Source organism: Rhodnius prolixus, unplaced genomic scaffold, assembly GCF_049639745.1.
Source record: "Rhodnius prolixus isolate KJV_2025 unplaced genomic scaffold, Rpr scaffold_7, whole genome shotgun sequence".
Taxonomy (NCBI): Eukaryota; Metazoa; Arthropoda; class Insecta; order Hemiptera; family Reduviidae; genus Rhodnius; species Rhodnius prolixus.
Window position 1 is genome coordinate 22,765,000 of NW_027411582.1, and position 1,075,576 is coordinate 23,840,575.

At 34.0% G+C, this 1,075,576-nt stretch overlaps 14 protein-coding genes, 5 long non-coding RNA genes, 1 other non-coding gene and 1 pseudogene across 41 annotated transcripts; 9 read left to right on the top strand and 12 right to left on the bottom strand.

The window, feature by feature from the left end:
* Positions 1 to 10,306: 10,306 nt before the first annotated feature.
* Positions 10,307 to 21,144, bottom strand: LOC141447216 (uncharacterized). Its single transcript, XR_012454213.1, has 3 exons — positions 20,787 to 21,144; positions 13,435 to 14,348; positions 10,307 to 12,751 (listed from the first exon to the last, which is right to left on the bottom strand). It is a non-coding gene; the product is annotated as an uncharacterized lncRNA (long non-coding RNA).
* Positions 21,145 to 21,196: 52 nt separating this feature from the next.
* On the top strand, positions 21,197 to 377,385 carry if (integrin subunit alpha inflated). 4 transcript variants are annotated; one of them, XM_074114504.1, is made up of 20 exons: positions 21,197 to 21,510; positions 171,472 to 171,590; positions 224,704 to 224,792; positions 290,943 to 291,075; positions 307,904 to 307,965; positions 353,542 to 353,590; positions 356,672 to 356,743; positions 362,535 to 362,716; positions 363,985 to 364,185; positions 364,455 to 364,563; positions 365,661 to 365,895; positions 365,990 to 366,305; positions 366,387 to 366,595; positions 367,381 to 367,627; positions 368,311 to 368,480; positions 368,595 to 368,770; positions 370,312 to 370,403; positions 370,494 to 373,880; positions 374,847 to 375,077; positions 375,715 to 377,385. In XM_074114504.1, exons 1-20 carry the CDS (start codon positions 21,353 to 21,355, stop codon positions 375,805 to 375,807), a joined length of 6,330 nt encoding a protein of 2,109 aa, XP_073970605.1. In that variant the 5' UTR covers positions 21,197 to 21,352; the 3' UTR covers positions 375,808 to 377,385. The 4 variants fall into 4 exon arrangements, with proteins under 4 accessions (XP_073970605.1, XP_073970606.1, XP_073970607.1 ...); XM_074114506.1 differs by lacking the exon at positions 21,197 to 21,510 and adding an exon at positions 71,467 to 71,616; XM_074114505.1 differs by lacking the exon at positions 356,672 to 356,743.
* Positions 377,376 to 378,567, bottom strand: LOC141447217 (uncharacterized). The gene is made up of 3 exons (XR_012454214.1): positions 378,254 to 378,567; positions 377,607 to 377,870; positions 377,376 to 377,516 (listed from the first exon to the last, which is right to left on the bottom strand). It is a non-coding gene; the product is annotated as an uncharacterized lncRNA (long non-coding RNA).
* A 1,008-nt stretch (positions 378,568 to 379,575) lies between these two features.
* Positions 379,576 to 382,926, bottom strand: LOC141447208 (ribosome biogenesis protein WDR12 homolog). The gene is made up of 9 exons (XM_074114510.1): positions 382,787 to 382,926; positions 382,611 to 382,696; positions 382,306 to 382,525; positions 382,090 to 382,230; positions 381,820 to 381,995; positions 381,072 to 381,163; positions 380,741 to 380,987; positions 380,502 to 380,634; positions 379,576 to 379,912 (listed from the first exon to the last, which is right to left on the bottom strand). The coding sequence occupies exons 1-9, from the start codon at positions 382,858 to 382,860 to the stop codon at positions 379,747 to 379,749; spliced, it is 1,335 nt and encodes a 444-aa protein (XP_073970611.1). The 5' UTR covers positions 382,861 to 382,926; the 3' UTR covers positions 379,576 to 379,746.
* A 60-nt stretch (positions 382,927 to 382,986) lies between these two features.
* Elp2 (elongator complex protein 2) lies at positions 382,987 to 388,769 on the top strand. Of its 2 annotated transcripts, none has more exons than XM_074114508.1 (14): positions 382,987 to 383,290; positions 383,361 to 383,544; positions 383,620 to 383,745; positions 383,825 to 384,040; positions 384,182 to 384,394; positions 384,484 to 384,698; positions 385,072 to 385,221; positions 385,307 to 385,496; positions 385,574 to 385,726; positions 386,054 to 386,219; positions 386,308 to 386,444; positions 387,090 to 387,453; positions 387,818 to 387,971; positions 388,052 to 388,769. In XM_074114508.1, exons 1-14 carry the CDS (start codon positions 383,141 to 383,143, stop codon positions 388,070 to 388,072), a joined length of 2,439 nt encoding a protein of 812 aa, XP_073970609.1. In that variant the 5' UTR covers positions 382,987 to 383,140; the 3' UTR covers positions 388,073 to 388,769. The 2 variants fall into 2 exon arrangements, with proteins under 2 accessions (XP_073970609.1, XP_073970610.1); XM_074114509.1 differs by having other exon boundaries at positions 388,409 to 388,769.
* Positions 388,770 to 389,200: 431 nt separating this feature from the next.
* On the top strand, positions 389,201 to 398,279 carry LOC141447219 (uncharacterized). Its single transcript, XR_012454216.1, has 3 exons — positions 389,201 to 389,519; positions 389,698 to 393,447; positions 398,157 to 398,279. It is a non-coding gene; the product is annotated as an uncharacterized lncRNA (long non-coding RNA).
* A 2,327-nt stretch (positions 398,280 to 400,606) lies between these two features.
* Positions 400,607 to 844,640, top strand: LOC141447210 (calcitonin gene-related peptide type 1 receptor-like). Of its 7 annotated transcripts, none has more exons than XM_074114519.1 (15): positions 400,607 to 400,677; positions 467,549 to 467,668; positions 485,032 to 485,081; positions 563,318 to 563,393; positions 653,521 to 653,612; positions 748,344 to 748,458; positions 762,864 to 762,974; positions 819,038 to 819,144; positions 827,087 to 827,178; positions 834,413 to 834,539; positions 838,698 to 838,915; positions 841,567 to 841,861; positions 841,939 to 841,980; positions 842,732 to 842,812; positions 843,535 to 844,640. In XM_074114519.1, the coding sequence occupies exons 6-15, from the start codon at positions 748,344 to 748,346 to the stop codon at positions 843,580 to 843,582; spliced, it is 1,236 nt and encodes a 411-aa protein (XP_073970620.1). In that variant the 5' UTR covers positions 400,607 to 400,677; positions 467,549 to 467,668; positions 485,032 to 485,081; positions 563,318 to 563,393; positions 653,521 to 653,612; the 3' UTR covers positions 843,583 to 844,640. The 7 variants fall into 7 exon arrangements, with proteins under 7 accessions (XP_073970620.1, XP_073970618.1, XP_073970619.1 ...); XM_074114517.1 differs by having other exon boundaries at positions 563,318 to 563,389; XM_074114518.1 differs by lacking the exon at positions 485,032 to 485,081.
* On the top strand, positions 532,213 to 532,284 carry TRNAE-UUC (transfer RNA glutamic acid (anticodon UUC)). The gene has a single exon. It is a non-coding gene; the product is annotated as a tRNA-Glu (tRNA).
* On the top strand, positions 772,404 to 780,156 carry LOC141447218 (uncharacterized). Its single transcript, XR_012454215.1, has 2 exons — positions 772,404 to 773,017; positions 779,899 to 780,156. It is a non-coding gene; the product is annotated as an uncharacterized lncRNA (long non-coding RNA).
* On the bottom strand, positions 798,816 to 801,312 carry LOC141447213 (uncharacterized). The gene is made up of 2 exons (XM_074114523.1): positions 799,278 to 801,312; positions 798,816 to 799,162 (listed from the first exon to the last, which is right to left on the bottom strand). Exon 1 carries the CDS (start codon positions 800,832 to 800,834, stop codon positions 800,211 to 800,213), a length of 624 nt encoding a protein of 207 aa, XP_073970624.1. The 5' UTR covers positions 800,835 to 801,312; the 3' UTR covers positions 798,816 to 799,162; positions 799,278 to 800,210.
* LOC141447212 (uncharacterized) lies at positions 801,456 to 803,807 on the top strand. Its single transcript, XM_074114522.1, has 2 exons — positions 801,456 to 803,336; positions 803,452 to 803,807. The coding sequence occupies exon 1, from the start codon at positions 801,780 to 801,782 to the stop codon at positions 802,401 to 802,403; it is 624 nt and encodes a 207-aa protein (XP_073970623.1). The 5' UTR covers positions 801,456 to 801,779; the 3' UTR covers positions 802,404 to 803,336; positions 803,452 to 803,807.
* Positions 844,641 to 844,852: 212 nt separating the features above from the next.
* LOC141447214 (SUZ RNA-binding domain-containing) lies at positions 844,853 to 851,805 on the bottom strand. 4 transcript variants are annotated; one of them, XM_074114527.1, is made up of 6 exons: positions 851,452 to 851,803; positions 851,249 to 851,326; positions 851,056 to 851,120; positions 850,790 to 850,961; positions 850,199 to 850,290; positions 844,853 to 849,999 (listed from the first exon to the last, which is right to left on the bottom strand). In XM_074114527.1, exons 2-6 carry the CDS (start codon positions 851,249 to 851,251, stop codon positions 849,885 to 849,887), a joined length of 447 nt encoding a protein of 148 aa, XP_073970628.1. In that variant the 5' UTR covers positions 851,252 to 851,326; positions 851,452 to 851,803; the 3' UTR covers positions 844,853 to 849,884. The 4 variants fall into 4 exon arrangements, with proteins under 4 accessions (XP_073970628.1, XP_073970626.1, XP_073970625.1 ...); XM_074114525.1 differs by lacking the exon at positions 851,249 to 851,326 and having other exon boundaries at positions 844,853 to 846,056; positions 851,452 to 851,805; XM_074114524.1 differs by lacking the exon at positions 851,249 to 851,326 and having other exon boundaries at positions 851,452 to 851,802.
* Positions 851,806 to 852,001: 196 nt separating this feature from the next.
* On the top strand, positions 852,002 to 867,642 carry Trp1 (translocation protein 1). Of its 4 annotated transcripts, none has more exons than XM_074114512.1 (10): positions 852,002 to 852,138; positions 852,629 to 852,758; positions 852,845 to 852,953; positions 857,438 to 857,642; positions 860,041 to 860,246; positions 860,362 to 860,548; positions 861,836 to 861,969; positions 863,756 to 863,887; positions 866,532 to 866,567; positions 867,079 to 867,642. In XM_074114512.1, exons 1-9 carry the CDS (start codon positions 852,103 to 852,105, stop codon positions 866,554 to 866,556), a joined length of 1,164 nt encoding a protein of 387 aa, XP_073970613.1. In that variant the 5' UTR covers positions 852,002 to 852,102; the 3' UTR covers positions 866,557 to 866,567; positions 867,079 to 867,642. The 4 variants fall into 4 exon arrangements, with proteins under 4 accessions (XP_073970613.1, XP_073970612.1, XP_073970615.1 ...); XM_074114514.1 differs by having other exon boundaries at positions 852,003 to 852,138; positions 863,756 to 863,909; XM_074114511.1 differs by lacking the exon at positions 867,079 to 867,642 and having other exon boundaries at positions 866,532 to 866,945.
* Positions 867,643 to 874,481: 6,839 nt separating this feature from the next.
* LOC141447226 (tetratricopeptide repeat protein 36 homolog) lies at positions 874,482 to 877,539 on the bottom strand. Its single transcript, XM_074114537.1, has 4 exons — positions 876,996 to 877,539; positions 876,735 to 876,920; positions 876,001 to 876,173; positions 874,482 to 874,662 (listed from the first exon to the last, which is right to left on the bottom strand). Exons 1-4 carry the CDS (start codon positions 877,102 to 877,104, stop codon positions 874,561 to 874,563), a joined length of 570 nt encoding a protein of 189 aa, XP_073970638.1. The 5' UTR covers positions 877,105 to 877,539; the 3' UTR covers positions 874,482 to 874,560.
* Positions 877,540 to 879,068: 1,529 nt separating this feature from the next.
* Positions 879,069 to 894,385, top strand: LOC141447223 (dnaJ homolog subfamily C member 28). 3 transcript variants are annotated; one of them, XM_074114534.1, is made up of 7 exons: positions 879,069 to 879,502; positions 879,584 to 879,715; positions 879,787 to 879,900; positions 879,970 to 880,178; positions 880,972 to 881,122; positions 881,354 to 881,555; positions 893,368 to 894,385. In XM_074114534.1, the coding sequence occupies exons 1-7, from the start codon at positions 879,386 to 879,388 to the stop codon at positions 893,448 to 893,450; spliced, it is 1,008 nt and encodes a 335-aa protein (XP_073970635.1). In that variant the 5' UTR covers positions 879,069 to 879,385; the 3' UTR covers positions 893,451 to 894,385. The 3 variants fall into 3 exon arrangements, with proteins under 3 accessions (XP_073970635.1, XP_073970636.1, XP_073970634.1); XM_074114533.1 differs by lacking the exon at positions 893,368 to 894,385 and adding an exon at positions 881,759 to 889,272 and having other exon boundaries at positions 879,081 to 879,502; XM_074114535.1 differs by lacking the exons at positions 879,787 to 879,900; positions 893,368 to 894,385 and adding an exon at positions 881,759 to 889,272 and having other exon boundaries at positions 879,071 to 879,502.
* Positions 883,025 to 886,027, bottom strand: LOC141447224 (uncharacterized). Its single transcript, XM_074114536.1, has 4 exons — positions 885,888 to 886,027; positions 884,940 to 885,393; positions 883,984 to 884,262; positions 883,025 to 883,165 (listed from the first exon to the last, which is right to left on the bottom strand). Exons 1-4 carry the CDS (start codon positions 885,995 to 885,997, stop codon positions 883,109 to 883,111), a joined length of 900 nt encoding a protein of 299 aa, XP_073970637.1. The 5' UTR covers positions 885,998 to 886,027; the 3' UTR covers positions 883,025 to 883,108.
* On the bottom strand, positions 887,461 to 902,919 carry Gart (trifunctional purine biosynthetic protein adenosine-3 Gart). Of its 2 annotated transcripts, none has more exons than XM_074114531.1 (18): positions 902,850 to 902,919; positions 900,518 to 900,602; positions 900,355 to 900,444; positions 898,708 to 898,955; positions 898,445 to 898,625; positions 898,146 to 898,359; positions 894,692 to 894,822; positions 894,490 to 894,613; positions 893,893 to 894,112; positions 892,953 to 893,175; positions 892,666 to 892,864; positions 892,029 to 892,274; positions 891,747 to 891,950; positions 891,409 to 891,552; positions 891,187 to 891,326; positions 889,345 to 889,461; positions 888,992 to 889,249; positions 887,461 to 888,260 (listed from the first exon to the last, which is right to left on the bottom strand). In XM_074114531.1, exons 2-18 carry the CDS (start codon positions 900,590 to 900,592, stop codon positions 888,072 to 888,074), a joined length of 3,003 nt encoding a protein of 1,000 aa, XP_073970632.1. In that variant the 5' UTR covers positions 900,593 to 900,602; positions 902,850 to 902,919; the 3' UTR covers positions 887,461 to 888,071. The 2 variants fall into 2 exon arrangements, with proteins under 2 accessions (XP_073970632.1, XP_073970633.1); XM_074114532.1 differs by lacking the exon at positions 902,850 to 902,919 and adding an exon at positions 900,723 to 900,877.
* A 1,338-nt stretch (positions 902,920 to 904,257) lies between these two features.
* On the bottom strand, positions 904,258 to 1,034,786 carry LOC141447221 (hydrocephalus-inducing protein-like). 2 transcript variants are annotated; one of them, XM_074114529.1, is made up of 86 exons: positions 1,034,578 to 1,034,786; positions 1,032,847 to 1,032,970; positions 1,031,947 to 1,032,153; positions 1,029,948 to 1,030,149; positions 1,028,888 to 1,029,026; positions 1,026,939 to 1,027,063; positions 1,026,140 to 1,026,341; positions 1,025,832 to 1,026,018; positions 1,024,433 to 1,024,651; positions 1,022,898 to 1,023,121; positions 1,022,750 to 1,022,817; positions 1,021,598 to 1,021,803; positions 1,020,463 to 1,020,699; positions 1,019,499 to 1,019,629; positions 1,018,993 to 1,019,179; positions 1,016,352 to 1,016,587; positions 1,015,889 to 1,016,008; positions 1,015,441 to 1,015,524; positions 1,013,899 to 1,014,083; positions 1,012,469 to 1,012,716; positions 1,011,819 to 1,012,019; positions 1,010,794 to 1,010,850; positions 1,010,381 to 1,010,518; positions 1,009,818 to 1,010,027; positions 1,008,764 to 1,008,997; positions 1,006,820 to 1,007,101; positions 1,006,432 to 1,006,594; positions 1,005,066 to 1,005,322; positions 1,003,290 to 1,003,426; positions 1,001,975 to 1,002,158; positions 1,000,712 to 1,000,929; positions 1,000,437 to 1,000,639; positions 998,269 to 998,454; positions 998,059 to 998,193; positions 995,999 to 996,196; positions 994,742 to 995,189; positions 993,121 to 993,311; positions 991,274 to 991,443; positions 991,114 to 991,179; positions 988,967 to 989,346; positions 986,764 to 987,596; positions 984,645 to 984,754; positions 984,396 to 984,563; positions 979,154 to 979,274; positions 977,530 to 977,696; positions 961,359 to 961,464; positions 956,738 to 956,958; positions 955,676 to 955,776; positions 955,462 to 955,600; positions 955,267 to 955,377; positions 954,879 to 955,154; positions 954,596 to 954,795; positions 953,031 to 953,139; positions 952,805 to 952,941; positions 950,397 to 950,589; positions 949,734 to 949,912; positions 947,997 to 948,117; positions 947,707 to 947,874; positions 944,995 to 945,270; positions 942,855 to 943,088; positions 942,466 to 942,553; positions 941,855 to 942,315; positions 941,448 to 941,569; positions 940,051 to 940,213; positions 938,555 to 938,831; positions 931,604 to 931,835; positions 928,429 to 928,617; positions 926,848 to 926,983; positions 926,425 to 926,590; positions 926,123 to 926,282; positions 924,650 to 924,845; positions 923,310 to 923,537; positions 921,296 to 921,465; positions 921,018 to 921,216; positions 918,984 to 919,241; positions 918,064 to 918,233; positions 916,517 to 916,652; positions 916,151 to 916,293; positions 915,915 to 916,062; positions 915,666 to 915,829; positions 914,543 to 914,690; positions 909,026 to 909,262; positions 908,391 to 908,612; positions 907,096 to 907,244; positions 906,634 to 906,814; positions 904,258 to 904,596 (listed from the first exon to the last, which is right to left on the bottom strand). In XM_074114529.1, the coding sequence occupies exons 1-86, from the start codon at positions 1,034,658 to 1,034,660 to the stop codon at positions 904,393 to 904,395; spliced, it is 16,389 nt and encodes a 5,462-aa protein (XP_073970630.1). In that variant the 5' UTR covers positions 1,034,661 to 1,034,786; the 3' UTR covers positions 904,258 to 904,392. The 2 variants fall into 2 exon arrangements, with proteins under 2 accessions (XP_073970630.1, XP_073970631.1); XM_074114530.1 differs by lacking the exons at positions 1,022,750 to 1,022,817; positions 1,022,898 to 1,023,121; positions 1,024,433 to 1,024,651; ... (6 more) ...; positions 1,032,847 to 1,032,970; positions 1,034,578 to 1,034,786 and adding an exon at positions 1,021,956 to 1,022,112.
* Positions 932,037 to 932,165, bottom strand: LOC141447660 (U4 spliceosomal RNA; annotated as a pseudogene).
* Positions 1,034,787 to 1,037,415: 2,629 nt separating the features above from the next.
* On the bottom strand, positions 1,037,416 to 1,067,259 carry LOC141446594 (protein takeout-like). Its single transcript, XM_074113137.1, has 8 exons — positions 1,067,245 to 1,067,259; positions 1,066,808 to 1,066,933; positions 1,055,490 to 1,055,601; positions 1,052,885 to 1,052,977; positions 1,045,133 to 1,045,280; positions 1,042,850 to 1,042,986; positions 1,038,796 to 1,038,945; positions 1,037,416 to 1,037,903 (listed from the first exon to the last, which is right to left on the bottom strand). The coding sequence occupies exons 1-8, from the start codon at positions 1,067,257 to 1,067,259 to the stop codon at positions 1,037,752 to 1,037,754; spliced, it is 933 nt and encodes a 310-aa protein (XP_073969238.1). The 3' UTR covers positions 1,037,416 to 1,037,751.
* On the bottom strand, positions 1,057,758 to 1,066,081 carry LOC141447228 (uncharacterized). 2 transcript variants are annotated; one of them, XR_012454220.1, is made up of 3 exons: positions 1,065,752 to 1,066,081; positions 1,060,308 to 1,060,454; positions 1,057,758 to 1,058,217 (listed from the first exon to the last, which is right to left on the bottom strand). It is a non-coding gene; the product is annotated as an uncharacterized lncRNA (long non-coding RNA). The 2 variants fall into 2 exon arrangements; XR_012454219.1 differs by lacking the exon at positions 1,057,758 to 1,058,217 and adding an exon at positions 1,060,010 to 1,060,220 and having other exon boundaries at positions 1,065,752 to 1,066,020.
* Positions 1,067,260 to 1,075,576: the final 8,317 nt, after the last annotated feature.

Sequence of the window (1,075,576 nt, forward strand, 5' to 3'; positions counted from 1 at the left end):
AGGGGCCAGGATGGGGCATATCCCAATTTATAGAATAACTTATAAGACAAAAATGAGCTTTCTTAGTTGTTAATTGTAATAAGTCTGTAACGCCTACGTACATATTTTTTTTAAAATCTTATTGTTGACATTTTTTGGGCTCATAAAACAAAGTATCAGTTAAGATATTTTCAAAAATTCATTCTGTGACTATCAAAAAAAAACAAACCTTCTTATACTTTAAGACGAGAAAATTTTAGAAACTAACAAAAACTATAACTTTTTACAAATGTTTTTTTTTCAGACTGCAAACACTTCTTAAACTGAACATTCTACAGTCTTACCAGGTTTATTAAAAACAATGTTACCAGAAAAAGTAAATTTTGGGGAATAAATATTTTGTTTCTCTTTAAGGTTGTTGCAGTTCTACCAGTGTTCAAAGTTAAGGGAATTATTTTGAATAAAAAACTTGCAGCGCAAGCTAATAATTAGAATTTTTATACCAGATTCTATTTTTGTAATTCTTTTATTTTTTTAGAAAGATTGAAATTTCTCTTCTCTTAATTAATGTTTTCGATTCAGTATAGAATATCATTCAAATATTATTAATATACAGAATTCTAATCATGCAAACTAGCATGCAGGTTGCACTAAGTTATATTGCCTTATTTCTATAATATAATTAAATCTTCTCATCTAAAGGAAGAATATAAAATTAATAAATTACCTTAAATCAGGTCATTCTTGCATATTTATTATTTATTTATTTTTTAAATTTTTTTAATGGCCAAGTATTCAGTTGGTACATAGACATAGAAATAAATATTTATTTATATGATGAAAACATGCGAATGTGGTACACATATGGCGGTACAGAATCAAGCGGATTAAGATTGCCTTCAGATAAACTACTTGGTTTATCACTTGAAATAAATCAGTTGTGGGCGAATATAGAAAGAGCGTTCAACTTTTAGAAATGGTTATTTTATTATTTTGTAAACATGTTTGTTCTAGTAAACCACAGTAAATTGATAAACATTGATCAAACTATTATTATTATTATTTTATTAATTTTTCTCTTCTATTTTTTTTTTTTTCTCACAATATCGTAAGATGGCCTCGGCACTTTCCCAGGTAAGCCGGTAACGTTGACCCTGCTGTAATTTCATTCCACGCCTGCGCCTTAATTATTAATGCACTGAAGCAGAAATCTCCATCTTTCCACCTAATTAGACGAGTATTAATTTCTTTTCCTATAATTTTACAATCATAACTTCTAATTTAGGCAACCCTGTGTGCAAATTCCACCTCTGACTTAATTATTAATTAACTAATCTTTCTCCTTCATTTTTTCAAAACTAGAGAATTTTTTATTTTTCCATTAATTTTACAATCGTAACTCAAAATTCAGTCTACCCTGTGTATACATTCCATCTCTGATTTAATTATTGATACGCTGAAGCCGAAATCGTATACTTTGCAGTAAAATTAGACGAGATTTCATTATTTTTGCAATCGTAACTTCAAATTCAGGGCTACCCTGTGTGTACATTCCATCTCTAGCTTAGTAATTAAGTGTATAAAGCAGAAAACTCAATCTTTGCAGTAAAACTAGCCGAGAATTCCTTATTTTTTCTATTATTTTGTAACGATAACTCAAAATTCAGGAAGCCCTGTGTATACATTCCACCTCTGGCTTCACTGAAGCAGAAATTTCTGTCTTTCCAGTCAAATTAGATGGAGTTTCTCATTTTTCCCTTTTATATTGCAATTGTAACTTCAATCACGGAGTACCCTATTTGCACTATCCAATTTTCGCATGCATTTTGAATCCCCATTACAAAATAGTCGGTAAAATAAGTCATTCTGGTCAAGTTGTGAAAACAAGTTTTTGATGTCTTCTTCAGTTTATTAATAACTACGACCAAGGTAAACACAGGGTAGCCTGAATTTGAAGTTACGATTGCAAAATAAAAGGAAAAATAAGGAATTACCGTCTAGTTTGACTAGAAAGATCGAAATTTCTGCTTCAATGTATAATTATATAAGCCAAACGTGGATTGTACACAAAGGTTAGTCTGATTTGAAGGTACCATTAAAAAATTAATAGGAAAATAACAAATTACCGACAAGTTTTACTGCAAACATTGAGATTTCTGATATGTAGATTTAATTAGTAAGCAACACCCTTCTTACTTTTACGAGGGTCGTTTGAAAAGTCCGTGCAAAGTCAGAGAGATAGCACCACTGGCGCGTATCGAGGTTATGTTTAGTTAGTAGCATCTCTTGGAAGAACACACACCAAGTTTCAGCCAGATCGGTCTATTTCTTTGTGTTTGGCATTTGTTTGAATCGAGGAAGTCGAGTGATTTTCAAAAAATGGACGAAAAAGAATTTCGTGTGTTGATTAAACACTACTTTGTGAAAGGCAAAACGCCTCAGGAGACTAAAGAGAAGCTTGATACACATTATGGTGACTTCGATTAGAACAGTTTATAAGTGGTTTCAAAATTTTCGAAGTGGCCATATGGGCACAAGTGACGCTGAACGTTCTGGACGCCCTGTTGAGGTTACTACTCCAGAAATCATTGATAAAATCCATGATATGGTGATGGATGACAGAAGAGTGAAGGTGCGTGAGATTGCTAGTGCTGTGGGCATCTCGAATGAACGGGTACATAATATTTTGCATCAACATTTGGACATGACAAAGCTATCCGCAAGATGGGTGCCGCGATTGCTCACGCTTGACCAAAAACGAAATCGTGTGAAGTGTTGCAAGGACGGTTTGCAGCTGTTCCAGAAGAATCCGCAAAACTTTAAGCGTCGTTTCGTCACTGTGGATGAAACATGGATACATCACTACATTCCTGAGACCAAAGAACAATCTAAACAATGGGTTACCAAGGGGGAATCTGCGCCAAAAAAGGCGAAGACCGTTCCTTCGGCCGGAAAGATTATGGCGACTGTCTTTTGGGATTCGCAAGGAATAATCCTCATCGACTATCTGGAAAAGGGTAAAACTATTACAGGTGCATATTATTCATCGTTATTGGACCGTTTGAAAACCGAGCTGCAAGAAAAACGCCCACGATTGGCCCACAAAAAAGTCCTTTTCCATCAAGACAACGCACCAGCTCACACCTCAGCAGTTGTGGTCGCAAAATTAATGAATTGGAAATAGGGTTCCAACTCGTTTCACATCCCCCCTATTCTCCAGACTTGGCTCCCTCGGACTACTATTTGTTCCCCAATATGAAGAAATGGCTGGCAGGAAAAAGATTTTATTCAAACGAGGTGATTGCAGAAACGAATGGCTATTTTTCAGACTTGGACAAATCCTATTATTCGGAAGGGATCAACAAACTAGGTAAGGTTGGACGAAGTGTATAAGCCTAAAAGGAGACTATGTTGAAAAATAAAAAAGGTTTACCCCAAAAAATTAAGTAGTTTTTATTTTTGCACGGACTTTTCAAACGACCCTCGTAAATGCCCCGAGCAATCAGGACAAAATTGAAGACATGTAGGTTAGGTTGGGTTGGGTTAGGTTATGTTAAGTTAGTTTAGTTTAGTTTAGTTTAGATTAGGTTAGGTTAGTTTAGTTTAGTTTAGTTTAGTTTAGATTAGGTTAGGTTAGGTTAGATTAGGTTAGGTATTTTTTTTGTATTTTCCAAAGATCCAAAATCTCTGTTTCTTTTTCGTCCTGTTTACCTTTTACAAGCTGACCCTGTTAAAAGACAAATCCAATGCACATATGACGTAAGGAACATTTTTTGATTCAAGAAACTTGAATTGCATTCTAAATATAATTCTCTAAACTAAATATTAGACAGATGAGAATCAAAATAGATGAATATTGAGATTTCTTTCTTCATTCTTTTGCAATCTTTCTTCTTCATTTGTTCAAAACTAGAAGACAATACCTTATTTTTCCATTCAATTTTCAGACATAATTTGAAATTCATGGCTACCCTGTGTATACATTCCACCAATGGCTTAATTATTGATACACTGATGCAGAAATCTTTATATTTCTGATCAAAATAGGGTAGAATTTCTTATTTTTCCATTATTTTTGTAATCGTAACTCAAAATTCAGGTTACCCTGTGTATCAGTGCTGGTTCCAGCTCTCTGTGAGCCCTTAGGCGACTCAGCGGGCCACTTTGTAGAGGAAATCATATAACGACAGCCAACTAGTTTAAAATTTATACAGTAAATAAAACGAACTAAATAAATAGGCCACGATCTCGGACGCTATTTTGTGGATTAGCCATCGTCTTCTTTTGCAGTCATTCTCTTTAAAACCATGTACATTGTGCTTTGTTGATTTAACTTCTTGATTCTCTTTAATCGCTCCTTCTGGGCCTTGCATTCGGCCTCTATAAGCGATGTGAAACTCGGCACTTGCACGGGTAAGCCGGATGCTGACGCTAGACCTAATAGGATTCTTTTCTTTTACAGTATTGGTACTAATGAGATGGTAGTAATAAATGTTTGTCTCTTAACACTGTATTCATTCTGAATTTATTGTTTTATAACATCCATTTATGTATAGTTGATTAACTTTTACGTTTCAAGAAAAATACTTAGCAGATTCTGAGTGTTTAGCGATTTTAATGTAGATTTTTGATAAAGATTGTATTTCACACTGAACTATCGAAGAAAAGTACACACCCTCAATGTTGATGAACGGAAGTTGTGGAACATGTGTGTGGCATATGGGAAAGAGCTTTTAAATCATTATGTTCCAGGTACCTGGAGTTGGTCCCTTCTTTTCTGTAAAAAACTATGTCACTTTCAACTGAGTGTTGCTACAAATTCTGAAACGTGATATCAATGACGAAGTCTACCACGCATAAAGCTGAGAAAATTATCGGAACAGTCTGTAAAACAAACGTATTGAAGCGTCAGTATACTTTTTTGATGTGATTTTCTTTAAACCTGTTCTGATCTTTATTATTTTTTAATCCCAATACCTTTAATTAATATGTACGATCACATTATTTCACTAGTTATAGCAAAAATTGCTGGCATGATAAGGTAAAAAGGGCAAGCCAAGAAATATGGGACAAATAAATTCCTTACCTGTGACACTGTCAGTTTCTGGTGTTGGACAGTATTTACTGTAATCAGGTAAACAATGACCAGTGGCAAGAGTGCTCGGAGCAGGTGGCGACCTCAAATTTAAATGCGGTGAAATTTAAAACAAAAACTGAACTAATATTTAATTACAAATTAGAATTTTTGAAAAAATAAAAAAGAAACGAGACAGCACATTAATAAAGAAATATGTATTGCTTTTCACTAGATATTTTGGTATAAATAATACATTGTTGGACAAATAAATTTTCAAATATTTGTGTATATATATTTTTTTTAAAAATAACAATTACCTTATTTAGTGTTAAATGGTATAATAATTATTTAGTACTTCTCTTTGTATGCCACATACTTAGAAAGTCTAATGCCATTATGATTACCAATTCAGAAATATTTACATATCATTTGAATTTATAACTAGTCTTTAGTGAAGTTCTTCTTACACTCATACATACCCTTTTATGTTTTTCTTTTATGAACAATGAAAATTTATTTAGTCAAACAATTTTTTTTAGAGCAAACAGATGATGTTTCAAAACTCTTGTCTACCCAGAAATAGTACCCTGGCATTAATGAAGTCGTTGTAATGTAAAAGATTCCTTTTGTCTTTAATTTAAGGGCTACAAATCTAAATATTGGCGTATAGAGCCAACTCATCAACTGGTTTCGGACAATCTTCTTTTGTTTTTAAATAAAACTGTCCCCACTTCTTTAAATAAGTGTACATTCTCGTAAGTTGAGTAAACTCTTAAGGTAGCACATGTTGTTTTGAACTTAAAACTCGAGCTCTAAATAACCATTTTTCTAAGATAATATCTTATATACAAATAAATAGGCCACGCGCATCTTGTAATATTGCCACATTGTTTATGCCTGAAAATCAATGGGTTAGAGATTTCAAAAAATACCTAAAGTTCCACATTTATTCCACAATTGATTTAATTTAAATACCATGATCTATACAATAAATTATTCTGTTAAATGAAGAAGAGATGACATCACAGAATCCTAAATAAATGTTTTCTGAAAAACAAAAATTGTAGAACAATATGAAATCATGTAGAAGTTCCAATAAAACCCTTTAGTAACTATTAAAAAAATTCACTGAAACCCGTAAAAAAAATTATATCAAAGCCACTATGAGAGGACAGTTTATTTCAAAGGAGTTACAGATCTTGACTCGATTCGATCATTTTGGATTCCGTTAGAATAATATCTTACCATATTTCTAGGAATCAGATAAAGGGAATGTTCTCTTAATTAAAACTGTCCGGTAGGACAGTTGTATAAGGGTTGATCGTCAAAAACTGCACGAAAAAGCGTAACGTTGAAAAACTCCCAACTTTGACAATTTTTTTCTCTTTTTCTATAAAAGATAAAATTCCCAAATTTTCTTTAAAATGTAGGGCAAATCCTCCTTTACAACTGTAATTTTTTTGCAACAACACAGATATAATAGATTTCGAGAAAAAAGTTGCTGAAAATGTGCAAAAACGGCATTTTCAAAAATGGTTGTTGTTCTTGTTGTTGTTGTTACCTTTTTTGTAAACTGCGTAGCGCCTAAACGCGTGAACCGATTTTTATGAATGAGGTGTCATTCGATTCGGAATTTTAAGTAGATGTGCCTTTTGGGGGTCTCGACGCTGTACATCGAATGGGAGAGGAGTTAGCCCCCTTTATGTAAGGCCCCCTCCAAAATTATTATTTCTAATTTCTCTGTAAATCTTGGCCCGATTTTGATAAAATTTGGTAGGATCATAGGGTTATGGCTTCCCTACGTAACATTAAAACGACATTCTGCTCTTACACTTGTTAAGAGGAAGTATAGCAATCGTTTCAAATTATCGAGACGTGAACCGATTTTCATGAATGAAGTGTCATTCGAATCGAAATTTTGTTCAGACTTGTATTTTAATAGTCTCAACGCTATGCCTCATAAGGAGGGGAGTTTGCCCCACCCAAATAATAGACAAAAAGAAAAATCTATCCAAAAGGTACAAAAATCTCCTTAACAAAAACTTACAGTTTAAAATGTTAAGTATAAGGGTTGATTAAACGCCAAAATGCACACAAATCAGCAGGTAACCAACATTTCATTCATACTTCATTGATATTATTTAAGTAATTTTACTGCATTAACTTTTTATTAAATTTTTTAGAATTTATTAGATGTCACAGACCCAGTTCATTCATAATCTGTGACATCTAATAAATTCTAAAAATGTGAAGGAAAAGTTAATGCAGTAAAATTACTTAAATAATATCAATGAAGAATGAATGAGATGTTGGGTACTTGCTGATTTGTGTGCATTTTGGCGTTTAATCAACCCTTATACTTAACATTTTAAACTGTAAGTTTTTGTTAAGGAGATAAATTTACATTTATTAAACCTTGATAATATTTATTTCTATTAAATACAAATATTTATTGATTGAATAATGTGTTATGTTCTAGCAATCTAATCTATTTGAGTAGCACACATATTATTGTTAATTTTCACATTAGAATTACTTAATTGATGCAATTGAATTGCACTAGTGCTAACCAGCTTGAATTTACTACTCATTACCAAAATTTATGAGACATTCATACACATAGAAAATTAAAAAAAAAAGAAAGAAATGAAGTAGCTTGTCAAAAACACTCTAGTCCCAACATGTTTTTGTACATAAAAAAAACCCCACACATGAAAAAACATCCTCTTCTTTTTCAAACCCTAACTAGCTGGTTATCCATACTTTATCACTTCAGTAAACAGTAACCTTATCAGGGAAGGTTTTCTTCTGGGTTAATTAAGGACTAAGTAAAAGAAATTAAGTTTTATCCAGTAAATACGTTGGTTGTCTCCAGTAGCACTTAAAAGTTATTCTACATTATCTCATTAGAACCTTCTTAAGAAGAGTTTTTATCTATTTTTATTTTATTTTTTTGAACCTCTCAAAAATAATATAGCCGCCTTCAGACTCTTAAGTACGAGGGTCGTTTGAAAAGTCCGTGCAAAAATAAAAACTACTTAATTTTTTGGGGTAAACATTTTTTATTTTTCAACATAGTCTCCTTTTAGGCTTATACACTTCGTCCAACGCTGCTCTAGTTTGTTGATCCCTTTCGAATAATAGGATTTGTCCAAGTCTGAAAAATAGCCATTCGTTTCTGCAATCACCTCCTCGTTTGAATAAAATCTTTTTCCCGCCAGCCATTTCTTCATATTGGGGAACAAATAGTAGTCCGAGGGAGCCAAGTCTGGAGAATAGGGGGCATGTGAAACGAGTTGGAACCCTATTTCCATTAATTTTGCGACCACAACTGCTGAGGTGTGAGCTGGTGCGTTGTCGTGATGGAAAAGGACTTTTTTGTGGGCCAATCGTGGGCGTTTTTCTTGCAGCTCGGTTTTCAAACGGTCCAATAACGATGAATAATATGCACCTGTAACAGTTTTACCCTTTTCCAGATAGTCGATGAGGATTATTCCTTGCGAATCCCAAAAGACAGTCGCCATAATCTTTCCGGCCGAAGGAACGGTCTTCGCCTTTTTTGGCGCAGATTCCCCCTTGGTAACCCATTGTTTAGATTGTTCTTTGGTCTCAGGAGTGTAGTGATGTATCCATGTTTCATCCGCAGTGACGAAACGACGCTTAAAGTTTTGCGGATTCTTCTGGAACAGCTGCAAACCGTCCTTGCAACACTTCACACGATTTCGTTTTTGGTCAAGCGTGAGCAATCGCGGCACCCATCTTGCGGATAGCTTTGTCATGTCCAAATGTTGATGCAAAATATTATGTACCCGTTCATTCGAGATGCCCACAGCAGTAGCAATCTCACGCACCTTCACTCTTCTGTCATCCATCACCATATCATGGATTTTATCAATGATTTCTGGAGTAGTAACCTCAACAGGGCGTCCAGAACGTTCAGCGTCACTTGTGCCCATATGGCCACTCTGAAAATTTTGAAACCACTTATAAACTGTTCTAATCGAAGGTGCAGAGTCACCATAATGTTTATCAAGCTTCTCTTTAGTCTCCTGAGGCGTTTTGCCTTACATAAAGTAGTGTTTAATCAACACACGAACTTCTTTTTCGTCCATTTTTTGAAAATCACTCGACTTCCTCGATTCAAACGAATGCCAAACACAAAAAAATAGACCGATCTGGCTGAAACTTGGTGTGTGTTCTTCCAAGAGATGCTACTAACTAAACATAACCTCGATACGCGCCAGTAGTGCTATCTCTCTGACTTTGCACGGACTTTTCAAACGACCCTCGTAGGTTCACATTGTATTAGCTACTGTGACATAAGACGTATTTAAGTATAAATAAATAGTGTTACGGGTGTCAAAATCTTCATTTACTTTTTTGCAAATCCCAATTTTTCTCTTTATGATTTCTTATTATTATTTATTTAATATTTTTCTAACACAATAAAACAATATTTGTTGAAAAACTAGAAAACGAAAATCATATTATGAGTTCACTGGAATTAGTTTTTAAATTTTTTCTTTTTTATTTCTACTTTTTTTCCAATCTTCAACATTCTAATTCTTATTTATGTTAATGATATTTTGTTTATTTTCTTTTTCATACTATAAAAATAGAATGTGTTTTATAACCTAAACTGGTGACTTCTGTTATTAAATTATCACCTAAGAAATTGATGACAAATTTTGCAATTAAGTTTTTATAAAATAATAAAACAAGATGTCTTTTGCTTGTATATGTCTTTTTAAATTTAAAATGTGCGGAATCTTTTTATCAGATGTTGAATGAGTTTTATTATAATAAAAAAAAAAGATGAGATACTGTCGCAATTTTTGCTTGTTTGAATTTAGTTTTGTAACTTCTGTTTTTATTTATTATTTTTTGTTAAATTTAAGGCGCATCCACTTCTGAGATTATTGGCACTCGGAGCTTATGTCGTACCCTGCAGGTCTCTGGATAGTATTTTCTCATTGCAGATATCACCGGTAAGTGAGCTGTAAGAAGTTGCTAAGAAGAAATAAATCAAAGACCTGGTGGTTGCTGGATGCTCAAACCCAGGATCTCTGCGTAGTATTCCAGTACGTTAACTACTTGGCAAATCCCTTTATTATTTCTATTCTCAAAACCATTTTATCTCCATCCTTAACCCTCGAGCCGTCACCTTATGTGGAAGTGCTATAATCCGTCACCTCGGGTCATATTGACCCAGCATTAAAAACTATTAAATAAAAAGGAAAAACTAACTAATATCATGTTATAGGGAATAGAAATCGAAGACAAAACATTTATTTATACTTTAATAAAACAGAAATACAAATTAAACATAAAATCAATAACATAAAGATGTAATTTCTAAATGAGGTACTGCTTAGCATGTAATGTAAAACAGAGAAAATATTTACAGTTTACAATTAAAATTAAAACAGTTAATTAATTACAATTATTTTTACAGTTTCTGCAAAAAGTAGGATATTTATTGTCCCTTGTACTAGGGCATATGTGGCAGCTTCTTCGTTTTTTAGGGTTAGGAATGTCTTCTCCATTTGTTGCAATCGGAAGAATTGTTGCACCTTCTTCTTGCAGATAAATATTGATCCTCACCTCCAAATCCTGTGAGATCACGGTGCTCAGCGACCTTCTGATAATGATGTTTCGCAATAATTGATGCCCCAAACTTTTAAGGAAGGTGCATCGGTCCATTTTGAAATTTATATTTTTACGTTGAGCATTATTTTTATATGTGATATACGCATTAAATCCTACCCCCACTCCCACTGGGGTCGCTCCCTTAGCTTTTACACAGTGGTGGACCGCGATAGACTTCGGTCACTAAACTCCCAGAACAATCTCCACGGACATTAGCTAAACTCCCCTCGGCTGCAAGGCCATTTTGATACTCGTACAATATTATTAATAGCAATAACAATAAACAAAATTCCTTTTATTGTATAAAATTAAAGAATTACTTGCTTCGGAAACAGTTTTATTGGGGAAGAAAAATGTTACTCAAGGAATCATCTCGGGTCAAAACACTAAGAAATGAATGACACAAGCCGTCACCTCGGGTCAAAATGGCTGGTTCGAGCCCGTACAGCAGGCAGCGGGGAAAAATCCTATGCCATCTCAATCAAATACGTCACAAAGAGATAAATAAAAATGTCGCGAGCCCAGCCCTTATAGATATTAAAATAGAAGGCTTGAAAGTATGAGTCGGGTCAATATGACCCGGCTGAAGGGTTAAGGATATTTATTATTTTAGAATAATTCAAAAATAATTCATGGCACTTCCCGATTACCTATCCAAGCTAGATTAGGTTGCCACTAGTCTGTGCTTAGCCCTCCTTTTAGGCTGGAAACATAGTGGAGCGGCGGGCAAAGCGGCGATGATAGCGAAGAGCAAAGCGGCGAAATCAAACACAAGTAAACATATGGGACCGCGCATAGTGGCGAGAAAGCGAAGATAGAGCAACGCTATCTATAGAGAGTAGAGCGAAGCGTTATGACATGTTTGATTTCTTCGCTCTCATCGCGTTCAATTTGTAAAGGTTATTTTTCAAAGGTTATGGATATTGATACATTATTGGTTTAGTTTGTTTAAAGAAACCTCTGTGGGGCCATAGTATTTGTGAAGCTACAATAGTTTTTAATAATTAATAGTTTAAATTAATTAACAATTAGAAGTTAATGGAGAATTCAGGTAATTTTTGCTACATTTAATTTGGTTCTCAATCCCTTAATGCTAACTTTCATCTAAATACTAGGCAAAATTAAATTACATTTTCACGTCCTACTACTTCTGATCAGGACGAATTCTCCCAATCCTTCTTCTGTAGCGTCCTACAACTCCAGTTTTTCAGATGTACAACATTAATTTACGACAAATCATGGTGTAGTGATTTAATAAAATTATTGTGTTTTTTTAATTGACTAATTTCTTTTTATCTGCAATATATTTCTATTTTATTTTTATTTATTTTGATTTTCTTATCTTAAAGTAACTGCTAGGATTAATGGGGTTACACAGATTTGTATTTAGTTAATTTTTCTATATTGTGCCTAACTTTTGTTGTGAGTTGTATTATTCAAAAGCAATAAAATTTGATTTTGATTAATGGGGTTACACTGGGCTAGTATATAATCAAATGTTGATAAGACATTCGAAAATACGCATGAAACTTGCCAGGATGCTCCCGAAGTTGGTACAAGTGATGAAATTCACCAAGTTCATTTCTAAACTTATTTATGTCATGTACACTGCAGCTCCTACTATTAAGCTGCTGCAAATACCAAAGTTTCAACGAAGAATTTTCATATAAAAATAGTTTCTCCATCTTGTTTTGTCAAAAGGAGAACGCGACTAAACTCGTCACTATGTGCATGCGACTCTTTGCTCGCTGCTCGTCGCTCTCTTTGATATGAAGCAGCTATCATCGCCGCTCCACTATGTTTCCAGCCTTATACAGCCTATTTACATTTACTGTGCACCCTTACTTTGCCCAGGGTACCATCAACCATCAACACTTAAGCTGGCTTCTAAATAATTCGAGTAATTTACAGATAACACTTATCGTACAACAAAACTAGGTGCAAGAACTTGAGTTTTTAGCGATCCCACATTCTCCTTCTTTGTAGATTATTTTCTTGTTTATAGTAATCTAATCATCCATCTTGACCTCAACATTACCTTTGTTCCTTGAACATTCCAAAAACAAACATTTCAAAAAACTTATCAGTAAACCATTCAGAATGTTTCAGTAAGTTTTTACTAATGACACTAATTTCAAAACTATTAAACTGCTTTTAACAAAACGTAAACATTCTTTCAGCATAAAAGAAAAAACAAGCTACTGGTCCTGAACCAGCGACAGCATTGTATAAACATCAATACAGCGGATGCTTTTTGTTTTTTATTTTTGTTTTATTTTTTTTAACATGTAAACATCAACTTTTAATTACTTTAACAACTGTGAACATTTATGCTAGGAACAAAAGAGCCGTCTACTATTTAAAAATACAGTACTAATTATGCAATACAAAAAAAAAATGGGCGTGTGATGAGTAAAGCCAGTATGATGTTGGCCATGAATGGTGTTGGTTCCACAAGAATGGAACTTTTGAGATGTTTATCTTAGTTTTTTCTAATCACCTAGAACTTTTTGGGGAGTGGTAACATTAAAAATGTGTATTATAATTGATTGGGTAAACTTTAAAGTTATTGTTTTGTTATTTATAATACATATAAATTGTACATAATATGTATTGTAGCAACAATTTCGTTTTAAAAGAAATCTTGGTTAAACTAATAAGCTACTTTGGTAAGAGACTTTCAAATCCAAAAATCAGCCTGAACGTATCTATATAAAATAATAACTTACATTTACTGCAATAACCCAAGTTTTATTATTGTAAATGATTTATATTTTTAAAAAATGCTGTTAACTTATTCCATAATAACTGAAATGACTGGTAAACTGCCTTGGTAATTTTTGAAAGAGGTTACAATTTCCACCATATGTTGCACTCTGTCCACTTAATAAAGAACTACTATAGTCACATATGTTTGGTACTAGAGCCTTTTATGTTTACCAGGCAAAATTTACAACAAAATGTCACAAGATATTTTTCAAGATTTATGTCTTTAAGCTAACATATGCGATAAGTGAAGTAGAAAATTAATTATTTATTACTAAAGGCTTTGAAATACGAGTTCAATACTACAGTTAAATAATTAGAAATTACACCTTATTTTTGTGTGCAAATTGTAATTGAGCTGATTTTCTATTTTGAGATTTCAAGTAAGTGTACATTTTGAGGTACATATAAACAAATGATTTCAATAATGGTTAATATACAATTGTAAAGTGAATTAGTTCTAAAATTAAAACAAAGACATTGCAGAGCTTTAGATTTAATGTTAAGATAATGAAACACTCCAATTTTAATATTTTTATTATGAAAGTTCATATAATTTGAAAACATTGACATATTATTGGGCAAAATATGAAACTGGGTACTGTTTCTAAATTTACAACCCAAGTATTTAAAATAAAAGATTTAAGTACAGGTCTTACCCTACAGGTTATATTTTACAAATACAAGAAGGTAGCTTCTTTTTCTTTTTCTATCTTTAACCAAAAAAAAAAGCAAAAAATTGTTGTACATAGTTTTTGTCGTTTTTATTGTATTTTCTCCTTCTGGTTTAGGTCACACATTTTGCCCATAAAGTTGCCTTTAACAGCGTTGTGTAATGTCTGGTAGACGGCAGCTGGTTCTATTGTTTATAGTAAACCTGAAATAATATTTATTTATTTTTTTAAGTAAAGAAGAATAAACATGTCTATAAGTTTGCATAAATAAAGTTTTTACATATGCAGCTTTCAGCATTAACTTTTAACACTGAATTATTTAATTTATAATTTAAATGCTTATTTACTAAAAAAATGCTAATTTATTTTTTGCCAAGGTCTTTGCAGTTTGCTACTTACTACAAGTATTAATTAGAAGGAAGATTCTTTTTTGAGGTGGGGAGGGAATATTCGGTCAAATTTTGTATTTCGATTTTTTACGTTTTTTGATGTCCACTGAGTCCGTCAAAAGTGTTTTTTTTTTTACAAGTTTGATCAGCATAAATGAAAAAAGAAAACCGCATTAAGTTCAAAGTTGACTTTAGGTCTAGATAAACTTTTTAAGGTAGACAGCTAACACGCGATGTTCTTAAAACTTGACGCAATTACAAGCACTATACTTATCTGTTAATAACAATTTATATGAAATATTTTTACGGGGGAATTTGAGTGAGGGAACTTTTGGAGGAGAGAAGTAATTGGGATTTACTAGAATGTATTAACTTGATAACTATTGAATTTTAGTAAGGATTGCATGAGTAATTATAATCCCAAATTTGGAGATAATTGCTGAATACTACTAAAGTAAAGTAATTGCCTATTTTTTCAGGCAGTCTTTACGTCCAATTACCAATTAGGTGACTGTGGACAGAGGCGACTAGCAAACCCATACTTTACTGTAAATTTCTTTTATTAACCATTAAATAAAATCCAAGGCTTAGAGACCGGGAATCGAACCCACTACCACAATGCATATTAACTTTAACTTTACAGGTCTCGCCTCTTAACCCGCTCGGCTACCGTGGCGCCTCAGAAATACTACTATATTTCACTTGATAGATTTAATGAAGTTATAGGCGATTTCTTCCATACTCTAGAGAATTATTAAGAGAACATCGTGTTAGTGGTTCAAACCTTTTATTTTTTCTCTGAACAATGTCTATTTGCAATAAAAGTATGTAAATAGTAGTTTTTACGTAATAGTTTTTTTCCTCCATTTTGACTATATGGTTGCTTAGTGGTATGGCAGGTCTTTCTGGTGATATTGAATCGAAAGCTTAAGCGCCTCCATGAACGGCTTCAGACGATTTATTTTCAGCATTCCCCAGAGACACTCGCATTTCGCCACTGCTACGATGAGTTGAAGTGGCTTTTTCCCTCTCTACTGGCGCCAGTATTTTGTGGCTTCATTCCTTTTCCAAGTTATCCAATCTCAAAGGCCATCTTATATTTACCAACTCTTCAAGTTCAAATCCCTCGATCTATTCTCGTAATACTGGATCTCGTTCCTCTGATCTCTATATTCCCTCACGCCGTACTTCATCCTTTGACAAATCCTTCCTAATACGCGCTACCTCTCTCTCTGGAACTCCTTACCATCATCTGTCCGCCATGCTACTACTATTTCAATCCTTTCTACTCAGCTTCCTCCGAAATAATAATTGAATGCATTTATTTCCTTAATTTTAATACTTATTTTTGTAAATATTCGCCTATTTTTTGTTTATAAATATCTAAAATACAGGCCAAACCAATAGGGTCTCCAACTGTACATGTTTTTATTCTTAGGGGACAATAGTTTTATTTTTCTATTATCTTAGGGGATAATAGATTTATTTTCTTTCTTCTTTCTTTCAATATTTTTCCATTTAATTTGATAAACTTTTAATCAAGAAGGCTTTTGCAAAAAGATGAGAGTTAATTTGTACAAGATTGGCTCATAATGTAGGTAGAAACCTGAGTAAATGAATGTGTGCAAAGGTAAGAAGAAGTCAGACAGTACAAGTGGGTAGAGTTGTGGTCTAAGAATACTGCATGAGCCATGAGGTTATACGATTCCCTAGAGCCGATAGGTTCCACGGCAATGGCAGTGATAGAAATAAACTAATTTAGAATAGAAAATAAAGGTCACATGAGCTAATTTACAATGATAATAAGAATCTAAAAATAATAAGATGAATCATTAAATGAAATGATTAAACTTAACCGTAATTTCCACAAAATGGATGTGTGTCTTCTATTGTGAGCCTCTCTTCTCAGTACATACAGTTGTGGAAGTAAACAAATACCCAGTCAAACTGCACAGATCATGTGACCATTTAAGTCAATGTTTGCAGCAAGGTGATCAGCTGCACCTACACAATTAAGACTGCCTGACTGCCTACGCTCTTCCACATCTTTTTGCCTACAGCTGCTTTTTTTGGATTCAATTAAACCAAAATTGTAAAATATTTAGCGATTATTATAAAATATTTTTTTTTTACTTTATTTCATTTAGTAAAATTTTTTTTTTACAAAATTGGTGTTAATGTGTGTATTTGAGCTTAGGATAATATTAAAAAAAGTGGAGTTCAATGACGTATTGGCCAACTTCATATTTTCCTCTGTTCTTGAGTGGCGTCACTTAATTTTTTTTTCCCCTAAAAACATTACTTTTTTTTGCAATAAAAATGTTATTACTCAGAAAGTTTTAGTCCGAATTCGTTTCTGATGACACGGTTAGAAAGACAGATAAATTTTCTAAAAATTGACACCATTTCGAAGCATAAGTTATTCTCCAAACAGCCTCAATCTTCCTCCTGGATACTGGAAAAATAAAAGTAATCGAAATTTTTAAGAAAACTCATTAGGCCCCTTTGTGATCATTATCAGACCTAGGTGCTGGCACTTTTTAGTAAAAGTTTCCTTGTCTAATGGGCTTTCTAACGGTATATCATTTTCCAGGATTCCTTTTATCTTCGTATGAGAAATTACGTTTGTTTTACCAGAAAACGTGTTCACGAGCACTCAACAGTGTTAGTTATCAGGTCGTTTAATTCATTGAAAACTCTTTTAGATGGACCAGTAGTCAATTTTTAAAGTAGGCTGCCTTAAAATAAGGAAGTCAAAGGTTACTAATTGCACTTTAAACATTTACATCTGATCTCTCTGAAATATTTGAGAAAATGTTAGGAAAATATGAAGTTGGCCAACACGTCATTGAACTCTACTTTAGATGTACTACACACAGTAGGCCTATGGACATTACTTACTGGTTCACCCTGTATACCTAGTTCACTTTTAAATTGAATTTTTTTTTAAGAAATGCCTTCAACAATTCTCTTTGCGTGCTTATCACACAATCTTGGAGATACAAAACGGCTTCAACAAAATTCTCTTTGCGTGCTTATCACACAATCTTGGAGATATAAAACGGCTTCAACAAAATTCTCTTTGCGCGCTTATCACACAATCTTGGAGATATAAAACGGCTTCAACAAAATTCTCTTTGCGCGCTTATCACACAATCTTGGAGATATAAAACGGCTTCAACAAAATTCTCTTTGCGCGCTTATCACACAATCTTGGAGATATAAAACGGCTTCAACAAAATTCTCTTTGCGCGCTTATCACACAATCTTGGAGATATAAAATGGTTTCAACAAAATTCTCTTTGCGTGCTTATCACACAATCTTGGAGATATAAAACGGCTTCAACAAAATTCTCTTTGCGCGCTTATCACACAATCTTGGAGATATAAAACGGCTTCAACAAAATTCTCTTTGCGTGCTTATCACACAATCTTGGAGATATAAAACGGCTTCAACAAAATTCTCTTTGCGCGCTTATCACACAATCTTGGAGATATAAAACGGCTTCAACAAAATTCTCTTTGCGTGCTTATCACACAATCTTGGAGATATAAAACGGCTTCAACAAAATTCTCTTTGCGCGCTTATCACACAATCTTGGAGATATAAAACGGCTTCAACAAAATTTTCTTTGCGTGCTTATCATAATCTTGGAGATATAAAACGTTTATTTGAACTTTTCTCCAATTAAAATGTGAGTAAAATTTTGAAGAAAAATCATAGCCCAGGTATTTTGGTACAAGTTTTCTAATAATGTGACGTAAAAGAAATATTACTACCAGAAATGTTATTTCGACCTCGAAATTGAAAATATCTACAAACTAAAAATACTATTTTTATTCTATTGTGTTTCTTTTGCCCAGAAATTTCGTCCGTTCTAAGTTAAAGTTGTTCTAATCATTACTGTCGACTGTGGAGTTGATTAAATAATTTCTACGATGATCTTAAAATGCATTTTTTCAAATATATATTTTTTTTTTATTTAATTTGAAAAACTAAATCCAGAATAGTGTGCAGAAACAATTTTAAGTCCATATTGCTGTGTTGTGAGTTACAAAACTATTCGGGTTTGCTGTGTTACAAATAGAAGGACACAGCTGGCGAAGTTATAATGCTTAAATTACCAAGGCTAGTTCCCTCAAACAGAGGAGAACTGCTCTTTCTAAAAGATGGTACGTGCGTGTAGAACAGTCTGTTTACTTTGACAGATGTTAGCATTGGGTCATCTGGGTTCTAACACTCTAGTAATAATCTAAAAAGGAAATTAGACTGCGACTTCCCTTTTTTAGTTTTATTTATGTCGAACGAAAAACATTATGCGATTATAAATAAACGTTAATTTTTTTAAATTATGCTATTTACAAGCGAATTTTTTCAAACTAGTTAGCAAATTCCTATCTCCTCTTAGGAAGAACAGCAGCTGCAACTCACTACTGGGCTTCTTGTTACATTAGGAACCCGCTCATCTTTTGTGGTAATTTACAAGCCATCTCCATCTTGAACGGAAATCACCTCTGTTTATACGATACTTGGCCCTTCTCAACAGGAAATGATTTTAAGTTGAAAAATGTCTGCCATATTAAATTATACTTACGTCGGTGGTTCTAAAGCGAGTTATTGTCGCTTGATTACTAAGTGGAAGTAATGCAATCGTATAAAATATTCGATATTATGTTTTAACCAAAAATATTTAAACGTTTTTGCAGGGGCGGCTCTAGCTCGTGTAGCGCCCGTGTGCAATGAAACCCTGGCGCCCCTAGGCCTGACTCCCCCCCCCCCAGCGGCTATAACTATTAACTAAGTTATCGCGTTTGATAACTGCCGCCACCGCGCTGGCTGGCCGCTTCTGTCATATCATTGTTGTACCATGATGGTCCAAGACGATGCTCTTAGCTGCCTCAGGGAGCGCCGCGGCACCCCCTGAGACGGCGGCGCCCGTGTGCATTGCACACCCTGCACTATAGGTTAAGCCGCCCCTGCGTTTTTGTGGTTTCTTGAAATTAGCCAGTGTATGCATGTGTGTTTTTTAAATGTTTCTTTTCCACCATATTTTGCTTTAAAATACTGCATGCTCAAATGCATTTCATGCTGAAACGGTAGATCTGAGCAAACAATGGTAGAGGAAACATTTGTTGCCCGTCACCTCTAGTTTCAGAATATGGTTCTTGATTTTAGATTCCTGTCCGCATACGCGGCAGACGCCCGACCAAAAGTGAGGGTTCGCAGTTGACCCCCATTTTCATATACACAGTTTTAAAGAATATAAAAAGTTATGAAAGAAACCGGAAACCGCAATTCGATATTTTCAAAATCTGGTATTTATTAACCATATTCAATTTTGGAGATATCTTCTGTGCATTACTTTGTCCCGAATATTTTATAAAATCTTAGGGGTGCGTTCCATTAAGCGCTCACAACTATCAAAATATACCTTCAGCCGTTCCTCATGACGACCGCGGTCGTGACGAAAACGTCACTAATGACGTCATAATTTTCGCTCACGCGAAGCTCACAACGCTCCACCTTAAGAGCTGGGTCGAAGTGGGCGTTCAGAAATTTGGCGCAATTTTTAAAAGCAAAGATGGCGATCGAAAAAATTATATCATGTCATGAAAGTATTATCTCACGTAAATAATTGAATGTGTTTCTCGAAAGTCTAAAAAAAATAATAAAATGAAAAATTACTTATCCCTTTACATATTAAATCACTGAATAACGACCCAATTACACTTTGATAGTTAATAATACGTGGTCTAAGTTTTCGCTTTTTACCATTGCGATTTTGTAAAATTGCATTCCACTCTTCGTCGGAACTAGATGAAGAACTTTCTAAAGCATTATTACGTTGCATTAATAAATATCCAACTGTTGCCACAAAAGACATTTTAATTTTATTTAAACGTAAATTTTATTTAATAAAGTTTATTATAACTGCTTATAAACGGTGTTAAAATTAAAAAACAACCTCTTCAACCTTCTGACTTATTTTCGAGGTCGCCATTTGTAATGTTTACATAAATGGTTAAAACGCCCCACAGTCCATTCCACTTGAGTTTTCCATTGTAACGCTCGCAAGCAAGTGGAACGGGCAAAACCGCGGTCGTGAGCGTGATCATTGTGAACGCTTAATGGAACGCAACCTATGTCGACTTGAAACGCCAATGGCTCCTAGACTTCGGTAGTCGCATGGGTGTTCATGACAAGATTTTTATGTCAGCTTATGAAGTCAGCTAATTTTGAAAAGTTCTTACCTTATTAAATTTTATTATAGTTGATAATTCCTGTTAATAATAGAGAAGGTACTTGATTCCCAGGTGAAAATCCTAAGTTCGAATCCAGCTACCAATTCTCACAATGCAGCTACCAATTCTTTTTACAGCTCACAATGTTGTCTGCAACTAGTGTAACTCTGAATACGGAAACTGCAATTGCACTGTAAAAAAAAAAAGCACCAGGCACAATAACTTCATACGTTGACACGCCTTAAAGGCGGAAAAAAAAAGAGGAGAATACTAGATCGTATATTAACCACCGACGATTCCAAAAAGGAGTTGCACGATATCCAGGATTATAACACTGTTTCTGTAGAGAAGTGGGGGATCACTACTTTACGAGAGGGAAGGTTATATTCACGCAGGCATTCTATTCTGTTATACGAGCTGCACAGTATCAACAAACAGTGCTGCCAGTTGCTTGTTTACTATCATAGTGATAACATGTGCCGGTGTTTCAGTGTGCATCGATATTATCGCCGGCAATAGTTAGATTTTTTTTATTTAATTATTTTACATATAATTTTTTTTTTTGTATAGTGATAATGTATTCCTATTATTTATTAATACTAATTATTAGTGGTTTATTATCCACTATAAGTACCTTCAATTTGGATTCGATAACACATCGAAAATATCGAGGTGATAAAGGTTCTATGTTTGGATTCAGTATTGCGCTACATAAAAGTGGACAACGAAGAGTGTAAGTACTTCTTTTTTTTAAAACAAAATTACTGTGGTTTAAAACAAAATTACTGTGGTTTAAAACAAAATTACTATGGTTTAAAAAAATATAAAATTAACCTCATTCTATTAAATATTTTGCTGAATAGGTAGTATGTACTTGCAAAATACGCTGAGTTTAAACGAAAAAATTATTGGCAATCCATTATATTCTACGTATTCAATAAAAATCATCTCTTTTTAGTTTTAATTTAAAGACCTTGGAATTATTAGTTGTCGCTTTTATAGAACAATAAATTGCCAGTATGTTAATCGTGTATCATGACAGATGATGGTTTTCTTTGCTTAAATTTCCCTTATTGTAATAGAAAGTATCGTATTTCGAGATTTTATCGAAAATATCCCGTTTTGAGTCCAAAAATGTGGATTGTGTGGTCAGCATAAAAATCCGAAAAAAATAGAAGGAAGTTCATTATTTAAAATTTGGTTTAGGTGGTAATATTGGTCTCACCATAAAAAAAATATAGATTTTGAAGAAAAACCAGATTATCGAAAGTGCAACTTAGATATAGATCAGTTTTTTGAGTTTTTTTTTTTTCGAAAACGACTCAACTCAGTACGTTACGGATTCTTCAACTCTTATTTAAGGACCTTTCCCTAAATTTAAGTGGTAGAACTAATATTCTTTTATCATTTCACATTAACATTTACGTGTAATTTTTTCTGCCTTATTAATAATGTTCCGTTTATTATATATTAATACGGATTAATGTCTCTGAACAGATTTTTGTGTTTTTAGCCAATTTTTAATTATTTTTATTTTTAAATGCTACATTTAAAGTGAGCCTTTATATAAAGTTATCCACTATTTGGGTTTTCGAATTGTTGGTTTATAGACTCTATTTGCATTTATCTCGCCGCATTTTGTTTTAAATAACTTTTTGGTTTTTGTACTTGTTCTAATAATTTTTGACTAAGGGAAGCAATTCTTTGAATGCGAAAGATTGATAAGACTTCTCTGTAAATTATTATGCAGGATTCTGTGTTTTATTTATCTAAAGTATTATTAAATTTTTTTTGCTAAATTTGTTTTCAGTTTTCCAGAAATTCCCACTTTCTGAAGTACCCAATTTAATCAATAATTTTTTCTATTTTCTTAAATTTTTTTTTTCTCGAAATTCTTCCAAGAGTTTTTCCTAAATTTTAATATATACATTACCCAATTTTTTTTTTTTAAATTAATTTTCTATCTTCGTAATCAGGTTTTAAGAGATTGAACACTAAACCTACCGACATTTATGCATAACTATTCCTACCATGACCGGTCAAATGGCCGGACTTTAAAATTACTTAAATTTCTTTGTTTACAATAAAGATAATAATTATTTAACTATGAAAAAGCGTAGTTTCTTTTGTTTAAAAATAAATCTCGTAGATTTTACTCTTTATTGCGTCATTTTTTTTTATAATTATAGCTTTCTAAATTGCACATTTCCCGCATACGTATTTTTTACATTTTAGGCTAGCATTTTTTAGTCTTATTGCCTGTGCAGTATCTTATTTGGCTATTTTCCGACCACTTGTTCGTGTACTAATATGTGTCATGCTTTTGTAATGGTAACACAAATTTTGCCTTGAAATTTCACTTTCGGTAGTTTTTTATACAAAATCCACGCATTTATCCCGGGGCTAAGTCTAGGATATTGAAAACTATTTGTTGAGGCCATCTCCGAGATTTACCACGGTTATATTTCTACCACTAGCTGTATACATTTCTGCTAATTTCAGAGCGACAAACTCCCCTAGCGGAACTGTTGGTTTTCTCTGTTTTCAAGTTTTTCCCCAAATATGGAAAGCCTTTTTATTACATCGAACTAGCTAGCGCCAAAATTGATTACCAAAATTTGTCCGGTTTATTTGGCATGTACTGAGTAAATCTGCATCTTGACTTTGTTGGGAACAAATGTCCTTGGAAGAGATATATGCTCTTGGTTAGAACAGTTTTGACTGTTCTCTACGAATTTGTTCCAAAATTTAGAAATCAAAGCAAATTTATCGGTTTGTAAGCGATTATTTCTTTGATCCACTCGAATAAACCTCAAAATTTCCGTCTATACATTTCTGCTCACAGTGTTTGGGAAGAATGCTCGTCCCTATTTCTTGTTCCATAGAAAAGGGCAATATCGTACATTTTTTGCCTCAAATGCAAATAATAATCCGATAAATGCATTATCAAAGTAAGTTTACGAGAGAATTCTGTTACAAAAATATAAATAAATAAATAAAATATTTAAATAAGTAAATAAAATGAAAATATTCTCAGCCGTTCAAATGACCGGTCGCGGTAGTTAAGACGGACTACAAATTTTTCTCAAAAATCAAACACTAGGTAAAGAATTGAATATTAAAAAAACAATTGAATACATATTTTAGGAAAAGTCGTGAAGTTTAATGGCGGTATGATAACGCTGTAAATAGAAAATTTAAACCAAATTTAAAAAACGGTCAATTGACCAGTCGGTGGTAGGTTTAGTGTTAAATGATCGTACGAGTTTGGTTCAGTGATGTTAAAACTCTGTTAAAACTGTTTTTTTTACTAAGAATGCCCCTTTCTCTAGTGGAAATCTGAGTCACGCCTTTTGGCGACACGCTACGGGTGGATCATTCCAGCGTATTCATTATTAATTAATTACATGTTTATATAGTACCGTTCAATGAGGCGGAAAGAGAGCTAGCGCCTCAGGCGCCAAATTTTAGAAGGCGCTAAAATCTGAGTGAGAAAATAAACAAGAACATGTTTAAAGAAGAAATTAATTATTCAGGTTAAAGATGCGTAGTTAATAATTTTAATTTTGAGGGCAGAGCTAAAATCAGATTCTTTTAGGTTTTGTTAGAATTAAAATCGACAAAACAACCAAATAGTACTTGAAAGCGGCACATTTAGACGACCTTATTTGTTCAATATTATAATTTGACTTCAACTCGTTTTAGTAAAAGTGATGAAGTAGGATGTACAAGATCGTAACATGGTAGTTCAAAATATTGCTCAGAATAGCCTTGGCTTAAGCCTAAATTTCCTGGAAATATATTTAAAATGAAAATTACTCGTATTTAGTTATAGGATAAAATAGGTCTAGGTTTTTAAATTACTAATAAGTCTTTTTGTAGTCCAGGGTGAGTTTTGATCTGTTGTCTAATAGTAATTTAAAAACCGGCTGAGAATATTTTCATTTTATTTACTTATTTTAATATTTTATTTTATTTATTTATTTTTTAGTGATAGAATTCTCTCGAAAACTCAATTTGATAATGCATTTATCGGATTATTGTTTGCGTATGACGCCAAAACTGTACGATATTTCCCTTTTCTATGGAACAAAAAATAGGGACGAGCATTCTTCTCAAACACTACGAGCAGAAATGTAAAGATATGTCATTGTTATAAGAAACGTTCTGAGGCTCTGTGTTGAGCAAATTTATAGGAAATTTAATGCTCTTTTGTTTGGAATAAGCAGATTTGTTGTAGGATAAAGGATAGAAAAGATACGGCCGTTTTTATGGTGAAAAACGTGAATATCGACGGAAAAGTTAAAAATGCAAATATCTTGGACACTATTGAGAATCGGGCCATAGTGAAGAGAATATTTTTTGTTGCATTTGAGCTGTAGAATCACCTCCCCAAGTTTCGGCCACTCCTCCGTATTCACCCTGTATATGTAAAAATATTAAAGCCAGTCTGGGCTTATGGCGTCGAACTGTGGAGATTAAACCAAACGCTCAAATCTCTCCAAAGGATCCCAGTCCTTGCAGTCTAGAATTCTTCGCTCTGCAGTTTGACGCTTCCTTTCTACGTCACCAATCAAAACCATTCACACAGACTTAAACATTCCTTTTCAAGTCGCTGAAAACACGATACAGAAAACTCGCATCTTAACATTCAATCTCTTCACAATACCACTTGTACAACATCTATCTTCCAGAATATTTTTCAGACAACACTTCGTAGACGTCTTAAAAGACAGTGTGGCCTCGCGATCTCCTCACTGATGACGTGAGACTATAGATAGTGAAATGTTATTGGAGTGTTACCGCTGGGTAACTTCTCCACTCTGAGTTATTTATTGTTATTACAGCTTAAAATGCGTTACTTTTACAGTTGCAGGTACGTACATTATGCTTTTTTTGTTTTAATGATAACTAAAAGATCTGATAAAAATTGACGATTATGGCCAAAATAGAACTAAGTTTGCTACTATTTCTATATTTTTTCCTGGTCTAGGATGCCCAATGATTAGAAGGCCGTGGATAAAAAAATTTTCGCGCACAGAACAAAAATTGGTTATACGGTGACTCCCCCCAATCAATACTGATCTAAAAAAATCATTTCCATCGTAGAAATCATAAATAAATACAATATCAGCTGTAATGAGTAAATTCTCCATTTTCCTTTAAATTCTGTACAAATAATTATTGTAGGCATTTTGCTTTTTCAAAAGCTGATGATTTGATTTTGTTATTTTTTTATTTAGTGTTAATGGATGTAAACACTGATCTGTGTTGGTATAACAGTTGGTATTACTTAAATTGACTTCCCAGCAAATTCCAAATGTTTGTTTTGCGAACTGATCAGTGTGTATAATTGCCAAAAGTTAGGTAATTATTTAAAAATTTGTTTCCAATACTATAAACAGCAATAAAAAATTCGAAATCTAATAAATTATTATGACAAAAGTGGTCAAAACCAATTACAAATTGAATGAAACACCAAACAAATCATCTTATCTCTCATAAAATCATTCTCCATCACCGTGATCTGGCCTCCCAACTATTGATGATCTAACTGATGATCCATCCAGTCCATGGCCACGCCTCATAGTTCACCTGTTCTTCTTATTACAGGCGAACATCGTTGATGTCTTCATCAAAGTCTGAGTCAGCATTTTTTAATCTTATAATTTCTCATTCACGATTATAAAAACAATCAGGACATCAATAAAACACTTTTTTTCTGCAACCATGTCGGGAAGTTCTCATTACTCAATTAAAATCAGCTGTGTAATGCCCAACTTCCCACACTAGTGGGGAAAAATTCCCATTAGTGTCACTTTCCGCACTAGTGTGTGGAAAAACTTTATTGTGCTTCCTTGATATAAGAAGTTTTGTTATTAACATAAATATTTTCTGTAAAACTTTAATAAGCTTATTTAACGTAACTAAATAATTAAAAAACGAATATTAAAAAATAAAATAAAAATTGAAAGGAATATAGAAATAAAAATAATACTTTAATAAATAATTAGATATTTTTAATTATAACAGTTAAAAAGGTTATAGTGTTACCTTATAGAAATTTAAAATGGATTCTTGCGATTCCTGTTTAGAAAACACTCCATCAATAAAAGAAACAGCAGAAAATGTAATAAGTAATGTGAATACGTAAGTAATGTAAATAATTGTAATATAACAATAAATGTTTATAATAAATAAATTACTTTTTGTAGACTGTAAAAATGAAATTTTTAATTTTTTTAGTTAATAAATCTAATGGTTGCAGAAAAAATATAATATTTAACTCGAATGTAAAGTATTTTCCTCACACTCGGCAATTTGCACTTGCACTCGCCTCGCTTCGCTCGCTCGTGCGTGCAAACCCTGCCTCGCGTGAGGAAAAGTACTACTTTCCACACTTGTTAAATAAATAACTATTTTTGCTTATAATTATGATTAATTAATTTTTATTCCGGATTATTTCACCCAGGTTCCTTTTTTAAACATTTGCCATAATTTAAATATAATATCATTAAAAGAAAGAAGATGTTTTTTCATTTTTTTTAATGATTTAAAGCGCCTCAACATCTGAGGTTAAATGAGGATATCTGTGACGCCCGGACAGAGTTCGGTTACAGACAAAACACTGTCCCATTTCGGGACAGTGAAGCTGTAAGAAGCTCTTTAGGAAGAGATAAATAAATCTAAGGGCCAGCAGCTGGATTCGAACCCGGGATCTCTGCGTGGGAATTATTGTTATTTTTTTTTTTTTTTTTTTTTTTTTTTTTTTTTTTTTTTTTTTTTTTTTTTTTGGCGCATCAACAGCTGAGGTCATTAGCGCCCGGAGCTTTTTCCAGTGCACTGCCGGCCTCCGGACAGTGTTCTCTCGTTACAGACAACACTGTCCATCACCGGACAGTGAGCTGTAAGAAGCTCCTAGGAAGAGAAAATCTAAGGGTCAGCTGCTGGATTCGAACCCGGGACCTCCGCGTGGGAGTCCAGTATGCTAACCTCATAGCTAATCCCTTCCCTCAATTATTGTTATTATTATTTTTAATAATACAAAATAATTAGAAACATTCTGTTTCTACCTCCAAAAAAGGTAATAACTCATAGAGATCAATGAAGACGGCCCCGTTAATTAGTGATCTACCACTATATCTATATCTTCATAAATAATGCACATTTGTTGTGGAAAGAAAAAAATGCATTTCTCATGAAACCAATTAAAGATGTGTTTTAAATAATTTATAATTTTTTGCAATAAATGTCACGATCTTCCTATTTGCTTAGTTGTAAGCAATAATTTGAAATAAATCCTTATCATTTGAATATAAAAATATTATTTTTTTATCGTTTAAATAATAATAATAATATTAAAAAAAAGAATGCTTATCAACTTTTGGCGCCATGTCAAACTGTATGTTCATTTCTAGTATTTTTAACGCTTTAAAAAGTCGGGCTAGCTAATTTTAGAGTACATCTTTGGCCAACAAGTTCACGTTAAAACATTATTTATTAGTTTAGAAATTTACTAGAAATAAGTAAAAAACTATCGCGCGCCAAATTTTCTAAATTGAATTTTCATAGACAATAAATTTTTTTGTAGGTTTTACCGAATTTGAGAGTAAAAAGTAGAACTAGCTTTTCTCAAGGGTTTTTAAAACAAAATGTCGGTCCAAATTATCTTCTTTAAATGTTGAATGAATGAAGGAATAAATATTTATTTAAATAAATATACACATACGAGGGTCGTTTGAAAAGTCCGTGCAAAAATAAAAACTACTTAATTTTTTGGGGTAAACCTTTTTTACTTTTCAATATAGTCTCCTTTTAGGCTTATACACTTCGTCCAACGCTGCTCTAGTTTGTTGATCCCTTCCGAATAATAGGATTTGTCCAAGTCTGAAAAAATAGCCATTCGTTTCTGCAATCACCTCCTCGTTTGAATAAAATCTTTTTCCCGCCAGCCATTTCTTCATATTGGGGAACAAATAGTAGTCCGAGGGAGCCAAGTCTGGAGAATAGGGGGGATGTTGAAACGAGTTGGAACCCTATTTCCATTAATTTTGCGACCACAACTGCTGAGGTGTGAGCTGGTGATGGAAAAGGACTTTTTTGTGGGCCAATCGTGGGCGTTTTTCTTGCAGCTCGGTTTTCAAACGGTCCAATAACGATGAATAATATGCACCTGTAATAGTTTTACCCTTTTCCAGATAGTCGATGAGGATTATTCCTTGCGAATCCCAAAAGACAGTCGCCATAATCTTTCCGGCCGAAGGAACGGTCTTCGCCTTTTTTGGCGCAGATTCCCCCTTGGTAACCCATTGTTTAGATTGTTCTTTGGTCTCAGAAGTGTAGTGATGTATCCATGTTTCATCCACAGTGACGAAACGACGCTTAAAGTCCTGCGGATTCTTCTGGAACAGCTGCAAACCGTCCTTGCAACACTTCACACGATTTAGTTTTTGGTCAAGCGTGAGCAATCGCGGCACCCATCTTGCGGATAGCTTTGTCATGTCCAAATGTTGATGCAAAATATTATGTACCCGTTCATTCGAGATGCCCACAGCACTAGCAATCTCACGCACCTTCACTCTTCTGCCATCCATCACCATATCATGGATTTGATCAATGATTTCTGGAGTAGTAACCTCGACAGGGCGTCCAGAACGTTCAGCGTCACTTGTGCCCATATGGCCACTCCGAAAATTTTGAAACCACTTATAAACTGTTCTAATCGAAGGTGCAGAGTCACCATAATGTTTATCAAGCTTCTCTTTAGTCTCCTGAGGCGTTTTGCCTTTCATAAAGTAGTGTTTAATCAACACACGAAATTCTTTTTCGTCCAATTTTTTGAAAATCACTCGACTTCCTCGATTCAAACGAATGCCAAACACAAAGAAATAGACCGATCTGGCTGAAACTTGGTGTGTGTTCTTCCAAGAGATGCTACCAACTAAACATAACCTCGATACGCGCCAGTGGTGCTATCTCTCTGACTTTGCACGGACTTTTCAAACGACCCTCGTAAAATAAATAATGAAGTGCCAATGAACAATACATAATAACCTTCGTAACAATGGTATGTGGAAAGCTTAAGATGTGGAGGATACAGAATGCTGGGGAAAAAGGAAGGAAAAACCTGCAGCTAGTGTAGAGAGAGTTAGAGAAGGATGTGTTTTAGTCTTCTGTGTCTGTAGGAGGATAGAAGGATCTATAGGAGGCTATGTCGCGGCATAGTGGATAAGGATTGACAGCCTAGGATGGAGAGGAGTTTCAGCAGACTGATTTTTGGATCATAGGCGTGTAGTGGGGGATTATGGATGCAGTCTCCGTGGTGTGAGTCGATTTTAGTGCTTCGAAGAGAGTCTGAGAAATTTGTTCTGTGTTGTCCTGGACTACTATTTGTTCCCCAATATGAAGAAATGGCTGGCGGGAAAAAGATTTTATTCAAACGAGGAGGTGATTGCAGAAACGAATGGCTATTTTTCAGACTTGGACAAATCCTATTATTCGGAAGGGATCAACAAACTAGAGCAGCGTTGGACGAAGTATATAAGCCTAAAAGGAGACTATGTTGAAAAATAAAAAAGGTTTACCCCAAAAAATTAAGTAGTTTTTATTTTTGCACGGACTTTTCAAACGACCCTCGTATATTGGGGAAAACCCAGTTAGGATAATCATAACTTTGCAGAGATATATCAAAAAAATTCACAAAAACAGTTCCTACTGAAAATAGTTTGGGGTCAGGCGAAGCTATAGATGAGTTAGACTGAAAATTTTGTCTTTCTAAGTTGTAATATACTGAGCTCTAGTCATAACTTCCTAGGAATTTACAAGTTTTTATGTAAGAAAATCATAAATTGTTGTTATATTTCAAATCTTTTTGCAGCTAAGTAAAAGAAGCTTTCAGAGCAATAATTGTTCTTAGTATTAGTTTTACAACTTTAAATTATCACTGGGATTTCAAATTTTAAAGGATATCGGTTAACTGAAAGAGCAAATTTGCGGAATGATTCCCATGATATTTTTTCAATTACCACTTCCATAATTTCGATATACTTAAATGCTGCATTGTAGCCAATAACTTTTTATTTATTTTTTGAAATTTTTAAGACAAATTTTGTAAGGGGTATGTAGGGTTAAATAGAGGTAACATAGCTCTCTGTCCGATGAAAGTGTTGTCTCTTTCATCCGGCAGTGTACCGTAAAAACCTCTAGGGGCCAATGATCTTAAATATATATATAAAATAATTTTAAATTAACAGAAATCTTATGAATGATAAAAAACTAAACAAGGCCATAAATAAGAACTGCATTTCAATTGCATTAATGCATTTTTTTTTTAAATAATGAAGGTCAACTTAAAGGGAATTTTTTAGATCATAAAGATTTAACTGTATATGACATGCCACCTAGATATATCGTTCTAGTCTATTACTTATCTCCAATGTTCTGTGGATGTAATGGTTTTATATATATCGTAATAAAAACAGCTTCCAATTATTTGTAAATCAGAATCTCTTTTAAGTGTTTCATTAGAAATCTGATGTCGCATAATTCTTGGATCAAAAAATTGCCAGATAATTGTCGTAATAATCGATTTTATTGTATATTTATAAAATAAATATTAAATATTAATTCCTAAGTTTTCGTTTGAGTAATACGTTAACTGTGTTACGACATATACAGGGTGATTCATTTAAAACGCATCAATCGCTAATAACTTTTTAGGAGAGCGGAATTCCGAAAAAAGTCACGAAGTAAACTATATGTTTTCTTGGGTCTAGTTTTCAAATTTTCCACCATCGATGCTGTATCTTTATTTTTGGCTGAGTTAAGGCCAAAAACCTGATTGGGGTTTCCTAAGGACCACTGGTTTTGACAATGATTATGAAAACTACATAAAAAATTGTGTAAAATGACGTTAATCCCGTTTCGATATCCCTAATATTAGTCGAGATATTTAAGATCAAAGTTACAATTTTATTTATTCGCGATCGGTTTTCAATATTAATTTTCCACCAGAAATGCACCAGTTTTGAGAGGTCCTCTGACTGCAAAAAATGGTATTTGCGATGCAAAGAACAAAAATATTAATAATTGAAGATTTTAAAACATGTAGTGTAATGTAATGGTTGTGGGGGAATCAGGATAAATTTGTTTTATCATTAAATAAAAGTAACTGTCACATCATTTTAATGCACCCAGTATGCAAGACTTCTTGACCTATGATTACGGTACGATTAAATTGCCAGGGAAGGGTGGGTGTTGGTCTAATGGTCAAGAGCGTGGCTTTGTAAGTGGGAGATCAAGAATTCGAATCCCGCGTATGCAGTCATTCTTATTACTTAAAAAAACCATATTATTTTCGCGGGATCGAATTGCTTTTATTTGAAGATTCACCCAAAACCATTATATTACAGTATACATGTTTTAAAATCTTCAATTATTATTATTATTGTTCTTTGCATCGCAAATACCATTTTTTGCAGCCAGAGGACCTCCCAAAACGTGTATTTCTGGTGGTAAATTAATATTGAAAACCGATCGCGAATAAGATAAAAATTGTAACTTTTGTCTTAAATATCTCGACTAATATTAGGGATATCGAAACGAGGTCAACGTCATTTTACACAATTTTTTATGTAGTTTTCATAATCATTGTCAAAACCAGTGGTTCTTATGAAACCCCAATCAGGTTTTTGGCCTTAACTCAGCCAAAAATAAAGATACAACATCGATGGTGGAAAATTTGAAAACTAGACCCAAGAAAACATATAGTTTACTTCGTGACTTTTTTCGGAATTCCGCTCTCCTAAACAGTTATTAGCGATTGGTGCGTTTTAAATAGATCACCCTGTATAATCACTGCTCTATCAACATCAATTAGTCTTCCTCTTATAAATAATTCTTATAATTAACTCGTATTAAGTTTTGAAGAGCTGTATTCTGCATTTTGCTTTAGTCTTTATTTGTGGAAATAGAACACTTTGTATACAATTAATCAAAATATTTCTGCTGGCAATTTTTGTTGTTTGAAAAGCCAAATTACAGCCTGCAGTTGGACATTTTAATTATCCGTTGAAATCAGCTGATTGTGCTAATGATTTTTGTGTTTCATCATGGGTATCCTGTCAAGGTCACAGTTTTTTATCATTTTTTATTTTTTTCTGATTTTTTATACCTTTACCCGGCGGACATTCCAGTTGAACTCCGGTAACCTCCAAAATAAATTTTAGGTACAATTAGAACTATATTTGGGTCACCATGATAAATTAAGAGCATCGTTTTGACTTCCTGAAATTAAAAAAAATAATAATGTTATTGGCCTCTTGAGCTAGCAAATCAGCCATTTACATTCTTTCGAAGCTTCTTTAGTGTATTGAATATTTACAGAGTTATCTTGTTGTTTGTAATGAACTCAAAGAGCTCTGTGTAAATGCTGCCATCATCAGCTGCCAGAATAGTATTTAAATTGGGAGGTAGCGGACATCCAGTCGCTATCACAGCCCTCCAACAATCGTTCCCTCCCTTTCGTGTTGTTAGCCCATTCCAGGATTAGATGGTTAGCGTCTGCTATTACTCCAGAAGTACAGGAACACTGGTGAGATGTTTCCACTCCCAATCCTGGCTAGATGGGGCGGCGAATAATTGTGGTTAAACCTCATTCTAATGACTCTGCTAACAAACTTCCTATTGTTGTTCTTATATCTGTAAAACCATGGTCTTTTGGGGACACTAGATTGGATGGCTGTGTAAAATTGGTCTTTTCTCGCCTTTGACGATTCTTATATCCGCTGCCATTTTGTAAAGCACTCCGCTTTTGCATAATTTTTTAAATTATAAAAAAAAATTAATCCTACCAAAAACTGTTTAATTTCTTTCCATAAACGGGCTCCATTTTCAAAACCTATGCTTAAAAATTATTAAATTTATCGTTGAATGCATTCGAAAGATCATGGTTTGAAGTGTTAACGCTGCATTGCCAAATGCTCGAACTTAGTCAGTTATTGCCAATGTGGAGTCATATTGACTCCATAATTTATTTTTATCTTTTTTTTATATTGATTTCAATTTTAATAATAAAATTTGCATTAAAGGATGAGAAAGAATAGGAATTAAGGACGAAAGAACAAATTTTGGAGCTGTCCACAACATTTCACACAGAAGGAATTAACTTCAACTTAGGATCGCAGTGAATTTCCCTTTTCTAGAACCCTGATTTGACTGCCTTCTGATCAGGGACTTTTTCATTTTTTTCAATTACTGTGCGCTGTTGACACGGATCGGAAATTACCCAATTCGCTGCAAGTCTTTGCTGCAATTCGGGCAGAAAATCAATTCTAGAAAGAGGCTTTTTTTTTGTGCCTTGATACTTTCTATGAAAATTATGTAATCTTTATCAAACAAGCATTTAGGCAATAATCTGGAGTCGAAGTTAATAACAAAAAATCTACTTATATTACCAATCAGGAGTCGAAATGACTCCGATATATTTACGTGTAATGCCAAATCTGGAGTGAAAATGACTCTTATGATTCAAGTAAACCAATCTGCAAAAAAAAACTAAGAATTCCACGGTCTTCAGCTCGTGACTATCGAATGGTGAGAGAGTGGGGATAGCATATCTAAGAGCATTTTGGGATAGCTATGAGATGTGGGGAAACAGAGACAATTCCTATTTTTTTTGGGGAGTCAAATTGACTCCGGATTGGTAATGCAGTGTTAAACAAGCAGTTTGGAAGAAGACGTATTCTTCATTTCGGCCTAAAAACAATTTAGATTTCTTTAATCAGTTAGCGGAGTTGAGTTCGTAAGAGCGGTTCTAGAGAAAGAGGACGGTCCAGGATGAACTGATTGCTGTATTATTGAGGACTGTGGTGGTTTTCTGGCGTGCTGGGGATATCAAGTGCCGAAATATAGGGTAGTATGACAACAAGAAGATGAGCTTAAAGTAACATGCAAGAAATGGTCGCCCAGTTACGAGTTCAGAGCAAGGAAGGAGGTTACTGAACTAAGTCTTAATAAAATCAATATTGACCAATGAAATTACGTAAATCTTTAATGAAATCCTTCCAAGTAATGCGGGTTAGATATGTACTCAATAAGTTATAGCTAATTGCCCACTAAAACCATTCCCTTATTATTATTATTATTTTTGTATGATTAAGGCGTGTCAACATCTAAGGTTATTGGCGCTCGGAGCTTTTTTCAGTGCACTTCCGGCCTCCGGACAGTGTTCTCTCGTTACAGACAACACTGTCCATCACCCGGACAGTGAGCTGTAAGAAGCTCCTAGGAAGAGAAAAAACTAAGGGTCAGAAGCTGGATTCGAACCCGGGACTTCCGCGTGGGAGTCCAGTATGCTAACCTCATAGCTAATCCCTTCCCTTGTTCCCTTATTATTATTATTAAATACCTGCTTGATTTAATCAAAATCATTGAGCTGAAACAACCAGTTATTTTGAAGTATTCTAATTTTTTAATGCTTCATTGAAAATACGTACCTGATTTCTAACTATCTCTGTCAATGTCATTAATTATGTTTCGATAGTTATTTATTTCTTGTAACGTATGACAGGAGACAGGTGGTTACCTGTACGGGTAGGCAGATGGTTTTAGATATTCTTTTAGAATAAGATATATTGGTAGAACTGGTTCTGTTCACGGATACATTTTATTATTATTGAATTTTGGTAGTACAGCTTGCCAACTTGTTGAGAGAATATTTCTTTCTTTAAAAACTATTAGCTTAACTCGGAGGATAAAGCCTGAAAAGTAGAATTCTTCTAGCTGGTAAAAGATAATTATTGTTTTGAATTTAGAATTTTTTTGGCATCCTCGCAGCGGATTTTGGCTTTCCTCATTATACCCATACGCAGCCATTATTGTTATTGTAATTATTGGAACAGAGGATCATTTTCAAGCTCAGTTGCATGGATCTTCTCTTTCTTTTTTGACCCAGTATTTTAAAACTGTTCTTTTGTTTTGTTCAAGTTTTTTAAGACTTTGTTCTTTTATTTCTATTTCTGAGCGTGTTTAGACTTCATTGGCAAGCGTGTCGAATTGGTACCACATATTTTAAGCATGAACCCTACTAATATATGAGTGTGTCGTTAGTTTTAAAATCATTCACTACAATGTTGTCTTTACTTTTCAACTTTACCGGCCTCTTTTTGTTCCCCCTATTTGTTACTTTCTACAACTCGTCCACTCTGCAACACTGTTTAAAAAATATTCTTTTTCTAAATAATAAAAATAAATTAAGTCGAAACTAAGTTAGTTCAATATTACGAGAAAAACAGAAGTAAAAAAGATACATAGCTGTTATATTTCTGTCAATAACAACCTTTGATTTTAATAAAAAAACGTTCATGTGGCTAGGTTCTATTTTAATATTTTATCTAATTTTACTTTGAAAGGGAACGGATTAGCTATGAGGTTAGCGTAATTGATTCCCACGCGGAGATCCCAGGTTCGAATCCCGCTTGCTGGCCCTTAGATTTTTCTCTTGCTAAAGAGCTTCTTACAGCTCACTGTCCGGTGATTGGCAGTACTGTGTGTGTGAGGAGAGAATACTGCACGAAGGCCGGCAGTGCGCTAAAAAATAACTCTGGGCACCAATAACCTGAGATGTTGGCTGGCGCCCCTTATATCATTAACAAAAAACATATATATATATTACTTTGAATAAAAGTGAATAAAACTAGCTTTTATTTAGTACCAATGCACCTTGAAGCAATATTTCTGAACAATTTTAAAATTTAAAAAAACAGAAAATATTACAAAGAATAAAAAATTGATGAGGCAATTCTATAATAAATTTGGCATTTTCATTAAATTACAAAACGTGAAAGCACGGTTTTAAAATTCTATTTTGCCCAATGAATCCACAAAATTCAGGCTGTATTAATCACATTGGTTTCTGCTATATCACATTTTACTGAAAGGTTCGTCTAATTACAATTTGTAGATATACGAGGGTCGTTTGAAAAGTCCGTGCAAAGTCAGAGAGATAGCACTACTGGCGCGTATCGAGGTTATGTTTAGTTAGTAGCATCTCTCGGAAGAACACACACCAAGTTTCAGCCAGATCGGTCTATTTCTTTGTGTTTGGCATTCGTTTGAATCGAGGAAGTCGAGTGATTTTCAAAAAATGGACGAAAAAGAATTTCGTGTGTTGATTAAAAACTACTTTATGAAAGGCAAAACGCACCTTCGATTAGAACAGTTTATAAGTGGTTTCAAAATTTTCGGAGTGGCCATATGGGCACAAGTGACGCTAAACGTTCTGGACGCCCTGTTGAGGTTACTACTCCAGAAATCATTGATAAAATCCATGATATCGTGTGAAGTGTTGCAAGGACGGTTTGCAGCTGTTCCAGAAGAATCCACAGGACTTTAAGCGTTGTTTCGTCACTGTGGATGAAACATGGATACATCACTACACTTCTGAGACCAAAGAACAATCTAAACAATGGGTTACCAAGGGGGAATCTGCGCCAAAAAAGGCGAACACCGTTCCTTCGGCCGGAAAGATTATGGCGACTGTCTTTTGGGATTCGCAAGGAATAATCCTCATCGACTATCTGGAAAAGGATAAAACTATTACAGGTGCATATTATTCATCGTTATTGGACCGTTTGAAAACCGAGCTGCAAGAAAAACGCCCACGATTGGCCCACAAAAAAGTCCTTTTCCATCACGACAGCGCACCAGCTCACACCTCAGCAGTTGTGGTCGCAAAATTAATGGAAATAGGGTTCCAACTCGTTTCACATCCCCCCTATTCTCCAGACTTGGCTCCCTCGGACTACTATTTGTTCCCCAATATGAAGAAATGGCTGGCGGGAAAAAGATTTTATTGAAACGAGGAGGTGATTGCAGAAACGAATGGCTATTTTTCAGACTTGGACAAATCCTATTATTCGGAAGGGATCAACAAACTAGAGCAGCGTTGGACGAAGTGTATAAGCCTAAAAGGAGACTATGTTGGAAAATAAAAAAGGTTTACCCCAAAAAATTAAGTAGTTTTTATTTTTGCACGGACTTTTCAAACGACCCTCGTAACTAAAGCGCCACATTTAAATGAAATCTCTTATAAAAACGCGAACTGGAACAGAAAACATACAAATTGGTAAAGAGAAATTTCAAGTTAATTATAAAATATCCGTAGATTTAATTTTACAGAGTTCTAATTTTTTTTTACTATTTCTGAACGATTTAGAACCTTTATTCATCGTCAGAGGTTTATTTCTCAGTAGAAGTACAGTTTGATTTGCCAATTACATACTTTCTTTCATAAAAGTGTGTAATGAAACTAAATCAAACTGAAAATTTTATATTATTTTCAAATTGTATTATTTTTCTTTTAAATTAATACAAAATACTCTTTTACCTGTTGTTACTGCGACCTATTTGGTCTTACGGCATCGAAGTATGGGGATCAACTAAACGATCCAATTCTTTACGCATCCAGACTTTACAATCAAAAAATACTACGAAAACAACGCTCCATTCAACATTTCTAACCTCACCACTCATAATGATATCAAAATCCCTTTCATTAACGCCCTTACTAAAACTCGTTTCTTAAAATTTCATTCCTTTACAGCGGCTCATCCTAATCCTTTAATTGAACACACCTATCTTCTTCCACATTACCAGGTAATCCTCCAAGGAGATTGGAAGAGAAGATGGCCCCACGCGATCTACTCTCCTCATAATAGTATAGTGGATCTGATCACGTTAATGGAGTGTCGCCACTGGGTGCCTTCTCCAATCTTCAATCAACACACTGTACGTATTTCATCACATTTGCTTGTTGCAACAACCGTTGCAGTCGCAAGTTTCGATAAAAGATTAAAAAAAAAAAAAATTAAAACTGTCCGGTAGGACAGTTGTATAAGGGTTGACCATCAAAAACTGCACGAAAAAGAGTAACGTTAAAAAACACCCAACTTTGACAATTTTTTTCTATTTTTCTATAAAAGATAAAATTCCCAAATTTTCTTTATAATATAGGGCAAATCCTCCTTTATAACTGTAATTTTTTTGCAACCACCTAGATCTAATAGGTTTCGAGAAAAAAGTTGCCGAAAATGAGCAAAAACGGCTTTTTCAAAAAATGTTCTTGTTCTTGTTCTTCTTCTTCTTCTTCTTGTTGTTCTTGTTGTTACCTTTTTTGTAAACAACGTAGCGCCTAAACGCGTGAACCGATTTTCATGAATGAGGTGTCATTCGATTCGGAATTTTATGTAGATGTGCCTTTTGGGGGTCTCGGCCCTGTACGTTGAATGGGAGAGGAGTTAGCCCCCTTTATGTAAGGCCCCCTCCAAAATTATTATTATTAATTACTCTGTAAATCTTGGCCTGATTTTGATAAAATTTGGTAGGATGATAGGGTTAGGGCTCCCCTACCTAACAATAAAGCGACGATCTGCTCTTACACTTGTTAAGGGGAAGTATAGCAATCGTTTCAAATTATCGACACGTGAACCGATTTTCATGAATGAAGTGTCATTCGAATCGAAATTTTGTACAGATTTGTACTTTAAAAGTCTCGACGCTATGCCTCATAAGGAGGGGAGTTCGCCCCACCCAAATAAGGCCCTTTCTAAAACTATTATTACCAATATTTCTACAAAGCTTAGTCCGATTTTGATAAAATTTAGCACGAAGAAGTGATTAAAGCTCCTCTATGTGGCTGTGAAGTGCCATCATGCTCTTACACCTACTAAGAGGAAGTACTGCAATCGTTAAAATTATCAATGAGTGAACCGATTTACATCAATGAATTGTCGTTCGATTCAAAATCTTTGCCTTTTAGGGAGAAGTACTGTAATCGCAGTTTATTTTTCTTGCTCCTCTTAAAAGGAAGTACTGAAATCGCAGTTTAATTTTGCTATTTACGTACAAATACCTTCCTATTTTATTCAAAACGCTTTCTCAAAAAAATGGTTATTGAGGATGGTTTGGGGACCGTAACTATAATCATTCTTTAAAAAGATCTCTCCAGTGGTAGTTACGGTTCCGATTTAACACCTTATCAGGTTATAATGATAGAATAGCTTATTCCAAATTTTAAAAAATCTGTAAAGCAGACGTAACTTTGCAAATAGACAAAAAGGAAAATCTATCCAAAAGGTACAAAAATCTCCTTAACAAAAACTTACAGTTTTAAAAGTTAAGTATAAGGGTTGATTAAACGCCAAAAGGTACACAAATCAGCAGTTCCCAACATTTCATTAATACTTCATTGATATAATTTAAGTAATTTTACTGCATTAACTTTTCCTTCACATTTTTTAGAATTTATTAGATGTCACAGACCCTTATGCTGGCCAGTTCATTCATAATATTTTTTTATTATAATTATGATAAAATGAGTGATGAATTATTCTGAGTAGTCACATATACATGCATGTTAAAGTAGAAAAAAACAAAGTTAGAGTCGGCCACTTTTTAAATTTCAATCACGGAGGATTCAAAACAATATTTCAGTCTTAAATTTGTCTTACCGAAATATTCGTGAGCACAAATAACATACATTTAATAACAAGTAGATTATTCAACAATATTTACTCATTTCTCAATTGTAATTTAATTTAGTCCCCCTAATTTTACTTATGGTAAAATACTGGAATAATTAGCTGTCCTAAAAATATGCATATCTTTATTTTCTTTATTTTATATTACATATATATAACATTGTGGGAAGAACACCTAGATTGAGAATGTAATTGAAGAAAACTATATTATTTGCGATAAAGCCAGATTATTTATTACTTATTATTACAAACGTTTGACTACAACATAAAATAACAATTACTTTAATCGAAGAATGAACTTAAACCAATGATTTTTATTTAAAAATAAAAATAAATGCATAAAATCATTGATGTAAAAAAAGTTTATGAATTTTTTAGCCTCTTATTTTTTTTATATTTTTTATAACGTTTTCTTTTTCACCTGTGATTAATAGTTTGATTATTATAGATAAATAGATATTACAGTCAATCTAAGTTAAATGGTGTGCTACTTGAGTAAATATTTTGTAGACGAAAATGGCCAGCATAAGGGTCTGTGACATCTAATAAATTCTAAAAAATGTGAAGGAAAAGTTAATGCAGTAAAATTACTTAAATTATATCAATGAAGTATTAATGAAATGTTGGGAACTGCTGATTTGTGTACCTTTTGGCGTTTAATCAACCCTTATACTTAACTTTTAAAACTGTAAGTTTTTGTTAAGGATACATATTTAGTTTTAAAAATTTTACAAAACATTCCAGTTATCTATAAATAATTTCTTTAAAAATAGAACTTATTGAGGAGACATTTTTCTTATCCCAGACGATAGCCCTTAAAGTGAATGTTCTGACCCTAAAAGGGAATTTATAGATAACAAAGATATTTGATAAAAATAAACGAATATAGTTGAAAAAGTTTACTTCTATTAATCATTGATTATTTTATCTGTAGTTTTTAAATAGAAATGTCGTGTCAAGTTTTCACTTATTTTAGTAATCAAAAAGGCAACTGGGCAAGGAAAATTGAATAATTATTAATGAAATTCTTTCATTAATGTTAAAACGTTAAAAACCAAAGTTACTTTGGATATTTACGTCAGATTTTAACGTCACTATTTCAATTTTCTTGGTGGTTAGTCTCTGGCTAACTTTAAATTCTTAAAAAGAATAATATTTTGCTGTTAAATTTTTCTTTAGATGGTGTTCCTTCTACATTTTTCACTCAATTTAAGATTAAAAGTTGCTAAAATTATCGCGATTTTTTAAATGTTTTTTCCATTGGTTTTAATAGGATATTTTATGTAACTGTAATGCAATTCTATAAATAAAAAGACCTTGAAATTGTATAGAGATTTCGCAATGCATATCAAGAATAGAGGGCTACATCCTTCCTCAGTAACTTTTTATGCTATAGATATGTGATATCATATTTCCTAAAATCTTACTGGCATTTTCCCAGCTGCGCTATAGTTAGAAACGTTTACAACTATTATTTAGGTTAGGTACTGAACTGTCTTTAAGGAAAAAAGAATCTGTATAGTTAAAATACGAGTATTTTAAAAGTATTTCAAGTTCCACTATAAAATAATTCAATAATTTGTTCTTAGTTTGACGATAAATATATTAATACAAACATGTTTTAAAAGAAATCAAAACTTCGTGCTTCTCTACAGTTATTACAGTTCTGAAAAACGAAAAGATTATTTTAAAACCCAAATTGGAAAAAACGTCTAAGCTAGTTTTTTAGAAAATCTCTAAAAAGGGTTCCCATTCTGTTTTTTTTTTAAAAGGAAAATCCCCTTTTTATAAACTAGTACATCTAATTATCAAATTGTCTTTGAAATTGGGATTTTGGTTACTCATTTATCCTTACTTTAATTAAATATGTTAGTCTCAAAACTTTAGATTATGCCGAAATGGTACTTTAAAACTATAACTAACTAGTCGAGACCGGGGCTGGATTGTATGGGGTTAAACCTGAGGTACATATTGTGAGATCTCTTTGGGAGATACGCTATACGAGGGTCGTTTGAAAAGTGCGTGCAAAGTCAGAGAGATAGCACCACTGGCGCGTATCGAGGTTATGTTTAGTTAGTAGCATCTCTTGGAAGAACACACACCAAGTTTCAGCCAGATCGGTCTATTTCTTTGTGTTTGGCATTCGTTTGAATCGAGGAAGTCGAGTGATTTTCAAAAAATGGACGAAAAAGAATTTCGTGTGTTGATTAAACACTACTTTATGAAAGAGAAGCTTGATAAACATTATGGTGACTCTGCACCTTCGATTAGAACAGTTTATAAGTGGTTTTTAAAATTTTCGGAGTGGCCATATGGGCACAAGTGACGCTGAGAACGTTCTGGACGCCCTGTTGAGGTTACTACTCCAGAAATCATTGATAAAATCCATGATATGGTGATGGATGACAGAAGAGTGAAGGTGCGTGAGATTGTTAGTGCTGTGGGCATCTCGAATGAACGGGTACATAATATTTTGCATCAACATTTGGACATGACAAAGCTATCCGCAAGATGGGTGCCGCGATTGCTCACGCTTGACCAAAAACGCTTGATCCAATAATAGGATTCGCAAGGAATAATCCTCATCGACTATCTGGAAAAGGGTAAAACTGTTACAGGTGCATATTATTCATCGTTATTGGATCGTTTGAAAACCGAGCTGCAAGAAAAACGCCCACGATTGGCCCACAAAAAAGTCCTTTTCCATCACGACAGCGCACCAGCTCACACCTCAGCAGTTGTGGTCGCAAAATTAATGGTAATAGGGTTCCAACTCGTTTCACATCCCCCCTATTCTCCATACTTGGCTCCCTCGGACTACTATTTGTTCCCCAATATGAAGAAATGGCTGGCGGGAAAAAGATTTTATTCAAACGAGGAGGTGATTGCAGAAACGAATGGCTATTTTTCAGACTTGGACAAATCCTATTATTCGGAAGGGATCAACAAACTAGAGCAGCGTTGTGTGTATAAGCCTAAAAGGAGACTATGTTGAAAAATAAAAAAGGTTTACCCCAAAAAATTAAGTAGTTTTTATTTTTGCACGGACTTTTTAAACGACCCTCGTAGTCTTCCAGACCGAGGTCTTTGCCTGATCAAAACTTGGGCTGAGGAAAACCTGCGAATGAATCTTAGAAATAGGGAGATTCGCTTCTTTTCGGACAGCCAAGCTGCCCTGAAGGCCTTTTCTTTCTTTGGAACTACCTCTTCCCTGGTTTGGGAATGTAAAAAGGACCTGGAACAACTGGCTCCGCACAATAATGTTCTCCTGGTTTGGGAATGGGTGCCGGGTCATGTGGGGATTAAGAGGGAATGAAATTGCCGATCTGCTGGCCAGGAACGGAGCTAACACTCCTTTAATTGGCCCGCAACCTGTTCTGAGGGATCATCAAGGATGCAGTTCAGAGACTGGATCTGTAGAGAACATGAAAAGAACTGGGTGATGTTCGCTGGGATCAAACACAGCAAGACTATGATGTATTGGCTGTGCTAACAAAGTGCCAAAGAGACTGTACTTATTCACGGGGCATCGTAGATTCAGGAAGCAGTTCTGAAGAAGGTGGGGTGCTTATTAACTCGGAACCATTGTGTAGAATGTGTCAGGAAGAGGAGGAAACGGCCTCTCACTTGCTTTGCAATCGAGTGGTTGCGCTATGAAATCTTTAGCTCTTTGAGACCAAAGGTGAGTGTTGCGCAAAAAGAACTAGTAGGAAAAGTCTTCAACCTCTTTAGGTAGGGGAGGTTTCGTCTGCTAGATCCAAAGGGGAATGCCGTGGGGCATAGGCCCCGTCCCGTTTGTCTATACTATTCTAAATATGTTAGTCACAAAACTTTAGATTATGCCGAAATAGTACTTTAAAAACTAAGCCTACCTTTCATCCAAAATTGCCTTTTAAAAAGTTTTCTGGGGAATAATGTTTTCGAGGAAATGTTGAAGGACCTTTTGAGCACAATGTGAGCACGTAGTTTAAAGAAAATGAAGTCATTTTCAAGAAAATAAAAAAAACAAATATGAAAAAGCCATTCATTGAATAGTTAGTTCCGTTTACAGGATATTGCTTTCAAGGTTACAGCCGGATCTTCTGATTTTTTAAGAAATCAAACGTTGCAGAATATCTAAGTAACATTAAGAATTTTATCGTTTGTTTATTGATTTTAACGCCATCTTAAAATCAACGCAAATGTCATGTCCGTGACCTACATTCAGCAACTCCAATGATCCAGATTATCTCTTTACAAAGTTCACTTGTAAGTTGCTAATTAAGTAGAAGACACGTAGCTGATGTTTTCTTGCTAAAATTGAACGATTAATTGGATCATTAATTAGAATAGTTACAATAAATTCAGGTAGAAAAGAATGTAAACTTTACAATACCATATAAAGGTATTTAAGAGGAGTACAAAAAAATATCACTTGCGAGGAAGTTAACCTCTTGAATGAGGGGCAGTTCTGATCCATATATGTGTGTGTATTTAGTGGATCGTGTACAAAGTAAAGATCACGGCAGCCTAGTATTGACAATATCACGATTGTGTACATGTAATCTAGTCACATTTTCAAATCTTGGTGACTTCCAAGTGTATATATTGTCAACATTCTCGCTGTACTTTCAAATTCACTCGTGCCACACGAGATGCCTTTCTTATGTCGTGTAACTAACTCCTACTTTTGCCAGCCATTTGTGATTTATTTAAAATAAAATTAAGTCATAAATAAACAGTGATAATTGGTTCTTTCATCAATGTACAAAGTTTAAAAAATTAAGTATAATGGTTTATTAAACCATTAAAAGGTACACAAATCAGCAAGTATCCATCATTTCATTGATACATCATATGAAGAGAGATATGGAGGTTTAAAATTTGAACGATTTCAAAACCTCCAAAATTAAACCTTAAATAACTCAATAACTATAATTATTAAAACATTGTCATTTATACCAGTTAAAGAGTGGACTTTTCTCTACAATTTGGTAAAGGAATCATTACAATCGGATGAATAAGAAGAGAGATATAGAGGTTTGAAATTTGAACGATTTCAAAACCTCCAAAATTAAACCTTAAATAACTCAATAACTATAATTATTAAAACATTGTCATTTATACCAGTTAAAGAGTGGACTTTTCTCTACAATTTGGTAAAGGAATCATTACAATCGGATGAATAAGAAGAGAGATATAGAGGTTTGAAATTTGAACGATTTCAAAACCTCCAAAATTAAACCTTAAATAACTCAATAACTATAATTATTAAAACATTGTCATTTATACCAGTTAAAGAGTGGACTTTTCTCTACAATTTGGTAAAGGAATCATTACAATCGGATGAATAAGAAGAGAGATATAGAGGTTTGAAATTTGAACGATTTCAAAACCTCCAAAATTAAACCTTAAATAACTCAATAACTATAATTATTAAAACATTGTCATTTATACCAGTTAAAGAGTGGACTTTTCTCTACAATTTGGTAAAGGAATCATTACAATCGGATGAATAAGAAGAGAGATATAGAGGTTTGAAATTTGAACGATTTCAAAACCTCCAAAATTAAACCTTAAATAACTCAATAACTATAATTATTAAAACATTGTCATTTATACCAGTTAAAGAGTGGACTTTTCTCTACAATTTGGTAAAGGAATCATTACAATCGGATGAATAAGAAGAGAGATATAGAGGTTTGAAATTTGAACGATTTCAAAATCTCCAAAATTAAACCTTAAATAACTCAATAACTATAATTATTAAAACATTGTCATTTATACCAGTGATAGAGTAGTCTTAGCTCTACAATTTGGTAAAGGAATCATTACAATCGGATGAATAAGAAGAGAGATATAGAGGTTTGAAATTTGAACGATTTCAAAACCTCCAAAATTAAACCTTAAATAACTCAATAACTATAATTATTAAAACATTGTCATTTATACCAGTTAAAGAGTGGACTTTTCTCTACAATTTGGTAAAGGAATCATTACAATCGGATGAATAAGAAGAGAGATATAGAGGTTTGAAATTTGAACGATTTCAAAACCTCCAAAATTAAACCTTAAATAACTCAATAACTATAATTATTAAAACATTGTCATTTATACCAGTTAAAGAGTGGACTTTTCTCTACAATTTGGTAAAGGAATCATTACAATCGGATGAATAAGAAGAGAGATATAGAGGTTTGAAATTTGAACGATTTCAAAACCTCCAAAATTAAACCTTAAATAACTCAATAACTATAATTATTAAAACATTGTCATTTATACCAGTTAAAGAGTGGACTTTTCTCTACAATTTGGTAAAGGAATCATTACAATCGGATGAATAAGAAGAGAGATATAGAGGTTTGAAATTTGAACGATTTCAAAACCTCCAAAATTAAACCTTAAATAACTCAATAACTATAATTATTAAAACATTGTCATTTATACCAGTTAAAGAGTGGACTTTTCTCTACAATTTGGTAAAGGAATCATTACAATCGGATGAATAAGAAGAGAGATATAGAGGTTTGAAATTTGAACGATTTCAAAATCTCCAAAATTAAACCTTAAATAACTCAATAACTATAATTATTAAAACATTGTCATTTATACCAGTGATAGAGTAGTCTTAGCTCTACAATTTGGTAAAGGAATCATTACAATCGGATGAATAAGAAGAGAGATATAGAGGTTTGAAATTTGAACGATTTCAAAACCTCCAAAATTAAACCTTAAATAACTCAATAACTATAATTATTAAAACATTGTCATTTATACCAGTTAAAGGGTGGACTTTTCTCTACAATTTGGTAAAGGAATCATTACAATCGGATGAATAAGAAGAGAGATATAGAGGTTTGAAATTTGAACGATTTCAAAACCTCCAAAATTAAACCTTAAATAACTCAATAACTATAATTATTAAAACATTGTCATTTATACCAGTGATAGAGTAGTCTTAGCTCTACAATTTGGTAAAGGAATCATTACAATCGGATGAATAAGAAGAGAGATATAGAGGTTTGAAATTTGAACGATTTCAAAATCTCCAAAATTAAACCTTAAATAACTCAATAACTATAATTATTAAAACATTGTCATTTATACCAGTTAAAGAGTGGACTTTTCTCTACAATTTGGTAAAGGAATCATTACAATCGGATGAATAAGAAGAGAGATATAGAGGTTTGAAATTTGAACGATTTCAAAATCTCCAAAATTAAACCTTAAATAACTCAATAACTATAATTATTAAAACATTGTCATTTATACCAGTGATAGAGTAGTCTTAGCTCTACAATTTGGTAAAGGAATCATTACAATCGGATGAATAAGAAGAGAGATATAGAGGTTTGAAATTTGAACGATTTCAAAACCTCCAAAATTAAACCTTAAATAACTCAATAACTATAATTATTAAAACATTGTCATTTATACCAGTTAAAGAGTGGACTTTTCTCTACAATTTGGTAAAGGAATCATTACAATCGGATGAATAAGAAGAGAGATATAGAGGTTTGAAATTTGAACGATTTCAAAACCTCCAAAATTAAACCTTAAATAACTCAATAACTATAATTATTAAAACATTGTCATTTATACCAGTTAAAGAGTGGACTTTTCTCTACAATTTGGTAAAGGAATCATTACAATCGGATGAATAAGAAGAGAGATATAGAGGTTTGAAATTTGAACGATTTCAAAACCTCCAAAATTAAACCTTAAATAACTCAATAACTATAATTATTAAAACATTGTCATTTATACCAGTTAAAGAGTGGACTTTTCTCTACAATTTGGTAAAGGAATCATTACAATCGGATGAATAAGAAGAGAGATATAGAGGTTTGAAATTTGAACGATTTCAAAACCTCCAAAATTAAACCTTAAATAACTCAATAACTATAATTATTAAAACATTGTCATTTATACCAGTTAAAGAGTGGACTTTTCTCTACAATTTGGTAAAGGAATCATTACAATCGGATGAATAAGAAGAGAGATATAGAGGTTTGAAATTTGAACGATTTCAAAATCTCCAAAATTAAACCTTAAATAACTCAATAACTATAATTATTAAAACATTGTCATTTATACCAGTGATAGAGTAGTCTTAGCTCTACAATTTGGTAAAGGAATCATTACAATCGGATGAATAAGAAGAGAGATATAGAGGTTTGAAATTTGAACGATTTCAAAACCTCCAAAATTAAACCTTAAATAACTCAATAACTATAATTATTAAAACATTGTCATTTATACCAGTTAAAGGGTGGACTTTTCTCTACAATTTGGTAAAGGAATCATTACAATCGGATGAATAAGAAGAGAGATATAGAGGTTTGAAATTTGAACGATTTCAAAACCTCCAAAATTAAACCTTAAATAACTCAATAACTATAATTATTAAAACATTGTCATTTATACCAGTGATAGAGTAGTCTTAGCTCTACAATTTGGTAAAGGAATCATTACAATCGGATGAATAAGAAGAGAGATATAGAGGTTTGAAATTTGAACGATTTCAAAATCTCCAAAATTAAACCTTAAATAACTCAATAACTATAATTATTAAAACATTGTCATTTATACCAGTTAAAGAGTGGACTTTTCTCTACAATTTGGTAAAGGAATCATTACAATCGGATGAATAAGAAGAGAGATATAGAGGTTTGAAATTTGAACGATTTCAAAATCTCCAAAATTAAACCTTAAATAACTCAATAACTATAATTATTAAAACATTGTCATTTATACCAGTGATAGAGTAGTCTTAGCTCTACAATTTGGTAAAGGAATCATTACAATCGGATGAATAAGAAGAGAGATATAGAGGTTTGAAATTTGAACGATTTCAAAACCTCCAAAATTAAACCTTAAATAACTCAATAACTATAATTATTAAAACATTGTCATTTATACCAGTTAAAGAGTGGACTTTTCTCTACAATTTGGTAAAGGAATCATTACAATCGGATGAATAAGAAGAGAGATATAGAGGTTTGAAATTTGAACGATTTCAAAACCTCCAAAATTAAACCTTAAATAACTCAATAACTATAATTATTAAAACATTGTCATTTATACCAGTTAAAGAGTGGACTTTTCTCTACAATTTGGTAAAGGAATCATTACAATCGGATGAATAAGAAGAGAGATATAGAGGTTTGAAATTTGTACGATTTCAAAATCTCCAAAATTTAAACTTAAATAACTCATTAACTATTATCATTAAAACATTGTCATTTATACCAGTGATAGAGTAGTCTTAGCTCTACAATTTGGTAAAGGAATCAGAACAATATCAAGAGAGATATAGAGGTTTGAAATTTGAACGATTTCAAAATCTCCAAAATTTAACCTTAAATAACTCATTAACTATTATCATTAAAACATAGTCACTTATACTAGTTATAGAGTAGACTTTTCTCTACAATTTGGTAAAGGAATCATTACAATCGGATGAATAAGAAGAGAGATATAGAGGTTTGAAATTTGAACGATTTCAAAACCTCCAAAATTTAACCTTAAATAACTCATTAACTATAATTATTAAAACATTGTCATTTATACCAGTTAAAGAGTGGACTTTTCTCTACAATTTGGTAAAGGAATCATTACAATCGGATGAATAAGAAGAGAGATATAGAGGTTTGAAATTTGAACGATTTCAAAACCTCCAAAATTAAACCTTAAATAACTCAATAACTATAATTATTAAAACATTGTCATTTATACCAGTGATAGAGTAGTCTTAGCTCTACAATTTGGTAAAGGAATCATTACAATCGGATGAATAAGAAGAGAGATATAGAGGTTTGAAATTTGAACGATTTCAAAATCTCCAAAATTAAACCTTAAATAACTCAATAACTATAATTATTAAAACATTGTCATTTATACCAGTTAAAGAGTGGACTTTTCTCTACAATTTGGTAAAGGAATCATTACAATCGGATGAATAAGAAGAGAGATATAGAGGTTTGAAATTTGAACGATTTCAAAATCTCCAAAATTAAACCTTAAATAACTCAATAACTATAATTATTAAAACATTGTCATTTATACCAGTGATAGAGTAGTCTTAGCTCTACAATTTGGTAAAGGAATCATTACAATCGGATGAATAAGAAGAGAGATATAGAGGTTTGAAATTTGAACGATTTCAAAACCTCCAAAATTAAACCTTAAATAACTCAATAACTATAATTATTAAAACATTGTCATTTATACCAGTTAAAGAGTGGACTTTTCTCTACAATTTGGTAAAGGAATCATTACAATCGGATGAATAAGAAGAGAGATATAGAGGTTTGAAATTTGAACGATTTCAAAACCTCCAAAATTAAACCTTAAATAACTCAATAACTATAATTATTAAAACATTGTCATTTATACCAGTTAAAGAGTGGACTTTTCTCTACAATTTGGTAAAGGAATCATTACAATCGGATGAATAAGAAGAGAGATATAGAGGTTTGAAATTTGAACGATTTCAAAATCTCCAAAATTTAAACTTAAATAACTCATTAACTATTATCATTAAAACATTGTCATTTATACCAGTGATAGAGTAGTCTTAGCTCTACAATTTGGTAAAGGAATCAGAACAATATCAAGAGAGATATAGAGGTTTGAAATTTGAACGATTTCAAAATCTCCAAAATTTAACCTTAAATAACTCATTAACTATTATCATTAAAACATAGTCACTTATACTAGTTATAGAGTAGACTTTTCTCTACAATTTGGTAAAGGAATCATTACAATCGGATGAATAAGAAAAGAGATATAGAGGTTTGAAATTCGAACGATTTCAAAACCTCCAAAATTTAACCTTAAATAACTCATTAACATTGCTATTTATACCAGTTATAGAGTAGACTTATCCCTACAATTTGATAAAGGAATCATTACAATCGGAACACTACGAAGAGAGATATAGAGGTTTAAATTTTGAACTAATCACGTGTATATTCTGACTCATGGTTGACATAAAAATCTGGCATCTTTTTCCAAATTTTGTGCCAATTTTCATCTACTGCCAAAAAGTGGACTCACCTTAGCCAAATTGAACTTCCGGTTTTAAATGAAGACTCTATTCCTTTTTATCTGTGACTCATAACTTTATCCATTTATTCATTATTTATCGAAATTATAAATAGATGTGTCTTTTTTCGAGTAAAGTGCACTTTAAGTGCAATTTAAATCAATGTGGGTGTGGGTTTAATGTATTGACTCACAGAACTTGAGATTATTCACTCATAAAATATTTTATGCATTACTAAAGTTGAGTCAATTTAATTTTCTACGTAGGCTACTTTGGGTGTTACCTACTCAATGACCATGGGGCCTAATCTGGCAAACAATAAATGATTGTTTTGATGTTAAAACAATGATGTTGTGAGAGGAAAGAGAAGAGTTCAGTGGTTTTTGGTACTGAATTCCCTCAGGGAGATCCTGGATGCTAGCCCTTAGAGCTTCTTATAGTGTCCAGTGATGGTCAGTATTGTCTACAGGGTGACCAGAGTTATATGCTCCACCCACTTTTTTTTTTAACGGCGGGAAATTTCGAAAAAATAAAAAACACGTATTTAATCATTTTTAGTCTAGTTTATTTTCAGTGACTGACCTATTTTTTTAAACTCCTGAATCTCGAGATACAGCATCCAACTTTTGTTTTTCAAATGGAACGTTATATTTTTTTTGCATATTTTTATAGTATTTGAGCTCCTAAAATAAACAAAAAAATTTTTTTTGAAATCGGTTAGGTTTTTCAAAAGTTATGGTAATTTAAAATATGAAAAAAAAAATTCACCTTATGGTCAAAATTACATTATTTTTTTAAAGAATCTGTTCAAACTGGGCACAATCAACGGATAGGCAAGCCAAAACTCTGGACTCCCATGCTTTGCTTGTAGCAGCACTTATGGTGGCGAAGTCAAGATCTAGGCAGGCTAGAGTTATTCGACGTTTCAGATCATCGACTGAAGCCACGGGATTAAGGATACTTTACACTTCATTTTTTAGATATCCCCACAAAAAATAGTCCATTGGGGTTAAGTCCGGAGATCGAGGTGGCCATTGGATGGGACAATTGAAAAGTCCCTAAGCACTTTTCATGGAAATTTCTGTCCAGGTAACCTCGAACCACTCTCGCCGGGCAACCATCTTGTTGAAAGTACTTATCTGGCCGATGTTGTAGATGAACATCTTCAAGCAGAATTGGCAAAAGATCGCTTAAAAAAAAGTTAGATACCTTGCACCAGTTAAGTTCTCTCTGTAGAAGTATGGGCCGATTAGTTGATTTCCTAAAACTCCACACCAAACGTTTGTAGGAAAAACAACCTGAACGTCGAATAACTCTAGCCTGCCTAGATCTTGACTTCGCCACCATAAGTGCTGCTACAAGCAAAGCGTGGGAGTCCAGGGTTTTGGCTTGCCTATCCGTTGATTGTGCCCAGTTTGAAGAGATTAAAAAAAATAACGTAATTTTGACAATAAATTGAAAGTTGTTTTTCATATTTTAAATTACCATAACTTTTGAAAAACCTAACCGATTTCAAAATTTTTTTTTTTTGTTTTTTTAGGAGCTCAAATACTATAAAAATATGCACAAAAAATATAACGTTCCATTTGAAAAACAAAAGTTGGATGCTGTATCTCGAGATACAGGGGTTTAAGAAAAATTGGTCAATCACTGAAAATAAAACAAACTAAAAATGATTAAATACGTGTTTTTTATTTTCGGGAGCCATCGGATATGGACGCACCTTAAAGAATAATGGGTAAAAAAAAAAAATCTAACGTATTGTGACAAGGTAAAGTAGTTAAAGTCAAATTCTATACTCCAAAGTTTGATTAATTAAAAAAAGTTTCCTCCGATGGAAATAATCAGCCATATTATCTAGCATGGCTGACCTAACCACATTTTCCAAACTTATTATACTATTCAGGTTCGTAAGTACTGCATGAAATTTTATTTTATTCTATCTATGCTTTTAGGCGGACACCTAAAAAATCAATACGTTTTCCGTAGAAGTTGTAGATAATTTTGTCTGAGCAGAATTATAAACAGTGAGTCACCATGCACGTAGTATATTATTGCATTAAGAGGGCTATGACGTAGTTTTTCTTTTTTGTAATTGTTCAATTCTGCCAAAGGAAGGAAATAGATAGGCTAGAAATAGATAACGGTGGGAGTTTGGCTTTATCTAATCGTGTGGTAGTTTTCATCTACTACAAAATACTAAAATAATAAAATAAAAATATAGTGTAAAATTGTAGATATAAGCACAAAAATAAAAGACAAAAGTGTAATCTTAAGTTTTCGAGAAATTTGGGGCTTTTTATCATGCTTATGATAAAGTTACTCTTATTATCTCGATCACCCCATAAATTGCTGATTAAATAGCTACTGGGTAGGAGTTAATATCTCACATTAACCGTTAGATAAAATCCAAGGGCCTAGAGTACTGGAATCGAACCCACTAAACCAACAATACGAGGGTCGTTTGAAAAGTCCGTGCAAAAATAAAAACTACTTAATTTTTGGGGGTAAACCTTTTTTATTTTTCAACATAGTCTCCTTTTAGGCTTATACACTTCGTCCAACGCTGCTCTAGTTTGTTGATCCCTTTCGAATAATAGGATTTGTCCAAGTCTGAAAAATAGCCATTCGTTTCTGCAATCACCTCCTCGTTTGAATAAAATCTTTTTCCCGCCAGCCATTTCTTCATATTGGGGAACAAATAGTAGTCCGAGGGAGCCAAGTCTGGAGAATAGGGGGGATGTGAAACGAGTTGGAACCCTATTTCCATTATTTTTGCGACCACAACTGCTGAGGTGTGAGCTGGTGCGTTGTCGTGATGGAAAAGGACTTTTTTGTGGGCCATTCGTGGGCGTTTTTCTTGCAGCTCGGTTTTCAAACGGTCCAATAACGATGAATAATAATATGCACCTGTAATAGTTTTACCCTTTTCCAGATAGTCAATGAGGATTATTCCTTGCGAATCCCAAAAGACAGTCGCCATAATCTTTCCGGCCGAAGGAACGGTCTTCGCCTTTTTTGGCGCAGATTCCCCCTTGGTAACCCATTGTTTAGATTGTTCTTTGGTCTCAGGAGTGTAGTGATGTATCCATGTTTCATACACAGTGACGAAACGACGCTTAAAGTCCTGCGGATTCTTCTGGTACAGTTGCAAACCGTCCTTGCAACACTTCACACGATTTCGTTTTTGGTCAAGCGTGAGCAGTCGCGGCACCCATCTTGCGGATAGCTTTGTCATGTCCAAATGTTGATGCAAAATATTATGTACCCGTTCATTCGAGATGCCCACAGCACTAGCAATCTCACGCACCTTCACTCTTCTGTCATCCATCACCATATCATGGATTTTATCAATGATTTCTGGAGTAGTAACCTCAACAGGGCGTCCAGAACGTTCAGCGTCACTTGTGCCCATATGGCCACTCCGAAAATTTTGAAACCACTTATAAACTGTTCTAATCGAAGGTGCAGAGTCACCATAATGTTTATCAAGCTTCTCTTTAGTCTCCTGAGGCGTTTTGCCTTTCATAAAGTAGTGTTTAATCAACACACGAAATTCTTTTTCGTCCATTTTTTGAAAATCACTCGATTTCCTCGATTCAAACGAATGCCAAACACAAAGAAATAGACCGATCTGGCTGAAACTTGGTGTGTGTTCTTCCAAGAGATGCTACTAACTAAACATAACCTCGATACGCGCCAGTGGTGCTATCTCTCTGGCTTTGCACGGACTTTTCAAACGACCCTCGTACACATCTTAACGCTTTGCGAGGTCTAAATAAATGGAAATCGGAAAACTATCCAGCAAAATAAATTGCCAAGACTGTGACAGTTGGTTATGAAGGCCAGACAAGTCCAGTATCTTAAGGCAAGGTTGTAACCAGCATCAATATGATTGTAAGACGAAAAAAAGATGACAATTCCACCGCGCTACTTAGACACCACTTTGACAATAAACACAATTTTAACTTCCAGAATGTGACAGTACTTGATAGGGGAAAAGAACCAGTACAAATGTAATTTTCTAGAAATGTGCCACATAGTGAAACAAAACAACACAGTTAACTTTAGGACAGACACATACTTCTGCACACAATTATTGCTGCGTTCTTTTAAATTTACTAATCATTTGGTTCTTATGTTATTTAGTTCATAAGGGTTTTTGGTTTTTCCGGCTTTTTTGTATTAAAAGAAATTTCCCAATATCTATTTTATTGTCAAAATTGAACATTGTAATTACTCTATTGTATCTGTCCCATTGTCATTACCAATATTCCCGTGTAAGTCCCGCTAAATCTGTATATACAGGGTGATCCATTTAAAACGCACCAATCGCTAATAACTTTTTAGGAAGCGGAATTTCGAAAAAACGTACGAAGTAAACTATATGTTTTTTTTGGTCTAGTTTTCAAATTTTCCATGCCCGATGCTGTATCTTTATTTTTGGCGGAGTTACGGCCAAAAACCCGATTGAGGTTACATAAGGACCATTGGTTTTGACAATGATTATGAAAACTACATAAAACATTCTTGACTACAATCATAGGTCAAGAAGTCTTGCATACTGGGTGGATTCAAATGATCTGATGATTGCTTTTATTTGATGATAAAACAAATTTATCCTGATTCACTCACAACCATTACTTAACACTACATGTTTTAAAATCTTTAATTATTATTTTTGTTCTTTGCGTCACTATCAACATTTTTTGCAGTCAGAGGACCTCCCAAAACGTGTATTTCTAGTGGAAAATTAATATCGAAAACCGTTCACGAATAGATAATTGTAATGTGATAATTGTGATAATTGTAACTTTGATCTTAAATATCTCAACTAATATTAGGGATATCGAAACGGGGTTAACGTCATCTTTCGCAGTTTTTTATGTAGTTTTCATAATCATTGCCAAAACCAGTGGTCCTTATGTAACTCCAATCAGGTTTTTGACCGTAACTCCTCAAAAAATGAAGATACAGGATCGGGGTTATAAAATTTGTAAACTAGACTAAAAAAAAAACATTGGGCATAAGTGACGCTGAACGTTCTGGACGCCCTGTTGAGGTTACTACTCCAGAAATCTTTGATAAAATCCATGATATGGTGATGGATGACAGAAGAGTGAAGGTGCGTGAGATTGCTAGTGCTGTGGGCATCTCGAATGTACGGGTACATAATATTTTGCATCAACATTTGGACATGACAAAGCTATCCGCAAGATGGGTGCCGCGATTGCTCACGCTTGACCAAAAACGAAATCGTGTGAAGTGTTGCAAGGACGGTTTGCAGCTGTTCCAGAAGAATCCGCAGGACTTTAAGCGTCGTTTCATCACTGTGGATGAAACATGGATACATCACTACACTCCTGAGACCAAAGAACAATCTAAACAATGGGTTACCAAGGGGGAATCTGCGCCAAAAAAGGCGAAGACCGTTCCTTCGGCCGGAAAGATGGCGACTGTCTTTTGGGATTCGCAAGGAATAATCCTCATCGACTATCTGGAAAAGGGTAAAACTATTACAGGTGCATATTATTCATCGTTATTGGACCGTTTGAAAACCGAGCTGCTAGAAAAACGCCCACGATTGGCCCATAAAAAAGTCCTTTTCCATCACGACAACGCACCAGCTCACACCTCAGCAGTTGTGGTCGCAAAATTAATGGAAATAGGGTTCCAACTCGTTTCACATCCCCCCTATTCTCTAGACTTGGCTCCCTCGGACTACTATTTGTTCCCCAATATGAAGAAATGGCTGGCGGGAAAAAGATTTTATTCAAACGAGGAGGTGATTGCAGAAACGAATGGCTATTTTTCAGACTTGGACAAATCCTATTATTCGGAAGGGATCAACAAACTAGAGCAGCGTTGGACGAAGTGTATAAGCCTAAAAGGAGACTATGTTGAAAAATAAAAAAGGTTTACCCCAAAAAATTAAGTAGTTTTTATTTTTGCACGGAATTTTCAAACGACCCTCGTATACTAACTGCATTCCAATATGGTGTAATTTAATGAAGAACTGTTTTTTTTAACCCTTTAAGGGTTATCATTGAAAGAAGATTCCTCAAAATTCTTTCATAAATTCTGTAAAAATAGTTCATAAATTTAGTTTAAAATGGTTTCTACCGTAATAAATATGTTTTTGCTTAGTTAGCCATTGCCGCAGTTGAACATGAAACATAACAATGAGTCATAAAAATTTATAACTTTGCTTTAGAAGACCTCCAAGTTTCCGACATCACTTTATTGCCTCATAAAATTAGTTCTAAAAATTGAAAAAGAACAAAAATTCTGTTTTTTTTTTCACTTTTCAGATGTTTTAGCTCCCACATTAGCTGCTTTGATTCATTCTAAGCTATTACTTCGTCTTTTGTTGACGAATATCAGAAAAATTGATTATTTTAATAGAAAAAGAATAATTATTTATTTCCTGTTTTAAGTTAAAATACAGCATTGTCGCCTGCTCCTAACCTGAGGTTTCCACCCACGTCTATTTTGAGAACATGTTGTGGAATTTCACAGTCTTAAAATACTGGACCCAGATCCTATGAGGATAAAAGAGGAAAATGTTCTGGACCAGAGCAGAGCTGTCATCTCAAATTCATTTCCTGTTCTGAATGAACGCCCCGGTCACCAAGGCAATATCAATAACTCGGATCAGTTACAATCAGTCTTAAATTAACTTCATTAAGAATTGATTGCCAAATAGAGTAGCCAAGATTTCTGAGGAAATTACGTCAATGGTATTGATCATTTCTTTCTCCGAGAATCTCATTTAGTCTAGTTTTTGCTAGGCTTACCCAGAGTATCATACCCACTAATTCTTGCTAAAAGGCTTCTACTCCGCACTTGATGTCATTATCGACATCATCAACATTGGATTTCTTGTAGAAAGTGCTGCCGCTGGATAGTTTCTTTTCTCCAACTCATCACGCATCATTTACATCATCAGATCATCAACTATTATATACACTTATTGCCTATTTTTTCAGGCTGGCTTTATGACCAACTACCAATTAGGTGTCGCCACGGTTGCCGAGCGGTTAGAGGCAAGACCTGTGAAGCTAATATATGCTGTGGTACTGGGTTCGATTCCCGGTCTTCAGGCCTTTAAATTTTATTTAATGGTTAATAAAAGAAATTTACAGTAAAGTATGTTTGCTAGTCACCTCCGTCCACGGCGTTTTTTTTTTTTTTAATTGGTATCAGTGTTTACACTATTAACCAATCAACTTGTATTTGTTTTTAGCAATAACTGGCTGGTAGGTTTTTAAATATTGTAATGTTTAATAAATTCTACCAAAGAAGAATACACGTAGATATTATTTGAGAATATTATCTCCTTAAAATGGAGGTGAACAGTGTAATATCTCGAGATTTCGTTAAAAAACTTTTCCCTTTCTTTACTATAATTAGGGCAAACCATAACAACGTGTTCAAAATCCACCGTCTCATTACATCTCCTACAAAGAGGAGAGGCCAATTTACCTATTCTAAACAAATATGACTTACAAATACCATGGTTTGCTCGCATTCTATTTATTATGGTAACAATTCTTTTGCCAAAATAACCATCTTTAAACCACACTTTATGGTTAACCTGTGGTACCATTGTTTTATAAAATAAGCCCTTATCCGAATTTTCGTATTTCCACTGCCATTTTTCCAGGATTTTTCTTTTTACCCAGCACTTTAAATCTGATGGTGGAAGAGGGATCGCTAAGTAATCACCAGAACTACAGGCCTCCTTAGCAAGTAAATCTACTGTTTCATTATTAGAAATACCACAATGAGCTTTGCACCAACCAAAATTAATGTTCTTTCCTTGATTTTCCAGATTTTCCAAGAGCTTCGGCAATGTTAATTATTAAATGATTAGCTGATGCTAAGTTTCTTTTATTAACCATTAAATAAAATCCAAGGCCTAAAGACCGGGAATCGAACCCAGTACCACAATACATATTAGCTTTACAGGTCTCGCCTCTAACCGCTCGGCTACCGTGGCGCCTTTATATATAAATAAAAAGACTGTATTTGTTAATTATATACGCAAGTCAACACCCACTTTATTTTTCACAGTAATAATTACAATTTTAATTAACAAATTTTCTGTCGTTCATGTACAATATAAAAAAATCTAGCAAATCGCAATTCTTTAATGATAACTTATGAATACCAAACTGTTAGAATGTAATGCAACAAATCTTGATGTGGCCACTAGCCTACGGCTATGTTGCTGATGTCGGCCTTGACCGCTAACAGAATAATTATTATTAGTGTTAGTTATGCAACGGACGCCCTCGCATGATTATTATGACCGAGTTTTTACTGTTGTAAAACTCTTAGCAGCTTTTTGATAGTCATGAAGACTTTAATTTTTTTTTATTAACTCTCCTATTTTAATGTTTAATATAATTTTAATAATTGCCTATAATTTTTTCAGGCGGGCTTTACGTCAAACTACGAAGGCGACTAGTAAACATACTTTACTGTAAAATTCGTTTATTAACCATTAAATAAAATCCAAGACCTAAGACCTGGGAATCGAACCCACGATCACAATACATATTAGTTTTACAGGTCTCGCCTCTAACCGCTCGGCTACTGTGGTGCCTTAATGTTTAATATAATTTTGGAATATAACTTCAACTAATATACGATTGATTCATTACTAAATTTTACTTTTAAACATTTTAGCGCAGTAAATGAAATCTATCGAATACATCAATCACCTACAGTTTGCAATTTTTTTATTTTTAAACGGAAGTGGTTTTGAAAGAAATAATTTCCTGTACGGATACGAATAAAGCTGGTTAACTAAAATTGATATTAATAAGGTAAGATTAAATAAAATAAAAAATGGCGTAATCATATGCTAGCTGCAATCAGACAATAAAAAACTATTGTAATTAAATAAAATGATAAAAATGAAAAACTATCTTATAAAAAGGAAAATAAAGTAAATAAATCAAATTCATACAAATGATTTTACAAGAATAACTTGCTATTTTTCTTTTTAATTTATTTGTTCTTCACAATCTACAAAAAGAATAAAATGTAATCAGTGAATATGATAAGAGAAGACTTCATGACAGGATCAGCTTGAGGAGAGAAGCTGTCCACCGGCAACACTCTCGCTGCAGTTTCTTGCACTACTGAAGCTGGTCACGAGGCCAACAGCGTGGAGGACGATCTGGAATCTGAATGTGGAGGCAAGATTTCGAACAAGAGGATTTGTACAGAATGGAAGAGAGTCAAAGAATTTTCTATATTTTCAGATTTAGATTCGTCAGTTATATATGAGATTTTGAGATCGTTATGGAGGGTGGAGTTAGAGACATACGAGGGTCGTTTGAAAAGTCCGTGCAAAAATAAAAACTACTTAATTTTTTGGGGTAAACCTTTTTTATTTTTCAACATAGTCTCCTTTTAGGCTTATACACTTCGTCCAACGCTGCTCTAGTTTGTTGATCCCTTCCGAATAATAGGATTTGTCCAAGTCTGAAAAATAGCCATTCGTTTCTGCAATCACCTCCTCGTTTGAATAAAATCTTTTTCCCGCCAGCCATTTCTTCATATTGGGGAACAAATAGTAGTCCGAGGGAGCCAAGTCTGGAGAATAGGGGGGATGTGAAACGAGTTGGAATCCTATTTCCATTAATTTTGCGACCACAACTGCTGAGGTGTGAGCTTGTGCGTTGTCGTGATGGAAAAGGACTTTTTTGTGGGCCAATCGTGGGCGTTTTTCTTGCAGCTCGGTTTTCAAACGGTCCAATAACGATGAATAATATGCACCTGTAATAGTTTTACCCTTTTCCAGATAGTCGATGAGGATTATTCCTTGCGAATCCCAAAAGACAGTCGCCATAATCTTTCCGGCCGAAGGAACGGTCTTCGCCTTTTTTGGCGCAGATTCCCCCTTGGTAACCCATTGTTTAGATTGTTCTTTGGTCTCAGGAGTGTAGTGATGTATCCATGTTTCATCCACAGTGACGAAACGACGCTTAAAGTCCTGCGGATTCTTCTGGAACAGCTGCAAACCGTCCTTGCAACACTTCACACGTTTTCGTTTTTGGTCAAGCGTGAGCAATCGCGGCACCCATCTTGCGGATAGCTTTGTCATGTCCAAATGTTGATGAAAAATATTATGTAGCCGTTCATTCGAGATGCCCACAGCACTAGCAATCTCACGCACCTTCACTCTTCTGTCATCCATCACCATATCATGGATTTTATCAATGATTTCTGGAGTAGTAACCTCAACAGGGCGTCCAGAACGTTCAGCATCACTTGTGCCCATATGGCCACTCCGTAAATTTTGAAACCACTTATAAACTGTTCTAATCGAAGGTGCAGAGTCACTATAATGTTTATCAAGCTTCTCTTTAGTCTCCTGAGGCGTTTTGCCTTTCATAAAGTAGTGTTTAATCAACACACGAAATCCTTTTTCGTCCATTTTTTGAAAATCACTCGACTTCCTCGATTCAAACGAATGCCAAACACAAAGAAATAGACCGATCTGGCTGAAACTTGGTGTGTGTTCTTCCAAGAGATGCTACTAACTAAACATAACCTCGATACGCGCCAGTGGTGGACTTTTAAAACGACCCTCGTACAATGGAGAATTCGTAATCTGACGGAGTATTTTGGATTGGTAGGACTGGGGATCTTTTGTGAATTGGAAAGTTTGGCTGAACCCCACAGTTCGAGGTCCGTAAGTCCAGATCGGTTTGAATAAGCTGTTGTACATTAGTCGTTTATGTTCTAGTGGTAATTTAGATTGTCTGCCAATTAACTTGCTAATTAAAAACAAGAATAATAATAAAATAGAACAAAAGCTAAAAATATAGATTAATATTATTGTAATTTTCATAATCTTAGAACAATAAAAAATTGAAAAAATTGGTGAACGTTCATCCATTGGACTATTATTTGATCCTAACTTGAGCATATTCTTCTACTCTGAATTTGGGTAAAAATTATGCTGCGAGGCTTCGTCAGATTCGGGGACTTAAATGATTCTTTTAAAAAATACAAGCCAATAGAGAGATAGATGTGAATAGTAAAAATATCTCCCAGAATGTTTTACTTTATTAAGTTGTTTATTTACTGTTATACCCAATAGTTAAATTCTATGTTTATATTTAAATATTCCATTTTTATTTATACAAAATATAAAAGGATGGCATGTACGAAGTGAATATCGCGTGTAAATTTAAACTATTTTAGATTCAAGAACTAATTTATTTATAGTGGAGGCTCGTTAAGTTGGTGAAAAGACTTCAATATCTTGTATTTTGTTGACAGAATTCGTTTTTATAACTTACTAGGACATGCGGGTTGTTCTTCGGCTTCAACATCATAAACTGAAATTATAGGAAACTATCGCAGCGGTTTCTTCTCCAGCACGGTGGTGACATTAAATAAATCTAATATGGAACACTTTTGCTTTGTTTTTCTCTTTTAATATTGTAAATATTAAAATTATGTTCTTCTTTAAATGGTGGATATTAATATGGGGAATACGTAATTATCAGGCTGTATTTACTGGGGAATTTATTATTCATAATAAACTTGCTGCCTAATTATTCATAAAAAATGTTTGAATATTTATTTACATATTATTGGTGTAACGGAAATGTGATAAAAATCGTAAAACTGCTAATAATATGCGTTAAAAGAGAACGGATTCCAACGAGCATGTTTACTTACTGGACTTCCATGGGTTCAAATCCAGCTGCTGGTCCTTAATTTTTTTTTTTTTTTTGTTCCTGTAATGGACCTGGCTTTTCTGGAACGAGAGAACGCTGACCTGAGCAGTGCACTGATTTCTTATTGTATTTTTTTTTTTGTTTAAGGCGCATCAACATCTGAGATTATTGGCGCCCAGAGCTTTTTTAGTGTTAACTAGTTAGAGAAAAGACTGCCCATTACCGGATAGTGAGCTGTGAGAAGCTCCTGGGTAATGACATTCTAAGGGCCAACAGCTGGGATTCGAACTCGTGATCTCCGCGCTGGAATCCTGTACACGCTAACCACCTAGCTAATCCCCTTATTTTGAAGTTTTATAAGAAATTTCGTCAATAATGGTCCTTCAAGTGGCCAATTTTAGTCCAATATTCTCTAGTTTTCCTTACAAAAAACAGTTACATAAATAGTTGAACCATTTTAAATTTTTCTTATCTCTACTTAACCAGTTTAGCGTGGAATTTAGTTTTTTAAAAAAAACCCACAGTGTGCGGAATTAAAATCAGACAATGACGTGTATACACGTGTCGAACGCAGCGGCAAAACAACCAATAATTTACAACGTTGTAATAGTCACTGCAAGCGACTTTTTCTGCAATCTCTCTGGGAGCTTGAGATTACAGAGCATTCTGTGCTCATTCAAAAAATCTTGCACCGTCTTCACGTATGCATTGCTCCTAGTTAACTAGGGGCGCAAGAGCTTTTACAAGGAAGAAAAGAGCTTTTGAATTCTCTGTGCAAAATGAAAAATCATGCTCGTACTGAGGTCTGAATCTCTATCTAAAAGATAAAAACGGGCATTGCACAAGGGTTGAGAGCTTCTATTTGTGTGCGTAATTCCCTAATCTCTAATGCGGAGACCAAACATGTACCAACCACTTATCATTTGGCTGACTCCCCTCCGTATAAGATACTTAGCAGTTCTATTGGTAAGATAAAGGAAACCAACCCACCAAATAATATTCTTATTGTATTTTATTAAAATTTCTAGTTTTTCGTAGTTAATGGCAATTTTATATTTTTCACAACGAGTATACACGTCGAACGTACCGTAATAGAGATTTAGTTTGACGTGTATACACATCAAACACGCTTAACTGGTTAAGTAAGTAGCTCATTTTACAGCGTAAACTTAAAAGTATAGCCGACACAATTTATAACAGTCAGAATTATATAGAAATAAAAACAGAACTACCCTAGCAAATTGTTCAAGAAATTCTTTAAGAAAATAATTATTTATTTTAAATACAAATTATGATGGAAATAACTAGACGACAAGTATAAAAACTTGGCTACTTATTTTGTAATAGTATGGATCAGTGGTTAGTAGTGCAAGCACAGCGTGCAGTCTGCACTCCAGTGCAACGGATGCACTCTCGGCTAAGTTAGTTAGGTATGTACCTGCTGGAATACTTGTGACTTTACTTTTGTTTTATTACCCGGTTACAATATCTTTTTATGTTCAACTTTATTTTTTAAAGATTAGTTAGTTAAAATTAATATCTTTTATAACAACTACCTTTGTGGTGCATTATTTCCGTTTCTAGACTTATTTCTTTAGTCTTTAGCTTTCTTTGACTGCATTTCTAACGTGCAAAAAAAGCTATGTGCAACCATATGTTATGGATTAGAAAAAATAACACCTGTGGGAGAATTTATTTTTCTGTTTCATTATAATAAAATGCCCATAACTATTATTCCGAAAGCTCACATAGAATTTATATTCTAGCTTCTATTAGTCGACTAGTTTTTCTAATTGTACAGATGTTCAAATTTTTTTGTTTTACTTCTCACTTGAAATATCTAAAATATAAAAGTGTGAATTAATTGATTTGAGCAATGAACAGCTCAAGTATGACTCAAATGTTTACTGTATTTTGTACAAAATTTGTGGGTTCGAACCTTGAGAATAATGTTAGTGTTTAATAAGGATCTGTTTATTGCAATCTTTTATTAATTATAATTAATAAGCGTTCAATAAAATATACATAGATTAAGGCCCATTCATGAGGACTAGTATTAAATTTTAATATTTCACTAGTGTTTGTTTTTATTATTATATTCGACGCCATGTTGAGGGATCAAGAAGGCAGCTGTGTTCCCATTTTTTCGTTTAAAAACAACTCATTTATTAAGAAAAAAGATAAATCTCTCCATACTTTTGAATTTAATAAATATCTCTTTGAAAAACATTTGTAAAAAAAAAAAAAGACACGAATATATAAAGATTCTTTATTAAAACTGACGCCACAAAGAATTTTTACATGCAATTTAAATAATGTTCTTTCATGTCAAATACTTTAATATGACATATGCTCATTGAAATACTAAATCATATTTATCTTTCTGTATAATACTACATGTCGGCGATAATTGCAATTTGTAAGAAACTCTTCTTTGCAGATAATACAATGAAGTATTATTATATTTATATGTTGCCTTATCTGTATAATACATCTATAATACTTCACTTCATATATCTGTTAAACTTAATAATACATATTTGTTGGTTTTTTTTTCATATATATAAATAATAATACTAAGATATGCTAATTAATATTTAAATAATTACTTTACAAAAACTATTAATACTTTTCTATTTAAGATATTTGAAGATTGAATGAGTAATAGATTGCTACCTCCTATTACAATCTAAGTCTAAACAAATATTTTGGCATAAAGGTTTGTGACATATACTAAATTGTAGACAATATTAATGAAAATTTATGGGCGGTCGTTGGTCTAGTGGTCAAGAGCTTGGCTTTGTGTGTGAGAGATCGTCAGATCGAATCCCGCGTATGGCTACTTTTTATTTGTTAAGAAAAATTGTTTACAGTAAATTATGAGCTTTCGCTCCTTTCCACGATAACTAATTGGTAGTTAGAAGTTAAGCCCTGCCTTCAAAAATTGGTAATTACTTTATTTACTTACTACTTAATAAAATAGCTTTTTGGAATGTTAAATGGCTGAAAGTACGGCCTGAATTATGAATGAAATGTTGGGTGTACCGTTAGCTGTTAAATCAACACTTACACTTAAATTTTAACTGTAAGTTCTTGTTGAGGAGATTATTAATGTAAAAAATCAAAACTTACTAATTTAGCTTACATTTTCAGATACTGAAAATTGAACTTTTTCCACTCATTTTTGTCTAATAATGGGCTTTTTTTAATTCAAGGGTTGCAAAAAACAAGTATTTTTTGGTTCGATTGAAAGATATTATTGTCATTTTCACAAGATGAATGGCCTATATTTTTAACACCAATGTAGGAGTAATAATTGAAGTAATCTATCTATTAGGATCTTTAAAAAACAAAATTAATTGGACAGCCAATTTAATAAATAGAATATAATTGATGTTACGTTACTGGTTATTACTTAAAGTTATAGTTATATATATAATATATATCTTTTATATATATATAAGAAATCCTCGCAAGTAAGGTGTATATTTAAGAGAGTCTACTGCCAAAGGACTAAATTTAACTTCTTCATCTGAGTCATATCCCTGTCTCTAAGTCTATTTATATTAGGTCCGTCCTTTAAGGTTTGTCGTATCGTCTATCCTGTACATGCAGGGTTAACTGCACACGTGTGAGAGATTTTATATATACTCAAGTTTTAAGATTAAAACAAGTTCTTTACTTAGCGTCTAGCTTGCTGGGCTTAAATAATATATTTAATATTTGTATAAAAAAAAAAAGAAGAAAAAAAGTTAATGTGTTATCAAGAGTAATGAAATGCATCGTAAAATAATATTCAGAATTTTAAAGTGCATTATCCCAATTGTGAAACGTTGATTAGTTGAATGTTGAAATGGCGGAAACTTACGTCAACATTTTTTTAATTTTTTTCAAAGAAACAATAGTTATTTTGAAACTTTTACCCTTACATTTTCTTTAGTTAAGAATACAAGATAATTGGTGGGAAAATACTTTAATTTTATGGTATTTCAATAAAAAAATTGTTTTTATTGTATAATTTGATATTTCAACAAATACCTACGGGGGGAAAATTATTTTAAAAAAAATTAAATTGAATTATTCATAGAAATAATTAAGAATAAAGAATTAGCCAATCACCGAGAAGTATGAAAGTGTTAAAAGTAGGTTGGATTGATAAGCCAATCAGAAGCGTCAACTATTCATTTAACCACGCCTACAACATGTACGTCACAACCACGCCTCTTTTGCCAGGTCATTTTCTGTACTTTCGACTGCCAAAATTGTAGCGAATTATCAATCCTTCTTTCCCATACCTCTACCACTTGCACAATTTTGGTTCGTCCGGTTTTGTAATAACCAATGCTTGCGGACCATTAAATAAATAAAATTTAGTGTACGAATTATTCCTGAGCTAAGTATTTAGTAAGTGTTAAAGGAATTTGTTCCTTTCTTCATGCTTTTAAACACTATTATATTTTAATGGAATTAAATGTATAAGATTTGATGGTCAGAAATTGCACGAACAAGCGTATTGTAGAAAAACAACTCAACATTCAAGATTTTTTTATAGAATTAATCCAAATTTAACTGTAACTGCATTTAGACTTAGTTTACATTCTTTATTTGCTAGACAATAAAAGACAAATATAGTTGAAAATAACCTGCCTTAAAATAAATTTCTTAACAATATAATAAAACAGAAGTTATTATTTACGTTTCCCAAATTAAAATCAATAAAAATATCCGTCTGTAAATCTTAAAATTGCATTCAGAAGTTTAAAAAAAACAAAAAACAAACACTAATAAAAAAAAAAAGTTAAAAGTGTTGGAAGCCATAAAGTAGGTTCCATATTTGCAAACTCTAAAAGTGATGATGTAAACATTAAAACTCATGTTTATAGTAGATGAGGGCAACTTGCATTGGTTTATACAGGCTGGCCAACATAGACACACATAATAATAATAATAATAATAATAATCTGTGAAATTGAAGTTTATGTAAAAGGTATTTTGAAATTTTACGCTTTAATTTTATTTGTAAGTTTTCTTTTATGTTCAATGTTCTTTGAAAAGTATTATTCTATGTACTTATTTATTTTAATCTTTTTTTTAATTCGCTACCATTTAAATGGTAACCGTAAAATTTCAAAAATTATTCATTGAAGCATTTTATTTCTAATTCTTTACACTGGATTTGAATATTAGATATTTTAAAAGTCGTTCGCTTGCGTTAAATATGTACGAGCGATTTCCATAGAGATTTTCTTTTAAAAATAATTGGAGATTCTGTAATGTTGCTGGCTTTGAAAAAGTTGTATTATATAATTTCAGACACATCAAAGTTTACAGCTAATACACTAATAATAATAATTCAATTTGATGGAAAACAACATCTCAGTGCTTTTTGAGAATATATAAATAATAAATTGTGTTGGTAAGATTGATTGCAATGGAAACGAAAAATTTGTGTTACTTTCTCTTTTAGTTATTTATTTATTTATTTGTAAAAAATAAAGTATTTTTATCGCACACTTTCATTTTTTTTTTCAATTTTGTGCCATTTTTGCGGTCACCTAAATCGTGAAAATTTTTTATTTATGAGCAGCATTACTTAAAAAAAATTAAATTCTCGGCAATTTAAAATCTAAAATATTTCATCTTGGACGCGACAATATAATTTTGAATAAAAAAAAATCAGCCAATAGAAATTGTCGTACTACAGTGAATAGATTTTTCAGTTATTTTGATTGGTTTTCTTCACGTTTTTATTATGCTTATTGGAATGGGTTTTCTTCACGTTTTTATTATGCTTATTGGAATGCCTGTTGATAATGCTTCTTAATGCAAGTTATTCTCGATGATAAAGGCTTCTTTTTTAAAGTTTCTTTCAAGTGAAATGGCCGGATTATCATTATCAGTTTAATAATAATAAATATTCACAGTTTAAGTGAGATTATTAATTTAAAGACTTCACTGGAAGTGACACTTCTACAGTTTTTAGTTTTCAGTTCTTGTTTTTTTAATTTTAAGTTTCAAAACACTTTGATGTATTTCGGCTTTTCGTAAGTTCCACTATTTGGTTTTTTTTGAATAAAATTCCTGATTATTTCCTTTAACTCTCCCAATACTAAAAACCCTCATTTCAAGGTTTTCCTCGAGCAGAAATCCTTTAAGTTTAACCTAGTTCAGCTTAAATTTTAAATTTAATTAAGATTACGGCAGTGTCGTCAGCGAAGGTGTAAATCTCTCCGCACACTCTGACCCTATCCTCGCAGTACGCTCACTACAGTCCCACCTTCACTCAATAGAACCTTGGTTAGAAAACTGGCGTATAAAAATTAACCCAACTAAGTCTAAATACATAGTCTTCACACTCAAACAACAAACTCCACCACCTGTCTTCTTACATCACACACCTATCCCACCAGCCGACCATGTGCGGTACCTTGGAATGTACCTAGACAAGAGATTTACCTGGGAACCCCCATACGAGACTTAAACGTACCGAACTAAACAAACGATACAAAACTTCTAGCCAGACTACTCGACAAACGCTCAAAACTCTCACTACAGAACAAACGACGACTCTATACAGCTCTTCTCACACCAATATGGACTTACGGAATCGAACTTTATGGAATAGCTAAAAAATCCAACATCAATAGACTGCAAACACTCCAATCCAAAATACTCCGCCGTATAGTAGACGCTCCATTCTATGTTAGCAACCACTCACAATACAAACAGATCTCCAAATTCCACTCATCTACGAACTTGCCAAAATCCAATATAAATATTTTCATCAAAAACTCACTTCATCCCAACCCTTTAGCTGCAAACTTGTCTTCAACTACACTAACCTCCAATCCTCGAAGACGGCTGAGGCGCCGTTGGCTCCGTGACCAACTGGGTGACTAATGGCGGCCATCACTGGATGACCGTCATTCAAGTCTGCCACGTTACTGTATACATACATTTATCTCATTTACTTATCGTACCTTGTAGGTACAGGTGTAAATTTCAATAAAAGGATATTTAAAAAAAAATAATAATAATAAGATTATAAGGATCTTACATCTTTAAAAATCAATTCTACGCTGTACAATTTTTTTATGGTATCTTTTTCTATTTTAAAAAGTAATTCGTTGCAATTCCTCTTTTAGAATTGAATAAACAGTACAGAAAAAAGCTTAAGAATATGAAATACTTCCGGCTTCAATGCTTTTATAATAGCTCCTGTTTTCAAAATAAAAGAAAGAAATAGTGCGTCACTATGAAGACCACATGTTGATCTCAAACGCAGATGTAAACTATTAATGTTGTGTTCTTCAGCAATGGCACTCGACACACACTCTTCGGGCACACTTCTTATAAAAATTATTCCTGTACGTTTTCTCAGTCTATCATTGAATCTACTATAGTAAAAAAGGAATGATTATATCGATTTTATGGAATAATCGAAATAGAATGAGTTTTGTTGAGTGCAACTATAAAAACATGGAACATGGCAAGAGGTTAATAATTTAATGGTACATTTAGTTGCTAACCTGTTGCCTGAGAACACAAATCTGTCTTAACTCCCGAACATTGACATTTTCACAGCATTCATCTTGATTAATGAACTAGATGTCTTGTTGGCCATCTATAATGCGGCTTAAAGCTCCAAGGACTTACGGGTAAGATCATACTGGGTCTTTCACATAATTCTCTGCCACTTTTGGGTAGATCTTTTGCACGAATTTGTGGTTTTGGGAACCATCTTTATGTATTAATTAGGTCATCAGATCTTATAGCAGAGTTGGTGAGGCTAAGAAAACATCTAGTACGAAATATACAATCCACTTTCTGTGACTAAAATATCTTTAAGTTTCAACACTTACCTGTTTTTCAAAATTAAGTGTGTTTTCGAAACATGTTAAACTATTATTAATATTAGACACTTCGTAAAATTGTGTATTAAACTGATGAGGCTTTTTTAGAACAGGTCGCCTTTTATAAATATAATATTGTATTTAATTTTTTTCTTAACTCAGTATCATGAACTATTTAATATTCACCACTCTCAACAATTGAACCCTTTACAAACAAAAATAAAGGCTAAGATACTAACTGTTAGTAGGTACTTAAGACGATTAATTTGATAGATTTTGTTGCAAATATAACACATTGGAACAAAAAACATTTTATTAAATCTAGTGATAATAACAAATTAAAACAAGATTGTCTTCGGCACCACGATTTGTCTAAAGCTAATAAGTATTTTGTGGGTTCGATTATCTGGTTAGATTTTATCTAATTGTTAATATGAGAAATTTGTAGTAAACTATGTTTTACATAATACAGAATTTGGTAGTTACCACTTAAAGCCCGCCTAAAGATGACAATGTTAATGCAGTAATTATAAGTTTCTGCTACAGAGCGCGTTGTTTCAACTGTAACCAAGTACAACCTTCTAGCCGGTTTAGAGTTTTTTGTGGTAGATTTTATTTATTAGTGTGATTAAATTTTGTATTTTAGAAATATAAGTGTACATTGTGACTTTGTTTATTTGGAATGAGGATTCAGAAAGAAGATAAAATTTGGTAAATATCATTATGATTTGTATTCGTATGTATTTGTCTAAGTACATACTATATGCAGTATAGTTTCAGAAATGAGTTTTACTACCAAAATACTATGTTGCACATTATCTTTGATTATTTTTCATGGATCTACAATAGACATTGCTTTATTATATATTTATTTTTTTACAAGATAATTCAATTTCAATTGCTCATAATTTCAACCACATTTTCAAAAATATTTCTGCTAGCCGAGTGTTAATGAGCTTCAGGCTTAATTTTATTAGTTAATTTAAAATAAATACAAAAAAACAAATTTGAAATCAAGATACAATTTAACATTTTACATTCAAGATGCAGTTGATAAATTCCACACCTTCAAAAATATATTCTTGAACTTTGGCCTTTTAAATGTACTTTTTATCACCTCAACGTATCTTAGTTTATTACTCAAACGATTTTTATTTATTAGTATGATTCGTTTCGTTATAGGTGGTAAAAAAAAGTGAAAAAAATTGTATCACTCCATATTTTAGTAGATTCAATGTCCGTAAAGCTATGCTGCACTTATAAATTATGTATTCACTAATAAAAACAATACTATCTTTCACATTTTTTATGGACATGGTGATTAATTGAAAAATTTTATTGCCTTTTGAATCACATAACTAACTTTCTATTCGGTTGTAACAGAAAAAAGTAATTGATTCTAAAATGTTATTATAGTATGTGAAAATATTATAATTAGAAAAATTTGACAGACAACCTGTCCAATCTGTTAAAGTTCTATTTCTCGCTGTAAAAAGGTTATATCAAGTTACCATTATGCATGAATTTTAACATCAGAGTATTCAGAAAGCATTGCTTTGCTCATGCAGTGAAAATAAGATTCCAAAAACTCGAATCGTTTTGAAGTTAAGAATGGATGGGTTTGTGGGTCCCATTTATCATTGAATTTACTGTTCAGCCCTCATAGAAAAGAGAAATCCATATATTTCTCTTGATGGCGCATCACCATCTCCGTTCCGGATTCTTTTTCAGTGATCGGTCAGACTTCGGGCAGCTGGATTCGAACCAGAACGCTAACTGAGCTAATAATCTTCTATGAATCTTTTGGCATTGCCAAGTGCTTTTTATTGATTCTTTTAAATATTTGTCACTCATGACAGTCCAATTAGAGCCTCTCAGCACTCATAATACATCTTACATTCAAAAAAATAAACGTTTTTGTCTAAAAATTAAATTCATACCATGTCTTTTCTCGTTTTCAATGCTAAGTATTTATTTATTTTATAGTTGATATTTGTTAACTAAATACAAAAAAAGAATTTGAATGAGGACAATACGTGGGCGACACCATTGCATAGTACCACGTACATATATGTATAATACTAGACAGTTGAGTACTAATCTAAATTCAAACGGTCCCCGGTGTTAATTACTTGGTCAAAAAAAATATAGAGGAAATAAACTAGTCTTTAACATGCATTCACTATGTATCTGGGAGTTTGCCGATATAGTTAGAATATAAGAAAAGGTTTAAGTTACATTCTTGTATTATTTTACATATATATATATATGTATATCTATAGTTAGCAGCGTAAAGAACTTATTTTAAAAGATGTTATCATTGTTAGTGCTATCTAGGTAGCATTTTATATGCTCACAAAACACAGTATGGTACAACTTGAATATCTGAACTCTTACATCTATTGTCTTGCTCTCTATAGGTTCTGTCCCAGTGATTGAGTCATACATTATACTTTTACTAAGTAATAGAAAGTTACTTTTAACAGTACAATTATTCGAAAAATAGGATTTCTCTGTCTGTTTGTATCCACCATAACTAAAATTGATATTAAGCAGAGGGGTTACCACAATAATGTTTTGGTTGAAAATCAGCTAGACCAGGTGTGCCACTACATAGAATAGAATTATTCGTATTTTAAGATTCATTTGCAAACGCCTTCTATAATCATTTTATTTAAATTTTGTATTGTGATTTAAAAAAAAAAAAAATTACAAAATTTACGGTGAAACACTATCCACAGGCCGGCAATGCATTAAAAAAAAGCTTTGCGTGCTAATGACCTCAGATGTTGACATGCATTAAATTAAAAAAAAAATTACTTAATTACTTAAAACACTTAATGACTGCAAATGCAGCTTGTCAAGAGTTGTAATGACAAAATAATGACAGTCGATTACATCATAAATAAACTAATCGAAAAAAATAGACCAGAATAAATCGATTTGTAGAAACTTTTAACATTAACTTACTTAATTAGGTTAACTATAAAAATTTTAAAAACACCATTAAAAAAAAACAACAAATAAATAAGCACATTTTTTGTTAACAGAAAATAATAACAACACTATAAATAAAAGAACTTGGAGCTCTTGATTACTAAAATACTAAAAAATGGGTTAAATGAAGCACCAATTTCTTCAAATCTCAATTTTTGTTTCACATTTAATCCTAAGTAATGTTTAAAAGAAAGTAAGTCCATATATTACAGCGAACTGGCGTTATCTGACTGACCCACCACCCCCTCCCCCAAAAGTGCCCTTAATCGAAGTATCTTGAAAAATGTTTCAGATAAAAGTTATAGAGCTATTTGTGAGCTATAAGTATACTAAGTTTGGAGAAAATCCAAGGAACAGTTTTTCTAAAAATGTTATAAAAGTGAAAAATCTATTCAGTAAAGAGGTACTTCCGGTGCACCTATTTGGACTAAAAATTTATTGACGTTTCCCCTGGTGGCACTTGAACAAAATATCAAATTTGAAGTCTCTGCGATTTTCCGTTCCTGAGATATAGCGTATAAACTAAGTACAGAGTAGTAAAGTCAATCCAAACCTATGCCATTAAAGACGGATGGGTTAGAGAACCTCAAATTCCAGGAAGTACTGGATCTGTAACCCATCGTGCCTTAGCCGTACTTTTTAACATCAGATTTCTCTTAGTTCTCTCTAACAAGCCGAATGCGTTCGGTTTTTGTCGGCTATTTTCGGCCCATTGACCATGATTAATAACTTTATTTAAGATTTAACAGCTAATATGCACACTCACACGACTTTCTTCTCTTTTCTCTCTGACAAACCGAATGCGATCGGTTTCTGTCGGCCACTTTCGCTCATTAGACCATGATTATTAACTTTATTTAATATTTTACATCTACTGGGCACACTCACACGACTTTCTTTCTCATTTCTCTCTAACAAGCCGAATGTGATCGGTTTTTATCGGCTATTTTCGCTCAATAGACCATGATTATTAACTTTATTTAATATTTTACATCTACTGGGCACACTCACACGACTTTCTTTCTCATTTCTCTCTAACAAGCCGAATGTGATCGGTTTTTATCGGCTATTTTCGCTCAATAGACCATAATTATTAACTTTATTTAATATTTAGCATGTACTGGGCACACTCACACGACTTTCTTTCTCATTTCTCTCTAACAAGCCGAATGTGATCGGTTTTTATCGGCAATTTTCGCTCAATAGACCATAATTATTAACTTTATTTAATATTTAACATCTACTGGGCACACTCACTTTCTCTAACCAATATAGTTGTGTTTTCTTGTCTACTAGTATTTTTACCAAACAGTAGTTATTTTATATTACACAATACATTGTAATGGAACTATTTTAGAAAAATCTAAAGTTGGTAATGCATTCTGCCATATTTTTTATTTTCTATAATAACGTCATAATTATCATATTTTTTTTTAGCATCATTTTAAAAACATGTTCATGATTAGTTTAATACCTTTTATTACTATCATATACAAATATGCTATATAATGCATTACTAACTATTGGAAGGTACCATTGATTCTGGTTAGGAGGTACACGGAAAGAGATGCATTTAGTCACTGTTGCATATCCTTTTTGTATGGAAAGTCACTGACAAACTACACACACCAATGGAGGTGTGGTATGTAGATTAGACATTACAGATAAAATAGTCACAATTCGAATAGGTTTGACAAGTGGCACTAAAGTTGTCGTGAAAAAGGAATCGTGAGCTAGTTTGGCGGGGGGTGAGGAGAGGAAAGGGATGCAGCCCATTAGGTGGAACGTCTCTCATATGTTATCATCATGCATTTCTGTTTAGTTGCATTAGAACTCTTCTTGCTGTTAAGCGCAACTTGGGATAGTTCGTGATGCAGCTTCTAGAAATTGTATTCATTGTTACCTACTTTTGTGTCATTTACTCTTCGGTTATAATAATCTAAGATTTGCAATGCTCCATTTCTGTTCTGAAAGGACGGTGCCCCTTGAGTATTTTTTTTTTTTTGTTTAAAGAAAGGGAACGATTGATGTTTTTGCAATTTGTTTTCAAGAAAATGCAGATCTTAGGTGATGTAATTGTTACTTTTATTTTTGGAAAATCCGTATTATGGAGACTTCTGGGGATGGATAGTTTTATAACTATAATCATTTCAATATTAAATAGTTTCACTAAGTTATAAATATGTTTACAAATTCTTGAGTGTTAGAAAACAAGGCAGAAGTTAAAATTTTCAAAATAAGAGACAAAAAAAATATAAAGTTGACTCCAACTAAATAATAAATCACTAGTTCACATGGATGATATCAAATCTGACCTTTACGAGAAGGATCCGAAGAAGAATTTTTAAGAAGACCTAAATTTAATTCTTTCGTAGATTTTAAATTGAGATCATGTTTATTTCTCTCTCCCCTCCCTAAGAAGGAAGGGTGTCATTGGCATTACCCTTTTCAGAATAATGTCATCATCGTGTAATTTAAAAAGATGAATTTTATTTGTAGAAGCCAAACTCAAGATGAATCCCTCTTTCGCTAATATCATCCCAGTTCATCTAAAATTTGCATAAATATGTTTATTTTGTTTGACTAGACCTTATAAAAGATTCTATCCTTGTATTCGGGCGGAAGACAATTCTCCAGATATAGATCTTCTTGGTCTTTCTCTTTTTTTAAGTTTATTATTATTTTTTTGAATAACTGTAAGCCACATTGGTATATCCCAACTGGTATAGCTGGTATGTCCCATTTTTTTTACCACATTTTTGCAATTCAGAAGTTCGTAAAGATTTGATTAAATTATGATAATAAAATGTTGTGACCATACCAGTTTTTTTAAAATAAATGATTTAATTAAAGAACGATCATAAAATGAATTTACTGCTTAAAGAAGCATCACGTTTGATTTCAAGAATGCCTTTGGTTCTAAACTGGTTTGTGTATTCTTTTGTGCCAAATGTTTTTGTATAAAATTATTGAAATGGAGTTGATATTTTGTTCTCTTGATTACAAAAAAAATAACAGGTTTTTTGTTTCATTTAACAAGTCTTCTCTCTTTCGAAAATCAGGGTTCTTGGCAGCCGCCAGGGGCGTATTCCCCTAACAATAATATTTGGCCCTATTCATTTTCCTGTAAAATAGGGTAATGATTAAAATAGAGAATAGTTTTGTGTTCTTTTAGAAGCGCCTAGTTTATCAAAAGTCAGCAATTTTTTTTAATAAATTAATTATCTTAATAATTTACTTACAAAATGACATCTTCTGGTTTCTTCCAATAGAATGTCTGGACCAATTTTTTTGATATTACGAAGTATGCGCACCACTGAAATTGGCAAATAGTAAGAAGTTTCTGTTGAAAAAAAAATATGTTTGCCAAAAGAAACGCCTCCTCTACATGTGTTTGTTTACTTTTCATTGGCTAAACATAACCCACCAATCATATAGCTTTATTTCAAAAGGTTTTATTTGATTGGTTTTATTTGTAATTTTAATAAGCACTGTCTAAACCAATACGGTGAACCTTATTCTCTTTTTCAATTTGTTTTTGTATTAAATTAATTCACTAATGTTGATATTTATAATGTTTGTTATTGTTACTTTAAGAAATAAACAAACTATAATTGTCTTACAAGGCAATAAAGTTCTCTCTTCTCCTTTCATTTCAAAAGTATAAAACAAATTAATACCAAACATTCCTTTATTATTGAAGATTATTTTATTTTGAAGAATTTGTCGGTGAAGAAGGTAAAATTGTTGATTACTAGGTCCTAACCTATACTCATGTCTAAATCACCATTCTAAACAAGTGCTCTGAAACTTTAGGTGACTGGCATACAAAATTTGTATGGCCAACAATCACCTACAATGTAACAACAGACTGTCATGTTTATTAATTGTATGGAAAAGAATAACAAGAAGAAATAAAGTAAATAGAAGAAGAAGAATAAGAATAACAAATAAAAAGGTTAAAATTGTCCGGAAATTGTCGTCACACTTTAGGATGTTTTTTTGTTTTGTTTTTATTGTTGAGAGAGAAATGACTATTTATTATTGTAGTCACCTTTGTTTTGTGGACTTTAATGACAGAACAGGTGGCCATCTGAAATAGTCATTATTACCCGATTGCTTTTAATTAATTGTTCGTATTAATAGCAATTTATTAGGAGCAATAAAATTTAAATTGCACTTCTTGTCTATGCACGATTTTGGCGATCCATTATCAAATATACACAATTTAAAGAAAAATCTAAAATAAATAAAAACTAAGCAACTCATTGAGTTGAAGTGATTTCCAGTTTTCTAGTAGTGAGGAAGTGGACTAGCCACTTTTTCGGGGTATTTGGCTAGCCTACCGGATATCCTCATTCTAACTAGTGGTTCACACACATAAGGTTGTAGCATTAATTTGGTTCTAAGCTCATCACGTCATGGCTTATCCTTTTTTTTCCCTAATCTACAACCTATCCTTTATTAAATGTAATGCAATTTAGCATTTTGCTATATATTAATAGTAATAAAATCAATAATTCATAATTTTATTTAGCTAAATTTATAGATTTAGGCGCATAATCAGTTTAAAGTTCACTGCCAGCCTACAGACTAATTTGGAATTAGAAGAAAAATCTAATTGGTCGACAGCTGGATTTGAACCCGGAATCTCCGCGTGGGAATCCAATGCTCTAACCATTGTGCTATCCTTGCTCAATTCGTCGGTAATATTTATTCCATAAATACAGTTATCATTTGTACTTGTAAATTAGAAAAAAAAAACAAAAAATAAATTTATGAGACTTTCTTTTCAAAGAAAGCTGTAATTATCTGTGGTTTATGATGTTCTTTCATATTTTCTTTCTTCTTTTTTTTTTTACTTTTGAATAATAATTTCCGTAAAAGTTGAACACTTGGTTATTTTTAAAAGAAAAATTGATGTGAGAATTGCAAGGTCAGAGTTCATATCTTTAGTACTGGAGTGACCTATAATCTTAAAGACGGCTTGTCAATCTTTTATATTTCTTTTGATTATTTTTTTTCTTTTTTTTTTTCTTGTTAACGTATTGTCCAAACAAGGTGATGCCATAACCTATCATCAGTTTACAGTTCTGGTATTATTATCGTTATTTTGTTTTTTTAAAGATAAGTTTACTGGTGGTCTATGAATTGCAACGTGTTCAGGCGTTATAATTGTTTGAGCGAAATTTCTCATGAGACTTATCGTATGCTTACCACTTACCGTAATTTTTCTTCTTTTCCCAATCTTTGTTGTAAAACACCTAAAGGTCAGAATTGGAACTTGAAACGAAAAAAAAAAAAAAAAAAAAAATAACTATACCCTGAGGAAGTCATGATCAACTCTGTATTGGCAACAATATCTTCATTATTTTGCAAACAGAAACAGATGGTAATTTGTGGTTCCACGTACGTATTTACAAAGTTCCCTTAAATGGTAAAAAAAATTTAAATTGCATAATTAAAAAGTCAATGTGAATCTGGCTTGTAATACTGCTGGCCTACATCTGTTTTTTTAAAATTTAAATGATTCTTTCTATGATGTGGCGAATATCCATTTTTATTTTTTTTAATGATTTAAGGCGCGTCAACATCTAAGGTTATTGGCGCCCGGAGCTTTTTTCAGTGCACTGCCCGGCCTCCGGACAGTGCTCTCTCGTTACAGACAACACTGTCAATCACCGGGCGCCCATAAACTCAGATGTCTTGACACGTCTTAAATCATAAAATTATTGTGACAATTAATTCCAAAATATAAATCCTCAGATCCTCCACAAAAACTAAACACAAGAAAAAAACAAAAAAACCCACAAAGTAACCACAATAATTTTGTCATTAATTACTTTACCATCTTTGTCGGTTTTCCATTAACAGTAAAAAGAAAAAAAAAGATAAAAAAACCGTTTTATAACGGTCATTTTTAAATTATACCTCTCTATTCTTATGGCAAAATTCTAGGAAAACTGAATTTATAATCAGTAATCACATGATTGATTTATTTGAATTAGTTGGCTGATTCTTAGTAATAAGTATTAAATAATAATTTTATTTAATTAAATATAGGTAATTATTAATTAAAATTTAACACTAGGTTTTAAACAAGTTTAAACATGAGTAATTTTGTATTAGTTTGATCTTATTCATACATTTTATTACTTTTTCACGTGAATTAATTAAAGAAGAAATAATATATTCAATTTGTAGTTATAATAAATCTAATCTCATTTGTTTTTATTCTATCTTCTTTGTTTTTATTTATTTTTCTTACTATCCTAGGTTTCTCGTCAATTATTGCAAAGATTTGCTGCTTTAAAATTGCTATACTTATTGCAAACACACTTCTCATTCAAAGATTTCCTCCCGGAAAAATTTTTGAATAAGTATTTTGTTGATTTCTTTCACGAATTGTACATGTCAATTAATTTTTAGTATCAACTAAATATGTTTTGAAATTTTTAAGGTTTTGAAGAATATGTTTCATGCTAATTAGTATCTTGGGAATTTAAAGTAAAGGAGAATCTAATTCTGATTTTTAAATTACGATCTAGCCAGCCATTTGTCTTTCTTTGCTTTGAGCTCGAATTGTAGATAATCTGCGAAGACTTAGGAAAAGGTCAGTAGTGTGATTAGACCACCTCGAGGAAATATTTGGATCGATTATTACTTGAACCACAAAATTATCGAATACCAGAGCCTTATAAAGTAGAGCCTCCGCCACTTTGATCGGTCTCGTGCATTCCATTCATTGTTAGCCATATTTTGTTATAAAAATATACTTTTGAGAAAATGGTTTACAGATTGGCCGTAAATTTGGTTACATAGATTTTGTCTTCCATAATCTTGGAACAGATAATTATTCTAGAAAGACTTGAGCAGACTTAATTGATTTGAGGAGACAGTTGAAGCTGGTAAACAGTTATAGTTAAACCTTAATCTGGTCTTGGTTATAAATTATCTTTTATTTTCGGTTAGATCAAAGAACCCAGGGTTTTTGCTAAAGGGGAAGCCTCAAAAAATTGATCTTTGATTTAAATTTAAATCGTGCCGTCCGATTTAGTAACCCGTTTTCCGATATTTCTGTCACTGGCAAGATAGTAACTTTGCTGCAGAATATATTTTTATCTATTAACTGCAATGATTTATTTATTTTTTTTCTTTTCTATTTGCTGCGGCAGTTACTCAGAAACCAGCATCTAAAGAATTCCATTCAAGGAATAGTAGCTAACTGTACCCACTGACACGGAACTCGTCTCGATGTTGTTGTTGTTTCCTTATTCAGCTATATTATTTCTCAGTATAGCTCTGAATTGAGAGAGAGAAAAAAAAAATTGCATCATTCATGTCTTAACATGCGCAAGATATTAGCAAATTAATTTGTGTTTCAATATGTAAACAAATTGATTGTTATATTAAAATATTAATAGTTTGTAGATTTTGAAATATCTTTAGTTAATATATGGTTTCAATAAATCATTATTTATTTTCAGGTAAGTACATTATTTGGTTGTTTCATCAGTAGAAGTGGCATTATTATATATGTAAGTGAAAATATTTATTATTTATTTTGCAAATGCATAATTTACGTTAATATGTTAAGTTTTTTTAACTAATATATTTTCTTCAAACCACAAATTTGTAAAACCGAACTTCAAATTAAATTTAAAAATTATAATTTAGAACTATGCTTATCACTTCGAACTTATCAATTAAGAACCTAAACGAATTTTTGTAAAAAATAAAAGTAAGTAATAATATAAATAAAATTTTGAAAGATTTGAGCAAATAATGTAAATGCGAAGTTTATAAAAAATCCTAATGATCGCAGACGTCAAAAAAAATAAAATCTATTAATCGATAAAATAACACGCATTTCCTGTGTAATTCTAAAATTTAATAAACACACGAGACTCAAATACGAGGGCAAAAAAAAGTCAACAATTTGCGCCAAAATTTTAATCAAATCTCTTACTTAGCCTAGATGAAACAAAAAAAAAAAAAAATTAAAAACCTGTTCTAAAATCCTGATACTGTAATCTAGTAAAGTAGACGAGCGATTTCAGTTAGCTTATCTAATTTAATTAAGTGCAAGTTGTATTTTTTTTTCTTTAATTGATTTTATAGGACATTAAACTTCACATTGATTGATTTACATCACGCTATAAATATGTATTTCTTCGCTTACATAAATAACTTTTCAAACTAATTGATAAACATTTGTTGTCTAGCTAGAAATTTCGTCACTAAATTAATAAGTAATATGACGCAAATACTTTACAGTTTTTTACGTGCTTCAATATTATAATCTTCAAATTATAAATGATTCATATTTATGAGTATTTTTAAATTTTCTCGTAAATTCATTCAATCATTTCATTAAAACGCCTTTATGATCCATCGAGCCAAAATTAAATTGTGAGGCTATCGCTTTATTAATTAATTAATCATTAAACTAATTATTTAAATTTAAATTAATTTTTAATTTAAGTTCATTTGATTCTTGTTAAAAATTTATATTTGTATGAATTAACTTACTGCTAATTCTCAGAAATCCTTCTTTCTCTATCCACGGATAAGATTTTTGTAGCTATATTACTCGTACATTAGCCTATTTCTCAAAAGTTTTACCAACTTACCAATATCGTTGCATTTAACAGTCTTAAACTAAACAAACATTTAAGAAATAAGAAACCATTTAACTGTAAAAGATTCTATCTAAAACTACGGTTAATTCCACGTTAACAATATTTTGTATAATATTTATCATGTCTACAAGTTTTTTTGTATAACGGAAATTATGAATGGACTACAAGGCTGTAAGAGTAATATCAAGGTCACAACTACAAAGATTCATTCATAAAAACTTGAACTAAGAAGCAAATGACCCCAGTTAAGGTCATTTCTTAAACAACTTCTAAAATCAAATTAGTTTTAACTGGTAGTATTTAATGAATTGTGTATTTACAATTTAATTATTTTTTAGTTTTTAATTAATTAATTTCTATTGCAAATTATTTGTGCCCTTTGGTTTTGTTTGCATGCTAACCATTCTTTTCTTTTGGCTTGAATTAAAACTGACGTTCAGACATTGGTAGCTGTTGTTTTCTTCTTTCTCGTTACTGTCCTTATATTAATAGACCAAAACCAGCCTTATCTTTTCAATTTTATTTATTATTTATTTTTTAAATCTTCAGCCTCTTCTGTTTCTCGCTTGAGGATAAGAATTCTTGAATGCTATAGACCCTTTGCTCGCTCTGTTCTTTTAACCAATGTTCTATTTGATCAGAGATGGTGAAATTTAGGCTTCTATGTTGCCATATTACTCAGCCAAATTCTCTAAATCTGTAAATTTGAAATAATAAATGTACAATAGCGCTTTTGGATTCATGATGACAAGAATACTTTTAGCGTAATAAAGGAATCATTAATTTCAGGCAGATTGCCGATTGTAGCCTTTTTTTCCCCACAATCTTCAAGAATATCGGCTTTAAGTAGATTCAAGGCTGACTATCAGCCTAAGTGCTCTTCGTTTGGCCAATTGTGGAGTAAAACGCCAATTCAATGAACTGTCAAGAAGTTACGGTTGAAAATTATGGTTAGGTCCGCATAACTCGATAATATTACTCGATAATATCGATAATATTACTCAATATCGATAATATTACTCAATATCGATATTACTCAATATCGATAATATTACTCAATATCGATAATATTACTCAATATCGATAATATTACTCAATATCGATAATATTACTCAATATCGATAATATTACTCAATATCGATAATATTACTCAATATCGATAATATTACTCAATATCGATAATATTACTCGATAATATCGCTTATCGTAGCCCGCGTGTTTATTGTATCGGAATTTCATCCATCATTAGAGAGGTTAATTAAACAGTTGTGTCTGTGTTTATCTGTGAATTTAAAGAACACAATGAGCAAAACAAATGATCAGAGAAGTCTGCTAGACATGAGTAGCAGCAGGAGTACCCATTAGTAGACAATATCGACGCGACATCCATCTTGCTGTGGTCATTCTTGAACAAGAACTGCGTTTGAGCAAGCTCAGAGAATTGTTAGGAATGAGTTGGTAACTGTGGCGAGAAATTTTGACTAAAGAATTGCGTTTTTAGTTCGAACATGAACAAGAAAAGTGGTACATATCTCTTTTCTTACAAGTAATGCGGCGCTTAGAATCTATCAATAGATTTCGAAAAATAATTTTAACCATATGAGTGCATGGAAGAAATAATGTAAAAAAAATTAAAGAAAGAAAATCAAAAATCAATAGAGGGAGCAAGAAAATGGCGTAAAATCGAAAAGAAGCAAAGAGGAATTGGTGTAACCTCCATCTATAGAAGGTTCTTAGCTATGAAGTGGTGCCAACCTTACAGAATTAGATTCTAAAAGCCGTGTTCACTCGTAAAAACCTCACCTAGCAATGTAATTACCATCTCATATAATTAAATGAACATTTAAAAAAAAATAGATATATAAACTGTTTATGGGCAGCTAAAGACATTCAACCAATTGTAGTAATCTATTTTCTGTAAGTTATTTTATTTTTTCTTAAATAATGAGATAACATTGAAATACTGAGAACAAGTAATTAAAATTTAAAATATTTCTTAGAAATGACATAAATTATTAAGAAAAAATATAATACTATTCGAAGATTTAAAATATCAGATGATAGATTTCTCAGGATAGGTAAACAAACTAACCTAATCTTTAATTAACAAAATAAACTTCTTCCAAATAATCAAGAATATCAGCCATTCCTTTAGTAAATTATCTTTTACAAGCAATATTTTATAGAAAGTATAATTATTATTTATATTTCTATACCATATTTAGTATAGATCAATATATCTTAGGCTCCCCAAATAAGACATTTGTATTAATCAGTGATTAGGTGTTGATTTCCTTTCTGATAATAATTAGTTATTTAAAAATAAAAACCCTTTAAAGGGTCATTTAATTGTTGGCCTTATCAGTATTTATTTATTTTTTTGAAATTTAATATCTGTTATTTTGATAGCTTATTATAAAGTTAATTATTACAAGACGTTAAAATATCTAGTGGCTGATTAGTTAATATTTCTAGGAATAACTAACTCCTCTTTAGTTGACAAATAAGTAAATACACCTATCCCTCGATATACACGGTACTCGATTTACACGGTACTCGATTTACACGGTACTCGATTTATACGATTTCACTTTTACACGGTTTTTTAAATATGAAATTTTAAAAAGAAATTTCCACACATTTTTTAATTCCGTTCGATTTGTTTACATTGGTAGTAATAATTCTAGGAATTCCATTTATTCCAACCGTTCTAAAAGGATTTGACCAAAAACCAAACACAATTGTTAATTACGGATTTCATTACGAAGGTTCAGCGATCTGAAATTGCTTCTTATTCATCTAACAACGAAAGTGAATTGCACCAAATACGAGGGTCTTTTGAAAAGTCCGTGCAAAAATAAAAACTACTTAATTTTTTGGGGTAAACCTTTTTTATTTTTCAACATAGTCTCCTTTTAGGCTTATACACTTCGTCCAACGCTGCTCTAGTTTGTTGATCCCTTCCGAATAATAGGATTTGTCCAAGTCTGAAAAATAGCCATTCGTTTCTGCAATCACCTCCTCGTTTGAATAAAATCTTTTTCCCGCCAGCCATTTCTTCATTTTGGGGAACAAATAGTAGTCCGAGGGAGCCAAGTCTGGAGAATAGGGGGGATGTGAAACGAGTTGGAACCCTATTTCCATTAAATTTGCGACCACAACTGCTGAGGTGTGAGCTGGTGCGTTGTCGTGATGGAAAAGGACCTTTTTTGTGGGCCAATCGTGGGCGTTTTTCTTGCAGCTCGGTTTTCAATCGGTCCAATAACGATGAATAATATGCACCTGTAATAGTTTTACCCTTTTCCAGATAGTCGATGAGGATTATTCCTTGCGAATCCAAAAAGACAGTCGCCATAATCTTTCCGGCCGAAGGAACGGTCTTCGCCTATTTTTGGCGCAGATTCCCCCTTGGTAACCCATTGTTTAGATTGTTCTTTGGTCTCAGGAGTGTAGTGATGTATCCATGTTTCATACACAGTGACGAAACGACGCTTAAAGTCCTGCGGATTCTTCTGGAACAGCTGCAAACCGTCCTTGCAACACTTCACACGATTTCGTTTTTGGTCAAGCGTGAGCAATCGCGGCACCCATCTTGCGGATAGCTTTGTCATGTCCAAATGTTGATGCAAAATATTATGTACCCGTTCATTCGAGATGCCCACAGCACTAGCAATCTCACGCACCTTCACTCTTGTGTCATCCATCACCATATCATGGATTTTATCAATGATTTCTGGAGTAGTTACCTCAACAGGGCTTCCAGAACGTTCAGCGTCACTTGTGCCCATATGGCCACTCCGAAAATTTTGAAACCACTTATAAACTGTTCTAATCGAAGGTGCAGAGTCACCATAATGTTTATCAAGCTTCTCTTTAGTCTCCTCAGGCGTTTTGCCTTTCATAAAGTAGTGTTTAATCAACACACGAAATTCTTTTTCGTCCATTTTTTGAAAATCACTCGACTTCCTCGATTGAAACGAATGCCAAACACAAAGAAATAGACCGATCTGGCTGAAACTTGGTGTGTGTTCTTCCAAGAGATGCTACTAACTAAACATAACCTCGATACGCGCCAGTAGTGCTATCTCTCTGACTTTGCACGGACTTTTCAAACGACCCTCGTACTATCGAGTGATGAAAGTAAACAGAAAGAAAAAACGAAGAGTCTATGAAAGTGATAGCAGTACATAATGAAATTTATAGTTCAATTTTTTAATTTACATATATTTCTTGTTTCTACACGTAAAATTAATTATATACACTATTATTATTTTTATGTTTTTTAAGATGTAGGTATTTAGTTTTATTTTACTTTGAAATAAATAACTGAATTATGCACATTCAGTTTATTTTCGATTTACACGGTTTTACGTATAAAAATCATCGATTTCGATTTACTCGGTTTTCTCTGGAACCTATCTTCCGTGTAAATCGGGGGATAGGTGTACTTTCGAAGTATCTCCTCTCTGAACTTTCATTAAAAAAATCTGTGCACACTGATAGACTTCTTTTTTTTACCATAATTCATTTTTTTTTTTTTGGAATTCTTCGAAAAAAATTAAAAAGAATCAACAATGGTTGAAATTCATTTGATTTTACATGTTCAGTGTTTAATGAAATTCCACTTGATACTGGTTATAGCCCCTTGGTATTTCTGGTTAGCTAATTTTACATTGAAATTAATTCTTGGGCCCGATATTTGTGAAATCTAAACTAATTGTCTAATTTAAATCTTCTGTAATTTATTTTTTTATGATTTAAGGCGCGTCAACATCTAAGGTTATTGGCGCCCGGAGCTTTTTTTAGTGCACTGTCGTTACAGACAACACTGTCCATCACCGGACAGTGAGCTGTAAGAAGCTCCTAGGAAGAGAAAATCTAAGGGTCAGCAGCTGGATTCGAACCCGGGACCTCCACGTGGGGGTGTAATTTATTATTATGATTTGTTTTCTAAAAACCAGTGGTTTTCGACCTAGACATTTCCGGCGAAAAACTCGATTACGTATATTGGACACGATCGCAATACTTAGCCTTACCAATTTGAACCTTTCTTTCACCTTACTAGTGTTTTAAAAGAATATACAAAATAAAATAAGAAAATAGAATAGTGGCTACTCCATTATTTGGAAAATGGATAATTATTACAATCGTACGACCAAGCACAACAAAAGCGTTGATCTTAACTGAACGTATTTGTACGTACTGTATTTCTTAAATATTTAATTTAAAGAAAGAATTTTGCTATATCATTAAATCATTTATTTCAATTATTACTATTTTACTACAATCATTACATTAAATTTTATTTTATGTTCAACAACAGAATTAAAAAAATTTTTTTTGCGTTGTGTAATCTTTTTTCTATCTGGTAGAAGCGCCGCTGCTTGTTACGCTAATAACCAGCCATTATCTTGGATTACTTGGAGATTATTATGAAGGGGGAACTGTGTTTAAATAAAATATTATGGCGGTTGTAGCCTGTAAAATAGAATTATTTGCTCTAATATTTTTTAACATCGAGCAAAATTATTAAAGAGTATTATTGCAATATTTTGGGGTGTGTATTTATTTTTTTAATATTAAAATGATTAATTTTCAATCTTTAATTATTCGTATAACTGAACACTAATGGGGGTCTGTGATTTTTTAATTCATTGGAGGGAAGTGAAATAATTAAAAACAAACAAAAAAACAAAAAAAATGAATAAATTACAAAAATAATGAATACAAAACATAATAATACTGCAGGCGCCACGATAGCCGAGTGGTTAAGAGACTAGACCCCGCAAAACTAAGATGTATTGTAGTTAGGTTAGTAGGTTCGATTCCCGGTCTCTAGGCCTTGGATTTTTTATTTAATGTTTAATATTAGAATTTAATAGTAAAAGCATGTTTGCTTCTTCCACGATTCCTAATAGGTGGTTAGACGTAAAGGGCGCCTGAAAAAAATAGATATTATTAGTTTATTCTTACATAAACTTCTGAAGCTTAAGTCTTGATTTTCCCCGGAAGAGTAAAAAAATTCTCCGTGTACTTAAAGATCAGTTAGTAGCATTACTGTTACTCAAAGTGCTCAAATCGCACTGTAGAATAATCTATCTAATTGGCGTTAGAACCCTTGGTGGGTCCTAGCCTTCCCAATGAGTCCATTCCATAGTTCCCGGTCATTTGCGGCCGCTTTCCAATTTCTCACCTTTAGCAGGTTTCTTGCGTCACTTATGACACCATCCTCCCATCTCAACTTTGGTCTGCCAACTCCTCTCTTTCCGCCTATATCCATCTCGAGCGATCTTCTGGGAATCGATTTGCCATCAATTCTCGCAACATGCCCCGCCCAGCTCAGTCTTCCCAACCTTATCACAACTGTAGAATAATGCTATTTATTTATTTATTTAACTTTTTAACCTATTATTTATTTACTGAGCTATCAATTTTATAAAGTCAGTTAAAGTTGTTGAAAGATATTTGAAAGTCTTGTTGAACTTTACTTCTACAACACGCCTATTCTTCATATCTTTCCGTTTTCATCTAACTGTAATTCTAACATTCTGATATAAAATTTACAAAAATAAGTGCTCGTAAATGTGTTTTAAGAAATGAATCACGCAATTGACCGCTTATAAAATCAAATTTTACTGGTCAACAGTTTATTTAAATTTCTTTTCTAGTATAAAGATATGTTGACAATGTAAATTAAAACCCTTCACTAAGACCACCCACTAAAAGAATTGCACATTTATAAACGAATCCTTAAAAGCGGGTCATTCGATATCTAAAGCGTGCCTTTATTTTCTGAAATAACTGCACCAACCATTTTATGTGATTTTTATTTTTCTTTATCGTCTTCCATATGTCACTTAGGTACGGCTCGTGTACACGTAGCGCAAGCTAGGAATCTCAAACTTAGGATGTGATTACCACACTTTTCACTCTCGTCTTTTTTACTTTACAACGTGTACTATTAAAAGAGATGGACTTGAGAAGACGTGAGAACTTGCCAAGCAAGAGCGTAGTGAGAGATAGAGAGAGACAGAGAGGCCATCTTACAAGATGTCGCTGACATTTCACACACGGCTTTAAAGCCGTATTTAGAGTGCCGACTGTCTAATGTGATAAGCTGTGACTTTAAACAACGTATAATTCACCTACACCAGTGATAAATGTTTATCAGCGTAGAAAGCAGATCGCCAGCAGATAGTTTAAATCGCTGCAATTAAATACGTCGCAGCTAACAGTGTTTTTAGATTTATTATTTCCTTCTTTGATTTATAAAACTAAAATTCTCAAGTTTATTTTTGCTTTTAGTTTTTATAAACTTCGAAATTATTGAGATTATCGACTTTAAACATTTATTTTTTCAGTCAGGTTTTACGCCCAACTACCAAATTAGGTGCCGTGGATGGAGGCAACTAACAAACACACGTTACCATAAAATTCCTATATTATTTAACATTAAATAAAATTTAAGGGCTAGAGACCAGGGATCGAACCTATACAACAATACATATTAGCTTGGCAGTTCACGCCTCTAACTTCTCGGCTACCGTGTCACCTTCTTGTCAACAAGTATTTTTACCAAATTAGTATTTTAACTATTTTAGAGAAATCTAATGGGCACTTTCTTACGATTTTCTCTTACCACCGAAAAACATTTTCTATTATTTATACAATCTCTTACTAAATTATTTAAGGTTTTTTATTGTTTCATTGATTTTAGTGGCTGATTCATTAATCCAAAAAGAGCAAAGAATATTGCCAATTTCGGACATTATTTTTTGCCGAGCTTTAGATCTACGGATTATATACCATCTTCAGGGGCTCAGGCTTTTCGATAAATTACATTTTTTTTTCTCTCTTTTTTGTTGTAAGTTTGGTGGGTCTTCTATCTGATAATGTACTGAGTGTCCCTCACGTACGTTCATGAAACGAACGGTACGGGACTGCCAAATGGCGAATGTCATATCAAATCCCTACCTACCTACCTACTCCATGGCGCTACGGCCCTACAAGGACCTGGGCCTCCTCCACTATTTTTCGCCCTTCGGCTTCTTCGTAGGCGTTCCTCCGCCATCTTCTGATACCCATCCCTCTCATATCTTCCTCCAAACCATCTCATACGAGGCCTCCCGTCTGTTACGGCTTCCTCCTGGCTTTCCCTCCGTAAGTTACCTTGGAATCTTATTTTATGGCACCTTCTTTCAACATGTCCAAGCCACCTTAACTGGTTCTTACTTACAAAAGATACCAGATCTGGTTCCCCCGAAACTCTGCCGAAGTTCTTCATTTTTTCCAGATTCTCCAGTGCCCATTTTCGCAGACAGGCCCAAATATTCGTCGAAGCACTTTTCTTTCCCATATATTGAGAAGTTTTCCCGGTAGCTTTTGTAAGATCTTAGCTTGTAGTTTGTCAAACTCCTGAATTTGAACGGCTTCTAGAGAGCGAAGATGAAACATCTGTTGCCTGCCGCCCGCCACTCGTGCTTTTATTTCTTCTGCAGTTTCGTTATTTTTTCAGTCACGAGGTGCTCCCAGATATTTAAACTGGCATGCGGATTTAAACACATGATTTCCAAGGTTCACGCTAGATTCCACCCGACCTGGTCATATCAAATCCCAATAATCCAAAATCCTACGTAACCATTTCTTCGTATCCAGCTTAGTCAAGTCTCGTTATCTATTCCAAACCAACTCCTCATTCTAATCCGTTCATCCAAGCCACCTCCCCTTCAACTCCCACTAAACCCGCCAAGACCATCGTTGATGGCCATGCAACCATCTGGAAGTCTGGACGACGGCTATCCAGAGACACCAATAACTCTTTAATGGCCTATTACGGCTGTCATCGCTGGATGGCCGCCGTTCACGTGTCCAAGTCATTGTTTAGGCGCTGGCCTTAAGCCAACTTACATACTTTATGTACGCGTCTGTTATACTTGTTGAAGCATATAGTACACAGTAAAGTTGTAAAATTCTTAAAATAAAGTAAAATACTATTAAATGGCTCACGATAATTACGTTTGGAATAGATCAGTGTACAATTCATTACATTTACGAGATCATAAAACAATAAAGAAGTAAAATTCACGGACAGTAAAACGGTGCTACTAGAAATGATTTGAATACCATTAAGGTTACTGACTAGACAAAAGGGACGACCCTATAAAGGAGAACTGAGTCATCCTCAGCAAGAAGGCCCAAAGGCAGTTGTTGAGCGTGCACTTATAGCGATATCAGCTTTTAAGTGCTATTCACCGGACAAAAGCACTCATCTGTAAACGGATGCTGTCAAACAATAGATAGGGGTCCTCGACTACTGCTGCTGTTGCACGAGACCTTCTTCCTACTTCAAGGAGAGTATAACCACCACCTCCGCCTTCCTCCTTATTGCCTACAATCATTTTATCATCAACAACCTTTTGTTCTAGAGAACTCTTTCTTAGTGTTAAGTTCTTACAGAATATTTTAATTTCTCTTTCTGTGTCTTCAGTGAATAGTTTAAAGGATACTCCTATACTCTTCTAGGAATGTAGATAATCTTTTTCTTTTCTTCTTTTTTTTAACGATTAACTGACTGTGTCATATAAAACTATTGTTAATAACCTTTTCATGTTTTTTAAAACTGCATTAGCACTTCATTAAAACTTTTAAAGCGCCGCAATTTTCACATCTTTCACCACTACGCTAATTTGTTTTCCATTTACGTTATTTTAAGAATAATTTTATACCATTTTGTTTCATTATATGAGCCGTTTATTTTGAAAGTGGGGCAAGTCCATTTTTGAAAAAAATGAAGATAATGGTAATTATAGATAAAACTTAGCATGATCTTTTTATCTGTAAACAATTTAGAGTCAAAAAAATTCAGAATCCTAATATTTGGGAGATGGAAGTTTTAGCTCTTAACAATATTGTAAATACGAGGGTCGTTTGAAAAGTCCGTGCAAAGTCAGAGAGATAGCACTACTGGCGCGTATCGAGGTTATGTTTAGTTAGTAGCATCTCTTGGAAGAACACACACTAAGTTTCAGCCAGATCGGTCTATTTCTTTGTGTTTGGCATTCGTTTGAATCGAGGAAGTCGAGTGATTTTCAAAAAATGGACGAAAAAGAATTTCGTGTGTTGATTAAACACTACTTTATGAAAGGCAAAACGTCTCAGGAGACTAAAGAGAAGCTTGATAAACATTATGGTGACTCTGCACCTTCGATTAGAACAGTTTATAAGTGGTTTCAAAATTTTCGGAGTGGCCATATGGGCAGAAGTGACGCTGAACGTTCTGGACGCCCTGTTGAGGTTACTACTCCAGAAATCATTGATAAAATCCATGATATGGTGATGGATGACAGAAGAGTGAAGGTGCGTGAGATTGCTAGTGCTGTGGGCATCTCGAATGAACGGGTACATAATATTTTGCATCAACATTTGGACATGACAAAGCTATCCGCAAGATGGGTGCCGCGATTGCTCACGCTTGACCAAAAACGAAATCGTGTGAAGTGTTGCAAGGACGGTTTGCAGCTGTTCCAGAAGAATCCGCAGGACTTTAAGCGTCGTTTCGTCACTGTGGATGAAACATGGATACATCACTACACTCCTGAGACCAAAGAACAATCTAAACAACGGGTTACCAAGGGGGAATCTGCGTCTAAAGAGGCGAAGACCGTTCCTTCGGCCGGAAAGATTATGGCGACTGTCTTTTGGGATTCGCAAGGAATAATCCTCATCGACTATCTGGAAAAGGGTAAACTATTACAGGTGCATATTATTCATCGTTATTGGACCGTTTGAAAACCGAGCTGCAAGAAAAACGCCCACGATTGGCCCACAAAAAAGTCCTTTTCCATCACAACAACGCACCAGCTCACACCTCAGCAGTTGTGGTCGCAAATTTAATGGAAATAGGGTTCCAACTCGTTTCACATCCCCCCTATTCTCCAGACTTGGCTCCGTCGGACTACTATTTGTTCCCCAATATGAAGAAATGGCTGGCGGGAAAAAGATTTTATTCAAACGAGGAGGTGATTGCAGAAACGAATGGCTATTTTTCAGACTTGGACAAATCCTATTATTCGGAAGGGATGAACAAACTAGAGCAGCGTTGGACGAAGTGTATAAGCCTAAAAGGAGACTATGTTGAAAAATAAAAAAGGTTTACCCCAAAAAATTAAGTAGTTTTTATTTTTGCACGGACTTTTCAAACGACCCTCGTATTATCGATTATCAAGTAAGTTGTGTTTTGTGCTCGGTGTACTAAAAAAAGTTTCATTATTTGAAAATTAATAACGGATTGTGGTTTATTTTATAAAAAGAAAAAATGGCTGAAACCGATTACAACGGTAATTATAACTCTGATGCATCTGAAAGTAAAATAAAAATACTTTTCTGGGTAATAACGCCATTTCAATAAAATCCTCATTTGCAAGTAATTTTATTATGTTTGTAGAAATAAGACCCATGACAATCGGTAATAAAAGAAGAATCTTGGAATCAGAATCTGAATACGAAGGCAATTCGGACCAAAATGATTCCAAAAAAAGAAGAAGAATAGAATAGGTATCTTATTCCAGAAAAAGAAAATTTGTGTTAGGTTATTCTATAAAGGCTTATTGTTCAACTATTGTCTATTTTTTAATATCATATTTCGGTTTGTCTGTACGAGTATAATAAATAACCTTAGTTTGTGATAATAGTTCATGAAGAAAAAATGTCCACAATTAATTTGTTGGTTATTGTTTATTGTATAAATTCGTTTACAAAAAGGTTATCATGTTACACAAACTTGTAATAAATGGCTAACGTGCTAACCCAAGTATCCATTAAGTAGATTAAACGCCCACAAATACTGGTACGAGTATATCAGTGCCAACTGATTACCCCCTACGCCCGACTGACAGTAGATGAGTCCAAAGATAATGTTTGGGAAGTATGTCAGTAGAAATTTCGTTTTGGCTATTAATTATTTTTATGGACAGCATTTTAAAGTAATAAGTGAGAGTAAAGCTAATATTAAATGCCCATTTAGAGAAGGGATTAGCTATGCGGTTAGCCTATTGAATTCTTATGAGGATATCCCCGGTTTCGAATCCAGCTGTTGGCCCTTAATATTTTTGCTCTTCCTAGGAGCTTCTTACAGCTCACTGTTCGGTGATAGACTTTTGTGCTTTTTCGTCGAAACCACATCATCAAATATCTCTTCTAAGAAGAATATTTCTTTTTTTTTCTAATTTTCAGACTAGCCTCTATTTTTGTCTGACTAAATATTAAACTTGTTCATCTAGGTCAGATCTAATTGTTGACATGTGCCATTTGTGTCAGATGTTTTCTGTTAAAGTCGCGACATTAATTAAGTCACTTAGAAAGTCTTGCTTTTTTAAAAAAAATACTTTTCTAAACAGATGTCATTTCCGATATCATTCATTTTTTTATTTGCATAAAACGTCTCAATGCCAATTAAAAGTTTACGACTATAATAAATGAGTAAAAATGGCAAGCAGTCTCCAAAAACATGTGCATAGATTTTGGCGACAACATCAGTTTGATGTTAAATTATTAAATGAAGTTAATTAATCATGGTCAATTGAACTGTAAGTGGCCGACAGAAACTGATTTACATTCGGCTTGTTAAAGAGAAATGAGAGAAATCTGATGTTAATAAGTACGGTTAAGGCTTGATGGGTTAGCAATGCAGTAATTCAAGGGATTCTCCTCTTTTCCCTAGTATTTTGCTGTTCTCCAACCCATCGGTATTTGCTGGCTTAGGTTTGGACAGAATTTACTGCTCTGTAGTGAGTTTATCGACTATATCTCAGGAACGGAAAATAGCAGATAATTCAAATTTGATATTTCGTTCAGTTACCACCAGGGGAAGCGACAATAAATTTTTGGTCCAAATAGGTCCACCGGAAGTAGCACTTTACTGAATAGATTTTTCACTTTTTTAACATTTTTAGAAAAACTGCTCCTTGGATTTTCTCCAAACTTAGTATACTTATAGCTCACAAATAGCTCTATAACTTTTATCTGAAACATTTTTCTCTAATACTTCGATTAAGGGCACTTTTGGGGGAGGGGTTGGTGGGTCAATCAGACATAACGCCAGTTCGCTGTAATATATGGACTTACTTCCTTTTAAACATTACTTAGGATTAAATGTGAAACAAAAATTGAGTATTTGAAGAAATTGGTACTTCATTTAATCCATTTTTTAGTATTTTTTTTTCATAGAAGTGGCTTTTCTTAGAATGGCTTTTCATAGAAGTGGCTTTTCTTAGAATGGCTTTTCATAGAAGTGGCTTTTCTTAGAATGGCTTTTCATAGAAGTGGCTTTTCTTAGAATGGCTTTTCATAGAAGTGGCTTTTCTTAGAATGGCTTTTCATAGAAGTGGCTTTTCTTAGAATGGCTTTTCATAGAAGTGGCTTTTCTTAGAATGGCTTTTCATAGAAGTGGCTTTTCTTAGAATGGCTTTTCTTAGGCTATTTTTTACTGCCCAATCTCCATAGACTGACACCCACTAAATTTGTAGAAATCCCTTTTTTGGATTCTAGGAGACCTTAAAACGGATTGGACCGATGTAAACTCAAAAGTAAAAATTTAACATTGTTTCCGGAATTAATTTTTAATTTAAAGGAAAAGTAAGAAGAAAAAATATTTTGGGAATGTATTTCCTTTTGTAATATGATGAATATTATTTGAAAACTAGAACTAAACATTGACTTAGTAATAAATACTCTGTTCAATTTGCAACACATCGGGAAGTATAAAAATTGTTTTAGAAGATAAAAAAACAAATTATATATAATAAGCATTCGATTTTATCAAGCATCACGTAGATAACTATGTTTAAGCAGTGAACTAACAATTACTAAGCAGTTGGTGTGAAATTTGTTTAAGTTGGCTGTGCATAAAATGTCCGGAAGAATATAATAATCTATAATAATACAGACCTCGTTGAACTTCTTAAAACAAGCATTGTGATGCAAATAACGGGGATGTAAACACCTTGTTTTAACAAAATCTATTCTCTCGGTTTTTGTACACCCATAATTCATTTCCATTCAATAAAGAGCTAGTCATATTTTTTAAAAAACCTATGTTTAGTTTTTGGTGACGCCGTCTTCCGGTAAACTCAAGAATTAACTGGAGTAAATTATGTAAATAATTTTGAATCTATTTTTCTTCTTCTTTTTTTTTTGCCATTGTTTTATTTGATGTATGTGAAAATATCACATTAATGAGTGGTTTACTTTTTTAGAAGAATAGTGTTATTATTGCCTTGACCGGTTGTGTGTTATTTAATTATTTATTTATTATTTTTTAATGATTGAAATAGTTCACTGTGACAATGACTCATTCGTGCTAGGCGCCACAGTAGCCGAGCGGGTAAAGGCGAGACCTGTAAAGCTAATTTGTTTTGTTGGTTAGTGAGTTCGATTCCCGATGTCCAGGCCTTGGATTTTTTATTTAATGGATAATTAAAGAAATTTACAGTAAAGTATGTTTGCTAGTCACCTCCGACCGCGACACCTGTTTGGTTATTGGACATAAAACCTGCCTGAAAAATTAGGCAATTATGTTACTTTACTCATTCATGCTTCCTTCAAGTCTTAGACCTTAGAGAAATTATACTTTTCTCCAACTATCCAGGAAAACAGGAAATCCTAAGATTACTCTTACTACAGGCCTATTCACGGGGCACGGTAGGTTCAAGAAGCATCTACACAAGGTGGGGCTTATCCAATCGAGCGTTTGCGCTATGAATCCTTTGGAACGTTGAGGCCGAAGGAAATAGTAGCACAAAAAGGACTAGCAGGAAAAGTCCTCAACCTCTTTAGGAGGGGAGAGTTCGCTTACTAGAACTATGAAGGGGCTGGCCCCTTTAAGTGTTCTATGGCTGCGGTGCCGTGGGGCGTAGGTCCCGTCCTATCCGTTATCTAATCTAATCTATCTAATCCAGAGAAATCTATACGTTCTCAGAACTATATAAGCCTCGCAGAGCGTCAGGAAATGAATTGGGAGCCTCTTCCATTTGTCGACAGAACCTACAGATAATGTCCGCGTTACAGGACACAGCTCCCTATAGAAACGGGAAATCCTAGGAACCATTTTAGGGAAAGTAAAAACAATATATGACAGCGTTTCCCAGCCTTTTTTGGCTCGCGTACCACATCATGCTAAATTCTACCACTTCGTAAAAATGATTGTATTTCGTGAAATTTGTTATTCCGAGTGTGTAATTTTATTATTATTATTATTATCTGTATTTGTATAGAGATACAATGTATCTGTTACAAAGGAGTTCAAGTTCATGTTCACTTTATAAACTGTAAGATCTTAGTTTTAACACTTTTTTTAAATAATTAAAAATTGTGTACATATTTTTCTCTTCAAAATTATTAATTAATTTACAGTTTTCTTCTTTAGGATTTTTTTTTTTTTTGCGCATCTACAGCTGAGGTTATTAGCTCCCGGAGCTTTTTCCAGTGCACTGCCGGCCTCCGGACAGTGTTCTCTCGTTACAGACAACACTGTCCATCACCGGACAGTGAGCTGTAAGAAGCTCCTAGGAAGAGAAAATCTAAGGGTCAGCTGCTGGATTCGAACCCGGGACCTCCGCGTGGGAGTCCGGTATGCTAACCTCATAGCTAATCCCTTCCCTTCTTTCGGATTATTATACGTATTCTTTTGAGCATTCAACTACCTGTAAGTACCAATTAAATTTAATGTTGCTTGGATAGAGCTTACTCATTACAATCCAGTCTCTTTAAGTAGATCTTTACATAGTTATCATTTAAGTTCTGTCACATGATAATTCTATTAAATTTTCTTTATCTTTTATCGATAATGATGTAGCTTTTCTTAAATTTTCTTTATAGAAGGGTGTTTTGAAATCCAATTACCATTTGTACTTTCGGGTTTTGGAAAATACTCCATGAAAGACAATTTTAATCCTGTTAAATGTGCTATTATATTTTCTCGTTTATCATGAGACGGACTAATCTTATTACTGTACCTATTGACAACTTTACTGTATAATATTATTAATTAAAATAATTTTTATGCATGGAAAAACGCCATTATTGATTATTTTTCTCATACCACCAGTGGTGGAAACGCTGATCTATGGAATAAAGAGGATTTCCAGTAGAGAAATTAGGAGTGGGAAGGAATTGCTTCAGCTTGTATAATAGTCCTGGTCCTGGGTGCCACAGCCTGTCTAAATCCTGATTTTAATTACTAAAGATCAGTGTTCACATAGATTTTTTAATTGATTTTTGGAAACCCTTTTACTTTTTTTTTGTAACTAGACCCATTGTTGCAGGCCTTAGTATTCATCCCATATTGATAAGTTGGGCTCTATTCACGGAACTAGACCTAGAAATAGAATGCAGAGAAAATGTCAAAACCAACAATGGCTGGCCTAATTACCTTTAGAACGTTGCGAAATTTGGGTAAACTCGTAGTATATTACTAAAGTGATACGTTGCTAAGAGGAGGTAGGGTAAGTGTCATTTAGAAGTAGAAGGTAGAGGTAATGATACCTAACAACGACCTTCACCTAATCTCGTGTTGTATGACATTTAGCAATATAATCTGCTATACACTTGCATGTAAGCTATATTAGTTCGTGAAGGAGCCGATGTTATCGTTCTAATGTAGAGTATTTTTTGAAATTGAAGTTTTTAAATTAAGATTCAAGTTAATTTCGGCAAACTAAGCTAATCAAGTAAAGTCAGTGTTACACTATTAACTTAATTAGGATGGAAAGGTTTATTTCTAACTTAGCCAAGGGGTAGCTTCATCAACTTTAGATGTAGCTGGAACCTAAACATGAAAAAGTAACTGTCAGGTTCAGTCATATTTTTTTTTTTTTGTATTGTGCCGATCTTTCGACCTAGGGACTAGGTCATCTTCAGGGCTAATTTACAATGTAATATTTTTACATCATTAAAAGGGTTGGTCTGTCTTCTGTCTTGTCTGTTCATGGACTGAGTGTGATCTGTTTTTCATGTGTTTGGTTGTGAGGAAAGTCAGTGTTGCCAATTGTCAAGTATTTTTTTTAGTAAGTTGGCGTATATGTTGTTTAAATTGTTCGTGTCAGTTTTTGAAATTTTAGACTGTATTCTGTCTTTGATACGAGATGTGGCTATTAAATAACGAGGACTGATGCTGCTACAGAAAAAACTATGCATGCGCCAAATCCTAACGGCCGACAGTTGTGTAGCGTAAAGCCTTTTCTCTTTCGATTGCAGCGTCTCACGTGTTTGTAGATCGGAAATCTGTCTGACTGGAACCGTCGTTTGTGTAAGAGGTGTTAGTTTCGTTTTGCCGAAAACATGATACTACACATGTAGTAGAGCAACGAATTGTCGTGAAATTTCACATCAAAACTGGGTAAAACCGCTACTGAAACTCTTATCTTTTATTTAAAGAAGTTTATGGTGATGAATGTTAATCACTTGCGCGAGTTTTTGAGTGGTTCAAGCGTTTTCAAGATGGCCGAGAAGACGTCGGAGATGATTACCGCCCGGGTCGCCCTTCCACGTCCAAAACGGATGAAAATATCGATTATAATTAATCAACATTACTACCGGTGAGGTACTTGCTCAACTCCGTGAAAGAGTAAGGAAAAAACGACCCGATTTTCGGGAGAACCAAGTCACGGGGTTCTCCATCAAGACAACGCGCCGGCTCACACTGCATTATCTATCAAGAACAGTTTCTAGCCAAGTACAACATCCCAGTTTTAGGGCCATCCGCCTTATTCGCCTGACCTGACCCCATGTGACTTTTATCTGTTCCCCAAAGTAAAATCTGCATTAAAAATGAACACGATTTCAGTCCGTTGAAGCTGTGAAAGAAAAAGCGGCACGCGTCATGCAGGAGCTCACAGAAAAAGACTTCCAGCACTGTTTCGAACAATGGTAAATTCGCATGGAGCGTTGTAGGGATTGGGGAGGGATGTATATTGAAGGTGATAATAACTAAATATGTATAAATTTAAAATAAAATGTTTTACAGCAATAGTCTCGTTATTTAATAGCCACACCTCGTATGTGTATCATTTCTACTACTTATTATTACTATATATTGTAAATTATGTTACATTATACATATTTCATTTTAATATAAATATTGTTACCACACTGTAAATATGTGTAATGAGGCCCATGTAAATGTGTACACTTGACCCTTTTTTGAAACTGTCGCCATGATCTTGATGATAAATTTCCTGTCCTGAATTACTATATCTTTTGGACCAAAATTATAGCATATTTTAAAAACAGGAGATTGAGTCAGCAGTGTAAATATGTCGAGCAGGTTCATTGTACATTCAGTGTTATTCATTGAATGACGATGTTTCTTAAGCATTTTTTATTCTTAGCCTGAGGCTGTGTTTCAACTAATTCTAACTCATATTCTGCTTTAAGAATGCTATTTCTAGTAAATTTTTTACACTTTTTAGAGCTGATATTTTTTTCAGTTTTATATCTTACTACTGGTTAAAGAGAAGTATTGTGATCGTACTAAAATTTGGTTTTGTGTTTTCAAAAGAACTTTACAGTCTACATTTTGGCTAGGGAAAACCCTAGGCATAACAACACTATTGAGAAAGGTGGTTTTTTGGGGTTTCTTCTAATGTTCCACTTTAGAATAGAAAACGGGACGGAACCTAAACCCCAAGGAACCGCAGCCCCAAGTAGCTTATTCTGCCTTCCTCTTTTTGAGTCTATTAATCGAAACCTCCTTTACTAAATTGTTTCCTTGTCACAATAAGTTAGATTTTTTTTTTTAAACATTACACTTTAAGGCGCGTCCATATCCGATGGCTCCCTGAGCTTTTTTTCACGGCACTGACAGCGTCCGGACAGTGTCCTCACCTTATAGACAATACTGACCATCACTGGGCACTATAAGAAGCTCTAAGGGCTAGCATCCAGGATCTCCCTGAGGGAATTCAGTACCAAAAACCACTGAACTCTTCTCTTTCCTCTCACAACATTTTTACATCAAAACAATCATTTATTGTTTGCCAGATTAGGCCCCATGGTAATTGTGTAGGTAACACCCAAAGTAGCCTACGTAGAAAATTAAATTGAATCAACTTTAGTAATGCATAAAATATTTTATGAGTGAATAATCTCAAGTTCTGTGAGTCAATACTTTAAACACACGCCCACATTGATCTAAATCGCACTTAAGTACACTTTACTTGAAAAAAGACACATCTATTTATAATTTCGATAAATAATTAATAATTGGATAAAGTTATGAGTCACAGATAAAAAGGAAAAGAGTCTTCATTTAAAACCGGAAGTTCAATTTGGCTAAGGTGAGTCCACTTTTTGGCAGTAGATGGAAATTGGCACAAAATTTGGAAAAAGATGCCAGATTTTTATGTCAACCATGAGTCAGAATATACACGTGATTAGTTCTACTGAAAATTAATGAGTCTTACCTACATTTAAATTTCTTTGAAAATATATAAAATTTGGTTTGGTTATACGTTTGATAGGTTACTTTTTATATGTTTTTTATGAGTGGAAGGTTAATGCACTAAAATTCGATACAAATAGGAACAAAGGGAAGGGATTAGCTATGAGGTTAGCATACTGGACTCCCACGCGGAGGTCCCGGGTTCGAATCCAGCAGCTGACCCTTAGATTTTCTCTTCCTAGGAGCTTCTTACAGCTCACTGTCCGGTGATGGAAAGTGTTGTCTGTAACGAGAGAACACTGTCCGGAGGCCGGCAGTGCACTGGAAAAAGCTCCGGGCGCTAATGTCCTCAGCTGTTGATGCGCAAAAAAAAAAAAAAAAATAGGAACAAGATTTGTCTTATTTAAAAGTATGATACGCTGTCCAGAATAGAAAAACGGGACGGGACCTGTGCCCCACGCCATCGCAGCCACAGGAAGCTTATTGTGCCTTTCCCCTTTTTGGATCTAGTAGACGAACCCTCTCCTACTAAGGAGGTTGAGGTCTTTCCGTACTAGTTCTTTTTGTGCTATAATCTTTTTTGGTCTCAAAGATCCAAAGATATCGGTAGCGCAGCCGCTAGATTGTAACGCAATCGAATAACAAGTGAGAGGCCGTTTCCTCCACTTCCTGACATAATCTGCACAACGGTTCCGAGCTAATAAGCCCGGATGCGTTCAGGTGCAGATGCTTCCTGAACCTACCGTGCCCCTGTAAATAGGCCTATGGCCAGAGTAATCTGATTTCTGCCCAAATTCAGTCTCTTTGGTTCATTGTTTACACTGCAAGGGCATAATACTCTTGTTTTATTTGACCCCAGGAAGCGTCACCCAGTTCTTTTCACGCTTTCTCCAGACCCAATCTCTTGAGAGCCACACGAACTACACCATTGGTGATCCCCAGTGAAAGGAGTGTTAGCTTCGTTCCTGGCAGTTGATCCACAGGTTTCATTCCCCCTTAATCCCCACATGACCCGGCACCCACTCCAGTCGGACTTTATTGTGCCGAGACAGTAGTTCTAGGTCCTTTTTACATTCCCAGACCATGGAAGAGTTAGTTCTGAAGGAAGTAAAGGCCTTCAGTGCAGCTTGGCTGTTCCGAAAAGATGCAAATCTCCTTATTTCTAAGATCCATTCGCAGATTTTCCTCAGCACAAGTTTTGATGGCCAAGACCTCGGCCTGAAAGACGGTGGCGTATCTCCCAAGAGATCTCACAATGAGTATCTCAGATTTGACCCCATACACTTGCATCTCCGGTCTCACAGGCCATAACGTTCCAATTTAGTTTAATGCATGGATTTACCACCTATTAAACATGAATAAGGAGTAAAAATAGAAGGAATTAACTGATTAGTTAGCTTACAGGACCCCAGATTTGGGTTTGAATCCATCTGGTGGCTCTTATATTTACTTTTTTTTGAAGCTTCTTACTTCTCACTATTCAGTGATGAACAGTTTCATCTCTAACTTATTTTAGGGCGAATTCCTCAAGAGGAGAATTAATCCGTCAAGGCCGTGGGGTTATAAGGATAATTGTAGGCTTATTAACTGGCCACACTGCAGGCTCAGAAAACACATGCTTCGCATGGGCCTTTGTAAGTTCTGCCAGGAAGAAGAGGAAACTGCAGTCTGCACGTGTTGTGTCAGTGTGAGGGGCTTGTATGGCTAAGTGGCTAAGGATGTTATTTCTCGGGGAGGAAATACCAAGGCCTGTGAGCTTTACCCAAGAGTCGCTCTCCAGCATTAAGAGTCTGATTAAGCGGACGGGTCTGGAGGGCTAACTTTAGAGTGAGGGGAGCCACAATAGATCCAAAGGAATCGCAGTGGCGTAGGCCTTGAGGCTGCCCTAATTTAATCTATTCTATTCTATTCATCTCTAACGATAGACCACTGTCTGAAAAAAGTTGAGCAATGACAAAATTCTAAGACCACCTATGATTTCAAGTTATTGACGTACCTTAAATTAACTTTCAAAACAATTCAAATCCTAAATTTATGGAAAGTGGGCATGAGCAATCTTTGGATATGGACCTTTTGTTTGTGTCCAGTGCCAACTTTGTGTACCCAGAGATTTTACTTTACCGTGACGAGTCCTTCAAGGCAGTAAAATAGATAATGCTCTCCTAATTAGAAATATAAATAATAATAATAAATAAAAAATGGTACAATTTTGGTAAAAGACCATTTAATACGATGTATGTCCAATTCATTTTTTTTTTATTAGATTCTCTAACAATAACTTTACGAGGGTCTTTTGAAAAGACCGTGCAAAAATAAAAACTACTTAATTTTTTGGGGTAAACCTTTTTTATTTTTCAACATAGTCTCCTTTTAGGCTTATACACTTCGTCCAACGCTGCTCTAGTTTGTTGATCCCTTCCGAATAATAGGATTTGTCCAAGTCTGAAAAATAGCCATTCGTTTCTGCAATCACCTCCTCGTTTGAATAAAATCTTTTTCCCGCCAGCCATTTCTTCATATTGGGGAACAAATAGTAGTCCGAGGGAGCCAAGTCTGGAGAATAGGGGGGATGTGAAACGAGTTGGAACCCTATTTCCATTAAATTTGCGACCACAACTGCTGAGGTGTGAGCTGGTGCATTGTCGTGATGGAAAAGGACTTTTTTGTGGGCCAATCGTGGGCGTTTTTCTTGCAGCTCGGTTTTCAAACGGTCCAATAACGATGAATAATATGCACCTGTAATAGTTTTACCCTTTTCCAGATAGTCGATGAGGATTATTCCTTGCGAATCCCAAATGACACTCGCCATAATCTTTCCGGCCGAAGGAACGGTCTTCGCCTTTTTTGGCGCAGATTCTCCCTTTGGTAACCCATTGTTTAGATTGTTCTTTGGTCTCAGGAGTGTAGTGATGTATCCATGTTTCATCCACAGTGACGAAACGATGCTTAAAGTCCTGCGGATTCTTCTGGAACAGCTGCAAACCGTCCTTGCAACACTTCACACGATTTCGTTTTTTGGTCAAGCGTGAGCAATCGCGGCACCCATCTTGCGGATAGCTTTGTCATGTCCAAATGTTGATGCAAAATATTATGTACCCGTTCATTCGAGATGCCCACAGCACTAGCAATCTCACGCACCTTCACTCTTCTGTTATCCATCACCATATCATGGATTTTATCAATGATTTCTGGAGTAGTAACCTCAACAGGGCGTCCAGAACGTTCAGCGTCACTTGTGCCCATATGGCCACTCCGAAAATTTTGAAACCACTTATAAACTGTTCTAATCGAAGGTGCAGAGTCACCATAATGTTTATCAAGCTTCTCTTTAGTCTCCTGAGGCGTTTTGCCTTTCATAAAGTAGTGTTTAATCAACACACGAAATTCTTTTTCGTCCATTTTTTGAAAATCACTCGACTTCCTCGATTCAAACGAATGCCAAACACAAAGAAATAGACCGATCTGGCTGAAACTTGGTGTGTGTTCTTCCAACAGATGCTACTAACTAAACATAACCTCCATACGCGCCAGTGGAGCTATCTCTCTGACTTTGCACGGACTTTTCAAACGACCCTCGTATATCTTCTGAATATTTCTTTTTGTTAGTAATATCAGGTAAAATACTGTAACAAGAATGCCCAATGTTTTAAATAATCCATAAGCACAATAAGTTATTTAATAAGTTTTGTTTTATTTTGTAAAAATGAAAATATAATATTTAACGACTAGTTTCTGTTTACGGCCAACAGTAGGATCAACTAAATAGTTATAGTAAGATAATTAGATAATTGGTTGGTTGTCTATTCGGTGTACCAACATGGAATTAGTCAGCTCTATCTACAGACAATATCTCTCCATTTTTAGTATTGTTGTAAAAAATAAGAGAGGTGTTTTTATTACTGCTGTTAAGTAATAATGTGGTGGAAGTCCCACTTTGTCATTTTAAAAAAGGTGACTGACCAATTCATTTATAGGCATTTTATTTTTTTTTACATTACTTTATTCTTACAAAAGCTGAAGATTTTGATGGACAATTTAGTGCATTAAATTGTGTGTCACATATGGATGAAGTTAGTCAGGATGATTTCTTTCTAAGAGAGATGAAGCTAAAAAAGACCAAGGTTTCTTTGACAAAAAAAATCTACATTTAAATATTTAAAACCCTAGCTTAAGTTAAGATAACGTCCGCCTACATCAATTATGATTCCAAAAGAAGGAACTGGAAGAGTTGAAAAGAGGAACTAAGAACCGAATAACCTAAGAGTAGCTTCGATTCAAATAGAACCTTTTTTTAATTTTTGCTTAGTTCTTGTCAAATCTTAACCCATTAGATAGATTTAACGGGCGGGACGGGACCTATACCCCACGGCCCCGACTTTCCCTACCAGTTCCTTCTGCGCTATAATCTCCTTTGGTCTCAAAGTACCAAAGATATTGGTAGCGCAGCCGCTCCATTGCAACGCAATCGAATAACAGGTGAGAGGCCGTCTCCTCCTCTTCCTGACACAATCTGCACACAACGGTTCCGAGCTAATAAGCCCTAATTTGTGTGCAGATGCTTCCTGAACCTACCGTGCCCTGTAAATAGGCCCATTACCTTAATTAATCTTAACCCATTACCGATCTCCAAATTAGTAGAACTTCTACTACAAGTTCTCTAGGTTTAGAGGTTGGTGCCCAGAGCTTTTTTTTTTTTTCAATGCATTGAAAAACACTGTCCATCACCGGACAACCAGCTGTAAGAAGCTCCTAGGAAGAGAAAAAAACTCGAAGTAATAGCAGCTGGATTTGAACCCGGGATCTCCGCGTGAAAATCTAATAAGCTAACCGCATAGCTAATCCTTAGTTCTTATTAATTAAAACTTGTAACTTATTATACCTAATTTCTGCAATTAAACTTTTATCTATCTAAAATAGTTATTAAGACTAAAAAGAACAGAAATAAACAGACGCTATAGACTACTTAAAAGACTCTTAGACGGTAGATCAAAACTATCTCTGGACAACAAAAGACTAATTTGTACTACTATTTTGAAACCCATCTCGGCGTATGGAATAGAGCTGTGGGGTTTAACCAAACGCTCTAATCTCCAAAGGATTCAATCTCTTCAATCTAAAATACTTCGAACTATTGTAAACGCTCCATTTTATGTCTCCCAACCTGGACTATACACACTGACCTTAACATTCCTTTTGTCACCCAAGTTACTAAAACAAGATACAGAAAACTCAACTTCAACCTGCAATCTTATATAAATTCTCTAGCTCCAAAATCTTTCTTATAGAACTCTTCCTGATAACCCGGACAAGACTTCTTAAAAGACAGTGGCCTCGTGATCTCCTCTCTAGTGAAGAGAGTGGGACTAACAGTCTAATGTTTTGGAGTGTTACCACTGGGTTAACCTCTCCATTCGTTTACTTCAACCTGCAATCTCATATAAATCCTCTAGCTCCAAAATTTTTCTTCTAGTACTCTTCTTGATAACCCGGACAAGACTTCTTAAAAGACAGTGGCCTCGTGATCTCCTCTCTAGTGAAGAGAGTAGGACTAACAGTCTAATGTTTTGGAGTGTTACCACTGGGTTAACCTCTCCATTCGTTTACTTCAACCTGCAATCTCATATAAATCCTCTAGCTCCAAAATCTTTCTTCTAGTACTCTTCCTGATAACCCGGACAAGACTTTTTAAAAGACAGTGGCATCGTGATCTCCTCTCTAGTGAAGAGAGTGGGACTAACAGTCTAATGTTTTGGAGTGTTACCACTGGGTTAACTTCTCCACTCGTTTACTTCAACCTGCAATCTCACATAAATCCTCTAGCTCCAAAATCATTCTTCTAGTACTCTTCCTGATAACCCGGACAAGACTTCTTAAAAGACAGTGGCCTCGTGATCTCCTCTCTAGTGAAGAGAGTGGGACTAACAGTCTAATGTTTTGGGGGTGTTACCACTGGGTTAACTTCTCCACTCGTTTACTTCTGTTATTTATTGTTACTTTTATCACTGTTACTCATAGCGCCAACGCGCTGATTGTAGCAAAAAATAGACGCCAAATATTATGATAATTTTAAAATTGAAAAGGGTTAATTTTATTGGTCCTTTTAAGAATTAACTTATATGTACAAAATAGAGCATTCATATTTATTTTAAATATGTATTATACTTCTAAGAAAGGATGTAAAACATTCATTATGCATTTCTTTTAAAATACTGTTTTATTTTTGGCAGCTGTATTCGAGTCATAAGAATGCAATTTTGTCAGTAGTACAGAAATAAGTGGCATGCAACTATTTATTGGAAAATAACGGAAAAAGAGCAAACCAAATAAAAAAATAATATTTTTCACGGTTTACTGAAATATTTCACAATCGTTTTGTACTGTAAGCCATTATTATTAGTTATTTTGAATCCCCCCTAGAGGAATTCGTGCAAAGCTGTGCGGCGGCTAAAGTAACTCTTTTTGCTTTATTTTATTATTGTTTTTTTTAATGAAAGGGTTAAAAAAACAAAAAAGAGTTTAGCCTGAGGCTCACTTTGAAAAGTACATAAAATACAAGATGATTTATCGATATGACAAGATTGAAGAATATCGAGAGAAAATAAGAGGGATCGAAATGCTCTAGTAAATATTGTAAGCCATTTTGTCAATATGTAAACATCGATTAACATCTGTTATTAATAGCAATGATTAAGCACGTTCAATATAAAAAATCGATATACTCCACCATTTTGATGAAATATCTTAAATTTAAGTATCAAAGCACTTGGTTCAGTCACACTGCTTTATGTATTTAAAATAACTTTCCAAAATAATAAATATTAATTAATACGATTAAATGGCAAAACATTTTTTTTGGCCATTTCAATAATAAATAATTTATTTTTGAAGCCATTTTGATTATCTTTGTATTCTACTTGTTGTTCATTATTTTTGGTGACTGATTCATTATTCCAATAGGATGAAAAAATAATTGCCATTTCAGTCGAGTAAAATTTATTTTGCCGACCTTTCGACCAAGGGACTAGGTCCATCTTCAGGGCTGTGGAACATATTTACAGTTTGTTAACAATGTTTCTATTAAAATAATGATATAATATGTATAATATAACTAAATTTACAAAAATTATTTACCTAGTTTAGAAAGTAATACTTTTTACATTTCAGGGTTGGTGTGTCTTCTGTCTTGTCTGTTCATGGACTGAGTGTGATCGGTCTATGTGTAATATGTGTTAGGTTGTGTGGAAGTCAGTGTTGCCAATTGTCAAGTATTTTGTAGTAAGTTTGCGTATATGTTGTTTAAATTGTTCGTGTCTGTTTTGAAATTTAAACTGTTTTCTGTCTTAGATATTTATATCATTTCTATATCATATATAGAAATGATATACATATCTAAGACAGAGTATATCATACATATGTAGAATATATCATACTCTAATGAAAATCGTTACAAATAATTCAACTCAAATTCTTGTAACAGGCGCTGGAATGATAACTGTAAATTTATTTGAATTTATGTATATCATAAACAGGAATTATAAAACATTATTTCATCTCATCGCATTTCTCCATTTTTTTAATTTTTTTAAATAGTTAATTGAGTTGTCCAATGAACGGCTCAATTAATACATAAAAAACTTTACTCCAAAAGTTTGCCTGCCGAAATGGACATTTTTTTTTACATTGAAACCTCTAAATTTGACAGTCGTTATTTTAATTCTTTTGTATTCATACGATCAAGATCGATGTATCGATGTCTAAACAAGTGAATGCATAAAATCGATTAAGTGCACTTTCGATTTATCGATTTGGAACAATTTATCCTTCTTTTAATTCCAAGTTACCTAGAGAAAATACACAAACCAAAAATCTCTCAATCAAAATTTCTCTGTCTCCGTCTATTGAAAGAAAGTATAGACCATTTACTTTACTAATCCGGTGATGTACATTTTTTAAACCACTTTAACTTGCCTCTAACCATATTATGTAATTAAAAAACTATTGTTAATTCTCCATCTTTGATTAACCAAATGAAACATTAAATATGCTAAAAACCAAAAAGGCCAGTAATTTTCCTTCTAGGATTCTGTTTGTAGGCGGACAATAATGGAACTTTAAAAAACGTTCTGAGAAATAAATTTACATAAAGATGTGAGCATTATCATTAATTAATAATAATAATAATAATAATTAAGTGTTTTATTTTTAATTACTATATACATAATCTTATAAACAACAAAACATATTTACACAAAAGCATGGACAGCAGTCCATCTGCTTGACCAAATTCTATTTAAAAATTTACAATATAAAAATAGCAGCCAGAACTTATCGCACAATTTACATTACATTCTAATATACACTAAGTGTTATATTCCTGTATGAGGAAACTTCTGTACTTCCATGCTCTCATGTGATAGTTATATAGTTTATCCCAGTCGCTTCCATTTAAATATTCTATACACTCTGATTCAGATAGTGCTTTCTTTCCTAACCATCTTACTCTGAATTCAGACAGTACAGGACAGACGCTTACATAATGAAAGGTATCCTCAACCGCAAACTGGTTACACATGGAACATAAATGTACAGCTTCATCTCTGGCAACATTAAAATTCAGATTCAGCAATTGTCCTCTTAATTTGAAAATAACTTTAATAAAATTTATTTTAAATTTATCAGAAAAGTAATTGTTCTGCTCTAAGTCAATATTAAGTTTTTTATACAATGTGTGATAAGTAGAGTTTTGGGCCTTCGAAATTAAATCATTTCTAAACTTAGTTTTAATATTTTCAAATAACCCATCAAAACTTTGTTTGTTTCCACTAATCAAGTAGTCACTGTTTTCCCAGTCATATTTCTGGCAAGTAATCTTAAACTCTTTATGCCAAAAACAGTTTTTCATAATAATTTCCTCAGCCAGGATCTTTGGCAATCTGTTATTGGGGAGTAACAGGACTTTTTGAATATAACTGAGGTGCAACTGTAATGTGTATAGGAAGAGGGGGTAGGCTCCTGTTTCTAAATAGACTATATAGTTTGGCGTACCTAGGGGCAGCGCTAACATCTTCTTTATGAAATAAGTGTACAACTTTTCAGCCTTCTCAAAACGCATGAAACCCCAAACCTGTGTAGCGTAACAAAGCACGGATCTACAAACGCTGTTAAACACTTCCAACTTAGAGGACAACGGAATGATATTATTTTTAAAAAGCTTATCGTACGTGGAGTGTATTCCAAATTTTGCGGTACCAAGTCTTTCATCCAAATGCTTCGCGAAGGACAGTCCCGGAGTTATCATTAATTTGAATTCACTTATTCTAGTTTATTATTCGACTGTTCAATGCAGAAATGATATTTTTAATTTTCTGTATTATACATTATTAGATTGTTATCTATCTGTACAATTTAAGATCTTCAAAAATTTATCTCTTTTTCATACGTTTGTGTATAAATTGCACTTTTTTCCCCGCTCAAATTTCATTAGAAAAAGAATTTATAATTTTAATGCACTTTTGTTGCAGTCATAGCCCTTTATTTTATTACTGCGTTATTTATTAGGAAGTCATTGTGAAACCACAGGCATCGAAGTATGGGGGATCGACTAAACCGTTCTAACTCTATGCGCCTCCCAGGCATTACATTCACAAAAATACTTCAAAAACTAGTTAATGCTCCGATCTATGTATCTAAACTCACTATCCATAATGATCTCAAAATCCCTTTCATTACAGATCTTGCTAACACCCGTTTCCTCAAATTCATCATTCCATTCTACAGCAGCTCATCCTAACCCCTCTCATAGAACACCTATCTTCCTCCCACATTACCAGGTAATCCTCTAAGGAGATTGAAGAAGAGAAGATGGCCTCTCGTGATCTACTCTTATCGTGAGAGCAGTATAGCAAGAGCACGTTACTGGAGTGACACCACTGGGTGCCTTCTCCACTCCCATATCCTGATATTTTTTTAATCATGTACACCACATTTGCTTGTTGCAACAATCGTTACAGTTGTAAATTCCAATAAAAGATTTAAAAAGTTTGAATTTTTGTCTTTTGCATCAAAGATGCATTTATTAATTGCAATTAGATTTTAACAATCATTTGTAATGATTTTTCGTCTCTCTTTTCCAGGTGAGTATATTTTTGGACATTTTTAAAGAAGATTACACTTTTATGTGAGTTGCTAATTTTTGTTATTACATAGATTAATTATTTATTACTTAATTGCTGTGGTGCCATACTTGATTCGAAATGTTGTTAGCAAGAATGTAGCAAAAAAGCTAAAACACCTCTCTTTGTTACCACTATCTTTTCTTTCATTATTCTATCTGTTTTCGGATCTCCCTTGATCCAACTTAAGTCTTCAAACAAATTTTTGAAAAATAAAATTCTATAGATAGCTTTGATATTCATTAATTATATTACGTCATTGAACTCAGGTATCCAGCAATAGCTACCTCCACGGACAACGAGTCCACTACGTCCACTTCTTACAAGAGGAACTATCCTTCCGGTGTCTCCCCCAAAAAAATCAAAAAAACCAAAAGTTCACGGAACGCCTCTGCCAAGAAGAGTCCTCAGTGCCCCATGCGCACTGCAACCTGCACTGCGGATCAACCGCAAAACCCTCCTGTTTTTGTTCAGCCAGCAACACCCCTCGCTCAGAAACCTGAAGTCTCAGCGACTGTAACAGCTCCCCCAGGAGTGCTAACCAATAATCCCTTCGCTCCTTTGGCTGATCTACAGGACATGGAAACTGCAGCGCCCGCCTCAATACGTGTCCACAAGCCACCTCCTATCTACGTGAAAAACCTCAGTCAGTACACTGTTTTATGCTCTGCATTATCGCAACTCGTGGGAAGAGATACCTTTATATGCAAAGCAAGAATCACAGATCTAGTCATACACGCAAAAACAATCGACAGCTACAGGGGTATCATCAGGTACCTCAAACAAAATAAAGCAGACTACCACACATTCCAACTGGAGGAGGACAAAGCCTACAGGGTAGTCTTAAGACACCTCCACCAAAGCGTGCCCGTAGAATATATAAAGGAAGAACTTAATGAGCTGGGCCACACTGTTCGAAATGTGGCACCAGTTATTCACCCAGTCACCAAACAGACATTGCCTCTCTTCTTTGTGGATCTCGAGCCACGGCCAAATAACAGAGATGTTTTTAATATAGAAACTCTTTGTTACTCGAGAATTAAGGTCGAAGAGCCACACAAGCAACGGATTGTTGTGCAGTGCAAGCGCTGCCAGGAGTACGGGCACACGAAGAGCTACTGCCAGCACAAACCAAGGTGCGTTAAATGTGCCGGTGAGCACTTTACTCAAGATTGCGGCAAGATGCCAACCACACCAGCCAAGTGTGCTCTCTGCAGCGGCGACCATACAGCCAGCTATAAAGGGTGTATGGTGTACAGAGAGTTGCAGCGAGCTCGGAGACAGCCTCCCGTGTACGAACATCGCTCAGCACAACAGAGTACTCCACAACCACCGCCGACAACACAACAGTCAAGAAACTTTCCTCCTCTGCATACTCCCATCACTAACCAAAATCTATCATATGCAAGGGTGGCCGCGGGACCTCAGCCGCCTCCTATTTCTCAAATGCCCACGACCTCATCCACAGGAGACATCAATACACTTCTCACAAGCTTCTTAACAGACTTCAAATCCCTCATCACACCTCTGATATCTCTCCTTACAACTGTCGTTTCCAGACTCCTTCCTAACCAATCTCCTTAATGGCTCTTTCACAACACTCTCTTACCATCATCCTCTGGAATTCTAATGGACTGACTAACCGCAGACATGAACTAGAAATATTACTACGAGACAAACGTATTGACATCGCCCTTATAACTGAGACGCACTTCACTGACAGATCAAGATTTTTCATCCCAGGATACACGACTTACAAGACCAATCACCCTGACGGAACTGGACACGGAGGAACTGCAATACTTATTCGAACTTCTTTACAACATTTCTTAATACCCTACAACGCTACACCCTTCCTACAATCTACAGTAGTCTCTTTACTGACAGAGCCCTTCTCCTACACTTTTGCAGCTGTTTACTGTCCTCCTAACCACAATATCCATCAAAACGATTTCTCATCCTTTCTCTCTTCTCTTGGGTCTCGTTTCATATGTGGTGGCGATTACAACGCTAAGCATCCGAGTTGGGGCAGCCGGGTGGCGAATCCGAGAGGTCGAACTCTTTGCACTATCCTCAATCAAAATAGTTACATTTCCTTATCCCCTTCTCAACCGACTTACTGGCCAACTTCTCCTCGCAAAAGACCTGACCTTCTTGACTTCTTTATCTGTTCTAATATTACCTCTTTACACACTGACATACAAACATTAAACGACTTGTCTTCAGATCATAGCCCCGTCATTCTAACCCTTGACATTCACCCGAAACAAGCTCTTCCCCGACAAACCCTAATAAACGGAACTATTGACTGGGACTTATTTCGAGAAACTCTTGACGAAAAACTGAACTTAAATGTGTCCTTAAAAACTCCTCAACAACTAGACGATAACGTGGCATACTTGACTACCGCTATTCAGCAAAGTATTTGGCATTCTACTCAACGGACTTCACATAACAGAACTGCACCATTACCTCTCAATCTACCTCTTCACTTGAGAGAACTGATAACGCGCAAACGTCGCGCTAGAGCTCTTTGGCATCGCACCAGATATCCCTCTCACAAAAGACTGTTTAACCAACTTACTAGAGAACTGACAACAAAACTAAGGGACTACTTTAACGACCAATTCTCTGATTATACACAATCACTTACAACTGAAGACAACTCTCTGTGGACAGCAACCAAAAGAATTCTCAAATACAGAAAAACTTCTCACCCACTAAGACGCCCGGACAATTCTTGGGCTAAATCCGACGAAGAGAGAGCCCAGTACTTTGCCGAACATCTTTCTACAGTCTTCACTCCTCATCCCGACGTACAAGACTTACAACATACTGAAAATATTCTCAAAGAACTGGAAATCCCTCTACAACTTTCACCTCCTCCTAAGCCATTCACTCCTAAAGACATCATGGACGTAATCAACTGTCTTCCCAAAAAGAAAAGTCCGGGCTATGATCTGATTACTGCTAACATCCTTTTACAACTCTCCAGGAAAGCAATAGTATTTCTAACTACTCTCTATAATTCTGTACTTCGAACCACTTACTTTCCTATTCTCTACAAATTCTCTTCTGTAACAATGATCCCTAAACCAAATAAACCTTCTCATTTCCCCAACTCTTACCGACCAATCAGCCTTCTACCCATCCTGGGGAAAGTCCTCGAAAAACTTCTACTACTCCGCCTCCAAACTGAAATAGCCCCTTTAAATATCATTCCTGACCATCAGTTCGGTTTTCGGAGTTGCCACTCGACTGTTCTCCAAGCACATCGAGTAGTTGATGTAATCGCTACTTCCCTTGAATTAAAGCAGTATTGCCCGGGTGTCTTCCTTGACATATCTCAGGCATTCGACCGGGTATGGCACGCAGGGCTGCTTTATAAACTCAAACGCCTACTGTCTTCTACCTTTTATCTCATTCTTAAGTCTTATCTCTCCGACCGTTTCTTCCAAGTTAAACAAGGTTCTTCTTCTTCTCTTATCCTTCCAATACTTGCTGGAGTTCCTCAAGGAAGCATTCTAGCCCCCTTACTTTATATTCTCTATACTGCCGACTTACCAACTCACCCGACTACAATTACTTTCACATTCGCCGACGACACTGCAATCCTTTCTCCTCATCTAGATCCTGTAATAGCATGCCGTGCTCTCCAAACTCACCTAAATCTTCTCGAGCCTTGGCTGCAAAAGTGGAGAATCAAAGTGAATGAATCAAAATCTAAATACATAGTATTCACTCTAAACAAGAAAACTCTCCCTCCTCTCTCCTTCCACAATACTTCTATACCAACGACTAACCAAGTACGATATCTCGGACTACATCTTGACAAACGACTGACGTGGAACCCACACACGAGACTCAAACGAATTGACCTCAATCTCCGATATAAAATGTTGAAAAGGCTACTCGACAAACGATCAAAACTGACCCTGACGAACAAACGATCTTTATATACCGCTCTACTTGCCCCAATATGGACGTACGGAATACAACTCTACGGAAGTGCCAAAAAATCGAACATCAACCGACTTCAGACCTTACAATCAAAAATCCTGAGAACAATAGTTAACGCTCCTTTCTACGTCTCCAATCATACAATACACACTGATCTCAATATTCCTCTCGTTTCTGAAATAGCACAATCTCGCTACACAAAACTCCACTCAAATCTACACAGTCATTACAACCCTCTTATCCACAACATGTCTACCACAACACTTCCTTCTAATCCTCATCGCAGACTAAAGCGGCGGTGGCCACGCGACCATCTCAACACAACGCCGACCTCCTAGGATGGTTGCTGTGTAAGCTTGCCAATCAGGCGAACTAACGGCTTCCATCACTGGATGGTCGTCGTTCACTCCACTCACGCCTCTTGGCGCACATGCATATGCGCGCGCGTGTATATAAGTGCATATATGTGCGTGCCCGTGTATTTGCGCCATTTCCTTACTCTCATCCCTTTTGCTTGTTATATCTATTATAGTTGCAAAATAAATAAACAAATTAAAAAAAAAAAAAAAAAAAAAAAAAATTTTACAAAAAAAAAATTGCCAAATCCATTTACTTTATTTCCTTCTCTTACTGAATTATTGTTAATCGTGCAGATTTTCGACTTCCGGAAGTATCCATTCTGAGGTCCCTCTTCTCCCCAAAAAAGTGGTATTTAAAAATCGGTTTGTTTGTGTGTTTTGTATGCTTTGCTTCCTGTTTGAGAAGTCTGTGATCAGCTTAACTGAAAAAAAAGACAAAAAATCACAGATAAGTGCCACAATCGGACTCGAAAATAAAACTTTTAAATAAATTCGATAGTGCCACTTTAATAAATCGATTTATATAATATATAACACGCAAGCCAGGTTAGCCAGGAGGTTATCAACTGCTCTCTGTATCTGAAGAGGCACCTTTGAAGGCACATTACATGCTTCACAAGTTGAGTAAAGTGCATTATTTGATAAATTAAGGAATAAATTTGATCACTTAAATATGTGGCAGGAGGTTTCCAATTTTTTTGGCAATTAAACGCAACTCTCCCAAAATTACCAAATAATTATTAAACCTTCTTGTTTGTAACAGATGTAAAATTATTTTTTAGCCATTTTGGGTATGTTTGAGAACATCTATAGCTCTTAACATTTGACTTTTCTTAGAAAAATCACTCGGAAAACGACTTATTTCCCGATATTAAGAAAAATACTAGCTTTACGGCCTTGGCAATATTTTTAGTAAAAAATGGGATGAAAAAATACATAAAAATGACCTATCGCGTGCTCTTCTTTCTCTTTGATAACAAGTTAAAAAAATAGAAATATGATTAATAAATACCAGATTTTGAAATGGCCTAACACCTTTAATTTCTAAAGATATCGAATTGAGGTTTCCGGTTTCTTTCATTACATTTTATACTCTTTAAAACTGTGTATATGAAAATGGGGATCAACTGCGAACCCTCACTTTTGGTCGCGCGTCTGCCGCGTATGCGGGCAGTAATCTGAAATCAAGTCACATATTCTGAAACTAGAGGTGACGGGCAACAAATTTTTCCCCTACCATTTTTCGCTCAGAACAACCGTTTAAGCATGAAATGCATTTGAACCGTCTTAAAATGAGCACCCTGTATAAGTAGATATTTAATATAAGTAATTGTGCTTTTATTAATAACTTTTTCTTTGCTTTTATAATTAATATGTTATAAACATTTACTGACGAAAATTCTACTAAAGGCACTTTTGTACCGGGATTGTTGTTAGGCTTTACTTTGAAAGGGCCATTTCACAGCAATTTATGGAGTTTATAACTCATTAGACTTTATTAAGGATTCACTGCTTAACTCAAAATCCTGCTGCCTAAATCAATAGATTTTTGATGCAGCGATTTTTGTTTTGTTTTTTGCACTACTTAAAAATCAATTTGCTGAGGGGTGAGGAGTGAGGAGAATATTTTTATTTCTTGTCTGCCATTTGTAATTTATAAAAAAATCTGGGTGTAACCTTGTATTATTTTTTAGAATTTAAAAAATACGAAAAATAAATAAATATAATACGCTCCTTTATCTGATGGCCAAATTGGTTTATGCAACATTGGAAGGTTTTCCTTGGGAGTAAGCCGATATGAGTATTGTGGTTTTTTGGAAACCACAACCGGATTTAATGCATATGATTACGTCATCACCTCTGTGACACGGCTTTAAAAAGTAAACAATAATTTCTCATATTAGCCTGTAATTAATGTTTTGTTAATTTATTATTTTAATAATTAATAAAGAATAGAAGCCAAGGCATAATTCCAAAAAGTAAATATAATTTAAAATAAATAATAATACAACTGCAGATTAATTCCAGCCTAATATTAAGTGTAGACAATAGAGGCGTGACTAACTGTGGGTGGTTTTAATTGATCACGCAATCTCTTGAACAAAATAAATGCTTATGTGCGTGCAGTAATATACGTGTAATGCAACTGAGTAAACATGGATGACTTATTATTTATTTTAAGTTATTTATTGAAGCATATTAATAGCAATTATTATTTGTTTCTTTTTAGAGGGGGAAAAAATATGTTATTTTCATAATTATAATACTGGTTTTGGATAATTTAAAATGAAAATTATCCATAACATAATAAGAATCTATTTCGAACCTTAATTTATTTTGTCTAAAATTTAATAAAGGACACCTTAAATATCATAAAATGTTTTAGTGTAGAATTTCAGAAGTAAATTCTTAACTCTTTTAATTGGGTAAGAATTTGGCAGTTCAGAGGGACTCCTATTTTACCCTAAAACGGTATAAATGATCAGGTGGCTATAAAAAGGAATTTCGAACCAAAACAGGACATTAATTCGCTTTAAAAATACCCAACGATTGTGGAATCATAAAAAATAGAGCACAAATGGTACCGGTAAAATGAATTCCATTGATTTTGCTAACCATAACTGCATATAAACACAAATAAGCGTTACATAATTAAAACTCACCCAACTGTGATGAATTCACCTTAAAAAAAAGGGTGGAGTAATAAAAAATTATCATGATAAATATAATGATTCATAATAATACGTCATTATACAGTAGGTGGAGCTGGGTTAAAGAGAACCAATATTAGGGAGAGGCAATGTTGGAGCTATTTTTAATAAGTTTGCACTAACTGGTCATGAAATTCTGCATTATTAATTGTTGAAGTCTATATTTGCACCAAAACGCATAGAAATAGATAGAAATCGAGATATAACGAATGGAAGATTAGGGTATGTGAAAGATCCTCAAATTTCAACTTCCAATATTTCCTTTACTATTCTACTTTGAATGTTCTAATTTCTCTCAATTGTAGAGGTAGTTGTAGTCTACATTTGAACCAAATTCTATAGTTTTCCTATGAATAGAAATCGAGATATAACGAGTCAAAGTTTAGGGTATGTGAAAGATCCCCAAATTTCAACTTCCAATATTTCCTTTACTATTCTACTTTGAATGTTCAAATTTCTCTCAATTGTAGAGATAGTTGTAGTCTACATTTGAACCAAATTCCATAGTTTTCCTATGAATAGAAATCGAGATATAACGAGTCAAAGTTTAGGGTATGTGAAAGATCCCCAAATTTCAACTTCCAATATTTCCTTTACTATTCTACTTTGAATGTTCTAATTTCTCTCAATTGTAGAGATAGTTGTAGTCTACATTTGAACCAAATTCTATAGTTTTCCTATGAATAGAAATCGAGATATAACGAGTCAAAGTTTAGGGTATGTGAAAGATCCCCAAATTTCAACTTCCAATATTTCCTTTACTATTCTACTTTGAATGTTCAAATTTCTCTCAATTGTAGAGATAGTTGTAGTCTACATTTGAACCAAATTCCATAGTTTTCCTATGAATAGAAATCGAGATATAACGAATCAATGTTAAGGGAATGTGAAAGATCCCCAAATTTCAACTTCCAATATTTCCTTTACTATTCTACTTTGAATGTTCTAATTTCTCTCAATTGTAGAGATAGTTGTAGTCTACATTTGAACCAAATTCCATAGTTTTCCTATAAATAGAAATCGAGATATAACGAATCAATGTTAAGGGAATGTGAAAGATCCCCAAATTTCAACTTCCAATATTTCCTTTACTATTCTGCTTGGAATGTTCAAGTTTCTCTCAATTGTAGAGATAGTTGTAGTCTATGTTTGTACCAAATTCCATAGTTTTCCTATGAATAGAAATCGAGATATAACGAGTCAAAGTTTAGGGTATGAGAAAGATCTCCAAATTTCAACTTCCAATATTTCCTTTTCTATTCTACTTTGAATGTTCTAATTTCTCTCAATTGTAGAGACAGTTGTAGTCCATATTTGTACCAAATTTGTGCCCGAGTTTAAATTCTCAGCATAAACAAATGCGGAAGCATTTAATGGGAATATTTAGAATTTACCATTCATTCTCGGCTAAACTATCAAATAATTTAAAGACTATATTTCTTAATTTAAAATTACTTTAATTTAGCAAATATTAATGAGTTAATACCCATTAATTGGGTCACAATGAATCACTCCATTAATTAGAAACATCCCTTTTCAAATGAAACCTAGTCCTTGAGCTTTATGTTTTAGTTTTTTTTATCTGTAACGCGTGGGTGTTGCAAGTTAGAATGTGTCACAGTAAACCATTTTGCTTGAAAATACATAAATGTCCTCAAATGAAACAGGAATTTGATACAGAAAATTGAAAATATAATTATAAGTAGTTTACGATATAACTATGTTTTCTGTACAGTAAATAACTAGTTAAAGATTTATGGTGTATCTTGAGAGATTCTTCCCATGCACGTTGCTGATGTGTACCTGCAATACTGGTTTTAATTAGTTGTAGCTTCTAACTAGATTATAACGGCTTCAGGTCTATTTTGTTCTCTCTTTTAAGAGATATAATTTACATCATGCTCGATTTATGCACCCTATACTATTCATTCTGCTAAAAAAAACCTTGTGTTTAATTACTTAATTTTGATCTTTATCACTATTTTAGTGCAATATCTTATTAAAGTGCATTGCGTAAAGGACATTTAATCTTTTCACCTTAATTATTGCCCAATTGCATTGTTTTTTGTTGTTTACCTAATTTTATGAGTTAAGGCTGTTTTTTTTGAGGGGGAAGCAGTTAGGTTTTCCTTTATAGATCATTAGGGTTTACTCGTATTTCATTGGCTGGCCACCTACATGTTGCTTAGATTAATTTTGTAAAGATTTTTCTGTATTTTGAGATAACTCAAACTTTATGTAGCGATTACAAATACATAAATTCACAACTTTAATTGACATATTTCTCAAAAATTCCATTAGAAGTGCTTCAAAAGTTAGAAGAAGTGGGTAGATTCCTTCTGAAGTACTAAGAATTAAATATGATTCTAACTTGTGAAGTTTAAAAAACATCTTGTACAAAGGAAATTGTCACTAATAAATGGGTTGTTACGACAATAAGCAGGCTGAAAGCGAACCACGCGGTGTGCGGATCGTATCTTCTTCACAGGATCAACAAAAGGTTCTCTCCTATTTGCGTAGATTGCGATGAGGAGGAGGATTTCAGGACATATAATAATGATATGTCCACGTTATGTAGTAGGGAAGGAAACGAATGTTTGACGACATATACAGGGTATTTAGATGCACCATTTCGCTACGAAGACAACAATATTCTCCACCAACATCTATGTGCTTAAATCTGTAGCAGAGCTAGCAAAGAAATATGAATGTATTTAAAAGTTATAGCCGATTAGAATGAATGGAAGAAAATGATTAGAGAAGGATTACGTGATTTTAATTTCGGTTAAGCTATAAGGATGGCAGGAGCACAGAGTACTGATCCATCCATTAGCTGTAAGGTTTATGTAAATAGTTGTATATAGTAGAGGGATGAATGTGTGAAGCGAATGTATTTATAAGTAAGAATGGAGAGTGAGTGATATTCTAGTGATAAGCACCTAGACGATGCTGGCTGTATGGCGGAAGCCAATGCCAAAAAAAAAATCTGTTAGTTATAATTGTTGAGAAAAGTAATTAGAAAAAGTCTTTTTAATGATCAATCCAGATTTCTGACTATTAAAATAATAATTATAATTAAAAAAAAATCTACCAAATAATAATATTGTTCCTTCTATTTCTAGTTGGTTCCAGTTATTGTACAATATCCATATTTACATAGAAAGAGAGATGATGACGTACACGGTGATATCGCGTCATAATGTAGCTACAAACAGATGGTCCCCGTGGGCAGACTTCCTACACAACTCGGTCGGTCGTTTTAACTTGCGAAATCTTTGAACACTGTTATTGTATCACCAATAGCGTCAACCTTCATTTCGCTGGAATTATTATAGCTTTTGCCCAAAAATAAAGTGCTCGTCTCTCGTAGATGCATATTATACAATTGGAATGTTGATTGTTTCTTTTAAAAAAATATATACGAGGGTCGTTTGAAAAGTCCGTGCAAAGTCAGAGAGATAGCACTACTGGCGCGTATCGAGGTTATGTTTACTTAGTAGCATCTCTTGGAAGAACACACACCAAGTTTCAGCCAGATCGGTCTATTTCTTTGTGTTTGGCATTCGTTTGAATCGAGGAAGTCGAGTGATTTTCAAAAAATGGACGAAAAAGAATTTCGTGTGTTGATTAAACACTACTTTATGAAAGGCAAAAGGCCTGAGGAGACTAAAGAGAAGCTTGATAAACATTATGGTGACTCTGCACCTTCGATTAGAACAGTTTATAAGTGGTTACAAAATTTTCGGAGTGGCCATATGGGCACAAGTGACGCTGAACGTTCTGGACGCCCCTGTTGAGGTTACTACTCCAGAAATCATTGATAAAATCCATGATATGGTGATGGATGACAGAAGAGTGAAGGTGCGTGAGATTGCTAGTGCTGTGGGCATCTCGAATGAACGGGTACATAATATTTTGCATCAACATTTGGACATGACAAAGCTATCCGCAAGATGGGTGCCGCGATTGCTCACGCTTGACCAAAAACGAAATCGTGTGAAGTGTTGCAAGGACGGTGTGCAGCTGTTCCAGAAGAATCCGCAGGACTTTAAGCGTCGTTTCGTCACTGTGAATGAAACATGAATACATCACTACACTCCTGAGACCAAAGAACAATCTAAACAATGGGTTACCAAGTGGGAATCTGCGCCAAAAAAGGCGAAGACCGTTCCTTCGGCCGGAAAGATTATGGCGACTGTCTTTTGGGATTCGCAAAGAATAATCCTCATCGACTATCTGGAAAAGGGTAAAACTATTTCTGATGCATATTATTCATCGTTATTGGACCGTTTGAAAACCGAGCTGCAAGAAAAACGCCCACGATTGGTCCACAAAAAAGTCCTTTTCCATCACGACAACGCACCAACTCACACCTCAGCAGTTGTGGTCGCAAAATTAATGGAAATAGGGTTCCAACTCGTTTCACATCCCCCTATTCTCCAGACTTGGCTCCCTCGGACTACTATTTGTTCCCCAATATGAAGAAATGGCTGGCGGGAAAAAGATTTTATTCAAACGAGGAGGTGATTGCAGAAACGAATGGCTATTTTTCAGACTTGGACAAATCCTATTATTCGGAAGGGATCAACAAACTAGAGCAGCGTTGGACGAAGTGTATAAGCCTAAAAGGAGACTATGTTGAAAAATAAAAAAGGTTTACCCCAAAAAATTAAGTAGTTTTTATTTTTGCACCTCGTATAAATGGACCAAATTAATTAAGACTCTTAAATAATAGTTAATTTACGTGCAGCTATGGAAGTTCAATTTTAATCATGTTTAAATTTCTTTAATTATTTGAATAAGATTTTTGACTGATGAAAAGTTCCTTAAGAGAATTTAAACGGATTTTGGGATGAATAATTGATGCTTAAGAATGGATAGGATTTCCAATTTAAGGGAAAGGGATAAGGAGAACAGTATAATAAGGGCAATCAGGAAATATCAGAGAGAAATTAGCCTAAAAACAAAAGTATTATTGGGCAATCACCAAATAGAACAAAATAAAGTTGATAGAAGATAGGAATAGAGTTCAAAAAATGAAGAACTATAAGTAAACTGATGGGTGGGTGGTTTTCCATTTCCCGAGACATTGACGAATTCAACGGCAATTGAAGAAGCTGTTTCTGTGTAAGGCGATGATGTTACCTTGTAGACTCTGTGAAGAGATGTGGAGCAAATTCCAATAAAACTCTAAATACGATGCGGTTTATTCAAAAGAAAGATTCAGGCTCCCAGGAGCCTGCCAGTGATTAGAATGTAACCTCCTACTTCTTGAACTTAACCATTAAGAGGTTAGGTTTTGTCTACCATTATGGGGGACACTATAATCTTCGAAGGTTACTATAAATTTCACGCTAAATAGAGTAAAACTATACAATTCAGTGAAATGATAATAATATTAATAAGAAGAAAATATGAATTTTCTTCGAAAATTATAGTGGTCAACTTACTAAATTTAATAATACAAAACCCCTTCGCGAAATGGGGTCCATTCCATCGTCTATAGCTTTGAGATCAGAATTTCGACAAGTATTAAATCCTCTTTAATATTATTTGAAAATATCTGGACATAGATCCGTACTTCACACTAAAAAAAAAAGCACAGTAGAGGCCTTAAATTGAAGAGATTCCGGGAAAAATATTTAAATTAAATCCATATATTCCATATTTGTTATGATAATTATTGTAATATGGATTTATAAAAAGAGAATAATGGAAAGTGGATTCAGTTATATTGTTAGAAGTGGAATAGTTTATGCCAAAAAAAACTTATTTCAAGAGTTCGCCAATAAGTAGCGTCTAAATGAACATCAAATTTGGGACTACTGACGATTTTTTTTTTTTTCATTCAGTCAGAAGATTCAAATCCATTTAAATTTTTTCGAAACCCGGTTCCGAAAAATGGAAAATAAAAATTAATGAACAAAAATCAGTGCACATTACTTTTACTTTACGAGTAAATCTGCGAGTCCACCAGTTCAACTGAACGGAGTAACGATTCCTCCAGCTGACGTAGTACGATACTTAGGGTCTGTACATTGACAAGAGACTCACTTGGAACCCACATACTCCACTGAAACGACAAGACGTGAACAGACGCTGCGAGCTACTTACTAGACTACTTGTCCGCAGATCCAAACTTGACTTGAATTTACAAGCTGATAATCTACAAGTCACTGTTAAGACCCGATATGGACATACGGAGCAGAAGTGTGGGGCTCAACCAAACCCTCGTAACTCCAAACGACTGCAGACACTACAGTCTAAAATCCTGAATGCTCCATACTTTCTAACCTTACCATACACACTGACCTTCACATCCCTTTTGTCTCTGATCTAATAAAGTCTCGCTACCACAACTTTCACAGCCTCCTAGCTCTCTCCATCCTAATCCTCTTGTATAACAACCCTCCTCTCCACACCTTCCAGACAATCCTCCTCGTCGCTTGAAGCAGAAGTGGCCTAGGGACCTACTGATATAAGTGCAATCCACCGAGAAAGAGTTCCATCAATGGGTGGTTGCTCTAACGTGACTTTCATGTGAATTTAACCAGTTTCATTAAATTTCCTTGATGCAACATTTGATGTAGTTGTAGATATTGCTAATAAAGTGAAAACAAACAGTTTGGCCTACTCAAAAAAGTGTATTTTCCTGCAAAAAATTAAAGTTGAATAATTGTGCTCGATTAAAATATTCGGTATTGGTTAACATTTAAAAGCATTTAAGGCAGAATCTTTAAATATATTCGTTGGCTACCTAATTTTATTCAAATTTACTATAAAAGCAGGAAAAAAAATACAAACTAAAATGAAGCAATTGTTTATTAGCCAGTGGCAAGATTTTTTTTCTAAGATCCAGGTGAGTCAAAAAGTTGGCCAAGATAGTTGCAGGAAATTAAAAGGGTTGGGCCGTGAATTTTAAACGCTGCCTTCATAATATAACCAACTATACTTTGTGAATATCAAGGACGCACCCACTCAAAGCGCTAACTTGGCGCCCACCTGTCCGTTTTTATAGTTTATTACTTATATAATAATTTTATTTTAATGTTACTCTTTTTTTAAAAAAAAATTTAATACGTTCTAATGAACCTCTTTTTTTATAAACTCCTTCTGTAGTGCCGACACCAATTCGAAATACAAGTGATTCTTTAAATGTGTCACATTAAAAGCTACAAAATGAGATACTGGGTACATAAAAACTGATTTGTCGTTGTAATAATCATAATTTCACTTTAACTGACAATATTCACGCAAACTCGGCGAAAAGGTGTTCACGATTAGATCTAGGTGTCGTAAGGTATTTTTATATCCAACACCTGATTTTATATTTCATTTTACTGACATATCTCTCTAAAAAGAACCCTTAAGCTATTTGAAGCTGTAATTTAATGTGTTATATACCATAATAAAAAGAAAAAGCTAGATCTGTAATTGAGTCATGTTTTAATTAGGTTAGTACGAGGGTCGTTTGAAAAGTCCGTGCAAAAATAAAAACTACTTAATTTTTTGGGGTAAACCTTTTTTATTTTTCAACATAGTCTCTTTTTAGGCTTATACACTTCGTCCAACGCTGCTCTAGTTTGTTGATCCCTTCCGAATAATAGGATTTGTCCAAGTCTGAAAAATAGCCATTCGTTTCTGCAATCACCTCCTCGTTTGAATAAAATCTTTTTCCCGCCAGCCATTTCTTCATATTGGGGAACAAATAGTAGTCCGAGGAAGCCAAGTCTGGAGAATAGCGGGGGATGTGAAACGAGTTGGAACCCTATTTCCATTAATTTTGCGACCACAACTGCTGAGGTGTGAGCTGGTGGGTTGTCGTGATGGAAAAGGACTTTTTTGTGGGCCAATCGTGGGCGTTTTTCTTGCAGCTCGGTTTTCAAACGGTCCAATAACGATGAATAATATGCACCTTACCCTTTTCCAGATAGTCGATGAGGATTATTCCTTGCGAATTCCAAAAGACAGTCGCCATAATCTTTCCGGCTGAAGGAACGGTCTTCGCCTTTTTTGGCGTGATTCCCCCTTGGTAACCCATTGTTTAGATTGTTCTTTGGTCTCAGGAGTGTAGTGATGTATCCATGTTTCATCCACAGTGACGAAACCACGCTTAAAGTCCTGCGGATTCTTCTGGAACAGCTGCAAACCGTCCTTGCAACACTTCACACGATTTCGTTTTTGGTCAAGCGTGAGCAATCGCGGCACCCATCTTGCGGATAGCTTTGTCATGTCCAAATGTTGATGCAAAATATTATGTACCCGTTCATTCGAGATGCCCACAGCACTAGCAATCTCACGCACCTTCACTCTTCTGTCATCCATCACCATATCATGGATTTTATCAATGATTTCTGGAGTAGTAAACCTCAACAGGGCGTCCAGAACGTTCAGCGTCACTTGTGCCCATATGGCCATTCCGAAAATTTTGAAACCACTTATAAACTGTTCTAATCGAAGGTGCAGAGTCACCATAATGTTTATCAAGCTTCTCTTTAGTCTCCTGAGGCGTTTTGCCTTTCATAAAGTAGTGTTTAATCAACACACGAAATTCTTTTTCGTCCATTTTTTGAAAATCACTCGACTTCCTCGATTCAAACGAATGCCAAACACAAAGAAATAGACAGATCTGGCTGAAACTTGGTGTGTGTTCTTCCAAGAGATGCTACTAACTAACATAACCTCGATACGCGCCCAGTAGTGCTATCTCTCTGACTTTACACGGACTTTTCAAACGACCCTCGTATATCATCTTTGGGAATAGGTTCTTAGTTTTCTAGATCAATGCTTTCTTAATTCATAGACTCGGCCTACTGGATTTTTAGACATTGGTTGTTTTATTTCCATTTCTGCCATGGAATTAAGATTATAAATATATTTTAGATCGAATAGCCAATTAATGAGTTGGCCATTCTTATTCATTTTAATTGGAAGATAGGCTGAAATCTGTTCTCCAAGGTAATAAGCAGCCTTAAGATAGGCTGACTAGAACATGAAATCACCTTCTCTTTAAGACGTCCCCGGTTTCACCTGACTATTCGTTTTTTACTAAAAGATCTCTTCTAGTTTCAACTTGTCAAAGATCTTATGCCAAAACCTACCGGTTTTTAAGACGTTAAGAAATAGAAGAGCCATTATTTCCACCACTTCCTGGACAGCGTCTACACAATGGTGGGTATACCGTTGGCATTGATGCACAGTAGAATGATGGTCTATGTCTAGGGCAGGGGTCTTCTACACTTCACCTCACCAGTAGTAATGTTGATTAATTATAATCGATATTTTTATCCGTTTTGGACGTGGAAGGGCGACCCGGGCGGTCATCATCTCCAACGTCTTCTCGGCCATTTTGGGGAAACGCTAGAACCACTCAAAAACTCGCGCAAGTAATTAACATTCATCAACATAAACTTCTTTTAATAAAAGATAAGTTTCAGTTGCGGTTTTACCAAGTTTCATGTGAAATTTCACGACAATTCGTTGCTCTACTACAATGTGTAGTATCATGTTTTCGGCAAAACGAAACTTAACACCTCGTACACAAACGACCGGTTCCGGTCAGACAGATTTTTCTACAAACACACGTGAGACGCTGCAATCGAAAGAGATGGCTTTACGCTGCACAGCTGTCGGCGCATGCATAGTTCTTCTGTAACAGCATTAGTCTCGTTATTTAATAGCCACACCTCGTACGTATGTATTATTTTTCTTAATTGCAAATTTTAAGCACATCGAATGAACTAATGCATTTTTCTTTTTTTGCAATTACATCTATTTTGTAAAGGACAATAATTTTAATGGATATAAAACAAAAATTGCTTACCAAATGGAGTAGTAGATTTGCATATTTCGAAAGTATAAAAAAAGAAGTATATGTGGGCGAACTAGTAATGGTATTTAGGGCACGCGAAGGGCCGCGACGGTTACCTGAAATTATTATTTCTAGATCACATTTCTGTTTATTAATATTTAAATTTTGTTATAGATTTGTAGCCATATTTGTTTATTCTCTCTCGGTGTATATTTGTGTAAAAAAAAAGAGATTAGGAATACTCTTACGACTTCTCTTATAACTGTTAAGTTTTTAACTTGCAGTAACCATCCCGTGTTCATTACCGAGCTGCATTTCTTATTTGTAGCAGACTTTAGCCCTCAGTCCTATTATAACAAAATTTCATTCCAAATTTTCCTTATATCTTGATTCCCTTAATGTAAAAGCGAGTTCTGCATTCAGGCTCTCTCGTCAAATCCTGCCTGATTCAGCCTGATAATTAAGGAACGGATTTTTATGTATTTTAAAATGCCAAATATTTAATTAAAATTTGCATTTATTTTCGTCAATTATGTGGAAAATATGTGATTTTCTTAAAATATTTCCTGGAATATTTAAGTAAAATGGACATTTTTTTTATGAAAATGGATTTTTTTTGGGGGGGGGGCAAGTTATAATTATTTATACAAGAAAAGAACATTTTTACAATTTATAATAATTTATTAGGAAAAAATAATTTGTTTTTACAAGTTATAATGATTTATACAACAAAGAACATTTTTACTATTTATAAAAAGATGTTAAATTTTCAATTTTGAAAACTTCACTCTTCGAAATTGTTTGCAACCACATGAAATTTCAAATGTTGGAACGTAAAGTGACGACGATCTGGGCGTAAGATGGACTTGTAACGACTAAAAGATCGTTCAACATCTACAGATGTTATAGGTGCCTTGCTGAAAGAAGTTATCTCGTTGGTTGTAAAGGGTATACGATGTTCTGAGGTGACTTCTGTTTCACTGATAATATCAGAAATCTGGCAGATGGTCTCCCACCCTTTGTTCTTACTCAGTACTTCTACCAGTTTTGATCTGATCAGATCTCCCTTACTCCCAGGTATTCCTTCCACCTTTTCGATGACTTTTTTAACGTTGGACACGTTTTCTGTCAGTGGAACATTTTGGGACTCAAGTTGGGTAATGGCTTGTGCAAGAAATACGCAATTGTCAGAAATGAATGCAAGGTCGTTCCTTAAATTAGGTTTCTCGAATAAAGACTTGGCTGTATTTATCGCTACTGCTTCGTCTTCGAGATGTGAAAGGACATTCTTGATTTTATTGTAGTTTTCATAGTAATACTGAGCTGCTTCCAGCCAAGTACCCCATCTAGTCAATATTGGTTCTGGTGGAAGGCACAAGTCTGGATAGAGATCTTTTAGCATTTTAATGCGACTTGGTGCTTTTAAGAACACTTTTTTAACCGAGGAGATTAAGGAATCTACGTCACTGAACAAAGATCGGACAGTTTCTGCTACTCGATGCAAGGCATGAGCAATACACGTCACATGAATTATCTTAGGATAAAATGCCTGAATAGATTGCCCAGCCTTGACCATGTTGGGGACAGCATCAGAGAGAAACAAAAGAACTTTTTCGTTCAAAACTCCACTGGGCCATAGGATATGCATTGAGGCATCGAAGAATCGTGAAATGGTGGAATGATTGCATTTTTCGAGAACCTCACAGTTCAAAAGGAATGGCTTTGAATCCACATCAGCATCACTGTCAAGTTTTCCAATATACCTGCCCTCAACGTCAGTGGTTTCATCAATTGACACCCAAATCGGTCCATGTTTGATATGTTCTCGAATTTTGGTTAGTGTATCTTTATAGATATCTTCCAGGTAGTTTTTCCGCAGGGTGCTCTCGTCAGGCATTTTTTTCCCAATATAGGTCTCTAAGAATCCTTTGAAATGAGGATTTTTAAGTTAGTGGAAAGGGATATCTGCTCTAACCAAAGCCCGACACAGATCTGTACTCAGAGTAGACTTACTTGATGATGGAGATGTAAGAAAGGCTTGATAAAAAGTCCTCTCAAAATAATGTAGAAATATTTATTTATTTTAATCAAATATGTATAAATATGCGATAACATCCAAATATGTGAAATAAAAGTAGACTCAAACGGCTTAAAAAGTGTCAGTATGAATACTTCTAGTTGAAAAACGTCTGTAAATTGCCTAGAAAAAAATATGTAAATACATACGAATCCGTTCCCTACTTATAATGGTCTTGGTTTGTTCATTGTTCATAAAATATGTAATTAAATATTATTTTTATTGCATCTGAATGCATATCTAAAAGGCTAAAAACTTTCCATTAAATTATCACCTTATTATTTTTTGTTGTTGTTGTGGCACACCTTAATATGTTAGTCATTAACTTAGTCACCTCCTTCCGGAAGCGCCACTATCGTTTTTCCTTCTATTTTTTGTGTTTTTTTTTTTTACTCAAGTTTAACGGTGCGCTGAGAAGATCAAAAGATCACATTTTACAGAATAATCAACTATAAATATAACAGATAAATGGCTAGTTTAAATAAACAGTATTTAGATAGTGTAGTGTAATTATTTTAATGGTGCGCATACTCCTCGGAATTAGGTTATTTGTTAATGTTTTTTTTTTAAAATTAAAAAAACGTGTAATTGGACTTTGTAGTTATACTTTACGATTAGATTCAGCGAAACAGAACATTTTATCTGACACTTTAGCTCTCATTTGTAGATGTATATGTCAGTGTGAGGAAAAAATGGAATAAAAATGGTAATTTCCGCCATATACGAGGGTCGTTTGAAAAGTCCGTGCAAAAATAAAAACTACTTAATTTTTTGGAGTAAACCTTTTTTATTTTTCAATATAGTCTCCTTTTAGGCTTATACACTTCGTCCAACGCTGCTCTAGTTTGTTGATCCCTTCCGAATAATAGGATTTGTCCAAGTCTGAAAAATAGCCATTCGTTTCTGCAATCACCTCCTCGTTTGAATAAAATCTTTTTCCCGCCAGCCATTTCTTCATATTGGGGAACAAATAGTAGTCCGAGGGAGCCAAGTCTGGAGAATAGGGGGGATGTGAAACGAGTTGGAACCCTATTTCCATTAATTTTGCAACCACAACTGCTGAGGTGTCAGCTGGTGCGTTGTCGTGATGGAAAAGGACTTTTTTGTGGGCCAATCGTGGGCGTTTTTCTTGCAGCTCGGTTTTCAAACGGTCCAATAACGATGAATAATAGGCACCTGTAATAGTTTTACCCTATTCCAGATAGTCGATGAGGGTTGATTCCTTGCGAATCCCAAAAGACAGTCGCCATAAACTTTCCGGCCGAAGGAACGGTCTTCGCCTTTCTTGGCGCAGATTTCCCCTTGGTAACCCATTGTTTAGATTGTTCTTTGGTCTCAGGAGTGTAGTGATGTATCCATGTTTCATCCACAGTGACGAAACGACGCTTAAAGTCCTGCGGATTCTTCTGGAACAGCTGCAAACCGTCCTTGCAACACTTCACACGATTTCGTTTTTGGTCAAGCGTGAGCAATCGCGGCACCCATCTTTCGGATAGCTTTGTCATGTCCAAATGTTGATGCAAAATATTATGTACCCGTTCATTCGAGATGCCCACAGCACTAGCAATCTCACGCACCTTCACTCTTCTGTCATCCATCACCATATCATGGATTTTATCAATGATTTCTGGAGTAGTAACCTCAACAGGGCGTCCAGAACGTTCAGCGTCACTTGTGCCCATATGGCCACTCCGAAAATTTTGAAACCACTTATAAACTGTTCTAATCGAAGGTGCAGAGTCACCATAATGTTTATCAAGCTTCTCTTTAGTCTCCTGAGGCGTTTTGCCTTTCATAAAGTAGTGTTTAATCAACACACGAAATTCTTTTTCGTCCATTTTTTGAAAATCACTCGACTTCCTCGATTCAAACGAATGCCAAACACAAAGAAATAGACCGATCTGGCTGAAACTTGGTGTGTGTTCTTCCAAGAGATGCTACTAACTAAACATAACCTCGATACGCGCCAGTGGTGCTATCTCTCTGACTTTGCACGGACTTTTCAAACGACCCTCGTATTTTGTCTTAATAGAAAGAAATCTTTTAGTTTTGTCATCTACATTTCTACAATTTGATTTTTACACTCAATATACAACTTATTGATTTTTATTTATAAGATTAATAAATACTTTGTAGGCTCTACTCCTACTTTAACGGAGAGCTTTGGGTATACTATTTCGAGTTTTTGTTTCGTTTAAATATCATAAGTAGAAGCGAAAAAGAAATACTTGACAACTAAATAACGCGTTCCTCGTTGAAAATAGCTGACAATAAGATATCTGTTTAAACAAATTTTGTTGACAGAAAGAAGATTTTTGGGTCAACGGAGCTAGGTTAGGCGGGTTCCTTTTAAAATGACATATAATTACGTAGAAGTCTTCCAAAAAAAGACAGTAAAGATCTATTAATATTCGAACTTTTTTTAAAAAAATGAATAAACTAAGTACAAAGATATGAGAAACAGTCTTACATGCTAGATTTTAGTTATTTTTAAAGCTGAAATTGGGTTCATTTCTTAAATATTGGCTGAAAATGATTTGCTTATAAAAAATAATAGATAATAATAATAATCGCAGAATTTGAATTCAGCTGTTGTTCTCTCTGAATTTTTTCTTATTAAAACTGTCCGGTAGGACAGTTGTATAAGGGTTGATCGTCAAAAAAGTGCACGAAAAAGCGTAACGTTGAAAAAACACCCAACTTTGACAATTTTTTTCTCTCTTTCTATAAAAGATAAAATTACCAAATTTTCTTTAAAATATAGGGCAGATCCTCCTTTATAACTGTAATTAAAACTGTCCGGTAAGACAGTTGTATAAGGGTTGATCGTCAAAAAAGTGCACGAAAAAGCGTAACGTTGAAAAAACACCCAACTTTGACAATTTTTTTCTCTCTTTCTATAAAAGATAAAATTACCAAATTTTCTTTAAAATATAGGGCAGATCCTCCTTTATAACTGTAATTAAAACTGTCCGGTAAGACAGTTGTATAAGGGTTGATCATCAAAAAGTGCACGAAAAAGCGTAACGTTGAAAAAACACCCAACTTTGACAATTTTTTTCTCTCTTTCTATAAAAGATAAAATTACCAAATTTTCTTTAAAATATAGGGCAGATCCTCCTTTATAACTGTAATTAAAACTGTCCGGTAAGACAGTTGTATAAGGGTTGATCATCAAAAAGTGCACGAAAAAGCGTAACGTTGAAAAAACACCCAACTTTGACAATTTTTTTCTCTTTTTCTATAAAAGATAAAATTCCCAAATTTTCTTTAAATTATAGGGCAAACCCTCCCTCATAACTGTATACATTTTTTTTTGCAACAACCCAGCTCTATTAGAAGAAGCTTATAAGAAGACCTCAGATCTTGAGACGCCTTAAAATTAAAAATAATATTAACTGCTAACTGCTGTCCCGGGTTCGAATCCAACTGCTGACCCTTAGATTTTCTCTTTCTAGGAGCTTCTTTCAGCTCACTGTCTGTTGATGGACAGTGTTGTCTGTAACACTGTCCGGAGACCGGCTGTACACTGAAAAAAGCTCCGGGCGCCAGTAACCCTAGATGATGAGGCGCCTTAATCATCAAAAAATGAAAAATAAAATAACTATATAACGAATATTAATTTATAGTATAAATTAAAAAAACTGAAACATTCATTTAGAACAACTATTTTAAAAAAGAAGCGATAATGGGCACCATCGTAAATTTTATTAAAAATCAGATTTCTTAATTGGTACTATAATAATTTAGGGCCATTAGCCCAACAAAATTATATTGGATATTTTGAGATTTTTTTGCCCCAAATTAGAACATTATATCGTATTAAATTTATTATTATTATTGTATCTTGGTAATAAAATAAGGAATTAGAGTACTAACTTATATGGTGGCTAGAAAATTAAATTTTTTTTATATGTTTGGCGTAATTCTCGCAGTTAGATTAGACAAGTTGTTAAATCTTGAACTCTGGATAATAAATAACCAGTAGCGGGTCTAAAATAACTGATACGATGATTTCAGCCCAAATTCTATCTTACTAAGTGGACCAAAATAATTATCTAGAAGGCTCTGAATTTTTTTTGGATCCCCCAAAAATGGACGGAAGAAGTTAATGGGGCTCAAATTTTTATTCACTTAAACACTAATTACAATACTATAATTAAGAGGAATTGCATAATTTATTTTACTCGTAATTCCCTTAAATCAATTTACATTTTAAAAATATTCATTGTAATTTAAAAGAGTTGAAAGCTCCTTTACTAATTCATAATTAAAATGGCAAATATTCGGAATTCTTTAGCGGTAATAAAGAAATGTAAACAAGATAGGCTAACATATGTTTACAGTATGATGTAATGGCAGTTTCAGAGATCGTTTGTGGGTAAATACTGTATGATATTTTACTTTTAAAATTTGAGTTATTTTAATAAAAATTTTCTTAATTCTGGGTTTTGTAAAATTTTTTAAAAAAATTTCGGAACCATTATGATATTCTATTTTGCGGAAGCTATTTTGGAATAAATTTTCTTTGAATTTAGGATAAAATTTTGATTTGAGAGGGAATTTTGGGCAAAAAGTATTTTGAAATGGTACGAAATATCGTAACTGTTCGCTGGGGCATCAATATTTTTCTAAATATCTTCCTAAAACTACATCGTGTTTTTGGGATGCATTTTAAGATTAAAGTTCTGGTCTCATTTACAGCGTATTACAGACCTCTTTCAACCATCAGATTATCAATATTTTCAACCATCTGGGAAAACTCTGTTGCTGGTTGTACCTCTATCGCTAAGTTCTAGGTAAAAACGGCATTTGTCAGAATCCTTTGTATCCTAGTGACCCAATTTTTATATTGATGAAATAAATTGACTTGTTTCGAGTTGAATTTTGGTGGTAATGGTGCTAATTTTGATTAAATTTAACGATTATTCTATTCAATGTGTAGTTTTGTTGCCTATTTTTAGGCATTGGCTTCCGCCATACAGCCAGCGTCGTCTAGGTGCTTATCACTAGAATATCACTCACTCTCCATTCTTACTTATAAATACATTCGCTTCACACATTCATCCCTCTACTATATACAACTATTTACATACAAACTAATGGATGGATCAGTACACTATATTCCTGCCTTCCTTATAGCTTAACCCAAATTAAAATCACGTAATCCTTCTCTAATCATTTTCTTGCATTCGTTCTAATCGGCTATAACTTTTAAATACATTCATATTTCTTTGTACTGAGTTAACACAAAAGGTAAACTGAAAGAAGCTCTGTTCTGATACTTTTCACGGATACTAAAATAGGCTGGACAAACCATGAATATGTGGTACAAATCCTCTTTTAGAACATTACCACATAAAAGGCAATTACTGTTTGAATCTATCCTGTAAGCGCTATTTTTTAATTTTAATGAAAATGTGTATTTATTAATTGTCCTAAGTTGAGCAAATAAACGTGTGTATGATATGGGGTAATTGAGTAAGGAGATATTGTTGCGGGATCGAGCTATGGTTGAATACTTGAGAGTAAAAAATACTACAAGTGGAGCTATGTAGTCTATCCAAATCCTGATTCACAAGAAAGTGTCTATATTTTTCCAAAGTTGGAGAAATCATTCGTGAGAAAACTTCAGGGTCAGATATTCCCAGCAGGCTAGACTCATCAAACTGATCTAATAAATCCTTCAATCGTACAACCCAATTGTACTTAGCAGACTTTCGGGAACAAATATTTTCACTTCCCTGCGTGCAGGACAACATTTTATCTAGGCATGCTCTAGGGTATCTATCGCTACTAGTATTAAGTAATTTGAGGTACCATAGTAAACTATACTTTAACACGTACCAACTAATGTGGACTGAGCCGGTCTCGAGACGAACAATATAATTCGAGGTATTTGTGTGCAGACGCAGAAGGCTTTTATAATAGTTCAAGTGACATTTTTCTAAAGCTTCTATGTGAGCAAGTCCCCAAATCTGGGCTCTATTCTATACGGAGTTTATTAGTAGTAATAAAAGAAATTAAGAAACTTCATAGTTTCATTTGAAATACAATTATTGCCAATTCAGTTTTGACAGTTCTGATAGAACAGTGTAGAGTATAGTACCAGGGATGGCCAAAACGTGGCGCATTGGATGATATAACTAGTGGCACAAGCAGAGTTTGACAGATAAAATCCAAGCTCCAAGCTGATCTTATAACTCAGTACCCAAAACTGTGGCCCCAGAGTTATCTTCACCAAACGAAGACTCAATGGCGGATGAAGCGCCGTCATGATGCGATCAGGAAATCAGTTTTTGACTATATTGAGCTTCATTAAACTGACTGCAAATAAATTAATTTAACTGCTGCGATAAAGTTATTGCTTTTCGTCTCCTTAAGCGAAGCAGATTCTATCCTAATATCTATTTAACAACCCTTAACTATGAACGTAAGGTGATAAATAAAACAAAATTGGCGCAGATCATGCAAAAAGGTTGCAAAAGGGAACCCCTGAAGTCTTTGTATCTGAAAATAATTTGATGTCTAAAAAAAGTTTTCCATTGTCGGCAATGATTCTGCATTTCTTGGTTCAGAAATTTAAATTAATTCAAAAGTTGACTTTGTTGATTAAAACAAAACAGAAATAAAAAATGGAACGCAAGTGTTTAAAACCAAAGAAAAACGTCGACCTAAATTGATAACATGATTTTAGTTTTCATTCTGACGAACTCTTCATTGAGTTTAGCAGCAGGAAATAGTTAGACATTATTAGACTAGGAGTGGTTTTGCTATTTAGAATAGAAGACGATCCCTCTACTAAATAGAACTGTTTGTTTTATTGATCCTTATCCTTGAGGCAATTCTAATGTTTGTTATACCTACCTTAAGATTTATTGCAGATTATGTAAGAGTTTGTATCTTTTTTGACATGAACATATTGTTGAAGCTTCAATAAAACGAATAGTTTTCTGTATAGAAGTTCTTTTATTTTTGACCAAATATTTTGTATATTGAACCCCTAAAAGGTACATCTACATGAAATACTGAATCGAATGACACCACATTCATGAAAATCACGCGTTTAGGCGCTACGTTGTTTACAAAGAAAATCAAACTAGAACATTTTGTGAAAATGCCCTTTTTTTCCCAAATTTTCGGCAACTTTTTTTCCCCAAAATCTATTAGATCTGGGTTCTTGCCAAAAATTACAGTTATAAAGGAGGGTTTGCCCTTTATTTTAAAGAAAATTTGGGAATTTTATCTTTTATAGAAAGAGAGAAAAAAATTATCAAAGTTGGGTGTTTTTCAACGTTACGCTGTTTCGTGCAGTTTTTTGACGATCAACCTTTTGAAAAACTATCCTACAGGACAGACAATTGCTGATATTAGCAAAAACGGTGTAATGACCTAAATTGTGGTACAGCCAGTATCCTCCGTTCACAGTTCTTAACAGATTTGTTTAACTTTCTCGGGGTATCGCTAAACTGTTTAAACTTAAAACTTTAAATTGGACCTTACAATTTCTAGTTAGCCGGTGGAGGCTGTTGAGAATGGCGGATTCATTCATTCAGGTCAATGTTGAATCAAATAGAGAACGGTGTTGACGGTTTTACGATGAAATGTAACCTTACTTGCAGTGAACCTATTTTCTTCTACGAATTCTTAATCATTTAAAATAATAAAATTCAAGATAACTAAGGCAGTGGCAAACAAATAGAATTATCAACAAATTTAGGTTTAAACTAGCAAAAGTTTAAAAATAGCCTTCTTAAACCGAAAAAAAGTGAATTGTTATTATTAAGGATATAATTAAATGCAGGAGAAAAATGGACAAAGATATTAAGTAATTTAAAACTATACAGGTTGTTGGCGAGTGAATATAAGTGAGGTAGTTTGTTATAATTGTGTAATTCAATGCCAATTAGGTCAAAGACGATATAACGCGTTACCCCGGTTAAGATAATGATTGCATTTCATCGCTTCTTATATGTAGCTCGATAATTGATTCAAGCTATCCGCTTATTTATTTTTATTTATTTATTTATTTTGTAACATTTACCATAAATTCATTTTTTAAAATTCACATTTAGGTAAATAGCATAACGTGAAGTGTTTGATAAGGCAGACTTCCTCTCGGCCTAATTTATGTAATTAAATTTTGTTTTATTTTGAATCTGTTTTCTATCCAGTTTAGGCCTTCAATAAAATGTTGCTGGTTAAGTAATAATGGAGGTATCAAAGTTTGGCAAGTGTTGATCTAAACCAGTGGTGGGCAAACTTTTTTAATGGGGGGCCACAAAGTTTAAGAAATTCTAGAGGAGGGCCAGAATTATAGAAAAAATGCTTTTTGTGTTAAAGCTTTTAATCATAATATTATACGAGGGTCGTTTGAAAAGTCCGTGCAAAGTCAGAGACTCTGCACCTTCGATTAGAACAGTTTATATGTGGTTTCAAAATTTTCGGAGTGGCCATATGGGCACAAGTGACGCTGAACGTTCTGGACGCCCTGTTGAGGTTACTACTCCAGAAATCATTGATAAAATCCATGATATGGTGATGAGTGAAGGTGCGTGAGATTGCTAGTGCTGTGGGCATCTCGAATGAACGGGTACATAATATTTTGCATCAACATTTGGACATGACAAAGCTATCCGCAAGATGGGTGCCGCGATTGCTCACGCTTGACCAAAAACGAAATCGTGTGAAGTGTTGCAAGGACGGTTTGAGCTGTTCCAGAAGAATCCGCAGGACTTTAAGCGTCGTTTCGTCACTGTGGATGAAACATGGATACATCACTACACTCCTGAGACCAAAGAACAATCTAAACAATGGGTTACCAAGGGGTAATCTGCGCCAAACAAGGCGAAGACCGTTCCTTCGGCCGGAAAGATTATGGCGTCTGTCTTTTGGGATTCGCAAGGAATAATCCTCATCGACTATCTGGAAAAGGGTAAAACTATTACAGGTGCATATTATTCTTCGTTATTGGACCCTTTGAAAACCGAGCTGTAAGAAAAACGCCCACGATTGGCCCACAAAAAAGCCCTTTTCCATCACGACAACGCACCAGCTCACACCTCAGCAGTTGTGGTCGCAAAATTAATGGAAATAGGGTTCCAACTCGTTTCACATCCCCCCTATTCTCCAGACTTGGCTCCCTCGGACTACTATTTGTTCCCCAATATGAAGAAATGGCTGGCGGGAAAAAGATTTTATTCAAACGAGGAGGTGATTGCAGAAACGAATGGCTATTTTTCAGACTTGGACAAATCCTATTATTCGGAAGGGATCAACAAACTAGAGCAGCGTTGGACGAAGTGTATAAGCCTAAAAGGAGACTATGTTGAAAAATAAAAAAGGTTTACCCCAAAAAATTAAGTAGTTTTTATTTTTGCACGGACTTTTCAAACGACCCTCGTAAAAACATTACAGCATTACACACTTGTGTAACTACGCGGCTAGTTTAGCTTCACCTATAGGTTATGCATCTATTATTCTACTAAGTAGAATCTACTTTATACTTCTCGACCGTCAAAACGTAATTATAGCGGGCCATATACTATCCATGTCGATGGACCCTCGGCGGGCCGGATTAAATACTTTCGCGGGCCGGAGTTGGCCCGCGGGCCGTACTTTGCCCATCACTGATCTTAACAGATTTACATACCTACTCTACGGACCAGTATTACTTCGGTGTATTGCAGTGTTAATATTGCATATCTTTACTGTTTGTCAGGATTGCCAGTTTCGTTTTTAGCATACCTATACATTATTTTTGTTTTAATTCATTTATTTTCATTACTGCAACAAGTCCAGCTGTTACTTACATGATACACATAGCAAATACATGAGTTGTATCAGGAAAGAATTCGCCCAATGGTGGAAACTTCTAAAGAAGTAAAAACTAAGGGTAACGGCCATTCAACCATCTTGGAAGGGATACACTGGCAATATTGGGGAAAGCTTAGAGGAGGTTAGTATTTGAGGAAATGAAGGCTTGGATCTTGGACTTAGCGGGAAGGTTCTTGCAGTTTTAGAAGAAATAGAAGGGGATCTTGATGCTAGATACAGTTAGCAATGAAGTAGCTTCATAGTAATGTACGGTTTAAAAAACTACTAAATGTGGAATAAGATTAAATATGTTCGAAAATTTCAACTTCTAAATAAAGAATTTAGAATTTCGGGATAGAATATTGGTTATTGTGGTAAGAGTTTGAGGTGCAAGTATTCAGAAAAAAAAAAAAAAAAAAAAAAAATTAGGATTCTTTTTACTTCAAAGTATTATTATTTTTATTGAAGGCACGTCAACAACTGAGGTTATTGGCGCCCAGAGCTTTTTTTTCAGTGCACTTCCGACCTCCGTACAATGTTCTCTGGTTACAGGCAACACTGTCTATCACCGGACGGTACAGAGTATCTAAGAGGCCAGCAGCTGGATTCGAACCTGGGATCTCCGCGTGGGAATCAAATACGCTAACCGCCATAGCTAATCAGTTCCTACTTCAAAGTATTGCTTCAACTTTTTAGTTTCTAAATTATGGACAAACGCCTAACCTGGCAATCCACATACTAGACTCAAACGGAAAGAACTAAACAAGACAATTCAAACTTCTCTCTAGACTTCTTGACAAATGATCTAAACTTCTAAACTCTCACTAAACCAGGGGTTGCCAAACGTTTTTGATCATGGACCCCTATATAATTTTTTCGAAATCTCCATCGACCTCCCATAAAAGTAATTTTCAGTTAATTAAAATAAAACTATCCATTAGGTACTGTGTTTGTACATTTATTTTATGATTTTAAACATTTATTAAAGTAATTTTACATTGTGTAAGAATAGTTTTATGAAAAATATCTTAATGTTTAAATTTAAATACCTTAATATTTATTAAATAATAAGTAATTATAAATAAGTAAAGTATACTACAGTATTGTTTCTTAATTAATGAGATGGGTGTGCCTGATGTTTCTTTGCAAGGTTCGCTATATTGTGTTCGAAATTGTTTTTCCTTCGACCCCCTGACTCAGATCGACCCCTACTTTTGTTAAATAGACCCCTTGGGGCCTTTTTAGACCACTTTGGCGGCCTCTGCATTAAACAACAAACGACTTATCTACTCCAACCTGTCTCTACTCAAACCTGTCTGGACATGCTGAATGGAACTTTGGGGCTCAGCCAAAGCTTCCAATATCTACAGAATCCAATCCTTCCAGTCAAAAACACTCCGTAGAATCCGCTAATGCACCTTACTTTGTCTCTAATTCTAACCTTGCACCGAGATTTCCTTGTTCCCCTAATGTTTCAGAAGCTGCAAGATACCGTTACATTAAATTCCAACACATCAATCACCTCACATCCTAATCCACTAGTGTCCCAAACTTACTGCATTGCCTGGAAATACTCCTAAGATGGTTGAAGCGCAGGTGGTCACGCGATCTTCTTAATGAAGTAAGTGCCAATGTACAATAGTGAACCGTTCTTCTTTGGGAGTTTCACCAATGGATGGAATTCTCCCCTCATGCTATTCATGTATACATACTATGTATCATGTCGTATCAGCTTCACTTGTTGCAGAAATATACTGCAGTTATGAAAATAAATAAAGTAAAAAAAATAATTAGTCAACCTTAAAACAGATTCATTCTGCTTCTTATAAAGAGGAGGGGAGCTAACAAAATAAATAAATAATAAATAAAAATAAATGCAAGGAAACATAAACAATAAAGAAACAAGCAATAACATCAATAGATTGATTCATTCAATCAATAAAACTCATTTTCATTCATAAAACGACATGAGCATAAGCTGAATAACAACCGACTAACTCTCTTAACTTCGCTTGTAAAGCCGCACAATTGTTTTAACAATGGGCACAATAAAGGTATATTTTAATTTTATTTTTTCAACTTAGTATTGCCAATTAATTATATTATTCTAAACCACAATAGTATCATCTTCATCTTCAAACTTCTTTTCGCTAAATACTTAAAATTCATTGAACGGTTGCACCTATAAATTTAGTTGATTTCCGTTTCCTTGGGAGCCATGATGACGCCTTGTTGATTGTTATCCAACCACAAAGCTACGATGCTTCTTACAGTTACATTCCCAGTATTGCTGCTGACAGGTTAGTTTTGCTGAAGAGAATTATATTTCTTCTGCAAGAAAATTAATGCTCCTCGTAGCTGTCATCTAAATCATATAAATTAATTTCTTTACTTTATTATTATTATTATTTATTATTTATTTATTTTTTTTCCAACTTATTTATTTATTATTTTTTTTTTAAATAACTTTGTGGTTAAGATATGACGCTATAGTTGACCGTCTTCCTGTGGCAATCCATCTTAATTCATCTTGTTTCTTGTAGCCACTATCAACTTGCGGCCATATATCAAGAAGAAAATGCGCACCGAGTTCTAGTCTACAGACGTCTTCTTCTTCTGGTAGAGCAATTCCATAAAATCTTTAGGAGATCCTACCATGAACATAACTCATTGCCACATAGCTTTGTGCCTATCAAATACTTTTTTTATCAAGGGCAGAAGGATTGGCCTAAGGGGGTAAAAAAAAAAGTTCTTCTCAAATACTCAAAATCTATTTCCTGGATTTTTTTGGGGGGAAAAAAAGGAAATACAAAAAAATTTTTGTAAGTGAATAAAATCTGAGCGAAGTGAAAGTGGCAGATTGCCGAGGGAGCCCCGTATAAGGTAGTGCACCTCGACACTTCGTGACGTCACACAGACTGTGACCCACATACACACGTGCACCTGGGGTGTATTTACCGCCGCGTACATGTGCAACTACTCCCGTTTTTCTATTATCTAATTTTGTTTTTTTTTAATTTAAATATAGGTATATATATTTTTTTTGTAAATTAAAAATTTTTAATTAATACTTATACTGAACAAAAAAATAATAAAATACTTTTAATGCCTTCGTAAAATTACAAGAGATCCTGATTATTATATTCAACTTTTTTATTTTATTTTAAATTAAATTTAGTCGCGGCAATATCCGGTGATTTGCACTTCCTGCGTCAGGCTGAGTCGATGAACTCAATATTCTTCTTTTCCAGACAGCCAGCCGATAGGAAGGCTCCTTAAAATAAGGATCAAAGATCAACAGTCTCGAATCACTTCCTGTATTCATGTGTAGGGCACTAACCCTCACTAACTCTGGTACTTTAATTTTTTAGCACCACTTTCTACGGCGTTTCCATTTTGGTGAGTTTTTACATCAAGTCAGTTGTTTGTCTCCGCAGCCTCCTATCCAATTTCCAATTTTCAAGGCCCCAGTAATCTTCCTAACTTATCTCTTGCTCACAACAATATCCCCGGTCTTTCTCTTCTTTTTCCGGAATACCAAAATTAGAAATTTTGGCAATTTTTTTTAGTTTTTGTAGATACGAGGGTGGTTTGAAAAGTTCTCGGAATGTACTAGAAAGAAGTATCTTACCTCGGTGGAACTGCTTTTATTTTTCAACATAGTCTCCCTGTAGACTAATGCATTTGGTCCAGCGATGTTCCAGTGCCTTGATCCCATCTCGAAAATGAGATTCCTCCAGGCCTGCAAAATACCTCTCCAATTCGGCTGTCAGTTCTTCCGTTGTAGGAAATCTCCGTCCACCGAGGAGAATTTTCAGCTTGGGGAAGAGATGAAAGTCTGATGGTGCCAAATCAGGTGAATAAGGTGGATGTGGCAACAATTCGTAGCTCAGTTCATGAAGTTTTGCCATGGCAATAACACTTGTGTGCGGGCGGCCGTTGTCCTGATGAAAGATGACTTTTTTCCTAGCCAAACTAGGCCTTTTTTCGCGTATCTTTTCCTGTAGTTGGTCTAGGAGGTTTGCATAGTATTGGCCCGTAATTGTTTGGCCAGTAGGAAGATAATCTATCAGCAGAATGCCTTTTGCATCCCAGTAAACTGAGGCCATGACCTTTCCGGCCGAACGTACTGCCTTTGCTTTCTTTGGTGGCGATGACTCAGCATGTTTCCACTGCTTTGACTGCTGTTTTGTCTCTGGGGTATAGTAGTGGACCCAAGTTTCATCTGTAGTCACAACCGGCGCAAAAAATCTTGTTGGTTGCCAGACTTTGTTCGGACATTTCCAATCTGGTACGTTTATTGGTACAATGTCAAGAGCCGCGGCACCCATCTTGCAGATAATTTTTTCATTCCCAATTCTTCGGTTAAAATGTGATATACCCGTTCAGATGACATCCCTACAGCTTCATCGATCTCTCGCACTTTCAGTCGACGATCCTCCATGACCTTTTTTATGCACTTTTGCGATAAATTCTGGGGTCGTAGCACTTTTTGGCCGTCCACTACGCGGGATCATCATCTAAGTTCTCCCGACCAAATTTAAACTCGCTGGTCCACTTGGCAACAGTTGAATATGAAAGAGCAGAGTCCCCCAGTGTGTTCTGAAGGTCGGCATGAATTTCCTTTGCTTTCATACCTTTCTTTACAAAGTACTTAATCTCAGTTTTTTCCATTGTCACAAATCACTACGCGGGAACAACAACAAAGAGTCGTCACTACCACTCTCCTGCAGCAAGAGCACTGACGCGCCACGTGTTCATTCACAAAGGATGTGTGATTATTGCGCGGGATCCTCGTTGCTCTAGCACAGACATCTAGCGGTGATTCCGAGAACTTTTCAAACCACCCTCGTATTTACACTCTACATACACAGAGGACCAATTGGTAAAAGCTACATTTTTTAGGTGGGACTTGGTAGATCTCAAAATGGTTATTTCCGCCAAAATCTTCGCAACTACAATACGAGGGGGTACCCAAAAATAACCGGAATTGCGTTGCCGCGCATGGAGCTTATGTAATACGCATTTCTGCCGCTAGAAGTGTATAGCGCAATTCCTTGCCAGTTCAGTCCTGCCTGTGTTGTCTGCCTGGCTTGTTCTGTTCATCTGCAGTGATTGTTTTTACCAGCGCTGTTTTGTTCTTTTTTCGTTTTTTATGATGGCAAGTTTAAGTGAACAACGTGCAGCTCTGAAATTTTGTTTTCTACTCGGCAAAAATACTGCTGAAAGTGTTTTAATGTTGAAAACAGCTTACAAAGATGACGCTATGGGAAAAACTCAAGTATACGAGTGGTTTAACTCGGTTTAAAAATGGCGACATGTCGATTGATGACAAACCTCGTTCTGGACGTCCATCAACTGCCCGAATCGACGAAAATGTTGAAAAAATTCGAGAGCTGGTGTTCACAGACCGTCGACAGACAATTGATCAACTGTCAGAGAGTAGTGGGTTATCTTGGAGCTCGGTTCAGCGAATTTTAACGGAAGATTTGGGGATGAAAAGGGTTGCTGCCAAGTTTGTTCCTCGAGTTCTGACTGACAATCAAAAAGAACATCGAGTTGAAACATGTCGTGCTTTGAAACAACAGCTTGAAACTGATCCAGACTTTCTATCAAAGGTCATTACTGGTGATGAGTCATGGTGCTATGGTTATGACCCAGAAACAAAGCAACAGTCGAGCCAATGGAAGACGTCATATTCACCCCGACCAAAAAAATGTCGTCAAGTCAAGTCAAACATCCAAACAATGCTGATTTGCTTTTTTGATGCCAAAGGCGTAGTCCATTCAGAGTTTGTCCCCCCAGGTCAGACCGTCAATCAAACCTTGTATTTGGAAGTTTTGAAAAGATTGCGCAATAGTGTTCGCCAAAAAAGACCCGATTTGTGGCAAACAGGAGACTGGTTCTTCCACCACGACAATGCACCTGCACACACAGCCATCTCTGTTACACAGTTTTTGGCTAAAAATGGCATGGTTCCGCTGCCCCACGCACCTTACTCGCCTGACCTGGCTCCGTGCGACTTTTTCTTATTTCCACGCATGAAAAAGGGCATGAAAGGTCACCGATTTGACAACATTGAAGAGGTCAAGAAAAAAACGAAGAAGGAGCTGTCAGCCATTTCTAAAGATGACTACAAAAAATGTTTCGAACAGTGGAAGCACCGGTGGGACAAATGTATTAGTTGTAATGGAGAGTATTTTGAAGGGGATAAGGTTGTTCTGTAAAAAATTTGTAAATAAATAGCTTTTAAAAAATAATTCCGGTTTTTTTTGGGTACCTCCTCGTACCTTCTCATACTATAGTGTTGCGACTTATCTACTTCTCTGACTTCCTAAACTGCTTAACTTATCAGTTAAAAATTTTTATTTACCAATTTCTTCTCTTTTTTTAAATAGCATTAGCTATATAGTCCATCGGCTTTGAGGTCTTCAGCACATCTTCACCTTGTACCTATCATTATTTTTCACCCTTGCACAAAATTGAGAAATATTGAGGCTAACCCAAGCGAATCTGTCTTATAACTTTATATTTTCAAAATTTTAGCTCTTTTCTTAAAATAAATTTTACCTAACAAACTCAGTACCAATATGCATATACCGTGCCGCATTTGGCTTTGGACTGTGTATTTAAATGGATAATATAAGAATTTATTGGTAAGGAATTTATTATAAGGCAAAAGTAAGGAAGATTTTGGTTAAGGGTAGATCGGATACTTGGGGAACAAAAATGACCTTATTTGATGCGATGGTGGCATCTACTTTATTGTATGTGTCCGAAATTTGGAGCCTACGTTATCTTGACGCCTTGGAAACCGTTCAATGTAAGTTCCTTAAGTCCCTTTTTTACTGGCCCAAATGTACTCCTAACTATGTGGTTCGATTGGAATTGGGACGGAGTCAGGTTGCTGCAAAGGTGTTCAATGGGGTGGTGAATTATTGGATAAAGTTGATGAAATTACCGGAAAATAATCTGTTAAAACACTGCTTTAGAGCACTTTGCAAGCTTGATTCCGTCTGTGCTGATGTCAATTATAACTGGGTGAGCCAAGTAAAATGTCTTGCAGAAAATGGAGGAGATCCAGAATTTTTTACTACGTCGGATATACTCGTAAGTTATCTAATAGAGAATAGGAAGAACTTGTTGGAGAAGTTCAATAATAACTTGTTATCGGTTGATTTAAATAGAATTATTAACTCAAATTATCTGCCTTTTTATCGTAGAGTTTTTAATTTTAAATGTTTTGAGCCTGAGGATTATATAAAATTTTGTACAAGTTTTGAAAAAATAAGGATAGTCAGCCAATTGAGGGTTGCAAATGGTGACTTTCTAAGGTTTTATATAAAAGAGAAAATGTATATTTTCAAAGCAGAAGAAATTTGTAAATTGTGTAATAAGGTTATAGGCAATGTTTTGGAGCATCTTATTCTAATCTGTTCTGGTTGTTGTGACTACCGCCAGCGTTACATACAAAGATATATAGTTCATGATGATAATTTACAAAATGTGGACAGTATCCTGGATTATAACAATCTAATAAAATTAAATGATGTTTATTGTTATTTAGTGGAGGTGTTAAGAAGGAACGATTTTGTTTGATTTTATATTTACTTAGGGGTTGCTTATTTTATTTTATTTGTATGAAAAGTTATATAATGTTTAATTTGTTTATCTATTTTCTTTAAAGGACTATGTTATCGCCCCTTTTTACAATAGTTTTTGAATTATTTAATCTTGTAATTAATGGTTTTTTTCGAATCGTAAGCATTACTACTATTTATTTCTGCTTTATTTTGTTGTATTGTATATTAACTGAGCCAGACTCAAAATTTGTATAAGAATATTCTTTAACAAATAAAAAATACTACTACTACTACTACTACTGGTAAGGTATAGTTTACTAGTCGCCTCTATCCTTGATACCTAATTAGGTGATTAGACCTAAAGCCCTCTTGGGAAAAAATAGGCATTACTTCTTACTTTGTGAAATAGTTAAGGGACAAGGATCCACTTTTATGATAAACTTCGTCCTTATTTCGCCACATGTGGCATTTCTCTTCATTTCTTGCAAAATTGAATTAATAAAATATCTCTTAAGAATATAAAGCCCAGAATAGAATATTTGCAAAACTTAAATAATAAAAAAGATAAAAAAAAAGTATTTTTTTAATATATATAAATAAACTAAGAAATATTTATATGGGGATATTGCAATATCAAGTCAGCCAAGGACACATTACCTTTCTTTACAGGTTACCATGTATTTACTATTATTTTTAAGAACAAGGTTAGATAACAGATGTTGCACTTAATTTTCTTTATATTAATTAAAAATTTAAATATTTTGATGTTCTACCATTTAAAATGCCTAAGGATTGATGTAAACAATGATAATTTTTTGTAATAATATTTAAATTTAGAGTAAAAACATCTGCCCCGGTCTCTCCATTCTTTATTTAACCTTCAGTTTTTTAAGAAATTTGTAAATGATACGTTTTATGGAATTGTTGAGTGTACAGTGGAAGGTAACTATTGCGCATGTTTATCTGATAGCATGGAGATTGTTTGTTGCTATAAAGTCGTATTGCTAAATTTAGCTCAACTAAGACAAACATTTTGTGCAGAAGGTTTTTTAATTCTTGCAGTTTTTTGTAATTTCAAATATCCCAGAATTTTGGCGAGGCTGCTACAGTTATCAGAGAATCTGATTTTTGTGTTTTACTGTCAACAATTTTATTCAAAAAGTTTTGAATTCCTTCGAATCAAACTAGACGAATAAAGACCCTAGAAAAATTCTATACAATCCTTAGATGTGAACTAATTGAATTTAATGCAATTTTCTTCATAGAATATAAATATCTAAATTTGGGAAGTATTAAAATACTTTCAAATAAATATGATATTGTTTTTAACATACAATTTATCCAGAACTTCCTAGATCAAAGGTAGGCTTTTGAATTTGGTATTGTGATGCAAGTAAGAGCGGATAACGTGATTATGAACCATTAGGTCTCCAAAAAGCTGTCATTTAAGTAATCATGGTGTGACAGTTGAAACGGAATATCATCTATCGTTGCCAGGTTGTCAAGGTCTAAGGGAACAAGTTATACTCAAAAGCTGGAACGTTTCATGAAATCCAACTCGTTCTCATTTCAAAATGGATGACTAAGGTCCATGTTGACCACGGATTTTGGACTCACCCATTTTTAAATAAGTCTGTTGCAATGAAAACGATTGCACTTCGCTAAGATTACTGCTTAGCACATTATTTATGGTCTAGATAGGAATTATTTTTTGGATAACCTGAATATAATATATGTAAGATTAGAACAACAATAGCTACCTTCACAAATGTAGGCCTTGTAAAGACTGGGCGTTCTGGTTTTTAACCATTTTTGTAGAAAACTAAAAATGTAAAACCAAATATAGAAGTTATGGTTATGTAAGAGAAAGTTGTGGTATATGAAATATGGGTTTGGTTACCTTCTACTATAAGACGTCACTAACTTTATTAACCAATGAATGGCTTCTTGTGTAGCAGTGAAGCTTATCTCTGTATCTTTGCCATTTCTGGGCAAAGGCTTATCCCAGCTTTTAAATATTTTTTTTTATCTTGAGCCATTCTGCACCAGTTGTTGCCACCTACTAACCTCAGTTCATCTGGCCATCTTCCTCTTTTCTTTCTACAGTACAACTAGTGCTGCACGAGAAACGAGACAAATCTCGGTCTCGGTACCGAGACCGAGACCGAGACGAGACTTGAGCAACCGAGACCGAGACCGAGACCGAGATCGAGACATGATATATATCTCGTCGAGAAATCTCGGTCTCGTCTCGGTTTTTCAAATATTAATTTTTAGCTACAAAATTATAAAATTGTGTTCTTTATTAATAAATAATCATTACAGGTATTGAATTAATTATTAAAAGATACGATTTTATTATATATGTTCAATATTACTACATCTATTTGACTTCGAATTACATAAGTAAAGTAAGCAAAGTAAAGTAATCGCCTATTTTTTCAGGCGGGGCTTTACGTCCAACTACCAATTAGGTGTCGCGGACGGAGGCGACTAGCAAACATACTTTACTGTAAATTGCTCATATTAACCATTAAATAAAATCCAAGGCCTAAGACCGGAAATCGAACCCAGTACCACAATACACATTAGCTTCGCAGGTCTCGCACCGCTCGGCTACCGTGGCGGCCCCCTTCGAATTACCTAATTTTTACATAAATTCACTAAATTTCACTATTTATATCATTCATTCATTCAGTTTCATAAATTTCACTATTAATAACCTAATACTTTGAACTTAGATATTATTTGAATTATATTTTAGAATTTTGGGATTAGTGAATTTGAAAAAAAAGACTATCACCTAAAAAATATTGCCACAAATTTTCGTTTTTAAGATACACTTTGCCCAAGCATTGATACATAAAAGAGCTTTTACTGAAGTTAGAGAAGATCTTCTATTGGTCATTATCATCTTTCCGATGGCACTGAAGTTGCACAGATACTAAAAATATCTTTCGCCATTCTAGACTAATTTTTGAAGGAATTCTCAAGTGTTTTCCACTATTCTAAAATGTCAACGTCTACTGGTGCTTGGTCTAATTTGGTGTAATTAATTATTTCTGTCTTCCATGCTTCGGTAATATTTACTGATTTTTGAGCAAATGGTGCAAAAATATTGAGGCAGTCGTCGTCGTCGTCAAAAGGTGAATCATCAGATTCTTTATCTTCACCAACAGCCATAACTAATGGAGCGGGAAGTTTGTTGGGAGGTGTATTTTTTATTTCACGAATCGACTTGTTATAGGAGGCAGATATGTTATTTGGGTCTTTCATTTGGCGCGTTTTTAACATCTTTTTGAAATTATATAAAGATATATAACAGTAATAGTAATATATGATGCATTGAAGTGTAAGTAGTTGTCTTCTTTTACACACATTTTCATTACCAATATATAAATTAAAATAATTATTAGAAAATAATAACATTTTTTGAAAAGATTATTAATAGCAAACCGCTTTTAATACTTAAACAAAAATTCAAAAAACCGAGACCGAGATATCTCGACGAGACCGAGACCGAGACCGAGATCGAGACTGCATAAAGTCTCGCCTCGTCTCGGTCTCGTGCAGCACTAAGTACAACCTCGATTAACAGGGCTGACTTCCGGCTATACCCTCTCCGGAAAAATGAAATCCCGGACCGAATACACAGTATTACATCGTAATACATTACGCGGTTTCCGGTTTCTTTCATAACTTTTTATACTCTTTAAAACTGTGTATGTGAAAATAGGGGTCAACTGCGAACCCTCACTTTTGGTCGCGCGTCAGCCGCGTATGGGGACAGGAATCTAAAATCAAGTCATATATTCTGAAACTACGAGGTGAGCTTACCTCGTAGAGGTAACGGGCAACAAATTTTTCCTCTACCATTTTTTGGTCAGATCAACCGTTTAAGAAAGAAATGCATTTGAGCCGTCTTAAAATGAACATCATGTATATTCTCTTTTAGGATTTATTTCAAAGATTGGCTGAAAAGAAGAGCCCAACTTAACTGATTTCATTGTACTTTACCTACTTAATGTTATCTAATGGTTTATTCAGTTTCATTTTATATTATTAATATCTATTTAATAAAAGTAAAATTTATACTTATCGTATAGTAATTTTATTATTTTGTTTTATGCTCACGTGCTTTATTGTTTCGTTTTTTGAAGTATCAATATCTTTTTGTATTCATAAGCTCAACTCTTGGTAGGTGATTTCACAAAATGAATAGAATAAATGTTTGTTTTCTGAATTTTTGGCAGGAAGTACGTCGTCACAGGGTATAGTTCTAATTAATTTCTTTATCTTTATCCATTACCTTTCATGGGAAAGAGATGAACAAAACCTAAGACATACCACCCAGGGCTTTCTCTATACAGTAGGCTGTTTAATAAAACCAGCCCAGAAATATATACGTTATGCAGAACATTTACCCTCTCTATACACAATACGTGTGTTCAACCAGCAAGAAGAAGAGGGTTCAATCAGTACAAGAAATCAGCTGGAGAACAGTTATCTTATAGACTGGGCTTTGATTGAATCGTCTTTCCGTCAGCTAGATCGTGTGTCAATTACTAAATACTTCTCTAGTTACAAAACAGAAATTGATCTTGTTCTTTTTAAGTGGAGTATAGTTAAAAGATAAATGCAAGTATATTGAGTTAACTATTTTAAAAAAAGAAGCTGAGAAAATAAACTTTTGAAATTACTGTTATTTAATTGAATTTCTCCGTTACCTGTACAACTATACCATCGCCATTTCAGTAATGAAATGATTGTAATAATTAAAACTGTCCGTAGTATTAATAGTATGATATAAAAGTAAAGTAATGCCTATTTTTGTAGGCAAATTAGTTGTCATGAACGGAAGCGGATAACGAACGTACATTATGGTAAAGAGGGGCACATTTGAACAGAATTTACATTTTCTGTTACAGAGTGCCCAGAATCTGTATTATTGAACCTTTTTATTTAGTTTTCTACAACTTTCAAGTCTTCTTAACAGATCTATATCAATAAACAGTTGGTACTTTACATACATATCTATATTTTTTTAATTTAAAAATGTTGTGTCAAATGTTAATATCTGCCTCACCGGTGGGGTAGCTTTGAACACAATATAAAATAGAAAGAAATGATATTACTTTACTCTGAATCTACCTTCTATCAGTTATTTCTCTCACTACTACATTACTTTCTCTTTTAAACCACTGAAATCTAGTTCAAAAATCAAGAATAGCTCATCGTGTGGCAAAAGAGTATGTAAAGCGTAGCTGGCAGCGCGAGTGGACGTCAGTAACCGACAACAAATTAAGAGCAATTAAGGAACCTGTGCACGCCTGGGACTCAGCATACAGGTCAATTAGAAGAGAGGAGGTAGTAGTGGCTCGGCTGCGAATTGGTCATACCAGGCTAACGCATGGTTACCTGATGTGTGACGAGCCTACCCCGTTGTGCAACGCTTGTAGCAGCTGTCTGTCCGTGCAGCATGTCATTGCTGAATGTCCATCCTACGCACAGGCTTGACGGAGTAATAATATTCAAAACGACATTGCGGAGACCCTTGGGAATGATCCAGCTCAGATAAACAGGGTGATCGGGTTTTTGAAGCAAATCAGGCTGTTTGATGAAATATAGCTTGGAAGGAAGATCTACACCTTGTGTGTGGTCTGTGAAGGGATGAGGAGAGAAGTGGGATAGAGAGCATAATAACCGTAAGGTTCATTGCTCAAAAAAAAAAAAAAAAAAAAAAAAAAAGAATAGCTCAGTTCGGGATGTTGTACCCGAAGTGATGGGTTTAGGAAGTTTAAACAAAATATTCGGTTTGTTGCGCTTCTTAATGTAGGTTCGGACCACTTTCCCCTTCTCTGCGATTAAACCAAGAAAAAAAAGTCACAAACTTGCAGGTCGGTAGGGCGGCACATTTTAACTGTGATGTTGAAATGTGCTCCCTCTCCTTCAATAAAAGAAAATATAATATCCAACACTTTTTTGCAAGCAAATAGACTTTTGTAAATACTAGATTTAAAAATACGAATTCCAAATGTTAATATGGACTAACAATACTTACACCTTGCCCACTACAATCTTCACAATACACTTCCAAAGCTGCAACAAAACGTTTACTTCCACCTTACAAAATATAACATTCCTCAATTCTGGACTTTACCAAACAATGAAAACGGAAGGGAAACTCTTGTCAATTATACAACAGGTCTACCACCAAAATATGGAGAAAATTACCAATCCATAAATGCTTTAAATATTTGGCCCCTACTACAAAAGTCCTCAATTAAATAAAATCCAAAGCCTAGACACCGGGAATCGAACCCACTATGCAACAATACATCCTAGCTTTGCAGGCCTCGCCTCTAACCGCTCGGCTATCGTGCCGCCCTGTTTCATTAAATGTAAAAGTTAAAACTTAACTAATTAAGCATATATACAGCAACAGCACAGTAAGCAGAGATTGAAATTTGGATTTTCTGCTATTTTCAAAATTTGAAATTGAATATCTGCTTCTCCCACTTACGCGGTAATTGATTAAAGTAATCACAATAAATCAGTACCAGTCTCTAATCGCAGCCACGCTAACTCTGATCATATGAAAAGTGAAATAAACTTTACAAAATATTGGGCCCCCTTCAAGTATTAATATGATCTTTTTTTTTTTGAAAGATATTTTGCAACTCAAAATAGTTGATACTGTCTCCCAGCATTTTTATCATTACTTTTTTTTACCCTCATCATTAAAAAAAATTAAATAAATAATAACCCTAACCACCCAGGGGGGCTGCTATCCTCTCAAAGACTGGATCCAAAATTATTACACCCAAGATCTTCTACCTATAATTAATAAATTCACCTTTAAACAGTTCACACGTTTTGCTTCTGTAATGTTAATGGAGAAATAGAGGTAAATTATGTTCTAGCTCACAGTTAGTAACTACCATTAGCTGTTCTAGAATATTGGCTGGGATTTAATTTATTTTTGTTTCTTTTTCTTTCTAAAAACTAGATGTAAATTTAGAATCTAGTTTTCTGAATAAAAGCATATTTTTATATTCAGAATATAATAAATACTGCTAGGGAAGGGATTAACTGTGAGGATAGCGTATTGGATTCCCACGCGAAGGTGCCGGGTTCGAATCCCAGCTGCTGGCCCCTAAGATTTTCTCTTCCTATAGTGCTCCTTACAGCTCACTGTGTCTGGTGATGGACAAGTTTTGTTTATAACAAGGGTGCACTGAAAAAAAGAGCTTCGGGCGCCAATAACCTTAGATGTTGACGCGCCTTAAATCATTTAACAAAAATAAAATAAATAAATATTTTTATTGATCGCTAAATATACCTCAACATCCAAATACCATCCTTTCCAATATATCCTGCTCCTGCCTTTCCTGAATTCATTCATCTTTTATTCTTCCTACAGATTGTAACTAAATAATTTTTTTTAAAAAAATATTGTTTTTGAGCCCTGTGAATTGTTTAGATAGCCAGTTATGTTAAGTGAGTGTCGAACCAGGGTTTTGTTCCGCGGGGGCTCTTAATATAAAATATAAGGTCAAAAGATTAGGAAGTTAGGAGTGAAAAGGTTAGTAGTCAAGAGTTAATATTAAAGAAAAAAGAAACACCAGGCGAGTAGCACATTTTGTGCGGTGAAGACGAAGACAAAAGGCCTGGAACACATTTAGGTCGATTAACAAAGAGCTAGGGGTTCAGAGAAAGGAAATTACTAGTAGAACTAGGTCAGTCGTTTCCTTCCTGGGGGCAGTCAACTCCGCCTCCGCTCTGCCAACGAGGTAACCATTATACCCACTGCTAGTTTCCGCCCCATTTTACCCCTAAACGTAATGTTGGGCCCCATTCTATTAATAAGCTAGACAGATATTGCTCAGGATTTGTTTTCTTGGGTTATTAATGTCATTTGGTCAGTTTACCTTAATGATTTCCGATTCTTTTAAAATATTGTTTGCAGGGTTTTTCTTTTTTTATCTGCTTAAGAATGTGGGCTGAGCACTCATCCTGAACACTAAAATTACATTTCAGCATTCACCGGATAGCTACCATTTTTGGTCTAAGCATATATTGTTATCAAATTTATAAAGTAATAATAGATAAATACTAACCTTCCCAAGCATACAAAATGTTTAAAAATGTTAATTTTCAAGAAAATAGGTACAAGAACTGTTAATTTCTGCGCGGCCCTACCACAGTCTACGGTCGTGTTTACTTTGTTCCCTTTCAAGCTTTATAACAGTTTATTACCTTCTAGAACCGGCATAAACCTTATATAAACTGATACTAGACAAGTTGTGGCATATGTTCATCATATTTTAATTCAAATGATATTCCAAGAGAGTTCTGCACAAAGCTAAAGATTATGTGGCAGAAATGCAACATGATGCACTATAGGGTTAATATCATGTGGACCAGAACGTCTTATTTGAGCGTAAGTTTTAATAATTTTTAAAATGAACTGAAAAGGAACATGAATATTTTACTATTCATTGACATATGAAATAACCTTACATATCATGTGATCTCAGTCAGCAAGCGAACTACGAGACGTAAACATAAGTGAAGTCGAAATCTCTACCCTAAACTGTTTAATTTACCACTGTTGATGCAATGATACAATAAACACACATGGCTACGACAGATAATATGGGTCATCAGGTCCTATGAAGAATTCCTGTCAAAAAAGATTAAGTATGAGGCAGTTCCAGAGATTCTGGAACGGTGAAGTTGTATTCCTCGTCTGGGGGAAAGGCCATTCACAAGATCGTAATCCGCTTAATGGGCAGATTAAAAGAAATGATAAATGGTATCTCAGGGAGCTTGATAGAAGAAGATAAACTGGAGTTTAGGTTTTCTGCCAGAAGGATGAAGAAGTAGCGGTGCTGGCATTTTGTGTCATTGCGAAGTGCTGGTTTTGCTCTAGGATATCTTCGAAGGATAAAAAAAACATCCATTTTACATAATTTACCCTTTCATGTTCTCTCATAAATGTACATAGCTGAGTGGCTACAGTTTTAAACCATTCAGCTATCTCGTGGGGGACTCTGGTACGCTACTTTGGGCTCTTTATAGAGCAGAAGACTCACGTGGAACCCACAACACTAGACTTAAAAGACAAAGCAATGACGTGTTAAACTGCTTTACAAACTTCTTGGACGACGCTCCAAATTACAAATTGAACTCAAACGTTTAATATACAGTACTATCCTCAAACCAATGTGGACTTACGGACTAGAGCTGTGGGGTTCAGCCAAACCTACAACCATTTCAAACATACGGACTGTAAAAGACATTTCAGTCAAAACTCCTCCGACAGATAGCTGACGCTCCTTTCTACGGTGACTAACCTCCACTCTTCACACCGACCTCAACATCCCCTTCGTACACCAACTTGCCAAGACTAAATATCAAAAATTCCATACTGCTCTCTCTACTTGCTCAAATCCTCTTGTACAGTCTCTCGCCTCCTCTGACATCCCTAACAATACTCCTCGCCGACTGAATCGCCAATGGCCCCGCGACTTCCTCGAATTCTGAAGGCCTAAAAATCATATCCTGTAGAGAGTGCTACCGCAGGGCAGTTTCTTTCCTCCTGCCTTTCACGCATCCATTTATCCTTCATTCTCCCTATTTACTTATTGTATATTATATAATATAGATTGTAAATAACAAAATAATTTTTTTTTAAAAAAAGAAGTATAATAAGTATAATTAGAAATTAAAGATTTTCTAATTAGTGGGTACCACAAGCACCCTCTGGGTCGCTTTGGTGCTGTAGGCTTTCTGACAAATCCTCGTAGAATCTAATCTAATCGAATTAGTCAAGTTTAATCAAGTCACTTTCGATAAAAATGCAGGATGCTGAAACTGTTTTTCCTGATACTGAATTCGTATTTCCGGCCGAGTAACTTCTTATTAATTCTGTTACCAGCAGAAACACAGATTTACCAATCTTTTTTCTGATCTTCCAAAACTTCCCTTTTTGAAATTATATCTATATACTAAAGACGCCAGCTTTCTAGTTGCTAATAAATATGTGACTAGAGAATTGTAAGCGCCATTACCATTATAGAATACAAAATGATTAACTGGCACAAACAGTACTACGAGCTGGGACAATGTTTTCGACTAGAATACAGCGTTTGTGTTCCTCTTGTAAAGTTATTTCATTCTCGCATGTTCTTTTCACTATTCAGAGCTTGTATAAATATAATTTACGACACGTAACGGCTGATCTTCCAACTTCTTCTAATGGTAACTCAAGACAAACATTACCTGTTACAAATTATAAATACTTTTTCAGAAAGAGATATTGCTTGTTCTGATTTATTGATGAATTGTAAAAGATTATTCAAATTATAATATTTAGTATTCTTTAAGTGTATATAATTCAATTTTATTTGATTATTATTTAAATATGGTTGGACATATATTTAACATTTTATTTTCAATTTATTTCTGTTCAACGAAATTGGATCTTTTTAAATTCAATTTAAACTTTGTAGGTTTCTTATCCCTGATTTCCAGATCTTTGCAACTTTTTTCGTAACCTGATCAAAGGCGGCAAGCGATCTTTGTCGAAGGATAGATGTTAGTGAGGTGACTGTTGACAAAAAAATGGAGCTTCGTGTGCTCACTTTGACTTGTCTTTCCTACTTAAACGCGAGCTTTAGAAGGCATTTGGTTCTTTACAAAGCAAGTCTTTGAAAAGATAGGTTATATGTAACTTTCTCTAAAACGGAAGTGAAAGATGGAACCATCTTCCTTTCTCTTTAACATTTGGAGTACTTAAGTGACTGACATAGATGGGAAGACTCACATCAAAGTTTTTTAGCTTGGTGATTGACAAAAACTTAGTGGGAATTATTATTATTATTATAATATTATTATTATTATTGGGTTGTACGGAAAATAATGCAGGACTTTATGTTTTCTTTAAAATACCCCTCCAAATCCTCTTGTTCTAATTTTAATCCTCTTTCTTACAAAAATATTTGTTTACCTCTGAAACAGTTTGCTACTTGAAAATAATTAAATCTTTTACTAAGATGTCAAAGCGTAATTTTCGCATAATTTTTGTTTTACGAGTTCAAACTCGGCCGGAACGGGGGCCCCCAAACGGCCAGAAATATCAACGATATCTGGGGCGAAGGCCAGTATAAGTGAGTGCACTGTTCAAACGGTGGGTCCAGAGATTTTTGAGAGGGAGACTTGAGCCTTGAAGACAAAGAAAAGGCAGTGGAAGAAGTTCTGCCCTTGATGACTTTGTTGTTCTCCGAGCTTTGGTGGAAGAAAATCCCTGAACAACTGTTCCAGAGAACTGGCTGGGAAACTCGGGAAGTCAGCAAATCAACCGAGTTCGATGACCATCTCAAGGCGATTAGGAAGGTGAAAAAAGCTTGAAAGTTTTGGGTTCCTCCACACATTAAACGACCGCCAAAAAAGATCAGCGGTATGGAATTCGTGCTGCACTTCTTTGCCGAAACAAGAGCGATCCTTTTCTGTCCAGAAATCCTCTACGACAACAGCAGGACGCTCTGGACAGTGGCTTGACAAAGGAGAAGCAGCACACAATTTTCCAAAGCCCCCAAATCATCAAAAAAACAAAGGTGATGGTTACTGTTTGGTCGGTCTGATTCATTACAGCTTCTTGAATCCTAGCGAAACCATCAATGCCGAATCCTATTGTAACCAAATTGACGTAATGCATCCAAGAAATTGGCAATAATGAAGCCATCTTTAGTCAATCGAAAGGGGACCCCATTCTGTTGCATGACAACGCTCGGCCTCACATATCTCACGTTTGACTTCCCGAAAATTGTTGGAGCTTGGTTATGAGACTCTGCCACACCCGCCCTACTCACCGGACCTCTCGCCTACTGATTACCATTGTTTTTTCAGACACCTGGACCGCTATTTACAAAATAAATAAAATTTATTGACCAAAGAACATTAGAAAATGCGTTTTCTGAATTTATAAATTCTAAGGATTCCAAATTCTATACAGAGGGTATGGGAAAAGTTACCCAAACGTTGGCAGAAATGTATAGAAAGTAATGGAGACTATTTTGATTAATAAAAACAGTTATAAATCATTAATTTTTATTTTTTTTCTTTTAAAACCATAATCCTGCCTTATTTTCCGGACAACCCAATATTATTATTATTAATTATTAATACTTCTTTTTTACGGAACGCCAATATCATAGACATAGAAACCGCAATGACAGCTGTGTACTTTCAAAATATAAAAGTCTCCAACGTTTCACAACTACCTTTGTGACAAACACGCTTTAATGCTACAAAACTCTTGTTTCGTAATCACACTATCTCCCTCTTCCTTGCCAGACGAAGGTGTCACACATCTCTGGCCTAAAGTTTTATCTTTCTGCAGGATAATCCAGTTTTTAGTCTAGCACCAATGGCAGAGTTATTTATTTACCTTACAGTTAATACTCACTTATTTTCTGTAAAAGGCAAAAAGGTATGTTCTAAAATATTGAATAATGAAATTAGTCTATAATAGTGGTTATAAATAAATAAAAAACTATCTCTTCCGAACAGTTGTCCTAACCAAATTTGGAATGTGAGGGGGCACAAAAATATTCAACCCACTCAAAACCAAAAAAAAAAGATTTCTACAAACTTACTTCCACTACGCTGACATTGAAGAGAGATTTCAACATCGGCGACTGATTTCTCCCTTTTAGCTGATTCCTTTCCATGATTCTATTTAGTTTTATCGCTATTATTTATTTTCAGCTGTCAAAAATTTTGGGAGCAACTTTCTTTAAAGCGGAATTGAAAGATGGAACCATCTCTCTTTATCTTTAAACATTTCTTCTCTATTTTGGGCTGTTTTCTCGATTAGATGTCTTTTTTTTAAGTTTGTAAATACTTGTTTGTTTAAAACGTTTAAGTTTACACTATCTTTTGTATTTTAAGAAACTATTTGTTTAAAAAAAACGTAACGAAGCCATATTTGTAAACAAGCTTGTAAAATAAATCTCTAGCTCCTGTCGTTTATGAATGGAGCTTTGAAAATCATTAGAATAGTGGAGTTATTTTTTTGGAAGTGACTAAAGTTGTGCTTTTTTTGGGCATATACAACTTTGAATTTGATTCATGTGCAATGAATTAAATATTTTTATCATTTGTTTCTATGTAATAAGATAAGTTTAAAAGTATTTTTCTGCAACCATGTAGGGAAGTTCTCATTACTCAATTAAAATCAGCTGTGTAATGCCCAACTTCCCACACTAGTGGGGGGAAATTCCCATTAGTGTCACTTTCCGCACAAGTGAGTGGAAAAACTTTATTGTGCTTCCTTGATACAAGAAGTTTTGTTATTAACATAAATATTTTCTGTAAAACTTTAATAAGCTTATTTAACGTAACTAAATAATTAAAAAACGAATATTAAAAAATAGAATAAAAATTGAAAGGAATATAGAAATAAAAATAATACTTTAATAAATAATTAGATATTTTTAATTATAACAGTTAAAAAGGTTATAGTGTTACCTTATAGAAATTTAAAATGGATTCTAGTGATGCCTGTTTAGAAAACACTCCTCCATCAATAAAAGAAACAGCAGAAAATGTAATAAGTAATGTAAATACGTAAGTAATGTAAATAATTGTAATATAACAATAAATGTTTATAATAAATAAATTACTTTTTGTAGACTGTAAAAATGAAATTTTTAATTTTTTTAGTTAATAAATCTAATGGTTGCAGAAAAAATATAATATTTAACTCGAGTGTCAAGTATTTTCCTCACACTCGGCAATTTGCACTTGCTCGCTCGTGCAAACCCTGCCTCGCGTGAGGAAAAGTACTACTTTCCACACTTGTTAAATAAATAACTATTTTACTTATCCATAATACACTGTGAGAAATAGTTTATGTTTATTTTCAATATAAAATAAAATAATATGTACCTACGAAGTCTGTAATTTAAGTGATGAGACTGATTTTTTTAAATTTTTTTATTCAAAAAGAATTACAATTCTATATTGTCACCTTCAAAATAACTTCCTTCTGAAGCCACAGAGCGCTGGAGACGTTTCTTCCACTCCTCATAGCAGTGCTCGAACTCCGATACTGGAATAGCCTTCAGCTGGTCGGTTACAGCCGTTTGAATGTTTTCGACTGTCCCAAAATGAGTTCCCTTGAGGTGATTTTTCAACTTCGGGAAGAGCAAAAAAGTCACAAGGACTCAAGTTAGGCGAATAAGGAGGCTGGAGGAGCCACAGGAATGTTTTTACTGGCCCAAAAACTCTGGTTTATTGAAATTGCTGTGTGACAAGGAGTATTACCCGTGATGCAACACCCACTTGTTCTTGATGTTTGGGTCTCACACGAGAATGACAAAGAGTTTCTACCTCTAGGTCAAACGGTCAATCAACACTTTTACCGAGTGGTTCTTGAAAAAGTTCGAACAGTTTTGGGTTGCAATTTTTCTTGAAAATATTTTATTTACTTTAAATGAACGATGCATTCACTCAAACCGGAATGAAATACCTAATCTTCAATATATTTTACTCACTTTAAATACATCGTCTTAATGTTTTCTTAAATAATAGATGGCAAAAGTTGAACTAAAAAGAAAAACGAAGCACTATTCTATTCGCTGAGATAATCCTCACGAGATATCTTTACATTTAAAGATCCATCTCTTTATGTTTTTTTAAATAGTCTTTTATAGTAAGATTGGGGTCAAGTAGTTCCAGACTATATACACAAAGTAATATTACGTTTAGGTGGTCTTCAGTAAACAAGATTCTGGCTTGGAACACAGTTCAGGCTGTTCTTTATAAAGTATCTATTCATAGATAGGCCTAGTTCCTGATTTCTAGGATTTTTTTTTGCTTTTAAATATACATCTTAGTGTTTGTTCTGCGGTTCTCTCTTTTATAAACAGTTGGAATATATTTATGCCAACATTAGGATGTTCAAAATGTATAGAATACACACTGTTATATATTTTTCAATAAATTCAAAGTTTAATTTCGTTTTTCCTACATAAATAAAGAATTATTATTACCATATTTTTATTATTTTAATTTTTACAATCGCTTTAAGGAAAGTATTGCGATAATATTAAATTTTTGAAATCGAAATTTTATAGAAAAATATATAAAAAGTGGTTTTCTTAAAAAAAGGCCAATGCCTTCTAGTTCTCCTGCTAGTTAGCATTTGACAGAAATCTAGAAGCTTAGACTTCAGCGGTTTTTCTAGTAAAAGATTGTCTCAGTTCATATTATAAAATCATCTTTATTTTTAGGTGACTCAACAAAATATGTTATCTATATTTTTTTACTTGTGTATAAAACCAATACAGGGTGATCCATTTAAAACGCACCAATCGCTAATAACTTTTTAGGAAATCGGAATTTCTAAAAAACCCACGAAGTAAACTATAAGTTTTTGGGTCTAGTTTTCAAATTTTCCACTCCCTTTTTATATAACGCTATAACTTTATTTTTGGCGGAGTTACGGCTAAAAACCCGATTGGGGTTTCATAAGGACCACTGGTTTCGGCAAAGATTATGAAAGCTAAACAAAATCTGTGAAAAATGACGTTGACCCCATTTCGATATAGTTCCTAATACGAGGGCCGTTTGAAAAGTGCGTGCAAAGTCAGAGAGATAGCACTACTGGCGCGTATCGAGGTTATGTTTAGTTAGTAGCATCTCTTGGAAGAACACACACCAAGTTTCAGCCAGATCGGTCTATTTCTTTGTGTTTGGCATTCGTTTGAATCGAGGAAGTCGAGTGATTTTCAAAAAATGGACGAAAAAGAATTTCGTGTGTTGATTAAACACTACTTTATGAAAGGCAAAACGCCTCAGGAGACTAAAGAGAAGCTCGATAAACATTATGGTGACTCTGCACCTTCGATTAGAACAGTTTATAAGTGGTTTCAAAATTTTCGGAGTGGCCATATGGGCACAAGTGACGCTGAACGTTCTGGACGCCCTGTTGAGGTTACTACTCCAGAAATCATTGATAAAATCCATGATATGGTGATGGATGACAGAAGAGTGAAGGTGCGAGAGATTGCTAGTGCTGTGGGCATATCGAATGAACGGTTACATAATATTTTGCATCAACATTTGGACATGACAAAGCTATCCGCAAGATGGGTGCCGCGATTGCTCACGCTTGACCAAAAACGAAATCGTGTGAAGTGTTGCAAGGACGGTTTGCAGCTGTTCCAGAAAAATCCGCAGGACTTTAAGCGTCGTTTCGTCACTGTGGATGAAACATGGATACATCACTACACTCCTGAGACCAAAGAACAATCTAAACAATGGGTTACCAAGGGGGAATCTGCGCCAAAAAAGGCGAAGACCGTTCCTTCGGCCGGAAAGATTATGGCGACTGTCTTTTGGGATTCGCAAGGAATAATCCTCATCGACTATCTGGAAAAGGGTAAAACTATTACAGGTGCATATTATTCATCGTTATTAGACCGTTTGAAAACCGAGCTGCAAGAAAAACGCCCACGATTGTCCCACAAAAAAGTCCTTTTCCATCACGACAACGCACCAGCTCACACCTCAGCAGTTGTGGTCGTAAAATTAATGGAAATAGAGTTCCAACTTGTTTCACATCCCCCCTATTCTCCAGACTTGGCTCCCTCGGACTACTATTTGTTCCCCAATATGAAGAAATGGCTGTCGGGGAAAAAATTTTATTCAAACGAGGAGGTGATTGCAGAAACGAATGGCTATTTTTCAGACTTGGACAAATCCTATTATTCGGAAGGGATCAACAAACTAGAGCAGCGTTGGACGAAGTGTATAAGCCTAAAAGGAGACTATGTTGAAAAATAAAAAAGGTTTACCCCAAAAAATTAAGTAGTTTTTATTTTTGCACGGACTTTTCAAACGACCCTCGTATATTAGAAAAATTGTCAATTTTTTGGTCACGCAAATTCAAGTAGTAATAGATTTGATCAGAATTCAAAGAAATTTATTAGATCTTCATCCTTTAATAATACAATGTACCTAGAAATATTGCAATCCTCAATAAAATGCACTCGGTCCCACAAAGAGCCGAAAGAATCCTGAATAATCGATACATTTGCCAGGATACATTAAGTTGCAAATATCGGATTGGAACTTCTAGTTAGAAAATTTATTGTAATTTTAAATCTAATCGATCTGTAAGAACGGAAATACTCACTCTTCTCATTTGGAAATCCGGCTAACGGAACGATTGTGCAGCACATCGATATTTCGATTAAATTACCTCGATCAATTTACAGTAAAAAAAATGTTCCGTCAAAAGATGTTTGCCTCGTCTAATTGATTTATTGTATCATTTATGCTACAATATCTCTATTTTACGTCTATTGAATGTTAAGTGTATTCAACTACATAATATAAAAATATTGATGATTATTATGTATTCATTGGATGTACAGTTAAGACTTGTGTCCATGTATAATACACCTGTCAATAAACGGCTGGAGGAAACACCTATATCAAAGTTATGCTTCTTGAATGATAAAATTCTTCAGTTCAAAAAGGATTGTTATAGATTATTTAAATTATTTTTTAATTCATAAGAAGTCGCATGTCTTTAAAAGTGACAAGTATATTCAAAGAGGAACTCCTTAAAAGCACGTTCGTTTTTGAGCTTTGTTGAGCTTTTATAGCTCTCAATAATAATGACGATTATTCTAACAACAGGGCAGGTAAATGAGCTGCATAACTCAATGTAAAGAAAGATACAATTGTTGCGAAAGACCATTTACTAATCTAATGGCTGGATTAACATGGTTTTAACCCACTATTTCCGAGCTATTTCTATGTCAGAAATCAAAAACAGGAGTGGTTATGTTATATCTAATTGTACGGACATTGCTTTCAAGGTTGATTGAAGTTACAATATCTCGGTTAGCCGTAGATGTTTTTTAGATTTTAGAAGCGGAACGGGGACCTGTGCTCCAAGGCACCGTAGCCACAAGAGACTTGTGCCTTCCCTACTAGTTCTTTTTTGCGCTACTACCACCTTTGGTCTCAAAGTTCCAAAGATATCGTAGAGTAGCCGCTCGATTGCAACGCAATCGAATAACAAGTGACAGGCCGTTTCCTCCTCTTTCTGACCCAATCTGCACTCCGGGTTCGAACTGATAAGCCCTCTCTTAGATTAGATTAGATTAAATTAGGGCGGCCTCAAGGCCTACGCCACCGCTACTCCTATGGATCTATTGTGGCTCCCCGACTTTAGAGCTCACCCTCCAGACCTTTCCGCTTAATCAGACTCTTAATTCTGGAGAGTGGCCCCAGGGTAAAGCTCTCAGGCCTAGGTTTTTCCTCCCCGAGAAGTAACATCCTTAGCCGTACAAGCCCCTCATACTGATACAACACGTGCAGCGCCGCTTTCTCTTCTTCCTTACAGAACCTATAAAGGACCTACAGACCTACCATGTTCTGTGAATAGGCCTGTAACCAGAGTAATCTGATTTCTGCCCAAACCCAGAGCCTCTTTGGTTCTTTGTTTACACAGTAAGGGCATAACACTCTTGCCGTGTTTACCTCCAGGAAGTGTCACCCAGTTATTTTCATGTTCTCTCCAGATCCTAGTCTCTGAGAGCCACACAAACTGCACCCTTAGTGATCCCCAGGACAGGTTCCAGGCCAATGAAAGGAGTACTAGCTCCATTCCTTGCCTGCGATGCATGTGTTTTCTGAGCCTGCAGTGGCCGGGTTAATAGGCCTACAATTATCCTTAAAGCCCCACGGCCTTGACGGATTAATTCTGCAGTCAGCCTCGGTGACTAGCCCCTAATGAACTCCTTCGCCTGTCTCTGCCCAATGGTGGTGGCAAACCACCACTCCTGAGCCCTACTCTGCAACCATAAGTATGGCCGCAGAATTAACACATTTCGAAACCCCAAAGCAGGGCTCCGTGCCAACATGCAAAGCTTCCCGGGCCAATAAATCTGCCAAGCCCGCTCTTGTGCAGGTGAATAGGCCTGTAACCAGAGTAATCTGATTTCTGCCCAAACCCAGAGCCTCTTTGGTTCCTTGTTTACACAGTAAGGGTATAACACTCTTGCCGTGTTTAACTCCAGGAAGTGTCACCCAGTTTTTTTCACGTTCTCTCCAGATCCCAGTCTCTGAGAGCCTCAGGAACTGCACACCCTTGGTGATCCCCAGGACAGGTTCCAGGCCAATGAAAGGAGTACTAGCTCCGTTCCTGGCCAGTTTATCAGCTGTTTCATTCCCTCTTGATCCCCAAATGGCCCGACACCCATTCCAGCCGAACTTTATTGTGCTTGGCCAATTGTTCTAGGGACTTTTTACATTCCCAGACCAGGGAAGAGGTAATTCTGAACAATGGTTTGCTAGCTGGTTAGTTATGATCTCGAAAGCCTAGATAATTATTTTGAGATTAAAACACAGTCGTAATTTTTTTAAAGAAGATATTGCCTTTTAAGCCAACCTATAATTAAAAAACTAATTAATCAAAAAATATAAAAATTATCTACGATATTATATTGCATTAAGAATTTTACCTAAATGTTGGAGCGGTCGTCCAGTTGGTTACCAGAGTCGTCCTTTTTCCATTTAAGAAACAAATTAATCAAAAGTCCAACTCAGTCTTACCAAGCCATCTAATCCAGTATTCCCAGAGTATCGGACACACGGTTAGGAAGATGAAAGAACTCTCTTTTAACACGTAAGTTACATATGGTACGATTTCGGGAATGAATCCTCATTTTCCCATGGCTTAAAAAGTTTAGGTTCAAAAAAATTGGCATCTTCGACCAAAACACCAATCTCTTCAGAAGTCACTAAAGGCGATTTTAGGCTATAAAAATACAATAAATTATTGTAAAACCCAAATCAGGACGTCAAACTAAAAAAAAAAAGAAGACAAAGACACTTGTCTTAAAGTGATTTTAAAAAAAGGAAGTGAAACACTTTTAATAACTTAATCGTTCAGACCAAAATAAATAATAATAATTATTGAAACGCATAACAATGGATTTAAATTAAAATGCAACCTGCATTCTTTAAAATTATTAATATCACCTACCGGAAGTGATAGTAAGGTAGAATTTTATGCCTTCATTTATATTTTTTACGTTTCTTTTGTACTAAAGTTAACTACTTCCTTCGGAAGTGTTCGTTGACCTAATCGTACAATGACTTGGAAACTATTTAATTATTTTCAATGTATGTCAAAACACTTTTACGTTGCTGCTGCTATTGTTGAGGGGCTTTTCTGAAATTGGTTACTAAAATTTTTAAAGCATTTTATTAAAAATATCAAGAACATTAAACATTTATTGCTTGTTGGAAGGTAACCTAGAAAACTCTATTTAGGTGACGTCATATTTTCAATTAACAGATTCTATTCAATTTAAGCCAGGGGTGCCAACAAACTCAATTTAAAACACTGGCCAATTGGTGCTACAGGCAAGATTCACGCGGGCCACATCATATTTACAAATTTTGTTAAATTTAAATCCTGAACTGAGGATTCAGGAATATGGATAGAATAATTAAAACACTATACTATATAATTGCTTTTATATAAGGTATTCATAAAACTAAAATTATCCGTTTTTTGAACTCGAAAATTGCCAGCGCTTTCCTCTGTTTTCCAATAACTGGATTCAGAGGCTGAGAACAGATAATCTTCATTTAGGTAGATAGATGTTTATCCAATCAATCTTGATCTGTATGTCGTTTAATTTGATTTCATATACGGAAATAGTTGCCAACGTAAGTACTTACTTCAAAAATTACATAAAATGTGTACAGCAAACTTTTTTGGGTATTTCTCACCTAAATAAGATTATATTTTGGGAATTCCTATTCCTAGCTCCGCTATCGTTACAGTTGCTCGCTTTGTCTGTGAGAGTGTTAAGACAGCTTCTAAGGGTACCAGTTAATCAAGAGGGTTATCTATTCAGGGATGCCTGTAGAAATGGCTGATCCAACTTTCCCTTAGGGCAGGGGTCGCCAAAGTGGTCTATATAGACCCCCAGGGGACTATTTAACAAAATTAGGGGGTCGATCTGAGCCAGGGGGGTCGAAGGAAAAACAATTTTGGAACCCAATATAGCGAACCTTGCAAAGAAACACCAGGCACACCCATCTCATTAATAAAGAAGCAATACTGTAGTTACTTTACTTATTAAACAATTACTTATTATTTAATAAATATTAAAGTATTTAAATTTCAACATTAAGATATTTTTCGTAAAACTATTGTTACACAATGTAAAATTACTTTAATAAATGTTTAAAATCATAAAATAAATGTACAACTCTATTCTCCATTTACAACTCTATTCTCAGAACTACTTACTACCCTTTACTCTGGAAATTTTCTACAGTTCGAATGATACCTAAGCCCAACAAACCGACTCGACTACCTTCTTCTTATCAACCGATAAGCCTACTGCCTCTCTTGAGCAAAATATTCGAGAGACTTCTGTTACCACGCCTCCACGAAATTACAGAATCTCTCGGAATTATACCGGACCATCAGTTTGGGTTCAGAAGCTGCCACTCGACGATCCAGCAGGCCCATCGTGTTGTAGACACCATCGCTTCTTCAATCGAGCGAAAACAATACTGCGCTGGAGTATTCCTTGACGTATCGCAAGCCTTCGACCGAGTCTGGCACGAAGGTCTCCTATGGAAACTCAAACGCATCCTTCCTAGCACTTATTACCTCAAACTCAGCTCTTATCTCTCTGACAGATTCTTCCAAGTTCTTCAAGGCACTACTCACTCTTCCATCTATCCTGTACTTGCTGGTGTGCCACAGAGAAGTGTCTTAGCTCCTCTACTTTACACAATGTACACTGCCGACTTACCTTCTAACCTTAATACCTCCATTTACACCTTCGCTGATGACACTGCCATTCTCTCCACACACTCTGACCCTATCCTCGCAGTACGCTCTCTACAGTCTCACCTTCACTCAATAGAACCTTGGTTAGAAAACTGGCGTATTAAAATTAACCCTACTAAATCTAAATACATAGTCTTCACACTCAAACGTCAAACTCCACCACCTGTCTTCTTACATCATACACCTATCCCACCAGCCGACCATGTGCGGTACCTTGGAATGTACCTAGACAAGAGACTTACCTGGAACCCCCATACGAGACTTAAACGTATACCGCACTAAACAAACGATACAAACTTCTAACCAGACTACTCGACAAACGCTCAAAACTCTCACTGCAGAACAAACGACGACTCTATACAGCTCTTCTCACACCAATATGGACTTACGGACTCGAACTTTACGGAACAGCTAAAAAATCAAACATCAATAGACTGCAAACACTCCAATCTAAAATTCTCCGCCACATAGTAGACGCTCCATTCTATGTTAGTAATCACACAATCCATACAGATCTCCAAATTCCACTCATCTCCGAACTTGCCAAAATCCGTTATAAAAATTTTCATCAAAATCTCTCATTTCATCCCAACCCTTCAGCTGCAAACTTGACTTCAACTACACTACCCTCCAATCCTCGAAGACGGTTGAGGCGCCGTTGGCCCCGTGACCAACTGGGTGACTAATGGCGGCCATCACTGGATGACCGTCATTCACGTCTGCCACGTTACTGTATACATACATTTATCTCATTTACTTATTGTACCCTGTGGGTACAGGTGTAAATTACATTAAAAGGATAAATAAAAAAAAAAAAAAAAATGTACAAACACTAGTACCTAATAGATAGTTTTATTTTAATTAACTGAAAATTACTTTTATTTCGGGGCCGATGGAGATTTCGAAAAATTATGTAGGGGTCCATGATCAAAAAAGCTTGACGACCCCTGCCTTAGGGGATATTTTGAATGAAGAATGATTTCCCATTTCTCCCCTTATGGGATCATCCTAGAGGATAGTAGGCTCTATGATACTAGGGTACCCATAAAATTTTCTTTTATGTCATGTAAAACTTATTTTTCGTTCTTTTTCCCAGAGTGCTGATTGGAGCACCCGAAGCGCAGACTGACCAACCCTATGTAGAAAGAGGAGGAGGAGTTTACTATTGCGAAGTAAACGGGGAATCCTGCGCTCCTTTGATTTTCGACAGTACTGGTAAGTGTCTAGTAATTACTTGTAAACTTATATATGTGTGTTACAAATGGTCGGAAAATAGCCAAATAAGATATTGCAAAGGCAATAAGACTATAAAATGCTGTCTAAACTTTAAAAAGTACGTATGCGAGAAATGTGCAATTGAGAACCGTATAATTATAAAAAATGATGCAAAAAAGAGTAAAATCTACGAGATTTATTTTTAAACAAAAGAAACTATGCTTTTTCGTAGTTAAATAATTATTATCTTCATTCTAAAATAAGAAATTTAAGTAAATTTAAAGTCCGGTCATTTGACCGGTGACGTTAGGAATAGTTATGCATAAATGTCGGTAGGGTTAGTGTTAAGGAACTAGAAAGAAATTAATAGATGACGTAGAAAGAAATGAGGTCTAGACGAAATAACATATGAAGTAGGCAACAGCTGCAACATTACTGCAAGGACGACATAAGAAATGCCCAGGAGAACAGGACATAAGTGTCGAATGATTTATTGTAAAAGGATGAAGAAGGTCGCCACAGAGTGTATGAAGACAAAATATTTTTTTTCGCTATTTCCGGTTGCTAGCTTAGCAAATGGCAGGAAGTAAATAAATAAAACATCAGTTATTTTTTGGCCAGTAAAAAATTGTTTTTTGTGGCAATAACAACGGACATTTTGGCCAGCACTAAGTGTTACAAACTGACGTAAACCTTTTTCTTTTAACTCATTACGAAAAACGAAGGAATAAATTAGAAGCTAACAGCCAGTCTGGCCTTAAAATGAAAACCTTAAAAAATATCTCGTTATTTTAATAAGATTAAAATGATGTTTTGGGTATGTGACAGTGGTCAATTTTAGGCCAGTACAAAATGTTATAACTAGGGTTGTCCTTTATTCTGGCTCCTATTCTTTATTCCATTTACACTTCAGACATACTAACAGTTCCTAACACCACACTTCTCACATACGCAGATGACACCGCCTTACTGTCCTCTAATCATGATCCTGCAATAGCTCACAGAAATCTGCAATCACATCTCTCCTCATTAGAACAGTGTTTCAAGAAATGGGCTATAAAGCTTAATGAAACCAAGTCTCAAAACATCACCTTCACTCTTAGGCGCATTACTCTTCCTCCAGTCTTCTGTAACCTAACACCTCTACCAGTAGTGAACGTTGCCCGCTACCTTGGGCTTTAGCTTAGACCGAAGACTTTCTTGGAACCCCCCACACTAGACTTAAAAGAACAGAACTGAACAGACGCTATCGACTACTTAAAAAGACTTTTAGACGGAAGATCAAAATTCTCTCTGGACAACAGAAGACTGATTTATACTTTTATTTTGAAACCCATCTAGGCGTATGGAATATAGCTGTAGAGTTCAACCAAACTCTCAAATCTTTAAAGGATTTCAGTCCCTTCAATCTAAAATACTTCGAACTATTTTAAACGCTCCATTATGTCTCCTAACCTGGTCTATACACACTGACCTTAACATTCTTTTTGTCACCCAAGTTGCTAAAACAAGATACAGAAAACTCCACTTCAGCCTGCAATCTCATATAAATCCTCTAGCCCAAAAATCTTTCTTGTAGAACTCTTCCTGATAACCCGGACAAGACGTCTTAAAAGACAGTGTGGCCTCGTGATCTCCTCTCAAGTGAAGAGAGAGGACTAACAGTCTAATGTTTTGGGGGTGTTACCACTGGGTTAACTTCTCCACTCGTTTGCTTCATTTGTTACTCTGTTATCATTGTCACTTATAGCGCCAACGCGCTGATTGTAACACAAATAAACGCCAAAAGGGGGTTGTCCTTTTTCTTTTAACCCGATGCGAATTAATAAAAGTCCTATTAAAATCTGAAAATTAAAACAAAACATAAAAAAAAAATGGAAGATAAATCTATTATCACCTGTTAATGGTTGTTGCGAGAGTAAGAAAAAAAGAAGACCATACTCGTACACCTGTACAAACACGATCTCAGTTATGATGTATAACTTAATGTATAGTTATCGATGATATACACTTATATAAGTATAGTGGCAATATAAACAAGACTTTGAAGTAGGTAATGATGGTGAAGTTTGACTGGTTATAAAACTCTACAGAGAACTAACGAGCCTTCTTTTGAATTACAACCACTTAAAACATATCTTACCACCTTGCTTGTAGATATTAAAGTGCAGCTTCACTGCCATATATGGTAAGATTTTTCAATCATCTTAACTATGGCCGTTTATTTTATCTATTCATAAATTATTTTATAATAATTCCCATATTGTTATAGTAAATATTAACCTCTTTAAAGGAAAACAAACAATAATAATCGCAAAAGAAAAGAGAAGAAAATAATTATTGAATGTGTTCTAGTTATTACTTAATCTAGAAAATCATTTTAAAGAAATGAATACGAGGTGTGTTCAAAAAGTAACGGGAATTTTTAAATTTCGCGGGTTTGGAGAGTCTGATTGTAAAATTTTTTTTTTTATTATGTTGGTACACATGCCCCTGAAGTACGATAAAATTTTCAGTAATATTCATTGTTTACTTCTTAAGTGGCAGCCGTTAAGGTTAGACGTGTTTTTCGAGCTTGGCGATTTTTGTTTGTTAAAAAAAATGGATCAAAGAATTTGTATTAAATTTTGCGTAAAAAATGAAATAAAGTGTGTGAAATGTTAATAAAGGCATATGGTGAGTCTGCTATGAGTAAAACAAGGATTTACGAGTGGTATAAGCGTTTCCAAGATGGCCGCGAAAACGTTGAAGATGACGAACGACCTGGACGTCCAAGCACATCAACAACCGATGAAAACGTGAAAAAAGTGAAAGAAATGGTTATGAACGATCGCCGAATCACAATCAGAGAAGTCGCTGATGATGTTGCCATATCAATTGGCTCATGCCATGAAATTTTTTCGGATGTTTTGGGTATGAAACGTGTGGCAGCAAAATTTGTTCCAAAATTGTTGAATTTCGAACAAAAACAGCGGAGAATGGAAGTTGCTCAAGAGTCACTCAATGAAGTCGACAACGATGCGGATCTACTGAAACGTGTTATAACAGGTGACGAAACATGGGTTTACGGATATGATGTCGAAACTAAGGCTCAATCGTCCCAGTGGAGGCATTCTGGATCGCCAAGACCGAAAAAGGCTCGACAAGTGCGGTCGAATGTGAAGGTTATGGTCACTGTGTTCTTCGATTTTAATGGCATAGTGCATCATGAATTCTTGCCACAAGGTCAAACAATCAATAAGGAGTACTACCTACAAGTTCAACGCCGTTTGCGTGAAGCAATCCGAAAAAAAACGCCCGGATTTGTGGCAAAACAATTCATGGATTTTGCACCACGATAATGCACCTGCTCACACTTCATTGGTTGTTCGTGAATTTTTGGCCAAAAACAAAACTTTAACGATGCCCCAGCCTCCATATTCGCCAGACATGGCTCCATGTGACTTTTTTCTATTTCCAAACATAAAGAGAACATTAAAAGGCCGTCGTTTTACAAGCATAGATGACATTAAAAGCGAATCGCTGAAAGAGCTGAAAGCTATCACAAAGATCGAGTTTCAGAAGTGTTTCGAGGATTGGAAAAAGCGCTGGCACAAGTGTATTGTATGCGAAGGGGACTACTTTGAAGGCGACAATATTAATGTAGATAAATAAATAAATATTTTTTTCAAAAAACGAAAATTCCCGTTACTTTTTGAACACACCTCGTATAGTTGCAGAGGTAGCTGGAGAAGTTAAAGGCGATATCTGTTAAATTAGATGTAGAAACAAGTGCATTGTGGGAAATCTATAATGTAAAGCAAATCGGATACGAAGAAAATTACAAAAATTCAACCATTTACTGGTTCTGTTGAAACTCAGAAAAAACAGTGAGCATTTTTACAAGAGGTTACAGCTGAAAGTCTAGCCCAAAATATCTTAAAAATCATTCGTAAAGTATGCCTAAAGTAATTAGAAGATTAATCCAAAGAAAGGTAAGGTTAATGTGGCAGGTTATAGGCAAATTAACAAAATATTGTCTGTCTGCGATGTAAATAATTAATAGTGTACTTTTGGAGCAATTTCGTTGTTAGAATGTGTTTCAGCGCCAAGCATAAGATGGGCTATAAATTATTGCTATAAACGTCAAATTAAGCATTCACCATCGAAAAAAGATTAAACCAGTTGACCAGTTATGAATGAAAGCTCAAAGGATGCGTTAGTAGTAGGATCAAGTGGTCCTTTAACCAGTTAAGAGTGGAATTTAGTTACAAAAAAAATAAAACCCACAGTGTAAGGAATTAAACTCAAGACAATGACGTGTACACACATCGAACTTAGGGTAAAACAACCAAAAGTTTACAACATCGTAATATAGTCACTGCAAGCGACTTTTTCTGCTATATCTCTGGGGGGGCCTTGAGATTACAGAGCATTCTGTGCTCATTCAAAAAAATCTTGCACCGCTTCACGTATGCATTGCTCTAGTTAACTAGGGACGCAGCAAGAGCTTTTACATGGAAGAAAAGAGCTTTTGAATTCTGTGCAAAATCAGGTCTGAACCTCTATCTAATGGTGCAAGAACGGCATTGCACAAGGGTTGAAAGCTTCTATTTGTGTGCCTAATCCCTCAATCTCTAATGCGGAGACCAAACATGTACCAACCACTTATCATTTGGCAGTTCTATTAGTAAGATAAAGGAAACATCCCTCCAAATAATATTCTTATTGTATTTTAATAAAATTTCGAGTTTTTATAGTTAATGGCAATTTTATATTTTTCACAACGAGTGTATACAAGTCGAACGCACCGTAATAGAGAATTGGTTTGACGTGTATACACGACAAACATTCATAACTGGTTAAAGGAACGATATAAATAATAAAACATGCTATCTGGAATAACAAAGAAGTTGAATAACTGGGAGCTAATGTTACACTACAGCAAGAAAAAACTTCAATTGTTAGCAAATTAACTTCAAGTTACAAGGAAAAGAATTAATTAAAGGATACCCGAACTTCATTGTGACTGGACCAAAAGCAATGTAAACAAAAAACCGCTCTTTTTTGGGGGGGCAACCCCAGTCTCACGAAGATTATGACTACCTTCCAGATCACAGGATTTGTGGTTCATTGAAGCTTGAAGGTTGTACCATCAATTAGGGGAAGTAGAACGGCGTTATTGAGACAAGATGCTGGCATTTTATTAACCAAATCAAGAAGGCTGTGAAGAGACTTCCGGCAGTTTTTCGGTAATTCAATTTCTCCAAGTGTTCACTTATTGTTTATATCTCAGTCAACCTTCAACTTCGTTTTCGCTTTATTCCAATCACCGTCATTAAATTTTGTTTTGAAACTAATCTCATCAAATTCATTTGTAATTTATAACTCCTTTTTTTATTAGGAGTTCTAGTTTTAATGAGTCACTCGCTTCACCATTCTATTGCAGTAAATCTTTATTGTTTAATAAAAACAGATAAAATTTAGTAAAATTTAAAATTTTGGATTTTTTTTTTCACTTTGTCATATTTACACCTACAACAAATGTTGCATCAAGTAAATTTGATGAAACTGGTTAAATTTTCACATGAAAGACATGTACGAGTCACCACCCATTGATGGAACTCTTTCTCAGTGGATTGCACTCACAACCGTAGGTCCCTAGGCCACCTCCGCTTCAAGCGACGAGGAGGATTGTCTGTAAGGTGAGGAGAGGAGAGTTATTGGATGAGAGGATTAGGATGGAGAGCTAGGATGCTGTGAAAGTTGCAGTAGCGAGACTTTATTAGGTCAGTGTCGAAAGGGATTTGAAGGTCAGTGTGTATGGTAAGGTTAGAAAGTATGGTGCATTCAGGATTTTAGACTGTAGTGTCTGCAGGCGTTTGGAGTTAGAATGTTTGGTTGAGCCCCACACTTCTGCTCCGTGTATCCATATCGGTCTTATCAGTGTCTTCTTGTAAATTGTCAGTTTGTGATTCAAGTCGAGTTTGGATCTGCGGTCAAGTAGTCTAGTAGCGTCTGTTCACGTCTTGTCGTTTCAGTCGAGTATGTGGGTTCCACGTGAGTCTCTTGTCAATTTACAGTCCTAAGTATCGTACTAAGTCAGCTGTGGCTCAGGCTTTTGATCGGGTCTGGCACTAAGTTAAAAATCATCTTCCTTTCACCTACTACTTGATCTTAAAATGCCAAGGGCCAGGCCCTCTCGTCCTTTATACCCCATAAACGCTGGAGTCCCTCAAGGAAGCATTCTAGGCCCTTTCCTTTTACTAATATACACTGCTGACTTAGATTAGATTAGATTAGACTAGGGCGGCCTCAAGGTCTACGCCACTGCGACCCCTTTGGATCTATTGTGGCTCCCCTCACTTTAAAGCTCACCCTCCAGACCTGCCCTTTTAATCAGACTCTTAATGCTGGAGAGCGACTCTTGGGTAAAGCTCACAGGCCTTGGCTTTTCCTCCCCGAGAAGTAACATCCTTAGCCACACGAGCCCCTCACACTGACACAACACGTGCAGTGCCGTTTCCTCCTCTTCCTGACAGAACCTACATAGGCTATCATCTGCCAGGCCCATGAGATGCATGTGTTTTCTGAGCCTGCAGTGGCTGACTTACCTTTTTCCAAAATACAATAGTTTCAACATTCGCTGATGATATACTTTCATCTCACTCCGATCCAGTCCAAGCCAGTCAGAACATTCAAATCCATTTAAATCTTCTCGAAACCCGGTTCCGAAAATGGAAAATAAAAATTAACGAGCAAAAATCAGTGCACATTACGTTTGCTTTATGAAAATCTGCGAGTCCACCAGTTCAACTGAACGGTGTAACGATTCCTCCAGCTGACGTAGAATTTTTGATTAAATTTCGTAATTTTAGTTGTTGTCTGTGCTAGAAAGTCAATCACAAAGACTGCTCTTCTGCTCTATTATAATTAAAACACCTTAATGTAAGAAACTTGAAGCTTCAGGTGGCCAATAATCAGAAAAATAGGCCAGTAGTTAAGTGACAAATTTTTAATTGAAGCACATTTATATGCAGAAACTAATTACTATAATTAAACAAAAAAATAAAGGTTAAAAAATAAATCAAACCAATTAACAACTGATTGGCTATAATTATCGGACACAGGGAGAAGAAATAAAAAAGATAAAAACTCATGAAATAGATAAGGCTAATTATAATTCACAGGTAATTGCAGTTTGCGTTTTCTTCTTATTAATATGCACTTTGAAAAAAATAAAATAAACAAATATCTTAGGATTTCTATTTAATGGCTTCTTTTAAAGTAGTCATTTTAGATGAATTTCAAAAATGTATTTATTTTCCTGATTACTAGTTAGGTGTCCAGTGTTAATTAGAAATACAAACAACTATTTCCGGCTCACCATAATTAACAACAAAGATGGTGATATTAACTCGATCTAATTTTTTTTCCCCAATTATTGGGCGGTTTAAAATTTAACTAAATTCAGAAACACTGTGGGGCAGTTAACATTTTGTTTTAAAATTATGTTGAACTCTTGCGTGTAAGTTTAATTATATATTTATATTTATTTAACGATAATGAGATGAAGTCAAAGAAGAGTTATATTGCCGGCCACATTACTGCTTCTCGCTTCCGTGGATATGAACAATGGGTTCTCTACGTAGGGATATTTTCAAAATAGATAATAAAATGGTTTAGATGTACTCTGTCAGCTTGGATGCGTCCAATGAACGAATTTAAGGAATGATTGCTTAATATTTTTGACAAAGTTTGTTTTTATTATGTTTACATGTTCAAGTTCTAATTGTAATTAATATTGCTGAAATCAGCAATACGAGGTGTGGCTATTAAATAACGAGACTGATGCTGCTACAGAAGAACTATGCATGCGCCAAATCCTAACGACCGACACAGCTGTACAGCGTAAAGCCTTCTCTTTCGATTGCAGCGTCTCAAGTGTATGTAGAGAAATCTGTCTGACCGGAACCGTCGTTTTGTGTAAGAGGTGTTAGTTTCGTTTTGCCCGAAAACATGATACTACACATGTAGTAGAGCAACGAATTGTGAAATTTCACATGAAACTGGATAAAACCGCTACTGAAACTTATCTTTTATTAAAAGAAGTTTATGGCGATGAATTGTTAATCACGAGTGCGCAAGTTTTTGAGTGGCTCAAGCGTTTCCAAGATGGCCGAGAAGACGTCGGAGATGATGACCACCCGGGTCGCCCTTCCACGTCCAAATCGGATGAAAATATCGATTATAATTAATCAACATTACTACCGCTGAGGTGCTTGCTCAACTCCGTGAAAGAGTAAGGAAAAAAAAACGACCCGATTTGTGGAAGAACAAGTCACAGGGTTTCTCCATCAACACAACGCGCCGGCTCACACTGCATCGTCTGTCAAGACGTTTCTAGCCAAGTACAACATCCCAGTTTTAGGGCCATCCGCCTTATTCGCCTGACCTGGCCCCATGTGACTTTTATCTGTTCTCCAAAAGTCAAATCTGCATTAAAAGGAACAGCCAGATTTCAGTCCGTTGAAGCTGTGAAAGAGAAAGCGGCACGCGACATGCAGGAGCTCACAGAAAAAGACTTCCAGCACTGTTTCGAACAATGGTGAATTCGCATGGAGCGTTGTAGGGATAGGGGAGGGGTGTATATTGAAGGTGATAATAACTAAATATGTATAAATTTAAAATAAAATGTTTTACAGCGATAGTCTCGTTATTTAATAGCCACACCTCGTAAAATGCACAATTTTGCATAATTTCTTTATAGCGTTATCTATTTTATATTGGTTTATTCCTTTAATTGAATGCAATTTCTAATTGCATATTAGTTCACTTGGATTTATTTGCTTTGCTAGAGAATTTTCTTGTTCCCTCCTACGCTAGAACAAACTAGACTCGGTAGTTCAAGAATGGGTGACACTTCTTCTCAACTTGAAACTCGATGCTGTAGTAAACTTGTATTCCTTCGTTATTTTGAGGCTAAAAACCCCGATCTATCTACGCGTCATAAAGAATATTGTTGTAAAAAAAAAAAAGATTATGTGATTTTATTAATTTTAATAATGTCAATACAGTTCAATCGTTCATAGAATAATCTCAAATTTTTAATAATCTAACCTTTAATCTTTAATTTAAACAATTTATTATAGGCTAAAATTTGCAACTACTTTATTTGACGAGCATAAATGTTTCAATGTGTATCTTCCTGACTAATGAGTATTAATTATAATTAAAGTATATTTATACTTTACCACAAACCTTCTAATGATTCTGTGGAAGATGAAAATATAATCTATCTACTGAAGATAACTAGAGCATTGCTCTATAAAATAAATTTAACATCTACTCAAATAGATGAAAAAAGACTGAAATGAAATATAACTGCAGCGCATCACACGCAGGCGAAAATTTAATATAGCTTTATATATATTTTAAAATTATATTCGTTAATGTTCGCGTGTTATAGTTAAACAGTAACTGGTTATTTTAACAAATATAAAAGTTAAAAAACCTAAACTAAAAAAGAATTAAATAAGAATATTGGGTGGTCTTTCAAGTAATTTACTCAGTTTGTGGTAAAGAATGTAATTATGCAATCTGTTTGTCTCTCAGTTCTTCCAAATGGTACGTGGCTCTGTTAATATATTTCTCTCCTTTTCTTTTTAATATGATCTAATATTACAACCTCTTCATTAATATATGTCCGTATTTCTGTTTGTTAGTTTTATTTATAGTACTATTAAAGTCAGTTTATTGTCTAGTAAGTGCAGTAGGGTAGTCTGTTTCGTTCTGTTTTGTACAGACAACACTATCCTCCCATGTAGGAACAGGGGTAGTGGACTGTCTTATTAAAATATTAGATTAATATAATATTTAAGTAAAAATTACAATATTAATATAAATTGGATAAAAAGGCAGTTGATTGTAAAAAATAAATATAAATAAATATTTTATGGATTAAATAAAATCTTGAAATTCAGTAAAAGTCACGTGCTTCAAATACACCAATCAAGACGCATTAATTATTATAAAATTTAGAAGTTAATTATTCATAAAATATATTCTAGAAAATAATTAAAATAAAACCTGATTCTCTACCTACACTATACAATTATCTTATTAAGATGTTTGTATTAAGATTAAATAAAGATACAAGAATAATTTTGGGGAATTTTAGCAGAAAAAAGCTTCGATTAAACTATTTTATCTGCTACTTAAACATTGAAGTTCCTTCAAGAAAGACCATAGAGCTCCAAGGGTTCCTAAAAGTGTAGAAAGGTTGAAGACCCCTAATTCGCTACCTCACTGTACAATTGTCTTATTAAGATGTTTTGTATTAAGATTAAATACAGATACAAGAATAATTTGGGGAATTAGAGCAGAAAAAAGTTTCGATAAACTATTCTATCTGCTACTTAAACATGAGGTTCCATCAAGAAAGACTATGAGCTCCTAAGGGTTCCTAAAAGTGTAGAAAGGTTGAAGACCCCTAATTCGCTACCTCACTATACAATTGTCTTATTAAGATGTTTTGTATTAAGATTAAATACAGATACAAGAATAATTTGGGGAATTAGAGCAGAAAAAAGTTTCGATAAACTATTTTATCTGCTACTTAAACATGAGGTTCCTTCAAGAAAGACCATGAGCTCCTAAGGGTTCCTAAATGTGTAGAAAGGTTGAAGACCCCTAATTCGCTACCTTACTGTACAATTGTCTTATTAAGATGTTTTGTATTAAGATTAAATACAGATACAAGAATAATTTGGGGAATTAGAGCAGAAAAAAGTTTCGATCAACTATTTTATCTGCTACTTAAACATGAGGTTCCTCAAGAAAGACCATGAGCTCCTAAGGGTTCCTAAATGTGTAGAAAGGTTGAAGACCCCTAATTCGCTACCTCACTATACAATTGTCTTATTAAGATGTTTTGTATTAGGATTAAATACAGATACAAGAATAATTTGGGGAATTAGAGCAGAAAAAAGTTTCGATAAACTATTTTATCGACTACTTAAACATGAGGTTCCTTCAAGAAAGACCATGAGCTCCTAAGGGGTCCTGAAAGTGTATAAAAGGTTGAAGGCCTTTGGTCTATACAAAACGTGAGTCATGAATATTTTTTATTTTATTTTTGTTTAAATCACAATTGTTTAATTGGGTGACTAGAAATGTAATAATGTTCATCTATTGTGCGTCATAGAAAAGTACATCAAAATAGAGATTCTCGACAAAGAACAATGAATCAACTTCCGTTAGTTAGTGAATCGGAGAATTTATTGCGAGTGGGGGATAGTAATGGCCAGTTTTAGTAAACTCTGGGTAGTGACTCGAAATAGAGATTTCTGCGTGTTCATCCTGTATTTAAATATAGAACTGTTACTAATCGACATCTTGACGTCCGCTCCAGTTCGTATATCAAACTAGATCCCTTATATAAATTGTTTACACACAAAAAAAACTACCAACTGAAAATGCTAAAGTCTAAGAATGAGTTATTTTTGTTTTTCTTTCCTAACTGTTCTAACTTTCAATAGAAAGTTTCATGATTTTTTTCTTTTAATCATCCATTTATTAAAAGTACACATTTTTATGCAAAGTAAAGTATCCTCAGATACAGAGAGCAGTTGATAACCTCCTGGCTAACCTGGCTTGCGAGCCACAGGAGACACCTTTGAAGGCACAGTACATGCTGCACAAGTTGCGTAAAGTGCATTATTTGATAAATTAAGGGGATAAGTTTGATCTTTTACATGAAAGATATTGATTTCTCAAATATGTGGCAGGAGGTTTCCAATTTTTTTTTTGGGTAATTAAACGCAACTCTCCCAAAATTACCAAAAAAATATTAAACCTTCTTGTTTGTAACAGATGTAAAATTAATTTTTAGCCATTTTGTGTATGCTTGAGAACATCTAAAGCTCTTAGAACATTAGATCACTCGGAAAACGACTTATTTCCCCGATATTAAGAAAAATATTAGCTTTACTGCCTTGGCAATATTTTTCAGTAGAAAGGGGATGAAAAATACATAAAAATGACCAATCACGTGCTCTTTTTTCTCTTTGATAACAGGTTAAAAAATTGAAACATGATTAATAAATACCAGATTTTGAAATGGCCTAGCACCTTTAATTTTGAAGATATCGAATTGCGGTTTCCGGTTTCTTTCATAACTATTTTATACTCTTTAAAACTGTATATATGAAAATTGGGGTCAACAGCAAACCCTCACTTTTGGTCGCGCGTCAGCCGCGTATGCGGACAGGAATCTAAAATCAAGTCACATATTCTGAAACTAGAGGTGACGGGCAACAAAATTTTTCCTCTACCATTTTTTTTTTTTGCTCAGATCAACCGTTTAAGCATTTGAAATGCATTTGAGCCGTCTTAAAATGAACACCCTGTATATTCGTATGTGGGGCGAGTGTTGGTCTAGTGGTCAAGAGAGTTATAGTAAAGTTATACCTAATTGGTAGTTGCAACGTTTAAGCCCCGCCTGAAAAAAATATGCACTACTTGTTTTAATTATACATAAAAAAAGCATAACAATTAAAAAAAAAAAAAACAAAATGGATGAGGTTGAACAAAATTACACTGTTTTTGTTATTATTATTATAACTGCAAAACTGAAACTTACCCGTAATAACTCGCGCCTTTAACAAACTAGAAAGATGCAATCTACTGCTAGTTAAATGCGTTCCGCTTTCAAAGGCTAACTATATATCATATTCAAGCCCCCGCCGGAACACGTCATTGAATTGTATAAGAACAACGAAACGAAAAAGAAATAGTCCTATATACTATATATGTATTATAAACGTAGCGTTTCATATTATAAAGCAGTTCTGCAGTAATTTTCAGTTTTGACACACTGTTATTTAAACCCTGAGGCAAAACTACGCTAACTGGGTAACAAATAGATCTTGTAAGATAGTTGACTAGCATAAGGTATAGTTGTTATAATACTAAGCAATAGAAAACAAAATGGAGTAATTTAAAAAAAGTAAAATAAAAATAAAATTTTAACAAGAAGCAAGCGAATCAATCAGCAGTTATCTAGAGTTGTAAAAGATAGATTGTAGGTAAGTGTAAATGAAGAATGATGTTAAAGGAACAGATCTCAAAATGATGTTCTGTCTAGTTAAAAAAGAGCAGGTAGCATAAGCGAAATTTGGTAGCTTGTTAAAAATACTGACAGCAGTTTATGATGCATGATGATAGGGCTCCGGAGAATTGGGAGCAAAACTTCTTTATTTTTTTATTTATTTATTTTTTTAACGAGGAATTTCTGCTCGTTATTAACAACATCCTTCTCTTCAAAAATAATCTTAAAAGATATCACAGTGAACATAAAAACTTATTAGCATTTTTCTCTAATTTGTTAATCATAAATAATGTGCAGTCAGTATTTGAAAGATTACTTAATTATATGCATTAACCAGTAAAAAAAAACAAATTATGTTTATGTAAAAGATTAAGGATTGGGGTTTACTTAATGACGACAAATTGAATATAAAGTTATAATATGACAAGATAATCTGTTATATTATTTGTTGAATAATACAAATGAAAACTATTTAAATTATTTTACTAATTAGGAGGCTGTGATTTGATAAAAAGTTATGTTGCAAGCCCTGAACTACGCCACTTAACAAAACAGAAGCAAGAATGTTTATCTTACGTCATGTTATATATTCGAATATTCATTGGAAATGATATGTTTTGAGGTTGACTGTATCTCTATAATGCCCCATAATGCACTAGTTATTCTAGCAGAACTTACTCGTAATCTTAGATTGATAGCATGAAGTAAATTGTTTCCTCTGACGTGTTACATTTCCGTTTATTTCAAAAACAGAAAATTCAACTACCAAAAACAAATCTTTCATTCTTAAAAAAAAATACCATCAGATCTGGCTGGCCGCCAAATTATTCACAGCTTCCTAAATATTGATGGGATTTTTTTTGGAATCTATTTTATGTGTGGTATGAATTGTTTTTATTATTAATTTAATACACGTAAACTTTTGGGTCATTACCGCGCACGGTAGGGCTTTTTAAGTGCTCTGTTAGACCTTACTCGTCAAAGGCAACACGATCATCGGTGGGGACCCTGAGCTGTACAGGCTTCTAAGAAGAGAAAATTTATGGACAGCCAGAGGCTTGTAACATCTGCGAGGTGAATTTGCCCAAAGCACTAAATCACTGAGTTACTGCTTGGTACTTTACTGTTATTGTTTAGTAAACAATTGCTTCTATATTTGCATGATTATTCTCGAAATACTGTAAGTCCCCCTTGGGCATTACAGACAGATAGCGCAATGTGTTCAAGACTACTTCTCTAGGAATCTCTTCATCCTTATTACTATTTAAAAAAAATAAATAGTAATTTCAATTTATAATTAGAAAATAAATAATATCAAGATAATAAGATTTGATAAAATAAGTGTTTAGGAATTTTAAAACTGTGACACTCCCGTTATAATGTAACACGAGATATGATCGTCCTTCATCACATTTGATATACCGTATATACATACAAACAGGCAGGCTATAATAAAATTTAATAAAGTATATATATTTCTATTTTTATGGTATGTAAGTGTTAAAGAAAGAAACATTCCTTTACTGAATCTGATTATTACAGTTTAGGGTCTTCTTTAAGTTGGCTAGAAATATTATTTTAAGTATTCAAAGCTAAAAGGAATCCATGCTGTTTTCGTTTTTTATAAAACTAGTTGCAGATGAAATTCCGATTCGATTTTAATCTAGAAAACTATTTCTAATATTGTACACCAATTAATAACACTATTTCAAATTTCAGAGTAAAGTAATATTTCAAGAATTGTAACTGTAATAGAAGAGTAAAATTATGTCACCAATGTCTTTCTAGTTACAAAAACTACCAACAGAGTGCAGACTCTGTCAACGTTGGCAAATTGACTGGCAAAATGGCAGCCGTTGTTATTAAAAGGATTAGTTTGTGAATTTTTATTATTTGTGGACATTTTTTAACAGTTTTCTAGTTTGTTTTTATTGTCAATTTTTGTTTTGGCTTACAATTTCTTTTTATGTGGTGATCTATAGCTTTAATATTCAGTGATTTCTTGTAACTTTTGTCGATAAAAATGTTTTGCTTTGTCGCCCAAAACATTTTCTTGACTATGTTTTAATATTGCATTTGGTTGACGCACCCAATCTTGACGGTAAGTTAAGTATATTTATTTATATATTTTAAGCATGCATTGACGGTAAATATGAATAGTTTTACATTAAATTTTAATCAGCAATATTGTCTGGCAAATCATATTAAATGTAAGATTCTGTTTGCTGACTTTGTAATAATCTTTCTGCTTTGGCAGCCGAATTTGTCTCATATCAGACCAAATTAAGTAGCTTACATTTCAAAATAAGTACTAGGTGAATCAGTGAAGTCCATTCAGACAAACGGCCGAACAAGTGACCTAGAATAACTATTAACAAAACTGTACTTGAACAAAATTGAATGAGGAGATATTGCACCCTCCTTTTAAGATAATAATATAATAATAATAAAAACATAAAATGGAGGATAAACAGAAAATATTAGGTCAACGTGAAAGGGTTAAGCGTTTGTGGAACCATTACACAGTTGAATGGACACATGAGATACGGACCAGAGTACGGAACACTCCCTTACAAGATATGTAAATAAAATGTATCCTACAATATAACAATATATATATATAATGCACCAAACATTAGATAGTATGATAGAAATACAACAGGCTAGTTCGCTGCAAAAGTTGTCCATCTTTTAAAAAAAACGTGCGCACAATTTTATGCAATGGACTTTACTACCTGTGTAAGCGCATATACCATCAAGCTGCATGTCCGTAGTACTAAGTTATCCTCTAGCTGCAACTGTTGCAACTATTATCATACTGCATCTACATGCTTGTACCTACCATGTACTCTAGCAATTCACCAGCAACCAAAAAGTAGATAAATAAAAGCTTAGTCATTTATAACATTTTGTTGGTAAGCCATAAATTAGAGATTATTGCTTAAACTAAGTAAAAGAACAACAAAGTTAATTATTACAGACAAGACAATTTCTTTGACATTTTTAAAGCATTCCATTCAAACAATTAATTATAGAATAAATATTCCCACTTCAAAGTTCCTATTTTGATATCCTCCATTACCTATAACCCTCGATTCCTTCATAACCTTCGTAATAATATAACCTTAATTTCATTTTTTTTAAAGAAGTAAAAACTTAAAACGACTGGTGCTCAATATACAATTAAAAGGTCGACGAAGCCCTCAGGTTTAAATTCAATGTTTTTGAATTATTTTTAATTAAAACGTTTCGTACCACCTTTGGTTCATCTTCAATTAGATATTTTGTTGTTATTTGCCATTTTTTTTACATAAGCATGTTTTAAAAAAAGCACTTAACTGACATCAAAACTATACGAAGCAAATTCGAGGCTGTTTTTAATTAAAAAAATATGATTGTCATTTAGATAATGGTGTTCCTAACCATTTCGGGATCGATTGAAGCATGCTTACTGAAAAGTTGTTTCAAGTTTTATAAAATCAAAGAAGAGTTCTCTTGAAAATTTGTGGCTTAAGTTTTCAAACAGGACTTGTCCAATTTCTAAAGCAATTTGGAATTTTATCAAGTTCTATCCATGTTACACTGCTTTGAAATACGACTTCGTACTTCTTGGTACTTCTTGTTTTAGTTTAAGGAGGTTGCAGTAAATATTTAACGTCTTGTTGCTCTTCTACTACATAACAACATGTACGATAGACTTACTTTTCCTGAACCACATCTGAGCAGAATTAGTTTTTTTTCTTCATTTTCCCTAAAATATTAGATTGGATTGGACTAGGGCGGCCTCAAGGCCTACGCCACTGCGACCTCTTTGGATCTATTGTGGCTCCCCTCACTCTAAAGCTCACCCTCCAGACCTGTCTTTTTGATCAGACTCTTAATGCTGGAGAGCGACTCTTGGGTAAAGCTCACAGGCCTTGGTTTTTCCTTCTCCGAGAAGTAACAACCTTAGCCCCACGAGCCCCTCACACTGACACAACACATGCAGTGCCGTTTCCTCCTCTTCCTGACAGAACCTACAGAGGCTATCATCTGCCAGGCCCATGAGATGCATGTGTTTTCTGAGCCTGCAGTGGCCCAATTAATAGGCCTGCAATTATCCTTATAGCCCCACACGGCCTTGACGGATTAATTCTGCAGTCAGCCTCGGCGAATAGCCTTTAATAAACTCTTTCGCCTGTCTCTGCCCAGTGGTGGCAATCCACCACTCCTGAGACCTACTCTGCACCTATAAGTTAATGGTCGCAGTCTTAACACACTTCGGAACCCCAAAACAGGGCTTCGGGCCAACGAAGTGTCCCGCAGAGCATTCCCGGGCCAATAAATCTGCCGCTTCGTTTGCCTTATGACCTGAATGACCAGGTACCCAAACCAGAAAGACCTTATTGTGGTCACTGATTTCCTTCAGGGCACCCAGACAGTCGCAAACCAGCCTTGAGTTGACCTGGTAGGAAAATTACGACCTTGGAATTGCAAGTCTATCTAATTTTTCTTATTTCCCTTAGCCATAAATAAGATATATCGTTGAAATTGATGACAATTAAACTATTTTCATGTAGAATTTTTTATTGCATATTCCGATGGTTTATCAAATACCTATGGGGGAAAAATTAGTAAAAAAAATCTAAACCTTATTTTTGTATGAAATAATTAGAGTTAAACAATTGACCAATCAGAATGCAAAGTTCAGAGTTGTGAAAATGGGCGTTTAGATTTGGCCAATCAGAAGCTGGTACTTCCATGGTGACCACGCCTATAGCTCTTTTACTAAACTGTAATGGCCGCTTGTTTTAAATGTACTAAGCTTCACAGTTCTTCACAAATCATGTAGGTATATATCTTAAATAATTTTCAATAAATATTTTATTCACAATATGTTTCTCTGCATATATATAATTTTTTTTTTTAATTTCAAACATTTCTTTGAGGGAAATATTTTTTGGTGAGTTCTGAGGTCTGCAATTGTGAGTTCTGAGATTTATGAATGAATGAAAGTACGAACATTCTCGCTAGATGTATTTATTGTAGTTTTTTATAACGGAATTTTATTTTTATTATTTTCAAAAAGAGAATTACATTAATTTGTAAAGAATTAGGTTAACTTTTTTTTCGTCTTTTCGTCAATAATTTTACTACAGTTATAAATAATTTTATGAGAAATGGGTTTTTTTATAGGACGTTTTGGGTAGTGATATTGATCCAACCCTCCAATTTGGGCCCTCATATTTCAAAATCTTGTACATCCTTGTTATAGTCAGTCGCAAGACGGTTCCGCCTGAATTTTGACATGGTTTTTAGGTGTAGCATTTTAGTTTCATACATTTTTATTAGGAAATTCTAATTATATGATGTACTAGAGGGGGCTATGACGGATTTTTGAACTACTAATTTTTTTTAAGTGAACAAATTATATTGCTGAAATCAAACTATTTTCTTCAAAAAAATTTGAAGTTTCACGGAAATTTAATTACGTAAAATGCGGTAAAAATTGAAGGAATGTTTACGTCACATCCTTTGGATTGATTTCGAAAACGGAAAAAAAAAATTTCTCTGCTTCATCAAAAATTATAATTTTTACTTCTAACTTGCCGAATGTTTGGCACCATGATAAAGCTACTTCCATCTTTTTAATCTTTAAATAAACGGCAGACTTTGAAAAAAACAAACAAAGAAGTTATAGTTCTACTAGGTTAGTTAGAGTAAACTGGGATGTTTTATAACGCTTAGCTAGGGCAACAAAAAGTTGTATTTCCGGCGGGCAGATTTGCTCTGGTTTTATTTATTTTTATCAAAATCTTTTCACATAAATTTTATTATATTACTCTCAATATTTATCTAATTATTTAAATTAAAACATAAAATATCTTAATAGGTCTATAAAAATCTTCTTTATTTTGTATTTTGTTTTTTGCGGTCATAGAAAGTGTTAAAAGAATCGAATTGGAATAGTATCACGTCTTCAGATAGTTAAAATGGACTTTTAAAAGACTTTTAACATCAAGTTTTATGCATTAGCTTGAACAATTTCTAATGTTAAATGTATGTAATCTATTTATCTATTGTGGAATACATTGAACAGGTTTATCTATGTTTTTATACATTTTATTACTACGCAAAAACAAAAATACTTAACTTTTAATTGCAATATAATAAAACCACCTTTTATGAAATAGCTGAATTTATGTTACTATTTTTGTTGCTTAAATTGTGGCAAGAATAAAGTTTGATTTAGTGCCGTCAGATGGTGCTTCGAACTGTTGTTAAACTTAGTAAAAATAGGCGCCACGATAGCCGAGCGGTTAGAGGCAAGGTCTGCCAAAAAAGTGAATATGTATTTTGTGGTACTGGGTTCGATTTCTGGTCTAGGCTTTGGGTTTTATTTAAGTGTTTAAGTATTGTTTGGTAGTTGGACGTAATGTTAGTTTTTTTAAAAAAATAGGCATTACTTTTTTAGTTAGTAAAAAAGGGTTAAGCGTAACGTCATAGTGCTCAATTTTCAATTTCTATTTGTGACGTAATAATTTTCTAACAATGAGAAACAGGACGTCAATTTTCAGGATCTACGAGGTCTGTAGATTAAGTAATGAGACTGATTTTTTTTAATTTTTTCTATTCAAAAAGAATTACAATTCTATATTGTCACCTTCAAAATAACTTCCTTCTGAAGCCACACAACGCTGGAGACGTTTCTTCCACTCTTCATAGCATTGCTCAAACTCCGATACTGGAATAGCCTTCAGCTGGTCGGTTGAATGTTTTCCGACTGTCCCAAAATGAGTTCCCTTGAGGTGATTTTTTAACTTCGGGAAGAGAAAAAAAAGTCACAAGGACTCAAGTCAGGCGAATAAGGAGGCTGAGGAGCCACAGGAATGTTTTTACTGGCCAAAAACTCCCCAAGACCTAAAAAAGCAAGGATGGCCGAAGTCGAAGATCAAATGCATGCTGATTTGTTTTTTTTTTTTTTCGATAACTCTTTCTCTTTAACTATTGGAAATATATATTGGAGTCCTTTGATGGACTCGGATGAGTGTATTCTGATGTTAGAAGAATTTATTAGATTTCTAGATAATTCGGAACACATAATAATTGGAGGTGACTGGAACGCAAGGGTTAGCGATTTAAATCAGATAGAAGATTCAATATTTGAAGGTTATAATGTTACTGGCTTTAGGAGTAGTTTAGATGCATTTTGTAATACTAGAGGAAGGAAATTAGTAAGATGTATGGAGGAATATGGTTTTATACTGTTGAATGGTAGGACAATTAGTGATAGCCCAGCTCAGTTTACTAATATTACAGCTAATGGTTGCAGTATCGTGGATACTGTATGGTTATCACCTGATTTAATTGAGTTAGTGCATGATATGGAAGTCTCCTCCATTCCAGAACTCAGCTATCACTTACCTGTAATTCTTTCTCTAAATAAATTAAATAAACATCTAATAGAATGTAAGGTTCATGACAGAATGGAAAAATATTGTTTATTTTTTAATGAAACAAATATCAAAAATTATTTATCTATATTAGCTCAAACAAATAATATTTACTTTAATTCTGACTGCTCTGAATTGTTGTATAATAATATGGCAGACTGTTTTATGTATTGTGCACTTTCGTCCGGTCTTATAAAAGTGAAGAAAAATGTATGCTCGAGTTTAATTTTCAAAAATAAGTTATGGTATAATGAAGAGTGTAGAACAGCTAAAAATAATGTCAAAACTTGTTATAAAAATTTAAAGAAAAACGGATATTCTGAGTACAATTATATCTTACTTTCCGATAGTAAAAAACAGTTTAGAAAATGTTTAGAAGAAGTGAAAAAGAAATTTTATGATGAGAAATTAAACTGTTTATCTGACGTCAAGAACTCTAAAACATTTTGGCACACTATTAAATTTTTTAATAAGAATAAAAGAACAGATATCCCAGTTTCTATTGAACAGTTTAGCTCCTATTACAAAGATTTTTATATGGATAAAATTACTTTGAATAATGATTTATTCTATGTTTCAGACCCAGTTTTAGATGGGGATATTACACTTTCAGAATTACAAATAGCAATTGGTAACTGTAAATTGAATAAAACGCCAGGGTCTGACAATTTATCTTACGAAGTCTATAAAATAATGCCCCCAAACTGGGAACATTACGTCTTAAATTTATTTAATAACATTTTGCATACTGAAATAGTACCAGTTAAATGGACTGAAATCCTAATGTTTCATTTGTACAAAAAAGGTGATCCTTCTGATCCTGGTAATTATAGGGGAATTGCTTTAATAAATTGTATTGTCAAACTTTTCACGTCGATATTAGCAAATCGTATAATGAATTGGGCAAATAATAGCAAGATACTTCCTGAGGAACAAAGCGGGTTTAGACCAGGAAGGGGATGCGTTGACTGTATTTTTGTCTTAAATTCAATAGTAAATATTAGTCTGGGTTATAGAAATAAGAAGAATATTTTTGCAGCATTTATCGATTTCAAACGTGCGTTTGATTCGCTTGATTATAGCAAGTTATGGCCCAAACTTCATGAGATTGGTCTGAGCGCTAAAATTATCAAAACTTTAAAAAGTTTATATGACCGGGCAACTATAGTCCTAAAAGATAATTCTACAATGGAAACTGTAGACGTGACTCAGGGTGTCCTGCAGGGTGATTCGTTGAGTCCCCTAATATTCTCCCTATTTATCTCGGACCTGATTGTTCACCTAAAAAATAGTGATTGCAATGGCGTTAATGTTGACCATCATACTGAGATTACTGCGTTGATGTATGCCGATGATCTTGTATTACTTGATGATAATTGGGCAGCAGCAAATAAAAAACTAAAATCACTTTCTGTTTATTGTCACCAAAATTCTTTAACAGTAAATCCTGATAAATCTAAAATATTGATTTTTAAAAGGGGAGGTAGAGTGAAATCTATGAAACCCCTTTTTTACGATAACTTCAAAATTGAAATAGTAAAACAATACATTTATCTCGGAGTGCTTTTCTCTTCTTCAGGCCTTTTTTCACTTACAGCTGACCATTTTATTAGAAAATCACAATTAGCATCCCGTAAAGTTAGAGAAATTTTAATAAAGTCAAAATCGGATTCGCTAGTGACAAGAAAAAAATTATTAGAATCTATGATTAATTCCGTTTTATTATACAGCGCAGAAATTTGGGCTCCATTATATTGCAGTAAGTTAGAATGTGTTCAGACCAGATATTTTAAATCCATCTTCCATTGGCCACGAAATGTGCCTAATCATTATAGAAGTTGGGTTAGAGTCTATTGAAACTGAGGTTCTAAAAAAGATGGTTAGATGGTGGCATAAAGTTCAACTAATGGATGGTAACCGCCTCCCAAAGATATGTTTGAATATTTTAAAATCCCTCAGTATTGACAGAATATCTATGGTTAAATTTAATTGGTATACTCAGTTAAAAGGAAAATTGGATTCTATTGATGCAGTTAGCTTGCTAAATACTAGCGAAATGTCACAATTTAAGGATGAATTCAGCAGTAGCATTCTGAAATTTCAGAATAATAAATTTTCTTTAGACATTAACGCTGTTCTGCATTCAAACTACAATCCAGACTTCAGAAAGATAAGTAGTCTAACGCTGGGTGAGCAATATTTGTCTCTTAGGGTGCCAATTATAAAGCATAAATTAATTAGTCAAATGAGGTTATGTCAGCCTCGTTCATTTCAAATCACTTCTTCTGGTTTCAGAAACAGTTTTCAAACAGATACCTCCAATTGCCCTATATGCAGTATTCCCGAAAGAGAAGATTTACAGCACTTTTTATTAAAATGTTTAAGGCTGCAATCTTATAGAGATAAATACTTGAATAAATACATCTCTAGTATTTCAGATGTAGATGTTCAAGTTCAAGCTCTATTAGATGTAGCCGATATTAACAAATTAAATGATTTATTTTATTTTATAACAAGTGCCTTCAAAATGAGGAATTTCGTTTTAAGTTTATAAAAATACTTTTATAATTTTGTTTTGTTTCTAATTTTTTATGTTTTTAAATTTTGGTTCTTTTTATTTTCATTCGATTAGAATGTATATTTTTAGTTATCAATTCAAGTTTTTATTTATGTTTTATAAGGTTTTATTTTGTTGTATTTAACCAAACTCCATTTGTATAGGGTAGAACCCTTAAAACAAATAAAATTATTCTATTCTATTCTATTCTATTCTATTCTGATTTGTTTTTTCGATATCCACGGAATCTTCCACAAACGAGTTTCTACCTCAAGGTCAAACGGTCAATCAACACTTTTACCGAGAGGTTCTTGAAAAACTTCGAAAAAGGGTCATTCGTATGAGACCAAACATCAAGAATAAGTGGGTGTTGCATCACGATAATGCTCCTTGTCACACAGCAATTTCAATAAACGAGTTTTTTGGCCAGTAAAAACATTACTGTGGCTCCTCAGCCTCTTTATTCGCCTGACTTGAGTCATTTTGGGACAGTTGAAAACATTCAAACGGCTGTAACCGACCAGCTGAAGACTATTCCAGTATCGGAGTTCGAGCACTGCTATGAGGAGTGGAAGAAACGTCTCCAGCGCTGTGTGGCTTCAGAAGGGAGTTATTTTGAAGGTGACAATATAGAATTGTAATTCTTTTTGAATAAAAAAATTTTAAAAAAATAAGTCTCATCACTTAATCTACAGACCTCGTACGTATCTTGATTTAAGCTATCATTCCCTAAAGGCTATAGGTACTTAACCCAGCTAGCTAAGCCATTTCACGTTTGTAATTTATTTCCGCCCAAGAGGAACACCCTGGAATAGTACAAGAATTGGTTTCTTCACAAAGGAATGCTAATCATTCTTACCACTTTATTTCTATTCTAAGGAATAGAAGAAGAATGTGTCTTTGAATGGCAAGATAAACTTCAATGATTGAAAAAGGAATAGGTACGAATTTGTCATGCTGTGATCTCTCTCTCCCAGAAGAGCGGAGGTAGATAATACAATGTCAACGCCTGTTTTGTAAAGAGCCGCTGGAAAACCAGTATGGTAATATGTTTGTCTAGTGTCTAAAACAGTCGCGTCAAAGCGCAATATTAATTGTACGTTTATTTACAATCAAAACTTCATTTTTAATTTGATAATATCGTAAGGATTTCCATTTATTTCATTTTATTTAACATTCATGCTTAAATTATATGAAGTTGGTGAAATAGATCATATAAAAATGATTAAAATAGCGAGGATTCGGTCAAAAAAACCTATAAAGAAAAATAACTCAGTCTTTACGCAAACATTTCGACAAATTTATTGCTTTCCTTCAAGGCCTAGATATAATAATACAAACAATTAGACTACTGAAACACAGGAATGAAAATACGTAACGTCTTATTGTAAAAAGACTATAAGAAATAATATTAATTACAGTTACTTAGTTCTCACGTTGTTATGTGAGGTGTCGAATACAAACAATTAGACTACTGAAACACAGGAATGAAAATACTGTAAAGTTTTTCCCCCCCCCCAAAAAAAAAACTTTACTTTCACAACTAATGCCTGCCACTAGTTATTAAATATGTGGGTTTGATTAAATAATAAAACTCGCTAAAGTTGTAAGTAATAACCTGATTTATTAACACGTTAACATTACTCACATTAACATTTACAAGCAACTAACGCTATTCATTACAGTCACCATTTACAACAGTCACAACAGTTTACTGTTACTTACTCACTTCGTAACGCCACAAAACTGTTCCCCGACTGACCACTGGTCCGCACTGCACCGAATTGCACTAGTCTCAGCTACACTAACACAGCTCTACTCATCAACTGACTAATTGCCCAACTAGCTACCACTGAAGCACTCCGCAACACTGACTCTCCAAGACTAACTCATAAACTTGACTAATAACTATAAACTCTAATAACTCCTTAAAACTTGCTTGAAACTCGATTAACACTGACTCAATTGAAACTCAATTGAAAAACTTAATTGAAAACTCCTTAAAAACTGACTTCTCCAGCTATGTCTGCCTCCTTTTAACTGCGTGCCTCCCTCCAACTGGGACTGCCCTCCTCCAACTCTCTGAGCATAAGTTTCCACGCCCTCCTGATGTTCATTGGCTGGAGAAAACATACTGCCACCACCTCAGCTGTGAGCCGCCTCCTCCCATTCTCCGTCTCTCTCCAACTCCGTCTGTCTCCCTCTCACTTGTCAATCACAGGCTGGGAAACACATATGCCACCACCCCAACTGAGGCCTTTCTCTTAGCTGGCTTTTACACAGGTCACTAACTCCTTGAACAATCTAGCCCTTTCCTTTCTAGTTCAATAAAGACCGGCCCTTTTGTCTACACAGTGGTGGCCTGTTACCGGCTTTAGTCGCTTAACCCCTAGAACAATCTAAGCCTTTCTTTTCTGCCACAAGTAAAAACCGGCCCTTTTGTCTACACAGTGGTGGCCTGTTACCGGCTTTAGTCGCTTAACCCCTAGAACAATCTAGGCCTTTCTTTTCTGCCACAAGTAGATACCGCCCCTTTTGTTTCTGCAGTGGCGGCCTGTTACTGACTTTGGTCGTTCAACCTCTAGAACAATCTAGGCCTTTCTTCTCCGCCCAGGTCAACTTCGTTACACTGCTCCCCTCTTAGAACTGTTCGTCCCGAACAGAAGTCTCCTTCGTGATGTTGGGCAGCAATCGGTCCAAGTGTACCACCTTCATCTTGGATCTGGGCGTGCGTTGAATCCGTTACACCAGGTCGTTGAGCCGACAGACAATGGTGCAAGTCCCTTCCCAGCAACTTAGGAGGTTTTCCCTTTTTGCGGACACGTTTGTACGACAAAACTTCCTCACCTCTCCGGAACGTTCTTCCAATGACCTGCCTGTCATACGATGTCCTCGTCCGGTCGCTGTCCAGTCTTTTCCTGCCGCGTGCCTTTCCACGTGCAGCTCTCCACTTCCGGCGAAGTTCCGCAACGTAGCCGCTCACGTCCGACTCTTCAGCTTCCAAGCTGCCTTCTAAAATGTCACAGGGTAGTGGAAGCTCCCTACCGAACACAACGCTAGCAGGTGTCCGGCCAGTGGTCTCCTGAACTGCCGATCGGCAGTCCATCTTTATGGGAGGTGTATGTTCATCCCAGTCCTCCTGATGTTTACTCCCCAAAAGCCTCCGAGGGCCTTCTAGGGTCCTGTAGATTCGCTCCACCATGCCGCCAGAGTGAGGGGGTAGCGGCGTTGTCCTTGTTCTCCTGACGCCGGGGAACTGGTGAACAGTCGATGCTGCAGCTGCCGTTGACGCATCCTGATCCGCTAAGACGTAGGCCTCTGCCCACTTACTGCAGTGGTCCATCGAAAACAGGTTACAGCGCATTCTTCGTCTGTAATCAGGCGAAGGTCCTGCCATATCGCTGGCTATCCTCTTGCACGGAACTCCAACCTTGTATTGCCTCAGGGCACCATGGGTTTCGCGGCTGGGTCCCTTCCTTGCTACCCACTCGGTGTACCGACTAGCCCAGTCTGCACCATCTTCCTGGTAGCCTACCCAAGAGAACCGCTGCCTCCGCTTGGCTCTTGCCCTCTTCAGTCCAAAGTGACTCCCGGCGATACCTCCGTGAATTTCCGTTGATAGCTTCTCTTCCTTTCTCGATCCTGGCAGGATTACTCCATTCCCCTCTTCTTTGCTGTCCACCCATTTTCGGTCTGTTTCTTCCTGACACTTGAGCACAGACACAATGTTCTCACCCTGGTGTTGTTCCTCCCTGGTCGCTTCAGTGCTACATTCCACTCCTGGTTGAACAATTGTTCTGTTACCTTGATTTTTCTCTTCCTGTCCGCTGCAGTTTTCTATGCTTTCTTCTTCCCTTGCAGCTTCCTGAACTTCTACATAGCTACTTCTCCCTTTAATCTGGTCACATTTACCTATACATTGCGACCTGCTATCTCCACTACCTGCATCATCCTTGCCGCCTTCGTCTTCTTCTTGGACTTTACCTATTTCATTCTTCATTTCTTCTTGCATCCTACTTATTCGCCTGGTTATATCCCTTGTTAGTTCTTCTTTCATCTTTTCCTGGCCCTTGTTTCTTTCATCTAAGCGCTTGTTCATCTCATCTTGGCCCTTTCTCATGTCTTCCATCATCTCCCTCATCAGTGTCATTAACTCTTCCATGTTCTGCTTCCTAGTACTCACTGGCATATACCACTAGTCTGCCTTCCAAAACTTTTCAGCAATTCACACGAACTAATAGTATCAGCACTTACTCGTCTAGCGGTTTTACTATATCCCACTTCTGACACCAATGTAAAGTTTTTCCCCCAAAAAAAAAAAAAACTTTACTTTCACAACTAATGCCTGCCACTAGTTATTAAATATGTGGGTTTGATTAAATAATAAAACTCGCTAAAGTTGTAAGTAATAACCTGATTTATTAACACGTTAACATTACTCACATTAACATTTACAAGCAACTAACGCTATTCATTACAGTCACCATTTACAACAGTCACAACAGTTTACTGTTACTTACTCACTTCGTAACGCCACAAAACTGTTCCCCGACTGACCACTGGTCCGCACTGCACCGAATTGCACTAGTCTCAGCTACACTAACACAGCTCTACTCATCAACTGACTAATTGCCCAACTAGCTACCACTGAAGCACTCCGCAACACTGACTCTCCAAGACTAACTCATAAACTTGACTAATAACTATAAACTCTAATAACTCCTTAAAACTTGCTTGAAACTCGATTAACACTGACTCAATTGAAACTCAATTGAAAAACTTAATTGAAAACTCCTTAAAAACTGACTTCTCCAGCTATGTCTGCCTCCTTTTAACTGCGTGCCTCCCTCCAACTGGGACTGCCCTCCTCCAACTCTCTGAGCATAAGTTTCCACGCCCTCCTGATGTTCATTGGCTGGAGAAAACATACTGCCACCACCTCAGCTGTGAGCCGCCTCCTCCCATTCTCCGTCTCTCTCCAACTCCGTCTGTCTCCCTCTCACCTGTCAATCACAGGCTGGGAAACACATATGCCACCACCCCAACTGAGGCCTTTCTCTTAGCTGGCTTTTACACAGGTCACTAACTCCTTGAACAATCTAGCCCTTTCCTTTCTAGTTCAATAAAGACCGGCCCTTTTGTCTACACAGTGGTGGCCTGTTACCGGCTTTAGTCGCTTAACCCCTAGAACAATCTAGGCCTTTCTTTTCTGCCACAAGTAAAAACCGGCCCTTTTGTCTACACAGTGGTGGCCTGTTACCGGCTTTAGTCGCTTAACCCCTAGAACAATCTAGGCCTTTCTTTTCTGCCACAAGTAGATACCGCCCCTTTTGTTTCTGCAGTGGCGGCCTGTTACTGACTTTGGTCGTTCAACCTCTAGAACAATCTAGGCCTTTCTTCTCCGCCCAGGTCAACTTCGTTACAATACGTAACATCTTATTGTAAAAAGACTATAAGAAATAATATTAATTACAGTTACTTAGTTCTCACGTTGTTATGTGAGGTGTCGAATACAATTAGACTACTGAAACACAGGAATGAAAATACGTAACGTCTTATTGTAAAAAGACTATAAGAAATAATATTAATTACAGTTACTTAGTTCTCACGTTGTTATGTGAGGTGTCGAATACAAACAATTAGACTACTGAAACACAGGAATGAAAATACGTAACGTCTTATTGTAAAAAGACTATAAGAAATAATATTAATTACAGTTACTTAGTTCTCACGTTGTTATGTGAGGTGTCGAATACAAACAATTAGACTACTGAAACACAGGAATGAAAATACGTAACATCTTATTGAAAAAAAGACTATAAGAAATAATATTAATTACAGTTAGTTCTCACGTTGTTAAGTGAGTTGTCGAATGTAAATTTGTGGAAACGTTGGCATAAAGATAGAGTTGGTTTTTATTTTGACCCAATTCTCGCTGTTAAGCCGCGTACCATCCTTTTTCGGCGGTACCGTTTGACAGTTCTCCATCTCGCCTGTTTCTATTGCTCTCTCTCTCTCCTTATTCCAATTCTCGTAGTACGCCTTTGACACTGATCAAGCTAGTTTGTATGTGCCTCTGTACCTGCTTTACAACGCATCTAGTGCGCTTCCGCCGTTCTGCATATTGCCCCACTCAACAGCACTGTTCTGCCTGCAAGCTCCAGCTGTTCGCTTCAACTACTGTTACCGCACTTCCGCTTCAACACATCATCACCGGCCGCTTCTCGCACTTCTGGGCTCTATACCTGCTTCGCCTTCCCTTGTACCGCTAGCCATCTTCGCTTCCTAGAAACCTTCTACGAATTACTTCTGGTCTGTTTCCGCCTATTTGACCCTTACTTCCCCCTACGCATCTCTTTGCTGAAAACACACGCACACACATTCAATACACATTCAAACAAGCACACCCCTTTCCTCCGTTTTCTTCCTTTGCCATCCCCTCAACAGCATCATCTTCATCATCAAGCTGAGACTGAGTACCTTCATCTACACTACCTCAAAGGTAAGTGCATTCTTACCCTTCTCTTTTCTATATTTCTTTTAAGTATTTCATCTATCTTATTTGCGTTACTTTGTCGCGGTGTCAACCTCGGGCACTTATCGATTCTTAAACTGCGTTTACGCTCGCTTTCCTCTCTGCATCTGGGTGTAAGCCCTACGCGCTTACACTCGCTATTTCAATCCTAAATAAAAACCATGAATTTTCTTAAAAATTTAGAAGAACTACATCTTAGTTATCGCAAAAATGGGTAAGGATTTATTGTAAAAAAAATAAAGATGTTTACGCATGACTATTTACTAAACTGTAATCAAAACTGTAAACAAAATAAAACACGTAAAATGCGCAACATCTGTTTCATTTTGGCGCGTATTCTTTTTCTTGAAAATTAATAACTTGTCAAAATACGTAATCCTATATAGATATATATAAAAAGATCCAATAAATACATTAAAAATAAAACGCTGAAAGATGTTTTATCTCCGGCAAGATCTAAAGAAGTTGTGCCGCCTACTGTATCCGCTTACATCATTGAAAAATATCAAAGGACTTTTTAGAATTTTGTATTGTGTACGTTCTTTTTTCTTTTTTTCATCCAGACAGATAGAAGATGCTGCAACAATAAATCTGAAATGGCAGAGCAATGGTTCACACTGTACAAATGTTAAGTTTAGTCTTCTGTTCTTACTTTTTTTTAAAATCTTTTATGTGAATGGCTAAGATGACGGAATTTTAGAAGAAGGAAAAGAACACTGCTTAACGTTCAAAATGCAGGAATTCAGATATTTAATGGAAGACGACCTGAAGTTCTTCTGGTATAATTCAGCCATGTTGGACCATGAACACGCTCTTTACCATAACCTACCTTCCCTGCAGAAGAACAAGATATTGTTTGAAAAATTTCTCCGTTAAGAATGTTTACAAAATATAGAAAATATTATTCCATTAAATTATTATTATTCTGTAATATAAGACTAACATACGAGGGTCGTTTGAAAAGTCCGTGCAAAAATAAAAACTACTTAATTTTTTGGGGTAAACCTTTTTTATTTTTCAACATAGTCTCCTTTTAGGCTTATACACTTCGTCCAACGCTGCTCTAGTTTGTTGATCCCTTCCGAATAATAGGATTTGTCCAAGTCTGAAAAATAGCCATTCGTTTCTGCAATCACCTCCTCGTTTGAATAAAATCTTTTTCCCGCCAGCCATTTCTTCATATTGGGGAACAAATAGTAGTCCGAGGGAGCCAAGTCTGGAGAATAGGGGGGATGTGAAACGAGTTGAAACCCTATTTCCATTAATTTTGCGACCACAACTGCTGAGGTGTGAGCTGGTGCGTTGTCGTGATGGAAAAGGACTTTTTGGAATAATGCACCTGTAATAGTTTTACCCTTTTCCAGATAGTCGATGAGGATTATTCCTTGCGAATCCCAAAAGACAGTCGCCATAATCTTTCCGGCCGAAGGAACGGTCTACGCCCTTTTTTTGGCGCAGATTCCCCCTTGGTAACCCATTGTTTAGATTGTTCTTTGGTCAAGCGTGAGCAATCGCGGCACCCATCTTGTGGATAGCTTTGTCATGTCCAAATGTTGATGCAAAATATTATGTACCCGTTCATTCGAGATGCCCACAGCACTAGCAATCTCACGCACCTTCACTCTTCTGTCATCCATCACCATATCATGGATTTTATCAATGATTTCTGGAGTAGTAACCTCAACAGGGGGTCCAGAACGTTCAGCGTCACTTGTGCCCATATGGCCACTCCGAAAATTTTGAAACCACTTATAAACTGTTCCAATCAAAGGTGCAGAGTCACCATAATGTTTATCAAGCTTCTCTTTAGTCTCCTGAGGCGTTTTGCCTTTCATAAAGTAGTGTTTAATCAACACACGAAATTCTTTTTCGTCCATTTTTTGAAAATCACTCGACTTCCTCGATTCAAACGAATGCCAAACACAAAGAAATAGACCGATCTGGCTGAAACTTGGTGTGTGTTCTTCCAAGAGATGCTACTAACTAAACATAACCTCGATACGCGCCAGTAGTGCCATCTCTCTGACTTTGCACGGACTTTTCAAACGACCCTCGTATTATAAACTTAAACTGCTGAAAAAAAAAGAAGCTACAATAACGAAAGGTTATATTAAAAACACAGCTGTAAGGAATTAAGACTTCCTTTAAAAACCATATTTTAAAACAACCGCCATTTTTTTTCTCGAAGGAGGATAACCTTCAATCAGGAGAAAACTAGAAAGAATAAAATATAATAAAAGAATTATTTTTACAAAAATTAAAATATTGTAATAAATAATTGGATAATTGTAAAAGGCACAAGGTAGATATTAGCCCCCTCACATAATATTTCTAGAAGCTACAACATCTTGTCTCTCCCCTCCTATTATCTCCCCTCTAAATCTCTAATACACGTCCCTAATTATTATAATACTTTCACCGCCTATTATATTATTAAACAAGAAAATAATAAGGAGAAATAAAATTTAATATTGTTATAAAAATAGACTAGCTTCGGGTTCGGCGTATTAAAACATCTTTGATCAGAAGATCAAACGTGCGCAACGCCGATAATAATATAAAGTAACAAAATGAAAATTAATCAATTTTTATAGTGCACGGCCATCTGAATTTGTTTATTTTAATCAGCTGTAACATCTAATTCGATCATTTTAAATTATTAAGATCAATATCTAGAACATGTTGAAAGAGAGGTTTTCTAGTTTATTAATAATATATTCTCTGAATTTTGATTAGCAGTTTTCTTCCTTTTAATTATATCTTTCTGGTTAAATAGTCAATTTAAACAAACACAAAATAATTAAAAGTTTTATAGGTATAATTAAAACTGAAAGAAAGTTTGGACTTTTTCTATTTTTTTTTTTTGCAATCTGATTCTTGTTTATAGAACTCTTAAGTTATAAATTAATGGCCATCTTTTATTCGATTAAATAAGCAGTTATATTGTAAACAGAAGTTAAATTTAACAGCCTCTAATTCTGGTTGATATTATCAAACAGAGGGATTAACGGTTATTTATTTTATTTTATTTTTTTTTTATGATTTAAGTCGCGTCAACATCTGAGGTTATTGGCGTTCGGAGCTTCTTTCAGAGCACTGCCGGATAGTTCTCTCGTTACAGAGACAACACTGTCCAGCGCCGGACTGTAAGAAGCCCCTAGGAAGAGAAAAAACTAAGGACCAGCAGCTGGGATTCGAACCCGGGTCCTCAGCGTGGGAATCCAGCATGCTAACCGCATAGCTAATCCCTTTCCCTTTTAACGGTTATTGATTGTGTTCTTTTAATTCTTCTATTTTCTCTTTTGTAATTAGATTAATAATTAAAATTATGTATTAAATATTTAATTCTATAGATTAGTAATTTATTTGTTTTTCAATCATTTATTTAATTACAATCAAAGCATTGCGTTATAATCAACAAGGGTAACAATAAGCAACATATCGGGAAGGGATTAGCTATGAGGTTAGCATACAGGACTCCCACGCGGAGGTCCCGGGTTCGAATCCAGCAGCTGACCCTTAGATTTTCTCTTCCTAGGAGCTTCTTACAGCTCACTGTCCGGTGATGGACAGTGTTGTCTGTAACGAGAGAACACTGTCCGGAGGCCGGCAGTGCACTGAAAAAAGCTCCGGGCGCCAATATCCTTAGATGTTGACGCGCCTTAAATCATAAAAAAAAAAAAAAAAAAAGCAACATATCACACAGATAAGAGTGGAGAAGTTACCCAGCGGTAACACTCCAATAACATTCTACATTCTACTGACTCTCTTCATCAGAGAGGAGATCGCGAGGCCACTGTCTTTTAAGACGTACAGGAAGTGTTGTCTGGAAATGTTCTGGAAGATAGATGTTGTACCAGTGGGATTGTGATGTGTTTGAATGCTAAGATGGAATTTTCTGTATCGTGTTTCAGCCACTTGTGTTGCACGAAGATTAGATTAGATTAGAAAAGCCGGGGCGGGACCCTATCCCCACGGCACCGCAGCCACAAGAGGCTTATTGTGCCTTCCCCTCAAGTCTCATAAGTGAACCCTCCCCTTCTAAAAAGGTCGAGGGTTTTCCCTACTAGTTCCTTCTGCGCTATTATCTCCTTTGGCCTCAATGTTCCAAAGATGTCGTAGCGTAGTCTCTCAATTGCAACGCAATCGAACAACAGGTGAGAGGCCGTTTCCTCCTCCTCCTGGCACAATCTGCACAACGGTTCCGAGCTAATAAGCCCTATCTTGTGCAGGTGCTTTCTGAACCTACCGTGCCCTGTGAATAGGCCTGTAATCAAAGTGATCTGATTCCTGTCCAAACCTAGAGTCACTTTGGTTCTTTGTTTGCACAGCAAGGGCATAACCCTCTTGCTGTGTTTGACCCCAGGAAGCATCACCCAGTACTTTAAATGTTCTCTCCAGATCGAATCCCTGAGAGCCTCACGAACCAGTGGGATTGTGATGTGTTTGAATGCTAAGATGGAATTTTCTGTATCGTGTTTTCAGCAACTTGAGTTGCACGAAAGGAATGTTGCAAGTCTGTGTGAATGGTTTGATTGGTGACGTAGAAAGGAGCGTCAAACTGCAGCGCGATTTTATACTGCAAGGACTGGGATCCTTTGTAGAGATTTGAGCGTTTGGTTGAACCTCCCACAGTTCGATGCCATAAGCTCAGACTGGCTTTAATATTCTTACATAAATAAGTCTTTTGTTGTCCAGAGTGAGTTTTGATCTGTTGTCGAGTAGTCTTTTCAGTTGTCGCAAGCGTCTGTTGAGTTCTGTTCTCTTAAGTCGAGTACGAGGATTCCATGTATTTTGTCAAGATAAAGCCCAAGATTAGTAATTAAAGTTCAAAAAAGGGAGTTTTATCTCTTTCAAGGGACCTCCTTACAGATCACTGTCACGAGACACTGGCTCTTATTGTTACGAGAGAACACTGTGCCTGGAGGCCGGCAGTGTACTGAAGAAGTATTCTCTGCGACCTAAGATAAGATAAGATAAGATTCTTACAAATCTGGTGAAAAAAGTCAAAAAAAATCCTGTCCCTCTCAAAATTTTGTAGAGAATGATTATTTTAAATTTAAGGTTCCATTATTTACAGTTTTTTAATTTGAAAGTAAAAGAGACTTCAACATAAAAAAAAACTTGCTCCTGTGTATATTATTGTATAAGATTGTGTTAAAAGGACAAATTGCCTTACACATGTTATGCCTGGATTAATTGTGTCTATTCTGATTTGTTAGCTACTTCTATTCTTGTGTTCCGATTGTGGAGAACATGCCAATTATAGAGAAACATATTGGCCACATCCTCTACAACTCCGAGTTTAAGTCGCTTCTTTTGGACATCGTTCGCTCTAATTATCTTCATCTCTTTACAATTCTCTTTTTCTTTATCTTCGTTTTCTTATATCGACTTCCAATTTGTGAATGGAGTTTTTTGTAGCATTGATTTTGGTAATTAATCACTATTCTCGGTTTTTCCTTTATAGTTGCTTCATTTTAATTGATAATTTTTAAACGATGATCGATTGATTTAGTTTACAGATTTAAAAAAACTGTTTCTGCGGTGATTGCAATTGCTGTTAATTAAGTTAAATACCGACATTACCTTGTTCTGTTCGGCGCCACTGTAGCCGAGTGGGTTAGAGTCTAGATCCGCAAAGCTATGGTGTACGTGGTATGACTTTTCAATAACGAGACTATCGCTGTAAAACATTTTATTTTAAATTTATACATATTTAGTTATTATCACCTTCAATATACACCCCTCCCCTGTCCCTACAACGCTCCATGCGAATTTACCATTGTTCGAAACAGTGCTGGAAGTCTTTTTCTGTGAGCTCCTGATATGGCGCGTGCCGCTTTTTCTTTCACAGCTTCAACTGGACTGAAATCGTGTACCATTTAATGCAGATTTGACTTTGGGGAACAGTTCTAAAGTCACATGGGGCCAGGTCAGGCGAATAAGGCGGATGGCCTAAAACTGGGATGTTGTACTTGGCTAGAAACGTCTTGACAGACAATGCAGTGTGAGCCGGCGCGTTGTCTTGATGGAGAACCCGTGACTGGTTCTTTCACAAATCGGGTCGTTTTTTTTCCTTACTCTTTCAGGGAGTTGAGCAAGCACCTCACCGGTAGTAATGTTGATTAATTACAATCGATATTTTCATCCGTTTTGGACGTGGAAGGGCGTCCCGGGCGGTCATCATCTCCGACGTCTTCTCGGCCATCTTAGAAACCCTTGAACCACTCAAAAAACTCGCGCACGTGATACAACATTCATCGCCAAAAACTTCTTTTAATAAAAGATAAGTTTCAGTAGCGGTTTTACCCAGTTTTCGTGTGAAATTTCACCCCAATTCGTTGCTCTACAACATGGGTAGTATCATGTTTTCGGCCAAACGAAACTAACACCTCTTACACAAACGACGGTTTCGGTCAGACAGATTTCTCTACAAACACGTGAGACGCTGCAATCGAAAGAGAAGGCTTTACGCTGCACAGCTGTCGGTCTTTAGGATTTGGCGCATGCATAGTTCTTCTGCAGCAGCATCAGTCTCGTTATTTAATAGCCACACCTCGTAAATCAGCTCCTAGAAAACAATTTTCTACATCGAAAACCAGAATTCTAATTCTATTCAAGTAGGGATGGTTGTCTTTCCACATAGAGATTGCAATAATTATCTAGCAAAAGTTCTTTTTTAATAATGTTAATTTATCTTCTTCTTCTTCTGGTAATCTCAAGAATTAATCTTACCTCAAGACAATTGTAATAATCACTAGCAATTGTAAATCCTTAAATTGTCAGGAATAACTGAGGAAACGAGAGACTGTACAGATGGATTAGTGCAAGTTGATAGAGAGCAGTATGGAACTCATGATGTTTTTCTTATACGAATGAGGACGTAGAGGTTATTTTTAAAGAGTAAGGTTTGTCTTTTCAAATATCTGTCGACAAAAGTTTTGATTGGAATGTCTTTGTTAAGTCCGTATGTTTGTAGGTTTGACTGAGCCCTGCAGCTTTAGTTCTTTAAGGATAGTATTGTTTATCAATCGTTAAGTTCTATGGACAGTTAGGAGCTTTTGTTCAAATAGTCTGTAAAAAAGTTTTGCACGCTTTGCTTGTCTTTTAAGTCTAATGTGTGGGTTCCACGTGAAACGTTTGTCAATGAAGTGCCCAAGGTAGTGCTCCAGAACTGTACAATGAAGAGAATTGCTGTTGAAAAGGACAGGTGGACAGGAGTTCTCCTTTTTGATATTTCTGTGGGTTCATAATTTGGCATAACGAAATTTGAGTTAAAATTCGTCAAATTTAGATCTCCTAATTTTGTTATTCTATTTCATTTTTTTGGCACTTCGACAACTAGGCTGTAATAGCGTCGCCTCTTGCATCTAAATTCATTCATGCTGCAATGACATCTCCATTTCTATCTGCGACGTAATGTGGAGTCGAGAAATCTGTACAAAACCTTTTCTCTTTAGCTTCGATTCCTAAACGACGGAATTTGTGTAATCAAATTTTAATTCAAAAAAGTAATAAACATAAAAAATAATAATTTTGTTAAATAAAAAACTACCTGTTTTAATTAAAAAGAAATACCATTTTAAAATTGTTAAATAACAAATATAAATAAGCAGCAATGAAATTAACCAAGAAGTTATCAAATCAAGCAAATTCCATAAATAATTTCAAGAATTCAACCTTTTATGTTTAACCGATACATAGCTATCCTTTGATTTTATTATTTACCAACTCCTTTTTCAATTTAATGTATGTAGATGTTTTGGCTAAATAAGGCGAGAGTTTAGTGCTTAAACAAGACGATAAAAAAAGATAAGCTCTATGTATTGAAAATACGATATTTAATATCGATCGCAGGAAAGGAGAATAATCGATAAATATTTTAAGTGGCGGTAAAGTTAGTGGCCAACTTTTTAATATTTGTATTGGCCGACATGAAGGCGACAGGTTCGTTCCAACCAAGTTAGACTAAAGATTACATTCAGATTACACTTATTAGAAATGAAAGCTAGGAATGTGGTCCTTTTTAGGCCTGTTTGGAAGGCTTTTTTCAAATAGCCTCAAAAAATAAAAAACAAAAATACTAAGATCTATTTAAATGATTACAATAGAATGGCATCATCAACTTTTCTTGTATTTATTTTTTTGTGAAGATTGTAACTTATCTACTGCAACTTATCTCGTTTGGGAGGTCGTTAAGATGTTCTTAATAGCTACAAAAGTTTTGGATATTATATTTTGTGAACCCACGTTATAATGTTCTGTAAAAAACTACGTTGAGACCAAACGAATAGCATAGAACAAGAGCTTGAATTGAATTCTGTGTTCGTTTAGTGTATACGGTTCTCCTTAAAACGATCGTGATGCCTATGTTCTTTCGATCTCGCCATTTACATTGTTAAGGTAGTCGAGCGGTTTGAGGTGAGACCTGTAAAGCTAAAATGTATGGTGGTACTGGGTTCGATTCTCTGTCTTAGACCTTGGATTTTATTTAATGGTTAGATTTAGATTTAAATTTTGAAAGGCGGGACGGGACCCATGCCCCAAGGCACCGCAGCCACAAGAGGCTTATTGTGCCTTCCCCTATAAGTCTAGTAGACGAAACCTCCCCTTCTAAAAAGGTTGAGGACTTTCCCTATCAGTTCCTTCTGCGCTACAATCTCCCTTGGCCTCAAAGTTCCAAAGATATCGGTAGCGCAGTCGCTCGATTGCAACACAATCGAACAACAGGTGGAAAGGCTGTCTCCTGCTCTTCCTGACACAGTCTGCCCAGCGGTTCCGAGCTAATGAGCCCCACTATTAACAGATGCTACCTGAACCTACCATGTCCCCGTGAATAGACCTGTAATCAGAGTAATCTGATTTCTACCCAAGCACAGGGTCTCTTTGGTTCTTGGCTTACACAACAAGGGCATGACACTCTTGCCGTGTTTGACCCCAGGAAGTGTCACCCAGTTCTCTTTTCATGTACTCTCCAGATCCAATTTCTGAGAGCCTCACGAACTGCACCCAGGACTGGTTCTGGGCCAATGAAAGGAATACTAGCTCCATTCCTGGCCAGTTGAACAGCTATTTCATTCCCCTCAATCTCCACATGACCCGGCACCCATTCCAGCCGAACATTATTGTGCCAAGCGAGTTGTTCTAGGGCCTTTTTACAATCCCAAACCAGGGAAGAGGTGGTTCTAAAGGAGGTAATGACCTTCAGTGCAGCTTGGCTGTACGAAAAAATGCAAATCTATAAAAGAAATTTACAGTAAAGTACGTTTACTAGTCGCCTCCGTCCACGACACCTAATTGGTAGTTGGACGTAAAGTCCGCTTGAAGAAATAGGCAATTATTTTACAGAAAAATTTATGTTTTGTACATTATAAATGAAACTTAGAATCGTGTTAAACAGTTAACCATTCTTTGGAAATAGTTTAATAAATTCATGTGAAATTATACTAAAATAGAAGCAAAAATCTTCTTCCTTCGCAGGTTCTAGAATGGAAGACCTACGGCTACTAAAACTCAGCAACCAGGGAATTTCTCTGGAAACAAAACGATATAGAATTTCGCTACTTTGGCGTAATCCTAGATAAACAACTTACCTGGAGACTGTACATGAATAGAAAACTGTAACAAGCAATACACTCGACTGAAACAGTTATAACCCCATTAATTAACAGAAACATATTGCTTAAACATTGCTATCCTGCTTTGCATAACAAGATGCTCCTTTGGGGTACTTAACTATAATATACTTCGTACCCAGTCTGGATTACAGTTAGCTCAAAGCACTGGCTGAAAGACTACTGACTTTCCATAATAAAGTACTACGAATAGCCAGTTAGTAAGTAAAGTAAAGTAATTGCCTATTTTTTCAGGGCGGGCTTTACGTCCAAATACCAAATTAGATGTCGTGAACAGAGGCGACTAGCAAACATACTTTACTGTAAAATTCCTTTTATTAACCATTAAATAAAATCCAGGCGTCTAGACCAGGAATCGAACCCAGTACCACAATACATATTAGCTTTATAGGTGTCGCCTTTAACCGCTCGGCTACCGTGGCGCCTTCTAACCACTAAATTCTCCCGTCGTTTACTAGGAACACACAAATCTCTCAGAGAACTCGAAATTCAAGGCCATTTATAAACTCGCATGATCAAACTAGTGGACAATTTCTTCCACACATACTGCAATTCACACCTCAATGCTATCTTGGCTATAAGTACGATTGCAACTTCCTTTTTTTACGCTTAATAAGAGAAAATAAAATTATGTATAAGTTAAAAAAATATAGCACAGATTGTATAAAATACAACGCCAGTAGTGTTGAAATATGCTTTAATCTAAAAAAGAAGTTAGTGAACAGTCAGGTTAGTGTTGTGGGGAGTAGCAAACCATGTTATAAGAATAGAAAGAGCGCATCGTATAACACATGTGTCTGTTTGTATGTATATTCACCTTAGGAAAAGGAAATAAGTTTTATGTTATGTGGTGATGTTTGCCCCGGGTTAACAGTTGCCCCTAAAGTGGGTATGTCTGTTCTTTCAAATTTATTGCAAACATAAGCTACATCGATATATACTGGTTCAGATTTCAGTTCTGCAGCTTTTCTGTTTTTAAGAATTGTTACAGGAAGAAATTTTAGTCTCAGCTGTTGCATTTTAATAAAAAACTTCAGTTTAGAATTCTTACGAAAGACTAGTTTAATTTTTTTTGGGCAAGTCAGTTTTAAGAATATTGACGAAGTCAATTTTAGATTGACTTAATAAAATTTAATGACTATATTTAGGTGAAGTTTTTAGGTGAATTCTATAAGCTACGAGGGTCGTTTGAAAAGTCCGTGCAAAAATAGAACTACTTAATTTTTTGGGGTAAACCTTTTTTATTTTTCAACATAGTCTCCTTTTAGGCTTATACACTTCGTCCAACGCTGCTCTAGTTTGTTCATCCCTTCCGAATAATAGGATTTGTCCAAGTCTGAAAAATAGCCATTCGTTTCTGCAATCACCTCCTCGTTTGAATAAAATCTTTTTCCCGCCAGCCATTTCTTCATATTGGGGAACAAATAGTAGTCCGAGGGAGCCAAGTCTGGAGAATAGGGGGGATGTGAAACGAGTTGGAACCCTATTTCCATTAATTTTGCGACCACAACTGCTGAGGTGTGAGCTGGTGCGTTATCGTGATGGAAAAGGACTTTTTTGTGGGCCAATCGTGGGCGTTTTTCTTGCAGCTCGGTTTTCAAACGGTCCAATAACGATGAATAATATGCACCTGTAATAGTTTTACCCTTTTCCAGATAGTCGATGAGGATTATTCCTTGCGAATCCCAAAAGACAGTCGCCATAATCTTTCCGGCGAAGACCGCTTTTTTGGCGCAGATTCCCCCCTTGGTAATCCATTGTTTAGATTGTTCTTTGGTCTCAGGAGTGTAGTGATGTATCCATGTTTCATCCACAGTGACGAAACGACGCTTAAAGTCCTGCGGATTCTTCTGGAACAGCTGCAAACCGTCCTTGCAACACTTCACACGATTTCGTTTTTGGTCAAGCGTGAACAATCGCGGCACCCATCTTGCGAATAGCTTTGTCATGTCCAAATGTTGATGCAAAATATTATGTACCCGTTCATTCAAGATGCCCACAGCACTAGCAATCTCACGCACCTTCACTCTTCTGTCATCCATCACCATATCATGGATTTTATCAATGATTTCTGGAGTAGTAACCTGAACAGGGCGTCCAGAACGTTCAGCGTCACTTGTGCCCATATGGCCACTCCGAAAATTTTGAAACCACTTATAAACTGTTCTAATCGAAGGTGCAGAGTCACCATAATGTTTATCAAGCTTGTCTTTAGTCTCCTCAGGCGTTTTGCCTTTCATAAAGTAGTGTTTAATCAACACACGAAATTCTTTTTCGTCCATTTTTTGAAAATCACTCGACTTCCTCGATTCAAACGAATGCCAAACACAAAGAAATAGACCGATCTGGCTGAAACTTGGAGTGTGTTCTTCCAAGAGATGCTACTAACTAAACATAACCTCGATACGCGCCAGTAGTGCTATCTCTCTGACTTTGCACGCACTTTTCAAACGACCCTCGTACGTCGAACGTAAGTTGAAAATCAACAGAAAAATACACAATTTCAAAAAAAATTGTATATATTTTTTATTTTACTCAGTAAGTAAAGTAATCATCTATTTTTTCAGGCGGGGCTTAACGTCCAACTACCATTTACAAGGTGTCGTGGACGGAGGCGACTAACAAACGTACTTTACTATTTCTCACTTAACCATTAAATAAAATCCAAGGCCTAAAGACCGGGAATCGAACCTAGTACCACAATACATATTAGCTTTGCAGGTCTCGCCTCTTAACCGCTCGGCTACCGTGGCGCCTATTTTTGTTGATTTTATGATTTTACTCAGTTTGTATCTATATTAGTGTAATCTTCCATTTTGTACAGACCCTGAAGAAGGTAATATAACATATTTACCGAAAATACTGTATGAAGAAAGAAATTGTGTGAATTGACCGCACATCAATATTTCCCAAAATGACCAATTTAACCAGTTAATCGTGGAAATTAGTTTTTAAAAAAAAAAAAAAAAAAACCCACAGTGTGCGGAATTAAAATCAGACAATGACGTGTATACACGTCGAACGCAGGGGGCAAAACAACCAAAAGTTTACAGTAGACATAATAGTCACTGCAAGCGACTTTTTCTGCAATCTCTGGGGCTTGAGATTATAGAGCATTCTGTGCTCTTTCAAAAAAATCTTGCACCGCTTCACGTATGCATTGCTCCTAGTTAACTAGGGGACGCAAGAGTTTTTTTACAAGGAAGGAAAGAGCTTTGAATTTTTGAACAAAATGCAATCATGCTCGCACTGAGGTCTGAACCTCTATCTAAGGTAAAAACGGGCATTGCACAAGGGTTGAGAGCTTCTATTTGTGTGCGTACTTCCCCAATCTCTAATGCGGAGACCAAACATGTACCAACCACTTATCATTTGGCTGACTCCCACCGAAGTTCTATTGGTAAGATAAAGGAAACACCCTTAATTTTATTTAAATTTCGAGTTTTTATAGTTAATGGTAATTTTACATTTTTTTACGACAAGTATACACGTCGAACGCACCGTAAAAGAGATTTGGTTTGACGTGTATACTCATCAAACACGCTTAACTGGTTAACAACGGTCGAAAACCAAACTTATCATTAACAAAATTTAAACTCTTAATATACTGAAAATGGCATCTGGTTGGTTTCTAAATGTTTTAAAAATTAACAACAGTTTTAAGGGGAAGGATTAGCTATGTGGTTAGCGTACTCGATTCCCACGCGGAGGTCCCGGGTTCGAATCCAGCTGCTAACCCTTAGATTTTCTCTTCCTAGGAGCTTCTTACAGCTCACTGTCCGGTGATGGACAGTGTTGTCTGTAACGAGAGAACACTGTCCGGAGGCCGGCAGTGCACTGAAAAAAGCTCCAAGCGCTAATAACCTCAGCTGTTGATGCGCTAAAAAAAAACAAAAAAAAAAACAGTTTTGTTAGGAGCTGAAAATGGTCCTTATAAAATCGCACACTTTCAGTCTATAAAATTAGCACAAGAAAATAATTATTTGTGTTTTTTTTATGACAAAATGGGTGCAGGTGGAGGATTTAATATTTGAATGCGAAGAATTAATAATATGTCCATTACTAAGTTATCATTCTGGAGTTTTCTGAAGTAATTGAGACGGATATTATGGCATCATTTTCCTTTGAAATTCTTTTTCTCTTATTTTTCTTCTGTAATAATTAGTTTTCTATCTGAAATATGTGAAGAACACTTACGAGAACTTCTAATTGTTAATCAACTCAGCTTCAGTCTTTTAAATGGAATCTGATTTCTTCTTCAACTACTTCAGGAATTTATTTAGTGAGTTTATTTTCTTTTTGCTTTTTATTTTGTAAAGCTTCTCTCTCCCCCTATTCCTTAAAAAAAAAAAAACAGAATCGCTAGGGATTTCTCGGCCATTTTGTAAAAAGAGGAAAGAATTCTTGGGCACTCTGAAAGTACAAAGTGGTAAAGTCCGACATTTTGTTTCCATTTAACCTTTTTTCCCCTTTTAAATACATTTAGTGGCACACCGTCAAAGTGGCCTACAACAGACAATGTCTCCTTAAGGAGCTGCAAGGCAGCGCTCCTTTCTCTGCAACATGGTGCAGATAAAAACAGACCAAAACAATACCAACTCCCTTTTTGCAACTTCCTTTGCTTTTGTCCTCTTTAAGACTTAGATTTATACTCAGTTTGAAACACAAAGGTATTGAAAGTTATCAAAGCTCCCCTTATACCTTAAACAGAATAAAATAAACAAAAATACTTTTGGCGCACCATTGTTGCTGTTAGATTTTTAAAAAAATGCCTACCCGTTGTACTATTATGGAATTCTATGTCTAGATAGATAGATAGATAAAAATTTATTTAATATACAAAATCTCCATTTACGGGGCAGTTTTTGGATTTCCCCGTTTTACCCCTATACGAGGGTCGTTTGAAAAGTCCGTGCAAAGTCAGAGAGATAGCACTACTGGCGCGTATCGAGGTTATGTTTAGTTAGTAGCATCTTTTGGAAGAACACACACCAAGTTTCAGCCAGATCGGTCTATTTCTTTGTGTTTGGCATTCGTTTGAATCGAGGAAGTCGAGTGATTTTCAAAAAATGGACGAAAAAGAATTTCGTGCGTTGATTAAACACTACTTTATGAAAGGCAAAACGCCTGAGGAGACTAAAGAGAAGCTTGATAAACATTATGGTGACTCTGCACCTTCGATTAGAACAGTTTATAAGTGGTTTCAAAATTTTCGGAGTGGCCATATGGGCACAAGTGACGCTGAACGTTCTGGACGCCCCTGTTGAGGTTACTACTCCAGAAATCATTGATAAAATCCATGATATGGTGATGGATGACAGAAGAGTAAAGGTGCGTGAGATTGCTAGTGCTGTGGGCATCTCGAATGAACGGGTACATAATATTTTGCATCAACATTTGGACATGACAAAGCTATCCGCAAGATGGGTGCCGCGATTGCTCACGCTTGACCAAAAACGAAATCGTGTGAAATGTTGCAAGGACGGTTTGCAGCTGTTCCAGAAGAATCCGCAGGACTTTAAGCGTCGTTTCGTCACTGTGGATGAAACATGGATACATCACTACACTCCTGAGACCAAAGAAGAATCTAAACAATGGGTTACCAAGGGGGGAAGCTGCGCCAAAAGAAGGGCGAAGACCGTTCCTTCGGCCGGAAAGATTATGGCGACTGTCTTTTGGGATTCGCAAGGAATAATCCTCATCGACTATCTGGAAAAGGGTAAAACTATTACAGGTACATATTATTCATCGTTATTGGACCGTTTGAAAACCGAGCTGCAAGAAAAACGCCCACGATTGGCCCACAAAAAAGTCCTTTTCCATCACGACAACGCACCAGCTCACACCTCAGCAGTTGTGGTCGCAAAATTAATGGAAATAGGGTTCCAACTCGTTTCACATCCCCCCTATTCTCCAGACTTGGCTCCCTCGGACTACTATTTGTTCCCCAATATGAAGAAATGGCTGGTGGGAAAAAGATTTTATTCAAACGTGGAGGTGATTGCAGAAACGAATGGCTATTTTTCAGACTTGGACAAATCCTATTATTCGGAAGGGATGAACAAACTAGAGCAGCGTTGGACGAAGTGTATAAGCCTAAAAGGAGACTATGTTGAAAAATAATAAATGTTTACCCCAAAAAATTAAGTAGTTTTTATTTTTGCACGGACTTTTCAAACGACCCTCGTATGTTTCACCCACCCACCAACGACCACCTTATTATTAAAAGTTCCGTTGACGCGGTGATCAAAATAATTATCCCCTCTCAAGTTTTTGTTTTTTTTTCTGGTTTCTCGTAAAGTTTCCCTTATAAGCTCCATACATCTTGCACCATTTTAATCATTTTTCAATACAACTTTGGACGAACAATATTCCTTTTTTCCGATATATCTCCCAAACGAAAGTGGTTAACTCTAGAAGAGAAAATAAATGTGTTGGAAGATTTTGCAAAAACCAAATCGAGCCATCGTCAACTTGCCGAAAGGTTTGTTCTATTTATCTAATAATAGATGATAGCATGATGATAATTTTACCAGCATCATATCATAACTATCACTAATAATAAGAAGAAGGGAAGGGATTAGCTATGCGGTTAGCATACTGGACTCCCACGCGGAGGTCCCGGGTTCGAATCCAGCAGCTGACCCTTAGATTTTCTCTTCCTAGGAGCTTCTTACAGCTCACTGTCCGGTGATGGACAGTGTTGTCTGTAACGAGAGAACACTGTCCGGAGGCCGGCCGTGCACTGAAAAAAGCTCCGGGCGCCAATAACCTAAGATGTTGACGCGCCTTAAATCATAAAAAAAATAAAAATTAAAAAAAAATAATAAGAAAATAATGGCGAATCCATGAAATTCGCTGTAATATTGCTTTACAATGAATTCCTGAAGCAACTTATTTTTCACAACACTCTCAGAATAAATATTTCTTTGTTGGAAGAAAACTTCGAACCAAAATTATATTCAGCTTTATTAAAAGTTATTATAATAATTTTTAATGAAATCAATTGTATTGGTTTTCGAAAAAATTGCGGAAAACAGTAAGAACACTTCCGGTGGCGCCATGTTTTAAAAATTTAGAAATTTTAGCCACTCATGTAAACATCATTAAGATAGGCGACTGATGTCCAGAAATAGCCTAATATCTAAAAAATCTTTTTGCATTTATTCACCCACTGCCTACTTGATAAATCATTAGGCCCAGTACTGTGTGAATTATAGTTAATCATGGTAGCCAGTTAGCTAATGTTTTCCCGAATAGATAATGATAGCCAACAAAAGAGTGAAGTCAGTCTCTTGTGATGCGACGAGCTTCAAAACTCACACGAACTTGCCCACCATATTAGGGATGCCTCTCTATATATAGAAATGGCGGTGTAGTAAAAAAAGATTTCAGAACAATTACCACCGCGAAATCAACACTAGCCTTCTTCCACATCATCTCTTGTAAAAGAAAGAAGTTTTTCACACTATGGGTTATATTAATCTGTCGTCGAAATACTGTGATGTCTGGAGGCGAAGAAATCTTATACACTAATTGTATGTTTTGATGGGTGATCATCAAAGAAATCTTGATGATTTCTTTCTCTATCTACCTGCCTTCTGTTATAAGAAAATGACATCGAACTAATGATGTTCATTGCGTCCTTCTTTGCAAGTCATGCTCTTTAACGTTTTATTGTAACTAATTTTGTATTTCTCTTTTTGACTGCATCTCTCTTTGATGTATTAATGTTAATTTCTCTAACAATTGTACATTGTTGTTGGGCAACGTATATTGATTATTGGAGAATAACTGGGTGCAACGTAGTAACTATTTGTGTGGGACATACCTGCATTTCTTCTATTTCTTCGATGCCCATCAACTGCAACGTGTTCATCCATCCTTTCTTCAGAACTTTACACCTAGGATTTAACTTGTTCACTTCGTTGTATTCCCATATATAGACCCCTTGGATCTAAAAGGTCCTTCAAGGACCTGGACCTGCTCCTCTTCCATTACTCCTCGTAGTTTTTGGTTCCTATTTACAGCCCTCAACCTAGAAGCTCCCAGGCCATTTTGAATTCGGCATTTCCGTCTTCTAGGCCAGTCGGTAGCGCTACACCTTACAGAGAGTTTAATCTGTCTTTGGGTTTTATTTCAGAATGCCCTTCATGCCTAGATGGGTCGCCTTCACCACGGCTTTGAGGCCCATTTCCTCATTTCCCTTAGGAGCAGCTTAACGTCTAACCCAGCTCGTCTTCCCTTATATTTATTAATAATTTTTCTAGTTTTTTTGACAGTTCCTAAGGAGAGACTAAAATAAGCTTTCCTGTATGTTTATTAAAGTAAAATAAAGTAATCGCCTATTTTTTCAGGCGGGGCTTAGCGTCCAACTACCAATTAGATGTCGCGGACGAAGGCGACTAGCAAACATATGAGGTCTGTAAATTAAGTAATGAGACTGATTTTTTTTAAATATTTTTTTATTCAAAAAGAATTGCAATTCTATATTGTCACCTTCAAAATAACTTCCTTCTGAAGTCACACAGCACTGGAGGCGTTTCTTCCACTCCTCATAGCAGTGCTCGAACTCCGATACTGGAATAGTCTTCAGCTGGTCGGTTACAGCCATTTGAATGTTTTCAACTGTCCCAAAATGACTCAAGTCAGGCGAATAAAGAGGCTGAGGAGCCACAGTAATGTTTTTACTGGCCAAAAAACTCGTTTATTGAAATTGCTGTGTGACAAGGAGCATTATCGTGATGCAACACCCACTTGTTCTTGATGTTTGGGTCTCACACGAATGACCCTTTTACGAAGTTTTTCGAAGAACCTCACGGTAAAAGTGTTGATTGACCGTTTGACCTTGAGGTAGAAACTCGTTTGTGGACGATTTCGTGGATATCGAAAAAAAAACAGCATGCATTTGCTCTTCGACTTCGCCATCCTTGCTTTTTTTGGGCTTTGGAGAGGTTGAAGTGTGCCACTCCATGTTATGTCCCCCATTTTTTGGAACGTGTCATTACTGGTGACGAGTCTTGGGTGTTTTGAGTACGACCCAGAAACCAAGCGCCAGAGTATGGAGTGGCACACTTCAACCTCTCTGTGACCCACCAACTGAAGGCTATTCCAGTATCAGAGTCCGAGCACTGCTATGAGGAGTGGAAGAAACGTATCCAGCGCTGAATGGCTTCAGAAGGAAGTTATTTTAAAAGTGACAATATAGAATTGTAATTCTTTTTGAATAAAAAAATTTAAAAAAATCAGCCTCATTACATAATTTACAGACCTCGTACTTCTACTGTAAATTTCTGTTATTAACCATTAAATAAAATCCAAGGCCTAAGACCGGGAATCGAACCCAGTACCACAATACATATTTACTTCATAGTTCTCGCCTCTAACCGCTCGACTACAGTGGCGCCTTACTGTAAGTTTATATTTCACTGTAATGAACAGTTTTAACTGTTCAATGCAGGAAATAATTTGATATGGCTTAAATATTTCTAAGCTAGAATTTTGAAAATAATAATGTTCGTGTTCACATTCGAGAGTATTTAATCATTCCATTGTACATATCGTGTAAAAGAATAAAACTATAAATCAATAAAATAAATTCCCCATACGTTTGACATAAGGTAAATAATAAATACATAAGTTAACTATTGTAATAAAATTGTAATATATATAATTCTGACGTGCACAAACATGTCAAGACTTTGAATGCAACACTTTGCCCGTGCTGGGAGAAGCCCAGCTATTCAGTTATCCCAGCATCCAGCCACAGCCTTTCTTATAGCATATCTTCAGTATTCACACATACACACAGTAGTTGGTATAGAGATGGCAGTGAATCTTCTTTTTTAAGCTTTGGCTTGTCTCCTCTTCAATATTATTATACCTTAAACTCACTTTGTGAAATCGTATGCAAAACATACAACTACCTTAGTTGTATGATTTTTGTTTTGTTTTGTTGTATGACTGCCTTTAAATTGAATTATATTCTTCTTGCACTATTAATATTATTTGTAAAGTTAAAGGATTCATTTTAATCAGGAAAAAATTGATTCGCGTGGGCCATTTAATCAGGAACTGTTACCAGTAAACAGAAAAGGAATCTAGCTTAAAACATAACTATGTCTCAATTCAATGCTCATATTTTCCCATCGATTCATTTTCTTTAACAACATATTTAATTCTCATTAATTTCAAAATAGATCCGACTTTTTTTGACGTGAATACGTCTTTAAATTAGCTATCATATGGAGGCAATCCAAAAAAAACCTAATGATAACAAAATCAGGGGATACAGTTTGGCATTATAGTTTCCAATCTATCTTCTACATCCAAAATTAAATTAGATTACTGGATAGCTAAAGGATCAAAGAATTCATTACGATAAGCGAGGACTGTGATGCATCGCGCGAGGTGGAGGGGGAAACGCCGCCATTTTGAGATCATTTTGCTGCGTATCGAGATTTGCAATTAGTATAACTTTTGACTCGGAGTAGCTACGAAGTTCGTTTAAGTTTTAATCGTCAGCTGTCGTTACAATCTATCGATTGTAAGTAAAACATTAGTATAAAATAGTGACAGTGAATATAATAAGGTGTTAGAATAAAAAAATATTATCAAAAATATATAATATCGGCCTATAAGCGTCGAAAAGCCAAAACCAAATACAGAGATCGTATACGGTTGGAAAGGGCTTCTCAAGAACAATCGAATGGTAATAATAAAACACCATATGATCGAGTCAAGCTGTGCTGGGAACGTAAAAGAATGAATGCGGCCGAACGGATCAACTGACGGTGTCAGTACATCTGCAGCTGGGGCGGTTGAAATTATGGAAGTGGATGATGAAATCGCTCCTACATCGACAACGGACTGTACAGGCATAGATTGTGTTCAATCGTCGATTATGAAGACACATTGTTTCATCCTAAATACATAAATAAAAATATTTTATATAAAAAATATAACCCGTTACGTAAACGTATACATGACGTCCATGACACAGCCTCAGTTTTTTTTGGTTATAAACAAAGAAGGTAGGCTGCTCTATATAAATCTGGATCCTTCCTTTCTGGTGGAAGATGGATGAAATCTCCAAATAGATCAGAATGATACAGATCAAGCAGGCCATGACGAATAAAATTCTAAATTTCTTTTAAAAATAGACGTTTTTAAACGCCATTTTCTTTGTGTTTTTTTCCGAAATCATTCCTTTCTTTGCAGCCCAATAAAGAGAATGAACTGTTTTGTCCATTTAAAAGCATTCACTGTCAATATTTGCAAATAATCTTTTAGGTAAATCACAACAGGCTTTGGTTTCACAAAGATGTGCTAATCATGCATTGAATAGGTTTGTAAATCCATCTTAGCCAGTCAGCAGTTTTAAAAATTTGCCACTCAAAAAAAGTAAAGTAATTGCCTATTTTTCACCAGGCAGGTTTTACGTCCAACTACCAAATTATGTGTCGGTGGACGGAGGTGACTAGCAAACGTACTTTACTGTAAATTTCTTTTATTAACCTTTAAATAAAATCTAAAGCCCTAGACCAGGGGACTCGAACCCACTAAACCAAAAATACATCTTAGTTTCAATAGGATGAAAAAATAAATGCCAGTTTTGAGTCGAGATACATTTATTCAGCCGAGCTTTCGACCTAGGGACTAGGTCATCTTCAGGGCTGTGGAACATGTTTACAGATTGTTAACAATGTTTCTATTAAAATGAATATGTATAATGTAACGAAATTTACAAAAATTATTTACCTAGTTTACAAAGTAATACTTTTACATTACAGGGTTGGTGTGTCTTCTGTCTTGTCTGTTCATGGACTGAGTGTGATCGGTCTGTGTGTGATATGTGCTAGGTTGTGTGGAAATCAGTGTTGCCAATTGTCAAGTATTTTGTTGTAAGTTTGCGTATATGTTGTTTAAATTGTTCGTGTCAGTTTTGAAATTTAAACTGCTTTCTGTCTTAGATATGTACGAGGGTCGTTTGAAAAGTCCGTGCAAAAATAAAAACTACTTAATTTTTGGGGGTAAACCTTTTTTATTTTTCAACATAGTCTCCTTTTAGGCTTATACACTTCGTCCAACGCTGCTCTAGTTTGTTGATCCCTTCCGAATAATAGGATTTGTCCAAGTCTGAAAAATAGCCATTCGTTTCTGCAATCACCTCCTCGTTTGAATAAAATCTTTTCCCCGCCAGCCATTTCTTCATATTGGGGAACAAATAGTAGTCCGAGGGAGCCAAGTCTGGAGAATAGGGAGGATGTGAAACGAGTTGGAACCCTATTTCCATTAATTTTGCGACCACAACTGCTGAGGTGTGAGCTGGTGCGTTGTCGTGATGGAAAAGGACTTTTTTGTGGGCCAATCGTGGGCGTTTTTCTTGCAGCTCGGTTTTCAATCGGTCCAATAACGATGAATAATATGCACCTGTAATAGTTTTACCCTTTTCCAGATAGTCGATGAGGATTATTCCCTGCGAATCCCAAAAGACAGTCGCCATAATCTTTCCGGCCGAAGGAACGGTCTTCGCCTTTTTTGGCACAGATTCCCCCTTGGTAACCCATTGTTTAGATTGTTCTTTGGTCTCAGGAGTGTAGTGATGTATCCATGTTTCATCCACAGTGACGAAACGACGCTTAAAGTCCTGCGGATTCTTCTGGAACAGCTGCAAACCGTCCTTGCAACACTTCACACGATTTCGTTTTTGGTCAAGCGTGAGCAATCGTGGCACCCATCTTGCGGATAGCTTTGTCATGTCCAAATGTTGATGAAAAATATTATGTACCCGTTCATTCGAGATGCCCACAGCACTAGCAATCTCACGCACCTTCACTCTTCTGTCATCCATCACCATATCATGGATTTTATCAATGATTTCTGGAGTAGTAACCTCAACAGGGCGTCCAGAACGTTCAGCGTCACTTGTGCCCATATGGCCACTCCGAAAATTTTGAAACCACTTATAAACTGTTCTAATCGAAGGTGCAGAGTCACCATAATGTTTATCAAGCTTCTCTTTAGTCTCCTGAGGCGTTTTGCCTTTCATAAAGTAGTGTTTAATCAACACACGAAATTCTTTTTCGTCGATTGTTTGAAAATCACTCGACTTCCTCGATTCAAACGAATGCCAAACACAAAGAAATAGACCGATCTGGCTGAAACTTGGTGTGTGTTTTTCCAAGAGATGCTACTAACTAAACATAACCTCGATACGCGCCAGTAGTGCTATCTCTCTGACTGCACGGACTTTTCAAACGACCCTCGTATATCATTTCTAGCACTTTCCTTTTTTGTGTGTTGGTTTCTGATTTAAGTATCTTTGTGAGCACAAAAATGATATACATATCTAAGCTCGGCAGAATAAATGTATCACGACTGAAATGGCAGTTATTTTTTCATCCTATTGAAACTATGAATCAGTCACCAAAAAGAATGAACAACAAATACAACTTAGCTTTGCGGGTTCAGCCTATAACTGCTTGGCTACCGTGGCCCCTATTTGTCGCTAATAGAAGCTACTTTTCGGGTTAGTTCTGGTAAAAATATTAGAAGTTAAAGATTCTTTTGCTTTCTTAATTCCGTTTCGTATAATTACATCCAGGCCGTGGCCTTATAGTTACGCAAGTAACCTGGTTTCCTCTGGTAACGATAAAACGCATCCTCAGTTTGTGTCACTCTGTCCAATCAGTTCCTGATTCAATTATACCGCAATATAAACTCGTCCGATTCTTGCGCAATTTTCGCACTCTGCATGCAGTATATTCTACTATTATCTATATTATAAGAAAGTACAATTAAATTTGATGGTATACCAGGTTTATTTCAACTATAATAATGTTAGTTATCTGTTATTAGGAAGCAATACCCACGAAGGAGAACTCATAGACAACAAATCAAACCAATGGTTTGGAGCAACTGTACGAAGTTCTGGTTCCATTATTTTGGTAAGTCAATTTATTAAATTTTTAAAATTTATTTAGCACTCTTGTCATTTTAAAATTTTTGAATAATAACTACGAAGAACTATTCGTGACGTATGTATATGTTATAACTAGGGAACGGATTCGTATGTATTTACATATTTTTTTCTAGGCAATTTACAGACGTTTTTCAACTAGAAGTATTCATACTGACACTTTTTAAGCCGTTTGAGTCTACTTTTATTTGACATATTTCCACATATTTGGATGTTATCGCATATTTATACATATTTGATTAAAATAAATAAATATTTCTACATATTTAATCAAAATATGTACATATTTTTCATTTTGGGCATATTTTCATAATTGGGAGGTGGTTGACAGGAACTGTCCACAGACTGTAGGGCTGTGAATCACAGTGGGTACAATGGTTATTGTAATTTACACAGAATGCTGCTAAACAGTGACGGGCACTTGTTAGTTCTTTGAAGTTGTCTGTCGTTGTCTGTTCTTTCAGCTCGTTCGTTGAAGTGTCCAATTCATTTCGTTAGGTCACTTAGTGTATTCTTTTTTGGGTGAAATGATACGAACATCGGCCTCAAACAAACAACTGGTTGCTAAATATCTTCGCGAGTTTCCAGCAGAACTTTTTCGAAGTGATAGAGACATTTTGTACTGCACAGCTTGTGACAAGCGCGTTTCTTGCTCTCAACTTTCCCAAGTCACCCAACATATTGCCACCGGATCATAGAGAATAAAAACAGAAAGAAAGAGAGGACGTCCTATCAAGCCTTCCTTACATCTCCATCATCAAGTAAGTCTACTCTGAGTACAGATCTGTGTCGGGCTTTGGTTAGAGCAGATATCCCTTTCCACAAACTTAAAAATCCTCATTTCAAAGGATTCTTAGAGACCTATATTGGGGAAAAAAATGCCTGACGAGAGCACTCTGCGGAAAAACTACCTGGAAGATATCTATAAAGATACACTAACCAAAATTCGAGAACATATCAAAGATGGACCGATTTGGGAGTCAATTGATGAAACCACTGACGTTGAGGGTAGGTATATTGCCAATGCAGTTATTGGAAAACTTGACAGTGATGCTGATGTGGATTCAAAGCCATTCCTTTTGAACTGTGAGGTTCTAAAAAAATGCAATCATTCCACCATTTCACGATACTTCGATGCCTCAATGCATATCCTATGGCTCAGTGGAATTTTGAACGAAAAAGTTCTTTTGTTTCTCTCTGATGCTGCCCCCAACATGGTCAAGGCTAGGCAATCTATTCAGGTATTTTATCCTAAGATAATTCATGTGACGTGTATTGCTCATGCCTTGCATCCTTGCTGTAGCGATAAATACAGCCAAGTCTTTATTCGAGAAACCTAATTTTAGGAACGACCTTGCATTCTTTACTTAAATATTCCAGAAAATATTTTAAGAAAATCACGTATTTTCCACATAATTGACGAAAATAAATGCATATTTTAATTAAATATTTGGCATTTTTAAATACATAAAAATCCGTTCCTTAGTTATAACAAACTTTTAACCATACAAGAACAAAAAATCAAAATACTGATTATATCTAATAACAAATATCACCGACACAAATTCCATCATAAATATGTATTATTTAATGTATATATAAATACATTTTATTACAAGATAAAGGGAATTTTATACACCAGTTTGCTTATCGTTAATATTTAAAAAAAAGCTTGCTATGTACGATTTTTAGTGTCTATATAATCCTCTTAAGTATATAGTTGATTTAGGATGTAAACAGTTTCTAAAGATTGTGCTAGCTGTTATAATATTTATTATATTTTTATCTTGTATGCATTTTATTATCTATCCCAGTTACTGTAGTAATTATATTTTGTAGTAAGTGCACTCGTTTTCTCTACTTAGCAAGAGGATTATTGCAATTTATAAGCAAGACTTTAGAATCAGTGTGTATCTCGGCGTTTCATTTAATGTATTCTATTTTTGAATTTTATGATCTGGGTTACTTAAAAAATTTAATAATTTAAATCATTGTATAAAAAAGATTTGAGTAGACCATTTCTGAGCGAGTAAAATTGTATTAACTATATACAGACATTCATCTGCTTTTTTAGAGAAATTTTCTCAAGATTACATTAATTGATGTCTCTTTTTCTTTATAAGCTAGTGTTGCCTATTGGAAACAAATTAAACGAGATTACAATATAAAACAAAATAGTTTGGAAGATTTGAATAAGGTGCATTCACAAAGATGCAATGCGATACCATCAACGCTTCAGATTACGTAAATATTTCAAGATAATCCTAAGTTCAGGAAAGGTTAATTATGACAGTGGTTTCTGCGGGGACAGTTTTGGTGAAACATGAATTGGTTTGGTAAAGAACAAATGGGATTTTTTGGTCAGTGTGGTGTTTAGGATTTTGGATTACAGGGATTGGATTCGGTAGAAATTTAGAGCGCTTCGTCGTTCTGCACAGATCAAGTTTGAATTTCCAGATTGGGGGTAGAGTCAATTTTTATATTTTGATCTTTCATTTACGTCAAGTTAAATGCCTGACGCTTAAAATGGGATGTACTAGTTCCAAGTGAGATGTTTGTGGAGGTACGAGGGTCGTTTGAAAAGTCCGTGCAAAGTCAGAGAGATAGCACTACTGGCGCGTATCAAGGTTATGTTTAGTTAATAGCATCTCTTGGAAGAACACACACCAAGTTTCAGCCAGATCGGTCTATTTCTTTGTGTTTGGCATTCGTTTGAATCGAGGAAGTCGAGTGATTTTCAAAAAATGGACGAAAAAGAATTTCGTGTGTTGATTAAACACTACTTTATGAAAGGCAAAACGCCTGAGGAGACTAAAGAGAAGCTTGATAAACATTATGGTGACTCTGCACCTTCGATTGGAACAGTTTATAAGTGGTTTCAAAATTTTCGGAGTGGCCATATGGGCACAAGTGACGCTGAACGTTCTGGACGCCCTGTTGAGGTTACTACTCCAGAAATCATTGATAAAATCCATGATATGGTGATGGATGACAGAAGAGTGAAGGTGCGTGAGATTGCTAGTGCTGTGGGCATCTGGAATGAACGGGTACATAATATTTTTCATCAACATTTGGACATGACAAAGCTATCCGCAAGATGGGTGCCACGATTGCTCACGCTTGACCAAAAACGAAATCGTGTGAAGTGTTGCAAGGACGGTTTGCAGCTGTTCCAGAAGAATCCGCAGGACTTTAAGCGTCGTTTCGTCACTGTGGATGAAACATGGATACATCACTACACTCCTGAGACCAAAGAACAATCTAAACAATGGGTTACCAAGGGGGAATCTGCGCCAAAAAAGGCGAAGACCGTTCCTTCGGCCGGAAAGATTATGGCGACTGTCTTTTGGGATTCGCAAGGAATAATCCTCATCGACTATCTGGAAAAGGGTAAAACTATTACAGGTGCATATTATTCATCGTTATTGGACCGTTTGAAAACCGAGCTGCAAGAAAAACGCCCACGATTGGCCCACAAAAAAGTCCTTTTCCATCACGACAACGCACCAGCTCACACCTCAGCAGTTGTGGTCGCAAAATTAATGGAAATAGGGTTCCAACTCGTTTCACATCCCCCCCTATTCTCCAGACTACTATTTGTTCCCCAATATGAAGAAATGGCTGGCGGGAAAAAGATTTTATTCAAACGAGGAGGTGATTGCAGAAACAAATGACTATTTTTCAGACTTGGACAAATCCTATTATTCGGAAGGGATGAACAAACTAGAGCAGCGTTGGACGAAGTGTATAAGCCTAAAAGGAGACTATGTTGAAAAATAAAAAAGGTTTACCCCAAAAAATTAAGTAGTTTTTATTTTTGCACGGACTTTTTAAACTACCCTCGTATTTATACGTAATTTGTGCTCGCGTTTTCCTGTATTGTCCATTTAACAAACCTGGGTTGGAGGTTATGATGATTAGATGGATTAGATGGCAAGTATGGAATACAAATTATAGGACAGTGTTACCATATTGTTGTTTTAGCGCATAGTTACACACTTGTTTACAATTTTTTTCTGTTCAAATTTTCGTTTTATTTCAAGCATAAGATTCGCTTTGCACCGCTACTATTGGTTCGGTAGCAATTTCAAATTTGTATTAAATGTATGTCTAGGATTAACTTGTACTGATGTTAAAAATTCAGTTTGAAAAACTGTTAGAATTAATTAGAAAACTGAAAGAGACCGCCAATCTATTTTATATTCATTTTTGGAATTATATTAACAGAATAAAAGACCTTTCAATAATTCTTCAGCTTTTTAGGATACATTATTCCTTTCTATACTTAGGAGAAGTAAATATTTCATATCCTAAGAAGTACATTCTTTTATACAACCACTGGCAATCATTTTTAACTTTTCCTTGAGGTAAAATATTGGCCTTGCATCTGTTAGGCTGGAAACATAGTGGAGCGGCGAGCAAGGCGGCGATGATAGCTGCTTCAAATCAAAGAGAGCAACGAGCAGCGAGCAAAGAGTCGCATGCACATAGTGACGAGTTTAGTCGCGCTTCTCCTTTCGACGAAACAAGATGGAGGAACTATTTTTATATGAAAATTCTTCGTTGAAACTTTGGTATTTGCAGCAGCTTAATAGTAGGAGCTGCAGTGTACATGACATAAATAAGTCTAGAAATGAACTTGGTGAATTTCATCACTTGTACCATCAACTTCGGGAGCATCCTGGCAAGTTTCATTCGTATTTTCGAATGTCTTAACAACATTTGATTATATACTAGCCCAGAGGTCGGCAACCTATTTCAAGTAGAGAGCCATTTCTCCTTAAATAATTTTAATAAATCTTACCAAGAGCCTCAAGGATGATAGAGTGTAAACAACTCTCTGAAGCTCATTTGTATTCACAAATTATTATTTTATGTGATATTCAATAACATTTAAATGTTTTATATATTTATTTTCACATATTGCAAAGTAAATAAAGAAATAAATAATAACTAAACATGTATTTGAATGAAAATGGCGGCAGTTCTATATATTACGTACTGTATTTTAAAAGAATTCTATTCAATTTCAAACCTATCTCATTTAAAATTCTTTTTGGAAAAATATCTTCATTTAAATAAATGAAATTTGCATTTGTTTCAATAAAATTGAAATATACAATTTATTTTGGACAGGCTGAATAGCCACAAAATTTGGTTAAAAGAGCCACACGCGGCTCGCGAGCCGCGGGTTGCCGACCCCTGTACTAGCCCAGTGTAACCCCATTAATCAAAATCAAATTTTATTTTTTTGGAATAATACAACTCACAACAAAAGTTAGGCACAATATAGAAAAATTAACTAAATACAAATCTGTGTAACCCCATTAATCCTAGCAGTTACTTTAAGTTTAGAAAAGAATAAATAAAAACAAAATAGAAATATATGCAGATAAAAAGAAATTAGTCAATTAAAAAAAACAATAATTTTATTAAATCACTTTATTATTACTAATAATTATTAAATCAGTCGTAAATTAATGTTATTCATCTGAAAAACTGGAGTAGTACGACGCTGCAGAAGGATTGGAGAATTCGTCCTGATCAGAAGTAGTAGGACGTGAAAATGTAATTTAATTTTGCCTAGTGTTTAGATGAAAGTTAGCATTAAGGGATTGAGAACCAAATTAAATGTAGCAAAATTTACCTGAATTCTCCATTAACTACTAATTGTTAATTAATTTAAACTATTAATTATTAAAAACTATTGTAGCTTCACAAATACTATGGCCCCACAGAGGTTTCTTTAAACAAACTAAACCAATAAATGTATCAATATCCATAACCTTTGAAAAATAACCTTTACAAATTGAGCGCGATGAGAGCGAAGAAATCAAACATGTCATAACGCTTCGCTCTACTCCCTAGAGATAGCGTTGCTCTATCTTCGCTTTGCTCGCCACTATGCGCGGTCCCATATGTTTACTTGTGTTTGATTTCGCCGCTTTGCTCTTCGCTATCATCGCCGCTTTGCTCGCCGCTCCACTATGTTTCCAGCCTTATACATTTTATGACTTACAATATTTTGTAGAAGTTCAACTTTAATCGATAAATCGATTTATATTACTTTATATTATTTTTAATTATAAAATTTATTAAGAAGGCAGTTATTAAAAAAAGAAATTAAATCTTAAATGAAGATAGTAAAGCAGAGCATTTATTCTTATTAATTAAATTTATTTGTAATCTAAATAAAAGTAAATAATTATTTTCCTAATTGTAACGGTGTTTCAAATTATTTAAATTATAGATTCTCCAATACTACAGTTATGCCTTAGTTGACTCAAGATGGCGATCTTTAGAGAATTGAAATAAAAGTCCGTGTTTTATTCTAGTTTTGAATTTACTGTATTGCTAAAAATATTGACGTTTTAAAACTATAATAAAAGTGAGACCGAATTATCAAGCTAAGTAGTTGTGAATCGTAAAATAAGGTAATAATGGTCACTTATTGGGAAGTTAATATTTTTTTTAATACTCTAAACGAAATTGCCTCATAATTATAACCCATTCGCTGTTCGTTAATTTTTCTTTTTAAATTAAGGAAGCGGTAATTAGTTATCAGGAGTCACTTCTGGTTTATGGTTAACACCATCCCATATCAGGATGCTTTTTACTAGAAATAAATTTTAAGATCCTGCGACTTTCATCGCGTCTAGTCGAGCGCTTAACATCCTTGATCTTAATTTTCTTTAGAAAGCTGAGGCCTCTAAACCTAAAGGTATTGTCGAGTCTAAAGCTATCTGAAGAAGCTGAGTGTGGAAAGTGATGATATATGTATCTTTGAATAGACTTGATCCTCGACTTCAAATGATATATAAATATCAAGTACACTTTACAGATTTTTTAAGGACCTCTTTTAATATTCTAACACATAAATGACTGCGAATTGCAGGTTGATTTTCAAACTAATCTGTGTACAGTCGTTGCTTTTATTAGACATATAATAATTTTAGCACTCCTTGCCATTTTTCTAACAGCCTAATTTTATAAATCTCCTTAACAAAAACTTAACGTTTTAAAAGTTAAGTTTAAAGGTTAATTAAACGCCAAAAGGTACCACAAATCAGCTAGTACCCAACATTTCATTCATACTTCTAGTATCATATTTTTTAGAATGTATTAGATGTCACAGACCCTTGTGCTGGGCCTTTTATCACCCATAAATATTTTTCTGTTAGAATAATAAAAGATGTATCTCATCCATCATAGTTAGTATTAAAAGGCACTTCATTTTAATTCTAATCCAAATTATTCTGGTGATTTATCTTTATTCTGGAATAATCATCACATTTACTCGCACATTAAAGAAGACAAAGGGAAAGTTAGGGTTGGTCTTTTACTGCAGTGATTTGAATTATGAAGTTAAAACGAAATTTCAGTCTTGAATTCGTCTTATGTGAGCACAAATTACGTATAAATACGAGGGTCGTTTAAAAAGTCCGTGCAAAAATAAAAACTACTTAATTTTTTGGGGTAAACCTTTTTTATTTTTCAACATAGTCTCCTTTTAGCTTATACACTTCGTCCAACGCTGCTCTAGTTTGTTGATCCCTTCCGAATAATAGGATTTGTCCAAGTCTGAAAAATAGCCATTCGTTTCTGCAATCACCTCCTCGTTTGAATAAAATCTTTTTCCCGCCAGCCATTTCTTCATATTGGGGAACAAATAGTAGTCCGAGGGAGCCAAGTCTGGAGGATAGGGGGGATGTGAAACGAGTTGGAACCCTATTTCCATCAATTTTGCGACCACAACTGCTGAGGTGTGAGCTGGTGCGTTGTCGTTATGGAAAAGGACTTTTTTGTGGGCCAATCGTGGGCGTTTTTCTTGCAGCTCGGTTTTCAAACAGTCCAATAACGATGAATAATATGCACCTGTAATAGTTTTACCCTTTTCCAGATAGTCGATGAGAATTATTCCTTGCGAATCCCAAAAGACAGTCGCCATAATCTTTCCGGCCGAAGGAACGGTCTTCGCCTTTTTTGGCGCCGATTCCCCCCTTGGTAATCTATTGTTTAGATTGTTCTTTGGTCTCAGAAGTGTAGTGATGTATCCATGTTTCATCCACAGTGACGAAACGACGCTTAAAGTCCAGCGGATACTTCTGGAACAGCTGCAAACCGTCCTTGCAACACTTCACACGATTTCGTTTTTGGTCAAGCGTGATCAATCGCGGCACCCATCTTGCGGATAGCTTTGTCATGTCCAAATGTTGATGCAAAATATTATGTACCCGTTCATTTGAGATGCCCACAGCACTAGCAATCTCACGCACCTTCACTCTTCTGTCATCCATCACCATATCATGGATTTTATCAATGATTTCTGGAGTAGTAACCTCAACAGGGGCGTCCAGAACGTTCAGCGTCACTTGTGCCCATATGGCCACTCCGAAAATTTTGAAACCACTTATAAACTGTTCTAATCGAAGGTGCAGAGTCACCATAATGTTTATCAAGCTTCTCTTTAGTCTCCTCAGGCGTTTTGCCTTTCATAAAGTAGTGTTTAATCAACACATGAAATTCTTTTTCGTCCATTTTTTGAAAATCACTCGACTTCCTCGATTCAAACGAATGCCAAACACAAAGAAATAGACCGATCTGGCTGAAACTTGGTGTGTGTTCGTCCAAAAGATGCTACTAACTAAACATAACCTCGATACGCGCCAGTAGTGCCATCTCTCTGACTTTGCACGGACTTTTCAAACGACCCTCGTATCTTCCTGAGTGGTACTTAAAAAGATCCACTTTTAATAGAAGCTGTGCGCTGCCCATTGTTTGACAAAAGGTTGCATCTGGTGTGTTACGTATCACAGTTTGGAAAGACATTACATTATGGATTTAGTGCATAGAATTGGCTTACCATTAACTGAATTTAAATCCTACTGGGTTGGACATCTGGATTAGTGAGAAAATTATTTTTTTTGTTAAAAGATTTGTAGTTGACACAACAATTGACTCGCAATAATAATTTATATTGAACTAAAATGGCATCTTCGAACTGTTACATTACAATGACGATACAGGTATACTTTTACAGCTTTGACCAGAGACATGTTCAAATATTTTATTTATATTCTGAATATTAATGTCCTATTGTTCTAATACAAATCGAACTGTATTATTTTTTTTTTTAAAGAAAGAAAAAATGTCAACTGTTTTTTGCATCAACAATGTGAACGGTTGGAGTTTCAGTGTTAAGAATTTATAGTTATCCAGTGTTTGACATATAAATGTTGTCTTTATTTTGGAATTTCAAGATTTTTACCTTCTTCCACACTTTATTCTCCCTTCGTCCATCTTGTCTTTTTACTTTTTTATTTATTTATTTATTTTCTTCTTTGCGGAACATTTTAAAACGCTTTAAAGAAAATGTCTTTTAAGCACAATTTATCAAACGTCTCTTTTTCTGTTTATCCTTTTATTTAATTTGATGGCCAAGTTGACCTTTTTCTATTTATTTTACAAAACTGTAATTATTCGACAAAGACATCGAATGCGTTTAATTCTGAACAAATAAGGTAACATTATCTGATTATTTTTGCCTCTCTTCTTTCATTTTGGTTGAATTAACCGGTTTTTCGGAGGAACGCTTTTTGGTAGAATATTTCTCGTGTAATAACACTAGATAAGTTACAAATTCTGGGCCTTAACTTTTGTAAAGGAGTAATTTGATTTGAAATTTTTGTTAAAAAGGACCTTTCTTACGTGTGTTGTGTTAGCGGGTCTTGATTGATCTTGTTCTATTAATCCTCTCTAATCTAATCATTGGCGCTACAGCCCATTAAGGGCCTTGGCCTCCATCAACAAATCTCTCCACTCGGAACGATCCCCGATTTTCCTCCTCCACTGCCCAATACGGAGTCTTTGGAGGTCTGCCTCCACATCCTGCAGCCAGCGCAGCCTCGGGCGACCCCTTGGCCTTCTCCCTCCAGGATGTCCCTCATATATTTTGTGGGGCCATCTCTCCCTCTCCATCCGGTGCAGGTGACCCAACCACTGGAGCCTTCTCAATTTTACACATGAAACCAAGGTGTCCTCTCCGAACAGTTGGTATAGCTCACTGGGCCGAATAGGCATTAATCCTCTCAGATCATTCAAATTTTAGCAATGCTGTTGATTCTGCTACTAAAGTTGCTCAAAATCCAGAATACAGAAAATTTCACTTTAGAGCGATTTTTCTGATTTTTTTTAAAAAATTTTTTGGCGTACTCAAAAAATGGCATAATCGGTTTTCCATAACCTTCCTGTCCTATCTCTCAACCTAAGTGCTTATCATTTTTATTTGAAGCATTTTTTTTTCAATCAAGGATTATATTAGATTTAGATTTAGAAACGGGATGGGACCCCCTTTGGATCTTGTAGACAAAACTTTCCCTCCTAAAGAGGTTGAGGACTTCCCCTACTAGTTCTTTTTGCGCTACTAACATATCTCCTTTGGTCTCAACGTTCCAAAGGTTTCATAGCACAACCACTCGAGTGTAAAACAATCGAACAACAAGTGAGAGGCCGTTTTCTCCTCTTCCTGACACAATCTGCACACAACGGTTCCGAGTTAATAAGCACCTTGTACAGAATTGCCTCCTGAATCTACCATGTCCCCGTGAATAGGCCTGTGATAAAACTAAGCACAGTCTCTTTGGCACTTTGTTAACACAGCCAAGGCAAGTCTTGCCGTGTTTGACCCCGAGGACACATCACCCAGTTCTTTTCGTGCTCCCTCTAGTACAGATCCAGTCTCATAAGAGCCACACGAACTACACCCTTGGTGATCCCCCAGGACTGGTTCTGGGGCCAATTAAAGGAGTGTTAGCTCCGTTCTTGGCCAGCAGATCGGCTGTTTCATTCCCCTTGAACCCCACATGACCCGGCACCCATTCAAACCGAACTTTATTGTGCCGAGCCAGTTGATCCAGGGCCTTTTTACATTTCCAAACCAGAGAAGAGGTAGTTCTGAAACAAGTAAGGGCCTTCAGCACAGTCTGGCTGCCCGAAAAGATGCAAATCTCCCTATTTCTAAGATCCATTCGCAGGTTTTCTTCAGCACAAGTTTTAATAGCAAAGATCTCGGCCTGGAAGACGGTGGCATATCTCCCAAGAGCTCTCTCAATGAGTACCTCGGGTTTAACCCCACGCACTCCAGCCCCAGTTCCACAGTCAATCTTGGAGCCATCGGTAAACCAAATGACTCCCTTCCGGCACTGCTCCGTCCTAAATCAAAGAACTATAGCTTCAATCACCCCTTCTAAAGTGTCACTACCCTGCAATGGTACGATTTTATAAGGCTTTGTATAGTAATGAGGGACGATCTATTTTTTGCACTTCATTTTCACTAGCAACTCAATGAATTATCACTGTTCCAGTAGCTAGGATTCATGTTGTAAGAGTCATTATCGATAATTATTTTCTTTCTTTACGATTTATCGACATTAAAAATCGAAATTCCAAACCCAGAAAGTAAATCTGGGCAAACCGGAGAACTTGTCAGCAGTGTTGATGAATTTAATTTTAAACCCAGCGAGTTGTTAGTTTCCTGGATACGTGTGCAAAAGATTAAATCTCTTTGGTAGTTTGATTACTACCAAATGACTACCACGGTAGCCGAGCGGTTAGAGGCAAGACCTACGAAGCTAATATGTATTGTAGTACTAGGTTCAATTCCCGGTCTTAGGCGTTGGATTTTATTTAATGGTTAATAAAAGAAATTTACAGTAAAGTATGTTTGCTAGTCGCCTCCGTCAACGACACCTGATTGGTAGTTGGACTTTAAGCCTGCCTGAAAAAATAGGCATTACTTTACTCTTTTTTTTTACATAATTCTAGATGTCGATTTCTCGAATTACTGATACAACGGAGATGTGCCTGCAGTTAATCGTGGCTTGTTAAGAGGCTGAGACAAACCACTGAATCCCACATCATGGATGGTTCATGAGAAAAGTTTGGTCATCCTTATTGCTCAAAGTTTTCCTTATCTTGAACGTCCTGACTATGCTTGATATCTACTGTTTCATTTGTTCTTTTAAAGCGCTTGCTGTTTTATAAATTCAACTCGTAGTCCTTTATTTACCTCCTAACCAATCTCTGATGATGGCAGTGGCTCAGTCCTACCATCATTATCTTCCTTTAATATAGAATCAGAAAACAAGATTAACTCAATTTTGCGCATAGGTTTATCCTTTTAATTTGACATTATCTTCCCAGTTAAATTATTATTCCATTAAGCTAACCTACTTAATATTGACATTTTATATTAGTCTAATTTATCTTTATCAGCGCATGAAGGGCGAAGCCAGTTTCTGTTGGCAATTACCGCATGGTATTTTTACTTGCCCTAGCTTCAAAGTTCATTCGAACTATCCACTTCTCCACATGAAATTGAAGAGCTTGGTGCAAAAAGGAGTTATTTAGTTTTTTTTTTTACAATTTTTAGTAGGGACAAAAACAAAATTTACTTTAAGATGTATTCCTCATGTTGTGTCTACTGTAAGGATTAGTTAATATATTGTGATGGGGGTCGTTTGGGGCTCAATTTGAACTTTCTAGGGCATTTTTTTTAAGCTTGCTATAAGCAAAAGTTATTTTGCAGCTAACTAACTCTTTTTTTGCACCAAAATCATAATTTTCAGTAAAACTTGAGTACATATTAAGTACTTTAGACAACAGATTTCTTGTTTTTGAGCTTTTAAGTGGCATTTTGTGTCTCTTGTCGAAGCGAATGTTAGATATATTATTATGCCTGTCAAAAAGAAAAATAATAATATCTACCAGTGCACTGGAAAAAGCTCCGGGCGCTAATGACCTCAGCTGTTGATGCGCCAAAAAAAAAAAAAAAAATAATAATATCTACCTAATATAAACATTAAATACACCTAATAAAAAAATTGATGGCGTCATCTTTTCTGTTTGGAGCAAAAGAAAGCTATCTGCAGTAGATAAACTCCTTTTTGCTCCAAATCTAACCTAGGTTAGAGAATATGTAATAATAAACGAGTCTGCATAAAGATTCGTTAATGCACCAAAAGATGTAGAATTGAACATACAATAGGGGGCGCCACTAAACACATTTTCTGAAAAAAAAAAATGTAGATAACTCCTTTTTGCACCAAGCTCTTCAATTGGGACTGAAACTTATCTAGATCAATTTGGAGAAGATCTGTATATCAAAATTTGTGTGTTTATATTTCATGAAACTTGCAAAAATTTAAAAAGTTAACAAGGCCTACTAGATAGCATAATTTTGTAGTTAGGAAAGTTTACGCCCCAATTTAAGGTATTGGTAGCCATTTTTGTTTTTTACCAATTCGTGGTGGTGGGGGAATTTTATGGTGAAAGTTTTATCACCATAGTAACCAGCCGTGACTTGTTTTAATAGATTTGATTGGTCTTTAGCATTCAGTTTCCTGTTTTACAACTATCTTTCTTTGAACTTTATAACTGACGTAATTGATTATAATTTTTTTCCCCTACACAAACATAAGTTTCTAAAACACATAATAATTAAAGAAATAGCGCTAAAACAAATTAAGGATACAGTAAATTTAATAAATATTCAATGTAAATTTAATATTGAACCGGTCTTTTTAAAAAAAACTTGCGAGTGCTATGATGAAAGATTATATTAAAAGTTAATGCTATATATACACCATTATACACGGTCTGTTTGCATCTAATTTTATAGATTTCTCTCATTAGGGTGTTTAGTTAAGTTGGGGGTTAGTCTCCCATCTTGTACAATCGTCTAGCCACAATTCACTACTGGATGAGAGATATCTACTACACCTTGCCACCACTCTAGGCTCTGTTTAAATATCTTAACTTTCTGTATTTCCTGTTTGGTTTTTATAGAATATAAAAACAGGAAATATCTGCAAATTTCTCTTTTTCTAAATAAAATGCTAAAGATTTTTGTATTATTTAAGTTTAAAACCAATAAATGAATATTTAGATGAACTAAAAAGGTTCACTGGTAATTACGGTTGGCCATCAGGTTCGCCGGATGTAATTGTTTTATTAAAACAGTAAATTTTTATTAATAGGTTTTTTTAACTAAAAAATTCCGATGCTGTTGTACGAGGGTCGTTTGAAAAGTCCGTGCAAAAATAAAAACTACTTAATTTTTTGGGGTAAACCTTTTTTATTTTTCAACATAGTCTCCTTTTAGGCTTATACACTTCGTCCAACGCTGCTCTAGTTTGTTCATCCCTTCCGAATAATAGGATTTGTCCAAGTCTGAAAAATAGCCATTCGTTTCTGCAATCACCTCCTCGTTTGAATAAAATCTTTTTCCCGCCAGCCATTTCTTCATATTGGGGAACAAATAGTAGTCCGAGGGAGCCAAGTCTGGAGAATAGGGGGGGATGTGAAACGAGTTGGAACCCTATTTCCATTAATTTTGCGACCAGGTGTGAGCTGGTGCGTTGTCGTGATGGAAAAGGACTTTTTTGTGGGCCAATCGTGGGCGTTTTTCTTGCAGCTCGGTTTACAAACGGTCCAATAACGATGAATAATATGCACCTGTAATAGTTTTACCCTTTTCCAGATAGTCGATGAGGATTATTCCTTGCGAATCCCAAAAGACAGTCGCCATAATCTTTCCGGCCGAAGGAACGGTCTTCGCCTTTTTTGGCGCAGATTCCTCCTAGGTAACCCATTGTTACCATGAGGCTAAGCCAACGAACCGTTTAATTTGCCTCACCGTCACTGGTCTTGGGTAATTCATCACAGCCGACACTTTATCTGGTTCAACTCTCAGCCCATCTTGGTTAACTTGAGCTCGCTCCGGCAAAAGTAACTTTTCTCCCAGTTAATCAAGAGGCTGGATTCCGTTAATCTTCCGAAGACTTCTTCCAGGATCTCTAGATGTTTTCCGTCACGATGATTATGTCGTCTAGATAGATTAGGACGTACGGTGCCAAATCAGCCCTCAAAATGTTGTCCACCAGGCGCTGCCAAGTCGTAGGCCCATTATGCAGTTCGAACGGCATCCTCAGAAAATGGAAAAGCCCACTTCCTGGGACGGTGAACGCTGTTTTCTCTCTGCTGATTTCTTATAAGGGTACCTGCTAGTAAGCGGGCTTAATATCGATGGTCGACAGGTATCTGGCATCTCTCAGCTTGTCCAGTGTGACACTAACAAATGGCAGCGGATAGGCGTCGTGTTTGGTAACCGCATTCAGCTGACGATAGTCTACGCCAGAACCTGTGCGAACCATTGGGCTTCTTTACCAGGACCACTGGTGATGACCATGGACTGCTGTTCGGTACCACCATTCCATCCTTCAGCAGCTGATCTAACTCCTTGTTCATCACTTCCTGAAGAAGGATAGTATCTTTACTTTATCGGTTTTTGGTTCCCTGTGTCGATGAAGTGCTCCACCCTACTGGTGCATCCAGGTTTACGCCTTTTCCAATCGTTGGTTAGCGCGCTCAATCTCTTGCATTGACCTTCATCCAGAGAAGACCCGCTATTCAGTGCAGGCGGTTGTACTACTCCTTCTTCCACTGCTCCTCCGAACTCCCAAGTTCCCCTTTTCAAGTCTGGCTTTTCAACTTAAAACCTAATTGAACCCAAAACAAAAAATCCAACTTTTTTTAATTCTTTTTAAGACTTCGAAAATTTTGTGTAAAAAAGAAGACAAATAGGTGACAAAATGGCCGATAGCCGGAGAGGCCATTGAAATCCTCTTCGACTTAAATAGAAATTGAAGTACGCCCTGACAAAAAATGGACGATAAATATGTCCCAACCTGTTTGAGCATACTCCTTCATTGCACAAATAATTTTGATCAAACGTTTGGGACAAAATTGATGTGGTAGGTTATTTGGAACAATAAAAGAGTAGCTGAAAACGTCAAAAATCAGCCATCAATTTCAGTCTCCACTCCTTCTGAATCCTTAATCAAAACATTTATTTATATTCCCTATAAATAAAACTTTCTACCATTTCACGATCAAATAAAAGTAAACATCGTTAAATAGAAATAATAAAAAATAAAATAAACACAAAACAGAAAAACATTTAAAATCTATCCACGTTCAAACGTTGCGCAGGCCATTAAATCTTTGATAATGTTTTACTCATTTAGCTATAAAAAATAAACCCTATTTTTTATGATTCCCTTTAAATCTACTTTCAATGGGTTATTTGATGCGATACATTTGGTTTGTACATGGTTATATGTAATAAATATTCTCCTATTTTTCGTTACAGTTATCATTTTAGAATTAATCATTTGTTTTCATGTTCAATGATTTTAATTAACTATAAAATTCTATCTCCATCTTTAGTTGTCAATTAGATTTACGTCATAGAAAGTTTACTATTGACCTTTATTGAAGGGTTAATCTTTGCCAGAACTAAAAGTTAAACTTTTTTAAACAAATTGGTTGATGAGAAAATTTCAAAATACTTTAAAATCTATTCTGTAAAGTAAATTTAGTTTCACATTGATTTCTTATTAATATTATCATCTATCAAGATGGCAAGTTGGTACAATTTACCTAACTTAGAGCTAAGTCTAATCATACCTGTTTTAGAAATGCCTTAGACAAGGTTTTGGGGTAAAAAAAAGTTTTCTGCTTTATAAGCTGAAAGAAAATAGCGAAATTCTGGTAGATGGACTTTGAGTAAAATGGATTTTTTTGGCGGTATCCTCTGTTGGCAACTAAGCAAAATATCTAATTTGAATTTCCCGCGATATTTTGCTTTAAAAAAAAAAATACGGTAGATACAAATACACACGCAGATTTTATATGATTACTTTACTTCCACTTTCTAGTAGAGATAATAAACACAGCAAGACTATGATGGTTTGGATGATGTAATCAAAGAGCCAAAGTGACTGTGCTTGGGCAGAAATCCAGATTACTCTGATCACAAGACTATTCACGGGAGCATGGGTAGGTTCAGGAAGCAGTTTCTGTACAAGGTAGTGGTGGGGGAAAGCTTATTAGCTGTGGAACCGTTGCGCAGATCGTTGTTTCAGGAAGAGGAGGAAACGGCGTTGCAATCGAGTGGTTGTGCTGTGAAACCTTTGGATCTTTGGTAAAAAAGGAGATAGTAGCGCAAAAAGAACTAGTAGGGAAAGTCCTCAACCTCTTTAGGATTAGTCTACTAGATCTATAGGGGGGAAGCCACAGAAAGACTCTTTTGGCTGCGGTGCCATTGGGGTGCCAGTTACCGCCCAACTATTTTAATCCTTAATCTTCTAGTAGAGATTTAAAATTTAGCATTTGTAAATTAGGTGTCGTACACGGGGGCGGGGCGGAAGCTCATACTTTACTGTAAACAATTTTTTTGTAACAAATAAAAAGTAGCCATACGCGGGATTCGAACTGGTGATCTCTCACACACAAAGCCACTCTCTTGACCACTAGACCAAACCAGCCCCTAGAAATTATACATTTGTTTCCACACTTTGTTTTTTTTAAATCTTATTTTAGTTCTTAGAAATTTATAGTAATAAACTGATTGATATTAAAGGTGAGTTAATAAGAAATTTCGCAATAATCTTGTTGAACTTTCCAAATGAAAGCTTGTAGATTCCTGATTGTATAAGGGTAGGAGGTATTCATAACATCTGTTACGTGAAATTATCGGTTTCTTGTTGGTAATTAGCCAATTATAAAACTGAAAATTAGCAAATTTTATAGATTATTATGTATCGGAAATATTCTATGTATAATTTAATAAAATTGTGTAACTTTTATAGAGATGTCGGACACCATAAGGTGATGAAGAAATGCTTTATAGTAATGTAACGTTTTACTCCTTTAGATATGAGCCTGGGGACACTGGCTACGTATGGAGAGAGGTGGCTGTATTGCCCGAGAGCAGACAGGCCCCAGGTTGGCACATTAATTCAGTAGCCTTTTTTAAAAATAAAAATACAATGGTCCACAAACCGCACGTGCCACAAAAGGAAACTCGTCCTTTGGAACAAGATGGCTTTTCCCAGGCCAATCGCCTCGTCTTTGGCCACGCCTCCTACTTCCTTCACCAACTATATCTCTGCGCCAATAATTTCTTTTTCTATCATACCGGGTATGTACGTCTTTTTCCCCGAATCGCTTAACTTTCAACTTTTACTCGCCAGCTGTGGTTTTTTTTAAAAACGTTGTAGCATTCCTTTTTGATTGGCTGAGGGGATGGAGTCAGAGGTGGGGGATGCGAGTAAAAACAATTGAATGTTGCTAAGAGGATTGTTGCTCTGCAAAATGACGTTTTTTTTTTACCCCTCCTTTACTTTCTTAGTCCATCTTCAGAGGATATTCTGCCAAGGGTCTTTACTCAGTAACTTGTTGATTTATTATTGCAACTAACATGTGTGACTATTCTTGAAAAGAATTTTCTATAGAAAAACAACAAAAAAAAACATTTCACTGGACGCATTGCTTCTTGATTTCACTTGCTTGAGCAAATATTAAAGTCACTTTCACAGTATAATATTATACAAAACCCATGGGTAAGACCTATCACAAAGTTGAGTTGAACTGATGGTCAAATAAAAGTGCATATAATGGAAGAGATTTAATTTTATAATTTTGAGGAAAGCTTGAACACCTTTTTGTAAATAATACAGATGGTTCATTTTAAGACGGCTCAAATGCATTTCATGCTTAAACGGTTAATCTGAGCAAAAAATGGTAGAGGAAAAATTTTGTTGCCCGTCACCTCTAGTTTCAGAATATGTGACTTGATTTCAGATTCCTGCCCGCATACGCGGCAGACGCGCGACCAAAAGTGAGGGTTCGCAGTTGACCCCCATTTTCAAGTACACAGTTTTAAAGAGTATAAAAAGTTATGAAAGAAACCGGAAACCGTAATTCGATATCTTCAAAATTAAAGGTGCTAGGCCATTTCAAAATCTGGTATTTATTAATCCATATTTCAATTTTTTTAACTTGTTATCAAAGAGAAAGAAGAGCACGTGATAGGTCATTTTTATGTATTTTTTCATCCCCTTTCTACTAAAAATATTGCCAAGGCAGTAAAGCTAGTATTTTTCTTAATATCGGGAAATAAGTCGTTTTCCGAGTGATTTTTCTAAGAAAAATCAAATGTTAAGAGCTTTAGATGTTCTCAAGCATACACAAAATGGCTAAAAATTAATTTTACATCTCTTACAAACAAGAAGGTTTAATAATTATTTGGTAATTTTGGGAGAGTTGCGTTTAATTACCAAAAAAAAAATTGGAAACCTCCTGCCACATATTTAAGTGATCAATATCTTTCATGTAAAGGATCAGACTTATTCCTTAGTAGCATGTACTGTTCTAATCGAAGGTGCAAGTCACCATAATGTTTATCAAGCTTCTCTTTAGTCTCCTGAGGCGTTTTGCCTTTCATAAAGTAGTGTTTAATCAACACACGAAATTCTTTTTCGTCCATTTTTTGAAAATCACTCGACTTCCTCGATTCAAACGAATGCTAAACACAAAGAAATAGACCGATCTGGCTGAAACTTGGTGTGTGTTCTTCCAAGAGATGCTACTAACTAAACATAACCTCGATACGCGCCAGTGGTGCTATCTCTCTGACTTTGCACGAACTTTTCAAACGACCCTCGTATAACAGCCGTATGAACTGAGTTTCAATTTTCTTGTTTACTTTTGGCGGTTTTCAGAGCAATTTTTAGTTTTTCATAGTGAAAAGTAAAATTTTATAACATCAAACCGAAGTGTTTATTCACAAAAATAGTGAATATAACTATCAACCACGTCTGGAATAATAATCTCCGCTAAATAGTGAGTAGAATACTTACATTATTTTGATTTCTATTCCTAACCTAAAATTTAGATCGTAACTTTTGTTCAAACACGTACCATCTTGTACCTTGAAACAAACATGCATCCTGTACGTTGGAACACTACTCTTTTGCAAAAGGCTATTTATTTTATTCTATTTGTTTATAGGTAAAGATGCCTCGCAGTAAAAAAGGTAGGATAAGGCCCCCTGTTAATTCTAATGCCATTGAAGTAGCCGTGGCCGCTGTTACAACTAGTTCTAAAAAACAAGATTTCTTTGAGAGAAGCATGCAAAATTTATAAAGTGTCTCTCGCCACTTATTCCTTAGCAGCATGTACTGTGCCTTCAAAAGAGCCTCTTCTGGCTCGCAAGCCAGGTTAGCCAGGAGGTTTCTACTGCTCTCTGAATCTGATCTGGCACCTTTCCGGTTTCTATCATAACTTTTTATACTCTTTAAAAGTGTCTATATGAAAATGGGGGTCAATTGCAAACCCTCACTTTTGGACGCGCGTCAGCCGCGTATGCGGGCAGGAATCAAAAAATCAAGTCACATATTCTGAAACTAGAGGTGACGGGCAACAAATAGTTTCCTCTACCATTTTTTTGCTCAGGTTAACCGTTCAAGCATGAAATGCATTTTAACCGTCTTAAAATGAACACCCTGTATATTCGTATCTTCTGCGTAATTACAAAGACGCTACAAACAATTCTGATCTGGTTAATTGAAAGTATCATAAGAATTGAATTTCTAAGGATTTCCTGTTTGTTGTTCGACCAGGGTCGCGAGGATAAACGGCGCTTCAGTTGCGGAATAAGGGATTCATGATGTAGCTAAAGTTTGGAGTGGAATTTGATATAGTGAGGGGGACCTTGGGCAAGGACAAGAATAAGATGGGATTCGCTAGTTGGTAAAAAGATTGATGTATGGTTGCTCTCAGAGATGCTTAGGATTTTGTTTTGACTGGACGATTTGTGGGATCCTGTTTAGATTTGTAAGTTTTGCGGTGCCGTACAGTTTAATTCCGTAGTCTTTTTTGTTTTTAGCTAAAAAAAACTTTTGAGAAGAGATTTAATAAGAAGAAAATGAACTCCATACAAGAACTGTAAGGGGGACCACTTCAGATTAAGATTAATTGCATGAGACTTCGGTGGCCACACCTTCTTTTTTGCCTGTATTCACTGTTTTTACAATTTACGTGAATGCATTTCTAAATAATCCTATTGCAATCAGCTGTTCAGCAGTTCCATTTTAAACTACTTACGAGTATAACACCTCCTAACGGGTTATTTCTTTTGTAACACAAATTATAAACACCCCGCACCATCCACAACTTGTGATGACTTGTTTCCCAAAAAATCCATTCTATCCTGCTGTCGCGCGGTTCTGCGCTTTAAAAGGATTTATCCGGCAAACCTTTTTACTTCTCCCTGGTGACATTAATATATAAGAGACGTTTTTTTGAAAAAAAAGATCAAAACCAGTTTTTAAACATACCACGGAACCAATAGTGTCTCCCTCTGCAAACCTGTAGCGTCTGTACGCTAACCGTGTGCACGTCTACAAGCTAACCATATTTCAGTTTTGCCGTTGAAGCACCTCTTTCTAGAAAACTTTTAAGCTCTGTTCGATGTCCAGTATCGTCTATTTGACAATCACATTTTTTGTTGTCTTTTCCTTTTACTAAATTCTTTATCGTTAGCCATTTCTTTGTACATGGTTTTTAGATTTATAAAAAAGAATCCTGATTATAAATAGAGGTTTATAAAATAAATAAACGTATCTTTTTAACTAAAAGACGATTATATGTTTATATAAATATTAAATTTCATTAATGATCATCTCTCTTGAATTTGTTGGCAATTTATTGTTAATATTTTAAAATATTTTAGCCATCTTAATATTATCTGACTGGAGTTGATTTAAAGTTACCTTGTTTAATAATATCTTAATGAAATTCATTTAATCATAGTCTTTATCTCGATGTATTACAGCATCTAGTAAGTTGTTAATCCTTAAGTTTTACATGATGATGAGATAATTGAGGATTATACAACTTTCTTAGCAAATTTATCTGGGCAGCATCCTTTAGAAGTGTATAGAAATTGTAACAATTTAAAGGTTTGTTTGTTAATTGTTTCTAGTTGTTAATCACTTTACTCAACTTGTGAAGCATGTACTGTGCCTTCAAAGGTGCCTCCTCTGGCTCGCGAGCCAGGTTAGCCAGGAGGTTATCTACTGCTCTCTGTATCTGAGGAGGCACAGTACATGCTTCACAAGTTGAGTGAAGTGCATTATTTGATAAATTAGGGAATAAGTTTGATCCTTTACATGAAAGATATTGATCACTTAAATATGTGGCAGGAGGTTTCCAATTTTTTTTTGGTAATTAAACGCAACTCTCCCAAAATTACCAAATAATTATTAAACCTTCTTGTTTGTAACAGATGTAAAATTAATTTTTACCCATTTTGTGTATGCTTGTGAACATCTAAAGCTCTTAACATTTGATTTTCTAAGAAAAATCACTCGGAAAACGACTTATTTCCCTGATATTAAGAAAAATACTAGCTTTACTGCCTTGGCAATATTTTTAGTAGAAAGGGGATGAAAAAATACATAAAAATGACCTATCGCGTGCTCTTCTTTCTCTTTGATAACAAGTTAAAAAATTGAAATATGATTAATGAGTATCAGATTTTGATATGGCCTAGCACTTTTAATTTTGAAGATATCGAATTACGGTATCCTGTTTCTGTCGATAACTTTTTATACTCTTTATAACTGTGTATATGAAAATGGGGGTCAACTGCGAACCCTCACTTTTGGTCGCGCGTCAGCCGCTTATGCGGGCAGGAATCTAAAATCAAGTCACATATTCTGAAACTAGAGATTTGCGGGTAACAAATTTTTCCTCCATGAAATGCATTTGAGCCGTCTTAAAATTTCAGATATTTACTTGTAGCAATAGATTGCCATTGTGAATTTCAATTTAAGAACAAAATTCACTTAGAATGTGTCAGTTTAAGCAAATTTCTTGAATGTACTAAGTTATGTAATGTTAACTTATAACTCATAAACTTTGATGATCTTTTGACTAGCGGTATTTCTTTTAAAATTAATTAAAAGAGATTAGATTAATTGGACATAGTCCTGTTTAAAAATGTTCAAAAGATAAATTAAAAAAAGAGTGAAGAAAAACGTTAATTCCCTAAAAGAAATTAGACACAAATTGGCCTGTGAATTAGAGGCACTTATTGTACCACAGTAGAACTGCCTACTTGATTTTTTTTCCCTCTTTAAAGATGGCCATTCATTGGTAGTAGAAAAGAGACGGGACTTCCTGGGGCGAGAAATAAAACTATACCATGTCGGTAAACCGAATACTAAATTAAAAAATATATTAACTATATCGTATTAAATAAGTTTTAGTAGAAGAAAGGTGGCCATATTAAATTATGTCTTTTAAATTTATTAATATATTCACTTTACCAGTAAGCTGTTTCTGTAATATATAAATCATGTATGTAAAGTTGTATCTCTTTAATAGTGTGAACTTGATTCAAAACTTTATGTACATAAAGAATACAACACAATTAAAACTGGTTCTTTTTAAATATATATATATATGTATATTATTTATAACTGAGCAGTTTATTCGAAATAACTGTGCAAATGTATGGAGCGGAAAAGGAATGGAACTTTTAACTTTGTGCTCTGATTTTTTATTTTGTATCTTTAATACATAAGGCTGTGGCATCTATATTATATATGGCCAGTTTGGCTAAAAACTATGTTTCTTTTTTGTTTTTTGTTTCGTTAAATTACTTTTTTGTTGTAATTTATGATATATTGCTATTTTAATATGGCCGTGAGCATTTTGAAACAATATAGATTTTAATAGTTCCGGAAGGTGGGATAGAAATACAAAATAGTTTTGTATGCTGGTCAAAAAATGCTGGCCAGATTATGGAATACTTACTTTAAGGGGTTATAGGCAGTCAGAGGCGCCAAAAAAGTCATTTTTTCAAATTTTTTTTGGGGGGAAAAACGTGTTTACTCTTTTATTCGGGAACTTTTGCGTCATACGAGGGTCGTTTGAAAAGTCCGTGCAAAGTCAGAGAGATAGCACTACTGGCGCGTATCGAGGTTATGTTTAGTTAGTAGCATCTCTTGGAAGAACACAAACCAAGTTTCAGCCAGATCGGTCTATTTCTTTGTGTTTGGCATTCGTTTGAATCGAGGAAGTCGAGTGATTTTCAAATCGTGTTGCAAGTGTTGCAAGGACGGTTTGCAGCTGTTCCAGAAGAATCCGCAGGACTTTAAGCGTCGTTTCGTCACTGTGGATGAAACATGGATACATCACTACACTCCTGAGACCAAAGAAGAATCTAAACAATGGGTTACCAAGGGGGGAATCTGCGCCAAAAAAGCGGTCTTCGCCGGAAAGATTATGGCGACTGTCTTTTGGGATTCGCAAGGAATAATCCTCATCGACTATCTGGAAAAGGGTAAAACTATTACAGGTGCACATTATTCATCGTTATTGGACCGTTTGAAAACCGAGCTGCAAGAAAAACGCCCACGATTGGCCCACAAAAAAGTCCTTTTCCATCACGACAACGCACCAGCTCACACCTCAGCAGTTGTGGTCGCAAAATTAATGGAAATAGGGTTCCAACTCGTTTCACATCCCCCCCTATTCTCCAGACTTGGCTCCCTCGGACTACTATTTGTTCCCCAATATGAAGAAATGGCTGGCGGGAAAAAGATTTTATTCAAACGAGAAGGTGATTGCAGAAACGAATGGCTATTTTTTAGACTTGGACAAATCCTATTATTCGGAAGGGATCACCTAACTAGAGCAGCGTTGGACGAAGTGTATAAGCCTAAAAGGAGACTATGTTGAAAAATAAAAAAGGTTTACCCCAAAAAATTAAGTAGTTTTTATTTTTGCACGGACTTTTCAAACGACCCTCGTATCAGTCTATGTTTATAGAACTTATTGCAATTTTTTCGTTACAAATTAATAATAATTGTACTAATGGCGAATATTTTAATGCAACACGTCAAAAAAAATGCAACCCTCTCGTGGACATGATATCTTGAGACTGGGTCATCTGAAATCAAAATTTCGAAAAGATTTCGGTAGTAGATGACTTTATCTCGTACTTGACCGAAGGATTTAAAAAAAAAAATGAATTTTTAATTTGTGGGACAACTTTAAAGTTTGAGTTCACGATTTTCACTAAAAAAATTGACCATTTTATGTTTGTAAAACAAGTTCTATTCATTGAAAAAAAAAAATCCTTCGTCCAAGTACGATTTTAATATGTGTAAAAGAAATACGTAAAATTTCTAAAAGATCGGTGCAGTAGATTTTGAGATATCGTGTCCACCCACTTTGAAAACGTAGTTTTGAGAAAAACGCGTTTAAAGTTTTCAGGCGGTTAAAGGTTTGCGAATAAAACCTGGATAATCTTTTTTTCAACTTACACAGTGTCATCGATTCCAGGCCCATAAAATAAGTCCTCCATGTCTTCCAAAATGTCGCAAGTTTTCCGATTTCTGCTGTCTGCGTAGGATTCTTGCCTCCCGCGTAGCAAGTTGAGCTCTGTGCTCAGCGATGGTAATTCGAACGGTCGGGGCTTGTAAACACTTTCACTCTTACAATTTTGCTCGGATCGACTTGAAATTTTAGGACAACATTCCTGAGATACTATACTTTAATATAAATAAAAAAAAATCGATTTTTTCAAATTTTTGACTGCCCATAACCCCTTAAAAGAAACCCTTGTAATTGTCAGATCTCAAGCTAATTGTGCTGCTCTGTAATTGTCAGATCTCGAGCACACACTTAATTGTTTGAAGTCTTCAGTTTCCCTAAGTAAGGACTTAGTTAGGAGTTTAGTTCATAGGATTAAGCGGGATCAATTGAAAACATCATAATTCTAGGTGTGACGCCTGCACATCAGCTTTTATACGAAATTTTGTTGCTATTTAAATTAATAATTTACTGTAATCGAAATTAGAACGTTTCAAAATGAATTCTAGATCGCAAAATGAATACTTACTACTAAAATTTATAGTTTTTCCAAACTAGCTCATTACGAAATTTCAAAACTCTCAAAAATTTTTAAGAAGACAAGGAAAAAAATAAATATATTAAAATTAAATGGAAAATAAATGGTTTTTGAAGCACTTCTGTTTCCGGGAAGTTACTCGACGAATCCAAAAATGCATTTCTAAGTAAAAAAAAATTGGGCTGAAATGTAATTAAATGTAAAGTAAATTTAGAAGTAATGCCTATTTTTTGAGCTATTTTACCATCCAGCTACCTGTAAAAGGAGTTACGGAACGAAAGCGACTCGCAAACGGGAATCGAACTCAGTACCTCAGTACGAGAGGCACTATTTATATTTTGAGCCTAATAATAAAAAAAAACAGTAATTTGCCATTGAAAATGACTTTATTGTTTTTCAAAATATTCTCCTTTATGATCTATACACTTCTGCATGCGTTCGAACCACTTGTCAAAGCATGTTTTCCATTCCGCTTGAGACTCCTCCAAAACATGGTTTTTGAATGCATCAACGGCTTCTTCTGCCGACGAAAATCGTTGTCCACGTAATTTATTCTTGACGTTCGGAAACAAAAAGAAGTCATTTGGTGCCAAATCAGGACTGAACGGCGGATGACCCATTAATTCGATTTTTTGAGTGCTCAAATAGTCGGTTGTTAGACGAGATGTGTGACAGCTGGCATTGTCTTGATGAAGAATGATCCGACGGCGCTTGTTTGTTTTCCTTATTTCATCGAAGACTTCCGGCAAACAAATGGTTGTGTACCATTCAGAATTGACCGTTCTACGTTCCTCTAAAGGCACATGACCAGTTTTTCCGAAGTGCTTCGAGCGCGAACAACTTTTGTTGGATTTGGTTCATCTTGAAACACCCTTACAGTCGACTGCTGTTTACTTTTCCGGCTCATACGCATATATCCATGACGTCACCTGTTACAATCTTATACACGTCTTTTGAAGCACCGCCAAATGTATTTCTAAAGCATTTGTTTGCACCAATCGACACGAGCATCTTTTTGTGATTTTGTCAGATTATGTGGGATCCAATTTGAACAAAACTTTTTCACGGCTAAATGATCATGCAATATTTTATATATGCTGGTGGAACTAAATGCCTAAGGTTGCCTCAATCTCACAGTATGTCACATGACGATCTTGCATTGTTAGTTTTTGCACAGCATCAATGTTTTTTGACACAACAACTGATTTGGACGACCTTCGTCGGTGAGCGAACGACGACCACGATTGATACCAGCGTTTCACAGTGGCAAAGGATGGGGCTTTATCGCCAAAAGTGGAAGTAACTTGATCGATTGCACTCCTGTTCTTGATAATCCACGTCAATAAATCATTGCACGAAAATTTTCACGAGTTAATTCCCATTTTTTCGCTGAGACACAATTTTCAAGTGACTGTAAACAACATAAATCGCGCTCAAATAACAAAACGTTCTGAAGAAGGTTATGGTCAAAAATGTCAAACTTTCAAGTGGAATCGTCAGATAGCACCTGACAACACTCTGTGTTGCCAAGGCTCAAAATATAAATAGTGCCCCTCGTACACCATTATCTCGCCTCAAAATGCTCGGCTATAATGGCACCAGAAATGCAATTAAGTCGCCTCATAATTTAAATACAGTAATTTTTTTTTACAAAATACAAAAATAAAGAAAATTATAACAGTATTAATAGGCATGGCTAACGCCGTCTGCCAGAGTTTGCTAGACATTGAAATAACAAATTATCTCAACAAACTAAACAAGATTAACTCAATTAATGTCGAAGTAAAAGAAAAAATTAATTGTTTCACAATAAAAAATTATTACTCTGCTCAATAAAATTAAATAAAATTAAATACTGGATTTTAAATAAAGAATAGTGTAAATAATTATCAGATACATATGTGATCTTTACTGGGAGGTAAATAATTTAAATAAGAGATTAAATACAAGAAAAATAGAAATAATTTGAAGTTATATGAAGTGCTTAAAATATAAATAAGGAAGTGAAAATATTAGTAAATAAATGAACTTTATAACTTAAGTAATAAACATGAGAAGTATTAGGAGGTCAAGTTTTTCCTCAAAACCATAGCCCTACGAGTATATTCAAGCAAAGGTTTACACGACTTGGAGGATAACATCTGCACTATGTCACTCCCTTGAAGAGTGGCACTACCAAGGAAACATTTTCTCAAATCACTTAGAGCGGGACATTCTACTAAAAAGTGATGAAGATTTTCTTTACTGAAAAAACACATATTACATAATTCCTCCTGATAATCCCTCTCTATACAAGGAACCGAATTTAGCTTCAAAAGTTCACCCTTAATTTTCAGCAATAGACTCAAATCGGACAAATTCATATTGACATCAGAGTGAGGCGCGCAAAATCTTCTGGGCTCCTCCTCAACCTCCATAAGAGCTCTATACAATAGAAACTGTTCAGAACTCTTTGCACGACTAAGAGAATCTGCGATGTAAGACGATTTTATTGCTGAAAGCAGATCATCGAGCTGCCCACGCCATAATAGCTTATTCGTCAGTTGAGAGTCAAAGTTGACCGCATACCTTTGGCACAATAAGACCCAAGACGAGAACCACGAAACCCTCTGTCGTACCACCTCCTGAGCCACCACCTTGGGCAAACGATGAGAAGGGAGATCCAAAGTACGAAGGCAATAATTTATATGAAGCCTCAGAGTATGCAAAAACACTGGATCTAGAGAGGTCTCAATATGGAGCATGAAGTTGGGAGTAAAGGCTGGAAGAAGAAATAGTTTTTTGATAAAATAACGCTGAAATTTTTCCAGCGATTCGAACCTTTCATGACCCCAAACTTGGGCGCCAAAACAGGCAATAGAACGGGATACAGACTTGAAAACCTGAAACTTAACATGAATTGGAACTTCATTTTGCGAAATTAACTTAGTCCAAACTGTATTAATACCAAGTTTTGCGGTAGAGATTTTTTCTTTAAGATGTTCTTGAAAAGAGAGCTGACTAGATAAAGTAACTCCCAAATATTTGAAATACAGTAATTAAAAAGTGAAAATAATTTTTTAATGTGAAAGTGAACAATTCCAAAATAACAATAAAGACGAAGGTTGTCTTGTAAAAGCAGTCAAAGGAAAAAAACAATATTAGTTGAAATTATAGATGAATAATAACAGTTAAATACACGGGGATGTACATTATGTGGTGTATTAAATATATAAGTATATAATTTTATGGTCGAACAAGAGTAGCCTGTATTGTAAGGGTACAGTTACTACGGACAAACCATATTTGTAATAGGGTATTAATTTCAAGATAGGCATATTTGCATCATCATCATTGCCTACCAGTACCAAGGCTCTTTTGCCTATTCTCTTTTTACTTCTTGTGTTCGTATTTGTTTTTATAAATTATGTACGTTTATTTTCTCGTATCAAATATGGAGTCAAGTTTCATATTATAGTCGTTTATTTTCCTTATCTTCTCTCTGTCTTTCTCTGTGGCTCTGTCAGAATGTTTTATGAGTACCATTAAAGATGCTTCACAATTCAGGCAACTTAGCTTAATTAAACTTAGCTGTTATGTGAATACGTTTGTAAAAACGTAATGGACATTACTTATCAGAAAATAAATAAATACCTATGAAGCGACCATTTCCATTTTATTTTTTATTTTTAAATCTTTTTGGGCGAAGTAAATAAAACAGAATTCTTGGAAATTATTTCAGAAAACTTTAAAACAACGTTTTTTCTATTAAAAGCATTCCGGAAAAGAGCATTTCTTCTAAGACAGTGTTCCCAACCTACACAACTGTGCCACGGCTACGGTAGAAGTGTGCCGTGGCAAAAAAATACAAAAAATTATAATGGCGTTGCATTAAAATTAATTATAAGTTAAAGTAGTAACATAAAATGATGCGGATATACCATTAGTTTCGACACAAAACAAACCTCACTTCATCAGTTCTGCTTGGCGGTGGCGCTCCATAACAATTTCAATAGTGATGGGCAGAACGAGTCCATCTTTGGAGTCGTTAGATTTGAATCAGTTCCAGGGTTGGAATCGATTCCAACAACTCTGATTTCACTGATTCCAGTCTCTGTACTTACCCTAAGCATTAGTACAAATGTCCCACAATTTATTAAAATATATCATTAAAAGCTAGCTTTCCCAGTAAATAACAAAACTATATTTCTTTAACACACATAAAGTACTATCCCTAATTCCCAAATGCTCCGATAAATATAAAAATTAACCACGTAACACAAATATTAACCCAAAAAATAGGCTAGTCAAATTATAAAATTTAAAGCAATGCAGTTTAGTCATTATCTAGCTTGACCACTGTAAGACTGGAGTTAACTTGCTTCAAGAGGATTCAAGATGGAGAATTAGTCAAATATGTCACAGCTTTCGTTCTTCTTTATTGGCTGTTTAGTTTTTGGTAACTTTAATCTCAATTAGAGGGGCTTTTAATCACTTTCTTTTAGTTACGGATTTACAATTTTTTGCATGAATTACAGGCACTTCTTGGCATTAAAATAAAGAATTTCTTGGTCATAAGATTCATTGCTACTGTATAATATGTAGTTAATTGAATTGACAGAGAACGGGTATAGTCAGGTAAATGATTGGGTTCTTATTAATGTTACAGCCTGCCACGAAAACTTGTATTTTTCTAGGATTGTAATGGTGTTGTTATTACAGCACTAGTTGAGCATAATACGTCATTTTAAAATGAAATGGAAGCATTTCAGTTCCAGTTACTGTTTGGTATCTGAACTAATGGTGCCATGACCAGAAAAAGGTTTGGAAGCACTGCTATAAAGTGTTATTTCTGATTATTGTACTGTCTTACCACCTCTACAATATTAACAAGAATTCAATGTTGAACTAAATTTCTTAAATTCGTAGACTGTCAGCTGACCCGAAGGGCAATTTTACCGTACAGATGTATCTATATTTTGATATTTTATTGCCAATAGCTCTGATGATTTTTCACTTTGGATTGTGACTACAAACACATAAATCTACAGACTTTTTTTTTGCCCTAAAAATTCGATTAATACGTAGTACTCCTGAGAGAGGAGAACGAGTTGATTACTTCCTAAAGTGATAAGAATTAAATATGATTGAGTTCACGAGTTTTTGTTAGATATTAATAAGATACAAACTTGAGAATTGTTTTAAGGAAAGGTCGGATTCAGCCTTTACTTAACTCGAAATAAAGTGCATTCCAGATCAGCTAGTCTCCAAAAAATTGCTGCATGACAAGCCAGAATAGCGAAGATAGAAGGCACAACCTTGGCTGTTGTGTTGTATGTGTGGGATATCAGAATGCTTGGAATCAGAAAATGTGGCTATACATAGAGCCTAAGACAGAAGTAAATGGCGTCCGTTAGGAGTAAGGCCGAAGATTTTGGAGCAAGAAAGAATGAGAGATCAAAGAAAATGTATTAACATGTCAAAACATGTCTATTTTCCAGGATCCTTTGAAAAGCTAAGATGATTTACAGATCACAAAATCAGATCCACAAAGAGTGATGCTGTGATTAGCGATGAGTTTAAAATAAATCTATGATTCCTACAACTTCTTTTGTCACCATTGGTGCAAATTTATCTTAACAAAAATAGGTAAAAACCAAAGAATACAAGAAAAATGTAATTGAATAAATTCCCTTACACTTCTTCTGAAGCTCGTTATTGCTACTTAAGCAAATTAGTAAAATATAAATAAGAAGATAAGAAACGAGGAAGTGTCCACTGACGTAAGTATAATGTAAATCACCGGGAAGGTTAAAGTACAACAGAGAGGTTACAGATTTAGAAGGCAGGATTATTTTAGTTACAAAAAAAAAGAAATCACAAGTGCGTGTACAAGACAATAAAGAGAGCATTGTACAAATCTTTTACAATACAGAAATTCTTCCTTGTAAATTGTTGGTTACTTTGAAAGAAAACTGACCAGACTGGATTGTAATTCGCTTAGGTAAAAGAGGGCAAAGAGGTCGACTGATTTACTATGGAACTTGAATAGCTATTCTCATTGGAGAAACATTGCGACCAAAGTATCTCCATTCTTTACTCCTGCGTTTTAAATAGAACTAAAAAACTGAAACGGAACTTTATTCATTCAATATTATTTTAAGATTTCTTACTAAACAATTTGGTGGAATTGAGGGAACTTTTAGAATATTCAAAAACTTAATCAGTACCATTTTTCAATTCGTTTAAAATACTGATAACTTCTTGAGCAGTAGTTTTACTGAATGCGTAGATTTTTTTTTTTTTAATTTATTTGTAAAGTTACACCAGCTATAAGACATGCTATAAGTAACAATGACAATAACTGACATCAAACTAACTAATTGAGGGGAGAAGTTACCCAGTGATAACACTCCCTAAGTCGTCACCCAGGATTAGCTACTCTCTTCAGAAGAGAGAAAATCGCGAGGCCACTAGCTGATTTTAATCGTCTGGGAGGATGATAAATGGCGGACAAGAGGATTGGAATGAGAGTGCAAGTTCTGGATGAAAACTTTTATAGCGAGTTCGTGCAACCTGGACTTACAAACGGAATTTCTAGGTCTGTGTGAATGGTAAGATTTGAAACGTAAAATGGAGCGTTTACGATATGCGAAGAATTTTAGACTGAAGCGATTCGTTGAACCCCACAGTTCAATACCGTACGTCCAGGCGGGGTTTTAGTACAGAATTGTAAATCAGTCGTTTGTTACTAAGTGAAAGTTTTGAACGTTGGTCTTGTAGTCTTTTAAGTAGACGATAACGCCAATTAACTTTAGTTCGTTTAAGTCGTGTGTGCGGGTTCCAAGTCCAGTCTTTTTGTCTAAATACAGCCCCAAGATAACGGACACAACATTGGCAGGAGGAATTGGAATTGTGTCATAGAAGATCGGAGGAAGAATGATGCGGCGGAGAGTAAAAGTAATATTTTGAGATTTTGGAGTAGATTAAACTTTGTAAACTCTTTGGAATCGTTATTTTTGTTACCATTTGTTTAGATCTGCCCATGACAGTGCGGTTGCAAAAAGATTTTATAGTATTTACGTGAAACGTCATCAAGGACGTTCAAAAGAAAAAGAAGAGTTTGTGGATTTAAATAGGGTTAAGATTGTTCAAAAATTCCAACTTCATCGTGAACATAATTTTCTAAAGCAATCCATTCAATGATACCACAGATTTTTCTCAGTGATTGTCTTAATGGTAAAACGCTTCAGTTATCTGGTGGGCTGGTTTTTCTGGTCTCAGAAAACATCTGCACAGTTGGGAAGGTTATTTTAACCTGAAACGTTCATGTAGGCTTTGCCACGAGAAGAACCAGGATATGGGTACTCATATTCTGTTTGGTAAAAGTCTTAGGCGACTAATGACATCTGTCTCCCTTTCTCTCACAAGGTTATGTATGAGATTTTTTGGCTTTCTGCGGCCTGGAGGGGATCCAAATCCTAAAGAAGACTTAGAGGGAAAGATCCTGGAGCTTTTTAAGATGGGAAGGATTTATTTAGGAGATGATATGATAAGGCTCTCTGACTGCAGCGTGCCTTGGAGACTCAGACCCACTTCTTTTGATCCAATAACATTCTGTAAACATCTTTTCCAGCATCAACTTTGCAACAGCCACCCAGGACCGAACTTGCTTTACCAACATGAGAGAATATTTATTTCTTTTCCGCTGAACGCAAATATAATGGCAACTCATCATCTTTCTCGTTACGCCTCTATGTGTTTTGAATGGTGTGGTTCTTGGACTTAACCAAGAGGCTAATCCACTACCTCCCTATGTACTGATTAGCCAATTTCTTCAGGAAATGGTTCCTTTGATTTTCGTGTTTCTTTCATTCTTGCCAGAGACGAGGATATAATGAAATCTACTTGATTATTTTTGTAACTTAAATGTAAATTAGTTGATTAGATTCTATTTAGAAGCGTTACAGCTATTTTAAGTAAACATTAAGTAAACAGTAAACATTTTATTGATATCCCCCTATAAAAATAACAGTAAACATTGTCCAGGATGTTTAGCTTGTTTTCGCACACAAAATATATGATTGTTACTTCAAAAGATTACTGTAGGTATAAAAAGAAATCTTGGGTAACGTTGTGACAACAAAACATGCTTGGTAACTTCCAAGAGATGGACGATTAAAATGTTAAAAGGTAACCATAAAGTGGTTGAAGCTTCTACAGAAAGTAAGGGTGCATATAGGAAGGCTACACCATAAGCAATGTAAGAAGAGGAAGAAGCTGGAGAGGATTCTGCATCACTTCTTAGTGTCCTTCTTTTCCATTTCCAGAAGAGAGGTCATAGGTCGCCCAGGACACGTATATGCACCTTTTTTTTTCTTAAGTGTCCTGTATCCTTAACACCTCCAGGATATTAATTATGCACAAACTACTTGGCTTTCTCACATGTTTATGAAGAAATAAATAAAAGATTGTTTACCGCTAATGCAATAAATAACTTCTTATGGCTTCCACTCTAACACTTTTCAAAAAATAATAGTTTTTGCTATTTATTGACTAAAAATGGTTTGATTTTTTTCAATTTTGTTTACCCGTTGTTTATGCTAATTGAAGATCATCCAATATTAGTTGGCGCAGTAAATTATCCGATCTTAATGGGTTGGACCTTCCTTATATATTAGTTTCTTACCTAGATAAGATTCTAGTAGGGCTCCCACCACTCTAGGAGCTCACTCTCCAGACCCGTCCTTTTAATCCGACTCTTAATTACGGAGAGCGACTCTTGTGTAAAGCTCACAGGCCTTGGTTTTTCCTCCCCGAGAAGTAACATCCTTAGCCACACGAGCCCCTCACACTGACAAAACACGTGCAGTGCCGTTTCCTCCTCCTTTTCCTGACAGAACCTACAAAAGGCTATCATCCGCCATGACCCATGTTTTCTGAGCCTGCAGTGGCCCAGTTAATAGGCCTACAATCATCCTTATAGCCCCACAGCCTTGGATTAATTCTGCGGACAGCCTTGGTGAATAGCCCGTGATGAATTCCATCGCCTGTCTGCTAGCCACCTCAAAGTAGTTGCTTATCTAACTATCTATTCTTGCCCAAAACTTGCAGAACCTTTGACTGAATCCATTAACAACTTCAGCCCACCAAAATCGAAACTAGAAACTTTACCCGAAAACTAGCCCAGGGTTATCCTCTTAGGAAATGCAGTCAAATTCAGGGAAATACCTCTAGTTGTCTCCTAGAGTGTCTTTATTTTTCCTGCGTATTACCATATCCATTGAAACTGGTTTTTAGATTCTTAGATGTTTTAGGTGAGCTCATTTCCTTTTGAAATCATCAGTTTTTTTCCAGCCCAATAAAGATCCAGTTCGACAGAGGAGATAAACTAGAATTTTAGCCGACATTACTATAACTATCTATTTGTCTGTTTTCTGTCTGTCTGAACACCAAAAATCTAAAAGAAGAGTGTACATTGAAGTGCATAGTTTTGAAATAAATTTAGCCCAATGCATGTAGTCAAAAATAGGATTTTGTTTATTGCACTTCCTGCAGTTAAAAAGGAACTCTATTGGTTAATTAAGTGCCCATTTAATTATGAGTTATTTTGAAATTACTAGAAGTGAAAGTAAGAAGAAAAAATTTTTATTTTTGTTCTGACGTCACCTCTTTTTTAAATTCTAGTGTGAGAAAAAATAATTTCATATTTAATGATCATCACTCAAAGTAAAGACGTCATTAAATACGTCATCACGGTTGACGTTATTACTTTAAGACATTTGTTGCGAGAGTATGCAGTAATTCCTTATATAGAATTGAAAAGTTATGCACATAATTGTAAATTGTAGTGCATTTCATCATATAAGAAATATTATGGGAGCTTAAACATTTATTTTACTTTTATTATCATTTTATCGCCATATCCCATCTTGGCTCATCTTAAATCATGCTTAAGATGTTTCACCACTTTCGTTTTTTATCTATTTCTTTATTTCATTTGAAAGCTAGAGAAGAAGTTAAGCTATAGTTTTTGTAAGTTAGCTCATTTAATAAGTCATAATGCTATTTATTCGTACAGTTAGTTCAATACTGATTAGGAAAACTGTAAGAGATGAATTTAAGGGAGTCGATCAGGGCTTAAAACTGAAATGATGTGAGATTGTTTTAGCGTAATATCAGCATTTTTGGGAGGAAAATGAAGGACATATCGAATAAAATAAAATAAATACTTTATAAAATTAATAATGTTAAGGTGACCAATTTTTTTACAATGAAAATGAGGACAAAAAAATTTAAGAAAAAAGTACAAAGTAAATAAGTGAAACATTTTATTAATTCAATTATTTACAAATTATGCTTACTATATTTATTTAATTAACCCATTAACTGCCACGATCCCCAATTGGGGATATTTTTTTATATATTTGTAGAACTGTTTTTTTGGCGGAAAATAACAAATTAATTTAGAGCAGTAAGTAGTAAACTGTATTGATGGTAAACATTTACATTTTCTTGTCTAGTTTTTGGTCAATAAGAAAACAAAGTGAAAATTTCCAGGTTAGTCGTTCATAGCAGCCATGTTACTTTTCAAGTTTGTTTTTTATCAATTATTTTTGTAATAATTAAACTAAGCGTTTTAGCACAGTTAATTCAAAGGTTCTAGTTGTAGGAAACAATATTATCTTCCATAAATATTTTAGAGAATTAGAGAAAATGGATTTTGAACAGTGATCCCCAAATGGGGATCGTGGCATATAGGGTGAACAAATTTCCGAGTTATAGAATACTTTTAGTATTTATTTATAGAAATGGGAACCAAATAATTTTATACATTCAGTGAACTAGAAGAAGCAGTAAAAGGGCCTTCAATGAGAACCGCGGCTTTCGAAGATTACATTTCTTCCCATATCGTTACAGATTACATTTTATCCGGGCTCATATCGTTTATTTACAGATGGGTCCAAAATCAATAATAAAGTCGGAAGTGCTGTGTATGATCCGGTTCGGAACTATTTTACGATAATTAAATTAGAAGATGAGGCGTCCATCTATACAGCGGAGCTAATTGCTATTTTAACGGCTTTAAAATATATTTATTCGTTGTCGGAGAAAAAATATACCATTATTAGTGACATCCAGAGTGCGTTGTGTAAATTATCACATATACACAACCAGTCTGCAGGAATGAATCACATTATCGCAGAGATTGTAGAAACTATTGCCATTTTTAAAGAGAAGGGAGTCTGCATTAATTTTTTGTGGGTAAGGGGTCATTGTGGTATAAAAGAGAATGAAATGGTTGATACACTTGCAAAGGAAGCCACCAATAGTGGGGAAATGGCTAATTATAAATTACCACACACCGATATCAAGGGTATAATTGCAAAAGCAGCACTACAAAAATGGCAGACAGATTACAATAATGGTGATAAAGGTAGATTCTATAAAACTATGGCAGATCAGTTACCTAGACAACCATGGTTTAAGGGAACTGTCACTAATAAATGGGTTGTTACGACAATAAGCAGGCTGAGAGCGAACCACGCGGTGTGCGGATCGTATCTACACAGGATCAACAAAAGGTCCTCTCTCCTCTTTGCGTAGATTGCAATGAGGAGGAGGATTTCAAACATGTAATAATGATATGTCCCACGTTATGTAGTAGAAAGGAAACGAATGTTTGACGACATATACAGGTATTTAGATGCACCATTTCGCTACGAAGACATTATATTCTCCACCAACATTTATGTGCTTAAGTCGATAGCAGAGCTAGCAATGAAATATGAATGTATTTAAAAGCTATAGCCGAATTAGAATAAATGGAAGAAAATGCTTAGAGAAGGATTACGTGATTTTAATTTTGGTTAAGCTAGAAGAATGGCAGGAGCACAGAGTGCTGCTCCATCCATTAGCAGTACTTTATGTAAATAGTTGTATATAGTAGAGGGATGAATGTGTGAAGCGAATGTATTTGTAGGTAAGAATGGAGAGTGAGTGATATGCTAGTGATAAGCACCTAGACGATGATGGCTGTATGGCGGAAGCCAATGCCAAAAAATGTTTCAAAAAAAAAAAGGGCCTTCACTTTTTAGAGCAGTTTGACTTTGAGTCTGATACTGATTCAACAATAGATATTGTTGAACAGCCTCCGGACTTACTAGATATTGTTTCTGATGTTGAAGAAATTGACGAAAATGAATTAGTTCATTGCCAGCCAAAGGATGTCCCGGAGATATTAGAGCTTCATTCCAGTAATTTTTCTGTAGAGTTCTCTTTTATGAAACCAAACACTGTCAGTTATAGCCCACCAAATCAGATCAAGGATGTACAGAGAGTGCGATATTACGGTCATCACTTTTTGAATCAGTTTATAAGAGGGAAACCAATACGATTTGACTTCAAGCAAGGGGTCATGTACAACCGGTTACTGTTTTCGTGCTGAATAATACGAAGGCAAACAAAACGTTGCGTTTCAAGTTGAAAATTATGGTGCTTCCGTCATATTGAAAAATATTTCAATCATTGATAATCCTTCAAATCTATTTTCTATTACTTATTTTTAAAATTTTCTATTACTGACAAATAAGAAAACCCGTTAAATCCACAGAGCTAATAAATACATGTTTCAATGAGACGTAACAACCTGTACTCAGTTTTGAACATCCAATCTGCCACGATCCCCAAATGGGACTTTTTTAAAAAAACCTTTTATTTTTTTATATAATGCATTATTTCATAAATTTCACTTATGAATGACAATTTTGACTCAAACTAAACATGATAGAGCAAGAAAAATATATTTAAAAAATTTGGCAGTTAATGGGTTAAATGAGTATTTTTCCATTGAATGGATATTTTTTGTCAATATATCATTTTTTAACAGTATATTGGAAATTCCGGAGCAAGAAATATCCTTCATATTGAACTTTACAGTAAGTGCTGCAGCTAGAGTATCAACATTCAATCTTGATTTCTCACTTAGCCAAAAATCATTACCCATTGAAAAAACTCTTCCAACCGCTGCATTTGTTCCAGGGCAGCACAACGTAAATTCAACAGGAATTACTAAATTTTCATAGGGAATGTGTTCATTTTTGAAATGGTTAAATATTTCCACCCATCTTTTATCAATTTCAACATGTTGATTTTCCCATTGTTCTAATTTATCAGAATTTAAATACGAGGGTCGTTTGAAAAGTCCGTGCAAAAATAAAAACTACTTAATTTTTTGGGGTAAACCTTTTTTTATTTTTCAACATAGTCTCCTTTTAGGCTTATACACTTCGTCCAACGCTGCTCTAGTTTGTTGATCCCTTCCGAATAATAGGATTTGTCCAAGTCTGAAAAATAGCCATTCGTTTCTGCAATCACCTCCTCGTTTGAATAAAATCTTTTTCCCGCCAGCCATTTCTTCATATTGGGGAACAAATAGTAGTCCGAGGGAGCCAAGTCTGGAGGATAGGGGTGATGTGAAACGAGTTGGAACCCTATTTCCATTAATTTTGCGACCACAATTGCTGAGGTGTGAGCTGGTGCGTTGTCGTGATGGAAAAGGACTTTTTTGTGGGCCAATCGTGGGCGTTTTTCTTGCAGCTCCGTTTTCAAACGGTCCAATAAAGATGAATAATATGCACCTGTAATAGTTTTACCCTTTTCCAGATAGTCGATGAGGATTATTCCTTGCGAATCCCAAAAGACAGTCGCCATAATCTTTCCGGCCGAAGGAACGGTCTTCGCCTTTTTTGGCCCAGATTCCCCCTTGGTAACCCGTTGTTTAGATTGTTCTTTGGTCTCAGGAGTGTAGTGATGTATTCATGTTTCATCAACAGTGACGAAACGACGCTTAAAGTCCTGCGGATTCTTCTGGAACAGCTGCAAACCGTCCTTGCAACACTTCACACGAAAGGTGATCGTATTTATTAGCTAATATGAAAAACGAATACTTGAAGAAATTTGAGATACATGAAACTTTAAGGAATCAAGAAAACTTTAAAGTCAATCTATGTCCTTTAAAATGGTAAATTCGGATTTAAGTATCCTTGGAAATATTATTCAGTGTAACTATTTCCATGCTTTTTGATTTCCAAATCAACACTCAGCATTCATCAGAGCAATAGAATAAATTAAAGGCCACCATTTCTAGTTAATAAAATCGCACGCTACTTACAAACTAAATGGCCTTAAAGAGTACACAATAAAAACAGCTTTCGGTCGGCCCTAATGGAAGGAGACAAAGCACAGGAAGTCGTCAGGTCCTAAAAAGGATTGTTAAATGTTATTTTATTATTGAACATAACTATTGTATTTAAGTTTTTAAAAAAATAGCCATGAAATATGGGTTGAGCTTTTTTTTTGTATTTATGTAGGTACTAAAAAGCTCGTACTTATTTTGTACGTAAATTTTTTTTTAATGTAATTATCTTATTTTTTGACGGTTTTTAAGCATCAAATTGAAAAAATTTAAAGTAAATAAGTTCGCTAACTTTAAGGAGGCTAGTAAAAGTTGTTTTATAACTTCATACTTATTACTGAACTATTTATTTTTTTACCATTTTCTTTTGGAGGACATTTCCTTTTTCTTAAGAAGTGAAGCCATCTTGGCAATTGTTAATGTACGCTGTACGAAGTACGATTTATTAAGTGTATTGTAGAGATTTCATGAACGAATCATTAATGCTCCGAGAGAACCGAAATAGATTTTGGCCTATCATGTAACTTTTTTTGGTCACTCAACGTTACAGTCACAATCGATTCCAAAATATATCACTAAAACTGTACGAGGTGTGGCTATTAAAGAACGATACTGATGCTGCTACAGAAGAACTATGCATGCGTCAAATCCTAACGACCGACAGCTGTGCAGCGTAAAGCCTTTTCTCTTTCGATTGCAGCGTCTCACGTGTTTGTAGAGAAATCTGTCTGACCGGAACCGTCGATTGTGTAAGAGGTGATAGTTTCGTTTTTCCCGAAAACATGATACTACTCATGTAGTAGAGCAACGAATTGTCGTGAAATTTCACATGAAACTGGGGAAAACCGCTACTGAATGTTATCTTTTATTAAAAGAAGTTTATGGCGATGAATGTTGTATCACGTGCGCGAGTTTTTTGAGTGGTTCAAGGCGTTTCCAAGATTGCCGAGAAGGCGTCGGAGATGATGACCCCCTCACGTCCAAAACGGAAGAAAATATCGATTATAATTAATCAACATTACTACCGGTGAGGTACTTGCTCAACTCCGTGAAAGAGTAAGGAAAAAAACGACCCAATTTGTGGAAGAACAAGTCACGGGGTTCTCCATCAAGACGACCGGCGCCGGCTTACACTGCATTGTCTGTCACAAGAAGTTTCTAGCCAAGTACAACATCCCAGTTTTATGCCATCCGCCTTATTCGCCTTACCTGGCCCCATGCGACTTTTATCTGTTCCCCAAAGTCAAATCTGCATTAAAAAAAAAGGAACACGATTTCAGTCCTTCGAAGCTGTGAAAGAAGACGTTTGACGTTTTACTTTGACTTATTTTAATACTTCTTCCCCTTCAATTACAAAGTTTATTTTCCTGGTGGTTTCGATAGCATAACTTTCCACACCACTGGCTTAGAATTACTAAAATTTTATACAATTACAACTTAGAAGGCTTATTCATTAAAAATGCATAAAATTTGCCTAAACTTTTCAGAATGAACACTAACTATTTCGCAAATAAATACATTCATACCAGAAAATACATTATTACTAATACATACACGCTTTCTACATTCACTCTGGAGAAGTGTACTTGATATTCCACTCCTCGCTTAAGATATCCTAACCTAACTTATCTAAATTTTACTATATAATCGCTATTCTTCAAAAAGACAAATAGCCTTCCTAAATAAGGGGAATCCTTTAATATTGCTCGCGAGGCACATGGTAGCCCTGTTCTTTGTCTTTTTCCTTTGAGTGCCTGATATTCTTCTAAATATTTGGATCACCATCAATCTTTCTCCACATAGTGGGCATTTTGGTTTTTCTTCTGTTCACTAGTAGATCTCCAAGTCTGGTGAGCACTACCGACTCTCTAGGCAGTAAGTTCTCTATTATTCGATTAAGTACTTTTGGCTTATTTTTCTTCAACTTCTCTTTTAGGGAGATCCCGTAGGGATTGCCACTTTCTGTACATAGCGTGCTTCGCAAGTAATTGTTAAAAGAGCTATAGTGAATTATTACACCAAAAGAAAAGAATAGAAGTGCATTTTACAGAAAATCTTGCAAATAATTCCTTATCTTTCTAATGCAAATTTAATTTGCCGAGATTTACAACAAACTTTGGTGGCAAATTCCGCATAAACAATTTAATACAAAGTGTTACACTGTATTTATATTATTGGCTAATAAATAAATAAAAAGCACATAAACAAATACCAAATTTGCATTTTACAGATATTTAAATTATATAACAAGTATGTAAAAAAGTAAAGATAACAAAAACGTCCATAAATATAAAGCCTACTGTTTGGATTTTCTATTACCTACTGAGAAAAAAAACTCCATTACTATTATTCCAAAGTGTTTTACATTTATCATATAGGCAGTGGGATATTTTATTGAATGCAAATTTTCTAGAAGTGGTCGCGCCGCTTTTTCAAAAGAATTCCATTCTAAACTCACAATCCTCGTGTCTTGTACGCTTTTCTCTTCTATCCTTCTATATATAATTCTAGTTGTCCTTTTTTTAACATTATGAATAAAAGATTATCCTTCCTCAGCATTATTTTACTCAGAAAAGGAACCAACGTAAACTTGGAATGTTCTCCAACTACATTGATATACATGTCCTTAAACTAAAAACTGTATACTTTAAAATGGCAGATGTAGGATAAGAATAGCTGTATAGTTTGCATTTTAAACTATTTCCTTCAATAAATGAACAACCTCACAAATTTTAAGTATTTTTTTACCAATTTTTGAAACTTCAAATGAACTCCTTTGGCAACTGCCTAGGAAATTAATGTAAAAGTGAAAAAGCCTTAAATTGATATTCTTCCTCCTCGAAATTTTGGTTTGATATTAAAAAATACAAAAAAAATTGGAGGATTAAAGTGAATTTACAAAACGCTAGATTGCGGCCCCATCGTTTATTTAAATCATACTGCACTTCCTTTTACTAACTCTACATTACTAAAAACAACTGACGTGGAATCTGAAAAGAACTGAAGAAACGCATTAGCATTTCTAGGTATCGCTCTAGCACCGTCTACTTCAAAACTGAACACCAAACTACAATGTACAGATATAAAACGCTCTACTGTAACTGATCTTGGACTTACGAAATGATCAGCCAAACATTCCATTATACGAGGTGTGGCTATTAAATAACGAGACTGATGCTGCTACAGAAGAACTATGCATGCGCCAAATCCTAACGACCGACAGCTGTGCAGCGTAAAGCCTTCTCTTTCGATTGCAGCGTCTCACGTGTTTGTAGGGAAATCTGTCTGACCGGAACCGTCGTTTGTGTAAGAGGTGTTAGTTTCGTTTTGCGCGAAAACATGATACTACACATGTACTTAGTAGAGCAAAGAATTGTCGTGAAATTTCACATGAAACTTGGTAAAACCGCTACTGAAACTTATCTTTTATTAAAAGAAGTTTATTGTGATGAATGTTAATCATGTGCGCGAGTTTTTGAGTGGTTCAAGGGTTTCCAAGATGGCCGAGAAGATGAAAACCTGATAATCAACATTACTACCGGTGAGGTGCTTGCTCAACTCCGTGAAAGTGTAAGGTAAAAAACGACCCGATTTGTGGAAGAACAAGTCACGGGGTTCTCCATCAAGAAAACCGGCGCCGGCTCACACTGCATTGCCTGTCGCAAGACGTTTCTAGCCAAGTACAACATCCCAGTTTTAGGGCCATCCGCCTTATTCGCCCGACCTGGCCCCATGTGACTTTAGATCTGTTCCCCAAAGTCAAATCTGCATTAAAAGGAACACGATATCAGTCCGCTGTGAAGCTGTGAAAGAAAAAGCGGCACGCTTCATGCAGGAGCTGACAGAAAAAGACTTCCAGCACTGTTTCGAACAATGGTAAATTCGCATGGAGCGTTGTAGGGATAGGGGAGTGGTGTATATTGAAGGTGATAATAACTAAATATGTATAAATTTAAAATAAAATGTTTTACAGCAATAGTCTCGTTATTTAATAGCCACACCTCGTAGCCCAAAATTTTCGACAAATAACTACTCTGCAACTGCACTATCGATAATTACATTCAATCAAGAGTTTTATCCAGAATTTCATAACAAAAACAATAATTTTCATTCTAAACTTTCTGTTCCTATCTTAACCTCATAATTCACCAGCCCTCATCTTAAGTTCTACCTAAACTGCATTGATATTTAAAGCGGTCCTGTCGGAAATATCCCTTATTACGTGACCCAGTAAAATTACTTATGAAGGTGCAAATAAATTGTTCTGCAAAGTTTAAATCAATATTTTTGTAATTCTTTCATTTTAAGGATTGATTTTTAACAGCTGTTAAACAAAAAACACTAAAAATTAGTTTTAATAACTTTTAAACTCTATTTTGGATACCACCTTTTCAAGAACGGCATGTTTTCAGCGTGTGTATCCTGCATTCTGAAGATATAGTACTTAACAAAATTGTAGAGTGACAGAATATCTGTCATATCGTGGAATTAAGGCTAAAGGACAGATTTTATTTAATTTATTTCGCATACAAACTTGAAATGAATTATTGTTTTTAATGAATATAGTAATAAATAATATGTATTATAGTTCAAGTATATCCAGTAATAGTAGACAATGTTAGACATTAGAATACAAACAAGAATTCAGAACTGTGTTGTTTGTGTAATTCAATAGAGCTATTTGTTAACATCTTTCTCTAAACTTCATTCTCAAATAGACCCCTATTTAGTTATATCCCCCATTCCTGCGGTTAATGGGCGTATAAAGGTGATAATAGATGTGTAGATCCTGGTTACAACTGTTTACACTATCTACTATTGTAGATGTTTTCATTGTCTGCCCTTAATTTTTTATTTCTTTCCAAACAAATTTTGTAATCATAACGATGTACATAAATTTTGTGATTTAATGAGATAGATGTTTACTTATTTCTGCCCACGTATATTTTAATACTAGAACGATTAAGTTTATTCAAAGGTAATTCAACTGTTATTAATTACACCCATTTGTTGTTTCTTACTTCAATTACGATTATACTTTTTAGTAGTTTTAACGATTGCAGTTTTGTTTTATAATAATCCTGCATTCCATTTATTTAAAGATCCAAGCTATCGGAGACATCCTGCCTTCATCTTCAAGGCTGTTCTTTATCACAATAACAAAGCAAGATGATAAATACTCGTACATTATATGGTTTCTATTTATAATAAAGGACAGTTAACGTATTAAATAACGTATATACTTAACGCATTAAATAAAACTTAAGACTTGAACAATAGGAATTGAACCCAGTACCACCAACATGTTAACTTGGTGGACCGTGTCTCTAACCACTCGGCTACCATCTAGTTTACGATTGTATTATCTAAAAAAAACTTAGTAAGACAAACAAGCAGACGAAGAGTCTGGCAAAAATTAGTATATATATTATAATAATATTTAATGTAAATAACAAATTCACACTTACCTATACCTTTTTCTTTTTATCTTTTATTGGAATTTACAACTGCAACGATTGTAGCAACAAGCAAATGTGGTACCTGATGACAAAAAATGCGTGAAAATCATAAGTGAAGAAGGCACCCAGTGGTGTCACTCCAGTAACGTGCTTTGCTCTCACGATAAGAGAAGCTCACGACTTCAAGGCCATCTTCTCTTCACAATCTCCTTAGAGAATTACCTGGTAATGTGGAGGAAGATAGGTGTTCTATGAGAGGGATTAGGATGAGCTGCTGTAGAGTGGAATGATGAATTTGAGAAAACGAGTGTTAGCAAGATCTGTAATGAAAGGGATTTGGAGGTTATTATAGATGGTGAGGTTAGATACATAGAACGGAGCGTTAAGTAGTTTTTGAAGTATTTTTGTGACTGTAATGTCTGGAGGCGTAGAGAGTTGGAACGCTTCGATGCCGTATGGCTAAACAGGTCGCAGTAACAGTAGATACAAGAGTCTTTTGCTATGCCGGTTGAGTTTAGAACGTTTGTCAAGTAGTCTGGCGAGAAGTTTTGTAGCGTTGGTTAGTTTCTTGTCTTTTCAGGCTAATCTGGGGGATTCCATGTCAACCGTTTGTTCTAGGTGCAGTCCAAGGTAGCGTACTTTGTCCACAGTTGGTACAGGAGTTTGGTTCAAGATGATGGGAGGTAGGATTTTCCGTCTGAGAGTAAATACTATAAATTTTGATTTCGTAACGTTAGTTTTGATTCTCCATTTGAAAAGCCAGTCCTGTAAGTGGTTGATGTGTGTTTGTAGAGCTCGTGTAGCGAGTTCCGAGGATCGGAATGAGGTGATAAGATTGCAGTATCGTCAGCAAAGGTGGAGAGTATCGTCTGCTGTATATAAGATGTAAAGAAGAGGACCTAGGACACTGCCTGAGGAACACCACCTCGAGCTAGACGGATATCAGAGTCTGCTGCTCCACAGTTGACTCTGAAATACCGATCTTTTAGATAGGATTTGAGGATGAGGTAGTAAGTGTGAGGAAGAATCTCCCTCAGCTTAAACAGTAGTCCCTCGTGCCACACCCTGTCGAACGCCTATTGTGGCAATTCTGGCTATTATAATTTACAAACTTTTACGCCGTGTTGCCTAAAAAAAAATTGACATTAAGCCTTACCATTTTGTCTCTCATACTTCATTGCAAAGATCAAAGGCCGATATACTTGATATTTATGCCAAAGTCACTCTTAAATGATATGGATCCCAAAAATTAATACAAACTTCTTTATCAATGTCGTAACATTCTGCTCTTGTTCCAATTTCTTAGGCCGCTATTTAATCAAATAGAACTTTAGAGTTCTTTACTTTATGGTAGACCATTAATCTTCAACAATGAAAAGAATTGGACCACCATGCACTTTTATTATGCTTTTGTGTAGCTTTAAGCAAACTGACAACTTAAATGGCTTTGGTTTGTTTTCATAATTACAGGGCCAGATAAATGTGAAAATTATCTTTAAGAATAAGTTATTTGTATTTTTTATAAAATATGGAAAAGACCGCCCAGGGTGCTAAAATAGCTCTGGGTATCATAGTAGAAAAAGAGCGCGTTCTATTCACCCTGATCATCGCCGAACAAAGAACTCCCTTGCCTTAAATTCCATTGTTCCACAGTTATTTGTTTGAATCATTCAGCAGGAGTTTCACCTCAAACAATAAGGATAGAAAACTGCTCCGTTTTGAGGCCCTTTTTTGTTTAATAAAAAGATAATAATTCGGTATTTAACCTTCTTTTGAGATAAGCTTAGATCTGCTTACAAAAATACTTCTCGTAATTTATATTAGATATCCGCATTTTCAATCTTCTCAATTAGGAAGTGTTATATCTGAATGTATCCACTACCGCCCAACTAGCCAGAGTTGTAGACGATGTCACCGAGGCCTTTACTCAACGCAAGCACACTGGCATGATTCTGATGGACATCCACAAGGCGTTTGACACTGTCTGGCACGTTGGAATAATGGACAGGGGGATGTGAAACGAGTTGGAACCCTATTTCCATTAATTTTGCGACCACAACTGCTGAGGTGTGAGCTGGTGCGTTGTCGTGATGGAAAAAGACATTTTTGTGGGCGTTTTCTTGCAGCTCGGTTTTCAAACGGTCCAATAACGATGAATAATATGCACCTGTAATAGTTTTAATCTTTTCCAGATAGTCGATGAGGATTATTCCTTGCGAATCCCAAAAGACAGTCGCCATAATCTTTCCGGCCGAAGGAACGGTCTTCGCCTTTTTTGGCTCAGATTCCCCCTTGGTAACACATTGTTTAGATTGTTCTTTTGTCTCAGGAGTGTAGTGATGTATCCATGTTTCATCCACAGTGACGAAACGACGCTTAAAGTCCTGCGGATTTTTCTGGAACAGTTGCAAACCGTCCTTGCAACACTTCACACGATTTCGTTTTTGGTCAAGCGTGAGCAATCGCGGCACCCATCTTGCGGATAGCTTTGTCATGTCCAAATGTTGATGCAAAATATTATGTACCCGTTCATTCGAGATGCCCACAGCACTAGCAATCTCACGCACCTTCACTCTTCTGTCATCCATCACCATATCATGGATTTTATCAATGATTTCTGGAGTAGTAACCTCAACAGGGCGTCCAGAACGTTCAGCGTCACTTGTGCCCATATGGCCACTCCAGAAAATTTTGAAACCACTTATAAACTGTTCTAATCGAAGGTGCAGAGTCACCATAATGTTTATCAAGCTTCTCTTTAGTCTCCTCAGGCGTTTTGCCTTTCATAAAGTAGTGTTTAATCAACACACGAAATTCTTTTTCGTCCATTTTTTGAAAATCACTCGACTTCCTCGATTCAAACGAATGCCAAACACAAAAAAAAATAGACCGATCTGGCTGAAACTTGGTGTGTGTTCTTCCAAGAGATGCTACTAACTAAACATAACCTCGATACGCGCCAGTGGTGCTATCTCTCTGACTTTGCACTGACTTTTCAAACGACCCTCGTAACACCAACATGGACTATGTAGAGTGCACTGAATTCCCACGCGTTCAAAATCCAATCGGTATCTACAGCTCTTAGATTTTCTTCTTACAGTTCAGTGTCTGATAATAAGCAGCTTTGTCTGTAACGAGAGAACACTCTCCGGACTCTCGGCGCCAATATCCTCAAATATTAAACATAAATAGTTACCAAAAATAACCAGTTTGTAAATTCGCAAATACGTTTATATCCTAAAATCCATCCAAGCTGAAAATAATGTTTCTAATAACAACTAAATTTCGTAGATTTGTTAAGAATCCTTACCTGAAATGCTTTGATAAAAGAGCTGCAACGAGAACGTTACAGAAACAATATTAAATTATTTAAGAACAAAACATAACGGCTGTTTGAAAACGAGAAATAAATACAAGATTTTTTTTAGAAAGATCATTAATTCAAGTGACAGTAACACAGGACTTATGGTTTAATATTCAAAGTGTTTAAACTAAGTGCTTTCTTGACAGACAATACTTCTAACTTGGACTTGCCCTTAGTAATTAAGCTTGTCATGAACTGAACTTGATGAAATTTAACTTAATGATATATAGAATTTTTCTTTCTCCCTGATAATTAATTGAATAATTTTTGTTGAACAGTTGCTCGATATTACTGGATAAAACTATATTTGAGAAAAAGCAAGAGATGGTTTGCACATTCTTTTTGATACTTTGGTTATCATTTTAAGATTACGTTTAATGCCCAGGGTGTTCATTTTAAGACGACACAAATGCATATCATTTTCCCTTCATCTGATCTTGTACCAGAGACTCCCAATTTGACACCGTTAGATATTTTTTCTAATGGAGAGTATTAAGAAAATAAGTTTTTTGCGCGTCCATGACATCAGATGAGGTGAAGAATATCTGTGGTCTGCAGAGCCATTCCACCAGAGCAGATACAGAGAGCAGTTGATAACCTCCTGGCTAATCTTAATGAAATTCATTTAATCATAGTCTTTATCTCGATGTATTACAGCATCTAGTAAGTTGTTAATCCTTAAGTTTTACATGATGATGAGATAATTGAGGATTATACATCTTTCTTAGCAATTTATCTGGGCAGCATCCTTTAGAAGTGTATAGAAATTTTAATAATTTAAAGGTTTGGTTGTTAATTGTTTCTAGTTGTTAATCACTTTACTCAACTTGTGAAGCATGTACTGTGCCTTCAAAGGTGCCTCCTCTGGCTCGCGAGCCAGGTTAGCCAGGAGGTTATCTTATCTGAGGAGGCACCTTTGAAGGCACAGTACATGCTTCACAAGTTGAGTGAAGTGCATTATTTCATAAATTAAGGAATAAGTTTGATCCTTTACATGAAGGATATGATCACTTAAATATGTGGCTGGAGGTTTCCAATTTTTTTTTTGGTAATTAAACGCAACTCTCCCAAAATTACCAAAAAAGTATTAAACCTTGTTTGTGAACATCTAAAGCTCTTAACATTTGATTATTGCTTAGAAAATCACTCAGAAAACGACTTATTTCCCGATATTAAGAAAAATACTAGCTTTACGGCCTTAGCAATATTTTCAGTAGAAAAGGGATGAAAAAATACATAAAAATGACCTATCACGTGCTCTTCTTTCTCTTTGATAACAAGTTAAAAAATTGAAATATGGATTAATAAATACCAGATTTTGGAAATGGCCTAGCACCTTTAATTTTGAAGATATCGAATTACGGTTTCCGGTTTCTTTCATAACTTCTTATACTGTTTAAAACTGTGTACTTGAAAATAGTGGTCAACTGCGAACCCTCACTTTTGGACGCGCGTTTGCCGCGTACACAATCAAGGAATCTAAAATCAAGTCACATATTATGAAACTAGAGGTGACGGGCAACAAAATTTTTCCTCTACCATTTTTTACTCAGATTATCCGTTTAATCATGAAATGCCGTATTAAAATGTACACCTAGTATTTTATGAATGCAGTTGGAGAAAGAAATGAATAGTTAACTTTAACTTGCAGCCTTTATAAGTACTTAATAAAAAGTAGTTTTTAAGTATTATTTAAAGAAGTAATGTTTAATATTTCTAATTATATATATGTATATCTTTTAAAAGTTAACTCATTATGGTCACTGTGAATGAACGAATATGGTTAGGGAATGACGCGTTATTTATTTTATATCACACTTTATGGAGTATGAAGTTTTTTTAAAAAAATGCAATGAGAGAATTTCTAGCACGAGGAAGATTGCTGCTTCAAGATTACGTCCCTACCTTAATGGTAGGATAAAATAGCTTAGGTATAAGAACAAATATGCCTGCGTTAGAGGACCTTATATTAATTGTTTTACAAGTTATACGGCCGCAGTGAGGTAGACAAAAAGAAGTATACTGGGAGTAGTCCACTATGAGATGTAAGGAATGTTTAGAGACGGTAGGTTACAGCCAGAAGGTTATTTTATGGTAGTTAAAAAGAAGATGGGCAATGTAAGAGCGAAATGTCCTACCTATTTAGAGATGCAGTTTATTTTTGTCTTTTTCTTTTTATATGTACAAGTATTAAGCGAACTCCATGCGGTCTTACTTCCAAAGAACGCTTACCAAGCCAGCAGCAACAATCCTTTGGCTTTATTTTTGATATGATCATAACTCTTGGAATACAGAAAAAAAGGCGTCTGTCATATCTTAAGCTTATCAATTAAAGTACCAAACTAAGTACAGTTATTCTAAGTGCACTCTCCCTTAACTGGTCATATCTTATAGATCTTAACGCTATCCTTTTACAGACTATTTTCTATTCAACTACTTGAAATAATATATCTTACGATAAACTTCGATTGCTTTCAAGTAGCGATATAATCGAAAAATGGTCATTTTCTTATCGTACAAATTTCTTGATATTCAACTGTTCTCACGGTATTTCTTGGCGTTGTATTTTTACAAATTATGTTTTAAATATTTGATTTGCTAAATCTTAAAAGAAACAATACTATAATTTGTTAGTGGATTTTTGTGGTTATTTTTATGAATGCGAATTGAAAATGAAAAGTTGTAGAAGAGTTCTAACTTGTTTTGGGTAAATCTATGTAACGGAAGTTGTCCTTACGAATACATTTTTACTGGCCAAAAACTCTGTTTATTAAAACATCAAGAGCAAGTGGGTGTTGCATCACGATAATGCTCCTTGTCACACAGCAATTTCAATAAACAGAGTTTTTGGCCAGTAAAAACATTCCTGTGGCTCCTCAGCCTCCTTATTCGCCTGACTTGGAGTCCTTGTGACTTTTTTTCTCTTCCCGAAGTTGAAAAATCACCTCAAGGAAACTCATTTTGGGGCAGTCGAAAAAAATTCAAACGGCTGTAACCGACCAGCTGAAGGCTATTCCAGTATCGGAGTTCTAGCACTGCTATGAGGAGTGGAAGAAACGTCTCCAGCGCTGTGTGGCTTCAGAAGGAAGTTATTTTGAAGGTGACAATATAGAATTGTAATTCTTTTTGAATACAAAAATCAGTCTCATTACTTAATTTACAGACCTCGTATGTAGTTGTAGAGAACATCGTGGTGGAGCCATTTTGTTTGTTGTTTTTTTAAAATGAAGAATTCAATTAATAAGGTGGTACTTTTGGCTTTGGGATTTCCCTTTAAACCCAAAATTTTAGCAACTGTCCTTTAATGTACAAAGACATTATCATACATTATACTAAAAATATGACTTCAGAGGAATTCAAGGGACCAACATTATAATGTAAACAGTTTATACTACCAAGAGAGAAAGATATTTAGTGTTAACAGCTCTCTGTTGGCTAACCTGAAAGAAGAAAAAATAAAATTGAATACATAGAACTTAGGGCGCCTGCTCTATTATCATAGTTAGATTCATAGAATAAACGTTACAACGGCTTTAATTAAATCTTCAATAGCAGTACAATCCATCAATCAATCCATCAAACTGCGCAATTTCAATTAAATAAGAAAAGAGCTGTCAAAGAGGGAAATAACTTGTTACAGAAAGAGACGACGGGGTCCTGGGTGACTTTTTATACATTCATCACCATTCACTGGGTGACTTGATTCAGTTTTACTTTCCCCTTATTTTAATAGTTATATCATCTGTTTTATATATTCTAGTACCTTAATGGCAGCCATTCCTCTGCAGGACATTTAGATGTCTTCTAGAATATAATATATTTCTACCAGCATTGTGCTGTCCGTTGCTTTCTGGAAACCATTTCCTGTACGTGGAATTGAAGCCCATCAAAACTAGTAGATAGTAATTTTTTTTTCTTTTAATTTAAGGTGCGTCAATATCTCAGGTCATTGGCGCTCGGAGCTTTGTTCAGTGCACTGCCGGCCTCCGAGACAGTATTCTTTCTTTACAGACAATGCTGGCCATCACCGGGACAGTGAGCTGTAAGAAGCTCCTAGCAATAGACAGATCTAAAGGCCAGCAGCTATATTCGAACCCGGTATCTTCGCGTTGGAATCCAGCACGCTAACCATTGTACTAATAATCCCTTTACACCAAAGCAAATGATTTCAATTGATATCATAACTATGAACTTTTCAAGGCGAAATAACAGAGCAAATCCTTAAGAAGTTAGAAATATTTCTGATATAAAACTTTTTTATAGAAAGGACGATCCTCCTAAGACTTACTGGACCATCAACCCGCTACAGAATAGCCAACCACACGACGACAAATAAAACCTAAATTATTTAGCATATATTGCATGAAGATGTACACTTCATATTTTGAAACGCATATTTTTTTCTTTAGTTATCTACTTTAGAAAAAAATGGCTTACTAAATAATAGTTATTTATTTAACAAGTGTGGGAAGTAGTACTTTTCCTCACGCGAGGCAGGGATTGCACGCACGAGCGAGCGAAGCGAGGCGAGTGCAAGTGCAAATTGCCGAGTGTGAGGAAAATACTTGACACTCGAGTTAAATATTATATTTTTTCTGCAACCATTAGATTTATTAACTAAAAAAATTAAAAATTTCATTTTTACAGTCTACAAAAAGTAATTTATTTATTATAAACATTTATTGTTATATTACAATTATTTACATTACTTACGTATTTACATTACTTATTACATTTTCTGCTGTTTCTTTTATTGATGGAGGAGTGTTTTCTAAACAGGAATCACTAGAATCCATTTTAAATTTCTATAAGGTAACACTATAACCTTTTTAACTGTTATAATTAAAAATATCTAATTATTTATTAAAGTATTATTTTTATTTCTATATTCCTTTCAATTTTTATTTTATTTTTTAATATTCGTTTTTTAATTATTTAAATAAAATAAATTTAAATAAGCTTATTAGAGTTTTACAGAAAATATTTATGTTAATAAAAAAACTTCTTATATCAAGGAAGCACAATAAAGTTTTTCCACACACTAGTGCGGAAAGTGACACTAATGGGAATTTCCCCCCACTAGTGTGGGAAGTTGGGCATTACACAGCTGATTTTAATTGAGTAATGAGAACTTCCCAACATGGTTGCAGAAAAAACTTATTTCTTCTCTCTATTGCAATCTAATTTTGTTTTATTACTGCAATAAAGTATCCTGAAAGTACCTATTCTGGATAAACCATGTTTCCCCAAATCTCTAGCCGCTCCATCCACATCCTGAAGTAGTTTAATAGTTCCCTGACACCTTTTTTTCCAATTAAGACCCTCTGGTGATATTGAAGCTAAGCTCAAGCGCCTCCATGAACTGCTTCATACGATTTATTTACAGCATTTTCCAAAAGACACTCGCATTTCGCGCACTACTACGATGAGTTGAAGTGACTTTTTCCTGCTGTCTACCGACGCCAGTATTTTTTGGGCTTCATTCCTTTTCCAAGTTATCAAATCTCAAAGACCATCTTATATTTTCCAACTTTTCAAGTTCTAATCGTCGATCTATTCCCGTAACACTAGATCTCGTTCCTCTGATCTCTATAATCCCTCACACCGTAATTCATCCTTTGACAAATCCTTCCTAATACACGCTACCTCTTTTTGGAACTCCTTACCTTCATCTGTCCACCATACTTCTACCCTATCCACCTTTAAATCCCTTCTGTTTAGTTATCTCCTTTCTACTCATTCATTTCCTTAATCTTAATTCTTATTTTTGTAAATACTTACTTATTTTTATTTATAAATATCTAAAATACAGGCCATACTATCAGGGCCTCCAACTGTACATGTTTTTATTCTTATGAAACAATAGTCCCAGGATAGTAAATGTATTTTCTATTCTATTTCTTTCTATGTTAAAGTACTGCATCCTTTAAATGGATAGTATGAAGGCAATTGAGTCTAAGCTCAGTGCTCAAATAGCTTTTTTCTGCAACCATGTAGGGAAGTTCTCATTACTCAATTAAAATCAGCTGTGTAATGCCCAACTTCCCACACTAGTGGGGGGAAATTCCCATTAGTGTCACTTTCCGCACAAGTGAGTGGAAAAACTTTATTGTGCTTCCTTGATATAAGAAGTTTTGTTATTAACATAAATATTTTCTGTAAAACTCTAATAAGCTTATTTAAATTTATTTTATTTAAATAATTAAAAAACGAATATTAAAAAATAAAATAAAAATTGAAAGGAATATAGAAATAAAAATAATACTTTAATAAATAATTAGATATTTTTAATTATAACAGTTAAAAAGGTTATAGTGTTACCTTATAGAAATTTAAAATGGATTCTAGTGATGCCTGTTTAGAAAACACTCCTCCATCAATAAAAGAAACAGCAGAAAATGTAATAAGTAATGTAAATACGTAAGTAATGTAAATAATTGTAATATAACAATAAATGTTTATAATAAATAAATTACTTTTTGTAGACTGTAAAAATGAAATTTTTAATTTTATTAGTTAATAAATGGTTGCAGAAAAAATATATTTAACTCTAGTGTAAAGTATTTTCCTCACACTCGGCAATTTGCACTTGCACTCGCCTCGCTTCGCTCGCTCGTGCGTGCAAACCCTGCCTCGCGTGAGGAAAAGTACTACTTTCCACACTTGTTAAATAAATAACTATTTTTTCATTAATAATAGAGGGTAATTCTGGAAATCAGAGACATCCCTTCCAGTAATTAGTAATTTTGTTCACTCCATTTTTGATATTTAAACTAACTGACTAATACGAGTATATTATATAATTAGCTGCATTATTTCTTTTAATTAAATTGCTTTTTTGTGACTGATCAAACGGTTGTTGTAAACTCAGAAGTTACTCTAATCTAATTACTCTTGGGAAAATATTTCATATAAAAAATTTGTAGAACTACTTTAAACCTTCTGAAAAGTAAAGAACTAAGTTTTAAATTTCTAAAAGTTTGGAAAATGTGGTTAGATCTCTGGTTCTGCATTAATATCACTGATTTTAACCGTCACTGTTTCGATAAAGGATAAACATGGTTCAGTAATTATGATGATAACTCCTTTGTAAGAACCAAGCTTACTAGTACAATGTCGATAATTAATAATTGCGGAATGGGAACACCAAATGAGTGTTGCATTCCAGATTTGCATTTAAGCAAAAATCGCTGAAAACAATCACATGAAGATGGTGCCATAAATAAAAAATATATAATTTAAAATACCTAAGTATTTAAAAAAAAGAAGTAATAATTTACAGTAAAGAAAGAGAAACCTATAATATGGCTTCTTACATAAATCATTAGTTTGAAAATTCCGCTACTGACATTCATTATCCGGCTATACACTGTGGTGTAAAATTGAATATTAATATATTCGCATAATTAGTATAATATATATTATATGTACATAAAATTTAATTACATTAGGCAGTAAAAATGTTATGGTATATTTAATAAACGGATAAGGGTTAAAGTATTATTGAAGTTATTAAAAAGAGCTATAAATCAAATTAGATGGTGCGAGACAAAATCACCTGTCTAACTAAACCGCCATTTTTTTTTTGTTTTTTTTTTAATGTAATAAACACTCTGTTAATTATTTAATTTCAGAAAATTTGTATAAACATTTAGCATCTTTTATATTTTTTGAAATATTTTTACTTTTTTTTTCTTAAATTAATTTAGGGTTGCGTTATATAAAACTCAATTGCACCGGTTACTGCAATTAATTTATAAATAATTGAAAATAAAAAGGTTCAGAATTTCTACTAAAAGTCAATTAGTTTAAATAGTATTTCGATGTAATCGGGGTTTCACTGTTCAGAATATTTTCCTCTCAATTGGTCCAGAATTATTGATCTTGAAAGGTTTTCATTTTTTGAAGAGGTACATTCGAGGAGTTGTGGTTGAAGTCGCTAGTTTGATGGATGATTCTACAAGATGGTCAGTAGTATTTGATTTTTATTATACCTGATAGGAACGAAGAAGTGGAAAGAAAGTGGACCATTTTTCCCGAGTTCAGACAGAAAATTCATTTATCGATTTTTGGAAAAGCTTTCACTGCTTTCTTGATTTATTTGTATGATTTTTTGACGTGAATACATCTTTAAATTTGCTATCATATGGAGGCAATCCAATAAACCTAATGATAACAAAATCGGGGAATACAGTTTGGCATTATAGTTTAGAATCTATCGTCTACATCCAAAATTAAATTAGACCATTGGTTAGCTAAAGGATCAAAGAATGCATTACGATAAGCGAGTACTGTGATGCATCGCGCGCGGTGTAGGGGAAAGCGACGCCATTTTGAGATCATTATGCTGCGTATCGAGATTTGTAATTAGTATAACTTTTGATACGATGTTCGTTTAAGTTTTAATCGTCAGCTGTCGTCACAATCTATCGATTGTACATAAAACATTAGTGTAAAATAGTGACAATGAATATAATGAGGTGTTAGAATAAAAAAATATATAATCTCGGCCTATACGCGTCGAAAAGCTAAAACCAAATACAGAGATCGTACACGGTTGGAAAGGGCTTCTCAAGAACAATCGAATGGTAATAATAAAACACCATATGACCGAGTCAAGCTGTGCCTAGGAACGTAAAAGAATGAATGCGGCCGAGCGGATCAACGACGGTGTCCAGTACATCTGCAGCTGGAGCGGTTGAAATTATGCAAGTGAATGATGGAAATCGCTTCTACATCGACAACGGACTGTATAGGCATAGATTGTGTTCGATAGTCGATTTGTTTCCTTGATTTCATCCTAAATACATAAATAAAAATATTTTATATAAAAAATATAACCCGTTACGTAAACCTATTCACGTACAACACACGGCCGTGTCCATGACCCAGCCAAACGTTAATTATTTTTTGTGTTATAGTTATATAGTTGGAAAATCATGATTAGCTTTCATTGAATTATTTGTATTCAATATTGAATATTATTTCTATTTGACAGTTGCTATAATTGAAAATGTAAATTTAATGAGTAGGTTAATATAATCTCTATTTCTCTTCCCTTATTAAAATAATTATAACGGATGTTTCTGTAAAGAAGTTTGATGGCTAATTTCACGTAATTTACAAAAATACATTTGTAGAGAGATCACCAAAGTAGTAGAAATCGATCCAAGAGGAGGTTGATCCGATCTAGTGGATCGATAGGGATCGATGGAATACCAATGCTTACTCAATAGCAAATTTACTGACAGCAACGCAGTATTTACAATTTGTGATTGGAATGCCATTTGTAATTTACAATAATGTAAATTTTGGACGAATATACGTATTATAAATATTACTCAAAAATATCCAAAACTTTGTAATGTCTTTTCCCAATTTTATTTTCATTCCCAAACTCATATATGGTTGATTCCTGGCTTCCAGTCAGGTTAATTCTGTATTAACAAAGCTGTGAAAAAGAGCTTCGTGGCGATTTAAGACTGAAACTAACCAAATTTCGAAACCAAACATTGCTAATCTTGCCAGGCGTCATCAAGCGCACTCTTCGCATTGATTTATGTCAAAATTTGATTTTTTTTTCAAAATATAATAATTGAATTAAGGCCACACATAAAATAAGAGAATTATTATTGTTCATTCTTTTTGGTGACTGATTCATAGTTTCAATAGGATGAAAAAAAGAGTCCATGAACAGACAAGACAGAAGACACACCAACCCTGTAAAGTAAAAATATTACTTTGTAAACTAGCCCTGAAGATGACCTAGTCCCTAGGTCGAAAGCTCGGCAGAATAAAATGTATCACGACTGAAATGGCAAGAGAATTATAATTAAAATTTTACAGAATGGATTTCTTACTACTAGAAAATTGAACATTCAATTTAGGTATAACATATCCAGAAAAAAAATTACACTATTTCCAAATGCAAAATTGTAATGAGTAACTCGGAGCTGGTCTAATGATTTTAATTATAGAACGGCCCTGAATGGCCGTATAACCTATCTAATGTTGCCTTGAAAGTAAAAGGTTATTGAAGATTACTTGGTGCAACAATTAACAAAGATTCAGCAGTTACTTCTTAAGTTCTTAATATGGTTAAAGCCACCTAACTCATTAGATGGAATGGAATCCAGCGTGTCTAAATAACCAACAGCAGCAGTAGAAGAACTATAAATAATTGAATCTTGTCAATCAGTATGGCCGCTGTTGGCTCATTATTCAATTGATTTCATGGTATGGTAGTTATGATCCCAGACTTCCAAGTTTCGCTTACCATATACGTATATCGGTCAAAGAGTCACATTAAACAAAACAAAGCAAAAAATAATGAGAAGATAGATAAAAAGAAATCACGAAATTATTAACTTTCTCATCAGTTATTATTTATACGACATGCCCTAGAAGTTAGTAGGAAATGATTAATGTATTCAAGTTTAGATAATACGGGAACGTTGCTATTTGGTAGGTCGGTTAGTAGAGGGTATTGGGAGACAGAGATAGATCTCCTGCTTGCTTCGCTTCACCTTTCACCTGATATTATTGATGACTTAGCAACAACAACGGTGTCACTGATCACTCTTGATGAAAATCTAAATTGATCATCCTGAGATGATTCCTTTGTCTGCCGTTGTACTGTTAATTGTTTCAAAGATAGTCCTGCCGCTGTTTGATGGGAACAAAGCCAACTTAACTATGTCTTTTATTGAATAAGCGTACAAAACTATATCAAACTTTTGTTCGCCCTTCAAAAGAGTAAACTTTTTATTAGCACTGGAATCTTGAAATGTCTAACTACCTTGTATTATTTTTCTAATTTAAAATACTTTTTGTAAAAACAAAATACAAGGTTATCTTTTATGCAGACTTACGAGGGTCGTTTGAAAAGTTCGTGCAAAGTCAGAGAGATAGCACTACTGGCGCGTATCGAGGTTATGTTTAGTTAGAAGAACACACACCAAGTTACAGCCAGATCGGTCTATTTCTTTGTGTTTGGCATTCGTTTGAATCGAGGAAGTCGAGTGATTTTCAAAAAATGGACGAAAAAGAATTTCGTGTGTTGATTAAACACTACTTTATGAAAGGCAAAACGCCTCAGGAGACTAAAGAGATGCTTGATAAACATTATGGTGACTCTGCACCTTCGATTAGAACAGTTTATAAGTGGTTTCAAAATGGGCACAAGTGACGCTGAACGTTCTGGACGCCCTGTTGAGGTTACTACTCCAGAAATCATTGATAAAATCCATGATATGGTGATGGATGACAGAAGAGTGAAGGTGCGTGAGATTGCTAGTGCTGTGGGCATCTCGAATGAACGGGTACATAATATTTTGCATCAACATTTGGACATGACAAAGCTATCCGCAAGATGGGTGCCGCGATTGCTCACGCTTGACCAAAAACGAAATCGTGTGAAATGTTGCAAGGACGGTTTGCAGCTGTTCCAGAAGAATCCGCAGGACTTTAAGCGTCGTTTCGTCACTGTGGATGAAACATGGATACATCACTACACTCCTGAGACCAAAGAACAATCTAAACAATGGGTTACCAAGGGGGAATCTGCGCCAAAAAAAGGGCGAAGACCGTTCCTTCGGCCGGAAAGATTATGGCGACTGTCTTTTGGGATTCGCAAGGAATAATCCTCATCGACTATCTGGAAAAGATTAAAACTATTACAGGTGCATATTATTCATCGTTATTGGACCGTTTGAAAACCGAGCTGCAAGAAAGTCCTTTTCCATCACGACAACGCACCAGCTCACACCTCAGCAGTTGTGGTCGCAAAATTAATGGAAATAGGGTTCCAACTCGTTTCACATCCCCCCTATTCTCCAGACTTGGCTCCCACGGACTACTATTTGTTCCCCAATATGAAGAAATGGCTGGCGGGAAAAAGATTTTATTCAAACGAGGAGGTGATTGCAGAAACGAATGGCTATTTTTCAGACTTGGACAAATCCTATTATTCGGAAGGGATCAACAAACTAGAGCAGCGTTGGACGAAGTGTATAAGCCTAAAAGGAGACTATGTTGAAAAATAAAAAAGGTTTACCCCAAAAAATTAAGTAGTTTTTATTTTTGCACGGACTTTTCAAACGACCCTCGTACGATTCTCAACAATGTGATCCCGTTCAAGGAATGAAGCGCTTCCGGAATCCGATTCCCTAACACATTTTTACTCAAAAAACTAGTACAAACCAATAACCACTTTAATTCTGCAATCAATTTTAATCGCGACTTCCCAAATACCCTGGTATTGACGCTTCTTAAACTTTTATTAAAATGAGTAAATTACTTTTACAAAACCAATTGAATACTATTATTTGGCAATAGATTATGCATTTAAATTAAAACGTGAAACATGAAAACAATTTCGTGATGTTACCAAAATATAAGCTACTTTTCAGACTTCCGGCAGAAGTCATGAATTTATTGTTAACAGTTACTAAAAATAGAAACCTAAAAAAGAAAAAAAAAAAGATTTACCTACAAAAGGATACCGCCTAGTTGTCCAGCGTGCACATGTGGCATATTAAATAGATACTAGTTGTTATGGAACTGTTTAGATCCGGCGATGACCATGATATCAAAATCTTCACTACCATAAACTAAAAACAAAGCAGCAGCAGGGTAACTTAGTATTCAGGTAGGGTGACATCGCGATCTCCCTCGATATGTCTTTAAGCGGTTGTAATATATAATTCTACGGCCAGGTGTAAACTTTCATATGAATATGGTTTTAAATAATCTATTCGTTTAGAAGAGGTTATTTTGTTGTATCATCACAGGCAAAGGTTATCTTACTAAACAAAAAACAGGGTATCAGATGAATATTTGTAAAAAAGAGAAAACAAACTCTAAAGTAGATAAGCACACGACTTGATTTTATTCATAATTTTTAAAATTCTAGGTCTTCCAAAGGTTTTTTCTCAAATAATAATAATAAGAAAAACTAGATTTGTTTTCCAAATTCATAATATTTCGTTTTCCATCATTTCCGCTTTGCACACTTCATAACATTGACCGTGCTGCTGAATGGTGTCCATTTTAAAAATTAAAAACTTGGCACGGTAGTGGTATTATTAATAGTCTTTATTGAATATTACATATTTTACTCATCTTTTTTGTCTTTTTCTTTTTTGCGTTTATTTGTGCTACAATCAGTGCGTCGGCGCTATAAGTAACAGTGTTAACAGAGTAACAAATGAAGCAAACGAGTGGAGAAGTTACTCCCAGTGGTAACACTCCAAAACATTAGACTGTTAGTCTACTCTCTTCACTGGAAAGGAGATCACGAGACCACTGTCTTTTAAGGCGTCTTGTCCGGATTATCAGGAAGAGTTCTTCAAAAAAGATTTTGAGCTAGAGAATTTGCTGCGTATAATTAAAACTGTCCGGTAGGACAGTTGTATAAGGGTTGACCATCAAAAAGTGCACGAAAAAGCGTAACGTTGAAAAACACCCAACTTTGACAATTTTTTTCTATTTTTCTATAAAAGATAAAATTCCCAAATTTTCTTTAAAATATAGGGCAAATCCTCCTTTATGACTGTAATTTTTTTGCAACCACCCAGATCTAATAGGTTTCGAGAAAAAAGTTGCCGAAAATGAGCAAAAACGGCTTTTTCAAAAAATGTTCTTGTTCTTGTTCTTCTTCTTCTTCTTCTTCTTCTTCTTCTTCTTCTTCTTCTTGTTGTTGTTCTTGTTGTTACCTTTTTTGTAAACAACGTAGCGCCTAAACGCGTGAACCGATTTTCATGAATGAGGTGTCATTCGATTCGGAATTTTATGTAGATGTGCCTTTTGGGGGTCTCGGCCCTGTACATCGAATGGGAGAGGAGTTAGCCCCCTTTATGTAAGGCCCCCTCCAAAATTATTATTACTAATTACTCTGTAAATCTTGGCCCGATTTTGATAAAATTTGGTAGGATGATAGGGTTAGAGCTCCCCTACGTAACATTAAAGCGGCGATCAGCTCTTCCACTTGTTGAGGGGAAGTATAGCGATCGTTGCAAATTATCGACACGTGAACCGATTTTCATGAATGAAGTGTCATTCGAATCGAAATTTTGTACAGATTTGCACTTTAAAAGTCTCGACGCCGTGCCTCATAAGGAGGGGAGTTTGCCCCACCCAAATAAGGCCCTTTCTAAAACTATTATTACCAATATTTCTATAACGCTAAATCCGATTTTGATAAAATTCAGCTCGAATAAGTGGTTAAAGCTCCTCTACGTTGCTGATGCTCTTGCACCTACTAAGAGGAAGTACTGCAATCGTTTAAATTATCAATGAGTGAACCAATTTAAATCAATGAATTGTCGTTCGATTAAAAAATCTTTGCCTCTTTGCCTTTTAGGGAGAAGTACTGCAATCGTAGTTTATTTTTCTTACTCCTCTTAAAAGGAAGTACTGAAATCGCAGTTTAATTTTGCTATTTACGTATAAATACCTTCCTATGTTATTCAAAACGCTTTTTCAAAAAAATTGTTATTGAGGATGGTTTGGGGGAACGCAACTATAATCATTCTTTAAAAAGATCTCTCCAGTGGTAGTTACGGTTCCGACTTAACACCTTATCAGATTATAATGATAGAATTGCTTATTCCAAATTTTAAAAAAATCTGTAAAGAAGATATGTAACTTTGTAAAATAGACAAAAAGGAAAATCTATCCAAAAGGTACAAAAATCTCCTTAACAAAAACTTACAGTTTAAAAAGTTAAGTATAAGGGTTGATTAAACGCCAAAAGGTACACAAATCAGCGTGTACCCAACATTTCATTAATACTTCATTAATAGTCAAGTAATTCTACTGCATTAATTTTCATTAATAAGTTATTTTTTAGAATTTATTAGATGTCACAGACCCTTATGCTGGCCACTTCATTTATAATATTTTTTGTTATAATTATGATAAATCACATATATATGTACATGCATGTTAAAGTAGAACAAGACAAAGTTAGAGTAGGCTACTGTCTTGAATTCGTCTTACCGAAATATTCGTGAGCACAAATAACACACAGTTAATAACAAGTAGATTATTCAACAACAATTATTCATTTCTCAATTGTAATTTAATTTAGTCCCCCTAATTTTACTTATAGTAAAATGCTGGAATAATTAGCTGTCCTAAAAATATGCATATCTACATATATATGAACAAGCATGTTAAAGTAGAAAAATACAAAGTTAGAGTAGGCTACTGTCTTGAATTCGTCTTACCGATATTACATATATACAACATTGTGGGATGAATATCTAGATTGAGAATGTAATTGAAGAAAACTATATTATTTGCGATAAAGCCAGATAATTATTACCTATTATTATAAACGTTTGACTACTACATAAAATAACAATTACTTTAATCGAAGAATGAACTTAAACCGACGATTTTTATTTAAAAATAAAAATAAATAAATAAAATAAAATCATTAATGTAAGTTTTTTATAAAAAAAAGTTTTGAATTTTTTAGCCTCATATTTTTTTTTTATTTTTTGTAACGTTTTTCTTTTTAACCTGTAATTAATAGTTTGATTATTATAAATAACTAGATATTACAGTCAATCTACAGTGCTACTTGAACATATTATATTTTGTAGACGAAAATGGCCAGCATAAGGGTCTGTGACATCTAATAAATTCTAAAAAATAACTTATTAATGAAAATTAATGCAGTAGAATTACTTGACTATTAATGAAGTATTAATGAAATGTTGGGTACACGCTGATTTGTGTACCTTTTGGCGTTTAATCAACCCTTATACTTAACTTTTTAAACTGTAAGTTTTTGTTAAGGATTGCAGATAGAAGTAAAAGTTTCTGTATCTTGTTTTCAGCGACTTGTGCGTCAAAAGGAATGTTAAGGACATAAAATGTGTATAGTCAGGTTGGAGACATAAAATGGAGCGATTAAAATAGTTCTTACTCATCTAAGAAATATAAATAAGACAATGAGAATGGTCATAGACCACGGCCCACGGTAGCCGAGTGGTTAGAGGCGACTCATCTAAGAAATATAAATAAGACAATGAGAATGGTCACAGACCACGGCCCACGGTAGCCGAGTGGTTAGAGACGGAGACCTGTAAAGCTAATATGTATTGTTAGTTTAGTAGGTTCGATCCCCGGTTTAGGTCTTGGATTTTATTTAATGCTTAATATGAGAAATTTACAGTAAAGTATGTTTACTTGTCGCCTCCGTCCACGACATCTAATTTGGTAGTTGGACGTAAAGCCTGGCTGAAAAAATAGGCAGTTCTTTATTTTACTTTACTTACTAATAGATCGTCGCTAGAGTAGTGTTATAATATAAGAGATAATGCAAAATTTATTCATTAAATAAACAAAACCAATTTGATTCAAATATATAAATAACTTGGCATGGAATTCCTTCTTATGCCAGAAACTATCGATATGTGCCACATTTGACATGTGTGCCAAGTGGTTCTCCATATCTTGTGTTAGTATTATTAAATATAATACCAGAAGTCTTCAATTGCTACCAAGAAAATAAAGCTGGTACTCAAGTGTCTTTCATTTGATTGAATTATAATCACATAGGCAGTTGCAAAATAAATAAATATAAAATTTGTTACTATTTATTATCTAGTGAACCAAAGCATCATCCCTAACTATACTGAACATTTATACTGTATGTCGCATCCCAATGGAATAAAAACTGAACGTTTATTTGACAACAGCAAACGACATTTCCATAACAAGTCGTCCAATGACATTTTCACATTTAATGTCAAACTTAGTATCTATCTAAATCAACCGCGCGTGACATCATCATCATGGGGTTAATGACATCATCTCATTGAGGAGATTCTGTCTCAACAACCTTTTTCTCTTCGTCACACTCATTGTTCGAATGGAATCAGGTTAGGGGTTATACCTTGTTATTAGACAAAAACCTTCCCTCTGATCGTGGTTAACTAGTTGTGGTTTTGGTGCGAAATAGATTGTAGATGAGAGTAAAATTGTTAGAGATTGGGGCAATAATTCGATCTCTAACTTCTGTGTTGCCCTTTCTGCAAAGTGCTCCTAATTATGGTAAAATGATGAAGAGCCAGTATACCCCAAATAAGTACTTACCCCAAATTTCTGTGTGGAAGAACATTGATATAAAACTTACTTAATACAAATTCCCAATTACTGCAAAGTTAATAAAACAAAAAAGAAATAGCAGTAAAATTTAATTAAAAAGATGAAGTAGATGTACAAAACGAACTCCCAACGGTACTTGAGAAACTTTAATTATTTTGTTTTTATTACAGGCATGCGCGCCAAGGTACATCTTCTACACGAACATGAAGAACAGAAGAGATCCTGTGGGTACGTGCTGGGTTGCTAGAAATGGATCCTTATCTGGAGCCTTGGAATATTCAGAATATGCTCCTTGCAGGACTAGTAAGTACTAAAAGAATTATATTTCAATTTATTATTATAAATTTATAATATAAAATAATATAATAATATAATATAATATAAATTTATAAACAAAATAAATTTAATGTAAAAACACACTAATAGTACTTTCTCCTACTGCATATCTCACGCACAATATGTGGAATTTACTACGGTGATTAGATAACACCGTAGAAACAATTGTCAAATAGTTTATGAAAAGTGAAAAATAAAAGAAAAATCGATAGTAGGTCGTCTCTGTTAAATCGATTTTTTCTGCAACTTTAGCACCAAAAAATTACTCATATAGACGAGGATTTACACAATATTTTAAACTAAATTTAGGAATTGTATCTTTTACAACCTACCAGCCAGTTTTTGTAATTAAATAATTGTAATTTTGTAATTAATTATTTTAATACAACCTCACTATTCTCTGAAATATTACATAGTAGCGGAGAGGGGAGCAAATTTGAACAGATTTTGCATTTTGTGTTACAGAGTGCCCAGAATCGTATTATTGAACCTTTTTATTTTGTTTTCTACAACTTTCAAGTCTTCTTAAACAGATCTATATCAATAAACAGTTGGTACTTTACGTACATATATTTTTAATTTAAAAATATTGTGTCCAATGTTAATATCTGCCCCACTGGTGGGGGTAGCCTTTGAACACAATATAAAATAGAAAGAAATGATATTACTTTACTCTGAATCTACCTTCTATCAGTTATTTTTCTCGACTACTACATTACTTTCTCTTTTAAACCACTGAAATCTAGACAAAAAAATCAAGAATGACTCAGTTCAGGGATGTTGTACCCGAAGTGATGGGTTTAGGAAGTTTAAACAAAATATTCGGTCTGTTGCGCTTCTTAAGGTAGGTTCGAACCACTTTCCCCTTCTCTGCGATTAAACAAAAAAAAAGTCACAAACTTGCAGGTCGGTAGGGCGGCACACTTTAACTGTGATGTTGAAATGTGCCCCCTCTCCTTCCATAAAAGAAAATATAATATCCAACACTTTTTTGCAAGCAAATAGACTTTTGTAAATATGTACTAGATTTAAGAATACGAATTCCAAGTGTTAATATAAACTAACAATACTTACACCTTGTCCACTACAATCTTTACAATATACTTCCAAAGCTGCAACAAAAAATTTTACTTCCACCTTACAAAATATAACATACCTCATTTCTGGACTTTACCAAACAATGAAAACGAAGGGAAACTCTGTCAATTATACAACAGGTCTACCACAACATATGGAGAAAATTACCAATCATAAATGTTTTAAATATTTGGCGAGAAATTAAAACTGTTCAAAGGTGAGCCCTCTCCACTATTTGCACAAAACACCGAAATGAACCAATGGTATACCTAAAAAGAATTTGTATACAACATTACCATATGTAGATAAAAGTTATTGATAACCCATAGGGGGAAATGGATTAGCCACTTCTTCAGGGTACTTGGCGTCCCGGCGGGTATCCCAGCCTAACAACATGAACTCCCCAAATACATTTACACAGTATACACAGGACATAGTCATCTGCACAAGGTGGGGGCTTATTAGCTCGTAACTATTGGGCAGATTGTGTCAGGAAGAGGAGGAAACGGCCTCTCACTGGCTGTTCGATTGCGTTGCAATAGATTGGTTGCGCTATGAAACCTTTAGCTCTTTGAGACCAAAGGAGATAATAGCGCAAAAAGAACCAGTAGGGAAAGTCCTCAACCTCTTTAGGTAGCGGAGGTTACGTCTGCTAGATCCAAAGGGGATGGCACAATTAGCCAGTTTTGGCTGCGGTGCCTTGAAGTATAGGTCCTTCCCCGATAATCTAATATAATCTAAAGTTATTGATATACTTGTATGTAATGGACTTAACTGTAGGACCAGCATTCTCATTAACTCACTGCCAAATACCCACTTATAATTCACCTTCTTTGTTCTTTTAAACAATTAACTTTAAAATAATTTGGGGGCCATTTTTATGAAACACAGCCATACTGATTATCAAGAAGTACTGAAATTCGTATCAAACAGTTCATCAAGGAGAATTTATTGAAGCCTAAACCGATTTGGTATTTCAGCACGTCGTAAGTACATGTTTATCACATTGTTTTTTCCCATATAAATGAATAGGACGATAAAATTGGTTAACAACCATTTGTAATCAAGGATGGTAATGATGGGTATTAAAATATGTTTATACATCAGGCAGTCAGATAGATAATTGTAGTAATAATAGGTGATCAAGTGAATGTGGGCGGAGCTCTACGCGGTGTCCAGTTTGATGAATAAAGACATGAACTTTTAATATGGATTTTTTTTTTTTATTATTCCATATTTTAAGTTAATGTTTTAACGCATCTCACCAGGACTAATGAAGACATGAAATGCTGGTTGTCTGAACTGACTATGTCTATTTCTCGAAGCCTTCATAAAAGAGACAAATGCATTTAAGCCCTTAAGGGTTTTTTTTACACTTCTCCTTATAGGCCCGCCCATCGATAAGTTTGGTTGTATAGAAGTTTAGCGTGACCGACCCATGTACGTGCAGAGATGTACGATGGTACGTAAGAACACATGTCATTGCCTGTTCCTCTCTCAGTTGAATCAAGAAGATGTCCCGCCTTCGTATGATACATACCAGTACATTTGTCTCGCCTATCAACAGAGCCACAGCTACGTCTTATTTAGTTCTTTTTTTATTTTGGTTAATGTTTATCCCTCTTTATTACTTACTCACTGCTACAAGAGGGTAAAAAAAAATGCTTTTCAGTCGGTGATAAATTCTTTACAATTTATAAATTAAAAACCTCTCTTCGCTTGATAACCTGCCGGAAATAAATTAAATACGAATGGAATTATAATGTGTTGAGCTGTATAATAAGGACCGATGAACCGAACCAGCTACTTAGCCGTTCTCAACACTAAACAACATCAAAATATAATTATGAACCCCAAAAAAGTACCAAAATCTGGCGTGACACACAAGGTTTTTCTTTTTCTAAAATTTTAGAAATACTAACTTACACTTCTTTTCCAAATTTCAAATGATTAAAAACATAATCTTTATTTTTTTTAAAAAACTGCAAAAAAGGCATTTTCAAAAATTGTCATTGTTACCTTTTTTTAAAAAAACAACTTAGAAAACAATTTCGGTAAACAAAAACGCTGATTTAGAACTTTTATTTAAAAATACATCAACTCTAAAAAAACTATTTGGGGAAACAAAGAATTATTTTAAATTAATAGTTGATTAATAGAATAGATTAAAGAATGCAACAAAAAAGATTTAGAAATCAACTCTAAAAAAACTATTTGGGGAAACAAAGAATTATTTTAAATTAATAGTTGATTAATAGAATAGATTAAAGAATGCAACAAAAAAGATTTAGAAATCAACTCTAAAAAAACTATTTGGGGAAACAAAGAATTATTTTAAATTAATAGTTGATTAATAGAATAGATTAAAGAATGCAACAAAAAAGATTTAGAAATCAACTCTAAAAAAACTATTTGGGGAAACAAAGAATGCTTATTTTAAATTAATAGTTGATTAATAGAATAGATTAAAGAATGCAACTAAAAAGATTTAGAAATCAACTCTCAAAAACTATTTGGGGAAACAAAGAATGCTTATTTTAAATTAATAGTTGATTAATAGAATAGATTAAAGAATGCAACTAAAAAGATTTAGAAATCAACTCTAAAAAACTATTTGGGGAAACAAAGAATGCTTATTTTAAATTAATAGTTGATTAATAGAAAATATTAAAGAATACATAAAAAAGATTTAGAAATCAACTCTAAAAAATTATTTGGGGAAACAAAGAATGCTTATTTTAAATTAATAGTTGATTAATAGAAAAGATTAAAGAATGCAACAAAAAAGAGATTTAGTAATGAACTCTAAAAAACCTATTTGGGGAAACAAAAAATGCTAATTTTAAATTAATAGTTGATTGAAAGAAAAGATTTAAGAATACATCAAAAAGATTTAGTAATGAACTCTAAAAAACTATTTGGGGAAACAAAAAACGCTAATTTTAAATTAATAGTTGATTAATAGAAAAGATTTAAGAATACATCAAAAAGATTTAGTAATGAACTCTAAAAAACTATTTGGGGAAACAAAGAATGCTAATTTTAAATTAATAGTTGATTAATAGAATAGATTAAAGAATACATAAAAAAGATTTAGAAATCAACTCTAAAAAAACTATTTTAGGAAACAAAGAATGCTTATTTTAAATTAAGAGTTGATTAATAGAAAAGATTAAAGAATGCAACAAAAAAGAGATTTAGTAATGAACTCTAAAAAACTATTTGGGGAAACAAAGAATGCTAATTTTAAATTAATAGTTGATTGAAAGAAAAGATTTAAGAATACATCAAAAAGATTTAGTAATGAACTCTAAAAAATTATTTGGGGAAACAAAGAACGCTAATTTTAAATTAATAGTTGATTAATAGAAAAGATTTAAGAATACATCAAAAAGATTTAGTAATGAACTCTAAAAAACCTATTTGGGGAAACAAAAAATGCTAATTTTAAATTAATAGTTGATTAAAAGAAAAGATTAAAGAATACATCAAAAAAGATTTAGAAATCAACTCTAAAAAACCTATTTAGGGAAACAAAGAACGCTAATTTTGAGGAAGGTTACGAAATGAAGATCTAAGAAACCTATAAACAACCAACAAATCTCTTTAGAATCAGAAAGATCCAAGAATGATACCTCGAGTTAACTCTTGGACGTCAACATATCAACCCAACTGACGACAGTTATAGCCACTTCTGGAAGTTGAGGAATCTGCATATCTCTTTTTTTGCATATAGGTACCTAAATAATGAACGGTTTTTTATTATTGTTTTGTTTAAAAAGTTAGTTGTATTAGAATTGCTCAGTGTGTTGTTAGTTGGGAACACTCTTATTCAATATGTCTGCTTAGTTTACTAGCCGCCACCTTGTAAAATGGGAGAACAAACGAGTAACTAATTCATTGTAGAATATATTTACAAGCAACATTTATTTATGTAAACCCATGTCTAGGTTTAATATTTTTACTATTGTCTACTTTTCTAAGTGCTTACTTTTTATTACAGGCGGTGTTTGTACAAATATTGTTTTTGTAAAATTGTTGAATTTATTGTTCAATTAGTATTGTAGGTTTTTTAGGTATGGTTTTAAAAAATCTCTTACGACCACTCGCACGACATCCTGTAACAATTCACGTTTACCTAGAATAATTCTTTTCACCTAATTTTCCTCTAATGCTGGATTTAAATGTACTTGTGAGGTACGAATGGTTGGTCTAGTGGTCAAGAGCTTGGCTTTGTGTGTGATAGATCACCGGTTCGAATCCCGCGTATGACTACTTTTTATTTGTTAGAAAAAAATTGTTTATAGTAAAGTATGAGCTTCCGCCCTCGTCCAAGACACCTAATTGGTAGTTAGACGTTAAGCCGCGCCTGAAAAAATAGGCGGGTTACTTTACTTTACTTTAAATGAACTTGTGTTGTTGACATCAATTGAAAATTTGGAAGTAGGGTTTTTTTAGATTGTAAACTGAAGTAAGGGTATTTTGTCGTCTTTAATAAAAAGGTTCATTTTCAACTTTATAAACCCTTCTTCTAAGGACTTAAGATGAAATAGAAGGTTCCTGTCGTTATGAGGGCAAAAGAATTGCAATCTCGGTTGCATATGTGAGAAGAATACCTTCCTGTTTTGTTGTGATGCCCTTGAGATGTTGGGCACCCGCTTCCCAACAATTTGTATGTTTGTTACAATTAAAAAAATAATTTGCTTTCGATCAAGATATAGTTTATCTTTGATTAGTCTGCTCAGCAAGACTTGCGTTCTTCCAAACTTTCTATTTTATTTCCAAGATGTGATATGAAACTAGCTATTATAAGAGTAATAAGGTCTATAATTCTGGTGGAGTGCCCATTTCAAGATAGTTGACAACATATCAGACCAAAATTATACACCCAATTTAACAATTTCATTGGCTAGTATAATTGGCATGATCGTAAAACGTGTTCAAAATAAATGTAAGGGCAATTTCAGCTAGAAGGTAAAAGAGTTTTTTGCTAAAAAATAAAAAATAAATATGATAGTTGAGAAGTTATACTATTTTACAAAGTACCAAAGTATGCATGAAGTAAAGTTGGTAAGCCTGCTGACGGTGGCTTTCTTGATGAACTTCCTCCACAGACTTAGAACTCTTGTTGGCTTTACTATATTATTACAACTCACCTAAACTCTACACTTATTAACATCGTCTCCACTTAATTTATCACTTATTCTATACTTCACTTTTATGTTTACATTAAAATACAAAGTAAATACTTTTTAAAAAGGAGTTTATTACACATTTTATATGTTTGTATGAATTGCAATTTTCTTTCATTTTGCGAGTGGGTTAGTTAAAGAACCATTTTATTATTCTGGTTATTTGATTTATTTGTTTTTACTGTTTTCTGAAGTTTGTTTTGCAAATAATCTTTATGTTATTTTACTACTGTACGTGGCCACCATTATTGTACATGCTGTTTTAAAATTCTGTATAAAATGGCGTTAAGTTCTTTATGAATTATTATCTTTAATTTTCAATTCAAAGGTTGTAGATTTAAACTCTTCATTCATATTTAATGGATGAAATTTACATTCGGTTACGAAGGTTTCAACTTTTTTTTGGGCATTGGCTTTCGTCATACAGCCAGCATCGTCTAGGTGCTTATCACTAGAATATCACTCACTCTCCATTCTTACTTATAAATACATTCGCTTCACACATTCATCCTTCTACTATACACAACTATTTACATAAACCTTACAACTATTGGATGGATCAGTACTCTATATTCCTGCCATCCTTATAGCTTAACCGAAATTAAAATCACCGTAATCCTTCTCTAATCATTTCCTTGCATTCATTCTAATTGGCTATAACTTTTAAATACATTCATATTTCTTTGCTAGCTCTGCTACAGATTTAAGCACATAGATGTTGGTGGAGAATATTATGTCTTCGTAGCGAAATGGTGCATCTAAATACCTGTATATGTCGTCAAACATTCGTTTCCTTTCTACTACATAACGTGGACATATCATTATTATATGTTTGAAATCCTTCTCCTCATTGCAATCTACGCAAAGAGGAGAGAGGACCTTTTTGTTGATCCTGTGAAGATACGATCCGCACACCGCGTGGTTCGCTCACAGCCTGCTTATTGTCGTAACAACCCATTTATTAGTGACAGTTCCCTTATAAACCATGGTTGTCTAGGTAACTGATCTGCCATAGTTTTATAGAATCTCCCTTTTCATTACCATTACTGTAATCTGTCTGGTCATTTTTGTAGTGCTGCTTTTGCAATAATGCTCTTGATATCGGTGTCTACACATAGTGGCTATCATTGGTGTTTGTACTAAGAATTTACGTTAGTTTGATGAGTTTGGGAGGACATGTTGGTGGGTGGGAATTTGATAATAACTTATTCTGTCTTTCAAAAGCGAATAGTAATATTGTATAAATATTACATAAATTAATTAATCTGCAATTAAAAACAATTGTAACCAAAGTGCATAAAATAAAGGAAATTAAGAAGTTAATTGCTTCTTATTAAAGCAAAAACAAAACAAAAAAATGGTTCAGACCCTTTTTTCGGTGGCATTAAGTTATAATGAGTTGTACAGGAGGGCTGCCTTAAGTTATATTCCCACATCCGGGGACAGTCAAATATGAAACGGAAGTTTATCTAGGCATGAAAAGGGACTCCTTGTTCCAAGTGCCGTGGGCAAAAAAGAAGGAAGAAGTTAACCCTCTCAGTTTGGTTTAGGGTCATGGCCTTACTCTCGTTTAAGCTGGTAATTTAATTCATAATCCGGAAGAATTTGTTTTGATTGTTTTGTTATTATTATTATTATTATTATTTTGTCAACATTCTCACAAGCGAGTTTAATCGTATAGTTTTGCTGTAAGATAATCTTTTTTACTAAGTAAATTTATCACTAGAAAAGGAAGGAGCTGTGTTGACAACAATGACTCCTCAGCCTATCGACGTTGTAGAACAGAGGCGGATCGATGGATTTTGAAAGAACACCGGAAACGGTGGAGATCCCCGAACTGATTGCCGTCAGGTTAAGGAAATTCTTGGTCTGTCTAAAACGGCTGTGGTTGGCTTTAGCAGCTCCTGGATCCGCCAGTTTGGTTCAGGTATTGGGTTAGACTTGCGAATTTTGCGTCACCAATCAGCGCTGGCTGTGGTGAGTCCAATGAGACCGGTGCGGCACTTTGTAGAGGTGTGTCCCGTTTATTCTAAAACTAGGTTCCTCGTCTTCGGGAGGTTAAATGTTTCCCTTCCCGGAGATTGTGGCATCTGGTAATCTTTGACAGAACTCTCTAGGTTTATTCAGTGTACTGTGGCGATTGAGTCGTCATGCTCCCTATTATCCTGTTACTACTTTATTAGTTTATTATACTGTTATCCGGCAATCTTCAGCCGGATTTGTTGGTCTTGAAGCCCCGGTATCTCTGATGAGATGATGGGTGGACGGGCAACAACGGGCATTTAGGATTGCCTGCGTTCCTTCCCCGTTTTGGTGGAACCGCCCTTCTAGAACAATCTACAAATTACGGAGATGAAATTGTAACAGATCTGACCAGTTTCATACAATAACAGATCGCATTAGTTACTTTAATTTCTAAATGAACTATTATTGGCGTTGCGAATATAATTTTTAGCATTATAAGGAGGTAGGCCTGCTACAACGCGGTAGGATACGTTCCTTAAAAATGCCACGTTGTGGAGAGACATCATCTTAATACAAAAAACTGGGATTCGGTTCTAAAAAAGAGAATAACTGCCATTTATGCTGTAACATTTTCATGATTTGAAGTCAAAATCAAAAAAGAAATATAATAGTAAAGAAAGTAATTGCCTATTTTTTCAGGCGGGACTTAACGTCCAACTAGCACAATTAGGTGTCGTGGACGGAGGCGGCTAGCAAACATACTTAACTGTAAATTTCTATTATTGACCATTAAATAAAATCCAAGGCCTAGAGTCCGGGAATCGAACCCAGTACCACAATACAACTTAACGTCCAACTAGCACAATTAGGTGTCGTGGACGGAGGCGGCTAGCAAACATACTTAACTGTAAATTTCTATTATTGACCATTAAATAAAATCCAAGGCCTAGAGTCCGGGAATCGAACCCAGTACCACAATACAACTTAACGTCCAACTAGCACAATTAGGTGTCGTGGACGGAGGCGGCTAGCAAACATACTTAACTGTAAATTTCTATTATTGACCATTAAATAAAATCCAAGGCCTAGAGTCCGGGAATCGAACCCAGTACCACAATACAACTTAACGTCCAACTAGCACAATTAGGTGTCGTGGACGGAGGCGGCTAGCAAACATACTTAACTGTAAATTTCTATTATTGACCATTAAATAAAATCCAAGGCCTAGAGTCCGGGAATCGAACCCAGTACCACAATACACATTAGCTTCGCAGGTCTCGAGAAGAAATATAATATTATACTCCACAAATTTATTCTTCATTGTTACCTTATTCGAGAACATTTGACCAGGTATTATTTCAAGATCTGTGCTTGTTTCATCGACAAGTTCCACTGCACTTCCGATATGGTTTAAGGTTTTGAAAATCTATCAGATTGTTTGCTCTTGCTTTGCAAATCTTTATAAATTTCTTGGTAGGCAATTTTGAAGTTTTCTTTTAAATATTTCCGCTTATCTCTGACAGAGGATCGTTCTCTAAAAAGTAAGAATTCTATCCGTTTCACCAAGTCCAAACATTTCCTGTACCTTGGAGATAGAGAAGTTTTTGCAATCGGTCATGTTTTGGTTATAACTACTCGTATCACCAAATCTGCTTCGTTTATTTGATTTTCTGTAACTAATTCTAGAATATCATGAACAGTTAAAGCTATTCAGTGAATTTATCGCCTCCTATTGCAAGTGTGCAAGGCTTACAATGTTATATATTCATGCTGAATTGGCTCAACAACATTTTCCTGACTGACCATTTCCAGTAACTGCGTTTTTTTCAAACCGCATTGTAGCAAAAACGCGTAGAGGAGGCCTACCTCTACAGTGAATTCAATTTTACTGTATAATATCTCTCTTACTTTAAACAACTAAAGCTTTACTTTTCAACTAAACTGAACATTTTTATGCCGCTTTTTGTAACTTGGTGGATATTTTGATCATTAACTCTAATATAAACTAGTACCTCACATGTTTTTTAGTTAGACAAAGATGATGCCTTACGAGTTGTATACGGTGTTTTTATTAAAGCAGGCTGTTGAAGTAGGGAGGTAACTGCATGTTTGTTTGTATAAGTTTAGGGTAGTCTCTAACTGCAAAGGACATGTGTTCCTTTAAACGTTATTCTTAGCCAAGGCTAACATCCTTACCTCCTTCTCCTCTTCCACCACAGCCTACTTGACTCCTGCCTTCCAGGACTACTGGTAAAAATGTGTTTTTCAACCCTCAACTTTATTGTTGTCACACTATGTGACTAATATATACAATATTTATGGGTGTTACTGGATATAGGCTGTCTGATTTGGTTTTTATTAAGGCCTTTGCCAGTACTAGAATACGTACATATATTCACCCCTTATAAGTCTAATACTTTCTTTGGCGCCTTGATTATTACTGTTATTTCAGTTTTACATTCCATTCCGACAACCCCTCTTTAGTTTTGTCTGATTTAAAGATCACTTTTGGAAATATTTTCAATGTAAGTTCCCTTATCTTGAGGCTACTTCACGAAAACTTCTTTTTCTTACGCCTCCTTCTCAAGTAATCTTTTCCTTTGAAACCTTCCGTTCCTCTCATATCAAAACGGAACTCATGTTACCGTACTTCTAAGTATTATCTTCTTTGTACATTTCATCTGTTTGGCCTTATTAGTTGGACTAAATACAATTTAATGCAAGAAAAATGGCTACGTTTGGAAAAAAAAAAATGGGTACATGGTTTTTTACATTTAAATGTCATTTGCATATCCCTGCCAATGATAAAACCAAAATGGATGAGATAACGCATTTCCGCTAGTAACAATAAGCTGTATTTCTAATTGATCCTCTCGCCGACATACATAACCAGCGTTTCTAAGATGTCAAAATTATCTGATAGAATCCGTCAATAAATTCAACCTTGGGGAACCCAGATTCTGTCGCTTTCCATCAGTAAAACTTATAGGCGGGCTTCTCCGATAATAGTTGAAAAATGGTATAGATGTACGAGGTCTATTAAATAACGAGACTATTGCTATAAAACATTTTATTTTAAATTTATACATATTTAGTTATTATCACCTTCAATATACACCCCTCCCCTATCCCTACAACGCTCCATGCGAATTTACCATTGTTCGAAACCGGGATGGAAGTCTTTTTCTGTGAGCTCCTGCATGACGCGTCCCGCTTTTTCTTTCTCAAGCTTCAACGGTCTGAAATTGTGTTTCTTTTTGATGCAGATTTGACTTTTGGTAACAGATAAAAGTCATATGGGGGCAAGATCAGGCGAATAAGGCGGATGACCCTAAAACTCGGGATGTTGTACTTGGCTAGAAACTGTTCTTGACAGACAATGCAGTGTGAGCCTGCGCGTTGTCTTGATGGAGAACCCCGTGACTTGTTCTACCACGTTTCCTTACTCTCTCACGGAATTGAGCAAGCACCTCACCGGTAGTAATGTTGATTAATTATAATCGATATTTTCATCCGTTTTGGACGTGAAAGGGCGACCCGGGCGGTCATCATCTCCGACGTCTTCTCGGCCATCTTGGAAACGCTAGAACCACTCAAAAATTGAATCCTTTAGAGATTTGTGCGTTTTGTTGAACCCCACAGCTCTACTCCATACGCCCAGATGGATTTCAAAATAGAATTATAAATCAGTCTTTTGTTGTCCAGAGAGAGTTTTGATCTTTCGTCTAAGAGTCTTTAAAGTAGTCGATAGCGTCTGTTCAGTTCTGTTCTTTTAAGTCTAGTATGGGGGTTCCAAGAAAGTCTTCGGTCTAAGTAAAGCCCAAGGTAGCGGGCAACGTTCACTACTGGTAGAGGTGTTAGGTTGCAGAAGACTGGAGGAAAAGTAATGCGACGAAGAGTGAAGGTGATGTTTTGCGTCTTAGTTTCATTAAGCTTAATAGCCCATCTCTTGAACCACTGTTCTAATGAGGAGAGATAAGTTTGCAGATTTCTGTGAGCTATTACAGGATCATGATTAGTAGACAGTAAGGCGGTGTCGTCCTGCGTATGTGAGAAGTGTGGTGTTAAGATATAGAAGTGCAATTGTAAACGAACTTGGTTGTAAAGTTGTGCTAAAACTGCATTGGCAACCATAATGACCCAATAAACATGGGGTGTAGCGTCAAACCTTTGGATTTAATAACTAAATGGTATACTGAATTACTTACGGTAATTCTCCACTTCTTTAAGGTAGAGGGCAACGTTCACTACTGGTAGAGAAGTTAGGTTATAGAAGACTGGAGGTAGAGTAATGCGACGAAGAGTAAAAGTGATATTTTGAGACTTGGACTTATAATTAAAAAGTTAGAACTACAAGAAATGTGGTTAAGATAAAATAATTATGTAGTAAGTTACGTGTTTTATTTGCACTCGTTTCTTAGGAAAAAAAAAGACATTTTGGAATACTTAAAAACTTTTGAAGTTTCAAAAATATTTTAATTACATAATTACTCAAATTTAGACGAATTCTCTGCAATTAGTTAGTGTTATAAAACGATAAGTAAAAATGGAAAACAAAAATATCATTTAAAAATTTAATAACTCTTAAATATCTAACTGACTGTTTTTATTTGTAATATTATAATAAGTTAATGAATTATAATATATTAAGATAACTTTAGTTGTGAACATCTCTATAATAAAGTTACTATAGTGCGCGCGCATGATCACGTTCTTCTTCTCTCATTCAGTTATTATGGCTAACGCCAACTGGTTTTTTGTAAAAAAAAAACATAATATTTATTTAAGCGAGTCCATTATAAATAATACTTTATTAACATATTAATAGAGTTTTATTATTCATCTAAGTTTTAAGTTATTTCCAATGTATACTTTCTTTTTATAGTACTTCTGTTTTGTTATCTTCTATTTGTTTTACGAAAAATCTTTTATTTATAAAGGAGAAATCTAAACGCGGTTTTTTGTAACCAAAAGAGAGCGTTTTTGTGATGTTTAACCAGGTTCATAGAAGTTTCTACCCGTTTTTTTGTAGTGAGAATAGAAGTCTTGAACGAAACATAACATGTACATCCACTGACAACTTAAAATAAAGTAATTAATAAATTACTCTGTCTCTACAAACGAGGCTAGAGCACCTCCAAAAAAACTATCTCTGTCACAAAGAATTATGAATTTCGAACCTCAAAATGATAAACGACCTTAACCACTAAATAGTTCTCCAAATAAGGTGTTACTACATTCTTCATTGTTATTTTTTTATTTTTTCCCCATTCAAAAATTTTAATACAACCCAAGTCTGGGGACCTAAAAACATAACTTTATTTTCTTCAACTATAATTCTAACCAAAAAATGAAATTAAATAGTATTTCCAAATTAGGATAACTTATTCAAAAACAACTTGGCGAACTCCATAAATATCTTTCAATTTTATTTTAATTTAAATCAAAAAAAGTGATAAATTTGACTAATCCATAAAAAAAAAAGTCTAAAATCAATAACATAATCGGGAAAAATATTTAATGTAAATTAGTCCAAAATAATTTCTGCAAAGATAAATAAAGATAAATGTTTTTCCCATATTAATAATAATTTATTATTTTATGCTAATTAAACATTTCTAGCTAATATTAATTCACCAATATGTATATTAATGAAATATTAAACTGTTTAGTAAACAGCCACATGTACTGTTTATAGCATAAGCTTAGGAAAAGTTGGTCATTTGAAAAGTCAGTGCAAAAATAAAAACTACTTAATTTTTTTGGGTAAACCTTTTTTATTTTTCAACATAGTCTCCTTTTAGGCTTATACACTTCGTCCAACGCTGCTCTAGTTTGTTGATCTCTTCCGAATAACAGGATTTCTCCAAGTCTGAAAAATAGCCATTCGTTTCTGCAATCACCTCCTCGTTTGAATAAAATCTTTTTCCCGCCAGCCAATTCTTCATATTGGGGAACAAATAGTAGTCCGAGGGAGCCAAGTCTGGAGAATAGGGGGGATGTGAAACGAGTTGGAACCCTATTTCCATTAATTTTGCGACCACAACTGCTGAGGTGTGAGCTGGTGCGTTGTCGTGATGGAAAAGGACTTTTTTGTGGGCCAATCGTGGGCGTTTTTCTTGCAGCTCGGTTTTCAAACGGTCCAATAACGATGAATAATATGCACCTGTAATAGTTTTACCCTTTTCCAGATAGTCGATTAGGATTATTCCTTGCGAATCCCAAAAGACAGTCGCCATAATCTTTCCGGCCGAAGGGGAACGGTCTTCGCCCTTTTTTTGGCGCAGATTCCCCCCTTGGTAACCCATTGTTTAGATTGTTCTTTGGTCTCAGGAGTGTAGTGATGTATCCATGTTTCATCCACAGTGACGAAACGACGCTTAAAGTCCTGCGGATTCTTCTGGAACAGCTGCAAACCGTCTTTGCAACACTTCACACGATTTCGTTTTTGGTCAAGCGTGAGCAATCGCGGCACCCATCTTGCGGATAGCTTTGTCATGTCCAAATGTTGATGCAAAATATTATGTACCCGTTCATTCGAGATGCCCACAGCACTAGGCAATCTCACGCACCTTCACTCTTCTGTCATCCATCACCATATCATGGATTTTATCAATGATTTCTGGAGTAGTAACCTCAACAGGGGCGTCCAGAACGTTCAGCGTCACTTGTGCCCATATGGCCACTCCGAAAATTTTGAAACCACTTATAAACTGTTCTAATCGAAGGTGCAGAGTCACCATAATGTTTATCAAGCTTCTCTTTAGTCTCCTGAGGCGTTTTGCCTTTCTTAAAGTAGTGTTTAATCAACACACGAAATTCTTTTTCGTCCATTTTTTGAAAATCACTCGACTTCCTCGATTCAAACGAATGCCAAACACAAAGAAATAGACCGATCTGGCTGAAACTTGGTGTGTGTTCTTCCAAGAGATGCTACTAACTAAACATAACCTCGATACGCGCCAGTGGTGCTATCTCTCTGACTTTGCACGGACTTTTCAAACGACCCTCGTATATCTTTTTTGAAATGTTGAAAGAATAATAGTTTTTTTAAACTCTTTTGGCTCCATATAGAAACTTTACACACCCTAATGATTACAGTTTTTTTTCTCCCATATTAACTAAGATTAATAGTTTAAGTTATTAATAATAACTCAGCAGAAAAGAACATTTCAAAGTTAACAACTAGCGGTAATAGTAAAACTTTGTAAGAAAAATTCAAATTCCAATCAACAAAAAAGTACAATAAGTAGCTTACTATTATGAAAAATATATATAAAAGTTTAATTTTTCTTTTATTGTACATGAATTCAAATATATTTGTAAGATTATGCCTAAATTGTGATAACTTATAGAAAGTGTTTTTCATCTTTTAGTACTGGTTAATCCTCATTTAGTACTGTGTATGCCATCTAGCGGCAAATTTAACAACTATTTACACTTAGAGCAGAATACTAATGGCTAGTATTTACATTCTCTTTAACTAATTTCGATTTCAGTCAAAATTAAAATGATGACCTGTGTTTATCTTGGTACAGGAGCAGCCTTACAGCCCATTTAGTTTATTTATTTATTTTTTGTTTTTCTTAATTACTATAGAAAATATTGAAAAATTATACTACAGTATTCCTTTAATGGAACTCCCAAACTAAATTTTTTTTGGCGTAATTACTTACTGAGCCGCATCAACGATTTCCTAAAGACAATTAGCATGATCACGTTTTTTTTTTTTGAAAGCCAGGTCAAAGGTGATCACTCTTAAAAGATTTCAGGTATAATTTAAGTATTTCAAACTAATCTGAATATAATCACGCGTAACTTTATAATCATTTCTTTTTTTTTATTTCTAAACTATCACCACAAACTTAATTTTGTTTATTTATTATTATTATTATTTTTATTTTTTGTAATGTTAATGATCACTTGGATAACTTGATGTATTGACGTATTTAAGACGGAAGATTTATAGGTGTATTTTATACTTCTCTACCATCTATTTTGCTGACGATTAAATGTTAAAAAATTATTTATATTACTTAAACCTGTGCTAACCCTAAAACGTAGCTAATATCTGCTTGAATTTATTAGATGTCGAAAAGAAATGAATACCATTAGGAGATCTACTTTTCAAATAAATTCTCCGAAGTGGAAATAGACTTTTGAATTCTAGTTTCAACAAGCTTAGGTATTTTTTAAAGTTTTACATTTTCAGCACAGATTGGTTTTATCCTCGTTTAAATGCTGATTTTTCATTTATAAGTTACAATCTTGATGCTGTAATCCTAATCTTAGTGAATAAAATTGAGTTTTTTTCTGTATACAACATCGACAATAAATTTGTTGAGATACGTTGGCGTAAAGTCGGAATTGTCTTTTTTAAATTTTGACCAAATCCTTGGTAGTTTAATCTTAAATTTTAATAGCTTACTGGTCAGTAAAGGATAATACAAAATTCGTATAATATCCCTCATTATTATTACACCTAATTCAGTTAATTTTACACTGAGTCAGTAGTTTTAATATTACCAAAGATAGTTAATATTTTACTTTTATGTTAACAGAAAATTGGGGATATCATAGACAAGGATCATGCCAAGCAGGACTTGGAGCATCTGTGTCCAAGGTAAGAAGAAAGTTTTCTTACATTAAAATCAAAAATTATGTTTGCTACAATATTGTAAGCGTCAAAAATAAAACAAAAGAACATTTATTTTTACAAAATCATTCCAAGAAATAAATAGTAATGGTATTGAATCATAGCCCCTTATATTCAATAAAATGAAATATTTGATTGGCCCCTAGGGGACTTTAACCATATTTTCTAACAACTATAGTTTGTTTTGTTTAAAAATAAGTTTATTGCATATTTCAGTGAGAGTTATGTTTAAAGTTTTCTAGTACTTTATTAGACAGTAAACAACAGTACCTTTGATTAGATACAATCATCAACACACGCTTCTACCACTGGAAGGTTATTTTTGTTTACTTTTTGTTTTTCAACTCTGAATAATGGATAATAATAATAGGCTTTAATTTTCTTTTGTTCATTTCACAATTAATTGCAAATTATTTTGGCGTTTCTTTTCTTAGAGTGACTTCATAGGGTGCGTTCCACTTGGCGACCACAACGACCAAAACATACTTTCAGGCGTTCCACTTGGCGACCGCGGTCGTTGTGGTCGTGGCGAAAACGTCACTAATGACGTCATTATTTTCGCCCACACAACGACCACAACGCCCCATCTATAGAGCTGGGTCGAAGTGAGCGTTCAGAGTTGGCGCAATTTTTAAAACAAAATATGGCGACCGAAAAAATTATCTCATGTAAATGAAAGTATTATTTCATGTAAATAATAGAATGTGTTTCTCGAAAGTCTACAAAAAATAAATAAATAAATAATTACTTATCCCTTTACACACTAAATCACTGAATAACACAAAATCATTTACCTGAAATAACTTTTAAATTCTTCATCTGAATAAAGACCAATTACTCTGATAGCTAATAATACGTGGCCTAAGTTTTCGCTTTTTATCATTGCGATTTTGTAAAATTACATTCCACTCTAATCGGAACTAGATTTTCTCTTCCTAGGAGCTTCTTACAGCTCACTGTCCGGTGATGGACAGTGTTATCTGTAACGAGAGAACACTGTCCGGAGGTCGGCAGTGCACTGGAAAAAGCTCCGGGCGCTAATGACCTCAGCTGTTGATGCGCAAAAAAAAAAAAAAAAAAAAAAAAATCGGAACTAGATAAAGAACTTTCTAAAGCATTATTAATAAATATCCAACTGTTGCCACAAAAGACATTTTAATTTTATTTAAACGTAAATTTTATAAATACTCCACTAAAATATAATATAAAAAATTGAATTATATATATTCTTTTAATATAAGTCAACTTTACCAATAATTAATAAAGTTTATTATAACTGCTTATAAATGGGGTTTAAATTAAAAAATAATCTCTTCAAGCTTCTAACTTATTTTCGAGGCCGCCATATGCAATGTTTACCACAGTCCGTTCCACTTGGGTTTTCGATCGCAACGCTCACAAGCAAGTGGAACGGCCAAAATCGCGGTCGTGGTCGTGGTCGTTGTGGTCGCCAAGTGGAACGCACCCATAGTGAGTTTTCTTTGTAGGTAACTATATTGTTACACAGCAATAATACAGAATTTGTTTTTTTGTTTTTTTAGTTTCATTTTTGTTACTTTACTCTTAGAGACTAAACAAAAAAAAAATTCACTGTAGATTTTACCAGATAAGATGGAGTTGTGTGAACTTACAAAACCTTTTTTCCTTCAACGTGTTAAGAATTCACAATAAACTGTTTACAAACAAAACATTTCTTTCTAGTTATTTTTAGTTTATAAACAACTTTATCATCAAAACTAGACTGGTAAGTTAATCTTGAATTTTTTTTTAAATTTATTTACTTCGTGTTTTATAACTTCAATGATGTTGAAAAAAGAAATACTTGGGCAATGTAAAACATTCTTTTTATGAATTCTTTTTTTATTTAGTTTATGAAGTTACGCAATCTTTTTTTATTAAATGTACACAGAAATGTTATCTAGTCAGCAGTAGCAAGAAATTTGGCCTTTAAATGCTAGACAATTTAGTGCAGAAAAAAAAATATATTATTGTGACAACATACTCAATTACCTTTTTTGTTAGATTTTCACATTACTCAGGATTTTATTATTATTATTATTTTATACATTTACAGGGTGTCCCAAGCTATATGGATAACGACTTTTTCTCGGAAACTAAGATAGCTAGAAAAAAACTAAAAAATACGTGTTCCCTTAGTTTTTTGTTAGAAATCCAAATTTAATTTGTAAATTTTTTTCGGTGCTTCCAGAAGCGAGATACAGGCACCAACTTCATTTTTTCATATGGGAAGGTGCGGTTTTTATTTCAGAAATAGATTCCTCTATTTTTTTTTAAGAAAAATTTACTCGAACAGTTCTTTTCTGTGAGCGATATTTTACAAATTATTAATGAAAACATAATTCTTATAAGAAATTTCAAAATGATAATATTATAACGGTTTTTTTGATTGAATAAGAAGAAAAGTACTATTTTATTACAAAATTTTGCTCCTCATTAATATTACAGATCAGGCTCGAAATAGCCTCCACCATTAGAGATGCATAGACATGCCCTTTCCTGCCAATTGTCCCTTACTGCCAAAGAAATAGATTCGGCTTTAACCGAGTTACAGGCATCTATTATTCTCTGCTTTAGTTCATCTACAGATGCAATCCCGGCTTGATTCTGATACACCTAGATTTAGAAATGCTTTTAGGTAAGCAGATATAAGAAAAGAAAGAAAAAAGTTATGAATAATCACCTTGTTTTTCAGGCATCCCCAAAGGATTAATGAGGAGTATTTATCATTAGGGAATATTTCCAAAAAAGAGTAATATAAAACACTTTTCAAAATTCTAGAATTAAGTATTCTTATTAAAACAAAAAATACGAGTATATCTCGTATATCAAGAAAGAGCGTAGTTAATAGTTTATTGCGAACCAATCGCTTAATTTTATTTCGGATCATTTTGTAGCAAAATTGTCTTGTTAATTCAATTGTTCAGCAATATTAACAAAGAGGATATAGTGATTGTAGATAAAAGAGATATTTATACGGGAAGGTAAACAATTATTGTTATTGTTATTGATATTATTGTTCTTACTTATTTTATTTCGGATCATTTTGTAGCAAAATTGTCTTGTTAATTCGATTGTTCAGCAGTATTAACAAACAGAATATAGTGATTGTAGAGAGATGAGATATTTAAACGGGAAGGTAAACAATTATTGTTATTGTTATTGATATTATTGTTCTTACTTATTTTATTTCGGATCATTTTGTAGCAAAATTGTCTTGTTAATTCGATTGTTCAGCAATATTAACAAAGAGGATATAGTGATTGTAGATAAAAGAGATATTTATACGGGAAGGTAAACAATTATTGTTATTGTTATTGATATTATTGTTCTTACTTATTTTATTTCGGATCATTTTGTAGCAAAATTGTTTTGTTAATTCAATTGTTCAGCGATATTAACAAAGAGGATATAGTGATTGTAGATAAAAGAGATATTTATACGGGAAGGTAAACAATTATTGTTATTGTTATTGATATTATTGTTCTTACTTATTTTATTTCGGATCATTTTGTAGCAAAATTGTCTTGTTAATTCGATTGTTCAGCAGTATTAACAAACAGAATATAGTGACTGTAGAGAGATGAGATATTTAAACGGGAAGGTAAACAATTATTGTTATTGTTATTATTGTTATTGTTATATTATTATTGAGTTCTTTCAAACATGACTTACTTTCTGCTAGTTTAACTAGATGCCCAATGTTTTTATAGGTTACCTTTGTCAGTTTTTTGTCGGGAAAACCCTCAACAATGGATCTTAACCATGTGAAATGTTGAACATGCCAGTAGGCTAAACTAAGAGAACTTACACTAATACAAAAGATTGGTTAAGCAGTGAAATGTATTTTCCAAATGTAAACAGTTCATTACTACGAACTCACCATTATTAGATGAATGTTAGAATTGATTTATAGAAGACGAATCTCTTGGTTCTGTTTCTTTAGAAAAAGTTTTGTAAAAAAAAAAAATACTTTTACATATGTTAGCTGTAAAATTGTAAGTCCTTTTTCTGCTTGTCAAGGTAACTTATATCAAACGTTGATTAGTTCTAAATTTGGAATCTACTAGAATACGTAAAGGACCTACATAATCTAATATGGGCGTGTTTCTATGAACGAGAATATAAGTGCATTTCTAATATGAACCACCCGCTGGTTAAAAGAGTTCATCTCATGTCTCGTGTCTAACCAGAGTTCTTGTAATAGATTCCCTACAACTGTTTATACTTGAAACGAACAATATAACTTTGTACGTTTTGTCCCATCTAACTTGGAACTATTTGTTCACCTGGTAAAGGGCGTGTCGTTTTGTTTTGATTCCAATCTAATAAATATGATCCACTTATGAGATCAATGTATCTAATTTGTCATGTATTGTATTAATCTTGAAATCATATATTATGATACATTTTTCTTTAGTACTCTGTTGTAATTTATTATCTTATTCTCCTTTCTGTAATGTGATATACTTTTATCAAATGGTCGATAGACCGCAGGGAGCACAGTTTAAGAAATTAAGCACCATAAATAAAAGTAACTAATATATTTAAAAATAGAATACACAGTTTACAATTTAATAATGGTTCGTTCAATTTGATTGGTTCATATTGAAAAGTCAATTTCGTAACTAAATTTGAAACATTTGACCATGTTTACGTTTGTTTCTGAGTATTTAAAATGCCTCCGCCGATTGAGAACCCTCTGTCGACCTCGCTGTAAATCGTTCTTCTTCATGCTAAAGATGTGAAAGCGGTTGCAAATTTTGTTGTAAGATCAGTGCAGTTCATGGAGGCAAACATTATTATAGCACTGCAATGGCTTTGTGCTTTTAAAGATGGCCGCACTATTGTTCATGATGTGGTAAACAAATTTGAGGCTACCTTTCAGTCATTATTATTGGAAGATTTTGGTGCAGAAAGTTTGTGAAAAAGAATAGACTACCTCATGTTTTCTACATTTAAAGATGCATCTGTGTGTTTTTTTTGCATAAATAATGTAGGAGTCACCAAAAGTGTACGTATTTAAGTGCGAGCAAGTTGCTATAAGATGACAAAAAATCGATAAAACTTCTAGCGATTTTAAAATTAAGAAACTAAGTAGTTTTCCTCAGTGAAACTAATTGGACATTTTAAATCACCTTTTTATATCGATATCTTGATTATTATTAGTGTTGTCACAAAATTCGTTAAAACCTTCATATTAAGGTTACAAGAGTACGATAACCTTGTCAGAGCTACTTACATCAGTAATTGAGGGTAATGCTAGAAAGGTGTGTTGCTTGCCGCTCGTCGTGTAGCTGTCATGTTCAGTACAGAACTAAATATGTATGTATACATTACTACTACATAACCCTATCTTATCGCATCTAGAAATCTTTAACCGTCTTATTTATTCAAACGGAAATCTCAACACTCCTTTTATTACGTAGTAGTATGCTGCTATCACTTACCGACATTTTGTAGTAAATTTATTAATTTAAGTTAATTAATTTTCTGTTTTCGCTTCCGATTTAGATCTCTTGATTAGGTTATATCTGCTGGAGATTATAAGTTGATGTGCCCATTGTGTTGTTTCAATATTTCAGTATTTTTCTTGTTTATTTCTGCTTCTATTCATTTAATTGATTAAGTCTCCTCATTTCGTATCATCATCAAATTTATGCAGCGATTTTTTTCTCTTCAGTAATTGTTTATCTAAACATTAACTGAATCTACTTACTTATCAACATCAGTTTAATAATAAATATGAGAATGTTCCTTAAATATTATTTATCTAATACACCTTTTTATTGTTCTTATGCATTAAGAAATGGTGATAAAGCAAAAGCACCGGCGCTAATCCATAGTTCTGATAACGTGTTAAGCTTAGGAAAACTGGCCATAGTCTTTTTTTAAGGCAGAGCTGTTTATTATGGATTTGTGCCTTCGTGATTTTAGTGAAAGATAATCACTTTCAGAGCCGTTTTTTGACTTGTTTTCAGACTGGTTCTATCAGATTTCCGCTGGTTTTTACTGTTCATTATTTTTGGTGACTGAATCATAGTTTACAATAGGATGAAAAAAATAACTGCCAGTTTCAGTCATGATATATTCTTTTACGAGGGTCGTTTGAAAAGTCCGTGCAAAGTCAGAGAGATAGCACCACTGGCGCGTATCGAGGTTATGTTTAGTTAGTAGCATCTCTTGGAAGAACACACACCAAGTTTCAGCCAGATCGGTCTATTTCTTTGTGTTTGGCATTCGTTTGAATCGAGGAAGTCGAGTGATTTTCAAAAAATGGACGAAAAAGAATTTCGTGTGTTGATTAAACACTACTTTATGAAAGGCAAAACGCTTCAGGAGACTAAAGAGAAGCTTGATAAATATTATGGTTACTCTGCACCTTCGATTAGAACAGTTTATAAGTGGTTTCAAAATTTTCGGAGTGGCCATATGGGCACAAGTGACGCTGAACGTTCTGGACGCCCTGTTGAGGTTACTACTCCAGAAATCATTGATAAAATCCATGATATGGTGATGGATGACAGAAGAGTGAAGGTGCGTGAGATTGCTAGTGCTGTGGGCATCTCGAATGAACGGGTACATAATATTTTGCATCAATATTTGGACATGACAAAGCTATCCGCAAGATGGGTGCCGCGATTGCTCACGCTTGACCAAAAACGAAATCGTGTGAAGTGTTGCAAGGACGGTTTGCAGCTGTTCCAGAAGAATCCGCAGGACTTGAAGCGTCGTTTCGTCACTGTGGATGAAACATGGATACATCACTACACTCCTGTGTCCAAAGAACAATCTAAACAATGGGTTACCAAGGGGGAATCTGCGCCAAAAAAGGCGAAGACCGTTCCTTCGGCCGGAAAGATTATGGCGACTGTCTTTTGGGATTCGCAAGGAATAATCCTCATCGACTTTCTGGAAAAGAGTAAAACTATTACAGGTGCATATTATTCATCGTTATTGGACCGTTTGAAAACCGAGCTGCAAGAAAAACGCCCACGATTGGCCCACAAAAAAGTCCTTTTCCATCACGACAACGCACCAGCTCACACCTCAGCAGTTGTGGTCGCAAAATTAATGGAAATAGGGTTCCAACTCGTTTCACATCCCCCCCTATTCTCCAGACTTGGCTCCCTCGGACTACTATTTGTTCCCCAATATGAAGAAATGGCTGGCGGGAAAAAGATTTTATTCAAACGAGGAGGTGATTGCAGAAACGAATGGCTATTTTTCAGACTTGGACAAATCCTATTATTCGGAAGGGATCAACAAACTAGAGCAGCGTTGGACGAAGTGTATAAGCCTAAAAGGAGACTATGTTGAAAAATAAAAAAGGTTTACCCCAAAAAATTAAGTAGTTTTTATTTTTACACGGACTTTTCAAACGACCCTCGTATTATGCCGAGCTTTTTACCTAGGGACTAAGGTCATCTTCAGGGCTAATTTACAATGTAATATTTTTACATCATTAAAAAGATTGGTCTGTCTTCTATCTTGTCTGTTCATGGACTGAGTGTGATCTGTTTTTCATGTGTTTAGTTGTGAGGAAAGTCAGTGTTGCCAATTGTCAAGTATTTTTTTGTAGTAAATTGGCGTATATATTGTTTAAATTGTTGGTGTCAGGTTTGAAATTTCTGTCTTTGATATGTACATAGTTTTTACTACTTATTATTACTATATATTGTGAAGTACGTTACATTATACATTTTCAATTTAATATAATTATTGGTAACACACTGTAAATATTGTTCCACAGCCTTGAAGATGAATTAGTCCCCAGGTCGAAAGCTCTGAAGTTGGCAGTTATTTTTTCATCCTATTGAAACGATTTACAATAGAGTTGGATCAAAATGTCTTCTGAAATAGATTATTTATTATTTAATGGCTAAACAAATGTTTTGTTTTGGTGGAGTTAATCGATTTGTGCAGATGAACGGCTCATTTCTGAAAAAGCTATGATCATCAGATGGACAATTGTTAGATTTGTAGAACTTCTTTTTGATTCTTACATACTTCTTTAGGAAAAAGTTGACAGGGTACCTCGTTAATGCAAATAATCAGGTTTCACTGAATGGCAAATCATTATACTGGACAAGACGGGCATAGAACGTAGAAATATTCTAAAAAGTTCACCTATTGTAATATTATGTATCCAGTTTGATTAGGCTATGTTTACAAAAAAACATTAAATCATCCATAAAATGCGAACATACATGCCATTTATAAAGATAGGTAACTAGCATATATATACGCTCGTTTAATCCACATACTCGTATATGTAAAGACTTAATTCACATTAATAAGGGAAAAATAATTCAAGAGAATTGAGATCAGCTAAAGCAATATGTTTAAAGATTGTGTCAGTATAAGGAGGAGCTAGTAAATCAAAGTTAATACTCCAACCAGTAATGATGTCATCATTCAAGATCAACACAATGCACACCAGTGACGTTGCCCACCTACCCCCTAACCATTGCTGGGCATGTTTGTTGCATGTTTCTTATACGATATATTCCTCTTTTAGCTTGCCTCTCTTATCCCTGGTGCATCTATATCTGTATGGTTAAGGCAAGGTCAAGATTATGCTGCTGGTACTTGAGGTTGATATAAATATATAAGTGCAGCATCTTGCACAGATGCAAAATAATTGGCATCTCTTCGTTATTTTTCTTTATATCTATATATATATAACTTACTGTGGCCCCGAGATATCTGTTCTTCTTGGTTTTTATTGCCTTGAAAATAGTTGACTAGTTAGAGTGCTTTGAAAGTACGTATTTTCTGTTGTTTGATTAGTAAACAAAAGATATAATTATTATCCAAGACTTAGGTTTTTAAAGTGGGGGGCCATAGTACACGTTTAATTGGGTTAAATCTAGGGGGCGATCTTTATATCAAGGAGGCAGTGAAACCATGATGTTATCTCTAATTGCCAGCATTTGGATGCTTTCAATTCAGACTTCAATCAAAGATAATGTACATATCTAATAAATTTCGGCGTTAAAAAGTTCTAAATTTATACAAGAGGAATTAATAAAATTAATTAATTTAACATCATTTCTGGCTACAGAAGCAAATGAAGTCTTCCTGAATTAAGGATTACAATTCAAAAGTTATTTATCTCAACTTATTTAGTAGATCGTGGATTTGGTGCAATAAATATGCCAACTGCAAGTAGTTGAATGCAATAACCTTACGGGTAATACTGTCAGAAATAGAGCCGAACATATTACTGAAGGCAAAATCTTAATTCTTCCCACAAAACTACTTTTTAATATTGTTACGTTCAATAAAACTTCAATTTTGTTTAAAATTTTGTAATTTTGCGTTGAATTAATGTTAAATAATTCCAGTAATTTCATTTTCAAGGGTTTTATTTGTGACTAAATCTTTCAGGTTATTCTTATAAGTAAGGTAACCATCAAAATTTTTTACCTAACCATATACTCCCAGCTGTTCTTAAGAAATTGACCAAAAGAATTGTTCGAGCAAAAACTTATTACCTGTTAATTGGCTGAGAGAAACCGTCTAAAACCTTCCTTTGAATAGAAAACACTGATAAAAGAGTTCGAGGTATGGCTATTAAATAACGAGACTATTGCTGTAAAACTCAAAATTCAAAATTTATAAATATTTAGTAATTATCACCTTCAATGTACACCCCTTCCCTATCCCTGCAACGCTCCATGCGAATTTACCATTGTTCGAAACAGTGCTGGAAGTCTTTTTCTGTCAGCTCGTGCCGCTTTTCTTTCTCAAGCTTCAACGGACTGAAATCGTGTTCCTTTTAATGTAGATTTGACTTTGGGGAACAGATCTAAAGTCACATGGGGCCAGATCAGGCGAATAAGGCGGATGGCCTAAAAAAACTGGAATGTTGTACTTGGCTAGAAACGTCTTGACAGACAATGCAGTGTGAGCTGGCGCGTTGTCTTGATGGAGAACCCCGTGAATTGTTCTTCCACAAATCGGGTCGTTTTTTTCCTTACTCTTTACACGGAATTTAAGCAAGCACCTCACGATAGTAATGTTGATTAATTATAATGGATATTTTCACCTGTTTTGGACGTGGAAGGGCGACCCGGGCGGTCATCATCTCCGACATCTTCTCGGCCATCTTGGAAACGCTTGAACCACTCAAAAACTCGCGCACGTAATTAACATTCATCGTCATAAACTTCTTTTAATAAAAGATAAGTTTCAGTAGCGGTTTTACCCAAGTTTCATGTGAAATTTCACGACAATTCGTTGCTCTACTACATGTGTAGTATCATGTTTTCGGCAAAACGAAACTAACACCTCTGCAAACTCGTGAGACGCTGCAATCGAAAGAGAAGGTTTTACGCTGCACAGCTGTCGGTCGTTAAGATTTGGCGCATGCATAGTTCTTCTGTAGCTGCATCAGTCTCGTTATTTAATAGCCACACCTCGTATTACAACTACTCATGTCTACAGAAGTCTGAAACAATTCGCTTTCATCGTTAACGTTGCGGCTTCTTCGAGAAAATACAAAGAAAAATGATGTATCTGACTCGTGAGATGTAAAACTATAGCAAAAATACTGTTTTCTTTATTAAATAAATATATATTTTAGTTTGCTGTTTCCCTTCCAAAAGCTGCGCAAATACGTAAAGTAAAAATTTCTATTCTTAAAAAAATCCTTTAAAAGCTGAGTAAGTTACAAAATAAAAGAAGTATTTACAAATATATGTGTAATTACCTTTATTTATTTCTTTTAGATCTAGTTGACCACTGTTCATTGTCAGTGCATGTTCAGTAGTGTATTACCGTTGTACTCCACAAAAAGAAATAGATTTAATTATTCTATAGAACGGGTTAGTTGCGGTGTTTTTATAGCATTAATACCATATTTGGGGCCGATGTAGCAGTTAGATTACGTGACCTCCATTATTCTCTGCCAAGACAAAAACCTTCTTCTGCCTATTTGTATGTTTTGTAGATCTATTCTACTGTACGTTTCCATTCTGAAGATTGTACAGGTGAGGTTATTGATTTTTCGGTGATTCGAACTTCTTTTAAGTGAATATTCCGTTTGAAATAAGTTCATTGTATGAAACTATGTTTCAAGTTATAGCAAGAAGTTTCGAATATTATTTATTTTTATTCACTTATCCAACAAACAGACTTTTATACGAATATATGCTGAGAATAGTTCACCGTTTTTGGTGACTGATTCATTAATTCAAAAGGAAGAAACAGTATTGCCAATTTCAGTCAGTTTTGCCAAGCTTTCTATCTAGGAACTAGGTCAACTTCAGGGCTTACGCTATTGACAATAATATATTTTTTTACATTGTGATATCTAAGAAAGGTTTGTCTTATATCCTGACTGTTAGGTACTGAATGTGGTCTGTTTCTAAATGTTCCTATTTTACTTCATTTTAGAATATTTTAATACCAACCACACTCACCCAGGTTTGAACCAACTAAGATTTAAAGTTAAGTCTGAAAAATCAAGCAATCACGCTAAGGGAAACAATCTTGAAGATCCTTCAGCGTTAACATAAATCTGTGTCGAAAAGATTTAGAAATTTAACTTCTTCATACCTTAAAACCATCCGTCATAAGATCTTCATAGATATTTCCACATCCGTCTCACAAAGTTGTTCCAGGGCATAAGCCAATAAAGAAGAGATATCTCCTTAGTTGGGAATTTCTCCTGATCACCCTACAACATCTCTCAAGCGACCCTAGACAGGAATTAACATACAAAACCAATGTGAACAGCCTCCACATCACATCCTAGTAGCTGTATGGTTGAACTTGATTGAACAAGACAGGACTTGATGACAAAAAAAAAAAGCATTCTGCATTCTTCTCTTATAATCTTAGCAGCAAAAATATAAATTGCAAACTCTATCCGGCAGGCTCTGATCAATTTTCCTAAATTAGCTTACCAAAAAAGGCACTCGCCCAGCAACTCCGCTTTGTCCTATCTTGGAGCCTTCCGGAAAACCTCACAAAGTCATAACCATAAATTAATTACCCAATTATTAATGACTGTCAATTATTTTTATTTATTTTATAACTTATGATTTTGCACATTTTATAAATATGTATATTGTCAGAGACAATCTCACAAAAATAGTGATTCTAAATGCAAAAGAAATCTGGTATAAATATATTCTCAGAAACGATCTCACAAAGATAGTCGATTCTAAATGCAAAAGAAATCTGGTATAAATATATTCTCAGAAACAATCTCACAAAGATAGTCGATTCTAAATGCAAAAGAAATCTGGTATAAATATATTCTCAGAAACAATCTCACAAAGATAGTCGAGTCTAAATGCAAAAGAAATCTGGTATAAATATATTCTCAGAAACAATCTCACAAAGATAGTCGATTCTAAATGCAAAAGAAATCTGATCTAAATAGAAGAATATTTGGTCTTCATATTACTCTTGTAAAATAATCTAGTAGCTCCACTTCGACGTAAAAGTATTTTCTTTATTTACCTTTAGAAAATATTAAGCAACTAATAAAATAGATTAAATTGAATCATAAATATCGAAACAGCAAAGAAAATATACTCGTTGAATCTAAAAATCACTGAAGTTATTTGTGCCAATTAGATTTCTTACAAAAATTAAAGCAATAAATAAGTATTGCATTAATAAAATTATTACTGCACCATGGGAAAATTATATTAATACATATGTTACTTTTAAAAGAAAATGATTAATTACAGGTATATGTCTCTGTTTGGAAAGAATTATGGGCGTTAAATTCTAGTACATTAGTTTTGTTCCAGCATTATACGCGATACAGTAACTCTATACGTACAACTGTATAGCGGGATCTCTTATAGCAATACGAGTATAGTTTCCATATAGTGTATAGTATTTAATTAGGAAGTTCTCTTCGCAACTTACCACTATCTTTTGCACGAGTAATGTACGACCATACTGGGGAATTTGTAATTTATTATATCATATATTGTTCTCCTACCTCTTAATGTACAGCATATTGGTTCCAAGACCTTCTACAACCGCATGATTTATTACACAGTTCTGGTTGGACTTCTACAATTTCTTCGTTACTAAACTGGATACCAAAATGTTAAAAGATCTGGATGAAGTTATTGCCTGATGAAGAGATAGTAGGTGAGGGTTGTGATATTATAAAAGATTTCTTGATAAGTTACTTTGAATCAGTGGTCAGAAATATTTTAAAAACTCTTGTGTTTGGTCGCTCTGAACTCTAAAACTGGTTTTTAGAATAAAATGAATTTGAAAAATTAAATTGATTGCTTAAATTTGGCTCTTCCTAAAAAGAGTTTAGCTTAAATAATCTTAAGCTCTCAGTTGAGATTTCTAAATTGTCTGTCAGAAGACAGTAATGTAATTTTTGTTTAATAATTAATTTACAAATGCTACGAAGCGTAAAGATAAAATTATTTACAAATTTCCAAATACGTAAGTACATCTTAACCTGTACATGACATTATTTAAAATACTTTCTGTTAAATTTTTATAATACTGTGTGGATTTTTTGGGTTCGGATCTCCTGGAATTTCTACTGGATTTTGTCCAATCCAATCAACGCCACACCTTAACCATTTTTCCATTTTCTCTTGTTTAGACCTATGGGTTTCAGGAAGTCGTCATGGTCAGCAAATCAATTCAACTTTTTCTTTTGTAAAAGACAGAAATTGGAATTGGGAAGTTGGAATGAATTTGAAGCGTTTACAATTCTGTTAAGATAGAATCGGAATTATTTTCCTTTAAAAATGTAAACAGTCAATTAATTTCAATTAATGCGAGGTAAACAATCCTGTTATAGTAAAATAAATGCATGTCTGAACAAGTAAGAAAAATCAATTTTTAAATTATAAAGTTACATAGAGTTACAACTAAGTAATTAGCAGCCCTACCCGTATAACTTGGGAACTAATTAAGAATACTCCAAAATATTATTAATTATAATAAAATAAAAGTATCTACATAACTTGATGATCATAGGGGAAGGGGAATCATCAATCATATTTACACGATTGTATGATGATGATCATCATTCAAAACATGTCATAAAATAAACATCTTAAACATAATAAAAATTTATTTATTTATTGTCTTTAATTAATTACGTAATGTTATTTATCTATTTACTTGATCATTGTTGAACATCATCACCATTTAATATTGTGAGTTCATTGTTAATATCAATTTCAAAACAAAACTGGGTCTAAATTCAATCCCTGCATAAAGGACAAGTAAAATTGTAAACATATATTTATTTGTAACAATTCCTGTAAATTTAATGATGGCCTTGAACCAACACTTAGTTGATCTCTGTTTGAATTGTTTTAAATTGATTTAGAGCAAAGTTGGGCAAAAATTTAATCAAATAAAAAACAATTGAATTAAACCGAAATTTAATTTTGATCACGATTAAAATTAAAAAATTTAATCGGCCAAAATTAGTTGATTAAAATTAAATTCACTTTCAATTTAATCGGATATTAATCAAATAAAATTTTTAATCATAACTAAAAATTAAGATTAAAATTAAATAATCATAATTTTAATTGATTGAATTAAATTCCAAATTTAGTTTTAATCACTTTGGACGATTAAATTTTTTAATTTAATCAAAATTTGAGAGATTAAATTTTTAAAACCAAACATTGCCAATGGTTAAACCAGAATCGGACCAATGCATCTTTATTCCGCCTAGCTGGTGCCTCTTTTCAATATTATCCACCTTTCCCAAACTTGGCACCTTCATTCTACCAGTCTGGTGTCTCATATATACCATGTTGGTGACTCTCAAGACTTACGTAGGACCACCTTACACTCACATTTCACCACGATTACCACTCACTACACTTAGATAGGACCACCTATATAAGTCTAGTGAGTCGCCAACATGGTTAAATGTGAGTGTAAGATGGTGCTATCTATGTCTATTGAGTCGCCAACATGGTTAAATGTGATTGTAAGGTGGTCCTATCTAAGTCTAGTGAGTCGCCAACATGGTTATATGTGAGCGTACGGTGGTCCTATATAAGTGTAGTGAGTGTAAGCTGGTCCTATCTAAGTCTTGTGAGTCGTAAACATGGTCAAAGGTGAGAGTAAGCTGGTCCTATATAAGTCTTGTGAGTCGTAAACATGGTTAAATATAACCCTAAGTAGGATCTGTATAAATCTTGTGAGTGTAAGGTGGTCCCATATACTCGTACCTCTAGAGTAGTGGTTCTTAACCTTTTCATAGACGCGGAACACTAACATTAAATAATTTGAAATTCGGTATTTAGCAAGAACTTAAAATTAAATTCAAATTAAAAAAAAGGAACATATTTTTGTTTTCTGATCTTTCCTAAGTTTCTAAATTTCAATACATTTAAATTTGAAATTTCGCGGAACACCGGTTAAAAACCACTGCTTTATATCTTCTAAAATTATAGATCTGTGCACAAAAAAACTATAGTTTTTAATTGAGAAAAACAAAGTGTATAAGAGAACAAAATTCCATACCAATACGTGGTTCACAGAGGTAGATATAGAACGGCCATAATTTTACAGAATTTCATGACCCAAAAAATTTTCAACCCTTTATATCTTCTACATTTATAGATCTGTGCACAAAATAACTATAGTTTATAATTGAGAAAAACAAAGTGTATAAGAGAAATAAATTTCATATGAATACGTGGATCACAGAGGGAGATATAGAACGGCCATAATTTTACAGAATTTCATGACCCAAAAAATTTTAAACCGTTTATATCGTCTACATTTATAGATCTGTGCACAAAATAACTATAGTTTTTAATTGAGAAAAACAAAGTGTATAAGAGAAATAAATTTCATACGAATACGTAGTTCACAGTGGGAGATATAGAACGGCCATAATTTTACAGAATTTCATGACCCAAAAAATTTTCAACCCTTTATATCTTCTACATTTATAGATCTGTGCACAAAATAACTATAGTTTATAATTGAGAAAAACAAAGTGTATAAGAGAAATAAATTTCATATGAATAAGTGGATCACAGAGGGAGATATAGAACGGCCATAATTTTACAGAATTTCATGACCCAAAAAATTTTCAACCCTTTATATCTTCTAAAATTATAGATCTGTGCACAAAATAACTATAGTTTATAATTGAGAAAAACAAAGTGTATAAGAGAAATAAATTTCATATGAATACGTGGATCACAGAGGGAGATATAGAACGGCCATAATTTTACAGAATTTCATGACCCAAAAAATTTTCAACCCTTTATGTCTTCTACATTTATAGATCTGTGCACAAAATAACTATAGTTTTTAATTGAGAAAAACAAAGTGTATAAGAGAACAAAATTCCATACCAATACGTGGTTCACAGTGGGAGATATAGAAAGGCCATAATTTTACAGAATTTCATGACCCAAAAAATTTTCAACCCTTTATGTCTTCTACATTTATAGATCTGTGCACAAAATAACTATAGTTTTTAATTGAGAAAAACAAAGTGTATAAGAGAACAAAATTCCATACCAATACGTGGTTCACAGTGGGAGATATAGAAAGGCCATAATTTTACAGAATTTCATGACCCAAAAAATTTTCAACCCTTTATATCTTCTACATTTATAGATCTGTGCACAAAATAACTATAGTTTATAATTGAGAAAAACAAAGTGTATAAGAGAAATAAATTTCATATGAATACGTGGTTCACAGTGGGAGATATAGAAAGGCCATAATTTTACAGAATTTCATGACCCAAAAAATTTTCAACCCTTTATATCTTCTACATTTATAGATCTGTGCACAAAATAACTATAGTTTATAATTGAGAAAAACAAAGTGTATAAGAGAAATAAATTTCATATGAATACGTGGATCACAGAGGGAGAGATAGAACGGCCATAATTTTACAGAATTTCATGACCCAAAAAATTTTAAACCGTTTATATCGTCTACATTTATAGATCTGTGCACAAAATAACTATAGTTTTTAATTGAGAAAAACAAAGTGTATAAGAGAAATAAATTTCATACGAATACGTAGTTCACAGTGGGAGATATAGAACGGCCATAATTTTACAGAATTTCATGACCCAAAAAATTTTCAACCCTTTATATCTTCTACATTTATAGATCTGTGCACAAAATAACTATAGTTTTTAATTGAGAAAAACAAAGTGTATAAGAGAACAAAATTTCATACGAATACGTGGTCACAGTGGGAGATATAGAACGGCCATAATTTTACAGAATTTCATGACCCAAAAAATTTTCAACCCTTTATATCTTCTAAAATTATAGATCTGTGCACAAAATAACTATAGTTTATAATTGAGAAAAACAAAGTGTACAAGAGAACAAAATTTCATACGAATACGTGGTTCACGGTGGGAGATATAGAACGGCCATACTTTTCCGAATTTCATGACCCAAAAAATTTTCAACCCTTTATATCTTCCACCTTTTAGATATGTGCACAAAATACCTATAGTTTATAATTGAGAAAAACAAAGTGTACAAGAGGACAAAATTCCATATCAATACGTGGTTCACAGTGGGAGATATAGAACGGCCATAATTTTACAGAATTTCATGACCCAAAAAATTTTCATCCCTTTATATCTTCTACATTTATAGATCTGTGCCCAAAATAACTATAGTTTATAAATGAGAAAAACGAAGTGTATAAGAGAACAAAATTTCATACGAATACGTGGTTTGCAGTGGGAGATATAGAACGGCCATAATTTTACAGAATTTCATGACCCAAAAAATTTTCAACCCTTTATATCTTCTACATTTATAGATCTGTGCACAAAATAACTATAGTTTATAATTGAGAAAAACAAAGTGTATAAGAGAAATAAATTTCATATGAATACGTGGATCACAGAGGGAGATATAGAACGGCCATAATTTTACAGAATTTCATGACCCAAAAAATTTTCAACCCTTTATATCTTCTACATTTATAGATCTGTGCACAAAATAACTATAGTTTTTAATTGAGAAAAACAAAGTGTATAAGAGAACAAAATTCCATACCAATACGTGGTTCACAGTGGGAGATATAGAATGGCCATAATTTTACAGAATTTCATGACCCAAAAAATTTTCAACCCTTTATATCTTCTACATTTATAGATCTGTGCACAAAATAACTATAGTTTATAATTGAGAAAAACAAAGTGTACAAGAGAACAAAATTCCATACCAATACGTGGTTCACAGAGGTAGATATAGAACGGCCATAATTTTACAGAATTTCATGACCCAAAAAATTTTCAACGCTTTATATCTTCTACATTTATAGATCTGTGCACAAAATAACTATAGTTTATAATTGAGAAAAACAAAGTGTATAAGAGAAATAAATTTCATATGAATACGTGGATCACAGAGGGAGATATAGAACGGCCATAATTTTACAGAATTTCATGACCCAAAAAATTTTAAACCGTTTATATCGTCTACATTTATAGATCAGTGCACAAAATAACTATAGTTTTTAATTGAGAAAAACAAAGTGTATAAGAGAAATAAATTTCATACGAATACGTAGTTCACAGTGGGAGATATAGAACGGCCATAATTTTACAGAATTTCATGACCCAAAAAATATTCAACCCTTTATATCTTCTACATTTATAGATCTGTGCACAAAATAACTATAGTTTTTAATTGAGAAAAACAAAGTGTATAAGAGAACAAAATTTCATACGAATACGTGGTCACAGTGGGAGATATAGAACGGCCATAATTTTACAGAATTTCATGACCCAACAAATTTTCAACTCTTTATATCTTCTACATTTATAGATCTGTGCACAAAATAACTATAGTTTTTAATTGAGAAAAACAATGTGTATAAGAGAACAAAATTCCATACGAATACGTGGTCACAGTGGGAGATATAGAACGGCCATAATTTTACAGAATTTCATGACCCAAAACATTTTCAACCCTTTATATCTTCTTCATTTATAGATCTGTGCACAAAATAACTATAGTTTTTAATTGAGAAAAACAAAGTGTATAAGAGAACAAAATTCCATATGAATACGTGGTTCACAGTGGGAGATATAGAACGGCCATAATTTTACAGAATTTCATGACCCCAAAAATTTTCAACCCTTTATATCTTCTACATTTATAGATCTGTGCACAAAATAACTATAGTTTATAATTGAGAAAAACAAAGTGTGCAAGAGAACAAAATTCCATACCAATACGTGGTTCACCGGGGGAGATATAGAACGGCCATAATTTTACAGAATTTCATGACCCAAAAAATTTTCAACCCTTTATATCTTCTACATTTATAGATCTGTGCACAAAATAACTATAGTTTTTAATTGAGAAAAACAAAGTGTATAAGAGAACAAAATTCCATACCAATACGTGGTTCACAGTGGGAGATATAGAACGGCCATAATTTTACAGAATTTCATGACCCAAAAAAGTTTCAACCTTTTATATCTTCTACATTTATAGATCTGTGCACAAAATAACGATAGTTTATAATTGAGAAAAACAAAGTGTATAAGAGAACAAAATTCCATATGAATACGTCGTTCACAGTGGGAGATATAGAACGGCCATAATTTTACAGAATTTCATAACCCAAAAAATTTTCAACCCTTTATATCTTTTTATACATTTATAGATCTGTGCACAAAATAACTATAGTTTATAATTGAGAAAAACAAAGTGTATAAGAGAAATAAATTTCATACGAATACGTAGTTCACAGTGGGAGATATAGAAAGGCCATAATTTTACAGAATTTCATGACCCAAAAAATTTTCAACCTTTTATATCTTCTACATTTATAGATCTGTGCACAAAATAACGATAGTTTATAATTGAGAAAAACAAAGTGTATAAGAGAACAAAATTCCATATGAATACGTGGTTCACAGTGGGAGATATAGAACGGCCATAATTTTACAGAATTTCATGACCCAAAAAATTTTCAACCCTTTATATCTTCTACATTTATAGATCTGTGCACAAAATAACTATAATTTATAATTGAGAAAAACAAACTGTATAAGAGAACAAAATTTCATACGAATACGTGGTTCACAGTGGGAGATATAGAAAGGCCTTAATTTTACAGAATTTCATGACCCAAAAAATGTTCAACCCTTTATATCTTCTAAATTTATAGATCTGTGCACAAAATAACTACAGTTTTTAATTGAGAAAAATAAAGTGTATAAGAGAACAAAATTTCATACGAATACGTAGTTAACAGTGGGAGATATAGAACAGCCATAATTTTACAGAATTTCATGACCAAAAAAACTTTCAACCCTTTATATCTTCTACATTTATAGATCTGTGCACAAAATAACTATAGTTTATAATTGAGAAAAACAAGGGGTATAAGTGAAAAAAATTCCATATCAATACGTGGTTCACAGTGGGAGATATAGAACGGCCATAATTTTACAGAATTTCATGAACCAAAACATTTTCAACCTTTTATATCTTCTACATTTATAGATCTGTGCACAGAATAACTATAGTTTTTAATTGAGAAAAATAAAGTGTATAAGAGAACAAAATTTCATACGAATACGTAGTTCACAGTGGGAGATATAGAACGGCCATAATTTTACAGAATTTCATGACCCAAAAAATTTTCAACCCTTTATATCTTCTACATTTATAGATCTGTGCCCAAAATACCTATAGTTTATAATTGAGAAAAACAAAGTGTATAAGAGAACAAAATTCCATACGAATATGTAGTTCACAGTGGGAGATATAGAACGGCCATAATTTTACAGAATTTCATGACCCAAAAAATTTTCAACCCTTTATATCTTCTACATTTATAGATCTGTGCACAAAATAACTATAGTTTATAATTGAGAAAAACAAAGTGTATAAGAGAACAAAATTCCATACGAATATGTAGTTCACAGTGGGAGATATAGAACGGCCATAATTTTACAGAATTTCATGACCCAAAAAATTTTCAACCCTTTATATCTTCTACATTTATAGATCTGTGCACAAAATAACTATAGTTTATAATTGAGAAAAACAAAGTGTATAAGTGAAAAAAATTCCATATCAATACGTGATTCACAGTGGGAGATATAGAGCGGCCATAATTTTACAGAATTTCATGACCCAAAACATTTTCAACCTTTTATATCTTCTACATTTATAGATCTGTGCACAAAATAACGATAGTTTATAATTGAGAAAAACAAAGTGTATAAGAGAACAAAATTCCATATGATTACGTGGTTCACAGTGGGAGATATAGAACGGCCATAATTTTACAGAATTTCATGACCCAAAAAATTTTCAACCCTTTATATTTTCTACATTTTTAGATCTGTGCACAGAATAACTATAGTTTTTAATTGAGAAAAATAAAGTGTATAAGAGAACAAAATTTCATACGAATACGTAGTTCACAGTGGGAGATATAGAACGGCCATAATTTTACAGAATTTCATGACCCAAAAAATTTTCAACGCTTTATATCTTCTACATTTATAGATCTGTGCACAAAATAACTATAGTTTATAATTGAGAAAAACAAAGTGTATAAGAGAAATAAATTTCATATGAATACGTGGATCACAGAGGGAGATATAGAACGGCCATAATTTTACAGAATTTCATGACCCAAAAAATTTTAAACCGTTTATATCGTCTACATTTATAAATGTGTGCACAAAATAACTATAGTTTTTAATTGAGAAAAACAAAGTGTATAAGAGAAATAAATTTCATACGAATACGTAGTTCACAGTGGGAGATATAGAACGGCCATAATTTTACAGAATTTCATGACCCAAAAAATTTTCAACCCTTTATATCTTCTACATTTATAGATCTGTGCACAAAATAACTATAGTTTTTAATTGAGAAAAACAAAGTGTATAAGAGAACAAAATTTCATACGAATACGTGGTCACAGTGGGAGATATAGAACGGCCATAATTTTACAGAATTTCATGACCCAAAAAATTTTCAACCCTTTATATCTTCTAAAATTATAGATCTGTGCACAAAATAACTATAGTTTATAATTGATAAAAACAAAGTGTACAAGAGAACAAAATTTCATACGAATACGTGGTTCACGGTGGGAGATATAGAACGGCCATACTTTTCCGAATTTCATGACCCAAAAAATTTTCAACCCTTTATATCTTCCACCTTTTAGATATGTGCACAAAATACCTATAGTTTATAATTGAGAAAAACAAAGTGTACAAGAGGACAAAATTCCATATCAATACGTGGTTCACAGTGGGAGATATAGAACGGCCATAATTTTACAGAATTTCATGACCCAAAAAATTTTCATCCCTTTATATCTTCTACATTTATAGATCTGTGCCCAAAATAACTATAGTTTATAAATGAGAAAAACAAAGTGTATAAGAGAACAAAATTTCATACGAATACGTGGTTTGCAGTGGGAGATATAGAACGGCCATAATTTTACAGAATTTCATGACCCAAAAAATTTTCAACCCTTTATATCTTCTACATTTATAGATCTGTGCACAAAATAACTATAGTTTATAATTGAGAAAAACAAAGTGTATAAGAGAAATAAATTTCATATGAATACGTGGATCACAGAGGGAGATATAGAACGGCCATAATTTTACAGAATTTCATGACCCAAAAAACTTTCAACCCTTTATATCTTCTACATTTATAGATCTGTGCACAAAATAACTATAGTTTTTAATTGAGAAAAACAAAGTGTATAAGAGAACAAAATTCCATACCAATACGTGGTTCACAGTGGGAGATATAGAACGGCCATAATTTTACAGAATTTCATGACCCAAAAAATTTTCAACCCTTTATATCTTCTACATTTATAGATCTGTGCACAAAATAACTATAGTTTATAATTGAGAAAAACAAAGTGTATAAGAGAACAAAATTCCATACCAATACGTGGTTCACAGAGGTAGATATAGAACGGCCATAATTTTACAGAATTTCATGACCCAAAAAATTTTCAACCCTTTATATCTTCTAAAATTATAGATCTGTGCACAAAATAACTATAGTTTATAATTGATAAAAACAAAGTGTACAAGAGAACAAAATTTCATACGAATACGTGGTTCACGGTGGGAGATATAGAACGGCCAATACTTTTCCGAATTTCATGACCCAAAAAATTTTCAACCCTTTATATCTTCCACCTTTTAGATATGTGCACAAAATACCTATAGTTTATAATTGAGAAAAACAAAGTGTACAAGAGGACAAAATTCCATATCAATACGTGGTTCACAGTGGGAGATATAGAACGGCCATAATTTTACAGAATTTCATGACCCAAAAAATTTTCATCCCTTTATATCTTCTACATTTATAGATCTGTGCACAAAATAACTATAGTTTTTAATTGAGAAAAACAAAGTGTATAAGAGAAATAAATTTCATATGAATACGTGGATCACAGAGGGAGATATAGTACGGCCATAATTTTACAGAATTTCATGACCCAAAAAATTTTAAACCGTTTATATCGTCTACATTTATAGATCTGTGCACAAAATAACTATAGTTTTTAATTGAGAAAAACAAAGTGTATAAGAGAAATAAATTTCATACGAATACGTAGTTCACAGTCGGAGATATAGAACGGCCATAATTTTACAGAATTTCATGACCCAAAAAATTTTCAACCCTTTATATCTTCTACATTTATAGATCTGTGCACAAAATAACTATAGTTTATAATTGAGAAAAACAAAGTGTATAAGTGAAAAAAATTCCATATCAATACGTGATTCACAGTGGGAGATATAGAGCGGCCATAATTTTACAGAATTTCATGACCCAAAACATTTTCAACCTTTTATATCTTCTACATTTATAGATCTGTGCACAAAATAACGATAGTTTATAATTGAGAAAAACAAAGTGTATAAGAGAACAAAATTCCATATGATTACGTGGTTCACAGTGGGAGATATAGAACGGCCATAATTTTACAGAATTTCATGACCCAAAAAATTTTCAACCCTTTATATCTTCTGCATTTTTAGATCTGTGCACAGAATAACTATAGTTTTTAATTGAGAAAAATAAAGTGTATAAGAGAACAAAATTTCATACGAATACGTAGTTCACAGTGGGAGATATAGAACGGCCATAATTTTACAGAATTTCATGACCAAAAAAATTTTCAACCCTTTATATCTTCTACATTTATAGATCTGTGCCCAAAATACCTATAGTTTATAATTGAGAAAAACAAAGTGTATAAGAGAACAAAATTCCATACGAATACGTAGTTCACAGTGGGAGATATAGAACGGCCATAATTTTACAGAATTTCATGACCCAAAAAATTTTCAACCCTTTATATCTTCTACATTTATAGATCTGTGCACAAAATAACTATAGTTTTTAATTGAGAAAAACAAAGTGTATAAGAGAACAAAATTCCATACCAATACGTGGTTCACAGTGGGAGATATAGAACGGCCATAATTTTACAGAATTTCACGACCCAAAACATTTTCAACCTTTTATATCTTCTACATTTATAGATCTGTGCACAAAATAACGATAGTTTATAATTGAGAAAAACAAAGTGTATAAGAGAACAAAATTCCATATGGTTACGTGGTTCACAGTGGGAGATATAGAACGGCCATAATTTTACAGAATTTCATGACCCAAAAAATTTTCAACCCTTTATATCTTTTTATACATTTTTAGATCTGTGCACAAAATAACTATAGTTTATAATTGAGAAAAACAAAGTGTATAAGAGAAAAAAATTCCATATCAATACGTGGTTCACAGTTGGAGATATAGAACGGCCATAATTTTACAGAATTTCATGACCCAAAAAATTTTCAACCCTTTATATCTTCTACATTTATAGATCAGTGCACAAAATAACTACAGTTTATAATTGAGAAAAACAATGTGTATAAGAGAACAAAATTCCATATCAATACGTGGTTCACAGTGGGAGATATAGAAAGGCCATAATTTTATAGAATTTCATGACCTAGAACATTTTCAACCCTTTTTATCTTCTACATTTATACATCTGTGCACAAAATAACTATAGTTTTTAATTGAGAAAAACAAAGTGTATAAGAGAACAAAATTTCATACGAATACGTGGTTCACAGTGGGAGATATAGAACGGCCATAATTTTACAGAATTTCATGACCCAAAAAATTTTCAACTCTTTATATCTTCTACATTTATAGATCTGTGCATAAAATAACTATAGTTTATAATTGAGAAAAACAAAGTGTATAAGAGAAATAAATTTCATACGAATACGTAGTTCACAGTGGGAGATATAGAACGGCCATAATTTTACAGAATTTCATGACCCAAAAAATTTTCAACTTTTTATATCTTCTATATTTATAGATCTGTGTACAAAATAACTATAGTTTTTAATTGAGAAAAACAAAGTGTATATGAGAACAAAATTTCATACGAATACGTGGTTCACAGTGGGAGATATAGAACGGCCATAATTTTACAGAATTTCATGACCCAAAAAATTTTCAACCTTTTATATCTTCTACATTTATTGATCTGTGCACAAAATAACGATAGTTTATAATTGAGAAAAACAAAGTGTATAAGAGAACAAAATTCCATATGAATACGTGGTTCACAGTGGGAGATATAGAACGGCCATAATTTTACATAATTTCATGACCCAAAAAATTTTCAACCCTTTATATCTTCTACATTTATAGATCTGTGCACAAAATAACTATAGTTTATAATTGAGAAAAACAAAGTGTATAAGTGAAAAAAATTTCATACGAATACTTGGTTCACAGTGGGAGATATAGAAAGGCCATAATTTTACAGAATTTCATGACCCAAAAAATGTTCAACCCTTTAAATCTTCTAAATTTATAGATCTGTGCACAGAATAACTATAGTTTTTAATTGAGAAAAATAAAGTGTATAAGAGAACAAAATTTCATACGAATACGTAGTTCACAGTGGGAGATATAGAACGGCCATAATTTTACAGAATTTCATGACCCAAAAAATTTTCAACCCTTTATATCTTCTACATTTATAGATCTGTGCCCAAAATACCTATAGTTTATAATTGAGAAAAACAAAGTGTATAAGAGAACAAAATTCCATACGAATATGTAGTTCACAGTGGGAGATATAGAACGGCCATAATTTTACAGAATTTCATGACCCAAAAAATTTTCAACCCTTTATATCTTCTACATTTATAGATCTGTGCACAAAATAACTATAGTTTATAATTGAGAAAAACAAAGTGTATAAGAGAACAAAATTCCATACGAATATGTAGTTCACAGTGGGAGATATAGAACGGCCATAATTTTACAGAATTTCATGACCCAAAAAATTTTCAACCCTTTATATCTTCTACATTTATAGATCTGTGCACAAAATAACTATAGTTTATAATTGAGAAAAACAAAGTGTATAAGTGAAAAAAATTCCATATCAATACGTGATTCACAGTGGGAGATATAGAGCGGCCATAATTTTACAGAATTTCATGACCCAAAACATTTTCAACCTTTTATATCTTCTACATTTATAGATCTGTGCACAAAATAACGATAGTTTATAATTGAGAAAAACAAAGTGTATAAGAGAACAAAATTCCATATGAATACGTGGTTCACAGTGGGAGATATAGAACGGCCATAATTTTACATAATTTCATGACCCAAAAAATTTTCAACCCTTTATATCTTCTACATTTATAGATCTGTGCACAAAATAACTATAGTTTATAATTGAGAAAAACAAAGTGTATAAGTGAAAAAAATTTCATACGAATACTTGGTTCACAGTGGGAGATATAGAAAGGCCATAATTTTACAGAATTTCATGACCCAAAAAATGTTCAACCCTTTAAATCTTCTAAATTTATAGATCTGTGCACAGAATAACTATAGTTTTTAATTGAGAAAAATAAAGTGTATAAGAGAACAAAATTTCATACGAATACGTAGTTCACAGTGGGAGATATAGAACGGCCATAATTTTACAGAATTTCATGACCCAAAAAATTTTCAACCCTTTATATCTTCTACATTTATAGATCTGTGCCCAAAATACCTATAGTTTATAATTGAGAAAAACAAAGTGTATAAGAGAACAAAATTCCATACGAATATGTAGTTCACAGTGGGAGATATAGAACGGCCATAATTTTACAGAATTTCATGACCCAAAAAATTTTCAACCCTTTATATCTTCTACATTTATAGATCAGTGCACAAAATAACTATAGTTTATAATTGAGAAAAACAAAGTGTATAAGAGAACAAAATTCCATACGAATATGTAGTTCACAGTGGGAGATATAGAACGGCCATAATTTTACAGAATTTCATGACCCAAAAAATTTTCAACCCTTTATATCTTCTACATTTATAGATCTGTGCACAAAATAACTATAGTTTATAATTGAGAAAAACAAAGTGTATAAGTGAAAAAAATTCCATATCAATACGTGATTCACAGTGGGAGATATAGAGCGGCCATAATTTTACAGAATTTCATGACCCAAAACATTTTCAACCTTTTATATCTTCTACATTTATAGATCTGTGCACAAAATAACGATAGTTTATAATTGAGAAAAACAAAGTGTATAAGAGAACAAAATTCCATATGATTACGTGGTTCACAGTGGGAGATATAGAACGGCCATAATTTTACAGAATTTCATGACCCAAAAAATTTTCAACCCTTTATATCTTCTACATTTTTAGATCTGTGCACAGAATAACTATAGTTTTTAATTGAGAAAAATAAAGTGTATAAGAGAACAAAATTTCATACGAATACGTAGTTCACAGTGGGAGATATAGAACGGCCATAATTTTACAGAATTTCATGACCCAAAAAATTTTAAACCGTTTATATCTTTTACATTTATAGATCTGTGCCCAAAATACCTATAGTTTATAATTGAGAAAAACAAAGTGTATAAGAGAACAAAATTCCATACGAATACGTAGTTCACAGTGGGAGATATAGAACGGCCATAATTTTACAGAATTTCATGACCCAAAAAATTTTCAACTCTTTATATCTTCTACATTTATAGATCTGTGCACAAAATAACTATAGTTTATAATTGAGAAAAACAAAGTGTATAAGTGAAAAAAATTCCATATCAATACGTGGTTCACAGTGGGAGATATAGAACGGCCATAATTTTACAGAATTTCATGACCCAAAACATTTTCAACCTTTTATATCTTCTACATTTATAGATCTGTGCACAAAATAACGATAGTTTATAATTGAGAAAAACAAAGTGTATAAGAGAACAAAATTCCATATGGTTACGTGGTTCACAGTGGGAGATATAGAACGGCCATAATTTTACAGAATTTCATGACCCAAAAAATTTTCAACATTTTTTATCTTCTACATTTATAGATCTGTGCACAAAATAACTATAGTTTATAATTGAGAAAAACAAAGTGTATAAGAGAAAAAAATTCCATATCAATACGTGGTTCACAGTTGGAGATATAGAACGGCCATAATTTTACAGAATTTCATGACCCAAAAAATTTTCAACCCTTTATATCTTCTACATTTATAGATCAGTGCACAAAATAACTACAGTTTATAATTGAGAAAAACAATGTGTATAAGAGAACAAAATTCCATATCAATACGTGGTTCACAGTGGGAGATATAGAAAGGCCATAATTTTATAGAATTTCATGACCCAAAACATTTTCAACCCTTTTTATCTTCTACATTTATAGATCTGTGCACAAAATAACTATAGTTTTTAATTGAGAAAAACAAAGTGTATAAGAGAACAAAATTTCATACGAATACGTGGTTCACAGTGGGAGATATAGAACGGCCATAATTTTACAGAATTTCATGACCCAAAAAATTTTCAACTCTTTATATCTTCTACATTTATAGATCTGTGCATAAAATAACTATAGTTTATAATTGAGAAAAACAAAGTGTATAAGAGAAATAAATTTCATACGAATACGTAGTTCACAGTGGGAGATATAGAACGGCCATAATTTTACAGAATTTCATGACCCAAAAAATTTTCAACTTTTTATATCTTCTATATTTATAGATCTGTGTACAAAATAACTATAGTTTTTAATTGAGAAAAACAAAGTGTATATGAGAACAAAATTTCATACGAATACGTGGTTCACAGTGGGAGATATAGAACGGCCATAATTTTACAGAATTTCATGACCCAAAAAATTTTCAACCTTTTATATCTTCTACATTTATTGATCTGTGCACAAAATAACGATAGTTTATAATTGAGAAAAACAAAGTGTATAAGAGAACAAAATTCCATATGAATACGTGGTTCACAGTGGGAGATATAGAACGGCCATAATTTTACAGAATTTCATGACCCAAAAAATTTTCAACCCTTTATATCTTCTACATTTATAGATCTGTGCACAAAATAACTATAGTTTATAATTGAGAAAAACAAAGTGTATAAGTGAAAAAAATTCCATATCAATACGTGGTTCACAGTGGGAGATATAGAACGGCCATAATTTTACAGAATTTCATGACCCAAAACATTTTCAACCTTTTATATCTTCTACATTTATAGATCTGTGCACAAAATAACGATAGTTTATAATTGCGAAAAACAAAGTGTATAAGAGAACAAAATTCCATATGGTTACGTGGTTCACAGTGGGAGATATAGAACGGCCATAATTTTACAGAATTTCATGACCCAAAAAATTTTCAACTTTTTATATCTTCTATATTTATAGATCTGTGTACAAAATAACTATAGTTTTTAATTGAGAAAAACAAAGTGTATATGAGAACAAAATTTCATACGAATACGTGGTTCACAGTGGGAGATATAGAACGGCCATAATTTTACAGAATTTCATGACCCAAAAAATTTTCAACCTTTTATATCTTCTACATTTATTGATCTGTGCACAAAATAACGATAGTTTATAATTGAGAAAAACAAAGTGTATAAGAGAACAAAATTCCATATGAATACGTGGTTCACAGTGGGAGATATAGAACGGCCATAATTTTACAGAATTTCATGACCCAAAAAATTTTCAACCCTTTATATCTTCTACATTTATAGATCTGTGCACAAAATAACTATAGTTTATAATTGAGAAAAACAAAGTGTATAAGTGAAAAAAATTTCATACGAATACTTGGTTCACAGTGGGAGATATAGAAAGGCCATAATTTTACAGAATTTCATGACCCAAAAAATGTTCAACCCTTTATATCTTCTAAATTTATAGATCTGTGCACAGAATAACTATAGTTTTTAATTGAGAAAAATAAAGTGTATAAGAGAACAAAATTTCATACGAATACGTAGTTCACAGTGGGAGATATAGAACGGCCATAATTTTACAGAATTTCATGACCCAAAAAATTTTCAACCCTTTATATCTTCTACATTTATAGATCTGTGCCCAAAATACCTATAGTTTATAATTGAGAAAAACAAAGTGTATAAGAGAACAAAATTCCATACGAATATGTAGTTCACAGTGGGAGATATAGAACGGCCATAATTTTACAGAATTTCATGACCCAAAAAATTTTCAACCCTTTATATCTTCTACATTTATAGATCTGTGCACAAAATAACTATAGTTTATAATTGAGAAAAACAAAGTGTATAAGAGAACAAAATTCCATACGAATATGTAGTTCACAGTGGGAGATATAGAACGGCCATAATTTTACAGAATTTCATGACCCAAAAAATTTTCAACTCTTTATATCTTCTACATTTATAGATCTGTGCACAAAATAACTATAGTTTATAATTGAGAAAAACAAAGTGTATAAGTGAAAAAAATTCCATATCAATACGTGATTCACAGTGGGAGATATAGAGCGGCCATAATTTTACAGAATTTCATGACCCAAAACATTTTCAACCTTTTATATCTTCTACATTTATAGATCTGTGCACAAAATAACGATAGTTTATAATTGAGAAAAACAAAGTGTATAAGAGAACAAAATTCCATATGATTACGTGGTTCACAGTGGGAGATATAGAACGGCCATAATTTTACAGAATTTCATGACCCAAAAAATTTTCAACCTTTTTTATCTTCTACATTTATAGATCTGTGCACAAAATAACTATAGTTTATAATTGAGAAAAACAAAGTGTATAAGAGAAAAAAATTCCATATCAATACGTGGTTCACAGTTGGAGATATAGAACGGCCATAATTTTACAGAATTTCATGACCCAAAAAATTTTCAACCCTTTATATCTTCTACATTTATAGATCAGTGCACAAAATAACTACAGTTTATAATTGAGAAAAACAATGTGTATAAGAGAACAAAATTCCATATCAATACGTGGTTCACAGTGGGAGATATAGAAAGGCCATAATTTTATAGAATTTCATGACCCAAAACATTTTCAACCCTTTTTATCTTCTACATTTATAGATCTGTGCACAAAATAACTATAGTTTTTAATTGAGAAAAACAAAGTGTATAAGAGAACAAAATTTCATACGAATACGTGGTTCACAGTGGGAGATATAGAACGGCCATAATTTTACAGAATTTCATGACCCAAAAAATTTTCAACTCTTTATATCTTCTACATTTATAGATCTGTGCATAAAATAACTATAGTTTATAATTGAGAAAAACAAAGTGTATAAGAGAAATAAATTTCATACGAATACGTAGTTCACAGTGGGAGATATAGAACGGCCATAATTTTACAGAATTTCATGACCCAAAAAATTTTCAACTTTTTATATCTTCTATATTTATAGATCTGTGTACAAAATAACTATAGTTTTTAATTGAGAAAAACAAAGTGTATATGAGAACAAAATTTCATACGAATACGTGGTTCACAGTGGGAGATATAGAACGGCCATAATTTTACAGAATTTCATGACCCAAAAAATTTTCAACCTTTTATATCTTCTACATTTATTGATCTGTGCACAAAATAACGATAGTTTATAATTGAGAAAAACAAAGTGTATAAGAGAACAAAATTCCATATGAATACGTGGTTCACAGTGGGAGATATAGAACGGCCATAATTTTACATAATTTCATGACCCAAAAAATTTTCAACCCTTTATATCTTCTACATTTATAGATCTGTGCACAAAATAACTATAGTTTATAATTGAGAAAAACAAAGTGTATAAGTGAAAAAAATTTCATACGAATACTTGGTTCACAGTGGGAGATATAGAAAGGCCATAATTTTACAGAATTTCATGACCCAAAAAATGTTCAACCCTTTAAATCTTCTAAATTTATAGATCTGTGCACAGAATAACTATAGTTTTTAATTGAGAAAAATAAAGTGTATAAGAGAACAAAATTTCATACGAATACGTAGTTCACAGTGGGAGATATAGAACGGCCATAATTTTACAGAATTTCATGACCCAAAAAATTTTCAACCCTTTATATCTTCTACATTTATAGATCTGTGCCCAAAATACCTATAGTTTATAATTGAGAAAAACAAAGTGTATAAGAGAACAAAATTCCATACGAATATGTAGTTCACAGTGGGAGATATAGAACGGCCATAATTTTACAGAATTTCATGACCCAAAAAATTTTCAACCCTTTATATCTTCTACATTTATAGATCTGTGCACAAAATAACTATAGTTTATAATTGAGAAAAACAAAGTGTATAAGAGAACAAAATTCCATACGAATATGTAGTTCACAGTGGGAGATATAGAACGGCCATAATTTTACAGAATTTCATGACCCAAAAAATTTTCAACCCTTTATATCTTCTACATTTATAGATCTGTGCACAAAATAACTATAGTTTATAATTGAGAAAAACAAAGTGTATAAGTGAAAAAAATTCCATATCAATACGTGATTCACAGTGGGAGATATAGAGCGGCCATAATTTTACAGAATTTCATGACCCAAAACATTTTCAACCTTTTATATCTTCTACATTTATAGATCTGTGCACAAAATAACGATAGTTTATAATTGAGAAAAACAAAGTGTATAAGAGAACAAAATTCCATATGATTACGTGGTTCACAGTGGGAGATATAGAACGGCCATAATTTTACAGAATTTCATGACCCAAAAAATTTTCAACCCTTTATATCTTCTACATTTTTAGATCTGTGCACAGAATAACTATAGTTTTTAATTGAGAAAAATAAAGTGTATAAGAGAACAAAATTTCATACGAATACGTAGTTCACAGTGGGAGATATAGAACGGCCATAATTTTACAGAATTTCATGACCCAAAAAATTTTAAACCGTTTATATCTTTTACATTTATAGATCTGTGCCCAAAATACCTATAGTTTATAATTGAGAAAAACAAAGTGTATAAGAGAACAAAATTCCATACGAATACGTAGTTCACAGTGGGAGATATAGAACGGCCATAATTTTACAGAATTTCATGACCCAAAAAATTTTCAACTCTTTATATCTTCTACATTTATAGATCTGTGCACAAAATAACTATAGTTTATAATTGAGAAAAACAAAGTGTATAAGTGAAAAAAATTCCATATCAATACGTGGTTCACAGTGGGAGATATAGAACGGCCATAATTTTACAGAATTTCATGACCCAAAACATTTTCAACCTTTTATATCTTCTACATTTATAGATCTGTGCACAAAATAACGATAGTTTATAATTGAGAAAAACAAAGTGTATAAGAGAACAAAATTCCATATGGTTACGTGGTTCACAGTGGGAGATATAGAACGGCCATAATTTTACAGAATTTCATGACCCAAAAAATTTTCAACATTTTTTATCTTCTACATTTATAGATCTGTGCACAAAATAACTATAGTTTATAATTGAGAAAAACAAAGTGTATAAGAGAAAAAAATTCCATATCAATACGTGGTTCACAGTTGGAGATATAGAACGGCCATAATTTTACAGAATTTCATGACCCAAAAAATTTTCAACCCTTTATATCTTCTACATTTATAGATCAGTGCACAAAATAACTACAGTTTATAATTGAGAAAAACAATGTGTATAAGAGAACAAAATTCCATATCAATACGTGGTTCACAGTGGGAGATATAGAAAGGCCATAATTTTATAGAATTTCATGACCCAAAACATTTTCAACCCTTTTTATCTTCTACATTTATAGATCTGTGCACAAAATAACTATAGTTTTTAATTGAGAAAAACAAAGTGTATAAGAGAACAAAATTTCATACGAATACGTGGTTCACAGTGGGAGATATAGAACGGCCATAATTTTACAGAATTTCATGACCCAAAAAATTTTCAACTCTTTATATCTTCTACATTTATAGATCTGTGCATAAAATAACTATAGTTTATAATTGAGAAAAACAAAGTGTATAAGAGAAATAAATTTCATACGAATACGTAGTTCACAGTGGGAGATATAGAACGGCCATAATTTTACAGAATTTCATGACCCAAAAAATTTTCAACTTTTTATATCTTCTATATTTATAGATCTGTGTACAAAATAACTATAGTTTTTAATTGAGAAAAACAAAGTGTATATGAGAACAAAATTTCATACGAATACGTGGTTCACAGTGGGAGATATAGAACGGCCATAATTTTACAGAATTTCATGACCCAAAAAATTTTCAACCTTTTATATCTTCTACATTTATTGATCTGTGCACAAAATAACGATAGTTTATAATTGAGAAAAACAAAGTGTATAAGAGAACAAAATTCCATATGAATACGTGGTTCACAGTGGGAGATATAGAACGGCCATAATTTTACAGAATTTCATGACCCAAAAAATTTTCAACCCTTTATATCTTCTACATTTATAGATCTGTGCACAAAATAACTATAGTTTATAATTGAGAAAAACAAAGTGTATAAGTGAAAAAAATTCCATATCAATACGTGGTTCACAGTGGGAGATATAGAACGGCCATAATTTTACAGAATTTCATGACCCAAAACATTTTCAACCTTTTATATCTTCTACATTTATAGATCTGTGCACAAAATAACGATAGTTTATAATTGCGAAAAACAAAGTGTATAAGAGAACAAAATTCCATATGGTTACGTGGTTCACAGTGGGAGATATAGAACGGCCATAATTTTACAGAATTTCATGACCCAAAAAATTTTCAACTTTTTATATCTTCTATATTTATAGATCTGTGTACAAAATAACTATAGTTTTTAATTGAGAAAAACAAAGTGTATATGAGAACAAAATTTCATACGAATACGTGGTTCACAGTGGGAGATATAGAACGGCCATAATTTTACAGAATTTCATGACCCAAAAAATTTTCAACCTTTTATATCTTCTACATTTATTGATCTGTGCACAAAATAACGATAGTTTATAATTGAGAAAAACAAAGTGTATAAGAGAACAAAATTCCATATGAATACGTGGTTCACAGTGGGAGATATAGAACGGCCATAATTTTACAGAATTTCATGACCCAAAAAATTTTCAACCCTTTATATCTTCTACATTTATAGATCTGTGCACAAAATAACTATAGTTTATAATTGAGAAAAACAAAGTGTATAAGTGAAAAAAATTTCATACGAATACTTGGTTCACAGTGGGAGATATAGAAAGGCCATAATTTTACAGAATTTCATGACCCAAAAAATGTTCAACCCTTTATATCTTCTAAATTTATAGATCTGTGCACAGAATAACTATAGTTTTTAATTGAGAAAAATAAAGTGTATAAGAGAACAAAATTTCATACGAATACGTAGTTCACAGTGGGAGATATAGAACGGCCATAATTTTACAGAATTTCATGACCCAAAAAATTTTCAACCCTTTATATCTTCTACATTTATAGATCTGTGCCCAAAATACCTATAGTTTATAATTGAGAAAAACAAAGTGTATAAGAGAACAAAATTCCATACGAATATGTAGTTCACAGTGGGAGATATAGAACGGCCATAATTTTACAGAATTTCATGACCCAAAAAATTTTCAACCCTTTATATCTTCTACATTTATAGATCTGTGCACAAAATAACTATAGTTTATAATTGAGAAAAACAAAGTGTATAAGAGAACAAAATTCCATACGAATATGTAGTTCACAGTGGGAGATATAGAACGGCCATAATTTTACAGAATTTCATGACCCAAAAAATTTTCAACTCTTTATATCTTCTACATTTATAGATCTGTGCACAAAATAACTATAGTTTATAATTGAGAAAAACAAAGTGTATAAGTGAAAAAAATTCCATATCAATACGTGATTCACAGTGGGAGATATAGAGCGGCCATAATTTTACAGAATTTCATGACCCAAAACATTTTCAACCTTTTATATCTTCTACATTTATAGATCTGTGCACAAAATAACGATAGTTTATAATTGAGAAAAACAAAGTGTATAAGAGAACAAAATTCCATATGATTACGTGGTTCACAGTGGGAGATATAGAACGGCCATAATTTTACAGAATTTCATGACCCAAAAAATTTTCAACCTTTTTTATCTTCTACATTTATAGATCTGTGCACAAAATAACTATAGTTTATAATTGAGAAAAACAAAGTGTATAAGAGAAAAAAATTCCATATCAATACGTGGTTCACAGTTGGAGATATAGAACGGCCATAATTTTACAGAATTTCATGACCCAAAAAATTTTCAACCCTTTATATCTTCTACATTTATAGATCAGTGCACAAAATAACTACAGTTTATAATTGAGAAAAACAATGTGTATAAGAGAACAAAATTCCATATCAATACGTGGTTCACAGTGGGAGATATAGAAAGGCCATAATTTTATAGAATTTCATGACCCAAAACATTTTCAACCCTTTTTATCTTCTACATTTATAGATCTGTGCACAAAATAACTATAGTTTTTAATTGAGAAAAACAAAGTGTATAAGAGAACAAAATTTCATACGAATACGTGGTTCACAGTGGGAGATATAGAACGGCCATAATTTTACAGAATTTCATGACCCAAAAAATTTTCAACTCTTTATATCTTCTACATTTATAGATCTGTGCATAAAATAACTATAGTTTATAATTGAGAAAAACAAAGTGTATAAGAGAAATAAATTTCATACGAATACGTAGTTCACAGTGGGAGATATAGAACGGCCATAATTTTACAGAATTTCATGACCCAAAAAATTTTCAACTTTTTATATCTTCTATATTTATAGATCTGTGTACAAAATAACTATAGTTTTTAATTGAGAAAAACAAAGTGTATATGAGAACAAAATTTCATACGAATACGTGGTTCACAGTGGGAGATATAGAACGGCCATAATTTTACAGAATTTCATGACCCAAAAAATTTTCAACCTTTTATATCTTCTACATTTATTGATCTGTGCACAAAATAACGATAGTTTATAATTGAGAAAAACAAAGTGTATAAGAGAACAAAATTCCATATGAATACGTGGTTCACAGTGGGAGATATAGAACGGCCATAATTTTACAGAATTTCATGACCCAAAAAATTTTCAACCCTTTATATCTTCTACATTTATAGATCTGTGCACAAAATAACTATAGTTTATAATTGAGAAAAACAAAGTGTATAAGTGAAAAAAATTTCATACGAATACTTGGTTCACAGTGGGAGATATAGAAAGGCCATAATTTTACAGAATTTCATGACCCAAAAAATGTTCAACCCTTTATATCTTCTAAATTTATAGATCTGTGCACAGAATAACTATAGTTTTTAATTGAGAAAAATAAAGTGTATAAGAGAACAAAATTTCATACGAATACGTAGTTCACAGTGGGAGATATAGAACGGCCATAATTTTACAGAATTTCATGACCCAAAAAATTTTCAACCCTTTATATCTTCTACATTTATAGATCTGTGCCCAAAATACCTATAGTTTATAATTGAGAAAAACAAAGTGTATAAGAGAACAAAATTCCATACGAATATGTAGTTCACAGTGGGAGATATAGAACGGCCATAATTTTACAGAATTTCATGACCCAAAAAATTTTCAACCCTTTATATCTTCTACATTTATAGATCTGTGCACAAAATAACTATAGTTTATAATTGAGAAAAACAAAGTGTATAAGAGAACAAAATTCCATACGAATATGTAGTTCACAGTGGGAGATATAGAACGGCCATAATTTTACAGAATTTCATGACCCAAAAAATTTTCAACTCTTTATATCTTCTACATTTATAGATCTGTGCACAAAATAACTATAGTTTATAATTGAGAAAAACAAAGTGTATAAGTGAAAAAAATTCCATATCAATACGTGATTCACAGTGGGAGATATAGAGCGGCCATAATTTTACAGAATTTCATGACCCAAAACATTTTCAACCTTTTATATCTTCTACATTTATAGATCTGTGCACAAAATAACGATAGTTTATAATTGAGAAAAACAAAGTGTATAAGAGAACAAAATTCCATATGATTACGTGGTTCACAGTGGGAGATATAGAACGGCCATAATTTTACAGAATTTCATGACCCAAAAAATTTTCAACCCTTTATATCTTCTACATTTTTAGATCTGTGCACAGAATAACTATAGTTTTTAATTGAGAAAAATAAAGTGTATAAGAGAACAAAATTTCATACGAATACGTAGTTCACAGTGGGAGATATAGAACGGCCATAATTTTACAGAATTTCATGACCCAAAAAATTTTCAACCCTTTATATCTTCTACATTTATAGATCTGTGCCCAAAATACCTATAGTTTATAATTGAGAAAAACAAAGTGTATAAGAGAACAAAATTCCATACGAATACGTAGTTCACAGTGGGAGATATAGAACGGCCATAATTTTACAGAATTTCATGACCCAAAAAATTTTCAACTCTTTATATGTTCTACATTTATAGATCTGTGCACAAAATAACTATAGTTTTTAATTGAGAAAAACAAAGTGTATAAGAGAAAAAATGGCCTCGCCAAAACGTGGTTCGAACCATTGGTTGAAAAGCCATAAAAGTGGATGATTAAATTAGTTTGATTAACGATTGAAATTTTTATAGTTAATGGTAATTTTACATTTTTTTACGACGAGTATACACGTCGAACGCACCGTAAAAGAGATTTGGTTTGACGTGTATACACGCTTAACTGGTTAACAACGGTCGAAAACCAAACTTATCATTAACAAAATTTAAACTCTTAATATACTGAAAATGGCATCTGGTTTGTTTCTAAATGTTTTAAAAAATAACAACAGTTTTAAGGAGAGGGATTAGCTATGTGGTTAGCATACTGGACTCCCACGCGGAGGTCCCGGGTTCGAATCCAGCAGCTGACCCTTAGATTTTTTCTTCCTAGGAGCTTCTTACAGCTCACTGTCCGGTGATGGACAGTGTTGTCTGTAACGAGAGAACACTGTCCGGAGGCCGGCAGTGCACTGGAAAAAGCTCCGGGCGCTAATAACCTCAGCTGTTGATGCGCCAAAAAAAGAAAAAAAAAAAAAAAGATTGAAATTGAACTAATTCGGTGATTAAAATTAAAGTTCAATTTAATTCTCAGATTTAATCATAATTTTTTAGTTTGATTAAATTAGTTTGATTAACGATTAAATTTGAAATTTAATTGATTAAATAATTGTCATATGATTAAAATTACGATTAAATTCGCCGATTAAATTCTGATTAAAATTAAAAATAAATTTAATCAATTACATTTAGAATTTAATTTTGTTTTCTCTGATTTAGAGGATCAAGATAAATTATAGTTAACTAGCAATGATACAAATGTAAACAAAAACATCTTCACTCTTACCATATTATTTACAAGTTCACCTGTTAGTTTTTTTTTTTTTTTTTTTTTTCTTTTTAATGGCATATAAGATGGAGTCTATAGACACCGTTATGTAAAGGAAGGTAAAAACTGGGTATAGTTACAGACGTGATCTGTTACTATAGTTACAATAGTAATGGAAGAGCGTTACTAATGATTGGGACGACAAGATGTCAACTCTCAGCCCATATCTAGTTTAGACAACTTCCTTAAGATTGTTTCTTGTTTCGCTGGTGGACCGGTTTTCTACTTAACTTCGTTATAAAACTTACTTCAATATCTCACTAATCGTTATTTAGTTTTATCTATGTACATATGTTTAAAGGTGTTAACCTTCAAATGACCTAATGAACCATATTATATTGTATCAGATAATTTGCTTATTATTTGTTGTTTAAGAAGTGTATTTAATTTTGTCTTATACTAATTTATTAGAATTGTTATTATACTTTAATTAGAGTTAATTCCTTTAGCAATCCGAAAATTAAGAATGAAGCCAATTTGAGTTACAATCCTTTTAAGTGAGTCGCTTTTAAATGGACATACGAACAAGGTGTTTAGAAAAAGGGACCTCCTAGAAGATTTAATTGGACTTAGAGTGATAAAAAATGCGACCGTTCAGAGTCAATTTTGGGGTTTTTTCTTTAAACAATATGAAAGCAGAAGAGACCTGTATGCTGATTTCAACTATATACGAGGTCTGTAAATTAAGTAATGAGACTGATTTTTTTATTAAAAAAGAATTACAATTCTATATTGTCACCTTCAAAATAACTTCCTTCTGAAGCCACACAGCGCTGGAGACGTTTCTTCCACTCCTCATAGCAGTGCTCGAACTCCGATACTGGAATAGCCTTCAGCTGGTCGGTTACAGCCGTTTGAATGTTTTCGACTGTCCCAAAATGAGTTCCCTTCAGGTGATTTTTCAACTTCGGGAAGAGAAAATAAAATCACAAGGACTCAAGTCAGGCGAGTAAGTAGGCTGAAGAGCCACAGGAATGTTTTTACTGGCCAAAAACGCGTGTTTATTGAAATTGCTGTGTGACAAGAGGAGCATTATCGTGATGCAACACCCACTTGTTCCTTGATGTTTGGGTCACACACGAAAGACCCTTTTGTTGTGTCCGTTTGTTGTGAAGTGTTGATTGAACGTTTGACCTTTAGGTAGAAACTCTTTGTGGACGATTCCGTGGATATCGAATAAACAAATCAGCATGCATTTGATCTTCGACTTCGGCCATCCTTGCTTTTTTTTTGGGCCTTGGAGAGGTTGAAGTGTGCCACTCCATGCTCTGGCGCTTGGTTTCTGGGTCGTACTCAAACACTCGTCATTAGAAATCACCTCAGTGGCTCCTTGTCAAACAGCAATTTCAATAAACAGAGTTTTTGGCCAGTAAAAACATTCTTGTGGCTCCTCAGCTTCCTTATTCGCCTGACTTGAGTCTTTGTGACTTTTTTTTCTCTTCCCGAAGATGAAAAATCACCTCAAGGGAACTCATTTTTGGGACAGTCGAAAACTTTCAAACGGCTGTAACCGACCAGCTAAAGGCTATTCCAGTACCGGAGTTCGAGCACTGCTATGAGGAGTGGAAGAAACGTCTCCAGCGCTGTGTGGCTACAGAAGGAAGTTATTTTGAAGGTGACAATATAGAATTGTAATTCTTTTTGAATAAAAAAATTTTAAAAAAATCAGTCTCATTACTTAATTTACAGACCTCGTAACTAGTAGACAACCCCGTGGCAAAAATAATAAATTAAGATTGTATAAATAATGAGTTAAAGAATCACTTGGACAGCACTAGATGGCTAGGCTGTAACGGTGACCATCTCCATACATGGTACTCAAGTCAGCGAGTTCATCTTGCACTTTACTGTCGTGCGTTTTTAAATTCTAAGGACTACATAAATTTATTTCTATGGCCATTTTCTAAACTTGGCAACAGGCTTTAACTAGAACTATATAGTTTATCAATGTCATTTTGTTCTAAGCTAATTATGCTAGCATTTTTATTGTGACTAAACATACTAAACATACGTATTCCTTTGTTTGCTCCAATAAACTAGGAAATCTGTATAATGCAACTCCTTGTTATCTTGATACGTAAATATTTTTTCGTAATTTTCGCTATCACATTTTTTCAATCTTTATTATAAGAGTAAAGAACAAATTACGCTCCTAAAAAGCTTATTAGGTTAGGGTGCGTTCCACTAAGCGCTCACAACGATCAAAATGTACCTTCATTCGTTCCACTTGACGACCGCGGTCGTTGTGGTCGTGGCGAAAACGTCACTAATGACGTCATTATTTTCGCTCACGCGAAGCTCACAACGGCCCCCACCTTTAAGAGCTGGGTCGAAGTGGGCGTTCAGAAATTTGGCGCAATTTTTAAAAGCAAAGATGGTGACCAAAAAAATTATATCAGGTAAATGAAAGTATTATCTCACGTAAATAATTGAATGTGTTTCTCGAAAGTCTAACAAAAATAATAAAATGAAAAATTACTCATCCCTTTACATACTAAATCACTGAATAACGACCCAATTACACTTTGATAGTTAATAATACGTGGCTTAAGTTTTCGCTTTTCACCATTGCGATTTTGTAAAATTGCATTCCACTTTTCATCGGAACTAGATGAAGAACTTTCTAAAGCATTATTACGGTGCATTAATAAATATCCTGCTGTTGCCACAAAAGACATTTTAATTTTATTTAAACGTAAATTTTATAAATACTCCACGAAAATGTAATATAAAAATTGAACTATATATATATTTTTAATATAAATCAACTTTACCAATAATTAATAAAGTTTATTATAACTGCTTATAAACGGGGTTAAAATTAATAGGGTGCGATCCACTAAGCGTTCACAACGATCACGCTCACGACCGCGGTTTTGCCCGTTCCACTTGCTTGCGAACGTTACAATCGAAAACTCAAGTGGAATGGACTATGGGCGCGTTTTAACCGTTCATGTAAACATTACAAATGGCGACCTCGAAAATAAGTCAGAAGCTTGAAGAGGTTGTTTTTTTAATTTTAACCCCGTTTATAAGCAGTTATAATAAACTTTATTAATTATTGGTAAAGTTGATTTATATTAAAAAAATATATATAATTCAATTTTTATATTACATTTTCGTGGAGTATTTATAAAATTTACGTTTGAATAAAATTAAAATGTATTTTGTGGCAACAGTTGGATATTTAGTAATGCAACGTAATAATGCTTTAGAAAGTTCTTCATCTAGTTCCGATGAAAAGTGGAATGCAATTTTACAAAATCGCAATGGTGAAAAGCAAAAACTTAGGCCACGTATTATTATCTATCAAAGTATAATTGGTCGCTATTCAGTAAAGGGATAAGTAATTTTTCATTTTATTATTTTTGTTAGACTTTCGAGAAACACATTCAATTATTTACGTGAGATAATACTTTCATTTACATGATATAGTTTTTTCTGTCGCCATCTTCGCTTTTAAAAATTTCGCTAAATTTCTGAACGCCCACTTCGACCCAGCTCTTAAGGTGGGGCGTTGTGAGCTTCACGTGAGCGAAAATAATGACGTCATTAGTGAAGTTTTCGCCACCACCACAACGACCGCGGTCGTCAAGTGGAACGGCTGAAGGTACATTTTGATCGTTGTGAGCGCTTAGTGGAACGCACCCTAAATCACGCAGTATTTTGTGCCAACTACGTCATCACAATTAAGGCTCCTTTGTAACCTGACTTCAATATCCCGAAAAGGTTATGTAGTGAGAAGGTTACATAGTGGATGTTAAGTTAAAAAAAAAAGTCAAGCTGACACCTGATCCAACCAATGAAAAGCATATAAGTGTTATATCAAAATCATTGCGTTCACAATTTTATTTTGTCGGCAGCTTCTTGACCGGTAGTCGTACCACCACAACAAATCCTAACAATATATCTCATTAGATGATGATAAGTACATATGGATGATTCGTTTTGTTGTTGTGTCCTTGTTTTCGTTACTATAATATTTGGATTACATACAATATAGTATTGATTATTAGGTATGACAGTTTTATGTTTATTTTAGTGGTGAGAGAATTGTTAATGTATTCTTAGTAACCAGTGAGTTGAAGTGTTAAGTATGTGCTAACACTAATACACAATTAAGGAGGGTTTAAATGTTTAGTTTAAAATACCAATTTTTAAAAATATGTCCACCAAAAAAAAGTTTGTTTTTTTAAAGAAAACTCAGAAAATCCATGGATTTTCTACAAAATAAAAAATGGATTTATTCCAAAATGGATTGAGTTGTTGCTCAATATTGGTTGCAGTGCCTAAAATGTATTGAATTGTCCGGAAAATAATGCAGGATTATAGTTTTAAAAGAAAAAAAATAAATATTAATTATTTATAACTGTTTTTATTAATCAAAATAGTCTCCATTACTTTCCATACATTTCTGCCAACGTGTGGGTAACTTTTCCATACCCTCTGTATAGAATTTGGAATCCTTAGAATTTATAAATTCAGAAAACGCATTTTCTAATGTTCTTTGGTCAATAAAATTTTTTATTTTGTAAATAGCGGTCCATGTGTCTAAAACATCAAATGGTAATCAGTAGGCGAGAGGTCCGGTGAGTAGGGCGGGTGTGGCAGAGTCTCATAGCCAAGCTCCCAACAATTTTCGGGGAAGTCAAACGTGAGATATGTGGCCGAGCGTCGTCTTGCAAAAGAATGGGCCTCCTTTCGATTGACTAAAGATGGCTTCATTATTGCCAATTTCTTGATGCATTACGTCAATTTGGTTACAATATGATTCGGCATTGATGGTTTCGCCAGGATTCAAGAAGCTGTAATGAATCAGACCGACCAAACAGTAACCATTACCTTTTTTTTTTGATGATTTGGGGGCTTTGGAAAATTGTGTGCTGCTTCACCTTTGTCAAGCCACTGTCCAGAGCGTCCTGCTGTTGTCGTAGAGGATCCACTTTTCATCGCAAGTTACAATTCTGGGACAGAAAAAGGATCGCTGTTGTTTCGGCAAAGAAGTGCAGCACGAATTTCATACCGCTGATCTTTTTGGCGGTCGTTTAATGTGTGGAGGAACCCAAAACTTTCAAGCTTTTTCACCTACCCAATCGCCTTGAGATGGTCCTCGACGGTAGATTTGCTGACTTCCGAGTTTCCCTGCCAGTTCTCGAACAGTTGTTCTTGGGATTTCCTTCCACCAAAGCTCGGAGAACATGGTCATCAAGAGCAGAACTTCTTCCACGGCCTTCTTTGTCTTCAAAGTCTCCCATCTCGAAATCTCTGGAACTACCGTTGAACAGTGCACTCACTTATACTACCTTTGCCCCAGACATCTTTGATATTTCTGGCCATTTGGGGCCCCCCGTTCCAGCCGAGTTTGAACTCGTAAAACAAAAATTATGCGAAAACCACGCCTTGACATCTTAGTAAAGATTTCCAAGTAGCAAAATATTACAGAGGTAAACAAACATTTTTTGTCTGAAAGAGGATTAATAAGTGTTTACATTTATAAAAGTCAAAAGTCCAACAAACATAAACAGTTTACTATTTGGAGCGGTATTTTAAAGGAAACATAAAATCCTGCATTATTTTCCGGACAACCCAATAATAATTCAAAGCTAGTAACTATTCTGTGTAACCTCCATGCCCAGTTTAATTGCATTTAACATTTGTTGTAGGATGGAAGACGACTATTTGTTGGAGCAGTGGGTAGCTGGTACTGGCAGGGTATGTATCGCCATTTTTTTTTTAAATTATATTCTCAAAATTTCAATTTTTTTTTTCTTTTATTTTGAAATTATTATAAATTCAAAATGGAGAGCATGATTATAGCATGAAGTTGTACTTCTTCCTTATTTATTTATTTTTATTTTTTTTACTTATTTCAATTATATATTTTGTTTTCTATTACATTGGGAGATTATAATCACCCATCATGCATGCCCAGCATTGTGCATATATTTATTATACATATCAAATTGTTAGATATAAATATTTATATTTCTAGCTTTTATAAATATTTCTTTATTTTGTATATTTTACTTTTATTTATTTTTTTTCTTATATTTATTTTCACTTTTCTTTATTTTTGCTACATGGTCGGGGAGCAGTTGTGTACAAAGAATTACAGCTTCATTCCCTTGCGTTCATTTTGCATTGAATTTTTTGTTTTATTGTAGAAATTTTTTTACTCAATATTTGTTTTCTTACTTTAGATAAAAATTTTAGAATTAGCGGTTTTTGTGTAATAATTTGAAAATAAGCTATTTATTTATTTTTATTTTTTGTTAGATATTAGAGAGCAATGGACATTAACAGGGTATATAGAAATAAAATCCATCATAGCGTTTCTTAAAGCTGGACAAAATTAGCGAAGCAGATCTCTTTAAAAAAAAAATAATTATTTAAGGCGCGTTGGTTTCAAAAGTCAGCAATCTTGGTTCTAAATGTGATTCTCTTTTCGGCAACCTTTTTCCTGAATGAGGACGGCTGCAGTACACTATTCAGTGATGGACAGTGTTGCTTGCAACGAAGAAATACTGTAAGGATGCACAGGCCTGTGCATCTGAGCGCAAATGTCTCATCTTGTTTTTATTACTTCTCTTCAAAATTCCAAATCCTTAGGATTAAGTTTTTAGTTCGGAGGAATGCTCTTAAGTATTGATCTATTGGTGCGTTTCCCTCTAGTGTTTTTCATTCCTTTAAAATGGAAGACTTCGTGAAGGTAAATCCCAGGCTCGGACGATTTAAAGAAGTTAGGAATCCCAACTTAATAAATATGCTTAATAAAGGTTCATAATACTCTTTTGGGTAGGTGCCATATACAGGGTGTTCATTTTAAGACGGCTCAAATGCATTTTATGTTTAAACTGTTAATCTGAGCAAAAAATGATAGAGGATTTGTTGCCCCTCACCTCTAGTTTCAGAATGTGTGCCTTGATTTTAGATTTCTGCTCGTATACGCGGCTGATGCGCGACCAAAATTGAGGGTTCGCAGTTGACCCCAACTTTCACATACACAGTTTTAAAGAGTATAAAAAGTTATGAAAGAAACCGGAAATCGTAATTCGATATCTTTAAAATTAAAGGTGCTAGGCTATTTCAGAATCTGATATTTGCTAATCATATTTCAATTTTTTAACTTGTTATCAAAGAGAAAGAAGAGCACGCGATAGGTCATTTTTATGTATTTTTACATCCCTTTTCTACTAAAAATATTGCCAAGGCAGTAAAGCTAGTATTTTTCTTAATATCGGGAAATAATTAGTTTCCCGAGTGAATTTTCTAAGAAAAATCAAATGTTAAAAGCTTTAGTTGTCCTCAACCATACACAAAATGGCTAAAAAAATAATTTTACATCTGTTACAAACAAGAAGGTTTAATAATTTCTTGGTAATTTTGGGAGAGTTGCGTTTAATTACCAAAAAAATTGGAAACCTCCTGCCACATATTTAAGTGATCAATATCTTTCATGTAAAGGATCAAACTTATTCCTTAATTTATCAAATAAAGCACTTTACTCAACTTCTGAAGCATGTACTGTGCCTCCTCAGATACAGATAGCAGTTGATAACCTCCTAGCTAATCTGGCTTGCGAGCCAGAGGAGGCACCTTTGAAGGCACAGTAATACTCTTTAAAACTGTGTATGCGAAAATGGGGGTCAACTGCGATCCCTCACTTTTGGTCGCGCGTCAGCCGCGTATGCGGGCAGGAATCTAAAATCAAGTCATTTATTCTGAAACTAGAGGTGACGGGCAACAAATTTTTCCTCTACCATTTTTTGCTCAGATTAACCGTTTAAGCATGAAATGCATTTGAGCAGTCTTAAAATGAACACCCTGTATAGTTCCAGCACGGATTGGACTCCAAGCCTTGGATCTACCTTTGTTCAAGCCTTGAAATCATACTCCAGTTCCAAGCAATCCAATTTTGTTCTGGATGGTGCCATCAGAATAGCGGCAGCCAAAGCCATAACACCCTCTAGGCAAGCTGCTAACCTCCTTTACATCAGCTCTCAAAAACTCGGATTATTTTACCCGCCATTTCAGTAGAGTAGAAGGTGGTTCTCATGCCTTCATTCGACTTAATTATTAAATAAATAAAAATAACAACTGCCTACAAGATCATAAAATTCCATATACAATGCCTTGTAACTCTCTTCAATGGGCAGGAACAAACAACAACCGGGAATAAAGTGGTTCTTTCAATAGATCCTTTGAATTTTTCTCAGAGATTGCCTTCATATATTTGCTGACTGTGAGTCTATACAAATAGCTACATAAGTAATCTTTTCTTATTTTTTAAGAAATAATGTAGCCGCTGAAGCACTCGAAACATTTCCACATAAAAAGCTTTGAAAAAATGTGTAAAGTTCACTACATCAGCGCTATCTATCAGTAAAACTGGTAATTAATTGAGGCAGCCATTCTAAAATAAGTTCATTGCTCAATATTGATGCTCCTAACTTTCAGAGATAGCAAACAATTCTATACTCTTTATTTAAATTACTGATTGTTTTTATTTATATTCGCAGAAGATCAATAATAATTTTGTCCAGCAGTTGTAGCTAGATTTAAAAATTAATTAGTCAATAGTAAAAATTAATTCTTTTAATTCAAAAAATAAATTTTCTCCCGGTTAAATAATAGATTCCTGTGTTTTTCTTCTTGAAAAATAAATTTTTGATTAAAAAAAAAATGGAGTTGTGTGTTTTACTAAGTGTGCAAAAAAAAGAACAATAAAACACAAATACTAGAATAGAAAAAAACAAAAGGAAAAGAAATGTTGCATGTTGCTTCAAATTGCAGGTCAACTACACTCTATAGACAGCAGGGCCAGACTTCCATTCACTCCCAGGAGTTATTCCTATTACTTTGAAGGTAAAATAAATATAAAGAATGAATAAAACATACCCTTGCCTAGACCAGTTTTCATTAAAAATAATAAAATTAAAATACCCTGAAAATTGAATTAAAACTGTTTTATTTCAATCCCTGCTTAATATTTTTATTTAGTTAACAAATAACTTATGTATCAATCATATCTTATAAAATAACTTGCGAAAATGTAACCTTGATAAACAAAAAATAATAATAATAATAATAAAAATAACATAAATTACCTTATATATACGGAACATTGTTTGGTTTTACAAGTGCCTTTAAATACTGGCATTAATGGTGGCAGTCTTTTTTTTTTTTTTTTTTTTTTTTTTTTTTTTTTTTTTTTGGCGCATCAACAGCTGAGGTCATTAGCGCCCGGAGCTTTTTCCAGTGCACTGCCGGCCTCCGGACAGTGTTCTCTCGTTACAGACAACACTGTCCATCACCGGACAGTGAGCTGTAAGAAGCTCCTAGGAAGAGAAAATCTAAGGGTCAGCTGCTGGATTCGAACCCGGGACCTCCGCGTGGGAGTCCAGTATGCTAACCTCATAGCTAATCCCTTCCCTCGGTGGCAGTCTGTTATTGTGTTCCAAAATTAAACTTGTTCTATTAACCAATTATTTCGTTTAATTATTTTGGTGGGTTGTTTATTGTCATTTTAAAAACATTTTTCTTTTTTTATGTATAAAATCATTTTATTTTTTATTGTAATGTTTATTGATGTGTGAAAGCGGTGGCATAACCTGGAGTTTTGAAGAGGTAAAATTATGAGGTGGAGAAATTGTAAACAATGGAAACAGATGCATAACTTACTGGAATTTACTTATTTTTAGTTTCTGGACTTATACTGTTTACATTTGTGAATTCTAGCATTTGGTTTCATATATAAGTCCCGGCTGTGCAAACATGTTTATGTTTCGTCAGGAAAAAAACATTATAATGAGTTAACGCATTAGTGCAAAATAAAGCTAGAAGTTTACTGAGAAGAAAAACAGATATTAATCTACTTTATCCCGAAACACTCACCAGCAATTTGAATTTAATTGAAGGTACTTAGGGCCCAGTCCAGGTGAGTTCAAATAAGCCCATATGGTTGCTTATGTTAACTAGTGAATCGCAACAAAATGATATTTAACTGCAGAATATCTAAAATTGTAGTGAATAAGTTCTGGCTAATTTCGGGAAGCATTATCATCGATGACATTATAGAGTTTACAGCTGTAAAACTGCAACCCCAAAAAAAACTGTATTTAGAGTCAAATACAGTCAAAATGAACATTTTGGAATGCAATCTGCTAAGCTCTTGCATGGAATAAATTGCAAAATTCAACAAATCAGAATTAAGAGAGAAAAATATTAAGCGTCAAAGTCAAGCAATTCATCAACAGTATAGACCATGTTCAAAAATAAACTCAGATCTAGCATCCATTCTAAAAAGAATCCCTAAAGGAGCCATATAACTGTAAACATTCTTCACTAGAATTTGCTCAATGTCCAAAAGTAATAATATTTGGGCATTTTATTATGTTAAAAGATTCCTAATTCGAAATGGTGTCCAGATGGAAAAAACAGTGAATATACAAGAAATGGTCTTCTTCTATACCATGACAAAAATGAATAATACTTCACTGAGAGGAAGAGTTTTTTTAAAAATAAATTACAAATTGCAGAAAGATGATACTTTGCAGGCCAACGCAAAACGTATAAACGAAAAAGTTAGTTTAGTTTTTCAAATATGCTGTCTATAATAAGGGTTTAGAGAAATAGAAGGCAAAGAATATGGCGACAGGATTTCAGAAGCTTTGGGCTATAAAATGGAAAGATGTCAGTGTAAACATTGATTTATGAAGAAAGGAATCATGGTTGATAGTAATAATAATTTTGATGCTTAAATTTCAAAACAAGAACATTACTGTTAGAGAAGAAGATTACCTGTTTATCTTCTTTAACATCAAGATATATTTTATGAGGTAATAAACATTTAAGTAATTAAAGCAGGTAACCTTAATCAAAATGAAACAAAAATGCCCAATGAAAAGCTAAAAGTTGGTTGATTTTTGGGGAAGAAGTTTTAAGAATATATTTCAGGTCTAGGCATTTAGTAAAAGTTAGTCTTGGTAGTGATGTGTTAATTTTATTATGTTCTTCAATGTACCAAAAATTTTATAAAAAAATTCATCACAAAGAATTTATTTTTTTTACAAATAAAGGGCAAAAAAATAAAAGCAATAAATGTGTGTTGTAATTAACAGCACCATTAAAAATAATCCATAATTAAAATTGGTTTCCATCTATAATTTATTTTCTTTACCTTTGATTTGTCCTTGAATTAATTTGTTATATTTCTAAGTTTTGTTGTTCACTACGTTGTGAATGTATTTGGCATGTTTTAATATTTAACAAAAGCATTTTGCTGATATAATAGCATGTAATTTCACACCCTCTTTGTTGCTTCTTTTTTTAAAAAACAATTATCTGCTGAATAGAAATGCATGTGAATGAGCTTTATTTTGTTTATGCAACAAAGTTTATTTTAATGTTTTCCAAAAATCACTGGTGATTTTCCTTTGAGCATCTCATTTAGCACCCACTGGTGAGCAAGCATTTTTATTTCTGTTTTTTTTTTTTTAATTATCTCTTTATACTTTTATTTAAACTGTGTTATTGTTTGTTTTGCTTCTACTTGTACGCTTTTGTGGTGTTAATAAAATACAAGTGATTTGCTTAATTTACATTATTTAGAATTTTTGATCACTGTTTACATAATTATATTTAAATAAATATTGCATTTAAAAAAATATTTATATAAATATTATATTTAAAAGAAATTGCAGGTAAGAGTCTTTACTGTAGCGTACTCATGAATAGGTTGGTACTAGTGATGTACAATGAATAATAATTAAAAACGAAGATTCGTCAAGTTTTCCGAACTTCTTATGCTTGGACAGTGAGACTTGGAAGTGTGGACTACCAATGATGTCAAGGCGACACTTTATGGTATAAATAGATCAGAAGTAGTGAGCTAGCCATAATCTTATTGGCATAGATTGTTACAATAATCATCAGACCTGCTATTCATGATGATAAGGCGGAAAATAATTAATTCTAGAGAAGCCATCTACTCAGTTCTATAATAAGTATGAGATTAGTTCAAGGCGAGTGTGATACTGCTTGGACATACGAGTAGAATTGGAAATCAGAAGAAGGTACTTCTCATGTAATTGCCCAGATAGTCTGAACGAATTTGGTAATGAGCAGACATATCACTTGCCCAGACTTAGTACCATGAAGTCTCAGTTTTTTGAACCCTTTTGTGACATAACAAAATACCTCAACCTCTTAAGCGTGGTTATTCTAGAGGCCACATTGATGCAGTTGAACCTAAGAAAATGAAAAGTTCATTGACAGTAATTCGTCGTAAGTTTTCTCTTGCATTAGTCCAACAAAACTCACTGAGAACCTTGAAAAGTTTTATTGAATCTTTACAGTTGCGCTTAATGTACAACAAATAATTGAGATAATATGTTTAACAGATTTGCATCTTGCATATAATTAAAGTATATTATGTAATATATACGAGGGGGTACCCAAAAATAACCGGAATTGCGTTGCCGCGCATGGAGCTTATGTAGTACGCATTTCTGCCGCTAGACGTGTATAGCGCAATTCCTTGCCAGTTCAGTCCTGCCTGTGTTGTCTGCCTGGCTTGTTCTGTTCATCTGCAGTGATTGTTTTTACCAGCGCTGTTTTGTTTTTTTTTCGTTTTTTATGATGGCAAGTTTAAGTGAACAACGTGCAGCTCTGAAATTTTGTTTTCTACTCGGCAAAAATGCTGCTGAAAGTGTTTTAATGTAGAAAACAGCTTACAAAGATGACGCTATGGGAAAAACTCAAGTATACGAGTGGTTTACTCGGTTTAAAAATGGCGACATGGCGATTGATGACAAACCTCGTTCTGGACGTCCATCAACTGCCCGAATCGACGAAAATGTTGAAAAAATTCGAGAGCTGGTGTTCACAGACCGTCGACAGACAATTGATCAACTGTCAGAGAGTAGTGGGTTATCTTTGAGCTCGGTTCAGCGAATTTTAACGGAAGATTTGGGGATAAAAAGGGTTGCGGCCAAGTTTGTTCCTCGAGTTCTGACTGACAATCAAAAAGAACATCGAGTTGAAACATGATCCAGACTTTCTGTCAAAGGTCATTCATTACTGGTGATGAGTCATGGTGCTATGGTTATGACCCAGAAACAAAGCAACAGTCGAGCCAATGGAAGACGTCATCTTCACCCCGACCAAAAAAATGTCGTCAAGTCAAGTCAAACATCAAAACAATGCTGATTTGCTTTTTTTGATGCCAAAGGCGTAGTCCATTCAGAGTTTGTCCCCCCAGGTCAGACCGTCAATCAAACCTTGTATTTGGAAGTTTTGAAAAGATTGCGCAATAGTGTTCGCCAAAAAAGACCCGATTTGTGGCAAACAGGAGACTGGTTCTTCCACCACGACAATGCACCTGCACTGTACAGCCATCTCTGTTACACAGTTTTTGGCTAAAAATGGCATGGTTCCGCTGCCCCACGCACCTTACTCGCCTGACCTGGCTCCGTGCGACTTTTTCTTATTTCCACGCATGAAAAAGGGCATGAAAGGTCACCGATTTGACAACATTGAAGAGGTCAAGAAAAAAACGAAGAAGGAGCTGTCAGCCATTTCTAAAGATGACTACAAAAAATGTTTCGAACAGTGGAAGCACCGGTGGGACAAATGTATTAGTTGTAATGGAGAGTATTTTGAAGGGGATAAGGTTGTTCTGTAAAAAATTTGTAAATAAATAGCTTTTAAAAAATAATTCCGGTTTTTTTTTGGTACCCCCTCGTATATAGGGAGAAACGTGAAGTTAGTCACCCAGTGATGGTCAATTATCGACCAGTTAGTCGCGAGTACATCAGCGCCTCAGCTGCATTCGAGAATTACTTAGAATAAAATATTTATAGTCAAAATAAGAATAAACCAACAACAGTGAAGCATCATATGAAGTCAGGGCCCACATTTTTTGTTATAATCCATTGTCAAGGGTCACCTATTGAGTAAATTGTGAACTAACTTGTTCTAAGCTGTGATTGCTGCGTTGAGATTAAAACGATAGATTCCTCATAAGCTCTAAAAATCTGTACGAATTCTGATCAATTTTCAAGTTCAGAACTTTAGTTGTTGCGGAAAAATTAGTTTTTTAAAAAATGAAAAATCTCATTGGTTTTTTTGCCTTTAAGAACAAGTTTGCCTTGAAATTGAAAAAGTAAATTACGAGTATGGAAGAATAGTACGTTACAGTAAAGTTATCATTTAATTCTCTACTTTATATCATACAATATGTTTTATTCAAAACAATAGTTCCTGCTCTATTTTGTTTTTGGCTCTAATAAGCGTGTTTTTATTTTCATTTATTTATAGTTTATGGTGTGCAGAAAGGTGCTTTTTTAATGCATAGGCTTTTTAAAAATTATTTTATGCTTAATGATAAAAGAAAGCACTATGAAAAAATTGTAATTTGAATTCAATTATTACTATTTACAAAACTCGTGTTTATTTCTAGAAATCATTTACAAATCTAAATTACTACAAATTTTTTCAGATATTGAAAAATCCAATTTTATTTATTACTTTCTTGTAAAATATAAAAAGAAATATCAGTAAGGACGATTTTTTTTTAAAAAAAAACTTACACTTTTTTCTTGTTAATTTGATTTCAAAATTCTTTTTTCTAAAGTGAAATAAATGATTGCTATAGGTATGTTGGTATCACAGAATCTACACGTTCGTCCTGACGTTATATCTAGTCAAGAAGGTTTACCAACTGATGATGATTCTTACCTTGGATATTCAGTAGCTGCTGGTTATTTTTCAAATCATTCTTCAGAGCATGGTGACGTAGCTGTTGGCATGCCAAGAGGGGATAGTCTTAAGGGAAAGGTAAAAGGAAATAATGTTATTGAAGTAACCATTTTTTTTTTTTTTTAGTTTATATTATTTGTTTAACTTTGCCATCAAAACTTATCACTTTGATATTCTTGAATATTTTGGCTAAGATAATTCTGTGGAAAATTTCTAGTCAACATCCTATAAAGGACTAAAAGAAAGGAAAGTACCTGCATCTTAGTGGTTCTTTAATCCCCAGGAAATGGAATCAGGATCTGTTTTCTGGTTGTAGTTAAATTAAAAACTAATTAAATTGGTATAAGAATTAATTCTTTTGAACCAATGTTGTTTGAGTGACCATGTAACCTTTATTCATATATAACGATTTCCTTCTGTTCGATTTTCCCAAACAAGATGGACTGAGCCCGCTATAGATTTGATTGCAAAATAAAATAAAGAAAAATGCGCCTGTATTAAAAAAATACAAACTCTCAAAAATTGGGGAATATACGCTTAAAGACGAACTGGAATAAAATTTTCAGCCTGTATGAATGACCCACCTCAATCTATTCATTCGTTTTGGAAAACTCAACATCTAATCTTAGTTTCTAAGTTGAGGAAAGAGGTAATGATCTTGATAAGATGGGAGATTTCTTCCTCATTATATTTAGAAAAGCATGTGTTTGGAAATTTAGGTAAGAAAACCTGACCGGTTTCTTACTTTATTTTTCTCAACATTAAGGGTGTTTTAAATATTTTGTATCCCGCAAGGAGGGTCTGTTGCATGCAGGCACTTACTTGGGGTCCCCACAGATTACCATAGCACAGTACACACTATGCACATTCACTTGGAACAGTACACGGGCACATACTCGTACATCACACAACTTAAAGGGCACATAACCTAGTGTACATAACCTAGGGTTATCTTCCCTTCTAGGATAGCATTAAAGGCAGGCGAAGGTTCTAAAGATGGCAGACGCCCGCTACTTCGCTAAGGGGGACTGTAGGCCAATCCCTCACATTCCAGAAAATTAAAAGATTAAAAACAACTTACGTAACTTTTACACCGTAAGGTAAAAGTTATGTTAAAAACTGTTAAGTTTCACAAAATAAAGATAATCATCCAATGTCCATTTATTTCTAAAGTATTCTAAAGTTCATACCTGGCATAAGTGTTAATAGAACTATAACCTTTTTCTAATCCAAATAATAATTAAAATCATTTATGAACTTAATTTTGTTTTTGCATTGTTTATCTATCTTTCATTCACATTCTCTTATTAAAAATTTTACGCATATTTTTTTCTTTTTCTTAATAGATAGTGATATTCACGTGGAATATGACTATTCTTCACAACGTGACAGGGGAGCAATTAGGCGCTTATTTTGGTTATTCAGTGTGCGCATGCGATGTGAATGGCGATGGGCGGCAAGATTTAATTGTTGGGGCTCCACTTTATACTGAACCTAATAATGAAGGAAAATATGAAACTGGCAGAGTTTACATTTATATTGCACCTGTAAGTACATTTATTATTATAGTTATTACTACTATTCTTATTATTATTATTATTATTATTATTATTATTATTATTTTACAATGAGCTCCATCATGAGATGGTTGCTTGTAGACAGAACTGCTTAATCGGATCTGTTTATCTGTTTGCAAGTTTCTCTATCTTTGAGTAGAACTTCTTGTAATTATTCTGAAATATTTTTTGGTATTAAATAACCTTCCTCGTTGCATTTCTTTCAAATCTTATTTACCTGAACTGCTGTTAATTTTCAGGAGAATTATGTATACGGCTCACCAATCAGGCGTGATGGTAAAAATTCAAAAGCTAGATTTGGTTTAGCATTAACATCAGCTGGAGATATTAACAAGGATGGTTTTGAAGGTTTGTAAAATTGTTGCCTTATTTGCAGTAATTTAAAAAAAGAAAGAGTAGCTCTGTTATCTGTCCGTTTTGTAGAGAAACAAAATACTTACAAAGAGATTTTTTATTTAAGAATTTGAAGTATACACACCAAGAGTTGGTATGGGTGAAATCAATTTAAATTGGAGTTAAATAGGCTTTCGAAATTACCCTTTTATTGTTTTTTTTTATAATCATCAAATATAATGCATCTGGACATAGCCATCACAGGTTTTAACGAAACGAAGTAGGTTCACGAGGTTTTGCATTTGGAGTTCACCTCAAAGAGACATAATGTTGTGGCAAAAAAGAGAGTCATGATTATTAATCCATCTTCTTAAAAATTTACGATTTGGCAACCCTCCTATTTTACTTATTCTAAGCAAGACCTAAGCCGGAACATTATGTCACAACCGCAGAAAAACATACATTCTTCCATGCCAAAAAAAGGCAATTGATTTTTGGACAATTTTTGAAACACGATTGTCCAGTTTGACAATTTTTAAAAGCAACCTTTACCTAATATTTTAACACAAAGAAAACAAATTTAAAATTAATTAATTAATTCTTTGAGTATTATTTTAATTAATTTTTAAACTTTCTCTAAATTTCTTTTAATCCTAATATTACCCAATAATTGTGGTATTAAAGTGGCATGTATTACTTTACATGCATTTCATATTATTGGGTTATGATAAAAATCGAATAGTTCAATTATAACTCTTTATTGTAAAGAGAAAAACAACACAACATATCAAAGAGATATAAGGACAAGTGGTGAGAGTGCACAAGAAGCATTAAAATGATAATTACACAGTAAGGCAGTGTAGCCAACTCAAATTATTAAATTCCAATACATATATTTACACTTTCAGGTTACGAATTGTACGGTAAAATTAAGAATTTAATGAATTTTAAAAGCTCCATTAAAAACTCTCCTCGTTTTTTTGCTTGATGATAATGCAAAGGTGCATAAACAGGAATTTACTACTAAGAGAGTCTAAAAGTTTAAAAGACACTATTAACCTCAATATCTAGAAAATAAAAAAACTTTGAAAGTCCGTATTTTTATACAATAGATTTTGCTGTTGGAGCTCCATATGATGGTCCAGAAGAACGTGGAGCCGTATATTTGTACCATGGTTCCAGAACTGGAGTAAGGGAAAAAGCTTCACAGGTAATCTATTCAGAAGAATTTCCAGGCAATCCGACAACTTTTGGATTCTCCTTATCCGGCGCACTGGATATGGATTTAAATGAATATCCTGATCTAGCAATTGGTGCTTATGAATCTGATGTGGCCATATTTTTAAGGTTAAAATTTGTGAATATATTTATCTTTGCCAATATGTTAACTAATTTTTTTGCGATTTCAATAATATTTTATGCTTACAAAAAAACAAAATAGGGCACGACCAGTAGTAAAACTCGACGCTTCTGTTCTACTCCTTGGTGATGGTAAACAAATATCATTAGAAGAACGTAATTGCAGTTTGAAAGATAGAACTAGAGTATCTTGTATCCAGATGAGAAGTTGTTTATCATATGGAGGTGTCGGCGTGCATCAAGTATTAGATTTTGAAATACAATTTGTATTAGATTCCAAAAAATCAAAAAGTCCTAGAATGTTCTTTTTATCAGATGAAGGAAAAAGTATTATGAACCAAACTCTTAGATTGGAAAGAGGTCAAAGAGTTTGCAAGAACAACTTTGTTTATCTTAAGGTATGTGCTTTTTACTACTAGTTAATTAAGTCTTTTGTTTTTTTTTTAATTAATATTGAAATATTGGTTTCTTAATTACAGACCGATTTCCGTGATAAATTGACATCTTTAGATGTAGAAATGCGATATAGTCTTGTTGGCGATAATATTGAAGTTAGACGAGAAAGGAATACTCTATTTCCTGTGCTAGATCTAAATGAAGATCTTTTCCAACGAGATTCTATAAGTATTCAGAAGAATTGTGGCAAAGATAACATATGTATACCGGATCTACGTCTAATTGCAACACCGTAAGTATCCAGAAGTTGCTCTGGAAATAATGTGCCATTAATAGGATTTGAAGGAGTACGTGCTTGCTAGACTAGTTGAGGTCTAGAAGCACAATGTCACAAGGACTTAGAATTCTCCTTAATAATAATAATATTTATTTACAAACTGTACATATGTACACAGATTTGAAATAATACAGAAATTGAGGTTTCAGGCTTAGCGCCTTTATACACTCATCAAATTATATTTAAATCAGATTAAAAGAAACATATTTACATGTTAAGGAAATTTTTTTTTAAAAAAACCTTAGCTTGATAAACAGGTGGGTGTTACAAAATATGCTTTAAGCGTTTATATTTATATTTTTTATAACCAAGAGAGTTTATATTGTAATTAACAATGGCTACTATGTGAGGGTACGTACTTTTGTAACAAGTGGAGACGAATTTTTCTAAGAGAAAGTAAACAGTAGTTAGATGCTAGGAACGTCAATTACTGCGTTAATTATTAAAGGACTTAGGAGATTAATAATAAAATTATTGTTTATGCAAAATAATGGCCATTTTGTTTGTAAATGTAAATATAATTAAACAAAAAAATTCGTCTATAACAAATCAAAAAAGAATAAAAGAAAATAGCTTAAATAGTACATCCGAAATAAAAAAAAAAATGCAAATTTTATGATTCTTTGTAATATTTAAAACATTATCTAATTAAACTTCTTTATCATTCTTAATTTTTTAATAAATAAAATAAATATAAATTTTTAAGTTAATCGTCTAACGTTGCTATGTTTATTTTTCAGAACTGTGACTCAATATCTACTTGGTTCAGGGGAAAGAATGAATATTAATGTTTTAGTACAAAATGAAGGAGAAGATGCATTTGAAGCATCTTTTAAGATGCAAGTGCCACCTGGATTAAATTATGTGAAAATAGAACGTTTAGACGAAGGTGAACGCGAGATACCTGTACAATGTTCGGCACCGTCCTATGCTAATAATAATACATTAGATTGTGATATTGGAAATCCTTTACCTAAAGAAAAATTGGTAAGTTATTTTACAAGTTGATTTTCATCATTTTTAGAATTGAGAAAGTCGTAATAGGTAATTAAAAACGAACTTCTATGGCTATTAAAACGAATCGAGGCCAAGAAGGCTTTGTTTACATCCGAAATTGTCTTTTGTTTAAACATATTAGCATATTTAAATTCTCCGCTATGTTATCAAATATTCTTTAAATGTATAATAAATTGAATATTTGGTGCTTATTTAAAATAAATAGATAAATTAATAGAGGCCCAGACAAAGGTGGAATTAAAAATTCTCATTTTGTAAAAATTTTATGTTTAATATGGTTTCGTTTTTCACATTCGCATTCTAAAACAAATAAATAGCAGGTTGAATAATTTATTGTTGGGATACGAAATTTATGGTATCCTGATTGTTTAAGTGCAGAACACATACCGACCTCTTACAATGTAAATCAAATTCCTAGTGTTAATGAATTATAAGCCCTGAAAAATGACTTTGCCCTTAGGTTGAAAGTTTGGTTAAAAAATGAATGAATAATAATAAAGAAATTATAATTGAAATCGGCAATAATCTTTCTTCCCTTTTGATTAATGGATTATTCAAAAAAAGATGAACAATACTTTACAAATACATATATAACTGTGAAAACAGTTTTACAAATTATTTAATGGTTATTAACTTAAATTTTCATTTTTCAGGTACGATTCAAAGTAATTTTACAACCATACCATCAGGAAGGTATGTCACCCAGGTATGATTTTTATATGACTGTAAATTCAACAAATCCAGAAAATGAAACCTCATTAAGTGATAATTTGATGCACATCACCGTACCTATATGGGTTGATAGTGATTTAATATTGACTGGGTAAGTTTTTAATAATATAATAATATATATTTTTAATCATTAGATCAATTTGTTTTAGCTTAATGATTAATGAAATATTATTAATTTTGTAATTCAATTCTTCCTTTTTTACAGATCATCTCATCCTGTAGAAATCCATTATAATGATACTCAGTATCTGTCTGAGAATATTACCCAAGAAAATGAGATTGGCCCTCAAGTTGTACATATTTATAGTATTAGGAATAAAGGGCCTTCAGATATACTAGAAGCGGAAGCATATTTCCTGTGGCCTTCATTTACTTTAGCTGGTATGTCAATTACAAATTAAATATTAAAAAATAGTCTCCAATTGGTCATCTAAGACAAGCCCGTTACTTTGTGAGGTTGTGGAAATCATTCCTGTCTTTAGTTTTTCCATTTGAAGTAGTTTTAGGTACCCTAAGAATATGAGATAAGAAATGATGTTTCGAAACTCACCAAAGTATGAGTCCAACAGTATTAGTAGACCAGCGTTTCCCAACCTTTTTTTTTTTGGCTCGCGTACCACTTGGTAGTACATCATACTAAATTGTACCACTTCGTAAAAATGGATGTATTTCGTGAAATTTGTTATTCCGAATGTATTATTTTATTATTATCGTCTTTATTTGTATAGAGATACAATGTATCTGTTACAAAGGAGTTCAAGTTCACTTTATAAACTTTGTAAAATGTAAGATCTTAGTTTTAAAACTTTTTTTAAATAATTAAAAATTGCGCACATATTTTTCTCTTCAAAATTATTAATTAACTTACAAAGTTCTTCTTTAGGATTATTATATTTGTGCCCAAATCTTCTAAATTAATTTCTTTTAAGCATTCAACTACCTGTAAGTACCAATTAAATTTAATGTTGCTTGGATAGAGCTTACTCATTACAATCCAGTCTCTTTAAGCAGATTTTTACATAGTTATCATTTAAGTTCTGTCACATGATAATTCTATTAAATTTTCTGTATCTTTTAATGATAATGATGTAGCTTTTTCTAAATTTTCTTTACTTAATCCTGTTAAATGTGCTATTATTTTTTTCTCGTATTTCTTGAGACAGACTAACCTTATATTAACAACTTAACTGTGTAATTAAAATAATGTTTATGTATTATAGAAAAAAACGTTTCTATGATATTTTCATGCTTTAATTGTTTTTAATGTCCGCCATTATTGATTATTTTTCGCGTACCACCAATGTACCACAGGTTGGGAAACGCTTTAGTAGACCCACGTCTATTTTTAGTTAATATTGTAAAATTAAATATTTTGCTTGCAATGTGAAATAAAATTTTCTTGATTCTTGTGAATGAAGGGAAACTCCTTGCTTCATTCGCGAAAGATATATTGAGTTTTAATTTTAATAACATTTCATTTTTAACCATTTCTTTTGCGTTAAATCTCATTCTTACTACCTGAACTGTGCAAAATACACAAGTAATTGTGAGTTTTCTAGCCCTAAAAAAGAAGATTTCTGTAAAGTAATGTAGGTAATGTTACGTGTCTAAATAAAGGCAATGAAACTTTATTTTTTTCAACTTTTTATGGTAAAAGTAATTACTTAAATTTGGAATCAGTTTTTTAAAAATAAATATTCATTTGATACTCAATTACTGTAAGCTATTTTTTGGTTATTATTTTTTTTTTATTATTATTATTATTATTATTCCTTCAGTATTTTAAATGTAGTGAACAAAGTATTAGATGGATAAAAATAGTAAAGTTAAAAATAAAAAAGGAAATTAAAAACTCCAGTAACATTTAATAGTTGTCATTTAAAACTTTCTTTAGAATAAATATTATTTACTTACTTTTTTAGATGAACACTTGCTGTATTTATTGGAACAACCTGAAACTAGTTCGAACATAAAATGCGAATATATCCCAGAAATTAATGTAGAAAAAATAAAAGTTAGTAACCCTGTTTAATAATAAAAATATCATTTGTTGCTAATTAAAGATTTTCAAATTTCAAATATTTATTGACTAAAATGATTTTAGATCGATCGCAAAAAGAAGACATATCTGGACGATGAAGGCTATTCCCTTGGTGTACACAGTGGTTTGACGGCTGAATCTGAAGAAGATTCTAGAACTTCTTCCGCTTCTTCATTCTCAACTTCGTCATCTTCTTCCTCGTCAGAACATTGGTCAAGTACACATTTTAGAGGCAGCTCTGCCGCTTCTGGTTCAGTAGGAAGAGATGGTAAACCATTAACTTTGGAAGAAGCAAAGAGAATAGAAGAGTTAGAAAGAAAACGCGAAGAAGAAGAAGCATTAAGGGAAAGTGGTGATAGTACAACTAAATACAGGGCAAGAAATAAAGGAGTTTTAGACAGTAGGCATTACAGTTCCAATGGAGGTCGACTTGAAAGTGATTCACATTCTAAATTAGATGCTGAAGTAAGATTGAATGAAAGAGGGCGTGTAGAAACTAGCCATGGTTCGGCTATTCCAACAGGTACCAGAAACACTTACTATGAAAGAAGAGAACATATTGGAAGTGGGAGACATTATGAAGATGGTATTGATTCAAGAGGAATGACCGGCATTGATGGGCAAAATCGAGGTAGAACTTATTACGAAGAAAGGCATTCTTCATCAAATACATCCTGGAGATCAGGGGAACCTTCGATAACAAGAACATCTACTTCCTGGGCGACTAATGTAGATGGAAAGGTACAAAATGGAAGTACATCAAACGTACATGTTGGATCAGCTGTTGATGCTACAAGCAACAGAAGAATTGAACACCCCGGAAGTATTGGAAGAAACTATTCCGAAGAGAGACAACATGAAAGGAATATTTCTTGGAGTTCCCGAGATGGAGGAAGACCAATAGTCTCTGAATCATCAAGTTGGAGAACTAACACAGATGGTGTTGTAAGGAACGGTTCAAGAAGTAGAGAATATGAAGGTGAAACGAGTATTTTAAGAAACAGAGATCACAGCGAAGGTTCTCGCAGAGATTTTAATCAGCCTTCTAGTTCTTCTGCAGGCAGGGTAGAACATTGGGATAGAGGTTCTTCATTTGATAGAGAAACTGGAGAAGCAACCTCTTCATCAAGCCGACATCATATTTCAGAAGGTTCTGGGCACATTAGCAGTGGACAGAGGAACAGATACAACCATGACAGACATCATAGAGTAGAAGGAGGTAATCGTGATATCATTGGATCGCAAGGTAGAGATAGGGGAATAGGACACCAAGGGAGAAATCGTAGTTTTTCTGAGGAAAGACACCGTGAGTGGAACACTACCTGGAGTTCTTCCGATGGGAAACCAAAAACCACAGAGCATTCTAGTTGGAGGAAAGAAGAAGATGGTGTTGTTCGAACTGGAAGTCATTCTGATACTTATGAAGGTGAGGCACGAATAGGTTCTGAAAATCGTGATATACTTAATAAGCATTTACAAGTTGTTCACTCAGGTTCAGACTCGAGTGGCCACAATATCGACGAAAACTTGGCTCGAGGAAGGACATATTTGGAAGAAAAAGAAACACGCTACAATACAACATGGAATTCGGCTAGTGGTAATAGGCCTATAACAAGAACTTCAACCACCTGGAAAATTAATGAAGACGGAGTGGTTCGAAGTGGTAGTTCCTCAGATACGTACGAAGGAACAGCTCCTTCCCTACGAGCATCTGGATTAGATGTAAGAGGAGGAACAAGAAGTCAGGAATCAACTGACGAGTCTCGGAGGGCGAGTACTCACACATATTCAAGTAGTTCTGGTCGGTCGAGAAATGAAAATTCAAGAGGATATGATTACAGAAGAGAACAGGATTCAGAATCTGGCTCTGAAAGGGATCGTACCTTGGAGCAGGAATATCATAGAAGAGGCGGCTCAATGAGCGAAACTGGGAGAGGTCATGATCATTCAAGAGTACATTCATCTACTGGTGGTGCAAGAGGAAGCTCTTCAACAAGTTCTGAAACTGTAAGAGATCATATTCCCTCGGAAACTGATCGTAGAGGGGAGCAAATCGATGAATACAGCCAGAGGAGGCATTACACAAGCGGGAGCAGAGGATCTGGTTCTTCAAGTACTCTTAATGTAAGTGAAACAGAAAGTAATGTGGACCTTAGAAGAGGGCATTCGTCTAGTGGTTCTAGGCACAGAATAGGTGAAACTGGTTCTTACGATCATGCGCGAAGCGAGCACAGTAGACATAGTAGCTCTTCACATACAGGCCACCAGTCAGGAAGTGGAACCGTGAATCTTGGATCCAGTTCTGGAAGTTCAGGAGGATTTGATTTTGGTTCAGTAGCTCTTGGTCCAAGAGATGGCGTTGCCAGAACTCACACTGTAGATTTAGGAACATCAGCCAGAGGTTCTGCTGATACAAGCTCTTCAAGTGCCTCACGAACAAACCAAGGTTTTGTTGCAAGAGGTCACGAAGAAAGTTCTGGCAGACATTCGTCTAGACATGGAATAGATGAAAGTGGTTCTTACGGCCATGCTCGAGGTCACGAAGAAAGTTCTGGCGGACATTCGTCTAGACATGGAATAGATGGAAGTGGTTCTTACGGCCATGCTCGAAGCGAGCACAGTAGACATAGCAGCTCTTCACATACAAGCCATCAGTCTGGAGGGGGAACCGTAAATCTTGGGTCCAGTTCTGGAAGTTCAGGAGGATTTGATTTTGGTTCAGTAGCTCTAGGTCCAAGAGATGGCGTTGCCAGAACTCACACTGTAGATTTAGGAACATCAGCCAGAGGATCTGCTGCTGATTCAAGCTCTTCAAGTGCCTCGCGTACAAACCAAGGTTTCACTGCAAGAGGTCACGAAGAAAGTTCGGATAGTGATAGGTCTTGGAGACATCGTTCCTCCGGTGAATCTACTCATCATCAAGACACATCGGGTCCATATTATAGTGCCAATACTGGCTTTTCTACTCGGCGCAATGATGATAATCATGATTTAGGAGCAAGTCATGGATCTTCATTATCTTCCAGACATTATTCTTCATCAAGACACTACTCTTCAGGCAGTAGTAGCGGTGGTTACTCTTCAGGCAGTAGTAGCGGTGGTTACTCTTCAGGTAGCAATTACGGATCAGAAGGTAGTAGAGGATCGTATGGTGGGCATCAAGATAGTCACAGTTGGAGTTCAAGTTCTGGTACGGCTGATGGTGATGAAGCTAGACACGGAGGAGCTTATGCTGCTAGGTCAATATCGAATGAAGAAAATCGAGGAAAGTTTCAGTATTATCCAAGGTCTAAACGAGAATTGTACGAAGGAAAAGAAAATCTAAAAGAAGCACTTCAGTGTGGTCCAACGAAGTGTACAAAAATAAAATGCTTAATTGGAGCTTTAAAAAACAATGAAGAGGCTATGGTAGCGTTCAGGTCTCGTGTTTGGGTTAGGACAATTCAAAAGGTAAATAATTTTACGACATACATTAGACTTACTGCTTTAACCAATTACTAATTACTTATTTTTTTTAATTTGCGAGCATTAAGAACATTTTAAGTTTTGATATTTTAAAACTATTATTTCAGAGCAAGCAGAAATTTAATTTACATATAATTTTAAAAATTACAGAAAACTCGGTTTTGATATTAAAAGCAATCATTGCACTTTAGAATTCATAACATTAATAATACAAATTATAGGTTATGTGGTTACTTTACTCAAACTTATATGGAAAGTATTTTGATTAAAAGGATCTCATTTTAGAATTTGTAATGAACGCGAGCAGAGAACTGTATTATTATTTTTAGCTATTTGCTCATTAGGCATACCAGCAGAGAAGGAAAATATTTCAATGAAGGAAATTTCATTATTCATAATCACAGTAACACAAGTTCCACCAAGCAATATAATCTTAATTAATCTGTTTCATTTAAAATAAAAGTGAACAATAAATAAACCAAAAGTAGAGATTCCTCTGACGGTTTGGTTGATAACTCTTGTAGTCGGACTTTTAGAATTTGTATGCTGATATTACGCGAAGCGCTCAAAAAATAAAAGACCTTTTTTTGTCGAAATTTAGGCAGCAGATGTATTGCAATTCTAAATCAGTTCTCATTTGTACAGACATTTCTTTAGCGTTTACTAATAAGGGCACATCCTTTGTTTAAACCTATATAATTTGTTGTCACATTTATGCAGATCCTCAAGAATACAAATTCTGAAACATCGATTAAAAAAAGTCTCGATATTCGAAGTAATCGATATTTATCGTCCGCTTCTAAATGTTGAATGAATATTTACTTATATGATAGTACTAACTTTTTTTTCTATTGAACTGTTACAATGTTTTCTTGCAGTAAATATTTTAATATAATGACATACATTATTATTATTGTTATTGTTATACTACTGTTATTATTAATATTTCAGCTTTCCACCAACATGGCCATTCATGTAAGCTCAATGGTTGCGGCAAGGGTGACGAAGCTCCCCCACATTGGCAAGCCCGATGTAGTCACTACCCACACAAATGAAGTACATACCCAAATAATGCCAACTGAAGCAGCCGCTAAGCCTGATTATGTTCCTCTGTGGGTCGTTGTATTGTCGGCTTGTGCTGGAGCAATAATACTTATGCTTCTGATTTATTTACTTTATAAGGTAGATTATTCATATTGCCTATCATTTAAAATTGTTCGATTACTATTATTAACAAAGTTTCTAGATTGTTGCCAAGGAGTCGAGGATAGTTTATTGGCTGGCCTGTAATCCATTTACCTATTTTGGTTTGTTCGGTTGATTGAAATAAATCTACTGTAAGTTGCGAGCAATAATTCGTAATGAAAAGAAAATCACTCGGTTGTTGAAGAATAGTTTTATAATCTACAAGTTGGGTTTTTCTAAGAAAGTTTCGGCCGCTTCCGAGAGTTATGCCGTCTGCGCTTGGAAAAACATTGATAATTACCTCGAAAGATTACTAGTTCAGTGTAAAGAACCGCACTAATATAAATAATCTTTGAAATTACTGTCCAAGTGATTAGGCTGTACGATAACGATGGGAACGAGATGATTGAAAGTGTAATGCATTAATAATAAGTTCTTTTTCATTAATTACACTCAAGCAATTAACCAAAACTTCTACTTTTTTTTTTTAGTAGTTAAGATACAAAACTTTCGCCGTTAAAATGTTTTAATTGAGACATAATGACGTACCCTGTCAAATTATATTATTTCATTTTATCCACAGACAAAAAAATATCAATCAGAGTTTATTTTTATGATCCTTTTATTATTTTAGTGTGGATTCTTTAAAAGGAATCGTCCATCAAGCGCACCAGAAAAACAGCCATTGAACAGGAATGGTCACTACAATGGCGATGAAGCGTTGTGATAAGACAAATTTGAGAGCGAAAAAAAAAACAAAAATAAGCGGCGCATCATTTCTTAAATGAAGGAAACTGTTTTCTTTCCAAATAATATTTAAAGGTAAAAAAAAAAGAAGTATGAAGTAGAATATCGACAGACTGTTTTAGTAAAATGAAATTTAAGAAATAAAAGAATGTTATGGTATTACGTTGGCAATGGCTACGAACGAGTGTTTGTTTGTGTTTTTATGTTGATTGTAAATATTGTAAGTTAACAAATTTTATTAATTTTATTTTGGGGTAAATACTCAAAAATATAGGCAGACGAATTTCGATACAAATTCGTTGTTATTATTTTTTCTTTTACGCCTTGTAAGAGGTAGTGTTGTTTTAAATAAAAAGTGCTTTATTTTCATGTAAATAATTAATTCTTTGTTTTAGACTGTGGTAATTTACTCGAAATAATAATTTCTAGCGATAATAATTTGTGAATATTTTTTTTTTAATATCAAAAATAGTGCCATTAATATTTGATAATTTAAATTAATAATTGAAAGAAAATGTAATTTTATCTGATTGAATTTATTTTTATACTAAAAGACTAATTTATTATTTGTATGATCTCTGGAAGGAGATAACACATTAGAAAGGTAACTTAACGTTCAGACATTTTTCGCTCAAATTGGATTTTTTATCTTTAAATAAAATCTGATTACTATTATTATTTTATCAATTTATAAACACTTCTCGTTATATTTTATGGTGGTCAATAAATTTGGGACACCTTTTGCTGCTATTTTTGGACAGTTAAGGTGTTAGTCAGAAATGAGAACCTCTAACCTAGTGCCACTAAGTTCTATCGCTTCTACTTTCCGACTTCTGCAGTTTTGCTTCAAGCACCTACCTTATCTTTTAACTTGAGATGTCACTTATCCCTCTACTATTAATCTTTAAATATTCTTTTAAGGGTTTGAATTACTGTTAATAACTGACCCTCCACCTATTTAAACGTGCAAGTAAAAAAAATAAAACCACTAAAAGGTAGAGGCTACATGTAAAGTTTCAGTTCTTAATTAGAGATGTCATTTCTTGCTAGATCTTGAAAACTGTAAAACTTGATAAAAGCTTTAATTTGACTGAAAAATGTTTAATTGTTTCGAAACAATTAGGAAGGCAAAAGTGGTCAGGAGAAATGGCAATCTGATATTTATTTAATTCAAAATACCTTTTTTTTTTTTTCTTTGTTTCCATGTAAATAGCAAATTTTTAATTAAACAAAAAGTTGTTAAATTATAAATTAATGATAAAAATTTTGTGCCTTCAAATGATTTTTTTTTTTTTTTTTAATAGTTTTGATTTTATTTCTTTAAAAAGAAAAAATAATTAGAATTTGTAAATTAATTTATTTTTTAATTTTGAATTGAATAATACTTATACAGAACTTACTTCTGTGGTATAATGTGATTTTTTTAATTTTTATTTGCTTTTATTGTTTTTTGTTTTTAGTTAATGTATTTTAAAGAATTAAGAAGCCGATACAATAACTTAAAAAAAAACAACTAATGTTTGTAACTTGTAAATATATTTATATTAATTCCTTTGTATTTATTTATCGTCAGCTATTCTTTCCATTTATTTGTTTGCACCTGGTAGTTTTAGTTTTGCAGTACTGAAAGTTATGGAGAGCGATTCTCTGAAAACAATTTCATTCATTGTTGCTTAAGAAGTTGATTGGCTGAAAAAGGTTCAAAAGTGATAAGCTTTGGAAAATATAAAAATATAAGTTATTAACAGCTTAAATCTACTAAACTTTATTAGCACTAACATAATACTGGTTTTAGATAAGGGGTTATAGGCAGTCAGAGGCGCCAAAAAAGATTTTTTCAAATTTTTTTTGGGCAAAAACGTGTTTACTTTTTTATTCGGTCCATGTGTTTAACTTTTGCGTCATATCAGTCCATGTTTAAAGAACTTATTGTAATTTTTTCGTTACAAATTAATAATAATTGTACTAATGGCGAATATTTTAATGCAACACGTCAAAAAATTGCAACCCTCTCGTGGACATGATATCTTGAGACTGGATCATCTGAAATCAAAATTTCGAAAAGATTTCGTTAGTAGATGACTTTATCTCGGTACTTGACCGAAGGATTTAGAAAAAAATTGCATTTTTAATTTTTTGGACAACTTTAAAGTTTGATTCACGATTTTCACTAAAAAAAAATTGACCATTTTATGTTTGTAAAACAAGTTCTATTCATTGAAAAAAAAAAAAAAAATCCTTTGTCAATGTACGATTTTAATATGTGTAAAAGAAATACGTAAAATTTCAAAAAGATCGGTGCAGTAGATTTTGAGATATCGTGTCCACCGACTTTGAAAACGTAGTTTTGAGAAAAACGCGTTTAAAGTTTTCAGCGGTTTAAAGGTTTGCGAATAAAACCGGAATAATCTTTTTTTTCAACTTACACAGTGTCATCGATTCCAGGCCCATAAAATAAGTCCTCCATGTCTTCTAAAATGTCCAAGTTTTCCGATTTCTGCTGTCTGCGTAGGATTCTTGCCTCCCGCGTAGCAAGTTGAGCTCTGTACCCAGCGATGGTAATTCGAACGGTCGAAGCTTGTAAACACTTTCACTCTTACAATTTTGCTCGGATCGACTTGAAATTTTAGGACAACATTCCTGAGATACTATACTTTAATATAAAAAAAAAAATCGATTTTTTCAAATTTCTGACTGCCTATAACCCCTTAAATCATAAATTAAAGCGGTAAAAGCTGGATTCAACCCACAGCCTTTATAATTAAAAGGAGTAGGTTTTTTTTTAGTACCAATGACTTCAGTTGGATACTATTCTAATTCTTAGAACTCTCGCTAGAGAGCCTTCTGATGAGAGACACCAGTAATCATACGAACGTTGAGCAATAATTCATAAATTATTCTGTGTGTATTACAAAACCTGGGGCAGCTTACTTTGTCACGATGTACAGTTGACTTCTACTTGCTTTCAATCCTCAATATAATAAAAAAAAAAAAAAAAAAAATACCAGCCTTATATTTATTTGTATGGTAACACGGTTCTTCTCTAATTTTCTCTGCGTCTCCCTAATACTGCTTGCTTCTCTACTTTCATTGAAACTGAGAACAGTAATTATGGTCCTTTTGGGCTTAATTTCAAATGCAGAATAGAGCTGTCTTTAAAATTGTAGCCGTTATTATTTCTACAGGAAGATCTTGTATACTTGGACAGTTCGGCTAAAAATCTATTCTATTTAATGTTTTAATCACTTACAATACTCTGTACACCAAAATCCAATTAGCAACTTTCATTTTTTATTCGGTAAAGGGGAGATTTTTGTGGTTAGGATTAAACTTTAGCCTATCCAGCTAAATAAGTTTTTAACCTTAAAACTCAAACCAAGATTTATCTGGGATAAGAGGTAATTATATTTCCTTTTTTTTTTTTTTTTTATTGTTTTATTAGATGCATTCACATATTACAATGTTCATAAATTCATTTTTATTAACAGTAGGTTTAAAATACAAATGTACAAATATTGTTTTGGAAACTTGTAAAAAGCTATTCTTATCAATATGCACTAGACAGAAACCAATTTATGTCTACAAAATGAGCAAAATTAAATGATTATAGAAAAATCAAGCAGAGCACGAGTACCTACTTTAATTGAAGCTTTATATTTTTATGAAAAACCTAATAAAACAAACTTCTAAATATTGTTTGGGTTTACTGAAGTGCTCAGTTATAAAAAATTTACTATAATTCATCAACTGTTCTCTGAACGAGAATAATGAATTACAAAATGAAAATATCATACATAGCTAATATTAACTGTCTGTACTGCTGGCTTACAAAGACTGTACTGTACAATAACTGGAATGAAATGTAACTTCCATCATGGTTATAAAATTTAGTCAAAACAAGTCAATGATTAAAAATAAATTAACTTGATTCTTGATTTTGTGGCGACTTCCTTTGAAGAGAGGATGCTCTATAGATTCTTAATGAATTGTCAGATCCACCTGTTACAATTAGTTCGGGATTTGTCCAATCAGAGCATAATACATTATCTTCATGGCCGGACAAATCAAACATTGGAACTTTTGTGCTGAAAAATAAATAAATAAAAATATAAATCGGATGAATGAATATTAGGAACTTATTTATTTTCAAAGCCACAGTTCAACAATCGGTTTTTACGTAGGTGAAATAAGCGCCATTAATTTTTTTTTTTTAAACAGAAACGATTAATTAAACAGAAAAAATATTTCTATTTACTAGGCGAATTCCCAACCAACTTTATAATCACCGACTGGATTGGAAGAGGAGGAAGGTGTACTGTACTGCTTTGTTAATGAGTTGGGCTTATGTATCTGAGTGTTGGCTCTTTACAAGAGACAATCAATGCCTTTAAGATCCATCCAGAAGCCTTTCAAAATTTATCAACGGGCTTAAAAAAAACGTGAGCAAATACTATTCACCTCGAGACATGGAAACTATTCCAAAAAGGCTGCAGGGACACGTGGTTGGGTAACCGCAAAGAATATTTATGGAACAGCACTTGATAAAGTAATAACTATGATCTAACAGTCAACAAAATGATACCATTGGGCGAGAAATAAACAAGACTATTACAGAAATTATCCTTAAAGGGGACTAAATTAAAAACTAATCCAGGGAATCAACTAAATTCTTACCTCCTTGTATCCCACAATTTAACCTGGTGATCATAAGATCCAGATATAAACAGATTCTCTTCATTGGTTGACCATCTCACAGTGGTGACCCAAGCTTGATGAGAGGTAAAAGTTAATTTGCATATAGTGCCCTCTAAAATAGATAAATCAATTAAAATTATAGCTGGGAAGTTTATATAGGTACCTTTAAAATAATAATTGTAAACACATTCATTAAAATTAAAAATATTTTTATCTACCTGTCGATCTAGGATCATACATTCTAACATACTTATCACTTGAAGCAGTAATAAGTAATTTACTTATAGGTGACACATGCACATCAAAAAATGCTTTATTCCCAGCTAATTCTCTAGTAGTCGTAGACATTTCTGTATCCCATAACCGTAGAGTGTGATCCATAGAAGATGTTACTAAATCATGATTGTCCAACCAACAAACTGCTGTAACTGCTTCTTTGTGGCCTTTAAGGGTAACCTTTGGTGTCTGTAATATGATTTAAATCAATAAATATAGATTTGAAAACTCGGTTCACAGTAATTTTCATAGACCAACAGGATTTAGATTTACCTTTATTTGTGATTGCCCATCATTCTTAAATTTTTTTGCTTCACTCTCTTCATCGTCTTCATTATCTTCACCATCTTTTTCTTCACTCATAGCTGAAACAAAATATTATTTATTGCTAATAGAGAAAGTACAGGGATGGGTGTTAGTGCAGTGCTTATGAAGCGTGAGTTTGAATTTAACTGGAGATCACCAGCTCGAATTCTGCATTTAGCTACTTTTTATTTATTAAATAAAATGTTAATTGTAAGGATGTGTATCTGCCCCCGTTCACGACAACTAATTAGTAGTTGGAGGTTAAGCCTTGCCTGAAAAAATCGGGGACTACTTTACAAAAGATACATTGCAAGGAACAGTATATCGTAACAATTCTACTCAACTTTTGCTATAAAATTTTACACATATATTTTTGTCCCCAAATTGGGTCAATTTTTTTGACTCGACCTTTTCATGATAGCACAAACAAATAATAAACGTTTCTGTAAATTACTCAAAACGCAATTAGTCATTAAATTATTATGAACATGGATAACCTATTTATTATACATAGGACTCATCAGTGATAATTTGCTATGCATCTCCAACAAATCTCAGCAAGCAATCATCGAAATATTAAAATATAAGAGACGAGGTCAACTTTGCTCAAATATAATTCAGGGGATCCGAAGAGCGTAGATGAACATAAAACGAAATATTTCAAAAAAATGACTCCGAAATTAATTCTCAAATCTACATTCCTTTAAATACTTACTTGTGGACCAAATCTTTAGCATATTGTCCCATCCTCCGCTTGCAAATCTTTGATTATCTTTACTAACTCCAACACATTCTACAGCTTCTGCATGACCTTTACAAGTCTTCACACATTCCACTGTATTTTCATTTGTATTCCATTCCCATAATAGTAGGGTCTGATCTCGTGAAGCGCTAAAAATATCATTTCATTCCGGATTTTAAAATAAACCTGCGGCTCACTAGAAAATATAAACATAATAAGACTAAAAGTTACTACACAACTCACCTCACAAATGTTGTAATATCATCGCAGCTTGCTACCCAAGAGACTGCTTTAACGGCTCCCGTATGGCCAGGAATGGTCATTAAGTGTTTCCCCTTTGCAGTCCACAAATGGAGTGTGTTGTCATAACAACCGGAAAGAATCCTATTTATGGAAAGATTATTCAATTAATGCCATCAATTGAATTTTAAATACTCATTTTCTGGCAATATTATATACCATTTGTCTGTAGAATGAACCGCTGATACCCAATCATCATGAAGCAAACAATCTAGAGGTTTAGGTGCTGGTAATCTTTCCACATATTCAACTGAGAGTACTGTTTCAGTTGATAAACCATGAATAGAAATATGTTCACCAAGTGATGTTCTTATAAACTCGCCGGCAGCAAGGAAATCAAATTCAATAGACTTCTTAATTTCATCATGTAGATCTGATTCTAAATTGTAAGAATACGAACCGGTTATCAGAATTTTGGAGACATTAATTAGTAATGAATGAATGAATAAAGAATCAACTCTTACCTTTTATTAATTGATTTATGAGAGAATTTAATTCTTCTATTGATATTTCCGAAGGCACAGCATAAGGAACATCCGGTACAGAATACCTGTAGGTAAATAATGATTCTTGATTATTCTTTTCACAAATGTGTAACTCTAGAAAATAATAGTTAAGGAAACGAAAAATGCTTTCTTACTGTGGCTGTTTTGTGAAGAACTGTAATTGAATTTGGGTTTTATCACTTTCCGAAGTTGAAGCAACAGTTGACATAATGGATGTACAAAAGACAAAAAAAAATTAAATAGTTTTTTGCACCTAATGAAAGTTAAAACTAAAGTACATACAACTGTATAACCTCCCGGTTGTAATCAAAACACGTTTCAAGCGCCAGCCAATATAGCCTTATATTGTTCCTATAACCTTCTCTAGGCCTGAGCATATTAAGCTATAAAATCCACACTAACAGTGATAACCTTAACAAAGTTACCTTCTTGTGTTTAACATCAATAAACGTGTTCTTCTTTTTCAAAAGTATCTTTTTGATTTTTTAATGTTAACTGAGAAACTGTTAAATAATGATACACTGGAAACTTGCTATATTTCTTCTGGCTGCAACAGAACACCGTTGTCTGTGGACTGGGGAGAAAATAACTTAGTGTGTTATGGATCTAGAAATGCAGTTATGATTTATAAACCTGAGGTTTGTACACTTCATTCAATCGTTTTGTATAAAGACATTTTTATTAACTGCAAATATTCTTTACATATAGGGCAAAGGTGGAAGAAGAGTAATAAAAACTTTATCTTCTCACAAAGATCGTGTAAATAGTGTTTGTTGGATCAGAAATACCTCAGACATATGTAATACCGAACTTGTTTCAGCATCGACAGATCACACGGTAATAGTGTGGACATTGGTTAAAGGAGAGTTTTTATCTACGGCTCATTTATTAGGTGAATATTTCTGTAATGTCAACTGTTTTTGTAATGTCAAGTTGATGTAATTAAATTTTATCATTGTAATTACAGGACATACTGGACCAGTTAATGCCATTGATGCTATATACAGAAAAGGAAATGAACCTAAATCAGTTGTAGTAGTTTCAGCATCAGGTGATTCATCCTTGAAAATTTGGCAGCGAGTTGGAGATTATAGTATGCAAAATTTAACCTTCTTCAGCAAATAAAATGAGAGTATTGAGAAAGAAATTAATGCTTTTTATACATTTTTCAGCCCAAGAATTTAATTGTATTGAGACGATTTCATTGAAAAGAGGCCTTTGCTTCTGTGTTCAAATTATTGTACTTACCACGGTTGAAACACCCTTATTGGCATTTTCAACAGATACTTGTCATGTCCATTTGTATCTTCTCGGGAGTCAATGTACAAAACTCATTAGTTTAACTGGACATGAAGATTGGGTCAGAACGATAGATTTTACTAATTTAGGTAATAAGAAACAATTTTTTAACGTGTAACCATTGTTTATCTCCGTATCAATTTATGGATGATAATATTGTTAATGTTTCGATTTTAAGCAGAAAGATGATACAACTTTTAAAAATGGTCTATTGTTTGAATGTTTTGCAGGAAATGGAAATGTGTTTCTTGCTACTTCCTCACAAGATACTACAGTAAGGCTTTGGAAAATTTCAGAATCATCTGACGAACCGGATGATGGTTCATTTAAAATGTCAAAATTAGAATTCAGTGTTGATAGTATAAAATTTTCCGTTGGCTTAGAATCGGTACTTTGTGGACATGAAGGTTGGGTTTATGGTCTCCAATGGGCACCCCGAAATGGTATTTATTTTTCATTAAGAAGGGATAAAAAAAAAATTGTTTAATAGTGGAATAAAGTTATATATTTTGTGCTGTAATTTTTTTTACAGCAGGAAATACACCTACGTTGATGACAGCATCTTTAGATAGGACAATAATTCTTTGGTCACCTCATCCTGAATCAGGTGTGTGGTTGGAACGGGTTAGAATGGGCGAACTGGGCGGCAATACTCTTGGATATTTTGGTTGCAAATTTTCACCAACTGGAGAACATATATTAGCACATTCATATCAAGGAAGTTTTCATATGTGGACTAATGAACAGGTATGTGCACTTATTTTTGAACTATTTTGGTGTTATAAAACGACATATAACCTTCCTTCGCACACTTTTTGCGAGAAGAAACATTTAATGAACATTTGAATAGATTTAATATTTACAGTATTTTTATTTTATTTTGTTTGTCTTATAAGTATTGGCTTTTGCGATTCTATTAATAAGTGAGAGCAACGAAATTTATTAATTTCCTGTTTTACCAAGAAACTTATCAAATTCTAACTCTCTTGATTTCAATTCCTTTTTTCCTCCGTCATCGTTTGTTATTTTATTGTAATGATAAATTTTTATAAATTATTTTTATCGATATGCTATTCTTAATCCCTAGAGAAAATAAATTGGATTAAAAAAATGTCACCAGGACCAGTGGAAACCTGCAGTAACTATTGGCGGACATTTTGATTCAGTGGTTGACCTTGGTTGGGAAAAACAAGGAAGATATTTATTGTCTACAGGACTTGATCAAACCACTAGGCTTCACGCACCATGGGTTCAGGAGTCTGTGGATGAAGTACGTGCAACTGAGCTCAGAATAGTAAAAGTATTTTTATTTTATTTTTTTTATGTTCTTAGACCAAAATCTGAAAATGTTTCAGTGGTCTTGGCATGAAATGAGCCGCCCTCAAGTACATGGGTACGCAATGAATTGTATTGCAGTTCTTCCAAATTTCTCTTTCGTATCAGGCGCAGAAGAGAAAGTAGCTAGAGCATTTAAAGCGCCCAAAAATACTTTAGAAAATTTGTCGTTTCTATCAAACGTTCAAGTTGAAGAATCGTTTCTTGAAGGTACCTGTTTAAAATATGAAATATGGGACCAGAGGTTCATTGTAATATTACTAATATAATTTGTAAATATTTTAAAGGAGCTGAATCTAACCCAACAGGAGCTGCAGTACCATCTCTTGGTTTGTCCAACCAAGCTGTTTACACAGACAAAGATTTAACAGAAAAGCAGCATCCGGATAATCCAAAAGATGAATATTCCGAATCTTATTTCATAGCGCAGCAATTTAAAGGTAATAATGTTATAATTGCTCTATGATTGTTTAATACGCTTTGACTTTGGTTTCGGTTATTCACTCATTTTTAGAAATTGTTCTGTCAAATTTATGTTAAAAGAATTAAAATTCTTTCTATAAAGCAATACGTTGTGTTGTGTGAACAAGTGGCAGACTTGCATATAAATTAAAATGGTATTTTTGTCGTACCCCTTCCCTTAACGTGTGCTGTAAGTATCAGAAACCTCTAGGATTGTTGAATTCATTAGGATATTTCACTTTTAATATTTTTTTCAAACGCAAGTGTAGATTATTTTGGGGAAAAATACTTTCTTTTTGTTCCAGAACCAGCCAATGATGATGCGCTATTGCAAAATACATTATGGCCAGAAGTTATGAAATTGTATGGACATGGATATGAGGTTTTTAGTTTAGCTGCTACGAATAAAGGTGATTTTATCGCTTCTTCGTGTAAAGCTACAACTATGGATCACGCTAAGATTTTTCTTTGGTACTTTAGTTTGTTTAAGCTTCATTCAAAATAAGGAACTTAATAAATTTTATAAATACACATATAAAAAGCTTAAATTTCTGTTTAGGAACACAAATACATGGGAAAAAAGTGATGAGTTACCAGGCCATCAGCTAACTATTACACAAATGGCTTTTTCACCTGATGATAAATATTTACTATCTGTATCGAGAGATAGAAAATGGTGTTTATTTGAAAAACAAGGTTAGTTAGTACTTTGGTTTAAAGCAGGATGGCGAACCTTTTTGAGACGTGGGTCAAATTTTGTTCATTTTTTTTTTTTTTTGGTACTAGCTCTTGGGTCACTAAGGCCTATTTGCACAAGAGTTAAGTTTAAAAATTTTAAACTGAATATTTTCAAAACTAAACATCTTTTAAATTCAGTTGGCTTAACGGGTAAAACAAGACGAAACAAGTGCTATGGAAGTCTCTTTTTACAAAACATTAACTGAACCAAACCTTACAAAAGTGTGTTTTATCTGAAGAAAAATCTAAATATGGTTATTTGCTTTGGGTTGTCGATCTTTTTAACAAACAAAATATGAGTAAAATTATACATTTTATTTGATATTTTGTAAACACTTTTGCTTTATTTCAAATACTACAAAAGCATTTGACGTCATTTGCGTTTTAGGACTGTAATGATCAAACTAATGGTTATAGATAATCATTAAAATTGCTTTTGTGTCAATGCGTGATTAAAAAAAAAATACAGATAGAATATAAATTATCCACACAATTAGAAAATCTAAATCTACCCGCGTGAACAAACAAATGGTTGCCTAGCAATTGAAAGTGGGTCAGTGACTGATATGAATTATGAGACAAATAATATAATTACGTTTTCAGAATTTGGGAAGTATACTTTAAAAGCCACAACCGATAAAGCAACCGGTGTACATTCCAGAATTATTTGGACTTGTGCTTGGAGTCATGATGGTCTATATTTCGCCACTGGATCTCGAGAGGGAAAATTAGCAGTGTGGTCAGTGGATGGAATAGCTAATTGTTCTGCCTCTCCTCCATTGAACGGTGTTATCTTAGCTGGCACCCCACTTGATGTAAAAGAAGCAGTTACGGCAGCACACTTTGCTCCTATTCATCTAATTTCTCAAACTTATCTCCTTGCAGTCGGCTGTGAATCTGGAATAATAACTTTATACTCTTGGTCTCAGCAAGAACCATCTTGGATTCTCTTGTACAGTTTAGACAAGTATCCTTAAATTATTCATTATGTCCAAATTAATATAAATATTTAAAGAAGAATTGACTGTGGTTCTTCGATGAATATGTTACAAAAAAAAGTCGTATTTGTTATCTCATATCCCTTTCATTTGTGTAAATATTGTTTTCATTAATTGATCGATTATAGATTATCGATAAATCATTAATAGTCATTTCTTTGAATTGACGCTTATTATTCTCAAGAGTTTTTATTTTTGAAAACAAGATTTATGGCTGAACTTAACTGAAAATAGCCGTTTAAATTATCTAATAACAAAATTTATCTTTTAGTTTAAAAGTACTAATAACTATCATTTCAGTTTTATATATTATTCTTAACAATGAAATTCTAGTATTGCTCATCACATGACAGTAAAAAAGTTGCAGTTCAGACCACAGCTCGGCAGAACTGGTGATATTTCAGAAAATAATTCAGACATTTTGCAATTAGCATCTGCGTCATTAGATAACTCAGTTAAAGTTTATAATATCAATTTATCTAATTTAGTAAGTATAAAAATAAGCTATTTTTATTAGTTAGTAAATGAGATTTTTTTTTCTTCTATGTTTTTATTTTTCTTTTTTAGAGAAAACATATTACAAGATGATGTGCTTATAATTACGCAAGATACTGAATTTGTTTTTTACAAATTTTGAGGCCGCTTATCATATAAGTTCGATTTTTAAGAGAAAAATTAGTTCTTCAATTGAAGTTAATTCCTAACAACTTCACTAACAAAACTAACTTACAATGAATACTGTCACGCTTTTTGAAGTGTTAACTCTGTATGATCAATAATGGAGAACAAATTTTAATCTTCCAATTTTGACCTATTTTTTCTTATGAAGCAATGAAAATGAAATAAAATAAATGAAAATGCCGTGGCAAATATAATCTTAGAGATTACCGTCAGTTTTCTTTGATAATTTCATGCATTTTATAGGATCGCTGCAGTTAACAAAAGATAAATATTTCAAATAAAAGTAAAAAGTATCGAGTAGCATAAAAAAGTGGAGCTCATCTTGGGAGTAAAGAAAATTTAGGAGATTCAAACATGTTTTTCTGCAAGTAAATGTATATCACGATGTTTTTAAAAGCACCAAATGCAATGAAATTTAAAAAAAAGTAAATTTATACCATATTTTGTATATACGAGTATTATAACAAAACATTTTACAAAAACTAGTAATTGAATTTAAAAAGTTATAGTTTGTAAAGCAAAATGCTAATTCTGCAAACAATATGAGTGTGGAACTTTATTACTATTTTGTTAAGAAAAATTATTAAAATTGAATATACCAATCTTTTTTTTTTATATAACACAAATTTACCTTAACATTTAATAGAAAATTTAAGGCTAAATATAAGCTTAAAAATTATATATTTTAAAAGATACAAGCCTCATAAGTTTGAAAATTCTATTTTATTTTATCAATAAACATAATTGTTTTAAATAATAATTATTATTATTTATTTACAAAACATTACATATGCTCACAAAAATGAAAGAATACAGAAGTTGAGGTTTCAAGCTTAGCACCTATTGTTTAAAAATCCCTCTAAAACGTCAGAGGGGAAGCCCTTTAACCTCTCATATTCTTTCCCCTAAAATACATTTTCGAATTTTTTGAATTAAATTAAATTGAAATAAGGGCGTTCTTTTTAAACTCATAAAGATATGTACAAACAAAAAATAGTAGTGTTAGTAAATTATTTATTTTTTTAGGACCCATAATCCACGCGAATAGTAAAGATAAGTCATTTTGAAAAGAAATGTATTATGATAAACCTTCCTTTGATTCGATTTTTTCAAACACTATATCTGTTAAGAGAAAATGAGGACAAATAACGCACAAAAATTACACGAACAACTTTTATAGTTAATATATTTACCTTAAACGATTAGTTTCTCTTAAAGATCATAGATGGGGGAAGTGTAGTATTAGCACGCTCAACACAGATGAGCATCGCGATTCTTAAAACAAGTGAAATCTATCAACACGTAACTTCGAGACTATCTTCACGTTTCTTTTACAACAAAGTAGCTTCAAATAGTAAGTGATTATAGCAATGCATTTAATAAATATTTAGTATTCTATAGCGAATAAAGGTACATTGTTAGATAAGAGACTAAAATTGCATTATATTGGGCGGACCAAATAAAAAATGTATGTAGAAAAATGTAAGAAAATATGAGAAATTTTAATTAATAGCAATTTAATTGATTTGTAGACTGATTTGATAAAAACACAAGCGTTAGAACTTTATCTGTGATGATACATGATGGAAAAAATATAACGTTCAAAAAGACACCACACTTCTGGTCAAGCGATGTTTATCAAACGAAAGATGTCCAGTTTCTCTACTGCTATCAGGAAGGCAAAGAAATAGTTGCCATTGAGGAATAAGGGCCGCGAGAATTAAACAAGATAACTTGTTTTCTGAGTAGGGGAAGACCTTAGCAAGGCAGATCGGCGCTTACTCTCTTTATTTAATTTACAACTGACTATTGGCAACTGACAAGTAAATGAAATAAAGTTAAATACACTTACACCGAAGGAGAAATGACCCAAGATCTTTCTGTAACTGTAATATAATGTAACAGTAATTAATTTGGACTTTTCTAACCTGGTAACTAGGAGCCTCACTCAATGAAACTACGACTAAAAAGCGGCGAAAATTAGTAGCAGCCAAAAGATATTATTTTGGTTTGTAGAAGTGCAAAAAAAGCAAATTAATCAGTAGAAACACGAAATTCCAGCCCAATTCTGGCTGTTGCTTCTCAGTCGTGAACGATATCCAAAAAAATATTAAAAGGAGCTAATTGTTTTCAAAAGAAAACCTATTACACAGAACACAAAGAAACAAAAAAAGAGTTTCATATGCGGAAAACATCAAATTGTATTTCTTACTTTCTCTTAAAATTACTTCTTTAAAGTGTTCCTAATGAATATTTATAAATTTTTTTAAAAAAAGTTAGCCTTATATTTGTATTAAAAGCAATGTTGAGATTTAAGACATCGTTCTAAAAGAAATCTGTCACACTGAACGACATAGTAATAGATAGCTATTTAGATGTTTATGCAAGAACTAATCACCAAACTAGTTTCTTACTGTATGGGTGGTGACTAATAATTTGAATGAAACTATAATTATAACTTTGGTCTCAGCCGTTATAGCTAGATTTATAGTCTTTCTTAAGTGAAATAGAAATCTTATTGAACTATTTCTTCAAATGTTTTTTAATTGAAAAGTTTCAATTAAAAAATAGAAATTGTTACAAAGAAGGGTGCCGTCTTTAATATGATATTCATTGTAAGAAATCACTCACACGTTTTGTGACGAAATTCGCAGCCTTCTTAATTAAAAAAAAAAAAATCCTTTAAACTCCAAATTATTACAAATTTTATGGATGGAATGCAATAAAAAGCAGTAATTTTCAGGGGTCATAGTTTCTTAAGCTACTTTTTGCTTTTTTTTATTTATATAAAAATGTTAATCTTCTTGTCTAATGAAGGCACTGCATTGTTCTATTGTAATTTCAACAGTACCGTCTACTATTTTTCTATTCGCTAATGTGCGCTGGAGAGATCAGGTAAGTTAATTGTTGCGTCGGGTCTGGGTTTTACATGAAATCTCACCCTAAATAAGATTTTTTAACAATCAATCTCGTCATTTACTTCGCTCGTCTATTCTCAAAGGGATCCAAATTCACCAATTCAACTTGTCGACATTGCACTGCTTTGAACAATTGATACTTATTTTCTGATCACTTTATTTTGCCTGTTGCGTACGGATTTCAAATAATGGAGACGTGCTCAAGTTTGGACCTGACAAGGTAGTAATACTCGTAAATATATGAATTTCAGTGCTATGTATCCTTGATATGCCTAAACATGAATCCCCATCAATTTTATTGCCTTCTTACACACTTCATCAATATGTTCTTTGCATTGAAATTCTTGGTCCGTGGGCACACCAAGTAATCTCACTGGATCAACTATATTTAGGAGAGAATCTCTTAAGATGTGTAAGAGGCCAAATACGGGTTTTCCTTTCTGGTGTAGATAATTGCCGCACATAAATTAATTTTAAGATCAAAGCGGTTAATTTTTGACCAGTCACTCGGGTAATTCATCTGAGTAGTATCTGCGTATCCTCTTACAATGTTATTCTCAGAAAAAGTTGCGAATCAACGGCAAAAAATATAGCATTGATCCCCAACTGATCCTTAAGGAATTCTCGATGAATTATCTAGGCCTAATCCATTCCATTTGACGAACTGGTTTCACTCACAGAGAAAATTTGAAGCTTTTTTGTAACAGGTTTCTAAAATGTTATATGCTTCATTTATTTACATATGTATGTATTCAAATAATTTATAAATAATAAATGTTTTTGTTGCTTTCATTTAAAAACATTAGTCCATATTTTTTTCTTCGAGGCTTATATTTAGCTTAGTAAATAACCAGTTAAAAGTGTTAGCTTCATTTTTGAGGATCATATTACTTAGAAATGTTTTTATTAATACGCCCTTTTTTTCAAAATTGTATTCTAGATTAAGTTTTTTAGATTTTATTCCTTCATTAAATTATAAGTTCTTAATTTGTTTCTTTTTTAATATTTTTTAAACAATAAATTAGAAAGTTTGTTTTTAATACAGTTTGTTCAGTGCCTTATTAAAACATATTTTTCTTAATAAAACAGATATTGCCATTTTATTTTGATCATAATGATATTTATTCTATTACATTTTCCCATGAACCTCCTACATGGTTACTTAATTAAACAATAACATTTAATTAAATGAAAATACCACAAAACAGTCGAAAACAATGTTGAGCAGATATAATAAGGGGTAAATAAGTATTTAGTGTGTTCCTCAGTTCACATCTAAACGTTTCTGTATTCTTTTACCAGTTTTGCGTTATTCAAGTCTTTGTTTATACTATAAAGAATGTTATTTATAAAGCTGGTTATAATTCTAGGAGTTAAAATTTATTCATTTATTTATTTTCTACCTTTCTCCATCGCTATATGTCTGAGAGTGTTTCTCTGGAGATTTTGTTTTTATAAATTTTGTTTCTATTTTTTTTCTTAATTTATAAGTGAGAGGAATTTTTGGATCGTAACAAATTGTCTATATCGAGTTCTCACTGGTTTTGAGGTTGTTGAATCCGAAGAAGTTGACCAAATACTGAAAGAATAATGGGAAAGAAAGGTACCTAGAAGAAAATATAGATCTGTCTTTAAAAACGGTCATGAACAAAAAAGAAAGAAGGCTTGTACTCTATACGATGAACTGGAACTAGTATCCTTTGTAACGAAAATCAAATTGAGATTGAATTTTGGATGGTTGCATGGAGGCAGAAGTACAATAGTTCTTTCTGTTAAAAGAAAATTCGGGAGAAAGAATGTCCCCGAGTAAGGGCAGATGTGGAGGAGGTAATGAAAAGAATGCAAAAAAAAAAAACTGAAGACGGGGAGACTCAGATCTTTGTAGGGTGAACCAAACCGCAAACATGCACATCGTAAATTTAACTTTGGAGCTTCTAAATAGACGAAAATTCAAAACCATCCTAGGAAAGTTGCCATGAAAAATATTTGAGATATAAGTAACAAAAATATATTAGAGTTATAAAAAGTATGAAATTGTTTTAAAATTTTTTAAGAAAAGCTTTTGTAAAAACTGTTGCCTTAAAATGCTGTTTGCCTTAGAGCCACTGTTTGTCAATAAATTTCATGATCCAACATTGTCAGGGAAGTGGTGAGGAATGAAAAACAATACCAGTTACATAGATGGCCGCAAGGTAGCATACCTTTTGCCATTTGAGGTTATAAACAAACTCACACTACTTAAGAACCACGAAAAAAGTTTAAAGAAGGCAGTAAAGACTGCATTTTCAATTATCTAAGGACAAAACTTAAGGTTCTACAAGAAATATTCAAAATTTTAAGTAGCAAAACAAAAGGATCTTGGAGGTGAGCCACTTTCAACAGTATTTAATATTAGAATATAATTTATTTTAGAATTTAAGTCTAGAAATAACACTGCTTAATTAGACAAAGTTTATTTATAAAATTTACTCAGCGTGGCAGAAACTAATAATTATAATACATAATTTTACTTTTAGTTAGAGCTAACAGTTCAGTAATTAAAGCCGATAAATATTCTCTCTTTTTTTATCTTACAAATATTTTGGGCTAAATATAAAATTAGACAGATGAACAAATTACACATATATTTTTATGTTCCAAGAGAGCTCGCCTTTAGTGGTAGATGATCAACAAATTGGAACCTGGACCTGCAATGTACACGTAATTACGTTCAGCAATCGGATGGATTGACCGAGTAACTCCAGCACTATACTATTTGTGCAGCACGCCTTCGTATTTATAACGTAAAGACATAGGAGCTATCACATTTCACTTCTGTAATATTGCAATTCAAGTAAGTTGGGGGGGGGGGGGTTTCCCGTGTTTATATTTCTGAGCTTTTTCTCATCCTGTTAATACTGATATGTTTCTAGTATGCAGCGAGGTTTCAGTCTTCAAAAACATGTTTTCGGTTTGGAAAAAAAAGACTGAAGATGGAGTTATACATGCATATTGTTTTCCTAACTCATGTAAGTTGATAATAGAAACAAGGGACATTTTTTTTTCTGGGCTACCTGAATAATATTTTTACTAAATAAGACTGATTTGGAGATCTTTCCTTCAGAAGAATTTTATTTAGCCATGTTGTAGCACAATCAATGCAGGATAGGTTTTTGTAGATTTTAGTGGCTAAAAGGAGCCCTGTCGTCAGGTCTCTTGGAATCGAATCAATCAATCTCTTGAATCGATACTCAATTATTGAACTCATACTTTATTTAGGTGAAAGAAATTTTAGAACATTTCGGTAACCTCAATGATTTGGACATTTCGAAATAATATATGTATGTACATACATATCTTGATGAAGGGTAAATAATGAAGTTTTTCTTAAGAAGGAAGAAGTTTACAATAAATAGAACACTGCTTGAACAAAATATATAAATATAAAACGCCTTAATTATTGTCATTAATCAAAATATTGTTTGTTTTGACCACAGAACTGCTAAATTTAGAAATCTTTAGTTCTGTATAATATCGTACGGTTCAATTAATTAATTATATTTTTACTTTAAAAAATATTACTTCATTTCTTTTATTAGCGAAATTAAAAAGATATCCCGAAGTCTTTCTTGATAAAATTAGAATATTGTCAAGCAGTGACGTCAGTTGAGATTTTTATCTCTACCTTTTGTTTCTTTCAGATCGTTTTCCTTTATAAATAAACTTAACCACTCTGTGGTAGTGCTTTAAGAAGGGCAATCACCCCTTCCTGACCAAAAAAGTAACTTAATTTTTCCTTTTTTTTTCTGGAATTGTTGCAATTAAAACTCAAAGCTGGGGCTTCTTCTTTTTCCGCCAACTACTTTGAGCGTGGAGGAATGGCTTGCTTCAGTCCATCTCGTCAATTGATATCTCTGATCTTTTATTTTGGGCAATTGGCCACCACGTTTATTTCCATTTATGCCTCTTAAAAGAGCTTTAGCTATTCTTTAGTATACAGGGTGAACCAGTAAGTAATGTCCCATAGGGCTACTCTATGTGTAGTACATCTAAAGTGGAGTTCAATGACGTATTTGCCAACTTCATATTTTCCACTCTTCTTGAGTGACGTCACTTTAATTTTTTTTTCTAAAATCATTACTTTTTTCCAATAAAAATGATATTACTCAGAAAGTGTTAGTCCGAATTCGATTCTGATGACACGGTTACAAAGACAGATAAATTTTCTAAAATTGACACCATTTCGAAGCATAAGTTATTCTCCAAACAGCCTCAATCTTCCTCCGGATGCTGGAAAAATAAAAGTAATAGAAATTTTTAAGAAAACTCATTAGGCCCTTATGTGATCATTATCAGACCTAGGTGCTGGCACATTTTATAAAAGTTTCCTTGCCTAATGGGCTTTCAAACGGTATATCATTTTCCAGGATTCCTTTTATCTTCGTACGAGAAATTACGTTTGTTCTGCAAGAAAACGTGTTCACGAGCACACAACAGTTGTTAGTTTATCTAGTTGTTTAATTCATTGAAAACTCTTTTAGATGGACCAGTAGTCAATTTTTAAAGTAGGTTGTCTTAAAATAAGGAAGTCAAAGGTTACAAATTGCACTTTAGAAAAAAAATCTCACCCTTATAAAGTAAATGTAACTTTTAAAAAAATCATTTAACCTTGACAAAAATGGGTGAAGAAAACCACAAAAACTTAATCCATTGATCCCAGCTGGAGCTAACTTGTAAAAAATAGAGTGCTCATCACATATTTAAATACTGATTTTTTTTAATTAAATAATTTATTTAGTTACAATCAACGCATTGAGTTATAAGCAACAAGGATAACAATAAGCAACATATCACACATATCAGAGTGGAGAAGTTACCCAGCGGTAACACTCCAAAAACATTCTAAATTCTACTGACCCTCGTCATCAGAGAGGAGATCGCGAGGCCTCTGTCTTTTAAGACGTTTAGGAAGTGTTATCTGGAAATGTTCTGGAAGATAGATGTTGTACCAGTGGGATTGTGATGTGTTTGAATGTTAAGATGGAATTTTCTGTATCGTGTTTTCAGCCACTTGTGTTGCACGAAAGGATTGTTCAAGTCTGTGTGAATGGTTTGGATTGATGACGTAGAAAGGAGCGTCAGCTGCAGACCGATTGTATACTGCAAGGACTGGGATCCTTTGCAAAGATTTGAGCGTTTGGTTGAACCTCCCACAGTTCGATGCCATAAGCCCCAGACTGGCTTTAATCTACTTACATAAATAAGTCTTTTGTTGTCCAGAGTGAGTTTTGATCTGTTGTCGAGTAGTCTTTTCAGTTGTCGCAAGCGTCTGTAGAGTTCTGTTCTCCTTAAGTCGAGTATGAGGGTTCCATGTAAGTCTTCTGTCAAAGAGTAAAGCCCAAGGTAGCGGACTCCATTGACTACTGGTAAAGGAATTAAATTGTAAAAGGCAGGAGGAAGAGTGATGCGTCGAAAAGTGAAAGTAATGTTTTGAGATTTTGTCTCGTTCAGTTTGATAGCCCCATTTTTCTAAGGAGGTGAGATGAGACTGAAGGTTTCTATGAGCTATTAATGGATCTTTGTTAGTAGATAAGATGACAGTATCGTCAGCATAGGTGAGAAGAGTAGTTTGAGGATGAGCAGGTGTGTCTGAGGAGTAGATTTTAAATTACTTAAATTTTTTTTTTTGTTTTATTTTACTTTTTACTCTTAAGCTTTTAATTTGCTACTGCTGAAGATGCTTGTAACAGCGACTAATCTTCAGCGCATATTGCCACAGCCCTTTTAATCATTAAAATATAACAGTGATAATAACCTATAATAATAAACAACATTTGCAAACATGAAACTTCAACGTTAATTAACATACAACTGTAGGGCCATCAATTTTCAAGAGATAGTTGCTTGTTTAACTTGACCACTAGACTTCATTATAATAGAGCTTATAAACTACCGTTGAGAGGCAAATAGGCGTCTGGGCTTTAGATGAACATTATTTCCCTAATTATGATGGGTAATCTACGATGCCTTTTCATGCTATAACTTTTGTGGATGTTTGAAGATAGCCCATCTTATTTCTTTTAATAGTTATTAGTTTTAGGTGAATGTTAACCTTTTCTGGCACATTTCCAGATTTAATCTAATAGCTAAAGTAGTTTCGGTTTTGTCTTCCCACACAGCATCCTCCTTGAACTTAGTTCTTTGATTCTAAATGGCCACTTGAAACAAACCTAAATATCAACTCTTTTTTTTTTAATTTGTTTATTTATTTTGCAACTGTAATAGATACAACAAGCAAAAGAGATGAGGGTAAGGAAATGGCGCAAATACACGGGCACCCATATACGTATATGCACTTACATACACGTGCGCGCACATGCATGTGCGCCAAGAGGCGTGAGTGGAGTGGACGACGACCATCCAGTGATGGAAGCCGTTAGTTCGCCAGAGATTGGCAAGCTTACACAGCAACCATCCTAGGAGGTCGGCGTTATGTGTTGAGATGGTCGCGTGGCTACCGCCGCTTTTGTCTACGCTGTGGATTTGAAGGAAGTGTTGTAGTAGACATGTTGTGGGATCCAGAGGGTTGTAATGACTGTTCTAGATTTGGATGGAGTTTTGTGTATCGAGATTGGGGCTATTTCCAGAGACGAGAGGAATATTGAGATCAGAGTGTATAGTATGATTGGAGACGTAGAAGGGAGCGTTAACTATTGTTCTCAGGATTTTTGATTGTAAGGTTTGAAGTCGGTTGATGTTCGATTTTTTAGCGCTTTCACAGAGCTGTATTCGTACGTCCATATTGGGGCAAGTAGAGCGGTATATAGTGTTCGTTTGTTCGTCAGAGTCAGTTTTGATCGTCTGTCGAGTAGTCTTTTTAACACTTTGTACCTGAGATTGAGGTCAATTTGTTTGAGTATCGTGTGGGGGTTCCAAGTTAGTCGTTTGTCAAGATGTAGTCCGAGATATCGTACTTGGTTAGTAATTGGTATGGAAGTATTGTGGAAGGAGAGAGGAGGGAGAGTTTTCTTGTTTAGAGTGAATACTATGTATTTAGATTTCAATTCATTCACTTTGATTCTCCACTTTTGCAGCCAAGGCATTTTGGTGTGATTGGAGTGCACGGCATGCTATTACAGGATCTAGATGAGGTGATACAATTGCAGTACCGTCGCCGAAAGTGAAAGTAATTGTAGTCGGGTGAGTTGGTAAGTCGGCAGTATAGAGAATATAAAGTAAGTGGGCTAGAATGCTTCCTCGAGGAACTCCAGCGAGTATTGGAAGAATAAGAGAAGAAGAAGAACCTTGTTTGACTTGGAAGAAACGGTCGGAGAGATAAGACTTAAGGATGAGGTTAAAGGTAGAAGACAGTAAAATATCAACTTAAATTAAAAAAAATAAATAAATAATAATAATTGAAGATATTTTTGAGTTTATCGCCCCCAAAAAATGAAAAATTCATGGTTAATTTTCAAAGTTATTACTTAAAATTATTAATCAATATGACAATTACAGTCAAGTTATTTTTTCGAAGCCTCGAAAATAATTTCAAAGTGATAGGCCTATTAAATCGTAGTTAGAATCACAAGTTTAAAGAATCTCTTAGCTTTATCACATATAATGCAAATTAACTATAAATACTGCTTAGTTCACTTACAACTGATTGATATTTTTCAAGGTCGGACTTCAGGAAAAATTTATATTTATAATATTATCCATTTATGAACATTTATTGAAACGACCTTAAGCTTTGACGCAAACTTTAATTTCACACAATTCCCAGAACCCAATGGATTTCCAAGGAAAATGTTGCAAACTAACGCCATATTTTAAAGATTTTTAATCGTCATGATTGCCTTTCCACAAGTCCTACTTTAAAAATAAACATAAAACCTTCAACCTTACCTCTTCAAGAATATTTAGAATATGAGAATGGAATTTCACCAAGCTGAAAAGCGCTGTATAAAATATAGGAAGGTAAAAATAATCTGAGTGTTACAAGAAAATTTGTCAAGTTGGTAATTTGATTACAACTTTTGTGTATTTCAGAGGTATTTTTTGCTTTCCCTTACCTCTAGATTTTGACAAAAATATATGCTTTGAAAATGAAAAATTTGTTTTTATGGAAAGGGTGAATGATCAGTTTTGACTGTAAAAAATTTTTCATTGTACAATAAAATGTCTAATCTATATTCCAAGTCCAGACTATTTATTACCCCAGTGATGTATCTATACAGATCGGATTTCTGTTTTTAGGTAATTATCCTCGACCAGTGGTTCTCAACCTTTCTAATGCCGTGACCCCACAAGACAGTTCCTCATGTTGCGGTGACCCCAAACCAAAAAATAATTTTGGTGGCTACTTCATAGTTGTAATTTTGCTACAGTTATGATTCGGAATGTAAATACCTGATATGCATTATGTATTCTCATTGCTACAAATCAAACATAATTTAAACATAGTGATTAATCATAAAAACAATATTTAATTATATATTGAGAAATATTTATTACTAATTCCAATAAATAACATTTCTCCATGGCATAGCATGGGTTTAAATCTAACAACAGTAATATAACAGTAAACAACAGTGCTGTATTTTTGCAACAGTATGCTGCCAAATTCAGTGAGATGGTTATGGTTGCTTCTTGCTTACCAATTCAGAAATTTCTCGGGACAGTCTTTGCAAGGGCACAGCGAAGATCATTTTCCACAACAAGTCTACTTGGGTATTTAGACTTGATTACCAGCAAGCTGGAAAACCCTTTTTTTCGCAAAGATATGTATTTTCCGGATGGCTTTAGGCGACCCCTATGTTTTGGTCGCGACCCACAGGTTGAAAAATCGCTGTTCTAGGAGAATCTGAATAATCATGTAATCAAGGTAATTTTAATCATGATTCAAGAATGTTTCAGATTGGTAGCGTTTTCGGGCGATCGAAAAAATTAACAAAAAACATCTACTATTCTTTAAATGAGAACTTTAGTTTGTTTATGATTTAAACAAAAACGTTTTTACAAAGTATCTTTAATGAAATTAAACATGTCTTTTTCGTTGTTGAGCAACACAAATAAAAAGACTAATTTCTAAAATAAAACAAAAATCTGTTTGAGAGAAAACCAAAGTATTATCTTTCATGCTGGCAGTCGCCACGGTAGCCGAGCGGTTAGAGGCGAGGCTTGCAAAGCTAAAAAAAGTATTTCAGTTAGTAGGTTCGATTCTCGGTGTATTCGCCTTAGATTTTATTTAATGGTTAATAAAAAGAAATAATCATACAGAATGTTTTAGTAGTCGCCTCCGTCCACAATTCCCTGGAGCCTGAAAAAATAAACATTACTTTTTTTATTTATATATTCAGGTACAAATAAATAAAAGTAAAATTTGAAACATCTACAAAAGAAAGTAATACTTGCACTTAACAATAGTAAATAAAAATTGAAATAATATATTCTAGTGAATAACTTACAAACGAGCCATAGTTATACGCGCCTGCTCGAACGAGCGCGGGCGCTTGCGTCGGCACTCAGAGACACAGGCAATGTGCCTTTCCTATGTTCCTTTACCACCTCTTCAGTTAGCTGCCGAACTTCGAATAGTCTACGTTCAACTACAAGGTAAAAAAAAAAAAAGTATATTTTTCCTTCTAAAAATATTACGTACATATTTAAAAACAAAACAAGAAAAAATTAGAAAATCAAATTCTAGATTTTAATATTTATCTACGATATTTGAAGAAAAAAAAATTTTAAAAATTAGTTTGGCGAATGGAATTTTTAGAAAAATAAAAATCTTAAAAGTTCAATTTAGGATAGGATATTATGCAATCTATTTTCAAAATTCATGATAATTAATATTTTTTTACTTGTGGTTTATTCTAGTAAATTTTATTACATTTTATATTTAAATGAATTGTTAAAATGAACATTAATAACGTATTTTTATTTTAAAATATAGTATAAAAAAAAAAAATAACTGAACCTATTTACAATGCATCTAATATAAAATAAATATAATGGAATCTAATGATATTAAGAAATATTGAAAAATAATAATAAATATGGTGCCTATATTAGTGTTCCCCTCCTGACATTACGTACTTTATATGTAAAGAGGTAGGTAACAGAGCAACAGGTAGTTGACCGTGAGGAACTGCCGTGAAAATATGTTGGGGTTTTTAATTAAAACGACGCTGTTAACTGCCAGATCAGTTTTCCACTAAATTTTGTTCAGTTTCTTATTGGTTATTAGGCCATTTTTTTCGCTTTTGCCATGTAAATGAAAACACGGATTATTGATAAAAGTATAGGTTAAATTGTAATACTTATGTGGTAGAATGAAATTTAGGAAAAAGAAAATTGCTTTTTTCTACTCTGTGGATTTGATTAGTTCTTCGCGATGTTTTTTTACGTGGCGTTTTGTCCACTTGTTGGTTTTTGTTTTAGTTTATAATCAAAAAGAAGTGCTGTGATTGTCTTCAAAATGTTTTGTGATGGAATTTCTCAGTGGATATACTCCTATTAAGATAGTAAGAGTTTAATTTTTTCTTAAACAATTGTTTATGCTTATTGTAAATTGTTTATTACATAAGTGGTACTTCCTTGGAATAGATTTTTTTTTCATTGGAATTTCAAGGCTTTGTAGAAAACTCCTCAGAGCTGGAATTTGTTGTGGAAAATGGTGAATGTTTAGGTCCTAGTAATGAAATATGCAGATGAAATCCTGCTTTAAATAGTTTTCTAATAATTAAATAAGGGTTGGAAGATAGAAAAACGGAAAAGCATGACAGTAAATCAATAATACTTCTCTGAAAAACGGTACCTCTATAGATTGAAGACTTGTGGGAGTTGAACATACAGAAGATTCAACAGTTCAAATTTATCAATGAGTGAGTAGAAAATAAATCCAGATGGCTTTGAATTTAGTGAAGTAGGTCAATGGTTTCTGCAGTAAGAAGGAGGATTACCCTTCTTCTTTAGAGATCTTTGCGTTTTAAATCCTTTAAAAAAGTGAAGTAATGCCTATTTATTCAGGCAGTTTCTACGTCTAACTACCAAATTAAGTACTGTGGACGGAGGCGCGGATTGCAAATATACTTTAATGCAAATTCCTTTTATTAACCATTAAATAAAATCCAAGGCCTAGGCTGGGAATCAAACCCAGTATACCACAACTGTGCCTTAGTATTGTAGGCCAGAGCCCCCTAACCGTTCGGCTACTGTAGCGCCTAATACTGCGGCGTGGCTATCAAATAACGAGACTATTGCTGTAAAACATTTTATTTTAAAATTTATACATATTTAGTTATTATCACCTTCAATATACACCCCTCCCCTATCCCTATAACGCTCCATGCGAATTTACCATCGTTCGAAACCGTGCTGGAAGTCTTTTTCTGTCAGCTCCTGCATGACGCGTGCCGCTAATTCTTTCACAGCTTCAGTGGACTGAAATCGTATTCCTTTTAATGTAGATTTGACTTTGGGGAACAGATAAAAGTCACATGGGGCCAGGTCAGGCGAACAAGGCGGATGGCCTAAAAAACTGGGATGTTGTACTTGGCTAGAAACGTCTTGTTACAGACAAGGCAGTGTGAGCCGGCGCTCTTGTCTTGATGGAGAACCCCGTGACTTGTTCTTCACACAAATCGGGTCGTTTTTTTCCTTACTCTTACACGGAGTTGAGCAAGCACCCTCACCGGTAGTAATGTTGATTAATTATAATCGATATTTTCATCCGTTTTGGACGTGGAAGGGCGAACCCAGGCGGTCATCATCTCCGACATCTTCTCGGCCATCTTGGAAACGCTTGAACCACTCAAAAACTTGCGCACGTGATACAACATTCATCGCCATAAACTTCTTTTAATTCAAGATAAGTTTCAGTAGCGGTTTTACCAAGTTTCAATGTGAAATTTCACGACATTTTCGTTGCTCTACTACATGTGTAGTATCATGTTTTCGGGCAAAACGAAACTAACACCTCTTACACAAACGACGGTTCCGGTTAGACAGATTTCACTACAAACACACGTGAGACGCTGCAATCGAAAGAGAAGGCTTTACGCTGCTGCACAGCTATCGGTCGTTACAGATTTGGCGCATGCATAGTACTTCTGTAGCAGCATCAGTCAAAGTTATTTACTTTTAGCTTTACACACTTGCGAATTCTATATCAACATCACAGGCGCCACTTTGTGTTAAACGTACACATTTAATAGATGTTATAAAATAGTAAATCGTAACTTCTCTACCAATTCTCCTCACGATATTAAAGAAAGTTACCCCTCAGTGTTTACCACTCAATGATGGCCATAGATTTAATAGGTACTTTAGATTCGTAATTATCTGGTTCTCTAGCTACAATAGAACTAACCAGTGAGTTCTGATATTTTTTTTGTTTTGTTTCCAATAATAAGTAAGAATCAACTAATCGTGAGTATTTTCTACGTGATTCCAATCGTTCGTGTTATTTTATATTGTATTCTAATTGCGTTGCACATGTGCGAACTAAAGTTGCATTTTACAGTTGTGTGAAGTAAAAGATGTTTATTAATTCACACGTTTTTGTTATTGTTAATAAACTAAAAACAGTAGAAGATAAAATTAGAACTTTTGTAGTATATACGTAAATAAGTCTAAAAATAAACTAGTATTTCTATATAAGAGAAACACAAAATTGAATCTGAATAAATAAAATGCCAATTAGTGTTGGTTTATATTTAGTAAAATACCAAAATTTCAAAAATGAGTTACATAATAGTCATAATTAAGTATGAAAATTAAGTGGTATTGCAGCAATACCACGGCCTCTCTCCACTCACTGGTAATAAGGACCATTTGATGTGTTCTTTATTAGTTAATTTCAGACTTTTACTTCATCAGGTCAGGGATAATGTCCCATATTACAATCTCAAAATAATTTCGTTTTCTTCTTTATTATATCTATCGAAGAATGTGGTCCGTATTTCTTTAAACCAAAATGTCACTTACCTTTTTAAAAATGAAGAAAAATCCAAGAGCAGATTAATTTTACAAAATTTAAACACAATTTTTGCCCCAGTTGTTGAATTTATTTTTACCTATATTCGGTATTACATCTGGTTTTGACTGAAGCCAGAATAAATAATTAATTTTTTTGTATCTGTCTAATCGATTCAATTATAAATCATGAGAACAAGTTAAGTGATGCCTCACTGTAAAAAGAATTCCATGCAAAATTTTAATCAAAATTTGTCAGAAACTAAATTGTGTTAAGTTCTCATCAATGTTCCTTGAAGAGAAATTTAAGAATACATTTTTTAGTAATAATTTTTTTTAATAAGTTAGAACAGCGTTTCCCAACCTTTTATTTGGCTCACGTACCACTTGGTAGTACATCATGCTAAATTGTACCACTTCGTAAAAATGATTGTACGAGGGTCGTTTGGAAAGTCCGTGCAAAAATAAAAACTACTTAATTTTTTGGGGTAAACCCTTTTTATTTTTCAACATAGTCTCCTTTTAGGCTTATACACTTCGTCCAACGCTGCTCTAGTTTGTTGATCCCTTCCGAATAATAGGATTTGTCCAAGTCGGAAAAATAGCCATTCGTTTCTGCAATCACCTCCTCGTTTGAATAAAATCTTTTTCCCGCCAGCCATTTCTTCATATTGGGGAACAAATAGTAGTCCGAGGGAGCCAAGTCTGGAGAATAGGGGGGATGTGAAACGAGTTGGAACCCTATTTCCATTAATTTTGCGACCACAACTGCTGAGGTGTGAGCTGGTGCGTTGTCGTGATGGAAAAGGACTTTATTGTGGGCCAATCGTGGGCGTTTTTCTTGCAGCTCGGTTTTCAAACGGTCCAATAACGATGAATAATATGCACCTGTAATAGTTTTACCCTTTTCCAGATAGTCGATGAGGATTATTCCTTGCGAATCCCAAAAGACAGTCGCCTTTTTTGGCGCAGATTCCCCCTTGGTAACCCATTGTTTAGATTGTTCTTTGGTCTCAGGAGTGTAGTGATGTATCCATGTTTCATCCACAGTGACGAAACGACGCTTAAAGTCCTGCGGATTCTTCTGGAACTGCTGCAAACCGTCCTTGCAACACTTCACACGATTTCGTTTTTGGTCAAGCGTGAGCAATCGCGGCACCCATCTTGCGGATAGTTTTGTCATGTCCAAATGTTGATGCAAAATATTATGTACCCGTTCATTCGAGATGCCCACAGCACTAGCAATCTCACGCACCTTCACTCTTCTGTCATCCATCACCATATCATGGATCTTATCAATGATTTCTGGAGTAGTAATCTCAACAGGGCGTCCAGAACGTTCAGCGTCACTTGTGCCCATATGGCCACTCCGAAAATTTTGAAACCACTTATAAACTGTTCTAATCGAAGGTGCAGAGTCACCATAATGTTTATCAAGCTTCTCTTTAGTCTCCTGCGGCGTTTTGCCTTTCATAAAGTAGTGTTTAATCAACACACGAAATTCTTTTACGTCCATTTTTTGAAAATCACTCGACTTCCTCGATTCAAACGAATGCCAAACACAAAGAAATAGACCGATCTGGCTGAAACTTGGCGTGTGTTCTTCCAAGAGATGCTACTAACTAAACATAACCTCGATACGCGCCAGTGGTGCTATCTCTCTGACTTTGCACGGACTTTTCAAACGACCCTCGTACAATGTATCTGTTACAAAGGAGTTCAAGTCCATGTTCACTTTATAAACTTTGTAAAGTGTAGGATCTTCGTTTTAAAACTTTTTTTAAATAATTAAAAATTGCGAACATATATTTCTCTTCAAAATTATTAATTAATTTACAAAGTTCTTCTTTAGGATTATTATATTTGTACCCAAATCTTCTAAATTAATTTCTTTTAAGCATTCAACTACCTGTAAGTACCAATTAAATTTAATGTTGCTTGGATAGAGCTTACTCATTACAATGTCTCTTTAAGCAGATCTTTACATAGTTATCATTTAAGTTCTGTCACATGATAATTCTATTAAATTTTCTTTATCTTTTATCGATAATGATGTAGCTTTTCCTAAATTTTCTTTATAGAAGGAGTTTGAAATCCAATTATCATTTGTACTTTCGGGTTTTGGGAAAATACTCCATGAAAGACAATTTTAATCCTGTTAAATGTGCTATTATATTTTCTCGTATATCTTGAGACAGACTAACCTTATTACTTTACATATTAACAACTTTACTGTATAATATTATTGATTAAAATAATTTTTATGCATTACAGGAAAAAACGTTTCTAAGATATTTTTATGCTTTAACTTTTATGTCCGCCATTATTGATTATTTTTCGCGTTCCACCAACCAGCAACTCGCGTACCACAAGTTGGGAAACGCTAAGTTAGAAAGATGGAGATTCTATTCAAGTATTCTTAAAATTTTCTTTTTTATATTAGGGCCAACTTCTGTCATTCCAAAATTTTTATAATTTAAGTCATTAATACAAGAGAATAAATAAAGGGCTATTTAGTCAAACGAACTATTGAAATACACACTAATAAAGCAAGATATGCGCTTGTACAGAGAATTGACAAAACGATTTTGGGGCACTCACTTCATCTTTTCTTCCAAGACAACTTCCAAAGAAAGCCGAAAGATAGCAGTAATAATTGGAGTGTGGAGAACTGTGTAAAATGCTAGGCTGCCATTAATAATGCTCGTGAATCATGCAATTCAAAATGATTTTTTGGTTTACAAAGCTGCAATCGTTTGCTAAAAAATTCGAAAAATAATTTTTTTGAAGGCTCACCAAAGAAAAAGGGGAAGGTAGGCCACAGCTTATTTTCAATTTTGTTCTAAAACATTTATTACTCGAGAATGGAATTAAGCTTTTGTTGTGATACGACAATTTTTTTAATCACATAAACTGAGATTTACATCATATAATAATGATTGACGAGACACTAAAATAAAAGTTTTAGAATTGTGACAAGTACAGTCTAACAGTATGTCTTTCCTCAGATGGATTGATAATAGTTATTTATTTAACAAGTGCGGAAAGTAGTATTTTTCCTCACACGAGGCAGGGTTAGCACGTACGAGCGAGCGAAGCGATGCGAGTGCAAGTGCAAATTGCCGAGTGTGAGGAAAATACTTTACACTCGAGTTAAATATTATATTTTTTCTGCAACCATTAGGGTTATTAACTAAAAAAAAAAACTAAACAGGAATCACTAGAATCCATTTTAAATTTCTATAAGGTAACACCATAACCTTTTTAACTGTTATAATTAAAAATATCTAATTATTTATTAAAATATTATTTTTATTTTTAACATTCGTTTTTTAATTATTTAGTTACGTTAAATAAGCTTATTAAAGTTTTACAGAAAATATTTAATAACAAAACTTCTTATATCAAGGAAGCACAATAAAGTTTTTTCACTCACAAGTGCGGAAAGTGACACTAATGGGAATTTTTCCCCACTAGTGAGGTAAAGTTGGGCATTACACAGCTGATTTTAATTGAGTAATGAGAACATTCCTACATGGTTGCAGAAAAATATTTGTATTTCACTTGTATCTCTAATAATACCAGTATAATAGGCACATACTTTCAATCTTAGTTAAGATACTTGGCTATTTACAAACTATCATCAGACTGTGTTAGTTAATAAATACACTATGGGGTACGGATTTACGTAATTTCTTAGTTTTTGAATAGACTGTCAACTGTCATTCTATTTCGTAAAACACTTTACTAAAGACTCTTCTATTTTACGAAAATAGTAATTTGTTAAAAATATATTAAGATTTTTTTAAAAAATTTTACGTCCTCCATCTGTCTTATTTCTGTTGGTTTGCTGTTAAATATCCAGGCTGTCATGATGCTTGGTTTTAATTTAGATTTAGTCAGTCTCTTTGATGGTACGTTGAAATCATGTTTATTTCGTTTTGTTGCCTGTTGTCACTTACAACTTTATTAATCTCTCTTTTGATGGTGTAAAGTTAGCTTATTAATAATAGATCTCATTGAATATGATATTTAAAAGAAGTAAAACAATGGCCTGCAACTATATTGACTCATCTTTAACATCAAACGTCTCTTAATGGCTCTTTTCATCATTTTAGGAGTAATTAAAGACATTTTTTGGTACCTCTCCATGGTATATTAGCACTCCATTCTAGATGGTCCCAAAATATGTTGGTCAACAGTTCTCATCTCTTTCAACTTCTTCAGTTAGAAGATTATTGAAAAAGCATGGCACATTGTTTCTATAGTAACAAAAAAAAAAACTCGTCTTCAGAGAATGAACGAAAAGCACTACACTTAACCCAAACTGAACAAATTTTATTTAAGAAGTTGCAGCAGTTGTTTGGATGTGTGTTAGAATAACTGAAAAAATCAGGTCTGCAAAAGGATTGCAGCAAAAATAGCAATGGAAACAACTTTGAGAAGTCATCCAGTTCAAAAGAATATAACTTGAAAAAAAGCCACAGCTTACTTTATATTGTTAACAGTTTTTTAAGAATCAATGTTTACACTCAACATTGTGCCCTCCATTTTAGGAAGGTTGCTGGAGCAACGTTACAAAAGAAATTAAAGCAAGAATAATATCGATTATTAATATCGATCGGTTATTGATTACTGGAAAAAGATTTACGATTCAAGAAAATGGTAAGTGAAGCCCATCTGTTAACATACAAAATATAATGTGTGATACCTACAGTCACAGAGTTCGGTGCTGACAAAAAATGTCTGCCATGTTTTTTTGGTGAGTAGAATTCTCGGATTTGTTTAGAAAAAAAAATGTAAAATGGATGATAAGATCAAAGCAGGAGATGAAGGGCTTTATCTGCAATAAGATATGTTGGAGGTTTATTCATTGTTACTGGGCTTGACCACTTGGTAAGTAGGTCGAAGGATAGATACCCCCAAAAAAACGATGTATCTAGACCGTCTAGAAAAAGTAAAAGAAATCTGGACAGGTCTAAACTGAGCAGGATGGATGATATGGTGAAGGATTTTATAAGGTGTTAGGAGTTAAAGGATTGAGACTCTGGTAAAGAAATAAGTAAAAAAGGAAAGAAAACAAAAATAATTTCATGAATGAATCTTATGTTGGAATTGGTTAGGGCAACAAACATTTTATAGCTATAAAAAGTATTTAATTTTATGAATGAATCTTGTGTTGGGAATTGGTTAGGGCAAAAACATTTTATAGCTATAAAAAGTATTTAATTTTATGAATGAATCTTGTGTTGGGAATTGGTTAGGGCAACAAACATTTTATAGCTATAAAAAGTATTTAATTTTATGAATGAATCTTGTGTTGGGAATTGGTTAGGGCAAAAACATTTTATAGCTATAAAAAGTATTTAATTTTATGAATGAATCTTGTGTTGGGAATTGGTTAGGGCAACAAACATTTTATAGCTATAAAAAGTATTTAATTTTATGAATGAATCTTGTGTTGGGAATTGGTTAGGGCAACAAACATTTTATAGCTATAAAAAGTATTTAATTTTATGAATGAATCTTGTGTTGGGAATTGGTTAGGGCAAAAACATTTTATAGCTATAAAAAGTATTTAATTTTATGAATGAATCTTGTGTTGGGAATTGGTTAGGGCAACAAACATTTTATAGCTATAAAAAGTATTTAATTTTATGAATGAATCTTGTGTTGGGAATTGGTTAGGGCAAAAACATTTTATAGCTATAAAAAGTATTTAATTTTATGAATGAATCTTGTGTTGGGAATTGGTTAGGGCAACAAACATTTTATAGCTATAAAAAGTATTTAATTTTATGAATGAATCTTGTGTTGGGAATTGGTTAGGGCAACAAACATTTTATAGCTATAAAAAGTATTTAATTTTATGAATGAATCTTGTGTTGGGAATTGGTTAGGGCAAAAACATTTTATAGCTATAAAAAGTATTTAATTTTATGAATGAATCTTGTGTTGGGAATTGGTTAGGGCAACAAACATTTTATAGCTATAAAAAGTATTTAATTTTATGAATGAATCTTGTGTTGGGAATTGGTTAGGGCAACAAACATTTTATAGCTATAAAAAGTATTTAATTTTATGAATGAATCTTATGTTGGAATTGGTTAGAGCGACAAACATTTTATAGCTATAAAAAGTATTTAATTTTATGAATGAATCTTGTGTTGGGAATTGGTTGCGGCAACAAACATTTTATAGCTAAAAATGTATTTAATTTCATGAATGAATCTTATGTTGGAATTGGTTAGAGCGACAAACATTTTATAGCTATAAAAAGTATTTAATTTCATGAATGAATCTTGTGTTGGGAATTGGTTAGAGCGACAAACATTTTATAGCTATAAAAAGTATTTAATTTCATGAATGAATCTTATGTTGGAATTGGTTAGAGCGACAAGCATTTTATAGCTACAAAAAAAGTATTTAATTTCATGAATGAATCTTATGTTGGAATTGGTTAGAGCGACAAACATTTTATAGCTACAAAAAAAGTATTTAATTTCATGAATGAATCTTATGTTGGAATTGGTTAGAGCGACAAACATTTTATAACTACAAAAAAAGTATTTAATTTCATGAATGAATCTTATGTTGGAATTGGTTAGAGCGACAAACATTTTATAGCTACAAAAAAAGTATTTAATTTCATGAATGAATCTTATGTTGGAATTGGTTAGAGCGACAAACATTTTATAGCTACAAAAAAAGTATTTTGAAAAAAGTAAAATAATTTCTAACTACCAAAATGTTGTTTATATTTTTTTTCCGCCATGATAAAACGAAGAAGTACATTTTATTTGTTTTTCGTTAAATGGGTAGTCCAATCATTGATTGTGCTCTGCCGTTTTGACATTTTAATTTAAATTGAGTTTTTGAAAGCGAAGGAATGAGAACTTTTTACTCCTAAAATAAAAAAAGAATATTGATATCTGCGAATAAAAGCCATGGAAGGTTAGCCCACTATAACCTGCCGACCCGCTCTGCTACTTGTTACTAATCCATGAACTTCAATATAACTTGGTTAAATTAAAGTCTGTGATGTTTAATCCTTTTATTATTATTAATATATTTATTATTTCAATTCTCTCGGAAACCTCTTCAAGTCGAAAGAGCTAGAAGGGAAATTAAAGTGAACTTCACAAATTGATTTATTAAAATTGAATTGTTGAATAAAATTCCAGATTAGTTTTTATTGCTAATACGAGGTCCGTCTAAAAATTATCCGACCTTTATTTTTCTCTGGCAAAATAAAGACGATAGCGCGGCGCCACTGCTCTCAGTAAAGGAAGACACCTTCATGCGCATGTAGACACCTTCCAGTGCATCAGTCGCTGGCTGTGGGTCGCTGAGTGAGGTGCTACACAACGTGTTCGTCGGATTACCGATTCTCTCAAGATGACTGAAACATCAAATTTTGTCAAAAGCTTGGTGATTCTCAAAGCGAAACGATTCAGCAGGTGTTTGGAGACGAAGCGATGAGTGTAACACAAATTAAGGAGTGGTTCAACCGTTTCAAAAATGGCCACACATCAGCGGAGAGTGACCAGCGTTCTGGCAGGCCCCCAGACTGCTCGAAGTGCAGCCGTTGTTGAGACTGTGCGAAATTTGGTGATGGCAGATCGTCGCTTGACCGTGCGCGGGAGATTGCCCAAGAGGTTGTACGAGGGTAGTTTGAAAAGTCCGTGCAAAAATAAAAACTACTTAATTTTTTGGGTTAAACCGTTTTTATTTTTCAACATAGTCTCCTTTTAGGCTTATACACTTCGTCCAACGCTGCTCTAGTTTGTTGATCCCTTCCGAATAATAGGATTTGTCCAAGTCTGAAAAATAGCCATTCGTTTCTGCAATCACCTCCTCGTTTGAATAAAAGCGTCACTTGTGCCCATATGGCCACTCCGAAAATTTTGAAACCACTTATAAACTGTTCTAATCGAAGGTGCAGAGTGACCATAATGTTTATCAAGCTTCTCTTTAGTCTCCTGAGGCGTTTTGTCTTTCATAAAGTAGTGTTTAATCAACACACGAAATTCTTTTTCGTCCATTTTTTGAAAATCACTCGACTTCCTCGATTCAAACGAATGCCAATCACAAAGAAATAGACCGATCTGGCTGAAACTTGGTATGTGTTCTTCCAAGAGATGCTACTAACTAAACATAACCTCGATACGCGCCAGTGGTGCTATCTCTCTGACTTTGCACGGACTTTTCAAACGACCCTCGTAGTTAGTGCAACTTCAAAACGGAGGTCCTTTTGTTCCGGCGACAACAACTTGGTCACTCTCCGCTGATGTGCGGCCATTTTTGAAGTAATTGAACCACTCCTTAATTTGTGTTACACCCATCGCTTCGTCTCCAAACACCTGCTGAATCTTACGAATTGTTTCGCTTTGAGAATCACCAAGCTTTTGACAAAATTCGATGCAATGCCTTTGCTCATCACGTTCAGTCATCTTGAGAGAATCGGATCCGGAAGTCGGAGAATCGGTAATGCGACGAACACGTTGTGTAGCACCTCACTCAGCTACCCACAGCCAGCGACTGACTCGCTGGAAGGCGGTGACAAAATTCACACGTGCGCATGAAGGTGTCTTCCTTTACTGAGTACAGTGGCACCGCGCTATCGTCTTTATTTTGCGAGGGAAAAATAAAGGTCGGATACTTTTTAGACAGACCTCGTTTATCTCCAGCCTTTATTTGACTCCATTATCTATTTTATTTTCTATTTACTTATTTTCAGTAATGCACTGAATAATTGAACGTGTTTGAGTATCTGAGAAGCAAACAGTGCAGAAGGTTCCAATCTTGAGTTTATTATATTCTGTAGATTATAGACTTGACAAGATTTAGATATGGTGATGGATGACAGAAGAGTGAAGGTGCGTGAGATTGCTAGTGCTGTGGGCATCTCGAATGAACGGGTACATAATATTTTGCATCAACATTTGGACATGACAAAGCTATCCGCAAGATGGGTGCCGCGATTGCTCACGCTTGACCAAAAACGAAATCGTGTGAAGTGTTGCAAGGACGGTTTGCAGCTGTTCCAGAAGAATCCGCAGGACTTTAAGCGTCGTTTCGTCACTGTGGATGAAACATGGATACATCACTACACTCCTGAGACCAAAGAACAATCTAAACAATGGATTACCAAGGGGGAATCTGCGCCAAAAAAGGCGAAGACCGTTCCTTCGGCCGGAAAGATTATGGCGACTGTCTTTTGGGATTCGCAAGGAATAATCCTCATCGACTATCTGGAAAAGGGTAAAACTATTACAGGTGCATATTATTCATCGTTATTGGACCGTTTGAAAACCGAGCTGCAAGAAAAACGCCCACGATTGGCCCACAAAAAAGTCCTTTTCCATCAAGACAACGCACCAGCTCACACCTCAGCAGTTGTGGTCGCAAAATTAATGAATTGGAAATAGGGTTCCAACTCGTTTCACATCCCCCCTATTCTCCAGACTTGGCTCCCTCGGACTACTATTTATTCCCCAATATGAAGAAATGGCTGGCGGGAAAAAGATTTTATTCAAACGAGGAGGTGATTGCAGAAACGAATGGCTATTTTTCAGGCTTGGACAAATCCTATTATTCGGAAGGGATCAACAAACTAGAGCAGCGTTGGACGAAGTGTATAAGCCTAAAAGGAGACTATGTTGAAAAATAAAAAAGGTTTACCCCAAAAAATTAAGTAGTTTTTATTTTTGCACGGACTTTTCAAACGACCCTCGTTTATCTACTGCAACCCAAAAAAACATATTGGGGCTGCCATTAAGTGTCTATTCACACAGATTATAGGCGATTTAAAGTGTATAAAATTTATTTGTATTTGAACATATATGTATATATAAAAATGACGTAGTAGTCTTTGCCCGTCGGTTCGTTTTATACTCAAAACAGTTTCACGCCAACTCCGTTGGCTTTAAATTTATTATGAGAGAATTGTGGATATTATTGTAAGTTTAGGAATACGGGTAAAAAAAAACGCTGGTATTTCATTTGAGAGCCCTCTTGGGATCTTACAGTAACCTCGCTATCAGAATCACCCAACCTTAAATATTGTACTAATTTGTCAAATAGATTTTTCTATTTTATTTTTTTACTTTTATACGAAAAACGCTTCAACCATTTTTATTTTATTTTTTTAACATTGTACTCATATTTTACTAATTTTAATCAACAACTTTTATGAGTAGTAAAATCTAAAACATTTTTTCAATTAGGTAGGGTTGCCAACTGCCCTTTTTTGGAAAGGAATGTCCCTTTTTTAACACCTGGTTGTCCTTGTCCTTTCTTAAACTAGGAGTCCGCCTTTTGTCCTTTTTTCAGATATTATTCATACAAATCTAATTTATTTTATTGTATTTTTGATTTAAGTTTTGACTTCCGAGACTTCTTCATTTGGCGTGTTGTTTTTCTGTTCTAACTGAACTGAATAGGTCAACAGGTTATTGGATGTAACGATGAACAAAATGCAAAAAATGGTACTGGATTTGATGGATTCTGATTAATTATATTCTTATGGGAGGTGAATTCCTTTCATAATGCCGCTCGCTGTTTTGAGGGCTACTTTTTTGCAATTAATCACAGATTTCTGCATCAATTCTTAAAATAACCACTATTCATGGTATACCTTTCGAAAGGTGTTTGTATATGGATGTTTTTCATGAATAGTGCACGTTTTAAACTTATATAATATTTTTGAGAAAAATGAAGTCGAAAGTTTTTGGGAAAAAATTAGAAACTTGCTATTTCTTATGTTTGGGCTACAAAGTGAAATACTTAATATTATTATTTTGGAATATAAATTAGCTTATTTAAAAGGTAATTTAACCTTCTTTCCAATGAGCTTATTGAAATTGCTGTAGATTTAATAGTTTGAGAAATACTAGACAAATGCTTGCTAAAAAGTAGTAATACCTTGAAAAAAACATAAAATTAAAAATATCTATAAAACGGAGCCGAATCGAGCCATAGTTTATACAGAATTTTTTGTTGCAAATGATGCCCAGAATCGCCTCCCGAAGTAACGGGTAGTCTTATGCTGAACACCCTGTATATTCCCGGGCCCCAAAATCCTGTCGAAGGCCCTGTATGTTCCTAATTTTTTTAGGGTGTCCTCTTTTTTGGAACTTTATAGAGTTGGCAACCCTACAATTAGTAGATACAATTTAGGGTTCAAAGCAAACTTCAACTGAAAATTCGAAATTAACTCTAAATTGAATAGAATTTTCTTTTTTTCTCCAATGACTCCAATCATTTTCCTCTTGTCTTTGTATGTGTTTAGAACTGTATCTTCTATTTATAAAATTTTTGTGGAAAATTTTTTTTTGGCATTGTGAAAAGCGATTGAAAGGTTAACACTTTTTAATTATTAGTTTTCTTTGTTATTTGATTCTTGATTTCCGTAGGAATCGTAAACCCATTTATACATAAATATACATAGTGTATAATGTAGAATCAACAAAATAACAACGAATTTAAAGCATCTAATACAAAAATATGTAAAAAATAAAACCAGGCAATTAAATTGTTGCACGGGGAACATAATGTGGTAAAATAAGTAAATAACAACTCTTCAACAAGAATTAAAAGTTAATTGAACGTTTACATACATGTATATATTTAAAAATGAAAATAAAAATCTTTAAATACGTTCATCTATTTGTGATCGTTGGTTGGGGCAGCGGTTGTATAGAAAACAAATAATTTTTAAAAAATATTTTGTGAATTGGTCTAAGTTTAACCTAATAACATTTACTATTTTACTCTTTTTCTTATTAACTTTACATTTAAATTAACTATTAATGAAACACTTATCGTAATTCTTAATAACTTAAAGAGCCAGCTTGTTTTTGAGGTTCTGAAGTTAAATGAGATTTCACTTTCTACGTAGATCAGTGGTTCCCAAACTTTTTGACCCGTGGACCCCTTTTTATAGTCAAAACTTGCCCATGGTCCCCTTTTTATAGTCAAAACTTGCCCATGGACCCCTTTTTATAGTCAAAACTTGCCCATGGACCCCTTTTTATAGTCAAAACTTGCCCATGGACCCCTTTTTATAGTCAAAACTTGCTCATGGCCCCCTTTTTATAGTCAAAACTTGCCCATGGACCCCTTTTTATAGTCAAAACTTGCCCATGGACTCCTTTTTATAGTCAAAACTTGCTCATGCCCCCCTTTTTATAGCCAAAACGTGCCCATGGACCCCTTTTTATAGTCAAAACTTGCCCATGGTCCTCTTTTTATAGTCAAAACTTGCCCATGGACCCCTTTTTATAGTCAAAACTTGCCCATGGACCCCTTTATATAGTCAAAACTTGCTCATGGCCCCCTTTTTATAGTCAAAACTTGCCCATGGACCCCTTTTTATAGTCAAAACTTGCCCATGGACCCCTTTTTATAGTCAAAACGTGCCCATGGACCCCTTTTTATAGTCAAAACGTGCCCATGGACCCCTTTTTATAGTCAAAACGTGCCCATGGACCCCTTTTTATAGTCAAAACTTGCCCATGGTCCCCTTTTTATAGTCAAAACGTGCCCATGGACCCCTTTTTATAGTCAAAACTTGCCCATGGTCCTCTTTTTATAGTCAAAACTTGCCCATGGTCCCCTTTTTATAGTCAAAACTTGCCCATGGACCCCTTTTTATAGTCAAAACTTGCCCATGGACCCCTTTTTATAGTCAAAACTTGCCCATGGACCCCTTTTTATAGTCAAAACTTGCCCATGGACCCCTTTTTATAGTCAAAACTTGCCCATGGACCCCTTTTTATAGTCAAAACTTGCCCATGGACCCCTTTTTATAGTCAAAACTTGCCCATGGACCCCTTTTTATAGTCAAAACTTGCCCATGGACCCCTTTTTATAGTCAAAACTTGCCCATGGTCCCCTTTTTATAGTCAAAACTTGCCCATGGACCCCTTTTTATAGTCAAAACTTGCCCATGGACCCCTTTTTATAGTCAAAACTTGCCCATGGACCCCTTTTTATAGTCAAAACTTGCCCATGGACCCCCTAGTGAAAAAGCTACATAAATGCGTAGTATAAAAATTACAAAAAAAAACATTTTGTTGAAGTATTTATTGAAATTATAACCTTTGTTTAAAATAAAATTTAAAAAAATTAACAATTTGGATGAACGTGATGAGATGTTATGAGTGTATTTATATCCGGCTCAATGTTTGTGAGTAGCTACCGCGAATCCCCACGAGTACTCTTTGGTTCAGGTCCGCATGAAGAGCCGTTAAGTGTTCGACAGTGAGCAAGCAAATCTTCATCTCTATTTTCGCAATTTCGAAAGATTTGGAAACTGAGAACGTTCTCCTCTTCCCAAGTTTTGTATTTACAGAAAACGTTTTGCAACAAACGCAGATATAACTCTTTTAGTTTTGATTAAATTTAATTGGTCACCTGGTTAGTTTCTAATTTTCATAATAATAAAAATAGATCACAGTTTTATTATTTTATATTGAACCTTGCGCGGACCCCCTGACTTTATACAGGGACCCCCAAATCAATTTTAATTTTCCACGGACCCCTTGAATGATACCGGGGATCCCTGGGGGTCCGTAGGGACCACTTTAGGAACCATTGATGTAGACAAATAATTTTGAGACCAATTGCTTTTTTATGAAGATTCAAAGTTGGAACAAAAATTTGAAAATTACAACCTTCAACTTTGCACTGATAAAAGATTGGCAACATTGTTGAAAGCCAGATATTTATTATTTTTTTTAAATAGAATCGTTTCACAAATCAATGTTAGACTATTTTTTTGCAACTTCAGTATTATAACTAAAATGACAACTATTTCTAACATCTAATAAAATAAAAACTACCTCTTAGAACTTACCATATAGAAAACAGTATAATTGGTAAGACTGCTTTACTGCAAACAATATTATTTTAAGGTAATTAAAATTGATTCTGAACTGCAGAGTTTTAAGATAGAATCTAGCCTCAATTTGCTCTTTTCTGTAATATGAGCATATGTTTTAATTAATCTATGTACGAGCATTATGTGCTGGAGGCTGAATTGTAATTCCATTATTGGTTAGCGTAGAAAGATCTAAATAGTGCAACGTCATTAAATCTTATTTTAATTTTCTATTAATACGAGGGTCGTTTGAAAAGTCCGTGCAAAGTCAGAGAGATAGCACCACTGGCGCGTATCGAGGTTATGTTTAGTTAGTAGCATCTCTTGGAAGAACACACACCAAGTTTCAGCCACATCGGTCTATTTCTTTGTGTTTGGCATTCGTTTGAATCGAGGAAGTCGAGTGATTTTCAGAAAATGGACGAAAAAGAATTTCGTGTGTTGATTAAACACTACTTTATGAAAGGCAAAACGCCTCAGGAGACTAAAGAGAAGCTTGATAAACATTATGGTGACTCTGCACCTTCGATTAGAACAGTTTATAAGTGGTTTCAAAATTTTCGGAGTGGCCATATGGGCACAAGTGACGCTGAAAGTTCTGGACGCCCTGTTGAGATTACTATACCAGAAATTATTGATAAAATCCGTGATATGGTGATGGATGACAGAAGAGTGAAGGTGCGTGAGATTGCTAGTGCTGTGGGCATCTCGAATGAACGGGTACATAATATTTTGCATCAACATTTGGACATGACAAAGCTATCCGCAAGATGGGTGCCGCGATTGTTCACGCTTGACCAAAAACGAAATCGTGTGAAGTGTTGCAAGGACGGTTTGCAGCTGTTCCAGAAGAATCCGCAGGACTTTAAGCGTCGTTTCGTCACTGTGGATGAAACATGGATACATCACTACACTCCTGAGACCAAAGAACAATCTAAACAATGGGTTACCAAAGGGGGAATCTGCGCCAAAGAAGGCGAAGACCGTTCCTTCGGCCGGAAAGATTATGGCGACTGTCTTTTGGGATTCGCAAGGAATAATCCTCATCGACTATCTGGAAAATGGTAAAACTATTGCAGGTGCATATTATTCATCGTTATTGGACCGTTTGAAAACCGAGCTGCAAGAAAAACGCCCACGATTGGCCCACAAAAAAGTCCTTTTCCATCACGACAACGCACCAGCTCAGAATGGCCATTGCAGAAACGAATGGCCATTTTTCAGACTTGGACAAATCCTATTATTCGGAAGGGATCAACAAACTAGAGCAGCGTTGGACGAAGTGTATAAGCCTAAAAGGAGACTATGTTGAAAAATAAAAAAGGTTTACCCTAAAAAATTAAGTAGTTTTTATTTTTGCACGGACTTTTCAAACGACCCTCGTATACTATTCACTTTTTAGAGGGAAAAAAAAACATTTTACTCATCCTTATTATTATTTTTTTAAAAAAGGCTAATTTTAGAAACTATTGTGAATAAAGAGGAAAAAAACCCGCTTACTAGTCTGAAAAGACTTGAAATTAACCGTCGGAACAAATTACTAAGTCTAACAAGCAGACAGTTGAAGTTATCATTAGAACATAAAAGACTTAATATACAACTCACTACGGACTTGAACTGTGGCGTTCAACCAAAAAACTTTCAAATTCACCAAAGATTAAATTAAATCTTTTCAATCAAAAATACTTCGTCAAATTATGGTCACTCCATTTAATATCTCTAACGCTACTCTTTACAACGAACTTAAAATTTAATTTGCTACTGAAGAATCAAAATCTTTCTCTTCTTTTCTGCAAAAAAACATCTGGTTCAAAATCTAGTCACTTACCTCGCTTTCCCAACTTGTCCAACACGTCAATTGAGACGCCGATGGCCTCCTAAAATTGTAGGAGCGAACTCCAGCAAAAATGATACCGTGGTGGGCAACTTATCTTCTCCAGGTGAACCAGCCAAGAAAGCTAGTTACATTAGATACACTGATTATAAATTTGGTGCAGATTATGGATGGCAAATAAATCGAATACGAAATATGATAGGTTATAAAAGGCTAGGTTAGAATGTTTATTAGTTAGAATACAAGGAAAAGTAGTATGTGCTTCACCACAGCCTTCTTTAATTTCATTCTTATTAATATCTTGAACAAGTGGATTAAAAGTGGCATGAAACATGTTTTCACTCAATAATAACTGAATAAAATATTTAATTCAAACTACCATAGAACAAATTTTTCCTTCATTATTATTAAAATGTTTTCTCTTTGTAATATATTTTACAAACTAGATTATGGGAACGTCTCTATTTTTCATTCGACCGAACGTAGGAAATGTAATTTACTTGTACTTGTTATTTTATTCATTTTTACGAGATCGCGTAATTTTATATTCTAAAAATGTATTCTTTAAAATTTTATATTTAATTAATTTTATATTTTTTTGTAGTTATACAATTTTGTTTTTTATTAAAAATATTAGCTTCACTAGTTTGTGTGTCAATTTCAATTCCATTTTTTTTCCCAGCGCAAAGCTGTTGATGTTTGCAACTCAAGTATACATATTATTATTTCAATATGTGGAAATTTTCGAGTGTTCCTTTCCCATATTGTGACACACTTGAGAATATGATCGAAAAGAGGCAGCATTCCTTTTACATTTTTGTTTGTATATTTATTTTCCCTAAAACAAATATCTCTGTTCTACTTAATTAACTTTGCAATGCATATTTTTCGTTATTAAATGTAACCGGTATTTTCATCGTTAAATTAAATATTTATTTTTGTATCTATTTTATTATTATTTTTGACTTTTTTTGGGCATTGGCTTTCGCCATACAGTCAGCATCGTCTAGGTGCTTATCACTAGAATATCACTCACTCTCCATTCTTACTTATAAATACATTCGCTTCACACATTCATCCCTCTACTATAACATATACAACTATTTACATAAACCTTACAACTAATGGATGGATCGGTACTCTGTGCTCTTGCCATCCTTATAGCTTAACCGAAATTAAAATCACCGTAATCCTTCTCTAATCATTTTCTTGCATTCATTCTAATCGGCTATATTTTTTTAATAAATTCATATTTCTTTGCTAGCTCTGCTATAGATTTAAGCACATAGAAGTTGGTGGAGAATATTATGTCTTCGTAGCGAAATGGTGCATCTAAATACTCTGTATATGTCGTCAAACATTCGTTTCCTTTCTACTACATAACGTGGGACATATCCATTATTATATGTTTGAAATCCTCCTCCTCATTACAATCTACACAAAGAGGAGAGAGGACCTATATGTTGAACCTGTGAAGATACGATCCGCACTCAGCGTGGTTCGCTCTCAGCCTGCTTATTAATCTATTTCCCTTTATTATTAGTATAAAGTATAAATTACACTTTCTATATATTGAAAATCTTTAAAGATGTGTGATCACAGTTGATAATTTTGAAGTTAAACCAGAAAGATTATTGAATTTTGGGAACTAAATACAATCTTTATTTTCTCGTAGTGTTTGTCACCCTGGGCATTGCTCTCTGTTCCCAAATTTGTAATTAGTAAAAAGTAATCGCCTCATTTTTTCTAGCGACTAGCAAACGTACTTTACTATTTCTCATATTAACCATTAAATAAAATCCAAGACCTGAAGACCGGGAATAGAACCCAGTACCACAATGCATATTAGCTTTGCATGTCTCGCCTCTTAACCCGCTCGGCTACCGTGGCGCCTATTAGTAAAAAGTATAACTTACAATTTCGAGAATAGAGGTAAAAGAAAGTAGAATGAATATTTACCCCATTTTTTATGTTCAATTTATTTTCCAAATTGGTATTCAATCTAATTATGGCTGAACTGTTTTTGCTTTTTTGGATTGATGCCTAGTCTAATTCAAATATTATGTTTTTTTCTTTACAACTTATTGTTAAAATATCGTTGAAATTGCTTTTATTATTTACATTGTTTGTAAATACTACCAATTGTTTATTTCCTAGTTGCTTTTATTACTAACAAATGTTTGGTGGATCGATTATTTTTGTAAACAAGTCTTTTTCTTTTTTTAAGGTCTTATTATTAGGGGAACCTAACCAGTTATCATTGTCTTCATCTTCATTGTTTAGTACTGGGAAGGGAAAAAAATACAAAGGAAGTTGTATTTCCGGCTACAGAATATAAAGCCATTGTTTCATAAATTAATTTTGGTGACAGTTTTATTAAACTTTCCTTCTCTTAATATAAAAGGGTTCGTTTTAAATTTTAAATTTGAAATTATTACAGGAATTATACGTTTTATTTCCGTATTATGTAATTTTAAAATGATTGCATTTTCGTTTTTGATGCCATTCCTCACAGACAAACAAAAAGACACATCTCTTGTGAAAATCCCTCAGAATTTTGAACTCAAACGATCTAAAAAAACTTCTCCAGTAAAAACTAGAAATTGAAAATACTCTTTCTTATTTGTAGAATAGAGATTTTTGGTTTTACAACAGTTTTTCTTAAATAAGATTCTAATCCTCTGTTCAAGTTCAAAATATAATCCGAAGCACAATCCAAACTTGGTGATTCTAGCCCAAGAGACAATTATAACGAAACTGTTGCTCTGTTAGCCCAAACTCTTGCTAAGTTTCACTTCTACTTCAGTTCTTATCGCCAAACTGGGTAGGTTTGAGCAAATTTCCCCTTCTCCGGTTCTTCCTTTTAGTTATTTTGAGAAGTTGCTACTCTGATGATTTCATGGTGAGTTCGTTAGTATGTACTATACGAGGCGTGGCTATTAAATAATGAAACTATTGCTGTAAAACATTTTATTTTCAAATTTATACATATTTAGTTATTATCACCTTCAATATACACCCCTCCCCTATCCCTACAACGCTCCATGCGGATTTACCATTGTTCAGAAACAGTGCTGGAAGTCTTTTTCTGTCAGCTCCTGCATGACGCGTGCCGCTTTTTCTTTCACAGCTTCAACGGACTGAAATCGTGTTCCCTTTAATGCAGATTTGACTTTGGGGAACAGATAAAAGTCACATGGGGCCAGGTCAGGCGAATAAGGCGGATGGCCTAAAAACCTGGGATGTTGTACTTGGCTAGAAACGTCTTGACAGATAAAGCAGTGTGAGCTGGCGTGTTGTCTTGATGGAGAACCCCGTGTCCACAAATCGGGTCGTTTTTTTCCTTACTCTTTCACGGAGTTAAGCAAGCACCTCACCGATAGTAATGTTGATTAATTATAATCGATATTTTCATTCGTTTTGGACGTGGAAGGGCGGACCCGGGCGGTCATCATCTCCCCAACGTCTTCTCGGCCATCTTGGAAACGCTTGAACCACTCAAAAAAACTCGCGCAAGTGATTAACATTCATCACCATAAATTTCTTTTAATAAAAGATAAGTTTCAGTAGCGGTTTTTAACGGTTCTTACACGAAACAACGGTTCCGGGCAGACAGATTTCTCTACAAACACGTGAGACGCTGCAATTGAAAGTGAAGGCTTTACGCTGCACAGCTGTCGGTCGTTAGGATTTGGTGCATGCATAGGTCTTCTGTAGCAGCATCAGTCTCGTTATTTAATAGCCACACCTCGTACATTGCTCTATTCAATAAAATATTTTGTTCTTGCAGTATGGTTCATTGCGTAAGTGAGCTTCTAATTTCAGAAGTTTAAATGTGAAACTTTGCTACAAATTTAAGCATTTTCATATCTATTAAATTTGTAATATCTTTTATCAATCTAAAAACTTATTAAGTAAGGTTAGCTACTTTCGAAATCAAGGCTACATCGAAAATATACCACTGAGTAAGATCTTTTAACGTATAGGCTTTGTTATTAGTGGGTTTAAAGTCCATAGAGCTAACATCAGGTAGCATATACTTAATATTCTATAGAGAAATAGCTCTATTACTGGCAAGAAGTCATTGAAAGTCCTGCGGATAAACTAACATGGCCACATCTTAAGGTGAAAACAAGCCTAAGGTAAAAAAATGAATCATTGTTTTAAGGAAGAATATCACCTTTCCCAAAAAATCATTTAATTTACAATCACAATGCAGGTCATTTATCTTTAGACCTTTCAAATGGTTTATTAGTTTTCAATAAAATTATATAATGCTCTAACAAATCTGAAAACAGATAACTCATCTCTCTAGTGGTTAGTTTTAATATGCCCGCAGCAGAGCAGGTTTACTTTACTGCATCTGAAAGTGGTACTACACTTAAGTATTTAAACAATATTTCATAGAGAAATCTAGCCACTGCTAACTTCTGTACTACTTTAATAGGATAAGGTAGAGAGAATTTTAGACGTTCAAAATTATAAACTTTAAATTATACGATTTCACACTGTGGAGATACAACTTTTGTGATCATACGTAGGTTATGATCTCGTAGGTTATGTAGTTGTAAGCAGATCTGAATTTATTACGCTAATGTTTAAAATAGAAGGTCACATCAAGCTAAGAAGATTATTTACAAAATGGCAAGTACTAAAATGAGGCCTATTAAAGTTTAAATTCATTTAAATTGAATAAACAATTTTATTTAAGAGATTTTTGTTGTATGGTTTCCTGTTGCTTTAGTCTGTAATAAATCGTTAGCTTCGGACATCCTCCATATGTTTGATACGACGTTAGTAATATTCTTCATTTTTTTACCATCTGCTAACTTTATTTCAGTTCTTGTTTTTTAAAAAGGTTGAAACATTATTCTGGTGTGAATTTGTAGAATACTCGCAACTGTTCGAGTATTCCTTTCTGTCTCTTTGGGGATGGTATTTCTTGTTGGTTTGGATTTCTTTGTAACTCTGTTTTTCACAATAGCAATGCGCTAAGGGTGAAGTTAATAAAGTGACAACAGACTTGGCTCGTTTTCTTGCAGAGACGACAGTTTGGGTGTGGGATTAATACGATCTCAAATTTTCTTCAGTATTATAATTTCCGCGGTTAGTGTTCTGTCTTTTATGCTGAGTTGGCATTTTTCTGCAGTGAATTGGAAACTGAGCCAAACTATAACAAATAAAAAAGTAAAAATAATTGGCCATCTATCCCGAATGCTAGGAAGAGATGGCCAACATGATAAACATAACTCAACGCGTACTTTTTGACAGTTCTAGAGGTCAGGATTCATTAATGTGTACTGTACTTACCTAATATGTAAAAAACAACACTAAAATTTCGACACATACATTCGCTGCAGCACGCAATATGCAACTATCATAAAATTTTTTGTTGAGACGATAATGTTTTTATTCTCTGAGTTAATTAATAACGCTTTGACGCAGACCAAAATGAACTCACTGTAGTCAGACATGAAGGTTCATCACTGGGGAGGTCACGCAGCGCCGTCGGACGACATTTCGGCTGTTGGCCATCTCTCCCGATTGGCCATCTCAACCGACTTTACCCTATGGAAAAACATAGAAAAGCAACATTTTCTTCTTTCGTAAAATTATTTTGGATAAGCCCAATCTTGGAGCCAAACAGTAAGCTACGCATGCCTTATTATTTTTCAAAGGCATCAGTTGGGGCAGCTCAGACGCCATTTCATTGAATGCAATCATTTAATTCGTAAACCATAAATCAATTTCAGCTAAAACTTGCAATTTAAAGCTTAAACCTAGAAGCTACAATTAATGTTGGATAGTATTTAGTTTTAGAGCTGGTTTTCATTTTCAGTTGCTTTATAGGAGTGGTAATGGCAGTTTGTCTTGAACTGTTTCTCTTATTGTTGATCCTCGCTTAATGTTGTTAGGCTGCTCAGTGGCAATGTGAGTTTCAATTAATTCTAGAAAACCATCCAAGACCAAAAACCTATTTACTGTAGGTTATTTTTGTTTTTGTTGCTAAAGTATTCTAACTCAACATGGATTACATTTAGTTGCAGAGGAGTAATACCTACCTCTTTATCGTAGCATGTTAGTTCTCTTGATAATTAAACATAGATTATAACATTGGAAAACTGTAATACATTGGCTTACAGTTATTTGCCTCTTTTAGTAATATCTTGGTATCCGCTAGAATGAATTCATGAGTGGATTGTTAATTAAATTTACCATCACACATCGAGTTCCTTCCGGTTTACTGTTTTAAATAATTTTGCAAACATATTTTTTGAGTATTCTTTCGAGGAAAAGTATGTTTTTGCTCTAATTAAAGATAATTAATAATTTTTCAATTTTAAAAGAGCGAGTATGTTGAGTTTTATATTGAACAACCTCATTTTATTCACATAGCTACGCTTCAGAAAAAATTTACACAATATCAATGGCGTCTAAAGCCAAAAAAAAATATAGGGTTTGCACAGGGTTGCCAACTCTATAAAGTTCCAAAAAAAAAGGGCACCCTAAAAAAATTAGGTACATTCAGAGCCGTCGACAGGATTTTGGGGCCCGGGTTTATACAGGGTGTTCAGCATAAGACTATCCGTTACTTCGGGAGGCGATTCTGGGCATCATTTGCAACAAAAAATTCTATATAAACTATGGCTCGATTCGGCTCCGTTTTATAGATATTTTTAATTTTATGTTTTTTTCAAGGTACTACTACTTTTTAGCAAACAGTTGTCTAAATTTCTCAAACTATTAAAGCTACAGCAATTTCAATTAGCTCATTAGAAAGAGGGTTAAATTTCCTTTTAAATAAGCTAATTTATATTCCAAAATAATAATATTAAGTATTTCACTTTGGGGCCCAAACATAAGAAATAGCAAGTTTCTAATTTTTTCCCAAAAACTTTCGACTTCATTTTTCTCAAAAATATTATATAAGTTTAAAACGTGCACTATTCATGAAAAACATCTACATACAATCACCTTTCGATAGGTATACAATGCATTGGGGTTATTTTAAAAATTGATGCAGAAATCTGTGATTAATTGCAAAAAAGTAGGTCTCAAAACAGCGTCGACATTACGAAAGGAATTCACCTCCCATAAGAATATAATTAATCAGAATCCATCAAATCCAGTACCATTTTTTGCATTTTGTTCATCGTTACATCCAATAACCTGTTGACCTATTCAGTTCAGTTAGAACAGAAAAACAATACGCCAAATGAAGAAGTCTCGAAAGTCAGAACTTAAATCAAAAATACAATAAAATAAATTAGATTTGTGTGAATAATATCTGGAAAAAAAGGACAAAAGGCGTCCTTCCCTAATTTAAGAAAGGGACAAGGACAACCAGTTGTTAAAAAAGGGCAGTTGGCAACCCTAGGTTTGCAGTCTGTATAAAACAGAGTTAAATTTTTGCACTGCTAATTTTAGCATAGCCTAAAACCATCAAAAATATAATCCTCATTTCTGTAGCTCCAAAAAATGCTAAACACACGTTCAAATGAAGCGTGCAACACTTCTTCTAACAGACTCTACAGCCTCCTGTATTGTGATGGGCCGTGTTGTCTACGGTGAAAAAGATGCCATCCCGAAGCCAAAATCTACACTGAAAACCTGCCAAATGATCTCAGCTTTAATTTTACAAAATAGAAAAGAAACATTAGAATATTTAACGCCAGAAAACACTAATTTCTTTGCTAGCTTGCAGATTTTCGAATTTGATTTTTCTCTACAAGTACCTTTTTTGTGGTTTCCTAAATAAGTTAAATGAATTTTGTTTTTACAAATTTCAGTTGGTAGTCTGATTGATACCGGTAAGAATAGTCACAGGAAAATAAGAAACAATTAATTTGCAGGAGGAAAAAATAATAAACAATGGCAAAATTATCGCAATTTTGGTTAGGTCAGGAAGTCTGATAATAGGACGAAACAATATATGAGCTTCTCTATCACACTTTATCACAAACAATTAAATGATTTAAATTGTTGTCAGCTAATTTAATTAGCAAAAAAATTATGTATATGCACATATCGGCAATACTATTTACAAATTCTATTGATTCTATTATATGCAAATTGATGCAAATTTTACTGATAAAATCGATATTATACGCCTTTATACTCCTTACTGATATATCGATAAAATATTCCTCTATTGTGCTTCTGCCCTAGGTGCTAATTGCCTTGTGAAGTTGATAAACATTAGGATAAGTTCTGGTTAACAATGCCCAAGTTAGATTTAGAATTTGAAAGAAAACTCCTAAGATAAGATGATGGCGACGTGAAAATTGAAAAAATAAAATTACTGATTAAATAAATACAATTAAGCACAACATTCCTTTGTTTGGTTAACTTCAAAATAAAGGCAATAAAGAATTAGTATTTTTTTAAATAAAATCTTTGGCATGTTACCAGGGTCGTTTGAAAAGTCCGTGCAAAGTCAGAGAGATAGCACCACTGGCGCGTATCGAGGTTATGTTTAGTTAGTAGCATCTCTCGGAAGAACACACACCAAGTTTCATCCAGATCGGTCTATTTCTTTGTGTTTGGCATTCGTTTGAATCGAGGAAGTCGAATGATTTTCAAAAAATGGACGAAAAAGAATTTCGTGTGTTGATTAAACACTACTTTATGAAAGGCAAAACGCCTCAGGAGACTAAAGAGAAGCTTGATAAACATTATGGTGACTCTGCACCTTCGATTAGAACAGTTTATAAGTGGTTTCAAAATTTTCGGAGTGGCCATATGGGCACAAGTGACGCTGAAAGTTCTGGACGCTCTGTTGAGGTTACTACTCCAGAAATTATTGATAAAATCCATGATATGGTGATGGATGACAGAAGAGTGACGGTGCGTGAGATTGCTAGTGCTGTGGGCATCTCGAATGAACGGGTACATAATATTTTGCATCAACATTTGGACATGACAAAGCTATCCGCAAGATGGGTGCCGCGATTGCTCACGCTTGACCAAAAACGAAATCGTGTGAAGTGTTGCAAGGACGGTTTGCAGCTGTTCCAGAAGAATCCGCAGGACTTTAAGCGTCGTTTCGTCACTGTGGATGAAACATGGATACATCACTACACTCCTGAGACCAAGGGGGAATCTGTGCCAAAAAATGGGCGAAGACCGTTCCTTCGGCCGGAATGATTATGGCGACTGTCTTTTGGGATTCGCAAGGAATAATCCTCATCGACTATCTGGAAAAGGGTAAAACTATTACAGGTGCATATTATTCATCGTTATTGGACCGTTTGAAAACCGAGCTGCAAGAAAAACGCCCACGATTGGCCCACAAAAAAATCCTTTTCCATCACGACAACGCACCAGCTCACACCTCAGCAGTTGTGGTCGCAAAATTTATAGGAAATAGGGTTCCAACTCGTTTCACATCCCCCCTATTCTCCAGACTTGGCTCCCTCGGACTACTATTTGTTCCCCAATATGAAGAAATGGCTGGCGGGTAAAAGATTTTATTCAAACGAGGAGGTGATTGCAGAAAGGAATGGCTATTTTTCAGACTTGGACAAATCCTATTATTCGGAAGGGATGAACAAACTAGAGCAGCGTTGGACGAAGTGTATAAGCCTAAAAGGAGACTATGTTGAAAATTAAAAAAGGTTTACCCCAAAAAATTAAGTAGTTTTTATTTTTGCACGGACTTTTCAAACGACCCTCGTAAAACATACTTAATTGTTACTAGTTGTGTCTAGGTTATAAAACTGTACATTACGCTGTAATGAAATCTTAGAGTGAATCTAAACATATTCGAACTTAATATACTATAAAAAATGTTGCTTAGAAAAATTATACCAATAAAAAGTTTTGATCTACATTCATATACTGTACTCCCAAATTAATTCAAATTTTTTGAAGCTGGAAAGTAATTCATTTTCGAAAATAAAGGATTATACAAGATGACTGGTACTTGCATTCAATATGCAATGCGCAAGTCAATTTCAGCCAGGACTAATAACTTGCGCTAACCTAATCTCAACAAGATTATATGGAAGAGGTAATATTGTTTTCCATGTGAAGGGAACAGATCAAAGAACTAAATTAAATGGTATCCGCATTCAAGCTCGGCAATATATCAAGTCACCCTAAGTACTCTCGCCGTTAATGACTAAAATTCCTTCCTAGCTAGTAAGCAATATTAGCTAAATTACATCCACAGCTGGTAAAAGGTTATTGCAGTTCATGTAGAGTTGTGGTATTTTTTTAGCAATTATTTATATTGTTTTCCTTTTTCTTTCTTTTAGAAATAATTAATTAAAAATGTTAGGGCAATTGCTTCCTTAATCACAAGGCAAGCTTACTGCTTAACGCTTTGCCTTTAATGAATGAAAAGCTGGTGCTTATCTGTTTGTGGCAAAGCTTAATACCTTGCAATGTACACTGGGCCATGTAATGTGCATTTCATGATATAAACTAACTTTATAGTCTTATCTATTTCGACTAATTTCAAATTATAACTAGTTGGTTTTCTTCTCAAGATTTGATTTTTTCCCCCCAGCTTTCTGAAATTAAATGTACGAAACTAGGTCGAGACTAAAAATATTCAATATTTTGAAGGACAAATAATAAATGGTTACCCTATGGTATGAATGCTCGAATAGTTTTCAAAAATTCGATTATCAAATCGAATTGACTTTGATTATCAAATCGAATTGAATTCGATTTTTTTAAAGTACCTCTTTAGATGTTTATACCTTTTTTTTTTTATTAAAAAAAACAATTAATAGTAGTTCTACTATTCTCAAAGATGTTACATGCGGCAGATGGCTCAATTACTATAATAACAGATATTTATATATAATACTATAATAACAGGGGGACTTCCTCCCTGCGACTCTGGATTTCCGTAGGAATTATGGGGGTTCAGATACTAGCAAGGGAGGAGGCTTGTGCTTCGGCTGTCGAGTTGTCAACAAACGCCATCTCTGTTTTTTACGGATGGTTCATTGATGGATAGGGCAGGTGCTGGTCTCTGCATCTGGGGACCCCAGTTTGGGCTCAGATGGGAACGCACCTAGATCTTGGTAATTATGCATCTATTTTCCAGGCGAAGTCGGCCGCCATTGAAATGCCAGCTTCCTTACTCCGCTGGAAGGGATTTGCCGATACTGATATTAGATTCTTCACGGGGATAGCCTGGCTGCAATTAAAGCTATGGCCTCTCCTAGTAAGAACCAAATCTCGGTTAATTCTTGGCCATGCTGCTCTCAATTTGTTAGGAGCTCTGAATACTGTTTCGGTTGCTTGGTTCCCTGATCATTCCGGGATTCCGGGTAACGAACATGCTGATGAAACAGCAAAGAAAGGAGCTGCGTTGATAACAATGACTCCTCAGCCCATTATCCCTGTATCCTATCGACGTTGTAGAACAGAGGTGGGAGCAGTGGATTTTGAAAGAACATCGGAAACGGTGGAGATCTCGAGCTGACTGCCGCTAGGCTAAGGAAATCCTTGGCCTGTCAAAAACGGATATAGTCGGTTTTAGCAGGTCCCGGATCCGCCAGTTGGTTCAGGTGTTGAGTGGACATGCGAATTTAGCGTACCATCTTTTCAAATGCAGGCCTTACCCAGTAGCCAATTTGCGCCGGCTGTGGTGAGTCCGATGAGACTGAGCGGCACTTTGTTGAGGTGTGTCCAGTTTATTCTAAAACTAGGATTCCTCGTCTTCAGGAGGTTAAATGTTTCCCTGCCGGAGATTGTGACATCTGGTAATCTTTACGAACTCTCTAGGTTTATTCATTGCACAGTTCTCATGTTTATCTAAGATTTGTTAATCTACTCTCCTGTAAACAAAACTTGTTTCTTCCATCAGGTTGCTGAACTGTAGGAACGGTAACAGCTAAATAACCTTCTTTTTTGTTAAACCTATAAATTATCTGCTTGTTTCTTTTTTGAATGGAGTATCTGAAATAGTTAAATATCATTAAATAATTAAATGCTAAGTATTTTGGATGGGAAAAGATATTGGGCCAAGGTTACCTGATGATGTTGAAAGATGTTGAGCAATCAAGCTGTTGATGATTAAGGAGGTGGAGGAAATAAGAGTGCTTTGATCACGCCATTTTTTTTTACATTCTCTTTCTGTATTACTTAAGAGGAAGCATAGAGATCTTGTTAAAAATTTCGATAGGGGATTTCGCTGGCAATATCCAAGTCATTTTGAGTTCTATCCATGGTACGAGGTCTGTAAATTAAATAATGAGACTGATTTTTTTAAATGTTTTTATTCAAAAAGAATTACAATTCTATATTGTCACCTTCAGAATAACTTCCTTCTGAAGCCACACAGCGCTGGAGACGTTTCTTCCACTCCTCATAGCAGTGCACGAACTCCGATACTGGAATAGCCTTCAGCTGGTCAGTTACAGCCGTTTGAATGTTTTCGACTGTCCCCAAAATGAGTTCCCTTGAGGTTTGATCCCATTTTCTGGAACGTGTCATTACTAGTGACGACGAGTCTTGGGTGTTTGAGTACGACCCAGAAACCAAGCGCCAGAGCATGGAGTGGCACACTTCAACCTCTCCAAGGCCCCCAAAAAAAGCAAGGATGGCCGAAGTCGAAGATCAAATGCATGCTGATTTGTTTTTTCGATATCCACGGAATCGTCCACAAAGAGTTTCTACCTCAAGGTCAAACGGTCAATCAATACTTTTACCGAGAGGTTCTTGGAAAACTTCGAAAAAGGGTCATTCGTGTGAGACCAAACATCAAGAACAAGTGGGGTGTTGCATCACGGGTAATGCTCCTTGTCACACAGCAATTTCAATAAACCAGAGTTTTTGGCCAGTAAAAACATTACTGTGGCTCCTCAGCCTCCTTATTCGCCTGACTTGAGTCCTTGTGACTTTTTTTCTCTTCCCGAAGTAGAAAAATCACCTCAAGGGAACTCATTTTGGGACAGTCGAAAACATTCAAACGGCTTTAACCGACCAGCTGAAGGCTATTCCAGTATCGGAGTTCGAGCACTGCTATATGAGGAGAGGAAGAAACATCTCCAGCGCTGTGTGGCTTCAGAAGGAAGTTATTTTGAAGGTGACAATATAGAATTGTAATTCTTTTTGAATAAAAAAATTTAAAAAAATCAGTCTCATTACTTAATTTACAGACGTATTTGTAGTCCGGTAGTTCAACATTCTAAATTGCTTGTATTGTTTAATTTGTAATATCTCAGGCCCTGAAGAAGTCAATAAATTTGTCAAAACGTTGGTAAAAAAGACGGAGTTGTTTTATTGCTCTGGACCGATTCCTCGCTAATTGAATCCTTAATATCCGCAGGACTTTAAGCGTCGTTTCGTCACTGTGGATGAAACATGGATACATCACTACACTCCTGAGACCAAAGAACAATCTAAACAATGGGTTACCAAGGGGGAATCTGCGCCAAAAAAAAGGGCGAAGACCGTTCCTTCGGCCGGAAAGATTATGGCGACTGTCTTTTGGGATTCGCAAGGAATAATCCTCATCGACTATCTGGAAAAGGGTAAAACTATTACAGGTGCATATTATTCATCGTTATTGGACCGTTTGAAAACCGAGCTGCAAGAAAAACGCCCACGATTGGCCCACAAAAAAGTCCTTTTCCATCACGACAACGCACCAGCTCACACCTCAGCAGTTGTGGTCGCAAAATTAATGGAAATAGGGTTCCAACTCGTTTCACATCCCCCCTATTCTCCAGACTTGGCTCCCTCGGACTACTATTTGTTCCCCAATATGAAGAAATGACTGGCGGGAAAAAGATTTTATTCAAACGAGGAGGTGATTGCAGAAACGAATGGCTATTTTTCAGACTTGGACAAATCCTATTATTCGGAAGGGATCAACAAACTAGAGCAGCGTTGGACGAAGTGTATAAGTCTAAAAGGAGACTATGTTGAAAAATAAAAAAGGTTTACCCCAAAAAATTAAGTTTTTATTTTTGCACGGACTTTTCAAACGACCCTTGTAAATATACATATTCACTAAAACCTAATACGCACTCATTTACATTACAACTGATAATTATTATTTTACTCTTTAAAAATTAACCTCCAAATTTTGATGTTTTTTGCAATAAATAACCGATTTTCCAATAGTTTAAAAAAAGTTTGTTGACAAAAGAGGTTTTTAGATAAAGGAAGTTTTTTAGTTGGTTACACGTAAAAAGTATAAGGGCGAACAATATACCACATACAGTTGGCTGTGGAGAGTCGATACAGCTGGGTAAAACTAAAGGATTTTGCTGTAATGTGCTACCTCATCTCAGAAAGACTTCTCAACTCCACTTCTATTTTATGTAGCTGCAGCTTATGTGTTTCGCATAATACTCGAAGTAACTTCACAGATGATCTGAATATTTCTGCTACCTTTTTTCTGGTTGCATTTTTTTTTTTTTTTTTAGTGTCAGGTTATAATTTCAGCCAACTTAATTTCCTTTTTACAGGTTTTGAGATATACTCGTATTTTTCTTATACGAACTGTTACTTCAATTTTATTTTCCTTATTTTCTCTTAGCCCTCCTACTGAAATCATGCAGATTTCCAATTTCAAGTTTCCAAATGCAACGAATAAGAAATAATTCTATATAAACTATGGCTCGATTCGGCTCCGTTTTGTAGATATTTTTAATTTTATGTTTTTTCAAGGTATTACTACTTTTTAGCAAACATTTGTCTATATTTCTCAAACTATTAAAGCTACAGCGATTTCAATAAGCTCATTAGAAAGAAGGTTAAATTTCCTTTTGAATAAGCTAATTTATATTCCAAAATAATAATATCAAGTGTTTCACTTTGTGGCCCAAACATAAGAAATAGCAAGTTTCTAATTTTTTCCAAAAACTTTCGACTTCATTTTTCTCAAAAATATTATATAAGTTTAAAAAGTGCACTATTCATGAAACACATCTACATACAAACACCTTTCGAAAGATATACAATGCATTGGGGTTATTTTAAAAATTGATGCAGAAATCTGTGATTAATTGCAAAAAAGTAGGTCTCAAAACAGCGTCGGCATTACGAAAGGAATTCACCTCCCATAAGAATATAATTAATCAGAATCATCAAATCCAGTACCATTTTTTGCATCTTGTTCATCGTTACATCCAATAACCTGTTGACCTATTCAGTTCAGTTAGAACAGAAAAACAACACGCCAAATGAAGAAGTCTCGGAAGTCAGAACTTAAATCAAAAATACAATAAAATAAATTAGATTTGTGTGAATAATATCTGGAAAAAAGGACAAAAGGCGTCCTTTCCTAATTTAAGAAAGGGACAAGGACAACCAGTTGTTAAAAAAGGGCAGTTGGCAACCCCAGGTTTGCAGTCTGTATAAAACAGAGTTAAATTTTTGCACTGCTAGTTTTAGCATAGCCTAAAACCATCAAAAATATAATCCTCATTTCTGTAGCTCCAAAAAATGCTAACACACGTTCAAATGAAGCGTGCAGCACTTCTTCTAACAGACTCTACAGCCTCCTGTATTGTGATGGGCCGTGTTGTCTACGGTGAAAAAGATGCCATCCCGAAGCCAAAATCTACACTGAAAACCTGCCAAACGATCTCAGCTTTAATTTTACAAAATAGAAATGAAACGTTAGAATATTTACTCTATTTTTTTTTTTTTTTTTTTGGCGCATCAACAGCTGAGGTTATTAGCGCCCGGAGCTTTTTCCAGTGCACTGCCGGAATATTTACTCTATTATTATTATTTTTAATTTTCTACAGTTCTGCGTACATACAGGCTGACCAGAGTTATATGCTCCACCCACTTTTTTTTTAACGGCGGGAAATTTCGAAAAAATAAAAAACACGTATTTAATCATTTTTAGTCTAGTTTATTTTCAGTGATTGACCCATTTTTTTAAACCCCTGTATCTCGAGATACAGCATCCAACTTTTGTTTTTCAAATGTAACGTTATATTTTTTTCCCCATATTTTTATAGTATTTGAGCTCCTAAAAAAAACAAAACAAATTTTTTTGAAATCGGTTAAGTTTTTCAAAAGTTATGGTAATTAAAATATGAAAAAAAAAATTCAGTTTATTGTCAAAATTGCGCTATTTTTTCTTAAAGAACCTGTTCAAACTGGGCACAATCAACGGATAGGCAAGCCAAAACTCTGGACTCCCACGCTTTGGTTATAGCAGAACATATGGTGGCGATGTCAAGATCTAGGCAGGCTAGAGTTATTCGACGTTTCAGGTCGTCGACTAAAGCCACGGGATTAAGGTTACTGTACACTTTATTTTTTAGATATCCCCACATAAAATAGTCCATTGGGGTTAAGTCCAGTGATCTAGTTGGCCATTGGATGGGACAAGGAGTCCCTAAGCACTTTCCATGGAAATTTCTGCCCAGATAACCTCGAACAACTCTCGCATTATGTGCCGGGCAACCATCTTGTTGAAAATATATATCTAGCCGACGTTTTAGAGGAACATCTTCAAGCAGAGGTTTTGCCAGTACTGTTAAAAAAAGTTAGATACCTTGCACCACTTAAGTTCTCTCTGTAGAAGTATGGGGCCGATTAGTTGATTTCCTAAAACTCCACACCAAACGTTTGTAGAAAAAACAACCTGAACGTCGAATAACTCTAGCCTGCCTAGATCTTGACTTCGCCACTATAAGTGCTGCTACAAGCAAAGCGTGGGAGTCCAGAGTTTTGGCTTGCCTGTCCGTTGATTGTGCCCAGTTTGAACAGATTCTTTAAAAAAAAATAACGTAATTTTGACAATAAACTGAAATTTGTTTTTCATATTTTAAATTACCTATAACTTTTGAAAAACCTAACCGATTTCAAAAAAAATTTTTTTGTTTTTTTTTTTAGGAGCTCAAATACTATAAAAATATGGGGGAAAAATATAACGTTCCATTTGAAAAACAAAAGTTGGATGCTGTATCTCGAGATACAGTGGTTTAAAAAAATGGGTCAATCACTGAAAATAAACTCGACTAAAAATGATTAAATACGTGTTTTTTATTTTTTCGAAATTTCCCGCCGTTTAAAAAAAAAGTGGGTGGAGCCTGTAACCATGGTTACCCTGTATAATACAGAGTTGTTCAACCAATTACTTTTGAGAACACGAAGCCTGAATATTAACAATTATACTAAAAATGTTGATGCTGCTCGTAACTTCCTTGCAATTTCACCAGTTTAGCTTAGTCTCAAAGGCTAGCCTTTTGGTGAGTTATGCATCACACTTTATCAGCTTTCTTTGTGAACTGCATTTACTAGATCTTCGTGAAACGAAAGATCTCACTAATTTGTTTTTCTTAATCTGCAATTCAGTCTACCGTGTTCTGGCTGAATTCATTTAAAACTATTCTTTAATGGGAACAATTGAGAGTTTTATCGTTGCTTCAAGGCTTGTTACAGATATCTTAAAAAAAAACATACAATAAAAAAAGAAATGCAAAGCACAATGAGACTGTAAACACAACCAAGCAGAAAAGTCCATCAAGAAACTACCAACCAACGGAGTAGGAAAAGGATATAATTCTTAATGTAGGTCGTAATGTTCTTTAACAGTGAAGTTGTCACTCTATAAAACTACAGAAATAAAGCTTTAATAGAAAAAGGAATTGAAGTGTGAGAGATTTAATTGCCAAGAAAATGGCGTAAAAGAGTGATTACATAAAGCGTTTACGAGATTTGGAAGATGACAACGAGAACTTCCATAACATTTACAAAAAAAAACCTTCTCTGTATTGAATTTAATTACGCAATTTTTGCAGAATTTGAATTTTTGGGAGTAGTTGACACAATCATTACCATGAAAGAGTTTGTCTAATCTAGTTGTGCAAGCGAGTGAAGTTTGAAATGTTTAGAAAGGATATTACACATTATTGGCAAGAAGTGATGGCCTACTTAACCTAACGTTAGTTTCATTATCCAATACAAAGTAATTACATTTATTATAATGCGGGCTTACTTGCGTTCAGCTGCCATGTAGAGGGATAAGATAGTAAACTAAGTTTACTACAAGTAAATCTTGTTAACTCTTTAAATGAAATCCAAGGCCATGATTAGGATTGAATCTGCAGCCACAATATATAACACTGTTTCACTTAAGCTTAAAACAAAACAAACTAAAGCTAAAACTGTATTGATTTGTTCGTTTATTATTTTTCTTAGAACGTTCTAGCAGAGCAAATGGTCATGCAAACACTGAAACCTACCTTAACCTTATAATAACCTTCTTATTTACAATTTCTACTGTGTAATATGTAAAGCGAGTGGTTACCATATACATATATAGATTATATGTCCCATACATAAAAAAGGTGACAAGCTTCAATGCGAAAACTACCGGGGCATCTCGCTACTTGACGTAGCTTATAAGATCTTCTCCAATATACTCCTAAAAAAAAACCAAATTTTTCGCAGAGAACTTGTTGAATAATTATCAATGTGGCTTTCGCCGCGGTAGGGGAACAACGGACCAAATGTTTGTAATGCGACAATTGTTAGAGAAATGCTGGGAATATAATATAGAATTGCACATTCTTTTCATAGATTATCGTCAAGCATTTGACAGTGTAAATAGGTCTAACTTATTTGAAGCCTTGCTGGAATATCAGATTCCAAAAAAACTGATCCGATTGATAAAGATGACATTAGATAACAGTGGAGGTAAAGTCCTTGTAAATGGTAATGTCAGTCGCGTATTCCCGATTGAGACTGGAGTGAGACAGGGCGATGCTCTCTCAGCAATGCTCTTTAATCTAGCCCTCCATCGAGTGTTGCAGAAAGTAGATACTGGTGGAACTATTTTACATTCATCCAATCAGGTGTGTGCCTATGCAGATGATGTATGTTTGGTTGCACGGAATGCTAGATCGCTAAGAAAGTCCTTCCATATTCTTGAAAATGAGAGCAAAAAAATGGGCCTTCAAATTCACGAATCGAAGACCAAATACATGAGCATAAGATCAAATAATAACTCTTCCAGTTTCCCTACCCAGAATCATACATTCCAACGCGTCAGAAGCTTCACCTATTTAGGATCGGAATTGAATGATCACAACAAGATATCGAACGAGGTGAACAAAAGAATTATGTCAGCCAACCGTGCATTCTATGCGAACACGAAATTGTTTACGACCTCCAACTTGTCGAGGACTACAAAGACAAGATTGTATAAGACGCTAATTAGGCCAGTGTTGACATATGGCGCGGAAACGTGGAATCTGACTGCGGCAACGGATACCAGCTTAAAGATATTCGAACGTAAAATTCTCCGAAAGATTTACGGCCAAGTTTATGATAGTGATAATGGCAACTGGAGAATCAGAACGAACTGGGAGCTCTACGCGTTATATAACGATATTTGCGTTACCCATTTTATAAAAGTCCGTCGCATCGAATGGCTTGGTCATGTGGAAAGATTGCCAGATAACCGTATACCACGCAGACTACTGCAAGGCACGGTTTTCGGAAAAAGGAGAATTGGCCGCCCACGTAGACGCTGGATCCAGGAAGTGGAGGAAGATCTAAGGACACTGGGCGTAACTGGCTGGAAAGGAAAAGCTAAGGACAGAGAAACATGGAATGACATTATTAAGGAAGCCAAGGCCCACCCCGGGCTGTAGAGCTGTATAGTAAGTAAGTAAGTACGTAAGTAAGTAAGTAAGTAATATGTAAAGCGAGTGGTTACCATCTTCCCCGCTAGTCTTTGCAGGCCCTGAAAGATCTTTCTAAAATGTTTCTTAGTCTAGTGAAAGCAGCTGAAAAGATGAGGCTCCAAGTAAGCGAGAATAAAACAAAATATTTGCACTTTGGTGGGCTAGGAACCCCAAGTAGAATTAGAAACATATAAGGTCGAGAGAAAAAGAGAACTCATTTAATATCTGGGCTCCCAAGTCACCAGGGATAACGATGTATCTCTGGATATATGTAAAAAGACCAAAGCTATAGTTATTGGCTCCAACCCACTCCTTAAATCATTGGCTCCTCTTCCTAATCTTTTCCTTTACAATACCCCAATAAAATATTGTCCCTCTGTGAAAAACCTTGGTATCACTTTCGATCAAAACCTATCCTGGAAAAACCATGTTTCCCAAATCTCTCGCCGTTCCATCCATATCCTTAAGCAGTTTAATAGTTCCCGTCACCTTTTTCCAATTAAGACCCGGCAACTCCTAGTTTCCTCTCTTATATTCCCCCATTTCGACTATGGTTGTTTAGTGTATGGCGGTCTATCTGGTGATATTGAAGCTAAGCTTAAGCGCCTCATGAACTGCTTCATAAGATTTATTTTCAGCATTTCCAGAGACTCTCGCATTTCGCACTGCTACGATGAGTTGAAGTGGCTTTTTCCTGTCTATCGCCGCCAATATTTTTTGGCTTCTTTCCTTTTTCAAGTCATCCAGTCTCAAAGGCCTTCCTATATTTTTCAACTCCTTAAGTTTAAATCCTCCATCCATTCCCGTAACACTAGATCTCGCTCATCTGATCTTTATATTCCCTCTCACCGTACCTCATCCTTTGACAAGTCCTTCCTCATACGTGCTACCTCTCTATGGAACTCCTTGCCTTCATCTGTCCGCCATGCTCCTACCCTATCCATCTTTAAATCCCGTCTATTCAGTTATCTCCTTTCTATTCAGCTTCCTCCGAAATTCTAATTGTTTTAATTCATTTCCTTAATTTCTGCTGTTTTATTATTTTATTTTTACTTTCATTTTCACTTTTGTAAATATTTATTTATTTATTTAATTTCTCTATAATCACAGGCCAAACTATTAAGGCCTCTATTTGTACCTGTATTTATTCTTAGGGGACAATTGTCCCAGAATAATAAATTTCTTTTCTATTCTATTCTATTCTATTCTAAAACGATAGGTGATGCTGTTAAATAGTAGCTAGTTTTGGCTAAATGGACAAATCGAGAGCAAATTCATTATAAGAAAGACAAAAGTCATCCTTTATAAAACAACTAATCCGGCCGATGCTCCGGTATGGTTCTGAGACTTGGATCTTTATTATAGTTATGCTACATCTTTAAAAGAAGAATTCTCCGGCGAATCAAAGGCCCAGTCCGTCAGGTCAAGGAAGCAGACACCGTCAAAACGATCAATGTTGGTAGACTATGATGGTCGAGCTACTTGGTTTCAGTGTCGACTGAGGAAGTGTCCAAATGGCTTTTGGAGAAGGATGTATAAGTATATTATTCGGGTTGGCAGACCCAAGTGAAGATGCCATTTAAAAAAACTGTAAGGATGCTGCAACAAATAGAGATTACTGACAAAAACGGATTCAAAAAGGCCAAGGCTTAGTAATGGGCTGTAGTACCTATTATTATTATTAAATATAGATAGATCAATAATATATAACCCAATTCCGATCTCTTATTTTGTTTTTAAATAAATGTAGAACTACTCATGCGCAATACGAGATAATATGAGAGACACCATGCAAAGAGGATAACAATAAATAATAATGACCACCTATTCAAATTAGAATACATGATTTCAAGAGAGCATCATGCAGTCTCAAGAGGGACACACAGACTTCCACATTTAAATTGATGTTATTTTAACAATGCTGTAGTAGAGAATGTATGTATCTAGTTAAAGTTCTTCCAACTTTAGTTTAAAGTTTCTAACTGCAACAGGAGTTCAACTCCTGGAGCAAACAAATTAACAATCTCATCTAATGGCTTACTTAATTAATAATTAATAATTTAATTAAGTACAAAATTAATTTTTATTAAGTAAAAAAAAAGGTGAAGATACAGAATTTTATTTTCAAAACTACTGTCTTAGGTGAGGTTAACTTATCTTCCACAATTGACTTAAGATGCATTTTTCTTAGACAAAGTTTCATATTGAACCACATGTGTTCAAAGATTATGTTGGATCCTCGCAAGGAGTTGCGGCCCCCCTTGACCAGAATTTTCTTTGAGCGACAATTGTCCGTTGACAGCATTGGTTGTTTGGACGTGGTGGGGATGGTGGCCAGTGCAAGGCTTCTGTTCAGTTGCCCTTTGGGCTTCTCAACTGGTCACTGTAAAGGAAGTGTACGTCTTTGTTCTTTTCTGCTGTCCGCCCGCCAAGATGGCGTTCTAAGCGTGGGTCGGCCTGACCTGTGTTGTGTGAATCAACTGTCTATATGTCATTTTATACAGAATCAAGTTGTGCACATACCAAGTGTTATTGTCATGTCAATTAATTGTTAATGTTATGCCAATTAAGTTTGATTAATCTAAGTAAGTCGAAACATTGTCAATTTATTTTAAGTAAGTCATTATGTCCTGGATCATGATCCTCCCAATCTGTCATGCAAGTTCAATATAAAATTTTATTGTATTTGTCTCAATCATTTAAGATATTCTGAGCGTCGGAGGCGTCCCCACCCTTCCCTTTCCTTTAGGAGTTTTATTTTATTTTATTTGACCTCTTCCAAAGATCTTACATGTGGTCCTCCGGGCCCGGAGAGATGCAATCTTGACATTGATGAAAGGCCAGCAGAGTCCGATGCCAGTGGTGGTGGAACACTCTTCCTTCCCGTAGTTGACTCGTACGAGGGTTAAACGGTGCTGACTTGATACTGAAACCTTTCAAATTTAGACTGATTGACTAATTCCCTGGGGAAACTACTGACTGGCTGACTGACTGACTAAGAGGACTGATTGACTATTTGACTGAGAAAGTAGGCGTAGGGATTTGACTGACTTATTGACTGAAAATCCAGGGATAAGGAAGTTACTGGCTGACTGATTAGAGAAATGGCCATGGATAAACTTGACTAACTGAATTAGAGCATGGCCATGGGACACTTGACTAATTGACTAAAAGAAAGGCCACAAGAGACTTGACTGTTTGACTGAGGAAATGGCCATGACAAAAATTTGACTATCTGACTGAGGGAATGGCCATGAGGAAAACTTAACTGAGGGTATGGCCTTGGATTCTTGACTGATTGACAGAGGGATTGGCCAAGGGGAGACTTTACTGACTTACTGACTTACTAAGGGGATTAGGCAAAATACAAAGACTAATGACAAATAACATGTGGTTTAAAAAAGAAATTTTACTTCTTAAAAGGTATTTCTAGGTTATAATACCGGAAGTGTAATTATATTTGAGTAAAGCCCATAAACTTTTTCTTGAAATTGCCAGAGAACGAAGTCAGTACTCTTTAATGCAATTATGGAATAAAGCAGATTGCGTTTTATTCCCTCGCGTGGTTTAAGAAGTCATTTTCATATCGTTGTGAGATGGAAGTTGTGTTGCAGCAGTTTGTAGCGAACCTGGTAGTGAAGACAGAACTAAACAAAATACCCCTTAGCTTCAGATATTGGGTAAGAACAAGAGTATTTGATTTCATTTTATTGTTCATTTTTATTATTCTCTTGAAAAAAGTTATTACAGTAGATCAGCATTATGTGATCCTTAATTAAGGGAAAATAAAAAAAAAAGTAAGGAATATATATATATTTATAGAAGGATCTGTTGAATAATATTAGTGATCGATTTTATAGAGAGGATTAGGACAACGACTGACTGGCTGGAAGCGTTCATCCCAATCCAATAACCAATCATTTGGGAATTACTTTCATTCAACTCGTTACGTCAAAACTCAAGAGATCATATTGCCCCATTTATCTGCTAGCTAGAAAAATATTCAACTTTCACGACTGAATATTCTCATAATAATTGAGAACTAGTGGCAAAACAACAAACTGTTGATATGACTGTGTAATTGCTTATGGTATAAGTACGAGCGGTTAATTTATTTAAAGAAATAAAATTATACCTTAAGAACTTAACCAATTTAGAAATTAAGATGATTTCAAAATAACTAATTTAATGATTTTGAAAACAGAAAAAAGCTTACGAACAATTTACAAATACAAATATAAAAATACACCACCTCATCAGGAACAACAAACTTACAAACACACAACGACACCAACCTATCCATAGAACCCAAAAAATATGTCTCACTACCATATGTACAACCACTCACAAACAAATTGAAAAACATTACTACAGAACACGACAAACACAATAATCACTACAAAAAACACCAACAACTCAAAAATACAATTTTTTTCGAAGCTAAAAGACCAGACTGAAAAAGGACAAACAATCAAATCTTATATACGAAATTGAATGCAAAGACTGTCACAAAAAATATATAGGCGAAACATCACAATACTTAAAGAAAGACTGTACCAACACTCTTACGACACAAAACTAAAAAAGAACACCACAGCACAGGAAAATCATCACACTTCCGATTTCCCCAAACACAAAGATACTTAAATCAGAAACCAACACACAAAAAAGGAAAACTGCTAGAAATGATATACATATCTAAGACAGAAAACAGTCTAAATTTCAAAACAGACACGAACAATTTAAACAACTACAAAATACTTTGACAATTGGCAACACTGCCACACAACCGAACACATATCACACACAGATCGATCACACTCAGTCCATGAACAGACAAGACAGAAGACACACCAACCCTGAAATGTAATAGTATTACTTTCTAAACTGGGTAAATAATTTTTGTAAATTTAGTTATATTATACATATTCATTTTAATAGAATCATTGTTAACAATCTGTAAATATGTTCCACAGCCCTGAAGATGACCTAGTCCCTAGATCGAAAGCTCGGCATAATAAATTTTTACTCGACTGAAATGGCAATTATTTTTTCATCCTATAAAAATATACTATAGAACAGTATGGACGATTATAAAAGCTAGAATAACTCGCAGATAAGAGCCTGTTTAACGGTAATAACTTTTTAGGATTGATCTTAGCTGCACTATAAGTTTGAAAATATTGAAACAAAATAAATAAATACAAGAAATATATATATCTTTTATTGGAATTTACCACTGCAATAGTTGTTGCAACAAGCAAATATGGTAAAAGAAAAAAGAAATACAAGGAAATCACGAATGGAGAAGGCACCCAGTGGTGCCACTACAGTAACGTGCTTTGGTCTCACGATAAGAGAAGCCATCTTCTCTTCAATCTCCTTAAAGGATTACCTGGTAATGTGGAGGAAGATAGGTGTTCTATGAGAGGGATTAGGATGAGCTGCTGTAGAGTGGAATGATGAATTTGAGAAAACGAGTGTTAGCAAGATCTGTAATGAAAGGGATTTTGAGGTCATTATGGATGGTGAGGTTAGATACATAGAACGAGAGCGTTAAGAAGTTTTCGTAGTATTTTTGTGACAGTAATGTCTGGAAGCGTAGAGAGTTGGAACGCTTAGTCGATCCCCCCCCATACTTCTGTGCCGTATGACCAGATAGGTCGCAGTAACAGTAGATATTAAGAGTCTTTTGTTATGTAGGTTAAGTTTAGATCGTCTGTCAAAGTAGTCTAGCGAAAAGTTTTGTAGCGTTGGTTAGTTTCTTGTCTTTTCAGTCTAGTATGGGGGGGATTCCATGTCAACCGTTTGTTCTAGGTGCAGTCCTAGGTAGCGTACTTTGTCCACAGCTGGTACAGGAGTTTGGTTCAAGATGACAGGAGGTAGGATTTTCCGTCTGAGAGTAAATACTATAAATTTTGACTTCGTAACGTTAGTTTTGATTCTCCATTTGTTGAGCCAGTCCTGTAAGTGGTTGATTTGTGTTTGTAGAATTCAGTGTTGCGATAAGAGGATCAGAATGAGGAGATAAGATTGACGTATCGTAAATAAATTATTTTAAGGCGCTTGAAGGTGGGGCGCCCGCAAAGCTAAGATGTATTGTGGCCCTGGGTTATGATTCCTGGTCTAGGTCTCAGATTTTATGAGTGAGTTAAATGGGAAAATTAAGTAAATTATGTTAGCTATGCGTTTCCGACTATTGTACCTTTACGGTAGTTGTACTTAATGATTTCTTTAAAAATAATGGAAAGTTGACCTGAAACAGGTAAAAATAAATACGTTTTGCTTTATTTCAATTAAACTGCACCACAAAAAAAGTGGCGCACTTTGAAAAAAGCGTTTATTTTTTGTTTTATCACATTTTGGGGAAAGATTATTAGTTTTAATTATTTTCATAAACTGTCAGGGAACAATTAATCGAATCAAGGCCCAAAGTTTCTTGTAAATTGAGAAGCAATTCCTCGTTTAACCCCCTTCGGTCTTTTTGAGTAAACAACAACATGAACTTTACCTCAACAGTAAATAAATTTATTGACCTCTACAGTTGCGTTTCGACTTTTTTCAAGCTGAAAGCATTGCAAACTCTCAATTACAGCAGAGCAAGTGGCCCGTATTATTGCATTAGTTGAGGATGGACGGAGTCAGCGGTACGCAGCACGAACGTTAGGGTTGCCTGAGACCACCGTCCGTAGAGAAACGGGAGACAGGCCTCTGCACTCGCAGACAAGGTTCGGGTCGACCAAGAGCCACAGAAGCACTTGATGACCGATTTATTAGAATTCACTCTCTGAGAAATCGTACATCAACTGCTTCTGAAACAGCTCAAACACTGCTTACTGTTCGTGGAGTTTCAGTCAGTGCCGAAAATGTACGAAGAAGGCTCGCTGAAATGAATTTACGCTCTAGGAAGCAAGCCACAGGACCATTGCTCACCGTTGACCATCGGAGAGGCCGTCTAGAGTTCGCTAGGGAACACTGCAACTGGTCTGAGAACGATTGGAGTAACGTTCTCTTTTCAGATGAGTCCCGTTTTGCTCTCTACGCACCTGATGGGAGGCGACGAGTTTACCGAAGGCCTGGGGAGCGCTACGCTCCGTGCAATATTTCTGGTAGACTACCATTCGGAGGTGGTTCAGTGATGGTGTGGGCTGGGATTTCTATGGGGGCTTATACTGAGCTCCACGTGTTCAACAGGGCAATCTTGAATGCAGATTTGTATGTGAGGGAAATTTTGCAGCAATATGTGATACCCTATGCACCATTTATTGGGGAAAATTTTATTTTTATGCAAGATAATGCCCGACCACACACTGCCGCCTGTGTTGTTCAATATCTACAGGATACTAGCATTCGTGTTTTGAGGTGGCCAGCATGCAGCCCGGATTTAAATCCAATTGAATATCTTTGGGATGAGCTGGGTAGGCGATTAAGATGGAGAAATAATCCTCCCAGGAGCTTAGAAGAGTTGCTAGGTGCTCTAGTGGAGATATGGCAGGAATTAACACAAGATTTCGTGAGAACTTTAATAAGGAGTATGCCGAGTAGATCAGATGCAGTAATGCGAGCAATACACGTTACTAAAATTCTTTTTCTCTTTTTTAATCGGAAGAAATACATTTTTTTTTCAAACTCATTTTTTGCTGAGAAGTACTTTTTTGTTAAATTAAAGGTTTTCATTTCTTTTAGATCATTTTTTATTTTATTTTAGCCTTCCCGTAACTTTATACTTCTTATATTTGCTAACTAAAATAAAATATAGAACAAAAAAGTTACAGAGAAAAAAAAAATAACGCATTTTTAAAGTGCGCCACTTTTTTTTGTGGAGCAGTGTAGTTACAATGAAATTTTATTGTGCAAAATAAGATGTAGGTAAATTTTATCACATTTACAATGCAATGAGCTCTAAGTTACGTTATAGTACTTGATAATTGAAACTAATTTCCTTCTTAACAGACAGACCGTGTTTATCAAATCGAGGTTAAGTGTTGGCAGTATTGCCAACTTCTCCATAAAAAAAAATGTGACCTAATACAAAAAAAAAAAAAACTTTGCGAAAGGTGTAATTTAATTATTGGTGTCATCAAGATAATCAATAGATTTTTAGTGGCCCATTAAACTTGTATGACAGGCCATTTTCTGCGATCATTTAGAGGGCAACACTGCCTGCAATAGGTGGCCCCCTCAGACTCTACAAACTGTGCAGCATTAAGTTGATGCTATTGCATTCTTTTCAGTTAACGGCCATCATGTTTGTCAGAACTTAAATGATGCAAATACTTTTTGACACACTAAATTTCTTTTTCTATGATTGGGTAGCTGTCATTAAAGAATTTTCTATCAATATGGCATTTTCTTTGAAAGTAATTATGTTTACTTAAAATTTATGGTCTTGTCATAGTTTTTTTTTACGAAGTTCAACTTACTGTAAAGATTATACTGCACTTTTAGATGGTTAACAGCACAATTATCGTTATAGCATTGTTATACGAGGGTCGTTTGAAAAGTCCGTGCAAAGTCAGAGAGATAGCACCACTGGCGCGTATCGAGGTTATGTTTAGTTAGTAGCATCTCTTGGAAGAACACACACCAAGTTTCAGCCAGATCGGTCTATTTCTTTGTGTTTGGCATTCGTTTGAATCGAGGAAGTCGAGTCATTTTCAAAAAATGGACGAAAAAGAATTTCGTGTGTTGATTAAACACTACTTTATGAAAGGCAAAACGCCTCAGGAGACTAAAGAGAAGCTTGATAAACATTATGGTGACTCTGCACCTTCGATTAGAACAGTTTATAAGTGGTTTCAAAATTTTCGGAGTGGCCATATGGGCATAAGTGACGCTGAATGTTCTGGAGGTTACTACTCCAGAAATCATTGATAAAATCCATGATATGGTGATGGATGACAGAAGAGTGAAGGTGCGTGAGATTGCTAGTGCTGTGGGCATCTCGAATGAACGGGTACATAATATTTTGCATCAACATTTGGACATGACAAAGCTATCCGCAAGATGGGTGCCGCGATTACTCACGCTTGACCAAAAACGAAATCGTGTGAAGTGTTGCAAGGACGGTTTGCAGCTGTTCCAGAAGAATCCGCAGGACTTTAAGCGTCGTTTCGTCACTGTGGATGAAACATGGATACATCACTACACTTCTGAGACCAAAGAACAATCTAAACAATGGGTTACCAAGGGGGAATCTGCGCCAAAAAAGGCGAAGACCGTTCCTTCGGCCGGAAAGATTATGGCGACTGTCTTTTGGGATTCGCAAGGAATAATCCTCATCGACTATCTGGAAAAGGGTAAAACTATTACAGGTGCATATTATTCATCGATATTGGACCGTTTGAAAACCGAGCTGCAAGAAAAACGCCCACGATTGGCCCACAAAAAAGTCCTTTTCCATCACGACAACGCACCAGCTCATACCTCAGCAGTTGTGGTCGCAAAATTAATGGAAATAGGGTTCCAACTCGTTTCACATCCCCCCTATTCTCCAGACTTGGCTCCCTCGGACTACTATTTGTTCCCCAATATGAAGAAATGACTGGCGGGAAAAAGATTTTATTCAAACGAGGAGGTGATTGCAGAAACGAATGGCTATTTTTCAGACTTGGACAAATCCTATTATTCGGAAGGGATCAACAAACTAGAGCAGCGTTGGACGAAGTGTATAAGCCTAAAAGGAGACTATGTTGAAAAATAAAAAAGGTTTACCCCCAAAAATTAAGTAGTTTTTATTTTTGCACGGACTTTTCAAACGACCCTCGTAGTATTTGAATTTTATAGACTGAGGTAGTATTTAATTGTAATATAAAGCAATTTTCAGTTCTTCACATATTTTTACACGAACTCTGTACAATTTCTGAAAAAAAAAAAACCTGTGACTGTGTCATTCACGACCGTGTGTTGTACGTGAATACGTTTGCGTAACGAGTTATATTTTTTATATAAAATATTTTTATTTATGTATTTAGGATGAAACAAAGGAAACAAATCGACGATCGAACACAATATATGCCTATACAGTCCGTTGTCGATGTATAAGCGATTTCCTCATCCAATTGCAAAATTTCAACCGCCCCAGCTGCATATGTACTGACACCGTCGTTGATCCGCTCGGCCGCATTCATTCTTTTACGTTCCCGGCACAGCTTGACTCGGTCATATGGTGTTTTATTATTACCATTCGATTGTTCTTGAGAAGCCCTTTCCAACCGTATACGAACTCTGTATTTGGTTTTGGCTTTTCGACGGCTATAGGCCGACATTATATATTTTTGATATTTTTTTATTCTAACACCTTATTATCCTCACTGTCACTATTTTGCACTAATGTTTTATATACAATCGATAGATTGTGACGATAGCTGACGATTAAAACTTAAACTAACATCGTAGCTTCTCCGAGTCAAAAGTTATACTAATTGCAAATCTCGATAAGCAGCAAAATGATCTTAAAATGGCGGCGCTTCAATTTTGGATGATAGATTCGAAACTATAATGCCAATCTGTATCACCCGATTTTGTTATCATTAGGTTTTTTGGATTGCCTCCATATGATAGCAAATTTAAAGACGTATTCACGTCAAAAAAACACATCTTACCTAGTCTTTGAAAGTGAAAATCCGTTTACATCTCTTTATCTCATGAAATGTATTTTCATATTAACCTATTTACTTGCAAGAAAATTTTCTTCTGAATGCATAACGTTGTGATTTATAAAATAAATTTACTGTACTGATATTCAGAATGCAATGTAGGAGACTTCCTTTATGGTACTGGCGAGGAATTGCTAGAAAATATAAACTCTAGGTTTTACAACAACAGGCACACTTTAATATGGCAAAAATGGGGGATCCGAGAATATTGTTTGATTATAACATAGACTCATTTAATGAATTCAAAGGTATGATTTATGAAGTTAGGTTATGAGCTAGTCTGGTAGGTGCCATAGAAGACTGGCATTCTCCTTCACCATCTACCATCTCCCCGATTGTTCGCTTAGTAGGAACAAACTATGGGGTAAGATGAAGTAGCGGGCTTATACTCACGATGGTGTAACTTTGCAATTTATTAGTGTCCAGGGTTATAAATTTCTTCATTTACAAATTTCATAAACAATTTCAGTTGTTAATATTTGTTTTTAGTTATGAAAAGTTATTATTTTAAAGTGATATCTACTTTATTTCACTCTTTCTAGATTTTGGACTCTTTCTTTTGGCATTGGCTTCCGCCATACAGCCAGCATCGATCTAGGTGCTTATCACTAGAATATCACTCACTCTCCATTCTTACTTATAAATACATTCGCTTCACACATTCATCCCTCTACTATATACAACTATTTACATAAACCTTACAACTAATTGATGGATCAGTACTCTATATTCCTGCCATCCTTATAGCTTAACAGAAATTAAAATCACGTAATCCTTCTCTAATCATTTTCTTGCATTCATTCTATAACTTTTAAATACATTCATATTTCTTTGCTAGCTCTGCTACAGATTTAAGCACATAGATGATGGTGGAGAATATTATGTCTTCGTAGCGAAATAATGCATCTAAATACCCGTATATGTCGTCAAACATTCGTTTTCTTTCTACTACATAACGTGGACATATCATTATTATATGTCCTGAAATCCTCCTCCTCATCGCAATGTACGTAAAGAGGAGAGAGGACCTTTTTCGTTGATCCTGTGAAGAAGATACGATCCGCACACCGCGTGGTTCGCTCTCAGCCTGCTTATTGTCGTAACAACCCACATTTATTAGTGACAGTTCCCTTAAAAACCATGGTTGTCTAGGTAACTGATCTACACATAGTTTTGAACTTTTACCAACAGTAATAATTTTGGAAAATTTGGAAATATTCTGTTCTAAAATTGCACAAATGCACAAAACTAGTTTTATAAATTTTGATTGAAACTAGTTTCTAGTAAAATTAGGTTTAAATCACTTCTTGGAGATAAAGAGTTGTTGGGCATCTCTCTAAAGTGTCTTTCTATGAAATGGACGATCATAACACTTTTTGAATAATTATAAAAATAAGATAAATTTATGTAACCAAAAATTCGAAGCATTTTGTTTTTAAATAAGGTGTTGTAATAACTAAACATGTCTTTTTCTTTCCGCAACTTACAAAACCTGATGTGAATTCACTCACTAGTTTCTTTTACAAAAATTCTCATGGATCAAACTATTGACACCTTCCAAACTCCAAAATGTTTGGCTCATGTTTAATTATTAACTAACATTGTACGAGGGTCGTTTGAAAAGTCCGTGCAAAGTCAGAAAGATAGCACCACTGGCGCGTATCGAGGTTATGTTTAGTTAGTAGCATCTCTTGGAAGAACACACACCAAGTTTCAGCCAGATCGGTCTATTTCTTTGTGTTTGGCATTCGTTTGAATCGAGGAAGTCGAGTGATTTTCTCACGCTTGACCAAAAACGAAATCGTGTGAAGTGTTGCAAGGACGGTTTGCAGCTGTTCCAGAAGAATCCGCAGGATGGATGAAACATGGATACATCACTACACTTCTGAGACCAATGAACAATCTAAACAATGGGTTACCAAGGGGGAATCTGCGCCAAAAAAGGCGAAGACCGTTCCTTCGGCCGGAAAGATTATGGCGACTGTCTTTTGGGATTCGCAAGGAATAATCCTCATCGACTATCTGGAAAAGGGTAAAACTATTACAGGTGCATATTATTCATCGTTATTGGACCGTTTGAAAACCGAGCTGCAAGAAAAACGCCCACGATTGGCCCACAAAAAAGTCCTTTTCCATCAAGACAACGCACCAGCTCACACCTCAGCAGTTGTGGTCGCAAAATTAATAGAAATAGGGTTCCAACTCGTTTCACATCCCCCCTATTCACCAGACTTGTCTCCCTCGGACTACTATTTGTTCCCCAATATGAAGAAATGGCTGGCGGGAAAAAGGTTTTATTCAAACGAGGAGGTGATTGCAGAAACGAATGGCTATTTTTCAGACTTGGACAAATCCTATTATTCGGAAGGGATGAACAAACTAGAGCAGCGTTGGACGAAGTGTATTAAGCCTAAAAGGAGACTATGTTGAAAAAAAAAAAAGGTTTACCCCAAAAAATTAAGTAGTTTTTATTTTTGCACGGACTTTTCAAACGACTCTCGTACATTAGAATGTTTCAAAAAAATGTTGACTTTTAAATTTTAAAGAGCGCCGGGCGGAAAATCAAAGTTCATTTAAAAACAAAAAGTTTCGTCCTTATTAGAGCAAAATCGATTAATATTTCGAGGTCGCTCGCATCGATCAAAAAATTTTTGTTTTGCTTTTTTTTTTCATAAAAAATCCTTATTAAATGTTTTGTATTTTTTCAAATTATTAGCAAAACATGTAATTGTACAAAGTTTATTTAAATATAATTTGCTATAAAGACAATGCAGTTGGAATCATTTTGATGGCCATTTTATTTTCAAAGTTATGAATAATTAAAAAAGCTGTACTTAAAATATTAGGAAAAATATAAATTTTTGAAAAATTTCGATTAATTAACGTTAAAATCACTTCATTATTTATGTGTTTCTTACAGAATTTAAAAAACAAATAATTTTGTTTACTGAAACGTCTAAATCAGGGAATATTTTGCATTTATTGTTATAATTTGAAATTGATTGATTGATAGTAAATATTAATCGATTTTGCTCCAATACGGACGAAACTTTTTGTTTTTAAATGAACTTTGATTTTCCGCCCGGCGCTCTTTAAAATTTAAAAGTCATCATTTTTTGAAACACCCTATTGTACAGTATCCAAAAAAGAATCACGTCGAAACGCTTATGGTGCCAATGAACTCAGGACGTTGACGTGTCTTAAATTGCCATACAGAAGTGACATAATATAGAAGATGTCAAAACATATCTTTAAACGAAAAAGGTAGACTTTGTTGCTGAAAATAAAGTTTGTAGCAAAACTAATCAACCAAGCAATTTATAATAATTAGTCTATAATACTATAAAAACTAAAAAAAAAATCTATTTACAACAAAATGGAGACATACGCTCTCACAAAACTAAAACTACATATTCGAGTGACAGGCTGCACATGATGAATTTGTTGGCCGGCTTATATATTGAACGGCATGCCCTAAATATTGTACTGACTACAATAAAAGTTTCCTGCGTTGGTGGGTAGGTGTTATGATAGAGTGGATACAGTTATCGCATCTTTTTTTCTTTTTCCACCTTCAATTTCAATAACCTTGCCGAATAGGTTCTCATTCAGTGGACAAATATAAAGAAGTGGATGTTTTTATTGATATATATATATATATATTTATACATAAATGTGCTCGACAGGTAAGTGGTGGAAATATAAAAAGGGAAAACAAGAGTTTCAATAAGCTGCAAGATATTATGAAGGCTTTGGCGGCTCTCCTTGCCTACAATCTACACCACATAACCTTATTTAAAGTTTACCTTTTTGCCAGTGCCATCTAATCCTCAGGTTTTTTTTTTTACTTCCATAATATATAAATACTCTTTTACTCTTTCCCTCTCTTTTACTTGTGTTAGTTAATAATTTTGAGTAAAAAATATGTATTCCCTTCATTTAATTCGAGATATATTATATTATCCAATTTATACATATTTAGTTATTATCACCTTCAATATACACCCCTCCCCTATCCCTACAACGCTCCATGCGAATTTACCATTGTTCGAAACAGTGCTGGAAGTCTTTTTCTGTGAGCTCCTGCATGACGCGTGCCGCATTTTCTTTCAAAGCTTCAACGGACTGAAATCGTGTTACTTTTAATGCAGATTTGACTTTGGGGGCCTATAAGGCGGACTAAAGTCACATGGAGCCAGATCAGGCGAATAAGGCGGATGGCCCTAAAACTGTGATGTTACCCTAAAACGAGGGTCGTTTGAAAAGTCCGTGCAAAAATAAAAACTACTTAATTTTTTGGGGTAAACCTTTTTTATCTTTCAACATAGTCTCCTTTTAGGCTTATACACTTCGTCCAACGCTGCTCTAGTTTGTTGATCCCTTCCGAATAATAGGATTTGTCCAAGTCTGAAAAATAGCCATTCGTTTCTGCAATCACCTTCTCGTTTGAATAAAATCTTTTTCCCGCCAGCCATTTCTTCATATTGGGGAACAAATAGTAGTCCGAGGGAACCAAGTCTGGAGAATAGGGGGGATGTGAAACGAGTTGGAACCCTATTTCCATTAATTTTGCGACCACAACTGCTGAGGTGTGAGCTGGTGCGTTGTCGTGATGGAAAAGGACTTTTTTGTGGGCCAATCGTGGGCGTTTTTCTTGCAGCTCGGTTTTCAATAACGATGAATAATATGCACCTGTAATAGTTTTACCCTTTTCCAGATAGTTGATGAGGATTATTCCTTGCGAATCCCAAAAGACAGTCGCCATAATCTTTCCGGCCGAAGGAACGGTCTTCGCCTTTTTTGGCGCAGATTCCCCCTTGGTAACCCATTGTTTAGATTGTTCTTTGGTCTCAGGAGTGTAGTGATGTATCCATGTTTCATCCACAGTGACGAAACGACGCTTAAAGTCCTACGGATTCTTCTGGAACAGCTGCAAACCGTCCTTGCAACACTTCACACGATTTCGTTTTTGGTCAAGCGTGAGTAATCGCGGCACCCATCTTGCGGATAGCTTTGTCATGTCCAAATGTTGATGCAAAATATTATGTACCCGTTCATTCGAGATGCCCACAGCACTAGCAATCTCACGCACCGTCACTCTTCTGTCATCCATCACCATATCATGGATTTTATCAATGATTTCTGGAGTAGTAACCTCAACAGGGCGTCCAGAACGTTCAGCGTCACTTGTGCCCATATGGCCACTCCGAAAATTTTGAAACTACTTATAAACTGTTCTAATCGAAGGTGTCAGAGTCACCATAATGTTTATCAAGCTTCTCTTTAGCCTCCTGAGGCGTTTTGCCTTTCATAAAGTAGTGTTTAATCAACACACGAAATTCTTTTTCGTCGATTTTTTGAAAATCACTCGACTTCCTCGATTCAAACGAATGCCAAACACAAAGAAATAGACCGATCTGGCTGAAACTTGGTGTGTGTTCTTCCAAGAGATGCTACTAACTAAACATAACCTCGATACGCGCCAGTGGTGCTATCTCTCTGACTTTGCACGGACTTTTCAAACGACCCTCGTACTTGGCTAGAAACTGTTCTTGACAGACAATGCAGTGTGAGCTGGCGCGCTCACAAGCACCTCACCGGTAGTAATGTTGATTAATTATAATCGATATTTACATCCGTTTTGGACGTGGAAGGGCGACCCAGGCGGTCATCATCTCCGACGTTTTCTCGGCCATCTTGGAAACGCTTGAACCACTCAAAAACTTGCGCACGTGATAAACATTCATCACCATAAACTTCTTTTAATAAAAGATAAGTTTCAGTAGCGGTTTTATCAAGTTTTGATGTGATATTTCACGACAATTCGTTGCTCTACTACATGTTTAGTAATCATGTTTTCGCGCAAAACGAAACTAACACCTCTTACACAAACACGTCAGGTTCCGTTCAGACAGATTTCTCTACAAACACGTGAGATACTGCAATCGAAAGAGAAGGCTTTACGCTGCACAGCTGTCGGTCGTTAAGATTCGGCGCATGCATAGTCCTTCTGTAGCAGCATCAGTCTCGTTATTTAATAGCCACAACTCGTATACAATACTGGAATAAATATAAAGACTGCTTGCAATTTTACTATTTCCATTTCCAATAACTTTAAAGACATTGAGTTCTTATCTAAATTTTCTAAAGATTTAGGGAGAGAAGCAAACTAACTTAAATTACTTTAGTTAGTCCATTAACAGCATAAAAATAATATTGAAATATAGTTACAGTTAATCAGTGATACCAACGTACTCCTCTCAGCCATACAGCAGAGCCAGAATTAATTTCAAGTTCGATCGTTTCATTTAGGTTAATAATAAAATTAATATACCCTGGTTTAACCAATAGTAGAGTTAAGGTTTTGATTCCATAGTTTAGTTTCCATAAAATTCCTTGGAACTTGCATTTCTAATCTCTCAGTTCTACCCCCCCCCTATATCAAAATGCGTAGTTTCGTCCAAATTTGTTTGCTACATAGCTGCATACATTTTAGTAAAAGAAATAGTAGCAGAATGATAAGTTTCTGCACACAAAAAAATAGAACGGTAGCACTACTCTACTAACCAGAACAAACTTTCCTTCAGTTTAGTCAAAACAATGCTCTATATTTCAACCAATGACCTTTTTTTGGTTGTTGTTATCCTAAATGGCAGAAAAAGCAAGTTTTGAATGTGTTTAGAATTTATAATTTGAGTCTTCTGCATGAAGTGTATCTATGATGGAGATTCAAATATATATACATACACGTATATACGATACATATATCTGAGATTGAAATGAATCATGTTCCTCCAGATAAAACCGAAATAATAGTTCCATTCAATGTAATAACAAACACAAAATAACTTGGCTTAGATTTTATTAAAAGAATTGGTTTAAAGAGCTTTCGATTTACTTTGATATTTACATAGAAATTTAATCTGTAGAAGTTGCAAACAATCCAAAGTAGGCGTTCTGTATATTTTCTTTCTAGAATGATTTATACATCTATCCCGAATCGATAGTTTACTACAGAGTTTTATTTATACAATGTATATACTATATTATTTCCATTGTTCTTTCTAGATTTTACTCTCATGTATTAACAATAAAAATAATGTTGTACCCATCTTCTAAAGCCATTCATTCTGTAAATAGTTATGAGGATACATTCATTATAACCTTTAAAGTTTGTTTACTAAATCGATTGTTTAATTGACAATTCAATTTATGCACCTTCGCTAATATTATTTACACCAAAATAGCATATTATTTTACGAACTTTATTGAAGAACAATAAGATATTCTCGAACAATAATTCTGTATAAGATATTCATATTTTTGACTGTTAAAAGAGAATTTATAAAGTGCTTGTTGATGACAACAAAAAGGTTAGAGAAACTAGAGAAGGTTATTTTTAGTTTATAGCTTTATAAATCATTTTAATGTATATCATCTTTATAATGTTTCATATATTCTTCTAAATTCAAAAAGAAGATGATAAAAAAAATTGTAAATGCCCAAATATAAGTTCATTAAAACTGTCCGGTAGGACAGTTGTATAAGGGTTGATGGTCAAAAACTGCACGAAAAAGCGTAACGTTGAAAAACACCCAACTTTGACAATTTTTTTCTCTTTTTCTATAAAAGATAAAATTCCCAAATTTTCTTTAAAATAAAGGGCAAATCCTCCTTTATGACTGTAATTTTTTGCAACAACCCAGATCTAATAGGTTTTGAGAAAAAAGTTGCTGAAAATGAGCAAAAACGGCTTTTTCAAAAATTGTTGTTGTTCTTGTTCTTGTTGTTCTTCTTCTTCTTCTTGTTGTTGTTACCTTTTTTGTAAACAACGTAGCGCCTAAACGCGTGAACCGATTTTCATGAATGAGGTGTCATTCGATTCGGAATTTTATGTAGATGTGCCTTTTGGGGGTCTCGGCCCTGTACATTGAATGGGAGAGGAGTTAGCCCCCTTTATGTAAGGCCCCCTCCAAAATTATTATTACTAATTACTCTGTAAATCTTGGCCCGATTTTGATAAAATTTGGTAGGATGATAGGGTTAGGGCTCCCCTACCTAACAATAAAGCGACGATCTGCTCTTACACTTGTTAAGGGGAAGTATAGCAATCGTTTCAAATTATCGACACGTGAACCGATTTTCATGAATGAAGTGTCATTCGAATCGAAATTTTGTACAGATTTGTACTTTAAAAGTCTCGACGCTATGCCTCATAAGGAGGGGAGTTCGCCCCACCCAAATAAGGCCCTTTCTGAAACTATTATTACCAATATTTCTACAAAGCTTAGTCCGATTTTGATAAAATTTAGCACGAAGAAGTGATTAAAGCTCCTCTATGTGGCTGTGAAGTGCCATCATGCTCTTACACCTACTAAGAGGAAGTACTGCAATCGTTAAAATTATCAATGAGTGAACCGATTTACATCAATGAATTGTCGTTCGATTCAAAATCTTTGCCTTTTAGGGAGAAGTACTGTAATCGCAGTTTATTTTTCTTGCTCCTCTTAAAAGGAAGTACTGAAATCGCAGTTTAATTTTGCTATTTACGTACAAATACCTTCCTATTTTATTCAAAACGCTTTCTCAAAAAAATGGTTATTGAGGATGGTTTGGGGACCGTAACTATAATCATTCTTTAAAAAGATCTCTCCAGTGGTAGTTACGGTTCCGATTTAACACCTTATCAGGTTATAATGATAGAATACCTTATTCCAAATTTTAAAAAATCTGTAAAGCAGACGTAACTTTGCAAATAGACAAAAAGGAAAATCTATCCAAAAGGTACAAAAATCTCCTTAACAAAAACTTACAGTTTTAAAAGTTAAGTATAAGGGTTGATTAAACGCCAAAAGGTACACAAATCAGCAGTTCCCAACATTTCATTAATACTTCATTGATATAATTTAAGTAATTTTACTGCATTAACTTTTCCTTCACATTTTTTAGAATTTATTAGATGTCACAGACCCTTATGCTGGCCAGTTCATTCATAATATTTTTTTATTATAATTATGATAAAATGAGTGATGAATTATTCTGAGTAGTCACATATACATGCATGTTAAAGTAGAAAAAAACAAAGTTAGAGTCGGCCACTTTTTAAATTTCAATCACGGAGGATTCAAAACAATATTTCAGTCTTAAATTCGTCTTACCGAAATATTCGTGAGCACAAATAACATACATTTAATAACAAGTAGATTATTCAACAATATTTACTCATTTCTCAATTGTAATTTAATTTAGTCCCCCTAATTTTACTTATGGTAAAATACTGGAATAATTAGCTGTCCTAAAAATATGCATATCTTTATTTTCTTTATTTTATATTACATATATATAACATTGTGGGAAGAACACCTAGATTGAGAATGTAATTGAAGAAAACTATATTATTTGCGATAAAGCCAGATTATTTATTACTTATTATTACAAACGTTTGACTACAACATAAAATAACAATTACTTTAATCGAAGAATGAACTTAAACCAATGATTTTTATTTAAAAATAAAAATAAATGCATAAAATTATTGATGTAAAAAAAGTTTATGAATTTTTTAGCCTCTTATTTTTTTTATATTTTTTATAACGTTTTCTTTTTCACCTGTGATTAATAGTTTGATTATTATAGATAAATAGATATTACAGTCAATCTAAGTTAAATGGTGTGCTACTTGAGTAAATATTTTGTAGACGAAAATGGCCAGCATAAGGGTCTGTGACATCTAATAAATTCTAAAAAATGTGAAGGAAAAGTTAATGCAGTAAAATTACTTAAATTATATCAATGAAGTATTAATGAAATGTTGGGAACTGCTGATTTGTGTACCTTTTGGCGTTTAATCAACCCTTATACTTAACTTTTAAAACTGTAAGTTTTTGTTAAGGAGATCAATATTTTGTTATTCTCTCCATGAGAGTTTAAAAGATTTAATCTGTTATAAATAACAATTATAATATAGTACTATGTATAATGTACGAGGGTCATTCAATAAGTAACGAGACAAATTATTATTGCTCAAAAACGGTTTATTGAATCAGTACAAAACTTAGTTACTTTTCAACATAGTCCCCAGCAACACTTATACACTTGTCCCATCCTTCTGCTAATTTGTAAATGCCCTTGGCATAAAATTCTTTGGGTTGATCTCGAAGCCTCTTTTACACCTGATTTTTTACCTCTTCATTGGATCGAAAATGTATCCCTCGTAGACCATCTTTAAGGGGTCTAAACAGATGGAAGTCTGATGGGGCGAGGTCGGGGCTGTAGGGGGGATGTGGAAGGATCTCCCATCCCAGTTTCTGAAGTTTTTCTTTCGTCAGCTGTGCCGTATGTGGACGGGCGTTGTCATGAAGCAAAATCACGCCTTCAGTCAAGAGCCCACGGCGTTTAGTTTGAATTGCAGGTCTTATCTTGTTTTCCAGCATGTCACTGTAGTACTGGCTGTTGATTGTTCTTTGGCCTTCAAGAAAATCACAATAAATTGGCCCCTGAAAATCCCAGAATACTGTAAGCATGACTTTACCGGCAGATGGCTGGGTCCTGAATTTTTTCCGAATGGGAGAAGTCGTATGCTTCCACTCAAGGCTCTGTCGTTTTGACTCTGGCTCATAGTGGTGGATCCATGTTTCATCACACGTTACAATTCTTTTGAAAAAACCTTCTCCTTCAGTCGAATATCGATTTTTCAACTGTTGACTGATTTGAAGCCGGGTTTCTTTGTGAGCGTCCGTGAGTTGTCTGGGCACCCATCTCGCACAGGTTTACTTGTACTGCAGCTTGTTGTGAATAATGTTATGGACAGTTCCAACACTCGCGTTTACTTTTTCACTTATCAGTTCAACGGTGATACGCCTATTGTCCCGAATTAACGCGTCAATCCGAGATTCGAGAGAGGAAGTCCCAACTTCGATCGGTCGTCCACTGCGTTGCTCGTCAGAAACTTTTGTACGGCCACTTTGAAACTGTTCTACCCATTTGTAAACGTTTGAACGATTCAAACAATTGTCTCCGTACACTTTTAACATTCTTTTGTGGATTTTACTACCTTTCTCACCTTCCGCGACTAAAAATCTGATCACGGCACGTTGTTCTTCCACGGTGCAATTCTCGAGCGGACTCGCCATCGTTAACTGAGTAAATTTAAGGTTATGTTTACAAAATATAATTGAACAGCTGATCAGATGTCATCGCAAGGTTGCCAACTTTATGTCCTGAAAGTTTCATACGGATCAATTTAGCTGTTTTTGAGCAGTAGTAATTTGTCTCGTTACTTATTGAATGGCCCTCGTATGTTCTATGTACGATAGAAAGGTGGAGCGACTTTATTATAGATACTGAAATTTTGATAGCTATTTATTATAAATTTCTCTAAAAATACTTTGGACATAATTATCGTATAATGAATGGTGTAAATGGCCTTATCAACCAGTACATATGAAGAGCAGACGCAAATATGTGTTTGTTTTTTTTCCCCCAAAACGAGCAATTAGTCTTGGTTCATATTCTTGGTAAGAGAGATATAATATTGTATGGGACAAATGAAGGTCATCACTTTGACAGCAATATTCTATAATACGTACCTTTGCTTTCTTTGTATCTAGTCTGCATTTAATTTTGAAATGATGCTCTTTTCATGGTCAAATATGTAAACTACTGCTTAAATTATGGTTTAAGCAAAGCTGGTAGACGAGATAAATTACTAGTTATTTGAGAATAACTATTTATTCTAAAAACAGAGAATATTAAAATATACGCGATGAGGGAATGTAGTACGATATAATTCAGAAGGCTGAGAATTAATTTGAGAATTTATTCACTAAATGGTGATTATTGTTGGTCACACTACACTTAGTTATGCGTTATAATATAAATTTTTGTTTTGATATTTCAACTGTATGACTAAAATTTATCTAAATTTGTCACATTATATGTATAATAATTTTGTATGGAACAAGTTAGCGAGTTGTTGGTGTTGAAAGTGTCTGCCAACTATTTATAGTTGGACTAAAACTAATGAAATATTATCTATCTAACCAACTCCATCACTCCGCCAGATGTTTTGCATCAAATTTTTATTTCTTTCGAATTTACTTTTTCCTCGCTAGCATACTTTTTATGTCTCTTCACAAAGCGGATATGTCAATTATATCTCAATGAGTCCATTCTCCTCTATTATTTATGAATCGTTCAGAGTACTTACACTTCCTGTAGCTATTCCGAAATACAAGCTGTGTTTTTTGTTTTTTCCTGTATTGAATTTACACCCTTTAGAGATTGTTATATTTTAGATTTTCTCAAAATACGGCTTTTATAATTTTCCTTATTGCACAAATACTTTTATAACTTTTCTTAGAAATATTTTCTTGGATAAATTCGATTAAAGATATCCTCCTAGGCGAGGTTATAAGAAACACTCAATGTTTTCACATAATATAACCTGATTCCAGTGGGAATTCGATCTAATCACTGAGTTAATCCCTTCCCTTGTACTTCTTATTGTTTTTATAATTACTTTTTGAATAAATAATTTTAAAAAGTATTAATTATTAATCTTTTAATAATTATAATATTAAATATTTATTGTATTATTAAAAAAGAATTAAAAATGAATATTTTATTGTACTTAGTTTTTAAGGAATCCGTGGTTTTTGTTCAGATTTGTAAATAAGCCTTCTTTTATTAACATTGGTTTACTGAAATATTTATTCTCTTAAATTTTCATAAATATTAAATTGTTATTTCGGCTTAAGCAGAAATCTTGTCTCTTTTCTCCAATAAATGTTGGATTCTCAAAATAAAATTGCTATAAAATTTCTGCAAATTGTTATAGGAATAGAAATTGCTGTCAATCAAGTTCAATGTAAATTTGTTCGATTAGTCAACGTTCACATCCATTATACGAAAAAGTGGATACTAGCAAATGAAAAATGTAGATTTACTTTCATAGCTCGTTCCTTTTTAATAGAAATAGCATGACAGGTAGTCTTTTGGACGTCCCTCAGCTAAATTAGCTTTCCATTTCAGACTAATGTAAATAATTATTGGCCTTTAAGACTTATTAAATACTTTTAGAGATTAAGTATGCAACGAAGGTTCAAAATTAAAAGAAAAACAACTCACCAAAAATGCCATTACCCTAAATAAATGTTTTGGGTACTCGGCGATTTTTTTTTATTTAAATAGCCCATTTTAAATGAAATATTGAAGTTAACTTACAGATTGTAAGTGCTTAGGAAATTACAAACAAGGAACACAAAATTGTCCAAGGTGTAAATCTAGAAAGCTATATCATGCATAACTTTTTTTAGACTCATCTTAGCACTGCATTGCCAATGCTCGAACTTAGTCAGTTATTGCCAATGTGGAGTCATATTGACTCCATAATTTATTTTTATCTTTTTTTTTATATTGATTTCAATTTTAATAATAAAATTTGCTTTAAAGGATGAGAAAGAATAGGAATTAAGAACGAAAAAATAAATTTTAGCGCTGTCCACATTTCACGCAGAAGGAATTAACTTCAACTTAGGATCGCAGTAATTTCAGTATTTTCTAGAATCTTGATTACTGTGCGCTGTTGACACGGATCGGAAATTACCCAATTCGCTGCAAGTTTTTGCTGCAATTCGGACAGAAAATCAATTCTAGAAAGAGGCTTTTTGTGCCTTGATACTTTCTACGGAAATTATGTAAATTTATCAAATAAGCATTTAGGTAATAATCTGTAGTCAAGTTAATAACAGAAAATCTACTTACAAGGTCTGTAAATTAAGTAATGAGACTGATTTTTTTAATTTTTTTTATTCAAAAAGAATTACAGTTCTATATTGTCTACCTTCAAAATAACTTCCTTCTGAAGCCACACAGCGCTGGAGACGTTTCTTCCACTCCTCATAGCAGTGCTCGAACTCCGATACTGGAATAGCCTTCAGCTGGCCGGTTACAGCCGTTTTTGAATGTTTTCGACTGTCCCAAAATGAGTTCCCTTGAGGTGATTTTTCAACTCCGGGAAGAGAAAAAAAAGTCACAAGGGCTCAAGTCAGGCGAATAAGAAGGCTGAGGAGCTACAGGAATGTTTTTACTGGCCAAAAAACTCTGGTTTATTGAAATTACTGTGTGACAAGGAGCATTATCGTTGATGCAACACCCACTTGTTCTTGATGTTTGGGTCTCACACGAGAATGACCCTTTTTCGAAGTTTTTTCGAAGAACCACTCGGTAAAAGTGTTGATTGACCGTTTGAAAAACTACGAAAAAGGGTATATTGCCAATCAGTAGTCGAAATGACTCCGATATATTTACGTCAAAATGACTCTTTATGATTCAAGTAAACTAATCTGCAAAAAGAAACTAAGAATTCCACGGTCTTCAGCTCGTATCTAAGAGCATTTCGGAATAGCTATGAGATGTGGGGAAACACAGACCATTCCTATTTTCTTTTGGAGCCACATTGACTCCATATTGGCAATGCAGTGCTAACAACTTAATACCATTGGATGTTAATATTTTACTAACAAATAAAAACTTAGTTACACGCTATAATCGATCTTACTATCTTGAAAAATCATGCTCCTTAATTCTATATATCAAACACGTCTATTTGAGTTTAGGCTAATTTAAGTGAAAATTATAGCTTTTCACTGAAAATACAAACTCACAAACTATTTAAGATATCATATTGACCATTTTATTACATAACTTCTCAACGAAATTATTATTCATTAACTTATTTTGTGAATTCCACTCCCACTTTCTTGCTTATTATTCCCGCATATTTATTTATAAGCACAGCCTTTGCGGTAAGCTCGCGTGACTGCATTGTTTTTCACGAACCTTTGCTACTTTTATATTTAAAAACTAAAATCAAATGCATTCATAAATTTAATTAATCTTATCTGCATTTAAATAACAGTTGATTGCGGCCAGATTCTTGGAGGTTTGATTAAAAAAAAAAATAAATGAAGAAGTAAAAATTATTGGAACGTGGTTAGTGACACTAATGTTAGTTTGAGAACTATGAAATATGAGATTTGTAGTTTCACTTTTAAAAAAAACACTTCCCTCTATAAATAGTTACAGCTCTACCCTTTTAATATTTTCTATTTTTAGAAATATATATATGTACGTGGCCATTAGTTATCGTACTTGAAAAACTAGAGTGATGTATTTACATATTACCAATGTACGTATGTGAAGATGATATTGAACCAAACAGCAGTTGGTTTTTCTAATATTGGAATTTAAAAGCAGAAATTACTTTCACTTGTGAATGGTGCGATGTTTTAACAACCTGAAGTTGATTCAGGTTAACAGATGTTATACTAAAATTAAATTCGTGATCTCATTGAAGTAACCATGTACTATGACCAAAAGATCTGGAAGCCCAATGAGCAAAGAAAGTAAAATTGAAAGAAGAAAGAGTAGGAGGAACAATTTTCTGAAAAAGGAAGGAAGTCATTGGGTAGAAAGAAATAGAAGTAGCTCCATTCTGTCTATTTATTCTGTCCAATTTTCAAATCTTTCATTTATTGCTGTAATTAGTTAGATAAGGGGTCAAATATAATTGGAATTGAATGATTGCTGCAATCTTGAGCACTAACTAACTTGGTTTGTTAACGATAAAACACTGGTACGAGTACGATCTGCACTTATGAATAACTATAATCATGAACAGCAATGGTTCTTTTTTTTTTTGATGGCATCTTGAAATATTTTCCAAGAAAAATAACATTTCAAGGCCGCGATCATAGTGGTCGTGGTGAAAACGTCACTAGTGACGTCATTATTTTCGCTCATGCGAAGCTCACAACGCTTAAGAGCTGTGTCGTAGTGGGCGTTCAGAAATTTGGCGCAATTTTTTAAAAGAAAAGATGGCGACCGAGAAAATTATATCATGTAAATGAAAGTATTATCTCACGTAAATAATAGAATGTGTTTCTCGAAAGTCTAAAAAAAATAATAAAATGAAAAATTACTTATCCCTTTACATACTAAATCACTGAATAACGACCCAATTACACTTTGATAGTTAATAATACGTGGTCTAAGTTTTCGCTTTTCACCATTGCGATTTTTGTAAAATTGCATTCCACTCTTCATCGGAACTAGATGACGTTGCATTAATAAATATCCTACTGTTGCCACAAAAGACATTTTAATTTTATTTAAACGTAAATTTTATAAATAATCCACGAAAATATAATATAAAAATTGAATTATATACATATTTTTAATATAAGTCAACTTTACCAATAATTAATAAAGTTTATTATAACTGCTTATAAACGGGGTTAAAATTAAAAAAATAACCTCTTCAAGCTTCTGACTTATTTTCGAGGTCGCCATTTGTAATGTTTACATGGACGGTTGAAATGCCCCATAGTCCATTCCACTTGGGTTTTCGATTGTAACACTCGCAAGCAAGTGGAACGGGCAAGACCGCGGTCGTGAGCGTGATCGTTTTGAGCGCTTAGTGGAACGCACCCTAATTACTTAGGACCAATTTTGAAACTTATTAACATTACGCGACTCTTTTAAAAGTGAAAAGATTATGGAAGAAATTAAAATCAAAATTAAATTTATAATTACATTTATTTTAAGCGAATTCAATCTTAAAAAAAATTATAATACATATTCGCCATTTTTATTTATTGCTGTGAGTGGTTGATGGGAATATATGAAAAACTAATTCTTCTTTTTCTTGCTTGACATTACACTGGGACCTTGGTCTCCTCGATGCTCTTCTCTTTGTATATTGCATCAGCCTTCCAAAAGTTTGCATTTATTAGATCCGTTCTGACTATAATTTTTTAAAAACACTATAAATACAACTTTGAATTTGAATGTGGTTATATAGAGTAATTTAAATCTATTTGCCCAAAATTGTAGCAGCCATAATATTTTCTCGTAAAAATTTGTTAAAACGTAGTACAGTGGTTCTTAGGATGTGATTCACAGTCTGTCCACAATGAAAAAGATAGACAACAAGTCCTCGCCAATAATTTCCTTAAAATTTATAGTTGGAATCATACGATAGTTGTGGTAAATAAAGGAACCAGGATACTTTAGTCAAAATGTTAATATGACTTTTATTAGTTAATATAAACAAAAAAAAATTAAAATGTGTTTAAAACATCAAGTTGAATAAAACGACTTTACGTACGAAGTTGGAATAATTCCAGGGATATTTATCATTAAGATATGAAGATAAACTCCAGAGAACACTTTGATTGAAAAGGAATTTAATATAAAAATACTTGATTCAGTGCTTGAAGTGCTATCTGTTGGCATGTTTCCATGATTAACTCTTCCTCACAACTGAAATCAGCCATTGTTTATTATTGGTTAAGGTTTATTATTATTATTATTATTTAATACTTTTGGGAAGAATGCCACTTTTACTAAAATTATTTAAATTAATTTTATAATAATTTCAATATATTTTCATATGAATGTAAAAGAAAAATCTCTATTTATAATAAAATAATTATTGTTCCAGATGGATTTTAAAGTGATTTTGGTGAAGTTGTGCAAAGTTTGTGGAGAAAATAAGTTCTGATACAATACTTGTTATTCGTTTGCAACCAGAGAATCATCAAGCACAGAAATTAAGACAAAGGTAAGATGAACTTAATTAGTTTAAAAACCTGTATTAATTTAATACATTTACACAGAAAATTTAGTTGTTAACCTTTTGCACATGGATCCTTCTTGATATTTAGGAAACTAACAACCCGTAGGGTGTATAGTAATGCAAAAATTTATTACAAGAAAATATTTGTTTACAAAATGTTTTCAATTTCACTTATTTTTTGAAGTACGAGGGTCGTTTGAAAAGTCCGTGCAAAAATAAAAACTACTTAATTTTTTGGGGTAAACCTTTTTTATTTTTCAACATAGTCTCCTTTTAGGCTTATACACTTCGTCCAACGCTGCTCTAGTTTGTTGATCCCTTCCGAATAATAGGATTTGTCCAAGTCTGAAAAATAGCCATTCGTTTCTGCAATCACCTCCTCGTTTGAATAAAATCTTTTTCCCGCCAGCCATTTCTTCATATTGGGGAACAAATAGTAGTCCGAGGGAGCCAAGTCTGGAGAATAGGGGGGGATGTGAAACGAATTGGAACCCTATTTTCATTAATTTTGCGACCACAACTGCTGAGGTGTGAGCTGGTGGGTTGTCGTGATGGAAAAGGACTGTTTTGTGGGCCAATCGTGGGCGTTTTTCTTGCAGTTCGGTTTTCAAACGGTCCAATAACGATGAATAATATGCACCTGTAATAGTTTTACTCTTTTCCAGATAGTCGATGAGGATTATTCCTTGGTCTTCGCCTTTTTTGGCTCAGATTCCCCCTTGGTAACCCATTGTTTAGATTGTTGTTTGGTCTCAGGAGTGTAGTGATGAATCCATGTTTCATCCACAGTGACGAAACGACGCTTAAAGTCCTGCGGATTCTTCTGGAACAGCTGCAAACCGTCCTTGCAACACTTCACACGATTTCGTTTTTGGTCAAGCGTGAGCAATCGCGGCACCCATCTTGCGGATAGCTTTGTCATGTCCAAATGTTGATGCAAAATATTATGTACCCGTTCATTCGAGATGCCCACAGCACTAGCAATCTCACGCACCTTCACTCTTCTGTCATCCATCACCATATCATGGATTTTATTAATGATTTCTGGAGTAGTAACCTCAACAGGGCGTCCAGAACGTTCAGCGTCACTTGTGCCCATATGGTCACTCCGAAAATTTTGAAACCACTGTTCTAATCGAAGGTGCAGAGTCACCATAATGTTTATCAAGCTTCTCTTTAGTCTCCTGAGGCGTTTTGCCTTTCATAAAGTAGTGTTTAATCAACACACGAAATTCTTTTTCGTCCATTTTTTTGAAAATCACTCGACTTCCTCGATTCAAACGAATGCCAAACACAAAGAAATAGACCGATCTGGCTGAAACTTGGTATGTGTCCTTCCAAGAGATGCTACTAACTAAACATAACCTCGATACGCGCCAGTGGTGCTATCTCTCTGACTTTGCACGGACTTTTCAAACGACCCTCGTAGTTTTGAAAATAAAATTGTGTATCTTCACCTTTTTTTTTGTTTACCTTATAAAAATTAATTTTGTACTTAATTAAATTATTAACTATTAATTAAGTAAGCCATTAGATGAGATTGTTAATTTGTTTGCTCCAGGAGTTGAACTCCTGTTGCAGTTAGAAACTTTAAACTAAAGTTGGAAGAACTTTAACTAGATACATACATTCTCTACTACAGCATTGTTAAAATAACATCAATTTAAATGTGGAAGTCTGTGTGTGTCCCTCTTGAGACGATAGGCCATCTTCTCTTCAATCTCCTTAGAGGATTACCTGGTAATGTGGAGGAAGATAGGTGTTCTATCAGAGGGGTTAGGATGAGCTGCTGTAGAATGGAATGATGAAATTTGAGAAAACGAGTGTTAGCAAGATCTGTAATGAAAGGTATTTTGAGGTCATTATGGATAGTGTGAGGTTAGATACATAGAACGGAGCGTTAAGAAGTTTTCGAAGTATTTTTGTGGCTGTAATGTCTGGGAGGCGTAGTGAGTTGGAACGCTTAGTCGATTCCCCCATACTTCTGTGCCGTATGACCAAATAGGTCGCAGTAACAGTAGATATAAGAGTCTTTTGTTATGTAGGTTAAGTTTAGATCGTCTGTCAAAGTAGTCTAGCGAGAAGTTTTGTAGCGTTGGTTAGTTTCTTGTCTTTTCAGTCTAGTCTGGGGGATTCCATGTCAACCGTTTGCTTCTAGGTACAGTCCTAGGTAGCGTACTTTGTCCACAGTTGGTACAGAAGTTTGGTTCAAGATGATAGGAGGTAGGATTTTTCGTCTGAGAGTAAATACTATATATTTTGATTCTCCATTTGTTGAGCCAGTCCTGTAAGTGGTTGATGTGCGTTTGAAGAGTTCGTGTAGCGATAAGAGGATCGGAATGAGGAGATAAGATTGCAATATCATCAGCAAAGGTGGGAAGGATGGTATTAAATAACTGTGTTAATTAATATATTTACACAGAAAATTTAGATGTTAACCTTTATCACAAAGATTCGTCTTGATTTTTTGGAAACAATCCGTACGGTTTTTTGGTAATTCAAAAATTTATTATAAGAAAATATTTATTGACAAACTTTTTTTAATTTAACTTATTTTTGAAGTACGTGAAGATAGTATGTATCTCAAATCATTTTCTGCAATAACTAAAAAATCAAACTTATCTTACTGTGAAATGTTAAAAACAAACTATTTACTATTTGGTATTGGAATTAGTTTTTAAGTTCATAAATCGTAAAGAAAGCAAATAATTATTGATAGTGTTCTTGTTTGCCACTCAAGTTTGTCAAGTTAAAAGTGGTTTTATTAAGTGAAAACAGAGAGTTGCCAATGGAGAGCAAAAAATTAAAGTTAAAAACACCGCTGGCTCGGCACCATTATTACTTTAATGCAAAACACAAATAGCTCCATAATATGCGTACAAGGAAGTGACATTTAACATATAATTGATTACTTGATCATGCAAACTGAAAACTGCTCAGTATATTTGCAGCCTCCGGATAGGGTTCTCTCGTTACAGATATTTGTGTTGAAGGTACAAATTTAGTCAAGGGAAGAGGAATTTTTAAATAAACCACTGGAATTTATAATTCAGTTTATAATGAGTAATGAACATCTCAGTGTTTAGAAGTATTTATAGAGAAGGCAGTGCCCATAAATTAAATTAGGCGTGTAATTAATTGAGGAGGATTTGTTTCTGCGCTGTGGCCTTTAATTAGATCTATTTTGCTCCCCATTAGTAGGAGATGAAATCCTACACCGTCCCAGAATATAATTCACTCTGGACCTCTGGTAAAGTTCAAGTAGAAGCTGTCTGCAACATATAACTAGGTTTTAATTTGGCTACTTCAGGTCAAAATTAAAGGAAATCAAGCACTTTCAGGATGTTTTTGGGAAATCCAAATAGAATGGGAATGCTATAGCGAGGGTATAGGACCTTTTCCACAATTCTCCAAACGAAAGCAACAGCCGTCTCTTGGAGGAATCTCTTGGAAGCAGAGAAGTCAGCATTCTTAACACTCTTCTAACACCCTTCCCTTCCAAGTGGAGTTATACATATATAACCATCTCCACCATCTAAAAATTTGCTATGGATTTCTGGGGACAGATTTCACAGCCCTCCTTAAGCCCCGCGTTAACTAGAAGAGACTACTTCTTACATCGGAGGCTCCATTTTTTGATTAAGTAATCCCTGTACTAACCTTGTGAGGTTAAATTTTGGATGTTTTCAAATTTCAAATCTTTATATCTCTCTTCTTATTTTTCAGATTTTAATGATTTCTTTACTGAATTGTAGAGAGAAGTTTACTCTACAACTGGTTTAAATCTCACTGATTTAGTGATAATAGTTAGTGAGATATAGAAGGTTAAATTTTGGATGTTTTCAAATTTCAAATCTTTATATCTCTCTTCTTATTTTTCAGATTTTAATGATTTCTTTACTGAATTGTAGAGAGAAGTTTACTCTACAACTGGTTTAAATCTCAATGATTTAGTGATAATAGTTAGTGAGATATAGAAGGTTAAATTTTAGATGTTTTCAAATTTCAAATCTTTATATCTCTCTTCTTATTTTTCAGATTTTAATGATTTCTTTACTGAATTGTAGAGAGAAGTTTACTCTACAACTGGTTTAAATCTCAATGATTTAGTGATAATAGTTAGTGAGATATAGAAGGTTAAATTTTGGATGTTTTCAAATTTCAAATCTTTATTTCTCTCTTCGTATTTTAAAATCATTAAGATTTTAATGATTTCTTTACTGAATTGTAGAGAGAAGTTTACTCTACAACTGGTTTAAATCTCAATGATTTAGTGATAATAGTTAGTGAGATATAGAAGGTTAAATTTTGGATGTTTTCAAATTTCAAATCTTTATTTCTCTCTTCGTATTTTAAAATCATTAAGATTTTAATGATTTCTTTACTGAATTGTAGAGAGAAGTTTACTCTACAACTGGTTTAAATCTCAATGATTTAGTGATAATAGTTAGTGAGATATAGAAGGTTAAATTTTGGATGTTTTCAAATTTCAAATCTTTATATCTCTCTTCTTATTTTTCAGATTTTAATGATTTCTTTACTGAATTGTAGAGAGAAGTTTACTCTACAACTGGTTTAAATCTCAATGATTTAGTGATAATAGTTAGTGAGATATAGAAGGTTAAATTTTGGATGTTTTCAAATTTCAAATCTTTATTTCTCTCTTCGTATTTTAAAATCATTAAGATTTTAATGATTTCTTTACTGAATTGTAGAGAGAAGTTTACTCTACAACTGGTTTAAATCTCAATGATTTAGTGATAATAGTTAGTGAGATATAGAAGGTTAAATTTTGGATGTTTTCAAATTTCAAATCTTTATATCTCTCTTCTTATTTTTCAGATTTTAATGATTTCTTTACTGAATTGTAGAGAGAAGTTTACTCTACAACTGGTTTAAATCTCAATGATTTAGTGATAATAGTTAGTGAGATATAGAAGGTTAAATTTTGGATGTTTTCAAATTTCAAATCTTTATTTCTCTCTTCGTATTTTAAAATCATTAAGATTTTAATGATTTCTTTACTGAATTGTAGAGAGAAGTTTACTCTACAACTGGTTTAAATCTCAATGATTTAGTGATAATAGTTAGTGAGATATAGAAGGTTAAATTTTGGATGTTTTCAAATTTCAAATCTTTATTTCTCTCTTCGTATTTTAAAATCATTAAGATTTTAATGATTTCTTTACTGAATTGTAGAGAGAAGTTTACTCTACAACTGGTTTAAATCTCACTGATTTAGTGATAATAGTTAGTGAGATATAGAAGGTTAAATTTTGGATGTTTTCATGGCTTGACACCTTGGATAAGGCTTCACTGAATTCTAGTTTAAGACAGCAATCTAGGTTTCTTGGTTTTCATCAGTATTGAAGCTATCGAAACATATGTGAAATAGATATGCCTTGTCGAAAGTCGATTTCCATCATAGCAGCATTTTGAAAAGAATAGAAAAGTATTAGAGAAGATTTCAATATAATATTCTATTTCATTTTAATTTGTTAACACTGTTTACTTAATCAGGGAAGGTAATCATAACCTATTTTTGTTTTGTATTTCTTTGTATTTATTTAATAGGAGAAGGTAGAAAAATGATCTCTCAGAATCCCGCTTATTTTAGTTCAATTTAGTAAATTATTTGTATTTAATTTAAAAAAAATGGTTTTATTTATTTAGTATTTTCCAGTCTCCTAATCCTTTAACGATTGCTCTGACGGACTCGTTTACCTTATTTATTAATTATTACTTTTTGTGTAAGTTTATTTTATTTTTTTAAATTCATCACTTTGAGATATTACAGCGTTTAAGGGTAAAAAAGATGATTGGCAATTTCTGTTATACAGTGACTCCCATTAATATTGGGACACCTATTACAAAATGATTTAAAAGGAAAATGAAAACAACATACAAAAGTTTGGAAATTTTTTTTTTTTAAATTACATTAGCAACATCTGTACAAATTATATATAAGTATAAATCGATGAAATTCCAAACTGTTAGGTAGCACTTTTTGAAAAAGTGTGAAATAAGGCTCTCAAAAATATTGGGACACCAGAAGTGCTAGAGTTTAAATGTTCAATATTTAAAATCTCCTACTATTTAATATTTGGTTGGTAATAATTTAATAGTTGCTTTTTGACTTAAAACAGCCCTCAAACGATCAGGCATAGGTGAAACAAGTTTTTGGTTAATTCAGGTGGTGTTTTTTTCCTATTCTTCCAGGAAACATCGTTTTAATTCATTTTTGTTAGATATTACTCGTTTACTTAAAGCACTGGCTAAATATTGCCATAAATGTTCAATGGGATTAAGATCTGGAGACTGCGGAGAGGTTTGGAATACTTTTGGGCAATTGTATAACAGTCACTGACCCAAGCCGTAGGTTTGGGGTCGTTATCTTGGTAGAATTTAGAAGACCCTAAAAGACCAAATGTTTGGGCACTTTTTTCAAATTATATTTTAATATATTACTATAAACCATTTTGTGCATCATTCCATCAATAAACACTAATTCTCCAAATCCTGATGCGGACATCTAGCCCCAAACCAGAACTGACCCACCTCCACCCAGAGGTGCAGCTATAAAACCCTATAAAACAGCTATAAAGTTGGCTGTAAATTCTTCTTTTCGAGTTCAGCATTCGCTTTCCTCCAGACCATAACCCTTCCATCTGACTGGAAAACATTAAATTTTGATTCATCGCTAGGGTATATCATTCCAAAAGTCACTATTTCCATTAAAATATTTTTCGGCAAATTTCACTCTCTTAACACTATTTATCTTACTGACAAAAGGATTCTTCCAGGCTACTCTACCATGATAGTCGAGTTTTCTTAGCACTCTCCGAACTGTTTCTGCTCCTTTTTTGCTCTCTGAACATGTCAAAAATTTCACATAGAAGTTTTGGAGCACTAAGTCGGTGATCTTTTCTAATTCTTTTAATATATAACGCTGCTCTCTCTCAGAGAGCAGTTGAGGACGGCCTTTTTGTGGGGTTGAAACAATTCTTTTTTCTTTTTGGTAACGCTGAATGATGTTCCACACAGTAGATGTTTTAGGTCCGATCAGTTTTTCTGTCTCTCTAACACTTTTTATCGTCTTTGTGCAAAGAAATTATAATATTTCTTTGTTCAATCGTTGTATTTGTATTTTTGCGCGACATGTTACACCTGGCTTGATTTATATAAACTAATTTAATTATTAATTTCATATTGAATATATGCTTAAGGTATATATTTACAAATTGTATAAATATTCGGGCAAAACCTTGGACAAACTATAAATTATAATAGCGTCCCAATACTTATGAGAGGTAGAATTTGCTATTATTATATATATTTTTTTTAATCTACCAAAACATTTTTATTTACTTATTTAAATAGTTTTTATTTAATTAATAGTAATTATAAAATGAAATGAATTTATAAAAATTTGAATAAATGGGTGCCACTTTTAATTTTCGTCAATTTTGAACTTCTGTATGTACTGTCCCAATATTAATGGGAGTCACTGTATATTTTTTATTATTTGTTTAATACGAAGTCTTCAAACAGAAGAAACACTAACCTTGTAACAATGTAAAAAATGATAATATTGTTAGAAACAAAAGCCCTGAAGATACCTAATCACTAGATTAAAAGCTTGGTAAAAAATATAAGTACAAAATATTATTTAAAAAAATATAGAAAATTTGAGGCAAACGCTATAAATTTACACTACCTTTTTTAGTGTAATGAATGTTAGTTTAATAAAAAACCAAATTACTAATTTAAAATACCATGACAAAATTAACTTTTTGAACAAATAGCATGTTCAAAGCATGAACAAAGTTGAAAACTAAAGTAGTTTTTATCACGTTTTCTAAATAATGGGCAAGGAAATAAATAAATTAACTTGTGGTAAAACTAAATTGTCAACAATTTGAAAATATTAACTGCAAAAAATTAGGTAAGATAACAAAAAAATAATCAACTTAGTGATTGGAAGTTTGGTAAGTGTTTCTTTTGGTGGTGAAAGTTTAAAGTAACGCTATCAAATTACTTAAGTGAATTAATGGGTTCTCATGCACAGGCAGTAATTTGTGTCACCAAACGGTGTTTCATAATATCCACAAAAAAAAAGAATGGATAGATTAACCTCTGTTAGATGAAAATGAAGAAGCTGGTTCCAGAAGGCTCTTACACAGATGTTTTTGGTGGAAGAAACTCTTATAACTAAGGAACGGAATTTTATGTATTTAAAAATGCCAAATATTTAATTAAAATATGCATTTATTTTCGTCAATTATGTGGAAAATATGTGATTTTCTTAAAATATTTCCTGGAATATTTAAGTAAAATGGACATTTTTTTTTATGAAAATGGATTTTTTTTTGGGGGGGGGGTCAAGTTATAATTATTTATACAAGAAAAGAACATTTTTACAATTATAAATAAGTTTGTGGAAAGGGATATCTGCTCTAACCAAAGCCCGACACAGATCTGTACTCAGAGTAGACTTACTTGATGATGGAGATGTAAGGAAGGCTTGATAGGACGTCCTCTCTTTCTTTCTGTTTTTATTCTCTATGTGCGATCCGGTGGCAATATGTTGGGTGACTTGGGAACGTTGAGAGCAAGAAACGCGCTTGTCACAAGCTGTGCAGTCAGTCTCCATCACTTCGAAAAAGTTCTGCTGGAAACTCGCGAAAATATTTAGCAACCAGTTGTTTGTTTGAGGCCGATGTTCGTGTCATTTCACCCAAAAAAGAATACACTAAGTGATCGAAAGAAACGAATTGGACACTTCAACGAACGAGCTGAAAGAACAGACATCAGACAACTTCAAAGAACTAACAAGTGCCCGTCACTGTTTAACAGCATTCTGTGTAAATTACAATGACCATTGTACCCACTGTGATGCACAGCCCTACAGTCTGTGGTTCACAGTTCCTGTCAACCATCTCCCAATTATGAAAATATGCCCAAAATGAAAAATATGAAAAAATATGTACATATTTTGATTAAATATATAGAAATATTTATTTATTTTAATCAAATATGTATAAATATGCGATAACATCCAAATATGTGGAAATATGTGAAATAAAAGTAGACTCAAACGGCTTAAAAAGTGTCAGTATGAATACTTCTAGTTGAAAAACGTCTGTAAATTGCCTAGAAAAAAATATGTAAATACATACGAATCCGTTCCCTACTTATAACTGACTCTTGAGCTTTCCCTAAACACCAGGGAATCGAAGCACAATGCATTGACAGTAACAATGCATTATTTTGACCCCAATTCAAATATAAACGCTTGAGGACTACTCTTAGATACGTAATATAGACTTTTAAATATGATACTCCTCTGAACGGATTCAATCTAATCCATATAAGAAATGCTCAAAAGCTCGATAGAATATAATAGAAAGACTTGATCTATTGATTAAAAGAGCTTCATCAAACCAGTTTTTGCATTGTATGGTCAATAAAATTTTGTTTGGCATTGCTCACAATTATTAGACCAGTTTTTAAAATGCTGGTAGATCTGAATGAATTAAATTTGTTTTAAGATTGAACAGCTGACAGAACAGCTTACTTATTTGAGCAGCATTTCCCAACCACCAATGGTACGCGAGTTGCTGATTGGTGGTACGCGAAAAATAATCAATGATGGCGGACATAGTAAATTAAATAATACAAACGTTTTTTCCAATAACACATAAAAATTGTTTTAATTATGTATATTGTACAGCAATAAGGTTAGTCTGTCTCAAGACATACGAAAAAAATATAATAGCACATTTAACAGGATTAAAATTGCCTTTCATGGAGTATTTTCCAAAATCCGAAAACACAAATGATAACTGGATTCCAAATCCCTTCTATAAAGAAAATTTAGGAAAAGCTACGTCATTATCCGATAAAAGGTAAAGAAAATTTAATAGAATTATCACGTGACAGAACTTAAGTGATAACTAAATTAAATATCTGCTTAAAGAGACTGGATTGTAATGAGTAAGCTCTATCCAAGCAACATTAAATTTAATTGGTACTTACAGGTAGTTGAATGCTTGAAAGATATTAATTTATAAGATTTGGGCACAAATATAATAATCCTAAAGAAGAACTTTGTAGATTAATTAATAATTTTAAAGAGAAAAATATGTACATAATTTTTAATTGTTTAAAAAAAGTGTTAAAACTAAGATCTTACACAGTACAAAGTTTATAAAGTGAACATGAACTTGGAACTCCTCTGTAACAGATACATTGTATCTCTATACAAATACAGATAATAATAATAAAATAACACACTCGGAATAACAAATTTCACGAAACTCGAACTCCTTTAGTAACAGATACATTGTATCTCTATACAAATACAGATAATAATAATAAAATAACACACTCGGAATAACAAATTTCACGAAACTCGAACTCCTTTAGTAACAGATACATTGTATCTCTATACAAATACAGATAATAATAATAAAATAACACACTCGGAATAACAAATTTCACGAAACTCGAACTCCTTTAGTAACAGATACATTGTATCTCTATACAAATACAGATAATAATAATAAAATAACACACTCGGAATAACAAATTTCACGAAATACAATCATTTTTACGAAATACTTAGGGTTGCTTTCTTAAAACCTGGTTGTCCTTGCCCTTTCTTAAATTACGAAATGACCCTTTTGTTTTTTTTTCCAGATATTATTCACACAAATCTAATTTATTTTATTGTATTTTTGATTCAAGTTCTGACTTCTGAGACTTCTTCATTTGGCGTATTGTTTTTCTGTTCTAACTGAACTGAATAGGGCAACAGGTTGTTGATTTAACGATGAACGAAATGCAAAAAATGGCACTGGATTAGATGTTTCTGATCAATTATGTTCTTATGGTAGGTGAAGTCCTTTCATAATACCGACGCTGTTTTGAGGCCTACTTTTTTTGCAATTAATCGCAGATTTCTGCATCAATTTGTAAAACAACCACTATTCATGGTATATCTTTCGAAAGGTGTTTGTATGTAGATGTGTTTCATGAATAGTGCACTTTTTAAACTTATATAATATTTTTGAGAAAAATGAAGTCAAAGTTTTTGAAAAAATTAGAAACTTGCCTTATGTTTGGGCCACAAAGTGAAACACTTGATATTATTATTTTGGAATATAAATTAGCTTATTTAAAAGGAAATTTAACCTTCTTTCTAATGAGCTCATTGAAATTGCTGTAGCTTTAATAGTTTGAGAAATACTAGACAAATGTTTGCTAAAAAGTAGTGATATACCTTGAAAAAACATAAATAATTAAAAATATCTATAAAACGGAGCCGAATCGAGCCATAGTTTATATGGAATTTTTTGTTGCAAATGATGCCCAGAATCGCCTCCCGAAGTTACCGTAGTCTTATGCTGAACACCCTGTATATTCCCGGGCCCCAAAATCCTATCGACGGCTCTGAATGTACCTAATATTTTTTGGGTGTCCTTTTTTGCAACTTTATAGAATTGGCAATCCTAGAAGTGGTAGAATTTAGCATGCTGTACTACCAAGTGGTACGCGAGCCAAAAAAAAAGGTTGGGAAACGCTGCTTTAGAGAGATGACCCTGGTTGCAGCATCTGAGAACATCCAACGTAACTTAACTTCTCCCAAAAACAGTTTCAAATAAAAAAGATTAAAATGCAGTGAGATAAATAAAACATTAAGTTAAAGGTAATTCATTTGGGCTATTTTCAAAATAAATTGAAATGGGAAACTACCAATAGAAAATATTACTAAATTTTCCTTCACACTGAGCTCAACAAAAGTAAGTACGAGGGTCGTTTGAAAAGTCCGTGCAAAAATAAAAATACTTAATTTTTTGGGGTAAACCTTTTTTATTTTTCAACATAGTCTCCTTTTAGGCTTATACACTTCGTCCAACGCTGCTCTAGTTTGTTGATCCCTTCCGAATAATAGGATTTGTCCAAGTCTGAAAAATAGCCATTCGTTTCTGCAATCACCTCCTCGTTTGAATAAAATCTTTTTCCCGCCAGCCATTTCTTCATATTGGGGAACAAATAGTAGTCCGAGGGAGCCAAGTCTGGCGAATAGGGGGGGATGTGAAACGAATTGGAACCCTATTTTCATTAATTTTGCGACCACAACTGCTGAGGTGTGAGCTGGTGGGTTGTCGTGATGGAAAAGGACTGTTTTGTGGGCCAATCGTGGGCGTTATTCTTGCAGTTCGGTTTTCAAACGGTCCAATAACGATGAATAATATGCACCTGTAATAGTTTTACTCTTTTCCAGATAGTCGATGAGGATTTTTCCTTGGTCTTCGCCTTTTTTGGCTCAGATTCCCCCTTGGTAACCCATTGTTTAGATTGTTGTTTGGTCTCAGGAGTGTAGTGATGTATCCATGTTTCATCCACAGTGACGAAACGACGCTTAAAGTCCTGCGGATTCTTCTGGAACAGCTGCAAACCGTCCTTGCAACACTTCACACGATTTCGTTTTTGGTCAAGCGTGAGCAATCGCGGCACCCATCTTGCGGATAGCTTTGTCATGTCCAAATGTTGATGCAAAATATTATGTACCCGTTCATTCGAGATGCCCACAGCACTAGCAATCTCATGCACCTTCACTCTTCTGTCATCCATCAGCATATCATGGATTTTATCAATAGTTTCTGGAGTAGTAACCTCAACAGGGCGTCCAGAACGTTCAGCGTCACTTGTGCCCATATGGCCACTCCGAAAATTTTGAAACCACTTATAAACTGTTCTAATCGAAGGTGCAGAGTCACCATAATGTTTATCAAGCTTCTCTTTAGTCTCCTGAGGCGTTTTGCCTTTCATAAAGTAGTGTTTAATCAACACACGAAATTCTTTTTCGTCCATTTTTGGAAAATCACTCGACTTCCTCGATTCAAACGAATGCCAAACACAAAGAAATAGACCGATCTGGCTGAAACTTGGTGTATGTTCTTTCAAGAGATGCTACTAACTAAACATAACCTCGATACGCGCCAGTGGTGCTATCTCTCTGACTTTGCACGGACTTTTCAAACGACCCTCGTAAAAAACAATACGGTTCTTTCTCACGAGAATTTTGTAGAAATTTTATGACAATGTTTTGTAAAAAATTAACCCGTAAAAACTAGATTGTTTCAACAGTTATTACTATACGTGGATGTAGTAGCCATTGCTACTCTTGGTTGTACATATTCTTTGAAGGAGATAAAAGTAAAAAAACATGGTAACAAAACAATTTACAGATATGAGAGGAATAAAACCTCCCCAAGTGTTAACGATATAACCTTGTATAACCCTAGGTTAGATGATTGGAAGGTAGTATTACCACTTTTTATTGTAGGTTATTATTTTTATTTTTCACAACCAATGGGGTTATAAATTCTACAGGTCACCTTTTTTGCACTCATATCATTTTTAATTCTAGCCCTAAATAATTTTTATCCTTGCATAATAAGTTTAGAATTATCTACTCTCATTTCTATTGTTTTTGGTCACGTACGGATGATAATTAAAATAATAAATATTTATTAAATGTTCATTGTAGTTTATATTCCTATTAATGTGACGTAAAAAAATTAAAATAAATACACGCAAGTTTGTAATTTTAGACAGGGGCTACTTGATCGTCAATCTAGACTAGAAGAAAAAAAAAGGCTAAAATATTTTGTATTATTTTATGAGTTCATTGGCCACTACATTATGTTTGACATGCGAAGCCATATTTTAATGGATTATTGAATAATGCTAATTGAATCTAAAATCACCAAACATTTTATTTCTGGGTTCTCTTTTTAGAGTCAGTCCCTCATGCTATCATTTATACAGGGTGTTTCAGGGTTAAGTGTCCTAACTGAAAATATGAATTTAGGACCTCAAAACAAGAAAAAAAATTTCCTCTGACGCTTTGTTTACGGTGATATTCACGTCTAAAGATTTCCATTTTATGAATTATTATTAGGTAGGTTATAATACCAAAAAATTAATAATGTCTTCCAATTACTTAATTAATAGCTAATAATGACAATTAAAAGTAAATAATAAAGAAAATGATGAATCGGTATCTTTCTTCCTCAGCAGCAATAGCCGAACGGCACTGGATTGCTGTTATTGATTCAATTACTCTTCTTCTTAAAGAATGAAGATCATTGACCGGCATTTCATAGACTTTTCCTTTAATGGCACCCCAAGCAAAACAATCCACTGGTGTCAGATCTGGAGAGCAAGCAGGCTAAGCCACCGGTCCTGCTCGGCCAATCCATCGATTGGGATAATGTGTTGATTTAGCCACTGTCGTGGATCTCTGCCGCAATGTGCTGTACAACCATCTAATTGAAACCATGAGTTCCTTCTGAGTTGAAGCGGAACAACATCAATCAAAATGTAATAATCATTACAAAGAAACTGCAGAAATGTGTCCCGCATTAAGCCTAGGTGGTAAGTAATGCGGGCCAATTAAAATATTGTCTAATATCACTGAAACTGGTGTGCTGAAAATGGTGCACACGAATTGCTTGAGGATTTTTCCAGCATCCAGAGATGATAAGTGTTCTGGTTGAACATTTCTTGTGAGAGTAGCTTCATCCGTCCAGAGAATATGACGCGAAAATTGTGGCTTAAGATCAACTTGATTTAAATACCAATCGTAAAAATTTCTTTGACAAAATTCTTGAGGTAATACATGTCGTACCTGTTGATGTGGGTGACGTCCATCTGCAGAGAGAGTTCTCCTAACTGTAATTGGCGTAATATGTAATTCAGCTGCAGCTCTTCGTACAATGGCAGACGGATTATCATCAAAATATTGTAATATTGTCGCACTCCTTTCATTTCATTAAGGGGCTAGAGCTCCATCAGCATGTGGAATTAAAGCAAATATAACAGTTACTCTAAGACGTTGAAATGTGGACCTAAAGATAGTCTTTTATTCGGAAATCACACGGAATATTCACGACGGGCAGCATTGCAAAAAGCATAAACAAACACCATACCAGCATATTCACTGTTAGAATAAATGCGATGCATAATGGATACAAACTCTGTAAAAGCGTCAAACTGATAAATGTTATTGAGAAAGAGTTATTATTTAGAAAATCCACAGAGCAAATTCCAGATGGTATTATTCCGTAAAATGTCAATATTGGTATGTGCAGTTAGATTTAGATTTAGATTTTGAAAAGACGGGGCGGGACCCTATCCCCACGGCACTGCAGCCACACGAGGCTTATTGTGCCTTCCCCTTAAACCTAGTAGGTGAAACCTCCCCTCCTAAGAAGGTCGAGAGCTTTCCCTACTAGTTCCTTCTGCGCTGTTATCTCCTTTGGCCTCAAGGTTCCAAAGATGTCATAGCGCAGTCTCTCAATTGCAACGCAATCGAACAACAGGTGAGAGGCCGTTTCCTCCTCTTCCTGGCACAATCTGCACAAAGGTTCCGAGCTAATAAGCCCTATCTTGTGCAGGTGCTTTCTGAACCTTCCGTGCCCCGTGAGTAGGCCTGTAATCAGAGTAATCTGATTCCTGCCTAAACCTAGAGTCACTTTAGTTCTTTGTTTGCACAACAAGGGCATAACCCTCTTGCTGTGTTTGACCCCTGGAAGCATCACCCAGTACTTTTCGTGTTCTCTCCAGATCCAGTCTCTGAGAGCCTCACGAACTGCACCCCTAGTGATCCCCAGGACTGGTTCCGGACCAGTGAAGGGAGTATTAGCTCCATTCCTGGCCAACTGATCAGCTATTTCGTTCCCCTTGATCCCCACATGGCCCGGCACCCATTCCAATCGGAGTTTGTTGTGCCGAGCCAGCTGATCTAGGGCCTTTTTACATTCCCAGACCAGGGAAGAGGTGGGTATGTGCAGTTAGAGACACGAGGTGATTTTAGCAGTTATACAATCAATTTATCATTCGTGCTAAAATCTTTAGACGCGAATATCTCATAAACAAAGCGTTAACGGGCATACCTGAAAAAGGAAAATTTGTTTCTTGTTTTGAGGTCCTAAATTCATATTTTCAGTTAGGACACTTAACCCTGAAACACCCTGTATAATAAGCTAAAAAATTTTTTTTTTTTCTTTATTAAGGATTCGTAAATCTGGTATCACTGGTGTCCGAAACTTTCTCAATGAATAGCCCGTTTTGTAATTAATTTCTTATTACAAGTTACAGAAGGGTTTAAAAATTCTAAATAAAAAAAAAGCTATGACTAAACCAAAGTGCTTTGACACTTAAATTTAAGATATTTTAAAAAAAGTGGTTTTAATCAGTTTGTGCAATGAAAGGTTTACATTTTTGGCTAATCTATAGAATAGCTCCCCGGGGGCGTGGCCTGTTTATTTTTAGGGGGTGGGAAGTACAGCGCACCTACCGGTGAGATTTTAAACTACTTCCCGCCAATGAACTGTTTCGGATTGTGCGAATTTCGTAACTCTTATGTTTCGCGCGCATGCGCAGTACACTTACTGCATAGTAACTGCTTCCTGTTTAATGTATTAATAGTTCCCGCGAGTGCCCTGTTTGTGACTTTTTTTTTGTAACTTTATGATTATGAGCGTTTTAAATTTGCAGTTTTTTTTTTTTTTAAATTAAAGCATGATTGTAGTGTGAGTGAGGATGGAGTAATGAACTTTATAAAATTTTGTTCGATTTTCTGGAGGGAGTTCGACAAGTATACCCTCCTCAGGAAAAGGACTCCACAGAATAAGGTAAGTTTCTTTTGTGTTGTTCTGTTTAATTATTGTAATGAATCTTGTGACACAAATTAAAAAATTGAGGGTGATTATTTAGGTTAGGAGGGGGGTAAGAAAAAATCAGGGGGTGTGGGGGGCGAAGCCCCCCCCATTAAGAAATAAATAAATCAGGGGGTGTTTAAATAGAAATATCAATCCTAAATAAATAATTCGAAGTGATTCTGATTCGCTGTTACCATATAACCCGCTAGATTTAAGTGTAAATATAAAATAAAGAAATAGTTTTATATTTATATTTGAATATGGCGGGTTCTATAGTAACAGCGAATCAGAATCACTTCGAATTAGGCCACACCTCCGGGGAGCTATTCTTAAGATTTACCACATTTTTTAATGTTTACCTCAAATCTGTGTGGAAAATGTATGTACATACTTTCATTAAATTTCCAGTAATAATTAGAGAGGTTACTTATTATTTTAGACAGGTTATGTTTTTATAAATGGCTGCAGCATTTCATAAATTATTAACTGAATAGAACATTCGTAAAAATCTGGTATATTTACTTTACTTTCCCTGATTTATACATTTTTTTAAATTCTTTTAAAAAAGAGTTTTTTTTTTTTTTCAATACTGTCAAGATTTTAAAATTGCAGGTTACACTGTAATGGATCCTCAGATAGAGCTCTAAAAACTGTTTTTCAAGGTAAATAACTCAAATCGAATGTACGTAATTTATATACAAAGTTCAGAAAAAAAAATATATATAGGTGGCATTTTTAAAAAATCTAATAAAAGGGAAATATTAAAGCCGACAGGTGGTACTTCTAGTTATGGGTTTTATTATTCCATTATTTGTAACAGGAAGGTTACAGGTAGGTTACTTCTGCACTAACCAACAGTCACCATTTATTGAAGTAAAGTTAAAGTAAACTAGTCCCTGTTGTTAGAATTGCTTAATTTTCCCTTCTTCCAAGTTTACATTTTATATCCACGCTTTGCTCTACAGTGTTGTATAAAAAGGGAAGGTTGAAATGTAGATTTCAACTGCCAGAGAAATGTTAGACTGTAATTTTCAGCAACAAAATATAGGACAGAGTAAATATTTAAAGGGTTTATATTGTGTACTACCATTACGATGTAAGGGCATTAGAAGGGTTAGGCCACTATACTTATGAAATATACATGCGACTAGATAAGGCCGTTTATTTTTATTCTTCGTATTATCACACTTCTACTCACCACATGGAAAAGAAGAGGTATTGCAATCGTGTCCAATTTTTGGAAATGTTTTTGATATTTTTGAGGAACAATGAAAGCTATTTTCACCAATAATCCATAGATTAGAGTGGGTACCTTCAATTGAAACATCTCAAAAATCAAGTACCCAGTAGAATATAAATTATTATCCATTTTTGGATTTTTCCAACATTCCAAATACAGATAATTCGACTCCACAGTTATGTCATCCCACCCAAAAAAATAAAAAAAATCCTTCATTCCCACGCAGACGTTACATCTCATGTCCTTGCACCCAATCCAGATCATTTCATATCATCCCGCGCAGTATAAAACCCACATAAAATTCCTTACGTATCTGGGCCTCACATAAGATGGTCCAAAATCAAATTCTCAATCCAGAGCTAAAAGTAAATGCACAATCTTCACCCTCATATGTACAACTCTGTCCAATATCCACTTCTATGGAACTTGAAGACTCCTATTGTTGATAGAGTTCGCTATCTTAGGACTTAACCCTTGATAAGCTACTCACCTGGAATCCATTCAGTTAGAAACTAAAATGTTGGTAGTAACTTCTCAGTACATTATTTGACTGACATTCTTAACTCTCAACAGAAAATAATAAGACTTATGAGCACAATGTCATTTTAAATCCACTATACGGATTTATAGATGCTACAATCAAGCATTTGAATTCCAATCAGTTCAGTAAGATGGCCAATGATCCCCGCTAGTTTTCAAATCTAACTTTCCACATTGACATTAAGAAGGCACAACGGTAGCCGAGCGGGTTAAGAGGCGAGACCTGCAAAGCTAATATGCATTGTGGTACTGGGTTCGATTCCCCGGTCTTAGGCCTTGGATTTTATTTAATGGTTAATAAAAAGAAATTTACAATAAAGTATGTTTGCTAGTCGCCTCCGTCCATGACACCTAATTGGTAGTTGGACGTTAAGCCCCGCCTGAAAAAATAGGCGATTACTTAACTTAACTAAAAAATGAATCAGTTAGAACTAAAGATATTTAGTAAGACAAAATTCACTCCAAATGTTTTGTCTTGCAATTTACTTAGAAATACTATAAAGAAAACTGTGCAGCACATTGTAGAAATTATTTTTTATAAAATCCAAATTCAATGAATTTAACTTCTATATCAGTGATTCTCAACCACTGAAGCACGCGAAAGTACCGCGAAAGTTTTGAAGTGTGCGCGCCAAATTTTAGAAATGCATACAATAAATATTATATAATTAATGTAGAAGACGATATGAGAGTAGCATTATCATTTATACGACCAAATATAAAGGAAATTAACAAAAAACATCAAGCTCAAATTTCTCATTAAAAGTTTTCTTATTATTAACTTGTAATTAATACCTTAATAAACATATTGTAACGAAGTTGACCTGGGCAGAGAAGAAAGGCCTAGATTGTGCTAGGGATTGAGCGACCAAAGTCGGTAACAGGCCGCCACTGTGTAAACAAAAGGGCCGGTCTATACCTGAGGAGAAAACAAAGGCCTAGATTGTTCTAGGGGTTGAGTGACCAAAGTCGGTAACAGGCCACCACTGTGTAGACAAAAGGGCCGGTCTCTACCTGAACTGGAAAAGAAAGGCCTAGATTGTTCTAGGGGTTAAGCGATCAAAGTCGGTAACAGGCCACCACTGTGTAGACAAAAGGGCCGGTCTTTACCTGAACTGAAAGGAAAGGGCTAGATTGTTCAAAGAGTTTAGTGGCCGTAGCCTGTAACGGACCACCGCTGTGTAAAAGCCAGCTAAGAGAAAGGCTCCAGTTGGGGTGGTGGCAGTATGTGTTTTCCCAGCCAATGAGCGGCAGGTGGGAGCAAGACAGGCGGAGTTGGAGTGTGACAGAAGGTTGGAGGAGGGCGGCCCCAGTTGGGGTGGTGGCAGTATGTGTTTTCCTCAGCCAGTGACCGGCCGGTGGGCGTGACACAGACGTAGTGGGGCAGACGCAGTTAAAAGGAGGCAGACACAGCTGGAGAAGTCAGTTTTTAGTCAAGTTTTTGAGTTAGTCTTGGAAAGTTAGTTTGGAGAGACATTTTGGAAGTGATAGTTTTTGAGAGAGTCAGTGTTGCGGAGTGCTTCAAAGTTAGCCAGTTAGGCGGTTAGTCAGTTAGTGAGCAGTGCTTTAATAGTGCGGTTGAGTCTAGCGCAATTCGGTGCAGTGCGGACCAGTGGTCAGTCGTGGAACAGTTTTGTCAGCGTGCAACAGTAAACTGTTGTGACTGTTGTAAATGGTAACTGTAATGAATAGCGTTAGTTGCTAGTAAATGTTAATGTGTTAATAAATAAGATTATTACTTACAAATTTAGCGAGTTTTATTATTTAATCAAACCCACATATTTAAAGTAACTAGTGGCAGGCATTAGTTATAGTTGTGAAGTTTTTAGTTAAAAAGATAGAAAAAACTATTTTAAACAGTGTATTATGGATAAGTAAAATATTTTTAAACTTATTGTTAGTGTACCGCCAAAATTTTAAAATTGTTGTGTTTTTTGAGAATCACTGTACTATATATAAACAAATAAAGTCCACATTGTGATTTAGTTTCTAGTTGGCAGTAAATAGATAGATAGAAATAGTTTTATTTAAACCATTAATAATTTACAAAGAAAAAATTGTACTAAAGTAATAGCTGACAGAGGCATTGGCTGTCTGTCAGGAGTGCCAATTGCAAGTAAGGCAGTACATCAATTAGATTCAATTATTAAAAATAGTACAATGACAAAATGTAAGTAATAAAAGAACAAAATTAAAATAATAAAAAAAGTAACACAATTTTTCCACTTTAAAATTATATTTTTATTTTAATTCATCATTAACCCATCTACCATTTAATAATTGAATTGGCTAACTAAAAAGGAACGATCCTTGTTGACAGTATTAGATAATGAAATAGAAGCAGAATACACTATACCCGCAAGTAAACCCAATTTTCCTATTTAAATACATAGTGGGTCTATCTGGAACCCAGATATAGTTCTCTAATCTAGTAATACAAGTTGCATTCAAAGTTTATCTATTACACTTGATTGGTCCATTCCCCACAATGGCCGAGCTTAGACTGTTTACTCGAAGCGGCACCTTTACCGCAACCAAACTACCCTATTCTTGTTCTTGTAGTACAATTTCTGGGCCACAACAAGATTTCCTGTATTTATTTCTGGCTGAACAGAATCAAAACTTGTTCTTTTGTTTAGAATACTGCTGATAACCGTCCATCTTTTATGTCAATCTCCAGTAAACAAATCTATTTCAAAGTATTATCTAACCAAGTTTTTCTCGTCGAAGTTTAAATAATTTTATTTAACTTAACAATAATGTTTAAGTATAGAACGTGCCACATTCACTCAGTAGAAAAATACTTTTTCATGTGATATGCAGTTATACAGGGTGTTCATTTTAAGACGGCTCAAATGCATTTCATGCTTAAACGGCTAATCTGAGCAAATATATGGAAAAAATTTGTTGCCCGTCATCTCTAGTTTCAGAATATGTGACTTGATTTTAGATTCCTGCCCGCATACACGACTGACGCGCGACCAAAAGTGAGGGTTCATACTTGATCCCCATTTTCGTATACACAGTTTTAAAGAGTATAATATGTTATGAAAGAAACCGAAAACCGCAATTCGATATCATCAAAATTAAAGGTGCTAGGCCATTTCAAAATCTGATATTTATTAATCATATTTCAATTTTTTAACTTGTTATCAAAGAGAAAGAAGAGCACGCGATAGGTCATTTTGATGTATTTTTTCATCCCCTTTCTACTAAAAATATTGCCAAGGCAGTAAAGCTAGTATTTTTCTTAATATCGGGAAATAAGTCGTTTTCCGAGGGATTTTTCTAAGCAATAATCAAATGTTAAGAGCTTTAGATGTTCTCAAGCATACACGAAATGGCTAAAAATTAATTTTACATCTGTTACAAACAAGAAGGTTTAATAATTATTTGGTAATTTTGGGAGAGTTGCATTTAATTACCAAAAAACATTGGAAACCTCCTGCCACATATTTACGAGGGTCGTTTGAAAAGTCCGTGCAAAGTCAGAGAGATAGCACCACTGGCGCGTATCGAGGTTATGTTTAGTTAGTAGCATCTCTTGGAAGAACACACACCAAGTTTCAGCCAGATCGGTCTATTTCTTTGTGTTTGGCATTCGTTTGAATCGAGGAAGTCGAGTGATTTTCAAAAAATGGACGAAAAAGAATTTCGTGTGTTGATTAAACACTACTTTATGAAAGGCAAAACGCCTCAGGAGACTAAAGAGAAGCTTGATAAACATTATGGTGACTCTGCACCTTCGATTAGAACAGTTTATAAGTGGTTTCAAAATTTTCGGAGTGGCCATATGGGCACAAGTGACGCTGAACGTTCTGGACGCCCTGTTGAGGTTACTACTCCAGAAATCATTGATAAAATCCATGAAATGGTGATGGATATCAGAAGAGTGAAGGTGCGTGAGATTGCTAGTGCTGTGGGCATCTCGAATGAACGGGTACATAATATTTTGCATCAACATTTGGACATGACAAAGCTATCCGCAAGATGGGTGCCGCGATTGCTCACGCTTGTCCAAAAACGAAATCGTGTGAAGTGTTGCAAGGACGGTTTGCAGCTGTTCCAGAAGAATCCGCAGTACTTTAAGCGTCGTTTCGTCACTGTGGATGAAACATGGATACATCACTACACTCCTGAGACCAAAGAACAATCTAAACAATGGGTTACTAAGGGGGAATCTGCGCCAAAAAAGGCGAAGACCGTTCCTTCGGCCGGAAAGATTATGGCGACTGTCTTTTGGGATTCGCAAGGAATAATCCTCATCGAATATCTGGAAAAGGGTAAAACTATTACAGGTGCATATTATTCATCGTTATTGGACCGTTTGAAAACCGAGCTGCAAGAAAAACGCCCACAATTGGCCCACAAAAAAGTCCTTTTCCATCACGACAACGCACCAGCTCACACCTCAGCAGTTGTGGTCGCAAAATTAATGGAAATAGGGTTCCAACTCGTTTCACATCCCCCCCTATTCTCCAGACTTGGCTCCCTCGGACCACTATTTGTTCCCCAATATGAAGAAATGGCTGGCGGGAAAAAGATTTTATTGAAACGAGGAGGTGATTGCAGAAACGAATGGCTATTTTTCAGACTTGGACAAATCCTATTATTCGGAAGGGATCAACAAACTAGAGCAGCGTTGGACGAAGTGTATAAGCCTAAAAGGAGACTATGTTGAAAAATAAAAAAGGTTTACCTCAAAAAATTAAGTAGTTTTTATTTTTGCACGGACTTTTCAAACGACCCTCGTAAGTGATCAATATCTTTCATGTAAAGGATCAAACTTATTCCTTAATTTATCAAATAATGCACTTTACTCAAAGGCTCCTTTAGTCTTATCCTCGGTCTCGCAAGCCAGGTTAGCCTGGAGGTTATCAACTGCCCTCTGTATCTGAGGAGGCACCTTTAAAGGCACAGTACATGCTTCACAAGTTGAGTAAAGTGCATTATTTGAAAAATTAAGGAATAAGTTTGATCCTTTACATGAAAGATATTGATCACCTAAATATGTGGCAGGAGGTTTCCAATTTTTTTGGTAATTAAACGCAACTCTCCCAAAATTACCAAATAATTATTAAACCTTCTTGTTTGTAACAGATGTAAAATTAATTTTTAGCCATTTCGTGTATGCTTGAGAACATCTAAAGCTCTTAACATTTGATTATTACTTAGAAAATCACTCGGAAAACTACTTATTTCCCGATATTAAGAAAAATACTAGCTTTACTGCCTTGGCAATATTTTTAGTAGAAAGGGGATGAAAAAATACATAAAAATGACCTATCGCGTGCTCTTCTTTCTCTTTGATAACAAGTTAAAAAATTGAAATATGATTAATAAATATCAGATTTTGAAATAGCCTAGCACCTTTAATTTTGAAGATATCGAATTGCGGTTTCCGGTTTCTTTCATAACTTTTTATACTCTTTAAAACTGTGCATATGAAAAAGGGGGTCAACTGCGAACCCTCACTTTTGGTCGCGCGTCAGCCGCGTATGCGGGCAGGAATCTAAAATCAAGTCACATATTCTGAAACTAGAGGTGATGGGCAACAAATTTTTCCTCTACCATTTTTTTGCTCAGATTAACCGTTTAAGCATGAAATGCATTTGAGCCGTCTTAAAATGGAGCACCCTGTATATTTTGAGGGAAATTTTGTGATAAAAACAAAAAAAGCTCACCTGATAGATAGATGAGTTCAATTTTAATTTTTTGTTTAGTAAAATTGATTATTCTTAACAGTCTTTGTTTATTGTGAATTTATGAGCATATTTGTGAAATATAACACCTGCTTTTCCTGAGAAATTCTATAATTTCTGGGAGTTGCGATTTTTTTTGGACTGGGAGTTTATATTATTATTTAAGGAAATTTAAGCAAGTAAATTGTTGTAGAGAAAATCGATTAAGTGATCGTTTAGTGCTATTCTTTGAAAGCGGTACTTCTTGCTTCTCACTTTATCGATGCGCTGATAAATATTGATAGTGGATACCTTATCAATCATTAACGCTGATTGAACATTGCACTGGTGAAACAAAAGTGTGACTGACTTTTATAACAACTGTTCGATCTAATAACTGTTTTAGTGTTACAATAACCAATCATATGATCACTTCGTAACTATATCTTTCTACCATTTCACCAAATCGTTGCCCAATTCTATCATTACGCTTCTCTTCACCGACCTTTCGCTTTCAATTAACATTAAAGTGAATGTTTTATCGTACTGTAGACAAGTGGGCTTAATTTGAATAAATGTTTTACGATTCATTTGTCTTTTTATTTTCTGTGGTGAGACTAGTGTTAAAAATAATCACAGATTTAATTTTGATCTGCCTCTCTCTCCCACTTAGATGTTAACTTAAGTTCACAAGAGATCTTGAAATACAAAATTAATTTGGTATACTTTACAAAGGATCGTGCCGCGATTTCATACTTACATTAATGCACAGACGTATAGTCGCCCACTAGGAATTATACTCGTATTTACATAAGTTAAGATTGTTTTGTGTCAAGGTATTATTTTGTTAGTGAGTGAACACCTTTCGGTTTTATTTTTAATCTAATTGTTTCACTGAATTTTAACAAATTGTTTACCAGCCACTAATCTTACGCCAAGTCTTAATTAAAGGTAAGAGGATATTTTACACAATAAGTAACTTTTTAGAGAGTCCCGCTTATAGAAAACTATATTTTTGGTTAATTCTAGTTTTGATCAGAACTATGAAAATTCAACCAGTTAAGTTCCTTAAAATGGACTTGTGTATCTTAAATTCGAATGAAACTATTTATGAAGTGATACCTGTCTTTCCTAAATTCAAACTTCTTTTCAAGTAAAGCTTTCAATCTAGGATCATTTTCAGGGCTGTGGGACACAATTTACAGAAACAAGATTACAAAGTAAATTGATTTTATACAAAAGAAAAAAAGATAGTTTTTCTTATTAATTTTTTAAATCTTTTATTGAAATTTGCGTCTGCAACGGTTGTTGCAACAAGCAAATGTGATATACGAGGTCTGTAAATTAAGTAATGAGACTGATTTTTTTATTCAAAAAGAATTACAATTCTATATTGTCACCTTCAAAATAACTTCCTTCTGAAGCCACACAGCGCTGGAGACGTTTCTTCCACTCCTCATAGCAGTGCTCGAACTCCGATACTGGAATAGCCTTCAGCTGGACGGTTACAACCCAGTGTTCCCTCTAATTTTTTGTGACCTGTGTGCGCACTTCTTTAAGTGTGTGCAGTTTTTTCCAAAATAAACAACTTTTGTGCGGCAATTTAAAAAAAGCAAAGCTATGTACGACGGGCAAAAAAAATGAGAGGTTTGCCATTCTTAGTTTGGAGAGAAAAACAAACTGAGATTTGGTTAAGAATAAATTACCTTCTCGGCTGAACCTTCTCTAACTACTCGTAAGTTGCATTGTGAAAGTGCATTAGAGTACTGGTGCTAGGGATCTGTGGAATTGCAACTCCATGCGGAAATAAAGTTAATTTGAACTTTCGTAATATTTTGATAAATAGTTTGCTGTTTGTATATTTCTACTCTTTCTAAGATGTCCTGAGTCCTTATGTCTTCCCAACATTGGTGTAAACCACAGCGACATTAGATTATTGTTACTGTCCGGCCGGTGACTGTGTTTGATAAGTTGATTCTGCATTGTTGCTTTTTTACGAACGTATTTGTCCGAAACCGGTCAGAGACCTAACAAATAAAGAGAAAAATTATACTTTCAAAACAGAGAATAACGAATTAAAATAAGGGATATTATGAACCAACCATTAAGCACTTTCTTCATCTAGTGTAATAAAAGAAAGTAAATACAATTTTAAAATAAATATTATAAGTGATTGTCAAAAAAATTCTTATTCACTTTAAGTCAGATACTCTCTCGAAAGACAAATCGCACCAAATACAGACAAAGCCAAGCAGCAATCCTCCTCTCTGTCTCACACACACACAAAAAAAAACACCTGCTGCTTTTCTGATGATACAGCCACTGCTATTGATGGTATTGCTGCTTCAACCGCTACTGCTATTGCAGCTGCAGCCTCTACTACTGCAATTGCTGCTACTACTTTGGCTTCTTTGTTTCGTTTTAATCAAAAAAAATTTTGTGCGCGCAAATATTTTTCATGTGCGCTATGTTTAAAATTTATGTGCGCGCGCACAAGCGCACAGCTTAGAGGGAACACTGGTTACAACTGTTTGAATGTTTTCGACTGTCCCAAAATGAGTTCCCTTGAGGTGATTTTTCAACTTCAGGAAGAGAAAAAAGTCACAAGGACTCAAGTCAAGCGAATAAGGAGGCGGAGGAGCCACAGAAATGTTTTTACTGGCCAAAAACCAAGTGTCAAATTACTGGTAACGAGTCTTGGGTGTTTGAGTACGATCCAGAAACCAAGCGACAGAGCATGGAGTGGGCACACTTCAATCTCTCCAAGGCCCAAAAAAAGCAAGGATGGCGAAGTCCAAAGATCAAATGCATGCTGATTTTTTTTTTTTTTCTCGATATCCACGGAATCGTCCACAAAGAGTTTCTACCTCAAGGTAAAAACGGTCAATCAACACTTTTACCGAGAGTGGTTCTTAGAAAAACTTCGAAAAAGGGTCATTCTCGTGTGAGACCCAAACATCAAGAACAAGTGGGTGTTGCATCACGGGTAATGCTCCTTGTCACACAGCATTTTCAATAAAACAGAGTTTTTGGCCAGTAAAAACATTCCTGTGGCTCCTCCGCCTCCTTATTCGCTTGACTTGAGTCCTTGTGACTTTTTTTCTCTTCCCGAAGTTGAAAAATCACCTCAAGGGAACTCATTTTGGAAGAGTCGAACGGCTGTAACCGACCAGCTGAAGGCAATTCCAGTATCGGAGTTCGAGCACCGCTATGAGGAGTGGAAGAAACGTTTCCAGCGCTGTGTGGCTTCAGAAGGAAGTTATTTTGAAGGTGACAATATAGAATTGTAATTCTTTTTGAATAAAATTTTTTAAAAAAAATCAGTCTCATTACTTAATTTACAGACCTCGTCCACATCCAAATCACCATGATTATGAGCCTAAAAAACAAAAGTTGTAAATATTTTATTTAATGGAAATAATAAAACAATCCACAGTAATCAAAATGAAGAATGCCTGGTTCAGATGTATAACTAACGACTCTCTTACTAATTTAACCTATTTTCCCTTCACCTATTTATCAGCAGACCCTTCTCGCTGAAGGTCTGCCCTCCATACTGGACTTGTACTTGGTTATTATTACACGAACACTTAGCAAAAGTGGTCTTTGTGTTATAGAAAGTGTACGAAGTAATTATACTAAGATAGAAATCAAACTTCAGTTATAAATTGAGTTAAAAAAATTAAGTAACAGTAAAGTTAGGGAGTGTTTTAAGCAGGTAATTTCTTACGCTTTTTTTTAATTTATTTTTTGTTTTTGACTTGACTCTGAACTTTAAATTAACTTTTAATTTTTTCTTAAACACTTTTGGGGTGGCCACTTCTTTTTCAATATTTTGTTCGCCTAAACTAAGTTCTTGTTATTGATTTTATGTTGGTAACATGTCAAAAACAAACATGGTTTAGGTATATGGAAAGCTCATTAAATATTATTTAGTAATGTAATAAGAAATAAACTTTAGTTTTAGGCTCAATTTACCAAAGCGAACTTACAAAATAATGTTACAAAAATTTAATCGTCCCAGTTTTTGAAACTTTTTTGTTTTTATCAACATGTGCTGCATTAGAACCTTCAAGTGATACTCACACATCACTATTTATGATGAAATAATCCATCCAGGAATCATAAAAGGATGCGTTCCACTAAGCGTTCACAACGATCACGCTCACGACCGCGGTTTTGCCCGTTCCACTTGCTTGCGAGTGTTACAATCGAAAACTCAAGTGGAATGGACTATGGGGGCGTTCTAATCGTTCATGTAAACATTACAAATGGCGACCTCGAAAATAAGTCAGAAGCTTGAAGAGGATGTTTTTTAATTTTAACCCCGTTTATAAGCAGTTATAATAAACTTTATTAATTATTGGTGAAGTTGACTTATATTAAAAATATATACTATATAATTCAATTTTTATATTAAATTTTCGTGGAGTACTTTATAAAATTTATGTTTAAATTTTTTTTTTTTTAAATCTTTTATTGTAATTTACCACTGCAACAGTTGTAGCAACAAGCAAATATGGTAAAAGAAAAAGAAATAAAAGAAAATCATGAGTGGAGAAGGCACCCAGTGGTGTCACTCCAGTAACGGGCTTTGCTCTCAAGATAAGAGTAGATAACGAGGCCATCTTCTCTTCAATCTCCTTAGAGGATTACCTGGTAATGTGGAGGAAGATAGGTGTTCTATGAGAGGGTTAGGATGAGCTGCTGTAGAGTGGAATGATGAATTTTAAGAAAACGAGTGTTAGCAAGATCTGTAATGAAAGGGATTTTGAGGTCATTATGGATGGTGAGGTTAGATACATAGAACGGAGCGTTAAGAAATTTTCGTAGTATTTTTTGACTGTAATGCCTGGAGGCGTAGTGAGTTGGAACGCTTAGTCGATCCCCATACTTCGATGCCGTATGACCAAATAGGTCGCAGTAACGTTAGATATAAGAGTCTTTTGTTATCTAGGTTTAGTTTAGATCGTTTGTCAAGTAGTCTGGCGAGAAGTTTTGTAGCGTTGGTTAGTTTCTTGTCTTTTCAGTCTATTATGGGGGATTCCATGTCAACCGTTTGTCTAGGTGCAGTCCAAGGTAGCGTACTTTGTCCACAGTTGGTACAGGAGTTTGGTTCAAGATAGTAGGAGGTAGGGTTTTCCGTCTGAGAGTAAATACTATAAACTTTGATCTCGTACCGTTAGTTTTGATTCTCCATTTGAAAAGCCAGTCCTATAAGCGGTTGATGTGTGTTTGTAAAGCTCGTGTAGCGATAAGAGGATCGGAATGAGGAGATAAGATAGCAGTATCGTCAGCAAAGGTGGAGAGGATGGTATTTGGAGGACTTATGTCTGCTGTATACAAGAAGTAAAGAAGAGGACCTAGGACACTGCCCTGAGAAACACCAGCTCTGGCTAGATGGATATCAGAGTCTGCTGCTCCAATAAATAAAATTAAAATGTCTTTTGTGGCAACAGTAGGATATTTATTAATGCAACGTAATAATGCTTTAGAAAGTTCTTCATCTAGTTCCGATGAAAAGTGGAATGCAATTTTACAAAATCGCAATGGTGAAAAGCGAAAACTTAGGCCACGTATTAATTAACTATCAAAGCATAATTGGTCGTTATTCAGTGATTTAGTTTGTAAAGAGATAAGTAATTTTTCACTTTATTACTTTTTCTTAGACTTTCGAAAAACACATTCAATTACTTACATGAGATAATACTTTCATTTACCTGATATAATTTTTTTGGTCGCCATCTTTGCTTTTAAAAATTGCGCCCAAATTTCTGAACGCCCACTTCGACCCAGCTGTTAAGGTGGGGCGTTATGAGCTTCGCGTGAGCGAAAATAATGACGTCATTGGTGACGTTTTCGCCACGACCACTACGATCGTCATGTGGAACGACTGAAGGTTTATTTTGATCGTTGTAAGCGCTTAGTGGAACGCACTTAAAGAAGTTATGGGAAGGTTAATTTACTATTCCCTGGAGACAATTTAACCTTATTTATATATATTTTGAAGGAAGATTTTCTAAGAAGAGTCTAAAATAGGGTAAATTCTTCTCTAATACCTGTTCTTCATCCTCGCCAAATCCCCTAGCACTAACCAGGTGTTCAAATAGATGGCTACCCTAGATCAAAACAGAACCACTAAAACGCCACAGATCAGGGTGCTGGCAGCTAAATAAAAACATTCTCTGGTACCAGATCTACCTTTTAGCATTAGCCAGTTATTTCCTTACTCTCTATATCTTTCTTTAACTGAAGTTACATCAATAAATATTAAAAGTGATCTTGACGGTTATAAATAACTTTGTGTACTTAGGTTATCTATTAGTACAACTACGTACCACTACAGTCATCTTTCGTCAAACACTAACAGCCTAAGTGGGTGTATCCTTTCCCCCAACACCACTTCTACAGTTAACTTAGTTGTCTTAACTGTCAAAACCAGTTAAGAATGAAGTCAACACTCGAACATTGTCAATAATCCTGCTACTCTTTCAAGCTACATATATACCCCACCATTCTTTCAACCGAACTTAACTCAATTCACTAGTGTTGTGTGCAGTAAGTAGATAAACTAAAACGGAGCAATAGAAGGGGTAACATCGTGCCTGCGACATACTTTTTTAAAGATAGATCGAAAATCGTCTAAAGCACGTTTTTCTTCTATTCTTAAAAATAAATTACGTTCAGTATTGAAACAAAAAATTAAATTACTTGTCAGCAAATAGAGAATTTATTTCTTATAAACGTTGAGTTTATAAAGTTAGGCTCATTATTAATTAACTTAGGTGATGACTGTTAAAATATCGCATGCATCATTTTATGAAGAATTTATTGATTAGATTCTTCGTATTGTGTTGCCATTTTAATTCTAGTAAGAACCTATCATTCCGCTTAATTTTATTAACTATTTAACATTCCATCTAATTGTTTACAAAGTTATACTCATTATTAATTAACTCCGGCGATGACGGTTAAAATTAGATTCTTTGAATTGTGTGGCCATCTTTATTCTAGTAAGAACCTATCATTCCGCTTAATTTTATTAACTACATAACATTCCATCTGATTACAAAGTTATGCTCATCTTTTATTCTAGTAAGAATCTATCATTCCGCTTAATTTTATTAACTACATAACATTCCATCTGATTACAAGATAAGATAAGATATTAGTTGGGACGGGACCTATACCCCAAGGCACCGCAGCCACAGAAGACTTATTGTGCCAATCCCTTCTTAGTTCTAGTAGGCGAACCCTCCCCTCCTAAAGAGGTCAAGGACTTTCCCTACTAGTTGTTTTTGCGCTACTATCTCCTTCGGCCTCAACGTTCCAAAGGTTTCATAGCGCAAACTTTCGATTGCAACGCAATCGAACAACAGGTGAGAGGCCGTTTCCTCCTCTTCCTGACATAATCTGCACAACGGCTCCGAGCTGATAAGCCCCACCTTGCGCAGATGCTTCTTGAACCTACCGTGCCCCGTGAATAGGCCTGTAATCAGAGTAATCTGATTTCTGCCCAAACACAGGGTCTCTTTGGATCTTTGCTTACACAGCCAAGGCATCAAGGTCTTGCTGTGTTTAACCCCAGGACACATCACCCAGTTCTTTTCGTGCTCCCTCCAGATCCAATCTCTGAGAGCCGCGCGAACCGAACCCCTGGTGATCCCCAGGACAGGCTCTGGACCGATGAAAGGAGTGTTAGCCCCATTCCTGGCCAGATAATCAGCTTTTTCATTCCCTTCAATACCCACATGACCCGGCACCCATTCCAACCGAACTTTGTTGTGCCGCGCCAGTAGTTCCAGGGCCTTCCTGCATTCCCAGACCAGGGAAGAGGTGATTCTGAAGGATACGAGAGCCTTCAGTGCAGCCTGGCTGTCCGAAAAGATGCGAATCTCCCTATTTCTAGGTTCCATCCGCAGGTTTTCCTCAGCGCATATTTTAATAGCAAAAACCTCGGCCTGGAAGACTGTGGCGTATCTCCCAAGAGATCTCTCAATGAGTACCTCGGGTTTAACCCCATACACTCCAGACCCAGTCCCACAGTCCATCTTGGAGCCATCGGTAAACCAAATGCCTCCCTTCCGGTACTGATCCGTCCAGTTTACCCTCCATTCAGTCCTCGGTTTAATACACACCTGAAAAGGAGTCTCGAAACTGTATTTAGGACAGATACTGTCCCCTGCCATGTCAATAACCGGCCCAGGGTCAACCTTATCTGAAATAATCATATGGCCAATGCAGGAACTTATACGCCTCCATTGCCCATTGCTCGCCATTCTGTACGCACTGGCCCTTGCCTCCGCCTGAATAACATATTGAAGCGGAGCCAACCCCAGAAGTACTTCCAGCGCCGCAGTAGGGGTGCTACTAAAGGCCCCCGTGATCATCAGACAGGCCAGTCTCTGCACCCTTGCTAGAGCCTTAATTGCCGTCTGTTGTTCAGTCTTCCTCCACCACACCACTGAACCGTAGGTGATGATAGGTATGACTGTACGTGTATAGAGCCAGTGGGTCATCTTTGGGCTAAGACCCCATGTCTTCCCACAGGTTCTAGTTATTCCACAAAGGGCCTGTTTAGCCCTTAATGTAACTCTCTCAATCTGCGCCTTCCAAGTGAGTCTGGTATCCAGGACAATGCCCAAATACTTGACCTCACCCGACACATCCAGAGTTTTACCAAAAAATCGAAGGTTTTTGTAGCTCTCCTTGTCCCTTCTCCTTGTAAAGGGAACCAGAGTAGTTTTAGAAGGGTTCACTGAAAGCTCTACCCTTCTACACCAATTTTCTATAACCTTGAGAGCTTCCTGCATGAGTTCAGCCACGATTGTCTCATGTCTACCCCTGACCACCACAGAAATATCATCTGCATAGCCAAGGACCGAGAACCCACGAAGGTCTAGCACCTCAAGTAACTCATCTACGACCATACACCAAAGGAGCGGGGATAGAACCCCCCCCTGAGGGCACCCCCTAACTGTCGTTAACTCCAGCGATTCCCCAAAAAGGGTCGCTGTGATTCTCCTTGACGATAGCATGTTACAGATCCATCTTGAAACAGTGGACTCTACGCCATGTCTATCCATCGCCAAGGCAATTGAACTGTAGGTAGTGTTACTGAAGGCACCCTCAATATCCAGAAACACGCCCACAGCTGTTTCCTTGCAAAATACCGAAGCCTCCAACTCCTTAACCAGACAATGGAGGGCTGTCTCGCAAGATTTGCCTGTTTGGTAGGCATGCTGATTGGCATGCAGAGGCCGTTGCTTTAAAGCCACCTCCTTAATATACATATCAATCAGTTTTTCTAGCACCTTCAACATGAACGATGTTAGACTAATTGGTCTAAATTCCTTCGCCTGGGTATGAGTTCTCTTCCCAGGCTTTGGAATAAAGATAATTTTTACAGGCCTCCATGCCCTAGGGACATGGTTGAGTGCCAAGCATGCCCTCATTATCCTGCATAAAATAGGAGTAATTAAATCTTTCCCCTGCTGCAAAAGGGCAGGGAAAATGCCATCAGGACCCGGGGATTTATAGGGCTTAAAATAATTTACAGCCCAGACCACCTTATTGTAGGTAATGCAGTATTTAGCCACGGCCCAGGTTTCCCTGGTCCCCCGACACCTATCGGGTCCCAGAGTATCCTCACCATGCTGTCCTGACTCAATTACCTTCGAATCGGGAAAATGAGTTCTCATGAGACACTCCAATGTGTCTCTCCCCGATTTGGTAAAAATCCCTTCCTCGTTCCTGATGGTACCCAGGGCACCCCCTGGACTTTTTGATATTATGCGATGGAGCCTAGCCCCCTCCGAGGTCATCTCTACCTCTTCACAGAGCTTCCTCCAAGCATCTCTTTTAGCCTTTCTAATGGCTATGTTGTAAGAAGTTAGGGCCTCACGGTACTCCTTCCATGTACCCCTTCTTTTAGCTACATTGAACAGTTTCCTAACTTTACTGCGGAGCTCCTTCAGCTGGTTATTCCACCAGCCTACTTTCCTGTTAGATGTTATCACTGTCTCCGCACAATTCTCCCAGTAGGCCTCCTTGATGACGCCCTGAAGTCTCTCAGCAGCTTCATCAATGTCCATCCGGGTCCTAAAGTTATTGTTGACTGTACCAATGTTTGCGCTGAGATCCCGTCTAAACGAGTCCCAGTCTGTTCTCCTAGGGTTTCTGTAAGTAACCACCTCCTTACAGTCAAACCCAATGTCGAACCTAATGTACATGTGATCCGAAAGTGAGGGGACCCCCGACACATGCCAGTTCCTAACAAGGGTCGATACAAAATTAGTTCCCAAAGTTAGGTCGATCACTTCCCTACGAATAGAGTTGTGGAAGGTGGGTTCTTCTCCCTCATTTATAACATGCAAATTATTCGCACTAATGAAGTCCAGAAGATACTTACCTCTCTGATTGGTTCCTGAGCTGCCCCATACCTTGTTATGGGAATTAGCATCACACCCAATCAGTAGTTGCAGTCCTCTCTCCCTACACCGGTTGGTCAGATACTGCATCTCCTCCGATGGGGGAGGGACTGTAGAGTCATATGGAAGGTAAGTCGAGGCCACGACAATCTCCCTGGCCTCCTTATCCACATGTAGCTTCACCTTTATTGCAGTCTGGTCTCTGAAACAAAATTCCATTAGCAGTAAAGAGGTAATGTTTTCCCTAACAAAAATACATGTCCTGGGATTGTCAAGGTTATGGTCATAATAAATCTTACCTTTCGCTTCGCCAAGTCCTGCAATTCGCCCCCGTACCAGCCAGGGTTCCTGGATGAGGACAATGGCGATATCTTCCTCCTCGATGAATTTTACTAGAGCTGCAGACGCCCCTCTACTGTGATGGAGGTTCACCTGAAGCAACCTCCATCGATTCAGGGGGGTCATGAGCTGCAGCACTAGTAGAAGTCTTCGAAACTACCCTGAGTCTGACCACTTCGAGTCCTAGAAAAACCTCGAAGTTAGTCCCCTTCAACCTACTCAGGGCCTGTTCCGATATTTCGAACACAAGAGTTTGACCCTTGGGCTCGATTTTCCTATTTAGGAGCCTCCATTCCGCTATATCCAAGCCCTCGTTTTGAACGAGCAGCTTGTCCAAAATAACGGACGGAGTGGTATTCTTGAGAGCACCAGGTACCCACATAGCCACCTTAGCCGCCCTCACGATATCTCTGGCAGGACCCACCCTCAGCTTAGCTCCCTCACCCAACCGGAGCTCCGGAACCACCCTCTCTAACCAAAGTCTCGCATCCTCACCCTCGCAAGCGAGAATGAGTGCACCTTTGGAGAGAAAGCAGCTCCGAAACCGGGGTCCGATGCTGCCAGTACATTTCTCACTACAGATCTCCTCCACCAATTTCTGTTGAAGAAGATCCGCTTGCTCCTCCGACAAAAAGTCATTCGGATAGGAGTCAAGAACGATGGCCATCTTTTGAGCGCAGAGAGCGTCCCTGAAAGAGCACGTAGGCCCTTCCTCTGGGAGTTTCACCCTCTTGCTACCCTGTGCCACCGCCCTCCCCAATGCCGAACTTGGAGTACTGACCTCCGACCTAGGCCTCTTAGGGGTCTGACTTGTTTCTGGAGGGAGAGAACTAACGACTCTCACCTCCTTCCCAATGCCTGCCCCATCCGAGGAGGTCGAAGGAATTATACCTTGCCCACCTGGCTGGTTTACTACTCTGGAGGTCTTCTGCCCCTTCCCCCTTTCCCTCCAGTCTTTCCCAGGAATCCACTCCTTCCCAGCCTCAGCGGCCTTAAGCTTAGCTAGCTTTCTCCGCTGAGCACCACTCGGCTTCCTAGGTGTAATGTGAATACCCTTCAACTTCTGGGAGACCCCAGTGACTGCCTCTTTACCTGGAGGGTCTGCGTTGCCGCTCCCTCCAGAAGAAGTTCCCTGTAGTCCCACATCCGTCTTAGGGCCTTTCACTCTTTCCCCTTTTGGTTTTATCCCAGCCTGTGTTCCTTCCTCAGTAACCTGAGGAACACCACTGGCTGTCGTTTTACAATCTAGTTTTTTGTAATTACTCATCTTGTTCCCACGAGAAGTGGGGGATAGACGGTCACCTGTGACAGACCCCCACTGCCACAGGAAGGCTACAATACAATGGGGTTTCGCCCGGTGCCCCAAGGTGATCGTTACCGCACATATATTTTACTACCCTGTACGCATTCAGCCTCGACACGAGTCCCCATCTCGGCTTGGGTAGGGATTCAAGAGGCAGGAAAGGGAGAGATAGGATCAAAGGATAAAGGGGTAGACGCAAGGATTGGCAGTAGGGGTACAAGAAAGGATTAAAGGATGGGGAGATAGAAGAAGGAGGGAAGCCGATGGGGGAGACACACCGACCCGTCAGAGCCCCGTTAGCCGCAACAAATGCCGCGTTACCAGTCCACACTACGAGGAAGAGGGGTTGACTTGCCGCCTGACCTCCGGAATCGCATGAAGCTTTCAACCGGAGTCACAACGACCTTGTGGACTATCTGATGACTGTTAAAATATCGCATGCATCATTTTATGAAGAATTTATTGATTAGATTCTTCGTATTGTGTTGCCATTTTAATTCTAGTAAGAACCTATCATTCCGCTTAATTTTATTAACTATTTAACATTCCATCTAATTGTTTACAAAGTTATACTCATTATTAATTAACTCCGGCGATGACGGTTAAAATTAGATTCTTTGAATTGTGTGGCCATCTTTATTCTAGTAAGAACCTATCATTCCGCTTAATTTTATTAACTACATAACATTCCATCTGATTACAAAGTTATGCTCATCTTTATTCTAGTAAGAATCTATCATTCCGCTTAATTTTATTAACTACATAACATTCCATCTGATTACAAAGTTATGCTCATCTTTATTCTAGTAAGAATCTATCATTCAGCTTAATTTTATTAACTATTTAACATTCCATCTAATTGTTTACAAAGTTATGCTCATTATTAATTAACTCCGGCGATGACGGTTAAAATTAGATTCTTAGTATTGTGTTGCCATCTTTATTCTAGTAAGAACCTTTCATTCCTCTTAATTTTATTAACTACATAACATTCCATCTGATTACAAAGTTATGCTCATCTTTATTCTAGTAAGAACCTTTCATTCCTCTTAATTTTATTAACTACATAACATTCCATCTGATTACAAAGTTATGCTCATCTTTATTCTAGTAAGAATCTATCATTCCGCTTAATTTTATTGACTACATAACATTCCATCTGATTACAAAGTTATGCTCATCTTTTATTCTAGTAAGAATCTATCATTCCACTTAATTTTATTAACTACATAACATTCCATCTGATTACAAAGTTATGCTCATCTTTTATTCTAGTAAGAATCTATCATTCCGCTTAATTTTATTAACTACATAACATTCCATCTGATTACAAAGTTATGCTCATCTTTTATTCTAGTAAGAATCTATCATTCCGCTTAATTTTATTAACTACATAACATTCCATCTGATTACAAAGTTATGCTCATCTTTTATTCTAGTAAGAATCTATCATTCCGCTTAATTTTATTAACTATTTAACATTCCATCTGATTACAAAGTTATGCTCATCTTTTATTCTAGTAAGAATCTATCATTCCGCTTAATTTTATTAACTACATAACATTCCATCTGATTACAAAGTTATGCTCATCTTTTATTCTAGTAAGAATCTATCATTCCCTCTAATTTTATTAACTACTTAACATTCCATCTAATTACTTGATTAGCATTGATTTCTATTTTTGTTTTTGGAATTTTCTTCAAAACCTCTAACTGGACTTTTTCATGCTTATTACTGATTTGGAGTAAAGCTGGCTGCAACTTTAACGTGTCATTTATGATAATAACTCATTATCTGTTTATTATTAATAGTAATTAAATATGAAATAAATTTCAAATTTAATAAAAATTGGTGAATTTCGGTGTGAGAAAGTTGCCCCTAGAATTTTTATTTTAGGTCTTGTAATTATGATTATAGTATATTATTATTATCAATTCCAGGCTCCATTGTAGCCGAGAGACCTGCTAAGCCAGCGTTTTCCAACCTTTTTTTTATTTGGCACGCATAACACTTAAGATAAGATTCTAGTAGGGCGACCCAAGGTCTACGCCACTGCGACCCCCTTTGGATCTATTGTGGCTCCCCCAGCTCGTTAACACTTAGTAGTACATCATGCTTAATTGTACCACTTCGTAAAAATGATTGTATTTCGTGAAATTTGTTATTCCGAGTGTGTTATTTTATTATTATTATCTTCATTTGTATAGAGATACAATGTATCTGTTACAAAGCAGTTCAAGTTCATGTTCACTTCATAAACTTTGTAAAGTGTAAGATCTTAGTTTTAAAACTTTTTTTTAGATAATTAAAAATTGCGTACATATTTTTCTCTTCAAAATTATTAATTAATGTGTAAAGTTCGTCTTTAGGATTATTATATTTGTTTATATGGAGTGGGATTCTGAAACTTTCATAGACTGGGCAGCTGATAAACAATTAATGTTTCCGGCTCGTTCTTATTACCCATTAAACAATGATCTTTTGGGTTTGATTGTATAAAATTACATTATTTATTTTAAATTTAGTAACATAAGGGCCACCCAATCTTATTTCATAAAGAATTCTTGTAACTTGAAAAAAAATGAATTTATCAATAACCAATTTGAGAATTCCAAAACATATTAAACGTAATGTTATTTACTTTATTTAAATCAGTTAAGTGTAAATGTTCCCAACTTTATTATAGAAATATTAGGTTTGTGATATAAGCATTCCAATGAGCAATTCTAATTCTAGAAGGGATTTGAAATCCCAATTATCATTTGTGTTTTCGGGTTATGGAAAATACTCCATGAAAGACAATTTTTTAAAAACAAAGAAGTATACTTCTTTTTAGTAATCAAATATAGTTGAACAACAATATTATTAGACAATAATCGCTTTGATTACCATTTTATGTGGTTTATTAGGTTTCGAGATGGAATAAGGAGGCCTTAATCTAGTCCCTAGTATTCACTTTAGCAAAACTTTGAAAAAAAAAAGAGTTCTGTTTGAGGCAATCGCCCAAGCTAACAGATTTTTTGAGACAAGTTTAACAAAATCTTAGACCTATGATTAGAGAAGGAGCTGGTCACGGCCACTTTGAATGCAACCTTCGAACTGACAAGAACATGTTCGAGCTAGATCAAAAAAGTTTGAACCAATAAGCTCCGTAATTATCTCAATCGCCGCCTACTTATGCCACCTGTGATGCTAAAGCAAAAAATATCTTCAGGCACAGTATTTGAGTTGTAGATGAAATGTGAAAAACTCGAATGGCTTCACAACTCTATTGCCAACGTTTAATTAGGAGAGGAAATAATTTCTCGATAGAAAATAAAGTAGGCATTTTAAGAACCCATTGTTAAAAATAAATAATTAAAATAATTTGCAGACATGCCGCCATTATTGAAATGTAATAAAGAAAACCACCAAACATATCCTTATTTACATTTCATCCATATTGAAACTGTACTTTCTTAGTGTAATTTTTTTGTCCTCTCCTATCTTCATTTATTTAAATCCTTCATCCATCCTCCTGGATTCACGCAAGTTTGATTTCATGAATATTCCGGTATTAATTTCAGGTGATAAACTGGTGAATTACTTATTCACTAAATTAATTCCTCGAGTGGTCTGAATTTAATAATTTTATTCAATTTAAGAATTTACAATTGCTAGTGATTATTACAACTGTCTTGAGGTAAGATTAATTCTTGAGATTACCAGAAGAAGTAGAAGATAAATTAACATTATTAAAAAAGAACTTTTGCTAGATAATTATTGCAATCTCTGTGTGGAAAGACAACCATCCCTACTTGAATAAAATTGAAGCTGAGACAGGGGCTAATTTACGAGGTGTGGCTATTAAATAACGAGACTGATGCTGCTACAGAAGAACTATGCATGCGCCAAATCCTAACGACCGACGAGCTGTGCAGCGTAAAGCCTTCTCTTTCGATTGTCGTTTGTGTAAGAGGTGTTAGTTTCGTTTTGCCGAAAACATGATACTACTCATGTAGTAGAGCAACGAATTGTCGTGAAATTTCACATCAAAACTTGGTAAAACCGCTACTGAAACTTATCTTTTATTAAAAGAAGTTTATGGCGATGAATGTTGTATCACGTGCGCGAGTTTTTTGAGTGGTTCAAGCGTTTCCAAGAAGGCCGAGAAGACGTTGGAGATGATGGCTGCTCGGGTCGCCCTTCCACGTCTAAAACAGATGAAAATATCGATCACTACCGATGAGGTGCTTGCTCAACTCCGTGAAAGAGTAAGGAAAAAAACGACCCGATTTATGTGAAGAACAAGTCACAGGGTTCTCCATCAAGACAACGCGCCGGCTCACACTGCATTGTCTGTCATAACGTTTGCTAGCCAAGTACAACATCCCAGTTTTAGGGCCATCCGCCTTATTCGCCTGACCTGGCCCCTATGTGACTTTTATCTGTTCCCCATAAAGTCAAATCTGCATTAAAAGGAACACGATTTCAGTCCGTTGAAGCTGTGAAAGAAAAAGCGGCACGCGTCATGCAGGAGCTCACAGGAAAAAAGACTTCCAGCACTGTTTGCGAACAATGGTAAATTCGCATGGAGCGTTGTAGGGTTAGGGGAGGGGTGTATATTGAAGGTGGTAATAACTAAATATGTATAAATTTAAAATAAAATGTTTTACAGCAATACTCTCGTTATTTGAATAGCCACACCTCGTATTTATCTCTTTGAGAAGATTATCTAATTATATTTGGTCAAATTATTTCTAATTATCGTGACAAAATTTTTACTGTAGACTGATTAAAAGTTCCCAAGAGTCTAAAAATGTTATTGTTACTAATTAACCCGAAAGTCTGAAGAATGAATAATCAGCATTTGAAAAATTCTTAAATTTTAAAAATTTAATTATGGGCAACTTTAGAATTTAATTCTGTTGAAATTGGATTGGTTGGACTCAACTTGAAGTCCTATTTCAGTGTTATAGACGGACTTATCTTCAGTTTCATAATTATAAGGATTAATAGTTGTTCTAAACTGTTCTAATTTAATCAATTCAACATGTCTAATTTACTCCAAGTACGCATTAATTTCGAGATTAACTTAAGCTTAAACTTAAATAAGCTTAAAGCTTATTAAATTTAAGAGGGTCCGAAAGTCACCTAAACATTCTGAATACCAAAAAAAATTGTCAATGAGATTTAAAATAATAATGATAATAATAACAATAATATAGGAGAAAAAGAAGGAGAAGAAGCAGAAGAACAAGAGAAGGAGAAGAACAAGAGAACGAGAAGGAGAAGAAGGAGAATAAGAGGGAGGAGAAGCAGAAGAACAAGAGTAGGAGAAGAACAAGAGAAGGAGAAGAACAAGAGAAGGAGGAGAAGAACAATAGAACGAGAAGGAGAAGAAGGAGAATAAGAAGGAGAAGAAGCAGAAGAACAAGAGTAGGAGAAGAACAAGAGAAGGAGAAGAACAAGAGAAGGAGGAGAAGAATAAGAAGGAGAAGAAGCAGAAGAACAAGAGAAGGAGAAGGAGAAGAAGAAAATTAATTATTAATATAGTTCAGAACCTCTGTATTACTTATGGCAAAATTTTGCCTTCGTAATAATCATATTAATTAAACAATAAAAAGGGAAGGGATTAGCTATGAGGTTAGCATACTGGACTCCCACGCGGAGGTCCCGGGTTCGAATCCAGCAGCTGACTCTTAGATTTTCTCTTCCTAGGAGCTTCTTACAGCTCACTGTCCGGTGATGGACAGTGTTGTCTGTAACGAGAGAACACTGTCCGGAGGCCGGCAGTGCACTGAAAAAAGCTCCGGGCGCTAATGACCTCAGCTGTTGATGCGCAAAAAAAAAAAAAAAAAATATAATGCTAAATAGAGAATACCACCACACTAGAACTAAACAGACGCTATCGACTACTTAAAAGACTCTTAGACGATAGATCAAAACTCTCTCTGTACAACAAAAGACTGATTTATACTTCTATTTTGAAACCCATCTAGGCGTGTGGAATAGAGCTGTGGAGTTCAACCAAACGTTCCAATCTCCAAAGGATTCAATCGCTACAATCTAAAATACTTCGAACTATCGTAAAAGCTCCATTTTATGTCTCCCAACCAGGACTATACACACTGACCTTAACATTCCTTTTGTCACACAAGTCGCTGAAAACACGATACAGAAAACTCCACTTCAGCCAGCAATCTCATATAAATCCCTCTAGCTCAAAAATCTTTCTTCTAGAACTCTTCCTGACAACCCGGATAAGACGTCTTAAAAGACAGTGTGGTCTCGTGATATCCTCTCTAGTGAAGAGAGTGACTAACCATCTAATATCTGGGAGTGTTACCATTGGGTAACTTCTCCACTCGTTACCTTATCATTTGTTACTCTGTTATCATTGTTACCTATAGCTAGGGTTGCCAACTCTATAAAGTTCCAAAAAAAGAACACCCTAAAAACGTTAGGTACATTCAGGGCCGTCGACAGGATTTTGGGGCCCGGGAATATAGAGGGTGTTCAGCATAAGACTACCCGTTACTTCGGGAGGCGATTCTGGGCATCATTTGCAACAAAAAATTCTATATAAACTATGGCTCGATTCGGCTCCGTTTTATAGATATTTTTAATTTTATGTTTTTTCAAGGTATATCACTACTTTTTAGCAAACATTTGTCTATATTTCTCAAACTATTAAAGCTACAGCGATTTAAATAAGCTCATTAGAAAGAAGGTTAAATTTCCTTTTAAATAAGCTAATTTATATTCCAAAATAATAATATCAAGTATTTCACTTTGTGGCCCAAACATAAGAAATAGCAAGTTTCTAATTTTTTCCAAAAACTTTCGACTTCATTTTTCTCAAAAATAATATATAAGTTTAAAAAGTACACTATTCATGAAAAACATCTACATACAATCACCTTTCGAAAGATATACCAGGAATAGTGGTTGTTTTAAAAATTGATGCAGAAATCTGTGATTAATTGCAAAAAAAGTAGCCCTCAAAACAGCGTCGGCATTATGAAAGGAATTCAACTACCATTAGAATATAATTAATCAGAATCATCAAATCCAGTACCATTTTTTGCATTTTGTTCATCGTTACATCCAATAACCTGTTGACCTATTCAGTTCAGTTAGAACAGAAAAACAACACGCCAAATTGAAGAAGTCTCAGAAGTCAGAACTTAAATCAAAAATACAATAAAATGAATTAGATTTGTGTGAATAATATCTGGAAAAAAGGACAAAAGGCGTCCTTTCCTAATTTAAGAAAGGGCAAGGACAACCAGGTGTTAAAAAAGGACTGTCATTTCCAAAAAAGGGCAGTTTTGGCAACCCTACCTAAAGCGTTAATGCGCTGATTGTAGCACAAATAAACGAAAAAAAAAAAAAAAATTCTCAGAAGTTCATTTGTGGAATAGCTTGTAAAAAGTAAAGCAATGATCCGAGTCTGCTTCTGTAGTAAGCTTAGATTAAAAATGTAAATACATAAAAAAGAAAAACACCTTGCAAATTCCAAAGATATGCCTAACATTGCTACATAGAAATATGTACATACCTGGTTTTGCAGTAAAAGTTGAAAAGATGTACGTTGTATTGAAGGCCTTCAAAAGGTACTGGAAAGCTTCATAGAATATACTCTTTATATTTATTGAAGGCAAAAAAAGATAAAGGAAAAATAAATATAAAACACTCGCATACAAAATTCCAATCTGAATGTCCATATGTACAATAGTAAAAAAAAATGGTAAACTTTTAATGAAACGTTTTTATAATTTGTAACCGTATATTATTTATCTCGCAAGAGTTAAAACTATATTTTAAAAGTATATTTAGTATTCAAAGCAGTAATATGGTTCTAATGGACAACTTTTTTAAACTATTAAATCGAAAGTTTATTCACACATAAATAATTACATAAATAGAAGGTTAGAAAAGATAATTCTTCTAACTCATACCGTCACGCACTCTGGTAAGAAAAAAAATAAACTGTTTATCAAGTAAGCATTTTTAGATGTAATTATTATTATTATTATTTATGCAATTTTTCTAATTAAGTAGTGAATGTATTAAAATTGTGCAAATTTTATTGTAAATTTCTATTTTTAGACCTCCGAAATACAAAAGCGTATTAACTAACATTGTTCTCTCATGTCAATGCCATAAAACTCCTTCAAAACATGCCTTCTCATTTGAAAATTCTATTTAATTAAAACTGTCCGGTAGGACAGTTGTATAAGGATTGATCGTCAAAAAGTGCACGAAAAAGCGTAACGTTAAAAAACACCCAACTTTGACAATTTTTTTCTCTTTTTCTATAAAAGATAAAATTCCCAAATTTTCTTTAAAATATAGGGCAAACCCTCCTTTATAACTGTAATTTTTTTGCAACCCCCAGACCTAATAGATTTTGAGAAAAAAGTTGCCGAAAATGAGCAAAAACGGTATTTTCAGAAATTGTTGTTGTTCTTCTTCTTCTTCTTCTTGTTGTTGTTGTTACCTTTTTTGTAAACTACGTAGCGCCTAAACGCGAGAACCGATTTTCATGAATGAGGTGACATTCGATTCGGAATTTTATGTAGATGTGCCTTTTGGGGGTCTCGACGCTGTACACCGAATTAGAGAGGAGTTAGCCCCCTTTATGTAAGGCCCCCTTCAAAATTATTATTACTAATTACTCTGTAAATCTTAGCCCGATTTTAATAAAATTTGGTAGGATGATAGAGTTAGGGCTCCCCTACGTAACATTAAAGCGGCGATCTGCTCTTACACTAGTTAAGGGGAAGTATAGCAATCGTTTCAAATTATCGACAAGTGAACTGATTTTCATGAATGAAGTGTCATTCGAATCGAAATTTTGTACAGATTTGCACTTTAAAAGTCTCGTCGCTACGCCTCATATGGAGGGGAGTTTGCCCCACCCAAGTAAGGCCGTTTCTAAAACTATTATTACCAATATTTCTATAACGCTTTGTCCGATTTTGATAAAATTTAGCACGAAGAAGTGATTAAAGCTCCTCTACATGGCTGTGAAGTGCCATCATGCTCTTACACCTACTAAGAGGAAGTACTGAAATCGTTAAAATTATCAATGGGTGAACCTATTTACATTAATGAATTGTCGTTCGATTCAAAATCTTTGCCTCTTTGCCTTTTAGGGAGAAGTACTGTAATCGCCCGTTTATTTTTCTTACTCCTCTTAAAAGGAAGGTCTGAAATCGCAGTTTAAATTTGCTTTTTACGTACAAATACCTTCCTATTTTATATAAAAAGGCTTTCTCAAAAAAATTGTTATTGAGGATGGTTTGGAGACCGCAACTATAATCATTCTTTAAAAAGATCTCTCCAGTGGTAGTTACGGTTCCTACTTAACACCTTATCAGGTTATAATGATAGAATTGCTTATTCCAAATTTAAAAAAAACAGTAAAGCAGATATGTAACTTAGCAAAATAGACAAAAATGAAAATCTATCCAAAAGGTACAAAAATCTCCTTAACAAAAACTTACAGTTTAAAAAGTTAAGTATAAGGGTTGATTAAACGCCAAAAGGTACACAAATCAGCAAGTACCCAACATTTCATTCAAGCTTAGTTGATATAATTTAAGTAATTTTGCTGCATTAACTTTTCCTTCACATTTTTTAGAATTTATTAGATGTCACAGAACCTTATGCTGGCCATTTTCATCTACAAAAAATTTGTTCAAGTAGCACTGTAGATTGACTGTAATATCTATTAATCTATAATAATCAAACTATTAATTACAGGTTAAAAAGAAAACGTTATAAAAAATAAAAAAAATTACGAGGCTACAAAATTTAAAAACTTTTTTAAAAAAATGCTTACACCAACATACATCAATGATTTCGATTATTTTATTTTTAATAAAAATCGTCTGTTTAAGTTCATTCTTCGATTAAAGTAATTGTTACTTTATGTAGTAGTCAAACGTTTATAATAATAGGTAATAATTATCTGGCTTTATAGAAAATAATATAGTTTTCTTCAATCACACTCTCAATGTAGCTGTTCTTCTCACAATGTTATATATATGTTATGTAATATAAAATAAATAAGTATTGCATACTTTTAGGACAGATAATTATTCCAGTATTTTACTGTAAGTAAAATTAAATTACAATTGAGAAATGAATAATTGTTGAATAATCTACTTGTTATTAACTGTGTGTTATTTGTGCTCACGAATATTTCGGTAAGACGAATTCAAGTCTGAAATATTGTTTTAAATCCTCCGTGATTCAAATTTAAACAGTAGCCGACTCTAACTTTGTCTTTTTCTACTTTAACATGCATGTATAAGATGTGACAACTTCAGAATAAAGGGCATATTAAAGATAAATCAGAAGAATAATAATTATTTGGAATAGAGTTAAAATAAAGTACCTATTTAAAAACGAAGATATAATATACATTTTATCATAAGTATAACCAAATAATATTATGAACGAACTGGCCAGCATAAGGGTCTGTGACATCTAATAAATTCTAAAAAATGTGAAGGAAAAGTTAATGCAGCAAAATTACTTAAATTATATCAACTAAGCTTGAATGAAATGTTGGGTACTTGCTGATTTGTGTACCTTTTGGCGTTTAATCAACCCTTATACTTAACTTTTTAAACTGTAAGTTTTTGTTAAGGTATATTTTGGAAATGGACTGCTGAATAATCTTGTCATAAACTTTGTTTATGCAGAAGTTTTATTACTGTAAGTAGAAATAGGGTGAAGGGACCAGTAATTGACTGCTTAAGAAAAAATTCGAGTTTAAGGTAGAATAACTTCCGTTATTTTGGCTCCAGGTGTAGGTTGTAAAATTGTACCGCTCCAGTAGGATGTATTTTATTTTATTAATATTTTAAAAGCAGTAAATTCGATCTTTATGTCAACCAAAAATGATTTTTTTTGGAAGTATGTCAATGACCCAGTAATTGACATACCGAATTTTCGGTGGAACCAGTGTTTGACATGGGGTGGGACCAGTAATTGACATACAAATATATTCATGAAACGACATAAGATATGCATTCAAAATCACTTTTAAATCTAAATAAATCACCTAAATCACTTTTTCAATTGGATTTATAACAAAAATCGGTCTTATTCATAATTCATTACAATCAGTTTTTAAATAGGCAAACCTAAATAATCTAATATTTTTCAACATTACGCTTTTTTATGCAGTTTTTGACGATCAACCCTAACACAACTCTCCTACTGGACAGTTTTAATTAAGTCCCCAAGCCAAGACAGGTAATTTGAATAACAGCCCTTACTTTCAATAGTACCAGGGAGATATTAGCTAACATACTTGTTAGATCGTACACAATGTCTGTCGGCTCGCTTTTATCTCTTTCTCTCAACTCTTCCGCTCTCTTATCCTTCCAAGTTTCCGCTAAATATTTTGTTACTTAAACCTTTTTTTGGGAATTTTTTTTTGGTTCTCACTTTACCAAACTCTCTACTTCCGATTAGACTATGTGGTCACATCCTTGTTTTATCCATTCCGCCTATAACGTTGCTACTGATGGCATCTACGTGTCTTTGGGTTCGAGTTGTTGGTGCTTTCTAGTGAACAAAATTTCTCCTACGCTTCCCTTCTTTTGGAGCGCTTCGCTAATATTTTCCACAATCTGTGCTGCCAGTATCATTTGCTTCGAAACCAAACTATCTGAACGTAATTCATTCTTATTTTCTGCATCTAAACAGTATTTGATTGTTTATTATTACTGAGTTACCTCTTGGGCTCATTTATATATACACTGTGTGCACGTTAATCGCGTCCCGCCTCAGGTTGTAAGCATTCGCACTTACAACAGTAATAAATAAATGAAACATCAATGAAAAAAAAACTAGATTAAAAAGTAAGTAATGTGTAACATCACTAAGTCACCAACTTCTCCACTTATGTTTAATTTCGTACCTGGTACTTCTCTTGAGGGAGCTTCATTTTTCCCCTGGCCGTTTTGTTTGATGGAATTCTATGGTTCAGCCATTTCCTCCCTTTCTTCTTTGGCATGTGGCAAGGACCCAAAACTGAGGGAGAATGAGAGATTTTCAAACTCCGATAAGTGGGCGTCGTTTTTATCAATCACGTAGGCCTCGGAAGCTGTTCGGCGATCACGATTATTCCAGTTTGTTGTTCATACATTGTTGTTCTCTACAGAATAATCGTTCTGCATGCCCTCTTGAAATAAGGCGTACATTTGCTAATTCATTAATTTAAACATATTTTATGATGCCGATTTTTATCAATGATTTTATTTTACAATGTATTGAATTTTTAATTATAATAAAATTTATCAACCTATCTTATCATTTTCCCAGGAAGTCAATCACTGGTCTCAAACAAAAAAGCTGTAGGACTAGTAATTGACATACATGTCAATTACTGGGCAGATTGCCGTTTCAAGGACCAGTGATTGACAGCCCCATTTTAATGCTCAATGCTTCTTATAATTAAAAAAAAAACTACATAAATGAAATCTACAAGTAATACTAATTATAACAGAACATTGATAACCACACTAATGTATGAACAAATAAACGAAAAATAAGAAAAAAGAAAAATTATTTTCTTATCAATCCTCCTTAGCAACGGCTTGTTTTTTCCTTGATTTTGAACTTTTAACACAAATAACCTTCCACTGATACCAAGGAACCTTCCAATAATTAATATTTTTCTGGAACTGCTGCCCAAAGGCTTCTCAATAACGAAATTGAAAGAATCACCACTAAAAACGGCTCATATCCCTTATAATACCAGTTTATATCTGGTATGTCAATTACTGGTGCCCAGTCAATTACTGGTCCCTTCACCCTAAACCTTTTTGTTTAAATTAACACAATTTGTAGTCGGTAAAAACGCTTTTTACGATCCATAGGGACTTCTTCAAGCACTAATGAATAACAAATTAACAAATAATTATTAAATCAATATCACCTTCTTTGGGGACAAAACTTTTTTCTCGTTATGCTTATCTTTCAGGTTATAAATAAACTTGAAAAAAAAGAGTTTTAAAAATAAGAACTTTTGCTATTGATTTTATCTTCTATTAATGAATCAATAGGTTAGCTGATCCTTTAGAGATAAATTGTTAGGTGACGTGAAATGATCTAATAAAGAACTGTAAGCTCCTTTTGCTGGTTATATGAATGGAAGGTTAGGACTTTTCATTCGAAGATTAGTTTTAATTACAAAGCTGACTAGTAACATTGGGTGGCAGGCAGTAGAAAGAACATTAATTCTGCTTTAGTTGTTTTATCTGGCAAATCGTATTTTGTCATGAATAAACCTTCCTGAAGGTTGCTATTCCAATAGTTTTTCTAATGCCGTTAGAAGATCTGTCATTGTTGTCGCTTGTTTTATGTTAGTAATAAATCTTGCGTGAAAACAATTCATTCTTCTTTCTTAGACTGTTGTTCACAAGTTCTGACTGACGAATTTATTCTTATCTTTGAATTTATTCAAAACTTTTAGTCATTCTTAAAAGTAATGGCTATCCTACCAAATGATGTTTGTTTGCAAGTGGTATTCCAAATTCAAGTTCTGGACAACTGGTTTATACAGCCTGATTAAAAACTATGTATGTATTTATTTTCTGTATTCTAGTTACTGTTGAAACAAAGATAGATTATTAATAATTTATTAATTCTTTTAATTAGATAAAGTAATGTATTACTCGTAAATGGTCTCTGGCCACGTTAGAATCTTAATTAAACATCAAAGCCAATCTATACTATTTATATGGGTATATAATTTTAGTAATCTTCCAAGTTGTACATTGTTCTCCGTTAAAACAAATTCAAAAATATCTCGAGATTATTTTGCTTGTATGAGATCATTTATTGCTGTGAATAAATTGAGTTTGCAGCAGCATACTTCAAAATTCATCAATCTTTCTATTCGACATTTATAAATTGCCAAGCAAACACAGATTAATAGAAAAAGTAAGCTTTGCTTTAAGGCCAAATGTATTGATTGAAATTGTCTTAAAAATAATATAATAGCCGTGGTGTTTCTTAATGAATTGGCCGAAGTTAAAAAAAATATTACAAACCTGACTTCCGTGTATTTATGCCTAGAAAAACATGTGCGCAGCTGATTAAATTATTATATATTATTGGTTCCTTTTTTTAAGACCTAAATATTCCAGGTTAGACTAAATAACACGTTTAGTACCAGAAGACAAATTCTCGGTGACCTTGCTGGTTTTAATATCGCACTGTTATGGACCTATACTAGAACCTGTTATATTAGAACCTACTTCAACGCAGGTAACATTGTAGTAGCCTCATTTTACCTAGATATTTACTTTATTAACCAAAACCTTTATTGATTTACTGACATCCATAGAAATTTTATTAAAATATCGGGTTGGCAAATAAGTTCGTTCGGTTTTTATTTTGGTATAGATTCATTCTGATTTTTTTTTTTATTCTCGGCGCAAGCGCACAACTCGACTGTTCATTTGAAAGATTATGTTAGACTTAATCTTTCTATGGATTTCGGTTTAACAAACATTAGTATTCTGCTTGCTGCGTAGCTGTAAAGATGGAAGAAAATAAAGTGCATTTTCCTCATATTTTGCTCTATTATTTTAAAAAGGGCAAAGGAGCTGTAGAGGCTCATAAAAAGATATGTTGTGTACATGGTGATGATGCCTTAACAGAACGCGTGTGCCAAAAGTGGTTTGCCAAATTCCGTTCTGGAGATTTTGACGTTAATTCAGATGATGTCAAGAGCGTAATCGATAAAGATCCATGCGAATCGGTGAGGGAGATAGCAATAGCACTTGACATATCCTATACGAGCTCCAAAAATCATTTGCGCCGGCTGGGATACGTTTCTCGGCTCAATGTTTGGGTTCCGCATGAATTAACCGAGGCCAACTTAGCCACTCGCATATCCATTTGCGATTCGCTGCGGAAACGACCCATTTTTAAAGCGGATGGTAACGAGAGATTAAAAAATGGATCGTCTACGATAATATAGTGCGTGTAAGATCATGGAAGCACTACAGTGAGCCGCCGCAAAGAAGCTCGAAGGCGGAATTGCATCCGAAGAAGATTATGCTCTCCGTATGGTGGGATTATAAAGGTATCATCTATTACAAGCTGTTACCGTCAGGCAAAACAATTGATTCAACCGGCGTACTGCTTGTAGTTAACCAAATTGGACCATGCAATCCGCACAAAACGTCCAGAATTGGCAAATCGCAAAGGTGTCGTCTCCCACCACGACAAGGCCGGACCGCATACGCCATTGACCACTCAGAATAAATCCTGGGATGTTTTGCCTCATCCTCTGTATTCACCGAGCCTGGCACCTTCTGATTATCATTTATTCTGATAGTTGCAGAACTCCATGAACGGAAAAACTTTCGATAATGAGAAGACTGTCAAAAAACATTTTGATTGGTTTTTCGACGATAAGCTACAGACGTCCTACGAACGTGGTATAATGAAGTTGGTGGAAAGATGGCAAGAAGTCATCAATAAGAATGGTCAATGTGTAATTGATTAAAATGTATTCTGTGTATCAAAAAAATTGCTATTTATTCCACTCTCAAAAACCGATCGAACTTATTTGGCAACCCGATAATCGCTACTCTTCAACTAAAAAAAATCGGAATATTAGACATTACAAATCAAACTTATCATAAAAAAAAAAGCGGAAAGAGAAATTTCAAAGAGTTCTTCAACGTTTTCCTGGACACCTCAACACTAATCTTCAACTCTATAGAAACGGTTAGTTTCAATTTTTCAACAAACACCCTTCTTGTAAGCATACAAATGAGTTATTACCAAGTAAAATTAATTATTATGACCTTCTTGCCAATTTTTGTGGAGCGAAAAAACATCCCCTTCACTCATTATTTCGTAATTTGGTTTATTATTACATTATTTGATAATAATACTAGCTTTTTAGCAGACTTCAAATCGTGGGGCTGCATTTCCAGAGCAAGTCTACTTCGTACAACTTGACTCTGTGAAAAGCCCCTTTTAATCAGTATTAAATAAAAATAAAACTCTATTCAGGTGGAATATAAGTAAATCCTAGAAGGGTATCGTTCAAACAAAATATTTCTTGTTAGAATAATTTTAATACCTTATTCGCGCTTCCTTCATTCGCGTTTTCACTATTCGCGGATTAAAAAAATGCGACCCAATTCCTATATTCGCGGATATTCGCGGAAGTACACTATGATAATAAAAGGATTCCAATAGATATCCAACCCAATATCCTTTGTAAATGCCGTCAAATGGACTAATAAAAAAAGTAAAATAGATCTTATTACAACTTTGCCTAAAGTATGTTGTTAAATGATATCGCCGAGGACTTTGACATAAGCCGCCTTCGCCGCGATCGGTGTTTTTGAGAATGTAAACGCACAGAATGAAAGCTACCTTATTGCTCAACGAATAAAGTATATTTTTAAATGTTGCTGTTCCGTTCAATGGTAAAAGCCGCTTTGCGTGTTCTATTGTTTCGTCTTTCACATTCGTTACAAAAATTGTGATCGAGTAACACGTCTCTACCGCTATTTTTCTAATTTATGTCAACTAAAAAAAAATGAGAAACGAGTTTCGACACGAAAAAATCTGTGATACCGCTTAAAGTGAAAATAGAAATGCTTGATCGTTTACGCCTTGTAGAGTCATTTGCATCCATATCACGCTTATTCAATGTCAACGAATCAACTGTACGATCGATAAAAAAATCCGAAGATAAAATAAGATCGTCTGTAGCTTCAACTTCACTGTCAGCGAAAATTGTTCGTGATCCAGCAATAGAAAAAATGGAAGTGGCGTTGTCATTATGGATCGAAGACCGCAAACAAAAAAGGGTGCCCCTGGGTGGTCCAATGGTCCGGGAGAAGGCAAAGTATCTTTACGCTCATTTTAAAGAACCTGATGGTAGTTGTAGTGGCAAGTTCAAACTTTGACTGCAAACAAAAGCTTTTAAAAACTGCCAAGCAAGAGGAAATTACAAAATTCTTCAAACCATTGCCTAAGCCTTAAGATAATTAATCAAAATGTTCAAAAACTTCAATTAAATTGATTTTTTTATATATTAGTTTTTTTTTATTTTGTCAGCTAGGAACGTATCCCCTATAATCCTATATAAATTACCATTCCGTATTCGCGGTTTCTGTATTCGCGGCATATTTATGGAACATATACCCCGCGAATAAAGAGCTTTTACTGTATAGGCTATAAACTGGTGATGTTCGTTGTTTGGAATAATGATGGGACTAAAGACGCAGGAAAAATGCCCGACATTACTGTCATGTTTCCTATAATAGAATCTGTTGTTTTTTAATACAAATAAAAGATAAACAAACGTCTTATCAAAGAAAATTGTAAGGAGATGGAAGAATTTGAAATAAATATAAATATTATTTTTCATATTAACTGACATAAAAAAAAGACAGTGACGTTTTCATTTTCACAATTACTAATGTTGATCAAAAAGACGTCAAATATTTTAGAAAATTATTATTATTTTGTTTAAATTATTAATTTTGTAAATTAAGTAATGAGACTGATTTTTTTTAAATTTTTTTATTCAAAAAGAATTACAATTCTATATTGTCACCTTCAAAATAACTTCCTTCTGAAGCCACACAGCGCTGGAGACGTTTCTTCCACTCCTCATAGCAGTGCTCGAACTCCGATACTGGAATAGCCTTCAGCTGGTCGGTTACAGCCGTTTGAATGTTTCCGACTGTCCCAAAATGAGTTCCCTTGAGGTGATTTTTCAACTTCGGGAAGAGAAAAAAAGTCACAAAGATTCAAGTCAGGCGAATAAGGAGGCTGAGGAGCCACAGGAATGTTTTTTTACTGGCCAAAAACTCTGGTTTATTGAAATTGCTGTGTGACAAGGAACATTACCCGTGATGCAACACCCACTTGTTCCTTGATGTTTGGGTCTCACACGAGAATGACCCTTTTTCGAAGTTTTTCGAAGAACCTCTCGGTAAAAGTGTTGATTGACCGTTTGACCTTGAGGTAGAAACTCTTTGTAATTTAAATAAGAATTACTCTTACGTATCACAATATCAGATCTGGAAAGCCGGCTAATTGATTGGGTATTGCGATCTAAATGTAGTTAGTGCCTACACAATCTTTACTGAAAAACATTGGTCCCATTTACGAAAAAGAGGTTAATAACTGAGAATAAGTTTTTATAGTTTAATACTCTTAATGAGTTCAACTACATACAAGTAGCAGCCGTTGTAGTCCAACTAGGGAGGCATGGCTATGGGCGTGGTCGCCAAGATGGATCCAGCTTCTGATTGGCCACTCCTACCACCCATATTTTAACACCTTTACTTCAGCATTCCGATTGGTTAATTATTCTCGACTAATTATTTCATAGGAAAGTTTAGTTAAGCTTTTTTTTACTCCCCCGTAGGTATTTGATAATCTATAAATTCATGCAATAAAAATCCTTCATGAAAATATCTGTTCAAATCTTGTTATATTTGTTGGTTTTACATTGTTTATGCGTAAGGGTAAAAGAAAAGTAGATTTTTATGGTTTTAGTAAAAAAATAAGACGAAGAAAAAAGAATCTAATTAGATGCTGGACAAGAGAAGTAAGTCCGCCATGTTGTGATCTTAATATGGCGGATTGTCACTTTTAAGAATACTGGTTTCCCAAACATTTTTGAATAAACATGTTGAAGAAATGATTAGCAGTTCAATGTTGGATTATGTCTAATTCGAGCTGTAATAAAATTGGATAAAATTCTTGTGTCAGGATCACCAACTTCTAATTTCCCGAAGCAGCTATATGATCTGGTACCCATAACCGCAGGTAGAAGATACTATCTTCCATCTTTTAGAATATTCTAGCACCAATTAAAACACAAAAATTTAAAGTCTTAAGCAGCTACAAATCTCTTATTAACCGACAAGCTATCAGGTTCCCTACAGCAATAATGTAATGTAATAATAATAATAATAATAATAAGGGAAGGGATTAGCTATGAGGTTAGCATACTGGACTCCCACGCGGAGGTCCCGGGTTCGAATCCAGCAGCTGACCCTTAGATTTTCTCTTCCTAGGAGCTTCTTACAGCTCACTGTCCGGTGATGGACAGTGTTGTCTGTAACGAGAGGACACTGTTCGGAGGCCGGTAGTGCACTGGAAATAGCTCCGGGCGCTAATAACCTCAGCTGTTGATGCGCCAAAAAAAATATATAAAAAAAAAAATAATAATAAAGGAACTCGATAGATTCGTCAGAACTAGTATGACGTCCGCTAGGATGCATCATTCCAACGCATCCGCTGTCAGGCTTTATCTACCGCGAAAGGGAGGAGGGAGGGGATTACTCAGTGTTGAACAGCTCTGCAAAAGAGCAGAGAACTCTCTTAAAGAGCGTTTCCAACAAGAAGTCCCCCTCTTTGCAAAGATGAAGGCTCTAGATAAAGGTTTCACAGCCTTGAATTCGCGTGAGCCAGGAAATAACGTTGTGCGGTTAAAAAGGGATACGAAGAATGAATGGGGCCAAAAGCAGCTACATGGCAGGTATTATGCCCTTCTTACTGCAGAAGGAACTGATAGCTTGGCCTCGTGCTAATGGCTCATAAAAGGCCATCTATTCCCTGAGACGGAAGGGTTCGTAATGGCGATGCAGGACCAGGTGATAGCTACGAAGGCGTACCGAAGATGGGTTCTAGGGCACGATAAATGCAGAATGTGCAACTCCACTTCGGAAAGCATACAGCGCATAGTTTCAGGAAGTTCAGTGCTTGCGCCGAAGGAGCACCTTCTCAGGCACAATAATGTAGCTAAAATTATCCATAAAGCACTTTGCTCAAAGTTTGGGCTGCTGAAGGCAGAAGTGCCATATTATAAATATAATCCGCCGACGCTGCTGCAGGATGCGCACACAAAAGTATATTGGGACACTCAGATAGTAACGGATAGGAGTGTTGCTAACAACAAGCCGGACATACTAGTTATAGATAGGAAGGGTAGATTGGCACATATCGTCGATATCGCCATACCCAATGATGATAACATGCAGAAAAGCAGGGACGAAAAGATCCGGAAGTACCAGGACCTTAGTTTCCAACCTGGACAAAAACAACGATTGCGCCTATAATACTTTCCACGAGTGGCCTCGTGCCCAGAACAATGGTGACTGCTGTCAATGAGTTGGGCCTATCCACTGATCTGGTTGTAGAGGCGCAGAAGGCAGTCCTCCTAGATATGGTCCGTATCTTCCGAAAGTTCCTGAGTGCTGCCCATTAAGCAGATCAATACAGCCAATCGCCGCGTGCAGCCCGTTATTATTTGGATTTAGTATTTAACTCCGAGAGATAGATAGTAATTTAGATAAGGGGTTGTGGCAAAGTCCACTCCCCTAAGTGATTTCCCTAATAAGGAGTCAGAAATGAAATAATAATAATAATAACAATAAAAAAAAAAAATAATAATAAAGGGAAGGGATTAGCTATGAGGTTAGCATACTGGACTCCCACGCGGAGGTCCCGGGTTCGAATCCAGCAGCTGACCCTTAGATTTTCTCTTCCTAGGAGCTTCTTACAGCTCACTGTCCAGTGATGGACAGTGTTGTCTGTAACGAGAGAACACTGTCCGGAGGCCGGCAGTGCACTGGAAAAAGCTCCGGGCGCTAATGACCTCAGCTGTTGATGCGCCAAAAAAAAAAAAAAAAAAATAATTTAACTCTTATAATTGCTGTTTTATCACTCAATGTCGAAACTAAAAACATTTTAGTTAATATTCAAAAAAATAATATTAAGTAATCATTAAATACATTATTTCTGTAAATGTCAACATGAAACCATTAATCTAATAGACATCGTTTAGATAGTTAAAAACCTGAATAAAATAATTGAATCGAATTAAGACAGAATATCAATGCCATTTGTAATTGATTTATTCATCATTTTTAACCTTCCTACTGCTTCTACAATTGTTTAGAACTGATACTTAGAATTATAGAATGAATAATATTACAATTGGTTATGGATATTATTTTCGAACTTACCGAAAGTCAATTTTTCATCATTTATCATTTTCTCTAAATAAATGGTATGTTGAAATTTGATTTCTATCTTTACCCAAATTATAATAAAGACTTAAGGTTATTTCACAGGTAATTCCCTATCGATTTGTAAATAATTTTACCTGGTTTTAACTGGCAACACTGCTTTATCAGTGAAATTTCATTTAAAAAGTTCGACAGTTTAGAAAAGAAGAAAATGCATCCTCAGAAATCTTAATAATCACTTCTTTTTTAAATATCTGTTTAATACTTATCGAATGTAAAGATTTTTAATGTTTATTATCTTTCATTATCGATTATGAATGTCTTGTGGATAAAATCATCATATTTTCGATATTGGAATTTAATCGATTTTTTTTTTGTACTTTTCGCTTTTATGCTAAATTTATTTCTCTCTCTTGCATATCATAAATGTCTGGCTGAAATATACGAGGTGTGGCTATTAAATAACGAGACTGATGCTGCTGCAGAAGAACTATGCCTGCGCCAAATCCTAACGACCGACAGCTGTGCAGCGTAAAGCCTTCTCTTACGATTGCAGCGTCTCACGTGTTTGTAGAGAAATCTGTCTGACTGGAACCGTAGTTTGTGTAAGAGGTGTTAGTCTCGTTTTGCCCAAAACATGATACTAGAGCAACGAATTGTCGTGAAATATCACATCAAAACTTGGTAAAACCGCTACTGAAACTTATCTTTTATTAAAAGAAGTTTATGGCGATGAATGTTGTATCACGTGCGCGAGTTTTTTGAGTGGTTCAAGCGTTTCCAAGATGGCCGAGAAGACGTCGGAGATGATGACAGCCACGTCCAAACGGATGAAAATATCGATTATAATTAATCAACATTACTACCGGTGAGGTGCTTGCTCAACTCCGTGAAAGAGTAAGGAAAAAAAATGACCCGATTTGTGGAAGAACAAGTCACGGGTTTCTCCATCAAGACAACGCGCTGGCTCACACTGTATTGTCTGTCAAGACGTTTCTAGCCAAGTACAACATTCCAGTTTTAGAGCCATCCGCCTTATTCGCCTGACCTGGCCCCATGTTACTTTAGATCTGTTCCCCAAAGTCAAATCTGCATTAAAAGCGAACACGATTTCAGTCCGTTGAAGCTGTGAAAGAAAAAGCGGCACGCGTCATGCAGGAACTCACAGAAAAAGACTTCCAGCACTGTTTCGGAACGATGGTAAATTCGCATGGAGCGTTGTAGGGATAGGGGAGTGGTGTATATTGAAGGTGATAATAACTAAATATGTATAAATTTAAAATAAAATGTTTTATAGCGATAGTCTCGTTATTTAGTAGCCACCCACACCTTGTAAGCTAAAAATAAAGCCCAGAATAAATGGGAGATTGACGCAATCAAGCAAAATGCAGCGTACGATTAAATACAACTGGCGTATTCGTCTTTCAAATACGAATCTTAGAACTCTTCAAGGTCCCCTCTGCTTTTTCCTTAAATTATTTTCATTTTAATTAAATTTTTGGTATTCAGAATGTTTAGGTGACTATTCACTCTTCCTCCTGTCTTTTACAATTTAATCCCTTTACCAGTAGTCAACGTAGTCCGCTACCTTGGGCTAGACAGAAGACTTACATGGAACCCTCATAAACGACTTAAGGAGAATAGAACTAAACAGACGCTTCTGACAACTGAAAAGACTACTCGACAACAGATCAAAACTCACTCTGGACAACAAAAGACTTATACAGGGTGTTCAGCATAAGACTACGGTAACTTCGAGAGGCGATTCTGGGCATCATTTGCAACAAAAAATTCCATATAAACTATGGCTTGATTCGGCTCCGTTTTATAGATATTTTTAATTTTATGTTTTTTCAAGGTGTTACTACTTTTTAGCAAAAGGTTGCCTATATTTCTCAAACTATTAAAGCTACAGCTATTTCAATAAGCTCATTAGAAAGAAGGTTAAATTTCCTTTTAAATAAGCTAATTTGTATTCCAAAATAATAATATTAAGTATTTTACTTTGTGGCCCAAACATAGGAAATAGCAAGTTTTTAATTTTTTCCGAAAACTTTGACTTCATTTTACTCAAAAACGTTTTATATGAAAAAACCGTGCACTATTCAGGAAAAACATCTACATACGATCACCTTTCGAACGGTATACAATAATTGGGGTTATGTTAAAAATTGATGCAGAAATCTGTGATTAATTGCAAAAAAGTAGGCCTCAAAACAACGTCGGCATTATGAAAGGAATTCTCCTAACATAAGAATAAAACTGAACAGAATCATCAAATCCAGTACGATTTTTTGCAAACGTGTAATTTAATAATTAATTTATTTAAGAACTATATTCAAAAATATAAAACTTACATTAAAAATAATAATGATGTATGACATGTCGCGATATTCAATATTCGAATATTGGAGTTGGCATATTGATAGCAAAATGACAACTAAATATCTAATGAAAATGTAGACTTTAAACTATCTTTTCTTCTTCTTGTATTTATTTGTTTTTATAAGCCGTATTAGGATAAAACATATCAGTTTTTAACTTGGAGATTATAGCGATAAGTAAGTTCTCGGCTTATTCATTAGCTCTTCACAACCTGTTAATTCCAAAAGTTTATTGAGTAGTTCAAAATGATGAAATGATGATTTATTCACATTATTTGGAATATTTCTTTAATTAACTAAAGAATAACACACAGATCTAAACTCGTTAAACGAAAATCCTTTCTTTCGAAATTGGTACCTAACACTCATTTAACATCATAGTCATTTTTCTTCTTCTTATTTTATTTTATTACTTTTAATGTAAGTTTTATATTTTTGAAAATAGTTCTTAAATAAATTAATTATTAAATTACACGTTTGCAAAAAATCGTACTGGATTTGATGATTCTGTTCAGTTATATTCTTATGGTAGGAGAATTCCTTTCATAATGCCGACGTTGTTTTGAGGCCTACTTTTTTGCAATTAATCACAGATTTCTGCATCAATTTTTAACATAACCCCAATTATTGTATACCGTTCGAAAGGTGATCGTATGTAGATGTTTTTCCTGAATAGTGCACGGTTTTTTCATATAAAACGTTTTTGAGAAAAATGAAGTCAAAGTTTTCGGAAAAAATTAAAAACTTGCTATTTCTTATGTTTGGGCCACAATTTGAAATACTTGATATTATTTTTTTGGAATACAAATTAGCTTATTTAAAAGGAAATTTAACCTTCTTTCTAATGAGCTTATTAAAATAACTGTAGCTTTAATAGTTTGAGAAATATAGACAACTTTTTGCTAAAAAGTAGTAACACCTTGAAAAAACATAAAATTAAAAATATCTATAAAACGGAGCAGAATCGAGCCATAGTTTATATGGAATTTTTTGTTGCAAATGATGCCCAGAATCGCTTCCCGAAGTTTCCGTAGTCTTATGCTGAACACCCTGTATATGTAAGTATATTAAAGCCAGTCTGGAGCTTATGGCATCGAACTGTGGGGTTCAACCAAACGCTCAAATCCAGTCCTTGCAAACTAAAATTCTTCGCTCTATAGTTTGTCGCTCCTTTCTACGTCACCAAATCAAACCATTCACACAGACTTTGAACATTCCTTTCGTGCAAACACAAGTGGCTGAAAACACGATACAGAAAACTCTATCTATTTTCCAGAACATTTCCAGACAACACTTCCTAGACATCTTAAAAGACAGTGTGGCCTCGCGATCTCCTCTCTGATGAAGAGAGTCAGTAGAATTTAGAATGTTTTTGGAGTGTTACCGCTGGGTAACTTCTCCACTCTGATATGTAAAAGTTATTTATTGTTATCATTGTTGCTTATAACGCAAAATGCGGTGATTGTAACTAAATAAATGATTTTAAAAAAAACAAATTATTAAATTTTAACAATTAATGTTCAGAACGTGCAATTAAATCAAATATCCAATTGTTAGACGGTAGCCCCGTACAACCACACTTTCATATTATAACAAATAAATCTGAGAAAGAAATACGTTAGGGAATATTGAGTCAGCCTGAATCAATATTGTCATTTACACTGGTACCAGTTATGCCAACATTTACTTTGCCTTAAAATCCCTTAGGAATCACTTTTTAAAGTTTCTGAAATAATAAAGTCAAGTTCTTAAGTAAAATTAAATGTAAAGTAGAGGAAGAAGGAAGTGGAAAGGGAAAATAAAGAAAATAACTGCTGTCATTTCGTTATAAGATTTTTTTTTTTATTATTATATTAACAAGAAGACCAAACAGTAAGGGGTTCGGTTGATTGTTGAACATAGAAAGTTGAAAAGGGACCCAGCATCGCTGGGCGTAAAAAGCTATCAGAATGATTGGAAGAAATTGATTTTCAAGAGGGTAAATTGCAATATAGGACAGTAATTAAGTTTGAAAAGTTGTGTATCAGTCAAGTTCTAAGCAAAGACCTTGTCTCTTTCCATTTCACTTTTTCTTTTTAACAGAAAATTCTGTCTATTTAACATAATAATGAAATTTCATTCCAACTTGTTCAAGTTGAAGAAAAGAGGCATTAATAAAATAATGGTTGTAGCGACATAGAAGAAAAATATCCTTATTACTGAGTCTTTTCGCTAGCCATAAATGTCACAGATCCTTTAATCGTACCATGAAGGCAAACCGAAGTTTTGATTACTCTTTTATCCTGAAAGTTAAGGACATAGAATGTCCTTTTTAAGCAGTCTCCATACTTCTTAAACTAAGGAAATAGATAATCAGCACAGTCGCTTTGATATCACGGTTCGCCTAGAACGATTTTAATTGAAAAGTTCACCAACATTAAAAATTTTTTCTTTCTCCTTATTATTTGGGTCAAAACTAACCAAAATCCACTGAAAACCAAATCGGTTCACGTTGCGGATTTTTTTTTTTAATTTTTCAGGTCGAAAAACGACTTTTTTTGCATTGTTAAGCCTAATAAATGGAAAAACAATACAGTTTTTTGCAAAACCAATGCATGCATTTTGAAGCTGAGGGAATTTCCGACAGATTGATGTATTTTATAAATGATAAAAATGAAATTTCGACATTCAAAATCAATAAAAAAGACATTTTTGTGCAAAATAAGGCAAAAACAAGGTGTTTCTCGCATTTCAAAGCTTACTTAACAAATAAATCATCGTTTTTTTGTGGAAGGGAATGGGACTTTTCAAAAATGAGAAAAATTTCTGCAAAATACAATATTTATACGAGGGTCGTTTGAAAAGTCCGTGCAAAAATAAAAACTACTTAATTTTTTGGGGTACACCGTTTTTATTTTTCAACATAGTCTCCTTTTAGGCTTATACACTTCGTCCAACGCTGCTCTAGTTTGTTGATCCCTTCTGAATAATAGGATTTGTCCAAGTCTGAAAAATAGCCATTCGTTTCTGCAATCACCTCCTCGTTTGAATAAAATCTTTTTCCCGCCAGCCATTTCTTCATATTGGGGAACAAATAGTAGTCTGAGGGAGCCAAGTCTGGAGAATAGGGGGGATGTGAAACGAGTTGGAACCCTATTTCCATTAATTTTGCGACCACAACTGCTGAGGTGTGAGCTGGTGCGTTGTCGTGATGGAAAAGGACTTTTTTGTGGGCCAATCGTGGGCGTTTTTCTTGCAGCTCGGTTTTCAAACGGTCCAATAACGATGAATAATATGCACCTGTAATAGTTTTACCCTTTTCCAGATAGTCGATGAGGATTATTCCTTGCGAATCCTAAAAGACAGTCGCCATAATCTTTCCGGCCGAAGAAACGGTCTTCGCCTTTTTTGGCGCAGATTCCCCCTTGGTAACCATTGTTTAGATTGTTCTTTGGTCTCAGGAGTGTAGTGATGTATCCATGTTTCATCCACAGTGACGAAACGACGCTTAAAGTCCTGCGGATTCTTCTGGAACAGCTGGCAAACCGTCCTTGCAACACTTCACACGATTTCGTTTTTGGTCAAGCGTGAGCAATCGCGGCACCCATCTTGCGGATAGCTTTGTCATGTCCAAATGTTGATGCAAAATATTATGTACCCGTTCATTCGAGATGCCCATAGCACTAGCAATCTCACGCACCTTCACTCTTCTGTCATCCATCACCATATCATGGATTTTATCAATGATTTCTGGAGTAGTAACCTCAACAGGGCGTCCAGAACGTTCAGCGTCACTTGTGCCCATATGGCCACTCCGAAAATTTTGAAACCACTTATAAACTGTTCTAATCGAAGGTGCAAAGTCACCATAATGTTTATCAAGCTTCTCTTTAGTCTCCTGGCTGAAACTTGGTGTGTGTTCTTTCCAAGAGATGCTACTAACTAAACATAACCTCGATACGCGCCAGTGGTGCTATCTCTCTGACTTTGCACGGACTTTTCAAACGACCCTCGTACACTGGAAAAAGTGAAATTTTCCAATTCAAACTCATTTAATGAAACTTTTTGGATTAAAAGAGCCTAAATAATTTTTTATCGCATTGCAGGGCTTAGTAATCCAAAAAGTTTCATTAAATGAATTTGAATTTTGAAAATTTCCCTTTTCCCAGTGTATAAATATTGTATTTTGCAGGAATTTTTCTCATTTTTGAAAAGTCCACATTCCCTTCCACAAAAAAAACGATGATTTACTTGTTAAGTAAGCTTTGAAATGCGAGAAACCCTAGTTTTTGCCTTATTTTGCTCAAAAATGTCTTTTTTATTGATTTTGAATGTCGAAATTTCATTTTTATCATTTATAAAATACATCAATCTGTCGGAAATTCCCTCAGCTTTAAAATGCATGCATTGGTTTTGCAAAAAACTGTATTGTTTTTCCATTTATTAGGCTTAACAATGCAAAAAAAAGCCGTTTTTTGACCTGAAAATTAAAAAAAAAAAATCCGCAACGTAAACCGATTTGGTTTTCAGTGGATTTTGGTTAGTTTTGACCAAAATAATAAGGAGAAAGAAAAATTTTTCATGTTGGTGAACTTTTCAATTAAAATCGTTCTAGGGGAACCGTGATATAAAAGAAAATTACCGACTCTGCATTTGATTATCTCTTATAATCTGAGGAGCTCAAATGTGTTTAATAACCAAGGTTTTCCAATAAAAGTAATGGATTTACTCCCATAAAAAAAAATTCGGGTACGCCTGTGCTTTAATTTATACTATTAAGAAAAGGTTGAATATTTTTAACAATTATATATATGTATATAATAACTAATATAGATAAAGTTATAGCGGGCAAGCCAAGCATTCCGGTATGGTCTAGTGGCTAGGATACCTGGCTTTCACCCAGGAGGCTCGGGTTCGATTCCCGGTACCGGAAATTTTTTTTTTTCTTTCTTAATTCTGCTCAAAAAAAGATAATAAGTGTTAATAAAAGTTAATAATTGTTTGGAGAAAAACAGCAGGGTAACTTCTTTTTCAAACAGCCAAAAGTAAATTTTCGCTCCTAAAAATGGATAATGTTAATAATATATGAATATTTTAGTCATATATTACATTTTTAGCGATATTTTTAATAAAATAAAAAGAGATAATAAACATTATATGAATTTAATAGAGGTAAGGAACTCTCAAAATCAGGTTTCTCAAATTTAGAATACATCCTTGCAGAATATTCTATTAGACGAAGTTTGGTTGGTTGTTTACGAACTGTCATTCTACCAGGCCAAACTTTTGCATTAAAAGTTTGCATTTTAAATCTTACACGCTGAAAGTTATCGATATATTTATCGATAACAGAAAGTCTGTTTTAGAGATAGAACGGATTTACTGGTTGGTTCAGTTTGTGACAATTCTGACTTAGGTTCTAAAACTAGTTGTGTGTCTGCTACAAATGCCATCATTCCACATTTATACTTGAAGAAGAAGAGCATCTGAAAATTAATCTAAAATTTGAGAAGATAATATATTTTATACCTAAAAATTGATTTAAACTTAATAATGAAGTTATTACTTACAAAATTAGCAGATATTACTAACAGATAACGTAAATGGAGGCTGATCTGCAACCCTACCCTTCTAAGCACTCACATTTAGTAATTTTTCTTCATTTAAATTTGTATGTGTTTATTTCTTTCCTCCAATTAATTTCTGCAAACAGATTTGCTGTAAAAGAACATCGTGTATTTAGAGTTCTACTCTAATGGTTGATGAACTTGCGCGCTATCTGTGATTCTTATGAACAACTAAGCATGTACAAAAACATTAATAGTATTAATTGTAATCTTAACTTTAAGTCTAAAGGTAACCTTACAATAATGGAGAATAAAGGTAAATATATTTCTCTTTTAAGGCACAGGCATTTCAATAACTGATTATTCCTCTTTAATGAAATTTATGTGGGGAAATAAACTTCTTTCACAGAATGTTTGTGCATGGGTAGGTTTTTTTTAAATGCACTATTCAGCTAGATGTATTGAGTGAACAACACAACATAGTAAAATACATCATTAAGTGTTTTTACTGTTGAAATTTGTATTATTTAATTAATGTGTACAATAACAGAGTTGCATTTTTTGGTGTACAGAATGTACATTGTTTTCTATTTACGAGGGTCGTTTGAAAAGTCCGTGCAAAGTCAGAGAGATAGCACTACTGGCGCGTATCGAGGTTATGTTTAGTTAGTAGCATCTCTTGGAAAGAACACACATCGAGTTCCACCCAGATCGGTCTATTTCTTTGTGTTTGGCATTCGTTTGAATCGAGAAAGTCGAGTGATTTTCAAAAAATGGACGAAAAAGAATTTCGTGTGTTGATTAAACACTACTTTATGAAAGGCAAAACGCCTCAGGAGACTAAAGAGAAGCTTTATAAACATTATGGTGACTCTGCACCTTCGATTAGAACAGTTTATAAGTGGTTTCAAAATTTTCGGAGTGGCCATATGGGCACAAGTGACGCTGAACGTTCTGGACGCCCTGTTGAGGTTACTACTCCAGAAATCATTGATAAAATCCATGATATGGTGATGGATGACAGAAGAGTGAAGGTGCGTGAGATTGCTAGTGCTGTGGGCATCTCGAATGAACGGGTACATAATATTTTGCATCAACATTTGGACATGACAAAGCTATCCGCAAGATGGGTGCCGTGATTGCTCACGCTTGACCAAAAACGAAATCGTGTGAAGTGTTGCAAGGACGGTTTGCAGCTGTTCCAGAAGAATCCGCAGGACCTTAAGCGTCGTTTCGTCACTGTGGATGAAACATGGATACATCACTACACTCCTGAGACCAAAGAACAATCTAAACAATGGGTTACCAAGGGGGAATCTGCGCGAAAAAAGGCGAAGACCGTTCCTTCGGCCGGAAAGATTATGGCGACTGTCTTTTGGGTTTCGCAAGGAATAATCCTCATCGACTATCTGGAAAAGGGTAAAACTATTACAGGTGCATATTATTCATCGTTATTGGACCGTTTGAAAACCGAGCTGCAAGAAAAACGCCCACGATTGGCCCACAAAAAAGTCCTTTTCCATCACGACAACGCACCAGCTCACACCTCAGCAGTTGTGGTCGCAAAATTAATGGAAATAGGGTTCCAACTCGTTTCACATCCTCCCTATTCTCCAGACTTGGCTCCCTCGGACTACTATTTGTTCCCCAATATGAAGAAATGGCTGGCGGGAAAAAGATTTTATTCAAACGAGGAGGTGATTGCAGAAACGAATGGCTATTTTTCAGACTTGGACAAATCCTATTATTCGGAAGGGATCAACAAACTAGAGCATCGTTGGACGAAGTGTATAAGCCTAAAAGGAGACTATGTTGAAAAATAAAAAAGGTTTACCCCAAAAAATTAAGTAGTTTTTATTTTTGCACGGACTTTTCAAACGACCCTCGTAGGTGAGGTTTATAAATAGTTCATTGTATGTCCAGCCTTCCCTTAGTGCCCTAGAACCATTAGAAATGAAATAAAAGAAACCTAGAGAACTTACAACAATAAAAACTATAAATTTACAACTGACCTAAATTCAAAATGTTTTTTTAAAAATTGAAGGTAGTAAGAAGCGCTGGACTAGTGGATATATTGAATTCAAACACGCAAATATACTGAATAACACATCCCTTTCCAATGTCATATAAAACTTCTACCGTTTGACGTAAATGCCTTATTATTCAAAAAACCTATATGCATTTGTTAAACTATTAAATCAATATCTTAACTTTAGAATATTTACATAAAAATATTTGTCTCAGCCACGAAAATAACAGCAAGAAACTTGTGACAGTGTTTTACGTCAATTTTTTTTGTTTTACTTTTACTTTGTATTAAATATGAAGATCGAGTTTTCGTTGAAAAAGAAGGTTTGAAAAAAGATATTTTCTCATAGTTCATTGTTGTTCATTTCTTGTTTACCCTAATGCATTGTGTTTTGACTTCGCAGAAGTTTTACACCATTTGATTTATCATCTATTCAAAACTTTTTCTTATTTGTTACAAAAACAAAAGAAGGTGATAGCATTATTTTTGCCAAAACTAGGTTATTTGTTTCATATCGGTTGAATGGTTTTTGAATCAAGCTCGGAACTTATAACAAATTTATTCATGTTATGTTCAAACATTATTTCTCGTCTTAGGTATGACTGTACGTGTGTAGAGCCAGTGGGTCATCTTTGGGTTAAGACCCCATGTCTTCCAACAGGTTCTAGTTATTCCACAAAGGGCCTGTTTAGCCCTTAGTGTAACTCTCTCTATCTGCGCCTTCCAAGTGAGTCTGGTGTCCAGGACAATACCCAAATACTTTACCTCACCCGACACATCCAGAGTTTTTGCCAAAAAATCGAAGGTTTTTGTAGCTCTCCTTGTCCCTTCTCCTTGTAAAGGGAACCAGAGTAGTTTTAGAAGGGTTCACTGAAAGCTCTACCCTTCCACACCAATTTTCTATAACCTTGAGAGCTTCCTGCATGAGTTCAGCCACGATTGTCTCGTGTCTACCCCTGACCACTACAGAAATATCATCTGCATAGCCAAGGACCGAGAACCCACGAAGGTCTAGCACCTCAAGTAACTCATCTACGACCATACACCAAAGGAGCGGAGATAAACCCCCCCTCCTGAGGACACCCCCTGTCGTTAACTCCAGCGATTCCCCAAAAAGAGTCGCTGTGATTCTCCTTGACGATAGCATGTTACAGATCCATCTTGAAACAGTGGACTCTACGTGGTAAATAATTCTTTAAAAGAAAATGAAAAAAACCTTATTAGTTAATAGTTAATAAACAGAATCAGCTGATTAGAGGGAATACTAGATAATGCTGTATTATTGTCATAATAATCAGCAAGATGCTGTATTATCGCTACAATAATCAGCACGGTGCTGTATTACAGTTATTATACACGACTATTTGATTGAAACCATCAAAATGATGCAAATTAATTGGTAGTTGGAAGTTTAAGAGTGAAATTATCGATCTAATTAGAAGAGTTCTACTCATAAGTCCCATTCCCTGCCCATTGTTACCTCTATAATCAAGTTACTAGTATATTTATAGCAGCATTACAGAAAAGAGAGCACTAGCAATATTGAACGCAGCTTTCTCATACATATATTTTTTGTTTTATTTAACCTAAAAAAGAGGCCATACTGAAAAGTGAACCCTTTTATTGAGAGAGGAACCTCCCTTTATTTGATTATTTAAACAGCCCAGGTAATTCTAACCTTTTTTAACTCTTCGTTAATGGTATTGGTAGGACGTTATTGGGCGCTTTTAGTTCTAGAATTGTGTGAAAAGGATAGAAAAAATGTGAAATTAATTAGTGAATATTCAGCTTTAGAATATAATAACAAATATGGTGTATAATTAAGAACATTCTAACGCTATTGTTTAATTTATTGTTTAACTTATTATTTATACTGAAAATGTAATATGAATCCAGCACTACACAGGGTGTTTCAGGGTTAAGTGTCCTAACTGAAAATATGAATTTAGGACCTCAAAACAAGAAAAAATTTTCCTCTGAAGGTATGCCCGTTAACGCTTTGATTATGAGATATTCACGTCTAAAGATTTTAGAACGAATGATAAATTGATTGTGTAACTGCTAAAATCACCTTGTGCCTCTAACTGCACATACCAATATTGACATTTTACGAAATAATACCATCTGGAATTTGCACTGTGGACTTTCTAAATAATAACTCTTTCTCAAGAACATTTAATCAGTTTGACGCTTTTACAGGGTTTGCATCCATTATGCATCGCATTTATGGTGTTTGTGGTATGGTTTTTGCAATGCTGCCCGTCGTGAATATTTTGAGCGATTTCCGAATAAAAGATTACCATAAAAGACTATCTTTAGGTCCACATTTCAACGTCTTAGAATAACTGGCATATTTGCTTTAATGCTACGTGCTGATGGAGCTCTAGCCCCTTAATGAAATGAAAGGAGTGCGACAATATTACAATATTTTGGTGATAATCCGTCTGCCAGTATACGAAGAGCTGCAGCTAAATTACATATTACGCCAACTACAGTAAGGAGAACTCTCTCTGCAGATGGACGTCACCCATAGCATTATCAACGAGTACGACAATTATTACTTCAAGAATTTTGTCAAAGAAATTCTTACGATTGGTATTTAAATCAAGTTGATCTTAAGCCACAATTTTCGCGTCATACTCTCTGGACGGATGAAGCTACACTGTCAAATGTTCAACCAAAAAAACTTATCATCCCTGGATGCTCGAAAATCCTCATGCAATTCGTGTGCACCATTTTCAGCGTGAGTTTCAGTGATATTAGAAAATATTTTAATTGGTCCGCATTTCTTACCACCTTGGCTTAATGCGGGACACATTTCTGCAGTTTCTTTGAAATGATTATTACATTTTGATTGATGTTGTTCCGCCTCAACTCAGAAGGAACTCATGGTTTCAATTAGATGGTTGTCCAGCACATTGCGGCAGAGATCCACTACAGTGGCTAAATCAACACATTATCCCAATCGATGGATTGGCCGAGCAGGACCGGTGGCTTAGCCTGCTTGCTCTCCAGATCTGACACCAGTGGATTGTTTTGCTTGGGGTGCCATTAAAGGAAAAGTCTATGAAATGCCGGTCAATGATCTTCATTCTTTAAGAAGAAGAGTAATTGAATCAATAACAGCAATCCAGTGCCGTTCGGCTATTGCTGCTGAGGAAGAAAGCTACCGATTCATCATTTTCTTTATTATTTACTTTTAATTGTCATTATTAGCTATTAATTAAGTAATTGGAAGACATTATTAATTTTTTGGTATTATAACCTACCTAATAATAATTCATAAAATGGAAATCTTTAGACGTGAATATCACCGTAAACAAAGCGTTAACGGGCATACCTTCATGGGAAAATTTTATCTTGTTTTTAGGTCCTTCCTAAATTCATATTTTCAGTTAGGACACTTAACCCAGAAACACCCTGTATATAATGTTCTTTTCAAGAATATGATCTTATTAAAGAAAGCATATTGTCATCAGTTTCTCTAAAATCACCTAAAGAAGTATCCAAAAGGAAGTGATATTCCTAATGTACCTTAGTTCGCTGACAAATACGGCAGGGTTTAGTTGAAAACCCAAAAAAATAAATGAAAAATAAAAGTTTTCCGATACTGTGCGATAAAAATAAAGTAAATGTGACGTAAACAATTTTTCTTAAACTGGGGCCTCAAAATGTATTTGAAACTTGAATTGGCCTCAAAAAGTTGATCTTCATGGAGTAATTCAAAATCAAAAATCTGCTAGATCGTAGTACTTTCCCTTGAAAAGGGCCAAAAGATAGTAGATGGAAAAAAATGAAGATTTTTTCTTTCTTCTCAGTAAATCTTAAAAATAAAGTGGTGGCAGTTTTAACCTCATACAGTATAACCTCTCTCGGGTGCCATTTCCAGGATGACTAAATGGAAGAAGCGAAAGAAAAGTAGCTCACATGCTAAAATGTAGGTCACTTTTTGCACTCATAGTTCTCCAGAGAGTTCACGGCCATCAGATATTGGCTACTCTGATGTACAGTACTAAAAGAAGAAAAAAGGCTACCGAAAGGGATGAACTGTTTGCCGTACGTGACATGATGAACTCATTTTGCTCTCTAAGTGAAGTCAATAAAAATGTTTTATTAAAAAGTATATTTTTTTTGTACAGTCCCTTTTACTTGACTTCAAAAAGGGCGAGATTTAATTTCTTGGCCACCCTTATGGGCAAACCCTAGTAGATAGATAGATTAAACTAGGGCGGCCTCGAGGCCTACGCCACTGCGACCCCTTTGGATCTATTGTGGCTCTCACCACTCTAGGTGCTCGCCCTCCAGACCTGTCCTTTTAATCAGACTCTTAATTCTGGAAAGCGGCTTCTGGGTAAAGCTCATTGGCCTTGGTTTTTCCTCCCCGAGAAGTAACATCCATAGCTAGTCCAGCCCCTCACACTGACACAACACGTGCAGTGCTGAGCTTCCCGAGCCTGCAGTAGCCAGTTAATAGGCCTACAATCATCCTTATAGCCCCACGCGGCCTTGACGGATTAATTCTGCAGTCAGCCTCGGCGAATAGCCTTTAATGAACTCCTTCGCCTGTCTCTGCCCAGTGGTGGCAAGTCACCACTCTTGAGACCTAGTCTGCACCCATAAGTTAATGGCCGCAGTCTTCACACACTTAGGAACCCCAAAACAGGGCTTCGGGCCAACGAAGTTTCCCGCAGAGCCTTACCGGACCAGTAAATCTGCCACTTCGTTTCCCTTAAGTCCTGAATGACCAGATACCCAAACCAGAAAGACCTTATTATGGTCACTAATTTCCTTCAGGGCACTCAGACAGTCCCATACCAGCCTTGAGTTGGTAGGAACTAATAGCTCGTAGAGCAGCCAGACTATCCGAGAAAATTACGACCTAAGAATCAATAATTCCTCGCCCGTTAATCTCGGCAGCACAGAACCTAATTGCAGCTAGCTCAGCCTGAAAAACCGTAGCTACATTTCCTAGGCTAACCGGAAAGCCACATTTCGGCTTCACCCCTTACACTCGCGCTCCCACACCCTCCTCTGTCTTGGAGCCATCCGTGCACCACATCGAGTCTCCCACAACTGGGGGTCCACATCTCCAAGCCTCCCGGTCTCCAATACAGACTTTGAAAGGCTTGTCGAAGTTATATTTGGGAGTCATAAAATCCGAAGTGAGATCCAACCCTTTCGAATCTTTCTCATATTTCTATTTTCAAGATTGTAACAAATAAAAATATACTGAGGTAATGTAACTTATATCTTTTTTAAATTACATCTCAAAAGTATTAATATTAATATTTATAAATTTATTAATTGGTAATAATAGAGATCATAACATAAATATAAACAACAAATACAAAGTAATACCAACATAATAAAAACAAAATTATAATTGTAACAAAGATTTCCTAAAATCTAGACAGTCAATAATAAATTTATAAAAATCCATAATATGAAAAAAAACTTTACTAATATTTCTGCTGCAAAAAAATTTCCTTCCACAAAATTCGAATACTAAATTTAGAGCGTCCTGACCCTATTTTGTGTCCACACTTTGAGTGTATGGCCAACCTGCAAGAGGCCATGTTATATTTACATACGAAAAGAAAAAAGAAGATAAGGCTAGGGAATATCCTTGGACTTCTTTTTATAGTGAAAAATAGTTTACCAAAGTTCAACCAAGTCCCTGAAGGATCGATTACAATTTACCATTGTGATTTTCACAATACTTTACATATAATATACGTGAATGTTTACAAAAATAGTAAAAACTATTTTAAGACAAGGAACAATATTGGTTAAGCCATAGCCAGGGAATTGATTTGCCAGCCATTATTTGGAAGGCCATCATTTCCATAAAAGTGTACCTAAAGTACTTACCTCGTTTTCCTTCAACAAACTTTTTACCAACTCTTTATTGCTTATTGTGTGAACAGAGTTTTCTGATTAAGGAAACATTTTGGTGTGAAATACATACGTGATTTTCATTTTTATTTTTTTAAAATCTTTTATTGGAATTTACAACTGCAACGATTATTACCACACACCGATATCAAGGGTATAATTGCAAAAGCAGCACTACAAAAATGGCAGACAGATTACAATAATGGTGATAAAGGTAGATTCTATAAAACTATGGCAGATCAGTTACCTAGACACCCATGGTTTAAGGGAACTGTCACTAATAAATGGGTTGTTACGACAATAAGCAGGCTGAGAGCGAACCACGCGGTGTGCGGATCGTATCTTCACAGGATCAACAAAAAGGTCCTCTCTCCTCTTTGCGTAGATTGCAATGAGGAGAAGGATTTCAAACATTTAATAATGATATGTCCACGTTATGTGGTAGAAAGGAAACGAATGTTTGACGATATATACAGGTATTTAGATGCACCATTTCGCTACGAAGACATTATATTCTCCACCAACATTTATGTGCTTAAGTCGATAGTAGAGCTAGCAATGAAATATGAATGTATTTAAAAGCGATAGCCGAATTAGTATGAATGGAAGAAAATGCTTAGAGAAGGATTACGTGATTTTAATTTTGGTTAAGCTCGTAGAAGGATGGTAGGAGCACAGAGTGCTGCTCCATCCATTAGCAGTAGTTTATGTAAATAGCGGTATATAGTAGAATGATGAATGTGTGAAGCGAATGTATTTATAAGTAAGAATGGAGAGTGAGTGATATTCTAGTGATAAGCTCCTAGACGATGCTGGCTGTATGGCGGAAGCCAATGCCAAAAAATAAAAATAAAATAAAAAAAAAAAAAAACTGCAACGATTGTTGCAACAAGCAATTATGGTACCTGATAAAGAAAATACGTGAAAATCACGAGTGGAGAAGGCACCCAGCGGTGTCACTCCAGTAACGTGCTTTGCTGTACTGCTCTCACGATAAGAGTAGATCACGAGGCCATCTTCTCTTCAATCTCCTTAGAGGATTATCTGGTAATGTGCAGGAAGATAGGTGTTCTATGAGAGGTGCTGTAGAGGAATGAAATTTGAGAAAACGAGTGTTTTAGCAAGATCTGTAATAAAAGGGATTTTGAGGTCATTATGGATGGTGAGGTTACATACATAGAACGGAGAGTTAAGAAGTCTGGAGGCGTAGTGTATTGGAACGGTTTAGTTGATCCCGATACTTCGATGCCTTATGACCAAATAGAACTCAGAAACAGAAGGTATAAGAGTCTTTTCTATGTGGGTTAAGTTTCGAACGTTTGTCAAATAGTTTTGTAGCGTTGGTTAGTTTCTTGTCTTTTCAGTCTAGTATGGGGGATTCCATGTCAACCGTTTGTCCTAGGTACTGTAACCGCGTAGGTTGGCAGATCTGTCAGGGACAGCTAGCGCCAGTAGCGGAACCCAACGAAATGATAATAACCTTCTCACAAGTCTCTAGAGCATGTGCTCAAAAAGCTTATTTTCTTAATATTTCTGTTTTTCCTTATCAATCAGCTTTAGTTTTGTTATTTTATAATTAGTTTACCTTAGTTTATCTTTTGTTATGCAATAGTGCATGGTTTCTCTTTTAGTTTTTCAAGCATGTCTATCTAGCATTTCTCTTCTGCATCTAGCATTACTCTTCAATTGCTTTGCTATTATCCATGCGATTCTAATTATTTCTATGTATATATATATTTCTGTAAATATCCCTGTACAATAATTGTAAATAGACACTTTATTTAACGTGAGATAGGTAACTGCTTAGGCCTCCCCTACTCACCTGAGCTCCCCAAGTATTACAGATCAAAACAGTTTGGTCATAGTACAGTCCAAGGTAGCGTCCTTTGTCCATAGTTAGTACAGGAGTAAGTGCGTTTAAAGAGCTCGTGTAGAGATAAGAGGATCGGAATGAGGAGATAAGATTGTAGTATCGTCAGCAAAGGTAGAAAGAATGGTATTTGGATGTTGAGGTATGTCTGCTGTATATAAGGAGTGAAGAAGAGGATCTAGGACACTGCCCTGAGGAACACCAGCTCGAGCTAGGTGGATATCAGAGTCTGCTGCTCCACAGTTCACTCTGAAATATCGATCTTTTAGATAGGATTTGAGGATGAGGTAGTAAGTATGAGGAAGAATCTCCCTCAGCTTAAACAGTAGTTTTTACATTTTAACATTGTCAAAAAAAAACTAAATTTTAGTTTTAGTTTTCCTGAAATAAAATAGATGGAAATGGGTGCAGTTGTTTCTTTTGTAGATATTAAGTGATTCTTAGCACTGTAGATTAAGTACACTTTTTAGTTATTTAGAGAGATGCTCCAAAAATCAATTTTTTTAGAAATACGACTCAAATAAAAGTGCGGAATTAGTAATTTGTAAATTAAACTAAATGTAGGTTATTAAAGTTGAACCTAATGCGAATTAAAAGTTTTATTGTGACTCCCTTCTAGTATGCAGCGTTTGGCTTAGAATGTGGCCATCTGTAAAGTGCACAATGCCTTTGTCTTGAATGAATGGGCAAAATAGAGTACGCTAAAACCCAAGCAGTTAAGCGCATCAAATACCATTGTAGATCTTAAGAAAGGGTATGTGTTAAAGAAGGTAACAGTTTTAAGAAGATTAGTCTAGAATTGCCGCAGATCTCCTAAATCTCAGAAGTAGTCGCTGACCCTGAGCGAAAGTGTGACTGGTCTATGCCATTTTATGTTACATAAGGATTTAATCCCTATTAAACATTTATAAGGATTAAAAATGTAATATAAAATCCACATTAGGAGAAAATCGGTGCATAGAATTACCATTTTACTCAATAGTTTACTTTTTGTGGTCCCCCCCCAAAAAAATTACCATTAAAATCAACATTTTAATCGATAATACTCGATTAAAGGCCTTTTCAAGAAAATGAGCTGGTTGGGTCAACTACTCGTATATTTATGGTAACAATGTTAATAAGAAGAATATTGTATCTCTTAAATTGGAGCTAAACAAAATAATCATGTGTCTTTTCAAATTTTTATTCTTAGGTAAATAATTTCAGTAAAATAAATTTGTATAATATTAAATTCATCTTGTTTTCTAATTTTTTTTGGTAGAATTCTTTTTGTATGAAAATTTTAGCTTTCCGAAAACTTGTAGCGTTGATGTTGAATTTAGAGAGTTTAAAATTGTCCCAATTTTATGTGTTTAATAACACAGACCTGTTTTATGATGTGTTTTTTTGAATTCCAAATATCTGGATTTAAGATTAGAAAAGTTTTAATTTATATAAAAAAAATTAATTACAAATTTTTACTTCTTTAAAATGAATAATACAAAGAAAAAGGATGTTTATTATTCTTAATGAACCTCCATTTAGGGAACTTAGAGGTTAGGAAAGGACGAAAAAAACAAATTGGGTTCTTTTAAAGAGTTTTAATGAAAGGATTGATCCCTCTAAATATCTTCTAGAATTAATTGAAGATTATGATAAAAGAAAAGTTGGGAAATTTACTAAGGGTAGCCACCTTCTAAAAGAGAACAAATACTAAGCTTGTTGGCTAGCTATTTATAAGCTGGTAAAGTCTTTATTACTTGTAAAAGAATTCTCTTCGGGTGCGTTCTACTTAATAAAATTAATTGACTGAAGAAAAAGTAAGTATAAAACAAAGTTTTAGGACTGCGTAGTTTTTGCGAAGTTCGTCAACGGCGTTATTAGAAGTTGAAACTTAGAAGAATGGATTATTGTGTCCAGTTTAAGTAACTAATTACTTACATTTCTTTATAAAAGAATTTCTAATATTTTTTTTAATAGTCTATTATATTTTACACTAATGTCTTCAACCGAATAGCATTTACTTCAATTGACAGTAAAATCGCAAAGAAATCAAATAAAATATTTAGTTAACTTGCTAGAAAGAAAACACCTCAATAACGCATTGGTCAAAATCAATTGCGCTCGCCATACGAGAAAAGTCAGTGCAAAGTCAGAGAGATAGCACTACTGGCGCGTATCGAGGTTATGTTTAGTTAGTAGCATCTCTTGGAAGAACACACACCAAGTTTCAGCCAGATCGGTCTATTTCTTTGTGTTTGGCATTCGTTTGAATCGAGGAAGTCGAGTGATTTTCAAAAAATGGACGAAAAAGAATTTCGTGTGTTGATTAAACACTACTTTATGAAAGGCAAAACGCCTCAGGAGACTAAAGAGAAGCTTTATAAACATTATGGTGACTCTGCACCTTCGATTAGAACAGTTTATAAGTGGTTTCAAAATTTTCGGAGTGGCCATATGGGCACAAGTGACGCTGAACGTTCTGGACGCCCTGTTGAGGTTACTACTCCAGAAATCATTGATAAAATCCATGATATGGTGATGGATGACAGAAGAGTGAAGGTGCGTGAGATTGCTAGTGCTGTGGGCATCTCGAATGAACGGGTACATAATATTTTGCATCAACATTTGGACATGACAAAGCTATCCGCAAGATGGGTGCCGCGATTGCTCACGCTTGACCAAAAACGAAATCGTGTGAAGTGTTGCAAGGACGGTTTGCAGCTGTTCCAGAAGAATCCGCAGGACTTTAAGCGTCGTTTCGTCACTGTGGATGAAACATGGATACATCACTACACTCCTGAGACCAAAGAACAATCTAAACAATGTGTTACCAAGGGGAAATCTGCGCCAAAAAAGGCGAAGACCGTTCCTTCGGCCGGAAAGATTATGGCGACTGTCTTTTGGGATTCGAAAGAAATAATCCTCATCGACTATCTGGAAAAGGGTAAAACTATTACAGGTGCATATTATTCATCGTTATTGGACCGTTTGAAAACCGAGCTGCAAGAAAAACGCCCACGATTGGCCCACAAAAAAGTCCTTTTCCATCACGACAACGCACCAGCTCACACCTCAGCAGTTGTGGTCGCAAAATTAATGGAAATAGGGTTCCAACTCGTTTCACATCCCCTCTATTCTCCAGACTTGGCTCCCTCGGACTACTATTTCTTCCCCAATATGAAGAAATGGCTGGCGGGAAAAATATTTTATTCAAACGAGGAGGTGGTTGCAGAAACGAATGGCTATTTTTCAGACTTGGACAAATCCTATTATTCGGAAGGGATCAACAAACTAGAGCAGCGTTGGACGAAGTGTATAAGCCTAAAAGGAGACTATGTTGAAAAATAAAAAAGGTTTACCCCAAAAAATTAAGTAGTTTTTATTTTTGCACGGACTTTTCAAACGACCCTCGTATGTCCACTTTTTTTCAACAACATATTAGTATGGCATTTTGTTATCTTATACACTATACTTTACTCAGTTATGAGCTATAGTTTTATTGTGTATAGATCCATAAATTGAGAAGATATTGTAAAGTTTTTGTCCTTTTACTAAAAACTTTACTTACAACTAGTGCCTGTCACTAGTTAATTTAATAAGTGTGGGTTCGATAAATAATAAAACTCGCTAAACTTGTAAGTAATAACCTGATTTATTAACACAATATTACTAACATTAACATTTACTAGCAACTAACGCTATTCATTACAGTTGCCATTTACTTACTCACTACGTAACGCCACAAAACTGTTCCACGACTGACCACTGGTCCGCACTGCACTGAATTGCACTAGTCTCAGCTGCACTAACAAAGCTCTACTCACTAACTGACTAACCGCCTAACTGGCTAACTTTGAAGCACTCCGCAACACTGACTCTCTCAAACTGTCACTCACTAACTGGCTAATAGCCCAACAGGCTAACTCTGCAGAACTCCGACTCCCTAAACTCTCTCCAACTGTGACTGCAACTCTGTGTTTTCTTCACTCCAACTGCCACTACCCCACTCCAACTCCCACCTGCGACTCACTGACTGGGAAACACACACTGCCACCACCCCAACTGGGGCCGCTCCATTAGCTTGCTTTTACACAATGGTGGACCGTTATAGGCTTCGGTCACTAAACTCCTAGAACAATCTAGCCCCTTTCTTCTCCGGCTCAGGTAAAGTCTGGCCTTTTGTTTACTCAGTGGTGGACTGTTATAGACTTCGGTCAGCCAACTCCCAGAACAATCTAGACCTTTCTTCTCTAGCTCAAGTCAATTTCGTTACAGTATATTTGTGTACTGATCCATAAATTGAGAAGATATTTAGAGTTGAAATTCTTTTGGGTCATGGTTTGCTCTAAAAAAAGTAGCGCCCACTGTAACTCCTATTGTAAGCAACATATTAGTATGGCATTTTGTTGTCTTACCCACTATACCCGTGATTGCAATTCTTTGACACGCTTTCCAGAGGTGACACGCGAACTCATTTTTAAGTGTCACGGATCGATAGAGACAATTATTATATAATTTTAAATAATATATTTATTTTTTCAGTACTTTAATTTAAAAAAATTATGAATATTTCTACGTATATGCAACACGGCACTTGTTAAGTTGGGTTTTTCGAAATTTTGATACTGTGAGCTTAAAAGCTTCGCCATCACTGGTCTAGTAGAAATTTAAGTAAAACAATTTAAAACATTTTGTAGCCGGCACTTGAAAATATTAGTTTCATTTCTACTTATTTCTACAAATACTTATATTTGTGGAAATAAGTAGAAACCGTTTTGTTGAACAGTTTTAATAATCTGAGAAATCTTTTCTGTAAATTCCATTTGCGCTAGACTTTTTTTCCAAATTATTTTAACATTTATTGTTTACTAAAAAAATGACTGCATTAAAAGAAATACAGTAAAAGCTCCTTATTCGCGCTTCCTACATTCGCGTTTTCACTATTCGCGGATTAAAAAAATGCGACCCAATTCCTATATTCTCGGATATTCGCGGAAGTACACTATGATAATAAAAGGATTCCAATAGGTATCCAACCCAATATCCTTTGTAAATGCCGTCAAATGGACGAATAAAAAAAGTAAAATAGATCTTAGTATTACAACTTTGCCTAAAGTATGTTGTTAAATGATATCGCCGAGGACTTTGACATAAGCCGCCTTCGCCGCGATCGGTGTTTTTGAGAATGTAAACGCACAGAATGAAAGCAATTGTTCGTGATCCAGCAATAGAAAAAATGGAAGTGTCGTTGTCATTATGGATCGAAGACCGCATTCAAAAAAAGGGTGCCCCTGAGTGGTCCAATGGTCCGGGAGAAGGCAAAGTATCTTCACTTTAAGTACGCTCATTTTAAAGAACCTGATGGTAGTTGTAGTGGTAAGTTCAAACTTTGACTGCAAACAAAAGCTTTTAAAAACTGCCAAGCAAGAGAAAATTACAAAATTCTTCAAACCATTGCCTAAGCCTTAAGATAATTAATCAAAATGTTCAAAAACTTCAATTAAATTGATTTTTTTATATATTAGGTTTTTTTTATTTTGTCACCTAGGAACGTATCCCCTATAATCCCATATAAATTACCATTCCGTATTCACGGTTTCTGTATTTGCGGCATATTTATGGAACATACGAGGTGTGTTCAAAAAGTAACGGGAATTTTTAAATTTCGCGGGTTTGGAGAGTCTGATTGTAAATTTTTTTTTTTTATTATGTTGGTACACATGCCCCTGAAGTACGATAAAATTTTCAGTAATATTCATTGTTTACTTCTTAAGTGGCAGCCGTTAAGGTTAGACGTGTTTTTCGAGCTTGGCGATTTTTGTTTGTTAAAAAAATGGATCAAAGAATTTGTATTAAATTTTGCGTAAAAAATGAAATAAAGTGTGTGAAATGTTAATGAAGGCATATGGTGAGTCTGCTATGAGTAAAACAAGGATTTACGAGTGGTATAAGCGTTTCCAAGATGGCCGCGAAAACGTTGAAGATGGACGTCCAAGCACATCAACAACCGATGAAAACGTGAAAAAAGTGAAAGAAATGGTTATGAACGATCGCCGAATCACAATCAGAGAAGTCGCTGATGATGTTGCCATATCAATTGGCTCATGCCATGAAATTTTTTCGGATGTTTTGGGTATGAAACGTGTGGCAGCAAAATTTGTTCCAAAATTGTTGAATTTCGAACAAAAACAGCGGAGAATGGAAGTTGCTCAAGAGTCACTCAATGAAGTCGACAACGATGCGGATCTACTGAAACGTGTTATAACAGGTGACGAAACATGGGTTTACGGATATGTTGTCGAAACTAAGGCTCAATCGTCCCAGTGGATGCATTCTGGATCGCCAAGACCGAAAAAGGCTCGACAAGTGCGGTCGAATGTGAAGGTTATGCTCACTGTGTTCTTCGATTTTAATGGCATAGTGCATCATGAATTCTTGCCACAAGGTCAAACAATCAATAAGGAGTACTACCTACAAGTTCAACGCCGTTTGCGTGAAGCAATCCGAAAAAAACGCCCGGATTTGTGGCAAAACAATTCATGGATTTTGCACCACGATAATGAACCTGCTCACACTTCATTGCTTGTTCGTGAATTTTTGGCCAAAAACAAAACTTTAACGATGCCCCAGCCTCCATATTCGCCAGACATGGCTCCATGTGACTTTTTTCTATTTCCAAACATAAAGAGAACATTAAAAGGCCGTCGTTTTACAAGCATAGATGACATTAAAAGCGAATCGCTGAAAGAGCTGAAAGCTATCACAAAGATCGAGTTTCAGAAGTGTTTCGAGGATTGGAAAAAGCGCTGGCACAAGTGTATTGTATGCGAAGGGGACTACTTTGAAGGCGACAATATTAATGTAGATGAATAAATAAATATTTTTTTCAAAAAACGAAAATTCCCGTTACTTTTTGAACACACCTCGTATACCCCGCGAATAAAAAGCTTTTCACTGTAAAGTGTAGTTTGTAGTTGATTTAAAAAAAAAATTCGCATACACTTGAGATGTTTGTTATTCATCATAAAAATAGAGAAGAAGATGAGCATAAGAATTTCAACAGATTTAAAATTAAGGAAGTAATATAACAACTGCTGATACTAAATTAAATACTACATATTCCTTACACTAACAAATGGTACACTGTAAAGTGAGTGGCAGGTTATTTTGAACAGGGAGGCTAAAGCCAAATTAAAATAACAAAAACCTTTTAAAATACACAATTCTGTATTTCATTTCAACTATATTTTCGTTTATTGATTTAATCATTTCTTCTACAAATACATACAAAAAAATAACACAGAGGATGTTGTTCAAAGAGTTTTAAGTTTAAATTAATTTCTGCGAGGGGAGGAGCTACAACCGGATGTTAGCAACGGATTTCCCTATTCAATTAAACGGTAAATGTTTATTTTAAAACGGTAGAGATTGTTTGCTTTTTAATGAATTCCTTGCAAAAATAAAATATATAATACAGGCAAGCAAATTAGAAAATACCGTTAATCACAAATTTTATCGTTTAGCATTTTAAAATTATATTTGAAAAGAAATTATAAATAAGGATTTTATTATTATTATTATTATTAATAATAATAATAGAACTTAACCTTTGACGTTTTGCTAGCTGGAATACTGTAGGGAGTGGAAAAACATGTTGAGACATGTTCGATCATTGTGGTTGAACCGCAGAAGTCTGCACAATGGTTTTTGATTAAACAATAACCTGACAACGGCATGCTCCACATTTCGGATTTTTTTTTTTTTTTACACTGTTATCCTTACAGGATATATATTTTTTTCCCCCCAATGAAAACAACTATAGTTGGTACTCTCCAAGAGAAAAATAATAAGATTAACTAGCATCAGTTTTGATTGTGAATTGGCAAAACAGATGGCTTTTCAAATAATGTTTCTTGTAAAACCCAAGAAGTAAAAAAGCTCTACTGTGGCTGTGTCTTGGACACGGCCGTGTGTTGTACGTGAATACGTTTACGTAACAGGTTACATTTTTTATATAAAATATTTTTATTTATGTATTTAGGATGAAATCAAGGAAACAAATAATTACTGTGTTACATTATAACTTTATTAATTATAGGTCTTTTATACGAAAAGTACGACACAAATGGCATACAAGATACATCGAGGTTTCTGGTAAACGTTAAATCAATATAGGTATTACCTAACGTTGTTGGAGAAGTTTCAATATTAGACAAATTGAACTCGCTGAGCATGAAGTCGGGCAATGAGCGGTTTTGTGAGACATCACCATTAAATACTCCAACTATCATAATTGGTGTAGTAAGATCGGGTATAATTTTAGAGATGATTTTGGAATATTTTAACAACGATCGTAACATAAAGAGTTTAATTTCTGCTAACGCTGTGCCCGGATGGATATACACACACCCGAGTAACAACTTGAAGGTGCCATTGGCCTTTTTCGTTTACTAGACAGACATCACCAGCTTTTGCGTCTTTCATTTCCAAATAAATTTCCGAAATGTCAATGTTAACTCTATTACAATCAGTGTAGTTACTGATGTTGCGATATATGGCGTCTCCACCAGCTTTGCGACTTTTACCATTCGATTGTTCTTGAAAAGCCCTTTCCAACCGTATACGATCTCAGTATTTGGTTTTGGCTTTTCGTCGCGTAAAGGCCGACATTATATATTTTTGATAATATTTTTTTATTCTAATACCTTTATTTTATTCACTGTCACTATTTTACACTAATGTTTTATATACAATCGATAGATTGTGACGACAGCTGACGATTAAAACTTAAACGAACATCCTAGCTTCTACGAGTCAAAAGTTATACTAATTGCAAATCTCGATATGCAGCAAAATGATCTCAAAATGGCGGCGCTTCCCCCTTCGCTTATCGTAATGAATTCTTTGATCCTTTAGCTATCCAGTGGTCTAATTTAATTTTGAATGTAGACGATAGATTCGAAACTATAATGTCAAACTGTATCCCCCGATTTTGTTATCATTAGGTTTTTTGGATTGCCTCCATATGATAGCAAATTTAAAGACGTATTCAAGTCAAAAGGGTTATTACTAACAATATTCTGCAATGAAAACAAAAAACTGAAATTGATAATTTATAAATAGTGTCCTTAAAAATTAAATTTAGAGTTGAGTAAATGATTTTTTTATCTTTCTTTTCAAAACGATTGAATAATATTTAGTGAAATCTTTAAATTTTATCCATTTGCGTTTAAATTAAAGTAAATTTTGATAAATATTTGAATAGAATCAAGTAATTTAACTTAACGAAGAATTGTATAATATTAATACTGAAAATAGAAATGGTCACGTTGTAGCTGACTGTGAGACACAGAATGAGATTTTTAATTTTGGGACTTTTAATTTGATGCCAATTTTTGATCTGGATTAATATTTTTTTAAGTTGAGTTTCATCATAACATGTATGTATCGATGACCAATATTTTATGACAACGATAAAGTTAAGTCCGATATTTGTAGGAGTTTGTAAGAAGATACAGTCAATATACAAATTAAAAATTAGTAAATTTTCTTAAGACCCATATGGAGATACGGAGCAGAAGTGTGATTAGATTAGATTAAACTAGGGCAGCCTCAAGGCCTACGCCACTGCGACCCCTTTGGATCTATTGTGGCTCCCCTCACTTTAAAGCTCATCCTCCAGACCTGTCCTTTTAATCAGACTCTTAATGCTGGAGAGCGGCTCTTGGGTAAAGCTCACAGGCCTTGGTTTTTCTTCCCAGAGGAGTAACATCCTTAGCCATACGAGCCCCTCACACTGACGTGCAGTGCCGTTTCCTCCTCTTCCTCCTGACGGAACCTTCAGAGGCTATCATCTGCCAGGCCCATGCGATGCATGTGTTTTCTAAGCCTGCAGTGGCCCAGTTAATAGTCCTACAAGTATCCTTATAGCCCTACACGGCCTTGACGGATTAATTCTGCAGTCAGCCTCGGCGAATAGCCTTTAATAAACTCATTCGCGTGTCTCTGCCCACAGCCACCACTTCTGAGAACTACTCTGCACCCATAAGTTAATGGTCTCAGACTTAACACATTTCGAAACCCCAAAATAGGGCTCCGGGCCAACGAAGTGTCCCGCAGAGCCTTCCCGGGCCAATAAATCTGCCGCTTCGTTTCCATAGTGTCCTGAATGACCAGGTACCCACACTAGAAAGACCTTATTTTGGTCACTAATTTTTTTTAGGTCACCCAGACAGTCTCAAACCAGCCTTGAGTTGACCTGGTAGGAACTAATAGCTCGTAGAGCAGCCTGACTATCCGAGAAAATCACGACCTTAGAATTAGTTATTCCTCGTCCAACAATCTCGGCAGTACAGAACCTAATTGCAGCTAGCTCAGCCTGAAACACTTGCAGCTAGTTTTCCTAGGCTAACCGAAAAGCTACATTTCGGCTTCACCCCCTACACTCCCGCTCCTACACCCTCCTCTGTCTTGGAGCCGTCCTGTGTACCACATCGAATCTCCCGCAACTGGGGGTCCATGTCTCCAAGCCTCCCGGTCTCCAATACAGACTTTGAAAGGCTTGTCGAAGTTATATTTGGGAGCTCATAAAATCCGAAGGAAGTGTGAGGCTCAACTTAACTCCAAACGCCTGCAGACACTACAGTCTAAAATCCTACGCGAAAATCCTGAATGCTCCATACTACATTTCTAACCTTACAATACACACTGACCTTCACATCCCTTTCGTCACTGACCTAATAAAGTCTCGCTACCGCAACTTTCACAGCCTCCTTGATCTCCATCGTAATCCTCTTGTCCAACAACTCTCCTCTCCTCACCTTCCCGACAATCCTCCTCGTCGACTGAAGCGGAAGTGGCCTAGAGATCTACTAATATGAGTGCAATCCATCGAGAAAGAGTTCCACCAATGGGTGGTTGCTCTAACGTGACTTTCATGTGAATTTAACCAGTTTCATCAAATTTACTTGACACAACATTTGTTGTAGTTGTAAATATGAGAAGTAATGTGAAAAATAGAGAGTAAATTCTCAGACATGATTCCTAAATCTTTTAAATTATTTAATAAAAGGTTGGTTCCATGACAATCATGCTGCTAAAAATAACCCTTTTTTGTCAGGAAATATAAAAGCAAAGTACTTAAAACGATCGATCTTATACCTCATGTCCATAACAGTTAATAGAGCGATGTTCAATTAGGATTGCCACTTGTACTTTCAATGAAAATGGGTTCTTCTTGCTTTTTTGGGAGAAGGAGAGGGGAGAATAGTGCAGTAGATGGAAAGAATGGCCACACAGCACAATTGTTCTCCGTACAGTTCACTAATTGCCTTCTACTTCCCTAATGGTGGATACCTTCCATAGAAGTTAAAAGGTTATAGGATATACTATCTGTATAAATGGTAGAAACATTTTTGGGATATTAAGATGGCCTATGCGTGACTGAGCAGCTTTCAGTCTCTCAGGGAGGCCATTATTTTTATGTTTCTGCCCAGAATAGGGTACCAGAATGTGTTTTGACATTTTTTCGTCAAAACAAGAATCTGAAAGTACATCAATTACTGTTTTATTTCTGATCATTAGCTTCAGGCAAATTAAACATCTTTTTCTTTTTGCTTCTCTACTATTTAGAGATGGTGTATTACAATCAACCAGATTTTTTTGCTTTTAATTTTTCATTGGAATTATCAGTTTTAAGGTATTTTCGAAAATGTCTGTTGTTTATATGTGTTTAGGTATACGAGATGTGGCTATTAAATAACGAGACTGATGCTCCTACAGAAGAACTATGCATGCGCCAAATCCTAACAACCGACAGCTGTGCAGCGTGTTTGTAGAGAAATCTGTTTGACCGGAACCGTCGTTTGTGTAAGAGGTGTTAGTTTCGTTTTGCCCGAAAACATGATACTACACATGTAGTAGAGCAACCAATTGTCGTGAAATTTCACATCAATACTTGGTAAAACCGCTACTGAAACTTATCTTTTATTAAAAGAAGTTTATGGCGATGAATTTTGTATCACGTGCGCGAGTTTTTTGAGTGGTTCAAGCGTTTCCAAGATGGCCGAGAAGACGTCGGAGATGATGGCTGCCCGGGTTCGCCCTTCCACGTCCAAAACAGATGAAAATATCGATTATAATTAATCAACATTACTACCGGTGAGGTGCTTGCTCAACTCCGTGAAAGAGTAAGGAAAAAAACGACCCAATTTGTGGAAGAACAAGTCACGGGGTTCTCCATCAAGACAAAGCGCCCGGCTTACACTGCAATGTCTGTGTCAAGAACAGTTTCTAGCCAAGTACAACATCCCAGTTTTAAGGCCATCCGCTTTATTCGCCTGACCTGGCCCCATATGTCTTTTATCTGTTCCACAAAGTCAAATCTGCATTAAAAGGAACACGATTTCAGTTCGTTGAAGCTGTGTAAGAAAAAGCGGCACGCGTCATGCAGGAGCTCACAGGAAAAAAGACTTCCAGCACTGTTTCGAGCAATGGTAAATTCGCATGGAGCGTTGTAGGGATAGGGGAGAAATGTATATTGAAGGTGGTAATAACTAAATATGTATAAATTTAAAATAAAATGTTTTACAGCAATAGTCTCGTTATTTAATAGCCACACCTCGTAGTAAATTTTAAGATCCCTTTCAAATAAAAAAAAAGGTTTCAAAACCCAAAACCAGAAAGCTTAAATTTGACGTTCCGTTTTTATTTGCACTATTGTGACTCCGAAGTAAAATTTTTGGAACATAATCCGTCAACTGGGGAAATCTGATTATTTTTAAAAATAATTTTTGAGTTATGATTATTCATTAAATTTACTAAGCTAAACACAAAGTCAAATAGTTTCTGTTTCGAAACATCTGGCTAGAAAAATGGATTTACCTAGGGGATATCCATTAGAAGCTACACAATCCTGGCGCTTGAATACAATAAATTAGCGCCTATGAAGGAATCTGGGAATGTGAATTGTGTTTCTATAATTCCAACAAGCATAGGATGGCTTTTCTTAAAAGATCTGTTGAAAGTGCGTCAAAATGTCTCCATCAACCTAAATTTGCCTCGGAGAACAATCAGAGAAAAAAAAGAATCATTTACTAAAAGGCAAGAAACCGTAACAACAGAACTTTTTTGAAGGCGAATGAAGACAGCCAACTCCTGCTGGCTGGGAAATTCAATTTTTCAAGAAATGCCTTCACCCACAACGGACAAAACCATCAAAAAGGTTTAAGGGATTTGTGATTTTTACGAGAAAGTCACTATTCACAAGATGTGGTTGACCACTGGGGCTTCAGGTTCAGTGTATAAAGCACCCATCTTTTTCGTTCTGGGGATGCTGTATTTTTTTTAGAAAACGCCCCCCAAAAAAAGAATGAAAATGAAAAGAACGTAACTGTATAGAGATAGGTTTTTCTTTTTCTTTTTGAATCATTTGTTACTCAGACAGCATTCACGAAAATTTATCCACAAAGTATATAATATAAATAAATGTTTTTAACGTGAATACGTCTTTAAATTTGCTATCATATGGAGGCAATCCAAAAAACCTAATTATAACAAAAATCGGGGGATACAGTTTGGCATTATAGTTTCAAATCTATCGTCTACATCCAAAATTAAATTAGACCACTGGATAGCTGAAGGATCAAAAGATTCATTATGATAAGCGAGGACTGTGACGCATCGCGCGCGGTGGAGGGGAAAGCGCCGCCATTTTGCTGCGTATCGAGATTTGCAATTAGTATAACTTTTGACTCGGTGTAGCTACGATGTTCGTTTAAGTTTTAATCGTCAGCTGTCATCACAATCTATCGATTGTATATAAAACATTAGTGTAAAATAGTGACAGTGAATATAATAAGGTGTTAGAATAAAAAAAAAAAATTATCAAAAATATATAATGTCAGCCTATACGCGTCGAAAAGCCAAAAACCAAATACAGAAATCGTATACGGTTGGAAAGGGCTTCTCAAGAACAATCGAATGGTAATAATAAAACACCATATGACCGAGTCAAGCTGTGCCGGGATCGTAAAAGAATGAATGCGGCCGAGCGGATCAACGACGGTGTCCAGTACATCTGCAGCTGGGGCGGTTGAAATTATGCAAGTGGATGATGAAATCGCTTCCAGATCGACAACGGACCGGATAGGCATAGATTGTGTTCGATAGTCGATTTGTTTCCTTGATTTCATCCTAATATATATAAAAAATATAACCCGTTACGCAAACGTATTTATGTACAACACACGTATTCCCATTGGGTCTTGCCCAATTTTTAACATGGAGTTTTCGCAGCATATATTCGTTTTAAAGCCCATTAAATCCGAAAAATATGGTTTTTGGAAAACAATCGCTAATTGTGCGTTTATAAAATATTGTAAAGTTTTTCTGTCTTTATCTAAAAACTTCACAGCTACAACTAGTGCCTGCCACTAGTTAATTTAATAATATGTGGGTTTGATAAATAATAAAACTTGCTAAATTTGTAAGTAATAACCTGATTTATTAGCACATTACCTTTACTAACATTAACTACTAGCAACTAACGCTTTTCATTACAGTTACCATTTACAGCAGTCACAACAGTTTACTGTTGCACGCTGACAAAACTGTTCCACGACTGACCACTGGTCTGCACTGCACCGAATTGCGCTAGACTCAACCGCACTATTAAAGCACTACTCACTAACTGACTAACCGCCTAACTGGCTAACTTTGAAGCACTCCGCAACACTGACTCTCACAAAACTGTCACTTCCAAAGTGTCTCTCCAAACTAACTTTCCAAGACTAACTCAAAACTCACTCAAAACCTAAACTCAAAGACTTCACTAAAAACTATCAACTGCAAAACTGACTTCTCCAGCTGTGTCTGCCTCCCTTTAACTGCGACTGCCCCATTCCGCCTGTATCACACTCACCGGCCGCTCATTGGTTGAGGAAAACACATGTTGCCACCACCCCAACTGGGGCCGCCCTCAACCAACTCTCTGACTTACTCCAACCTGCCGCTCATTGGCTGGAAAACACATACTGCCACCACCCCAACTGGAGCCTTTCTCTTAGCTGGCTTTTACCCAGCGGTGGTCCGTTACAGGCTACGGTCGCTTAACCCCTAGAACAATCTAGGCCTTCCTTTTCTAGCTCAGGTAGAGACCGGCCCTTTTTGTTTACACAGTGGTGGCCTGTTACCGACTTTGGTCGCTCAACCCCTAGAACAATCTAGGCCTTTCTTCTCGCCCAGGTCAACTTTGTTACAATATCTTAAGAACGAAAATTCGTTCGAAGATGAAACTCTATATAACAATCTGATCTCATTAATGAATCTGATTGTAACATGAGATCGAATTTCCTTAATTTGAATGAATTAAACTATAGCACATTCAAAAGAGGGAATAATTTAAATAGATTCAAAATATGGAATTTGGAAAAATTGTATTAGTATTCAGAAAATAATACTAAAAGAAAGACTATGAAATTCAATTTAAGGTTTACTAAAAGCTAGTCTCCCTTGAAATATGTTCCAAACAATGAACGCACCTCTCCCTCCAAATCTGCTTCATAGAATACCATAGGTTTTATCTGCATCTAGTCCAGTTTCAATTTAGGATTACCGCGTTATATGGGACGGCTAGGGCTTGGGTATATATTGTTGGCTTGGGTTAGGTTTATACCAAAGGGATCAGTTAAACTTTCTGATAGCAATGGTGCACCCTTTCAACATCTCTTTTTTTCCAGCCTCCTCTCTCATAATATATGTGTTGTTGATGTCTCGTATATTATATAGACTTCAGACATATTGATATCCAATATAGTTACTATATTATAAACCTCTTGATAATGATGATAAAACTCATTTTAAGCAAAAAATTTTATTAAATTTTTTAGATATTTATTACAAAAACAAAGTAACAACTATTATTGAAGTAATACAACTTTCGGCGAGCAACATGTGATCACATTATTTGCTAGTTTTTGCCCTGTGACTATCAGCGTAGTGTGATTCTTTTATTTGGGTTGGTGAATCTTCAGTTTTTATACAGGGTGTTCATTTTAAGACGGCTCAAATGCATTTCAATGCTTAAATGGTTGATCTGAACAAAAAAAATGGTAGAGGAAACAATTTGTTGCCCGTCGCCTCTAGTTTCAGAATATGTGACTTGATTTTTAGATTCCTGCCCGCATATGCGCGACCAAAAGTGAGGGTTCGCAGTTGACCCCAATTTCCATGTACACATTTTAAAGAGTATAAAAAGCTATGAAAGAAACCGGAAACCGCAATTCGATCTCTTCAAAATTAAAGGTGCGAGGCAATTTCAAAATCTGGTATTTATTAATCATATTTCAATTTTTTAACTTGTTATCAAAGAGAAAGAAGAGCACGCGATAGGTCATTTTTATGTATTTTTTCATCCCACTTCTACTAAAAATATTGCCAAGGCAGTAAAGCTAGTATTTTTCTTAATATCGGGAAATAAGTCGTTTTCCGAGTGATTTTTCTAAGAAAAATAAAATGTTAAGAGCTTTAGATGTTCACAAGCATACCCAAATTGGCTAAAAATTAATTTTACATCTGTTACAAACAAGAAGGTTTAATAATTATTTGGTAATTTTGGGAGAGTTGCGTTTAATTACCAAAAAAAAAATGGAAACCTCCTGCCACATATTTACGTGATCACTATCTTTCATGTAAAGGATCAAACTTATTCCTTAATTTATCAAATAATGCACTTTATGCAACTTGTGCAGCATGTACTGTGCCTTCAAAGATGCCTCCTCAGATAAAGAAAGCAGTTGATAACCTCCTGGCTAACCTGGCTTGCGAGCTTTTGATCGCGCGTCAGCCGCGTATGCGGGCAGGAATCTAAAATCAAGTCACATATTCTGAAACTAGAGGTGACGGGCAACAAATTTTTCCTCTACCATTTTTTGCTCAGATTAACCGTTTAAGCATGAAATGGACATTGTCTAAATATATGAGATAGAGTTTCCGGTTTATTTAAATTATATAAGAGGCATTGGTTTTTTGGCCATTTTTTAAAGTTATTTTATTAAAGGTGACATTAAAAATTGGAGATATTTCTGAGTTCCCCCTAACAAAACGGAATCATTCTCAAAAAACATTGAAATTTGACATTGCCGCTCTTTCCAAATCACTCTGAATTAAATACACTTCATATCTTTTTAGTATTATTTTTGGATGTCGCTTTTATTTTTAACTAAGTTTTGAAGAGGGTCTAAATCACTCGAAAGAAATGCATTTTGAAAAAGCTCCTTAACCTGCAGAAACCAGTTATATTTCTTGTCGCCAGGTTTGTGAATGCTGAATAACCTGAAATATTTGATTAAATCAAAGGTTAGGTTTTAGTAAATAATCGCAAAGCCCAATAGTGAAAATAAAACTTGGATCATTCAGTGAACATATGAACAGAACCATAGAACATAAATACCCTCTTTCGCGAAATGGAGAAAGAGCAATGAAAATAAGCTTTCACTAAATATTTAAACAAGAAATTTTAATCAAATTTTACTCGTGTAGTGGTTTGTTAAAAAGTTTTAGTTTATTTGTGGGCAAGTTTTTGGTATTATGCAAACATTAAAACAGTGTTTTGCGCAAACATAAAGCCGACCAAGTTACGAGGGTCTTTAGTTAAAGTGGCTTTGTTAAAGACTTCTTTTTTTTTTCTTTTGTTTGGAGAAGAAGTAGTAGAAGCTTAATGTAGTTTGTAAAGTAAATAGATGGTGAAAGAGCATTTATTTTTATAATGAATAATGTTAAGTTACAATATTATAAAGAGATTGTCCAGCATTGTATTATTCGTTATAATATTCTTTTCTCTTATTTTTTGTACCTTCTGTTACAATCGTAAGAAGGATTATTACAATTACATAGATTTTTCGATTTTTGGGTTCACAATAAGTATGCATATCTTTTAACCAGTTAAGCGTGTTAAGACGTCAAACTAGATCTCTATTACGGTGCGTTCAACGTGTATACTCGTTGTGAAAAATATAAAATTGACATTAACTATAAAAACTCGAAATTTTAATAAAATACCATAAGAATATTATTGGTGGGATGTTTCCTTTATCTTATGTACGAACATGATTTCATTTTGCACAGAATCCAAAGCTCTTGCGTCTCTAGTTAACTAGAGCAATGCATAACGTAAAGCGGTGCAAGATTTTGGAATGAGCACAGAATGCTCTGGTAATCTCAAGCTTCCCAGAGATTGCAGAAAAAGTCGCTTGCAGTGACTATTATGGACGTTGTAAACTTTTGGTTGTTTTACCCTGCGTTCGACGTGTATTACACGTCATTGTCTGATTTTAATTTCGCACACTGTGGGTTTTTTTAAAAAAACTAAATTCAACTATCTAAGGTAAAACACGGGCATTGCACAAGGGTTGAGAGCTTGTATTTGTGTGCGTAATTCCCCAATCTCTAATGCGGAGACCAGACATGTACCAACCACTTATCATTTGGCTGACTTCCACCAACCCTCTCCGTATAAAATACTAGGCAGTTCTATTGGTAAGATAAAGGAAACATCCCACCAAATAATATTCGAGTTTTTATAGTTAATGGCAATTTTATATTTTTCACAACGAGTATACACGTCAAATGCACCGTAATAGAGGTTTGATATGACGTGTATACACGTCAAACACACTTAACAGGTTAAGGGGTAATGCCGGTATTTGTTGGAATGAAGCGGTTGATGCCCTAGGCCAAAGACGCTATTGCTTTTAGGGACAGCTAACACAGAGCCATATTTGGCAGCAGATATTAAAAATCTAGCCTCCTACAAAACAACTATTCTCTGTGGTAAGAAGAATACAACAGAACCAAACTTTATAAAGCGCGTTTTATACTCGATAATTTAACACTAAATTCCAGTCAAACCGTTGTATGCAACGTTAAATGCAAATAGATCTTTCTATGCAACTACAATGAACCATAACCAAAATCGCAAGTCTATTGGAGTTTTAAACAATTCACGTTTGAGGAGTAATCAAAAGTGGATTCAAAGCATCAAAAAAAGATCGATTAATTGGAAGTGCTGAGTGTGCTGCTAGCAGTCATAGGGTGAACATCTACGAGGGTCGTTTGAAAAGTTCGTGCAAAAATAAAAACTACTTAATTTTTTGGGGGTAAACCTTTTTTATTTTTCAACATAGTCTCCTTTTAGGCTTATACACTTCGTCCAACGCTGCTCTAGTTTGTTGATCCCTTCCGAATAATAGGATTTGTCCAAGTCTGAAAAATAGCCATTCGTTTCTGCAATCACCTCCTCGTTTGAATAAAATCTCTTTCCCGCCAGCCATTTCTTCATATTGGGGAACAAATAGTAGTCCGAGGGAGCCAAGTCTGGAGAATAGGGGGGATGTGAAACGAGTTGGAACCCTATTTCCATTAATTTTGCGACCACAACTGTTGAGGTGTGAGCTGGTGCGTTGTCGTGGTGGACAAGGACTTTTTTGTGGGCCAATCGTGGGCGTTTTTCTTGCAGCTCGGTTTTCAAACGGTCCAATAACGATGAATAATATGCACCTGTAATAGTTTTACCCTTTTCCAGATAGTCGATGAGGATTATTCCTTGCGAATCCCAAAAGACAGTCGCCATAATCTTTCCGGCCGAAGGAACGGTCTTCGCCTTTTTTGGCGCAGATTCCCCCTTGGTAACCCATTGTTTAGATTGTTCTTTGGTCTCAGGAGTGTAGTGATGTATCCATGTTTCATCCACAGTGACGAAACGACGCTTCAAGTCCTGCGGATTCTTCTGGAACAGCTGCAAACCGTCCTTGCAACACTTCACACGATTTCGTTTTTGGTCAAGCGTGAGCAATCGCGGCACCCATCTTGCGGATAGCTTTGTCATGTCCAAATGTTGATGCAAAATATTATGTACCGTTCATTCGAGATGCCCACAGCACTAGCAATCTCACGCACCTTCACTCTTGTGTCATCCATCACCATATCATGGATTTTATCAATGATTTCTGGAGTAGTAACCTCAACAGGGCGTCCAGAACGTTCAGCGTCACTTGTGCCCATATGGCCACTCCGAAAATTTTGAAACCACTTATAAACTGTTCTAATCGAAGGTGCAGAGTCACCATAATGTTTATCAAGCTTCTCTTTAGTCTCCTGAGGCGTTTTGCCTTTCATAAAGTAGTGTTTAATCAACACACGAAATTCTTTTTCGTCCATTTTTTGAAAATCACTCGACTTCCTCGATTCAAACGAATGCCAAACACAAAGAAATAGACCGATCTGGCTGAAACTTGGTGTGTGTTTTTCCAAGAGATGCTACTAACTAAACATAACCTCGATACGCGCCAGTGGTGCTATCTGTCTGACTTTGCACGGACTTTTCAAACGACCCTCGTATTAATTCACAGAGAGTGAATTGCGTTAAGTATTATATTTGAATGAAAGATGCAAATTTCCCGAATTGTTTTTCTTCTTTTTTTGATTATGGAGTTTAATGTTTTTCAAGAAGTACCAAATCTCTGGAGGCACAGAATAATAATAATAAACAATTAAATAATGCTCCTTAAGGCCATTTTTTATGTTAAAGTACTTACGTCTTAATCATTGTTTTTTATTTTTATTGCAGGGACTAAGGAGAAATGTGCCTAAGAGATCTGTCGACTGTTTTTTAATGGACTGAAGTAGTGTGACAAGTGCTGTAGGTATTTAAAGTTTACATTACTAAATAAAATTTGCATACTAAACTCTTTTTATTAAGGAGTTCTAAAACTTAATCCAAAATCTTATAAAAGTTAATCTGATGAAGTTGAAGAGTATGTAATTAAAAATTGATTTAATGAAAAACTTAACAGCTTCATGTATTTCTACTTCGCATATTCCGTGTAATTTTGTCGATTAACTTTTCTTCTAGCCTTAGTTTCAAACTGATGAAAGAACAACATTCAAATGACATTAGGTAGGTGTTCCATTTATCTTGTCAGTTTGTATCTTAGTATGATTGTTTACTTTTTAGATTTGTTAAGATACTTTGTTTTTAACTTGATTTATTTTGCTGAGGAAGATTCTTCCTCATACTTACTACCTCATTCTCAAATCCTATCTAAAAGATCGATATTTCAGAGTCAACTGTGGAGCAGCAGACTCTGATATCCATTTATCCAGGAGCTGGTGTTCCTCAGGGCAGTGTCCTAGGTCCTATTCTTTACTCCTTATATACAGCAGATATACCTCAACATCCAAATACCATTCTTTCTACCTTTGCTGGCGATACTGCAATCTTATCTCCTTATTCCGATCCTCTTATCGCTACAAGAGCTCTACAAACACAAATCAACCATTTACAGGACTGGCTTTTCAAATGGAGAATCAAAACTAACGTTGCCCAAATCAAAATATATAGTATTTACTCTAAGACGGAAAATCCTACCTCCAATCATCTTGAACCAAACTCCTGTACCAACTGTGGACAAAGTACGCTACCTTGGACTGCACCTAGCCCAAACGGTTGACATGGAATCCCCCATACTAGACTGAAAAGACAAGAAACTAACCAGATTAATTATAATTAAATTGGTATACTAAAAATTTCCTGTATGCTTCTGCTTGCTTAGCATATTTATATAAATTATTTAAATTGCCAGATTTTAATATTTCTATGAAGTGCTCTTTGGATATTACATTTTCACCCAAGTATAATTTTCTAATAAAACCTAATACAGGGCATCTTGTTATGAAATGTATCTTCATACATTTGTAACGTATCTTCTTCCTCCTTCATATTACACTTTCCTAACGAAATCAACTTTATGGTCATCATTAATATAACTATAATTAAGCGGTAATAGTTCTTTGTACAACCTGTGATATTGTGATTGTTGTACTTTACTTATTAACTCATTTTTATGATAGTTTTTCAATATTACAAGAAGAAGATTTCTAGCTGTATACTAGATTCTCCATCAGTTAGCAGTTTGATGATAGCTGGCTACACTGTTCTACAGCCTACAGTCCGACCGCTAGCAATTAGTTTACATCCCACGTTTCGTTCGGTTATTACCAGCAAGTGTTAGTAAAATTTAATTGTGAATCCAGCGCAGAAGTTGAAGTGAAATAACAATTGGACATTGTACTTGATATAACAGTAGGAGATCGATTTAACTTTCTTGCCGGGTCGATTACAAATTTTATTGGCAACACTTTTTTTTGAATTCCCAGCGACATTATACAGAACCTTGCTAGTGCATCTCCAGTAAACCACCAGCCTAAAATATTTCAGTTATGTATGAAGTCTTGACAAATTTTTATGTGGTTATTGGTGTTCGGAACCTTTTTTAGTGCATTGACGGCCTTATATTGCAACTTTTTGGTGCACAGTTCTAATATTTTAGTAGCGGAGAGGGGGGCACATTTGAACAGAATTTACATTTTCTGTTACAGAGTGCACAGAATCGTATTATTGAACCTTTTTATTTTGTTTTCTACAACTTTCAAGTCTTCTGAACAGATCTATATCAATAAACAGTCGGTACTTTACGACATATCTATATTTTTTTAATTTAAAAGTTTTGTGTCAAATGTTAATATCTGCCCCACTGGTGAGGGTAGCTTTGAACACAATATAAAATAGAAAGAAATGATATTACTTTACTCTGAATCGACCTTCTATCAGTTATTTCTCTCGACTACTACATTGCATTTTTCTTTTAAACCACTGAAATCTAGTTCAAAAAATCAAGAATGACTCAGTTCAGGGATGTTGTACCCGAAGTGTGATGGGTTTAGGAAGTTTGAACAAAATATTCGGTTTGTTGCGCTTCTTAATGTAGGTTGGGACCACTTTCCCCTTCTCTGCGATTAAACAAAAAAAAAGTCACAAACTTGCAGGTCGGTAGGGCGGCACATTTTAACTGTGATGTTGAAATGTGCCCTCTCTCCTTCCATAAAAGAAAATATAATATCCAACCCCTTTTTGCAAGCAAATAGACTTTTGTAAATACTAGATTTAAAAATACGAATTCCAAATGGTAATATGGACTAACAATACTTACAGCTTGTCCACTACAAATCTTCACAATACAGTTCCAAAGCTGCAACAAAATATTTTACTTCCACCTTACAAAATATAAGATTCCTCAATTCTGACTTTACCAAACAATGAAAACGAAGGGAAACTCTGTCAATTATACAACAGGTCTACCACAACATATGGAGAAAATTACCCCCTCAAATGTGCCCCCTCTCCTCTACACTTATTAATTATACAAACTGGGAAAGTTACTTTTATTTACTGAGAGAAATTTTATTTAAAAAAAACAAAAATGTATATTTAGATAAATATTTAAATTACTAAAGCCAAGAATATGGTAAAGTTATATTTGTAGCTATAAAGTTTTCTTTTGTGAGAATAACGTATAAATACGAGGGTCGTTTGAAAAGTCCGTGCAAAAATAAAAACTACTTAATTTTTTGGGGTAAACCTTTTTTATTTTTCAACATAGTCTCCTTTTAGGCTTATACACTTCGTCCAACGCTGCTCTAGTTTGTTGATCCCTTCCGAATAATAGGATTTGTCCAAGTCTGAAAAATAGCCATTCGTTTCTGCAATCACCTCCTCGTTTGAATAAAATCTTTTTCCCGCCAGCCATTTATTCATATTGGGGAACAAATAGTAGTCCAAGGGAGCCAAGTCTGGAGAATAGGGGGGATGTGAAACGAGTTGGAACCCTATTTCCATTAATTTTGCGACCACAACTGCTGAGGTGTGAGCTGGTGTGTTGTCGTGATGGAAAAGGACTTTTTTGTGGGCCAATCGTGAGCGTTTTTCTTGCAGCTCGGTTTTCAAACGGTCCAATAACGATGAATAATATGCACCTGTAATAGTTTTACCCTTTTCCAGATAGTCGATGAGGATTATTCCTTGCGAATCCCAAAAGACAGTCGCCATAATCTTTCCGGCCGAAGGAACGGTCTTCGCCCTTTTTTTTGGCGCAGATTCCCCCTTGGTAACCCATTGTTTAGATTGTTCTTTGGTCTCAGGAGTGTAGTGATGTATCCATGTTTCATCCACAGTGACGAAACGACGCTTAAAGTCCTGCGGATTCTTCTGGAACAGCTGCAAACCGTCCTTGCAACACTTCACACGATTTCGTTTTTTGGTCAAGCGTGAGCAATCGCGGCACCCATCTTGCGGATAGCTTTGTCATGTCCAAATGTTGATGCAAAATATTATGTACCCGTTCATTCGAGATGCCCACAGCACTAGCAATCTCACGCACCTTCACTCTTGTGTCATCCATCACCATATCATGGATTTTATCAATGATTTCTGGAGTAGTAACCTCAACAGGGCGTCCAGAACGTTCAGCGTCACTTGTGCCCATATGGTCACTCCGAAAATTTTGAAACCACTGTTCTAATCGAAGGTGCAGAGTCACCATAATGTTTATCAAGCTTCTCTTTAGTCTCCTCAGGCGTTTTGCCTTTCATAAAGTAGTGTTTAATCAACACACGAAATTCTTTTTCGTCCATTTTTTGAAAATCACTCGACTTCCTCGATTCAAACGAATGCCAAACACAAAGAAATAGACCGATCTGGCTGAAACTTGGTGTGTGTTCTTCCAAGAGATGCTACTAACTAAACATAACCTCGATACGCGCCAGTAGTGCTATCTCTCTGACTTAGCACGGACTTTTCAAACGACCCTCGTACATGTTATTTTCAATGGGTCCATATCTCTGGAGTACAAAAGTTTTTGCCAAAAAATAATTCAAATATATTTTACAAATGTAAAAAGATGCGGATATTGGCACGAATGGATCAACATTTGTATCAAATAATATTAATTTTTTTTTATTTAAGAATAATATTGAAACCTTACAAACATAGAATTCATGTGTAAATACTTTTTTATGCTTGTTTATTTTTAATTTAACATTTTTAAATGTTGCCTCATTGAGAAGTGGGTAATTAAATCTGAAATTTAAATCTTCTAATTTAAAATCTTCTGATTTTTGAGTAAAAAACTTTTTGTTAACATTTTGAGTAAGAGAAAGTAGAAGAGCAATTATTCACCTTTAAAAGATATATTTTTTTAATTGCACTTTTGAAGGAATTAAATTTATTAAAAGCTTCCTTATCATAAATTAGCATTCAGGAATTTCCAATCCAATATTCTGCAAAGCAGCTTTATAACAAGAGGACAACAATGCCTTAAGCTTAGAGCGCCCATTCTTGTAAACACTCTGGGCATATCCCTTGAGAAACTTTCTCATCAAGACTTAGTTGTGATGATGCTCAAGCCCTATCCTTTTGAGAAAATATTGTTTTGGTCTAAAATTCAAATTAGCTTTCTCCTTGGAAGTCATTAAATGTAGCAAGTTTTATTTAAAAAAAAAAAAAAAAAAAAAACTACCCAATTTGATATTTAAAAAAAAATCTTTTATTGGAATTTACCGCTGCAACAGTTGTTGCAACAAGCAAATATGGTACCTGATAAAAATAAATAAAAGAAAATCACGAGTGGAGAAGGCACCCAGTGGTGCCACTCCAATAACGTGCTCTTGCTATACTGCTCTCACGATAAGAGTAGATCACGAGGCCATCTTCTCTTCAATCTCCTTAGAGGATTACCTGGTAATGTGTGGTAATGGTGTTCTATGAGAGGGGGTTAAGATGAGCTGCTGTAGAGGAATGATGAATTTGTGAAAACGAGTGTTAGCAAGATCTGTAATGAAAGGGATTTTATGGTCATTATAGATTGGTGAGGTTAGATACATAGAACGAGAGCGTTAAGAAGTTTTCGTAGTATTTTTGTGACAGTAATGTCTGGAAGCGTAGAGAGTTGGAACGCTTAGTCGATCCCCCCCATACTTCTGTGCCGTATGACCAAATAGGTCGCAGTATCAGTAGATATAAGAGTCTTTTGTTATGTAGGTTAAGTTTAGATCGTCTGTCAAAGTAGTCTAGCGAGAAGTTTTGTAGCGTTGGTTAGTTTCTTGTCTTTTTAGTCTAGTCTGGGGGATTCCATGTCAACCGTTTGCTTCTAGGTACAGTCCAAGGTAGCGTACTTTGTTCACAGTTGGTATAGGAGTTTGGTTCAAGATGATAGGAGGTAGGATTTTCCGTCTTAGAGTAAATACTATATATTTTGATTTTGTAACCTTAGTTTTGATTCGCCATTTGAAAAGCCAGTCCTGTAAGTCGTTGATGTGTGTTTGTATGGCTAAGAGGAACGCAATGAGGAGTTAAGATTGCAGTATCGTCAGGGATTTTGAGGTCATTATGGATAGTGAGATACATAGAACGGAAGCGTTAAGAAGTTTTCGAAGTATTTTTGGACTGTAGAGAGTTGGAACGCTTAGTCGATCCCCCCCATACTTCTGTGCCGTATGACCAAATAGGTCGCAGTAACTGTAGATAAAAGTCTTTTGTTATGTAGGTTAAGTTTAGATCGTTTGTCAAGTAGTCTGGCGAGAAGTTTTGTAGCGTTGGTTAGTTTCTTGTCTTTTCAGTCTAGTATGGGGATTCCATGTCAACCGTTTGTCTAGGTGCAGTCCAAGGTAGCGTACTTTGTCCACAGTTGGTACAGGAGGACTTTAAAATAATGAATACTAATAAATTATTTGATATAATATCATCATCATTACCAGAGCTACAGCTCACTGATGAACCTTGAACTCCACTCATGCACTCATAATTCTTGGAAAAGAAAATAGAATTGAGAATTTAGGGAACACATTTGAGAAACCAACGCGTAAATTTTGGCTCTAAAATGGGTCAACTACTTGCTACTCAACACCTAACCTACAGATATACCTTTCCACTCTATTAAATTTATAGAATGTCCTGCCAACTTCTGGGATTACAACTTCTCTCTCATAGACCAGAATATAGCATATTGTTATTCATTGCCTTCAAATTCCATCCCAGTAGTGTTGTCGAAGACAAATTACTTCTCTGTTCATTCGTTGGTGCTAATTTAATTAATTTTGAAATATTGCAACTTTATTAGAAGTGCAATAGTCTTGTGTCTCATAATAGCAACATTATCTCGTTGATTCGTCAGTTAGTTTGTCTTCTCGCCGTAGTTTTGTCACGGTTTATTGACCAATGAGCTTACATTTTTTCAACAATCAGTCAATATCCACTACTGCCTGATAAAGGAAATTCTTTCCATGCAAAAATCTGCATTTACTTCCAACTAAGGTGTCAAAATTAGTTGAAAAATAAAGTAAATTGAATTATTCGTCGCAACAACTGTCGTCTTCACTGCTTTCTGCATCTTTGTTCACCGTCAGATCATAGTTACTTATTTCTCACAAACTTATGCCCTGTTTCTAGTTGCAATTCATACCACTTATAGAGCTTTCTATTCTCTACGATTCCTTAAAGAAATCATTAAAATCGGTAAAGTAGAAAAAGAGATACAGATGTTTGAAATTTGAATGAATTGGAAACTTGAATTGAAACAATCAAAATTCTAACCTTCCATATTTCAGTACCTGTCATCACCAGAATATTGCCTTTTTAGGCGCTGATGGAACTAACTATTCCCTACAATTTCGTAAAGATTTCATTAAAATCGGAACAATACGAAGTGAGATATAAACGTTTAAAGTTTAAAGTAATTGGAATACCAGGAATTTTTAACCTTCCATTTCTCAACAGTTATTGTCAGTAATACATTGCGATTCATACCAAATATAGAGCTTTCTATTCTCTACGATTCCTTAAAGAAATCACTAAAATCGGTAGAGTAGAGAAAGAGATACAGATGTTTGAAATTTGAATGAATTGGAAACTTGAATTAAAACGATGAAAATTTTAACCTTCCATATTTCAGTACCTGTCATCACCAGAATATTGCCTTTTTAGGCGCTGATGGAACTAACTATTCCCTACAATTTCGTAAAGATTTCATTAAAATCGGAACAATAGGAAGTGAGATATAAACGTTTAAAGTTTAAAGTAATTGGAATACCAGGAATTTTTAACCTTCCATTTTTCAACTGTTATTGTCAGTAAAACATTGCGATTCATGCCACTTATAGAGCTTTTTATTCTCTACGATTCCTTAAAGAAATCACTAAAATCGGTAAAATAGAAAAAGAGATACAGATTTTTGAAATTTGAATGAATTGGAAACTTGAATTGAAACGATGAAAATTTTAAACTTCCATATTTCAGTACCTGTCATCACCAGAATATTGCCTTTTTAGGCGCTGATGGAACTAACTATTCCCTACAATTTCGTAAAGATTTCATTAAAATCGGAACAATAATAAGTGAGATATAAACGTTTAAAATTTGAAGTAATTGGAAAACCAGGAATTTTTAACCTTCCATTTTTCAACAGTTATTGTCAGTAAAACATTGCGATTCATACCACTTATAGAGCTTTCTATTCTCTACGATTCCTCAAAGAAATCACTAAAATCGGTAGAGTAGAGAAAGAGATACAGATGTTTGAAATTTGAATGAATTGGAAACTTGAATTAAAACGATGAAAATTTTAACCTTCCATATTTCAGTACCTGTCATCACCAGAATATTGCCTTTTTAGGCGCTGATGGAACTAACTATTCCCTACAATTTCGTAAAGATTTCATTAAAATCGGAACAATAGGAAGTGAGATATAAACGTTTAAAGTTTAAAGTAATTGGAATACCAGGAATTTTTAACCTTCCATTTTTCAACTGTTATTGTCAGTAAAACATTGCGATTCATGCCACTTATAGAGCTTTTTATTCTCTACGATTCCTTAAAGAAATCACTAAAATCGGTAAAATAGAAAAAGAGATACAGATGTTTGAAATTTGAATGAATTGGAAACTTGAATTGAAACGATGAAAATTTTAAACTTCCATATTTCAGTACCTGTCATCACCAGAATATTGCCTTTTTAGGCGCTGATGGAACTAACTATTCCCTACAATTTCGTAAAGATTTCATTAAAATCGGAACAATAATAAGTGAGATATAAACGTTTAAAATTTGAAGTAATTGGAAAACCAGGAATTTTTAACCTTCCATTTTTCAACAGTTATTGTCAGTAAAACATTGCGATTCATACCACTTATAGAGCTTTCTATTCTCTACGATTCCTCAAAGAAATCACTAAAATCGGTAGAGTAGAGAAAGAGATACAGATGTTTGAAATTTGAATGAATTGGAAACTTGAATGAAACAATCAAAATTTTAACCTTCTATATTTCAGTACCTATCATCATTAGAATATTCCCATTTTGGGCGGTGATAGAACTGACTATTCTCTACAATCTCATAAAGATTTCATTAAAACCGGAACAATAATAAGTGAGATATAAACGTTTAAAATTTGAAGTAATTGGAAAACCAGGAATTTTTTACCTTCCATTTTTCAACAGTTATTGTCAGTAAAACATTGCGATTCATACCACTTATAGAGCTTTCTATTCTCTACGATTCCTCATAGAAATCACTAAAATCGGTTGAGTAGAGAAAGAGATACAGATGTTTGAAATTTGAATGAATTGGAAACTTGAATGAAACAATCAAAATTTTAACCTTCTATATTTCAGTACCTATCATCATTAGAATATTCCCATTTTGGGCGGTGATAGAACTGACTATTCTCTACAATCTCATAAAGATTTCATTAAAATCGGAACAATAATAAGTGAGATATAAACGTTTAAAATTTGTAGTAATTGGAAAACCAGGAATTTTTAACCTTCCATTTTTCAACAGTTATTGTCAGTAAAACATTGCGATTCATACCACTTATAGAGCTTTCTATTCTCTACGATTCCTCAAAGAAATCACTAAAATCGGTAGAGTAGAAATAGAGATACAGATGTTTGAAATTTGAATGAATTTGAAACTTGAATTGAAACAATCAAAATTTTAATCTTCTATATTTCAGTAATTATCATCACTAAAATATTGCCATTTCGGGCTTTGATAGAACTACCTATTCCCTACAATTTCGTAAAGATTACATTAAAATCGGAACAATACGAAGTGAGATATAAACGTTTAAAGTTTAAAGTAATTGGAATACCAGGAATTTTTAACCTTCCATTTCTCAACAGTTATTGTCAGTAATACATTGCGATTCATACCAAATATAGAGCTTTCTATTCTCTACGATTCCTTAAAGAAATCACTAAAATCGGTAGACTAGAGAAAGAGATACAGATGTTTGAAATTTGAATGAATTGGAAACTTGAATTAAAACGATGAAAATTTTAACCTTCCATATTTCAGTACCTGTCATCACCAGAATATTGCCTTTTTAGGCGCTGATGGAACTAACTATTCCCTACAATTTCGTAAAGATTTCATTAAAATCGGAACAATAGGAAGTGAGATATAAACGTTTAAAGTTTAAAGTAATTGGAATACCAGGAATTTTTAACCTTCCATTTTTCAACTGTTATTGTCAGTAAAACATTGCGATTCATGCCACTTATAGAGCTTTTTATTCTCTACGATTCCTTAAAGAAATCACTAAAATCGGTAAAATAGAAAAAGAGATACAGATGTTTGAAATTTGAATGAATTGGAAACTTGAATTGAAACGATGAAAATTTTAAAATACCATATTTCAGTACCTGTCATCACCAGAATATTGCCTTTTTAGGCGCTGATGGAACTAACTATTCCCTACAATTTCGTAAAGATTTCATTAAAATCGGAACAATAATAAGTGAGATATAAACGTTTAAAATTTGAAGTAATTGGAAAACCAGGAATTTTTAACCTTCCATTTTTCAACAGTTATTGTCAGTAAAACATTGCGATTCATACCACTTATAGAGCTTTCTATTCTCTACGATTCCTCAAAGAAATCACTAAAATCGGTAGAGTAGAGAAAGAGATACAGATGTTTGAAATTTGAATGAATTGGAAACTTGAATGAAACAATCAAAATTTTAACCTTCTATATTTCAGTACCTATCATCATTAGAATATTCCCATTTTGGGCGGTGATAGAACTGACTATTCTCTACAATCTCATAAAGATTTCATTAAAATCGGAACAATAAAAAGTGAGATATAAACGTTTAACATTTGAAGTAATTGGAAAACCAGGAATTTTTAACCTTCCATTTTTCAACAGTTATTGTCAGTAAAACATTGCGATTCATACTACTTATAGAGCTTTCTATTCTCTACGATTCCTCAAAGAAATCACTAAAATCGGTAGAGTAGAAAAAGAGATACAGATGTTTGAAATTTGAATGAATTGGAAACTTGAATTGAAACAATCAAAATTTTAACCTTCTATATTTCAGTACCTATCATCATTAGAATATTCCCATTTTGGGCGGTGATAGAACTGACTATTCTCTACAATCTCATAAAGATTTCATTAAAATCGGAACAATAATAAGTGAGATATAAACGTTTAAAATTTGAAGTAATTGGAAAACCAGGAATTTTTAACCTTCCATTTTTCAACAGTTATTGTCAGTAAAACATTGCGATTCATACCACTTATAGAGCTTTCTATTCTCTACGATTCCTCAAAGAAATCATTAAAATCGGTAGAGTAGAGAAAGAGATACAGATGTTTGAAATTTGAATGAATTGGAAACTTGAATGAAACAATCAAAATTTTAACCTTCTATATTTCAGTAATTATCATCACTAAAATATTGCCATTTTGGGCTTTGATAGAACTACCTATTCCCTACAATTTCGTAAAGATTTCATTAAAATCGGAACAATACGAAGTGAGATATAAACGTTTAAAGTTTAAAGTAATTGGAATACCAGGAATTTTTAACCTTCCATTTCTCAACAGTTATTGTCAGTAATATATTGCGATTCATACCAAATATAGAGCTTTCTATTCTCTACGATTCCTCAAAGAAATCACTAAAATCGGTAGAGTAGAAAAAGAGATACAGATGTTTGAAATTTGAATGAATTTGAAACTTGAATTGAAACAATCAAAATTTTAATCTTCTATATTTCAGTAATTATCATCACTAAAATATTGCCATTTCGGGCTTTGATAGAACTACCTATTCCCTACAATTTCGTAAAGATTTCATTAAAATCGGAACAATACGAAGTGAGATATAAACGTTTAAAGTTTAAAGTAATTGGAATACCAGGAATTTTTAACCTTCTATTTCTCAACAGTTATTGTCAGTAATACATTGCGATTCATACCAAATATAGAGCTTTCTATTCTCTACGATTCCTTAAAGAAATCACTAAAATCGGTAGAGTAGAGAAAGAGATGCAGATGTTTGAAATTTGAATGAATTGGAAACTTGAATTAAAACGATGAAAATTTTAACCTTCCATATTTCAGTACCTGTCATCACCAGAATATTGCCTTTTTAGGCGCTGATGGAACTAACTATTCCCTACAATTTCGTAAAGATTTCATTAAAATCGGAACAATAGGAAGTGAGATATAAACGTTTAAAGTTTAAAGTAATTGGAATACCAGGAATTTTTAACCTTCCATTTTTCAACTGTTATTGTCAGTAAAACATTGCGATTCATGCCACTTATAGAGCTTTTTATTCTCTACGATTCCTTAAAGAAATCACTAAAATCGGTAAAATAGAAAAAGAGATACAGATGTTTGAAATTTGAATGAATTGGAAACTTGAATTGAAACGATGAAAATTTTAAAATACCATATTTCAGTACCTGTCATCACCAGAATATTGCCTTTTTAGGCGCTGATGGAACTAACTATTCCCTACAATTTCGTAAAGATTTCATTAAAATCGGAACAATAATAAGTGAGATATAAACGTTTAAAATTTGAAGTAATTGGAAAACCAGGAATTTTTAACCTTCCATTTTTCAACAGTTATTGTCAGTAAAACATTGCGATTCATACCACTTATAGAGCTTTCTATTCTCTACGATTCCTCATAGAAATCACTAAAATCGGTTGAGTAGAGAAAGAGATACAGATGTTTGAAATTTGAATGAATTGGAAACTTGAATGAAACAATCAAAATTTTAACCTTCTATATTTCAGTACCTATCATCATTAGAATATTCCCATTTTGGGCGGTGATAGAACTGACTATTCTCTACAATCTCATAAAGATTTCATTAAAATCGGAACAATAATAAGTGAGATATAAACGTTTAAAGTTTAAAGTAATTGGAATACCAGGAATTTTTAACCTTCCATTTCTCAACAGTTATTGTCAGTAATATATTGCGATTCATACCAAATATAGAGCTTTCTATTCTCTACGATTCCTCAAAGAAATCACTAAAATCGGTAGAGTAGAAAAAGAGATACAGATGTTTGAAATTTGAATGAATTTGAAACTTGAATTGAAACAATCAAAATTTTAATCTTCTATATTTCAGTAATTATCATCACTAAAATATTGCCATTTCGGGCTTTGATAGAACTACCTATTCCCTACAATTTCGTAAAGATTTCATTAAAATCGGAACAATACGAAGTGAGATATAAACGTTTAAAGTTTAAAGTAATTGGAATACCAGGAATTTTTAACCTTCCATTTCTCAACAGTTATTGTCAGTAATATATTGCGATTCATACCAAATATAGAGCTTTCTATTCTCTACGATTCCTCAAAGAAATCACTAAAATCGGTAGAGTAGAAAAAGAGATACAGATGTTTGAAATTTGAATGAATTGGAAACTTGAATGAAACAATCAAAATTTTAACCTTCTATATTTCAGTACCTATCATCATTAGAATATTCCCATTTTGGGCGGTGATAGAACTGACTATTCTCTACAATCTCATAAAGATTTCATTAAAATCGGAACAATAAAAAGTGAGATATAAACGTTTAACATTTGAAGTAATTGGAAAACCAGGAATTTTTAACCTTCCATTTTTCAACAGTTATTGTCAGTAAAACATTGCGATTCATACTACTTATAGAGCTTTCTATTCTCTACGATTCCTCAAAGAAATCACTAAAATCGGTAGAGTAGAAAAAGAGATACAGATGTTTGAAATTTGAATGAATTGGAAACTTGAATTGAAACAATCAAAATTTTAACCTTCTATATTTCAGTACCTATCATCATTAGAATATTCCCATTTTGGGCGGTGATAGAACTGACTATTCTCTACAATCTCATAAAGATTTCATTAAAATCGGAACAATAATAAGTGAGATATAAACGTTTAAAATTTGAAGTAATTGGAAAACCAGGAATTTTTAACCTTCCATTTTTCAACAGTTATTGTCAGTAAAACATTGCGATTCATACCACTTATAGAGCTTTCTATTCTCTACGATTCCTCAAAGAAATCATTAAAATCGGTAGAGTAGAGAAAGAGATACAGATGTTTGAAATTTGAATGAATTGGAAACTTGAATGAAACAATCAAAATTTTAACCTTCTATATTTCAGTAATTATCATCACTAAAATATTGCCATTTCGGGCTTTGATAGAACTACCTATTCCCTACAATTTCGTAAAGATTTCATTAAAATCGGAACAATACGAAGTGAGATATAAACGTTTAAAGTTTAAAGTAATTGGAATACCAGGAATTTTTAACCTTCCATTTCTCAACAGTTATTGTCAGTAATATATTGCGATTCATACCAAATATAGAGCTTTCTATTCTCTACGATTCCTCAAAGAAATCACTAAAATCGGTAGAGTAGAAAAAGAGATACAGATGTTTGAAATTTGAATGAATTTGAAACTTGAATTGAAACAATCAAAATTTTAATCTTCTATATTTCAGTAATTATCATCACTAAAATATTGCCATTTCGGGCTTTGATAGAACTACCTATTCCCTACAATTTCGTAAAGATTTCATTAAAATCGGAACAATACGAAGTGAGATATAAACGTTTAAAGTTTAAAGTAATTGGAATACCAGGAATTTTTAACCTTCTATTTCTCAACAGTTATTGTCAGTAATACATTGCGATTCATACCAAATATAGAGCTTTCTATTCTCTACGATTCCTTAAAGAAATCACTAAAATCGGTAGAGTAGAGAAAGAGATGCAGATGTTTGAAATTTGAATGAATTGGAAACTTGAATTAAAACGATGAAAATTTTAACCTTCCATATTTCAGTACCTGTCATCACCAGAATATTGCCTTTTTAGGCGCTGATGGAACTAACTATTCCCTACAATTTCGTAAAGATTTCATTAAAATCGGAACAATAGGAAGTGAGATATAAACGTTTAAAGTTTAAAGTAATTGGAATACCAGGAATTTTTAACCTTCCATTTTTCAACTGTTATTGTCAGTAAAACATTGCGATTCATGCCACTTATAGAGCTTTTTATTCTCTACGATTCCTTAAAGAAATCACTAAAATCGGTAAAATAGAAAAAGAGATACAGATGTTTGAAATTTGAATGAATTGGAAACTTGAATTGAAACGATGAAAATTTTAAAATACCATATTTCAGTACCTGTCATCACCAGAATATTGCCTTTTTAGGCGCTGATGGAACTAACTATTCCCTACAATTTCGTAAAGATTTCATTAAAATCGGAACAATAATAAGTGAGATATAAACGTTTAAAATTTGAAGTAATTGGAAAACCAGGAATTTTTAACCTTCCATTTTTCAACAGTTATTGTCAGTAAAACATTGCGATTCATACCACTTATAGAGCTTTCTATTCTCTACGATTCCTCAAAGAAATCACTAAAATCGGTAGAGTAGAGAAAGAGATACAGATGTTTGAAATTTGAATGAATTGGAAACTTGAATGAAACAATCAAAATTTTAACCTTCTATATTTCAGTACCTATCATCATTAGAATATTGCCATTTTGGGCGGTGATAGAACTGACTATTCTCTACAATCTCATAAAGATTTCATTAAAATCGGAACAATAAAAAGTGAGATATAAACGTTTAACATTTGAAGTAATTGGAAAACCAGGAATTTTTAACCTTCCATTTTTCAACAGTTATTGTCAGTAAAACATTGCGATTCATACTACTTATAGAGCTTTCTATTCTCTACGATTCCTCAAAGAAATCACTAAAATCGGTAGAGTAGAAAAAGAGATACAGATGTTTGAAATTTGAATGAATTGGAAACTTGAATTGAAACGATGAAAATTTTAACCTTCCATATTTCAGTACCTGTCATCACCAGAATATTGCCTTTTTAGGCGCTGATGGAACTAACTATTCCCTACAATTTCGTAAAGATTTCATTAAAATCGGAACAATAGGAAGTGAGATATAAACGTTTAAAGTTTAAAGTAATTGGAATACCAGGAATTTTTAACCTTCCATTTTTCAACTGTTATTGTCAGTAAAACATTGCGATTCATGCCACTTATAGAGCTTTTTATTCTCTACGATTCCTTAAAGAAATCACTAAAATCGGTAAAATAGAAAAAGAGATACAGATGTTTGAAATTTGAATGAATTGGAAACTTGAATTGAAACGATGAAAATTTTAAAATACCATATTTCAGTACCTGTCATCACCAGAATATTGCCTTTTTAGGCGCTGATGGAACTAACTATTCCCTACAATTTCGTAAAGATTTCATTAAAATCGGAACAATAATAAGTGAGATATAAACGTTTAAAATTTGAAGTAATTGGAAAACCAGGAATTTTTAACCTTCCATTTTTCAACAGTTATTGTCAGTAAAACATTGCGATTCATACCACTTATAGAGCTTTCTATTCTCTACGATTCCTCAAAGAAATCACTAAAATCGGTAGAGTAGAGAAAGAGATACAGATGTTTGAAATTTGAATGAATTGGAAACTTGAATGAAACAATCAAAATTTTAACCTTCTATATTTCAGTACCTATCATCATTAGAATATTGCCATTTTGGGCGGTGATAGAACTGACTATTCTCTACAATCTCATAAAGATTTCATTAAAATCGGAACAATAAAAAGTGAGATATAAACGTTTAACATTTGAAGTAATTGGAAAACCAGGAATTTTTAACCTTCCATTTTTCAACAGTTATTGTCAGTAAAACATTGCGATTCATACTACTTATAGAGCTTTCTATTCTCTACGATTCCTCAAAGAAATCACTAAAATCGGTAGAGTAGAAAAAGAGATACAGATGTTTGAAATTTGAATGAATTGGAAACTTGAATTGAAACAATCAAAATTTTAACCTTCTATATTTCAGTACCTATCATCATTAGAATATTCCCATTTTGGGCGGTGATAGAACTGACTATTCTCTACAATCTCATAAAGATTTCATTAAAATCGGAACAATAATAAGTGAGATATAAACGTTTAAAATTTGAAGTAATTGGAAAACCAGGAATTTTTAACCTTCCATTTTTCAACAGTTATTGTCAGTAAAACATTGCGATTCATACCACTTATAGAGCTTTCTATTCTCTACGATTCCTCAAAGAAATCATTAAAATCGGTAGAGTAGAGAAAGAGATACAGATGTTTGAAATTTGAATGAATTGGAAACTTGAATGAAACAATCAAAATTTTAACCTTCTATATTTCAGTAATTATCATCACTAAAATATTGCCATTTCGGGCTTTGATAGAACTACCTATTCCCTACAATTTCGTAAAGATTTCATTAAAATCGGAACAATACGAAGTGAGATATAAACGTTTAAAGTTTAAAGTAATTGGAATACCAGGAATTTTTAACCTTCCATTTCTCAACAGTTATTGTCAGTAATATATTGCGATTCATACCAAATATAGAGCTTTCTATTCTCTACGATTCCTCAAAGAAATCACTAAAATCGGTAGAGTAGAAAAAGAGATACAGATGTTTGAAATTTGAATGAATTTGAAACTTGAATTGAAACAATCAAAATTTTAATCTTCTATATTTCAGTAATTATCATCACTAAAATATTGCCATTTCGGGCTTTGATAGAACTACCTATTCCCTACAATTTCGTAAAGATTTCATTAAAATCGGAACAATAATAAGTGAGATATAAACGTTTAAAATTTGAAGTAATTGGAAAACCAGGAATTTTTAACCTTCCATTTTTCAACAGTTATTGTCAGTAAAACATTGCGATTCATACCACTTATAGAGCTTTCTATTCTCTACGATTCCTCAAAGAAATCACTAAAATCGGTAGAGTAGAGAAAGAGATACAGATGTTTGAAATTTGAATGAATTGGAAACTTGAATGAAACAATCAAAATTTTAACCTTCTATATTTCAGTACCTATCATCATTAGAATATTCCCATTTTGGGCGGTGATAGAACTGACTATTCTCTACAATCTCATAAAGATTTCATTAAAATCGGAACAATAAAAAGTGAGATATAAACGTTTAACATTTGAAGTAATTGGAAAACCAGGAATTTTTAACCTTCCATTTTTCAACAGTTATTGTCAGTAAAACATTGCGATTCATACTACTTATAGAGCTTTCTATTCTCTACGATTCCTCAAAGAAATCACTAAAATCGGTAGAGTAGAAAAAGAGATACAGATGTTTGAAATTTGAATGAATTGGAAACTTGAATTGAAACAATCAAAATTTTAACCTTCTATATTTCAGTACCTATCATCATTAGAATATTCCCATTTTGGGCGGTGATAGAACTGACTATTCTCTACAATCTCATAAAGATTTCATTAAAATCGGAACAATAATAAGTGAGATATAAACGTTTAAAATTTGAAGTAATTGGAAAACCAGGAATTTTTAACCTTCCATTTTTCAACAGTTATTGTCAGTAAAACATTGCGATTCATACCACTTATAGAGCTTTCTATTCTCTACGATTCCTCAAAGAAATCATTAAAATCGGTAGAGTAGAGAAAGAGATACAGATGTTTGAAATTTGAATGAATTGGAAACTTGAATGAAACAATCAAAATTTTAACCTTCTATATTTCAGTAATTATCATCACTAAAATATTGCCATTTCGGGCTTTGATAGAACTACCTATTCCCTACAATTTCGTAAAGATTTCATTAAAATCGGAACAATACGAAGTGAGATATAAACGTTTAAAGTTTAAAGTAATTGGAATACCAGGAATTTTTAACCTTCCATTTCTCAACAGTTATTGTCAGTAATATATTGCGATTCATACCAAATATAGAGCTTTCTATTCTCTACGATTCCTCAAAGAAATCACTAAAATCGGTAGAGTAGAAAAAGAGATACAGATGTTTGAAATTTGAATGAATTTGAAACTTGAATTGAAACAATCAAAATTTTAATCTTCTATATTTCAGTAATTATCATCACTAAAATATTGCCATTTCGGGCTTTGATAGAACTACCTATTCCCTACAATTTCGTAAAGATTTCATTAAAATCGGAACAATACGAAGTGAGATATAAACGTTTAAAGTTTAAAGTAATTGGAATACCAGGAATTTTTAACCTTCTATTTCTCAACAGTTATTGTCAGTAATACATTGCGATTCATACCAAATATAGAGCTTTCTATTCTCTACGATTCCTTAAAGAAATCACTAAAATCGGTAGAGTAGAGAAAGAGATGCAGATGTTTGAAATTTGAATGAATTGGAAACTTGAATTAAAACGATGAAAATTTTAACCTTCCATATTTCAGTACCTGTCATCACCAGAATATTGCCTTTTTAGGCGCTGATGGAACTAACTATTCCCTACAATTTCGTAAAGATTTCATTAAAATCGGAACAATAGGAAGTGAGATATAAACGTTTAAAGTTTAAAGTAATTGGAATACCAGGAATTTTTAACCTTCCATTTTTCAACTGTTATTGTCAGTAAAACATTGCGATTCATGCCACTTATAGAGCTTTTTATTCTCTACGATTCCTTAAAGAAATCACTAAAATCGGTAAAATAGAAAAAGAGATACAGATGTTTGAAATTTGAATGAATTGGAAACTTGAATTGAAACGATGAAAATTTTAAAATACCATATTTCAGTACCTGTCATCACCAGAATATTGCCTTTTTAGGCGCTGATGGAACTAACTATTCCCTACAATTTCGTAAAGATTTCATTAAAATCGGAACAATAATAAGTGAGATATAAACGTTTAAAATTTGAAGTAATTGGAAAACCAGGAATTTTTAACCTTCCATTTTTCAACAGTTATTGTCAGTAAAACATTGCGATTCATACCACTTATAGAGCTTTCTATTCTCTACGATTCCTCAAAGAAATCACTAAAATCGGTAGAGTAGAGAAAGAGATACAGATGTTTGAAATTTGAATGAATTGGAAACTTGAATGAAACAATCAAAATTTTAACCTTCTATATTTCAGTACCTATCATCATTAGAATATTGCCATTTTGGGCGGTGATAGAACTGACTATTCTCTACAATCTCATAAAGATTTCATTAAAATCGGAACAATAAAAAGTGAGATATAAACGTTTAACATTTGAAGTAATTGGAAAACCAGGAATTTTTAACCTTCCATTTTTCAACAGTTATTGTCAGTAAAACATTGCGATTCATACTACTTATAGAGCTTTCTATTCTCTACGATTCCTCAAAGAAATCACTAAAATCGGTAGAGTAGAAAAAGAGATACAGATGTTTGAAATTTGAATGAATTGGAAACTTGAATTGAAACAATCAAAATTTTAACCTTCTATATTTCAGTACCTATCATCATTAGAATATTCCCATTTTGGGCGGTGATAGAACTGACTATTCTCTACAATCTCATAAAGATTTCATTAAAATCGGAACAATAATAAGTGAGATATAAACGTTTAAAATTTGAAGTAATTGGAAAACCAGGAATTTTTAACCTTCCATTTTTCAACAGTTATTGTCAGTAAAACATTGCGATTCATACCACTTATAGAGCTTTCTATTCTCTACGATTCCTCAAAGAAATCATTAAAATCGGTAGAGTAGAGAAAGAGATACAGATGTTTGAAATTTGAATGAATTGGAAACTTGAATGAAACAATCAAAATTTTAACCTTCTATATTTCAGTAATTATCATCACTAAAATATTGCCATTTCGGGCTTTGATAGAACTACCTATTCCCTACAATTTCGTAAAGATTTCATTAAAATCGGAACAATACGAAGTGAGATATAAACGTTTAAAGTTTAAAGTAATTGGAATACCAGGAATTTTTAACCTTCCATTTCTCAACAGTTATTGTCAGTAATATATTGCGATTCATACCAAATATAGAGCTTTCTATTCTCTACGATTCCTCAAAGAAATCACTAAAATCGGTAGAGTAGAAAAAGAGATACAGATGTTTGAAATTTGAATGAATTTGAAACTTGAATTGAAACAATCAAAATTTTAATCTTCTATATTTCAGTAATTATCATCACTAAAATATTGCCATTTCGGGCTTTGATAGAACTACCTATTCCCTACAATTTCGTAAAGATTTCATTAAAATCGGAACAATACGAAGTGAGATATAAACGTTTAAAGTTTAAAGTAATTGGAATACCAGGAATTTTTAACCTTCCATTTCTCAACAGTTATTGTCAGTAATACATTGCGATTCATACCAAATATAGAGCTTTCTATTCTCTACGATTCCTTAAAGAAATCACTAAAATCGGTAGAATAGAAAAAGAGATACAGATGTTTGAAATTTGAATGAATTTGAAACTTGAATTGAAACAATCAAAATTTTAATCTTCTATATTTCAGTAATTATCATCACTAAAATATTGCCATTTCGGGCTTTGATAGAACTACCTATTCCCTACAATTTCGTAAAGATTTCATTAAAATCGGAACAATACGAAGTGAGATATAAACGTTTAATGTTTAAAGTAATTGGAATACCAGGAATTTTTAACCTTCTATTTCTCAACAGTTATTGTCAGTAATACATTGCGATTCATACCAAATATAGAGCTTTCTATTCTCTACGATTCCTCAAAGAAATCACTAAAATCGGTAGAGTAGAAATAGAGATATAGATGTTTGAAATTTGAATGAATTTGAAACTTGAATTGAAACAATCAAAATTTTAATCTTCTATATTTCAGTAATTATCATCACTAAAATATTGCCATTTCGGGCTTTGATAGAACTACCTATTCCCTACAATTTCGTAAAGATTACATTAAAATCGGAACAATACGAAGTGAGATATAAACGTTTAAAGTTTAAAGTAATTGGAATACCAGGAATTTTTAACCTTCCATTTCTCAACAGTTATTGTCAGTAATACATTGCGATTCATACCAAATATAGAGCTTTCTATTCTCTACGATTCCTTAAAGAAATCACTAAAATCGGTAGAATAGAAAAAGAGATACAGATGTTTGAAATTTGAATGAATTTGAAACTTGAATTGAAACAATCAAAATTTTAATCTTCTATATTTCAGTAATTATCATCACTAAAATATTGCCATTTCGGGCTTTGATAGAACTACCTATTCCCTGCAATTTCGTAAAGATTTCATTAAAATCGGAACAATAGGAAGTGAGATATAAACGTTTAAAATTTGAAGTAATTGGAAAACCAGGAATTTTTAACCTTCCATTTTTCAACAGTTATTGTCAGTAAAACATTGCGATTCATACCACTTATAGAGCTTTCTATTCTCTACGATTCCTCAAAGAAATCACTAAAATCGGTAGAGTAGAGAAAGAGATACAGATGTTTGAAATTTGAATGAATTGGAAACTTGAATGAAACAATCAAAATTTTAACCTTCTATATTTCAGTACCTATCATCATTAGAATATTCCCATTTTGGGCGGTGATAGAACTGACTATTCTCTACAATCTCATAAAGATTTCATTAAAATCGGAACAATAAAAAGTGAGATATAAACGTTTAAAATTTGAAGTAATTGGAAAACCAGGAATTTTTAACCTTCCATTTTTCAACAGTTATTTTTTTTTTTTTTTTTTTTTTTTTTTTTTTTTTTTTTCTTTGGCGCATCGACGACTAGGCCATTAGCGCCCCTAGAGCTATTTTCTTTTCTCGTACCAGGATGGCACATGTCTCTCTTCCCGATTTGCGTCCAACCAATATCTCATCCAGTGAGGCATGGCGGAGCCCCGGGTAATCCGACCTAGGTCCACACTTCCCTTCATAAGTTGTCGGCCCAGCCGACAAGAGGGAGTGCGGGTACCCTGTGGTGCCATCCTCTTCTTACCAAACTCATTCGTCTTATCTCGGTTTTATTCACCACTTAAAGGCTATTTGCATCTATTATTCTTTCCCAAACTATTCTAGCTATCATTTTTGAACTTTGGGGTGTAGTACTCTTTATATATTCCTACACCCCTTAAAATAAACTAAGCCTAGCAATATGTACTACATTTACACTCATTCATACCTACATTCTTCTTAATTAAAACATTCATGCTTATAAATGCGTTCATGCTTATAAATACATTTACACTTATAAATACACTCTTGCTTATAGATACACTCTCGCTGATAAATACACTCTCGCTGATAAATACATTCATGCCTACTGATATATTCATACTTCGTCCATCCAGAGGGGAGAGTACTCGATATTCCTCTCCCCTTTTATTAAACTAACCTATTAGCTACTCTAATCCTAAATTTTATCATAAAATTGAATTTTCTTCAAAAATGCAAATAGCCTTTTTTTTGTGAGAAGACCCTATTTCTAGTACTGCACGCAAATCATCTGGCAAACCTGCTTGAGCTCTTTGTTGACGCAGGGTCTGGCACTCTTCCAACACATGTGCCACAGTCAGCCTTTCATTGCACCATGAGCACCTCGGTCTTCTAGCCCCAGTAAGGAGATGTCCATGGGTCACTCGAGTGTGTCCAATTCTCAGCCTCGTAATTATAACCGACTCTCGCCGCGGGAGATTCTCAGCTGCTGAACGTTGCACCCGTGATTCAATATCTTTAAGTTTTTCATTGACGCAATCCCACTGATGCTGCCATTTTCTAATTATAATTTCTCTTATTTGAGCTTTTAGATCAGTGGGTCGTACAGGGATGTCACTTCGTATTTGATTAGAGGCGGCACTTTTTGCCGCCTGATCCACTTTTTCATTGCCAGCTATGCCAATGTGGCCTGGTACCCATGTGAACATCACTCGTTGACCGTGAGATTTCAGCTGAACTAGAAGATTATATATTTTCCTAATAAAAGGGTCCAGGGAGAATACATCCGAAAGAGCTGAGAGTGCACTTAATGAGTCCGAAAGGATCATTACTTTATTGTATCCATTATCCAGTGATCTTTGGAGAGCCTGAACGATTGCGTATAGTTCTGCTGTGTATACAGAGCTATATCGGGGTAGTGTCCACGTTTCTGTTATTCCATATGTGAATATGGCACTTCCTACGCCGCTCTCCGTCTTCGACCCATCTGTAAATATGGGTCGATACTCTTCCTTTCTATGTAAAATATCTAATAATTCTTGCCTATAAATAATGGGAGAGGTTTCTTCTTTTCGATAGGCGGCCAGTTTCATGCAGATGTTAGCAGGAGTTATTTGCCAAGGAGGAGAAGTCATACTGTTTTCCTCTACAGGTCCAAATTGCGTACTCTCTCCGTCTAATAGTTCCTTCACTCTGATCCTCAGAGGTCGCGTCCGGGTTCTTTGCTGGCTAAAATCATTATGATTTATGTTTTCAAACAACGTCTTAAATAGAGGGTGCCTAGGTTTTCCCCAAATTCTAGCAGCGTAGCTCAACGTTAATTGTTCCCTCCGTAATTTAGGCGGTGGCATACTGGACTCTACGTACAGGCTATGAAGAGGACTTGTTCGATACGCTCCTGTGATTAGCCTAAGTCCTTCGTTGTACACTCTGTCTATTATTTGCAGCCGTGACTTTCTTGCAGAGTTGAAGACCGGAGCTCCATATTCCAATCTCGAACGAGTCATTGTCATGAATACTCTTTTTAAAATTTCCCTTTCCAACCCCCATTTATAGTTACTTAAAAATTTTAGTAAATCGAGGGTTTTCTTGGCTTTTACAGCAGTGATATTCAGGTGTTGCTGCCATGATAATTTTTCGTCGAAAATAAGGCCGAGAAATCTCACATTTTCTTTATAGCTAAGAGGGGTTCCTTCTAGGAATAGGGTAGGTGGCACGTGTTCATGGCGAAGCCTGCAGAAATGCATGCATACTGTTTTGGAACGTGAGAATTTAAATCCTTTCCCTGTAGCCTTTTCAGCCAACTTATTGATGGCATTTTGCAAGGTAGTTTGGATCTCGCATAGATCTATCCCAGATAGATATATAGCGAGGTCATCGACGTACAATGAAACTTGTACGGGGCGATCTATCACTTCTGCTAGGCAGTTCACCGCTACTGTGAATAGTGTGGCACTGAGGACGGATCCCTGAGGGATTCCATTTTCCAAGGAGCGGAGTTCTGATTGGTTGGATCCTAGTTGTACTCTGAAGGATCGTTCTTCTAAAAAGCTGCGAAGAAAATTTGGTAAATTTCCTCTAAGCCCCCAATCATGACACTGTCGTAGGATTGCAAATCTCCAAGTGGTATCGAAGGCTTTCTCAATATCAAAAAATACCGCCAGCACATGTTCTCGGCATAAGAAAGCAGTTTGTATATAGTCTTCGAGGGTAGCCATCTGATCAAGAGTGGAATGATATTTGCGGAAACCCGCCTGATATTGGCTATAAAGTCCCCTTGTTTCTAAGTAATGCACTAGTCTGTAGTTCACAATGGATTCGAGGACTTTACTCAGGCAGGAAGTTAGCGATATCGGTCTGTAACTTGTTGGGTCGTTCGGATTCTTGCCTTCTTTTAGAATAGGTATTACGATCGCTTCCCGCCAACTCTTTGGGTATTGACTTGACTCCCAGATTTGGTTGTAGAGGCAAAGTAGTTGCTCTTTCGTAGCTCTATTCAGGTTTTTGATCATTCCGTAAGAGATATCATCACCCCCAGGAGTAGATTCTCTAGTTTTTTTCAGAGCATTCTCTAGTTCCGTGATGGTTAATGGAGAATTATAGACTTCCTGTATATCGGTGTCAAAATCTAGTGGATTTTGTTCGGCATCTTCCTTCTTCCTATGAAACTCATCACTAAAGGCTTGCGTTCCAGAAACCAGAGCATAGTGTTCAGCAAGACATTTGATCACTTCTTCTGTTTCGGTGATGACTACTCCATTGATTTCAAATGTTGGTATTTGTGGAAATCTTCTTGCTCCAGAAAAGGTCTTTATTTTGTTCCACACTTCTCTAAGAGGGGATGATGTTGTGATGGTAGAAACGTAAGAAGTGAGGGTTTCTTTTTTTGAGGTTCTTATTAATTTCCTTTCTTTCGCTCTACAAATTTTAAAAGTGATCAGGTTTTCTTCGGTTGGATATCTCTTTAGTCGGTTGAAAGCTTTCTTTTTCGCTTTGTTGGCCATCTTGCACTCGGCAGTCCACCATGGGACGGGTGGTCTGGATATTTTCCCTCCGATCAATGGGATTGTATTCTGGGTGGCTCTAATGATAGCGTCCGCAAAATTTTTGGAGTCAGTGTTAACGTTGCCTGTTATAGGGGGTGTTACAACTGCGGCAGCGTAGGCAGGCCAGTCAGCTCTTCTCGTGTCGTACCTTTTCCGCATTCTGTAACTAGAGCGGGTTATGGGGGTTGTTAGGAGAATGGGATAATGGTCACTATGGTAGAGTTCTTCAAGTGTGGACCACTCTAAGATAGAAGCAACCGAAGGAGTCGCTAGGCTTAAATCTAATGCACTGAATACGCCGGAATGTTCGTTTAAATGTGTAGGTGAGCCATTGTTAAGAATCATCAAGTTCGCATTATCGATGATTTCCTCTAGGGCTCTACCTCGTGCATCATCAGTGGTAGATCCCCACAGGGAATTGTGAGAGTTGAAGTCACCAAGCAATACTAGGGGTGCGGGCAGTTGGGAAAGCAGATTCTCTAGTTCGCTCTTTCGCCAATAAATGTCGGGTAAGTAGATGCTCACTATGGTGACTTGCAATGGCACATGCAGCCTTACAGCCACAGCTTGTAAATTCGTGTTGAGTGATATCTGCTTACATTGGATGTTATTCCGAATGCAGACAGCAACACCACCATGTGCCCTTCCTCCATGGGCTGGTTGTACTTCTTGGCTGTAAACATTAAACCCTGGGATCCTTGGCGGATTTCCTGGGCGTAATTTTGTTTCTTGTAAACACAAACACATTGGACGATATTCCGCTATAATTCTACGCAGTCCTTCTAAGTGACCCACAAACCCACGCATATTCCACTGTATTATAGATTCATTCATGGTTAGTAATTGTGATTACGTTTCTGTCACTGCCGTTATTTACATTACTATTTACATATAATACATGTTTATGTACAAGGGTATGTAATTTACAAATAAGAAATATTAATTTATATTTACAATAATGATTTATGCGAACACTTCCACAAACATAAGAGTGGTGGTGTGAATGCATATGATACTCTTTCGTTTTTGTTTATATTTACTCTGATCCTTTATTACGGTTCTTTCCTTTAGGTCTTGTGCGATCTCTTCGTGTGTTAGGGCGATCGGAGGGGAATTCCTCTTCTGACTCAGAGAGATCAGTCATTAGTGCTGCTGTTTTAGGCCGAGGGGATCGTCTATTTGGAGCAATAGAGTTCTGGTTAACTCCAGTTTTCCTTTTACTTCTTCTTGGGGATCTGCGTGATGGGCCAACCACCAACCACGGATTTTCGGGTTGCGAGGATGTGGACGGACCCATCTGTGTCACACCCCGCACTTGTATGGGGGGTGTGGATTTTGGCAGCCGTGAGGCTACCTGCGCTCTAATGTGAGCGCTTGTTTTGGGAGGTGAGTTTTCTCTCACCTCCGTTATTTGGTCTTTTAAACCTGGATCTTGAGCTTGGATGACTTTTTGAGGGGCCCTTTTATCTTCTCCAGCTTTAAAAGTAAAGATATGAGATTTCGCTTTTTCTGCGAAAGAGGTTTGTGGCGTGACATATGCTTTAGATTCTACGATTTTTCTGGCTTCGTTATAAGGTAGCTGCTGCAAAGTTTTCAGTTTCTGAATTTCCTTTTCTTTTACAAGGATGGGACATTCCGCTGCTTTTGCATTGTGTTCCCCGCCGCAGTTTGGACATCTGATTGGTGGGGTGCATTCTCCTTCATGTTTCTTTTGACCGCAGACACAGACTGGTTCTGTTGACTTGCATCTCTGAGAAGTGTGTCCATATCTTTGGCAGTTGAAACATCGCATCGGTGATGGGATGTAGGGTCGTACTTTCAAGTTATAGAAAGCTGCTTCTAGATATGTTGGAGGTCTCGGTCTGTCAAAAGTTAAAACGAGGGATGCTGTGTCCACTAAATTCTCTCCCTGCCGTCTTTTAATTCTTCTTACTTCTATGACTCCTTGTTCGGCCAGTCCTTCCTTAATGTCCTCTAAAGAACTATTTAAGAAATCTCTACATGTTATTACGCCTTGGGAGCTATTAAGACGATTATGTGGTGCAACTTCTACTTCTATGTCATCAAGTGTTTTTAAACTTTTTATTATCTCCGCTTGAGAGCGCGTTTCTGCCTGCAGGCAAATCGATCCATCTAACATTTTTTTGATACTTTTTGTTTTACCTACGATATTTCTAATGCATTTACTAAGTTTAAAGGAGCAGCTGGTGGTGAAGTTGCCCTCCTTCTTTCTGATTACAAAGAAACTTGCCCAATTATCTTCTTCTAAATCGATAAACAATCTGTTTTGCTTAACTGTGACTTTGTTGCCCCTGACTTTCTTCCGTGGAGGAGATTGTGGAGCAAACGGTTCCATTGTGGTGGCGAACTGTTTAGTCGCCGTAGTTTTATCCGAAATCGTAACGTCCGTGTCCATGCCTTGGTCTTCAGCCGAATTGGTTCCTGTAAAAGAGATTTGGGATGGGAGAGCAGGTAAGGATGTGGGGAGAGGAGAGGAAGATACAGGTGGGATTACATTAGGGTTGGTAGAATATTGGGATTGGGAGTCTGGGTTAGTATTTGGGCCTTGCCCAGAAGTGTTTTTAATATCCATATTCAGGTATTAAAAATTTCTTCGAGATCCGTGGTCCCGCCTCCTCGGACGCTCAAAGTGGACCCGGTTACTGTCCGGGTAGACCATCAAGTCTCGATATAGACCGGTGTCGCGGAAGACAACGTTCCGTTGCTAGAGCACCGACCCGTGCCCCCGCGACCCCCTTCCTACCCCTAGGAACCTGTCTAAGACAGTGTTCCCTAGCCGGTTTCCCGAAGTAGGGGTATCCTCCAGGTGGGGCTCTCGGGTGAAGCCGAGGCCAAAGACATGTGTTGGGATAAGCTGCCCGCAGGTCAACGTCTCCCTCAATGTCCAGGACCCTCTTTTCCACCCTAGCCCCAAAGCCTCGCCACGGCACGCGAGGGAGAGATATTTATTCTCCGTCTCTCGACGAGTGCGTGTCCTTGTTCGTGCAGTGTGTGTAGTCGTCTGTATAGTGTGAATGTTAAGGTGTGAGTGTGGTGTGTGGTGGGGAGCTCGAGTTTACCTGTGGGTTCGCTAAATCCCAAGTAGCTGCACACATCAACTACCTCTGCAGGTCCTATGTGTAGTGTGTGAGTGTTAAGGGGTGTCAGTGTAAGTGTTCAACAGTTATTGTCAGTAAAACATTGCGATTCATACCACTTATAGAGCTTTCTATTCTCTACGATTCCTCAAAGAAATCATTAAAATCGGTAGAGTAGAGAAAGAGATACAGATGTTTGAAATTTGAATGAATTGGAAACTTGAATGAAACAATCAAAATTTTAACCTTCTATATTTCAGTAATTATCATCACTAAAATATTGCCATTTCGGGCTTTGATAGAACTACCTATTCCCTACAATTTCGTAAAGATTTCATTAAAATCGGAACAATACGAAGTGAGATATAAACGTTTAAAGTTTAAAGTAATTGGAATACCAGGAATTTTTAACCTTCCATTTCTCAACAGTTATTGTCAGTAATATATTGCGATTCATACCAAATATAGAACTTTCTATTCTCTACGATTCCTCAAAGAAATCACTAAAATCGGTAGAGTAGAAAAAGAGATACAGATGTTTGAAATTTGAATGAATTTGAAACTTGAATTGAAACAATCAAAATTTTAATCTTCTATATTTCAGTAATTATCATCACTAAAATATTGCCATTTCGGGCTTTGATAGAACTACCTATTCCCTACAATTTCGTAAAGATTACATTAAAATCGGAACAATACGAAGTGAGATATAAACGTTTAAAGTTTAAAGTAATTGGAATACCAGGAATTTTTAACCTTCCATTTCTCAACAGTTATTGTCAGTAATACATTGCGATTCATACCAAATATAGAGCTTTCTATTCTCTACGATTCCTTAAAGAAATCACTAAAATCGGTAGAATAGAAAAAGAGATACAGATGTTTGAAATTTGAATGAATTTGAAACTTGAATTGAAACAATCAAAATTTTAATCTTCTATATTTCAGTAATTATCATCACTAAAATATTGCCATTTCGGGCTTTGATAGAACTACCTATTCCCTACAATTTCGTAAAGATTTCATTAAAATCGGAACAATACGAAGTGAGATATAAACGTTTAAAGTTTAAAGTAATTGGAAAACCAGGAATTTTTAACCTTCCATTTCTCAACAGTTATTGTCAGTAAAACATTGCGATTCATACCACTTATTTATTCTCTATTCTTTATTCTCTTATTTCTTCACTTTTTATTCTCTATAAGAAAAACTGAATCTGCTGTAATTATATTAATGACTTTTTAAAAGTAATGTGCGTTTAAACTTTTGGGTCAAAGCTGACTCGACGATACCAGTTTTATTTGAGATTTTGAGGATACCAGTTTAGGGTTAATATTTAGGTAGATTGATAAATGGTCCAAACTTACATACTAAGGCCACTGACTGTAAATTTCAATAAATAAAAATATTTAAAATGCTAAATTCTCATTTTACACGGAATGTTCGGTTTTATTAACTTTAATATATTTTTTTTTTTGACAATGTTAGTCGCATGTTTAGTGGACTAATAAATCATTGTGTTCATCCATGTTAGTGGTTGTTAGTCTTCGCTTTTGCAGGCTTCTCTTTTTCTTTTTTATTCTTCTACATAGAAAAGAGTCTCCCTGCCGGATGGGAAGGTTGAGGTTTCAAGGAAGGTTATATTGACAGTATGTGCGCTAATGTCGATCCATCACTATTTTAAAGCCATCACAACATATAACTATGCTATGTAAAGATGTAAAGCTATTAGTACATTGCACAGAATTTTTTTTTTAGTTGTGCTTTCAGATTTTTAGAACTGGATATTGCTAGATTGTTTGCAAGGAAAATCCATTAAGGAAAAATCCTATTATTAAAATCTTTAAACAATTTTTCGCTTCCTTTAATTTTCATAATATAATGTTACTTTATATCCAGAAACTTTTTTCTATATATACAGGGTGAACCAGTAAGTAATGTCCATAGGCCTAATGTGTGTAGTACATCTAAAGTGGAGTGGTTCAACTGATAAACTAACACTGTTGTGTGTTCGTGAACACGTTTTTTCTTGTAAAAACAAACGTAATTTCTCATACGAAGATAAAAGGAATCCTGGAAAATGATATACCGTTTGAAAGCACATTAGACAAGGAAACTTTTACTAAAATTTAGTTTTAACTAATATGGATGGGCGAGAGAGAGAGAGAGATGTACCTTAATAGTGTGGAGAGAAGAGAAAAGAAAGATGCACCTTAAGAGTGTGGAGAGAAGAGAAAGATGCACCTTAAGAGTGTGGAGAGAAGGATAGAGCAGGAATAAACTGCACCGCCACCCCTACTTCATCCTAGTCCGCCATCTTTACTGAGCCAAAAGCCTCCTTTTTACTCTACTACCTAGGTCTGATAATGAACAACAAAAGAGCCTAATGAGTTTTCTTAAAAATTTCAAGCACTTTTATTGTTTCCAGGATCCAGGAGGAAGATTGAGGCTGTTTGGAGAGTAATTTATGCTTCAAAATGGTGTCAATTTTTTAGAAAATTTATCTGTTTTTCTAATTGTGTCATCAGAATCGAATTCGGACTAAAACTTTCTGAGTAATAACATTTTTATTGGAAAAAAAGTAATGATTTTAGCAAAAAATAATTAAAGTGACGTCACTCAAAAACAGTGGAAAATATGAAGTTGGTCAATACCTCATTGAACTCCACTTTAGATGTACTACACACAGTAGGCCTATTGACAATACTTACTGATTCAACCTGCATATAAAGAAACTATTTTTGAAATGGCTCCGACTTGGTTTAAGCAATTCAGATTACTAAAATCGCAGTATAGTTGCATCAAAACACTAACTAACCAAGATCCAGTTTTCTAGTCCATCAATACAGCACCTACATTTCAGCCATTTTTTTTAAAGTTGTATTATAATTGGTTGATTAAGCCTTCGATCTTTTCTGTGAGCTATGCGGAACAGTGAGCTATTTCTTATCAGTGAATTATTTTTATTGATCTTTTAATTCTTTATGACCAAATGAAAATACTTTCATTTCTTTCTAGATCTATCGTATATTCTGTAAATGAAAGCTGCTTTTAGCGCCCTATAATTAAATTGAATACATTTTGTCAATACATAATGCAGAAATTTTTAAAAAGTGTACAAATAGGTTTTCTCTATGGTAAAAGCACACAAAACTATTTGGTAGGCGATAATGTAGGTTTATGAAGCTGCTAAAGTTATCTACACCCTAATATCTCTCTTAATGAATACAAGCGCACACATTCTACCAATACCGCTAAAATTTACTATCTTCAAAGCTGGCCCGCTATTTTACACAATAAACAATTTACCTGTGCCTATTACCACAACTGTAGCCTTTACGTATACTTTACATGGATTAAATTACATTAGACTCTATTTTACAATTTAAAATTCTCATATGATGGTATCACAAAGAAGTACTGTTGCGCAGGTTATTTTAGGCTTTTATTAGTCTTTATTATAAATATAGCTTTCATAATTTATTATTTCTATTATTATTGTTATTATTATTATTACTATTATTATTATTATTATTTAACCCGGGCGCTGGCAAAGACGGAGACTGTAATGCTCACGTATAGAGTGTGCAACTCATGGAAGTTTGGGCAGGAGACAATAGTTTCTACGGAGGCAGTTAAGTACCAGGGAGTGACGATCGACGCCAAGCTAACCTTTGGTAAGCATATTCATAGGGCCTCGGCAAAAAGCGTCTACAAGCGTGGGAAGGTTAAGCAGGCTGATGAGCAACGTCGGTGAACCTAGGGCCCGCACCCGCAAAGTTTTGATGAGTGTTGCACATTCAGTATTGCTGTATGGGGCAGAAGTTTGGGCGGACGCCCTTAACAGAAAACGATTGGCGCGGGTGCAGAGGCTTGGTGCTCTCCGGATAGCCTCTGCATACCGGACTGTTTCGGAGCCAGCTGTGATGGTAATTGCGGGGGGTCATTCCTATTGCATTTCTCGCCTCCGAACGAAAGAGAATCTTCGGGAGAAGGAGGGATGTGGACAAGGCAGAAGTCACTCGAGAGGAGCGGCTGCGTATTATGTGGGAATGGCAGGCTGCGTGGCTGGAGGAGACCAGAGGAAGTTTGGACTACAGAGTTAGTTTCGGACGTGAATAGCTGGACCGGACGGTCTTTCGGTAAGGTAGATTACTATCTCACCCAGCTCCTCACTGGTCACGGCTACTTCCGAGACTATCTGCGGAAAATGGGCAAGAGGCCGGAAGGGGACTGCCATTGTATAGGGATGAGGGACGATGCCCATCACACCTTTTTTGAGTGTGAAAGGTGGGGTCGTCTCAGAAGGGATTTGGAGGGGAGCGTCGGCCGGTGGACTCCTGGCCAATTCCGAATTGGAGAGCGGTCACAACTTTTGCCATAGAGGTGTTAATAAGTAAAAAAAAGGTAGTTGGATGGGGAGGAAGCGAATCCCTAATTAGGATCAGGTTAGGTCTAGCCTGATGTAATGCTGCATAAGTGAATCCAGGCTAGGTCCACGGATGAAGGGGGTGTTTTAGCCGGTAGGCCATTTTGTAGGGAAGGGAGTCCGGCACTCTGTGCGTAAAAAGCATTTCACCTCCTTTTTGGAAAAAAAAAAAATTATTATAAGGCCTTCGCATGCAGCCTGAAGGTTCAAATAAATACCAAAAACACTAATTACGAGGGTCGTTTGAAAAGTCCGTGCAAAGTCAGAGAGATAGCACCACTGGCGCGTATCGAGGTTATGTTTAGTTAGTAGCATCTCTTGGAAGAACACACACCAAGTTTCAGCCAGATCGGTCTATTTCTTTGTGTTTGGCATTCGTTTGAATCGAGGAAGTCGAGTGATTTTCAAAAAATGGACGAAAAAGAATTTCGTGTGTTGATTAAACACTACTTTATGAAAGGCAAACTTCCTCAGGAGACTAAAGAGAAGCTTGATAAACATTATGGTGACTCTGCACCTTCGATTAGAACAGTTTATAAGTGGTTTCAAAATTTTCGGAGTGGCCATATGGGCACAAGTGACGCTGAACGTTCTGGACGCCCTGTTGAGGTTACTACTCCAGAAATCATTGATAAAATCCATGATATGGTGATGGATGACAGAAGAGTGAAGGTGCGTTAGATAGCTAGTGCTGTGGGCATCTCGAATGAACGGGTACATAATATTTTGCATCAACATTTGGACATGACAAAGCTATCCGCAAGATGGGTGCCGCGATTGCTCACGCTTGACCAAAAACGAAATCGTGTGAAGTGTTGCAAGGACGGTTTGCAGCTGTTCCAGAAGAATCCGCAGGACTTTAAGCGTCGTTTCGTCACTGTGGATGAAACATGGATACATCACTACACTCCTGAGACCAAAGAACAATCTAAACAATGGGTTACCAAGGGGGGAATCTGCGCCAAAAAAGCCGAAGGCTGTTCCTTCGGCCGGAAACATTATGGCGACTGTCTTTTGGGATTCGCAAGGAATAATCCTCATCGACTATCTGGAAAAGGGTAAAACTATTACAGGTGCATATTATTCATCGTTATGGGACCGTTTGAAAACCGAGCTGCTAGAAAAACGCCCACGATTGGCCCACAAAAAAGTCCTTTTCCATCACGACAACGCACCAGCTCACACCTCAGCACTTGTGGTCGCAAAATTAATGGAAATAGGGTTCCAACTCGTTTCACATCCCCCCTATTCTCCAGACTTGGCTCCCTCGGACTACTATTTGTTCCCCAATATGAAGAAATGTCTGGCGGGAAAAAGATTTTATTCAAACGAGGAGGTGATTGCAGAAACGAATGGCTATTTTTCAGACTTGGACAAATCCTATTATTCGGAAGGGATCAACAAACTAGAGCAGCGTTGGACGAAGTGTATAAGCCTAAAAGGAGACTATGTTGAAAAATAAAAAAGGTTTACCCCAAAAAATTAAGTAGTTTTTATTTTTGCATGGACTTTTCAAACAACCCTCGTATACTCTTTTTGCAGCCTCCAAGTTGCGCAGTTCCTGATTCAATTGATGATATTGAGAAACCCAAAATCTGTGAGATAAGATTACTTGGTGAGAAATATTGATACGTCATTTCCAAAATTAGTTTCTCATGTGGTATTACGGTTCTGAAAGCTGAAAAAAAAATATTTCTGTTCGTCATGAACCTTTTTTTCTCTCTCTCAAAGACTGTAACATGCCGAGCAAAAAATAACTCGCAAGGCTGAAATAGTTTGTAACAATGAGAGTCTAATACACCTCACTTTTAAATAAAAGTTTCGATATTTTAAAGTGAATTTACGTCAATGCTGATGTTTGTCCTAAACAAGTATTTTTTTAAAACTAGATTTGTAAGTGGGAGATCCTCTGTTCAAATTATGCGTGTCGCTACTTTTAATTTGTTTAAAAAATATATACATATTTTAATACTAAAATATGTGCTTCTACTCCAAGCCATGATTATCTAACGTTAAGCTCCGTCTGAAAAAAAATAAGCTATTAGCTTACTTTGTTGTTGAAAAGTTAGGCGATAAGTACAAAATATTACGTGCAATGTTTAAATTCTCAATAAAAGTTGAAGTAATATTTGCGATAAAGCATTTATTAGCTCCTGAGAGAAGTATAGTCCAGAACTCCTAAGTATTCAAGTTCAAAAAAACTAAAATAAAATAACAGATCTGGCTCTTTCAAAGTGTATTCCTGTTAGGTGTTGACTCGTTGCCAGAGATTTTTTATTCCCACTTCTAAACACCCCTATGAACTAAGCAAGTTCCACCCTCTCAGTAAAAATCCTATCTCTAGCTGAACAAACCTTCCAATTATTTAGAAGGCCAGTTATCCGACCGGATATTTATATTGATCAGATTTATCTATTTCCTGCAGACACTTAAGTTACCTAGATTTTTTTTTTTTTTCACATCTTTGTCTTCATACGAGGGAGTATTGCAATAGGTGCGTATTTCATATTTAAGTATAGACTTACATATTGGCTATTTGATCAAGATGGCATAGGAAGCTTTTGAATACGAGTTGTGGCTATTAAATAACGAGACTATTGCTATAAAACATTTTATTTTAAATTTATACATATTTAGTTATTATCACCTTCAATATACACCCCTCCCCTATCCCTACAACGCTCCATGCGAATTTACCATTGTTCCGAAACAGTGCTGGAAGTCTTTTTTCCTGTGAGCTCCTGCATGACGCGTGCCGCTTTTTCTTTCACAGCTTCAACGGACTGTACAACATGGTTAGAAACGTTTTTGACAAGACAATGCAGTGTGAGCCGGCGCGTTGTCTTGTTGGGAGAACCCCGTGACTTGTTCTTCCACAAATCGGGTCGTTTTTTTTTCTTTACTCTTTCACGGAGTTGAGCAAGCGCCTCACCAGGTAGTAATGTTGATTAATTATAATCGATATTTTCATCCGTTTTTAGACGTGGAAGGGCGACCTGGGCGGTCATCATCTCCGACGTCTTCTCGGCCATCTTGGAAACACTTGAACCACTCAAAAACTCGCGCACGTGATACAACATTCATCGCCATAAACTTCTTTTAATAAAAGTTAAGTTTTAGTAGCGGTTTTACCAAGTTTTGATGTGAAATTTCAGGACAATTCGTTGCTCTACTACATGTGTAGTATCATGTTTTTTGGGCAAAACGAAACTAACACAGAAAGATTTCTCTACAAGCACGTGAGACGCAGCAATCGAAAGAGAAGGCTTTACGCTGCACAGTTGTGCAGGTCGTTAGGATATGGCGCATGCATAGTTCTTCTGTAGCAGCATCAGTTCTCGTTATTTAATAGCCACACCTCGAATACAGTGGAGTATAACTTCCGTAGTGATTAAATTTCTTTCATATAGCGCATCAACCACTGATATGAGGAAACATCCGGAACAATAAACAAGTTATCAAGTCGTCAAGCCAATGTAACGCTTCAACCCTCCTCCCAGACTTTAGGGGTTTCAATTAGGAAAAAAAGAACACCTGGCCGACACTTTAAAACTTTATTATCTTACATAAAAACCCTTGACTAATAATTATTAAATTAACTAATAATACACGTAAATTGCAAATATGTAAATTAACTAAAAAGGATAAAAACAACTACTAAAACAGGAGTTCCCCCTTACCGCCCGTCGCCCTGCCTACCGGGACCAGAGAGTGGTAACCCCAAAGACCTTACGACAGATTTGGCTTACCCGCCGCCAGCACATGCAGCTTGCCCATTCCTCGCCAAAAATCTTCTCGTCTTCGTCAGGGTTTTTCGCACTCAGCACCAGCCACTCATTTCGCTCGCACTCACTGTTCTGTTTTCCTTTTTCTTCTTTTCTGTCATACTACCACTCACACAGACCCACATAGACGCACCCTACACACACACACCACTCTCTAGGCTCCCACCATTCCGTCGGCAGCGCGAACAATGCTCCTAGTAACTTCCTGACTATGCATTCTAAGACTACATTATAGGTATCGTGTTACGTCCTCTATGTATAATAATTTTATTCTAAAAGAAAATAATATTACAATTCACCAAACCCACAATTCCGTCCCTTACACCAATAAACCGGATGTCAAAACCTGAAGATAACAAAAAAAAAAAAAAAGATTAACAAGTAAACGCATCATATAAATTAGCATCAGTTGCAATAAATGGCGGTAAAGGACGAATTCACAAACGAATTTATTTTATGATTATCACGCCTATGAAATTAACTGCACACTGCAACGAGTCCAAAGTATGAACAAATACAAAATTAATATAAGATTATTGAAACAGAAAACAAATCTAAACAGAGCTAAACGAGAATTTCCAAACCAAATAAACAATCCAAACACAATTTAACCAATTATCTTTCTTGCGCATTACTGAAATGTTTTTTTTTAAAAATCTGAATGTACATTCACAATTTACGTACATGATTGACAAGATATCAAAATGGAAATACACAATGGAGTTATGATGGTATCTCTACGTATGTAGTACAGAGCTACCCCTAAACCTGACCTAACATTAAACGTAAATTTTCGATTTTAGCATAATTTTGTTTACCAGGATTTGGTTCTATAACTAGCAGCAAGAGCGTCCATTGTTGTGGTCAGTAAGGAGATTAAAATGATCCTGGAAAATATAAAATGGAATTTCTAATTTATGTTTTTTAAAGGAGCTCAAGTGTAAAAGTAATTATTGTAACGGGAATATAATTAATTTCTATCTCCAAACAATATTTAGATAGCAGTGATAACGCTAAGGAGGTAACACACATATTTCAGGGATTTCCTTTGTATTTTGTTAAAAACCAAAACATAATTTGTCAAAAATATTCCTAAAAAGTATTAATTTCTACAAAATATAGCCTACAGATAAACACCTATTTCGAATTATTAAATAAAATTGAAGCAAACTTAAACCTACACCATATAATCATAACAAGAGTTAAGCACAGTAAAGAAAAATTAACTAAATAATAATATGTTCAATATTATACAGGGTGATCCTGTATAATATTGTCGTTTTTTTTTTTTTTTTTTTTTTTTTTTTTTTTTTTTTTTTTTTTTTTTTTTTTTTTTTTTTTTTTTTTTATTTTGCAACTGTATGCAGTACAATAAGCAAAAGAGATGAGTGATAAGAATGGCGCAAATACACATGCACGCATATGCATATCCATACACATACGCGCACATGCATGTGCGCCAAGGGCGTGATTGGAGTGAACGACGACCATCCAGTGATGGAAGCCGTTAGTTCGCCAGATTGGCAAGCTTACACAGCAACCATCCTAGGAGGTCGACGTTGTGTTGAGATGGTCGCGTGGCCACCGCCGCTTTAGTCTGCGCTGTGGATTAGAAGGAAGTGTTGTGGTGGACATGTTGTGGATCAGAGGGTTGTAGTGATCGTGTAGGTTTGAATGGAGTTTTGTGTATCGAGTTTGGGCTATTTCAGAAACGAGAGGAATGTTGAGATCAGAGTGTATAGTATGATTGGAGACGTAGAAGGGAGCGTTAACTATTGTTCTCAAGATTTTAGACTGTAAGGTTTGGAGTCGGTTGATGTTAGATTTTTTGGCGCTTCCGTAGAGCTGTATTCCGTACGTCCATATTGGGGCAAGTAGAGCGGTATATAGTGTTCGTTTGTTCGTCAGGGTCAGTTTTGATCGTTTGTCAAGTAGTCTTTTCAACATTTTATACCTCAGATTGAGGTCAGTTCGTTTGAGTCTCGTGTGGGGGTTCCACGTTAGTCGTTTGTCAAGATGTAGTCCGAGATATCGTACTTGGTTAGTGATTGGTATAGAAGTATTGTGGAAGGAGAGAGGAGGGAGAGTTTTCTTGTTTAGAGTGAATACTATGTATTTAGATTTCAATTCGTTCACTTTGATTCTCCACTTTTGCAGCCAAGGTTCGAGAAGAAATGAGGTGAGTTTGGAGTGCACGGCATGCTATAACAGGATCTAGATGAGGAGAAAGAATTGCAGTGTCGTCGGCGAATGTGAAAGTAATTGTAGTCGGGTGAGTTGGTAAGTCAGCAGTATAGAGAATATAAAGTAAGGGGGCTAGAATGCTTCCTTGAGGAACTCCAGCGAGTATTGGAAGGATAAGAGAAGATGAAGAACCTTGTTAGACTTGGAAGAAACGGTCGGAGAGATAAGATTTAAGAATGAGGTAAAAGGTAGAAGACAGTAGGCGTTTGAGTTTATAAAGCAGTCCCGTGTGCCATACCCTGTCGAATGCCTGAGATATGTCAAGGAAGACACCCGGGCAATACTGCTTTAATTCAAGGGAAGTAGCGATTACATCCACCACTCGATGTGCTTGGAGAACAGTCGAGTGGCAACTCCGAAAACCGAACTGATGGTCAGGAATTATGTTTAAAGGTGCTATTTCAGTTTGAAGGCGGAGTAGTAGGAGTTTTTCAAGAACTTTCCCCAGGATGGGTAGAAGGCTGATTGGTCGGTAAGAGCTTGGGATATGAGAAGGTTTATTTGGTTTGGGGATCATTGTTACAGAAGAGAATTTGTAGAGAATAGGAAAGTAAGTGGTTCGAAGTACAGCATTATAAAGAGTAGTAAGAAATACTATTGCTTTCCTGGAGAGTTGTAAAAGGATGTTAGCTGTAATTAGATCATAGCCCGGACTTTTCTTTTTGGGAAGACAGTTGATTATGTCCATGATGTCTTTAGGAGTGAATGGCTTGGGAGGAGGTGAAAGTTGTAGAGGGATGTCCATTTCTTTGAGAATATTTTCAGTATGTTGTAAGTCTTGTACGTCGGGATGAGGAGTGAAGACTGTAGAAAGATGTTCGGCAAAGTACTGGGCTCTCTCTTGGTCGGATTTAGCCCTCTTCTTTTTTTAAAATTAAATTTCGGCTAGTTTGAATTGTACGGTCGATCGATTTTCAATCAATGGTACCAACATTTCCTTGTATCCAATAATTAATTAATCCATTAATGATTATAATACAATACATTAGTATTATTACAATTGTATTCGCTTACCTGGTGATGAAGGCTGTTAATAATATTGACATTTCCTTATATTATTAAGTTATTCAAAAACAAGAACCTGTATACAATGAATTCGATTAGTGATTTAATTTTTATTTATGATATTAAAATTATTTGGCAAATTTATTTATGTATTATACAGGGTGATCCATTTAAAACGGTATTTGTATTATACAGGGTGATCCATTTAAAACGCACCAATCGCTAATAACTTCTTAGGAAAGCGAAATTTCGAAAAAATCCACGAAATAAACTGTATGTTTTTTTTTGGGACTAGTTTTCAAATTTTCCACCCCCAATGATGTATCTTCCATTTTTGGCGGAGTTCGGGCTAAAAACCTGATTGGGGGTTTCATAAGGACCACTGGTTTTGACAATGATTATGAAAAGTACATAAAAAACTGTGAAAAATGACGTTGATCCCGATTTGATATCCCTGATATTAGTCGAGATGTTTAAGATCAAAATTACAATTTTATCAACTCGTGAACGGTTTTCAATATTAATTTTCCACCAGAAATACACGTTTTGGGAGGTCCTCTGACTGCAAAAAATGTTATTTGAGACTCAAAGAACAAAAATAATAATAATTGAAGATTTTAAAACATGTAGTATAGTGTAATGGTTGTGGGTGAGTCAGGATAAATGTGTTTTATCATCAAATAAAAGCAACCATCACACAATGTTTATATACCCTGTACTTCATGACCTATGATTACGGTAAGAATATCTTGCCAGGGAGGGGCGGGTGTTGCTCTAGTGGTCATGAGCGTGGCTTTGTAAGTGGAAGATCCCCAGTTCGAATTCCGCCTATGACTACATTTTATTTAAAAAAGTATTATGATTTTTTAAGTAATAAGAATGACTGCAAACGTGGAATTCGAACTGGGGATCTCCCACTCACAAAGCCACGCTCATGACCACTAGACCAACACCCGCCCCTCATTGGCAAGATATTCTTACCGAAATCATAGGTCAAGAAGTCTAGCATACAGGGTACATTAAAATGACGTGATGATTGCTTTTATTTGATGATAAAACACATTTATCCTGATTCACCCACAGCCATTAGATTACACTACATGTTTTAAAATCTTCAATTATCATTATTTTTGTTCTTTGCGTCACCAATAACATTTTTTGCAGTCAGGGGACCTCCCAAAACGTGTATTTCTGGTGGTAAATTAATATTGAAAACCGTTCACGAGTTGATAAAATTGTAATTTTGATCTTAAATATCTCGACTAAAATCAGGGATATCGAAACGGGATCAACGTCATTTTTCACAGTTTTTTACGTAGTTTTCATAATCAGTGTCAAAACCAGTGGTCCTTATGAAACTCCAATCAGGTTTTTAGCCCGAACTCCGCCAAAAATGGAAGATACATCATTGAGGGTGGAAAATTTGAAAACTAGACCAAAAAAAAACAGTTTATTTCGTGGATTTTTTCGAAATTTCGCTTTCCTAAGAAGTTATTAGCGATTGGTGCGTTTTAAATGGATCACCCTGTATAATACAAATACCGTTTTAAATGGATCACCCTGTATAATACAAATACCGTTTTAAATGAATCACCCTGTATAATACATAAATAAATTTGCCAAATAATTTTAATATCATAAATAAAAATTAAATCACTAATCGAATTCATTGTATACAGGTTCTTGTTTTTGAATAACTTAATAATATAAGGAAATGTCAATATTATTAACAGCCTTCATCACCAGGTAAGCGAATACAATTGCAATAATACTAATGTATTGTATTATAATCATTAATGGATTAATTAATTATTGGATACAGGGAAATGTTGGTACCATTGATTGAAAATCGATCGACCGTACAATTCAAACTAGCCGAAATTTAATTTTAAAAAAAGAAGAAACGACCTTTTCTCAAAGGTTTCATGAAAACGAAAACCATGGTTTCAGCTGTAGCATATTTTAGCACTGTCTTCACAATATAACGTAATATAAAGGCTATCCCTAAGGCAAGTAAGAAATACAGATACATTAAATAACGAGACTGATGCTGCTACAGAAGAACTATATGCATGCGCCAAATCCTAACGACCGACAGCTGTGCAGCGTAAAGCCTCTTCTCTTTCGATTGCAGCGTCTCACGTGGTTTGTAGAGAAATCTGTCTGACCGGAACTGTCGTTTGTGTAAGAGGTGTTAGTTTCGTTTTGCCCGAAAACATGATACTACACATGTGGTAGAGCAACGAATTGTCGTGGAATTTCACATTAAAACTTGGGTAAAACCGCTACTGAAACTTATCTTTTTATTAAAAGAAATTTATGGTGATGAATGTTGTATCACGTGCACGAGTTTTTGAGTGGTTCAAGCGTTTCCAACATGGCCGAGAAGACGTCGGAGATGATGACCACGCCCGTGAACGCCCTTCCACGTCCAAAACGGATGAAAATATCGATTATAATTAATCAAAATTACTACCGGTGAGGTGCTTGCTCAACTCCGTGAAAGAGTAAGGAAAAAAAACGACCCGCTTTTGTGGAAGAACAATTCACGGGGTTCTCCATGAAGACAACGCGCCGGCTCACACTGCAATGTCTGTCAAGGACGTTTCTAGCCAAGTACAACATCCCAGTTTTAGGCCATCCGCCTTATTCGCCTGACCTGACCCCATATGACTTTTATCTGTTTTCCCCAAAGTCAAATCTGCATTAAAAAGGAACACGATTTTAGTCCGGTGAAGCTGTGAAAGAAAAAGCGCGGCACGCGTCATGCAGGAGCTCACAGAAAAAGACTTCCAGCACTGTTTTGAACAATGGTAAATTCGCATGGAGCGTTGTAGGGATAGGGGAGGGGTGTATATTGAAGGTGATAATAACTAAATATGTATAAATTTAAAATAAAATGTTTTTACAGCAATAGTCTCGTTATAAATTATTTCTTTTATCCCAATTATCCCCCGAAAAATCTTTTCTAAAAATAATCATTACTTGTTCATACCAATTTGTTGGCGGGTGATGATCTAGTGGTCAAGAGTGTGGCTTTGTAATTGGGAGATCATCAGTTCGAATCCCGCGTATGACTACTTTTTATTTGTTAGAAAAAAATTGTTTAAAGTAAAGTATGAGCTCTGCCCCTGCCCTCGACTCCTAATTGGTAGTTGGACGTTAAGCCCCGCCTCAAAAAATAGGCGTTTCCTTTACCATGTTCCAATTGGTTCCAAAAAAAAAAACCTAAGTCCGTAACCTAAAAACGAATGTAATTAAAAGTTACCGAATAATTAGTTTACGCAGAGATGTCGTCTTTTTTCAGATTGCTAATTTCGTTACATATCATATTAGCATATTTAACAGAATCCAAGAATCGATCTCAGTCCCTCAATAAATTTCAGCTTTGCTTCTCCATGAATGGGGTTATGCCCCTTAAAATTAGTTGGGTAATTGTTTCATTTTCAATAAGAAAAGCCCAGTTATTGTTTTATTTCTGGTTTGATTAAATATTTCCTATCAGATCAAAATTAGTTTAGTAGTTAACAAAGATTACATTGATTGCTTTGATAATACACTTTCATCTCGTTTTACTGTAACAAGTAAAGGAAGATAAACAAATCTACTTAATTCAAGATGGCAGCGAGATTGGAAAGAAAATAATGGATTGGTTACCAAATGGCAATTAACTTTACTGGCCGTTTCTTTTGTTATAAAGAAATTAACGTTGTTAAGGAAGTAACACAACGAGTGAACTGTAGAGACAGTATTGTGTAGTATCACAAAGCTTTAGCTTCGATCAGCGACTTAACCACTGGCAAAAGGAAGATCTCTTATTGAGTTAATCAATTAAAGAATTGAACATCTTTGACGGCAACCAGCATCATTCTAGATGTTCTACAATAATCTTTGTTGACAAATTAGCGATTAACTTATCTTTTAACAATTTCTACAAGCCTAAGATGGCTTCTGATATGAAATTATGTTGTATTATTACTTAATAAGATTTCTGTGAGCTTTAAATCTAATTTCCTCTGCGACTACTAGATTCTTCCTCGAGTCAAAACATCTATCTCAAGCATTGATCTATAGGAACATTCAAGAACTGGTAGGAGATGTAGGCGATATTAACTCTGTTGGCTTATTTTAAAGTTAAAAGTCCTTCGGTTGAATATGGAACCTGTTCCATCTTCGAACAGAATCTTCTAACACCATCTTCCTTCGTTAAAAAGTTTGCTCTATTTAAATATGTAAAAGTGCCATCAGAGGGGGCTGCCGACAACGCCACACAGCCTGAAGGTTAGGTTATAGTCTAGGAAGGTTTAGCGTCATTTTAGTGTGTTTATGTTACAATTTTTCATAGTGTTTAACGACGGTGAAATATAACTACCTAGTAATTTAGTTTGTAAGACGGTTTACAAAAACAGATTTTATTATTCTGTAATATTCTTTACAGAATAATAAAATCTTACAAATATTTACTCACCATTGCGATGGTTTACTTTCAAGGCGTCGTCGGTGCCAAAAACTTCATACTGGACAGTAGTTTTAGATTTTTTAGATTTTGAAAAGACGGGACGGGACCCATGCCCCATGGCACCGCAGCCACTAGAGGCTTATTGTGCCTTCCCCTTGAAGTCTAATAGATGAAACCTCCCCTTCTAAGGAGGTTGAGACTTTCCCTACCAGTTCCTTCTGCGCTACAATCTCCTTTGGTCTCAAGGTACCAAAGATTTCGTAGCGCAGTCTCTCGATTGCAACGCAATCGAACAGCAAGTGAGAGGCCGTTTCCTCCTCTCCCTTACACAATCTGCACAACGGTTCCGAGCTAATAAGCCCCCACCCTTCAGATGCTTCCTGAATCTACCATGCCCTGTGAATAGGCCTGTAATCAGAGTAATCTGATTTCTACCAAAGAGTCTCTTTGGTTCTTTATTCACACTAGGGCAAGGTCATGACACTCTTGCCGTATTTTACCCCAGGAAGCATCACCCAGTTCTTTTCATGTTCTCTCCAGATCCCAGTCTCTGAGAGCCTCACGAACTGCACCCTTGGTGATCCCCAGGACTGGTTCTGTGCCAATGAAAGGAGTACTAGCTCCATTCCTGGCCAACTGATCAGCTATTTCATTCCCCTTAATCCCCCACATGACCCGGCACCCACTCCAGTCGGACTTTATTGTGCCGAGACAGTAGTAGGGCCTTTTTACATTCCCAAACCAGGAGAAGAGGTAGTTCTGAAGGAAGTAAGGGCCTTCAGTGCAGCTTGACTGTCTGAAAAAAGTGCAAATCCCGAGGATTCATTCGCAGATTTTCCTCAGCACAAGTTTTAATAGCAAAGACCTCCGCCTGGAAGACGGTGGCATATCTCCCAAGAGCTCTCACAAGGAGTACCTCAGGTTTAACCCCACACACTCCAGCTCCGGTCCCACAGTCCATCTTGGAGCCATCCGCGGAACCACATGACACTCTTCCGGCACTGTTCCATCAAGTTTTCTCTCCCTTCAGTCCTCGATCTGAGGATCACCTGAAATGGAGTCATAAAACTGTATCTAGGACAGATACTGTCCCCAACAAAGCAGAGGGTCGACCTGGACAGTATCTGACAATTTTTTTTCCTGCAAACGGCTAACAAAAGAAAACCCATTGAGACCTATAAAAACGCAACATGATATTGTAATTTTAAAATTTAAATGGTTCCCTACTTCAAAATGAATTGAAAGTAATTTAAAATAAATCTTTCTCGACAATAATGAAAGATCTCAGCTTCAGTGCTCCTGGAGATAAAAGCAAAATTGCTTATACAATTATCCTTTACTGTTAATTGTCAGAACTTGACAAAAAGTATCAGAACTGGATTAAAATAGAATTTAATGCTATTTCTACAGATTCTTAAGCTCATTTAAGCAACAAAAATGAGAATCAAGTCACCATTGAAATTAACTTTGATTTTTAAAAATTTTAGGTTAAACTTAAAATTTTATTTTAACTCTACTGAATATTTTAATTGGACTTAAACTTTTACATTGCGATAAAATTTTGAAAAAGATATTTGAAAACTTTAAACTGAAAAAATTTATCTGAGAAGTTAAATAATAAAAGTTTAATCTAAAACTAATTCATAAAAAGTTTTTAGAAAAAGAAAAATTAAGTTTTAAGGCAACAAAAAACCAAGGTACAAGATTAATCCAAACCTTTTTTAGTTTAATTCAGAATTGGCAGTACACCACGATACTGTGTACAAAGATGATTCCAATTCCATAGTAGCAACAGGTAAATTAAGCGGTCAGCTAACTTCTCTGTATATGGTGAGTACGAATTCCCCAACATTAAAGGAGTTAATCTGCTGGTATTGTAACATCAATACAATTGTTTGGAGGGACAATTGTTGATTTGGAGGACAAAACAACAGTGGGAGAGTATTGATTGACCTGTACATCTCATTCCTTTAGTTAATTATACAATTCAATTGTAATTAATCAAGATTACTATAGTGATACTTTATTCAATTAAAAATTGTAAAGTATAGTAAACAAAATTAAGTATCTAATGTGAAAAAAAATTACATAACTGTCAGGCTTTTTGTTATAAGATTATCTTGCAACGGATTAATACGAAAAATCAAAATTTATTCGGTTAAGTGGCAATTTCGCTACACTAAATTTCTGCCAAATTGGAACTCGGCTTATATTTCTTTATTATTTAACTTCCACTGATGCCTAGATAGGCTAAGTAATAAAAGTTATTACTTACTCAGATTAATGATTACAATTATTAATTATTGATTATCATACATGTAAAAGTGCCATCAGAAGGTGCTGACAATTCTGTAAAGAATAATTAAATTACTAGTTTATAATGTCACCGTCACTAAATATTATGAAAACATTCTAAGGCTGGAAAGATAGTGGAGCGGCGAGCAAAGCGGCGATGATAGCGAAGAGCAAAGCGGCGAAATCAAACACAAGTAAACATATGGGACCGCGCATAGTGGCGAGCAAAGCGAAGATAGAGCAACGCTATCTATAAAAAGTGGAGCAAAGCGTTATGACATGTTTGATTTCTTCGCTCTCATCGCCCTCAATTTGTAAAGGTTATTGCTCATAGGTTATGGATATTGATACATTTATTGGTTTAGTTTGTTTAAAGAAACCTCTGTGGGACCACAGTATTTGTGAAGCTACAATAGTTTTTAATAATTAATAGTTAAAATTAATTAACAATTAGTAGTTAATGGAGAATTCAGGTAATTTTTGCTACATTTAATTTGGTTCTCAATCCCTTAATGCTAACTTTCATCTAAATACTAGGCAAAATTAAATTACATTTTCACGTCCTACTACTTCTGATCAGGACGAATTCTCCAATCCTTCTTCTGTTGCGTCGTACTACTCCAGTTTTTCAGATGAACAACATTAATTTATGACAAATCATGGTGTAGTGATTTAATAAAATTATTGTGTTTTTTTAATTGACTAATTTCTTTTTATCTGCATATATTTCTATTTTATTTTTATTTATTTTGATTTTCTTATCTTAAAGTAACTGCTAGGATTAATGGGGTTACACAGATTTGTAATTTAGTTAATAACCTACATAGTTAATTTTTCTATATTGTGCCTAACTCATGTTATGAGCTGTATTACTCAAAAACAATAAAATTTGATTTTGATTAATGGGGTTACACTGGGCTAGTATGTAATTAAATGTTGATATAGACATTCGAAAATACGCATGAAACTTGCCAGGATGCTTCCGAAGTTGTTGGTACAAGTGATGAAATTCACCAAGTTCATTTCTAGACTTATTTACATATGTCATGTACACTGCAGCTCCTACTACTAAGCTGCTGCAAATACCAAAGTTTCAACGAAGAATTTTCATATAAAAATAGTTCCTCCATCTTGTTTCGTCGAAAGGAGAAACGCGTCTAAACTCGTCACTATGTGCATGCGAATCTTTGCTTGCTGCTCGTCGCTCTCTTTGATTTGAAGCAGCTATCATCGCCGCTTTGCTCGCCGCGCCACTATGTTTCCAGCCTAACGAACTATAATAATGTAAACACTCCAAAGTAACGCTAAACCTTCCAAGACTGTAACCCAACATTCAGGTTGTTGTAGAGTTGTCGTCAGCACACTCCGATGGCAATTCTTTTACATAATATGTATTTTATAACTCAAATTACACATTAGAGTGCAGCTAAAGAAAGCATTTTCTTGTAAAAATGAATCCAATAAAAGTTTCAGATAAATATTGGTGCAAAGTGCTTTTTGTGTGAGTTAGGGGATTTCGACAGTGTACTGCGACTTTTAACTTCCTTTTTAACACTTTTTTTTAACAAAATCTTCAAAAATTATTAATTAATTTACAATATTCTTCTTTAGCATTATTATATTTGTGCCCAAATCTTCTAAATTAATTTCTTTCAAGCATTCAACTACCTGTAAGTACCAATTAAATTTAATGTTGCTTGGATAGAGCTTACTCATTACAATCCAGTCTCTTTAAGCAGTTCTGTCACATGATAATTCTATTAAATTTTCTTTATCTTTTATCGATAATGGTGTAGCTTTTCCTCAATTTTCTTTATAGAAGGGGTTTGAAATCCAATTATCATTTGTGTTTTCGGGTTTTGGGAAAATACTCCATGAAAGAGAATTTTAATCCTGCTAAATTTGCTATTATATTGTGACGAAGTTGACCTGGGCGAGAAGAAAGGCCTAGATTGTTCTAGGGGTTGAGCGGCCAAAGTCGGTAACAGGCCACCACTGTGTAAACAAAAGGGCCAGTCACTACCTGAGGAGAAAAGAAAGGCCTAGATTGTACTAGGGGTTAAGCGACCAAAGTCGGTAACAGGCCACCACAGTGTAGACAAAAGGGCCGTCTCTACCTGAACTAGAAAGGAAAGGGCTAGATTGTTCAAGTTTAGTGACCGTAGCCGTAGCGGTCCACCGCTGTGTAAAAGCCAGCTAAGAGAAAGGCCTCAGTTGGGGTGGTGGCATATGTGTTTCCCAGCCAGTGATTGACAAGGTGAGAGTGAGACGGACGGAGTTGGAGAGAGACGGAGAATGGGAGGAGGCGGCTCACAGCTGAGGTGGTGGCAGTATGTTTTCTCCAGCCAATGAACGTCAGGAGGGCGTGGAAACTTATGCTCAGAGAGTTGGAGGAGGGCAGTCCCAGTTGGAGGGAGGCACGCAGTTAAAAGGAGGCCGACACAGCTGGAGAAGTCAGTTTTTAAGCAGTTTTAAGGAGTTCTTAACGAGTGTTAATCAGTTAGTTTTGAGTGAGTCTTTGAGAGACAGTTTTGGGAGACACTTTGGAAGTGATAGTTTTGAGAGAGTCAGTGTTACGGAGTGCTTCAGTGTTAGCCAGTTGGGCAGGTAGTCAGTTCGTGAGTAGAGCTTTGCTAGTGCGGTTGAGTCTAGCGCAATTCGGTGCAGTGTGGACCAGGGGTCAGTCGTGGAACAGTTTTGTGGCGTTACGTAGTGAATAAGTAACAGTAAACTGTTGTGACTGTTGTAAATGGTGACTGTAATGAATAGCGTTAGTTGCTAGTAAATGTTAAAGTTAGTTAATGTTAATGTGTGAATAAATCAGGTTATTACTTACAACTTTAGCGAGTTTTATTATTTAATCAAACCCACATATTTAATAACTAGTGGCAGGCATTAGTTGTGTAAGTAAAGTTTTTTTGGAAAAACTTTACAATATTTTAGACAGAACTAACCTTATTACTGTACATATTAACAACATTACTGTATATTATTATTAATTAAAATAATTTTAATTTATTATAGGAAAAAAACGTTTCTTTGATATTTTTATGCTTTAACTTTTATGTCCGCCATTATTGATTATTTTTTGCATACCACCAACCAGCAACTCGCGTACCACTGGTTGGGAAACTAAAAATCAAAACTGTTTACAATCATAATATTTTCTTTTACTTAAAAAGTAGGTGAAGATTGGGGAAAAAATACTGAAATGTTTACAGAAAGTGAAAAATAGAGTTAAGTTTACATGAATGAATATAGTAGAAACTGTAAACGTTTGCAGCGTGGGTGGTTAGATTAGAGATTTTAATTAAGAGCCTGTCAGAAACATTACTACTACTTTAGAAGTAGAGGAATGTCGTCTGAAGCGAAAACATTGGTGAACCAACTGAGGAAAACTGCTTACACAATTAATGCCAATATGTTAGATATTTTTATTGTTATTCACTAATGAAAATGTGGGAAATGAATGGGGGTCAGTTAAAGGTCAGTAGAAAGGCGGAGATCACAGGTTCAAATACAGGTGCGATATCCTTAGATTTTTTTTTTCTTCTAAGATAAACTAATTTTATTTTAAACTAATTTTCTATCCAACTTCTTAACACTTATAACTTTACTGAAGTTTATATTGAACTAGAACTTTTACTGCAAAAAACATTTAGAAAAAAAAAAAATTATCTAAAGAATTTTCTCCATATAATTTAAATTCAAACGTTTATTCTAATATGTTTTCATAAAAATGTTTTTAAATAAGGGCAAAAACAAAATATTTCCCTAACAAGTGATGGCGAACCTATGACACGCGTGTCAGCACTGACACATATGAGCTCATTTTTGGTGACGCGCTTCTTCAATGATCAAATATTTGTTTGAAAATTCAAATATTTCTCTCTCATAACGGCCAGAGTTGGTTATTATTAATAATATTATTACTTACTTTAATTCTGAATTGTTCATTTATACGAGGGTCGTTTGAAAAGTCCGTGCAAAGTCAGATAGATAGCACTACTGGCGCGTATCGAGGTTATGCTTAGTTAGTAGCATCTCTTGGAAGAACACACACCAAGTTTCAGCCAGATCGGTCTATTTCTTTGTGTTTGGCATTCGTTTGAATCGAGGAAGTCGAGTGATTTTCAAAAAATGGACGAAAAAGAATTTCGTGTGTTGATTAAACACTACTTTATGAAAGGCAAAACGCCTCAGGAGACTAAAGAGAAGCTTGATAAACATTATGGTGACTCTGCACCTTCGATTAGAACAGTTTATAAGTGGTTTCAAAATTTTCGGAGTGGCCATATGGGCACAAGTGACGTTGAACGTTCTGGACGCCCCTGTTGAGGTTACTACTCCAGAAATCATTGATAAAATCCATGATATGGTGATGGATGACAGAAGAGTGAAGGTGCGTGAGATTGCTAGTGCTGTGGGCATCTCGAATGAACGGGTACATATTTTGCATCAACATTTGGACATGACAAAGCTATCCGCAAGATGGGTGCCGCGATTGCTCACGCTTGACCAAAAACGAAATCGTGTGAAGTGTTGCAAGGACGGTTTGCAGCTGTTCCAGAAGAATCCGCAGGACTTTTAGCGTCGTTTCGTTACTGTGGATGAAACATGGATACATCACTACACTCCTGAGACCAAAGAACAATTTAAACAATGGGTTACCAAGGGGGAATCTGCGCCAAAAAAGGCGAAGATCGTTCCTTCGGCCGGAAACATTATGGCGACTGTCTTTTGGGATTCGCAAGGAATAATCCTCATCGACTATCTGGAAAAGGGTAAAACTATTACAGGTACATATTATTCATCGTTATTGGACCGTTTGAAAACCGAGCTGCAAGAAAAACGCCCACGATTGGCCCACATTTTCATCCTTTTCCATCACGACAACGCACCAGCTCACACCTCAGCAGCTGTGGTCGCAAAATTAATGGAAATAGGGTTCCAACTCGTTTCACAACCCCCCAATTCTCCAGACTTGGCTCCCTCGGACTACTATTTCTTCCCCAATATGAAGAAATGGCTGGCGGGAAAAAGATTTTATTCAAACGAGGAGGTGATTGCAGAAACGAATGGCTATTTTTCAGACTTGGACAAATCCTATTATTCGGAAGGGATCAACAAACTAGAGCAGCGTTGGACGAAGTGTATAAGCCTAAAAGGAGACTATGTTGAAAAATAAAAAATGTAGATCATTGGTTTCATAATTTTGGTTTTTGTATTTTAAATGGCATTAAACAAATAATTAACTTTAAAAAATTATAAATATTTCTATTTTTTTTTTTTTAGTCTTTACTTTTGTGATGTGTGGACACGCCACTAAAATTAAGTTTCGATTTTTCCAAAATTTTGACACACCGAGCTCCGAAAGGTTCGCCATCACTGTACTAACATTTTGCCAAATATTTCAGCTAGATCAGAAGTAAATGTTTAAAGTGCAATTAGTAACCTTTGACTTCCTTATTTTAAGACAATCTACTTTAAAAATTGACTACTGGTCCATCTAAAAGAGTTTTCAATGAATTAAACAACTTGATAAACTAACACTGTTGAGTGCTCGTGAACACGTTTTTTCTTGCAAAACAAATGTAATTTCTCGTACGAAGATAAAAGGAATCTTAGACGATGATATACCGTTTGAAAGCCCATTAGACAAGGAAACTTTTACTAAAAAGTGCCAGCACCTAGGTCTGATAATGAACAACAAAAGAGCCTAATGAGTTTTCTTAAAAATTTCGATTACTTTTATTTTTCTCAGTTTACGGAGGAAGATTGAGGCTGTTTGGAGAATAATTTATGCTTCAAAATGGTGTCAGTTTTTTAAAAAATTTATCTGTCTTTCTATCCGTGCAATCAGAATCGAATTCGGACTAAAACTTTCTGAGTAATAACATTTTTATTGCAAAAAAGGTAATGATTTTAGAAAAAATTTAAAGTGACGTCACTCAAGAACAGTGGAAAATATGAAGTTGGCAAATACGTCATTGAACTCCACTTTAGATGTACTAATAATAATAATAATAATAATTTATTGTTCCATATAAAGATACAAGATCTCATTGGAGAGAGTTCACTGTTTACAGCAAATACAAAAACAAAACATTTTTACTGTTTGAAATAAAAATAAATCTACAGAAATAAAAATAAAATTTCATCCCAAAAATTGATACAGAACTTTAAATTTACTTATTCAGAATTGCTTAAAACCCTTGAATTCTCTACTTTTTCTTATTTATTTTTATACATTTTCTTATTTTTAAAATATTTTATTCTTCCCTGCAAAACGCTCTTAACTTGCATACATCACGGACATATTTAAAAATGGTTTTTAATTCGGGTTCAGATGTCATACTAAGCATTCTAAGTACATCCTCATTTTGAGGCTCATTATGGATATTAAGTTCATTATAAAGGTGTTTCCTTAAAGGGGCATAAATTGGACATCTAATAAATATATGATAAATATCTTCCATTTCTAATAGGTTGCAGATTGAACACACTTCCTCAGTTTTAATTATATACATAACATTTTTTATGACAATTTTCAGCATTAATTTATTACTAGTTCTCAACTGTGCCAATACCTTAGTGATATGGTGTGGAATTTTAAGCGATAAATAAGATTGTGGATTTTCATAATTACAATTAATGTTTAAACACTTATAGATTGGACAGAAACTACTCTTAGCCAAACTTGCTTTATCTAGTTCGAGTAAATAATCTTTGTATTTCTTTAAAATTTCTGCTAAGTTTTTTTTTAAATATTCAAAATTGAAATTAACTGAATCTAAATTATATCCACAATTTTGCAATAAATTCTTTAGTTGCGTCCACCAATTAAACTTTACACATTTTATATTTTTGTTGTCCAATTTAACCAATTCATTGAAACAAATTTTCGGGAATCTATCAGATTCCATAGCAAATATTTGTAACAGCCATTTCAGGGCAGACTTCAACACAAAATATGATACCGGACATGAGCCGATCTCCAATCTAATTATATAATGAGGCGTGTTGACCGCAAGTGAGAGCAATTTTTTATAAAATCCTAAGTGGCAAGACTCTAATTTTTGTAAATATCTTAAGGCCGTAACCTGTGTACCGTATAGTAATGAATTTAATGTTAACGAATGATACAATTTGTTGCGAACCTCCCATGAATTACATTTTATATTACTTAATATCTTCATCACAGAGCCAAATCCGATATTAGTTCTTGCCACTAAAGACTCAACAGCATTTTTAAAGACACCAGAATTACTGAAAATTACGCCTAAATATGAGTACTGACTCGCTTGCTCTAGAATGTCGTCACCGTACTTAAATGGAATTTTGGATTTCACATATCTACCCTTATGGAACACAACAACTTTGGTTTTTTTTACATTTAGTTTTAAGCAATTATTATCACAATAAGTTTTAAATAAATTTAATTTTCTATTAACATCAGTAACGGAATCACATAACAGGACCAGATCGTCTGCGTAAAGCAGGCATAGAATGTCAACATCATTATTAATTTTTATTCCTGCAACCTCCTGACTTCTGAAATAACTCTCCAAATCGGATACATATAAACTAAACAATAAAGGTGATAGTGACTCACCCTGTAAAACACCTTTTGTTACATTTATTTCCGAGCTAACACCTTCCGGGGTCCTAACTTGTAGAGTTGCATCACTATACAAATTCTGCAAAATTCTAATAAATTTTCCGCTAACCCCTGAATCAAACAGTTTCCTCCAGAGAAGGCTATGATTTATATTATCGAAAGCTTTCTCCAAATCTATAAAAACTGCAAAAAGCTTCCCATTTTTTTGGCAAAGTTTTAATTGTACCAAAGAATTAAGTACAAAGATATTGTCTACACAGCTTCTTTTCGGCCTAAATCCACTTTGGGCTTCTGGAATAATATTTGCTGCTTGACACCATGAACTTAGCCTATTAAGGAGTATCTGCGTGAAAAGTTTCGTTATACAATTGATTAAAGCTATGGGCCTGTAGTTAGCTGGATCTAGTTTACAACCTTTCTTGTGTATCATTGTGAAAATAATCTTTTTCCAGGATTCGGGTAACATTTCAGAATCTAATATTTTATTAAATAACACCTCCAAATATAGGAGCCAATTAAAAGGTAATAATTTATAAAATTCGTTCGATATACCATCATTTCCCGGAGTTTTATTATTTTTAATTTTATTTAAAACCTCCAAAATTTCTACTGTTCGTATTTCCGCCTCCAGTGACGGGTTCCTAGCATCTATTAAACATTCTTTCTGCAAAGCAAAATTCTGGTGGTAAACAGATTTAAAATAAAGATGCCACTCCCTTAACGCTATAGCCGAATTACTAAAAGTTCTCCTTTTGAATTTATTTATGTGAGACCAAAATGTTTGACTATCTTTAGCAGCTGTTATTTCATGAATTATTGTATTGAAATAAGTTTTTTTTTTTAATTTAATTATTTTTTTGTATTCTTGTTTAGATTCGATATAAAAGTTTCTAAAATTTTCCTCAAAATTATTTTTTTTACAAATTTTTAAATTTTCTTTCATTATTTTTTTTGCCGTTTTACATTGTTGGTCGAACCAGGGATCATTATTATTAACTTGTACATGATTTTTCTTTTGTTTACGGACTAAACCCAAATGTTCCGCTGTTTCCAAATAGCGTCCTTTAAATTTTCATTTATATTACTAATAGTTTCTAAATGCAAGTTATAACTTATTTTTGGCATATTTTCCATATTTAAAACATATGCTTCCGCCTTATTATTATCCCAACTTAATCGCGAACAAACAAATGCACCCTGAGATGAACAACCACCTTCTACTTTCCTTCTATTCAACGGCAAATTCAACTTAATTTCGATCGGAAAATGATCAGAGAGTGTGGACCACTGAAGAACAGATAGATCGACCACTTTATCCAAATTATAATAATCACACCAAGCTAAATCTATAACACTACTTCCTACCTTAGATACAAACGTTTTTTGGCCTAAATTATCAGACATTGTTCTGCCATTTAGCAGAGCAAAAGAATTTGATTCAAAAAAATCTACTAACATATATCCTTGTTTATAGATTACTTCATCTGTAGATATTCTGATGCAATTCAAATTAGTGCCTTCAAAAAGGTCCAGGTCCATCTGATTCAGTGCTCCCACCCTGCTATTAAAATCCCCCAAAATCAAAAAAATCGAATCGTTGTTCACCCTATGTAATTCATCCAAAGTTAATTGTAACAATTCTAAAATTTGAATCATATCTATACCAGGTTTAAAGTAAATATTACCTATAATCATATCAAAGAAGCAATTTTTAATTTTAATAAAAATCCACCAAGCTGTTTTTTCAAGAACACACACTTCAAATAGATTTTTTCTCACATACACTACAAGACCACCACTGGAACGACCTCTTGATTTCTCTTTAATAGCTGCTGATGAAATAGCTTCAAACGCAGAAAGGGAAGGAATCTTCTCCAGATGATCAGACCTCCAAGTTTCAACCATACAAATCACCTGGTATTTATCATAGTTATATTTGTCATCCACCACGTTACCAAATCCATGCACATTCCAGAACAAAATAAACAAACTATCTTCCAGGTCAACCCTAAAAACGTCAGGAACGAAAATTACGTTTGCCAGATAAATCCGGAGAACTTAGAGCTTTTCTCTTTTTATTCGATTTAGGTGATCTCTTTTTCTGCTTAGAACTCAATCTTCCTTTCTTCAGCCATGAATGTAGAGTATTTCCAGATGCGTCCGATGAATTCTCTTCCAGTTGTTCAGATCCCTCAGTAAAGTTGTCAGTGTTTGCGATATCACCACTTATAGAATCTTGACGTTCAACCAATGCAGACTGACTTTTCTTCAAATCATTCAACGTGCAAACTTTATTCTCAATTAGTAACTTATCATACCTCAAATATGCTTTTTTATTACTTGCTCTAGCTTCATTTAAATATGGCAAAAGCTCCTTTCTAATTAACCTCACCTCTAATGGGAAATCTTCCGAAATAAAAATTTTTTCTCCTTTTAATTTCTTACCATTTCTTAAGATTTCATATTTACGCCTAGCCGATATAAGTCTAACAAGTACAGGTCTAGTTTTAGTACCGCGTCCAATTCTACGAATACTATCCACCTCCTTTATATCAATATCCAACTCTAATTTGTTTTTAAACAACTCCAACACTCGTTTCTCTAGCAAATCAATTCTTTCTTCAGTCTCTTCGTCAAAGTTAAAGAGAATTAAATTATTTTTTTTGTACAGAGTTTCAAAGTGACTTTTTGTAATAACGTTTGTGCGTAAAATATCTACCTCTTTTTTTAAATTTTTATTTCCTTGCCTTAAATTTATTATATTTGATTGCATCTTAGAAATATTCTCATTCAAAGTGGAAAAAGAGGATTTAAATTCATTGGTATTACTTGTTACCTGCTCTTTTAATATTTTCATATCGTTACACATTTCCGTTATCTTTGCAATTAGTAGATTGAATTGTTCCAGTCCCCCACTCAAACGCTGGCTCCCACTACTACTGTCTTCTGTTTTCGTCTGTTCTGTACCTTGAACTTGTGTATCCATCTCTAAAATGTATATATTTTTTACTTCACTAAATTTAATGAAATTTTTTAACTAAATGTCACACAATAATTTTGTAAGAACAGCCACTGTACAGAAAATAAAAAACTGAACACAATGATACTAAATACAACTCGAAAAAACCTCAATAAACCGGTAAAAATTTAAAGAAATTACAGAGCACATCCGAACTGTACCGTGTCTCACAGTGAACTCAATCAAACACGAATCCTATTATTCGGAAGGGATCAACAAACTAGAGCAGCGTTGGACGAAGTGTATAAGCCTAAAAGGAGACTATGTTGAAAAATAAAAAATGTAGATCATTGGTTTCATAATTTTGGTTTTTGTATTTTAAATGGCATTAAACAAATAATTAACTTTAAAAAATTATAAATATTTCTATTTTTTTTTTTTAGTCTTTACTTTTGTGATGTGTGGACACGCCACTAAAATTAAGTTTCGATTTTTCCAAAATTTTGACACACCGAGCTCCGAAAGGTTCGCCATCACTGTACTAACATTTTGCCAAATATTTCAGCTAGATCAGAAGTAAATGTTTAAAGTGCAATTAGTAACCTTTGACTTCCTTATTTTAAGACAATCTACTTTAAAAATTGACTACTGGTCCATCTAAAAGAGTTTTCAATGAATTAAACAACTTGATAAACTAACACTGTTGAGTGCTCGTGAACACGTTTTTTCTTGCAAAACAAATGTAATTTCTCGTACGAAGATAAAAGGAATCTTAGACGATGATATACCGTTTGAAAGCCCATTAGACAAGGAAACTTTTACTAAAAAGTGCCAGCACCTAGGTCTGATAATGAACAACAAAAGAGCCTAATGAGTTTTCTTAAAAATTTCGATTACTTTTATTTTTCTCAGTTTACGGAGGAAGATTGAGGCTGTTTGGAGAATAATTTATGCTTCAAAATGGTGTCAATTTTTTAAAAAATTTATCTGTCTTTCTATCCGTGCAATCAGAATCGAATTCGGACTAAAACTTTCTGAGTAATAACATTTTTATTGCAAAAAAGGTAATGATTTTAGAAAAAATTTAAAGTGACGTCACTCAAGAACAGTGGAAAATATGAAGTTGGCAAATACGTCATTGAACTCCACTTTAGATGTACTACACATAGAGTAGCCCTATGGGACATTACTTACTGGTTCACCCTGTATTATATCCAACTAGCATTGTCTTATAAGTCTATTACAAATTTTGAAAATAAAACGGTTTACCCATAGAAAAGAAATAAAAAATAAAATAAATATACCTTAGGTTAACCCATACGTGAGATTCTCTTTTTAAAATTAGGCACAATTTTTTTTTAAACTAGAGAGTATAATTAGAATTATGTAAATTAGTTATGAGGTTTAATTTTTAATTTTATTTTTTAGTTTTTCTTTCATTTTTTGGAATAAATAAATTCATAATTCATAAAATGTTACCCGCAGGTGTGTTTTTGTATATTTAAAAAAAACGCGATGTAAATATTTACAAAAATACATGAATATTTGATAAATAATACATGTAACAAGTTATTTTTGTATTCCATTGGATTAAATAACGACTGTTTTTCTTGCTTTAAATTTCGCTTTACCTGGTGGAGGGGTAGATTATGGTTACTGGGCTGTGTGAAGAGACTATACACAAAGAAAAATAATTGCAATAATCGATACACTTATATAACTGTCCTACTGGACAGTTTTATTGAGGGAAGGGATTAGCTATGAGGTTAGCGTATCGGACTACCGATGCGGAGGTCCCGGGATCGAATCCAGCTGCCTGGCCCTTAGATTTTTTTTCTATTCAGGAGCTTCTTACAGCTCACTGCCCGGGTAATGGACAGAGTCTGTAACTGGCAGCACACTGAAAAAAGCTCTGGGCGCCAATAACATCAGATATTTTGACCTTATTTGTGCCTTAACCTGTTAGGCCTGGAATTTAGTTTAAAAAAAAAAAACCCACAGTGTACGGAATTAAAATCAGACAATGACAGAGTATACACGTCGAACGCAGGGCAAAACAACCAAAAGTTTACAACGTCATAATATAGTCACTGCAAGCGACTTTTTCTGCAATTTCTGGGAGCCTTAAGATTACAGAGCATTCTGTGCTCATTCAAAATCTTGCACCGCTTCAAGTTATGCATTGCTCTAGTTAACTAGAAACGCAAGAGCTTTTACAAGGAAGAAAATAGCTTTGAATTCTGTGTAAAATGAAATCATGCTCGGACTGAGCCTCTATCTAAGGTAAAAAACGGCATTACACAAGATTTAAGAGCTTCTATTTGTGTGCGTAATTCCCCAATCTCTAATGGGGAGACCAAACATGTACCAACCACTTATCATTTGGCTGACTCCCACCGCAGTTCTATTGGTAAGATAAAGGAAACACCCCACCAAATAATATTCTTATTGTATTTTATTAAAATTTCGAGTTTTTATAGTTAATGGCAATTTTATATTTTTCACAACGAGTATACATGGGCCTGCACACATTTTGTAATTACGAAGAGGGACAGGACATCATCATATACAGTATCTTAACTTCATTAACCTGGTGTTCAAATGCAGCTGCACTTTTTTTTTGTTTTCCAAAATCCATCTAGATTGATTAAGAGCGCTACTACTGCAGAAGACCTTGCTGGTTAGTGCCACGTCCTCCGCATAAGTGATCGTATTTAGAGAGGCGGTTGTATAAATCTTTCTTCCGAGGGTTTTTTCTTGGTAAATTTTTCGCAGCCATTTCTAGAATCATGTTTGAAAGAAAAGGGTAAAGCTGGTCTCTTCATCTTAATCCCACTTCTACTCGAAATTCCTTGTAAGACATTTTGCGCTACCAATTTTGGCCAACTCTTTTGTGACAAATTTTGGTACTTTTCCGTTAGCCGAGCGCAAGCGAAAAACAGTTTTGGGTAAAACTGTTTTCTTTACAATTCATTAATATTTGTTTATAGTTGAACTTGTTTTGCTTACTATTAATTAATATTTGTTTATAGTTGAACTTGTTTTGTTTACTATTAATTAATATTAGTTTATAGTTGAACTTGTTTTGCTTACTATTCATTAATATTTGTTTATAGTTGAACTTGTTTTGTTTACAATTAATTAATATTTGTTTATAGTTGAACTTGTTTTGCTTACTATTCATTAATATTTGTTTATAGTTGAACTTGTTTTGCTTACTATTCATTAATATTTGTTTATAGTTGAACTTGTTTTGCTTACTATTCATTAATATTTGGTTATAGTTGAACGTTTTCGACTTTTATTCCATTGACTTGGCTTAACTGCAATGTTTCACTTTTTCACTTGGAAGATCTGTTTCTCACGCACAGTATCCCCTGCTTATTCAACACTCAAGGATAAAGGAAGGTCTGAAGAAGCTGAAAGTTTAATGGCAAGAAACTTTCCTGATTCTTTAACAATTCCATCAATTGATCTAAACAAAAATTCTCTCCAGAATAAACAAATTTGTTATTCCTTTCATCTTGTTTTCTTTTGAAAAAAAGAAAAAAATTATACCAAGTTTTTTTTTATTCAGTGAAGGGGAATAAGTCATTAAATATCAGTTAGAAAGAATTGTTAGAGGCAGCTATAATAATAGCATTGCTATGGTGAAGTTGGGATACAGGTAGAAAGAGGGAAATTTGGTGCTATATCCATCATTGTCAACATCCGCACGGCAGTTTAACAAATGTCCCACGAGCTGTTCACTCCATTTCGGTTCATTTCTTTAAAAACAATTTTTATTATAATTTTTTGTATTTATCAATTATTCTGCCATAAATTTTTTTGAAACTCCGCCATTCATTTCTACATAATATATGAATTTAAGACAATTATTTTTGACAGTCCACTTTTTTTTTATTTACTTAATTTTTGTTTTTATTGTGGCGAGTGACTTTTTTTTATTAACTACTATTGGTTAGGTGAAGTCCTATTTGTCTGATCGTCTTTTCCAAATTCAAATCGGGACATCGTATTCAGCTGAACATCGAATTGAAGCCGGGTGTTCCTCAAGGTAGCATCTTAGGACCTATCCTATATGTTATATACACAGCAAACATACCAATCCGTCCTGAAACTGTCCTCCTAACTTATGCAGATGATACAGCTATACTTTCTCCTCACATTGATCCGGTAACTTCACACAGAAACCTTCAAACTCATCTCTTTTTTTCTCTTGAGGAATGGTTTAAAAAAATGGAAAATCAAGTTAAATGAAAACGAAATCCCAAAATATTACTTTCACTCTCCGCCGCATCACTCCTCCTCCGATCTTCTATGACTCAATTCCTTGTTCCTTCTGCCAATGTTGTCCGTTATCTTGGGCTTTATTTAGACAAAAGACTGGACTTAGAACCCGCACATACGACTTAAACGAACTGAAGTTATCAGGTGTTATCGACTACTTAAAAGACTACTAGACCAACGATCAAATCTTTCACTTAATAACAAACGACTGATTTACAATTCTGTACTGAAACCCCGCCTAGACGTACGGTATTGAACTGTGGAGGTTAAACGAAACGCTCCAATCTTCAACGAATTCAATCTCTCCAATCTAAAATTCTCCGCAGTATCGTTAAACAGCTCCATTTTACGTTTCAAATCTAACCATCCACACAGACCTGGAAATTCCGTTTGTAGGTCCAGGTTGCGCGAGAACTCGCTACGAAAGTTTTCATCAGAACTTGCACTCTCATTTTACAATCCTCTTGTCCACCATTTATCATCTCATCACCATCCAGATCATCCTCCCAGACGACTAAAACGCCAGTGGCCTCGCGATTTTCTCTCTTTTGAGGAGAGTAGCAAATCCTGGTAGACGACTTAGGGAGTGTTATCACTGGGTAACTTCTCCCCTCAATTAGTGAGTTTGTAGTGGTGTCAGTTATTGTCATTGTTACTTATAGCGTATCTGCGCTGGTCTAACTTAACAAGTAATTTTTTTAAAAAACTATTGGTTAGGCAAGTTATTATCGTCTATAAAATAATTTCGTTCTTTAAAATGCCAATTTTTCAAGCGGTGCATATTATCCACTTACCAAATTTCCTGTCGTAGACGAAGACGTAATCAAATACTGTTTACTATTCATACTTTTTCTAACATTAAGAGTAGCTACAAGCGAAATTCAAACTGAGTATCTTCTACTTACAATAGCACACTTTGTAACCCTTTCAATACCTTCTTCTTTATTACTAGCGCCGTTTAGTGACCAAAAAAAGAAGTTCACAAATACAAATTCACATTTGTTTCTGAAGCAGTCTCTTTCTCTGAGAATTGCCAAATTATCTAAATGAATGTGAAAATTTAATTTTATAAGCAAATCGTACCAGATTTCGTGTTTATCTTCACCAGCTATTTATTGCGTTGCATCATCAAGAGCTTAATTATACAATGCACTTAATTTACACAATAAATTCTCTTATTTTGTAAAGATAAGCAGTATGTACGATAAGTGATTAGTAATTTGGTCGATATACGGTATTAATATAATATTTTTTGTTTCTCACTTTGTATATTTACAACTGCAACAAATGTTGCATCAAGTAAATTTGATCTTACTGGTTCAGTTCACTTGTAATGACATGGTTAGAGCAATCACCCACTGGTGAAACTCTTCCACAATGATTTAATCACAACAGATCTCTAGGCCACTTCCGCTTCAAGCGACGAGAAGGATTGTCGGGAAGGTGAGGAGAGGAGAGTTGTTGGACAAGAGGATTAGGATGGAGAGCAAGGAGGCTGTGAAATTTGCGGTAGCGAGACTTTATTAGATCGGTTACAAAAGGGATGTGAAGGTAAGGTTAGAAATGTAGTATGAAGCATTCAGGATTTTCGCGTAGGATTTTAGACTGTAGTGTCTGCAGGCTTTTTGGAGTTAGAGGGTTTGGTTGAGCCCCACACTTCTGCTCCGTATGTCTATATGGGGTTTAACAGTATCTTGTAAATTGTGTGATTCAAGTCAAGTTTGGCACTGTGGTCAATGTAGTCCAATAAGTAGCTTGTAGCGTCTGTTCACGTTTTGTCGTTTCAGTCGAGTATGTGGGTTCCACGTGAGTCCCTTGTCCAATGTACAGACCCTAAGTATCGTACTACGTCAGCTGGAGAAATCGTTACAACCGTTCAGTTGATTTTCGTAACGTAAAAGTAATGTGCACTGATTTTTTGTTCATTAATTTTTTATTTTCCATTTTCGAAACCAGGTTTCGAGAAGATTTCACAGCGGTAATAATATTAGATTAATTTTGTAACCAAGCAGAGATTTCATTTAGTATTCATGAGGAATGTTATCGAGTTTTACAATAGCAAGTAGATATTCTAAATCTGACATCGTTGGACAGTCTAACATTAGACTTGCTATATAATTCCCTAACTATACTTGACAGTTTTGAATCAAATCATTTACCACTTACATTCATAAATTAAGGCAGTCTGTTATCAAATTATGTTTTCATTATCTAATGGCCTTATATTAAATAATATAATTGCAATATCATTACGATATTAGATTATTGAAGTTTAATGGTCTCTGTTATTGGATTATTCCAGCTTACTAGGTAGGCGGTACCAGAAGGAATCACCCTCACTTACCACAGCTTAACTACAACATAATGGACATTCTTAGGTTATGAAGTAGGCGTGACTTTCATTAATAGCAGCAAACGGATTGTAATTACAGTGTTGAGCTTGTTAGTTTCAAAATAGGAAATGATTTACAGTTATTTGAATTTATACTGGCTTTTAGTGACCCGTAAACTATCAAATATTTAGGATTTAAAATTGGGAGGAGTTGGTCAAAATAAACAATTCTATCTTTACGCTATCGACTGTTATCGATTATTGTCGATTCGAGTAATCGATTTATTGTCTTCTTCAAGGGCCTGGGCATTACAAATAAACAAAACAACAATTAGAAGAGAAATGATTTATATTATAAGAAATGATAAACCAATCAAATAAATCATCAAATAAATACAATTTGACTTAGCCAATCACAAAATGATTCCGGCAGAGTCTCTGCCATTGGCCTGTGATTGCTTTTCTTTTTTTCTTTTTTTATTAGCTGCTATAAAGATCAAGTGAAGAGCGAATTGTTGTTGAGCAGAATCAGCTAAAGGTCAAAACATCAATTCAGCAAAAATACTCCAGGGACACATTGTACTTTTTACGTTCCCTAACTGATGCTAGAAAGTGGGATATAACTGCTGCATCTGAGAGAATATATGAGTTTGAGATTTATTATAAATCACAGTTTCAGGATTATCTCAAATTTCTGAAAGTCAAGATTTCCTGCTAAAAATCTTTTAAGTTTCCATAAAAAGTTATAATTTAATTTATAAATATTTAAATGCTTGTCAAATACAACATTCATACCTAATAAAGTGTGTAGATACCAACTCGTCTAACTGTAAATGCAATTCTTTAGGTTCTATCTTGTTCTCTGCTTCATACGAGGTGTGGCTATTAAATAACGAGACTGCGCCAAATCCTAACGACCGGCAGCTGTGCAGCGTAAAGCCCTTTCTCTTTCGATTGCAGCGTCTCACGTGTTTATAGAGAAATCTGTCTGACCGAAACCGTCTTTGGGCGAAAACATGATACTACACATGTAGTAAAGCAACGAATTGTCGAGAAAATTTCACATCAAAACTTAATAAAACCGCTACTGAAACTTATCTTTTATTAAAAGAAGTTTATGGCGATGAATGTTAATCACGTGCGCGAGTTTTTTTGTGTGGTTCAAGCGTTTCCAAGATGGCCGCGAGAAGACGTCGGAGATGATGACCGCCCTTCCACGTCCAAAACGGATGAAAATATCGATTATAATTAATCAACATTACTACCGGTGAGGTGCTTGCTCAACTCCCTGAAAGAGTAAGAAAAAAAAACAACCCGATTTGTGGAAGAACAAGTCATGGGTTCTCCATCAAGACAACGCGCCGGCTCACACTGCATTGTCTGTCAAGACGTTTCTAGCCAAGTACAACATCTCAGTTTTAGGCCATCTGCCTTATTCGCCTGACCTGGCCCCAATATGACTTTTATCTGTTTCCCCAAAGTCAAATCTGCATTAAAAGGAACAGGATTTCAGTTCGTTGAAGCTTGAGAAAGAAAAAGCGGCACGCCTCATGCAGGAGCTCACAGAAAAAGACTTCCAGCACTGTCTCGAACAATGGTAAATACGCATGGAACAGCTCATACTCCGAACTTTAATATTACTTAATTCTGTTCCTCCACACAGTGCGGAAAACCCATACAGTGCAGTAGTATTTCAAGATTTACCATTTCTTTTCCAACTCTGAATTTTAGCAAAACATTCAGCAATAAAATAACCTCAGGGAAGGGATTAGCTATGAGGTTAGCATACTGGACTCCCACGCGGAGGTCCCGGGTTCGAATCCAGCAGCTGACCCTTAGATTTTCTCTTCCTAGGAGCTTCTTACAGCTCACTGTCCGGTGATGGACAGTGTTGTCTGTAACGAGAGAACACTGTCCGGAGGCCGGCAGTGCACTGGAAAAAGCTCCGGGCGCTAATGACCTCAGCTGTTGATGCGCATAAAAAAAATAAAATAAAATAACCTCGCGCTGATTTGGTAATGTTATGGAAAATTCATAATGGCCGCCGCACATTTAATCACTTACTAATAATTAAAAAAGAACTAACTTCCTTAGCCTGCCAAATAAATAAGAACTTAATAAATGAAACATTAAGTTTAAAAAGTATTACTTCTCTTCTGTAATGACATAAGTTTTTTTTCATTTACAACTTTACAAACAACAAACCTGTAATAAAGGAGTCCTCTAGAGACGGAAAGAACTTAATGAAATTCTTTTTAATCTCCTTTTTTATATTGAAATTCTCAATATTTGCTCGTACTAGAACTTCGGTGGAATTAGGAAAAAAAAACACAAGGCAATAAAACCCCACAGGGTTGTAACCTTCTCATTTCTTTCTGAATAATCAACTTTTATTCGTGCCTAACCTCAAAGTATAACTATCGATTTAATCACGCCCTATTTAAAGGACTTTTTTTTTTCCTTGTAAAGGACTACACTATCACCTTTTTTTAATGAATTCATGATTAGAAGTTATTACAAACCTGTGTAAAAATGTTGTAAGATTAAAAGAATGTTAATGCTTAATTCTGCTTTACACGCTAAGTAGAGATAAAGAATCAAAGTATAACTTGTGTTATTAAAGAATAAAACATGGTGGTGAATAACTAATTATTACATTTTTGCATTCACTTAACTCGTTTTAAAAGGAAGAATTGCCATCCCGCAGAACTTTGATAAGAAGTTTATTTTATTATTATTAAAAAACTCCAAGCTACTGCTAAGATCGAAATGAATTGAGCAAAGGCTTTTAAGAAGAAACAGCCTACGCCTTTTTACCAAGGGGTGACCACACTGGTAATTTTTTTGTGGCCCACTTCGTTCTGAAATAAAATGAAAATAGAAAAAATTGTTATAATCATACTCAGCTCTTATCTCTCTGACAGATTCTTTCAAGTTCTCCAAGGCACTACTCACTCTTCCATCTATCCTGTCCTTGCTGGTGTACCACAAGGAAGTGTTTTAGCTCCTCTACGAGGGTCGTTTGAAAAGTCCGTGCAAAAATAAAAACTACTTAATTTTTTTGGGGTAAACCTTTTTTATTTTTCAACATAGTCTCCTTTTAGGCTTATACACTTCGTCCAACGCTGCTCTAGTTTGTTCATCCCTCCCGAATAATAGGATTTGTCCAAGTCTGAAAAATAGCCATTCGTTTCTGCAATCACCTCCTCGTTTGAATAAAATCTTTTTCCCGCCAGCCATTTCTTCATATTGGGGAAGAAATAGTAGTCCGAGGGAGCCAAGTCTGGAGAATAGGGGGGGATGTGAAACAAGTTGGAACCCTATTTCCATTAATTTGCGACCACAACTGCTGAGGTGTGAGCTGGTGCGTTGTCGAGATGGAAAAGGACTTTTTTGTGGGCCAATCGTGGGCGTTTTTCTTGCAGCTCGGTTTTCAAACGGTCCAATAACGATGAATAATATGCACCTGTAATAGTTTTACCCTTTTCCAGATAGTCGATGAGGATTATTCCTTGCGAATCCCAAAAGACAGTCGCCATAATCTTTCCGGCCGAAGGAACGGTCTTCGCCCTTTTTTTGGCGCAGATTCCCCCTTGGTAACCCATTGTTTAGATGGTTCTTTGGTCTCAGGAGTGTAGTGATGTATCCATGTTTCATCCACAGTGACGAAACGACGCTTAAAGTCCTGCGGATTCTTCTGGAACAGCTGCAAACCGTCCTTGCAACACTTCACACGATTTCGTTTTTGGTCAAGCGTGAGCAATCGCGGCACCCATCTTGCGGATAGCTTTGTCATGTCCAAATGTTGATGCAAAATATTATGTAACTGTTCATTCGAGATGCCCACAGCACTAGCAATCTCACGCACCTTCACTCTTCTGTCATCCATCACCATATCATGGATTTTATCAATGATTTCTGGAGTAGTAACCTCAACAGGGCGTCCAGAACGTTCAGCGTCACTTGTGCCCATATGGCCACTCCGAAAATTTTGAAACCACTTATAAACTGTTCTAATCGAAGGTGCAGAGTCACCATAATGTTTATCAAGCTTCTCTTTAGTCTCCTGAGGCGTTTTGCCTTTCATAAAGTAGTGTTTAATCAACACACGAAATTCTTTTTCGTCCCTTTTTTGAAAATCACTCGACTTCCTCGATTCAAACGAATGCCAAACACAAAGAAATAGACTGATCTGGCTGAAACTTGGTGTGTGTTCTTCCAAGAGACGCTACTAACTAAACATAACCTCGATACGCGCCAGTGGTGCTATCTCTCTGACTTTGCACGGACTTTTCAAACGACCCTCGTACTTTACACAATCTACACTGCCGACTTACCTTCTAACCTTAATACCTCTATTTACACCTTCGCTGACGACACTGCCATTCTCTCCACATACACTCTGACCCTATCCTCGCAGTACGCTCACTACAGTCCCACCTTCACTCAATAGAACCTTGGTCAGAAAACTGGCGTATAAAAATTAACTCAACTAAGTCTAAATACATAGTCTTCACACTCAAACGTCAAACTCCACCACCTGTCTTCTTACATCGTACACCTATCCCTCCAGCCGACCATGTGCGGTACCTTGGAATGTACCTAGACAAGAGACTTACCTGGGAACCCCCATACGAGACCTTAAACGTACAGAACTAAACAAACGATACAAAACTTCTAGCCAGACTACTTGACAAACGCTCAAAACTCTCACTACAGAACAAATTGTCGACTCTATACAGCTCGTCTCACACCAATATGGGACTTACGGACTCGAACTTTACGGAACAGCTAAAAAAATCCAACATCAATAGACTGCAAACACTTCAATCCAAAATACTCCGCCGCATAGTAGACGCTCCATTCTATGTTAGCAACCACACAATACATACAGATCTCCAAATTCCACTCATCTCCGAACTTGTCAAAATTCGATATAAAAATTTTCACCAAAAACTCTCATTTCATCTCAACCCTTTAGCTGCAAACTTGTCTTCAATTACGCTACCCTTCAATCCTCGAAGACGGCTGAGGCACCGTTGGCCCCCGTGACCAACTGGGTGACTAATGGCGGTCATCGCTGGATGACCGTCATTCACGTCTGCCACGTTACTGTTTACACTTATCACATTTACTTATTGTACCCTGTAGGTACAGGTGTAAATTTCAATAAAAGGATAAATAAATAATAAAAATTAGGTTATTATAAAGATTTATACAATACAAATAGCTCAAAGAAATAGTTGACATCTGGCTTTATTTAGAAAATTTTGTATATCAGTGCCACAGAAATCTAAGCCAAAATGATTGGCTGTCCGCATCATACGAAAGATAGGGGAGTAAAAAACGTAATTATGTTTGCAGTACGGTACATTGAACGGAGAAGAATGTCGTGTAGTATGGGATGAGATAATAAAAGAAATTAGAGAAAGAAGGTAAGGACAGTCTATTTGAGAATGGAGAAGTTTGCAGAGGAAAGAGAGGTCATAATAAATACTTCTGGTGACAAGTGGAGGAATTTTGAGAGTGAGCTGTAGATCGGAATAGATAAGGGTTTCTTTAGGGATTTTCAAACGGCAAGGTAACCACCGCGAGAACTTGTTCTGGAACAACCTCAACAGAAGCCATATGAAGAACATATCGCTTAGGAGATATCAAGGCAATACCGTACACACAATTTCTTCCTCGTTAACCCTTTAGCTACTGAAGACGAGTGTTAACGTGGCCCCAGTGCCTTACCTGAAGATCTGCGGGCGTGTATAAAAACACGCTGACTCAGTTCTGGCAACGTTTGGAAACGATATGTCTACCACTCTTAAGTGGAATTTCAGAATGATTGGTTTTAAAAGATGAAGTAGGAAAACTAAGTAAAACAAAGTAAAAAATGTTTGAAATTTCACGAAAATTTATAAGAAACTTGAGGTTAGTAATTAGGATTGCCAACTGCCTTTTTTGGGGGGGGAAAGGACAGTCTTTTTTAAACACCTGGTTGTCCTTGTCCTTTCTTAAATTTGGAAAGGACGCCTTTTGTTCTTTTTTCAGATATTATTCACACAAATCTAATTTATTTTATTGTATTTTTGATTTAAGATCTGACTTCTGAGACTTCTTCATTTGGCGTATTGTTTTTCTGTTCTAACTGAACTGAATAGGTCAACAGGTAATTGATGTATCGATGAACAAAATGCAAAAAAATGGTCCTGTATTTGATGATTCTGATTATTTACATTCTTATGATAGGTGAATTCCTTTCATAATGCCAACGCTGTTTTGAGGCCTACTTTTTTGCAATTAATCACAGATTTCTGCATCAATTTTTAAAATAACCACTATTCAGGGTATATTTTTCGAAAGGTGATTGTATGTAGATGTTTTTCTTGAATAGTGCACGTTTTAAACTTATATAATATTTTTGAGAAAAATGAAGTCTAAGTTTTTTGGAAAAAATTAGAAACTTGCTATTTCTTATGTTTGGGCCACAAAGTGAAATACTTGATATTATTATTTTGGAATATAAATTAACTTACTTAAAAGGAAATTTGACCTTCTTTGTAATGAGCTAATTGAAATTGCTGTAGCTTTAATAGTTTGAGAAATATAGACAACTGTTTGCTAAAAAGTAGTAGTACCTTGGAAAAAACATAAAATTAAAAATATCTATAAAACGGAGCCGAATCGAGCCATAGTTTATATAGAATTTTTTGTTGTAAATGATGCCCAGAATCGGTCTCCCGAAGTAACGGTAGTCTTAATGCTGAACACCCTGTATTATTCCCGGGCCCCAAAAATCCTATCGACGGCCCTGAATTGTACCTAATATATTTTGGGTGTCCTTTTTTTTTTTGGAACTTTATAGAGTTGGCAACCCTATTAGTAATTTAGTGTAACTTCACAGTAGATTTTTACAAGTTAAATAAATAAATAAATAAATAAATAACTTTATTGCTTATAAGTTTACAACTTTTTGCAATGAGTTGGTTAAACATAAATAAACTTCAGTGTACTACATTAAATGAATATAATGTAAAAAAAAATAAAAAATAATATAATAATATAAACAAAGAAAAAAAATAAAATGATACCTTTCACTAAAAATCATTGTTATTTCAATTTATTTTATTTTTATCTTAAATTAATAAACTCAACTGTGAATTTTACTTGAGCCCTAAAATAACACCTGCTTTTTGCCGCTTTTTCAAAGCTTGAGTTACAAAAAGGTACAAATTCTGTAACTCTAATTTAGAATGGAAAGTCAGGAGAGAAACTATTTCCAATGTATATTTATTTAAATGCTGATAACTTAAGGGACTGTAGTAAGGGCACTCTATTAAGAAGTGTTCTAACGTGTCAGATTTAAACAAGGAACAGGTAAAACAGAGGTTTTCTGGCTTAAATTTAAATTTTCTCCCCATTATGAAAAAACTAGGAGATTTATTGCTAACAAGCCTTAACTGTACAAATAATCTTAAAACTGCAATGCTCATGTTAACACTAAGAAAGTGCTCCTCGATGCCTAAAGCACTTACTAACCTGTAGTGGAAGTTAAACCTGGAGTTCAGAACATTATCTACATCCTTACACAAAAGGTTATTCTGAAATGCAATTTTTAAATTGATGAGGTTGTTCTTTAGAAGGACTGGATCTTGACTGTTCCAAATATCTATGGCACCGATGCTGTACAACATATTTTTTAAACGTGAACACCAATTGTAAGGAATATTTGTATTATTAATTTCCTGAACTAATTTTAGATAACTGATTTTCTGAATTTAGATTTTTACAAGTTACGCATCTAACTAAAGGCGAAAAAAAATTAGGCTTACTCAGGAGATTGGCTGGTACGACTTGGGGTGCTACGCAGGATGTTCTGACACAGGCGTACACATCCTATGTACGACCAGTGATTGAATATGGAGGAGAATTAACTATCACGGCCTCTGAGGCTAGCTTGAAACAAATAGAAAGGACTCAGAATCATGCGTTGAGGCTTATTACCCGTGGACCCCGTTCCACCCCTATAGCGGCAATGCAAATCCAGACTGGCGTGCTCCCGTTGTCTGTGAGAAGAGAGGAAGCTGCCATTGATCTTTATGAGAGAGTGAAACGTTTGGGAATAGTATACTGGGACGATTACAGGCCGGCCTGTCAGAGATTAAAGACACAGAAATGTTTCACCTTCAAAGCAGAGGAATTAATCACCAGGTCCTGCCTGGACTTCAAAGAAAGGCTTCACTTCCCCAAACAAACAACAAACACCTACTCTCTCTATAGAGCCAAGGGATATCTTCACCTCTTACATATGGTGCGCAAGAATGAAACAACAACATTGGAGCTGAAGGCCGCTGCTCTCGAAACGATACATACTCGTTTCCCAACACCACCCTGGAAGCACGTTTATACTGATGGCTCTGCCTTGGATGCACGTGGGAATGCTGGCGCAGGTGTTTTTACTTCTGACTTCCAGATCGCCGAACCGGTGGGACGTTTTCGTCCTAATTTTGACGGAGAAGTAAAAGCTGTTCTATTAGCACTAAGAACGCTCCAAAATGAGGCAGTAAAGAAAGCAGTTTTGTTCGTTGACTCACAAGCAGCCATTCAGGCTTTAACCAGCCTTGTGAGTAGTGAGTCGTACGATGTTTTAGAAGCACAAATGCTTATAGGAGAACTTTTGTCCTTGGGTTGGGAAATATGCCTGCAGTGGATACCCAGCCATTGTGGTATCCAGGGTAACGAAGAAGCAGACCGTCTTGCAAAAACTGGATCGCTAAAAGATCAACCGCAAGCTCCCCTGGATTACGCGACAACGAAAAGACTCCTACGTCATAAATTTAACTCCGAGGCGATAGAGAGTTTTGAAAGGCAGGCAGAAGGGAAAAAGTGGAGGGTTCTGCTTGAACAGGGAGGACGAATTCCCCATAACCTCCCCAGAAACGAATTAGTTGCCTGTTTCAGACTAGCCACTGGACACGATTACCTGCAGGCTCATCTTGCCCGAATTGGAGTCGTGAACAGCCCTACCTGTGTGTTGTGTGGCCTTGGGAGCATGACTGGCTCTCACCTAGATGAGTGCCAAGCTCTTTTAGACATTCAACAACTGCCAATTAGGCAGACTGATAACTATAAGTATCAATCTATTTTATATTGGACTGCTCGAAGTCGAATGGCTGAACGCCAATCATGGCTTGGCATTGGAAGAAAACATTCATATTTTTGGAGATTATTTATGTTTTATTTTTTTGTTTTTAAATCAATATTTTCAATTAATTTTTCTAGTTCTACCTATTGTATTTTTTTGTTTTTCAATTTCAAAGTTGTCAGCCACAATATAGCTGGTGAGTTTTTTTTGTTTATTGAACTAATTGTTTATTAAACAATAAAGGAGAAAAATATTTTAAATAGATGTTTGCTACAGCTTCTATTGATTCGTAGTTTACCTTCCAATTCTGTGGATAATATTTTTTTTTTAAAATATCTATTGTTATATCAGACTGTTCTTTCTGTTCTCCTATACTTGAAGGTAAAATTGAAAAAGAAGGTGGTTAAGGTGCAAATTATTTTCTAAGTTTTATCCAATTTCACGTCGTCCCGTTTTTTTCATAAAGAGCAACGGACTTTTAATAAATTATTATAAATAAATACCCCATTTTGTACTTCCATTTTTCCTTTTAGAAGATTTCCGTACAAAACACTTGGCGTTGTAAGTGGGCAGTCTTTCCAGAGAACACCACAATATGGTTTTACGAGGGTCGTTTGAAAAGTCCGTGCAAAAATAAAAACTACTTAATTTTTTGGGGTAAACCTTTTTTATTTTTCAACATAGTCTCCTTTTAGGCTTATACACTTCGTCCAACGCTGCTCTAGTTTGTTGATCCCTTCCGAATAATAGGATTTGTCCAAGTCTGAAAATTAGCCATACGTTTCTGCAATCACCTCCTCGTTTGAATAAAATCTTTTTCCCGCCAGCCATTTCTTCATATTGGGGAACAAATAGTAGTCCGAGGGAGCCAAGTCTGGAGAATAGGGGGGGATGTGAAACGAGTTGGAACCCTATTTCCATTAATTTTGCGACCACAACTGCTGAGGTGTGAGCTGGTGCGTTGTCGTGATGGAAAAGGACTTTTTTGTGGGCCAATCGTGGGCGTTTTTCTTGCAGCTCGGTTTTCAAACGGTCCAATAACGATGAATAATATGCACCTGTAATAGTTTTACCCTTTTCCAGATAGTCGATGAGGATTATTCCTTGCGAATCCCAAAAGACAGTCGCCATAATCTTTCCGGCCGAAGGAACGGTCTTCGCCCTTTTTTTTGGCGCAGATTCCCCCTTGGTAACCCATTGTTTAGATTGTTCTTTGGTCTCAGGAGTGTAGTGATGTATCCATGTTTCATCCACAGTGACGAAACGACGCTTAAAGTCCTGCGGATTCTTCTGGAACAGCTGCAAACCGTTCTTGCAACACTTCACACGATTTCGTTTTTGGTCAAGCGTGAGCAATCGCGGCACCCATCTTGCGGATAGCTTTGTCATGGTCCAAATGTTGATGCAAAATATTATGTACCCGTTCATTCGAGATGCCCACAGCACTAGCAATCTCACGCACCTTCACTCTTCTGTCATCCATCACCATATCATGGATTTTATCAATGATTTCTGGAGTAGTAATCACAACAGGGCGTCCAGAACGTTCAGCGTCACTTGTGCCCATATGGCCACTCCGAAAATTTTGAAACCACTTATAAACTGTTCTAATCGAAGGTGCAGAGTCACCATAATGTTTATCAAGCTTCTCTTTAGTCTCCTGAGGCGTATTGCCTTTCATAAAGTAGTGTTTAATCAACACATGAAATTCTTTTTTGTCCATTTTTTGAAAATCACTCGACTTCCTCGATTCAAACGAATGCCAAACACAAAGAAATAGACCGATCTGGCTGAAACTTGGTGTGTGTTCTTCCAAGAGATGCTACTAACTAAACATAACCTCGATACGCGCCAGTGGTGCTATCTCATTGGCTTTGCACGGCTTTTCAAACGACCCTCGTAGTGAAAATTGGTTGACCGAAAAGTATCCGCTATAACTGAGCAGATTTTTCACGGCTTTTTTTTTCGCTTTTCTTTTAACTGAATGCCCTAGTTAAATGTTTTTAGATCTAAAAAAAAAAACTTTAATGTGGACATTTTTCTAGGTTAATTTGGTGAGAGAAAAGTGGTTAGGCGACATTCCTCTGAAGCAGTGGTACTCAACCTTTCTAATGCCGTGACCCCGCAATACAGTTCCTCATGTTGCGGTGACCCCAAACCAAAAAATAATTTTGTTGGCTACTTCATATTTGTAATTTTGCTACAGTTATGATTCGAAATGTAAATACCTGATATGCATTTATATATTCTCATTGCTACAAATCAAACATAATTTAAACATATTGATTAATCACAAAAACAATAGTTATTTATACAGGGTGATCCATTTAAAACGCACCAATCGCTAATAACTTTTTAGGAAAGCGGAATTTCGAAAAAACACACAAAGTAACCTATGTTTTTTTGTCTAGTTTTCAAATTTTCCACCTCCAATGCTGTATCTTCATTTTTGGAGTTGTTATGGCCAAAAACCTGATCTGTATTTCCTAAAAACCACTGGTTTTGACAATGATAATGAAAACTACATAAAAAATTGTTAAAAATGACCAACCCCGTTTCGATATCCCTAATATTAGTCGAGATATTTAAGATCAAAGTTACAATTTTATCTATTCGTGAACGGTTTTCAGTATTAATTTTCCACCAGAAATACACGATTTGGGAGGTCCTCTGATTGCGAAAAATGTTATTTGTGACGCAAAGAACAAAAATAATAATAACTGAACATTTAAAAAAATGTAGTGTGATGTAATTGTTGCGGGTGAATCAGGATAAATTTGTTTTATCATCAAATAAAAGCAATCATCACATCGTGTTAATGTACCCAGTATGCAAGACTTCATGACCTATGATTGCGGTAAGAATATCTTGCCAGGGAGGGGCGGGTGTTGGTCTAGTGGTCATGAGCGTGGTTTTGTAAGTGGAAGAACCCCAGTTCGAATCCCGCATATAATACACTCTATTAAAAAAAGTATTATGATTTTTTAAATAATAAGAATGACTGCATACGCATTGTAACTTTGATCTTAAATATCTCGACTAATATTAGAGATAGCAAAACGGGGTAGACGTCATTTTTCACAATTTTTTACGTAGTTGTTCATAATCAGTGTCACAACCAGTGGTCACCCAATCGGGTTTTTGGCCGTAACTCCGCAAAAAATGAAGATACAGCATCGGGGGTGAAAAATTTTAAAAGTAGACCGATAAATACATATAATTTACCTCGTGGGTTTTTTCGGAATTCCGCTTTCCAAAAAAGTTATTAGCGATTGGTGCGTTTTAAATGGATCACCCTGTATATTGAGAAATATTTATTACTAATTCTAATTACTAATAAATAACATTAACAGCCATAACGGCGTGCGTTCCTGCAGAATAGCGCTGCTGCAGACGGTAACGCGGCTTCTCAGCGGCTAAAGCCATCGGAAATTTGTATTTTTCGATGGCTTTAGGCGACCCCTGTGTTTTGGTCGTTCGACTCCCGCCGGGATCGCGACCCACAGATTGAGAACCGCTGCCTGAAGTGTTATTACTAAGGAACGGATTTTTATGTATTTAAAAATGCCAAATATTTAACTAAAATATGCATTTGTTTTCGTCAATTATGTGGAAAATATGTGATTTTCTTAAAATATTTTCTGGAATATTTAAGTAAAATGGACATTTTTGGGGGGGGGGGCAAGTTATAATTATTTATACAAGAAAAGAACATTTTTACAATTTATAATAATTTATTTGGAACAAAGAAGATTTTTACTATTTATAAAAAGATGTGTTAAATTTTCAATTTTGAAAACTTCACTCTTCGAAATTGTTTGCAACCATATGAAATTTCAAATGTTGGAACGTAAAGTGACGACGATCTGGGCGTAAGATGGACTTCTAACGACTAAAAGATCGTTCAACATCCAGCAGCTGACCCTTAGATTTTCTCTTCCTAGGAGCTTCTTACAGCTCACTGTCCGGTGATAGACAGTGTTGTCTGTAACGAGAGAACACTTCCGGAGGCCGGCAGTGCACTGAAAAAAGCTCCGGGCGCCAATAACCTTAGATGTTAACGCGCCTTAAATCATAAAAAAAAAAAAAAAAAAAAACATCTACAGATGTTATAGGTGCCTTGCTGAAAGAAGTTATCTCGTTGGTTGTAAAGGGTACACGATGTTCTGAGGTGACTTCTGTTCCACTGATAATATCAGAAATCTGGCAGATGGTCTCCCACCCTTTGTTCTTGCTCAGTACTTCTACCAGTTTTGATCTGATCAGATCTCCCTTACTCCCAGGTATTCCTTCCACCTTTTCGATGACTTTTTTAACGTTGGACACGTTTTCTGTCAGTCGAACATTTTGGGACTCAAGTTGGGTAATGGCTTGTGCAAGAAATACGCAATTGTCAGAAATGAATGCAAGGTCGTTCCTTAAATTAGGTTTCTCGAATAAAGACTTGGCTGTATTTATCGCTACTGCTTCGACTTCGAGATGTGAAAGGACATTCTTGATTTTATTGTAGTTTTCATAGTAATACTGAGCTGCTTCCAGCCAAGTACCCCATCTTGTCAATATTGGTTCTAGTGGAAGGCACAAGTCTGGATAGAGATCTTTTAGCATTTTAATGCGACTTGGTGCTTTTAAAAACACTTTTTTAACCACTGTGATTCACAGTCTGTGGTTCACAGTTCCTGTCAACCACCTCCCAATTATGAAAATATGCCCAAAATGAAAAATATGTACATATTTTGATTAAATATGTAGAAATATTTATTTATTTTAATCAAATATGTATAAATATGCGATAACATCCAAATATGTGGAAATATGTGAAATAAAAGTAGGCTCAAACGGCTTAAAGAGTGTCAGTATGAATACTTCTAGTTGAAAAACGTCTGTAAATTGCCTAGAAAAAAATATGTAAATACATACGAATCCGTTCCCTAGTTATTACTGTTAAATTTTATTAACTTTCCACCTACGTAATGTTAGTAAGAATTAATTTTGAGGACCTATTCTCACACAAACACACCCTACTTCAAAAAAAAATGGACTGAGCGACGTAAGTGCCACTTAGAATAGATTTGGGAGGCATTTTTTTTTTTTTTAAGAATTTTCTCAAAAACAACTTCGAAATTTTGATTATAAAATCATGTAGCGATGGAAGGCTTGAGAAATATTTTTGCCAGAAATATTCGAATAAATTAATTCTCAAAGAGGAAGTGCGTAGATTTCCTCTAAAGTGCTATTTTTTTTGTATAATGTACGGTCATACGTTTTGTGATAAATGTACAACTAGACTTCAGGGTTTGCAGAAACTTCTTGAAACAGGAAATTTGTTACTCAATGAGTCCACTTTTTTGAGGTTTCCATCTTCTTTGATGGTAACCCTCTCGGAATGGTCTTCAATATTTTTTTTACACTTTAATATCTAAAAACAGTTTCATTTTTAACTAGTTTTTATCACAGAAAAACTAGATTTTTAGTTTATTTACTCAATAAAAACAAGAAATACTCTTTAGAACCTGAGTTTTAGAGATCACAGCATCTTGTATAGGGCAATTGATAACCGATTTAGTACCCTACTTCGAAAGCATCAGTATTCTAACGGAGGAATTGTAGACGCATTGTGTATTCAAAGTATGATGTCAGCATACATCAGCAACTTTCAATATTGAATATCAAGATTCTAATCATTAAACACGTGTTATAGAATCTTTAGTATTAGAAAATTTCAGAAATTCTTCTATCTATGTATGATTAATAAATTTTAAGTAGGAACGTCTTATTTATTATAAATTATTAATCTGAAATTCTTTCTGAATTATGTTAACACAGTCTTAACAGAAAAATAAATAAAAATAAAGATCACAGGACTGGCTTTTCAAATGGCGAATCAAAACTAACGTTACGAAATCAAAATTTATAGTATTTACTCTAAGACGGAAAATCCCAGCTCCTATCATCTTGAACCAAACTCCTGTACCAACTGTGGACAAAGTACGCTACCTTGGACTGCACCTAGACAAACGGTTGTCATGGAATCCCGATAATAGACTGAAAAGACAAGAAACTAACCAACGCTACAAAACTTCTCGCCAGACTACGTTCGAAACTTAACCTACATAACAAAAGACTCTTACGAGGGTCGTTTGAAAAGTCCGTGCAAAAATAAAAACTACTTAATTTTTTGGGGTAAACCTTTTTTATTTTTCAACATAGTCTCCTTTTAGGCTTATACACTTCGTCCAACGCTGCTCTAGTTTGTTCATCCCTTCCGAATAATAGGATTTGTCCAAGTCTGAAAAATAGCCATTCGTTTCTGCAATCACCTCCTCGTTTGAATAAAATCTTTTTCCCGCCAGCCATTTCTTCATATTGGGGAACAAATAGTAGTCCGAGGGAGCCAAGTCTGGTGAATAGGGGGAGGATGTGAAACGAGTTGGAACCCTATTTCCATTAATTTTGCGACCACAACTGCTGAGGTGTGAGCTGGTGCGTTGTCGTGATGGAAAAGGACTTTTTTGTGGGCCAATCGTGGGCGTTTTTCTTGCAGCTCGGTTTTCAAACGGTCAAATAACGATGAATAATATGCACCTGTAATAGTTTTACCCTTTTCCAGATTGTCGATGAGGATTATTCCTTGCGAATCCCAAAAGACAGTCGCCATAATCTTTCCGGCCGAAGGAACGGTCTTCGCCTTTTTTGGCGCAGACTCCCCCTTGGTAACCCATTGTTTAGATTGTTCATTTGGTCTCAGGAGTGTAGTGATGTATCCATGTTTCATCCACAGTGACGAAACGACGCTTAAAGTCCTGCGGATTCTTCTGGAACAGCTGCAAAACGTCCTTGCAACACTTCACACGATTTCGTTTTTGGTCAAGCGTGAGCAATTGCGGCACCCATCTTGCGGATAGCTTTGTCATGTCCAAATGTTGATGCAAAATATTATGTACCCGTTCATTCAAGATGCCCACAGCACTAGCAATCTCACGCACCTTCACTCTTCTGTCATCCACCACCATATCATGGATTTTATCAATGATTTCTGGAGTAGTAACCTCAACAGGGCGTCCAGAAAGTTCAGCGTCACTTGTGCCCATATGGCCACTCCAAAAATTTTGAAACCACTTATAAACTGTTTTAATCGAAGGTGCAGGAGTCACCATAATGTTTATCAAGCTTCTCTTTAGTCTCCTGAGGCGTTTTGCCTTTCATAAAGTAGTGTTTAATCAACACACGAAATTCTTTTTCGTCCATTTTTTGAAAATCACTCGACTTTCTCGATTCAAACGAATGCCAAACACAAAGAAATAGACCGATCTGGCTGAAACTTGGTGTGTGTTCTTCCAAGAGATGCTACTAACTAAACATAACCTCGATACGTGCCAGTGGTGCTATCTCTCTGACTTTGCACGGACTTTTCAAACGACCCTCGTATATCTACTGTTACTGCGACCTATTTGGTCATACGGCATCGAAGTATGGCGGATCGACTAAGCGTTCCAACTCACTACTCCTCCAGACATTACAGTCCAAAAAATACTTCGAAAACTTCTAAACGCTCCGTTCTATGTATCTAACCTCACCATCCATAATGACCTCAAAATCCCTTTTATTCCAGATCTTGCTAACACTCGTTTTCTCTAATTCATCATTCCACTCTACAGCAGCTCATCCTAACCCTCTCATAGAGCACCTGTCTTCCTCCACATTACCAGGTAATCCTCTAAGGAGATTGAAGAGAAGATGGCCCCGTGATCTACTCTTATCGTGAGAGCAGTATAGCAAGAGCACCATTACTGGAGTGACACCACTGGGTGCCTTCTCCGCTCGTGATTTTCACGAATTTTTTTTTATTGTTGCAACAATCGTTGCAGTTGTAAATTCCAATAAAAGATTTAAAAAAATAATAATAATAAAAATAATGAACAATAATTTAGGGAACTACTCTTAATATCTTTCTTTTCGTACGTGTAGTCTCTTGCTGCTAATTGATAAATGAATAAAATAAATAATTTAAAATTTGTTTTAAGATCTTTAAATTCAAAAAAAATTATGATACGAAGGATTTTTAAAGGAACGTCAAACTTGATCCTCTCTTTATAATGCCAAGAAATCGAAATCATATTGTAAAGGCTCCATGAGAAAAACAAGAAGTCTAAAGAAATACTGTAGCAGTAATGGCGATTTTATAAAAGAACTAGAAATTTTTGTAATTATTGCCAAGTAATATTCGAGTAAAAAAATCCGAGAATACCGAAAAAATTCGACAAGAATGTAACAAACTGCAAGTAGAGAATAGAAAAATTATGCAACATCTAAATCTTATGCAGGATAATCTATCATTTCTTGTAATTATTCAGTAACGAAGGCTAGGTAGTATTAGGTGACAATTTCAGAGATATCCGAGTTATTAATATTTAACAAAGGATCCTTGCCACATAAATACTATAGATGAAACCCTTTCTTAACCGATAGAAAATCGAAATCCTCCTCTAGTTCGCACAATTAATCTTTGCATAAGTTCTTCTTCTTGTTACTGGTAACAGCCAGTCCAACAATTGTCGGAAACAATATCACAGGCCTTCACCAGCCGATCAAACTTCTTACTATCCAAGATTTGTTGATATCCAGAAATCCAGTGATAAGTCTTAAATATTTACCATTACTTGAGAAACCTTCAAGATCATTTAAGAAGTATCAAAGAGTGCTAATCTGGTAGGAACATTGGAAAAATATCATAGACGAATGATTTCCATTTTTAAATTGAAAATATATAAAGTACTCATTTAATGACAAAACTAGAAGTATTGGTCTAAGGCTAGACCAAGCTGGGAACATAAAACTAGTAAGGTCATTTACGAAGATGATGTTTTACTGTCATGATATTAAAAGGTTGGTAGTCCTGTACTAACGTATCATTATGGCCATTTACGTTTTCAACATTTATATTGGCTAACAGAACGACTTAAATTTTTATCACCTAAACTTTATTACTAAGAACATTGTAATATTTCTGTTATGTCTATAAAATATTATGTTCAATATGTATTAAAATAAACCACTGAGTTTGGTACAAAATAACCTAGTTAGCATAACTTACCCATAATGCAAACTGGATTCAGTCTACATTTCAGTATTAAAATACTCTTATTACAAATTCCTCTTATTTAGGATCTTTATCTACACAAAGATAATCTCAAAATCTACTGTACAATCCGAAGTCTACCTCCATTAGTTAGCCATTTCTTAAGATATCTTGAATTTCAAGTTTTAAGTACACAAACATCTGTTAAAAAACTGAAAGTTCCTACAACTTCACACATCTCACGAGGGATTTGCCCAAAAAAAATATGGATGTTGAAAACATTATTTTGGTTTATTTTTCATATACAGGTTGAACCAGTAAGTATTGTCAATAGGCCTACTGCGTGTAGTACATCTAAAGTGGAGTTAAATGACTTATTGGCCAACTTCATATTTTCCACTGTTCTTGAGTGACGTCACTTAATTTTTTTTTTGTCTAAAATCATTACTTTTTTCCAATAAAAATGTTATTACTCAGAAAGTTTTAGTCCGAATTCGATTCTGATTGCACGGTTAGAAAGACAGATAAATTTTCTAAAAATTGATACCATTTCGAAGCAAAAGTTATTCTCTAAACAGCCTCAATCTTCCTCCTGGATACTGGAAAAATAAAAGTAATCGAAAATTTTAAGAAAACTCATTAGGCTCTTACGTGATCATTATCAGACCTAGGTGCTGGCACTTTTTAGTAAAAGTTTCCTTGTCTAATGGGCTTTCAAACGGTATATCATTTTCCAGGGTTTCCTTTTATCTTCGTATGAGAAATTACGTTTGTTTTACAAGAAAACGTGTTCACGAGCACTCAACAGTGTTAGTTTATCAAGTTGTTTAATTCATTGAAAACTCTTTTAGATGGACCAGTAGTCAATTTTTAAAGTAGATTGTCTTAAAATAAGGAAGTCAAAGGTTACAACTTGAACTAACAACTTGATAACTAACACTGTTGAGTGCTCGTGAACACGTTTTCTTGTAAAAACAAACGTAATTTCTCGTACGAAGATAAAAGGAATCCTGGAAAATGATATACCGTTTGAAAGCCCATTAGACAAGGAAACTTTTACTAAAAAGTGCCAGTACCTAGGTCTGATAATGATCACGTAAGGGCCTAATGAGTTTTCTTAAAAATTTCGATTACTTTTATTTTTCCAGCACCAAGGAGGAAGATTGAGGCTGTTTGGAGAATAACTAATGCTTCGAAATGGTATCAATTTTTAGAAAATTTATCTGTCTTTCTAATCGTGTCATCAGAGACGAATTCGGACTAAAACTTTCTGAGTTATAACATTTTTATTGCAAAAAAGTAATGATTTTAGAAAAACGTCATTCAAGAACAGTGGAAAATATGAAGTTGGCCAATACGTCATTGAACTCCACTTTAGATGTACTTCACACAGTAGGCCTATGGACATTACTTACTAGTATTCACCTCACCCTGTATATTCAAATTGAATTTCATGGAAGATCTGTTAGTGGAATTGCGGTTATTATTTGCCACACTGTTCTTGTTCAATTGTTCAAAGCCCCTTGATTTTAAGGGTAGAGAGGTTTGTATATTGTTCATTACATTTCCTGTTTTTTAGTTGAAAAAAAAATATGCCGACGATAATTGAGCTCGTTTTTATTAAATTGTTTCTTTATACAATTTTAAAGTATAACCTTTGAAATCAGCAAAACGTTCAGACAGACCAAAAGAGCTTTTTTTTTTAAACCGTCATTTGGTTGATTCTTTTTTATTAACTTTTTTCTTCTATATTACCTTTTTATTTTTTTAAAAAAAACCTCTCACTATATTTGTCACAAGTTTCATTATTATATTTTTCATATCTCTGACTCTAGTCTAGAAAGTAATTATAAAAAATGAGAAACCATTTTTTTTATTACCTACCTCAGTAAATTTATGACAGAGAATATTAGAGAGCCTGCTATACGCGTGATCTAAAATATGGTAATATGTTACACCTTATCTGTGAAATTAATTTTTCTTGACTTTCAGAATATTGTTGCTTCTATATCAAGGTAGAAGTGAAATTAGTAGACCCCTATAGCTTCAACAACCCTTAGCATCGGTGTTAGAAATGGGTTTTAGGCTGGCATCAATCAACGTGGTTGAATATCCTCCATAATAACACTCGGCAGGTTAATACTGGTTTAGGATGTCTTCAGATTTGTTACAGAACAATGGCTGGACGTATCTTATTGCTTAGATTTATGGAACTAATTATTTGGTAGTAAGTTGCTCGAACTTAGTCAGTTATTGCCAATGTGGAGTCATATTGACTCCATAATTTATTTTTATCTTTTTTTTATATATTGATTTCAATTTTAATAATAAAATTTGCATTAAAGGATGAGAAAGAATAGAAATTAAGAGCGAAAAAACAAATTTTGTCCACAAATCAGCTTTAAAATTTCACGCAGAAGGAATTAACTTCAACTTAGGATCGCAGTAATTTCGCAGTATTTTCTAGAACCCTGATTGGCTGCCTTCTGATCAGGGACTTATTCATTTTTTTAATTACATTCACTATTTTTTCAATTTCTGTGGATCGGAAATTACCCAATTCGCTGCAAGTTTTTGCTGCAATTCGGACCAAAAATCAATTCTAGAAAGAGGCTTTTTTTTCTTGTGCCTTGATACTTTCTATGAAAATTATGTCAAATTTATCAAACAAGCATTTAGGCAATAATCTGGAGTCAAGATGATAACAGAAAATCTACTTACATTACCAATCAGGAGTCGAAATGACTCCGATATATTTACGGTGTAATGCCAATCTGGAGTTGAAAATGACTCTTATGATTCAAGTAAACTAATCTGCAAAAAGGAAACTAAGTATTCCATGGTCTTCAGCTCGTGACTATCGAATGGGGATAGCATATCTAAGAGCATTTTGGGATAGCTATGAGATGTGGGAAAACAGAGACCATTCCTATTTTTTTTTTTTTTTTTTGGAGTCAGATTGACTTCGAATTGGCAATGCAGTGTTAAGAGACGTTTCTCTTTTTCGTTGCGATAGATTTTGACTTGAAATTCATCTGCATCTTATTAAAGATGGAATATGTACAAATGTGAATAACTTTTATAAAAATTGGTAGCATTGTTTGTTTAAAATATTAGATTTGTTAACAGCTTTTACACGTTTTGTGGAAAATTATTGCTTTAATGTTAAACATTCTCTGGTCACTCTTTCATAAACTTTATCATTATTCAGTGGTGACTAGATTACTGAAGCCTTTACTTTTAGTGATAGATCTAGGTAGGTCTAGTGATAGATTGAGAAATACGACGTCTGGAGACGCAGCAACAATGGCTTCAGTTGTATACATGCATTAATTTAAATAAATAAGTAAAACAATTAATTCTACTTTTACTGATAGCTGAACTCTACACGGTGGAGATTCTGAATTTGAATCGAATCTAACTTTGCTATGCTTTGGTTTTCAGCATCTTGAATCCTCCACAGTTCGCTATCTAGACACAGAAGTGATATTTGTCTCCAAAATAAAGAACTCAAAGAACTGAACATGCGTAAAATATGAGCCATTTACTGCATAAATTGATTTAACTCTACCATTTTTTTTGAAATATCTTAAATTTAAGCATCAAAACACTCGGTTCAGTCATAGCTTTTTATATTTATAATAAATCTCCCTAAATAATAAAGATTAACACCATTCAAAGAACCAAACTTTATGGTTTTTGGCCATAAAACAATAAATAATATATTTCAGAAGACAATTTTATTAACTTCGTACTCCAATGTAAATCGTTGCTATAATTCAACTCAAATTCAGTAGCAGGCTTAAACGTACCGAACTAAACAAACTATACGAGGGTCGTTTGAAAAGTCCGTGCAAAAATAAAAACTACTTAATTTTTTGGGGTAAACCTTTTTTATTTTTCAACATAGTCTCCTTTTAGGCTTATACACTTCGTCCAACGCTGCTCTAGTTTGTTGATCCCTTCCGAATAATAGGATTTGTCCAAGTCTGAAAAATAGCCATTCGTTTCTGCAATCACCTCCTCGTTTGAATAAAATCTTTTTCCCGCGAGCCATTTCTTCATATTGGGGAAGAAATAGTAGTCCGAGGGAGCCAAGTCTGGTGAATAGGGGGAGGATGTGAAACAAGTTGGAACCCTATTTCCATTAATTTTGCGACCACAACTGCTGAGGTGTGAGCTGGTGCGTTGTCGAGATGGAAAAGGACTTTTTTGTGGGCCAATCGTGGGCGTTTTTCTTGCAGCTCGGTTTTCAAACGGTCCAATAACGATGAATAATATGCACCTGTAATAGTTTTACCCTTTTCCAGATAGTCGATGAGGATTATTCCTTGCGAATCCCAAAAGACAGTCGCCATAATCTTTCCGGACGAAGGAACGGTCTTCGCCTTTTTTGGCGCAGATTCCCCCTTGGTAACCCATTGTTTAGATTGTTCTTTGGTCTCAGGAGTGTAGTGATGTATCCTTGTTTCATGCACAGTGACGAAACGACGCTTAAAGTCCTGCGGATTCTTCTGGAACAGCTGCAAACCGTCCTTGCAACACTTCACACGATTTCGTTTTTGGTCAAGCGTGAGCAATCGCGGCACCCATCTAAGATGCCCACAGCACTAGCAATCTCACGCACCTTCACTCTTCTGTCATCCATCACCATATCATGGATTTTATCAATGATTTCTGGAGTAGTAACCTCAACAGGGCGTCCAGAACGTTCAGCGTCACTTGTGCCCATATGGCCACTCCGAAAATTTTGAAACCACTTATAAACTGTTCTAATCGAAGGTGCAGAGTCACCATAATGTTTATCAAGCTTCTCTTTAGTCTCCTGAGGCGTTTTGCCTTTCATAAAGTAGTGTTTAATCAACACACGAAATTCTTTTTCGTCCATTTTTTGAAAATCACTCGACTTCCTCGATTCAAACGAATGCCAAACACAAAGAAATAGACCGATCTGGCTGAAACTTGGTGTGTGTTCTTCCAAGAGATGCTACTAACTAAACATAACCTCGATACGCGCCAGTAGTGCTATCTCTCTGACTTTGCACGGACTTTTCAAACGACCCTCGTACAAACCTCTAGACCAGACTACTTGACAAACGCTCAAAACTCTCACTACAGAACAAATGATTTCTCTATACAGCTCTTCTCACACCAATATGGACCTTACGGACTCGAACTTTACGGAACAGCTAAAAAAATCCAACATCAATAAACTGTGCAAACACCTCCAATCCAAAATACTCCGCCGCATCGTAGACGCTCCATTCTATGTTAGCAACCACACACAATCTATACAGATCTCCAAATTCCACTCATCTCCGAAGTTGCCAAAATCCGATATAAAAATTTTCATCTAAAACTCTCATTTCATCCTAACCCTTTAGCTGCAAACTAGTTTGCAACTACCGCTACCCTCCAATCCTGGAAGACGGCTGAGGCGCGGTTGGCCCCATGACCAACTGGGTTGACTAATGGCGGCCATCACTGGATGACCGTCATTCACGTCTGCCACGTTATTTATTTATACACTTATTGTACACTCATCTGCTTATTGTACCCTGTAGGTACAGGTGTAAATCTCAATAAAAGGATTTAAAAAAATATTATAAATAGAATTATAAAAAACAATGTACATTATTTCATCGTATTTCTCCATTGATTTTGTTTTATGGAGCTAATCGAGTTGTGCTGTGGAACGGCTCATCAATCTTCTGTTTCTTGATGGTTAAATAGAAGTAAGGGGGCCACAGCTCAGAGTGGTTAAATAAGTGGACTGCTTAGATATATTGCGGTACAGGGATAGATTTCCCCTCTCCTGGTCCCGGAGTGTACTTTTTAGTATGAGCAATCCAGTCTCACGAGATCAAATATAAACTATCCCAAGTCAATACAACTCTATTTTAACTAAATTTACTACTACTTCAACTATTACCAAGGGTCTGCAGATCCTGTCCAGTCACCCAAGTTACTGTAAAAATATTGTGTGCTTCTTTGATGTATTTAATCAGAGAAATTGACCCTACTGAAGTCAACTTAGCATAAGCGCTGCGTTTACTGTAAAACTGGTCTAATTTATTTTGTTTACCTCTAACCTTTAACTTGTTTTTGAAAGTTAAAGGAGTAAATGTTATTTTGAGCTGCCCAATTTTGTTTTGACTAGGGGAATTACACTAATAATAATAACTAATAGCCTTCAAAAAAGCTCTTTCAACGAAAAGACTCAAATAAAAGATTGTGTATTTTACTTTAATTTTTTTCTCTATCCAATGCACACTTGATCTTTCATTATTAATGAAAATTATAATCTTTTTTATTTTTTAAAATTCTTTTAGGTATATCTTTGTTTTATAAATTGTCCAAGAAAAATTTAATAATAATCTGTTTTTTTTTGTATTTATTTATAAAAAGTTTTATACTTTGTTAAAGTAGAAAACAGTAAGTTTGTATATAAAAAGTATTTCTTGATTAAGTCTTAAGTTAAAAGAATAAATGAAATTCACCAGATTATAAGAGAAATTTTAAGACTTGAATACTGTAGCAGTACCAAATAACCAGGGTTTTAAGGAAAAAACAGACGCAAAGTCGGTTGATATTTCTACAAAAGACAACGAGCTAAAAAAACAAGAATTTGAAGTCGAAGTCGTTGTTAAAATTGTCTCGGTATTAAAAACATTTAAAACAAAAAAGCTGATATAGAAATTTAACAGATAAATTGTTAGCTTAACATGTTAAATATTAATTGATTCAAATTTAATATTTAGGTTTAAATAACACCCAAATACTATCCTCTCCACTTTTGCTGACGATACTGCTATCTTATCTCCTTATTATGATCCTTTTATTGCTACACGAACTCTACAAATACACATCAACCACTTCAAATGGAGAATCAAAACCAACGTTACGAAGTCAAAGTTTATAGTATCTACTCTAAGACGAAAAATCCTACCTCCTGTCATCTTGAACCAAACTCCTATTCCAACTGTGGACAAAGTTACGCTACGTTGGACTGTACCTAGACAAACGTGGTTGACGTGGAATCCCCATACTAGACTGAAAAGACAAGAAACTAACCAACGCTACAAAACTTCTCGCCAGACTACTTGACAAACGTTCGAAACTTAACCTACATTGAAAAAGACTCTTATAACTGCTGTTACTGCGACCTATTTGGTCATACGGTATCAAAGTATGGGGGATCGACTAATCGTTCCAACTCTCTACGCCTCCAGACTTTACAATCAAAAAATACTACGAAAACTACTTAACGCTCCGTTCTATGTATCTAACCTCACCATTCATAATGCTCTCAAAATCCCTTTCATTAACGACCTTACTAAAACTCGTATCTTAAAATTTCTCTCCTTTACAGCAGCTCATCCTAATCCTTTAATTGAACACTTATCTTATTCCATATTGCCAGGTAATCCTCCAAGGAGATTGAAGAGAAGATGGCCCCCCGCGATCTACTCTCCTCATAATAGCATAGTGATCTGATCACGTTAATGGAGTGACGCCACTGGGTGCCTTCTCCAATCTTCAATCAAGACACTATATTACATCGCATTTGCTTGTTGCAACAACCGTTGCAGTCGCAAATTTCAATAAAAGATTTTAAAAAAAGTTTTAAATAACTTTGCATAATGGTACTTTTATTTTAGTAATTTTGGTCTGTTAATAGAACACTTATTTACGCTCCAGTTGGGTAGCGTTAAGCTAACTTTTTGATTGCATAAAAAATATTTGCCTCTAAAAAGAATATTTCTTGTACATTCCAGGAGCAGATTGATATTCCAGTGATGGCGTCCGAGACACTCTTTGCCACTAGATAATATTTTGATGCTAACTCAATTGACATAGCTGTTGAACGGTAAGTTATCATTGTTTCCTATTTACGAGGGTCGTTTGAAAAATCCGTGCAAAGTCAGAGAGATAGCACTACTGGCGCGTATCGAGGTAATGTTTAGTTAGTAGCATCTCTTGGAAGAACACACACCAAGATTCAGTCAGATCGGTCTATTTCTTTGTGTTTGGCATTCGTTTGAATCGAGGAAGTCGAGTGATTTTCAAAAAATGGACGAAAAAGAATTTCGTGTGTTGATTAAACACTACTTTATGAAAGGCAAAACGCCTCAGGAGACTAAAGAGAAGCTTGATAAACATTATGGTGACTCCTGCACCTTCGATTAGAACAGTTTATAAGTGGTTTCAAAATTTTTGGAGTGGCCATATGGGCACAAGTGACGCTGAACGTTCTGGACGCCCTGTTGAGGTTACTATTCCAGAAATCATTGATAAAATCCATGATATGGTGATGGATGACAGAAGAGTGAAGGTGCGTGAGATTGCTAGTGCTGTGGGCATCTCGAATTGACGGGTACATAATATTTAGCATCAACATTTGGACATGACAAAGCTATCCGCAAGATGGGTGCCGCGATTGCTCACGCTTGACCAAAAACGAAATCGTGTGAAGTGTTGCAAGGACGGTTTGCAGCTGTTCCAGAAGAATCCGCAGGACTTTAAGCGTCGTTTCGTCACTGTGCATGAAACAAGGATACATCACTACACTCCTGAGACCAAAGAACAATCTAAACAATGGGTTACCAAGGGGGAATCTGCGCCAAAAAAGGCGAAGACCGTTCCTTCGGCCGGAAACATTATGGCGACTGTCTTTTGGGATTCGCAAGGAATAATCCTCATCGACTATCTGGAAAAGGGTAAAACTATTACAGGTGCATATTATTCATCGTTATTGGACCGTTTGAAAACCGAGCTGCAAGAAAAACGCCCACGATTGGCCCACAAAAAAGTCCTTTTCCATCACGACAACGCACCAGCTCACACCTCAGCAGTTGTGGTCGCAAAATTAATGGAAATAGGGTTCCAACTCGTTTCACATCCCCCCTATTCTCCAGACTTGGCTCCCTCGGCGGACTACTATTTGTTCCCCAATATGAAGAAATGGCTGGCGGGAAAAAGATTTTATTCAAACGAGGAGGTGATTGCAGAAACGAATGGCTATTTTTCAGACTTGGACAAATCCTATTATTCGGAAGGGATCAACAAACTAGAGCAGCGTTGGACGAAGTGTATAAGCCTAAAAGGAGACTATGTTGAAAAATAAAAAAGGTTTACCCCAAAAATTAAGTAGTTTTTATTTTTGCACGGACTTTTCAAACGACCCTCGTATTAAATAATTGACTTTCTATTGATAATATGTTGTGTTCTATATTGGATTTGTCTTTGTTTCTATCCGCCATAACATGTTTTGCGTCTTATTTCTGATTGGTATCTTATTTGTATCTTTGATCCAATTTCATAGAGCATGATTTCACCAGCTTTTTGTATTGCAAATTATAAGTGACCGTCAGCTTAAAAAAAGATGCAAAAGTTTACTCTGCCCTCTATTGTTCATTTTTTTTGGGTTCCTCATTATCTTCCCAGCTATATTTTGCTGCTATTGCTACTTAGTGACAGAAATATCCATAATGTCCTTCGAATATCATGACAAAGTTTGCTAATATTTGATACATATGTGACTAATTGTTTGTTCCTGTATTAATTTTATCCCTTCATTAATCCGAAAATAGAAACAAAGAGCATTACCAATGACATTCATACTTTTTCAATCCTGACTTATACAGGCTTACATTTGCAAAGTGTACATAAAATAAATAACAGTCCGTTATCGACGCTTCTACAGGGTGAACCTAGGTGTCTTACAAAAAAACTTCCCTTATCTGTTAGACTTGGTTTCAAAATTTTCTATTGTACCATATTTGAAACTAAGCAAATTAACCTTCGATTAAAAAAATAGTACTTGTTTAAAATATTTCCTAACATTTTCTCAAATATTTCAATTAGATCAGAAGTAAATGTTTAAAGTACAATTAGTAACCTTTGACTTCCTTATTTTAAGACAGCCTACTTTAAAAATTGACTACTGACCCAGAGTTTTCAATGAATTAAACAACTTGATAACTAACACTGTTGGTGTGCTCGTGAACACGTTTTCTTGTAAAACAAACGTAATTTCTCGTTCGAAGATAAAAGGAATCCTGGAAAATGATATACCGTTAGAAAGCCCATTAGGCAAGGAAATTTTTATAAAAAGTGCCAGCATCTAGGTCTGATAATGATCACGTAAGGGACTAATGAGTTTTCTTAAAAATTTCGATTACTTTTATTTTTCCAGCATCCAGGAGGAAGATTGAGGCTGTTCGGAGAATAACTTATGCTTCGAAATGGTGTCAATTTTTAGGAAATTTATCTGTCTTTCTAACTGTGTTATCAGAATCGAATTCGGACTAAAACTTTCTGAGTAATAACATTTTTATTGGGAAAAAAGTAATGTTTTTAGAAAAACGTCATTCAAGAACAGTGGAAAATATGAAGTTGGCCAATACGTCATTGAACTCCACTTTAGATGTACTTCACACAGTGGGCCTATGGACAATACTTACTGGTTCACCCTGTATTACCGACATATTGAGGCCTCATTTCCAGAAAATCCAATTCGTAGTCTGAGGAGGGCCCTAGTCAGGAGATCTTCTGCTATAATCAGAATGGCTAAAGGAACACGACAAACGAAATAATAAAGGAGATTTAAGAATTTTATTGTCAATTTTTGCGTAAAATTGAAATTGAACATTGTGGCCATTTTATAAAGATTATCACGATCAGGTAAATCAACTGAAGCGTGTACGTTATCTGTCAATATTGTAGTTTATTGTAAAATTACAATAACAATGACCTATTGTCTGCTATTTACCATAATTGCAGTCCTCTCTCCTAATTAAATACCATGATGGATTCATTTAACGAAGCTTAATAGTTTTTATCTCTGGTTGGAAGTTAAATTAATAATTAGTCTTTATGCCATGAGTGCCTTGATTGCAATTATTACGTCACTTCATCAGCGTATTTTTGTATTCAATAAATAAATTAGTTAATTGCGTAGTTGTTATAGTGCACCATGGGAATGTTTTATTAATAGCCTTGTCCAATTAAGCAGCGTATTACTACGTAATCAGTATGACGTGAAAAATATTAATATAATTATAAGATTAGATGGGCACTGATAAGATGTTTGCAGCCTTTTCAAATTTTAATTTCATCGACATCATTTGCCTTTTGCTTCGAATTCACCATTTAGTTTTTCTTCTAACCTTGGTGATCTTTTTTCTTTTCGTTTAAGTGCCGATTTGATGCAAGCAATAAATATCTCAGCTGTAAAGAAAATATTATTTTCTTTGTTAAAAAAAAATTATTTATTTCGTTCGACACATTTGCAATTCCCTACATGTATTTGTCAATGTGAAATATTGCCGGGTTTCGTTAACATATTTCTAAATTGCGCTACTTTCAAGGGCAGTATTGCCCGGGTGTCTTCCTTGACATATCTCAGACATTCGACCGAGTATGGCACACGGGACTGTTCTATAAACTCAAACGCCTTACTGTCTTCTACCATTTATCTCATCCTTAAGTCTTATCCCTCCGTTCTTCCTAGTCAAACAAGGTTCTCCTTCTTCTCTTATCCTTCCAATACTCGCTGGAGTTCCTCAAGGAAGCATTCTAGCCCCCTTACTTTATATTCTCTATACTGCCGACTTACCAACTCACCCGACTACAATTACTTTCACTTTCGCCGACGGTACTGCAATTGTATCACCTCATCTAGATCCTGTAACAGCATGCCGTGCACCCCAATCCTCAATCTTCTCGAGCCTTGGCTGCAAAAGTGGAGAATCAAAGTGAATGAATTGAAATCTAAATACATAGTATTCACTCTAAACAAGAAAACTCTCCCTCCTCTCTCCTTCCACAATACTTCTATACCAATTACTAACCAAGTACGATATCTCGGACTACATCTTGACAAACGACTAACTGGAACCCCCACACAAGACTCAAACGAACTGACCTCAATCTCAGGTATAAAATGTTGAAAAGACTACTCGACAAACGATCAAAACTGACCCTGACGAACAAACGAACACTATATACCGCTCTACTTGCCCCAATATGGACGTACGGAATACCAGCTCTATGGAAGTGCCAAAAAATCGAACATCAACCGACTTCAAACCTTACAGTCTAAAATTCTAAGAACAATAGTTAACGCTCCCTTCTACGTCTCCAATCATACTATACACTCTGATCTAAATATTCCTCTCGTTACTGAAATAGCCCCAATCTCGCTACACAAAACTCCACTCAAATCTAGAACAGTCATTATAACCCTCTGATTCACAACACTTCCTTCAAATCCACAGCGCAGACTAAAGCGGCGGTGGCCACCCGACCATCTCAATACAACGCCGACCTCCTTGGATGGTTGCTGTGTAAGTTTGCCAACGTGGCGAACTAACGGCTTCCATCACTGGATGGATCGTCGTTCACTCCACTCTCGCTTCTTGGTGCACATGCATGTGCGTGCACGTGTATGTAAGTGCATATATACATATATATGGGTGCCCGTGTATTTGCGCCATTTCCTTACCTCATCTCTTTTGCTTGTTGTATCTATTACAGTTGCAAAATAAATAAACAAATTAAAAAAAAAAATCTAAATTGTATAGACTCCAATTGCTCAACAGTAATTTTGATCCCAAATAACCTTATTTATGTACAAACAGTAAGATATGATCTCAATATGTTTTTAACAGTACGAGGGTCGTTTGAAAAGCCCATGCAAAGTCAGAGAGATAGCACCACTGGCGCGTATCGAGGTTATGTTTAGTTAGTAGCATCTCTTGGAAGAACACACACCAAGTTTCAGCCAGATCGGTCTATTTCTTTGTGTTTGGCATTCGTTTGAATCGAGGAAGTCGAGTGATTTTCAAAAAATGGATGAAAAAGAATTTCGTGTGTTGATTAAACACTACTTTATGAAAGGCAAAACGCCTCAGGAGACTAAAGAGAAGCTTGATAAACATTATGGTGACTCTGCACCTTCGATTAGAACAGTTTATTAGTGGTTTCAAAATTTTCGGAGTGACCATATGGGCACAAGTGACGCTAAACGTTCTGGACGCCCTGTTGAGGTTACTACTCCAGAAATCATTGATAAAATCCATGATATGGTGATGGATGACAGAAGAGTGAAGGTGAGTGAGATTGCTAGTGCTGTGGGCATCTCGAATGAACGGGTACATAATATTTTGCATCAACATTTGGACATGACAAAGCTATCTGCAAGATGGGTGCCGCGATTGCTCACGCTTGACCAAAAACGAAATCGTGTGAAGTGTTGCAAGGACGGTTTGCAGCTGTTCCAGAAGAATCCGCAGGACTTTAAGCGTCGTTTCGTCACTGTGGATGAAACATGGATACATCACTACCCTCCTGAGACCAAAGAACAATCTAAACAATGTGTTACAAAGGGGGAATCTGCGCCAAAAAAGGCGAAGACCGTTCCTTCGGCCGGAAAGATTATGGCGACTGTCTTTTGGGATTCGCAAGAAATAATCCTCATCGACTATCTGGAAAAGGGTAAAACTATTACAGGTGCATATTATTCATCGTTATTGGACCGTTTGAAAACCGAACTGCAAGAAAAACGCCCACAAAAAAGTCCTTTTCCATCACGACAACGCACCAGCTCACACCTCAGCAGTTGTGGTCGCAAAATTAATGGAAATAGGGTTCCAACTCGTTTCACATCCCCCCCTATTCTCCAGACTTGGCTCCCTCGGACTACTATTTGTTCCCCAATATGAAGAAATGGCTGGCGGGAAAAAGATTTTATTCAAACGAGGAGGTGATTGCAGAAACGAATGGCTATTTTTCAGACTTGGACAAATCCTATTATTCGGAAGGGATGAACAAACTAGAGCAGCGTTGGACGAAGTGTATAAGCCTAAAAGGAGACTATGTTGAAAAATAAAAAAGGTTTACCCCAAAAAATTAAGTAGTTTTTATTTTTGCACGGACTTTTCAAACGACCCCCGTATGTTCGTACTTTAAGATAAGATCAAATTGCATAAAAATGGAAAAATTATCATTTTGTAAAGAATTAAAATATTTTCTGCCTTTTTTGGTATTGAAAATTAAGATTTATTATTTAGCTATTGGTAATATACCATAACTTCTGAACATTATTGATGTAAGCGCCATTTATATTGACAGAGAATGTATACTTTATATAAATCTTTAGATTTAGTCATCTAGCAAATATCACGCAAATCATTTCCACTTTATTGAACTACAGATTTACCTCTATATTTCTTCCTTTTATAGGTTTGATTATATTGGTGAAAAAAAATTACATTACCTGCGTTAATATAAGAAAAATATTTTTTCTTTTTTAAACGAATTAAACTACTTATTTTTAAAATAAATTGTGTGATAAGCTTTTGTAATTAAAAGAATAAATGTGCTTTATTTATGGGGTGATAAGCGGAAATGGCGGCTTTACTTAATCCCAGTTAAAAAAAAAAAAATAGATATTTTTCCTTAAATCCAATCCTATTTATAATTAGCATAAATTGCCACAAGTACTTACAATTATTGGGTTGCCCCGAAAATAATGCAGGATTATGGTTTTAAAAGAAAAAATAAGAATTAATGATTTATAACTGTTTTTATTAATCAAAATAGTCTCCATTACTTTCTGCCAACGTGTGGGTAACTTTTCCCAAACCCTCTGTATAGAATTTGCAATCCTTAGAGTTCATAAATTCAGAAAATGCATTTTCTAATGTTCTTTGGTCAATAAATTATTTTCTATTTTGTAAATGGCGGTCCAGGTGTCTAAAAAAAAAAATGGTAATCAGTAGGCGAGAGGTCCGGTGAGTAGGGCGGGTGTGGCAGAGTCTCATAGCCAAGCTCCAACAATTTTCGGGAAGTCAAACGTGAGATATGTGGCCGAGCGTTGTCATACAACAGAATGGGCCTCCCTTTCGATTGACTAAATATGGCTTCATTATAGCCAATTTCTTGATGCATTACGTCAATTTGGTTACAATATGGTGGTTTCTGCCAGGATTCAAGAAGCTGTAATGAATCAGACCAAATGAAGCTCACCAAACAGTAACCATCACCTTTTTTTGATGATTTGGGGGCTTTAGAAAATTGTGTGCTGCTTCTCCTTTGTCAAGCCACTGTCCAGAGCGTCCTACTGTTGTCGTAGAGGATCCACTTTTCATCGCAAGTCACAATTCTTGAAAATGATCGCTGTTGTTTCGGCAAAGAAATGCAGCACAAATTTCATACCGCTGATCTTTTTGGCGGTCGTTTAATGTGTGGAGGAACCCAAAACTTTCAAGCTTTTTCACCTTCCCAATCGCCTTAAAATGGTCATCGACGGTTGATTTGCTGACTTCCAGTTTCCCTGCCAGTTCTCTGGAACAGTTGTTCTGGGATTTTCTTCCACCAAAGCTCGGAGAACAACAGTCATCAAGGGCAGAACTTCTTCCACGGCCTTCTTTGTTTTCAAGGCTCAAATCTCTGGAACCACCGTTGAACAGTGCACTCACTTATACTGCCTTCGCCCCAGACATCGTTGATATATCTGGCCGTTTGGGGGCCCGAGTTTGAACTCGTAAAACAAAAATTATGCGAAAATCACGCTTTGACATCTTAGTAAAGACTGAATTATTTCCAAGTAGCAAAATGTTACAGAGGTAAACGATCATTTTGGTCTGAAAGAGGATTAATAAGTGTTTACATTTATAAAAGCCAAAAGTCTAACAAACATAAACAGTTTACTATTTGGAGGGGTATTTCAAAGAAAACATAAAATCCTGCATTATTTTCCGGTCAACGCAATATAAAGTTATCCATAGAATCTTAAATTGAATTGAATTTTTATGCAGATACTTTGAATAGAGCATCAAATTTTGCTGTAATACTCCAAAATTAAGGACAATCTGGAGACTGGCCTCCTTAAATGAGCACATTAAGTTCAGAAAACCAAACCTCTCTGTGAAGAGTTTATTAAACCTACAGCCACTTTGTGGTTTTGCCAAGAGAACTGGAGGCAACTGTTTCTCACGCCACTTTCTGTCTTAATTGCGTTGCCACCGCGAGGTTGTGGTATTAAGATAGGGGTTCTTTGCGGTTTGAGAAAATCATTTCGCCACGAAGAAGTGGATTATTAGCTATTAAACCATTTAGGGTTTTGGTGGTGCAGTATGCCGGTCAGGTTGAAGTGCCCTGCAGAACTAGACCAGCACCGAGTAAAATAATAATTTGTTTAATTATCTGGATGAAGCAATTTGACTTTAAACCACCAATTAAGATTTTCATCGATTATAATGAACGTTTTCAATTAATGAATTAATTTTGTCTATTAGAATGTGTAGAATATTGTTTTTATTATCCTTGCTTACAAAATATTACTGCTGAGAAAACAACCATAAACAATCAAAAAGAAAAAATTACGTTACAACTTTTATTAAAATAAGTTCACGAACAATTTCATATTAAAGTTGTTAACGACTTTATAATTTTAGAGAAAAGGTTCTAGTCAAGTTATCTTGGCGGCAGTTATTATAAAATAAATTGATCTTAACGTCATAACCTTGCGAATAAAACGTTCATTTGAAAAGATACGTTATCTTCTTCGTAGATAACTTTATGAATAAGTAATTACGTTTCAACTGCATTTAATCACGTCATCAAGCTCCCTGCTTTATTAAATTATTTATAAAATTATGCTTGCGTGTACTTATATTTTAATGGATTGTAGAGACTCGCTTTATTCTATTTCTGAATTTTCCAATTCAAAGCAGAGATATGTAAAACATTTGAGCGCTTTTATCTAAGCTGACCATTTCTCTAGCAAAGTTCCATAACATTAACATTTAAAACCCTCGCATTATCTGCTACCTAATCAGATAGATGTCTGTCTGTATGTGATAGTTAATATTAAGGCCAATGCTAGACTGTAACTGTACAAGTTAGGTCGATGTATTTTAAGAAACAAGAAGTAAAAACCATTGGAAAAAGTGGGTGTAGTCTGCTAATTTCACTGTAATGCTGCTGTTTCTGTATTTGATAGTTAATATTAAGGCCAATGCTAGATTGTACATGTTGGGTCGATCTATTTTGAGAAACATGAAGTAAAAACCATTGGAAAAAGTGGAAATAGTCTGCTAATTTCACTGGAATGCTGCTGTTTCTGTATTTGATAGTTAATATTAAGGCCGATGCTTGATTGTACATGTTGGGTCGATCTATTTTGAGAAACAACAAGTAAAAACCATTGGAAAAAGTGGAAATAGTCTGCTAATTTCACTGGAATGCTGCTGTTTCTGTATTTGATAGTTAATATTAAGGCCAATGCTTGATTGTACATGTTGGGTCGATCTATTTTGAGAAACAAGAAGTAAAAACCATTGGAAAAAGTGGAAATAGTCTGCTAATTTCACTGGAATGCTGCTGTTTCTGTATTTGATAGTTAATATTAAGGCCGATGCTTGATTGTACATGTTGGGTCGATCTATTTTGAGAAACAACAAGTAAAAACCATTGGAAAAAGTGGAAATAGTCTGCTAATTTCACTGGAATGCTGCTGTTTCTGTATTTGATAGTTAATATTAAGGCCAATGCTTGATTGTACATGTTGGGTCGATCTATTTTGAGAAACAAGAAGTAAAAACCATTGGAAAAAGTGGGTGTAGTCTGCTAATTTCACTGTAATGCTGCTGTTTCTGTATTTGATAGTTAATATTAAGGCCAATGCTAGATTGTACATATTGGGTCGATCTATTTTGAGAAACAAGAAGTAAAAACCATTGGAAAAAGTGGAAATAGTCTACTAATTTCACTGTAATGCTAGATTGTACATGTTGGGTCGATCTATTTTGAGGAACAAGAAGTAAAAACCATTGGAAAAAGTGGAAATATTCTGCTAATTTCACTGTAATGCTGCTGTTTCTGTATTTGATAGTTAATATTAAAGCCAATGCTACATTGTACATGTTGGGTCGATCTATTTTGAGGAACAAGAAGTAAAAACCATTGGAAAAAGTGGAAATAGTCTGCTAATTTCACTGGAATGCTGCTGTTTTTGTATTTGATCGTTAATATTAAGGCCAATGCTAGATTGTACATGTTGGGTCGATCTATTTTGAGAAACAAGAAGTAAAAACCATTGGAAAAAGTGGAAATAATCTGCTAATTTCACTGGAATGCTGCTGTTTCTGTATTTGATAGTTAATATTAAGGCCAATACTAGATTGTACATGTTGGATCGATCTATTTTGACAAACAAGAAGTAACAACCATTGGAAAAAGTGGAAATAATCTGCTAATTTCACTGGAATGCTGCTGTTTCTGTATTTGATAGTTAATATTAAGGCCAATACTAGATTGTACATGTTGGATCGATCTATTTTGACAAACAAGAAGTAACAACCATTGGAAAAAGTGGAAATAATCTGCTAATTTCACTGGAATGCTGCTGTTTCTGTATTTGATCGTTAATATTAAGGCCAATACTAGATTGTACATGTTGGGTCGATCTATTTTGAGAAACAAGAAGTAAAAACCATTGGAAAAAGTGGAAATAATCTGCTAATTTCACTGGAATGCTGCTGTTTCTGTATTTGATAGTTAATATTAAGGCCAATACTAGATTGTACATGTTGGATCGATCTATTTTGAGAAACAAGAAGTAAAAACCATTGGAAAAAGTGGAAATAATCTGCTAATTTCACTGGAATGCTGCTGTTTCTGTATTTGATAGTTAATATTAAGGCCAATACTAGATTGTACATGTTGGGTCGATCTATTTTGAGAAACAAGAAGTAAAAACCATTGGAAAAAGTGGAAATAATCTGCTAATTTCACTGGAATGCTGCTGTTTCTGTATTTGATAGTTAATATTAAGGCCAATACTAGATTGTACATGTTGGGTCGATCTATTTTGAGAAACAAGAAGTAAAAACCATTGGAAAAAGTGGAAATAATCTGCTAATTTCACTGGAATGCTGCTGTTTCTGTATTTGATAGTTAATATTAAGGCCAATACTAGATTGTACATGTTGGATCGATCTATTTTGACAAACAAGAAGTAACAACCATTGGAAAAAGTGGAAATAATCTGCTAATTTCACTGGAATGCTGCTGTTTCTGTATTTGATAGTTAATATTAAGGCCAATACTAGATTGTACATGTTGGATCGATCTATTTTGACAAACAAGAAGTAACAACCATTGGAAAAAGTGGAAATAATCTGCTAATTTCACTGGAATGCTGCTGTTTCTGTATTTGATAGTTAATATTAAGGCCAATACTAGATTGTACATGTTGGATCGATCTATTTTGACAAACAAGAAGTAACAACCATTGGAAAAAGTGGAAATAATCTGCTAATTTCACTGGAATGCTGCTGTTTTTGTATTTGATCGTTAATATTAAGGCCAATGCTAGATTGTACATGTTGGGTCGATCTATTTTGAGAAACAAGAAGTAAAAACCATTGGAAAAAGTGGAAATAATCTGCTAATTTCACTGGAATGCTGCTGTTTCTGTATTTGATAGTTAATATTAAGGCCAATACTAGATTGTACATGTTGGATCGATCTATTTTGACAAACAAGAAGTAACAACCATTGGAAAAAGTGGAAATAATCTGCTAATTTCACTGGAATGCTGCTGTTTCTGTATTTGATAGTTAATATTAAGGCCAATACTAGATTGTACATGTTGGATCGATCTATTTTGACAAACAAGAAGTAACAACCATTGGAAAAAGTGGAAATAATCTGCTAATTTCACTGGAATGCTGCTGTTTTTGTATTTGATCGTTAATATTAAGGCCAATGCTAGATTGTACATGTTGGGTCGATCTATTTTGAGAAACAAGAAGTAAAAACCATTGGAAAAAGTGGAAATAATCTGCTAATTTCACTGGAATGCTGCTGTTTCTGTATTTGATAGTTAATATTAAGGCCAATACTAGATTGTACATGTTGGATCGATCTATTTTGACAAACAAGAAGTAACAACCATTGGAAAAAGTGGAAATAATCTGCTAATTTCACTGGAATGCTGCTGTTTCTGTATTTGATAGTTAATATTAAGGCCAATGCTACATTGTACATGTTGGATCGATCTATTTTGAGAAACAAGAAGTAAAAACCATTGGAAAAAGTGGAAATAATCTGCTAATTTCACTGGAATGCTGCTGTTTTTGTATTTGATCGTTAATATTAAGGCCAATGCTAGATTGTACATGTTGGATCGATCTATTTTGACAAACAAGAAGTAACAACCATTGGAAAAAGTGGAAATAATCTGCTAATTTCACTGGAATGCTGCTGTTTCTGTATTTGATAGTTAATATTAAGGCCAATACTAGATTGTACATGTTGGATCGATCTATTTTGACAAACAAGAAGTAACAACCATTGGAAAAAGTGGAAATAATCTGCTAATTTCACTGGAATGCTGCTGTTTCTGTATTTGATAGTTAATATTAAGGCCAATGCTACATTGTACATGTTGGATCGATCTATTTTGAGAAACAAGAAGTAAAAACCATTGGAAAAAGTGGAAATAATCTGCTAATTTCACTGGAATGCTGCTGTTTTTGTATTTGATCGTTAATATTAAGGCCAATGCTAGATTGTACATGTTGGATCGATCTATTTTGACAAACAAGAAGTAACAACCATTGGAAAAAGTGGAAATAATCTGCTAATTTCACTGGAATGCTGCTGTTTCTGTATTTGATAGTTAATATTAAGGCCAATACTAGATTGTACATGTTGGATCGATCTATTTTGACAAACAAGAAGTAACAACCATTGGAAAAAGTGGAAATAATCTGCTAATTTCACTGGAATGCTGCTGTTTCTGTATTTGATAGTTAATATTAAGGCCAATGCTACATTGTACATGTTGGATCGATCTATTTTGAGAAACAAGAAGTAACAACCATTGGAAAAAGTGGAAATAATCTGCTAATTTCACTGGAATGCTGCTGTTTCTGTATTTGATAGTTAATATTAAGGCCAATGCTACATTGTACATGTTGGATCGATCTATTTTGAGAAACAAGAAGTAAAAACCATTGGAAAAAGTGGAAATAATCTGCTAATTTCACTGGAATGCTGCTGTTTTTGTATTTGATCGTTAATATTAAGGCCAATGCTAGATTGTACATGTTGGATCGATCTATTTTGACAAACAAGAAGTAACAACCATTGGAAAAAGTGGAAATAATCTGCTAATTTCACTGGAATGCTGCTGTTTCTGTATTTGATAGTTAATATTAAGGCCAATACTAGATTGTACATGTTGGATCGATCTATTTTGACAAACAAGAAGTAACAACCATTGGAAAAAGTGGAAATAATCTGCTAATTTCACTGGAATGCTGCTGTTTCTGTATTTGATAGTTAATATTAAGGCCAATGCTACATTGTACATGTTGGATCGATCTATTTTGAGAAACAAGAAGTAAAAACCATTGGAAAAAGTGGAAATAATCTGCTAATTTCACTGGAATGCTGCTGTTTTTGTATTTGATCGTTAATATTAAGGCCAATGCTAGATTGTACATGTTGGATCGATCTATTTTGACAAACAAGAAGTAACAACCATTGGAAAAAGTGGAAATAATCTGCTAATTTCACTGGAATGCTGCTGTTTTTGTATTTGATCGTTAATATTAAGGCCAATGCTAGATTGTACATGTTGGGTCGATCTATTTTGAGAAACAAGAAGTAAAAACCATTGGAAAAAGTGGAAATAATCTGCTAATTTCACTGGAATGCTGCTGTTTCTGTATTTGATAGTTAATATTAAGGCCAATACTAGATTGTACATGTTGGATCGATCTATTTTGACAAACAAGAAGTAACAACCATTGGAAAAAGTGGAAATAATCTGCTAATTTCACTGGAATGCTGCTGTTTCTGTATTTGATAGTTAATATTAAGGCCAATACTAGATTGTACATGTTGGATCGATCTATTTTGACAAACAAGAAGTAACAACCATTGGAAAAAGTGGAAATAATCTGCTAATTTCACTGGAATGCTGCTGTTTTTGTATTTGATCGTTAATATTAAGGCCAATGCTAGATTGTACATGTTGGGTCGATCTATTTTGAGAAACAAGAAGTAAAAACCATTGGAAAAAGTGGAAATAATCTGCTAATTTCACTGGAATGCTGCTGTTTCTGTATTTGATAGTTAATATTAAGGCCAATACTAGATTGTACATGTTGGATCGATCTATTTTGACAAACAAGAAGTAACAACCATTGGAAAAAGTGGAAATAATCTGCTAATTTCACTGGAATGCTGCTGTTTCTGTATTTGATAGTTAATATTAAGGCCAATGCTACATTGTACATGTTGGATCGATCTATTTTGAGAAACAAGAAGTAAAAACCATTGGAAAAAGTGGAAATAATCTGCTAATTTCACTGGAATGCTGCTGTTTTTGTATTTGATCGTTAATATTAAGGCCAATGCTAGATTGTACATGTTGGGTCGATCTATTTTGAGAAACAAGAAGTAAAAACCATTGGAAAAAGTGGAAATAATCTGCTAATTTCACTGGAATGCTGCTGTTTCTGTATTTGATAGTTAATATTAAGGCCAATACTAGATTGTACATGTTGGATCGATCTATTTTGACAAACAAGAAGTAACAACCATTGGAAAAAGTGGAAATAGTCTGCTAATTTCACTGGAATGCTGCTGTTTCTGTATTTGATAGTCAATATTAAGGCCAATGCTACATTGTACATGTTGGATCGATCTATTTTGACAAACAAGAAGTAACAACCATTGGAAAAAGTGGAAATAGTCTGCTAATTTCACTGGAATGCTGCTGTTTCTGTATTTGATAGTTAATATTAAAGCCAATACTAGATTGTACATGTTGGATCGATCTATTTTGACAAACAAGAAGTAACAACCATTGGAAAAAGTGGAAATAGTCTGCTAATTTCACTGGAATGCTGCTGTTTCTGTATTTGATAGTTAATATTAAGGCCAATACTAGATTGTACATGTTGGATCGATCTATTTTGACAAACAAGAAGTAACAACCATTGGAAAAAGTGGAAATAGTCTGCTAATTTCACTGGAATGCTGCTGTTTCTGTATTTGATAGTTAATATTAAAGCCAATGCTACATTGTACATGTTGGGTCGATCTATTTTGAGGAACAAGAAGTAAAAACCATTGGAAAAAGTGGAAATAATCTGCTAATTTCACTGGAATGCTGCTGTTTCTGTATTTGATAGTTAATATTAAAGCCAATGCTACATTGTACATGTTGGGTCGATCTATTTTGACAAACAAGAAGTAACAACCATTGGAAAAAGTGGAAATAGTCTGCTAATTTCACTGGAATGCTGCTGTTTCTGTATTTGATAGTTAATATTAAGGCCAATGCTACATTGTACATGTTGGATCGATCTATTTTGACAAACAAGAAGTAACAACCATTGGAAAAAGTGGAAATAGTCTGCTAATTTCACTGGAATGCTGCTGTTTCTGTATTTGATAGTTAATATTAAAGCCAATGCTACATTGTACATGTTGGGTCGATCTATTTTGACAAACAAGAAGTAACAACCATTGGAAAAAGTGGAAATAGTCTGCTAATTTCACTGGAATGCTGCTGTTTCTGTATTTGATAGTTAATATTAAGGCCAATGCTACATTGTACATGTTGGATCGATCTATTTTGACAAACAAGAAGTAACAACCATTGGAAAAAGTGGAAATAGTCTGCTAATTTCACTGGAATGCTGCTGTTTCTGTATTTGATAGTTAATATTAAGGCCAATACTAGATTGTACATGTTGGATCGATCTATTTTGACAAACAAGAAGTAACAACCATTGGAAAAAGTGGAAATAGTCTGCTAATTTCACTGGAATGCTGCTGTTTCTGTATTTGATAGTTAATATTAAGGCCAATGCTACATTGTACATGTTGGATCGATCTATTTTGACAAACAAGAAGTAACAACCATTGGAAAAAGTGGAAATAGTCTGCTAATTTCACTGGAATGCTGCTGTTTCTGTATTTGATAGTTAATATTAAGGCCAATACTAGATTGTACATGTTGGATCGATCTATTTTGACAAACAAGAAGTAACAACCATTGGAAAAAGTGGAAATAGTCTGCTAATTTCACTGGAATGCTGCTGTTTCTGTATTTGATAGTTAATATTAAGGCCAATGCTACATTGTACATGTTGGATCGATCTATTTTGACAAACAAGAAGTAACAACCATTGGAAAAAGTGGAAATAGTCTGCTAATTTCACTGGAATGCTGCTGTTTCTGTATTTGATAGTTAATATTAAGGCCAATACTAGATTGTACATGTTGGATCGATCTATTTTGACAAACAAGAAGTAACAACCATTGGAAAAAGTGGAAATAGTCTGCTAATTTCACTGGAATGTTGCTGTTTCTGTATTTGATAGTTAATATTAAGGCCAATGCTACATTGTACATGTTGGATCGATCTATTTTGACAAACAAGAAGTAACAACCATTGGAAAAAGTGGAAATAGTCTTCTAATTTCACTGGAATGCTGCTGTTTCTGTATTTGATAGTTAATATTAAGGCCAATGCTACATTGTACATGTTGGATCGATCTATTTTGACAAACAAGAAGTAACAACCATTGGAAAAAGTGGAAATAGTCTGCTAATTTCACTGGAATGCTGCTGTTTCTGTATTTGATAGTTAATATTAAGGCCAATGCTACATTGTACATGTTGGATCGATCTATTTTGACAAACAAGAAGTAACAACCATTGGAAAAAGTGGAAATAGTCTGCTAATTTCACTGGAATGCTGCTGTTTCTGTATTTGATAGTTAATATTAAAGCCAATGCTACATTGTACATGTTGGGTCGATCTATTTTGAGGAACAAGAAGTAAAAACCATTGGAAAAAGTGGAAATAATCTGCTAATTTCACTGGAATGCTGCTGTTTCTGTATTTGATAGTTAATATTAAAGCCAATGCTACATTGTACATGTTGGGTCGATCTATTTTGACAAACAAGAAGTAACAACCATTGGAAAAAGTGGAAATAGTCTGCTAATTTCACTGGAATGCTGCTGTTTCTGTATTTGATAGTTAATATTAAAGCCAATGCTACATTGTATATGTTGGGTCGATCTATTTTGACAAACAAGAAGTAACAACCATTGGAAAAAGTGGAAATAGTCTGCTAATTTCACTGGAATGCTGCTGTTTCTGTATTTGATAGTTAATATTAAGGCCAATGCTACATTGTACATGTTGGATCGATCTATTTTGACAAACAAGAAGTAACAACCATTGGAAAAAGTGGAAATAGTCTGCTAATTTCACTGGAATGCTGCTGTTTCTGTATTTGATAGTTAATATTAAGGCCAATACTAGATTGTACATGTTGGATCGATCTATTTTGACAAACAAGAAGTAACAACCATTGGAAAAAGTGGAAATAGTCTGCTAATTTCACTGGAATGCTGCTGTTTCTGTATTTGATAGTTAATATTAAGGCCAATGCTACATTGTACATGTTGGATCGATCTATTTTGACAAACAAGAAGTAACAACCATTGGAAAAAGTGGAAATAGTCTGCTAATTTCACTGGAATGCTGCTGTTTCTGTATTTGATAGTTAATATTAAGGCCAATACTAGATTGTACATGTTGGATCGATCTATTTTGACAAACAAGAAGTAACAACCATTGGAAAAAGTGGAAATAGTCTGCTAATTTCACTGGAATGCTGCTGTTTCTGTATTTGATAGTTAATATTAAGGCCAATGCTACATTGTACATGTTGGATCGATCTATTTTGACAAACAAGAAGTAACAACCATTGGAAAAAGTGGAAATAGTCTGCTAATTTCACTGGAATGCTGCTGTTTCTGTATTTGATAGTTAATATTAAGGCCAATACTAGATTGTACATGTTGGATCGATCTATTTTGACAAACAAGAAGTAACAACCATTGGAAAAAGTGGAAATAGTCTGCTAATTTCACTGGAATGCTGCTGTTTCTGTATTTGATAGTTAATATTAAGGCCAATGCTACATTGTACATGTTGGATCGATCTATTTTGACAAACAAGAAGTAACAACCATTGGAAAAAGTGGAAATAGTCTGCTAATTTCACTGGAATGCTGCTGTTTCTGTATTTGATAGTTAATATTAAGGCCAATACTAGATTGTACATGTTGGATCGATCTATTTTGACAAACAAGAAGTAACAACCATTGGAAAAAGTGGAAATAGTCTGCTAATTTCACTGGAATGCTGCTGTTTCTGTATTTGATAGTTAATATTAAGGCCAATGCTACATTGTACATGTTGGATCGATCTATTTTGACAAACAAGAAGTAACAACCATTGGAAAAAGTGGAAATAGTCTGCTAATTTCACTGGAATGCTGCTGTTTCTGTATTTGATAGTTAATATTAAGGCCAATACTAGATTGTACATGTTGGATCGATCTATTTTGACAAACAAGAAGTAACAACCATTGGAAAAAGTGGAAATAGTCTGCTAATTTCACTGGAATGCTGCTGTTTCTGTATTTGATAGTTAATATTAAGGCCAATGCTACATTGTACATGTTGGATCGATCTATTTTGACAAACAAGAAGTAACAACCATTGGAAAAAGTGGAAATAATCTGCTAATTTCACTGGAATGCTGCTGTTTCTGTATTTGATAGTTAATATTAAGGCCAATACTAGATTGTACATGTTGGATCGATCTATTTTGACAAACAAGAAGTAACAACCATTGGAAAAAGTGGAAATAGTCTGCTAATTTCACTGGAATGCTGCTGTTTCTGTATTTGATAGTTAATATTAAGGCCAATGCTACATTGTACATGTTGGATCGATCTATTTTGACAAACAAGAAGTAACAACCATTGGAAAAAGTGGAAATAGTCTGCTAATTTCACTGGAATGCTGCTGTTTCTGTATTTGATAGTTAATATTAAAGCCAATGCTACATTGTACATGTTGGGTCGATCTATTTTGAGGAACAAGAAGTAAAAACCATTGGAAAAAGTGGAAATAATCTGCTAATTTCACTGGAATGCTGCTGTTTCTGTATTTGATAGTTAATATTAAGGCCAATGCTACATTGTACATGTTGGATCGATCTATTTTGACAAACAAGAAGTAACAACCATTGGAAAAAGTGGAAATAGTCTGCTAATTTCACTGGAATGCTGCTGTTTCTGTATTTGATAGTTAATATTAAAGCCAATGCTACATTGTACATGTTGGGTCGATCTATTTTGAGGAACAAGAAGTAAAAACCATTGGAAAAAGTGGAAATAATCTGCTAATTTCACTGGAATGCTGCTGTTTCTGTATTTGATAGTTAATATTAAGGCCAATGCTACATTGTACATGTTGGATCGATCTATTTTGACAAACAAGAAGTAACAACCATTGGAAAAAGTGGAAATAGTCTGCTAATTTCACTGGAATGCTGCTGTTTCTGTATTTGATAGTTAATATTAAAGCCAATGCTACATTGTACATGTTGGGTCGATCTATTTTGAGGAACAAGAAGTAAAAACCATTGGAAAAAGTGGAAATAATCTGCTAATTTCACTGGAATGCTGCTGTTTCTGTATTTGATAGTTAATATTAAGGCCAATGCTACATTGTACATGTTGGATCGATCTATTTTGACAAACAAGAAGTAACAACCATTGGAAAAAGTGGAAATAGTCTGCTAATTTCACTGGAATGCTGCTGTTTCTGTATTTGATAGTTAATATTAAAGCCAATGCTACATTGTACATGTTGGGTCGATCTATTTTGAGGAACAAGAAGTAAAAACCATTGGAAAAAGTGGAAATAATCTGCTAATTTCACTGGAATGCTGCTGTTTCTGTATTTGATAGTTAATATTAAGGCCAATGCTACATTGTACATGTTGGATCGATCTATTTTGACAAACAAGAAGTAACAACCATTGGAAAAAGTGGAAATAGTCTGCTAATTTCACTGGAATGCTGCTGTTTCTGTATTTGATAGTTAATATTAAAGCCAATGCTACATTGTACATGTTGGGTCGATCTATTTTGAGGAACAAGAAGTAAAAACCATTGGAAAAAGTGGAAATAATCTGCTAATTTCACTGGAATGCTGCTGTTTCTGTATTTGATAGTTAATATTAAGGCCAATGCTACATTGTACATGTTGGATCGATCTATTTTGACAAACAAGAAGTAACAACCATTGGAAAAAGTGGAAATAGTCTGCTAATTTCACTGGAATGCTGCTGTTTCTGTATTTGATAGTTAATATTAAGGCCAATGCTACATTGTACATGTTGGATCGATCTATTTTGACAAACAAGAAGTAACAACCATTGGAAAAAGTGGAAATAGTCTGCTAATTTCACTGGAATGCTGCTGTTTCTGTATTTGATAGTTAATATTAAGGCCAATGCTACATTGTACATGTTGGATCGATCTATTTTGACAAACAAGAAGTAACAACCATTGGAAAAAGTGGAAATAGTCTGCTAATTTCACTGGAATGCTGCTGTTTCTGTATTTGATAGTTAATATTAAGGCCAATGCTACATTGTACATGTTGGATCGATCTATTTTGACAAACAAGAAGTAACAACCATTGGAAAAAGTGGAAATAGTCTGCTAATTTCACTGGAATGCTGCTGTTTCTGTATTTGATAGTTAATATTAAGGCCAATGCTACATTGTACATGTTGGATCGATCTATTTTGACAAACAAGAAGTAACAACCATTGGAAAAAGTGGAAATAGTCTGCTAATTTCACTGGAATGCTGCTGTTTCTGTATTTGATAGTTAATATTAAGGCCAATGCTACATTGTACATGTTGGATCGATCTATTTTGACAAACAAGAAGTAACAACCATTGGAAAAAGTGGAAATAGTCTGCTAATTTCACTGGAATGCTGCTGTTTCTGTATTTGATAGTTAATATTAAGGCCAATGCTACATTGTACATGTTGGATCGATCTATTTTGACAAACAAGAAGTAACAACCATTGGAAAAAGTGGAAATAGTCTGCTAATTTCACTGGAATGCTGCTGTTTCTGTATTTGATAGTTAATATTAAGGCCAATGCTACATTGTACATGTTGGATCGATCTATTTTGACAAACAAGAAGTAACAACCATTGGAAAAAGTGGAAATAGTCTGCTAATTTCACTGGAATGCTGCTGTTTCTGTATTTGATAGTTAATATTAAGGCCAATACTAGATTGTACATGTTGGATCGATCTATTTTGACAAACAAGAAGTAACAACCATTGGAAAAAGTGGAAATAGTCTGCTAATTTCACTGGAATGCTGCTGTTTCTGTATTTGATAGTTAATATTAAGGCCAATGCTACATTGTACATGTTGGATCGATCTATTTTGACAAACAAGAAGTAACAACCATTGGAAAAAGTGGAAATAGTCTGCTAATTTCACTGGAATGCTGCTGTTTCTGTATTTGATAGTTAATATTAAAGCCAATGCTACATTGTACATGTTGGGTCGATCTATTTTGAGGAACAAGAAGTAAAAACCATTGGAAAAAGTGGAAATAATCTGCTAATTTCACTGGAATGCTGCTGTTTCTGTATTTGATAGTTAATATTAAAGCCAATGCTACATTGTACATGTTGGGTCGATCTATTTTGAGGAACAAGAAGTAAAAACCATTGGAAAAAGTGGAAATAATCTGCTAATTTCACTGGAATGCTGCTGTTTCTGTATTTGATAGTTAATATTAAGGCCAATGCTACATTGTACATGTTGGATCGATCTATTTTGACAAACAAGAAGTAACAACCATTGGAAAAAGTGGAAATAGTCTGCTAATTTCACTGGAATGCTGCTGTTTCTGTATTTGATAGTTAATATTAAGGCCAATGCTACATTGTACATGTTGGATCGATCTATTTTGACAAACAAGAAGTAACAACCATTGGAAAAAGTGGAAATAATCTGCTAATTTCACTGGAATGCTGCTGTTTCTGTATTTGATAGTTAATATTAAAGCCAATGCTACATTGTACATGTTGGGTCTATCTATTTTGAGAAAGAAGAAGTAAAAACTATTGGAAAAAGTGGAAATAATCTGCTAATTTCACTGGAATGCTGCTGTTTCTGTATTTGATAGTTAATATTAAGGCCAATGCTACATTGTACATGTTGGATCGATCTATTTTGACAAACAAGAAGTAACAACCATTGGAAAAAGTGGAAATAATCTGCTAATTTCACTGGAATGCTGCTGTTTCTGTATTTGATAGTTAATATTAAAGCCAATGCTACATTGTACATGTTGGGTCTATCTATTTTGAGAAAGAAGAAGTAACAACCATTGGAAAAAGTGGAAATAATCTGCTAATTTCACTGGAATGCTGCTGTTTCTGTATTTGATAGTTAATATTAAGGCCAATGCTACATTGTACATGTTGGATCGATCTATTTTGACAAACAAGAAGTAACAACCATTGGAAAAAGTGGAAATAATCTGCTAATTTCACTGGAATGCTGCTGTTTCTGTATTTGATAGTTAATATTAAAGCCAATGCTACATTGTACATGTTGGGTCTATCTATTTTGAGAAAGAAGAAGTAAAAACTATTGGAAAAAGCTGAAATTGTCTCCTAATTTGTCTGAAATACTTTCTGGAATAAGAGAAAATTCAACTTTTTCATGAGAAAATAAATTTTAGTTTAGTAATAATTTTTTCTTTTCTTCTTTTATCAAAAGAGAAAGTTTAATGCACCTCCGAATATATTTTTTCCCATATATTAGTAGCAGTTTAGCGATAAAAATGAATATTGCCTTGATATATGTTCTTGGAGTGTAATATATATATATTCCCCATGGAAGATAAGGTTTGTTTTTTCAGTAAAAATAAGTTCTCTCGCCGCCTCTTTTGGTGAAACGACCTGTCAACAAGTATATATTGTTTGAAGTTCACTTGGCTATCTTTTCCGTTGCTTAATTCGTTTTTTTAAGAATCTTTTTCGTATTTCATTAATTATCAATTCCTTTTTACCTCTTTTTTGTTACGCAAGGCGATTATGTCACTGGTTTTAGACATTACCATCCTTATGGATATTTTCCGCATCCTCTAGAAAAGAGAAAACCTTTTTATTAGATATAATAAACACTATAAAAATACATAAAATAAGAAAATAATTAGTAGTATCTTGATTACTTTGATTTTAAATTTTAACTTTCTCATAAATGTACATCGCTGAGAGGCCACAGTTTTAAACCACTCAGCTATCCCGTGGAGGCTCCACACATCCTTCATCAGCTTCATACAAATTACAGGACACACTTACACAAAATAGAATCCTGGGCAAAGAAGTGGCGGATTAAAATGTAACCCACAGAAATGCCACGTTTACTCTCGCGGCTGGGGCTCCTGTCCACCTGTCCTCTTCAACAGCAATCCTCTTCCTTGTACAGATCTGGGTGCGCTACCTTGGGCTCTACATAGACAAGCGACTCACGGTGGAACCCACACACTAGACTTAAAAGACAAAGCAATTACGAAACGTGAGAAACTGCTTTACAGACTACTTGGACGACGCTCCAAATTACCCATTGAACTCAAACGCTTACTATACAACACTATTCTCAAACCTATGTGGACTTACAGGACTAGAGCTGTGGGGTTCAGCCAAACCTACAAAACATACGGACAGTGCAAGACATTTCAGTCAAAACTACTGCCGACAGATAGTTGACGCTCCTTTCTACGGTGACTAACCTCACTCTTCACAACTACCACAACATTCCCTTCGTACAACAACTCGCCAAGACTAAATACCAAAAATTCCATACTACTCTCTCGACTAGCTCTAATCCTCTTGTACTGTCTCTCGCCTCCTCTGACATCCCTAATACTCCTTTCCGACTGAATCACCAGTGGCCCCGCGACTTCCTTGTAGGCTGAAGACCTAAATTATTACTCTCCTCGTATTCTCCTCCCCACATTGTCCTCTCTCCTATAGAGAGTGCTACCGCTGGGTAGTTTCTCTCCTCCCGCACTAGTTCATCACTCTCTCCATATTCACTTATTGTATACAACGTATACAGATTGTAAATTACAAAATAAATACAAAAAATAAAAATAAAAATAAAATATAAATAATTCTTTCTTTGCCAGAAAAATGGTCCAGTTAATTGTACTAATTTACTTGGGTCTGGATTTTCTTAAATCCAGCTTTGATTTAGTTTTTAGGCTAATTTAATTTTCTTGTTAATTATACGATTTTTAACCCTTTAAAGAAGAGGTTGTGATTCAATAACACGTCTTTCACTAAAAACAATTTAAATCTTTTAAAATTTATATATTTTCTTTAATATTGTTATGTTTACTAAATGTTACTAGACTTAAAAAATAATTTTTCTATTCTCTATTCCAGCGTTTCCCAAACTTTTTTTGACCGCGGCCCGGTACGAGATTTTAAATTTTTTCGCGACCCACCTTATAAAAAAAACATTTATTTACAAAACAAATTTTATTTTTTAATAAAAATCAAAATTCAAGTTATTTGTTTGTTTATTTCATACACAAAAATTGCAAAATAATTATATAACAAAAACATAAGTAATTAAAGACAACCCATTATCTTCATTTAAAACTTAAAATAAATTTTGATTTACATATTTTGACCTTAGTGCGAAGGATGATTTTGTTTTTCATCACATAGTAATTTCAAATTAGGACTTGATGATGTTAATTTTATTCTCAAATTAGGTTCGACCTCCAATCTGTTTCGATACTTATTTTTTAAGTACACCAAGGCTGAGAACGCAGTTTCACACGTATAAGTGGTGATAAAAGGCATTAAAAATTGTATCGCTTTTTCGCTTACGCTTGGATATTCCTTTTGACAGCGCAACCAAAAATTAATTAGTGGTACAGTTTCAAACACTTTTTTAAGATCGGTGACGCACGAAATTTCAATTAAATTATCAACTTCTTGTTCACTAAGATTAAGCATTTCTTCCTTTTCAATATCGACAGAAGGCACTGAATGACGAATCGAAATCAGCCAATCAGAGCATCCGAATTTAAACGGTCCGGTAGGAAACGGTGGTAAAGGGTTGCCACCTGCAGTACTTGAAAAAGTTCCGAAAAATATTAAATTTAGAGCAAGATATTTTATGTTTTTACAATTTTTGCCACGACCCAGCTAAATTTTTCTGCGCCGGGTCGCGACCCACACTTTGGGAAACGGTGCTCTATAATGTTTACCGTGAATATTTTTAGGTTAATTTTGATCTTACACATCTCCCAAAATCCACTCTTTTAGACATCCTTTGGAGAGAGATATTCTCAGTCTATCTAGTCCTATAAAAAAGGCACAAGGTCAGTTTTAGTCGGCATTGGCACTCAGCCTGATCCGAATTCAAGGTAGAAGGTTAGTTTGCCGCATTACGAGGAGGTTTACTGTGGTTACCAGCCCTTTGTGAAGGTTTACCTTGACTAGTAGATGTCGTAGAACGGACTTTTTACAGAAACCTACGTCTTCATGACTTCCACCCTGTCAAGGAAATAATGGAGATTCTTGGGCAGAGAGAAAGAGATGAGGATGTCTTCTTCTTCCCACACTGGTTACTACATCAGAGTTTAAATACTTTCTTGTCATTTCTCTTTGGTTTGGCACAAGATACGTGTAAGTTCGTAACTTTTGTTTTAAATTGCTGACCCAGCCAATAGTTATAGCTGGTAACATAGTGGCCTCAACAGCGCAAGGAAGAATCTTTTCTATCCTTTTGTTATTCCTGCGGGAGAGATGGCCATATTCTTCGACATATATCTCTATTTTGCCGGTCCTCCAATTTTTTATTTTGGCGTCCACAAAATAAGAAGTGAACTGTTTTCGATTAAAAGTATAATTTTTCATTGCGTTCAAAGTCTCATAAAGCAGTAAATTAATGTAAATCTTTGTTGACAATAAGATCACAAAATTTCGATGCTGTTTTTGACAAAATGTAACCGTGGAGAAGTAGTATTAGTCTTAATATGTAATTTCTTCTAGTATTTTGTGAGATAGGTTTGGATATTATAGTTATAAATACACAGTATTATTTAAAAATTGCACAGTAATTTTCAACATTAAATATTTATCAAGGACTTAAAAAGAATTATTATTCACAGAGTTAGATATGGTGAATGAACTGCGACGAGTTTGATGCTTTATTTAGTTGGTGGCTTCACCTGACTGTAGTCATGAATTAAACTTTTCTTCATTTTGAAACTCTATTTCTTTAGCGAGAAATGGTTTTAGTTGAAAACTAACTCATCTTAGAATCAATTTCTCTGGAGGAAAGATATTTGTTTTATGCTCTCAGTTAATGACGTCATATAAGTTCTCTGTACAATGACGTTTTATCATTTACCACATACTTCCATGTTTCAATTTTGAGATAGTACGCACTACAAACACAAAGAAAATAAAACCACAAAATCAACATAAATTATTTGCAGTCCTTGCAAATAACACTGTTTCCATATGTTGCGGTGAAATTGAGCATTTATAATTGTGCATTACTATTTTGTTTTATAATTTATGCGTTTTTCTGTTTTCGATTTTAGATTAGTTTGCATAAATATGCATACACATTGCTCATTTACTGGTTAAATTATTCCATTTTCGAATGATTGCCTGTAGTTCTGTATTGTTATTGCGAGACGATTTCTTTTTCATCGATATTGAGCGCTTTTTTTTGTATGTGCATAATTGATCTGCATTTTCAGTTAGTAGGTAGGTAAGTGCGTTGTTCCAATACCAATTTCATTTCTGAAATTGATTCCTAGGTAGAACAAAAGCTAATTTTTTGACTGATCTGGACGTCAACTAGAAATCTTCGACATTCTAATAAAACAAAACCCTTCTTCTGCTTCTCGTTGATCATGGCCATCCTCAGTGACAAACAATTCCTACGTACAGACTATGCCACTTTTTAATTACGTAAACGATTTACGTAAACATCAATACTGCTTTTTTATTTTACCTACCTTCACTAAGTATCTTTCGATTTTCCGAACATTGTGGACTTGGTAAAACCAAATAAGTGTCCCAATTCCAAAAAGCCGCTTTCCAAGAAGCTGACCTTGGTTTTTAATTCCATAATCACTACAATTCCCTGCTATCGAACGTTAAGATTAACACGGTCAATGTTCATTGAAGACTTGGATAAATCAGCAAAATGTTCTTCAGCAGAGTGGTACGTAATTAGAGCTGCACCTATTGGCTTCCAAAATCTCTATTAATAATAATAATAATAATAATAATAATATTACTTTATTTAAAAAAACAGAACAAAACTATACTCTTGAACAAAATCAAACAAGTAATGTACAGCATGGAACTAGTCCGTCTGCTGGAGGTCGACGTAAAAACAAAATATTGATTCTTATTATTATAATAAAGCAATATACAATATAATTAGAATATAATACAAGTTGGGACATAATACGAATAGTTTAATAAATACTCATCGAAGACAAAAATAAAATTAAATGTCTAATAAATTATAATAACTGAACAGAAAAAGAAATCTGAGATTAAAACAAAATAAAATTACTACCTCGGACTGACTATAAACAGTAAAAGAAATATAAATATCTTGCAATATGAAGTGGCGAAAAGAAAATACAAATAAAATAAATAAATAAAAAATAAATAAATAATAATAAATAAAATTAAATGAGTAAATGAGTAAAATAAATTAATAAAAGGTTAATATCAAATATAAATCAATAGTTGAACTCCAAAACCAGCTGATAACGATAGTGCCAAGCGTGTCGGGCAAATTTAATTAAATTTTTAAAATTATTACTTAGCTGATCAATAAATTGGCTTTTCGTAAAGGAGGCTGAGTTCAAGTGCAACCGACGAATTTCTGCAAGTATGGTGCACTCGGCCATGAAGTGCACAATATCCTCTTTAACACGCGCATTACATAACGAGCAAATTACTACCTCCCTCGTCCATATTGGAGCACCATTGAGATACAATAAATCCCCTCTGATCTTAAAAAGCCACCTTAGCTCAGTCAATGACAGACCCTGAGTCTGATCAGAGATTAAGCTAAACATATCAACGTTATGTTCCAATTGTTTGTAAAATACGAAACGAGAGGAAGAGGCAACTTGCTCGTACTGCTCATTCTGAAACTTAATTGTTAGTCTGTTCAACAAATCATTGAACATCTTTGGCCATTCACTTACATTGTTCAAAGAAAATAGCGAATCGCAAGAGAATTCTGTACACAAAGTGTTCCACAACTTGAACCACAGTGCATTACTATTAATGACTCTAAGGGCGACCATTTTAGAAAGACGGGAATCCGGGAGTTTGAGTAATTTGAATATGTAATTAAAATGTAGCCTAAACGTGAATAGAAACAGTTGATTCACCTTAGTCTCTAAATAGAGCATGAAATTAGGGGTCGTCTTGGGTAGAGAAAAAAGTTTTCTAATAAAAAAACGCTGTGCCATTTCTAATAGCTCAAATCTCTCATAACCCCAGACTTGACAGGCATAACACAGAATAGAACGGCAGATAGAGTTAAATAGTTTGTATTTTACGGAAAGAGAAACTGGATCCTGAGAGATGAAGTCATGCCAAATACTATTCAAGGCCAATTTTGTTTTGGACACTTTAGTGGAGATGTAGCTATTAAAGGAGAGGCGAGGTGTTAGATTTACTCCCAAATATTTATAATCTTTTACAATATCAACCCTAGTATTGTTGAAGTACCACTTCTCTTTAGCTGCCAGCCTGCCACCCTTCCTAAATACAATAATTTTTGACTTATCTAAATTAACCGATAAATTCCAATCAGTACAATACGACTCTAGGAACTTAATGTTCCTCTGCAAACTGACGGCATTCTCGGCAACCAGGACAACATCGTCAGCATACATAAGTACTTTGATTAAAGTATTCCCCATCCTCACACCTGACTCCAGAGCCGCTGGTAAATCGTCCAAAAACAAGGCAAACAGAAGCGGAGATAACACACAGCCTTGCCTAACCCCGCTCTGTACGCTAAACCAATCCGAAACACCATCTCCACCACGAACAGCTGACTGCGAATTTAAGTAAAGTGAACGTAAAATTTTTATAAATTTGTGGGAAATGCCCAGATTAAAAAGCTTAAGCATCAAAGCATCCCTATCAACCCGATCGAAGGCAGCCCGGAAGTCAACAAAAAAACAAAAAAGTTTCTTGCTTTGAAGAAAGCGGAGTCTGATTATGTTTATCAGTGTAAAGATATTATCGACTGTGGAGTAGGAGCGCCTAAAGCCAGCTTGAAATTCGGACAATAAATTGCAAGAAGATATGTAGGTTTCAAGACGTATTAACAAAAGACTAGAAAAAAATTTTGCGATAGTATCAATACACGAAATGCCTCTATAATTGACTACATCATTTATATCTCCGCTCTTGAAGAGAGGGAATATAATCGAACGGCTAAACGAAGCGGGGGTAACACCTAAATCATAAATATAGTTAAAAAATTGCAATAGGCCTTCATGTAAAGCTTTGGGTGCATACTTATAAAATTCATACCCAACCCTATCATAACCCGGCGCTTTATTGTTTTTTAACTTGGAAATGACTACTTCCAACTCCTCAAAAGTAAAGGGTGCATCCAAATATTCATCATACTTACACGGTTCTGCATATAGATGGACCACTTTATTACACTGAGGGTTCAGCAAATTATGGAAGTGGGAGACCCAAGAGTCCATGGTGATGCTATTTCCACAAACAAAGTTTTTCCTTTTAAAATTATTGACTAACTTCCAGAAAGTTTTCGAGTCTTTAATACGTTCAAACTGACCAGCTGCAGAAATAAGGAATTCACTCTTTTTTTCCGCACAGATCCTTTTATACTCCACAATGGAGTTCTTGTACAATAACTTAATACAACTGGACTTAGTTCGGCGGAACAAATTTAAAAGACTAAAAGAACGATTTCTTGCTTGAAGACACTTGTAATCAAACCATGGTTGTTTTCTTTCTTTCCTGATGAACGAAGGGTTAGTCTGAGAGACAGGACTTGCACATTTAACAATCCCTACTAACATATCCGCGTAATTTTGAGGCTCTAAAGGAATTTCTTTTATGTTATAAAGTAAGTGCTCCACATTTGTTGCATAGGACTTTGCGCTAGTACCCAACCAAACTAATTGAGGAAGAAGAGGCAGTTCGCTGACTTTCGGCGTACCTGCGACAAAAATAGAGAAGTAGAGAGGAAGATGGTCCGAGAAAGGTTCAGAGAGCACCTCAAAGTCATCAATAGCAGCCATACAACTCAGTGGAACACAACAAAGATCATTAACCGATGATCCCATACTTCCAATGAACGTGAAATTACCAACGTAGTCAGAGGGAAATCTGCCATTTAAAATAATCAACTCATGCTCATCGCACATTTCAAGAAACAATTTGCCTGAATCATTAACAACTAAATCATTAGATTGTCTAAACCATCTACATTTATAATTATCAACCAACAAATCTTTTGGAATTACTTGAAGAGAGCCCACTCTTACATTACAATCACCAACTATTACTATGTTGTAATCATCAAAAGCCTTCAAAAAATTACTTAATTTAAAGAAATCATCATCCCACCTACTGGAATTTAAATAAACAGGTAATATAAATAGCACTTCCTTTAATGTTTTAATAGAAATTAAATCGACTCCGCCTAAATTATAAAAATAACAAAACTTGTAAACACTAGATTTAATACCGTATAGATTACCAGCTGACGCTCGCCCAAATTTGGAAACTTTATTAGCTGAAACCCAACATAATTTATATTCAGGAAAATAATGGTTGTACAAACAAAAATTATCATTCGTTATGAATGTCTCTGTCAAAATAAATACATCATATTGTTTAATGAAATTTAAAAATAACGGATCAGAAACTTTTGATTTAAGCCCATTAATATTATAAGCAATAATAGAAACAGATGAAAGAATGTTTACGTTATTAGTCCGGACCTGCCTGCAGACGGGTTCGCCTCAGGAAGTAGAAGACTCATGTAAGGCCACTGATGTCTCTGGAATAATAGACGGAGATTGCCTTCTTGAAAAATAGTCCTTCGGAAGTGAGCTGGAAGCCAGAGCAGCAAGAAAATCAGAAAGATCAACACCGACAATTTCACTTATCTTCTTAGTTCCGTTCTCGATACCATAAGTCAAACCAGTCTGCATATTCCATTCAAACATATTATCTTGTATAAAGAGACGGTCAGCGGAAACAGACACTCTCAAAGACACATTTCTGCGGATAATTTCCTTCCTCAAAAGTAAGAGTTTGACTCTTCTTTTTCTAATATTGAATGGTAAATCATGGTGGATTGTAATGCCGGAATATTTTAGCTTTTTTACATTGGCCATGACAGACAGTTTATCTTGATAACGCAAAAAAGTCACCTTTAGCGGTCTGTTATATTGAACATTGCGTCCCAAAGGGAAAGCATAAATAAAACTAGGATTAACTTCAACGTTGAGAACTTCAATACAGAATCTGCTAATAAGCTCTGAAAGATTATCCTGAGACTTATAAATAAGCCCCTTAATGATACAGTTCGAGCGACGAGTCCTCATGTCAAATTCATCGAGACGTTTTTCTTGCTCCACAAACTTGACATTCCAGGAATCCATTTCCTCACGTAACTTCCGGTTTTCATCCTGCAGTTTGACATAATCGTCACGAAGAGCTTTAACATCATCTTTCGAAGCAACTGCCGCTAATTTCTGGTCAAGTAACTGATTCATTGCGGCCATCATCGTCTCCACAAGCTGAGATTTGCTCATTAGCCCCACTTCCCCCATTTTCAACTTTTCTTGATCGCTAGACATAACTCTTCTCTTCTCCTCAGACAACAGTTCAGGAGAACTTCTTACTCTTTTAACTCCGGCAGGAATAACTGATTGAGGCGTAGAATTTGATTGCTTCCTCGATGACATAGAAAACTTAATTCTCCTCTTTGCAAAAAAATTATGTAAAATTTAAGTCAAAACAATTAATTTTAACTGAGACGAACAACAATGATTTAAAGTTGCAGTTAAAATAATTAAATTGAATTAATAAAAAGTTCTTGCAATATGAGATTTATAATTACGTTCAGAACATGAACAAGTAGAGTCTATTAGGAATAGTGCGAAAGAGATAGTGCTACCTGCCCCCACTGCAGCACAATCAACAAAACAACCGTTGAAGTTTGAACTTATAAACAAATCACCACTTCACCAGACTTTAACTGCCCTAAAAAATTTGACCTTGAACTAATTTAAATCACTTCTTATTCAAAATTTCTTCGATAGAAATAGACAAAAAAAATCGTACCTATAAACAAAAACTTAATGAACACGAGAGTATAAAAATCAATTAATAAAACAACAAAAAACAGCACAAAATGACAATTAAAACAAGAGCAATAAATCTGACAAGTGTATTCGAGCACTGCTAGACGTCAACTCAAAATCTCTATTAATACTACATCTCTGATGTTCATATTTCGCTAAATCTCAGAGACAGAATCTAATAGTAGAATTGTACACATTGTCCTACGGGCAGAAATTGAGATATAACGAATCAAAGTTTAGGTAATGTGAAAGATTGCTAAATTTCATCTTCCAATATTTCCTTTAGTTTTCTATCTGGAATGTTCACATTTCTTTCAATTGTGGAGATAGTTGTAGTCGATATTTGAATCAAATTACATTGCATTCCCATTAATAGAAATCGAGATATTACGATTCAAAGTTTAGGTAATGTGAAAGATCCCTAAATTTCAACTTCCAATATTTCCTTTAGTTTTCTATCTGGAATGTTCACATTTCTTTCAATTGTGGAGATAGTTGTAGTCGATATTTGAATCAAATTACATTGCATTCCCATTAATAGAAATCGAGATATTACGATTCAAAGTTTAGGTAATGTGAAAGATCCCTAAATTTCAACTTCCAATATTTCCTTTAGTTTTCTATCTGGAATGTTCACATTTCTTTCAATTGTGGAGATAGTTGTAGTCGATATTTGAATCAAATTACATTGCATTCCCACGGATAGAAATCGAGATATTACGATTCAAAGTTTAGGTAATGTGAAAGATCCCTAAATTTCAACTTCCAATATTTCCTTTAGTTTTCTATCTGGAATGTTCACATTTCTCTCAATTGTGGAGATAGTTGTAGTCGATATTTGAATCAAATTACATTGCATTCCCATTGATAGAAATCGAGATATTACGATTCAAAGTTTAGGTAATGTGAAAGATCCCTAAATTTCAACTTCCAATATTTCCTTTAGTTTTCTATCTGGAATGTTCACATTTCTTTCAATTGTGGAGATAGTTGTAGTCGATATTTGAATCAAATTACATTGCATTCCCATTGATAGAAATCGAGATATAACGATTCAAAGTTTAGGTAATGTGAAAGATCCCTAAATTTCAACTTCCAATATTTCTTACAGCATTCTATCTAGAATGTTCAAATTACTCTCAATTGTAGAGGTAGTTATAGTCTCTATTTGTACCAAATTACATTGCATTCCCATGGACAGAGATCGAGATATAACGATTCAAAGTTTAGGTAATGTGTAAGATCCCTAAATTTCAACTTCCAATATTTCCTTTAGTTTTCTATCTGGAATGTTCACATTTCTTTCAATTGTGGAGATAGTTGAAGTCGATATTTGAATCAAATTACATTGCATTCCCATTGATAGAAATCGAGATATTACGATTCAAAGTTTAGGTAATGTGAAAGATCCCTAAATTTCAACTTCCAATATTTCCTTTAGTTTTCTATCTGGAATGTTCACATTTCTTTCAATTGTGGAGATAGTTGTAGTCGATATTTGAATCAAATTACATTGCATTCCCATTGATAGAAATCGAGATATAACGAGTCAAAGTTTAGGTAATGTGAAAGATCCCTAAATTTCAACTTCCAATATTTCCTTTAGTTTTCTATCTGGAATGTTCACATTTCTTTCAATTGTGGAGATAGTTGTAGTCGATATTTGAATCAAATTACATTGCATTCCCATTGATAGAAATCGAGATATTACGATTCAAAGTTTAGGTAATGTGTAAGATCCCTAAATTTCAACTTCCAATATTTCCTTTAGTTTTCTATCTGGAATGTTCACATTTCTTTCAATTGTGGAGATAGTTGTAGTCGAAATTTGAATCAAATTACATTGCATTCCCATTGATAGAAATCGAGATATTACGATTCAAAGTTTAGGTAATGTGAAAGATCCCTAAATTTCAACTTCCAATATTTCCTTTAGTTTTCTATCTGGAATGTTCACATTTCTCTCAATTGTAGAGATAGTTGTAGTCTACATTTGTATCAAAATACTAGACATTCCATTATTTTGATTCTACTGTTATAGTTTTTGAGCATTTCATTCTACCAGTGAATTCTATTGTTCGACAAATTATGTATGTATGCTTTTCTGTTTTAGGGAATGAGACTGCCATAAATTTAGACTTAGTGTTCAATTTTTTATTCTTCTACTTTTATAATTATATTGCTTACCAGATCATTGTATGGAAGTCACAAACCCTTGATTATAGCGGAAGGTTATTAGCTCTTTGATTACATCCATGATAAAGTTGGTTGCTCTAAACTCAAAGCAGATTAAACAAGCTTGAAACAGATTGTAATAGCTATGCTAGTTAATCTATTTAGTTCTAAGATCTAATACTAAACTATAAGTGGAATCCTTTAAAGAGAATTTTGGCACAATTTATAAACATTTTGACAAATAGAAAGCAAGTATATCAATTTTGGTTTGCCCTTTGACGACATTCTCTGCAATTATTGTTTAAAAAAATGTTGTCCAAATTTCGACTTATTTATGGCTCATTTTAATGAAAGTAAATGTGAGAGAAGACCCAAAAACCCATCCTTAAATAAATATTAAAGAAATTACAAACAGTTTTGAGTAGAAGCTATAAGATAGTTATAAACTAAATGTTTTGCTTGATTCACTCACATTACGTTTTTCTTACCGAAGTTTGTGTAATAGTAAAATTTGTATTTTGTCAAATTGATCGGTAGCGTAGCTTTACTTTAAGCTCGAAGAGTGAGTCAACCCCCTAAAACATTTTTGAAAAAAATGAAACATTGCTTTTATTAGTCTCCATCTTTATTTGATTATACAAATGCAACTTTGAATTAAAACAAAAATCTTTTGAATTCCATCCTCTATTAATAAACCAAACGTTCAAGTATTACTCCCGAAGGCTGGCGCTCTATGCAGCGTCCTGCAACTGTGCAATTATGTACACCTATATAGACTTGTAGGACCGAAGATTAATATTTCGGCTATCTCTAAAAGGAGTCGCATGCATGGAATGCGCTTTAATCAAATTTAATTTTAAACTAAAAAACTTTAATAAAATATATCAAATAAAGCTCTTAAAATGATCTTTGTTTGTGTCAAGTCAGAAGTTTTGTGAAAAACAAAAGTTTAAATTATACGTACTCTAATTGAATGTTCGTCTTTTTTCTCTAGCAAAAGAAAAATATTAAAATAAAACTAAAGATTCACTCAAAATCTTTCTTTAAGGATGCTTTACAGGAAATTAAATATGTCATTTCCAAAAACAGTTTCTATTGGAAACCAGGAAATTGAAAATTCTAATTTGTTTTTTCCTGCTTTTTCCTGCTGAGGATGGTTTTTCCAAAGAAGGGTTACAAATCAAATTTTCTCATGATCTGCATTTTGGTACAGTGTTATGAATAATTTTTTTGGTATATGGAGTAATTCTTTAGAAGTTTTACTGATTTTAAAGTTATTGGGTTCACTCCATTTCTGGCAATTTGATACAAAAATCTCGGTACGCTACTGCAAAGGATGCCATTTTGAGGTAAAAATAGCTCCTCAGATAGCTTAAATAACTATTATGTTCTAAGTCAGCGTTTCCCAACCTGTGGTACGCGAGTTGCTGGTTGGTGGTACGCAAAAAATAATCAATAATGGCGGACTTAAAAAATTAAATCATAAAAATATCATATTTACGTTATTTCCTATAATTAATAAAAATTATTTTAATTAATATTATACAGTAAAGTTGTTAATATGTACAGTAATGAGGTTAGTCTGTCTCAAGTTATACGAGAAAATATAATAGCACATTTAACAGAATTAAAATTGTCTTTCATGGAGTATTTTCCAAAATCCGAAAACACATATGATAATTTAATTTCAAACCCCTTCTATAAAGAAAATTTAGGAAAAGCTACATCATTATCGATAAAAGATAAAGAAAATTTAATATAATTATCATGTGACAGAACTTAAATGATAACTATGTAAAGATCTGCTTAAAGAGACTGGATTGTAATGAGTAAGCTCTATCCAAGCAACATTGAATTTAATTTAAAACAAGTTTTAAAACTAAGATGTTACACTTTACAAAGTTTATGAAGTGAACATGAACTTGAACTGCTTTGTAACAGATACATTGGATCTCTGTACTAATAATAGTAATAAAATAACACACTCGGAATAACAAATTTCACGAAATACAATCATTTTTACGAAGTGGTACAATTTAGCATGATGTACTACCAAGTGGTACGCGAGCCAAAAAAGGTTGGGAAACGCTGTTCTAAGTAAACAGTCCTCCCCCTGAAGATGTGCTTTAAGTCATATTACTTTTGCAACAGCTATATAAGTCGTCTGATCAAGATTTTATGGGCATATAATAATTATGGGAAGCATGGGTTAAATGTATGGTTGAGATAGATAACATTGAACCTGACTCAACATAATGTAAGTCATTTTAATAATTTCAGATTATACTTTTTTCCATATTTTCAGCAAAAATGAGATTTAGGCATTGTATGTATAATAAATATACACATCAACTTCATCCCTCAAACTAGCAGTGAAGTTTTTCACCTATCAATTTCAGTTTTTGCTTTTCAGTATATTGTGTAAGTTGTTCGCTCATATACTCTAGGTTATTTAAAGTTATAAATGGCGCGCAGGGTTGATAGTATGGTGCTCTGTGAGTTAAATAAAATGTCTGGCCTCAGTAAATAACTTTTAAAATATCATGAGTTTGCATTTCTCTCTCTCGCTATAAATCACATCAAGTAGTTTCTCTGCATTTTGGGCAATGAATACGCTCTTCGCCTGACATCTATGTACCCACACTTCAGCACAATCTTTGTTAACAGATTTATTTAAATTCTTGTATAATATTATATTATAAATCTTCCTGTGCATTGCTGTTAGAAACCGTTTTAGTGTATCTAGGACTTCCAAGTCACATCCTAACCCCCACACAAGACTGGAAAACCCAAGAATTAAACCAAATGTTATGGGCAGCCATGTAGACGGCTTTAATAGAGTCCATGACCAACCATCAACAAACATAACTCTGTACGTAACACTACTGTGACCGAAATGGAACGTTCGAAGCCGAACTGTGGGGGCTTCGCGAATCAATTCCAACTTCCAAGAGGATCTAAAAGTCCTTGATCATAGTGCCAACCTAATTTACTACATACACAAAGACTTAATATTTCCCCTGCCTATGGCTGTATTGTTTGGTTGAATGCTACTCGTCAGAAGACGCTTTGTAAAGTTTTGCAACGCGTCCAGCGGCTAGCATGTTTATTGATTACCGGAGCATTGCAGAGTACTCCTACTGCCGCTTTGGAATTTATGTTACGGCTTCCTCCCTTGGATATTTTTCTTAGAGGGGAGGCTTTGATGTCCGCGCGTAGACTTGAGAGTGTCGGCACGTGGGCATCAATGAACCTTCTCGGTCGGAAAGGCAGGCTTATTAGCCATGCTGATCTGGTTCGAGAGGATAAAAAGCAAATTGCAGTGCTCTCCATGCCGGGGGACTTCATCCCTGCGACTCTGGACTTCGGTAGGAATTATGGGGTTCAGATACTTGCGAGGGAGGAGGCTTGTGCTTCGGCTGTCGAGTTATCAACAAACGCCATTTCTGTTTTTACGGATGGTTCATTGATGGATAGGGCAGGTGCTGGTCTCTGCATCTGGGGACCCCAGTTTGGGCTCAGATGGGAACGCACCTGCCTTGATCTTGGTAATTATGCATCTGTTTTTCAGGCGGAGTTGGCTGCCATTGAGATGGCGGCTACTTTACTCCGCTGGAAGGGATTTGCCGATACTGATATTAGGTTCTTCACGGATAGCCAGGCTGCAATTAAAGCTCTGACCTCTCCTAGTAAGAACCAAATTTCGGTCAATTCTTGTCATGCTGCTCTCAATTCGTTGGGAGCTTTGAATACTGTTTTGGTTGCTTGGTCCCCTGGTCATTCTGGGATTCCGGGTAACGAACTTGCTGATGAAACAGCAAAGGAAGGAGCTGCGATGATAACAATGACTCCTCAGCCTATTATCCCTGTATCCTATCGACGTTGTAGAACAGAGGTGGAGCAGTGGATTTTGAAAGAACATCGGAAACGGTGGAGATCCCGAACTGACTGCCGCCAGGCTAAGGAAATCCTTGGCCTGTCAAGAACGGATATGTTTGGTTTTAGCAGGTCCCGGATCCGCCAGTTGGTTCAGGTGTTGAGTGGACATGCGAATTTAGCGTATCATCTTTTTAAATGCGGCCTTATCCAGTCGCCAAATTGTGCTGGCTGTGGTGAGTCCGATGAAACTGTGAGGCACTTCGTTGAGGTGTGCCCAGTTTATTCTAAAACTAGATTCCTCGTCTTCGGAAGGTCAAATGTCTCCCTACCGGAGATTGTAGCATCTGGTAATCTTAACGAACTCTCTAGGTTTATTCAGTGCACTGGGCGATTGATTCGTCAAGCTCCCTAGTGCCCTGTTGCTACTTTTTTAGGTTACTATATTAGCATCTGGCAACTTTTAGCCGGATTTGTTTTTCTTTTAAACCCCGGTATCTCTCATGAGATGAGGGGTGGGCGGGGAACAATGGGCATTAGGATTGCCTGCGTTCCTTCCCCTTTTTTTGGTGGAACCGCCCGTCTTAAGCAATCTAATCTAATATTTCCCCTAATAAAACCTTCCTAGTCGATTCTTGCTTCCGTTGTTCACCAAAATAACCTATCATTCCAATTCCATCCTCTCAACAAACCTCTCCTAATTATGTCTCTGAGACCTAACGGAATTATAGCTCAAGCTATGAATTATTTTTACTACATTTATGCACAAGTTGTAAATAAAATTGAAAAATCTCTGCTATTAGATTTCCTAGCAACCTGTAAATTAAATTATAATCACAGTTTTTTCGCTGACGACCTGCCATTCTCTGCACACACTCTGACACAATCCTCGCAGTACGCTCACTACAGTCCCAACTTCACTCAATAGAACTTTGGCGTATAAAAATTAACCCAACTAAGTCTAAATACATAGTCTTCACACTCAAACGACAAACTCCACCACCTGTCTTCTTACATCATACACCTATCCCACCAGCCGACCATGTGCGGTACCTTGGAATGTACCTAGACAAGAGACTTACCTGGGAACCCCCGTACGAGACCTTAAACGTACAGAACTAAACAAACGATACAAAACTTCTAGCCAGACTACTTGACAAACGCTCAAAACTCTCACTACAGAACAAACTGTCGACTCTATACAGATCGTCTCACACCAATATGGGACTTACGGACTCGAACTTTACGGAACAGCTAAAAAAATCCAACATCAATTGACTGCAAACACTCCAATCCAAAATACTCCGCCGCATAGTAGACGCTCCATTCTATGTTAGCAACCACACAATACATACAGATCTCCAAATTCCACTCATCCGAACTTGCTAAAATCCGATATAAAAATTTTCATCAAAAACTCTCATTTCATTCCAACCATTTAGCTGCAAACTTGTCTGCAACTACGCTACCCTCCAATCCTCGAAGACGGCTGAGGCGCCGTTGGCCCCGTGACCAACTGGGTGACTAATGGCGGCCATCACTGGATGACCGTCATTCACGTCTGCCACGTTACTATATACACTTATCGCATTTACTTATTGTACCCTGTGGGTACAGGTGTAGATTTCAATAAAAGGATAAATAGATAATAAAGTTTTTCAACTTCATCGAGTTCTGTTTTGGCATTAATAATTAGATCGGTATCCGTTATCCAATTCAATCAAAGAGAACTCACTAGAGGTGTTAACTAGCCCCCAATGAATGCAAAATACACCTGAACCAATTAGCAATAACTTCTTTTCTAGTGAGATTGAGATTGTTCGTTAAGCCTTCGAAATGGGTGTTGTTACCAAATTTATTTGCCTACAACTTGCTAGAGGTGTAAGATAAATCTCTTAAGATAAACACGCGAGAAATAAGATTGTAAATTACATGCAAAAATAATGGGAATTTAGAGGGAACTGGCCTAATTTAGCTTCGCCCAAATATCAATGGAATAATTTTCTGTAGATACTGACTCTTCGAATATATTGATTTTAATTTCTTCTTGCCTGAACAATTTATTAGAATTCTTAGATGGGTTGGCTCTATTTAAATACTTCAGTTGCAATTGGAAGAAGCGGGATTTTTGTGCCCTAATTTTGAAGGTTTTACTTTTTAGTCGATTTATTGCGTAGGATGGTGCTCATCATATGAGGTGTGGCTATTAAATAAAGAGACTGATGCTGCTACAGAAGAACTATGCATGCGCCAAATCTTAACGACCGACAGCTGTGCAGCGTAAAGCCTACTCTTTCGATTGCTGCGTCTCACGTGCTTGTAGAGAAATCTGTCTGTGTTAGTTTCGTTTTGCCCCCAAAACATGATACTACACATATAGTAGAGCAACGAATTGTCCTGAAATTTCGCATCAAAACTTGATAAAACCGCTACTTAAACTTATCTTTTATTAAAAAGAAGTTTATGGTGATGAATGTTAATCATGTGCGCGAGTTTTTGAGTGGTTCAAGCGTTTCCAAGATGGCCGAGAAGACGTCGGAGATAATGACCGCGCCCAGGTCGCCCTTCCACGTACAAAACGGGATGAAAATATCGATTACAATTAATCAACATTACTACCGGTGAGGTGCTTGCTTAACTCCGTGAAAGAGTAAGGGAAAAAACGACCCGATTTGTGGAAGAAGAACAAGTCACGGGATTCTCCATCAAGACAACGCGGCCGGCTCACACTGCATTGTCTGTGTCAAGAACAGTTTCTAGCCAAGTGCAACATCCCAGTTTTAGGGCCGTCCGCCTTATTCGCGTGACCTGGTCCCAATATGACTTTTATCTGTTCCCTTAAAGTCAAATCTGCATTAAAAGGAACACGATTTCAGTCCGTTGAAGCTGTGAAAGAAAAAGCGGCACCCGTCATGCAGGAGCTCACAGAAAAAGACTTCCAGCACTGTTTCGAACAATGGTAAATACGCCTGGAGCGTTGTAGGGATAGGGAAGGGGTGTATATTGAAGGTGATAATAACTAAATATGTATAAATTTAAAATAAAATGTTTTACAGCGATAGTCTCGTTATTTAACACCCACGCCTCGTATTCTTTAATAACAAAACAAACTTTTGTTTAACATTTCAGTTTTTGGGCAAAATATTTTTGGCATTTTATGGAGATGTAAAATCATTTGGGTAAACCATTTTAATAATCATCATTCTACCACTTTTATACAAAAGCAAAACAATCTTTTGTTAGTTTAACTTTGTGTACTTATTAAAATTACTGCCGTATTCTCTGCCAGTAACATAATACCTTTCTTATTTATTAATGCCATATGCATATGTGGTTCCTTCTGCATAAATCTTGAACAGGGTGTGAGTTGATAAGAAAGATAGAGTTTCACAAAGTACACAGTTTATACGTCTCAGTTATTATGGTTAAACATGCAAACTTTCCTGACATGGAATGAATGTCTATTTTAAGTTGAAAATGCAACTGCTAGAATGACAAGCTAACATCTCTCCTTCAATCAGATGATCTCATTAAATTTATTTAGATATAACTCTTATTGTTCGTAATAAAATTATAGTCAGTATTAAAGCCTACACTCTTACAGCAATGAAAATGAATTCCACATTTATTGATTTCTGTGTTTAAAGACCTCGTAATGGCGGCTTCTACTTTATTTAACCAACTGATTTCATTCGCACAATATAACAATTTCTCTTGCGGAACAGCAAGAAAAAATTATAATACAACGTAGGCGCCACGGTAGCCGAGCGGGTTAAGAGGCGAGGACCTGCAAAGCTAAATATGCATTGTGGTACTGAGTTCGATTCCCGGTCTTAGGCCTTGAATTTTATTTAATGGTTAATAAAAGACGTTTACAGTAAAGTATGTTTGCTGGTCGCCTCCGTCCACGACACCTAATTTGGTAGTAGGACGTAAAGCACGCCTGAAAAAATAGGCAATTACTTTACTTAATAATACTACACGTACATAGTGCAGCTCTATGAACTAGTGATGTCTCTAGGCAGAATTATTAACTAACGACCTAAGAATTTAGAAGGTCAAGACACTTTGAAATAATTTACTGAATAGTATAATAAGAGCAATGTTCAAATATATATATAAAAAAGTACACCTAAATAGGCAATTATAAACGGCTACGCAAACTGGTAAAAAGATACATCCTAGTTAAAGATAGAATTTAGTCTCTTCCGTCTTCTAGCAAAGCCTTTGTATTTATAAAGCTGATTCATACAGTTTTCTTTGTAAAGGTTTATATCCTTTGAATTAAAAGAGGCTACGCCTCCAACTGTCTTGGCAGCCTCGTTGTGGCTTTCAGGTTAAAAAAATAAATAATAGGAGCAATCGCAACCTGGTGACCACCAATTATACCTGTATTGTTACGCCAGGAGAATATTGTGGCCGAAGTGAAGAAGTGTATTAAAGAGATGTGGAAACCTTTAATGGAACCTCCAATTTATTAGGATTTACTACAGGATAAGGAGCATAATTATCAATACAGACACCTCCGTCGGATTAGAAATGTGGAATCCCTAGGGTTCTCTTCCTCTCTCCCACATCCTATGAGTAAATAAATGATGAGAGATCTTAAGTCCGGATAAATAGGTTTATCTCTAGGGCAAAAGAGTTTTATACTGCATGAGAAAAGTTATTAGAAAACCTCTATTAGATTGGAGTAAATAATTGTAGTAAATCATTTCAAAAGAAGTTGTAAGAATTATTTTTAAACATTAAACTATTTTCATATACAAATAAGGGTAAACTTTTCTTGTACGATGTTATCCTGTTTTTGCAAAAACATATGTTACCTGAAGAGACATAAAACGCTTAGCAAAAAAAAAAAAATAAAAAAAAAAATAGATAAATAATAAGAATAATAATACTGTGTTTACATTTAGAAAGCTTTAGATGAATGAGTTAAGTACCCTCACTGATTTTAACATAATCCATATTAAAATTCACCAAGTTAATTAAAAGGAATCCAAGGAATTTGGATTTGACTGAAATTAGTAATATGCTTTCTTTCTTTTGTATTAATGCCTTAGCCACCAAAAAAAGATGAGCAATAAGACTTTGAATAAACTCTCAAAATGATTTGCCTAATTAGGCTATCTCAAAACGCAACCAGCTTATCGATAAATATATAAATAAATAAATAAGATAAATAATAATAATAAAGTAGAAGGGAAGGGATTAGCTTTGAGGTTAGCATACTGGACTCCCACGCGGAGGTCCCGGGTTCGGATCCAGCTGCTGACCCTTAGATTTTCTCTTCCTAGGAGCTTCTTACAGCTCACTGTCCGGTGATGGACAATGTTATCTGTAACGACCGGAGGCCGGCAGTGCACTGAAAAAAGCTCCGGGCGCTAATAACCTCAGCTGTTGATGCGCCAAAAAAAAAATAATAATAAAGTATTATTTATTTACACCTATTTGAAAAGTGATCATTTAAAAATGCAAGCAATTAAATTTGCTTTAATTTATTTGGTACAGTTTGTTTTAGTGATAAAATATTTCTCTTTAAATTTGCTTTTATTTCAGTTAGGAGGAAATTATAATTCATAATTGCCAGAAGGTCCAAGTAGTTTGTATATATGTATACAAACAAACACACAAAGTGCAAACATTTAGTCACTGTCAACAAAAACAAGTGGTTTTAACAAAGCGGCGGCACTCCTACTCACTGACAAGGTGTTTATTTCTTGGGGAACAATGCTCGAAGCAATTGAGTTAGTGTAGAGTTTCTTGTTATTGTGTGCGAAGCCTTCTTCTTCTTCTTCTTCTTCTGTCTCTCTCGGCTTTGTTCAAGTGAAAGCAAAGAGTAGATTTGAACATTCCACTAGTTTCTGGGTGTCATAACATTATAAACGCCACGAAATAAATAATTTGTTTTTCTAGCTCTCTTGTAATAAAATTGTTTAACATTAAGTGGTTTTTACTTTTACAAATCCTTTGCCCCAAGTTTGTTTACAAACACATTAGAAGTACTTTATTATTTTTAATAAAATAAATGTTTCTTATACGGTCTAATGGTCTAATACTATTAATTAAATTAAATTAATACTGTTTTTATGTTTAAAAAGCTTTAGATGAATGAGTTAAGTTCCTTAATCCATATTAAAATTCACCAAATTAATTGAAAGGAATCCGAGGAATTTGGATTTATTATTCTAGGAATGAGATTTCTTCCTCTAAATCTGGTTAAGAACTATGCATTCACAATATACTCGTTAAGTACATTATTATTGGTCCCTTTTCCTCTAATACTTTATCGATTATTATCGTTGTTCATTTGACAAATTAAACTGAAGAACTTTATTATTTTAATGGGCCTAATTTAAGTGGTAGGCAATTTTAGTTTCATATTTTATTATTTAAGAAAACAAAAACAAACAAATACTTTTTTAACAAAACAAACAGAATTGTTTGTTTTTTCTTCTCCTTACAAAAGAAGATAACAAGGCATCAAATAACAAGAGACGGCAAAGATGGGCGGAACAGCAAATTGATAGCATTATATTTCCAACAGACTATATGTAGGCTTTACCAGTGACATTTTTTGACATTGAAAAATTCAAATAGTATTATTATTTCTAATAAATGATATCATGGGTCAAACGATACCTGTGATAAATTAGCAACAGCTAAAATTAAGTGCCAAAGGTGTTACATATTTGGAATTTTATCCTGTAATAAATGTACAAATTTTGTTCGTATTTTGACTTTTTTTTTGAATCAGTAAATGATCGTGTCTAGTTATTTTGTTATTTATAATTTTTCATGGCTAGAGTTAAAAAAAAACTACATCTTAATGTGATATGATGGATGCTTCCAGCAAGTTTGTTTTGGGAATACATATTTCTAATCACAGATACGAGGTGTGGCTATTAAATAACGAGACTATTGCTGAAACATTTTATTTTAAATTTATACATATTTAGTTATTATCACCTTCAATATAAACCACTCCCCTATCCCTACAACGCTCCATGCGAATTTACCATTGTTCCAAACAGTGCTGGAAGTCTTTTACTGTGAGCTCCTGCATGACGCGTGACGCTTTTTCTTTCACAGCTTCACAGCGGACTGAAATCGTGTTCCTTCTTAATGCAGATTTGACTTTAGCGAACAGATAAAAGTCATATGGGGCCAGGTCACACGAATAAGGCGGACGGCCCTAAAACTGGGATGTTGTACTTGGCTAGAAACGTATTGACAGACAATGCAGTGTGAGCCGGCCGCGTTGTCTTGATGGAGAACCCCGTGACTTGTTCTTCTTCCACAAATCGGGTCGTTTTTTGCTACTCTTTCACGGAGTTGAGCAAGCATCTCACCGGTAGTAATGTTGACTAATTATAATCGATATTTTCATCCGTTTTGGACGTGGAAGGGCGACCCGAACGGTCATCATCTCCGTCGTCTTCTCGGCCATCTTGAAAACACTTGAACCACTCAAAAACTCGCGCAAGTGATTAACATTCATAACAATAAACTTCTTTTTATAAAAGATAAGTTTCAGTAGCGGTTTTATCAAGTTTTGATATGAAATTTCACGACAATTCGTTGCTCTACTACATGTGTAGTATCATGTTTTCGGCAAAACGAAACTAACACCTCTTACACAAATGACGGTTCCGGTCAGACAGATTTCTCTACAAACACGTGAGACGCTGTTAAATCGAAAGAGAAGGCTTTACGCTGCATGGCTGTCTGTCGTTAGGATTTGGCACATTCGTAGTTCTTCTGAAGCAGCATCAGTCTCGTTATTTAATAGCCGCACCTCGTATCTCTTCTCTTCCTCTAACAGATTGTGTCCAGTACCACGACGACAAAGCTGGAATCCACAGACTAGTCTTAAACGGAAAGAACTAAACAGACGATTCAAACTTCTCGACAAACGATCCGAACTTTCATTAAACAACAAACGACTAATCAACACCAAGGCTCTACTCAAACCTGTCTGGGCATGCTGAATGGAACTTTGGGGCTCAACCAAAACTGTCAAAACATCCGAAGTTTCAATCACGAATTATATTTTTATAAAAAGCTTTGATTGTGAAAAACTATACAGGGTGTCCCAAGCTGTATGGATAACGACTTTTTCTCGGAAACTAAGGTAGCTAGAAAAAAACTAAAAAATACGTGTTCCCTTAGTTTTTTGTTAGGAATCCAAATTTAATTTGTAATTTTTTTTCGGTGCTTCCAGAAGCGAGATACAGGCACCAACTTCATTTTATCAAATGGGGAGGTGCGGTTTTTATTTCAGAAATAGATTCCTCTATTTTTTTAAAGAAAAATTTACTCGAACGGTTTTTTTCTGTGAGCGATATTTTAGAAGTTATGAATGAAAACATGATTCTTATAAGAAATTTCAAAATGACAATATTATAACGGTTTTTTGATTGAATAAGAAGAAAAGTACTATTTTATTTTAAATTTTACTCGTCATTAACATTACAGATCATGCTCGAACTGGCCTCCACCATAAGAGATGCATAGACATGCTCTTTCCTGCCAATTGTCCCTTACTGCCAAAGAAATAGATTCGGCTTTAACCGAGTAACAGGCATCTATTATTTTTTGCTTTAGTTCATCAACAGATGCAATCCCGGCTTGATTCTGGTACACCTAGTTTTAGAAATGCTTTTAGATAAGCAGAAATAAGGAAAGAAAGGAAAAAGTTATGAATAATCACCTTGTTTTTCAGGTATCCCCAAAGGAAATAGTCCATTGGTGTCAAATCCGGTGAACGAGGTGGCCACTGAATCGCCTCCCCGTGTTGATATAACACCATCAGGCATTTAAAGAGTATATCTCGATAGACAATTTGATGGGAGGGTTATATCGTCACGGGGGGCGATTCAGTGGCCATTGGATTTCTAACAAAAAACTAAGGGAACACGTATTTTTTAGTTTTTTTTCTAGCTATCTTAGTGTCCTAGAAAAAGTCGTTATCCATATACCTTGGGACACCCTGTATAAGTATACTAACTAGTTAATGTTTATGAAATTATCCAATTAGTTCCCACGTGAATAATAACTTTCTGGCAGTTATTATAAAGGTTATTTCGTGAACTCTTGCTGTTATCTTGGAAAATAAAGCGATACTTATAATTTACCTACAATTACCTTGAGGAGAAAAAAGTTACAAGCATACTTGGTAATTACCGTTGAAACAAAAATTACTGCTACAAATTAGAGCTTCACCAACTTCAATCGTGAACTTTGTTATCAAGAGGTTACGTTGAATTAAGTGCCCTATCTAAATTTAGTTCTTTCTAGTAAGAAAAACTGAAATACACTTAAACCAGCTGAACATAACCTGTCTGTATGTTGCCTCAAGTTAAATCGTTACATTTTCCCCGGGCCGATGTTCTTTAAATTAAGAGAGGGAATCAGATTTCAATCAAGGGATTTTGAAGAGAAAAACATCATTATTATCTAGTTTGTAAATTCCTGATTAAAGCAAAACAAAATCGTTTCGAATTTCAGAAAATTTACTGGAAATTGCACGTGAACGTTTATATATCATTCATCATTTTGTCGTTCGAGTTCATTTTCAATGCAATTTGGAATAATGTTTTTGAGAAAGTTGCTATCTCTTTCAAGGAAATAAATGTCTCAAATTCTTGGTTGGATTTCTTAAGATTGGTTATTTTTACAGGGCATCTCTACAGGGTGTATACGGAGGAGTGGTTGAAACTTCGGGAGGTGATTCAGCAGCTCAAATGCAACAAAAAATATTCTCTTCACTTTGGCCCGATTCTCAATAGTGTCCAAGATATTTGCATTTTTAACTGTTCCGACGATATTCGCGTTTTCCACCACACAAACGGCCGTAACTTTTCCATCCTTTATCCTACAACAAATCTGCTTATTCCAAACGAAAGAGCATTAAATTTCCTATAAATATGGTTAAACCAGAGCTATTTTTTACTTCCGTTTTATTAAATAATAATTGTTATAAACTAAAATGGTTACTTTTCTTTTTGTTCCTGCTCCAAAAATTTGACATTTTAGTAAATTAGTAGTGAAAAGTCGGTAACGTAACTTCCCAGTTTTCTGCATTTACACCCCTCTGTTCGGGGTAGGGTTTTATTAAAAAACAAAAAAATCCATATGATCTTGAAGCTCAATAAATGCACAACTTTTGCTGAAATTATGTGACTCCTTGATTCATTAATCATTGAAAAAATGCAGTTGAAAATTTTAACAAAAATTATCGAGAACGAATTTTTGTAGACCTTAAAGTAAAAATTTCATTGTTTATAAGAAACGTTTTGAGGCTCTGTATTGAGCAAATTTACAGGAAATTTAATGCTCTTTCGTTTGGAATAAGCAGATTTGTTGTAGGATAAATGATAGAAAAGTTACGGCCATTTTTATGGCGGAAAAACGCCGAGTATCGACGGAACAGTTAAAAATGCAAATATCTTGGACACTATTGAGAATCCGGCCAGAGTGAATAGAATACTTTTTGTTGCATTTGAGCTGCTGAATCACCTTCCGAAGTTTCGAGCTCTCCACCGTGTACACTCTGTAAACATTTGCAAGCTTTAGATTTTATTATAATTTGAACACCACGACTGGTTGCTAATGACTTTTTTTTAGACTCTCGTTTAGGTTTCGTTCTTACTTTTAGCCCATTCCGTTTCGAACCCGTTTCTTTAAAAAAAACATTAATTAAAAGTATTTTCTCTTTATTTTCTTAATTATTTCTTCTGAGGATCTTACTAGATAATACGTCAGAAAAAGACTGCAGCTGTCACCTTTATTTTTAACGTACCATCCTCTATGTGTTCGGCAGTATTTAAACTTTCATCTTAAACCTTTACTATTTTTCACCCTCTAACGTGCTCGTTACTCCTATGTTCTGCTGAAGAAGCTGTTGACTCCTATAACCTTCTTACAAACTAAAGCATACATCACTCCCTCTAATTTTCAGATTGTTACTCATAGATTGGAAAATATCTTCTGTAAACTAAAGACCAAAGAAAGCCACTATAAATTTCATAATTGAAAGGTTAAAAAAAATATACATATATTAAATTAATAATAAATAACTATATTTAGCATGTCATGTACTTTTTGTAAACTCTGCTTTTAAAGAGTTTTTAACTATATATTTGTGTTCGGGTATTTACAATTTGAACACCACGACTGGTTGCTAATGACTTTTTTTTAGACTCTCGTTTAGGTTTCGTTCTTACTTTTAGCCCATTCCGTTTCGAACCCGCTACATCCCCTTAATGGACAGCTAATTGGGAAAACGTTTTTCTCTCTTCGCTATTTAATGAAATCCTTGGGTCCATAGTAATTAATGGATGCTGTTAAAAGTTTAAATGTTTACACTTAAAACAGTTAATATAACCATTCTGTTTGGTTAGAGCTTTGTTCTGTCATACATTCATTGCTAGATAAATAATAATAGAAACATAGTTATTTCATTTTATTAATTTATTAACCGTAGTTATTCATTATTCAATGAACAATATAATATTAGATACAATTTTTGTTAAAACCATTTTGTTTAATAAATAAACCAATAAATTAGGAGTTAACTAAATGTTCTTTGTCTGTAGTGTTAATTTCAGGTACTGAAAATTTCTAGTTTATTTTGTCTGAGTAAGCTGTAGATAGATAGATAGATTAGACTAGGGCGGCCTCAAGGCGTACGCCACTGCGACCCCTTTGGATCTATTGTGGCTCCCCTCACTCTAAAGCTCACCCTCCAGACCTGTCCTTTTAATCAGACTCTTAATGCTGAAGAGTGACTCTTGGGTAAAGCTCACAGGCCTTGGTTTTTCTTCCCCGAGAAGTAACATCCTTAGCCAAGACAAGCCCCTCACACTGACACAACCTCCTCTTCCTGACAGAACCTACAGAGGCTATCATCTGCCAAGCCCATGCGATGCATGTGTTTTCTGAGCCTGCAGTGGCCCAGTTACTAGACCTACAATCATCCTTATAGCCCCTCTCGGCCTTGACGGATTAATTCTGCAGTCAGCCTCGGCGAATAGCCTTTAATGAACTCCTTTGCCTGTCTCTGCCCAGTGGTGGCAAGCCACCACTCCTGAGACCTACTCTGCACCCATAAGTTAATGGTCGCAGACTTAACACACTTCGGAACCCCAAAACAGGGCTCCGGGCCAACGCAATGTCCCGCAGAGCCTTCCCGGGCCAATAAATCTGCCACTTCGTTTCCCTTGTGTCCTGAATGACCAGGTACCCAAACCAGAAAGACCTTATTGTGGTCACTAATTTCCTTCAGGGCACCCAGACAGTCCCATACCAGCCTTGTGTTGACCTGGTAGGAACTAATAGCTCGTAGAGCAGCCTGACTGTCCGACAAAATCACGACCTTAGAATTAGTTATTCCTCGACCAACAATATGGAATTTGGCAGCACAGAACCTAATTGCAGCTAGCTCATCCTGAAAAACCATAGCCAGTTTTCCTAGGCTAACCGAAAACCCTACATTTCGGCTTCACCCCGTACACTCCTGCTCCCACACCCTCCTCCGACTTGGAGCCATCAGTGTACCACATCGAATCTCCCACCACTGGGGGTCCACGTCTCCAAGCCTCTCGGGCTCCAATACAGACTTTGAAAGGCTTGTCGAAGTTATATTTGGGAGTCATAAAATCCGAAGGCAGGCCCAGAATAGAGTCCTCGTATAACTCTTGATACGCTCCAGAGTAAACTGTATCTAGTAGTTGTTTTCTTTACTTTAAATTATATGTATCTGTTCTTTATATATTATTATTCTATATTTTAATTATTTTCGGGTATTTCAGGATGTAATGGTTTTAATTTAAGATTACTTAATTTTTGTAAATTGTCGCACACGTTCAGGACAGTCTCCTTGCCACAAGATGTATTTTTCTGTAGGCGAATAAAATATATTACTATTATTATCATTAATTCCTAATAATATAGAGTAATGAAGCCGCTAAATACTCTTGAATATACTGTAAGAAAAACTGAGCCCTTCTTAGGTCCTAAATCTGTCCTTAAAGGAGCTGTTTTTCCCCCTAGGGAAATATTTTAATAAAAAGTGATGGAATTTCCATAAAAACAATGTGTCCTTTTTTGAGGAAAATTCAAGAAAAAGGGAAAAAAATGAAAAATCGAATCCATAAAATGAATTCAACTGAGTTTTTCCAAATATCTTGATTACCGGCAACGAAATTTAATTACAATTTAAAAAGTACTTTTACAAAATCATAGCTACATAAAACGGATATTTCCCATGAGTACTTGAAATCGAAATAAGATCTTAAATAACCTTCTCTTGCTTTTAGAAAAAGAGAAAAATAAAGAAGAACAGAACAAATAAATCTTACGTTTACAGAAATGGAAGATTACAAATTTTATATCGTAAAATTTATATACCTACTTAGTTTTACTCAAAGATCTTTATACAAAGGAAGTTTGGTAGAATATAACACGCGTAAGCTATACATCATTTTTATTGATATTTTAATAGCCATTTCTATTTTATTGACTAGTGCAACATAAAAGAGGATCCAATGATTTGTTTAGTTTCTCTTAAATCGTATAAAAGAAATTGGGGGTTCGTGTTATGTTAGTTCTTGTGTTTAAATAGTATGTTTTAGTGCAGTTAAACCCCTAATGGGACGGCATCATGTATTATGGCACCCTTAGGCATACTAAATGCTGAAATAAATATCTCTTAAAGTACAGTACAGTTAAAAAGTTTTAATGCGCTTTTTTTTTAAAAAAAAAAAAGGGGACCTTAGAGATTGGAACTTCTAATAATGTGCTGCTATCTTACAGCAGGATAATAACATCATAGTCCACCATTGCTCTTTATTTTCAACACTTTGTGGGCACAAACTGATTCGAGGATCTTTTTCTTCTGCACCTTCACTCCATACTTCGTAAACATCATTTATCATTTTGCCAAGATCTTTCAGGGCGTAACTTCTCCCTTAACTATATTCTGTAGCTAATACATAAATCATGCGTTTAGCTATGGAGTAATTCTAACTTCGCTTAGAATTTGATAATTATTGTTTATTTTCTCTTAGATTGTTAGCGATAGAAGCTGTTTGTAATCGTTCAATTTGGAGTTTTCATTGTAAATTTGTGTTTTCTGTTAATAAGTTATGAGTTATTTTCTTGCAACTTGGAGTAATAATGGTTTAAATGTAGAACTGTAAGTTTTTTGAGAGTTTCTGGGAGCAAAGTTGTTATAGATTCCTTCTAAAGATCCGTTTTCATGTAATGCAAGGTCCTAACTCTTATTTACTCTTGCTAAAATTGAATTTGAAGCAAATTACTGAACTGGAGGTACATTTTACTCAATTAGATATCTAAATAACTTAAAGATACGTGAGATGAAGTACGAGGTGTGGCTATTAAATAAGAAGACTATTGCTGTAAAACATTTTATTTTAAATTTATACATATTTAGTTATCATCACCTTCAATATACACCACTCCTCTATCCCTACAACGCTCCGTGCGAATTTACCATTGTTCGAAACAGTGCTGGAAGTCTTTTTCTGTGAGCACCTGCATGACGCGTGCCGCTTTTTCTTTCACAGCTTCAACGGACTGGAAATCGTGCCCCCATTTAATGCAGATTTGACTTTTTGGGTAACAGATAAAAGTCACATGGGGCCCCAGGTCAGGCGAATAAAGCGGTTGGCCCTAAAACTGGGATGTTGTACTTGGCTAGAAACTGTTTTTGACAGACAATGCAGAGTGTGAGCCGGCGCTTTGTCTTGATGGAGAACCCCGTGCGTGACTGGTTCTTCCACAAATCGGGTCGTTTTTTGCTACTCTTTCACGGAGTTGAGCAAGCATCTCACCGGTAGTAATGTTGATTAATTGTAATCGATATTTTCATCCGTTTTGGACGTGAAAGGGCAACCCGGGTGGTCATCAACCCCGACGTCTTCTCGGCCATCTTGGAAACGCTTGAACCACTCAAAAACTTGCGCACGTGATACAACATTCATCGCCATAAACCTCTTTTAATAAAAGATAAGTTTCAGTTGCGGTTTTACCCAGTTTCATGTGAAATTTCACGACAATTCGTTGCTCTACTACATGTGTAGTATCATGTATTCGGCAAAACGAAACTATCACCTCTTACACAAAAGACGGTTCCGGTCAGACAGATTTCTCTACAAACACGTGAGAGACGCTGCGATCGAAAGAGAAGGCTTTACGCTGCACAGCTGTCGGTCGTTAAGATTTGACGCATGCATAGTTCTTCTGTAGCAGCATCAGTCTCGTTATTTAATAGCCACACCTCGTATAGCAAACTGGAATTTGAAACTTTACATCATTTTCTATTCTCATGCCCTGTTTACAATAACATAAGACAGCAATACATTGACAAATTTTATAAAAATCAAAGTTATAGCATAGATCTTCTTTTGATAAATTCAATAAATAAGTTAAATGATTTATTTTATTATGTAATCAACTGCTTAAAACGTTGTTCATTTGTGATTGACAAGTGATTACGTTTTTAATTAAATTCATATATTTATACATAATCCGATTGCATATACAATCAGGAATTGCAATTTTTTGTTTTCATCATTTGTTTTTTGGATGGATACATTTTCATTGTATTGTTCGCTTATTCAAAAAAAAATATAAGTATACAGGGTGTTCATTTTAAGACGGCTCAAATGTATTTCATGCTTAAACGGTTAATCTGAGCGAAAAATGGTAGAGGAAAAATATGTTGCCCATCACCTCTAGTTTCAGAATATGTGACTTGATTTTAGATTCCTGCCCGCATACGCGGCTGACGCGCGACCAAATGTGGGGGTTCTCAGTTGACCCCCATTTTTATATATACACAGTTTTATAGAGTATAAAAAGTTATGAAAGGAACCGGAAACCTCAATTCGATATCTTCAAAATTAAAGGTGCTAGGCCATTTCAAAATCTGGTATTTATTAATCATATTTCAATTTTTTAACTTGTTATCAAAGAGAAAGAAGAGCACGCGATAGGTCATTTTTATGTATTTTTTCATCCCCTTTCTACTAAAAATATTGCCAAGGCCGTAAAGCTAGTATTTTTCTTAATATCGGGGAAATAAGTCGTTTTCCGAGTGATTTTTCTAAGAAAAATCAAATGTTAAGAGCTTTAGATGTTCTCAAGCATACACAAAATGGCTAAAAATTAATTTTACATCTGTTACAAACAAGAAGGTTTAATAATTATTTGGCAATTTTGGGAGAGTTGCGTTTAATTACCAAAAAACATTGGAAACCTCCTGCCACATATTTAAGTGATCAATATCTTTCATGTAAAGGATCAAACTTATTCCTTAATTTATCAAATAATGCACTATTCTCAACTTGTGAAGCATGTACTGTGGCTTCAAAGGTGCCTCCTTTGGCTCGCAAGCCAGGTTAGCCAGGAGGTTATCAACTGTTCTCTGTATCTGAGGAGGCACCTTTGAAGGCTTCACAAGTTGAGTAAAGTGCATAATTTTTTTTTTTCCTCTGCCGGCGTAAAGTGCATCACCATTATTATTATTACTATTATTATTATTATTATTCATATTATTATTATTATTACTGTTATTGTTAGAGTGTTCTCGACACACTTTTAATGGATTTTAACAAATGTAAACATGTTCTCAGCAATGTAATTTATCGTTCACAGATTACCACTTATCAATTGAAGCTCTGATTAATAAATTCGCTCAATTTAATATACTCTCAAGTTGATAAATTGTTCGAAGACAACTAGAATTGTGTTGACATTTTATCACAGATTTCTACTCACTGCCACTGAATAGGTTAGAATTGTTACACTACCAATTTCCAACGTGGATAGATTCGCCGTATTTCCAAGATAAATCGTGATGCATCACCATCCATCCTATCTTGGTTGTCCTGTATTCCCTAATCAATTTACTAGCTAGTGGCTAAAGCCACTTCTCAATAAGATAAATGGTTTACTTATAAAGCCTTTTCTACTTCACTAAACGATACGAGAATTTAACATTTAGTCTTAAAAACCAAAAAAATATTTACTGATTCATTAGCTCGTTGGTTTCCAACCTTTCTGTACCCTTGCGTTTTTACTTGTTCATTATTAATAGTTGAGCTTTAACAGCAATTTTTTTTTGGTTATTCATTAACCAAGTAATTGTGTTATCCAACTCAAAGACGGCATTACTTACGATTACTGGCTATTGCCTAAACAATCGCATAGTTTTAAAATGCTACAGGAAAAAGCTGGGCTACAGGAGTTGGGTTTGCAGTGGGTTCCATCATATTGCTTACTTATTTACTTACTATCTGGGGCAACAGTCCTTAAAGCAGGACCTTCTCAACAAGTTTTCCCCACATTCATCGCGATCTGCGGTCTTAAGGCGGCCATATTCTCACTCCAACCCGTCGGAGGGCTTCCTCCACATTATCCAGCCATCTAAGTCGAGGGCGCCCTCGAATTCTTCTCTGCCTCCTGGGTTTCGAACAATGGTAAATTCGCATGGAGCGTTGTAGGGATAGGGGAGGGTGTATATTGCAGGTGATAACTAAATATGTATAAATTTAAAATAAAATGCTTTACAGCAATAGTCTCGTTATTTAATAGCCACACTTCGTAGATTGTGCATATAGCCGAACAACCATTTAATACATATCTTGAACCTTTATAAGTTACCTGAGTTATGGAATTGTTGCTCAATCTGAGTTGCATTATTAGTCTTATTTTATGTATGGAACATTTAAATCTAATGTATTCCTCGCCATCGTTTAGACTACTAATGCTCCTATCCAAAGAATTCAATTTGGAGTGTACAATTTCATTGATGTTTAGAGATAGGTAATGGTTCGAAATTTTTTCGAGAATTTCTTGTTTTGTTTTCCTGTACTTAGAACTTAATTCTAAATCCTTGAGTCTGGCACCCACATTATAAAGAAAGACATTTATCTGACAGTGCCAGTTATATTCGATTTTAATATACGGAAATTCATTTATTTATTTTAGTTTGTTTTACCAACACTTTAGGTAACCTATCGTCAGATAGTCCCTTTAATTTGTCAACATAATTAAAAATTCTTATAAAATATGTTAACGACAATAGGAGTGACACCAGTTTCAACTGGTCAGGAGTAATGAGAAGGTAGCAGATATAGTTGTTATACTCGTATGTACTTAGTGAAAATTTTAGTTATTTTTGGCAAATACTTTACAGACCAAACTTCTGAAGCATACAGTGTAGAACACTTTATAAATTACTGTTTTTAGTTTAATTAATAGTGTTTAAAGTAAATTTGCGAATACAATTTACTTGCCCTTATTTAAAGCGCACATCTGACTCGTTTCTTTCTTTTATTGTTATAACCTTCTCATATTGCAATTTTATCTGTAACTCTTGCTGGCGTTAGTTTTTATCAAAATGAGAGATGCGAGCCTCTACATCACTGGTTCTTAACCGGTGTTCCGCGAATATGGTCCAAGTGTTCCGCGAAATTTCAATTTTAAATGTATTGAAATTTAGAAACGTAGGAAAGATAAGAAAACAAAAAATTGTTCCCTTTTTTTTAATTTGAATTTAATTTAATTAAGTTCTTGCTAAATACCGAATTTCAAATTATTCAATGTTAGTGTTCCGCGAGAAAAATATATACATACAATTGTGTTCCGCGTCCATGAAAAGGTTAAGAACCACTGATATAAAAAGTTGAAAATTTTTTTGGTCATGAAATTCTGTAATATTATGGCCGTTTTATATCTCCCACTGTGAACCACGTTTTCGTATGAAATTTTGTTCTCTTATACACTTTGTTTTTCTCAACTATAAACTATAGTTACTTTGTGCACAGATCTATAAATGTAGAAGATATAAAGGGTTAATATTTTTTGGGTCATAATATTCTGCAAAATTATGGCCTTTCTATATCTCCCACTGTGAACCACGTATTGGTATGGAATTTTGTTCTCTTGTACACTTTGTTTTTCTCAATTATAAATTATAGTTATTTTGTGCACAGATCTATAAATGTAGAAGATATAAAGGGTTGAAAATATTTTGGGTCATGAAATTCTGTAAAATTATGGCCGTTCTATATCTCCCACCGTGAACCACGTATTGATATGGAATTTTGTTCTCTTGTACACCTTGTTTTCCTCAATTATAAAGTATAGTTATTTTGTGCACAGATCTAAGAAGGTAGAAGATATAAAGGGTTGAAAATATTTTGGGTCATGAAATTCTGTAAAATTATGGCCGTTCTATATCTCCCACCGTGAACCACGTATTGATATGGAATTTTGTTCTCTTGTACACCTTGTTTTCCTCAATTATAAAGTATAGTTATTTTGTGCACAGATCTAAGAAGGTAGAAGATATAAAGGGTTGAAAATATTTTGGGTCATGAAATTCTGTAAAGTTATGGCCGTTCTATATCTCCCACTGTGAGCCACGTATTGATATGGAATTTTGTTCTCTTATACACTTTGTTTTTCTCAATTATAAACTATAGTTATTTTGTGCACAGATCAATAAATGTAGAAGATATAAAGGGTTAATATTTTTTGGGTCATAATATTCTGCAAAATTATGGCCTTTCTATATCTCCCACTGTGAACCACGTATTGGTATGGAATTTTGTTCTCTTGTACACTTTGCTTTTCTCAATTATAAATTATAGTTATTTTGTGCACAGATCTATAAATGTAGAAGATATAAAGGGTTGAAAATATTTTGGGTCATGAAATTCTGTAAAATTATGGCCGTTCTATATCTCCCACCGTGAACCACGTATTGATATGGAATTTTGTTCTCTTGTACACCTTGTTTTCCTCAATTATAAAGTATAGTTATTTTGTGCACAGATCTAAGAAGGTAGAAGATATAAAGGGTTGAAAATATTTTGGGTCATGAAATTCTGTAAAATTATGGCCGTTCTATATCACCCACCGTGAACCACGTATTGATATGGAATTTTGTTCTCTTGTACACCTTGTTTTCCTCAATTATAAAGTATAGTTATTTTGTGCACAGATCTAAGAAGGTAGAAGATATAAAGGGTTGAAAATATTTTGGGTCATGAAATTCTGTAAAATTATGGCCGTTCTATATCTCCCACTGTGAGCCACGTATTGATATGGAATTTTGTTCTCTTATACACTTTGTTTTTCTCAATTATAAACTATAGTTATTTTGTGCACAGATCAATAAATGTAGAAGATATAAAGGGTTAATATTTTTTGGGTCATAATATTCTGCAAAATTATGGCCTTTCTATATCTCCCACTGTGAACCACGTATTGGTATGGAATTTTGTTCTCTTGTACACTTTGCTTTTCTCAATTATAAATTATAGTTATTTTGTGCACAGATCTATAAATGTAGAAGATATAAAGGGTTGAAAATATTTTGGGTCATGAAATTCTGTAAAATTATGGCCGTTCTATATCTCCCACCGTGAACCACGTATTGATATGGAATTTTGTTCTCTTGTACACCTTGTTTTCCTCAATTATAAAGTATAGTTATTTTGTGCACAGATCTAAGAAGGTAGAAGATATAAAGGGTTGAAAATATTTTGGGTCATGAAATTCTGTAAAATTATGGCCGTTCTATATCTCCCACCGTGAACCACGTATTGATATGGAATTTTGTTCTCTTGTACACCTTGTTTTCCTCAATTATAAAGTATAGTTATTTTGTGCACAGATCTCAGAAGGTAGAAGATATAAAGGGTTGAAAATATTTTGGGTCATGAAATTCTGTAAAATTATGGCCGTTCTATATCTCCCACTGTGAGCCACGTATTGATATGGAATTTTGTTCTCTTATACACTTTGTTTTTCTCAATTATAAACTATAGTTATTTTGCGCACAGATCAATAAATGTAGAAGATATAAAGGGTTAATATTTTTTGGGTCATAATATTCTGCAAAATTATGTCCTTTCTATATCTCCCACTGTGAACCACGTATTGGTATGGAATTTTGTTCTCTTGTACACTTTGTTTTTCTCAATTATAAATTATAGTTATTTTGTGCACAGATCTATAAATGTAGAAGATATAAAGGGTTGAAAATATTTTAAGTCATGAAATTCTGTAAAATTATGGCCGTTCTATATCTCCCACTGTGAACCACGTATTGGTATGGAATTTTGTTCTCTTGTACACCTTGTTTTCCTCAATTATAAAGTATAGTTATTTTGTGCACAGATCTATAAATGTAGAAGATATAAAGGGTTGAAAATTTTTTGGGTCATGAAATTCTGTAAAATAGTGGTTGTTCTATATCTCCCACTGTGAACCACGTATTAATATGGAATTTTGTTCTCTTGTACACTTTGTTTTTCTCAATTATAAACTATAGTTATTTTGTGCACAGATCTATAAATGTAGAAGATATAAAGGGTAGAAAATTTTTTGGGTCATGAAATTCTGTAAAATTATGGCCGTTCTATATCTCCTATTGTGAACCACGTATTGATATGGAATTTTGTTCTCTTGTACACTTTGTTTTTCTCAATTATAAACTATAGTTATTTTGTGCACAGATCTATAAATGTAGAAGATATAAGGGGTTGAAAATTTTTTGGGTCATGAAATTCTGTAAAATTATGGCCGTTCTATATCTCCCACTGTGAGCCACGTATTGGTATGGAATTTTGTTCTCTTATACACTTTGTTTTTCTCAATTATAAACTATAGTTATTTTGTGCACAGATCTATAAATGTAGAACATATAAAGAGTTGAAAATTTTTTGGGTCATGAAATTCTGTAAAATTATGGCCGTTCTATATCTCCCACTGTGAACCACGTTTTCGTGTGAAATTTTGTTCTATTATACACTTTGTTTTTCTCAGTTATGAACTATAGTTATTTTGTGCACAGATCTATAAATGTAGAAGATATAAAGGGTTAAAATTTTTTGGGTCATGAAATTCTGCAAAATTAAGGCCTTTCTATATCTCCCACTGTGAACCACGTATTGATATGGAATTTTGTTCTTTTGTACACTTTGTTTTTCTCAATTATAAACTATAGTTATTTTGTGCACAGATCTATAAATGTAGAAGATATAATGGGTTGAAAATATTTTGGGTCATGAAATTCTGTAAAATTATGGCCGTTCTATATCTCCCACCGTGAACCACGTATTAATATGGAATTTTGTTTTCTTGTACACTTTGTTTTTCTTAATTATAAACTATAGTTATTTTGTGCACAGATCTATAAATGTAGAAGATATAAAGGGTTGAAAATATTTTGGGTCATGAAATTCTGTAAAATTATGGCCGTTCTATATCTCCCACTGTGAACCACGTATTGGTATGGAATTTTGTTCTCTTATACACTTTGTTTTTCTCAATTATAAACTATAGTTTTTTTGTGCACAGATCTATAAATGTAGAAGATATAAAGGGTTGAAAATTTTTTGGGTCATGAAATTCTGCAAAATTATGGCCTTTCTATATCACCCACTGTGAACCACGTATTGATATTGAATTTTGTTCTCTTGTACACTTTGTTTTCCTCAATTATAAACTATAGTTATTTTGTGCACAGATCTAAAAAGGTAGAAGATATAAAGGGTTGAAAATATTTTGGGTCATGAAATTCTGCAAAATTACGGCTTTTCTATATCTCCTACTGTGAACCACGTATTGATATGGAATTTTGTTTTCTTATACACTTTGTTTTTCTCAATTATAAACTATAGTTATTTTGTGCACAGATCAATAAATGTAGAAGATATAAAGGGTTGAATATATTTTGGGTCATGAAATTCTGTAAAATTATGGCCGTTGTATATCTCCTACTGTGAACCACCCATTGATAGGGAATTTTGTTCTCTTGTACACTTTGTTTTTCTCAATTATAAACTATAGTTATTTTGTGCACAGATCTATAACTGTAGAAGATATAAAGGGTTGAAAATTTTTTGGGTCATGAAATTCTGCAAAATTATGGCCGTTCTATATCTCCCACTGTGAACCACGTATTTGTATGGAATTTTGTTCTTTTATACACTTTGTTTTTCTCAATTATAAACTATAGTTATTTTGTGCACAGATCTATAAATGTAGAAGATATAAAGGGTTGAAAATTTTTTGGGTCATGAAATTCTGTAAAATTATGGCCGTTCTATATCTCCCACTGTGAGCCTCGTATTGGTATGGAATTTTGTTCTCTTATACACTTTGTTTTTCTCAATTATAAACTATAGTTATTTTGTGCACAGATCAATAAATGTAGAAGATATAAAGGGTTGAAAATTTTTTGGGTCATGAAATTCTGCAAAATTACGGCTTTTCTATATCTCCTACTGTGAACCACGTATTGATATGGAATTTTGTTTTCTTATACACTTTGTTTTTCTCAATTATAAACTATAGTTATTTTGTGCACTGATCTATAAATGTAGAAGATATAAAGGGTTGAAAATTTTTTGGGTCATGAAATTCTGCAAAATTATGGCTTTTCTATATCTTCCACCGTGAACCACGTATTGATATGGAATTTTGTTCTCTTGTACAGTTTGTGTTCGTCAATTATAAACTATAGTTATTTTGTGCACAGATCTAAAAAGGTAGAAGATATAAAGGGTTGAAAATATTTTGGGTCATGAAATTCTGTAAAATTATGGCCGTTCTATATCTCTCACTGTGAGCCACGTATTGGTATGGAATTTTGTTCTCTTATACACTTTGTTTTTCTCAATTATAAACTATAGTTTTTTTGTGCACAGATCTATAAATATAGAAGATATAAAGGGTTGAAAATTTTTTGGGTCATGAAATTCTGTAAAATTATTGGCGTTGTATATCTCCTACTGTGAACCACCCATTGATAGGGAATTTTGTTCTCTTGTACACTTTGTTTTTCTCAATTATAAACTATAGTTATTTTGTGCACAGATCTATAAATGTAGAAGATATAAAGGGTTGAAAATTTTTTGGGTCATGAAATTCTGTAAAATTATGGCCGTTGTATATCTCCTACTGTGAACCACCCATTGATAGGGAATTTTGTTCTCTTGTACACTTTGTTTTTCTCAATTATAAACTATAGTTATTTTGTGCACAGATCTATAAATGTAGAAGATATAAAGGGTTGAAAATTTTTTGGGTCATGAAATTCTGCAAAATTATGGCCGTTCTATATCTCCCACTGTGAACCACGTATTTGTATGGAATTTTGTTCTTTTATACACTTTGTTTTTCTCAATTATAAACTATAGTTATTTTGTGCACAGATCTATAAATGTAGAAGATATAAAGGGTTGAAAATTAGAGGCACTTTTACCCTTACACTCTGGTACCCATGTTAAGCAACAATACAATACCGTGGGATATCCTTATTCTATAGTAAATTAAAGGAATGGAGGATGATCTAAGTGAAAAATGGGGCACTCAAGTGAGATCTGTTGTAAAATTAGGAGAGAATCTTTTTTTTTTCAGACAAATCTATAGGTTTTGGGACCCCAACTAAGACAAATCAATACCCCACACAAATGGCTAACTACTGTGACAGTTGACAGATACACTTGCTCTTCCACTTCACAGAAATAGTGAAACTTATCATGGCCTCCAAGATACTACAGTGATAATTGCGGAGGCCGTGGGAGCGTATAGCATAAAAATAGGTCTTCCTCGTAAATGAAAAAAATAGATTGAAGGAAAATTGGTGATTGGAAGTAAGATGTTGCATTTCCAAGGTAATGGCTTGCTTCTCTCAAAGACAAAGCACAGCATCCTTCTCAAAGACAAAGCACAGCCTCCTTACATCCCTCAAAAAAGGAAGGATTAAATAAAAAAATATCTTCACAGGTTTAGAACAAATTTAAATGTGTAATAAATTTAATTTTAATTGAATAAATATTTTACAGTTATTAAATATATGTTTTTACAGCGTTTATTAAATTAAAGCAATATTTTAATATTTGTTCAATTATTAGGCCCTTGTACAATATTGAAATAATTAACGTAGAAGCCTTTACCCAGCGGAGATTGCAATGGAATCACAAAAAAGACCGAATGGATAGCTACAGATAGGACTAAAAAACGACTAAAACTGTTGGGACATAATCCTCGCTCAATAGGGATTGCTATTTTGTATTAGCTTGTGTTTACATTATCTGGTGATAACGAATAAAATCGAAGCACCATCGTAGATAACTGCTCTACGTCGTCCTTACTGCGTATATTTTAGTATTATAATACAATTTGTCGCTTAGTTGACTGTTTGGACATAGCCAAAAAAGGACGCTTTAGAAACTGTTAGATCTTGGTTTTAGAAATTTTATTCAAGTATCGCTGCAGCGAGAACTCTGCCCTGTTAGGGAGTAGCAATAAGTTCGGCTGTAATTTTGAACTATGGTAGACGATAGGTACCTCTCGTCTTCTTGAATTAGAGGGAGCATATGATAGCTCTTCCTTTAGGCTGGAAACATAGTGGTGCGGCAAGCAAAACGGCGATGATAGTTGCTTCAAATCAAAGAGACCGACGAGCAGCGAGCAAAAGCGTCGCATGCACATAGTGACGAGTTTAGTCGCGTTTCTCCTTTCCACGAGACATGATGGAGGAATTATTTCTATATGAAAATTCTTCCTTGAAAATTTGGTATTTACAGCAGCTTAGTAGCAGGAACTGCAGTGTTCATGATATAAACAGGACTAGACGTGAACTTGGTGAATTCCATCAATTGTACCAACAACTTTGGGAGTTTCCTGGCAAGTTTCATGCGTATTTTCGAATGTCTATTCCAACATTTGATTACATACTAACCAGTGTTGAAGGCATGTTAATCAAGAATAGGACGAATTTCAATGTTAACCCCATTAATCCTGTCCCATTTCTTATCCAACACAAATCGGTTGTGATGTAGAGGATCCTTTTGGTCCCACAGAGGTTTCTTTAAAAAAAACTACACCAATAAATGCAGCAATATCCATTGTAACCTTTGAAAATTGAGCGCGATGAGAGCGAAGAAATCGAACATGTCACAACACGTTGCTCTACTCTCTTTTGGTAGAGTTGCTCTATCTTCGCTTTGCTCCCCACTATGCACGGTCCCATATGTTAACTTGTGTTTGTTTTCGCCGCTTTGCTCTTCGCTTTCATCGCCGCTCCACTATGTTTCCAGCCTTATTTTTCTGTTAAATTCGCTAGCCATTCCACTTCCATTTCATAATAGAAAAACTAAAAATGCTGAAGGGCCCCACCTGATTTTCAGATCCAGATCCAGAATTGAATTGGTCCCCTTTAACTTATTAATGATTCAAACGTTTTGTTCCAGCTAAACACGATAGATGTAAAGCATTCACTGCCAGTGGTATACTTCCTTTATACGTCTTAAGCTCCTCTTTCTTCAACCAATTGAATATTCTGTAATATTTCTGTCTAAAAGCATGCTTTCTTCATCTCTTACTAAAGGATTAGAATCTTTACTTCATCCTAAACAGTAGGATACTACTTTTTGGTTTTTATTATTTAGAAGTTGTTCTCTAAAAATCTGGTGTTTTTTAAGTCGTTTGTACCGTATCGTATCCAACGTATACATGTTGAAATATTTCCATCGTACCTTAAGTTGGTTTGTTTCTAGCTATTTATTGCACTTTGTAAGAGAAGATACAACTTCATTTTCTTTCTCATCTCTTTTACTTTTTTAACATGGCTTCCTGCTCTTCTACTATATACTTCGTTCCAAGTACAGAGCTATGAGATATTAATCTGAGGAACTGTAAGTGTTCTTATAGTTCCTATTTCTTTAATATCGATCTTTTACTTTTATGTTTTCATGAAGTCTTTACATCAGAATGAAGTATACAAATCTTCAAAAGAGATAAGTTCAAATCAAAGGCCAAGTTCAAATTGTCAAATTGGTAGATTTTCTTTTACATCAATTTTTGTAATTTTTTTTTCAAAATAGAAATAATCCCAAATAGAAGAGAACAATGCTGAAAAAAATATTCCTCACCAAGGTAATTTGGATGTAAAGACAGAGAATTTATATTTAGATCTAAAATTATGTTCCTCAAATTCTGAATTTGAAGGTAATTCGTGTCTGGAAGTTATAAATGTCCTGAACGATTTCAATTTGTCCAGATAAAGCACAAATGAATTCGCTCTTCTTTAAAAGTTATTTTTCAGGAGCAGTACTTTGGAACATGTCACTTCGCAGGAAAGCTGTTTCATTACAGTTATCCTTTTATTGAAGCCAATTACTAAAATTTAGTGAATTTTCTAACCTTGAAGTTTTATTAAGAGAAAGTGTAGCTCAAACAATATTATTTTTCCACTCGTCAATTCCTAAAATTCCTCCACATTATGTTAAAAGTATTGTTCGTTTCCAAGCTGCAATCCAAAAAGCTTTGTGTATCATTATTTGAATTTTTGAAAGCACAGAAAGAAATGTGAATATGTATAATATAACGAAAATTTACAAAAATATTTACCTAATTTACAATATACTGTTTTACATCATTAGAAAGTTGGTATGTCTTCTGTCTTGTCTGTTCATGGACTGAGTGTGATCGGTTTTATGTGTTTGGTTGTAAGGAAGTCAGTGTTGCCAATTGTCAAGTAACATATTTTGTAGTAAGTTGGCGTATACGAGGTCTGTAAATTAATTAATGAGGCTGATTTTTTTATTCAAAAAGAATTACAATTCTATATTGTCACCTTCAAAATAACTTCCTTCTGAAGCCACACAGCGCTTGAATGTTTTCAACTGTCCCAAAATGAGTTCCCTTGAGGTGATTTTCCCCATTTTCTGGACGTGTCATTACTGGTGACGAGTCTTGGGTGTTTGAATACTACCCAGAAACCAAGCGCCAGAGCATGGAGTGGCACACTTCAACCTCTCCAAGGCCCAAAAAAGCATGGATGGCGAAGTCGAAGATCAAATGCATGCTGATTTGTTTTTTCGATAACCACGGAATCGTCCACAAAGAGTTTCTACCTCAAGGTCAAACAGTCAAACAACAATTTTACAGAGAGGTTCTTGAAAAACTTCGAAAAAGGGTCATTCGTGTGAGACCCAAACATCAAGAACAAGTGGGTGTTGCATCACGATAAAGCTCCTAGTCACACAGCAATTTCAATAAACGAGTTTTTGGCCAGTAAAAACATTCCTGTGGCTCCTCAGCCTCCTTATTCGCCTGACTTGAGTCCTTGTGACTTTTTTTCTCTTCCCGAAGTTGAAAAATCACCTCAAGGGAACTCATTTTGGGACAGTCGAAAACATTCAAACGGCTGTAACCGACCAGCTGAAGGCTATTCCAATATCGGAGTTCGAGCACTGCTATGAGGAGTGGAAGAAACGTCTCCAGCGCTGTGTGGCTTCAGAAGGAAGTTATTTTGAAGGTGATAATATAGAATTGTAATTCTTTTTGAATAAAAAAATCAGCCTCATTAATTAATTTACAGACGTCGTATGTTGTTTAAATTGTTGGTGTGAGTTATTGAAATTTAGACTGTTTTCTGTCTTAGATATGTATATCCATTTCTAGCAGTTTTAACTGTTTATTTGATTTTTATGTATGTATTTATTTTTTTTAATCTATTGCTTCTAACTACATCAAGTTGATGATACCCTACCAAATAAGCTACCCTAAACTACCGACCATCGTTGTTGACAGATGCTAATCACTAAGTTTAAACAATCAACAATTCAAAGAAGATATTCTAACTATCCCTTACAGCAGTAAACCTTCGGGTTGCTTGCATAAGCTTTCAACAAAGTTAGAGATTCTGTTCATTTGATAACTCTCCGCAGCCTACTCACGATATCTTTGGAAATTAATTTTGTTTACTGATGAAGTTCTCTAGCTAGTTGATACATTATAAACAGCCTTTCATCATTTCAACTGTATGCATTTATTAGTTTATTCAAGTTTGCTTTGTATTTTGTTTGTTTACATTTTGAGTAGAAATACATATTCGTGAAGTAATCCAATGATGCAGGTTACTGTTAAAGCTGTTATACCGTTTTGTGTCATTTTTTAATTGATTTCCATTAGCAACAATTTTGCTAATTGTTATGGAAGACAATGCGGAAGAGATATTAAAGTAAATTGCTTTCAAAATGTTGCTGAATAGAAAAACGATGAGAAAAGTAGATAATGCCTAAAAGATAATGTTCCGAGATATTATCAGGAAGTCTAAAAGTGACTTTATAAATGATTTGTTCACTTCCACAAATCGATTAACTCCACTTTTTGAAATATCTTAAATTTAAGTGTCCAAAGCACTTGGTACTGACATAGCTTTTTATATTTATAATAAATTTCCCAAATCATAAAGTTTAACGCCACTAAACGATAAAAAATGTTTGGCAACTGAATAATAAATAATTTATTTCTGAAGCCATTTTGAATAATTCAAGTGTTCAAATGTAAATCGTTACAATAATTCAACTCAAATTCAAGTAGCAGGCGCTGAATGATAACGATAAATTTATTTGAATTTACATTAACACTGCATTGCCAATCCGAAGTCAATTTGAATCCAAAAAAAATTTAGGAATGGTCACATCTCATAGCTATCCCGAAATGCTCTTAGATATGCCCACTCTATCACCATTCGATTGCTACGAGCTGAAGACCATGGAATTCTTAGTTTCTTTTTGCAGATTAGTTTACTTGAATCATAAGAGTCATTTTGACTCCAGATTGGCGTTACACGTAAAATTATATCGGAGTCATTTCGACTCCTGATTGGTAATATAAGTAGATTTTTTGTTATTAACTTCGACTCCAGATTATTGCCTAAATGCTTATTTGATAAATTTGACATAATTTCCATAGAAAGTATCAAGGCACAAAAAAAGAGGCCTCTTTCTAGAATTGATTTTCTGTCCGAATCGCAGCAAAAACTTGCAGCGAATTGGGTTATTTCTAATCTGTGTCAACAGCGCACAGTAATTGGAAAAAATAGTGAATGTAATTTTTAAAATATGAAAAAGTCCCTGAACAGAAGGCAGCCAATCAGGGTTCTAGAAAATACTGCGAAATTACTGCGATCCTAAAGTTGAAGTTAATTCCTTCTGCGTGAAATGTTAAAGCCGATTTGTGGACAAAATTCTGTTTTTTCGTTCTTAATTCCTATTCTTTCTCATCCTTTAATGCAAATTTTATTATTAAAATTGAAATCAATGTAAAAAAAAGATAAAAATAAATTATGGAGTCAATATGACTCCACATTCGCAATAACTGACCTAAGTTCGAGTATTGGTAATGCCAGTGTTAACAAGCAGAATTATTAAGAAACAATGTGCATTATTTCATCGAATTTCTCCATTTTGTTTTTGTTTTATGGAGTTAATCGAGTTGTCCAGTGAACGGGCTCATATAACAATCTCTGAAAGAGATTTTTTTTGGTCAGCTTCACAATGGATGTAGGCAGTAAAGTTTGAATACGAATTATCGAACCGTTTCTGGGTGGCCCAATCAGTCTACGGGAATAGACGAATCCCTATAGTCGTAAATGCGATTGGGGGAGAGCCCAGAGACATCAAGGAAACACACTTGGAAAATTGCCCAGAGAAGATGACTCTTACAATTCGCCGTCACACCAAAAGGGTTACAGCGCGAAATAATAATTGACAAAATATTGTCTCTGAAATTGTATGCAATTTGTTGCACATGTATAAATACAGTTTAAGAACAACCACAATTTAACTAAAACTAATTTACTTGCTTAAATGAAATTTTTAAAATTGCTATTACTTAATCAATCCTTAGTTTTTTTTAACTTCATTGAAACCCTGATTTTAAGAGTTAATGAAGCTACATTTCGTTAAGCCAACAACAGACCTGTCCACAATGACTAACATTATTAAGATGTGTGTAATGGTTAGGAAAATTGTATTCCCTGAAACAGGAGGGAGGAATGTCCCTCTACAACCCCCACACTAACTTACCGAATGGAAATTTGCGGTTTTAGAGGTCTGCGCGTGAATCGGAAATGATCTGCGCTAAATTATTACTAACGTATTCTATTCTTATCTGTTTATTTTACAGGTTTTTTATGTTTTCTTTTTATTTTTTTAATGTTCTTGTCCTCCTTTTCGAGAGAGTAGTCTTGCAATCGTCACAAATTTGTTGAAATTATATCCTTATCGGATTTTTTTTTTTTTTTGTGATTCCCTAAATACGAAAAATATATTTTCTATACAAATACGTCTCATCTTGTAATCGCTCGGCTTACAGGGCGCCTTCTTTAGAGGAGAAGGTGGTAATATGGGACAGTCTTTTTTTTTACCTTGCATATTTTGAACACTACTGAATTTAAAATCTACTCTGAAGTAAAATCATAGACATACAGTAACATACAGTATTTGTCTTTGTAAATTTGGAGTCCTGAGTGGATCACAGCAAGGAGTCTGTGGAGTTATACTGAAAAAAAGTCTGTGGTGGTGCCATATTGGGTTTTCAGAAAGTGTGGTCCGTAATATGGGACACACATAATAATTATAGTTAATGTTCTTGTTTCTCCATGAATTGTAAAAATAAGACTTAAATATGCCACAAAACTATATTTTACACAATTATCGTACATTAAGGATGAAAATTAGGGTGTAATCAGTTTTCTTAGAGAAATGTCAAGACATGATAGGTGTGGACTGGACCCAAAAATCACAAACAAATGACTCCTTTTCACAAGCAGTGCATTCCATATGAGCCCAACGACAACAAACAATGCACTCAATCCACATTCACTCTCCGGGCTTTCTGAGTTCTTGAACTTTTCTTCGCAAATAAAAATGCAATCCGCATCTTCATTATCTGGTGTCGAATTTTGGGGTGAAGTGGACAAATCCGATTCACCTGATGAAACTGAAACATCCGAATCGTCTTCAGGATCTGTTTGTTTTTGATAATAGGCGACACAATTTTGACTTTGGGAGCCTGAAGTGAAGTGCAGCTTCTCGAATAACAAGTTCTTTCTCCCTTACAGTTTTAATAGCATCAACCCTTGTCCTTTTGATCCCAATTTTTACGTTTTCCTTTCGGCGATGGTCCTAATTTTGTTCTAGGCACACCTTTTTAGGCCCTTTATAGTGCTCTGTAGAAAAAGAAATATTTATAAGACACTAGCTTCGTCCTCAGTGCCACTTTTCACACTTGTTCGGCAGACGATTAACGAGGTTGTTTAATGGTACAACGCTGTCCCCATAATACCACCATACACCGCGTACAATATAACCTCATTTTTTTTCAATATACATTCATATTTGAAATCCATAATACTGGCAATTAAACTTTCTACAGTTTTTAATGTCTAAGGGAAATTATTCTAACTTTCCTCGGTATTAACCAAAAGCAGAGGAGAATCAACCTTAAGAAAACTTTTTAGCATTGACAAAATCAACACGGTCCTGTCTTGGACAAAGCTGCCACTCGATTGGACTGCCTTCTGCAGCAGACAATGCCTACCCCAAATGAGTAGTAAGGCTCCAAAAACTAACAGATAGCCTCTACTGGTTTCACAAAAACAGGGGTATCCCAAATTACCAACCTTCTCCTCTATTATTCTTTAGATTTCTATTATAAAAGAAAATTACTTTTATTTTTTTAAAAACTGCCATTATATATACTGTAACGAAGTTGACCTGGGCATAGAAGAAAGGCCTAGATTGTTCTAGGGGTTAAGCGACCAAAGTCGGTATCAGGCCACCACTGTGTGAACAAAAGGGCGGTATCTACCTGTGGCAGAGAAGAAAGGCCTAGATTGTTCTAGGGGTTAAGCGACCAAAGTCGGTATCAGGCCACCACTGTGTAGACAAAAGGGCCGGTCTATACCTGAACTAGAAAGGAAAGGGCTAGATTGTTTAAGGAGTTAGTGACCTGTGTAAAAGCCAGCTAAGAGAAAGGCCTCATTTGGGGCGGTGGCATATGTGTTTTCCCAGCCAGTGATTGACAGGTAGGAGCGAGACAGAGAGTAGGAGGAGGGCGGCCCCAGCTGAGGTGGTGGCAGTATGTTTTCTCCAGCCAATGAACGTCAGGAGGGCGTGGAAACTTATGCTCAGAGAGTTGGAGGAGGGCAGTCCCAGTTGGAGGGAGGCACGCAGTTAAAAGGAGGCAGACACAGCTGGAGAAGTCAGTTTTTAAGGAGTTCTTAACGAGTTGTTAATCAGTTTTAATCGAGTTATTAGAGTTTAGAGTTATTAGTCAAGTTTATGAGTTAGTTTTGAGAGAGTCAGTGTTGCGGAGTGCTTCAAAGTTAGCTAGTCAGGCGGTTAGTCAGTTAGTGAGTAGAGCTTTGTTTGTGTAGCAGAGACTAGTGCAATTCGGTGCAGTGCGGACCAGTGGTCAGTCGGGGAACAGTTTTGTGGCGTTACGTAGTGAGTAAGTAACAGTAAACTGTTGTGACTGTTGTAAATGGTGACTGTAATGAATAGCGTTAGTTGCTAGTAAATGTTAATGTGAGTAAAGGTAATGTGTTAATAAATCAGGTTATTACTTACAAATTTAGCGAGTTTTATTATTTAATCAAACCCACATATTTAAAATAACTAGTGGCAGGCACTAGTTGTGTAAGTAAAGTTCTTTCTTAGTAAAAGGACAAGAAAAACTTTACAATACGTATATAAATATAATGACTATTAGCAAGGTAACACTAAAATACCAAACCTTTTATTGATTTAAGTTATAGCTTTCAATCATTTTCCGTAACATAGATATTTTGTTTTCCAAAATTGAATTTCCACATTGCACAGATTCGAATCTTTGATAACTCAACATTCAAAATTAGAAAATTAATTAACCAGCTGGCAGCATTACTCTCTAAAAACAGAGACAGAGAATATTTTGTGATAAAAGTTATGAAAATTGTAACCTAAATTACTTAGTGTGAATAAAGTTAAATTGAAATCATTTGACGGAGATTTTGTTGCATTTTAGTTACGAATAAATTTTATTTTAGTTTTGGATTTCGTTGTGCATTAGTAAAGGATATCTTGATTGTGGACGTCAATGATCATTTTAAAAATGATTATTTAAAATTCATTTTACTTAAATATCTGAAATATTTATTGTTAGTTATTGCTTAATGTAGGAAGTGTATTTTTCTTTGCCCAAAAACAGCTATCTAAAATAGGACCAGATAGAAGCACTTCTATCTTTTCTTACTAGGTAAATACAGAAAGTATTGCGAAGGATTTGGGCATCACGTTTAACTGCAAATTGGATTTTATTGAGCACATGAATAGGATCAGAAGCAAATCTCTACAAATGCTTGGGTTTGTACGAGAGGTACCCAAAAAAAACCGGAATTATTTTTTAAAAGCTATTTATTTACAAATTTTTTACAGAACAACCTTATCCCCTTCAAAATACTCTCCATTACAACTAATACATTTGTCCCACCGGTGCTTCCACTGTTCGAAACATTTTTTGTAGTCATCTTTAGAAATGGCTGACGGCTCCTTCTTCGTTTTTTTCTTGACCTCTTCAATGTTGTCAAATCGGTGACCTTTCATGCCCTTTTTCATGCGTGGAAATAAGAAAAAGTCGCACGGAGCCAGGTCAGGCGAGTAAGGTGCGTGGGGCAGCGGAACTATGCCATTTTTAGCCAAAAACTGTGTAACAGAGATGGCTGTGTGTGCAGGTGCATTGTCGTGGTGGAAGAACCAGTCTCCTGTTTGCCACAAATCGGGTCTTTTTTGGCAAACACTATTGCGCAATCTTTTCAAAACTTCCAAATACAAGGTTTGATTGACGGTCTGACCTGGGGGGACAAACTCTGAATGGACTACGCCTTTGGCATCCAAAAAGCAAATCAGCATTGTTTTGATGTTTGACTTGACTTGACGACATTTTTTTGGTCGGGGTGAAGATGACGTCTTCCATTGGCTCGACTGTTGCTTTGTTTCTGGGTCATAACCATAGCACCATGACTCATCACCAGTAATGACCTTTGACAGAAAGTCTGGATCAGTTTCAAGCTGTTGTTTCAAAGCACGACATGTTTCAACTCGATGTTCTTTTTGATTGTCAGTCAGAACTCGAGGAACAAACTTGGCAGCAACCCTTTTCATCCCCAAATCTTCCGTTAAAATTCGCTGAACCGAGCTCCAAGATAACCCACTACTCTCTGACATTTGATCAATTGTCTGTCGACGGTCTGTGAACACCAGCTCTCGAATTTTTTCAACATTTTCGTCGATTCGGGCAGTTGATGGACGTCCAGAACGAGGTTTGTCATCAATCGACATGTCGCCATTTTTAAACCGAGTAAACCACTCGTATACTTGAGTTTTTCCCATAGCGTCATCTTTGTAAGCTGTTTTCAACATTAAAACACTTTCAGCAGCATTTTTGCCGAGTAGAAAACAAAATTTCAGAGCTGCACGTTGTTCACTTAAACTTGCCATCATAAAAAACGAAAAAAGAACAAAACAACGCTGGTAAAAACAATCACTGCAGATGAACAGAACAAGCCAGGCAGACAACACAGGCAGGACTGAACTGGCAAGGAATTGCGCTATACACGTCTAGCGGCAGAAATGCGTACTACATAAGCTCCATGCGCGGCAACGCAATTCCGGTTATTTTTGGGTACCCCCTCGTATTTTAGGAACACGAGGAATTTCTCTGACAGCCGTTCTTATATCACATTATATAAATCCCTTGTAAGACCCCATCCAGAATATGGTTCCAATAGTTTGGAGTCCATTTTACAAGTTACATATGGCTTCTATTGAGGTTGTTCCAGAACAAGTTCTTGCGGTAGTTAGCTTGCCGTTTGAAAATCCCTAAAGAAACACTTATCTACTCCGAACTACAGCTCACTCTCAATATTCCTCCACTTGCCACCAGAAGTATTTATTATGATCTCTCTTTCCTCTGCAAACTTCTCCATTCTCAAATAGACTGGTCCTTACCTTCTTTCTCTAATTTCTTTTAATATCTCATCCCATACTACACGACATTCTTCTCCATTCAATGTACCGTACTGTAAACATAAGTACGTTTTTTATTCCCCTATCTTTCGTGTGATGCGGGCAACCAATCATTTTGACTTCGATTTCTTTGGCATTGATCTACAAAATTTTCTAAATAAAGCCAGAAGTCAACTATTACTTTGAACTATTTGTATTATATAAATCTGTATAATAACCTCTAAAAGGTAAAATAAAATGCTAAAGCCTAATTATAAACCTAAATTATAGACTGAGAACTATTTGTATTATTTATGTTATAATTATTATTGTTTCTGTAAATTGGATATTGATCCACGTTTTATTTAAAAATAAATATAATAAAAATAAGTCCACAAATCAAGAAAAACTTAGCTCTGTTAGTAAGATGAAGATCTTTAAGCTTTAATGTTTGGCCTAAAGATGATGAGTGTCTAACTAAAACCATTCCCCAAATATTGTATTTAAGTTAGCACCTCTGATTATGAAGGTAACGTACAGGTTCGAATCCAAGTAAGTTAGAAATGACCAAATTAAACGTAAATTTCGTAAGGTTCCTGTATTTTGTATTAGAAGTTGCTAAAAGTAAGCTGTTACAAACTTACAATTCGATTTCCCCCCAAACTTACATATATTTTCCTAAAGGTATACAACATTTGAAGAGTTATTAATTCTGGTACATTATTATTTGGTAGATGCTGCCTTCACCAGATCTCATTTATGATTTATTAGCCCATGCCTTTGTGTGTTAGACTCCTGTCTTCCTTTCTCCTGTTTAAATGTATGTCTGGCAGCAGCATTAGAATATTCTCCATTTGCTCCGGCTGTAATAGATGGTTCGAACTAGGACCACATGTTGCTCTGAATAGAAACGGTTCCCTCAGCATTGAATATTATTTTACACATAAGTTATTATTATTTTTTTTATTGTTATTTCTTGATATTTATACAATAAATCTCTTTATTTATACAAGTAAGTTTTCTGTAACTACAATATGTAAATTTCAAATTTTCCCAGGCTGTTATTGGAAAGTATGACCACCATTCGTTCACAGGTTTTAGGATGTCGTCCTTTTTTTCTCTTCGGCGCATCAACGTCTCGGGTCGTTAGCGCCTACAGCATTTTTTTTTTATCTTTTCTAATACAAAGGCCACTAAAGCTGAGATGGTATCTATCGACCTATCGGGATGCCACATATATAACATGTCTTGCATAGCAAGGCAGTGTGGAGCCTAGATTATCGAATGCAGACCGCACTACCTTCTTACATAATCGATCTGGCCGATGATTTTGCGGTTTGTGCCATCCATTATTTTCACAAGCTTTCATTTTGCCCAATATTTAGACAATTAAAAGTACTTTGGGTTTTGCTTCAACTGTAATTATTTATCCGGTTTTTTAAACTAGTTTGTTGTCCATTCCCCCTGCAGTAAGATTCTTCTCTAGAAATAAGAGTCAGCTTGGGTACTTTCAGTTCCCTGTGAATTTGTTCAACCTGTATGAACCAAGGTAATACGGGCTCTCAAGGCAATATGCAGCACTTTATTTTAGTCCTAATTGTTACGCTATTTGGCCATTCTAAATATGTGACGAAGGAACTGTTACTTGCAGTTTGAACAAATTTTTAGAGTAGGGGTGTCAAACTGGCGTCTCTTGTGGCCCACGTTGTACTGAAATAAAAATAGAAAACGTTTTTATGAAGGAAATAGCGCTTAGGGGAAAGATCGAGGCAATATCGTATCCACAATTCCCAGTTTCCGTTTAACTACTGAAGACGAGAATACACGTGGCCCCAGGGCCTTTCTTGGGGGCCTGTGGGGCTTGTGTAAACGCGCTGACTTAGTTCCAGCGACGTTTGGAAGGCCATATGTCGACCACTCACAGTGGAATTCCAGAATGATTCGGTTATAAAAGGACGAAGTAGGAATTCACAAAATATATTCTTATTTAAGTTAAAACTATCCAAAAATGTTTGCTGTACAAATTTTGTGTTATTTTTGGAGTATGTCCTTGTGTGAGCAACTATTTCCGCCCATGAAATTAAATAAAACGGCACACAGATCAAGATTGACTGGATAAACCTCTATCTACCTCAATGAAGATTGTCTGTTCTCAGTCTCTTGAATCCAGACATTAGAAAACAAGGAGAAATTGTGTAAATACATATGATGTGGCCCGCGTGAATCTTGCCTGTTGCACCAAGTGGCTCGTGGTTTAATTGAGTTTGACACCCCTGCTCTAGAGTGTTCCCGGTTTGAGAAAAAAATATAATATTCGAGGGATTTTTTAATTTTTAAGTACAAAACTGTTTAAAATTTTAGATATCAAACAAAAATCTATGCCAATTAGCTGCTGATTTTCAGTATTTATTTTCTTGATATACGAGGGTCGTTTGAAAAGTCCGTGCAAAAATAAAAACTACTTAATTTTTTGGGGTAAACCTTTTTTATTTTTCAACATAGTCTCCTTTTAGGCTTATACACTTCGTCCAACGCTGCTCTAGTTTGTTGATCCCTTCCGAATAATAGGATTTGTCCAAGTCTGAAAAATAGCCATTCCTTTCTGCAATCACCTCCTCGTTTGAATAAAATCTTTTCCCGCCAGCCATTTCTTCATATTGGGGAACAAATAGTAGTCCGAGGGAGCCAAGTCTGGAGAATAGGGGGGATGTGAAACGAGTTGGAACCCTATTTCCATTAATTTTGCGACCCCAACTGCTGAGGTGTGAGCTGGTGCGTTGTCGTGATGGAAAAGGACTTTTTTGTGGGCCAATCGTGGGCGTTTTTCTTGCAGCTCGGTTTTCAAACGGTCCAATAACGATGAATAATATGCACCTGTAATAGTTTTACCCTTTTCCAGATAGTCGATGAAGATTATTCCTTGCGAATCCCAAAAGACAGTCGCCATAATCTTTCCGGCCGAAGGAACGGTCTTCGCCTTTTTTGGCGCAGATTCCCCCTTGGTAACCCATTGTTTAGATTGTTCTTTGGTCTCAGGAGTGCAGGACGACGCTTAAAGTCCTGCGGATTCTTCTGGAACAGCTGCAAACCGTCCTTGCAACACTTCACACGATTTCGTTTTTGGTCAAGCGTGAGCAATCGCGGCACCCATCTTGCGGATAGCTTTGTCATGTCCAAATGTTGATGCAAAATATTATGTACCCGTTCATTCGAGATGCCCACAGCACTAGCAATCTCACGCACTTTCACTCTTCTGTCATCCATCACCGTATCATGGATTTTATCAATGATTTCTGGAGTAGTAACCTCAACAGGACGTCCAGAACGTTCAGCGTCACTTGTGCCCATATGGCCACTCCGAAAATTTTGAAACCACTTATAAACTGTTCTAATCGAAGGTACAGAGTCACCATAATGTTTATCAAGCTTCTCTTTAGTCTCTTCAGGCGTTTTGCCTTTCATAAAATAGTGTTTAATCAACACACGAAATTCTTTTTCGTCCATTTTTTTGAAAATCACTCGACTTCCTCGATTCAAACGAATGCCAAACACAAAGAAATAGACCGATCTGGCTGAAACTTGGTGTGTGTTCTTCCAAGAGATGCTACTAACTAAACATAACCTCGATACGCGCCAGTAGTGCTATCTCTCTGACTTTGCACGGACTTTTCAAACGACCCTCGTATTTTATCTCCGATTTAGGATATTTTAAACTAACCAACTTTGATTTATTCTAGGAGAAATATTCACCCCATTATGATGACAAAATAGAAAATCCAATGTAAACCAGATGACCAGATTATTTGAGTGTCAAGTGCAGTAATTACCACATTACCTCGCCATATCTAAGCCCCTGATTACTCTGGATCTCGTTTAGCCAGTTAATATCCTATAAGCTTTTTCACCAGCCTTGACAGTTATCCTGTGTGAAGTGCGTTTAATTTATTGCGAAAGTGTTAAGCCAATGAAGTACCATACTTGTTGCAAATGTGTTTGCAACATCTTTGCACACTAATCAGTGCCGATGTGTCACTTCTACTGTGATGCAAACCTTTTTTTAACCTTTTTTTCCTACAAATCATTTTTACATTTTTAAAGTAATAAGATAATAAATTAAGTAAAGGATAAATAATTAATATTCAATGTCAGTCACGTTTCTTTGCAGTATTTTTAGCCAAACATTTTGTTGCAACATTTATTCTTTTTCCAAATACACTTGGTTCGAAATAAGTTGCTACTCATCAGTAAATTTAGAATTTGAACATAGATAGAAAATTAGATAATTATAATATTAGAAAAATGAAACAATATTTTTATAATATAAAGAATTTACTATTCAAAAATCACTTCCAATCGCCATTATTTTCATACATTAAAAAAAATCTTTACCAAGTTGAATGCTATAAACATTTGGTTGTGTTCACTGTACAAGTTCTTAATTAACCAGTTAAGCGTGGAATTTAGTTTTAAAAAACCCCGCCACAGTGTGCGGAATTAAAATCAGACAAAGACGTGTATACACGTCGAACGCAGGGCAAAACAACCAAAAGTTTACAATAGTCGTAATAGTCACTGCAAGCGACTTTTTCTGCAATCTCTGGGGGGGGGCTTGGAGATTACAGAGCATTCTGTGCTCATTCAAAAAAATCTTGCACCGCTTCACTGCTATGCATTGCTCCTAGTTAACTAGGGACGCAAGAGCGTTTTACCAAGATAGAAAAGAGCTTTTGAGTTCTCTGTGCAAAATGAAAAATCATGCTCATACTGAGATATGAATCTCCTATCTAAAAGATAAAAACGGGCATTGCACAAGGGTTGAGAGCTTCTGTTTGTGTGCCTAATTCCCCAATCTCTAATGCGGAGACCAAACATGGACCAACCACTTATCATTTGTCAGTTCTATCGGTAAGATAAAGGAAACATCCCACCAAATAATATTCTTATTGTATTTTATTAAAATTCCTAGTTTTTATAGTTAATGGTAATTTTATATTTTTTCACAACATTAAATACACTTAACAGGTTAAAAGTGAAACCGATGGTCTGCTAAAACATTATGGCTGATGCACATTAATTAAATAGATCTACACTTTGTGAAAGAAACACAAAACTAGAGAAAAGTTAGCGAATGAAAACCTGTATAAAATTAGGGCAATGGCTAGACAAAATTTAATAAATTCTAAGCAATAAGAAAACCAGAAGTGAAAAACAAATACCACATTCAGCTTACGTATGGGCCAAATATGTACCATTACGACCCTTCTAAGTGCTCAGAATGAAAGAGGTTGGTTACTGATTGTAAGAAACGGATTTTTATGTATTTAAAAATGCCAAATATTTAATTAAAATATGCATTTATTTTCGTCAATTATGTGGAAAATATGTGATTTTCTTAAAATATTTTCTGGAATATTTAAGTAAAATGGACATTTTTTTTATGAAAATGGATTTTTTTTGGGGGGGCAAGTTATAATTATTTATACAAGAAAAGAACATTTTTACAATTTATAATAATTTATTAGGAACAAAATAATTTGTTTTTACAAGTTATAATGATTTATACGCAATTGTCAGAAATGAATGCAAGGTCGTTCCTTAAATTAGGTTTCTCGAATAAGACTCGGCTGTATTTATCGCTACTGCTTCGTCTTCGAGATGGGAAAGGACATTCTTGATTTTATTGTAGTTTTCATATATAATACTGAGCTGCTTCCAGCCAAGTACCCCATCTTGTCAATATTAGTTCTGGTGGAAGGCACAAGTCTGTATAGAGATCTTTTAGCATTTTAATGCGACTTGGTGCTTTTAAGAACACTTTTTTAACCGAGGAGATTAAGGAATCTACGTCACTGAACAAAGATCGGACAGTTGCTGCTACTCGATGCAAGGCATGAGCAATACACGTCACATGAATTATCTTAGGATAAAATACCTGAATAGATTGCCCAGCCTTGACCATGTTGGGGGCAGCATCAGAGAGAAACAAAAGAACTTTCTCGTTCAAAACTCCACTGGGCCATAGGATATGCATTGAGGCATCGAAGAATCGTGAAATGGTGGAATGATTGCATTTTTCGAGAACCTCACCGTTCAAAAGGGATGGCTCTGAATCCACATCAGCATCACTGTCAAGTTTTCCAATAACTGCATTGGCAATATACCTGCCCTCAACGTCAGTGGTTTCATCAATTGACTCCCAAATCGGTCCATCTTTGATATGTTCTCGAATTTTGGTTAGTGTATCTTTATAGATAGATATCTTCCAGGTAGTTTTTCCGCAGAGTGCTCTCGTCAGGCATTTTTTCCCCAATGTAGGTCTCTAAGAATCCTTTGAAATGAGGATTTTTAAGTTTGTGGAAAGAGATATCTGCTCTAACCAAAGCCCGACACAGATCTGTACTCAGAGTAGACTTACTTGATGGAGATGTAAGGAAGGCTTGATAGGACGTCCTCTCTTTCTTTCTGTTTTTATTCTCTATGTGCGATTCGGTGGCAATATGTTGGGTGACTTGGGAACGTTGAGAGCAAGAAACGCGCTTGTCACAAGCTGTGCAGTACAAAATGTCTCCATCACTTCGAAAAAGTTCTGCTGGAAACTCGCGAAGATATTTAGCAACCAGTTGTTTGTTTGAGGCCGATGTTCGTGGCATTTCACCCAAAAAAGAATACACTAAGTGACCGAACGAAATGAATTGGACACTTCAACGAACGAGCTGAAAGAACAGACAACTTCAAAGAACTAACAAGTGCCCGTCACTGTTTAGCAGCATTCTGTGTAAATTACAATAACCATTGTACCCACTGTGATTCACAGCCCTACAGTCTGTGGTTCAAAGTTCCTGTCAACCACCTCCCAATTATGAAAATATGCCCAAAATGAAAAAATATGTACATATTTTGATTAAATATGTAGAAATATTTATTTATTTTAATCAAATATGTATAAATATGCGATAACATCCAAATATGTGGAAATATGTGAAATAAAAGTAGACTCAAACGGCTTAAAAAGTGTCAGTATGAATACTTCTAGTTGAAAAACGTCTGTAAATTGCCTAGAAAAAAATATGTAAATACATACGAATCCGTTCCCTACTGATTAGTAACCATTCTTCAGTGAAACGAATTATTGAACATTCTGGCAAATTAAAACATCCTCTCCGCTTGTCCAAGAGAATTCTCCTCCAAATGTACTTATAAATCAAAAAAATAGTTTAGAACTGCTATTAAAATTACAGATAGGATTCTAGTGAATATTCTTATAAAGAAAATGTTACGCTCTAGCAGCGTTAACTAGAACTTTTGCAGTTTCATTATGCTAGAACGCTTGAGTGAAGTCCATAGTTGAACCCAAGAACAGTTTACATAAATCTTTATATTCTCACATTAAGTCCCAATTCTCAATTCTCTCATTCATTTTAAAACAAATTATTTCTCTAAATCATGACATTAAATGATTTCTCTACATGATCGATCTTGCGTCAAGGTAGTAGTTTCTTAAATATTACTCTTTCAGAATGCAGTAATAACTGCAACATTACGAGGGTCGTTTGAAAAGTCCGTGCAAAGTCAGAGAGATAGCACCACTGGCGCGTATCGAGGTTATGTTTAGATAGCAGCATCTCTTGGAAGAACACACACCAAGTTTCAGCCAGATCGGTCAATTTCTTTGTGTTTGGCATGGTTTCAAAATTTTCGGAGTGGCCATATGGGCACAAGTGACGCTGAACGTTCTGGACGCCCTGTTGAGGTTACTACTCCAGAAATCATTGATAAAATCCATGATATGGTGATGGATGACAGAAGAGTGAAGGTGCGTGAGATTGCTAGTGCTGTGGGCATCTCGAATGAACGGGTACATAATATTTTGCATCAACATTTGGACATGACAAAGCTATCCGCAAGATGGGTGCCGCGATTGCTCACGCTTGACCAAAAACGAAATCGTGTGAAGTGTGGCAAGGACGGTTTGCAGCTGTTCCAGAAGAATACGCAGGACTTTAAGCGTCGTTTCGTCACTGTGGATGAAACATGGATACATCACTACACTCCTGAGACTAAAGAACAATCTAAACAATGGGTTGCCAAGGGGGAATCTGCGCCAAAAAAGACGAAGACCTTTCCTTCGGCCGGAAAGATTATGGCGACTGTCTTTTGGGATTCGCAAGGAATAATCCTCATAGACTATCTGGAAAAGGGCAAAACTATTACAGGTGCATATTATTCATCGTTATTGGACCATTTGAAAACCGAGCTGCAAGAAAAACGCCCACGATTGGCCCACAAAAAAGTCCTTTTCCATCACGACAACGCACCAGCTCACACCTCAGCAGTTGTGGTCGCAAAATTAATGGAAATAGGGTTCCAACTCGTTTCACATCCCCCCTATTCTCCAGACTTGGCTCCCTCGGACTACTATTTGTTCCCCAATATGAAGAAATGGCTGGCGGGAAAAAGATTTTATTCAAACGAGGAGGTGATTGCAGAAACGAATGGCTATTTTTCAGACTTGGACAAATCCTATTATTCGGAAGGGATCAACAAACTAGAGCAGCGTTGGACGAAGAGTATAAGCCTAAAAGGAGACTATGTTGAAAAATAAAAAAGGTTTACCCCAAAAAATTAAGTAGTTTTTATTTTTGCACGGACTTTTTAAACGACCCTCGTACATGTGCCTGTTACAAAGCTAATTTATCACTTGTAGGTTAAAAGCCAGTGTAATCTTGTTAAAAGTTGGGAACAAAATATGGATGTATTTTTTAAGTTTCTCACTTTAGATATGTAAAATATTTTCAAGACTAACTTTCTTATTTTGTCCAGTATTGAAAAGTTAGTCAGCATCCAAAGTACAAAACTTTTAAAGGTAAAAATGAAAGATAGTTTTATACTAGTTGGAAAAGTTTTTTCATCTAAAAAATTGAATTCTCCTTAGATCCCCAAAGAAAATAAAGCACGCAACAAGCTAAAAAGATGTACGAATCTTGAACTGCTACTGGTTATTTGGATTATTTTCTACCTTTAAGGTGGTTGCGCAGAAAATTTGAGGAGTTTGAATTCGTATTTCTTCTGAACCAATAACCAAACTACCTAATAATCATGCAATGGCCATTGTTTGTTAAAAATTAAGAAGTCCGGTGAGAGTGATATTATTGAATCGCCCCCCGTGTCGATATAACATGCCCATCAAATTGCCTATCGAGATATCTCTTTACATGCCTGATGGTGTTATATCGACACGGGGAGGCGATTCAGTGGCCACCTCTCTCACCGGATTTGACACCTATGGACTATTTCCTTTGGGGATACCTGAAAAACAAGGTGATTATTCATAACTTTTTTCTTTCTTTCCTTATTTCTGCTTACCTAAAAGCATTTCTAAATCTAGGTGTACCAGAATCAAGCCGGAATTGCATCTGTAGATGAACTAAAGCAGAGAATAATAGATGCCTGTAACTCGGTTAAAGCCGAATCTATTTCTTTGGCAGTAAGGGACAATTGACCGAGATTGAAGGGCGAGGAATTATTAATTCTAAGGTCGTAATTTCCTCGGATAGTCAGGCTGCTCTACGGGCAATTAGTTCCTATCAGGTTAACTCAAAACTGGTTTGGGACTGTCTGGGTGCCCTGAAAGAAATCAGTGACCAAAATAAGGTCTTTCTGGTCTGGGTACCTGGTCATTCAGGACATAAGGGTAACGAAGCGGCAGATTTATTGGCCCGGGAAGGCTCTGCGAGATACTTCGTTGGCCCGGAGCCCTGTTTTGGGGTTCCGAAGTGTGTTAAGACTGCGACCATTAATCTATGGGTGCAGAGTAGGTGTCAGGAGTGGTGGCAAGCCACCACTGGGCAGAGACAGGCGAAGGAGTTTATTAAAGGCTATTCGCCGAGGCTCACTGCAGAATTAATCCGTCAAGGCCGTGAGGCTATCAGGATGATTGTAGGCCTATTAACTGGCCACTGCAGACTTAGAAAACACATGCATCGCATGGGCCTGGCAGATGATAGCCTCTGTAGGTTCTGTCAGGAAGAGGAGGAAACGGCACTACATGTGTTGTGTCAGTGTGAGGGGCTCGTGTGGCTAAGGATGTTACTTCTCGGGGAGAGAAAACCAAGGCCTGTGAGCTTTACCCAAGAGTCGCTCTCCAGCATTAAGAGTCTAATTAAAAGGACAGGTCTGGAGGGTGAGCTTTAAAGTTAGGGGAGCCACAATAGACCCAAAGGGGTCGCAGTGGCGTAGGCCCTGAGGCCGCCCTAGTCTAATCTAAGGGACAATTGGCAGGAAAGAGCATGCCTATGCATCTCTAATGGTGGAGGACATTTCGAGCATGATCTGTAATATTAATGAGGAATAAAATTTATAATAAAATAGTACTTTTCTTCTTATTCAATCAAAAAAACCGTTACAATATTATCATTTTGAAATTTCTTATAAGAATCATGTTTTCATTCTTAACTTGTAAAATATCGCTCACAGGAAAAAACCGTTCAAGTAAATTGTTCTTTAAAAAAATAGAGGAATCTATTTCTGAAATAAAAACCACACCTCGCCATTTGAAAAAATGAAGTTGGTCCCTGTATCTCGCTTCTGGAAGTACCGAAAAAAATTTACAAATTAAATTTGGATTTCTAATCAAAAAAACTAAGGGAACACGTATTTTTTAGTTTTTTTTCTAGCTGTCTTAGTTTCCGAGAAAAAGCCGTTATCCATATAGCTTGAGACACCCTGTACAGATGCCAACGATATATCGAATCCGAGAGGTCAGAGGCGAGGCCCGTAAAGCTAAGATGTATTGTGGTACTGAGTACGATTCTCGGTGCAGAGGCCTTGCTTTTATTTGCTGGTTAATAAGAGAAATTTGCAGTAAAGTAAGTTAGCTAGTCGCCACCGTTCACGGCATCTAATTTAGTATTTGGACGTAAAGCTCACCTAAAATATTGGCATTACTTTACTTTTTATATTTTTTACTTCCACAACTCCTAAGACACCTTCTTTTTGTAGAAAACTTTCTTATTGATGGCTTAGAATTCTCTCCCTTTCGCCGTCAAACTTTTTACAACTCCGTCCTCATTCTTCGTTCCTTCCGCTACTAGCTTTACTCCAAGCAATTAAATGGATTTTTGACTTTTCAACCATTACCCATTATTTTGCAGTTTTAGCTCCTCATTTTCTCTCCCATTATGGATTTGCTTTGGCATACCAACTACGAATTAAAAATATTTACATTTTTTTCTAAGGTTTTTCCTTGCTATCTTGATCACAAATACAAAGATGGAGAAAGTAGTTTGTTGTCTGCCCTCTTTCAGTATCCGAAATGCTTTAAATGCGCCTCACTTTTTCATTTATTTTTTTAATAATGTTATCTACGAGAAAAATGTGCAGAATATCATCCTTTTGTTTGGAATTTTGAGGACTATTCATTACCCAATCTAACATAGTTTCTGCAGTTTTTTTTTTTTAAATTTCCATTCATTTTGTTAAGATGTTATTCAAAATTTATTCAAATGTCTTAGTAAGTTGCTCAGTTTTCATCAAAGTTACTCGATCAAACGTGTTCTCGAATCAATAAAGCACAAAATACCCTCTTATCAATGTCAATTGCTTTCTCCCAATTTTTTTCTGAATATTAAATCCTGATTTAAATTGTTCCACTTCAAGCTGGTGACCACTTCTTTCCTCAATATTTGCTCCAAAATTAGTGCGTAGACGTTTAAAGGTTGGCCTATATTCAGAAAAATTCTTTTTGCGGATTACGCTGAAAAGATAATCCGCAATAATTCTTAGCATTTCCGTTGTTTTCTATCTGTAGTAATCCTTTGAATAATAACTTCTCATCTGCAGCTCTTATAATTTTCCTATCTTTTCTTTGTATGAATTTAATTGACCTTTTTTCGAGTTTCCCATCTCTTTATAAATCATCTTCTAATTACTCTTTGCCTTTTAATCCATAAAATATTCAGAATACAAACAAACATCGTTTTGACATTTCTCAGATACAAAATCGTTAAATATTATTTCATTCAATTCTTATACTTTTTTAAATATCCATTATACGAGTAAAAACATCGTAAAACCAAGATAACGTGGATAATTTGACAATGCATCCTATACGCCAACTTTCAAATAAAAAGGTTAATAATAAGTATTATTATTATTCTACATACAATTATTTGAAACAATTATTAAATCCGTGGCGCTACGAATCCAATCTCTTCTGGTCTTCCCCATCTATCTTCTTCTGATACCTGATTTCACTTGCCTGTATTTTACCTTCCTGTTTCTTAGTCAATATAAGGTAAGTGGGGGGAAGATGCCAGTTGGGGGAAGATGCAAGTATCGTCAGATTTTGCATATCTACAACTGGATGGCAGCAATTCTTACGTTAAAGTGTGTAGTAAACAACTGTGAATACCGTGCTTGTGAGTATTTCTATTTATATCTAGTTTAATCGTCGTTAAACTGAAAATTCAACTCTTTGAACTTGGTGAGTACCCATGTTATAATATTTCGTTGTCGATACTTAAGGTTTGGTGACGGATTGGCTAGATTAAACGTAATAATTCCGTGATATTCGTGTCGTGTACATCTTGGTGAGTACGTATTAGCTTGAAACAACATGATTGAAGCCTTAGTACAAATATAAACCTATGTGGCGTCTTCCTCCAGTGCTTGGGGTAAGATGCCACCTATTGAAGTGTTTCAATTTCATATTGATTCTCATTCATTATTAATTATAATGATATATTTTATAATATAAAATCAATATAATACAATTACTGACACACGAAATATAGTTTTTGTATAATACATTAATATTATTAACCCTTGAGCCGTCACCTTATGTGAAGTGCCGTAGCCTCTGGCAATAGCTTCAACAAGCAGCAGCGGTGCATCACTTCTTTTAAATAAATTAGTCCTATCCCCAGATTTCAGAAACCCAAGCAAACTCAAAGAAAGAAACAAACTGCTGAAGTCCTTACGACGGTGGAGAAACGGGAGGCATTGAGAAGAAAGGCTACTCTGCCGACAAAAAAAGGGGGAAAAGTACTGCAGAAAAAGAAAAGGAAGGACAGTTCATCTTCATCATCCTCCGCTCCCGATAATTTGGTAATGACCAGTGGCGAGAGTGACATAGAAGAGGAGGACGATGATTTTTGTATTGAGTGTAAAGGATATTTTTATGATAGGAAGGGCCCAAAATGCGATTGGCTTCAATGCATAACATGCAAGAGATGGCTACATGAAATTTGCAGCAAGGACAATTTGCATTGCAAAAAATGTTAAAAATTAAACAAAAAATGTCTTTTGTTCGGTGTTCCTTCCCCTCAGTGTTTAATGAGAATATTTTGCTGTTTACCTAACATTAAATTTGTAATTTTTTCTTTCTCAATTTATATCTTAAGATATTGTTGCATCTTCCCCCGCATCAACTGGCATCTTCCCCACATGATGGGGGAAGATGCCAGTTTTGCCAAATTTCATTCAAATGCATTTTTATCGGTTTTGCATTTAATTAAATATACTAATATATATATGTAATTAAAGAATAAAAAACAACCTGGACGTTGATACATTTGGTGTTTTTTTTCGATAACCCAGTTTCCTACAAAACGGAAATAAGTGATAAGTGTGGCATCTTCCCCCCACTTACCTTATCTACTGAGGATGTGAATATGGGGAGAAATGTCGACCTATAAACAGACAGCATCGTATTCTTCGACATTTCTCTGTTACTGTGGAAGCCAATAAGATCCTGGTTGGATGTACGAAGTAAGAAGTGATACATGAGGAAAGGCTACGCTGGTTTCGAATGAATGGTTAGATTGGCGTATGAAGTATGATGGAGCGACGGAGAGGAAGAAGTAGACCGCGATGCAAGCTGAAAGAGAAGCTAAAGGAGACGTGCGAGAAAAGAGGGACAGGAGAGCTTTGGCAAAGGACAGAAACGGAATCAAGAAAAAGTAGAAGAAGAAGGTAGCCTCATAATGCTAAGGCTGGAAACATAGTGGAGCGGCGAGCAAAGCGGCGATGATAGCGAAGAGCAAAGCGGCGAAAACAAACACAAGTTATCAGATGGGACCGCGCATAGTGGAGAGCAAAGCGAAGATAGAGCAACGCTACCAAGAGAGAGAGTAGAGCAACGTGTTGAGACATGTTAGATTTCTTCGCTCTCATCGCGCTCAATTTTCTAGGTTAAAATGGATATTGCTGCATTTATTGGTATAGTTTTTTAAAAAGAAACCTCTGTGGGACCAAAAGGATCTTCTACATCACAACCGATTTGTGTTGGATAAGAAATGGGACAGGATTAATGGGGTTAACATTGAAATTCGTCCTTTTCTTGATTAACATGCCTTCAAAACTGGTTAGTATGTAATCAAATGTTGAAATAGACATTCGAAAATACGCATGAAACTTGCCAGGATGCTCCCGAAGTTGTTGGTACAAGTAATTGAATTCACCATGTTCATGTCTAGTTCTGTTTATAACATGAACACTACAGCTCCTGCTACTAAGCTGCTGTAAATACCAAATTTTCAAGGAAGAATTTTTGTATAGAAATAGTTCCTCCATCTTGTCTCGTCTAAAGGAGAAACGCGACTAAACTCGTCACTATGTGCATGCGACTCTTTGCTCGCTGCTCGTCGGTCCCTTTGATCTAAAGCAACTATCATCGCCGCTCCACTATGTTCTGTTCCCAGCCTAGGGCGGTAGAAGGAGGCTTCAGGAGATGATGATTAAATCCGGGCCAAAAATTCATAATAATTACTAATATAAGGTTAAATCTGTTTACTTTTCTGAATACCATTTTTCGAAACAACAGATTTGTTTCTCAGATACTCTGCGACAGTTCTTGTACAGGCGTAGCCTACTGGAAGGTTGATTAAATTCCAAAACTGAAGACTTAGTTGCACGTCTAGTCTGATAGAAATTAGGAAGTATTTCTTATCGCTCCTGCTGCAAATACGTGTTTCAGTTGTCGCTTGTAGTTCTTGGGTTAGTGAACGCTTTGTTCACGTAATACTTCCTTCACTTCACTATAGAGCACGTATTGTCGACGTGAACTTCTAACCAGTAAATTCTATGTTCAATTGTTGTTCGGTTATTTTAAGTGAATATTGTTTAATTTAATTATGGAAATTTAGTTTGTGCATATATACTAGATAGTAATCAAGTGGAGATAGTTTTAGAAATTTAGAACTTAAATCTCTCATTAGTTTGTTTATAGTTCTTTAAAATAACAACTAACATGTTCTTGAATTATAATTCAACTCTATTCACATCTCTAAAGATTGCCAATGTTCTTGTACTACGAGGGTCGTTTGAAAAGTCCGTGCAAAGTCAGAGAGATAGCACCACTGGCGCGTATCGAGGTTATGTTTAGTTAGTAGCATCTCTTGGAAGAACACACACCAAGTTTCAGCCAGATCGGTCTATTTCTTTGTGTTTGGCGTTCGTTTGAATCGAGGAAGTAGAGTGATTTTCAAAAAATGGACGAAAAAGAATTTCGTGTGTTGATTAAACACTACTTTATGAAAGGCAAAACGCCTCAGGTGTCTAAAGAGAAGCTTGATAAACATTATGGTGACTCTGCACCTTCGATTAGAACAGTTTATAAGTGGTTTCAAAATTTTCGGAGTGGCCATATGGGCACAAGTGACGCTGAACGTTCTCTTTCATGTTGAGGTTACTACTCCAGAAATCATTGATAAAATCCATGATATGGTGATGGATGACAGAAGAGTGAAGGTGCGTGAGATTGCTAGTGCTGTGGGCATCTCGAATGAAAGGGTACTTAATATTTTGCATCAACATTTGGACATGACAAAGCTATCCGCAAGATGGGTGCCGCGATTGCTCACGCTTGACCAAAAACGAAATCGTGTGAAGTGTTGCAAGGACGGTTTGCAGCTGTTCCAGAAGAATCCGCAGGACTTTAAGCGTCGTCCTGCACTCCTGAGACCAAAGAACAATCTAAACAATGGGTTACCGAGGGGGACTCTGCGCCAAAAAAGGCTGGAAAGATTATGGCGACTGTCTTTTGGGATTCGCAAGGAATAATCCTCATCGACTATCTGGAAAAGGGTAAAACTATTGCAGGTGCATATTATTCATCGTTATTGGACCGTTTGAAAACCGAGCTGCAAGAAAAACGCCCACGATTGGCCCACAAAAAAGTCCTTTTCCATCACGACAACGCACCAGCTCACACCTCAGCCGTTGTGGTCGCAAAATTAATGGAAATAGGGTTCCAACTCGTTTCACATCCTCCCTATTCTCCAGACTTGAATCCCTCGGACTACTATTTGTTCCACAATATGAAGAAATGGCTGGCGGGAAAAAGATTTTATTCAAACGAGGAGGTGATTGCAGAAACGAATGGCTATTTTTCAGACTTGGACAAATCCTATTATTCGGAAGGGATGAACAAACTAGAGCAGCGTTGGACGAAGTATATAAGCCTAAAAGGAGACTATGTTGAAAAATAAAAAAGGTTTACCCCAAAAAATTAAGTAGTTTTTATTTTTGCACGGACTTTTCAAACGACCCTCGTATTTGCAAAAACAGTTTGTACGCTAGAGCAGTTATCTTATTTATTGTGAAGGTTATGGCTGTGAAAAAGTGAGGTTATTCCCTTGTTATTGTCTAGTTATTGTCCAGATTCTGGAGTTTGCTTATTGGTTTATAGTTTATACGATATAATTCTGGTTCAAATTACTTGCATTTGTGTGGCTCATATATGTATGTATGTATTTATCTAAAGCAGAAATTAATGGCGCCATGGTGGCCGAACGGTTAGAGGCCAGGTCCGCAAAACTAAGATTTATTGTTGTACTGGACTCGATTTCGGATCTAGTCCTTGGTTTTTATTTAAAGGTTAATAAATGGAATTTGCAGAAAAAGTACGTTTGCTGGTCGCTTCCATCTACGACACCTAATTAGATAGTTTGACGTGAAGCCTGCCTAAAACAAATAGGTATTACTATACTTTAATACAGAAATTAAAATAAATCTCTAAACAGTCATTTAAAAATTCTATTCTTTGATCTTTTTATTACATCTTTAGAGAGAAATCAGTTCTACACTACCCAAAGCTTCTATGGACACATCTAGTTACTATAGTGGAACATTTTATGCGAGTGACGGATGTAATACCACAGTTTGCCGATAGGTTCGCTAAACCCAATTAGTTTATGGGTTTTGGGGATGCAAGTATACTAGAAGTTTGTTGCTAGTCTGGTATATTCTCCTGAAGAACTGAAGACTTACTGCCTCTCCGGTGCCTGCCTTAGTTGTAGCTGACTTGGGATGAAATTTATCCAAAAATATAAATTTTATTAAATGTCCGTTTGCGCTTAATTGAATCACAAATTACTGTAATGTTAAAAATAAAATTAAAAAATGCTTTATTAATATCCATCATAAATTTCAGAGTATAACTTGCTAGTGGGAAACATTTTTGGAATTATGTTCTACTCTTGAGGGTTCACAGATTGTAAAGTTGAGAAATAGGGCTTCTTGTTCTTCTATGCAGTTAGTAATTTGGGAAACCTACCTCAGTAACCTGTACACCAATAATTATGCTGATGAACTAGACGAATTTTCTCGTAGTAAGTACTGCATAACCTTCTAAGTAATAAATTAGGTTCTTCTGTTATTAGACTGAACGCTTTCAGCACAAGTTGAATAAAGACCTGCCACAGCCAATAATGATTTCATCTGTTTGCTAACCTGGTATAAACATTAGGCCAACATTCATTTAATAGCTGATTTTAAAGCTGTATTCTCATTGACTTATCTTGATTTACATTTACCAAGTAGTAAATCTTTCATCAAATACCAAATATTTATCACTTTTTCTCTAAAAGTTGACATGAACAATAAGAAAGAATGCAATTAAATAAATCCGTAAGAAAACACTGTTAAGTCTATATATTTTGTTATTGCTAAGTAAATAAATGCTTCCACAAATTTTGTTGGCTATAAGAGCTAGTGGAACTTAGTCAAATTGTCGAAATTTAGAGCAAGAAGAATTGTGTCAAATTGTCGAAATTTAGAGCAAGAAGAATTTTGTCAAATTGTCGAAATTTAGAGCAAGAAGAATTGTGTCAAATTGTCGAAATTTAGAGCAAGAAGAATTGTGTCAAATTGTCGAAATTTAGAGCAAGAAGAATTGTGTCAAATTGTCGAAATTTAGAGCAAGAAGAATTGTGTCAAATTGTCGAAATTTAGAGCAAGAAGAATTGTGTCAAATTGTCGAAATTTAGAGCAAGAAGAATTGTGTCAAATTGTCGAAATTTAGAGCAAGAAGAATTGTGTCAAATTGTCGAAATTTAGAGCAAGAAGAATTTTGTCAAATTGTCGAAATTTAGAGCAAGAAGAATTGTGTCAAATTGTCGAAATTTAGAGCAAGAAGAATTGTGTCAAATTGTCGAAATTTAGAGCAAGAAGAATTGTGTCAAATTGTCGAAATTTAGAGCAAGAAGAATTGTGTCAAATTGTCGAAATTTAGAGCAAGAAGAATTGTGTCAAATTGTCGAAATTTAGAGCAAGAAGAATTGTGTCAAATTGTCGAAATTTATCCTCTGGGAAGGTCAACTTGTTTTACTAATTGTAAAGACCTCACAGGGTTTTCTTTTCTGTCTTGTTTTGACAAACGTAAAGTTTGTCACCTGGATTTAGTAATTATTTTTCAGCAACAAAAAAGTGGATAACATTATTTAAAAGTATGAGAAGATACTAAAATTCTGCTGATTTTTCGATACATTATTGATGCCAGTGCTTGATTCTGAATTAATGAATTGGTAGTTAAGAGTTAATTCAATGTACACTGAATACATCTTTATTGTGGCATATCTAGATCACACTCTATCGCTGAACAAGATTCAGTTTAAAGAGATCCATTGGTTAACATACGAGGTCTGTAAATTAAGTAATGAGACTGTCTTTTTTAAATTTTTTTATTAAAAACGAATTACAATTCTATATTGTCACCTTCAAAATAACTTCCTTCTGAAGCCACACAGCGCTGGAGACGTTTCTTCCACTCCTCATAGCAGTGCTCGAACTCCGATACTGGAATAGCCTTCAGCTGGTCGGTTACAGCCGTTTGAATGTTTGAAAGGTGCCTTGACATTTTTGATTCAATTGAAAATTACCCCCATTTTCTGGAACGTGTCATTACTAGTGACGAGTCTTGGGTGTTTCGAGTACCACCCAGAAACCAAGCGCCAGAGTATGGAGTGACACACTTCAACCTCTCCAAGGCCCAAAAAAAGGCAAGGATGGCGAAGTCGAAGATCAAATGCATGCTGATTTGTTTTTTCGATATCCAGAGAATCGTCCACAAACGAGTTTCTACCTCAAGGTCAAACGGTCAATCAACACTTTTACCGAGAGGTTCTTGAAAAACTTCGAAAAAGGGTCATTCTCGTGTGAGACCAAACATCAAGAACAAGTGGGTGTTGCTTGTGGACCCACATGCTGAACTTGTAAATTCACGCTACCTTCAATGTCTAACAACCATCAATGAGTCTTTGTCCAGGTCTCTTCAAGGTGTTTCTTAATGTTTATAAAAATAGATTTGTAGGGATGTGGTAGGCGCCATGATTAGAGGTGGTTAGAGAAGGAACGGCAAAGCTAAAGATGTATTTAGTTCGATTTTATTGGTGTTGGAATTAGATTTTATTTATTAATGCAATAGTATGAGATATTTTAAGTGAAGTATGCTTGGTATTGACCTCCATTCTCGATCCTAAGGACTGTAGCTAATCAGTAGGCACAAAGGAAACCTGCACCAAAGCTAACCTTTACTTACTTTTCATCACGAGAATGCTCCTTGTCACACAGCAATTTCAATAAACCAGAGTTTTTGGCCAGTAAAAACATTCCTGTGGCTTCTCAGCCTCCTTATTCGCCTGACTTGGAGTCCTTATGACTTTTTTTCTCTTCCCGAAGTTGAAAAATCACCTCAAGGGAACTCATTTTGGGACAGTTGAAAACATTCAAACGGCTGTAACCGGCCAGCTGAAGGCTATTCCAGTATCGGAGTTCGAGCACTGCTATGAGGAGTGGAAGAAACGTCTCCAGCGCTGTGTGGCTTCAGAAGGAAGTTATTTTGAAGGTGACAATATTGTAGAATTGTAATTCTTTTTGAATAAAAAAGTTTTAAAGAATCAGTCTCATTACTTAATTTACAGACCTCGTAGTAATTATCTATCCAGATATATTTTAGTAATTTCTAATAATTTTTCATTATTTTCCAGATGTCGGATGAAACAGGCAACCAATCATTTCTGGACCCACATGCTGAACTTGTAAATTCACGCTACCTTCAATGTCTAACAACCATCAATGAGTCTTTGTCCAGGTCTCTTCAAGGTAATATATGTGTTTCTTAATGTTTATACGAGGGTCGTTTGAAAAGTCCGTGCAAAAATAAAAACTACTTAATTTTTTGGGGTAAACCTTTTTTATTTTTCAACATAGTCTCCTTTTAGGCTTATACACTTCGTCCAACGCTGCTCTAGTTTGTTGATCCCTTCCGAATAATAGGATTTGTCCAAGTCTGAAAAATAGCCATTCGTTTCTGCAATCACCTCCTCGTTTCAATAAAATCTTTTTCCCGCCAGCCATTTCTTCATATTGGGGAACAAATAGTAGTCCGAGGGAGCCAAGTCTGGAGAATAGGGGGGATGTGAAACGAGTTGGAACCCTATTTCCATTAATTTTGCGACCACAACTGCTGAGGTGTGAGCTGGTGCGTTGTCGTGATGGAAAAGGACTTTTTTGTGGGCCAATCGTGGGCGTTTTTCTTGCAGCTCGGTTTTCAAGCGGTCCAATAACGATGAATAATATGCGCCTGTAATAGTTTTACCCTTTTCCAGATAGTCGATGAGGATTATTCCTTGCGAATCCCAAAAGACAGTCGCCATAATCTTTCCGGCCGAAGGAACGGTCTTCGCCTTTTTTGGCGCAGATTCCCCCTTGGTAACCCATTGTTTAGGATTGTTCTTTGGTCTCAGGAGTGTAGTGATGTATCCATGTTTCATCCACAGTGACGAAACGACGCTTAAAGTCCTGCGGATTCTTCTGGAACAGCTGCAAACCGTCCTTACAACACTTCACACGATTTCGTTTTGGGTCAAGCGTGAGCAATCGCGGCACCCATCTTGCGGATAGCTTTGTCATGTCCAAATGTTGATGCAAAATATTATGTACCCGTTCATTCGAGATGCCCACAGCACTAGCAATCTCACGCACCTTCACTCTTCTGTCATCCATCACCATATCATGGATTTTATCAATGATTTCTGGAGTAGTAACCTCAACAGGGCGTCCAGAACGTTCAGCGTCACTTGTGCCCATATGGCCACTCCGAAAATTTTGAAACCACTTATAAACTGTTCTAATCGAAGGTGCAGAGTCACCATAATGTTTATCAAGCTTCTCTTTAGTCTCCTGAGGCGTTTTGCCTTTCATAAAGTAGTGTTTAATCAACACACGAAATTCTTTTTCGTCCATTTTTTGAAAATCACTCGACTTCCTCGATTCAAACGAATGCCAAACACAAAGAAATAGACCGATCTGGCTGAAACTTGGTGTGTGTTCTTCCAAGAGATGCTATTAACTAAACATAACCTCGATACGCGCCAGTAGTGCTGTCTCTCTGACTTTGCACGGACTTTTCAAACGACCCTCGTAAAAATAGATTTATAAGGAAGAATTTTCTTTGCGCCATGATTAGAGGTGGTTAGAGAAATAACGGTAAAGCTAAAGGTGTATTGAGTTCGATTTCAATCGGTGTTGGCATTAGATTTTATTTTATTAATGCGACAGTATGAGATATTTTAAGTAAAGTGTGCTTGGTATTGGCCTCCATCCTCGATCCTAAGGACTGTAGCTATTCAGTAGGCACAAAGAAAATCTGCTCCAAAGCTAACCTTTACTTACTTTTCATTATGTTGCAGAGAGCTGGAAATTCGCACAAATCCGTTATAACTCCGAAGATTTTTCTCTCCCTAGAGCTTTTTGGCTAATGGTAAATTTTGTTTCCCATCTGCCCATTGTGTAGGTATGCATTGATCTTATCATTCCACTTAATGTATCCAAAAGTTGTGCCACAAATTACTTGTAAACTTAATTTATTCTAACTGCCTTGAGAGAATTAATTTCGAAATAGCGTGACTTTAAAAAATATAAAAGAAATAAATTGCTGTTTAGTTGTCCAAAATGAAGCATTTTGCCTTAAATAAGATTTATTACCTCGAATTAGTACACACTAATCTGAAAAACAACCTCATTACCACTACACGTTAAAAAAAAATAAAAAATAAAAGAAATCAGAGTTCTACAGCATTATGTAACCTTTATTTTTGTTAAAGTACCCTCTCACATGAAATTCATGAAACGAGTTTAATTCTTCACTCTTAAAAATGGAACGTATAGTTTAAGATGCAACTCACTTAAAATCATGTAGTTCAAATTGTATTCCACGGCTACAAACTTTTTCCTAAGACTCCTTCTTGTAATAAACACTCGCGGAGACCTTTCTTAACCTATCTGTTTTAGTTCAGGACGTCACTTTTAATCAAAACTGGTACCACACCTGGTAGCTTGGATTATGGTTTATTCATACTCTCGCTGAACAATCCATTGCAGTGTCTTCATAAATATTGTGAGATAAAAATTAACTTTAGGATCCTATTTTATTTATTTTTTTTTTTGTAATCTTCTTTGTAGCTTTTGAACTTACTATCAACAAAACTAACCAAATCCCGCTTTCTAGTGAACTTAATCTCGAATGTTTAATTTGTTTAGGCAGAAACTACTGTAGAATGCGCTAGGTGAAAGGGTCTCATTCTATAATTTAGCCAGTGTGTTTTATAACCTATCTGTATATTATACACTTGTTATAAGCCCAAAATCGTTTGCTAACCATTAAAATAAGGTATCGAAAAATCGATATCTTATGTTTTCGTTAATCTTGTCGATAGTAAAGCTTTTTACAAGAAAAAAAATGAAAGCTAAATTACATTAAAAGCTATTTTCAGTAAGACAGTTTCAATTGTATAACATTCCAATAAGATAATCTAGCGCAGGGTTTCCCAACCTTTTTTTGGCTCACCGTACCACTTGGTAGTACATCATGCTAAATTGTACCACTTCGTAAAAAATGATTGTATTTCGTGAAATTTGTTATTCCGAGTGAGTTATTTTATTACTATTATCTTTATTTGTATAGAGATACAAATGTAACTGTTGCAAAGGAGTTCAAGTTCATGTTCACTTTATAAACTTTGTAAAGTGTAAGATCTTAGTTTTAAAACTTTTTTGTAAATAATTAAAAATTGCGTACATATTTTTCTCTTCAAAATTATTAATTAATTTACAAAGTTCTTCTTTAGGATTATTATATTTGTGCCCAAATCTTCTAAATTAATTTCTTTTAAGCATTCAACTACCTGTAAGTACCAATTAAATTTATTGTTGCTTGGATAGAGCTTACTCATTACAATCCAGTCTCTTTAAGCAGATTTTTACATAGTCATTTTTCTTTTATTGATAATGATGTAGCTTTTCCTAAATTTTCTTTATAGAACGGGGTTTGAAATCCAGTTAACATTTGTGTTTGCGCGTTTTGGGAAATACTCCGTGTAAGACAAATTTAATCCTGTTAAATGAGCTATTATATTTTCTCGTATATCTTGAGACAGACTAACCTTATTACTGTACATATTAACAACTTTAATGTATAATTATTTTTTTTTTTTAATCTTTTATTGTAATTTACCACTGCAACAGTTGTTGCAACAAGCAAATATGGTAAAAGAAAAAAGAAATAGAAGAAAATTATGATTGGAGAAGGCACGCAGTGGTGTCACTCCGGTAACGTGCTTTGCTCTCACGATAAGAGAAGATCACGAGAGCATCTTCTTTTCAATCTCCTTAGAGGATTACCTGGTAATGTGGGGGAAGATAGGTGTTCTAGGAGAGGGTTAAGATGAGCTGCTGTAGAGGAATGAAATTTGAAGAAACGAGTGTTAGCAAGATCTGTAATGAAAGGGATTTTGAGGCCATTATGGATGGTGGAGGTTAGATACATAGAACGGAGCGTTAAGAAGTTTTCGAAGTATTTTTCTGGATGTGTAGTGAGTTGGAACGCTTAGTCGATCCCCATACTTCGATGCTGTATGACCAAATAGGTCGCAGTTGTATAATATTATTAATTAAAATAATTTGTATATATTGTAGGAAAAAACGTATCTATGATATTTTTATGATTTAATTTTTTATGTCCGCCATTATTGATTATTTTTCGCGTACCATCAACCAGCAACTCGCGTACCACAGGTTAGGAAACGCTGATCTAGCGGATAACATAATATTTAGGTCCAAATATTCTAAACTTGGAAATGAAGTTGATTCAAACATCATTCGAACACCTGCTGCTATATTAATTTGCTAATGTACGAGGGTCGTTTGAAAAGTCCGTGCAAAAATAAAAACTACTTAATTTTTTGGGGTAAACCTTTTTTATTTTTCAAACATATTCTCCTTTTAGGCTTATACACTTCGTCCAACGCTGCTCTAGTTTGTTGATCCCTTCCGAATAATAGGATTTGTCCAAGTCTGAAAAATAGCCATTCGTTTCTGCAATCACCTCCTCGTTTGAATAAAATCTTTTTCCCGCCAGCCATTTCTTCATATTGGGGAACAAATAGTAGTCCGAGGGAGCCAAGTCTGGAGAATAGGGGGGATGTGAAACGAGTTGGAACCCTATTTCCATTAATTTTGCGACCACAACTGCTGAGGTGTGAGCTGGTGCGTTGTCGTGATGGAAAAGGACTTTTTTGTGGGCCAATCGTGGGCGTTTTTCTTGCAGCTCGGTTTTCAAACGGTCCAATAACGATGAATAATATGCACCTGTAATAGTTTTACCCTTTTCCAGATAGTCGATGAGGATTATTCCTTGCGAATCCCAAAAGACAGTCGCCATAATCTTTCCGGCCGAAGGAACGGTCTTCGCCTATTTTGGCGCAGATTCCCCCTTGGTAACCCACTGTTTAGATTGTTCTTTGGTCTCAGGAGTGTAGTGATGTATCCATGTTTCATCCACAGTGACGAAACGACGCTTAAAGTCCTGCGGATTCTTCTGGAACAGCTGCAAACCGTCCTTGCAACACTTCACACGATTTCGTTTTTGGTCAAGCGTGAGCAATCGCGGCACCCATCTTGCGGATAGCTTTGTCATGTCCAAATGTTGATGCAAAATATTATGTACCCGTTCATTCGAGATGCCCACAGCACTAGCAATCTCACGCACCTTCACTCTTCTGTCATCCATCACCATATCATGGATTTTATCAATGATTTCTGGAGTTGTAACCTCAACAGGGCGTCCAGAACGTTCAGCGTCACTTGTGCTCATATGGCCACTCCGAAAATTTTGAAACCACTTATAAACTGTTCTAATCGAAGGTGCAGAGTCACCATAATGTTTATCAAGCTTCTCTTTAGTCTCCTGAGGCGTTTTGCCTTTCATAAAGTAGTGTTTAATCAACACACGAAATTCTTTTTCGTCCATTTTTTGAAAATCACTCGACTTCCTCGATTCAAACGAATGCCAAACACAAAGAAATAGACCGATCTGGCTGAAACTTGGTGTGTGTTCTTCCAAGAGATGCTACTAACTAAACATAACCTCGATACGCGCCAGTAGTGCTATCTCTCTGACTTTGCACGGACTTTTCAAACGACCCTCGTATATTTACCAACACTTTTTTTTCAGCGAATTCTTATTTTATGGATTCTAAGAGAAGCTACACCATTAAAGAAATAATGTTCCCCGCTGTACATATGTACAACATTGAAGAAGCAAAAACATATGATTCTTTTTGTTTTCTGTGATGAATGTTTCCAAGCCTAGGGTGGATTCTCTTAAGTGATCTTTATTAAAAGAATTTTCGTCATATTTTATTAATGAAGGTTCTTTTTTTTTAAAAAAAACTCTACTTTTTTAAAATTTATTTATAACTATTCAGTTTATAAAATTGTGCAAAAAAGTTTTTTAATTAATAGAAAGAAAGCTATATTTCAAAAATGAGGAATAACAGAAATGAATCCCACTGAAACAATTAATTCAATCGAAAGAATTCTTTCTAAATTAATTATTTGATCAACAAAATTCCCGATTGAGTTGAAATCTAATTTCTTGTTTGTTGAGATAAGGTCTTATCAATCATTCTCCAATAAACAGCACTTCTTGATGTACTGCAGATAAATCTGTCAAATGTAAATTACTCTATAACAGATTTAAACGCCGCTATTCAATTCTACTTTAGATCTTGGGGCATTCCCTTGGGCAACATCAGCTTCAGTTCGCTGAGATGTAGGAATTCATCTGTTTAAAGGTGCTGTCTCTGCGTTTGTTGTTCTTCCCTATATAGGGAAATCTCCGATCTTAAGATCGGCAGTAAATTTCTCATTATTTACGCTGTTACCAGCATTTCATCTTAGATTCTATTATTATTATTATTATTATTTCATTTCTGACTCCTTATTAGGGAAATCACTTAGGGGAGTGGACTTTGCCACAACCCCTTATCTAAATTACATAATCTATCTCTCGGAGTTAAAAACTAAATCCAAATAATAACGGGCTGCACGCGGCGATTGGCTGTATTGATCTGCTTAATGGGCAGCACTTCAGGAACTTTCGGACGATACGGACCGTATCTAGGAGGACTGCCTTCTGCGCCTCTACAACCAGATCAGTGGATAGGCCCAACTCATTGACAGCAGTCACCGTTGTTCTGGGCACGAGGCCACTCGTGGAAAGTATTATAGGCGCAATCGTCGTTTTGTCCAGGTTGTATATTTCTCTTAGTTGGAAACTAAGATCCTGGTACTTCCGGATCTTTTCGCCCCTGCTTTTCTGCATGACATCATCATTGGGTATGGGGTTATCGACGATATGTGCCACTCTACCCTTCCTATCCATAACTAGTATGTCCGGCTTGTTGTTAGCAACACTCCTATCCGTTACTATCTGAGTGTCCCAATATACTTTTGTGTGCGCATTCTGCAGCAGCGTCGGCGGGTTATATTTATAATATGGCACTTCTGACTTCAGCAGCCCAAACTTTGAGCAAAATGCTTTATGGATAATTTTAGCCACATTATTGTGCCTGAAAAGGTACTCCTTCGGCGCAAGTACTGAACATCCTGAAACTATGTGCTGTATGCTTTCCGAAGTGGAGTTGCACATTCTGCATTTATCGTGCACAAGACTTTCCCCTAGAACCCATCTTCGGTACGCCTTTGTAGCTATCACCTGGTCCTGCAACGCCATTACAGACCCTTCTGTCTCAGGAAATAGATGGCCTTTTGTGAGCCATTAGCACGAGGCTAAGCTATCAGTTCCTTCTGCAGTAAGAAGGGCTTAATACCTGCCATGTAGCTGCTTTTGGCCCCATTCATTCTTCATATCCCTTTCTAACCGCACAACGTTATTTCCTGGCTCACGCAAATTCAAGGCTGTGAAGGCTTTATCTTTGCAAAGAGGGGGACTTCTTGTTGTTGGAAATACTTTTTAAGAGAGTTCTCTGCTCTTTTGCAGAGCTGTTCAACACTGAGTAATCCCCTCCCTCCGTCCTTTCGCGGTAGATTAGGCCTGACAGTGGATGCGTTGGGATGGCGCATCCTAGCGGACGTCATACTAGTTCTGACGTATCTTATTTTTTTTTTTTTTTTTTTTTGGCGCATCAACATCTGAGGTTATTAGCGCCCGGAGCTTTTTCTAGTGCATTGCCGGCCTCCGGACAGTGTTCTCTCGTTACAGACAACACTGTCCATCACCGGACAGTGAGCTGTAAGAAGCTCCTAGGAAGAGAAAATCTAAGGGTCAGCTGCTGGATTCGAACCCGGGACCTCCGCGTGGGAGTCCAGTATGCTAACCTCATAGCTAATCCCTTCACTGACGTATCTTATTATTATTATTATTATTATTTTGCTGACTAATTTTCTTTCTCCTGCGTAGAGGAAGACTTTTTATCAACTTTTCATTTTAATTAGAAAATTGTTAACAGTAAAGTATGAGCTTTCAACCCATGCATCCATGACATCTAATTTGGTAGCTGGTACTATTCAGCCCAGCCTGAAAAATAGGCGATTACTTTACTTAATTTATTTCACTAGCAAAGCTAAAGTCCATAGCTATAATTTGGTGTTGTGGTTCCATTTGCTACCTTCCCAGCAAAACATTTAGAATTTATAATAGCCGTAAATATTCTTTAAGTGAGCTATATTTTAGCCGGAATCAAATTTAATTTAGTTCCCCATTCAGAAAATGTAAGGTAAGCTACGTATCGGGAAGATTTATTAAGAATGGAAGTGTTCATTTTTATTTTAATCTTTACTTATATTTTTTAAATATTTTGTTATAAAAAGAACTAATCTTATATCCCAGTCATTGTCTTCGTTTAAAAAAAAACTTTTAACTTATTAGTGGTCATGATTTTAACCACTTGGCCAAATTATATGCTGTATAAATAACTAATTTTTGTTATGGAGATTTACGAGCTGGAAATCAGAAGCTCTATTATATGTGGCAGCACATTCATATTTTAAGGTTTGTGTATATGATCGCTTACCTGTTAGTTTTCTCTTGTAATCTAAGTCTTCTAGTTGTCGTAACATCCACTCGAGAATACCTGTATGATTGGTTAAATGCTTCATTTTGTATTCAGTGATGAATCTAAGAACAAGACAGCATTTCTTTTATTGCTGCTAACTAAAGTACACCATATATACTTAACCCTCAAACTGGTATCGTCGGTTTAAATTTTGACTCGCGCGTTTTTCTTTTGTGTGTCATTTTGTAAGAATTAACTATAAACTTCTCCCCTTCTCTGAATTCTCCTCTTTCATCCTCACCAACAAGTCGACCAGACAAATCAGCCGTTCTTGAGCAGTGCAAGTAAATAAAATATAGGTTTTGGGTCAAATTTGACCCGACAATACCATTTACGTCATAACCTTTTTTTCTTAATATTTTTTTTATTTTTATGTTCTGGAGTTTGTTTTCTGTCCTATTATTTAATATTATTCTATAATATTAACTAATATATAGTAAATATTACCTAATATTTAATATTATTGCTGATAACTAGTTCTGTTCAGTTAAGCTGGCCCATGAACTAGGAAAGCTAAATTTGTCTTAATCGGAGACATTACGAAAAAAAGTTATAACGTAAGTAATATTGTCGGGTCAAATTTGACCCAACCCTTTGAACCCACTAACAGATAATCGTTATATATGAATTAGCTATTAACTAAGGTGTCTTCCCTTATCTGTTAGAATGGTTTCAAAATTTTCTATTGTACCATATTTGAAACTAAGCAAACCTTCGATTATAAGAATAGTACTCGTACTTATTTAAAATATTTCCTGACATTTTCTCAAATATTTCAAAGAGTTTAGAATTTTTTTTTTTTTTTTTTATTGCAATTTGTAACCTTTGACTTCCTTATTTAAAGACAGCCTACTTTAAAATTGACTACTGACCCATCTAAAAGAGTTTTCAATGAATTAAACGACTTGATAAACTAACACTGTTGAGTGCTCATGAACACGTTTTCTTGTAAAAACAAACGTACGAGGGGGTACCCAAAAATAACCGGAATTGCGTTGCCGCGCATGGAGCTTATGTAGTACGCGTTTCTGCCGCTAGACGTGTATAGCGCAATTCCTTGCCAGTTCAGTCCTGCCTGTGTTGTCTGCCTGGCTTGTTCTGTTCATCTGCAGTGATTGTTTTTACCAGCGCTGTTTTGTTCTTTTTTCGTTTTTTATGATGGCAAGTTTAAGTGAACAACGTGCAGCTCTGAAATTTTGTTTTCTACTCGGCAAAAATGCTGCTGAAAGTGTTTTAATGTTGAAAACAGCTTACAAAGATGACGCTATGGGAAAAACTCAAGTATACGAGTGGTTTACTCGGTTTAAAAATGGCGACATGTCGATTGATGACAAACCTCGTTCTGGACATCCATCAACTGCCCGAATCGACGAAAATGTTGAAAAAATTCGAGAGCTGGTGTTCACAGACCGTCGACAGACAATTGATCAAATGTCAGAGAGTAGTGGGTTATCTTGGAGCTCGGTTCAGCGAATTTTAACGGAAGATTTGGGGATGAAAAGGGTTGCTGCCAAGTTTGTTCCTCGAGTTCTGACTGACAATCAAAAAGAACATCGAGTTGAAACATGTCGTGCTTTGAAACAACAGCTTGAAACTGATCCAGACTTTTTGTCAAAGGTCATTACTGGTGATGAGTCATGGTGCTATGGTTATGACCCAGAAACAAAGCAACAGTCGAGCCAATGGAAGACGTCATCTTCACCCCGACCAAAAAAATGTTGTCAAGTCAAGTCAAACATCAAAACAATGCTGATTTGCTTTTTTGATGCCAAAGGCGTAGTCCATTCAGAGTTTGTCCTCCCAGGTCAGACCGTCAATCAAACCTTGTATTTGGAAGTTTTGAAAAGATTGCGCAATAGTGTTCGCCAAAAAAGACCCGATTTGTGGCAAACAGGAGACTGGTTCTTCCACCACGACAATGCACCTGCACACACAACCATCTCTGTTACACAGTTTTTGGCTAAAAATGGCATGGTTCCGCTGCCCCACGCACCTTACTCGCCTGACCTGGCTCCGTGCGACTTTTTCTTATTTCCACGCATGAAAAATGGCATAAAAGGTCACCGATTTGACAACATTGAAGAGGTCAAGAAAAAAACGAAGAAGGAGCTGTCAGCCATTTCTAAAGATGACTACAAAAAATGTTTCGAACAGTGGAAGCACCGGTGGGACAAATGTATTAGTTGTAATCGAGAGTATTTTGAAGGGGATAAGGTTGTTCTGTAAAAAATTTGTAAATAAATAGCTTTTAAAAAATAATTCCGGTTTTTTTTGGGTACCCCCTCGTAATTTCTCATACGAAGATAAAAGGAATCCTGGGCAATGATATACTGTTTGACAGCCCATTAAACAAGGAAACTTTTACTAAATAATGCCAGCACCTAGGTCTGATAATGATCACATAAGGGCCTAATGAGTTTTCTTGAAAATCTCGATTACTTTTATTTTTCCAGCATCCGGAGGAAGATTGAGGCTGTTTGGAGTATAAATTATGCTTCAAAATGGTCTCAATTTTTAGAAAATCTATCTGTCTTTCTAACCGTATCATCAGAATCGAATTCGGACTAAAACTTTCTGAGTAATAACATTTTTTATTGGAAAAAGTAATGATTTTAGAAAAAAAAATTAAAGTGACGTCACTCAAGAACAGTGGAAAATTTGAAGTTGGCCAATACGTCATTGAACTCCACTTTAGATGTACTACACACAGTAGGACTATGGACATCACTTACTGGTTCAACCTGTATATATCAATTTGTTGTAAGTTGGAGTTTTAATTCCTAAGTTTAATGGAAGAAAGCATAATTTTCTTTCTAACAAATAGAGAAGTAGATAATAACAATGTTATTACGGGATATCTCTTTCTTACTTCAATCAACCCTTCATATTTAAGATAAATATTTTTGAGTTATTTATTTCAACACAAAAAGCTTACTGTTTCAACTAATCTTTTACAATATTATGTATCAAATACAAACGGGAAAGTATAATTCTGAATGTACGAGGGTCGTTTGAAAAGTCCGTGCAAAAATAAAAACTACTTAATTTTTTGGGGTAAACCTTTTTTATTTTTCAACATAGTCTCCTTTTAGGCTTATACACTTCGTCCAACGCTGCTCTAGTTTGTTGATCTCTTCCGAATAATAGGATTTGTCCAAGTCTGAAAAATAGCCATTCGTTTCTGCAATTACCTCCTCGTTTGAATAAAATCTTTTTCCCGCCAGCCATTTCTTCATATTGGGGAACAAATAGTAGTCCGAGGGAGCCAAGTCTGGAGAATAGGGGGGATGTGAAACGAGTTGGAACCCTATTTCCATTAATTTTGCGACCACAACTGCTGAGGTGTGAGCTGGTGCGTTGTCGTGATGGAAAAGGACTTTTTTGTGGACCAATCGTGGGCGTTTTTCTTGCAGCTCGGTTTTCAAACGGTCCAATAACGATGAATAATATGCACCTGTAATAGTTTTACCCTTTTCCAGATAGTCGATGAGGATTATTCCTTGCGAATCCCAAAAGACAGTCGCCATAATCTTTCCGGCCGAAGGAAAGGTCTTCGCCTTTTTTGGCGCAGATTCCCCCTTGGTAACCCACTGTTTAGATTGTTCTTTGGTCTCAGGAGTGTAGTGATGTATCCATGTTTCATCCACAGTGACGAAACGACGCTTAAAGTCCTGCGGATTCTTCTGGAACAGCTGCAAACCGTCCTTGCAACACTTCACACGATTTCGTTTTTGGTCAAGCGTGAGCAATCGCGGCACCTATCTTGCGGATAGCTTTGTCATGTCCAAATGTTGATGCAAAATATTATGTACCCGTTCATTCGAGATGCCCACAGCACTAGGCAATCTCACGCACCTTCACTCTTCTGTCATCCATCACCATATCATGGATTTTATCAATGATTTCTGGAGTAGTAACCTCAACAGGGCGTCCAGAACGTTCAGCGTCACTTGTGCCCGTATGGCCACTCCGAAAATTTTGAAACCACTTATAAACTGTTCTAATCGAAGGTGCAGAGTCACCATAATGTTTATCAAGCTTCTCTTTAGTCTCCTGAGGCCTTTCATAAAGTAGTGTTCACGAAATTCTTTTTCTATTCTATTTTTTGAAAATCACTCGACTTCCTCGATTCAAACGAATGCCAAACACAAAGAAATAGACCGATCTGGCTGAAACTTGGTGTGTGTTCTTCCAAGAGATGCTACTAACTAAACATAACCTCGATACGCGCCAGTGGTGCTATCTCTCTGACTTTGTACGGACTTTTCAAACGACCCTCGTATTTATCGAGTGTATTTTAATAAAAATTAGTTTTATTTATAAGAAAATAATTAAAACATTAGTTTAACTGAAACAAGAAGCTACTTCATTATTCAGAACATTCTGGCAGCCATCCATTAACTCAGATTACTCAGGAGACTGTTTACTCTTAAAAAAGAAGCTTCTTCTTTTTTCTTATACTGTGTGAACTTGACACCTTAATGAAGTAACAAATCTAATACGTTTATGTTAAATAATCTTGTTAAATGTAGCCATCACTTCTTTTTTTTTAAATTAATTTTTTATTCTTTTCACTTTTACTTTTTTAAAAAACTTTATAAAGAAAAGAAGTATTATTTTCATGTTAAATTTTTTCAATGTTATACTTTCATTGGAAATCCATATTGTGAGGTTCTATCCAATAAACAATAACAAAACGAAAAAACCGTTTTAATCACTTTATTCAGCAAAGTTAGTGCATACATTCCTGTAGTATTTATTTATTATGTATTGTACAAGAATAAACGTTACAATACGTAGAGTTGCATTTATACAAGAAGCGATATTAATTAAAAAATTAGATAAAGAAGAAGTGAATGACTTGAAAAAAAAAACTGTGGCTGGGTCATGGACACGGCCGTGTGTTGTACGTGAATACTTTTACGTAACGGGTTATATTTTTTATATAAAATATTTTTATTTATGTATTTAGGATGAAATCAAGGAAACAAATCGACGATCGAACACACTCTGTGCCTATACAGTCCGTTGTCGATGTAGAAGCGATTTCATCATCCACTTGCCTAATTTCAACCGCCCCAGCTGCAGATGTACTGACATCGTCGTTGATACCGCTCGGCCGCATTCATTCTTTTACGTTCCTAGGCACAGCTTGACTCGGTCATATGGTGTTTTATTATTACCATTCGATGTTCTTGAGAAGCCCTTTCCAACCGTATACGATCTCTGTATTTGGTTTTAGCTTTTCGACGCTTATAGGCCGACATTATTTATTTTTGATAATATTTTTTTATTCTAACACCTTATTATATTCACTGTCACTATTTTACACTAATTTTTTATATACAAATCGATAGATTGTGAGGACAGCTGACGATTAAAACTTAAACGAACATCGTAGCTTCTCTGAGTCAAAAGTTATACTAATTGCAAATCTCGATACGCAGCAAAATGATCTCAAAATGGCGGCGCTTCCCCCTCCACTGCGCGCGATGCGTCACAGTCCTCGCTTATCTTAATGAATTCTTTGATCCTTTAGCTATCCAGTGGTCTAATTTAATTTTGGATGTAGACGATAGATTCGAAACTATAATGCCAAACTGTATCCCCCGATTTTGTTATCATTAGGTTTTTTGGATTGCCTCCATATGATAGCAAATTTAAAGACGTATTCTCGTCAAAAAGAGTAATAATTGAATATAATTCTTTTAAATTAATAAGTAAATAAACTTTAAACTTTATGAACAAAAAATAATTATAATACAAACTGAAAAATATAATAATAAAATAAAATAAAAAATGCAGTTCTGGAAATGTCTTAAAGGGGTTTTCTTGTAAGGTAATATACTTGATCAAGAATAGACTGGAGATTAAAAGGAAATCTAAAATTTTAATTTTGTTTTTTTGGTTTGTTTACAAAGAAGTTTTTCAATGTTTCCGTCTCTGTTTTTAAAAAAAATTCCACAGAAATATAATTTCAAAAGTCTAAAGCGAAAATTTACATCCACTTTTCGGCAGTAAATTGAAGCAACAAATTTCTTAGGTGGATATTTGAACTATTAGTTTATAATGTGAATGTTTAATTTATAGGACTGCAGTGTGAAGCTACTTTTGATGGATGGTCTTGCTGGCCGGCCACATCTGCAGGAGAAACAGCCTTCGCCCCATGTCCACATTTCATCACCGGCTTTGATCCAAATCGTAATTATGAATATAATTACTCTAATAATAATAATATATTTTATTTACCTTAAGAAAGATACATCTTGTGGCAAGAAGACTGTCCTCACATGTACAACATTTTACAATATTAAGTAATCTTAAATTAAAAATTAAAACCATTACATACTGAAATACCCGAAAATAATTAAAATATAGAATAATAATATATAAATAACAGATACATATAATTTAAAGTAAAAAGAACAACTACTTAGATACAGCTTACTATGATAAAATAAACTAGAAATACCTGAAATTAACACTGCTGACAAAGAACATTAGATTTAGTTAACTCCTAATTTATTGAATATATACTTATACAAAGAGCATATACAAAGGTGCCACGGTAGCCGAGCGGGTTAAGAGGCGAGACCTGTACAGCTAATATGCATTGTGGTACTGGGTTCGATTCCCGGTCTGCAGGCCTTGGATTTTATTTAACGGTTAATTTTAGTTAATAAAAGAAGTTTACAGTAAAAGTAAGTTTGCTAGTCGCCTCCGTCCACGACACCTAGTAAATGCTAGTTGGACGTTAAGCCCAGCCTGAAAAAATTGGCGATTACTTTACTTACTTTTATACAAAGAGCACACATTTTCACCTAATATTTAGCCATAGTGCTTGAATTGTGTAAAAAAAATAATAATATAATTACTCTATATACTATAAGTATTTTATTTATTTATTTATTTAACAGCACTATTTAAGTATTCATTGTGTACTGTATAGAACTCAATTAAGTGATTGAGTATGATTATCTTGTTAAGAAGTATACTTGTCAACTATTTAAAATTAGTATGCGAGAAAACGTGTTTTTAACTTGTCAGCTTGGACACAATACTAATTCAGGATTTATTTCAACGAATTGGGATTCTCCAGCATTAATCGACGAAGTTGATTCTAAAAGCTTGAGAGAGACAGGTGATAAATAGTAATAAAAGAAATCAAATATTGATGTTAAGACCCGTATGGATAGACGAAAGAACATTGTAGGTCTCAACCAAATTTTGCAATTCTAAATATATACAATATGCGGTTCAATACGAGGTGTGTTCAAAAAGTAACGGGAATTTTCGTTTTTTGAAAAAAATATTTATTTATTCATCTACATTAATATTGTCGCCTTCAAAGTAGTCCCCTTCGCATACAATACACTTGTGCCAGCGCTTTTTCCAATCCTCGAAACACTTCTGAAACTCGATCTTTGTGATAGCTTTCAGCGATTCGCTTTTAATGTCATCTATGCTTGTAAAACGACGGCCTTTTAATGTTCTCTTTATGTTTGGAAATAGAAAAAAGTCACATGGAGCCATGTCTGGCGAATATGGAGGCTGGGGCATCGTTAAAGTTTTGTTTTTGGCCAAAAATTCACGAACAAGCAATGAAGTGTGAGCAGGTGCATTATCGTGGTGCAAAATCCATGAATTGTTTTGCCACAAATCCGGGCGTTTTTTTTCGGATTGCTTCACGCAAACGGTGTTGAACTTGTAGGTAGTACTCCTTATTGATTGTTTGACCTTGTGGCAAGAATTCATGATGCACTATGCCATTAAAATCGAAGAACACAGTGAACATAACCTTCACATTCGACCGCACTTGTCGAGCCTTTTTCGGTCTTGGCGATCCAGAATGCCTCCACTGGGACGATTGAGCCTTAGTTTCGACATCATATCCGTAAACCCATGTTTCGTCACCTGTTATAACACGTTTCAGTAGATCCGCATCGTTGACGACTTCATTGAGTGACTCTTGAGCAACTTCCATTCTCCGCTGTTTTTGTTCGAAATTCAACAATTTTGGAACAAATTTTGCTGCCACACGTTTCATACCCAAAACATCCGAAAAAATTTCATGGCATGAGCCAATTGATATGGCAACATCATCAGTATGCTACGAAAAATCCTTAGATCCCCATAATAAGTTTTAAACCACTTAATTAAGGGAATTTTTATTTTTTTACTTGATACAACTTTATTTTGTAGTTTTAAAATATTACTAATAAATTGACTAAATTCCTTAAAAGAGAATAGTGAATTTTAATAATGTTTTCAGAGAGAATTACTTTGGTGAAGCTGAAGCATTATTCACTTTCTTCACACTGAAGTTTAATTCACTCTGATTTAATTCATTCTATTTGTTGTTGTATACAGTTGAAATGGAAACCAATGATGTAGACTAGAATGTGGGTATTGTGGGAAATTCCTAGAATAACGGATTATAAGATTGTCAACGTTTCCTTCAGATTGGATTACATTGGCTTGCCTGGAATTTTATTGGCAGCAATATAACCAAGTTAACTTCTAGGTTTAACAAACAGAAATAAAAATGATCTGTGACCTAATTCTTGTACCCTTCTTTTTTGGGCTTTAAATCATTAGACTTTATTTTATTTTTATTTTTTACAAAAGTTTTGAACATTTGATTGACTTTTTTTTGTGTTAAATTCCATTTTTTATTGGGTACACCAATTGGTAAAAGTAGGTGACAAAAATTTGCTAACATTCTCTATTAATTGAAATAAGTTCGATTGTAATTGAATTGAAGTATACATATTTACCAAAAAAACTGCAACAAACTGTTGGTGCTCCGTTAGCTATTTGTGAGAAAATTTTAAAATATTAGGTTGTTCGAAAAAATAATGCAGGTGTAAGAGCAACAAAAAATCTGTTTAAACAATATTTAGTTAATCAATACAGTCTCCATTATAATCAATATACTTTTACTCACTTATTAAAAGCATTTCCTCGTTCTCTGAATAAACATTAGTGTCGTTAGAATGTAGGAATTCTAAAATGGTTCTCCGCTTTTTGTTCATCTGTTTTTTCTTTACAAGAAGATGTCTAAATAAAGTGGTACCCGGTCAGCGAGAAGTCTGGAGAGTAAGCTGGGTGACACAGAATCTCATATCCAAGTTCCCCATAATTTTTGATAGTAGGTTTCTTAGCAGACTTAAAATGTCGAGCGTTATCGTGCAAAAATAAACAAAATTGGTCCTTTCCGATTCACCAAAGCTGGATTCACAGGCTGGTCTCGACATTGATGGTTTCACCAGGAGTTTAAAAAAAACTGTAATCAATACGAGAGGCACTACTTATATTTTGAGCCTTGGCAACACTGAGTGTTGTCAGGTGCTATCTGACGTTTCCACTTGACAATTTTGACCATAACCTTCTTCAGAACGTTTTGTTATTTGAGCGCGATTGGTGTTGTTTACAGTCACTTGAAAATTGTGTCTCATCGAAAAAAAATGGAATTAACTCGTGAAAATTTTCGTGCAATGATTTATTACAACTTTCGACGTGTATTATCAAGACAGGAGTGCACCGATCAACTTACTTCCACTTTTGGCGATAAAGCCCCAACCTTTGCCACTGTGAAACGCTGGTATAACGAATTCAATCGTGGTCGTCGTTCGCTTAACCGACGAAAGTCTTGAAGGTCGTTCAAAAATCAGTTGTTCTGTCAGAAAACATTGATGCTGTGCAAAAACTAATAATGCAAGATCGTCATGTGACATACTGTGAGATTGAGGCAACCTTAGGCATTAGTTCCACCAGCATATATAAAATATTGCATGATCATTTAGCCGGGAAAAAGGTTTGTTCTCGTTGGATCCCACCATAATCTGACAAAATCTCAAAAAGATGCTCGTGTCGATTGGTAGCAAACAAATGCTTAAGAAATATAATGGCGGTGCTTCAAAAGACGTGTATAAGTTTGTAACAGGTGATGAATCATGGATATAAACAAATGGTCGCCTGTTTTTTTCCGGAAAAACTGGTCATGTGGCAACAGTGCCTTTAGAGGAACGTAGAACGGTCAATTCTGAATGATACACAACCATTTGTTTGCCGGAAGTCTTTGATGAGATAAGGAAAACAAACAAGCGCCGTCGGATCATTCTTCATCAAGACAATGCCAGCTGTCACACATCTCGCGTCTAACAACCGACTATTTGAGCACTCAAAAAATCGAATTAATGGGTCATCCGCCGTACAGTCCTGATTTGGAACTAAATGACTTCTTTTTGTTTCCGAACGTCAAGAATAAATTACGGTGGACAACGATTTTCGTCGGCAGAAGAAGCCGTTGATGCATTCAAAAACCATGTTTTGGAGGTGTCTCAAGCGGAATGGAAAAAAATGCTTTGACAAGTGGTTCGAACGCATGCAGAAGTGTATAGATCATAAAGGAGAATATTTTGAAAAACAATAAAGTCATTTTCAATGACAAATTACTGTTTTTTTTTATTATTAGGCTCAAAATATAAATAGTGCCCCTCGTATTACCAAACTTAAGCATTACCTTTTGCTTTGGAAAATTTTTAGGTGTTTCTATAGCCACTGTCCAGTTATAAGCAACCAATTTTTCAGCCAAGTGACGATCCTACTCAGTTAAAGGTTTGTTTTGGTTCCTGCAAAGAATTGAGGAACAAACTTCATACATAAGTGAACAGTTTGATTCTCTTTAAAGAAATACGAGGGTCGTTTGAAAAGTCCGTGCAAAGTCAGAGAGATAGCACTACTGGCGCGTATCGAGGTTATGTTTAGTTAGTAGCATCTCTTGGAAGAACACACACCAAGTTTCAGCCAGATCGGTCTATTTCTTTGTGTCTGGCATTCGTTTGAATCGAGGAAGTCGAGTGATTTTCAAAAAATGGACGAAAATGAATTTCGTGTGTTGATTAAACACTACTTTATGAAAGGCAAAACGCCTCAGGAGACTAAAGAGAAGCTTGATAAACATTATGGTGACTCTGCACCTTCGATTAGAACAGTTTATAAGTGGTTTCAAAATTTTCGGAGTGAGCACAAGTGACGCTGAACGTTCTGGACGCCCTGTTGAGGTTACTACTCCAGAAATCATTGATAAAATCCATGATATGGTGATGGATGACAGAAGAGTGAAGGTGCGTGAGATTGCTAGTGCTGTGGGCATCTCGAATGAACGGGTACATAATATTTTGCATCAACATTTGGACATGACAAAGCTATCCGCAAGATGGGTGCCGCGATTGCTCACGCTTGACCAAAAACGAAATCGTGTGAAGTGTTGCAAGGACGGTTTGCAGCTGTTCCAGAAGAATCCGCAGGACTTTAAGCGTCGTTTCGTCACTGTGGATGAAACATGGATACATCACTACACTCCTGAGACCAAAGAACAATCTAAACAATGGGTTACCAAGGGGGAATCTGCGCCAAAAAAACGCGAAGACCGTTCCTTCGGCCGGAAAGATTATGGCGACTGTCTTTTGGGATTCGCAAGGAATAATCCTCATCGACTATCTGGAAAAGGGTAAAACTATTACAGGTGCATATTATTCATCGTTATTGGACCGTTTGAAAACCGAGCTGCAAGAAAAACGCCCACGATTGGCCCACAAAAAAGTCCTTTTCCATCACGACAACGCACCAGCTCACACCTCAGCAGTTGTGGTCGCAAAATTAATGGAAATAGGGTTCCAACTCGTTTCACATCCCCCCTATTCTCCAGACTTGGCTCCCTCCGACTACTATTTGTTCCCCAATATGAAGAAATGGCTGACGGGAAAAAGATTTTATTCAAACGAGGAGGTGATTGCAGAAACGAATGGCTATTTTTCAGACTTGGACAAATCCTATTATTCGGAAGGGATCAACAAACTAGAGAAGCGTTGGACGAAGTGTATAAGCCTAAAAGGAGACTATGTTGAAAAATAAAAAAGGTTTACCCCAAAAAATTAAGTAGTTTTTATTTTTGCACGGACTTTTCAAACGACCCTCGTATGGCACCCAAAAAAAAATTCAAAGTTAAAATAAAACAATGAATTATTATTGCTTTCATTTTCACTTAAAGAAGATTCACTCACTTTAATTTCAGATTTTAGAGATGAGTTTCTATTGAGAAAAGAAATATTGTGCCCACCTAATTTTAGGACCACTTTTCTTACTATAAAGAAAAATATTTTCTTTACTATAAAGTGTTGTTTTCTTCCATTTATTACATTTTAAATTGAAAGAAGATTCAATTTTAGCTTCTAAAACCTCTTTGGTGTGAAAAGAGAGAGACGGGTAGAACTTATTACGTTATGAAAATTTGTCAGTGACCATTATTTGTTAGATGGTGGCCATTATAGTAATTTCATACAAACGGTAGGAGACGCCCAGAGAATGGAGTTCTCTTCTGGTGTTACTTGACTAAAAGGGATTTTAATAAATGTAATTTTTTTTTTTTTAAACCTTTTGAAATTAACAATTTGTTCATTGTACACAAAATTGTTTAACAACACTGCGCCGAAGTAATTTTAATGTCTTATTCTCTTAAAAAAAATTAAGAACTCCGATTTTATAAAGTTTTCGAAATGTATTTCAGTAGTTCATGATTTAAGGTCCTCTTATCTGGAAAAAAAAATAGGTTTCAAAATTGTTTGTAGCAGTCTCTCTTTTTCAAGAGCATTGTGTGCGTAAAAACGGAAAATCACAGTCTACCCAAACTTATGTATCTACAGGGTGTTCATTTTAAGATGGCTCAAATGCATTTCATGCTTAAACTGTTGATCTGAGCAAAAAAATGTTAGAGGAAAAATTTGTTGCCCGTCACCTCTAGTTTCAGAATATGTTACTTGATTTTTAGATTCCTGCCCGCATACGCGGTTGACGCGCGTCCAAAAGTAAGGGTTCGCTGTTGACCCCCATTTTCATGTACACAGTTTTAAAGAGTATAAAAAGCTGTGAAAGAAACCGGAAACCGCAATTCGGTATCTTCAAAATTAAAGGCCCTAGGCCATTTCAAAATCTGGTATTTATTAATCATATTTCAATTTTTTTAACTTGTTATCAAAAGAGAAAGAGGAGCACGCGATAGGTCATTTTTATGTATTTTTTCATCCCTTTTCTACTAAAAATATTGCCAAGACAGTAAAGCTAGTATTTTTCTTAATATCGGGAAATAAGTAGTTTTCCGAGTGATTTTTCTAAGAAAAATCAAATGTTAAGAGCTTTAGATGTTCTCAATCATACACAAAATGGCTAAAAATTAATTTTACATCTGTTACAAACAAGAAGGTTTAATAATTATTTGATAATTCTTGGAGAGTTGCGTTTAATTACCAAAAAAAAATTGGAAACCTCCTGCCACATATTTAAGCGATTTTCATGTAAAGGATCAAACTTATTCCTTAATTTATCAAATAATGCACTTTACTCAATATGTACTGTGCCTTCAAAGGTGCCTCCTCAGATTCAGAGAGCAGTTGAAACCTCCTGGCTAACCTTCTAACCGGGAAAACGACTTATTTCCCCGATATTAAGAAAAATACTAGCTTTACTGCCTTGGCAATATTTTCAGTAGAAAGGGGATGAAAAAATACATAAAAATGACCTATCGCGTGCTCTTCTTTCTCTTTGATAACAAGTTAAAAAATTGAAATATTATTAATAAATACCAGATTTTGAAATGGCCTAGCACCTTTGAAGATACCGAATTGCGGTTTCCGGTTTCTTTCACAGCTTTTTATACTCTTTAAAACTGTGTATTTGAAAATGGGGGTCAACTGCGAACCCTCATTTTTGGTCGCGCGTCAGCCGCGTATGCGGGCAGGAATCTAAAATCAAGACCCATATTCTGAAACTAGAGGTGACGGGCAACAAATTTTTCCTCTACCATATTTTTGCTCAGATTAACCGTTTAAGCATGAAATGCATTTGAGCCGTCTTAAAATGAACACCCTGTATGTAATAAATTCAAAATGTTTCTTGTAATGGCATGTAGAAAGGCAGTAGACAATTTGCCTTGGAAGATGCCCAATAAATGGGTTCGGGTAGAGGTACTATTCAAAAAAAATCTTGTAGTTATTGTTTTCGGATTTCTGTAATTATTGTAATATGAATATCAATATACAGTAGTAATACACGTAATTTAAAGAAAAGCTAGTCGATAAAAACTTAACTTTGTTGTTTATTTACAATTTTATGTGCATTAATAAAACTGGGACATTCTACAATAATTACATTTTACGCCTACATCAAATTAAATTAAAAAAATCCCAAACAGCAAACTGCAAGAGAATATTTTTGTGGTAATTCAGTATTGTCACGCATAATGGAACACATTAAAACTTGTACTTTGCCTTAAAACATAATTAGAAAGACAATAAAGAAATGTATAGGTAGGGTCGTTAAGTAGAAGGAATGAATCTCTAGATGAAAAAGCTTTACTACTCATTTCCATGTACTAAAACAAATGAAAAATATCCATTTGCTCGGAATGGGCAGCGACTTTCAGTCCTCTATTTCAAACTAGTAATTGGTTTTTAGAGTAAGGTTTGTTTTGTTCGTTTCTAAGTTATTTCTAAATTCAAATGACTTTTACTCTGATAATTTAGTCACTAACTGTGACTTAGTATAAAATGGGTTTATTAAAATTCATATGCCACTAAAAGTAAAAGATCAATATTGATTCTATACTGTAAAATAAATTGTTAGAAGTTTATTTTAATTAAATAGGTAACCCAAGACTCCAGCTTGAGAATTACATATCTAATTTGCAAAAATATCTTTATATGATACATCCATTTTATGGTTTTCTACAAGAATGACTGCCTCTTCTGTTTCATAAAATGTCGAAATGTGGATTAAGCAAAATGGATCCTAATATCTTCGCCAATCGAAGTGATGTCCAGATTATTGGCCTCCGAAACTTGTATTATTATTATTATTTTTAATGATTTAAGGCGCGTCAACATCTAAGGTTATTGGCGCCCGGAGCATTTTTCAGTGCACTACCGGCCTCCGGACAGTGTTCTCTCGTTACAGTCAACACTGTCCATCACCGGACAGTGAGCTGTAAGAAGCTCCTAGGAAGAGAAAATCTAAGGGTCAGCTGCTGGATTCGACAGTGAGCTGGATGCTTCATAGGAGCATCTTACAGCTCACTATCCGGTGATTAACATTGTTGTCTGTAACGAAAGAATACTGTCCGGAGGCCGGTGTACTGAAAAAAGCTCCGGGCGCCAATAACCTTAGATGTTGACGCGCCTTAAATCATCAAAAAAAAATGCTGAATATAGGTACGAGGTCTGTAAATTAAGTAATGAGACTGATTTTTTTAAAAATTTTTTATTCAAAAAGAATTACAATTCTATATTGTCACCTTCAAAATAACTTCCTTCTGAAGCCAAACAGCGCTGGAGAAGTTTCTTTCACTCCTCATAGCAGTGCTCGAACTCCGATATACTGGAATAGCCTTCAGCTGGTCGGTTACAGCCGTTTGAATGTTTTCGACTGTCCCAAAATGAGTTTCCTTGAAAAAATGACCCCCATTTTCTGGAACGTGTCATTACGGGTGTTTGAGTACGGCCCAGAAACCAAGCGCCAGAGCATGGAGTGGCACACTTCAACCTCTCCAAGGCCTAAAAAAAGCAAGGATAGTGTTCAGGCCACATTATAAGTTTTGGAGTGTACTGTACCCGAAGTTAAATTATAATTTAAAATATTAAAATAAATTCTAGAAGGGCTACAGTCTATGCTGTTTGCTGCCTAACAGCAAACAAAAAAGTTAAACTTTGCACCTTGTTGCTGTGCCCAGCAACAAGAGTCAGTACTCAGTAGTAGTACGGTGCCAGCCACATACGAGCAGACATCAGGGCTTAGTCGGAGTATTGTTTACCTCGCCTATCCCTTGCTCAATTTCTTTGCATTGTCTTATACTTACGTTTTGTACAATTACAACGTTTATGATTATACTTGTACAATTACAACGGTTATAATTATATTTGTGCAAGTACAACGTCTTTGTTATTAATTTGCAAATCAAGAACAAAATAGTGAGTGCAAGTGCGGTAGTGGAAGGCTCGAACGTTTCCGCCTACGATAACGCCTCGTACATGTACGTGAGCAGTTCCGGCGTCCAGCAGGCGCATACCTACGATTATCGTCCGTAGAGAAGCACACCATATATAGCCAGCGGCTTAGCCTAATGGTAGCGTGAGCGACTGCTGACACTAACGCTTCACACCGCAGGTTCGATTCTCACCAGCATCAAATCGGTATTTAGACTTTTTTACTTTACTTTTTATTCCATAAAATAATTATTTTCACATTTTTATGTTTTGGGCATCCATTCCAACCTTATAATTTAACTTCAATTATAATTATAAGTGCTAAGTGGTAATTGTGGTCATTTTCTCTGTATTTAAGGACCCTCCAATCCCCATTGGGCCTACCTTCTTTAAACAGGGTGCGGAAATAGTAAGGTTCCGCACGGAACCCTATCACGCCCCGACATTTTCTGGCGCCCGAACAGGGACACAAACCCTACATTTCGGCACTGCCCGAATAGTAAATGTTTATTAACAACAACAAAATTAATAATAATAATAAATATTTATTAAAATACTTATTTCATTTTATTTTTATTTCTTTTTCTCGCCCCGCGAATTAGTACAGTCTGATTCTACTTTTATTCTCTATCTTCCGGCATTCCGGAAGTATGCAAATTATTCTTTAATAACTATTGGGCATTACCAATCATTCAGTTATTATATTTATTTAAAACCACAATTACCACTTAAACCTTTGCGTCTACATTAGACTTAATATTAATTGTGAGCTTCAAGCGCTATTAAAAATCTAATTGAATTACACTTAATTCTTTACGTCTACATTAGACTTTATTATAAATTTTGAATTGTTTAAACGCAATTAATAATTTAATCGAATTACATTTAATTCAATAATAATTATTTCTATTATTTCTTCATTTTAAAAAGTGTTTTGTATTCATTCTTGATTATAGTTTATAATATTTGGCTCATTTAGCCCTTTGTTTATTAATAGTTAGTTCTCAAAACAGAATTTATCTTTCTGGAATACTGTTTATTGTACGCTGGCCATAACATATCTCCCTTCCGCTCATCGCAGAAAAAATATTTAACTATTGGCAGCATTTTCATATAATTGCTTTGTGTTTACTTCAACTTTCCGCATTTCTCTTCTGGTTCTAGGGATTTTATTTTGATTTTCTAGCAGTTCATCAATTCTATTGCTCAGAATGGAAGGCCTTACCCCCGAACGAACCGCAGAGTTCACTCATCTGAAGTCAAAACTTCAAAACTTAGCTCATGAGATTAAAGCTCTTTTAGAACAAGGGCGATCCATCACTGAGGACCCTTCCCAATTATTTCTATTCAAGGGTATGTACAAGAAGTTAGATTCTTATTTTGACACCTTCCAGTCTACATGGGATAAAATAATAGAGCTAGTACTCTCCTGGCAGTTAACTAGCCTCTTTCCCAGTCAACAAGATAAACAATTACAGCAGACTGTGAAACGCTATTATTATGAAATTAGCGCCATATATGAGCATCACATGAATCCAACTCCTGTTGCAGCTCCTGCGCCAGCATCTGGCCAGGCTTCAACCTTAAGCGAATCACGTATTATAAGAGCTCAGTATCCTAAGATAAATCTTCCTACCTTTGATGGGAACCAGGCAGAATGGCCGCTCTTTCGCGACACTTTCACTGCCCTTATTCATTCAGATGCTTCTTTATCTGGAATTGAAAAGTTTCTTTTCCTTATTTCATGCCTTAAGGGTCCAGCCCTCACCTTAATTAAGGGGATAGACATTGAGGAGGCCAACTATTCTCAAGCCTGGCACTTGCTCAATGCCACCTATAATGACAAGCGCAGATTGGCGAATAAATACCTCAAGACGGTATTGGATTATACCCCTCTTAAAAACAAGCCAACTTCCAATTCCATTAAGCATCTACTGACTACTGTTGTTGAGTGCATCGATTCCTTCCGGAAGTTAAAAATTCCTCAAGCGGACGACTACTTATTATTCTATCTGGTCCTCCGTTGCTTAGATAAGGGCACAAGGACAGCCTTTGAAACGCAGTACGCGCGCACAGAATTTCCCACCTATCAAAATCTTATAGATTTTATTAGAATAGAGTGGAGGTCCTCGGAACTAACTAATGAGGACTCAGGCCCTCCCTCAAATCCATTGCGACCTAGTCACCCTCCGACAAACGGAAGGGGAGGTACATCTCATGCGTCTCTTCTTGTTGATAACAAGGTTGTAGGCAATCCGCCATTACAAAGGAAGAAAACGTATCCTGATTCATCTAAGGCTGCCCGAATATCATGTCCTGTTTGCAAATCGGCCCATGGTCTATATCAATGTGACCCTTTCCGCAAGGCTTCTCCTTCAGAGCGCATCAAGCTGCTAAAGGATTGGAAGGGCTGCACCAACTGTCTTTCCGCTAAGCATGGGAAGGATTCATGCAGTTCACAAAGAAGATGCCAGCTTTGCGCTAAAATGCATCATACTTGGCTACACCTTTCGCAACCTCCAACACAACCTACTCCTTCCGCATCCTCTACAGTACCAAGTACTAGCGGCATAACCTTGGGTACTCAAAACACTCACACAGAGGTTCTGTTGGGCACAGCTGTGATTGAAGTGCAATCCGCCCAAGGCCGTTACCAAAGGGTGCGCGCGGTCCTTGATAATGGAAGTCAGCACTCGTTTATGACCCTCGACTGCGCTACGAGGTTAGGCCTGATCCCGCAGCCCTATGCACAATGCATATCCGGCATTGGTCAGGCACCCCTTAGTGGCATAGTGGGCAAATTGACCTGTCACATTCGATCAGCGCTCTACTCAGATCTTCGCGCAGACTTGGCCCCAGAGGTCATAGTAGTCACGCGCATTACTGGCCCTCTCCCTCATAAGCAACTTCCTTCCGAATTGCTAAATTTGTATAGATCATATGTACTCGCCGACGAAGAATTCTGGAAGCCAGCTCCAATCGAATTCTTGCTAGGAGGCGATCTATTCTATGACATAATCAAAGGGAAGCCTCTTACGTTAGGTCCTGATTCACCTAAGCTACTTCCAACAATATTCGGTTTTGTGGCAGCGGGCCCCACTAAAACCTCCACCTTATGCCAAGAGTCATCCACTCTATTAGCGCCTTCCACTAGTGATATGGAGAACATCATGGCAAGGTTTTGGGAAGTGGAAGAACTGCCTAAAACACGCATTGTGTCAGAGGAAGAAAATGCTTGCGAATCCCATTTCATTTCTACTCATAGTAGAACCCCTGAGGGACGCTACATAGTGTCTTTACCATTCAAAGATTCCATCTGTAACTTGGATAACCCCAGGCAGCAAGCGCTAACCCGGTTTTTTAACTTGGAAGCCAAGCTCGAAAGAAATGCCTCATTAAAAGAGCAGTATCATGCCTTCATGATGGGATACCTAACATTAGGCCACATGAAGGTAGCCCCTTCGGACACTTCCCTTTACACCATTCCTCACCATGCGGTATACAAAGAACAGAATGGCCAGATGAAATTACGCGTTGTATTTGACGCATCATGCAGCACTCGAGGTGGATCGCTAAACGATCATCTGTTTGCTGGTCCTAAGCTACAGCTGGATATAGGCGATGTCATCACTAGCTTGCGCGTACATCAGTTCGTTTTTATTGCCGACATAGTCAAAATGTATCGCCAGATCCTGTTGGATCCAAGCGACAGAAAGTATCAGCACATCCTGTGGAGATTCAACCCAGACGAACCCCTGCAAGAGTACGAGTTATGTACGGTCACTTATGGTGAGAAGGCCTCTGCCTTCTTGGCCCAGAGAACCCTCAAACAGCTGGTGCATGACGAAGGCGACTCATATCCTCTAGCTTCAAGAGCTCTACTCGAGGATATTTACGTTGACGACATCGCCACTGGGGCATCGACCATCGAGGGTGTCATGCGCCTTAAAGAAGAGCTCGTTACCCTGCTGGGCAAGGGAGGTTTCCACTTGAGTAAATGGGCCTCCAACTCCCTAGATTTATTGCATACTCTCCGCGAGGATGAAATTGGTGATCCCTGTATAGCCCTGTCCGACGATAGCCACGCTATCAAGATACTCGGCATTCAATGGAGCCCCAGCGAGGACGTGCTTTCATATCAAATACGCATTCCACCTTTGAAACTCACCAAGAGAGCGATCCTATCCGCCATTGCCCGCATCTATGACCCCCTGGGATATTTAGCCCCGGCAATTTTCTTCGCTAAGACGCTTCTCCAGGACCTTTGGGTAGCGAAAATTGGTTGGGATGAGGTAGGCCCCTCACAAATCGTGAACAAGTGGCAATTGTTCGTAGACCAGCTTAGCTGTTTAAGCGAAATAAAGCTTCGCCGCCACTTCACGTCACCAAACGCCACGCTACACCTAATAGTAGGTTTCAGCGATGCTTCACAGCGAGGCTATTCAGCTGTTCTATATTTGCTAGCCACGCTTCCCGAGGGTGTCCAAGCATCCCTGCTCAAGGCAAAAACAAAGCTTGCACCCATCAAGCCAACCACAATCCCGCGCCTAGAGCTGTGTGGAGCATTACTTCTCAGCAAGCTCTTCCACTCATGTCAAGGGCTGGTGACCAGGTTAGGCATCAGAGAATCCATCTTCTTCACAGACTCTCAGGTGGTGCTGGGTTGGCTTTCCACTCCACCAGAGTTGCTTAACACGTACGTAGCCCACAGAATTGTCGCTATATTGGACAATACCCAGAGAAACCAATGGAAGTATGTGCCATCCCAGGAAAATCCTGCAGATTGCGCATCGCGAGGCACTCTTCCAGGTGAACTTCTCCACCATCCTCTATGGTGGGCGGGGCCCTCTTGGCTGCGTACCATACCGAGTAATTGGCTCGAGCCAATCGCTCCACACGACCAACCTCTTCCTGAACTTAAATTAAAAAACATCACCGCGCTCAATACCACATCTGACTCAGACGCATTCGACTGGATTGAGCGTTTCAGTACGTACCCCAAGCTGGTGCGTAGCACTGCCTATGTCCTAAGGTTCATAAACAAGTTGCAACACCGTGCACTGCCCATTGGCCCTATATCGCTTCCCGAATATAGGAAGGCCGGAAAGCTTCTTGTAAAGCTTGCACAACGCTGCTATGTGACCTTTGACGGTAAGGTAGTAAACCTTAGATCCCTTTCCTCCCTGCGTCCATTCATTGACCAGGAAGGCCTTTTGAGGGTGGGTGGACGACTCGAACACTCTCGCCTCCCATATGATGCCAAGCATCCTTACATTATCCCCTCCAAATCTCACCTTACACAATTGTTGATTGATCATTATCATTTAACCTATCTGCATGCAGGAAGCACAGCGCTCCAAGCCATGCTGCAGACTAGGTACTGGATCCCCGGAGCCAGGGGAATAATTCGCCGCCGCGTCTTCCATTGCGTTACATGCTACAAGACAACGCGTGCTCCTCAAGCTCCCCTTATGGGCAATCTGCCCTCCTCACGACTTGAGGAGGGGCAGGTGTTCGCTCGCGTTGGCGTAGATTTTGGAGGTCCGTTCTACATACGTGAATCCTTGCGGCGAAAGGCTGCTCTCGGGAAGGCATACTTATGCCTATTTGTCTGTATGTCCACTAAAGCCGTGCACCTGGAACTAGTATCCAAGTGCACAACTGACGCCTTTCTGGCAGCACTCGAACGCTTTGTCAGCAGAAGAGGAAAGCCGGCGCACATCTATTCGGATTGTGGTACAAATTTCATCGGCTCGGCTCATCGCCTCAGAAAATTAATGGTGCTACTTAGGTCGGCTCAAGCGCAAGAACGGATCACTCAATATACCGTGCCTCAGGAGATTGAGTGGTCTTTCAATCCACCTTCAGCTCCCCACTTTGGAGGGCTATGGGAGGCCGGCATCAAGTCCTGTAAAACCATCTTACACAAGGTGATTGGGGAGAACGCGCTTACTTACGAAGAACTGGCTACATTGTTCTGCAGAATAGAAGGCATCCTCAACTCTAGACCCCTTATACCTATGGGATCCGACCCAGATAACATAGCTTGTCTGACTCCAGGGCACTTCCTCATCGGAAGATCCATAACCGCCTTACCCGAGGAGCACTCTCCTGGGAGCACAAGACTATCTCAGCGCTGGCAACTTATTCAGGACAAAACGCAGCATTTCTGGAATCGGTGGCGCATGGAGTACCTCCATTTCCTCCAGCAACGCCAGAAGTGGCTAAAGAGCACCCCTAATATTCTGGTGGGAGATTTGGTTATCCTCAAAGAGCCCAATTCCCCACAGAAATCTTGGCCATTAGCTAGAGTCACAGAAACACATCCCGGCAGCGACGGTATAGTCCGGGTAGTTACGATACGGACTAAAACCGGCACCTACAAGAGGCCCGTAGCCAAATTGGTTCCTTTGGCGCCTCTTAACCAACAATCCTAACTATCAAATTAATACATTCAAGCCGTGCGCAATGCACCAGCTTGCTTACTGATGCCAAGCATCCATATCATTCCCTTTATTTAACTTTCATTTCAATCTATCAAGTCTTTCCATAGCGACCGAACTGCAGCTTTACAACCCTTGGTAAACTCCTTCTCCTAGCCTTACTACCCCTTGAACCAGAATAGGCCATCTTCCGCGGATCTCGCTGCTTCACAATGAACTATAGATCTTGGAAAATTTAATATAATTTTGGTGGGCGGTATGTTCAGGCCACATTATAAGTTTTGGAGTGTACTGTACCCGAAGTTAAATTATAATTTAAAATATTAAAATAAATTCTAGAAGGGCTACAGTCTATGCTGTTTGCTGCCTAACAGCAAACAAAAAAGTTAAACTTTGCACCTTGTTGCTGTGCCCAGCAACAAGAGTCAGTACTCAGTAGTAGTACGGTGCCAGCCACATACGAGCAGACATCAGGGCTTAGTCGGAGTATTGTTTACCTCGCCTATCCCTTGCTCAATTTCTTTGCATTGTCTTATACTTACGTTTTGTACAATTACAACGTTTATGATTATACTTGTACAATTACAACGGTTATAATTATATTTGTGCAAGTACAACGTCTTTGTTATTAATTTGCAAATCAAGAACAAAATAGTGAGTGCAAGTGCGGTAGTGGAAGGCTCGAACGTTTCCGCCTACGATAACGCCTCGTACATGTACGTGAGCAGTTCCGGCGTCCAGCAGGCGCATACCTACGATTATCGTCCGTAGAGAAGCACACCATATATAGCCAGCGGCTTAGCCTAATGGTAGCGTGAGCGACTGCTGACACTAACGCTTCACACCGCAGGTTCGATTCTCACCAGCATCAAATCGGTATTTAGACTTTTTTACTTTACTTTTTATTCCATAAAATAATTATTTTCACATTTTTATGTTTTGGGCATCCATTCCAACCTTATAATTTAACTTCAATTATAATTATAAGTGCTAAGTGGTAATTGTGGTCATTTTCTCTGTATTTAAGGACCCTCCAATCCCCATTGGGCCTACCTTCTTTAAACAGGGTGCGGAAATAGTAAGGTTCCGCACGGAACCCTATCACGCCCCGACAGATAGCGAAGTCGAAGATCAAATGCATGCTGATTTGTTGTTTCGATATCCACGGAATCGTCCACAAAGAGTTTCTACCACAAGGTCAAACGGTCAATCAACACTTTTACCGAGAGGTTCTTGAAAGACTTCGAAAAAGGGTCATTCTCGTGTGAGACCCAAACATCAAGAACAAGTGGGTGTTGCATCACGGGTAATGCTCCTTGTCACATGGCAATTTCAATAAACCAGAGTTTTTGGCCAGTAAAAACATTCCTGTGACTCCTCAGCCTCCTTATTCGCCTGACTTGAGTCCTTGTGACTTTTTTCTCTTCCCGAAGTTGAAAAATCACCTCAAGGGAACTCATTTTGGGACAGTCGAAAACATTCAAAAACGGCTGTAACCGACCAGGTGAAGACTAATTCCAGTATCGAAGTTCGAGCACTGCTATGAGGAGTGGAAGAAACGTCTCCAGCGCTGAGTGGCTTCAGAAGGAAGTTATTTTGAAGGTGACAATATAGAATTGTAATTCTTTTTGAATAAAAAAATTTTAAAAAAATCAGTCTCATTACTTAATTTACAGACCTCGTAGTTCCAGCTCTGTGTATTTTTTTGTAGCAACAGTGCCAATTTGTAGCATAAACGGTGGAGAAAGGTAGCGTTCCTCCAGTGCCCTGTGAGTAGAGAAATATCAACAGTACTTTCTAGACTTTGGATCTAACAAATCCATTAAATTTCTTTAATGGAAGATTTCGGCGTCAATAGTAAATTTACAAACAATTAGACCTAAAAACAACCAACTACAAACCTCATGTTCAATTGTGTGTTTGATTTTTCTTATATTCATATCTTTTGTAAATATCTCGAAAGTATAAAATTATATCATTATTATTTATGGAAAAATTAATCATCCAATTCTCTTTGTTATTATACAAATTTGCAAACTTAATAATAACTGCTCGTACTGTTTATACTTTGTCATGTGTATATATTTGCACAAGTTTGGAAACTTTGTATACGTTAGGATTTATTTAATAAAGCCATGTCTGAATTGTGTAAAGTTGCTTGTGAGAGTTCACTAACAAATTGTTTCAGTCATTATTTAATCCTAAACTTTATATAGTAAGTTATAGAATGTTTTATTTTTTCGGAAAAGTTTACTGAATTAATTTGTCTCTCTCTCATTTTTTTTCATTAAACTGAATTAGCAGCTCCAAAATATTTTAACAAGTCTTGTACTGCATTGTTTAAATTCCAAATGAAGTTCGGAATAATAAGAAAAAATATGAAAATTCCTAAAATTAATTAACCAAAAATGTTTTAGTCAAAAAGTTTAAACCAATATAAATATTTGATGTAGTAAAGAGTACGAGGGTCGTTTGAAAAGTCCGTGCAAAGTCAGAGAGATAGCACCACTGGCGCATATCGAGGTTATGTTTAGTTAGTAGCATCTCTTGGAAGAACACATACCAAGTTTCAGCCAGATCGGTCTATTTCTTTGTGTTTGGCATTCGTTTGAATCGAGAAAGTCGAGTGATTTTCAAAAAATGGACGAAAAAGAATTTCGTGTGTTGATTAAACACTACTTTATGAAAGGCAAAACGCCTCAGGAGACTAAAGAGAAGCTTGATAAACATTATGGTGACTCTGCACCTTCGATTAGAACAGTTTATAAGTGGTTTCAAAATTTTCGGAGTGGCCATATGGGCACAAGTGACGCTGAACGTACTGGACGCCCTGTTGAGGTTACTACTCCAGAAATCATTGATAAAATCCATGATATGGTGATGGATGACAGAAGAGTGAAGGTGCGTGAGATTGCTAGTGCTCTGGGCATCTCGAATGAACGGGTACATAATATTTTGCATCAACATTTGGACATGACAAAGCTATCCGCAAGATGGGTGCAGCGATTGCTCACGCTTGACCAAAAACGAAATCGTGTGAAGTGTTGCAAGGACGGTTTGCAGCTGTTCCAGAAGAATCCGCAGGACTTAAAGCGTCGTTTCGTCACTGTGGATGAAACATGGATACATCACTACACTCCTGAGACCAAAGAACAATGGGTTACCAAGGGGGAATCTGCGCCAAAAAAGGCGAAGACCGTTCCTTCGGCCGGAAAGATGATGGCGACTGTCTTTTGGAATTCGCAAGGAATAATCCTCATCGACTATCTGGAAAAGGGTAAAACTATTACAGGTGCATATTATTCATCGTTATTGGACCGTTTGAAAACCGAGCTGCAAGAAAAACGCCCACGATTGGACCCACAAAAAAGTCCTTTTCCATCACGACAACGCACCAGCTCACACCTCAGCAGTTGTGGTCGCAAAATTAATGGAAATAGGGTTCCAACTCGTTTCACATCCTCCCTATTCTCCAGACTTGGTCCCTCGGACTACTATTTGTTCCCCAATATGAAGAAATGGCTGGCGGGAAAAAGATTTTATTCAAACGAGGAGGTGATTGCAGAAACGAATGGCTATTTTTCAGACTTGGACAAATCCTATTATTCTGAAGGGATCAACAAACTTGAGCAGCGTTGGACGAAGTGTATAAGGCTGGAAACATAGTGGAGCGGCGAGCAAAGCGGCGATGATAGCGAGGAGCAAAGCAGCGAAATCAAACACAAGTAAACATATGGGACCGCGCATAGTGGCGAGCAAAGCGAAGATAGAGCAACTCTATCTATTTCTAGTTTTTGTTTTTGCCGCTTCGCTCTTCGCTATCATCGCCGCTTTGCTCGCCGCTCCACTATGTTTCCAGCCTAAGCCTAAAAGGAGACTATGTTGAAAAATAAAAAAGGTTTACCCCAAAAAATTAAGTAGTTTTTATTTTTGCACGGACTTTTCAAACGACCCTCGTATTATTTGATTTACTTTCTTTCAAAGTCATTAGCTTCGCCAATTTAACTTTATCGGCAAAAGCTAAACGAAATTTGGACCAAGTTTACACAGTTACTTGGTCTGCTTAAGCGAAGAATGCTAAAAAATATAATGGTACTTTTTTGTTTGTTTCCTGAAAGGAATGTATGACTGGGTTTAGTAATGTTTGGCTCAAATTCGACAGATTTTTGTCATTATTATTTTAAGATTTCTTAAGAATAAAAAGATGTTATTTCGAAATTTGAGAGTTGTAGGTGTAGTCACATTTTCCTGTAAAATTCAAACATGCAATTTTACATGTATTCAAAGGCTCAGGTGGACCAAATTCGAAATATAATAAATTGCTTCCAGCAATTTTTTTCCTTTTGTGAGATACGAGTATTTTGTTTTCTAAATATCCCTTATTCTGAATTAGGGGACTTCATAAGCGGTTATTTCCAGTGAAATTTTATATTCCTAGTCGAATTTGCCATAATCACAATACTTTCTTAAATATGCTGAGAGAATGTTTATAAAGAAATGTTCCTTTTCCCAATTTCCACATAATTAATTTCATATTAAGAGATTTGTTTACAATGATTTCTAACCTGTCTTCAGAGAAAACGTTTATTTTGTTAAATATAGTGAAACCTTCTGTTTTCACTCCAAAGTGGTTAGTAAAATAACATATGTGTCTAAGTTATAGCCAAAGTTGAGGTTAATAGTGTTAAACCTAGTCTAAAGTTCCTGAAATTTAAGAGTTCAAAGTGAGATATACTGAAAGCAATTATACAGTTTATTATAGTACGAAATTCTAATTGTAAGAAAATTTGACTTTGTAACTTTTTTAAGTGAGATAAATTGTGTGGGCATTTTCACTAAATACTAATTTCAATCTAATGGTTCACCACAAATTTTGTCTCAGTTTACAATTTTGACTTCTAAAAATTCTTTATAATTCTACCAAATGGAGCAATTTATAACAGAAACCGGTACTCTGAAGGTAATGTTCTCTTATACTGATAAATTATCTTTTTATGTTTAGTAATTTTCTTTGAAAAAAGAAAAATGAAAAATGGACCTAGAAGTAGGGCGAAGTAATAATATTAGTAAAGAAGCTAATCTTATTTCTAGATAATGAAATATTGCTAGGCCATTATTAAAATTTAATAAAACATCATTTTCATCATTATTTTTACTTCTTTTTCAAGACTTTTATCTTTATTTAATATTTATTAATAGCGATGATTTATTCAGTATTATGTCTCGAACTTCAGTAAATTTTTAGTTTAAATTCCAGACTGGTGTGATGGATGATAAAATTTTTAATCGTCTTAACTAAGTTAAAAGAAAATGTTTATAAATACTGGAGCACATTTCTTGATTTTCGATTTTTTAAATGTGATTGTCAGCGCGTGAACGTTGACACCCCAAAGCGTAGCGTAAAACCGGAAGTGACGAAGCGGGTCACAATAATCGTGAATAGGTCACACCTGAATACCTGCAAATATATATATAGAGTAGAGCAGAGGTAGGAATGAGTAACACTTACCCTTGCGGCCGGATGTGAAGCTCCTGAAGCGCAGTGCTAGAAGTATAAGGGCGAATGCCAGGACAGCGGATATGGTAGAGGTATAAGCGTCTCTAAGGAAAGCGGAAATAGTACATGTATATGCGTCTAGAAGGAAAGCGGAAATAGTAACTGTATATACTTGTCTGAGGGTTAAGCGTAGCGTGGAGGAAGAGGGAAATCTCAGGAAAGGCGTAAGGAGAGGACGAACCTTGCACCGGAAGCGGGTCCACGGAGTGGCCCGCGAAGCGTAGAATTATTGGGGTGATGTCCCTGGATGTCAATCGAGTGATGGTACGTGTATACCACCAAGGCGGAAGCGAAGCGTAGCAGCGTAGAGAAGCGGTAAGAAGCACAGTAAAACCAGCAGGCTCAAAGGCACATACAGCAGACCAAGCACCGTACAGGACGCTGGTCAGTAGCGGACTCTCTCAATAGATAAGGAGGTGACCCTATGGTCTAAGAGAAGGTAGAGGGGGTAGTTGGGCAGCGTGAGAATGGCATAGAATAACATCGAAAATAAGTTAAAATATATACAATGCTGAAAGTCCAACCAGTGGAGGCGAACGTCAGTACGCGCGCGGGCGATGGGCCGACCAGCGCGAAGTCATAGCCAGCCGAACTGGCCGAACGTCTCCGATCGCGACCGAACAGTGATCATGTTTTAAAAATGGAAGAGTTAGTCGCAAATGATTAAAGAATACCTCTAAAGAATATTTGTGGTTATTTTGCACCAAGGAGCTAAAACTTTGAGATCCACTATCCTCTGCAATGTTCAAACCAAATTTTAGGAAAGACCGTGAAAGAGAGAGACCAAACACTTGTCACATGCTGTCATTGTCGAAGAAGCATCAATGGAAGGTCTTTCGAAGAATTAGTTCAGCGGTATGCCCGGACTAGAAGTAAATAGTAAAGCAAAAGCGAAATGCATCCTATGCTCAAGGCTATTTGCTTTCGGAAAATGATTATAAAAATGATTTAAATCTAGGTTTGCTTCATTATGAGCTAGTTGACAGTTTTAAATATCTAGGATCGCTTGTCACTGCTAAAAGTAATGTGTGTTAATACATGCCAAGATTTCTGTCGGTATAGTAGCTTTTTTTTCAGAAAGTACGGCTGTATGAAGGATATAAAAAGCGATAAAGTGTTGATCTATAAATTAATTTTAGACGAATAGTTTCCTATAGGAGTAAACATGGGGACTCTTGCGAAAGAGAATGAATTGCAGCTAAGAAGTTAATATATGAAAGTGCTTCTTAGAAGGATTTGAGGCCTTACTTAAGAAGGTGATGAATGGCGAATAAGGACTAACAGAGAAGTTAAAGACCTGTTGCAGATCAGAACATGGTTGGCCTTATCAAAAAAAAGAAAGATTTTTTTTTACTAGGATCACTTGGAGCGCATGGGAAACGAGAGAATAGTCAAAAAATCTGTTCCTAGTCTATCCCAGGCTTAGCTAGAAGGCGAGGAAGGCTTCGAATGAAATGGTTTGACAGCGTTGTGGATGGTGTGAAGATATAAAAGGAGAAAAGATGAAGATCAGAATTACCAGAAATTCGTTGAGGAGGCCAAAGATCTTCATGAGCGCCAAACAAGTAGAAGAATGGAATCAAAATAATTTAGTGAACTCTGAATATTAGTCGTTATGATATTATTATTTCTTCAACCGCCAGGAATCAAATGCAATTCGTGTACGTTCTTTATTGTCTCCTCAGATCACAGGCCTTATTCCAAGAAAAAAAAAAGATTCGAGATTATCCTCACTAAATCTAACTAGAGATTCACAAGCTCGCTATAAGTAATGTAAGTAGTAAAGTAATCGCCTATTTTTACAGGCGGGGCTTTACGAGGGTCGTTTGAAAAGTCCGTGCAAAAATAAAAACTACTTAATTTTTTGGGGTAAACCTTTTTTATTTTTCAACATAGTCTCCTTTTAGGCTTATACACTTCGTCCAACGCTGCTCTAGTTTGTTGATCCCTTCCGAATAATAGGATTTGTCCAAGTCTGAAAAATAGCCATTCGTTTCTGCAATCACCACCTCGTTTGAATAAAATCTTTTTCCCGCCAGCTATTTCTTCATATTGGGGTACAAATAGTAGTCCGAGGGAGCCAAGTCTGGAGAATAGGGGGGATGTGAAACGAGTTGGAACCCTATTTCCATTAATTTTGCGATCACAACTGCTGAGGTGTGAGCTGGTGCGTTGTCGTGATGGAAAAGGACTTTTTTGTGGGCCAATCGTGGGCGTTTTTCTTGCAGCTCGGTTTTCAAACGGTCCAATAACGATGAATAATATGCACCTGTAATAGTTTTACCCTTTTCCAGATAGTCGATGAGGATTATTCCTTGCGAATCCCAAAAGACAGTCGCCATCATCTTTCCGGCCGAAGGAACGGTCTTCGCCTTTTTTTGGCGCAGATTCCCCCTTGGTAACCCATTGTTTAGATTGTTCTTTGGTCTCAGGAGTGTAGTGATGTATCCATGTTTCATCCACAGTGACGAAACGACGCTTTAAGTCCTGCGGATTCTTCTGGAACAGCTGCAAACCGTCCTTGCAACACTTCACACGATTTCGTTTTTGGTCGAGCGTGAGCAATCGCGGCACCCATCTTGCAGATAGCTTTGTCATGTCCAAATGTTGATGCAAAATATTATGTACCCGTTCATTCGAGATGCCCACAGCACTAGCAATCTCACGCACCTTCACTCTTCTGTCATCCATCACCATATCATGGATTTTATCAATGATTTCTGGAGTAATAACCTCAACAGGGCGTCCAGAACGTTCAGCGTCACTTGTGCCCATATGGCCACTCCGAAAATTTTGAAACCACTTATAAACTGTTCTAATCGAAGGTGCAGAGTCACCCTAATGTTTATCAAGCTTCTCTTTAGTCTCCTGAGGAAGTTTGCCTTTCATGAAGTAGTGTTTAATCAACACACGAAATTCTTTTTCGTCCATTTTTTGAAAATCACTCGACTTCCTCGATTTAAACGAATGCCAAACACAAAGAAATAGACCGATCTGGCTGAAACTTGGTGTGTGTTCTTCTAAGAGATACTACTAACTAAACATAACCTCGATACGCGCCTGTAGTGCTATCTCTCTGACTTTGCACGGACTTTTCAAACGACCCTCGTACGTCCAACTACCAATTAGGTGTCGCGGACGGAGGCGACTAGCAAACTACTTTACTATTTCTCATTTAACCATTAGATAAAATTCAAGGCCAATCCGGGAATCGAACCCAGCACCACCATGCATATTAGCTTTTCAGGTCCCGCCTCCTAACCCGCTCGGCTACCGTGACGCCTTAGAAGCTCGTGCTATATTTCATGGATATTTTCATCATAGTGGATTACAAAATCTATAATTTTTTGTGATGGAGTACTTGATATTCCTCGCATCACATTAATAACCTAATATAAGATGAAAACATATTTACATACATAATTAGAGACTAGCATAGTGTCATATGAGACTAAATAAATCTATATCTTTAAGGTTTTGCAAGGCTTTCCTTGCATTGTCTTCATTATCGTCCAGTATCTCTTTCATGCTATTACCCATGTTTAACTTCCGCCTAGCCCATGTATATCTGGGTACATTCTACGAAAATATGATGGACGGATGGTATTACATTGCAGGTTCCACATATGGGTTGCTGCTCACCTCTAAAGATATAGCCATGGGTTAGCATCGTATGGCCTATTCTTAGTCTTGGAAGTATGACTTCTTCGTGGCGGGACTGTCTGCTTGAAGTCATCCATTTCAATGGTGTGGATTTAATATTTCTCAGCTTATTCATTAATGGAAGTGTTTCCCATTACCGTTTCCATTGCAATAAGGCTTGGGTGCGCAGATAAACCCTCCAATCCAACGGCAGAACATTTTCTTTTAGGCTGCATTCCTAGCGGCCTTATCGGCGATTTCATTGTATTTAATCCCCGAATGTCCGGGAGTCCATAGGAAAACGACTGTTTTTCGAATTTCAGCACAAAGATGCAGACTTTATGCACGGTCTGGATGAGTAGGCTGTCTGTATCCAACTTACATATCGCATCCAGAGAGTTTCGAGAATCTGAACAAATTAGAAATTTTCTTTCAGCGGAATCTATTATGTGTTCTAAAGCTTTGAAAATCGCAAAAAGTTCCGCTGTGAAGATAATAGAAATATTGTTCAGTGACCAGCTGTAACTCCTTCCATCTATCACCCAGGCCGATCCCACTCCTGTAGCCGTTTTAGAGCCGTCAGTGAAAATTTGCTTATAATTCACATACTTATTTCTCGTCCTTTCTAGAAACTTATTTCTATAAACGTAAGGAGGCGTATTATTCTTTACATACTTACTAAGAGTATAATCTGTTAGAGGCCTGTTATTAGAGGAAGGTGTCAGCGCGTGAACGTTGACACCCCAAAGCGTAGCGTTAGGCGGGGCGCTATGCGCCAGCGGATAAAACCGGAAGTGACGAAGCGGGTTACAATAATCGTGAATAGGTCACACTTGAATACATGCAAATATATATAGAGAGTAGAGCAGAGGTAGGAATGAGTACCACTTACCCTTGCGGCCGGAAGAGAAGCTCCTGAAGCGCAGTGCTAGAGGTATAATGCGAATGCCAGGACAGCGGATATGGTAGAGGTATAAGCGTCTCTAAGGAAAGCGGAAATAGTACATGTATATGCGTCTAGAAGGAAAGCGGAAATAGGAACTGTATATACTTGTCTGATGGTTAAGCGTAGCGTGGAGGAAGAGGGAAATCTCAGGAAAGGCGTAAGGAGAGAACGAACCTTGCACCGGAAGCGGGTCCACGGAGTGGCCCACGAAGCGTAGAATAATTGGGGTGATGTCTCTTGATGCCAATCGAGTGATGGTACGTGTATACTACCAAGGCGGAAGCGAAGCGTAGCAGCGTAGAGAAGCGGTAAGAAGCACAGTAAAACCAGCAGGCTCAAAGGCACATACAGCAGACCAAGCACCATACAAGACGCTGGTCAATAGCGGACTCCCTCAAGAGATAAGGAGGTGACCCTATGGTCTAAGAGAAGGTAGAGGGGGTAGTTGGGCAGCATGAGAATGGCATAGAATAACATCGAAAATAAGTTAAAATATATACAAAGCTTCAGAGAATAAGAATAAGGTTTTAAATATATACGACAAGCTGAAAGTCCAACCAGCGGAGGCGAACGTCAGTACGCGCGCGGGCGATGGGCCGACCAGCGCGAAGTCATAGCCATGGCCGAACGTCCCCGATCGCGACCGAACAGAAGGTATTAGCTCAGTTAGCTGCGGAGTAGGCTGTGAGGTTGGTTGGTACAAGAGTTCAAAATCGTACGTTTTACTCTTAGATTTGTTTTACCTAAGAGTCTCTACAGCGCATTATGAACAGGGTTGTCTAAGCGAAAGAATGCTACCCTGAGGTCGTATGTACTAGAAAGGATGTGGTAGTCATTGCCTTAAATGGAATTAAAGTGACAATTACTATCATTAAACAAATAATTGGATCCAAAATTGTGGACATAGCAGTGATTTCTGATTTATCTTTTACCAGAAATCTGCCCGTTTTTAACTTAGCTCACTATCTGAAGGACTAAATAACCTGACGAAGATAATTTGGTGACAGCAGACCTAAGTTTTATAAAGTGGATGTTAAATTTCTCTACACAAACCTGATGATTCATTCAATCTCTAAAGATGAATAATACGTACTCTGAATTCCATCTGATTTGAGAGTTACCGTAATGCTGACAAATGAAATCACTGATAACAAGCATTGTGAATCTAATAATGAGTTCTACACATACATTCTAGCTGGCTAAATAAATAACACAATAGCTTCGTTTGTTTTAGTGTATGGCAATACAATGAATCATCTGTAGTATAATTTCTCTTAAATTACTGGCCAAATTAAGTTTATCAGAACGCTATTCACATGGACTAGTTATCACCAGATTTATTATTTTCATTTAATCCATTTTGGTTTGTATAAAATTAATAGGATTTATTCAAAGTAATTTTAGAGAATCATAATAATTACTTACAATGATTTATGGTTGGCAAACTCTTTTATTTCATTGATGTAACTTTGCTAGGTCAAGGGAAATCTGGGTGTTAGTCTGACAGACAATACCAAAAAAGTCCAGAGGGAGAGATAGTGAAAAGGGGTTATTAGTGCCTGGAATTTTAATTAAGAGTATTAACTGGCATAACAATGACCATCTAATGTTCTTCAACCAAATAAATGGTTTAATTTTCCAAGTTGGTAGAAGTTTGTGGTTGTAAAAAGCATTTCTGCATATGGATGGTTCACACATTTTGTGTGACATTAAACGGAAGATATGTGAAATAGATTTAAACTCTGTACCAAGTTGTCTATGTCATGGAGATGGTGTTAAATGGCCACTAATAACATGGGATAACATTACTGCCTCCTCTATATACTGTTTACACTGTAATATCTTCGTGAATAATGCGATGAGAGCTTTATGTTTACATAGTTAGATTACAACGGCAATATTGAGATTGCTAAACTTTAGCATTTCTCTTAGGTTAGTTCATATTTCTTTACCTATAATTGTTATAATATGTGGAATTTTTATTTTATACACTTATATTATTAAACATTAAGTTCTAATCAGATTATTGCAAAATAATAGTTCGAATTTTATTTTAATAATTTCGAATCAAAATTGCACTATTTTACACTTTGTTTAGATGTTATTTTTGATGGAACGTGGCTGTGATTTTTTAATAATAATTTTTATAACAGGGTCATTCCATGTCAAATCAACACGGGGTCTGAACCTCACCATCTCGGATTTTCTTGAAATTTGGCACATGTCTACTGTTGGTATAGACTTGGAAAAATATGAGGGAACCCCGTGTTTTTGAATTACTGTAGAAGCTTTCCTAATTGAGCTACAGACTTGGGATTGGTGTCATTTTATAGCATATATAATGCCCTTTCCTGTGATATGCGACACCATATGGGTTAGGATAAATAAAGTTTGTTAAATTTAAATTTTAAATTTTTTAAAAAGTACATAATTTAAAATTTTAAAATTAATTCCATGAATAGCTAGTAGTGTTATGAATCACTGGGCAAAATATTAATTTGGGACGACAATAGCTTCATTGTTAAAAAAATTTAAGACTAAAGCTCCAATCCGATTAATTCAACTCTGAATTCATGTTAATACAATTTTTTTTTTTTTTTTTTTTTTTTTTTTAAAGAGGGGTGAAATGCATCTTACGCACAATGTGCCGGACTCCCTCGCGGCCTACCGGCTAAAACACCCCCCTACTTCCTGGCCTAGCCTGGATTCGCTTGTGCAGCACTACTTCAGGCTAGGCTCCAGTCCTTACCCACTAGGGGTTATCCTCCTCTCCATCTAGCTCACGCCTTTTGAGGGTTAGTACTTCCCTAGTGAAAACTGCCACAGCATTCCACTGCGCCTTACCAGAGAGCATTATGCCTTGAAAGCACTCGGTAACCCATTGATCCACTCTTCTTTCCAGATCCCTTCTGGCACGACCCCATCATTCGCACACAAAAAATGTGTGATGGGCGTCGTCTCTCATTCCGACGCAGTGGGGGCAATTTCCCTCTGACCGCTTCCCTATCTTCCGTAGAAACTCCCTGAAGTAACCGTGCCCGCTGAGTAGCTGGGTGAGGTAGTAGTCCACCTCCCCAAATCCCCTGCCGACCCAGCTTCCGATATCTGGGAGCAGGACTGCCGTCCACCTGCCACGGGTTTCCTCCGTCCACGCAGCTTGCCATACAGCCATTGTACGCTCTCGCTCTTCTCGGGCAGCTGCTGCCCTATTAGCTTCCCTTCTTCTTTCGAAGAGCCGCTTCCGTTCACTAGCTAGCAGCGCAACGGGGATAACTCCCGCGATGACCAAAATGGCTGGTTCAGAGACTGTTCGGTAGGCAGAGGCAATCCGCAACGCGCCAACTCTCTGGACCCGCGCCAGCCTCTCTCTGTATACTTCTTTTTGGAGCGCGTCTGCCCAGATCTCAGCCCCGTATAACAGTATGGAGTGCGCTACTCCCATTAGCAACTTACGGGTATGAGCCCTCGGGCCCCCTACGTTGGTCATTAACCTGCTTAACTTTCGAACACATTCTGATGCCTTATCAGCGGCCTTCTGCAGTTGCTTGCCGAAAGTTAACTTGGCATCTAGGGTTACTCCTAAATACTGGACAGCGTCCAGAGAGACAATCGTCTCTGTTCCCACCATCAGTGGGAGGCCCGTCTCAATCCGCCTCTTGGTGAGCATTACTACTTCTGTTTTTGCCAGTGCCAGTGTCAATCCGCGTGCCGCCATCCACCAATTTACCCTGCGCATGACCTGGTTCAACTTCAGCTGGGCTACATTGAGGTCCCGCGCCGAGATTAGAGCCGCCACATCATCGGCGTATCCCACCAACAGAGCTTCCTCCGGCAACACCAGCCGAAGCAACCCGTCGTAAGTTATATTCCAGAGATCATGTTAATACAATAATGCTAATAATAATTCCACTAATAAGTCCAAAGTAAAACATACTGTTAAGTAATAGGATCTCTTTATTATTTTAAGCTTGAAAAGGCTTCATTTGTTTGACATGCATCACTTTCTAGATGTACATATGTAAGTTCTTCCAGTCAGAGTCACAGGATCAATTTTTATCAAAACATCCACTACTGAGACCCAAAGAATATCGACATTTCTTGGATGCGAGATGATTTAGAGGGTCCAGCTGGATGAAGAAAAGTTACTTTTACTTCATCAAGTTCTTCATTTTTCTCTAAAACATATCCAAGCCACCAGTTTCTTTATAGACTATACTGATATAACCTGATATGTTGGCTAATTTTAGTTTATCAGGGAATTTTGAAACTTCGCAAGCTTCTGATTTCATAGAAAAGTTTTTAACCAATATTTTGGATTTACTTTTGGGGATGAAAGCATGGTATTGCTGTGTTCCTTTAATAGCCAATGCTTGAGCAAACCGATTTTTTAAAAAACACTCAGATTCAACAGTCTTCCTGGGTTCAATATGCAGTCTATGTTGGTGATGTTTTCTACTGCCCACTCAAAAAGTTGTAGTGAAGTTAAGATTTGATTTTCATAGGATCGTTGCAAACTGGCACGAGCTGCCAGTCTCTTTACCGAACCCCCTACGCCATCACAAGGCCCTTTGCCGACTTAAACCAACTTAAAGAGGCTGTTATCTCAGCCAAAGAAGACTGTTCTTGAACAAAGATATTGAATTGAATTATTTTTGTACAATTTGATTAACTGCATAATTTCATTAAAATATTATAATTAATATGATCAATTACTGTAATCATAATTATTAATTCTAAAAATGATTTCAAAATTAATATTTTAAATCCTTATAAGTAGAGAGGATTTGGCGGTTCTGGCACACCTAAAATACAAAATGGCGGCCATCCCCTCCCATCCCCCTCCCCTAACCCTACCCCCACCCCTCCCCTTTTTGACCAATCATCGAACTCGACGACCACTTAGGCCACGCCCCCTACCCCCTCCCCACCCCTTTTTGACCAATCATCGAACTCGACGAGGGTTTTAGACCACGCCCCTACCCCCACTCCACCCTTTTAATCGACCAATCAGCGAATTCGATGACACCCCTTTTACCCCCACTCCTTCCCCCACCCTTATTAATTGACCAATCAGCGAATTCGACGACACCTCATTACCCCCACCCTAGCCCTACTCCTATTACATGACACCTACCTTTACCCCCACCACCTCTAGGTCGTCGTATTCGTTGGCCTCTTAAGCTCCTCCTACAAGATGGCGGCTCTCCTAACAGCTGTAGTACACAAGATGGCCGACCTCGTACCAGCTGATGACCACAAGATGGCGGACCTCATACCTCCACCCCCCTCGCCCACTGATAGACAGGAGGGGGATTTTTTTTTTTTTTAATTATTTTTACTTACCTGGGATTCGATCCTACAACCTTCGTACTGATAGACACGTCATCTGCACCAGTCGGCCACAGTGGTAGTCTCGCTTACTCTAGTTTTGAATGTTCTCTTATGTTTTAACTAGGAATTATTTTTTTAAAAAAATCTAACCCCCCTCACCAATAATTTTTTTTTTTAAATTTAAATTACCCCCACTATCACAAAAATATTCAACTTAAATAAAAATGGATAACCTCACTTTAGGTAATAGAAAAAACTATTTACTTACCCCCTCCACCTGGACTGCTTCCGCTGCTGATGACGCGACCTACACTCACTGAAAACTAAACCCGAACTGACACTTGGACTGCGATACTAGCATTAACCCCCCACCACAAATACGTCACACTCTAACTAGCCAATAGAATTGCATCTTTTTTTCCAAATGATTACCTCTCTGGACAGGTCTCTGTAGCAAGCCACCCCCTTTCCCTTCCACATCTTTTATCATACCTGTTAATTTATATATATGCCAACATAGCTGAACATGCTCCAACAAGTCTGGACATGTAGCCAGCTGTTTGAACAGGCAAGTAAAAATAATGATGACTCATACCATTGTCATATCCTCAACGAGCACAAACATGCTCCAACAAGTCTGGACATGTAGCCAGCTGCCTCTTTCGCTTTAACCGTTTCTTTTTTGTTATTATGAAGTTAAAAGTAAATTGAACTTTGAACTTTCATATATCTTATTATTATTTCCGTTTACCAACTATACAAACCTGTATGAACATGCTCCAACAAGTCTGGACATGTAGCCAGCTGCCTCATTCGCTTTAACCGTTTTTTTTTATTATGTGTGATTACCTGAACATGCTCCAACAAGTCCGGACATGTAGCCAGCTGCCTCATTCGCTTTAACCGTTTTTTTTGTTATTATGAAGTTAAAAGTAAATTGAACTTTGAACTTATTAATAAAATATAAATAAGTTTTAATTAACTTTTCTTTATTTATAAGTGTATAAAGTAAAAATAAGAATGAACAAACATTAATTAAAACATTTTATTTTTATTTAACGGAAGTATACAAGTAAAATAGTAACATTTATTTCACAGTATAAATTTTATTTAAATTCTATGTCATATCTTCCATTATTAAAGCCTTTGTACATTATTAATAGTTTTTTCTTTGATTGTTGGTAATCTTCCACCATTTCATCAGTTATCACTGCCGCAAATCTGCATGGAAGGAAGATCCTCGTTGGGTAGTCCATTGTCGGGCCAATATAATGTAAATGGGCAACGATGGCATCTCCAAATTTAGTGTTGATTCTTTCGAATTGCTTCACTTCGTATGAGTATCCGGTTCTTAGATCTGATAATTTGCCAATGCCCACAGACCTTGTATTCACATCATTCAAAAAGCTTGCCAACTTAGACATCTGAAAGAAGAATATTATATGAAAGTATCGCATCATTATCAATATATTGTTTCAATAAAAAAAGTATTATTACTTACCTTTGAAGTATGAAGTTAACCTCTCGAGCTGTGGGCAACGAATGACGAATTACCTTACAAGCTTCACTACTTTACCGTTACGGATGTCCCCCCCCCACTCTAAGACGTCACTTATAGTTAGCCAATAGAATTGCGCGCTTGTCTTCCCTCTCTCTCTCTCTTGCAAGTGTCTCTCTCTCTAAGGTGAATCATACCTCCCACCTTTGATGCAGGACTCAACCTGTCCGTTAACTTCATATATGTTTCTTAGAAAAAACAATATTTTTAAAACTGAACTTTGCCCTTATTAGCTTTTATTGCTTTATAAATAATAAAACTTTGAATGTTTGTAGACTTAATAACTTACTTTTTAAAAAATGTTAACACGCTTGCACAACATGTTTGAACAGGCACTTAATAACTTACTTTTTAAAAAAATGTTAACACGCTTGCACAACATGTTTGAACAGGCAAGTAAAAATAATGATGACTCATACCATTGTCATATCCTCAACGAGCACAAACATGCTCCAACAAGTCTGGACATGTAGCCAGCTGCCTCTTTCGCTTTAACCGTTTTTTTTGTTATTATGAAGTTAAAAGTAAATTGAACTTTGAACTTTTTAATAAAATATAAATGTTTTAATTTACTTTTCTTTATTTATCACATAATTTGTATATGGCTTAATATTGCTCAACTTGCATGTCTGAGCTTGCCCTGTTTGAATTGGTCAGTAACTAACTGATGTCTCCCACCCTTGGGCATGACGTCACTTATTGTTAGCCAATAGCATTTCGTGTTTTTATGAAAATGTATTAATTTTCAAATTATCTTCAAGAGAAAAAAAAGTTAAATTACCTGTAAAAAATATAAGTAAATCTATCTTCGTATTATTTATATTCTTATTTGTTTTTTATTTTTAGTATCTATATTGTATATCAAATATGTATATGTAATTGTTTGTGCAATATATATAACTTGATATATTTTGAAATATCGGAGCTCCGAACGCTAAGGAGTCAAGATTAAAAATGAACTATATTGTGCCTAGCAAGAGATTAACATGCCTGCACATGCCAGGCAAAACATGCAAGCGCAGGTCTGAAAAGTTTTGTGTCTGTGCTCCACTAAAAAAAAAAAGGCCTGCTCTGACATGCCGTTTTCAGACTTTTCTTTTTAAATATCATTATTCTTTTTAATAATTTATTTTATTTCATTATAATGTATTTATTCAAATATTTTATTATTTTATTTTCATGTTATTCATTTTTTTTTTTTCAATGTATATTTTTTTATATAAATTATTTTATTTTATTATTTATTATTTTATTATCATTAGCAAGAAAACAGGGGAAGAAAAAATGAAATAAAAATTTTCTAAATGCATTTTTTTTTTATTATTAAAAAAAGAAATTAGAGATATTCACATTTTTTTTTTAATATAATCATTTACATTATCAGTTTAACCATTACTTATATACAAACATCTTTTATACAAATACAATACATATATTAAAATTAAATTTTTCTTAATACATTTGAAATTAATATCCAATGTGAAAGAGCATATACATGAAAATGGGTACACATCGTCGGAGTCTTGTTATGAAGAAGACACTGAGTACCATCGTTAAATGGTCTTAATTGGGAAATTTGAGGGCAATCGAATTCTTCTAGGTTGATTACGTTTCCACAATAATGATTTAAAAATTGTTTTTTCTGGAGTCCTTTTACAAAGATTTTGTTGTAATGGGTAAGATGTTTGTGTAGAATAGCATCTAATTCCACATAGTCCACCTCTCCTTCTTCCCATTTAATTTGATGAAAATTTCTAGTTAACCATGAATTTACTCGATAACTGAATGCATTTAATGACAGATTTTCTGGCGGTTTAAACAACCAGTGTCCACTTGAAAGATTCTCCATGTCTAAAATAGACAATTCTTTCACGATATACAGTTTTGAGTTGTCTATGAAGCACTGCATGTCTACGACACACGCACCCGACGAGGTCATGATTGCAATTGATACAACTGAATGAAATTTTTAATCGAACTGGCTTGTCTTAACATGTCCCAACGTGCACAAACATGGTATTGCAATTGATACTTCTGAATGAAATTTATAAGTAACTGGCTTGTCTTAACATGTCCCAACGTGCACAAACATGGTATTGCAATTGATACTTCTGAATGAAATTTATAAGTAACTGGCTTGTCTTAACATGTCCCAACGTGCACAGACATGGAATTTATTACATTTTCCTCTAAATAATTAAAATATTTTTTTTTATAAACTTAATTTTTCTTTCATTTTTTTTTTTTTAACTAAATTATTTTTTTAATAATTTTATAACAGAAATCTTGCACTAAAAGTATTATTTAAAAAAAATATATATATCTTCCAGTTTTACATAAATTAATTTCTTTCATTTTTTTTTTTTAAACTAAATTATTTTTTCTTTTTTAATTTTATAACAGAAATCTTGCTCTAAGAGTATTATTTTTAAAAAAATATATCTTCCAATTTTACATAATTTCTTTCATTTTTTTTTTTTTTTTTTTTTTTTATATATATCACATAAAAATAAAAATAACTTAAATAAAAATAAAATTAAAATAACACTTAAAAGAATTCCAAATCATATCGGCGATTTTTTATTCCTTTATAGAGCAAAGCTATTTTTCTGTTTGTAACATCATACTCGTCGATAATTTCTTTCGTAAACATGTCGGTGAATCTATTTGGCAGGAAAACTATATTTGGTTCGTCCTCAAACTGTGTAGGTCCAACATACGATCTGATGTGTGCTATTATGGCTTTTCCATATTTAGTGTTAATCTTATCAAATTTAACTATTTCATAGCTAACTCCTACGCGAAGGTCGGCAAGCCTACCAATCTGTGAGGAGCTTTGGTTAGCATCGTTGAGGTACGCTGCCAAAGTCGACATCTGAAGGGAATTTTGAAAAAAGTACATATGTAATTAGAAAAATAATATTTTAATTCAATCACTGTGAAGTGTATAAAGATTTATGTAAGTATAAAATAGTAGTATAAATACTTACTTTTAAGTATTGATAAAATTTAATTTAATCCGCCTGGGTCGAGTTCTAGAGAAGAAATGATGTTGAATCCTTTATCCTATACCCCCACTACCAGTCACAAAGCCGACATGTCAGTGCAAGTCTAATAACTAGTTCAAAATTCAATTGCTAATACAGTTGTGCATAAACATGTTTACACCTGCATAGACCTGATTAGCTTCAGTAATCATTTAATGCATGGGTTTTGTAAATTGTACGGAATACAAAAGTAATGATAGTAGTTTTAAGCACTCATTGTACATAATTTATTTTGTCTCTCAATTAAGATTACAAAGTAGAATATAAATATAATTACCATTAAAACTTGAAGTTGCTCAAAGAATAAAATAATGTTATTATCCAGAATATGGTCAAATATTATGGAATTTTGTACAGATTCTTAAGATTTAGCAATAAATGCAAGTGCTTATCATCGTCGTTGAAGGTTAATACTACTTTTTTCATGTCTCACCAGATTTTATTATAGGTGCTTGGAAAAAATTATGATAATAATCGGTATTGACAAATTGAATTTCACAATATATTATTTTTTATGAAAGACTTGCTTCTTTTTTCATCTCATTTTGCTTGGAGTAATCAATGACAATATAAAATGTTACAAATTAATTTGGTGAAAAGGATCTAAGAACTGTGAGCTAGCCTGTCTTTGAATTTGAACTATACATGACAACATAAAATATTCCCAGTACTACACAGAAGTACTTAATTATAATCTGTAACGTAATATTATATAAGAAAAAGTTTTTAAAAGAGGGTAGGCATGAATGAATACATAACTCAAAAGGTAGCGTACTATTTTTTCATATCTTAGGAAAAAACTGTCACTAAATATTTTCTTCTTCTTTTTTCTGGTGTTCGTGTCGTTTATGGCGAATGAAGAAGGCTGGATGAGATCTAGCAGTTGTTGCCTAAAGGTTGGAAATGATTCACTCTTAAGAGGACTCCATCGAACTTTTTGATTGTCCATCCACTTTCCTTAAGTGAGGATTCCTCCATTTCGGAAATCATCTTATCAAAGCCTTCTCTTAGAGACTTTTCAATAGAGGAGTCTTTGCAAATTATCTTGTTTTTTGTCTTGAATGCGCAATTAGTTGTTTCCTCTTTCATATTTTCAAATGTAGCCTCCAAAACCAAATTATATTTTATTGCGGTTTTATCGCCATCCATGGCACTTTCAATCAGTCGATGCAATGTTTCTTGCTTACCTGCTAGAAACTCCATTACATCAACTTCTCCAGAGCACGGTATGAAGAAGGTTCTCAGAGTTCCACCAAACGACGATTCCACTTCGTATAATTGTCCTTGTGCGGCGTCCAATCGTGCTTTTTTGGTTAAGTTGGCCGGCGCTTTCTGTCCACAGCTACGAATGTGACAGTTTAAAGTTTTCTTAGTAGAATAAAACTCGCCGCATGCCACACATTGGAAACGAGTCTGACGCTTCAGACATGTTTTTTCATGGCGTTTATTGGAAAATGCTCTTGAAAATATTTTATTGCAATGGCTGCATTCAAAAGACATAATGATAGAATTATTTGAACAAAGTTTAAAAATTAAGAAACAAATCTGTAACAAATTGTATGCTCAACTTAAGAATGTATGAATGCTGTAGCTTAGTAGATATAATTGCGGTTCTTGAAATCAAAGGGTTTAAGTGTACAAGTGTCTAACGAATTAACAGCTTGCGCACAGTCATAGAACTAATAAAAAATGCATACTTCGCAACACTTTTATCGTGCAAGGGATTAAAATCGATATTAGCGTTTCTGTCGGCAAAAAAATAATAAATAAATCTAAGATCTGAACTGGTGGTAACATGCATGTTATAGCCCCCCCCCCACTAACTTAGGTTAGGTTATGATAGTGTAAGTTGCGTTTGATTAGGTTGGATTAGGTTAGGTTAGGTTAGGTTAGGGTTCGGCTAAATTATCGAATTTACAATTAAATACAATTTAGTACTGTTAAATTCGATTAGGTTGGGTTAGGTTAGGTTAGGTTAGGGTTAGTCTAAGTTATCGAATTTAGCCTATTTAATTGTAAATTGTATTAAATTCGATAATTTAGCCGAACCCTAACCTAACCTAACCTAACCTAATCCAACCTAATCAAACGCAACTTACACTATCATAACCTAACCTAAGTTAGTGGGGGGGGGGGGCTATAACATGCATGTTACCACCAGTTCAGATCTTAGATTTATTTATTATTTTTTTGCCGACAGAAACGCTAATATCGATTTTAATCCCTTGCACGATAAAAGTGTTGCGAAGTATGCATTTTTTATTAGTTCTATGACTGTGCGCAAGCTGTTAATTCGTTAGACACTTGTACACTTAAACCCTTTGATTTCAAGAACCGCAATTATATCTACTAAGCTACAGCATTCATACATTCTTAAGTTGAGCATACAATTTGTTACAGATTTGTTTCTTAATTTTTAAACTTTGTTCAAATAATTCTATCATTATGTCTTTTGAATGCAGCCATTGCAATAAAATATTTTCAAGAGCATTTTCCAATAAACGCCATGAAAAAACATGTCTGAAGCGTCAGACTCGTTTCCAATGTGTGGCATGCGGCGAGTTTTATTCTACTAAGAAAACTTTAAACTGTCACATTCGTAGCTGTGGACAGAAAGCGCCGGCCAACTTAACCAAAAAAGCACGATTGGACGCCGCACAAGGACAATTATACGAAGTGGAATCGTCGTTTGGTGGAACTCTGAGAACCTTCTTCATACCGTGCTCTGGAGAAGTTGATGTAATGGAGTTTCTAGCAGGTAAGCAAGAAACATTGCATCGACTGATTGAAAGTGCCATGGATGGCGATAAAACCGCAATAAAATATAATTTGGTTTTGGAGGCTACATTTGAAAATATGAAAGAGGAAACAACTAATTGCGCATTCAAGACAAAAAACAAGATAATTTGCAAAGACTCCTCTATTGAAAAGTCTCTAAGAGAAGGCTTTGATAAGATGATTTCCGAAATGGAGGAATCCTCACTTAAGGAAAGTGGATGGACAATCAAAAAGTTCGATGGAGTCCTCTTAAGAGTGAATCATTTCCAACCTTTAGGCAACAACTGCTAGATCTCATCCAGCCTTCTTCATTCGCCATAAACGACACGAACACCAGAAAAAAGAAGAAGAAAATATTTAGTGACAGTTTTTTCCTAAGATATGAAAAAATAGTACGCTACCTTTTGAGTTATGTATTCATTCATGCCTACCCTCTTTTAAAAACTTTTTCTTATATAATATTACGTTACAGATTATAATTAAGTACTTCTGTGTAGTACTGGGAATATTTTATGTTGTCATGTATAGTTCAAATTCAAAGACAGGCTAGCTCACAGTTCTTAGATCCTTTTCACCAAATTAATTTGTAACATTTTATATTGTCATTGATTACTCCAAGCAAAATGAGATGAAAAAAGAAGCAAGTCTTTCATAAAAAATAATATATTGTGAAATTCAATTTGTCAATACCGATTATTATCATAATTTTTTCCAAGCACCTATAATAAAATCTGGTGAGACATGAAAAAAGTAGTATTAACCTTCAACGACGATGATAAGCACTTGCATTTATTGCTAAATCTTAAGAATCTGTACAAAATTCCATAATATTTGACCATATTCTGGATAATAACATTATTTTATTCTTTGAGCAACTTCAAGTTTTAATGGTAATTATATTTATATTCTACTTTGTAATCTTAATTGAGAGACAAAATAAATTATGTACAATGAGTGCTTAAAACTACTATCATTACTTTTGTATTCCGTACAATTTACAAAACCCATGCATTAAATGATTACTGAAGCTAATCAGGTCTATGCAGGTGTAAACATGTTTATGCACAACTGTATTAGCAATTGAATTTTGAACTAGTTATTAGACTTGCACTGACATGTCGGCTTTGTGACTGGTAGTGGGGGTATAGGATAAAGGATTCAACATCATTTCTTCTCTAGAACTCGACCCAGGCGGATTAAATTAAATTTTATCAATACTTAAAAGTAAGTATTTATACTACTATTTTATACTTACATAAATCTTTATACACTTCACAGTGATTGAATTAAAATATTATTTTTCTAATTACATATGTACTTTTTTCAAAATTCCCTTCAGATGTCGACTTTGGCAGCGTACCTCAACGATGCTAACCAAAGCTCCTCACAGATTGGTAGGCTTGCCGACCTTCGCGTAGGAGTTAGCTATGAAATAGTTAAATTTGATAAGATTAACACTAAATATGGAAAAGCCATAATAGCACACATCAGATCGTATGTTGGACCTACACAGTTTGAGGACGAACCAAATATAGTTTTCCTGCCAAATAGATTCACCGACATGTTTACGAAAGAAATTATCGACGAGTATGATGTTACAAACAGAAAAATAGCTTTGCTCTATAAAGGAATAAAAAATCGCCGATATGATTTGGAATTCTTTTAAGTGTTATTTTAATTTTATTTTTATTTAAGTTATTTTTATTTTTATGTGATATATATAAAAAAAAAAAAAAAAAAAAAAATGAAAGAAATTATGTAAAATTGGAAGATATATTTTTTTAAAAATAATACTCTTAGAGCAAGATTTCTGTTATAAAATTAAAAAAGAAAAAATAATTTAGTTTAAAAAAAAAAAATGAAAGAAATTAATTTATGTAAAACTGGAAGATATATATTTTTTTTTTAAATAATACTTTTAGTGCAAGATTTCTGTTATAAAATTATTAAAAAAATAATTTAGTTAAAAAAAAAAAAATGAAAGAAAAATTAAGTTTATAAAAAAAAATATTTTAATTATTTAGAGGAAAATGTAATAAATTCCATGTCTGTGCACGTTGGGACATGTTAAGACAAGCCAGTTACTTATAAATTTCATTCAGAAGTATCAATTGCAATACCATGTTTGTGCACGTTGGGACATGTTAAGACAAGCCAGTTACTTATAAATTTCATTCAGAAGTATCAATTGCAATACCATGTTTGTGCACGTTGGGACATGTTAAGACAAGCCAGTTCGATTAAAAATTTCATTCAGTTGTATCAATTGCAATCATGACCTCGTCGGGTGCGTGTGTCGTAGACATGCAGTGCTTCATAGACAACTCAAAACTGTATATCGTGAAAGAATTGTCTATTTTAGACATGGAGAATCTTTCAAGTGGACACTGGTTGTTTAAACCGCCAGAAAATCTGTCATTAAATGCATTCAGTTATCGAGTAAATTCATGGTTAACTAGAAATTTTCATCAAATTAAATGGGAAGAAGGAGAGGTGGACTATGTGGAATTAGATGCTATTCTACACAAACATCTTACCCATTACAACAAAATCTTTGTAAAAGGACTCCAGAAAAAACAATTTTTAAATCATTATTGTGGAAACGTAATCAACCTAGAAGAATTCGATTGCCCTCAAATTTCCCAATTAAGACCATTTAACGATGGTACTCAGTGTCTTCTTCATAACAAGACTCCGACGATGTGTACCCATTTTCATGTATATGCTCTTTCACATTGGATATTAATTTCAAATGTATTAAGAAAAATTTAATTTTAATATATGTATTGTATTTGTATAAAAGATGTTTGTATATAAGTAATGGTTAAACTGATAATGTAAATGATTATATTAAAAAAAAAATGTGAATATCTCTAATTTCTTTTTTTAATAATAAAAAAAAAATGCATTTAGAAAATTTTTATTTCATTTTTTCTTCCCCTGTTTTCTTGCTAATGATAATAAAATAATAAATAATAAAATAAAATAATTTATATAAAAAAATATACATTGAAAAAAAAAAAATGAATAACATGAAAATAAAATAATAAAATATTTGAATAAATACATTATAATGAAATAAAATAAATTATTAAAAAGAATAATGATATTTAAAAAGAAAAGTCTGAAAACGGCATGTCAGAGCAGGCCTTTTTTTTTTTAGTGGAGCACAGACACAAAACTTTTCAGACCTGCGCTTGCATGTTTTGCCTGGCATGTGCAGGCATGTTAATCTCTTGCTAGGCACAATATAGTTCATTTTTAATCTTGACTCCTTAGCGTTCGGAGCTCCGATATTTCAAAATATATCAAGTTATATATATTGCACAAACAATTACATATACATATTTGATATACAATATAGATACTAAAAATAAAAAACAAATAAGAATATAAATAATACGAAGATAGATTTACTTATATTTTTTACAGGTAATTTAACTTTTTTTTCTCTTGAAGATAATTTGAAAATTAATACATTTTCATAAAAACACGAAATGCTATTGGCTAACAATAAGTGACGTCATGCCCAAGGGTGGGAGACATCAGTTAGTTACTGACCAATTCAAACAGGGCAAGCTCAGACATGCAAGTTGAGCAATATTAAGCCATATACAAATTATGTGATAAATAAAGAAAAGTAAATTAAAACATTTATATTTTATTAAAAAGTTCAAAGTTCAATTTACTTTTAACTTCATAATAACAAAAAAACGGTTAAAGCGAAAGAGGCAGCTGGCTACATGTCCAGACTTGTTGGAGCATGTTTGTGCTCGTTGAGGATATGACAATGGTATGAGTCATCATTATTTTTACTTGCCTGTTCAAACATGTTGTGCAAGCGTGTTAACATTTTTTTAAAAAGTAAGTTATTAAGTCTACAAACATTCAAAGTTTTATTATTTATAAAGCAATAAAAGCTAATAAGGGCAAAGTTCAGTTTTAAAAATATTGTTTTTTCTAAGAAACATATATGAAGTTAACGGACAGGTTGAGTCCTGCATCAAAGGTGGGAGGTATGATTCACCTTATAGAGAGAGAGACACTTGCAAGAGAGAGAGAGGGAAGACAAGCGCGCAATTCTATTGGCTAACTATAAGTGACGTCATAGAGTGGGGGGGGGGACATCCGTAACGGTAGAGTAGTGAAGCTTGTAAGGTAATTCGTCATTCGTTGCCCACAGCTCGAGAGGTTAACTTCATACTTCAAAGGTAAGTAATAATACTTTTTTTTATTGAAACAATATATTGATAATGATGTGATACTTTCATATAATATTCTTCTTTTAGATGTCTAAGTTGGCAAGCTTTTTAAATGATGTGAATACAAGGTCTGTGGGCATTGGCAAATTATCAGATCTAAGAACCGGATACTCATACGAAGTGAAGCAATTCGAAAGAATCAACACTAAATTTGGAGATGCCATCGTTGCCCATTTACATTATATTGGCCCGACAATGGACTACCCAACGAGGATCTTCCTTCCACGCAGATTTGCGGCAGTGATAACTGATGAAATGGTGGAAGATTACCAACAATCAAAGAAAAAACTGTTAATAATGTACAAAGGCTTTAATAATGGAAGATATGACATAGAATTTAAATAAAATTTATACTGTGAAATAAATGTTATTATTTTACTTGTATACTTCCTTTAAATAAAAATAAAATGTTTTAATTAATGTTTGTTCATTCTTATTTTTACTTTATACACTTATAAATAAAGAAAAGTAAATTAAAACTTATTTATATTTTATTAATAAGTTCAAAGTTCAATTTACTTTTAACTTCATAATAACAAAAAACGGTTAAAGCGAATGAGGCAGCTGGCTACATGTCCGGACTTGTTGGAGCATGTTCAGGTAATCACACATAACAAAAAAAAAACGGTTAAAGCGAATGAGGCAGCTGGCTACATGTCCGGACTTGTTGGAGCATGTTCAGGTAATCACACATATTGAGACTACACCGATGATATGTTCATACAGGTTTGTATAGTTGGTAAACGGAAATAATAATAAGATATATGAAAGTTCAAAGTTCAATTTACTTTTAACTTCATAATAACAAAAAAAAAACGGTTAAAGCGAAAGAGGCAGCTGGCTACATGTCCAGACTTGTTGGAGCATGTTCAGCTATGTTGGCATATATATAAATTAACAGGTATGATAAAAGATGTGGAAGGGAAAGGGGGTGGCTTGCTACAGAGACCTGTCCAGAGAGGTAATCATTTGGAAAAAAAGATGCAATTCTATTGGCTAGTTAGAGTGTGACGTAATTGTGGTGGGGGGTTAATGCTAGTATCGCAGTCCAAGTGTCAGTTCAGGTTTAGTTTTCAGTGAGTGTAGGTCGCGTCATCAGCAACGGAAGCAGTCCAGGTGGAGGGGGTAAGTAAATAATTTTTCTATTACCTAAAGTGAGGTTATCCATTTTTATTTAAGTTGAATATTTTTGTGATAGTGGGGGTAATTTAAATAAAAATAAAAAAAATCTTTGTAAGGGGGGGGGTTAGATTTTTTAAAAAATAATTCCAAGTTAAAACATAAGAGAACATTCAAAACTAGAGTAAGCGAGACTACCACTGTGGCCGACTGGTGCAGATGACGTGTCTATCAGTACGAAGGTTGTAGGATCGAATCCCAGATAAGTAAAAATAATTAAAAAAAAAAAAATCCCCTCCTGTCTATCAACGGGCGAGGGGGGGTGGAGGTATGAGGTCCGCCATCTTGTGGTCATCAGCTGGTACGAGGTCGGCTATCTTGTGTACTACAGCTGTTAGGAGAGCCGCCATCTTGTAGGAGGAGCTTAAGAGGCCAACGAATACGACGACCTAGAGGTGGTGGGGGTAAAGGTAGGTGTCATGAAATAGGAGTAGGGCTAGGGTGGGGGGTAATGAGGTGTCGTCGAATTCGCTGATTGGTCAATTAATAAGGGTGAGGGAAGGAGTGGGGGTAAAAGGGGTGTCATCGAATTCGCTGATTGGTCGATTAAGAAGGGTGGGGTGGGGGAAGGGGCGTGGCCTAAAGCCCTCGTCGAGTTCGATGATTGGTCAAAAGGGGAGGGGTGGGGGTAGGGGGCGTGGCCTAAGTGGTCGTCGAGTTCGATGATTGGTCAAAAAGGGGAGGGGTGGGTGTAGGGGCGTGGCCTAAGTGGTCGTCGAGTTCGATGATTGGTCAAAAAGGGGTGGGGGTAGGGGGGAGGGGGTGGGAGGGGAGGGGATGGCCGCCATTTTGTATTTTAGGTGTGCCAGAATCGGCAAATCCTATCTACTCTTATAATTATTAATTATGATTCATTGATTCATTATTACTGTTTTCAATTTATTTATCGCTTTAATTTTATTAAAATATATTTTCCATGAAAAGGAGCTTTAGTCTTAAATTTTTTTAACAATGAAGCCATTGTCGTCCCAAATTAATATTTTGCCAAATGATTCATAACACTACTAGCTATTCATGGAATTAATTTGAAAATTTTAAAATATGTTTCCTTTTTAAAAAATTCAAAATTTAAAATTTAAATTTAAATGTAACAAACCTTATTTATCCTAACCCATATGGTGTCGCATATCACAGGAAAGGGCATTATATATGCTATAAAATGACACCAATCCCAAGTCTGTAGCTCAATTAGGAAAGCTTCTAAGTAATTCAAAAACACGGGGTTCCCTGTTTTTCAGCCCATTTTTGGCAACTTTACAGCCCTGTAACTCATAAACCAGTTGACATATCACAGTAAAATTTCATATTTTTCCAAGTCTATACCAATAGTACACATGTGCCAAATTTCAAGAAAATCGAGATGGTGAGGTCAAAAATGGTCTTTTTTTGTGTTGATTTGACGTGGAATGACCCAACAGTTAAATAATTTATCGAACTTTAATATACAGGGTGTTTCAGGGTTAAGTGTCCTAACTGAAAATATGAATTTAGGACGTCAAAACAAGTAAAAAAATTCCTTTGCAGGTTTGCCCGTTAACGCTTTGTTTATGAGATATTCACGTCTAAAGATTTTAGAACGAATGATAAATTGATTGTATGTATGTATGTATGTATATTTATTGCTTTTAGAAATACATCATAGCAAAGAGTTAGAGTACTCATTTAACACAAAAGAAATTTTACATAAAAGATAAGAAAAAAATACAAATAAAAGAAATACATGAAACTTCAAGAAAAAAGATAAAATAATAATAATAAGACAATAACAAAACTTTGAACTAATTTGTAAGAAAATCTCTTAATTTTAATGATTTAACTACATATAAATAAATATCGTCAACCTTTTGAACATTATCAATAGTTAGTAAACAACTAATTCTTTCCTCAGAACTATTGGAATTAAAATATTTCAATAAATATATTTTCCTATAGCAATGGAAACTGGGGCAATCCAATAAGAAATGAGTTACAGAATCAGGTTGTCGCAAATTACAATAGGTACAAAATTTATTTACATCAAATATGTATTTCACCTTATTTAAATAAATTCTTGTCGGGAATTTTGAACTGGCTAACCTGATTTGGGCTATGACTTTGATCTTATTGAAATGAATATTATGTCTGGTGTATTCCTCACCTAGACCAAATGTACTAACATTTCTATAAAAACAATTAAATGAGGAATTAATAGCGGACTCGACATCTAAACTTAAACAGTGATTTGTCACAGTTTCTACTAAATGATTGGTATTACTCTTAATTGTTGTTAAATTTTGATTGTCCCACATGTAGCTTTGACCAATTTGTATCAGTAATTCTCGCATATCATATGCCCAATTATACGGAATAGATCTGATGTCTATCAGTCTGCAAAGTCTTTCAAAACATAATCTGGGGAGTTCATCATCAGCCATTGTCAATAACCTACACCACCAACCCAACATTCTTTTGAAAATCCTACACTTCACATGCGTTCGTCCTGTTTCCAGTCTAACATGATAGTTAGGTGTATTTATGGGAAGGTTTAACAAAATTTTAAAGAATTTCAGCTGCCCTGATTCCAAGATATTTGAGTATTGAGAAGCCCAAACCTCCGACAGATAAAGTAATATACTTTCAGACAGAGAATCAAATAATAAGTTTTTTGAGTCCCAAGAATCTGAACTACAAGATTTCAATAGAAACATGACCCTATTATTGGCAATCGCACTTTTCGCTAAAAAATGGCTACTTGCTTGTCTAAACTTACCGGAACAAGATAGAGGAACTCCAAGATAAGTGAAAGAGTTACAGACCTCAACTACCGAATTCTCATACACAAGATTTTTCATATTCCCTATATTACCACCTTTTCGAAACACGACTACCTTTGTTTTATCTATATTTACTTGAAGGGACTTTACTTTACAATAATCAGACAATTTATTAAGTTTTTTTTGAGCGTCGCCCCAAGTAGGAGAGAAGAGGACTAAATCGTCTGCATAGAATAAGCTTTGCAGATCTGTTTCCCCGCCAATGTCTATACCTTTAAAATCACAGTCTTGAAAGTATGAATTAAAGTCGGAAAGGTATAATGAAAACAATAATGGGCTCAAAATCTCGCCTTGTAGGACACCCTCTGAGACAATTATATCCTTAGACAACATATTATTTTGACTCACTCTAAATGTAGCTGATTCGTAAATATTCATAATTAAACGAAGACATTTTCCGTTGATACCAAGATCATGGAGCATATACCACAGCTTGTGATGATGAACCGAATCAAACGCTCTTTTAAAGTCGACGAAAATGGAGAAAACTTTTCTCTTTTCTAATCTCAGATGCAGATTAATAGCAGAGGATAAAACAAATATGTTATCTCTGCAGCCTTTCCCTTTTCTGAAGCCCATCTGTTCATTAGGAAGTATACCTCTAGACTCCACCCATTGAGTTAGCCTGCTATTAACAATATTAGTAAAAATTTTTGCAATACAATTAAAGATAGAAATTCCTCTGTAATTGTAAGGATTTGTGGGATCACCTTTCTTATGAATTAATTTCAGTTTAATATTTGACCAAACTTTTGGTGCCCTTTCAGTTTCCCAGACGGTATTAAACAAATCTAATAAAAAACGTAACCATGGTTCATTCAAGTTTTTTAAGCACTCATTAGTAATTTTATCAAACCCGGCAGCTTTACCAACTTTACTTCTATTAATACTGGCTATCAATTCATCAAAAGAGATCTCATTATCAAGTTCAGGATTATAAAAAGTAAGAAACTCAAAATTTCTAACAATTTTTGGGGGTAAAATTTCCTTGTAAAATGATTCCCAATCAGCCAGAGAGATAGGACATTCGAAACATTTTCTTTTTTGAAACAATTTCATTGTAGACCAAAATTCGGAAGGGGACCTAATATTTCTTAATTTCATTTTAATATCTGTATAATAGTTAGTTTTACTAAATTCTATTAGTTGCTTATATGAAGTTTTCGCGCATTTATATCTTTGAAGTTCTTCTGCTTTAAAATTAGATTTACGACAGAGTCCGTATAATTTATTGAGTTCTTTCTTAGCTAAGAAACATTCTTGAGTGAACCAGGGTTTGTTTACATGTGAGATTCTTGGATGTATGTTCTTTTTTATTTTTAAAATTCCTGTTTCAATCATAGCTTTCTGGATTGTGCTACAAAATTTTTCGTTATAAATATCTGGGTCATTACAATCAAAATCTACATTAAATTGGTCATCCAAAACAGATTTAAACAAGATTAAATTTGCATTTGATAAATTATATATAAACAATTTATGACTCGCCTCGTTACTTGGCTCTTCACTGCTTATATTATCGAAACAAAATGAAAGCTTACACAAATAATGATCGGATGTTTCAAAATAATAGAAAAATCTAAGCAGCTAGGGGACAGCCAAACTAAGTCGATCACACTCATACCCTGATCACTCAGATATGTGTAGGCCGCAGGAGTATCACTAAAAGATCGGCCATTACAACAAACCAATCCATGCGATTCCATAATATCGACTAACTGAGAGCCTCTCTTGTTTATCACACTATCTAAGGAGGATCTACTACCAGATATGTTACAGTTTGGGAAAACTTCCAAATCAAAGTTATTAAGATTTCCAATTCTGCCATTAAAATCCCCTCCTATTACTGTATAAACATTCTCCAAGCACGATAGGACAGAATACAGGTCAGATTGAAAATAATTCAATAAATAATCATTATGAGTAGAAGGGAGCAGATAAACTATTCCTAGACAAATATACATTTCTTCAAACTTAATTAAGTAACAACTAAAACATCTAGAGACTAACAGATGCCTAATTACCTTAAACTGCCCCTTCCTAAGACAAAGAATCATACCTCCACTTGGTCTACCTCTCCCAGCACACTTGAAAGCATCATTAAAATAACAATCATAATTTTGCATAAATGATGGTAAGATATGTTGCGACTCAGTCAGCCAGGATTCATACAAACATAAAATATCAAATTTTACTAATTCACTTAACTCCACTACCGATAAATTAAACAAAGATTTCAAACCATTAATATTCCAGAATCCGAAACTGAGAGAATTCTTCGATTTTATCAAATATCTTGCGGGATTTTGAGAGGTTTGGGGCGTAAAAAAGGCTCACTTCTTTTGGAAACACTCAGCTTTATCTTCCTTTTCTTACGCAAGCTCATTGTGGAACTATCCGATTTTTCTTCATCTCCATTTTCAGAGTCACCAGAAAAAGTATGTGACAGTGCCGAATCCATATATTGAAGAAGATCATTCTCAGATTTTAGCCACACTGATGGGGCAGATTCCTCCACTCTAACTAGAACTTTATTATTACGAACCCAGACAAATTTTATTTTACCTTGAGACTTCAGTGCTTTTGCTAGTTTAAATATTTTGTAATTAAGTGGGCTGAGATGTTCAGATATGTATAGAACATTCGAAGGGTTTACTTCCGCTGGAGAATCATTTATAATCTGATCCAACGTCAATTTCTTATTTTTCAAAAATTTTCTATAGCAATTCATAAACTCGTGTTTATCATTATTCCGTAAAAAATTAAATAGTATTGGTGGGGCAAAATTAGTATTTTGTTTACTTTTAAGACGATAAAAATCGCCTAGTTTTTCTTTGCTGAAATCAAAACCAATTACAATAGAGATGCGTTGTAAAATTTCAAATATTTGAATGTTTGGATGATTCGGCACATTCAATATCTTAATCTTATTGTAAATAGAGTGTTGAATACTTTCCTCTAAAGATGACTGTAATAAAAAAAGAGATTTTTTTAAAACTTTATTTTCTTTTTTCAAAGCAAAAATCTCGTTTTTAAACTTGGTAAACTCCTCGTCAACCTTGGAAAAACTAGTTTTGATTTCATCCTTAAACGTGTTAATACAATCAGTCAGCTGCTGATTTTTAATTTTTACCTCATTAATATCCTTTTTAACATCTTCATGCAAAACTGATATTCTATCCAAAATACGAGCAGACAAATCAGATCCCCCACCACTCTGTCCTGTAGTATTACGGCCGATCTGTTTATCACTATCTCCCATTTTAAACTCTGATCCCACTATAAATAATAACACTAACAAACTAAACGAAAATAAGATATTTTCTTAATATTCAACGTCTTTTTTTCTTATTATTTCGATATTCATTTAAATATAACTTTTATAAAAAAGAATAATTAAACTTTATAGTTTAATTAATAACAATAATTACACTAAAAATTGAAAATCAAAAGTCACAAGAAACACTATAAAAAACTAAAAATTCACAGAGCAGATTTAAGACATGTGTACACCATGAAAGCTGGACTCTGGATGGACTGGATAAATTGATTGTATATCTGCTAAAATACCTTGTGCCTCTAACTGCACATACCAATATTGACATTTTACGGAGTAATACCATCTGGAATTTGCACTGTGGACTTTCTAAATAATAACTCTTTCTCAATAACATTTATCAGTTTGACGCTTTTACAGAATTAGCATCATTATGCATCGCATTTAAGAGACTATCTTTAGGTCAACATTTAAACGTCTTAGAGTAACTGGCATATTTGCTTTAATGCCACGTGCTGATGGAGCTCTTGCCCCTTAATGAAATGAAAGGAGTGCGACAATATTACAATATTTTGATGATAATCCGTCCGCCAGTGTACGAAGCTGAATTACATATTACGCCAATTACAGTAAGGAGAACTCTCTCTGCAGATGGACGTCACCCATAGCATTATCAACGGGTACGGCATTTATTACTTCAAGAATTTTGTCAAAGAAATTCTTACGATTGGTATTTAAATCAAGTTGATCTTAAGGCACAATTTTCGCGTCATATTCTCTGGACGGATGAAGCTACACTCTTAAGAAATGTTCAATCAAACAACTTATCATCTCTGGATGCCTCGAAAATCCTCATGCATATCGTGAGCAGCCTTTTCAGCGTGAGTTTCAGTGATATTAGAAAATATTTTAATTGGTCCGCATTTCTTACCACCTAGGCTTAATGCGGGACACATTTCTGCAGTTCCTTAGTAATGATCATTACATTTTGATTGAAGTTGTTCCGCTTCAACTCAGAAGGAACTCATGGTTTCAATTAGATTGTTGTCCAGCACATTGAGGGTAGAGGTCCACCACAGTGGCTAAATCAACATTATCTCAATCGATGGATTGGCCGTGCAGGACCGGTGGCTTAGCCTGCTTGCTCCCCCCAATGGATTGTTTTTGCTTGGGGGTGCCATTAAAGGAAAAGTCTATGAAATGCCGGTCAATGATCTTCATTCTTTAAGAAGAAGAGTAATTGAATCAATAACAGCAGTCCAGTGCCGTTCGGCTATTGCTGCTGTGGAAGAAAGATACCGATTACTCATTTTCTTTATTATTTATTTATTTACTTTTAATTGTCATTATTTTCTATTAGTAAAGTAGTCGGAAGACACTTAATTTTTTTTTTATTATAACCTACCTAATAATAGTTCATAAAATGGACATCTTTAGACGTGAATATCTCATAAGCAAAGCGTTAACGGGCATACCTTCAGAGGGAAATTTTTTCTTGTTTTGAGGTCCTAAATTCATATTTTCAGTTAGGACACTTAACCCTGAAATACCCTCTATATTTTCACAGCTGTGGAGCGCCATTTGACATTTGAAATTCTTTGCTTCTATTTTAGGTTAACTATTTGACATTCTTTATAAATATTGATGGAACAGGATATCTTCTTAATAGCGGGGACGTTGAGATGTTGGCATCACAAGTGGTTAACCTAACTATTGTTCCAAATTCTCTACCTAGACTTGCTCGGATAGCATGGGGGTACTTATCAGGTGTGAAGGAGTATATAGGTTTACCTAAAAGCTTTAGAGTTTCCTTTAAATCTGAGGAAATCTTCTTCTGAATATCTTGGAAGAGCTGAGAAGGGAAAGGTTGGCTGTTGATGAGTGTAGTTATCCACATAATGTCCAATTGAATCGGTTTTTACAGAAACAACACATGTGACATTTCGGCCATTTTGGGTTTTTTTACATTATTTCATAATTTGAGCCTTAACGCACATTTTAGTGCAGAAATAACACATATGCAGTAGTTTAAACAGTCTTAACGGCCGCGTAAATATTTCATTTAGAACAGAAAGAACTCATGTGTTGCACAAGTATTGTTTCTGCAAACATGGCGCTCAAAGCCAATATCAGCTGATGTACACTGCACCGTTCCTTATACTGTCAGTTTGTTGCATTTTTAATGCATTTTTTTTTTAATGATTTTTAATGAACTTGACAGACAACTCCATTTTTGATAAAATTATACACTTTTTTCCGGTAAGGGGTCACTCATTTCTACCATGCGACCGTGACTTCGGGTGTCAGAAAGTTGATAAGACGAGCTGATCGAATATACACTTCGGAGCAATATATTGATTTGATAAGGAGGGCAAGTTCCAAAGGCAGATTTTCAGTTAAATACATTTCAAATTCTAATATCATTCAAAAAATGGTGGCCAAACCACTACAAGAAAAACAGTTTCTAAAAACAATGCAGTGCCGGAACTACCAACTCAATTAGCGTACAATGGCAAGTTACCAATCAACGCAAAAAAAGTAACTGATATAAAGAAACTGAGTTCATATCTTCTTGGATATAACTTTTACAATGATAAGGATATGACTGACCTGCTACTCATGTACAATCAGAGTTTACTGAATACAGTGACAATGAGTAATGGTAACGAAGTGTGGCCATGAAATTTAATGAAAATATCAACATACTATTAAGTTAAATAACATATTGTACTTTAATAAATTTATTTTTTGTATTTTCCGTTCTATTGATAGAATAATCAATAAAGTGTTATCAGTTTTTATGAAAAAATAGTCTGTACAGAATAATGTTTATTTTTCAAAACCCTTTTTTGCAGAAACAACACATGTAAAAAAATTAAAACTTAAATTTAAGTACTACGAGGGTCGTTTGAAAAGTCCGTGCAAAGTCAGAGAGATAGCACCACTGGCGCGTATCGAGGTTATGTTTAGTTAGTAGCATCTCTTGGAAGAACACACACCAAGTTTCAGCCAGATCGGTCTATTTCTTTGTGTTTGGCATTCGTTTGAATCGAGGAAGTCGAGTGATTTTCAAAAAATGGACGAAAAAGAATTTCGTGTGTTGATTAAACACTACTTTATGAAAGGCAAAACGCCTCAGGAGACTAAAGAGAAGCTTGATAAACATTATGGTGACTCCTGCACCTTCGATTAGAACAGTTTATAAGTGGTTTCAAAATTTTCGGAGTGGCCATATGGGCACAAGTGACGCTGAACGTTCTGGACGCCCTGTTGAGGTTACTACTCCAGAAATCATTGATAAAATCCATGATATGGTGATGGATGACAGAAGAGTGAAGGTGCGTGAGATTGCTAGTGCTGTGGGCATCTAATACATAATATTTTGCATCAACATTTGGACATGACAAAGCTATCCGCAAGATGGGTGCCGCGATTGCTCACGCTTGACCAAAAACGAAATCGTGTGAAGTGTTTGCAAGGACGGTTTGCAGCTGTTCCAGAAGAATCCGCAGGACTTTAAGCGTCGTTTCGTCACTGTGGATGAAACATGGATACATCACTACACTACTGAGACCAAAGAACAATCTAAACAATGGGTTACCAAGGGGGAATCTGCGCCAAAAAAGGCGAAGACCGTTCCTTCGGCCGAAAAGATTATGGCGACTGTCTTTTGGAATTCGCAAGGAATAATCCTCATCGACTATCTGGAAAAGGGTAAAACTATTACAGGTGCATATTATTCATCGTTATTGGACCGTTTGAAAACCGAGCTGCAAGAAAAACGCCCACGATTGGCCCACAAAAAAGTCCTTTTCCATCACGACAACGCACCAGCTCACACCTCAGCAGTTGTGGTCGCAAAATTAATGGAAATAGGGTTCCAACTCGTTTCACATCCCCCCTATTCTCCAGACTTGGCTCCCTCGGACTACTATTTGTTCCCCAATATGAAGAAATGGCTGGCGGGAAAAAGATTTTATTCAAACGAGGAGGTGATTGCAGAAACGAATGGCTATTTTTCAGACTTGGACAAATCCTATTATTCGGAAGGGATCAACAAACTAGAGCAGCGTTGGACGAAGTGTATAAGCCTAAAAGGAGACTATGTTGAAAAATAAAAAAGGTTTACCCCAAAAAATTAAATAGTTTTTATTTTTGCACGGACTTTTCAAACGACCCTCGTATATGATTCAGCAAAATACCCAAAAACTAATGTTTGCTTATCCTTTACAATTTTTTCATTTCTTGAAAAAATGTGATTTTGTAACATGAGTTGTTTCTGCAATAACCGATTCAATTGTAAAAACAAAAACCAAAAAATTTAAATAAAAATATTAAGATACTAAAAGTAAAATTTCTCTCGATTTTGACTCAACCAATTATAATCTTAAAATTTCGTTTATTACGATACATTAGTATCATTTACATAAAATAATATAATCTTACAGTATATTTTTCTTATGAAAAACAAACTTATAAAAAACATTTTCTTTTCTCAATTGTGCTAGATTTTTCCAAGTTTAATCTTGTTTTGGCCATTTTGAAAAACATCATTAGCCAGACATTATCCTTAATTTTTGTTATTTAAGAGTAATGAGTTTTTCTCACGCAATCATTTGATTTTAATGGAAATTTTCAAAACAATTATTTTAATTTCTATTTTAAACTATCTTACTAAATTAGCTTATCCCAATTTGTGATGTGTCAGTTGTGCGTTTAGTGTAAAGATAATTCTAGCCTCCCAAAAAATATTTTTATTTATATATTATACCTTTGATCTTTTTAAATAACTTTTAAGTTGTGCCACACCTTAGGACGATTTAGCTACATTCAAATTAATCGAATCTGATAATGTATAATAAGAAACGTAGCACTAATAATGTAAATAAGGATTTCATTCACGTTATAGGACATAAATTGTCGTAACTTACACGCCTTTCAACATCCCTTTATTTTATTATCGTTAAGATTAACGTGGCAGCTAAAATTGCAGAAAGTTTAATAAAGAGGATAATCTCTGTGGTTTTATTCTTGGCAGTTTCGCTAGTAAAATTGTGTTTGTTACAAAAGTTTGTTTGAAAGCATTTAAATAATAATAATGGTTTTAAAGGCACTCATAGTACGTTCTGAGCAAATAAATTCTAAATCAAAGTTAATATTTATCGCAAATTGTGCATCGTAAATGTGGGTTGATCTCTATCACAATAGAGATGAACTTCTATAAAGTTCATTATTCCTCATTAAATGCTTGAAACTTTTAAATAAGTTGAAGACTTTTTCATTAAAACCAATTTAGATCAAAATGCTTTATATTAATTACTTATAAATTAAATTTAAATTTGTTCTTCTCCTACACACTTCTTCTTAAATTTAATCTAAAAAATAATTTTTCAGGATTGGCGCATAAAGAGTGCACAGAAAATGGTACATGGTTTAGACATCCTGAATCTGGACAAATTTGGTCTAATTATACAACATGTGTAAATTTGGATGATTTAAATGTGAGTATTAAATTTTGATTTTAATATCAGAAACGAACTGTACAGACGATTCAAACTTCTCTCTAGACTTCTTTGACAAGGGATGTAAACTCTCACTATGATACTGAAACCTGTCTGGACTTACGGGAATGGAACTTTGGGGCTCAGTCAAAGCTTCCAATATCTTACAGAATCCAATCCTTCCAATCAAAAAGCACTCCGTATAACCGCTAATACTCCTTACTTTGTTTCTAATTATACCTTGTACTGAGATTTTCTTGTTTCCTAATGTTTCAGAAGCTATAAGATCCCGTTACATTAAATTCCACACATCAATCATCTCACATCCTAATCCACTAGTATCCTAACTTACTATTCCACCAGGAAATCCACCCAGGCGGTTGAAGCGCAGGTGGGGCCACGCGATCTTCTAAATGAAGTAAGTGCCAATGTACAATAGTGGAACTGTACCACTTTGGGAGTTTCACCAATGGATGAATTCTCCCCTCATGCTATTCATGTATCTATTCTATGTATCATGTTGTATCAGCTTCACTTGTTGCAGAATTATACTGCAGTTGTGAAAATAAATGAAGGAAAAAATAAATCAGAAGTATCTTAAAGTTATTTAGAAGTGCGGTTCTAAGTTTGTAACTTAAACACTTTGTGATTTAACCATCTCCTTCCGAGTGTGCAGCTCCTGAGTTTAATTCTTAAGTCTTCTCCTACACTGTTGTCAACTACTTCGGGCTGTAGGCTGATAGAGAGAGAGATACTCAGGAACCCAAAAATACATTAACAAACAAATAATTTATTAGCACAAAATGTATACATGTACGTACGAGGGTCGTTTGAAAAGTCCGTGCAAAAATAAAAACTACTTAATTTTTTGGGGTAAACCTTTGTTATTTTTCAACATAGTCTCCTTTTAGGCTTATACACTTCGTCCAACGCTGCTCTAGTTTGTTCATCCCTTCCGAATAATAGGATTTGTCCAAGTCTGAAAAATAGCCATTCGTTTCTGCAATCACCTCCTCGTTTGAATAAAATCTTTTTCCCGCCAGCCATTTCTTCATATTGGGGAACAAATAGTAGTCCGAGGGAGCCAAGTCTGGAGAATAGGGGGGATGTGAAACGAGTTGGAACCCTATTTCCATTAATTTTGCGACCACAACTGCTGAGGTGTGAGCTGGTGCGTTGTCGTGATGGAAAAGGACTTTTTTGTGGGCCAATCGTGGGCGTTTTTCTTGCAGCTCGGTTTTCAAACGGTCCAATAACGATGAATAATATGCACCTGTAATAGTTTTACCCTTTTCCAGATAGTCGATGAGGATTATTCCTTGCGAATCCCAAAAGACAGTCGCCATCATCTTTCCGGCCGAAGGAACGATCTTCGCCTTTTTTGGCGCAGATTCCCCTTTGGTAACCCATTGTTTAGATTGTTCTTTGGTCTCAGGAGTGTAGTGATGTATCCATGTTTCATCCACAGTGACGAAACGACGCTTAAAGTCATGCGGATTCTTCTGGAACAGCTGCAAACCGTCTTTGCAACACTTCACACGATTTCGTTTTTGGTCAAGCGTGAGCAATCGCGGCACCCATCTTGCGGATAGCTTTGTCATGCCCAAATGTTGATGCAAAATATTATGTACCCGTTCATTCGAGATGCCCACAGCACTAGCAATCTCACGCACCTTCACTCTTCTGTCATCCATCACAATATCATGGATTTTATCAATGATTTCTGGAGTAGTAACCTCAACAGGGCGTCCAGAACGTTCAGCGTCACTTGTACCCATATGGCCACTCCGAAAATTTTGAAACCACTTATAAACTGTTCTAATCGAAGGTGCAGAGTCACCATAATGTTTATCAAGCCTCTCTTTAGTCTCCTGAGGCGTTTTGCCTTTCATAAATTAGTGTTTAATCAACACACGAAATTCTTTTTCGTCCATTTTTTGAAAATCACTCGACTTCCTCGATTCAAACGAATGCCAAACACAAAGAAATAGACCGATCTGGCTGAAACTTGGTGTGTGTTCTTCCAAGAGATGCTACTAACTAAACATAACCTCGAACCGCGCCAGTGGTGCTATCTATCTGACTTTGCACGGACTTTTCAAACGACCCTCGTATATCCTAAATAACTGCAGCTCAATGCTTTCTCATTGAGAAAATTCATTCCATTGGTGGGTATTTAATATTTATTCATTAAAACAATCGCCTGAACAGACTGTGTTCTACTGGGAGCTGAAATAACGTTTCAGTAACGAAAATTGGATGTATGAAGGCCACTACAAAGCCACCTACTTTGTTCTAAGTATTGTAACTGCAAACTATAGTATAGGTTAGTTAGTTCCGGCTAGCATTCCTTTCCTAACCTTGTTTTGATTCCTTTCCTTCCACAGCCTTTAATGTTGCCAGACTGCCTTCTCAAAAAAAAATGCATTATCCTTCATCGCGTATATACTTTGCTTAGGTGATGCCATTCCCAACTTTAAGAAAGGAAAAAATTTCTCTCTGTGGAAGCTTCTTCAAGATTGAACATTATTCTCTGCCGTTTAAAAGCTATAAAAGAAGTGTTTCAACTAGAAAATTAGCCTCAAGTAACAAAATAAAATTAATTAATGTTAAATACTAAGGCTTCTTTTTTTTAATTGGAGCGGGAAGAAAGATGGTGTTGAATTGTGAAGAACGCTTGGACAAATCAATATCCTGTTAGACATCTGTAATATAATTTGGTAGTATCTTCAATCTAATGGACTCTTTCAACCAAAGGTTAATGAAAAGTGACTTTCTGAAAGAATTTCCAAGTGAATGGAAGTCTAGAGATAAGGAGGAGTTCACTCCTAAGATCCCTGTTCTAAAATTGATATTTCAGTATAAGTGGAGTTGAAAAAGCAATAATTTATAATTTTTGTAATTTTTATTTTTATTTTGGTGTTCGTTTTCATCAGTGCTGAAAAGAATATGAGTTTTTTTTGTCCTGTGGTATTTAAATATAAAATAGATTGAAAAATTCGAACGATTACTTTATTGTAGCATTTCTCGTAGCCGTGGTTATTCCTTTAAAAAGATGGAATTTCTTCTTAGTGGTAGGTTATTTTATTATAATAATATTTATATAATGAGAGGAACAGTATTTAAGGGGTCAGATTGCTAGTTAATGAAAATGATTGATTCATTTTGATGCAAAGATTCCTCTGGTATAACATCTTAGAAAAATGAAAACCAATATTATCCTAAATAATTCGGTAATCAACTATATTGGCTCAGGATAATATTGGCTGGAAGTGCACTGTGCCCCACTCAACAAACTCTTGAATGCTAGGTCCAAAAAGGGTGCATTATCAATTTATCAATGGGTCCCCAGATAATGTTCAATAGAAATTCATGAAAAGCAGCTCACTTTGATCAAAAATAAAAAATATCGGAAAATAGAACAGCTTGTTCCATAACAACCTCACCTCTTCTAAAAAAAAGCATGTACTACCTCGAAAAAAAAGGTGGTTTTAATGAACTCCGAAGAAAAGACGTGGGTTTCTGTTAGAAACTACTTCGATTTGAATTCACAACAGATTTTATATTTTTTGAATTCATCTTGATAACTGAAGCGTGAGAATATCGCTAAGAAAAATTCTTACTTAGCTTAAAGTATTTTATATTAAGGTAAGTAGGGGGAAGACGCAGGTATCATCAGATTTTGTATACCTACAACTAGATGGCAGCACTTCCTACGTTAGAGCGTGTAGTCATCAACTGTGAATATTTCTATTTATATCTAGTTTAATCGTCGTTAAACTGAAAATTCAACTCTTTGAACTTGGTGAGTACCCATGTTATAATATTTCGTTGTCTATTCTTAAGGTTTGGTGACGGATTGACTAGATTAAACGTAATAATTCCGTGATATTTGTGTCGTGTACATCTTGGTGAGTAACTTGAAACAACATGGCTGAAGCCGTAGTACAAAAATAAATCTATGTGGCGTCTTCCGCCAGTGCTTGGGGGTAAGATGCCACCTATTGAAGTGTTTCAATTTCATATTTATTCACATTCATTATTACATTTTGAGAATTTGTATGACAACCAAGAAGTCAACGCACCTCTGGCAATAGCTTCAACAAGCAGCAGCGGTGCCAACACTTCCCCAGACTTCAGAAACCCAAGCAAACTCTAAGAAAGAAACAAACTGCTGAAGTCTTTACGACGGTGGAGAAACGGGAGGCATAGAGAAGAAAGACTGCTCTGCCGACAAAAAAAAAAAGGGGGAAAGTACTGCAGAAAAAGAAAAGGAAGGACAGTTCATCTTCAGCATCCTCCGCTCCCGACAATTTGGTAATGACCAGTGGTGAGAGTGACATTGAAGAGGAGGACGATGATTTTTGTATTGAGTGTAAAGGATATTTTTATGATAGAAAGGGCCCAAAATGCGATTGGCTTCAATGCATAACATCCAAGAGATGGCGACATGAAATTAGCAGTAAAGACAATTTGCATTGCAAAAAATGTTAAAAATTAAACAAAAAATGTCTTTTGTTCGGTGTTCCTTCCCCTCAGAGTTTAATGAGAATATTTTGCTGTTTACCTAACATTAAATTTGTAATTTTTTCTTTCACAATTTATATCTTAAGATATTGTTGCATCTTCCCCGGCATCAACTGGCATCTTCCCCACATGATAGGGGAACATGCCAGTTTTGTCAGTTTTCATTAAAATGCATTTTTATCGGTTTTGCATTTAATTAAATATACTAATATACATATGTATATATGTAATTAAAACAAAAAAGCAACCAGGGCGTTGATACATTTGGTTTTTTTCGATAACCCAGTTTCCTACTGAACGGACATAAGTGTTAAGTGTGGCATTTTCCCCCACTTACCTTATGTTGCTCAGTAAATTATTTCTGAAAAATATAGGCATACTTTTTTTAAAAAATGTGTTTAGAACAGTTTCTTTTTTTTTTTTTACAAAGAAGATTTAATTGTTTCTTGAGACAAGTAAAAGAATTTTAACTAAAACATAAGGGAGGCGAACAGTGCTTTAGTAAGCCCCTAAGGCTTTAGAATGTAATAAAAAAATTTCATGTAAAGCGACAATGCAAAAAATAAAAATGGAAAAAAAGAGAGAAATACTATACACAAAAATAAAAAAAATAAGGATTAACAGAAGCTGGCTGCAGTCAACTAAATGTGGGATTAAAAGAATAAAGAAAAAAAAATAACTTGCTCATACAATAAATTCAGGGGAAAAAATGCATACATCAGAGAAAAAATAGACTGTAAGTTCTTAAATTAATTAATTTACAATAAAAAGAAAATATAACAAAAAATAAATAATATTCTAAATGTAAACTGAAAGTTTATAATAAATTAAGTGCAGTTGCTTGAGTTTAATTACGCAATTTTGTATTTTATCTATGAAGATAAAAATAAAACAATTCTAACAAAGTAAAAGTCTTATAAGACAAAGGTGGAGTTAATGGTACAGTGTAAAAGATAAATAAGATTTTTTTATTATTTTTTCAGACGGACTTTACCACCATTTCCCACTTTTAGAGTGAGCATCCAATATCTGGGAGAAACGTCATATAAATTCTAGAAACTGGTAAAAAAAATATTATGATGGCAGTAAAAATTAATTTGCAATTATTAGCCGGCAGTGTAAAAAGCTTTGATGGTTATCAATATTCGCATATATTAAACTGTCTGCAAATATACACATGAAACAGACTGTTTCTCAACAAAACGCAATTAAATGGATAGTACTATCATGCAAACGACCCGTCAGATTTCTCTGGTGTCACGTTAGGCCGTGTAACCTCTTTGAATTTTAAAATAACCTGTACACTGTGTATACAGCAAGACTTATAACTAAAAATATGGTAGCGTAGAAGCAAGACCCAGTTTTACTAGTGACTAATTTATCTTTTTGAAAAATTTGGAAATGTTAGAAAAAAAAAAATCACAGAAAACGTTCAGTCTTACGGCAGTTTCTGGTACTAAAGCACGAATAAGAAAAAAGAATTTCTTTTATTGAACTTCAATACTACTTTACAATGAGGTAATGAGGGAATATGTAAATTATTTTCTAACTTTATCTTAGTTCCTTTATTCCGAATTCTATGTAATTTAAATATTCTTTCATGGCGGGCATGGAGATAGGAAGTTGATTTGTTAGTGAAGTAAGTAGCTTCATGCCTCATGTCTTTAACAATAGCAGGCTCTAATTTTAATTTGTTCAAACCTCAAGGTGAAAACCGCATTCAATTAAAACCATCTAATCCTTGTGAAGCTAATTACTTGTCCCAGGGTCCTGTCTGTTCTTTATTTAAAAAAAAAAAAAGAGATAAAAAAAACTCACCTTTATATTAAGAACTACTAACCCATCTCTGTGTTCTTCCTTCAATTTCCTTTGACCTTCTTGATGATCGAATCCAACTTCATCTTATTTTCTTTCCCTGTAGACTGTCAGAGGCAATCGGAACTGAATTCTCATCCCAAAAAGTTTTGTTGAATTCTCAACAAAAAAAAAAAAAAAAAAAAAAAAAGTTTTTTCTTGATATAATTTTTTTAAAAAAAATTGAAAGTGCTTTTATTTAAGGTTTAGTAAAATGCATCATCTTAACTTAAATTATCTAAATCTTATACATAAAACAGAATTTCTACGTTTTGTAATGATATTGTAGGTTCTACAGCAAGGTCCAGGTGTTTCTGATCTACATTACCTGGTCATGGGAAATTTAAAGTCAGAATTTGTACTCAAGTTTTGATGAAGAGCAGCACTACCCCGTTCTGAATGACCTTAGATAAAAGACTATGCCTTTGAAGGTCACTTGTTACTATAATACATTTATTGGTGATAAAATAATTTAAAAATTAAATATTCATAAATTTTTTTTGAAATAATAATGATAACAATAATAATAAAATAGTTCTAAAAATAATTTTTAATTTTTTTATTTTAATTTATTTATTTATTTGCAACTGTACAAATTATACATCTAGCAAAAGAGTAGTACAAAGAAACATTTGATTGTGCCACAGAGCTGGCTCAGTGCCACAACCAGGATGACGGGATGAGAGAAACCAGCCAGCGCTGGAACTCTATTGGGGTTTAGGAGGCAATGAGGTCACGTGGCCAACGCCGCTTTAGACAACGTGGAGGATTGTCAGGATCGGGATGATGTGGATAGTGATTGAGCCAGAGGATTTGGGTGATCACAGAGAGTTTGCTGTGGAAATTTAGGAATCGCGGTGAGGATTAATTCATTTATATACGGAATATTGAGATCATGATGGAGGGTGCGGTTGGTGCGTTAACGATTCGGCGGAGGACTTTATACTGGAAAGATTGGATAGTTTGTGTGTTGGATGATTTGGCGGAGCCCCCACAATTCTGCTCCATATGTCCATATTGGTAGTAATAGTGTTTTGTAAAGTGTAAGTTTGTTTTGTACGTTCATGGAGGATTTCTGTCCAAGGAGTCTCCTTAATAGTCCGTAACGTCTGTTCAGTTCTAAGTCTTTTAAGTCTTGTGTGAGGGTTCCAGGTTAGACGGCTGTCTAGGTAAAGCCCTATATAACGAACCTGTGTGGAAGTCGGTAGGTCAGCATTGTTAATGGTTAGTGAAGGGCAAGTCTGTCTTCGTAATCTAAAAATAATACTAGTGAGATGCCGGAATAAAATCGTCATGTTGGAATTGGTAACTGTGAAACACTCATTCAATATTCGGAATATTGTAAATACGCAAATCCTCTGGCTCAAAATATTTCTTCTAGAACTCTTTGTGACATCCTAATAAGATGTCTTAAAAGCCTTGTGATCTCTCTAGTGAAGAGAGTAAATAATAGTTCAATATTTTGGTGTGTTACCATTTGGTAACTTCTCTTACACATTCTTACAAGTATTATTTTAATTTTACCTTAAATCTGTAATAAATATATTTTTGTTTGTTTCAGTTAAGGCAACAGGTAAATAACATATATCAGGCGGGTTACTTCATATCGCTCTTAGCTCTACTCCTGTCTCTCTTCATCCTATCTTATTTTAAGTAAGTCATCATTATTCATAGTTAATTTAAATATTTGTCAATAAAATTTACAAAGTTACAATTATCTTGATACATCTGTGGTTTCTCAGTCAGTAATTTATTATTTAAATTATTGCGAAGAGATTGCAGAAAAATTTCTTATTTTAAATAAAATTTTTGAAACCTTACAGAAATGATTTATTATGGCGAACATTTTTAAGCAACATTTCGAAGTATTCTTGAAAATATTCCACTTCTTTTACATCATTTCCATCAAATGCCTCTTATTGTTGGCATTACAATCTTTCGTTTGAACTTCTACATTATAATTTAACTTGATTTTCTCCTTAAATATTTTTCATTAATTCCTGAATGTTTGCTGATCTGAGTGATTTGATTTAAGGAAGCTTTACAGAAGGGAAAAAATCCTTCCCTTAAGTTCTAGAAGAACGAGGAACTCAGTAGTTATACTTTTATCTCTAAAAGTACGTTACGCCTAATAATATAATTGAGGTGACATGAGAATTTATGCTGCTTTGGGTACAAGAACTGCTAGTTTCTAGCAGGACTACTCGCAGCTGTCTGCATTTGTATTAACCAGCAGTGGTTTGTTGGATGAACTAATAAGTCGCACGCTAGCCCAGTAATGACTAACATCCAACTAACAAACTAAAGACCCTAGATAGAGATTGATGACAGTGCCAGATGTTCGGCCACAGAGTGGTTGGCTGACTAGAATATTCTAGAATTGTTGATTCAGTTTGGTGGCACTTTGAATTTAAGCACAAAATTTTACAACTAACTTACTTAATGCCTTAGTATAAACTTATAGTATTTTACATAAATATACAAACCTAGCGAGACTTTTAAACTTGACTAGCACTGAATTAACTGGGTAGCATTGTTTTTACTACTAGGCACTTGGTTACTTCTTCGAAGTTTCTATTGAAACTTTAAAGCGAAACTTAACTTTAAACTAGTTCATCCAACGCCTTCCTGACGCCACCATAGTTACGAAAATTAAGGTAGAATATTGAGAAGTGGTTAATAAAATATTTTTGTTTACAAAAATATAATTTTTTAATACCGACGTTTGGGCAAATTTAGTGTTTTCTTCTTCATTCATATCTCTTTTAAATTTGTAGAATTATATTACCCAGAAGAAGGAGCATTTCAACAACGGTTGAAAACTATGTAAATCGTCATTAAAGGGTGCGATTCCACTAAGCGTTCACAACGATCACGCTCACGACCGCAGTTTTGCCCGTTTCACTTTGCTTGCGAACGTTACAATCGAAAACTCAAGTGGAATGGACTATGGGGCGTTTTAACCGTTCATGTAAACATTACAAATGGCGACCTCGAAAATAAGTTAGAAGCTTGAAGAGGTTATTTTTTAATTTTAACCCCGTTTACAAGCAGTTATAATAAACTTTATAATTATTGGTAAAGTTGACTTATACTAAAAATATATATATAATTCAATTTTATATTACATTTTCGTGGATTATTTATAAAATTTAAGTGTAAATAAAATTAAAATGTCTTCTGTGGCAACAGTAGGATATTTATTAATGCAACGTAATAATGCTTTAGAAAGTTCTTCATCTAGTTCCGATGAAGAGTGGCATGCAATTTTACAAAATCGCAATGGTGAAAAGCAAAAACTTAGGCCACGTATTATTAACTATCAAAGTGTAATTGATCGTTATTCAGTGATTTAGTATGTAAAGGGATAAGTAATTTTTCATTTTATTATTTTTTTTAGACTTTCGAGAAACACATTCAATTATTTGCTTGAGATAATACTTTCATTTACCTGATATAATTTTTTCGGTCGCCATCTTTGCTTTTAAAAATTGCGCCCAAATTTCTGAACGCCCACTTTGACCCAGCTCTTAAGGTGGGGTGCGTTGTGAGTTTCGCGTGAGCGAAAATAATGACGTCATTAGTGACGTTTTCGCCACGACCACTATGACCGCGGTCGCCATGTGGAACGGCTGAAGGTACATTTTGATCGTTGTTGTGAACGCTTAGTGGAACGTACCCTAAGAAGTTTTTGCGTATAGTTTTGTTGTTTCTCTAAGCATCAAATTTTGTGTTTGTAGATGTATGAAAGAGGACAAATTATTAAAAAAAAAAAAAAAATTATAACAAGCTTAAACTTGATGTTTCAAATTAAGTCATCAAAGCTTCAAGGCCATCCATTTTTGTTTTCTTTAGAGTGATTGACAAAGATTGATTCTAGTTGAACTTATATCGTCTCAACGGCTTTAAGCATGTATATTTCCAATCAATCTTAAAATACCTTGATGGGTTGATTACTCGTATTTATACAAGGTGTTCATTTTAAGACGGCTCAAATGCATTTCATGCTTAAACGGTTAATCTGAGCGAAAAATGGTAGAGGAAAAATTTGTTGCCCGACACCTCTAGTTTCAGAATATGTGACTTGATTTTAGATTCCTGCCCGCATACGCGGCTGACGCGCGACCAAAAGTGAGGGTTCGTAGTTAACCCCCAATTTCAAATACACAGTTTTAAAGAGTATAAAAAGTTATGAATGAAACCGGAAACCGCAATTCGCTATCTTCAAAATTAAAGGTGCTAGGCCATTTCAAAATCTGGCATTTATTAATCATATTTCAATTTTTTAACTTGTTATCAAAGAGAAAGAAGAGCACGCGATAGGTCATTTTTATGTATTTTTTCATCCCCTTTCTACTGAAAATATTGCCAAGGCAGTAAAGCTAGTATTTTTCTTAATATCGGGAAATAAGTAGTTAAATCAAGTCACATATTCTGAAACTAGTGGTTTGCGGGTAACAAATATTTCCTCTACCATTTTTTGCTCAGTTTAATTGTTTAAGCATGAAAGGCATTTGAGCCGTCTTAAAATGAATACCCTGTACAATACTCGTACATCGGTACTAACTGATTTTGTCATTTATTGGTTTGTCTTATTTTCTATTGCAAGTGTTTCATAACAGTAACTCTCAATAAAAGCAAGTAATTGTTATTGCCCTAGGAACGATACAATTTGTCTTGACTTTCGTTTCACACTGTAAATCTTTTCTCTTTTAAACGGGGGGAAAAATAGATATGCAGCATTTTCAAGCATTTATTTTCTTGAGGTAGAGTAACTGTAGATTTACCACCTCATTCGTATTTCCTTCCAAGTTCCTTTTCCTTATCGTGTGCCTTTCACTATAATACTTTTGTCAACGCCTTCTTTATCCTGTGGGAAACCTTTTATTTTATTTTTAGTTTTTTTGCTATCTGGCTGTTGGAGGTCCTTGTATCCTTCCTTTTTTTGGACTTACCTTCCTCTCAGGTTTTCTTTTTTCTTCGTCCTTCCTTAGTATATTGCATTCCTTACTACATCTTTCAAGAATTTTATTACATTCAACTTTAGCTGTAAGAGTTTTATCTAATTCTTTTTTCTTTTTTTAATGAAAATAAACTTTTTTTTAATTGGTTTCTTCTGATTGACCAGGTTTTAGTGTTTTTCAACAATGGCCAGGAAGTTATTTTGAAAAAAATAGAAGAAAAGATGGTGGAGAAAATGTAGAATAAAAGTAATGATTTTTTTTTTTTTTATCGAAAGTACACAATAATGATCCTTCCTAATCAGGACAGAAGTAATTTCGCAGATTGTTTTAGGCAAGTTTTATCGGCTAATAAAAAATTTTCTCCTGCCTCTGGCCAGGTTTTTTCCTCCCCATTACTCCTGCAACTTATTATGTCCCCATTCTTTGATGGCTGTCCTGATAAGGTAGATTGATTGGATAATATTCAGCATAGTGTACCTTGAACACATTTTAAACTGTAAAAATCTTTGTTATTTTTGGAAATAAACTTAAGAGTTTCGTTGCAAACGTTGGGTAAACAATAATGAGAAATAAAAAATTAATAACAAAAAAAAAAAAGAGAAGGGATTAGCTATGCGGTTAGCGTACTGGACTCCCACGCGGAGGTCCCGGGTTCGAATCCAGCCGTTGACCCTTAGATTTTCACTTCCTAGGAGCTTCTTACAGCTCACTGCCCGGTGATGGACAGTGTTGTCTGTAACGAGAGAACACTGTCTGGAGGCTGGCAGTGCACTGAAAAAAAGCTTCGGGCGCCAATAACCTTAAATGTTGTCGCGCCTTAAATCATAAAAAAAAAAAAACCTGTGGCTGTGCCATGGACACGGCCGTGTGTTGTAAGTGAATACGTTTACGTAACGGGTTATATTTATTATATAAAATATTTTTATTTATGTATTTAGGATGAAATCAAGGAAACAAATAATTACTGTGTTACAATATAACTTTATTAATTATAGGTCTGTGATAGGAAAAGTACGACCCAAATGGCATACAAGATACATCAAGATTTCTGGTAAACGTTAAATCAATATAGGTATTCAATATAAGACAAATTGAACTCGCTGAGCATGAAGTCGGGCAATGAGCGGTTTTGTGAGACATCAACATTAAAGTCTCCAACTATCATAATTGGTGTAGTAAGATTAGGCTCGTAATCGGGTATAATTTTAGAGATGTTTTTGGAATATTTTAACAACGATCGTAACATAAAGAGTTTAATTTCTGCTAACGCTGTGCCCGGATGGATATACACACACCTGAGTGCGAATTTGAAGATGCCATTGGCCTTTTTCGTTTACTAGTCAGACACCAGCTTTTGCGTCTTTCATTTCCAAATAAATTTCCGAAATGTCAATGTTAACTCCATTACAATCAGTGAAGCTATTGATATTGCGATATATGGCGACTCCACCGGCTTTGCGACTTTTACCATTCGATTGTTATTGAGAAGCCCTTTCCAACCGTATATGATCTCTGTATTTGGTTTTGGCTTTTCGACGCGTATAGGCCGACATATATTTTTGATATTTTTTTATTCTGACAACATATTATATTCACTGTCACTATTTTACACTAATGTTTTATATACAATCGATAGATTGTGACGACAGCTGACGATTAAAACTTAAACGAACATCGTAGCTTCTCCGAGTCAAAAGTTATACTAATTGCAAATCTCGATACGCAGCAAAATTATCTCAAAATGGCGGCGCTTCCCCCTCCACCGCGCGCGATGCGTCACAGATCTCGCTTATCGTAATGAATTCTTTGATCCTTTAGCTATCCAGTGGTCTAATTTAATTTTGGATGTAGACGATAGATTCGAAACTATAATGCCAAACTGTATCCTCCGATTTTATCATTAGGTTTTTTGGATTGCCACCATATGATTCACGTCAATAAATAAATAAATAACAGGGGAAAAAACATTTTATTGTACCCATTACAAATTTGAATCGTAAGTTCAACTCATAAATGTGATATTTTTTTTTTACTTATTTTTGGAGCCTTAAGATAAAATCCTTTTTTAGGTTAACAAGAGAATAACCTAATGCCATTGTTATCCTTTTTCAGATAATAAATCCTCTTTACTCTAATTGCCAATGTATCTGATTCATCAGAGGTTTTCCCTTCTACTTTCGTAATTAGCCAGAGATAATTCTTTATTAATGTTCTGCGTTGATACAGTTCTATAGCTTATTTAACAATAATACACTAGGTTTAAAACAATGCTTCATTTTCTTCGCGTAACCATTCTTGAGTCTTATTTTTCTTTCGATCAATGTAGGCTTCATTTTCACCTACCTTAGAAAACTATCTGAAAAAAAATTAATTTTGCTGAAGTAAATTCTTCTCGGAAGGTCTATTTAATAATCTCTTGATAATAGCCATAAGCAAAAAACATCCAATAGTGTTAGTTTCAATCTGTGGAGCAAATTGAGGTTATTTGATGGAATTGATTTCTGCATCTAATAAATTCCCTTTGATGGTAATCTAATGTCAATCAAACATACTGTCTACTAACCTAACCTTACAGTCAAGTGGCTGTTATGACATATGTAATTACTATTAACTGTAAATGATAACTCATCCGTGACTTTAGATTGTATTACCGCTTTGTTCATCTACCTAAATCTAAATCTCCTTTGCATTAAGTATACGAGGTCTGTAAATTAAGTGATGAGACTGATTTTTTTAAATTTTTTTATTCAAAAAGAATTACAATTCTATATTGTCACCTTCAAAATAACTTCCTTCTGAAGCCACACAGCGCTGGAGACGTTTCTTGCACTCCTCGTAGCAGTACTCGAACTCCAATTCTGGAATAGCCTTCAGCTGGTCGGTTACAGCCTTTTGAATGTTTTCGACTGTCCCAAAATTAGTTCCCCTTGAGGTGTTTTTTCAACTTCGGGAAGAGAAAAAAAGTCACAAGGACTCAAGTCAGGCGAATACTCTCTAAGAGTTTCTACCTCAAGGTCAAACGGCCAATCAACACTTTTACCGAGAGGTTCTTGAAAAACTTCGAAAATGGGCCATTCTCGTGTGAGACCCAAACATCAAGAACAAGTGGGTGTTGCATCACGGGTAATGCTCCTTGTCACACAGCAATTTCAATAAACCAGAGTTTTTGGCCAGTAAGAACATTCCTGTGACTCCTCAGCTTCCTTATTCGCCTGACTTGAGTCCTTGTGACTTTTTTCTCTTCCCGAAGGTGAAAAATCACTTCAAGGGAACTCATTTTGGGACAGTCGGAAAACATTCAAACGGCTGTAACCGACCAGCTGAAGGCTATTCCAGTATCGGAGTTCGAGCACTGCTATGAGGAGTGGAAGAAACGTCTCCAGCGCTGTGTAGCTTCAGAAGGAAGTTATTTTGAAGGTGACAATATAGAATTGTAATTCTTTTTTAATAAAATTTTTTTAAAAAAACAGTCTCATTACTTCATTTACAGACCTCGTATTCTTCTATGGAATAATTGTTTAATTTAGCTGTTAAAATTCTCCAAGTTAAGGCATAAGTGTACTCATTTATTTTTCTAAATTTTCTCGATTTTCTTTAGTAGTTAAGCCCAGGGAAATATTTATATCCTTAAAGTTAGACCTCCGTTCCCTAATGACCAACTTTTCCTGACAGATCAATATTATCACTTCCAGTCTTCTTGTACCTTGAGCCTTGCTCTAATCCCCCCTACGCTTGGCTTCAATTTTCAAGCATGTTCTTCTTTTTTTTTACGTTACCTCCGGCAAAAGAGTTCTTGATATCATTACCACAATGACGATAGTTCAAAAGTAAAGCAAGAAAGTGATAATTTCAGTGGTCCTCACCAATTTTTTAAATTATTCTTCTTATATGATCCATTAAGTATTGCAAAATAATTGTTTCAGATCTTTAAGATGTCCTCGCAATACACTTCACATGAACTTATTTACGGCCTTTGCCTTTAACAATTTTCTGTGGCTTCTCTGGTATAGGCTGGTCATTCCATTTCCGGAGGTAATTCTGGAAAACGGTGTAAGTAAAATGATTTTATTTTTTAATTAAAAAATAGTTATTTATTTAACAAGTGCGGAAAGTAGTACTTTTCCTCATGCGAGGCAGGGTTTGCACGCACGCACGAGCGAGCGAAGCGAGGCGAGTCCAAGTGCAAATTGCCGAGTGTGAGGAAAATACTTTACAATCGAGTTAAATATTATATTTTTTCTGCAACCATTAGGGTTATTAACTTAAAAAAAATACTAAACAGGAATCACTAGAATCCATTTTAAATTTCTATAAGGTAACACTATAACCTTTTTAACTGTCATAATTAAAAATATCTAATTATTTATTAAAATATTTTTATTTCTATATTCCTTTCAATTTTTATTTTATTTTTTTAATATTCGTTTTTTAATTATTTAGTTACGTTAAATGAGCTGATTAAAGTTTTACAGAAAATATTTAATAACAAAACTTCTTATATCAAGGAAGCACAATGAAGTTTTTCCACTCACTAATGAGGAAGTAACACTAATGGGAATTTTTCCCCACTAGGGAGGTAAAGTTGGGCATTACACAGCTGATTTTAATTGAGTAATGAGAACATTCCTACATGGTTGCAGAAAAAAAAGTATTATGTAGCAACAGATTTTTTGAAAAATTGTAATTTTTTAAAGTACGAGGGTCGTTTGAAAAGTCCGTGCAAAGTCAGAGAGATAGCACCACTGGCGCGAATCGAGGTTATGTTTAGTTAGTAGCATCTCTTGGAAGAACACACACCAAGTTTCAGCCAGATCGGTCTATTTCTTTGTGTTTGGCATTCGTTTGAATCGAGGAAGTCGAGTGATTTTCAAAAAATGGACGAAAAAGAATTTCGTGTGTTGATTAAACACTACTTTATGAAAGGCAAAACGCCTCAGGAGACTAAAGAGAAGCTTGATAAACATTATGGTGACTCTGCACATTCGATTAGAACAGTTTATAAGTGGTTTCAAAATTTTCGGAGTGGCCATATGGGCACAAGTGACGCTGAACGTTCTGGACGCCCTGTTGAGGTTACTACTCCAGAAATCATTGATAAAATCCATGATATGGTGATGGATGACAGAAGAGTGAAGGTGCGTGAGATTGCTAGTGCTGTGGGCATCTCGAATGAACGGGTACATAATATTTTGCATCAACATTTGGACATGACAAAGCTATCCGCAAGATGGGTGCCGCGATTGCTCACGCTTGACCAAAAACGAAATCGTGTTAAGTGTTGCAAGGACGGTTTGCAGCTGTTCCAGAAGAATCCGCAGGACTTTAAGCGTCGTTTCGTCACTGTGGATGAAACATGGATACATCACTACACTCCTGAGACCAAAGAACAATCTAAACAATGGGTTACCAAGGGGGAATCTGCGCCAAAAAAAGGCGAAGACCGTTCCATCGGCCGGAAAGATTATGGCGACTGTCTTTTGGGATTCGCAAGGAATAATCCTCATCGACTATCTGGAAAAGGGTAAAACTAATACAGGTGCATATTATTCATCGTTATTGGACCGTTTGAAAACCGAGCTGCAAGAAAAACGCCCACGATTGGCCCACAAAAAAGTCATTTTCCATCACGACAACGCACCAGCTCACACCTCAGCAGTTGTGGTCGCAAAATTAATGGAAATAGGGTTCCAACTCGTTTCACATCCCCCCTATTCTCCAAACTTGGCTCCCTCGGACTACTATTTGTTCCCCAATATGAAGAAATGGCTGGCGGGAAAAAGATTTTATTCAAACGAGGAGGTGATTGCAGAAACGAATGGCTATTTTTCAGACTTGGACAAATCCTATTATTCGGAAGGGATCAACAAACTAGAGCAGCGTTGGACGAAGTGTATAAGCCTAAAAGGAGACTATGTTGAAAAATAAAAAAGGTTTACCCCAAAAAATTAAGTAGTTTTTATTTTTGCACGGACTTTTCAAACGACCCTCGTATTAAAGCACTTCTAAAAATTGTACTTTTTCCAATTACAGTATCTTCGCTTATTGCACCTATTGGCATTTAGTTTTAAGACTGTACACTTGCATAATCTATAGGAAATTTTGCAATCTTGATTCGATTTTTTTGAGCAAATATTAAAAGAGATGGTTCCAAAACTTAGTATTTAACCATTTCTTGGTTTCATGTTTTTAGGGTAACAATTTTAAGATGGTTGCTATCAGTTTAGGTCAGGGGTCGGCAACCTATTTTAAGTAAAGAGCCATTTTTCCTTAAATAATTTTAATATACTCTTACCAAGAGCCGCAGAGATGATAGAGTAAACAAACTCTGTAGATCATTTGTATTCACAAATTATTATTTTATGATATTCAATAACATTTAAATGTTTTATATATTTATTTTCACATATTGCAAAGTAAATAAATAATAACTAATCCTGTGTTTGAATGAAAATGGCGGCAGTCCGATATATTACGTACTGTATTTTAATATAATTCTATTCAATTTCTAGCCTATCACATTTAAGATTATTTTTGAAAAAATACCTTCAAGAAATGGAATTTTCATTCGTTTCAATATAATTAAAATATATAATATATTTTGGGCACGCTGAAGAGCCACACAATTTGAATAAATGTGGCTCGCGAACCGCGGGTTACCGACCCCTGGTCTAGGTGAAAAAAAAATTAAAGAAGTTGGGGTAGCTTCAACATCAAACATTTGCTCCCTCTGAAGTCTTTTTGTATTATAGTTAATCGTTAGACGTTATCAACTTCAAACGTTACGATTAATTTTTCATATTTTATTTTGTACTGTATTCATAAATAAAAAAAATGGTGTGACGTACACGAATTTTTCTTGATTTCATTTATTGAAACCAAACTTTTGTTAAATATTGATTTTTAAATAAATTTTGGCCAAAAAAGTAATTTGAGAACTACTCCCCCGTAGTTTTTTGCCATTATTACTTGGCCCGTTTGCTAATCATAGCTTACCAGTTTTTGTCACGATAATTTTTAGACATTTGAAGGTCATCGCTGCCTACCAGATCCAATGGCATTAACTTTGAATACAAAATTAATTGTTTAAAAAGTAAGCCCTTCTCTTAGATGAGAAAATTTTCAGAGAAGTCTGATTTTTTGGATTAAAAAAAAAAAAACAAACAAAGAAAATGGTTATATTTATATTGTGCATATGTTTGTTTGTGTTTGCATGAGTCTTTCTCTATCCTTTTTTGAAGAATAAAATTCATTGGATAAATATAAAGTAGTACGATTTGATTTCGTAGAATGAAAAAAACCAATTCATCAAGAACAACAAACCTACAAACACACAGCGACACCACCTATCCATACAACCTAAAAAATATGCCTTACTAAATACAATAATCAGTACAAAAAATACCAATAACTCAAAAAGACCAGACTGAAAAAGACAAACAATCAAATCTTATATACGAAATTGAATGTAAAGACTGTCACAAAAAATATATAGGCGAAACATCACAATACTTAAAGAAAGACTGTACCAACACTCTTACGACACAAAACTAAAAAAGAACACCACAGCACTTTCCTTACACAGCACAGGAAAATCATCACACTTTCGATTTCCCCAAACACAAAGATACTTAAATCAGAAACCAACACACAGAAAAGGAAAGAGCTAAAAATGGATATACATATCTAAGACAGAAAACAGTTTAAATTTCAAAACTGACACCAACAATTTAAACAACATATACGCCAACTTACTGCAAAATACTTGACAATTGGCAACAATGACTTCCTTACAACCAAACACATATCACATACAGACCGATCACATTCAGTCCATGAACAGACAAGACAGAAGACACACCAATCCCTCTAATGATTTAAAACAGTATATTGTAAATTAGGTAAATATTTTTATAAATTTTCGTTACATTATACATATTCACTGTAATATAATTAATTGGTAGTATAATTGTTAACACACTGTAAATATGTTCCACAGCCCAGAAGATGTCCTAGTCCCTAGGTCGAAAGCTCGACATAATAAAGTTTATAATGATTGAAACTGGCATTAATTTTTCATCCTTAAATTTATATTTATGTATTCTTACTAATATTATTAATTAAGTCTTTGGTATAACTTGTTACTTAACAGTAACACCCGCCTGAAAAATATGTTCTATCTATTGCTTAATGATTTAATTTAATTTTCAGGTATGGTGCCAATGTTTACATGTGATTCTCCACTATTTCTTGTTAAGCTGCTATGCATGGATGCTCGCAGAAGGTGTATATTTACATACTTTATTAGTGTCTGCATTTACCAGCGAACAGAAATTGGTTAAAGTGCTCACAGTACTTTCGTGGTTCGTCCCTATAGTCTTTATCACATTGTATACAACGTTGAGGTTAGCCTCCGGCCATACTGACCAGTAAGTAATTTGGATTTTTTTTTTTTTTCTCAAACCGCAAGTAAATAATAAGAATTGAATTTCCTTATTTTATTTAAAAAAAAAAATTCTTATTGAAATACAGGAGTGGGGACCACCATTTGAAACAATGGAAATTAAGAATTATTGTATAATATTTAAATAGTATTAAATAGAATTTGGTTCACCTTAATGTAAATTAATAAAAAAATCTTAAATACATAAAAAACATTACCAAAATGAAAGTTATAACAATAAAGGAACTTTCATAACTTGGCATATTTGGTTTGGTAATTTGGCCCATCTCTATTCGGCGATTCTAACCTAACCTAACCTAACTTACCGATAAGACCGTGTTTTACTATTCGGAAAATAAGTCCCAACATTTCTACCATGTATTCATAAGATAAAGAACTAGACGCAATCTTTAAGGCATTTGTACATTTTACAAGATATTTTGGTAAGTTTGATGTCGTTAATAAAGGGATTTCGCTGATGCCAATCATTTAGTGCTGGCCTGTATGTGTTACAATAAAATCAGTGACTGAAACAATATTTTTTTTTTATTCTGCACTTTAATTTAGTAAGGAAAACATAACCTTGTTCGTAAAGTAGGTAATTTATTGATTAAATTCCAGTCCTCATCTTGAAAATTCCTTTGGAGGGACATTGTGTATCAAAATGTTAAAAAATTAATACTTAATTAAAGTTTCTGTTTTTAAGGATATCTTCCACATTTAAATAAGGCGCCGTTGAAATTTGCAAGGATGTAGAGTGATAGCAGGAGTAAAAAAGAAAACCCATTGAATATTGATGAGATGTAAATTTCCATGTTTTCTGTGTTTTGGAAAGGAACGTTACTCCTAGTTTCTATGTTAATGTCGTCATATTAATAGTTATGCCAGGACCCAGTTATTGAACTGCTTTTGGCCAATTTTGTTTTCATGAAAGATCAAATATAAGTTACAAGTTATGTTTTTTAAATCATCAGTCTAGTTCCGTGAGATGCTTTACAGAGTAGTGACTTTTTGAAAAAAATTATAATTTGGGGGTTGATGTTTGATTCAAGACATCTCTAGAAGGTGTTGGGGCATAATTATGAAGTACAGTGATGAAGAGGGCCGGCAAGGCTAGGGGTTAATTCTGTGAGGAGTACTGATAAGATTTAGAGGACTTTTGTTTGCAAGTATTCAACACATTTAGAATTGAAATGCTTAGTTGTGCCCCACCTCGCATCAGATGTCACTCAGTAATTTTAATAATAGTACATTGAAATAATTGAATAATAATACATTGAAGTACGGGGATCGACTAAGCGTTCCAACTCACTACGCCTCCAGACATTACAGTCCAAAAATACTTCGAAAACTTCTTAACGCTCCGTTCTATGTATCTAACCTCACTACAACCTCAAAATCCCTTTCATTACAAGATCTTGCTAACACTCGTTTCCTCAAATTCATCATTCTACTCTACAGCAGCTCATTCTAACCCTCTCATAGAACATCTATCTTCCTCCACATTATCAGGTAATCCTCTAAGGAGATTGAAGAGAAGATGGCCTCGTGATCTACTCTTATCGTGAGAGCAGTATAGCAAAGGCCGTTACTGGAGTGACACCACTGGGTACCTTCTCCACTCTTATATCCTGATATTTTTTGTATCAGGTACCACATTTGCTTGTTGCAACAATCGTTGCAGTAGTAAATTCCAGTAAAAGATTTTTAAAAAAATAAATAAATAATAATAATAGTACTTCTACTTGAATTTAAGTCAATTGGTAGGATGATTTAATGGCTAGAGATAATGTTATGTACTTGCTATAGACACCAAGTGGTCTGAAACCATGTCTCCACAACATTCAGATGTTCTGTTGTGGAAAGGTAAGCGACAACTGGATCAGGATTTGGAGAAAGGAAAGCTGAGTCGACCGCCAAAGAATAGAATACAGTATTTGGTCGTTGTGGAATATGTGCTGTGTAAATGATGAATAGATGGGGGCCGTGTATTCATGTTTGAGGGGAATTCAGAAGAGTAGGCAGATCCAGGATTCGCGCACAAAGATCGTTAGGAAAGATAGTATCTGAGATATACTATAGATAATAGGGCTACGAAAGATGATATTGATCTTAATCTAAGCCCTAGTGTCAGACCTGGTCAAAGGCCTTTTCAGAATCTAAGAAAATCTTGAGCATAAACTGTAGCATCAGGACGTGAAGCCCCTGAAAGATGAACTCGGAAGCCGATCTGATGGGAGCATACAATGTTAAGTTCATTAATTATGGTATATCATTCTTCAAAATAATCGAAATTACAACAAAATATAGCAGATAAAAAAAATTCAAGATGCCATTTTCGTGCTTGGAGGACCTTGGTATTCAACTTTAATTATTTAAAAAAAATATATTATGAATAATGTTAGTTATGACGAAAACCTACCTATTTCTAAAGAAAACAATTTATTTTGAAAATCCTAGATTAAGTGAAGAATGCTTTTATTAAGATTAAGAAGCTCAGTTGTGCTAGCTATGTATGGTGACTTATAAATTTCTTGAATGACAAATTTTGTTATCCTCTGTGAAAAAATTGCATAATTTATTTTTTTCTTTTTCTTTTCTTAGTTTTTAATAAGTAACAAACAATAATCATTTCAGATGCTGGATAGACGAAAGCGATTCAAATACAGTACTTATAATATTGGTTGCAACATCAATGGGACTAAACTTTATCTTCTTGTGCAACATAATGCGAGTGGTTGTTGGTAAGTTAAGAGCTGGCCCAGCTCAGTCTTCCAGACCTTCAAGAGCCTTACTACAAGCACTCAGAGCAACTTTATTATTGTTACCATTGCTTGGGCTTAACTATCTTTTGACTCCATTTCGCCCACCAAACAATCATCCGTGGGAAACTTATTATGAGCTAATATCTGCTGTTACAGCGTCCTTCCAAGTAACTTGTTATTTTCCTTTCTTGTGAAGTACGTTCATTTTTATGTAATTAATATGTTTTTAATTATTTTTTTTTAGGGTTTATGTGTTGCTACGCTCTTCTGTTTTTGTAATGGAGAGGTAAAATGTTTTTTATATTTCTACTACATTTGTTAACGTAGCGGCTGAAATGCTAATTTCTTTTTAATTTTAAAACAAACATCGTAATTCTAAAGTCTAATAACTAATTCATCATTGTTACGTTAATAATGGTAGAGAAAATTGAAAAAATTTGGATAGATACATCTCTACTAGTTTAACAATATTCTTTCTGATTATCGAATACCGATCATTAATTTCGATCTTTAGTATTGTTTATGTAACCTTCTTTGCAAGGTATTCGTAGATACGACGTGTACCTTTGCATCTATGTTTATAACAAGGGACAACATTGATCTCATTTCTCTAAATTTTAAATAAACGAATTGAAATTTGTTCAAGCTTTAACCAATTACTTTAACTTTCAACCATATTGTCCACTTCAACTGAACAAAATAGCTGTTTTTTGATCTTCTGTAAAATGTGCACTAATAAGTACAATATGTCAACTCATTTAATCGAGAGTATTTTTAAGTTTCAAAAAATAAACTCATTCAATGTGATAAAGGCTAATTCTATTGTCAAATCTTTGTTTTTAAGAAAAGAAGTAATATAAAAATCGTAATACGAAAGGGGCTGAACTTGCCCATTGGGAAGGAGAATGATGAATTTTATTGTTTGTAGCTTGGCCAAAATATTTAAGTATTTTAAGAATTAAATTTAGAATTATTAATTTAATTAATTAATTAAACATTGTATAATACAATTAATTAATGCAAATAATAATTTTTAGGTAATAGCCCAAATCAAAAGGAAATGGCAGTACGCTATGTTCAGGACTAGAGCGAACTCTTACACAGCAACCACGGTATCAGTAAGTTTTATATTAATGGAAAAGTAGATGCCTGTTATTGTGAATTTTAATATGATGTTTAAAATGTTTCTACCTATTTTTCTGAAAACGATTAAAACCTTTTTAAGTTCGAGTTCAATAAATTAAAAACAATAAAAATAAATCATTTGTTTAAATAGAAACACCTTATTAAGCTTTGGCATAGTAGACAGAATTCTTTGTAAATATTTGAAGGATTTGTAATTGGAAATTATGATCTTTCACACAATTTCTGCTATCTATTTGATTTGCAAATTTTTTTTTATGTGGAAGGCTGTAACTGTAGTGTCCCTAATTGTGGAGACAGTAGCTGTTCTCTCTCATAAAGGACATCTCTAAGCAAATTAATGTTCTGTTCAATTTTGTAGCAGAAAAGTGTTTTAAGAATAACTTAATGGCCCCATCAAGCTTCCGTAAGATTAATTACCGAGCATTATGATTAATTTTCATCAATTTTACGCCTTTTACATGTTTTTATTTTGAGTAAGAAACTAGCCATTTGCAGCGAAATAATTGGGAACTGTATTGCTTTAAATTCAAATATTACTAAATGAAAAAGATGGACACCTGGTAGTTTAGACTATACGTAAATCGAGCTCTATTGCTTCTGTGTCCCTTGTTTCGAGTTATTCTAAAACTTATTAAAATTGTCTTCATCTTTGTTTTCCTCATTTCTTACATTTTTTTCTCTATTTTTTTTTCAGTTTGTAAGATCTAATGCGGCTCCTGTTGCTGAAGAAGAAAATGTTTAATTTCTTCTTATAAAGAAAGAATTAATAAAACTTATTGAAATGGGTCTCAATATAAAATAATGTAGATAAAAAATTGTAAATATGTATAATACTTAACGTGAATTTGTGTTTGAGATATATGTATTATATTAATTGTAAATTTAGTTTTGTCCATTAGATGTTTCGTAAAAAAAAAAAAATAATAAAAAGAAAAAATGGCAAGTTCCTAAGATTGAAAAATTTCAACAATTGAAAATTGTATTCTAGTCTAAACAAAAAAAGTAATTGTGTATAGATAATATATATTTTTTTGCTGCCGTCAAAACTTGAAGTATAGCAAGAGAACTTACACTATCGACTGTTGTTTGCTTGTTGCTTGTTCGACTAAATTACCCAAATTATACCAAGAAAAATTGCACAAAGCTAGCTGGTCACATGCAACAGTTCAAAAGAACATCAGAAATATCTTTGAAACCTATATGATTTGTGATATGTAGACTATAGGATGTGAATAAAACTTGAGTGATTAAAATTTTAGTGTAAATAATTTTAATCAAGTATTTGGAAAATATGAAATGCTCAAATACTTACGAAAATCAATAGTTAATAAGAGAAAAAGTAAGTCCCAAGAATTTTTTTTTTTTTCTTCCATCACAGACGACGATAAGCATCTGCCCGTTAAAAAGTGCAAATATTTACTAGAAATCTGTGAAATCCGAGTCAATGGTAAAGCAGATTATTTACAGAGTAGATTGTGAAACCAACTGATATGACACGACTTTTGGGGAAAAGGGCCATTCTAAAGAAGTAATATACATGTTAAATTGTATGCGGGCGTATTGATTTCGCCGCATTAAAAGTATTGCGTAACTGTTTTTAAAAAAAATCCATCGGAAGTGACATATGGAAAATGAATGAGTCAAGCGATGGACAGTATCGTATAACAAATATTTCTTCAAAAGTACAATAGGGTCTGCATCTTAGTATATTTATCAAATTGTAAATTTGCAAAGCGTTAGCTCTGGACGCTCAAATATTTTTTTTTTTTTTGCGATCATGAATTAAAATCTTTATATTTACATCTCTTGTTTATTTGATTTCAAAACCATAACTTCTTCAAATTAATTTATTACCTATATATTCTGGTTATAAAATGACCTATTTATTAATAATTAATGTCACGATGTGCAGTCCTAGGGTCTCTTTTATTTAAAAAAAAAAATATATATAGGTATAATATATAAATCAAAATATACAAAACTAGGCTTTAAGTTAGAAATAAATGCTCGCAAAAAATTTACTGGATATTTATTTAAGTATATGTATATTATATAATAAAAGGCACCACCTAGAATATTTGAAAAAATAAGATTTTAATAGCAAATTCGGCTAATTTTAGCTTACATACGTAATATATGGGATCTCTAAAAAATATCTGATTCATATACATTAATACAATAAACTTTTATTTAATTAAATGTACATATATAAATATATATATTTAATCATGTTCGTCCAGATACAAAGTCATACTTTTTTTAGGTAACCAAACGGAAGTATTATTTTATAGAAATGTTTGATGAAATGTCTAACCATGATCAATACAAGAATTTTTCCCTATATTAAATATATACTTATATATGTATGCATTAACATAATACTGTCATGATGTATATGTAAAATGGTATGTATATATATACATCTATTTGTTTCGTAACTTGAAACGCTAAGTACATGTTCTTTATTGGACGTATTAGAATCAATTATAAGGTTAAAAAGCTATACAATGAAGGGTGGCTCGGTACCTGAAGGCAAAGCAGGTTAGAACAAAATATAGTATATTTTAAATGAAAAGTTTTTCATAATCATTTTTTATTACAGCGACTTCTAATGTTGCGACGTAAAAATATGTAACAATAAATCCAAAATAATTAAGGTGTCCAAAGTACTTGTAAGTCGTTTATTAAAAAAGTCATTTTTAAGTAATAATGCTGTTTATTTTAGATAGGTTCTTGGAGAAGTATTGACCACAGCTCCATTTTAGACAGTGCACATAACTTATGTTAAAAACGTTTCTATTAATCTTCTTTTTTTTTTAAGGGAAGGTAATCTTTCGAGTTAATTCATCCGCTTCACTCCATTAATATCATTTTTTACAGTCAAAGTACTTGATGAAGATAGTGAAGTCGATGTCGTTGAAGAATAAATTAGAACTTATATAGAATGCATTAAAAGAACGTCGAGGAGTGTATCACACTATATTCCGCATGCAGCATAAAAATAATAAAATAAAACTCACACAATTCAGTTTCTATTGCATTCAATAATCAAGACAAAAAAAAAATTAATAAATAAATAAAAATGTGTTATAGGAAAATGAATTTCAGAATCTCAATAAATCAGTTCTTAGCTGTGCCTTCCTAAAAACCGAGCTCCTATCGAATGAGACTTTTTCCTGTATTTTCCAACTCAAAATGTTTGACATCATTTTTTCACTAAAAAAAAAAAAAAAATTGCAATTACTTTAATACCATCGTTACTAATTAATGTTTTATACAAAATTCTATGAATAATCTGAGATTAACATCTCTTTGTTACTTTAATTTCATATTTTAACAACAATGTTCCTCTGGCCGGCCATTAATTTAATTTAATGGCAATTTAGAGATAAGTGTCACACGAATTTTAACAATTTTTACATAGATTGTAGCTTAAGTTTCTACTTACAAGTAAATCATATATCTACCTCAGAGTGGGCTAATTACTAAAAATATTTTGAATATAATTTGTTTTAAAATTAAAGCCATAAATTTGATGAGAAATAAAAGTTGGGCATCTTAACAACTTAAAATCAAAGATAAGCGAAACAAGTTCGCTGAATTAATTGAACTACAAGCATTGTCATACAAATATAAACCCCCCATAGCAGCTTACTAGTAAATTTATTAAGGTTCTTAAATAAAAGTCAACAATAGTGTTCCAATTTTTTCGGAGTCTTAATAATAGAATCACTAAGTCATTTCCGATTTATTAAGAAAAAGATGGTTATAAATTGAAGGAGACAAAAAAAACTTATAACAAATGACACATTTTTTTTCTTACTTCCGATATTAAACATTAGTTTAATAAAAACCAAGGGTATTTCGTGCAGGAAGTGGAAACAGATCAAACTATAACATTTTAGATACCCCTTTACCAATGGGTTATGGATTTTAGGTAAAAAGATTGAGATTTTCCTACACAAGGGTAGAGAAAACATCTCCATCAACAAAATATCGTCTAGGCCACAACAAAATGGCATGTTCTAGAAAAGCATATGGTAGGAGGAAAAAGTAGGAGAACCAAGGCATCAAAATCTTTAAAACTTACCCCTGAAACATTTCATTGGCTTTCAAAAGATGGAGGTCCTTTCATCCTTAGGTAAGCATTTGAATAGAATCGATCTGGATTATGCGAAAGCCAGAGTTAAAGATAAAAAAGGAAAACAAAGGGATAACAAATTTAAGTATCAATTTCATTTTGGTTACGATTTTTGTCATTTTGTTTTAATTTACTACGATGTATTCATGTTCTTAGATCCTTTTGCTTGCAAATTTAAATTTGTATTCTAACAAGCCGTTGTAATGAAATGCCACGGAATTAATTGTCAATTCTTTCTAACAAATAAAAAGTATCTTAAGATACATTAATGCTAAAAATGTATACATTTATAATTATGATACAAAATGAACCATTAAGAACACATAGAATGAATCAGCAATCCCACAGAGAGAAACCTTTTACTTGCAAAAGTAACCTTTAGTAACCTTTACAATATTTGCATCTATGTTTAGGTATAGTGATTCCTGAAGTAAATTCTTGTACTACAACACACACTTTCATTTCTACTTGCTCTATCATCGTTTTATGTTTGATAGAAACATGTAAATCCTGGATCATGTACAAATCAAGAGAAGAAAAAAAAAAAATACCTTATATATTACATAGAATTGGTCTTACAATAACTACATCTTTCTAATATTAGCTGTTCGAATTTTTTTAAATCCTAAAAATAAAGACTTTCTTAAAACAATGTTTTCCCCCATTAAGAATATTTTTTTCATTTCTAAGAGAAGAAACTCCATTTTTGGGAGAAATAAGTTTAAAAAAGAAGAAGAAGCGTTACATAGGAAGACAATTAGATTAACCGGGTTACAATAATCAGTTTAAATTTACAAATACGCTACGTCTTAAGCACTTTACAAAACGCTAAAGTATCCTTCATTCCACAAAAGCAATTATGTATTCGAAAAATTTAATAATAAAATAATTATTAGTAACAACTAAATAACTGTTAATTCCATTTAACGATAAGTTGTAATTTTATTTTTAAAATTTTTAACTTTTTAATTTTATTTTATTTTGTACATCTAAGGAGTGAAAGATATAAGATCACGTCACCCTGGAAATACATGGTATACATACCATGGCAAACAACCAACATCATTTGACTATTGCTTATTTTTTTGTCAAACCCCCCCAAAAAAAACATTATAACGCACTATTTTTATGCCTACAATTCTTTTTATTAAATTTTTAGTACAATAAAAGGAATCCCCATAATACTTGAGTCATTTCAAAGGGCACAAATTCACAAAAATTGTGATTTCAAAACAAAAATTAAAAAATCATATACTATTATGTTGTTAAATTAAGTTCTTTAGCACATAATTTTTTTTTTTCGTTTAGCATTAACATCTAGAGATTTTTAGAGAAACAGAGTTTTTTGGGTCATGAAGGGACGAAGTAATTTCTTGCAAGCATCTTCTCTTTCAACATTACATAAGTACCTCTTTTTTAATAATTAATTAATAGATATGAGGAAACACTTCATTCCAGAAATGACTACAATATTGAAAGAAAAAACAATATATTTTCTGCCCTGTTAAGATCTAAAAAATGATTGGCCAAAACTAATACTAAACCAAAATACGAGAATCCAACGTCTTATAGTGGGGATTAAGCTGGCAAAAAAAGTACCCAAATTCTGCAGTGAAGGCTTCTTTTTTTCAGTATTTGAAACATTCATTAGAGTTTAACTCAAAATTTTTGGGGGAAAAGTGAGAGGTGGCACTTCGATGAAAAATCTTAAATTATTTTTTTATTATCATGAAAGAATGAATTAAACTTGTAGGAATTTCTGTAAGTAATTTATAATTATATTACGCTTTAAATTTTGTTTGTTTCGACAGTACTTTACGGTTTATTTTTTACAAATTCGAATTTAAAAAAAGAAAAGTCCAAAAATTATCACTAAAACCTATCGCCATTTTTTTTTTTTGCAGGGTTTATGGGCCAGATAATTAAATACTGATAAGTTCTTTTTAATATTAGGATATATTATGCCATTTTTTTAAAAAAAACTTCAAAACTTGATGCGGGAAGATTATTGAAGTGTTGTTAATAGAGTCATAATCACTATTTCCAGGTAAAGGTATGTTTTAGTGTAAAATAACATCTTATGGGCGGCCTTAGTTTTCTTTCTTTAAAAGATCTAATAAAGGTTATTTAAAAGACCACGCCTTATAAATCCTTTTATCATCTATTTTAAAAATTAATGGCTACGGTGAAGAAAAAATATAACTACAATTTTTTAAATACCTAAGAATTACCTAATTTACCCAAAATGTTAGAAAGAACGTCCTATATTTTTGTAATATAACCTTTTCATAGTAAGCAATAGTTCTTTTGAAAAAGAAAAGTACTTTTTTCTTTTTTTTGATACGCCATAAAATGAAGTACAGATCGATAATAAAAGAAAAAAATAAATAAATACAATAATTTCATTTTAAACAAAATAGTCAAGCAATCTAGTAATTAAACAGTAAAAATACCTTGTTTTTAATCTAAAATACAACATAAATTAATTCTACAATCTTATACACTATACGTGTTTCATTTGTACAATATTTACATCCCATCTATTTTTTTTTTTTTTGTATCATGTAAAGCACTTCTTTTATAAAACAGCTCAAAAAGATGCATATTTTATAAAAGTGCACAATGATTTTTCTAAATTTCGTTTCATCCTAAAAATAAATGGTAATAAATTTTAAAAATGATCTAAATTCACCATTCCTTCATTATTTTAGAGAGCTAGCAATTTCTTAAATTCTTTTCCTCTGCGGTATTTATAATTATTTTCTTACAAAATTCTGTCTAATATTAGCAAGATCATAAAAAAAACTAAGCAGTATTCAATATAAAGAAAACTCAAATAGCATTGTAAAAAGTACTTCCCAATTTACCCATGAATCCCTCAAACAAATAAGATATTAAAAGTACTATCTTCTAAGATTGAATCCTGTAGTACCATCAGGGCCCCTTGGCAACCTAATAATTCCAGCACAATTTTCAGTAGGTCGCAGAATCTCGGTCTTTGTTTGAATTTTACATATTCTATGAATAAAAACAAAACAAAAAAAAAATTCATATAAATAAAAATATATATTTACAAAAAATAATCTTGAACGAAAATAGTAAAAGGTCAAAATAATGAAGATGTCAGGTGTTTGAGTGTAAATCCATGCTATAAATATAAATTTAATTTAAGTAAGAAGACAACAAAAATAAATTCAAAATTTTATATTAAACCCACCTATCATCAATGTTATTAACAGTTAAATCCTCTTCTGGACTTCTCGCTTCCCCTAGGATTCTTAACCTTGCCTCAGCGTACTCCATTTCTCTCTGTAAAAGAAAGAGAAGCAGAAAATATTTCTATTAGCAATTATTAACATGGAACCAATTTAGAGTTGATAAGCTAGATTGACCCAGCTATGATGCTAGTTCAAAAATTTTTCTAAACACTGCTCGGAGGGACCTCCGATACTTACCAAATTTCCTCTAGAATCTACAACATATTTGGAAGTTCAATCCTTTTGAACATAGCCAAAAGGTTACACCAAAAAGGGCTGCCCTGAATATACTTAAAAATACCAATATATCATCTGAACTTATTTACAATTCTCTCGGCTTTCTAAGAACTTTAATATTCTATATTTTTTTTCAATTTTTAGTTTTTACCGAACGCTCTCTCAAAATAAATTAGGTATTTTTAGGTATCATCTGTGTTCATTAATTAAAACATTCTTTAACAATTCTATTTCACTATTATCAATAAACAAAAAAAAATATTTTACAAAGCCTTGTAAAACCCCGATAATTCAGAATAGCACACACAACTAACCTGTTGCAATGTCTTTAAAGGTTGCTTTGGTTTTGTTTCACAATTCATTAAACCATTTCTAAAACCATTTTGATTAGGTCGTTGTAATATTTTAACTGCAGGCTCTGGTGGTAGTAACTTTGCACGTAAATCATCAGACAAAATTATCACAGATCTAGGTTTCGGGCATAAGCTGGAACAAACGAGTATGTAATAAGAGCGACGTTTAAGCGATCGTAATATTATCTTTAAAAAAAAAAAAAAAGCACTTTCTAACGCGGTCTTACTTTGTTACCCCATTTTGAAGTGGAGTATTGTTCAGTTGAATTTTTTCTATCTGCTTATCCAATTCCTAAAACCAAACAACGTATGAATTCTGAATGTTCAAACAATTTGAATCATTCCTAATTAGCATTAAATAAAATAATAATAATCTACACGGAATAAGTTGTAGAGGTTACCCTACTTAAAGAAACCTACCATTTGGAAGAGTCTGTAGATTTCTGTTATTTCCCTCGCTTTAAAATTTTCATGAAAGATTCAGAACTCCATCACATGCTAACATTTCCGAAATTTGGTAAATCAACACAAGAAAATTAACTTATATCCTACAATAAGTTTCCTGAAACTTCGATCAAACATGCCTAATAACGCAATTAAAAACATAGGAATAATATACATACACCTGAATCCTCTAATTCTTCCCAATTATCATAAGTATTTCCATCTTCTTTATCTGCCATTACTTTGTAACACGAGAAAAGTAGCAGATACTTCCAAATCTGCCCTTCTTGGATGTCGGGCAAGAAAGTTTTAGTGTTGAGAGGGGAGAATTGATGATTTTAATCGATAATATTTCATTCTCCTTAAGAAAAAATAGGTATCGATTCAATTTTTACAATTTTATTTTCATACTTTTTTTAGAGTTTAAAAAGAAGTTTAAAACACCATTTATTAATTTTCATTTTGCAAAGAGCAGACATTCTATAAATAGCAATACTTTGTCAATATGTCAACTTTATTTTTTGTTGTTTTGAATGGTTAGCAGGTGAATGTGCCACATGCTCTGTTATCATAATTATTTCTTTACACTTTTTTATTAATAGGTAAAATAAAATGGTAAACCTATTTACATTTTTATTTTGATAATTTGTTTTATAATTATAATGTATATATATTTTTTAATTTTTCACAATGGTTTTATTTGGTTAAAATCAAACCTACCTGTTTGCCTCTATTCAAATCATCCTGGCTCATTGACCAGCAATCAGCTTGTAATAAAGGTTATTTTGCTCGGCTTTTGTGCTCTAGTATACAGTTCTGATGTTGACAACATGGCTGACAGAAAGAAAGGCAGAAAAAGGAAAGAGGTAATTATCTGTATTTTTCTAAAATCGCCTGTATAACATTTTTCTGTTTTGTAGTGAAAATTCTGAAAACTATTCACCTATTTCTTCTAATAGTGATTCATCGTATTACATTAATTAATTAATTTTACTAAGAACTGTAAGGCAATTTTTTTTTTTTTTTGTTATTAAGAACTTGTTTTTGAAGTTCAAGAAAATTCAATAAATGAAATTCAATAAACAAAAATAGAGGTCACTTTAATTAATAAATTTATTAACATACGTCACATCTAGTGGAAAAACTGGGTACTCTTATGAAATTTTCTAAATGTTGTAATTTTATTTTTTTTAAATAAATTTCTAAATAGTATCATTGCTGCAAAATTCAACGACGTAAAAGTAAAACATTTATTGTAGGTGATGGTGATATTCCATATGGATTAGCTTGTTAGTTTTTTAAGGTAAGATGTATTAAATTGGTCGTTGTAAATTTAATCAAATTTGTTTTATAAAGGAATATCCTGATCCTAATGAAAAACCTGAAAAGCCAAGTAAAGAAGAATATGAAGTTGCTAAATGGCTACGGAATAATGTTCCCGTCAAAAAGACAAAATTTCTAAACCATAACGTCCAGTATTTTACAGGTGAAGTGGTTTAATTTTTGTATTTATAATTTATTCATTTAAGTTAATAATTAACTTACTTTTTGATTTCTTTTAATTTTTTTAAGGTTCCAAAGCTGTTGACGCTCTGTTAGCTTCAAAATGGGGAACTTCTCAAAAAGAAGGCACTGAACCATTTTTTCCAACCCGTGAACATTGCATCGATTTTTTAGATGAGTATGTATATGTTATTTAAAAATATATTAAATCTTATAGAGTTTTATTTTGTGTTATTTTCGCTTTTATGTTGTATATACCTCTATTTACGTAGAAGCACTTTTTTTATTATCGCATTAAAACTACGTCTTTTACTTTTATCACCGTGTAAATTTAATTTGAAATTATTAATCCTGCTGTAGAAAAAAGAGTGATATGATTATACTACGTTAAAAAATAAGTTCTATCGACCTATTATATTAATTGTTGTTCTAAATTATAAGTTCTAATACTGAACCTATATTAGGCTTGGTATTTACGTGGTTGTGAAAACGGTTTACATACAGTTAAAAACTGTGAATATCTCCGTCTTGACTAAATTTATATTTGTTGGAAAAATAGTTAAGTAAATAATGTAATACATGCTACCTCCTTGTCCAAGACGCATTTTACTAAGATATACTGACATTTTGTTTTTTTGTGTAGACTTGTAATTTCGAAACCACATGTTCGAATAACGCGTTGAGATACTTTTTGTGATTTTTTTGCTCCCCGTACAAGACTTATTGGACCTAAAGCCTCGCTTGAGAAAGTAGGCGATTAATTTACTTTATAACAGAACTTTTACTTTAATTTTACAGTTTATGGATTTTTTTTTTATGACTTTTAGTTAGGTTTTACTTCCATAGTATTTTCTAAACGATATATCATCTTCACCTCCTTTAACCACCCAAAACTAGTTGCATTATGTTCATTACTTTTTGTGATGAATTGTTCATTATCACCTTTTAGGCGTATAGAAAGAGTATTTAGTAGTCTAAGCCGTTTACGCGTTCTGAGATTCGTCAAAATCTGTAGGCTGTGTCACAACTTCGAGGTTGGAATTTTAAAAAATTCTTTAATTAGGAAACTAAGGACTTATTTGAAACTGTTAATTCATTAAAGTACCTTTTATGTTATCCAAAATAGACATATTACTAACAAACAATTAAAATGCTTGCTACCACGAATAAAATCCACTATACTTATAAATAGTTTGTTGCAATGAAAAGATATAATTCTTTTATCTTAATGGAGTTAATGAAAAGAAATTAAGATAAAATTGTACAATACATATCTTTTTTTTTAATAATAAAAAAGTTGTTAATTCGACAAGTTATAATTATTAAGAATCTACGCGAAATTTTAAAAATTATTTAACCATTCATTAAATTCATTTTGTTATCTGTATTTGGCATGATAAATAATGCTGACGTGATAGGGTGTTTGGTATTTACTTTTATTGGTGAATACATTGTATATTTAATCTTAAAAGTGAAATTACTATATTAAATGAAATTAATGACTTTTGGTTCTGAATTCACTAAGTATTGGTTAGGAAAATTTATGAAATAATAGGCGCCATATAAATTAGACTAGAATTGTCTAGAATTAGAGACTTTAGCAAAAGGTTTCCCTCAATATATCTGAATTTTTAAAAAACAGTTTTTTGAGATAATTTATGAACTCTGTGAAAACTACACCACTAAGACAGTATTTACATATAAGTCTTTTTTAAGTTTTATTTATTTTATATTTTACTTAAGGAAAATGTATTTAATAAGGAATTAATAATATTAAGGAATTCATCAAATCCATATTTTATTTTTTATTTTTTCTCGCGCTTACTTTTTATTATTAAGTACTCTGACCTTTATTATTAAAATTAAATTAAAATAATAATTTTAGGGAATTATTTGGCACATTCTTTACGTGCATTAAAAGCAGTAATTTCATTATTTTTGTGTAATGTTCACTTTATTTTGCCTTAGTTTGTGTTTTGAATAAAACAAATTCCTGTATTTGTGTTTTATTTTGTTATTAAACTAATGTAATTATAAAATTAAAAGTCAGCAAGTTGTACTAGCATTCATCTATTTTAAAACTGATAAAATCTCGCATTGATTATTTGAGGAACAGAAATGTGTGACTCATTATTACTACCTTTTTTAACTAAGTTTATTACAATTTATAATCTATAAATTAAAATGCACCTAATAGAACAGATTTATGATTTTCTGGATAAGGTCCCCTTCAAAAATTCCTTTAATGCTAGAAATGTCATCTTCAAAGAAATGATATTTTCTATTAAAATGCAAGAATCACAAAAACGGTCAGAAATTATTAATTTAACTGACAAAACCATGGAAATTATTTATGTTGGCAAAGTACTTTGTAGATCGCCATTAATTCAGGAATTATATATTTATAATTATGGTCTCTTTTAGTAAGCTGTACTGAAATATGTTGAATTTCAGAAGAACGGTGTAAATAATAACTTAACAGACGTCCTAAGCTTCGTGAAAAAAAAAAGATGTATCGTGTTTTAATAGAAAAGAATTCACACACAGGGTTGGTAGAACTGAGAATTTTTCTTTGCGATAAATTATATTGTTAGGAGGTTTTGTTAAGGTTTTAAATCTTTACGATAAATTATGATATTTAAAAAACAAATGTAATTTAAAATATCTTCAAGAGCACCATGATCAAGTTGAGTTTACTATTCTGAATTGAATTTAATTAATTCTTCCTATAATTTTTCATAAACTACTTAATTCTTTTTATTTATTGGGGAAGACAAATATTGTTATCATGTCAAATTTTATTTTATTTTTTCACCGGGATTGTATATTAGTGTTTATTAACAAAATAATAATAACTAGAAGCTCTGGTATATCTCCCATTGGGTACTACCAGAGGTCCCGGGTCCTTAGATCTCAAACTACCATAACCGGTTCTTTTCTCCTCAAACTTTGTTTATACAGAAGAACTATGCATTCGCCAAATCCTAACAACCGACCAGCTGTGCACCGTAAAGCCTTTTCTCTTTCGATTGCAGTGTCTCACGTGTTTGTAGAGAAATCTGTCTGACCCGAAACCGTCGTTTTTGTAAGAGGTGTTAGTTTCGTTTTGCCGAAAACATGATACTACGCATGTAGTAGAGCAACGAATTGTAAAATTTCACATGATACTTGGTAAAACCGCTACTGAAACTTATCTTTTATTAAAAAAAATTTATGGCGATGAATGTTAATCACGAGTGCACGAGTTTTTGAGTGGTACAAGCGTTTCCAAGATGGCCTATGAAGAAGATAATTTATCAACATTACTACCGTGAGGTGCTTGCTCAACTCCGTGAAAGAGTAAGGAAAAAACGACCCGATTTGTGAAAGAACAAGTCTTGAGTTCTCCATCAAGACAACGCGCCGGCTCACACTGCATTGTCTGTGTCAAGGCGTTTTTAGCCAAGTACAACATCCCAGTTTTAGGGCCATCCGCCTTATTCGCCTGACCTGGCCTCCATATGACTTTTATCTGTTCCCCAAAGTCAAATCTGCATTAAAAGGAACACGATTTCAGTCCGTTGAAGTTTGTGAAAGAAAATGCGGCACGCGTCATGCAGGAGCTCACAGTAAAAGACTTCTAGCACTGTTTCGAACAATGGTAAATTCGCATGGAGCGTTGTAGGGATAGGGGAGCGGTGTATACTGAAGATGATAATAACTAAACATGTATAAATTTTAAATAAAATGTTTTATAGCAATAGTCTCGTTATTTAATAGCCACACCTCGTTTGCTTTGGTACAAAACTTTTATTTTATCGACTTTTTCAAGTAAATTTGATTAAGGGCTCTCTAAGAAAGCGTGGTACAGGTTAGCTTCGCCATTAGGTACCGAGTAATTCCGAGTTAGGTGAAAATTCTATACTTGGAAGTGCCAAATTTGATGGATTTTTTCTTTTTCTTTCAAAAGTATCCTCATCGCACTCTTGTTTGTCGACAATAATTTAGGAATTGTTTCTAGCATAAATCGATTAAGATAACTTCGAGGTTAAGGTTATGTTGGTAATCAATTCCATTTCTATTTAATGTATGGTTTATATGTTATAAAAGAAGTTGAAATGTATTATTAATTTTGCCCATAAATGTTGAATGATGACACGTAATAAAGTGATGGCTGAAAGAATAGGGCATTTAGCGACTCTGAGAACTAGTTTCAGTCCTTGAATTGCAAGGTGCTAGACATATTTAATTGGTTCTAAATGAAGAAGAATAATGATTTAAAACAAAAAAAAATGAAAAGATTGTTCATGTATTAAATTATACTTATACAAACTTAAACTTGTATACAAAATATGTACATTTTTGTGGCACTTCTTAAAAAATTAAAATGATTGCTCTTGAAAGTGATACAAAACATATTAAAATGTACTTCAACAAGAAAGGAGATGTAACTTTTTCATTGTACGAGTTATCTATAGGACGTGTAAAAAAAAAATATATAAAAATACACAGAACATTGTCCAATATTTTCTTTTCTGACACTGCATGGGCTCAATTTTTGTATTATTTATTTTTTTCACTAATTTATTTGATATTCTATATCAAATGATTATCAATTTGATATTCTTTTACACAATTTTAATTATTAATTAGCATTTTTAATAAAGCATTTTACTGTTTCAGTATGCTTCGACATAAATTCTTCCATCGAGCCAAAAAAGTAGCCGTAACTGAGGATATGCTTCGATCCAAAAAAAAGAAACCTGACGAAAAAGAAAAGAAATCAGAAAAAAAAGATAAAAAAGAAGAAAAAGATGAGAAAAAAGATGATAAAAGTAAAGATGAAGATATAGCTGAAAGTAGTGTTGCTGAGGGAAAGAATCAAGAGGTAAGTATTTCAACTAAAATGTGTGTGTTAATTTTTTATTGTTTTACTATTTTTAAAACAAAAACAAAAAAGATACGTGTCATCTCTAAACAATTAACGATGTATCGATGTATAATCGATATGTAACGACATGATGCATAGATTAGCTAGGGTGCGTTCCACTAAGCGCTCACAACGATCACGCTCACGACCACGGTTTTGCCACGTTCCACTTGCTTGCGACTGTTACAATCGAAAACTCAGGAAAGGACTATGGGGCGTTTTAACCGTTCATGTAAACATTACAAATGGCGACCTCGGAAATAAGTCAGAAGCTTGAAGAGGTTGTTTTTTAATTTTAACCCCGTTTATAAGCAGTTATAATAAACTTTATTAATTATTGCTGAAGTTGACTTATATTAAAAATATATATATATATATATAATAAAAATATATATAAAACTGTACCTCGGAGAGAAAAGGCACCATGTCCATTTTTTTCGATTTTCAGATTTTGGCATCATTTTACAAATTTTTTGTTGCTCTTTCTACAGGTGTAAAGCACTATGTCCTATGTTTACTATTAAGCGATTTATGTATATTTAAAAAGCGCTATGATACTTCATTACTTAAGGGTAAAAGGCACTACATGGGCATAAATTTTTTTCACAATGGAGATCAAAATAAAATATTTTAAAATATGGGAGTTAAAGTGGCCATACCAACTATAATAATTACGGTGAAAAGTACAGGAAAGAGTATAACCGGAAAAGTGGAACAAAAAATGAATTTGGAAAAATATCTTTATTTGGCTCCCCTGTAAAATTTACTTTTTGTGACATGGTGCCTTTTCCCTCCGAGGTACAGATATATAATTCAATTTTTACATTACATTTTCGGTGAGTATTTATAAAATTTACGTTTAAATAAAATTAAAATGTCTTTTGCGGCAACAGTGGAACATTTATTAATGGAACGTAATAATGTTTTAGAAAGTTCTTCATCTAGTTCCGATGAAAAGTGGAATGTAATTTTACAAAATCGCAATGGTGAAAAGCGAAAACTCAAGCCACGTATTATTTACAATCAAAGTGTAATTGGTCGTTATTCAGTGATTTAGTATGTAAAGGGATAAGTGATTTTTTATTTTATTACTTTTTTTTTTAGACTTTCGAGAAACACATTCAATTATTTACGTGAGATAATACTTTCATTTACATGATGCAATTTTTTTGGTCGCCATCTTTGCTTTTACAAAATTGCGCCAAATTTCTGAACGCTCCACTTCGACCCAGCTCTTAAGGGTACGTTTACAACGGAGCTGTGAGTATAGATGATAGCAGAGATGATAACTGATAGAGTAAAATATAATCGCTGATTAGTGTGCACAACGGAGCTGTGATACATGCAACATGCCCGAGTAGTGAAGAAGAGTTTTTTTGTTCAGCAGCAACGAAATGGTATATTTTAAAGAAAAAACGCTTTAGAAAATATCATGTACATACCATAAATAAAAAACGAAGAACTTTGGGTGAATTTCACCATTTATATAAGGAACTTACGAAATTATCCGGATCGTTTTTTTTAATATGTGAGGATGGGTCCACCCTCATTTGACCATATTTTAGAAAAAATAAGGTCAAAATTAAGAAAACTTTGGAAAAATTGTCATGGAAATCCTATAACCATAGAAGAAAAACTAGTGATTACTCTTAGGTTAGTAATGATTTTATTGAAAAAAAAACAAATAAATACACATGAAAATAAATGTAAGCACGATTTAAAAAACAAAATATTGTTTAAAAGTAAATAATAAAATAATAACCAAAAATAATGAGTAAAGACAGCACTAAATAATTTTTCGACGTCCATTTTGAAGCTCCGATACTGGAGTTCAGCTAGCAGAAAAATGAAAAATTCAATTCTATCATCTATGCTCGTTTATAGCAGCGAGTATGAGTCACTAATCGAAGCTTCGTTGTGCACGCTCACATAAGAATGTACTAGGTTATTCTATAAGCGCTGATGCATCACTGCTATCATCTCCGCTATCATCTATGCTCACAGCTCCGTTGTGAACGTACCCTAAGGTGGTGTAGTTGTGAGCTTCGTGTGAGCGAAAAATAATGACGTCATTAGTGACGTTTTCGCCACGACCACAACGACGACCGCGGTCGTCATGTGGAACGGCTGAAGGTACATTTTGATCATTGTGAGCGTTTAGTGGAACGCACCCATAATCTGTAAATTCTTTTTAGAAGAAATTTTACGGGTTATTGAAAGTTATAGTGAGGCAAAAATTTTGTGAATATAAATATTGAAAGAAAATAAAAATAAATGCTTTCTAATTAACATAGGGAATTTTTTTGTTATTTACCCAAAATTAAAATTAGTCTTTATCTTTTGAAATGTTACACAGATTTCCGAGAATGAAGACGAAAGGAAGAAGAAAAAGAAGAAGAAAGTTAGACTTGAAATGCATATGGAACAATACTTTGCTGATACTTTAGACGCATATGTTTGGATATACGATCCAATTCCATTTCATTACTGGCTCTTTGGTACTTTAGTAGTATTAGCCGGTATTGGTATGTGTTTATTTCCTCTTTGGCCACCTCAAGTGAGGTATATACATTACTTTTTTTTTATTAATTTAAAAATAAATAAAAAAATATTTGAACCTTTTTTTGGGGGGGAAAATAAATAAAATACCTATATTTTTATAATTTTTTCTTTCTAGAATGGTTGTATACTATTTGAGTATGGCTGTTGCTGGATTTTTGGTGTTCATTATTGCCCTGGCAATAGTTAGGTTTTTAATTTTCTGTCTTATTTGGATGCTCACTTTGGGTACTCATCATTTATGGCTATTTCCTAATCTTACAGAAGATGTTGGATTTTTTGCTTCATTTTGGCCCATTTATCATGTAAGTATATTAAGATTTTTGCACTGATAAAATGTTATTATACCCAAAAAATATGAAATAAATGTGCATCTAAGATAGGTTTGAGATATACAGGGTAAACCAGTAAGTAATGTCTATAGGCCTACAGTGTGTAGTACATCTAAAGTGGAGTTCAATGACGTATTGGCCAACTTCGTATTTACCACTGTACTTGAGTGAAGTCACTTTAATATTTTTTTCTAAAATCATTACTTTTTTTTGCAATAAAAATGTTATTACTCAGAAAGTTTTAGTCCAAATTCGATTCTGATGACACGGTTAGAAAGACAGATAGATTTTATAAAAATTGACACCATTTCGAAGCATAAGTTATTCTCCCAACAGCCTCAATCTTCCTCCTGGATACTGGAAAAATAAAAGTAATAGAAATTTTCAAGAAAACTCATTAGGCTCTTATGTGATCATTATCAGACCTAGGTGCTGGCTAACTATTTGAATTTTTGTTTTTATTATAAAAATAGCACTTGTTTAAAATATTTCCTAACATTTTCTCAAATATTTCCGAGTTTAGAAGTTTTTTTTTTTTAAATGCAATTTGTAACCTTTGACTTCCTTATTCTAAGACAATCTACTTTAAAATTGACTACTGGTCCATCCAAAAGGAGTTTTCAATGAATTAAACAACTTGATAAACTAACACTTGTGTGCTCGTGAACACGTTTTCTTGCAAAACAAACGTAATTTTTCAAACGAAGAAAAAAAGGAATCCTGGAAAATGATATACCGTTTAAAAGCCCATTAAAAAAGGAAACTTTTACTAAAAAGTGCCATCACCTAGGTCTGATAATGATCACACATAAGGGCCTAATGAGTTTTCTTAAAAATTTCTATTACTTTTATTTTTCCAGCATTCGGAGGAAGATTGAGGCGGTTTGGAGGAATAACTTATGCTTCGAAATGGTATCAATTTTTAGAAAATTTATCTGTCTTTCTAACCGTATCATCAGAATCGAATTCGGACTAAAACTTTCTGAGTAATAACACTTTTATTGCAAAAAAGTAATGATTTTAGAAAAGAAAATGTAAAGTGACGTCACTCAAGAACAGTGGAAAATATGAAGTTGGCCAATACGTCATTGAACTCCACTTTAGATGTACTACACACAGTAGGCCTATGGACATTACTTACTGGTTCGCCCTATATATAATATCAAAAAACTGAACAAATTCGAAGAAACTTACCATAAGATTGATTTTTTTTAGATTGTTCATGTTTCCTTAATTTATTATTTTATTTTTATCTTTTAGTACGAATATAAAGGAGGTGATACAAGCACAAAAAAGAAAAAAAAGAAAAAAGAAAAACTATCAGACAATGAAGAAGAATCTGAAAATGTTCAAGAAACTACTGATTCTATGAAAAACGTCGAGGATACTAACAAGTTGGTTTGGATTTTTTATGTTGTTTTAAGAACTGTTGACTTATTATTGTCCAGATGTTCCATTGTTTGGTAAGGTGGTTAATAAAACTTATTTAATGGTCTTATATTTTACAATTTATATTGGTTCTCGGTTGATTAACTAGTATTAGTATATTAATCGTCTAAATACTGCCCAGAGGTAATTGTTGAGAGTATTTAGGGAAAATTTTTAACGGATGTGCGCTGAAGCAAAGGTCAAAGTCATAAATTGCTTAGATTTAAATTTTTGATAAAAAAAAAAAAAGGCCATCTACTTCTTAATATAGCTAACTAAGCGCCTAATAAATAGTGACACATCATACGGACAATAATTAGTCTGATAGTAAACAATTTGTATTAGCCAATTAATGAAAATATTAAAGCCTACGAGAGTTTACAAATTTCCAAAAAATTGTTTTAATGAATTGAAGCTAAATAATTATTCGTTTAATATTTATTGATTAAACAACATTAGGGTTAAAATATAAACTTTTTTCTGCAACCATGTCGGGAAGTTCTCATTACTCAATTAAAATCAGCTGTGTAATGCCCAACTTCCCACACTAGTGGGGAAAAATTCCCATTAGTGTCACTTTCCGCACTAGTGTGTGGAAAAACTTTATTGTGCTTCCTTGATATAAGAAGTTTTGTTATTAACATAAATATTTTCTGTAAAACTTTAATAAGCTTATTTAACGTAACTAAATAATTAAAAAACGAATATTAAAAAATAAAATAAAAATTGAAAGGAATATAGAAATAAAAATAATACTTTAATAAATAATTAGATATTTTTAATTATAACAGTTAAAAAGGTTATAGTGTTACCTTATAGAAATTTAAAATGGATTCTTGCGATTCCTGTTTAGAAAACACTCCATCAATAAAAGAAACAGCAGAAAATGTAATAAGTAATGTGAATACGTAAGTAATGTAAATAATTGTAATATAACAATAAATGTTTATAATAAATAAATTACTTTTTGTAGACTGTAAAAATGAAATTTTTAATTTTTTTAGTTAATAAATCTAATGGTTGCAGATAAAATATAATATTTAACTCGAATGTAAAGTATTTTCCTCACACTCGGCAATTTGCACTTGCACTCGCCTCGCTTCGCTCGCTCGTGCGTGCAAACCCTGTCTCGCGTGAGGAAAAGTACTACTTTCCACACTTGTTAAATAAATAACTATTTTCAAAACACAAAAAATCGGTGAAGTGAAATATGTTTTTTTCCCCTTTTGCATCAAAACGTTTTTTTACCACCCAATAAGAGAAAGTTAATATTGTAAAATGTAAAGAATAAGATCTCTACTGTTATAAGTCAATGATAATTTTTAAAATACTACACTGTTACTATTGACTGTTATAAATCAATGATAATTTTTAAAATACTATACTGTTACTATTGACTGTTATAAGTCAATGATAATTTTTAAAATAGTACACTGCTTCTATTGACTGTTATAAGTCAATGATAATTTTTAAAATACTACATACAATTTAAAACAATAGTGAAATCCGACTTTTTTTTTAAATAAATTAATATAATTTTTTTTCTGACTGAAATGCTGTTTTTTCAAAACTATTAAACGAATTTAATCAAAAAACTGAACTTCAAAATTGTAGATAGTCACTCAAGTAGACATCTTAAGCGGTCGTAGGTATAAACACGTTCTTACTCATTTCAGAACATTATATTATTAATTATTGATTTTATTTTTAAATATAATTCTGATTTTTTTATTAATTTTTTTTTTTTATAAGGAATAGTGAAAAAGAAGATAACGACGAAGAAGATGAAGGTACTAAAGGTGGCGATGAAGCGGGAAGTGGTAGTGAATCTGAGAATAGTAGTCAACAAAGTCAAACAGGTCGAGATTTTGAAATAGTTGACAGGTCAGAGGTTGAAACACAATAGGTAATTCTTTTCGTGTGTGCATTTTATTAACATCATTGCATTTCATAATTTGGGCTGTTTATTACACATTGCCTTGATGCTTTTTAATTTAAAAAATTTTTGGTTCGTCTACTGGCTATGCTTTCAAGCTATGCTTTCCACTTGCCTCAGTATTGCTATTTATTATTATTATTATTATTATTATTACTTTATTATTTTTTTTTTTTTTTTTTTTGCGCATCAACAGCTGAGGTCATTAGCGCCCGGAGCTTTTTCCAGTGCACTGCCGGCCTCCGGACAGTGTTCTCTCGTTACAGACAACACTGTCCATCACCGGCCTTCCCTGTTATTATTATTATTATTATTATTATTATTATTATGCTTAAAAGCTTCTTTATTTTCACTTTCTCACACAGCATTAGTAAAATTGAATGGTAGATATTTTTAAATAGTTGGACGTATCCAAGCATCTAATGCATCTAATTGTGCAAGCAAATCCAAGACCTGCAATGCAAAATTAAATAAGTGACAGATCTTTTATTTTACTTCACACTTTTTCCTTTTTCATAGCACTTCTGTCATTTATTTTAAGCTTATATTTATATAATGCAGTTTTTAAGAAATGATTTACTGATCTCCAGGATGGACACATAAAGTTGACGTGTTGTTCTCTTTGTGTGTATGTGACAGAGAGAGAGAAATGAGTAATATTCAATTGTATTTAAAAAGAAGATCACTGTAGCCGAACGGTTTAGAGGCGAGGCTCATAAAGCTAAAATGTATTTGCTGGTTTGGATTTTATTTAATGGTTAATATGATAATTGAATAGTAACATATATTTACTATTCGTTTCCATCAACGACACCAAATTTGGAAGTTGGACGTAAAGAATAGACGTTAACTTTACTCACTGTAAAGTAATATCAGGCGGGGCTTAACGTCCAACTACCATTTACTAGGTGTCGTGGACGGAGGCGAGTAGCAAACGGCATTTACTATTTCTCATTAAACTATTAAATAAAATCCAAGGGCAAGACCGGGTATCGAACCCAGTACCACAATACATATTAGCTTTGCAGGTCTCGCCTCTTAACCCGCTCGGCTACCGTGGCGCCTCACTTTACTCACTGTATTTATATAATAAAGAAATCAGAATCCTTAAACTTGTTGTTCTGTTTTGATACTTTTGTCCATTCTAAAAGTAAAATTTTATTTTGAACCTTATAGTCGGAAGGATGAGTTTAAATGAAGTAATTTTCTTGACAATTAATTTTCTTCATGTACTTATTAACGTGAAATTTTCATTTGGAGTTCTATTTTTAAATTAATTTAATTTTTGCAATATCATTATTATTAATTTAGTTTTACGTATACTTGGAAGTATTATTATAAGCTGCAGCCCACATTTTGGTGTTCATATTTTTTTCGGATATTACAATTGCTTGTGTTGACATTATTGCAACAATTTAACCTGTGATAAAAGTTCTTTTACTTTCTAAAAATGTTCACAACTCTTTAATGAAAGTATGAATTGTTAATTTATAATTTTTAATAAAAATAGTTATTAAATTTCCAATATTTGGTCAGTTCATTTCTTTAATGTTTAATAGCTTCAAAACATGATTTCTCGCGGAGGAACCTCTGTTGTACATTAGGCGATCTGTTGTAGCTATCCACTTTGTCGGAAAGCAAACCCAGTTTTATTAAATTGTGAACTTGCCACGTGATTTCGTCACATGATAGGATGAATAAAGTGAAATACTAATTTAAAGTGAGCAAAAACCAACTTTTGGCTAGCCACTAGCTACAGTTGGTTCTGATTTTTGGATCACCTGCTTACAAAACTCCAAATGTCGGGATGGCGAAAGTAGAATTTTACATGAAATAATGAGAATAATAGAAAAAAAAGCCATGAACGTGAAGTGATGTAGTCCATGTTCCCTGCACTCTAATCATTCATTATCTTCGCTATTGTGAAAATGATGTCTATTCACAGTAATTAGGATGTTAGGGAAGTAGTAAATAATATCTTAACTAGCAGGGCTTGCTTAGTCTTGTCAGATATGGATGGATCCCATGCCGGCAGCAATGGTTTTAAATAAAATATCATTTTTCAATGTAGCACGAATAATGCAGTAATATTGCACGCTAATGAGCTTGCCTAAAATTTATTAATATTTAATTTTACCCCGTCTTTCTCAGAGCGCATGCTCGTAGCTTCGAGTGAAGAGTGGGTAGGACAAAAAAGGGCGGGTTAGGATTGGAAACAGTGAATAGTGAAGTGAATTATCGACTTTGAGTGTCGTTTCTCTTTTTTTTTCCAGGTATTGAATATTTAAATAATTATGTATTGGAAATTTAATGTTTTAAGAATATTATTAATGCCAAAATAAATCTCTTTTTTTCCAGAGATACTCAATCTAGTCGTTATTCAAAACATACATTATAAAACGACACTCAACGTCGATAATTCACTTCACTATTCACTGCTTCCAATCCTAACCTGCCCTTTTTTTGTCCTACCCACTCTTCGCTCGAAGCTACGAGCATGCGCTCTGAGAAAGACGGGGGAAAAATTAAAATAAAATAACTTACATATATATTATTTATTTTTATTATATGTTTATTTATTTATTTTTTCAGTCACGGACATATACAAACCTTGTAGCGCATTGAGAAGTAAGTAATTTCAGAAACCAGCGAAACATTTTATGTATTTATATATATATATTTATATTTTATTTATGATATTAAAAGAACAAAACCTTCTTTTCGTGCATGTTTAACTTTAAATTTTTAAATTTTCTATATTTTCCAATTGCTACAATTATTTCGAATTTGCATCAAGTAAAAAAGAAGAAGAATAAAAATGGGCTTTCAATGTAATTTTTTTTATCATTGATGCAACACCTTGATACAGAAAAATAAAATAAAGAAGGTAAACAAAAATTTGTACGGTGCTGTGTTAATGAATTTATTATTAATACAAAAAATAAATAAGAAGTAGAGAAAAGGAAATAATGTATTTTTACGATTTGTGACTGTGAAAGAATTCCCCTATTTTGAATTAACTATTATAAAATGTAACAGCATTTATTTGCTTACTTATTATTTGTTACTTCTTTTTTGTTTCTTTTAAGTAGAAAAATATTAATATTTATCAGTTATGATTTTTTTTTTTTTTTTTTAGATAATTCGTTTCTGTAGCCCAACATGTAGTGGCTTGAATACTTACAATGTATTTTACCAATATATCAAGAAATCGTTAGTTCTTTTTTTTTTTTTGTTTTTTTTTGTTTTGTTTTGTTTTGTTTGTAGCCATGAGATTACACTTGGGGTGGGTAATGGAGATTATATAATTTATTGTAAATAACACCTACTGTATTATAGGCCTATTATTCAATTATTTATCGAAATTTATACTTTTTTCTTTAGTTACTCCTTTTTTTTTTATTTATTATAGATATATCGAAAATAATTATATTCTTAAAGGATAAAAGATCTTATATAAGAACAACCAAGGTATTTAAAGAGACCATTTCCTCCCCCTCCGCAAAAAACAAAAATATTAAACAAATATTATATTTGTCGAATATTTGCTGAGCACAATATTGTAATACAATTTCCCAACTGAAAGGAATAAAATAGATAGATAAAAATATATAATTTCTAAAGTTATACTTGATGAATTAATAATATATGTAAATGAACCATTCCATAAATATATATATTTATTTTTAAAACAGTTATTAAATATGTTTTCTTATTCATTTATTTAATTTACCCTTAAATAAAATAATATTCTTAATCTAAGTACGCATTACAATGTGACTATTGTAGTCATTGAAGTCTACTTCAAAGACCGGTGGGTTAGAGAACAGTAAAATACTAGGAAAAAGAGAAATCCAAGAATTACTGGATCACTAACCCATCAACACTTATAGCCGAGGTTTTTAACATCACATTTCTCTCTTTTCTTTCTAACAAGCCGAATGTGATCGGTTTTTGTCGGCAATTTTCGGCAAAAAAAGAATACACAAATAAAAACAATTAATTTTAAGATACAAGAGAAGATCGTGTGAGTGTACTCATTATATTTTTCTAAAATAGTTCCATTAGAACGTATTGTGTAATTGAAGTTAACTTCTATTTGGTACATATTAGGAAAAAAAAGTCGTGTGAGTGTGCATATTAAATAATAATAATAATAAGACACTTTATTGAAAATAATTACAAACTTTAGAATTGAAAACAAAACAAAAGCGTATACGGCTTGGTAATCCGTCAGCCGGAAGTTAGGTGCTTTTTTAATATAATATAATTAAGCAAAAATAAAACTAGAAGTGACTTAATGAAATGATAATTGTATAAAACAAAACCTATTATAAATAAAGAACAAGAAAATACATAATATTACAAATAAGATAAAGAAAAAAGAAAAAAAATAAATAAATAAAATTGCCTCCATCAAGTACTAATAACCATTCATTGAAAAAGTAAATAGAAAATAACAAAAATAAAATTAATGGACATGAACATATAAATAAACTAATAATTAAATTCTTGAATTAATTGGTATCTGTACAACCAGGCAGAGCGAGCGTAATTAATAAGATTGAGACAGTTAGTAGAGTTTAAAAGCTCTCTTAGATTGGGCAAAGTTAGAGAACGAACACCGAGGTGTCGCACTCTAAATTCTGCCAAGATAGGACAAATAGCCAAAAAATGGACTATGTCCTCTCTGGCCTTTAAATTGCATAGTGAGCACAACTCTACCTCCCTGTCAACCCAAGGGGTAAAATTCAAATAGAGTAGTTCGCATCTCATCTTAAACAGCCAACGTAATTCTTTTAAATTTAATTCTGTAGTCTGAGATGAAAAAGAAAATAGACCAGCATTAACATTAAGCTCTCTATAAAAAAGGTATCTATTAGAATCTTTGGTGCCTGTAACACACACTTCCCGATGAACTATCTTTATTTTATTTAACAGAATAGCAAACTGATTCTTCCACAATGAAACATTATTATAGGAGAAACAGAAATTAAGATTGTACTTTTCAGCCAGTTTTATCCAGCTGTCAAACCAAAAGGTTTTGTGTTTAACGATTTCTAGTGCAACTACTCTAGGGAGTCTATATGCCGGTAATTCAAGGATTTTCAAAATGTATCTGAAATGGAGCCCTAAAGTAAACGTAAATAACAAATCAACACCAGTTTCAAGATACAGCATGAAGTTTGGAGTAATTGAAGGCAGGGAATATAATTTCTTAATAAAAAAACGCAATAATTTCTCCAATACATCATACTGCTCATACCCCCAAACCTGAGCAGCATAACAAGCGATAGATCTGAAGACAGTATTAAAAAGTTGGAACTTATGGGACAAGGGAACCATGCACTGAGCAACAAGGACTGACCAGACAGTATTAAGGGCCATTTTAGCCATAAAGACTCTCTCCTTAACGTACGTTTGGAAGGAAAGGCGAGGTGTCAGAGTAACCCCCAAATATTTATATGAATTGACCACATCTATCAGCATATCCCCATATCTCCAACTTTCCCTCGACGAAAGCCTACCTCCTCTTCTAAAAACAACAATCTTGGACTTCGCCAGATTTACCTCCAAACCCCACTGTTCACAGTATTTTTTAAGGATATTAATATTGTTCTGAAGTTGGAGTGGATTCTCGCTCAGGAGCACAATATCGTCAGCGTACATAAGTACTTTGACAGTAGTATTAGAAATTCGTATTCCACCTTCCAAACAACCAGGCAAGTCGTCAAGAAAAAGAGAAAACAATAAGGGGCTCAACAGGCAACCCTGCCTGACACCACTAGATACCCGAAAAAACTCAGAGACCCCATTATTCCCCCTAACAGCAGACACCGTTACAGCGTACAAGGATTTCAGAATAGCAAGCATTTTTGAGGACACGCCTAAATTATACAACTTCAAAAATAATGCCCTACGATTAACACGGTCAAAAGCAGCTGAAAAATCAACAAAAAAGCTATACACCTTTTGACCTCGTTTTAAAAATTTTAATTTAACAATACTAGTAGGAACAAGCAAATTGTCAAGAGTGGAGTAACCACGCCGAAAGCCCGACTGATATTCACTCAAAAGATCATTTTCAACTATAAAACTATCTAGGCGCCTCAAAAGTAAACCAGTAAAAATTTTAGCAACCACATCTATACAGGAAATGCCTCTATAATTAGACACCTCATTAATTTCACCGCGTTTAAATAAAGGAAACACAATAGATCTGCTAAATGAAGACGGGGTTATACCAGTTTCATAAATATAATTAAAAAAAGACAATAGTCTCTCAAAAAATACATCCGGGGCATTTTTATAGAATTCCGAGGCAATTCGATCAAAACCGGGAGCTTTTCTGTTTCTTAAATTCGCTACCACTGTCTTTAAGTCGCCCAGTGTAAAAGGAGAATCAATAAAAGAATTAGTAATAAAAGGCTCAGCATAATGGACCAGTACATCTGAAACAGGATTAAGAAGATTATCAAAGTGAGAGACCCAGTCGGACATTAAAATATTATTACCACATACAAATTGTTTTTTTTTAAATTGGTTAAAAATTTGCCACAGTTCCTTAGAATCCCGCACTGATCTACAAGAATCTACAAGGGAATTGTAATACACTTTCCTTTTGTTTAAGCAAACTGATTTAAACACCATATTACTCTCCAGATAAGCACTCTTTACAAATGACGAACCAGTAGCACGAAAGAGTCTCAGCAAATTAAAAGACCTATTTCTAGCCCGAAGGCAGGCCCCATCAAACCAAGGTTTCTTTTTGATTATTCTAACGAAATTGGAAGTTATAGAAGTGGGACAGGAACTTTTAATTGCATTCGTAAGAGTGTCTAGCCAATCTTGAACCCCAGAAGGAAAAGTACAAACACTACTTAGAAGAGAATCCAAATTTGATTTATATTTATCCACCATATCCTCAGACCAAAATAACTGAGGCATTAAAGGCAAAACTAACACTTCTGAGGAGGGAGCAAACTTTAACGTGATACAGAGAGGCAGGTGATCAGAATAATTAACAGGTAAAACACAGAAATCATCTATAACAGACAAACAGTCTAAAGAAATAGAGCAGATGTCATTAACAGAGCAGCCATTATTACTTAAATAAGTAAATTCGCCCATACTATCCCCCGGAAATCTACCATTTAAAATAATTAAATTATAGTTTTCACAAAGCTCAAGAAAATCAGTACCTCTTTTATCTAGAACCCCATCCTTAGAATTCCTAGAGAGTTTACACTTACAGTTATCAATAAACACATCCTCGGGAAGAGACTGCATACTTGCTATCCTAACATTACAATCACCCACCAACATATAATCATAAGAATTATGCTCACCTAAAAACCGAACCACTTTAGAAAAACAATCATTCCAAGAGTTACAGTTAATATAAAGTGGATAAATAAAAGTGCATTATTAGAAATATTCACAGAAATTAAATCAGTACCATCAATTCTTACAAAATTAAATAAATTTTTTGGGAGAGATGACCTAATCCCATAAAGCTCACCTCCACTGGCTCTACCATAAATAGAAGATCTCTTTGCTGGCACAAAGTGTAAATAATAATCACCAAAATAATCACTACAACCAGCATCATCAATCAAAAAGGTTTCAAACAGAAGGAAAATTTCAAACTCATGTACAAAATTTAAAAAAAAAGGATCTCTAAATTTAGCTTTTAAACCCGCTACATTATATGAAAGAACACGTAAATTATTCACATTAAATTCACTACACTTATTTATCTTATTGATGTGATTCCGACTGACGACAAAATCTCATGAAGCTGCAGGCAGTGAAGATGAGCCAGAACGAAAAACAGCCTGACGTTCCCTAGACGAATCCATCCGATCTGCACTTACATTCGCCATCTCCTTCACTTTATTATCCAGTTCGCACCAAATGTATTTCTTCCCTTCAACATAAAGAATGTCCCTTCTCAGGACGATTCTCTTGGTTTTATCTTTTTGTAATAACTCCTTTCTGAATTGAAGGAGATGTTTCCTTCTTGCTCTAACGGCAAAAGAATAATCACGGTCAATAAAAAAACCAGATCCTTTTAACTTTTTAGTGTTCTTCAACACTTCCCGGACAGTATTAGCTCTAGTGAATGTAACTTTAAGCAAATGTTTCCCCGAATTACCAATATTTATTTTGTGAACATTTGCAATATCATGAAGCGAGACTGGAACCTTTAAAACATCTTTGCAAAACGTAGATATAAATTCTGAATCTTCCACATCCCTATTATTCAAACCTTTAAAAAGAAGATTGTTTTTTCTACCTTCGTTCTCCATCACCTCCAATCTGTATTCCAAAGTATCGTTTCTCTTTTGTAAATACTCAACAGATGCTCTCAAGAACCTATTTTCATCCTGTAAGGCAGAAAACTGCATTTTCAGCTCATCCAAATCCTCCTTACGAGCAAGTCCCTTAGCATCTATCATGGCGCTAAATTCGGCCAATAATTTACTCAAGGAGATTTTACCAACATCCAGTTCACTTTCCATGTTAAAAGGTATTTTACTAACAGAACTTTTTCTTATTTTAATCCTATCTTGACCAAATTCAGGAGAAGATCGCGATCTTTTAATTTGTTCTCTCTTATTCGGATCCGGAGACTCCTTTAATAAATAGTCTTTTAATGACCTTGACATTTATAGTACAACCAGATATGGATATGACGTAAGACAAAGACCCTACGAGCGCACCGCTCTATTTATCTATCCGGTCACAAAAACAAAGTCTATTCTTATATAAAAGCTAATAAATAAATAAAACCCCACCACTAGGGTTCTATGCACTGCCCCACCACACAAAATTACTGTTCCAAACTTCTTAACTTATTAAAATAGTACTATTTAAATTATTGATAAAAAGAAAAGTACTCGATAGATTTTTTTGAAATTTAAACACAATAATGATTACTATTAAATGCACAATCACACCAAAAATCAAACTGAAATTCCACGTATAAACTAAGGAAAAAACTCAAATAATGCAGAGCGATACGACACTCACAGTGGCTAGCACCAAAACTCCTCTGCATATTAAATGTTAAGTTGGAAATGAAGTTAATAATAATGGTCAATTGAGCCGAAAATTGCCGACAAAAAACCCATCGCATTTGGCTTGTTAGAGAGAAAAGAGAAATTTGATGTTAAAAACCTTGGCTAAGGCTCGATGGGTTAGTGATGCAGTAATTCTTGGAATTCTCCTCTTTTCCTTAGTATTTTACTGTTCTCTAACCCATTGGTCTTTGATGGCATAGGTTTGTACTGAATTCACTTTTCTGTAGTGAGTTTATCGACTATATCTTAGGAATGGAAAATCGCAGAAACTTCAAATTTGATATTTCGTTTAAGTGCCATCAGGGGAAGCGACAATAAATTTTTGGTCCAAATAGGTGCACCGTAAGTTACGGTTTTTCTTTTTTGACTTATTAAAAAAAAACAACTAAACATTTGAAACAAATATTTTATATTTGAAGAAAATTGGTTTACCAAAAACAAAACTGTTTTCAAAATAGATTTCACTTTTATTTCAAGTTTTCTATCTACTCTACACAAAATAAATGAATAAATATAAAATAAAGTTGCTACTAAAACTTTCTTTTAAACTTATAGCGCACAAACTGTTCTATAGTTTTTGCTATAAACATGGATTCTGGAAAAAAAATCTTGTTGGGCATTTTTTGGGAAGGAGAGAAGAGAAAAAGGGAAAGTCATTCTTCTTAATTTCCATTTACTGAAATGCATTTGATGCCAGTACTATACACGTTTTTCATATAACCAAAATGTCTTTAATTTTAAAGAGTTATAAACCAGACATTTAATAAATAATAAATTTGCTTCACTTTGGCCTTAATAAAATTGAAAACATTCTTAGATTTCACTATATACATTCCCAATTTTTATTTCTGTGGTTTACCGCAATTGACTTATGACACTTTTTATAGCATGGAGGATGTGGTTAGATAAGCTTTTATTGAATAATTTCAATTTTATCACAATAAAGTAAAGCCTAAAGTTCATAACTAGCATAACAGATGGGACAGTACTTTCGAGTAATTTTAGAGACTGCTATGAATTTAATGTACTTATAATGTATATACTTCTTACTATGTTCATTGCAACTTTTAGATTTCGAGATTTATATCTTCGCTATCTGCGAGTAATACTCCAGAATTGAAAAATATAACAACGTAAGTCACAATTCTACTTGGCAACTGTATCCGCTAAGGATGGATTCCGACATGATCCTTGCTTTGTTTTTTCAAATTTAGGAATACTATTTTGAATTTAGCTTTGCTGAGCTATCACGAATAGACACTCTAATGACCTTTCATTACACATAATTATAGAGGGCATATCACTTTTGAACTAATACCAAATTATACCAAAGTTTTAATTTAACTATTTAAAAAAAATCAACTAATTAAAAGAATCAAAGAATTGAAATATAAATTCTTAGATTTCAATGAAATGAACCAGAATCCCAATGGACTAGGTAAAACTAATAAAAGACTTCTGATTTTTATAATATATTTTAATAGATGATTTACATACACGAATTAAATTTATTTGTTGTTTTGTTGGCAAAATTATTATGCATGACCGTTTTCTTGGTTTTCAATTTGTGTTAATTTGACCATCATTTCATTTAACATCTGATTACACATTGCTGCATAAGGATTTAGTTCAATTAGCTGAAATAAATGGAATGTTAGTGAAATGTGTAAACAAGTTAAGTTTAATTTTATCTAGAAATAATTTGTTCTTTTAATTTTTTTTAAATATTTCCTAGTTGGGTTATGATGCGTGGTTTATTTTTATAACTTTATAATCATAACTAAAAAACTCAAGCCCATGATAGTTAGACTCGGCCTATTTTCTAATTAATTGATATACAAAGGAAATCTACATAATCCTTGTATCCTTAATCGAATTTATGGAGAAAATGTTTACAGTTAAAGTTGTAAATTTATGTGTTGTATATCTTAAGTTACAGAAAAATAAATCGGTAAAGTGGCACTTTTGTTCAGCTGATTTTCAATAAATTTAACAAATTCTGTCTCAATTTTATTCTTTTAACTCTTTGCGGCTAGATGGGTTAAAAACTGTCCCACCTTCATACATACAGCTTAATATGTTATTTAAAGTTTTTCATTCAGTTGGCAGAGCTATGCACTAATGGTAAATATAAATAAGTGAAATTTTTTTATATTTATTATAAACTTGACAGATAGTAAAAAATGGTGGCACCGCATACTGTTTTATTATTTCATTTATTATTATCAAAACATGGAACTTAAACATTTCAAGGAACAGTGCGCTGAAGGACAGTGCTGTACTATCTGCAAAGTTCCGCTTTGTTTTGGTAAAAAGTTGTGTTTGAATGAACATCATATAAAGCATTAGTTGCATAGTGGTATTATACAATACCAGTGTCCCACACTAAAAAAGGACTATTGAAATGGTATTAATTTTTTCTTTTCTTATTTTCGTATTTTGAGAGTAATGATTATTTGAGAGGGATGATTACATATGTAAAATAATGGAAATTCATTTCCATTTTTTTATAATAAAAGAAATTCTGTGCAACTAGGGCTTTATTTTCTTTAAAATCGAGTGCCTCAAAGAGTTAAACACTACTAAAGTATTCGCCAATTTTTTTTTCAGGCGAAACTTAACGTCCAACCACCAATTATTGACATTTTTCTGGTGGTAAGCGAGTATAATGTAATAGCAATATTACTAATATTCTTGCAGCTAATTTTGGCAAAAACATTTTTGTGGCATCCTCTGTTTGTATTTAAGCTAACAGCTAAAAAGTTTCTTGCCATTTTTTGTTTTTTGTTTAGTCATGATATACACAAATACGTATTCACACAGTGATCAATAAGTAAAAATCACTTTTCCAGCCTCAGGAGAGCCCAAAACGGACAAACTTAAAATTGAAAATCTTCACGAAAACAATACCTTTGTTTAATTAGTAGAATAAGAGAGAATAATGCAAGTTTTAATTATTTTATATTTCAACTTACCTGTTGTTTAGCAAATTTACTACCTAAATTTGACGCTTTTACAAAATCTGATTTTGCTAGATCTGTTTGCCCTTTTTTCCTGAATAAAAGACCTCTTTGACAGAGGGCTTGACAACCTGATTTACCCTTTTCTTTGCTTATATCCAAAGCTGTATTAAGATCATTCAATGCATCTAAAATAATTGTAAATATAATCAATAACAATTAAATCTTTTTAGTAATTAAAGATATTCAGGGACATTTCTCCATTATGTTGAAGCAAATATATTTGCTCTTAAAACGGCTCTTGATATTTCCAGATTATCAAGATGTTATATTTTGATGGGTGAATATCCTAAACCGGTTTACACTCCAATGCGAGGCAATCGTAACGGGGAATATCTATCATATGTCTTCCAGCCCTTTTTCAATTCAATTAGCAACCACTAAAGCTATTAACTCTTTTACCTTTGTCAATAAATTGCGCGCATTAATATAATAAGTTAGTTTGAAAAATAAATGGTTATAACAAATCATTCTATAACTGATTTTCATTATCACTATCTAATAAAAGTTATTACCAATCAATTGATACTATTACACTGAATACGTCATTAGAACATTGATTTAATTCGTCATTCCATGTTTTCACAGATAAAAATTAACAATTAAAAAAAATGTTTATAGATAATTATGGCAAGCGTGCGATTACGAATAAAATTAAAAGTAGTATCAAATAAAATAAAGGCACAAACCTTCATCCTTTTCAAGCAATCTAAATGCTTGAGCTCTATTATTATAACCTGCAGCCCTTTGGGCAATATTTAAAGCCTCTGTAAATAATTTAATTGCATCTTCAATTTGTCCATTTTCCGCTGCCTGAATTCCTTTAAACTCTATTTCCTTGGCTTTCAAAACTTCCTCGGTTTCAACTTCTTCATCTATAATGTGATTTTGAGTATTAATTTTTTATTTAAGATAACTTTATTAATATGTATGTATTTTTAATGACGTACCTTTTAAAATTTCTTCATGCTCTTCATCTATAATAGCATCTTCTACAGGTAATAATGGATTAAAAATACAATTTAGAACAGCTTTATCATTCAATGTTATGCCTGACATTGTTAAAGAAATACTAGATAATATACCGGTTCTTTCAAGGAGAAACAAGTTTCAACTTAGTGTGATCGTATCTTGTAGAAAGTTATGCAACAATTCAGTAAACAACTTTTTTTAATTAAGAATTTATAATAAATTCTTTATCTCGCTACTATAAAAACATACTCTCCATTGCGATTAAAAAGAGATAAACAAAAAATGACCTGAACACTTAAATTCGCGATTGTTCCATTAATATTTTAGCAGATTGATAAATACTCTTCCAATTCTGAATGTTTATGATGTTAAATTGTCTGAATAGTATGAAGATAACGAGTACTTATACCACAATAAATCCATTTTTTAGCAGCCTACCTTAGCAACTCTCCTAGAAAATAGTGAGGAAAAAATTTTGGCTTGAACCTTTACACAAGAAATTTTTACTACGATTAAAAGTTAACGTAACATGTGCTGGACACAAATAAATATAGGTTATTAGATTTGTAAGTTAGACTTTTCATTATTGTTTCTACATTCAAATAGCTTGTCATCTTTTTTTTATTAAAATTAAAACTAAATCTCAGTTCTTCGGACAAATGATTCATGATGCATTTGTATCTGTACAGTCGGAAGTTCAGGTTTAGAGAACTTCTTTTTTAAAAAGTTGAAGAAAAACTGAAAAATCTTCTTGACGTCGCACTTCTGGCAAAAATCTTTATTTAAACATTGCATTCTATTAATACTTTAAATGTAGCTTATTATTATTTAGTTGATAGAGTCCTTTAGTGTGCATCGAAGGAATATTGTTTTGTAGAACTAACAAACAACATTTTTTCTAGTTTGAAAATGTTTCAATTAGAATAATAGATCTTTAAGAATGTTCTCAGTAAGTAAGCTATCTTATATAACTAAGTAAGCTATCTTATATAACTGTATAGTTAGATTTTCAGGTTTACAGAACTTCTTTTTTTTAAAAAGTTGAAGAAAAACTGGGAAATTTGCTTGAAATATCGCACTTCTGGCAAAAATCTTTATTAAAACATTAAATTAATGAGATCTAAATTACCACTCCTATCTAGCAAGTGTTACAAAAAAAGTACTTCAAACGATTCAAATAAAAATAAAAATCGTACGAGTTTTCGATAAAATAAACAAATTTAAAAAACACAAAAAAAAACAAGTGGTTGACAACACACTGTAAGCCAAAACCTTCAGATTTTCATACCTACAAATGTGCAGCACTTTTGTGAAAGTATTTGTAGGGAACTTCATTCTGGGAGTTCTAGGAACAAATGAAGATAATCACTCCTTTCAATGTATAGTTTCTATCTAGTATCTATTTGTATGTTTAAGTATTTCTGTAGCTTTTATAATTAAAATTAAATAATTTTTGACAAAATTAAACTTTTTTTATGGAAATTACATAAATGACAAATGGTCTATTTTGGTAGCTAAAACTAAATAAATCAACGATTTATAAATTTATGGCAGTAAGTGTAACTTGACTAGAATAAGTTTAGTACAAAAGTAAAATTGCAACGAAGGAGTAATGCAAGTTCAAATAATTTCACAATGCTTCGAGTTCATTCTAAAATACTAATCCGTTTAAAAACTGTAATTTTAGTTTTTTTTCATTTTTTAATTTATTCCTTTAATTCCTGTGTGATTCAAAATGATAATAAATCATAAACTTTTTTCCAAAAATAATGAAACCAAGTAATTATTAAAGGGTTCTGTACACATCTAATACTTTAAAAAATTCAAGTTATTTCATGCGGAGGGGGTGCGAATTTAAGCAAAATTATACTTCTTTTATTTGTAATGGAAAATAGTTATATTTGAATGAAATAATTATAGGTGATTCAAACAATATAAAAAAATCTTGGAACTTTACCCCTTCTAAGTATCAGTCAGGTTTATTCAAATGTGGATTGATTTTACAAGTTAGAATATGTCAGTGACTGCTAAACGATATCTTCAAGTCAGTTAAAAATTGTATTTCAGTGTAACATCTAAAGTAACTTCAGTATTAGGTAATTGTTTTCATTTTAAATTGGCCTCAATTTTTTGAGCGGAATCACTTTTTTAAAAAAAATAGGGATTTGAATCAACTCGTTCCACCATTAGATTCGTTTCAGAGGACCGAGTCCGCTCAAATATGCCATCATTTCGCAATGTGATTGTGAATCCGTTTTTCATTTCCTAATTGTTTGCTTTTTTCTCGCACTCTCCTGAATGTTATCGTTAAGAACTTCGTGGACAAATATGTTGGTGATGTTAGTGAAATTGTTGTAATTCAGAAATAATGGAAAGCTTTACCAAACAGTTATATAAGCCATTAGAAACAATTTACTCAATTCAATATCATTTACCATTTAAGTTACTACAAAGGAAATTCTGCTTCAAGAAAAATGATGTTTCTGTAAGTTACTTTAGGTTATGAATGTATATTATCTTTTTAATAGTAAAGTAATAAATTAAGATACTTTGTTTTATCCCTCAGCAATGGTACAAAACTTTAGGTGTACCCAATGATAGTGATCAAGAGACAGTCAGAGTAGCTTACATTGAATTAGTCAAACGATATCATCCTGACAGCAAAAGTTCAGAAGCTGATGTTAACAAATTTCAAGAAGTAAATTTACTTTGATTAATAATACCTTATTCTTAATTAAAAGATATGAAGCTAATTTTAGGCTGTCATAGATAGAAAGAGCTTATAGAAATCTTCAAAATAAATTTAGTAGTGAACGATATGATAAAAGTCATGAAGGTGAATATGGGCTATATTACAAAGAAAATAGTGAAGAGAAAATTGAAGTAGGTATCTGAAGTTCTAAGTTTTATTTAACTTTAAATTGAAATTTCTCACTTATGTCTTTTTTTCAGCATACTGCTCCACAGCATAGACAGTATTTAAGCTATGAAGGCATTGGTTCTGGTACTCCCTCTCAGCGACAAAGACAATATACCAAATATAGAGCAGCCAAAGCCATGGAAAATGTCACTGAATTTAGAATAAATAAGGTGCAAGATGATGGAAATAAAGCTTTAACATTAAAAGAAAGTAGGAAAAAAGCTAAAGACATTAAAACTAGGTATGTTTAAGTAAGTTGCTGGTTTCTTACCTGTTCTTGTACGTTGACTTAAATTGTCTATTACATTAGGTACATTTAATGCCATGAAACTTTGGTAGACAATAGGATCTTTTTTTTGTCCTTACAAACAAAGAGCTAGCCCTAAAGTGACTTGTTTAATTCACCATTAATAAACTTCAACGAGTGCATTTTACTTTGCATTTGTCTCTCCGCCTACATGATATATGTACTTGGTTTGCTATTTGTTCATTGATAGAGGTTTGAGGTAATCCCTCTTTCTGGATTTAAAAGATAAGTACATAAGAAACGCGGAAAGTTACTTATAATGCGTAATTTCTTTATTTTTTATAAACTAAGAGCATAGTACTTGCTTGTCTGGTGGCCTGCGGAGAATTACTATTCCGATAATAGGAAGGCTATTATTTACATTCTATACTTTAAAATGTTTTAAATGTATTTGTTTTAAAAATGGATGCCAACCGAAAATGCTTATGAAGAATACAATGTCGAATCTCTTTTCTTGTTACTGGAAGTTTGTTTAATAGTTTACTCTTTTAGATTCAGTAATTGCACCCGAGATTTGTCGTCTCCTTGGGAACTACCTACGGATGACTAATTTACATAGCATTTGTTCTTAAAGCTGCTTCTGTCTAATATACTATTCTAATTTGGCAGGGTTTCACAGTTCGTTAAAAAATTCATAAAAGTATTAATTTTAACCAAATTGTGTAAATTGTATTAAGAGAAAAATAAGAAAAGTAAGTTTTTACTCCAAATTTTTAATTTGTTTTAGGTTTGGAATGGATAGACTTGTGGAAGATCTTATTCAAGAATCAATGAGTAAAGGTGAATTTGATAACCTGCCGGGAAAAGGGAAACCTCTTAAAAATCTTCAGAAAACTCATAATCCTTATGTAGATTTCGTCACACATAAGATGAATGAGGTTGGTTATTAGTTTACTTTTAATTTTGTTTGTTTGTTAATTTTTATTTATGGTGTGTCTACATCTGAGGCACTCGCTTGTCCTAAATTCCTCTGTGTTGTTAAGGCCACATAAGATTAGTGAACTTTTAATTTAATTTAACTTAAAATATTAATAAATTTGGTTGTTTTAACATTTATTGAATCCGTAAAAAAAGACCTCATATTTTAAATATTTATATTTATTTTTCAGGTATTAATAGACAATGGATTTACACCAGCATGGATAACATTACAAAAGGAAATAACTGAGCACAAACAAAAAATTAAGGATAAATTGGTAGCAAGCCGTGCGAAACTTGGTCCATTACCTTTGTCGCAAGAAGAACAATTATTTTGGGAAGAAATAAAAATCCGACTGGCTGATGATGTCAAAGTCCTCAACAGTAAAATTGGTACGTATTGCCATTATGTTTTATAATTTCTTGACCTTCCAAAAGCCCATAAGAACAAATTTCTGATTTATTTTTAAATTCGTTCTAAATGGATTGTAATTCCAAAGTCGGTGAAAATTAGAACTGGTGCACTAAAGTGATAAACTTATTTAACATTTTTATTACTAGTTGTATTGCCTAATACTAAATTAACTCATTTACAGATCATTTTAATTTGGTAGTCCCTCTTTTAACGAAGCAACAGTTTCATTTTAATCTAAATAAAGAAGCGGAAAAAGTGCTAAAAGATGGGAGCGATGAAAATTTGGAAAAATAAACAATGTACTTTTAGGAAAATTAGAATAAAAAAGCAAATTTTGTTTTGTTTTTTTTCTGCTTTAGCCAGTAGAAATTTCTTTAGTAATTTTGAAATAACTGTGATAATAAAAAATAACTATATTTCATCAGTGTTTTCTTCAAATCATTTATTCGGTTATTGGTATTTTCCAAAGTTAATGAATTTGGAATTCCTTCCTTTTTTACGCTGTCGATTTCAGAATAAAACCCAAATTTGCCTGTCCTATATTCTTTTAAACCAGCATTTTGCTGTGGTGAGATTCTCTGTTCTGTTTTATTAAATTCGGCTTCGCCTTTATTCTATGCATACTTTTATTTCGAATAATAATATAGGGTTGTTAATATTCATTCTAATCAGGAATACCTGACTCTAACGAGTTCGCGCTATTCTTTTGTGGCGTTAGTCCTAATAATAAATCTTATTATGGTCATCCTGAAATTTTCCTTAAAATGCGTACGATTTGGCAAATTAATAGCTTAATTAAACCAAGAATATCTGCTGAGAATTGGCATCCGTTGGCTCTTCAAACTCTTATTTAAAATTAGTAATTTAAAAAGAAACTCTAAAAGAAGGCAATTTAGTAAGATGATATTGAAGTAAGTTTATCAAACTCCCTTCTCAGAAATGTGAATTTTGATCCGAGCGGATAAATAAAGGATACATTGATGGTGAAATAAAATACTGAGGACAACTGACACATAAGGTCAGCTTCAGGACAAACCACGAAGAAACAGAACTTCTTGGAAAGTATGATGCTGTATATCGTACAAATGTTAGGAGACTGTGATGTTAAGGATGTGTACTTAAGATCCAAGGAAAACTGTATGAGCATCCTGGGTAGAGAAGAAGCTCTCAGGAGAACAAGACTGCAATGGTTGAATGACATGATTTTGAGGATCGCCGGTTAGGGACTGATAGAAGAAGTGGCTGAGTAGGCTCTTTATTGTAAATTGACCTATCAGCACTTTATCAAGTATTCTTAAAATTAAATTTTTTACATAATGTAATGGGTATTCTTTGTTAAAAATTCGTTAGATGGATTAGGGCTAAGGATTACAATAAATTTTATTCTAAAAATGAACACCTAAATATCTTAAGAGGGTAAAATTATTAAAATAAAAAAGATGAAAAATCTGGATTAAAGAAACTTTACTTTTCCGGAATTCTTAAATTTTGTTAAATACAGGATGAAATTATTTTTGTTTTCTGTAGGATATCATTTATATATTTTCAAGGCCATTATGTTACCCTTCGGTATGATTTCATTTTCATCCTATAAAAGTCAAAATGAAATATTACATTGCATCTAAAAGTGAAACGTTTAATAAAATATTTTAGGTTTGTGATTCAATATCAAATTTGTGGAGTTAATACGTGAGAATAAGATTCTGGGAGAAATATAGGGCAGAAATTTATATCATGCTTTAAATGATTATGCAGGGAATTTCTAGAAGATTCTGGATGTTAAAATTTGAATTCAAAGGGAATTACAAAAGTTACTTACCCAAACATACATCTCATCGAATTTTGTTTTACAGTTACTCTAGTGTATTTAATAGGAAAACATTCATATAAGTTGGATTTTTCTCGTACATAAATATTTTGTTTGGAGTAGTTTTACCGAAAGGAATTAAATCCAATTTTGAGGCAAATGTTAAATAAAGTACTGTTGTGTTCAAATACAAATTTAAATTCTAACCTGTTCTAAAAAATTATACAATTTCTAAAATCAGACTTTAAGGTTCTGACCTGATCATTTATCTAATTATTTTATTTTTATTTTTGTTTGGGCTTCTAGCTCGCACAAAAAGAGTTGGATACATAATTGAGTACAAAAAACATTCATACAAATAATAGTGAATATAAAAAATAAAGTATAATGAAGCACATTTTATGTGTATAAACAATACAAAACAAAAGCAAGTATAAGAAGAACAGAACAAGACAGCACAAAATATCAAAATTAGGAATAAGTGAAATTTAGAATTTTAAATTGTATTAACTTGCTAAGTTAACCAAACAAATCAGACAAATTCTTTCTACAAATGCTGATACCAAAAGTAATGAAAATTATAATTTATTCATATTGACCTGATCATTTATTTGTAATTTGATATTGCTACTACCACCTTTATCAAAAGGAAAAGATGGTAAGTCAATATCTTTCTTTTTCTCGCATAATTTTCTTTTTAGCAACGTGATACGAGTATAGTTACAACCGTCATCGCCACGTATATTCTCTATCATGATCATATTTTTTGTCATTACTGTTGAAGGTGTTGTAGGTTGTGTCGGTTTGTTAACTCCACAAAATTGGTCAAATTCTGGAAGTTTTGTTGACTCTTTTACTTTATTCTCTGCTAAAAGTTGCTGAAAATGAGGTATTTCCTGTGAACTATACTTATTTAAAATTCAAATTTAATTTTTTTGTATATGAGTGAATTAAGACAAAATACTTAAAATAAGCATTTTTTTTTTCGTTTGTAAAGAATTTTGCACTTCAAATATCAATATTTTTTATTAGAATGTAGTCGTCTGTGAAGTGTTAAATGCGTTCAGCCGTGGTGTGATATTATGACCTAGAAAATTTCGTGTTCGCTAAATCTAAATAGGGGATTGACTGTTTAGAGCAGTGGTTCCCAACCTTTTTATGACCAGGGAACATTTTAATATTTTTGTTGTTAGCAGGGACCGACCACAAGGTTCAATATCACAATAAACTACTTTTAGATTTTAAAAATAAATTTTAATTAACATTGTGATTATGTTTTCAGATATATTAATGTGCTTTTTTAGCTTGCATTTTCTTAACAAGATGGGTGGTAATCCTGGGATTGATGATATTGCTCAAAGCGACACGCACATCATCATTTGCTTTTAGTCATTATTATTTTAAAAATGTTGTGTTTTTCGGACCATATTTTAGTTCTTGCGGACCACAGGTTTGGAACCACTGGTTTAGAGGATGAAGAATAAAAAAAAAAAGAAGCAAAATATTTTATGGAAATTGTTTTTAGTTGATTAAGAATAGATGAAATTGAAAATACCTGTAATGTTTGAAAGTCAGATGCTAATTTTTTGTATACTTCTACGATATTATCTTTACTTTCTGGACGTTTTGGCGGCTGTTGATTAACTTGTTGCTGCCTTGGCTGTTGTTGTTGCATGGAATAGTAATTAAACATCCTATGTGTTGGTAGAGTATTAAAATCAGTTCTCATTACTGGTCGTGGAGTTTGCCACAATATATCATTTATAAACAGATTTGCTTTTATTTTTGAATCATTCAATATACGTTCAATTAAGTTGCTTCCATTATATAGTGGTTGTACTGTTTGTGCTTTTGGTACGGTAAATGTGTCAGATTTATTCAACAATTGTCCGAGTATTTCATTTAAGTTCACTGAGCCAGAAGATTGATCATTCTTATTTAGTTTGTGCCTTTTAAATCTTAATTTAATTGGTATTAAATTAGGATAAGGCTTATTCGAAACTGTAAATCTAGGAAAGGAGATTCAAATTATTATATTAACAAAGCAATGGCGGAATGGTAATTCAGATGAGTGGAGAAACTGAAGTAATGTTTTTCTTCTCTTTTAGTAGATAAAAACTCAATTTTGGAATTGATAGACCCACAATACAGATCAATTGGGCAAACAAAACTAGGGACAAAAAAGTCCTGAACAGAAACAACGAATAATGCCCTGGATCTTTTATTTGTATTTTAAACTTGTACTAAGGTATTTGGGTTACTTTTTTGTTCGAGAATATTATGCAGAAGAATATGCTGAACTATAAAAAATAAGTAGAAAATGTCTTTGATCCTCAAAAGTGCAAACAATAATAAAACTTCCAAATGAACTTATGTATCAATCAGTTTTGTTACAAATGGATTACTTGGATAGGTTCAATGTTTAATTTTTCTAACTTCAAAATGAATGTATTTTCATAATTTAAGAACAATCTTTTAAAAAGTTTTTTAATGTATTACTTACTCATTTGTGGCACCTTGTCCCAATAAGTTCATTAAAAAAAATGCTAGCAAGTTAGTTGGAACTACTATTTGAATAAATATAGTGGAAAAAAATAACTTTTTTATGGACATTTAACTAAAATATGAAATCGCGACATTGCTATGGTTACGATTGGAATGGTACTATCGCATCACACAATTTTGATAACAGTTTTTTTCAATTTAAAAAGATCGCAAAAGTTAATTTGAATAATTCGCAGATATTCTTTTATTTCACTTTCAGAATTTACTTGATAGATTTGTTAAAGTTAGGTACTGGCTCCAGAAAATGCAGGGAAAACCAGATGTTACTGTTCCCTCAAATTTTCAATTGTTTTAATTCCACTTCATTAAGAAGTTTTGTCTGTGTAATGAGCAATTTTTTGTTTTTACGATTTTCTTCAAAAGGCTAGATTATTACTTTTATTTGAAACATTTTCCGAGGATTGTCTTCTTGGAACAAAACTTCATTTTCTTATTGAAGTGAATACCTACGTATGTCTATGAGGACTACCATTACTTGGTTCTAGAGCTTAGTTCTATTTCCGTAGTTCTATAGCTCAAGTTGATCTTGATTTCCCATGTAATTCTCCAATCGCTTCTTTCACTATATTACTCTTTATGAGGTATCATTATGAAATTTACATCTTTTAGCCAGCACTTTTGGATTCACTCTCTTCTTCTTTACTCATGATCCAGCAGTATTGGATACACATTGATTTTATATACCTTACAACATCATCTTAGTTCCTTCTTTTTCCTTATTTTCCAAATCCCACCTTAATTCTTCGGGACATATCATCTTTCGAAAATGTAGCACTTATATCAATCGTTTCCTAAGACCAGCTACGTGGTTATAACTAGTCTAATATAATTTTATATTCTTAGCGAGGGGAATTGTTTTCCAAGAGCTTTATAGTGGCGAAAATATGTTCTATTATCGGCCAAATTCTTTTATTTTGGATAATTTTTTATTTTCAGAATTCACTTTCGTCCCATTCGCTTTCTTTTTACACAATTTCACCAACACCGAAATTCTGATTTGACACTCCTCTACCTGTGTACAACTGTTCGCAAATAGGCGGCTTCTGGTGCTTTATAATTTACTTAATTTACGGAGTGCATTATCAATTTTGTTGTTTATTGGCATATTCCCATCCACATCAATTGCAGGATTTTGGAGATCCATATTTCTTCAACATCGGTGTTACCCAGTAACTATTTGAAGTGTTCTTCCCATCTTTTCACGGAATTAAAGAGATATGTACTTTCATTGCAATCTTTTTACCACTTTACTCTAGTTTGAAAAGTCTGATTGCATTTTTTAGCCACTTAGTACGAATTAAATTTTCTTACCTCATGATTGTTTTGTGAATTCTAAATAGTATCTATCACTTTTTTTGTTTGCTGATTTTCTTTAATTCAATTCTGTTTATTTCTATGGTTACTTTCTTATCTATTATTCAAGACCAATTCCCTTCTTCTTAACATATAGCTGCTGTTTTTAATGAGCAGTTATATTTTTAGGTATGATGTAAAAAAATAAAACTAACAAATATTACAAAAATACAAGGATTTATTTTCAATACACTTAACAGACGTTGCAATTAACATGCACATCTGCATTTCTTGAAAAATACAAAAAAAATTATCAAAACATTGGCATTTACACATTTCATTCATTGTATAATATATATTATTATACATAAGGCCTTTTTTGACAAAGAAATTTAAATTTACTTGTAACAGAACTACTTAATAAATTGCATTGCTAAGGTGTTTTTATGCTGTGTAACACACAAATGTTATAATTAGCAAACCACATTCAAGTCTAAATGGCATTTTTCGGAACAAAGCAGTTGAACTGCTCTTGGTAATGCTTTTTGTTCAGCTTTACCAGTTTTTGCTGGCAAACTTTCAACAGTCTCTCCAACTTCAATTGTGACAACCTCTTGAGCTATTTAAAATTTATCAAAACATTGGCATTTACACATTTCATTCATTGAATATAATCTATATTATAGCATTTACACATTTCGTTCATTGTATTATATACAAGGCCTTTTTTTGACAAAGAGATTTAGCAAAGAAATTTAAATTTCTTGTAACTGAATTACATAATAAATTGCACTGCTAAGGTGTTTTTATGCTGTGTAATACACAAATGTTATAATTTCCAAATTACCTTTCCCGCATTCAAGTCTAAATGGCATTTTTCCGAACATAACAGTTGAACTGCTCTTGGTAATGCTTTTTGTTCAGCTTTACCAGTTTTTGCTTGCAAACTTTCAACAGTCTCTCCAACTTTAATTGTGACCACCTCTTGAGTTATAATTGCACCTCCATCAACTTCAACCTGGAGTTTCAAGAATAAAAAAAAGAATTAATAATGTAAAAGATTCATTTCTAGCCTCTTGCGTGCGTTGGCCACCTTTTGCAAGCACAAACAATATCCCGAAGATGCAATCTAAAAATATGTGATTGACAAGGGTATCAAACTGGTTTTAAAAACTCTGATCAGATAGAAGAAAATTAATGAGCTTCTCGCTCGTATTTGCCTCAGACTATTCCGTAACGTTTGTTGCAAACAAATCTTATCTGCCAACAAACAAGAATAATAGACGATGCACATGTTAATCGTATGTGCATCTTCGCACAAGGAAATGTTCAAACTTATTCCTTCAAACTTAACTTGTGTATTTTCATTTTTTGATGGAGGGAGAAAAGTCCATCAGGGAATCTTTTATTTACCATTATGACTGCTCAGAAATCTTAATCACACCTATTTGTTCATATAAATTTTTTCTTAACAGTCTCTATGATTTAATTTCGTTAATTTTTTCAAAAATGAATCCAGAGTTGAACTTGAAATTTCTTTAAAATGAGATAAAAAATACTCTTGAATTAAGAACCAAGAATCTAAGAAAAAATATATTATTTAAAAGAGTTTGTAAGGGACTCCTTACAGCCTACATTTTCAGGCAGATCAGAAACAAAGCAGGATTTCAGTTTATCCGTAGCAGGACAAGAGTTGGTAGACCACAACCAATAAAATCTCAAATAATAATCACAAATCTATAATCTTACTTCAACAAAATGAACCGTGCAGCCCGAAACACGCACTCCAGCATCTATAGCTTGTTTCCATCCATTTGTTCCTTTAAATGATGGTAACAATGTAGGATGTATATTAATCAGTTTCCCTCGCCAATGTCTAACGAAATGATCGGTAAGAATTCTCATAAACCCTGCTAGCACAACAATTTCAGCCATTTTCTCCTCTAATTCTCTAGTTAATTCTTCTTCGAATTCTTCTCTTGTTTTGTAGTCAACGTGTTGAATAACCTTAAAAAAAAAAAAAAGAAGAAGCAGTTATATCATGAAGAATATTGGTTGAAAATATCAAAACTATTTTCAATTAAATTTTGAAAATGACTAACCCTAACTGGAATGCCAGCTTTTTGTGCTCTTTTAATACCCATTACGTTAGGTTTGTTAGAAATAACTACAACAATTTCACCGTCAATATTGCCACTAGCTATATTATCAATGATTGCCTGAAAATACAATTATTGGATAGATCAATAAAAAAAAAAGAATATACATTTTTTGGTAGTGTATTTCTACCTTATAAAATTACACATATAAATATAGAAGTAGCATAGAAAGTAAATAAATATTAGAAAACTAAAAATGAAATTTATTTTGAAGCACGCACAGCCCTGGTAACATCTCTCAACTTAGATTTCAGTTATACGATTTAGTTGTTCCAGGTTGCAATGGTACCTGTATTTCTAAATTTCAATACTTATTTAAATAACAAAAATAGATAATTATCAATATCCACGTCATACGAGGGTCGTTTGAAAAGTCCGTGCAAAAATAAAAACTACTTAATTTTTGGGGGCAAACCTTTTTTATTTTTCAACATAGTCTCCTTTTAGGCTTATACACTTCGTCCAACGCTGCTCTAGTTTGTTGATCCCTTCCGAATAATAGGATTTGTCCAAGTCTGAAAAATAGCCATTCGTTTCTGCAATCACCTCCTCGTTTGAATAAAATCTTTTTCCCGCCAGCCATTTCTTCATATTGGGGAACAAATAGTAGTCCGAGGGAGCCAAGTCTGGAGAATAGGGGGGGATGTGAAACGAGTTGGAACCCTATTTCCATTAATTTTGCGACCACAACTGCTGAGGTGTGAGCTGGTGCGTTGTCGTGATGGAAAAGGACTTTTTTGTGGGTCCAATCGTGGGCGTTTTTCTTGCAGCTCGGTTTTCAAACGGTCCAATAACGATGAATAATATGCACCTGTAATAGTTTTACCCTTTTCCAGATAGTCGATGAGGATTATTCCTTGCGAATCCCAAAAGACAGTCGCCATAATCTTTCCGGCCGAAGGAACGGTCTTCGCCTTTTTTGGCGCAGATTCCCCCCTTGGTAACCCATTGTTTAGATTGTTCTTTGGTCTCAGGAGTGTAGTGATGTATCCATGTTTCATCCACAGTGACGAAACGACGCTTAAAGTCCTGCGGATTCTTCTGGAACAGCTGCAAACCGTCCTTGCAACACTTCACACGATTTCGTTTTTTGGTCAAGCGTGAGCAATCGCGGCACCCATCTTGCGGATAGCTTTGTCATGTCCAAATGTTGATGCAAAATATTATGTACCTGTTCATTCGAGATGCCCACAGCACTAGCAATCTCACGCACCTTCACTCTTCTGTCATCCATCACCATATCATGGATTTTATCAATGATTTCTGGAGTAGTAACCTCAACAGGGCGTCCAGAACGTTCAGCGTCACTTCTGCCCATATGGCCACTCAGAAAATTTTGAAACCACTTATAAACTGTTCTAATCGAAGGTGCAGAGTCACCATAATGTTTATCAAGCTTCTCTTTAGTCTCCTGAGGCGTTTTGCCTTTCATAAAGTAGTGTTTAATCAACACACGAAATTATTTTTCGTCCATTTTTTGAAAATCACTCGACTTCCTCGATTCAAACGAATGCCAAACACAAAGAAATAGACCGATCTGGCTGAAACTTGGTGTGTGTTCTTCCAAGAGATGCTACTAACTAAACATAACCTCGATACGCGCCAGTGGTGCTATCTCTCTGACTTTGCACGGACTTTTCAAACGACCCTCGTATACCAGATAATTAATGTGTGTTTTACTTTAAAAAACATGTGAAATTCTGCGTTATCCGCAACGATAATATTCCTCAAAAAAAAAAAAAAAAAAAAAAAAAACGGTGAAGTAGGTTGTTTATTTTTACTTACTTGTAAATTAGTTCCGGTGCCTGAAATTAATACACCGATTCTCTTGACATTTCTAGCTCTTTGTATAACACTAGGTACATAAGGTTTCATTAATGGAGCAAAAGTTTCTACAAAGTTATTAATTGTAACGGAAGGTCCACCTAAAATATAAAGAATAAGAATTAAATTTCACACATAGTATATTTTCTTGTAAATAGAAAACAACATATTATTAAAATCTACCTTCTATTCTTTTTTGTACTTCTCCAATTAATGTGGAATTTTTTAAGGATTTTAAGACTTTGTCTTTCTTGTCTTTACCAACTATTAAAATCATACCAACTCCACAATTAAATGTTCTTAACATTTCTCTCTCGTTTATACCACCTAAAATCAAAAGTTAACCATTTTTAAAGTGTACTTAGTTGGTAAGCGGCAACTTTTCAATAGAGACTTGCTATTACTTCTGTTTTAATTTTTTTTTAAGACAAATTTTAATTAATAATGCCCATTTATTCTTCCTCAAGAAATATTACACATAATTTACTTTTGTAATTCATTAAAACTAAAATTCTACTAACCTACAGCTGCTAGCCAAGGAAAAACTTTTGGAATGTTCCATAGCTTAGCATCTAATGTAACTTTAAATTTATCCGTGAGAACTCTAGGTATATTTTCAAGAAGGCCACCACCAGTAATATGAGCCAGAGCTTTGATTAAACCTTGCTGCACTAGTGGCAACACGTCATGAACATAAATTGTTGTAGGTGTTAATAATTCTTCTCCTAAAAAAAAAACACCCCAAATTTTTTTTTTTTTTGTTGCCATAATATTATAAATAATACAAAATATTGAATACTTACCAATGGTTTTATTTGAAAATGGTGATTTTTCGGCATAATCCATGTGAAGATTGTTAATAACTTTTCTCACTAAACTGTAACCATTACTGTGCAATCCTGAACTAGGTAAGGCAATAACACAATCACCAGATTGTAAACTTGATACCAATGGCAGTTCGGATCCTCGTTCTACAGCACCCACAGAGAAACCAGCTAAATCATACTCCCCTTCTGCGTACAAGCCTGGCATCTCAGCTGTTTCGCCACCTGGAAAAATAGTAAAAATAATAATAATGCCACTTACCCTTAGATTTTCTCTTCCTAGGAGCTTCTTACAGCTCACTGTCCGGTGATGGACAGTGTTGTCTGTAACGAGAGAACACTGTCCGGAGGCCGGCAGTGCACTGGAAAAAGCTCCGGGCGCTAATAACCTCAGCTGTTGATGCGCCAAAATAATAATAATGCCAATTCTGTAAAATAATAAGTTCAACTATCCTGGTTTCAAAAGGCTAAAAAGTAATTACTGATTTTAGACTAACACTACATCAAATCTCTTGAACTATTGCCTACAGGAGCTATACCAAAAGAATTTTCTAACCACTCAGCAGCGTAATAGACTGATTGTAATAAAAAAATTTTTAATGTGAAAGCAACTTACCAACTAAAGCACAACCTGCCATTTTACAACCTTGAGCAATACCATTTATAACACTATTAGCAACTTCAACATCTAAATGTCCACAAGCAAAGTAATCGAGAAAAAATAAAGGTTCAGCTCCGTGGCAAAGAATATCGTTCACACACATTGCAACTAGATCTACACCAATTGTAGAATGTAGGCCACAAGCTTGAGCAATCTAAATAAATTAGATTACATAAAAAAAAATTAATTAATTCTAAAATAATATCATTAGATTAATATTAAATTAAGTAAAAACAGCAAACCTTAAGTTTTGTACCAACGCCATCTGTTCCTGAAACTAGAACAGGATTCTTATAACCAGCTAATTGCGGTGAAAAAAATGCACCAAAACCACCTAAATCATTTAATACTCCATCTCTTGAAGTTTCGGATGCACTAGGTTTAATAGCACTAACCAGTGCATCGCCTGCAGAAATATCTACTCCACTTGCTTTGTAGCTAAGGCGTCCTCGTGTTAAGAACCATCTATCAAATTCAATTTTATGTTTTAAAAACATATTTTTTCAAATATTATTTTATTTTTTAGGATATCGTTATACTATTTCATTAAAAAAAAGTGCAATTTTTAATGTGAAATGCTCATTCCACAACAACCCATATATAATATGACGATAAATATAAATGAATTTCCGGTCTGATCTAATAATTTGGTTTCAGCTGCTCAGGGGATTGGCTTGGGCAGCCCAGTTCAGTTAGGAGTCTGCCTCTTCAGGGCGATCCAACACACCCTTCCAACCTAAAGCGGGTGAATTCTTTCTTTAGGAACGGTAATGTGTATAGTTGCGTGAACTTGTGAGTTATGATGTTCTGATGAATGTGTATGGTACCCGTGGGGTGAAAGTTGATTATATTTTAATTTTCATTAGTATTTACAAAAGTCGTTTTTAGTTTTATAAGTAGTTAAAGAAGTCTAACTTGGACAAGTTAGTATTGTGTTTAAGTTTGTTTATGTTATTTGATTCAGCTTTTATTTTTTATTTCATTTATTAATTTATTTTTTATCAGAGTACCTCCTAAAGGGTTTTAGGTAAAAAGTGAATTTCGAAAGTTCGAATCTCTCGCAAAAATCTCTCTATAAAGAAAAAAACTAAAAATCTTCTATATCCTAAATCATTTCCTTATTATTTTTAGCAATTATTTACCACGTGGAAAAAAGTTAAAATTAACATAATATATTAAAACCTTGGAATGCCTTTATGTGCTATATCAGTACGATGATGTGCTCCAGGAAATGTGATGATTGTACAGGCTTTAGTTGCTTTCGCAGCCGCTGTAACTAATGAAGGAGCTAAAGACACATTGATCAATACTCTGCCTCCATTGGTTACTAATTTTTCATTTTTCTTTGCAACTCCGCTGTGAAATACTAACATATCGCATTGTTTGGCTACACGTTCCAGTCCTGAAAAATATAATATCTAACTAGCGATTCAAATGATTAATATTTAATTCTTTATTTCAAATCATATTTGTATTAATTATAAACTTTACTTTTTAGTTCTAACTGAATTGTCTCTTTTAAATCTTTTTAATTTAAAAATTTATAATTTTTTGGCTAAAATGCTTTATTTTATTGCAACTATTGCAGACGGAGTAAATTCCATGCATTATTTGTTTTATTTTTATATTACTGTAATATTTTTTTGTATTAATAAACATTCTACTATTATTATTATTTAATACTTTTAAAAAAATTTAGCGAAAAACAGATTTTAATCTGTGTGTGTTCATTTAATTTCACCGTCAAACGTCTTCAAAATTAGGAAGGCAGTTTTTTACCAGTAATTTCATCTCCTTTGCTAGAACTTTCAGGATAACCTTTACTGGACATTACCACACCAACAGCAGTTAGGCCTTCCTTCCACTTCAAATCAAATTTGTCTAAATTTCCTTCGCAACAGGCCTTTAAATTTAAAAATAATTATAATAATAATAAATATATGATTCAGAATTGCAAAAAAGAGAAGAATTTTTAAATTACCTTCATTGCTTGATATAAATTTGAATCAATCAATGGTAGAATGACTTGCGTTTCTGGATCACCAAAGCGACAGTTAAATTCAAGAACCTTGGGTCCTTCTTTAGTCAACATTAACCCAGCATAAAGAACGCCTAAAAATTAAATGAACCGAAAGTTTGAATAGAGAATGTACTTTACCCCCACAGGAACACAACACTTCTACAAGACTTTAAAAAATTAGTAAAAGAAATAAAGTGAAAGGAACGGATTTAAAAAGTAATCCACTGTAATCTAGAAGGCTTTGCACAGCTTCTTTACACCTATCATTTCAATTATCAATATGAATTATTATCATTTCAATCATATTTGAATATGAACGTGTATGGAATTAGTCTAAAGGTGTATTAACTTCATTACCTCAGCTCTAGGGCTCTAAATTTAATCTCCACCCATCCTAAACAGTTTCTTACATGATGAATTTTTATGAAGAAGAGAAACAAAAAAAGAATGTCGAAAGACATACGCAAAGAGATGTCCCAAGCTGCAATGTCCTCTTTTAGTTAGAAAAATAACTAATTAAAACTGTCCGGTAGGACAGTTGTATAAGGGTTGATCATCAAAAACTGCACGAAAAAGCGTTAGGTTTAAAAACACCCAACTTTGACAATTTTTTTTCTCTTTTTCTATAAAAGATAAAATTCCCAAATTTTCTTTAAAATATAGGGCAAATCCTCCTTTATGACTGTAATTTTTTTGCAACAACCTAGATTTGATAGATATTGAGAAAAAAGATGCTCAAAATGAGCAAAAACGGCATTTTCAAAAAATGTTCTTGTTCTTCTTCTTCTTGTTGTTGTTACCTTTTTTGTAAACAACGTAGCGCCTAAACGCGAGAACCGATTTTCATGAATGAGATGTCATTCGATTCGGAATTTTATGTAGATGTGCCTTTTGAGGGTCGCGATGCTGTACATGAAATGGGAGAGGAGTTAGCCCCTTTTATGTAAGGCCCCCTCCAAAATTATTATCATTAATTACTCTGTAAATCTTAGCCCGATTTTGATAAAATTGATTTGATCTGCTCTTACACTTGTTAAGGGGAAGTATAGCAATCGTTTCAACTTATCGAAACGTAAACCGATTTTGAAAAAAGTGTCATTCGAATCGAAATTTTGTACAGATTTGCACTTTAAAAGTCTCGACGCTGTGCCTCATAAGGAGGGGAGTTTGCCCCACCCAAGTAAGGCCCTTTCTAAAACTATTATTACCAATATTTCTATAACGGTTAGTCCGATTTTGATAAAATTTAGTAAGAAGAAGTGGTTAAAGCTCCTCTACGTGGCTGTGAAGTGCCATCATGCTCTTACACCTACTAAGAGGAAGTATTGCAATCGTTAAAATTTTCAATGAGTGAACCGATTTTCATCAATGAATTGTAGTTCGATTCAAAATCTTTGCCTCTTTGCCTTTTAGGGAGAAGTACTGTAATCGCAATTTATTTTTCTTACTCCTCTTAAAGGGAAGTACTGAAATCGCAGTTTAATTTTGCTATTTACGTACAAATTACCTTCCTATTTTATTCAAAACGCTTTCTCAAAAAAATTGTTATTGAGGATGGTTTGGGGACCGCAACTATAATCATTCTTTAAAAAGATCTGTCCAGTGGTAGTAACTCCGACTTAACACCTTTTCAGGTTATAATGATAAAATTAAATTTATTATTCCCAATTTTAATAAAATCTGAAAAGCAGATATGTAACTTTGCAAAACATATAAAAAAGAAAATCTATCCAAAAGGTACAAAAATCTCTTTAACAAAAACTTACAGTTTAAAATGTTAAGTATAAGGGTTGATTAAACGCCAAAAGGTACACAAATCAGCAAGTACCCAACATTTCATTGATATTATTTTAAGTAATTTTACTACATTAATTTTCATTAATATTTTTTTGAATTTATTAGATGTTTCACAGACCCTTATGCTGGCCAGTTCATTCATTTTCTTTTTCTTTTCTTTTATGATTTAAGTCGCGTCAACATCAAGGTTATTGGCGCCCGGAGCTTTTTTCAGTGCACTGCCGGCCTCCGGACAGTGTTCTCTCGTTACAGACAACTCTGTCCATCACCCGGACAGTGAGCTGTAAGAAGCTCTTAGAAAGAGAAAATCTAGGGGTCAGCAGCTGGATTCGAACCCGGAACCTCCACGTGGGAATCCAATATGCTAACCGCATAGCTAATCCCTTCCCTTTGTTCATTCATAATATTTTATTTTTTTGTTATAATTATGATAAAATATATATTATATTTTCGTAATTAAATAGGTACTTTATTTTAGCTTTATTCCAAATTATTCTTCTGATTTATCTTTATTATGCTCTTTATTCTGAATAGTCACATATATCGTATGTATGTACATGCACGTTAAAGTAAAAAAAGACAAAGGCAGAGTCGGCTACTATTTAAATTTGAATCACGGATTTAAAACAATATTTCAGTCTAGAATTCGTCTTTCCGAAGTATTTGTGAGCACAAATAACGCGTAGGTAATATCAAGTAAATTATTCAACAATAATTATTCATTTCTCAATTGTAATTTAATGTAGTCCCTCTAATTTTACTTATAGTAAAATACTGGAATAATTATGTTAGCTGTCATAAAAATATGCATACCTTATTTATCTTATTACAGTCAATCTAAGTTAAATGGTGTTCTACTTGAACAAATATTTTGTAGATTAAAATGGCCAGCATAAGGGTCTGTGAAACATCTAATAAATTCAAAAAAATATTAATGAAAATTAATGTAGTAAAATTACTTAAAATAATATCAATGAAATGTTGGGTACTAGCTGATTTGTGTACCTTTTGGCGTTTAATCAACCCTTATACTTGCCATTTTAAACTGTAAGTTTTTGTTAAAGAGATATAATACTTTAAACTGCTAACAATCTTACTAGATCATCCACGAAGATAAAAATTTTAAGGATGCCATCACCTGAGCTAACCGCTAGACATGGGCTTAATGATCGCAAGTAAATCAAAAAATCTAATTTTCCACTATTCATATAATTATTCTAAGCCCGTGATTACAGAGTAGAAAGTAACACTCCAGTCATTATAACCTTTCCATACACAGAGTAAGAATGTTCATTTTATCCTGGTCAATCAAGTACATAAATTTGATTTTCTTAATTCGGCATTTGAAATTCAATAAAAAATTGTAAAAATATTTGACATTTAAACATGAATTCCCTACGGCTTCAAAAAACAACTATACAATAGATTTAATAATAACATTATTCTAATTATGTAACACACGTCATTCAGTCTTGAAGGGCAATTTTTTCATTCTGACTGGTTTAATGAAATAAAGATGGTGTAAAAATGTGTGACACCAAAAATTTAGCATTTTTTAAAAAAAAATTCTTAACCAAAAAAGGGATAAATGGCATATTAATGCTTTAAAAAAACTTGCCTACAAATGGAATATTTTCCGCTGCCAAACAATCTACAGACTTCTGTAGAATGTGCTCTGAAACCCATGCAAGTTGATTATCGTCTATAAGTGGACAAGGGCAATAAGCACCCATTCCTCCAGTATTTGACCCTAAATCGTTATCGAATATACGTTTATGATCTTGACTTGGTAGTAATACTTTTATGTGTTTTCCATCACTCAAACATAACACCTGAAACATTATAAATACAGGATAATTAAAACTAGGTGATTTCTTGTCGAATGAAAAAGGATTTATACATAAAATACCAATTTACAGAAACTTCCTCTCCATCAAGAAGTTCTTCGACTACCACAACAGCTCCAGCGCTTCCAAGTTTATGATCTTTAAGCATCATATCAACTGCAGCACAAGCTTCTGCTTTATCAGACGCAACAACAACACCTTTACCAGCAGCAAGACCGCTAGCTTTTACCACTAGCGCATTGAAATCGGCCCTAAAATGAAATTTGAGTCTTTAAAGGTGGCAAAAAATGATTATGTCATTTATTTTAAATAATATAAACATAATTTTAATACTTTTTTATGAATTCTTTAGCTTTTTCTGCATCATCAAATGAACCGAATCTTGCTGTAGGAATATCATGGCGGATCATAAACTCTTTAGCCCACTTCTTATCTGATTCAATCTTCGCTGCCTTGGACTGAGGACCGAAACAGCTGATACCAGCTCTAGCTAACTCATCGGCAATACCTTTAGCTAAAGGAACTTCAGGACCAACAACCACTAGTTTTACATTTTGAGTTTTAGCCCATTCAGCTAAGACCTTGAAAGAAAATTTATAAAATACAACTTTAAAGTGAAAAAATTAACAAATATTCATAAGATCGCTTAAGTCCAGTTAGATTGGCCACTTTTGGTTAGTACAATCGCTAAGAGTGAGTCATTAATGCTTATCTTTACAGATATGTTAAACTATCTTAATTAAACCAGAAATTTAAACGAACATGCTATATTTCTTAAAGTCAGGCAAAGAGGAGAATTTTAGGAAGAAGCAACTCTAAGCCTATTGAGGTGTATGCTTATGTAATCGTGATAGGTTCAAATTGGGAAATTTCCCATTTCTAATTCTAGATTCTTCCCATTTTCAGTACTGATGTGACCTAACCATTCCCAATGTAGTCCCTATAGTTGTACAGACTAGGCTGCTTTTGCAAGCATTTCAGTCTGTACAATGTCGTGCACCCCACAGCGCAGATACCAGTGCCGTGTAGATATGGGAGAACAAGTTGCCTCTATCTAACAACCCCAAGATAAGCACCAGGAATGATTTTGACGCCATTTTTTAAGTGAAAAGATGAACTATTTGAAAAATACTTGTACTATTACGAATATCTGTTGCAAATAAAACTGCCCTGTGAAGCCGAGTAATCCAAGTATTTTGTGTTTTATTTTTATTTTTTACTTATATGTTTTTAATTTGAAGCACACTGGGAGAATACGTGGCTGGGCTCCGGAAAGAGAAGCGCTGAGGTTTCAATAGAGTAAACAGATCCAGACGTTCACTTGATTATGTACCAGCATCTCGAATTCCTTCATATACCTTTTCTTTTTATAAGGCGCGTCAACATCTCTCGTTACAGACAACACTGTCCATCCTGTATGAAGGTCTACGAAGCGAAAATCTAGGACCAGCATCTGGATTCGAACCGGATCTCCGCGTTGGTTTTTACGAATACTATTACTTGAAATAGTACTTAAATCTATATTGGTTAATTCCTAATTAGCCCAATGTCGGTTAAACAGACCTGTAAAGGCTCCCAGTAAGAGAAAATCCAAGAAGCTCATCTAGAAACTTAACCACCCATTCAACGAGCACGCTCTTAGCGCTAATAATTCAGCTAAGCTTGACCAGTTGTTATTGTTCCCTGCACTCAGTCAGGGGTGCCTGGTTTGCATTGCAGTTTGTACAGTAATGTTCGCCTGATATGCTTCAAAACAGCCTCCCGTCTGGACCCGTGAGAATTGAATACAACAATGGTAATAGTTAGTTCACATCTAAAGCTGTAAATGGGAAAAATCTCGGAGTGTGCAATCTCAGAGGAAAAGTTGGAAGAACCCAGGCGATGTTGAGGGTGGCCAGCTTTTAAATAAGGACATTTCGCGATTACTTAGGCAAACATTTCATCAGACCCTTCACGACTTATAAGTTTTTTAAAGAATACCTTAAAATTGTTAATATCCAGGGAGACATTTTCAACTTTGTCAATTTCAGCAATTCCGTGACTACCGGGGGCTACAAATATATGTTTCACCTGAAATTAAACACTTGTTCATTAACAGATAATTGAGAAACTTTTTACTTTAAGGAGACAAATTTGAGATTACCTCTGGAGCTTGAGAAAGTTTCCAACAAATAGCATGTTCTCGTCCACCATTTCCAATAACAAGTACATTTTCCATTTCTTGAATTCTGTAAGTGAGAATAGTGAAGTTACATACAATGCATCTCATAATCTAAGAAATGATTTCCTAATTCTAGCGTAATAACACTTTCTGATGTTTCAATAATTGTTTGATTATTTACTCTGACCTTATTCGTTAAAACACAATGTCAACAATGGATTAATTAACATTGAATTTTGAAATACTTCTATGATCAAACGATAGAATTTACGAATTTCGCGCTAAACGAATTCACCTGGTACCATGTAGTACCTGTTGCTTTCTGAGTAACCTATAAGGTTATATAACCTTATATTGCCGGCTTTTAGAGTACTTTTTTTAAATTTACCTCTACTTTTTTAAACGTTACTTTAAACAACCGGCACATGAAAAAAGTAAGACCGGTATTTTTAGAATCATTTTCGAATACATTAATTATGATTAAGATTTTTGGTTAAATTACAATCAAGAATGTATAAAAGATTGCTTTGTCAATAATGAAACTTCTACATACTTTTAAACGAACAAAAATCTGAAAAATATTATAGAAAGACACAATGCGGTGACTGACAGAGAGAAGTGTTCACAAATGGAAGTCAGAACTCTCTGCTTAATCTTGACTATTCAATCTCTGGTGATAAATTAAATCTGAACCATGCTAAAATATATAAAAATAAGCATGCTATTATGTACCATGCATACCATGAATACAAATTCAAATCATTGCTATAAAAACTTATTTCAGTTTATCGTGAAGCGAATTTAAATGAAATAAGAAAATCAAATTGTTGGATTCGCCCGGTAGCGGATTTTTACGGGTGGGAGCGCGTCCAAGGCCACATTTTTAAAAGGATCTCGAAAGTTGGGTAAAAAAAAAATTAATAAATAATTTTTCTAAGGACGCAATTAACTGCTGGGTTGAATAAATTCTAACCGATAATAATCAGAGCCGTTCTTTGCATTCATTCTGAATCCAACCAAACCGTTCGATACTAAAAAAGTTTTTTAATTTTAAAGTTTTACAATTTTCGTAAAAATGCTCTAACATTTGTCTTTGAGTACTTTGTCCTGGGCAACTTGATATAGGGGACTCTTGGTGTGGGTATGGGAATTATCCCCTCTAAACTGTACCTTTTCAGTAAGATCTACGGTTCTGTGTGATAACCTTCATAAACACAAGAGGTGAAAATCATGCTCAAGTTCCGATAAAAATAAAAAATTCAAAAATCGACTATACCGAATTTTTCTGAGATTATTATTATTTTGAAGTATCTACGAATTTCCTAAACTTCGTGAACTCTATGCATAAATGTAGTCGATAAGAAGTTTTCATTTGAATATTTTTCTTAGAAAAGTCGTTTTTGCGTTGTTTTAGGGGGATAAGGGCCCTTTTTTTTTTCATGGCCTCAACCTAAATCCGCTTTTTGATATGCCAAGTTTTTTTCCCCAAATTAGCCTGTTTCTCTTATGAGCCAATTAAAGAATCGCGACTAGCAGAATCACAAAACAAAACTTTTATTGATATGTTCTACACAAACTGAGAACATTTAAATACAGGCTACTTCTTACTGACTAATCCTTTACTAATGAACTGAACTGAACGAATAATCATATTCATAATTGCATGTCCTTATATATTAATTATAGTTTACATTAAGTATCGCATATATACCAATAATCTTAGATAATACATATTCCCATAGATCGTACTTATTGTTAAATGTTTACATTGATAGTTCTGCGATAGATACTGTATCATAAAGAGAAAGGTACATTCTCTTATTTTCGGCGAAAGGCAGGGTGACGTCATAACTGACCCACAGTTATTGTGAGATGCCTAACTTAAATGAAGCAACCTGTTATTAAATATCTCAAGAAAAAAACATCTTAATTTTAAAAACTTATAATTTTTTTATTTATACTTAAATGAATGGATTATGGTCAATATATTCGGTGCAAAAAAGGAATAAATGCAGCTCTTTGGTTTTGGTCTTAGATTGAATTTAATCTATCAAAATGAAAATTTTGTAGAAATTGCGATTTTCAATGTCGAGCCCATCTTCACCGTTGGATCACAATCTGAACGAAACATTCATCTAGGAAAACAAGCACTAATAAATAGCTAGTTTAGATATACGTATGTATAATCTAAGCTATCTCTAATCCCGAATATATTTTTTAAGTTTTTAATTGTACTCTAAAGTTTGTTACTTTATTCCAAATAAGCCGCACCTCACAAATACTTTTTAAAAGAAAATAAAAGAATATTACTTACATATAAAGAAAGTATCCTATACAATACGAGACTCTTATACAATAATAATAATTTGAAGAAACACTAAACCAAGATATTGGAGGTTAAAATTGAGCAATCGGGTCAAAACGTCAAGCAGATATGAAGTTACATAATAAAGCTAATATATATATGGTGCCTTAGAATAGATAAATATTTAAAATTATGCTATTATTTATTAAAAGAGATTCTTAAAAAAGTACAATTGGAAAAATGTACTCATGAAAAATCAAAAACATTTATGAAAAACACCTAGAAATATTTCTCTTACTCAATAACTGTACTTTCATTTGTGAATTTTCTCCTAAATTGAATTTACTTAGGTAAGAAGAGAAAGTAAAGTTTGGCTACTACAACTTGACGGACGTTGGTCACTCAATACTATTTTAGGAATACGATTTTTTTAAATTTCCTATTGAGGATGTATTTAATTTTTTAAATAAGATTACCAGGAAATAACATCAGTAAAACGCTAACTTCTAGTATTTTTGTCCTAAAACCACTCTATACTTTTTAAATAAATTGCAACAATTATAAATACTCAATATGGCGGTTTTTATTTCTTATTGTTAGATTTGAGGAAACTTCACTCCGTTAATGAACATAAAGACTGGCGTTGGGCTATAATGTGTAACGTATTAAGTTTAATTTCTACAAAGAATAAGGTTGCAGTATAAGATTTGGTAATTTTCCATTTATGGTATAAATATTTGTTCGCACTTCTTTTACTAACTTATACTTACCTTCAACTTAACAAGACATTTTGCTAGCACTACGTTCTTTTGTCATCATTCTGACTTACAGTTTGACAAAAACTAGAGATTAAATCTTTTATGAATATTTATTTATTGTTTTTGTGGTCTTGTTTGCACATTAAACATTATTATTATTTTTATGAGGGCTGGAAAAAAACCAACATATTGGTATGTACAATTACAGTTGGCTCCTAATAAAGAAGTGGTGATCGATGTCTCCATCCTCCCCGCTACTGCAATCACATTTAGGACTATCTAATAACTTGATTTTATGCAGGTGCTGATTTGTGAGATAATGGTTGAACCTCAGTCACATTATTGTTGTGTAAAATTGCCTTCCTCCCTCCAGTACTTCTACAAACCATAGCTTGTTGGGGATCCTAGGCTGTAAATCAGTGTAAGAGCTTTTGCCATGCGCCATAACAACGTTTTCTTAAAGCACCTTCGAAATCCGCTAAATTGAGCACTGGAGTATGTTCCCCTAAGAAAATCGCTCTTTTTGCTAGCACGTCGACTTTCTCGTTATCAACTATCCCAGCATGCCCTTTCAGCCACACCAGATGCAACCTACCCATCTATTATGAATAGCACATTACTTTTAATAAGTTCTATTGGTGACTTGTAATGAAAATAAATTTAATCAAATATTTTATTATTACAATCACACTACATTTATTTATTTGAAATAAAAGGATTAAAATATTAATTGTAAACTTTAAAATAAATAAATAAATAGTAAACAAAACAACAAATATAAGGATTATTTTATTTTACATTTTTAGTTTCACGGAATTGCGATAATCATCTACAACTTGTGAAGCGTCTAAAATTCCTTTTAGATAAAAATCCCAGTGGACATTAACAAACTGAGGATCTGTACAAATAATTCGAAAATTTGCTGTGACAGGACACTGAAGAAATTTAAATTCTGCTAAATTTTTTTTAGAAACCATTTTTATTTGTATGTTTTTAACCTGAAAATAGGGACAAAAAAAAAATTAAATAGTATCGTACAAAAAAGAAGAAGGTGAATAGCAGTCAAATATACACACAACATTTACTTATTCCATCATTACTGAATTCTAAGTTACGAATTCGCTTTAAACTAAACTTTAAATGAGCAAAAATTAATACTAGAAACAAAAAGTTGAGATTTTATTTTTTGGTTTGAGATTTTCCTAAGTCAGGGGGGCGCCCTCTTTCACTCATCACTTTATCGACAATTAAAATTACAGAAAATTTAACTTAATTCTCCATTCAATTTTATTTCTCTAGCATTTTTTTTTGTTTTTTGAAAACATTAATAAGTTATCATATCAAGCTTGATGAGCGTAGGCGGATCCTTTTATGGATCGAACCGCTTAAGGTTTCGGACAAAGTCGGGAATCTACTCAACTAGCCCATCTTTAATTAATCTATTATCAGTTATTCTAGCCTAGTCTAAAAATATAATGATGGAGAAAAGATTGTTGAATCCGAATAAATTGACAACTTTCTATGTTTTTAACAGTCATAGTTAGATCAGTTTTGACTAATTATAAGATTAATGAGGACAACCTCAAGGTTGATGAAAACAATTTTGTGTAGAGAATAATGATTTCAAACTTTATGAACTTATTTTGTCTTGCTTTATCTCATTAATGGTTAATGACTTTGGAGGAACTCTTTTTAAAAGAAAGTAGCCTTAAAAAAAAACTATTTTCCTGAGAAATGGTTAAAAATAAAAGTTTGGGGATTTAAGAATGCCACAAATCGGGAGAAGCCGAAACATGAAATCAAACTTCCCAGCTAATAGGCGTAAAAAAGAGAAGAGGATGATTCGGACCAATCGCAAAATCCCACTTTTTATTAGATCTTGGAAAATACAGGGTGAACCAGTAAGTAATGTCCATAGGTCTACTGTTTGGAGTGCATCTAAAGTGGAGTTCAATGAGGTATTGGCCAACTTCATATTTTCCACTGTTCTTGAGTGACGTCACTTTATTTATTTTTCTAAAATCATTACTTTTTTCCAATAAAAATATTATTACTCAGAAAGTTTTAGTCCGAATTCGATTCTGATGACACGGTTAGAAAGACAGATAAATTTTCTAAAAATTGATACCATTTCGAAGCATAAGTTATTCTCCAAACAGCCTCATTCTTTCTCTCTTCACGAGCATTCAACAGTGTTAGTTATCAAGTGTTTATTTCATTGAAAACTCTTTTTAGATGGACCAGTAGTCAATTTTTAAAGTAGATTGTCTCAAAATAAGGAAGTCAAATGATACAAATTGCACTTTAAAAATTTACTTCTGATCTCTCTGAAATACATATTTGTGAAAATGTTAGGAAATATTTCAAACAAGTACTATTTTTATAATCGAAGGTTAATTTGCCTAACAGTTCAGGGAAGTTTATTTGTAAGACACCTAGTTGTATTGGATTCCAATATAAGGATTATCTGTTATTGGGTTCAAAGGGTTGTTAAGGCTTATTCACATACTTTCACAAACACGATTTTATAAATTTTCTGCTTATATCTGATAATTTTTTTTTGAAAATTTAGGATTTCTGCATATAAATCTTCTGCATACCTCTTAAAATCAATTTTACCGATTAATGAACATTAGATATCCGATGAAATGATTTGAGTTTGGATGACCTTCATCAGCTGCTCCCATCAGATTTGTTTTAATAAATCCTGTATATTTTAAGAAATTATTGGCGCAGTTTTCAGAAGCAGAAAAAAAAAATGTTACAAATTCTTGAAATCAATCCCATCTCCACAGATTGCATAATCCGTTTTCCCTAACTAGGTGCATGATCAGAAAATCTGAGAGCATCAAAATCAAGGTCTGGATGTTGACTGTATCTATGGACGCGCTGAGTGAATCTAGACTTTCAAGGAATTCTCTTTTAAAACGTTCGCTAGACTAATTCCATAATCGTAAATTAAAACGTCTTATATTATAAATCAAGTAAAATAAGGTGCACACATTTAAAATATGAGTAAAGAATTAGCTACTTACTTGCTTTGGAGCAAGTTCAAAACCGCTAACTTTTGTTAAGAATACTGGTTCGCGACAAATACATATAAATTTATACTTCTTTAAAAAAACATTTTTGAAATTAATTGTTTGTACTTGACCTGGCCGAAATATGAATGGTCCCCTGGGTTTTGGTATTAATGATTTCAACATCACTGGATATCTAAAAAAAAAGAAGTTAATAATAAAGATAATTATACACTATAAAGGTTAGCTAAAGTTTCAGCGTACCACCATAAAACTAATTTTTATTATGACGCACCAAAATTTGCTCTCAGATCCTTTTCAGTGTACTGCCATTGTTTAAGACAAAGAGGTTTCTACAAAGAGAAAACTTAGAGCAGAATTGGCTGCACTTGAATCCCAATTCTTCTAAATAATCATTTCATTTTTTTTTTTTTAATTTTATTTTAGTATTACAATTAATTGTTGGCTTTTTCTTACTTATATTTTCCAGATTCTTCGGATATAAGTTCCATAATAACAGATTTATCACCCAAAAATGTGGGTTCATAAAAAAGATTTAATTTAAAATGTCCATAGACATCAGTTTCAAAATGAATATTTTCTAATTTCAAATCAGGGGTTTTTACCTTAAAAATGGAAATAAATTAAAAAATTAGAGCAGAAAGTATTAAATAACATTTACTGAAATTATTGCCAAAAAAATTATCAACTGCTGGAAGAGAATCTCTTGCCTTAACCATGGAAAAATTTTATCAAAATGATAAATACATATACATTCATTTACTGAATCCCCAGCAAGTTTTTTTTTAAATATTCAGTCAATTTGGTTTGGCTTTAAGTAAATTATGTATGAAATAACTATCTCAAGAAGGCAGTAAAATGTAATCTTCAAGTGCTAGATATTAAATCTCTTAAACAAAAACTTAAAGATTAAAAAGTAAAGTATAAGTTGCGATTCCGAAAAGACATATCTACATTGAATTTTTCAAATCAAATGACAACTTATTCATGAAAATTGGTTTACGCTTTTAGGTAATAAATTGATTACAAAAATGATAACAAAAACAAGAACAATGACTAAAAATGCATTTTTGGCCAATGTTTTACTTGAAATCTATTTAATCTGCGAATTTGCAAAAAAAAAAACACACTTAAAAATGGAGGATAACTAAAATGGAAAAAGAGAAAAACAGTAGCCAAAGTTGGGTATTTTTTAACATTACGCTTTTCGTGCAGTTTTTCACGATCAGTCCTTGTACAAATGTCTTATCGGACAGTTTTAATGTTACTTAAACCTTAATATATGTAAATGTTTTACACTAGAATGCATCAATAAACAATGATTTTTTTTTTTTAAATTGTATGATTTAGTGAAATTAATTAATGGTTTTATTTATTTATTTTTAATTTTTGTCTTGTTAGACTATGCAGTGGATATGAATATATGCAGTGGATATTTATTTGTGTTTTCTTTTTCTGTAAAATTGTAAATAAAGGCTTATTATTATTATTAAACCTTAATATCATTCTCTCCTAAACTTAGTCTAAAATACGAAGATTTTTGAACATTCGGAACCAGTCAGTATTTAAAAAAATAATAATAATAAATAAAATAATACTATTACAGTAAAATTCCTTTCAAACAGCCTATGCACCCTAAAGAGGAGAGCGGGGAAATGCATTTTTTTACTTTCCTGTGTATCCGATGTATACAAATCAATAAATAACACATTACACAAAAATATAATTTATAATATAGTTTTATGACTTACTGTTACCACTCCTTTTGAAAATCTTGCCAAATTTATTGGTACCTTAAATATGTCACTAAAACCAAGATATTCAGTTAAATGAATTGGTTCTTCAAGTTTTGGAGAGTTAACAAGGAGCATACATTCATAAAAAAAATTTCCCAATTGACTGCTTGAAAATTTTATAACTTCTTTTGGTTTGTAATATTCTATAATTGGGAAAAATTCTACATCAATAAATCCCTAAAACATAATAAATACATAAATGTATTTAAATTCAATTTTAATAAAGCTTGATTTAAATAAAAGTAAAGGATTTTTATAAACAGTAATTGAATGCGTTGTTGCTGCAGGGATAAGTGAAACAGCGTAAACAACGTATAGTCTTATTCTCATTAAATAGAAGCTCTTTTGAATTGAGTTATAGGACCACCTATTTAAAAAAAGATAACAGATGATCCACTGTTTATTCGATTACAATATTAACTTTAATATAGTTGCTGTTATAAAAGTATTTGCTGTAGTAAAAAAGTGATATTCTTCAGTAATATAAGTTGTAAATACTTTCTGAAAAAATTTTGGTGAAATGACTGAGAAAAGATATCTTTATCTTTTTTTTTTAATTTATAAGGTGTATCTACATTTTCAAAGCTTACCTTAGTTCCCGGTTCAAGATGTAGAACTGGATTTAATGCTCTTAGTGATTTTGTTTTAGACTCATACGTTATCGTTACAGGTTTATCATAAATATTTTCGAAATCAATTTTTGTTTTAATTGGCTGTCTCACTTCTGTCACTATAGATAACACATCTACAATGTCATCAGGTGGTAATACTACTACTGTTATAACGAAGAAAAGGTATTCTCCCGTATTATCGTTGGTAAACACGATCTGAAAAAAACAATACATTCTTATGCTACTTTACAAACAATACATTTGAAAATTCCCCCCTCGTCGCGAATTGGTCTCTTTATCAGAAAACTTACGTCAACAAACTTGAATCACTTCAAAGAAGATTCCTAAGATTGCTCTGGTATCGTGAGACAAAAGCCTACGGAGGTACCGTACGATAACATAATGGAATTTACTGGTTTGAGTACTTTACAGTTTCGTAGACAAGCCACAGACTTAAATTTTATTTTCAAAATTCTAAATAATAATATTAACTGCCCTGAACTGTTATCATTGTTAAATTTTCACGTGCCAACAAACAGTACTAGACAAAAACAAGTGTTTTCTAAAGTGTGCCATGGTACTAATTATCGTAAATTCAGTTATTTTCCAAGAGTTGCGGATCAAGTTAATCATCTACCCGCTGATTTAGATATATTCAACACCAACATGATCGAGTTGAAACATTTGTTAAATAACTGATTTTGCGGTGATTGGTACTACGGAAAACTTACCGGTTATTTGTGATATTGTTAAGATTTTTTAATTGAGTAAAGTTTCTATTTTAAATTATATTTACTGAATTCTTGATATGATCGTTTTGGATAGTAAAATTATTTTATTTTGCTCTCTTAAATAATCAGTTTAAAAGAGTTTAAGTTGTGTTAATAGATGATTGTAAAGTACTTTTAACCAGTTTAACGGTGTGCAAGAACAATGTAAATATAATTTTTTTTTTTTTTTTTTTTTCTTAGTTTTTTTGTGCAAAACATTCATAGTGACCTCTAACCTTCAGTTCTGTAAGTATTTGACTTTCCGAGTGTAAAACCAAGTGCTAAGACAATTTCTCACCCCTCTTTATTTATCTTCCAATTCTCCATTCTCAACTCTAAAGATGAGTCTCAGCAACACATCTAACTCCAAATCATCTCCCGCCAGCTTATCTACTTCCTCTGTAAGTTCAAAAACAACTAAAAAAAGAACAATCTCACCTCACAGCTCTCCCCCCAAAGACAAAAAGAAAAATGCTCCGCCTGCAGCAACTACGAAAACAAGCCTAGCAAGCAAACCCACTCTGTTCCCCGAGCTGAATCCAGAGCCTAGCAGTGCAACTGCAAATTCCATGCCAGACACAATAGTAGCTCCAGGAATACTCACCTACAACCCGTTCACTCCCCTAGCTACTCCAGATGAAATGCCTGCATCTGTGCCTACTCAGTCTCAGAAAATACCGAAACCACCGCCAATATATTTAAAAAACGTAACCAAGTACGCTGATCTTTGTAAAGCACTGACACAGTTAATTGGTCCAAACTGTTTTACATGCAAAGCCCGAGCAACTGATTTAATTATACAGGCGAAAACAGTTGACGGCTACAGACAAATAATCCACTACCTCAGGGAGAAAAAAGCAGAATTTCATACCTACCAACTTGAACAGGAGAAAGCATATCGGGTAGTAATAAGGTATCTGCATCAAAGCACACCTCCCGATTTAATAAAAGAGGAACTAGCGGAACATGGGCATATTGCCCGCAGTATCACTCCAGTTATTCATCCTGTTACAAAGCAAACATTACCACTTTTTTTCGTTGACCTCGAGCCAAATAATAATAACAAGGATATTTTTGACCTAGAATTACTTTGCTACACGAGAATAACAGTTGAGGAACCTCACAAACAGCGGCTTATTGTGCAATGTAAACGTTGCCAAGAATATGGTCACACCAAAAGTTATTGCCAGCATCGACCAAGGTGCGTCAAGTGCGCTGGCGAGCACTTCACTCAAGAATGTGGCAAGCTCACCATAGAACGTCCTAAATGCGCTCTTTGTGATGGAGAACATCCTGCGAACTATAAAGGATGCATAGTCCACCGGGAACTTCAACGCTCAAGAAGAAGACCGCCAGTTTACGACCATCCCTCAGCCCTCAACAGAGTAGCTGCGTCTGTTCAGCAACCTGCTGCTTCGGCCTCATCAGGGAACCTCCCACGGAACAACATTTCAGCCAACGTCAACGATTGTTCATCTTATGCCCGAGTGGTCGCGGGTCCGCCGCCGCCTCAGCAGTCAGCCTCTCCTTCCGACATTACCACTTTGCTAAATTCTTTCCTTTCTGACTTCAAATCGCTCCTTACTCCTCTCGTCACTCTTCTCACCACCGTTGTCAACACCTTACTTCCCCGTCTCGCTCCTTAATGCCTCTAACTCAGTTCTCTCTTACTATATTATTATGGAATGCAAACGGACTAACTAACCACAGACAAGAGCTGGACATCCTCCTACACGACAGACGGATAGACATTGCCCTTATAACAGAGACCCACTTCACTGAGAAAACACGCTTCTACATCAATGGCTACCAAACCTACAGAACTGACCATCCTGATGGTACTGCACATGGCGGTTCTGCTATTCTCATAAAAAATTCATTATCTCACTTTCCCATTCCATACAATGCCTCAAACTACATACAACCTACTGTGATCTCTCTCCAAAGTGAACCCTTCCACTACAACATTGCTTCAGTGTACTGTCCACCTAATCACACAATCCTTCAAAACCAATTTCTATCCTTCTTCCAGTCTCTGGGTCCCAGGTTCATAAGCGGTGGGGACTACAATGCGAAGCATCCTCGCTGGGGTAGTCGGGTGGCAAACCCAAGAGGACGCCTACTCTACAATGCACTCTCTCTAACTAGCTTCTCATACATATCACCTTCTCAACCAACTTACTGGCCGACTGCTCCCAATAAACTCCCTGACTTGCTTGACTTTTTCATCTGCTCTAACATCTCATCATTTCATACTCACTCATTCACCTTAAATGAACTCTCCTCTGATCATAGTCCAGTCATCCTCACAATAGACATCCACCACAAACTTAGACCACCAAAACCAACGCTAATAAACGGACCTTTAGACTGGGACTTCTTCAGAGACTTACTTGAGAAGAAAATTGACCTCAAAATACCTCTCAAAACACCCCAAGAATTAGACAATACCGTTGATCACTTCACTGCCGCCATCCAGCAGAGTATCTGGCAAGCGACGACTAACTGCACCGCTAAACAACCTGCTCGCATACCTTATAACTTACCCCTCTATTTGCGCACACTCATAACTAACAAACGACGAACGAGATCTCTCTGGCAACGTACAAAATACCCATCTCATAAACAACAACTTAATCACCTGACAAACCAACTTAAAAAAGAACTCCGTAAATACTACAACAAACAATACACCGAATATACCAAATCTCTGACTACTGAAGACAACTCCCTTTGGGCTGCCACTAGACGTATTCTAAAATTTCAACCTACCTCCTCTTCTCTTCGTACTACTGACGGTTCCTGGGCTAAATGTGACTCGGAAAAAGCTGAACTATTTGCAACGCACCTTTCAACTGTCTTCATTCCGCATCCTGACGTTCTCAACTCACAACATACTCAAGACGTTATTAGGGACTTAGACATACCTTTACCTCTTTCTATGCCTCCAAAACCGTTCACACCCTCCCAAGTCAAGCAAGTCATTATTAATCTCAATAAAAAAAAGAGCCCTGGTTACGATCTAATTACTGCCAACATCCTACTCCAACTACCCAAAAAAGCAATAGTCTTCCTCACTACCATTTACAACTCTATTCTCAGAACTACTTACTACCCTATACTCTGGAAATTTTCTACAGTTCGAATGATACCCAAGCCCAACAAACCGACTCAACTACCTTCTTCCTATCGACCGATAAGCCTACTGCCTCTCTTGGGCAAAATATTCGAGAGACTTCTGTTACCACGCCTCTACGAAATTACAGAATCTCTCGAAATTATACCGGACCATCAGTTTGGTTTCAGAAGCTGCCACTCGACGATCCAGCAGGCCCATCGTGTTGTAGACACCATCGCTTCTTCACTCGAGCGAAAACAGTACTGCGCTGGAGTATTCCTCGATGTTTCGCAAGCCTTTGACCGAGTCTGGCACGAAGGTCTACTGTGGAAACTAAAACACATCCTTCCTAGCACTTATTACCTCATACTCAGCTCTTACCTCTCTGACAGATTCTTTCAAGTTCTTCAAGGCACTACTCACTCTTCCATCTATCCCGTCCTTGCTGGTGTGCCACAGGGAAGTGTCTTAGCTCCTCTTCTTTACACAATCTACACTGCCGACTTACCTTCTAACCTTAATACCTCTATTTACACCTTCGCTGACGACACTGCCATTCTCTCCACACACTCTGACCCTATCCTCGCAGTACGCTCACTACAGTCCCACCTTCACTCAATAGAACCTTGGTTAGAAAACTGGCGTATAAAAATTAACCCAACTAAATCTAAATACATAGTCTTCACACTCAAACGTCAAACTCCGCCACCTGTCTTCTTACATCACACACCTATCCCACCAGCCGACCATGTGCGGTACCTTGGAATGTACCTAGACAAGAGACTTACCTGGAACCCCCATACGAGACTTAAACGTACCGAACTAAACAAACGATACAAACTTCTAGCCAGGCTACTCGACAAACGCTCAAAACTCTCACTACAGAACAAACGACGACTCTATACAGCCCTTCTCACACCAATATGGACTTACGGACTCGAACTTTACGGTACAGCTAAAAAATCCAACCTCAATAGACTACAAACACTGCAATCCAAAATTCTCCGCCGCATACTAGACGCTCCATTCTATGTAAGCAACCACACTATACATACAGATCTCCAAATTCCACTTATCTCCGAACTTGCCAAAATTCGATACAAAAATTTTCACCAAAAACTCTCACTGCATCCCAACCCTTTAGCTGCAAACCTGTCTACAACTACGCTACCCTCCAATCCTCGAAGACGGCTGAGGCGCCGTTGGCCCCGTGACCAACTGGGTGACTAACGGCGGCCATCAATGGATGACCGTCATTCACGTATGCCACGCTATTGACATACTTTCATCGCATTTACCTATTGTACCTGTAGGTACAGGTGTAAATTTCATTAAAAGGATAATAAAAAAAAAAAAAAAAAAAAATTATATTTTATAGTACATATTTTGAAGTATTTTTTATCTATTAAGTAAATTATGTGTATATATTATTTCTATTCCAAGATATATACATATGTATAAATGTATGATATATGTATATTCTATAATTATTATATATTGAGTTATTATTAAATGTTATTTTAAATTATTTTTCTTTGTAACTGGGTGATTGCCCGTCTTGTAAATAAATAAATAAATACATAAATTCTTTGTAAAAGGTTTATTTACCTTAAATTTTACCTTCCCTTTTTGCGCAGCAGTAAATGTGAGAGCATATTCTCTTTCGCCCCCTCCGGGTACATCTAGAAAACTATTTCCTATTGTGCGAAACAATATTTCAGCCTTTTCTCCATATGGCATGACCTGAATTGAAAATCTGAAAATAAATTCATTCCATTCAGATATTATTTATTTCCCTACTATCATTTAAGTTTATTACTACAACACTGATAATCGATGCAGGTTAAGAATAAATCTTAAAGAGTAGGTTATGTTATAATGTTCTTGATCAAAAATTTATTCAAAATTTCTTGCCAGTCTTCGAAACGTTTTGGTGACTATAAGAATTTAAAAATTAACAAAAAATAAAAATAATAAGGAATTTAAAATCGTAGGAAATAAATCTAAAAATGAAATAATTAAATCAAGAAATTGACTTGAACCACAATAACAAAAAAAAAACTCTTATTTCAAATCAAAACAAATTAAGGAAAATATAAATAAAGTAACTATGCAGCACGCCATGTACTTTGTAATAACTGTCAGCAAATGTATTATGTGTCAGACGAAAATGCTACGCTCTTTACTGATGAAGAAACTTCTTCAGCATGACAGATAAAAATAAACATGTAAACAGCATAAAATCAGTGATACTATCCACATTGCGAATCAAGCCATCTTTTTAATATCTAGATCTAAATTGAAATTGATATGAATGTCAAAATTTAACCTATTTAGACTAGAATTTTAAGTGTACTAATAAATATACCAAGTTTGGTAGAGTGTACTCTGCATAAGAAAGCAGAGACAATGACACTTATTGGTACAAAACGAATTAAAATAACCAATCAAGATCAATTTCTTAAGGTTTCTTTATTTATCGGGAAATGAGAACTGTTATAGCAAAAAAACAGTTCTTGGATGAACACGACTTTTTCTTATTATATCAACAATCTACTGACTTAAAATTTGTGTTTTTTTTAATTCCTTAAATAAATAATTTTAAGTCCAAAAGCTTATTATGGCATATCAATTCTTAATCTTACAATAATTTTCATACTCAGAAAGAGTAAGTCAAGAAGTTGGTTCATTTAAGAGCATGAAATGTTTCAATAAAATATTTTTATTATACCTTTGAGTATCTTTTAACCAGTTTTGAACACTAATAAGGGCATTAAAATCACTTCTAGCTTTGACGGTCCACATCAGTTCAGCTTCAACTAGCGGATCTTTAGCAGTACCTTGAAGGCCGAATATTAGTGAAGAACCATCCGGAAACGGGAAGAAAGCGTTTCCCTTAATAAGTAAAGATTATATCTTATTATTAAGGAATAAATAGAAGTTAGTAATATCAGTCAAAGACTAAAACTAGGAAACTTGCAATATGTCCTTGCTCATCAGTTGTCATAACCAAAGGACCGTAAGTGATTTTGTAATCGACTGTGGCTTTTGGTGGTAAATCAATTCTATCACTTCCATAAAACCATTCACCAGACAAAACTGGTTTTATTGTGATTGGTGTGTAAGATCTGTAATGGGTTATAAAATGTGTTTATTTTATATTCTACTGCGAAGCCAAAAAAAAAACAACAGACTTTTAATCAAATTAATCCCTACTTATTCATCAGTGGTATATATTTTGTTTGTTTCTCTCGAACTGGTATATCAAAATAGACATAATCTCTAGATGGTGGAAGTTCTACACAAGTTCCAGACAAATACAAAGGCAATTTATCATGATTTTCAATAATACAAAATACCTAAAATAAAAAGTTTTTGTGTTAAAGTAACTCATATTTGTAGTTTCTTAATAGTTTACTTATTTATAATGCTTAAAATGGATTAATTTTTCAATCCTAAAATTTTCGAAATTAAATCTGGACAGTGGTATAGTAAAGACTCTTCTATCGGCAGTGTTTTGAATAGGACCAACCCTATAATCTAATTGACACTAATCACAATATTCTTATCAAAGTCTCAAACCTCTTTCCTGAGTGCTTTTATTAATTTATTTGGCAAAAATGTAACTACAAAAACAACACTACTTCCAGGACAGGAATAACCTTCTTGTGGAACAATGCTGAACATATCTGATAGATGATCAAAATCCCAATAGTACCTGAAACACACGTAAAATAAAGCTAATACATAAAAGAGATAAAAATAAGATGTTAAGATTGTTGTTAATCTGCCATAATATATTTTTCACTTAAAGAGGATAGTAGATAGTAATTCTTCTATAATAGATTATCAATATTATCATAGACTTTTGTATATTGCCGTTGTCAAACCAACATCTGCTATGTGCAAAAAGTATAACTATGAGATATTGAATAACAACGTTCTCCTGTAAAATTTTAAATGAAGAAGATTTTCGAAAACTGATTTAAATTAAAGTTGTTACATGTGTAATAGGTTATTTTATTTGATTTTTAGGTATTCAAATACAATAATTTACTCATTATTACCAATTAGAGTAATTTGTGCACATAGCAGATTATAAATGGTCAATTATTGGCACATAGCAGGTATTAGTGAAAAAACATGTCATTTTATTATTGTTGATTGACAAAAATAAAATAAAAAAACTGGCATTAATCAGACTTCTACTTTAAACCAGTGATTCTCATATTCTCAACCTTTTTTTTGTCGCGGCACACTTTTAACAATTTCAAAAATTTGGCGGTACACCAGTAATAAGATAAGTTTAAAAGTATTTTACTTATCCCAAAATACATTGTGTAAAATAGTTTATGTTCAGTTTCAGTACTACAAAAACAACAGTATATGTTTATTAAGGATTGATTACAAGTTAATAATAAGAATACTTTTAATGAGAAATTTGAGCTTGATGTTTTTTTTTTATAATTTCGTTTACATTTGGTCATATAAATGATAATGCTAGACTCACAACGTCAATATAATTATTAATATATTATAATTTTTATTGTATGCATTTCTAAAATTTGGCGGCACACTTTTGTGTGCCGCGGCACAGTGGTTGAGAATCACTGCGTTAAACAATCATAAAATGTTCCTTTAACTGATTGAACTTGAACTTATATCGAATTATTTCCAATGGGCCGTCAATGTTGAAGGTTCAGGATACTCTCGAGGAAGACGCCTTCGTTGAGGAAGTATAATCATGTGGATGGCGAAGTTTGAAGCACATTTCACTATTAGATCAATATAAAAATCTTCTATCATTCACAGTAAGATCACCCGTTTCTTTACCAGCTCTGATAGACTGAAAATTGGTGGTTAGATGCTCGTAATGTTGCTTAGAGTCACATAGCAGTCTCTTCATACGAAAATTTGGTTAGTAAACTGGACATAATAATCAAAATGTCGAAATCTCCAAAAAGTGCACATTGCAGATATTGGTTTGACAACGACGATATATAAATTCTTCTTATAATTCATCAGAATTTCAGACTAGACATTAAAATTCAGCAATCCCTAAATTAGTTCATACTAATTGGATTACACCATTATTGTAAGTGGTTGAACCCTTAGTTTATCCAACTTACCTTGAACCTATTTCACCACTGTTTATAAGCGTCACATTTAATGAACATGAACAACCAATTATTGTCATACCAAACGGTAAAACTGGCTTATCTAAATTAAATTTATGTCCAATTGAGCTGGCTCTTATAACGAACAGTCTTTGTTTGACTCCTTGGCAATCTATCATAACCTAAAAATATGTAAAAAAAAATAAATAAAAATAAGTAATAGGTTCAAGTGCAGGTTGTAGGGATGAAGATAAATGAATTTGTAAGTGTGTGAAAGGGATTTGTAAAAACAAACAAAACACAAAATTAGAAAAACAAGCAATCTGGGGAAAAAATAATCTATCTTCATTAGCTGTTAATAAAGAAAAAAGTGAAATATTTTTAAATATAAAAACAAAATCTAATATTTTTGGAAAAGTTTATAATTATTATTTGAAGGGGCTTTATATTTTCAAGAAATAGGCGTTTATTGAGTAGAATTCTATTTAGTCTATTTTAAATGACTAAACAATAAAATTTTTGCTAAATATTTTGTTTTGTTTTTATAATTTTTGTTATTGGCGGTTATAAGCTTTTTCAATGCACTACCAGCCTCCTGGCAATGTTCTCTAGTTACAAACAATACTGTCCATCACCGGACAGTGAACTGGTAAGAAGCTGTTAGAAAAAGAAAATCTAAGGACCAGCAGTTGGATTCGAACTAAGGATCTCCGCATAGGAATCCAATATGCTAACTACATAGTTTATCCCTTACATAATTTTTGCTCATTGTTAATTAACTACCAGATCCCAAAACTTTATTCTAGAGTAAAAAAATAACCATATCTTTGCAACGCAGCAGTTTAATTTTTAAATTTTATTCATTAAATAAAAATTGGTAGCAATTTCAGAAAAAAAAATTAAGAATATTATTATAGAAAGAAGGAACTTACTGTTTCTGCATATTCTTGTTCACGAACTTTTGGTGAATATGTAACTAAAACTGATAATTCTTCCTTCGGACTTATTGTAATCAATCCACTTGGTACTATAATTAAAGGATTGCTAACTTCTGTGCCTCTCACAGAAAAAAGGAAGATTTTTGTGCTGGCAGAACTTCTGTTATAAATTACTACATCTTTTGTTACGTCCGACCCAACTGGGACATCAATAAAATTCACTATTCCATCAGCTACATCCTTTAAGGAAATCTATTAAAAAAGAAAAGTACATATATATTGTCAAGTATTACATTCAAAGCAGCCTACGTTCGAGCCTCGTCACCCCGCCGCTAGATGGCGTGGGCATTCAGTTTTGAGTAGTGGCCAACACCTTTAGAGATTATAACCGAGCAGCAGGTTACTTGCTATGCGTTCATGTTTACAGTCTAGAAGTGAAGTCCTGCGTATGTTTTATATTGTACTTTATTCTTGTGTAATTAAATGTGTTTAATAAATCTGTGTTACTTTAATGTTTCAAGTTTACTCTTCACACTGTGTATCTGCTCCTGGCCTACTTATCATTTATCATATATAAACATTTTCTATTTAAAAAAAAAATGAATAAAAAGCTATATCAAATAAAATAATAAAGTTTTATTAGCCGAATTTTTTTGAATAGATTAGGAAGAAGAAGCATGGCAGACAGAAGTTGTTTCATAAGATTAGGAATTCGTGATAATATGGCTGATCATAAAAATAAGTTGAAGACATAATAAAAATTGAATTTTTAAAAAATTATGATTTTTTTTGAAAGTTAATTTCAATATATTTATATTTTGATCATATTTTCACTTCCAATTTTTTTTCTCTCTTAGAAAAAAAATAGTCGAACAAAAAGTCTAAGATGGAATTGATCGAATTTGTTCAGCCTCCTTCATTTCCTAAACCAAGTACCAACTGTTTCAGTTGAAGGTAAGGAAGAAAATGCATACTTTTTTATCTTTTTAAATCAGAAAACTTCTATCAGTTTCTTCGAAGAAGAGTCGTAAAGCCCAAAGGAACTCCCAAAATCCTTTTTTTACCCACAATTTTAATAAGTTTCTTTACGACAAATTTTTTCATCCCTATATTAGATGTACAAACTATTCATCCGTAATTTCATTGAAGTATACAAAAATCCAGCTGACAAGTTTTCAATCACATTCAGCTCAAGTTTCAATCATATTTATCAAAAAAGCTTTCTGTTAATTTGTTTATGCATTCTTCGGTAGATCCCAATTCTCAATGCCTTTAAAGTATACGCTTCTATTATTTCTCTGGTTCTTTAATATCATCCAATAGTCAAGTTAAAAGTAAAGAGTTTAGGTAGGTCAGTAGTAATTGGAGATTCCTGAATTTAGTAAAATGTTGGATAACACATCATTGAATTGGTATTAATCTTTCATTCAAGATAATGACGAGTTTTAATATCTTTTAGTTCGGCACGTTGTGTTGGTAAAGATATGTAAGAACATATGGGTAAGGTAAAATAGGAAGTAATTCGCTCTTTCAGCAAGTATTAATATGCGAGTGAATGTGATGATTATTCAGAATAAAGATAAATCACAAGAATAATTTGGAATAGAGTTAAAATGAAGATAAATACTAACTATGATGATGAGATACATCTTTTATTATTCTAACAGAAAAATATTTATGGGTGATAAAAAGGCCAGCACAATGTGTCTGTGGCATCTAAAATATTCTAAAAAATATGATACTAGAAGTATGAATGAAATGTTGGTTACTTCCTGATTTGTGTACCTTTTGGCGTTTAATCAACCCTTATACTTAACTTTTAATACTGTAAGTTTTTGTTAGGAGATTCAGCAAGTATATAATCTTGTAAAATTGTTATAATAAGATGGTTCCTCCATTTTGCTAGTGCCAATAGAAAAGAAATTATCCAAGAACATAATTTTAATTAAGATCTGATTTTTAGTTCCTTTTCTGATAGTTACATGCTTGCCTTTCTTTAAATTAAGTTATAAATAATTTATTACGAACCTGTAAAACTTCTCCACTTCCACTCACTTTTACTCTTTCTTTGTAAACTCCATTAATAATAAAATCCAAATTAGCATTATAAAATTTAACTTTCCTTGGGAAAAATTCTATTTTAATGTCAACTGAAGATCTAGGCAGAATTGTTCGCGATGAAAAATCGACGTTAAATTCAGATTGAACAGGCGTTACCCTTTCAACCCTTAAACAAATAAATTAATAATAATAATAAAAGAACAGATGAAAAATGTGTAAAAGCATATAAAAGTTTTTCCTCTAACATTATTGGTTCTGTATCCAAATTCTTGATAGTTAGATATGTTTCATTAAAACAAGTATTATTGTCCTGGATTACTCGTGGTCCAAATGAATATTTGTAAAAACTAAATGAATAATTTGGCCAGCTTGAGGTACCTTTCAAATAAATTAAATATTCCGGACCCTTTGTTGTCTAAAAAAAAATAAAAATAAAGAAATCTACAGTTGTGAATTTCACCTACTAGTTTAAATAAATAAATATTGGATCTATTAAAAACCGCTTGTGCCCCTGTTCAGATAGCAAGAATATTTCCCTTTTAGATAATCAGTAATATGCAAAAAGTATAAAGAAAAGCAGCTTTTTCGCTGGAAGTCAAACCTAAAGCTTCAATAGCCTGTAAAACCTTAAGGTGTAGCCTTAAGTAGTTGTTGAATTATAAACATTTCAGCCCAGGAAAGTTCATAATTCTAATTCCTTTAAAAAATTAATTTAAAAGAAAGCAAAAACCCCCTTTAAAGAAACTAAAATGAAGTTATAATTAAGAACAAATCATTTTTAAGATAATACGAGGTCTGTCTAAAAAGTATCCGATCTTTATTTTTCCCTCGCAAAATAAAGAGATAGCGCGGCGCCACTGTTCTCAGTAAAGGAAGACACCTTAATGCGCATGTGTGAATTTTTTTATCGCCTTCCAGCGCATCAGTCGCTGCCTGTGGGTCGCTGAGTGAGGTGCTACTCAACGTGTTTGTCGCATTACCGATTCTCCGACTTCCGGATCCGATTCTCTCAAGATGACTGAAAGTGATGAGCAAAAGCACTGAATCAAATTTTGTCAAAAGCTTGGTGATTCTCAAAGCGAAACAATTCGTAAGATTCAGCAGGTGTTTGGAGTCGAAGCAATGGGTGAAACACAAATTAAGGTGTGGTTCAACCGCTTCAAAATAGCCGCACATCAGCGGAGAGTGACTAAGTTGTTGTCGCCGTAAAGAAAGGACCTCCGATTTGAAGTTGCACTAAGTCCAACCTCTTGGGCAATCTCCCGCACGGTCAAGCGACGATCTGCCATCACCAAATTTCTTACAGTCCCAACAACGGCTGCACTCCGAGCAGTCTGGGGCCTGCCGAACGCTGGTCACTCTCCGCTGATGTGCGGCCATTTTTGAAACGGTTGAACCTCTCCTTAATTTGTGTTTCACCCATCGCTTCATCTCCCAACACCTGCTGAATCTTACGAATTGTTTCGCTTTGAGAATCACCAAGCTTTTGACAAAATTTGATGTTCCAGTCATCTTGAGAGAATCGGTAATGCGACGAACACGTTGTGTAGCACCTCACTCAGCGACCCACAGGCAACGACTGACGCGCTGGAAGGCGATAAAAAAATTCACACATGCGCATTAAGGTGTCTTCCTTTACTGAATACAGTGGCGCCGCGCTATCGTCTTTATTTTGCGAGGGAAAAATAAAGATCGGATACTTTTTAGACCAGAGGTTCTCAACCTGTGGGTCGCGACCCCAGCGGGGGTCGAACGACCAAAACACAGGGGTCGCCTAAAGCCATCGGAAAATACTTATTTCCGATGGCTGATGCCGCGCTACCGTCTGCAGCAGCGCTATTCAGCTGGAACGCACGCCGAAATGGCATTAATGTTATTTATTGTAATTAGTAATAAATATTTCTCAACATATAATCAAATATTGTTTTTGTGATTAATCACTACGCTTTAATTATGTTTGATTTGTAGCAACGAGAATACATAATGCATATCAGGTATTTACATTCCGAATCATAACTGTAGCAAAATTATTGTTAAGAAGTAGCCACCAAAATTATTTTTTGGTTTGGGGGCACCGCAACATGAGGAACTGTATTGCGGGGTCACGGCATTAGAAAGGTTGAGAACCATTGTTTTAGACAGACCTCGTATAAGTACCATATTTCCAACCAAAAACACTCTGACCAATTGTATTCTTGAAAAGAATACTGTTTAAATGTAATTCTACACTTAAAAATATTGATTTAAAGATAACAATACTTTTAACGATACTGGAATATTCTCAAATTTTTCCTTTCCCAAAGCTGTCACTGACATGGCAAAATTTGTCTCTTCTTTTGGTTGAATAATGCCTGATTTAGAATTCCATTCAATTTCAAGTGAATGCTTTCTTAATATAGCAGGCTTCACATGCCAATCGTAATAGAAAGGTATTTTTCCAACGTTTTGAAATGTAAACAACACTTTTGTAGGAATTCTATAATTTAACTAAAATATGAATAAAAACAAATAAGTGAACTAAAATTTAATGCAGATAAATAGATAAGAGGGCGCAGTTAAATTAGATCTTAAAAAAATTACTAACATACATTTATGGATTTATAATTAAAACGAGAACAATTAAGAAACCAAAAATTCTCAGCTAAACATACAAATCTTATTTTATTAAAGCTATACCTTTGTATGTATTTCCAAATTCTTTTAAATAAAAAAGTTTATAAGCTTTTTATTAATAAAAAAATCCTGGCTAAAATTAAATTGCTCTCACAAGTACAGCTAGCATCTAAACAATATCCTAGGGAAGAAATATATGTTTAACCTAAAAATGTATTCCTGTTATGTAATACAAATGAATTGGACGATCTATTGCACTACTATCTTGTATGCATTTTGTATTCTGTGATGAGAGAATAAGCTTTTGCAGGCCTTCCGGATGCATTATTATTACTCCTAAATGTGAACACCATTGAGGAAGTAAATGAGTTGTTTTGTTTCACCGTTCAGGCTCTCAGTCTGAGGGGAAAGAAATTGGAATTGCTGCTGTAAATGATGGGCTGCTATTTGTATATTTAGTGTTTTTTGAAGAATTTTGTTTTTTTACAAATTGATTGTTAATAATTATATATCTGGAACGAATGTTTTGTATTTATTTGTGTATGTGTTTTCACTTTACACTTTAATAATTTATTGGTTATTCCAATTATTTGAAAAGTTTAATGTTAAAATAAATATTCATAAATAATTTATTTCAATGAAATCACATTAACTAAAAATGTATTGCTCAATGTATGACTTGTAGTGGGTCAAGCTACACTCTTATGCAACTTTGTATTTTGGCAGTGAAATAAATAATTTATGAAAAATAATCAGTAAAAACTCTGAGAAAAAAGTTATCACAACTTGACCTCTGTAGGTGCTACTTTGTGACAAACTAATTTAATAAATAAATATATATATATTAACAAATATATATACGAGATATATATATTTTTACTATAACCAAATAAACTTAATAAACAAAGGTTCAGGTACTAAGATTGGCATTGTTTAAAAGCAAAAAACTATTACATTTTCAAAAACTGTTTAACGAATACACCTACCTTTTCAAGATCGATGACATTTTTAAGAGTGGAACTTAAAATTTCCAAGTCGTGCATATTCTTTTGATAGCTTAATGTACATTCTGTTTCAAAACATTTTGTTATCACTCTTAAAACAAGAGGTGATCTCATTTTTTTAATCTTAAATTTCACTAAAAACACTATTTCTTTGGCAAATTTTGGATCAAATGAAATACTTGAAAAAAAAAAAAATTTATTTACATAAAAAAAACAAAAAAACTATTGAAAGAATGAATGAAACCCCACATTAAAAAAAAAAAAAATAAACATAAAAAGAATTCAAAGTTAGTAGTAAGAAAAATGGACACAATTTTAAATGATTTCTAATGTAAAGTTTCAGGCGAATATGGATTCTGGATAGAAGCTTTCTATTAGACCAGCGTTTCCCAACCTGTGGTACGCGAAAAATAATCAAAAATGGCGGACATAAAAAAATAAAGCATAAAAATATCATAGAAACGTTTTTTCCTGTAATACATAAACATTATTTTAATTAATAATATGATACAGTAAAGTTGTTAATATGTACAGTAATAAGGTTAGTCTGTCTCAAGATATACGATAAAATATAATAGCACATTTAATAGGATTCAAATTGTCTCTCATGGAGTATTTTCCAAAACACGAAAACACAAATGATAATTTAATTTCAAACCCCTTCTATAAAGAAAATTTAGGAAAAGCTACATCATTATCAATAAAAGATAAAGAAAATTTAATAGAATAATCATGTGACAGAACTTAAATGTTAACTATGTAATAATCTGTTCAAAGAGACTGGATTGTAATGAGTAAGCTCTATCCAAGCAACATTAAATTTAATTGGTACTTACAGGTAGTTGAATGCTTAAAAGAAATTAATTTAGAAGATTTGGGCACAAATTTAATAATCCTAAAGAAGAACTTTGTAAATTAATTAAAAATTTTGAAGAGAAAAATATGTTCGCAATTTTTAATTATTTAAAAAAAAATTTAAAACTAAGATTAATAATTTACAAAGTTTATAAAGTGAACATGAACTCCTTTGTAACAGACAGATTGTATCTCTATACAAATAAAGATAATAATAATAAAATAACATACTCGGAATAACAAATTTCACTAAATACAATCATTTTTACGAAGTGGTACAATTTAGCATGATGTACTACGAAGTGGTACGCGAGCCAAAAAAAGGTTGGGAAACGCTGTATTAGACTAAAATAAATATTTCATCAGAAAACTGCTTCTAAAAATCATTTTACAACCATCTTTTAGAATATAAGTGTCTGCAGAAAAAAAAAAATCGTTTAAGACTTTTAAAAGAAAACAATTTAAAAATCATTCTTGATTACGAAGAAATAAATAATATCAGTAATTAAGAACTCTGAAGAATAGAAGAAATTAAGCAGCATGTGACTAATGTTAAATGCGACTCTCCCATAGATTTATAATGAAACAAATGAATCATACTTAAATATTTGTTCACTTTGGGCTTTAATCTTGCCAGTCATTGGTTCTATGCTTAATTTTTGATCTTGTTCTTTTGAAAAAAGAGAATTATTATCAACAATAAAAGATAGTTCCTCGTCTTCTTTGTTAAATAATCTTACACTTCCATTTGATGGGATTCCTAAAAAAAAAGAAAGGCAATTTGGATATAAACAACTTCCAACAAAGATTTAAAATTATTCATGGTTCATCATTTCTTTAAAATGCAAATACAGAATTTATATGTTAACCAATAAAAATGAAAATTACTTCATTGTATTAACCTTTCATTGTTGGTCTTAGTTTGATTTCTTGTGGGGTAAAATCTAATAATGGATCCCTAGTAATTCCAACAAACAATATTGGTTGGTTGATATGAAACCTTGGTATTACCAAGTTCCACAATGATTCAAATGTTCCAGGTTCTTGAGGTAAAAATCCAAATACCATCTATAAAACAATCAAATAAATTAAAAATATGAAAATGATGATTAATATATTATTACGTACATATAAATTGTTTTATGTATCTTATCTGACGTTTGTACATAAGATATGTTAATTTTTAGTCAAATGTTTCCATATGAATCTCCTTTAAATAATTAAATTTAGCAAACTTTTAGGTATTTTTAAAAACCAAGAAATTCTATATCACTTCGGGAAAACAAAAGAAGAGTTTAAGGTGGTAGATAAATTTCATTTCTTACCGTTATACCTTTTCTACCTTCTATTTCACCATCTGGTGTAGAACAAAGAAATAAAGGAAATTCACTTTTATTTTTGTTTTCTTCAATCCAAGAAAAATTATAAGCATATGGTGTAGGATTGTAAGCAATAAAACGTCTGAAAAATAACGACTGGTTTAAGATTAAAGAGAACTTAAACATAATTACGTTTTTTACTACCCATCATTTTAATTTAGATTTCTTTGGCATAGATATACAAAATTTTCTAAATAAAGCCAGAAGTCAACTATTTCTTTGAGTTATTTATATTGTATAAATCTGAATAACCTCTAAAAGGTAAAATAAAATGCTAAAGCCTAATTATAAACCTAAATTATAGGCTGAGAACTATTTGTATTATTTATGTTATTTTATTGTTGTTTCTGTAAATTGGATATTGATCCGTTTTTTATTTAAAAATAAAATAAAATATAATAAACTTTAAGTTGTAGACGATAAGGAAAAAAAAAAATCTCGAATTTTCTTTAGTAACTGTTCAGCAAACTTATTCCTTTTTTTCAAAATAAAATCTAATATATGAAGTTGCATTTCAAAAGTTGATAAATTGAAAAAACAATTTTATCTTAAATGCAACAGACTCCTAAAATTTCCAATAATTAATAATTGATAATATATGCAGTACAACAATAAACAGACAATGCTAATGGAAGTAAATACTGTAAACGCCTAAGCTGGCAAAAGTAGATGGAAAAACATAAAGAAGAGACACTTATCGCAAAATCTGCTCATTCAATCATGAAAATTAAACAAGGAAGTAATTTTTTCAAAAAATTGTTGAACCCTACTGAAGTGGAATTGAAAAATACCAATCTTGATTATTTAAAAAAAACATTTTCTTGATGAAACTGCCTTAGTTAAAAAATAGTTCAATAATTATGAACCCACTGTTTCTTCAATTTGAATACAGACTAAGAGGAATTTACTACATAAAAGGCATATAATCTTAGAATGATTTGATTATTCATACTCGTAAGTGGTAGGTTGATCCAAAAGTTCAACTAGCTTTTTCGTAAAGTGAGTACAAGATCTAACATAAATTTTGAATGAATTATTAATAAATTACTTTTTCCTAATTAGAGAAAATATTTGAAGCAACTGTCACCATTCAGTATAGATGCATTTTTCCATTTTATCTAGAACTCAACCAGAGCATACCTATCAGAAGAAACCAAACTAAGCTCTTTTTCTACTATCAATTTAAAAATTTACAAATTACATACAATTAAAACTGTTACACTTTTGTAATAAATGAAAACATATAAATAGTAATTCTAAGGCTAACTTTTTGTAGATGATTTTATCTATCGTAGCAGTAGAGTCAGTAAGAGTAGTGCGTGAAAGAAACATAGTAGAAGTCAAATTCTCTATCCCATAGATAAATGAACCTCTGATATTATATGAAAATCCAAAACTGGTCAGAAACAATAAACACGCATGATGCAATGAATAAAATCAATGATATTATTCAGCACTGCCTGCCTTGTTTGTTTTTATTTAACTTAAAATGGGATTATATATATACATTAATAAAAATTTTCTTACTTGACAAATGATGTGCCTACTCCGACTGTTCTTAGTTCAATAACTTTAGTCTGCTTAGGATAAACTGCGTTTCCAGTAAACGGCCTTCTTCCTGAAGTGAGATAATCAGATTCTTCGTGTTCAATATGACATATCGCAGATTTTCCAGTACCTAGTACCTCAACTTTCGAAACAAGATCTGCGGAACCCCTTTAGAAAAGTTTGATGACTTTTATCAGTGTTAGTAAAAGGAAGTACAAGGTGTGGCTAATAAATAACGAGACTATTGCTGTGAAACATTTTATTTTAAATTTATATATATTTAGTTATTATCACCTTCAATATAAACCTCTACCCTATCTCTACAAAGCTCCATGCGAATTTACCATTGTACGAAACAGTGCTGGAAGTCTTTTTCTGTGAGCTCCTGCATGACGCGTGCCGCTTTTTCTTTCACAGCTTCAACGGACTGAAATCGTGATCCTTTTAATGCAGATTTGACTTTGGGGAACAGAAAAAAGTCACATGGGACCAGGTCAGTCGAATAACGCGGATGGCCTAAAACAGGGTTGTTGTACTTGGTTAGAAACGTCTTGACAGACAATGCGTTGTCTTGATGGAGAACCCCGTGACTTGTTCTTCCATAAATCGGGTCGTTTATTCCTTCTCTTTCACGAAGTTAAGCGAGCACCTCACGGTAGTAATGTTGATTAATTATAATCGATATTTTCATCCGTTTTGGACGTGGAAGGGTGACCAGGGCGGTAATCATCTCCGACGTCTTCTCAGCCATCTTGGAAACGCTTGAACATTCATCGCCATGAACTTCTTTTAATAGAAGATAATTTTCAGTAGCGGGTTTACCCAGTATCATGTGAAATTTCACGGCAATTCGTTGCTCTACTACATGTGTAGTATCATGTTTTCGGCAAAACGAAACTAACACCTCTTACACAAACGACCGGTTCCGCTCAGGCAGATTTCTCTACAAACACGTGAGACGCTGCAATCGAAAGAGAAGGCTTTACGCTGCACAGTTGTCGGTCGTTAAGATTTGGCGCATGCATAGTTTTTCTGTAGCAGCATCAGTCTCGTTATTTAATAGCCACACCACGTATTGCTAGAGCCTCTCTCTGACAAACACTATCTTATTATCCGTCTGGTGAGCGCGTTTAAGAAAAAAGAAAATATCGCTAAGTTGATTATTAATAATGTTTGGGTCAAAATTAAACTCGAACAAACGTCATTGTTATTTAATTGAGTTTTTATTTTCTAAGTTCATCAGGATTGAACATAAGATCAATTATTTAATAACCAATCAGTAGCAATAATCAATTCATGATTATTATTAAGCTCATTATTTAGGCAGTTTTTCTAAACTAATCTTTTCCATCGAAATTAATGGTTATATACATGGTGAACCAGTAAGTAATGTCCATAGGCCTACTGTGTGTATTACATCTGAAGTGGACTCCAAAGACATATTGACCAACTTCATATTTTACACTGTTCTTGAGTGACATCACTTTACATTTTTTTTCTAAAATCATTACTTTTTTGCAATAAAAATGTTATTACTCAGAAAGTTAGTTTATCAAGTTGTTTAATTCATTGAAACTCTTTTAGATGGACCAGTAGTCAATTTTTAAGTAAACTGTGTTAAAATAAGGAAGTCAAAGATTACAAATTGCACTTAAAAAAATTACTTCTGAACTCTCTGAAATATTTGAGAAAATGTTAGGAAATATTTTAAACAAGTACTTAAACAAAAATTCATATTGTTTGTATTTACTCCAAGACAAGAAAACTTTTACTAAAAAGTGCCAGGACCTAGGTCTGATAATGATCACATAAGGGCCTAATGAGTTTTCTTAAGAATTTCGATTACTTTTATTTTTAGGAGGAAGATTGAGGCTGCTTGGAGAATAACTTATGCTTCGAAATGGTATCAATTTTTAGAAAATTTGTCTGTCTTTCTAACCGTGTCATCAGAATCGAATTCGGACTAAAACTTTCTGTGTAATAACATTTTTATTCTCTCAAGAACAGTGTAAGATATGAAGTTCGCCAATACGTCTTTGAAGTCCACTTCAGATGTACTACACACAGTAGGCCTAGGGCATTAGTTACTGGTTCACCCTGTATACATATATTCTACATAATTTTTTTGTGTGCTCTGAATGGCCAAATCATCAAGTATCGCAAAATATTATGTTTTTAATATATAAATGTTTTTACTAGCTTAATAAACATATAAGAAAAATACAAAGGAGTTGAAATTTATGGGCTAGAGCAGGGGTCGGCAACCCGCGGCTCGCGAGCCGCATGCGGCTCTTTTATCCAAATTTTGTGGCTCTTCAGCCTGTTTAAAATAAATTGTATATTTCAATTTTATTGAAACATATGAAAATTTCATTTATTAAAGTAAAGATATTTTTTTAAAAAGAATTTTAAATTGAGATTTGGTTTGAAATTGAATAGAATTATATTAAAATACAGTACTTAATATATAGTACTGCCGCCATTTTTATTCAAACACAGGTTTAGTTATTATTTATTTGTTTATTTACTTTGCAATATGTGAAAATAAATATATTGAATTTGAAAATGTTTATTTACAATATAAATGGTTTTATACAAATATATTTAAAAGGAGGTTTCAGGCTCCATGCCTATATATAAAACATTTAAATGTTATTGAATATCATAAAATAATAATTTGTGAATACAAATGATCTTCAGAGGTTTTTACACTATCATCCTTGCGGCTCTTGGTAAGATTTATTAAAATTATTTAAGGAGTAATGGCTCTCTACTTAAAATAGGTTGCCGACCCCTGGGCTAGAGGATTGGACTAGATGACTAGTTTGGGGCTTTGAGGGTAACCTCAAATGACTCCAGTTATGAAGGTTAGCTAACTTTATTTCTGATCGAGTAGCCAATGCTTCCTCTAATTGAAGAGAGATATCATACAGAACTTTGGCACGATAGAGCAGTAACTTTTGTCGGCCTTTATTAACAAAAATATCTGGTGTTGATTCTCATACGTCTTAAAAATATTTGGTAACGAACCTGTATTGCTGATGATAACTAAATTTAGAAACAATGAAATGTTTTTAATACTTACACAGCTAAAAAATGAGTAAACAGAAAAAAATTAAATAAAGAAAATATAATAGAAATAATTAAGAATAACCTCAACGTGATTCTTCCCATGTACACAAAATTATTAAGTGGTTTAAAGGTTAATTTTAACTTTGTACTTTCTCCTGCTGCAACTACACAATTTGCAGGTTCAACTGAAAATATAGAATCATCTTCTGAAATCTTTTTTTGCATATATGTTTTTGTTGGAAGATCAGCATGAAGTGTTAATGGGTGTTGATCATCTGACGGTTTTAGTAGGCAGTCTCTATCAAGAAACATATCTGGAATTAAGAAAAATAAATAAACAATAAAAGGAAATATAAAACATAAAAATAATATCTACCACTTTCTTTTTTATTGTTGCAACTTTTATAATATTAGAGTAAAATATTTGGCGAAATATATTAAAATTTAACTCAGGGAAAATATGTGTCTATAGAGATTTTATTGTACAACATTGACGTTAGCAAAATTAATGACATATATTTGTATGTTTTAAAGGGATTAGAAATTAGAGCATTGAATCGTCTTAATAATTGAATTTAGTAAAAGTTTTCAACTAGCAATAATCGCACCTCAGGAGACCTTCATTGGTTACACAAGGTTAGGATCAAATTCTGACCATATCAAAAGTGATGATAATTGTAAACTGTGTTCGAATGGTAAAGATACTTTCATTCATTTCTTATTGAGAAGTAATTTGTTGGTTCCATTAAGATTGGTATATTTGAATAAATATATTTCTGATAATGATGATTCAATTATTTTAGAAAATTTGTAGACTTTAGGCAGGAATGTTTAAAAAAATCTCAGATATTTATATATATTTGGTAAAAGCATTAAAGTTTAGAGAGATTATTATCGTGAATTGTATTTAGAAATATTTTTATTAGATATTGTTATTTATATAAATTTAACAATAATTAAGTTAATAATAATAATGGATAATACTAGCGAGAGAAGTGAAGTAAGAAAGGATGGTTCTGTTTATGTTCAGAAGTTTATTTGTTTCAGAGTTCATTTTGTTTGTATTCTGGTTTGAATATTTTGTTTCTTATTATTTTTTTTTTCTCTGAGGTTTTTATGTACTGCTATTTAAGTATTGTGTATTTTTGGTTTAAAAATTTTATATACATACATATGTATGTAACCGTACGAGGCTCTTAGCAATGAAATTTTTTATATTTCTATAAGCTACCAAATAAATAATAATAATTTTTTTTTTTTTTTTATTTTATTTTATTTGTCAAAGGGCATTCACCCCATACAAAGGAGTTGGATATATTACAATGTACAACACTAAAAATAAAGAAGTTTCTGTAAAATACACAAAATAAATTTACAATATTAATAACAAAGAATTTGAAAATAATTGAAGAGTTAGTTCGAAAGAAAAATATATTTACAAAAATTACAGAAGTATTTTAGATTGGTTACATAAGTGTAAAAAGAAAAAAATACCTTTACGAGAAACACTATTCTCAAACAATTCTGCTGTTTCCAGACAAATAATGAGAAATACGTTCGAGAAATTAGATGAACAAGATCAAGCCATATTTATCAAAGAAGTCCATCTATTTCTTTTATCGAGGGCGTTAACCGCAAACAGATATAATTTGCGTAATTGTGCCGTATCATTTAAAATTAGAAGCTGTTTAATGTTTCCATGGTTACCAAGGCATTCACCAATATACCGCCCGCGTAAAGTTACATAGAAGGGACAAGAGACAAAGAAGTGTTCAAGATCATCCGAACTCTGCCCTATACAAGTTGGACACGGCTTATTAGGGGAAAATATAGTTCTTTGTTTATTCACATATAAAATTGGCATCTTACTGCTGGCAAGACGTATTTGCGAGAATAATCTTATATAGCTTACTTTATTCTTATCAAGGTACACCTCACTTGAAGAACCTAAGGAACTAATATCTCTAAAGTATGTGTTATATTTTGAGTTTAAAATGTTATCTATGTCTTTACTAAAGCAGTGATTACTATATTTTTCTATATTATTGAAATTTGATTTGATCAGTGAGCTGTCACACAAATATCTATCGTCCCAAGCGCCGATAGTCAAAAGATTTTGTTTTAGTTGGGCCAGCCAGTTGAAGGGAATAGATTTATTTTCAATTAGTTGCGCAAGACGGTTATAACAATGTTTCTGCAAATGATCATCAGGGAGTTCCACTAACTTTAACCAGTATTTTTTTTTTTTTTTTTTTTTTTTTTTTTTGGCGCATCAACAGCTGAGGTCATTAGCGCCCGGAGCTTTTTCCAGTGCACTACCGGCCTCCGGACAGTGTTCTCTCGTTACAGACAACACTGTCCATCACCGGACAGTGAGCTGTAAGAAGCTCCTAGGAAGAGAAAATCTAAGGGTCAGCTGCTGGATTCGAACCCGGGACCTCCGCGTGGGAGTCCAGTATGCTAACCTCATAGCTAATCCCTTCCCGGATAGCTCAGTCGGTAGAGCATTAGGCTTTTAACCAGTATTTAACTGTTCTTTTAAATACTAGTGCTTTTAGATGCAATGAGCCTGTTTCTAATCGGATATACGAACTAGAAGTACTCATTGGCAAGTGTAATAATTGTTTAAAATATTTTTGTTGGACTTTTTCGACTTGATCAGTGTAAGGGGAAGCCCAAACTTCAGAAGCGTATAATGTCACTGAAGATACTAATGAATTAAAGAGCAGTATTTTAGGAGACCAAGTATCGGATTTATAATATGAAAGCGTTCTTAATGTTCTGGTGATAGCAATATTGCTTTTAGATACAAAATAATTCGCAGCTTTAGAGAATTTTCCCGAGGAGGAAAATGGGACACCAAGATAGACAAATGTGCGAACTAAAGAAAGCGGGATATTATTATAGGTGAATTGCCTTATTTTTTTAAAGCGACCAGATTTTTGAAAAGGAACAACTACGGTTTTACTGGTATTAACTTTCAGATCGTTCTCCGAACAGTACTGATGTAACAAATCCAATTTAAACTGAACATCCATCGGCGAATACGCCGTTATTGCAAGATCATCAGCGTAAAGAAGCATTAAAAGATCTTTGTCCTTATTAATTGAAATGCCTTCAGCACCCCTACTCCGAAAGAAACTAACTATATCGCTGATGAACAGGGAAAATAAAAGAGGGCTCAGTATTTCCCCTTGTAGGACCCCTTTCGTGACTCTAATTTCATTGGATTTAGCACCGTTCACATCAATCACTAGCCTCGCGCACTTATAAATTTCTTTAATAATTCTTATTAATTTCGGGCTAACATTCAAAGCGAATAATTTCCTAAGGAGCAATTCATGTGAGATGGTGTCGAATGCTTTTTCAAAATCAACGAAGATTATGAAAAAGTGACTTTTAGTTAATCTGAGCTGAAAGTTTATAACCGAACCAAGAGTAAAAATAGCATCTATACAGCTTTTATTCTTCTTAAAACCCATTTGCTCTACGGGCAGAATATCATTTTCCTCAGTCCACCCCACCAATCATTCATGCAGTATACTGGTAAACACCTTGTCGATACAATTCAAAAGAGCAATCCCTCTATAATTGGAGGGGGTATTTGGATCGCCTTTTTTAAATAAAAGTATAAGCTTGGATATTCCCCATCCTAAAGGTATTTTTTCTTGCGACCATACTTCGTTGAACAAGTTCAAAAGATATTGCACCCATGCAGGTGGTAAAATCTTGAAAATTTCATTTGGAATTGCATCAACTCCAGGTGACCTTCCAATCTTAGAGTTTTCTATACTAAATATTAACTCATCTAAAGTAATGGGAGCTTCCAGACGGGGGCAACTTACCCCAAAAAATGAGGTTACTTCAACTGGAGTAGGACTGAGTTTAAATAAGTTGTTGTAATATAATTCCCACCCATTTAGCTCAATTGGGTTGCTATAATTTTTAAGTTTAAGTGAGTTTACCAAAAGTGAGTTGTTAACATTACGAAATTTTAGCAATAAAGTTTCTTCGTGGCTTCTTTTGGCTTTTGTCAATGACTTTTTATAAATCTTCTTTGCTGATAAATACAAATCTAAATTGGATTTTTCAAAATGTGAATTTTGGCACCGTCTATAACATTCTTTAACTAACTTTTTATTTGCCTTACATTCTTCATTATACCAAACTTTATTTGAATTAATAACATTTTTATTTAATCTAATTATTTTATTTGTACCCGCTTCAAAAAGAATAGATGTAACAGTTTTACAAAAGTTTTCATTCAAAATATCTACTGAATTACTACTTACATATAAACCTCTAGAAGACTGTAAGAGATTATGAACCCTTAATAAATCCTCCCCAGAGGTTCTCGAAATGATTATCTCCCTGTATCCTTCAGAGCGTACTACATGATTCAATTTTATAGATAATGAGCACAACAAGTGCTCAGTAATTGGGGAAATATTTATTATTTCAAAGTTTGAACAGAGTGATAACATTAAATGGTTAATCCATACCAAATCTATTGTGCTCTGGCCTTGGTCTGAAACAAATGTGTACTGGGCTGGGGAATCGCAAGGCGACCTCCCGTTGCACAGAATTAAACCCACATCTTCCATAATCTCTATCAGTTTACTGCCTTTGTTATTTAATACAAGGTCCAAAGATAATCTATTTCCTGAAAATATTGTACTTAAAAATAATTCATCCTCAAAACTATTTAACAAGGATACTCTAGAATTGAAATCTCCACCTATGATAAAATTACTACTAGGAAATTGAACACTTAAATCAGATAGCATAGTGTGGAGAGAGCTAACAGTTAAATTATAATCGGCAGTAAAACCAATATATACCAGTGAAATAATAAATTCAAGATTCAATATTTTTACCTTTAATGTTAACCAGAAATTACAGCTATTAATTTGGCATACCTCCTTAAAGATACTTTTCTTTATAAAAATCAATAAACCACCTGCCGGTCTACCTCTAGAGAATCTACGTACTGCTTTGGAAAAATAAAAAGTATAGTTATCCTTCAAAAAACTGGGCAAAACAACTGGTTCCTTCTCTAACCAGGTCTCAGAAAAACATAAACAATCAAACTCGAACAAATTACTAATTTCTGTGCGATCAAGAGAAAATAGTGAATTAAAGCCACTTACATTCCAATATCCTATTTTTAAGGTAGTTACTTTTTTTTGGATAAAAAATGCTCCAAACCGGATTTCACACCTGAAGTGTTCCTACTACCTCTTGGACTTCCCGAGATGGATGCCCTGATCTTCCTTTTCTTAGAGGCTGTAGAACTTTGTGTCTTCTGGGACGAATCAGTCTCGAGCTCATCGCCATCAGTCTCTGTACCCAGGATATCTAGTTGAGAACATGTTGTAGGAATTGAAGGACCCTGTAATCTCAGAAGATCCTCTATTGAACGAACGGACACAGGATTAGAATTCTCTGAAAGTCTCACCATTACTCTGCCATTCCTCGTCCATACTCGATAGATTTTCCCTTCTTTTATCATCAGTTTAGCTTGTTTGAATATTTTATATTTAAAAGGCGATAAGTATTCGTTGACATAAATTAGAGTTTTCTGCACTGCTGGGTCAAATAAGCTGGAGTTTAACTTATTTCTGTTACTCTTAGCAGTTATTAAAAATTTTGTTTTGATAGAGTTCTTCAAGAATATTACAAATACTGGCGAGTGCACAGAGTTTCGGTATGTACGCCCTCTGTAGATACTATCTACCATATCTTCGTTAAAATTAAACTCAATTACTTCAGAAATTACTTTAATAATTGATATTAAATCTTCGTTAGTTGAAGAGGGAACATTATCAATTTTTATTATATTTTGGACTGAAAATTGCGAGTAATCCGCAATATAACTCTGTAAGTCGGCAATTTTTTGGTGTAAGTAACTATTTTCCTTTCTTACCTCAGTTATTTGTTTCTCAGTTTTTTTAATATCTCTGTCTAATTTAGTAGAGAGATTATTAACATCTTTCTTAATAGCGACGATATCTCCAGATGAGGAGTGGTGGTCGACTTTAAGTGAAGAGAGATCTTGCTGTAATGTATTTATATCGTTATTAATTTTTTCCAATCGTGCCAGAATTACACTGAAGTGGTCACTACCCCCACTCTCAGTCTCTTGCTTGTCCCCACTAGGAGCACTCATATTTACTACCTTTCAACAGTAATTTAAAACTTTGAACTCTGTTTAATAAAGTTAAAGTGTAAAAGTGACCAATTTGAACGAAATATTCGCTATTTACTTAAAAAATAAAATGAATTTAATTGAAAAGAGATTTTCACTGTATCAAGCTAGATAAGACGATTAAGATGATATAAAATTTATAACACAAAACCAAGTTTGACATACACAAATTGTAATAAAATCAGAGAGCGTATTAAGCACGTCTGCACACTACCTAAATAATAATAATTGAATTTGACATTCTCAAAATTTGAATTGTTAAATTAACTAAAATGTTATTATTTACACTATTAAATGTAATAGAAAGATAATGTTTTTAAATTTGTTATGGAGTCTAATTATAACGAGAACTATTATTTTCTGATAAGGAAACTTTATATTTCAGTTTTATTTATATATTCTGTTTGAGAATTTAGATCTTTCTGTTTAGTTTCAATCTTTTATGTTTTTGTTTTTATGTTCTGTAATGTTTATTGTACTCACACCAACCCTTTGTATAAGATAAATCTTAAAACAAATAAATACTACTATAACATAAGAAACATAATTATTTAAAGGGTGCCTAATACTTTTTGCCAAGGTTGTACAGTTGACTTACTTAGTAAGTACTTAGGAAACCTGAAGACCGATAATTCCTGTGAACACTTAAAATAGTTAAACAATATTTAAATAATTGAAACACTTAGTAGATTAAGAGATAATAAAAATTAAGAAAGACCAGATTCTGAGATAGATTCTACACTTTAAGCATCTCATTGAGAGGCGTTTTTAAAATTTCTTATTTCAATTAAAAGTTTACAATTGAATAAACACATTATAACTCACCAGAAGTAGCTGACAATGGTTTAGGAACTGATTTTGTTGATACTAGTGGTAAGTCATAACGGAATTGATTGTGAGTAAACGTTAATCGTGAAGATTTTAGATGTCTGAATTCGTCTTCAACAATTGGATATAAATGATTTCCTAAGACAAGTCCAAATGAACATGAATTTATTACATTTGGTTTTGAATCTATAGTACAATGCGTAACTTCTGCTTTTAGGAAAATCTTTGAAGAAACATCTCCCATATTTTCAACTGTAACATACTTTTCGTCTTCCTAAAATGCCAAAAAGAAATCATATAAGAAGCTTCTATTGACCAATTCCGCAGATGGTTTCTGCGTAGAGATTATCAAGATGCCTCTTTCTTCAGTAAAATACAATAATTGTACAAAACTTAATAATGTGCCCTAATTTTTTTTTTTTTTTTTTTTAATGATTTAAGGCGTGTCAACATCTAAGGTTATTGGCGCCCGGAGCTTTTTCAGTGCACTGCCGGCCTCCGGACAGTGTTCTCTCGTTACAGACAACACTGTCCATCACCGGACAGTGAGCTGTAAGAAGCTCCTAGGAAGAGAAAATCTAAGGGTCAGCAGCTGGATTCGAACCCGGGACCTCCGCGTGGGAGTCCAGTATGCTAACCTCATAGCTAATCCCTTCCCTTTATGTGCCCTTAATAAATATTTAAAAAATTACTTCAAGTGAAATTTAGTGTAGTAAACTAATAAAAACTAATACTATGTGATAAGACATTTTGGCTTTAAAAAAAAGAAAAAAAAAAGAAGTGTTATAGAACTGAACGAGACAAAATCTCAAAACATTACCTTCACTCTTCGACGCATTCATTCTTCCTACTGTCTTTTACAATCTAATTCCTTTACCAGTAGCCAACGTAGTCAACTATAATGAGCTCTATCTCGACAGAAGACTTACTTGGAATTCTCAATTAAGAGAACAGAAATCAACAGACGCTAATGAAAACTGAAAAAAAGCTACTCTAAACTATAAAAAGCAGATCAAAACTCGCTCAAGACAACAAAAGACTTATTTATATTCTAAAGGCCGCCTGGGCCAATGGCATCGAACTGTAGGGTTTAACCAAACGCTTCAAACCACCAAAGGTAACAGTCCTTGCAGCTTAAAATTCTTTTCTCTATAGTTTCCGCTTCTTTTTTTTTAAGTAACCAATCCAAACCATTCGCAAGGACTTAAATGGTACAGAAAATAGCAATTTAACATACCATCTCATCACATCCACTGATATATCGCCTTTCTTCCAAGAAACTTTCCCATAACACTCCTAGATGTTGTCTTAAAAGGTAGAGGTCTTGCGATTTCCTCTCTCATGACGAGAGTCAATAGGATGTGAAATGTTACGAGTGTTACCACTGGGGAAACTTCTCATTCCTGATTATATAGATATTCTAATCGTTGATGCTTATAGTAACGCAATAAATGAGTTGCTTGTAACATAAAACGTTAAAAAAAAAGAATTACCTGGAAAATAAAAGTTTGAGCGAATTCCACAGCGTTGGTACCGAATCGTAAAAATGGATAATCTGAAGTAGCAGACGCATAGATCTGTATATTAGTTGCAGCACCAAGGCTTACATACTCTGGCTCTTCAGCTGTATCTACCATTTTTGGAAACTGACTTAATCTGTAGAAAAAGATTAAAGATTAAGGTGGGGCAAATAATATATTATTGCATACACATAAAAAGAAAGGATTAAGAGAGTTTAATTATATTTTAGACGTGAAGATTTATTACCACAAACATAAAACGTGTCGTAAACAATCAGCTTCTGATTACTGCATTGTTAAAATATTGTACTTATCAAGAAATAAGAAAATGCAAAACAAGTATTGAATTTAATAGAAAGTAATACTAGTGTAAAGAGAAAAAAAGTCATACACTGTTTAGAAAACCCAAATTGGTCCATAATAATAATTTTTTTTTTTTTTTAAAGGAGGTGAAATGCTTTTTACGCACGGAGTGCCGGACTCCCAACAAAATGGCCTAGCGGCTAAAACACCCCTTCATCCCTGGACCTAGCCTGGATTCACTTATGCAGCATTACATCAGGCTAGGCCCCCCCAACCTGACCCTAATTAGGGACTCCATTTTTTTATTTATTAAAACCTCTCTAGCAAAAGTTGCGACCGCTCTCCAATTCGCTCTGCTTGTGAGCACTATACTCGTACTTTGGAATCGGTCAGGAGTCCACCGGCCGACGCTCCCCTCCAAATCCCTTCTGAGACGACCCCACCTTTCACACTCAAAAAAGTTGTGATGGGCATCGTCTCTCATCCCTATACAATGGGGGCAGTCCCCTGCCGGCCTCTTGCCCATTTTCCTCTATTCCATAGAAACATAAATCAGTCCTTTGTTGTCCAGAGAGAGTTTTCATCTATCGTGTAAGAGTCTTTTAAGTAGTCTGTTCAGTTCTGTTCTTTTAAATCTAGTGTGGGGGTTCCAAGAAAGTCTTCGGTCTAAGCTAAAGCCCAAGGTAGCGGGCAACGTACACTACTGGTAGAGGTGTTAGGTTTTAGAAGATTGGAGGAAGAGTAATGCAACGAAGAGTGAAGCTTAAACTCTCTAAGTTTTGCGACTTAGTTTCATTAAGCTTTATAGCCCATCTCTTGAACCACTGTTCTAATGAGGAGAGATGAGATTGCAGATTTCTGTGAGCTAGCACAGGTTCATGATTAGTAGACAGTAAGCCGGTGTCATCTGCCTATGTGAGAAGTGTGGTGTTAGGATCAGTGCAATTGTAAACGTACTTGGTAAAGATGTACTAAAACTGCATTGGCATCCACAATGACCCAATAAACATTGGGTGTAGAGTCGAAGCTTTGGATTTAATAACTAAATGGTGTACGGATTTACTTACGGCAATTCTCCACTTCTTTGTTCTGTTAACCATACATATTCTTTTCTGCTATTATACCATTGATGTTCACAAACATTTTCTTCTTTATAGGCTATTGGCTCATACTTGGCCGTGAGAATGGCCTACAAAACAAATATGGTAATTTTTAGACTTAATGCATTGAAAACAAGATAGCATGTTAATCAACAGGAGAACAATAGTTAGCAGTTAGCAAAACAGAATCAGCATTGCTAAATAAATGCAGAGATAAATCTGATTATTAGATGGTTTTTAGGACTTATAAGCTTCTTCAGTTAGAAAAAGCAATAATGTTTTAATCCAATACTAAACAGTAAAAAGTAAACGTTCACTTATTACCATTACAATTATTTTTTTACTATTTAAAAAAATAAAAATAAATAACTTACATTTGTTATGTTAATTTGGCTTGGAGCTACTAGAAGGGCAAAACAATTTTTCTGATTTTTTGGCAATATATGTACAATGTTAGGCACAAATTGGAAATGCTTGTGCACAGGAAAAAGAACTCGATAAGTTTTATCCGTATTATTATAAACTTTAAATTGTATGAAATATAAAATTTTTGTAATGCAATCGTTGAAAGTTAATTCATAATAATAAGCAGCATCTTTCAACAATTTAGTCATTGAATGTGTCACTTGTGGGATATATGTTAATCCTTCAAAAGTGATATTTTCTGTGAAAGCAAATCCTTGAGGGGTTATATCATAAAATACATATGGATTTTCAACAACATGAAGTTTTATAAGAAAAGTAGATGTGCCTGTTGCTTTTGGTTCGAAAAATACATTAAATAATGCCTCTTCATCACATGTTAATGTAACAATGACGGTTTCTTCGTACATTTCTAAAAATTACACATATACACAAAATTAATAATTTTTGTTTTAAATGTACATTAACATATTTAGTACTTCATTGAAGGGAATGTTTAAACACCCTTTTTAAAATCAAATTTTTATTAATACATTATCTAAAAATATGGAGATGAAATTACCTTGAATATTAAAGACTTCCATTACTTCAGTTTTTTCAGCTTTCAAATAAAAATTTCTGTCAGTATTATCAATTACTTCTACTAGTACCTTTAAACATACATTTACATATATTAAAATACATTATTTGTTTCTAAAAATCTTAAATTATACTGAATTTGTTATTTTAAAAAATAATTGGAAGCAGTATTATAAATTATTGTTCTACCAAAAAAACAAAACAAAACAAAAACCAGATAAAAAAATAGGTTTCTTGAGAGGTGGTTTTAGCACCATCTTGCATTCAGACGAAAATAAAACAGAAATATTACATTCGTCTCCCTCCTATTTTATTTCTGAATTATATATAGAATCGATTTAACTTTTAATATTATATATTGTTGAAAACTACCTTCGCTTTAACTGGGCCAGTATTCTTGAACGTAAAATATAATTGACTAGTCCTGCCAAGTTCTGTTGCAGGAAATTCTAAATTTATAGCCTCACCTTGAAATAAGTCTGGCACTTTTGGATGGGTGATTACTATTAAAGGAACTTGTCCTGTACCTTTAAGTTGAATTGTACCAACAACATGCTTCATTCCTGGAGAATTTTTCAATTTTAATTTAACCTGGGCCAGTTGCGCCTAGAAAATTAAAAATTAATATAAAGTTATAGAAAAAAATTATTAATTTAATAGCTTTTACCAACAAAATTCACAATAATAATAAAAATTTCCACGCGGTGTCTAAGTGCAGTTTTTGGGATAGGCGTACGATTAAAAAAAACAAAACAAATAATAGATTTGGTCATAGAATAGGTAAAATAGATTAAATTAGGGCGGCCTCAAGGCCGACGCCACTGCGACTCCTTTGGATCTATTGCGGCTCCCCTCACTCTAGAGCTCGCCCTCCAGACCCGTCCGTTTAATCAGGCTCTTAATGTCCTGGGTAAAGCTCACAAACCTAGGTTTTTCCTCCCAGAGAAGTAACATCCTTAGCCATACGAGCCCCTCACAATGACACAACACATGCAGTGCCGTTTCCTCCTCTTTCTGACAGAACCTACAAAGGCTATCAATCTGCCAGGCCCATGCGATGCATGTGTTTTCTGAGCCTGCAGTGGCCAGGTTAATAAGCCTACAATTATCCTTATTGCCCCCACGGCCTTGACAGATTAATTCTGCAGTCAGCCTCGGCGAATAGCCCCTAATGAACTCCTTCGCCTGTCTCTACCCAGTGGTGTTGTGCCACCACTCCTGAGACCTATTCTGCACCCATAAGTTAATGGCCGCAGGCTTAACACACTTCAAAACCCCAAAACTGGGCTCCGGGCCAACGAAATGTTCCGCAGAGCCTTTTCGGGCCGCTTTGTTTCCCTTATGTCCTGAATGACCAGCCACCCACACTAAAAAGACCTTATTTTGGTCACTAATTTCCTTCAGGGCACCCAGATTGTCCCAAACCAGCCTTGAATTGATCTGGTATGAACCGATAGCTCGCAGAGCCGCCTGGCTGTCCGAGAAAATCATGAACTTAGAATTGGTTATTCCTTCGTTCTATTATATTTGACTATCCGAAAAAATTACGACCTTAGAATTGATAATTCCTCGCCCACTAATCTCGGTAGCAAGATATGGTCGTACAGGATGTAGAATCAGGACCACGTAATATCGTTCATATTGTCGTTTCAAATGGTACCAATTTTCACCGAGCAAAAATTGGATTGCCAGCAGTCGATTAATCTCTACAATAAAGAGTCTGGTAGCCGCGCTATAAGTTTCAGCAACTGACTGCAAACGTAACAAAAGTTACTAACATCACGTTAATCTACAGAAAAGTGGATAGAGCTCGTATCCTAGTAAAGCAACAGAAAGATTGTTGCTGGGATGCTGAAGGCAATAAAGAGCTGGTTAATTATTGTCGCCAGTTCAGAACAGCGGTACTTTAACATTAGTAATATTGGTAACATTGGTAGAGGTAATAGAAAAATTTCTTACTTTCGGTGCTTGAAATAAATAAGGATCTAGTAGTTCTCTCTTAGATTTTATAGATTACAAGTTTACAGTTCTGACATAGATAAAGATGGTAAAGATAAATATACCGTTCTGTGGTTCCTACGAAGTTCAGTGAAAAGTTTCGAGCAAAATTTTAGTTATTTAAAAATAATAATATTAATAATAAGCATAATTAAGAATAGAATAAAAAATAATAAGAGAAACTTTTAGGGCAAAAAGATTTGTCCCTCTTCAATCTTGTTCAAATTATTAGTGCTTATTCCAAGTCGAAAATAGGTCCACAGTACTAAGCCGATCTCTAAATGGGCCTAAGGGATACGAACGATATTTTAAGAACTCAAAAATGGCTTTCACGAGACAGCTATTGCTTTCCTTATCAACAGCTAATGCAGTGGACTAGCATAGAAGCATCTACAACTGCAGCTTCGAAACGATGGTACATTTCAGAGTACTGACGCTAAAGATCTTTGGTACTGAAACGTCTTAAATTAAATATAACAATAATAATAAAAAAAAATCATTTCATATAACATACTTGCAAAGAATTCGGAGCAAATTGAATGATAAAAGCTTCTGTAGAATACGGTTGGATGTACATTTCAGCAGGTGATAATAAGGTAAAAACATTTTCTTCCAAAATTTTCGTATTTTCGTCAACTTTTTGTTTGATTTTTTCTATATTTAGTTGTACTACTGCGGTTACTAGACCTTTATTTTCAATTAATAATTCTACACTATGCTTATCTCCCACAACAGTGTTATAAAATTCTAGTACATCTTCTGAGGTTGAATAAGCACACCATGGGAGGCCCTTAAAATTAATAAAATATATTTTTATGCAATATAATCGCAATCATTTATATACAGGGTGTTTCAGGGTTAGGTGTTCTAACTGAAAATATGAATTTAGGACCTCAAAACAAGAAAAAATGTATGCCCGTTAACGCTTTGTTTATGAGATATTCACGTCTAAAGATTTCCATTTTATGAATTATTATTAGGTAGGTTATAATAAAAAAAATTAATACTGCCGCAATGTGCTGGACAACCATCTAATTGAAACCATGAGTTCCTTCTGAGTTGAGGCGGAACAACTTCAATCAAAATGTAATAATCATCACTAAGAAACTGCAGAAATGTGCCTGGATTAAGCCTAGGTGATAAGAAATGCGGACCAATTAAAATATTGTCTAATATCACTGAAACTCACGCTGAAAAGGCTGCTCACGACGTGCATGAGGATTTTTCCAGCATCCAAAGATGATAAGTGTTTTGGTTGAACATTTCTTGTGAGTGTAGTTTCATCCGTCCAGAGAATATGACGCGATTAAGATCAACTTAATTTAAATACCAATCGTGAAAATTTCTTTGACAAAATTCTTGAGGTAATAAATGTCGTACCTGTTGATAATGCTATGGGTGACGTCCATCTGCAAAGAGAGTTTTCCTTACTCTCCTTAGAGAGTTGGCGTAATATGTAATTCAGCTGCAGCTCTTCGTACACTCGCGGACGGATTATCATCAAAATATTGTAATATTGTTGCACTTCAATATTGGTAAGTGCAGTTAGAGACACGAGGTGATTTTAGCAGATATACAATCAATTTATCATTCGTGCTAAAATCTTTAGACGTGAATATCTCATAAACAAAGCGTTTACGGGCATACCTTCAAAGGAAAATTTTGTCTTGTTTTGAGGTCCTTCCTAAATTCATATTTTCATATTTTCAGATAGGACACTTAATCCTGAAACACCCTGTATAAATGAAAAAAAAAATCTTTTAAATATAACAAAACCGTCGTTACTTAATCAAGCGGCACTTAGGTAGGTGGAAGATTCTGCACTAGATGCTACATTTTAATTACCTTCAGTCGGAACAATCAATCAACTGGTATAACGGTGAGACGAGCTGCTAAGTAAAAAACCTGAATGGTTCCATTTACCATGCAATCGACGAGAAAATCAGTACAGTATCACGTTTCGTCAGAACACCTTTCCTAGAGGGGTGCCTGGATCCCTCTTTTGGTTTAAATCTATGTAATGGGATCAATTCTTTGTTTTTGCAACAAATAATTTTGAATAGATACGAGTATTATTATTAGATTTACCCTTTTTTAAACGGAAAGAATCGAAACTTAACCACTAAAAGTGGTTCAAATCGTATAACCACTTAATGGTTGTTAAAAGTTCCTGGATCATTTATACATAAACTATAATGACAAGATATGGGTAGTTAACAGTGATACCTAAAAAATTAAAACAACTTTCCTCAGTAAAGACAAATAATAATAGTGAATGGTGATTTCACGATTCCATCATATAACAGCCAGCATCGTCTATGTATTCAGCCAGCATCGTCTATGTATTCAGCCAGCATCGTCTAGGTGCTTATCACTAGAATATCACTCACTCTCCATTCTTACTTATAAATACATTCGCTTCACTCATTCATCCCTCTACTGTATACAACTATTTGCATAAACCTTACAACTAATGGATGGATCAGTACTCTATATTCCTGCCATCCTTATAGCTTAAACGAAATTAAAATCACGTAATCCTTCTCTAATCATTTTCTTGCATTCATTCTAATCGGCTATAACTTTTAAATACATTCATATTTCTTTGCTAGCTCTGCTAAAGATTTAAGCACATAGATGTTGGTGGTATTAAAAATGAAATAATGTTTTTCTAAAGACGAAGTTTTAAGAATTTCCTCTCAACATATCTGGTACCGTACTCTAGCAACCAAGTTAGTTTTGTTTTGTTCCATTATTATGCACTAATATTACCTGGCCCTAGAATTGTTACTAAACAGAAGAGGTCTAAGAAACGATAGCCTCTCCTACTGAAATTTGTTTTAGACTTTTGGACCTAAGACCACTCATTAGGGTCCTCTAAAAGAACTAATTTCTTTTCGAAAGCTGAAAGGAAATCAATCGTATGACGATGGGGAATCAATCAAAGGTATCTAAGCTTCTTTACTTTAACAGATAATGGAAATTTGATTTAAAATACACAACAACTTAGAAGGTATTTGCTTTGTTATCAATACAGTTGTACAATAAAGTCATATGTATTCAACTTTCGTGTAAGGTTACTAGTAAACAAATACATTTTTAAAGAGTGAAATAATGAAGAAAATAGGTTATCACAGAATAAACCAGCTGCATTCATGACCAAAACACAGCATACAGCCCCCAAGAAAGTTCCAAAACTGGATTAATGATAAACATTTCTACTTACATGTTTAGCACAACCGAAAAAATTTAAATGATCTATGATATCTATTCGTGAAAACATTGAGTGAATATCATCGAAATCGACTAGTGGGTAACTTGCAATTCCTCTGAGAGTTACTGGAACGCCATGGCGTAAATGTTCAGGAGATCCTGATACTTCTATCAAAATTACCTTTAAAGTAAACAATTATCTGTTATTTGTTGTTTAATTATTCCATTAAACATTCTATATGTAAAGAAGTAAATGTAAATAATGATCTTCTAAATTGTTACATGAAATAGTAAGTGATTTACCTCAGTATGTTCACCTTCTACTTTTGGTTGATAATCAATTCTTATGGACATAAATTTTTTAGGAAGTAAGCTACCAGCTGTTCTTTGAATAATAAACGGTCCAATAGATTTGGCTAAAAACCTGTAAATAATCACATTTTCTCTGAGAAAAATTAAATTTAAAGCTTATATTTTAATTGTATAAGGTGTTTAATAAGTGAAAGAAGGGCATGGATCTCTCTTCCTATATGTGATCAAAATCATCCATCCTACTTTCCTGGTTTTTAGAAAGACTCCTTGCTCAAGGTGACTTTAGAAACTAGAACGCGCCCGCTCAATAACCTGTGAAATGGGATACAATCTGGTTCTGGAGATCCTTTTGTTTTGGAGAAAACTAGAGGCTCGCTACAGTTTCCTTCATTTACACAAGAATGCTTCCTCAGTTTCGAAAAGATACTGCACTTTAGGTCATTTCTGTATAGAGGTGGACACATTAAACCACAAGCTCCTACATCAGAAGTATGAAAACCAATTTTGAATATCACAATTTGAGAACTGAATTTACGTATACCACTTAATTTTGGGTCTTCATCAACATCCTGCCGAAAGTCAACTCATTTTATGTGTTTACTATTGATTACAGCTCATTTTTAGACAGCCTTGTTCTGGATCTAAACATCCAGCAGTACCAGTCGTATCAGCATACTATTCTGTCCTTCCTACTTACTTTTGGAAGATAAAGATTTGGGTTATTTCTCTCTAATAAACTCTGCGAATCAAACATTTTTTTCCCCTAAAATTAATTAACAGATCTCTGAATATTACCTTGATAAATGCTCTCTAAATGCCTCAAGATACTAACACGATTTATCTTACAGCCCTTGGAACTAGCGGTTAGTTTCAATATTTGGGTACAAGATAATGTTCCTTGCCATAGAAAGCACATGCAATGCTATTTCTATTTAGCCTAAGACGGTTCTAAGCCGTCAGTTTTGTAGATATCCGTAGCAAAAGCAGGAATATTATTTATTTAATTTTAATAATAATAATAGTAGTAGTAATAATAATAATAATAATAAGGGAAGGTATTAGCTATGAGGTTAGCATACTGGACTCCCACGCGGAGGTCCCGGGTTCGAATCCAGCTGCTGACCCTTAGATTTTCTCTTCCTAGGAGCTTCTTACAGCTCACTGTCCGGTGATGGATAGTGTTGTCTGTAACGAGAGAACATGTCCGGAGGCCGGCAGAGCTCCGAAAAAAGCTCCGGCGCCAGTAACGTTAGATGTTGACGCGCCTTAAACATTAAAAAATAAATAATAATAATAACAATGGTTATATTAGTTTATTAGAATAAAAAACGCTCTTTCTCTGTTTCACATAAGCAAATACCACCAAACAACACGATGTATCTTCACGAAAATACATTATTTATAATAGAGATTTGTAGATACTAAAAAGTAATATCTTTTTTTTTATTACTTTTCCCCACTATGGAGGTATTTATAAAATGATTCATTTAGATTTAAAACATTGTTTTTCGCCAAGAAATATTTTTCAATAAAGGTATTGAAATCCAAAAAAAGAATATATCTTTTATTACATACTTTACTTTCTTTTACTATTGGAAGATACAGTTTTTTTTTTAATTGTTTAATAAATAAAGGAATAATTTAGAATTTTTCTTTTTAAGATAATGAAATTTCGTTTTATATTTTATATTTCTATGAGCTATATAAATATGAACATAAAACACTAACATTACACTTCGCTTTTTAGTTTCAGTTCCTCTTTTGGGTTTTTGTTTGACAGAAATTTTGTCACTTTTGGGGGTCTTGGGTTTGTTTTTCTTCTTAGTTGTAACCGTTTTGCCTTTACCTTTAACCAATTTTTTTGCTTGGCTCGCTGGAACTGGTGGTTGACTAATTTTTTTACCACCCTAGAAACACAAATCAATACAATTCTATCATTTTTCTATTCGACCCTAGAAAAATAATTAAATTGCAATGGAAATCATTTTTTCTTCGATATCCTGGTGGTTTTCTCAGTAATGTATGCCGGCCAGTCTGCGTGATCTTTTTTTGCAGATTAACAAGCTATAGGCACTTTTACTATAGTGTTTACAAGAACGTTCAAAGGAAGACAAAATTATTTAAGTTTGTATGGCTATTGAAATATAATTTTGATAACGTTGATACATATTTTTGTTAGTATTTCATTTCTGACTCTTTAACCGAACCCATTCAAGATACCAATTCTCACTGATCAATTTCAGAATACCACTTGAACCATTTTAGGTTAACACAAACATCGATTTTTTTTTTTATAAAGCGAAATCAAATTCCAAAAAGTAACATGAATGCAATACTATCTCTTCCAGGGCAATTCGAAATAAAAACAAAAAAAAACTATTTCTGCCTTACCAAAGCACTTCTGGTTCGTCCTCTGCTAGAATAATCTTCCAATTTTAAAACATATTCTTCAAGTTCAGATTTTGGAATTATAACAAACGTAAAATCAGACTTTCCAGTATTTTCAATGATCACTTCTAACGATTTAAAACCATCAACATCCATAATTCCAAAATTGAGTTCTGGCAATGGATAGATTTTGAAACTGAAAAGAACAAATATAGTTAATAAATTATAAAAATAAATTATAGTTAATAAAGATTTATTATTTTAATTTTTAAATTTAAGGTGCGTCTCCAACTGTCATTGGCGACCGAAGTTGTTTTTTTTTTCCTCTAGAACATTGCCGGTTTTGCGGCCAGAGTTTACTTCGCTACGAACAACTCCGTCCATTGGGCAGTGAGCTTAAAGAAGCTCTAAGGAAGACTAAATCAAATGGCCAGCAGTTGAGTTCAAACCAGGTATCTCTGCGTGGGAATCCAACCAGTAAGCTAACCTCTGAGGTAATTCCTTCCCAATGTAAAGCTCATTTTATTATTAATAATAGAAATAATTCACCTCTAGAATTCTCAAAATTCTTATTGCCATCACTAACCATTACTATAGGAAGATATTTTCAAAAAATCAAAAAAAGACAATATATTTTCCCTATTTTAAAAGTTTTCAATCGAATATTCTTGTAAGCATTAAATAATTAGAGCTTTTTAAACCTACTAAAGAACGAAGTTCTTGACAATTATCCTAAAAGGAAATCTTTTCGCATGAACATTTATTAATTACACTAAATTAAGGGAAAAGATTTTAAAAGAGAATTAATTAACTTTACTGGAACTAATTCTAAAAGATAATTTCTGTAAAGCGATAAATAGTTTTTCTTTAATCTCAAAATTTGAGCTAATTATTTAAATTGTTAATACAATAATGTTAGGACACTGAAATAGACACGAATATAATCCACTGGTACTGTAAAGACAAATTTCTGCTTCTCTGGAAACAGATATACGTAAAACAAAATAATAATCTTTTATTAGGGAAGAGATTAGCTGAGAGGTTAGCATACTGGACTCCCAAGCGAAGGTCCCGGGTTCGAATCCAGCAGCTGACCCTTAGATTTTCTCTTCCTAGGAGCTTCTTACAGCTCACTGTCCGGTGATGGACAGTGTTGTATGTAACGAGAGAACACTGTCCGGAGGCCGGCAGTGCACTGAAAACAGCTCCGGGCGCCAATAACCTTAGATATTGACGCGCCTTAAATAAAAAAAAAAAAATCTTTTATTTAAAACTTTTTTTTTTAAAAAAAATTATACTTATTCGGAAGAAGAAAAACTTTAATAAACGAATTCAAGTAAAAATTCTGAATTTGAAGAAAAAATATAGCAAAACTGCATTTTCAGAAAACTGTGCGTAGGTGTCGAGTCATTCGATACCTAGACAGACATCTTATTAGGTTTTTCACGGACAGCCAGGCTGCAATTAAAGCTCTGGCCACTCCTAGTAAGAACCTAATCTCGGTTAATTCTTGGCCATGCTGCTCTCAATTTGTTAGAAGCTCTGAATACTGTTTCGGTTGTTTGGTCCCCTGGTCATTCCGGTATTCCGGGTAACGAACTTGCTAATGGAACAGCAAAGGAAGGAGCTGCGTTGATAACAATGACTCCTCAGCCCATTATCAGTATCCTATCAGCATCCTATCTACGTTGTAGAACAGAGGTGGGAGCAGTGGATTTTGAAGGAACATCGGAAACGGTGGAGATCCCGAGCTGACTGCCGTTAGTCTAAGGACATTCTTGGCCTGTCAAAAATGGCTATGATTGGTTTTAGCAGGTCCCGGAACCGCCAGTTAGTTCAGGTGTTGAGTGGACATGCGAATTTAGCGTATCATCTTTTCAAATGCTGTCTTATCCAGTCGCCAATCTGCGCCGGCTGTGGTGAGTCCGATGAGACTGTGCGGCATTTTGTAGAAGTGTGTCCAGTTTATTCTAAAACTAGATTTCTCGCCTTCGGGAGGTTAAATGTTTCCCTCCCAGAGTTTGTGGCATCTGGTAATCTTAACGAACTCTCTAGGTTTATTCAGTGCACTAGGCGATTGAGTCGCCATGCTCCCTAGTGTCCTGTTACTACTTTATTGCATTGGCATCTGGCAACCTTTAGCCGGATTTGTTGTTCTAAAGCCCCGGTATCTCTCATGAGATTAGTGGTGGGCGGGGAACAATGGGCATTTGGATTGCCTGCGTTCCTTCCCCTTTCTGGTGGAGCCGCCCGTCTAAAACAATCTAATCTAATCTAGACAGACATCTTCGATATCTTTGTACTTGAAGTTAAATGAAAACTAGTTATGTTAGAAGTCATATTCTTTACACAAACTAGAAACCTACAAGAAGTTATTTTTATAATTAATTATTTTATTAAATATTATTTACCTAGAAAACGTTGTTGACATAGATATTGGTATTGGAAGTGTCGCAATCAAATCATCATCATTTTCTGGATGATACAATTTAATCAAAAGAATAGGAACTTCTTTAATAATTACTTCAACAGGACATTTAACGCTTAGCTTCAAAAAAATAAACATAATTAAACTCTGCTGGGGCAAATAATTTAAAAGAAAATTTTTATTCATTTTCAAAAAGAATCTGTACTCACTTCAAAATTGGTGGTAACAGAATTTGGTGGTAATGTTCCCTCTTCTGAGCTTATTTGAAATATTTCATAAGGATTACATAATAGATCCTTGGGTGCCTCATAGCAGATTCTTAAAATATAAATGACAGTAAATAGAAATTAGTTGAATAATTAGTCAAGGGCACGATATATTAGACTTCTCTTTTTTTTCTGTTGGCTGTACTGTGTGTACGAGGTGTGTTCAAAAAGTAACGGGAATTTTCGTTTTTTGAAAAAAATATTTATTTATTCATCTACATTAATATTGTCGCCTTCAAAGTAGTCCCCTTCGCATACAATACACTTGTGCCAGCGCTTTTTCCAATCCTCGAAACACTTCTGAAACTCGATCTTTGTGATAGCTTTCAGCTCTTTCAGCGATTCGCTTTTAATGTCATCTATGCTTGTAAAACGACGGCCTTTTAATGTTCTCTTTATGTTTGGAAATAGAAAAAAGTCACATGGAGCCATGTCTGGCGAATATGGAGGCTGGGGCATCGTTAAAGTTTTGTTTTTGGCCAAAAATTCACGAACAAGCAATGAAGTGTGAGCAGGTGCATTATCGTGGTGCAAAATCCATGAACTGTTTTGCCACAAATCCGGGCGTTTTTTTTCGGATTGCTTCACGCAAACGGCGTTGAACTTGTAGGTAGTACTCCTTATTGATTGTTTGACCTTGTGGCAAGAATTCATGATGCACTATGCCATTAAAATCGAAGAACACAGTGAGCATAACCTTCACATTCGACCGCACTTGTCGAGCCTTTTTCGGTCTTGGCGATCCAGAATGCCTCCACTGGGACGATTGAGCCTTAGTTTCGACATCATATCCGTAAACCCATGTTTCGTCACCTGTTATAACACGTTTCAGTAGATCCGCATCGTTGTCGACTTCATTGAGTGACTCTTGAGCAACTTCCATTCTCCGCTGTTTTTGTTCGAAATTCAACAATTTTGGAACAAATTTTGCTGCCACACGTTTCATACCCAAAACATCCGAAAAAATTTCATGGCATGAGCCAATTGATATGGCAACATCATCAGCGACTTCTCTGATTGTGATTCGGCGATCGTTCATAACCATTTCTTTCACTTTTTTCACGTTTTCATCGGTTGTTGATGTGCTTGGACGTCCAGGTAGTTCGTCATCTTCAACGTTTTCGCGGCCATCTTGGAAACGCTTATACCACTCGTAAATCCTTGTTTTACTCATAGCAGACTCACCATTTGCCTTTATTAACATTTCACACACTTTATTTCATTTTTTACGCAAAATTTAATACAAATTCTTTGATCCATTTTTTTTAACAAACAAAAATCGCCAAGCTCGAAAAACACGTCTAACCTTAACGGCTGCCACTTAAGAAGTAAACAATGAATATTACTGAAAATTTTATCGTACTTCAGGGGCATGTTTACCAACATAATAAAAAAAAAAAATTTACAATCAGACTCTCCAAACCCGCGAAATTTAAAAATTCCCGTTACTTTTTGAACACACCTCGTACAAGATTTTAATTATCATTATTGCAAAAAAAAAAACTCACTTGTATTTTATTTCTGAAGGGCTATCATTTTGTAGTGAAAATGGAAGGCTATATTCTTTACTAGCTTTAATATTTCCATAATCTAAGTGATCACCAATACTTTCATGTATTAATATGATCACAGAAACATCATATGAATCTAAAATAACACTTATTCGATCTGTTTGTACTGGTGAACCTCGCCAGTATTGGTCAAAAATCTTTAAAAATAAAAGAAAATAATATTGTAAAATTTAAAGCATATTATGTCATTAAAAGAAATAAAAAACTTAGTTGTAGTTACCTCAATTTGAAAAGCTTTTACAACTGACTCTACAACCGTAGCATGATAAGTTAACCATAATAATGATGTTGAATGAGAACCAACTTTTCCCTTTGTTATTGAAGACATTAACTGCGGGTGAAGGCTTGAAATATTGGCTATTTTCCAATTTAATGGTAAAGATGAAATATTTCTAATTGAGATGTATTTCGTTGCTTTTCGAAGAAGCATAAGTTTGTCAAATACGATATCTTTTGGCTCAATCACACAACGTCCTTTTACACCAAGACAAGATACCTAAAGAAAAAGAAAAATAATTCATTCTTATAGCGCCTTAATTCTATCCCAAGTTAAAAATAAGTTTACAAAAAAGAAGTCATAAATGAATATATAAACATTTTTTTGCAACCTTAATAATAAACGTCTCAGGATTATGTTGGACACATATAACAATGTTTTCTGTTTGTAAACCTGGTGATTGTGGATGGGCCCATACAGTTAATTTTTTACTAGAATGAGGCTGAAATTAATGCACCAAAATAAAATATTTAAAATGATTGAGTAAAAAATTGTACCAGCAAAAAATAATATTAATAATAAAAACCTTTATATACAAAAGACTTGGAGCAAATCCAAAATTATCTATTTTCTCTTTTATGATATTTTTTTGGAAAGTAACTGTAACCATAATTGGTACAATTGAAGTATTTCTTAAAGTAAAGGCTGACCCAACTCGAAATGAACTAAAGTAAAAAAAAAAAAAATAATTAAAAACAAATTTGAAACATTAAAAATAATGTATTGAAATCAACACTAACACTTTATCTCTCATTTTTGGTACTAATATAATTCCAAAATGAAAACGTTGCTTCTTTTTTAAAAATGTAGGAAAATTTGACTTAACTTGCTTAGAACAAACCTGAAAAAAAAGAAATTTATAAAGTAATTGTTATTTGAAAAACATCTGGAGTACCTACCAGTAAACAACACATTGTATTATCTGCACCTTTGATTTACATCATTACAGTACATATTATATATGCGGTTAAACTCAATATACATTTAACTATGGAATTTTTGTAAATGACCTACCAAATTCTTGAAAATATTCTAAAGAACATTATTTTTTTATAATTGGGGTAATGTTTTGTTTTTATTTAGAGTGCCCAAAAATTTTTCAAGTAATATACATATTTTAACCATGAAGTTACTTTAGGAATAATTTATTGGATTTTCTTTCATGTTCTACGAAATAAACTATTTTTGTGCATAGAATAGCACTTCATAAATGGTGGATCGTCGAACTGTTTTTTTTTTAAAAACTTGTTGAATTGGTCCGCAAGAAAAAAAAGTAAAGGGTGAGAAAAATGCCTAATATAATTTAATAACTTAAGCACCTTAAGAATATAGTTTTTGGGGCAAAAATTAAAAAAAATGAATAGTTGGGCTGCATCCAAGAAGTGTAGTAATAAAAATGTACAATAGATTTAAGTCTTTGATCCTAGCGACTCTAAACGTGAGTACTTCTTTCAACATAACTTATATCAATAACGATATCAGAAGTTGCTTGAAAGCTGATACACTTAAACTCTTTTTACAGATTATTTTGAGCATGGAGGTTCACATACAGCTTGGTTGAAATCTAATTAAAAAAGACCATTCAGATTTCAAAGTAATTTGTACTTCTATTGGATATTTAATATAACCTGGTAAAAAATGAATTCGGAACTACAGCAAACTAAGCCTATTTGTTAAACAAGAACCAGTATATCTCCAAACTCAATTATTAAATAAAAATAAATGTTTCACAACAGTTGAACTCACCTAATTTAAACTCTATAAATAATTAAAAATGACAAAAAAACAAGATTTTTACTAACCGATGGGAAAATTATTTCTGGTTTAAAATTAATACTTGGAATATCAGCTCTTCCTGAACAATGTAGGCTATATGCAGATTTTGGCCAACCGTCAACTTCAAATACAATTATTCGTTCTACTAAATCACATGTTACTGGAAGATAAGTTATTGTCCAATACACTGATTCACCAGGTGCCAATAACATTCTTGTTAACTTAGGAGCTGTTTCGTATATATTATCTTCAGAGAACAAAATAAAAAACGTTATATTGTATTTTTATTGATAGAAAAATCAATGTAAAGAAAAGTTCATGTTTCATTAACAATAATATAAGGTTAATTAGATTCTTATTAAAACTGTCCGGTAGGACAGTTGTATAAGGGTTGATCGTCAAAAACTGCACGAAAAAGTGTAACGTTGAAAAACACCCAACTTTGACAATTTTTTTTCTCTTTTTCTATAAAAGATAAAATTCCCAAATTTTCTTTAAATTATAGGACAAACCCTCCTTTATAACTGAAATTTTTTTGCAACAACCCAGATCTAATAGGTTTCGAGAAAAAAGTTGCCGAAAATGAGCAAAAACGGCTTTTTCAGAAATTGTTGTTGTTCTTCTTCTTGTTGTTGTTACCTTTTTTGTAAACCGCGTACCGCCTAAACGCGTGAACCGATTTTCATGAATGAGGTGTCATTCGATTCGGAATTTTTTGTAGATGTGCCTTTTGGGGGTCTCGACGCTGTACATCGAATGGGAGAGGAGTTAGCCCCCTTTATGTAATAAGGCCCCCTCCAAAATTATTATTTCTAATAATTTCTCTGTAAATCTTGGCCCGATTTTGATAAAATTTGGTACGATGATAGGGTTAGGGCTTCCCTATGTACCATTAAAGCGACGATCTGCTCTTACACTTGTTAAGAGGAAGTATAACAATCTTTCAAATTATCGAGACGTGAACCGATTTTCTTGAATAAAGTGTCATTCGAATCAAAATTTTGTACAGATTTGTACTTTAAAAGTCTCGACGCCATGCCTCATAAGGAGGGGAGTTTGCCCTACCCAAATAAGGCCCTTTCTAAAACTATTATTACCAATATTTCTATAAAGCTTAGTCCGATTTTGATAAAATTTAGCACGAAGAAGTGATTAAAGCTCCTCTACGTGGCTGTGAAGTGCCATCATGCTCTTACGCCTACCAACAGGAAGTACTGCAATCGTTAAAATTATCAATGAGTGAACCGATTTACATCAATGAATTGTCGTTCGATTCAAAATCTTTGCCTTTTAGGGAGAAGTACAGTAATCGCAGTTTATTTTTCTTGCTCCTCTTAAAAGGAAGTACTGAAATCGCAGTTTAATTTTGCTATTTACGTACAAATACCTTCCTATTTTATTCAAAACGCTTTCTCAAAAAAATTGTTATTGAAGATGGTTTGGGGACCGCAATTATAATCATTCTTTAAAAAGATCTCTCCAGTAGTTACGGTTCCGACTTAACGCCTTATCAGGTTATAATGATAGAATTGCTTATACCAAATTTTAAAAAAAATCTGTAAAGCAGATATGTAACTTTGCAAAATAGACAAAAAGAAAAATCTATCCAAAAGGTACAAAAATCTCCTTAACAAAAACTTACAGTTTAAAAAGTTAAGTATAAGGGTTGATTAAACGCCAAAAGGTACACAAATCAGCAAGTACCCATCATTTCATTTATACTTCATTGATATGATTTAAGTAATTTTACTGCATTAACTTTTCCTTCACATTTTTAGAATTTATTAGATGTCACAGACCCTTATGCTGGCCAGTTCATTCATAATATTTTTTTGTTATAATTATGATAAAATGAGTTCTGAATTATTCTGAGTAGTCACATATACATGCATGTTAAAGTAGAAAAAGACCAAGTCAGAGTCAGCCACTGTTTAAATTTGAATCACGAAGGATTTAAAACAATATTTCAGTCTTGAATTCGTCTTACCGAAATATTCGTGAGCACAAATAACACACAGTTAATAACAAGTAGATTATTCAACAATAATTATTCATTTCTCAATTGTAATTTAATTTAGTCCCCCTAATTTTACTTATAGTAAAATACTGGAATAATTAGCTGTCCTAAAAATATGCATATCTTATTTATTTTATATTACATATATACAACATTGTGGGAAGAACATCTAGATTGAGAATGTAATTGAAGAAAACTATATTATTTGCGATAAAGCCCAGATAATTATTACCTATTATTATAAACGTTTCACTACTTCATAAAATAACAATTACTTTAATCGAAGAATGAACTTAAACCGACGATTTTTATTTAAAAATAAAAATAAATAAAATGAAATCATTGATGTATGTTGGTGTAAGCATTTTTTTAAAAAAAGTTTTTGAAATCTTTAGCCTATTTTTTTTTTCTTTTTAACCTGTAATTAATAGTTTGATTATTATAGATAAATAGATATTACAATCTACAGTCTAGAACAAATATTTTGTAGATGAAAATGGCCAGCATAAGGGTCTGTGACATCTAATAAATTCTAAAAATGTGAAGGAAAAGTTAATGCAGTAAAATTACTTAAATCATATCAATGAAGTATAAATGAAATGATGGGTACTTGCTGATTTGTGTACCTTTTGGCGTTTAATCAACCCTTATACTTAACTTTTTAAACTGTAAGTTTTTGTTAAGGAGATATCAACATTAGATTAACAGGAATGATTAGGGTGAGAGATGTACAAATATATTTAAAATCAAAGCTGTCTTTTAATGATCACGTACTATCTTCTTCAAATAAAGCGTTAAAAATCTTAGGGTTCATTTGAAAAAATAATCTATTGTTTTATAATAAAAATGCATTAATTATTATATTATATTCTTGTCAAATCTGTATTGAAGTGTGGCATTTTAAAATGAGCTCCGTATAATAATAATAATAATTTAACAATTGAAAAAGTATTAAATACTTTTTGAACTTGGTTGCTCTCAAAACAAAAACACTGGTTTATCATAAGTTTTTAAATTGTAAAATAATATCTTGATTGTCGAAAATTAATTCAAATTTTTAATCCTTAAGTTTGTTTTTTTTGGCATTGGCTTTAGCCATACAGCCAGCATCGTCTAGGTGCTTATCACTCACTCACCATTCTTACTTATAAATACATTCGCTTCACACATTCATCCCTCTACTTATATACAACTATTTACATGAACCTTACAACTAATGGATGGTGGATCAGTACTCTATATTCCTGCCAACCTTATAGCTTAACCGAAATTAAAATCACGTAATCCTTCTCTAATCATTTTCTTCCATTCATTCTATAACTTTTAAATACATTCATATTTCATTACTAGCTCTGCTATAGACTTAAGCAAATATATGTTGGTGGAGAATATTGTGTCTTCGTAGCGAAATGGTGCATCTAAATACCTGTATAAGTCGTCAAACATTCGTTTCCTTTCTACCACATAACGTGGACATATCATTATTACATGTTTGAAATCCTCCTCCTCATTGCAATCTACGCAAAGAGGAGAGGACCTCTTGTTGATCCTTAAGTTTCTGTACGTATTAGGGAAACCATATTTTAAACACTTTTACTTTTCATGTTCCCAGCATTATGGATTATAAAGGCAACAATTTATTTTTTATACAATTTTATTATAGAAATTACTGTTTTCAATCCATTATACAACTCGTTAGATAATTTATAATAATTTGTGTAATGATATTGATTATTTGTATATTCAAGATTTACCTTCAAAAGAAAAGTATTAAAATATTCGCCGAGATTCTAATGAGTAAAAAATAAATTAATCCAGTTTTTAAAAACCAAAATCTGTATTTAATTAATATATTTATGTATAAGTAAAGGCATAAGATCTTAAACGGCTTTTCGAACTTAATAGCACAATAATAGTGTTTTGAATTTAATTTGGTACTTCATAAGATATGATCTCTTTATTTTTTAATGTTTACTATTATATATTTATATATATTATATATTATATACATATATATCTGTTATATAATATCTGTTTTCATTTTGTAGCCGTATTTAGCATGTTTTCATGTATAGGAGCAGATGTTTGCGCTTAAAAATTAAATTTAAAAAAAAATTCTTGGCATAGCATCAATAAAGTTCTCTGTTTGATTTAATCACAGTATACAGATATACAGGGTGTATACGAAGGAGTGGTCGAAACTTCGGGAGATGATTCTGGGCATCAAAAAATTCTATATACGATAAACTATGGCTCGATTCCGCTCCGTTTTATAGGTATTTTTAATTTTATGTTTTTACAAGGTATTACTACTTTTTAGCAAACACTTGCCTCAAAACAGCGTTAGCATTATGAAAGGAATTCACCTACCATAAGAATATAATTGATCAATAATTGATAAATAAGTTCTCGGCTAATTCATTAGCTCTTCACAACCTCTTAATTCCAAAAGTTGATTGTGTAGTTCAAGAAAATCCATGTTGCATTCACACATTTAGCATATTTTTCTAATTAACTAAAGAAAAAACCACAGATCTAAACTCGTTAAACGAAAAATCCTTTCTTTCGAACTTGGTACCTAACACTCATTTAAACTCAAATTCATTACTATACCGGCTTTACATTCTTACCTCGCATTAATTCGTCATGATCAACAATTTGGATATTCGAATCTTCTTGTTCATATGGATAATCTCTTTTTTCACGCAAACTTATTGCATTCCAAGCTTCTTGTAACTGAAACATTGATATTAAAAAATTTATAAATATAAAAAAAAGATTTGTAATTAAAAATATTTTTTTTTTTTTTAAATTTGTTTATTTATTTTGCAACTGTAATAGATGCAACAAGCAAAAAAGATGAGGGTAAGAAAATGGCGCTAATACACGTGCACGCATATATATGCACTTACATACACGTGCTTGCATGTGCTCCAAGAGGCGTAACTGGAGTGAACGCCGACCATCCAGTGATGGAAGCCGTTAGTTCGCCAGATTGGCAAGCTTACACAGCAACCATCCTAGGAGATCGGCGATATATGTTGAGATAATCGCGTGGCCACCGCCGCTTTAGTCTGTGCTGTGGATTTGAAGGAAGTGTTGTAGTGGACATGTTGTGGGGTCAGAGGGTTCTAATGATTATGAGTAGATTTGAGTGGAGTTTTGTGTAACGAGATTGGGCTATTTCAGTTTTATATTATTTTGGAATATTTAGATCAGAGTGTAAAGTATGATTAAAGACGTAGAAGGGAGCGTTAACTATTGTTCTTAGAATATACCATATAATTGTGTAAAATTTAGTAAAATTCTGACAAGTAGGAAACGAGATATTTCGAGTTAAATTATGTTTCCGTTTGAAGCAGTGAAATCTTTAACTTCAAATATCTCGAAAACTACCCGATAGATTTTGTTTATATTTTACCTGTATATGAAGACTACTTTAGTATATAATTGTGTAAAATTTAATAAAAATCTGTCGAGTAGGAAACGATATATTTTGAGTTAAAGTTTGTTCCCGTTTGAAACAGTGAAATGTTTAACTTCAAATATCTCGAAAACTACTCGATAGATTTTGTTTATATTTTACCTGTATTTGAAGACTACTTTAGTATATAATTGTGTAAAATTTAGTAAAAATCTGTCGAGTAGGAAACGAGTTATTTTCAGTTAAAGTTTGTTTCCGTTTAAAACAGTGAAATATTTAACTTCTAATATATCGAAAACTACTCAATAGATTTTGTTTATATTTTACCTGTATTTGAAGACTACTTTAGTATATAATTGTGTAAAATTTAGTAAAAATCTGTCGAGTAGGAAACGAGATATTTTGAGTTAAAGTTTGTTTCCGTTTGAAACAGTGAAATCATTAACTTCAAATATCTCGAAAACTACTCGATAGATTTTGTTTATATTTTACCTGTATATGAAGACTACTTTAATATATAATTGGGTAAAATTTTGTAAAAATCTGTTGAGTAGTAAACGAGATATTTTGAGTTAAAGTTTGTTTCCGTTTGAAACAGTGAAATCATTAACTTCAAATATCTCGAAAACTACTCGATAGATTTTGTTTATATTTTACCTGTATATGAAGACTACTTTAATATATAATTGGGTAAAATTTTGTAAAAATCTGTTGAGTAGGAAACGAGATATTTTGAGTCAAAGTTTGTTTCCGTTTGAAACAGTGAAATCATTAACTTCAAATATCTCGAAAACTACTCGATAGATTTTGTTTATATTTTACCTGTATATGAAGACTACTTTAATATATAATTGGGTAAAATTTTGTAAAAATCTGTTGAGTAGGAAACGAGATATTTTGAGTTAAAGTTTGTTTCCGTTTGAAACAGTGAAATCATTAACTTCAAATATCTCGAAAACTACTCGATAGATTTTGTTTATATTTTACCTGTATTTGAAGACTACTTTAGTATATAATTGTGTAAAATTTAGTAAAAATCTGTCGAGTAGGAAACGAGATATTTTGAGTTAAAGTTTGTTTCCGTTTGAAACAGTGAAATCATTAACTTCAAATATCTCGAAAACTACTCGATAGATTTTGTTTATATTTTACCTGTATATGAAGACTACTTTAATATATAATTGGGTAAAATTTTGTAAAAATCTGTTGAGTAGTAAACGAGATATTTTGAGTTAAAGTTTGTTTCCGTTTGAAACAGTGAAATCATTAACTTCAAATATCTCGAAAACTACTCGATAGATTTTGTTTATATTTTACCTGTATATGAAGACTACTTTAATATATAATTGGGTAAAATTTTGTAAAAATCTGTTGAGTAGTAAACGAGATATTTTGAGTTAAAGTTTGTTTCCGTTTGAAACAGTGAAATCATTAACTTCAAATATCTCGAAAACTACTCGATAGATTTTGTTTATATTTTACCTGTATATGAAGACTACTTTAATATATAATTGGGTAAAATTTTGTAAAAATCTGTTGAGTAGTAAACGAGATATTATGAGTCAAAGTTTGTTTCCGTTTAAAACAGTGAAATATTTAACTTCAAATATCTCGAAAACTACTCAATAGATTTTGTTTATATTTTACCTGTATATGAAGACTACTTTAGTTTATAATTGTGTAAAACTTAGTAAAAATCTTTACAGTAGGAAACGAGATATTTTGAGTCAAAATTTGTTTACGTTTAAAACAATGAAATGTTTAACTTCAAATATCTCGTTTACTACTCGACAGATTTTTACTAAATTTTACACAATTATATACTAAAGTAGTCTTCATATACAGGTAAAATATAAACAAAATTTATTGGGTAGTTTTTGATATATTAGAAGTTAAAGATTTCACTGTTTCAAATGGAAACAAATTTTGACTCAAAATATCTCGTTTCATACTCGACAGATTTTTACTAAATTTTACACAATTATATACTAAAGTAGTCTTCATATACAGGGAAAATATAAACAAAATCTATTAAGTAGTTTTTGATATATTAGAAGTTAAAGATTTCACTGTTTCAAATGGAAACAAATTTTGACTCAAAATATCTCGTTTCATACTCGACAGATTTTTACTAAATTTTACACAATTATATACTAAAGTAGTCTTCATATACAGGGAAAATATAAACAAAATCTATTAAGTAGTTTTCGATATATTAGAAGTTAAAGATTACACTGTTTCAAACGGAAATAAAGTTTGACTTAAAATATCTCGTTTGCTACTCGACAGATTTTTACTAAATTTTACACAATTATATACTAAAGTAGTCTTCATATACAGGGAAAATATAAACAAAATCTATTGAGTAGTTTTCGGTATATTAGAAGTTAAAGATTACACTGTTTCAAACGGAAATAAACTTTGACTCAAAATATCTCGTTTCCTACTCGACAGATTTTTACTAAATTTTACACAATTATATACTAAAGTAGTCTTCATATACAGGGAAAATATAAACAAAATCTATTGAGTAGTTCTCGGTATATTAGAAGTTAAAGATTACACTGTTTCAAACGGAAATAAACTTTGACTCAAAATATCACGTTTCCTACTCGACAGATTTTTACTAAATTTTACACAATTATATACTAAAGTAGTCTTCATATACAGGTAAAATATAAACAAAATCTATCGAGTAGTTTTCGAGATATTTGAAGTTGAAGATTTTACTATTTTAAACGTAAACAAAGTTTGACTCAAAATATCTCGTTTCCTACTCGACAGATTTTTACTAAATTTTACACAATTATATACTAAAGTAGTCTTCATATACAGGTAAAATATAAACAAAATCTATTGAGTAGTTTTTGATATATTAGAAGTTAAAGATTTCACTGTTTCAAACGGAAACAAATTTTGACTCAAAATATCTCGTTTCCTACTCGACAGATTTTTACTAAATTTTACACAATTATATACTAAAGTAGTCTTCATATACAGGGAAAATATAAACAAAATCTATTGAGTAGTTCTCGGTATATTAGAAGTTAAAGATTACACTGTTTCAAACGGAAATAAACTTTGACTCAAAATATCACGTTTCCTACTCGACAGATTTTTACTAAATTTTACACAATTATATACTAAAGTAATCTTCATATACAGGTAAAATATAAACAAAATCTATTGAGTAGTTTTCGATATATTAGAAGTTAAAGATTTCACTGTTTCAAATGGAAACAAATTTTGACTCAAAATATCTCGTTTCATACTCGACAGATTTTTACTAAATTTTACACAATTATATACTAAAGTAGTCTTCATATACAGGGAAAATATAAACAAAATCTATTGAGTAGTTTTCGAGATATTTGAAGTGAAAGATTTCACTATTTTAAACGTAAACAAACTTTAAGATAGATTTTGTTTATATTTTACCTGTATATGAAGACTACTTTAGTGTATAATTGTGTAAAATGTTATAAAAATCTGTCGAGTAGGAAACGAGTTATTTTGAGTTAAAGTTTGTTTCCGTTTGAAACAGTTAAATAGTTAACTTCAAATATCTCGAAAACTAGTCGATAGATTTTATTTACATTATACCTGTATATGAAGACTTCTTTAGTATATAATTGTGTAAAATTTAGTAAAAATCTGTCGAGTAGGAAACGAGATATTATGAGTCAAAGTTTGTTTCCGTTTAAAACAGTGAAATATTTAACTTCAAATATCTCGAAAACTACTCAATAGATTTTGTTTATATTTTACCTGTATATGAAGACTACTTTAGTATATAAATGTGTAAAATGTTATAAAAATCTGTCGAGTAGGAAACGAGTTATTTTGAGTTAAAGTTTGCTTCCGTTTGAAACAGTTAAATATTTAACTTCAAATATCTCGAAAACTAGGCGATAGATTTTATTTATATTTTACCTGTATATGAAGAGTACTTTATTATATAATTGTGTAAAATTTAGTAAAAATCTGTCGAGTAGGAAACGAGATATTTGGAGTTAAAGATTTAACTGTTTCAAACGGAAACAAACTTTAACTCAAAATATCTCGTTTCCTACTCGACAGATTTTTATTACATTTTACACAATTATATACTAAAGTAGTCTTCATATACAGGTAAAATATAAACAAAATCTATTGAGTAGTTTTCGATATATTAGAAGTTAAAGATTTCACTGTTTCAAACGGCAACAAATTTTGACTCAAAATATCTCGTTTCCTACTCGACAGATTTTTACTAAATTTTACACAATTATATACTAAAGTAGTCTTCATATACAGGGAAAATATAAACAAAAGCTATTGAGTAGTTTTCGATATATTAGAAGTTAAATATTACACTGTTTTAAACGGAAATAAATTTTGACTCAAAATATCTCGTTTCCTACTCGACAGATTTTTACTAAATTTTACACAATTATATACTAAAGTAGTCTTCATATACAGGGAAAATATAAACAAAATCTATTGAGTAGTTTTTGATATATTAGAAGTTAAAGATTTCACTGTTTCAAACGGAAACAAATTTTGACTCAAAATATCTCGTTTCCTTTCTCGACAGATTTTTACTAAATTTTACACAATTATATACTAAAGTAATCTTCATATACAGGTAAAATATAAACAAAATCTATTGAGTAGTTTTCGATATATTAGAAGTTAAAGATTTCACTGTTTCAAATGGAAACAAATTTTGACTCAAAATATCTCGTTTCATACTCGACAGATTTTTACTAAATTTTACACAATTATATACTAAAGTAGTCTTCATATACAGGTAAAATATAAACAAAATCTATCGAGTAGTTTTCGAGATATTTGAAGTTGAAGATTTTACTATTTTAAACGTAAACAAAGTTTGACTCAAAATATCTCGTTTCCTACTCGACAGATTTTTACTAAATTTTACACAATTATATACTAAAGTAGTCTTCATATACAGGTAAAATATAAACAAAATCTATTGAGTAGTTTTTGATATATTAGAAGTTAAAGATTTCACTGTTTCAAACGGAAACAAATTTTGACTCAAAATATCTCGTTTCCTACTCGACAGATTTTTACTAAATTTTACACAATTATATACTAAAGTAGTCTTCATATACAGGGAAAATATAAACAAAATCTATTGAGTAGTTCTCGGTATATTAGAAGTTAAAGATTACACTGTTTCAAACGGAAATAAACTTTGACTCAAAATATCACGTTTCCTACTCGACAGATTTTTACTAAATTTTACACAATTATATACTAAAGTAATCTTCATATACAGGTAAAATATAAACAAAATCTATTGAGTAGTTTTCGATATATTAGAAGTTAAAGATTTCACTGTTTCAAATGGAAACAAATTTTGACTCAAAATATCTCGTTTCATACTCGACAGATTTTTACTAAATTTTACACAATTATATACTAAAGTAGTCTTCATATACAGGGAAAATATAAACAAAATCTATTGAGTAGTTTTCGAGATATTTGAAGTGAAAGATTTCACTATTTTAAACGTAAACAAACTTTAAGATAGATTTTGTTTATATTTTACCTGTATATGAAGACTACTTTAGTGTATAATTGTGTAAAATGTTATAAAAATCTGTCGAGTAGGAAACGAGTTATTTTGAGTTAAAGTTTGTTTCCGTTTGAAACAGTTAAATAGTTAACTTCAAATATCTCGAAAACTAGTCGATAGATTTTATTTACATTATACCTGTATATGAAGACTTCTTTAGTATATAATTGTGTAAAATTTAGTAAAAATCTGTCGAGTAGGAAACGAGATATTATGAGTCAAAGTTTGTTTCCGTTTAAAACAGTGAAATATTTAACTTCAAATATCTCGAAAACTACTCAATAGATTTTGTTTATATTTTACCTGTATATGAAGACTACTTTAGTATATAAATGTGTAAAATGTTATAAAAATCTGTCGAGTAGGAAACGAGTTATTTTGAGTTAAAGTTTGCTTCCGTTTGAAACAGTTAAATATTTAACTTCAAATATCTCGAAAACTAGGCGATAGATTTTATTTATATTTTACCTGTATATGAAGAGTACTTTATTATATAATTGTGTAAAATTTAGTAAAAATCTGTCGAGTAGGAAACGAGATATTTGGAGTTAAAGATTTAACTGTTTCAAACGGAAACAAACTTTAACTCAAAATATCTCGTTTCCTACTCGACAGATTTTTATTACATTTTACACAATTATATACTAAAGTAGTCTTCATATACAGGTAAAATATAAACAAAATCTATTGAGTAGTTTTCGATATATTAGAAGTTAAAGATTTCACTGTTTCAAACGGCAACAAATTTTGACTCAAAATATCTCGTTTCCTACTCGACAGATTTTTACTAAATTTTACACAATTATATACTAAAGTAGTCTTCATATACAGGGAAAATATAAACAAAAGCTATTGAGTAGTTTTCGATATATTAGAAGTTAAATATTACACTGTTTTAAACGGAAATAAATTTTGACTCAAAATATCTCGTTTCCTACTCGACAGATTTTTACTAAATTTTACACAATTATATACTAAAGTAGTCTTCATATACAGGGAAAATATAAACAAAATCTATTGAGTAGTTTTTGATATATTAGAAGTTAAAGATTTCACTGTTTCAAACGGAAACAAATTTTGACTCAAAATATCTCGTTTCCTTTCTCGACAGATTTTTACTAAATTTTACACAATTATATACTAAAGTAATCTTCATATACAGGTAAAATATAAACAAAATCTATTGAGTAGTTTTCGATATATTAGAAGTTAAAGATTTCACTGTTTCAAATGGAAACAAATTTTGACTCAAAATATCTCGTTTCATACTCGACAGATTTTTACTAAATTTTACACAATTATATACTAAAGTAGTCTTCATATACAGGGAAAATATAAACAAAATCTATTAAGTAGTTTTCGATATATTAGAAGTTAAAGATTACACTGTTTCAAACGGAAATAAAGTTTGACTTAAAATATCTCGTTTGCTACTCGACAGATTTTTACTAAATTTTACACAATTATATACTAAAGTAATCTTCATATACAGGTAAAATATAAACAAAATCTATTGAGTAGTTTTCGATATATTAGAAGTTAATGATTTCACTGTTTCAAATGGAAACAAATTTTGACTCAAAATATCTCGTTTCCTTTCTCGACAGATTTTTACTAAATTTTACACAATTATATACTAAAGTAATCTTCATATACAGGTAAAATATAAACAAAATCTATTGAGTAGTTTTCGATATATTAGAAGTTAAAGATTTCACTGTTTCAAATGGAAACAAATTTTGACTCAAAATATCTCGTTTCATACTCGACAGATTTTTACTAAATTTTACACAATTATATACTAAAGTAGTCTTCATATACAGGGAAAATATAAACAAAATCTATTAAGTAGTTTTCGATATATTAGAAGTTAAAGATTACACTGTTTCAAACGGAAATAAAGTTTGACTAAAAATATCTCGTTTGCTACTCGACAGATTTTTACTAAATTTTACACAATTATATACTAAAGTAGTCTTCATATACAGGTAAAATATAAACAAAATCTATTGGGTAGTTTTCGATATATTAGAAGTTAAAGATTACACTGTTTCAAACGGAAATAAACTTTGACTCAAAATATCTCGTTTCCTACTCGACAAATTTTTACTAAATTTTACACAATTATATATTAAAGTAGTCTTCATATACAGGTAAAATATAAACAAAATCTATTGAGTAGTTTTAGTGATTTTTGAAGTTAAATATTTAATTGTTTCAAACGGTAACAAACTTTAACTCAAAATATCTCGTTTCCTACTCGACAGATTTTTATTACATTTTACACAACTATATACTAAAGTAGTCTTCATATACAGGTAAAATATAAACAAAATCTATCGAGTAGTTTTCGAGATATTTGAAGTGAAAGATTTCACTATTTTAAACGTAAACAAACTTTAAGATAGATTTTGTTTATATTTTACCTGTATATGAAGACTACTTTAGTGTATAATTGTGTAAAATGTTATAAAAATTTGTCGAGTAGGAAACGAGTTATTTTGAGTTAAAGTTTCTTTCCGTTTGAAACAGTTAAATAGTTAACTTCAAATATCTCGAAAACTAGTCGATAGATTTTATTTACATTATACCTGTATATGAAGACTTCTTTAGTATATAATTGTGTAAAATTTAGTAAAAATCTGTCGAGTAGGAAACGAGATATTTTGAGTCAAAGTTTGTTTCCGTTTAAAACAGTGAAATATTTAACTTCAAATATCTCGAAAACTACTCAATAGATTTTGTTTATATTTTACCTGTATTTGAAGACTACTTTAGTATATAATTGTGTAAAATTTAGTAAAAATCTGTCGAGTAGGAAACGAGTTATTTTGAGTTAAAGTTTGTTTCCGTTTAAAACAGTGAAATATTTAACTTCAAATATCTCGAAAACTACTCGATAGATTTTGTTTATATTTTACCTGTATATGAAGACTACTTTAATATATAATTGGGTAAAATTTTGTAAAAATCTGTTGAGTAGTAAACGAGATATTTTGAGTTAAAGTTTGTTTCCGTTTGAAACAGTGAAATCATTAACTTCAAATATCTCGAAAACTACTCGATAGATTTTGTTTATATTTTACCTGTATATGAAGACTACTTTAATATATAATTGGGTAAAATTTTGTAAAAATCTGTTGAGTAGTAAACGAGATATTATGAGTCAAAGTTTGTTTCCGTTTAAAACAGTGAAATATTTAACTTCAAATATCTCGAAAACTACTCAATAGATTTTGTTTATATTTTACCTGTATATGAAGACTACTTTAGTTTATAATTGTGTAAAACTTAGTAAAAATCTTTACAGTAGGAAACGAGATATTTTGAGTCAAAATTTGTTTACGTTTAAAACAATGAAATGTTTAACTTCAAATATCTCGTTTACTACTCGACAGATTTTTACTAAATTTTACACAATTATATACTAAAGTAGTCTTCATATACAGGTAAAATATAAACAAAATTTATTGGGTAGTTTTTGATATATTAGAAGTTAAAGATTTCACTGTTTCAAATGGAAACAAATTTTGACTCAAAATATCTCGTTTCCTACTCGACAGATTTTTACTAAATTTTACACAATTATATACTAAAGTAGTCTTCATATACAGGTAAAATATAAACAAAATTTATTGGGTAGTTTTTGATATATTAGAAGTTAAAGATTACACTGTTTCAAACGGAAATACAAGTTTGACTTAAAATATCTCGTTTGCTATTCGACAGATTTTTACTAAATTTTACACAATTATATACTAAAGTAGTCTTCATATACAGGTAAAATATAAACAAAATCTATTGGGTAGTTTTCGATATATTAGAAGTTAAAGATTTCACTGTTTCAAATGGAAACAAATTTTGACTCAAAATATCTCGTTTCCTACTCGACAGATTTTTACTAAATTTTACACAATTATATACTAAAGTAGTCTTCATATACAGGTAAAATATAAACAAAATTTATTGGGTAGTTTTTGATATATTAGAAGTTAAAGATTTCACTGTTTCAAATGGAAACAAATTTTGACTCAAAATATCTCGTTTCATACTCGACAGATTTTTACTAAATTTTACACAATTATATACTAAAGTAGTCTTCATATACAGGGAAAATATAAACAAAATCTATTAAGTAGTTTTCGATATATTAGAAGTTAAAGATTACACTGTTTCAAACGGAAATAAAGTTTGACTTAAAATATCTCGTTTGCTACTAGACAGATTTTTACTAAATTTTACACAATTATATACTAAAGTAGTCTTCATATACAGGTAAAATATAAACAAAATCTATTGGGTAGTTTTCGATATATTAGAAGTTAAAGATTTCACTGTTTCAAACGGAAACTAATTTTGACTCAAAATATCTTGTTTTCTACTCGACAGATTTTTACTAAATTTTACACAATTATATACTAAAGTAGTCTTCATATACAGGTAAAATATAAACAAAATTTATTGGGTAGTTTTCGATATATTAGAAGTTAAAGATTTCACAAATATACTTAAATTAAACTTTTTAAAACAGTGAAATATTTAACTTCTAATATATCGAAAACTACTCGATAGATTTTGTTTATATTTTACCTGTATATGAAGACTACTTTAGTTTATAATTGTGTAAAACTTAGTAAAAATCTTTACAGTAGGAAACGAGATATTTTGAGTCAAAATTTGTTTACGTTTAAAACAATGAAATGTTTAACTTCAAATATCTCGTTTACTACTCGACAGATTTTTACTAAATTTTACACAATTATATACTAAAGTAATCTTCATATACAGGTAAAATATAAACAAAATCTATTGAGTAGTTTTCGATATATTAGAAGTTAAAGATTTCACTGTTTCAAACGGAAATAAAGTTTGACTAAAAATATCTCGTTTGCTACTCGACAGATTTTTACTAAATTTTACACAATTATATACTAAAGTAGTCTTCATATACAGGTAAAATATAAACAAAATTTATTGGGTAGTTTTTGATATATTAGAAGTTAAAGATTTCACTGTTTCAAATGGAAACAAATTTTGACTCAAAATATCTCGTTTCATACTCGACAGATTTTTACTAAATTTTACACAATTATATACTAAAGTAGTCTTCATATACAGGGAAAATATAAACAAAATCTATTAAGTAGTTTTCGATATATTAGAAGTTAAAGATTACACTGTTTCCAACGGAAATAAAGTTTGACTTAAAATATCTCGTTTGCTACTCGATAGATTTTTACTAAATTTTACACAATTATATACTAAAGTAGTCTTCATATACAGGTAAAATATAAACAAAATCTATTGGGTAGTTTTCGATATATTAGAAGTTAAAGATTTCACTGTTTCAAATGGAAACAAATTTTGACTCAAAATATATCGTTTCCTACTCGACAGATTTTTACTAAATTTTACACAATTATATACTAAAGTAGTCTTCATATACAGAGAAAATATAAACAAAATCTATTATACTTAAAAGATTTCACAAATATACTTAAATTAAACTTTTTAAAACAGTGAAATATTTAACTTCTAATATATCGAAAACTACTCAATAGATTTTGTTTATATTTTACCTGTATTTGAAGACTACTTTAGTATATAATTGTGTAAAATTTACACTGTTTCCAACGGAAATAAAGTTTGACTTAAAATATCTCGTTTGCTACTCGATAGATTTTTACTAAATTTTACACAATTATATACTAAAGTAGTCTTCATATACAGGGAAAATATAATCAAAATCTATTAAGTAGTTTTCGATATATTAGAAGTTAAAGATTACACTGTTTCAAACGGAAATAAAGTTTGACTTAAAATATCTCGTTTGCTACTCGACAGATTTTTACTAAATTTTACACAATTATATACAAAAGTAGTCTTCATATACAGGGAAAATATAAACAAAATCTATTGAGTAGTTTTCGGTATATTAGAAGTTAAAGATTTAACTGTTTCAAACGGAAACAAACTTTAACTCAAAATATCTCGTTTCCTACTCGACAGATTTTTATTACATTTTACACAATTATATACTAAAGTAGTCTTCATATACAGGTAAAATATAAACAAAATCTATTGAGTAGTTTTCGATATATTAGAAGTTAAAGATTTCACTGTTTCAAACGGCAACAAATTTTGACTCAAAATATCTCGTTTCCTACTCGACAGATTTTTACTAAATTTTACACAATTATATACTAAAGTAGTCTTCATATACAGGGAAAATATAAACAAAAGCTATTGAGTAGTTTTCGATATATTAGAAGTTAAATATTACACTGTTTTAAACGGAAATAAATTTTGACTCAAAATATCTCGCTTCCTACTCGACAGATTTTTACTAAATTTTACACAATTATATACTAAAGTAGTCTTCATATACAGGGAAAATATAAACAAAATCTATTGAGTAGTTTTTGATATATTAGAAGTTAAAGATTTCACTGTTTCAAACGGAAACAAATTTTGACTCAAAATATCTCGTTTCCTTTCTCGACAGATTTTTACTAAATTTTACACAATTATATACTAAAGTAATCTTCATATACAGGTAAAATATAAACAAAATCTATTGAGTAGTTTTCGATATATTAGAAGTTAAAGATTTCACTGTTTCAAATGGAAACAAATTTTGACTCAAAATATCTCGTTTCATACTCGACAGATTTTTACTAAATTTTACACAATTATATACTAAAGTAGTCTTCATATACAGGAAAAATATAAACAAAATCTATTAAGTAGTTTTCGATATATTAGAAGTTAAAGATTACACTGTTTCAAACGGAAATAAAGTTTGACTTAAAATATCTCGTTTGCTACTCGACAGATTTTTACTAAATTTTACACAATTATATACTAAAGTAATCTTCATATACAGGTAAAATATAAACAAAATCTATTGAGTAGTTTTCGATATATTAGAAGTTAAAGATTTCACTGTTTCAAATGGAAACAAATTTTGACTCAAAATATCTCGTTTCCTACTCGACAGATTTTTACTAAATTTTACACAATTATATACTAAAGTAGTCTTCATATACTGGTAAAATATAAACAAAATCTATTGAGTAGTTTTTGATATATTAGAAGTTAAAGATTTCACTGTTTCAAACGGAAACAAATTTTGACTCAAAATATCTCGTTTCCTTTCTCGACAGATTTTTACTAAATTTTACACAATTATATACTAAAGTAATCTTCATATACAGGTAAAATATAAACAAAATCTATTGAGTAGTTTTCGATATATTAGAAGTTAAAGATTTCACTGTTTCAAATGGAAACAAATTTTGACTCAAAATATCTCGTTTCATACTCGACAGATTTTTACTAAATTTTACACAATTATATACTAAAGTAGTCTTCATATACAGGGAAAATATAAACAAAATCTATTAAGTAGTTTTCGATATATTAGAAGTTAAAGATTACACTGTTTCAAACGGAAATAAAGTTTGACTAAAAATATCTCGTTTGCTACTCGACAGATTTTTACTAAATTTTACACAATTATATACTAAAGTAGTCTTCATATACAGGTAAAATATAAACAAAATCTATTGGGTAGTTTTCGATATATTAGAAGTTAAAGATTACACTGTTTCAAACGGAAATAAACTTTGACTCAAAATATCTCGTTTCCTACTCGACAAATTTTTACTAAATTTTACACAATTATATATTAAAGTAGTCTTCATATACAGGTAAAATATAAACAAAATCTATTGAGTAGTTTTAGTGATTTTTGAAGTTAAATATTTAATTGTTTCAAACGGTAACAAACTTTAACTCAAAATATCTCGTTTCCTACTCGACAGATTTTTATTACATTTTACACAACTATATACTAAAGTAGTCTTCATATACAGGTAAAATATAAACAAAATCTATCGAGTAGTTTTCGAGATATTTGAAGTGAAAGATTTCACTATTTTAAACGTAAACAAACTTTAAGATAGATTTTGTTTATATTTTACCTGTATATGAAGACTACTTTAGTGTATAATTGTGTAAAATGTTATAAAAATCTGTCGAGTAGGAAACGAGTTATTTTGAGTTAAAGTTTGTTTCCGTTTGAAACAGTTAAATAGTTAACTTCAAATATCTCGAAAACTAGTCGATAGATTTTATTTACATTATACCTGTATATGAAGACTTCTTTAGTATATAATTGTGTAAAATTTAGTAAAAATCTGTCGAGTAGGAAACGAGATATTTTGAGTCAAAGTTTGTTTCCGTTTAAAACAGTGAAATATTTAACTTCAAATATCTCGAAAACTACTCAATAGATTTTGTTTATATTTTACCTGTATTTGAAGACTACTTTAGTATATAATTGTGTAAAATTTAGTAAAAATCTGTCGAGTAGGAAACGAGTTATTTTGAGTTAAAGTTTGTTTCCGTTTAAAACAGTGAAATATTTAACTTCAAATATCTCGAAAACTACTCAATAGATTTTGTTTATATTTTACCTGTATTTGAAGACTACTTTAGTATATAATTGTGTAAAATGTTATAAAAATCTGTCGAGTAGGAAACGAGTTATTTTGAGTTAAAGTTTGTTTCCGTTTAAAACAGTGAAATATTTAACTTCTAATATATCGAAAACTACTCAATAGATTTTGTTTATATTTTACCTGTATTTGAAGACTACTTTAGTATATAATTGTGTAAAATTTAGTAAAAATCTGTCGAGTAGGAAACGTGATATTTTGAGTCAAAGTTTGTTTCCGTTTGAAACAGTGAAATCTTTAACTTCTAATATATCGAAAACTACCCAATAGATTTTGTTTATATTTTACCTGTATTTGAAGACTACTTTAGTATATAATTGTGTAAAATTTAGTAAAAATCTGTCGAGTAGGAAACGAGTTATTTTGAGTTAAAGTTTGTTTCCGTTTAAAACAGTGAAATCTTTAACTTCTAATATATCGAAAACTACCCAATAGATTTTGTTTATATTTTACCTGTATTTGAAGACTACTTTAGTATATAATTGTGTAAAATTTAGTAAAAATCTGTCGAGTAGGAAACGAGATATTTTGAGTTAAAGTTTGTTTCCGTTTAAAACAGTGAAATATTTAACTTCTAATATATCGAAAACTACTCAATAGATTTTGTTTATATTTTACCTGTATTTGAAGACTACTTTAGTATATAATTGTGTAAAATTTAGTAAAAATCTGTCGAGTAGGAAACGAGATATCTTGAGTCAAAGTTTGTTTCCGTTTTAAACAGTGAAATCTTTATCTTCAAATATCTCGAAAATTACTCGATAGATTTTGTTTATATTTTAACTGTATATGAAGACTACATTAGTATATAATTGTGTAAAATTTTGTAAAAATCTGTCGAGTAGGAAACGAGATATTTTGAGTCCAAGTTTGTTTCCGTTTGAAACAGTGAAATGTTTAACTTCTAATATCTCGAAAACTACTCGATAGATTTTGTTTATATTTTACCCTTTATGAAGACTACTATTGCCTATAATTGTGTAAAACCCGGTCGAATGCCTGTGATATGTCAAGGAAGAACCCGGACAATACTGCTTTAATTCAAGGAAAGTAACGATTACATCCACTACTCGATGTGCCTGCAGAACAGTCGAGTGGCAACTCCGAAAACCGATAGATAACTGTTCACAGCTGACGGTAGGCTTGTAGAATACTTAATTTAGGAGTCACCTTATCTAGATTTAATCTTTATTTAACTTGCTTTTTAAGCCTTTTTTGTTTTATTTCTAGGTATAGCAATCAGATATGATTAAAAAATTGTTAATTACCGTTAGATTTGATAATGGAATACCAACATTTTCTTCTGAAATATTTACTGCATCTTCTTTAGTTAAAGGTTGCATTAACCAGAAGAATGTATTAGGCGGGGGAATTGGTGGGTATTTTGCTCCCTGCATTACAGAGTCAGGTATTTTTCTTGGTTCAGGTTCATAACCTAAACAATATTATGTATATATTATATATTATTGCTTAAAATTTAACGAGAAGAAAAATTAGAAAATGGTTGAGATCTAGCCCATTATCACTCACTCCTGTTGTAATGACACGAAAGGCCCCTCTATCGATATTTGCGAAAAACGCGAATTAAAAAAATAGACTTGAGTCTAATAATTTACTTTTTTTTATTATGAAATAGTAAAAAGTTAAAAATGAAGGTTCGATCAAGCAATAAGACAACATTCTTTATAAGATTATTGTTAAAAATTAAAATTAAACACTCCGTCACTCAAAAAGTGAGAATCAATGTAGACATTATTATTCATAGTTTCAAAGTACGCTATTTTTATTTAGGGTTACCATTTCATAAATTCTGCTCCTCATAAAATTTTTTAAAAAACAGAAATAAAATTTGTAATAACTAAATATACGAGTTGTGGCTATTAAATAACAAGACTGATGCTGCTACAGAAAAACTATGCATGCGCCAAATCTTAACGACCGACATCTGGTCAGCGTAAAGCCTTCTCTTTCGATTGCAGCGTCTCACGTGCTTATAGAGAAATCTGTCTGACCGGTACCGTCGTTTGTGTAAGAGGTGTTAGTTTCGTTTTGCCGAAAACATGATGTAGTAGAGCAACGAATTGTCGTGAAATTTCACATGAAACTGCGTAAAACTGCTACTTAAACTTATCTTTTATTAAAAGAAGTTTATGGTGATGAATGTTAATTACGTGCGCGAGTTTTTGAGTGGTTCAAGCGTTTCCAAGATGGCCGAGAAGACGTCGGAGATGACCGCCTGGGTCGCCCTTCCACGTCCAAAACGGATGAAAATATCGATATAATTAATCAACATTACTACCGTTAGGTGCTTGCTCAACTACAGGAAAGGGTAAGGAAAAAACGAACCCGATTTGTGGAAGAACAAGTCATGGGGTTCTCCATCAAAGACAACGCGCGCCGGCTCACACTGCATTGTCTGTCAAGACGTTTCTAGCCAAGTACAATATCCCAGTTTTAGGGCCATCCGCCTTAACCTGGCCCCATGTGACTTTTATCTGTTCCCCAAAATCAAATCTGCATTAAAAGCGAACACGATTTCAGTCCGTTGAAGCTGCGAAAGAAAAAAGCGGCACGCATCATGCAGGAGCTCACAGAAAAAGACTTCCAGCACTATTTCGAACAATGTTAAATTCGCATGGAGCGTTGTAGGGATAGGGGAGGGGTGTATATTGAAGGTGATAATAACTAAATATGTATAAATTTAAAATAAAATGTTTTACAGCAATAGTCTCGTTATTTAATAGCCACACCTCGTATTGTAAAGTTTTCTTAAATCAAGAGTTTACTATATTAGAGTGCACAATATAAATCGTATCACCTTATAAAGAGGATTCATTTTCGTCATTCTAATAATTATAGATTCCAATAAAAATAATAATAGTAAATACTAACTGAATATTTCTGGTATTCTTGAAAGAACTATATATTTGTCTATATTTTCAATAAAAACTGAGAAATCCGAATGTCGTTGATCAGATTTATAGAGAATAGTAACAGGTAATCCGCTGAAATTCTAAAAAATAATAAATGAAAAATGCACCAATTATTAGTTACCTTCGTACTCATTAGGAAAATTGATATGAAAATTAAGATAGTTTTGTTTTTAATTTAAGAAAGTTATGAAATGATTTTAATTTTGTAGTATCTTAAATGTATTATGGGTGTTTCGTTTTTTTACATATTTCGAAGACGGAGCAGTATATTATATTACTCGTATTACTTAAACTGCCCCACGTCACAAACCAACAACGTTTGTTTACCAATGTTCTAATATCTAAGATAAACATAATAACCAATGAACTGTTGTTATTGGTTAAAGATGCTACTTGTACACATTGTCGTCTTCGCTAACCAAAAACTTCTCAAAATTCTGTTAACATCATTGTTTCTTTATTTTTATAGCAATGACTTTAAAAGTGTTTTTCATGGAGGTCCAGACAAAGAGCTGTTTCTGTTTCACCTTAATAAGTCGAGCTGTACGAGGTGTGTTCAAAAAGTAACGGGAATTTTTAAATTTCGCGGGTTTGGAGAGTCTGATTGTAAAAATTTTTTTTTTATTATGTTGGTACACATGCCCCTGAAGTACGATAAAATTTTCAGTAATATTCATTGTTTACTTCTTAAGTGGCAGCCGTTAAGGTTAGACGTGTTTTTCGAGCTTGGCGATTTTTGTTTGTTAAAAAAAATGGATCAAAGAATTTGTTTTAAATTTTGCGTAAAAAATGAAATAAAGTGTTATAAAGTGTGTGAAATGTTAATGAAGGCATATGGTGAGTCTGCTATGAGTAAAACAAGGATTTACGAGTGGTATAAGCGTTTCCAAGATGGCCGCGAAAACGTTGAAGATGACGAACGACCTGGACGTCCAAGCACATCAACAACCGATGAAAACGTGAAAAAAGTGAAAGAAATGGTTATGAACGATCGCCGAATCACAATCAGAGAAGTCGCTGATGATGTTGCCATATCAATTGGCTCATGCCATGAAATTTTTTCGGATGTTTTGGGTATGAAACGTGTGGCAGCAAAATTTGTTCCAAAATTGTTGAATTTCGAACAAAAACAGCGGAGAATGGAAGTTGCTCAAGAGTCACTCAATGAAGTCGACAACGATGCGGATCTACTGAAACGTGTTATAACAGGTGACGAAACATGGGTTTACGGATATGTTGTCGAAACTAAGGCTCAATCGTCCCAGTGGATGCATTCTGGATCGCCAAGACCGAAAAAGGCTCGACAAGTGCGGTCGAATGTGAAGGTTATGCTCACTGTGTTCTTCGATTTTAATGGCACAGTGCATCATGAATTCTTGCCACAAGGTCAAACAATCAATAAGGAGTACTACCTACAAGTTCAACGCCGTTTGCGTGAAGCAATCCGAAAAAAACGCCCGGATTTGTGGCAAAACAATTCATGGATTTTGCACCACGATAATGCACTTGCACTTCACACTTCATTGCTTGTTCGTGAATTTTTGGCCAAAAACAAAACTTTAACGATGCCCCAGCCTCCATATTCGCCAGACATGGCTCCATGTGACTTTTTTCTATTTCCAAACATAAAGAGAACATTAAAAGGCCGTCGTTTTACAAGCATAGATGACATTAAAAGCGAATCGCTGAAGGAGCTGAAAGCTATCACAAAGATCGAGTTTCAGAAGTGTTTCGAGGATTGGAAAAAGCGCTGGCACAAGTGTATTGTATGCGAAGGGGACTACTTTGAAGGCGACAATATTAATGTAGATGAATAAATAAATATTTTTTTCAAAAAACGAAAATTCCCGTTACTTTTTGAACACACCTCGTATATTATATTATGAATTATTCAAATGAATTTACACGCTTATCACCAACAAAATCTTTGAATTGAATATCGAAAATTAATATTCTTTATACAACAAATCGCAAAAATTATTACTATAATATGTAATTAGCCGCATACTAAATATTGAATTGAAAAGAATCGTAATTCCAAATAAGTATTGGATTTACGTGGAAATGTTTACTGTATTGGGGCCTATTTGTACAAAACTGTTAATAGAATAGGTAAATGCTATCGTACTGTAGATATAACGTAGTTAAGGAATAAGTTCACGAAAATGGTTTGAAGTGTACAACGCTTCTTGCAAACATAAAATAAAAGGTAATTCATTTATTGTACTTTATATATCACATATAATTATCAAAATTGTTTCGCTCTTTAATCTGGTAAGGCTACCTGGTAGGCTAGGTTTAGAGGCTTACCTTATTCATTAAAATTTTTTGCAACATCTCTTAAAAATTACCTTTAAAATATACCAATTAGGAGAAACAGTTTTTTCCTAATCCTTTATTAAAGAATGATTTTTGTTTCTAAGAACACTTCTTCATCATTAACGCAAATATAGCTATTATCTTACTATTTCACTTGTTGAAATACGAGGGTCGTTTGAAAAGTCCGTGCAAAAATAAAAACTACTTAATTTTTTGGGGTAAACCTTTTTTATTTTTCAACATAGTCTCCTTTTAGACTTATACACTTCGTCCAACGCTGCTCTAGTTTGTTGATCCCTTCCGAATAATAGGATTTGTCCAACTCTGAAAAATAGCCATTCGTTTCTGCAATCACCTCCTCGTTTGAATAAAATCTTTTTCCCGCCAGCCATTTCTTCATATTGGGGAACAAATAGTAGTCCGAGGGAGCCAAGTCTGGAGAATAGGGGGGATGTGAAACGAGTTGGAACCCTATTTCCATTAATTTTGCGACCACAACTGCTGAGGTGTAAGCTGGTGCGTTGTCGTGATGGAAAAGGACTTTTTTGTGGGCCAATCGTGGGCGTTTTTCTTGCAGCTCGGTTTTCAAACGGTCCAATAACGATGAATAATATGCACCTGTAATAGTTTTACCCTTTTCCAGATAGTCGATGAGGATTATTCCTTGTGAATCCCAAAAGACAGTCGCCATAATCTTTCCGACCGAAGGAACGGTATTCGCCTTTTTTGGCGCAGATTCCCCCTTGGTAACCCATTGTTTAGATTGTTCTTTGGTCTCAGGAGTGTAGTGATGTATCCATGTTTCATCCACAGTGACGAAACGACGCTTAAAGTCCTGCGGATTCTTCTGGAACAGCTGCAAACCGTCCTTGCAACACTTCACACGATTTCATTTTTGGTCAAGCGTGAGCAATCGCGGCACCCATCTTGCGGATAGCTTTGTCATGTCCAAATGTTGATGCAAAATATTATGTACCCGTTCATTTGAGATGCCCACAGCACTAGCAATCTCACGCACCTTCACTCTTCTGTCATCCATCACCATATCATGGATTTATCAATGATTTCTGGAGTAGTAACCTCAACAGGGCGTCCAGAACGTTCAGCGTCACTTGTGCCCATATGGCCACTCCGAAAATTTTGAAACCACTTATAAACTGTTCTAATCGAAGGTGCGAGTCACCATAATGTTTATCAAGCTTCTCTTTAGTCTCCTGAGGCGTTTTGCCTTTCATAAAGTAGTGTTTAATCAACACACGAAATTCTTTTTCGTCCATTTTCTGAAAATCACTCGACTTCCTCGATTCAAACGAATGCCAAACACAAAGAAATAGACCGATCTGGCTGAAACTTGGTGTGTGTTCTTCCAAGAGATGCTACTAACTAAACATAACCTCGATACGCGCCAGTAGTGCTATCTCTCTGACTTTGCACGGACTTTTCAAACGACCCTCGTATACAGGGTGATCCATTTAAAACGCACCAATCGCTAATAACTTTTTAGGAAAGCGGAATTTATAAAAAACTCATGAAGTAAACTATATGTTTTTTTTTTGTCTAGTTTTCAAATTTTCCACCCCCAATGATGTAACTTTATTTTTGGCGGAGTTGCGGCCAAAAACCCAATTGGGGTTTCATAAGGACCACTGGTTTTGACAATAATTATGAAAACTACTTAAAAAGTTGTGAAAACTCGTGTTGTCAACTCGTGAACGGTTTTCAATATTAATTTTCCACCAGAAATATACGTTTTGGGAGGTCCTCTGACTACAAAAATGTTATTTGTGACGCATAGATAAAAAATAATAAAAATTAAACCTTTTTAAAAATGTAGTGCAATGTAATGGTTATGGATTATTCAGAATAAATTTGTTTTATCATCAAATAAAAGCAGGTTGTTGGTCTAATGATCAAGAGCGTGGCTTTGTAAGTGAGAGATCACTAGTTGGAATCTCGCGTATGCAGTTATTCATAATATGTACTTAATACATCATAATACTTTTTTTAATAAAATGTAGTCATACGAGGGATTCGAACTGGGGATCTCCCACTTACAAAACCATGCTCTTGACCACTAGACCAACACCCTGGCAAGATATTCTTACCGTAATCATAGGTCATGGAGTGTTGCACACATGATACATTAAAATGATGTGTTGGTTGCTTTTATTTGATGATAAAACCAATTTATCCTGATTCACCCACAACCATTACATTACATTACATTTTTAAAATCTTTAATTATCATTATTTTTGTTCTTTGCGTCACCAATAACATTTTTGCAGTCAGAGGACCTCCCAAAACGTGGGTTTCGGATGGAAAATTAATACTGAAAACAGTTCACGAATAGATAGAATTATAACTTTGATCTTAAATATCTCGACAAATATTAGGGGTGTCGAAACGGGGTCAACGTCATTTTTCACAATTTTTTATGTAGTTTTCACAATCATTGTCAAAACCAGTGGTCCTTATAAAACCTCAATTGGGTTTTTGGCCGTAACTCCGCCAAAAATAAAGATACAGCATTGGGGTGGAAAATTTGAAAACTAGACCAAATAAAAAACATATAGTTTACTTCGTGAGTTTTTTCGAAATTCCGCTTTCCTAAAAAGTTATAAGCGATTGGTGCGTTTTAAATGGATCACCCTGTATACTAATCTACAAAAAAAATCCATATAATTCCTAATTTGAGTATTTCTGGAGATTTCTCTCGGGACTCTTTTTTATGGTCCAATAAAAATATCCGAAACATTTAAATCAGTTGAATAATTTTTTACATCTTATAAAAGATTTAACTTTAATTTTTCTGGATTATTCTTGAAAAAGTTAATAAATAAATTAATTATTGATATTTATACCTAAAAAATACAATACAAACCTTCATCAAATTTATGGCGTCTTGGGTTAATACAAATAGTACAGATTGCCTTTTGCCCGAATCTTTAAAATCTTCCTTAATTTCAGTTCTTGTCGGTTTCTTTTCGGCTTTTTTTCTATTTTTTTTGGATTTAGTTACAGGTTTTGCTTTCACAGCATCAATTTGTGACTGAAATAGAAGAAACAGATATTATTCTGTATGAAAATTAATGTAATGAAAAATGAAAAACTAATAAATAACCATATTCACCAATATTCTGTTATACTTTTCCAATAAATGGTAAATATTCGTTGCTTTTCTTTTAAATATTTTGAAATCGTCAATAACCTTTTGGTAGTCTTTGTTTCCAACAAAAAACCCTTTAAAGAAAACAAAAAAATAAAAAAAGTTGATTTACAAAAAATCTCATAAAATTTGGAACTGTTCATTTTGATATTGGTACGAACTAGCACTTTCTCTACTCCCTCATGAGAAGATTGAAATGGGAACTGTATAGGTTTTCGAGTCTGTTTTCTCACAGGAAATATTCTTTTTGAGTTGCTCAAATTGTTGAGATACTCAAACTGTTGAGTTACTCAAATTGTTGAGATACTCAAATTGTTGAAATACTCAAATTGTTGAGATACACAAATTGTTGAGATACACAAATTGTTGAGATACTCAAATTTTCCAATTTGGAACGAATGAGCCACGAATAAACAAATATGTAATAATTACTGTAAGAAACAATCATTACAATAAAATAGAAAAGTTAAACAGCAAAATAACTTTCTGCACCTCCAAATATTTTCAGAGGAGTCAAAAAAAGCCCTACACTCCACTAAAGTCATTCCCAATTGTTATAGAAAATATTCATCGGAGGTTTTGAGAGCAGACCTGATGTGAGCAGTGAAGGGACAGCATATAACGGTGAATGAGGCGCTACGAAAGATGAATATTTTGTCTTTTTAGTTGCTAGCTTTCTAGTTTGAAATATTTTTTTTTTTTTAGGATTTCGTTGTATAAATTCAAAAATTACAATTTTCCAATTTGGAGAGGCCAAAAAATGGTAATTTTTTTTATAAATTTGTCTTAGTGTGATAACAAGAATATCAAAAAGCTAATTTTTTTTCTTAGTTCTCTTAGATGCCAGAAGAGGACACTACAATAGGATTGGGTCAAAATCAATAGCAATTCCTTCAATTCGTTTAAAATTGCTGTACTTTTATTGTGCACCCGAGAGGTTATAAAAAAAATTTGGTCCACAAAAATCGATTAAGTGCGCTTGGTCAGAGCATGTTTGGGCTTTCATTTAATGAATGATCGTAACTTAACTCATCGCCTATTAAAAAATGTAACCACTAGTCCTCTTTTGAAGAAATTCAGCTGAACAGAAATTCAACTTTAATGTATCTATTTATTTGTTTAAGCAATTATTTCGAAAATGATTTTATTAACTTAAATGTGTATATAGTGATTCTTTATGTTACTCTTAATGTAATATTTTTAGTAGTATCATAATTTATTTCTAAGATTAATAATTTTTGTTTTACACAGAATACTAATACTTTTATTTGGGGTATCCATAAAACAGTCGGATTCATTTTTGAAATTGATCCATACTATTTTTGACTTTTCAATTTAAGGCGCGTCAAAATTTGAGTATTCAGCGCTTCTAGAAACAACAGTTGGATTCGAACCCGGGATCTCCGAGTGGGAATACAGGGAAAACCAATTTTTATTATTTTTTTTTTTATTCAAAATCTTGATGGAATGATTCTAAATTAACTGAGCGTATGCTGCTGTTAAGAACAGAAAAATCTAAGGGCCAGTAGCCTGGATTTGATAAAAGGATCTCCGCTTTGGAATCTAGTATATGCTAATTACTGAACTAATCCCTTGGCTATCCATATTTTTTGAATTAAGTTTAATACTTTAGTTTTGTGCCCAGCATTATGGGGGCGAGTAAAAATAAATGAAATTACAAGATGAAAAGGTTTTACATACGCTTTCCGTTTCTGATATCCCCATACTAGAACGCTTATTTTTTATTGTATCCCTGATCGGTTTAGGTTAGGTTATTTCATTCATTACTAGAAGTTGATTAACCAGTTTAGTGTAGAGAATTTGTGTCAACTATGTAAACGTCGACAGTGGAAACGCAATTTTGAAAAATTTGATGCGGTCACAATACTTCTGATAAGAAAAAGTAAAAACTTGAATTTTATAATAAAAATTTAAAATATCTAAATTTATTATGAAATTACCGAAATTAATTATAGGCATCTAACATTAACAATAATACTGTTGATTAAGAGATTTAGGTAATAGCAGTACAAATAAAATAAATAACGTATATTATTTTAAAAATATTTAAAAAAAATATTACGTTCAAAATCTTCGAGTGATTCAAAATTTTTAAGAATTGTCACACCAAGAGACAAGCGATCTGAAGACTGCGATGTCAACGATGATAATAAAGACTCTGAGCTTTCTGATGAGCATGATGATGATGATGATGCCAAGGGTAAAGATGATGATGATGATGATGATAATGCGGGAGAAGATGATGCTGATGGTGATATAATCTGTTGGCTTCGCAAATTTCTTTGTAGTCGCCTATTCCAAAGATTGTATATATCTTTCCAATCTGGATTTAATTTTGAAAACTTTTTTAATCGTTTAATTATTTCTGTATAAGATAGAATATCCTTGTCGGGCAATGATGGTGATGAAACAGTTGATGGTAATAAACTGGGCGATGTTGGCGATGATATCGTTGTTATACTAGGTGTATCTCTTATACCAGATGTGGAAGATGTACTTATAGATGAGGTAAAAGAATAGTATGGTGATTCTGTGGTTGTTGATGATGAAATAAAATGGGTAGATGAAGGTGAATTTGGTGCAGGAGAAGAATATGATTTGTAGGATGAATATAAGGTATGTGAAGAAAAAGATTTATAAGATAATGTAGAAGAACTTGATGATCTTGATGTGTCATGGTCTAAAATTTCTTGTTTAGAATTGAATCTTGGCCTAGCTGTATGGTCATATAATGAAGACGATGTAGATGATAAAGAAGTTGATAATCGTTCAGATGCTTTTGAAGATAGTGACTTAGACAGTGATGTAGGAAAGGAGGAACATGAAGATGTGTAAGTTGTTGAAGACGTTAATTCTTCCAGTAATGACGAAATAGACGTTGAACTGGATAGTTCCCTGAAAAATAAAAAATAAGTAAATAAAGGTGTTTTCAATATTAATTATATTAAATTAATATATTAAATTATAAATTAATTACTTTTTTTAAGGAAAAAGAACAAGATGGATGCTTCTCTTGCCAAATCGATTAACTCCACTTTCTGAATTTTATTAAATTTTAATGTCTGAACACTTTATTAACTCCTAACTGTATAATAATCAAAACAAATTTCGCTGATATTAAGTATTAACACTACTAAATGACAAATTTTTTTTTAGCCATTGAATAATGAATAATTTATTTCAGAAGCCAATCTGATTAACACTATACTCTAATGTAAATTGTAATAAAAATTTAGTTAAATCACTTTATACAACGCAATTGACGACTTCTTATTTATTTAGACTTTGCTCTTTAACGCAATACGAGACAATAAGAGTTGACTGGTTATTTTCGTTGCCCCATCACGAAGAAATATATTAATCAGTTGTATTCTAATTTCAACAAAAGCATAATATCGATATATTCCATCTTAGACTTTTAATATGTCGTTAGATAAAAGATACATCTGCAGCAATACAGTCTACATCGTTTATTTGAATCTATTGTTTAACAGGATTTTTAAAAAGCAGTGTATGTGTACTACTCTCTCATTTTGCTCAACTTTTTGTTTTATCGAGTTAATCGATTTGGCAAGTGAAGCATTCAAAATTCTTTACTTTGTTTTTGGCATGTTTTTACCATCCAGCCTGCTGTAGAGTAATAAGTCTAGTGTGATCTAAATGCTAACACATTCCCTACTCAGGTCTAAGTATCAACTGTTTTCATCCTCTTATCCCAAAGCTATTTAAAATGTATGCAGTACTGTCCATCTTTAAAGGATGTAATCGACAATTCTTGCCTTCATAACCTCTCAACTCGTTCGCCCCTTCTGGTTTCACTGATTCAAAAATACTAATATTTTTCATAAAGATTATTATGGATTATAGCCCATAAATTTACCGAAAAAGTACCGATAAGTAATTGTAGTATTATTAGTAATTTTGTGGACATATTATTACTATAAATTAGAGCTCTTCTATTCTTCATTGCATTCTGCACATAGCAATAAAGATCACTAATTAATTCTGTTTACAGATATGAATCACAAACTGTGTGATTAGATCAAAAACATACTTATTATCGTAACCTTTTTTACAAATAGCCACATTTAAACCTCATGGTCGTTTGGTAATTAGTCCATCAAGCACACTTATGGCCGTTATTATGGTCTACTTGAACCCTAGGGTTCCGCGGAACCCAGATTGAAGACCTCTGCTCGGGAGATATTTTGAATAATAATTGATATATTTTTGAATAATAATTAATTTTAAAAAAATTTACTAACAATAAGTTAATATCATCAAATTCGTTTAGCTGGTCCATCTTTACGCTTTGTTCCTTTTCAAACTTATCGGGAGGTTCTTCTTCAGTTTCCCTGGGCTTGTTACTTTCCTCCACTTCTGTTTCAGCTGCAAATTTTTCTAAAACTTCTAAAACTTTATCCGTTATTAAATCGGCTAGTATTTCACTGTAAGATAATTGCTTCTTCTCTGGAAGTGTTGACTCTTCTGGTAACTGTTTCTCCGTTTCTGTAGCATCATCAGTTATTATTTCTTTTTTTTCTTCTTCTATTACCTCTTTTTTTGGTAATATACATTTATCTCCACAGGGATACATTTTTTGAATATTATCAATTTTAGGTTTCACCAAAGCGGAAAAACAAACCTTGCAATAAAACAAATAGTTTCAAAATTGTATAAGAGTAATTTCAAAAAAAAAAAAAGGTCAGAAGCAGATGTAATACTTCTTTAAGAAACTTTCTTTGTGGGAGTCAAGTATCTAGAAATGACATTATGAAATAATAACCCTTAGGGACTAAGTAGAATCAGTTTAATTATAATTACCTGCTCTAAGTACTAAAAGAGTAAACAGGCAGTAATAAATAATAAATAGTAAATACAGTGACTAGAAGACCTACGTATCTGAACAAAAATCTTAAAAAGTAAGATTATTTAGAGTGTTAAATAAAATCTGTTAAATAATTATCACACGAAATAAAACAAAACAAAAAAAGTAAACAAACTCTGAAATTAAAAACAATAGTGAGATAAAGTTAAAATTGTTATATCTATTGATTTCTTTATTCTTAACTGACAAGACGATTTACTTCAAATATACGCAGATAATACTGCAAAAAAAGAGGCGCAAATCGAGAAACTGATACTTGGGTTGCTAGAATATGAGAAGGTTAAAAAAAAAAAGGTTTCAATGAAAATGATACAGTATGAAAGATTAATGATGGAGAAGAAATGAACGTTTTATAAATTTTTTATTTAGAAGTTAAATTTTCAATGTCAAGATATTTAATAAAAGCAAAATATTTTGTGAATATAAATTAATAACGTTATTCGTTTTAGACCTTTACTGCTTAATACTATTAGTATTATTATTAGTATTACTATTTTAACGACACAAACTATCTGATAGTTTGTATACGAGGTCTGTAAATTAAGTAATGAGACTGATTTTTTTATTCAAAAAGAATTACAATTCTATATAGTCACCTTCAAAATAACTTCCTTCTGAAGCCATACAGCGCTGGAGACGTTCCTTCCACTCCTCATAGCAGTGCTCGAACTCTGTCCCAAAATGAGTTCCTTTGAGGTGATTTTTCAACTTCGGGAAGAGAAAAAAGTCACAAGGACTCGAGTCACAGTTGGTTTTGAGTACAACCCAGAAACCAAGCGCCAGAGCATGAAGTGGCACACTTCATCCACTCCAAGGCCCAAAAAAGCAAGGATGGCGAAGTCGAATATCAAGTGCATGCTGATTTGTTTTTTCGATATCCACGGAATCGTCCACAAAGAGTTTCTACCTCAAGGTCAAACGGTCAATCAACACTTTTACCGAGAGGTTCTTCGAAAAACTTCGAAAAAGGGTCATTCTCGTGTGAGACCCAAACATCAAGAACAAGTGGGTGTTGCATCACGGGTAAATGCTCCTTGTCACACAGCAATTTCAATAAACCAGAGTTTTTGGCCAGTAAAAACATTCCTGTGGCTCCTCAGCCTCCTTATTCGCCTGACTTGAGTCCTTGTGACTTTTTTCTCTTCCCGAAGTTGAAAAATCACCTCAAGGGAACTCATTTTGGGACAGTCGAAAACATTCAAACGGCTGTAACCGACCAGCTGAAGGCTATTCCAGTATCGGAGTTCGAGCACTGCTATGAGGAGTGGAAGAAACGTCTCCAGCGCTATGTGGCTTCAGAAGGAAGTTATTTTGAAGGTGACAATATAGAATTGTTATTCTTTTTGAATAAAAAAATTTAAAAAAAATCAGTCTCATTACTTAATTTACAGACCTCGTACTTAAAAATGTATTTGTGGAGTAGAAGCTGGAATAATACGGATTATTTTCTAAGGCTGTGCGAATAAATATGATATTTTGAAGTGAGCATAATATAACTAAAATATAAACACAAAAATAATAAACCTGGGCCTCTTCGTTCAATTCACTTAAAAGCATTTGGAGCGGAAGAATTCGTATAAGTCTTGAAAACTTAAAAACAAAAGAAAAAGAAAAAAATCAAAATATTGAAATATAAATTAAAAGTAACTTCAAACATGTGCCTAAATATGAAATTATAACTTACAAAAATATTTAAAGTGCTCTCTTTAAAAACATTTTTCATGCCAGCGTCTTCAATTTTGTTAATTTTGGAGTAAAATTTTTGAACCTTCTCAGGAAGTCTTGCGAAATCAAATCCGCTGAGAGCCTCAAGGTAATGGTAAACTTTTTCAAATACTACAGCACTTCTAATTTCTTGGGGGGAAAAAAAACAAAAAAAAAAGTTTGTACAAATGTTGTGAAGTAATTTTTTAAGTTTAACATTCAATTCATAAAAACTTAAGTCCAATATTTTAGGACTAGTAACCGAAATCCTATCCTTAAATTCATTTCGGCACGTTTCTACTTTATTTAGATTCTTTAGCACATCATTTTGACCAAAGCAATGCTTTAATATTGTGCTCTAGAATATTTCATTATTAATATAATAATAATATATTTGTTGTTAAAAGATTACATCTAACAATTAGTTTTTTTTTTTAAATAAGCGAACAATGTAATAAAAACAGCATAAAAAAAGTATCCATAAAAAACAAGAAAAAAGAAAATGTATCCATCAAAAAACAAAAACAAAAAACAAATTATGACAAAAATGCAGTTTCTGTTTGTATATACAATTTGATTATATATAAATTTATCAATTTAATCATAAACATACTCATCAATCACAAATGAACGAAGTTTTAAACTTCATTACATAGTAAAATAAATCATTTAACTTATTTATTGAATTTATTAAAAGAAGATCTTCTATGCTATAACTTTGATTTTTATAAAATTTATCAATGTATTGCTGTCTTATGTTATTGTAAACAGGGCATGAGAATAGAAAATGATGTAAAGTTTCAAATTCCAGTTGGTTATAGATTGCAGATTACAGATACAAAATATTTCATTATTATTTACAGCTATTTTTTTTATTTTAAATATTTCTGGGATTTGTATTTATTTATTTCTATACAACATAAGTTAACCTTTACTTTTGTCTTCATAAAGTATTTTTCATTAATAACAATTAAGTTGCCATTCGAAACATTGATTGCAAAATAAAATAATTCATAAGAAATTGGTGATATTAAAAATAAATTGGTAATACGGAAAAAAGTTAACTTTGTAAGAGAAGTTAAACTTTTCTTAAGAAAAAACAATGGCTGGTTGATTTCAATAAACTAAATAAAGAATCGACGAACTAAGGAATAATTTAGAAAAAAAAATATTAGCTCAGCAAATTGGATTGCCAAATAACAGTGATCTCGAGATTCTGCCAACCCTTAAATTTTCTTTAATAAGAAGTTCTTATTCTTACAGTTCAATGTTCGGTTATATGATTCAACGAGAGGACAGTTGCGCGGAGGTTGGCAATGTACTGAAAATCTTGACGGCAATGAACTTATAATTTATTTATTTATTTATTGTGTTTGTGTTTGCACATTAACCGATTACTTTATATGAGGGCTGGAAAAAACCAACATATTGGTACTTATAAATAAAGAAGTGCCTTTAATTAATTTAAATAAAATAAGTGATTAAAAATTCCAAATATTGTTTTGTAGGAATATAAACATATTAATGAAAGACTAAAAAGCATGAATAGAGATACTTGTTACCAATGAGCAAGTCACGACAGTTATCTCGAGAGCAGAAGTATGGAACAGACCAAGTTGTGGTGAAGAGAAGATGAAAAGAAGTGGAAGAAAGTAGAACCAATGCATCTCATTTTTAGCCTCGATCGCATAAAAAGTCTTTCATTATTAACTTCACTCTATTCCAGCACCATCTCTAATCGTTAATAATCATTAAATTAGTTTCTTTTCTTGTCAAAAAAATAGAACAAACATAATCGACATCAAATATCTTAAAATTAAAATTTACTTCTCTCAAACTCATTTGAAGCACGTCGAAACAATTCATCCTCAGGATTGATTTGAAACACCAATAAATGTACATTTCTCACATTTTTAACTTCATCCAGAATCAAGAGGACTGTTTGTACAGGATCATCAAAAAACTTGCCAGTTAGACTCCCAATTATGATTCCATCAGTTTTTGCAAGACTTAAAAGTCTGAAAAGTACAATAGTAGAACTGAATAGTACTTTAAGCGCATATTACATAATACTTTGATAATACAAAATTACGTATTTACACTAAAAATAAATGAGAAATTCCTTCAGTCAGAATTTAGACGGATATTCTAAAAAGTTCATGGAATTTTCTTAATGTAGAGCCATTTAATTGGGCTCGTGAACTTAAGAAGTTCCTCAGTATAATAGGAGCCGAAAATATTTTGTTAAATCAAAACTTTTAATAATAAAAAATAGACAGAGTAAAAAAATCATTTAGTAAATAAAGACAATCAAAATGTCGTAAATTCTAATTTTAACAAATAGAAATGTAAACAGTTTAGGCTTGACTGAGAAATACTTAGGATTCAATTAATATTTATTTATTAATAATATTAATAAATAAAGTTATTAGCTCAGCTGCGATTGGCCAGTAAGAAAATCATCAAGAATAATGATATATTTAAATTTAATAGCGAAGAATTTTGTAATTTATGTGATCTGAATAAGAAATATTATACACTTTATACTGGAGTGCCCTGTATTTTCAATTTTTTGAAATGATTACATTAGTAAATATTTATCTATAAACAATAGCAAAATGGAAAATATGGAGCGGTTACTTGTATTAGAAGATGATCACAAAATTAATGATTTATATTTTTTCGTACAAAGATCACCTAAAGTAAAAAAAAAAACTATTTCTATTCTGACTCATATTTAACTCAATGTGTATGTTTGTAAACAATAAAATTACTTAAGTTTCAGTTTCCGTCTATTGAAACTTATATATAAGGGTGTACGTGAACGTATTATATGTTTATATGCTCCATATACTGTTTATACGTCCAAATTATGCCTCTATAAAGGTGTTACTACATGGCCAATACAGTTTTTAGTTCCCTAGATTGGCCTAAATCATTACTAAACCCTGTGTCTAATGAACAATGTAAACTTTTACTTAGGTTTCATTATACTAAAATTTCGTTCATTTGGTCTGGAAAATTTTTAAGAGGTATTGATGTTTTCAGTTATTCTTGAATAATTAATGCTGAGTTACTTTTGAATTGTATTGATAACAATGTTTATTAGGTACTTTTATTGTAGCATGCATTATGCTTGTTTATAATGTATATAAAATTAGTTATATGTATGTAACCAAACCTCTTTTGCATAGGGTTTTACCCTTTAAACAAAATAAAATAAATAAATAAATAAACAATAAAATTACATACGTACCTTATAGAATAATTATACCTTATAGAAAGAATAATTATACCTTATAGAAAGAATAATTATACCTTATAGAAAGAATAATTATACCTTATAGAAAGAATAATTATACCTTATAGAAAGAATAATTACACCTTATAGAAAGAATAATTATACCTTATAGAAAGAATAATTATACCTTATAGAATAATTACTTACTTTGGTCCAATCAATTCTTTAATTGCTAATATTGGGATGTTAAGAAACTCAGTAACTCTTGATTCATCGAATTCAAAATTTTCAAAAGCCATATTTTCTTCTGCCTCGGTTTTGACGTCAACGTCTTTATCATTCTTTTTCTTTTTCTTCTTTTTCCCTTTTGTTTTCTTCTTAGAAGCACTTGAGGGATCCAATTTTTGACTTCCATCTTTCTCGAATTTTCCTTGATGACCAATTTCATCCGTATTAGCTGGGCCTTTTTTCTTTTTTTTCTTTCGACTTTTAGCAGTTTCTCTTTTTGCATTTTCAACTTCTTCTTCTTCCAGTATAGTCTCTTCTTCTTCATCAGCTTCTTCACTAACTTTTTTTAATAATTCTTCAGTATATTTTTCAAATAAAATATCAACTTTATCCATTATACTTTTTTCTGGATCATTTATAAATGAATCTAAAAAATATTCGTATATAAACAAAATTAAAAATCTTGCCTTGATAGCATATTAATAAACTTGTAACACTAATGTACATTATTGTTTTTTATTACGATATTCCGTGAATGTTAAGAAATAACCCCAGTAAGGTGAGGCCAGCCCAACTTGTTGGGACCCTGAATACAGAAAAGCAAAAAAACTTGGTTTGAACACATGACGCTTTAACTTCAACTTTCAAGGATCTATCTTATATAAATATATATGTATATTTAAGCATACTCAAACTAAATTAAGGTTTACCATATTCCTGCTTCTTCAATTATTTTGAATCAATAACATGAAGAAGTGGTATAAAAAGTTGAAACTATATTATATATAAATATAAATCAAAACGATCAAAAGATCGTTTATAATTTACATAGAGTGACTTGTTTAAACTTTTAATTTCAGCACTTATTAGTTTTGACAAATACAATAATACAAAGATTGGAGGTAAAATCGTAATTGACGAAGGTCACTTTAGAAGTATCGGTCCTAGGAATCCAATTTAAATACATTTTTCGGGAAGATTATTTCAAACAAAAATAAGAACTAGAAAAAAAAAATGCTCTTTCGCCAGGTCTAGACAAATTTTCTCCAAATTAGGCCCATACATTATACTAGAAGTGAGTGGCACTTTAGAGCAATACCTAACGGAATAAGTTCGTGTAAAATCTATTAATAGCTTGTCTTTAGATAAGGGGGAATTGCCGATGTAGTTTGCATATTCAAAAATTAAAAAAAAAAAGTCAATTAGAATTAATTAACAGAAAACCGTGGTTCTTACCATAAACTTGATCTTTCTGGATAACAACCGTTGGATTTACTCGCATAACTTTTTTAGCATATTTTGAATTTATTAAATAGCGTATATCATAAGCAGCTTGTGAAAATGAAGTTGCAACCTCTTCTAAAAATACGTCATCCAACATTACCATTGATATACCTAACTTACTAGCAACTTTATCACTCCAGTAAGTATAATCTGAAAATAGTATATTAATAAAAATAATTTTGTTGTGACATTCCAGAAATGACAGAAAGAAAGTTTCCTCAGAAAAAAAATATTGGTACATCACTAAATAATAATAATTAATAAATGATAAAAATTAATATTTTAGTAGAGAACTTTTGTTCATCAAGAAGCACTAACGATCACTTTATACCTAATGAGAAAAGGCGTAGAAAATCGAACGCTAATCGTTTTATTAATCGATAAAAGCGTTGCGGACGATGAAAGAAGGTTTCAAAGAGGAAGGTATTCAGACGGAGAAAAAAACAACTTATCTTTAACAATTGGGAACGAGATTAAAACAGAGTATTAATCTGACAGTGTAAAAGAAGCAGCCTAAAATAAATGCGAGAAATAATTAAATCTTATGTGTTATTTCTTAACTGAAGGGAATTTAATAAAACTATTATATCCCTTACTGATATAATTTACTAATATAGTTAGGCCCTTGACTCAAGATAGGGTTGGGAGGTTGCAATCTTCAAGAAACAGTTTTTGTCTAAGAATAAATAACTCAAGCCCTGTTCATTGTTTTTGGTGTTTTTAATCCAGAAGGAAGGAAAGAATAATGACGATTTCTGTTATGATTTTTTCTAAAATTATTTTGCCAAGCTCTTGACCTTTCAGGGCTCATTGACAATATAATATTTTTATATTGTTATTGTAAAATATCTTTTGGTTATATCTTCTGTCTCCTGTCTGCTTAAGAAATCAAGACAGAAGAAAAATTTTAGTAACCATGTAAAAATATTATAGTGTCAACAAGGCGCCACGGTAGCCGAGCGGGTTATAGGCGAGACCTCTATTACCAAATAGTTCTACAGCTCTGATCAACCTCGAACCTCCTCTCTCTGTACAACGCCTTCCTCTTCCAATCAGTCACACCCAGCTTTCGCAATTCAGCCGCCTCCACATCCTGCATCCAACGCCTTCTTGGCCGCCCTCTACCTCTTGTACCCTCCATTTTGGAGAAAAGTAGCTTTTTTTGGCATCCGATTCTCCGGCATTCGCACCACATGGCCCAACCATTCCATTCTTCTCACCTTTATGAATGGTACTATGTCATTTTCCTGATACATCTCATAAAGCTCATTATTCGTTCTTATTTTCCACTCTCCCATCACCAATGTGGCACCGTAGATCTTTCTTAAAATCTTCCTTTCAAATATTCTTAACTGATTCACCACACATAGGGTCCAAGTTTCCGCGGAATATGTCGCAATTGACCTTATCAATGTTTTATATAAATTAATTTTTGTTTTGCGTGACAATAGAGAAGAACGGAATAGCTTAATATTCCGGCCATGATCCTGCAATTCACCTCGGGTGCAATCCTGTTCTCGCTGTTAAGCTCAGCTCCCAAGCTGAATGAATGATTTCACCTTCTCGAAAGTGAATCCCTCTAATTCTAGTTTTTGGGCTACTCCACAGTTGCCATTTGGGCTTACATTCATATACTTAGTTTTCTTTTCATTCACTGCGTGACCTATTTTATCGCCTTTAGATTTCAGGGTATGAAAAACCTCCTTCAAATGACCGAGTGCTTCTTGCTATTATGCATAAATGAGACCTCTATTAGCAAAGCTAATAAGTATCTTTGCTAGTCGCCTACGTCCAAGACACCTAATTGGTACTTGGACGTAAAGCCTGCCTGAAAAAATAGGCACTTACTTTATTTTACTTTACTTTATGGTGCCCAATAATGAGCTCTGAAGATACCTAGTCCCTGGTAGTTCAAAAACGCGGCAAAATAATAAAAAAAAAGGGCAGAAATTTGTCATTGTTCTTTCTTTTCTTCCAGCTCAAGTTTTTAAACAAATAAACTTTTCTAAAACCTGAGAATGGAGATCCATAGGCCATAATTAAAGTCCCTTCTTTGTAATCAAAATCAATCACTACTTCAGGTTGTGGTGGTATAAAAATATTTTCTCTCTCTTCTACAGATTCATTTTCTAACATTTTCAAATAATCTGCAAATCAATTACATTATAAATAAAACAAAATCTAAACATTTCTTCCAAAAAAAAAAGTTTTATTTTCATTACCTTCTATAATCTCAGATTTTGTAACAACCTGTGGAGAAGCTTGTTTTGTTCCTAAAGATAATTGTCTAGGACGTCCTAAAGTTAGCGAACTTATTAATGATTCTTTTGTATCCAGCTTAGATTCCGATTGAGTAGGAAAAAATTCAGAATGATCAATCAATTGTAAAGCCTTCGCATCTATTTTATCTGAAATTAAATAAACCTTAGGTTAAACTTGGAAATTAATCAGTGTGGCCCAAGAAAAGAAATAAGAATTTCGAGATTAGCTCAAAGATTAGTATGTTAATGACAATTAAACTTTTCAGCCTAACTGGTTAATTGAAAGTATAACACTATTGAAAGATAAGCAAAGACAACAAGGAAATTTGATGGTACTTGGGAGTTACTTAATGGAATCATTGTTATGATTCATTCATTAACACGTGATAGCCTTTCACCATTGAACTATAAAATATTTCCTCGCAGGAGACTTTTTTTTTTAAGAGGAGCTCTGGTAAAGTCTGATGATGGACACTTTCCAGAACAGTCTCTGAAAAGGCTCCGCTGAGATGTTGAACGTCCTACATTGAAGGAAAGCAAAACCATTCTTTTATTTATTTATTTTTTTAGAATAAAGAGTTGAAATTCTCCAACTTTGGGAAAAGAAATGTAACATATTTTCCACCTCTTGTTGGAAGAAGTATAAATATTTATTACAATAAATATATACAATACATAAAATAAATAAAGAAGTATAAATGTATAAAAAAATTTCAACCAACTAAGTGAAGTAAGAGAAAAGTTAGGTGAGGAGGATTGGAATGCAGGGAAAAAAGGAGAGGAAAAACCTGCAGCTAGTGTAGAAAGTTAGAATAGGATATGTTTTAGTCTTCTGTGTCTGTATGTTGCAGAAGGATTGTAGGAGGCTATGTCGTGGCATAGTGGATTGGGATGGCAGTCTAGGATGGAAAGGAGTTTGAGCAATCGATTTTGGATAATGGAGTGTTCCGGGAGTAATGGACGCAATCTCGTGGAGTGAGTCAATTCTAGTACGTCGTGGAGAGTCTGTTGCGAGTCTGAGAAATTTGTTCTGGGTTATCTGAAGTTGCTTGTTGTTGCTACTACAAGTCCAGGCTACAAGTGCCAAGAGCAGGCGTAGAGATCGGCCTAATGACTACTTTGTAAAGGAGTAGTTTGTTAGTCACAGTCATTTTGGAGTCACGTGAGAGAAGAGGAAATAATAGTCTGACTGGTCCAGTTTGCCTGCGTTTACTTTGTCCCTGAACGTGCGTAGTGAAAGTCAGTTTGCTGTCCTAAAGTTAGCCCTAAGTACTTCACGTGGGTAGACCACGGAATGAGTGTGTTATTACATCTGATTTGTCGGTTAAAAGTGGGTCTGCGTTTGGTGAAGAGTATAGCGTTTGGTCTTATCGTGGTTAATTTTAATTTTCCATTTGCTGCAGAATTTTGTAAGTCTGACTATTGCAAGAGTAAGTCTGTTGGTGATGGTGTCCATTCTCCAAGATGACGTGCATAAGGCCACGTCATCAGCGTACAAGGCAAGGTTAACATAAGGAGGTTTGGGTAGAGGATTTATGTAGGTGATAAACAGGACTAGGACCTAGGATGGAACCTTGGGGAACGCCTGCTGCGATTGGATAGGGGGTATGAGGAGGCAGAGTTCAGGTGGATGACAGACTTTCTGTTGGAGAGGTAAGAGTGAAGGAGTTTAATAAGGTATACAGGAATGTGGTATCCAATTAAGCGGAAGAGGAGTCCACCATGCCAAACGGTGTCAAAGGCTTTTTCCAAGTCGAATAGTTTCTTGAGGTGGAAATTATGTGTGACGTCGTCTACTATTCGTGTGAGTTGGAGTTCAGTGGAGAGTCCTGGTCTAAAGCCAAACTGATCGTTAGTTAGTATATTGTGTGCGTCGAGGTGTGCTGTGAGTCTAGTTAGGATAATTTTTTCTAAGATTTTGCTGACGGAACTTAGTAAGGAAATTGGGCGGTAGCTTAAAGGAGAAGAGGGAGGATTTGCGGATGAGGATGACTTTGGAGGTCTTCCAAGCTACTACCTCTTGTTGGAAAATCACACTAATTAATGGTTGTGTGTCGATGGTAAAGTCAATGTAAAAAAAAGAAAGAAGTGTAATGTTTAATTTCTAAGAAGATTTAATAAAAACTGACCCCCTAATTTTGATTCTTCTGCTTTCGGCAGTTCACTTTGTTTCTCATACCAAGCTTCAAGAGCTCTTTCGCCCAACGTATAATATGAATTTATAATTGGAGCATCTATTGATGTTGAAAAGTAGTGAATTGGTAAAAATATATGCCTTTTATTGAAATATCTTGTTAAAGCTGAATATATTTTCTCCTCTTCAAGAATAAATCTAGAAAGAAAAAAAATTATTAGAAATTACAATTTAATTTTGGATAAGAATAAGCAGTAAAAATTTGTATACCTGTCATATTGTGGTAAAAATACTTCTACCGAAAATGAACAAGGATTTGTTATTTTTACTTGTTTTGTATACATATCTGAATATGCAGCTTTGCTTCCAAAATTAATCACTTCTGGTTCAAGTATTATTCGAGGCTCTTCAGCTATACCTTTTAATCTGATGTTTTTCACATCAGGATTTGATTTTATTTCAAAAACCAACATTCTTTCATGCTTACCCTAGAAAACAATATAAGTGGCATTGATAGAATTAATGGATGCTATTTTTGTGCAGAAAGATAGCTCTACAGCTTTATTTTATAGAAAATTGTACAGATATTAGTTATTTAGATTTGTCTTTTTAACTACTTAGTTTGAATCACTGGAAAAACGTATTTTAATAATAATAATAATAATAATAACAAAAATCATCTATTTGTATAACTTGGTTTTGAAAATGCTACAAGACAAAAAAAAATGCAAAAAATGAGACATAAGAAAGTTAAATCTAAACTAAATTTTTGGTACGAGTTATAATTTTTTTTATACGTTTTATAAATAAATGATAATTTTCGATTATGTATTTTTGACTGCTTCTGCAAAAATTATTTTTTCTAAAAAACCTTACCATGTTATATGAAACCCTTTTTTAAACAAATATGATTTGAATTAATTTTGATACAAAGAATTAAAAGGTAAAGTCAGGAATAATAAATTTAATAAAAACAAAAAATTGCTCTAAAGAACCAATAAAATTTATAAAAACTGAATTACATTAGAACTAATCGAAATTCCAAAAGTACTAATACGGGAGATTCTTTTTGAAGAATGTTTTGAAGTTTGATTAAACTAGATACCAAGGTAAATTCGAGACTTGTTTCTGCAGTAGTCTAGGCGCACATACTATGATAAATCATTTCAATTAATGAATATTATCCAGTATTTTTAAAAGTAAGATTGGGAATGCCGTTGGTCCTAGATTTGAAAATACCAACGGAGTTTTTAAAATTTCATAAGAAAATTTCATTTTGGGGATGTTTTTTATGGTAATGGCATAAAAAGGGGTTGAAATAACCTAGGAAAGATTAGAGAAATGACAATAACTAATTCAACTTACAAACTATTCGAAAAAGTATTGCTTAATCTATTGCTTTTTGGGAGTCTATCTATATAATTTTGGAAGGTTATACTGGATTTCATACTGGATGTAGACAATATGAAATTACTAAAATAAAATGAATCTATTTTTTTTATTTTATTTTATTTTTTAAATAATAATAATTACCCCATTAATTGGTTGAAAAATAATCAAAATATCTTCAAAGCAGCCTTCGGGTAAAATTCCTGATGATTTAATCGGGAGGAAAGAACTTGGTAAACTGTCTAAATATTCAGCTTCTTCATTACAGTCAGCATTTCTTCGTATAATACAACGCTGTTTTGCAGTCCACTCGCATGGTACCAAATTACTGCAACATATTGGTTATCTTTACTTTGGAATTTACTATCAAAATTCATTTATAAATTTCTTAGTAGGCATTTTCAGAGGTTAGAAAACCATATTTCGTCACTCTTCGACGCTGAAGTATTGCTACAGATTAATTTAAGTTAAAAGTATTGATAAATATAAAAGTTAGGTTTTAAAATGGCAAATCTTTTTGTCGATCTGATTAAAATACGGTGACTGTAAAGCAATTTTTTTTTTATTAGTAAATAAGTATTTTCTTAGATGTACTTATCTATATTAGAGACCGTTCTCTATAGAAACAGATCCACTTGGAAGTATATGTTTACTATTATTTTGGAATACGTTATTAAATAAGGAATGCATTAAAGTTTGACTAAATCCTATATTGTGTAAGCTTGAATAAAAACGGTTCTTACAAATCCTACTATTCATTTATGTACATATATAACTTAATACGATGTTAGGAGGGTTCCAAAAAACAGTTTAAAAAAAAAAAAACGGATTTTTATCCTATTTACAGAAACAACAATATTAATAACATACATAAAACTAATAGTTGTCAGTCTATAATTTAGGTTTATAATTAGGCTTTAGCATTTTATTTTACCTTTTAGAGGTTATTACACAGATTTATACAATACAAATAGCTCAAAGAAATAGTTGACATCTGTCTTTATTTACAAATTTTTGTATATCAGTGCCACAGAAATCTAAGCCAAAATGATTGGCTATCCGCATCATACGAAAAATAGGGGAGTAAAAAACGTAATTATGTTTGCAGTACGGTACATTGAATGGAGAAGGATGCCGTGTAGTATGGGATGAGATATTAAAAGAAATTAGAGAAAGAAGGTAAGGACAGTCTATTTGAGAATGGAGAAGTTTGCAGAGGAAAGAGAGATCATAATCAATTCTTCTGGTGGCAAGTGGAGGAATATTGAGAGTGAGCTGTAGATCGGAATAGATAAGGGTTTCTTTAGGGATTTTCAAACGGCAAGCTAACTACCGAAAGAACTTGTTCTGGAACAGCCTCAATAGAAGCCATAATGTACCTTGCAAAACTGACTCCAAATTACTGAACCATATTTGCGGGAGCTACAATTTAAAATTAGTTAAACACAAGAATACATACTCATTTATGATTCTTAAATACATTTCTTTTCTTTGGCTACATTTAATAGTCTCAAAATTTAGTAATTTTGGTGCCGTAAAGTCAGGTAAGCAGATAATGGCTTTTAATAAAACGGGTATCACTGGACCACAAGATACCTGTAAAAATTTATTGATAATTATGTTGATTTACTTATATTACATTAAAGACTGTCACATATAAAATAATAATAGAAATGACGGAATCTTTAATGTAACAGCTCAGAGCAGAATTTAGAAGTTTCAACTTTCTATATTGCTTCTGGCACCAAAATAAACATCACTTATCACTTGATTATTGGTTTACGAAGGCTAATTCCGTGAGTATTTTCTTTGACAGGTCTAAATGTAGAATCTCTCTTATCTTCAAAAGTTGAAACCAACAATATTTTTACTTAGAATAAAGTCAACTTCATTATAGAGATTTCAGATCATAAAATCGGTTTAAATGTACTGTCAAAATTGTTAAAATTAGGTAAAAATGTGCGGCACACCTAATAAAAATTGTTGAATAATAATGTGTGTTTAAATAATTATGTGGATTGTGGCAAAAAAGCTTCTTCTTTTTTTGGAGTCTTAAAACTGTCCAGATCATTCAGGGGAAACTATTGTAGTTTTCAAAAGGAGAAGAATAAAAACTCCGGACCTGCATGGCATGCCAGAAAATGTGAATTCGCCTACTCTGGCACACTCAATATCGTTTTGATTTAGTTATACAGTCTACGAGGTGTGGCTATTAAATAAAGAGATTATTGCTGTAAAACATTTTATTTTAAATGTATACATATTTAGTTATTATCACCTTCAGTATACACCCCTCCCCTATCCCTACAACGCTCCATGCCATTGTTCGAAACAGCGCTGGAAGTCTTTTTCTGTGAGCTCCTGCATGATGCGTGCCGCTTTTTCTTTCACAGCTTCAGTGGACTGAAATCGTGTTCCCCTTTTAATGCAGATTTGATTTTGGGAAACAGATAAAAGTCACATGGGGCCAGGTCAGGTGAATAAGGCGGATGGCCCTAAAACAGGGATATTGTACTTGGCTAGAAACGTCTTTAAAGACAATGCAGTAAGAGCCGGCGCGCTGTCTTGATGGAGAACCCATGACTTGTTCTTCCACAAATCGGGTCATTATTTCCTTACTCTTTCACGGAGTTGAGCAAGCACCTCACGGTAGTAATGTTGATTAAGTATAATCGATATTTTCATCCGTTTTGGACGTGGAAGGGCGACCGGGGCGGTCATCATCTCCGACGTCTTCTCGGCCATTTTGGAAACGCTTGAACCACTCAAAAACCTGCGCACGTGATAAACATTCATCGCCATAATAAGATAAGTTTCAGTAGCGGTTTTATCAAGTTTTGATGTGAAATTTCACGACAATTCGTTGCTCTACATGTGTAGTATCATGTTTTGGGGCAAAACGAAACTAACACCTCTTACACAAACGACGGTTCCGGTCAGACAGATTTCTCTACAAACATGTGAGACACTGCAATCGAAAGAGAAGACTTTACGCTGTTCAGCTGTCGATCGTTAGGATTAGGCGCATGCATAGTTCTTCTGTAGCAGCATCAGTCTCGTTATTTAATAGCCACACCTCGTATAATACGAGTCGTATTCAAACTAATATTAGATTCCATCAGAATGAGTACAAAATGTCCGGTTGGGCGTGATTACCTTTTATTTGACCCAAATTGTTTTCTCTTATAGAGCCAAAAATAATGAATAAATTCTTGAACAATAAAACGTTACTTACGTGAATATAAAAAGTTACAAGAAGTAGGTTTTCTTTATTAGGATAACATTTTTGTGTTGGATTTAATTCAATTTTTATAGCTGCTTCATCTTTTGGTGGAATTACTTTTGTCAGGCCAGTGTGAAATTTTATTCCTTTTCTTGATAGTTCATACAGTCTAAGTGGTAGTGTGATTTGTACAATAGCTTGATGAGCGCAAACGTTTAACAATGTTATATCTTTAAAAACAGTGTCTTCAATAATAATGTTACCAAAATCTGCAATTTAAAATTAAAAAGATATTTGTAAAACTTTATGATTCAAATCAACGATGGATCTATGTTTTTGCAACTAGGAGTGTTCTAATGGTTGTGAATTTTCTGATATCTTTGAACTTAAAACTAAACTTCCTTTTATTTCAGCAAAAAATCACTTCGACAATTAATTAATTTATTTATTGAATTTCAACAAGCGGCAACCCAAGCTGAGGTTACACAGAAATGTAAATCTGAGGACGCCATATACTAGATGCGCAGGAGAATGTGTTTCATCTCATTCAGGCCTTTATTTAATGACTGAAAATGTTGATAGGTCCGATATGATGGAAACGCTGATTTTTTAATCCTATATATTTCCTGACCAGCACTGGATATCCATCCATCTACAGAGGGGATTTTGCTATCAGTTTGGTAAAGAAAATTTATTTTAAACTAAGTTTCCTTGAAGTACAATTAGAAAAAAAAAAGTGGTTAATCTAATAAGTTGTGAAATTTGTTTCCAACCCTCTTTTTTTTTATGAAAAATTAATTGTTTTAAAATAAGTCTTAAGTTAATTGTAATATAATATGAAATCATCTAAAAACTGGTAAATAAAGATCTGGGACTAGTCGTAATCACAAATTGTCGTAAAAAGAGTCTAAAAGTACAAATAATATACAATCCATAAGCCTTATCCAAGATTCCTATCGGAAATAATTCATATTTCCTATCCTTTGGTTTCCACTGTATCTTTCGTAAAAATAATAACCGAAGTTCTATTGTATAACGCGGCGAAATCAGCTCAAACTAAGGCAGCACAATCTAGAAAGTTCTAATAATGGTAATCAAACTCGTGGTCACGAAGTGAATCTTAAAAAAATTGGTTAATTAATGAGAGAAAATATTACTCAGACACATTTATGGCTTCAGCATAAATTTCATGTTTGTGTAAAGAAATTTGATAACACGTCAAAATATTATAAATTTATATCAAATTTTTTCACATAAACGTGATGATTCAATCTGTAGAGATAGATGAAAATCCGAGTCCGTTCAGGACGGACATGGATAAAAATCACTAATATTGTCAAGCAATGCGGATCTACGTTTGTGTTAATGTTATACTTACCTATCAAATATGGTAGTGTTTCAAAGCCTCCTAGATTATGTTCTTTTAGATCGTATGTACGATTAGCGTGAAGAAGTAGATATTCTTGATTATTTTGTATAAATATGTTACACCAACTTCTTTCTATTGCTAAATCAATATCTTCATTGGATATGTAATATTCCTAAAATAAATTTTGTGATTTTAAAATTAAAAACAAAAATTGGAAATTGGCAATAGATTTGCTTTTAAGGAACTAGAATCTGCCAGCAGGGATTATTCTATTTAGTATTGTTTGTAGCGAGCCATAGAAGCTTGCCTTGTCTTAAATACTGAAACAATCAAAAACAATGTAGCATTATAAAACAAGAACCAGGTATTCTGTTAATAAATATTTTATAATAATTACATCAGGTAAAGGAATAGAAATCCAATCATAATCAAAATTATCAGGAAAATATGGTGGAGGTTGCATTAGGCATACTAGTTCATCTTCTTCTGGCATCCAGTAAGGTATAGGAGTTGATGTTTTTGGTTTAAGATATAATTCTGGAGATAATGATGCTATTGCATCGTATTGCATCTCAACTGGTACGTAAGTGAAATTACGATCTCTTGGTAAATTTAAAAGAATTTGTTGTAATACAGCAAATCCTTTAATTTTTACTGGCACCAAGTCACGATAAGCCATCTGAAACATAGACCACATATGCACATTTATATAAATAAAGTTGCATAATTATTTGAAACTAATCATAACTTTGCAAAACTTCATAAGTTTATAATTTCCCCACAAGTTCTATTCATTGAAATTAGCCTCTTCTCTAAGAAACAAGATACAAATTCTAGGATTTGTCAAAGAAAGTGTAACTCATTTAGGCGAGAACATTCTGAGGCTTTTGTTTCTTAGATATTCGGCTGCAATAACTGAATGTTGACAAATCAAAGCGAAAAGTTGCTGAATACCAGGCAGAAAATGATTCACTGCTTTTTAAGGACCGGTATGCAAAGTTGGTACTAGGAAAATAAGGAACAATGCTGAGCTTAAGAAGTTCAGTACGAGATCATAAATGGATGCGCTAATTAAGAAAGGCCGATTGAGGTGAATGAAGTAGTCTAAGGATGCTTTTATAAGAGGATCCTTTAATGAAAAAGAAACTAAACGAAGAGAGGAGACAAAAGCGACCACCTCTTCTACAATGGATGGACGATGTTGAAAGCAAGTTGACGACCCATTATTAAGGACGAAGAAAGGACTTGTAAGGTAGGAATGGCAAGCTTTTTTTAATGGGAAACTGTGCTAATAGGAGTATGGCCATTAGCTTTACATCCAACTACCAAATAAGGTGTAGTGGGCGAAGGCGACTAGCAAACTACTATAAATTTCTTATGGTAACAACTGTGTAAAAATCAAAGACCTAGACCGGTAATCAAACCTACTAAACCAATAGTACATCTTAGCCTACAACAGGGATGGCGAACCTTTTTGAGTCGTGGGTCAAATTTTGTTCAAATTTTTTTCATAACTAGCTCTTGGGTCACTAATGCTCGTTAGCACAAGAGTTAAGTTTAAACATTTTAAACTGAATCTTTTCAAAACTAAACATCTTTTAAATTCAATTAGCTTAACGGGTAAAACGGGACGAAACAAGTGCTATGGAAGTCTCTTTTTACAAACATAACTGAACAAAACTTTACAAAAGTGTGTTTTATCTGAAGAAAAATCTATATATGGTTATTTGCTTTGGGTTGTCGATTTTTTTAACAAACAAAATATGAGTAAAATTATACATTTTATTTGATATTTTGTAAACACTTTTGCTTTATTTCAAATACTACAATAGCATTTGTCGTCATTTGCGTTTTAGAACTGTAATGATCAAACACTAAGGTTATAGATAGCATTTAAATTGCTTTTGTGTCAATGTGTGATTGAAAAAAATACGGATAGAATATAAATTATCCACACAATCTGGAAATCTAAATCAACCCGCGTAAACAAACAAATGAATGGTTGCCTAGCAACTGTAGGTCAGTGAAAAAGCTTGCGCGGGTCATAGGTTCGCCATTACTGGCCTACAATATAATACGAGGCGTATAATGCATTAAGAGCAGACAATGTTCTTGATAAGTCAAAACTTTGAGACAATTAGGGAAGCACTGCCATAAGTAGCATTGAAAACTATAAAGTCCCATTGAGATGATATTTTTGGGGATTTCTGTTTCTAAATTCCATGATTGTACTATTTATATTTATTATAAATATTTTGTTCATTAATAATGATAAATAAATAAATAAAATAACTGTAGGAATGTTTGTTAACTGGATTGTATAGCAATTTAGTTTAAACACCTCAATATAAAAACATTTGTCAACTTTTCCAAGAAATCCAGCATAAAATATAACTGCAATTTTCTTTTCTTCTCCAGGTTTAATTACTCCTTCATTAGGTTCAACTTTAAATACATTTGGTTTTAACTTCTTCATAACCATAAAGTCTTTTTCATCCACTAAAATGCGCCAAGGAAGTAAGCCGTTACCAGAATTTCTCAGGTAAAAAAATTGAGTCCAAAATTCGCAAAACGGCTGAAAAAAATATATTATATCAAGTACGCTTTAAATTTAATGAAATGGGTAGTTAATATTAAGATAACTGTAGTGGAATGAGCATTGGAAATCTTATAATTTTATTCGGGATATTCAGAATGAATATCAAAATGTAAATACAGAAACTTGATTCAGAATCTTGTTCTCACGAAAATTTTAATGATTAGCTGTAAAATCTTAATTCAATATCTACATTTTTCACAATAACAGTTCTTGCCAAGGTATGCAATGAAGCTCCATAAGTTACGTTATTTCATTCTCCTTAAGAGAATTATAAATGTTCGGTGATTCTTTTTATTACAATTTTTTTTTTGTTTTACTTAATGAAGGGTTAATATTTTTCTCATTTTATTTATGTTTACTGTTTATAGTAGGTGAGTTTCCAGCCCTTAAGCTAGAATTTTATTTAAAAAAGTAAATTTATGTGAATTAAAGTATATTTGGAGTAAACATGACAGCCAAGGACTAAAGACAGTAGGAAAACAAAGATAGAAATTATTTCATCTTTTTATAAAATATTTGCTTAATCTAAAACGTTAGTAATTATGTATGTATTTATTTTTATTAATATTATTAAAACTGTCCGGTAGGACAGTTGTATGAGGGTTGATCGTCAAAAACTGCACGAAAAAGCATAACGTTGAAAAACACCCAACTTTGATTTTTTTTTTCTCTTTTTTTGTATAAAAGATAAAATTCTCAAATTTTCTTTAAAATATAGGGCAAACCCTCCTTTATGACTGTAATTTTTTTGCAACAACACAGATCTAATAGATTATTAATAGAATTAGATAATTACTGCAAATCCAAAATCAATCCACTTTGGATTAATACAATACTCTATCTCTGTACATCGTCCTATAAACGTAAGAGATTCAGTTTCAGCTCCTTCGATTTTACAAATTGCACGAGCTTTAAAATCCATGGGCACCGTAGGCTGCACTTTAATACTTAATACCATACTTTCATAACCTTTTAATTCTCCTTTGAATGGTGTTATTGTGACAATCTGTAAACAGAAGTATGGATTAGAAAGCAGAAAAAAACGACGTTGTAGACTCCTAACAATTGGATGGTAATTTTAACCAGTTGATTTATTTAATTCAACATTCGCCTGAAATAATAATAATCATTTTATCCAGCTTTTACCGAAAAGTTAAAACCGTTTGATGAAAAAAATATATATTCGTATGTTTTGTACAAAGAATTTAATTGTGATTTGTAAATAGTTCAAAGTTACAACACTGACCCAAAAATTAATCTCATCAGTGTAACATGTATTTTGTAACGTTTAATAATTAATATAGTTAAGAAATCAAAGAAAAACTGAATCAAATTTGGAATAAATATGCTAATATTTACCTGATTTATCCAGCTACGTTGAGCATTAGGTAATTCATCATACAGTGGCGTTACAATTGATGTGCTGAAATATTTCGCAATAAACGGAAAAGCTGCGCTTCTCATAACAAGATTATTATGTATTAAGTTTACTGTTGCCTGCAATTAAGTAATTAAAAAAAAGATAAATCACTGATTTGTTTGTCGAAAGTTCGGTTTTGAATTAAAAAAAATTCAGAAAGTAGCATTGTCTTTCTTTTATTGCTGTGAACTCTTCACAAAATGACTGCCACCAATTTTTAAAAAAGGTGGTAACAAAAAGATCCAAAAAAATTATTGCTTAGATATTTTTATGTAGTTTTTATTCAACAACAAATCCTTATTAAGGTAATTGTACAGTCAGATTAAAGAAAAAAAAAAATCATTCAACTTACCTCGTTTTTTAATTGTGGCAGCCGCGCTTTAAGAAAAGGGTTTTTAATCAGTGAAGGCTGAAATAAAAAATTAATAAAGAAAATCAATTGAATCCCTAAATCTATTCATAAAAGTAAACCCAAAGATTAATTGAGCTGTTATTTTTGAAAGTGGTATAAGTTCATTTTTCCATGTATCGAGATATTTAAGGTTTTGCATTTGAATTAATTTAAAAATATTATATTTAAAAATATAAATAAAAAAATAACTGAAGTAGCAATAATAAAAAATAATTGCAATAAGAAAGTTGTTTTAATTATAATTATTAGAAATGGGCTTATTCCACTTTCAAAACAAATATTTTTGTTTTAACATTTTATAGTCAAAATACTTTTGTTGACTTTATAAAAAAAATCGTACTCCATTGAATGTAATATTCAATTATTATAAATATGGAAATAATATGTCTATATCTTACTGAAATTACCATTAACTCATTTTTTTTTTTAAATTGGACTAATACCACTTTCAAAAATAACAGCTCAATTAGGAAATAGCAGTAAAATGTAAACAGTCAGACTACTTTTGACTATGTCAACAAAACGGAGAAGCTTTTGTTAAAAACCTCCTCTATGTCAATAAAGATAGCAACCACAATTACTCCTCTTTGAAGGACTTAAGACATTTAGAAAGATTTGCATTGTGCAAAAAAATTTCGCTAACTATTTGCAAGTAGTATAAAAAACCAAGAAAAATATAAAATGTACTTAATTATTCTAAATCTACATTCAATTAAGAGAAACTTATTTTCAGTAATAAGAAAAAGAGGAAAATAACATTACAAATATATATAACCTGCAGTATAAGTTTCATTAACACATTCAGTTTCTTAAACTACAAAGAAATTTCTGATGAAAAGCACCAATGGTGCTCAAAACGTAGTTGTAACATTAGAAGATTTTCTTCGAGCCGTTGCCTCGAAAAAACAAAAAATCCTTCTCGCTATTTAAGTTCTGATAAATTAGAAAAAAAAAATTCTAATTACCCAATCAGGTTTTGGAACAGCTTTAATAAAATTTTTTGGGACAACCCAACGCCAACAATACTTTGCAGTAAGTGGTCCATTATTTCTCATGATTAAGTATTCATGATATTCAGCGAAAGGTTTTAAATATCCAAAATTGATTATAGGTGTACTGATTGCAATGCTTGGATAATATACTTTCGCTATTATAGGAATCACTGTCTGAAATAATATTTGCAGTTTTTAATTTTGTTTGAATAATATGGTTTTTAAAATGATGCAATAACTTAGCATTTATATTTGATGTAATAATGAGAAGATTTAAATAAAACCCCTATTCTAAGGAACGCAACAAAATAATCAAAACTCAACAACTTATTTTTTGTTCAGTTGAATCTATCGTTTTACTACTTTAATTTGATGTTATTTTATTATCATGAGTTGAGACTTTCTTGTTATTCTTGCGGTTATTTTGATTAGAAATAATTCCCATATTTTCTAATATTGTTTACATTCATAAAGTTCGTTGGATTCCGGTAATGCATAACGCTGCTTTCTAGCTGCAAATTTTCTATGCACCAAGGAGTTTACTTAAACTTACTTAATGTGTTAAGCCTCACATTATTTACTTTCAATTAACTTTCATTAATTAATTTCAATAAATTATTAACCTTCATATCTGTTTTACTTCCAAATTCGACAGATAAATAACCACTGTGGATTCTAGTTCGTTTGTCATTTTGAATTTTTGGATCAAAATAAACCGACAAAATCTCTGGCTGGTTTCTTTTTAAAATCCTAGTGAAAGAATTTTCTAATAGGTTATCATGCAGAAAAAAAAATGGATATGTAATAGATCCATAAATCTGGAATGAAACAGCATCTATAGCAGGATGAAACACAAAAAGCTCCACTTGTACTGAAAACACAAAATTATCAATCAAATATAATTAAAAAGTAAAAGTACATTGTAATCGCCTATTTTGTTTTAGGCGAGACTTAATACTAAACCTACCACGACCGGTCAATTGACCGTTTTTTTTAATTTGGTTTAAATTTTCTAATTACAGCGTTATCATTCCGCCATTAAACTTCACGACTTTTCCTAAAATATGTATACAATTGTTTTTTTAATATTCAATTCTTTACCTAATGTTTGATTTTTGAGAAAAATATGTAGTCCGTCTTAATTACCGCGACCGGTCATTTGACCGGCTGAATATTTTTATTTTATTTATTTATTTTAATATTTTATTTATTTGTAACAGAATTCTCTCGAAAACTCAATTTGATAATGCATTTATCGGATTATTGTTTGCAGGTGGTGCATATGTGGCAAAAAATGTACGATATTTCGCTTTTCTATGGAACAAAAAATAGGGACGAGCATTCTTCTCAAACACTGTGAGCAGAAATGTATAGACGGAAATTTTGAGGTTTATTCGAGTGGATCAAAGAAATTATCGAATAATTTGCTTTGATTTGAAAGAAACGGAATAATTTGCTTTGATTATCTAAACTTTGGAACGAATTCGTAGGGAACAGTCAAAACTGTTCTAACCAAGAGCATATATCTCTTCCAAGGACATTTGTTCCCAACAAAGTCAAGATGCAGATTTACTCAGTACATGCCAAATAAAGCGGACAAATTTGTTATCAAATCTTGGCTTTCCATATTTAGGAAAACGTGAAAGCAGAGAAACCTTCAGTTCCGCTTGGGGAGTTTGTCGCTCTGAAATTAGCAGAAATGTATACAGCTCGTGGAAGAAATATAACCGCGGAAAATCTCGGAGATGGCCTCAACAAATAGTTTTCAATATCCTAGACTTCGCAGGGAAAAAATGCTTGGATTTAGTATAAAAAAACTACTGGAAGTGAAACTTTATATTACCATTGCAAAAGCATGACAAATACTAGTACACGAACAAGTGGTCGGAAAATAGACAAATAAGATAAGCCAAAGCAATAAGACTAAAAAAATGCTGTATAAAATGTAACAAATGCGTATGCGGGAAGTTTGCAATTGAGAAGCCTATAATTATAAAAAATGATGCAATAAAGAGTAAAATCAACAACATCTAATTCATCGTTGAACACTTACCAATTTGTTCTAATGAACCTTTATAACGTGGTGTAACAAAAATTTCAAATTCAATTTTTTGTGGACATATTTTCAAACATGGTTCAATAATAGTAGCAACTAAATGAATTTCTTTTAATAATTCGCTTTTAAAACCGTAGCCAATAATACCATATAGATAAAAGTGTTCTTCTATTTTTATTAATCTAACAAAAAACAATGAAGCGTTTTAAATATAATTAATGTCGTAATTTTTCAATTTATTGAAAACATATAATTCTAATTTTTAATCTTACTATAATTAATGGTTTTACTCTATGGTAATATATTAGGTAAATTTATGAAGATTTTGAATTGACTTTTTAAATGAATGAATCTAAAATTCATAATATGGACCGTTTATTTTGAAAGTGGTGTAAGTCCATTTTCTGTTATTTCGAGAAAATTAAAGGTTAACATATCTGTTAATTATAAAATTTAGACACATTATATGAAGTCTGGCAATGTTTCTACTGTTTTATCAATATGTAATTTGGTTATATAAATTTGTTTTAGGCGTATTTTACTAAACTGATGTAGACTTACGGGCTGCAAATGGACTTACACCACTTTCAAAATTAGACAATTGTAAAAGTCGTTTAACCCATCAAAGCCTAAAGTGACCATATGGTCACAGTTGAATTTTGCCACATTTAATAGAATTCTGTTCATTCTAGGCAATCAATTTAGATTTTCTCTTTACTATTGTGTACGTTAGTGTATGTTATTCGTAATAAGGGACGGAAAATCATAATAACTAGTGTTTTCAGTTAGTTACGCTTTTTTGAAAAAACCTGTTTCAATCAGCTTGGACACTAGTTTATTGTTAGCAATTTTTTAGTTTATTAAATATGTCATAATTTTTGTTTTTTATATGAAACACAATAACCAATAGTTGTTATAAATTGTGTATCAATAACAAAGTTCAAGACTTAAATTTATACTTATAAAATCACATTCGAAAGCTGTGTTACCATTTGGTCACATCAGGTCATTGGACTACTATTTCATTTTTATTTTTTTTTTCAATAATGCACATTTCAAAGTCAAAGATGGGCTGATATTCGAGGAGGCATTAAACTTACTACAATAACAACGAATCCGATGATGAATTTGTTGGTGAGCGGGAATTTTTTATTGTTCCACCTGAAGCGCATTGTTAAAGAGCATTTTAAATGGTAAGGAATTGAAGAGATAAAAGAAACTCCCAATTTAGGAGCGGAAAACTACAAAGAAAAGTAGAAGAATTTCGTTAAAAGACGTTAATAAATAACGTGAACACTAGTTAAGTAAGAAAAGGTTACAAAAATATACGCGAAAGTTATGAAAAAAGAAAGATGAGATAGGCTTTATGGATTATGAATAAATAGGCAGATACAGAGAACGCTTGTCCAAATTGAGCAGTCTTACATGCACCTTTCAACACATCGGAAAAATACTAAGCGCAAAGAAATCGGAATTTTAAACTTGGGCTTACTCTCAAATAAAAAGTATTAGGTTAATTTAGTATTTAAAAATACTTACTCGTCGCACTTTACTATAATTTCAATTTCCTTTTTACTTTTTTTATTGATAGTTAATTTTCTAGGATTAATTTTTATATAGATCCTGTGAATAGAGAATATTTAATTGTAAATAACATTCTTTTACTTAAGGTGGGAAAACAAAATTAAATAAATTAAAATTATTTACCGCCCTAGCTTTCAAAAGTACGCACTAAAAATTTCTAGGTAATAGCTGATATGTTTCAAGAGCAAATGAATATTTTGGCAAGACAATTAGATAAAATATCAGTCTTCTAAAGTTTATATTTGGATACTTCTATCTAAACTTGATCATAGATGAAATTTAAAGTATCAAGTCTAATAAAGTTTGTTTTTTTCTTGTTTATTAAATTTTAAATTTATAAATGCATATTTTAATTACCCTCTGGTATCATTTGAAAATTTAAAAAAATAATAAAAGCAATTACCCTTCATTATTGCCACCGATACTGCGATAACTTTTATCACATTTCGAAGTAGTAAACGTTAAAATGTGGCTCTTGGATCCATTATTAGCAACTGTTACACTTAAAATGTTTTCTACACCACTGAAATTATAAATTTAAAGATTTTAATTAACAATTTTCTTTTCAATAAATAAATATGCCCTTTATTTCCATTTATAAAACGTTTTTCTAAAAAAAAAATGAATTTAAGTTTGAAGATTAGATTTTTCTTTACCCTTTGTGCACAAGATTGCAAATATACGGCATGTGTTGATCAACTTAAAAGATTTATTATAATTTAACTAAAAGAGGAAGTAAGAATTTTGAATATCAAAGGCGATAAAAGTGATTAGTCAATGTCTTCTTTTCTATCCTAATCTTCAAACAATTAATTAATAATCGAACCAATCATTTGTTATTTTAAAATTACAATTATTGAACTTACCGAAATATTTCACCAAAATCATAAAACTCTAATTCAGGAGTAAAAATTATACTGCACCCTTCACCATTACCAGACAATTTGATAGTAATATTTCTACTGTTTTTAATTTGAATTTGAAGTTCAGCATTTACAGGGCCTGCGTCTACGACCAATGCTGTTATTGCTATATCAGATTCAACACCAGGTAATAGTTTTCCTGTGACTGGTTCAGCACTGAAAATCTTAGTTTTTTGTTTCTGTTAAGAGAAAAAAATAGTATTGTCATTTCTTTTTCAAAACTTACTCAAATCAGGGCCGGATTTTCCATTAGGCTAACTAGGCTTCAGCCTTGGGCTTCAAGATCAAGAGGGGCCTCCATTAAAATTGTTAGCAACATTAAAATTAAGGTTAGTACTAATAACAACATGTTTCATTTAACATATTGTAACGAAGTTGACCTGGGCAGAGAAGAAAGGCCTAGATTGTTCTAGGGGTTGAGCGATTAAAGTCGGTAACAGGCCACCACTGTGTAAACAAAAGGCCGGTCTCTACCTGAGCCGGAGAAGAAAGGGCTAGATTGTTCTAGGAGTTTAGTGACCGTAGCCTGTAACGGTCCACCGCTGAGTAAAAGCCAGCTAAGGGAGCGGCCCCAGCTGTGGTGGTGGCAGTATGTGTTTTCCAGCCAATGAGCGGCAGGTGGGAGTGAGACAGACGGAGTTGGAGTGAGAAAGAGAGTTGGAGGAGGGCAGCCCCAGTTAGGATGGTGGCAGTATGTGTTTTCCAGCCAATGAGCGGCAGGTGGGAGTGAGACAGACGGAGTTGGAGTGAGAAAGAGAGTTGGAGGCGGGCGGCCCCAGTTGGGGTGGTGGCAGTATGTGTTTTCCTCAGCCAGTGAGCGGCAGGTGGGCGTGAGGCAGACGGAGTGGGGCAGTCGCAGTTAAAAGGAGGCAGACACAGCTGGAGAAGTTTAGTTTTGAGTTAGTCTTGGAAAGATAGTTTGGAGAGACACTTTGGAAGTGACAGTTTTGAGAGAGTCAGTGTTACGGAGTGCTTCAGAGTTAGCCAGTTAGTGAGTAGTGCTTTGTTAGTGCGGTTGAGTCTAGCACAATTCGGTGCAGTGCGGACCAGTAGTCAGTCGTGAAACAGTTTTGTGGCGTTACGTGGTGAGTAGGTAACAGTATACTGTTGTGACTGTTGTAAATGGTGACTGTAATGAATAGCCTTAGTTGCTAGTAAATGTTAATGTTAGTAAAGGTAATGTGTTAATAAATCAGGTTATTACTTACAAATTTAGCGAGTTTTATTATTTAATCAAACCCACATATTAAATTAACTAGTGGCAGGCATTAGTTGTGTTGTTAAAGTTTTTAGTAAAAGGTACAAAAACTTTACAATATTGATATACATCACAGTAGTGATGTATTTTATTATCTCTCATGTAATTTACATAATTTAAATATGGGAAGTGAAAGGACCTCATAAGTGGAATAGCCTAGGGCCTCTTTCCATCTAAATCCGGCCCTGACTCAAATACACAAATAAGTTGAAAAAAAAATTAAGCTCGACTATTCATTCATTTTTGGCCAGTAAAAATAAAATGTTGGAAAATACTTTTTTTAAAAGTAAATTGACCCGGAGTACACAAAACCATTTCGTACAGAATTAAAATTAAAAAAATAATGGGTTTTGGAAAAAAAGACAGCCAATTTTACAGAAACTTGGGCGGAGTATATATTATAACTATTGTACAGTGCGTTCCAAAAGTCCCATTACCCCCCATCTAACTGTGTGCTATATGATGTTTTGTGTTCCCGGAGATATTGGGTTGTTAAAAGAATGTCTGACGAATTAAATTATACCCTGGAGGAACGAATCGTCATGAGTACCTGGGCTCATGGACGACCTCACACTGGGAAAACATTGAAAGTAATCCAAAATGATTTTAACGATAGATAATAGGGCAGCACCTCCGAAACCAACAATTTTGCGTTGGGAGAAGAAGCTATGTGAAACTGGTTCCTTTAAGGACAGACCGCGTTCTGAAAGACCATCAACCATTCCGAAGACCCCGAGACTCATAGAACGTGTCAGTGAATCAGCACACTGATCTCGCGCCATGCTACGCGACTGCTTTGTACCGCAATTGTAACGTTTGGGGCTTAGTAATTGAATCTGGTTTCAACAAGATGAGGCGCTAGCTCATTTCGCAATACGTGTGAGGGAATACCTAAAAGAAGGGTTCAGAGACAGATGGATAGAAAGAGGATCGCCAGCACCTCTGAAATGGCCATCACGAAGTCCTGATCTGACGTCCTGTGATAACACATTATGGGGATACATCAAACAAAAATGCGCCCAGAATCGTTATCAGACCACTGAAGACCTCAAAGACGCTGTTCGGAATGCATATGCTTCCATCACTCCAGCAATGCCGCGGCCCATTTCCCATCGCTCCTTTTGCCATGAAAAAGACGGTATGCACACTCTAACGCATGGAGTAAATGATGGTTACTTGTAATTTGTTTATGCTACTTAAAAGCTTCTCACAACATAAACACGCTGTTAAAAGAACACTTTGTACGGATGTTTGTAGAGGGGTAATTCTATAAAATTATTTCAAAGTTATCATTGAAATATAGCATTATATTAGAAAGATACTTACAATTTTAAACCTAAAAATTGCTGAAATCACGCAGATATTTTTCAATGTAAAAGTTAACGCTTTAGGTTCATGTAGATGAATTTTTCCCCAATTTAGTTCTTCTACTGAAGGTATTACTAAAGGTCCTATCCCAGTCACAATTAGTTTACACATCGGCGTAACAAAATCATCGCCAAATAATTTCATACTGAAAGAATACTGTTACTTTTAAAATAATAATAATTTAGAATAATTAACTAGAAAAAACAAGAAAAAAGAATGGCTATTGTATTACTGAAACAGAAGGATCGTTGTGAAAAAGAAGGTGTAAAAACTATGAAAGGAAAGTTCTTCTTGAGTTGATTAAAAAAAAAAGTGATAAACCTACAAAATTTTGTAACATAACATAGTTACCCATATTTGCCAATTAATTAATTTACAAAAAACGAAATTTTTCTCTTAAAACAAAACAAATTTATTTTTGTAAATATATCTATTTCTAGAAGTTAAAAAAAATCCATACTTACTAAATAATTGTCTCGGATTCCTGCAAACTTTTTGCCATAAACTGAAGAATTATATTCTTAACTGACTTAGCTTTTATGATGCCACTTGGTTCTGTAATTTTCCAAAATAAGTCCAACTGTTCATTTTCGTCCTGTAATGTACAATATCATTCATTTATCTTAAATATTTGAAGTGAATGTATGATTCACATTCACATTATTATTATTATTATTTTGCCATAACAAGAAAAGAGCTTGTAAGGAAATATGAGACATATTAACAAAAGGGTGTGAGAATACAAATTTCTAAAGAAACCTACGATCATGGTTATACATAAGTCGAAAAGAATTCTATTCAGAAAACAAATAATAACAAATCCAAACTAATTAGGCTTATTAATAACAACAGAGAGCTTTGGCTGCCACAGAAATGTGCTAGCAATAATTAATAGAGGCCATTTTCTAAGCAGGATGAACCACAAATAAATCTAACTCAATTAAACAACTAAGTCAATTTAATGTAGCACAGCGGCAGGTTAGTAATGCGAAAAAATAAAATTTGTACATAGGCGAAAATAATAGGATTTTAAGCTGAGTTAAGACAAATAAATGGACGAACTTTTGATATTCTCGATTGCTTGGCGAGAACAAAAAAAAATATCTCACACAGTCAAAGACAAATCGCCCAAATCAAATAATAGCTCAAAGAAAAATTACATATTCATTGAAAATAGACAAATTATAATGCCAAATTACCAATTCTTTAGAGGAGTTGTTTTGTGACTTATGTTTTGTTTGCTTTTCTTTGCAATTAACGATATTAGATATTATATTCAAATTGAGATTTAAGGTACATACTCTTGTATAATAAAACTATTTTTCATAAAATATAAACCAGAATTGTCGCTTAATAAACTATTTTTAAAGTCTAGTGACCACTGTGTATTTTGTAACTACTTCTAAAATAAATTTGATAATATTTTACCTCCAGTAATACTTTGTAAAAAGTTGCTGTAGAGCTTTTATTCTCTAATACAATTTCTTTTTGATACTGATATCCAATAAAAGCGAAGTTCATTACTAACTGTGGTGGATAGCAATTAACAATAGCTTGGCAAGCTTTATAGGTTAATGGAATGGTTAATTCGTCAAATTCAAAATTCCAAACTAACAATTTGAGAAATGTGGCATAACTTCTTCGAAAACAGGGAGTTAGACATACCTGAAAAATATTGGTTCTAATTTGAATTCTTATTAAAAAATAACAATAACAATAATAATAATAATAACACCAAATATATAGGCTTAACTATGTATAAGTTCAGAATGTTTCTATCTAGAAAATTATAGAAAACTTAAAAGTCAATCTATAGACGTACTTTCGGTAAACTGTGATCTTTCTAATTTTTGAATTTTAGTCATTCAATTCATTTATTTAAGTGATAGTCATTAAACGATATTGAACACTACATTTAAAGAAAAATGTAGGGAATGTTTCAAGAAATGTCTAAAAAAAATCTATTAAATAATTTCAAAAAACGTTATTTTTATTAAATCTCCTTATAAGTTACCAAATGATTTACCGATATTGGCTCTGGATTTTTTAAAAATTAAACCAAATTAACTAACAATTAAGGTCATCATTGCAGATATCCTTTCCCATTGCAATGTCATTTTCTGGATAGTGTTGCCTACCAACTGACATCTGTTACAAGGCATTACACTGAATGATATTTAGGCAATTCTTTACTAATATTTAATCTTAGATAAGTGTTAGACTAATAACCAATTTGACATAAACAAAACTGAATCGAACTTATGTTTTTCTCTTAGCATAAAATTAAGCTAGAAGAAAGGGTTTTATGCAGTTCATAAAACTAAAGTAAGAGTTAAGTTTCTATTTTATTCTCTTAAAATGGCTAATTGAAGTAAGTTCGATTTAAATTTAAATAGAAGCATTGTCCGGAATTAAGTTCAAAGACGGGAAAAATTCATAGGGTACCTAGTAATGGTAGTACCTAGTATCTAGAGATACCCATTCATACATAACAAGTTTATCTATATGAACATTTAATATAAATTATAACAGAAAATTGTTTAAATAATTTTTAGTAACTCACCGAAACGTTTATTGTCTCATTCGGTTCTATTCCACCTTCCAAAGGTGTAACAATGAATTCTTTTGGTGACATTGCAAGTTTTTCACCTCTCTCAGCGTTCCAACAAGTTAATGCTAGTTCTTGTCCATCGTTCATCACTTTAAATATGAACGGAACTTTAACAGGTGATTCATTGTGAATAGAAAAATTATGAGTTACAGGAAATCCTAGAAAATGGAAGAAGATTTGATAAAATGTAAATAAAAAAAAAAAAATTGTAATGTTAAATTCATTCTAGGAAAATGTATAAAATCTTATTTCATTAAAATAAAATCAAACTGATTTTTTTGTTTTCCAAAGTACTATAGTTTGCATCTACCTTGCGTTTCAAGTGAAAAACCGTTTAAATATGCAATAAAAATAGTAAGTTTTGTAAAATAACTACTTAAAATTGAGAAAAAATGGTTAAATATTTTTTTCAATTTCTAAAATACTAGCCAGGGACTGCTTTGGTCGTTCATTATGATTTGCCACTATCGTAGAGTGGGAACATAATTGACTTCTGAAGGTAAAAAGAAGGTTGTGAATGTATCGAGGAATTGTAATGGATCAATAATATCAATCGATCTATATTACTCAGCATTGATAAACAATGCAGCCTAAAATATAATTGCAACAATAAATTACTGAAGGTACGTCAATGAAACAATAATTCTATTTGCACAACATTTAAAAAGTCCGATGAAATATGTATCAGGAAATGATATAATAAATGGTTAAATTACTTTTCTATCATTTCATTTTCTACATTTTATTCTACTTTATACGCGATTAACTGATCAGTACTAAGATTAAAAGGTTAAAAAAGTTGGTTTACCATATTTAGCTCTAATGTTTACAATTTATTTTAATTCATCAAATAAAAACCTAATTGAAAAACGTACTTTAATAATAAAACAACAGAAGAGATTAGCAATTATTCAAATCCAGTTGCTGGTTATTAAATTTGCTCATCTTAGGAGTCTCTAGGAGTTACAGTTCACTGTCCGATGATGAACAGTGTTGTCTGTAACGAGAGAACATTCACCAGAGGCCAGTATATAATAATAATAATAACTGTACAACGAAACTTATACTTCCAAAAAAGAGATGTACAATAAAGTTCTTTCATACCTAACGGCACTTCACCAAAGTCTAGACGATCTTCGCTAAACATCAATCTAGGGCTAACAACTTTTCCTCTAAAAATGAAATAATAGAATTTGTAGATCAATATACTATATGTTACCTCTTAAACTGATAAAAATATAATCGTTCTTACTTTATGACACATTTAATTTGCTTATTTGATTCCTTTATTAAAAAATAGATCTCTTCAACAAACTGTCCAACAGTTTTGCTGGACATTGTTAATAAAAATGGTTTTATTTCACCTGGTACTAAAGTTAATTCGTCAGGTGTACAGTTTAATACACCGCCAAATATTAATTTATTTTTTAAGAATTGTAGCGTACCAGTGACGGAACCTAGATTTTTTGCAAGCAGCTAAAAAATAATAATGATAATGAAATGAAAATCAAATAAAATCAGCGATTACGAATATACATATATGATTCCAATTAATCGGTAAGTATACTACGTACGTTTAGAAACCAATGTATAGAAATTGATTTCAATTTTTCTTTACCAAATAGAATATAAAGTTTATGAGAATATTATTTCAACTCCTGGTATTAAAGGGCCCAACAAGGCTCAGTCTAAGATCTTGAAAAAGTTATGAAATGAATACTAATGACTATCTTCTTTTTATCGTAAATAAATGAACTTTTAAAAGCAAAGATAGAGCACAAGTTTTTGAAACATTGGTAATTTGAAAATTCATTAGCAAGGCATACTAAAGCTTCTTAAAATGACCACGTATGTTCCAATCCGTATTGACGGAAAATTTCTTTGATTTTATTCTGCGAAGCAAGCATGTAACCCTGACCGGTTTTGGACTCCTTTTAGGAGGTTATAAAACATTTTACTTTAAATTTATACATATTTATTATCACCTTCAATATACACTCCACCCCTATCCCTACAACGCTCCATGCGAATTTACCATTGGTAGAAACAGTGCTGGAAGTATTTCTCTGTGAGCTTCAGCATGGACGCGTGCCGCTTTTTCTTTCACAGCTTCAACGGACTGAAACGTCTTCAACTGACAATGCAGTGTGAGCCGGCGCGTTGCCTTGATGGAGAACTCGTGACTTCTTCTTACACAAATCGGGTCGTTTTTTCCTTACTCTTTCATGGAATTGAGCAAGCACGTCATGGTAGTAATGTTGATTATTTATAATCGATATTTTCATCCGTTTTGGATGTGGAAGGGCGACCCGGGCGGTCACCATCTCCGACGTCTTCTCGGCCATCTTGGAAACGCTTGTACTACTCAAAAACTCGCGCACGTGATTAACATTCATCGCTATAAACTTCTTTTAATAAAAGATAAGTTTCAGTAGCGGTTTTACCCAGTTTCATGTGAAATTTCACGACAATTCGTTGCTCTACTACATGTGTTGGTATCATATTTTCGGCAAAACGATACTAACACCTCTTACACAAACGACGGTTCCGGTCAGACAGATTTCTCTACAAACACGTGAGACGCTACAATCGAAAGAGAAGGCTTTACGCTGCACAGCTATGTCGATAGGATTTGGCGCATGCATAGTTCTTCTGTAGCAGCATCAGTCTCGTTATTTAATAGCCACACCTCGTATCTTTAAAGTTTAACTGATTAATCAGTTAGATATAAAGAATCAACTATATTGTCCTGACTCCGTAACACTAGATTTGTTCCTAAATTCTTACCTCAAACTTATGTACACTGCAGAAGAAAATATACCCAAAATCAACAGTGTCGACGTTAAGTGATAATTTGGGACCAATTCCAATTCCTTTTAACTCTATAACAATTCTTTCTTCTCTTCCTTGAATTTCACAAAATGCTCTTGCAAAACATTTACCAACTTCAGTTGGAGAGAATATTAGAGTGACTGTAGAACTGGTCCATGGCCAAATATCTCCTTCCTACATAATTGTTTTTTTATAAAATAATAATGTAAATTATTTTTAAAAAAAATAGCTAACTTTTTAAGTAAATAGAGAACCTTACGAAGAAAAAGGAACTGAGTTAAATATTGTAGCAAGTTTTACAAATTTATATTGTCGAATTGTAATTCAAATCATGTCTCACATTGTAATTGGGAGTTTAATTTGTGCTTTAGTTCACCGTCGTTACTGCAATGATTTGTGCTTCTGAGAGAGAGGTGCCCAGATATTCTTCATAAAAGCAAAATGAGAGAGGGCAAATTGCTAGGCCTTGGATCCTTCTTCATATACTTTTAAAGGACCTGAGAATATTGTTGCAATAACGCATCCGACAAAACGTTATAGACAAACAATACAGGCAATTGAAAACTTCAGATCAAAGGCCACAAACAAATTCATTATAAACTATTCGCATAACTGTAATAAAACATTACATCATTGAGGCGCCACGGTAGCCGAGCGGTTAAGAGGCGAGACCTGCAAAGCTAATATGCATTGTGGTACTGGGTTCGATTCCCGGTCTTTAGGCCTTGGATTTTATTTAATGGTTAATAAAAGAAATTTACAGTAAAGTAGGTTTGCTAGTCGCCTCCGTCCATGACACCTAATTGGTAGTTGGACGTAAAGCCCGCCTGAAAAAATAGGCAATTACTTTACTTTACTTACATTACATCATCGCGTGCCTAAAGAGGCCTTTAAAGAAAGGCCACTGCAGATTAAATTATATATGCATTGTATGGGCCTTTCAATTGATATTCTTTGGAGAAGTAACAAAGAGAGAAAAATACACTCTTTGTATTGAGTATTTCCTTTAAGTGTGAAGGGATTCAAAGCTTAACAAAGAGTCCTTCTGAAGACTCTTACGGTTGTAAACATCTTGTAAAACAGTATTGTAAAACAGTATAAACAGGAATGGAGAGTTGTTCTGTATTGAGGTACCAGTCACAAAAAAACTGTGGTTCACGGTAGAATATGCTGACTAACTATTAAATATTGTCATATAGCTGGAATAATTTCCAGCAAGTAGACTATATCACATTTAAATTTTTTACAGCATTTTATTAGGAAAACATTCTTTCAACTTTCTTCCTTTTTTTGTTTTGCGTTTGATTCAAATAAATTCCCCATGTAAAAATGTAACAAAATAATTAGTACTCACATTTGGTAAAACTTCAAAGTTGGCATTTTTAAACATTAGATCTTTAATGCTAGTAAATTTAACTTGGTCACTAAAAATTCTTTCACTAGCCGCTTCATGTACACCAGGCAATGTAATTTCTTCATAATCAATAAGAGCAGATTTTTTGTAACCAATTTCTTTTAATTGAAAGAATTTTTTGTTCATTCTGAAAATGAGTCCCAATAGTAATATGCGAAGATCCAATAATTAGGGAGATCTTTAAAGTTTTATAAATTGTATTTTAATTCATAGAAAACAAAAAAAAAAAAAACAAATTTAAAACTAACCTTGCCAAACTTTTCTTATCTTCTTCTAAAGTTTTATATTTGAGAAAATGAAATTGTACCAAATAGGCAGATTCATTATGAATTTCAATTTCATAACTTTTTTTATTTCCAATGAAAACTTCCTCAAAATCAATATGTCGATGATTTATGGAAATATTCAAATTATCAGCAGTGCACATTGCATTAATTTTAAGAAGTTCCCCTGGAAAATTAATTCGCGTTTTGAGGAATTTGAAAAGTACAAGAAGAGTCACTAGTAATGTGAAACATGCGTAGACAACGTACGCATAGGAAACAGCAAACAGATATATTATTAATAAAGTACAGAATAGAATAAAACAAATATTATAATATTAACAACATTAAGATATGAAAGCTAAAAACTAGGTGCACAAATAAAACAGAAAAATACATCACAATTTAATATGATACCAATAAGCTATAAAAAAAAAAAATTAATTTTCAACACAATATACACTATGGATTCCTAAGGTGTCTTTTCTTCTTAATAAAAAATGTCAAAATTCTCGGTTTACATTTTTTAAAAAATTACTGTTACTAAAGATTGCAAATTACTTTGGAGTTAATTAAGTTGAAGTAATACTTATAAACTACCAACTGATAGTCTTTTGACTAAAGTGTACACGTTTTTTTTTTTAAATTTGTATTTGTAAATTATTTGATTTTAATCAAACTTATAAAAAAAGAATACCTTAAACCACGATTACATTTTGTCATTCATAACTGAAAACATTAAATTAATGGTAAAAATATAGTAGAATTAGCTATATTTTCTTACCATTTTCATAGAGTACTGATATTTGTTTGTAAAAAAGTCCTTTAGTGTTGCTAATGAACTCTATTTTCCAGGCTAATTCTTTCTCAGTATCCAAGTATATCTTTTCCGGGACCACAGAAAATGGCCTAAAATAAAGTATATAAATGAGTAAATAATTTAAAAAAAAAAAAGACGATTAAATTGTACCTTTGTAATTGATTATTTGATCTTATTTTTTAATAAATATAAAGAAGTAAGCAACAAAAACAGTTATAACAATTTATTAGATGCACGAATCTATTGATTTTTAAATGAATCAGTAACTACTAACAAATGTTTAAATAGCTTGAAGTGTTCCTAATTTTAAAAATATTCCTTTCTTTGGATTAGTTTCACAGACGATACCAATTCACTTATTGATATTTATCTACATATGTTGAAAAGGTTTCCTTTTTTTATATTAACCTTATTCATTAAGTATTTAGAAAAAAAACACACTAACGGACCAAACACATTTAAAACCAACACATTAAGACTTGAAAGATGTCAATTTTCAAGATTTTAAAAACACAACAATCACCCATAAAAGTTTATAAACCATTTTGTCTATTATTTTATAAAATAGTAACAAAAAAACTACGGAATATTTAATGTGATTATACCTAGTAATGTGCTGCTATTCTTGGGACGCAAAAAATAATTTACTGGTCATGCTTTTAGAATAATGTGATATTAAATTGTGTACAGGATAAAATACGCTTGTATGTTTGCTTATACGCTTGTTATAAGTTTACACAAAACTTATTACAATTTATAACCTATTTCTTAACTAATTTTATTAATATGTTTATGATTATTTGTCAAAAATTATGTCTAGCTCACAAATGAAGTGTCTAAAAGCTGAAAAGATAATACTAAGAGCTTAATAATTCCACAGCAGCTTGACGCTTTAAAACAAAAAATGTACTAAAGGAAGTGGATCCGTCATTGAAACCTTGCTATTTCCTTTTTTTTTATTTCATTACATTCATTTATCTTGCAACTACTTTAAAAATTGCAATGTGAGACTTTATAGAATGTGCAAATTGTTTTTGAGAGTTATGAGGTTGGATCACCGCAAAAACAGGCAAGCAAAGTGCATAGTCTACTTAATTATGACTGACTCTTGATGCGATAAAGAGGTAGAAAGTATTTCTTTTGAAGAACTGTTATTGTTTTGGGAGTGGATGGATCATACTTCCAGTATGTAGAATCACAAATCAAAATAAATTTAAAGCTTCGAAAGATTATGCGAGGGAAGGGATTTGCCTGTTACCGAACTGATGGAATATCAATTTCCATTTTTTTTTGCTATCCTATTGAAGGCATTAAGTGGTTAGCGAAGCTTTTGTGATGCCAAAATCCAGGAATTTCAAACATTCAACCAGGATATGAGAGGCTATTATCGCATCTTCCTGGGCTACAACTCGGTAGCCCTTGGTTCAATTCCTTGGTCATTCAATTCCACTCTGAGAAGATATGAAGAAAAATTGATTTTCCAACCAGTTATTATTGTGTATTATCTCCTCTGGTCCCCAAAGACCTCTTATCGCAAACTTACGATTAATAGTAGCATCCCATAACAGAATTGGTGAGATGGAATTATATATTTAAGTTTGAATGGACACGCACATTTCTTTTACAGATAAATATGATTTTTTGGGGCGGCCATTTATTGGACATTGCTGAAAAATGATCCCTAGTCTTGGTAAATAATTGAGCAAGGAAAACTGCCTCTCTTTCAAAATTACAGATAAAAATCCATTAATGAAGTTCATCATTTCAACAACCTCCTCTTACTATTCTACACAGATTACTAAGTAATGATGAAGATTATTCAAATCAGTTTTCAGTCTTGAGTCAATTCTCATACACTTTACACTTCAGAAAAACAAATTTAATAAGTAAAATTTTAAATAAATGCAACGTACTTTTCAACAGAAAAATTTACTACACCTCTTGCACGTCCAATATTTTTTAATATAACAGTTTTTGTTACTTGTAATTTTACTGGGGCTGCAGGCATTTCAATCACATCTGGAAAGTCTATCAATGCCCTTGGTCCAAGACCTGTAATAGAATAAAAAAAAAATCATTTTATATCTTGCGTATGGTATTATTAATAAAGTGAAATGATTGTAGAAGTAAAAGTAATTTAATGTAGTTTGATTCCTTTTGATGAATGGAGTTTTACATAATTTTAAAAAGAGTCCTACTCACATGCCATTTTTATAAGAATTCTGCAACGAAGGCAAGGCTGTATAGTAACTGAATTTTTACAATCATTGGTTGGTAAGAAATACTACAATTTCTGTAATTCCTTAGTAGGTTGTGAACCATCCAATATACTCTAAGCTTAAATAAATTCTAACCAAGCATTTTTAAATACTATTACGGCTTGAAAAAGTATACCATTTTTAAGATTAACCTTATAATAGCGATAGAGCTTAAAAATTTATTCCTAATGTTTTGAAGATTTAAGAAAACATATTAAAGATCTTATCGGTATGGCATTTCTTTCTTCAAGCTTTTGAGATTGGATTATCCAAATACTGCATTAACTGAAACACACCTGAATTCATCTTTAGTGGCATTAAAAGTTTTATTAAAGGAAAAAATAAGATGAAACAAAAGAAACCTACTTGAGATACTTATGCAAAAGTTTTCAACTTGTACTAGAATTTAATTTCTTACAACACTAAAAATTCCCATCAACCGCATTGCAAAAGTTTGGGTTTGGGTTTGAATTTTTTACCTTCTAACCACCAATCAATATTTTCAATCACATTGATAGTTTAAAAAATATTTTTGGACATTGAAAAAGTGAGGAAGAGTGAATAATTATTTCTACACGGCTAGCCAAATTTATCTCTGACGTAGGATGAAAAAAAAGAAGTAGAAGAAAGTCAAGGCAGACAAAATCGCTTATACTGTTTCATACAATGTTTCCAAGTGTCTATTAATAAATAATAATATTTAAAAAATACCTACCGAAAAATGGGAGATCAAATTCATCATCAGCTACTAAAATTTTCATAGTTTGAAAGTAATCTTTTAAATGGGATGGCCGAAATTGTATTTCAAACACATTTTCTATTCCTTGGGCAATTTTTTTATGTTTATCTCCTTTAGATATATTTTTTACAGAGAACGCATTTTGACAATCTACAGACGCTTGAATACATATCGGTTTCTGAAATCAAATGGAATAGAAAGGTACTAGGGTTATAATAGATGAAAAATGTTATTAGAATCTCCAATCAAGGTTCCCCAGCATTTAGAGCATTGTATAGGCATCAAAAATGTGGTTAGTTTTGCAACTATCTAGCAAATTCTTTCTGTAAAAATCTGTAATATTAATATTTAAAAATTTGGGTATTTTTTTCCTTACAAAAGTGAAATCTATCATTAAAGGGGCACACCCTGTACTGTTTTAGGGGAAGTTATGGTTTGAGAATTAATTCCATTATTGAGATTATCACAGAATCAGATTATCCAGGCGGCTCAATCTAGCCATTAAATCCTTACGAAGAGTTATTTCAAAAAGAATTATGAGACTAACTGAATGGAAATTCTAATGAATACTGGTAACCAGGAATTCAAAAGACAAAAGTTTAATGAGATGGTAGTTTGCTTGGCCCGGGAACCCTCAGAAAATCTGAACTTAATTGCAGCAGCAGTAGTGACTTAAACGAAGTGTAAGACACCCAAATAGTCGTAGCAATCAACAGTGGGTTAAATCGTAAGGCAAGATTCAGACATGGTTTTTAATCTTTTCTCAGCATATTTCTTCACACTAAGTCTAAAATAGGAGAAATGAATTTCTAGGTTACGCTAGAATTGTTTGCTGCTAACGTCCCTGATAACTAGGCTTACCATAATTACGAAGAGCCAATCCGGGACGCAGAGGAGGAAGAGGCTCATTCTCGTTTTGCTTTTCACTTAATTTGTGTTTTTCATATTTGAAATGCAATCAAAATTATTAAGAACTGAAAACATATTAATAAATGGGCGCGGGGGAACGAACGGCCGGGGTGTCGGTGATGTTCAAGTTTGACCGGGACGCCGGGACAGGGATCTCAAACCGGGACCATCCCGGCCAAACCTGTACGAATGGTAAGCCTACTGATAACTAAACTTAAGTTAAATTTTAAGATTAGAGAATTATGTTTACAATACAGACAACAAATGGATTTATATTTCTATACAGATAAAGGAGAGTTAAGACATTAACTGAATTTAACCTAAAATAGTAACTCAAATTTCATGAATAATGTACATATATAGTAAACGTTCCTATTACATTATTTGTAGTAAATTATTACATTTAATTTTTTATGAACTTTAAGACGGATTTCATCGCTTAACGCTCCTCCCTATATGTATAAATAATTATGTTTTTTGGTGTAGAAACTTCTCAATATTGTTTAACTCCGAAAGAGAGAATAACTTTTTCTTCAGGGCAGTAACACTTCTTGGTCAATCACAAGGAGTACTACCTCAATTTTTTTTTATCTCAAGTTTGGCGCTTCATATTTTCTATTGTGTAATCTCAAAATATCTGAAACTGTGCTTCAGGTGAAGTTACACATTAAATATGTCATCAAAGCCATTGTCATAATTTTCACTATTATAACCCGGATTCTCCTAATACCAGCGGGCTACCATTTTCAATTCAAATTTCAGCAGTTTCTTGATAAGGTATGCGATACGCCGTGACTATCAATAAATCATAAGGACAAAGACTGAAAATAGCTGGAAGGAACATCAATATTGTTTCTAAAATGATATACGATTGCAATATTTCCTCTTACTAAGTAAGAGCCAATTTTCAGCCAATATCAGCCAATTTTTTTATTTACATACTTAAACTTTTTTTTTGCAAAATTTGTGTTTACAATAAACTATTCAAACTAATTTTTTGAAATTAAGGTGACTAGCATTCAGACCGCTTCTCCTGTACGTATATCAAGTAAATATTTTCACTTACCTTTCCCGTATTCATTATTGAAAGCTTAATAGTAGAAATTTCATCAGGTTCACAGTTCTGAAATACCACTATAGGGGGCGTTAGTTTAATATAATCTGGATAATTAGATGTTAAAAGATGATTATGCTTTCGTAAAGTACTTCTTAATGAATTCTGCCTTTCCTGATGGGAAAACGTCATTTCACGCAGATAAACTGATGGTATCAACTGTAAAAATTAAATTTAACGTAAATATTAAGGCGCATTAATTTCGCCGAAGCTTTTGGGCACCTTGGTACCTAGCCGGCTCCAGACAGTATACATATTCTACCCAAAATTCAAGTTCAAATCGTTATGAAGTAATATATCTCTATAATTGATGAATATGGAATATTTCATTCAATTCAGCTAAAGTGAAAAACATATAGTGCTGAAATATTTGTTCTCAAGATCATTTCAATCTGGTATACCTAAGAAGTTGAACTTACGAATCTTTGGTCAACTGTTTACATTAACCTACAAATATGTATATAACTAGCAATATCTCTGATCTAAGATTTGGAACCAAATTACAAGAGCTTCAACTCCAATTAGTTACGAGTATATGCTCGCACTTTCCTTGAAAATGAAATAGAAACTAATAACTCTAGTTTTATTTCCAAATAATGACTCTCATGAATAAAATTTGGCAAAGCCATTAACCAGGACAATGACCGAGGATAGTTAACCTTTCTTTTTGACATTAAGTAATTAAGAGCCTGCTGGTCGTTCAAAATGAAGTGCCTCAAAAACGATCGGGAAAATTCATTAAGCAAGTACTCTTTATTTCCAACATTGGACTTCAAATGTATTTAGAGAACTAATAATTCACTATTTAACGAATGGGATGAACAAAAGAATTAATTGGAGAATAAATCTTACTTCAAGATTTGAAGTGAAGTCTAAATCCAAAAATATTCTTATAAACATCATTGTGTCGAATGTTATTAAGTTAACTTCTAATTTATTCATTTCTTCAGTATCATACAATTCCTCATGCTCTGATCTGTAAATTAATCATCAATAATTTTTTACTTAAATACAAAAAAAAAATGCAGGGAAATCTATATTGGATTTCAAGTAGCAAGACAATTGAAAACTGGTTGTCCTTTCCTTCCCAAAATAAATAAAAAATTTAAACTAGTTTGTTATCTAAAATCTAACGAAAAGATAGCACAACAGTACGCAATAGCAGAATAGCAATGGGATGATCTAACGTTGTATAATCCCGCCATACTTTTTAGGCAACAATTTTGACTTCTTGGCCAGTTTATCTTATTAATTTATTTCGTATCAAATACGTCACTAAATTTTTCCATATTTTTTAAGGGTACACTAGCGCTACTTGGCGATTGAATGCTATACTAGGCTTGGCCGAAGTCTACTATCAACTGCTGTTGGTAGAGATTATAATCTTAGGATAATTATATTCCAATATTTCCCAATAAGTAATATGATCTATCGTGGCCCTTACTGGTCTGATATTTCCCCAGAATATGTTCTGCCTGTATGATAATTTTTTATAAAAATTGCATTGAGAGCAAAGTAAATGCCTCAATAATGCTTGCAATTGAGTTCACTCTTTTTTTTTAAATACAAAATCGCCCTGCTCCATTCCTTCGGCATGCTTTTCCTTAGTATTTGAAAGTCCCAGACAAATTTATAAAGTTGTTCGCATCCCGGTGCCTTACGTTTGTTAAATGATGCTCTGATTTTTTTCAATCTCTCTCTTCTCTGGTGGTACCTCATTATCGGAGTGCTCCTCCTCAGTAACGGTCTCTGTTTGTCTTCCCTCTAGTTGTCTCTCTTCTTTTTGATTGTTAAATATGTACCGGGAATAAATAGACCATCTATTCATAATTTCTATTCTACTGCCTAGTAAATTTCCCTAACTTTCTTGTAGAACTTGCTGTTCTGTTTTGTCTCAAAATCTAATTGTTCTTTTTTCTAATTTTTTTCTTTAATGTCTGAATCATTTCTTTTCTCTACTATAATTTTCATATGTCGTCCTTGCTCTTTCTGCAACATTTTAACCCATCACTCCTCTTTCTGTCAGCAATCACACATTCCTCAACAAACCTTTCTTGTCTCTTCTCATAGGTCTTTTTTTGCAAGCACTTCTTCCGCGCCATCATTTAAGGCTCTCTTTAAATTATCCTACCTCTCTTCTATAGAAAGATTGATGCAGTAAGTATAACGCTTTCTACTTATATATATATATTGTATATATATTTTTTTTCATTTTGTTTCCCTAAATTACAGGCAACTCTTTTTTCTGATTTGCGCTTGGGCTTTTTACAGTACTTTTCTTCTTGCTAAGAAATGGTGCAGCCACATTGTTTACTTCTAAAACGCCTTACATCTTCTATATCAGTTACATGCCACCCATCAATCAGTATATAAACTATCTAGTTGCGGGTTCTTCCACCTGGTGACATCCAAGCCTCCTTTATGAAGGGAAAAAAGTTATCATCATATTTCAAACTAAAAGAGTATCAAATTTAATTTCAAGATTAAGAAATCAATTCATTAAGTTTCGTTTTTCAGTTTCCTGATCTGCCAATAATGGAATATTTAAGAGATTAATTAATTAAAAAGTAATTTTTGTTTTACCTTTTCAATAAAGATTTTGTGAGAGAATTGTCGCTGTTTCTGTGCAGTTCACTTCTGTATTCATCAGAAAATCTTCTTATCATTTTGAATTAACTTAAGGTACAGCAATACTTCCAAGTATTTATAATATTTTGTTTACCAACAGAATCTAAGGATAAGGTGCGAGAATTGCAATTAAACCTTATTTATTTACACGTACATATTGTCAAATGTTTAATACAAAAACAAAAAATTAAAAAAAAAAAACATGTGTGTACTGTTGATATAGTAACGGGTAATAAAATAATGGAAATGGATATGCTTGATATTCTCGCTAATCTGATTGAAGTTAAAATATAATTCGTTGGTGTAAGTCTAGTTTTAGGAATGATGCTAGGGCTTTAAGTAAGTGGTTAGAGTATGCGGTGATATGGACTACGGTATTTAATAAAGCTAGATAGTAGAAATGCAATAAGTGTGCTAAATAATTCTGTGTGTCATCTCCATTACATTCAAAAAATGAACAATATTTATAATTATTTTCTACACGCCAAGTCCCTAAGGGATCTTATAAATTAATTATTTCCTGTTTTCTGTTTTATTTGATTCACCCTAAGTATTCCGTTTTAGTTTATTTTTATAAATTTATTTTCTTTCTATTATCCAGAATTTTCTTGGTTCCCAACATAATGCTTTTTGTTTGGTCATTCAATTTTAAAATTATGTAATTGAAGTCTAGTATTTTGTTCTAATTCCGTAATCAAAGTTGATCTTTATTTTACATTCTTAGTTTGTTTTCATAGTTATTATCATTTTGTATAAGATTTTGTACTGACCTAACTCTATTTGAAAAACTAATTTTTTAAACAAAATAAATTATTATTATTAATTCTATGTGCCTCTCATCTATCTCTGGAAATAAAATGTGAAAATTTGGGATGTTTGAAGAATATTCATATTGATTTGGAGTCAAATCATTTTCATAAATACGAGGTGTGGCTATTAAATAACGAGACTGATGCTGCACAGAAGAACTATGCATGCGTCAAATCCTAAACGACCGACAGCTGTGCAGCGTAAAGCCTTCTCTTTCGATTGCAACGTCTCACGTGTTTGTAGAGAAATCTGTCTGACCGGAACCGTCGTTTGTGTAAGAAGTGTTAGTATCGTTTTGCCGAAACATAATACTACACAGTTTTTGAGTGGTACAAGCGTTTCCAAGATGGCCGAGAAGACGTCGGAGATGATGACCTCCCAGGTCGCTTTTCCACGTCCAAAACTGATGAAAATAACGATTATAATTGATCAACATTACTACCGTAAGGTGCTTGCTCAACTCCGTGAAAGAGTAATGAAAAAAGCGACCCGATTTGTGGAAGAACAAGTCACGGGGTTCTCCATCAAGACAACGCGCCGGCTCACACAGCATTGTCTGTCAAGACGTTTCTAGACAAGTACAACATCTCAGTTTTACGCCATCCGCCTTATTCGCCTGACCTGGCCCCATGTGACTTTTATCTGTTCCCCAAAAAGTCAAACCTGCATTAAAAGGAACACGATTTCAGTCCGTTGAAGCTGTAAAAGAAAAAATCGGCACGCGTCATGCAGGAGCTGACAGAAAAAGACTCCCAGCACTGTTTCGAACAATGGTAAATTCGCATGGAGCGTTGTAGGGATAGGGGAGGGGTGTATATTGAAGGTGATAATAGCTAAATATTTATGTATAAATTTAAAATAAAATGTTTTACAGCAATAGTCTCGTTAATTAATAGCCACACCTCGTAAACTGAAGCTGCATCTTTTCGAATGAATCAGAGCAAATTCTGGACTGTTCCAAATGCGAAGTTTATTCTCATTAATGATAGATATTATTTATTTTCACTTAATTATCGAAAGATGACTCCATTGCGAACGTCCAGACATTAGATTTTTGTTATTAATGTAACATAAGTAATTCTTGGAACCATAAAGCCTTGTTTGGAATATATTAATAATTTGCTTTAGTGCTATAAGAGACAGTTCATTCAAAGACAAACTTACGAGAATGAATACAAACATTAATTTTCAACTATTTCTGATCAGGCCTCATAATTTTGATACATAAATTCAGATTAATTTGTATTTAATTTAGTTTTGTTCAGTTTGGTTGTCAGGATTTTCACTTCTACGATCAGTTGTCAATGGTTAAAAAATTGGTTGGTAAAATGCTGGTTGAGCCCTTAAATGCTTAATGAACGGTTTAGAAAAGAAACAAACTTCTAGCCTATCGTTTCTTCTTAGCATTCGATTAAAACAGAATTTGCAGATTCATAATTTTAATCATCAATCTTGGTAAAAAAAATTTCGTTTGCAATCTATAGAAAATTCAATGAAACTGCAAGTTAAAATTGCTCATTAAATTTTGCAATGGCCTAACTTGATATATTAGCACTTGAGCCTTGAATGGGCCTAAGGGTTCTCTGATCTTTTGATTCCAACCCTTCCTGATTAAGGATATATATGAGTTTATTTCTTTAACATCCAAAAATTCAACCCAAGAAATTCCGCACTGAACTAGGAAAAACAAAACCCAACACAGTAACATAGTTGTAAATGAAAAAGTTTTCTAAACAAACCTACGCTCTGATGTTCAGCTATTTGAAAAAAGAATTTCGTAAACAGATAATAAAAAGAGAAATGAAGTAACAAAACCAATAAACCATTTAAAAACTTAAATAATCCTTCAGCAATATTTTTCCAAAGCATCTCGTGCATAATTTTAAGCGTACTTTCTAAAGATACAGTTTGTAAAATTTAAAATTACCTCACATTTTATGTGTAATAAAAATAAGGTTATGATTAGTAAAATGAAAACAGCAATGAAAAACTAAATTTTATTTTAGCTTTATTTATTTTAATTTTAAACATTAATTATATTTTTGTATAAAGAGAGCATCATTTTCAGAAAGTTGTTCTTTATAATCACACAATAGTAATAATTGCACAGTAATTTCTTTACCAATCGATAAAAAAATTCTAGCTTTGTAAAATTTAAGATAAATCACAGATTTTTTAAAAATAATTTTTTTAAAAGAAGGAACTAAAGATAAAAAAAATGATTACTTGAATCAATATTTTAAACTAATTTTTGAAAAACCTTAAGAATAAATGTATATTTACACACTGCTTAGAATAAAATTAAAAAAAAAAAAAAAATTATTTTGGAGCAATTTGATTCAGTGGTATCCTTGAAAAAACGCTGTTTCCAATACTTCTGAAAGCCTCGCCAAAAGCTTTAGATATTGCTGGTTTCAATTCTTTGAGTATCTCTTGCCAGTTTTCATTAAGGAATACATTCATATTATTACCTGAAAATAATTAATGTTTTAATAAAAGAAGAAAGGCCATTTTCAGACAAAGTTCCTGCTTATTGAAATTTAAATACCAAATTTGGTAACCTTAAAATCCAATTTTCAATCCAAATTATGGAAAAATATATCAATTTAGTTATCAGTAAACGATCTCTATATATTTATTTTATTTTATTTTGCTGAATTCAAAGTGAATAAGGCTCTATATTTTCCTTATTATTAGTTTAAAACCTTAAATATAGGATACAACTCCTTAACCTTAACCAGTTAAGCGTGGAATTTAGTTTTAAAAACCCCCCACAGAGTGCGTAATTAAAATTAGACAATGACGTGTGTACACGTCGAACGCAGGGCAAAACAATCAATAATTTACAACGTCGTAATATAGTCACTGCAAGCGATTTTTTTCTGCAATCTCTGGGGGTCTTGAGATTACAAAACATTCTGTGCTCATTCAAAAAAAATCTTGCACCGCCTTCACGTTATACATTGCTCTAGTTAAAACTAGGGACGCAAGAGCTTTGGAATTCTGTGCAAAATGAAAAATCATGCTCGTACTGAGATATGAATCTCCTATCTAAGGGTAAAAATGGGCATTGCACAAGGTTTGAGAGCTTCAATTTGTGTGCGTAATTCCCCAATCTCTAATGCGGAGACCAAACATGTACCAACCACTTATCATTTGGCTGACTCCCTCCACCCCTCTCCGTATAAAATACTAGGCAGCCCTATTGGGTAAGATAAAGGAAACATCCCACCAAATAATATTCGAGTTTTTATAGTTAATGGCAATTTTATATTTTTCACAACGAGTATACACGTCGAACACGCTTAACTGGTAAAAAAAAAAAGGAGTTTTGAGAACTTTTAGAACAGATTTTGGGCTTACCTAAAGCTTTGTCTCCATTAAAAAGATTTCCTAAAAAGACACGCAACTTTGATGTTTCTAAATCAAAGGTGAATTTATCGATTTCCATATATTTTTCCTTTCCTTTGGTTATCTCATGTCCTTTTGCTGTTAACTTTGCTACGAAATTATCTGAAAAGATAAAGAAGATGGATTCAATAGGAGAACAGACGACAACGGATTTATTTATATTTGAATATCTGATATGGAGTTAATAAAAGAAAAGAAATATTACAAAATTTGTAACTTTTATCTAGTATAGTAACTAAATGAGGTCAGCTATTTCAATTATTTATTTTTTGCGTAGAAATAAGTTTATTTCTCTCTCTTACTCCCAAGGTGAACAATAAAAATCATTTATCCCAAGGACATAGATCCAATATAAAACTTCAAAAAACTTGTCTACTTAAAAGTGACATAATTTATTTCAGAATGCGATTTTTATTATTATTATTATTATTATTATTTGTTCTTCTCATCTTCTACCTCATTATCATATTATCTTCTCTGCGTTGAAAATGGATATTTTTTTTCTCTCTCTAAAAGCATTTTCTCAAGAGAAATTAATTTGCTCATAAAATCAAACAAACTGGTTTTGGGTAACAAAGTTGTTTTAGTTCTATAGATATTTTGGGGATCATTGTATGAAGTATTAAGCTTTTAGTCAAAAATCCAGTTCGAAAAAAACCGGACTAAAATCTGGAACTTGAAAAAAAAAAAAAAGAAGTTATTTGTAATATGTTAAGTAGGTTTTCTGAAGGCTGGCCTGTAGAAGTAATATCAATAAACTGCACTGAATAAATTTCTCACAGTTGCGAATAAAATCGACTCCCACTATAATTTCAGAACATTACTTTATCTAAAATTCACTGCTGAAACATCATTTCACTTTAGATTATCATCATAACCTATTCTGCCGCGAAATAACCATTATGATTCTTCCATTCCCAAACAAATAGGAGTTTTGAGTTTATCCATTACATTATTCGCTGAACATAATATCCTTTTTTCTTTCTTGAATGTCCATAAATAATGAAATAAAGTTAAAATGTTTCGAAGACTGGGACTTCATTTCATTAAAAAAAAAAAAAAAAAAAAATCCATAAAGATGAGATGTCCAAATTGACTAAACCGCAACCCTACAAGTTAATGATTTCAGATGTGGTTACACCTTAAAACAAAAATAATATTCAGTAGGATGAAATAGTAAATGCCATTTCAGTAATCCTATTGAAACTGTAAATCAGTCACCAAAAACAATGAACAACAAAAATAATATTAATAATAATAAAATTTGGGTCAATTTATGGTAGGGTCCCAGAGTAAAGGCTAGAAACGACCCCAAAAAATAACTTAAAAATAATAATAATAATAATCAGGCGTTAACGTTATTTGATTACGGAAGTAACCATTTTAGTTTGAAAGAGATGAAAAAAAAATAAAATAAATATCATCCGGTTTAAGCACCAGAAATATAAAATGGTTTTCTATTACTAAAATTTGCAAAATTCTAAATTATAGAAATTCGTTGAACTTCTTGGATAGTTTCAATAAAGGTTTGCAATATTAAAAAAATATGGTTTCATGTAAATCATTTCTTCCCTCAAATAAATCGTCCCAAAATTTGCAGAATATACATATGGATATATTACTCCACGAATTTGGAGATAACCACTCCTTATAACCAACATATAACCTAAGAGGTGGCATCCATCTTCCATAAAAACACGGTGATACAAGTCGATCAAGTCACTCGAAAAGAGACAAACAATAAAATTAGTTTTTCTGTTTTTATAAACTGATCACTTGAAAAAAAATAAACAATCAAGGCACATCTTTCACCTTATATATAATTCTCACTAATAATACGAGTAAATAATAACGCAATTCACTAAAACTGCTATCTAGTGAGAGAAGACTAAATTACTCCTCTCGTCATTACACCCAATTCACACGATATTAGATGGTAACTATATAATATTACGGCACGAAATAATTTATTTATTATTAATTTTGTAACAAAAATTTAAAACAGACCTTCACCTATATCCATGTTATTAAAAAAAATGTAAATAGTTACAAAAATTAAATAGTTACCTTTATTACTACAGATTAATCTTAAAACAAAATAATAAATTTAAATTACTTTTTTGTTCTTAATTTATGGCTATAAAGAATATAAACTATGTTTATAATCTATCATATTTCCGAAACTGCACTCACTTACAGGAGAAAACTCAACTTTTAATTATCCAGAGTAAACGGAAACCAAAAAAGTTTGGTGTTAATGCTCTGAAAACTTTCTCTGGCTAATTCTCGGTTTACTTCTAATTTCGAACTCTCATTACTTGGCATCAAAATTGGTTTCCTTTTTGCTTTGAGGCCTCGAGAAGCAGTTCTAACAATACATTCCTTCCATCAGTGCCTATCCTTGTATAATTCATTCTCATGCGTGATATGTGAGCTCACCAAGTGGCTTAAACCTTGGACAGGTTTTCTTTCCTAGTACGATGGTAGAAGTTCGTTGTGTTTTACTTTTCTGGGTGATTGTATGACACGAGGGGTTTCTCTACCCAATGAGGGGTTCCATCAACCAAGTTTCTAAAACAATCTGCCGCGCTTGATTGCAAATTAAGTCTTCTTTTTGATTGCCATTTTTAAAATAGATTGATTAAAAGAATTTTGGAAGAATAGTTTTTTAAACACAGATGTTTATCTGAGAAGTATACAGATAATTTTTAAAAATCTCTATATTTATAGCATGTATTTTTAGACACTATATAGAAAGTTTATTTAACGATCACCACCTCATACTAGGGTTTAAGAGTAAGCAAATTACTTTAGCAAATAGTTTCAGAAAAAAATATTTATGTTAAAAAAAAATAAAAGTAAAAGTTAAATAATAAACGTGTATAATTTTTTCAAGTTATTGTTTTTAACAAAATTGTTTATTTACTTTTATGTGTTGACAGAACATGACCTTGTCAATGAAATAAGCAAATTTCTTTAATTGTCAAATACATATTACTTGATTATAATTATTATTATTTACCTATTGTTTTGTCAATCTTAATCTACTCATGTCTTCCTTTTAGCAATGTCTACTAATTTATCATAAAAGCAATTCCCAACCAAAGCTTTCAAGGCTATTGCAATTAGACTTTAACGTTAAAAAAAAAGAATCCCAAATCAAGTCATTCATGAGTGACTTATATAGTTGGGTATCTATTAAATAGTATGTATGTATATATACTAATTATAAGAAATAAATTATTTGGTGCGTTATCGTATGCTTATTTACTTTTCATCAATTTTTTGGAAATTGATTCGTAAATTTGGTGTAATAAAAATTTAATTATAATTCACGTTATACACCTGGTGATAATGTGACCGAATTAGGATGGTGACAATTGATAGAAGTTTTATAGGTGTTTGAATCAAATCTCTTTACATAAAGCTGCTGATTCATAAAAGAAAGATGAAGGATGAAGTCGTTAATACCAATCAAAATTCAACGATAGGTTCCTACAATTTAAAAGTAGCTTCGAAGCTATTTTGTGGGAAATTGTGGAAAACTAAAATTTTTTTTAAAAAAAACACTTGGCAGCAAGGAACCAATTTTTGTTAAACATGCAGCGAATTTGGGTGTTAGATTTTATATCCAATTCCTGAAACGACTTCTTTACTTGACTGAACGGAAGCGATAAAGTATAGCTTCTTGAGAGTTTTATATAAACATAATAAATTAAAATGTAGTTGGGTCAGCATTGCTAGAGATAAATTCAACTATAAATACATATCTTTTAGTCTGACTACAGCTAATAAGCATTGGCGTTCTAAGCTTGTTCAATGAATTCCGAACAGATAACACTTCGAACTCTAAGAGGACTCTAGGCAGAAAATTTAAAGAATCGAAGGTCTTCATTGAGGTAATACCTCAGAATCAGTTTCTCGTGAGGGAGCAGAGAAATGAAAAAGTTAAGATTTTTCTTTCTATTTACTAAAATATATTAATTCTTAAATTGTTCTTACATACCGAAAGTTAGATTACACTTTCCATTTCCAACTATTGGCAAGACAAGGACTTGTCCTTTAACTGTATAATCTCCTAGTAATACAAGTGGTACATTAAGTGTAGCTTCAGCTTCTAAATAGTAATTGTTCCAGTCGGCTCTAAAATCAATAATACAAAAAAATTAATGAAGAATCATTTCATTAATATAAATTTCTATATTGCTTTAATAAATGACTCATCTAACTTTCATCAACAGACATAGTTAAAAACTAAGCATTTCATTAGTTACTTTAAGCCAAAAGCTTGCAGCAGATACCATTTTAGATGATACATAAACATTTTAAAAAATATAAATACAGTATATAACGTATAAAACCAAATTCTAGCATTTCATTCCGTCAGTCACGCCAAAAAAGTTTTCAGTTTATTATTAGAAAGTAAATTTTCCAAAATTAAAAGATATATTTACTCCACGAATTTGGAGATAACCACTCCTTATAACCAATATATAACCTAAAAGGTGGCATCCATCTTCCATAAACACGGTGATACAAGTCGATCAATTCACTCGAAAAGGGACAAACAATAAAATTAGTTTTTCTGTTTTTATAAACTGATCACTTCAAAAAAAAAATCACAGCACATCTTTCACCTTAAAATGGCACACAAAAATGGCGTAGCACAACGGTTGCAAAACTCTAGAGTAGGTATCGAAACTTGAATTTGTTTTCGTAACAAATAATACTAGAATGTATTGCGCTAAAAAGCAACATACACAAAAAAAAAATTGTCTATATATCAGTGAAAAGGTACGTATTAGATGTTCTTTTACAATCAATATACTATTTCCTTGTTTGAGAGAGAGTATTATTACTATATTAGTCACCAATAAGTGCCTATTATAATACTGTGACTTGTAACCTTCAAAATGCATTGTTACTATGCTAAAATTGTTAGTATAATGGCCATCTTCATATTTACCAAATAAATCAATTAAAAACACACACAAACAAAAATTTAAGATGATAAAATAAAAAACACAATTTGTAAAAAAAGTTATTTGCATAAAATTATAATTTACTTAATTTATTCTCTTTTAAAAATAAAGTTTAGAATGCCCACTCTTTAGAATAATTTTTCTGAACATTAGTGGGAAACAATCTAATTCTGAAATAATAATCTGATTTAAGGAGTACCTTGCAAGTGATGAATAAGGAAACCAATCATCTAATTATAAAGATTATATGGATTTTATTTTGGATTGTGTGGATTATGGTTGTCAGATTTCTATGCCCAAAACAATTAATTAGAAAAGAATGGGCTGTTATAGAAGTAAAATTATTTTCAACAGTAGTCTGGTATGATTGGCCCGGCTATTTCTCACATTTTAATATGACTAATTGATCTCAGAAGACCAAAGCATTTGACACACTTACTTAATTTCACTTAAATGAAATTATGAAAACTTTGATACAATAATAATAATTTGTTTTGTACTTAAAAGCTTTTTGATCTTTATGTAACCTATTTTCTATAATATTACAAGAATATCTAGTATTTATTGCTGCAATAAGCATTAGTATTAATAAATATTCCGATTGGGAATGAAACCTAAAAACTCTCAATCGATTAACCAAGAGATATGTTCAAACTAAACAGTTTGGTCAAAGAGTCAAAATCTCCTTAGCAACATATAAAAATTTTTAACTGAAATTTCATAATATTAAATATTTTTCGCTTATCTAAGATTGAGGATGTAACATAAAACTAAACTTTAGAAACAATGAAAATTGGGTAATTACACAGGTCGTGGTATAAACCAAAACAGTGAGGAGTCCTACCTCTAGAATTTTTTTTTATTCTACGCAATATAGTATTAGACTTACAATTTCATAGGCGTAAAACAATTTTGCAATTTCTACAGCAAGTACACTGTTATAAAACTGGTATTTTTTTTATTTTTAAGGTATACTTATTTTATTGCTAAAAGGTTATAACTTTGCAAGAAATAATTTTTAAATTAGAAATTATGTAAATATTTTTTTAGCAAATATCAGTGAGTTTAAGAATGAAAGTAAATTCATCGTAATTCACCATGATTTATTAGTAGATTAATGATATGAATTTATGTAACAAATTATTATATTATAATTATGATAAATTGGAATTTACTGTCCTTGTCAATGAATTTAACAATTAATTTTGTTTGGGTATTGTTAATTATTAATAGATCAGCAGACGGTCATCGACCAGGTTATTGGCAAAATTACATTTTACGTTAATCACAGTTAATAAAATACTTACTTAAATCTTTTCACTTTGGCCGTAGATATGCCATGGATATCCATATTTTTAAAGTTTAAATTAATACTAACTGGACCTGAACCTTGTCCAATGTTCAGTTCATTAAAGTGTAGCGGATCAAGTGGTATCACACCAAGACTGGGATTGCCTGGAAAAGAAAAAAACAGAGAGCCTACTGTTAAAAAAAATGGAGTAAGTATCAGAGATTTTTTTCAGGGAGGTTATAAAGTATCTTTTAAAAAATAAGGTTTTACATAATTAATAACGTCTTCATTTCTGAGTTCTAATGAAACCCTATTTGGAGTTTACTAAGGATAGTGATCAAGATACTTAATATTTCCCAATAAAATATCCTGAGAAAAAGAAAAAAGAAAGCTAAATAAGCAATTAAAAAATGCAATTAATTTTTACTAAATACGATTAGAAAAAAAAAATGTATTCATATTACTCTACAATTAGTTTTGATTCTTTGCAGTTTTATTTTAATGATTTTTTAGAGATATAATGTTCTAAAAAAGGGGTGCAAGGCTATCCACCTGACTGGCAATGACAATCTATAATAATAATAATAGATGTTATAATCAAGTTATCTAGGTCTGTGCAAGTAATATCCAACCAAAAGAAACTAGATAAAGAAGTTGTCCTTGAACCTCATAAAAAAAATATAACTTTCAGGTTCAAGATCGGTAAATTTCTTTCTTTTAACACTGTAGAGAAAATAGTCTTTCTTTATTGATATAAATATTAAAGATAACTATAAACTCTCGACTGGATTTTACAGTACATTAATTATCAATCAGCTGTTATAAGTTTTAAGCAGCTGTTATAAGTTTTAATCGACTGTTATAAGTTTTAAGCAGCTGTTATAAGTTTTAATCAGCTGTTATAAGTTTTAATCAGCTGTTTTTTAATCCAATTCTTGAAACTTGATAGTGACTGTAAAATTTGAATGATTTTGTTCCCAGGTTTGAATTTAATTTTTATCCAAAATAAAATGAGTTGCTATTCAAGTTTTTTAAAATTATTTTGAGTAAGGGGCCGTTGATTCTTCACCCCCCACCACACACACACTGGTTGATAATACATTAATCGATATATTTAAATTTATTTTTCGCATTAATTGTCACCATATTCTAATTTTAATTTTCACAATAATGAAGATTGTAAATTTCATGTTTGTAAAAATAAATAGCTAGATTCTCATAAGATAAATGTTAGTAACAAAACAAATATTGTGTCTTGCTGGCACACCTCTCTGGTGGCCCAAAGATGGACTCTCGTAATTTAAATCTAATCAGTTAAAAAAACGTAAAGAAAAACAAAATGGAGACACATCAGATTTTAAATAATAAAAAAGTATTTCAATTTGATCAATTTATGTTTATACTTCTCAAATTTTATTCATACATTTTACCAGTAAATCTTTTAAAGAACTTTTCTAGTATTTGAATAAATTAATGATTATTATAATTATTTTGGAAAAGAAAATTTCTTTTAATCAGTTTATCGATTTAGGAAATCTCTTCTAAATTTAGCTGTTATTGTTAGACTTTACAGACTTAGTTCTAAAACGACGAATTCGCCCAGTTGATTTATTGTAAAAAAAAGGAAGTATTTAAATCTAAAAAATCTTGGGACGGAACAGGATGACCTTCAGTTTGTACGACATTTACCCGTTTATATCCTTCACAGATTGTACCTTAATTCAGTGCTACCCTTGAGCATATTATTTAATAAAAGTGTTAGGCTATTAATAGCAATCGAGGAGATGGCTTTCATGATTATTGCCTTTAGTATTTTTTCCACACTTTTAGGTACACTATTCTCGCTAGACAATGATTATGTACTAGTACATGGGAACTGTCGATAAATAATCTCTCCATAGTTGATAATTGGAACAAGAAAGTTCTAGCAAAGTACCTGTGAAGGTCACGTGCCAGATCTTAGTTGTACAATTTAGTTGCTACATTCTTAAGTGTACATCTAGCTGCAATATCATTAGCTTCTAATTATCCTGCACACTGCCACTATAATTAGATGTAGATAATTTTAATTTAATTGGTGGCAATCTTCTCTTAATACGTACAACTTCCAAAAAAAAATATAAGCAGAACAAATTATTGAATTTCTTTTATTATCCCCTTAAATTAAGGGGACTCCCCAATGAATTTCTATTCAATACGTAAAAGGTGTGGTAATTTCCTTATTTCATTTGTTTAACAATACTTCATTTTGTAAGGTTCATAATTACAAAAGTCTGCGAGGCTGCTTCTCAACTATATGTGGGTGCTGTATTAAAAAAAATAATTATTTTAACACTAAAAATGTATTTAATAATAAAAAATTTCTTAATTAAATTAAGAAATCAGTTTCCTAGCTGTGTATGTGATGGCCGATAATGGCAAGGAAGTCGATAATGATCTCCACCGTAAGTTTGAACAGCTTACTCAAACAATAACAATTTATATCGATCTATGTTGACTTCGCCGATAAAATTAAGTCGTCGAAATGATCTTCCTCTGATCTAGAAACCACAGGAAACGCATCTCGAAATCGCGCTTCCCTAACTCTCGGATCATTAATGCATTTAGCATAACAGCTGCAGTTTTTGCTGCATATTATCTTTACTGTCTTTGCGACTTTTGTTTCAAACCGGATCGATTATGTATCCCCTTGCCTACTGTTGTTTCTAAGCGCCACTATATATTCTCGCAGAATCATTAAAGTCCTCTACGTACTCTTTCTCGAAACTTAGTTGAAGATGAGCTCACCAAGTGACTCAGTGATGGCATTGCTTTATCCTATTTGGCATCTTCTGTTCCAACAGAGTATATCATCTGCCATTGCATTCTCTCTACCATATTTGCAACAAAGGCGTTCGATTTACATTCACAATAAATTGGCAAATCCAGAAAAAATCGTAGTTAACATTACATTTTGGGGGAGTTCTAAGGAGACTGAAAGCATTTGCTTGAGGCATACATAATGACTAAATTTAGAAAAGAAGAGCACGGTTCGCCTAGAACGATTTTAATTGAAAAGTTAACGAACATGAAAAATTTTTCTTTCTCCTTATTATTTGGGTCAAAACTAACTAAAATCCACTGAAAACCAAATCGGTTTACGTTGCGATTTTTTTTTTTAATTTTTCAGGTCAAAAAACGGGAAAAACGGCTTTTTTTGCATTGTTAAGCCTAATAAATGGAAAAACAATAAGGTTTTTTGCAAAACCAATGCATACATTTTGAAGCTGATGGAATTTCCGACAGATTGATGTATTTTATAAATGATAAAAATGAAATTTCGACATTCAAAATCAATAAAAAAGACTTTTTTGAGCAAAATAAGGCAAAAACAAGGGTTTCTCGCATTTCAAAGCTTACTTAACAAGTAAATCATCATTTTTTTTTTGTGGAAGGGAATGGGACTTTTCAAAAATGAGAAAAATTCAAATTCATTTAATGAAACTTTTTGGATTAAAAGAGCCCAAATAATCTTTCTGTCAGAAATTCCCTCAGCTTCAAAATGCATACATTTGTTTTGCAAAAAACTGTATTGTTTTTCCATTTATTAGGCTTAACAATACAAAAAAAAAGCCGTTTTTCCCGTTTTTTAACCTGAAAAATTAAAAAAAAAAATACGCAACGTAAACCGATTTGGTTTTCAGTGGATTTTGGTTAGTTTTGAACTAAATAATAAGGAGAAAGAAAAATTTTTCATGTTGGTGAACTTTTTAATTAAAATCGTTTCTAGGCGAACCGTGAGAGAAATGCACATTTCCACAAAAATGAGATAATTAGAATGACTCGAAAGAAAATTTGAGTCTTCAAATGAGAATTTTTTTCATTTATTTTCCAAAAATTAGCCGACCACATTGAATATTATTTGTAATAAGAGATGCGAGAGTGAAACTAGCTTTTAAAAAATAAAAGAAAAAATAATAAAATGTATTTTAATAATAAAACAAATTCGTACAAGGTGAGCTGGTTGTTAGTATTTCAATGAACTGATAAATTACTTCTTTTCCTTAAAAGTAAATTGATTTCAGTTAATAAATATGATAAATTTTCAGGGTCATTCAGAAACTTTAAGAGAGAAATAAATAAAAGTCATATAAAATATCGGGAATAAAGTTTCCCATCTTTCTGTTTTTAAGCTATTAAATTGCCTTTTTGGAAGAAACAAAACGAGCTGACAAGAAACATCTCAAAACTAGTTTTTCTAATAACATTTCAACCAATTCTACGTAATATATATTTTTTTATCGAAAAGTTATTAATATAATAGTTAGTCTCTAATATTGTTAATTGTACTTAAAGTAGCCTCTAGTTTTTCGCTGAAGGAGTTCTCAATCAGGGCCTGACACAAAGCTTTCTTTACTACAGCAATCAATTCTGGCTTCACCACCAATCATATCTATCGAACATGCATCGTCTCATCCTACATAATCATAATGATTTTACACTTACCACTGGTATTATAATTTTAAATGATTTAAACAATTCAGAACTTTTGTTGATGATATTTTTTTTAAATGTTCAGCCAATGAATTTTATATGGAAATCACCGCAATCTTTACTTATAAAAAAAAAATCCAGGATTTTGTAATGAATTGGTTATATGAGCATTTAAAACTGTATAGAGTCATTTTGGAACGAACAATATTAATTTTACTATAATTCCAGGTTATAACTAAAAAGGTTATGAGCAGAGATCTTTTACTTAATTAATTTTAACAAAAATTATTTTAAGTTCACTTTCATTAAAGGAAGTACGTGAGACATGTTGTATTTAATAAATGCTTTACTGTGGTTAAAACAAAAAAAGGTAAGAGTACGTACATTAATTACTAGAGCAGAGAAATGTATTGGCCTTTAATGTCAAGGTAAAATGAATCGGGTCGGACACTAGTTCCTATAACGGCCACCAGTCTTAATGTAACAAGTTACAAGTTTTTTATCTTTCACACACTGGCAAAGTGTAAACAATCACTGGTATTTCTCTTGCTAATGAAAAATTTAATTTATAAATTTCTAGCAATCTGAAATAATTATAGATGAACTGGGAGTCTCAAAAAAATTTTGGGGTATCACAGTATATAAAAAAGAATTTAAGTTTTAGCACTGTTATTTCTGAAATTGGGGCAATATTATATAGAAGTTTTACAATATCCACTCGATTTTTTTTTTTAAATCACTACTTCTTAATGAGAAAAATCCATTCGTCCATTTCATTCAAGATACGCATCTTTCTACCAAAAAAAATCAATACAAAATAAAAGCAATGAAAAGCATTGCCAAAGACTATCTTCTGACATGGGATTATTTACAAATACAGCGTAAATAAAATATGTAAATTTTAAAACCAAGACCAAGCCTGTTAAACAATTATATAAGATGAATATTAAAATAAATTACAATCTTGAACTTTCAAAGTGAAACAATAAATGAATTAAATATTACTTGTAACCCAAATTAAGCCCAATTCTGAGCCAAAGACAATACAGAAAAGAAATTGCCATCTTTTAATCACCAAATATTTTAATGATCTTTAAAAAGTTCAAATTCCTTAACCAATGAAAAAGTACGTAATAAAACAATAATCAATTCCAAGCAGAATTTTTTTGAATCTTAAAACTTTTTTTTTTTACATACAAGGAAAGTAATTTGCCCGAATTTTTTGTAAATTCATTACCCAAAATTGAACCAAATTTTTTTGCGGGGGGGTTGAGGAGAGGAAAGGAAAACCAGATAAGGAAGTTGCGGCACTACAGAATGCCAGCCACTCTACCCAAAATTCAGAAAATTTTTCCAAAATACTTTTTTGAAACAGTTTAAGCGGAAGTAGTCAGATTTTTTGCGTTCATCTATAACTTTAGATGAAACTTGGATCTACCACTGTACTCCAGAGACGAAAGAACAGCCAAAAAGCAGTGGGTCGCAAAGAGGGTGAACCTGGGGAAGGTTATGGCGACTGTTTTTTTTGGGGGGGGGATAGCCACGGGAATTCTACTCATCGATTATCAAGGTAAAACAATAACGGGAAAGTATTATGCATCATTACTTGATAAGTTAAAGGCAGAAATTGCAAAAAAAAAAACAAATAAAAAACGATCGCATTTGAAAAAGAAGAAAAAGTGCTTTTTCCATCAGGACAACGCACCTGCTGTTCCTATGGCTAAAATCCCTATCGCATTGGTTGACCATGCACCGGTATTCCCCAGATCTGGCCTCCAGTTACTTTTTCCTGTTTCCTAATCTTAAAATCTAGCTTGGAGGACAGAGATTTTCTTCGAACGATCAGGTTATCACATACGTAAACGCCTATTGTGCAGAGAAAGACGTCTACAATTATTTGGAAGGGTTAAAAAAAAGAAGCCTTCGCTGGAAAAAGTGTATTGACTTGAAAGGAGACTACGTTGAAAAATAAAAATAAATTTTAAGGAAAAATGCCTCGTTTAAAAATTAGGTCGGAAACTTTACAGACAACCCACGTGTATTTACACTTTTTTTTTATGTGTTAGATTTTAATATTTGTTGTTACCTACCTGCTATTAAAATACAAATAAAAAAACATAAAAACAAAAATAAATCGATGGCTAAAAATATTATTTCCTATATCAGGGAATTTTAGTACATGAATTTAGGTTGGTACAACGCATTCACCTGTGTGATTTAAAGAATGTAAACAAACAAATAAGTCTGATGAGAAAGATCCACACTTCTTATCTCTTGCTACGTTTCTTACAATTGATTAATTTTAATTTTGTATTAAATATTTTGCTAGGTTTTAGCAACAATAAAATTAAAGGTTTTCAAAAACCTGTTAAACTGCCTAACCAATAACCATGACCTTAAACTTGTAATTTAAATATTAAAAGATAGTGTTTTAAACCAGAAACAGATCGTTTTCTTTAAAGGTTTTCTTTTTTCTGACGTAATGAACGTTAAGTGTTTTTAATTACTTAATTGTGGCTCATCAGATCACTCTAAAGTCTAACTTAAGGTAAAGTAAACAAGAAAAATGAAAATATTAAATAAAAAACAAATAGTCATGAACAAAAGTGAATTGCAGGAAAATTAAATAGAATTGGCTCCCAAGTGTTTTCCCTCTTTGTTGTGATACATTTAATGTGTCTATTTTAAAGAATTGCACTACTAATTGTGATTAAACTAGCCAAAAGGCAAATACAGTTCTAAACAGTTAGTATTAAATTAAATTCCGAATCGAATGACACCCTCATTCATGAAAATCGATTCGAGCGTTTTGGCGCTACGTTGTTTACAAATAAAGGTAACAATAAGAAGAACAAGAAACATTCTCTGAAAATGCCAGTTTTACCCATTTTCTGCAACGTATTTCTCGAAATCTATTTAATCTATATTGTTGCAAAAAAAATTACAATTATAAAGGAGTATTTGCACTATATTTAAAAAGAAAATTTGGGAATTTCATCTTGTATAGAAAAAGAGAAAAAAAATGCCAAAGTTGGGTGTTTTTCAGCGTTACGCTTTTTCGTGCAGTTTTTGACGATCAACCCCTATACAACTGTCCTACAGGACAGTTTTTAATCAATTTTTCTAGTATGCAAAGTATGCATTTACACGTTCAATTATTACAAGCAAGTTAAAATAATCTCTAAATACTCTTAAATCCTATTTTATATTCAGTTCATTTAACGATCTTATAAAAGAAACAAAATTGTAAACACAACTTTTGCTTAAAAAATATAAAAATAAAATTTCAACTTACCACTTTTTAAAGTCTTAACCGCCTCTTCCACAGCCTTCTTTAAGCATTCGTTAATATTCTTATCCGATCTTTTACAGGTTTTCCATTTACTCGCTGCAATAAAGTTAATTTTACTTTAATAAGACGAATTTTTCAACATAAAAAATTTCGCAAAATTTAAAATAAAGAAAAGACAATAATTAAATCATAAATAACGTAATTAAAAAGAAATGTAATTAAATATATAATTAATTAAAAGAAACTAACGCATCTTAGCGGCAACACTAAGTCCAACTAAGCAAAAGAATATAGTGAGTAGATAACCTCGCGTCATTTTGAAGGCAAAATTGTGGCGATTCTGTATTAACACTTCAATCTTTTATATATATCTCCCCCACCACTTCTTTTTTCTACTTTGACTTTTACGGGGTTACCCAGGATTTGCATAGTAGAAAAAGAAAAAGATACTTATGAATTAATTTCTATTTTAATTTTTTTTTTTGTTTTAATCATTAAATACCCAAGAGAATACAATACCTTTCTAATAAATCAATTCTTGTAACTTTCCGGGGGGTCATTAAAAGAAATTAATTCTAAATTTGTATTTCTTTAAAATATTTTTTTTTTTTTTTATGATTTAAGGCGCGTCAACATCTATGGTTATTGGCGCCCGGAGCTTTTTTCAGTGCACTGCCGGCCTCCGGACAGTGTTCTGTCGTTACAGACAACACTGTCCATCACCGGACAGTGAGCTGTAAGAAGCTCCTGGGAAGAGAAAATCTAAGGGTTAGCAGCTGGATTCGAACCCGGGACCTCCGCGTGGGAATCGAGTACGCTAACCACATAGCTAATCCCTCCCCTTTTAAAATATTTAACCATACTGCATACATATTACTAATTTAGATGGCAGTGGTGGGTAAGAGTAAAATAAATGAATATAAACTAAATGGTTTATAGATTATAATTTAGTTTAATCAGACTATTTTTGGTTTTTGTTAAATCTTGACTACATTTTGGATTTTCCTCAAATAAAAATATGGAGGAGGAAAATGTTTTAAAAACTATTTTATAGTTTATATCCTTCATTTATATACCTAACTTTTGAATTTAATAGAGACTCAAATACTGAATTGAGACATCCTAAACTCAAGAATAATTCATTCACAATTTCTGTGTAAAAACTAATGCAAAATAGGTAGCGATGTACATAAATTAATTTGAGCTCAATTCTTTGATGGATAGTATACTCATGTACGCTATTGTATCAGGCCCAGATACTTACAACTAATAATAAATTACAGTAATATATTTCTATGTTAACTGATTCATTATATACTCTGATGGCTGTGTAGGATTCGGTCTCAGCTGATCTAATGATGACTCATATTTATTGAAATGCTTGAATGTCTGACCATAACAATGGCCTGCAAGCACAAAATAACAAAAGTTTGTTTATAAAATGGTAACCTCAGTGGTGGTTACATAAACGAAAAATTGTTAGATTTTTAGGTCCTAAGTAAGAAATGTACTAGCTGAGGGCTTTCCACTTCGCCCTGGAATCGGTTATATTAACAAGACTGAGGGTTGAACATGCGCATCAATTTCACATGGACTCTTCCTTACTAGGTTAGATTAGATTAGATTAGAAAACGGGACGGGACCCACGCTCCCATGGCACCGCAGCCACTAGAGGCTTATTGTGCCTTCCCTTTTTGAGTCTAATAGTTGAAACCTACCCTTCTAAAAAGGTTGAGGACTTTCCCTACTAGTTCTTTTTTGCGCTACAATTTCCTTTGGTCTCAACGTTCCAAAGGTTTCATATCGCAACAGCTCGATTGCAACACAATCGAATCCTCCTCTTCCTCTCACAGTCTGCACAGCGGTTCCCTGCTAATAAGCCCCCACCTTGAGCAGATGCTTCCTGAATCTACCATACCCCGGTGAATAGGCTTATGATCAGAGCAATCTGATTCCTACCCAAACACAGGGTCTCTTTGACTCTTTATTTACACAGCCAAGGCACAATAGTCTTGCTGTGTTTAACCCCAGAACCCATCACCCAGTTCTTCTCATGCTCCCTCCAGATCCAATATCTAAGATCCGCACGAGCCGAACCCTTGGTGATCCCCAGGACAGGCTCCGAGCCAATGAAAGGAGTGTTAGCTCCATTCCTGGCCAATCGATCAGCTTCCTTACTAGGTTAAAAAGACGGACGTGTTCATGGTGTCGAGAAAGTTTAACTAAATCATAAGTGTGTCCAGGATCTATGTCAATACAGAGAACAAAACAGGCCTGCCATATGATTTACGCGTCAACTTAAAAGAAAAGGTCTTCATATGTTTCTAGGCTATTTGCATTATTGAAAAGAATTTATTTTTATAAAATTTAGAATTAGGATTAGGCTAGTCTCAAAAAAGGTGGAGGAATATCGACAACTCCTCCTTTGTATCATTAAAGATGTTAAAGCTCCCTGTTCGGTGGTGGACAGGATAACAAGAGAACACTGTTAGGAGACCGGCAGTGTACCGAAAAAGGTTTGTAAATCACAATACCCTTAGATCTTTACGCACCTTAAAATTAAAGAAAAAAAAATTAATTATAATATTAGGAAAAATTATTATATTACCTAGGTTTCTTTTCCAATAATATTGTCCAGTGACGGACAGTGTAGCTGGAGCGAGGAGGCCCAGCAATGCACTATAAGAACTCTGGATGCCATTGGCAGATGTTGACGATCCCTAATTTAAAAAAATAATAACAGAAAAATTAATGAGCTGTTAAGACTGACTACACTCTTCGAAATAAGTTATTTTTTTGCCATTTAATTTTTTTGTTTTTTTAATTTACACATTTACCAGTTTTAATTCGTAAAATGTTGTTTTCTACTCATAAAAAGACTTAATCCTTAAATATCCATAAAAACAGAGAACATAACTCTAAAAACCACCTCTAATTCCCCCTAAGTGACATCATTATAGTCACGAAACTGAACAGAGATAAAAAACCGGGAATAAAGAGAACATCATACTATAATATATTTGTGAGATGCTTAGTATTTCAGTCATCTTAAATTATACTATTACTTCTAGAATCTTTAATAATTGATAGTCTGAGACTAATTTAATCCTAAGTATGAAAAATGAGTAACAATTAAATTTTTTTGCACAAGACTACAGCTAAATAAATATGTAAATGTCTGTATTACAGGAAAAATAAGATAGAAAAACAAATACTGACCAATTAAATTTAGCCCAGAGCATAATTGGATTGCTTTAAAAGAAATCGTGCCCTAGAGTTGCTTTTTATTTTCTTATAGAATAAAAAAAAAAATTATGTTTATTTAATTTAAATAAAAACACCTGCTTTCCTCGTTTTAAAAACTATAAAATTGATAAAACTAAAATAAACAATACTCTGAATTTAATAAAGCGTAGCTAATCTGATTCTATATTTTGGATAACAGTTCTAAATGAAAAACCTTCTACTGTCATAGAATAATAAATGATAACAAATAACTTTTGCCAGCGTATCTTATTCAAATACATCTACTACAAGTTTTTACTCAGATGTGTACTGTGTAGCTGTATACTTTCAAGATATTTAAATATGGAGTCAAGTTAAAACTAGCCATACTTCCAAGTAGTGGCAAATACTATCTATTCACTTTGCAAAGATATTATAAGAAACTGAAAGAAAAGTATATTATAATAAAGATAATAATATATAAAGAGAGCCTAAGCTATTGCCTAAAATTGAGTAAAATTTCAATAAATTTGTATCCCTAGAAAGCGAGATATTTAAACTCTGAAGTTTAAGTACGATGTAACAATTTCAACAATCTATATCACCAAAAGTATTTCATTTCAAATGAAAACATTTCTCTCAACTGTACAGCTGTAATATTGTCTATAATTTAGTGAAATTTTATACCATTTGTTTCATTAGAAAGACAGATATCCATACTTAAAGTTTTGTACGATGTAATATCCTACAATATGTCACAGTTTTCTCTACAATATGGTAACGAATTCATTTAAATCTGAACAATACAGAGAGAGATACATTATGTAGGTTTGAAATTTCAACAAACTTAAAAACCTCCAAAATTTAAACTTCATTATCTCATTAACTATTACCACTAAAACATTGCAATTTATATCAGTTCTAGAGTTAAGTTTTCTCTACAATTCGGTAAAGGATTCATTAAAATATGAAGATTAGGAAAAGAGATATTAAGGTTTGAAATTTGAACCATTTGCAATGCCTCCAAAATTTAACCTTCTATATCTCATTAACTATTATCACTAAAACATTGCAATTTATATCAGTTCTAGAGTTAAGTTTTCTCTACAATTCGGTAAAGGATTCATTAAAATCTGAACAATACAGAGGGAGATAGAAAGGTTAGAAATTTCAAGGAATTTGAAAACCTCTAAAATTCAACCTAACATCCCGTATCTCCCGATGTAAGATCCTACAGCAGCACCCTATATCTCCTTAACTATTATACATATTTCAAATGATGAACTTTCTCCCAATGGTAGTGATAGATATCTTTTATTATAAAGTGAAATTTTAATTGATTTCTACATTACGAATTGAGATATTTAAATTTTGCTAATAATTTATATATATCTTGGAATACTTACAATTTAATTCTTGATATTGGGTTGGAATTTAATATATTATTAAGATATGAAATATACAATATTTTGACATCCTACATCAGGTAGGCAATGAGTCTAAAAGTGCGTCAGCAAGAATAGTGAATCTCTTAAATTGCCTTATTATTTTCCTATGATGTAAGACTTTTATGTACAGTTCACTACAACTCTCTGGAATTAGTCAAAATAATAGCACATTTCTTGGCTGGCTCAAGGTAGCTGTAAATTCAAATGAGCTGCATGACGTCATATACCAGAAGATGATTTGTGCATAATTGATATTTTTAAATTGCAATATAAATATGTATCTTTTACAGATCTATGTGTACGGAAAACAACTTCATAAAATGACATTTTTGCTTAATGGTTCTTTAAGGAAGAAAATAATTTAAAGAAATAAAAGAATCTAAAATTCTTGTTGACTAAATACTACAGAAAATCAGTTGCGAATAACTAACATGCTTTCTCAACGTTTTTCAGCAGCAGTATTCTCAAAAACAGTTGGAACGACTTTCTTTCAACTTAGTTTGATAATAGTTAACAGTACAGAACTTAACAGTCGCTTGTGATAATTGAAGACTACTAGAAAATAGATTAAAAACTCACTCTGGATAACAAGACTTATTTATGAATGTGTATTAAAGCTTATCTGGTCCAATAACATTGAACAATCCAATCAAACGCTCAAACCTGCAAAGGAGGTTACAGTCTCAATTTCTTCTTAGTTACTGAACCAAGATTCTGTACACTATCATGATTGTTTGTTTACAAACTATTGCCACAATTTTATTCAAATTACCTTGAATGTTAATTAAAATCAGCATATTTCCTTTTATAATTATTATTATTGCAGGAAAACTGCATTATAACGCATGGTATAATGTAAAGCAGAAAGGATTCTATCACAAATGTTTACAAACAATAATTTTTTAATACTTAGTTATTTGCGCAAAAAACAAGAATGCATTTTAATCCTTGAAACGACTTTTTTTTTCTTTTTTTGTTAAAAAAGATTTAAAAAAGCAAACATAATTCATCAAGTATTAGTTTGAAATCAATTTTAATGACTAGGAAGTACATAGTATGTATGTATATTCTCTTGATGATGGAACCAAAATAACAAGTTCAAAATTTGTCCTCCAAATAAAGTAAAAATGTCAATTTTACTTGATTTTACTCTCTACTTTTTATTAAATACCTATTTAGTAGTAATTAAAATCCGCTTTTAGGAAATTTGATTGCAAAAAGTAATTAAATGATGAGCAGTATGACGTCAATAATAGCTGTAATTAAAGGAATGTCTTCCATGTTCGCCGGAAGTTTTTTTTTACTGATAATATTTGACTGTTTAAAATATTAGGCATTCCTATTTCTGATTAAAACCCTTGTTATTAATTATGTAAATCATGTGTGAAAAATTCTATTAAATGGTACCTTTTAATCATTTATCTCCTATCACTCTACTTAAAGTGTTCAAATAAATATTCTCTTCTTTTCAACAATAACCAATAACCACTAACAAGTGGTAAACATTTATTTTTAGCATAGCTACTAGCTGGTTACCTTCCAAGAAGGTTGGTTAATTGTTTCTCTTCTAGTCCTAGACATACACTGGATTTAGGCAAAAATTTTGCGGAGTATTTTTCGTTTAGTATTGAAAGTTTTCCTATGCCTACTGTTGAACATACTGACGTAACACATTATAAAACTACGATATTACTTCAATTGTTGTCATTTTTTTTCCGCCATTGAAATCAAACATGGCCAGTGAGTAAATTAAAGGATATTACAGCTTCATTTTAGACAGTATTTACTATTTGAAGGAGTCAAGAAGCAGACTTGGAACATTCTTACAAAATTAGAAGGCGAAAGATTTGTACTAGTGAAGAATTAAAATTCATTGCTGTATCCAAAACTTTAAAGGCAGTTAACATATAAAAGTTTGTTCAAGAACTATGATTATTCAAGTAATAATTGAAAATTTTTAAGAAGAGTTCTTTCTTTTATTCTATCATTAAAAACAATTATCTTTCTGATATATTTATTGTGTAGAAAAAATAAAAAATAAATCATAAAATAAACCAAGAAAGTTAAACTATCAAAAGTAAACCCGTAAAAAAAATATATTAGAACAGAAGAATGAACTTATAGAGTAGAAAAAATAAAGAAACAAATTATTAAGATCCAATTACAAAATATCTGAGCTTAGAAAAGTAATTGGATTCGCCAAGAATTATATCTGAATTACAATCACAATGAAATTAATGCCATTTATTAATTCAAGTATAATACTCTACGTCATCATTTATGAAGTAAAGATTAATTGTTTTTCCTTCACTATGTTTCCTTTAATAACCTATTAAAACAATAAAATTAAATTCGTTTATTTTGTTAATTAGCCATTGTTAAAACAATATCGTCAACTCGGAAATTCCTAATGCTTTTAAATAATTTCTCTGTATTTATATTGTACATTATAACCTGGATAAAAGGTTAAAAAGTGTTATTCATAATTCTTTGGCAACTGATTGATTCAGTCATTTTTTTTTTTTTTTAATTTTATTTTTCTTATTTTTGCTAGATAGATAAAAATTGTGTTTTAATCTCAAAAGGTTAACTGGTTGATTGTTTCTTTTATTGTGATGAAGATGAAAACTAAATCATCTATTAACTTTTGTTAAATGTTATTATATCTAAAAAAAAAACAAACTCAAAATCATAAAAATAAAACACAATTAAAATACTTCTTATAAGAAATATTAGGAGGAGTGGTCACGTACGTGGACTATTAAGTAGTTTCCCAAGTTCGAATTCCATGTATAGCTAGCTACTTTTTATTTTGTAGGAAAATATAATTTAGTTGCAAATTATGTGCTTCCACTCACGTCCAAGACACCTAATCCGTATAGTTAGACGTTACGCTCCGTCTGCAAAAGAAGAAATGGCGATTACATTACTAATTTTATGAGGAGTTGGTTTATCATGGTGATTTAACATTAAAATTTCTTCGTTCTTCGCCTTGTTTTAGTTCTTTTTTAACTATAGATTTATTAATGTAATTATAATTCACTAATGATTTACATAGATATTATATTAAAATGTGTAAATTTGTTAAGTTTAACCTTGAACTTTTTTACCTTCATGGAGATACTATTTTCTTTATTTTGCAAACAATTTATAATCTATAAAACGCAAGAATCTGAATGCCAAAAACAAATAAATACTATCAGGATAAAGAGGTTATGGCAAAGAGGTAATAATAATAAATTATTAATTTATTTTTTTTAGTAATTATTACAAGTAAAGCCTTATTCCTTATTTTTTTTTTCACGCAGGCTTTACGTCCAATTACCTATTGGTGTCGTGGACGGAACGATGGAAAGAGCATCATCTTTTACCAGTTTTTTTTATTTTTTTCCAATAATACACCATGTTAAATAGTACCTTGACCGGTATACAATTTCATGTCACGCAACAATAAAATAGTAACACTAAATTGGAGGTTAATGACCTAAGCTGTCGAAGTGCAAAAAAATAAAATAAATAATGAATCTGCAAAGAAGTTTTTATTTGTTCTTTTAAAAGTATTGTGACATTGTAAATCTCTTGATTTAGCATTCTAGTAGAGATGAGCTTACTCGACAGCCCAAACGTTTTTAAGGGAACAACAGTTTTAAAAGTTGAGCTTTTAGTTTAGCTTCTAAAGTATTACTTTACAAATAAGATCAGAAATATTTTGAAACAATAATTGTTGATAAAGAATATAGATGGTGAAAATAATATGGTTAACAAGGCGTTACATTAAAACCAAAGATGTTGATGCGCCAAAACGGAGAGAAATATTGTATATTGTCAGCACTGACTGGTAAGAATTAATTAGCAAAATAAGACAATAATAATAAGTAACATCTCAAAGAAGCTAGTCATTACGAAATTGAATCCTTTTGCCAAAAAAGGTAAAAATGACTCAAAATAAGTGACTCATAGCTTTTATTAGACAATCCCAATTTGTTTTTTGACATCTTTTGTACGTCAAGACAAATAGCTATGATTAGCTGTTTGAGAATGAATTTTCATTTATTCTAGTAAGAGAACAGATTGCAATCGTGCCAAATTTTAGTATTGATTTCTATAAATCCGTAAGCCGCAAACATCCATGGCAGGTCAGAAATTTATTTTTATTTTAAACAAAAACGGAAAAATATTAATAACATTAATACAAATTTAAGTATTTATAATTAGGCTTTAGCATTTTATTTTACCTTTTAGAGGTTATTATAATGATTTATACAATACAAATAGCTCAAAGAAATGGTTGACATCTGGCTTCATTTAGAAATCTAAGTTAAAATTATTGGCTGTACGCATCATATGAAAGATAGGGAAGTCAAAAAACGTAATTATGTTTGCAGTACGGTACACTGAACGGAGAAGAATGTCTTGTAGTATGGGATGAGATATTAAAAGAAATTAGAGAAAGAAGGTAAGGACAGTCTATTTGAGAATGGAGAAGTATGCAGAGGAAAGAGAGTTCCATAATAAATTCCTTCTGGTGGCAAGTGGAGGAATATTGAGAGTGAGCTGTAGATCGGAGTAGATAAGGGATTCTTTAAGGATTTTCGAACGGCAAGCTAACTACCGCGAGAACTTGTTCTGAACAGCCTCAATAGAAGCCATAATGTACCTTGCATATGTAGAAATGAGAAAAATATCACCAATGATAAATATAAATTCCTTAAATTTGACTGTTAAATTTATTAAAATGGAAAATATTTCATTTAATATAATTTAAAAAACAAGCTGTTAATTATAAGAAGCTGTTAAAGTTAATTATTTAAAATAACTTTGAATAATGTTCTATCGCACCACAGTAGTCACAAAGTCTTTTTAAAGAAAGAATCCTAAATATTTTCATTCTTTTACTAGCCCAGGATATTCTAAGAACATGTCAGTTCATAAGAAAAATAAGGATGTGGGTTGATTGACCAAATGTATTCTTATTTGTTGGTCCCGTATCCCCTGAGCACTACCTAGCCTATTATATTACGCACAGTCCTGATGATGGTCTGATAAAATCAAAACGAAGGCAAAACAAATGTGGAAAAAAAAATTAATAATTTAATTAAAAAAAAAAATTGTATGCTGATAATAAACATTTTAATATCCTTCAAGATATGAAGGCTTGGTTTAAAAGTTAAATTATAAAAAAATTAACTCTTTACGTAAGCATTTAAATAGTTTCGTATTCAATTTTCTTCTGAGTAAATTGTCAGAAACTGAGCTAAAGGAAAAAAACAACCGTAATTTTTCACAGTCAGTGCTTCAAGTGACGTAAAAGCGGTGATTTTTCGTTTCTTAATATTTGGTTCATTTTCTTCTACACTTAGGCGCCACGGTAGACGAGTGGTTAGAGGCGAGACCTACAAAGCTAATATGCATTGTGGTACTGGGTTCGATTCCCGGTCTTAGGCCTTGGATTTTATTTAATGGTTAATAAAAGAAATTTACAGTAAAGTATGTTTGCTAGTCGCCTCCGTCCATGACACCTAATTGGTAGTTGGACGTAAAGCCCCGCCTGAAAAAATGGGCGATTACTTCACTTTACTTTACTTTTTTCTTCTACACTTACTGAGAAAAAGTTAGCATTAGTAAATGAACAGGTGAAAACGAGAAATGAAGAAGGAATAGATTTAGAGTTGGCCATCTGGCACTAAACATAATTTCTGATTAAAATGTTGATCTTTTTTCTAGCATTTAGGGAAAAAAAGGGACAGACTGAATGGCAGCACACTTGATTTTTATTTCTTAATACCTTCCACACTCTGTTTGGCAATGCATATTGTTTTGTAAAGAGAGAATACTATCTCGAGCGAGGGAATAAAAGGATGGCCGACTGCAGTTTTGGTCGATCGTCGATCGATCGCAATGTCCCCAGGGTGGAATTCGCGTGTACCATAGTCTTTGAAACGATTGTAGAAGAAAAAAAACTTTCTAGCAATAGTTTAATGCATTCTGGGTATTTGCCAAGGTCATAAATACCTAGAATTCTGACAGCCTGACACTATGATCTCCGCCTACCCTGCATAATACATTTTGACTTATGTGTTACACTTGTCACCGGATGCAACGCGTGAACGCAACTGATACAACTCGACTCATCGAAGAACATAATCAGTTAGCTTGAATATTTGGTAGTGTCATACGGTAGCTTCTTTTAATTCCCCTGGATGTGAGTTTTTTGGCTCTTTAAATAATTATTGTTGTTGTTTTTTACGTAGGTAGATAAGCCGTAGATCTATATTTCAGTACGAGGAATACTCAGCGAGCTATTGATAGATTGGCAAAAAGTAAGTCATATTAATCTTTCATGATAAATTTTCCTGGCCCAAAAAAAAACGCGAAAGTGAAATATTGAAATCAGATTATCAGCCATACTGTGCATTTTTATAACAACTTTTTCATATTTACGAACAAACAGTACAACAATTTAAACATTGCAGTTGATAAAAAAAATTAAATTGCATTTTAAGTTAGTAAAAAATCTATCTTTAAAAAGTGTCGGAAAATAGAATTTATTAGGTACCGCATGTACGGAATGCTGCTATCAAAAGTTGGGTCTGGAAATTTATTTTCTTCATGAGCCTATATCTCGAAAACTTAATAAATGATTTTAGAAAATAATATATTTTACTTATCTACCTATAACTCGCTGGAATGCACCTTATACTGAAACACAGTGTATAAACATAGTATGCATTTCACACCCCTTCTTACCCCTTAGACTACGCCTATGACAACAAGTCGATCGCGACACACTTTTAAGGTAAAAAGTAGATCTTATATACAAAAAGGTTGGTCACCCCTGGTTACAGTTACACTGGTACTTAGATTATTCTGTTAGAAGTAGGCTGGTACGGTAAGTACTTCGGAACATAATCATATCTGCAGCTACTAGAAACATTTGTATAAAGTACTTCGGAACAAATGCGACGTAGACATATCTCTCTGACCAGATATACATTCAGTAAGTGTACGTCAGCTGATGATTGGGACTTAGGTTAACTCACGACCTGCGAGTGAATTTTTGGCTTAAAAAAAGGTTAAGAATAATGCCATGCAAAGCAATAATATGCTTTAATCTTCTTAGATAATGATTCGCTAAAATTTATAACAAAAAAGCATTGAAGGAAAAAATAAATTAATTTTATTTAAATAAATATATGCACCAGATTAATTCATAACGGTAGAATTAATTTTTTAAAAAAAGTACTACCAACCCAATTACCTAAATTAAATAACAAACCAAATCAGTAATTATGCTTAAAATTTAATTATTATATGGGAGAATTAAAAAAAATAAAATCCAAGTGATTTCCTCTCATCTCAGGTTACGTAAAAAATGTTTTTGTTTAGTTTTTCTTTGTGCAAAAAATGGAAGAAATTACAAAGCTGATAAAGTAAAAAAAAAAAGAAAAGTAAATACCTATTTTTTATCAGGCGGCGTAACCGTCCGACTAGTAAATTAGTTGTCGTGGAAGGAGGCGACTAGCAAACATACTTTACCATTAAATTCTCTCAATAACTCATTAAATAAAATTCAAGACATAAACCGGGAATCGAACCCAGAACCACAATACATATCAGCTTTACAGGTCTCGCTTCTAATTGCTTGGCTACCTTAGCGTCTAATTAAGCAAAAAATTATATGTCCACTTAAAAGATTTAGTCAATGAAATCTTTTTATCGAACAATAAAAACTAGTTAATTATATCTATCTGAACAATTACCAGGAAACTGGTGAAAGATTTTAATTACAAGTTTTATTCATGAAACATTGTAAAAAACCTTGAAGATTTTTAAAGTAAACAACAGTTTAACTTTACCTTGTGCTGGACTAATTTGATAGTAATATCTGAAGCTACTAGAAACATCTTCATAAATAAAACTATTTATTATAAAGTAAAAAAAAAAGGGATTAAATTTCTAGTATTTCAAAATTTAACAAATTGAAAATACCATCCTGTGTTCTGTATTAACCTTTTTTTGGTATAAATAAAGAAACAAAATGTGCAATACTTGATATTGATTAGAAAACAGGGACGCAAATCTCTCAACAGTTCGTAAAAAGAATTGTTTTGCCAAAGAGTTTGCATCCCTGGGTTTAGAATATTACTGAGTATGGCTTAGGTACTGAGATAGAATGGCAGAGATAAATTATGTTTACCTGATAAACTCTTAGTGTATCTATTGTTCTTATAATATATTCAGATTAGACTTAATAATTTTGTTGGATCTGGCAATATTATGTCTAAGTAGGAGGAATATGTGATTACCGAAGGTAGACGACAAACATAATGTACCAGCTAAGCTTGGGATGTAACACTTTACACAATTAACCTCCATCACTAAACTGAATAGCAGCAATTAATCAGACGGAACAAATTACTATTGCGAACAATAGTATAGACCATCTTCGATGTCTCGATCATTAAAGACTATTGTACAACAGTTTAGGCCAATAATAAATCGATATACGGACTTGAACTGTTGGATTCCACTGTCAATCACCAAATAGCCAATTTTTCAATTATAAATAATTCGACAGACTACAGAGGCGCAAATTTAAGTTTATACTATTGGTTACTAAAGGGACTGTGAAAGCACAGAATAGTTCTAAAAACTAAAACAAAAAAATGATACCTTACAAAGCTAAAAATATTACTCAATGCCTTTACATAAAGATTACAGAATTTCTTAAAAACGATCAACAAAATCAAAATAATTTTAAAAAAAATGATCGTGCCTGGTAACATTTTGAATATTTTTTTGCCGTTAATAATTTACCAAAATTCGTGATTGCACGCGTCAATTCGATCAATTTGATTTGACTCAATTCCTTTTTTTTGTATCAACAAATTCATCATTATCGAACATACAGTACGTTAAAGCACCAAAATAAAACGCTAAAAATAACCTCAATATTGAGTAATAAAAATGATTTTTAAAAACTTTCCTTGTATCAAATAACTTTTTCACGAAGTTTAAACATTTTTTACGATAGTTTTGTACGAAGTTAAAATATTTTAAAGGATAGAGGAATATTTCCTCGGTCAAGGTTAAAGCGATAACAAGTTTTGTTCTGTAATGACGGACTTAGATGTCAACAGCCTGTTGCCATTTGTCATTGTCTTCATTTCTATCAAGGTCAATAATATCCTATTTTATCTGCAACTATTTGGTTTTAATATTTATGTTAATTCGCCATGTATGAATCAGTTACCTTGATGAAAATGTGCTTGGGTCCGCAATGCTGGGTAATATCGTTGCTTTTATCCGGTACAGCTAGTAGATATCGGATTTTTAATAATCTGTGATCATTTCTGGGTAATACAAAATTTGATTTCCACTATTTTCTATCTTTCAGTCCAAGCTAACTGTAATTTCACATGAGACCATCTGCTGACTGCTGTCTGAATGAAGAGGTTAGTTGGTGTGTATTTAGGATACTTTGAATTTTATTAAACTGTAAAATATTTTATTTTTATAATAAAGCTAATGAAAATTAGAGAGATTTGAAGTCCTACTACATTCTGGATATAAGTAATGGAAATCACAAAGTTCGTATTACAATTTACAAGAGGGGCACGCGTGAATTGAAACTGGACGTTCGAAAACCGTGACAAGTCCGGAATGCAAAAATAACATGTATGCTCTGACGGATAAAAATACCATGGCTAGATAAATAGATAAATAACGGCCAAAGATAATAGAATTTACTCATATTAAGTTTAATCTGTATTTGTTTTTAAAGATATTAATAATTAATACTTAGAACTGTTCTAGAGATTTGAGATAAATATTCTATCTTTTCTTGAGATTGGAACTCTACCATCACCATGACCTCTAGTTTGAAAAACAGTCTCAGACGCCAGAGCATTTGGCTGATCTTGTCTCTCTTACGTTTAATCCACATACCGACTTCTGCTTTTCTCTGAGTAACTGACCAACTTCTGGACTCAGTATCTGTTATTGCTTAGATTCGGATAAGCTAAATTTCTCAAATCTTACCTGATAGTTCTCAAATAAGGTCCTACTTTTACTCTTAAAGTCTGTTCTAAATAAAAGATTTTAGTTATTGTATTCATATTCTTTGTTGCTTACCTCTAAATCTTTTAAACCACTCTCTTTGCAATTCAACCTATATATGACTTCATTGCTTCGCCCTCAATGACCACAACCAACTGTGTCTCAAATAGTTTTGGGAACAACCTTCCTCTCTGAGGAAAGTCTTAAGCTCAGCTTCCTCCAGTCACGAGTAAGCAATCTAAGTTTTGAAAAGGTTAGTCACCCATTTCATCAAGATGGGGTTCACTCCTCCTTTTTCTATAATGCTGACTTAATGCTCTCATACGCTATCAAAAATCTCCTTCTACATCAAAGCAACACCCTAAGACAAATTCTTTATTCTCATAAACCGGTCTGTTCTACTTACAAAGATTATACAAAACCGTCTTTGTTGACTTGCAAGTATGCATGTTGATTATTAAATAACGTATTACCTAAATCACAATTCACCATGAATAACTGGTCAACAATTTTCTCTAGCCCGTTTAATTCAAACCAGGTAAGGCCAATTATGTTTTATGGTAAGTATAATCAGTTGTACCTGGCTTGAAATGAAAGTCACTCTAGCAAATCCCAAAATTCGTGGACTGTAACTCGAACTGATACAATACCTCAAAACCTCAAACCAGAATTCACCAGTAACCGTCTCAATTTTCTTTCATTAGAACGGAAAAAAAGACCTGGAAATTTAAAGTTCGGAAATTATTGTTATTTTCCTCTCCATCACAATAATTATTTATTAATTGTTGGGAACAATTATTATGAATTATTACTTATTGTAGAAGCTATTGCAACTGCAATTTGTAGATTTCAATCAAGTTATTTTTAGAAAAACAATTATTTAGTGTTAATTCTAACATTCAAGAAAGTTTAATTATATAATGCGGTAGTAAAAGCTGAGTGACTGCCCTCCAACATTACATCTATTTACCTCGAATTAATTTTTCACATGCTCCATGTACATATTACACGTGTTGCTTATAGGCTTTTACGATTTATTTGAAACAGGTTATTAACTATTAACATTTAAATAAATAAATAAATAATAATAAAAAAAGAAAAATAAATAAAATTAATATGTTTACAAATAAAAGTAAGTGATGAAACGTGCCTACTCTTTAAATTATTTTATCAATATTTATATCTAAATGAAATTTAAAAAACTTTCAATACAAAAACCTTAAAAAAGTTCTTAGCTTTTTCAATAAAATTATCTCTGTGTTATATAATTCTAAGTATACCTACGATTCACTGGGTCGAATCAATACTGAAACATGCTGAGGTAGTTTTAGGTCCAGGTAACATTATATTGATGTTTTAGATTTGTTATAAAAGATATTTTTGAGAATTTTTTAGGTTCGTGAAGCAGTTGTTGTTCGTGTAGAAAGTTTATACGAAATTCTTAATGCCCACAAACTTTTTGATATAATTTATTTTACAGGATACAATAACGATAATAATAATATTTTTGAATGAATTAGTTCACAAACTTATGCACTTTCTGTACCATCTCTGATCCTCTACAAATCTACATGTAATAAATAGCAGAAATTGGAGTTTTATAAAATTAATTTAAATAAAAGAAAAGAAAAAAAAAGTCACTTACAGCCTTGATTAAGCGAAATTCTCTAGTGTGCTAGTAGCTAGTAGACTAGCTTAGCAAATCTTCATTTGTTAAAACTTGAGTTGGGTCTTCTTAAAATTATGTAACCGAGAAAGCACAGTGTAGAGGAATGGTTCTTAAAAGAAAATTCAGAACTTTCTCTTCCAGAAGTATCCTTAGTTGTATTTTACTGAAGTGAACTTTCAAATATTAGTTATAAATCAACATATCAGGGTGTTCAGCATAAGACTACCGTAACTTCGGGAGGCAATTCTAGGCATCATTTGCAACAAAAAATTTTATATAAACTATGGCTCGATTCGGCTCCGTTTTGTAGATATTTTTAATTTTATATTTTTTCAAGGTACTACTACTTTTTAGCAAACAGTTGTCTATATTTTTCAAACTATTATAGCTAAAGCAAGTTCATTCAGCTCTTTAGAAAAAAGGTTAAATTTCCTTTTAAATAAGCTAATTTATATTCCAAAATAATAATATTAAGTATTTTACTTTGTGGCCCAAACATAAGAAATAGTAAGTTTATAATTTTTTCCAAAAACTTTGATTTCATTTTTCTCAAAAACATTTTATATGAAAAAACCGTGCACTATTCAGGAAAAACATTTACGTACAATCACCTTTCGAATGGTATACAATGCATAGGGGTTATTTTAGAAATTGATACAGAAATCTGTGATTAATTGCAAAAAAGTAGGCCTCAATACAGCGTGAGCATTATGAAAGGAATTCACCTACCATAAGAATATAATTAATCAGAATCATCAAATCCAGTACGATTTTTTGCTAACGTGTAATTTAATAATTAATTTATTTAAGAACTATATTTAAAAATATATAATTTACATTATAAATAATAAAATAAAATAAAAAGAAGAAATTGTTACATGATGTTAAATGAGGTTAGGTACCAATTCCAAAAGAAAGGATTTTCGTTTAACGAGTTTAGAATTGTGTGCTATTCTTTAGTTAATTCACAAATATGCTAAATAATTTGAATAAAACACCCGATTTTTTTGAACTACTTAACAAACTTTTGGAACTAGGTGGTTGTGGAGAGCTAATAAGTATCTGTTGGCAACTTGAATAATTCGATTTAGAACTCTGTTATTTTTCGTTTATAAGTTACGCTGCATATAGACAAAAAAATTAAATAAAAAAAAATGTCTGTAGCAAACGAAAATCGTCAAGATTACAATATTTTCTCTTACTGGCAGAGTAAGAGAAATTAAACAGTTCAATTGCAAAAGAAACATGTATTTTAAGTGAAAAGTCAACTTCTAATGTGTTAAACATTCTTCCTAATATTTTTTTTAATAGTAATTCAAAAATTTGAATTATATTAACTTTGGGACCGGCTACGTACAGCATATTTTTGATCAGGAACATGAGCTTTTTGAATTGAAGCAGCTTACTTAGATATTAACTTATTTAAAACAAATTGTGTAACTAATCAGCACGTGGACCTCTACCATAGAGCATGTGAAAAATTAATTCTATGTTACTATTAGAAGCAAAAAAATTATATTTCCGTGTTTGCAGTGCAAGGACCTTGTCTACTCTATGTGATCACATAACTACAAGCCATTCGATTTTATCATCGCATTTCAATTGATTGGCGTTTTATGACACTTGGTATTGGCAAATCAGTCTGGGACTATATTGGGACAATACTGCCATAAAATAATTTTGTTTTTTAAAAATTCATTTAAAACTAACTTAGTAAGTTTAAATATGAGAATTATTAATCGCTCCACAGAATTAAGAACTGCCATTACATTATTTGTGGAAGGAAATACGAGTTTAGTTACCTTGAGTCTGATACAAAAGAAAAAGATCAATCCTTCTCATAGGAAGATACTTGGAAAAATTCTGGCTTTGAAAAAGAGTAGGAAACAATGTTTAAAACCTGAGAAAGATGGTGATTTCTATTGAAACCGCAAACCACAAGAATTGAAAAACTTATTAGAACCAAATTGTCCAGTCGAATAAAAATTAGGTAAATTACTCTGGCTCAGTAAACAAAGGATTAGCATGTTGAGAGAATCTCGTGGCGACGGCATTTAAGGAGCTCCATTCTATTGCAGTTTGGTTAAAGAATCTTGAAAATGATTTAGGATGGTGGTTGGTAAGCCTTCCAGTTTTTGCTGATGTAGGCCTAGTTCCAATTCGAACAGTAGATAAGATAAAGTAACATAAGTGCAAATTGTAACTCATATACTCAGCCATCGCCTTCATTATTTTGTGTCTATCGATGCCAGGTAAGCTATGGAAATGTTCAAAATTCATCTAGAATTTCAACCCAAGTCTCAGAGTTGTACGCTTCTAAAGCTTACAATTTCTCAATAACTAATTCAAATAAAATAGTCACCAATGAATGTTAATCTAAATAATTACAAAAATTGGTGGTTAATTATTTTATAGAAATACAGATGACCCTAAAATTGATTGCACAGGTCAAGCAGCAAAGTTAGAAATGATTACTACCAACGAATTTTGGCTTGTTTTTAATCGAAATGGAAGGTCGAAATCATTTACATATATTGCTGAACCTTGAATTGGCGTTAACAACTTTAAATAAAATTGATATTTGATGTTTGGGTTAAGAAAGGTTAGAATGAAGCTTCATTCTACTTGCAATCCTAATTTTTTATTGTATTGGGAAGAAAAAACAAATTATTTGTCCTAAATTTCTGATTGGCCTTCTGTTAAATTCTTGCCTTTCAATGTTACTACATTATTTCAATCTAGAACTTGACAATTAATGAATCATTTTTATAAATAACAGTTTTTCTATTTTGCTACTGTCATTGACCTAAGAAATTCAAATAATATGAGAATCCAATCCTGAAAAACAATAATACACTCCAGACATATCAACTTCCTAAGATTGCTTCTTACCTTTATCGATGATAAAACCGTCTTAGGTCATCGAATCCTACGTCTTCACCTCTTTGGAGAAATGGTTTTAAAATTGGCCATAGAACTGATTGATACTCAGACTTTTCTTCACTTACTGTTCAGCATTTGCACCTCCTACTTTTTTATATTTAATAACGGTTGAAGAAAGATTTAAATTTTAGTATTTAAAATCGCAGTATGAGACAGTCGTTTTATTCCAGATTTGTTTTTTCGTATATCAAACCCACTGATAGATACTCAATTTTAAAAAAAGAACATATGATCTCAATCCCAACATTCCTTAAGTGGAAATAACTATATTCGCCTTGAAATCAATTCCAACTAATTGCTTTCTAAAAACAGCTGATTTTCTTTCAACGTATCAAAGTTTCAATTAATAATTAACTAAATTAAGAATTCTGGTTGCCCTTGGGACACCTGGCCTAAAATGTTGATCTCACGTAGTTTTAAAGAAGAGTATGGCTGAATATGGAAAATTCTTTGTTGTGAGTGAAGGGAGGTATTGAAAAATGAAATTAAGCCAAAAGCATTGATTTGATGAATAGTTGATTAATCGAGCTAGACTTATGGGTCCAAAATGAAAACAATATATATTCATATTCAGTCAACCTAAATCAGTAGCGATAAATAATTTTTCCACAAGCAACTGAGCATGTGTACAACAAAATGCCCCCCCAAAAAATTAAAAATTGAACCAAAATAAAATAAATCGAGCAAAGAAAAATATCAAGTATCCTTACACTTTATTCTCTTAATAGATCACGAGACAACATTCTTTTGAGTATGATTATAAGGCAGAGGTCGGCAACCTATTTTAAGTAGAGAGCCATTTTTCCTTAAATAATTTTAATAAATCTTACTAAGAGCCGCAGAGATGATATAGTAAAAAACTCTGAAGATCATTTGTATTCACAAATTATTATTTTATGATACTCAATAACATTTAATTGTTTATGTATTTATTTTCACATATCGCAAAGTAAATAAACAAATAAATAATAACTTAACGAACGAAAAGGCGGCAGTCCTACAATATAAATCAAGTACTTTATTTTGATTTTGTATAATTCCATTCAATTCCGAACCTATCACATTTAAAATTATTAACTTTAATAAATGGAATTTTCATTCGTTTCAATGAAATTAAAATATACAATATATTTTGGGCAGGCTGAAGAGCCAGACAATTTGGATAAAAGAGCCGCGGGTTGCCGACCCCTGTTTTAAGGAAGTGTGGGAGATAAAAACGACGAATGAAACCATTGATGTGGGAGCATAGTGCTTAAGATTTACCAGCTTAAGATTTTTTCCTCTAGAGAGTGGATCAAATGAAGTCTACAACAAAGCTATTGTCTAAACCTAAATTGATTGTGATATACATATGTTGGATGATTCTAGGATTGGAATTAATTACTTTAAAAGTAGTTTTATTCAAGTATTTTTGCTCGAGTGGGATGTAAAGCCTTCCATGATGATTATGAAGCAGGAAGTTTCTGAGATTTCTTGGGTTTAGGAATCGCCCTTATTTTGGAGAGTTTCCACTGGATTGGAAAATAAGTCTTAGAACTCAGTTATAAATTTTAGTGAAAAATACTATGCTTTCTTTAAAAAGGTGTCGAAGGATATGGTCAAATCCTGTAGTTATTTTTTGTGAAGAGATGATCTGTGACAAACAACTTTAGAAGAAGTGAATGGTTTTGTAGAAAGAGTTAAAGACAATGAATTGACTAGATCTCGTTTCAATTCATAATGGAATTGGGAATCGTTCAGACTAGGTTAAGGAGTGAAGATAACCGTCAGAAAAGATGTTCTTTAAAAACAAATAAGCATTTCGTTTCCATCTTTTCACTTATATAAGGTACCTACATAATAAAATGACCTTCATCAATAATTTTTTTTATATAACAGTTATTATAATTATCATTTTTAACTCGTTATAGTTAAAAATATATCCCATTGTTTTTAATTTGTGTTAGGCATTATTTCCTCCCATTGAAATCCGCAAATACCAGTCCCTATAAAAAAAAAGACCTTTCTCTAGTTTCAATACGGTGAACACTTTATAATTTCACCCTCAAAAGAAAAAAACGAAGGCTTTAAACAAGTGGTAGTTTGGATAAATTCAAGGTTAGACTTGGGGAAAGTGTACAAGAAGTTCAATGTCTTTTAGTTCAGTAATTTTTTACTTTCCATTACTACTTCTTTAGCATGTCGATTAATATGAGGAACTTGCTGGTCTTAATGTTCCTTATTTATTTATTACTTTATGCCACTCCTTTTATTTTGAATTTATACTTTGTAAGTAACATCTCAATTCTTATAAAAACCAATTTGTTTCCTTTACAACAATATGGAGCGTACTCACTTTCTCCAATCTACAACTCAAATCAAACTTTGACCGGAACAAGCGGCTGAACAACAACAAAATACTTTCTTTGTCTTTCTTTTACACAATTGTATCAATGAAAGATGGAGTTGTGTGCATGAAACCAAAAATAAGAGTTTCAACTTTTGTCCAACAAAATATGTATACTCGGTAAAACTGATTTAGGAAACTTGAATTGACCAACATTCCAGTTATCGCCAACGAACTTAATCCATCTCATTTCAAAACATTAAACAACTTTTCACACACAATGTGTTTTTTGAATTAACGAATGGCGTAATATTAGATAATATGTTGTTTAATAATTAATTACACCTTGGTATTGAAAAGTGACGATAATAATAAAGAATTGAATAGTTTTCTTTAATAATATAATCAAATTCTTAAGAGACTGTATTTAACAGGCTGAGAAGCCTTGCAAAACTTAACATGTATGCTATCTAGCGGCAAATGCGTGAACTAAACTTTTTTAATAGTTCTTACAAATGTTGCTAGATAGCATAGAATGCAATTTTTCTGATTAAAATGACTGCAGCAGTGCCCGTTTTTTAAAATTTTTTTTTTATATAATAATTTATTCGTTGATTTTACACTAGAATTAGGCTTTTGTTAATATATTTTATTAGAATTAAGCTATAATAACTTTTATTGTGCTAAAATTTTCGCATTAAATGAATCTTTTTTCTTTATGTTTATGTTTTAATGATTACATGTCAATTTAAATTTATCTAGAGTTTGGAGGGCTGAGTTTTTAATTTTATTACAAAATTTCAAATTTTATACAAATAAGATTGGGATGGATCAGTTTTTATTAATATATTGAATATTATATGTAGAGTACTATTTCTTTTTGCTGGTTTTATTATTTTAAGACTATGAAGTGTACTTCCAAATGATGACAGAAGTCTTTAATATGCACATAATTATATTATGACTTTAGTTGCAGTAACTGTGCACTACAGTTTTTTTTTTTTTCATGACAATGTTGAAGAATT

Bases quoted from the DNA above. Each gene is read 5' to 3' on its own strand.
- if (XM_074114504.1), top strand. From the start codon at position 21,353: ATGTATTCCTATTATTTATTAATACTAATTATTAGTGGTTTATTATCC. The intron at 353,591-356,671 runs GTATGTATCGCC...TTCAAATTGCAG, and splicing joins GGGTAGCTGGTACTGGCAGG to GTCAACTACACTCTATAGAC. The intron at 375,078-375,714 runs GTAGATTATTCA...TTATTATTTTAG, and splicing joins TGATTTATTTACTTTATAAG to TGTGGATTCTTTAAAAGGAA.
- LOC141447208 (XM_074114510.1), bottom strand. From the start codon at position 382,860: ATGTCAACTGTTGCTTCAACTTCGGAAAGTGATAAAACCCAAATTCAA. The intron at 380,635-380,740 runs GTAGATAAAAAT...TATCTATTTTAG, and splicing joins GTATGATCCTAGATCGACAG to AGGGCACTATATGCAAATTA. The intron at 379,913-380,501 runs GTAAGAATTTAG...TTTATTTTTCAG, and splicing joins AAATTGTGGGATACAAGGAG to CACAAAAGTTCCAATGTTTG.
- Elp2 (XM_074114508.1), top strand. From the start codon at position 383,141: ATGTTAACTGAGAAACTGTTAAATAATGATACACTGGAAACTTGCTAT. The intron at 384,395-384,483 runs GTATTTATTTTT...TTTTTTTTACAG, and splicing joins CCAATGGGCACCCCGAAATG to CAGGAAATACACCTACGTTG. The intron at 386,445-387,089 runs GTTAGTTAGTAC...TTACGTTTTCAG, and splicing joins GTGTTTATTTGAAAAACAAG to AATTTGGGAAGTATACTTTA.
- LOC141447210 (XM_074114519.1), top strand. From the start codon at position 748,344: ATGTCGGATGAAACAGGCAACCAATCATTTCTGGACCCACATGCTGAA. The intron at 748,459-762,863 runs GTAATATATGTG...TTTAATTTATAG, and splicing joins TTTGTCCAGGTCTCTTCAAG to GACTGCAGTGTGAAGCTACT. The intron at 838,916-841,566 runs GTAAGTAATTTG...TAATCATTTCAG, and splicing joins GCCTCCGGCCATACTGACCA to ATGCTGGATAGACGAAAGCG.
- LOC141447213 (XM_074114523.1), bottom strand. From the start codon at position 800,834: ATGTCTTTTGAATGCAGCCATTGCAATAAAATATTTTCAAGAGCATTT.
- LOC141447212 (XM_074114522.1), top strand. From the start codon at position 801,780: ATGTCTTTTGAATGCAGCCATTGCAATAAAATATTTTCAAGAGCATTT.
- LOC141447214 (XM_074114524.1), bottom strand. From the start codon at position 851,511: ATGGCAGATAAAGAAGATGGAAATACTTATGATAATTGGGAAGAATTA. The intron at 851,121-851,451 runs GTATGTATATTA...GTTTGGTTTTAG, and splicing joins AAGAATTAGAGGATTCAGGT to GAATTGGATAAGCAGATAGA. The intron at 850,291-850,789 runs GTTAGTTGTGTG...TTTCTTTTACAG, and splicing joins CTTTAAAGACATTGCAACAG to AGAGAAATGGAGTACGCTGA.
- Trp1 (XM_074114512.1), top strand. From the start codon at position 852,103: ATGGCTGACAGAAAGAAAGGCAGAAAAAGGAAAGAG. The intron at 857,643-860,040 runs GTAAGTATTTCA...AATGTTACACAG, and splicing joins CTGAGGGAAAGAATCAAGAG to ATTTCCGAGAATGAAGACGA. The intron at 860,247-860,361 runs GTATATACATTA...TTTTCTTTCTAG, and splicing joins CTTTGGCCACCTCAAGTGAG to AATGGTTGTATACTATTTGA.
- LOC141447226 (XM_074114537.1), bottom strand. From the start codon at position 877,104: ATGTCAGGCATAACATTGAATGATAAAGCTGTTCTAAATTGTATTTTT. The intron at 876,174-876,734 runs GTTTGTGCCTTT...CAATTATTTTAG, and splicing joins ATTGCTTGAAAAGGATGAAG to ATGCATTGAATGATCTTAAT. The intron at 874,663-876,000 runs GTAAGTTGAAAT...CATTTATTTCAG, and splicing joins GTAAATTTGCTAAACAACAG to CTAATTGAACTAAATCCTTA.
- LOC141447223 (XM_074114533.1), top strand. From the start codon at position 879,386: ATGGAAAGCTTTACCAAACAGTTATATAAGCCATTAGAAACAATTTAC. The intron at 879,716-879,786 runs GTAAATTTACTT...AGGCTGTCATAG, and splicing joins ATGTTAACAAATTTCAAGAA to ATAGAAAGAGCTTATAGAAA. The intron at 881,123-881,353 runs GTTGGTTATTAG...TTTATTTTTCAG, and splicing joins TCACACATAAGATGAATGAG to GTATTAATAGACAATGGATT.
- LOC141447224 (XM_074114536.1), bottom strand. From the start codon at position 885,997: ATGTCCATAAAAAAGTTATTTTTTTCCACTATATTTATTCAAATAGTA. The intron at 885,394-885,887 runs GTAAGTAATACA...CTCCTTTCCTAG, and splicing joins GGACAAGGTGCCACAAATGA to ATTTACAGTTTCGAATAAGC. The intron at 884,263-884,939 runs GTATTTTCAATT...CCTCATTTTCAG, and splicing joins CTGACTTTCAAACATTACAG to CAACTTTTAGCAGAGAATAA.
- Gart (XM_074114531.1), bottom strand. From the start codon at position 900,592: ATGGAAAATGTACTTGTTATTGGAAATGGTGGACGAGAACATGCTATT. The intron at 898,956-900,354 runs GTATTCTTTAAA...TTTTCTTTCAAG, and splicing joins TGGATATTAACAATTTTAAG to GTCTTAGCTGAATGGGCTAA. The intron at 898,626-898,707 runs GTATTAAAATTA...ATTTCATTTTAG, and splicing joins GCTAAAGAATTCATAAAAAA to GGCCGATTTCAATGCGCTAG.
- LOC141447221 (XM_074114529.1), bottom strand. From the start codon at position 1,034,660: ATGATAAGAAGATTTTCTGATGAATACAGAAGTGAACTGCACAGAAAC. The intron at 1,032,971-1,034,577 runs GTAAAACAAAAA...ATTAATTTACAG, and splicing joins ACAAAATCTTTATTGAAAAG to ATCAGAGCATGAGGAATTGT. The intron at 916,063-916,150 runs GTAGGGATTAAT...AACCCATTACAG, and splicing joins TATATACCACTGATGAATAA to ATCTTACACACCAATCACAA.
- LOC141446594 (XM_074113137.1), bottom strand. The intron at 1,055,602-1,066,807 runs GTAACTGATTCA...TTTTTAAATTAG, and splicing joins CCAAGCACATTTTCATCAAG to GGATCGTCAACATCTGCCAA. The intron at 1,038,946-1,042,849 runs GTATGTAAGAAC...TTATCTTTTCAG, and splicing joins AAAGTGTAATCTAACTTTCG to ATAATTTCGTAGCAAAGTTA.